The sequence below is a fragment of the Paroedura picta genome, chromosome 1, assembly GCF_049243985.1.
Source record: "Paroedura picta isolate Pp20150507F chromosome 1, Ppicta_v3.0, whole genome shotgun sequence".
Taxonomy (NCBI): Eukaryota; Metazoa; Chordata; class Lepidosauria; order Squamata; family Gekkonidae; genus Paroedura; species Paroedura picta.
Genome location: NC_135369.1, coordinates 30,852,752 through 32,006,184, shown reverse-complemented (window position 1 = coordinate 32,006,184; position 1,153,433 = coordinate 30,852,752). Strand labels below are relative to the sequence as shown.

Genomic DNA, 1,153,433 nt, shown 5'->3' with positions numbered 1-1,153,433 from the left:
GCAGTTTGACTACCCCTGCTCTAGGTTCAGTGACAGAAGACCTCCTGGTACTAATTGGTCAGGATGGAGAAGCGCTCTGGATTTCTTGCTGTCTTGGCCATTGTTCATTGCTGTCCAAGCAGGGAATCTTTGGTCTGTTCAAGAAAGGAAGTTTAGGAATAAATGAGTGGTGCGAGAGAGGTCGGCCTCCTGGGGCTAAGAGCAGCAGACTCTAATCAGGAGAATGGGATTTGATTCCCCCACGCCTGCCCGTGAAGTCTGCTGGGTGACTTTGGGCCAGTCACAGTTCTCTCACAGCCCCTCCTACCTCACAGGGTGTCTGGTGTGGGGAGAGGAAGGGAACGAGATTGTAAGCTGCTCTGAGAGTGGAGAAAAGTAGGGTATTAAGCCCCCCCCCCCACTGCACACACACTCTTCTTCTTCCCAACATTTAACTGCTCCCTAGGAAAATAGTATGAACGCCACCACTTAGACTTTCAGCTTCTAAATGTGGTCCAGCTTCATCAAAGAGACCTTGTAAGCACTGAGGGCAGTTCCAGACCAAATGGGGAGTCTTCAGAGTTAGTTGTTTTTTTCTGGCTGACCTGCTAGCAGGTTTTGCCTTCTTATAAGTTATTTCAAAGAAATTAGCTTTATTTTGATTTCTTATTTCTTTGTACGTATTTCACCACCCCGCTTGTTCTGATTTTTAATTTGAGTCAATGACAACAGAGGAAATGATGGCTGTACCATCACAGGACACACCGTTCCAGAACATGGCAAAGACCAGTTCAATGTTCAATAGAGAGGCTTTATATTGGCCCTTCGCAGGTTAGCTTCCCCAAAGCAGAAAAACTCAAACCCTTCTGAACTTTTCTTTTCAAGACGGTGAGAAGACTTTCTAGTAAGACTGAGCATGTTGTTAACAGATACATAACAATGCTGAACTCTCCCTTGCTCACATATGTTAATGAAACATATGTGGTTTGGCAGGTATCCTACATTACACACACACATACACACACACACACGTGTGTTTATTTTTTAATTACATCTTCAAAAATTAAAGCACGGCATCACCAAAGTTTATCCTTCTATAACTCATACATGTGTTTCAGCCTCTGCTGAGTTAAATGCCACTGGTATTTCCATTAGTGAGTCATGACAAATGTACTTTGGGGGAAGGGATAAAGTCCTCGGCATTTAGATTGATGGAGAAGAAGAAGAGTTGGTTTTTATACCCTGCTTTTCCCTACCTGAGGGAGTCTCAAAGCAGCTTCCATTCCCCTTCCCTTTCCCCTCCCCACAACTGACGCCCTGTGAGGTAGGTGGGGCTGAGAGACCTCTGAGAGAAACCACTCTGAGAACAGCTTCCAACAGGACTATGACTAGCCCAAGGTCGCCCAGCTGAGTTCAAGGAATCTGGCTTACCAGACTAGAAGCTGCCACTCTTAACCAGTACATGGAGCTGGTAACTAGAGAGTCCCCATTCTTCCTTCCTTTCTCCCTCCCTCCCTCATAAAACTAAGGCATAAAACAGTGTCTTTGTGACAGGCTATAGAAATGGCAGTTAACAGGGCTTAGTGACAGGGATTCACCAGGGTTACACAAGAGCTCCCCAGAAGTTACACGGCCTTTCCCAGAACTTTGGATGGCCACTGACGTCACTAGACCCCATTGGGGGTTCCTTCCCCTGTTGCTCTACAGGCCTACTCTCTTTTTCCTCCATGGAAAGGGTAAATGATCGATCGATCGATCGATAGGATGGCTACCTTGCTGGCTCCTGCAACGTACTTCTGCACACACTCCTCTGAAGGTGCATGGCGCCATTTTGGGGTTCCTCAAAGCCTGAAAAATATTACAGGGGCTCCTCCACAGGCAAAAGGTTGACAAAGGCTGGGCTCTAGAGATGTCAGCTAATTGGTAATGAGGAAAAGACATGGATTGTCCATCCCTTTCTTTGAACGTCCTTTCCTTACCCACTTGCCCTCATTGCCCTGGTTCCATTCCCTTCCCTTCATTCAAGAAGATCGGCAGAACTTCTTTCTTTTCTTTAAAAAAGAAATCCATATTTTTTGGAATCGAGAACCAAAGCAACAGCCAATTGACCCCAACCTGGGAAACAATTCCAGGCTCCTGAACATTGCCCTGGTGTTTGTGTTAACACGAGAACCCAGGACGGTTTCACGGGACCTGCCAGGCCTTGATCCGTCAGAAGCTCAGGTGGCTCTATCACCAGAGAGCATTCCCTGGGAGCCTTGATTGGGCACCTCAGCATGGCAGGCGGGTCTAAAGGTTAATAGGGCAATCAGAGAGCAATTGGGGGGTGGAAAATCATCCTCTATTATCACACAGCCTTCAGAACCAGATAACAGGAGAGCAGCTTACAGTTACTCAGCATGGAAGGTTGATAGTTTTCTGATCAAGCATTTCCAAAATGTGTGCATGTGAGAGAGAAAATATTGCTATGCTATGCTAACCATCTTATGGTTTCTTTTCTGGGTAGATTACTATATAATAATAATTATTGTTATTGTTATACTTGTATACCACCCTCCCATGCTCAAACGTCTCACCACTTTCTCATTCAGTGAAGTCAGTTTTTGAAATGGTACTCCAAGTATCAATCAGGCATTTTAAAGAGAGAGGCAAACGTTCCTCTCCATGCATGGGAAATGCAGATTGCCACAAGGCTGGGGGTGGGGGTGGGGGTTCAGACTAAGAGACTGGAGGAAGAGGTATCACTGGGGCTTCCTTCTTCACTGATTTAATCAAAGCCAAAAGACAACTCCAGAGGAGTCCTCAAGTTGAAGGGCTTCCCTAGGAGAGATCTGGGACATCCCAGGTCAAGTCTCTTGGACTTTTTCAGTGGTATGGAAGGTTACCAGCCTCCAGGTGGTGGCTGGAGGTCACTTCCCCTGGAGAAGATGTCTGCTTTGGAAGGAGGACTCAAAAGCATTAGACCCCACTGTGGCTCTCCTCCTCCCCAAACCCTGCCTTCCCTTCTAAGCTCCACCCTCCCAAATCTCCAGATGTTTCTCAACCATTTTGTGGGTGTGGGTGTGTGAGAGGGGGTGGTGTCCTTAAGCTGGATCAGGGCCAGATAGGAAAGTGTCTTGAGCATGGAGATCCTGTTGGAAACTCACTGATTTCTTTGGGCTTAGAAAGGAGCAGCTTGGCTTAGGGCTGCTTTGTGAATACCAGGTAGGTATGGTCTATCTTGGATAAGATGAACAGATTTTAACATTGGTAAAGTGGAACACCATTGACCGGGGGGTTCTTGATTAAAATTTTGGTCTATATGGAGCAATAAAAAGTTTCATAGAACACATAGAATGCAAAAATAGTATTGTAATATATATATATTTTTAATTTCAACATAAGTACAATTTGCCAGGTGCCCCCAGATGTCCCTCCAAAAGTGGGACAGTCTGGTCACCTTACTCTTGGGGGAGCTAGAAGCAGAAGCTAAAACCTGCCATTTTGGCTTGCAGGCCTGCACTGGCTGATGTTCACTGCACTTTACTGATTGATTAAGGCCCTGGCACTGGAACAGAAGGAGGAGGAGGAAGAGGAAGAAGGGCTGGGTTTTTAGTACCCTGCTTTTCACTGCCCGAAAAAATCTCAAGGAGGCTTACAATCGCCGATCCTTCCTTTCTCCACAGGAGATACCGTGTGAGGTAGATGAGGCTGAGAGAGCTCTGAGGGAACTGAGAATGGCCTATGGTCACCCAGCTGGGTGGAGTGGGGAATCAAACCCGCATTCCTAGATTAGGTCCTGCTGCTCATAACTACACCAAGCTGGCTCTTAACCACTATGCCAAAATGACCCCCTTGTGTCATTTCCTGAATGAAAAAGTCCTCTCTCCCCCTCTTTGCCTGAGCAGAGAAAAGTTCAGATTGACAGACTGTTCCTCCCCTGCGTGGGAGGAGCCCAGGAAGGGGTGTGAGATTTCTACTGGAAAAAAATAAATAAAGGAGACAAATGACTAATTTCTTTGTTTGCAGCCTTGACCCAAATCTCTTCCCTGTTCCCAGACCATGTGTTCCTTTTAAGTAAAAATGATATTGGAAGATCTGATGATGGATCTTTTTGTGTCTCAACTGCTTCAACCCAAAAGCTGAAGACAGAGAAGGAAAACTGAAAATGGCTTCCCTTCTTGTATTGTACACATGCATTTGTTTTCTCCCACTGTCCGCTCAGGTTCAACAGGTTGGGCTGTTTTTTTCTGAAACAATACAAAAACCTACAGAACCTGTTTACCAGATTCAGATGAAGAGTTGTTTTTTTATACTCTTCACTACCCAATAGAGTCTCAAAGCAATTTACAATCATCTTCCCTTCCTCTCCCCACAACAGACATGCTGTGAGGTGGGTGGGGCTTAGACAGCTCTGGCAGAACAGCTCTGAGGACAGCTCTAACAGGACTGTGACTAGCCCAAGGCCACTCACCTGGCTGCATATGGAGGAGCAGGGAATCAAAACCGGTTTGCTAGATTAGAAGTCGCTGCTCTTAACCAGTACACCAAAGTAAGTTGAATATATACATCATGAGCAATACTTCCCTTTTTTTTTAACCATTTGCAACTCTGAAGAGAAAAATTATGTATAACTAAAATGTTGACAGTCGTAGAGATAACGGGGAGGACTGAAAAGGGATGGGAATGGATAGTGTGGGGAGACAGTGAGGAAATTATTGTTATTCTTATTTATTTTATTTATTTATAATTTGATGATTTATACCCCACCACTCCTGAACTGGCTCATGGCAGCTAACAATAGATAAAACCCCACAATAAAATCCCCCCAAAAGAACAAAAATCCAAACAATAACAATAAAAACCAGAAAACCAGAAAAATTGGCAGCAGACTAAAGCCCCATCCCCAACCCTGCTCACAGAGAACATAAAGACGCCTCAGGGGGGTTACTCTGGGGTGGCCAGATCTTACTTGGTCAGGAGGGGGGGAGCCCAGATCTTAAAAGCCCTGACCTCAACCACAGACCTGGCGGAAGAGCTCCGTCTTGCAGGCCCTGCATGTATCTGGCTCCAGTACAGATTATTAATGGGCTAAGCCAAGAATTTAGTGGTAAAGGTGGACTTTGAGGGAGGATTTACAGGGAGAGATATAGGGGCCACCCCAATTTGGGCTTCTGGGAAACTGTCAAGAAAGCCCAGAGACTTTTGGGAGATTGAGGCTGGAGAAGAAAAGAACAGAGCCATACTGGAAATGAGGCAGAGCTGGATGGGTGGGCTCAGGGTGCGGAGAGCTTTGCATTATGCCACCAGTGTAGGCCCTGCACAGAACTGGAAAGTGAAAGGACTGCAGCCCAGAGGCCCAGAGGCTGCGCTCAGAAACATACACAGATTATATATAGCTGGGTCTGGTTTATTGAGTCATGTGTTAAAGCTCAAAGCAGATAACAGCCAGTTTCCACCAACTGGGATCTTTGACCGACGAGCTCCCACCCTTAAGAAAAAGAGGCCTAGTCATTTATAGACAATATTTCTCAAGGGTTCAAGGCACTTTACCTGCAGCCCTTGTCAGGTACCGGCAAGGCAAGACAGATCAATACGATTTAGCCGGCGATAATGAAGGAGAGGAGTTGATGAGTGAAGACGGTTGCCCTCTCAAGCAGCTGAGATGAAATCGGAGCCCAGAACTGACCCGTTAACATTCTGTATTCTTAACCACTGTGCAGATGGTCACCCTGCACAAGAAAGAGCAATGAAGGGGGAGTCACTCGTGCCTTCTGACCACTGATCTTCCTGCATTTGTGGTGTTGTTTTGCTTGCACAGTCAACTGCACATGGGTTTGCCTCATGCAGTCCAGCCTTTGAGAGTCGGGGGGGTGGGGGGGGTTGTACTGGTTAAAGGCAGAGGCCATTTTCAGATCCCCACTGTGGCATGGATGTTTACTGGCTGTCCTGGGAGCACTGACACACTCCCAGCCAAATCTACCTTTCAGGGTTGTTGTGGGGATTGAAATGGAGGATTGGAGAACAATGTGAGCCACTTCAGGTTCCCACTTTGCATCTGTAGATAAAATCAAACCCAACTCTGATTAAAAGCCTCTTCACCACTACAGTTTGTGGTGAGCTTTGTGCCTTATTTCTTTTTAAATCTTCCCATCATGATACCATCAGACAGATTCATGGAAAGGAAGAGATTTATCCTGACTACAAAAAGCAGCTTTCATTAAATACATTACAAGGAGGGAGCCTACTGAGATTTTGATACAAGCATTATACTGCTTGCTTCTGCCTTCCCAACACATCCCTTAATCTTAGAGCTCTTTGGGTAACAGCCCTAGTTCCTGGGCCTAGGTGAAAGAAAAAGAAATGTGCAATTTACCTAGAGAACTTCACCCCATCCTCTAGCTATGATCCATGAATGGACTAACTGGGGGCATTAATGAATGTGGGCTTGTTGCGTTAAAATATATGAAGGACTTGTGCAAAATATATGAAGGACTTGTACAAAAAGGATCTAGCAGTCTTAGTAGACCATACATTGAACATGAGTCAGCAGTGTGACTCAGTGGCTAAAAAGGCAAATGTTGTTTTGAGCTGTAGCAAACGGAGTGTCATTTCCAGATCACGGGAGGTGATGGTACCACTGTACTCTACTCTGGTTCGGCCTCACTTGGAGTTCTTTCAGTTTTGGGCACCCCAGTGGAAGAGGGATGCTGACAAACTGGAATGTGTCCAGAGGAGGGCAACAAAGATGGTGAGGGGCTTGGAGACCAAGGTGTATGAAGAAAGGTTGGGGGAGCTTGGTCTGTTTAGCCTAGAGAGGAGACGACTGAGATGGGATCTGATAACCACCTTCAAGTATTTAAAAGGGTGTCATATGGAGGATGGAGCAGAGTTGTCTTCTATTGCCCTGGAGGGACAGACCACATCCAATGGGATGAAATTCCGTCTAAACATCCAGATGAAGTTCCTGACAGTCAGATCAGTTTCTCAGTGGAACAGGCTTCCTCTGGAGGTGGTGGGTTCTCCATCTTGGGAGGTTTTAAAACAGAGGCTGGATAGCCATCTGACAGAGAGGCTGATTCTGTGAAGATTCAAGGGGTGCCAGGTTATAGTGTCAGAGATAGGGTTGTGGGTATCCTGCATGGTGCAGGGGGTTGGACTCGATGACCCATGAGGTCCCTTCCAACTCTATGATTCGATGATTCTATGACTTAATTTGTCATTTGTTGGTGGAGGGAATTGCCACAACTTGATGGATAATCATAGAATCACAGAGGTGGAAGGGGCCATCCAGGCCATGTAGTCCAACCCAATCAGCCAAAAGCATTCAGGATAAGTATCTATCCAACCTTTGCTTGAAGACTGCCAGCGAGAGGGAAAGCTCACCCTCTTCCTAAGCAGCCAATTCCACTGCTGAGATACTCTGACTGTTAAAAAGAAAATCCTAAATGCCATCTGGGATCTTTCCACCCATAAACTGAACCCATTATTGCAAGAATTGTTAAAGTGGTCTCTTCTTAGAAAAGAATAGCATTCTAGTTTTATTGTCTGGCAAATTAAGACAGTTTCTTTTATCTCTGTTGTATTGTTTTGGGATATCATTTCTATCATAGTACTCTTGTTTCATAATCCAGTTCTATTGCACTGTTATTGCTGCTCTTCAAGAACATGAGAAGAGCCCCTGCTGGATCAGACCAGAGGCCCACCTAGACCATCATCCTGTCTTGGCTGTGTTGCTTTCAAATTCTGCAGTCCACCTTTAGCCTCAACAAGAAAGGCAGACTGTAAATGAAATAAAATTAAAATTAATAACAATTTCCAAGCCCCTTCCTCCTCTTGCTGGTTCTCAGATGAATTTAATGAGACTTACTCCCAAATAGAATGAATGTAGAACAGTGGCTATTAGAGCAGGTTATGGAAACGCCTGCATCCCATGCGGTGCAGTTCTATGCAGGGTTCCTTCACTCTACGTTCACTGATTTTTTATTCATTCATTCATTCATTCATTCATTCATTCATTCATTCAGTCAGTCAGTCAGTCAGTCAGTCAGTCAGTCAGTGCTCCTGGCCAGCCAACTCATAGCGGCTTGCAACATATTAGAGAAAGTAATAATAAAACCATAAAAACATATACATAATTCTCTCTCATCCCATTCCCAGATTAATCCCATCCCATACATGCTGGGCCATTCACCTCTCCAGCCTCACATACAAGGAAGATGTCCTTATTGGACTATTGGAGGAGGGGCTATGGTTCTTTTTCAGCTTGGCCTCAACCGAATGCCTCGTGGAGGAGCTGTTTTGCAGGTCCTGCAAAACCATGACAGCTCCATCAGGGTCCTTAGCTCTTCTGGGCTCTATATTTGTATAGATCTGGGGCCCTCAACATGGTGCCCATGGGCACCGAGGCATCCACTGGAACCTTTCCTGGTGCTCACCAATTGCTTTTAGAAATTGGAAAATTTGCCCGATGAGGCATCTGCTTGTCTGTGCAGAGTAAAAGGCAGCCAGATAAACAGAACGTCTGCTGGAAATGTCAAAGAGTGACTGTTACAGTTAGGTATAGCCTTGTGCCCTGACATATTGTGGACAGCTCCTGCTCCTGTGGAAGCCATTGTCTGACTGGATCCAACTCCTGTGGCAGCCATGTTGTGACTGTGCCCTACGCCCTGTGCTCAAAAAAGTGGTGGACCCTGATTAGAGAGGCAGACTGGAGTCATAGCTCAAGGTTGCATGGAGGTGAGTTTGCTCTGCCCACGGTTTTGGTCCTTGGGCCCTGTTAAAAGAAAGCTTGTGGAGATCCCTTTTTTCCCTCCCTCTCTCTCAAACCACTGCAAAGTGAGAGGGGTGCAGGTAGGGTTGCCCAACACACGGGGGGGACGGGACTCCTTCCCCTTTAGTAGAAGCTGATGTGTAACGATGGACATTGGGCAGATGTCCCATCAAGCCTCTAGCAAGGGAACAAGCAGCACCCCAGGCCACACTCCCATGTGGATGGATATTGGGGTCTCGCTCAGCATTGGGCAACTGCTAACCTCCCTATGTGTGTTTCTTGGAAGACGGAGCCGGAGAGCCATCAGCCAGGCCCCTCCCCTCCTCTCCCCTCCCCGCCATGTCAGCAATATGGGGCTTGCAAGAATGACAGCCTTCTGGTAGGGGTGACTAATGTGATGTCCACGAAGGGGCTTTGATCCCTTCTAAAACGCTTTCCGAGCAGCGATACAGCGAGGTGAGTTTACACAGTGCGGCAACCTTTCGGCTGGAGCTTTCTGAGGGAGGTCAGTGGCTCTGACTTGCAGCACAAATGAGGTTTTGGTTTCTCTTTGCCTGCCGGCTTCATTAAGTCCTGGAACCTAAACAGCGATCCGTTAGCACTGTCAGTATGAAAGAAGCAGAGGCCGGCCCAATGTAAGCAGCCCGCATTGTCAGCCTCTGGCTTATCGGATGCAATTAGCTGCCTCAATTATGTGTTTTAACAGACGCTTTAATTTTTTTTTTTTTTTTGCATTATGTGTGTTGTTGCCTCCTTTGGGCCCTGACTGGGTCAGAAGGAGGGGAGGGGGCAAGGCTGACAAACGTTTTAACCCTTTCTGTGGGGGATGATGCACACATTTCTCCAGCTTTTCCAGCTCCATCTTTTCTCTTTTTCTGGCACCACAGCTCTCCCTCAGGATTGTCACTACAAGATGCTGTCCCCCCCTACATATGTCACCTGGAAGTAAGACTCTCTGGTGCTGGAAGGATGTACAGAGCCATGCCAAGCCAAGTTAGACCCTCTAAATCCATTCAGGCCATTGGGTTTAGAAGGGTATGGTTCTTTTAAGGGTTACTCTGTTGTTTCCTGGCCAACTGTTCCTTGGCAAACACAGGTGGACTCTAAAGACACTCCGTATAATGGATAAATAAATGAATGATGAAAATAAATGACAGGTAAAATGCACATTTATGTTTCATGTGGGAGATCGTTAATACTTCCGCTGGGATATTTTTCTTTGTTTTGTTGCTCCTCACTCACTTTCTTAAATTTCCCTCTGCCCCCCCCAAAGTGTCCAAACTGGATCTTTGAGATAATGAGGTCTCCCACATGTGCTTAATTTTTCCCTTGCATCTCTCTTTACATTGCATTGTTCTGCTTGAAATTCTGCAGAGTTTTAAAAAGGTATCACCACTGCCACTGGTGCAGTCCTATCAGAAAGCAGGCCCTAGACAGAGCTCCCAGTTCTGGGTTCCCGCTTGAGGTGAGTTGAGTGATTTTCTCTTCATTGCATCTGAGGAAGTGAGCTCTGCCTCACACTTGCCGGCTGGTCTCAAAGGTGCCACTGGACTGCTGTTGGATTGACCACACACATAACCTTGGGTCAGTTGGCCAGGCCTGAGCTCTGCAGGGTTGGCCCTGGTGGAGAGAGACATATGAGATCTGTCAAGGGCAAAGCACCTCCAAAGATTGTCCCTTGACAGGTACAAAGAAACAAAAAGGTTGCCATTCCCCAGGGGGCAAGCCTCAGCGGATCTACTCGGAAGTAAGCTCCTATTAGTCAACGAGGCTCCATTCCACACCCGCCCTAAAGTGCCTTCAGGATTGAAACCACAGCTTTCAGCTGTCTGCCGACTGGAAAGAGCTGAAATCTCCGCTAAAGGACTGATAACCAAGTCCAGGAAAAGGAAGAATGTGGCGGATCTAAAATGCATGCACATTAAAGAATCCCCTCGGAGCCAGGGATAGCAGGAGAGACAGAGCTTTAGGCCCTAGCCTGCGGAGTTCACTCTTTTCAGACTTCATGCAAAAATCCCCCGCACCCTTTGGCCGGCGATTATGTTGGCCTCCCTCCCTTCGTCCCTTGCTTTCGGTTTCCCCACCCCCACCCCAAGGAAGTTCCAGCCCTTGATGTCGAGTTGGAGAGGGGTTTCTTTTTTTAAAGTTCTGCTAGGTTGTTATTGTTATTTTAAAGTGCTGATTATCCTTCTTCTGAGCTTTGCGTTTTCGTTTTTTGTTTTTTGTTTTTCTTTAAGTGGTTTCATTGCATTTTTAAAGGGCACCTTTGCGGAGCCTCTGGAGCTCGCCGGACAGGCCCGAGGTAAATAAATCGATAGCCAAGCAAATCAGTCCGTCCATCAATAAAGCAATAAGGAGACAGCCGTGCAGTCCCAAACGGCCCCAGCCTCCCGTGTCCCTTGACTCCAGCGGGGGCAGAAGGCGATGACTACGCTCGGGAGGTGCGCTCGACGGCCGCGGCCTGGCCCAGCCCGCTGGGACCTCTCTGCAACCGGGACGGAAAGGCCTTGCTAGGAGCTCCCCGGGGCCCCTCGCCCGCATTGTCCCGGAGCCCCGATTAGGAAGGCTCGCCGCGTTTCTGCTCGCTTTCGTTTCGCGCCTGGAAGGCGTCGGTGCTGCCGGCCGCGGGAGAAGCGCCTAGACCAGGGGTAGTCAAACTGCGGCCCTCCAGATGTCCATGGACTACAATTCCCATGAGCGAATGCTGGCAGGGGACTCATGGGAATTGTAGTCCATGGACATCTGGAGGGCCGCAGTTTGACTACCCCCTGGCCTCGACACTCGCCTTGCCGTCTTGCCCAGACCAAACAGGCGGCGAGTGGGCCGGCCAGACAGCCAGCCAGCCGGCTCAGGCCAGCCCCAGCCCCAGCCCCGCGGCTCGACCGGCGGCCAAGGCGCAGGCGAATCTCCCCGCTCGGTTTGCTGCCCGTCGGTTCCCTCGCTGCGGCGCTGGCCTCCTTCCCCGGCAGGTGGGCAGATCGCTTCTTCCCCGGGCGGCGCGGCCTTCTGCCCTCTCGCCTTTCCGCGCTGCCGGAGCCTGGCGGGGGATCTGTTGCCACGGCGGCTCCTTGGAAGGACGCGAGACGGAAGCGCGGCGGCCATTGAGTCCGGCTCGCTCCGGAGTGAAACGGTCGAGTTCTTGGGGCTTCCTGGAATAGCCGCACCAAGATTTAATTTAAAAATAATAATAAAACCCCACCAAAAAACAAAACAAAAACGAAGCAAGTCTTTTTAGTCCTCGATGCATTTTAACTTTATTTGGCACGGTGTTCGATTTGCACACTCTCTCAAATCTGATGTCGCCGTTTCTTGCAAGGATGTTTTGCCCAGGCAGGTTGGATCCCTCAGTTTGACAGGGCGGCCATCAGCCGTCACTGAGGAGCAAGTTGCATGGGGCGTTTCGGAGTAGACGGGACTTCTGAGGATGGCACTGGGCTAGCTTTATGAAGGCGATCCTAAATTGGGTCTCAGCCTTCGAGGACCACGGATTTCTCTGGATTGAGGAGAGCGCAAGTCTGCCTAGGAGATTCCACTGGATAGAATAATGTTGCCTCCCAACATTTCCCTCCTGAAACACACACCGCGGAGGCGCAGGGAACAGAAAGTGTTAGATAAGCCTTGAAAGGAGGGGTGTGGAGAAAAGGGATTCATCGGTTTCTTTTAAAAGCACACGGGCTCTCTTCGTGCCTTTAGCAACTTTGTTCTTCGTGCCTTTAGCAACTTAGTTTTTTCACCACGACGCCAATTTTTTCCTGTCTAAGGAGAGGAACATTCATTTTTCCCCCCTGGAAAAAAAGTCCTCAATTTAAAGAATAATACGACGCCCTGGCTAATGCTAATTTCTTTTGCAATATGTTTTGGGTCGTTACAGGGATTCTTTGCTTGGTTTGAAAACGGGGCGTGTGCCGCATCTTTTTAAAACTGGAAAGAAAAGCGATGTCTACTTTTCCGGAGGAGGGGGGATATATGACGTTTAGGAGACGGGAGTAAATTCTGCACGGAAATAGAAAGAAAGGAAGAAAAGAATAAGGAATAAGCGATCTGGAGAATCAACCAACTGCGAAGAGCACCCGAAGCACGGAGCCCGCTCAAGAGCCCCCCTCGGGAGCCAGGCCCGCCGAGTTTCACGGGACCTCAGTCTCGCTGAAGTCTGCCCACGATCGCAGCCTTCTGTAACTCCAAAGTTTGCAGGTCCTGCCGGGGCCGATTTGGGAATGGCGTCCCGGGGAAAGCCACACGATTTACTTCCGAGTAAAGGCGAGTAGGCGCTGCAGCCGAATCCCTTTTTTGTGTCAACCGCCCTGAGCCTCAAGGGAGGGCGGTATGGAAAGATAATAATAATAATTAAAAAATCCCCAGCAGACTTCCTGGGGAGCGAGCCCCGTTAAACTCAGCGACACTTACTCCCGAGTAAAGACGCACGGGTTTGGGCTGTGGCACTTCGGCCGCCTTCAGCTATTCCTGTCGGCATGGACGGGAAGTTAAAAAGGGCTTCCTTTAAGGAGGGGGGGGGCTGGCGCCAGAGAGGGGCCTTCCCCGAGCCCCCACCCGCACCGCTTTGTGGGGGTCTTTGCCCCTTTCGAGCTGCTTCCCGCCTCCCTCCCCGCTGTGCAGAATCTCGACCAGGCCTCGGCCCCGAGGTGCTGCCAGTCGAAGCTCCTCGGGGTGAGGGGCAGCAAAGAGCGGCCGACGAGAAGTTTCCAAAGGCCATTCTGCCTACAGAGCCGTCTCCCTCATAGACGCAGAGAGAATCCCCAGGCAGTTAATCGTGTCGGCTCGAGTGCTTTTCAGAGACAACAGATATCGAGGGGGAGGTCTGAGGATAATTTGGCAAACGGGATCACCCCCCCGTCGGGAAGCAAAGGGGCTGGGGAGGGGAGAAAGGGGCAGGCGGCCCGGAGGGGTCCCTCTGCGAAGTCTGGGCCACGATCCAGAGAAAGCCGGGCGAGTCAAAATCGGTGCGCAGCGCGATCCAACTTCTCCGGGGCATCTTTGCTCGGAGGGGAACTTTCGTTGGTCTCAGAAGTGCCCCTGGACTCGAACTCGGCTCTTTGGCACTGATCTCGCCTAGGAGTGGAGCTGGGCTCTCACCTTTCCCCGGGGAAACAATGCCTCCCCTCCCCGAATTCGTTAGACGGCTGCCCGGAGGACAAGGGATCTCCCCGTTAGGCACATCCGATGCGCCGGAGACCCCGGGCTGCGGTTCTGTGTCTGCGGATTTGGGACACAATCCTTTGGCATTTCCTGGCCTTTCGACCCGCATCGGAATCGCGGCCCCTGGTCAAAAGCGAAGGCCGTCGGAAACCACATATTTCAAATCGGGGTTTAAGTCGGTTTCTTCAATACACTTAAGCAACAAAATCAAAGAGTTCCCGGTTTCTTTCTTTCTTTCTTTCTTTCTTTCTTTCTTTCTTTCTTTCTTTCTTTCTTTCTTTCTTTCTTTCTTTCTTTCTTTCTTTCTTTCTTTCTTTCTTTCTTTCTTTCTTTCTTTCTTTCTTTCTTTCCCCCGTGTCCATTTACTCGGAGGTAAAGTCAACTGAATTCAGTGCTCACTTCCGAGTAAACGTAAACACGACGGAGTAACTGGCGGTTTCTTCCTGCTCGCGTCAAGCCCCCAAACGACCGGCGCTGTCCTTCCTTTCTTCAAGGGCATGGATCGAAATCAGGAGCGCCTGGCCGCCTGTCTCCTCGGAAGCAAACGCCCCTGGCCCTAAGGAAGGCTCCCGAAGCCCGGGGCCCGAGAGGCGGTGGGCGCTGGCCTCCGTTCCCCGCAAGGCGCGCATCTTCCGCAGTGGCGGTGCGGAAGAGGCCCTGAAGTCCAGCCATGGACGCCTCGCGCGGGGCACGGGGGAGGCAAACGCCGGCAAGAGCTGCGCGGGTGCGGAAGGCTCGCCACGCCAAGGGAGAGAGACGGAGGTTGCCTCGCCGGCCCATGTGCGCCGCGTTCCCGTGGCCGCTTCTGGGGAGGGAGCGAGCCGCCACTGACTCGCCTCGGGCGCCGGCACAAGCGCCGCCGGGAGAACCGGCTCGCCATCTCCCGCGACAAGCGGCACGGCCGGCTCGGTCCCCGCCTTTGGACAGACTGCGCGAAAGGGGCGCCGGGCTCCCCTGTGAAGCGCCTGCCCTGCGGGGCAACTTGCGGCCCTTTTGGGGTGACACTTCTCACATCGCTTTCTCCCCGGAGTGCTCCTGTTTCCAACCGGGGCCCAGGCACGGGCTGGAGGGCCTCAGGCACCTGCTGGCGGTCTATGCATTTAAGTTAAGAATCATAACAATGGAAAAATAAAAACAAAATAAAAAGAGGTCTTTGTGGGAGAGCTGGCAGATCGATTTGAAATATTCCCAGTCCGCTTTTTATTCTTGGACTGGATGCCACAGGGTCTCTCATATGTTTGGCTTTGGCTTGGCGTTGAATGCAGGAGCCCAGCCCTACAGTCCTGATGGAGACACCCAAGGAGATTTTAAAATCTCCATTCTTAATGCCAAATAGCTAAAATTTCCCACCCAGAAATGTTAAATTCTTTCTTTCTTTCTTTCTTTCTTTCTTTCTTTCTTTCTTTCTTTCTTTCTTTCTTTCTTTCTTTCTTTCTTTCTTTCTTTCTTTCTTTCTTTCTTTCTTTCTTTCTTTCTTTCTCCCCCTCTCCCCCTCTCCCCCTCTCCCCCTCTCCCCCTCTCCTTCCTTCCTTCCTTCCTTCCTTCCTTCCTTCCTTCCTTCCTTCCCACTTCTTAGTTCTTCCCCCCCCCCTCCCACAGCAGTTGCTAAGAGCAAAGAAAATCTCAAGGCCTTTTCTGGATGGAATTTTATCTCCGGAGTGACTCCTTCTAGGAGGAGGGCGCGTAATTCCTCAGCAGAAGGCCAAGGCGTGTTTCCAGGCTAACCACAGTGATAAAGCCGACTGTGGTCATCTTGGAGGCCGAGGCTGTGATGCCAGCAACACTTCCCTGGGAGTAAGCCCCACTGACTGAAACAGTGCCACAGATTTTCTTTGGATGGCCTCTCAAATGTATTTATTTATAATTTAATTTATACCCCGCTCCTCCCAACACAGTCTGCCCGAGGAAGCTTACAACAGGAAAAAAAGAATAAAATACAACAACTTTCATAAAACCGCTTCAATTAATCCCTAATAAAATAATAGTACAACCTAAAAACTCCAACAGATGGTGGAAACACTCCCCTATCCCAGTCAGTAGATCACCTACCCCAGCCGCATCTGTACTCTGGTACAACCAGGTGGATCCAACACAGAGGTTTCCACTAGGAGGGGGACCTCCAGTTCATAAATCCGGGGACAGCTCCCCCCCCCCCCAGCCTCAACCAAAAGCCTGGCGGAAGAGCTCTGTCTTACAGGCCCTGCAGAACGTTGATAGCTCTGTCAGGGCCCTCAGCTCTTCTGGGAGCTCATTCCTCCAGGCTGGGGCCAGGGCCAAAAAAGCCCTGGCCCTGGTCGAGGCTAGGAGAATATGGGGGGGGGGGGCTAGGGCAACCAGCAGATTTGTCCCCACAGAGTGAAGTGTTCTGTGGGGGGCAGAAGCAGATAAGCAGTCCTGCAGATAGGAAGGACCCAGGTTGGGTATAGCCTTAAATTGTGTGTGTGGGGAATCCATTCATTCCCTTCTAATTGGAAAAGGACTGTCTTCCTATCCATGGCAGCACTTCAGATCTTGTCTGTTAAATCCTGGCTTATCACTATCAGCTGTTGCATGAGCTGATATGGGTTCAAGCATAGCATGGTGACTGGGCAGCTGGTGGGCCCCTGATCAGTTTGTGATGGTCCCCTTGGAGAAAGAGGATATTGGTTTGATCTAGGCAGGAATCGAAAGGTCCTATAAGCAAGGAGGCGTCTCTGAGATCCTTTAGGCTTGCCAACAGTCCTGGGGAAAATGTCCCATCCTTTTCAGAGAGGCGTCATACATGGAAAGGGGCAGCTGAAACATTTCATGGCACCCAGCTGAACACCACAAAGCCTCTGTTCAAGAGACAGTTTGCCACTTGAATCCAGCCTGGGCTGTTCCACCGATCCTGAGCATGACCTTTTGCTTCTATGGCCCTCGGAGATCCTAGGAGAGGAGGAGGAGGAGGAGGAGGAGAAGAAGAAGAAGAAGAAGAAGAGTTGGTTCTTATATGCCGCTTTTCCCTACCCGAAGGAGGCTCAAAGCGGCTTACAGTCGCCTTCCCTTTCCTCTCCCCACAACAGACACCCTGTGGGGTGGGTGAGGCTGAGAGAGCCCTGAGATTCTTGCTCGGTCAGAACAGCTTTCTCACTGTTGTGGCAGGAGAGGCCAGGAGAGACTGTCATAATCATCCACCCCCATGTTCCTGGACTTGGGTTCAACTCCCTGCTCTTTGGCAAAGTGTTCTTGTGGGGAGGATAAAAGGTAGGCCACCCTATGCTCCTTGAATAAAGGGAGAGGAATCAAAATGGAACAAATAGCCCTGCCCCACCCTACACATACTCAGGGGGCTTGGGCCCACCTTTACAGCTGGATTTCAGTGTCCCACCAGGAAGCAAGGGAATGTTGCCAAAGGGGGGGGGGAGTAGCTTCATTGCTACTCTCTCATCATGGGCTGAGACACCAGTTCCTGATACAGCCTCCCCAATTTCAAAGGCTCTTGGGAGGAAGAAGTAAGAAATACCACCTGCAAACCTTGGATAGTCTTATGGGTGAAGGAAGCTCGATATTGCACATCACTCTTCCACATAGCCGTTCTCAGCGTGTTATGGTCCGTGAGAGTTTCCAGCTCTCATACACGTGCTTGTGTTCCTTTGCCAACATTTGCTTCTTTGTTTGAGGCCTCAGCATGTACACAGCATTTTCTATGTTCAGATCACTTCATGTACTTATATCCTCATGCTGCAGAGACATGGAAGCTTATTATATAATTGTGATGAGGATTTATTTGATTTGTTTACTGCCGCTTCTGGACTAGCCAGCTCGTGGCGGTTGACAATGTTAAAACAGTAAAATACAATAAAGACATTAATTATAAAATTACAATGACCCCCAACATGGAAGAGACGACATTTGAACCCTCCCAATGCAGCTTGTGCTTGTATCCGTTATGTGACACTGTCTTCTGAATGCAATAAGGACGTTATTGGGCATCCTTTCCAAGCCTCCTTCCACTTCTGCAAGGGGCACTGGGGCCACAGCCCCAAAGAAAATGAATTGGGGGCGGGACGACAACATTATGCACTGCAGATATGAATGCCAACAATCACATCATGATAAGAAATTTTAGTCAAGAACATGACAGCCACCATAGGACTAGATCCACATAGTACTGGATATTCAGCATTCACCTCCTGGATTACTCCGATTAACTAGGAAAACCCAGGAGATGAATGGCCTCTTCCAACCCTATGATTCTGTGATTCTGATTCTGTGAATTATACTAGTAATTCAAAATTCGACAATATGTGGACCCTATCTATATCAATGCTGCAGTTAACGTAAGAAATATTAGTGATTATTTTCACAGCCTTTCTAACAGAGAGGGAACACACTTGCTCTTAAAAAGAATCTCTAAGGATGTTGAGTTCTATCCCAAATAACTTCAGACCTTGTACTATGGGGCATCATGGAGACTTCGCAGTTCTATGGACTACTATTTTATTGTTTGTTTGTGGAAGCCGCCCCCCATCCAGACAAAAATCTTATTGATTGGAATGTTTTAAATGAGTTAAATAATCCGTATATGTTGATTTTCCTGCCTTTTAATTTTTGTGAACAAATCACATGGGAATCTGATTTGCATACCAGCAAAATCTGAACACAATTGTCTTTTGGAGGAGGGGGATGCTGAAGGAAATGAAAAATAATTTGCAATTTAGCAAAGCTGCAGAAAGCTGTGCTCCCCCCCCCATTTCCTAGTTCAGGATGGGGTGGGGTTGGCCATTGTTTAGTGACAGAATACATGCTTTGTATGCAGTCAGTCACAGGTTAAATCCCTCACATCTCCTGGAAAAGCATCTCAAAGGGCCAACCAGGTGAGGAAGACCATCCTCTGCCCAAGACTTTGGTGAGCTTCAGTCAGGGAGAGATAATAGTACTGAGCTGGATGAGCCAAAGGTCTTTCTTGGACTATGGCAGCTTCATCGAAAGAGCACTTCAGCATTAAAACAATATAAAAAGTGAAGAATGATTTATCTGTCTGTTGCGGTTCTTTCAATATATTCTCTTGATAGCCTGTTGAGGGAGGTTAGGTTTAGATCTTCTGAGGGGCTGACTGGCAAATCAACTGGAGTTTTAGCTCAGCGATCTACAGGATGGGGTCTCCCAATGGATTTCCAGAGACACATTTGCTTCTTTTACAAAGCCACTCTTTCCTTATATTGTATTTCTTTTATCATGCCAATAAAGGCTTTGTTGTTCTTGTTCTGGTACAAAGCAACTCTTCCTCAAAACAAAGACCCAGTCCTAACTGTCCTCCATCTCCCTGGAGCAGGAGGTATGTCAGAAGAACCCAGGAGCCATCACCTTCATTTCTGCAGGGATCACCCATTCAGAAACAGCTGCCTCCATTGCAGGAGGATCATTCAAATAACAACTGCCCATGGCAGCCATTTTGGCAGCTCACTCCCTTTTCAAAATCCCAAAAGGGCGCACAGGCTTAGAGAGATCAGTCTACCAAGTGTGGTGGCACCATTTGCCTAAGGACAAGCCTCCTATAGATGATCTCCACCCCACATACACACACAGAATTATGTGCAGTCACAAGGCTTACCAGCGAAAACTCTGACCTGGATGGCTAGCTCAGTGGCATCAGATTTCAGAAGCTCAGTTGGGCCAGCCCACGTTAGCACTTATGCTGGGAAACCAGCAAGGAAGACCAGGGTAGCCTTGGAGAGGCAGGGAATGGCAAACCACCACTGAACGTGTCTTACCTAGAAACCCCAGTGGGGTCACCGGAGGTTAGCTGTGACTTGATGGCACTTCCCACCAGCCCACTGGCAAGCACGAGTGGGTTTATGGTTTATCATATGATATGTGTGTGATATGGCCAGGAGATCTTAAGACAGTCTGGCTGCCGGGCAAGAGACATTTGAAATTGGTTTGCCATTGCCTGCCCCTGCCCTTCCAAGTCTGGCTCAGCTTCTGAGGAATAATGGGATCGGGATTGCCTGGGCTATCCAGGTCAGGGAAAAACGTGTGGAAACTTGTTTCAGCAGGGAAGCCATGCTGGTTTGCTCTAGATGAGTTAGACTGGAGTCTGGTATCAGCTTAATAACCAACAAGATTTCCAGAGCAGAAGCTTTTGCATGGCCCTGCTCCCTTCTTCAGATACCGAGGAGTGGAAACGGTGTGCTTCTCTGCAGGAGCTGCCTGGTGCTTAGCAGCAGCTGCTCCCCTTCCAGAGCTTTGCAATGTCCGTTGCTTCTTCTGCTTTGCTCCAGTTGGCCCCAGCACTACTGCAGAAATATTTAAAGAGCTCAGCCTGACCTCAGTATTTTGATTCTGGGATGGCTCAACACATAACTCAAAAAAGAGCATCTTTCTTCAGAACGGGAAAGATCAAAGGCATCTCTTTGTGAAGGGTTTGGCCTGCACTGCAGTTCTCAGCACTCATCATGGCTGGGTTGCCCTGGCTGGCCCAGAAAATGGGGAAAATAGCTAGGCGGCCATAACAACACAGGAGGTGAAAAGGTCTTGCCTTCACGTTTTCAGATGCCCAGATGCCATGCTGAAGATTGCTTCTATGAGCAAGATTTTCCATATGCTACTAGCCCAGGGGAAAAATAAACCAGACTCCTTGCCCAAATATATAACCTATATGCATGCTGGCAGGGGCTCATGGTAATTGTAGTCCATGGACATCTAGAGAGCCATGTCTATGTCACTGTGGGTAAGGCTAGTCCTGCAAGACTGGGAGAACAAGATGCCAGCTTCAAGGAAGCGGAGTAGGGACAGGAAGTGTGCCTCAGCTGGGCAGGAAGCAGGAAGTGGGCATTTCCTGAGAGGCACCTCTTAAGGACTAGGAACCTGGGGCAGGGGGCATTTGCCTAACAGTGTGCAAAGGAGGAAATCATTCCTGATCAGTGGTCCCAGGCAAAGCATCCTGCACTTCCTTGTTCAGTCTCTCCACACTTCCCCCCCCCCGTGGGTGGTCGGAGCCTCAAGAAAAGAACTGACATGCTCCCATTTCCTAAATGCATCCATGTTTGATCACTGTAGGTAGCCGTTACTCACCCCCACGCATCTGGCTTGCCACGAATGTGAAATAAATCCAGACATCATAACCAGTCAACCCAGTATATCCGTGCCACTTTTGACTGCACCACAAACAGAGAGCATCTGCTGATCTGGGTTTAGGGGTAGGCCAACAACCTAGGAACAGGGGGTGAGATGCCTACCATGGCAAGGGTGAACTGGGGGGGGGGAGAGAATTCCCACCTCATTTGCTAAAAGTAAGACCAAACCTTTCCTCCTCTATTAAAGAATCTAAGATAATGCTCACGCCCTCATAATCAAACAGGAACTCATCTTTCCTGCAAACTCACTGCGGAAAAAGACACTAGAAATAAAAGCCATTTTTTACCAGCTTCTTGCAATCACTAAAAATGGTCAAGTCATAAATCTTTCCATTTCTTTGGGTTTCCTCCTTTTTCCATTTTGGCTGCAAGTGACTAACGCAGCCACCAGTAACTGCTACTAAAATGTTTTCAAGACTACATTTTCATGGACTATGACGTGCCACATATGATGAGCAGCCTACAACTCATGCTGGATAGTAACACTTCCCTCACACAGGCACTGCGTGGGCCTGATCTTTTCTCGCTTATGGACAGCCTGTAACCTAAAACACCTTCTCAGCCACAATGATAACCTTAACAGTAACATGGATTCAGGCACCAAGGCCTGCAACAAACCAAGATGCCCTCAGATAGATCCTAGCAACACTGTCAGTGGGCCCAGCAACATCAGCCATACCTTCTCAGGTATGGCTGCTCATCCTCTTCTGTGATGTATACTATCACGTGTTAGCAAGCCCCTCCCTCCTTCTTCATTGGACAAGCAGCCCCCTACCCCAGGTTCCTAGTCCTTATGAGGTGCCTCTTTGTGAAAGAATGGGCATAGGTCTGACATTAAGAATAGCAACATTCAAAAACTAGTGGGGGAATATTTTAACCTTTCAGGACATTCAGTTGCTGATCCAAGAATGCCCATTGTCTTAGGAAGGAATTTCAAACAAACATTAGAGAGACTGCTGATGATGAAGCTCAAGACAATGCATCCACTTGGACTTAATTGTGACCTAGGTTTCCTGTCTCATTACCAATGCTGATTTCTCCCCACCCTTTGCACAGCACACCTAATCAAATCACGGCTGCTATTGTCATTCACCTGCTATTGTAATGTGAATGCTAATGTCATTTAGCCTCCAAAATCACTTCAATCTTCAAAATATTGGACAGATGGACTCACATTCTGGCTGTATCTGAAGAAGTGAGCAGTGATTTATGAAAGCTCATATTCTGCCACAAATTGTGTTAAGTCTTTAGGTGTTCTTATTCTTTTCAAGTGCAATGCAATGTATAATGAAAGCCTTTGAAGTAATTATGTTAAATAAGAAGAAAGGAAAAAGCGCTCAACAATGCGGGCTTCAATTTGGGAACACAATGAAGAAGGAGAAAAGTAAAAATAAATAGGAGAAAGCAAGCTCAGTTTGAGCCAGAATGTATTAGTATAAGTTCCCAATAAGTTCTGGAAAATGTGAAGGACGAATATTGTAAATGGCACATCTGAGCGCTACTTCTCACCATTAAATAATCCAGCCTTCTTGTAATCTGGAATTAGGGTGAAGAATATCCATGTTAGGATATTCCAGTCAAGTAGGGATCATTTTAATAAAAATGTTTTAATATTCACATATAAATAAAAACCACATGAAACATTCAAAACAGATATAGGAATAAACCATCATAAAACAGTATTGTTCTGACCAGTAACAAAGGATACAAAAGTTGTAAAAATATATTAAACAAAACCAGAAACCAAACCAAACCAAAACCAAAATGATCTGGGGGTGGGTGGGTGGTTGGGAGCTTCCATTTATGTGGGCATTCTTTCTACATAAAATAATTGAATCCAGTGCTAAACAATACATTGACTTAAACCAATATCAAACAAACAAACAAAACTAAGGCCTCCAGTTGATGAAAGAACTTTCTTACATATGTTCCAGAAATTCTATCAGATACTTTCTAAAACTACTCCAGATTATCATAAAGTCTTTTTTCTTTTTTCTCCCCTAATTTGTACATTTCTCAAGTGGTGCTAGATTCCTTATTTTTGCACACTAAGGGATCAGCTTTTGTATCTCATTTGCCAAATACCAGAATTGCGTGTTTGTGTCTCCTTGCTGCAAGAGTAGCCTGTCATGAAACTGTTAAGAGATTTTGTCATTTTCTCATATGAGATCTAAATATAACTTGTCAACTTTTGTTGAGTGGCAATATCTACAGCTGCAACATTTGTTGGTATCTAGATATGATTTGGAGGCTTCGTGAGTTTTCAGATACCTCTTTGCTCATGCAGATACCAGTTGAATCAATGCAGATAACAGCACCAAAATTTATTTATACATTTTTGTTGTCAATTAATAAATATGAAATGCAGAGTCTCAGGAATGAATGGGAGGACTTAGAAGGTCCTGTAAAGCGAAGGGATATAGCTGTTAGGTTTATGCCTGCTCTCTCCATGGATCCTGAGTGGTGACTCATTCAGCGAAAAATTATGGTTAGGCTCTACTGGACAAACACCAGAGCAACACTTTAGCACAGGACTGAATAGAGTATCTAATAACTGGCATTGTGACTCATGGGGCGTGGCCCATTGGGCCTGTCCAGTCCAGTTCTGGGAGGAAGGTTTTACTCCCATTAATTCTGTATTAGACTGTCCATTGATTTCTGACGACGTTAATGTACATTTAAGCCATCCGCCCCTCACTTGGCTAAAACGCTTGAACTACAGTGGAGAGATAAATGCCCACCACCCATAAATCAATGGATTGAGACCCTTACAACTTTATCAGCAAGGCATACTGACAACAGTTGTGCATGGATGTATTTTGAGATATTTGGAAATCTTTTCTAGAAACTTAGGTGTAGATCTGCCACCAGTGTTATATTTTTATTTCAACTTTATATGTACACCCCCGCCTTTTTCCCTTTTCAAATTAGTTGATGGATTTTGAATCCCCCCTTCCTCTGTTTTGTTTTGTTCCCTGTGGGTTTTTTTAAGCTTAAAAAAAAAGAAACTGTAAAAGGCAAAGGAAAGTTGCTATGCCCCCTTTCCTAACGCAATCCAGTCTCCACGCAGGAACAGTTTTTGGTACCCAAATTACCCCCCTCCCTCCAACAGTCACACTTTTGCTTTCCGGTTCCTACTCTCCCCTCCCCGTTTTGTTGCATGGGGCTTCTGCAGCTTCCCCGTGTAAACGGCGCCTGCTTCGATTCCCCCTGTGCGCCGGAGCCGGTGCGCCCTCCCAGGAGAATATTAATGAGGTGTCCGCTGATAGGGAAGGCGAAGGAAGCGCGGCGGGGACGCCGGCTGGTCTCTCCGGCGGGGGCGCAGACTCCGCGGCGCTGGGTCGGGGCAGAAGCCAGCAGAGCCCCCCCCCCCCCGCGATCCCTACCTCCATTCGCTTCTGATCGCGCGCTTCCCTCCCCCCCCCCTCCTGCCGCCAGATGGACAGATCCGGTTTGGTGGAGGGACTGGTTGGTCAGGCTGCGACCGAACCACCTGGGCGAGGGGGGTGGCGGTGCCACGAGAAATTGGCTCAAGCAGGGCTTGTTCCAGTGGTCCCGCGGGGCCAGCTAGTGGGTACGCCCTCAGTGGGCTATAAACAATGCCAAGAGGATGCACAGTATCAATATAAGATACAAAACTGTGTGTAGAATAGGCTGCACAATAAAGTGTTTTTAAAGAATAATCTCAAAATTCATTGCAGTACACCTTCGAATAATCCTCTGGTTCACATCCGATTTGTACATGATTAATGGTTTAATGCTTCAGTGTATGACGAGTACAATGGTTATTAACTTTTTTCGTTCTTCTATTTCTCTAGATCCAAGTCCTGAGTGGCTTGGAGTGCTTTTGTCATTAACATTACAGAAGTTCAGTATGTCGCGACGTAGATAATACTGAAACTGAATGCTGCACGAGCTCTAGAGGTGAGACTGAGAGCTCAGAGAGAACTGCTTGGATGGAGTGGAAAATCAACCCCAGGTCTCCAGATTAGAGTCCACCACTCTTTAATCACTACACCAAGATGGCTCTCATTTAGGGGAATCATTTTGAGCAGGGGTAGTCAAACTGCGGCCCTCCAGATGTCCATGGACTACAATTCCCAGGAGCCCCTGCCAGCAAATGCTGGCAGGGGCTCCTGGGAATTGTAGTCCATGGACATCTGGAGGGCCGCAGTTTGACTACCCCTGATTTTGAGAGATCAAGGACACTTTCCATATAGCCTTGTACATTTTTGGGTCTTTATTTGCATCTTTATTTTTTAAATTTATATGCCACCCTTTCACCAGAGAAAGGTTTTTTTTTTTGACAGAGAGGCTGATGCATTTTGTTGTTCCAGCTCTTTAAAAACGAGAGGCCAAAGCGAGCCTAGTTTCTCTCTGCCACTGCAGCAGGGACCCTAGTCTTTCACCCCAAGCTTCTTTCAAAACATCCCCGTGTTTCTGGTGTCATAAGCTGACCTCAAAAGCCAAACTTGACATTCATAATTTGATTTACTTTGATTCCATGCATTTTCCATCAACAAAGGGGTCAGGATTTACACTGACACACTTCTCCATTAAAAAAAAAAATTGAACAATTCATGGAAATGGCATTGAGGTCAATCAGACCCCAATTGAAGCAAACGGTGGAGGAGGGGGACAGATTATCGTATATCTAAAGAGTTGGAGCTACAGCTGAAATAATTAGTTGCCTTATATTTCCTGTGTCCTGCTGCTGGAGAATGATGGTCTCATACCTATTAAAATTAAATTTCTTATATTCCACCCACTATGTAACACTATAAGCTTATGTTGAACCAATATCTGCTACATCACACAAAATTGGCCTAATACTTTGACTTAAAACGTTCTGCTCTCTGCCCTGCAAGGGATCAACTTGTTCCGGTTAGCACTAGCAAAAGATGCAAAATGGTTGTGTGTGTTAAGTGCTGTCAAGGCATTTCCAAGTTATGGCAATTCTATGAATTAATGTCCTCTCAAATGTCCTTTAATTAACAGCCTTCCTTGTCTTGGCTTTCTTCAACCCGTCTTGTGTTGTGTCTTCCTCTTTTCCTGCTGCTCTCAACTTTTCCTAGCATGATTGTCTTGTCTAGTGAATTCTGTCTTCTGATTATATGACCAAATTATGGTAGCCTAAATTTAGTCATGGATGCTTTAGGATGATCCTGCATTGAGCAGATGGCCTGTATGGCCCCTTCCAACTCTATGATTTCTATAGTCATTTTAGCTTCGAGGGAGTGTTCAGGTTTGATTTGACCTAGAACCTACTTAACTGTAATTTCGTTTTAGGCGGGGATTTGCAAAGCTTTCCTTTAATACCGCATTTCAAATGCAATCACCATTCTTCCTTCATTGTCTGGATGCAAAGTACAGCTGACTGTTACATTGTCCAAAGGGGAGTGAACCATCTGCTGCGGCAAACTAATATCCCTTTTTGCCTTCAGAATGGCTTGATTGAATGAAATCTGCATAACACTCCCTGTGCTCCATTTGAGGAGTGTTGCAATCTCATCTTGTGCTGCCCCACACCTTCCACCCTCCCTTTGTTGTTTGGTCTTACTCATCATCCAGCCTGTTGAAGACCTCTGGAGGTCTCAAAAGCTTGCATATTAATGTATTACAATATTGATGGTCCAAGTAAGAACTATGAAAACATCGTAAGGTTCAGCACTTCCCCAGTTTTGGAAACGCAGTTTGTACTCCAAAACGAATGGGTGTCCCAGCCTCCTGTCCACGGCCAAATCCAACCCAACTCTTCAGAAGCTGCAAATAAACAAGCAAGCAAATACAAACACAATCCCTCCCCCCCTCCCCTGTTTTCTCTTGTGGACAAACTCAACAAAAGCCTGAACATGCCGAAGTCAGCTTTGGAAAAACAATGCTCGGTAAAGAAACCAGCGTGACTGGGGTCTGTCTTCAACCTCCCTCAGATGAGCTCAGCTTTTCAGGAATGCAGAATATGCCAAGGAGATTCCAAAGCTGCTGTGCACATCCAAATTCTCTGTGCAAGTGGTCTTGGTGCTTCTGGAGTGGAGAAGACCAGGTCTTTGCAAGGATTGCGCAAGGCTTCCTCATTCAGCTCTGTATAGAACAATCAGTTCCTGGCTTTCCATCACACTCCAATGTGACCAAGAAACAGAGCCCTGCAGACGGTTAGGCAGAGAAGCCCTGCTTGACTCTCAGTGGGTCAAAGGTTGTTAAAGGAAAGGACGAAGATGGCGGGTTGCCCTGTTGATCCAGAGAAGATAGATTTATTTCCTGGGGAACTGGCCTTAGGTGGCTGACAAAATAACATCATTAAAACAAACAAACACGCACTAAACGTTATAAAGCAAAACTCAACCTTCAAAAAAAGCCAGGAAAACAAATTAAATGGTGTTGAGTGGCTTAAAATGAGCTGATCAATTGCAGGCTAAAAACATACTATAAAATTATTTTAAGAGACCGAACCAAAGTCTGGGTAAGCAAAATGTTCGGGCCTGATGCCCAGAACAAAGTAAGATGAGCCTCAAAAAGCAGAGAATCCCATAAATGAGGTATCTTTGTTGAAAAAGCCCTGACTCTGATTACCACTGGCCTCCCTCTTAAAAATGGGGGCACAGACAGCAGGGCTTGGGAGGCCGGCTGGCCCGACAGTGTGACAGTCCAGTTGAAGGCTGGACCATGTGTGAGTCCAACAGTAACTCTTATCTGATGCCTTCTGAAAATTTAGACCATCAGAGAGAATTTCACGAAGCAGTGAGCTTGTGTCTGCGTTCCCCCAAATCTTGTCATGAAGTTGAAGGGTTTGGTCCCACAGCAGGAGAGGAAAGGAAAAGATATTCCAGACCACAATGGAGAAGCCCTGAGGTCAGGAGAAGGCAGCTGCCAGCATGGGTGCAGAACAGGCGTTCGCCAGTGTGGCTTCTCAGTGTGGCTTCTGTGGCCAAACGACAAAGGCAAGCCAGCCTGCTCCACAAGTGTAGGGCCTTAAAGGTCAAGATCAGCACCTTGATGCTGATCCAGAACTCCACCAGCAACTAGCACAATAGTTGGAGGACAGATCGAATATGGGCCCTCCATGAGGTTCTCACAAGGACCCAGGCAGCTGAGTTCTGTACCAGTTGTAATTGTAAGAGCAGGGCTAAGTGGAGGGAGTTTGGGATGAGAAGGAAGTCAGAAAGGATCTGGCAATCCTTCATCTCTGGCCCCTTCTTTTAAGCATCCTGTCTCCTCTGTGCTTGGGTAGTTGGGATCCTAGGCCCTCCTGGGCTTCTCTCCTTCCCATTCCCACACATTTTACAGAAATGCTCCTCTTCCCCTTTTCCAACCTGCAATGGTCTCTATCTCCACTATATACGTCGCCTACTGATCTCCACGCTAGTTCAGTGGGAACTCTCAGGGCAACTAGATCACATTTAGTGGGGTTTTCAGAGAGCCAGCTGTGGTCGCTAGAGGGGGAGAGAGTTTCTGCAGGTGTTCAGGCAGTCTGGTTGTATAATTTATGGTCCAGGGGTAGTGGCTCAGGTGATTGCAGTAGGGTCTCATCATCCCGCAGGGACTCCAGTCTGCAGTATGACACCACTTATGGCATATCTCCTCACACTCAAGTCTCTCTCTCTGTAGCTGGGCCCCCTCCGCTCTCCCTTCCCAGTCAAACTCCAGACTCTGAATTTCTCCACTGGGCTCATGGGGTCCACAGAGTCTCCCAAAGATTGATAATTAACCTAAGTAGGTGATTGATAACTTAGAATCAAGTGTTTTGGAGGGCTTGAGAAATGCCACCCAGGCGGGCCAAGAACTGAAGTCAGGAGGACTCTAGTCTTTCACCTTCAAGCTTAGGTGAGGTGGCTCAGGATGGACCACCTGCGATGAGACAATCGATGAATGGAGTCCAAAGCCAGCTCTCTAGGAGCTAGAGGCCAACCTTAATGCAAAGCCCATGGTACAGCCCAGTCAATGTGGCTGCAAAGACAATGACTCAACCCAGCAGTAAGTTGAAAGCAGAGGTCATGAGTTGAAGGCCAGGGGCACCGAACGCCAGGGTAAGCAGGAGTTGGAGCAATTAAAAATGCATACTGTGGCCGAAGCAGCAAATTGTGGGTCACAGACAGACAACCTTGGACCCAACAATCAAGGCAGTGGACCAAAGGCTGAATGTGGAGGAGCAGGGAATCAAACCCGGCATGCCAGATTAGAAGCTGATGCTCTTAACCACTATACCACACTTGCTCTAGATGGTCTGGGACCAGCCTATCTACCGGACCCATTTTTCCACTATGCTCCCTGAGTGCGTTACGATCTTCTGACCAAAACCTGTTTAGAATCCATAGTCTAAAGGAGGTAAGACTGGTCTCAACTACGCCTTTTGGGCCTTGGCCCCAGCCTAGTAGAATGCTCCACTGAGAGAGATCAGGGCCCTGCGGGCCTGCAAGACAGGGCTGTTCCACCAGACCTATGCCCAAGGCCCTGATAGACCACCAAGAAATACTGCCCTCACTGCTATAAACTGAGTGAAGATCTCTCCTCTAAAGGTCCAACCTCCTCCCAGCCTAAACTAGTTGGGGACGACTGAAACACACGTGTTTTACTGAATATTTATATATGTTTTTATATTTTTATTGACTCTCATTTTATGTTGTTACCCGCCCTGAGCATTCAGGAAAAGTGGCCTATAAATATTTATTTATATTTAAAATGCATTGTTTATTTCTTTGCCCGTTTCAAATAATCTCCTGGGTCGTCCCCCCCCCCTTTAACAACCCCAGAGGTATTCTCCTTGCTCCAGTAATGTGTGTGTGGGTCGTTCTGAATTCTGGCAAAGAAGTGCAAGTGGGATCCTGCCCTGGATACAGACGTGACATGACGGGCCACAAATCAAGGGATTCCTATAAACTAGTAAAGCGGGATGAGCTCATTCCCTCACAACCTCCCCTCACTACCCACATGACGGCACACCCCAATCAAGGAGCCAAATCTTGTTTTTCACCCACCCCTTTGGACCTCGGCCTTGTGGGGTGAGGCCAGCCCTGGGCAGAGACAGTCTGGTGGCTCTGCATTCACACGCGCTTTTTCTTGCTCCCGCCCCCTCCCCTTACTTCTCTGAGACAGGATGATTTACGAGTCTACAGTGTCGGGTTGCGAAATTTTTAATGCATATCTCCCGAAATGCGTGTGGAGGGAGGCCATCCCATTAAGGAAGGCTCTTTGCTTGCTCAGACAGTCCAAACAAAGGATAAACAATGGATTACAGCAAGACCCGCTCCGCCCAAAGAGACTCCAGAGACATCTCTATCAGCGGCTGGAGATTGGTGCCCATTTTGAAGTGAAAAAAAGAAAATGGATTCAGGCGGGTAGCTGCGTGGGTCTGAAACAGCAAAGCAGAGTGGGAGCCCAGTGGCACCTTTCAAACCTACAAAAACGTATGCAAGGTGGAAGCTTCTGCATGCATCTGTTCTCCGAGGATGTGTGCATGCACATGAAAATGTATACTTTGAATAAAAATGCATTTATTTATTTATTTAGATGCATAGACCACCCTTTCCTGAGGGTGAGGGTGGTGAACCACGTGTCTTCAGCAATACAGTTAAAATCACAATTCTAAAGTCAATATTCCTCCCACAGGGGGGAGGACGATAAGATGCTGATGTTAACTGTTTTATTGGCCTCGGCCATAAGCCTGGTGGAAGAGCTCTGTTTTACGGGCTTTGCAGAACTCAGTGAGTCCTGACAGGGCCCTGATGTTTTCTATGAGCTTATTCCACCAGGCAGGAGCCAAGGATGAGAAGGCCCTGGCGTTGGCTGAGGCCAGCTGAATTTCTTTGGGGCTTGGTCACATTGGCTGAGCACAAGGCATGGAAATATGCCAGCCAAGCTACTTTCGTGCCTGATTCTTGACAGTTTATGCGGTGGTAAGCTGCAGCCCATGAACACTGGGGAGACACACTTCCTCGCCCTTTCCTTCCCAGCCACAGAACCTCTGTCTTCAAAGGGTTCATCTTCAGGCCATTTTGTTTGAGCCCTTCCATCACAGCTTCTAGAGCAGCGTTTCTCAACCTTTTTACTGTTGAGAAACCCCTGAAACATTCTTCAGGCTTTGAGAAACCCCAGAGATGATGTCATCAGGCCACACCTCCAGGAGTCACTTGTTTACAGCATGCATGGCATCGCTAATCAAACAAAATCCAGTCACTCCACGCACAACAAGCCTTGGACAGCAAGGATGTTTATGGCTGAGGCACCTCCCCTCAGGCCAGTTACTGGTGGTTTTGTGAGGGAGGGAGGGTTAGCATAACCATATATGGTCATCTAACCGGGAGATTTACAAAATCAGTACAAAATATTTTCTGCAATTATTTTTCCCTCTTGAGCTTGTGAAACCCCTGAGGGCCCCCACAAAACCCCAGGGTTTCACAAAACCCTGGGTGAGAAATCCTGCTCTAGAGACCTGGTCAACGACTCAGGGTGTGTACTCTGTGGGTGACTCATCAATAGACCAAGCTGGATGTCATCTGCATATTGATGATGGCCAAGCTTATATCCCCCAGCCAACTCTGTTGGCCTTAAAAGCCCCACTAGACTTGAGCTTTGTTAACAAAAGAAAGCAAGCCCAGACTTGTCTTAATTGATTGTTAGGATGGTTGGCAGATTAGATAGTAAAATAGGCTGGGTGGGAAACTTTCTGAGACTGAGCAGCCCCTCAGCTCCTGGAAGAAGTTGAGAGTCCAGAGAGAAGCCTTTTGTACTACATTCTTCAATGGTTAACCCGAAGGCCACATCAGATCTTTCAAGCCTCTCCCAATAAACCGTTTCTTCCCCTCAAATCCCCCTTTATTTATTTTGATACTTATATTCCACTTTTCTCCCCTATGGGGACCTAAAGCGGCTTACAAGTACATTCTCCCCTCCTTCATTTTTATACTCACAACAATCCTGCATGGGAGGGTGGACTAAGAGTCACAGGGCCATGCAGTCAGCTTCCGTGGTAGAGAAACTGAACCCAGGCCACTAAGATTCTAGTCAACCACTCTTGTTGACACCCTAGCTCAGGGGTAGTCAAACTGCGGCCCTCCGGATGTCCATGGACTACAATTCCCAGGAGCCCCTGCCAGCATTTGCTGGCAGGGGCTCCTGGGAATTGTAGTCCATGGACATCCGGAGGGCCGCAGTTTGACTACCCCCGCCCTAGCTCTTCCTTTGACCCCCCAGGCCCAACTCTCATACACACAGCCTGGTTAGATTAAGTCCTCTAGCCCAGCATCTTGCTTAGAGCAGAGGACAGCTGGAGGTGCTTGAGCAAATCTAACCACCCTTCTCTTTTCCTTACTTCTTGTGAAAGATACATTGTCTTTAAAATAGGGGCTCTATTTAGCTCCCTCAGAACCACTGAGAGGCTTTTCTTCCACAAGGTACCTCAGTCCTGTATTCAAACTAGTGGTCGCCACCATGACAATTCATGGCATCAAAGGCCGAATAATGGGGAGGGATCCAGGGCAGCATCTATATGGGACACTCCCACAAGCAGCAGAAGGACTCGCAAAATGAAACGGACATATTGCTGTAACTCAGGGGTGGCCAAAATGTGGCTCTCCAGATGTCCATGGACTACAGGAGCTTATGGTAATTGTAGTCCATGGCGATTGGGAAGACAGTTTGGCCCTCCTTGTGTGTAGTTTAACCCTTTGGGGATATGCCAATAACGTTTGTCAAAACCTGAAAAATCTGTCAGTGACTTGTGTGGAAAATGGTAGCCAAATAGGGGCTGGGGCCAGGATAGTGCAGATGCTGCATTGTCATTGTCATTGAGAGCCAGTTTGGTGTAGTGGTTTGGAGTGCAGACTTGGAGTGCAGAATCTGGCATGCCGGGTTTGATTCTGTACTCCTCCACATGCAGCCAGCTGGGTGACCTTGGGCTCGCCACAGCGCTGATCAAGCTGTTCTGACCGAGCAGTAATATCAGGGCTCTCTCAGCCTCACCCACCCCACAGGGTGTCAGTTGTGGGGAGAGGAATGGGAAGGCGACTGTAAGCCGCTTTGAGCCTCCTTCGGATAGAGAAAAGTGGCATATAAGAACCAACTCTTCTTCTTCTTCATCTCAAATTCCTGTGCATTCACAGCAGCAACAGAAGGAACACAAGCCATCATCGCCATGTGAATGCAGCCTGAATGTACCTTTCAAAGATTTAGCACTGTTTCCCCCATCCCTGCTGAAAAACAGTGGACTCCTGCATCAGCTAACACTGATCGATGGCATATTTATTTTTTCTCATTTCAAATATTTTATAAATATACAGTATTACTGAGTGGCAGACTTTATTTCATATGCTGCTCACAAATTATTGCAGAGGCCATAATTTGCCATTCAAGCCTCGTCTCCAAGTTGATCCTCTCTCTCTTCCTCCCTCTTGCCCTCCTCTTGACCAACCTGTGGGAGAGTCCTGACCCATAGTCTTAGAGCCTGTGGCCTACTCTCTGGAGCAGCAGTAGTCAAACTGCGGCCCTCCAGATGTCCATGAACTACAATTCCCAGAAGCCCTTGCCAGCGAATGGCTCCTCCCATTTCCCCCTCTCTCAGAATTTCTTCTCAGAGTCCTGCCAGCCTGGAGGAAGGCAGTTGCAAGCAAAGGGATTCAGATTTTCAAGCAGGAGAGGACTATGCCCAATGCCACAGAGTCTTCCCTCCAAAGCAGCCATTTTCTACAGAGAAACTGATCTTTGTAGTCTGAAGATGAGCTGTAATTCCAGGTAGGGGACCCTACCTAGAGGCTGGCATCCCTAGCAGAGAGCTACTACACCTGGATCCAGTGCAAGGACACAGCCTGTACAAAGATTCCTTTCCTCCCAGGTTTCCCATTGCCCTGGAGGCCATTTCCAAACCTGGGAAAATATTTTCACAGGTCTTGCTAAGATTGCCAACCTCTTGGTCAGGGGTAGTCAAACTGCGGCCCTCCAGATGTCCATGGACTACAATTCCCAGGAGCCCCCTGCCAGCGAATGCTGGCAGGGGGCTCATGGGAATTGTAGTCCATGGACATCTGGAGGGCACAGTTTGACTACCCCTGCTCTGGAGTCTTCCTTGGCACTGCCATCCTGAAACCCTTGAAACTGAAAATAGGAGGCCTTAAGCCTGGGATGTTATGCGCCTGACCACTCAGCTATGGGCCAACCCCCTCCATTTAGCAATGGGGGCTCCCTTCCCTCCACAGATACACAAGCATCACCCATATCTCTTCCGAGACTAATGATTCTCTTTATCTGTAATATGTTGACACCGTGGATTACAAGGACCCAAATGAAAATTAAAAGAGTCTAATAAAAAGGATGACTGGTGGATGCCATTGACTTCTGGCAGATTGGAAGGAGACTCCTGCTTGAATTATAGACAGGGTCTGGTCAGTTTCACTTTCAGCCGCTCCTGCCTTAGAAAGAAAAGGTATGAAGTTTGGATTGCAGTGCACAGATAGTATAGCCATGGATGGGTTCCCCTGGGAAGAACAGCCTTTTGAGCGGAAAAGAACAACACCGGGTAGAAAGTTTGGCCTAAACCTACTGCTGAAAGATCTGGAAACAAGGTGGTAGAGGCCTGAGGCCCTGGAATGGACTGTCCCACTTCAGACTGCAGAAAGGGAGTCACTTTCTGAAATGCCCCTTTGGTATCCAGCTGCCTGCAAAAAGAAAACTAGCACAACATGGAGAGGGTTAAGAATCACTTGTGCTGCTTGACCTCTTGTGTGACAGTGGAAACAGAAGAAGAGTTGCCTTTTATACTCTGCTTTTTACTACCTAAAGGAGTCCCAAAGCAGCTTACAAACACCTTTTGTTTGCTCTCCCCACAACTGACACCCTGGGACGTAGGTGGGGCCACGAGAGCTCTGACAGGACTCCCCTGTGAGAACAGCTCTAACAGGACTGTGACTAGCCCAGGGTCACCCAGCTGGCTGCATGTGGAGGAGTGGGGAATCAAGCCAAGCTCACCAGATTAGAAGCCACCACTCTTAGCCACTACACCAAGCTGGCTCTCTTGAGTATTTGCTCATAAGAAGAATGATTTTGCCCCTGGCACATAATATGGCAGTTTTGGGAACTGGGGAAATGCATATCACCACAAAAAACAGAAGGGAATACATTGTACATAACAAACAGGTAAATGCTTCATTCTTATCACACGAAAGACTGGAAATAGATGGCAGGGAATGTTATGTGCTCCGATTTTTACCTGTTTACCAGGCTGACTGCTGAGATATTCCAATATCAGTCCATGGTAATTATGGTCCTTAATTTGTTGTGTGTGTATAAGAGAGAGAAAGGGGGGTGCCCTTTAAAATTTTATATACATTGCTAGATGTCTATTCTCCAGGGCTATTCTATACTGCTTGGGTACTTAGAAGGCAAATCTCTGATGGGCAAAGCAGAGGTCATACTTTATCTGGATTATTTGAAAATATATTACCTGTTTTGTTCAGAATAATTTTTCTCTCTCCTAGAATGAGCTCTTTCAAACTGGAAATGCAAGTTATCACTGTGGAGCTGTTCAAACTGCCAAGGCACCTATTGGTTAATGCCTGAACCTTCACTACTACGCTTCCCTGAATCCTCGATTCTTTTGCAATTCTCTCCCACCCACCCCAATTTCATTTTCAGTAGAGTAAAGAATGAGCATATATGCTACTTGCAGAGATTTTGGGAGCAAATTTCCCAACCCCCTTGAAGTATGAGTAGATGAACACAACTGGAAACTAAACAATTGACTTGCTGGTATGGATGGTCTTAAGGTGAGTCACAAGGAGAGGATTAAGTCACCCTCTCTGGAAGGCTGTAGCTCTCTGTGTCATCCTAAACAGAGCCACACCCTTCTATATGTGCATACACTGCTCTTGGCTATCTAAATGCTCTCGGAAACTATGGGGAAAGGCAAACCTTGTATGTTGCCTTGGACACCTACCAGTAAGTGGAAGAGTGGGATAAAAATGCACGAGAGAAAAAGAAATGCATCTTTTCTCAAGTGAGCATGCATCATGCCCATTAATTAAAACCAACTTATTATGTACTATATGCAGCATGTCATCTCAAATGTTGCAGCTAATAACAGTGAAAACACTGTCCTCTCTTGTGCATCTTTAGCCAAAGACTGCATTTTAATTTTACATTCGTGCAGAATGGGCCTTGCAGAGTAAATATTGTCATGTACTGAAGGCAGAGAAAAGCTTTCACCAATGTGTCAGGACGGGTTCAACTCCCAAGTAGACAAGATGCTAGGCTAACATTGCCAACAAGCCCCAAGAAAAAGGTCCACTACCATTAATAGGAGCTTTATGGGATACCTTCAGGCCAAATGCCCATTTCTACAAATTAGACACCAATTAAAAGGGCAGGATGCTTTTTTCTCCAGACATGTTGGCAACCCTCAACTAAGCTAGGCATGTCATGATGTGAGGACCCCACAGCAGGAGGGTTTTCTTCCCAGCCTGAGAGGGTTCTGCACTGAACAGGAAAAACAGCAGCTCTGTGAGAGGAGGGTCTTTCATGCTGAGAAACTGAGGGAATGGGGTAACCCTTTGAGTTCCAGAGTCTAAATCTGAATCAGGCTGCAAGCAGCTCTGTTGACAAAGAGAGAATGCTGGTGACTCCCAAATGTAGAACTTCCTCAAGGAGATGGTACCATTTTACTATGCTCTGGTTCGGCCTCACTTGCAGTACTGTGTTCAGTTTTGGGCATCTCAGTTGAAGAGGTATGTAGACAAACTGGAGCATGTCCAGAAGAGGGCGACAAAGATGGTAAGGGGGTTTGGAGACCAAGACGTATGAGGAAAGGTGGAGCAGAGTTGTTCTCTCTTTCCCCCAAGGGACGGACCAGAACCAATGGGATGAAATTAACGCAAAAGAAATTCCGTCTAAACATCCAGAAGAAGTTCCTGACAGTTAGAGCGGTTTCTTAGTGAAACGGGCTTCCTTGAGGCGTGTTGGGTTCTCCATCTTTGGAAATTTTTAAACAGAGTCTGTATAGCCATCTGACAAAGAGGCTGATTCTGTAAAGGTTCAAGGTAGTGGCAGGTTACAGTGGATGAGGGACAGGGTTGTGAGTGTCCTGCATTGTGTGTGTGTGTGGAGGGGGGGTTGGACTAGATGACCCAGGAGTTCCCTTCCAACTCTGTTATTCTATGATTCTAAGCAATAAGTACATGACCACGTGCGTATTCCTCATTCCCTAATTGAGACTGTTGGAGGTTATGGAATGTGGTCTGCTAAAGACCCCCAAGCATCTTTTTACAGGGCGTGCAAATGGGAGCCGAGGGGCCGGCCTCTTCGTCCCCGTCCAGGGTGAAGCTGAAGTTCAACAGCCAGAGAAATGATCCCAAGATAACAGCCCGGAATATCTAAACAGGTAACACCCAATTACAGCCGCAATTCTGTTGACTTACACGTTTCCTTATCGGGAGGCATCAGGGTATTCATGTAAAATCACAAAAAGCATTTTGATGGATGCCAACTCAGCCAAGGCCTCCAACCCAAGGAGCTAAAGCCAATGTATACTTTCCTTATCAAGGGGCTGTGACTACAGCTATGAAATTAAAACTATAAAAAGGCCCGGGCCTTATCAGCACGCTCTAATTCTCTTAGTGTTCATTAGGGGTTGCTTCAGCTCTGGAGCCAGCCTCCTGGGAACACTTTTTTTGTGCTAAGCTGAGGGGGGGGTGGGGGTGGGGGTGGGCCGGGGGGGTGGGGGGTGGAATGCGTTATCATACTTTGGCTGGGCAGTTAAGCAGTGTCTTTCTTAAAACGTCTGTTTAGACTAGGCCTGAAGGAGTGAAATGAGCAGGATTAAAAGGCACTTTCGTCCCGATACTGAGCTCCCAAATAAACGATCTGTTCTTAAACACTGCCCCATTTGGGTATGGGCCCGTACCTCTGAAAGGCCCATGTCACTCATGGTATTTATACAGAGGCTGAGAGTGTACTGCTTGATATTTGTCACACGGCTTCCCTTCTTCCAGTTCCTGGGATGTTGCGATTGCAGCAAGAGTGGAAGAAAGAGAGGGCTGGTTAGAACTACACAGAGCAGACCTGGCCAATTTGAGGCCTACAATGCTCAGCCCGGCTTGGCCAGGGGCTTGGCAACCCTGTAGAATGTTGTGACAGGCTGCAAAACAGGACGTTTTTCAGCCCCCTGGCATCTCCTTGCCATGGGACTCCAGCGGTTTTGGCGCCAGGGAATCACAGCTTGTGCAGTTTTATCCTGGGTTGCTGCCCTCCAGATGGGGCCGAGAGATCTCCCAGAATTATAACTGATATCCAAACTACAGCGATCCATGCCCCTGGGAAAATGGCTGCCTTGGAAGGTGGTCCCCAGCAGACCCTGGCTCTATCCCCAGATCTCTAGGAGTTTCCCAGCCCAGAGCTAGCAACCCTGTCACTGCATAGCAACAAACCTGGTTGATGCCAGTCTCCAGGTGGGACCTAGGGGTCCCCTGATATTACAGCTCATCTCCAGGCAACAGAGATCAGTCCCTCTTGAGAAAATGGCAGCTTTGGAGGGTGGACTCCATAGCATTATACTCTATCCTACCTTGCCCCAAATCCCACCCATTCCTGGCTCCAACCCCAAACCCTCCAGATATTTCCCACCCATGAGCTGGCAATCCTAATTGTCACAGAGCTTCACAAGTCTCACTGGGTCCCAGCAAGGTTCTCATGTACTCATGTGCCAGCTCACTCACTTGCAAAGTGGGTTGTGTGATGCTCTCACAGTCCGTTCGCTCTGTTCATTTGTATATGTGGCTACAGTGTCCTAGAAGGCCTAGTGCTTGAGCTATGCATGCAGAGAGTGAAAATTAGTATTTCATTAAACATGTACTAACTCTACCCAGTTTTTTGTTACTAATAAAATGTCATATAGCCCCTCATCCATTTCCTACATTGTTGACCACAGCTGTAAGAAAAAGTCTTTTTCTTTCTTTCTTTCTTTCTTTCTTTCTTTCTTTCTTTCTTTCTTTCTTTCTTTCTTTCTTTCTTTCTTTCTTTCTTTCTTTCTTTCTTTCTTTCTTTCTTTCTTTCTTTCTTTCTTTCTTTCTTTCTTGGATGGAGAAAGACCATCTCTGCAACTTGTTCCTCCTTGGATGTTTCACAATCTTATAGATCCATCCATGCACATGCTGATAATTGGCTTTTGGTAGGCTTCTGAAGTGTAGGTTATCTTGGGCTCTTTGGAGCCATGTATCCAGGCTAATGGTTTTAGGGGTGTCAATCAGCAGAGAAAAATTGCTTTAAAGTAAACAGATTTGTGATATGAATCTTCTCTTATTGAGGGGTAGTTCAGGTGCCTTGAATATAGACAGCAGCGGTTAAGAAACAGTTAACCTATGTGGGTATTGCTGTTTAACAGGTGAGCAAATACTGGGAGCAGACGATGTAACACATCGGCATCTCTTAGCAACGCAGAAAGCAAGAAGTGGCCGTATTTTATCTCTTGACCTTTCCCTTGGGACAAAACATTCAACAACTGGAATATAAAGTCCTTATCCTCCCATGCTAGATATAAGTACAGAAACCCACTGCATTTATATGATGCTTTGGAGAGTTCATTTTATGATGTGTATATTCTGCTGGTGTCATTGTTGCAATTCTATTGCATTCTTCCCGTAGGCTTAGAGGAAAATGGAATCTACAGTGATTTTTGATTTGGTTTGATTTTGAGTTAAAATGTTTATTTGCCTGCCATTCTTCAGACAACTGGGAGGTTATCAAGGTAGGTAACAGGGGGAAAAAAAGCTCTGGAAAAATATATTAAATAGCGGGAAGCTCTAGCAATTGCCAGGAACTCTTTCATAAGATTACCATGGAATTTCTGAGGATTGCTAGAGCTACCCTTGTCATTTTCAGATATGTCAATACTCTAAGATCAGAACTTCCAGTAAGTAGCCAGTTGTTCTTCCCTGGACCTCTGCTCCCCCCTTGGCCCTAGTGTCTGCTCACCTATCAGCTGAGCATCAGGGCAAGGGCTGCAATTGGCTGGAGGTCTCCCACTATAAGCAGGTGAATACTGAGCTACAATGAGATAAAATAACTGCAAAGAGAGGGAAAATAGGCAAGATGGTACTAACTCAGCTGCTACTAGCAAGTTAGGAGCCACTCCCCAACTTTCTTCCCTGTTCACTAATAATGGTCTTCACCTCCTACCTTCCCTAAAGTAACCCACCCTCTGAACAGGGTATGGGGAAGCAGAAAATAAGACCTGCAGCTGATGCAGATACAGAATGTTTTAATTGTTTTAAATGGTTTAATTCTGATTGTATCTTAACTGTTGTGAACCACCTGAAGTCAGTAACCCCAAAAGGAGTAGTATAAAAATCTAAAAATGAATAAATAAAATAAATAAATAAAGGGCTTTGCAAAGAGATTTGTTTTTCACGCTGAGGAGCACTGCGGACTCAATGTCCACCTGATACCTGAAGTGGTACAATTCATCTTGCATCTCAGGGACCATTTCCATCTTCTTGTGCTGGTCTAAGATCCCAGAAGTTCTTCTTTGAGATTTTGCTTGGTGGCTTTAGATTGGCATGCTACAAAATGAGCCTCCTCATATTAGACATGATAGCAGCGGCTCTGTGAAATAAACTCAGATATGACCCAGTTGTGTAACGTGGAGCAAAAGAGGTCCATGGGTGAGAAGCAGGGTTGCCAGCTCTGGATTGGAAAATTCCTGGAGATTGGAGGGCAGAGACTGAGGAGGCTGGGGTTTGGGGAGGGGCGGGACTTCAATGGGGTATAATACAGTTATTGTATAATGCCATAGAATCCACCTTCCATTGTCTCCAGATGAAGTAATCTCTGTCGCCTGGGGGTGAGAGATCTCCAGCTACCAACTGGAAGCTGGCAATGCTAGTGAGAAGGGCAGATTCCTTCCTCTGCTTTTCATTTAGGGTTGCCAGGTTGCAGCCAGTAACAGATAGAAGGGACTGACCAGTAAAAGGAAGAAGGAAGAATGCCATGTTGCTGGCATTGCATATGAAGTGACATCGTCATGCCAAGGGATGCTCTAGTAGTGAGCAAGAACTCAATGGTAAAGCTGGTTTCTACCATATTTTGCCCAGATAACAGAACATCACCCGGAAGTTACTGGCATGATGATGTCACTTCCTGTGCGATAACAGCAATGTGACCTAGGCCTTTTTCTTTCTGCTGGTAAGTCCCCCAGCCAACCACCTGGTGGCAGAGCCTGGCAACAGATGACCCCCCTCCACTGGTGGGGTCTGGCAACCCTCCAGCCCCAATTGTCTCAAGTAGGGTAGATATTAACTGATAGCTAGGAAGGAATGATTTTAAAAGTCTTTATGAAACAACTCTGTTTCTCCTCCTCAACTCTCTCTCTCTCTCTCTCTCTGCTCAGTTGTTTCCTGTCGTTTTTCCATTACAGTCTATCCTTCCCTGGAATGCAGGGGATAGGGTTACCAGATCCAGGATGCGAAGCTTCTGAAGATTGAAGATGGTGCCTGGGGAGGACAGGGACCTCAAGTGGGGTACAGTGCCATAGAGTCCACCCTCCAAAGCACCCACTTACTCCAGGGCAACTTACTCCAGGGAAAAAAAAATCTCTGTAGTCTGCTGCAATTCCAGAGGATCCCCCGGTCCCATCTTTGGGTCCCATCTCTCCCATGAGGTATGTGACTTGGGCAGAGTTCAGCACACATCTCTGCTGCCATCACATCTTGACTTCCAATCCTCTGTTTTATAGAGTTTAAATATTACTAGGATAATGCAAATTGCTCTCAAGACTCTATTTCAGATTGGTAGTCATGTTAGTTTGTAGTGGTAATATAAAACAATAGTTCATGCCATGAAAGTATATCCTGGAATAAATGCTCATTTCCCCGGTGAAAATAGACTCCTGTTTTAGAATGTATAATATATACTCATCATTCTGTTTGAAAGGTCTCCCACTGGGTAGACCTAATTTCACCAGGGCTTGGCCCACCAGGATTTCTCAGGTCTTGTGAAAGTCTTGTGTAATTGACCTGCTCAGACAAGCAGGCAAGGAATGCAAAATGGCAGCTGTCCTTGGCAACTGGTGGTGACAACCAAACAGGTCATTTGTTGAACTGGAAACAAACCAGGGCCACCTGTGCTTTCCCTTCTGCTCAGGTCCACCCATGAACTGTGCTTTGTGTTTTACCTGTCTTTCTTTTCCTAGACAGAAAAAAAAAGCCTTGGCTTTCTCACCTAGGGCAGCCATGGAGAGCTTGCCAGTTAATATCCTGCCATCTCTGATTGTGCTTTGAGAGGTGTGACGCTTGATAAGCTCCATTTAACTTGGCTGTAGTACATTGTTTAAATAATTCAAATACAGAATAGCCCTTAAGGAGGATTTCTGCTCTGTTGACCCCCGTTATGTTACCAAGAAATCAGGGAGGGGCCCAGCCTGACAGCTTCTTAAACCAGGGGACGGAAAAATCAGTTCCAGCTTTGCTCTGCCTTCCCAGCACTCCATTATCGCCTTGTAATTGAAAGCGCTGAATGGTGTTAACTCTTTCAACAGAGCACCTTTTCGACAGAAACCCCAGTCATGCCTACTGACTGCAAACATTCTCATGCAAGGGAGCATAGCAGCCATGTCAAGCTCACACTCATATTTATGAATTCAAATGAGTAGCCTTGTTCGTCTGAAGTAGCACAATAAAATGAGAATCCAGTAGCACCTTTAAGACCAACAAAGATTGGCAAGCACTCGAAAGCTCACACCTTGAATAAATCTTAGAATCATAGAATCACAGGGCATCTGTTGTGGGGAGGAAGGGGAAGGGTTTTGTAAGCCGTTTGGGGACTCCTTCCAGTAGTGAAAAGTAGGGTATTAAATAAACAGCTCTTCTTCTACCTTGGGAGAAGGTCTAAAAAACAGTGCCACTACTGGGAAAGCATTGTTTGCACCCAAAACATTTCCAGATCTCTGCTCATTTCCAGATCTCTGCTCATTGGGAAGGGGCCTTGTTACAGATACCCTGGAATTTTCCTAAATATTCCATCTCTAGTACCAAAATGACAGCTCCAGCTTGAGAAATTCCTGGTGCCTAGTATGGGGGGGGGGGAGGCAGAGTTTGGAGCTAGAAGGGAGTTAATGAGGATGTGATTCTATATAGTTTGCTCTCTGGAGCTGCCATTTCTCCATAAGCTGGAGATGGGTGGACCTAAAAGGCCAAAGGTGGAGTCTGAGAGATGAAGGGGTAGTGCTAAAGTGAGACGTCAGAGGATGTCATGGTCCAGGTGGCCTATCAAGGAAATACCTGGTACCTCAGGATGGAGTCCAGTGGACACAGAGGGGCAAGGAAAATGACAAAAATCCTCAAGACAAACAGAAAGTAGCCTGTCCCTTTGATTCTATCCATTCAGGGTCAAAGGCAAGATGTGGGTCAAAGGCAGGGTCCTGTGATTCATGAATCAATATGAAACTGCTGCTTTCTACTGAGTCAGAGCAACACTGGTCTATCCAGGTGAGGATTTTCAACTCTCTTTGGCAGCACTGCTTAATTTTAGCTATTTTATTTTATTGAATTCTTTAAATTACTATTCTGCCTGTCTTGGGAGACTCAGGGCAGATCACGGCATATTTTAAATCCCGTAAATAGTGTGTCAAATCCCATTGATAGTGTGTCATCCAGAATCACACCCAGGCTCTTGACACTTGCCAAAGATGTTAGTTGTAGGGAGTTGTGGCAGCCCATCTGGGGCATGTCACCCTAACCAGAATATCTTTGTCTTAGCTCGATTTAACTTCAACCAACACCACTTGAGCCAGCCCACCATAACCAAGGACTCAGGAGGGGTGGACAGGTGGCTACCCATCAACAAATATAGCTGGGCATCATCAGTGAAGACACTCTAGCTCGAGACTCCAGATTAGCTGGGCAAGGGGGGGTGCATATAACTAGAGATGCCAGGGGTTGAATCTGGGACTTGCTGAATGCAAAGCAGATGCTCTGTCACCCAGTCATGGCCCCCATGGTCTCAGTGCTCATAGATGGAGCATGATGAACAGCAAAAGGTCTAATCAAGCTGAGCAGGAAACAGCTTCCTTAACTGTGGTCCCTCATCTTACACACATCTCCTTGGAGACCCTGAGAAGGAAGTTCAAGCCCTGAAACATCCGGTTCAGTTCTGATACCTGGCAACCCTGAGCCCATGCCAGCTCCTGGGGACTCCATTTTTTTCTAAGAGGCAGGGTTGCAAGCAGGTCCCATGTTAGCATTGTACCACAAACACCTCATTTTCTCCACAAAGGGGTTAAGGGGTGTCAGCAGTGTTTAATTAATAGATGGTGGTGTGAACCTGCTCATTGGCATTCCTGGACCTTTCAGGTTTGCGTCCTTGATAAGGGGAGGCCAAAGTCCTCTTGCGCTGGGCAAAGGAGGACAAACACAGACCCGATGGAGCAGTTATTAATTCGCAGCCTTCCGTCTTTGCAAAGTGTCGCTCAGCAACCCGAGGTCTTTCACACACTAATCGATAGACCTTGTTCCCCTGTGTGGCAGAGAGGCCCCAAACTCTGCCCCACACAAACAATCTCTGAGGTCTTCTGCGGCTTCTGCTGTGCCTTCCCAGATTCATATGCTAGAAACTGCTGTCAAAACAAATGGTGATGTAAGCAAAAAGCCAAACTCCAACTCTCCATGGCCCCCCCTTATCCTTCAGTCACACCATTTTTCTAATGAAGCCATACCTTTGGCCGAGGAAGAAGCAGCTATGAAGAAATATGTGCCGAATTTGAAGAAATGGGCCTCTGGAGTGTCTGTTCTTCAACAATGAGCAACTGGGATGTCCCTACGCATTTAGCTGCAATAGCTTCCTTCTAGAGAACACTTGGGCTCCCACCTAGATGGGAGATCTGGGGGGCCATGTCCTCTGCCCACTCCTGCCCAGTACAGCAGGAGTGCAGCAGCGGGAAAAATAGTTGTGGGGAAAGTAACATTGTAGTGGAGAGAACTGCAATGTTTTAACAAGCCATACAGTTTGGGAGAATTACTGCGGCATTGCAGTGATGTGTGATGTCACTTCCGGGTATCATGTGCTACCATGCACTGCCTGTAAAGGTATCCTCTGTGCAAGCACCGGGTCATGTCTGACCCTTGGGGTGACGCCCTCTAGCGTTTTCATGGCAGACTCAATATGGGGTGGTTTGCCAGTGCCTTCCCCAGTCATTACCGTTTTACCCCCCAGCAGCAAGCTGGGGACTCAGTTTACCGACCTCGGAAGGATGGAAGGCTGAGTCAACCTTGAGCCAGCTGCTGGGATTGAACTCCCAGGCTCATGGGCAGAGCTTTCAGACTGCATGTCTGTTGCCTTACGACTCTGCGCCACAAGAGGCTCTTGTGGGGGGGGGCATCAGTTGACCAAATGAACTCCCTCAATTTAGCACCACCCCTTAAAAAAAAGTAAAGCCCACACTGACAGCTTTCTCCACAGCATTCTGAATGAACACCTCCAAATTCTCTTCAGTAAGGCATACTGCTAAGGCCAGTGCTACCATATCACCATTCAGTTTTCTGGTGGCATTTTGCATCTGGCTGTTCCCGATCATTGTCCCCCAATGATGGGCAGGGTGGATGAAGACAAGTTTGTATATTAGAAGAACTGGGATGGGGAGCACATATGTTTCTGTACACAGACAGACACACAGGATAGATGGGGAGCACATATGTTTCTGTACACAGACAGACACACAGGATATCTTGTCAGGATATCTTGTCAGAGAGGACTGGATCACACAAGCCAAATTCCAGCCAACCTAGATCTGGGCTGCACTATTTCAGACTGCAGGTGGGAGTTTACTCAATAAACCCTACTGACAAATATAAATGGATTCCCTGCACACAGCAAGTGGGCCTGTCAGGAAGAAGAGTTCTAGCAGGAAGCTCCATGCTGGAGACTAAATTCTGAAATGGAAAGTGACTGGTGTAATATCACTCAGAGAACTTCATGGCTAAGCAGGGATCTGAATGGTCCTAGTCTGGTCCTCTAACCACTATACCACACTGTTTCTGTTTGGTTTTTGTCCACCAGCCTTCCCCTTGTTTCTTGGTAGGGTCACCTCTGCCTAGACAATGTTGATGATAACGCCAGTGGGAAAAAAAATTGCAAAGAAACTCGTCTTAGGAAGCCAGCATGGGTGGTTTCCATAGTACTTCCAGTGTGCTTAAATTCATAACTTTATACTCTTATGGGACCCCGTACATGTGTATTTCTATATTTTTATATATAACTCTATGTATCAAGTCTGTTTCCTGTAAAGGCTATGTGTGTGTGTGTGTGTGTGTGGAGGGCATCAGTTGACCAAATGAACAGAAGATCCACAAGCTGCAAATACTTCGAATCAAATTTGTTGGTTCTTTCAAAGTGAGTCTTCAATTCAGTTTTGACCCTGGGCCAGGAACTCTTGTCTAAGTGATCAGACCTCCTGGGGATGGTGATAAAAGCCATGGGCTCCTGAGCCAGCCTGGTGGACTGCTTAAGAACAGTAGCCTCTAATTAGGAGAACTGGGTTTGATTCTCCAGTCCTTCTCCACTTGTGGCCAGCTGGGTGATCTTGGGCCAGTCATAGTTCTCTCAGAGCTTTTTCAGCCCCATCTACCTCCCAGATAGGGTTGCCAGCTCTGAGTTGATTTGGGGGAAGAGCTGGGAGTGGGTCGGATTTGGGGCTGGGAGGGACCTCAATGAAATATAATGCTCTGAAGTCCACCCTCCAAAGCAACCATTCTCTCCAAAGGAACTGATCTCTGTGGCCTAGAGATGAACCATAAAACATTTGGGGACTGGCCTCCCTTCTCAAGGGGTGTCTGTTGTGGGGAGAGGAAGGGAAAGGTGTTTGTAAGCTGCTTTGGGACTCCTTTGGGTAGTGGAAAGTGGGGTATAAAAACCCAGCTCATCTTTTTCCTTCTCCTCCTCCTCCCTTCCTTTGCCTAATAAAACTGAGCTGCTCTGGCAGAGAAGCCACTTCCAAGCCAGGGATTACATCAGCAAAGCAGCTGATAAGAGGAAAGCACAATGGAGTGTTAGACTAATAGAAAAACAGTGCTCGGATAAGAGAGGCTCCTGATTGCCTGGGAGGAGGGAAAACGCCATTGTCTCTCTTGCTGTCAGCTGAGTCCCTGAGCAATAGATAATTCCAGAAGCAGCAAGCAGTGGTGGGGTCAAAGTGGGTATGTGTGTGTGTGTGTTTGATTGGAAGACGGCCTCTGAGTTTGAGATGGAAAGATTGCTCTGTTAATTCACTGCAAAGAGGGTTCCAGGTTAAGGGTGCATTCAAACCACCCTTCCTTAGCTCTTGTGACCCCAAAGTGCTCAGCCACCAAGGAAGTTATCAACAATGCCTCTACAGAGTCACTGTTCTGTCTTTTCTTCCTTCCTACAAGCCACTTCTTGAGTTGGCATCCCAATTCTGCTTCCCTGTCTCTCTCTGTTGCAGAATGTTTGACCAGTAATGGGGTCTGAGAGAGAAAGGGATAGATAAAGTAGTTTCCTCTGTGTGCCAATCTGATTCTCTCCATCACTACCTTTATCCTGGTGAATTACCCAGATGCGATAAAAACGTCTGGAATTGGCCGATGCTTTTTCACAACAAGCACAATGACCCCATAAAACCATACGGTGAATCCTCTACTGCCTAGGAGAGTGGGGGCTGGATGTATTTAGTTGTGGGATTCCCTTCCGCGAGAGAGGCACTGGAAATTCCATGACCCAAAAAGACAAATCTATGGAAGACAGACGTATCCCCAGCTATTAGCAAGGAGAGTTTTGTTCAGAGGTAGCAGGCCAATGGCCGAGGGCAGAGAGAGGGCCGTGGTAGGCTTCTCAGGGTTTATTGTTGTCCATCGTGGGAAATTGATGGGTCTTTGGTCTGAGGCAACAGGGCTCTTTTAAGACCTTTTTTAAAAAGAAGCAGGAGACTTCCTCTTCAATCTTGAGTGTGGGGAAAATGAGATGTTTTCCAAACAAAGAAAACTACTGTTGAGAAGATGAGAGGACTGTGTACAATATCAAGTATCATCACTGTGTAGAATGAGAGAGTTCTTTCCCACAAAATACTCCTGCATAGTGAACGAAGGGCAGAACTACCAAATGGCATCAAATAGGTTGGCATTTTTCCAAGCTGGACAAGATGTGGGTGCTGAGGCGTTCTCTGTGTGCCTCTTCTAAACTCAGAGCACTCGAAGTACTGCTTCTACCCAAACATATCAAGCCAAGACTTGAGGTGGCCTTCTTCTAAGAACCAGCCTTAGCAAGGAATTGTCTTGTGGGGACCAGGGGAGAGATTGTTGGCTCTTGCCCACCCCCTCCATCTTCAGGACTCCTTCTTGCAGGAATCGAGAATAGCTGCTTCCCTTCAGGCCTTCTGAACAGGTCTGAAGGCCTCCCCTCTTATCTGAAGGGCTTTTGTGTGAGACCCACAAGAAATGGTGCAGCAAGGAGAGTGGCACGCTTAGGATTCTGTAATGATATTGATTTAATGCTGCTTTATTGATTTCTATTGTATGTTAATTGATTTTTTCACTGGATTTCCCCCCTATCCATATTTCTCCCCCACCCCCCATATATGCTCACATATAGGTTTGTGCTGATTTCCACTATTTCCCCCTCCCTCTGCAGATCCCCACAAGCCTGTCCCTGAGGGTTTCTTGCTCTGCCTGAGTAGGGTGGGGTGGTGAATGGAAATGAGGATTTGGAGATGCCCCAGGATCAAAGAGTGCTGTCACAATCAGAGATTCTATCTGATTGAACTTCTTTGGATTTTGTAATAATTTACTGTGTTGTAATCTGCCTGGGGGACTTTTAAGTGAAAGTTGGGATATTGGTAAATTAATGTCTCCCCCACCAACCCATCTCCAAATCATTTTGCTTTGGATTCTCACCTCCTGGCCAGGTTCAAAGATCGGGAATAAGCCAGGACAGAGAAAAACAGCTGGGGGAGTTTCCTGGGTGAAAAGGTACACTAAGCTCTGTTGGCAGCTTCTCACCGGAAAACGCCCCATACTCTCCTTGCCCTACACTTGCAGACGTCGTTGTATAGCTATGTCTTCCTACACTAAGAAGGGGCACCATGAACCTACCTTCTTTATGAGCTCATTTATTACATGCAAGGGTGTTTTATTTAATCCCCCACCCCCCCAAAAAACCCCTGCCATGCAAAAAGGATACGGACCAGAATTCTAAAACCCAATTTGCGTGTTGGATCTGGGCAACAGCTGCATGATTCTAGACAAACCAGTTTGGGGAGAACGAAGGGGGTGATGAAGATAGTTATGAGTGGAGAAAGGATTTTGCCATGCACATGAAATAGATACTTCATAAGGACCATAGCATTCTGGTTTTGGCCTGTCTGTATTGGCTCAAAATTTGTAGCCATGTACAATTCAAGGCGCTGATCTTCACCTTTGAAGATCCTGGATCTGACACAGGTGAAGACCATCTACTCTCTTCTGAATCTGGCCTACCACTATGGGAGGCCAGAGGAGATTTATCTGTTCCCTTCTGCCACCAGCAGATAGGGTTGCCAGATCTGGGTTGGGAAATACTGGAGACTTCAGGGCTGGAGCCAGGAGTGGGTGGGAGAGGGAGGAATATAATGCTATGGAGTCCACCTCCCAAAGCGGCCATTTTCTCCCGGGGAAATGATCTCTTTAGTCTGGAGATGAGCTGTAATTCCAGGGCATCACCTGGAGGCTGGCATCCCTACCAGCGGATGAAGACTTCTTGTTTCATTTGGCATTCCTACAGTGATCTCTTCCTCCCTAACCAACATTTTATTTCCTCTTTAAATGTTCTGTATGAATTTTAACTCTGTTTTAAAATTGTTTTAAAGATACGCATTTTGGGGGTAGTAGATTTTAATGGCTTTAAAATGTGTTTTTTTCATGTATGCTTTAAGTTGCTTGCCACCTTGGTGGCCCTTATAGCTCGGAAAATTATTTTTGGTAAATGATGGAATAAATTCAGAGCCGGTTTATCCATGTAATGCATTCTACAGTCTCATCACTTCCAGGGGCACCGCACAGTGGCTCCCCTCCCCCATGGATCAGGTCTGTAGGCTCCCCCCCCCTTTCCTTGTATAAGGACACTCAGAGTGACACCCCTTTCCCCTCTGCCCCCAGTCTGAGTGCTCTCACTGCAATTGTCCTCTGCTAGGGCCCCGTGAATCCTTAAACTGGCTGTGGTGTTGCGAGCCCCACAATTCCTTAAACCACACTTGAATAAATTCATAGAATGAAGATAAGCACAATTCTAAACTGCTATCAGACACCCTATATTGCATCTGAAAGCTGGAGGAGCAAAATGGGCTCTGCAGACTCTTGAAGTGTTACCCCTGGCAGTTCCATTTCTGTTTATTCTCTGTTATCATTTCTATTGTTATCTACCCTCTATTGAATCATCTTCCGAGCCGGACCAGGAAGGAGTCTCTTTTTCGCCTTCTTTTTTGACGGCTCCTCATCCTCTTCCTCCACCGCGGCTAAACAAGGGCTTAACAAATCGGGCATTTCCCTTTACCCTTTGCCTCTCATTTCCCTGTGTGTGTGTTTGCACCAAGTTGTTCTCAGAACTACCCTTTTTTTGGTTGATGTTGCAAAAAAAAGGATGGGGAGAGAATACAAAAAATGCAAGCGCTTGGCCTGTGCTGATATGTATCCAGTAGATCCAGTGAAGGGGGAGATCATTTTGGTGGTTGTGCTTCCTATAGCCGAAGTATAATTAGAAGGAAATATAGGATATGGAGTTCTACCATCCCCTGCCTTCCTTGCCATCTCTGTAGGGAACAGCTAAACATGATGGAGCCATGACTTGATCCAAGGTGTGCCAAATCCCTAATAGGTTGACAGGGCAAGATTTCAAGTACAGGAGCTCAACCTAATCCTGACCTTGATCAGCTTTGGCTCAGCTTTCTTTCTTTCTTTCTTTCTTTCTTTCTTTCTTTCTTTCTTTCTTTCTTTCTTTCTTTCTTTCTTTCTTTCTTTCTTTCTTTCTTTCTTTCTTTCTTTCTTTCTTTCTTAGGAATTTCTCATCATGGATGAAACCAGGATTGGTGGGGGAGGGGGGTAAAGTAAAGCTTTCTCTTTCCACCTACCCTTGTTGTACTTTAAATCTCTCTCCACTTGTGCACTCCTTTGGGAAATAACAGTAACCCTGCACCAGACACCATTACATTTGGCACCATTACATCTCACATGTCTCTTAGCTGACCTCTTGGATCAATGGGTCACAAATGACCTTTCAAGGAACCTTTCCACATTAGTTGTCTGAATCTGAATTGTGCTACCTTCTTCCTCACTCTTCCCTTAGCTTGTGCTTCTCCTAACATGTCAGCAAGGCCCCCTCATTCTTCCTTGGACTATTAACGAATTTGGTTTTATATGGGTGGGTTTGGCTTTTCTACTTTGCTGTAGTGGCAACCTCTAAGCTGGAGAGCTGGGTTTGATTCCCCGCTCCTCCACATGCAGCCAGCTGAGTCACCTTGGGCTAGTCATAGTCATATTAGAACTGTTCTCACAGAGCAGTTCTCTCAGATCTCTCTCAGCCCCACCTACCTCACAGCATATCTGTTGTGAGGAGAGGAAGGGAAGGCGACTGTAAGCCGCTTTGAGACTCCTTCAGGAGTATAAAAACCAGGTTCTCTTCCCCAGCCTCCCCTAATCCCCTGCTTTCTGGATGGCCTAGCCTGTCAGTGCTTCCTCCCTACTGTTTCCATGATAGGTACCCCCTCCCCCCCAGGGCTCCCTGCCAGCCCCTGACTTGCTGACCAAGGAGACTGCCTGAGGGGACACTGGCCCTGCTTCCTATAGGCCCACCTTGTTCTCGGTGCTTATCCTGACTGCGTATTCCCCCCCCCCCCCATGGCTGCCTGCTTCTCCTGGTGAGGCATTGCTGCCCCAACCTGCCATCATCTTCTCTGCTGCTTGGCCAGTCTTCTCAGTGTCCTGCTGAGTCCTAGATAGTTGTAAGTAGGGATGCCAGCTTCCAGGTGGGCCCTGGGGGATCCCCTGGAATGACACCTCATCTCCAGACTACAGAGATCAGTTCCCCTGGAGAAAATGGAGGCTTTGGGCAGTGGACTGTGGCATTGACCCGACTGAGGTCCTTGTCTTCCCCAGGCTCCATCCCCAAATCTCCAGGGGTTTCCCAACCTGAATCTGGTAACTCTAAACTTGGATCCAGCAACCCAATGCCCCCATCTCCCTCCAGTGTCCAGGGGGGATCTGGCAACCCTAAGGGAGTCTCAGGTGGCTGCTTCCATGCCCCCTGCTGGTTGTTCTCCCCTCAGGTGGGGCTCCATAGGCTGGGGGTGGGACCATGGTGAATCCAGGCCCAGACCCTGGACAACCTATCCTCCATGTTTTTGTCTGTTTCCCTTTTCAAGACAGCCACAGATGAGGCCATCGCTACACTCTGTGGCAGGGAATGGTACTAGTTAATTGCTCTTTGACTGAAGAACAACCCTAGCTCTCTGAATGATGAAACAAACCGCATAGAGAGCTTAAGACAGAAATCTTCCTCTCCACTTTCTTAGCATTCAGGGTTCCAGTTCTGACACAGGGAGATCTTCACATTTCTTCCTCCAGAATAGGGATGACAGCCTACAGGTGGGACCTGGGAATCCACTGGAAGTATAGGCCATCATCAGATGAAAGACATCATCCCCCCTGAGGAAAATGGCTGTTTTGGAGGGTGGACTCCATAGCAGTATACTCTGATGAGGTTCCACCCCAAGTCCCACCCACTCTCAGCCCCAAGCACAAAGTCCCCAGGTATTTCCCAACCAAGCTAGCAAACCTACCCCAGGGTGGTATACAAGGATGGGGTTGCCCCCTTTCTATTCCCCTCACAGCACCTTCCTGGGGTACATGAGGCTGGCTGAAGATCCCTCAGTGAGCCAAAAGGGAGAGTGAGGAACCGGAACACAGATTTCCCCAGTCCAAAGCTCCACCCACCACACTAACCTGGACTGTTCTTTCCCCCAAACTAGGCTGAGTTAACACAGCAGTTTGCCCTTAGGCTAGCTGTGGTATGGATGAAGATGACTACAGAAAGCAAACAAGGCCATTGCAGGGATCTATTATTATTATTATTATTATTATTATTATTATTATTATTATTATTATTATTATTATTATTATTGCTGCTGTTGCTGCTGTTGCTGCTGCTACTACTACTACTACTACTACTACTACTACTACTACTACTACTACTACTAAAAGCTAAGAGCTAAGGGCCCTGACAGAACTATCAAGGTTCTGCAGGACCTGCAAGATGGAGCTCTTCTGCCAGGCATTTGGTTGAGGCCAGGGAAGGATGCCCAATGTTACAATCTGGGGGTCCTGCCCTATGCTAAATGTTAGGTGTTAAATTCGACACCCTGAATATCACAGCCATTGAGATACCATTGTGAGCCATGTTAGTGGCTTGAGGCCGTGGTGTTACTGGGGGGGGGAGTCTTTTTCTCTTGTTTTTATTGCCATCTTGATGTTAATTTTTGATGCTAGTTTTAATTGCAAGGATGGGGAATGTTTTAATGCTGTCTTGCATTTATGCAGGTTCTACTGTTTTATCTGTGAGCTGCCCCGAGCTGATACTGGTCGGGAGAGGTGGGATTCATAAATAAATAAATAAATAATAAATTATAACCATCATCCTTATCATTAGCCTGCTCTGCTCATATTTAAAACATATTTAAAACAATTCAATAAGAAATTATACCATTAAAATCCATAATAGATCCCTTAATAAATTCCATAACCATCACCTCCTTATGGTGGGAGGATTGATATAGGTCTCCATTTCAGATTTTGATGTATTTATGTTTTGAACAGAGACACCAGAATATTGACATCAATCGAGGTATAATATATACAGAATTGGCAACCCAAGCATTAATTAATTAATTAATTAATTAATTAGACTTTCATGTCATAGAGCTAAATAATGGCACCCGATGATGATTGCAGATTGAATTTATATTAAAGGATCCACTGCAGGGGCCAATTTAAAAGTTGGCAAGCCTATCTGGAAATCATGAAGTTTGCCAAAGTGTCTCTGTCGATTTCACATTCTCTACACCAGGCTTTCTCAACCAGGGTTTCTTGATGGCCCTGGAAGAGTTTCCTGAATGGTTAGGAGTGAATGACTTTTTATATATGTTATAAATTTGTTCAACATTTATCAGCTGCTATAACCATATATGGTCATGCCAACCTGCCCCCCCCCGCCCCCGCATGGCCAATGACGGGCCTGGAAGGTGTGGGAGGGGGAGGCACCCTGGGTGGGCGTGTCCACAGCTATGCTTCCCAAACGTATTCTGCAAACCTCTGGTGGTTCTCGAAGCCTGAAGAATGTTTCAGGGGTTTCCCAACGATAAAAAAGTTGAGAAAGGCCGCTCTCCAGGCTTCTTTGGCAGGCTTTGCTGCCTGCCTTGACCCTGATCGCTTATCAGCCTGCATGTTTATCCACCGTGGTGCTTTTTCTCCCTCCCGTTTCTTTCTTTAAAAAAAAAAAAATTCATCTATCCTACCTCAGCCTCCATAGCAGCCCCCAAGGCTATTTTGGAGCTTTTGCTTGTGGGGAGGCTTGCACAGAGTCTGGAACTCAGACTAAACTTTCTCTTTCTTTGAATGCTGCTCTTTCAAGGCCATGAGGCCTGCCATCCTGCTATTCAAGAGAAGAGAGCTTTGGGTGTCTTCGAGCTGCAGCCCCGATGATACGCCCGACGCATGCTGGGTCACAGGCTGTCTAGACAGGCTCCCATTTAGATGTACATGGCAGGATCCCACCTTCAAAATGTATTTGCATGTTTGGTGCTGCAAGAGAACACTTTAGGAGGAGGAGAAGGAATGTCTAGTTTCTCTTCCGCCTAGATTTTGCCAGTGGAAAGAGCCATGGCAAGGAGGGAGGGGGGGGGTGGATTGTCCCTTTTCTGTGGGCAGGGTTTAGGCTCTTGGAAACAGCATGAGCAGGTAGGGGGACTCCCTTCTCCTCCATGTCATAGTCCATGCCATTGTCATTTGCTATCATTATCCTATTAGCATCAGTATTCGTAACATGTTTTTCTTTACATCTGTCAGCCTTTGGCCATTATGACCGCAACCCCATCCTGATAACCAGGGGTCTAAAAGCTAAAAATGTACTGACAGCATATCTGGGCTTAGCCCTGGCATCTCCAGTCTTTGAATCTGAGAACTTAAAATGAAAAGGGCTCCGAATATGTACAAAGCGGCTTTTTCATAATTACTCTTCCAGAGTTGGAGTCAGATCTTCTCAGTCTCGAGCAGCTCTTTTCAACCTTTTGACTGTGGGGTAACCCCTGAAATATTCCTCAAGTCAAGAAATCCCACAAGTGATGCCAGCTGGTCATGCCTCCCTGCCACGCCCCTGGAAGTCACATGTTTACAGTGAGCATGGCATCATTAATAAAATAAAATGCTTGTTAAATAAGAAGTTAGTTTTATTTTTGTGTGTGAAGTACCTTGCCTAAACAAAACAAGGAAACATTCACCTCAGCTTTCATAAAACTCACCATGCTGCAACTCTCCTCATCTGTGTAATTTGGAGATCACCTGTAACTTTGAGAGATCTCCAGGCACCAGGTTGGCAATCTTAGCAAGACCTGTGAAATTATTTTCCCAGGTTTGGAAATGGCCTCCAGGGCAATGGGAAACCTGGGAGGAAAGGAATCTTTGTACAGGCTGTGTCCTTGCACTGGATCCAGGTGTAGTAGCTCTCTGCTAGGGATGCCAGCCTCTAGGTAGGGTCCCCTACCTGGACTTACAGCTCATCTTCAGACTACAAAGATCAGTTTCTCTGTAGAAAATGGCTGCTTTGGAGGGAAGACTCTGTGGCATTGGACATAGTCCTCTCCTGCTTGAAAATCTGAATCCCTTTGCTTGCAACAGCCTTCCACCAGGCTGGCAGGACTCTGAGAAGAAATTCTGAGAGAGGGGGAAATGGGAGGAGCCAATGGGGGAGTGCAGCAGATTGACTTTTTAAAGGGAACCACTTGAGCTTTTGCTCCCCTCACATAAATCCCCCTTGGTCCTTCTGCTCACCTGAATTGCATTTTCCACCACCTCACTATGAACTGAAGAAACTATGCATGCAATTATTTGTGCCTCATTTGATTTGGAGGAGATTGTGACAGCCACAGGCTCCTGTCAGGACCCAGAAGTAGGCCCGCAAGGTCTGTCAACCTTGCAGGGGGTGTTAAAAGGGATCCGGCCAAAGGGAACGAGAGGGTGAACGGTGAGGCTTCCTGCTTTCAGCTGAAGGCTCCCCCGGAGCTCCTTTTTCAGTTTGCAGGTTAAAAAAAACAACAACAGTACATCCAGTCTAACCTATTGCCATCTTTCAGGCCCAGTGCAACTGCTAAAAGTTAGTTGCTTTTCATCCATCACAGACCTTGGAGAAGTTCAGAGGAGCTGAGCGATTTGCAATGAGAAGCATTCTTCCTCTGGAGTGGGAAGGGGAGAAGGAGGTAGAGATAAAGCCCTGCTAATTTGTCTTTTTTAATTGGCTCGGAATACTTGAATGAAAGCTGTTTTGTTATCCTTGGCTGGGCCCTGGCAGCCTTCCAGTATCCCGGGCTGAGGCAGAGGCTTCTGAAGAGCAAGCCACTGATAAAACGCTCTCTTATGATTGACTCCATTTCATATCATCTGGAACGGAGTTGAGAGGAATTGGGCTTTCTGTTTGCTTGTTTCTTATTTGGTAAAAGTCAGGTTTGCTGAAGTCAATCAGGATGAAGGATACTGAAGTCCATTACAGTCCACTGGTAGCCTCCGTTTTTTCCTTCTAATTCGGCACCACAAGCTGAATATTTCCATATTTTTATCACTGAAGGAAACCAAATTATATATATTCATATTCATAGACTGCCGCTCATAGCACAGCCGGCTGGTGGCGGTTTACATAAAAACAGCATAAAACCCCAATACAATCTCAATACAATTGATGATGGCAACCATTCACAGTCTGCTTTCCCATGCAAACCCTCAGCTTTTCTGAGTAGCAGTCGCTGTTTCACTGATAGATGACTGCAGGTGAAGTCTGGCCTGGAGGGGCTACAGACACAAAGGGTTACAAGGAGTACAAAGAGGAGGGACCCAATCTTACTTCCCCGACCACAACCAAAGCCTGGCGGAAGAACTCCATCTTACAGGCCCTACATACACATATAGTCCTGAGCACTTCTTAGTTTTGCCCTGAATGTGGATGGCCCAGGGAAGTCCAATTGTGTCAGATCTCAGAAGCTAAGCAGGATTGACCCTGGTTAATACTTGGGTGGGAGATGTCAAGGAAGTCTAGGGCAGCTACGCAGAGCCAGGCAATCGCAAACCACCTTTGAATATCTCTGGTCTTGAAACCTTTTGAGGTTGCCATGGGTTGGCTGACAGGATGGCTCTTTCCACCACCGCCATAGTTTGCCTAGTCACTTAAAACCCATTTAGAATCAGAGCAATGAAATGAAAAACCAACCAACAAACCCTTGCTATACAGAAGTCCTAGCCTGCAAACATTACACAAGCTCTTCGTGGTCTTCACTCCTTTCTGGGAGAGATGAGGTCAGCCTGAAAGCAAACATTTGACACATGTGTGCACGCACGCACGCACACGGGCAGAGCAAATAGCAATTAATCTCCATTTCCATCTTCTTTATTTATTTATAGAAAAGAAATTATGTGCCACCTGCACAGATACCTATCTAATGAAACAAGTGGTACTTTAAAGATGAATGGTGTTATTCCAGCACACGCTGGATACCTGATGAAGTGAGTAGGGTTGCTGGCTCTGGGTGGAAATACCTGGAGACTTTGGGGGTGGAGCCATGATTGGGTGGGATTTGGGGTGTGGAGGGACCTCAATGGTGTATAAGGCTATGGAGTCCACCCTCCAAAGCAGCCATTTTCTCCTGGGGAACTAGTTTGGAGATGAACTATAATTTCAGGGGAACGCCAGGGTCCACCTGGGGACTGGCATCCCTAAAAGCAAGTTCTGATGCGGGGAGATGATGATAGAATAATTGTCATGAGTCTTGCAGGGATCATGGGACTCCACTCTTATTGCGCGGCTCCCATTTGAGGTCAGCAAAGACATTGAGACTGAGACCTGATATGGCTGGTGCATGTATGTGTATGTGCTATTTCTATTTGGCCCGTTGAGGAAACCCACAGGTGGGTGATTTCCTCTATGGGTCAAACAGTATAATTCCAGGACCTTTACAGATCAGGGAAATGTTAGGAGAGGGGGGCTGAAGTGAAGCACCTTCTCCATGTATGCCACAGCCAGTCCCTAATGTGCTGGAAGTAAGGAAAACTGACAATCATGTCTGACCATTACGCAGTACGCAGGGGTGATCTCCACCCATGAACTCTACAATATCTCCATCAGTTTTGCTCCATCAGATTTGCTGTAGCAGCTCTTGAGCTGGTGCCTAGAGGGATGACAGGAGGACATTCAAGGCCATTCTGCACAGCACTAATGTTGCTGAAGTCTTACCATTGTGTAATGCTTTTTTTTTAATGTTACATACGATGTTGTACACCAGGGGTAGTCAACCTGTGGTCCGCCAGATGTTCATGGACTACAATTCCCATGAGCCCCTGCCAGCATTTGCTAGACTCTTGAGAACAACCTGCAACACATCTGTAAACGATTAAGTGCCAGCTCCCACGCCAGCGAAAAAGGTCTTTCTGATACATCGAATGAACATTGAATGAACAAATATGTGCTGCTACAGGTGTTTTCGGGTTTTTAAAAACCAGTTTTTAAAGGGAAGCACGAACCCAACAGTTAATTGGCTGTTCTATTTGAATGACGGTCAGGGGTGGGAGAAAGTGCAGAAAAATATCACCTCCTTTGTTGCGATTTTGGCGAGACCGGAAACTTGTGCATTACGAGAACAGCACTAGTGGGAGAGCCTTTTTTCGATAGAAACGGCTGTGTGCGTTACCGAGACCTGCCGGTTTTGATTGCAGCACTTTTCAATAGCGCACAGATTTACCAACATTGCCCGTTGTGTGGAATGGCCCCTGCCTGCACTTTACTACTTAGCTTGATAGGCCAAATTGGGTCAGGTGGTATCCCTGATGCTCTCATTAGTCTGAGCAGCCCCTGCTGCTATTTCTTGAGAGCTTGGTAACCCTTCACCTCCTCTCCCTGTTTGGAGTTGGGTGTCTTTCAAGGCGATTGGGGATAACCACTTTCTCTGTTCAGAATTAAATTCCCCGTGACCTTTCTTCTCATCAAAAGGCTCTCCCTGCAATCTGCGTGCAATAATGCACACGTTTTTAAGTGCCAGAAGTGAATTGCTCCATTAACAGACTAAGAAGCTGCGCAGTGAATTCATTTCCATTTGCTAAAAAAAGTTTTAAAAAATTATTAAAAATCAGCTGGCCGCCAGAACTGCTCTTTCAGTCAAAGCCCCACAATGTCCTCTGCTTCCTGAAGTGAAGTCTGAGCTTTCCAACTGGTCATTCATCTAAACCCTCTGTAAGCTTTTATCGCTTTCCCTAGAAATGTCAAACTTCTAGAAAATAGACTCTGCCTCTCTCTTTTATATATATATATAAAGCAAGCAGAACTGAAACTTGCCTTTTACTAAAGCACTTTGCTACAGTAGATAAGGATAAAGTGGTGCCAATCTTACATCCCCTCCCCCCTTATTAATAAAGCCGGCTTTGCCTTTACATTGCCCTGGATGAAGTGGCTAAAGGGTATTGCTGGCTAATGTGGCTCCTGTCATTCTCCCGCAATATTGTTTATACCCCTGAGATGTGGATAAAGGACTCTGTCACTTCTGGCACCATTGTACCTCCCAGGAGATTAGGCGGAACTGTGGCTGACACTGGCCACGTTTGCCGTGATTGACACTGTAGGAAGGTATGGTTACTGTCAAGGAATGACGTGGCAGTGGCGGGGGTGGGGAGAAGAAGCGGCGCAGAGAACTTTTGGAGTATTTTTAGAAAAACTTTTGTAGTAGCGCTTTGACCTTTTGATGTCTCTCTGTTAGGCAGGGCTTTTCGAGACCTTGCTTTTGCAAACGTAAGAAGTGTCACGGTGGATTTGAGAAATGGTCCATGGGAGAGAGTAGACAGAGAGAAATCTCTTCCCTCCTCCCTTGATCACACTCGCTGCCATTCTACGAGCACTTTCCCATGAGTAAAGGACCTTGATCCAAAGGGGACTTCCTTCCAAATAGACATGCTGAGGATTGCTCCTTCAGTGACTATTTCACAGAATGCATCAGACATTTACTAATGTAAGGTGTTCACTTGCTGAGATGGCTTTCAAAGAAGGTTAGCCATATTCAGGGGGGTGGGAGTATCTTAACGGCTGCAGAAAGTTTGCATTCAGGAAGTCCTAGCTTTAGTCCTCAGCCTCTCCTGATACCAGAGTGCCAGGTAAAAGGGCTTGGGAAATCCTCTTCCATAAAAACTAGAGAACTGCTGCCAGACAGCATGGATTGGTGATGGACTGATGGTCTGATTGAGTCGACATATGATGATTAGCCAAAATGAACTCTGCATGTATACAGGCATTTAGGAGGGGATGTCATATTTGTGTGTCCTTGAATGTCAGTGAGAAAGGGGGAATATATATATATATATATATATATATATATATATATATATATATATATATAGTGATAAAATAATACAATAATACAATTTCCCCCAATGAAAAACACTTTGTATTTTTCTTATTGAAGAGGTATTTCTTTAATATATCCGCATTAAAGAAAGATTCCCTGTCCCTGCGATCTGAAATGGGATGGCCCACCATAAACTTTACCATGTGACCCTTTTGACCAGTCTCCATGGGTTTAGAGTAGGGAGTCTGTAAGCAGATTTTTAAATGTGTTTGGATTTGTCAGTGTCTTAAATTCTGCAAGATCCTGAATTGCTCTACTTAGGTTCTGGTGTTTGAATGAAGAAGGGGAAAAATAGTCTTGGAACTAAGAAAAGCCAAAAGTTCAGAGTGTGCACAAAGGTCACTTATCCAAATCACATAATGCAAACCCAAACTGAATGCTGTTTTATGATTATTTCCCCTTCTCTTTCAACATACAATGCCCTTCATCTTTCTCTTGGCATCTCCCCTACATTGTTGAAATTTTCATCCTGAACTTGTTTATCCCAGCAGTTCACTACCCTTCCTGTGACCAACTGTCAGCCCTAACAACTTACTCCCTAGGTCAATGTTTCTCAAGCTTTGTGAAATCACACACACATAGCCTTCTGTGTTGACTACATCTTCGGTGGTCTGCTAGCCTAAAATGGAAAATTTCATTTAGATTAATCAGCTACCTCAAAGTTTCACAAGCCCCAACTTTTTGCCATGCTTAGGGCCAGATACATAATGATCCATAAGTTACATGAGAGGTCCATGGTCAAAATGTCCATATTTTCCTTTAACTTGTACCTGTGTGTCGGGATTTCCTGCTATTACAATTGTTCTCCAGACAGCCAAGATCAGTTCCCCTGGAGAAAATGGCTGCTTTGGAGGGTGGACTCTATGACATTGTTGTTGAAATATGCAAGATCTGTAGTGTGCATGAAGCATATGAAGAATATTCTACAGGGGACTTCAGAGGAGATGTACATTTAGCATAATTAGATTAGGACCTTCCTGATACTTTTCAAACAGTATTTTGTTTGTCCTGACTGGCTCATTTGGAGACTTCCTTCTCCTTGGAGCTTAGTTCCTCCCTTCTTGCCTCCAAAACACACAGAATAAAGACAACAGAACAGTTAGACCGTTAGATCTCTGTCTCTTTCTATATAAAGTTGATTATTTTATTCCTTCATGCAGCTTGGTGTTTTGCTGCTCATTGCCAATTTAATCTCTACCCATACTTATACCCTGCTGAGGTCCCTCCCCCTGTGTCCTCCCCAGGCTCCACCCCCAAAACTCCAGATGTTTCCATCCCAGCCCAGGTAACCCTAGCTGTATGTGTGATTGGAATACGGGCCACAGTACTCGGGGAGTTATACTGCCCTTCCCCCATTTGGTTTTCCCACTAGAAATTGCTCCCTGAGCATCAATTCATGTTACAAAGTCCACATTTTAGACATACACAGGCCAACGCTAGGTTGGGATATATCTAGAGAAGTGATAGAGACTGGAGGTGGCAGCTTTTGGGGAGGGAGCAGAGATAACAGTCCCGCCTGCTCCCCCCACCCCGAACTGATATCTGACGTTGGAGATCAGCTGTAATTTGGGGAGAACTCCTGTTCCTTCCAGGAGGTTGGCAACCTTACTTACATATAAGAGGTAGTAACTTGAAGTGAAATTGGATGCAAATAGCCAGAGTAACTGATTCATATTTTACCTTATATGTGCGAATGGCTAAATTAAAGTGTTGGACGGCAGAACTTAAACTTCGAGTTGCCTTCCAGGGCCACCCTGTGTAAAAAGCACCCTGTCCAAATTGATGGTAGCATGGAGCAGGGTCTCTTCCCTTTGATAAGGGTGGGCCTGAGAACCCCCTCCTGCTCTTTACCTGACCAGCTAACTTGACCTTCATCCATCAGTCCCCTCCAGAATATTGCAACTAATATCCCCCTAGTTCTGCCTGAAGTCATTTTCAGCTTCCCTGCCTTCATCACCTCGATCACAAATTCAAAGCATTTCTCCTTGCAAATGATGCTGTTTCAGAGCCAGTATGTACCAACTGAGGTTGGGAACTTGGGATTCAAATTTCCCTCAGCCAGAATCTCAGTAGGCAACTATTCCCTTCACTTCATGGGGAAGGGGGTAACTTAGGCTGTCCTAAGGATGACAGAGAAAGAAATGTTTTAAGCCTTTTCACCATATGATATCAATGCTAACTAATGCTGTTTGCACGAATAGAATTGTTCCAGCAGGTTTGCCATGGACATATTTGGATCTCAAATGCAGTCATTTTTGACAAAAGCGTAATCTCCAGGCTGTCAGACTGGATGACTACGGATCATTGATTTTTATTCTTCCTTCACTCCTCCTTGTGAAGTGCTGCTCCTGTCACTGTGCAAGACAAATTGGAACCGCTTCTATCACCTGTCAGAGACAAATGGCCACCCTCTTGACAGGGTGTCATAATAAGGAGATTAATTAACATCAGGAGTGGCTTCTGAGGGGAAATCCTTAACAATTTAACTCAGTCGGAGGAAACTCAGGGCAGGCAGACTTCTGCTGAATTTCTCTTCTACTTAAGCAAAAGTCAGCATTTTGTCTAGGCCATGAGTCTTCATTTCTCTCAGTGCCCTCCCCACCTCTGAATTAAAGGTGCATTTCATTCTGACAGCAAGAAATATTTAGTTTAAGAATGTGCAGGAATCAAAAGTTTTCTATTCACAAAAGAACTAAGTGGACATTTTAAGGAAAAAACTGTTTATTTTCTTGGGAGATGTCAGCTTATTTTGCTACTTTAAGGAAACAAGGTATTATGAACAGTTGCCAGATAAAACTGTACTATTTGGTGCATTATATTTAATTAATCTCCTTGTCTTGTGCAAACAAAACCAATAAACTGTATGTTAATTTGCTGGTCATCCTCTACCAATATGTAAGGACTGATAACTTCTATTTCTGTGTTGAATAAATCTTGGTTGATCTTAAAGGCACCCCGTGGACTCGAACTTTTCCCTGCTGCTTCAGACCAACATGGCTACTCAGCTGAATAATAATAAAGACACTCAGATAGACAATGCCAAGGTGCTAGTCAGGGAGGAGCAGTCATGCTGTTATGAACTCCAGGGTGGGGTCGCACAGGACGGGATACTCTCAACATTTTTATGTGCCCTCTAAGCTAGCTTGTCTGAGGGGAGTTGAGCTGGGCTGTCATCGGTATGCAGATGAACCATCAATATTAGAATAAACAAAAGGAAAATTTTGTTCTCGGGTCACTGAAACAATCTTCAGACTACTCAGTCAACATAAATATTACATGAGTTTGCTGTTCTTCTTTTCCAAAGGCTTCTATGGGGTGATTATATATGTATATATCAGTTTTTCCTTATGTGTAGACTCAAAGAATGGTTCTTCCTACATTCAGTTTATCCTAACTACTACCATTCTGTGAGGTAGATGAGGCTTAGAGAGAGTGACTACTAGCCAAAGGTCACTCTGCTAGCATCCATCGCAGGGTAGAGATTTGAACCTGGGCTGCCCAGATACTAGCCTGATACTTTAAGCACTACATCATGCTTATTGTTCAGCACTACCAGCAATAATACTGCTTTCAAACTGCTTCAGATTCTCTTGGACGCCATTAAAGGTTTTTGTATTTGTTACTTCAGATTCTCTGAGGAAACTCTCTGAAAACGATTCTCAAGTCTTAAAATATGGACTTTAACTTGACAATTGCATTGCTCTGCTCACACACTAGGTGTCATTCCAGTTGTGAACAAAATTAACCATATGAAATATATGTCAAATAATTTAATATGTAATGCTTCTTTGAAAATGTTTCTGCTCCAAAAGTGAGTTTCTGATAGATCAGTGGCTTTCAGTTTGAGCTTCTATTTTTTAACCCCTACGGACTTCAGAAAATGAAAACAAGTTTCCCTTTCACATGTTAGCTAGGTTTTTTTGATCGTATGTATGTCTTTCCAGATGCAGAGAAGTTACTTTTACATGCAGTAGAAGATGGCAGAATCCGAAACAGGCTGGCAGATTCTGGGCCCAATACAAATTTTTAATAGCAGCTGCCCATTTTATCATTTGCATACAATACGATATTTTAAAGGCTTTTTTCCCCTTCCTGAAATGAATAGACCATATCATGGCACTGGATGAGCAGATCATCCCTTGGACCACTGAGCCCCTGTAAAGCATACCCAATCCCCTTCACAGGCATGCTATGTCCCTGAAAGAATTTGGGACAAATGGCACGTGTCTATCAAAGTTAACTTCAACTGTTAATTTTCTTATGTTGTATTTGTTTACTTATACCCTGCTTTTTTCAACACTGGGCCCCAAAATGACTTACAGCAACATTCTCCTGAGCTTAATTTTATGTTCACAATAACAACCCCGAGGGATTTGAACATAGGTTTCCTAATTATTTGCATGAGCAATATTCTGCAAGTGTTCGAAGGATTTCGGACATGAGAATGTAAGGGCTGCCTTGCTGACTCTGATCAAAAATCCACCAAGTGTGCTATACTGTTTCAGTAGTCATCACACATTCCCCCAAAAGCAAAGAGCCACTCCTGGCTTTCTTGGAGCACAAGAACCAGAAACAACTGACTTCATAGTAGGAAGATGTTTGGCTTGCAACATTCTAACATTTTGTGTTTGTCCACAATACCCCATGGGCCTTGGCCCTCTATGGCAGCCATTTTGTGATGGTGCCTATTCCCTGCTCCTAAGATGCCTCTGGAAAACTCCCAAGGGCCACATAAATATTCTGTCTGTGGACTTTCAGAGAGTTGGAAGCTCAGCCTGAGATCCAAAATTGTTGTTTGAGATTCACTGGTTCCCAGGGCACAGCCAATCAGTAAAGACACTTAAGCTCCAATCACAGGCCTCTGTTAATGTATCTTGGAGGGAGCAGCAAATGCGTATATAAATTCCATAGTTCTGAGTGTTGCTGTTCAGTATTTCTAGTTCTAGTAAAGTTGTTTGATTGTTGGAGCTGAATGTCTGTGTCTTACTGAATAATAAACATGACAGCTTTCCCCTCTGGCACTCAGAGTTATAGATTGAAGCTCAAATTCAATACCTTTATTGGCATATATCGAAAAGAAACAAGAAAAATTGAATTCACAAAAGAGAGTAAGCCAACAAAATTCAGACTCCCAACAGTCAGGAAGATTTATCGCAGGGTGTGAATAGGGACAGATACAGAAACCCGGCAATAATTTCGGTCATCTGTGGGTGGCGATCTTGGAGAAAATACCTGGGTAACTTATCCATGTTGTGAGAACCATCCCTTCTCATGAATGGTTTCAGGAGACGTTCTCTGTGGTGTTTATGTTGCTCGCAGTAGAAGAGAACAAGCTCAATAGATTCTGGTTGTTTAGCTGAGCAGGTGCAGAGTCTCTCCAAGTATGAAACTTAAAAAACAACAACAACAACAACACTGTTGTTGGTGAATTTATTTGTGCCAACATGAAACATCTTCTCATAGAAGGCGAGATCAGAAATAATCCGGTGCTCTTCCCGTGGAAGGGAAGATCTCAAAGGTTATCGGTGAAATTCAGAGTTATATTCCCGCTAAACAAGCAATCTTACAACTTGATATCAGGGGAACAGCTATGGGGGGATTTTTCCTTTTAAAGCTGCTCTCTTGTTGGTCACCTCTACATAGGTCCATAATGAAACATATGCGTAATTTATCTATTTGTTCTAGAAATGTGTGAGCTGGATACAGTCCAAAGGAGATGCTGGGCTCCCATCAAGTGCTAAGGAGTGTGTGTGATGAGTGTGTTTCTTGTCTACAAAACAAGACCTGGTTTAAATGTGAGTGTTTGTAGTGTGTGTTTTCCTAAATGCACGCATCCCCCTGCCTGTCCTTTCCACTCCCCTGCAGGAGTCAAGGCCTCTCAGCTGGTGCTGACTGACGCAGGTTATATCCCTCTCTCCCCCCTGCCTCAACATTCTTGTCCTCCTGGGTACAGAACATTCCCGCCAGAAGAGGAGGCGGACATGGGAACCGAGCACAGCTGCTCCTTGCTGTTACCTTGAGCTCCGGAGAACCTCTTTCTTTCATTATTTGGATGTGGTCAGCTTGTTTTCTCTCAAAGAAACACAGGAGTTTTTTCCAAGAGCCGGAGGAGGAAGGTTGAAGGGAGGGAGGGAAGGCTCTTGAACACTGGTGCGCCACAGATGGCCAAGTCTCATGGCCTTCACCTTGCCTCAGTCCTGGAAAAGCAGGCTTTGTTATTTGACTGGGCCTTTCCAGGCTGTAAATAACAAACCTGCACAAATGAAAAGCAAGGCAGTCTGGCAGCCTTGTGAAAAAATGTTGCTCCCACAGGGTATGTCCAAACATAGAACTTTGAACATTGGAGCTGAGACGGGAGGACATTTTGGTCACAGCCTTCACCTAAGACTTGAGCTCAGGAAAATCAGACATGAATACGTGGGACAAAAACCCACTGTTTTTGTTGCTGCACTGTGCCAGTTGGTTGAAATTTGTACTGCCTCCCCTCATTGGAAGTAGTTTTTCTTGGCCCATTGGTACTGGCTTCCAAGAGGGGATTGGATAAACATATGGAACAGAGGTCGACCAGTGGCTATAAGCCACAATGTACAGATAGAACGCTATGTCTGTAATCTTAGTGTTTGGGGGCAACAGTGGAAGGACTTCTGGAGCTCTGGCCCTTCTTGTGGACCTCCTGATGGCACCTGAGTTTTGGCCCCTGTGTGAACACAGAATGTTGGACTGGATGGGCCACTGGCCTGATACAGCATGGTTTCTCTTATGTTCTTACATTTCTGGGCATCATTCAATGTGATGATATTAACCTTCAAAGCCCTATATGGCGTGGGACCGACATACCTAAGAGGCCACATAATCTTTTATGAACTTGCCTGGCCATTACAAATAGCTTAGAAGGCCCTGCTTTGCATGTCCCTGTCTTCTGAGATTAGGCAGATGGCAAACTGAGAGAGCTGCTGTCTTCCACCATCAAGTGAAGACTTTTTTTTTTTTTGCTTTGTTTGGCATTCCCTCAGTGATCCTTCCTTCCTAACAAATGTTTTAGGTTTTTTTTTTTTTTACATATTTTAATGGTTTATATGTATTTTAACTCTGCTTTTATCTCTTAAATGTTTAATCCAAACTCATAGTCATTGCATTGCAATACTTCTTTCTTACGGTACTTTTTAAAAATGATAATTTCATAGGACTGAAACATCGGAAGGAGAAGGAGAAGGAGAAGGAGAAAGAGAAAGAGAAAGAGAAGGAGAAGGAGAAGGAGAAGGAGAAGGAGAAGGAGAAGGAGAAGGAGAAGGAGAAGGAGAGCTGTTTTTTGTATGCTGCTTTTTACTACCCAAAGGAGTCTCAAAGTGGCTTATAGTCACCTTCTCTTCCTCTCCCCACAACAGACATCATGTGAAGTAAGTAGGGCTGAGGGAGCTCTGAGAGAACTGTGACAAGATCAAGGTCACCCAGCTGGGTGCATGTGGAGGAGGAGTGGGAAATCAAATTTGGTTCTCCAGATTAGAGGTGGCCACTCTTAACCTTGATACCCTGCTGGTTCTTTATTATTATCATTATAGGACAAGGATAGGCAGCCCCCTGCATGCATGCTCACAAGGGCACAGAAAGTCATTTGGCATGGCACCCAGGGTCAGATCTCTGCTCAGGTAATGGAGGCACAGGCAGCTCTGCTGGGTGAGGAGAAGGCATCGGGTAGGGTTTTTGCTGGGTATCCCTTCACTGCACAGCCACCAGCCAGGTCCCAAACAAATCCCTAAAATGCTGGTCAGGCTGTTGGGTGTCTGTCTTTCCCCACGCTGCGTTCACAGTTAGACACTGCAACTTTATTTTATTTTGGAACTTGTCCAAAAAAGTTGCCTCCCCTGCTAGAATAGTCCAGCCGTTCCCAACCTTTTCACCACTGAGAAATGCCTGAAACATTCTTCAGGCTTTGAGAAACCCCAGAAGTGGTGTGATTATGCAGAATACAATTGGGAAGCAGAGCTGTGTACACAAACACACAAGGCCTCTCCCCTTCCCACCCCCTCCAGGCCCATCATTGGCCCTTTTTGGAGGAGGGTGGGTGAGTGAGTTGGCATGACCATATGTGGTCCTATCCCCTGATAAATGCTTAACAAATTTAAAATAAATATTAATTAATTAACTCTCACCCATTCAGGAAACCCTTCCAGGGCTGTCAAGAAACCCCAGTTGAGAAAGCCTGGAATAGTCGTACAACCCACTAAAGGAAGGAAGATCGACGTGAACATTCCACCACAAATTGAACATGAGCATTAACCATCAAAGCTAGGAGCGCTGGTCATACTTTCCTCCACCCTCCAAGTTGTCTTCTGGACTCCCCTCTTTGCTGGGATGTGATAGGGCGGTGGGCTTTCGAGGAGACCATAAATTACTAGCTGAGCTCGACATCAAGGCAAGGGCAGTTTATACAAGCTGCTGCTGGATTATTGAAGATCAGAGGGTAACTGGGCTTGGATGTAGCTCCCCCTGAAGAGCATCGTGTCCGGGCTGCTTGATACATGCCCACAAATTGACCTGGAGGTGACCTCTCCGACCTTTGCTTTATCAGAAGGGAAGCCAGCCCTGTTGTGGGGCCAGGGACCACCTAGTGTGTAACCTGGAGGGCGGGAGGCAGGAGTGCAAAACGTCAAGTGGGGCAGGGACTGAAAGAAGGCTGACAGCTTTGGGGGACAGGAGGTGGTGCTGTGCAAGGTGGAGGTTTTGGGTTCAAATCCCACCTTTAGAAACGGACCCAAAGTATGTCAGTCTATTTATTCATCTACATACATACAACAATTTAGAGTGGTGGGTTTTTTTTGTAGTTGTGGTTCCTTTCTCCCTTCCCCCCTTAGCATTGTACAAACCAGGAAAGACCGCCTTCAGATTAAAATGCTCAGATTTCTAAAATAATGTTTGCCACTTGGAAGAAGAGGGAGGGATATAAACTAGGAAAACAGCTTGAATCTTAAAAACTACCTTTATACTCAATTTCCAAAGCAAAATGAAGAAGGCTGAATGAATTAACAAGGGGCATGGAGTATATGTCTACACAGTCAAGATAAATTCTGACATCCCAGAATGCTAAAATAATGTAAACACATGCAACTTGGTTTCTTTAAAAAGACTGAAAATGGGACATTTTGTGCCTTTCAGCCAAAAGTGTGTGTGTGTGTGTGTGTGTGTGTGTATGGCGGGGGGGGGCATAACATGGACTAGCAATGCGAAGCAAATCAGACTTCACACTCATGGGATAATGAACTGTGAACACAGGAAGCTGCATTATGCTGAGCTACACCACTGGTCCCTCGAGGTCACTGTTGTCAACTTCTACGTGGTGATCTTTCTTGTCACATGCCACCAGGGCTTTAGAACTGCAGAATTTGGGATTGAATCTGGGACCTCCAGCATACAAAGTTCTGGCCCGGAGCCACATGTCCTCTCCGCTCGACACAGGGAAGGGCTGCATCAGGGCGAAACAGTGTGCAGAGCGGGAGATGAGAGATTGCTAGGGGTGAGTGACAATCGGGAAATGGTGGAGAGGGAAGGAAACCAGGATTGAGCAGGAACACCTTGAAGGGACTGAAAAAGCATCAAGTGTAACACCCTGCCCAGAAAAAGCTATGGGCAGTGGGCAGCTCTGTTGGTCTGAAGCAGCAGAGCAAAATTTGAATCTAGTATCACCTTCAAGACCAACCGAGTGTTACTCATGTACATGACCACATCTCGAGATGAGTGGAACAGCTGATAGAGGGAGCCAGAATATGCAAGTCAGCATAGAGTACTCGTTAGTGCACAAGATTGTCCAGTCATAGATTGCTGAAGTTCGAGTGGTTAGAATATCGGATTCAGATCTGGAGGACCCAGGTTCGAATCCCCACTTCCGGCATGGAAGCCTGCTGGATGATCTCAGACTAACCTGCCTCACTGTAGGATGCAGATAAAATGGCATAAGCCATCCTGGGACCGCGCTGGGAAGAAAAATGGGGTGTGAATAAAGTAAACAACTCAGTCTACTCAGAAGCAAGTCCCCTTTTGCTCAACTGAGATGAAACTGAGCCAGCAGGGGCCTGCTGTTGGATATTGCTCAAGTGCTGGGTCAGCTGCAACAAACTTTTGCATTTTACAGGGCAGGCAAGACAAGCCAGTGGTGAAATCCAGACAGGAGCCATGCTTATCTGGACCATGGCAGCTGTAACTTTCAGAGCTCCAAGGTGGGACGGGAAGGCAGATTTGAAAGGAAGGAGGGCAGAGACAAATATATGGAGAATAGGTCCACCAAAGCTTAATTATGGTGGCTAATGGGACTCTCCATACTTGAAGCCCGTATTCTGCAGAAAAGTAGCAGTTAGGGCAGCTTGGAGCACTCTTGGTCTTTCTTTCAGCATTCATTCATTATGGACACACCTTCCAAAGCAGATCTGTGCTTGGGTTTTTATTTGTGTATAAAGCCTTGTGCAGGATATCTAAGGGGAGAGAGACACCTAGTGGGGATCTGGAAGACTGAACACTTTTGCATCCTCTTTTAGGTACAGTGTGCAGTCCGAGCTGAGAGGGCAACATGAAACTACATGTTGCCTGCTCCCCACTCCCCTTCCAAGTTCTGCCAAAGGAAAACTCAGAATCAGACTTAGTCTAAGAGTAGTTCAGTCCATGAATGCATAAGTGGGCTCCCTGGTGGAGATCCAAGTTTAATTAGGAGGAATACCGTTAAGGGTACCCTAGCTGGTTATGTTCAGACTCCCTTCTGGGAAATAGTTGCTTTGGACACAGGCTTTCAGTCATGAAGATGGCTGCAAAGATTGGGATTCTCTACCATCTCATCTTCCTTTAGCCTTCCTTGTATTCCTTGGTTTTCCAAAGGTCCAACTGCCTCCTTGGCCACTTTTGTGCTCTGGATATATTTATTGTTTGTCTAGATCCCAGACTGTTACTCTAACTCAGCCTTTTTCAACCTTTTTACCATTGAGAAACCCCCAAAACATTCTTCAGGCTTCAAGAAACCCCAGAAGTGGCATGATCATCCAGAAAATGGCTGGGAAGCAGAGCTGTGGACACGTCAGCCGGTCCCCCCGCCCTTCCCACCCGCTCCAGAGCTCTGCCAAGATAAATCTCCACCATCCTATATTGGAATTGGGTGTTGTTGTTTTTATAAACTCGCTGAATACACAACTGTGGCACATCCTCTCTCTTGTGCTCTTGTCTAAAATTTGCCAGCCACAGTAGGCGTTGCTACTAGGCCATCCAAATTAGTGCTGCATCCAGCTCCTCTCAGTTCTCATCCCTGTTTTCACCAGGGCTGGGAAGAATCCCACAGGCAGGCTCTGGATTCTCATGTATGTCTACGAGTGCAACAGAGAGCTGTAGCGGTCATGCTGAAGTGAGCTACCAGGCTGCCTGCCCCCCTTCCCCATTTCCCACATGATCTGGAATGAATTCAGCCTCTCCTGAGTCCCAGGCTCTGCTACCTGTTATGGCAATAAGTCCTGATTCCCCCTAGAAGGATTTCTCTTCTTCCAGATATTGAAAATAATGGTCTTGATCTTCTAGCCCTACAAAACAAATGTCTGTAACATAGAAACCCAGCTCCTTCTAAAAATATTGAGACAATGTAGTTTTTGTATGTATGTATGTATGTATGTATGTATGTATGTATGTATGTATGTATGTATGTATGTATGTATGTCCTTGGTATCCCACTTTTGTTCCATGCGGCTCATGGTAGCACCGAAGGCAGTCCCCCCCCATTTTATCCTCACAACAGCCCTGTGAGGAAGGTCAGATTGAGAGAGAGCTGGTTCAGGCAATGGATTGAGTGGGAATTTGGAGCCAAGCTTCCATGTGCATTACCTGACTGCCTATACTAGGGTTTCATGCTGTGCCCTGAGAAAGCCTGGAGTAGCAAGGAATGCCTCAATACCAGATATCAATTCCTGCTGTCCCTCAAAATGCAGAGCCACAGAAGAGGGCTGGGAAGTTGCAGGCCCCATGCTCTGTGCATGAGAGGCGGTGGAGAGGTCTAAGACCCCCTCAAACAATGCAGGCTGTATTCTGTGGCAGATCTGCAGAGGTGCCCTGCTGGATGTTTTGCTGTGAGGTTCCCCTGGAGACAGAATGGGACCAGCTATACCCCACCATGCTGGCAGTGAAGCAGGAGGACTACGGGAAGAGGGCCTGGGGCTGCTTGCCTCAAGGCTCAACGCTCCATGTTGGAAGTGTACCCTGCCCACATGAGGAGGGATCCTTAGCCACAGCCCCCTGCCTTTCACAGCTGTTGAGGTGGGCATAGCATAGGGAGTGCTGAGAGTATAATGTGGAACTGTCCAGGAGCCCAAAATAAGCTCCATTGACTGTACCTGGCAGGGCCAGCTATCTAACTCGGAACAATGGCTCCAGAACATGGATTTTTAAAAAATATGCACATTGAGACTATGTGCAGAGAGGGGAAGATTGTTCAGCCAACCTGTTGGAATCCTTTGGTTTGCAGAGAAAATATCGCGGCAGGATTTCTTTTTTTAAAAATTCCACATTGAAACATTAGGTGGGGGGGGGGGGAAGATCACGCATCAATGTGCTCTGAGATCTGAGCTGCCATGTTAAGGCTTGCCTAGCAACCTCACAAACATTGGTGCAGGCAGAAAGTCACAGCCACCACTAGGAGGACAGGAACAAGTAGGGCTTGCCAACTCTGGGTAGGGAAATTCCAGGAGTTTCCAGGATGAAGCCTGGGGTTAGGGGAAGGACCTCAGCAGATTATACTGTCATAGACACCAACTGCTATAGCAGCCATTTCCTCCAAGGGATCTGACGAAGACCAGTTGCATTTCTGAGAACTCCAGCCTGCATCTGGAGGTTGGCAATTCTGTCAACAGCATGCCCTCAGTACTGGCACAGGCACTGTGCAATAGCTTCCCAGGTTATGGCAAATCAACCTGATCAGCTTACTGATTTCACAACGACACTTTCCCCAGCAACAAAATATTACTGATTTCACAATGACACTTTCCCCAGCAACAAAATATTCCCATTGGTATCACAGCTCCAGCCTTTTAATGCTATTGCTTAGTGAGGGGGGAATGTAGGAAGGAACTATGCTGGAAATCAGGGCCAAGCAGCAGAGTATGATGGAAGAGAAGGCCACATTCTTCTTATTCTTTATGTCTAGCCTGGAATATCCTTCCCTGGGACCCCACCATTATGGAGACAGCCTCCTTTCATATCTGATCCAGAAGAAGGTCAGGCGCTGATGCAGTTAGGGGATTTTAGACTCTATACTTAAGCATCTTTCTGTGTGGGGAACCCTCTTGATGGCAATGTATACACCACATGCAAAGCTACAGCCTCTTGTTGGCCTTTCTCTCGCTGAGTCTATAAACTGGGGTCCCAACAAAGTCGCTGGAGTGAGGACCCCAAAGGCCATATTGAAGGGAGACAAACTAAACATGAACTGCAGAGGTGCCACTCAAAACAAAGTCTGAATGTCCGTCCCATCAGCATTCTGCGATAAAATTCCTTTGTTCCCTGTAAATTTGTCGTGGGGAAGATGCTCAAAAAATTGCGGCTAAAATGTAGGCTCGGGTTGGTATTGTGTTTCTGTGGATGTATAAAAGTCTTCAAGGGTGGACTGGAGGTATTCAAATGTGGGTCTTTCTTCAGGATTGTTCTGCCAGCATTTCAACATAATCGCATAGAGTTCAGGTGGGCAACATTCTGGACGGGGCATCCGGTAACCGATTTCTAAACACCGGATGACTTCAGGATTGGTCATAGCTGCAGTATAGAGGAAATGAAAGGAAACCCCTTTATAATGAGCTTTTTCATTCATGACTTCTTAATTTTATTTAGTAACTCGCCTTAGATGAACTCAATATGTAAATTCTCAAAATCTATAGACAACAAATAAAGGTAAAAGAAGCCAGGGGAGGCCAGGAACCCTTTGGGGGCATCTACCTGGCAGGAAAGGTCCAGCCAGTGGGACAACAGGGAGACAGACCTAGTGAGTGAGCATGGCCAAGTACACTAACAGCAGAATGCAGGTGGTTGGTGCCTGCAGTGGCAGTTTGGAGTAGGGCAGCCCTTTGGCCTGGAGCTGGGGTGGGGCAGAGGGCCCAGACCCCAACCAGAGTGGGCAGGTTCAGTTCTTAGATTGTGCCCTTAAGAAGAAGAAGAAGGTGGGGGTGGCTGGAGTGAGCAGACTGCCCATTCCGCACTCATAGGATAATGCATTTTCAATGTGCTTTGGCAGCTGGATTCCTGTGCAGAACAGGATAATCTACTTCTAAAGTGCATTGAAAGTGCATTATCTATTGTATGCAGAACAGGCCCTGGAGAACCAAGGGGTGGTGCTGGCTGCCCTAGAGGAACTGTCAATTGTCCATTCCCTCAAGTTGTTGATAATGCAGACATTCTCCAGCTACTGCCTGAGGCTTCTCTTTTGGCTGAGCACGGAGCCACGCCTGTGACCTTGCGTAATCTGGGCACCAGCCTTGCAAAAACTGTGTCTGACCACACCCATCCCAGCCCCAGTTGCAATGCGATAAGACCTTTGACACTTCTACTGTAACCTGCCACCCCTTTGCCTTCACAGAATCAGCCTCTCCGTCAGATGGCTATCTAGCCTCTCTTTAAAAATGTCCACTTCTAAAGGGATATTCTCGACTGATGACTGGCAGTCAGGTGAAGCAGCCATGTTCAGGCCGACAAAATTGGGAGTGTGTGAGGGTGTGGAAATAGACAGCGCAGCAGACCAAGGGCAAGCCTTTGCAACTAGAGAAGGAACTCCTTTGAGATTCTTTTTGGTAGAGAAAAATGGTGTAGGAAAAAAACAGCTTTTCTCTCAGTCTCACCAAAGTTTTCAACATGCTGTTGGAACTGCTTTAAGAGTGTTTGTTACATTTTTTTTTTAGTAAATAAGAAAATTGTTCATCCTGAGGATGTGGGGTGCAGCACACTATGAATCCAGGGAAGAAATGGATTAATAAATTCAGTGCTAGGGACTGATATGAAGAAGAGAAGAAGAGTTGGTTCTTATATGCCGCTTTTCTCTACCCGAAGGAGTCTCAAAGTGGCTTACAGTCACCTTCCCTTTCCTCTCCCCACAACAGACACCCTGTGAGGTGGGTGAGGCTGAGAGAGCCCTGATTTCACTGCCCGGTCAGAACAGCTTTATCAGTGCTGTGACTAGCCCAAGGTCACACAGCTGGCTGCATGTGGGGGAGTGCAGAATCGAACCCGGCATGCCAGATTAGAAATCTGCACTCCTAACCACTACACCAAACTAGCTCTCATATGTTGTCTCCCATACCTGGGTAAGGACACCTTCCATACGTGATAATTTCAGTTAGCAGAATACCAAAGGACCAGACGTCAGACTTGATGGTGAAAACGCCATAGTTAATTGCCTCTGGTGCCGTCCATTTGATAGGGAATTTGGCACCTGTCAGGGAGAAATAGTTAGAAGCCATCACAACACCGTCAGGCAAGATTCAGACTTTGAACGTCAAGTCTCTTTTGCTCTAGGATTTCCTCTCACTCTCTTTGTTGGGAGAGGGGAAGGACAATCAGCATTTCTTAAAACATTTATTTATCCATTCATCTGTCGATTCATCTATTCATCTGTTTATTTTAAGTGTAGAATCAAAGTTGCCCTTTCCTGTTTGAATCAGTCTTCAAAATGAGAGCACTGAAATTACAACAAGCACACAGCAGCAGAAAGCCACCAAGATCAGCCATAAAAACAATTCAGAAAAAACAAGGAAACTGGAGAGATCAGGAACCCTTTAGCATTCACAAAAACATACAGGGATGGGCTGCCAGAAGCTCCTAAAACAGGGGGGTCCAATACTGTAAAGCCCCTGCTTTGAGCTGACTATTGGAGCAACAAGGATTTGAAGACAAATGTTGGCTTGCCTGAACTAGAAGTTTACACACAGAGAGAGTTCTTAAACTATTTCAACACCCTGTTTTTTTGTTTCCAGTCTGCTGTTGCCACATGTGAAAAAACTCATAAAGACTCTGCAAGGCCCCCACTCTTGAACTGACCTTCTTTAGCTAAGTATTCATGCTCTATGACCCTGGCAAGGCCAAAGTCTGCAATTTTGCAGCACAGAGTCTCCGAAACAAGGATATTGGCTGCTCTGAGGTCTCTGTGGATGAAGTTCATTCTCTCAATGTATGCCATTCCTTCGGCAATCTACAAAGTAGAGAAAAAAATGTAAAATTTCACATGTGCTACAGAATTGAATTGCCATGTCCCAAACAGAACAATCAGTCCTAGAGATGTCATTATTCTTTCCCCAGAAACTAGTCCTCAAGGACATTTTCTAGAAATATATAACTGGTTCTGTTTCCTGAAAGTGGAAAGCTTTTGACTAGAAAAAGCTCACAAAAAGTTTGACTTGCAAACTAGATGTTTAAAAATGACAACTTTAATATCTGAAATAATGTTAATGAAATGTGTCTGAGATGGGCAGTAACATCTCAAAATCTGACTCTGAAAGCTAAGGCTCAAGCAGTTTGTCAGATGTGACAGTGAGCAGTTCCAGAAAGATGCCTATATCCTTACCCAAGCTGTTCTGTGGGACCCAGATGTGAATATAGCACCTATAATAGATGCTCATTCAGGCCAATTCTGCATGGGCGGAAAAAGCAAGGAGGGCGGTCATATGGTAGCGGGGCTAATCCCCACTTCCACATGACATCACCACTTGGGCACGCCTCTCCTGGGCCCAGCACATGTTAGGCCACCGTTGCCCTACTTTAAGGGAACATGGATGTTTTCCGTGTTCCCTTAGGCGCTCTGGGGCCAATGCGGCCTAGCCCGGCAAAGTCTCATGTGGACGCGGTTCAGAGCCAGGACAGAAAATGCCCCACTGGGCTCTGTGGTGCTTTGTGCCACTGTGGGGCTGAATGGGGAATTTATTTTGCAGGAAGTTGGGATTCTGATCTCGCACAATCCCACCTTCCTGCTAATCCCAGCCCCCCCCCCCCCAGCAGCCCCCGGTGTGGTGGAACTGTTCTGCCCTGGCTGCATCCATTGAAACACACAAATCTGGGGTGGACTGGGTTTGTCGCCAAAATGCGTCCCCTGTGGAGACACAGCATGCAGCTCTGCTGTAACGTATCAGCGGCAGCCCAGAGTGCCACCACTGGTGCAAGATAGTCCTAAGGTGAACATTTGTACCTGCATCTTAAGCCTGCTTGCATTCATGGCTTTCTTGGTAAACTTCAGTATATGTTTCCAGTGGAAATGGTAGTAACTGAAATCTTACTAAATTGTGAATATAGTTCAAAGGGAATCCAAAAGCACTTCTTTTGGAAAGTACACCTCACCACAAAACCTTTCCAGATATCTTCAAAGCTTTCTGCATGGACACTGCCAGTTGAAATAGGTGCATCCTTCTATGGGCTCATTCTCACTTCTCAGGCTAAGCAATGTGGAAGAGTGTCCCCCAACTATTAACTTTATTTTGCTTTCTTTTTAAAAATAGAATAATGGAATCATGGAGTTGGAAGTGACCTGTAGGGTCATCTAGTCCAACCCCTTGAACAATGCAGGAAACTCACAACTACCTGCCCACCTATAGAAGCCCCAATTCCATGCTCATATTCCCCCCTCCCCCCAAAAAACAAAACAAAAACAGAATTCTTGGCCAGTCTAGCCTGGAAGAAATTTGCCTCCTGACCCTGAAGTGGTAATCAGCATTTCCCTGGGCATGCAAGAATGGGTCAGAAGTGCCAAGCACTGACACAACCCTTCCTGCCCAGCCACTAAATTCTGCCTAAATTCAAAGAATCTGCCTAAATTCAAAGAATCAGCATTCCTAAGAAAGAAAAACCACCACCTCCTAAGGAATCTATCCACCCAAATAAAATTTGCCCAAACACCAGCTAAGCCCCCCCCCCTTCTGGTAAGAATTTAATTATGAGGAGGTGGCTTTTAATATAATATAAGTTTAATAATTTAAACTGAATTTGATTGATTGTTAATGTTTTATTATATACTGTATTTATAACGAAATGTTTTAAAACTCTGATGTTATCTGTTGACTATGGAAGGTTGGAAAATAATAATAATAACAAAAATAATAATAATAAACATGGAAGAAAACAAAACAACTTACAATTTCTTTTGAGCTAGGACTTATTTTCAGTTTTGGTTACTAAGAAAGTTAAATTCTATCTTTCCCTGATATTTATATCTTATATCCCTCTAAGAGGCTATAGATCAGGATTTAGGATTTCCATTTTTTCTATATAACATCTACGAGCTAAGCAAGTGGCCACAGTCACCTCTGAGCTTCCTGGCAGAGTTCAAAGTCACCCAGTGAGCTTCATGTCATAGAAGAGATCTGCACCTGGGTTTCCCCAGTCCTAGTCTAACACCTCAAACCTTTCCAGGACTTAACTTCTCTTCCTTGAAGAATATACTCTTGATTGCAAAGAATATTTGAACAGTAGTGAGGTAACTTCTAGAACCTTCCTATAACACACAAGTTCAGAACATTCATGTCCACAGAAATATCATGCAGTTCAGACAAATGCCTCCAAAACAGGCCAGGCTTTAGTTGCTTTAGAAGAAAGTCAAGTATGATAGAAGGCTAAAAAGCTGGCTAACCCTCCATTTTTTCAGACTAATGGGGCAGAGGAATTTTCCACACCTCAGTGATTCTAGTTTTTGGCACCTTGTGGCTTTAATGTGGTTTCAAACAGGATATTAATACATATGTTCCACAAGTATACTGCATGCTCATGTTGACATCCTTTCACGTTGAACAGCGTGAACCTCAATGGAAAATGGAGAAACTGGCGTCACTTCCTGTCCTGATGTTAATGAGATAGCAGCAGGTGGTGGGTTTCCTCTCGACTCAAGCAAGCACGAGAGTGGGAGTGACTGCTGGGCTTGACCATAAGAAAAATTTGTACTCTGGTCACTTCCTAATTTAAGATTTGGACTGAATGCTGGTCTCTTGATGGGTCAGTGTTTTCCTGTTTATCTCCTTACGCACATGATGTGGTTAAGGTGACGTTCCTCACTGAACCAGAATGTTGAACCCAGACCATAGTGGTTTGTGGTGCTCTGAAACTGCATCCACCACCAGTAGGGCAAAGAACGGGCCTGAAACCAGTGTATAAGAAATGCTCTATCAAAGCAAAACAAAGGCCTGTCTAGTCCAGCAGTCCATTCCCATGGGCACCATCCTCAAAAGGTCTGGCTGGTCTGGGAGTAAATAGATGATGAGATGAGTGGAATGGGTGGGGTCATAGATAGGTAGATGGCCCCAACCAAAAGCCTATCAAATATAAGAACCGAGGATTCCACAGTGCTTTTCTGATCCCAACCAAAAGCCTGGCAGGAGAGCTCCATCTTGCAGGCCCTGCAGAACTGTGCCAACTCCAGCAGGGCCTGGATGTGCTCTGGGAGCTCCTTCCACCAGGTGGGAGCCAGACATATATCTCTTTGGGACCAGAGACTGTGAGCTGGTTGGTATTTGAAGAATGGAGCATTCTTTGAGGGGTATAGATAGAGAGGTGGTCTCTCAGATACGCAGGACCCAGAGTTGGGGAGTTCAGAGTGGGCGGTTCAGAATAGGGGATTTTAAAAGTTTTCAAAGAATGCTGGAAGTTAAGTCCAGTCCTGCAGCTTCCAGTGGTGGGCAGGCCTGCTACCTGCAGGTCAGGCCACATCTGGCATGGTTGGATTGGGTCTGAAACCCATTTGGGTAGTCTGGGGGTTGCTTTGGCCTTTCTGAATGCACAATCAAATACAAGAAATTATCCAGACCTCATTCTGGCCCAGCTTTTGCTGGGGCAGTTTACCCACCTGGGCTGACATATCTATAAGTTTTGGAAGAGATAGTTTGTTTCCTTCCGGCGTCTTCAAGAAATCCAGCAGACATCCTGCAAAGGAGGGGAAAACAGAATGTTCTCTGAAGGAGCTGTCCTAAGGAGTATACGCCAAGACAGCTGTGATGACAGATCTGTACCCTTTGAAGTATATTGAAATCAATGTCTTTAGAAGGGTAGATCTGCCTTTTGGATTGCACAGTGTGATACCGCACTTTGTTTTGATGAGAGGCTCTCAAAAACCACCCCACCCCAGCAGAGAAATAAGAAAAAGCAACGCATAAAAACATTCACATTGCATGCTGGGGAAAGTTCTAAGGCAAGGACAGCCAGTTCGGCCACCCCCATTCTAAGGAGACTGCAGTCTGATAAATCACCAGGCTCTGTGTTCAGCATCAGATCAGTACAAATCTGATAATTAAATGAGACCCTTACCATTGGCCATGTATTCTGTTATGATGAAAATGGGCTGTTGGGTGACCACAGCGTGCAGTCGAACCAGCTTGCTGTGCTGGAGCTTTTTCATTAAGTTGGCTTCAGCCAGGAAAGCATCAGGGGCCATGCTGCCTTCTTTCAGCATCTTGACTGCTATTTTCACGTTATTCTTGTAATATCCTGTAGGAGAAGATTTGTTTGATGATTTAACTACTGATTGTTCCCTGTACTTGACTCAAAGACACTGGCATTTTCGTCCTCACTATAAACATTCCCTGTAAACGCTATAAACATTCCCTGCCCTAGGAGACTAGCATATCAGGTTAGGCCAGGAATCTTCTCCATTTTTCAATATGGAAGGATTCCCCCCCCCCCCCCACACACACACAGGATAGTATACCATCATGTGACTTCCAACAGCCATTTGAAAGAGCAACCCAGACAAAGGTTTACCACCTCAGGAAGATCAGGCCTTCTGTGTTGCTGTTTTTTTTAGGTTGGAGGACAAGGACTGAGACCCATAATGGTAGAAACAAACAACCCTGAAGTAGCAGCATCTCAGAAAGAGTTCATAAATAGCAGCTGTGATCATTTTCTGTTTGGCCAAAATGGGGGATTCCTGAGGAAGAAGTGGGCATGACCGTGTTTTCCTGATGACACTGCAGAGGGCTTTAAAGGACTGGGATGAGGGATTGCAGCCTCCAGATGGGAACTGGAATTGCAGCTCATCTATAAAAAAAAAAAATGGATGCTTTGGTGGGTGGACTATGTGTCATTGTTCCCCACTGAGGTCCCTCCCATCCCCAGGCTCCATTCCCAAATTTCCGAGCCTGGATCTAGATACCCTACTGCAGTGGTCCCCAACCCCCAGTCCGGGGACCGGTACCGGTCCATGGATCAGTCAGTACTGGACTGCGGGTCCTCCTCGTCCTCCTCCCCGGCTGCTGTCTTGGGGGCTGCCCTGCCACTCTGCTGCTGGTTCACCTTTGGTGCTCTCCGGTGGCTGCCATAGCCGGGGCTCCCCCTCTGCATGGCACTGCACAGCTGCTGCTGGCAGCACCCCCCAGCGGGCAGCAGGAAGTCAGGGGTGCCGGCAGGAAAGCAAGTGGGGCAGGGCTCAGGCGGCGGCAACATCCCTCGGCAAAAGACTCCTCCCCCCCCAGGCCTCAGTAAAATTGTCAAGCATTGACCGGTCCCCGGTGATAAAAAGGTTGGGGACCATTGCCCTACCAAGAGGGACATGGCAACCAAGAGGGACATGGCATCTCTAAACAGGCTTCATCAGGGGAAAAAAACAAAGAAGAGCAAAACTGATCGGAAAGCTACTGTTACTCACAGATGACCATAGCTAACTGCCTAGGGCAGCACATTGTAAGGGACAGTGTTTTTGTTGTACAAAATCCGGCTTCCTCTCCCCCACATGTGCAAGTGCAGCTGAAGAACAGCAAAAGGGGCATAGAAAGTATGATGGATTTCTTGGCAAGGTTGTGTAGTCCTGGAGGCCAGCCCCACTCAGGCAGGTAATGCAGATTTTGCACAGCAACTGCTACTGTTATAAGCTAATTAATGTAATCTCCTCCCAGACTGAAGAAATTGACTCTTCCCTACTGCTAGGGTTGCTTTGAAATCCAACGAAGCTAGTAGCTACTGCTGTGACCTTTGGCAGTGAGTTCCCAAAGTCAGTTATGCATTGTGTGAAGTACTGCCTTTTGTCTGTTCCGAAACTGCTCCCTATCAACTGCTCCCAAGTTGTATCATTAGCAGAGAAGGAGCAAAAAGTCCTTGCTGTAAACTTTTTGTTTCCAGTTGTTATGTGCTCACTTCTGAATTATGGTGACCTTATGAATTAATGACCTCCAAATCATCCGCTCATTGACAGCCTTGTTCAGGTCTTGAAAACTGGAGGCTGTGGCTTCCTTGACTGAATCTCAATCCTCCTCATGCTGGATCTTCTTTTCCTCTGGCTTTCAATGTTTCCTTGCAATACTGTCTTTTCCAGGGACTCTTGTCCTCTTGTGATGTGACCAAAGCACAATTGCCTCAGTTAAGTCATTTTAGCTTCTAGAGGGAATTCAGGCTTGATGTCACCTGGAACAAACTTTTCTGTCTTTTTGGTGGTCCACAGTATCCATAAAACTCTCCTCCTACACCACCTTTCAAATGAACCAATTATCTCCCTGTCAGTTTTTTCTGTACCATGCTTAATTTTATACTTGTCTTTTTGATGTGGAACACATCTTTTGGTGCGCTGACATGGAATTCCTCACAGATGTGACATCCATGATACCACCACCACCCTGAGCATGCCAGAAGACCCAGGGAGGTGGCCAACATGGAGGCAGCCAGTGGTAGTTGTGCTGCTCACGGAGCCTGGGTCAGCTGTTGCTGTGGTGCAGGCCAGCCCAGCCCAGCCATGGAATCCAGGGCAGCCATGAGAGAAGTGGATGCTGGCCCAGCCACAGAGATAGAGCCTGCAGAGTCCAAGCAGCCATGGTGCTGCCACCCACAGAGTCTGGCCTAGCTGTGGCCCTGAAGGAGCCCCACTGCAGCCAGCTGTGGGGCAGACAGCTGAGGCAGCAGAGGACCACAGAAAACAGTGGGTGTCCTGACTCAAGAGGTAAGAAAGGGAGACTGGGGGGGGGGGGAGTCTGTGTCTCTGTGTATGTGTGTTTGTGTATCTGACAGAGAGGGAGGGGGGAGGGACCAGGGAGGAGGTTGGGGAAATGAGAGGTAAGAGGGAGAGGCGAGGGGGGAGTAGGGGGAAGGAGTCTGTGTCTGCATGTCTGTGACAGAGAGGGAGGGCCCAGGACCAAAGAACCCAGAGCAGGTACCCTGTGAGAATTGGACTGTCACTATTTTTTTTCTAAACCGAAAAAACTCTAGTCTTTCAGCTTGTCCTTAATTTAATTTATGTTATTTCTAGTCTGCGTTTTGTGCAGGGACTCAAAGTGGACTATGCAGAGTGAGCCAGCACAATCAAAATGGGACATTCAATTGCTTATGCATTTGTATTTTAGTCCGGCACCTTCAGAAAGAACGGAAGCAGAACATAAGTACCATGCAGCCATACAGAACAAAGTGTCAATCAGTTACCTAAGTAAGCTTGTGAGCCATTTTGCACAATTCAGCCCTATTTTCAGCGGGGGCAAGGGGATGCCCCTGCTGGCTCTGCAGAGCTCGCAGGGGCGTGGGCCGGGCAGGCTGAAAGGCGTTGGCAATTATGAACAGCGCTGGCCCACCCCAGCCCCTGCCGGCACCCACAGTATCCCGAGGACTGTGGAAGTTCCTGCATTCTGATAACACGGGCCTTCCATGGCCCTGGGCCAGGCCATGCCTGCACTGGCAGTGGGGGCATGTATAATCAGGGATTTTCCTTGATGCCCTGCTGCCGCCAGCGCAGGTGTTCTGGCCCATGCATAATGGTTCCTAGTGAAGGTAGGAACCTTCAGAGGTAAACAAAGAGCACTTTAAATTGTGTCTGGAAATTAATGAGGCAAAAGCTCACAGAACTTGCACTGCCCTCCACCATTCCCATAAGGGACCTTGCCATCCGACACTTACCCATCCACACCTCCCCAAACTGGCCTGCACCCAGCTTCTTGACCAGCTTCAGAGATTCCCGGGGGATCTCCCATTCATCGGTGGCCCAGGGCCTTTGTGGAGTGACAGCTTTACATGGCATTCTTAGACTCTGGCACAAGCCATCTTCGTTAGCTGCAAAGTGCACAAAATGTGAGGGAAGAACAAGTTAGGCAGGTTCTCAGAGGATGCTGCAAAATGCTGGTGTGTTTTCCAGGACCCTGGTCAGCACCAGCAAACCAGAGGATCACTTTGAAGAAAGGGCTGTGCAGCCAAGGGAAGTCGGCTTCAGACTGTTTACAGATGTGTTAGTCCAAAGGGAAAGTCCAAAAAACCCGAGAACACCATCCATTGTAATTCTTTTGATTAGAACCAATGCAACAACACAGAACAGTGTGGTGCTTTCTGCACTTCAGTTAATGCCCTTTCAATGTACTTTAGCAACCATTTGCAAGTGCATTTTCCTGTTTCACACAGTACTATCCAGTTGCATGGTACTGTAAAAGTGCATTGAAAATGCACTATCCAATGTGTGTGAAATCAGCCAGCTGAGCTTCTGACTGCTGCAATGCTCTGGATTTTCCGCACTCTGCCCTGGCTCTGTTGTTTAGCCTTTGCTGAGTTTTGTTCACTGTTGTTTCCAAACCCATCCTGCTCCAGAATTCCATCTAAAATGCCTAGTTATAACAGAACTACAAACCAATCTGCAGTGATTCCTCTGCAGATGTTAATCAAGAACAGGAGATAACTGGTTGGATCCAGACTAAACAGGACATTTCCACAGATTTCGCTTCTCTTGTGGTGGACCCCTTGGTATAATTTCTCAGGACTCCCTACTCCCCAGGAGCAGCATTTTTTGCATCAGTGGATTACAGTGGCAGGCAAGAGGCAAACAAGTTCCATGCTACCATTGGAGGGCATAATCGGGATCCAAACCAGTTTATTTGCATTTTGAAACCATACTTAAAGACACTAAATTACGAGTGTACATCATAGTATCATAGAGTTAGAAGGGACCTCCAGGGTTCAACCCCCTGTACAATTCAGGAACTCACAACTACCTGCCCACCCACAGTGACCCCAATTTCATGCCCAAGTGATCCCCCCCCCCAAAAAAATCTCCAGAATCCAGCCTGGCCTGGAGGAAATTCACCTACCATCCCACAGTGGCGATCAGCAATTCCCTGGGTATGCATGGAAATGCCACAGGAGACAAACACTGGCATATCCCTTCTTGCCCACCATCTGCCTAAGTTCATAAAATCAGCATTTTTGTCAGATGACTATCTAGCCTCTGCTTAAAATCACCACCACCTCCTGAGGAAGCCTATTCCACTGAGGAACCGTCTTTGCTGCCACCTTCGCGTACCCTATATAATACAGAATCTGCACTGTGTTCCCATGCATAGAATATGATGTGCAGGTTCTTTTTTTTTTAAGCCAATTGTATACACAGACTTGCTAAAATATATGAGAGTGATCCCCCCCAGCCAGCTCCCATAAGACATGACAGCAAGCTTGAGTGTTGGAAGAGATGATAAACAGGGGCACAGCAGTTTTTAGCCCATCGCACATCATAAGTTTCTCACATTTGCAGGAAAGAAGCTTCAGAAAATGAAAATGTAACTCATGAGGCCTCTTGCAGTTAAGGGATAATGTGTCTTATTTAGTCCCGCATTGCCCTCTGGGTCTGCCCTTTCACCCCTTCTTTGCTTTCAGCCGTGATTTCTCTCTAGTGGTGCCAAGCTGCCATGTGCATCCCACTGGCCCACATATTGCACAGAAAGAAGACAACTTTGCCGAACCTGAGCCGTGAGATTTGGATGTCATTTTCAATGCATGAAACAGCTCAGACTCTGATTTCACGCATGAAGAGTAGGAAAATTGATTTGCATAGCAGAACATTTTGCTCCTCTCTAGCAACCTTGGCCTTTCAGCTTGAATAGACCTTGCCTGTAAGATCTGCACTGGGTTGTACTCCAGGGCATTTTGTTTCTCTCCAGCAACCCAACTCCTATTTATGATATTATTTATCGGAGCATTTATATCCTCTTGGTTCAAGGCAGCCTACAATTCTGAGCTTTTAAGAACCTGAGTGAATGACCCTGCCAAATGCATCCCTTCTACCGGGTGAATCTCAATTCTTGAGCTTTATTACGTCTAGTAACCTGCAAGCTGTTTGAAGGGTAACTTACTGGAATAATGATTGATAAGTGCCTGAACGGAAGGGAAGGTGATTCTTGGGCAGATGTAATATCCTCCATTGCTCGACATGTGAATCTTGTAATGTTTGATGATGTCACCGTAAGACGAGCCATTGTCCCTAACAGAAAGGGAAAAGGCATCTGCAACAGGAAAATGGAAAATATTTGTTGGCATCAGGACAGTTTCCTACAGTGTGTCTTCAGTGAAAACATTACATCCTCAAATCTTCTCACACCAGGAAATGTACAAGTTTATGTAGCATTGATATTTAGTTTAGACATTTTTCACCATAGAGAGCTTCATCTTGCAGGCTGTATCCATGATGCGAAATGCTCCAATCTACATTTATTTGCTGATTATGTATAATTTAATGGAAATAAAGTTTTCCTTCAGAGGAGGGAAACAATGTGTCCTAGAACAGTGGTCCCCAACCTTTTTATCACTGGGGACCGGTCAACACTTGACAATTTTACTGAGGCCTGGTGGGGGGGTACTCTTTTTCCAAGGGACGTCACCGCCACCGCCTGAGACCCTGTTCCACTTGCTTTCCTGCGGGTGACCCTGCCAGCAGCAGCTGTGCAGTGCCACGCCGAGGGGGAGCCCCAGCCATGGTGGCCTCTGGAGAGCACCAAAGGTGAGCAGAGTGGCAGGGCAGCCACTGAGGCAGCAGCTGGAGAGGAGGACAAGGAGGAGTCGCAGCCCGGTGCCAACTGATCCACGGACTGGCACCGGTCCCCGGACCGGAGGTTGGCGACCACTGTCCTAGAATCTTTTCAAGAGAAAAATGTATCACAGCTTCAGAGTGACAATTCCATTCCAGTTTGGCTCTGCTTCCCCCAAGGGCTCTGAAGCATTAATCCATCCCCTCAAAAAACCTGGAGGGATCCACAGGGCAATCCTGTACAGAGCTATACCCTTCTCGGTTTACTGAGGTCCATAGACTTAGAAAGGTGAGACCCTGCTTAGGACTTCACCGCTAACAAGGGGTCTCCTGTGTAACATACAGCTGGATCCCAAATGGGGCAAGTGTCTAGTTTCCTGGGCCTAATTTCACAGGGTGTTGTAATGGTTCGAGTGTCAGGAATGGATTTGGGAGAGCCAGGTGAAAATCCCCACTCTGCTGTGGAAGGCTACTGGGTGACCCGGAGCCAGTCATACCCCTTCAACTTAATCGACCTCACAAGGTTGTTGTGAGGATGGAATAGCAACAGTTTTATTTGTAATTTATTCATTTAAAATATTTATTAGCCACTTTTCATCTTTATAGAGCTTAATGCAGCTTAAAATATAAATAAAGTAATAAATAAATAAAATAAAGTGCATGCTATATATATAAATTTTAAAATCACAATTTAAGATTTCTGTAATGCTTTCCAGGGGTAGTCAACCTGTGGTCCTCCACTGGCAGGGGCTCATGGGAATTGTAGTCCATGGACATCTGGAGGGCCGCAGTTTGACTACCCCTGCTTCCATTTGTCTGAACAAATAAAGGAGGTCATGGAAACAGAACACTACAGCCAAAAGAACAATCATTACATTAACCACAATAATAAAGAATTTCAAAAAGCGTGCCTTTTGGAATCCTTTGTTGGAATTCTTTATTACTATGATTAATTGAGTTATTGTTTTTTAACTGCAGTTAATTCATTCGCTGCCTATGAATCCAACTTCTGACACGGGGAAGTGCTGGATTTTGAAGTCATTCATCCAATCTGATTACAGCTCATTTCTGAAGAAAAGGAGGGACCAAGCATCAACTGCAAAAACTTTTCCAGCTTCTTACCTGGATTGGTTTCACTTTCCCTTATCAGGAATGAACCCACTGCATTGCCTGGTGCCATGAGTAGGCGTTCGGCTTCTTTTCTGCTGAGGCCTTTGAAAAACCATCTAAGAAAGAAAGAAAGAGTTAGAGCATGATTTATTATTAAAAACTGGAAGCTCAGGGACATTCATTATGGTTTAGTGTGTGTGTGTCTCCTGAGACATCCTTCTCATCCTCGCTACTTTTTACACAATAAATTGTGCTTGCAATCAAAAGAACTCCTCCCTTCTTGCAATTGAACAATTCTCTACTATGTATGATTGCGGGATGCAACTTGTATTTGCTACAAGGGTAGCTAAACTTATGTTTGAAAAAGAACCGTCACGTTTTTAACTGCCGTTATATGTAAAGGACAAAGCTGGATTCATAGGCAACGAAATAAAATGCGGTTTGGGGCCTTAAATTCTGAGGGGTCTCTAAATACTAGAATCTACTAATTTTCAATTTTTGGTAAGGCTATAGGGCCTCTTAAATGTGAGACTGGGGCCCCAGCATGTTTTAATCCGGCCCTGCTGAGCTACCAATTTGCCAGGTGCCCCCAGATGTCCCTCCAAAAGTGGGACAATCTGGTCACCTTACTCTCAGCCCCATCTACCCGTCAGAGTCTCTGTTGTGGGGAAAGGAAATGTGGTTTGAGACTCCTTTGGGTAGTGAAAAGCAGGGTATAAAAACCAGTTCTTCTTCTAGGTATATTTTGTTCTTCACAGCCTACATGCTCCAGTGGAAGATTGGGACGATGCTTAAAAATGAAGGCAGAGATTCCCTAAGGTCACCTTCACGTAACTGATTCTATGCTTGCATGATGTAAAGACAGAGGCCCCTCCTCACCCCATATGGATTCATAAACTTACTTTTCTTGTTCCAGGCTATCAACGCAGGCCAGAAAATTACTGGGTATGTAGCCTTTCTTCCCAGTAGTCAGTGATTTTGCTAACCACCAGTCTCCTTTGCTGTGAAGAAGGCAGGGTAAAAATAAGTGAATGAATGCAGGCTACAAGAAAGCAACTAAACTGTTTATTCTGGTCCCTGGGGAGAGATGCCACAGGGAGTAAAGGGTTTTTAATAAGCTTTATACATGAGGGTCCAGCAATGGCTTATGAGGCACAACTCCTGGCTATTACCACTGCCAAGGGGGAGGGCGGGCGCCAGCACTTAGCCATAACTACTATCAAACACTGGCTGAGAGGGCACAGGCCCAGCTTTCTGGCTACAGCCATGGCTATGGCAATCAGAATGGATAATAAGTCTTTGCCAGCTCCTGGGAACTTCTGGATTGGCACAGACTGTGCCCTACAGAGGCACTTAACAGTGGAGGCCCAGTGGCACTGACCAAGACTGTACAGTGTGGAAGTCAGTATAACACTGGACTGCACAGGCCCGTGTGGCTCCATAAGGATGCAGGCCACCACAGTCATCTGGTCTTCTGAGGCTTAGCCCCTGAGAGGCACAGAGGAAGCCTGAAGTCAAGGGAGATGGTTTGGGACATAGTAATGACTGGTGGAGACTCTGGTGGCACTTGGCTGTTCAATAGGAGAGTTTGATTCAGCAGACAGGTTCCACCGTGGGGGGAGGGCAGCGGGTTTTCTTTTTGCAAAATAAAAAAGACCCTGGTCAGCTCTGTGGCACCGTGAAGCGCCACAAAGCTGACTGGGGCATTTTCCCCCCTCCTTCCGGCCTCCATAGGGTGGGGAAGAGAAGGCCCAGCTCTTCCTGTCCTGCTTTGACAACTAATTTCCAGTTGACAGAGATCAGCTCTCCTGGAGGAAATGGAGGCTTCGAAGGGTGAATTCTATCACAGTGTACCATGCTGACGTCCCCCTCTTCCCCAAACCCTGCCCTCTCTAGGACCCACCCCCCAAATCCCCAGATACTTGCCAACCCTAGTCTGAATCATCTAAGAGCCTGGCAGTTACTGACCTGCAAAGGACTTCAAAGTTTTCTCCTACGGTCATCTCCAAATCCCAGTCACTGGTGGAAGCGAAATCATAGAGCGCAATCACAAGGTGCTTATCTATTGCAAACACACACACAAGAAATGAAAGGAAAGAGGTTGGGTCTAAAATGAATCAGGTCAAAATCCAGAAGGATGCTCTTTGAGCATACAGGAATTGGGGGTACTTTCCAACTCTTAGAATCCCCAACTTTTAGAATCAAGGCCACTAGTACCTTATAATTTCCAGAGTATGTGTTAAAGCTCACTTTGTCAGGTATCTGTTCCTCAGATATATTTGTTGATCTTTATGTAAAAGGAGGAAGAAAGAGTTCTAGAATTCCCCTGATGAACAGCTGGTATTATGGATGCCAGCCTGCAGCTGGGACCTGAGGATCCCTCAAAATTACAGCCCAGAATAGAAGAGACCAGTTCGCCTGGAGAAAATTGATGTTTTGGAGCGTGGACTCTATGGTATTGTGTCTTACTGAAGTTCCTGACTCCATCTCCAAATTTCCAGAAGTTTCCCAACCTGGATCTGATTATCCTATCCACCTATATACCACTTGTGGCCAGAGGAGGGCCCTGGCAACCAATATAAATCCTAGCAACACCGGCTATGTCAGCTATAACCTTCAAATTCATACTCCACCTCATCCTCTAATGCAATTTATGTCAACTTGACTCAGTCATTCAGAATCTGAAATTACTCCACTTTACAACATATAGGACAAATAGGTTTTGGTTTTGACCTTTAAGGTCATTCACGGTCTGGACCAAGCATTTCTGAGGCACTGTCTGTCTGCCTATGCCCCCAGAGAGCAATTCGCTCATCAAATACCAACAGGCTGGTAGTCCCCAGCCTAAGGGAAGCCCACCTGGCTTCAACCCAGGCTAGCATCTTTTTGGTCTTGATCTCCACCTGGTGGAATGAGCTCCTGGAAGGGCCCGGATGGGATTATCTCAGGTCTACAGTGTCTGCAAGATGAATCTCCTCCACCGGCTGTTCAGTTGAGGCCAGGAGGTGATTACCATGTAATGACCCCTTCTCTATATAATAGCACCCCGCTGTTATAAAAGTCAGATGCAACTGCTGGAGAGTTGAGAGGTATTTATTAGTATAAGCACCTGATGCTGTTTTATGTAGGGGGATGTAGAATGATGTTTTATTTGTATTGTTTTTATTGGAATTGTATTGGCTTCAATGGTTGTGAGCCGTCATCCATGAGCCGTTGTAAACCGAATCCTAATAGATATGTCAACAACAAAACCCCCATGAAGAGGAAAAGGTCTTTTACTCGTCTTTGACTAATGAATGCATGGCAAGGGAGACGTCTTCTATATATAGACGCCCATGAGACAGATAGTTTTAAATCTTACTTGGTCTGACCTTTTCAAACAAAGCTTCCTCCTTTTCAGTACAAAATCACACGGCTTAGGAACAATGCAAGGTTTTGTGAGAACAAGCTCCAACTAGTTTCCCTTTCAGATTTATTGGAGAAGATGCCAGAAAGGAGAAGGAGATAACTTTACAAGTCATGAACTCAAGCCTGCATTCATCTATGAGGAACCTGGTACAGCGCTAAGTAGGTTCAAATGGGGCACAGTTTGGGGTATTTCTAATTCAAAGAGAGAAGGTTTAACATGAGCTCGGCCATAGAAGAAGGAGAAGGAGAAGTCTCAAAGCGACTTACAATCGCCTTCCCTTTCCTCTCCCCACAACAGGAACCCTGTGAGGTGGGTGAGGCTGAGAGAGCCCTGATATTACTGTTCAGCCAAAACAGCTTTATCAGTGCCCAAGGTCACCAGCTGGCTGCATATGGGGGAGGAGCGGGGAATCAAACCTGGCTCGCTAGATTAGAAGTCCGCACTCCTAACCACTACACCTAGCTGGCTCTCCCATATCATGATAGACTTCCACAACATGGCTTAGGAACATATTCTGAAATATGTTCCTTTGTCACTGCTGTTCCAGCAGGGATTCTACCAAGCACAGGTGGCTGATGAAGTGCTGCTGCTGGGTCAAAGGGCGATTCCATACAGATACCTAGCTAATAAACAGTTTGTAGTGCCCGGAATAGACCAGTGATGCTTGCCTTGGTGCCAACCATTGCTAGCTAATTCAGCAGCCTACAGCCTACAGGTGCTCCCTGCCTACATGATGCTACCTGAGCCGCCACCTGGTACCTGTCTCAGTCCTCAGGGCAATTCACACGCTATTGTGCCTTTCTCTTGAATGTCCACATCAGTCTGGATGCATCTCCCAGGGGAAGTCAGGAGATCACTTCCTCTACCATTTATTAGGACAGACTGTCAGTCTGTGTTCTGTGGGAGGGCATCGTTGCCAGCATCTTTTGTTCTGTGGCTCAGTGTTTTGTTTGGGGCACTTTCTGGTGATACTGGGATTTTTGCTCTCTTGTTGATTTTTGTATTCATTTGTATGACATCTGTTGGAAACATGGCTTTATAATTCCCCCTGAGTGTGGGAAAGGGTGAGATATAAATAAATAATTCTGTAGCTCAAAGACAGAGACAATACCAGATTCAGTCCCTATCATATCCAGGTAAAGAATCTGAGTGCCTAACTACATGTTATGTTTCTCCCTGGGTCCTCCCCAGTTCACATTTTTAGACATGGCCTTGCATTCCCTGCTGGAGACACAGTTCCCAGGTGTGTGCGGTACAACTCAGATTAGAACCATGTGCACAGGGAGAAGGGGCTTATGGCTTTTCCCTGCAGGATTTTTCTGGCCCCAAATGGCCACTATTTGTACTTTTGAGAGCTCCCCATATACTGAAGGGCTACATGAACGTTTATCCAGTGGGGCAAATAGTTTAGGGCCTTCCCCATGCCCAGTGTTTTTCAAAACTGAAATGGCTCCAGAAAGGTACTGTTTAACTTGTTATGGAAATAGATACAGGTATCTGGATTTTGCCCCAATAAAAATTTCTCTGGTCACACTTCAGAAGCATTTAATGATATATTTATTTCAGCAAGCACGAGGAAATTAGTTTTTTTTAGTGCTGCTTCTAGTTTTGTTTGTGAAAAAAATCACTGAAAGGCAATATAAAAACTATTGTTTGTAAACAGATGAAAAGAAGCCAGACTTCATCAAGAACTGATAAGAATTCGTTCCCGGGGGGAAAAGAATCTTTTGATCAAATTACAAGGGTAAGAGTTTTTAAGCACCGAGGTTGTTGTACAGATTCATTTCAGATGCATCTTAGGAGTGGTTCTTAGATTTCCAAGGGCCTCAAAAGAAATCACACAGAAAGTAAAGGTCAGGCATGGAAACTCTTTCCAAAAATCAAAAGGTTCTTCTTACCGTTGCCAGAAGATTTGGTTGCAGTTCGAGGCTTGACCTTTGGAAGGAATAAATTAAAAACAAAACGAAGCCAAACATTACTTCATCACACTACAGAAACCGGATTTATTTGCATGTCATTCCAGTGCCAGTTTTTACCCCCTGGGAGCCTGATGCTGTATCTTGAAGATTATTTAATTTGTTCCCAGGATTTCCTGAAGCCATTACATTATGCATCAGTGGTCAGCAACTCTTTTCCCACAGAGCCACAGACCTGAGGAAGGAGTAAAGTACCATCCACATGAACTCCCTCCACACCATCTTTCCTTATTGTGTATTTTGGCTGTCCACTCCTATTTGCCTGGGATGGCTTTTGTGGATGGAGTGGACCTTAGCTGGAGAAAGGAAGCCAAGTGTGTTACTCTACAGCAGGCTTTCTCAACCATGATTTCAGAGATTCATAGAGTTGGAAGGGACCTCCAGGGTCATCTAGTCCACCCCCTGCACAATCCAGGCACTCACAACTACTTTCTCACCCACAGTGACCCCAATTTCATGCCTAAGTGATACCACCACGACCAAAAATCTCCAGAATTCAGCCTGGCAATTAGCAATTCCCTGGGTATGCAAGGAAGGGCCACAAGAGACAAGCACTGGCACATCCCTTCCTGCCCACCCACTCACACTCTGCCTAAGTTCATAAACTCAGCATTTCTGTCTGATAACTATCTAGCCTCTGCTTAATAAATTGTCCTGACAGTCTGACTCTCAGACTTGGTCAGGGCCCCCTCCCTCCCTTGGGGTGGAGAAACTGCTGCCTCGGCCCCTGCAGGTCATGCAGCAACTGCCCAGGCCCCAGGAGCCAGTGCAGCTGCTGACAACGCCTCAAGGGTAGGGTTGCCTTGACCCCTGCAGGTCATAGTCATCTTCTCTCCAGGCTAAACAGACCAAGCTCCCTCAGCCTGTCCTCATACGACCTGGTCTCCAAACCACTCACCATCTTTGTTGGCCTCTTCTGAACATGCTCCAGTTTCTCTACATCTTTCTTCAGTTGTGGTGCCCAAAACTGAACACAGTACTCCAAGTGAGGTCTTAACAGAGTGGACCTCGTGTGATCTGGACACTATTCTTCTTTTAATACAGTTTTTAAGAGGTGGTGGGGTAGAAATCAAATAATAAATAAAACTAAAATTAAAAATCCCATTTGCCTTTTTAGCCACTGGCTCACACTGCTGATTCATGTTCAGTGTATGGTCTACAAAGACTCCCAGATCCTTCTCACCTTTACTATTGCCAAGACAAGTCTCTTCCATCCTATAGTGATGCATTTAATTTTTCCTACCTAGATGCAGAACTTTATATTTTTCACTATTAAAATTCATTTTAGTCCAGTTTTCCAGCCTGTCAAGATCACCTGTATCCTGATTCTGATGTGTTTGCTACCCCTACCCCTTTAGAAGAACAGATGGCAAACTCTAGAGGGATAGATAAAACTTCTAGACTGCCAGCTGCCTGTCTCTAAAATGTATGTACAAGTTCATGAAATAAACTCCTCTGCATGCAGAATTTCAGTTCCAGTTCAGTTCAGCTACACATTAGTATTCTTCTGTCTTTATTTCAAATGCCTCTTCCCATGATTTGCAAAGGCAGGCCTCAAGATTACCTTACCAACAAGGACCGTTTATGCACTGGAGGTTTCATGCCTGGCTGAAGGCTAGAGCTTTAGTCATGGCAGATTGCCCCGCCTCTTCCTGCACCCATGGGGGAGCATTTGGTCTGGTGTACCTCATCCGCCCCCCATTTGTGCTTCTGCACGGGAGCTGGGGCAGTGAAGTTCCCAGTGCGTAAATGGTCAAGGAGAGCCATTGTGGGGAGAAGTCTTTTACACTTTTTTCCCCTGACATTTTTTAGCTAGAAAAAGCCTTTCCCATGCCACTTTTTCTTTGGCCGGGGGAAATATACAGGTACCAATAGTTTTTTTCCTCTGGTATCAAGTAAAACCAGCTGAAAGATGCCTTTTTATTAATCTCACAACAACAGTTGAGGTTAAGTTAGGCTGAGTTATGTGGTTGTCCCAGGGTATCTTAGTATGCTGCCATGACTGAATCAGCTTTGCTTTTCCAGATCCTAGCCTGACACTTGACCATTACAGTGAGCTGGTTCTTACACTGACTTGTAAAGATGCCAGCCTACGGGTGGGCTCTGAAGAGTTCCCAGAATTATAGCTGATCCTTAGCAAAGTCTGACCCCGATGGCACCTTTGACCAGCAAAGTTTTATTCAAGCTTTCATGTGCATGCATATTTCTTCAGGCAATCTTGAACCCAGAGGACCTGATAGCCTTATCAATTCAGCTTGTTGGATATTTTCATGATGCTGTTTACCTATTTACTACTCTCTTATATAGGTAGTCCAGCGATTTCGATTTCATTGTCTGAAGATGTGTACATGCACATGAAAGCTCATACCTTGAATAAAACGTTGTTGGTCTTCAAGGTGCCACCAGACTCCAACTTTGTTCTTCTACTTCAGATCAACATTACTCTGCACTGGTTCGGCCTCTGCACTTGGAGTACTGTGTTCAGTTTTGGGCACCCCAGTTGAAGAGGGATGTTGACAAACTGGAACATGTCCAGAGGAGGGCAACAAAGATGGTGAGGGGTTTGGAGACTAAGACATATGAAGAAAGATTGGGGAAGCTTGGTCTGTTTAGCTTAGAGAGGAGACGACTAAGAGGGGATCTGATAACCATCTTCAAGTATTTAAAAGGGTGCCATATGGAGGATGGAGCAGAATTGTTCTCTCTTGCCCCAGAGTGACTGAATGGGATGAAATCAATGCAAAATAAATTCCATCTAAACATCTGGAAGAAGTTCCTGACAGTTAGAGTGGTTTCTCAGTGGAACAGGCTTCCTCGGGAGGTGGTGGGTTCTCCATCTTTGGATATTTTTAAACAGAGGCTAGATAGCCATCTGATGGAGAGGCTGATTCTGTGAAGGCTCAAGGGGGTGGCAGGTTACAGTAGATGAGCGATTGGGATGTTAGTGTCCTGCATAGTGCAGGGGGTTGTACTAGATGACCCAGGAGGTCCCTTCCAACTCTATTATTCTATGATTCTATAGAGATGGCTGCCCTAGTTGTGATTTGGTTTAGAGAAGCATATCCTCAGCCCTGAAGGGGAAATACTTACTGGGGGTGCAGGTGGAGGAGGCTTCTTTTTTGGTAATGTTTGAGGCTTTTGCCGGTATATAGAATTCTGCTTTCCACGCAGCTGAGGTTGCCTTTTGCTTCCATGTAATCCCATCCTGTACAGAAATAAACTGAAATCAACTTGCAATTTTGGTAATCATAGATGGGACATTCCAGCAAATAAAATACCTTGGGGATGCTTCACTGGATGCACACCTTCCAACATTTTGCAGGCGGGAAAATAGCAAGGATCCCTGCCTGAATCCACCAGTCCCTTCACTATAATGAAAAACTTATTAAAATCTCTAGTAGGGTTGCATCTCCGGTTTGGGAAACTACTAGAGATTTTGGGGTCATATCTAGGGAGAGTGAAGTTCAGAGAGGGGAGGGAACTCAGCATGTATATGATGCCCAGCTTGGATTGCCAACTTCCAGGTAGGGCCTGGAGATCTCCCAGAATGAGACTTCCAGCCCACAGAGATCCCTGGAGAAAATTGTTGCTTCAGAGGGTGGATTATGTGGCATTGTCACATAGTCTGTCCTTTGGAAGTGCCATTTCCTCCAGGGAACTGATAGTCTGGAGATCAGTTGCAATGTGGAGAAAACTTCAAGCCTTACCAGAAAGCCGGGGAAACAAACAAGAAGGCCAAAGGGTGTGAGCTGAAAAACAGAAAAACAAAAATTTGTGGCTAGTGGAAGATAAAAATATGGCTTAATCTTAATCTTACTTAATATTGATGGAGTCTTCAATTTGTATTTTATTCATTATTATTGTTATATGGTAGGGATTTTTTTTGGCAGAATAGTCCTGAAGAATACTTTAACAAGTCAAAACTGATAATTACCAGGGATAGCATGGTCGTTATATTTTTGGTTGTTATATTTTTTATGTTACAAGTTACAAGCTTCATTGGATTGTTACCTAATTTTTGTATTTCCCTAAATGTAGGGAGTTTCTTTTTGGCAAAAAGCATAGCCTTTTGACTAAGAGTCACATTAGTGACCACATGAAACAATATTTTGATTTTCTACTGGCCTGTTTTCTGACCTCAAAATTTACAAAGCTAAACTTTACTTTGCCTACCTATATGCCAGATTCCATTGTTCTACAATATTTGTATGGATGAACATACGTACGTACGTATGTATGTATAACAAGAATAGAGTCCAATAGCACATTTAAGACCAACAAAGATTTATTCAAGTTGTGAGCTTTCAAGTGCATGTACTCAAAAGGTCATGCCTTGAATAAATTTGTGTTGGTCTTAAAGGTGCTATTGGATTCTATTTTTGTTGTGCTACTTCAGACCAACATGGCTACCCACTTGTATGTATGTATGTATGTACGTACGTACGTACATACGTACGTACGTACTTCATTTATAGGCTACCATTCTTGCTGAGACTCAAGGGTGAGGACACCTTGAAACAATTCAATAAGAACTATACTTATATAGTACATAAAACTAACAAAATTGTAGACTGTCACCCCAGAACACGGAATGATAATGACAATAAAGCAGGAATGACAGACTTGTCCCAGTGGATTTAAAAGGAAATCTGTTGAGGAGAATCAGTGAACAGGAGAGAGAGAGGGAGGGGAACTTATCCTCTCTGACAATTGCCAGTTATCTCTTGGGGGTCCCCAGCAGATAGGTAGCAGAGTGGTGGAAATTAACCTGCTCCTTCTTTAACAGACAATTTAGTTTATAGCTCACACAACAATCTCTTGCTAATCTCTCAATTTACTTTCCCCTGGACTTTTGATTTCAGAGTCCGATTTTGGCTGTGCTTTCAGACTTCCATGTGCAAATGTTCCAATTTTATTTTTCCCTTTGTTAATTATAAAATTACATTTTACTTTAAAAAAACCCTCAATTTCCAAATGTTATTTTAAAAAATATCTTGCAGCATGAAACTCATAATCAAAAGGAGTCTGTAACTGGATCTCCCAAGCTGTAATGGAACCTTAAAACAGAACTGGGGATGGGGGGTGGGGTCTGGATTATGGTCTGAAATCCATGGCACTGTTTCTCCAATAGGAAAAAAAGATACTGCTATGTGAAGGTTTTGTGTCTGAAGGTTTTTTCTACCATGGCCCTGTGGAGGCAGTTTTCATCTGGGAAACAACCTCTTCCTCAGCCCAGATCCACATCTTCCCTTCCACCATGATTGCTTTTGGGGGTAAAAGTTCCCATTAGCCAATCTAATCATAAATCCCCAACATTATGTGTACTTCCTCCCCCCTAATTCTTGTACAAGAAATACCTTCCTGGAATTGTCTGAGAAACTAGATTTGAAAAACCTGGTCAAACATAGATTGGTCTGAACCTGTTTGAAAGTCATAAGTTGACAATGAAATATTGTAATTCAGAAATGATTTTCTTTTTAAAAGTTCCTGTTTCAAATTTTGCTTCAGCTGTGAAAGTCATTTGGAAAAATGGCTATTATCAGCCTGAGGGCCACTATTTAGAATATAATATAGCTAACATTGATCTGTTTTCTGGGGTTTAAGGATTACTGAGACTATGTATGTGACAATCAGGGCTAGTCCTGAGTGGGGCGGTCAGATTTTTCTGACTTGTATTATTTCATCTATCTGTCTGTCTGTCTGTCTGTCTGTCTGTCTGTCTGTCTGTGCCCTATTTTCCTTACCAATCAAGTTGGACCAAAAATGGCTTACATCATTCTGCCTTTCTCCCTTTTCTCCTTACAACAGTAATCCTGTGAGGCAGGTTAGGCAGAGAGAGAAAGAGAGAGGGAAGGAGGGAGGGAGGGGCAGGTCCAAATCCAATGCACAAGCTTTTGTGACAGAGTGGGGATTTTAATGTGAATCAACACCGTCATCTACTATTCCATGCTGACAATTGTTGGCGGCTCAAGTGACTGAATGATCCTCCATACAGCAAAGTAGTATATGCTAGTATATGAGGGAAAGAACTAGGGAAGAACCCTTCTTTTTGCATCCTAGACTGTTGCCCTGAGGTAATTAAAAAAATAAAATCAAAATAAAGTAGCATTTACTAATGTGAGCTCCTGGGAACCCCCCCCCCCCTCACCTGGGAAACCCCCTGTACCACCTCACAAGTTTATCACCTCACGAGAACTTAGTAAAACAAGCACACAGGGAAAGGGGAGGTTTGTGCATTATACAGTACAACTCTATGCAGAATTACTCCAGTAGAAACCCGTGGACTGTAGTAATTGCACAGTATGGTACTGTCAGCGGCCCATCTTGTGGCAACCTATAAAAACTTTGTACTGTGCTGCAGTTTAGAGAGTTCCCCATCCCAAGAATCACAGGGGCATGTGTTATGGTGGATTCTGGGGGAACGAAAGGCTTGAGTGAATCAGGTCATTCACCATTTGTTCAAAGGATGTATGTGAGGAGCAAGTGGACTTCCTTACAGAGATAACCTGAAATGCTGCACATATACAAGGAATTTTTATACATTTGGCTACACTGCCAGCTAGTCAGAAACATCAAAAATGATGAAATGGGAGGATCATCTAGCAGAAGTAAAACTGAGCATCCCAATGCAAGCAACTCACCCAGCTTATGCAATTCTCCCCACCTTGCATATGCCTTTCAAGGAGAATACAAAGTGGGGAATAATATGTTTTCCTTTTCAAGTACAATTCTGCCTAAAATCATGACTGGAAGTTGAGTGTCAACAGTGAGCAGACCCCAACTGTATGTCCAGCAGCTGTATTCCTTTCAGTTTTTACAGAATGCCTGCCTTTTGACACACAAGCAGCATCTTGGAAATGTTTTTAGATACAAATTCTCAGAATTAACCGCCCATTCAGCCCTTCTGACGTCTCTTTTGGCTCCTGTGTGTAAAAGGGGCATTGAGTGTGTGGCTTACGATGGGCCACAGAGTGCATTTTAAGTGATGCTTCATTGAGCTCTATTTTTAGCCCTTGCAATAAGCATATATGTCTAAATGGTACACCAACACTGCATTTCCTCCCTGATAATAATTCACGCTCTGTTTCAGAAGAGTGACAATAGCTTAGGGCAGACCTTCACAGATTGTGTCACATCAGTCCCAGTGCAGAACATTCATTCGCTGTATATTGCCAGATGCCTGGCAGACAGTGAGATAGAGGGTCTCCTAAAGGCCTAGTGGACCACAATACACAAGAAATGGTCTATATTGTTCTTGATAAACCACGAGTTATAGAATCATAGAGTTGGAAGGGGCCATGCAGGCCATCTAGTCCAACCCCCTGCTCTACGCCGGATCAGCCCTAAGCATCCTAAAGCAAAGTTGTGAAAGTCTGGTTTAAAGGTAGAGCATGTGTGTTGCATATCCCACATTCAGTTCCTGCAATCTCACCCATGTAGCATCCTCACAATAACTATTGGGAAGGCAGAATTGTTTGTTTTTTACAAAAAGGGCATCTCAACCATTAGTTGGCCAGTGATACTGTGATTTCTCCATCAGTGTTTAAGCAGCAACTGGAAGATTATTTGTCAGGGATGCTTAGGATATCCTGTATGGTGCAGGGGGTTGACCTGGATGATCTTTAGTCCCTTTCCAAATTCTTTGATTTTATGACATTACCAAAGAATTTCAGAATAGGACTAAGGAGACCAACCTGTTTTCCCAACTAGGAAATCAAATTCCTCTATGAAGCCCACAAATAGGGCATGAAGGCAGCAGCTTTCCTTGTTGTTCTTTTGTTGTTGCCTGAAGCAACAAGGAATGATGGGCTGAGAGAGCCTTCTACCTTTAGTTATTCAGCCAGTTTGGTTTAGTGGTTAAGATCAGCAACCTGTAATCTGGAAAACTGGGTTTGATTCCCCACTCCTACTCCACATGCAACCAGCTGGGTGACCTTGGGCTCGCCACGGCACTGATAAAACTGCTCTGACCGAGCAGTGATATCAGGGCTCTCTCAGCCTCATCCACCTCACAGGGTGTCTGTTGTGGGGAGAGAAAAGGGAAAGCGATTGTAAGCCGCTTTGAGATTCCTTCGGGTAGAGAAAAGCAGCATATAAGAACCAACTCTTCTTTGAGTAGTAAAAAGCAGGGTACACAAAAAAACAGCTCTCTTCTTCAGTAGAACAGGCAATTTCAACAAATGCAGCTCATGTCACATAGTAATGACACTGAGATGATAAAACTCCCATACATTATCAATGATATAGGAACCTTTTCCTTCTTGGCATCTGATTATCCTTGGGAAAGATGGTTACATGGATATGGTAAAAAGGTAACCCCAAGTAGGGTTGTTCAGTAGGTTTAAAGGTGGATTACAGTTCTGCAATGGAGGAAGACAACCATCTTGGAGAAAACTCAGATCTTTATTGTTCTAGTTCAATCATTTTATGTGTGACACACCAACCCATCAGCATCGTTAGCTTACTGTCCAACCATAAGTAAGTCTACTCAGAATTAAATCCTGCAGAGTTCTATGGGAGGTATTCCCTAGTAAATATGTTTTGAGATTACAGTTCCATTCTCTTAATAGTAGGGGAATACCTACTATCCTGTTATTGAGTTATATAGTGTCCCAGCTTAAATACTGGTGTTTTAATTAATTAGAGAAGAAAACAGCTGTGTGTATGTGTCAATGTGATGTTCAAATTCTGGACTATGCCATATTTAACTTTCTATTAGGGCCATAAATCTGTAGATGACCACTCGCTCTTAAAATCTTGTTATAAGAGAGCAGGGGGAAGGGAATTTCTATCCATATGGGCTACTGTTAGGTCCTTGGAGAAAAGATGGGATATAATTGAGAAGAATGAAAATATATTAGGAAACCACAATGAATACAGCAGAACCTTTTGGGGATAGGCAAATTAATCTATCATTAATGAGCAGTACCAAAAAAGCAAAAATTGATCTTTGTCTTCTTAATGTAAAATAGCAATAGAATCATAGAATCATAGAATCATAGAATCATAGAGTTGGAAGGGGCCATACAGGCCATCTAGTCCAACCCCCTGCTCAACGCAGGATTAGCCCTAAGCATCCTAAAGCATCCAAGAAAAGTGTGTATCCAACCTTTGCTTGAAGACTTCCAGTGAGGGGGCACTCACCACCTCCTTAGGCAGCCTATTCCACTGCTGAACGACTCTGACTGAGAAAAACTTTTTCCTGATATCTAGCCTATATCGTTGTACTTGAAGTTTAAACCCATTACTGCGTGTCCTTTCCTCTGCAGCCAGCAGAAACAGCATCCTGCCCTCCTCCAAGTGACAACCTTTCAAATACTTAAAGAGGGCTATCATGTCCCCTCTCAACCTCCTTTTCTCCAGGCTGAACATTCCCAAGTCCCTCAACCTATCTTCATAGGGCTTGGTCCCTTGGCCCCAGATCATCTTCGTCGCTCTCCTCTGTACCCTTTCAATTTTATCGATGTCCTTCTTGAAGTGAGGCCTCCAGAACTGCACACAGTACTCCAGGTGTGGTCTGACCAGTGCCGTATACAATGGGACTATGACATCTTGTGATTTTGATGTGATGCCTCTGTTGATACAGCCCAAAATGGCATTTGCCTTTTTTACCGCTGCATCACACTGCCTGCTCATGTTTAGTTTACAATCCACAAGTACCCCAAGGTCTCGTTCACACACAGTGCTACCTAGAAGCGTATCCCCCATCCAGTAGGCATGCTTTTCATTTTTCTGACCCAGATGCAGAACTTTACACTTATCTTTATTAAATTGCATCTTGTTCTCATTTGCCCATTTTTCCATTGTGTTCAGATCTCGTTGAACTCTGTCTCTATCTTCCGGAGTATTTGCCAGTCCTCCCAATTTGGTGTCATCTGCAAACTTGATGAGTAGTCCCTCCACCCCCTCATCTAGATCATTAATAAATATGTTAAAAAGTACCGGGCCGAGCACCGAACCCTGAGGTACCCCGCTACTCACCTCTCTCCAGTCTGATGAAACACCATTGACAACAACTCTTTGAGTGCGGTTCTCTAACCAATTCCCTATCCACCTAACGATCTGAAAATCCAGATTGCAGTCCTTCAACTTATCCATCAGAACATCATGGGGAACCTTGTCAAAAGCTTTACTAAAATCCAAGTAAATGACATCAACCGAATTTCCCCGATCCAGCAAACCTGTTACTTGGTCAAAAAAGGAAACTAGGTTGGTCTGACAGGACCTGTTGGAGACAAATCCATGCTGACTTCCTTGGATCACCAAATTGTCCTCCAGATGTTTGCAGATCACTCCCTTTAATATCTGCTCCATTATCTTCCCCACAACAGAGGTCAGACTCACTGGTCTGTAGTTTCCCGGGTCATCCTTCCTCCCTTTTTTGAAGATCGGAATAACGTTTGCTCTTTTCCAGTCCTCCGGGACATCTCCAGTCCTTAAAGAGGTTCCGAAGATGATGGACAAGGGCTGTGCAAGTTCTCTGGAAAGTTCTTTGAGTACTCTCGGGTGCATTTCATCTGGACCAGGGGATTTGAACTCATCCAGTGCAGCTAAATGCCTCTCGACCACCTCTCTATCCATGTTAACCTGCCACCCAGACACTATCCTTTGGCTACAGCCATCTCTAGATGTGCCTAAACACTTAGACCTGTGGGAAAAAACAGATGTAAAATAGGCACTAAGCCTTTCTGCTTTCTCTGCATCTTTCGTTAGAGTTTGTCCATCCGTACCCAACAGCGGGCCTATTGCCTCCTTTACTTTACGTTTGCTCCTCACGTAACTGAAAAATCTTTTCTTGTTACAATGGGCTTCCCTGGCCAATCTTAGCTCACTCTCAGCTTTGGCCTTTCTGATGATTGATCTACAGTGCCTAGTAACCTGTAGGTACTCTTCTTTAGAGCTCTGTCCTTCCCTCCATTTCCTGAACATTTTCCTTTTCTTTCTTAGTTCCTCTTGAAGTTCTCTGTTCATCCAAATAGGCTTCTTAGAGCTCCTGCAGTGTTTTCGTCTTTCTGGAATAGTCATTGATTGAGCATGCAATAGCTCTTGTTTGAGTAGCGCCCACCCTTCACATGCTCCCTTCCCTTCCAGCATTCTCGTCCATGGTATGACACTCATCATGTCTCTGAGTTTATTAAAGTTTGCCCTACGAAAATCCAACATCCGCGTCTGGCTACAAGCTTCCTTGGCTCCCCATCTCAAAAGGAATTCTATGAGGACATGGTCACTTCCCCCTAGGGTCCCCACCTCCTTCACCTCATCCACCAACTCTTGCCTGTTGGTCAGTATTAAGTCCAAAAACATAGAACAAAACATAATATGAAAAACAGATCTACTCAAGGACACCAGAATCTGAATTTTTTTAATATTTCAGCTATTGCCTTTCCCAACAAAATAACTCAATCTATAAACAGTGTACCATTACAAATGTGTCTGAAGCAATCTCTCAGATCTCTGCTTCATGAGTTGATTTCCCCATAGCAATCTTGCATATACTTGCCTTTACAAGTTACCTCTGACTTTGGTAGAACTTGTTGCAGATACTGCATCACTGTGTTACATATAGGTCAAGATGCTTTAACAGCTATGTTCAAAATGTTCCCAGACAAATTTCAAGGATATCTCAAAATATTTTAAAACTATTTGATGTTCACAAGTGAATGACAGCAATTGCAAGTAAATAAGCGATAACTTGCACTAGTATATCTCTTGCGTTTTGGCCATTCCCCAGATTTGTCTAGGATTATCCCACAGGATTATGAATAAATAGATCAAACATATTGGCATCTCCACCATCACCATAATCATTAATGGTTCACCTTTTCACGCTGAAACTCAAGGAGGTTTGCAAAATCTGATAAGAAATGCAGACAACAAAGACCTCCAAACAAACCATGCTGTAATACTAAGTTTGCAGTACAATAGAACACAAATAATTATAAAGAGGAAATTCTAGTGGGCAGTGGTATATACTACTCCCATTTTCACAGATACTCAAGAGTCGAAGCGATAACTGGAGTCAGACAGGGAGAGCCGAACACTCTCAAAACACATTAAGTGGGATTCAGCCAGTTTTTCTCACTCGATTTTCTCCAGTTCCCCTCTGTATTACATCCCACAGCAATCATGTCTTTTCTCTGTGCAGGCCCCATGATCCCTAGAATAAACTTTTGATGGTTAAAGGGGATACCCTCCTATATTTCCCACCCATTCACAAGATGTTGGATCCAACCTTAAATAATTGGAAGATACGAATTATTGAAAATGGTGGAGAATTCTGTTTTCTATGGATTGTTTTTAGAACTCTCTTCATAAGTGTATTATGACTCTGTTCGCCATTACAATTATTTTATAGGAAGGGAACCAGGAGGCAGTGACTGTGCAGTGAGTCTACAGCCAAAGGTCACTTTGTCACCAGTACACAGTCCATTGGTTCTCATTCTCGCTGCCATTAAAAAATGACATACAAATGGCATTCTTAATAAACAACAGTAATGAGTGAATTAAGCTCATTGCTCACCTTGGTAATTCTGCCCGACCTGGACAGCCCAGATAAGCCTGATCTCGTCAGATCGCAGAAGTTCTGTAGGGTTAGCCAGCCTCCAGGGAATACCAGGGTCGTGACACGGGGGCAAGAAATGGCAAACCGCTTTTGAGCGTCACTTGCGCAGCAGCCAATCTTAGGATCTCCTGGCTGTATTACACATATGCCATACAATAAATAAATAAATAAATATCTTGGTAATCCTCCAGAGTAGCTCAAAGCATGTCAAAATCGAGAACCTGCAGAGCTTTTTTTAAAAAAGAACAGTTCTTGAACAAGCATTTTCCCAATGAAGTCTGAAAGCCTGTTTTGATGAGTTTTAATCCTCAAAACTCATGGGTGTACAGAAATGCTCTAATAATACATCTTGGTTTTGTCAGTTGACTTCTGTTAGTGGTTTCCTGCCGACAACATCACAGTAAAAAACTGGAGCATGGTGCTGCTGTCTATAGAGTCCTTGGGCCAGTGACTTGGCCACATCGTTCTCTGTGAGCTAATGTTAGACTTGTGGCTGCCTCAGTGGAAAACATTGCCCCCCCCCACAACTCTATGGACTATAACAAGCCACAACTGATGTTTATAGGACAGGTTCTTTTTTTAAAAAAAACTCTCTACTTACCTCCCCTTCTCCTAGCACAATTCTTCATCCAGGGACAGCCAGTTGGCAGCTGGTGTGATTGTGTCTGAATGTCCTCAGCCCTAGGGTTCTCCCAGGAACACCTTGGAGGGCCCACATCTGGCCCATGCCCCAACAGCTGCAATGGTTACCAGTTGAATCCCAGGTCAGGCTTAAGGTCTTGGAAACTACCTTCAAGGCCATATGTGGTTTGGGTCCATCTCTCTGTCTATGCCCTCCAAAGAGCATTATGCCTAGCCGATGCCAACCAGCTAGTGATCCCTGGCCCCAGGGAAGCATGTTTGGCCTCAACCATGTCCAGGTCATTCTCTGTTCTGGCCCCCTCATGTTGAAATGAGCTCCCAGAGGAGATGTGGGCCCTGTCAGAGCCACAGTTTTTCCGGGCCTGCAAAATGGAGCTCTTTCATCAAACATTTGGTTGAGATCAGTGCCAACATCTATTGGGCTCCCAGAACCCCCTTCCATTCAGACATGCTCACTCTATAGGGTTGCAGTCATAATGTTGCTGTTAACAAATGTTCTATTGTTGCCTATGTTTTGTTATAATTATTGTTTATGATGCCCCATTACTGATGTCACAGCTTATACTGTACTTTGTTGCACAATTCATATTCTCTGTAAATCACTATGAGCCACAAGGGAGGGCAGCATGTAAATATAAATACATTAAAAAAAACATAACCATATGGTGTGTGTGAAAGGCTGGACACAGGCACACTTGTTAAGAGAATAAGAATATTGACTTGAAAAATTAGGTGGGGAATTATTCCACACTTAAATGCTGTACTTTCAAGCAATCTGTAGGATCATAATTATGCGGCATCCAGTGTTCGAATGAGGTTCCAGCCCCAGATTTAAAAACAGGGGGGGGAATGGATGTTCAGCCCCCCCCCCCCGCGAGCTTTAGACAGGGGATCTATACAGGAAGAAGAACATCTTCTGCCCCTGTTTCAGACCACTTTAGTATAATGTTTTAGACAGTGATTTTTAGGTTTTGTTTTTGGCTGTCTTGAGAATAGCAGCTAAGGGTATCACTGGCCAGGAAACTTATGTCCTGTACCTCTAACAGAGGTTTAAGCATTTTCCTTATGGAGATGAACTTGAATAGTTTCCCCATGGTTTTCATGACATGAAGCTAAATAACATTATATGGTATTTGCTGCAGATCAAAGTGATATCAAAAGGAAAAGTAGCTGAAAAGCAGTTTAGAAGTCTTATAAATAAATACATAAATAAACATGGGATTATCTCTGGTTATTGTTAGATGTTTTAGAATGCTTAATACATTTTCATAACATATTCTTTAAAGGTAAAGGTATCCTCTGTGCAAGCACCGAGTCATGTCTGACCCTTGGGGTGATGCCCTCTAGCGTTTTCATGGCAGACTCAATATGGGGTGGTTTGCCAGTGCCTTCCCCAGTCATTACCGCTTACCCCCCAGCAAGCTGGGTACTCATTTTACCAACCTCAGAAGGATGGAAGGCTGAGTCAACCTTGAGCCGGCTGCTGGGATTGAACTCCCAACCTCATGGACAGACAGCTTCAGACAGCATTTCTGCTGCCTTATCACTCTGCGCCACAAGAGGCTCTAACATATTCTTTAAAATATATAAATTTAATATATCCAACACCCTGTTTTTGCTATGTTCTTTATCCCTGTTAAATTCTCCTGGTCTTTAAATACATACCACAAAGGGACGCCAGATGGGCCATGGGGATCCCCTGGAATTATAGCTCATTTCCAGGGAACAGAGATCAGTTCTCCTGAAGAAAATGATTCCTTTGGAGAGTAGATTCCATAGCATTATATTCCAATGAGGTCCCTCCAAGCCCCAAATCCTGTCCACTCATGGCTCCACCCCTAAAGTCTCCTGATATTTCTCAGCTGGCAATCATTACGCCACACCATAGAATTCTGAAATGGCGCCCTCAGAGAACGGCTGTCTTCACTGTGGTGTGAGGAAAGCAAGTGGGAGGCAACAGACAGAGGAGAAGCTGAGATCAGTTGGTCAGCCTATGGGCACCTTATCTCAGCAACATTCACATGACCTGTGGAATCAGTATTAAAAACAACTCTCTTCAACACCTGTTCTGACTAGACTTGCTAACTGCCTGAAGAAAAAATGTCCCATCCTTTAAAAAGAGGTTTAATGGAAGGACAGAGGGACCTTCTTGGCCAGACCTTCCATTTCCTTCTACCACTTAACAGGCTGGCATGAGAAAAAGGCAGGATGCTCCTCAGGGTTGTATCAATACATGATGTCACTTCCAGCAAAAAAAAAAAAAAAAGGAAGTGAAGTGAAGTGAAGTGAAGTCATCTTACTGGGGTAATGATCAAGATTTCACCTCAAACTCTGCAGTTAAACTCTAGAAAGTTTTAATGGCTTGCAGGTAAATAACAGTATCCACAGAGAGAGTCCAGAGTCCAGAGTCGGTCTTCTTGACATTCTGCTGATGAATAAGCTCCCTTCTGATGAAATCCTAGAGTGTCACTCAAGTGCAATGATATTACTTCCGTTTTGCTCCACGAGTGATGTAACACTTCATTGTGACATTGTGTCCCCGTGAGGGACTGTTTAGCACAACAGACCTGGTCTGCCCCAGATTTCTGCATCCTGACGGACACAGCCAGGGTGGAAAAGTTCCGTCACATGGAGAGAGATCATTGGTTTTTGTTTTTGCAAAAATAAAGTAAAAAAAAAAAAAGCTCCATTCAGCCCTGTGGTGCCGCAAAGCGCCACAGAGCTAAGTGGGGCATTTTCTGTCCCCTCTAGGCCTCTGCAGGCTTCCATGTCCACACAGTGGACATGGCCCCATTGGCCCATGTGGACAAAAAGGGAATGTGGATATTTTGGCGTTCCCTTCCCATAGGGCAACAGAAGGCCTGATCTGTACCAGCCTGAGACCAAGACGGCGGCGATGTCATGTGGCTACAGCCTGGCCTTTTCTGTCCATGCAGGATCAGCCCAGGTGATGCTTTTTTACCTGTGTGCCATGAAAAACTACAGCTGCTCAATGCCATGCATTAAGCTTATGTGGAAGGGACAGGATATTTTTCTCCAAACCTAAGATTCAGTTTACAGACAAGCACTTACGTCCTGATTGGGCTAGACAAATACCAGTGTCATTCCATTCCTTCTAGTTCAAAGCAAAGTAAACTCTGAAGTATCCTCACACTTGCTGTGGTTAAATAAACCACATACTCTCTATGTCTCTGTATACTCTTATCATCATGTGCCTTCTCACACACATACAAGCCAGCCTGTCCTCAAGACAGCCACATTGCTGTGTCAGTTAAAGGCAGGGGTAGTCAAACTGCGGCCCTCCAGATGTCCATGGGCTACAATTCCCATGAGCCCCTGCCTCCATGGACATCTGGAGGGCCGCAGTTTGACTATACCTGGAAGGCATTCCTCCTTTGGTCTCTCCTGCACATGCTTTCCTTCTCCAACGCCCTGCTGCCCAGAGGAAACCAGAGAGAGCTCATACTTTCCTGTTGCTATGCAACCCTTCAAACAGGTTCTTCAGAAATCTTTTTTTTTTTTTGTCCTCCTCCTAGACAGCCATGTATCCTAAACCTATTAGGCTGGATCCACAGGTGGAAGGTGTCCCCAATTGTTAGCAGCTAGGTCTCTCCTCACACTGAGGGGCAGCCTATAGACAGAAAGCCGTGGGTGCCCCTCACAACATCATGTTGAACACTAGCTTGCAGATGAAAATGGCACATAAATAAATGTCAGCCTGATCTGTCTCAAACAAAACACAAACAGGGGTGCCAGTCTTTGACTTTCATGGCATGAGATGTTCAGAGGTGGCTTGCCAATTGCCTGCCTCCAGGTCATGTTCATGGTATTCCTCAGAGGTCCCATCCAGCTAGTAGTGGGGAGGCTAAAGGCAATTCTGTCTGCCTGCCTGCTGTGATCAACTGCAAGCAAAAAAGAGCTAGAAAAGAGCCTCTTGGAAGCACAAAACTCTCATCACACTTGTGAGCCAAAGTCCTTGTCTTGTTCCCCCGCAGACACAAGGATCTCCTAATATGCAAATGGAGCCTAAGATGGTTTGTTGCCTATAGTTGTTATATTCAAAATAATATATTCTTCATAGTCTGTATCCCTGCTAATTAGAGATATCTTTTAAATATACCTTAAGCTGACTCAGATAGCCCACGTTAGCCTGATCTCAACAGATCCTGGAAGGACTCTGGTCCATCAGATCCAGGTGGACTGTAGCCAGTATTTGGATGGGAGACCTCCAAGGAATACCAGAGGTGTGACATGAGGGCAGGCAATGGCAGATCACCTCTGGATATCCCATGCCTTGAAGGTCCTTTGGGGTCTCCACGTTACCTGTGACTTGATGGCACTTTCCACCACCACCATCTTTAGCTGATTTAATGCAGCAGACTTTGCAATGCACAATTTGAAACAAACAAACAAAAAAACCCTTTACATCTGTCTCCACTGTGCCTTTTGCAGCCTGTCTCTCCATGATGAGGTCCAAAGACCACAAGAAGCTGCAAGGACTGAAATGTCAGTTTGTAGGATGTCAAGCTGCACCCCTAGTAGGGTCCTTAGTCAGTACATAGTCAAATGGATGGAAAGCCACCCACAGTTCTGCTCCTGACCGTGAGAAACACAGTCAGATTTCTTAACACATTCCAATCCTGCAGCTTCTTGCTCTGTGCTGACCTCTAAAATTGTTCTATTTAATTTTGGTGACCCCAAAGGTCATAGACAGAACATACAGACTAACTGAAAGCCGAGTTTTCCTGTGCTCACTCCCTCAATGTCCATTTTGTATCTGATTATGGTCTCTCACTCTCTCATAGGAGCGGCCCAGGCCCCAATACACCCCCTGAAGTGCCGGCACAGCATGGGAATGGTTCCAACTGGTACAGCACAATCCGGTGTGATACTCCAAGTTTGAAATAGTCGCAACCCTGTGTCTCATAAAGTAGTGTTCAGCTCAAGGAATGACAACCACTGCTGGCACACCTGCATGGTAATGCCCCCTTTGCAACGGCTTCCAGGAAAACTGCTGCTTCCAACCGCAGTGTCAGGACCAGGTGATGTGATGGCCTCCACTGGACATCCCCTCCAGATCTTGCAGGGTACTGGCACATCTGCTGCTTGCACCATGCCCCATGACTAGTTCTGGCATCCCACTGACGGCTGCCCACTGACGGATAGTCCCAGGAAATGGATGCACATAACTCAATAGGCGATTGAACACGAACCCCCATCCCATATGCTGCCACACGGAAGCCCCATCCAGAGGCACTGTTTGGCGACCTGATGTAGCCCGTGTTTGCTCATCACCTGCCACCTGGGTGCTCCACTGCCATGTGCTGACCTGCAGCATGGACCTCACTGCCAAATGGGAACCCTGGCCTGTAACCCCATGCAGAAGCAGTCTTGTCAGGTATGTCTGAATGTAGTGCCCATTAATTACATGGTGCCAGGTAAAGGGGCATTGGGACAACAGCACCCCCTGACCACTTGCAGGAGAAAACAAAGGGGTGTGTGTGTGTGTGCACATTCCTAATCAGGACCTTGACATTCCATGGAAGTCTCCCATCAGAGATACTAGCCAAGCCAACCATGCTTAGCTTCTAAGATCTGATGAGATCTGACAACATAGTGCTATCCCTGTCAGAGCACCAGGTGTGTTCTGGGGTAACAGGGACCCTGATGGCACTGGACAGGGACTTCTGGGATTTGACCCAGGCATTCCTGTGTGCCCAAAGTCACTGACTGCCCACCCCTGGACCTTTAGTTCAACAAAAAAGCTCCTGCATTGTGCAGGGTGACCCTGGTGGTCCCAACTCTATGATTCTATGATTCTGAGATCATTATTGCCTGTCCAGGCTGGCAAGGATGCTCCAGGGTCACAGCAGAGGACTTTGCTGGACATACCAGGGGCTGAACCCAGGACTTCCACTGAGCCCCAGTTCCCCTCTTTGGCAATGGGTTTGTTTGGTTTTTCTGCCAAGACCCAAATGGTGGCTCTGCCTTGTGCACCATCTACGCCTGGCATGGAGCACTACCTGGCCTGGGTTGACCTGTCTGGGGCTGCTGCAGGGGAAGGCACTGCCAGCCTCCACATCACGCCCTGGGCTTTCCTGCAACTACCCCCAAGGCCAGACCTGCACAGCCTGCAAGGTACCTGAGTCTATTTAGCCTGGGCCACTGCCACATTTACATGGATCCAAGAGGGGGGGGGGGTGCTGGGCATCTGCCAACACAAAGCTGAGATGGGGGGAGGTGCGCCCCCCCTCAACTTGCCCCCTGTTGGGGCTAGGTCCCTGGACCCTGCCTACAGATGTAGAGGTGGGGACTCTGCACCACATGGGTGCACTGCTTGCCCCTCCTGTCGCTGGAGGCCTCTGTGCCACCTGGATGATCCCCCCAACCATCAATGCCTGGCCATAGCAGGCCTCCCTGCCTGCGCCCCTGGCCCGCAATGCATTTGCTTGACCCCTCCCGGGTATCCCCCCCCCCAGGGACATGGGGCATTAACTGCTTGGACTATCCCTGCCTGTGGTGTCACACGGGCACTGCCCTCCCTCCCCACCCCAACTCCGGTTTGGAGGTTGGGAGGAATAACCTGCCAGCTGCTCCTGTCCCAGAGGGTCGCTCCAAGCCCCTTACTCCCATCATCAACATGTGGGGGCAGGGTGCAAGCCCCTGGGAAGCCTCCACTGCAATGCCATCTGTCCGCCCCCTGAAAGCCCCAGGGCCAAGAACCAGGTGAGCCACTCTGCTGCTCACTCTGTTAGGTCCCCCAGGCCTCCCGACACCACAAATAGCCAAGCTGTACCGATGGTGGTTCTGGCAGATGAGGCTGGGCTCCACACACCTGGCGCCTTTTAAGGCGTCCTGAGCCCCCGCCTCCCCACCTCATGTCCCAGGCGGGACCTGCCAGTGCCATGCCCATCCTGCAGGCCGCAGAGCTCACCCTCCCCCAGCACATCCTTACCGCCCATCATCAATGGTGGCTGGAGGTGAGTCTTCACCGCTATTTAACAAACTTCAAATCATATGCTATATTTGCTCTGAAAAAACCTGCCTTACCCAGTGCCCAGAGGAAGAGTGATCTGTCTTGGGGGAAGGGAATGTTGCAACTTTGATGCCACTGGAGAGAAGGCCCCTGTTGAAAGTTGGCAACACCCCTTATATGGGTGCCAACCTCCAGGTGGGGTCTGGAGATCTCTGAGAATCACAACTACTCTCCAGATGACAGAGATCAGTTTTCTTGGGGGGGGGGGAGAATGGCTGCTTTGTGGCATGATACCACACTGGGGTTCTTCTAGTATTAATCAACATTAATAGGAGGGATAACCACAGCCAAAAAACTATAGATCATATACATTGGCTTAGGGGCTGCACTAAATCTTCAGTGATGGAAAAGATTTCCAACATTAAAGTGGGAATTCGGCTCCTGCTCCCCTTCCTGCTGCATCTGAAAATGCCCCACAGAGAGGGGCCATGCTTCACTGACAGAATACATGCTCTGTACACCGGAGGTCTTAAATTTCATTCCCTGGCATCTGCAGTTAAAGGATCTCAGGTTACAGGCTAATACCAGCTGCCTTTCCCTGCCTGAGACCCTAAAGGACTGCTTCCAGGCTGGCAGCAGAATTCCCAAGGCTGTTGCAATGATGGCAACCAGCCACCAATGTATAAACAGAGACCCAGGTCTGTTCGCGATGGGCATAATAGCACGCACCTCTCCAGAAGGCACAGACAGCATAGCAAGCATGCTAGCATCCACAGCCATTCTGGCTTCAACCACCAGTGAGACCACAGCAGCCGATGAAGCCCCTGCAAGGGGTCCACACAAGCTCAGCCAATGGCTGCTCACTGTCTTTCTACATCACCCCTCCCCCTCAAAGAGCCAGTGGATGGGGAGGAACGACTCAGCAACAGAAACACTTGGCCTGAATACCCCACAACCAACTGGGGAAGGGCACTCATGGGATGGGTGACTGACTAAACCAATTGTACACAGTGAATATCTAGCAAGTAAACACCACTGCACATAAAAGGCCAAATAACAATCAGGGCCATTCCACACCCATTCAATGTAGTGAAATGCTTACCTTACATAGACATTCCAGAACTTCAGGCAACCCTAGTACTTTGGAGGTACAATCAATGTCATTGCTACAGGCCTTGCCTGCAAAAATATATCTAGCTGGGAATATCTCTGAGGAAATTTGACTGCTACTGCTTGTTTTGAAGAGATAGCGGGAGCATTTCCACATATCGGGGAAAATAGCTAAATATTATCGTGCCTCCAGACCACACCTTTTTGCTGTCTTGCTCTTGTCTTGCCTTCTTATGCTCACAAGTGCTGCTAGAAATGGCAGAAGAGAGCAACATGCTTTATATGCAACTCTTTCCCACCTGTCAATCAATCCAGGCAGCCAATCCCTTTTCTCCATTTTTAAAGGTCCCATGATGCTCGCAATTTTTTTTAATTAATACTTCTCCGTTTAAACACATATGCATCTAATCAATGGCAGTCTTCAAGCAAAGGTTGGATACACACTTTTCTTGGATGCTTTAGGATGCTTAGGGCTGATCCTGCGTTGAGCAGGGGGTTGGACTAGATGGCCTGTATGGCCCCTTCCAACTCTGTGATTCTATGATTCTATGAAAGGGAAACCTACAGAGTGAGGTACTTCAGAAAGAGTGTTCTCAGTCAGCTGCAACATTAGCATTTTGTCTGAAAAGTTGTTTGGGTGTGGTAAAGTCACTTTGATAAAAATGGGTTTTGACAATCTGGGGAAATGGTTGGCAGATGATTTAATCAAGGGAAGAAGGGATACAGGTGTGGGATTGATAAGTGAGGGCTATCAAGAGATCGTTATGCCATTGTTTGGGATGTTCCCAGGTGAGAGAGAGAGGTCACTCGATCAAGCCCCCTGTACAATTAATCATGTTACTCTATGATAGCCAGAATCTTCTTGAGGATGACATATCACTTAGAACAAGTATGGCCTATCTGTGGTATGCAAACATGCCTGCACAAGCTTCCTGGCTCAGCCATATTTGGTGTACCAGACATATTATTATGAAGGCAGGTTCACGGACAAACTTTCCCGTGTGCACAGGGAGGTCATAACAAATTGTATAGATGCCCATGGGATATGCTGTGGTTTCTGATGGTGTCACTTTCTGCCTAGAGCAGTTAGGGAGCCATGCTCCGGGGTCTACCCCTTTCCAAGCCAGCACGGTGGCTTGTGCCAACATTTCTTTGCGATTTTGCTATGCTGGTGCCTGGGCAGGACACAGTGTGAACAAGGAGCTCTGCTGGCACATCCGGTGTGTCTCTGGGATATTCTGGCAGAGTGCTTTGCTGGCTCCCTGTGTGCTTTCATACTGGGAGCTAGATGAACCAATGATCTGGAGGTTTGGGGGGGGGGCAAAGCCTGTGAAAGGAGGGGGAGCCCAGCAGGGATGTGATGCCACAGAGATCACCCTCCAAAAGAACCATTTCCCACCCACCCGCAGGAGATCTATTCAATGTTGTCTAGAGATCATTTGTAATGCCAGAAAAATCCTCTGCCTGGAGGTTGGCCACCCTATGTATGTGAGTTTAATAGCAGTTGTGTAAACAGTCTAAATTCCTCTGATCATCTTGCAACCTCCCATAGATGGAGACTGGCATACATACCTCTCATGTAACATCTGGTTGGACCCTGTGAATATGGTGCATATTTCCAGACACATTTTCTTCACACCTTTTGTCCAGGACAGTGTAGTGGTTAAAGAGCAGCAGACTCTAATCTGGAGAAATGGGCTTGATTCTCCACTCCTTAACATGCTGCTGGGTGACGTTGGGCTAGTCACAGTTCTCTCTGAGCTCTTCTAGCCCCACCGGCCTCGCAGGATCCTGTTGTGGGAAGAGGAAGGGAAGGATGTTTGGGACTCCTTCAGGTAGCAAAAAGTGGGGCATAAAAACTCCAGCTCTTCTTCTTCTTCTTCTTCTTCTTCTTCTTCTTCTTCTTCTTCTTCTTCTTCTTCTTCTTCTTTGTTTCTTGAAATCATTTTATCCCATGCATGCACAAAGTGACTCACAACGTAAAACTTTCACTCTTGTGAAGAAATTGTATCTAGCTGGACAAAAAAGGAAAGCAGAGGGCCTCATCACACCAATCTATCAAGAGGGAGTGATGGTGTTGTGGCCACTCCCAACTAGCTTTCCACTCTGCAGCATTGCCAACCTCCAGGAAGGGCCTGGAGGTCTCCTGCTTTTACAACAATAGACCTCCAGACTACAGAGATCAGTTATCTTGGAAAACATGGTGACTTTGGAGGGCAAAATCATAACCTGCCATGAACCAGCTCCAGAAGTGGTGGAAAATCATCATCATCATCATCATCATCATCATCATCATCATCATCATCATCATCATCATCATCATCTATGACATTGTCGCATTCTGAGGTCCTTCCCATCCTCAAACTTAGCCTCTCTACACTTCATTCCTCTCTCCCCCCCTCCAATCTCCCGGTATTTCTCAACCCAGAGCAGGCATCTCCATCTTTTTAAAAAGCCTGGTTGTTTAAATAGGCTATGCAAAGAGTCGTCAGTAAAGCAGGCTCTGTCATCAGCGCAATTCCAGGCAGACCCCAGTGGACAATCTTCCTTTTCCAAAGCAGACATCTTGGGGCTGGCAAGCCAGCAAAACGTGGCAGTGTTTAGGACCCAGCCTCCCTGGAAATCTTCTCTTTCAGCAGGTCTCTTCAGGGTTATGTCTTAGTGGGAGGTAGCATCCAGGGCTGGCTGGCATGAATGAGAGAGGGAGACAGAAATTCTGGACTGAAAAGCTCAAACTGGAATAGTACTGTGGTATCCAGGCAACAGCCCTGACGCAACCACACACACGTTTAAAAAAAAAGAGAGAGAGAGCCCTTTGACAAAAAAAATGCACACACAGTTTTCAAAGCCAAGAGACACAGACAGGAACCTGGAGGTGGGGAGGGTGTGTGGAGGAGCCACTAATCTGCATAGATCCAAGTTGGAAAACAGAGTGAGACGCAGAGGAAGGGATGAAATCGCACCACTAGGCTATCAATGGGGAAAGTCCTCCTGTGCCACCCAAAGCCTGGTAAGTTTCATTTATTTTTAACTTCACCCACAGAGGAGGGAGGAAACCAGAGTTCCGTGGGAAGGCTGCAAGCTCTCGGTCATGGCATGTTCACATGATGATGCTTACTCCAGAGTTCTTGCTACCAAGCAATGCCAGAAATGCACAAATCGTGTGCATGCTGGTCATCTCCATATAGAAGTGTGCTGGGGTTTAGATAGCTTTTGTTTTTAAAGCCTGTGATTATGTCTTTGAAAAGCCTGTGATTTTAAGTACATCTTGGAAAATAAAATTGCATTGAAAAAGCAAGGCTTACTCCCATGAAATGTATGCAGATGGGTGTGCAAGGAAGACGTGGCTCCAGATTTTCAAGGCAGTTTTTCTCTCAGGACCCATCACTTGCAGCGGGAACTGTCAGAGGAGAGAGTGTCTCACCCAAGGATGTAGAAATGTTGTCTCTGTGTTAAGAGGGTAGTGGGTAGCTAGGTAACAAGGCAAAACCTTGTGCACTCCAGTTGTATTCATCTCCAGATTGAGCAGTGCCCCCTCTCGGAATAAAAACAGCCTAACCCCACCCCTGTTAACTCATTGACAACGTTCATTGAAATAGATTGTGAGATTCTCTCCGACCCGGATAATCTGGGAATCTTGAACTTGGTGGCCCAGTGAATTTTCTCCCCGGCTCTCCCCCCCCCCATACGGGTTGCTTTGGGTGGAGATATTCCAGGAGCCCCACAATAACATCAAGCAAATGTATGCCTTGCTGCACTGGACCATTTCCCTCCCCTGGTTGTCATCATGCACTCTGAATTTAAAATGTTGAAATCGGAGTCCACACCCTTTACTCTTCTGTTTGTTCCACTGAAAGACCCTCCCCCCCTTAGTTGGGCTTTGTACCCTCTTAAAAATGAAAAGAGAAGCAACTCAGAGGAAGGCTCTGATCAACACAAACCTCCCATCATCTGTTTAGTGAGGAACCCCTAGATTTACAGAGAGGCCTGAAAGTGGAGTGTTCCATGCCTCTCCCAAATTGGCATAGCGGTGGTCTCCGTCAATATGTACAAGGAAGCAGGCACAACATGAGGGTGAGCTGAAGGGCAGTTTTTGTTCCCTGTGCCATAGTGGGCTGATTGGTTTTCAGGTCACTAACACCCAAACAGAGTAGACTGGTACAGCCGCATTGGCTGTCTCAGTGATTGGTCTTTTTCGAGATCTGTCTTTTTCAAGAACTGTACGTTTGTACGTTCCCTTAAGAAGCATAGGAACAGACTAAGGAGTTCTGAGAAATAATATTTAAATAACTGAGCATGTTTGCAACAGTAATGAAACACATTCTCTTCAGACCACACCCCCTTTTCCACTCCAGAGCATGCACACATGCACGGTCTTGTGCACACACCCATGCACACATACATATACAAATACACCAGGTTTGATACTCTGGTGAGGGACTGTTCTCACAACCGTTTCAGTGTGTGGTGTGTGCAGAAGAAATATTTTGCTTTACTGGCTCTTTTCTGAGTCCCTTCAGCCTGGAGCAACCTGGTTGTTTGTATTCATTGTCATGCACATTGATCTTGGCATCCCACACAGTGTGTTTTTGATGTGTCAAATGATGTGCAGTAAGGCAGAGGCTTTCAAACTTTCTATCTTTTAGGAACCTTTCCCCACCTTGATTCCTTTGACCCATGCATGTCAGAGACTTTCCGGGAATGTGCTCTATGTGTCATGCATCCATTTCCTGCAGGACGACAACCTCCCTGTTGCCACATGTCAGCTGAGAGTACGATACATCCCATGCTGTCCTGTAGCTGCACATGACAAGGAAAGATCCATTGCAGGGGGCAAGAGTGAGGGCCCGTGTCAGCATGCCCTGAGGTGGGGCAGCAGCCAGGGCCCAGTATCTGTTGCTGGGCTCACCACTGCTGAAGAAGAAGAAGAAGAAGAGTTGGTTCTTATATGCCGCTTTTCTCTATCCGAAGGAGGCTCAAAGCAGCTTATAGTCACTTTCCCTTTCCTCTCCCTGTGAGGTGGGTGAGGCTGAGAGAGCCCTGATATCACTGCTTCATCAGGACAGTTTTATCAGTGTCGTAGCCAGCCCAAGATCACCCAGCTGGCTGCATGTGGGGGAGTGTCTCGCCTGATTAGAAATCTGCACTGCTAACCATTACACCAAACTGTCCCCTGTGCACCCCCTTGCTAGTTCCATGTGCCCTGCTGCAAGCACTGTCCAGTGCCAAGGGGAAAAGGGCTCCAGGCAGCTGTGAGCATGAGTAGAGTGACAGCTAGTGACAGGGTTGCAAGCGCTGGAGTGGGAAACACCTGGACACTTTGGGAGTTGAACTGGGAGTGGGCGGGATTTGGAGAGAAGGGACCTCAGTGGAGTATTTGTATTTTGTATGTATCTATTTAAGCTCTTCTGACTAAAGCAGTCTTGGTCAATTTTTTTCACCATTGAGAACCCCCTGAAACATTCTTCAGGCTTCAAGAAACCCCAGGAGTGGTGTGAATGTACAGAATATGGTTGGGAAGCAGAGCTGTTTACATGCCCATCCCCTCGAGGCCCATCACTGGCCATTGTGGGAGGGAGGGGGCAGCTCAATATGACCATATATGGTCATAAAGGTAAAAAGGTAAAGGTATCCTCTGTGCAAGCACCGGGTCCTGTCTGACCCTTGGGGTGACGCCCTCTAGCGTTTTCATGGCAGACGCAATACAGGGTGGTTTGCCATTCCCTTCCCCAGTCATTACCGTTTACCCCCCAGCAAGCTGGGTACTCATTTTACCGACCTCAGAAGGATGGAAGGCCACTCACACCCATTCAAAAAGCTCTTCCAGGCCATCAAGAAAGTCTGGACTAACGTCTTGAGCACTGACAACCAGAAATAGAGTTATTACCAAATGCATCCCTAGGCATCTTCAGACCCAGTGTGCCAGAATGTACATACCCAGCAGGGCTTCCTAAGAAGCCAGGGTGGTATAGTGGCAAGAAGCAACGGACTCTGATCTGGAGAACCAGATTTGATTCCCCATTTCTCTGAATGAAGCCTGCAGGTAGACCTTGGGCCAGTCTCAGTTCTCTCAGAACTCTCTCAGCCTCACTTACCTCCCAAGGTGCCTGTTGTGGGGAGAGGAAGGGAAGGTGACCAAGAGACACTTTGAGACCCCTTGAGTTAAAGAAAAGCTGGGTATGAAAACTTTATCTTCTTCTCTTCTTCCGGGAGCACTGTCTGCTTTTGCACTGAGTCATCCTACATGCATGGCCTCTCATGCACATGATTGCCACAGGTGTCCTGGGGGTCAGTGCATGCAACAGATGTGTGTGTTAATGTTGTTTCCTATTAGCATTCATGCATGCATGTGTCCACTGCTGGGTATGGCTGGGGGTGGCTCTATTTCTAGAAACATATTTATATATTATTCTATGATTCTATGATACGTGTGTGCAACCAAGGGGACCAGCTCCTATTTCCAAACTGGAGCTAGAAAGCCTGGGTGTCACTAAAGTCAAGCCATTATACAGCTGCCCAAAGGCACACTTACTAACCTGGAATAGAAAAAAAGTATCTCGTCCCTTCGATAGAAGCTGAATAGGATGTTATTTACAACCATACCACGAAAACCTTCAGCTGCCCTCTATTAAGTGGCACAACATATTTCCCCAGGCCAACTGGCTACTCCTTATTGAAAAACATACTTTTTACACTTAGAAAAAGCACTCTGCCTACGCTCAGAGACTGGGCGTGCTGCATTTCTTGAAATGAAATTATCGGCACTCCCAGAATCAGAAAACGAGCCTAGGGTGCCACATCCGTATTTGGGGACAGAGTCCTCAGAGGCTTAATATGAGGTCTATGTATTATTCATTGACTTGGTTGCTATATTTGTTTACCCATCTGCTGGCTTGTAGCCATGCATCCATTTCAATAAGCAGGATGTTACAGATTTTGCCACATGTAGCCTTCAGGGGGGAAACTGCTGTTCTGCAGTTTTTCATTTGTCAATTGTCTTCTGGCAAATGCATGAAAATGTTGCTTCTCTTTTACAGTGCGTATTAAGATCTGTGCCTGAAACAGAGCCGAAATGTAGGCTTTCCCCAATAATTTTTCACTGAGAATAATGATGCTGAATGCTCAAACACAAATTCTCTGAGCATCCAGCAAACATTTAATAACTGCATTCAACATCCAGGGATGGTCAAGTTATGCTGTTTGTTCATATTAGAGCCCTGTTTGGGCTGGCCCAAGTTGGCCCAATCTCCTCAGGTCTCAGAGGTTAAGCAGGGTGGCTCTGGTTAGCATTTGGATGGAAGACCGCCAAGGGATACTCAGGGTCTCTGTGATGAGGCAGGCAATGGCAAACCACCTCTGAATGTCTCATAGAATCGTAGAATCATAGAGTTAGAAGGGACCTCATGGGTCATCTAGTCCAACCCCCTGCACTATGCAGGATGTTCACAACCCTATCTCTCATCCACTGTAACCTGCCACCCCCTTAAGCCTTCACAGAATCAGCCTCTCCGTCAGATGGTTATCCAGTCTCTGTTTAAAAATTTCCACAGATGGAGAACCCACCACCTCCCGAGGAAGCCTGTTCCACTGAGAAACTGCTCTTACTGTCAGGAACTTCTTCCGGATGTTTAGACGGAATTTCTTTTGAATTAATTTCATCTCATTGGTTCTGGTCCATCCCCCCCCAGGGCAAGAGAGAACAACTCTGCTCCATCCTCTATATGGCAACCTTTTAAATACTTGAAGATGATTATCAGATCCCCTCTCAGTCATTTCCTCTCCAGGCTGAACAGACCAAGCTCCCCCAACCTTGTATTGTTGAAAGCCCTCTTGTATTGAAAGCCCCACAGCAGCCTTTCTCAACTTTTTTACCATTGAGAAACCCCTGGAACAGTCTTCTGGCTTCGAAGACCCCCAGAAAGGGCACAATCGTGCAGAATATGGTTGGGAAGCATAGCTGTGTAAATGCCCACCCAGGGTCCCTCCCCTTCTCACCCCCTCCAGGCCCATCACTGGCTATTTTAGGAAGCGGGGGCATGTCAACATGACCATATATGGTCATATCACAATAAGTGTTTAACAAAGATGTGTATTCCAAGCTGAAAATGTACCCCGTATCCCCCATGAGGATCCAAGGCAGTTGACTTCATTCTCCTTCCATCCGGTTTTCCCTCACAGCAACCCTGTGAGGTAGGTTAGGCTGAGGGTGACTGACCCAAAGTCCCCCAGGAAGCTTCTATGGCACAAGGCGGTCTCCCAGATACTAGATGGACACTGTTAGCCACCACACCACACTGGGTCTCTCTCAGGGTGTCCCTTCCTCACCTCTGGTACTTGCCCTCCCCCATTCTATAATCCTAGTCACAGAACATTGAAGGAAGGTCCTGGGGAAAGGTGGGGAGGGGGAGACCCTGTTTGCTCTGCACATCTTTGGCTTGAGCACTTGCTGGCCCTTTCTCCCTCCCACCCCCTCATTGCTATGGCAACATCATGGCAAAGTCTCTGCAGAGGATGTGCTGAAGACTCCCGGAGTGCCCTGTGCCTCCCAGGTATCTCTGTGCTCAGGAGAGCAGCCCCTCCCACCACCTCTCACCTTCTCCAAGAAACAAACAAACAAATGAACCCAGGAAGTCAACATTAAGTCCTGGACAGCACAATGTCATTTGAAGGTCTGGCCCAAGCCATTTGATATCTCCTGGCACACAGGCTTTCCCCCTCCTCCTGCAAAAGCACAAATGCTTTTTCTGGCGTCTTTCATCGCATCAGATCTTGTGTTTTTTGAGTTTTTCATGCATATAGCATACATTATCATCTGTACGACTAACATCCATTAAATGAGGGTGATGTTAATATCTCTGTATTACGATTTGGAGGGAGGTGGAACTTGCTGGAGATTGCTAACTTGGGCTTTTGGTAGAGAAGGGGTGATTCACTCTAGGGCAGGAGTAGTCAACCTGTGGTCCTCCAGATGTCCATGGACTACAATTCCCATGAGCCCCTGCCAGCAAATGCAGGGGAATTGTAGTCCATGGACATGGGATTCATGGGAATTGTAGTCCATGGACATCTGGAGGATCACAGGTTGACTACCCCTGCTCTAGGGAATCACCCCCACACACACACACACCCAGAGACCAGCATCTTTTCCAACCCGGATGCACTTTTTGAGATTTTGACAACCAATAGGTCTTCATACCCTTCGCTCTGCAGGTAGGAATCTACTGGTTGTCCCGGGCCCCAGGAAGTTTGCCTGGCCTTGACCCGGGCCAAGAGCTAAGGGCCCTGCAGGAATCGTCAGCTTTCCGCAAGGCCTGCAAGACGAAGCTCTTCTGCCAGGCATATGGTTGAGGCCAGGGCAGAGTCCCAGCACTTCAACCAAGGATCCCGCCCCCCCAAAGTTTACTAATTGTGCTCCCACTCTCACAGAAAGACAACTTACCCACCAGGCTGAACAAGATGGGATGGGACGAGATGTGTGACCACTGCTGCCTTTGTTTTGATAATCTGGGAAGGTTTTACTGGGGTTTATGTGTTTTTATAGTCTTATGATATAAACCACCACGAGCCCATTTGGGGAGCGGCAGTCTATAAATCGAAAAACAAACAAACAAACAAACAAATAAATAGTGGAGGGGAAAATGGTTGCCATGGGGCCAATGGGACCGATCACGAATGGGCAGCCATGGGGGCCTTGTTCCAATTTGTAAAACATTGGGAAGTTTCACTAAATGCTCAGCTTCCAAGCAACTGTCCTCCTATCAGGGAGGCTGCTGTTTCCGAATGGTTCCGGGGAGACCCGGCAACCGTAATTCTGAGGCTGACTGCCCATGATTACTAGCCTCTGACGGATGTATCCTCCATGAATCTGTCACCTTCCAGGAGCATCTTGCTGTCTCTTAGGCCTGTTACATACATGCATTGTACTGCAACTTTTCAGAGTAGCACGCCTTTAATATTAAGTACAGATTCCGTGCCCGCCTTACACGACATTCTTTTTCCTCCAGTGTATTTATTCAGCAGCTAAAGGTAAAGGTATCCCCTGTGCAAGCACCAGGTCATGTCTGACCCTTGGGGTGATGCCCTCCAGCGTTTTCATGGCAGACTCAATACGGGGTGGTTTGCCAGTGCCTTCCCCAGTCATTACCCCACAGCAAGCCGAGTACTCATTTTACTGACCTCGGAAGGATGGAAGGCTGAGTCGGCTGCTGGGATTGAACTCCCAGCCCCATGGGCAGAGCTTCAGACTGCATGTCTGCTGCCTTACCACTCTGCGCCACAAGAGGCTCATTCTGCAGCTACAGTTTCTTAAAAAACACGTGTTTGTCAATTGGGGCGGAACGTCACTTGTGATGTGTTTTGGGGTGGCATCTGAAGTTATTTTTACAAATGACGCCATCGACCTATTGCAGCTGTGCAGTAGCTTCCAGCAAGTACTTTCCATTTAAATCCTCGTGGTTCAGGTTTTGCACATGCGTTTTTAGCATTCGTTTGTTGAATGAAAAGGAATGCAGACAAAGGGGGGGACACCTGATTTTGAGGACTTTTGCAATTAGATTTCCTAATAATTTTGGAGTTGAAAACAAAGTTCTAGACTACTGTCTGCTTCCGGGCTGCTCCCTTTCAAAACATTTTCATGGCCTTTGATATCATATGGCTTCCGTGGGCACAATTACTGTGTATGGTAAAGCCGTCGCACCCTTCTAAATCCATTGAAGTCAACTGGTTTAGAAGGGTGTAGCTTGATCAGAGTTGCAATTAAAAATTCAGCTCGGTGATAAATCACACTCTTTTGTCTAGCTCAGCCGCCATTTGACTTAACCCCATTGAAAGGAATGTTAAGTTTCAACTTGGTACTGTTTCTAGAACTCCACCCATCCATCCTAAGGAGCTTTCCCCTAGGGTGGGATGGGGGAGATTATCACCACGGAGACTGAAATTATGCTGTTCTTCTTTCTTTTTTGCAACCAAAGGACATCTTGAGGCCCCCCAGTTTGGGGCTACAGAGTCCTCTAACAACAGGTTCCATTGTGAAGGCTTAACTATAGTTCTCATTGGTAACAGACACAACCACTCCTTGTAAAATGTTCCTAAATCTGGTTTCTTTTTTCTTTAATGCTTCCTGGTGAGCATGACAGCTGTTCATAACTTGTGACTACGTGACAATATCTTAAGTATGTAACAAGAGATCTTCCCAGCCGCTGAGGAATGCTAATGACTTAAGTCTATATTCACATTCCTCTCCAAAGGAACAATGTAAACACAGTACACAGAGACGCTCTTGGAGGTACTTTGTTGAATAATATGACTGAAGTGCCCACTGGGGTCATAGCAAGAGGCTTGCCTATGGTTTGTTTTCTTGACATATCACAGGCAAAGCAAACTCAAGAGTCATTGTTGAGAATATGAGTGTCTCCATGTGACCACTGTGAAACATCTCCAAGTACACACGTAATTTTGTGGTGGGCTTTGAGTTGCCAACCTCCAGAAGGGCCCTGGAAATCTCCGATAATTATAATTGATCTCAAGACAACAAGAGTTCAATTCCACTGGAGAGAATGGCTACCTTGGAAAATGGACTGCATAGCATTATATCCCTCGGAGGTCCCTCCCAACTCCAAACCTCAGCCTCTCCAGACTCCATCCCCCAAATCCACAGGTGTTTCCAAACCTGGAACTGGCAGCATTAACCCCTTCCCAAAATTCACCTTTCCCAGGTCCTATCCCCAAATAGCGAGGGATTTCCCAAACTGGAATTGGCTACCCTGAATTGTATAAGATACTATTAGTAATAATAGTCAGAGGTAATTGTTATAACATTAAAAACAACATAGAGAGAGCTTGAACAGAAAGGGGAAGAAAGCAAAGTCCTGTGATGATGTGAATTTTCCCATATTTAAGAACGCCAGTCCCCAGTTCTCCTGGATTTATAGTTCATCTCCAGTTGCCTGAGATCAGTTCCACTGAAGAAAATGATAGATTCAAATGGGTAGCCGTGTTGGTCTGAAGCAGCACAACAAAACAAAATCAGAGTCCAGTAGCACCTTTAAGACCAACCAAGATTTATTCAGGATGTGAGCTTTTGAGTGCAAGCACTCTTCCTCAGACACTCGAGTGCCTTGCACTCGAAAACTCATGCCCTGAATAAATCTTGGTTGGTCTTAAAGGTGCTACTGGACTCTGATTTTACTGAAGGAAATGGCTACTTTGGAGGGTGGACTCCATAACATTTTACTCTACTGAGGTCCCTCCCTGCCCCAAATCCCACCCACTCCTGGCTCCACACCCAAAGTCTCCATGTATTTCCCAACCCAGAGCTTGAAACCCTACCCAGACTGTTGCTACCACATATTATTATTTACATATTGTATAGGGTTGTTTTTTTAAAGGCAATGGTTTATCTGACGCTATTAGGAGTTTATGGCATAGGAGAGATTTGCATTCCACCACTTTGAGGGCCTGCCTCCAAACCTCAAGGAATATCCCCCATCCAGAGGTAACTAACCTCCAGAGGGGGCCTGGAGATCTCCTGGAATTAGAGATCATCTGAGTCTACAGAGATCATCTTCCCAGGGGAAAATGGTTGATTTGAAGGGGGGACTCTGAGGAGTTGCACCCCAATAAGTTTTAGGGATGCCAGGCTCCACACAAGCAAAAGAGAAGCTGGTAAGCCTCCACTGCAAAATCTTCTTTCTACCTAATAAAACTCAGTTTGCAGCCCCGATGACACAATCCTTAAAACTGGAGGCAATTGGCCCTGAGGGTGTGTGAGTTTATGAGCGTGTTTGTTTGTGTGTGTGTGTGGGGGGGGGGGGGTTCCACCAACAGGCAAAAGGTAGTCCAGGTCCCTCAGAATTCAGCTTTTGACATTGCTCACCAGGACATCAGTGGGTGTTTGACTTGAATTTCAAAGTAATTTGTTTTTATCTATTTATTTAATTTATTGACTGTTCTGACACAGAATATTCAAAACAAATGTGTCAGAATAGTCAATAAATTTTAAAATTTCTAAAAGAATGCTCCTGCTCTGTCCCCATAGGATCAATATAATCCTGGTTTGATTTTATAACCAGGTTCAGATGGGAGTGCAGGGGGCTTTCTGATGTCACTTTGTGCTGCCCTGGCTTCAACCATATGCCTGGTAGAAGAGTACCATTTTGCAGGCCCTTCAGGACGTTGTCAGTTTTGAAAGAGCCCAGATCTCTGCTGGCAGCTCATTCCACCAGGCTGAAGCCAGGGCTAATTGCACTTTTGGGGGGCTGGGAACAACCAGCAAGTTGGCATTTGCAGAATGCAATGCTCTTTGGGGAACCGACTTGGAGAGGCAGTCCCTCAGATACACAGGTCACAGACTATGTAAGTTTCAAACTAGGCATGTGCAAAAGAAAAATCTTTTGGATCACGTTCGGTTAAAGCTGTCCAAGTCAGCTAATTCAGATCTGGGGCTGGCTGAATTGATTTGGACGGCTCCAAAGCAATTTGGCCATTACAGTCAATGGCAACATTAAAGTCAATGGGATTTTTCATGTTTCCATCTTCTCCATGGCCTGGGGATGGGAATTTGAGTTAGAGGCCTCAAACTTTCAATGTAGCTTCTCTAAAGACCCCCCCTTCCTAACCCTACTAAAGTAACCCTACTAAAGTAAGCCTGCTTAGAATTGCAGTTTTTCTGACTCAGTACTGTCTTCTCTGCCTTACAAACTTCACAGGAACTTCTTATAACTATCATACTCAATGGCAGTACTAGGCAGCTTTCCCAGGTAATAAGGACTCTGCCAGGAAAATTGAAGGGAGATGATAGAGTAACCCTCTTAATTAAAGACAAATCGTTAAACATCAGATTCACTTACCCAGTAGTTAAGTGGAGCTTGTGGAACGGAAGCAGAAATGCAAGACTAATTTCTCCAAGCACACACTGTTTTGTCTTCTGGTAAATCAACATCTCAACAGGTAGACTTTACATTAAGACAAAAAGGCTTCTTAGCCCCACCCTGGACAATATGTTTAGAATTATCATTTGACATATCAATTTTTAAAAATAACTTTAAAAATCATTGTAAAGAAAAATCCCAAAATGTTGAGAATGGTGTCCCCATCTCATAAATACCACAGTTGAGAATTTTTAGTGACTTGCTTAAGGTAAGAGATTTGGTTATCTCAGATTGATTTCAACTTTTGACCACCACACATCTATTGGTAGAACAGATTCGTGTCTCCCATTTTCTTGCTGGGTTAATTATGGCAGTTACCCAAGGGCTTATAGTTTGCAGGTTCAATCCTACTGATGCCTTTAGAGCAGTTGAATAAAAAACATTGGCTCTTCTCTATAGACCTCCATCTTTTGAAATGAACTGCATCACTACAAGACAGGGGCTTCTTGGTGGTGGCTACTTATTTGTGGAATGGCCATCATTCTGCCATCTGGATCTTGTTAGTTCTTATTTTAAAAGTATCAGACTGAATGCATTGATTTCACTTCTTTAATTTGTTACATATCCCTCCCAGCTTCTACAATGGGTTTTAAATGTTTGATTCTGTGTCAGCTGCTCTAATTGGTTTCCAGTACTTCTATTTATTTATTTTTGAGATTTCTAAACTGCCTTTCTCCAAAAATGTTCCCAGGGTGGTATACGTCAGCAAATAAAGTACAAAATTACAAATACACATACAATCTAGATAGCATACTGAAACTCGGCTGAAACCAACTTCCTTAAGTCCTACTGTTCCACTTCATTCTCAGAGTCAGGCAAACAAGTTCAGATGTCTTTCAGAAAGGCCTGGCTCAGGATGGGGTAATATTTTATTGATGCGTTTTATATATTCTGTTTGCCATCACTGGAAACTGATGACTATGGGGAGACGAAAATTAATCCTTTAAAAAGAACTATTTAAATAAATTGAGAATATCTTATCATCAGAATCTCATTTATTTTAAGGTACTATAAGGGAACATAAGTTGTGAATACAAATATATCTCCCAAGCTTATTATGATGGTCCCGGGTGGACAGTGCTGGAAATTGCACCCATGAGCAGTGGGAAGTCCCCAATATGTGCTCTGGGGATTCTTTTGTTTAAGGTGGGCTCCCACCCACCACCCACTTCCACAGCAGATCAGTATGTACCTTGTAAGGAAGCAAGCAAGTATCCTCCATTAGGCTCAGCTCTCTCTCCCATCTGATGTGTAGAATGTAGTCCTGGTTGCAGCACCAAAAGACTTGCAATGTACTGTTTTTGTAATTACTCTTTAAGCTTCTGTATTCTGCTTCAGTAAGGAGACTGATGCAGATGAATATACTTTTATGTATAATCTTTCAAGTAAAGATTGCTCTCTTTTAAACCTCAAAGCACTGTGAGTCTGGATCTCTGCCTCATCCACAAAGGTAACTAATAACTGCATACTTTCAAAATGCTCTGTTACTCTGCAGCTCTGTTTCTCTGGAGGGACTCAAGACCAAGCCAAGTCCAAAAGTCCCAACACATCTCATTTAGACCATAAGCCCAAACAGAACAGTGTTGGGCAAGGAAGGCAGAGCTATGTTCTCTGCAGAAGTTTACTTTCAAGTGAATTCTTTCTGTGAACAGATTCTTCAGGAATAATTACAGACTTAGTGCTGGGACTGCATGAGCCCCAGCAAGTTCTCAGCAAGCTGGAGAATTGCCCGACCACTCAGATTACATTTTTAATGCATTTGTATTGTCCTGTTCCAGGAGTTCGTTTCTGGGCATGTTCCCAGGTAGCCAATAAGATGGTTTAGCTTTACAGTGCACTCTTAGAACAACAGGGCTCAAATGCTTCCGAATTCAGCCACAGTCCTGAGTGCTTGACCTTGAAGAAGTCACTTTGCTTCCCTTTTCAAATCAACATGATGTGAAAAAGGAAATAAAAGACCTCAACCCCCACCCCACCCCATACCTTAATGCTAATGACACTCAAACCCCAACTCTTCTTGATTCAATTTCACTGTTTGAAACATACTAAATGCCGGATCACCAATTCAGTTAGAGTTTACAGGACTGCCAGCAGCCCCTGGGAGCATCTGGGGGGTGTCGGTGAGGTGAGCTTTAGGAAGCAAAGACATCATGTAATGTGCTGATGTTATTACCAGGCAAAACCCATGAAATGACATTACCAAGTTGCAGGGACCTGTTAGGAAGGCTAGAAACCTTAGAGATTTGGGGGATTCCGAGAGCACCACCCAGTAAAATCTCTGCTGTTTCTTTATCTGGAAGCAGTGCCAGTCCATTGCATGACAGCTCCCCCCCACCTCCAGCCCACCACATTTCCCCTTTGCTGCTCCCTTGAGTAGTGGCCGAGGAAAGAGGTGTACTGGTGAGTGATCTTTCCCTGCCAGTAAGTGGCAATCCTGTTACTCGTGCATGTTCTCCATTTGCTCACCATACTACTGAGCGATTGTTTGCATGTGTGAATGGGCTGTAACACGTTTTGCCACTGTCAGAATTTTCTTATCTTTCAACATCTCAAAGGCTTTTTTCACACTGTTACATACTACATAGGCTGAGTTAGATGGTATTCAGGAGTTGTATGAATAACATCTTTTTTTTAAAAAAGGAAGTCTATTTGGATTTTAATATTATAATATTGTAATGATTTATTGGTGGTTTGAAATGCAAATTCCAAAGCCAGAAAATATATGTAAAATTGTAAACTGCCAATCGGAATCCAAAAATCTATAGACGGAGAGGTGGGAAGAGGCTCGTTTGTCCATTCTCCTCATGCTTTTTGCAGCTTCAAAACTACTTTTCTCTCTGCAAGTGAAAAGATACAGGCAATGTTGCTTCCCGTCCCTTGTCAGAGCTCAGAAGCTGAGCAGGGTTGACCCTACGTATTTGGAAGGAAGTCCACCAAGGGCATCCATAGTTGCTACACCAAGGCAGGCAATGGTAAAGCACCTCTGGACATCTCTTGCCTTGCAAACTCCAATAGGGGGCATTGCCATAATTAGAAATGCCCCACCTCATCTGTGCCTAGGAAACCTTCTGGTGTGAGGCAGTTTTGATCAAGAAAGAGTTAAATATCCTCTCCCACCTGGCTTTTTTCTGCTCATGGTTTTTAAATTTTAAAAAATAATAAACCTTTGTTCTTATAAACCCACCCTTCTTGTGCAGCTCAGGGAAGGTGACAACATGATGATGATGATGATGATGATGATGATGATGATGATGATGAAGAGTTGGTTTTTATACCCTGCTTTTCACTACCCAAAAGGAGTCTCAAAGTAGCTTGCCTTCCTCTCTCCAAAACAGACACCTTGTGAGGCAGGTGGGGCTGAGAGAGCTCTGACAGAACTGCGACTATCACAAGGTCACCCAGCTGGTTCTGAGTGGCAGAGTGGGAAATCAAACCCAGCTTGCCGGATTAGAAGCTACTGCTGATAACCATTTCACCACGCTCATTCAATAAAATCATCAAATCATCAAAATGCCTCCACTTGTTTTGACAAGGGGTTCTTGTCTTTTCAGGGTTGTTTCTTTTAAAGAGCTGAGGAGATTGCTAACATGTCACCCGTGTTCTGTTTATGTTTCATCTGTCTAGTTCACACATTTAGCTGTCATTCCTCATCGACAGATCAGTCAATGCCAGTGAAACAGGCTCTGCTCTTACTGATGGACTCGAGTAAGCTGCTTCCCCTGTCATTAACTCAGCGCCTCCCTAAGAATCAACAATGGGAAGCTGAGGCCGTGATATACACAGTTAATAAGATAAGGATTAGTACAGTTGTGCAAGACTGTGCCACAGTATTGCTTCGTTTTCTCTGACCTCATCTGTAATAATCCACTTCATAGCCTGAAGCACTGCGGCTGACAGGTCTCGAGAGCAAACCGTTCCTTGGGAAAGCCAGGGAGCCTGTTTGCTCTTGCCCGAGAGCACCATCCAAAAGCTGCTCTGAAGTCTCTTCGCCGCATGGTTAAAACTGAAGAAGTGTCCTGTTTCCATTTTTTTCAGGTCGGGTCATAGAAGAAAGCTCTCGGTTCTTGCCTGTTCCTCTTTCCTGACGATTCACCGCTGAAACAAAACAATGTGCCTTTGTATTTCTGCTTAGATGGTTCCCTCTTTTTCCAAAAGGAGTGTCCTGAGCTGGCGGGGGAGAAAAACCGCTAAGTCCTGAAGTTACCAGTCCAAAGCAGCTTCTGAGCAAGGAATCGTCTCGTGAATGGTGTGGTCCGGTTTGTGGATCCCACAGTCACGCTTATCATGAATGTTTATGAAATTCCACCAGAGAATAAGATGCCTCTTCCAAAAATCCAGATTGAAGAAATGCTGGACAGTGCAGGTTACGAGACTGGAGACGGACCGCCTTCTGACGACCATCTGAGGAATCTGAAAGCTCTGACAGAGAAGCTGAGGCTGGAGACGAGGAGGCCTTCTTACTTGGAGTGGAAGGCCAAGCTGGAAGAACTGACATGGAAGAGCCACCCCCAACCCCCTGAGGAAGCCGAGGAAAGCCAAGGCAGGAAGCCGCCCGAGGAAAGCGTGCCCGTTCGAGAGGTGCAGGTTCATATCAACGGGGCCTCTTCCAAAGAGCAAGTGGCACTCGCCTCACGAAGGATCAGTGGCTTTGAGAACATCGACGAAGCTTTAAACTGGCTAAGGAAAGAACTGGTAAGTACACTGTCAACTGGGTTCCTGACCAAGTTTTATAAAATGTTATAAAGGACCACCAAGTGGCATCTCATTTTGATCACTAGGCCATAGAAATAGAAATGAGTCTTGGGAGCACCTTAAAGGCTAAGGCTACAATCCTAAAATTGTTCTTCAGACTATGCAGCCCTGAATAAAATGGGATTTACTTTGGGGTAGGCTTGTTTTAGGATTGCTCTGAAAGGGATTAAGGGTGCAGTCATCAACAGAGCTGTACTCTTCTAAGTCCATTGATTCACCTTAAGGTGTCATTAGTCCTCTGTTTTATTCTGCAAAATAGAGTGCAAGGATTGCACAGTTAACAAAGCCGAAGTTTTTGTAAGCTATTGCCCACAGCATTAGATGCCACGTGACTACCCCACTGAAATCTTTCCCAGGTGCAAACAACTTCTTCCTTGAATTGTCAAAGATTTTCATAGTTGGCATCAGCTGGTTGTCGTGGGCTTTCCAGGCTGGGTGGCTGTGGTCTGGTAGTTTCAGTCCATGACATTCTGCCTGTAACTGTGGCTGGCATTTTCACAGGTAGAACATGGCAAGATAGGAATCTCTCCATGCCAAAGTGTAGAATGTGCGGACAGTGGCTGGCAATTTTATTTACTTCTTGGTGTGTGTGTGTGTGTGTGTATAATCTTATCTGGGAGTCTCCCAAGGGATGAACTGGAACTAGGAAGCACTTTCCCTGTGTCTGGATTCATCAGATAAAACAGGCAACACCTTGACTAATTGACTTTCTAATGAACTCAATCCAGACACAGAAAATCATTTCCTAAAGGATTTGCTAATGAACTCCACCCAGGTTAAATAAAATGTCCAGCAACTATTCATACAGTCCACGCTTAGGCACAGAGAGATTCCCATCTTGCAGCATCCTACCTTTGAAGATGCCAGCCACATTTAGTGGTGAAATGCCAGGGACTAAAACTACACAACCCAGAAACCCCACAACAACCAACTCCTTTCTTTCCTTCCTTCTTGAAGAGTAACTTTGCATTTCTGGAGAAACCAGTCCTGAAATCTCCCCAGAAGGTGGGGATTTGCTTTGCTCTTCTCTTTTCCAGTGCTGAAGTATACACATACTGCATCTGCATGTTCACCCTGTAGCTGTTATTCCCTGACCTCTAATAGGAAAAACTAGCCCCAGGAAGATGATTTTACAACACTTTGGGGAAATGTGCAGGCTCAGATTTTGGGTCCCCAAGGGAAGGGAAAGGCCTGCGGTTTGGCACTTTATCCTCACTATCTACCTCCATTACATTTATTCATTTCTGACAATATTTACATGCTGCTTTTTCTGTGCCAGGCATGGCCCAAGCAACTTGCAAAAATTAGCAAAAGTTTTAAAACCCAGACCATAAAAGCACAATAAAATAGTTTTAAAAAACCCTTTAAACCAGGGGTAAAATGCTTGCTCGAAGACCGTTTATGCACTGGAGGTTTCATGCCAGGTTGCAGGCTGGAGTTTTAGTCATGGCAGGTTGCCCCACCTCTTCCTGTACTCACATGGGGGAGCATTTGGTCCGGTGCATCTCATCCGCCCCCGATTTGTGTTCCTGCATGGAAGCTGGGGCAGTGAAGTTCCCAGTGCATAAACGGTCGAAGACTGTCCAGAATAGATAGGTCTTTAGTAGATCCTAGGAGACCTACAAGACAAATGAATCTCTGGAAGGGGGGAGATCAACAACTTGACGGTGGCAGGTGAAAGAACCTTCTTCAGCTAGGTTAGGTATGTCAGAACCTGCTGGGAGCCAGAGAAAAGGCTCCACCACAAAATGGCTGCCATCGGAGGCATGAACAGTCACAAAATGACCATTATGAGTGGGCAGCTGGGCCATGCGTGCAGATTCCAAGCCAAGCATCCTCCCTGCAGACCAAAAGGCAATGATGTCTCCTGGATGCTTTTGTTTTTCTTTTCTTTTTTAAAAAGAAACTCCTGCCGCAATCAGGGGGAAGAAAAACAAGCCTGCCTTTTTTGCTTTACAGAAGGATACGAACACCAGCGAATGCATCAGTGGGCAATGTGGCATCCACAGGCACTACAGTGGACAGGAACATATGGGTGGAGACAATTCTCCAAGTACTTTGGAGTCAAACCATGAACAGCTTTAAGAACCAGCATGATGCAGTGATTAGAGTTTTAGACTAGGAACTGAGAGTCGCAGGTATCTCTCCCCAGGCTGTCAAGAAATTCATTGGGTGACCTTGAGCCGCTCACTGTCTCAGCCTAGAGAAGACTAAGAGCTGCTTTTTTTCTAATCGGAGGAGTCTAAAAGCAGCTTACAACTGCATTCCCTTCCTCTTCCCACCTCAGATGTCTTGTGAGGTAGGTGAGGCTGAGAGAGGTCTGAGAGAATTGTGACTGGCCGAAGGCCACCTAGCTGGCTGCATCTGGAGGGGTGGGGAATAAAACCCAGTTCCTCAGATTAAAGGCCACCGCTCTTAACCACTACACCAAGCTGGCTCTTCCACACATGGTTGTTGTAAGAAAAGAGGCATGTACAGAGTGCCAAATCCCTTGCAGGAAAGGTGGGATAAAAGCAGGGAGTTTTTTAAAGGTAAAAGCCAACACTTCATACTCATCCTAAAAACACACATGAAGTTAGCGCACTGCATTCTTTTTAGTTTGCAGATATTTTAGACAGGAGGGTGAAATTTAGGTTATCGATGAACTCAGTACCGATACACTGAGTCAGACTATTGGTCCGTCAGAATCAGTTTTGTCTACTGTAACTAGAAGGAACATTCCAGAGTTTCAGGTTGGGGTATTGCCCAGCAAGTATTTTAACTGCAGGTGCCGGGGCCTGAACTCCAGACCTTCCACATGGAAAGCACAGAATCACAGAATAGGAAAGGTCCAAACAGGCCATCTAGTCCAACCCTCTGCTCAATGTAGGATCATCCTAAAGCATCCATGATAAGTATCTTCTACTGAGCTGTGGCCACTCAGCTTGGTGCCAGCTTGGTGCAGTGGTTAGGAGCACAGACTTCTAATCTGGTAAGATGGGTTCGATTCCCCGCTCCCCACCTTGGGCTCACCACAGCACTGATAAAGCTTTTCTGACTGAGCAATGATATCAGGGCTCTCTCATCTTCACCTACCTCACAGGATGTCTGTTGTAGGGGGAGGAAAGGGAAGGCTATTGTAAAATATTTTTCTGGTAGAGAGAGTTGCATATAAAAACAAACTCTTCTCCTTCTTCTTGCAGCAGTGCCACATGGAGGTCTCTTTTAATCACTGTGCCTGGCATGATTACTCTCCCTCCAGTATTCTTAATTCAGTAGAAAATATGCAAAAGGGGGGAGGGTGTTGCTGTGGCATGGATTAGCCCCAAGCAGTGAATAGCTGCACCTACTTGGGCAACAATAGTTTATATAGCCTCAGCAACTCTGTGTCTCCCTTTCCAATCGATGTTAATGCTTGCCATGATTGCTTGCAGCTTGGCAAACAGTTGCAAATAAAAGCTGTTATTATATTGCCAGTTTCTGTGGCTTCAATAGAAATGCTGACCAGGGCACTTAGTCCCGTCTCCAAAGAAAGTTGCAAATATTTTAACTTTCTGCACATAGCTGGACTTCCTGGAAGAACAGAAGCATTAAAAAAAAAATGTAGCATAAAAGAGTAACAATTGAACCAACATTGTAAGAAGTGCAAGTTATTACCAGAACAAAACAATTTTAATGTTAAATATACGCAGAGGGGGTCTAAACTGGCTGAGACTAAGAGGGAAAGAAATCTTGGTGTTATAATGGATTGGATACAAATGTTGGTATGCAGCAGTGGTGAAACAGGCAAATTCTGTTTGGGGGCTCAGGAAGAAAGGGACTGAAAAATAAAATATTCCATACTATCATGCTCCTGTACAGCTCTGTGATATGCCCTCATGTGAAATAAAGTGTACAGTTCTGTAAGAAGATATTTGCAGAACAGGAAAATGTACTGAAGAGAGCAACCAAGATGATTAAGGGCTTGGGACTTGGGAAGTCTGGGACTTCCCATTCAGAAACAAAGGTCCCTGGGATGGGTGGGGCAGGAAAGAGGCTTTAATATTATGCATCGGAGAATTAAGTTGACAAGGAACCTTCTTATCTTTCTGCTAGTAATAGAACTCAGGCACCTGATGAAGTTGATGGGCAATAAATTCAGGACAGACAAAAGGGAACTGTGGATTTCAGTCCCTATGGATGTAGTGATGGCAACAAGCTTAGGTGGTTTAAAGAGGCTTCAGGCAGATTCATAGAAGAGAGGGCAACTCTAGTAAAAGCAACCTCCATGTTCTGAGGCATCAAACCCCTGAATACCAGTGCTGGAGGCAACATCAGGGGAAAGCTACGTCATTATGCCTTGCTGGCTGACCCTCTGAAGCAACTGATTGGCAACTGGTAAACAGGATGTTCCAAGGTTGACTCAGCCTTCCATCCTTCCGAGGTCGGTAAAATGAGTACCCAGCTTGCTGGGGGGTAAACGGTAATGACTGGGGAAGGCACTGGCAAACCACCCTGTATTGAGTCTGCCATGAAAATGCTGGAGGGTGTCACCCCAAGGGTCAGACATGACTCAGTGCTTGCACAGGGGATACCTTTACCTTTAAACAGGCTGTTGGACCAGATAGACCACTGGTCTGATCCAGCAGGGCAACCATTCTTGTGGCTATGCCTTTAAAAAGGGTAGAACAAGATCACATTCTTTAGTACAAAGAGAGCAAGAAAGAAAGATTGATTCTTCTTATTAACATTTACCACCTAAGGAGTATTTCTTTATCTCGCCTAAGTCCTGGATGAAAGAGAGAGAGAGAGAGAGAGAAAGAGAAAGAGAGACAGACAGACAGACCTCTGCACAGGCCAACTTCACAGACCAGAATGCAGCCTTCTGTATCCCACAACCAGAGCTGTGCATATTCCCAGGGGAGATTTCACTGTGCAAGAAACTTGCTATTTATTGCCGATACTAGAAACTGGAACATCAAGTCTGAAAGAGAAGTGGGTTTCGGCTCTGGCACCTTTCCTTACATTGTGGCTCTAATCCTTTTGTCAGCCATCACAAAGTTTGTCTTTTAGCCTTCATGCTCCGATCACAGGGAACAGTTAAAAACAAAAACAAATAGATCTCTCCCCCCCTTCCATTTTTTATTTCACTAGTACAAAAGAGACCCTTTGCACCCTGAGAGCAGCAAGTAAAGGCCAGAGGAAGGCTTTATCTCCCTGGGAAAGTTTTGTTGCTTTGAGGGCATAGCGACCATAGAACTGATCCTCATTAAAAAAAAGAAAAAGTACAGTCCCTTTCCTGGTGAAAGCTATGCATATAACACCATAAACACAAGAATTGTCTTGATAGATTAGTTCAGGGCCCATCTAGGCCAGCGTTCAGTTTACAGCTGAATCCTGTAGCTCTCACAAGTATGACGTGAAGATAATAGATCTCCCTAGATTGTGGGAATGTCGAGGTATACAGTCTGTGCCCCTGGAGGTTCTGCTAAACCCTCATGGAGAATAAACTGAGCCCTTGTGCTGAAAAGAGGTTCCAGTGGCTTTCATTGTATCCCAGAGCAGAAATATATATTCCCCTATCATGCCCAGTTCAGGGGAAGGCGGCCAAAATCAAGGTCTGCTCCAGTCTTTCTCAAGGTGCCTCAGCCCATTGCCCAGAGAATGAGGGCTGCTTCTCTTGAAACCCAAGGAAAATGTTTAAAACATGAAAAATGAATGATGAAGCACTTCACTGATTCAGTAGCAGCAGCTTGGAAAACAGTCATTTGTTAGGACCAGATAGTGGGAAGAAAGATTGCCAAACAGGAACAAATGTTTCCTATTAGTGTGCTATTGCAACACCTTATTTGCTTAAAAATAAGTTTGTGTTGGAATCAGCACAAAGGGGTTCTAAACAGCCACCATTCTACTCTGCTGCTTTGGATGCCAGTGTGGGAGAAATGGGAGGGGACAGCATCACACCAGGGCCTAGTCTGCACACAAAGGATAATGCACTTTCAATGTGCTTTGGCAGCTGGATTTTCCAGTACAGAACAGGAAAATCTACTTCTAAAGTGCATTGAAAGTGCATTATCTATTGTGTGCAGACTAGTCCCAGCAATCTGAGACACATCCAGTGCAAACCAGTTTCCCACTGGTAGTGGTGTTACATGACGTTGGTGAGATTGTCCCCATTGCCAGCTTCTCCTGGTACATTGCCGGATGTGTCAAGCTGTGAGACAATTAAGGGAGAGGATTGCTATATTCAGAGATTCATATCAGAGGGCTTCCCAGGAAGACTTTGATGGCTAAACTGTGCCACTCCTCCTGTAAGGAGCAAGGATGCCAACTCCCAACTGGGACATTCCTGGAGATTTGGAAGTAGTACCTTGGAGGTACCATCAATGCCATTGCTACAGACCTTGCCTGCAAAATGTATCTAGCTGGGAATATCTCTGAGGAATTTTGACTGTTTATGCAGTCAAAATCACAAGATGTCATAGTCCCATTGTATACGGCACTGGTCAGACCACACTTGGAGTACTGTGTGCAGTTCTGGAGGCCTCACTTCAAGAAGGACGTAGATAAAATTGAAAGGGTACAGAGGAGAGCGATGAGGATGATCTGGGGCCAAGGGACCAAGCCCTATGAAGATAGGTTGAGGGACTTGGGAATGTTCACCCTGGAGAAAAGGAGGTTGAGAGGGGACATGATAGCCCTCTTTAAGTACTTATTATTTATTTATTCATTTAATTATTTACATACTGCCCTCCCCGGGGGCTCAGGTTGAAAGGTTGTCAGTTGGAGGAGGGCAGGATGTTGTTTCCATTGGCTGCAGACAAGAGGACACGCAGTAATGAGTTTAAACTACAAGTACAACAATATAGACTACATATCAGGAAAAAAAATTTCACAGTCAGAGTAGTTCAGCAGTGGAATAGGCTGCCGAAGGAGGTGGTGAGCTCCCCCTCACTGGCAGTCTTCAAGCAAAGGTTGGATACACACTTTTCTTGGATGCTTTAGGATGCTTAGGGCTAATCCTGTGTTGAGCAGGGGGTTGGACTAGATGGCCTGTATGGCCCCTTCCAACTCTATGATTCTATGATTCTATGCTCACAAGTGTTGCTGGAAATGGCAGAAAAGAGCAACATGCTTTATAAGTAACTCTTTGCCACCTGTCAATCAATCCAGGCATTTTTTAAAGGTCCCACAATGCCCGCTAATTTTTTTAATTAATACTTCTCCATTTAAACACATATGCATCTAATCATAGATGTATAGTGTTTTTTGAACGCCACCCCTTATGGAATCACAAGTCTTGATACTTAAAAAAAGTCTTATTCCTGATTTTGGGGGGGACTTTAGAGAGGCATGCTTTGTGTCACAATTTGGGGAGGGGGATATCTGGCAACGCCTGTATGCTTGTCCACCAAACTGACCAAGGGATTTTTCAGAGTTCTGCTTCTAACATACTGAAGCTGTATGCACACGCAAAATATGCATGTTGTGTATGCATATAACAATATAGCAACCACACATTCCAGGAAGAAGAAGATTAGACTCCAGAAGCACTTTAAATGGACTTCGAGGATTGGTAGAGGACAGGAAGGCCTGGGGGATCATTGTCCATGGGGTCACGTTGGGTCAGACACAACTTCGCACCTAACAACAACAACAACAAGCACCTTAAGACTAACAAAATTTCCAGGGCATAGGCTTTCAAGAGTCAAAGCTCCCTTCTTCAAGTTAAACTGGAAAGGAGCATTGGAAGACTCGAGTTCAAATCAATCTGAATTCAGCAGGAGCCACAACGGAATAAACAAAGTGCGGAATCAGCCTCAGTCAAGGAAGTCGTGACCTTCAGTTCGCAAGCCCTGAAGAAAGCTATTAATGAGAGGACTGTTTTGGAGGTCATCGATTCATAGGGAGGGAGGGGAAGCAGCACGGTATACCCCATCTCATCATATCTTGGAAGCAGGGTCAGGCCTGGGAAAGGAGACCTCCAAGGAAGGCTCTGCAGAAGAAGGCCATGGCAAGCCTCCTCACTTGCCTTGAAAATCCCTTGCTTTGGTCATCATGATCTGGTCATTTTGTCATCAGCTGTGACCTGAGGTCATGTCAGGTCACACAATCCATGGCAATGAGTTGGAAGTGACTTAACAGCATATAACATCCACAAACAGTTCTGACTATTAAAAGCTTATGCCCTGGAAATCTTGTTGGTCTCAAAGGGGCTGCTGGACTCCAGACTTGCTCTTCTCTTGCAGGGTATAAGCACGGCCACCCACATGAAATTATCTTCATACGTTGCTAAAATACAGTTTACCCACAATTCATGGTTCAGTAAGTTTCATTGGGAAGAGTTACAACACCAAGCCCTCACTCCACAACTATGGTTTGGATGGCCTCAACCACACCTCTTTCCTCTTTTGCCTCCAGATGGAAATGCGTCTCCAAGATCAGCAGCTGGCCCGGCAGCTCATGCGCTTGCGCAGTGATATCAATAAGCTCAAGATCGAGCAGACGTGCCACCTCCACCGGCGTATGCTGAACGATGCCACCTACGAGTTGGAGGAGAGGGATGAGCTCTCTGACCTCCTCTGTGACTTCCCGCTCACGTCCTCCTTCAGCCTCTCCACTCCACTCAAGCTCATTGGCGTGACCAAAATGAACATCAACTCCCGGAGGTTCTCGCTTTGTTAGGGGGAGGGGGCTGAGAAGTGGGAGGAGCTCATCAGAGAAAGGCTCCTTGTCCCTTTGTGTGGTGGGGGGGGGGCTCGTGAGGGAGCAGCAAAAGACAGGTAAAGATAGAGAGAGCTTCACAACCATTCTTCCACCAAGCCAATATGGCTGGGGCATGGGGATGGTTAAGATATAGGGAGGTGGGGAGGATGAGAACCACATGGTGCTTCGGGGAACAAGACTAGAGACCCATGGTCTTGCCGTCAGAAATATACCCATGACTGCCCTGGAAAAAGTGTGTAGGGGGGGGGACAACTGGGCAGGGGTTGTCCACAATTAAGGGTGAAGCAGAAGACGCACATTTTGCTGCAGTGACGAGACACACTCAGTTTGGATCCCTCTAGGCAACAGAATTAAACAATTGCCTGGCAGAGACACTGAGTAATGACCAGCCAGCAGCAGGGCCTTCATTTTCAGATGCAGATCCTACAGACAAGCCCCAGTAGATAGCTGTCACCATCTTACCTTAATTTTGAACTTCCCAGAGACATCTTTCTGGATAAGGATGGAGACTGAGGGCCAAACTACAAACAACCGTGGGGTGGGGGGCTGTTCCTCCACCGGAAAAGGTGGGGGTGAGGTGGGGCAAGAATTCCTGTAACCACCACCACATGCCTAATCCAGATCAGGGCCTCACGGCAATTTTCTAAAAACAAGAAAAAACAAAAACAAAATGACAAACGTTACCTGTCCTTGCCATCACGTGCAGTTTGGCTCTTAGTCTTCTGGATTAGAGAGAGTTTTGATATGATCTATCTTGCTGATTGATACTCTCTTCATCCCAAAGATATATGCATGTATTGCTCAACCTCCAAATTTGCTGAGTTACCTAATGCAAATACACTCCTGCGCAACAGCTGTGCACACACCTATACACAACTAATAAGGCAGCCGACACACAAGGTAAAATGCCTCAGTTGGATGCAAGGCCAGAATTCTGTCTCCCCTTGGCCACTTTCAGGGAGCTGCATCCTTCCTGGGTCCTGCTCTTGTCCCTCTCTCAAACCTGCCTTAGGAGGCATCACCCCAGTTGAGAGGGCTTCACCTCCAGACTCCACCCAGATGCCTACATTTTCCCCTTCCAGAGACAGCCAGTCCCATGGAGCAAGTGTGCTTCATCCCCTCACTCCATGACCTCCTTCAAGCCTCCCTCAGACTTGTGCACTGTGGCCTGGATCCTCTGTCTGTTTGAACCTCCTCTCATCCCCAAATTCCCCACTGTGAGCTTTGTTTAAAGATGAAGTGTGAATATATGTTTATGGCACAATGTTAGGGTCCAAATGCACCTTGCCTAATAATCCCCCCTTCCCTTCAAGGATGTCTTATCACAATCAATGGCCCTGCCACTGCAGTATGTTAAAGGATCTCAGTATTCCTGCTTTCCTTAGGGTTGCCACATGTCCCAGTGGTATAAGAACAAGGCATGTTGCCTGGCACCTGCTTGACTGCCCTGTTTCTCAGATATCATTTTTTAAAAGCGAGTCTTTAACCTTTGCAGGGGAGGGTAACCTGGTGTCATCCAGTCTTGGAAGATAAGTAGGCTTGATTCTTGGATGGGAGACCACCAAGGAAGACCCTGCAGAGGAAGGCAAGGACACACCACCTCTGCTTCTCGCTTGCCTTGAAAGCCCCTTGCTGGGGTTGCCACTTGGCTGTGACTTGATGACACTTATTAATGTCACCCTCCCAGATCCAGGGATCACAATGCAAAACAGACAGGCAATCTACTACTCAGTTCAAAGTGAGGAACAAGCCCCCTCCCACCTCCCCTTGTTCTAGCTAGTGTGGGAAGCCGTGGCCATCTCTTCCTGACCAGCACTGGTATGGTCTGAAAAGGAAGAATCAGCAAATCCTGGCAAAATGGTTGGAACAGCCTTTTGTCCATGGTGGAACCCCTGAAAGTCTTTTCAGACTTTGAGGAACCCTGGAATTGGTGACACGTCCCTTCAGAGAACTGGGCATGGAAGTAAGATGCAGGAGCCAGCTAATCAGTCAATCAATCAAGAGCCAGCTTGGTGTGGTGGTTAAGAGTGTTGGCTTCTAATCTAGTGAGCCAAGTTTGATTCTTCGCTCCCCCATATGCAGCCAGCTGTGACCTTGGGCTCATCACAGGCCAGATAGTGCTGTTCTCACAGAGCAGTAACATTAGAGCTCTCTCAGCCCCACTTACCACACAGGGTGTCTGTTGTGGGGAGAGGAAAGGGAAGGTGCCTATAATCCACTTTGAGAGTCCTGGTAGAGAAAAGTGGCATATAAGCCAACTCTTCTTCTTCTTCCATTGATCATTTACCATTTCCATCATAGAGAAAGGGACTAGATCTGTAGAGCAACAGGGAAAGTGGGTGCCAGGATAGTCCAGTTTGGTATAGTGGTTAGGAGTGCGGACTTCTAATCTGGCATGCCGGGTTCGATTCTGCACTCCCCCACATGCAGCCAGCTGGGTGACTTTGGGCTCGCCACAGCACTGATCAAGGTGTTCTGACAGAGAAGTGATATCAGGGCTCTCTCAACCTCACCCACCTCACAGGGTGTCTGTTGTGGGGAGAGGCAAGGGAAGGCGAATGTAAGCCACTTTGAGACTCCTTTGGGTAGGGAAAAGCAGCATATAAGAACCAACTCTTCTTCTTCTTCTAGTGACCTTAGCGGCCATCTGTATTTCTGGGAAAGGCCAGGGGACCTGTCAGGGGCTCTTGCATAACTCCTGGAATCCTGAGCAGGAACCCCTGGGTTGGAGGAAAGCTGTTTTCTTTTGATGGTGCCAGGAGCAAGCAGAGCAACTGGTGAATGATGTAATTAGTGATCTGCTTGATTTGGCCTAATAAGCAAACAATTTGTATAAGATGACAAATTAGGTCACCTGGATTCCTGGGACTCAGCTAGGGCACGTCCTTCTTCTGCCAAATGTACATTCTTGGAGGGTGGCTTTCTTAACTGATTGCTCCACTTTTAGGTTCAGCAAGAAGACAACATCCCAAAGAGTTTAATCCACCTGGCATTTGAGAATCACCATAGTCACATTAATTGTCCCCATCAAAGTTTGCATTGCTTGATATATTTTCCTTTTGCAGAAAGGCAAATAGCGTAACATTGGAAGATGGTGCCTACATCATTAGATACACAAATCCATACAAATTGGTCCTGGGTTTGTACACGTTTCCCAATGTTTGCCAAATTTGGGGGGGTTATTGTTTAATGACCTTTAGTATTTTTCCCCACGCTGATCAATTAATAAGAAAACATTTGTTTGAAATAAAAGGGAAAACTGAAGTGCAGAGTTCAATAAATCATTAAAACAGAACTGGTTTTAGTCTTTTTTCTAGAGGTTGTGTTGCTAAGATTTCCTGTTGTACTGTTGGTGAAATAATATTCCTGACTGTGGAATGAACTGCAAATACATGAAGTTTCCCTTGACTGCACCAACTTCATCTAGCTTAGCCCCACCCTTTCTGACTGAGAGCCGCTTTCCAAAGCCTTAGGTAAAAGCCTTTGCCAGCTCTTCCTTTTTAAAAAGATACCATTGGACTCAAACATTGTTCCTTTTGCATGGATGCACAGCTTTGAGGTGCACAGATCAGAACCTTGAGAAATCCACTGGTGGGTTCATGTGCTCTGAAGGTGTACGAACATGTAAACTACATGTGTCTCCTTTGTTCAGATAATATGATGACCATGCAGACTGGAATCAGCTACACATTATGACCGTTTATGCACTGGAGGTTTCATGCCAGGCTGCAGGCTGGAGTTTTAGTCGTGGCAGGTTGCCCCACCTCTTCCTGCACCCACATGGGGGAGCATTTGACCCGGTGCACCTCATCCGCCCTCAATTTGTGCTCCTGCACGGGAGCTGGGACAGTAAAGTTCCCAGTGCATAAACGGTCTATTAGAAAGCCCCTGGAACCTGTAGATGTAACTGACCAGGGCCTATTCTGTACACATTAGATACTGCACTTTCAACTCACTTTAGAAGTAGATTTTCCTGTTCTTCACAGGAAAATCCAGCTGCCAAAGCACATTGAAAATGCATTATCCTATGTGTGCGGATTGGGCCCAGGTCTATTGTATTGGATGATATCTCTGCTTTTGTTGCCCATTTGACTATAGGAAAAAACAGGTCATGGGAGGGTAGGAACTAGATGGGGAGTATGGGAAGCCCATAGCATCTGTGCACATCTGGTATCCTCTGCAGACCACAATTTGCAGAGCACTGTATTTCTACTCCTTGTGTGGCCTGAGACATACCACTGTTTCTATCAGCCCCACCTCTATCTCTCATTTGTAATCAGAGAATAATCATTCTGGCTTACTTAACAAGATTTTTGCAAGGATAATTGAGGCTATGTACGTGGAACGCCATCACTTTGCAAGAACAAATGATGAATAGTAAACTAAAATATTAAAAATGAATGAGGAAGACAAATCCTTCCATCTGAAACCAGAATACTTTAATAAATAAAACAATCACAAGTCCTTTCATATTGAATTCCCACTATGGTAGGATGCCTTTTGCTCAGAGCCCTTGTTACTCATTGCTACTCCAAGTGCCCCTTTTGGGGAATACCTAGTAGTGACATTGCTTAGCATAGGAATTACCAGAAACTCTATGAAGTTTCTATACTATAGAGTTTTTGGAGATTCCTAGAACAACACAATGACATTGCCAGATTTCCTTGGATGTGATGTCATGGCCATGATGATAATGTGCCCCCCCCATATCTTCACCCCTGAAGCTCTTTCCAGTTGCCAGTAATAACCTGGCAACCCTATATTCCATGAATGCTGGGAGAGCCCACCATCAGACCAGAAACTCAGCTGTTATCATGGCTGGGCAGCATTAGTGCTTGGCCCCGTGTGATGCAGGTTACAACACAAATGCCATATTAATAGTGATACCTTATTGTTTTTTCCTATCCACTGGTACATTGGCAAGAAATACAGGGCCAATATTCCACCTAGAATCATAGAATAATAAAATAATAGAGTTGGGAGGGACCTCATGGGTCATCTAGTCCCCTGCACTATGCAGGACACTCACATCCCAATCGCTCATCTACTGTAACCTGCCACCCCTTGGCCTTCACAGAATCAGCCTATCTAGCCTCTGTTTAAAAATTTCCAAAGATGGAAAACCCACCACCTCCTGAAGAAGCCTGTTCCACTGAGAAACTGCTCTGTCAGAAACTTCTTCCGGATGTTTAGATGGAATTTCTTTTGAATTAATTTCATCTCATTCATTCTGGTCTGTCCCTCTGGGGCAAGAGAGAACAATTCTGCTCCATCCTCCATATGGTACCCTTTTAAACACCTGTACCTAAACTATGATTCTATGCACCCCTGCCCCAATTTGTTAACATTCAGAAGTATCATGCCAGGAAGAAGGCTTCCTAGAAACATCTGGCTGACTATTTTAGAAAACAAAATGCTGGACTCCAAGGGCATCGATCCAATTTATCAGGGCTCCTCTTAAGTTTTTAAGGGTGGCATAGAACCCTTCTCCGGGAATGAGCAATTATTTTGTTTTAAGGAAGAGTACAATTCAGCACATAAATAATATAGGATAGTAGTTTTCAATATGCAGGGAATTTTTTAAGATGGAAGCATGTCCTAGTGATGTGAGCCTCCACAGCAGTCTTAAGTAGTAGAGTTCAGAGCCATGTTGACAACATTAAAGAACTAGACCTTAGAGACAAAACAAATATGACCCTGGAAGATCTGTTCAGTGTTTTTAAAGGGAGTAATAAAACACTGGAAACATCCATTCATGGATTTTTGGACACCACGTCTAGTTTGTTCCTTAGTTTGAATGTTCTTTGGGGCACAGTCTTCTTTGCCTTGGGTGGGTCTGTTCCAAAATAAATCATGAGCCAGTTTTCAATCCAATCTCTCCCAATCTCTTTATTACAGCCCCTATGATTTATGATTCCCACCAGTCTTTTTTTTTGGGGGGGGGGGGTCAAAAGCCCTATACTTTTCACAAGCAGTTAAGTTAGTAGCATCCCATTCATTGTTTATTACAATTTCCCCATAGCAAATTCCTTATGTCACAGACCACATACAACTGAACACATAAAGCTGCCTTGTAATGAGCCAGCCCACTGTCCTGGCAAGGTCAGAATTCTGTTGGTCAACAGGTCTCCAGGCTCCCTGACAGAGGTCTTTCACATCACCTGCTGCCTGGATCCTTTTAACTAGAAATACCAGGGACTGAACCTGGGGCCTCCTGCAAGCTAAGCGGATGTCCTACCACTGAGCCATGGCCCTTTCCCAAGAGCAGTCTCCAAACCCTCCAACCCAGGTCAATTTTCCCCACTGAATTTGGAGCTAGGTATCCTCATCCTCTGAGTTGACCATTAAAGCAGCTAGGAGAAGCAGTTGCACAATGCTTAGAAACTCTGAACGTTCAGGTGTGCCGGTCTAAGCAGGCTTCCCTCCCTTCTTGGCGGTTGCCTCCATTTGGCATCGTTGCAAAAGATTAGCTTTTTGAGATTGCTCTCTTCAGGATCAAGGGTGCAGCCGGGAGTGGTCCCTTCTATACACCATGCCCTGCAAATAATTTAATGCTGGAGGAGAACTACTAGCAGCCTCAGAGGAGCTGCAAGATTCTTTAAGAAAATAGATAGCTTGCATGATTCCACCACGAGGCAAGCATTGTTAGGTTCCTAGCAATCAATGGCGCCTGTGGTCACCTCCTGTTTCTGAAAAGTTTTTTTTTTTTGGATAATGAGCATCTTTAGGTAGCTTTTATGTTATTAAACAATCACCTGCCATCCAACTGAATTAATAGGGTGAAATCCTGCTTTTGTTCCTCTTGAGATTTGGCATTTAGAAATTGGTTTTCCCAGTACAGGTTTAAGGCATTTTCCCAACCAAAGCATCATATACCTGTTGGGTTCTATCCTACCAGTTTTCTGCAGGTGAAAAAAGAAGAAGGGGTTCCTTTTGCCCCTCCCCTCCCTCAAGCTCATGCTGGAGATTATGGGGTCTACATATACAAAACCTCTATTGGTCAGGGATCATAGCAAGGAAAAAAGTTAGCAACCAAACTTCACATCCTGGTGCATGGAATTTGGTGAGGAGGGCCCTGAGCTGTCTAGGACTCCTGTAATTTCAGGACTGCCTCCTCCTCTATAACCCTCCAAAGAACTTTAAGATCAGGCAGTCTAAATCTACTTAGGCTCTCCTGGGCCTGCATGATGGATGAGCTGATGAAAACTCACTAAATCCATTGTTGTTTTTCTGATCTCTGCACAGAAGTTAATTTAATCTGCAAAACTGATTTTGCTCTGCATGGTGAACTGCCTCTTCAGTGGTTTAAGCATCTTTTAAGCGTTGTTTCTGAAAGATGCTTTTCACCGATTCATTTATCTCCTGCCTGCCTGAGACAGGCTATTAGTCATGCAGAGAAGCTCCTTAGTTATGCAGATTAGTGACTGCATTAGAGAACAAAGCGGAGTTGGCAAAACTACAGGGGCAGGGCTATGAATTGTTTCATGCAGAGAGCATTGCAATGTAGTTTTTCAACAGACTATATTCAATGCAGAACAACGATTGTAATATAATAAAGCGGTCTAAACTGGTTGTTTTTTAAACCATTTTATTTGGCTCTGTGCAGAATACCCCAGCTCCAGAAAGATAAAACTCAATCAAACAGCGTTTTTGGCCCCGGTCCTAACCTGGTGGAATGCTCTGGTTCCTGATGGAGTTAACATTTGGAAAACAGATAACTGACACCCCCCAGGAGGCTCTGTGCCCAATGTGTCTCGAAATGAGGCCTTGCTGCTGTTGACATCAAGCCGCAACGGTCTGGCTTTAGCCTGCTGCGGCGATCCATTTGACTGGTTTCTGTGTCTGCTTCTTTTTTTACACACCTAAAAATGCTGCATTCTGTCAATTGAATTGTTCAGTGTCATATTTGTTTTTTAACCCCTTCCTGAATAAAAAACACACTTTATTTTTTTTAAAGTCAAACTGACGCTCTGTGAAAGAAAAAGGGGGATTTCCCAAGCCTTGGTTGGCAACTCTAGACTTGGTCAACATGTGTGTGTGTGTGTTTTTGGCTTCAGCAATCACAATGGGAAACCCAGTTGGAGGGAGGGGTGTGTTTGTGGGCACCAAAACTGGAAAATATGTCCTGTTCACACAAATTCCATATAGGTGGTCTATGCATAGTATGCTCACCTGGTACGTGAAGTCAGACCACCAAAATCAAAACAATGGGGAAAAGGTTATATGAAATAGCTCATATATGCTTGTCACAGTCAGCTTCTCTAGATACAGTCTGTGGATGAAAACATTATATGCTGGGCCTATGAAATGTTTCAGATTCACTCCCCAACATGAGCCGCTAGAAAACAAACTGGCAGAGGCAGGAAAGGCCTTTCACATTCTGAGGTCCTGTAAATCATACTCGGCCAGCTGGGTCTAGATTTCAGTGCTGCACAGAGCAGCTTCTCGGGTTCATAGGTCAGTCTTAAAGGGAAATTCATGCTTCCATCCAGAGTATGAGGATCACTTGACAAGTTGGTTCTTATATGCTGCTTTTCTCTCCCCAAAGGAGTCTCAAAGCAGCTTACAATTGTCTTCCCTTTCCTCTCCCCACAACAGACACCCTGTGAGGCGGGTGAGGCTGAGAGAGTCCTGATATTACTGCTTGGTCAGTACTGTGGCGAGCCCAAGGTCACCCAGCTGGCTGCATGTGGGGGAGTGCAGAATCGAACCTGGCTCGCCAGATTAGAAGCCACCTCTTCTAACCCTTACACCAAGCTGGCTCTCCAGCTCTAGGAGTTCATTCTCTTTCATGTTTGTGAGGTGGATGCCCAGCACCACACCCCAGACACGAGCAGGGACACACACTGGGGGGCTCTCCGTGCGGCTTGAAGTTGACTTGGAAGCCAATAGGTACAGAAGGTTGAGGCTTGCCTTCTTTGAGGAGGAGTTTGCATATGCAGGAGAATGAGGCAACCAAACCCTCAAAAGGTGGAACAGGCTGCACAGCTTTAAACGGCTGGAATGTGGTGTCAACTTTGCAATTCTTGTCTCTGACATGCTGATTTTCTACATGCATGGAACTACCTGTTGGACATGGGTGAATTCAGGCATGTTAATTCGGAACTGAAGTGAAACAGTTCCGACCCAGGACTGCCATTTCAGTGAGAATTTGTATGTCAGCTGAAATAAAATCCCCTTTGGCAAAAACCTCCTTGTGCAGAATAAGCCAATTAACAGCATTTGGCAGGCCCCTTAATAAGTTATAATCTTTTTATTCCAGCTTCTGTAGCTCTTCTGATCATCCGCCCACTCACTTGATCTTGGCACTGCCTGGGCATATAATCTCCGGCCGGCACGCCTTGAAGCCTGTTGTTGGCTGTGCCGATCATTCATCAGGCCCTTGATGTTGGGCTGCTGCCTGCTCTGGCATGCTCACCCGGGAGCCTCCTCAAGAGAGAACTCTGGCTGCAGCGAAGATGCATTCTAAGTTCGTATGTATATCCAGCTTCTCCTCCTGCTGAAGGGGCAGTTACAACAACAACACAAAGCTTCATATTTGCAGCAGCAAATGGTTTCTATGGCTAGCTGACCTTCTAAAGGAGTAGTTCTGACAATCCCTCACGAAAGCCACCAGAGATACATTCTCATGGCCTCCTTCTTCTGAGAGGTGCCTTACTTCTGGTCCCTTGGTCTAGCTCAGGAGCAAGCAATCCTCAGCACAGGTACCGAGGGCCACACTCAAGACCAATTTGCTTGGTAACTTAGGGTTGCTGACATGCAAGGAGGACCTGGAGATCTCCTGGAATCACAACTGATGTCCAAACTACAGAAACCAATTTCCCTGGAGAAAATGGCTGTTTTGGAGGGTGGACCCTGTACCTGGGCCAACAATGGTTGCTACCCCTGCCCTATCCTAAGTTTTTATTTCTTCTACTATTGACTCTGAGAATAAGAAAACTCCCCTGCAGCTTAAGGTCAAATTCTGAGACCTCTTGGATTGAATTTTTTAAAAGTAAGGTTTACCTGGGGGTGGTGGGGATCTAGGTTGGCAGGCACATGCCTGCAGCTCACAGGGGTTGGTGGTATGGGGAGATCATAAAATCCTAGAGCATTGGTGATGACAGAAGTGACACTGACACTGAAAAGACTGGCTACTGGGTGACGTCTCCCACATCAAATGTAAAGTGTCTCAGTTACCTGAACTGGGCCCAGAGAGGAGGAAATTAGCTTGTTATAGGATCTCCAGCCATATAAACAAGAGCCCTTTTGCCAATGTTGTTGTTGTCAGCCATTCAGTTGTGCCCAGCTCCAGGTAATGCCATAGTTCAGCTGTCACCCTGATCCCCGATCCTGTACTGCCTCCCACAACCATGCAATGTTCTGGCTGGCTTTTGATTGTGTCTAACCACCAGGTTCTTTGTCAGCCTGGTTTGCCAAGTATACAGAGTTTTTATTCCCTGAATAATATTCCCAAGAAAAGAGTAACAGAGACCAACCAGTTCAAAGTCCATGAAATATTTATTCTAGCATTCTGACACACAATTAAAGCTTAACCAAAATTTCCTCTAACCTTTAAGACCATATACACTGGTCCCTCCCAATAAATGCATGCACACAGAAAAAAGATTGTGAAGGGCTGGGGGAGGATGACAGGGAAGGGACAAGGACAGGGATGGAAAGAGGTTAATACTACCTGATCCAAGGTGAGTGAGCAGCTGAAAGCTGCAGAAAGCCCATGAGGCAGAAGTCCAACTAGAAGAGCAAGGAGCCTGCAAAGCAGTTGCAGGGGTATCCACACTTTCCACTAACCTGGGCTAGCCCTTTTATGGGTAAAAACTCTGGACTTTGGGATTGGACCCAACTTTTCCAGAAAGAAATTAAGTTTGAATTTGACTGGTAACTGTCACCCAAATTTTCTGGGAAGGCTAGGAAGGCTAATCTGACATTCCCAGATGGGGAAGTTTTAGCATATCAGCAAAGAATTAGCATATTAGCAAAGATATGAAACTAAGGTAAAAATGTCTTCTTGGTTGTGACTTGTGCCGTTCTGGTGGTAGGCTGCTTTGATGGATCAGAGGGGATTGGACTAGATGACCCAGGAGGTCCCTTCCAACTCTATGATTCAAGGATTCTAAGTAATGTTCACTAACTTTCACTGCTCCATATTGCTGTGATGAGCTACACCTTGAAGCTGGGATGTGATTGTATTATGCATACCTTGGAGCCTGGGGGAGGGGGGATATAAATGTCTTATGCATGCTGTCTGTGTGCTGGAATATGCTCTGAATATGGCAGGCCAAATGCGCTCTCCGAGTTATCCTTGGGATCCCCATTGCATTTAGGCTTTTAACAGGGTGCCCTTCAAAGTGACTAAGAAGAAATTGAGGGTCCAGTTGGGGTGTCTCAGCTGAGAAAAGGACTGTTCCAGGAGTTTTCCCTTCTCTCCTCCTGACCTTCACTGTCTGAGCAGGGCATCAAGATCATGCTCTAGACCTCTGCAGGAGAGCTGAGACCGAGGGCCACTCCCAAGGCTTCTTCCTGTAGGACCTTGTAGCAATAGAGGGGAGCCTGTCAGTAGATAGCTGGTGAATCCGGAGGATGCCAGAATGCTCTTCAGTCTTGCCTTTTGGTTCACTGGCCTTTACAGCCCTCAGGTGACAGAACCCATGACCTTCACTTCCAGTTTTCACTTCCAGTTCTTCTGCTTCAGTTTTGGTCTCTCCTTAAAGGCCCAACACACAGTTTATGTGCTTCGTTTCTGAAACCTCTCACCTCACCCTGCCTCACTGATAGGGTTGCCACAGGCCTGGAGAAAGGAAAGTCCCATCTCTTTTAGAGAGGCTTAATGGGATAGCCTTTAACTAGGGGTGTTATTTACCCGCTCACCATGAAAATCTTCAGCTGCTGATTTTACCCATTAAGCCTCTGGTCAGATGTTTCTCCAGACAACCCTATGTCTCACAAGGTTATTGTAAGGATAAAACTGGGAAGAGAAAACTACTAAGCAACTTGGAGGAAGAAGATGATTATGGGTCAGCTTGAAAGGCCAGGGCAAGTTATGATTATGATTATGCGTCTGCTTGAAAGACCAGGGCAAGTTAGACTATTGTTCAGTTAAAAAAGAAATGCAACATAAAGTAGGCCAAGGAAGACAGTAACTTTAGGTGCTCAGATCAGGTAAGAATACCTTTATTGGCATATTGGTGCTCAGGTCATGATCCTTGGTGTTCTCCAGGCTATACTTGTCATCTAAACTGGAGCTCTCCTAATTTAAAGGTAAAGGTATCCCCTGTGCAAGCACCGGGTCATGTCTGACCCTAGCGTTTTCATGGCAGACTCAATACAGGGTGGTTTGCCAGTGCCTTCCCCAGTCATTACCGTTTACCCTCCAGCAAGCTGGGTACTCATTTTACTGACTTCAGAAGGATGGAAGGCTGAGTCAACCTTGAGCCGGCTGCTGGGATTGAACTCATGAGCAGAGCTTTCAGACTGCCTGTCTGCTGCCTTACCACTCTGTGCCACAAGAGGCTCTTCCTAATTTAGTTGGGGGAAATTATCTTTACATTGGAGAATCAGCTAGAGGGGTAAACTTGGGATCTCCACCAGAGTTTACAGGGATGGTTCACGTTTAAAAATTCTAAATAAACTAGTCAGGTGTAAACTAGAATTACATTTTTATTGAGGAGAATTTAAAATGGCACAGCAATCACAAAAACACATGGAAACACATAAGGAAGACTATCTTGTGTGTTGTAGGGAATTGTTTTTCAGTTGTTTATTAATGGTTATATTTTTACTGAATTGTGGTACTTTCTTGGAAACCGCCACAAGCCAGCTTGCTGGGATCGGAAGTATAAAAAATATAGAAAAGGTGATATTTACTGGTCACAACATGAAGAGATTCAGCAGCAAAATGACCGGTGTTTCATGGAGAAAGAAGGAGGAGGGCCCGCATGCATGTATGGCACTGAGAATACATTGAGATACTGGGGCAAGATTTTTTAGGGAAAATGTCTGGCCATACAAACATGTGAGCCCCTAAAACAATGTGTTTATGAGACGTTTGACAATGACTTCAGGAGACATGTGATGGGTTTGTCCAGCAGAAAGACAATGCTCCAGGAGGAATGCACTGTAAGTGGCTAAATAAGTGAGACCCACAAAGGTTAGAGATAAAAACAAATATAGAAAAATAGAAACTATTTATTATTAGAGTTCAAAAACATTTAAAACCCATAAAAAGAATCTCTTATCGGGGGTGTGGCTAAAGATGTCGTCCTGAGAGGGTGGCAGGGCATCTGCTCTGCTATCTCTGAAGCCTGACAGGGGTCAATTGTGCAAGCAATTGGCAGAAAAGAGGAGGGGTACGCAAACCCCACCTCACCTTTCTACCCAGGAAGTTCTTGGGGCCGTCTCCAATCCTTTAGGGAGTATATCTCCCTGGATTATAGGCTGTCAGCGTTCCAGGTCCAGAGGACGACTGCCATTTTCTACCTCGGACTTTCCTTTCTTTCTTTAATCTTAAAGTATCTGCTTCAACCCTACATGATGATTTACCACAAATGAACGCTTTGAACTGAGGGGAGGACATCGGCTGAGTTCCAAAACATCATTTACTGCAAGTATCTCTCGTTTTTTTTTTCTTCGTCTTTCTTCCTGCATCAAAGCCCTTTGTTTCCCCCCTCCTCTTACTCTGCTCTGCCTGAAGCCACCTCGTTAAGAGGCAGGCTAATTCTCCTAACTAAGCAGAAGAAGGACTCAAATCAACTCGAATTAATTGGCAAAAGCTCTTATTGTAATTGTTTTGGTTTTCGAAGATAAGAAGATAAGAGCTGTGAATGGGAAAATCTCACGAGAACTCTGTGCCTTAACTGACTTTAATACGTCACATGCCTGTGCCGGAACATTAGAGGATAAAACAGAGGACCTCTACTGGCCACTTGTAAAATTGTTTGAGGCCGGGTTTTTTTTAAAGTCAAAATCATGTCTATGTTAAAAAGATTGGCTCATCTAATAGAGATACAAACCCAAGATTACAAAGTATTCTTAGATGGATTGATCAAAAATATCTCCAAGGAGATTCAAGATGGCAAGGAAGAAGTCTTCAATAGGAATGATGGATTAATAACAGTGACTGATGACAGCTTTAAACAAGGTGGAAAACCAACAGCAGAAGAGAAATCTGAAATTCATATCTTCAAGGAGATCCAAGATGCCAAGGAAGACGTCTTTAACAGGAATAATGGATCAATAACAGTGGCCGATGACAGCTCTAAACAAGGTGGAAAACCAACAGTAGAAGAGAAATCTGAAATTCTGGAGACGGAAAATGGGATGCCGGAGTTCTGCAGCCCAGATAAGGACATCCTTTTTAAAAAGACATACAGCCATCTCAAAGCAACAGTGTACAAAAATCAATCAAAAGAAATATGGATCTGCAGTGAAAGTAACCGATTTAAAGGATCTCTCTGGGGAAAAAATTGTATTGATACTGGAGTCCAGGAGGTGCAACGGCCTCAAGATTTATCGATGCATACTCTGCGGGAAAGAGTACAACTGCACTTTCTACGCCAAAGGCCTATGGGACAGAATATAATTTTACGGGAACGACAAGATGTAGCAAGCCTCGAGATGAGACCCCCTTAAGAAGACCGAAAGCTCATATTGTTTTATGTTTAATGTTATACTGTATTCTATATTTCCTTTTTTTTGAAAAAGGGGAAGCAGTGTCTCTTTCTCTCTTGTTTTTTTTGTCTCTTTTCTTTTGTAGGCATATAGGTAATATAATCATTAGTGCTGAAAATGTAAAATGGGGTTCTCCCCCCTTATTTTTTCTTTCTTCTATTAGTGTATTGTCCTAGGACTAAAGCCTACACTGACTTGTAGAAAATGTTTAATGTTAAGCTTTCAACTTAAATCTGAAAATATATCTGTTAGGATGGTTCTTAGAATGGGTCAAGCATAAATTGTTTTGTAGATGTATCAGAACCAAGGATAAGGAGAAGCTATAGAAGACTGAAAGCTTATATTGTTTTATGTTTAATGTTAAGCATTTAATCTAAACCTGGAAATCTTATTATTCTCTGTACTAACAACATATACTGTATTCTACATTGCTACTTTTATGAAAAAGGGGAAGCAGTGCCTTTTTTCTCTCTTGTTTCTTTTTCTTAGTAGGCATATAGGTAATATAATCGTTAGCGTTGGAAATATAAAATGGGGCTTTCCCCCCTTATTATTTTTTTTTATTATTGGTGTATTGTTATAGGGCCAAAGCCTATATTGATCTGTAGAAAATGCAAAGCTCTCAACTTATACCTGTCAGGATGGCTCTTAGAATGGGTCAAGTATAAATGGTTTGTAGATGTATCTGTATTAAGGATAAGGAGAAATTATGAAATCCTTTTGTAATTTTTTTTCTTTGTACATCTTTAAGGCAAAGCCCTACTTTCCTCTCCCTTCATCAGGGTATTGATACAGGGCCAAAACTCATACTGTGCTATAAGAAATGTTTAATGTTAAGCATCTAACTCAAACCTAGAAATATCTGCTAGGATAGCTCTTAGATTGTATCAAGCAGTTAATGTGAGGTCTACGATCTCTCAAGTAAGTTGACTAATAATAACTTTTCTTTTGTATATCTAAACAGGCCTTTTTTTTTTTAATGTAGTGGAAATGTGGATGGCTCTTAGACTTATGGCTCTTAGAGTTTTGGGCAAAAGTTTATATCACTGGAGTCAATGTGGGGTCGTATATTCTCAAATGATGATTATATTTCTATCTTTATGAAAATAAAAAAAATCATTATACAAAAAAAAAAAAAAAAAAAAAGAATCTCTTATCTATTGGGCACACATAAAACATCTCAGTGTGTACACCACAAAAACCAATATGTCTAGACCTAATGTGTCTCAATCATACCGGTCCTCATCAAAGGTCAATATATAGACACACAGTTATATATAACCATTTCTTTCCATTAACAACATCAGGAGGGTGGGGTCCTTCTGTAATCTGTTATGGCTGGTTTTGGTCCTGCAAAGTATTCGTATTGGCCAGCCAGCAAATAATTCCTATTCTTTAATCTGTAATGGTTGGATGTGGAACTAATCACAAAAAAGCACACAACAAGATCTTCCAGTACCCAGGGGAGGAATAGGAAATATTTGCTGGCTGAGGATTCTGCCAATATGAATACTTTTGCAGGACTCCTTTGAAGCTGTCATTTTGGTATAGTGGTTAAGAGCGTTGGTCTCTAATCTGGAGAGCCAGGTTTGACTCCCTGCTTCTCCTCCATATGCAGCCAGCTGAGTGACTTTGACCTTGAGCAAGTCACTATCCTGTTAGAGCTGTTCTCACAGAGCCATTGTGTCAGAGCTCTCTCAGCCCCATCTACCTTGCAGGGCGTTTGTTGTGGGGAGAGGAAGGGGAGGGGATTGAAAGCCAAGTGGTGGCTTGTGTACATGGGCTTATGTATGTAGCTTGCAAGATGGGCTGATGATCTCTAGCACAGGTTATTTTTTTAAGGAGTTGACAAACTCATGAATCAAGGTAATCCCATGGTACCTCCATACTCAAGGACAGGATTCCCTGTGCTTTTCAGATGCCTAGGAGAACCAAGGAATTACCATCATAGCTTGCTTGTGAGATTCCCAGGGCATGTGACTGGCCCCTATGGGAGACAATGCTGAACTAGCTAGACCTTTGGTCTGATCCAGCAAGGCTGTCCCTCCTGCATTTTTACATCTTCCCCAACTCTGAGGTTCATCTTCCCCAACTCACATTTCATGTAAACAAGTCCTTCTAGTGTTTATTACACAAACATGCAAACAGAGCTATAATTATCCAGAGTTTCCTGTTTCAGGTCATTTGTGGCTGTTGACTGGGTCAGATCTAGAGAAGTCCTTAAACAGCCCAGAAATGAAAGAAGCCACCGGCTGCCTCATGTGTTGCCTCAGGTGGGTTTGGTTTGGGCAGCTGTTAGTAGATCCTGCCCCCCCCTCCCCACTGTCTTGACTTGGCTTGGCCATTTCCACACACCTCCACCAATAGGTCTGTTTAAAGTTCTGGGACTCTGCCTCCCTCCCTCCAGATGTCGGGTTCATGTGGGCTGTGACTAGGAGTGCCAACTCCAAATTGGGAAACACCTAGAGCTTTTGAGGGTGGAGCCAGAGGAAGGCGGAGTTTGGGGACAGGAGGCATTTCAGTGGGGTGTAATGCCACAGTCCACCTTCCATAACAGCCATTTTCTAGAGAACTAAACTCTGTTGCCTGGAGGTCAGTTGTGCTAGCAGAAGGTCTCCAGCCACAACCTGGAGGTTGGCATCCCTATCTGCCAAGGAGGGTGGTTATTCAACTCAAGAGCTGTTACATTCATAAATCCCAGCTGCTCCTGTTTACCAGGGATGGTCCTTATTTTCTAGTATGTGTCTGGGGTAGATGTTAGAGATTGCCTCATGTACTTCAAGTCTTAGAGCCTCTTGTGGCACAGAGTGGTAAGGCAGCAGAAATGCTGTCTGAAGCTGTCTGCCCATGAGGCTGGGAGTTCAATCCCAGCAGCCGGCTCAAGGTTGACTCAGCCTTCCATCCTCCCGAGGTCAGTAAAATGAGGACCCAGCTTGTAAACGGTAATGACTGGGGAAGGGAATGGCAAACTACCCCGTATTGAGTCTGCCAAGAAAACACTAGAGGGCGTCACCCCAAGGGTCAGACATGACTCGGTGCTTGCACAGGGGATACCTTTACCTTTACCTTACTTCAAGTCTTAACTCCTTCTCCCAAATTTACTGTGAGTGTGGTGGATGTACCAGGCTGCTGGTTAAGATCTGCATCATCGGCCCCGTTTTCAGTATCCACGTCAAGAGAAAAAGGGCTTTTTCAGTAGTGGCACTTAGTTTGGCAATGCCCTTCTCCTTGAAACTGGTTTGGCACCGACTGGTTTTCTTTTAAGCACCAGGCCTCAATATTTCTGTTTGCCCAGGATTGGAATGATGTCTTAAACATTATTTTTGTCTTGGAAGTGTTATTTGAAACTGTCTGTGGTCTGTTTTTGTTGTCTGTTTTGATGCTGGGCTGGGTTTTTAATCCTGGATTTTAATGAATTTTTTAAAAGTGTTTTATTTTTATTAATTTTTTTGTAAGCCACCACTGACAGGTCCCTGGAAAGGCACTGCAACATTTTTCTAAAGCAGTAAATAATACCTAGGCTGTAGGGTGCAATCTGCATGCACAGAAAATCCAAAAAGACCAGCATGTTGCTTCTGTTCCAATCCTTCCACTGCAACTGCCCATCCAGATAGTACATATTGCTGATTGTACTTAAAGTAGACCTGCAAGGATAATCAGAGCCATTTATAACAGTAAATGTTCAAGTTTATTTCAAAGGGGAAACTCTTATGGTCACTTCATTCACACCTCTTGCAGAAGCCAGAGCAGGACAGGATGCTGCAGAGTAATTTAATACCATGTACAAAAACAAAACAAAACGGGAGGTGTTGTGTGCTCAAAAAGTGATCCCTGGTGTGGGACTAGGTGCTTCAAATACACAGAGGTCCCTGTTTTCAGTCCATGAAATACTGAAGGGGATATAAGTTCCAGACCCTTCTATCACTGGCAATGGCTCGCAGAGTAACAGAAGGAACATTGGTACAAGAACCAACCAGGAGTCAATTTCACACATAATGCAGCCAGTTCACGCAACCAGCCTAAAGCTCCCATCTCTCTCTGGTCAGTTACAGATTCACAGTACTGAACATACCTGGAAAGCTTCAAAGACATCCCTGACATCCCTTTGTGTTTGCTCAGGTATACAGAAGAGCACACCCATGCACCCGTCCTTGTGTGAGTTCTATAGGCCATTAATAAAAAGTAGCTTTCTGAACCATGGCAACCCAATTTCTGTAACAAGTGAAAAGAGGGCAAAGCTTTATTGACTTAGGTTGTTCTCAAAGCCAAACAATCATACTTTTGTCCAATTGATTTCAGTGGAAATGAGTTTGAAGTGTGTTTGAAGATTACATTAAACACTTGTAGTGGTTAGGAGTGCCGATTTCTAATCTGACGAGCCAGGTTTGGTTCCCCGCTCCTCCTCCACATGCAGCCAGCTGGGTGACCTTGGGCTCGCCAAAGCACTGATAAGGCTGTTCTGACCAGGCAGGAATATCAGGGCTCTCTCAGCCTCACCCACCTCACAGGGGGTCTGTTCTGGGCAGAGGAAAGGGAAGGCGAATGTAGGACACTTTGGGTAGAGAAAAGTGGCATATAAGAATCAGCTCTTCTTCTTCTTCTTCTTCTTCTACTACTACTAGGGAGACCCAATTTAAAAAAAAAATGAAAAGCAGCCACTGAAGTCTGAGTGGAAGGCTGATAGGGGCATGAGCTGCTTAGCTTGTGTACTTTGGGGCTTTTCTACCTATAGGTAACTAGAAATCAATAGTTTTCCAAAAGAAAAGTAGCTGAGGAAGAGAGTTTTGATCAGAAAAAGACAGGGAATGGGTTAAGTAGCCCCACTATTTTCGCACAGAAGCTCAGATTCTCCAATCATAGAATCATAGAATCATAGAGTTGGAAGGGGCCATACAGGCCATCTAGTCCAACCCCCTGCTCAACGCAGGATTAGCCCTAAGCATCCTAAAGCATCCAAGAAAAGTGTGTATCCAACCTTTGCTTGAAGACTTCCAGTGAGGGGGAGCTCACCACCTCCTTAGGCAGCCTATTCCACTGCTGAACGACTCTGACTGAGAAAAACTTTTTCCTGATATCTAGCCTATATCGTTGTACTTGAAGTTTAAACCCATTACTGCGTGTCCTTTCCTCTGCAGCCAGCAGAAACAGCATCCTGCCCTCCTCCAAGTGACAACCTTTCAAATACTTAAAGAGGGCTATCATGTCCCCTCTCAACCTCCTTTTCTCCAGGCTGAACATTCCCAAGTCCCTCAACCTATCTTCATAGGGCTTGGTCCCTTGGCCCCAGATCATCTTCGTCGCTCTCCTCTGTACCCTTTCAATTTTATCGATGTCCTTCTTGAAGTGAGGCCTCCAGAACTGCACACAGTACTCCAGGTGTGGTCTGACCAGTGCCGTATATCTTGTGATTTTGATGCGATGCCTCTGTTGATACAGCCCAAAATGGCATTTGCCTTTTTTACCGCTGCATCACACTGCCTGCTCATGTTTAGTTTACAATCCACAAGTACCCCAAGGTCTCGTTCACACACAGTGCTACCTAGAAGCGTATCCCCATCCAGTAGGCATGCTTTTCATTTTTCTCACCCAGATGCAGAACTTTACACTTATCTTTATTAAATTGCATCTTGTTCTCATTTGCCCATTTTTCCATTGTGTTCAGATCTCGTTGAACTCTGTCTCTATCTTCCGGAGTATTTGCCAGTCCTCCCAATTTGGTGTCATCTGCAAACTTGATGAGTAGTCCCTCCACCCTCTCATCTAGATCATTAATAAATATGTTAAAAAGTACCGGGCCGAGCACCGAACCCTGAGGTACCCCGCTACTCACCTCTCTCCAGTCTGATGAAACACCATTGACAACAACTCTTTGAGTGCGGTTCTCTAACCAATTCCCTATCCACCTAACGATCTGAAAATCCAGATTGCAGTCCTTCAACTTATCCATCAGAACATCATGGGGAACCTTGTCAAAAGCTTTACTAAAATCCAAGTAAATGACATCAACCAAATTTCCCCGATCCAGCAAACCTGTTACTTGGTCAAAAAAGGAAACTAGGTTGGTCTGGCAGGACCTGTTGGAGACAAATCCATGCTGACTTCCTTGGATCACCAAATTGTCCTCCAGATGTTTGCAGATCGCTCCCTTTAATATCTGCTCCATTATCTTCCCCACAACAGAGATCAGACTCACAGGTCTGTAGTTTCCCGGGTCATCCTTCCTCCCTTTTTTGAAGATCGGAATAACGTTTGCTCTTTTCCAGTCCTCCGGGACATCTCCAGTCCTTAAAGAGGTTCCGAAGATGATGGACAAGGGCTGTGCAAGTTCTCTGGAAAGTTCTTTGAGTACTCTCGGGTGCATTTCATCTGGACCAGGGGATTTGAACTCATCCAGTGCAGCTAAATGCCTCTCGACCACCTCTCTATCCATGTTAACCTGCCACCCAGACACTATCCTTTGGCTACCGCCATCTCTAGATGTGCCTAAACACTTTGACCTGTGGGAAACAACAGATGTAAAATAGGCACTAAGCCTTTCTGCTTTCTCTGCATCTTTCGTTAGAGTTTGTCCATCCGCACCCAACAGCGGGCCTATTGCCTCCTTTACTTTACGTTTGCTCCTCATGTAACTGAAAAATCTTTTCTTGTTACAATGGGCTTCCCTGGCCAATCTTAGCTCACTCTCAGCTTTGGCCTTTCTGATGATTGATCTACAGTGCCTAGTAACCTTTAGGTACTCTTCTTTAGAGCTCTGTCCTTCCCTCCATTTCCTGAACATTTTCCTTTTCTTTCTTAGTTCCTCTTGAAGTTCTCTGTTCATCCAAATAGGCTTCTTAGAGCTCCTGCAGTGTTTTCGTATTTCTGGAATAGTCATTGATTGAGCATGCAATAGCTCTTGTTTGAGTAGCGCCCACCCTTCACATGCTCCCTTCCCTTCCAGCATTCTTGTCCATGGTATGACACTCAATGGCTGCTTTAGAGTTGTTGTTGTTTTTTTTAAGTCAGAAAGTTGTCTGATTTGTAACATCTATTTTAGGTTTTACCTTCTGCCCCTGAAATCAGTGAGATCTAAGGGGGTGTAAATATGGCTGTAAATCAAATAATCTTTAGCGCTAATAAAATTATGTAGACTTGGAGGCTCCAAAGAATCACAGGATATATTAACGATGTGGAAATTTCCTCCCATGCACATTCAAATCTCTCCCTCCTAGATTCTACAAGGTACCTGGCGCAGGCCATTTTACCCATCCCCACCTGGATTCTTGCCCCTTTACCCCCCCCTCTCTCAACACTCCTCCAAATCCGTGCCCACTGCAGCATACTCAGGCTTCCTCAGGCTCTTCTAGGAGTTTCTTCCTTTCAGCTAATTTGCAAGGCCGTATCTCTCTGCACACCTGGGAGTAAGTGGCAACCCCGCCTTGTCTGTGGGTGGCCTGCATTTGCTGCTTTCATGAGTGGTAGGAACAACCCACTTCATTATTGGAGGGCGGAAAGGAAACCACACCTTGCTGACAAGATGAGGAAGCAATTTCAAAGCAAGGGTGGCCTGGGGATAGACGGTTGAGCCACAAAAAAAAACAGCCCCCAAAATAAAACCAAGCCCCTGCTCTGGACTGGGGTGTGATGTGCAGGCAGACGATGCTTTAAGCTTCCCCCACACATGCTGTGCTTCTGAACAAAAACAGTCCAGAGAAGAAGCTATTTGACTCATTGTGGATGAGCACTTTTTGTTGCTGCTTTTCCTTTGTTTCAACCTAATTAATGCATGACTTTTTCTCTTTCTGGGCTGGATGGTTTTCTCAGAGAGCTTAGAAAGGGAAGGGCCCTAAGCTTCTCCTTAGACTTTTTGCTATTGTGAAAGCAGGTCCCCCTGGGGAATGGATTTTTGGGAAATGATAGCTCATGGTTTGTTGGTAAATTATAGCTCATCTGTAGGTATTTTGTATGGTACCGCTTTTGAGAAGTTAGCATTCCCTGTTTGGGATTCACTCCGGGGTCTATTCGACCTCTTGTGATGTCTTTGCCATGGAGGAAAATATTTTGAAAGCGGATGGCGCTTTGGTGGAGACTACAAATAAATTAGAAAAGAAAAAGAAAAACAAGACAAGAATCATCTTTTTCTCATTGGGTTACTAGTTACATTTAGTGTACTTTATTCAGCCTCTGTTCAGGATCCTTGGTGTTTGCTGCATTTTTACTGAACAAGAAGAAGTTCTTATACGCCACTTTTTTCCACCAGAAGGAGTCTCAAAGCGGCTTACGATCACCTCCCCTTTCCTCTCCCCAATAACAAACTGCCTGATTGTTTTTAGTGTTTGGATCGAGCCAGCTTTTCTGTTGGTGAGGGAGGAAGCTCAGGCCCTCTTTGACTATCAAAAAGATTGTGCCCGGAATCATAGGACTTGCATCCATGATGAAGGAGAAGCCTGTCTGGATCTAACCTCAGGTATACATTCTAGGAGTCATTTTTTTCTAGTACTACCAGAACAAGGCTCTGGATGCATTGCAAGTCATACTATGAGAGTGGAGCTATCATGTTACCATGCTGAAGCCCAATCAGCAGGGGCAGAACTGTACCCAGGCACTTCCCTTTCCCCCTCTTCCTCCTTCTCACATCATTCTAGAAAATATCTCCAAAAGAAAATGTTGCTGTTGTTCGGTGCGAAGTCGTGTCCGACCCATCGCGACCCCATGGACAATGATCCTCCAGGCCCTCCTGTCCTCTACCATTCCCCGGAGTCCATTTAATTTTGCACCGACTGCTTCAGTGACTCCATCCAGCCACCTCATTCTCTGTCGTCCCCTTCTTCTTTTGCCCTCAATCGCTCCCACCATTAGGCTCTTCTCCAGGGAGTCCTTCCTTCTCATGTGGTGAGAAAATAGAGCTCTCCAAATTTGATTCCAGCCTTGGAGAAGTATCTGGCTACCTAATTGTACCAAAATATATACAAGGGCATCAATAATTCAGAGAATGGCAATTATCTGGGTGCTTCTCTCTATGCCAGTTGTCTTCAACTGATGGCTAATTTGAGACACTGAGATATCCTGGAGGTAAGAGAGACCTGTCCAAGGGAGGGCACATGCAGAGATTTGAACATACACAGAGATTTCAACTATTTTCCTTTGTGGAAAGAGGCAGCTTTGTATCTCTGAAGGTAACCGCATCCCGCCAAGGTATTGGCTCAGGGTCAGCATCCTGACTCACACAGATACACAGACACACTGGCACTGCCGGGTGCAGTCCATTAGCTAAGAGCCCCAGTCCCTTGGGATGGAACATTTTCTAGCAGCTTTTGACCTCTGTGGTATGGAAGGGGAAAAGGGAAAGTGATTTTACAGTTTACTCTTCCTGTTGTTCTTCTGCCATTTTAATGACTGCATTTCACTTTTTTGTCTTCTTTTGTTTTTATTTTTTAAGTAGTAGCAAAGCCCATTTTAAAAAATGGGCTCTGAAAGGGGTAGGGGAAGGTCCCTCTCGGCAGTGAGAAGGCTGGAAAGGCTCCCCCTGCCCCCTCCCCTCCAGGGCCAGCCCCACTTCAGGGCCCCTCCTACCCATCGGCAGCATCTCTGGGGGCCAGCCTCCGGGTCAGCGGCAAAGCCCTGTCTGGAGGCAGTGGCGCCCAAGGAGGGAAGGCAGGAGCTGGAGGGGGAGGGCCAATCAGGGTGGACCTGGATGCACAGGGCCCTGGACAGTCTCCTCCCAGGAGGCTGATTCCCAAATATTAATAGGGAACAATGGATAAAGATTTAGCAAACGGTCTATGGCATTTGGAAGAGAAAGGGGGATCTGAAAAGCCCTCAGAATCTCCAGACAAACATTTTTAAATGGGGAGGTTTTCTTCAGAGGCAAAAATGGTTAGCATTTCAGATTTCTCTCTCGAGGTGGCTGACAAATTCAGATTGTTTGTTTCCTAAGTGGCACACATTGATTGACTTTGCTGGGGGGAAAATCATACAGATTGAACAAAAAATAATTTTATTTAGCAGCATTGAGCAAACATTTACAGCATTCTGAGCAAAGGAAAATAAATACAAAGAAAATATGCATGTGGGAACAAAGTCTGAAGTCACTCTAAAACAGAATCGAAGTAGGCAAGTACATTCAATGTTGCGGAGTTTATTCCTTTTTCTCTCATGACTCAGTTTCTTGAGTTTGTCAGTAAATGGGGAGAAATTAAGCAAAATAGTAATGGTGGGAGTCATTTTCTTGCTCTTGTCTCAAACACCTCCTTTTCATCACCCCAATTTCAAAATTTATTCATAGCTTTGGGCAACCACAGGATACAAAAGGTTGAGAACCCCTGGATTACGCACCTGTAGTAAATTTACTTAGGGACAAGCATGTCTTAAATTTACTTTTAAAAAACTAGAAAGATCTGATCACAGATTTCCCACTCATTTTCTGTGTGCCTACATTTCTATGGCATAAATCATAACAGCAGACATACTGGTACACATATTTGTCCAGTCGCAGTCTGATGGATTTCTGTCGACTGCGGCAATAGGATGCATTTGTGAGGTGCAAACAAACTTAAGAGAAGAAGCCGTGCTGGATCACACCCATGGGCCAATCATCACTGGCCAGCTTTTGTCCATATGCTCTGGTGATTACTTTGTCACATTCCGTTCATATTCACCTCAGTGATGAGCATTGTTTGATGCAGCCTCTCAGGAAACTGCGCAAAACAGGAAGCTCCGCATCACTTTTGTTAAGGGAAGCAGCCTGGGCAGGCAGCTAACAGCTTTTGTTCACCACAAACTGTCAAGGAGAGCAGTGGCCTCCCACGCTTGAGGCCCCTGTTTTCAATGGTCAGAAAGTCAGACCACACAAGGCTGTAGCCAACAACCTGATTTTCATTTGAGGGCAGTAAAGAAGTAGAGTTGGTTTTTCTATCCCACTTTTTACTGCCTGAAGGAGTCTCAAAGCGGCTTACAATTGCCCACCCTTTCGTCTCCTCACAACAGACACCCAGTGAGGAAGAAGAAGAAGAAGGTTCTTATATGCCACTGTTCTCTACCAGAAGCAGTCTCAGAGTGCCTTCAAATGCATTCCCTTTCACCCGGCTTGCCAGATTAGAAGACGCCACTCTTAACCACTACGCTAAGCTGGCTCTCTTGAGGAGATGAGTGATGGAGCTGGTTTGTTATTTTTAAAAAACAAACAAATGGACAAAAAAGATCTTAAATGCTCAAACTTCCCAACATGACATAGCTGGCAAAATTGCAAATATAAATCCACACGTTCACAGTTAGGAATGTTGCTGTATTTGAGGGCGGGAGAGAGTAATATTACAGTGCAATCCTAAACAGGGTTATACCCTTTTAAATTACAGAAGTATAACTTAGTTTATGATCGCACTGCTAAGGATGCTTAGAGCTGATCCTGCGTTGAGCAGGGGGTTGGACTAGATGGCCTGTTTGGCCCCTTCTAACTCTATGATTCTGTGATTCTATACAACAAAAACAAAGAGGGCTATGAATCAGAGTCTCCAACCCATGGGTTGAATCCAGATGAAACAGACAAGTTCTGCCAATTTCCCTTTTCCCATTTCAGACCTCCTCACTTTGTTCCCCGGTGTCTCCTCTCATCCAAGAGCTGCATCTCATGGAGATCAGTGGGCTGCAGTGGGAGGGGAAAGGCAGGAAAATTCCGTTCTGCTACTGAAACAAAATGTAGTCTGGATCCAGCCTTGTGATCTGAATATCACCACCCTTCCACTGCCTTAAAGGTCTGCATGTTTTCTGCATCTGGAATAAACACCATTCAGTGTAACATGCATGGACAGGCACAGAAAAAGGAAATGTTGGGCTTGCTTAAAGCAAGAGCTTTAATGACACAATCTCAGTTTTTGTCCAATTACTTTTTGACCCAGTGCAGGGGAGGGGAAGGAAAGAGGGCTTTCCAAAAAGTGGATATTCTAGAACCAACAAACCAAATGAAGAAAACTTAGGCCCATTCCGCACCAGGATCAATGTGGCAAATTGATTACAGAAAGAAAAAACACAATTTAAAATAGTGGAATTCGGCGTAACGCATACCTGCCTTTGTAAGTGGAATCCAGTTGCGTTTCAATTGTTTCCCACAGGTTTCCCGTCTCGGCAAAAATCGCTAGAAAGGAAGCGATCTTTGCCGTGCTTTGTCCTGCCCCTGGCCGTCAATCAAACGAGCAGCCAATGGGCGGTTGTTACCATGCTCCGGAAAAGCCCCTTTGCCTTTAAGAACATGTTTTTAAAAAAAAGAAAAACACACGTTGCAACAAATATGTCTTGATTCCTTGCTTCCTCCTAACGTAGAGACTCATCTAGCTGGCAGCTGGCGTGTGAGCTGCCGTTTCATCATTGCCACGCTCCCCCAAGTGAAAAAAAATCCCCCCCTCGTGCACGGGCGCGATTTTCGGCCGAAAATAAAGGGAACTTGCAAACCGGGCTGTGTTGTGCTTGGTGACTTAAAGCAGCTCTGTGGAGGGACTGCAGCCGGAGAAGCCTCGCTGGGTGAATGAAGGCTTGCCGGTTCGTTGCTCTCCACTCGCTCCGAGAAAAAAAAATGGCGATCACTTCGCTGGAAGATCAGAGGAGAGAGCCAGGGAGAGGGACTTTGCTGAAACTGCAACAATGGTAACGCACAAAACTTTTTTCCCTAGTGTTGCAGACTGGTTGCAAGAGTGTAGCGCTTTCCAGAGGGTGAATCCACTTTCTGGGATTTCCCTGGAAGCGCTACAATGAAGTGCTTCTAGCGGGACTGTTTCATGAGTGTGGCAGATTGTGTACGACGTTGTGCATAACTGCATTTTAGTAGCGATTACAATTTGCCACACTCCTGCTACATTAGACTTGTGTGGAATGGGCCTTACTTTTGGAAGCATTCAATAAATGGTCTTTCAGTTATTGGGCATTAGACCTCTCACGAAAGGGCAATGTAGAAATTTAATAAATAAGTAAACCTTTATTCTTCAGAAATGTCTTGAAAATGTCCCTTATTTCTTGCATAATCACTTGTTTTGATTGTACCTTCTTAAGAATACTTTAAAGTCTTTTAGATGGTATCAAAATCAATACTATACATACTAGAAACTGTATTGAAGAGTGCTTGTTCCCTGGAATCTGATCATGCCATTTTGGACCTTTTGTTCTGATTGTTTTTTTTTTCTACTTTCATTATCCAGATCTCAGTTTTCCTCCTCTAGCAAAATTCTGTTATATGTTAATAGCAGATTAAAGCTCCTTAGAAGTTTTAAAAATTATTTCCATTGAGCTCTTTTTGCTTAGAATCTTAGGATCATAGAGTTTGAAGGGGTCATACAGGCCATCTAGTCCAACCCCCTGCAGGATCAGCCTAAAACATCCAGGATAAGTATCTGTCCAGCCACTGCTTGAAGACTGCCAGTGAGAGGGAGCTCACCACCTCCTTAGGCAGCCAATTCCACTGCTGAACTATTGTAACTGTGAAATTTTTTTCTTTGATATCTAGCCAATATTGTTCTACACATAGTTAAACGCATTACTTCACATCCTATCTTCTGCTGCCAACAGGAATCATTCCCTGCCCTCCTCAAAGTGACAACGTTTCAGATAAAGACATCAATCATGTCCTCTCTCAACCTCCTCTTCTCCAGGCTGAACATTCCCAATTCCCTCATCCTTTCCTCAGAGGGCTTGATTTCCAGGCCCTGGATCATCCTCATCACTCTCCTCTGAACCCTCTTAGTTTTGTCCACTTACTGTTGTATTATAGCTTATTATTCACCAGTTGCTAAAAAGCCATACTTTCTTCTTGGTGTCCATGATATTGACAACGAATGCTGCCTAACTTAGCATTTATCCTTTGTTAAATTCATCCATCTATCCACTTATTTATTTATTTTAGGGCACTTTTAACCATCCTCTTCAGCTTACGTGGACACAAGGTGACTCTAAAATCTCTTCTTGTATGCTGGAAAAGCTTATGCCCTACTTAAATTAACTTGCAACCAGAAAGAGGTTTCTACGGCTTTACAAAATAAGATGGGTTCTTTTTGTTCTGTCTCCATCAGGTTTGGCTATCACTCTGTGAGGGAAAGACTGATTGTGTAATCTATTGGTTACATAGCCTCCTGGCCTTGCAATTCATTAATTAAATGTACTGTCAGTTAATTACACAACTTATTAATTGCACAACTAATTGTACAGCCACTGGTTGTACAAAAGAGCACTAGCCCAGCATGTTAATTGCACAGAATGTCACTTGCACAGCTTGATAATGATGTGGAGTATTGATTGTGCAGCCTATTACTTGGGTGTGCTGGACCAGTTGCATAATTCAATGGCTCAGGTTATCACATATACTTCCCATTAGTCTGCACAGCCCATTGTCTGCACAAAATATCTATTGCACAGCATACTGATTACTGAGGGTACCAGTGATCTGAAGGATCAATTGCCTCTGTGGAGTTATGCTGCCTCTTGGCTGCATAACCCTTAAATTACACAATTCAGTATGTGCACACTAAGGTCTAAACTAGATGTGACAGTGGCCACAGGGACAACCTGTCCCCACCAGTGCCGTTCTAGAGGAGAATTGTCTATTTAAAAATTGCTATGAGGGACTGATTTTGATTGGGCCCACCTCATAGTGGCGACAGCTGATCTCGTTTCTCCCCTTCACCTTTTAAAGCGCTGAAGCGGCTGTGGGGAGAAATAAATCCTCTTCTGAAATGGCACTGGAGATCTGTCCAGGTGGAGCATTTGCCCAGCAGAGCTTCTGATTGGCCACTGGAATTCTGATGGGCTGTGCAGATTTTTTTTTTGAATGTTGCTTTGGCAGCTACTTCCTTCATAGCACAAGGGGCATCAATGCATGGCTGAGGAAAAGCAATGTCTGTGCAAGTATAATTTAACAATAGTCATATAGAATCCTGTGTGCAACACAAATTTTAAAATACCTTATAATGCTCAATGGCCTTTGGCTCAAACATGCATCAGAGGATCCACTCAAAAATTCTCAATGGGTCCTTGGAAGCATTCTGCTGAGTCATTTTTTAACACTCTCCAGCTACAAACTGCAGGTGCATCCTGCAAAGCCACTTAAAGGGCCTCTTTAAAAAAAATGACAGGTCCCATGATGTATTGAGACCCTTGGATCCCAAGGTCTCAAAAGCAAATGTGTAAAAGCTCTCCCTTTGCAACAATAAACATTCAGTACTAATGAACTGATGGGCTGATTTAGACAACGGTTCAAAACCAAAAAATCACAGATCCCCTGGATTGTACCGATGGATCTCAAAATGGGTCATGAATAGCATCTCCCTCACTGTATGTTTCAACTGGGACAAGTGCTCCATGATTCTCACTTTCAACAGTCTGGATGATATTCCCATGCATAATAATTGACACAAACATTTTATGCAGTATCTGAAATTTCAAGAAATTTATAAAAGAGTTTGCAACTATCTTGAAAACATTTACTGGGTTTGTAAACTCCAGAATCGGTAACATCAATTTGCACATGAACCGCATTGGAAATTCCCTCTAGGTAAGTGTCTTAAAGAAACATGACCACTAATCTCCCTCGGTGTTAACAATTCCCTTCTGTTATCCAGGCGAATAAAGGTTTTGCATGACGGCCTTTACTATTAGCGATGAGGTGCTGAAATCTGACTATAATGTTTCTAATGTTGTCAAGCCTTCCCTGAAAACTCAAAGGAGCAAAGGATTCTATAAGGAACTGCCCTCTGCTTGTATTTCAACAGTCCTTCCCATTTCATAGTGCTGCCTCAACTAGTAATAGTCTGAAGGGGATAGGCCCTCGGTCTTACAAAGATGGTCACTTGCAATGTTGAATAGTTATTAAAAGATTACTTTATTCTAAAGCCCCACGGTCAGTCATTTCTTTGTTCTTCAAGTAAATGTAGACAGAAGTTCAGCCAATACAAAGCAGGAAGTTACAAGTATGTTTGCATGTTCCTACGTAGTTGAACTGTTGGAGGAACTGTGATTTCATTAAATGTGACCACATAAATAAATTGATTTGTTGATATTGCACCAGCAGGTGGCACCAGAGACGTGTTCTTTTGACCAAAGTAAGGCTCAAAAAAAGCACAATTTCTGTTGGCGAATGTAATTCATGCAATCCGAAGCATTAATATAATGTCCAAGGGATCGTCTTTTTTTCCCGAACAGTTGAGAAAAAGAGCATCGCTGATTTTTTTTAACAAAATTTTAATTGTCAGCATAGCTCTGAGCTCAGTCTGAGGTTTGCCAGCTCTGGATCAAGTCATTCCTGGAGACCTGATGGCAGTGCTTGGAGATAGTGCCCTTGGAGAAGGTCAGGAGCTCAGTGGAGATGTGATGTTATAGAGCCCATCCTCTGAAGCCACCATTTCCTCCTAGGGAACTGGTCTTTGTTATCTGGAGATTAGTCATGATTCCGGGAGCTCTCCCGGCCCCACTTGGAGATTGGCCATCTTAGTCTCAGCCAGCAAGGCATGCCTCAGCTTTTGTTTTCAGGGTTCAGTCCTCCGATCTGTGGAGTCATCATAGAGAAAATGCTCCCCAGCCTTTCAACATTCATCTTCACCAGCAGTTCATCTACTTGTGACTCAAGATGCTGTCTTCAGATGCTGAAAGTCCAAAGCAGGATCGGGGGCATCAGGAAGAGCTTTCAGTAGGAAGTTCTGGTGAAGAATCCTCTTTCAACCAGGACAAGGACAGGTGACCAAAGTCAATGGAGAAGAGAAATACACGAACCAGAGACCGTCCTTTTCTGTCTTCTGGGTCTAGCAATCTGGAAAGCTGGGGGTGGGGGAGATGATGTAGGGTAATATAAATAAGAACTTGAGTTTAAAACCTGTTTTTACAATGAAATGTCACCAGTGGGTCTTGTCCAGTTATGCAGCTTTCACTGAAAGATGTCTTGATTTTAAAATATAGGATACATTATCGAAGCTTCCAGGGTGAAGATTGGGGAGGGGGGGGGGAGAGAGTCTTCATTTTCTTATCCAAGCAGGCAATCAAGGGATCGGGGGAGAGGAACCATCCAACAACTCTGATTCTGAATTGCAACAGTGCTCTTTAGCTCCAGGGCTTAGCTTGCTGGTTTTGTAATTTCTTCGGTGCAATCTCTGCAGAAAACATTGCTACATCCTTCACGGAAAGTGCCCCCAGTTTCACAATAGCAGAAACCAATTCAGTGACCTGACACCACCTGCCTGGAAATCTCACTCGGATGAGCAAATGTGGTGGAGAAATGATGTCATGGTTTGCTATTTGGAGCAGGGACTGGGAAGTTTGGGATCCTCGTCACTAGTCAGCAATGAAGGTTACCATATGGCCTCGGGCCAGTCACCCTTTCTCAAGCTCACCTCTCTCACAGGGGTGTTGTGAAAAAAAATGGAGGAAGAAGTTAGTACCTCAGGGGATTATGACTTGCAGCTTTATGGAATAAGGGAAAAGAACATTATTGGACAGCAATTGATAGTGGCAGTAAGACTGTTGGAGATGTAAAGATAAAAAAGTAAAAGATTTATATATACATTTGTGATCGTTTGCAATAGCATGAGAGTAAGTAAGCAATTTGCAAAGAGAATATGATTGTGAATCAAGGGTCCCTTATTATGCGGTGCATGTCTTTTACTTCTGTCTGTCACCACGCCATAGCTTTTGTCAGAATGCAGCTCCCTTTGGCTCTTCTTTGTCTTCAGGAGCAATCAATTAACCAAAAATCCAGTATAGCAACCTGGGTAGCTTGGTGCAATTATTAGTATAACGTCAGGGAAAGATAAGTCACTGTGGCAAAGCTGGCAAAACCAACCAAAGAATTCAGACATTGTAGCTCTCAAGCAGTATGGTAACCTGCATTGCATGTCACATATTGGAATTTTTTTTAAGACAATTTTTTATGCACCTTTGAATTTTGGGGGCTGGTTTTGCCAGCTACGCCACACAGTGTTTTGTCTTTCACTGATGTTACCATTTCCTTTGGCTGCCTAGAATTATTTGCAGTTGTTAGTGTAGCAGACAAGACCCTTGGAGATGTGTTCTCTTGCCACAAAGCAAATGAGGACCACCCCCAGACTGGCACTGACCTTGTCCAGAAGGGGAAATTAGCCCTGCAACCGGATGAGCACTCTGCCAGGCCAGATTCCTGGTGGGGAAAAGGTCTCTGTGTCATAATCCTGAGGTTCCTTGGAGGTCTCCCATCCAAGTACTAGTCAGGGACAACCATGCTTAGCTTCCAAAGCTAAGGCTGATCAGGCTTCTCTGGACGGTCCAGATCAGGGCAGAGGAAAGGTAAGATGGTTAATGATGGCATGCAGCATCTCATCACCTGTCCTAAAATAGTGGCTGCCAAACCGAAGAATTTGTCCCACAACAACACCAGTTAGCCCCCTCTGAGAAGGTATATGTTGACAAAGAGGTAGCATCTTTTAAATTGTTTTTAATGTTTAATTGTTTAATTTTTTTTTAGGTATTATTGAACTGCTTTGAACTTGTGAGATTCTCTGAGCAGGACAGGGATGGCATTCAACAATAAAATCATAATTATTACTATTCCCGCAGTAATCATTCTCTTTCGTGGAATATATTTCAATACTCAGGAGCAGAGCTCTCAGAAAGTGCTCCCCCCACTCTGGTCTAACACCTTCACATCCAATTTTGCCAATGGTACCACATTTTTACAAATACTACTTCAGATGTGTACATAGGCCCCCTTTCCAACAAGGATGGACAGATGCAGTTCTTGTGTGAGTCTGGCAAGCCTTGAGGTTGGCAGGCCAGTGAGTTTTAAAGAGGTTCTGCAAAGGCCCCATCCTCTTGAAGAACGTCAGGAGGTACACAGCGGGGCATAGACAAGAAAGACCAAGACTGAATCAAGCTGCAGCTTGACATTAGCCTGATATCACAGCAGACACACTGTTTTCTCTTCTGCATCAGAAACTATTCATGTTTTGAGTGAGTATGGAGACATGAATGAGATCCTTCCACAGTATAAAATCACGTATCTCCCTTTTCACTCTCCTTAAAAGATCACAGATTTGTCCATGGATTTAACGGTGCAGTCCTAAGCAGAGTTACACCTTTCAAAGTCCATTGATTTCAATTAATAAGAAGGGTGCAACTCTATTTTACTATTGCCCTGTAATTTCTGCAGCCAGTGGAGGCACCTTGTTTCTCATATTAATACATGTGCATCACCAGGAAAGCCTGTCCTCAACTTGCCACTGCTGGTCACAGGATTCTGGAAATTATACTTTTCTTCTATATCTCTAGCCAAGAGAACAAACATAATCTTGGCTCTTAAATTGCCCGCTATCTCAGAATAAACAAATACAGTGGGCAGGGTAGAACATTTCACAGTGTGTCATAATCGACAGAGGGATAGCCAAAGCACAGATCCTTTGGATGTGAACTGGAATGGTCCGTGTGTTGAAGACTTAAATTTAAAAAGTAAATTAAAAACAGGTAAGGCAGGAAGAAAGTTAATCTTCCAGCCTGCTTCCTGCACTGATTTTCAGTTTGCAGGGAATTTTATTGCAACAGGAAGCCTTTAAAAAACCCTTACCCTTCTTCCTGCTGTGGTACAGTCCAGTCTGCCACCTCCTTCCCTTGTGTAGGCCAAGCCAATAACAGACTCACCCATGGAGTGTGGACAAAGGGTGTGACAACTCTGAGGACAAAAGCAGGCTACTTTGGCTTCAGGAAAGCTTTCTCAAATGGCCCAGCTCTGAATACACCAAAGTGAATACAGCCCACCGGCTCACACTTCTTCCTGTAGCCTGTTCTGATTTCCAGTGCAATCTGAAACTGAATAAGGTAGTGCACGTTGGGACAAAACAATTATCCCCATTAATGGTGCTAATGGGTCTGAACTTGCTGAGACTGAGAGGGGAAAAAATGTTGGGGTTGCAAGTGGATAGCTCAATGAAATTGTTGGCCCAGTGTGCTGCAGCGATGAAAAAGATGTTAGAGATTATTAGGAAAAGGATTGAGAATAAAACAGCCTATATTGTAATCCTCCTGTATGGATCTATGGTGAGATCTTATTGGGAATACTCTGTCCAGTTCTGGTCACCGTATCTCAAAAAGGACATTGCGGAGCTGGAAAAAGTCCATACAGGAGGGCAACCAAGAAGAAGAGTTGGTTCTTATATGCCGCTTTTCTCTACCTGAAGGAGTCTCAAAGCAGTTTACAATCTCCTTTCCTCTTCCCACAACATGTTATGGCGATGAGGCTGAGAGAGCCCTGATATCACTGCTCGCCCAAACCGGTTTATCAGTGCTGTGGTGAGCCCAAGGCCACCCAGGTGGCTGCATGTGGAGGAGTGGGGAATCAAATGCGGCTCGTCACATTAGAAGTATGCACCCCCTGACCACTACACCAAACTGGCTCTCCAACATGATCAGGGGGTTGGGCCACCTTTCCTATGAGGAAAGGCTGAAAAGTCTTGGACTTTCCATTTTGAAAAGAGATTACTAGGGGGGCATGATAAAGGGATACAAAAATATGCATGTGAGTAGACAGAGAAAATCTCAGATGGCTTTCAAAGGGGATTGGACAGATTCATGGAGGATTTATCAGTGGTTAGTTTAATAGGCCAACATTCTGGCTCAATATGAGGTGTGTCCCCAGCATCTATTATTGAGAGGTGCATCATCTGTGCACATAGAGCTCCATGGAGCTATCTCAGCTATTGGCTATTGACAGAGCTTTACTCCATGAATTTGTCAGATCCTCTAGCAAAGCCCTCTAAAGCCAGTGGTCCCCACTGGGGACCACTCAACGCTTGACAATTTTACTGAGGCCCAGTGTGTGTGTGTGTGTGGGGGGGATAGTTTACTCCTCTACTCTCAACCACTGCCCTAACGCTGATTTCCCTGATCCTGCAGACCATCATTTTGTGGAGGTGGGCTGCAATGTGAAGATGAAGCAGGGACGTTTCATTATGCTGATGGAAAACTTTGGTCTGGATCCAATCCCATACAACAACAATAAAGCCCCTTTATTATCGTGTCATTTTCCTACATTTTGTAAAATGCACAATGCTAACATCAGGGTCTATGCATGATGAAAGGCACAGAAAAATCTTAAAGGCTTGCATTTAAAGCCAGGATAAACCATCCCAGTGGTACATGTAGCAGTTGAAAGTGTGGTTCAATGTACTCCCGGGGGGGGGGGGGAGGGAAGCTGAGGTGGCGCTTCTGCTCAGGGAGGCGGGGTGGCTGAGGCGGGGGAGGGAGGCAGCCGTTGGCAAGCAAATGAGTGCAGGTACGGAGCTCTGAGCCTGCACATGTGCACCTGCCGGATCGTGGATGAAGTAAAGGGCCGGGGGGGGGGGAAGGCGTCCTTCGTGGCCCACCTCCAGTTAGTCGACGGACCACATGTGGTCCGCAGCCCACAGGTTGGGGATCGCTATTCTAAGCCAAGGGTCATTGCCATCCTGTGCAACAGCAGCTTCATAACTGGTTAAGCAATGTAGCTCCTGCTTCTGTATCACAGCCAATAACCGTTCTTGTCCTCCATGGATACATCTAATTACCATCATCCAGGCCCCATTCCCTCTGTCACAAAAACAGAGAATAACATCTTTTGTCCAGTGCAAATAATGCATGCTCTCCATTAAGATCATCAGCAATTATGTGAAATTCTTCAGACAATGATTGTCCACCCTTCTGCCCTTGGGAAATATCCTGGCTTACGTTGGGAGGCTGTGCTGCCAAAGTGTCATGTTGCCAAACTGTAAATGAGTGTCAGGGTCACAGACTGGTCAAAAAGGCATGTAAGCAATAAAACTGGATCGCAGCTCTTCCTCTGTCTTGAGTTACTTCCTGAGCTTGGAGAAGAGGAGGGCACGGGGTGATATGATAGCTGTGTTTAATTATATAAAAGGTGGGCACGTTGAAGATCAGGTCAACTTGTTTACTGCAGCTTTAGAGGCAAGGACGAAGAGCAAAGCGTTCAACTTATAGGAATGAAGTTCCCACAAATATTAGAAAAGCATTTTCTGGTGGTGAGGGCTGTTTGTAGATGGGCTAGGCTGCCTCAGAGGATGGTGGAGTCCCCTTTGTTGGAAGTTTGTAGGAGGATATTGGTTGAGCACCTGTCAAGAGTACTTTCCCTTAAACCCAGAGCCAGTTGAAGGATTCATGGGGCTTGTAGCACCAGAGCCAGTGGGGCCCTAGCAGAACACAGCAGTGGGAACAGCTGGACTGGGGGTGGAGGGGCTGTCCACAGTGGGAAAGGGAGTCATTCTGTGTGTCCATAAAGAGCTCCATCAACCAAGCCCACTTTTTAAAAAGGGCCCTTGGCAAGAGCATGTTAGAAGGAGCCAAGGAGGAAGGGGCTTCCAACTTACCTACTGCTGCCTTGTTTGCAGTTTGCCTCTTGCTTAAGGGGAGCAAATTAACCCAAAGCATTAAAAAACCTCTTTAAAACACATACACATATGAAACAATTAAAAATGAGAACTGAATAAAATACATAAAATGGGAAGGAGGGCCTGTGAGGGAATGCCAAACCAAACAGAAAGCTTTCGATCCATCATGAAAGATAGTCAGATGGAGACTGACACACCTCTGTGGGCAGGGAATTCTATAGCTGGTAACTGCTTTTATCCCTATGAGAGGCAGGAGGCTGACCTGCCCCCTGAAGGGGAAAACAGCCACCCAGTGGAGCCCGTGGGCAGGATTGCCCTCCTCCCATTGGTGGCTGAAGATCTCCCAGGTTTACAACTGTCCTCCAGGCCACAGAGATCATGCGGAGACCATAGCCACTTTTGAAGGGGAACTCTATGGCATTATATCTCGTTGAAGTTCCTCCCATCCCCCAAATCCTGCCTTAGGCTCCCTCCTTCCCTCAAGTCCCCAGGTATTTCCCAACCTGAAGGTGGCAACTATGGGAGTGTTGTTCCAGGATCCGGTCACCTTTCAGAGCAGCGTTGGAATGTTGGCGGGAATCCCTGGAGGAGTCTGGATCTGCCTCAGGGAGAGGCACAGTGATCAGTTGGGGCCTGACTCAGCAGAAGCCCAGACAGTTGGAAGGGAATCTCTGCCTGGTGACATGGCACTGTGGTTTAACTCCACGTCTGGGAGACAATGGTGTGCCCAATTGTTAGGTCTGTCTCTCATACTGAGCAGAATTCAACCTGCCTGGTGACTAGTTACTGAAAACCTGTTTGTATCTGCAAGCATTAAGGAGAACTGAAACCACACTCTGAAGCCATCATTTGTTTAAATTTGTGTGTCTCAGCTGGGTTTTTCCTTTGACGATCTGGCAACCTGTACTGCTGATCTGTTCTTTTAAACCAGCCTTAAGTAAATAAATCTTCTTTGATATTTACTTTGTTTGACTTCCTTCCCACAGGCATTAACCTTGATGGTGAACCCAAAGCCTTTTCACTTCTACCTGAAGAACCTCTTGTCACTGGGAGGAGGAAGGTTCTTGCAGGTTAAAACAAGCTTAGTCCTCTAAAATCACGAGGCTGTGTGGGTTCCCTCACAGTTGCTAGAAAGGGCTGGTCACAGTTCTTTACAGCACAGACCTACTGTTTGAAGACAGTTAAATGGCCTTTTCATCTGAAGGACATTTTCAAACCAAACGCCTACTTCAGTTTTATTGCTGATAGTTTTTAATGTCTTGTATTTTTGATTGTACAAAAGCAATAGGATTGTACGGAGTGTAAATTGCACTTCTCAAGTGGGAAATGATCTAAATAAATAAAGTAGATCCATAACTTGTATAATTTGAGACCTACGACATCTAGTACTGGTCAGACTGTATCTGGAGCAAGGGACCAATGATGCAACATAAGGGAGCTACACGTGGTCAATTGCTAGAAAGAACCTGATCTTCTTTCTTGATTGCAACCTAGCCATGAACTCTCAGGGTTCTTTTCTTGTTCTTTTCTTCTTGAGGATTGAAGCAACAGTTCAGAGGGGGTGGATTAGCCACCAGTCATAGCGGCACTGAGGCATTTGATATCTGAGGCAGAAGATCCAGAACAGTCCCTTCCACCTGCACAGAGAGATCTCCCATTTGCCCATGTTGCTCATTTCATGTTGAAATGTTTTCCAAGATGTTGGGTCCTTTTAAAACAGGTAATCCAGTTGAATAGAAAGAATATAAGCACAGTCCTGTAGGATCAGACCCCCTGTGGTCATCTTGTTTACCACCCTTTCCCTGCAGAGGCCAACCAGATGCCCTGAAAACTTCCCAAGCCAAAAAGGCTAAGAACATAAAGGTGTAAACCTCTCCTTTTTGTCACTCTCAGTGGTATACTGCTACTGAACATGGAAGTTCCGACGTGGCGGGTCTGCTGTTCTCAGCGCGTCAAAGGCCCCCTCCCTCGCCCCTGCCAAGGTCCCAGCTTCGGTGTTGGGAAAAGAGCCACAGGCCTGCTGCTTTCGCCATGTCGAAGCCAGGACCTCTCTCCTCCCTTTATCCCCTTCCTATGGGAAAGTGCCCTTCTGTATATACTGTATGGCTCATCCCCCCCCCCCCCAAGCCTTCTCAGGAGCAACGCAAATTAAAAGACAGCTTGGGAAAAATGCTTCCTGCTTGCACCTTTGCATGCCGCTTCAGGCAAGTGTCCTGTGTCATCAATTTCCACCCCCTATATAGAAGAAGAAGAAGAGCTGGTTCTTATATGCCGCTTTTCCCTACCCGAAGGAGGCTCAAAGCGGCTTACAGTCGCCTTCCCATTCCTCTCCCCCCAACAGACACCCTGTGAGGTGGCTGAGGCTGAGGGAGCCCCAATATCACTGCCCGGTCAGAACAGTTTTATCAGTGCCATGGCGAGCCCAAGGTCACCCAGCTGGTGGCATGTGGGGGAGCGCAGAATCGAACCTGGCATGCCAGATTAGAAGTCCGCACTCCTAACCACTACACCAAACTGGCTCTCATGTTCATAGAATCATAGAATCATAGAGTTGGAAGGGGCCATACAGGCCATCTAGTCCAACCCCCTGCTCAACGCAGGATTAGCCCTAAGCATCCTAAAGCATCCAAGAAAAGTGTGTATCCAACCTTTGCTTGAAGACTGCCAGTGAGGGGGAGCTCACCACCTCCTTAGGCAGCCTATTCCACTGCTGAACTACTCTGACTGAGAAAAACTTTTTCCTGATATCTAGCCTATATCGTTGTACTTGAAGTTTAAACCCATTACTGCGTGTCCTCTCCTCTGCAGCCAGCAGAAACAGCATCCTGCCCTCCTCCAAGTGACAACCTTTCAAATACTTAAAGAGGGCTATCATGTCCCCTCTCAACCTCCTTTTCTCCAGGCTGAACATGTTGTGCATGTTGTTGTTGCTGTTATTTTTTAAAAAACAGTCAATACTTTAGGTTACTCTTATGTTGTAAAATGAAGGACCTTTTTTTTTTTTGTACTTTGGGGAAAGTGCTGGAGGCTGCTGGATGAAATTAACGATTTTTGCAGCCTCCCTGTTTGAAACTGACCATTGCCGGATTTCTCTTCATGAAACTGACAAAGAATAGTCAATCTTGCTGGAGGGAGAGAAGGGGAGGCAAGTATATGCATGTCATGATTGTGCTACTTTGGAACTACTATATAACATAATCTTGTTCGATTAAAAAACATACAGCAGGGAGTGGAGGAGGCTGGGCAGAGACACTGCATTGGTTGGATCTCAAATGCCATCATTTTGAGGAGGGAAACAGTGGAGGAAGTCAATGTGACTTTTGAGTTCCACTTTAGGTTGCAGGGGAAACTTGCATTTTCTTGGGATTCACAAAACATGTGGCAAACAGGGAACGCAGTCAGGGCTGCGCCTGAATCAGGAGATTTTGGTGTGAAAGTAAGGAAATTCCACAGAGCTTTATGGGTTCCTATGGAAATGCCCTCACAGAAACTCACGTAGTGACTTTGGGCCAGTTCTACACTCTCTCAGCCTATCCTGCCTCACAGGGCTGTTGCTGGCAGGATAACATGGTTTTGGGGAAAATGATACCGTAAATGGTTCGGGGTCCTCGCTGGGAAGAAATCCAGGGTATAAATGAAGTCAAAAATAAAACTGTGCATCCATACACTGTTTTCAAGACAGAAAACCGAGCATAACTGAAATAATGCCTTTTAATCTTAGTTCATTGTGTTAGTTCATTAATGAATGACTTTTCCGTGGAGTTCCTGTTTCTATCTTGACAGCCTCTTCTTGTGACTAACACTGTGCTGATGATCTATATTTTTTCTTTACATGTAATAATATCAAACATGCAAATTTGGGTGCCTTGTGACTCAGCATTTCCTATGTCTTTGGGCTTGGATTCCAGGTCTTTCAGCTTCTGGGGGTAGGGGAAGAGAAAAAAGCAGAAATAAAGGTTCCTTCATTTGCAAAGTCATAGCGTGGACATTTTCCAGTGTTTTCCCCCATCCAGGGCTGGTTCCAAGTCTCAAAAGCCTTTGACCTGCCGCTATTCAGCAGTCCTCCCAAGCATGGCATGAGGAGCTTCTAACTTCTTTTTGCTTCTTGCTTATCTGTCCAAGAGCTGCTGCCTTTAGAAGACAAAGAACTGGGCTTTTGTACCCCATTTTTGTTATCTCAAAGAGTCTCAAAGCAGTGTACAATCACCTTCCCTTCCTCTCCCCACAACAGGCACCTCATGAGGTAGGTGGAGCTGAGAGAGCTCTGAGAACTGGCACAAGGTCACCCAGCTGGCTGATACAGAGGAGAAGTGGGGAATCAGACCCAGTCCCCAAGATCAGAGGCCGCCACTCTTAACCACTACACCAAGTGGCTCTCCCAGTTGCTGCTGCTGTTATTCCCAGCAGCCACTCCAGGTTGCTGCCATCACTCCAAGCTGCCGGTGCTATTATTCCTAGCTGCTGCTCTGAGCTGCTTTAGGGTTGCCAACTCCCATTTCAGAAATCCCTGGGCATTTGTCAGGCAAAGTTTGAGGAAGGCAAATAACTCAGTGGAGGTGTGATTCCATAGAGTTTACCTTCTGTACCTCCCATTTTATTCAGGGGAACATTTCGGTATTCCAGTGATCAGTTGTAAGTCTAAAAGAACTCCAGACCCCACCTGGAGGATGGCATCCCAGGAGTGCTGCTGCTGCTCCTAGCTGTGGCTGTTATCCTGGCTGTGGTTATTATTCCTAGTTCTGCTTTTACTCCCAATCCCAGCAGCTATCACTGCACACTTCGGTAGGCAGGTAGACAAGGGCAGGCAGCAGCCACTGTTATCTGCCCTCTGCAGGGAAGGAACAGCCTGCATGGTGTAGTCGTTAAGAACAGCAGCCTCTAATCTGGAGAATTTAGTTTGATTCGCATGCAGCCAGCTGGGTGACCTTGGGTCAGTCACAGTTCTCTCAGAGCTCTCTCAGCCTCACCCACCTCACAGGGCGTCCGTCGTGGGGAGAGGAAGGGAAGGCGACTGTAAGCCACTTTGAGACTCCTTTGGGTAGTGAAAAAGCAGCATATAAGAACCAACTCTTCTTCTTCTGTGAAGTAGGGTACAGGGCCAAGGGAGGAGGGATGGTCAGGAAGTTCAGTCCTCCCAAGGGAGTACAGGCTTTATTTTAGAGGCTTTGTGCCCCCAGCCATTATCCAAAGGAATAATATTTATATACATTATGAATAAAAAGGCAGGCTGTGATCAGCGAAACTCCCCACTGGCAAGCCTGCCTGAGGCTGAGGGCCAAGCTGCCCAGTAGTGCCTCCTTGTGATGCCTGCCCAGTCCCTAGTTCTCACCTGAGCATTTACTGGAGCATTTTCCACCACATCAGTGAATCCTAACAACTGGATTGGTGGGAGAGATACAGGTATGTTAGCCACAGGGATAATAATTCACCATAAATCGTCAGATCGTAAGAAGCTTGATCAAGAAAGAGATTAGCCAGCAGCAAGAAACAACACTCCCCCCCCCCTCCAATAAACCAGGTTGGAGCTGCTGGACAGGGCTCAGGGCTTCTGTGTCTGTTATGCAAAGCTAAAGTCTAATTATGAGATCTAGAAACCTGATGATCACTTTTGTAAGACAATTTGCCAATTGAAAGTGTGTTTGTCTTTCACTGTTGAAGTACTGTTTGCACAAATACAACAGGTTAACAACATCAAGAGCACCATGTGGCTAAAAGGAACCTCGAAATGTAGCCAGCTGCATAGTACTGGTGCAGATCCAGAAGCCCCTGCAGGCATGGCCAGACACCAATAATAAAGAGGCCCTAATGCTCTTACTCACGACGTTTTCCAGTTTCTCAAACAGCTTCCTAGAAAACAGAATTGGTTTTAGAAAGCAGGTGTTGAAATACTGATTTTAATTAATGCAGACAAATACACATACAGAGCTATGGGTGCCATGAGAGCAACTCTGTGTCTCCGGCTTTCTTTGTGAACTACAATTGAATTCAAGGGGACTGACTGGCTGTTTTGGCAAAGAATTATCATATGGAATCATATGGCTAAATTTGGATTTTGTGCCACAGTTTACTAATTTAACTGAATTAGCTTATGCTTTATATCTCCACTGTTATGATGGTAGTTCATTACTCTGAGGAAGAGCGCGTGCACGAAAAAGCTCACACCTTGAATAAATCTTTGTTGGTCTTAAAGGTGCTACTGGACCCTGATTTTGTTGAGTCTTTCTTTGGATTCTTCTAGTAACATCAAGGTAATTGCGGAGAATGTATTTTTGACTCCGCGTCAGAGAAAGCTCGCCAAGGCCACCATCTCTTCCTGCCACACTTGTTGTCTTGCTCGAAACGACTCCTCGGTCTTGCAAACCATTTTGGTAAAAATATTTTAATGGAATAAATCATTTGGCACCAGAATGGGCGACCACTCACCAGTCCATGTCTCTCTGCAGCTGAATAAGGCACTCATACAATAGGGTCTCTTCCATTTTCTACATGCAAAGAGGGGAGACAGAATGAGCTGCCAGTGGGGACTCCCTTCTTGATCTTAGGACAGCCACTCTATCTCAGCTGCTGCTACATCAGCAATATGGGAAAAATGGGACTAGTTGGTTGGATCCAACCTATACCTTTTGTGAGAGAAAGAAACTGTCAAGGAGTATGGTTTTTATTATATGGGGGGGGGGTAGAAAGTGGTTGCAGACGCTAAGGAGAGAAGAGAGATTCTGAAAGCACAGTTCCAATTATCCAACTGAATAATTTACTTTAAAATATTCACTTAAAAGTGTCTACAGCAGTGGTCCCCAATCCCCAGTCCAGGACCGGTCCCGGTCCGTGGATCTTCGGTACCGGTACTGCAGCTCCTCCTCCCCGGCTGCTGCCTCAGGGGCTGCCCTGTCACTCTGCCGCCAGCTCACATTTGGTGCTCTCTGGCAGCCGCCATGGCTGGGGCTCCCTCTCGGCGTGGCATTGCGCAGCTGCTGTTGGCAGCGCCCCCCAGTGGACGGCGGGAAGTCAGAGGCACCGGCAGGAAAGCAAACGGAGCAGGGGCTCAGGCGGTGGCAGCGATGTCCCTCGGCAAAAGACTACTCCCCCGGGCCTCAGTAAAATTGTCAAGCATTGACTGGTCCCCGGCGATAAAAAGGTTGAGCACCTTTTTTTTTTGTATTTATATATTTAGAACAGGTTAGAGTGGAGGTCACTACAGAAAAGACCCTGCTACAAGCTGCAACTGTGTGAACCTGTCTACTGGGCTGTCTCTACAACACACTGGCTATTGGGCTACTGTTAAACGATAACAATTATTTGCAATTGGATTCTCCTGTGTGAACGATGCAGTGAACTTGCAAATGATTGCTGTAGCGTAGCGATGATGCAATGCAGTCCAGGACAGAGCAAAAGTATAGCATGGGGGCATATTAGAATAGATGATCTTGCAGCTATAGACATCCCAGGCCATGAAGGGCTTTATAGGTAAGAGCCAAAGCCTGGAACTGAACCACAAAACAAATGGACAAACAGTGCTGTAAGAAAATCTTAAAATTATAATATGTACTGGCCAAAAAGCCCATTGCATGCAGGAATGCAATGGGCACTAGTGAGCGCTGGCAGGGAGAGCGGGCATGGGGGGGACACGTGCCCAAGTCGATGGTGGCATCCGAGCATTGCAGCTTTGCTTCCCAAACATATTCTGCATGATCGTACCACTTCAGAGGTTTCTCAACGGTAAAAAGTTATTATTTTTTTTGGAGAGGAGAACCTGGGAAAGGCGGTGTTGGAAGAGGGAACTCTGTGGAGGAGAAGGCTTTTATAGAGTTGCCAGGTCCCCTCTGGCATCCAACAGGGGATAGGTAGGTAGACTTACGAGGTTCAGGTTGGGAAACTCTTGGGAATGGGGCCTGGAGAGGAACAAGGACCTCAGTGGGGTACAATGCCAGAGTCCACCCTTCAAAGCATCCATTTTTTCCAGGGGAACTGATCTCTGTAGTCTGGATATCGGCTGTTATTCTGGGGGAAACACCCAGCTCTAACTGGAAATTGAGAATCCTGATCCCTCCTCCCCCCAAACTTGCTTTCTCAGGTAAAATATATCCCAGCCTTATCATTCAGTGATTCTCTTTGCATGACTGTGCTACGGCTTCTGTATTGGAAGTGATTCAAGGCCAAACTAGATGACATTAATGGATCCAACCTGCAGGTGATGCTGCCATTTTAGAGCTGAACTTAGGCCATTAGAAATGCTGGGAAGGGTCACAGTGGTGGGACCAGACGCTGTCTTCCCTGATGCCTTTTCAGGTGCCCAAGGGGCTGTTTCTCAACTTGAAAGGCACGGGAGGCAGGCAACAAGAGCGCTCGGCCTTGCTGTGCTATGAGCCCTGACAGTATTGTTTTTAAAGGCCCAGATTCAGGCATAAAACTTGTTGGGTCATTACTGCACGGGAGGTGTTGTGCCACACTGCTGCCTGGTGTTGGCTCTGGGGTTTACCTGCCCACCCTGGATTTTCCCTACTGCAAAAGGCAGCCCACAGACAGGAAGTGGAAACTTCCCACCGCTCATTTCAATTGTTAATCATGGTGCCATGACGAGAACTCTCCAATCCCTTCAGTGCCATTTGAGCCACTCCCCCTCCAAGTACAATATATATTATATATATATATATATATATATATATATATATATATATATATATATATATATATATATATATATATATATATATATATATATATATATATATATATATATATATATATATATATATATATATATATATATATATATATATATATATATATATATATATATATATATATATATATATATATATATATATATATATATATATATATATATATATATATATATATTTAATTACCAGGATTTTGTTGTAATGCAAAACTGTCACCACACACAAAAGGGGATTTTAAAAATGGGGTTTATCATACTATTCCCCTCCCCAAGCCAAGATCCTACTAAAACGAAGATAACCAAATGTGTTGTTTTTTTCCCTATTTTGCCAGTTTGGAATTATGCTGTTAGCACAATCAGACTTTTAAAAAAAGTTGTGAGGGTAATGATAGAAGTGACACTCGGGGGTGGGTAGGAGCAATGACCTGACTGGGAACGGCCTGTATTTCCCGCAGCACATGGCCCAGGCCTGACATATGCTTGAGGGCAAAGGAGAGAACATGGATTTAATCCCTTGCCATGGGGCAACTAAAGGCCTGAGTCACATCAGTCCTGGGACCGCCTCGGACTGCCACTGATGTCATCAGGAAGTGGGGATTTGGCCTGATCCAAAACAAGCTGTTGAGGCAGGCCGAATTCCTCAGAAACAGTCTTGGCCAGTGCAAGCCTAAATCCATCCTGAAACTGCTTACATTGGCAAATTAAGGCCCTCTGCTGGTAAACTCTACACCAGTGGTCCCCAACCTGCGGGCCACGGCCCGCTGCGGCCCGGGAAGCTTCTTACTGTGGGAGGGCGGGGAGAGGGAAGCAGGGCCGGCCGCGCCCATGAGGGCACGGCCCGATGCGCGGGCATGGCCCGCGGGTGCGGCCCGATGCGTGGGTGCGGCCCGCAGGCACAGCCCGATGCGCGGGCGCGGCCGATGCGTGGGCGCGGGCCGCGGTCCCCAACCTCAGAAAGGTTGGGGACCACTGCTCTACACTAACACCTTATTTTGGGGGAGGGAGGACACACTGGAATTATCTACAGACATTTTTACAAAAGGTTGGATATTGACAGTCACCTGTTACTCACTTGAACTTGTAACAGAATTTCAAGATTGGAATCTGAATAGGCAACTGGCCCACCAACAGTCACTCGGAGCTAAGTTTCCATGACAACATAACTCTTCCATATCAATTACTGATAATAAATCCCCAACAGCTGCTTTTGAACTTGAGATGTCTTTTTTCCCCTTCCCAGTTTGACGCAGTGTAGCAATACTGTGTTGTTTGTCCAATCTGTTAAGTCAGGCACTTCTCACTTACACCCAGAATTGACCTTTGTTGGTCTTAAAGGTGCCACTGGACTCAGACTTGGTTCTCACATCTCGTTAACTCAAATGCTAATTTGCTGCTATTCACAGATCTTGTTGTTATTAGTTGCGAAGTCATGTCCGACCCATCGCGACCCCATGGACAATGATCCTCCAGGCCTTCCTGTCCTCTACCATTCCCCGGAATCCATTTAAGTTTGCACCTACTGCTTCAGTGACTCCATCCAGCCACCTCATTCTCTGTCGTCCCCTTCTTCTTTTGCCCTCGATCGCTCCCAGCATTAGGCTCTTCTCCAGGGAGTCCTTCCTTCTCATGAGGTGGCCAAAGTATTTGAGTTTCATCTTCAGGATCTGGCCTTCTAAGGAGCAGTCAGGGCTGATCTCCTCTAGGACTGACTGGTTTGTTTGCCTTGCAGTCCAAGGGACTCGCAAGAGTCTTCTCCAGCACCAAAAGATCCTCACAGATCTTACCAACTGCATTAATCCAATTTCACCTATACTTCTTGCTCAGTTATTTATGGATCTTGATTCTAATTACCCCTTGTGATTTTTTGCTCCAATGTGAATCACCTTATAAATCCCCCCTTTCTTTTTAGAACAGCCTGGCAAGCCACCCATGCCCCTATAAGATTTCTTAAACTTAGTCCAACTATTTTGGCTGCTCAGGCAACCAATAAGGGCAGACATAGTCTAGTGGAAAACAATGCACAGCTCATCACATTGCTTTTGAAGAGGGTTTTTTTTAAGGGAGGAGGGGTCTTCTGGGTTGGTACAGGCGGCAGGTAAGCATCTGGCTGGCCATAAACAGGTGGGAGGTTTCTGTATCCCCAAAAAAACCCAAGTCACCTCATTATAGCCAGCCTTCTTAATGGTCATAGTTTCTGCTGAATAACTCTAGAATGCAGTTAGATGAGGTGATAATTCTGGGAGAAATCCTAGCCCTTTCACAAATAGTTTCCGGGGTCCTCTGGGGAACGAGAGCTTGGGTGGCTAGAAATGCTGGGAGATACTCAAGTCACATCTCTGCTATGTTCTCCCAGCTCCCTAGTTACAGTAATGGGGTAATAGTGCCAGAATACAATTGTCTTCTTAGAAATACACTACATACATTTATTTGCAGTCATTTAAACCAGTGTAACCATTGGCACTGCGCCGATCGTCAGAAATAACTGTACCATGTTTTCAGAAGGCATGTCAGCTTGATGGCGTCAGACACTCAATGCATGCTAGAATTTTACAGGAAGTCAGGGAGGTAAGTGAGGGAGCCTATGAGGCAGCAAACTGGACGGTAAGTCGACAAAGCCCTTGACCCGTTTGAAGATATTAGTATGTGTTCCACTCAGTCAAAATAGGCCATAGATTACAATGAAGGAGACAAACGGAACATATGCAGGTCATAGCCGCTGCTTTTACCAATAGCAAGCCACAAGCATGTACCACTCCAATCACTCCAAGAAACAGTTTGACATTTTTATTCATCCAAGGGAGTGTCCCACTACATCATACGGGGGGGGGGGGGAAAGCTGGTTTGCAGTTTAACTTTGGATTCTTTGCTCTCTTTGCCAGCTTCCACATGGCGAGGATTCTTCACAGTGCTTTTGTTGCCACTCTGAATGCACAGACATGATGTCGCCATGGCTCTGTCTGCATCAGGAGCTCTTCATGCACTTCCCGCTTTCTCTTTTTCTAATTTTCCCTTTCCTCAAGTACTCTGCAGTGACTCCACAGTTACTCCTGGGGGGTCTGTTGAACATAACTGTTGTGGCAAATCACTGCCTCCTTTTCTTCCCCTTCACACTTACTACAGAATCGTAACAGTCCCATTTAATTTGAAAGTAAATTCTTAAATAAGCAATATACCATCATGGTACAATCGTAACTATTTCAGTAAAGTCCCTTTTGTTCTGTGCTCTCGGTATAGAGCATGGATCACTGGGGAACAGCACTGTACTCGGACTGAGGAGTTTAAGTTCCCTTGGGCCAGTGGATCTTTTAATATAATCAGCTTAATGGGACCTCTGTGATAAAAAGACCGCCATAATTCTGAGGATATGGGTGGCATTTCAAGAGGGTAACTGGCTGGTATAGGAAGGGTTAAGCACCCCTGTTCTCCTACCTGCTGATCCCTTTGTAAATGCCCCCTCGCTCTCACATTCCCATCATCTCAGCAAATATGTGGGGCCCAACCCTGCAGTTGCTAATGCAAATTTAGCTCCAAATTTTAAGCCAGTAACCAACAAAAACATATGAAGAAGCACCAAGGGAATAAGAACATAAGAACACCCTAGGTTTCAAACGAGTGCTTTGTTTTAGAGGGGGAAACAAGTTATACCTTATAGAAATAAAAATAATGCTGGCCCACAAGACCAATAAGCTAGACTGCAACCAGGAATACTTGGAACATAGTTCTCAGTATACTACCAAGTCATATTCAGCTAGCTTGATAAAAACTGGAAGGTGAACTAAGAGAAAGTAGTCACCTGACACACCTGCGGGAAGTGTAACAGTGTCAGGGTGGCTTCAAGACTTAGAAACTGGGGAAACTTTCATTTGGCCTTGGTCCAGTCACATGGATCACTGGGACTGCAATACGCAAGGAAAGTCAGTTGACCTGGGCAATCCTGGTAACAGAAGGTGCAGAGCCAAGGAAGCTGAGCATTGTGGTCACCAGGTCTGGAAGGTCATAATCATGTTTCCATCCCCAATCTTGGCGTGCGTTGCTGTCATCAAAAACCATGGGCCAGCTGTCAGCTACACAAAAGCAATGAGAATAAAAAAAGAGAAAGATTTAAGGTGAACCCGGGGGGACAAGCTGCACATGACAACCATTTGTGTGTGTATTTAAACCCCAATGGATGTTTTGCTTGAAACAAAACAGTATGGGGCGTGGCCATTTTTCCAGGAGAGAAGTGACAGAGCCTAAACTTTCTCCCCTGTAAAATCTGGCCTCCAGACCAGCATTCACAAGGGTAAGATGCAGGTCTAAAGCCCTGTGCGTGAGAGTGGGTCAAGAGGACGCAACAGGCAAGGAAAGCTTAAAACTACCTCCCCGTTCATACAATTACAGTCACACATTCCCATTTTCATCACAAAGAGGAGCTGTCTGGATTGAAGCGCATGCCATCAAGTTAACAGGACATTTACAAATGCAGCACCATCTCTACTCAGTGTGAACTCCTTGTAAAGTGCAAGACGCAGCAGAAGGCCAGGGTACAGCTCTACTCATTCTTGTTCCTCCTAGAGCAGACTGAGTGTTCCCACTACAACGCCTGTAGTTGCAGTCCTCTACGGACTGCTCTTGGAGTGAAAACAGTTTATATCAGGAAAACAGCACAGAGGGATATTATCCTGCTTCAACAGTGCTGTGGCCCTAATCTCCCACCCCCCTTTCATTTTCCACTTTAAATGTCAGGATTTCAACAGAACATTTCATATACCATATTCTCAATATTGCCCTTCTCTTCTATGAGCAATGCAGCAGAAGTTCTGTTGCTCTCTAGTGAATAGAAAAACTAGGTTTATAAAAGCCAGACTACTGGCATGGTCTCCTATGCCTGGCCGCGTCTCATTAGGTTCTCAAGGTTGTTCCAGTCCTGTTTCTTGAGTTCTCCCCTTCTCCTTACCAACTTCACTGTGGAAGAAACAGCCAGTAACATCTTGGCATAAAGCCCTGCCTTTGAACAGTTAATATTAAAGCAAGAGGCAAGGGTGGGGCATAAACATGTATTGATAGGCTTCCTATTCTCCACACTCAGGATACTTCAACAGGCAGCCACCAGGTAACAGATAAGTACTCACCAATGGCTTGTCTGACTGCATCCACTTTGTAGGAAACTTCAAGTTCTGGAATATGCTTCTGGACCTCTTGAACCAGTTCCTCAGGAGTAAAGCTCATGGCTCCAATGTTGTATGTCCTCATGCTCAGGGACTCAGCAGGTGCCTCCATGATCTCCAAGGTAGCTCTCAGGCAGTCGCTGATGTACATCATTGGAAGGCGAGAGTCTGGTTTTAGGTTGCACTGGAACTTGCCAGTCTTTACAGCATCATGGAAGATCTGGACTGCATAGTCTATAGGAATGAAAGGTTTGCAACATGACTGCAATGCCCTGTCTCTCAGCCTGCAGCATAAGGCACCTGCAGAAAATTCCACAATTCCTACCATGCATATACTAAAAGTAGCAAACACATCGGTTCATTAGTTTGGCTTCCTATTACTTGTTTGGGTCTCTCTTAAGGAACTGGCTGTGTTAAGCTCAATAAAGGAAAGGTCCTGAGCCAAGAAAGGCTGTTTGGAGAATGGGGTTGTTCCACGTGGCTGTGGCCAAGAAAAATTAACAAAGGTGAGGGATCATTTCATAGGAAATTTGGAAAACTGCTGTGTGAACACTCTGCCACTGTGAATGTTTTTGTATGTGTACCACCAAAAAGAACTACACAGAGAACTGGTGCAAAACAGAAGTACTCCTGGCAATTTCTCTTTGTGGCACCTCATCTGTTCACTTTCAGTTGCCCTGGTTATGGTTTAAGTACAGGAGCAAGCAGCTGAAGTGCATATGGGGAAGAAGCTGTAAACAGGTAGTGGACTGTGCTCCCTCCATTGAACAAAGGATTTCTGTTCCCTGCCTTCCTTCCTCTGCCTTGGATGGAACCTTCAGAATTCTCAACAAGCAAACCCCTCTGGCGAGCACAACATACAGTCAGTTTTCCCCATTAGGATGTATCTGAAGGCTAATCCCAAACTAAGAAAACATAATAATTTATTTGCTCTCTTACCAGTTGTTCCCCCACCAGGCTGGGAATCAGCTGAAATAATGCCAGGATACCTCAAGCACCGGAAGTCCAGCCCGTATCTGTAATGGTAATACTGAAAAGAACACAACATGGAGTCAACAGGAGTGCCTGAGAAGTACTCTAGCCAATTTGGATAAGACATTGCAATCTGCATCCAAAGCATCATAAGCAGAAAGGATTTTTCTTCCCCCACTGTAAGCCACTTGAACTCTCCTAAATGTGGCCCCTAGAAGTCAAAGGTCCCCAGAAATTCTGAATTAAACATATAGATAATGTAGCAATTGGTAAAAATTGGTAATAATTGTCCTGCCCTCCTTGGCCTGTGGAAATGCCCTTCTACAGGTGCAAAGCTATTTTTGACACAAATTCTACATCAAACATGCCTTACAGAATGTGAGCAGCCTGACCTTACTCCACATTGAAACAAATATTTTTATACTGTTGACCGCATTGAAACAAATATTTTTATACTGTTGACTGCAGACTATTCTTCATAAGTGAAAGAAGATCAATAGAGTGTTGTAAGGTGAACTAGGAGTGCCAATCCAAATTGAACTGGAGAAACAAGTTCCACAATGGATGATCATACAGATACACACAAAAGTCTGCATGCCTTTCTTAAGAGGCATCCAGAACCATAAAAACCCTGAAGGTAGCAGACTAGAAAAGAAGCCAGCAAGAAACAATGGGCACACCCAAATATTGTCAAACAGAAATCCACAAACCACAGAAAGGCTTGGTTAAATAAAAAGGTCTTTAACCAGTGCTTAGAAGTAACGTGTTCACATACCTAGGGAGGGCATTCTACAATCCGGGCTTTGCAAGTCCAGAGGTCCCATCCCTGGTAGCCATATGCCTCACTTCTGAAGGGGCAGATGATCTTAGAACATGGGCAGGCTCTTATGGAAACAGTCCCCATTGTATCCCGGGTTCCTGACATTGTTACCCTAATGGACAAAGGCTTTTAGCATGCCATTTGAAATGAAAGGCAATGAAACTCAACACTGTCTGGATGTTACCAATGAGGCAGTTAATTAGGCCACTATATGTTAAAACAGATAACGTTTCCAAATGCTTTCTGTGGGCATATAAAACTTGCTGCAGTGGTCTCACTTGGCAGTGCAAAGCAAATTTACACCTCCCCAAAGGTGTAGGATGCATATTTGCTTTAGAATTACATGGCCAATGGTGGCAAGATTTGGCTCGCTCACTTAAGGCTGTAATTGACGGACTAACTCAAGTCAACTAGAAGCACTTTGAGAGACAAAGATACCAGTAAGTTACAAATCAGGTCACATACATGAAAGACATAATCCATACAGACCTTCTCTCTTTCCAACAGCATCTCCATCTTGTCTAGACTGAGTTTCAGGTTACTGACTCCTTATAACATTTACACTAAACCACTATCATAAGATGAATTTTTCGGCATTCTGCAAGGCCTGCAAAACAGAGCTCTTCCACCAGGTCTATGGTTGAGGCCAGGGTGGGGGTGGAAGATCGAAGTGTCCCTCCTTTTGTCCATCGTGTAGTAATTTGCTGTGATTATAATGGAATTTTTTACGTCCTTTTAATTGGGGGTTTTAATCTGATTTTATGGACTTATGTAACCAGCCACAAGCCGGCTTCAGGAGTGGTGGGGAATAAATATAAATATACTAAAAACGAATACTAATACTAATTCTCCATATGTTGAAGCAGCAAAACAACCACACAGATTGAAGAGGAATACTTACTTCTCCCATGAGTTCAGCATGAACTTTGGAGACACCATAGATTGTCCTTGGCCTTTGGATACAGAGATCAGGGGTCGGGTTCCTAGGGGAGGTGGGTCCAAATGCTCCAATTGTGCTGGGTACAAAGAGTCGCAGGTTGTGTTCAGCAGCAATGTCGAGAATGTTGTGTAATCCTGCGAATGGCAAACAGTTATCAGCCTCTACACCAAGATCTTCAGCTCCTTTGAACAGTGAGCTACACAATACCCAGCCAAGCTGACACTACTCACCATTGATATTTACAGATCTTGCCAAAGGGACATTGGCTTCTCCAACAGCACTGAGCAAAGCACTATAATGAATCAGCCATGTAATTCGGTTATTCACTACGATCTCACGCAGGTTCTTATAGTCCAGAATGTCAGAGTAGATAAAAGGACCTGAAAAGAAGAAGTGAAGACGAGTTTGGAGGAAGGGAATAGAACAGCTTGCAAGGAAGAATATGTTGGCTGAATCAGTCTCTCACAATGGCCACTGCTGTTCTTCGACGAGTTCTTTGCTATTGTATTTGGAAGTCACATCTTATCACACAATTATAAAATTGCAAGCAATTCAAAGCTGCACTGAGCACTTTGTGTGTATATTTGTGACATTATTCACAATGGATACATAGGTGACCATGATATGCCTAACACAGCCTAGTTTGAAGATGGATGGGGACACATTTCTGGCATAAGTTTCAGCTCTTCCAGTTCAAAATGCTATGAAAACTGGTTTCACCAAAGACCAGGACAAAATAGAAAAAATGAATGCAGGTCTAATAAACAATAACTACATGGTAGGGGTGCTGCCAGCTCACTAAAATGCTCATTGATGGTACAAAGCCTGAAAGTATTCAGCAGCCCACAAAGCCAAGGTATCTTATGACAGCATTTTGGTCCCTAGAGAACTTTGACTTGCCTCTGAACTGCCAAAGGAATTCTATAAAAGTGAAATATTTGGGCCAGATTTAAGCGTGATGCTGGGTATCTAAGAAAACCTTTGTGAGAGAGTATTCCATGCCACTGTCAGGCCAGATTTCTCTTTCTCACTCACACAAACATGAGATCTGTGAACTGATTAGCCAGCTTGTTAACATTGTAAGGGCAGTGCACTGGCAAAGGGGCTCATTGTTAAATGTAAGAAATTTGCACAAATCTGGCTTCACATTTCTGACATATTTAATTCATGGGTCTGAGATGCAAAAATTCACTCCCTGATATAGGCAAGAGCCAAACAGTAGCTTTTAAAGGAGATATGACCAGATCACTGTTTCTCTGGAGAAACAAATGTTCACATACACTTCACTGAGTAGGATCCAGGCAGTTGCTTTCCTTAGCCAGTTCCTCTCTATTGCAGTCCTTATCCCTTAGCTTTTGTCCATGATCCACAGTGTAGATCTTTTGGTAGCCACAGGGGGCCCCAAACCTCCCCTTTTCTACCAGTGGAAAACCCTTATCTCTGATCAAATATTCTTTTGAAGTACTGAGAAAATGATTTATGTACACATATTATTACCCCCTCAGGCCTTTTAAATCTGCTGTCTACCCCAGGGCAAAGGAAGATTAAATGCTTGCAAGACAGCATATTTGCTCTCCAGATTTGCTTTGGCTGATTTACCATTTATGTAGCTCATTGCCATTGTGCAACCCCCATCAGAAGAAACCTGATCGGGCTACCTTGCCTACATTTTGATGTTTCAGGTCATCAAACATTATTTAAGTGGAAAAGTAAATACGGTCTAAATTAACTTCTGCTATGGAAGATCCTCTCTTTAGACTAACTCTAAACTAGCGTGAGGCTGAAGGAGTGACCTCACGAGTTTTATGACTTTTTATTACTTTTATAGTTTTGTAATGTTTGTATCTTTCCAGTATTATAAGCTTTTGTAGCCCTGCTCCTTTCTAAGCAGTGGGTCTATTAGCCATTTATGCACCTTATGAATTTCATAAAGGCTTGTGTTTCAGATTCATATTTCAGTATTGTAAAATTCTATGCTTCAATACTATATTTCACCTTTTTACCATATCAGTATGTATTTAGTCTGAGTGCATCACTAAAACCTGGCAGCTTGCTGTTCCAGAATCTTTGTAAACGACTAGCTTGAAGACACTTGTTTACAGAAACTGTGCCTTAGCTATGATAAGGGGACAGTAACATCCTGATGTCTTGCCAAGCCTTGTTATTGGCCACTGCCCCATTTTTCTCTCAGCCCCCCGAGGGGCAGGATGAAATATAATTGTATGCACCACACAAAGGAGTGGGGAACCAAAACTGGTTCTCCAGATTAGAGTCTGCTGCTCTTAACCGCTATGCCATGCTGGCTCTCTCTTGCAGGAAGAAGGCCATGCGTACCCAAACTGTAAAGAAAATACGCCTGCTCACAATGTGGCCACTTACCACTATAGAAGACATTATCAGGTGGCTTCCTGATATCGGACAGGATCACATTGTTCTTCCCAAAGCTTTTTCTAAAAAAAGATGATGCCATTAGTCCCAAGACACTTCCCAAAACATTCATTTCAATTCAAAAAAATATTTTTCAGAAGACACTCCAAAATAGGAAAGTTTTCATTACATCACAGTATTACAGAGTTGGAAGGGACCTCCAGGGTCATCTAGCCCAACCCCCTGCACCATGCAGGAACTCACAACTACCCACCCACCCACAGAGATCCCAATTCCATGTCCAAGTGATCTGTCCACGTCCATTAACAGAAGTTAGAAGCTACTTCCTGTATCAACTCAGATCAGTCAACTGAGCCTGCAGGGCCAGCTCTCCAGAAGAGTTGGTTCGTATATGCCTCTTTTCCCTACCCGAAGGAGTCTCAAGGCGGCTTACAGTCGCATTCCCATTCCTCTCCCCACAACAGACACCCTGTGGCGTGGGTGAGGCTGAGAGAGCCCTGATATCACTGCTCGGTCAGAACAGTTTTATCAGTGCCGTGGCGAGCCCAAGGTCACCCAGCTGGTTGCATGTGGGGGAGCGCACAATCGAACCTGGCATGCCAGATTAGAAGTCCGCACTCCTAACCACTACACCAAACTGGCTCTCAAGCCATCCCAGTAGTTGCTTGGGATGGCATGGTGAGGAAGGCGCCAGTGCTCCAGAGGGTTTCAGCTTGCTCCGTCCTTCTGGTTACCCAGGAGGAATTGGTGTAAGCTTCTGGGCCTCTGTCACTACTAGCTGGGAAAAGACAATTGAAGTACCCTACTTGGGTTGACAAAATATCTGGAATGGGCCTTGTAGGCATGGTTATTTTTTGGAAACACCCCCACACACATACACACTTTTGTCATCAGTTTAGGAATACATGACACCATAAGGGTATGACCTGTTGCATTTGTAACACTAAAATAAAACCTGACTGTGAAAGTTAATGGAATTATTGTTTTTTGGCTTAAAATGTATCATGTAAAATACATCATATACATCTTGCTGTAAATAAATAGTATCAAAAAATTACAGCTTACCTCAAGAGTTTAGCAAGTCCTACTCCAAGCTGGCCTAATCCCCCTAAAAGTCAAGAACAAGAAGAGGTACATCAAAAGAAATCAATTCTGCCCTTAAGGAAACCCAATAAACAGCAGGATGCTTTGCTTTAGGATGCTTTGAGCTGATCCTGCATTGAACAGGGAGTTGGATTAGATGGCCTGTATGGTCCCTTCCAACTCTATGATTCTATGATTCAGGAGGCTGGCTGCTGTTTTAGCTGGGACTGGCGGCTTCTACCCACCACTTGCAGCTGCCGTTTAAATGACCAGGTCAGGAATTGTATTCATCCTACCAACATGTGGTAGGGACAGAGTGCTCACTGACAGCAGAATAACTAGCATCCTATTTTATGGGGAACAACTACTGATTTATGGCCCAATCTACGATATTGGCTCAAAGAGTACACATTTCTAGTAGTTCTATTCCTATAGCAGTTCTATTCCTACAGATAAAAATTGCAACACATATGTACCATCTAGGACTGAAGGTCAAACAAACATCATACTACCCATTTATTTAGGGATGTCTACTGATGGGAGACTAGACCTACACTAACAAAGAAGAGGGATGCAAGAGCTACCTACTAAGCAAGATGCTTGAAGGTAAACATTCCTTGTTGAGCGCTACTCTCCACTCCGGCTATCCATGTCTCGCACTCTTAGCTGTGCATCAGGTCTACCTTGTGCTCCAGGGCTTGGCCCAGGAGACCACCATTGCTTCCCTAACCATACACTTTCATACAAGGCAGCATGATAAGCTTAGCAATAAGGAAATTCAAACAGCTCAGAGAAAAACAGTCTGCAAGAGCAGTAAAGTATACTGACCTGTAATTAATACTCTGGGATGATCTGTTTCTGAGAAAGATACAGAATGATAACTGGCATCTGAGGTTACTTGCCGGGGTGAAAAACCATGACACCGAACCGGCACGACGGCAACCTGACAACCACAGCCTGGTCTCTGCAAAACCTGCCTGACAGCTCGGCTTAGACTCCTGAGGACTGGCATTGCACCCACTTCAAGCTCACTGAAAGAAAGCAGAAAGTTACCGTCACTAACAAGCCATTTCACCAGCTGTCAAGCTTAGCAATAGTAAAATCTGCATCTGGTTACTGTATTGGAAAATCCAGGCTTGTCTACTGACCAAGACATTTTGTAAATTAAAATGGACAACATGCAACTGCCTGATTGGGATATGCCGGAATTAACAAAAAGTCAGCAGTGGATCTAAGCATTCCGATCCGATAACATTATTTTGCTTTACGATTTCCCTGCTGACAGCCATTTTTATAGAGTGAGTATAGAGCTACTATTCAATTGTAAACTGGATTGCATCCAATCGCCATAAACCAAAGCCCATTTTGTGACTCTGCCAGTTGTTCCAAGTGTTGCACCGTCACATACCACCTGTTTCTGAACTGGTGCAATTAACTCGGTGGATGGAAAATGTTGCACAGCTTTGCAGGATGCAACAAAAAAAAGGCCAATCGGTTAAGATGTACCAAACATTAAAGTTATCCACGAACAGGCAAAAAAGCCATTAAAATATGAAGCACCTTTCAAAGTGGCATTTCTAATCAAAAATATTTTAAACAGTGTCTGGAAAGGCACAATGCTCCGTTCTTGACGTAGCTATTGGCATATGGCCTCCTGTTCCTAGTTCTCAGCCAGCCAGAACACGCAAGATTACACCTGTTGGCCATAAATCTGAAGCAGAGGTGAAGAGTTCACATAGCTGATTCCAACTATTGCTGAGGTGGATAGCAACTTTCCACTGAGAGAGGAATGCCCACACCATGGGTTAGATGCAATCTTTCCAAAGGCACTTCCAAGCTAGAATGCTGCTTAGCAAAATCCGTAACTGGCAGAAGAGGCTCAAATCCAATCAAGTATAAAAGTTTCATGCAGACCCTTGTGGGGGAAAATATCCTCAAGTTAACTACAACTCTGCTGAAACTGCAACCTAGCCATTCCTCCTTTAGCGTTTGGCTTCCTTGAAAAGAAACTAAAGTCCCAGACAATCCGTTTACTTAAAATAATACTGCATTTTATGACCTCCCTTTTTAAAAGGCTTGCATTCGTCTCCACACCCCCTCCAAAGCAGTCATCTGAGCCAACAGGACCAGGCACCTAAACTCACTTTTCCAGCTCAGCTTACCTCTTTTCCTTCCAGTGGCTTTGCAAAGCAAAAAGGAAGATGAGCAAGAGAAGAGGGGTATTTATAGGGCACAGCCTCTCTGCTAAGCCAATCAGGAGACTGGAGGGAGTGGGAGTTGGCCACCAGGTTATGTGCACACACATGATATCAGCACATCGCGGGCCAGTTTGTTTGATTTAAAATAACGTCACCACACCACAGGCTGAGAATTCTGCCGACGGCATATGGCATATTGTTTTTCTAATACAGTCATCATCACATGACGGCCTCAGGGAACAGGAGGGTCAATTCATCCTTACTGATTGGCTGCTACTCTGCAGCTATTGCAGGAGCACTCAAAGGCATGATGCTTCTGAACTATAAGCTGGGGCTGGGATCGACCACCAACCACCAGAAAGAGACCACCTGTTACAACAGGACTATCTGGCACATATGTGCATGCATCGACCTACACAATCTGCACAGCAGATTCATATCGAATGAGTGTTATATGTCATTGCAAAGATACATGTAACAAATTAGAAAAAGTTCTCCTAGGTTGCTCCCTAGTCAACCCTTGAGAAAATGTTCTTCCCATAATGCCCGGCCAGCATCTAGCAAGTATGAGCTTCACACAATTCAGTCTCTCCACAGAGCACAACTCTACCCTTTCCAACACCGCATACGATAGGAAGTTTTGGGGTGAAAGGCTCCTTGGGGAGAAAAGAACTCTACCTCACAAATCTCTGTCCCCTCCCACAGATGTTCACATCCCTGTCTTTGGGTCATGCCACAGGGCTGTGTCAAGGAATAGCTCCCCCTGATATTGTTCTTCTGCTCATGGTAGCAAGACAAAGCCTCACCAATGGTGGAATTCAAGGGATAATCCTTCAATGGCTGATCTCATTTCTCCAGGGCTACAGACAGAGGGCTGCAGTGGGGGCATAGACCCACCACTGCCAACTCTCTCGTGGGACTCCACAGAGCAAAGTCATATCCCCCACACTATTTAACATCTTTATACACTCCTTTGCCCAGCTGGTCTGGAGATTTGGACCTGAGTGTCATCAATATGCAGATGACACCCAGCTCTATATCTTGATGGATGGCCAACCAGACTCACCTCCTGAAGCACATTTGCCAGCTGCCTGGAAGCAGTGATGGCACAGTCTCCTGAAACTCAACCCCTCAAAGATGGAAGTTCCATGGCTGGCAGGAAAGGGCTGGTAGTGGAAGCATGTTTGCCCATCCTAGGCAGGGTGCCGCTTATGGCTTACACAATCCAATAGGAACTTGGGTGTGACTTTTGATTCCTCCCTGTATATGGAGATTCAAGTCACTACAGTAGGGCAGCTGGCATTTTACCACCTCTGCCAAGCTAAACTACTAGCACCCTACCTGTCCCTAGAGCATCTAGCAACAGTGATCCACATAACACCCCCAGGTTGGGTTACTGCAACTCACTCTATGTTGGCGTGCCCGTCCCTGACCCAGAAACTGCAACTGGTCCAAAATACAATGGCTCAGGTTCTCACCAAAACACCATGGGGAGCCCATACCAAACCTGTCCTCAGGCAGCTGCATTAGCTGCCAGTAGAATTCAGGTTGGCTTTAACCTTTATGGTCATCCATGGCTTGGGACCCATACATCTGAGGTACTGGCCTGATTATACCCCCCAAAGGGCACTTCACTCTGCCAATAGAAACTGGTTGGTGATCCCTGGCCCCTGCGACATACCTCTGGCTTCAACCAGGGCCAAGGCCTTTTTGGTCCTGCCTCCCACCTGGTGGTGTGAACTCCTAAACAGCTAGACCCTTCAAGAGCCTGTTCAGTTCCGAAGGGCCTCCAAGATAGAACTCATACAGGAGCCCTCCCCTGGAAAGAGAGAAGCGTCTGGAGGTAATGGTTCACTAACACCGGCGCTGTAACAGAATTGAACTTAGAATAATAGAGTTGGAAGGGTCCTCATGGGTCATCTAGTCCAACCCCCCTGCACTATGCAGGACACTCACATCCCAATCTCTCATCTACTGTAACCTGCCACCCCTTTGCCTTCACAGAATCAGCCCCTCTATCAGATGGCTATCTAGCCTCTGTTTAAAAATTTCCAAAGATGGAGAACCCACCACCTCCCGAGGAATCCTGTTCCACTGAGAAACCGCTTTAACTGTCAGGAACTTCTTACGGACATTTAGAAGTAATTTCTTTTGAATTAATACCATCCCATTCATTCTGGTCGTCCCTCTGGGACAAGAGAGAACAATTCTGCTCCATCCTCCATATGGGACCCTTTTAAATACTTGAAGAGGGTTATCAGATCCCCTGTCAGTCGTCTCCTCTCTAGGCTAAACAGACCAAGCTTCCCCAACCTTTCTTCATATGTCTTGGTCTCCAAACCCCTCAACATCTTTGTTGCCTTCCTCTGGACACGTTCCAGTTTGTCAACATCTTATATCGGTATATTTGGTTTTTCCTACCTAAATGCAGAACTTTACATTTGTCCCTATTGAACCTCATTTTATTCAGTTTAGCCCACTTCTCAAGCCTATCAAGATCATCCTGTATTCTGTTGATGTCTTCAGTTGTGTTTGCTACCCCTCCCAGTTTAGTATCATCTGCAAATTTAATAAGTATCCCCTCTAATCCCGTATCCAAATCATTTATAAATAAATTCAACAACACAGGCCCCAGGACAAATCCTTGGGGTACTCCACTTGTCACTAATTTCCAAGAAGATGCTGAACTATTAACAAGTACCCTCTGGGTACTTAACTGCACTTCAACTGTTTTGTTTTTATTTTTTATATATGTATTATACAATGTTGTAAACTGCCTCAAGCCAGCTTGCTAGGAGGGGCAGTCATATAAATCTAATCATAAATACAAACTCTTCCCAGCAACTGCAGCTGGGAATCAGAGAACCTGACAGTGGCAGTGGGCAGGCGATTCGGGCCATCCGCAGGGCCTGCAAAAAGGAGCTCTTCCACCAGGCATTTGGTTGAGACCAGACATAACCAACAGCGACTGAAGGGCCCATGCTCCCCCCTCCCTCTCAGAACTCCACCAGAATGCTCTGGACCTGTTTGCACTGTAGCACTGTTCATTGTTTATATTGTTTATACTGTTATATTGTTATATGGTTACAACTATTAATTATTAATATTATTGTACGGTTATTCATATGTTATAGACTGTTTCATGTACTATTCTTTTTCTTATGTTCCCTGTAAACTGCCCTGAGCCTCCGGGGAGGGCAGTAAGTAAGTAAGTAAATAAGTAAACAAACAAACAAATTCCTGCCTTCCAGTAATCTTTAGTTGCATTCTGAATAGCATTTTGTCAGACTGAGCTTTGCTACTCTGTTTAATTTTGCACATAGCTCTCAGGTCTGGGTACGTCCCTATCCCATTCTTGGGTACCTAACCCCCCTTATTTTCTTTCAGCAAATGATAGCTTGTGGTTACACATGACCCAGACAAATGGAGGTTTTCCCAGAAACAGAAATGCAACCTTGTTTGATCATCGTAAGTGGACTGTGATTGCCTGAGAAAGGAGAAGGCACCATATGTCCTGGTCTGAACAACATTATATTTGCACTGACTCATAATCATATGGACGGCTTAAAATACATAGCTCAGTTTCTTAGAAGATGGCATCACTTTTAGGCATTCAAGATTCTGTCTGGGAACAGCTGGGCCCATACTCACTTCTATAGTACTTTAATGCTCTTTGGATAAGTGGGTTTCAAACAATCATTATAGTTATTATTCTAGTGCTGGCTATCACCTTTAAAACTCTCAGTTTATGGAACACATACTTGTCAAAACACATATCCCAACATATTCCTTAGGAAGCCTCCTCCTTGTGATACTCTCTTTCAGATTGCTTTTGTAGCTACAATGAAGCTGGGGATTGCCAACCAGAGTTACCTGGCCTTTCCCAGAAGTTTGGGGGGGGGGGTGTCAGTGACATTACAAGGCATTCCTAGAGTCCACTTCCTCTGTTGCTCTACAGTCCTAGTCTCTTGCTCCACAATGGAAACAGTAAATGACTGGCTTATCCTGTGTCCACTTGTCAGGAGGGACATATCGCTACTTCCGGGGTTCTTGAAGCCTGAAGACTATTTCAGGGGTTCTTCTGTGGTCAAAGGGTTAAAAAAAAAAAAGCTGCGGTAAGCTATGAGCTCTGTGTGTGTGTGTGGGGGGGGGGGGAGTACTAGCCCTCTGGAATGGTCTACGTGGGTGTAGATGACAACTTTGCATGCTGTATGAAGAAAGGCAAAATAATTTCAATTCAAAGGGCATTGAATAGAAGCGAAACTGAAAGCAGGAGTTTGATGGCATTTGGTGTCCCTTTAAGTGCCTGCTTTCTCCTACTGCCACAAACCACTACACAGGCCATCATTGGATAATATAAAGAACACTTTTAAGTGAAACAATTGCAGTTTCCTTTTACCACGAGATCTCCCTGAGTTTAATATGAAGAACTATACTGTTCTAAGTTTTTTTAAAAATGAAACTGAGACAGACTTGAAGGTAGCAGGCAATGAAGAGGCCCTTAACTTTTCAGCAGTCCATTCCTATATAGTAGGAAATAGAGATCTGCAGCTATAAAAACAAGATTATATAAACGTCCTAGTTGGCAAGTAGCTAACAAAGGAGATTAGCCTTGGGTGGAACAAGACAAGATTGCCACAATGACGAAGTAGTTTTGGTACTTGCTGCCTACTTATACATCCAAAACAGGTTTTAAAACTTGGCAGTCCTATGACTTTCATCAGAGCTATTCATGGAGAGTTAATGATTCGTAAGTGGTAATAAGAAACTTTGCAGTATAGGTTCCTAAACAAAAAGGTTCCAACACATGCCAATGCCACATTAAAATCAAGTCAAGGTTAAAACAAAATGGGAACAAAGCAGTGTTCTAGGCAACTGTCCTTCTGTTAAGCAACAGCTGCTGTTATCTAAATCAGTGGTCCCCAACCTTTTTGAGGCTGGGGACCGGTGGCAGCAGGGAGGGCGATTGCGTGGCCGCACATGCCGTGCATGTGCGGCCGTCCCACGCATGCACTATGCGCAGCCGAAATCGCGATTCTGGCCATGCATGTGCAATGCGTGTTCGCAGCCCTGCTTCCCTCTCCCCCCCTCCCACAGTAAGAAGCTTCCCGGGCCTCAAGCTTGCGGCCCGGGAAGTTTTTTACTGGGGGGGGGCGGGGAGAGGGAGCCGCAGTCCGGCAGCCAGCCACGGCCCGGTGGTTGGGGACCACTAATCTAAATGAAAGTGAAATTTCACATTTCCATACTCGATATTCATACTCCTATGGGAACCAAAAGGACATGTGAACATTGATCTCCTAGATCAGTGTTTTGCCGCTGGGGGTCTAGGACCCCCAGAGGTCTGTGTGTGTTGGAAGGTGTCCCTGACATTTCCCCTGCTGCCTCAGCTAGGCTTGTTCCCCTTCACCTCAAGCATGGATGGTTTAGTTTGCTAATGGCTTTCCCAGCTGGGAGGAGGTGGAGCCTGCATACCTATTCCCAATTTAAACTGCCTACTGTCTCTCCCCCACCCATAGTTCTCATCAAGCCTGCCTGTTAGTATTTATGCACCTTGGAGAATGTTCCTTTCCTGCAGCGCTATTAGGAGGCTCTGTTTTTCTGCCTAAAACTGGTGAGTCCTTTGGAAAGGACTAGAGCTTGTGTGAGGATGGTGGATGTGTGTGTGTGTGTCGGGGGGGGGGGGGAGAGATAGACATGAGACTGGCTCTTAACAGCCCATAGCCTGTCCCCCTGCTTCCTCTTCTGCTGTATGCCCTATAGCAAGGGAAAAGGCAGAGTCAAGGGGGGGGGGGTTCTACCTATAATTGGTGAGCTTACAAAGGAAAGGGAGCCAAGGATTGTGAGGGGAGGATGACTTGGGGGGGGGGGGTTAGAAGGCTGGCTAGTAGTAGCCCATAGCCCCTCCCCCTGCTCCCTCTCCTGTTGCATGCCCCAATAAGCAAGGAGGAAAGTAGGGATTCTCACCTGGAGGCTGGCATCCATGACCCTGTGTGGGGCACAATGCCAGAGTCCACTTTCCAAAGAAGTCATTTTCTCTGTCATCTGGAGATGGGCAATAATTCCAGGGGATCCGCAGGTCCCACATGGAGGCTGGTATCCCTAGCAGAGAGCTACTACACCTGGATCCAGCGCAAGGACTGTGCACAGCCTGCATAAGGATTCTTTTCTTCCCAGGTTTCCCCTTCCCCTCACAGCCATTTATGACCCTGAGAAAACATTCTCAGGTCCTAGGATTGCCAACCTCCTGGTGTTGCCTGGGAATCTCCCCAGAACATGTCCAAAGCACACAAATCATTTTCCCTCAAGAGACTTACTGCTATGCATGGTGGACTTTATGACAGCTGAGATTAATACTTCCTTGTTTTGCTTCGGAAATGTTTGCTATTTAGCATATTGCACATACAAAAATAAGACTAACTTATTTAACAAGCATTTTATTTGGTGCTTTCCCATGACAGGAATGGGGGTTTCCAGGCCCCTTCCTGTGTCACCAGAATAGTCATATCTATTAGACCCACCCCACTCCAACCTACATTTGACTTTCACACATTTATCCATCTGAGGTGAACTCCTGTACACCGGGAAAGGTCTTGTGAGACAGTATAATTTTGCAACCTCTAAACTGGAGGAGGCCACACATGGTATCTGGAAAAAATGAAATGCTGTGCTAAATTCAGATTTACCTCAAAGCACAGGCCCAAAGTTATTTATAAATATTGCACACTGAGTCAATGGAGCAAAACCATGAGCTAGCTCTGTGGAATTTCAGTAGACCAGAGCCTAGGGTTGCCTCACCTTGGAAATCACAAGTCTGGCAAGGCACTGGATAGGCAAAGTGGTCACTTTTGTTCCCCAGTGCTGCTCTATAGAGTATGAAAACAGGGGATCAAAATGGTATCACAATGTCACTTCCTTCTGCAAAAGTTGGGAATGAATCGAAATTCCTTGACATCACTTCTGATTTTTTTTTTTAATTATTTTTATTATTAAATTTATACCCTGCCCCTCCCAACAAGTTGGCTCAGGGCGGCTTACAGAGGCACAATAGCCCAATACCATAAAATAATAAAATCAGTTATGCAGCTGAAAATAACACTGTATTTCCATCTGAGGTGTACAGTTATTTTATGAACATTTTCACCAAGCAAGATGCTGATACACAACAGGGTGACACCGAGAAGCCTACCCCAATCCAGTTTCCTATTATGCTACAAACTCATGGGGAACTAAAAGACCATAGAAAATGATATTTGTCACTGATATATGCAGCAAGTTAAGAATATGAAACATATTCTGGGGGGGGGGGATCATTGTACAGATGGAAAGCATCAAGGGCCTCTAGTTTACTCAGTGATTATGATGATTCATGCAAAATAGCAAATCATCCATGAGTTCCTATAAAAGTTAGAGAACTCAAAAGGTGTACAGCCACAGCCTCTCCACTTCCTTCCTCTTGACCTGAGGGCTTAATTTGCTGTGCTCATATAAGGGATTGACACCAAGAATCAGGGAGGTTGGAGAGAAAAGGAACAAAGATATGTCAAGGGCTGTGAGTACATCAGGCGTCCTTCCCCCTTGCTCCCACCAAGCATCTTTAAGCAGCACAACAAATTGTGAACTACCAATACAGCTTTCTAAACATTCCACAGAGCTAACTTAAATCTTCAAATAGGAAAGAATTTTGTAAGAATGTGGGAAGCCTAGAGGGCATGTGCTGCTTTCTTACATTCTCTTTTAAAGCTGTGGGCCAAAAGCGAAGGAGGACTGACAGTGGAACAGCAGAAACCCAGCTGGACAAAAGCCAGACTTGAAACTATACTTTTTCAAGTTTGCAAAATGAAGCAGTGGTTTTAAAGGCATGACATTTGTTTTGAACTGTATGGTACAGAAGAAGCTTGATTTACAGCAGGGGAATAGGCTGTTGAAGGAGGCCCTGAGCTCTCCCTCACTGGTGGTCTTCAAGCAGCAGCTGGATGCTTTAGGCTGATCCTACATTGAGCAGGGGGGTTGATTGTATGGCCTGTATGGCTCCTTCCAGCTCAATGATACGATGAAAACTACATTTCAACCTCCTAGAGTCTTACAATGCACAAGTAATTTGAGCATTAAGTTGTGTGTGTTTGTGGAGTATTGGGTATGGGAGAGATCTGGTAAAAGGATGCTGTTAATGCATCATGAGGTGAATCTGGATATCAGCATCTATTCCTCCAGGGTGCTCAGGCCAGCAGACATAAAGTCCTTCCATTTTTATCTTCTGAAGGGGAAGTTATAGAGTTGCATAATACTGTTTCCTGCAGTGGCTTTTTGGGAGAAATGACCTCTGCCCCACCCTCATTCACATTTGCTTTCACATGTTTAAGGAATGCTTCTTGTGGTGGGTGCGGTCAATTTACAAACTTGTGTCTGCAGCAACTGGATTGGCGAGCTCATTCAACCCAAGCAGTTTGAAATGCTGCAACCTACTGCAAGACTTTATTCATGTGGATCTAGCGTTCCCAACCTCCAGGCAGGGGCTGAGATCTCCAGGAATTAAAAGTGATACCCGGATGACAGATCAATTGCTCTGGAGAAAATGGCTGCTTTTGAAGCATGGACACTATGGCATTATACCCTGGCTCTGCACCCTCTTCTCCCTAAACCCTGTCTTGCTTGGGATCTAGGGTTGTCAAATACCCAATGGAGGCAGGGTTTCCCTCGCTGGTTTCCCTTAGCTGGCTCCCAGGGGGATTTACCAGTAGAAAGAAGGCCTAGGTCACGTTGCTGGGTTGCGCAGGAAGTGACATCATCTCATCAACAACCTCCAGGGTGCTGCTCAATTATTTGGACAAAATTCTATAGGCAAAGCTGGCTTTACCATACAGCTTTTGCCCAAATACCAGAGTGTTTCCCAGAAATTGCTGTCATGGTAAAGTCATTTCCTCTGCAATGCTGGTGATGTGACCTGGACCTTATTCTTTCTTCTGGTAAGTGTCCCCCCCCCCCAACCCTGCCAGTTGCCAGGAGGGAGTTGGCAACCCTACTAGGTTCCATTTAGTCACCTTGGCTAGTAGTCACTGATAGACCTATTGTCCATGAACTCATTTAATCCCTTTTAAAACTGTCTATGCTTGTGGCCATCACTATATCCTCTGGCAGCTTCTACAGCCTCAGCATTTAGAACAAGACTTCCCAAATAGCCCTTCACGAATGTGGAAAACAAAACAGTGGTTGTTGAGAGTTGCTGCCAACTTGAAGCTGACTTATGATGAGCCTGTAGGATTAACAAGGCAAGAAATGTTGAGAAGTGTTGCCACTGCCTTCCTCTGTGTAGCAACCCTAGACATCCTTGGTGGTCTCCCATCTAAACACTAATCAGGGCTGACACTACTTAGCTTCTGTGATCTGACAAGAGTGAGCCAGCTTGGACTAACCAGGTCAGGTAATCAAAACACTACAAAGTGATTAAAATGCTCAATTTAGAACTCAGGCAGGCAAGATGGTCAGAGCTGGAATACTAGAAACAAGCCATGCAGCTTCCTCATTAGAACAGATTTTGAGACAATCGAGGAAAGCTCCTCTTTTTCAAGTCATTTTTTGCTTCCATGTCAGATGTGCTAGGCTAGTGGATGTGGGCATGGAACAACTACGGAAAAGCAGAGAGAGAATTTGCATGGGTAGAAAATATTTGCAGTCCAAACCCAAAGCAAAACAGGCCAACCTAGAAAAGACAGACAAGTCACAGCTTTCCCTGCACTCTACAAACAGGACTGACACCTCTGATTTCCTTTTAAAAAATCATATAAAATGATTGATGTGGTAACAGAAAAGCAGTATGAACATGTGAAATAAACAGTAGTCTTTGCAAACTGATCTGAGCAGAGAGAGTGAACAACATCCCTGATTTGTGGTTATTACTGCCCCCATTATTTGGAATCTACTGCTAAATCAAGGTTGATAGTCCAACTTTATAATATACTAGGAAAACAATGCAAGATGTATGCATAGCTGGTTAGCTGTCAGCTGTTTCAAATGGTACTTTTAAAACCTTAGCTGTATTTTTATACTTAAGATTATACAATCTTTAGGTTGCTTGCTGCATGCACTATTTTCATTTATGCATGGGAGAGATGCAGCTGAAGTGATATTCACTACCAACAGGAGAGTGAAGCATGTTCCTTCCTGTTAAAAACAATGAAATTTTAGTACTCAATTACCCCTGAATCACACCTCAGAGATTATTCAATAATGATGGTAGGACTCTAGGTTTATAAATTGCCCAAATCAATAGGTCTACCACCAAGGGTTGGATTAAGGCTAAAGTTCCTAGTGGCTGAACTTCTTGCCCCTTTCCTACTACCCCAGTGCACTGATCTCCACAAAATGCTGCTCCTGAAGATTATGGGACCCTGATGAATAACATGAAGAGGGTGAATTGGAATAACTGCAAAGGATGAATTGGGAGAATTGCCAACTTCTCTTGGATGCAGTCCCAGGGCTTTATTCTTAGCCATACGAGAACAGCAGACAGTATGTAAATTCACCCCACATTTTTAGACAGCCTGGTTCACCTTACGTCTTTGGATCTGTTATAGTCACTTCCCAGCAACTGCCTTACTGACGCAATTTCGGTTTTAAGTTTGAGACACTTCTGTTATGGCTCATAGCTCCTGGTGCATGACACCTAAGCACCAAGTTGACCTTCAGTTCATATACTGTATTGGGCAGCACTGCCGATGCAGCCGTTTCTACATGTGACAGGCTGCGGAACCAGAGGATTTACAAGTCTTCCACTGCCTCTTCAACTGATGCAGGAATGTAGCGCTTCTGCTGCAGTATGAGTAAGGAGATTTTTAAAACTGGGTGACAATCAAACACAAAATTTGGAACAAACTACAGGGCAGGCTCCATAGTCCAATTTACATGGTCGCAAAATGAAATGAAAGACAATACCGCGGATGGGGAGACCTTAGATGAGATACCAGCAAGGATCCTATACCTTTTCTGCAGATGCAGTCGAGGCTATCCTCTGTTCTATAGAGCCCACTTCCTCTAGCAATAGCCACTTCTGCTTGTACTAGACCAATGTCTTTCAATGAGCTGCAAACTGTCTGTCACAAGAGGAACATATCCCACAGAATAAGGCCAGCTCCACAGCACTCAGGGAGAAGCGTCTGCTCTAATCTGGTGAGCCAGGTTTGATTCACAGAATCATAGAGTTGGAAGGGGCCATACAGGCCATCTAGTCCAACCCCCTGCTCAACACAGGATCAGCCCAAAGCACCCTAAAGGAGCAGCATTCCCTGCTCCTCCTCCACATGCAGCCAGCTGGGTGACCTTGGGCTCACCATAACACTGATAAAGCTGTTCTGACCAAGCAGCAATATCAGGGCTCTCTCAACTTTACCTACCTCACAGGGGGTCTTGTTGTGGGGAGAGGAAAAGGAGGGTGACCTGGTAGAAAAAAAGCAGCATATAAGAGCCAACTTTTCCAACAAAGGTAAAGGAGCCAATCCACCTAGTTTAAAATAAACAGGAATCTTAGGCAACTTGAAGGCTAACAAATCTTTTGTTTTTTAAAACTTTTTTGTGCATTGGAGCTCGCTTCCTTAAATACATGAAAGTGGGAACCCATAAGGGCTTGCAGGAGGCATCTCGCTTTCCCCCTTTTCCCACTATTTCACTTGTTTGTTATTTAAACATGAAATGCCGGTATAAGAATTTGATTACTGTTTTACATTTTTCTGTGGACACTGCCTGGAGAGAGTTCTGCTGGGAGTGCAGGGCACACATATTTTAAAATAAATGAATATGTAATTTATATCCCAGTTTTCCTCCAGGGAGCACAAGGCAAGCACACCTCAGATTCCTGGCAGTACCCCATCGAGATGCTGCCCAGACCAATTAGCTTCCTCAAGGCTGATGAGTCATTTGCCTTCAACCCTCACCCCTTACACTCCCTCATAGACAGAACTGCAATCCCTACATAAAGAGGAGTCATGTTGTACCCTAAAAACAAGATGCGGTGCAGCATAACTTTCTGTGGTTAGAGGCCAACTCATCAGACGCATGCAGTGAATTCTCAGTCATTAGATAAAATATTTACATATAGAAAGGGAGATGACAATAGTGGAGCTTAAAAGACCATTTAAATCAGGGGTAGTCAAACTGCGGCCCTCCAGATGTCCATGGACTACAATTCCCAGAAGCCCCTGACAGCGAATGCTGGCAGGGGCTTCTGGGAATTGTAGTTCATGGACATCTGGAGGGCCGCAGTTTGACTACCCCTGATTTAAATGATGTACCTAACGATTCTCCCCATCAATTGTATGTATTTTTCCTCACTAAGTAAACTTCCCACAAATGCATCTGGCTGTATTGTTGCCCCAGAAATAGCCATGTGAGTAACAGAGAGCCCCAGGGATATGTCTCCCTCTATTACTGTCTTTGCTAATGAGGACTTTTTTTGGTTCATTTAAGGTACAGCCCGAATACCTTTACTGGCCCTCCTTTCTGGTTCTCATCTTGTTTGTATTTTTATTGAATTACATAATTTTAAATGTTGATTTTAATAGTTCATGTATTTTAATGTTTTTATATACGCTACCTTGGAGACCCTGATCAGGTGGAAATGCACCATAAACAATAAAATCAGAGTCCAGTAGCACCTTTAAGACCAACAAAGACTTATTCAAGGTGTGAGCTTTCGAGTGCAAGCACTCTTCGTCAGACTATGAACTCCTTACATCAGCGGTCCCCAACCTCCTAGTAGTTGGGGACCGCCTCCGAGGGTTGGAGAGAGCCGGCGGCCCGGCCGCTGCCGCTCGCAACCGTGCACGCGCAGTTGTTACGCATGTGCGTTTTAGCCACTAGATGGTGCTAACGCGCATGCGCAGAGCTGCCACGCGTGCGTGTTTTCGCCAGCAGGGGGCGCAAACACCCGCGCGCGGCAGCTCCGCGCGTGCGTGTTTGCGTCGCTGGCGTGCCGGTGGCCGTGCCTGCTTCTTCCCCCCCTCTCGCTGTGGGGGGGGGGAGAGGAAGGTGCTGCCGCTGGCGGCCCGATACCATGGCCTTTGCGGCCCGGTACCGGGCCGTAGACTGGGGGTTGAGGACCCCTGCCTTACATGATGGGAAATATATAGTAAAAATCAATTCTGTCACACAACCAAATACAGTCAAACACTACTATGCAACCATTTGGAATCAGTAGAGATATCATTGTACTTAAGTTTCCTTTTGGTGCTGTATCAGGCAGGTTGCCATGTCAAGTCTGCAGTAGCAGAAAAAAAAATTAAAACCTGTCTTTAACACTGTACTGGATTTAAATTTTTCCTGCTGCATTGCTACTTTGGAGGAATTTCCTCCTCCACAGCACATGTTTCCTTCCCCTTTGTGTAACATTCTTTTCTCTCCCCCCCCCCCCCAATAAGCCCTGTCCTTCAGAATTAAAAACATCACTTTTGTTTTCACTCGGTACTTTTCCATACTGTATTCACCTTGATACAGTGTCTAAGGAATGCTGAGGTGGAAGAAAGCGTGCCAAGGGAGTGGCTCTAAGAGTCTGTTGCTACTCTACCACAGTGTTTCTAAACATACTACCAAAGAGGAATTTTAACTGCTTATGTAAAGTTGAACAGAAAAGGAAGAAATGGGAGGATTGTTTCTCCCCTTTGCTGTTATATATCATCTTTAAATAGGACAGGGTCCTATTAAATAAAAGAGTAAGGCCACCTGGGGAGGAGTTAGGGCGGGCCCTGTCCAGGATAAAAACTCAGAGGGCCCAATCAGGAGCCACAAAGCGGCTCCTGATTGGGCCCTCCAAGTGTCCATCGAGGGCCAAACAGCCAATGGGGAGGCATGCGAAGCGCCTTCCTATTGGCCCCTCACCAGGACAGACCAAAATTCCATTCACCCAGCCCAGTCTGGCTGCCAGTCTGCTCCTGACCACCAAAGGGAGAGGAGGTCAGTAGGGCTGCCAAGGGGGATGACAACAGAGGCTAGGACAGGCTGTGCCAGCCCTTTTCGCCCCAAGGCTGTCCTAACTGCCATGTCCAACTGTAAATTGCCTCAGAACCCTGGCAGAGCCGGCAGGAGGCTGCAGAGTGATCCCCCTCCCCCGCTTCAGGCCTGCTGCAAAGGAGCCTCTGACAGGCCCTGACTGAGGGAAGGAGGCCTTTCCAAGAGCAACACAGGGGAGACTGAGGGCCTTCCTTTTGAGGGGGGGGGACTTTCCCCTTCTGCCAAACAGTTGCCTGATAGGGAGGCTACAGAAAAGCCCCTTCTCACTTAAAATACTGCTCTGGCCAGGGGTTAGACACAGCCAAGCCATGTCTCTTTCTTCTTTGCAACTCTCTGCAGATTTGAGGCCACTGCACAGTGTTATTCTGCAAAGGAAGCTGGCTCTTTTGTCTCCTGTTTCATCTGCACAACAACCCTGTGCAGCAGGCCTCAAGTCTTTCAATTCAACAACAACCTGTGTGGGAAGCCTTAAATATTTCTTCTCTACCACAACCCTGCCCAAAGTAGCCCTTTCTGCCTGGGGAGCTGATCTTTATACTCTGCAGGTGAGCTGTAATTCCAGGAGCTCTCCAGGCCACACCTGTAGGTTGGCTACCCCTGGGTTGGAAATATTCCTGGAGGTTTGGAGGTGGGACTTCAAAATCGTACAATGCCTCAATGTCCAGCCTTCAAATGAGCCATTTTTGCCTGCAGTTGGTAGGGAGTGGTGCAGGAGTATCCCTCCTGGCCTATAGGTTATGGCCACCCCTTATCAGCAACTGTTTATATTCTGGGGCGCAGACAGGCAGACCAGCATCAGTCCTGTGAGTCTGGAAAGTGCAGGAAGATCTAAATAAATATTTACAGCCTGAAACTAAATAGAGAACAAGTAAATATCTGGAGACACATCGTAACTGAAATAGTAACTGGCAAATAACCTTGGCCTGGCAAATAAAAAAACAGTATTAAAAACCTTACTAAGGTCAAGACTGCTGTGCACAGACAGTCTTCCTCTTAGAGTTGCCAGCTTCCCTGTGAGGCTCGCTACCCCACCTCCCTCATGGGGAGTCTGCTATGGGGAGAGAAGGGGAAGACGATTGGAAAATGCTTTGAGACACCTGAGGCCTGCTGAGTCACTGCGACCCATTCCCAGTTCTCTCAGATCTCTCACAACCCTACATACCTCACAGTTTGACTGTTGTGGAGAGACAAATGGAAAAGGTCTTTGTAAACTGCTTTGAGACTCCTTTGGGTAGTAAGCAATAGGGTACAAAAATCCGTTCTTCTAAGGAGCAACCATGAAAGAAGCATGTGGGCACATAACATTTTACCAACAGTGAAAATATGGGAGACAGAAGGAACAGGGTAGACACCTGTGTACTGTGACTACCCTATGTGTATTAGGGCAGAGGGGCATTTTGGTGAATGTGGCCTAATTCACACAAGAAGGGAAATGATGCAGAACTGGGGGGGAATTGGTTGCCATGTAATCTTCCCCTAAGAAGAGTCTCCAGTCTGATTTTCCCTTCACATATCTGAGGACATGGCTCTGGAAAGCTCATCTGTAACCACTATGCCACAATTCCCAAAGGTCAGTCCTCTCTCACAATCAATGAACATTCCACACCACAGGTTCTTGACACCCATATCTCCACACCCATACCCTCATTTACCACCATGCAACCACAACCTCCCACACAACACACATGACAACCCCATGCCCTTACAGACTGGACAACTCCTCCCCTTCCTCTTCCCACTGCCAAGCTCTAGCGCCCGTTGTATTCTTGGAGACAACGGGCTTTGCCCCTAGTATATATATAACCAGCTATGGATCCCTGGCCAAAAAGAAGCCTGCCTGGCCTCAACCAGAGCCAGAGCCTTCTCGGTCTTGGCCCCCACTGGAGATCAGGGTGCTGACAGATCTAAAGCAGCTCCACAGGGCCTGCAAAAAAGAGGTCTTCCACCAAGCATTTGGTTGAGGTCGACCGGAATCAGTAACATCTGCAGGGCCCCTGAACCTCCCCTCCCAAGAACCCATACACCTGAACCACGGACCTGTTCAAATTGTTATGGATTAGACTGTTACCTTCAGTTATGGTTGCTATTGTTATTGTTGCAGTTCACATATACGTTATGAAGAAACAAAGTTCCATGTACTGTTTATGTTCCATGAGAACAGCTCTGAGTTTTAGGGGAGGGTAATATACAAATATAAATAAATAAATAAATGTACATTTACAAGAATACAGTGATAAAACCACATAGTGGCTGATACGACTAAGGAAAAAGTAGTGTCAGGTCTGTTTAAATCTTTGTTGATACAACTGGACCTAATGATTGATCCTGATTTGACAATCTTATGTTGGGGACTCCCTTTGTTGAAGAGTGGTGACTTTCAGATCAAGCAGCAAAGTACCCTGAGAGAGGTACTCGTTTTCTCTGACTACTCTGTGAATGTTGCTTTTAAACCTCACAGCTGCAGTTTCTGCCATCGCAACAAATGATATTTATGCTGTCTTTGCTGCCAAAGAGTAACTCACTTGTCTAACTATTCCTTATAACTAGAAGTCTTGTAAAGGGTAGCATTGTAGGCTCCCACACCATCTGCTGCATTTGCTCCATGATTATAACCACTGCTAAACCAGAACCAACCACCAAAGAAAGCTATTTGCTAGAGAAGAAATGGTTACAGGGTTGGTCTGGCCCTTGAACATACTGGGAAGCTTCCAGTAGGCCACTATTCTATAAACAAGCGGAGCTAAATGGTTTACTGCAGTGCTGAAAGAACCACAGTCAGCTGTATGCTTTAAACACAGTCAGCTGTATGCTTTAAACAATTACTCCTGTTATCACCATGGCCTGAGTCTGTGCTTCACTTCAACAGCCCTGAATGGGCAATCTGGCTCAGCTTGCTACCGAGCTATTTTAAGGCTGACCACCTAGGGCTGCCAAGCTTCAGGTGGGGCCTGGAGAGGTACCAGAATTTCAACCGACCTCCTAACTACAAACATCAATTTCCCTGGAGAAAATGGCAGCTTTAGAAGAGAGATTCCATGGCATCACATTCCTGCTGAGCTCCCTCCCCCTTCCCATATCTCACCCCACAAATCTCAATAAATTTCCCAACCCAGAATTGGCAGCACTGCCCATACAAGAAAATATGAATTGGCCTTGGGATTTGTGTGCCCAATCCTGCCCCTGTGGTTCACTGAAGCTGCCAGAGAACTGCTAGCCAGAAACAGGGGAAGGGAAAGAATTGGGAGTCTTGAAAGCATATTTGCCTGTGCACATGTACACACACTCTCTCCCTCTTGTCTAGCAGAACATTGGGTTTTCTCCATAAAATCCAGCAGCATCTTTCTGTAGACATAGATTCAGGAAAATAGGTAGAGTGTTTTGGTCAAAGGGTTAGGGGGTTGCTGCTGTGACTTGGGAAATACATGGAGATTTTTGCAGTGGAACCCGGGGAGAGTGGGGTTTGAGATGAGGAAGGACCTCATGCAGGGTATAATGCATTGTGTCATTGCTTCAAAGCAGCCACGTGAACTAATCTTGGTTACCTGGAGATCAATTGTTATAGCAGATCTCCAGGTGCCAACTGAAGGTTAGCAACCCTACAAAGAGTAGAGAAAGAAAAGTTAACCGAAGTGTGATTTAAGGAGGGAGCCCCAAGGCCAGCTGTCACCTTCCCCTTACCCACAGTTCACAGCTTAAATTATCACAAGTAAATGAAACATTGAATTAGCAAGCCCCATGCCTCACACAGGAGATACAATAGATCTCCCCTGCTCAAGCCAGAGAGACTGCTCTCCAAATTGGTTCCATGGCACTTGGAAACACGGCATAGCTAGAGAGTCCAGGGGAAGGAAGCTGCATAGGTGAAACTTTAAACATTGCTTCCTGGATAACCCTCCTCTCCTTTAACACGCACAAGCAAACACACATTCATACCCTGCTAATAGAGCTGCTAACCTCTAGGTTACTGTTCTCAGGGACATTACTGCTAATTCTGCAAAGGAAGATTAGCTGGTCATGTACATTGTACAATATTCCTGCATGGGAAGCAGTGGAAATAGAATAAGAAACCGAGACAATACACAATGAGGCAGAGATTATGACTACAGACTCTGACAACCTAAGCTCAATGACAGGCCAATAAAACACAAAGAAGTTGATTCAGAAAGACACTATTACTGAGCCCTAATTGCCTGTGCCTAGCAGAAGGGGCAGAGAAGATTAGCATGAAGAATGAAAGTGATCACAGAGAAAGGAGCTAGCAAGGGAAACACTAGGGCATTGTAGGAACGAACCTGACTAGGGATAATCAAGAAGAAATACAGTGGATACCTTGCCACCAATGAAGGCTAGGCAGCTTTTGAGAGGTTAAAGAAAGATTGGGGGGGGGGAGAGAAGGCTTCAAGGGTGGCATAGAAAGATTGCTTTAGGAAACATCTTTGAATAGTTCATGATGCAAATGTAACACAGAGGCAGGAACAACTGAAAATCTGCAATACTTTCAAGCAGAACTTCAAAGAAGCAACTGGAGTGAGAAACAACTTATTTATCAAATGCCATGTGTATAATATAGGCAGGAGATCCTAAGACAGTCTGGCTGCCAGCCAAGAGGCGTTCTGAGTTGGTTTGCCTTTGCCTGCCCCCACATCACAATCCTGGTGTTCCCTGGAGGCTCCCCTTACAATGTACTAGCCAGGGCCAACTCTGCTCAGCTTTCAAAATCTGATGCAATCAGGCTTGTCTGAACTATCCAGAACAACTACCAAGCATATGCAAAGTGAGACAACCAGGAAGCATAAGAAAAGGTGCCTGAAACAACTGGTAAGAAGTTTAAACAGGAAGGTACTGATAGCACAAGTAGAAATTAAGCCACGATCCCTTGCCCTGAACACAAAGGAAACTATTACAAGTAAAAAGAGAAGAGTTTATACCAGGCAAGCTGTGAGAAAAGTCTACAATGGACAGCATGCCAAATGGGAATACACTGCAGAAGAAGAGAGAACAGGTGATACTGGGGCAGCATCTGAGGGACCCGGGGCAAAGGAATATAGGGCTTTGGGGAACAAGTAGGAGGAGGCACTGAAGATGCTATTTAAAGAATAATAGGCACCTTCCTTGGAGACTAGTGATGCACAGCAGGTCAAGCTTAATAGGAAAATAGGCAGTAAATAAGAAACAAGGCTGGGGATCAGAAAGATTGGGGCACACTCTGTGTGAAAAGGAACAGTGACAGCATTTGTGAAGAAGGTCACAGGAAAGGGGGACTGTTTTAAGGGGGCCAGGATTATTCCACTACAGCAAGGAAAGGGAGTATCAAAGGGATATTAAGACAGGCAGTCTCAGATTGTTGAGTCTGGAGACACAGCAACCACCTGGAGAGGAAGTGATGCTAGTCAGAGCAAAGAAAGCACCGAGTAGATGGATAAAGAAGCATGAAGAAGGCCTTGAGAAATTCCTAATTAACTTATCTGCTTGTCAGAATTCACAGAAATGCAGCTACACTTCTGTGGATTAATCTGGATACCAACTGCTTGATAATAATTCTCCATACACTACCCATGTAAGCAACTTTCTGACCTCAGCATTTTCCACTTCTTTCATTTCCTTGATTATTGCTACCCCTCTTCCCATACCTTTTGAATGCTGGGTTACATCAATGGGCAGGCAAGGTGGGGAGAAGGCTGTTGTTTTAAATAGGCCCTTTAAAATGCAAATATACTGCTTTATAAATGAAGCCATGAAGAAAATGACAGCACAAACATTATTAGCTACCTGAAAATGGGGGGGGGGGGAAAGAAGAGAGAAAAGAGGACCCATTCAGCAAGTAAGTGTCATTAGAAGGTTGAACATAAAGCCTACACATTAAAGTACATCAACGCCAACAAAAAATGGGAAGAGGAGACCTTTTTTGGGGAAGCCCCAGATCTCAGTGTCAATACTGGAGTAGATTAAATGATCAAGAGCACCTTCCACTAGGGATGCCAATCTACAGGTGGGACCTCGGGGGCCCCTGGTATTGCAACTCACATCCAGAACAAAGCGATCAGGTCCCCTGGGAAAAATGGCTGCTTTGGAGGGTGGTTCCCATAGAATTACTTCCCTTTCCATCTCAAATCCCACCAGCTCCCGGCTATACCCCTAAAGTCTCCAGGTTTTTCCCAGCCCAGAGCTGGCAACCCTAACCCCAACCTCACTCTCTCTCTACCTTAACTGCCCTCCCCCAAACAGTACCTGGCCAGTTGGAAGAATCACCATGAGATGCTAGAAACACACGTCTGTGGGAAAAATCCGCAAGGTTTCCCTCCCATACTTACCTTCAGGTAGACCACCGTCCGACCCTCCTGACAAACGGCGGCCTCGCTGTGGCACCCGACTCTTTATACCCCCTGCACCGGCTCGCATCAGCAAGCCACGCCCAAACGCACTTCCGCTTCTGCCTTCTGATAGGTTGAGAGGGTCCCCGTTTCAATGACAACAGTCATAAGAGAAGAGCGGTGGGGGGGGGGGGATTTTGCGCTGCGCGCGCTCTCTCCCCCTCCCTCCTTCCTTCCCTCCCTCGTTCTCACGCCCAGCTCAACCTATAGGGGAGATGGGCGCGCGGCACGTAAAACAGTCCTTGGCAGTTGTTCTCCTCGCAGCGGTTGCCATAGAAACCGTTTCGTCCATCGGGTGATGACGAGTCGAGCGATTCTGGTGCAGAAAGCACGAGGAGGTGACGTCATCTCAAGAACAGTTGGCGAGGAGCGGCGTCACTGCGATTTGCTACGGGTAGTTTCCGTCGCGAGGCACGTGACCTGTGGAAGTTACTCAATTGCAAGCCAGTGTGGCAGTAAGTAGTTTGTATATAACCTACCAGCACACCTACTTCGTTATACATTTTGGAAATCTATTTTTAACGTTGTAAACGTATTTGGACATTGGACACTAAGATTACTTTCTTGGTTTGATTTGTGGCTGGCTAAGTGATTGGAGTCCCTACAGCTGCAGGTACAAATTATTCTAACATGATGATTTTATATATATCTGAATTAAATATGAATTAAAAATTAGCTGTCAGGAAGCGAGTGGGGAGAAGAAAGACAGCAAACAAAACAAACATTTCTAGAAAGACATTACAGATGTTATTGTTATAATTCCAAATAAACATAGTTTCCCTACATGAGAATCAGCTATATATTTTTTTTCAAATCTATAGAACAAAATTTGAGCCCAGTAGCACATTTAAGACTAACCAAGTTTTATTCAATTAGAAAAATTCTACATGGAGTAAAATAATTTTATTAAGATTAGAACTTGCCAAAAGTCACCAACCTCCAGGTGGGACCAGGACATTTGAGAGTTCTCCTGGAGTTAGTTAATCTCCAAACTACCAAGATCAATTCACCAGCTTCAGGGGGCAGACTATATAGCAGGCTTTCTCAGCCAGGGGTTTGTGAAACCCTGGAATTTCTTGACAAACCTGGAAGGATTTCTAAATGAATGGGAAAGGATCTATAGATGTACTGATGCTGCTTAATTTCTAAGTTCCAAGAAAATCAGGTTATACTATGTTGTCTTTCCTCCCAGAAATTTTAAGTATCTGCAGTTGTAGTTCTGCTCGAATAGAATTACTTTGCATACAAAGATCAATCAGATATATTCTGCACACAGATCATACATGCATTCACTCTGACTTCTATTGCCTGAATACTATCTATTGTGAGTCTTAAGGAAGCAGCACGGATGAGGTTTCACATTATAAATACATATCCAGGAGCATGCTGCATGACTGTTTTAGTGCACTGTCATAAATCTGCACATAGTTTGTGCTTGGATTATTTACTGGCAACTGTTCACCTGTCATTTCCCTTTCTGTCACACATCTCTAAGATTTAAAGTACACAATATAATTTGTAAGCAGTTGGGTCTTCAGCCTCCCCAGCCACACAACAGCTGCAGAGAACAGTGTTTTAAAGGTCTATAAGAGCCTAATTCATCTTGGGAGACTTGAGATCATGTGGGGAGGTACATGGCACTCCTGCCTCCTCTCATGCGCCATTTCCCTAAGCTAAAACAGCCCCCACAGACTTGTCAAGTGCTGCTCCCTGCCAGGTAGCTATGGGTACTGTGGGTCCCATTTTTCGAAACTCTTTAGTCCAATTAAAATGTTTGCCCTCCACAAAGTGACTATTCTAGCAACCCTCCCCCTCATATACTTTGATTCTCTTTTTAAAAGAAACATATCTGTACTGAGACATTTAATTCTACTGCCATGGGTTGCAAATCTTGCCCTAACTTGAAACAGAAGTTCAAGTGGGAGAGTTTGGAGTAAAGTAACAGCATCAAGCAACGTGTAGTGCCAGAGAAGCACCCCTGCCTCCCAGCTTCCAGGATCCTTTAAGGAGGGATCTGCTTCATTCCTAGGACAAACGTTTTATGTAGGTGAGGTTAATTTAGATCAGGCTTTCTCAGCCAGGGTTCCATGAAACCTGGGGTTTCTTGACAGTCCTGGAAGAGTTTTCTGAATGGGTGGGAGTTAATTAATTTTAATATATATTTTAAAATTTGTTAAACATTTATCAAGTGATATGACCATATATAGTCATGTCTGCTCCCCACCCTAATTGCCAATGGTCCTGGAGGGTGGGAAGGGAAGGGGAGGGGCCCCATGTGGGCATGTATACAGCTATGTTTCCCAATCGTATTCTGCACAATTATGCCACTTCTGGGGTTTCTCAATGGTAAAAAAAGTTCAGAACGGTTGATTTAGATCAAAGGAAGGAGGAAGTGGCTAAAGATTATACTGTATTGGTTAAGTATGAAAGATGACCCGCTTCCTGTTCTCACTTAGCTGTAAATTTCAACACCCAGTGCTACAAGGCAGTTGCATCATAGTGTGAGATGGCTCAGGCTGAGGACTTCTCAGAAAAAAATTACAGTCAGTTGTTCAGCTGTAGAATTGACTGCCTAAAGAGGTGGTGAGCTCCCGCTCACTGGCAGTCTTCAAGCAGCGGCTGGACATATAATCCTGGATACTTTAGGATGACCCTGCATTGAGCAGGGGGTTGAACTAGATGTCCTGTATGGCCCCTTACAACTCTAGGATTCTAAGACAATTTCCACACAAGGAATATGTTCATGGACATCCTTTGAATGCTGGCGCTTTTAGAGCCCCTTCCACATGACGTCTGTGAGAAACCAGGGATAAGACCGTATGGATGGGGGAAACACGTGATAACTTTGTCCCACCCTTGCACCCGCCCTCCCCGTTTCCTGCTCCGAGTAATTTTTTTTAAAGAAATGGTGCAGTCCATGTTGCAGCGTAAACGCAAACTAGATATCAATATGGTATTATCAGATTGATTTCCATCACTGCCATTTCCTTTCCATTGAGTCCTCAATTATCTCAAAGCAGCATATAAATGCAATTAAATAAAAAATTGACTGACAGGAGTCCCTTTGAGATACAATTAGAAAAGCAGGATATATGTTAACAAATGGGTGACATTGTTCTCCTTGTATTTCTTTATTAATCTCTTTGATAAGGACTGTGTAGTTCTATTCAGGACTACAGTCCAGAAGAACAGCAAATCTAGCCCAGCATGTTAGTACACATTTCCTCCCAGGTGTTGCCAGCTTTAAAATTAAAACTCTGAAGCAGCGGGCCCAGATCTTGGACCAAGATACAGTCACCATATAGCTTGTAATAGTAAATAGATACAGTAACTTGTGGCATTTAATGTACAGCGCTACTCCGCGGCACACAGACCTGCCAACAGACTGGCAGTTTCCTGCTTTACAGAAAAGTTTGTTTGCAAGGCTCAATAAAGACACCAACATATAAGTTAAACACTGTGGATACAGACAGTAGTGCACTTAAAAACAGACTGCTATAGTTGTAAAAAAATCAACCTCAAACAATCAAAATGTAGCTCGCCCCCCCCCCAATATAACTCACCTCCTTTTGCAATGCTCATGTTGTTTTTTTTTATTAACTGACATACATTTGGGAGCATGGGGGAAATGTCCTATGTCTTCTCTTGGATGCAGGGACACAATATCCAAGTTGTAGTAGGTGTCTGACCCACAGCACAAGGCACTGTGGAATGGGTAGGGTATATATAAACTGTAGTACAATCAGAACACACTTGACATTCAAAGCAGAAGTATAAGATGACACTCTTACAATAGTTCTTCCTTTGGCAGGGCACCCATGGCTTTTTACATTCTTCTTGGGACGATCCAACAAAGCTAATTAACCATAATAAACTAGTTGCCAGAATTACTGGTTGGAGAGGTGAGTAATGAAACAACTGAAGTTTCTCCATCTGGATCACACTCGTATATGCAGATATGATGGGCAGGATAATGATTGTTCATATAAGACTTTACAAATTCATATTAACTCTAGCAAACCAGCATGAAGAGCTTAGAAATCTGCCTCTCCTAAGGTAAATGTCATCTGTGGGTCTCTTCAACCAGTTATAGATGGACAGGACCTATGGGCCAGCAGAGTGCTTCTGTATACTCCTTTCTTTTCCTCACTTCATATCCACCCTGTCCATTCCCATATTCACTTGGTCCCAATGTAAGAGTGAGATAAGATTTGCTGATCTATCCAGAGCCCCAGACCAAAGTGCTATGGGATACTCAGCTCAGCAGACTTATCAATTATGAATTCCTGGCATTTGCCTGACTTGGGTGACCTCTGGCACCAATTAAGTACACATTGGACACAGACTTGGCAAGGCAGTTTGGACTAAAACATAAAAAGAATTCCTATTATCATTTGTGGACAAGAATGAGTATCCTATATGTCATTATTCTTCACTTTAAAAAATCCAAACAAAATCCCCACAGTATTTTGAGAAGCAAGCAACTGGCCATCATCTGGTATCATGGAATAAGATATTCAGAAAATCTCATGGTGAAAGCATATTAAAATCAGACCAATTAGGACACTAATACTATCATATAAGTACATTGAATAGCAAACCAGTAAAGAGTGTTTTAATGCTGGGCTAAGGGAGAGCAGGTTCAAACAAGCTTGGGAAGATGAAACTACAAAGTATAAGCACAGCAGGGCTTCCTAGCAACACAACAAGGGCATGGCACCTGTCAAACACAGCAGGTCCTCCAGTTTTCTCAAATGTGAAAATCCTGGGGGGACATTTGTTATCAGAAAAACTGAGCAAGAAATTAATAGTTAGGCCAGTTTACTTGTACCAACAAGCCTTCTTATAGCATTCACTAGTTCATATCTTATTTTAAAAATGACCTTTCAGAAAACAGACTGAAGATTTGGTATTTTAGATATTTTTTTTTAAATGCAGGGAAGTATGCGATGATGCAAGATGTTTCAGAAGTGATTCTGCTGTTTTGAGAAGGTGTATGGAAATAATCATTATGTTCAGAGAAAATGGCAAAATTCAGTTAACCAACCACGAAGAATTCGGATGATCAGAATGTTAACAAGGGGGGGAGGACAAAGGCAGAATAAGATTGCCACTTAGCATAGGTTTATCCCAGTTCAAATAGAGTCATGGCTCCGAAGCTAACAAGTTCCATGAAATGCAGACCTATGAAGTTTTCCCAGCCAGAAGACCAATTCTCAGATTAGTAATGGATAATGGAACCTGAAAAGCGCTTTCTGCAGAGTCCAAAATTACTGTCTCAATGACTCACTGCCTTGATGAAGCTCATATTAAGCACCAACAGGACTGTATGCTATAATTAGTGATGCCCCCAATCTAGACACATAATGCAATTTCTAAACCATGCAAACATGAAAAAATAAAGTATTTACAGTTCCCTTTGAACCAAACCTATTACAAATTAAAAAGCACCAAATATAATGCCCAAACAGTGCAATCAAGATCATGAATTACAACAGCCAACCTTCAAAGGTTAACTTTTGTACACAAAGTCCTTTAGGGTTCGGCACTTAAACAGAGACGCGTTTTGAAGCAAGATGGTGGAAGGATCCAATTCTTTCTATGGTGTACGCTCCAGAGGAAGGATGAGAAAACTTGCTCGGTAATGAGAACTTCTTTGCTTACACTTCCCAAACCAAGACTGAGAAGTCCATGCTTCCCCATGCCAAGACTGAGAAGTTTGCCAGCTCCATGCCTTTATGCCACAGGATAATATTAAGAGAGCCATGGCATGCCGCAACCTCCAACTTACTCTGCATTGCTCAGCATCATCATAAGGGTCAAAGGAGACATCTTACTGGGAATTGGAGCTACTGAAGCATTACGTAAATGCAAGGGATTTGTTGCCCTATGAAACAGTGTTTGTATATGAGGAACCAGAGTAAAACAGGGACATTAGAAGGCTAAACTGTAAACTGTCTACTCTGGATTGAGAATAGCTCCCTAATATTGGGGATAGGTTTTAAAACTATACCTGGCTACACCTATCTCAAAATATTTTATAAGCTACAATAGAGACAGTGTTATTTGTACATTCATATTCAAACATATTCTTATTTTGCAGTGACTGATGTCATGAGGCTGCCTGCCTGCTGGAACCAATTATCTCCATTGTGTTGCTCTTGTGGGAGGGAGCCTGACAACCAGTGGCTGAAATAATGCAATGGGAGGCAGTGCTCAGCTAACAAAGTAATTTGCAGTCCATTTTCCTGGCAGAAAGCAAACCTTGTCAGCTGGCGGGATTTCAAACATCACATAGAGATAAACAGAGGACTGGAAAGAGGTCCCTGAGACATAAAATGACTACAGAAGAATGAACCCAGAGGCAAGGAGGCTGAAGAAAAGGTCCAAAGTAAGCAATGGGTTGAAGCTGAGGGAGGAAGGGGGAGGCACAGCACAGGAGACAATGAAATAAGAACTTAAATAGAAGTTCAGGATGGTGGTGGTGGCTATAAGCTTTAAGGAGAAAGAAAGGATTAGCCCAGCAAGTAGGAATTAGCTACTATGAAGAGAGACTGTAGCTGCTGAGAAGCACAGATGGTAGTCATAGGAACAGAGACGCCAGCCACCAAAACTTGGAAAAGACATTAGTTGTAAAGCTAGCAAATGAGGGAAGGAGTTTCTTGAAAAACCCAATCCCCCAACACTCCCTTCTCAAAGCCTTTGATTCACTACAAGCTTCCATAATCAAAAACAGCTGTAACAGTGACATGAAGCATTAATAATTATTTCCAAAGGCTGAGCAGGCCTTTGCCCACGCACACACAAAACCCCCCAAACCAGTGCTTTGTTAATTTAACCATAAGGAAAAAACAGCACCACGTTTACAAAGCATGGGTAGATCTGTCCACAGACGACTGCCCTCATTTTGGCCTATGGTCAGATCTTGAGTTGATCCATTAGCAGCAGCAAGTCAAACCTGATGTCTCTATTGGCAATAACTGATAAAATGGCCAACAAGGTGGGATATGGAAAAGGGTTTTTTTTTTATCCCTCTGATCCCTTGATAGTTTCATGAGCAAGCAGCAGTTCTGGCATCAGGGAAGGGGGATCAACCATAATGCCAGACTTGTGTAACTGTGGATTAAGATTAATGTCAACCACCAACCAAGACTTGCAGAATAGTAAAACTAGATAGTACTATCACAGGAAGAAATGATGAGCCTGTGGACTGCCATGCACGCAAGTGCCTTCACATTGGAGGGTCTCATGTTATACAGAGGCAATTGCAACTCCTTACTTCTCTTGGAAACTTCCCGTTCCAAGCTCTGCATTGGTGGCAAAGCAATAGCCTTGGTGGCAACAGCTGGTGGGAGATATATTACAACTTGTAATCATCGATTAATTCAAGCTTTCTTTCTGCCCAGGGCAGAATACATGAAAGTTTATGCCGTTCCAGTTTAGGGACTGGATGAATTGTTTTGGTATCCATCTCCTGAGCAATTCTGCCTTCAACAGTCTTTCCTGATGCACACAGCTAACAATCAGTTCAAATGTGCTAGGCGGAAAAAAGCATTTTATCCAGGCCTTTCCAAGATCATGCCACTTCTTACTTGAAGTATCTCATGACTTAAATGTTTCTTCTTTAATAGAAACTGCCTGCTGCTTGAAACCTCATGAGACAACAAGGATTCTGTTTTTTAATGCTTGATGTAGAAGATTCCCCATTTATCTCTGTCTCCCCTGCACCTGTAACAGTATGAAGTATGCAGTCTAAAATGCAGTATGAAGTGGTACCTTGGAGGGCTCTGCTATGTGCTTTACTAGGGTTATCTGAATTAACTCAAAGCCAGATGTTCAGACTATAGTCTGTGCCAAGCTTGTAATAGTATGTTTAAGTGCAGCATTGTCCCGAGGAGGGAACAGCAAAGTATCTGCCAATTTTCAGGACATCTCAACACTCCTCTGCTGCAATTGCAGTGCTTAACTGTCACCTGATAGAAGCAGTTGTTTGTTTCTGGTTTTCTGGATAATCTAAAGAACATTGTCTAATCGGGGAATTAAAGGGGCAGGTTGCAGAGGAGCGGGAGAGAATGCCTGAGAACTGCATGGTTTGCAAAAGGCTAATATTAAGTCCCAAGTCTCTTTCTTGTCTATGCCAAGGAACTCCTACTACTGGCCATCATGCTGATGAGAGTCAACAGTGTTTCAAGAGCCAGAGTTGACCCTGAAACTGTACACTATTTATTAACAGTTGTAGAATTTGCCAAGAGAGGACAGTAGAATGAATTCAATTTTGCTCCCATGAAAAAAACAAGGAAACTGCCATTAAGGTGCGAATGACTGTAGTGCCAAGAAAGGGACTGAGAAGCAAAAGGTTTCAAAATCAACTGCACCAAAAAGGAGCCTGAACGCATGCAAGTTTTGTGTCGAGTGCTTAGTGGAGTGATAACGCGCCCAGCTGAGTGGGGACGACCTTGACTGTGAGTCTAGTGCAACATCAGGGGCTCTCTGGAATCCCATCATCCTGTGTGCTGTCATCTGTCTCCAGCTCCGCCAGCTGTCTCCTCAGCATATTCACTTTCACTTGGAGTTCTTTGTTATATTTGATGATATTGATCATTTCTTCATAGGACTCATCCAGAAATTTGGAGGATCGGTTCCAACGAAGGAAGACACCTGGGGCGACAATTACAGTAGCATTATACAGCAGCAGGCACACACATTCTTTCCATAAACATGACCAAAGGCATGATAATACAGATGTCTCAACTGGTTTCTTGTATTCAGAAAGATGTACATCTGGATCCTTCTCAGAAGGAAGAGTCCCCTGACACTGTCAAGCCTTTCTGCCAGAGGGTGTATCTAGCCTTCAGGAGGCTGGACAGTTCTACAAAGCTAGTAAAAAACAGCATGGCCACGGGAACAACAGTCAGCAGTTCTATGGTGTTTCGAGCACATGATATAATTCTCACAGCCACTCTGCAGTCTTACAGTGCAGCAGGGGATCTGAAGCCAAGAGACAATGGCTCGCCTTAGGCCACCTCGTAAGTTCACAACAGAATAAAGATTGAAATCCAATAAATCCCTTGGTCTGCAACTCAGTCAAATCAGGATAAAATCACATGTGGCATATAGTTGTTCGGTAACATTCCAGCAATGTATTTATTTTTGAGTGATAAACAGCCACAGGAGACTAATGTTGAGCCAAGAACCGGGAATGTAGATAACAGGTACAATCTTGCCCTTTCTCACCATGGTTCTACTCCAAATCTACTCATCCAAGTTGTTCCTCAACCATCAGAAGACAAGTCCCTATTGTTGCCAAGGAAGATAATTAGCTGGAGTATGACCAGGAGGGAAAATTATGAGAGACTCCTACCACTTTCCCCCCATTAAAAACAAATTCTGTACAGTTATGCAACCCCCCCTGACTGAATCTTAGCCACTAAGCTACACTTACTCCACATCAGGTTATCATACCTTCCCAGAGCTGCAGACTCTGTGGCGCAACCGAGGGCCAGATGACTAGACTGTTGGCCTCAAAGAGAGGATTCTTGAACCTGTTGAGCTCTTCAGGCCGGTTCACCCAGGACCACAAGGACATTGTCTTCTGGGGCAGCTTGAGTTTACACCTGGCAGAAAATTCATTATTACCCATCCAATCTTTTGACAAAAAAATCACCTCAGTAATCTCCATTTGCTAAATGAACGGCTGGCAGACCACAGTTATTCCTTTGGCAAATTCTTACACAGAGTAGCTACCAAAGTTCATCTGCACTGAAATTCAAGGTAAACTTTAGAGAGCACCTGAACAGCTTCAAGTGAAGTCAATATCTGAGGTTCTACACAAATTCCTGCTTCACATGCCGGCTATTCTGTTCTCACTAAAGGAAAAATTAGAAGAGTGCAAGAATATGTCTCTGAAGTATTATAGATACTTCAGAGTCCCATTGTATACGGCATTGGTCAGACCACACCTGGAGTACTGTGTGCAGTTCTGGAGGCCTCACTTCAAGAAGGACATAGATAAAATTGAAAGGGTACAGAGGAGAGTGACGAGGATGATCTGGGGCCAAGGGACCAAGCCCTATGAAGATAGGTTGAGGGACTTGGGAATGTTCAGCCTGGAGAAAAGGAGGTTGAGAGGGGACATGATAGCCATCTTTAAGTATTTGAAAGGTTGTCACTTGGAGGAGGGCAGGATGGTGTTCCCATTGGCTGCAGAGGAAAGGACATGCAGTAATGGGTTTAAACTACAAGTACAACAATGTAGGCTAGATATCAGGAAAAAGTTTTTCATAGTTCAGCAGTGGAATAGGCTGCCTAAGGAGGTGGTGAGCTCCCCCTCACTGGCAGTCTTCTTGCAAAGGTTGGATATACACTTTTCTTGGATGCTTTAGGATGCTTTGGGCTGATCCTGCGTTGAGCAGGGGGTTGGACTGGATGGCCTGTATGGCCCCTTCCAACTCTATGATTCTATGATTTCTTGACTCCTAAAAATGTGCTTTATGACATTTCTGCACAACCCTCTTCAGATTTTACCCTGCCCACTGGTACAGAGAGGACTCCTGCCTCTCTTGAAAGCAAATTATTATGTACATTTCAGTATAAGGGCAACAGTCAGTGATCACGTGCAATTTAATACGGGGGGAAGGGGGCTGAATGTCACAAGAATAACACTGGAATATCCTGTATAGGGCTACAAAATATGATTACCAACGAAATGGCCTCATGGCAACCACTCACTGCCACATATTGCAAGCAATCAAGATTCCTAGCAGAAGTCAGTTGGGGAGAAAAACAGATTTGAGAGATTGACTCTTTTACTTTGTCCAGAGCCTTGGAAAGATGGAGAGAGAAGACAAAAAGTAGAAAACCTCCAGGTCACTTCTCCAACACCTGAAAGAATAGACACTCACTTTTGTACAGGGCATCAAGGGCAGAGGAAGCAAGGAGTAGGACTTTTTTATGGAAGAAGGAAACAAGGCACAAGGGGGGGGGGGGAAATAGGCCTCTGCTCCCAAATGCTACCCTTTTTATTTCAGGCTGCACTTCATTTTACTCAAGGCTCGTTGGAAAGTTAGAGCGAACTCAGTTCTCTAATTGTTTGGAAATACACATGAGGACAGAGAAGTAAGCAGGGAGAAGAGGAAGCATAGAGATGGATTCCCTCATTCTTTTCACTCACTGGGTAAACAAGCATGACCTTTCAATAAAGCATTCAGTGATACAACACACAGGTTCCCTCTTGTGGCAGGAAACATCAAAGCATCAAACACATCAAAGTACAGGTGGAAAAGCCATCTAATTGACAAATAAAGAAACAGCTGAGGAATAACAGGAGGGAATCTTGGAGGATGTTCATGAGTTGCAACATCCAGAGGTAGACATTGCTGATCAGTTACCAGATTTCAACTTTTATCCCCTAGATCTACGAGTAGGCATGATTTTTACTGATTCCTCTTTCCACAGAGCCAGTTTGGTGTAGTGGTTAGGAGTGCGGACTTCTAATCTGGCTTGCCAGGTTAGATTCTGCCCTCCTGCACATGCAGCCAGCTGGGTGACCTTGGGCTTACCACGGCGCTGATAAATGTAGCCAAGTTGTACGGAAACTAGCCATGGAGTTTGTTTTATACCTGAACAGGGACATGAAAACCTATAGGTGCAGCAATCATGAATCCCAGGCTGAAATTTCTGCTACTGGAACAGGACCTATATATGTGCTGTACTGCACATCAGTGTCAGTATAGTAATTTGGACCTGGCCTAGAATCATAGAATTATAGAGTTGGAAGGGACCTCATGGGACCTCACTATGCAGGACACTCACAACCCTATCGCTCATCCATTCTAACCTGCCACCCCCTTGAACCTTCACAGAACCAGCCTCTCTGTCAGATGGCTGCCCAGCCTATAGCACCATTTGCCATTAAAGGTTTGCCACTACTGCTTCAGGTTCTCTGGCTCACACCCTCTGCATTCAACAGCTCCTATGTTCCATCACTGTCATCTGCAATAAAAAGATAACAGTTGCTGGAACAAGATTTTTGCTGACAGCTGTAGAGTGCCACTGCCAGACAACACTGGACAATTAAACTGATCCAGAGTAAGGCAGCCCTGCATGTCTACCACAACCTAAACTATAATTTAAAGTCTCAAAGTCAAGACTTCTAACCAAAGAAGTTTCTCTAACCAAAGTTCAGTTTCTCATCCATGATGCATAGCTCAATTGTGAACGGCTATTTTCCAACACCCTTTCCTCTCAACCCCCAAGAAGCTCACCTACCTTTCATTTTCATTGTTGCCCAGGAAAGTGCCAAACTGGGAGGCATAGGAATGTTCAAAGAGCATGATGAGAAAATGATAATTGAACTCGAAAGAACAAGGGAACTGGCGAAGAATCTGCCAGACACAGTCCAAGAAGAGCAGGAAGACGGGGGCCTCCCATTTCTGCTTGCTATTTGAGTAGGCTGACTGGGCACAGCGCAGCTGAAATGGGTGGCCGGCCTGCGGGAGTAGAGCAAAGAACATTCTATCATACATATTGAAAAGTTCATTGAAAGGAAAGAATTTAAATTATGCAATGTAGCAAGCTGAATTTTTATAAACTATGCTACAATATTTGCTTGGTCTACATATCAAAGTAGAAAAATTTCTGGGATTATGGAAGCCAATGAGAAACACTTCTTTCACTCTCCCCACCCCCTACCAAAGATTTGGGGGGGGGGGGTGAATACAAATGCAATGCTTTTTCCTTACCAGCTCCAAAAAGGACTAGAGTACTTTTTAAAAAATAAGAAGATAATGCACTTTATGGAATGTGATTAACAAAAACTTATACCGTTAGGCATATTTATGAAATGCAAATTATTTCTACTCAAATATTATTTTTATATCCAAGCAATACTTGGAAACATACTCGGAGATGCTCTAAGCTGCATTATAAGTTAATTGTAGAACAATAGCAGAACAAAACTTACGTTACAAAACAGAGAAATATAGGATATCTTGATTAACGCACAAGAGGCACTGGCCCCAGATAAGGCAACTGCTTTCTTGGGATTGAAACCATGAACTCCTTGGATTTCAGCTGAGAGGGGATGATTTCTCCTTATGGAAACAAATGGGCAGGACAGAGATAACATTTGCCCAGTGACCAGAAGAAACAATACAGATTGATTGATGTTTAGATATCCTGAGTTGGGCCATAAATGTCAGGAATGTGACAACTTTATGACTGGATATGGGGGCTATTCTGAGGACAAGAAAAACTCAAGCCACAGTCCAGGATAGGTCAGAGAGACCTGGGTTGAAAGACTTCGCAAGCCGAATGGGGAGAAATGGAGAAGAGTGTGCCTTGACCAGCCTGTTTCTAAGTTCCAGCTTTGCTTACCTTGGCACTTTTCCAAAGTCTCAAGTCTACAAAGGTCTTTCCCAACAGCTCCCACCCCAGAAATTGTAAGGAAAAAAAAATCTAAGTATATGTAATACTTTCTCTCGTACCAAATCTTAACTTACTTTACTGTTTCAACAGCATGAGATGCATAATCTACCCATAATGTAGAATATAAAACTATACTATTCGGCATATTTAGAGAGATCAGATCAGAACTAAATACCTTAGTTCTCTACATGCAAAATGGTGAATAGACCCTGTACTTGACTGACAGAGCTGTGAATGGCTATACCCAATGCTGCATTAGCACCTGTATCTTGGTGTTTGACATCTGAGAAGTTATGGGGAAAAACAAAACAAATTGAAAGCAGAAAACTTTTGTAATAAAAAAGTATACTATTTGAATGGGAACAGTCTAATACAGTCTAGTAGAATGTGGATACAAAGTTGAGTGGAAATACAGTTTTTGCTGATCTCTTTCCCCCCCGTCTATACCTTTGTCTGGAATCTGGAAAGAGAGAGATTTTACTGTATCTGGATCTTCCGTATTCCTTCCAAGCTTGTGGATGAGCTTCAGCTCATATTTAGTATGTTCAACACCATCCTTTCTTCCTCAAAATGGTACTCTGCTTTTATTTATTTATCTATCTATTTATCTGTCTTTACATTTCTATCCCGCCGCTCACAATAAAACCCGAATACATAAAATGACAATGCCTAAAAACATTGCCTAAAAACCCCAATAAAAACTTATCAAAACCAATAATTAAACTACATAAACAATCCAAGCAAGGCGGTAAAAACGGGGGACAAATAATTCCCCTCCCAACATCCTTAACAGTCAATTGGGTATGTGTTACTGCCTGGATTAGGGGCCTGCCTTAAACTGTGTATATAACCTAAGACAGCAGCTTCTTTGACACAGGAGTGAGCGGCGGCAGAAGGAAGGGTTTTTCCTTTGCGCTCCAGCTCTCCCGGTGTGATTGTGTTTCCAGCAGTTCTTACCTGCAGCCACTCCCTTTCAACCAGAGCTTCAAAGCCACGAATGGTCCTGCATCTTGGATCTAAAATAATCTGAGCTAGAGAAGTCACCTGAAGTGTTGAATCAGTTCCTTCAGTCCCATGAACCAAGACGGATGCTCCCTCTCTGGGGAAATAAACCAAAGAAACAGGACGACTTTAGAGGGACAAACTTACAGGGTTAACATGCCATATACCAAGATCCAGAGCAATGCAGCAAACTGTGGTAGAACGACAGCTTTGCACCATGATGATCTGATTCAAATCCTGTCAATCATGAAGCTCAGCTGAGTAACTTTATTACCAAATGCCATTTATTATTCTCCAACATTTATAGGACACTTCTCTGACAAGCTTCCGAGAACTTGGTAGAATCACATAAATCTTCATGACTACCTAAAATACCATGAAACAGAAGATCTCCAAAAGCTCCCTAAGTTCTGCCCTGGTAAATGCAGCTACCCTCTGAAACTGTCTTATAGGATTTGTTGCCACAAACCTATAGAGGCGCCTATTGATCGCCGTCATGAAAGCTAAATGAAACCCGTGGTCAGCGGCAGTACATATCATCAGCCCCCTTCGTGCCTCTTGGCAGCAGCTGGTTGGTCACTAGGACACAGAATGCTGAAGTAGGCTGACTTAGTTCCGAGGGTTTCCCTTAATACTAAATTTGCTGATATTGAGAAGTCTGAGAGAGCCAGTTTGGTGTAGTGGTTAGGAGTGCGGACTTCTAATCTGGCATGTCGAGTTTGATTCTGCACTCCCCCACATGCAACCAGCTGGGTGACCTTGGGCTCACCACAGCACTGATAAAACTGTTCTGACGAAGCAGCGATATCAGGGCTCTCTCAGCCTCACCCACCCCACAGGGTGTCTGTTGTGGGGAGAGGAAAGGGAAGGCGACTGTAAGCCACTTTGAGCCTCCTTCTGGTAGAGAAAAGCGGCATATAAGAACCAACTCTTCTTCTTCTCTTCTGATGGAGAAAAGAAATGTCAAGGAACTACCTGTCAATGCACTGAGCAGCCAAACAGGCGGTGGTCAGAATCTCCTTAATATGGGTCAGCCAATTGGATGCTTCCAGCTTACTCAGCCAGCGGTCCATATTATGCGACTGGTCATTGCAGGCTTCCACCAGCTTGATGAGGCTTTCTTGAAGGATATGGTACCTACACAGAAAAGGCAAAGCATTATTTTATATATAATTTTAATACCCTCCTCCAGCATGGTTTGAAGAAATGGGGGTGGAAACACTACCCAGGCCACCAGACACTCAACCTTTACAACCAAAGTGAAACTGGTTTAGGAGCTGCAGGCATGGCAGAACTGAACAAGTGCTCCCCCTTTCTCTCTTGGGACTTTTTGTTGTGAAATATGCTTGAACAACCCTGTGGGACTTTTGCCATTATCTGCTACTGTATGCAACCCTGCCTTATTTTTCCTATCCCTCTTATCCCATCTATCTTCCTATCCATCTTTTTACTCATGCTAGCATAATAGAGACAAAGATTAAGACAAGCTAGATCTTAGGGTGGCATGAAAGTCAGCAGAATTACTGACATGCCAAAATGGAAAGGAAACAACTTCAAAATAGGCTGCCTAAGGAGGTGGTGAGCTCCCCCTCACTGGCAGTCTTCAAGCAAAGGTTGGATACACACTTTTCTTGGATGCTTTAGGATGCTTAGAGCTGATCCTGCGTTGAGGAGTTGGACTAGATGGCCTGTATGGCCCCTTTCAACTCTATGATTCTATAAAATAAAAGAACCCCAAGCAGTTAGCATTAAACTAGGCAAAGGGGACTAATCCTGTCACATGCTCCATTCCTTCACTACTCATGGCTGCTGCAACCTCCTTAACTCTATCAAATTTCTATTCAACACGGCACATACCACACATGATGCACTCTGAAGACCACCTTGTGATACAATATGCTATTTTTAATGTCTTGTTTGAACATTTATTTTGGTAGATGTTTTGCATTTTGGTTACCCACTTTAGGTACTAGGATATTCAGGAGAAATATATAATTATTTTAAAGAAGGAGAACGAAGGATAAAATTAAGTCGGCCTGTTATTTTGGTCTGCCAAAATAAAACCTAAATGAACATATGAAACCACTTTAATGTGATGCTGTGAAAATACTCACTCCAACTGGCAACAGTTGCCTAAGATTTCTAGGAGACAGGCTGGATAGAAAACAATAGGTAATCCAAGAGCCTTTTAAGTGGCTATGCCTAGGAAGAGCTGAGTGCTGGCTCAACTTAAGTTAGGGTGCATATTTGGGATAATTTCCCATGAATCAGTTATATGTTAACTGTTAAGATATCCTGAATATCCATTCTAGCTTTGCAGTTTTAAAGTACATTAAATGGACCACAGGGACATTCCAATTAAGAATTCCTACCAGGATTAAACATGTTATATAATCATGACATTGTATCTGAGGAAGTGTTCATGCATGTGAAATACCTTGAATCAAACTTGGCTGGTCTTAAAGGTTCCAGTGGACACAAAAGTTAATCATCCTATTGCAAGTCCTAAAAGGATGACCAATCGGTCTCAAGAAGTGAAAAAGGGGGAGGGGGGAATGATACTGCTATTCCTTTCCCATCCCTTCCAGAACTCTATACTACATGTTGCTCAGCCTTTGTGAAGTCAGTTGTTTTGTCATGTTTTCTGTATGATCCCCTACACACATACAGTGAAAGGAAAATGTGTACATAGGTGAAAGTGTGTAGAACAGCTTTGCTGTTGTTCTGCTTTTGTACACCCAACAAAAACACTTGGTCACTATGCATCCTTGAGATTTAGCTATGCATCCTTGAGATTTTCATCCTTGATTAAAATTCACTATGCATTTACATAGCTAAGGATGTGTCAGGTGTTGGGAGTATTGAGATTCCCGTGTTGGTGCTGCTCATGCATTTACATAGCTAAGGATGCATCCTTGAGATTTATTTTCAGCTCAAGCAACAGCATGAAATTGGGCAATAAGTTGTATCGTATCTGTGCATATCTAGCAGAATGTCTCCCTCCCTGATTATTACATTTTTATCTCTATGTAGCCCAGGGTGGTTTACATGTTTCCTCTACACCTCCTGCTCATTTTAGTTTCAGGCTGTTCAACGTCTACATGCACTTTCTGGCTCACCTAGTCCAGAGTTACGGCCTGGGTTATCACCAATATGCAGATGACACGCAGCTCTGTCTCCTGATGGATGGCCACCCACCCTGGATATATCTGCCAGATGTTTGAAAGCTGTAGCTGGATGATGGGAGCAGAGCTGCCCGAAACTCAACCCCTCCAAGATGGAGGTCCTGTGGCTGGGTAGGAAGGGACCAGATCAGGAAGCGTTATTGCCTACCCTGGCCAGGGGACAACTGAACATCTCACCCATGGCCAGGAATTTGGGTGTGATCCTGGATGCCTCCCTATCAATGGAGGCTCAAGGTCACTAAAGTAGCCTGGTTGGCATTTTTCCATCTTCATCAGGCACAACTACTAGTGCCTTATCTGTCCTTGGATCACCTAGCCACAGTGATCCATACAACTGTCATTTCCAGGACTGATGTCTGCAACACGCTCTATGTGGGAATTCCCCAGTCTTTGACCCGGAAATTGCAGCTGCTGCAGAATGCCGTGGCTAGGGTCCTCACAGGAACATCTTGGAGGGCCCACATCCAGCCAGTGCCGAAGCAACTGCATTGGTTATCAGATCAAGTTGAAGGTTCTGGTATTGACCTTTAAGGTCTGGGCCCCACATACCTATGGGACTGCCTACTTCCTTATACCCCCTGCAGAGCCCTTCGCTATGTAGGTGTGAACTTGCTGGTGATTCCTGACCCGTTGGAGGTATTCCTGGCCTCAACCCGGGCCAGGGCCTTTTCAGTCCTGGCCTCAACCTGGTGGAATGAGCTGCAGGGAGAGCTGAGGGCCCAGTTCTGCAGGGCCTGCAAGATAGGAGATCTTCCGCCAGGTCTTTAGATGAGGCCAGGGCAGTTAACAACCGAGGGCCCTCCTGAAGGGGCTAGAACAACTGCTCACCTCTTTTCCAATTGTTCACCCAAGACGCATGGTTATTGGTTAGTGGTAATCCATCAAGCGGGGGGGGGGGGGGGGGGAGTTTTTTCACCGCCCGGGAGGGATAACTGTTTTCTGTGTTTTACTGGGAGTTTATTGTGGGAGTTTTACAATGTTACCCGCCAGGAGTCAGAATTCTGGGAATGGCGGGCTGTAAATTAAACAAACAACAGCCCTCTTGGAAAAGCTAGGCTGAGTGTATGTGACCAGCCCTAGTCCAACTGGTCTGAGCAGGGATTTGAAAACAGGCCTCCCTGCTCTTAGTCCAGCATTCCAGTCAGTTTAACATATGGACTCTCTTTAGCATACTGTTCATAAAAAGTTGGGTTAGTCATTGTAACAACCAGCTTGACTTTCAGCGACCTTCGTTTACCCTCCAATTTCATGTGCCCCAACTTCTGATCTTTGCAAAGATGGAATGATATTCCTGACAGTAGATCACTTCTTATACTCGCCTCTCAATGGATTTGTGAATCCTCCTCCATTGAGGATAGTGGGCCTCCTGCTCAAAGCCTCCGCCTTTGGCCCGGGCTTGCTGGGCGATGTTCAGGGAGCGCGTGTCAATGATGTAGCCCCGCTTGCCTGCACGAAGGGTGGCATTGATCAACTTCTCGTCCTCCTTGCAACGTTTCCCATTAGTGCCCGTGAGTGGTTGGCTACTGCGCATCATCACCTGGGGAGACAGTAGAGTCATGTAAGTGGTCACTTTAGTCTAAATGATCACATTCTGAAAATGGGCATAAGGACATGAGCTCAATACGGCAGCACTAAAGGGGCCCTGGCTGTTTGGCACCAGTTATTTTGTGTGTGGCTGAACATTTGGAAGTCATATGATAATTGACCTGAACACAGAGATGTCAAATCTCTGAAACACAGATTGAGAACAACCCTACGTTTAAAGGTCAAATACCAGCTTAATCCAGAACTGGTTTCTACAGGAAAGAAGAAGAAGAGTTGGTTCTTATATGCCGCTTTTCCCTACCCGAAGGAGGCTCAAAGCGGCTTACAGTCGCCTTCCCATTCCTCTCCCCACAACAGACACCCTGTGGGGCGGGTGAGGCTTAGAGAGCCTTGATATCACTGCTCAGTCAGAACAGTTTTATCAGTGCCTTGGCGAGCCCAAGGTCACCCAGCTGGTTGCATGTGGGGGAGCGCAGAATCGAACCCGGCATGCCAGATTAGAAGTCCGCACTCCTAACCACTACACCAAACTGGCTCTCTAGGGGGTTCTAGCTCAGCAAAGGTTTAATCCCTGCCATTTTCATTCTTTAAAAGGATTAGGTAGCATTTCTCTGAGCTTTTGAAAGTAAAGCAGTGGTAGTCAACCTGTGGTCCTCCAGATGTCCATTGATTACAATTCCCATGGGAGGACCACAGGTTGACTAACCCTGCGGTAAAGGACCTCTGCTTGAGACCCCAGAGAGCCACTGCTGTTCAGAATAGACAATACTGACCTTGATAGACCAAGGATCTGATGCAGAAGCTTTGCGTGTCTGTTTTCATAAAAAAATACAACAAAACCGCAAAGTGAAATCTGCCCTGAGGGTTGATCCAGGTGTACATACCTCCTGGCACCTCCAAAAATGACTCCGGTGGTTGCAAAGGCCAAATGTGCAGACTTCTAATCTGGTGAGCCAGGTTTGAACCCACACTCCCCCACATGCAACCAGCTGGGTGACCTTGGGCTTGCCACAGCACTGATAGTGCTGTTCTGATGGAGCAGTAATATCAGGGCTCTCTCAGCCTCACCCACCTCACAGGGTGTCTGTTGTGGGGAGAGGAAAGGGAAGGGGATTGTAAGCCACTTTGAGCCTCCTTCGGCATATAAGAACCAACTCTTCTTCTTCTTCTTCTACAAGGCATCAATAAGTTAATATTTTCCCCTGAGTTGACAGTCTTCCAAATTGAAGTTTATAACATCCAAAGAAAATACCAGCATCCTGGCACAGAATATATTCAAGCACCAACTTACCATCCCGTTTTTCTTGTGGTAATAGCTGAGCACTGGGAAGCGTCCGCCATGGCGAAATGTTGCAACTTTGCAAAGAGATTCATCGTCAATTGATTTGGGGACAGTGACAATTGGTGCGTAAGAAGGACAGATGGAGAAGTCTTTGTTGACGTAACTCAACCTCCATTCATTTGTCTGGGGGATAATAATTAACAATAATTAACAAAATATAACAGACAAGGTGGTTTCCTGGTGGATCAATAAATGAGAATCGGAGCCATTTTAAACAATCAAGTTTGAGAAGCAATGGTACCACAAAACCTGGGATTATTATTAGCTATTATTAGCTTTTCCCAATAATTGTGCTCATTCACTATGCTCTTTTTGTCCACTTTTCTCACTGAGACTAGAGGAAGGTTACAGGATATAAACAGTGCAATCAGACTGCATAAGACAACCAACAAATAGTGCAGTAAGACTAGAATTACAGCATTAGAAAAGGAGAACAACAAACTACCTAAATCAAGATCAAGATATATTATAAGAATATGGGTTACAAAGTAAAGACAATGCAGTAAAAGCAAGTGGTCCCTACAATTTCATTATGAAGGTACCCTTCTGGGATGTTCATTCTACTATAGTCCTCATTGCTTTTTAAAAATGTCCTCTTGATGATGGTATTGCAAATTCTCCTTCCCAGGTTTACATACTGCTATTTAGTTGTGTATATTTGGCTTTAAAACCACTTGCACATCGAAGCAGGCCCTGCAGGTATATGCAAGACACAGAATGCCTGTTCTCAGAAGGCTCCTGCAACCAACTATTTCTCTGAGCTTTTGAAAGTATCAGCAGTTACTCTTGTACCCAAAAACAAACAAAAAGAAAATCTGCTGCCTGATTAGCTAGAGTTGCATTTTTGCCTGATTATAGAGAATGTTAACAATCAAACAAAATGGTAAATAAACAGTTGCTCCCCCTTCCCCTTGCTTTTTAGTCAAAATGGCTTGCAGGAATCAAAATCTAATTCAAATGATAATGGTCAAGGCATACAGTTTTTCAAGGGAGACAGCCCTTAGGCTGAGCTGGCTTTGGGCACAGGAGAGGGTACTTGGTTGATCCCTGCCCTCTATCAGTGCCCCTCTGATAACTGTTGGAAGGCAAAGGGAGACACATCCTGGGGAGGCCAAGGACAAGCAGGTATCAGCAGACCAGAACATCTGAAATACTGGCACATCCTTTTTAAATGCTAGCTAACTATTAAGTCACAGCCAAACAAAACAGTACGATAAAAAAAATCTAAAACACACAAACCCCTATTTCAGGTAGGACTTACTATTGAACGGAGAAGCTCAAACTCTTGCTCAGGCAAGAAGGAGTGCCAACCATCTTCGATGACTTCAAACATGGGCCGATAAAAGAAAGGATACATCAGGGTGATGGAATCTAAGGTGGACAGTGCCTGCAGGGAGAAGGAGAATCATGCACAGTGTTTGCGGAATGCTCTTTTCCTCAAGAAGTCAATGAGTCCCACCAGAAATTGTAAAGCTCTGCTTCCTCTTCACCTGTTACTACAGTTGTTTCCATAACCTGGCCACAATTTCCATCCACACACCGCTATGTTCACTTAAGAATTGGAGAAATAAAATGTGAAGTTATAGGCAGGGAGAAGAAACATTGGAGAAAATTGGGGCGGGGGGATTCAAAGTTTCTCTAGTGAGTCTAAACTTATTTTACTGCTTTAGCAGCATAAAATATGGCTTTTATAACTTACAGTGTACCATTGTACTACTTGACATATTTATGAGTTAAGGAAAATGTCTTAGTTATACACAAGCAAAACTGAAAATAATACCCCAAATCTGTGTGGCTGTGCAGCTAACTGCTGGACCCTGTACTGTCTTAGCATCTTTGCTGTCTGACAGGTAGCAAACATAAAAGAGGAAACAAGTTTTGTAGTGAACAAAAGAAATGGTATTATTTGGGCAGAAGTAGACTGAAGGACTAGCAGGAAGTTGGTGCATTGCACTTTAAAACACTGATAATGTTACAGCATATCTACTGTGCCCCAAATTATTCAAATTTAAACTATCACCATCTTTTGAAATATGTTGTATGTCTCTGCCACATACACAGGAGTTATCATTACCCCGATGCAGAAGATGGTATGCAACAGTAGGTTAGAGAAGAAAGTAACAACCAAGCAGCTCTGCTCCATCTTCTCTGTGACAGCCCTTCAAGTATTTGAAGATGGTTATTGTATCACCTCTTAGCCGTCTTCTCTCCAGGCTAAACAGACCAAGCTCCCTCAGCCTTTCCTCATATGACTTGGTCTCCAAACCCCTCACCATCTTTGTAGCCCTCCTCTGGACACGCTCCAGTTTATCTAAATCTTTCTTCAGTTATGGTGTCCAAAGCTGACTGACCATTTACAAGCACACTTTGGGTGCTATCAGTCAACCATTTCTCAATCCACCTAACAGTAATAGGATCCATGCCATATTTTACCAACTTGTCAATAAGAATTTCATGTGGAACCTTATCAAAAGCCTTACTGAGATTAAAGTAAACTATGTCCACAGAATTTCCATGATCTAGCAAGGTAGTAAATTTCTAATTAAAAAAAAAAAGATAAGGTTAGTCTGGCATGTTCTTGAGAAAGCCATGCTGACTCTTAGTAATTACACCCATGTGCTCTAGCTGCTGTTTGATGATTTTGCAAGCTATGGACGTCAAACTGGCAGGTCGATAGTTACCCGGATCTGCTTTTCCCCCCTTCTTGCAGGTGGAGACAACATCTGTCTGCCTTCACCTGTTCTCCAAGAATGGTCAAAATAATGGACAGAGGCTCAAATTACATCTGCAAGTTCTTTTAGTAACCTTGGATGCAAGTCATCTGGCCCAGAGGATTTGCTTTCATTTAAAGAAACTAGGTGTTTATGGACTACCCTCACAACGACCCCAGGCCACAACTCCCATCCAAATCCCTGATTAATTCAGATAAAAGACCCACTTCAAAGATGACCATTTTACTTATCTGGTGGAACACACACAGAGTGCGCGTGCAGCCAATGACATATCCCAGAGCTCTGGAGCTATCACTTTCATGTAAGATGGGCTTGGAGAGGACAAATTGGCTCAATGAATGCAATTGGAGCACAAGCTCATGGAGAGTTCCCTTGAGATATATGGGCGCCAGGCCATATAAGTCTTGAGAGGTTGAAACTATCAGAGGAAGCTGCTAAATCAGACTATTGGTCTCCCAAGTTCAGCACTGTCTACTCAGACAGGCAGCAGCTCTTCAGGGCACATGTCTTCCACATCGCCTATTACATAACCATTTTCCCTGGAGAGGCTGGGATTCGGCTCTGGGAACCAAGAGAGATGCTCTGCTATTGAGCCAAAGCCCCACTTCTAAACTGAGCATGGAAACCAACAGGCAGCCAATGCAAACTCTCTCAAAAGTAACCTTGTAGTTTCATTGAGTATTATTTACATTAGAAAGGTGGGATATGAATTCCCTAAATAAGACTAATCCAGTATGCCTCATAAGAAGACTAGATCTATGATTGCCCCTATTTAAGAGAGCCAGTTTGGTGTAGTGGTTAGGAGTGCGGACTTCTAATCAGGCAAGCCGGGTTTGATTCTGCACTCCCCCACATGCAGCCAGCTGGGTGACCTTGGGCTCCCCACGGCACTGATAAAACTGTTCTGACCGAGCAGTGATATCAGGGGCTCTCTCAGCCTCACCCACCCCACAGGGTTTCTGTTGTGGGGAGAGGAATGGGAAGGCGATTGTAAGCCGCTTTGAGCCTCCTTCGGGTAGGGAAAAGCGGCATATAAGAACCAACTCTTCTTCTTCTTCTGCTTAACCGCTGAAGACAGAGCTCAGCTACTATGAATCGTAGATAAAATGGAACCTCAGAACTTGTAGTCAAGATCTGGGCTGCACAGAACTATGATTAAAATAACACATATGGAGAGGCACCAATGCTCCGCTTGATCCTCTTTTGGTCTCTTTTCTGCGCCTCGCATGAGTTTTCTCAACTAACATGTTCTTTTAAGATGGTTTATTGAAGCTATAGCATTTTCAATGTTCTACTAGTGACAGTATTCCTCAGGCACTCAGATAGTTGGTGAACACCCACATCATCACTGCAGCATAACTGATGGCTAAATGTATCTAGGTTTCAGCCTATGGCATACGAAACTGTCATCACAAGCAAGAAAAATCGTATCTTCTAATATTGAACATGTTCTATATTAAATAAATGGGACAGTTCAAGAAAAGCAACCCACTACACTCAGTCCACTTTAAGAATCAAGAGAGGAAATGACAACGATTGTCTATATTCATGGTCAAGCGTCCCATTCCAGAAATATCTCACCCAGGAACCAGGCACCACTACAGCTCCAAAAGATCTCAACTGAAAGGAATGATACCTTCTCTCCATCCTCCCAACTCCTATGGATCACCTTACCTCAATGGAGCTAGCTATGTTAAGAGACTCCTCCATGCCAGGAATGTCAAGCTGAATAATCCGCAGATCTTTGCATTTGATGATAATGGTCCCCAAGGAGCCAAGAAACCTGCAATGATAAAGGCACGACCATTCAGGAAGAGGACAAAGCAGCAGCTCCGGGAGCTTCTGGACCCAGCCATTTACAGCATCCTATTGCACTGAATACAGAATGTGAAGCAATGGAGGGAAAAAATAGGCAAAGCCCGTATAAATCCTTTGTTCAAAGGCGGCGGCAGCTGACTTAGAAACATTACAGAAAAGGAAGAACTACAAGTTACCTCAGCAAACCAGAATAGAGTGCTAGACTAACCATCATACTGTGAGGTTCACTGCGGGACCATGGCCTGATGTTCACTCTGTCATCCTAGCCAAACCAATAGTGTTGTTGTGAGGAGGAGAATTAAGCCTCATGTAAGTAGCCCTCAGTTCTCCAGAGGAATCAAAATGGATGGGGTGGACATTCTCAAAGATAACACAAAAGGGGAAGGGAGGAACACACATAAGACAGAACAGTAGGGAAGGTGATTAACATATCTGGTAAGGCATCAATTCACTGCTGCAAGTGACAGGTACAACCCTATTCCCCTCAATAACCTCCTAGTTGAGCTTATCACCTGTCCTGCAGCACAGCTGACAGGGAGGGGGCTCAAAACACCTAGGAGGGGGAAACCTGCAAGGGAGAAACGAGACTATTGGGAAATATAAGGAGCTGTATGAGGATCCAGCTGCAGCCTCTCTCAGTGCCTCTGATTACCTTCTCTAGAGGTCCGAGGACCTTCACGGCCTTTTTTCCAATTTTTCTGATGGACAAATATGAAAGTTTATGAAGCAGATGAAGAACAACTCCTATGAAATATTTTCTCACATTCCAAATATAGAACTCTTCATTTTCTCTGATGGAAAAATTGGGAAATTTTGGAAATACTATTTTTTCCCCTTTTGGAATTAGGGAAATGAAAGACCATTTTTAATTCAAAATACATAGTAATAATTTTTTTTTCTACAGCATTAGATAATGATCATTCCTATGTCTACTGCAGAGACACATAACATTTTCCAGAAGCACTTTTGATTAAATTTAAATAATTTTGGCAACAACCAAAATACCACAATTACAATACATATGCTAGGGTGGCGTAGGATGCAGCAGTTTATATATTGCATTTGTATACCGCTTTCCTCTAAGACTCAGGGCAATTTGCAACGCTTTCTCAAGTAGTAGCTATAATCACAATTCTCCTTATAAAATAAGATCATTACTTAAAGAAAACTTCTACATTCCATAAAGGTGCCAAATTCTACAGTTTTATACAATAAGTTATAACTGACCCATGCTATGTTGCTTAATTGGACACTTTAGTTCTCATAGGAAAGTACTACGTATATTCCAATTCCCTCCCCTCAGATTCTACTCCCCCCCCCCATCCCAGGGGAAAAATACAGTATTTGCTGGCGTATAAGACTACTTTTCCCCCCTGAAAAACATGCCTCCAAGTGGGGGGGTCGTCCTATACGCCGGGTGCACTTCAGTTGGGATTGATATAGCTGCCCATAGTGGCCCATAGTACTGTAATGTAACAAACTCTATATTTTGAGTGGAAATGTTGGGGGTCATCTTATACGCCCAGTCGTCTTATACGCCGGCAAATACGGTACATCTTGGTAACATCAACATTTTTTCCAAATTTTACATCTCTAAACTTCACAACAGACTGTACCCATGTATAACCTTTTATCCATGCTACTATAATGTAGAAAAGAAAAAGGCAGGCAAGGAGAAGAGAGACAAAGACGGATTGTGCTGAAATGTATACCAAGACGAGGGCAAGATAAGTAGCTAATACATGCCTTTCTTTGTTAATATGAGCTGCTCTGGGAGAAGACGATGGGGCTGAAAAGCAGGATATAAACTGAGATGTACATTAAATAAATAACATGGAGTGCTCGATAAAGAACTCCTACGACAGATGTTGATCCCCTCTCAATTTAATTGGTTAGAAGCAGAGAAAGTGGAATCGACCTGTACAGCAAAGGAGATTACTGCTATGATCATTTTAAGCTGGATGAAGCAGCTGACAGAGACAAGGAAGAGTTAGACCTGCAGGGCCAGTTTCCATGGTGAGGGAGTGGTCCAGACAAAGCAGATCAGCAATAAAAGCAGATGAGGTCAGCCTGGGATCTTGGGATTATACTGCCAGGATAACAGACCCTTGCTGCTGTTATGGAATATTGCTTAAAACTTTGCATTACCCTCCTCTACAAGTAAACAAATCCTCCTTCCCACATTTCCTTAATGATATTAAGATACAAGTTACTTAAAGAAAACAATGCCCACTTTTTAGACTATTTTTATACTTATACTCTTCTTTTGGGGATCCAAAGTGTTCTTCCATCTTCTCAATAACCACACTTGTGAGGTAGGCTAGGCTGGCTAGACCAAGGTCCCTCAGAATGCTTCCTTGGCACAGTGAATTCAAAGCTGGTCTGGCATTTTCACCACTACACTACACATGCACTCAACTTCTGAAATGTGAACCTGGGGCCTTACGGTGTCCCTTACTTTGCATGAATGACTGAGCTATGAACCTGGGATATGATAGTTAGACTAACCATTTAACTCTGCCACCTCACATCCTACACTCTCTTCTACCTGCCCTTGTCATTCTGCCAACAGTTACCTTGCCAAGTCCTTCCAGAAAGGTTTCAAACACGAAAAAAAAATAGCTGATGCCCTTACAAAGAGTGACAGTGCCATTTCCCCAGTTTTTTTTTCACAAGGAAATTGCAAAACGGCATGGCAGGGGTGTAAATAGGCGAGTTGTCCAGTGTCAACACTGTTTCAAGCCGCATGCAAAAGAAACACATGAGAACATGGGATGATGCTTGGAACAAGTGGAAAGCTCAGCAGGTTATAATTCATTTCTTCTACCAGGTAATTCCAAGCCAAACAATCCTTCCTCACAGCAAATGAAATGCCATCCCTATGCTTGCTTGAGGTTTAAGAGGGGGAATTTATGGAATCAGGGAGGGTTCAGAATGTTATCAACATTTTTGCCAATACAGGACCAGCTATTGGAGTGATGTTCTTTCAAAGGAAAAAACAATACTTCATTTAACACATAATTTATTGAAGTGATTGCCACCATAGGTGGAGATGGCTACGAGTCTAATAAGGATTACACAAATCTGGGGCTTATCAATGGATATCAGTCACAAGGGCTAAGTGCAGCATTAATGTTTACGGGAAGTATAGCTTTGCACTCAAAATGTTAGGGCAGAAGACAATCATGCCCTGCTTGTGAGCACCCAATAGCATTTGGCTGGTTGCTCTTGGAAACAGAATGCTGGACTAGATTACTCTTTGGTCTTAGTCAACAGCACAGTCCTTAAATCTTTAATCACGAGTGGTCCACATGGATAGAAGGGGGGAGGGAAGAAAGTAACACTCTCAACACCAAGGTAAGCACATCATATCACAGAATCACAGAATCACAGAGTTGGAAGGGGCCCATACAGGCCATCTAGTCCAACCCCCTGCTCAACGCAGGATCAGCCCTAAGCATCCTAAAGCATCCAAGAAAAGTGTGTATCCAACCTTTGCTTGAAGACTGCCAGTGAGGGGGAGCTCACCGCCTCCTTAGGCAGCCTATTCCACTGCTGAACTACTCTGACTGTGACATTTTTTTTCCTGATATCTAGCCTATATTGTTGTGCTTGTAGTTTAAACCCATTACTGTGCGTTCTTTCCTCTGCAGCCAACGGAAACAGCATCCTGCCCTCCTCCAAGTGACAACCTTTCAAATACTTAAAGAAAGCTATCATGTCCCCTCTCAACCTCCTTTTCTCCAGGCTGAACAATCCCCAGTCCCTCAACCTATCTTCATAGGGCTTGGTCCCTTGGCCCCAGATCATCCTTATCGCTCTCCTCTGTACCTCTCAATTTTAACTACGTCCTTCTTGAAGTGAGGCCTCCAGAACTGCACACAGTACTCCAGGTGTGGTCTGACCAGTGCCGTATACAATAGGACTATGACATCTTGTGATTTTGATGTGATCACTCTTTTCATACAGCCCAAGATTGTATTTGCCTTCTTTACCACCACATCATACTATCTGCTCATATTTAGCTTACAGTCTTCAAGTACCCTAAGATCAAGTTCACACACACTACTACCCAGATCAAGGAGAATGATCAAACAAAGATTCTTTGGGATTTCTCCTCACCACCTCCTTAGGCAGCCTATTCCACTGCTGGACTACTCTGACTGAGATTTTCCCCCCCCTATATCTAGCCTATATCGTTGTACTTGTAGTTTAAACCCATTACTGCACGTCCTTTCCTCTGTAGCCAAGATATCAGAAACTGGGCCTGAAAATAGAACCGGATGTCAAAAGGTAAAGGTTATTTCCAGCACAGACATGCAGCAGTAGGGGAAAGGATACCCTGTAGACTTACACTTATTAAAAGCAGAGGCCTCATCTCCATAAAACTGCACAACTAGTAAACAGAAAAATGGGGCTTTGGTAATTTGACCTGGAGCATGTCTTTGTGCCGAAATCAGAGACCATGTGTAGGAACAAATAATCCACCCATTCAATTACAGAAAATATTGCTGGAGAAATAAAAATATTATTGGAGGTGCCAAAGATTAAGTCGCAGTGCTTCTTTAGCCAAAAATGCAGTCAAATACTAGGCATACTTATTGTAATGGTACTCCAAGCCTCTGATTGTAGGGGCTGGCACTCTACAAAATCCTGTAACATCAGTTCAGCCTTGTGATCTCAGAGATTCAGCACACACACAAAAATACTTATTCATTCAATGCATAATGACTGCCGCAAATTGTGGAGATGACCACCAGTTTTTTATTCTTATTGTCCTACCAAAATATTTCAACCAAGACCATGGGGAAAATAAGATACATTTTCCAGGCTGTATCGAGTTCACCCACTCTGTCTCCCCTGTGGAACCAGCAGCATCCTCACCTCTTCTCAATGGAATCAATGTTGGAATGGAGAAGCCAAAGTTCCTCTACATTGTCCTGCCGCCGTGAGGAGAAGATCAGGTGATGCCCCGTCAAGCAGAGTGTCCCCTCCACTAGTGGATAAAAGGGACGGTGAAGGATGACATTATCCGCTCTAGGCGTCTTGATCAGCTCAGCGAACTCCATGGTTTCTCCTAGCTTTGGCAATATGTCCCTGCAGTCAATCCGTACAAATCTTAAATGTTCCAGAAAGACACAGCCCAGGTTTGTGGCAGCTTCCACGCAGGCCACAACCCTTGCGATTACCGTACTAGCTGAGAGTCAACCATTTAGCAGGGGTCATTGCTGCAAGATCCCAGTTTTACTTGTTAGGAGGAAGAGATAAGATCTTGAGATCTGTTGCTTAGGAAAGAATGAAAACATTAACATTAATGGAATTTTAAAGAGAAGCAAAATGACTACAGGTATGAGGAGGATTGGGGAAGTAACTTTCTGAGGAGGGGAGGGAAGGAAAGGTGAGATGTCACAATCCAAGGTTCAATGAAGTTGTGGTTTGGCAATGTCACAATCCCATCTCCCCCCAGGTATGCTAAGGGATGAGATGTAAATGTCTCCTGCCCCTGCCACACCATTTGCCTCTGTTATGTCTCTGGAAGGCTTAAGTACCCCAAAGAAAATTTAAAGATGGTGTGTATGCTCTCATTCCTTCTTTCAATCTCTGAAAAGGGAAAGGAAGCAAGAAAATCGTAGGTTGTCAGTGTGGGGAGATTAACTAATCTCACAAACTAATCCCACAAACCACCAATAGCAGATCCAGAATAAATCTAAAACTAAAGAGAACCTACCTGGAAAAGTTACTCCTGTCCTGGAGTAAAAGGACAGGAGACCATCAATTGAGTGGTATTGCTCAAAAGGGGCGTGGGGATTAGTTTCCAAAACCCAATAACAGGATGAGGGACAAGAACCCAAGGGACATGACAGCCTTTCCTTTATCACAGGGGACCAATTATCTTGTTATGTCTGTGCAAGGGGAGGTATCCTCCCCACTATGGAAAAAATCAGGGAAGCTGGGGTGGGGCAGGAATGGGGGTGGCTGTCCTAGGAATGCAGGATGGGTGATGACATTTCATGCCAAGGGGCCAATACCCACCTACGCCAAAAACAAGGGCGAAGAGAGCAGATAAAGGGCTTCAACCCCCAAGTGCCGGAGGAGGGGATCCAGGCTCCATGAGGGGCAGAGGGCTTTCCCTATAGTCTGGCGGCGAAGGGATTAGCCTGTAGCTGTATAAAGCGCGGGGCTCAAAGAGACCATCAACGGCCTCCCTCTGCCAGCCACAGGGACCCCACTCGGTATCTCTACGGAAGATCCAGCCGAATATGGGGGGGAGGGAGGGGTAGACTCCAAACCCGTTCCCCGGATGTTGAGATGTCAACGCCGGCGACAGGAGGGAAACGGGCTGACCAATCCAAGCTCGACAGATCCACGCGACAGTTGCAGTGCCCAATCTAATTCTGCGGTCTCCTCCTCTAGCAGAAGTGGGCGGAAATTGAAAAAACAGACGGGAGGGAGGCCGCCGGAGGAAACGGCACCCACCTCTGGGACGTGCCTCTTGCCCTTACCGGAAACAGTGTCTCGAAAAACTTCCGGCTGGACATAGAGACGCGTGCCCAAGAGTTCCGCCTCCCAATTGCGCCCCCCCCCCCCCCCCTGAACAAACCATATCTTCTCAAATATCTAAAAAGCTCGTTGCTGGGGTCGCCATTGTCCACCTGCGACCGTCACTTTATGCGCACACACAGAAGATGCCACAAGGCTCTTGTTCCGTTTACTTTTCCTGCATTCAATGTATTCCAGTTAGATGCACTGCAGCAGCAATTCGAGTCGGGCGTTTCATGCGACCGAATGCTCAAGGAACCCTTTCGCGTGAAGAGGGGAAGTGCTTCTGGGCACGTGCAGAGAGCCTCGCCCTGGATCTTGCCTGCGGATCACCGGGGCTACCAGTAATGCGCCCCTGGCTGTAGCTACCCCGCATTCTGGAAAGCAAGATCATCCTCCGCAGAATTGTTTAAAGAGTTTATATTTGTAAACGAGGTTACGTCATCTTTAAAAATAGGTTGTAAATTACGTGACTCCCGCACGGAATTTTGGGAACTGTAGTTTCGCTTTAGACGGCAAGCGAGGTGAGAGTCGGGTTCCAACCGGGCTCAAAAAACCTACAACGTGGAGCAGGCTGGCGGCGGAGGGAGAGGAGATTCCGCACAGCGCCGTCGCTGCTACAGAGCCTTAAAAAATTACAATAGAACTTGACCCCCCCGCCAAAAAATATTATAATCCAGTTCATAATACTGTTAATTGAATTACCGGTCTCCAAGCCGGATTTCAATGTTTTGATTTAAACCAAGTGTAAGGGAGAATGTTGCCGCACTTATCACCGCAAAGACATTTTTATAGGAGGCCGTGGGTAATTGCTACAAGAGCGTTTCATTCACCATTCTCATACTTACACACAAGAAGCAGGAAAGAACAGGAAGGGAGAGAAGGAGGCAGCCACGATACAGGCAGAGGGAGAATAAAAGGAGGAGAGAAGTTAGGAAGATAGATGGTGAAGTGTGTGTGTGTGTATGTAGGGGTATTCCAGAGGCAAGCTGAGAACCAAACTCTATCCTATCTCTGTTCAAGAAACTGTATGTAGCATTGACTCCCCTCCTCCCAGTTTGGATCAGGATTGTGATGAGAGATGAGAGGAAATTTTGAATTCCAGACAAACTGCAGATCTCTATGGACTTTGGGCATAATGTGTCTCTAAGCCATTTCATCACAGTTCTTCACCACCCTCCATCCCCACAACCCCTGTGGCTAAGCTGGAGGTACAAAGCAAGACTCACATTCCTTCTAGTGTAAGGTGACCAGGTTGTCCCACTTTTGGTAGGACATCTGGGGGCACCTGGCAACTTGTACCTGTGTTGAAAAAATATATATATATTACAATACTATTTTTGCGTTCTGTGCGTTCCATGAAAATTTTTGTTGCTCCATATAGACCAAATGTTTAATCAAGCCCGCTCCCCCCCCCCCCAGTCAATGGTGTCCCGCTTTACCAATGTTAAAATCTGGTCACCTTATTCTAGTGGCCCAGGTATTGGTTGGTCTCTAAAAGGTGCTCATATCGATTCTCTATCAAGTCTAAGTTAAGGTATTCTAGTGGTGGAGCCTGGGAAGGGATCTCAACAGAGTATAGTGCCGTAAAACGCACCTTCCAACGCAGATATTTTTTGCAAGAGAATCAAGCTTGTCATCTGGAGAGAAGTTACAATTTTGGGGATCTTGCATCACATAAGGGTTCTAGGCTCTAAACCAGCCTTTCTCAACTTTTTTACTGTTGAGAGCCCCCAGAAGTACTGTGACTGTGCAGAAAACGGTTGGGAAGCATAGCCATCCAGGCCTCCTTCTGTTCCCATCCCCTCCAGGCCCATCATTGCCCATTTTGGGGAGAGGGGGTGGGGTAACCATGAGCCTATATATTCACATCACCTTTTGTGTATGCAGGATAAGAGAGACTGGGAGCATGGATCTTAGAGCTAGCATCAGGGATGCATGATGGCCATTGGTCAGTATGCAGCATCCAGCCTGTTATCGGTTGTAATAAGTATCCAGTCAGGGGGCTCTGCTTAGGGCCAATCACAGGCTTCAGCGGGACCCCCTAAATTGTATATTAGTTTGGGAGGCGGGATGTTAGTTCTATTGTGTTTGATCAATAACAAGCGAATGCATTGGACTCCACACCTTATTGAACCCACTACTCAATATCACTGATAAATGTTTAACATTTTTTTGAAAAATATATTAAAATTACTTAACTCTCACCCATTTGGGAAACCTATCAAGAATCCCCAAGGTTTGATGAAATCCTGGTTGAGAAAGCCTGCTCTAAACTGTGACTTAAGAGGTTCCAAGCATTACCAAAAAACCTTCCATAATCTGATAACTTTTAGTAATTTGTTTGTATTTAGAGGCTCCTCAGTCTCGGAACTTCTTTTCACAGCTTGGAACACTGCAAATCTTGCAGTGAACATGTTCGACAACCAAACATATTGGCTTCAACTGCAACGTTCAAACACGAGCTCATTCCAGCTCCTCTTTCTTGGCTCCCCCTACTTGTTTATGTACTTATTTATCTAATGTCATCTCCAGTCTGGGGTAGCTGGTAGAGGGAGCGAAGAGGGTGAGGGGGGCAGGGATGGGATTTTAAACTGTATTTTAGTATTTTATTTTATTGCATTTTTTAATTATTGCGACATTTTATTGCCTGTGGTTTTTATTGTTGTGAACCGCCCCAAGCCCATAGGGGGAGGGGTGGTATAGAATAGAAATTAAATAATAATAATAAACCTACACTGTAGCTTCTTTGGCTTGTGCATCAGTTCAGCTCTCTCTGTTTCAGGGGAAAGGGGTGGTGGAATATGCAAGACCTGTATTGTGCAGGAATCAACAGTATAAGAAGAATTCTTGCAGAGCCCTCACTGTCTGGGCATTGAAGATGGCAGTATGCCAAAAAAAGCAAAGCTAAGTGACTGTCTTGCCATGGCATTTCAAGATAGTCAATCTGCATTGCCTCCTTAGAGGACTGCTATCTTCAGTGCCCAGATAGTCAGGGCTCTGGGTTGGCACTAGGGTTGCCATATACTAAGGTGACCAGATTTTAACATTGGTAAAGCGGGACACCTTGCTCCCTAAAATGGGGCACATGTCAAAGGGGGGGGGGAGTTGCACCTGCCCCCAAATACCTGCATCAGGCTTTACATAACGGCAGCCCTCCAGCAGCACCACACCTAGACCTGCCAACTCTTCATCGGCGGAGTTGTCTGGAAAATGGTGATGACTGAGATGTCTGCCTCCATAGTTGTCAGGTTAGCAAAGACCAGTCTGGGAATCTCTGTGGGAATCTTCCTTGGGTTAAAGTCTTTGTCCAAATACTGACAGAGAAGAGGATGGAAGGAAGTTGGTCTTGTATGGCGTCTTCTAGCTCCAGGAGGTTTGTAGTACTGGCTGCCTCCAGCATAGCAGCTTAATTTTTTAGGGCACACTTCTTCTATTTTTTAATTTTTATTTTTTATTATAATTATTATTATATTCATAATACATACAACATAATAATTACCAAAATAGGTTCTCCTAACCAAATATCTTCAAGTCTTCAGTTTCCCTTCACCACCATAAATTGTTTATTGATTAGCCTGATAGTCCATGAACATTTTCCATTGCTCGTGAAATTCTTTCTCTGGTAGAAAAGGTACACTTCTTGAGGCATGAGATAGTATCATGGCACACTGTTTGGGGGCATCACAGTATTAGCAGAAATTGCCTCCACTGATGGGGAGCAGCTGTTGCACATGGCATTCTGTGCTCTGAATACACCATCAAAAGGATGCCCCTTGGAACACTGCAGCAACCAAAGTGGGGGCAAAGATTCTCCCCTTCATGCTGGGTGGAGAGTCCACATCCAGAGCAGAGAATCTACAGACATGGCAACAGAGAAGACATTCAGAACTCTGTGTAGGGTTCTGGACTTTGGGGATTCGGTTGCCCATCTGGATTCAGAGAAAAGTCACAAAATGGGGAAATTACTGTGATTGTTTGGTGTCATGATCACTTCATCTGGTGATGTGATCATGGCACCTCACAGTCACAGTAATTTCCCCATTTTGTGGCTTTTCTCAGAGTCAACAGCATGAAATAGACAGGATGAAGAAACTTAGAACCGTGATTTTCACACATTCCCTTTATATAAACTCTCAGCATAATGTGACATACAAACTTCTTAGGCTTCAATTCAGTGAGGATACATTTTATGTAGATATTTTGTTGTCATACATTCTAATTTTCACAGAATAGCTTTTACATAAGCCAGTGTAGCTTGTCTATATTTTAATTTTTGGTATTTATTTTCTTACATTTATTTATACTACTTTTAAACAACATTTTTAATCAGAACAATGAGTGATTATGGACTGGGAAAGTAAAGTATTCACATTGGACCTGGAATTAATAAATAAACCTCTGATTTTCCCTTAAAGTCAGAAGCCTAGGCCCTGTAAGTGATAAATGTGTTAGACCACCAGGATACAACGATTCATGTGCTGCTTTAATTTAACCAAATTTACGTTTCATATGGGGCTTACTTGACAAATCCACCTTACAATGCATTCTTTAAGACTGGCACAAAGTAGCCACAAAATGATTGGGGGGGGGGGTGTTGTTTTAAAAAGCTATATTCCCAAGATAATTGGGTAAAAACTGGATTTCTTTTTTCCCCCCAGAGGCAATAACATTCGTTTGAGGGAACAGAACATGCTTGTGAACATCTTACACTTTTAGCTAACCACGATGGAAACTGCTGAGATGCATGTGTTTTTGCTTGATTCAGTAGGATGGTTCATATGTAGCAAATAGAGAACGTAAATCCTGGAGCGATTCAGAATTCTGTCCCTGTCATCCTCCAAGGAACTCAGGGAAACATCAACAGTGTGCCTCCATTTTGTCTTCACAACACACTTGCCAGGTAGATTTGGCTGAGAGAAAGTGACTGGCCCCAAGTCACCCTGTGAGCTCCACAGCTCAGAGGAGATTTGAACTCTGGCCTCTCCAGTCTTCATATGCACATCCTTGGACCCCAGTTATCTGGGAGAAAGGCAAACTTCTAAATATGTTAAAGAAAGAAATAAACATAACAACAAGGCCACACTGGCTGTTACCAGTTACTTTTCGCCCAAATCAAAGATGTCTACCTGTTCTGTTTAGTTAGGACACTCTTGAAGGAGGCATTTACCAATCATATAAAGTTATATTATTCAGCTTTGTGTACTCGGTGAGTCAGAGTACAAGTCAAACTAACTTCAGCTTCACGAAATCCTTCCTCCCCCACTTGTCATCTGCCACCACCAAGCTCACACGGCATAATATTCCATGCTGGTGTGTTGAATTACATGAAAGCAAGCAAGCAAACATGGCCAGAGGCAAAGGACACTGCCGTTTTTTCCCTTTCCAAGATCAAGGAAGATGACTGGGGCGAAAAGGCTCTTTTGACAGCTACACTAGCAGATGGGAATTTTAATGGGAATTTTAAGGGGTTAGTTGTTGTGACCCGCCTCGAGCCTGTCAGGAGAGGCGGGAAATAAATATAATAATAATAATAATAATAATAATAATAATAATAATAATAATAATAATAATAATAATAATAATAATAATAATAATAATAATAATAATAATATGGTGTGATGGGCCCTGCGGCTGTGTCCTGGATGGGTTTGAGGCATAGGGTGCTACTAGAATACTGCCCCTGCTGTATTGTAGTTCAAGACAGAAATCAATTCCTGTTCTTCATTCATAAGCACAGAAGCAGTGCTGTAGCTGATCAGATTACCATACACTGTGTAGTCTGTCTCCAGCCATGGACAGCTATATCATCCTGGAGAGGATGTGACAGGAATAACCCCTCTGTAACAGGCTTCCATGGGATGTGGCGAGTTCTTCTTTGGAAGTTTCCAAGTAGTGGCTAGATAGTCATCTGACAGAAATGCTGATTTTATGAACATAGGCAGATTGTGAGTGGGTGGGCAGGAAGGGATGTGCCAGTGTTTGTCTCTTGTGGCCTTTCCTTGCATACCCAGGGAATTGCTGATTGCCACTGTGGGATGGTAGGTGAATTTCCTCCAGGCCAGGCTGGATTCCGGAGATTGGGGGGGGGGGCAGGATCACTAGGGCATGAAATTGGGGTCACTGTGAGCAGGCAGGTAGTTGTGAGTTCCTGCATTGTGCAGGGGTTTGGACTAGATGACCCTGGAGATACGTTCCAACTCAATGATTCTATTATACTGCTCCTGTGCTTGGAAAGCCCATCCTTAACTTCTGACTTGTAGCTTCTGACCTGGTAGAGACAGGTCTGGTCATGGACAATCACCAAAGACAGTTAGATCTAGGTGGGTCAGCGCTACTGTCAGCGCTATATAAGTATGATAAATAAATAAAATACTGTTACCACTAGACCGGACAGCATCTTTCAACACAGTCAATCATGGGCTTTTAGCCCAATGCCTAGCCAGCATGGGGGTTCAAGGTATAGCCCTTAAATGGCTGCAGTCTTTCCTGCAAGGGTAGGGACAGTGGGGGATGCCTGGGGAGGGAGCATTCCAGCAGTGTGCTCTGATATGGAGGGGGGGTGCTACAGGGAGCTAGTCTCTCCCCGATGTCATTTGACATCTATATAACACCCCCCCACACACACACACACACAGCTGATCTGGAGATTTGAGCTGGGGTGTCGCCAATGTACTGACAGCACCCACCTATACCTACTGATGGACAACCATACATCAACATACCCCCCCCCCCCGACACTCTAGCCAGATGTTACTTCCTACCCGAAGAAGTCACGGCTTACAATCTTTGATAGGAAGATGTTACTTCCTATCAAAAAGCCCCATTTAGCCCTTTTGGGGCTATTAAAATCTTCCTGTCCTTTTCCCCTTCTACCACTGGAAGATTAGAAATGGGCATCATAGAGGTGAACTGTTTAGCCATTAAGGTTTTAATTATTTAGTTCTGTAAATATTTTTTGTATATTACTAATTTTGCCCACTGCGCAGTATATTTCTTTTTGTAGCCTCTTCAACTGTGTACTCCCTTTGTATATTTCTGCTCTGGGAAAAGGTGAGGCACACATTCACACCCTTTTATCACTTACCTGGAACAACCATCGCTCATATGAAAAGGATGCCAAAGGAATGCGCTAGAATCCTCATGGCTACCACTGGCCTGGGATCTCCTGAGGCCTGGGAAGCTAAGAAAAAACATTTGTGGTAATAGCAGGATCGCATAAAGATTATCCTATCATTCCCATAACAAAAATGAACAGGGGTTATTTGAAGCACGCTGGAGCTTTTTAGAATCCTATTCCCAGGAGAAATACATCTGGGAGCTTCTTTTCACAGCTCGGAATGCTGCCAATCTTGCAGTGAACGTGTAGAGCAACCAAACGTACTGGTTTTGACTGTCACATTCAAACACGAGCTGATCCTAGATCTGTTTGGCTGGGCACTGGACAACCTGAGCAGCTGCTGAACTTGTTTGTGACTGTCAGGGAGATCAAAGAATCCACTGTGCGCCCCCACTGGGGAGGAAGGTGGGATATAAATGCAGGGATTCTATTGGTGAAGGATAGGTCTATCAAGGGCTCTTAGCCACAATGACCAAATGGAGCCTCCATGCTCCGTGGTAGTAAACAGTCTGAGGACCAGGGCTCGAATAAAATAAAAACAGGAAGGATTGACTGATTGATTTGATTTTTAAAACACCCTCTGGGCGGCCTGCTTGGTCTCTGTGTCTTGCTTCTGAAGGTGTCTGTTGGACCACTGGAGTAAATGGATTACTGGTATGATCCAGAAGAGCTGTTCTCACAAAGACATGGCTATTAATGAGATGGGGGTGAACAGATCTTGCACATTAAGGGAGGTTTAGAAGGGATGCTCAGCTTCAAAATATGTAAGAAATACTCCATTACAGAAAAGTTTGCTCACACAACCACTTGGATTAATAGCCATGTGGACAGGGAGGAGGGGATGAAATCACCCACTCCTCCTCTTCTATCAGGAGAGTTCTGCTCATACTAGAGACAAGAGGGCATGACTTTGCCTTCTTAGCCCTTTGAACCCATGAGGGTATTAACTAGGGTTGCCTGCTCTGGGTTCAGAAATACCTGGAGATTTTGGGAGTGGAACCTGGAATAGGTGGGATTTGGGGCAGGGAGGAAGGGAACTCAGAAAGATATACCGCCATAGAGTCCACCCTCCAAAGTAGCCATTTTCTCCAGGGGAATAGCGGGAGATCCCCAGGTGCCATCTGGAGATTGGCAGTCCTATGTATTAACACATTTGGATTCTGAAACTCCAGGGATACAGTATATAACCATAATATTCCCCACCAAACCATGAAAATGCAGCAAGAAGGAAGCAAGGCAGAGTTTACTGAAGATCATATGGTGATGATAATTATATTATGCATTTAGTGTAGATATATGATAATGAAGGCTCTGATGAAGACTTTCTGTTGAAACCAGGCAATTACTAAATGCTGATTGGCTAATGTTTATTTACATAATCTTGGAGCAGCAGACAAGGATTGCCACTAGTGGGGCCTCCCCTCTAGGGTTGCCAACTCCCACTTGGGAAATACCTGGAGGTTTGGGGGTGGAGTCTGGGGAGAGTGGGGGTTGGAGAGGAGAAGGGCCTTAGCAGGTTGCAATGCTGCAGTGTCCGCCCTCTGAAGCTGCCATTTTCTCCAAGGGAACTTATCTCTGTCATTTGGAGGGCAAATGCTCCCATTCACCCTCAAGTTTCACAAATTCTTTGGAGTAAGATTTTTGGAACACCCCACCCACCCTTTCCCTTACCAGGTCCCGTGGTCGGCAGCACCTCTTCTTCCCATTTTCACAGGTCCCAAGATCTAATTCTGGTACGGCCTCGGTCTTGTTGCAGTTTGTTTTACAGTAGCCATCACGCCGGATGCAGGCCTGTGTGTCTGAATACCTTCTGTGCCCTGGGCCGGGAAAAAAACGATTCTTGAGGCCATCATCAGAAGGAGGGGGAGCGACCTGCTGCAATACTAGAACTGAAATGTTATGTGACTCAGGTAGCATTTCCTGTAGTCCGCTCTTTCCCCCACAAGCTCCAGTTTCTTTTCTATAGGATTCCTACTGAAGCCCACATTCTTTTGATATAGCATGGCAACAAGGTTTGTCAATCTCCAGGTGGGGCCTAGACATCTCCCAGAATTACCATTCATCTAAAGGCAACAGAGATGTTCTCCTCTGGAGAATATGGATGCTTTGGAGAGTGGACTCTATGCAATTATTATAACCCATTGAGGTCTTTCCCCTCCCCAAACTGTGCCCTTCCCAGGCTCCACCCTCAAATCCCAGGCATTTTCCACCCTGGTGTTGGCAAATCTATGGCCACCAGGCCTATCAGACAAAAATAAGATGTTCTCACCTGACACAACGACGGAGAGCAAAAAGAATCCAGAGAAAAGAACAACTGGAAGCCTCATGGATGGCAGTGGCAGATCTAGGAGAAGCCTGAAGTGAAGCTAGAAAGCCACTGCAAGGAAAAACAGGATTATTCTCCCGTTTATATGCCATTTCCTGACAAAGCACAGAGCAGGGCTGGAGGGGTGGCAAGCTGTCAGTCTCCTGTCACATGGTCCCTTGTGCCTTTGTTCTCTGGGTGTCACTCCACCCCAGTGCACCAGCTCAGAAGAAGACAGAGATGTCGCCTTTCCCTTTGTGGTAGCCACTGAGCTCAGAGCTGCTGCCAAACCCTTTGTTCCAAAGGTCAGAGCTTTGGGAGCAGGGTGCCAACTCGACAAGCCAGGGACTCGGAGGTGAGGTGGCCGGGGGAAGAGGCGGAGGCCCTGCTCCTTTCCCGCCGCCGAAGCCAGGACCTTGGGTGGGGAGGGGGGCGGGGGAAATATTTCAACGCGGACAGAACAGCAGGCCCTGCTCCAGGCGCCGTGGCGAAGCTGGGAGCTTGGTGGGAGGGGGGTGGGGGAAAGGGGGTGGCGGGGACGGTGCCATGGAGGGGCCCGCAAGGAGCCCTGTGAGCCCGCCGGGACCACCAGCGCCCATGCTAGTGCCCATTATATTCAAAAATACAATGGGCTTTACATCTATCTAGTAAAACCATAAAGCAGTAAGGGCAGCGTTCCATATTTTTTTTAACTGAACATTTAAGTAACTGCTCTTGTACTAACAACATTAGCCCTTATTTTCCTTGCTGACAGGGCATTTTATAGGTTACACTATTACCAGACTCAGATAGAAGACAGATGATCATCTCAGTAACAGAATAAGAATTCAAACTGGGTACAGTCTGGATTGTATGTAAAGTGGACAGCCAAGTCTGTAATGAGGTTAATCCTCCAAGGCTTGAGTGCTACCAATACAGAAGCATGCCCTCCTTGAAAAGTGTCTGACTAAACTCTTTACTGGTGACTTTGAATGACTGTCCACTAAATAGACTTTTAGAGATAATATATAAGCTGCCACGAATGTAGTAATATAATGTGTCTGTATGCACTTTCGCCGAGGGTCGGACACGACTGAACGGGATAACATCATCATCATCATCATGTGCTTTACTGGCCAATTTCCTACTGCTACAGTAGTATGCGTGGGAGGGAAGGTAGAATGCTATAGCCTGATTTTGTCAGATCTCAGAAACTCAGCAGGGTCAGTGCTTGTTAATAGCCCTGGGGAAAATAAATCTGGGGGAAAAATTAATCTGGTAACAGCGATGATAATGAAGAGTCTCCCTAGTTAAGGGGCGTGTAAAAGAAAGAGATAGAAATACATTCCCACTGAATTTGGGGAGTTTTCTGTTCAAGAGCTCTCCACATGGACTTCTGCAGCTCTCCATCCCATAGGAAACCTCCCCGCCTGTAAAGCATGATTACAGAAAGGCTCAGTGCCCCTGGCTTCCTCCCATCTGAGTAAGCCTTCTCTCTCTCTCTCTGCCATGTTCTGTCAGCTTCACTGAAGCAAGGAAGTAAATGTCACTCCAACAGATCCCTCTGGAGCTGAAGTCAGCTGCCAAATCAACCTTTCATCCCCCTAGGTTCTCCTGCCTTCCGTCACTTTGTCCTAGAGGTTAATCCACTCACAGGCAGCAGCACTGAAAATCTTTGAGAAACAACAAGCACTACCCCTCAAAGGTTTCGGGTAGGGATGCCAATTTCTAGGCGGGGCCTGGAGTTCTCCCAGACTTATAACTAATTTTCACATACTTCTGTGATTAGATCCCACACAGGAAATAAAAGTTTCTGAGGGTGGATCCCTGCTGAACTTCCTTCCTAGGCTCCACAGTCAAATCCCCAGAAATTTCTCAGTCTGAGCCTTCTAAGATGGTTTTGGTTTAGGAATCATGTTTGGCACAGCAAACTCTGTGTAATTTGCCAATGTGAATCGTTTCTTCAACCTCTTGCTCAATTTGTTGTCTTCTATATACAGCAAACCTTTTCTTCATGTGATACCTTAGTGAAGGATACTACTCATTTTATTTATTTAATTCAGGAATTAAATATCCCCACAGGGGCAGCAATATTAACCATGGATGTTACTTTTCTTTATACAAACGTCCCATTAGAGGAAGCAAGAGTGATAGTTTAGAATACATTAGCTAGCAGGTGGGTATTGAAACCACCCACCCACTTTTTACTTGGATTTAATTTTGGAGCATAACTATTTGACAACAATTTATATTTACAAATACATGGAGTTTCCATGGGCTCCCCAGTAGCGCCCTCCATCGCTGATTTGTTTATGATGGATTTTGAAGACAGATGGCTGCTCAATGAGAATGTAATCCATTTAAATCGCAGATATTATTTGACACCAGATTTCTGGATATTTTTATTATATATGCTGATGAGAATGAGCCTCTTGTGGCGCAGAGTGGTAAGGCAGCAGACATGCAGTCTGAAAGCTCTGCCCATGAGGCTGGGAGTTCAATCCCAGCAACCGGCTCAAGGTTGACTCAGCCTTCCATCCTTCCGAGGTTGGTAAAATGAGTACCCAGCTTGCTGGAGGGTAAATGGTAATGACTGGGGAAGGCGCTGGCAAACCACCCCGTATTGAGTCTGCCATGAAAACGCTGGAGGGCGTCACCCCAAGGGTTAGTCACAGGGGATACCTTTACCTTTACCTTTATGCTGTCTCTGTTACTCAATTTATTGATTGGTGCATTAATCAGCATTCTACAATTAAATGTACAGATCAACATGATTCAGTTCATTTACCTTTTTCAGACATGTTAGTAACCCTTGATTCACAAGGAAGATTATTGACATTCTCTTACAAGAAATCCAAGGATAGAAACATATTGCTCCATTTTGATAGTTTCAACCCTTTACGTCTAAGACTGAATTGATCCTATGGTCAATTTCTCAGACATAGGAGAATTAATAGTAAAGACTTAAACATATACATTAGCTAGTGATTTGGAAGGTAAAGCATTGGTACAGTGTGGGGTTCATTTCAAAGGCTAGAGTTAGAGCAAACTCACAAAAAGGGATATGTTACTGCGTTACTGGCAAAGGGAATTGAATGTGAAACTTACCTGTGTGTTTATTCTTTTTTTCCTTCAAATATCAGAAACATTTTGTACAAACATTGGCATTTAATTAATGACATTCTGGGCTGTGAAAATGGCTGTAGATTGGCTTGGAGGAGAAGTCATAATATAGGAGAACGGGTTAATAAAAGAGCACAAAGAATGGAGGTTCCTTTAACTGACTTGTCAAAAGGAAATTTTAGGTGTGACTCCTGCACAAGCTGCAATTACTTACAAGCTGCAATCAGGGAGTTTACAGAACCTAAAAATGGTTTTACTATTAGAATCAATCAGTTTATAAATTGTTTGAGCAAAAATGTAGTATATGCTACAAGATGTCCATGTTTAAAACTATATATTGGCATCCCCTCTTGACCCTTGCGGATGTCAGGATTGTAGAATCTCTGTCATAAATTAGCCTGAGTTCTTCCATGACAGTTATATTGCTTGGCGCCTGGTTGCTACAGGTCCTGTATTCATGCTAACAATTAAAGTGAAATATATGTTGTTGTAACTCTTATCACTTGTTGAGGCCTCTCGGCTGGGCCAGGTTTCGCTATCACCCAGTCAAGGCCATGAGAATGTATCACTGTTTTAATTGCATGTGTCTCTTCTCTCCTTCTCCCCTCCCTTGGGAACTTTCAAGTTTTGAGCGGGAGAATTGTATTGATAAGAAGAAGCAAATCTGTACTCAGGTCAGATTTGACTTCGCCAGTCTTGATGCGTGTAGTACTTCTCAATAAAGCTTTCTGATTATTAAGAAGCTAGTTGTGAGTTCTCTCAGCGCTTGACAGCGGGTTGGAATCCAGATTAAGAAATCAGCTCATGGATGCTCTGATGGTGAGCCACTATGTAGAGAAGGGACATGCACCTGGAAGCTTACAATTTTTTTGGATCATCATAAAATGGACATGAACAAACTTCTGAGACCACGTGAATGTTATTACATTTACTAGCTTCAAAGCCCATTCCTAAGAACGGGCAGGCAGCTTAAGGAGGCTTTGGCCCGCAGCTCACAGCCGGATCAAGTGGGGTGGGCGGGGGCTGGCCAGCTTGTTAGAAGGCCCAGGACAGAGCTATTTAGCAGGCAGTCAGCAGACCAGGGGGCCCTCATGAACAGGCCCAGCCCAGCAGGCTGGGAGGCGCTTGTTAGAAGGCCCTGCTTAGCAGGCCAAGAGACCCTCGTCAGCAAGCCCTCTACCACAACCCTTTGCCCAGAGCCTTCTCCCCTTACCTGCTGCTGGCTCTAGGCACTGAGGTGTATCTGAGTGCAAAGAGGCTAGAGTCCAGGGACGGAGGGCGGGAGCTGCAGGGACAGGGCCAATAAGGGTGCATCCACCTTTGCTGGCTGCTCCCTGATTGGCCCTATTCTAACTTGGACACATCCCACTCCCCAGGCTGTTTCACAAATATATAGAGGAACCATGGATAAAGATTAATTGGACACACTAAACCTTAGAGGATTAAAAACGTCCTTAGGAACGTCACGCTTTCTGTAACTCTGTACTAGTTGGTGTATCTCTATAATAGTTCTGTACCCTTAAGAAGGAGTTTGTATGTCTGAGCTCTGGCAGGAAATTGATTATTAGGAACCTGTAGTTTTTTGGGAACTGTTTTACCAAACTGTCCCCAGTACCACTGAGCCAACGGCCTATTTATACTATTAGATAAGTAGAATAAGATAAAATTAAGCTTTAATACAGTTGTATTTATAATTAACTTGAATAATATTGTAAAAGATGTTTAATGCGCTGTTGTGATGTTTGTAGGTAATTTGGTAGAAATAACCTTTCACAGTGGAAAGTGTTCATAATAATTATCATAAAAGGTAGGCGTACTTTAAAAATTTCATTTTGAGTAATGACATTATATTACTATATGATATTTGTACTAATTGTACTTTTTGAACTTAGGATACAACCACTGACGAAAATCAATTGAAAACGGCATTTATCTGGAAAATGTTATGATAGGTACTTTATTTGTGATTAAATATTGAAAAACAGATTGCCAAACTGTTAATTTGTTTGGAAAATTGTATAAATCACATATTACAGGAATATAGCCTTGGGATAGGTTCCCTCTTTCTCTACTGGAATTCTATTGTGAACTGTCCCACCCCCCTTTTTAAATTAAATTTGCACTGCTCAGGATTGACTTGGAGTCACATTACTTATTTCCTGGAATAGCCAAGAATGGATATTCTCCATTAGAGAAATACAGGCCCATTGGACTTTACTCTCTTCTTGGTTCAGATGTCCTTCCTCTTTTAGATCTCCTTTCTGCTCCCCAGCCTTGTCTGCATTATTGATGCAGTGCAGAGGTCTCTGTTGATTGGTAGGCTCCTAACAGGAGCAGTCCCTTTCACTTCCAGTGCTGTCTTCTTTCAGTCTGAGTTTTCATGCTGTGAAGGTGTTTTCCCTGATTTACAAACCTCCTTTAAGTAATGTGAGTACTCATATCAGGTGTTAAAGACCAGACCATGGTTGCCTGTTTTCTTCTTTTCCCAGTTTCCACATGGACTGTTTATGCACTGGGAACTTCATTGCCCCAGCTCTTGTGTAGGAGCAAAAATCGGGGGCAGATGAGGTGCACCAGGCCAAATGCTCCCCCGTGTGGGTGCAGGAAGAGGTGGGGCAACCTGCCACGACTAAAACTCCAGCCTGCAGTCCAGCATGAAACCTCCAATGCATAAACGGTTATGGAGAGTGGAGGAACACTCAGCAGGGTTGCCATTTATCTGGTGTTTTGTGCCCTGCCCTTTCTCCTATCAGCTTGGCAATGTATTTAAGTGAAGGGGATGCTTATTCCTTTCTTTAAAAAACTGTTGTGAGGAGTAATCTCATTTCATTATTTTAAAAAAATTGTCCTGACAATCTGATTCCCTTATCTTCACCCAGATACTTTCCAACAGAATGTCACTCTCCTCCTCTATTATTTCTTAGGCAAGCCCTCTCCTCACATATAGTGGCATTCCACCCACTCTTTGATATTTTCTGTTGTTTTTTTTTAACCACTCATATCCATCCACTACTGCATTCCAGTCATGGGAAGCATAGTAAAAAGCAGTGTACAAAAATCCAGCTCTTCTTTTTCTGTAGTCTCTGCAATGCCTACTAAAATATGTCCCCCTGCATGAGAAGCTCGAGCTCTTACTGCCCATGCTTCAGGTGTTGGTATATAGGCACCATGTGCAATGAGCCTCAGCCAGCAAGGATTTTTATGGCAGGGTACCCTCTCCTTCCAACTTCTTCAGGCTCATCACTGGCCATGTTGGGAGGGGGAGGGTCATGTTTAGGGTTGTGAGTAGATTAGGAATACCTGGAGACTTTGGGGGTGGAGCAGTGAGTGGGTTAAGTTTGGGGCAGGAGTATAATGCTATAGAGTCTACCCTCCAAAACAGCCACTTTCTCCAGCGGAACTTATCTCTATCATCGGGAAATGAACTATAAAATGAGGGGATCCCCAGGTCCCACCTGTGGACTGGTATCCCTAATTCATGTTACCAATTTATACCTGGGATAGTAAACTAATGCTTGGATCCTGGTTAAGGTCTCAAGGGGGGAGGTAAGAACTCCAATGCACTTTGTATCATGAAAATTAAAAAGGCAACCTAAGGCAACCTAACCTAACTTATTAGAAAAATAATCTATTACCCAGAACCCACACCCACTATGCCCTAAAGGAAATACACAGGATATGTCATAGGGCTTCACATACATTTATTGAGGAGTTTGGAACAAGTTGATTTCTAAACTGATGAGCCAATGCAGGACGTTCTCTTGGTCATCTTCACTCAGTCACCTGTGGTCTCTATATTCTGTAGAATGGCCGACAGCATGGGACATTTGGGCAGTTATCAGCAGGAATTATATCCCTCAGATGTCGACATCTGGGCTTGCACGTACCCCTGCAGGGGTATCTGCTTGGTTTCCTTGTCGTAAAGGAACTGGGAGCTAACAGGAGAGAGAGCAAAATGTAAGGAGTGATTTCTCTCATTTGTTTAAGATGTGTGTACCTTCTGAACAGCTGGACCAATTCAGAGCTTTCTCTTGGACTTCCTGAGAAAGTACCCTGCCTAATTTACATATCTCATAGCATGTCACACAGCACCAGAGCTCTTTTTCTCTATACTCACAGGCATAATTTTCTTCCCCAGGGTGTGCAGATTTGGGGCAGAATGTACTCAGCAGGGACATCTAACTCCTTCATCCATTATAGAAAGAAGAGAAAGCTTTGGGCTGATCCTGCGTTGATCAGGGGGTTGGACTAGATGGCCAGTATGGCCCCTTCCAACTCTATGATTCTATGATTCTAACATGAAAGACAGAAAAACATAAGTGATTTCCCCTCCCCACCAAAAAAAAGTCCAGAATCCAGCCGGGCCTGGAGGAAATTCACCTACCATCCCACAGTGGTGATCAGTAATTCCCTAGGTATGCGAAGAAGGGCCACAAGAGACAAACACTGGCACATCTCTTCCTGCCCACCCACTCACAATATGCCTAAATTCAAAAAAATCTGATTTCTGTCAGATGACTATCTAGCCTCTGCTTCAAAACTTCCAAAGGAGAATTCACCACCTTCTGAGGAAGCCTGTTCTACTGAGGAACTGCTCTGTCAGGAATCTCTCCCGGATATTTAGCCCAAAATTCTTTTGAATTAATTTCAACCCACTGGTTCTGTTCCAACCCTCTGGGGCAACAGGATACAACTCTGCTCCACCTTTCTATATGACAGACCTTCATGTATTTGAAGATGGTTATCATATCACCTCTTAGTTGTCTTTTCTCCAGGCTAAACAGACCAAGCTGCCTTAACCTTTTCTCATACGGTTTCTAAACCTGTCATCATCTTCGTAGACCTCCTCTGGGCATGCTCCAGTTTCTCTACATCTTTCTTCAGTTGTGGTGCCAAACTGAATACAGTACTCCAAGTGAGGACTTACCAGAGTGGAGTAAAGTGGTAACATCGCCTCACATAATCTGGACACTATACTTCTTTTAGTACAGCCCATAATCCCACTTGCCTTTTTAGCCACTGAGTTGCACTGCTGACTCATGTTCGGTGGCTGGTCTATTAAGATCCCCAGATTCCTTTCATGCATACTACTGCCAAGACAAAACTCACCCATCCTATTGTGATGCATTTTACTTTTCCTGCCTAAATAAAGAACTTTTCAGTTTTCACTATTAAGATTCATGTTATTAATTTTAACCCAGTTTTCCATCCTGTCAAGATCATCCTGTATCATGATCATGTCTTCTGGTGTGGTAGCTACCCTTCCTAGTTTAGTATTATCTGCAAACTTAACATGCACCCCCTCCTGTTTTAATGGACTTGGCTTTGCCACCCACCTTTCTCCCCCCCCCCCCCCCCAGCATTGCATGATGCATGACATTGTGGCACTATGGTTATAAAACTCAAAGTGGGGGAGTTAGTTATGGCACAGTATGGGGGGTCCTAGTTGTCTTCTCAGCTCCTACCCTTCTTTCAGCCTACACGAGGCAGATCTGCCATTGTAGGAGTAAAGGTGGGGGAAGGGAGCAAACGGAAAGTGAAGGAAGCAGGTAGCAATGTCACTTCCAGGGAGTTGTGGCCAGCTGACATCACTTCTGGGGCTCCTTCAAGTATGAAAAATTTCAGGGATTCTACCACTGTCAAAGGGTTGGAAACGTTGGTGTAACTTATGTTCTCGTCAAAGTACTCTGTAACTAGGCTTGCCAGCAGAACAGGGAAACAACAGCAATCTCCTTTTTAAAGGTTAATTGCCATTTTAAACTATGGTTCAAGTGGCTGAAACAGGGACATTCCTTAGGATTAGTCATATCACCTTTATTTTCCATCTCTAAGCTTTTCATATCCTTACCTGGACCAGCCATGGCAGACATCACCATGATGACAATCATAAGACAAAGTACTCTCATGGTAGACTTTCAGCTAAGAAGGTCTGGAAGACTCAGAAGAAGTTGTGAGCTGAGGACTGATGTTAGGACATTTTATAGTGATCCCACCGGAAAAGAAGCTAACATTCATGACTGTAAAGTCAATGCAGGTTGTTGCTTAGCTTTCGTTAGTTCTATTATGCTTTTTTGACCACAATGAGATATGTCAATTGTATTTCAGTTCCCATTGTCCATTGCCTCCTGTCCATTGTTCTCTTTTCTGGTGGTATTTTCATTGTTCAGCCAATTCTAACTAGCCTGCTAGTATGAAATGAAGTTTGTCAAAGGGAGTCATGCCAGAAAGAAATCATTACCCATTTGGCTTGGAAGGGTCATCAAGTGTAGATAGCCAGCAATGGAGCCAGTGGTTTAGAGCGGGGGTCGTCAACCCACGGTCTGCGGCCTGCTACCGGGCCGTGAAGGCCTCAGTAACGGGCTGCCATGCCTGCCTCTCCCCCCCCCCCCTGCAGCAAGAAGCTCACCAGGCCGCGAGAGATGTGGCCCGGCTAGCTTTTTGCTGCGAGAGGTGTGGGGGGGGAGAGGCAGGTACAGCAGCCGGCACGCCAGCAGGCACAAATGCGCATGCACAGAGCTGCCGTGCATGTGCATTAGCACCTTCTGGTGGTGAAAATGTGCATGCGCGGAAGCTCCGTGCATGCGCGTTTTGACCACCAGGGGCGCTAATGCGCATGTGCGGCACCTGGGCTGCTGGCTCTTCCCCACCCCCGGAGGCGGTCTTCAACCCTTAAAAGGTTGGGGACCGCTAGTTTAGAGGATTGCTAGAGCAGAAGGGCTTCATGGAAATTAAGAAGAAGGAACTAAAAACCCACACAAATGTAGGTGGTGGGCATTATCATATACAAGCAATAAAGTCTGTTGCGTAGAAATACACAACAGGCTCTAGAAAACTGCTCCACACCTTCTTGCTGCCCCGCTATTGTCTTCCGCCTTCTCACACTTCTTACACTCCACAAGTGCTGCAGGAAATGGCAGAAGAGAGCAATGCGCTTAATATGCGACTCTCTTCCGCCTGTCAATCAGTCCTGGCAGCCAAGCCCCTTTCTCCATGTTTTAAAGAGCCTTCAATACTTGCTAATTTTTAAAAAAACATTAAATACTTCTCTGTTTAAATTAAGATGACCACCCATCCCGCATCTCGTGGGACAGTCCTGCCTTTAAAAGATTAGTCCCACATCCCGTGGCATTTTCTAAAATTCCCGATTTTTTAGGCACTCACTGTGTTGTGCAAAGGCAAAGTGGCTGCCAAAGTGGCCGTTCCTGTCTGTCGCGGCCAGCGCTGTATCGTGGGCCGGGGTGGAGGAGCGGGCAGCGGCGCAGCGGCGGGTGACTTTTGAAAGTGAGGGAAGTTTCAAAAGCAATTGGGGATACTGTACTGCTATTCAAAGGTAAGTTGACCAGATTATGGCAATGCTAAATTTGCAGCTGGGGCCTGAGGGGGGAGGGGGGCATAGACAAAGACCCAGACTGAGGAGCTCAAGGCTTGCTCGCGCTGGGATGCCCCTTTCCCATCGAACTTGCCAGAAGAGCAGGCGCAGGAAAACGGAGAGGCAATCCATGCCCCCTTCCTCAAGGCAGAAAGAGGGGCGCTGGGCTCGCTTCTGAGGCCCACCACCACAGTCGCCACACCCTCAATGCAAATCAGGAGGCAACTCCTACCCTGAGACCCCTACCCCTGGGCGGGCTTGCAGGCCTCACCTCATGTGCACACAGGCAACCACCTCACCTCATGGGCACTGCCTCAAAGTGCAGGGTCCACCACTGCACTTTCCATCCCAGACTTTGTGTTTTCTGAGGAGATGCCCTGCATACAGGCTCCCATCTCTCCGCCTTCCCTCAAGCCCGGAGGAGACTCCTCCGCCTACCAATCTCCGTCCCTGTCTCATTTGCACATGTGCAGTGCTAGACTACTTACTCTTTCCCCTCCTGGATGGAATGGCTCTGCTGCTTGCCTGGAGGAAGAGGAGACTGTTACACCATGCTTTGTTTTATATAAATGGAAGATAGAGCCAAAAGAGGACTATCCCCAGTGCTGGACTTAGAAAGGAAGAGAGGTCAACTGAGGTACAGAGTGGATGGCATGAGATGGTAATGATGCATAGTGGACTATAGTGGAAAATAACCCCCCCCCCCACGGTGCCATTTCAGGTTGGAAAAAGGTAGAGAGGGAAAGGCAAGCAAGCTTAATTGGACTCTTATTTTAAAACTGACAGTAGTCGGGATCTTAGTTGCTAGAGTTCCAGAACTGTGCACAGCTCATCTTGGAAAAAAGCATGCTGATATTGCTCCCCCAGATATGTGGGAAGTTTCAGAGCAGTTAGCATGACTCATCAGGTGGCTGAGGGAATGGTTTTGAATGATTCCAGATCTCCCCACCAACAGACACGCTGTGCTTTTGGTACAACCTCATACTTTGGTACAACCCCCCCACCCCACCTCAGAATTCAATCAATAAGCCCTGGACCTGTTTGTATTACGATTGTTTACTGTTATACTGTGTTGTGTTTGGTTGCAATTGTTGGTTATCGATGCACATGTTCTACAGACTGTTTTATGTATGGTTCTCTGTTATAATGTAAACCGCCCTGAGCCTCTGGGGAGGGCGGTATAGAAGTATGATAAATAAATAAATAAATAAATAAATAAATAAATAAATAAATAAATAAATAAATAAATAAATACTTCTTAGTGTTTTCAGTGGTGGAAAGATAATCTTGTTCCTGATTTTGAAGGGGGGACATTAGAGAGGCAAGCATGTGTTACAACTTTGGGGGAGAATTATTTCTGGCATCACCTGCATGCTTGTACATCACCTGCACGCTTGTCCATCTCCAGGCTGTTCTTAATTTTTTAAAAGCACTTTCCGTCACCAGATGTAGGGAGCAGGAGGTGGGTGCGAGGGGGGGACATTGGAGGTAGAGGTAGCGCTTCTTTGCCTCCACACATTTATTTGGTTGCTTGCCTGCTGGTTGCTCTCCTGTAACTCATAATTTTTTAGGTTGGGAAATCCACTTTATGCAATTCCCCAGCTAACGCTTTAAAATGGAGGATGTAGCAAGCAGTTTGCTGCCTGGACACTGGAAGTTGGCGACGTCATGCAGACTGGCCAAAATATAACGACTGCCTGAGGTAAGTATTTCACTACATTTAACAGATGCAGAATTGCCCTGTCAAATAAACTTTGTAGCTCTTAGATGGCACTGGGCTCAAACTTTGTTCTGTTACTTGAGGCCCACATGGCTACCCACCTAAATCTATCTTCAGGGGGACAGTTAAATCAGTCGGGTTTGTAGGGCTGCCCCTGTTAGCTTTCCCCAAAATACTGCCTCTGAAAGCAAACTTTTGTCCAATTTAGTGTCTGTTTGGTTTTTTAATATTTTGTTTCTTCGCAGATTGGGATTTGTGCCACATTCCATTCAATATCTAATAACGATCACTGCACAACATTCAGGCACATTGTTGTGGAAACTGACCTCATTGTTCCAGTCATTAATGCATCATGATCTGTTCTGAATTTCTTTCCAATATCCTTTTCATACAATACCCTCTTTTGTCTCATGAGCAAATGTTGTTCCGTTCTTTCTGGGTTCACAGTTTTCTACTGAGCCCTCCTATCACTTACTATTGAGGCATAAGTTCTGCTTGTGCTTGCCTACAGGTATCCAATGAATCTCACTCAACATACACAGCAAGATCAGGAGGGTGAAGAGTTTAGCCTCCTAGCACCAAACAGATTCCACTTGGAAGCTAGTGAAAGATAGGAGTTCATTTTTCTTCCTCCATGCATAGATAGGGTTGGGGCTAACACAACACAACGGTGTTCCAGGAGGTACATTCCTGACCTACCTCATACCTCATCTGTCCCTCACATTTTCCATAAATACCAGGGCTTCAGACCACATGGCTCATAAAATCCTCTGGGTGAATTCTCCAGTGGATCAGCTGCTGTTGGGACTTCTTGTGGCCTGATACATCCTTTCACCATGAGATCTCCTGCTATTGCCTTTGCAGTTCTGCTAGTTGCTGTGGCTTCTGACTAGAGGTAAGTATTGGGGGAATGTGCTTGCATGTGCATTGATTGTGTGGGAAGGAAGAGGATCATGAAAGCTGCCTTGATCTCCTCAGCAGAACAGAAGATTACCAATCTGCAGAAGAAATGAGTTGCAAGGATGGACAGCTCTAGTCTCTGAAAACTTCAACTCATTTCTAGGGCCACTCCGCACAACTTAAATGTAACCGAAGTCTTACCTTATGTAAACGCTAATTTAATGTTCCGCATGTCGCAAACAAACCACAAAACTCCTGCCAAACTCCAGCAACAATCGGAATTTTATAGCACTTAGGGGGAAATCCAGAAAAGTGGATTCCCCCTGAAAAAAACGCTACACTTCTGAGCACAAGCTGCAACACATCAGCGAAAGACATGTGCATTCTCAAAATAGCGGTAAAAAGAATGTCCCTCCCTAGCTCTTGCTCCTGAGCTTCCGGAGACGCAATCGCCATTTCCCCCCCATATATATATGAGAGAAATAATTATACATAACAATTTTGGAACCATTATTATTCCTTATATAATAGATAATAGCTAAATTAGGATCAATAAAGATCCAGATTATCCTTTTTTCATCCTCTTTCTTCATAGGAAAGGTATTTTAGTTGCCCTTTTCTGCACTTTTTATTTATTTATTTATAATTAGATTTCTACCCCACTCCCAAACAAGCTGGCTCGTGGTGGCTTACAACATAGTAAAAGCATAAGACCCCCATAAAATACAATCTAAAACAGATAAAACAGCAAAAACAAAATAGATGGTGATCATACAGTCCCACATTAGGCCCAAATTCCTCAATACATCTGTTCCCGGCTGTGTAGATCAACTATCAGATGTAAATCTGGGGGCGATGGTAGGCCCCCTCCTGGGGGGGGGTCCAGATTATGCAAGGACGGGGAATGACACATTCTTAACATCCGGTATTCAGCCCAGCCTCAACCAAAAGATACATAGTGTCATTACTGTCTAGCAATTCTCTTTTTCAGGGAATTTATAATTTAGAGAGTTTTGTGGTAGTAATTGCCTTCAGTCCTGCCCGAAGGGTTGCATTCATAGATACACTTGAGCCTGTCCTGGATCAGTTTGCTGTGTGCCACTTCCTCCACCACCACCACCACCACCACCACCTCCTGCTCCACATCAGAAATATCCACACCTGCATTACAAATCCCCACAAGATGCTCCATACAAAAAGGCCGAGGAGTGAAGCAGAGGAACTTAACATGGAAGAGTAGTCTCTCCAGCGCTAGAAAAAGCCGTTTTATTTGACTTTGTTTATTAAATAAAGAAGTGGTCTGCCTTGAAAATTACTGTTTGGTTGCATTCTTCTTTGGGGTTTATCTTGGATTGTAGCGCATGCCATTAGGGTATGTTGCCTTTTTAAAGTTGTACTTCTATAGCACCATTACAATTACACTATAGTGATTTTGTTGATTCATACCATGATTCAGTGAGGCTAGGCATTTCTCATTATGACTCTGATCCATAGACGGGAGGAGCACCAAGTACTTCAGACCAATCACCTTTGAAAACAAGTTATAGAGCAGGGGTAGTCAAGGCAGGGGTTCATGGGAATTGTAGTCCATGGACATTTGGACGACCACAGGTTGACTACCCCTGCTATAGAGAACTGCAGTGCTTTTTCATCCCTCCTGGGGAAGGTGCTCTTTCGTTCTTCTGTGGATGGATAGACAGCTTGGGCAGAATATACTAAAAATCAATTTCAAGAATGCCCATTGGGAACAATGGGAGATGCTTAGAATCATAGAATCATAGAGTTGGAAGGGGCCATGCAGGCCATCTAGTCCAACCCCCTGCTCAACGCAGGATCAGCCCTAAGCATCCTAAAGCATCCAAGAAAAGTGTGTATCCAACCTTTGCTTGAAGACTGCCAGTGAGGGGGAGTTCACCACCTCCTTAGGCAGCTTATTCCACTGCTGAACTACTCTGACTGTGAAATTTTTTTTCCTGATATCTAGCCTATATCGTTGTACTTGTAGTTTAAACCCATTACTGTGTGTCCTCTCCTCTGCAGCCAACAGAAACAGCACCCTGCCCTCCTCCAAGTGACAACCTTTCAAATACTTAAAGAGGGCTATCATGTCCCCTCTCAACCTCCTTTACTCATTAATAAATATGTTAAATAGTACCGGGCCGAGCCCCGAGCCCTGAGGTAACCTGCTACTCACCTCTCTCCAGTCTGATGAAACACCATTGACAACAACTCTTTGAGTGTGGTTCTCTAACCAATTCCCTATCCACCTGAAAATCCAGATTGCAGTCCTTTAACTTGTCCATCAGAACATCATGGGGAACCTTATCAAAAGCTTTAGTAAAATCCAAGTAAACAACATCAACTGAATTGAAGAAAGGATTGTTAGATATAATAGGATGGCAGTCCCCAGAATGGATTCATGTTTCCAGTTTTTTTTCTGACTCAAATGACAGCTCATACTGGTGTTCTGTGTCTGAAAAGACAGCAGAATACCACAGGTGCCATTTCTATCCCATAGCCTGTCCTGAAACCCAGTTGAAGGAATCCAGGAAGGTCTAGAGCAGGGGTGGGCAAACTGTGGCCCTCCAGATGTCCATGGACTACAATTCCCATGAGCGAATGCTGGCAGGGGCTCATGGGAATTGAGGCCATGGACATCTGGAGGGCCACAGTTTGTCCACCTTTGCTCAAGAGTTCTTCTGCGGCCACCTCTGTTTATTTGTTTGTTTACTCTCTCAATTATCTTGTTCAGAAATGGTAGATTGGAGTTCTTTTACAGCTACCTCTGTTTGTTTGTTTGTTTGGGTTATATTTAGCTGCATCGTTCTTTTCCAAGGATGTTTGAGTAGTTTAGGAAAATCATACTGAGGCAGTGATAGACGGGCAACAGATATCAGGGGCTCTTTTCAAGATTTCAGTAACCAAGGAGGGTAAGGGTCAAGAAGAGGTTGCCTTCACAGACTTCAGAATCCTGTTGATATCCACAATGGTAATCAGACCAAATATTATCTACAAATGAACCAGACAGTATACTAGATACTTTTATTGCAGGAACTATCTGTGATGCTACTGTACATGGAATACTGTTGCTCAACCTATCTGAAAATAGACAGCATGTAGCTAGAATAGAGCATACAAAAGAGCCACCAAAACTATGAAGGTGTTGAGGCACCTTCTCCATGAATAAAGGCTAAAATGGATGAGAGTGTTTAAGCCTCCCAGATCCAAGCCAAAGTGAGAAATGTAGTTGCTCTTTGCTTGTCCCAGCTTGAGCATCAGCTAGAAACACCCTGTACCCTTCACTCACCAGGCTCTGATTGCAAGGAAGGCTGCCATTGCTCGGGAAACATCTGGAATTAGGGGACAACTACACATGTGTGCTGCTTTCCCTCTCTGCCGTTTGTCTGTAATGATGATTGTCTGGGACTGCTAGAGCCTTGCCAGGATCTAGCTGGAAGGAAGGATGCTGTCATCCAGGAAGACAAGCAGTGAGCACATGCACATGCTCCTTCTGGCAGGGTGAGCACCCAACTAAAAATGACATGGGTTTTTGTGGAGGGTAGTTTAATTTCACCCACATTTCCAATATACTGCTGGAAAACCAAAGTAATAATATCTAACAGTGATTTTTATGTATATTGGCAGTTCTGTTATGTATGCCCCCAATTAAATCTGTCACCAATCTTTTTGCTTTGCCCATCTACAAACAAACCTAGCACTATCACTAAACATTATAAAGTTGAAGTTATATGCAGACAACTCACTCCCTACCTGATTAGCCATTCTTGGAAGGAGAGAACACTCCAAAAGGGAGAGAACACTCTGCCAATAAGGGCTAGTCAATTGAAATCATAATTAAACATTGCAGACAACTCACTCCCTACATGATTGGCCCTCGCTCACTTTGGCCAGGCTCTCTCTTTATCACTCTCTCCTTCTCCAAGGCTGCTGTGTCACAGTTTGCTTTTGCATGGCTTTCTCAATGACCACAGGAGAGATACAAAGCCAAGCCTCCCTTCCCTCCATTGGCTGAGGTCTCTTCCCCCTTTTCCTCCTTTGGGAAACAGAGAGCAAAAGCACCATGTGGGAGAGAACAAAGCTTTAAGACCAATTGAAATTGCCCTACTTTGAGACTTGATCTCTCTCTCTCTCTCTCTCACACACACACACACACACACACACACGGGAACCCTATGTCAAACTCATTTGTTACGAGGGCTAGACCATGGGTGCCATAAAAAGTACTGTCAGATACAGGAGATATAAACTTTATAAAAAAGACACAGGGAAACCCAATTAACAATACTGTTTTTACTCAAAATACAAACCTGCTTCAAACATTAACATTCGTTAATTATACATCGTACATATATCGTACATTATATCCTTACAGTATATCCCCGATGCCCAGCCTCCTACCGTCACATATTAATTAGCACTTGGACAGGACAGAGGGACAAAATGCACAATTTGGTCATCTGGCAATAAAGGCCTCTTCCCCTGGAGAAAATGGATGCTCTCTGAGGTCCCTGTCCTTCCCAGAACTCCATCTCCAGAACTCCTTAAGATTTGGCAACCATACCCCTCCCCATCCCTAGCCAGTGGCCACTAGGGACACAAAGAGTTATTCAGATTTTCCATGAAAAGATAGTCAAAGGATAAAGGGGAGAATTCTTTCTCTGCATATATAGTTTCTCCTAGCTTTCAGACGTAACTGGATACTGCATCACTGATGGAGAAGGCACTCTCATTCCCCCCTCCCCCCAAATTTTATGTTAAGACATGTTAGAGATCCGTCCCATCCTGCTCACTTGACTATGAGTCCCAAGGGTCACTAAGAAAAAGAGTCTCTGTTATTAAAGAAAGTCATTCTGGGGATTTATGGAATACAATCTTTGGAAGTCTACTCAGAAGTAAGTCCATGTTTCCAGGAAAATATACTTAGTCCTGTGGTCATTGACTTCTTAGTCCCTGCTTTCATTTTCTCCATCATTATTTGCAGAGGCTGCAGAGACCAGGAACAACAACGCAAGGGCAAGAACGAAGACCCTCGTCAAATTGACAGCTGATTCAGTGAAGGAGAAGTCACCTGGAAGGCCTGATGAGTGGCATGGTATGGAGCTCCAGTATTTATGGAGAATTCAGTGAATGTTGGGGGAGGAGCTTGGAGGTCATTCACAGATTAATTGCTTCTCTTAAGTGAATTAAGTGGATAATAACCATAATGAACGATGGACGCAGAAACGACAACCATGTCCTTAGAATAATAAGAGAATGAAAAGAATCACAATGCAAAGTACGTAGAAATGTACTTTGAGTAGATTGCTTTACCCAGAAAAAACAAAAAACGTGCCAAGAAAGCACATGTAAATATTGTGGGAGGAGAGTATTATATTTTCATTGACGTTCTTTGGACAGCTCCCACAATCCCATTATTTGATCCTGTGCAGCACACATAGGCTATTTTTGGAAAATAACACAGCTCTGTCTCTGAATGAATAGATCCTTGCATAACTGCACCCTTCCAGGGCAGCTTCTTCGAGCAGGGGCCATGTTCATCTTCCTTGTATCCTTCCAATTTTAGTGTATGTGCTGCTGAAGAAAGCACGCCCAGAGCAGCTTCTTGATGAGGTACAGAGAGATGGGATCCTGGTCCCCTGATCTGCTTTAAAAAAAAATCATCTTTTTTTAGAGTTGGGAAACCTAACACCTTCAGTGCTGCAAAGAAAATAGGCAGCCCATTGCAATGGTGTGAACAGCAGAGTACACGACTTCCAGCATATTGGCTGCCCAGGAAGCCTTCCTTCATTACAGTGAATATGAGGAAGGCATTTGTCATTTCCCTATGCTGCTGGATATGCAGCAAGAACTTTAAAGGAGGAGGAGGCCAATCCCACCCCATCTCTATCCCTCACCAGTTTGTCTTCTGCCATCAACTGCAAGCAAGAAATTCATCTGCTGCTAATGCCCTGTCATTCAGATATCTCTAGCAAAGACAAATCATTGTAAAGCTTTAGCTAGCATTTTTGCGGTTCTCTCCCCAACTTCCTTCCTTCCTTCCTTCCTTCCTTCCTTCCTTCCTTCCTTCCTTCCTTCCTTCCTTCCTTCCTTCCTTCCTTCCTTCCTTCCTTCCTCCCTCCCTCCCTCCATTCATTCATTCATTCATTCATTCATTCATTCATTCATTCATTCATTCATTCTTAGATTTTTATACTGCCATCCGATATGGCTCTGGGCTGTTCACATAAAACATTGCAGGGGTAATACATAGAACAGTCTAAACATATAACATAGTCATAAAATAATATATCAACAATAATCCAACAGTGGTTCCAGTTTAACAGAATTGAAATGGCTTAGGCCAACGATACTAAAATAGAATGACAACTTAGACAACCCCCAGGGAGGTCAGGCAGGTTCAGGTTATGGAGGGAGTGTCTGAGGGGGACCAGCAGATATTGTTGGGTCGGTTGGAGTTCTGTTTTACAGGCTCTGTGGAATTGTGGAAGTTCACACAAGGCCTGAAGAAGAAGAAGAAGAAGAAGAAGAAGAAGAAGAAGAAGAAGAAGAAGAAGAAGAAGAAGAAGAAGAAGAAGAAGAAGATGATGATGATGATGATGATGATGATGAAGAAGAAGTTGGTTCTTATATGCCACTTTTCTCTACCCGAAGGAGGCTCAAAGCGGCTTACAGTCGCCTTCCCTTTCCTCTCCCCACAACAGACACCCTGTGAGGTGGGTGAGGCTGAGAGAGCCCTGATATCACTGCTCGGTCAGAACAGTTTTATCAGTGCCGTGGAGAGCCCAAGGTCACCCAGCTGACTGCATGTGGGGGAGTGCAGAATTGAACCTGGTGTGCCAGATTAGAAGTCTGCACTCCTAACCACTACACCAAACTGGCTCCCTGATCTTTTCAGGGAGCTCATTCCACCAGGTGGGGGCCAGGACAGAGAAGGTTTTTGCCCTTGTTGAGGACTGACATGATTTTTTGGGGTAAGGGATCCCCAGCCGATTGGCAGTGGTGGAATGGAGTGCTCTTTTGGGGTTATAGGCAGAGAAAAGGTCTCTCAGGTACACTGGGCCCAAACTGCATATGGCTTTGGAGGTAAGAACCAAAACCTGAAGCCTGATCCAGAATTCAGTTGGGAGTCAGCTGAGTTGTTAAGTATAGGTTGGATGTGGGATCTCCATGGTGTATTGGTGAAAATCCTGGCTGTGGTATTCTGAACCAGTTGTAATTTCTGTGTCAAGGATAAGGATAGGCCTACATAGAGTGAGTTGCAGAAGTCCAGTCTAGAGGTGACCATCACACAGATCACTGTGGCTAGGTATTCTGGTGCCAAGTAGGGCACTAGTACCTTGGCGTAGGTGGTAGAAGGCCTGTTGTGTTATGACTTGTGCCTCCATGGTGGTGTCAAGGATCGCACCCAGGTTTCTGATGGAGTGGACTACAGCTGGATGCATTCTGTCCACGTTGGGTAGGTGGTCTTCCTCACTTGGTCCCTTCCTACCCAGCCACAGGATCTTAGTCTTTGAAGGCTTGAGCTTCAGATGACTCTGCTTGAGCCACTGTTTCCAGGCATCTGGCTAAGGGTTCTGGGAGAGAATCAGGGTGGTCATCCATGAGGAGTAATGCATCTTCTTGCCCAACTCATCCCGAAGTTTGGACTGGGATGTCATCAGTATGACAATGACACCCAGTTCTACCTCCTGATGGATGGCCACATAGATTCACCCCCGGAGTCATTTCCCTAATGTCTGGAAAATGTGGTGAGATGGATCAAGCAGAGTCTGAAACTCAACCCTTCAGGGGTCCTGTTGCTGGGAGGAAAGGGTCGTATGAGGATACATGTTTACTCAGCCTGGATGGTGTGCAGCTTATGCCTACACATTCAGCCAGGAACTTTAGGATGCTTTGGGCTGATCTTGCATTGAGCTTGGGGTTGGACTAGATGGCCTGTATGGCCCCTTCCAACTCTTATGATTCTATGATTCTATGAACATGGGCGTGATCATTGATGCCTCCCTTACTAGGAAAAGAATGATCCCTGGAAAAGAATGATGCAGCTCCCTTACTAGGGAGGCACAGATCACAAAAATAGCAAAGCTGGTATTTTCCCATCTACATCTAGCCAAACTACTAGCACCCTATTTGACCTTAGAACACCTAGCCACAGTGATCCATGTGATCACCTCTAGACTGGACTTCTGTAACTTGTTCTATGCTGGCCTTCCATTATTCCTGACCTGGAAACTGCAGTTGGTACACAATGCAGCCGCTCAATTCACAGCAGAAGACAGAATCAACATACAAGATGATCTTGACAGACTGGATAACTTAGTTAAAATGAATAAGATGAACTTCAATAGTGATAAATGTAAAGTTCTACATTTAGATAGGAAAAATCACATATATCATTGTAGGGTAGGGGAAACTTGTCTTGGCAGTAGTATGTGCAAAAATAATCTAGGGGTCTTAGTGGACCGAACACTGGAAATTAGTCAGTAGGGTGTCTCAGTGGCTAAAAAGTAAAATGGGATTTGGGACTGTATCAAAAGAAGTGTAGTGTCCGGATAGTGCAAGGTGATGATTCTGCCTTACTCTGCTCTGGTTAGACCTCACTTGGAGTGATGTCTTCAGTTTTGGGCACCACAATTGAAGAAGGATGTAAACAAATTGCAGCAAGTCCAGAAGAGGGCAACAAAGATGGTGAGAGGTTTAGAGGAGATGACTAAGAGGGGATTTGATAGCCATCTTCAAATATTTAAAAGGCTGCCATATAGAGGATGGAGCAGAGTTGTTTTCTCTTGTCCCAGAAGGACAGACCAGAACCAATGGGATGAAATTAATTCAAAAGAAATTCCGTCTCAACATCAGGAAGAAGTTCCTGACAGAGCGGTTCCTCAGTGGAACAGGCTTCCTCGGGAGGTGGTGGTTTCTCCATCTTTGGAAATTTTTAAGCAGAGGTTAGATATCTATCTGACGGAGAGGCTGATTCTGTGAAAGCTTAAGGGGGTGGCAGGTTACAGTAGAAGAGTGACAGGGTTGTGAATGTCCTGCATAGTGCAGAGGGTTGGACTAGATGACCCATGAGTTCCCTTCCAACTCTATTATTCTATGATTCTATGATGACCATCTTCAAGTACTTGAAGGACTGTCATAGAGAAGAGTTGTTTTCCTGGTGCCCCAGAGGGTCGGACCTGAACCAATGAATCATAGAATCATAGAGTTGGAAGGGGCCATACAGGCCATCTAGTCCAACCCCCCATTCTGAAATGTCTTTAATTTTCGCCCCTGGCAAGCAATACACCTCTCGGGTTAGGGGGTCGGGCCCAGCCATATGGCGATCCATTCCTCTTAGCAGGGAGTCTCCAATTAACAGTACTCTCCTTTTTTTTTCTTCTCAACTCCATTCCCTTCTTTCCCCGTGGCCTCTTCAGTTTGTCTTAGACTTTGTTTTGGGACCTCTTCCCTTGTTGACCCTTGCACCTCCTCTGCAAGGGCCTGAAATCTATTCTGGAGCTCCAAAGGCCCCGAAAACCATCTTGCATTATGCCGTTGAGTCTTTTTCCGAACTGTCTGCAGAGGCTCCGAAGTGAGGTCAATTCCCTTATCCTCTTCAGGACTGGTTGTATCCCCTTTATTCCGAGTTGCACAGCTCTGGTCTATGAACTCCTCCCCTTTCTTAATTTGGGTCAGAGTAATAATGCTGTCTTCTAATCCCCTAATTATTTCCTCCAAAAGTCTTACCAGCTTACACTTGGGGCAGATGTAGTCCATCTTGTCTTCTGGGAGGAATGGCTTGAAATTAATTTAAAAGAATTTTTGACTAAACATAGGGAAGATATTCCTGACAGAGCAGTTCTTCAGCAGAACTGGCTTCCTTGGGAGGTGGGGGTTCTCCTTTGTAAATTTTTAAGCATAGATACCTATCTGACGGAGAGGCTGATTCTGTGAATTTAGGCAGATTGTGCGTGGGCAGGAAGAGTTGTGTCAGGGCTTGGCTCTTGTGACATGAATCCATTTGTTTCTAGCAGAGTATGTGTGTGGTACAGAATCAAATAGGATTCTGGAACCTGTCCAAAGAATGATGGTGAGAGTCTAATTATATTGGCACCCTCCTCCCACCACATTAACATTTGCTTTATGTGCAAAACAAATTTTACACATAAGTATGATAAATAAATAAATAAATAAATAAATTTATGTTTTTTCTGGGAAAGCAATTCATTTCATTCTTATCCATTTATTATTATTGTTGTTATTCTCAAGGTCTGGTTGACGTTTCTCCTTTTGTAGATCATTGCATTTATTATCCACTTAAGACAACAATTTATCTGTGAATGACTTCCAAGCTCCTCCCCTGCCATCCACTGAATCCTCCATAAATACTGGAGCTCCACACCGTTCCACTCATCAGGCCTTCCAGGTGACTTCTCCTTCTTTGAACCAGCTGGCAGTTTGATTTGCTCAAGATTTGAACCACTATGAGGGTCTTCGTTCTTGCTATTGTGTTGCTGTTCTTGGTCTCTACAGCCACTGCAGGTAATGATGGGGAAAATGAGAGCAGGGAATTAGAATTCAGTGACCACAATCCTAGTATATTTTCCTGTGAATATGGCGCTTACTCCTGTGTAGGGTTTCTCATGATTATCATTGTGGATATTAACAGGATTCTGAAGTATGTGGAGGCAACCACTTCTTCTCTTGACCCTTATCCATCTTGGTTACTGAAATCTTGTAAAGAGCCCGTGATATCTGTTGCCCATCTATCACTGACTCAGTATGATTTTCCCCAGCTATTCAAACATCCCTGGAAAAGAATGATGCAGCTAAATATAACCCAAACAAACAGAGATAGCTGCAAACAGAGATAGCTGCCCCCAGGCTTTCCTGAATAACCTCTAGAAGTCTTTCAATTGGGTTTCATGTCAGTTTATGCATGTCACACTTGTTGGTCCTGTCAGGTGGTCACTGGTGGTGGTCACTGCATTCCATCCTCTCATTGTTTGGTCCCTCCAGAAGCCTCAAAATTGGGATTGGAAGGAATGATCATGCTTTCCCAAGCTCACCACCTAGAAACAGGTTAACCTCACCAGCCTCTGGGCTTGCTCCTCCCTAGCTTCCTGGTACAGACACCTTGATACTGCTCCCTTCCCCCCTGCCTTCCTGTCCCCACCCCCCAGGGCCCTCTATACATTCCTCTTTAACTTCCCCTGTCTCTTTTCCCATTAGATACTTCAGATGATTCCCCCAAGGCTTCCTCTGCTAGGGCGGAGGCACCTGCTGGTAAGTCTTCCTTCCTGCACTTTTTCCTTCATAGGTTGTTCCGTGGTGGGTGCAGGTTGAGGATCGATCATCCCTCTTCCCTTCTATACAATTCTATATAATACTTCTATATTTATATACAATACTAAAACAGTTCCGCAGGGCCTGCAAAAGGGAGCTTTTCCACCAGGCATTTGGCTGAGGCCAGGCCAACCAACCAACATCTGCAAGGCCCCTGCCCCCCCCCCCCAGAAACCCACTAAGACTCCTGGGCCTGTTTGAATTGCTATTGTTTATGTTATACTGTTACCCGGTTATATCAGTTAATCATATTAATGTTATAGTTTATGTATGGTTCCATGTATCGTTTCAGTTACATGTAACCCACCCTGAGCCTTTGGGGAGGGTGGTATATAAATATGAATAAATGAATAAATAATGATCTTTCCCTTGTGGATTGGGAGGATGGACCTTGCTCCATCTTTCTCCCATCTTCCTGGGACTGCTCTGGGTCTTAGATTAAGCCCTGCTGTGGTGGTGGGTAAGGAGCTCTTCACTGAGGTGGCAGCTGAGCCATGTCCTTCAAAGGTGAAGGAAGGGACAGGTGCTGGCACTGGGCAGGAGCCTGTTGATCAGAAAGCACTTCCTGTGGCTGTCGTTTCTGAGGCATGGCACCAGGAAGAAGGGCTGTCTGATCTGTCCTTTGGGGTGAGCTTTGGGGACATGAACAGCACAACTTCTGTGTTCACCTCTAATTTTTTTTAATTCACTTCTTAATAATTTTTATTTATTTCCTGCTCTTCCAGTGCTCGGGTTGGGTTACAACTCTAAACATATACAAAATTAGTCCATTAAAGCCTTCTAGCTCTGCCAGTCCTAGATGGGTGAGGTTTGGAAGGAGCAGGTTTTCCGTCTCCTCTCCTTCCTCCTCGAGCAGTGAGGCCAGCTACTATGACAAAGAGAGTTATGGAGGAGCTGGAGGAGGGGCTGATTGCCTTGCCCACTCCACTGGCTCCTTCAGGGTTCAGCAGGCCCTCCGAGGAAGAACAGGAGGAGAGACAAGAGATGGCAGAAGAGGTGCACCCCCAGGTGCTGCCATCTCAACCCTTTCCCCCTACATCATTTCTTCCTGCCTCCCCTTCTGTACACAGTGTGTCTGCCCCAAGCTCCTCACAAGTGGAGGCTCAAGGACTCCTGAAACCGCTGGTCAGCATAGGAGCCCCCAAAATTCCATGGTCTGGAAGTACTTCCAGCAAATGGAGGATCAATGCTACTCACAGTGCCAGCTGTCAGTTGCAGGAGAGATGTCCATCATTTCTATAAGCGTGGCCTGATGAACCACTTGCTGCTTCTTCAGGGAGAGAAACAGACTGCCACTGGGGTGCCCAAGAGGCCACCACCAGCCAGCAGGAGATTGAGTCATCCTGCAACTACAACTTCTGGTGCTCTCCCAGACAACACGGGGATGCCAAGCAACTATGAGTGAGATGTTTGGTGGGATTGGCACCTGAGTTCCTAGGGGTGGATTTGCTGCAGTGTACAAGAGAGCCACTTGGCATCTTGAATCGATTATGGCAATGGGCAGGGAGAGGTAGATTGAGGTGTGGGTAGGCAGTGGGAAGGTTGCCAAGGGCTTCTTGGGAACAGATGATGGTAAGAACATGAAGGTAGTGGTCAGGAAATAGGTCCTTCAGCACATGTCTTGTGTTACCCACCTTCTTCACCTTGTGGTCAAGGATGCACTGAAACTGGTTCCTGAAAGGAACATTAGTGTACATGCTAAGACCCGCCAGTTCTGACTTAATCATGCAATGCCATAACATCATGGGTCTCTTCTCTCACAACATGAGGGACTTCTATCATCTGCAGGAGAGGCAGACACTGATGGGCTTGCTGGAGCACAGCCTGATCAGTGATATCAGCACCCACTGGAACTCTGTGCCATGTTTGTGTGTTTGGTGGAGCAGAAGAGAACGCTGACTGCCTTGAATTTTTCAGGCTGAGAAATGGATCAGATTAGTTCAATCTTTTAGAAACTTGGGAGCTCTTTTGAGGAGAGGTTCCTGCAGCTATGCTGCAAGTTTGGTACCTCTACCTCAACCCACCCAGGGAGCCCAGAAAAGACAGAAATACCTGGATGTACAGCACCACTGAAATCCCTTGTTGGGTCAGTCCAGAAACCCCAGAATTGGGGTTGGAAGGACTGACAATTTCTTCCCAAGCTCCACACTGAGGGACTAGCCTCTGGGCTTGCTCTTCCCTGGCTTTCTCTTATCCTGTTCCCTTCCCCCACCCCCACCCCCAGTGGCCTCTATAAATTCTCCTTTAACTCTCCCTATCTCTTTTCCCCATAGTTTCTGCACAGTACTCCTCCAAGAAGACCAAATATGATAGTAAGTCTCTCTTCCTGCTCCTTTTCATTCCCAGGTTATTCTGTGGTGGGCAAAGGCTGGAGACTACTTTTTCCTGCATTTCCCTTGTGGATAAGGAGGCTGTGTCATTCCACTCCCCAGAACCTGATCCACCACCCCCATTTCCCTGGGACTGCATCACTGTGGTGGCAAGTGGGGAGGCTTCTAAACAGTGCATTGAGGCCAGCAGCACTAGGATCTGATTGAGTAGCAGAGGCAGCCTGAATAAGGTGTGCCCCAGCTGTTCCTGGCATCTCGTTCCCAGCATCTCAGGGATCAGCTGCAGTGGGTCAGGAATGTTCCATGTGGTTTGGAGGTGGGATCTCCAAGGGTGGGCAGGAGCCATCCCCCAGGAAGGCCATAGTGCAGGTTTTCATCCTACCGCCAGTTATATTCCTGGGTACAACAGGCTGTGCCTCTAGTACTCTCTATATTTTCAAATCCCCGAAAAAGAGAATGCCTAGTTTTTGACAGTAATGACACTATGCTTTAAAGGCTGGAATTGGAAATGAGTTGAAGTTTTCAGAGACTAGAGCTGTCTATCCCTGCCACTAATTTCTTCTGCAGATTGGTAATCTGCTGTTCTGCTGAGGAGATCAGGGCAGCTTTCATCTTCTTCCTTCCCACACAATCAATGCACATGCAAGCACATTCCCCCAATACTTACCTCCAGTCAGAGGCCACAGCAACTAGTAGACCTGCAAAGGCAATAGCAGGAGATCTCATGGTGAAAGGATGCATCAGGCCACAAGAAGTCCCAACAGCAGCTGATCCACTGGAGAATTCACCCAGAGGATTTTATGAGCCATGTGGTCTGAAGCCCTGGTATTTATGGAGAATGTGAGGGACAGATGAAGTATGAGGTAGGTCAGGAATGTACCTCCTGGAACACCGTTGTGTTGTGTTAGCCCCAACTCTATCTATGCATGGAGGAAGAAAAATGAACTCCCATCTTTCAGTAGCTTCCAAGTGGAATCTGTTTGGTGCTAGGAGGCTAAACTCTCCGCCCTCCTGATCTTGCTGTGTATGTTGAGTGAGATTCATTGGATACCTGTAGGCAAGCACAAGCAGAACATATGCCTCAAAAGTAAATGATAGGAGGGCTCAGAAGAAAACCGTGAACCCAGAAAGAACGGAACAACATTTGCTCATGAGACAAAAGAGGGTATTGTATGAAAAGGATATAGGAAAGAAATTCAGAACAGATCATGATGCATTAATGACTGGAACAATGAGGTCAGTTTCCACAATAATGCTGTGCAGAGACCGGAATCAAATATAGAATGAAATGTGGCACAAATTGCAATTCCAAAATAAATGGAATATTAAAAAAAATAGACAATTAATAGGACAAAAAGTTTGCTTTCAGAGACTGGATTTTAAGAAAGCTAACATGTGATACAAACCAGACTGACTTAACTGTCCCCCTGAAGACACATTCAGATGGGTAGTCATGTGGGTCCCAAATAATAGAACAAAGTTTGAGCCCAGTGGCACCTTTAAGACCCACAAAGGTTGTTTTTCTATGTGAAATACCCAGAATTTAACTTTGTTGGACTTCAAAGTGCTACTGTTCTATAACTTTGTTCCCCTGTCCTCTTGCCATCCCCATGCATCTTTGATGGAACATCAGATCCTAAGTAGCTCTGCAACTAATTATTACATTTCAGTCACAAGATACATACAAAAGTCTTCAGTGGTGCCTCAGATGACATGATAGGTTGTATTGCATGAGGATCTTCTATCGTTGGCTTTATATTGTACAAATGAAAATAAAGGTGTCAACTAAGATTAGGAGAACACAGAAAAAACAGCTATTTGCACAAATAGCCTTTTCTAAATGTAATTTTTGCTAGTAAAAATTGCTAAGGGTTTCTTTTCAGAACCCCTGTTGTTACCCATATTGAATCTCAAGAGAAATAACGTCTAGCCAGGGCATAGGCAGAAAGCCCTTAAAACAGAGAAACAAAAGATGTTTCCCATTTCTTCCTTCCTTTGCAAACGATGGGGTTTCAAAGTCTCTGAAAGTGGGTTGCAGGACAGCCTTCTCTAAAGGCAGCTCCTGAACTTTTCATGTTTCTCTCTTTCCTACTCATCAACTCTCACATTCTCAGAAGGAAAGAAACTGAGGGTGATGCATGGTGAAAGCAAGGGAAAACACTCATGCACAATAGGCCTGTAGGAAGTTTATACAAACAGCAAGTTCTGTTATGCTTCTCACAAAACATCCCCATTTGTCCTGCAAGCCAATTTTGTTATGTTATGCTTTAGGATGCATTGGCCTGATCCTGCGTTGAGCAGGGGGTTGGACTAGATGACCTGTATGGCCCCTTCCAACTCTATGATTCTATGATTCTATGATTCTATGTGCCTTCCAGGTCATTGATTTTTTACCAAGTTGATCCAGTTTGAGGCATATTTTAAGTTTTGCTTGCACAAACTGCTGAGTTCTGCTGTTTCCCTACTCATCTCATTATTTCAGGCAGCCAAATAAAAAGGATAGAGAGTCCAGCCTCCTAGAGTGAAGTATTTTTATACTCTGCACCCATAGCATGCATTGGTGTGAGGACATACATGGGAGTGGTTCTTCTAAACAGCAGAACTTGGTGCTGTTTTTATCAAGACAATCATTGATTTATGGGCTACTCTTAAGCTCCTCCTCCTCTATTGACTGATCCCTCTATAACAGTGGTCCCCAACCTTTTTATCACCGGGGACCACTCAATGCCAGGGACCACTCACCAGGGACCACTCAACGCCTTTTACTTAGGCTCGGTGGTGGGGTAGTTTACTCCTCTACTCTCAACCACTGCCCTAGCGCTCTCTGATCACTATGGTAATGTTTAAACATCCCTTCAAAATAAGATACAGACACGCCACAACAATGAAGTGTGTTGTAAAGGGCCGGGGGGGGGGGGGAAGAAGGCGTCCTTCGGGGCCCACCTCCAATTAGTCAAAGGACCACATGTGGTCCGTGGCCCACAGGTTGGGGATCGCTACTCTATAATACCAGGGATTCAGACCACACTGATCATCAGATTTTCACAGAGGGACCTCTGCTCCATGACGTTCACTGCCCTCTTGACTTAGTGCCCTCAGGACTTCACCATGAGACCCCTTTTCCTTTCCCTTACTGTACTCTTGCTAATCACTCTGGCCTCTGCAGGTAACGAGGAGGGAAATATACTGAATTGTCAATCAGGGTGGGGTATGTGGGATATCTTGACAATCATATTATATCTTAACAATCATATTATAACTTTATGCAGGGTCTCCTTTGATGGTTTTGTGTTCTGCTAGTAAAATAGAGAAAGATGCTGTGAAAATAGTATAAGGAATAAGGAAAATGAAATGGCAAGGAAAAAAGGAGTTTTGTTAGGGGTAAGGGAAAAAGAGAGATGGGTTGTGGCAATGGAAATGAGGGTAAAAATGCCTTCTGGACCCTGAGGTCTCTTGAGGGAGATTCAGTCTTGTTCTTTCATTCAAATAAACCTGCCTCACAGGGATATCATGAAGAATAGTATTTGGAGCTCCTTTTGACGTGAAGAAGAATATAAATGCTGAGGGGAAAATACTTGTATTGGGAATGACTCTATGCTCTTTAAATCTGTGTTCATGTCTAACAGAGAGCCATTTTGGTGTAGTGGTTAGGGGTGTGGACTTCTAATCTGGCATGCCGGGTTCGATTCTGCACTCTCCCACATGCAGCCAGCTGGGTGACCCTGGGCTCGCCACAGCACTGATAAAACTTTTCTGACTGAGCAGTGATATCAGCGCTCTCTCAGCCTCACCCACCTCACAGGGTGTCTGTTGTGGGGAGAGGAAAGGGAAGGCAACCGTAAACCGCTTTGAGCCTCCTTTGGGTAGAGAAAAGCAGCATATAGGAACCAACTCTTCTTCTTCTTCTTCTCCTCCACCTCCTTCTTCTCCTCCTTCTCCTTCTCCGTTCCACACAATTAGCATGGACCCTCTCCCACCTCAATAACATTTGACAAGCGTTCTTGATCTTACTGGATATGAAGATAGAAAAAGGGTGATATTTGTTTCCACAGCTCCCAATTTATTACCAACAACGTGGCCATGATACTGGGACAAAACCAGCATGCAAACACACACTTGTGCAGTTGTGGAAATGGCAGTTTTGGAGATCAGGAGAGACACGTCTACCCCTTCTGTGGGCTTTCCAGTAATTTTCTTTTTCCTAGGAACTTCTTTCAAGGGTTAACTCAACCGCTCTAACAGAGTCTGATATCAGAGTTCAAATTATTTCATAATCTATTTTTGAAATTGTGCTTCAAGAGAATCACCACCCAAATCATCATCAGTATCACTACCACCCTCTAACCTTAATCTTTTCTCTTTTTTTCAGGCTCTAAAAAATGTTCTGATATTTGTTACTTATGTAGAAAAAAATGTGGAAAAGGTCTGGTTGGTCACCTCTCCTGTGCCTGTCCTTATGGAACACTTTGTTGTGTCCCACCACACAAGCATCCTAGTCCATACAAATATCCAAAGTACCCTCCTTACAAGAAAGTCTGAAAAGGGAAGCCAAGGAGCTTTAAGGGCAGAAATTGTACTTCCAGTGTTGGAAAAGGGCAGACTGTTTTACTGCTTCTGTTAAATAAAGAAATGTTTGGCCTTAAAAGTATCTGCTTCATTTCATTCTTCCTTTTAGGTTTCAGCACTTACCACTTGCCTATTTTGATGGTTTTTATGTGTAGTTTCTACAGCACTGTTAGAACATCTCCATAAGAATCTTATCCATTCACACAGCATTTCTGGGAGGCTGGTCATTCAGTGGGCAACTTGCCCACAGCCATCCCAGGTTGTGGCTAGTGAATTTGTGAAGGTGAAACTGCAAGGGAGCTGGAAGAGCTCTTTCCAGGATGTCCAAAGGGCAACCTGAGTTCATTTTAACAAAGGCTAACATTTGGGCTAAGGATCATAACGTTACACATGCTCAGATAGAACCAAAACTGGTAGTGACTGTCTTGGGGGAAAGAACTTGGAATTGGGATGGTGCAAATCAAAACATAAGCATCAAAACATCAGCACATATTGTTGATGGAAGGGATTAGCTGAAAAGATGTTTAAAATGATATTGAATGCCTTTATGTATATCTATATATCTATCCGTAAACCGCGTTTCGCGATATAAATAAAAGGCTAAGGTGTTATCTCTATTTTTAAGAAAGTGACTACCTTGCTGGATCAGGGGAATGCCATGACATAGTTTATCTGGATTTCAGTAAAGCTTTTGTTAAGGTTCCACATGATATTCTTGTTGACAAGTTGGTAAAATGCGGTATGGATGCTAATTCTGTCAGGTGGATCAATAACATTGACAAATTGTACTCAGAGGGTACTTGTTAATGGTTCAGGATCTTAGAATCATAGAGTTGGAAGGGGCTATATAGGCCATCTAGTCTAACCCCCTGCTCAACGCAGGATCAGCCCAAAGCATCCTAAAGCATCCAAGAAAAGTGTGTATCCAACGTTTGCTTGAAGACTGCCAGTGAGGGGGAGCTCACCACCTCCTTAGGTAGCCTATTCCACTGCTAATAATTAATATATATGTTAAAAAGTACCGAGCTGAGCCCCGAGCCCTGAGGTACCCCACTACTCACCTCCCTCCAGTCTGATGAAACACCATTGACAACAACTCTTTGAGTGCGGTTCTCTAACCAATTCCCTATCCACCTAACTATCTGAAAATCCAGATTGCAGTCCTTCAACTTATCCATCAGAACATCATGGGGAACCTTGTCAAAAGCTTTACTAAAATCCAAGTAAATGACACCAACCGAATTTCCACGATCCAACAAACCTGTTACTTGGTCAAAAAAGAAAACCAGGTTGGTCTGACAGGACTTGTTGGAGACAAATCCATGCTGACTTCCTTGGATCACCAAACTGTTCTCCAGATTTTAAGTGAAAAGGGGCTTTTCTGTGGCCTCCCTGTCAGGCAACTGTTTGGCAGAAGGGGAAAGTCCCCCCCCCCTCAAAAGGAAGGCCCTCAGGCTCCCCTGCGTTGCTCTTGGAAAGGCCTCCTCCCCTCAGTCAGGGGCTGTCAGAGGTTCCTTCACAGCAGGCCTGAAGGGGGGGGGGGGAGCACTCTGCAGTCTCTGCCAGCTCTGTCAGGGTTCTGAGGCAATTTGCAGTTGGACTTGACAGTTAGGACAGCCTTGGGGTGAAAAGGGTTGGCACAGCCTCTGTTCTCATTCCCCTTGGCAGCCCTACTGACCTCCTCTCCCTTCGGTGGTCAGGAGCAGACTGGCAGTGATGTCTCCAGATTGCCCCTGGCTGGGCTGACTGGATGGAATTTTGGCCTGTCCTGTTGAGGGGCCCATCGGAAGGCGCAAAACACCTTCCAATTGGCCCCTCCACTTGTCAGTCCGGGGCCAAGGGGCCAATTGTTGCCCCCCACCATCCCAGACTGAGCCCACCCCAACATCCCTTACTGTTTTATTAAGAGGGACAGAAGATTATGTATTAATGTATTAATTGGTTCTGTGTAAACCACCATGAGTCCTGTCAGGAATCAGCGGTATATAAATTTAAGTATAAATAAATTAACAAATAAACAAACAAATAAATATAGTTTGTATGGTAGTGACAATGTATCACTCACTATTGCGTAGGAGTCATGTTGATCATCTTTACTTAACAAGAAAATTAGGCTGAAGAGCTCTTCTGAAAGTTAAGCAAGCAAATGAAGAAACAGGCACTGAATGACTACACCAAGAAAAACAGAGAAGCTTCTAGTTAAAGTGAAGACTGCCAGTGAGGGGGAGCTCACCACCTCCTTAGGCAGCCATTTCCACTGTTGAACTACTCTGACTGTGAAATGTTTTATCTGATATCTAGCCGTTATTGTACTCCTCATAGTTTAAACTGTGGGTCTTATCCTCTGCTGCCAATAGGAATCTTTCCCTGCCATCCTCTAAGTGGCAACCTTGCAAATACTTAAAGACAGCAATCATGTCCCCTCTCAACCTCCTCTTTTCCAGCATAAATATTCCCAGATCCCTTAGTATTTCCTCACAGGGCTTGGTCCTCAGGCCCCAGATCATTCTTGTCACTCTCCTCTGAATCCTCTCAGTTTTGTCCAAGTGAGGCCTCCAGGTATGCACACAGGACTCCAGGTGTGGTCTGATCAATGTGGTATACAGTGGGACTATAACATCTTGTGATTTTGACGTGATCACTCTTTTCATACAGCCCAAGATTGCATTTGCCTTCTTTACCACCACATCATACTATCTGCTCATATTTAGCTTACAGTCTTCAAGTACACTAAGTTCAAGTTCACACACACTACTACCCAGATCAAGGAGAATGATCAAACAAAGATTCTTTGGGATTTCTGTCTACACAGAGAAAAAAAAAACATAGCAAATAAGCATAACAACCGTGATATCAACATTGTAGAAAAAAATTAGAAACAGGGTTTGGCTAACTGATTTTGCCATTCCAGGAGAAAGCACAATAGAAAAGAAAAAATAGGAGATGACCATGAAACATTTACAAATAGTTCTAGAACACCTCTGGGAGAAAAAGGTTATTGTGCTAGTTGTCACTGGAGCCCTAGGACAGGGGTAGTCAAACTGCGGCCCTCCAGATGTCCATGGACTACAATTCCCAGGAGCCCCTGCCAGCAAATGCTGGCAGGGGCTCCTGGGAATTGTAGTCCATGGACATCTGGAGGGCCGCAGTTTGACTAACCCAGCACTAGGACATTCTGGGCATTGAACAAATAACACTGGTTGGACTTCTCTTGGAAAGAAAACAGTGCTCAACCTGGAAAAATAGAACACAAGATGAAGGAAGGGAGTTGCAACCTAGGATAGGCATAGTACATAGTACATAAACTATGTACATAGTACATAAACACACAGTTTCTTTAAATGAAATAGAGTCCTTAGGGCCAGATGAATAGCATCCAAGGCTACTAAAGAAATTTGTTGGTGTTATTTTGGAGCTTCTGTTCTTCATTTCTGAGAATCTTTGGAGAACAGATGCGGTTCCAGAATACTGGAACCAGGCGGATTAAAAAAGGGGGAAAGAAAGATAAAGAAGGGGAAAGGGAGGATCTAGTTAACTACTGACTCATTAGCTTGACATCCCCCTTTTGGTTGCATTTAGATTACTGTAATTACTAAGAACCAGCACAGGTTCCTCAATTGTAAGTCATGTCAGACTGACCTCATCTCCTTTTCTGAGAGAGTTACTACGTGGGATCAAGGGAATGCTTTGGACATAGTTTATCTTGATTTCAGAAAGTCTTTTGATAAGGTTCTACATGATATTTTTGTTGACAATTTGTTAAATGTAGTTTATATCCTATTACTGTAAGGTGAATTTGTAACTGGTTGATAGATCACACTCAAAGAGTGCTTGTTAATGGTTCCTCATTGACAGAAGTGGCAAATGGAATGCCTCAGAGATCTGTCTTCAACCCTGTCTTGCTTAACATCTTTGTAAGTGCCTTGGGTGAAGGATTTAATGAGATGTTCATTAGATCTGCAAATACTAAATTGGGAGGGGTAGCAAATACAGTAGGAATAGGTACAGGATCTTGACAGACTGGAAAACTGGGCTAAAACTAAAAAAAAAAAGTCAATATAGATAAATGTAAAGTTCTCCTTCAGTGCGATAAGTCATCCAAGCTGGTTAGGTCATGCCTCCTCTTGCTTCAGGCAGGACTATGCACATTTGTGTAGACAGCAGAGTATTCATCAGGACAATCATATGACATCCTTAGGCATTCAAGATGCTTACCTGCATATTCCACTATTCGGATAGTTCTTCCCCTTTTGATTTCCAAGGCCATCATTTCCAATATATGACCTGACCATTTGGGCTGGCATAATCTCCAAGGGTATTTACCAAGGTCTTGTTAGTTCAAATATCCTATGTACAACAAGGAAGTGAGTTAGAACTCCAATCCAGTATGCAATCTCTTCAGGCACATGGCTGCCTGATCAAAGTATTAAAATGAATAAATAAATGAATAAAAATCATCTCATACTCTCCAAGGTCATAGTCCATTTATGGACTAGGATGACTTCTGCAAGAAGGATTTCTGAATTAGGGGCTTTATTGGGCACAAGATTTCAGAGATTCTCATGAAGGATCCTTCTTATGTGCCAAAGATATTTCCCCCTTATCATATTAACCAAGAGTTGGAAATACCATTCTTTTGTTTTACACCATGATATCCCAAAGAGAAAGTCTGGTATAAACAAGACATGTGCAGGGATACATGTGACTAAGTAAATGGGATGGTGAAGAGTAGGCAAGGGATTTTCTGTGTCTCACAACTCACAGACTTCAGGTAAAAAGATCTCAAACCATGTATCAGAAAGGTAGAAGCATCATCTGTTAGAAAGGTGTGCAATGTAGTAGCAGAACAGGACAAAATTTTTATTCTTTTTTAAAATTTATTATAAAATTTGTATCCCACCTCTCTTGACAACTGTCACCTCGAGGCTGCATTAAAATGAGAATTGGTTGTAGCTTTGCATATAACCAGTTTGGATGACTTCCCTCACTGAAGAAGAACCAAACACTGAAACTCTTGAGAGGGGGGCGGCCTAAAAATCCCTAAATAAATTAACTTACCTGAAGGTTTCTTCTCTTCGGTGGGGGTGAAGTCAACCACATCCCACCACAAACCCAATATAATAATTATAATAATAAAAAATCTAGTTAAAGGTAAAATCTGTTTGTTGTTGTTGTTGTTGTTGTTGTTGTTGTTGTTGTTGTTGTTGTTGTTGTTGTTGTTGTTGTTATTATTATTATTATTATTATTATTATTATTATTATTATTATTATTACTGGAAGGTCAATATTAAGACTGGAAGGTCAGCCTCACTCTGAGCTAATATAAGTTAATACAAACTTATACACAGCGCTGCCTGGAATGAGAGGAATTACGACCTAACCAGTTTGGATGACTTTGCCCCACTAATGAAGAAACCTTCGGGTAAGTTCCAATGTTTAATTCTGTATTTAGTTGGAAAAAATCTGAACCATAAATAAAGCCGGATAGGGATGGTGGGAGGAGTTGGGACTCATCACCTACCTGATTGGGTACTTGGGGAGTCACTCTCCCTGGAACACTAATAGTGGATGCCCCACCCCTAACTGCCTCCACCTCCCTGATTGGCCCTTGGGGAGGGCACTCAAGCCCCAGAAGACCAATCAGGTAGGGGATGCCCCATCCCTAACTGCCTGCCCCTCCACCTTCCAGCCACACAAAGGAGCGGCAGTCAGGTAAGGTAATCCCCGCCCTGAGCAGCCCCACTGCAGCTTCACCAGGCCTCAGTGGAGCTGCCTGGGTGATGGTGGGAGGGAGGCAGGGAGCCCCCATCAGAGCTTGCGCCCACCCTGAGCAACCATGCTGTGACCTCGCAAGGCCTCGGCAGAGATGCCCGGATAGGGGGTAGACTAGATCCTATTGTATTTTTTGTACAATGGGCTTTTCTGCTAGTCAAAGTATAATTATAGGATGGGGAAAACTTATCTTGGCAATAGTACAATCAAAACGTATCTCAGAGTCTTAGTAGACCATGCACTGCACATGAATCAGCATTGTGACGCAGGCAAATCAAATTTTGGGCTGCATCAACAGAAGTTTAGTTTCAAGATCATACAAAGTGATAATATCATTTTACTCTGCTCTGGTTAAACATTACTTGGAGTACTGTGTTCAGGTTTGGGCACCACAGCCTAAGAAGGATACTGACAACCTGGATTGTGCCCTGAAAAGAGCAACAATTATGGTGAAGGGTAGGGAGACAAAGTGCTATGTTGAAAGGCTGAAGGAACTTGATGTTAGCCTGGAGAGATGACTAAAAAGTGATATGATAGCTTTCTTCAAGTATTTGAAGGGCTGTAATATAGAGAACAGAGCTTATTTGTTTTCTGTTGCCCCAGAAGGTTGGACTAGAACCAACGAAATGAAATCAAAAGAGTTTCTGACTAAACATTAGACAGAATTTCCTGATAGTTAGAGCAGTTCCACAGTGGAACAGGTTTCCTTGGGAGATGGTGGGCCCTTTTAAGCAGATGCTGGATGGTCATCTGTGGCACAAAGACGGCAGCAGAGTGAATAGGTGGGATTATATAGTAGTCATTCTAACAATGCTGTAGAAATAATACATTAAATCCACCAATATAGGCGGCAAGTGCTAAAACCTAAAATAAACCCCAAAGAAGAATCAAATGAAGCATTCAGTTTCAAGGCCAACTATTTCTTTATTTAGTAGGAGCAGTCAAACAAATTGCCGTTTTCTCTCACTGGGGAGACAACCTCTGCCCCTAAGGCTGCTTCATTTTTCAGCCTTTTTTCTGATTATAGTATTGAACAGCTGGTACTTGATATTGAACATTAGGATAGCCATAATAATATGGTGCCGGTGCTGCTGGTGCTGCTGGTGCTGCTGGTGCTGCTGGTGCTACTGGTCGTGCCGGTATAGCTGGTGCTACTGGATATGCCGGTAGTGCTGGTGCCACTGGTACTTCTGAGTCACAGCAAACTGTCCCAGGAGAACAGGAACAGGAGTGATAACCAGGACCCTTTCGACAGTATTTTTCACAGGAGTAACATGTCTTACATTTTTTATGGCCTGAAAAAAAAAGAAGAAAAGACTGTTAGACGGTGGTGGTGATTATCTGGATGGTGATTTGGGTGATGATTCTCTTCCTATGGAAGTTCTCTTGAAGCATAACTTCAAAAGCAAAACACGAAAGGATCTGAATTCCGAAATAGGAGAATACTCTGTTCAAGCTGTTGAGTTACACCTGGGAAGACGTTCCTGGGAAAGAGAAAATGACTGTGAAGCTCACAGAAGTCTGTAGGGTGGGGCTGTGTAGTGCAAAAACCAGCATATTCATTTTTCAGTTTCTTGAAACATTGGGTCAGGCTTCCACCTCTGCCCCTCTAAAGTCACAGCCAAAAACTTTGCAAATGAGCCCTGACAAGATCCAGCTGCTTCTGGGAGAAAAACCCCTTGTTCCTGCCTCTGATCTGGCAGAGAAAAATTCTAACTGCCCTGCCTTGAACTGCAGTGTGGTGTCTGAGGAGTTAATGAAACACAAGCCACAAAAAGACCTGCCAGAGTGTGGTGGAGAAAGCAAAAATATTTTTTTTCCTGGCTGCTAAAGAAGACTTGGAGTTGTTGAGAGCGTTCAGCATTCTCATTCCTCACTAAAAGAGTGGAATGGTCGTTTCCCCTCCCACTGTAGATCCTGGGGTTGCATTGCAGGGGGACATATTCCAGCCTGTACAGAGGACACTGACACAACCAGGATTAAGAAACTTAGGCCACAGCTTTATGAGCTATGCATGGGCAGATCCTGCTCCCTTGCAGCCAGCAGATCACAAGGGAGCCCCACACCACAGGCCCCACTTGCAGGGACCAAGCAACATGCAAGTCCGACTCTCCCAGATCCCCTGGCCTGCTGGGCAAATGGGACATGGTCTCTTATAGGAGCCCTGTGGGTGCCAGCCTCTGTTAGGGCTTCCACAGACATCTGCCGTGCAAGGCAACAGCTCCCCCAGCTGGGGAGGTGCTGCAACAGCATGCCCCCAGCCTCTTATGGGGACTCTGACCTTGGGCAGACCTCCAGCACACAGGCATAGGCCCCGCTCCCAAGGATCTGCCCCCCAAAGCACAACCACATGTCGTGACAATGACATTAATGAAATAACTGACAGCAACATAACAAAATAATGTGTTTTTTTTTTCTAACAGAAAGCCTAACAATGAAAAACGGGGGGGGGGGGGAGGAGCTGCTGGGGCAAAGGAGGAAGGAAAGAGACTGTGCCCAATGCAGCCTGCCTTATATGGATGCCCTGGGCTGGCCTCCTTCCCCAAATCATGGGGCAGCCCTCTGGATGACCCTCTTGTTTTGGTATTAGCATCTTGTCTTGGGTCTGACCATCTTGTGCGTTGGATTTTGATTGCAAAACCCTCCAGGTTGTGAGTACTAAGTATTAGAGAAGTTACATTAAATACTTGTATTACTTTCTTTCACTACTAGTATCATTTGTTGTGCTGTACACCTTAATAAATATCAATTTTTAAAACCATTTGTCTGATTCTTGGAAGTGTTGCAGGAAATTGCCCCTCCCCCTCCTGGTGCCTTCCTGATTACAACTACCTGCATACTGGTTTGGGGTTCTTTCTTCACTGGACTGGGTTGAGACACCCTGCCTTTGTTCCCAAACAGACAGGAGAGTTGCCCCTGGATTCTTAGGACTTCGGGAAAATTCACGGTGGTAGCAGCTACCTCACAGGGAGCGCAGGTTTAGCCTGACTCTCTGCTTGATGACAATTTGGGGAGACTGGGGATCAGCCTCCTCGAGGGGGGGGGGTCACTACAATATGCCTCTCCCAGTTCCCAAAATGATCATTTCCACAACTGCATGAGTGTGTGTGTTGGTTTTATCCCAGTATCATGGACACCTTGTGGCTAATACCTTGGGAGCTGATGGAAACAAACATCAATGAAGAAATAAGCTTTTCCTTTCTTGATATTCAATAAGGTCAAGAACGCTTTTCAAATGTTATTAAGGTGGGAGAGGGTCCACACTAATTATGCAGGATATAAACTCTGTTAGATATGAACATAAGCCTAAAGAGGAGATAGTCATTCCTAAGACAAGTATTTCCCCTTCAACAGTTATATTCTTCATTTCATGAAAGAGCTCCAAACCCTTTTCTTCAATAGATGTTAACTGTGAGGCAGGTTTGCTTGAGTGCAAATGCAAGGCTGAAACTCTCCCAAGAGACCTCAGGGTCCAGAGGGCATTTTAACCCCCCCCTCTTATCCCCTCCCTTTCCCTCCCTCCCCATTATAGCACATTTTTATTCCTTGCTGTTTCATTATCCTTATTTCTTATATTATTTACACAGCACACTGCTGCATTCTACCAGCAGAACACAAAACAGTCAAAGGAGACCCTGTACATGGTTATAATACGATTGTCAAGATATCCCACAATGCAACAACTGACATACCCCACTCTGATTGACAGTATGATCATACAGTAATTGCCCTACTATGCCAGGTTCAGGAAAGCTGTCCCCATTCATCGTTTTGTGACTCCCCTAGCTTACAGGGAAAAGATGAATTTCAGGAAGCTCAATCTTTCCTGCCCATACAAATACCGATATCAGTATATTTCCCTCCTCATTACCTGCAGAGGTCAGAGAGACCAGCAAGAGCACAGCAAAGAACAGGAAAAGGGCCCTCATGGTGAAGTCCTGGATCAGATCTCGACAAGTCAAGATGGTAGTCGATATCATGGAAGAGAAGATCTGATGGTCAGTGTGGTCTGAAGTCCTGGTATTTATGGAAGGTTCAGTCAATAGAGGAGGAGGAGCTTAAGGGTGGCCCATGAATGGAAAATTGTATGGCAAGAAACACTACTGTGTTGTGCTGATTGGAAGACGCTGTCCCATGTATGTCATCACATCAATTTCTTGCTAATTGGTGCAGTGTGTAAAAATGGTTCACCACCACCCCATAGTTTCCTTGCAGAATCTGTTTCCTGTCAGAAAGCCCCACCCTCCTGAACAGCATGGAAAGTAGACATTTGAACAAGTGGCATTTCCATAACCTATGAAAGCACAAACGTAACAATCTTTCTCAGAAGATAATGAGAAGACAGAGCCAACTGGCTCTTTGAAGAAAATCATGGGTCCAGAAAGAACTGAACAAACTGTGCCTGCAGAACAAATAAGGGTGATAGGAGGGGAGGAGAGAAGAGGGGAATGATGAGAGAAGAAGTTAACAAGTAGTTTTGACAGACCGATTGTTTCAGACTTTTGATCAACTCCCCAAATGTTCTGTGTTTTTGTTCTGCAGTCAGGTCAGCCCTTAGAAATGTTGCACAGATTCACAGTAATCGAGTTTAGAAGGATTTAGAAAATATTTTCAGCTTCCAGCTTTTTTTACCTTGTTGGAAAAAATTATACTTAATGACACACTTCTTTGGAATCTAGAACTTTATCTATCATAGCTGGTAGCTGCTAATGGATCTCCCCAGTTCTGTATATTCTTTTTTTTTTTAATGCCAATAGCAGTGAATTTCATAAAATGATTCTGCAATGTGTGTGTGGGGGGGAGGGGTTTTCTAGGACTGTACTGAATCCGCTGCTGATCAACTGAAATGGGTAACTAGAGGTCTCCATTGTGCCGGGGGGAAGAGGGGAAGGGGGCTGCCTCAATCTACTCTTTTTAGATGTGGAATACTTTTTGAAACTTCTCCCATGATCTCCATTAATCATATTCTTCCTACATCAACAGTACCTCGGACATCTTAGTAGATTCTTGTAGGAAATGTGCCTTGGCCCCATGTTACCATCAACTGCACCTCTCTGTATTTTCCCTGACTCCCCAGTGCCCTTCCTGGAATTTCCCAATAGTGCTCACAGAAGAATATCACTTCTTGCCTCTTCAGTCGAGCAAATAGCAACTATCTAAATTAGACAATTATAATTCTTTAATACTATCTGACTCTATAATCTCACCTGATGAGATTGTTAGACAAAGTAATGGTCAGCTATCATGGCTTGAATTTCTACAGATGCAGAGGATTATAATCTTTGAGCATATAGCAACTATCTAAATTAGACAATTATAGTTCTTTAATACTATCTGACTATAATCTCTCATGATAATATTATTAGACAAACTAATAGTCATCATGGCTTGAACCTCTGCAGATGAAGAGGGGTTTCTAACAGACTTAATTCATAGGGATCAATATAGTGGGAAAACGACTGAATATGAAAAATTAAGACTCTGGTCATAAAACATTTGTTTTCCAAACTCCAAAAGTCAAAGATGAGCATTTAGTAGTCCCAAAAAAATAAAGACAAATGGAGATCAGCATTAGGATATGAAGTTACAGAAGTCTGGGAACATGTATTTTCATTAGGATCTATGTTAACTGTATGTCTGAACATTAGGGAGAACATAGGGAGAACATTGCTTTAGGATGCTTTGGGCTGATCCTGCGTTGAGCAGGGGGTTGGACTAGATGGCCTGTGTGGCCCTTTCCAACTCTATGATTCTATGATTCTATATGGAAAATGATATACCAGATATATTTAAATCCTAGGTTAATTGCCCAAATTTACAATTCTACATGCAGAGTATGTTGGTTCCATAACATTGATTCGGCTGACTTCATCCATCATATAGTGGGAATGTTCTAGGACCAAGAAATACTGGGTGATGAGGCAAGCTCTCCTCCTTAAAGGAGGAGAGGTCCCCTGTGACTCTGATATCTCTAGCTTGAACAAGATCCTGGGCAAGCTACAGACAATAAAGTCACAGGGTATCTTTCATGTATATGACCCCCAAGTTTGGTATCTCTAGCTTGCCCAGTATCTGTTCTATACACCTCTGAACCTCCTGAACCAGCACTTGTCAAAATGACCACATGTCAGCACAAGTTCAGGAGTGTATAGAGTGAATCCTGTGCAAGCTAGAGACACCAAAGTTGTGGGATGTCCAATGAACTCTCCTCTACCTGCCCTCCAGGTTTGATGAGGATTTGATTTACAGCATCTAAGTTACAGTCCCCCAAAGAAGGTACCCCCCCGGAAAGTACTTTATGGGAAAATGACATGCAGCCATTTCTCCAGAAAGTACTTTCTCGGGGACACCTTCTTTGGGGGGCCCATACATCCAACCCTGTAAATAAAACCATATTTGGAGGGCAGGTCAAGGAGAATCAGCCAGAGATCCTTCATGCCTTTGTTGTCTCATTCACACAAAGGGCCAGTCTGATGATGTTAGCAATTCAATTTTGTCTGACTTTTGGTGATCTTATGAGTCAACTGTCGCCACATTATTCAATCTTGTACTGCCTCTGTTACTTGTATAATGCTGTGGCTAGTCTCCAATTTGATTGTATCTAACCACCATGTTCTTTGTCGGCCTGGTTTCCTTTTACCACTGACCAATTCTAGCATAATTGCTGTCTCCATTGAGTTAGATCACATGATATGGCTGAGGTAACTTCAGCTCAAGTCTCATGATTTTGCCTTCCATTGATATATCAGACTTTGTGCTCTAGTATTTCCTTGTTTGTGAGTTTTGCTGTCCATGGAACCCACAGAAGCCTTCTCTAGTACCAGAGTCCAAACAAATTGACTATCCTTCTGTCTGATTTCTTCATTGTACAAGAATATAAAGGACGGTCTAATAACTTAACCTAATAGAGGGAGGGAGGTCTTTCTTCATCGGCCAACTTTCACAGCCATAATTGGCTACTGAAAACATGATAGATTGGACTAATCTACATTTGGTAATCAGGTTTATGTCCTTGCTTTTCCATACTTAGCTCAAGCTTATCATTGATGAGCAATCTTGAGCAACTCATCTTTCATTTCCACACTGAAACCACCACCCTGATCCATTTGTGATCCCAGAAAAGTGAATTCTCGAACATTGTGAGCATGGGTTCTTCTTTCACACTTTCATAATGGATGAAATTCAGCACTCAGTGGCATTTAGCAACTTGATGCCTGCTGAGAAGTTCCCAAATCCAATGACAGTTCCTAGGTAGCCATAGCAAAAGGTTCAAAGTATTTTGATCCACTTCAACACACACTTATAGTTTTGGAGTCAGGCCCTTGTAATGCTAGAAGAGTACAGAGAAATCCCATGTAGCTTCCTATCTCCAGCCAACAGTGCTGAGAGGGCCAAGAAAAGCTGTTTTTTACTCCCATTACTTGCATTGGGTGGACATATCGGGACAGGGACATGGATACGAAAGCATAAGGAACTGGGAGCAGCTGAAGTATGAGGGCAATTCCATACAACGGACAATTTCACTAAGTCTGAGCGCTATTGAAAAGCGCTGGAAGCAAAAGCGGCAGGTCTCGGTAATGCACACAGCCGGTTCTATCAAAAAAAGGCTCTCCCACTAGCGCTGCTCTCGTAACGCACAAGTTTCCGGTCTCACCAAAATCGAAACAAAGGAGGCGATATTTTTCTGTGCTACACCAGTAGCAACGCATATTTGTTCATTTGGTGTATCAGAAAGAACTTTTTCACTCGCTTAGGAGCTGGCGCTTACTCGTTTACATGCTCCGAAAGTAAAAAAAAAAAATCCCCCCCAGTGCTATTTCTGGCTGAAATTATGGGCACTGTCGAACAGGGGGCTAATTATGCTTGGAAACTTTATGAACAATTGCTTGTGGAGGGATTTCAGCCAAAGAAGCATCTCTTATTTGTTGCTTTGTTCAGTTTAAGGGGGGGGGGAATGGCGATCGCAATGCCGGAAGCTCGGGTGCAAGAGACTAGGGAGGGACATGCTTGCTACTGCTGTATTGAGAACACACATGTCTTTTCGGATGTGTTGCAGGTTGTTCTCAAGAGTCTAGCGGGTTTTTTAGGGGGAATCCACTTTTGTGGATTGCTAGAAGAGTACAGAGAATCCACTTTTGTGGATTCCCCGAAAATCACTCCAATGAAATTATTTTTGCAGGAGTGTTGCAGGAGTGTTGCAGATTGTGTACGATGTCGTGAATAATGAAGAATTAATAGTGTTACACAATGGTAACACTTCAGCAACATTAACACTGTGCAGAATAGCCCTGAGAATTCCCAGAAGCAGAACATCCTTATTCGAATAAATTCAGCCAAGAATTTGGAAGAGGTCTGCTGGTGCTTCCAGGGCTAGAGGGTTCTGCTTACAACTGATTATTGCCTTTATTCTTAACAGATGGGTGATCTCCTTTGGCTGTTATTTGCATGTGTTGATTGCCACAGGCAGACGACGACTGTTTGAAAGCAATTTCCTTGATATGTTTTTGGATCCAATTCTAAAAGCTGGTTCTTACCTTCAGAGCTTTTCCCTGCAGGGATCCAGGTGCCACCTGTTAACTTCCGAATGGACTTTCTTACCAGTATCCCTTTATAGTGATTTTTTTAAAAAGCAAATAGGTCTAATTATTTTCTCTGTAAGCAGAGTAATCTTTATTGGCTGCAAGATTTTGAGGCTTTTCCTGTTTTAATTAACTGCAATTACTCTGCAATTATCACTGATGGTTTTCTCTGAAAGTTGGGATCAGGGTCAGTATAAATATTAAAATAAATTAAACAGTATCAATGAGGATAGTTTCAGGTGGATAGCTGTGTTGCTCTGCAGTAGAAGAGCAAGACGGAGCCCAATAGCCCTTAGAAAACAGCACAATTTCCATGCTATAAATTTTCAAGAGTCAAAGCTCCCTTCATCAGATGGTCAATATCAGTAAACTTTTCTGTCCTGCTGTGAATAGCAGGACAGTGAAGCAGGCTGATATGCATTTGTCACTTTGCTTCCCATTCACCTCACTTTGGGAAGGCAGTTTGAAGCCTGTTTCGGTGTCCATTTGGTACCCAAGACATCTGTTGAGTTCCACAAATGGGAACCGTCCATCCTCCTGCTTTCAATGTCAACTCAGACACTGAGAGAAGGAGGAACCAAACAGAGGCGGACAATTGATTCCTCAGCAGCCTGCGTAACAGAATCCAAAGTGGAATCTCAAACACACACATACACACACAATAAGAGGAATCTGATCTAGACAATCAGGCACCCAGAAAGAACTGAACTTGCGCACAGGACCAATAAACAAGGTTGCTGTGGGAGGAACAGGGCAAGATAAAGATCAAGAGCAGGGGGTAGTCAAACTGCGGCCCTCCAGATGTCTATGGACTACAATTCCCATGAGCACCTGCCAGCAAACGCTGGCAGAACAGTTCTCTAATCAGCAGCAGGGGTAGTCAAACTGCGGCCCTCCAGATGTCCATGGACTACAAGTCCCATTTGCTGGCAGGGACTCATGGGAATTGTAGTCCATGGACATCTGGAGGGCCACAGTTTGACTACCCCTGATCTAGAGCAACAGTGGATGTCTGCCCATTATGCATTGTCAGGATCAGTTCCCAGAATACTGGGTATGATTTTTGCAGCCATTAGAATAGTGTGAAATCTCAAAATTTTGCCAAATTTAATATTAAATATGCATGTGATCAACACTTTGTTGATTCAGTATCCGTTCACACCATGCTTGTGTTAGATCGGAGATAGTCAAACTGCGGCCCTCCAGATGTCCATGGACTACAAGTCCCAAATTCTGGCAGGAGCTCATGGGAATTGTAGTCCATGGACCTCTGGAGGGCCGCAGTTTGACTACCCCTGTGTTAGATGAAGAATTCAGACTAAATGTGCTGCTAGGTTGTTTCATTCTAGCCCAGTGCCTTCATAGAACTGGTGTAGTCTTATTGTGGTTCACTTTTAAACGGACTGTTTTGCTCTCCCCAAATCATCATTCAAAGCTTCTATCTTGTATCCTGTTTTAAGATTCCTTAAAATGAACTTATATTGTGTTAAAAAAATGTTTTGCATGCACTGCCTTCTAATCCTGATTTCACCTGAATTCTTTATTCAAAAAGTTAAAAGCATGGTCCTCCCAGAATACAAAGTCCTTGGGCTGATTTCTGTCACACAGAATGATTTGGCTATGAAAACAGGCAATAGCAGCACCAGAGAAAGGTCTGGAAAAAATAAGCAGCAGTGCCACAGTTTGGGTTCAGCAGAAGTCCTGTGCCTTTTCAAAATGTGCGACCAAAACCGGCACCCCAGTACAAATGACCCCTCTACACAATGATTGCTGCTCAGGGAGAGGGAGGGAGCCCCCCCACCTGATTCCATGAGTTTGCCTGAGTAAGATTGCCTGGAGGAGGGGGCTGCCTGTACACCCCCTCCCCATGATCCAAACAAGGGAGGGGATGTACTAGGGCCATTTCTTCTATGCAGATGATCAGGTTACTGCATGGAGCAGAAGGTGAGGCCACTGCTCTTGTGCCCACTATTCCTCCCCATACAGGGGGTCAACATGAAGGCTATAGTCACATGGTGAACATTTATTTTGCTTCTGTTCTTCACCAGCAATGGCAGCATCTTTATCCCTGACAGCCTTCTCTAGGATTCAGTGCACACTTCCCTGTATGTAAGATTGAGTGAAATGCATGTTGCAGTTGGAGGACAGACGTTTCTCAGTGGAACAGGCTTCCTAAGGAGGTGGTGGGTTCTCCTTCTATGGAAGTTTTTAAGCAGAGGCTAGGTAGCCACCTCACAGAAATGCTGAATTTATAAATTTAGGCAGATTGTGAGTGGATGGGCAGGAAGGGATGTGCCAGTGTTTGCCTCTTGTGGTCCCTCCTTGCATACCAAAGGAATTGCTGATTGCTACTGTGGGGTGGTAGGTGAATTTCCTCCAGGCCAGACTGGATTCTGGAGATTTTTGATGGGGGCATCACTTGAGCATGAAATTGGGGTCACTGTGGGTGGGCTGGTAGTTCTGAGTTCCTCCATTGTGCAAGTCGATGACCTTGGAGATACCTTTCAACTCTATGATTTTATGAAAATATGTTCTTGGTATATCCTTGGCTGGAGGACTTGCTAATCCTCCTGGGAGCTTGTGTTTGGAGACCTGATATGGGTTTTGAGCAGACAACTGTTAGCAATGTCTTTTGGCATTAATTGATATCAAGGGAGACGATTTATGCAAATAGATGTTTCCCTTGGTTTTCTCCTAATCCAAGCCTATATTTTCTTCCTTTGAACATATGAGGCCAACTTAATCGAAGAACCCCATGCTGCCGAAACGAACATGTGATCTGAAGCATCACTGAAGGCCTCTCTCTCTCTCTCTCTCTCTCTCTCTCTCTGTATAGATATAGATATAGATATAGATATAGATATAGATATAGATATAGATATAGATATAGATATAGATATAGATATAGATATAGATATAGATATAGATATAGATATAGATATAGATATAGATATAGATATATGTCTTGTGACAGAACTGTTACAATTAGTTGCAGAACTACTTAGGATCTGATGCTCCATCAAAGATGCACAGGGATAGCAGGAGGACAAGGGAACAGTTATGTCAGTCTCATTTGTAGGACAGCCCCTGTAAGCTTTCTAAAATGCAGACTCTGAAAACAAAGTTGTCCTGTCTATTTAGATTTTCAGTAATCAGATTCCACCCAAGTTTGGATTTATGTCCCATTGAATATATAATTATAATTAAAATATATGGGACCTGAAATAAACATCATCAGGACCTCCTCTCCACCCACCGGCAATGGGAGGGGGGGAAGTTGAGTTGCTGATCTTGCCATGCTGGTAATGCTGGGAATGTTATTATTGTTTTTAATGGGGTTTTAACGGGGATTTTAGGATGCTGTAACCCGCCACGAGCCGCAAGGGAGTGGTGGGGAATAAATATAATAATAATAATAATAATAATAATAATAATAATAATAATAATAATAATAATAATAATAATAATAATAATAATAATAATACATTCCACATTTGAATATTGATCACTGTACAACATCAAGGCTTATGCTAGGAGCTGACTCCATTGTTCCTATAATTAATGTGCCACAATCTGTTGCAAATATTTTCCCATTCTCCTTATGGCACAACATCCTCATTTGTTCCACGAGCAGATTTGGTTCAAGTATTTTGGGCTCCATAATTTTCCTCTGATATCCCTTAACATTTTCTTTTGAGTCAACTATTACGTTTGTGCTTGCGCAGGCTGCTAGGCTGCAGGTTATCTGGTTCATCTCATTCAATTTAGACACCCAGGTCAGAAGGCTGGAAGCTGGAGAGGGATGGGTAGTGAACTGTTCTTCTGCACACAGATAGCACACAATGACGTGATGACATTTGTAAAGGCACCTGTTGAGGTCAGCAAAACACTGTGGAACTTAAATGTTCACTCATAACCTACATCGAGCTCCTCCTCTTCTGTCCATCAAATTCTCCATAAATACCAGGGCTTCAGACTGCAGTGGTCATCAGATCTTTTGGGTGAATCTTCCATTGGATCAGCTACCTCTGGGACTTCTTGTTGAGACAATCTTTATCTATGAGGGCCCTTGTTATTGCCTTTGCTGGTCTTCCACTAGTTGGGAGGTAATTATTAAAGGAGTGTACTTGCATGAGTACTGATGTTGCGGGAGGGAATTGTGAGAGCTACCCCAGAGCTACTTAGAGGAATAGCAGATTACCGGCCTGAAAAAAGAAATGAGTGGAGAGAATGGGTAGCTTCAGACTCCAAAAACATCTACTCATTTCAGTTTCAACCTTTAAAGTGCACCCTCCTCTATTTTATATCTTTCTTTTTAAAAAAAAAGGATTTAATCATATTGGATATGACAAAATTAAAAATGTGATGGGTGAGCCGAATTTAAGGTGTTGGTTTTGACCTTCAGATACCTATTTATCTTGGGACCAGTGGTTTCTGAAGGATCATATGTTCCTGCCTGGGAATTATGATAACCTAGACAGGGCCTTGTACCTGTCCCAAAAGTCAAAGAAGCTAATTGGGTGGGTTTTTTCAGCGGCAGCCTCACCATTATGAAATAGCCGCCCCAGGGAGGTGTGCCTGGCTCCCTCACTTTCAAGCCATGGCAAGCAAATGAAAATAGTTTTTGAAAAATCAAAATAGCATTTGACTAAAGCAGTCCTGAATGGTGATTTTATATGTTGGTTTCATACATTTTTACATAGTCTGTTTTATGTGTTTATATTGTAAGCTGCCTTGAGCTCCATATGGAAGAAAAGTATCAAATAAATGTTTTGTACAAAGTTAAACAAATAAAATGTACTAGCCCAGTCTGTGTAATTTGGAAGGAGGATGTTTCTCAGTCAGCTCTTGGATGATGATATGGCAATAGATTTTGATGAAGAATTAGTTTGAAAACAGTTTTATACTGAATAGTGGTCAATTGTGAACATTTTACAGCAAAAATAATTACTTTTGAGAAGGAATGCTTCAATTCTTTAATTTACATTCTGGAACAGGAATGATACTCCTATTGAGTCCTGCTAGTTCTATGTTTGATCTTTATATTTGGAGAAAAACTTTAAAAACATTATTTATATCCTATGTCTGTAATTGGTATTAATTTTTGCTGTCAAGTTCTTTCTGACTTAAGGCAACCCTATGAATTAATGTCTTCCAAAATGTCTTATCATTAACTCAGGTCTTGCAAACTGAGAATTGGGGTGCCCTTGATTGAGTCCACCCATTTCATGTTAGGTTTTGGGGTTTTGAGTCCTGCTGCCTTCATCTTCTTATAATTTTGTTATTCATGTTAAAAATCATTCAATATTTAGTACTCTCTGAAACTCACTCGCACATCCCTCCATAACTTGGAATGTGTGTGGGGTGGCATGTGTTAAATGTAAATAGAAGCTGTCAATTTCTGAAGGATCTTTAAATAACCCCAACCGCCACAATTTTATTTTATCTGCCATATTTAATGCCTACCAACCTCTAATTAAAATTTTAGTAGCTGATCTCTCCCAGTTGAGATTAACTTTTGTGGTGCAATGAGGTTAACTTGAATGCAGTTCTGCTATCACGGTTGAGCTACACCCAGCAGGCAACAGAGAATGATAGAATGATAGAATGATAGAATCATAGAATCATAGAGTTGAAAGGGGCCATACAGGCCATCTAGTCCAACCCCCTGCTCAACGCAGGATCAGCCCTAAGCATCCTAAAGCATCCAAGAAAAGTGTGTATCCAACCTTTGCTTGAAGACTGCCAGTGAGGGGGAGCTCACCACCTCCTTAGGCAGCCTATTCCACTGCTGAACTACTCTGACTGTGAAAATTTTCTTCCTGATATCTAGCCTATATCGTTGTACTTGTAGTTTAAACCCATTACTGCGTGTCCTCTCCTCTGCAGCCAACAAAAACAGCATCCTGCCCTCCTCCAATTGACAAACTTTCAAATACTTAAAGAGGGCTATCATGTCCCCTCTCAACCTCCTTTTCTCCAGGCTGAACATTCCCAAGTCCCTCAACCTATCGTCATAGGGCTTGGTCCCTTGGCCCCAGATAATCAGAGGATGAATTCCAGAGGATTGGTTGCAGATAACAGTATAAGATGAAGTTCTACAGGGCTTGGGAGAGCTCCCAAGTAAGAGACGTTTCTATAAAAGGAATTTCAATTCAACAAGGAACCCAAAAATATAATCAGGCTTAGTGAGTGCCCAAATCCTATATCTTACCAAAAAGGTAGCAGAAATATAAAGTATGAACTCTAGGCATACCCTCTGCAGATGGTGACATTGAGCCTTGCTTGAGGATCCTGATTCCCAACCTCAGGAGTATAGATAGAAGTCCTTTTCTTCAGGGCAAGCAGCTGAAGGTCCACCATCCAACTAGATCATGCTCACTTACAGAATTTGCAGAAATCCCAAGCATACAGCCTCTCTTTGCCTCAGAATCACTGCAGGATGACTAGGCTATACTGCTGAGAGGTTTTACCATTTGATCTGTGAAAGCTAAGAATTGCATTTCCAGATATTCATATAGTAGTGAAACCTGTCACTTTTGGGCTCATTACTGTGGAAAGGCTGGGACTGATCATTCTGTGCCTACCCTTTTGGGACAATTTGCTGTGGCCAAAACCAAGCGTCACCTCCTCTGCCATGACCTCCTCTAGCTCCAGTTCCTCATTATTATTTTCCTCCAGCTCCTCATCACAAATCTCCACCTCCTGTTATGAATATCCATGGTATGGTCCCTGCAAAAATGGCTGATAAATGAAACAGAGGATCTTTAGGGGCAGAAGTTGTATTTTACTGGAAAGGGCAATTTGTTTGACTGCTCCTATTAAATAAAGAAGTGGTTGGCCTTGGAAACTTCTGCTAATGCTGTAAGGGTCAAACTACATCCAATTAAAAATATTGGATTAAATACTTATCATTTGGTGTACACAACAGCAAACTTAAAACCATTGGGCCAGAATATAAGGCTGCATTAAAAGTCAAAACAGGCTCCACATAAACTATCATAATTTCACATATAAAACTGATGAACTTGTTGAATGACCAACATAAAACCAGACACATTTCAAGCATTTGGAGCAGTTTATGGATGTATTAAGATAATCTATTTGACTTTATTCATCCCTGGGTACTTCTGTGAAGGTGCAGAGATGCCAGGACCTGCTTATGAGATGGCAGTCAAGGCAACAGAAAGGGTCTGCAAGGTGAAGCTCTTCCAGGTGGCATTTGGTTGAGGCCAAGTGGTGGGACATCAGTTGGGCCCCCCACTTGAACCACCCCATCTTATGGTTAGAGGTAGCGTTTCCAGCCATTGCATAGCAGGGGTGGGTGAGATGAGGGGGTGGGGTTAGTTTGTTCTGAATTTAAATTGTATTTTTATCTGTTGTGAACTGCCCTGAGCCAGCTGGCCAAGCAGGAGTGGTATATAAGTCAAATAACAAATACATAAATAAATAAACGTGTGGTCGCTATTGCCTCCACCAGCAAACAAAGGTTGAGTTCAATGGCATTTTAAGATGAACAAAGTTTAAGGCATAGACTTTGGTGCACGTGCACATGCACACTTTATTGGGTAAATGTAAATTTAAGAGCCTTTTTTGCATCACGTGCACACAAAAGCTTATACCTTGGATAAAACTTTGTTGGTCTTAAAGGCGCCCCTGGACTCAAACTTTGTCCTGTTGCTTCAGACCAACATGGCTGCCCACCTGAATTTAAATCAAGTTATCTCTATTTTAATGAAGAAGAAGGAAGACTTTTGTATACTCCACCGTCTATCATAAAACAACATGACTGTTCCTTTGCCTTGAAAGCAAAATTGAATGCTTTATTGTGAGCAGGAGATCCTTGTGCTTGAATATTCATTGCTTTTAAAAGTTCCTCAGTTCTAAAGCACTTTGTCATCCATCATGGATGGGTGGGACTTTGAGAAAGACAACGCCCAAGGCCCCTCTTTCTTTTCTATGCATTAATGTTCTAAAAAACACATTACTTGTTCTTGGCGGGTGTCCAAAACTCTACATCAAATGCAGCTGACAAGAAATAAAATTCTATGTCTAACTGGGGAAGTTAGAAATTTACATTAGTTAAGAATTCCAGGCAGCAGATCTTTGAAAATTCTTCGAAGCTGAATATGACATTGCTAATTGTCTAATATGTATAAGCTACTTGTCACTAAAACCAGCCTCTTTACCCAGAACTGGAGAATAGTCCAGGTAATGCCAATTTTAAAAACAGAAAAAGGGAGAAGCGAAAGGGGCACTAGGAAATGATAGATCTGTTTACTCCAATGTTTATCCCGAGCAAGTTAGCTTTTTTTAAAAAAGGAAGTTTTAAGAATACAGAACAGACAGTGTAGCTTCTGCAATGGAATTCTTTATCCCCAAGCTTTTGGAATTCTTTAAGAGCATCAGCAAACATGTGGCAATGGGCAATGGAGGAAACATCACGTATTTGCATTACAGTTTGACTGTCATCTTGCTTATGGATCATGATCGGGTCTACTGCAAGCTTCAACACAAACATGGTTACAAGTGTAATCCTGATGACAGCACAGCATTCTTGGAGCTGCCCAAAGGACTGCTGTCAGGTCTTCATTTCACTCATCTTCCACACAGCCTGCCCCCCTTTTCCTCTCACACCACCCTCACTTGTCCCGCATCCAACTTTTGTTCTGTTCTTTCTGGGTTTGTGATTCCCTTCAAAGAGCCTGATCTTATCCTTCCTATTATTCTCTCTACATGGAAGGTTCTCTCTCTCCTTCACTGTTTTATTTTCTTGTGTAGTCCTTTAATGTGCCACTCGTCTATATCTTCAAGCCCAGGCAGCTGGAGCAGAATAGTGGAAAGCATTTCTGGCACCCAACAGGCTCAACAGAGCAAGTGTTAAAGATGCTCAGTGAGCCATTCTTACCTGTCAGCACACAGAGCATACAGTGATCCGAGGAAAAGTCTAGGACAGCCAGTTGAGGGTCAGCATGACACAAAAGACAATGGTTGATCCATGCCCCAGCTCTAAGCTCTGCCCCTCTATTCATCAGATGTCCCATAAATATCACGGCACCAGACCACACCATGCATCAAGTCTTCCAAGCGGCTTCCTTTGGCTGGATCAGCTGCTGTCTCAACTCCATTGAGAGTGGAGCCAGCCTCACACCATGAGGGCTGCTTTTGTTGCCTTTGCTATGCTCCTGTTGGACACTGCGGCCTTTGCAGGTAATGAAAGAGAAATCTTGGTGGGAGGTGGGAGGTTCCCTCTTGAGGTATCTGTGGGCACTAGGAAGGTATTATCTCCCCCCTTCCCCAGCAGCATGACTGGAAAACTTGTCTTCCATTCCCTAATTCTTCTGCTGACTTAGGTGTCCTTAGGCAATAGGTGTCCTTAGCATGAAGAGAATAGAATCATAGAATCATAGAGTTGGAAGGGGCCATACAGGCCATCTAGTCCAACCCCCTGCTCAACGCAGGATCAGCCCAAAGCATCCTAAAGCATCCAAGAAAAGTGTGTATCCAACCTTTGCTTGAAGACTGCCAGTGAGGGGGAGCTCACTACCTCCTTAGGCAACCTATTCCACTGCTGAACTACCCTGACTGTGAAAATTGTTTTCCTGATATCTAGCCTATATCGTTGTACTTGAAGTTTAAACCCATTACTAGAATAGAGCAGGAGTGGCCAAACAGTGGCTCTCCAGATTTCTATGTATGTCCAGATATCTATAATTCCCATGAACCCCTGCCAGTGGGGACTGTTGTAGGCTGAGTCCACTAGATCCCCAGGAATTGAGAGTGAAAAACCTTCACGTTGAAGTGATATTTTGAAGGAAAGGAAAACCTGAGTGTGAAGAAATCTTTAAAATTTATGGAAAAGATAAATTATTCTTAAAAGTCACTGAAGAAGTTCTTCTAAAATGTGATATCCAACTAGGGACTTGTTATGACTGTTTGACTACACTTTGTGGGAAATAGACTGTTTGCCATAACCCATTTCCTTGTACGTCTCTTGGACCTTGCAGGTCTCTTGGACTGATGGGTCATTGCCTACTACCCCTGCAATAGAGGCCTATCTCTTTAGCTGTACAGTCTGGGCTTTGAAGGGCACATCCGAGGATGGTGTGTGTGTGTGTATGTGGGGGGAAGCAGATCTATATTATTTCCTCTTTTCCCAGGGACTCCTTGGAAGTGAAGTTCTATGTAAGGGAAGCCTTCAATAGACAATGCTTAAATTTTAAATGTATTCAATTTTTAATCTTGAGATTAGATTCTGAGAAAAATTTATTTTGTAACAAAAGTCAGTTCTTATTTTGAAGATGTCATTATTTTGCAACAATGTGCCATCTGCAAAATTCAGTACTTTAAAAGCTCTCTCCCCCCCCCATCTCTAAAAACAACAGTGCCTGACACTGGATATGATAGATTTCTATAAATGATACCATTGCCAGCATATTTGATATGAGAGATTTTGCTGTAGAGGTTTCCCATATAGAATTTACTTTATTTGTCATCTGTGCAGGCAGCAAGATGCAAGGATCTTCAATAGCATTATTCCCAGTGATTCTTCTGTCCCACATTCAACTATTGGGGAAGCTAATTGTAATCTATACATAGGCCCACAAAAATGGCCTTATACTGACTGGGCTGTGGTAAGGAATACTCAACTGAGAGCAGCACAACTTCACCCATAATGGTAGAAATGTCAGGCCACACCTGACTCATGGCAACCCTGTAGGGCAGGGGTAGTCAATCTGTGGGCCACCAGATGTTCATGGACTACAATTCCCATGAGCCTCTGCCAGCCTTTCATGGAACTGTAGTCCATGAACATCTGGAGGACCACAGGTTGACTAACCCTGTTGTAGAGTTCTCAAGGCAAAAGACGTTTAGAGGTGGCTTCCCAAGGCTCAGCTCTGTGCAGCAACCCTCTCCCATCTAGGTACTAACCAGTGTTAGCAGCCACATGCTGATAAGATCAGGGCCTCTTCTGCATGATGGATAAGCTGATGAAAACTCACTAAATACGCCGTTGTTTTTCTGATCTCTGCACAGAAGAGTTAATTTACTCCACAAGACTGATTTTGCTCTGCATGGTGAACTGCCTCTTCGGTGCTTTAAGCGTCTTTTAAACGTTGTTTCTGAAAGATGCTTTTCACCAATTCATTTCTCTCCTGACTGCCTGAGACGAACTATTAGCCATGCAGAACAGATCTTTAGTTATGCAGATTAGTGACTGCATTCGAGAACAAAGCAGAGTTGGCAAAACTACAGGGGGCAGGGCTATGAATAGTTTCATGCAGAGAGCATTGCAACATAGTTTTTCAACAGATTATATTCAATGCAGAACAACGATTGTAATATAATAAAGCAGTCTAAACTGGTTGTTTTTTAAACTGTTTTATTTGGCTCCATGCAGAATACCTCCAGGCTAGCCTGGGCCATCCCAGGTTACAGCATCAATTAGCCAGCCACAAATACTGGATCCAGAGGATCCAGCTACAGGGAGTATCACTTCTTCAGGACCTTGGAGAGTTCCCATGGAAAACAATCATAGCAAAGCATTGAGAGAGCCGAGTAGGCCTGCTGAATGACTAGACCAACCCTTAACCGAGAGTTTACTGGGGGTAATCTCTGATTTCTCTGCCAGAAGCTGAATTGGCCAGCTTCAGGGTCAGGGTCAGATGTTAAGGGAGCAATCCGAAGGAGGTCTGCTCAAAAGAATGTCCCATGTTATTTAATGAAGCTTCATCCCAGGAGAGCATTATTAGGACTAAAGGTATCCCCTGTGCAAGCACTGGGTCATGTCTGACCCTTGGGGTGACGCCCTCTACTGTTTTCATGGCAGACTCAATACGGGGTGGTTTGCCAGTGCCTTCCCCAGTCATTACCGTTTTACCCCCCCAGCAAGCTGGGTAACTCATTTTACCGACCTCGAAAGGATGGAAGGCTGAGTCAACCTTGAGCCAGCTGCCGGGATTGAACTCCCAGGCTCATGGGCAGAGCTTTCAGACTGCATGTCTGCTGCCTTACCACTCTGCGCTGCAAGACTACAGCATGTAAAAGGTTTGCCTAAAAACTGGAGGCAGCTTGTGGCTTCTGGGATTTGTGGGGCATATTCCAGCTGCTGCATGCATGCATGTGGAAGACCTACCAATCTCCAAATCACACTGCAACAACACGGACAGGACTGCTGAAAATTCTGCCCAGTTAACCAATTAGTACTCAGAATTTCAAGGCCTTTCCCAGCTGAACTCCACACTGATCTCTGGATTTTCTTTTGTTCAGGATACCCATCTCACTGTCACTGTCCTGGACAATGTCGCAAAGACTGTGGAGGGAATGAGCTTCTCACCAAAAGTTGCGCCTGCACATCAGGTTACTGCTGCATCCTGCGTCTGCCGCCTCCACTCCCACTCCCAGCTCCTCTGGCTCCTCTTCCATATCCCCATTATACATCAGTGCTGCTGCCGCCCCCACTTCCCCCTCCACCAGCACCTCCACATTATAAACATGTGGCACCGCACCAACCCCCATTACATCCGCCTCATAGATATCCACTACGGCCACCACCAGCACACCCACACCTACTATCTCCACCACGTCCGCATCTTAAATACTCTCCTCCACCCGCAGCACCTCCTTCAGTAGGTCTGCATTACAAGCACCCACCAGCAGCTGTTCCTCCTGGACTACCAACTCCAATACGCCCACACCCTAAGCATCCAGCACCGCCACCACCTCCTCCTCTTCTGCCACCGCCACGTCCACATCAGAAACATGCAGTGGCCCCTCCTGCACTGCTGCCTCGGCCTTATGCACAGTACAGACCAGAATACAAAGCCTGAAAGCCCAGAGAAGCGAAGCAGAGGAGACTCCGGTGCCAGAGCCATTGCTACAGACCTCGAAGAAGTTGTTTTGTTTGCTCCTTTTTATTAAAGAAATAATAATATGACCCCGGCCATGATTTCCATGTTTCCTTCTTCTTCAGAGTGGCCCTGGGAGGGCAGCCATTTCTCCCTCCTAAACCGTAGGTTTTTATGGATTGCTTCTTCAAGTGACACGATCGATATCAAGCATTTCAATTGTTGGTACAGCATCTCAGTTAAGAACGTTTATTTCTCTAAAATATTTATAAATCTGCCTTTCTCTCCAAAAGAAGGGGGAGGCTGGCCAGTACTATGAAACCTTGGAGCACACATAGATGTTTTATTCCAGTTAACCTTAAAGGTTTCAGATTGTTTTGCTGTAAAAATTACACGTTCAGATTCTTTAATCTGAAATAATAATAATAATAATATATTATAATAATTATTTATAATATATTCTTATTCTTATTTCAGTTGCTTTCAGATGGAACACATTTCCAAATGTTTCCTAACAGCCTTTTGGGGTGAAATGTTCAGAAATTGGGTCCATTATGAAAGGGACCCAACCTGCCAAATGTCTGACTAGCTTTTGGAAGTATCCCTGGTTTCTGAATGGCTGAACACATGGTATATTTCTGTGTACTACTACATTCCTCCCCCCTCAACCAAGGCTATAAGATTATTGGGGATTTTGCTCATCACCCAGTTCTCCCTATGACATTTGAGACAGTAGCAACTATGCTGATTTTTAGAGACCATGAAAATTCTGGTTTGCATTGTGTAGGGCAGGGGTAGTCAACCTGTGGTCCTCCAGATGTTCATGGACTACAATTCCCATGAGCCCCTGCCAGCAAACGCTGGAGGACCACAGGTTGACTACCCCTGGTGTAGGGTACAAAGCTGCAGAGTCCTCCCTCCAAAACCTCCATTTTTTCTCCAAGGAAACTGACTCTATAGTTTGGAGATGAGTTGCATCCCTAACAGAGAGATGCCCTTGGATGATTCTGACATCAGCTGCTCAGCAGAACATGGACAGATTTCTGGATGGGCCACTCCTCTGGAAGAAGCACATCAGCCATCAGGAAAGGGAGGGAGGGAGGGAAGGAAGGAAGGAAGGAAGGAAGGAAGGAAGGAAGGAGGAAAGGGAAGGAAAGGGAGGGAGGGAAGGAAGGAAGGAAGGAAGGAAGGAAGGAAGGAAGGAAGGAAGACATTAATAGACCCCCCCCCCCCACCACCAGGATGATTATTGCTAGGAAATGTAGGAGAGATTTTATTGACATAACAATTATTTATTTTTATCCAGCCCTTCCAAAGTTGCTCAGGGCAGGTTGCAACATTACATTATATAAAACAACATCAAAAGAGGCTAAAGACATTTTAGATGCAGTTATGCCGGACGGCGGGTTTCAGTGACAGAAGCCAGTCTTCCCATCTCTCTCTCTCCCAGAGGGGAGGCCAGCATTTATTATTTTGGGCCTCGGCCATTAGCCTGGTGAAATAGCCCTGTGGGGGGGTGTTATAAGGGAAAAGATGGTCCCACAGGTATGCCGATCCCAGACCGTTTAGGGTTTTAAAGGTTAACACCAGCACTTTCAACTGGATTTGGTCTCCAATCTGGAGCCAATGCAGCTGGTCTTTACTGAGTGGTCTTATTTGGTCTTTATTGAGTCTGTGTGAGGACTCGAACCGCTGCATTTTGGACCACCCGGAGTTTCTAGCGCAGTTTCAAGGGCAGCCCTTTGTAGAGCAAGTTGCAGAAGTCTAGTCAAGAGGTGAGTGTCACATGGATCTCTGTGGTTAAGTCCAATTCAGAGAGATAAGGGGCAAGGTGTCTCACCTGGCGCAGAAACAAAACTAAGCAGGCTGTCTTCCTAATTTGGACCTCCATTGATAAGGAGGAGTCCAAAATCACATCCAAACGCTCTCTTTTTTGTGTGAGGCTTAAAAACAGGGATCCAGTAATTTTAATAAACCTAACAAAAAGAGGAGCTCAATTTGTCTCTGTGTTGGCATTTGAATACTACTTAATGATCATTCATCACCAGCAGCAGACTGGTAGGCACTCAAGGGCAGCCTGGTAAAGTTTGGGAAAGTTGTCTACTGCCGAAATCTTCTTCAGTGTCACTTGCTGTTGCCAAACTGTGAAATATGCAAGTGATATCTTGCTCCTTGGATGAAACTGCTCCAAAGAACAAAGAATGGAACTTACTGTAATCAGGGTGAGTGGACACAACTTCCTCCATTGTTGTAGCAACTTCTACTGGCGTTCTGGCAGGTTTTGGATCTGTAACATCTGTGCTGGAAATGAAGACATCCCTTTTGCTTCTCTGTAATGCAGGACTCCTTTGCTGGCTTTGTGAAAGATGTGGAGAATGATGAATGATGTCCAAACTTTTGACATTCTTGTCAAAGCTCAGTCCAAATACGTCTCCAAATATGTCAAGATGTGGATTCACCTGATGGACAGGGCAGGTCAAATCACAACCAATACAGGAATATTCAGGGGCACGGTTCCCCTCAGAGGGCAGATGTCATCACCATCACCAACCTGAAACTGAGCCAACCAAAAGCACTGAGGATGCCTTAGTGCAGGGGTAGTCAAACTGCGGCCCTCCAGATGTCCATGGACTACAATTCCCAGAAGCCCCTGCCAGCATTCGCTGGCAGGGGCTCCTGGGAATTGTAGTCCATGGACATCTGGAGGGCCGCAGTTTGACTACCCCTGCCTTAGTGTGACCATGAAACTGAAGGCTTTTCTAAGCAGTACAACTAGCCTGAGTTGTGTCCGCGGTCACAACTGCTCAGGTATAGGGGGACTCACTTTTCCATGACACTCAGCGTGGCCCGAGTGTTGCATGGTGGCGGAGGGGCTTCAGTCGTCCTCCCCATGATGTTTTTGCTAGCAGAAACAGCCACAGGGTGCTTCTATTTACCAGCCTGGTGTAGTGTGGTGCCCTCTAACCGGAGAACCAGACTTGATTCCCCTTTCCTCCTCCACATGCAGCCAGCTGGGTGGCCTCGGGCCAGTCACAGTTCTCTCAGAGCTCTCTCAGCCCCACCAACCTCGCAGGGTGTCTATTGTAGGGAGAGGAAGGGTAAGTGATTGTAAGCTGCTTTGAATTTCCTTCGGGTAGTTAAAAGCAGGTTCCAAAAATTCACCTCTTCTTCTTCCTCAGGCTCCACAGGTCCTGTGGTCAAGAACACATGGAGTCCAAAGAAGGGGCAAGCATGACCCCCTGCTGCTGTTTACTCTGTAGAGAAGCCTGAAGTCTCTCCTCTGCCCACCCAGCTGCACCAACTGGCAGAGCAGTTTGAAACATGTCCCCTGTGCCCATGTGCCTGTCACAAAGCTGGCTGTACTCTGTACTCTAATACCACGGGGGGGGGGGGAGGAAATGGCTTCAGCAAAACACAACACGAAAGCCCTGTTTCATTTCTCAAGCATACATCTTGTGAAGGCCAATGGCCAATGCAATATCACTAATCTGAATCATATAGGGGTAGTCAAACTGCGGCCCTCCAGATGTCCATGGACTACAATTCCCAGAAGCCCCTGCCAGCAAATGTTTGCTGGCAGGGGCTCATGGGAATTGTAGTCCATGGACATCTGGAGGGCCGCAGTTTGACTACCCCTGAAATGACGATTTGATGGGTTTTTTCCTCCTAATATTAAAATCTTGCCATTTTAGATATGAACTCCAGGCTCCTAATGAATTGCAACCAGATCAATGCAATCGAGATTATGTGAAATTAGTCTGCAACAGCACACTCAGTGTTAAAAATATGAAAACAGATAAATTTACATGCTGACTCACACTTAATGTTTTCCTATAAATCCTAGCAAACAGTGCCACCTGGTGGTCTGAGGGTGCCTTATTAAAACACACTGGGCACGTCCTTGCTGTATTCCTTACACGAAACGAGCAAAATTCTTACAGCTTGTTCAGCTCTGCTTTGTGCTTGATTAACTCAAGTCTGTTGCGCAGCAGAGCAACCCAATCTAACTCTTGAACTGTGCATCTTAGCATGTTGTGTTCATATTTAGCTAGCATCTCAGACTCTCGCTGTTCCCTCGTGGCTTCCGGTGCCTGCTGATGTCTGCACACAGCAATTTCCAGCCTGGTAAAGATCACCCACTTTGTCGTTGTGACATTCACATCCCTGTCCACACCACCTCCAATTCGTAAGAACATAGGAAGAGTCTTGCTGGATCAGACCAGTGGTCCATTCAAGTCCAGCATCCTGCCTCACCAAGTGGCCCACCAGTTCCCCTGGAGTGCCAACAACAGGGAATAGAGGCTCCCCCTTGATAGGACTCAGAGGATTCGTCACCATGGCTAGAAGCCACTAATGGGCCCATCCTTCATGAATATGAGACCTTTGGGGGAATGTCCTGCTCTGCAGGGAGGAGCAGTATATACATTGAATAAATAAGCAAATAAAAGAGCCAAACTAGGTCAACATTCAGAATGAGCAAACAAACATTAGAAAGCTCATTTATATAAGCACAAATATGCAACTTAAAGAAGAAGCTGGTTCCCCCCCCCTCGGTTTTTCACTACCTGAAAGGCTCTGAAAGCCACTCGCAATCATCTTCCCTTCCTCTCCCCATAACATGCTGTGTGCGGAGGAGTGGGGAGTGGGAAATCAAACCCGGTTCTTCAGCTTAGTGGCCCCCAAACTGGCTCCACATCGCACTAGTCCAAACAAAAACAAGCACTTTATTTGCAGTCATTTAGACCAGTACAATATATGTTGTAGTACCCTAATAAAAGATAAAATATGACTCTATTAGTTAGTTGAATCATCAGATCAGAGCTAGACTGTAATTTATATACAGTCTGTACATTTATAGCTATTATAATAAGTTCACAAAGGTTTATTTCTCTGTGAACCTTTTACACATCTTGATGGCAGCAGCACAGAAGCACATAGGGTGATTCGGGGGCTCTCATCATTTAAAAGTTTCAGCCCTGCCTGCACTTTGTGATGTAAAATCCTAGGGCCATTCCGCACAGATTCTTTGTAGCAGGAGTGTGGCAAATTGTAATCGCTACTAAAATGCAGTTATGCACAACGTCGTTGACAATCTGCCACACTCTTGAAACTGATCCACAAAAATCGCTTTGTTGTAGCGCTTTCAGGGAAAAAGTGGATTCACCCTCCAGAAAGTGCTACAACCAATCTGCAACACTAATGGAAAAGTTCTGGGTGTTACCATTGTTGCGGTTTCAGCAAAGTCCCTCCTCCTGGTTCTCTTCTCTGATCTTCCGGTGAAGCGATCGCCATTTTTTTTTCTCGAAGCAAGCGGAGATCAACGAACCGGCGAGCCTTCATTCACACGCCACTTGCTAGCTAGATTGGTCTCTCCGTTGCAACGAATCAACGCAGATTCGTTGCAACGTGTGTGTGTGTTTTTTTAAAAACCTGCCTTAAAGGGAAAGTGGCTTTTCGGGAGCATGATAACGGCCACCCATTGGCTGCTCATTTGATTGATGGCCAGGGGCGGGACAAAGCTCGGCAAATATCACTTTCTGGCTAGCGATTTTTGCCGAGACTGGAAACCTGTGGGAAACTATAGAAACGCAACTGGATTCCACTACAAAGGCAGGTATGCATAACGACAAATTCCACTATTTAAAAAGGCGTTTTTTTCATTCCGCAACCAATTTGCAACATAGATCCTGGTGCGGAATGGCCGCTAATTTTAATGTGGCACTGGCTGAGGCTTTCTCTGCAGAGACTGCTGCCCACAATACAAAAGAAGTCCAAGGTCACAGCCCATTGTCCAGCCACCGTCTGCCACGAGGCCATCTCGACAGATTCTTTTACTGTCTGATCCCCCTCTAAGCAGTGGTCCAGCATTCAGGACCACTGACATTTGAGCCATCAAGTTTTTGCAGCCCAAATCCTGGTTGCTGTGAGTCCTTTATGGAGAAGAGGCATTGCAGGAACATCTGGCCACTACTGTTTCAATTTCTCAGGCCTATTCTCTGACCAAAGAAAGTTGCTTGCTGTTCCCTTCCCAGAGTCCTTATTCTACGATCCCACCTTCCCCTTCATGGGAGCCTAACACAGAGATGGGATTGGATCTGTTGAAGAAGGAGACACATTTGGTGCTGTCCTGAGGTCAATTGGGCCCTGGCACCACTCCTACATTTGATGGCAGCAGGAGGTGAAGAAGCCAGAAGAATTCAGAAATCTGAAGTTGCCCTCAACTGCAAGGTCCCCCCTCCCTGTTTTGTCAGGAGCTGATGCTCAGTCCAAGTCAACGCCTACCCAGCTGAAGGCAGCCTGACTCCCCCACGTGAGGAAGGCTAAGAGAGGGAAGCAGCCAGGAGCCAGGCAGCAGTGCGGAGGGACATGGTTGGAAGGCAAGGCTGAGCCTGGTCTTAAGAAAGATCAAGATGTAGGGATGCCAGTCATCAGGTAGGCCCAGGACTAAAGAGATCAGTTCCCCTGGAGAAAATGGCTGCTTTGGAGGGTTGACTCCATAGCATTCTACTGCGCTGAGTTCCCTCCGAGCCCCAAATCCCACCCACTCCCAGCTCCACCCCCAAAGTCTCCAGGTGTTTCCCAGCCCAGAGGTGGCAACACTACCAGGATGGGAGGAGCTAAGAGGCAGCCCTGAGCAGCCAAGGGATGGAACAGGGCAGGAAGCCCAGCAGGCAGCAGCGGGAAAGGCAGGGAAGACTTCCCTTTTCTTGTACAGCCTCCTGGGTGGAGCAGGTAGACAGGGACTGGCTGCTGGCCTGGCCTGACATGGGAAGGGCCACAGAATCCCACAACAGGGAATACACCACAGCTGGCCAGGGAGGGAGGGGGAGGGTCAGAGCTCCTGGTAGGAGAGAGACAAAGCTAGAGAGGGCAGAAGATGAACTACAGTGCCAGGACCCCCTGTCCTTCCCAATTCTGAGGCTGGAGAGGGGCGTCTCCTCCTCATTTTCTTTTTGGGGAGAAACCACAGGGGGCAGGGGATGGGGAAGCCTCACCAGTCCCATGAACAGAAGTCCTTTGCAAAAGGTCTCTCAGCCCTGGTCTATGCCATGAATAATGCAGGAGCTCTTTTAGAGAGAACAGCGAGGTGACCTTTTTATGCCAAGAACATAACGGGCCCAGGCAAGGCTGATACCATCAAGGATCTCCTATCCATTGGACAAGGGACAAGATGACCGGCGCTTAACGACACATCTGTGGGGCGACAACCTGAACCAATTACAGAAGCAATACTGGCATTGTTCTCCAGAGAGAAGGCACCTCCCCAAGGCCCACTGCTGGAGGACGGCTGTGCTTTTCAGGCTAGAGAGCAGCAAGCGTACAAAACTCCCCCCCAAAGGGCCATCCGGAAGGCTTTTCCAAGCACGGCCTCATCAGGCCAGCATGCTCTGATCCCATCAGCATTCAAGCTGGTAAAAGAATGGTTGGGCAAGAAGGATCCCTTTTCTGGAACTCTGAAATTAATTGCAAAATTTACCATCCTCGCCATCTTCATTCATAGTCCACCTTTGTCACTAGGTCCCAAGGAAGGTTACAACGAGTGTGATTTTAAAAAAATCTCTGTTCAACAAGAGACTTCCAAAACAGGCTCAGAACATTTAGATCTAAGAGCTAATGTGCTAATCAGGACACCCATCCACCTCAATATTCCTGGACTATATCACACCCAGTATTTGTGATATTCAGATCACGTAGATAAGGAGGAGATGCCTTGGGATGCCTGCATGACAGATAGCACAAAGTGGCAACTAGAGAGAAAGAGGCGAAAGGCACCTCTCACATCAAAGGTGGCAAGGAACTGACATTGTTTTGATGAATTGTCGAAGGCTTTCACGGCTGGAGTCAACTGGCAGTATGGGTTTTCCCGGCTGTGGGGCCACGATCTGGTAGTTTTAGTTCCTGGCGTCTTCAGAGGTAGGGCACAGCAAGATGGGAATCTGCCCTGGCACATTTCAAGAATTCCCATCTTGCTGTGTTCCTACCTCTGAAGACGCCAGCCACACTTACTGGTGAAACAAAAGGGTGCCATATGGAGGATGGAGCAGAATTGTTCTCTCTTGCCCCAGAGGGACAGACCAGAACGAATGGGATGAAATTAATTCAAAAGAAATTCCATCTAAACATCTGGAAGAAGTTCCTGACAGAGCGGTTTCTCAGTGGAACAGGCTTCCTCGGGAGGTGGTGGGTTCTCCATCTTTGGAAATATTTAAACAGAGGCTGGATAGCCATCTGATGGAGAGGCTGATTCTGTGAAGGCTCAAGGGGGTGGCAGGCTACAGTGGATGAGCGATAGGGTTGTGAGTGTCCTGCATAGTGCAGGGGGTTGGACTAGATGACCCATGAGGCCCCTTCCAACTCTATTATTCTCTGATTCTATTCTGTGACTGCAACTACCAGACTACCAGCCACACACAATAACTAGTAGATACTGAATTCTCCAAGATTATGAAAACAAAATGAAAGTGTTCCATCTGCTGGCAGAACAAGTTAATTCCATTTCCAAGAAAGGAGACGAGTATACAGCAGCCGAATTAGTTCAGATTAACCAGAGAATATTGGCGTTTGGGAGCTAAGCGGGGTCAACCACAGTCAGTACTTGGGAGGGGAAAGCTCCCAGGAGGACTGGCTTCCTACACAGAGGAAGGCAATGGCAAGTCACCTCTGTTCTTGTCCTGCCTTGGACACCCCAAGTTTGGGAGTTGCTTGCGATTTATGGGCACTTTGTTCTTTGTGGAGGGTGAGTCATACTTTAACCAGGCAATGAACACAGAAGTCCTATTAAACCATGTTCACCTAAGGAATGTGATACATGCAGTGGGTACAAAAAGATCATGGACTGCCCATTGGACTCAGTTGTGCTTGTTGTCAGTGCATCCAGCTGTGCCTTCCAAGGCGGTGAAGGTGAGCATCCTTTGGTGCGGGCAAGGGCCAGTGGAATCTCATGCAATGTGACACTGCAGCCGTCTTGGGAATGAGAAAAGTGTAGATGTTCCTTCTCAGAATTGACCTTAGCTTTCACAGCTTTCAGGTGTTCTTTGATGCCTGGAAATAAGTAAGTAAGTAAGTAAGTAAGTAAGTAAGTAAGTAAGTAAGTAAGTAAGTAAATAAATAAATAACTGCGGAGGGCAGGGTGAAGGCAAATCTAGTCAGGAAAACACAGGTGCTATTTGTTTTGACACACTAGTCAAAGCCTGCAGTAGATAAAGACTAGAGAGTCACAAGTTTGTTAAGACAATCATACCTGCAGTAAGACAAAAAACCCATTGTAAATCCCTGGTATGCTGGGTTCAATTCTGCAATCCTCTACATGCAGCCAGCTGGGTGACCTTGGGCTCACCACAGCACTGATAAAACTGTTCTGACAGAGCAGTGATATCAGGGCTCTCTCAGCCTCATCCACCTCACAGGGTGTCTGTTGTGGGGTGAGGAAAGGGAAAGCAACTGTAAGCCGCTTTGAGCCTCCTTCGGGTAAAGAAAAGCGGTATATAAGAACCAACACTTCTTCTTTTAAGTCCTGGTTCAGTGGAAACTCTTTTATGTATCCCAATACAAGCATTTCATGCTGGAGTCTCTTTTTGCACAATGATACTTAGGACTTCGGTGTCTTAGTGGAGGGAAATGCTTCCCCACATTTTCCCCTTCGTCTTCAGTATCCAGGTTGTAGTATTTATCATTGAAGGTGCATTGGACTGGTTTGATCAGGAGGACGACAAGAGTTCCGGCAGTTGGCACAATATGGATTCCGCTGGGGAAGTGTTAAGAAAGGGACCATGGACCATTCATGTCTAGGTAGGTCAACAAAGGCAAAGACACATCTCAGGTGGCATGGGCTGACAGTGAAGATTCAAGACAATAGCACTTTCACAACCCAGCACCTGCACCTATTCCACACACATAGGATAATGCACTTTCAATACACTTTAGAAGTAGATTTTCCTGTTCCACACAGGAAAATCCAGCTGCCAAAGCACATTGAAAGTGCATTATCCTATGTGTGTGGAAGAGGCCCAGGCTTCTCCTCTGTATTGTTTGAATCCACAATAAATACCAGAGATCCATACCACCCTGTGCATCAGAACTTCAAACTACCTTCTCTCTAATTTGACCAACTACCCTCTTGGGTTGCTTGCTCTGTCAGCCAGCCTCTCTCCATGAGGGTTCTGTGTTGTGTTTTTGCTGGTCACTTTAGCCTATGCAGGTGTGCCTCTATCTTCTGGGTGGATTCTGAGGGATTCCTGAGATCCCCATTGCTTAGAGAAACTTGGGGATCATGGTTCTGTGAAGACAGGCTCCTACAGATCTCTGATAAACATCTCAAGAAGATAATGCTGAGGTGGAATTAGAGTAGCTGCAGTAATGTGTATTCTAGGACATCAGGATCATCAGCATTGAAAGGATCAGATTATACCATTCTAGCACTTTTTGAATGTATGTTCTGCACTATTGGTGAATCAAAGCACACAGTGTTAAAACAGCTAGAAAGAAAGAAAAGGCATTGGTAGAGCATAAAAATAGGTGTGTTAGAGCACACAGAGTGCTGTACAAGGCTCAGAAACATGTGTATGCAAATTCTTATTTTCCCATAATGTTTCTTGGCAGAGAATAGGATCAATCACCTTCTGTTTCATAGTATGACCTACCTCGAAGGACTGTTGTGATGAAGTGAGACAGAGGAGAGAACAAGGTGTACCATCTTGACGTCCTTGAAGGAGAAGGAGAAAAATTTATAAAATTGTGGTGAGAATGATGCCTGTAGAGGGCAGGACTCTGCTTTGCATATATAAAAAAAACTCCTCTCGATTAATAATATTTTAAGAAAGCTATATTGACATGCAGTTAAAGACAGTTTTATTCTGTACAACATATGGTTATTTCTTCTGCTTCCTGGCAGTTTTAAATGATAGTTTTAAATAGTATGTAATTTGTATGTAATTCATTCCATGTTATTATTATTTACCTTGTAATCTACCTTGAGTTCCTGTAAGGGAAAAAGGCTGCTAATAAATGGTTTAAAAAAATAGAATCATAGAGTTGGAAGGGAACTCCAGGGTCATCTAGTTCAACCCCCAGAAAAATGCAGGAAACTCACAACTATCTGCTTACCCATAGTGACCCCAATTCCATGTTCAGATGATGCCCACCCCCCAAAAAAAACCCAGAATCCCTGGCTAGTCTGATCTGGAAGAAATTCACCTCCCAACCCCAAAAATGGCAATCAGCATTTTCCTGAGCATGCAAGAAACAGCCATAAGAGGCAAGCACTGACACAATCCCTTCTTCCCACCCACTCACAATCTGCCTAAATTCACAGGATCAGAATATATGTGAGGTGGCTAACTAGCCTCTGCTTAAAAACTTCCAAGGAAGGAGAACTCACCACCTCTTGAAGAAGACATTACTCTGGAGACATTGTAAAACCAGTTGCACATGCTCAACATGTTCTTGAGGGGGTACACGAGTATATCAGAATATCATCTAAGTAAATGATAACAAACTGGTCAAGGTAGTCTGGGAATAATGATTAATAAAGCATGGGAACACTGCAGTTGTATTGCACAAGCCGAACAGCATAACTCAGTATTCAAATTGCCTGTACTGTATTCTGTATGTGGTTTTCCATTCATCTCCAGGCCTTATACGAACCAAATTGTACGCCCCACGAAGATCCAGCTTGGTTAATATGTTGACACCATGAACCTGGTTCAGGAGTTCTGAAACCAAGGGCAATAGGTACTGGTCCATTATGGTAATTTGGTTGAGGGATTGGTAGTCATGGCAAATGCAGAACTCCCCTCCCTTCTTCTTTACAAAGAGAACTGGTACAGATGTAGGAGTGTTGTAAGGCCGGATAAATCCCCACTATAGGGTTTTCTTGAGGATGTCCTGGAGAGTCTGGTTTACAGGTTCACACAAGGCATATAACCGTTTCACAGGCAGGTTGGCCTTCAGGTTCATAGAGTCAAAAATTGGAAGGTACCTCCAGGGTCATCTAGTCCAACCACCTACACAATGCAGGAACTCAGAACTATCTGCCCACCTATGGTGACCCCAGTTTCATGCCCACCAAAAATCACTAGAATCCAGCCTGTCCTGCAGGAAATTCACCTACCATTCCACAACAATTCCCTCAGTATGCAAGAAGGGCCACAAAAGACAAACACTGGCATATCCCTTCCTGCCCACCCACTGCCTATGTTCATAAAATCAACTTTTCTGTCAGATGACTCTCTAGCCTCTGCTTTAAACTCCCAAAGAAGTGTAACAGGTGTTACATTAGGTGCAACATGGGTTACATTCCCAGCCTCAACCATCAACTCAACAGTACTGGCCAATAGATGCTGATGACTGTAGCATATCATCCATACATGTACGCACTGTCCTGCTGTCCCCCATTCCATGCCATGCACTGTGTAGCCAAAGGTGAAGCAGAGTCCCAAGAACCTGTGGGGCCCATCACTTGCTCTCTTGTATGCCCCTTCTTCCTCACAACCCCACTGATTTCTCACCGGAACACAGGCTGCTTCCAGTGTGTCCTTCATGATGTTATCTGGAGTTTGCATGTTATGTCTTTAATCCTTAGGCCCGAGTGCCTTTTGGCCACTAGGTCTGAAAACTAACTCTCCTTTTGTTCTAACTGCTCTTTGGAGATAAAACCCTTTCAGCCCTGGGAAGTGTAAAGGGTGGGAGTTTGAAATGCAGAGGGGGCTGGGAAATGCCTATGTCTCGTAGCGGACTAGCTAGTTGTTCTTAGCAATCGATTTTCCATCGTGAAGTTTCCAGGTATACCATTTTAGATACAAAAAAGCTCTGAACCTTTCCCTAAGAAGAGCAGCTCAGCTTTTCTTGTCCCCTGCCTTGGTTTGTGACACACACACCATTCAGCAGTGGCTGGAACGCCAGGGAGCCTGAAGTGCATTTTATGCATTTTATGCACTACAGCCTGGAAGTAGTTGAGCAGCCATTAGTGTGTCCTCCAGGGAGCCTTCAGGACTGTCGTTTGCAAGGGCCGCTGGGATTCTCTAACAAAGAAATTGTCCCCAAAAATTAAGGAAAAATGGCCGTTTCTTTGACAAAAGGCAGTGGATCCAGCAGCACTAATGTCTTGAAACTGGCTCAGCAGGATGACCAGCATGAAAGTGTTGGGCAGGTTTGGGTTAGTGGAAGAGCCTTTGCTTGGCATGCAGAAACTCCCAGATTTGAACCCTGGCATCGCCTGTTAAAAGGACCAGGACAGTAGGTGTTGTGAAAGATCTCATTAGATTCAGTATGAAGTGGCCTCACCTGATCAAGGTCAGGAGGGACTTGTTTTAAGGCAGGCAACCGCACTGTCCTGTTGGAATCTTTGGCTGGGATTCATAGAATCATAGAGTTGGAAGGGACCTCCAAGTTCATTTAATCCAACCACCTGCAGAATGCAGGAACTCATAATTACCTGCCCACCCACAGCAACCCCAATTTCATGCCCAAGTGATCCCTTCACCAAAAATCTCCAGAATCCAACCTGGCTTGGAGAAAATTCATCTAGCATCCCACAGTGGTGATCAACAATTCCCTGGGTATGCAAGGAAGGACCACAAGAGACAAACACTGGCACATCCCTTCCTTCCTGCCCACCCACTCACCATCTGCCTAAGTTCATAAGATTCCTTTCAGTGACTGCGCTCTGCTGAGAACAAAACAATAAGGTATTGTTTGGGGAGAGTGGCTCTCCATGTTCCTCACATGCATATTCCCTGGCCAGGGAGGCTAAGCCTTCATCCTCCACTAAAGCGGAGAAAGTAGCAACTTTAAAAGTAGTTCTAAAGCTATGAGCAGAGGAGCAGAAATAAGTGGCCTTCACCCCCACCCATCAAGCCCCCAGGTATTTCCCAGCCCAGAGCGGCAACTCTAGTGAGCCACAGGTCTCTTCATCAGATTCAAGGCGTATCAACCCATGGTCAATGCATTTATATCTACAGGACATAAAAGGGAGGCTGGGTGTCCTTCAGGTGTGCCCTCTGCTTTCTTTTCTTGGTGCTCAGGGAAGTGAAGACTCTTGGGCAGCTCATGGGGGAAACTGGAGCTTCTGATAGTATGGACCCTACCCCAAGCTTGGCCTGTCAAGCGTCTTCTTCTCAGTGGCCTGGAGGAAGTTCAAGCGGTGGTTTTCCTGGGACAGACTCCTGCCGACATGTGTGTGTAGAGTTCCCTCCTCTCCACAGAACCCTTAAGATTTCACCTCATGATTTGGTATAAGATGGTAACGAGAGCCATAAGCTGGTAAAAAGACAACTCTCCCCAGTGAATCAATTCAGGCTCCTATCTTTCATTGAGGTCGTCATCAAACTCAACACTTTTCTCTTTTTGCAGGCTATGAATATCATGAGAGTCAAGCATACTGCAATGGCTACCATGCAAAAGCCTACTCTGTCAAACGGTGCTTGTGACACATGTGCCTATCACTCACTCAATAGTGGGCAACCTCCCGCCTGGTGTTATTTGTGCATTTACTTAAAACGTTTCTGTGCTACTTTCCCACCGCAAGGTGGCAAACAATTAAACATGTCAAATGTTAAAAAGCAGCCTGGGGAGGAAGTTTTAAATTTTCCGTGACATAATCTAGAAAGCCTTGGATGGGGTTGTCACCTGCCTAGCTTCACCTGGCAGAGTCCTCCAGATGACCCGAGTGGACAGGTGGGCTTGTAATAGACCACCCTCCACAGGCTGACAGCTCAGAGCAGTCTTCAAATGCATAAAGAAGTGAAGAAAGGCTTGACAACGTGGACCCCTCCTGATGGACACAATGCCATGCTTGATCTCTACACAGAATGCTTTTGCCGTAGGGTCCAAACTGATGTGCTCAACACACAACACCCTGCACAGCAGAACCTCAGCCATGCTGAAAGGAAAGCCATAGACAGTCTAAGGCAGGGGTAATGCTGGCAGGGGCTCATGGGAATTGTAGTCCATGGACATATGGAGGACCACAGGTTGACTACCCCTGGTCTAAGGATCTATCCAGATATTGTAATAAAAGGGGCAGACAAATGAGGAGCTGTTGTCATCATGAATGGGTCAGACTACATCCAGGAGGCTCAGAGACAACTCTCAAAGACTACCTTTTATAAACAACTGAACCCACACAGGAATACAAACAGGAACTATATCAGATTGTAAAGGAATTACCCCCTGCACATTCAGGAAGGAATAATTTCAGACATATATCAGATTGTATAGGAATTACCCCCTGCACATTCAGGAAGGAATAATTTCAGACACACTACAGGAACCTCAACCAGGTACCTTCTATCTTTTACCCAAAATACACAAACCTGGCAACTCAGGGCACCCTGTTGTCTCAGGCATAGGCATTATCACTGTGGGCGTATCTGGATATGTGGACTCTTGTTCTAAGACTCTATGCCATCAACACCCCTAGTTATGTCCGTGACACCATAGACTTTCTGAGGAAAATACAGTCTTTGAACAATCTTCCAGAGAACACTATTTTGGCAACCATGGATATGGAATCCTTGTATACCAACATCTCACACAAAGATGGATTACAAGTCTAACAAGTTCTAACAACACCATAGCTGACTCAGCCACCAAACTGTACCATTTTGTTCTCACCCATAACCACTTCAGATCTGGTGACTAATTGTTCCTTCAGATCAATGGTACAGCTGTGGGCACCCACATGGTCCATCAGTATCCCAACATCTTCATGGTAGACATTGAGAAATGCTTCAAAAACTAAGATCACCCAACTGGTTGAATGTGGGGGAGCACAGAATCAAACACGGCTCACCGGATTAGAAGTCTGCACTCCTAACCACTACACCAAGCTTACTCTCAAAGGAACTTCCATAACAGAATGGAAAGGGAAATTGCTGAAGCGTAAGTTATTACAATACTCAGAACAATGGAATCCCCAGGACTCAACAGGGACATTGGTTTTTTAACTCACTATATATGCTAACCTGCATTCTTAACAAACCCTCAGGAAAGCCTAAAGTCCTTAGTATTTTAATTTATCTTATTTTGAATAATTGTACTGTAACTTAAGAAATGTATTGGTTTCTTAACCATACTGCTTATCGACATTCTCAAGCCCGCAGAAAGGCCAAATGTCCTCTGTATTTGAATTTATCTCTTAATTGGAACAATTGATTTGAACAAGTAGATTTTAATGTAACTATGACTAGTATAATGCAATGTAGTTTGGAATATATAATTTTTCAGGCTTTCAGTAGGCCATATGTTCTACTTCAAAGTAGATGATACCCCCTAGATCAGCGGTTCTCAACCTGAGGGTCGCAATCCCTAGGGAGGTCAATCAATCCTTTTCCCATGGGCTGCTGCTGCCACTGCACTGCCGCCACCTTCCTAATGGTGCAAGGGTTGCACACTCTGGTGCGCTCCGGCCACTTTGGCGATCACGGAAGCCTGAGGTGGCCAGCACCATGGCACAGAGGGGAGGGTCACCAGCGGTGCAACAGCCAGTGCCTGCATGCTGGTAGACTGCCAATGCTCCTCCCCTCTGCCCATACCTTGAATAAAACTTTGTTGGTCTTAAAGGCGCCCCTGGGCTCTCAATTTGTTCTGAAGCCTTCGCAAACGTCACTCTTTTCCCACCGCTCCTGTTTGTTTGCAATCCCACTGAACAATCAAAAAAAATGCATGTTTAGACACAACAATTTATCCTTGGATTAATCTTTTCTGCTAGCTTATTAAGCATCTCCCTAATAGAGTTACAATAATACATATAATAAAAAAATCATGCAGTGCAGACTGTGCCAATGATACATTTTCAGCCTGATTAAGACTGTTAGTGATGACTCTTTGTTCCCGCTCCAGCTGCCTTTTCCCAAGGAGGAGAGATCTGCTGCTTCCACCGCAAAGGACGACTGGCGGCTTTAAAATGACAGCAGCAGCTGCTGTGCCCAACGTTGCTCAGCCACGCTAGATTAGGCCTGTGACTGAAGGCTCCCACCCACAATGCCTGGTGCAGACCAACTGGATCCAAAGACTTGCATCACTCACTGGACAGGCGAGAGGAAAAGACTTCTTTGCACAAAACTTTGAAACTCCCTCCCCAAGGTGGATCCCCTGTTGCCTTCTTGGATGCTTTAGGATGCTTTGGGCTGATCCTGTGTTGAGCAGGGGGTTGGACTAGATGGCCTGTATGGCCCCTTCCAACTCTATGATTCTGTGATTCTATGATTCTGTGATTCTGTGTCTTCTGCCAATGGGCAAAGCCTTCTTTTGTTTTGTTTGGCCTACTCTCCGGTAACGGTAGTTGGTCTCCTTGCCGGTGCTGCTGCTGTCCATTGATGCATTTTGACGGAAATGCTTTCTCATCTGAAGCATTGTTTTTAATTAGCGGGGATGATGTCATAAACATTTTAAATAAATAAATTATGACATTCACTATCGCAGGGCTCGGTGATGGTTTTCAAAAAGGGACTGTGGCTCATTGGCAGAGCCCCTGCTTGGCATGCAGAAGGTCCCAGGCTCACTTCTCAGAATCTCCAGTTAAAAAGTGTGGATGGTAAGGGATGATACAGACCTCTGCCTGGGATCCTGTAAAGCCGCTGCCTGTCTTAGTAGACAATACTGACATTAATGGATAGGGTTGCCAACTCTGGTTGGAGAAAAACCTGGAGGCTTTGTGGGTGAAGCTGGGTGGGATTTGGGACAGGGAGGGACCTCAGTGGAGTATAATGCTATGGAGTCCACCTTTCAAAGCAGCCATCTTCTCAAGGGGAACTGATATATTTTAGTATGGAGATAACCTGTCATTCTGGAGGCTCTCGTCCCACCTGGGGACTGGCATCCCTACTGCGGGACTAAAGGTCTGAGGCAGCTTCACGGGTCCATGTGACTAGGCCTGAGGTGGCCAACTGCGATATCTAAATGCAGCTTCAAGCTTCTGAGGTGCTGAATGTTGACAGAAGAAAGCAGGGAAGGGTTATTGTTCTCAGTCCCTGCTGGCTACAATGACCTTGAAAATGACAGCTGTTATTTGGTGCCACTCCCCTTTTGAAAGGACGGTGCCAGGAAACTGGGCACGCCAAACAGTCTCCATGCTGCCCATCTAACCGAGTAGGCTGCCTCAGTGGACTATTGAAAGACTACAGACCCATTTGTGCCAGCCATTTCCTGTCAGAGCTGGCCCACCCTCCTTCCCTTTATACTACAGTAGGAGGTGATCTGGTTTCCTCAGGGCCAAATATGAAGGGGGAGGGGATTTGCTAATTATTCACAAGAAAGCCTTATTCTCACCTGCTTCACACTGTAAGGCGAAGGGGCTTATTTTTAAACAAGCCTGACTAGAGAAGACTGTAGCTGCCCTTTTGAAGGTGCCACGATGATCACCAGCTGGTTGTTCATTAGATCTGCAAACACCCTGAGGTATGTCATGGTGGGCAGAGGTAAGCAAACCAGGCCCTCTGGCTCAACTGGAGCAGGAACTGTCTTGGTGCTGGGTGGCCATGCCAGATTCCTCACGCTGATTGGCACCAAGGGATCATGTGGAAAGGCTGGACCTTTTGGCATAATTTGGTGTGCAGGTGAGGATAAGCAGAGAGTGGCTATGTTGTCAATTTAAGCTTGGATCTGGGGTAAGATTGTCCAAATTCTAGCAAACCCATTGAATAGCCTCCAGACAAAATGAGTGATAAAGAATTTACCCGTCATATTTTTGTTGTTAAAATTAATAAATCTTAATTAACACCCAATCTGATGTTGGTGTCTCTTAGTTTGTTAGTTTGTTTATTTAGTTTTTAACCCACCACTCCCAGCAATGCTGGCTTGTGATGCTTACAACAGTTTAAAATTAAGTTAAATACAACATTAAAACCATAAAATTATAACTCAATATAATAAAATACATCCCAACAGCCTCCCATGCAACATTAGTAACATCCCACAACTGACTCCCTCTAGCAGCAGAGGGGTATTTCGATTTAGAAGTTTAGAGGTTTAGTGAAGCGACCCAAGATGGCACTGAGTCACTATCCTGGCCTCAACTAAACACCTGACAGAAGAGCTCCATCTTACAGGCCCTGTGGAACTGAGCCAGCTCTGTCAGGGCTGAAAAGAGATTTCTTATTGTCCAGTATTTTGTCTTTGTGAGATGGTTTCATTGTTTGGGGTTTATGTCAGAGTGGTTTCAAATTCATTTATCACTGTTTATTATTCTGGCTGCCCTGAGCTAGATAGCCCAGGATAGCCCAATTTCATCAGCTCTTGGGAGCTAAGCAGGGTCAGCCCTAGCAGTTATTTGGATGGGACTACCACGGTTGTGTTGATGCAAAGAAAGGCGATGGCCAACCACCTCTGAAGCCTTTTGCTTTGAAAACCTTGTGGGGTCACCATAAGTCAATTCTGTCTTGACAGCACTTTCCAACACCAGCATGATTCTGGCTGATTTACTGTTTTTTTTCTGGCTGCTCATGGCTTTTACTTTTTAATACTGGTTCTATGTGTTCTATTCACTTCACTGTTAATTATTGCGAATTGATTTTTACCACTGCTTTAATCATGTACGCTCCATTCATACCAGAAAGTTGGTGTAGAACTCACAGGGACATAACAAGGGTTTTGCTGGGTCAGACCAACAGTCCATCTAGTCCAGCCTCCTGTCTCACACAGTGGCCAGCCAGTTCCTCTGAAGGGCCACCCACAGGGCATAGAGGCCAATGCCCCTGCACTGCACTGCACTGGGTCAGAGGGAAGCCAGCATACTCCCCTCAACGTACACCAATCCAGGCAGTGCATGCCATAGACCATTTCTGTACAGCCACCAACTTTTCATTATTATTACTTTTATTATTACTTTTATTATTATTACTATTACTATTATTATTATTATTATTATTATTATTATTATTATTATTATTATTATTATTATTATTATTATTATTATTTAATTTTTAGACCGCCCTTCTCCAAATAGGTCTCAGGGCAGTTTACAACATAAACAGTTAAAACACAATAAAATCCCCATAAAAACCCCAATTAACATCAACAACAAGTTACATATAACATATAAGCGGCGGTGGTCACAATTATCTTAGTTACCTGACTTCCCCCCAAGTTCAGCCTGGTGGGGAGAATAATATTCAGAAGAGGGTGGCACCAATACAATAGATCTAACAATGATCTCGATGTTAGAGATCTCAATATTCGAGGGGATCCTCTGATGGATTTGTGGGAGAGCTGCCCTGGCCTCAACCATATGCCTGGCGGAAGAGCTCCGTCTTGCAGGCCCTGTGGAAAGCTGGTAGATCCCGTAGGGCCCTTGCATCTTCCTCACCTGTTCTAGCAGAAACCACTGCCCTCCCCTGCCCCATTTCTGCTTGGTGACCAATAGGCTTCCCACTCAGTCTTCTACCTCCCACATCCATTCAGACCTGGATCCCCTCCCCCTCACTCATTCAGACATTTCAGCTGGAATCCCAAGCCTGGATTTCTTTTTTTCAGGGTCAGGCCAGCCCAGATAATTGCCTATAGAACCAGGCCCATTACCCAGATCTTAAACACTTAGCAAACTAGCAAGATCTTCATGCTAAGAAAACCAGACTGAACAGAAACAGCCAAAAGAGATATGATCAGTGTGTTCCAGTAGGCAGTAGACACAATGAGAAAGCCCTGAAGAATACCTTTCTTATTTTTCTCCCCCTCAAATATGAAGTTAGCTTTGATCTTGGTGGCACCAAAGGGTTTGAAAGTTCCGGATCGAGACGTGACACTCTTCAAATATAAGAAACAATGGGTTGGCCATTGCTGGAAATGGGAAGTTGGTTTGATCCAGCAGATCTCCATTTATGTTTTTATTACAGATGAGCATTGGAAGTGCAATTTAAGTAGTTTCATTCTTCAACATTTTTATTTATTCATTCGTTTTGTTGTTGTTGTTGCACTGATATGAATGTTGGTGGAAAGGGCTGTCAAGCCATAGCTGACTTATGGTGACCCGTAGGGTTTTCAAGACAAGAGGCACTCGGAAGTGGTTTATAGAATCATAGAATCATAGAGTTGGAAGGGGCCATACAGGCCATCTAGTCCAACCCCCTGCTCAACGCAGGATCAGCCCTAAGCATCCTAAAGCAATGGCCTGCCTGCATGTCAGGACCTTGGTATTCCCTGGAGGTCTCCCATCCAAAGCCTAGCCAGGGCTGATCCTGCTTAGCATCCAAGATCTGACAAAATTGGACTATCTGGACCAGGGGTAGTCAAATTGCGGCCCTCCAGATGTCCACGGACTACAATTCCCATGAGCCTCTGCCAGCGAACACTTCATATCCTATCCAGGCTGATAGGCTGTGGCCTGCTTCAGCTCAGCCCTATTTAAATTTTCCTCAGAGTCCTTCAGCCACCCAGTGCAGCATATCCACTAGGGCTCTAATTAAGGAAGAGGCACGGCTCAGTGGCAGAGCACCTGCTTGACATGCAGAAGGCCCCGGGTTCAATCCACAGCATCTCCCATCCAAAGGATCCATTTAGTGCGGAAAGCGAGAGAGACCCTGAGACCCTGGAGAGCTCCTGGCAGTCAGAGTAGACAATACTGACCTTGATGGGCCAAGGATTTGATTCAACAGAAGGCAGCTTCCTGGGTTCCTCTGTGAGACAAGCTGGAGCCTGGTCCTTTTACATGAAATGAGAGGTTCTGTGGTCTTCCAATGCAGTCATCATCCGCTCTCATGTGACACAGGGGGACAGGAGAGAGGTTTATAAAATCATGCCTGGGGTGGAGAGAGTTGACAGAGAGGCTGGGAATTATCTGGCCATCTATGTATCTCCACAATAGAGTGTCCCTTTGGGAGTTGGCAATGATTCATGAGAGAAGGAACTTCTGTTTCTCCAATGGGGGGAGAAGGACACATTACAATAGAGCAGTGGTCCCCAACGTTTTTATCACAGGGGACCGGTCAACACTTGACAATTTTACAGAGGCCTGGAGGGCGTAGTCTTTTGCCGAGGGATGTTGCCACTGCCTGAGCCCCTGCTCCACTTGCTTTTCCGCCGGTGCCCCTGACTTCCTGCCTCCCACTGGGGGGCGCTGCCAGCAGCAGCTGCGCAGTTCCATGCCAAGGGGGAGCCCCAGCCATGGCAGCTGCTGGAGAGCACCAAAGGTGAGCCGGCAGCAGAGTGGCAGGGCAGCCCCCGAGGCAGCAGCTGGGGAGGAGAACGAGGAGGAGCCGCAGCCCGGTACCCACTGATCCACGGACCGGTACCGGTCTCCAGACCGGGGGTCGGGGACCACTGCAATAGAGACTTTCCATCCCAGCCTTTGCAACTATCGGTCTTCACAGCAAGTGCTCATATCACCAGCCAGTAATGTAATAAGCTGGATGATACAGACCAGTCATGAGAGAAGTCCAATCCAGAATAAGTGATTCTCTCACAGAAAGATGATGTGGCGCTTCCTGAACAAAGCTTGAGTGCAGGGGCACATTTAAGACCAGCAAAGCTTTATTCAAGGTATGAGTTTTTGTGGGCACCCACACTTCTTCAGAGCTGACCAAACTTCATTGGTCTTAAAGGTGCCACTGGACTCCAAGTTTGTTCCACTGCTTCAGACCAACACAGCAACCCTTCCAAATCTGGAATGATGCTCCCTTACCAGTGATGGGGGGGGGGGTGTTACTACTGGGAGACACTTCCTTACCTATTTAACCCCTCCTGCAGTTTGTAAAGCAGGAGAGTAGCGTACCACCATAGAGAGCCCTTTGCCTCTATCCCGTCCAATTTTCGTGGTGGTCTGCCAGAGACTGAAAGCAAAAGTGTTGATTTTGGTCGGCCTCCACAGGGGTTGCCCAGGAAGCCAGTGCAGCCTGAACTCCTGCTTCCCAGCCAGCAGGAACGAGCAACAGCTTACCTTCACCCTAGGGAGGCAGCCACAAATAACAAAATAGCTGATATGAAAGCACAAGGCCCTGCAGGCCACTCAGACGGGCAAATGACTGGAAGAAACTAGAAGCTACTTCCCATCCCTGTCCTAACAAAAGGCACCACCGCTGCCATTGCTGCTGGGGTGGGCATGCAGAGGCAAATGTTTTGCTTGCTTCCTGTCTTGGGTTGGGGGGAGGGTTGCATTTGTCAGCTGCCTCCCAGCATACGACTGCTGTGCCATTGCCTCTGCATAGAGTCAGGTCGAGACAGAGCAGAACAAAACAAGGCACGAGAGACCCGCTATGAGGATCTGGGATTTGTAATAGGGTTTTTTTTAAGGCAGCCACCTAAAAGAGAATTAAAAGGGGGATTGACTACCAATTTTCCTAATAAAGATTGCTTCCTCCAGATGATATGTCTAGAAGAGAATTAAAAAAAAATTGAAACAGAAGTCGATGTGATGGGTTCATTTATCCATCCATCCCATCCAACGAGAGCAAGGGTCTGAGTTTTGAGATATGGCAGTTAAACTGGAATCTAGAGTCAGCTTGGTGTAGTGGTTAAGAGAGGTGGTCTTTAATCTGGAGAGCTGGGTTTGATTTTCCACTCCTCTTCCACGTGCAGCCAGCTGGGTGATCTCTGAAACTCTTGGGCCAGTCACAGTTCTCTTAGGGCTCACTCAGCCCCACCTACCTCACAGGGCATCTCTTATGGGGGGGGGGGGATGGAAGGGTAGGTGATTCGAGACTCCTGAAGGCAGAGAAAAGCAAGGTACAAAAAAAGCTAGCTCTTCTTCCCCACAGTTCATCAAGCTGAGGCATGGTTTTGTGCCAGCTCCTATTGCAAGCAGGGCATGATACCCGGGTTGGCATCAGTGAACCATTTCTTTACCCATGTGGTCAAGGCAAGGGCAGCCATTTAAACTGATCCCCTCCACTCCCCACTGCAAGTTGGGCCACAATCCTTTCCCACTGAATGGCCTTTAAGCAGGCACTGGGGAGCGGGTCCTTCAAATGGCCATGAAAGGGAACTCCCCCATCCCATCTACTTCACATTGTTCAAGGGGTTGGTGATTTAACTATGAACATATGGAGAGCCCTTCTGCACCAGATCAGTGGTCCACCTGGTCCCACATGCTGTGTGTCATGGCAGCCGATCAGCTTACATCGTGGGCAGAGGACTTGCTCAGCCCTCCATGGCAGCTGGTCGTTTATGTTGCCCACTAGCAGCACTATATAGAGCAGGGGTAGTCAAACTGCGGCCCTCCAGATGTCCATGGACTACAATTCCCAGGAGCCCCTGCCAGCATTCGCTGGCAGGGGCTCCTGGGAATTGTAGTCCATGGACATCTGGAGGGCCGCAGTTTGACTACCCCTGATATAGAGGCTTGCTTCTTCTGAATATAGAGGTTATAATTAAGCCTTGTCTAGGACTGGTGACACCATTGCTAAGTAGAGCAGGAATAATGCTGGTTGCTACAGTATGTGTGTGTGTGTGTGTGATTGAGAGAGAGAGAAATGTCATCAAGTGACTTCCAACTTGTGGCAACCCTATGAATTAATGTCCTCCAAAAGATCAAATAATAAACAGCCTTGATCAGATCTTGCAAACGGGGGGCTGCAGCTTCCTTGACTTCCATTCCATTCCACATTGCATCTTCCTCTTCCTGATGCCTTCAGCTTTTCCTAGCATGATTGTCTTTTCTAGTGACTCTTATCTTCTCATGATGTAATTCACAATGCAACAGCTTTGATTTAGTTGTTTGAGCTTCCAGGGAGAGCTCAGGCTTGATTTGACTGAGAATCCGCTGTCTTTTTGGTGGTCCTTGGTATCTGGATGAGCACCCTGAAGCATCGAAGCATGAGGGCATATCTGCAAGCCAGACATTTGTTGGCTTGAGCAAGAAAGGGAGAGGTGGGGAAGGGGTGCCTTTGATGCTGCTGAGCCCTTGTCTGAAAGACAGGTGGAGGGACAAAGGGGAGACTCAATAATTCTTGGTCTTGCCTCAATATGCAAGCCTGGATAAACAAAGGTGGCAGAAATGCTGGGCATGTTTAAAGCCCTAAGTGCTGGTAGCCAAAATAGGTAGCTTCTTTGCTGCCAGCTGCATGAAAAGTTAGGGCAGCATTGCACTGAGTTGGACTGCTGGTAAATAAAATGGACTTTGGCCATACCTTTTGTGTGCCATCATTTTGGGTGTTGATACTAATGTATCCCTTTGAGATGGCATTTACTGAATTTGAGCTTCCTCAGAGGAAGCGATGGGTCTCATTTAAGGTGGGGTATCCCTTCCTCTGTTTCTGAATCTGAGGCACCTGCCTCTGAAGTAGGGTGCATGCATACAAAAGCTCACACATTAAATATAACTTTGTTGGTGATGCCAGACTCCAACCTTGTCCTGCTGCTTCAGAGCTACAGTCCAGAGAAAGAGAAAGAGAGCCCAATAACTTTTTTGAGAAATGAGAAATTCTGACATAGGATTGCCTTCAAATCTGCTCACCATGCAGACCTGCCAGTTTCCTTCTGATCAATGCTCAATGGGACAATATTTTTAGTGTACAACGAAGAGCTGGGAGAAAAAATTAGGAGCTTCCTCATAAATTTAGAACACCTACGTGCACATTGACCAAAAGGCACATATGGTGGTGGAAAGTACCATCAAGTCTCAGCTGATATGCGGTTTTCAAGGCAAGAGATGAAGAAGAGGAAGAAGAGCTGTTATTTATACCCTGCTTTTCACTACCCAAAGGAGCCCCAAAGCAGCTTATGAACACCATTCCCTCCCTCTCCCTGCAACAGCCGTCCTGTGAGGTAGGTGGGGCTGAGAGAGGTCTATGAGATCTGTTCTGTGAGAACAGCTCTAAGAGAATTGTGACTGGCCCAAGGTCACCCAGCTGGCTGCATGTGGAGAAGTGGGGGAATCTAACCCAATTCTCTAGATTAGAAGCTGCCACTCTTAACCACTACACTATACCACACTGTCTCTCTCTCTCTCTCTGTCTCTCTCTCTCTGTCTCTCTGTCTCTCTGTCTCCCTCTCTCTGTCTCTCTCTCTCTCTCTCTGATTTGCCATTGCCTGCCTCTTCATAGCAACCTTGGACTTCCTTGGTGATCTCCTATCCAAGTAGTGACCAGGGCTGACCCGGCTTAGTTACTGAAATCTGACAAGATCTGGCTAATTGGGGCCATTTATTACGAATACTAAAATAGACACCATGTATTGGTTGAGGCTTCAGTGATTGGATGACAGTCATACGCCAGGTTTTGAGTTAGAGGTACTTGAGTCATGAGTAGTGGGAGAGGGTAAGAAGGATGGGCAAATTCTTCTGGGAGTCATTCTCTTTCTCTAGATCCTCAGTGTGGATGGTGGCCAATGTTGATTGCATGACCTTCATCTGGCTTCATGGAATAGGTTAAAGATCCTTCATACCAGTGGTCTCCAACCTTTTTATCACCGGGGACCGGTCTACGCTTGACAATTTTACTGAGGCCCAGGGGGGTAGTCTTTTGCCGAGGGACATCGCTGTCGCCTGAGCCTCTGCTCCACTTGCTTTCTCGCCAGCGCCCCTGACTTCCCACCCCCCGCTGGGGGGCACTGCCAGCAGCAGGTGCACGGTGCCATGCCGAGGGGGAGCCCCAGCCATGGAGGCTGCCGGAGAGCACCAAAGGTGAGCTGGTGGCAGAGTGGCGGGGCAGCCCCTGAGGCAGCAGCCAGGGAAGAGGATGAGAAGGAGCAGCGGCCCGGTACTGACTGATCCACGGACCGGGACCGGGACCGGTCCCCGGACCAGGGGTTGGGGACCACTGCTTCATACTATCACTCTAACTCATCCCGAGGTGGGCCGGCAAAGGTGATCTCAAGAGAGCCGGTGAATATCTGGAGGAAGATTTTCTGGGAAGGCAACAATTCTAGCTTTTATAAACTTCCCCATCTTGTTACTATAACATTGTTTATGTATTGTTCCCCAGAAAGGCAATTACAGGAGATTCAAGTCATGCAGAATGGGTAGTAGCTGGAGGTGAACAATGTAAATCGTATTACCCCCATTTTACAACAGTTTCATTAGCTGCTTAATTTAAGGCAGCCTTAGTCACAATTTAAGGCAGCCTTTCTCAACTTTTTAACCACTGAGAAACCCTTGAAACTTTCTACAGGCCTTGAGAAACCCCAGAAGTGGTGCAATCGTGCAGAGTATCATTGGGAGGCATAGATTATCCCATCCCCTTCCCACTCCATCCAGGTCCATTGTGGGCAGGTCGACCTGACCATATATGGTCACGTCGCCCAATTAGTGTAGTGGTTAGGAATTTAGTGTAGTGGTTAGGAGTGCGGACTTCTAATGTGGCGAGCTGGGTTCAATTCTGTACACATGCAACCAGCTGGGTGACCTATATAAATTAAACTCCCACCCATTCAGGAAACCATTCCAGGGCCATCAAGAAACCCCAGGGTTTCACAAAACCCTGGTTGAGAAAGTCTGATTCAAGGTAATTATTTAACATTCAAACCCATTCATGATAAAAGACCTTCGTAGCTGAATAATCTCCTCTGTCTTTATAGAATCATAGAATCATAGAGATGGGAGGGACCTCTAGGGTCATGTAGTCCACACTAGCCCACATCTAATCCCTCCCTCCCCACACAATGCAAGGATTCACAACTACCTGTCCACCCACAGGGACCCTAATTTCATGCCCAAGTTATTTCCCCCCCCACCACCAAAAATCTCCAGAATTCAGCCTGTCCTGGAGGAAATTCGCCTACCATCCCACATACACATTCCTCATATGACTTGGTCTCCAAACCTCTCACTATGTTTGTAGCCCTCCTCTGGACACGCTCGAGTTTCTCTACATCTTTCTTCAGTTGTTGTGCCCAAAACTGAACATGGTACTCCAAATGAGGTCTAACCAGAGTGGAGTAAAATGGTAATATCACCTTCCATGATCTGGACACTATTCTTCTTTTAATACAGCCTAAAATCCTGTTTGTTTTTTTAATATTTAGTTAGTTAGTTATTGCTTTTTTAGCCACCTAGTCACACTACTGACTCATGTTCAATGTATGGTCTACAAAGACCCCCAGATCTTTTTCACACATACTACTGGCAGGGCAAGTCTCCCCCATCCTATAGTGATACATTTGACCTTTCCTACCTTCTTCATTTTTCACTATTAAAATTCATTTTAACCCAGTTTTCCAGCCTGTCAAGATCATCCTGTTGCCTGATTCTGTCTTCTGGTGTGTTTGCTACCCCTCCCAGTTTAGTGTCACCTGCAGATTTAATAAGCATCCTTTGTATTCCTTCATCCAAATCATTTATGAATATGTTGAACATACACAGTATGACTAACAGGCCCACATTATTGTTGGGGATTCTCTCTTGTTATGAGGTTTGCTGTTCTCTGTTAGATCGACAGCATCATTGGTGGGGCCGCCACTTTGAGGAACGTTCTCACAGAGGAGGTATACCGGGTGCCCTCTTGGGTTCACTTTCACAGGTTATGCAAAGCAGTTTTGCTTCAACAAGTGTTTCCCCAGCTTTGCTCCCTGGTGAGGAACCATAGTAAATTAGGTCATCATTTCCCCCTAGTTCATTTTATACTCCCAACAATGAGCCTGTGAAGTGAGGCAGGCAAAGAGAAAGCGATAGGGCCAGTGCCAGCCTAGCAGGCTCCCGTGGTAGAACAGGGATTCAAGCCCAGGTCTTCCAGAGCCTAGTCTAACCTTCACATTATGCTTACTCTCTAATGTGGAGAAGGATTTGAAGGAAACAGTAGCAGCGACACGATATTGGGAGCGTATTATGGGATTGCTGTCCATCTGCGCTAAGCAGCTGTTAATTTTTTTTCACCATTCTTCTCATGTCCCTTTTCCACCACAATACTTTAATTCATGTTGTTCAGGTTGTTCTGGTTCCATTATCCTCTTCAAAGGGAACCAAAAGAGCCAGATCAGGCAAATAGAGAGTTCCAGCACTTGGCAGACACATGCTGTGTGCAAGGTGGTAAGGGATAGCTCATCGTATACTTTGTACTACTGCGAGAACTTACTCAGGACAGTCTGTCAGTATGAGGGTTCATATCAAATCTCCTCCCCTCCTTCCACCAAAAGTCCCACATAAATACCAGGAAACCATACCACTCAACTCACCAAATCTTTTGAGCAACATCTCCCTCAGCAAATCAGTCAGCATCTTGGTTAGTAAAGAGAGATCTCAACCTACTTCTCACCATGAAGCTCCTTCTATTTTCACCTGCTGTACTCCTGATGGTCACGGTAGCCTCTGCTAGACCAGGTAATGAAGGTGGGAATTGACCTGTGTGAGGAGGTGCATTGAATGACTCCCGAGATCCCATCCAACCTGGAATTCCCTCTTTCTCAGAGAACTTCAGGCGGCCATGAGAGAACTCTAACAGGAAAACCTTTTTACATTTGGAACATTTTCAAATGCAGATAATTCCTTGTTTAAAGGATGGGAGTGGCTGCTCTCAGGTTCACCTCACCAGGGGATCACCTGCTGTGCAGCAGCAGAGATAGCCTTCCTATCTTGTGGACATCTTGAGGGAATGGAATCCTAGCAGATGTGTGCTCTGATGCTGGAATGTGGGAGAGTACAGACCTCAAAAGCAACAATAAAGCAGAGAAAACTAATCGTCAGGGAACTGTAGTCTGGATAGGTTGCACTGGACAGCCTGTATGTGGATCCATCTGCTCTAAAGCAGTGGTCCCCAACCCCCGATCTGGAGACCGGGACTGGTCCGTGGATCATTCCTCATCCTCCTCCCCGGCTGCTGCCTCAGGGGCTGCCCTGCCATTCTGCTGCCAGCTCACCTTTGGTGCTCTCCAGTGGCCGCCATGGCTGGGGCTCCCCCTCGGCATGCAACTGCGCATGCAACTGAAGACCTTCTCCCAATGTTCAGTCTTATGGTAACAAATCCTAATTGTGTTATAGGAATAATGTTAAATGTCTACTATAGGTTTTTTAAGGAGTGTTTTTGTTGTTGTTGTTGTGGTTTGTGCTGTGAAGTGCCATTGTTCCCAGCGCATAAATACAGCAGAGACCCACCTGTGGAATCGGGGGGGGGGGGATGGGAAAAGGCCATGAATTATAATATAAATGGAAATTACTGTGGAATGCTTGAACTGGGATATCTCAGTTGAGATTATCCTAAACCGATTTCATTTGTGAATTTAAAACTCTGCAAGATAATTGTCCTTTAAGTAATCAAACATTTCTGAGTTTTTCTGCTTACTGGTAAAATAAGGAGCGGGCAAATTTTAATCTTTGAACAAATTTTAATCTTTGTCTTCGCCCCACCTGGTGGAACGAGCTGCTGGAAGAGCTGAGGGCCCTGTTGAAGCTTGCTCAGTTCTGCCGGCCTGCCAGAAGGAGCTCTTCCACCAAGCATTTGGTTGATGTCAGTGCAGAGAAGATCAGAGGGCCCCTCCTCAGAATAGCCAGAACATCAGGCTAACCCCTTATTAACAAACCCCCTGAGGCACTGGCTGGGAGGGCTTGGAGTTTTAGATTATTTTGTCGCCAGGAATTGGGCTGGGTATTTTATTGTGAGGTTTTTATTTGTAACCTGCCACAAGCCCACTAGACAGAGAGTGGCAGGAAATAAATTCAATAAATAAATAAATGATTATATGAAGTTACAACATACTGAATCAAACTACTGGTCCATTGAGATCAGTATTGTTTTCTATAACAGGCAATTGGCTCTCTGCAGTCTCAGACAGAGGACTTTCACATCCTCAAAAATGGAGATCCTTTTCACTAGAGATTGTGAGGATGATTAAACAACACCTTCTGCTTGTCAATCAGATATTCTACCACTGAGCCATGCCTTCTACCCACAGCAAATGCATGGGCCTCCAAAAGGCATGCAGAATACCCAAATCCCAATCCTTAGCAGAGAGTTCACAAGTCCTCCTCTGCCTAGAATCATGGTCTGGTGCCTTGGACATGACAGCTGGGCAATCTCACCAGCTTGTCCATCCAAGAGCGCAACCCTATTTGCAAATATTTCAAGAGTGTAACCCTTATCTGTGTTCTTTCACTTCCATAGATGATCCATATCGCTGCAAAGAAACCTGTGGTGGTTATTGTGCTAAATCATGTGCAAAAGATTATATTGCTACATCAAACTGTGCCTGTGCATACCAAGGTCATTGCTGTGTTCAATCTCCACCGCCGCCACCACCGCCTCCGCCGCCGCCACCGCCGCCACCGCCTGTTCCTCCACCACCAACAATTCTACCTACTAAGCACATACCACCTCCACTACGGCCACCTCCACCTCCTCCTCCACCACCACCACCACTTCAACTTACTAAGTATAGACCACCACCACCTCAACTTACTAAGTATAGACCACCACCACCTCCATCTCCACCTCCTCCACCTCCTCCTCCACCACCACCACCACCACCACCTCAACTTACAAAGTACAGACCATCAACACCTCCACCACCACCACCACCACCACCACCACCACCACCACCTCCTCCTCCTCCACCACCACCACCACCACCACCACCTCAACTTACTAAGTACAGACCACCACCACCTCCACCACCACCACCACCTCCCCCTCCTCCACCACCACCACCACCACCTCAACTTACTAAATACAGACCACCACCACCTCCACCACCACCACCTCCACCACCACCACCTCCCCCTCCTCCTCCACCACCACCACCTCAACTTACTAAGTACAGACCACCACCACCTCCACCACCACCACCACCTCCACCACCACCACCACCTCCTCCTCCTCCTCCTCCACCACCACCACCACCTCAACTTACTAAATACAGACCACCACCACCACCTCCACCACCTCCTCCTCCTCCACCACCACCACAACCTCAACGTACTAATTACAGACCACCACCACCTCCACCACCCCCTCCTCCTCCACCACCACCACAACCTCAACTTACTAATTACAGACCACCACCACCTCCTCCTCCTCCACCACCACCACAACCTCAACTTACTAATTACAGACCACCACCACCTCCACCACCTCCTCCTCCACCACCACAATCTCAACTTACTAATTACAGACCACCACCACCTCCACCTCCTCCTCCACCACCACCACCACCACCACCAGCAACTCAACATACTAAGTATAGGGCACCACCTCCACCACCACCACCACCTCCTCCTCCTCCATCATCACCAGCTCTACTTACTCAATATAGACCACCTCCACCTCCACCTCCACCACCTCCACCACCACCACCACGACGTCCAAAGTACATACCACTTCCACGATTGCCACCTGTTCCACCACCACCGCCGCCGCCACCGCCACCGCCACCGCCACCGCTAGCGCCGCCGCCGCCACCTCCACCACCACCAGCAGCAGCAGCAGCAGCAGCAGTGCCGCCACCAGCTACTCATTATAGACCACGACCTCCTCCTCATCCTCCAAAGTACAGACCACCTACACATTTACATGATAATTCTGCACCTCGCAGAGGACACTACAGAACCTGAAAACCCCGAGAAGCAACACAGAGGAGTGTCAGTATGCAAAAGCCATCTCTACAATGCTTGGAACTGTATTTTTTATTATTCATTAAATTAAATAAATAAATATTTTGATCTTGATCAGTAGTCTTGGTGCTTCATTCTTCTTGAATTGTAACACTTTGGGTCTAAAAATCTGTTTGTTTGTTTGTTTGTTTGTTTTAAGGCCAAAGTGTTACAATGGTGCGTGTGGGTGTGTATATGAGGGCTTTCATTATTTGCTCTATTTCTTTATCTAGCTCTGAACTATCTCTTAGCTCATCCTGTTCTATTTGTGATGGAGCATTTTCAAGTTTTGACACTTTGCTCAGAAACCTAAAAGGAACTTTGATTGTCAAAACCTCATACTTCAAAAACCTTGTTGCCCTCTAAGGTGCACCCGGACTCATATCTAGCTGTTCAAGTGCTGTGCAGCTGCCCTCTGAAAAAATTGCAAAAAAATGTTGTAGGTGTAGGAAATCACCTCTATCCAGTTGCCTTAATTTTCCTGTGATTATTTCAATGCTCACAGATGCTGAGTTCTTGTGTGTTACTCATGAAAAATGCACACTCAGAGAAAAAAATCAGAGTCCAGTAGCACCTTTAAGACCATCAAAGATTTATTCAGGGCATGAGCTTTCGAGTGCAAGCACCCTTCATCAGACTATGATCTTCTTACATGACAGGGAATATATAGCAAAAATCAATTCTGTTACAACTGTGTCACAACCAAATACAGCCAATGATAAACAGCCAATCAATCCCCTAGAATTCAGTGTACTTTACAGAGAGAAACCAAAATGCTGCTATTAGAAATCAGAGAGTTTGTCTCTCTCTCTGTGTACTAGTCCATTTGCTGGCAGGGGCTCATGGGAATTGTAGTCCATGGACATCTGGAGGACTACAGCTTGATTACTCCTGGACTAGTCATTGTGGTGTGACACCTTTCCAGAGATTCCCACCAACTACTTTTCTCCCAGCATTTGTTCTCTAACAAACATTCACACAGACTGAACAATGGGGAATTGTGTCTAAGCTCAGGGTTGTGGGTCTCTTGGTTGAGGGAAGAGGGAAAGGCTGGGATGGGCAAGAAGACAGTCTTGGCAGTTTACTTGGTAGCGAGATAATATTCATACATGGCACAGAGTAGGGAAGGAAGGCAAAAAAGCCAAGTAAAAAATATCTCATTGCCTTTAGGGAGGTGGATATAGTTATTAGCTGCTTTTCTTCCCAGTAGCACTCAAAGAACAATTCTATGTTAAGTACGTGTAAGAGGCTGGTACGTGTAAGATCTTGGGCTCATAGTAAATAGCTCAATAAAAGTGCTGACTCAGGGTGCTGCAAAGGTGAAAAGTTGCAGGGGCAGGGCCAATCAGGGGCAGGAGCAATCAGCCCTATTCCAACTTGGACAGCCAGACATGTCCCACCCCCCAGGCTGTTTCAGAAATATATACAGGAACCATGGATAAGGATGTGTACAGTTCTGGTCACTGGGTCCCCAAAATGATGTTTCAGAGCTGGAAGAAGCACAAAGGGGGGCAATCAAGATGAGGAAAGACTGAAGAATCTGGAACTTTTCTGTTTAGAAAAGAGATGACTTAAGTGGGGACATGACAGAAGTTTACAAAACCATGCATGGGGTAGCGAGAGTTGAAAAAAAATTTTTTTCTCCCTCTCCCAAAACCTTGGAACTGAAGAGCATGCAATGAATCTGATGGGCCGTAGACTCAGGACTGCTTTACACAGAGTGATTAAAATGTGGGATTCACTGCCAGAGGATGTTGTGATGGCCACAGGAATAAAAAGCTTTAAAAGGGATTAGACTGGAGAAGTCTCTCAATGGCTACTCGTCATGGTGACTTAGGGGATTCTCCCTATTCAGAGGCATTGGGCCTCTCAATCTCAAAGCCAGGAGGCAACATCAAAGGCCTCTATGCCCTGATGTTGGCCATTCATGGGAATTGGTTGACCATTGTGTGAGACAGGCTGCTGCACTAGATGAACCACTGGTGTCATCCATCAGGGCTCTTCTATGTTCTTCTAGGGCCTTGCAACAAATACAAATAAAACCACAAAACCCCATCTGTTTTCATTGCAATACATGCACTAAGAATTGTACACATCACTGACATTTTTGGCATCCCTTGGAAGAGAACGAAAAACTGATAAATTGACATCTTCCATTGATTGTTTATTTTGCAGCTCTTAGTTTGGTTATTTTAGTGGCTGCTATACATACCTTATGTTTAATGAATGTGTATCCTAATCAGATCTCTGAAGAAGACCCTACATGGACCAAAATGCATCAGATTTATAGTTGATTTATATAGTGCATATTAAACTGTTCTTGCAATAGCCTATAGGCTGGCTATGTATGTTTTTAATTTTTGAAGTTTTGCAGTTGTGCACAATAAAAGCCATATAATTTTGTAATTACCTGATGTTATACAGACACTCAACCTTCTAAAGTCCTGACTATTTCTAGTAGGGTGTTTGTGGTTCTGGTTCCAGATCTCCCCCCCCCCTTTGGCTCTTGTAACGAATATCAATATCCTCAAAGATAATAAATGATATAATGAAATATGCAAAACTAGATGAAAAAGCTGTGTCCTGAAAACAGTTAAGAATCCAAGAGGCCAGTTGTCTAAGGCCACAGGCCCTCTTGTCCTTCAGCTCACACCCAAGGGCATACACCCATAGCCAGGCCCCAGATCTGAAGCTGAGGTTAAGAAGCAAGCCTTGTCATGAGTCTTCCACCACACTCGCTCTAGCTGTCTCAATTTGCTCTTCTTCTCTCAAAGTGTCCCAGTGTACTAAAGCACCCGTTTGAGTCAAGGGTAGATAGGACGTCTAGGCGCAATCACATCTATAGTGGCTCCTAGGTGAGACTACCAGTCCTCCACCATGGCTACCAACAAGTTGCCAGGAGGTATCGGGACCCGCAGAGCATTCCAGAATCCAATAGAATCCATAAGTCTTCGCGGGCGGACAAAAATGCATCTGCTGCCCAACTGGGGAGAAGATGGGATCTTGAGCCGGGTCTGCAGGGCATAATGGTCTGACCATGAAACGACCAAAGATTCCCCCATGTTCTGTGGGAAGTGAACAATCCTACCTATAGGCAAGTTAGGTCAACAGTGCGTGACTGGCACAAGGCCACTCAACAAGCTTCCATGTTAGAGTAGGGACCTGCACCTGGGAATCCCAGATCCTAAAATAAATATCAAACCTTGTGCCCTGAGGAGTATGCAACTGATGGGGAGATTCTTATAATCTTGAAGAGAGCTTGTTTAGAACCAGGACCGTTGATGACTGGTCCAGAAAATAGGTTTATGTCACAACCTGGCTACCAACCCAGGCCATGAAATTGGAAAGACCAGGACCTGTTCTTACAGTAAGGTTTCCACACAAAATCAAGGTGAGAGTTGAGAAATTGTAAAGCCAAGATACCGTGACAGAATCCATTTTTTTTAATAGAAAGGTTGGGAAAATGGTGCCATGAAAATTTGGCACTTATTGAAACTCTGCTCCCCTGGCCCATTGCCTCTTCCCACTCAAAGTGTCCACTTCTCAGGGTGGGTTTTTTCACTACCCTTTTTACAATGTGCAAGTCTAGATGTGGAAATTTATTTAAACTATGTACCCACTGGACTGTTTACCAGCAAATTATTGGGTTCTCTTCATTTCTTTCAAGGCATTTCTTTCAAAATATTGCAGTTTCACCAATTAAGCAAGGGCTTAATAAAGAGATTTTTAAAAGGGGAAAGAAACCTGAAGGATCCCATAGCACAAGTGCTGAGGAGTTGAACAGCAGTCCCCCAGCAACCCCCGCCCCATGAAATCAGTCTCCTGAGGAGAAAACAGAACCCCTGGAGCGTGGTGCACCCAAACCCTTTCCAGACAGCCCCATGCAAACAGATACCATTGTTGTGCCTTTTATGGAACAATCTCTTGATCACTTTTAAAATTAGTACGGAAATGACCTCTCCTTCATTCACACAGCAGCTCCGCAAGACCAGGCACCTGTGCAAGGCCAAGCTTGCGGCTGCCTAAGCTAGCAAGAACTTAAGCCTGTGCAAGAGCCAGAAAATCATAGACCCCTCCAGGGAGTGTTTGACTTCAGCATTCAAGCAGTAGGATCCAGTGTTGGAATGCTCCATGGTGGCCGCCATTTGCCATTTGTACCCACATTAAGCCATTTCAACATATTATCATAATCATCATTATTTTTCCTGTGAGACTGTAGCTTCTACATGGAGCCCCCTTAGGATTTTCAAGGCAAGAGATGTTCGGAGGTGGTCTGCCATTGCCTTCCTCCATGTTACCACCTTGCCTGGTATTTCTTTGGGGTCTCCCATCCAAATACCAACTAGGGTCAGGCTAGCCTGACCTATCCAGGTCAGCATAAGAGATTTAAAAGTAAGACTGAATGAAATGCTGATGTTATGAACTCAGAGAGATTGTGAGTGGGTGAGCAGGAAGGGATGTGCCAGTGTTTGTCTCTTGTAGTTCTTCTTTGCATACCTATGGAATTGCTGATCACCACTGTGGGATGGTAGATGAATTTCCTCTGGGCCAGACAGGATTATGGAGATTTGGGGGAGGGGATCACTTGGGCATGAAATTGGGGTCACTGTGGATGGGCAGGTAGCTGTAAGTTTCTGCACTGTGCAGGAGATTGGACTAGGTGACCCTGGAGGTCCCTTATAACTCTATGATTCGTTGATTTTATGATTAGGGACAAGAAGGTGGTTCAAAGAAAACAAAGATTCTTAGGCTTGCTTCATATTATGGAGAAACCAAATTGGACTGAGTCTATTGCGTCATGCTGTTTTCAATATTTGGTCTCATTCCTAAATATAAATAAATGCAAAGTGATGCAGCTTGGGTTGGGGCAAATAAATAAATAAATCCTGACTACTCATATATACTGAAGGGGTCTAAACAGTCAGGGATGAAGCAGGAAGGAGACAATGGGACTGTGCCGGATGACTCAATCAAAATGTTTTTTTTGTGTTCAACTGTGCTGCAAAGGCAGATTCCTTCCTTGGGTTATTTGGGGAAAGGGGTCAAACACAAAGCATCCAGCATCATACTATTTTATAACAAGCCATATTGGGAACACCATGGACAGTTCTGAGTACTCTGTCTCATAAGCATCTTATACAACCCTCTCCTCCCAATATCCACCTATCGGAACACGGAGAGCAGAGGGGTTCTCGTGTGGGAACCTGCTTTGTCTGAGGCAAGCCTGGTGGTGTTTCATTCATGGACCATTATAGCTGCTTTCTTCATTCCCTGGACCTCCATTGGACAAGTTGTGGGGCTGGTGCTCTTTTTGGTCAACTTGCGGTGAAAAATGAAAGCCTTTATTTCAGAAGGTTTAACTCAACGGATTGGTTACAGAGTCTTGTTCCTCTTTTACAATATTGTTGCTGTGCCCTAAGGTGGTTTGTATAGTTTTTGAATTGTTCTAAACTTGTCCGGGCCACCTAATGCGGCCAATAAGCATCTGAGGCTTTTAAACAGAGAATAAAGATGACTACAAGTTGTGCATTAAGAAACTCCTTCCCCCATGCCTATTATCCATAACACAGGGAGAACAGAAATGATTTATTTTTGTATACTCACAATAGTGTCAATTTAGGGGGCACCCAGTGGAATTGACTAGAAGTAAATTCACTACGCAGAAGAGGAGATATTTATTCACAGGTGGCAATATCAATTTATGGAATCCCATGCCTTAAAGTATGGTGCTGGGTGGAGGTTCAGATGTCTTTAAGGAGGGCTACACAAAATCCACAGAAAATTCCAGAGAAAAGCTAGAAGAGATAAGAATGCCTTCTTAAACGAACAGTGCAAACAAATAGAAGAAAACAATAGAATGGGGAGGACCAGAGATCTTTTCAAGAAAATTGGAGATATGAAGAGAACGTTTCATGCAAAGATGGGTATGATAAGGGACCAAAATGGTAGGGACCTCACAGAAGCAGAAGAGATTTTAAAAAGGTGGCAAAATTATACAGAAGAACTATACAAGAGCGAGCTTAACATCCCTGATAACCACAATGGGGTAGTTACTGACCTGGATCCAGACATCCTGGAATGTAAAGTCAAATGAGCCTTAGGAAGTCTGAGCAACAATAAAGCTAGTGGTGGTGACAGCATTCCAGCTGAACTATTCAAAATCTTAAAAGACGATGCAGTAAAAGTGCTACACTCAATATGCCAGCAAATTTGGAAAACTCAACAATGGCCACAGGATTGGAAAAGGTCAGTTTACATTCCAATCCCAAAGAAGGGCAATGCCAAAGAATGTTCAAACTACCACACCATTGCACTCATTTCTCATGCTAGCAAAGTTATGCTCAAAATCCTACAAGCTAGGCTCCAGCAATATGTGGACTGAGAACTTCCAGAAGTACAGGCAGGATTTCGAAGAGGCAGAGGAACTAGAGATCAAATTGCCAACATATGCTGGATCATGGAGAAAGCTAGGGAGTTCCAGAAGAACATCTTCTACTTCTGCTTTATTGACTATGCTAAAGACTTTGATTGTGTGGAGCACAACAAATTGTGGCAAGTTCTTAAAGAGATGGGAATACCAGAGCATCTTATTTGTCTCTTGAGAAACCTATATGCAGGTCAAGAAGCAACAGTGAGAACTGAACATGGAATCACTGATTGGTTCAAAATTGAGAAAGGAGTTCAGCAAGGCTGTATATTGTTGCCTTGCCTATTTAACTTGTATGCGGAGCACATCATGAGAAAGGCGGGATTAGAGGAGTCACAAATTGGGATCGAGATTTCAAGGAGAAATATCAACAACCTCAGATATGCAGATGATACCACTCTAATGGCAGAAAGTGAAGAGGAACTAAAGAGCCTGTTGATGCGGGTGAAGGAGGAGAGTGCAAAAGTTGGCTTGAAACTCAACATCAAGAAAACAAAGATCATGGCATCCGGCCCTCTCAATTCCTGGCAAATAGATGGGGAAGAAATGGAGATAGTGACAGATTTTATTTTCATGGGCTCTAAGATAACTGCAGATGGGGACTGCAGCAAAGAAATTAGAAGACGCTTGCTCCTGGGGAGGAAAGCTATGGCAAATCTAGACAGCATCCTAAAAAGCAGAGACATCACCCTGCCAACAAAAGTGCGTTTAGTCAAGGCTATGTTATTCCCAGTTGCAATGTATGGCTGTGAAAGTTGGACCATAAGGAAGGCCAAGCGTCAAAGAATTGAGGCTTTTGAACTCTGGTGCTGGAGAAGACTTTTGCGAGTCCCTTGGACTGCAAGGCAAACAAACCGGTCAGTCCAGGAAGGACTCCCTGGAGAAGAGCCTAATGCTGGGAGTGATCGAGGGCAAAAGAAGAAGGGGACGACAGACAATGAGGTGGCTGGATGGTGTCACTGAAGCAGTAGGTACCAACTTAAATGGACTTCGGGGAATGGTAGAGGACAGGAAAGCCTGGAAGAACATTGTCCATGGGGTCACGATGGGTCGGACACAACTTCGCACCTAACAACAACACAAAATCATGGAGGAGAGGCATCCTAACAGCTGCTTCTAGTTAAGATACCTGTGGTTTCTCCAGGTTCCAAGCATGGAGTTGTGTTGCTTGCCAGCTGGTTGGCCTTTTTGGAAGGGTTGTAAGGATTCTTATTTGGATCTGTGCCTCATTTTGCTGCAGGTGCAATTTTGATCATGGCCCAATATTGCAGCATGGCTGCCTGGGAGTTAAACTGATGCCTACAGCCATCAATCTTCCAGAATCGGTCTGCTCACTCACATCTCTTTTGTCTCATGTGCAAAGGTTGCCCAGGTCTTTCCGGCTCCCTGGTCTTCTTCAAAGACTATGATTTTATCCTTCTTATTATTGTCCTCATGGTAAACATGACCTCTTTTGCTTCATAGCCTATTAAAGTCAATCTTATCCAATTCATCTAGTCATCTGGATTGGGAGGGTGTGGAGTTCCGGTTCCTGGCAACAAACAGATTCCATATAGAAGGGAGTGAGAGATGGGTACTGAAATGTTTCTTCCTGTAGTGAATACAGAGATGTCATACTCTAATATCAGGGCATGTCCAGGAAGGCCTGGTGGGGTCAGGATGACACAATGGTGTTCAAGACAATGGTTCATTCATGATCCACATCCGAGCTCCTCCCCTTGTATTCACCATAAATACCAGGGCTCCATGTCATACCACTCACCAGATCTTCTGGGAGCTCTTTCTTCTTCATAGGATCATCAACAACTGCCTCGACTCACCTGAGATCTCAGGCAGGCTCTCATCATGAGGGCCTTTCTCCTTGGCCTTGCCGTGTTTCTGACCATCTCCGTGGCCTCTGCAGGTAATTAGCAGGAAAACTCTGAAGTAGTGGGTGTGAATTGGGACTAGATAACTATCTCAGCAGATAATCACTTCTCTGGGTGGGGGAAAGGGGTGTATTGGCCACAGCACTACGTGGTCTTTCTTGCCTTCTCCCCTCAGCCAACCTACGTTTATCTTTCCACCTTCCCAACTCCTGGCAGCCACTCCCTGGAGAAACTCTACCTGATTTGCGCAGAGCCAGTTGACAGGTCAGGCCAAGGTGCAGGGGGCCTGCCTAGTTAGGCTTAGTTGTTTGATGACAGTCAGGCTGGACCTAGGGAACCTGCAAGGAAAGGGCAGGAGGACATCTAATTTTGCCTGGATTCTCTTCCCTACATGATGTCCTTTTTTCCTCCTCCTGGTAGCCCCCGTCTCCTCAGCTCTTCCTGCTTCCTTCTCTCCTTCCCACCCACGTACCCATCAACCTATGTTTTATTTGGCCCCATCTTCAACTATGTTTATCATTTATTTACTTTGCTTACTATTTACTATAATTTATTTACTTAATTTATACCTCACCTTTCTGTACAATGGGTACGAAACCAGGGGTGAGAAAGTCTGTTCTGTGAACTGGCAGCTAGAAAATATCTGACACTGAATCATTTTTTTTTAATTAAAAAAATATATACCACGTTATCTATTTCCATTAAAGGTAAAGGTGTCCCCTGTGCAGGGCACTGGGTCATGTCTGACCCTTGGGGTGATGCCCTCTAGCGTTTTCATGGCAGACTCAATACGGGGTGGTTTGCCAGTGCCTTTCCCAGTCATTACCGTTTACCCCCCAGCAAGCTGGGTACTCATTTTACCAACCTCGGACGGATGGAAGGCTGAGTCAACCTTGAGCCGGCTGCTGGGATTGAACTCCCAGCCTCATGGGCAGAGCTTTCAGACTGCATATCTGCTGCCTTACCACTCTGCGCCACAAGAGGCTCTTTTTTCATTACAGAGGGAGAAACTCATTCAGTTAAATATTTTTTAAATAGCATTGTTCCCACTAGAGCCAGCTTGGTGTAGTGGTTAGGAGTGTGGTCTTCTAATCTGGTGAGCCAGGTTTGATTCCCAGTTCCTCCTCCACATGCAGCCAGCTGGGTGACTGAGAAAGCTGTTCTCACCTACCTCACAGGGTGACTGTTGTGGGGAGAGGAAAGGAAAGGTGTATGTAAGCTGCTTTGAGACTCCTTTGGGTAGAGAAAAGCGGCATGTAAGAACCAGCTCTTGTTCTATTGAGAAAGTTAAGTGGAAATCAAATGAGATAGTGTTACAGTTTTATTATTCATTTATATATTTATTGTTTTAGCTCAGAAAGGATTAGCTTTATTTGAACTGAAATGGAACCAGACAGCTCGCACTTCAGGTTTAAAAGTTGTAGAGCAACTTTTAACCTGACACGTGGGGGACAGCTGACATAATATTGAAGGGGCACTGGATCTGGAGAAACTCATCCCCTGTGGATGATGTAAACCAGGGGTAGTCAAACTGCGGCCCTCCAGATGTCCATGGACTACAATTCCCAGAAGCCCCCTGCCAGCATTCGCTGGCAGGGGCTCCTGGGAATTGTAGTCCATGGACATCTGGAGGGCCACAGTTTGACTATCTCTAAACGGTCTGATCGTCTTTGTGGGAACAAAGTACAAATAGTGGGTGAATGTTCAGTATTTACAGAATCCTAGAGTTCTGTAGGGGCTATCCAGCCATCTGGTCCACTCAATGCAGCATCAGCCTGAAGCATCCATGATAACTGCTCCCTGCCCTCCCCTAAGTGACAACCTTTCATATACTTAAAGACAGCAACCCTGTCCCCTCTCAACTTCCTCTTCTCCAGACTGAACACCTTCAAGTCCTTCTGCCTTTCCCCAGAGGGCTTGGTCCCCACCCCATCCAGAGAAGATTTTTTTTAAAAATGTATACAGCAAGGGTCTTTTAAAGGGGATTGGGTTTGTAAAAGTTCATAGGTTAGTAAGATTCTGAGCCAAGATGAAGGGGAACCGAAATGGTTAGTACTAAAACGAAAGTATAGATTTACACTCCTCTAAGTCCATGGAAACAAAAGTGGGTTTAGTAACAAAAGTGTGTTTAGTCAAGGCTATGGTATTCCCAGTTGCAATGTATGGCTGTGAAAGTTGGACCATAAGGAAGGCCTGGAAGAATTGAGGCTTTTGAACTCTGGTGCTAGAGAAGACTCTTGTGAGTCCCTTGGACTGCAAGGCGAACAAACCGGTCAGTCCTCGAGGAGATCAGCCCTGACTGCTCCTTAGAAGGCCAGATCCTGAAGATGAAACTCAAATACTTTGGCCACCTCATGAGAAGGAAGGACTCCCTGGAGAAGAGCCTAATGCTGGGAGCGATTGAGGGCAAAAGAAGAAGGGGACGACAGAGAATGAGGTGTCTGGATGGAGTCACTGAAGCAGTAGGTGCAAATTTAAATGGACTCCGGGGAATGGTAGAGGACAGGAAGGCCTGGAGGATCATTGTCCATGGGGTTGCGATGGGTCGGACACCACTTTGCACCTAACGACAACAACAAGGAGTCTCAAAGCTGCTTCCAATTGCCTTCCCTTTCCTCTCCCCACAACAGACACCCTGTGAGGGAGGTGAGGCTGAGAGAGCCCGGATATCACTGCTCAGTCAAAACAGCTTTATCAGTGCCGTGGTGAGCCCAAGGTCACCCAGCTGGATGCATGTGGGGGAGTGCAAAATTGAACCAGGCATGCCAGATTAGAAGTCCAACTCCTAACCACTACACCAAACTAGCTAGTGAATAAGTGCAGATAGAAATACCGGGCATGAGAAGTTTCTCACTTTTGTTACCCTGTATTATGGCACGTCAAACCTAGACCACTCTGTTTCCTTAGACACCTTTTTGCATGTATTGTTTTCTTATTTGGTAGTCTAAGCTCCAGTGTATTTTTTTCATTATTTTAGAGCTTTGCAGTTTGACTTAATTGTTTTTCATATTTGTGAGCCAACTTTGGTCTCCGTGAGAAAGTCAGAATGATGATGATGATGATGATGATGATGATGATGATGACGACGACGACAACAATCCTATTTCTAAATCATGTGACTCTACCTGTCACTTAACTCTTGGTTTTCTGCTATACAGGCTATATACATGATTGTAAAGTTTACTGTCCTGGATACTGTGCAAAATCCTGCAAGAAATATGAAATTAAGACACAGAATTCTGCATGCACAGTGACGAATATTTGCTGTCTTCAACCTCCGCCACCATTATTACCACCTCCACCCCCTCCTCTACCACAACGGCCGCTGCCGCCGCCACCCCCTCCTCCAGCACTTCCAGCACCACGCCAGCATAAGTGGGGACCACCACCACCTCCACCGCCGCCACCTCCTGCACCACCGGCACGACGACAACATAAATGGATTGTGTTGCCTCCGCCACCTCCTCCGCCGCCACCACCACCACCTCCTCCTCCTCCACCACCACCACTACGTTATCATCATAAGTGGATACCACCCCCTCCACCACCTCCTCCACCAACTCCTCCTCCACCACCTCCTCCTCCACCACCACCACCACCACCACTACGTTATCATCATAAGTGGATACCACCCCCTCCACCACCTCCTCCACCACCTCCTCCTCCACCACCACCACCACCACCACTACGTTATCATCATAAGTGGATATCACCCCCTCCACCTCCTCCTCCGCCGCCACCTCCACCAACACCACTGCAGCATCACAAGTGGGTACTGCCTCCACCAGCTTCTCCACTGCTACCCCCTCCACAACCACCTCCACAGCACCACAAGTGGGTACAACAAGCACAACCACCTCCTCCGCCACCTCCAGCAGCACGCCATCATAAGTGGGCACCATCAGCTCCCGCTTCACCTCCGCTACCTCCGCCGCCGCCGCCGCCGCCGCCACCTCCTCCTCCTCCTCCTCCTCCGCAGCATTATCAGTGGGTGCCATATGAACATCCCAAAAAAGGCTGAGAGCACAGAATAGCTCAGAACCTGTGGAACCTCTTCCTGTGGAAGAGCCATTTCTTTAATACTTGAAAAAGCCATTTTGTCTCCTTCCCCTTACTAAATAAAGTAGTAGCCTGACTTAAGCAATTAGTCCTTCTTTTCTTTCTTTGTCAGAGTTGTTCTCCGAATGCAGTTCAGAGGGCTCTATGCATCTTTCCCAACATTTTATTAGTACCTACAATAATTCTCTCACCTAGTACCTACAATAATTCTCTCACCTACAATAATTCTCTTAGTACCTACAATAGTACCTACATTAGTACCTACAATAATTCTCTCACCTATTCCCACAGCAGCTCTCTGTGACTAGCAATTAATGTGACAATCTGCCCATGACCACCATTGCTAGTGACTCCCAAGGATCTTGGCCTTGATCCGAAGTAGCATAAGTGAGGTCACCCTAGGCTGTTTCCCTGCCTCCTTCTTCCCACAGAAGCCTTCCTATGCTCCCTAAAATTGTGCTCCTCTATGTCAGCATCCCCAAAAGAACAGTGGGAGTTACAAACTGGGAACAGACCGCTGAATCAGGGAATTAGCAAAAGCCTCCCTCCCCCACAGATGGAAAAGCTGTGAAATAAGTGCAGTTGCAGAAAATGAATGGTGCTTAGGGTCCCAGTCATGAAGTCTCAAAGGCACTTCTTCATGTCCAAATGCCATGACACAGGAGACGGTCCAGTCACACAGTCTTCCAGCTTCATGTGGTGGTAGTGTGGTCCCAGAAGAACTGCACTGTGAGGATGGGCTAGTGGACCCATACATCAATGCCCTTGACCAGGGGTAGTCAACCTGTGGTCCTCCAGATGTCCATTGACTACAATTCCCATGAGCCCCTGCCAGCATTTTCTGGCAGGGGTTCATGGGAATTGTAGTCCATGGACATCTGGAGAACCACAGGTTGACTACCCCTGCCCTTGACTATCTAAGCCACACTGCCTCAATTTTTTTTAAATCAGTTGTCCCTCAGGTTGCCATAGAATCATAGAGTTATAAGGGACCTCCAGGGTCATCGAGTCCAACCTCCTGCACAATGCAGGAAATCACAACTACCTGCTTACCAACAGTGACCCCATTTTAATGCTCAAGTGATACCCCACCATCACCAAAAATCTCCAGAATCCAGCCTGGCCTGGAGGGAACTCACCTACCATCTTCTTCTTCTTCTTCTTCTTCTTCTTCTTCTTCTTCTTCTTCTTCTTCTTCTTCTTCTTCTTCTTCTTCTTCTTCTTCTTCTTCTTCTTCTTCTTCTTCTTCTTGGTCTCCAAACCCATCACCATCTTTACAGCTCTCCTTTGGACATGCTCCCCTTTTCCTACCTAAATGCAGAACTTTACATTATTCACTATTAAAATTCATTTTATTCATTTTAGCCCAGTTTTCCAGCCTGTCAAGGTGATCCTGTATCCTGATTCTTCCTTCTGCTGTGTTTACTATCACTCCCAGTTTAGTGTCATCAGCAAATGTAATAAGCACCCCTGTATTCCTTCATCAAAATAATGTATGAATATGTTAAACATCGCAGGGCCCAGGACAGATCCTTGTGGCACTCCACTCATCACTCCTCTCCAGGAAGACAACGAACCATTTACAAGCACCCTTTGAGTGAAATCTGTCAACAAGTTCTTGATCCACCTAACAGTAATAGAATCCATACCACATTTTACTAACTTGCCAACAAGAATATCATGTGGAACCTTATAAAATCCTTATTGAAATTAAGGTAAACAATGTCCACAGCATTCCCCTGATTTAGCAAGGTCGTAACTTTCTGCAAAAAAAAGATACGTTTAGTTTGACACGACTTGTTCTTGAGAAAGCCATGCTGATTCTTAGTAATTACAGCCATCCACTCTAGCTGCTCAAGGACCGACTGTTTGACTATTTGATCTTGATAGGCTCAAGAAGTGGGCTAAACTGAGTAAAATGAAATTAAATAGGGACAAATGTAAAGTTCTGCATTTAGGTTGGAAAAACTATTTACACAAATATAGGATCGGGGAGACATGTCTTGGCAGTAGCATGTGTGAAAACGATGATGTGAAAAGGATAGTACACCATACATTGAACATAAGTTAGCAGTGTGACTTGGTGGCTAAAAAGGCAAGTGGAATTTTGGGCTGTATCAAACAGAATATCATGTCCAGATCATGGGAGGTGATGGTGCTGCCGTACTCTACTCTGGTTCAGCCTCACTTGGAGTACTGTGTTCAGTTTTGAGCACCCCAGTTGAAGAGGGATGTAGACAAACTGGAGCATGTCCAGAGGAGGGCAACAAAGATGGTGCGGGGTTTGGAGACCAAGATGTATGAAGAAAGGTTGGGGGAGCTTGGTCTGTTTAGTCTGGAGAGGAGACTGAGAAGGGATCTGATAACCATCTTCAAGTATTAAAAAGGCTGCCATGTACAGGATGGAGCAGAGTTGTTCTCTCTTGTCCTGAAGGGTGGACCAGAACCAATGGGATCAAATTAATTCAAAAGAAATTCTGTCTAAACATCCACAAGTTCCTGACAGAGTGGCTTCTCAGTGGAACAGGCTTCCTCGGGAGGTGTTGGGTTCTCCATCTTTGGAAATTTTTAAACAGAGGCTGGTTAGCCATCTAGCAGAGAGGCTGATTCTGTGAAGGTTCAAGGGAGTGGCAGATTATAGTGTGAGAGTTGTGAGTGTCCTGCATAGCTGGACTAGATGACCCAGGAGGTCCCTTCCAACTCTCTTATTCTATGATTCTATGATTCTACGATGATTTGTTCTAAAATATTGATAGCTATACACATCAAGCTGATGGGTCAGTAGCTAGCTAGATCCTCCTTTTTCCCCTTCTTGAAGATGGGGACAACATTTGTCCGCCTCCAGCACTTGTTTTCCAAGAATTGTCAAGAATAATGGACAGAGGCTCACAAATTACATCTGCAAGTTCTTTTAGTACATTTGGATGCAATTCATCTGGCCTAGAAAATTTGGTTTCATTTACAGAAATGGGTGAGGGTCAGCAGCAGGCAGCCCCCACTAGAAGTCCTGGGCTCTGGCGGTTCCCATATTTCAGGGTATGCGTGGGTAGCTGGCACTAGCTCAGGAAGGGACTTTGTTAGGGTACAATGCCATAGAATCAACCCTCCCAAACAGTCTATTTTCTCCAGGGGAACTGATCTTAGTTGTCCAGAGATATAGCAGGAGAACTCCAGGTGACAACCATTGAATATGCTACTCCTGGCCCTGAATGAAGTACGCTAGCACATAATGGAGAAGGGTTTAGGACACAGTACTTCCTGGAGTGCTACTTTACAACTTGGAAGCTGTTCAGGGTTTTTTATGGGCATGGGGAAAGATGACGGCTGGAGTGGTATAGTCCAGCATCCTGGCCCCTCAGTCCACTCCTGCCCAATCCCACACAGTGCTGAGAGTGACTCTCCATTCCCCTGCCCTGGCCTTCTTTCCTGTCTTGGTGCTTCACATGGAGGTTTGCCTCCCAGGCTGTTTCCTCAACGGCACGGTTTTTATTTTTGGAGCGCAGCAGGAAAATGGTTTGCTCTAGCACATTAATTGCCTGCTTTCTCCTTTTGTGATTTCCCTAGCTCTTACGTAGCCTTTGCCAGAGCAGATTAGAGCAAGGCCTCGTCAAAAGCCTCCAGCCTCCCTGCAGCAGGAGCCGGTCCCTGACGCTCCAGAGGAAGCCGTGCATGCTTGCTCCATAAAGCACCTTGTTAGAAATGCATTTGGGTGCTTTGCGAGGCAGGTGGGGGGAGGAAAAGGCAGGCAGGGGAGAGAGAAAGTCACTTCCCAGGCTGCCTGGGGAGGTCAGTTGTGCATCGGTGCGTGAGATGTGATTACCTTTATTACAGGATCTTAGCTTGAGGAGCCGCAACTGTTAATGGCCAGGTGATCACCTAGCTATGGTGGCGGGCTAAGGGCTCTGTGAGAGCTGCTAACATGGCATTTCAGAAATACGGGTAAGTGGCAGACCCACCCTAAGGGTATCCTTGGACTCTGTCCTGGAAAGACCCCATAACACTTCCTGGTGAGCTGCTGCAAAGGGAACAAGGGTGCTTAGGGTTGCCAGTCCCCAGGTGGTGCCGAAGAGAGACCGACGATCCCAGAAGGATGCAAGCCGAAAAAAGAATTGCCAGTGGCAATCCAATTCTAAATATTTCAAGAAGTGATTATATTGAACATATTGAACATTTCTTGAAATATTTAGAATAAATAGTTTATTGGACTGCCATTGGTGATTCTTTTTTCGGCTTGAGTCCACGGGTGGCACCCAGAGATCTCCAGGAATTACAACTGATCTGTAGACAATGAGGAGACTACACCCCTCCAGATTACAGTGGCTGCATGTGGGGGAATGGGGAACCAAACCTGGCTCGCCAGATTAGAAGTTGGCACTTCTAACCACTTCACCAAGCTGGCTGGACTCTCCCTAGAAGCCAAAATGACTAAACTGAGGCTATCGCACATGGGTCCCATTATGAGAAGAGTGACTCGACAAGACGATCATGCAAGGAAAAACTGGAAGGCCACAGGAAAAGAGCAAGAGCCAACATGAGATGGACTGATTTAGTCAAGGAAGCCCCCCCCCCCTCCACCTACAAGTCCTGAGCCAGGCTGTGAATGAGAGGAGGATTCATTCATTAGGGTGCCACAAGGGACTGTACCACACACAAGGATCGCCAGGGGGCGGGGCTGTGGCTCAGTGGTAGAGCCTCTTGTTGAGAAGATAAAATGAAGGAGAGCGGGATTATGTAATCCCCTTTGAGGCCACAGTGGGGAGAAAGGTAGAGGGGAAATGAAGTGAATAAATGAAAATGTCCAGAGACTCTGTACTCATTTTACTTGCATAAAATATATTGAGAGAAGATCGTTTTTGGAATTAGACCCCCTTCGATGAGGGTTTGCTCTGTGTGCTGTTTCTTTTATCAGCATTTATAATGTTTGATGGCTGGTGGCAACTAAGTGCGTCCTTAACTGGGTGCTTTGAGATAAACCATTTGACAGGGGGAATGAGGCTAGCCAAACAGGAAAAAGTCAGCCTGCTTTGGTGGGAGGGGCTGCTAAGACACACCCCCCATTGTGACCGGGATCATTTGGATCCTTTTTAGCTTTCGTGCCACATTATTGTTTCTCCTTTTGTGCTTTCTCTTTAGGAGGAGGACCCCAGCCAACCAGGGACCACACAGTAAACAGAAGGACATTAAAAATCACATCCAAATTTACTTATGTGGTGATGTCAGTGAGTTAGGGTTGCCAACAGACCTGGAGAAAAATGTCCTGTTCCTTAATAAAGGTATAGGTAAAGGTAAAGGTATCCCCTGTGCAAGCACCGAGTCATGTCTGACCCTTGGGGTGACGCCCTTCAGCATTTTCATGGCAGACTCAATACGGGGTGGTTTGCCAGTACCTTTCCCAGTCATTACCATTTACCCCCCAGCAGCAAGCTGGGTACTCATTTTACCGACCTCGGAAGGATGGAAGGCTGAGTCAACCTTGAGCTGGCTGCTGGGATCGAACTCCCAGCCTCATGGGCAAAGCTTTCAGATGGCTGCCTTACCACTCTGCGCCACAAGAGGCTCTATAAGTGGTAGAAATAAACCACTGAAACTGTTTGTGCCATGCAGGTAAGTAGCACCAATTAGTAAACAGCATCCCATTAAGTCTCTCTTAAAAAGACAGGGCTGTTGGCAACTCTGCACTGAGGACAACAAAGTCCTGCTCTACACATACAGGGAAGTAAGATGAGAGAAATGTGGTAGACCACTGAAATAAGAGAAAATATTGTGGAGGTTCACATTTCAGAATGCTCCCCTATGTAAAAAACATCCGGTGAACAGAAAACCAGCCCAGAGACCAAGGGTAACAACAACAACAACAGCCGAGTTTTCTAATACCTTGCTTTTCACTAGAAAAGGATTCCCAAAGCAGTTTACAAACATCTTTCCCTTCCTCTCCCCTCAACAGACACCCTGTGAAGTGTGTGTGTGTGTGTGGGGGGGCGGCTGAGAGGAGTCTAAGAGAACTGCTCTGAGAGAATAGAACTAAGAACTGTGACTAGCCCAAGGCCACCCAATTGGCTGCATGTGGAGGAGGTGGGAGTCAAGAGTCTGCTGCTTTTAACCACTTCACCACATTGGCTACCAGGAGAAAGGGAGACTCTTTTGCCCCACTGCATCAGAGGGGGCTGTTTGTTGGTTTGTTTTTCTATGTCAGAATCCCATCAGCTGCACTCTGATGTGGTCCGTTCCATTCCGCCGCCTCAGCATTCGACCACGTAGGCCTCAGTGCAAGAGCAAGAAACTAGGCCTCAGTGCAAGAGCAAGAAGAACAACACAAGAGAGTAGAAGCAACTTTCGAAAAAGCCACCTGGGGAAGATGTCAGGGAAACGCCCACTGAGTTCGACAGGGATGAAAACATGTGCCCCAGACTAGGTAGACTGATGTGGCTCCAGTGAGTCCTGTCCTCACAAGGAAACTGCCCTTGTAGCAGGCTGCTCCTAGAACTCTGCGGCCACAGGGGACCCTGCCCTGCTGACCTGCATCCCGTCATCTGAAACGGCACTTTTAAACCCGCCGTGCTTTGAAGTCTCTGTGCTGTGGCCTCTTTGTCGCACGGAAGCCAATGCAAAGCATGAAAGGAGGAAGGCTGAAAATGAGCGCTAGGCATGTGAGCTCCCAGGCGGCACAGACAGGTTTGATAGACAATGCAGGAGATTTTCACACCAACTTTGTTTCATTCAGAGATACACAGAGACCCACCGCAAGGGGGCGGGGAGAGGCAACCTGGATAACAATGGTGTCACCCTCGGTCAGGAGAGCAGCTCCCCAGAGCTCCAGAGATCACTGCTGCCTCTCCCACCGGTGATATGCCCGGGCAAGCTGATAAATGGCGGTCACGGATGCTCCTTGCCTTGAGAACCTTATCCTGGCTGGTGCTGTTTCTCATGCATGTGCCCTGGAATACAGAGCCTTAGGAACTAGCAGACAGTCCAGCATCGCCACACTGATTGACCACTAAAATTTTCTGTGCGCAAGATGCTCTGCTAAATCCTCCGTGAATGTGGACGCCAAATGTTCCATGGATGAAGGTGCAATGCTTGTTATTTAGCCTCAGTTTTGAGGGGATGGTGGTGTGAGGAAGCAGCAGACTAGGATCCTGGCCACCCAGGCTTCAAACCCCCTGGTCTGCCATGGAAGCTCCGTGGGTGACTCCGGGCCAGTCACACTTTGTCAGCGTAGCCTACCTTACAGGGTTGTTGTGAGAAAATGGAGCAGGTCATAGACAGTTTTCTAAGCTGTTTTCAGTTCTTATTGGAGGGGGGAGTATAAGTTAAAATAAATATCCAATCCCCCCCCAGAGTACTCAGTCATTAAGAGAATACAACCTGCAGTCATTCAAGTGGACAGTTTTCTGAATGACTTGCAGAAGGATTGAGTGCATTGTATGTTGTCACTTAGCTCATTGTTCTAACGAATCAAAATGTTCCAATGCTACCTCTCCCCCAACCTGCAGCGCTAGCAGCAACTTTGGGATAGTGCCCTAGATCAGTGGTCCCCAACCCCCGGTCCGGGGACCGGGACCAGTCCATGCATCATTCGGTACCAGGCCACAGCTCCTCCTCGTTCTCCTCCACAGCTGCTGCCTCGGGGGCTGCCCTGCCACTCTGCCGCCGGCTCACCTTTGGTGTTCTCCAGCGGCCACCATGGCTGGGGCTCCCCCTCAGTGTGGCACTACGCAGCTGCTGCTGGCAGTGCCCCCCAGTGGGCGGTGGGAAGTCAGGGGTGCTGGCGGGAAAGCAAGTGGAGCAGGGGCTCAGGCAGTGGTGGCGAAGTCCGACGGCAAAAGACTGCCCCCCCCCGGGCCTCAGTAAAATTGTCAAGTGTTGACCGGTCCCCGGTGATAAAAAGGTTGGGGACCACTGCCCTAGATTATGAAAACAACCTTTAGAGGGCAGAGCAAAAGATTACACTCTCTGTTCACATTCAGAGCACCTCAAAGCTAAATTAAAGTTTAAAATAATAAAAATTAGGTGAACCAGTTATAGATATTTCATGTAGAAGAAGAGTTGGCTTTCATACCCCACTTTTCGCTACCCAAAGGACTCTCAGAGTGGCTTACAATCACCTACTCTTCCTCTCCCCACCACAGACCGCCCCCCGGGAGGTAGGTGGGGCTAAGAGAGCTCTGAGAGAACTGTGACTGGCATAAGGTCACCCAGCTGGCTGCTTTGTGGAAGGGTGGGGAATCAAACCTGATTCTCCAGATGAGAGGCCTCCACCCTCAACCACTACATCACACTGGCTCTTGTGTTTAGCCTGTGGATTACCCCATGAAATGGGGGTTGTTGTGAACTCGACCGCTGTCCTGAGTTCTTTCCAAGAAAGGTGGGACAGAAAATGAGAGGCCTGAAAGGCATGATTGCCAGTGCTAAGAGCTGGACTCAACTTTCTCCAGTGTTCCAGTCTTCAGCATTGTGCAAGCTCCATAAACCATCTCCACCAAATTTTCCCCGCAAGTCACTTGGATCTATGCGTAGAACCGGCCACAAGGCTCTGTATCTGAATCTTTTCCCTTTTGTCATTCGTGCTTCCTCTTCTGGCCTGAAACTGCCAACTGCTGTTATCCTCTCAGATCTTGCAACCTGAGCAGCCCATTGCTGCGGGATACTCAACAGACGCTCCTCCCCTTGGAGCCAGTCTGCTGCTCTCCTCCCATGCCCGCTTCCCCTCTTTGCTCTTCCAACCTCGTCAAAGTGACCATCACTCCAAAGGAGGCACATCCTTCCAGGGGTTTGCACGGCCCTCCCCGTTAGCGATGTGGAGGGATCGCGACATCATCACTGCCGCTTGGGTCTTGCTTCTCCCAAACTGACAGCGCCGCTCCTCCAAGGAGCGTGTTCAGATTTCAGGTTCAGTCTTGCGTTCAGATCTCCGAGGAAGCCCGGTCATTGATCTACCGTGTGCGTGCAAACGAAATAGGGAAACTTCTCGAAGCATTGCTTGGAAGGACGGAGGGAGCGCATAGAGGGGCTTTTGACTGGCTTGCTGCACACACCGAAGGATTACGAAGAATTCCGTGGGCCTAAATTAGGGTGGCCAACCTCCAGGTGAGGCCTGGAGAACTCCCGGAATTGCAACTCGTCTCCAGACTAGAGGCGTCAGTTCTCCTAGAGAAAATGGCTGCTTTGCATGCAGGGTGGATTCACTTTGTTTTTAGAGTTAAGTGTATCGTTTCAGCAAGTTATGACATGCAACAGCAGGCATCAAAATACTGGCGAGTTGGAAGGGATATGGTTGCCAATCTCCAGGTGGGGCCTGGAGACCATCCATGATTATAGCTGATCTCCAGACAACAGAGATCTATTCCCTGGGAGAAAATGACTGCTTTGGAAGGTGAAGTCTATGGTATGGCACCCTGCTGAGGTCCTTCCCCTTCCCAAACCCTGCCTTCCCCAGTCTCTCCTCCCCCAAATCTTCAGGTGGTTCCCAACCCAGAGTTGGCAACCCTAGGTCTCTGCCTTGAACTCTGCTGAGAATCTTGACCCTCACCTCACCTACTATCCTAGTAGCACATGTAACCTATGCCATGGGCCCCACATCTCTAGAGGCCCCGCAGTGCTGTATGGTTAGGGGGCCTTCACACTTATGTGGCTTGTGGACTGCAAGAATGAAATAAAAACGAGCTGTCAGTTGGTCCAAAAGTTTCAACTATCCCTGGGAAGGATTCCCTCCTGTCACAGCACAAGTAAGAGTGCCAGTTCAGGCCCCACAAATCCTTAGACTGGCTCCAGTCATATGGGCCCTACAAATCCTTAAACCAGGACCGGAAAAACAGACAATCAAATACCATGGCATCTAAGATCCATTAACCAGTCTGACTGCCTATAAGGCATTAGCGCACAAGATATCTAGGTCCATAATAAAAGTTCTCCAAGCCCTCCATTTTCATAGTTGGTTCCCGTCCCCTCCCCTGCCCTGCACAAGGACAAAATACCTGGACCCCACCTCTACAATCAATGTCCTTCTCTTTACACATTTACCTTTACCTGGGGCCTTTACGCACGGGGATCTTTGTTGCAAATTGTTTGCGGAATGAAAAATTGCCATTTAAAATAGTGGAATTCGTCGTTATGCATACCTGCCTTTGTAGTGGAATCAGTTGCGTTTTTTAGCGTTTCCCACAGGCTTCCGGTCTCGGCAGAAATCGCTAGAAAGGAAGCGCTATTGCCAAGCTCGTCCCGCCCCTGGCCGTCAAGCAGCCAATGGGCAGCCGTTAGCATGCTCCCAAACAGCCCCTTTCCCTTTAAGAAAGGTTTTTTTTTTTAAAAAACAGACCCATAGCAACGAATCTAGGTAGATTCGTTGCAACGGAGAGACCCATCCAGCTGCCTAATGTGAGCTGTCGTTTGATCGTATGATCGTTGCCACGCTGCCTCGAGTGATAAAAAAAAAATCCCCCCCCCTCTCACGGGCCCGATTTTCGGCTGAATTAATGTGTAAAAAATAAAGGGACTTTATTTCAGCAAATGGGCTTTTATGTGGTTTGTGCTTAGTGACTAAAGGTAAAGGACTGAAGCCAGGGAAGCCTCTAAACAGAAAGAGGCTCGCCGGTGCGTTTATCCCCGCTCGCTCGGAGAAAAAAAAATGGCGATCGCTTCGCTGGAAGTTTGGAGGACAGGCTCAGGAGGAGGGACTTTGAAGAAACCGCAACAATGGTAACGCACAGGTCTTTATCGCTAGTGTTACAGATTGTTTGCAAGAGTGTAGCGCTTTCCGGAGGGTGAATCCACTTTTTGGGATTCCCCTGAAAGCGCTACAACGAAGCGCTTTTTGCTGATCGGTTTCAGGAGTGTTGCAGATTGTCTACGACGTCATGAGTTAAGGCAAATCAATAGCGTTTCCAATTAGCAACCATTATGCGATTTTGAAGCTGTGCAAAAAGCCCCCTGGTTTTCTACCCATTCTCCATTCCTTCCCTCTTCCATCTCCATTTCTTGCTGATCAGCCAGTCTTTCTTCATCATATTTGCATGCCTATTAAGAAATCCGTCCTGGCTGGTTTGCTCTGGCCTAGCTGGCCTGGGAGGAACATAACTTAGAATAACTTATAACTGGGCATTTGCTAGAAGTAACATAGCTCCATGATTGGTTTTATTGGATTGTCATATATAAATTGCTACAGTATGGTTGCAGTTGACCAGTTCAGTCTCACTGCCTTGTGTTTTTGTCTTCATTCCCGTTTCCAGTTTTATTTTGGATACTGTACTAAAGTTAACTTTCTGGTTAAATACTTGTACTAAAGTTAACTTTTTGATTAACTTGTGCCAGACTGGGACCCATGTATACAACAAACAATGGAGCTGGTGTTCCATCTCTTCACATTTCTTCACTTTTCACATGACATGGGGACTGTTTTCATAGAATTATAGATAGAATCATAGAATCATGGAGTTGGAAGTGTCCATAGAGGCCATCTAGTCCAACCCCCTGCTCAATGTAGGATCAACCTAAGGCTTCCAGAATAAGTATCTGTCCAGCTGCTGCTGTCAGTGAGGAGAAGCTCACCACCTCCTTAGGTAGTCAATTCCACTGCTGAACTACTCTGACTGAAATCCCCCCCCAATATGTAGTTGATATTGTTCTACACATAGTTTAAACCCATTACTGTGGGTCCTATCTTCTGCTGCCAACAGGAATCACCCATCACATTTATGCATCACATTTTTATTACTCAAATGTAATACTTTATACTTCTCCCTATTAAAATTCATTTTTTTGGCTATGGCCCAATTCTTTGGTCCATCTAGATCTCCTTGAATGGTAGCCTTTTCCTCTGGGGTGCCACACCCAAGGAGGACCAGGGTGGGGGGCAGAAAGAAGGTGTTTTGAGGCAGGAGTTTTCCAGACACCGCCCCCTTTCCAAGGCATGGAAACCACATGAGAACACCACCCACGGGTCAATGGAAGTGGCCAGTTCCCTGCTTTCACCACAATGCCAAGAATAGCTTGTGGCCACATCCATTAAGACAAGTTATAGGGGAAAGTCCGGGAAGTTCCCAGGGAGCTCTCATGGAGCTCCAGGGATCTCTGCTTGATAATCCCTGCTCTAGAATCTTACAATCCAACCCAAGAATGGCACTGAATAGACAAAGCAAGCAGAAGGGGGCAAAATGTTTGTTTCCAGATCCAGAAGTTTTCCTTTTTGCTGAGATCTGACCCGAGAGCCCCCAACATCTGGCTAGAGACGGAAATGGGGTTTCCCATTGGATAGTATGAGAGTGAGCAACCCCTCCTCCACTCCTGTATGCCTTGCTCTTATGATATGACCAGTCTCTGACACATTTCTATCCAGGAGGCTAAGGAAAGATTTAGAAGTGATTTAGGAGCATTAGAGACAGACACCCAACGCAAGGGGGGGCTGCTTTTATCAACCTCAAGGGAGATTCAAAATAAGCCCCTTGGATCCAATCAAAAGCCTGGGTGGATTTAAGTCAAATAAATCATTAAGGAGGGGGCACGCTCACATGAGCACCCTATTCGAAACCTGCCTTTCGGCTGCCAAGTGACACTCCCTTGTATTCCATCGACCTCAGTAGGAAAACCCGTTAAGAAACAGGCAATTAAATCGGGGGGAAATTAAACTTGTTCTTTTGGGCCACACCTTCCTTCTATTTGTTTTTTTGGGGGGTCTATTCTTCAGAGCTGATTGAGCTGAAATGTTAGTAACAAGCGCATTAAGGCATTTTCATGTTTTTTTGCATTGTTTTTTTGCACATCAGGTTAGTAAAGGATTATATCTGTCGGCAGTGGTAATCCCTGTCTGTTTGGAAAATGCACAGGCAACTCCCCCAAACGTCAAACATCTGCCCCATTTTGCAGCACATCTGTCATTCCCCTGGATTTGACTGGCAGTTCTTTGGTGGAAAAGCATTTATTTCTGCTGGAAATCAACACGCAAATAGTAATGAAAAGGCCTTCTCGATCTTCCACCATTCTGTCGAGTTGGCAGTTTTATAATTTAGCATTTTGTAGCCCCTAAGAGGACCCTTTTTTTTTTTTTTAAACCCACCATCAACTGATCTGGGCATGACGGCCACCTGTACATTTGTAAAATCGATGAATGCATTTAAAAGACCCTTTTGCGTCCGCTGCTTCAGAAGCAGGGCGGATTCTCAAAAGAGCTGAAGACACCCAAATTAGTACTGAACAGGCATTAAATTGGTTAGTGTTGCCGCAGCACAAAAACAGCCAGCCCCTATTTTTAACGACTGACTAATTACCGGCAGATTTTAATTATGGGGCGCGTGGAGGCAGGAAGGAGTTTACAAACTTGCCATCCATTCTAAACACACATGTGTGTCTTGGAACGCACTGCCGCTTCTCCCCCCGCCTCCTCCCCCCCCCCCGGTGCCAACAGTCAAGCTGGGAAGGGCTGGAGATTCTCATTGATGATATTGGAACCATTTAAACGCACGTGTCTCCTGGAGCAGACAAATGACCACGAGCGACCAAATCCAACCAGCAAACTCCAGGCGATTCATCACTGCTTTCTTCCACGAGAAGCCTATTCCTGTGTCATATTTTGTCACTGAATTTTAATAACAATATAATATGACTAGCAGCAACACTGACCAAGACAGTCATCATCTTTGCCAGGGACTTCACAGAAGGCCCAAGCTTATTATTGGTGTGCTGCTGAAACTGTAATGGCCTGGGCCGTTTTGACAAAGGCCATTCCTTCCAAGAAACAGTAACTCTTTTAGATATTATGACTGCATGTACCAGGAGGCTGCCAACCATTCCTATGAGGAATATGCACTACTCACAGTCCTCCCACTACTTTGTGTTACCATGCTGTCTGAAAGGAGCAACATGCAGATCCCCCCCCCCCACATGTACAACCTTTGTACATGTTTTGTAAAGCCCTGGTTTTTCAAGGTTCTTGTCTATGTGAACAAAACTTGAAACTCTGTACATTGCCCCTTTCAGACAACATGGCAACCACATATATCTGAAGGATCTGCATACAGTTGCTGGTCACCTGGTCCACATGCACTGTAATGTTGAAACATTACTGGAAACACCATTGTGCAAGCTGTGTAGGTAGGAAGAGGTGAAAGAAGCAGGAAGGCAGTGCTGCTAGTCTTAAATAAAGGAGGGCATGAACCAACTCACAAACTAAAGTTTCTAACACATTTTGGCTGGTTTGTGCTTCACAAAGTCAAGTTCATGACAGAGCAATGGGCACAAGCTGTTCATGGAGGTTCATGCAGGTTCATGGGTGGATACATTTCCACAGAGACTGTCTCAGCTCACTCAGAATGTTTATGGAACTACAAAGCAACAACTTTAGAGAGCATCTCTATCATAATGACAGTTATGTTGGGACTACATTTCCCAGCGTGCACTGAGTCACCCTCCATTGGATACTGCTGAAACAGAATATAAGGCATTCAGGAGAGTTCTCCTATGACTTTGACGTCTTTAGCTTGTACAGAATCCATTCTATGTACACCTGAACCTCCTGAACCTGCATCTGTTAAAATAACAGCCATAGTTTATAGAACAGATCCTGTTCTAGCTAGAGACACCAAACGCACAAGGACTTCCCTGGGATGCTCCTCTTCATGCCTTCTGAGTTCACACAGGATCTGTTCTATACATTCCTGAACTTCCTGTGCCTGTCTCCATCAAAATGACCTCAGAAAGCAATTTCCTGGGGGCATCTTTTTTTGAGGGGGGGGAGGCGAGCTCAGTCCCCATAAATCCAATTTTCAACAAACTTGTAGAGCAGATAGAGAAGACTCAGCCAGAGAGCCCCTGTGAATTTGGTTATCTAGCATGCCAGAGGGGGTGGTCTTCCACCTCACAAACCTCAGAAACTGAACTGTTTCATGAGTCAGCTAAAAATTTGTGATGATCCGTGGTTTGTGAATGGGCCACATCCTGGACCATGAACTGAAGCACAATTTTCCTTGTGTGTGCCCATCTCTACTCTTAAAGCCACATAGACCATCCCCCAAAAGAAGACTAGCATTCTTGTAACCCCACCCAGTGTGCCACTCACCAGCTCGCCATTTTGAATTCTCAGAATGTTTCTCTGATTGAATTTAAACATATTGTTTTCTTTTCAAACACAATTATCTGCTCATTTCAGCTCTCAGTGGGGTTTATGGCTATGGACTTCCATCTGAAAAAGTCTTAGACAGAAGGGCTAGGACATACTTCCTACCTGGAGAGCCTTTCATCCCGCTTCTGGTGTATGGATATGTAAGGGCAGGGTGGGGGGAGAAACCATGTACATCAAAATCCCACCAGGGTTAGTTTTACTGATTAGCCCCTCCTTTGGACTCAGTTGTGACTCCTGGCAAAGTAAACACGGGAGTGCCCATCACACATGGCAGCATACATAGCTTTCTTCCTGCACTTTCATTTATGCATTCTTTTGTGTCCGCATTCTTTTGTAGCTGAGCTCTGGGGATCAATGAGAGTTTGGGTTTACTTTTCCATAATGGCAGCATCAGGGTCCATGAACACTCAAAGAGCTTACTGAGACAAGTTCTAGACCTGGCTTCATGCTAAATTGTCCTTTTTTCTGGCACTCGGAGAAAGCAAAAGGAAATGAAGTAAGGATTTGGGGTTCTGAATCGGTTGTGTGATTTGACAAGGGAGGTGCATGTCTCTTGCCTGACAGTGGGAGGGGAACTCAATGCAAGTCTCTTACCCAGGATGTACAGCATTCTGGAGCTAGCCCTCCTGGTGATCCCATGCTCACTAAGTACAAATTCTCTCTAGGTTGCACCTAATAAAACAATCCATGCTATTCTACAGCAGCCCACTTCATTCCAAGGATGCCGTGAATCTTATCTAGGGATGTGCAGTTTTTTTTCAATTTTTTCATGTGTTTATTTTCATCATATTTATTATTACAGGTTTTTCATTATTATGTTCACTTTCATTTCAATTGCTTTTTGATGGAAAAGCCTCTCTTACCCACTCCTACTATGGCTAACTATACTCTGAGGGGCAAGAGTACTAGTTACTGGGCAGCCGGCCAAAGGGCATATAGTTGGAAACAGTAATTCTCTATCTTAATGTCAGGCCTGCTGGGACTACATTTCCCAGAAGGCATTGAGTCAAACCCCATTGGATACTGCTAAAACAGGATATATGGTGCCATAGGAAGGGTCTTCTTCCTAGTTACCATTGGTTGTGTTGGCCATGGGGTCATCATCCACAAGTGCTGTGGCCACCATTGCAGAAACAGCTGCTACCTGCAGCTCAGAAAGTGTGGTGGGAATAGAAAGAAGAAGAGGTGAGCGAAAGGACTCCTCTCTCTCACACACACACATCACAATCACCAGGGAAATAGAAGAATGAGTAGAATTTGTTCATTCATTGTTTACCTCATTTGTTTTCATTATCAAAACAAATTAAGCAAACAGGACCTTTTTTGGTTCATGTTTCTCTTTGTTTTGAAAAACAATGCACACCTCCACCCTTTTCTCCTTTTGGCCAACGAAAGTGAAGTTCACAAAGCGACTGGTTTGCAAGAAATCTAGCATTACAATAACACCTGCAGCCCATGGCTGTTTTCATATTGCTTTCAAAGGGGAATCTAAGCAGGTTGGAATTAGTACTCTCTTCCTACATGATTGGAGTTGATGGGAAAGGTCATGGATTTAATTAACAGCTCTGTCTCTCCAGCTCGTCTAGGATGGGTTCATGATATACCAAATGACATTATGATGAAGAGAAAGTTTATCTATATTGAAATGAACTTGAAGAGAAGGGGAGCTTGTCATGCACTCTCAGGTTTCTAGATCTGCCCATGTGAAAATGCAGGTAATTTTCATATTTGATGCATGGATTTCTCAATTTTATTTTATTTATTTATAATTTAATTTATACCCCGCCCCTCCTGACAAAGTCAGCCTGAGGCGGCCCACAAAAAGATAAAAGATAAAATACAACAATTTCCATAAAAACCCGTCAATTAATCCACAATAAAATAGCAGTACAATCTAAAGACTCCAACAGATGGTGGAAACAACATCCCTCCCCTATCCCAGTTGGTAGATCATCTATCCCAATGGCATCCATACTCTGGCACAGCAAGGTTGATCTAACACAGCACTTTCCACTGGGCGGGACCTCCAGTTCGTAAATTCCAGGACAGCTCTTCCTCCTCTTACAGGCCCTGCAGAACATTCTTAAATGTAGAATTTAACATTTAATACCTACAGATACAAGATGGGAGGGGATTGCAACTATATTGTGCTTCCCGCCCTCCTTCATTACTTTGGGCTGGTTTACAAAATTAAAATTTAGAACTTGATTTTTGATAATGCTTGTAGAAACCTTCACAGAAATTCGAAGGCTTCCAGCCACACCCATTGGTCAACAGCCTTGGGTCATGCACAGGTCATGGTATCTCTCTAGGAAACTCCAATCCTGGGCTCCCATTGTCCTCTCTTCCTGGGGAAGAAAGAAGGGATGTTCTGATCTTGTCACAAATAGTTGGCTTTCTTTACAGCCTACTTAAACATTCCATTCTCCCTCATTCAGAAAATGTCCACCCCAAAAGAAATAAACAGCAGGCAAGAAGTTCAAGCTCTTTTCCTCTCCACTGTTTACCAAAAGAAAAAGAGAAAAAACCTGGAGATCCCACATTTAAATGGTCTACAATCTAGGAGGATAAAACTACTAAACAGATCCATTAAAATGTTTAAGAAGATAAACTATGAAAGCTGAATCTATGTTATTAAGTATATCTCTGCAGTGCCTCCCAGCTCAAACTCAAAGTTTATTCTTCTACATGACGACGGCAGCAAGACTTGCTTTGGCTAATAAATGGAAAACGCAAGAATTACCTTTGATAGAAGACTGGTTGAACAAACTAGCGGACTTTGCAAAGATGGCCAAACTGACATTGATAGTTAATGAAAAAACAGAAGAGGTGTTTCAAGAGCAATGGCGCCCATATCTGAATTATTTAAGGAGAAGATAAACTAAAAGGGGACACTTAATGGAGGGGGTTTAAGTGCAACAAATGAAGACTATATTTTAAGATTTTTAATATGGGGTCTTCTTTTCCAGCATTACAGAGAGGATGAGGGAGGAAGGACATCTGTGTGATACCTTTTCTTACTCTCTTCTTGGATGCAATTCCCAAGGGGGGGGATCATTGGCAGATCTGAGACTGACATGAGTGTCAAAGGTGTTGATCTAGGAGAACAGATATAGCATAAGCTAGACTAAATTGCATTGTGTGGCATCTTTGTATGTATCCTAGATAATCCACTGTCAATGTGGACGAGGGGGCTTAGAGGCTCAGGTGTGACCATCTCAGAATCCCTCTAGTGTCTAGCGTAGCTTTGAGACTAAGCAAGTGTTTCATGGTAGTATTAGCACAACTCTCTCTTTGCTTCTGGGGGCCCCAAGTGAATATGGTCATGGATGGCAGACTTTCTTGCTCAGTCACCCTTGAAGAAATGTCCCAAAGGCTCTTCCCACTGTGTTTGCAACAAGCTATGCTAGACTCCTTCTGACCTCCAAAAACAATGTTTTGAGTTCCAGTCTTCTGGATTCACAACTGATTGCATGGTTGCTTTCTGGCCTCAAAGAAAGGTTCTTATTTAATGGGAAGGGGGTGATTCTTAATGTGAGAGGGTCATATGTAGAGGGAGAAAATAATTCAGCGATATTATAACTTCAGCCCTGACCTAGCCCAGGCAAACCCAATCTCATCAGATCTCAGAAGCTAAGCAGAGTTGGCTCTGGTTAGTATTTGGATGGGGGGCCACCAGGGAAGCCCAGGGCTTCTTCACAGGAGCAAGCATGGGCAAGCCACCTCTGAATGTCTCTCACCTTAAAAACTCCACAGGGACACCATAAGTTAGCTGTGACTTGACAGCACCATTTTTTAAAAATCTAACTTCATGTTTGACAATGGAGGTCAAGAGTTCTGTCTCTCCAAACAATTCCTCCATTTCTGGGCTAAGGGTAGGCAGATATTCCAAGATCTGTTCCACACAATAGTCATTCATATTTATACGGGGGGGGGGGGCTGTCCTCCCATGTCCTCCAGCAGCATTATGTCAGAAAAGAAATACATCAGAAAGGAAATGATCTGTTGGTGTGCAATACAAACACACACGTCATGGGATGTTTTCCTGCTGAAGGACAATATCCATGAGCTGGTCGCCAGTGAGGCTAGGGACAAAATGAGATGCAATCGTGGAGGAGCTCCTAGTTGCTCAGACTAGTGAATAAATCTGTCCCAAAGCTTGGCGTAACAGCTGGTACATTCCGGACTCTTTCTGTTAAGCGTCTTGACTGGGGTGCCCAGTCTCATTGCAGCTTCTCCTTTAGACCAGAGCTGAGTGGGGGCACACAAGCTAGCACCTTGGCACACTACAGTCTTTCTGGAGTCCTGACATTGGGAAACCAAGTTTCTTCCCCTGTTCCTGGTCAAAACATGGATACACGATGAAGCCCCCTGGTCTGCAGAAGGCTGGGGAGAGAGTTCCACAGGGGAAGTTATATCTGTGTTCTATGGTGGTCAGCTGGTACAAGGGTGTCCAGAAATGCTTCAGGTTAGATCCTGAATGGAAGTCCATTCTTTGCAAAGAGTGCCTGGCCTTAAGGATTCGAGAGATGCGACGTTACAATCTTACCATCACTATAGCTGGGACAGTTTTGGGGAATTGTGCTATTGATTAGGCTATAAGCCTAGCAGAGCAACAGCTAATAAAAATGCCCCTTAGGGCATGCAGCTGAAAAGTTATTTATTTCTGCCTCTCTTGCCTCCCCAGCAAGGACCCAGAACATCTTGGCCGATCCTCCTCTACTCCAGTTGATTCTCACAGCAACAAACCTGAGAGGCAGGTGAGGCTCAGAGATAGTGTGGGGACCAAGATCCCTTTTCACAGCCAACTGAGGAACATCCTCCACCCCACCCCCAGGCCACCCAGTCTGGGCCTTAGTCACTCCATGTTATCCCAAAAGCTCTGATCAAAAATTGGGGGGATTGGCTATGTAAGAGTAGGATAACAGCAAGGATCTGGTTTGGAGGGATAAGTCTGGAAAGAGGATGTTCTTTTAAGCTGCATTTGATGTGTGTGTGTTTCCCACAGGTGCAGGGATGCTGAGTTCATGAGAGGTCAGTCAGTCATGCCAGGCTTCAGTGATGTTCTCTTGGGAAGGTTGGCCTGATTTCCATTTTGTCTAGGCCAAATGTCCAGTCCAGAGTCCTAATTGAAATAGTCTTCCTGCTAGTTCACCTTGTGATTGTTGGCAAACCGGTTGGGTTGTTTGCAAGTAGCTTAAGCTTCCCTGAGTTCCATCAGGTTCATTCCCTCCTTGGGCATGTGGAGCATGAGTGCTCCCAGCAGACTTGGCAAAGGGTTTGAGTCTATCCTTGTCGACCCCAACAGGCAGCCACACAGAACTTGAGTTCCAGAATAAATTCTTATTTCCTTCCTTCCTTCCTTCCTTCCTTCCTTCTTCCCTCCCTCCCTCCCTCCCTCACAGTTGCTGCACAGCTGCAAAGTTGTTCAACAGGCTGCTCAAACCAGACAGCTCAAACCAGACACTAGGAGATCCGAGACATGGCTCATGAGAGAACACACCTGTCAAAAACAGCATGCTTACCGGCCAAACATGCATGCCATTTAGTTCTCGCTGTCTCTCACTGGTTCCCATGATCCAGGAACCGCTGTTGACTAATAACTATCAGCAATGGGGCAAGGCTACAATGTGGAACAGGGAAGGGACAAAATTCCTCATCCTGCCTCTTCCATCAGTTGAGCTGTGCAGATGCAGTGCTGATTTTATGTAGTCTTTTGTATTGTGAATACACTATATATCCACTCTGTACATGTATTAATATATGTACCATTTGCTGGGTCAGGGATTCCCAACCAGGAGAGCTCTGAAGTGGCATGTTTTGGGGGAAGTTGGGGTTGTCTTCTCAGCTCCTGCTCTTCTTTCCAGCCTACATGAGGCAGGATAGGGGGAGGGAGCAAAAGGAGAGTTGTGAGTGGTGATGTCACTTCTGGGGATGTGGCAGGGGGCGTGGCCAGTTGACATCACTTCCAGCCTGAAAAATTATTTTAAGGGCTCCTCCACAGTCAAAAAGATTGAATATGCTGTTTGCCTGCAACTTATCAGATGGCATATATACATGAGTATGGGTACAGAGTATAGAGAGGATAGATTGATGCCCCCTCCTGACCAGATATTTTAAAATATTTACTTATTTATTTCGCAACTTCTCGACTACCCCTCAGCATAGCTGTCTCAGGGCACTTTCCCACATGTTTCATTATAAAACATTATGAAACCTATAGTAATTCCTAAAAACAGTACAACCAATCACGTCATTTTAAGCATAATGACTGAAACTGTTAAAACCAATTAAAACAATCAAACCAATTGCTGCTCTAGTATTAAGACTCAGTGCTGTTAAAGTAGCTCTTGATTATAGGCTATGAACTTAAAGTTCAGGTTACAGATTTCGGGAGGGTTTTCATCCAGAGGGGAGATCCGAATATCATCATTGCTCCTTTCTCTTTCAAGTAAAAATAGGGCTGGTGCCCTAGATGAGAGCTAATTCAAAGATTGTAAATAAACTACATGCATGAATGCACCATAGAAGAAGAAGAGTTGGCTCTTATGTGCCAATTTTCTCTACCTAGAGTCTCAAAGCGGTTTACAATCCCTTTCCCTTTCCTCTCCCCACAACAGACACCCTGTGATGTGAGGTTGAGAGAGCCCTGGCATTACTGCTAGGGTTGCGGGATTTGGCAGCTGAAGCAGCTTTTCCTGCCCGTAGAAGCGCTGGCTGCTACGGGTGGGAACAGCCACTTCGGCTGCCGAATCGCAAAACCCTAGCAGAACAGCTTTATCAGTGCTGTGGTGAGCCTAAGGTCACCCAGTTGGCTGCATGTGGAGGAGGAGCGGGAAGTCAGCATTCCTAACCACTACATTGACCACTATACTTAGCCACCATGGATGTGGAATCCCTGTATATTACCATGTGGCGAGTCACCCAGCTGGCTGCATGTGGAGGGGAAGCAGGAAATCAAACCTGGCTCACCAGATTAGAAGCCACTGCTCTTAACTGCTACACCATGTAATCTGATATCCAGAAGACAATTTGCAGATCCCTAGAAAATGTTAACAGTGTGTCTATGTGTGCGGGAGGGGGGGTCCCTTCTGTTTTCTAGTTCTCCACCCACTCCTCCCCCACATACAGTCCCCACATCTTTTCCTCCTTCTGTTATTCCAGACATTGTTTTAAAAAATCAGACCCTGTTACTTAGAAATAGAATACTGTGATAAACATGCTCCATAATTATGCTGAATGGCCTGCCTCTTCCTCTCTCCCCTCCCCAACCCTTTCTAGGATTCTGTACAATGTGGCACTTAACCACGGACATTAAGGGCCTGATTAATGGCCTGTGATGACTGGTAGCTAATCCTACTCTCCGAGAAGTAGGATGTTCCTCCCTTTCCCCCCGGTGGAGGGCTGAAAGAAGCAGTTTTTGCTTTTTGGACGAGAGCAGGATAGAGAAAAACAATCTGTGGTTGAGAGCATGCAAGAAAAAGTTGGTAAGAGGCTTTAGACAGGCAGGAACAGTTTCTTGGATTTTGCTTGTGCACTGCCTGAAGCTTACCAAACCAAAATAAAAACATACAAGTCCTGCTGGATTAAATCAGAAGTCCTTCTAGCCTGGCTTCCTGTTTCACACAGTGGCCAGCTCAATGTTCTAGGGCAGGGGTAGTCAAACGCTGGCAGGGGCTCATGGGAATTGTAGTCCATGGGCATCTGGAGGACCACAGGTTGACTACCCCTGTTCTAGGGAACCAACAGACAGGTATGGAGTCCAAGGCCTTCTCCCCAATGCTGCTTCCTATCACTGGTCTTCAGAGGCTTGCTGTATCTGAATGTGGAAGTTTCCATTAGTCACCGTCCTTCCACAGATCTGTCTAATCCCCTTGTGAAGCCATCTGTGTTTGTGGTCATCACTAAAATCCCCTGGCAGTAGTTCTGCACAGCAGCAATTGTGGCCCACCAGGGAGAGAAGAAGAAGAGCAGTTGATTTATACCCTACTTTTCACTACCAGAAGGAGTCCCAAAGTGGCTTTCAAACACCTTTCCCTCCCTCTCCCCATAACAGACACCCTGTGAGGTAGGTGGGGCTGAGAGAGCCCTAAGAGGACTGTGACTGGCCCAAGGTCATCCAGCTGGCTGCATGTGGAGGAGGAGTGGGGAAGCACACCTGGTTCTCCAGAGTCTGCCATTCTTTAACCATTATGCCACTCCGGTGCACTCAAGTATCTTGTTGATTCGAAATTCCTGGGCAGGTTAGTGAAAAGAGATAGGGCTGTGATCAGAGACTGTGTTAGCAGATTCTCGGGGTATGCGATCCGTAATCGCCGTCCTGGCCTCATTCACTTCGAAACATCCTGCCCAGCTAATAGTCAAGTCTTTTGCTTTGGATTGACTCCCCACTTCCAGGACTGTGACTCAGAGAACAGGAAAGTGTAGTATTTCAAGAGCAGCTGCCTCTTTCAGAACTTCACAGAACTTTTGAACTCCCCGTGAACCGTTTGTAAAAGGCCACTGTTCTTTTCAGTGCTGATGCTCTTGCTCCCGAACACAGCGCTTAGCTTTGCATCGTTCCCTCGCCAGCCGCAGTTCAAATTATTCTTTTCTTCTGTAGGGGAGGAATTGGAGCAGCAGTTCAGATGTGGAAAGTTATCCTAATCTGTTTGCTTGGGCATTCCTTCTAAGGACCCACACTCTTACGCAGTCCCAGGCGATAACACACTTTGTCCCTCCTGCTTTCGGGATGCTGTAGTCTTTGCTCTGATGTCTGCTGATTTTTATGATTCACTTGTTAGGGCTGAATGTGTTATTTGCTTGATGCTTCTGCTTTTAATAATTTTGTTCTGCATAGTATTTATGCCGCTGGTTCTTCTGCGGGTGTTTGTGTGTTTTTATCGCTTTCCACGGAGTAGTGCAAGATGCTCTGAGCTTGTTCCCTGTTTCCTGTGGTCTCTAAATAATGTTGATGAATGAACAAATATTCTACAGCAGGGAGAGTTACCTGGCATATCTAAGGGCTGGTTGCAATCTCAGGAGATGTCTTTTTTTTCCTGGTGGACTAATCAAAAATGAGGATTCCACACTTTAACGACACAGATTTTTAAAGTGATGCAAGTAAAGATGCAGTTTCCAATTATGCTGCCATGCATGGACACATGTGTTCCATTGACCATGAAACCATTAAACACATGAAGTTGCTTTGGGTCTATGAAGGTCTACATAGACTGCTCTGACTATCAGTGGTTAGAATCATAGAATCATAGAGTTGGAAGGGGACATACAGGCCATCTAGTCCAACCCCCTGCTCTATGCAGGATCAGCCCAAAGCATCCTAAAGCATCCAATAAAAGTGTGTATCCAACCTTTGCTTGAAGACTGCCAGTGAGGGGGAGCTCACCACCTCCTTAGGCAGCCTATTCCACTGCTGAACTACTCTGACTGTGAAAACTACTCTGACTGTGAATGTTGTCCATAGTCTCAGGTGGAAGTCTGTCATGTCACCTACTACCCAACCCTTTAACTAGGAATGTTGGGGACTGAGCCTGTGGCCTTCTGCATGGAAAGCAGAATGGCTCTGAGCCATTGCCCCCATCCTTTAAGACTAAGCCATGGTCCCACGGCTTATCACAATACATTCCCTCACTGTCATCTTGAGGTCACCAATCACTTTGGATCATTTCTCGTGAAAATACGGAGTCCCACAAGAATCCTGAAGTCTGCCATTCTTGCTCTCCAGATGCCCAAGTTGTGTAGCCCATGGACTATAGTTCCCATGAGCCCCTGCCAGCACATGCAGAACCACCCCTGCTTCAAAGGATGGCAGAGGATTAGAACATAATCTAAGTAGAACATAGTTCTAGACAGCTTCAGAAAGGTAGCCCTTTTGATCACCAGTAGAAAATTAGAGTCCAGCAACATCTTGGAGACCACCATGATTTTCAGGGCTTAGACTTGTGAGGGTCCAAGCTCCTTCATTAGTTCTTCTTCTTAGTGTTGGTTGTTCTACCCCACTTTTCACTGCTCCAAGGAGTCTCAAAGTGGCTTCCAATCACCTTCCCTTCCTCACAACAGACACCCTGTGAGATAGGTGGGACTGGGAGACCTCTGACAGGACTGTTCTGATAGAACATCTCTTATCAGGAGTGTGACAAGCCCAAGGTCATCCATCTTGCTGCTCGTGGAGGAGCAGAGAATCAAACCTGGCTCATGAAATTAGAAGCTGTCGTGCCTAATCACTGCACCAAGCTGGTTCTCAGGGATCTCCATTCCTATGTGCATCTGAGGAAGGCAGCCAATTGTTGTGCTCTCAGCCTCTAGCTGCTGCCCACCTGTCCACCCTGAAGGAAGAGCAGGAGAGGGTTTCCCTTTCCCGCTTGGAATCTCAGTGCTCATGGGCTCAGTGGGGACATTTTGAAAGCTCAACTGGAAAACAAAGTCTCTGGGGCTGGCGGTTTAACCTTTCCCATGTGCCAGAGGAACTGCCGTGGTGGAAGACATCTCCTCAAAGGTAAGCTGGGCCTTTGGTGGCTTTGGTGAAATTTGGATTAGTGGAGATTTTGAGCAAGTGGGGAGAGGAAAGGGAAGGCAACTGTAAGCTGCTTTGAGCCTCCATCGGGTAGGGAAAAGCAGCATATAAGAACCAAGTCTTCTTCTTCTTCAAGTGAAGAACCCAGCCCAAGAAGCAGAGATGTTAAGCTGACAGGTTCTAATTGGACACTGATCTATAAGGTATTATCTAAAGAGGAGGGGGCTTTCATTCCTCTGCTAGACCTTGATAGCCCCAGGGTCTAACTCAGTATAAAGTAGCTTTATGTGCTACACAGATAATTTCAGGAAGAAGCTGAGTTTCAAACAGCAAGAAAAGTGGGTGTGGGAAACATATGGTCTAAGTCCAGAAGCCTTCCAGACATTTTTAAATGCCTAACAATTGCACAGCTCGAACTCATTATCCAGAGTCGTGATCCAGAACAGCATTCCTGCTCTGCTGAGGAAATGAGATGTCCTAGCAACTTCTTCTCCCTCACCACCAGCATTCTGTCTCTTGGGTTTTGAAATGTGTTGGTGCCTCTGAAATCCTGCAGTGGGAAAAGCTGCTGGGAAGGAAATTTGGAGTGCAGAAGCAACACCCAGTTATCTACTGCCATTGCACCTGTCATAGTTATACAAATATTTATAACCGACTGATCCTATAGGTTAAGTCAACATACACATCGACTTACACAACTTACACAATTTTTAAATGACCAAACATAATGAAATCTCACAACCTCACACACACACACCTCTGGAAAGATGGAGCCCACACCCCAAGCCTCTGCAAATATAGTCCTCTCAGACCACCTGCAAACAAACCTCTTCAGGGTAGGAGCTACAATGGAAAAGGCATGATCCAAGTGGGCTACCCTGAGCAGAAGTGCAATTGAAGACTACAACTGGAACATGGGGAGACATGATAAGATGTGTGGGTGCTACGCCATGAACTGTTGTTACAAAGAAGGTGTTTGTATGACAGGCATCTAATGGCTACCATTTATGGGGAAATGAATGTAGCCCCCCCATGTGCCAACCACATTACAATACTTGGCCATTTTATGCATGCCAGTATATTTTATATCTATTTTTCCAAGTTGTGTGGTTCCTCCGCTGTGCAAGGGGAACTGCCAAACACGCAGAAGACAGAATAGTTCAACAAATCACCTCCCACACACACACAAACATAAACGTAAAATTTTGTAAGCTTTTGACTCCTGCAGCTTTTTGGATGCTAACACCTTCAAGTACTTGGTCCAAAATTATTATTATTATTTAAATGTATTCCCGGCCACTCCCGGCAAGCCAGCTCATGGCGGGTTACAGAATTTAAAAACCCACAATACAATAATCCCTCTTAAAAACCCAGTTCAAATTACAAATTGCAATAGCAAGCATGGCAGCAAAGCAAACCCACCTACCCCTGCTGGGGCAACAAGGCAGCATCTGCTGGCCACCACTGATGGAGCAAAAATGTGGTGTAGTATCTTCCATTGGGGGGGGGGTCAGATCTTCTCTCTGCACTGGCCTCAGCCATAGACCTGGCGTCTTGTTGAAAGCTCCTGCAGGGCCCATAGCTCCTCTGGGAGCTCATTCTACCAGGTAGAGGACAGGACTGAAAAGGCCATGGCCCTAGTCAAGGCCAGGCAAGCTTCTTTGGAGCCGGGGAATGACCAACAAGTTGGTACTTGCAGAGTGCAAAGCCCTGCAGGGGACATAGGGTAACAGGCGATCCTGCAGATATGTTGGTTCCGGATTGCGTAAGATCAAAACCAAAACCTTGGACCTGATCTGGGCTGCAACTGGCAACCAATGCAGCTGCCTCACAACAGGGTGGATGTGGGCTTTCCAAGATGTTCCTTTGAGGACGATAGCAGCTGCCTTTTGCACCAGCTGCGATTTTCAGGTCAGGGACAAGGGCAGGCCTGCATAGAGCAAGTTACAGAAATCTATTCTGGAGGTGACTGTTACTTGGATCACCATGGACAGGTGTTCAGAGAACAGGTAGAGTGCTAGTACCCATGTCTGGCAAAGATGGAAAAATGCCTGGTGGGCTACCTTTTTGACCTGTGCCTCCATAGACAGTGAGGCATCCAGGGTCACTCCCAAGTTCCTGACAGTTGTGTCCCAGCCAAGGTGGGTAGGCATGCTTCCTGATCTACCTCCCTCCTATCTAGCCACAGGACCTCCATCTTGGATGGGTTGAATTTCAGGTGACTCTGCTCTAACCACCCAGCTACAGCTTCCAAAGATCTGGCAAATGGATCCATGGGAAGTCCGGGAGGCTGTCCATGAGGAGATAGAAATGGGTGTCATCGGCATATTGATGACAGCCCAGCCCAAAGCTCCAGACCAGCTGAGCAAGAGGGCACATAAAGATGTTAAAAACTGTGGGGAGAGCACCGCCCCCTGAGAAACTCCACAAGGGAGCTGACAGTGACGTGACAGCTCTACCCCCACTGCAACCCTCTGGGACCAATTGTGGAGAAAGGAGCATAAACAGGTAAGGGCTGTACCCCATATCCCCATCATTTCGAGGTGGTGGGCCAATAGCTCATGATTGACCACAACAAAGGAGGCCAACAGATTTAACATAATGAGAATGGCCGAACCACCCCGATCCAGCTGGCGCCGGAGATCATCCATCAGGGCAACCGGCTCTGATTCCACCCCATGGCTAGGATGGAAGCCAGACTGATATGGTTCGAGTACCAAAGTTTCCTCCAAGAATGCCAGGAGCTGATCCACGATGGTCCTTTCAACTACCTTACCCAGAAACGCAAGATGCGAAACCAGGTGGTAGCTGCCCGGGTCCCATGAGTCCAGCGATATTGCACTGTCCCCACCCTAATGGGCTCAGCCAAGTTCTGATCTCATCCAAGGAGGCTTTGATGCTAGAACAACCCACACACACACACTTGGAGTGTTTCAGCTGACAAGGATTCATGGAAGAACCTTCTCACCTCCTGCTTGTAAATTACTGAACTCCTACACACATGCACACATACAAAGGAACTGCATTTCACGCCATGATCACAGGCATTCTGGTGAAATATGAAGACCCATTCAAGAGTTATATCTTTCCACAGAATGGAAAAGTAGTATAGAAGCATATATATATATTTAAAAATCAAGCTTTTGATTTTTGTGTACAATTTGAGATTTTGAATGCTTATTCCACTTTCCAGCAAAATAAAACAAAGCCCAGGGGCTCATTAAACAGTAAACACTAATAAAAATTCCTTTCTACATAAGCTTTCATGAGTCAGTGATCACTCCATCAGATGCATCAGCTCTGACTCATGAAGCTTATGCTGGAAATAAGTTTCATTAGTTTTTAAGGTGCCACAAGACTCTTGTTTTCTTCTCCTGCTACCGACTAAGACTTGGACCCACCTGGGATTATCCCTCCCATCAAGGCACTTCCCCCTCCAACAGCTAAAATAACAAAACAGGGCACATGAATGTGGCAAGATTGCACGAGGGTCACATGACACCCCCTCCCCCCTCCCAAGGGTACTACTTGTTTTGCCTTACCTTATCCTACTTCTGGTGCCTCAGAAGTAAGGAAACCGTTTGGGAAGCTGGAGTTTTTCAGCACCATGGATAGAGCACAAGGGGAAAGGTTTCAGCACCAAGGACAGAGCACAAGGGAAAAGGAACTCCTGGCAGCCAGCTTTCCCGGAAAGATTAGCTCCTGCTCCAAGGAGGGCTGTGTAGAAACTGGATTAAGATGACATATTTCTAGATGTATAGAAATAAGTAACTGAATTCAGCCAGTAAGTGTAGAAAAGTGAGGTATCCCATCGGAGGGAGTGGGAGCTGGTGGTTTTGGAGGAACCGTAGTGTGTGTGTGTGTGTGGGGGGGGGGGGATATTTATTATATAAAGTCAGATATCCAAGGGAAGAAAATGAGATCATGTCTGTCTGTCTTCCTAGAGGCTGCTCAAAGGGGTTTCCAGAAGGACCCAGAATGCTGGAAACAGTGAAAAGCGCAGGGTGGAAGCTGTATAACTTTGAAGGGCACTCTTTCCAGGGGCAACATGGAGGGATGGAGAGGAAAAAATGGTGTGTCTAAGGGGAGAGAAGGCACATTCTCAGGAGAAAGTTGGCCATAGCAGATAGAATCTAGTTCAGGGGGCTGCAGTCATTTACAATGAAAAAGCCAAACGTCAAAAGCAAAACATAAGCCCACAAGCGCTACTATAAGAAAGCCCATTTTTTAAACTGAAAATATTTACTGATAATTGACATCTGGATTGATAATCTATAACGTTTCTGCAGACCAAACATTAACTATTGCATGCCACACAAGAAGTCATAAATATTCTCTGGCATAAACATGGGCATGGTTTGCGCTGGGATCACTGGCCCCTCTTCTGTTCTATCGTTTCCCTTTCTATAAAGCATCTCTAAAATACCATTTAGCACCCTAAACAAATTTACCTGCCATTCTCTCCAAGCAACTCCTCCAGAGCAACCTGCCTACCTGCCTAATGCACCTTAACACAAAGCATTTATTTCTTTTAAAAAGAGCCACACTGAGCTATAGCTCCAGAGCCCTGATCAAACCGTAAGACCCTCCCCCCCAACCTTATACACTCATGTAATTTGATATATGGTAGACAGAGGATCAAGAAACGGACATTGTTGACTTTAAAATAGCTTCACTCTCAACTTCTTTGCTTCTGTCACTGTCTGCCCTCCTCTGCCCTCTCTTTGCTCCTCCAATAGCCTGTAAAACCCAGTGCCCTAACTCTGCCTGTCCCACCCATCGCTAGCACTATTTACCTGCCAGCAACCACCTGGCACCTTCCATTGGTGGATTTAAGCGCCTGGCTAACCCTCAGCCCAATCCCACTGGCATTTTCTAATTGGTCTGGCACATCTAGCGGTTCCTTCTCGGCTTCCCTCCCTTGCGTCTCTCGACTGCCTCAGCCTGCAAGGTGGAGGGCAGACCCTGCAACTTTGCTTTCTTCTGTACAAAGCCAGGGCTTCAGGCACAGCGCAGGTCTAACTTAAATGTTCCGGTTTCTCCCAAAGAATTCAGGAGAGGCTGGTTTGTTGCAGAAATCAAGGCAGGGTTGGTGAGCACAAACCATGGGGGCCAAGAGGCAGCCCACCCTCTGCAAGTGCTGTCGATGGAAAGGGCAGGGACTGCCCAAGAGATGCATCCCTGGCTGTGATGTGACTGAGCTGCAGGGGGCAGCAAGGTGGGAGGGGGGCTTCAGAAGAGGAGGAGGAAGAGGAGGAGGCAGGAAATGGTAGGCATTAGGGACAACTGAGGACACTGCCGCGAGTGCTGGAAATTTCCTTGCCCCCCACTCAGCTTTCGTTTCAGCCAGAAAGGCAGGCTAGAGGTAAAGTGGATGAATTTGGTCTGATAGGTGCAGGAGGGTTTGGGACGGCATGTGAGAGAGACAGAGAGGGAATCCCATGAATCTTTGTGGCCCTTCTTGCAGAAGGTACCAAAACGGGATGCCTAAGAATGGGCGGGGGGGGGGGGGAATGAGTGGAAGCTGTCCTAAGGAGCCATGACAGCTTCTTGTTCTGGTTGCGAGGAGGGCCCTGGGTGTTTGTTCTGGCTGGCTGGCTGGCTGGCTGTTGATGCAGGCAGAAGTTTTTTGCAGGAAGGAAGGAAGGTGTGGGGGGAGGGGGCTGCCTCAAGGGCCTGCTCTTGCAGGCCTCCTCGGGAAGCTGGTGGGGATAAGCAGGGAAGTGGGACATGGTGAGGAAGCGCCCGGCCAGGGCACTGCAGCGTAGGCGCCTCGCAAAGGGCCTCTGGGCCGGGTGGCGCGTCCGCTGCCTTGGCCGGAGGTGGCCGCAGAGCCCGGGGTGGGGGGAGCGGGCGCTGGCCAGGCCTCTGGGTGGGCCCGCGGGAGCTGCAGGGCGGCCGGGCGGCCGGGCGGCTCGGGGCCTGGCGAGGGTGCCGGGCGCGGCGGCGTGGGCGGACGTGGCGGCGGAGCGCGGGGTGGTCTTGCGCGGCGGGCTGCTGGGCGGCGGGCTGCTGCCGGCTCTTCCGCGCTCGGGCACTAGGGGTCCCCCAGCCCCAGCCTTCCTGTGCGGTGCGGCGGCGGCGGCGGCTGCTTGCGGGTCGGCGCGGAGGGAGGGAGGGAGGGAGGGGATGGGGGGCCCGCTTGGTCTGTAGCGCCTCCCCCCTCCCCCGGAAGCGGAGGGGAAAGGAGGCGGCCGAGGAGGCGGAGGAGGAGGAGGAGGAGGAGGCGGCCCTGGTGGCGGCGGCGGCGGCGGCGGCGGTGGTGGGGAGGCCGTCCCGAGCCCTGCGGCCGGAGGGGGCCGGGGAGGCGGGGAGGCGGGCGGGCAGGGCGGGCGGGGGGCTGCCGGCCCGGGGGGCGGCGGGGGGCGGCGGGGGGCGGGGGGCGGCGGCGGCGGGGCTGCTGGTGGTGGTGGAGGAGGCGGCGGCGGAGGCAGGCGGAGGAGGTGATGGCGGCCAAGTCGGACGGCAGCGGCGCCGGCATCGGCTTCGCCCAGCTGCACAACCTGGACGACCCCCACCACCACCACCAGCAGCAGCAGCAGCACTTCCCCTCCGCGTCCTCCTCCGCCGCCGCCGCCGCCGCCGCCGCCGCTGCTGCTGCGGGGGGCCCGGGCGTGTGCGGCGGCGGCGGCGGCGGCGGCAGGGGCGGGGGGGGCTCGGAGGACGAGGCCGGCGGCAGCAGCTCCGTGCACATCTGCCACTGCTGCAACACGTCATCGTGCTACTGGGGCTGCCGGAGCGCCTGCCTGCGGAGCCTGCTGGGCCGGGCCGGGGGGGCGGCGGCGGCGGGCCGGGCCGGGGGGGCCAGCGACCCGCTGGCGCCCGGGGACGGGCAGCCCCCCTCGCCGTCGGGGGTGGCGGCGACGGCGGTGGAGCGGCCGTGGCTGGACTGCCTGTGGATCGTGCTGGCGCTGCTGGTGCTGCTGGGCGACGTGGGCACCGACCTCTGGCTGGCCCTGGACCACTACGGCCGGCGGGACTACCTGTGGTGCGGCCTCACGCTGGCCTTCGTCCTCCTGCCGTCCGTCCTGGTGCAGATCCTCAGCTTCCGATGGTTCGTGCAAGACTACACCGGAGGAGGCCTGGGGGCCGTGCAGGGCCTCACCAGCCGCGGGCCTCCCATGATGGGCTCCGTCGGAGCGGGCAGGAGGGCCGCGCCGGGCCACCACGCCGGAGCCCCCGGAGCGCAGCGCCTCTGCAGGCTCTCCGTCTGGATCTGGCAGTCCGTCATCCACCTGCTGCAGATGGGACAAGTCTGGAGGTAAAGCGGGCCGGGCCCGGGGGCGGCTGGGGGGAGAGGGCCCGAAGGACGGGGCGGGAGGGGGAGGAAGGCAAACACGACGTGACCCCAAAGGGCAGGCTCAGGCGACGGAGCCTGGGAGGGGAGCAATGCGGAGGACCAAGGCCTCACCAACTCGGAACGAGAGACCGCGGGGAGACTCCCCCCCACACACACACACACATCCTAGACGTGCAAACCTGGAGTGGTGGCGAGCGGGGGATGGGGGGGATCACAGAGTCTGCAGGGGTTGGGGGGCTGCGAATCGGAAAGGGGAAAGGGTGCAGGTAAAGAAGGGAGGCTTAGGCAGGTCCGGGAACGGGATCAGCTTCCTGCAGCCCAGAACCACTCATGCAAACCCAACCCCAGAGACAAGGAGAGACAGGAGACCACCACATTCTTCCCGGGAAGCTGGTAGACCCTGGGGAGGGGCCTCCCTGAGCCTCCCAGCAGAGAAGAAGGGTGACCCTTCAGAGGCCCTGTGGTTAGGGGGCAAAGGCTTCCTCTGCAGGAAATCCTTCGTCTTGGAAAGCAGAACTGCAGGGGGGTCGCCTACTTGGAGGTGGGGGGCACCCTCTTTTTTGCACACCCAGCAGAACTGGCATGCAGTGGGAAGGGAAGGGGCCCTCATGGCATGACAGCTTCCTCCCCTGGCAGCATGGCTTTGCCCTCTCCTTCAAAAAGCATTCAGGAGAAGTCCTCTCCCAGAATGCATTAGGGCAGCCAGGACATTTGAAGCAGGAAAGGAGGTGTCCCTTTAAAGGCTTGACAGGGGGGGGGGCTGCTTGCCTCCCCCCCCCCGGGGGGTCACCTTGTAAGAGACAACCTGTGGCCAGTTCTGAAGGGAGTAGGCCTTTAGTCAGGTTCCAGACAAGGGGGCACCTTCTGGAGGGACTGGGGTGCTGAAGGGCATCTTTCAGAAGGAAAAAAGGTCAGATAGGAGTCACTCGGAGAAGGCACTCGGGAAGGGTTATCCTACTCCTGTGGGACTATTCTGGGTAACAGGCTGACCACAGGACATCCTCTGGAAGGAAATAGGAAGTGGGTGGTGGGTGGAATGGGGGAATCATTTGGCATAGAGGTGTGGGCAGAAATTCCCTCACTATTATGGATGGGGGAGAGAGAATTGGGGATTTTGACAAAATCACAAAGGCAGTCTGGGGAGAGGGGATGATGCAGGCTGGGACCCTTGCAAGCACCATTCTGTAGAATCAGTGCAGCACAGAGGTTAGGGAATCCTCTAGAGCAGGGGTGGCCAAACCGGGGCTCTTCAGATGTCCATGGACTACAATTACCATGAGCCCCTGACATGGCAGGGGCCATGGTGGAAGCTCATGGTAATTGTAGTCCATGGACATCTGGAGAGCCCCAGTTTGGTCACCCCTGCTCTAGACATACCCAGAATTCTTGAAGGCATATTCCACAAGGGGACAGCCCTTCCTGCCTTTCCTCTGTTCATGGAGAAGACTGAGGAGACAAGCATGCTTCCTTTGAGGAAACCCCATGGAACACAGTGGGACTTCTTAGGCTTTGTGATGGCCTGGTGCAAAGAGGAAATGCCCTTTGCCACCCCATCCTTCAGATCATCCAAAGAGGGGGCATTTCAATATATTTGTTCCCCAAAGAAGAGCAGTGACAAGGGAAGGTCAGCTGAAAAAATCAGAGGGGGGCACAGATTCATATGGATGTAAAGTAGAGAACAGGTTGACCCCTTCCTCAATATGTGCATATGGTGGTGAGACAAAATAGTAAAAGGCAAATCTCCCAAAAGCAGCAGAATGTTTCTGTGATAGTAGTGATGGTGAAGGACTTGTGCCTTTCTTGACACCTGTACCTATGGAAAAGGGGGGAAAGAGATGACATTTAAGACATGGGAGTGCCTTATCTGTGGCGGTGCCCACAGCTTTCCCCATAAAGGAATGGTTGCATGTAAACTGATGTGAGCATTTGTGAATGTGATGCTAGACACCCTCCTCCCCTCACTGCTCGCCTCCCCCACCCCCAACTATCCACCCACATGGTTTGGCTACGTGAAGGTAGAGTAATGAAGAGATGTTCTGTTCCCATGCCAGCCAGAGGGGGAGCTCTAGGGTAACCCAGACTTCGTTTGTAGAGCGAGGAGGGAACTGTGGGAAAAGATGCAGTGAGTGTCCTGGAGAGACCTTTGCTAGGAGAGGAAACCTTTGCAGGGAAAAGAAGATGGAGAGGATTTGGGGAGGCCTTTCCCTGCCTCCTGGCCTGCTTTTTTCCGACACACATGCACGCACACACACACGTGGACACATGGGATAGTATGCCAAAAGGACCATTGCAACATTGGAGTAATGAATGATCCCTCCATAACTCTTCATGGAGAAATCAGGAGACACAACACTGAGGGTGTCCAAAATTGCTTCTGGGTTTAGGTGACCTCAAACAAAGACAGCAGGATAAAGTCTGGACCATTACATGACTTGGGGGGGATGCTCTTCTTTAAGAGAGGACCCCCTTTCCTTGCATTTTATTGGACAGGGAGATGCAGAAGATGAAGACAGAAAGGAAATAGGGAGCAGGTCAGGTGTTGAAATGACTGATTAAAGCACAAGGCTCGTTTGGGGGCTGGGGCTGGGTCGGTGCTGCTGAAGATCTTTGCAGCGTCGGGAGGCTCGGTGTTCAGTCAGTGCTTAGATTCCCTTGCAAGGGTTAAAGCCAGCTTCTGCAGAATTTTCTGGATTTGCCTTGAAATGATTTAAAATGGAGGCAACCTTTTTGAGAGGATGGGGAGGAAGAAGCCAGCATGAGGTTGGGGGGGGGGCGTTCTAAGAAAAATGGAGACTGCACAGCAAAGATCCAGCAGGAGGGGAAAGCATACGAGAGAAAGAGAGAGAGAGAGAGAGAGAGAGAGAGAGAGAGAGAGAGAGAGAGAGAGAATGGAATTGCTGGAATGAAATTGCTACCTGGGAAATATGCTTGTGGAGTCATGCACTGCAACAGAATATATTTCTTGCATCTTTTTCCCAAAATGTCATTTGCACCTCTTTATGCAAAGCAGATTCCTTTTGTGCAGTATTTGTGCGTGTGTGTTTCCCCTTCATGTTAGTGGAACATGATGTGTGCGAGCAGAGCGGGGTTGTTCAGAGAGATTTCTGTTTTGCTTGTACCAGGAGAAAGATGGATCTCTGCCCAGATCTCGCCTCCCCCCCCCTCCTTCTTTGATGTACCCAAGGGCTCACCACACTAGCCAAAGCAGCTGTAGAGTAACATGTGTTTGTCTGGCTATCTGAGGATCTCTTTAGGATCTCTCTCTATGTGAGGGGTAAGGAAATAATGGGGGCTTCCTGGAAAAGGGGGTGATCTCCATAGTATGTATATGCCCATTCCCTAAATCTAGTGGCACATTGGACTCGATAGCAGCAGGACAAATTCTGAGGGGTCTGGAAGAATCAAATACTTGTGTCTAAGATTTGAGTCAGTGGGTAATTTATTGTAAGAAGAGGAACAAGGCCTACCATTCCTAGTCTGCTAGACCAGGGGTAGTCAACCTGTGGTCCTCCAGATGTCCATGGACTACAATTCCCATGAGCCCCTGCCAGTGTTTGCTGGCAGGGGCTCATGGGAATTGTAGTCCATGGACATCTGGAGGACCACAGGTTGACTACCCCTGAATGTTCATTGCTAAAGTTACATCTAGCAACCAACCTATCTAGAAAGACTGTCTCCCTACTTAGCTCTGTGCAGTGTGGGGTTCAGGTCACACTAAACCTCTTGTCATGGATTACAATGCGCTGGAGCCCTTGGGGGCTGAAAGGTCTGTCGACTGTGCTCTTAGAGGTGGCTGCCATCAATCTTCCCTGCCATTTTGTGCATTTTGGAATTTAACCATTTCTTCTCTTGCTGCTGTGAACCTCATTTATATTGTTGCTTAATGCCACGGTGGGTCTAATCCAGAAAGTTGCTGCTTTTGCGAGGGGTCGAGGTGTTGTATTCACTGCACAAGCCAAAACATATATAGAATAACATGTGTTTGTCTACCTATTTTAGGGCATCCTTTGGTAGCTGTGTGTTGGACATCCTTTTGTCATGATGGAGGTGAATGTCGGTAATATATATATAGTAAAACGTGTGCAAAATGCATACATGCTGGTCTGTAAAACCTTCCAATGACAGTCTGCCCCCAGTCAAGTAAACACTCATGTGGTTCATTGAAGCAGAAGACGGCTTTTATACCCCACTTTTCTCTCCCCAAAGGAGTCTCAAAGTGGCTTACGATCATCTTCCCTTCCTCTCCCCACAGCAGACACCCTGGGAGGTAGGTGAGGCTGAGAGAGCTCTGAGGGAACTGTAACTGGACTAAGCTCACCCAGATGGTTGTGTGTGGAGGAGTGGAAGGTTGCAGTACAATCTTAAGCAGAGATGTCCCCTTCCAAGCACACTGACTTCAAGATACTTAGAAGAATTGAACGCTGCTTAAGAAGACACTGAAAGTGTTGGAAAGGCATTCACAGTTACGTTTCCTGTACTCGGGAACCTTCAGGGAAAAGATACATATATAATTCTTTGAAAAGTGTACACTCCTAGAAACTTGCCATGTTTTGTACATGAGTTGAGCTTCTTCCCAAAATTATAGAGTGGTGGTCAAGTTGTTCTGTCCAACCCATACTGGGGTTGATTGTGTTAAGCTATTCTCAGCAGAAAGCTGAGAAGGGACAGAGAGCCTGGGCTGGCCACATCTGAGAAGGGACCTGGATAGCCTGGGCTGGCCACATCTCACCAGACCTTGGAAGCTAAGCAGAGATGGCCCTGGCTGGTATTTGGATGGGTGACCTCCAAGGAATCCCAGGGCCGTGACGTAAAGGCAGGCCATGCAAAACCCCCTCCCAATATGTCTTCCCTTGAAAACCCTACAGGGTCACCGTCAATCAGCTGTGATTTGACAGCACTTTCCTTCCTCCTGAGTTAAGCTGTTCTCAATAGAAAGCTCAGAAGAGATGGAGAACACATTAAACAATTTGTGGGGATGTCCCACTAGACACTATTGGGATTGGGGTACATTTCTACTCACCAGTGGCAGCCTAATTTGCAGATCCCTGCTGGGTGAGGAGGGATTCCTGTGTCCTCAGAGCCTTGCAAGCATGCTGTCTTTAGCCCAATAGTTCAAGGTTTCCCAAGGTGGAACACAATGGTTGACTTTACTTGCATTGTGGGCTAATATAGAAATCTTTCTTCCTTATCCTGGGTTTGTTGGGATCAGGGCCTTTGTGCAAGCTGATGGTCCATAACAGAGGCTTTGAAAGACAAGTTCAACAGGTCCACCACAGCCTACTAAACTGACAGAGATCAGTTCTGGGTACTGAGCTCAAACTGGCCCCAGGCAGACCCAGAAGCAGGGGAGATGGCGAAGCAGAGCAAGGCCAGAGCTGGTCATGATTGCAGATAAACTTAGTCACTATGTAGTCCCCAAAGAAGGCATTTCCTGTCTAAAGGAAGTTACTACAAGATCAAGGTTGAACTTGCATGGGGAAAGGGGTAAAAGGTGTCACTTGCATGAGGAAAAGGGTAAAACTCAAGGACCAGGAAGTCTTGCAGAGGTGCTAAGGGGCAAGTTTCTCCATCTCTCCCAGTTTAAGGCCGACAGTACTAAGGACCCTGACATTGACTATTGTCAGGGGACAGACCAGGTTCAAGCAAAGGTTTAGAGGACACAGGCGAGATGTATCAGGTGGGATTTATAGCAGACCTGGGTTGAGGGAGAACCAGGGCAAAGTAAGGCAAGTAGGGATGCTCATCCTCAGGAATCCCCTGGAATGACAGCGCATTTCCAGGCTACAGAGATCAGTTCCCTTGGAGAAAAAGGATGGCTTTGGAGGGTGAATTCCATAACATTGTGCTCCACTGAGACCCTTCCCCAAATCCCATCCACTCCTGGCTCCAAGCCAGAGCTGGCATCCCTAAAGACAAGAATAAAAGCAGAGAGCAGAAACAGGATTGAGAGAGTAACGGAGAACTATCTGGTGATATTGGCTAACTGGCTAGTGGCTTCTTCCTGCTTCCTGTTTGTAGTGTTAATGAGAAGGTGGAGCCAAAGAAAATGAAGAATCGCAAGAGGAATTTAAGGAGTAATTCCTGATAACGGCTGCCAGTCCAGGGCCATGTTTGGTTTGCCAAGGCAAAAGGTCACTGGGTGCCCCTTGGATTCCCTAACATTCACAAAACTTCAGTCAGTCTCTTCTTACACAATGAGCATCACTGGTTTGTGGCAGGGAAGAGAAAGGGGTCCTCTACACTTTTCTATACTACCCCTGGATTCATTTCTTTGCTCAGACAGGCTTGGAACTACGATTGCCAGACCCCCGATGGAGGTGGTGGTCCCCCACTGCAAGGCCCTAAGCCCCAGCTGCTGATCAGATGGCCAGTGTGGGACTTAGTAGAAAGAGGATGGCCTAGGCCATGATGCCATCTTTGCACAGGAAGGACACCATCACACCAGGGACTTCTGGGTGGTGCCCTGGTATTTGGGCAAAAATTCTATGGTAGAAGCTGGTTTTACCATAGAGTTTTGCCCAAATACCGGTTCATCACCCAGAAGTCACTAGTGTGATGACATCATGCCATCAAGGTGGCCTGGGCCTTTCTCATTCTCCTAGTAAGGGTTCTGCATCTCCGGCCAGTTGCCAGGAGGGATCTGGCAACCCTACTCAGAACACTTCCTATACTGGCTAGTTAGATTAATGGTACCAGAAAGTAGTAAGCAATTTCGTTTTTTTTCTGTCGGGTGTACCTTTTGTTTAAGCTGTGGCCGCAAGTAGGTTAGTGGGTCATAATTTACTGTCCTGAAAAACATAAGAAGTTTAGCTTGCAACTGAAGCAGTATAATTTAATCCCTTTTCAGTCAGAGATGACATGGATTCCCAGCTGTTCCTGGGGCAAGAGGATGCGGGAGAGAATCATGTTAGATTCATGTTTACACGTGGCACGGTTACAGTGCCGCCAAGTCTGGAGTGCTCAAGTGTGTAACTTTTCATGGAAATACTAAAGACAATGATTTCATCTTATTCCCTTGCTGGACATTTATATTCAGCAATGAATACACCACCCATCCTCCTGCATAGGGATCTGCTCCAGTGAAATCTTGTTGGAGCATCCCACAATTCTTTGCTGCAGTTTCACTCTCTTCTATAATTCTATGCAAAAACTCTTCTCCAAGGCTTAGAAGTAGCCACTGGCCTGTTCTCTTGTTCACCTCTGGGGAGTTAAGGATTGGTTCCAGGTGACCATGAAGTCTTTTCTCTTTGTAAATGTGAGATTGCAAATGACTGTCCCTAGGTATGTTAAAGCATGTGACATTCTGGAAATTGTTTTTGGCTAGTAAAATTTGAGGACTGGCTTCTGCTTAACTTCCTGACCCTAGTATAGACAATGCATGGGGACAATCTGTTTTATTTAAATATACAAATATTAATTACTCATCAAATACTTAACATAATTTACATGGATAATAAAAACAAGAATCAAGCATGTTTAAAATGTTGTTCAGCTATTCCATGAAATTTACTGTGGATCTCAGGAGATGCAGATTAAGGCCAGCAGGAGATTTGGGGCAATGTGAGGCATGTATAACTGAAGCAGATCCTGAGAGTTTGAAGGGCTTTAAGATCTTCCCAATTGTAACTTGATGCTGTTTTAAGCAACACGTTAAATCTGATACTGTCTAAAATTGCTTCCTATCTACAATTTATATCTTGTTTTTACTGCTGTTTTTCTCTTCAATTATTTACTGATTTTGTAGGGGTCCACCTCCAAGATACTCATGTCGATGGATGGGAGTATACATGTTTAAATAAATGAATGCAGGAAGTGATGGCAGAGACAAGCATAGCTTCAAGGGCAGATTGGATAAACACATGGAGCAGAGATCCATAAGTGGCTATTCACCACATGGTATAGATGGAACACTATGTCTGGATCAGAGATGCTCTGAATTCTTGGTACTTAGGGAGCAACAATGGAAAGGCTTCTGGAGTTCTGGTCCTGCTGGTGGACCTTCTGATGGCATCTGTGATTGTGCACTGTGTTACACACTGTATTGGGCTAGAAGGGCCCTCTATGGGCTGTGATGGAGCCAGACCTGCTGAACTTGCCTGATCCAACATGGCTTATGTGTTTAAAAGGATGTACTTGTGCCAGGACTGGTATGATGTTCTCTTAGTAGTCAAGGGAAATACATTTGGTATTAATTGAATCATCTGAGTCTTCTTTAATGATAATGAATATCTGAGCTTGATTCAGAATGGGGCTTAGTAAACCCAGCTGTTTTCTCAATAAGTCCAAAAATGTTTCATTTTTTGAGACCAATCTTGTAAACTACGGGACACTCTGGAGTACGAGAGATTTTTGAATCCTCTTCCCATCTCCTAAGAGCCCTAGCTCCACTCCCAGAGTCATCTACATCTCCACCTGTCTAGCTGCTCCTCCAAATATAACGTCAGCTGCTTCAAGAACTAGATTCCCCAGAGCTCCTGTTGTAGGAGGTAGAAATGGAGTGCTATTTGAGTGCTGGGAGGTGGGCAGGGGAGAAAGAGGAAGACAGACCAATTTTCCCTGGAGCCACAGAAACAGCCTGGGTAGCATCACTAGTTATCTCAAGAGCAGCCCCATGTAGAAAAGAAGAAAAATGATTAAAAGAAAGACAGAAAGATGGTGGAACTTTTAATTAAGAAAAAAAGAACACAATGGGGATAAGAAATTTTTTTTAAAATCCTAACTGGTTCTGAGAGTGATAAATAAATGTGATTCCTTCTTTAAAACAGAACACAGATTGTCCCCTGAAATGTTAAGGCAAGTGAAGGGGCAGTTGGACAAAGGGTTACCTTTTCACAATGAGCCCATACAATGGCAAATAGTTGCAGATCACTTTGTGGAAAAAGGACCCCTAAATGCACTGCCTCTCTACTTATGTATTGGTGGCTACTAGTCATAGTGGGTAGAAATGCAGTCTTTCTGTTGGGAGATCAGTATAGCTGTTGCTTGCCAGATGCTTAGGATTAAAGAGATGGTTACAACTCTCATGAACATCCTCTTAGCATCTGGCTGGCCACCACTGAGAGGCACAATTGCCTTCTTGCATGAAGTATTGAGCTGGAGGAGAAGAGGGCAAATCTCTCATTCTTACATTACCTGCCTTAGCACTGGTGCTGTGGAAGTAACATACCGAGGTTTAAAACTCTGAGGGTATAGTTTGAATTTCACCTCTGGCACACATTTATCAGGTGGCCTTGAAGCTGAGTGCCCACAGACACATGATGCTGCCTTCTATTGAATCAGACCATTGGTCACCATTGTCTACTCAGTGTAGCAGCAGCTCTCCAAAGGTCTCAGGCAGAGCTCTTTCACATCATCTGTGTCCTGATCCTTTCACCTGGAGAGTCCAGGGCTTCAACATGGAACTTTATGGCTGCCAAGCAGATGCTTAATACAAAACCACAGTCTTAATCAACCCACACTCATACAAGCTTCCTGTATTCAGTGGGAGGGTCACAGTGTTCCTTTACTTCATAGGGTTACTATCCAATGCCACCTTTTATGTAAAGTGCTTTGAGCAGACTGAAGTTAACTCTGTATATTACTATAAGATCATCAGATCTATTGATGTTTGCCATATCTGACAGTACATTTTTTAAAAAGCTTTCAGCAGTGTGCATGAGAGAGAGAAAGGGGGATTCTTTTAAAGCTTTACTAGAGCACAACACCTGCAAATTCATAGTGGGAATGAAACACTGAATATATTCGACTTGATTCTGCTGCTCTGCCTGTTAACCAGCCCCATGTGTCTTGTTGGTCTCTAAGGTAGTGTTGGACTCAAAGCTACCTGTTCTACTGCAGGCCAACACAGCTCCCCTCTGAAACTGTCTTCATGCTTCTTAGTGTATCACAGTTTCACATGCTGCCATGTGCAACAGGCAGGACCTGGAAGCAAAAAAACAGTAAAGTGAAGATCCAAGATAAGATGCATTAGGGCAGCCAGACCGTGAAAGGTCCTGGCTACAAGACAGCACCTGCTATGGTCAGGGGAGTAGAAAAGGATTTCAGCACCTGGACAGCTCCAAGAGCAAGGGTTGAAAGTGAAACCCAATCCTTTGATTCCAGTTAAGCTCTTACTTGCCCTGGGCAGAGCTCTTGCCTTCCAGAACCCTGACCCCAAACTCAAAAAAGCAAGAGATTTAACAGGATCTTGACATACAGCTGTGCTAGGAAGCATTCTCGGATGGCTTCCTGTATGCCTATTCCCAGACCAGGGAACTCTAGGGGAGGGGGCAGCTCAAGTCATTGGTGGACTGATGCAAAGAGTTTGAATTACTGTTCCCAGTTCAGTTGATGATAGACTGTTATCCTTCTCTTCCTTCTCAGAGAGGACAATTTCTGCTATCACCAGCATATATCTGAGGTAGCGTTTGAGAGCTGTCACTGTTTTGAGAATTCTAGGGTACGCCCCACTAGCTGTAGGGATCCGGAGCTGTGTCATGGAATATGCCATGGAAGGTGCCTGATTGTCACATGACAGGGCATACAAAAGTCTGTCAATTGCAGGTTGTGAAATTGCCTTCTGTCTATAAATTCCATAAAACATACAATATGTGTGGGTTTCGAGGCAGCTTCTTTATTCTCTCAAGTCCATGATTGTTTTATATAAGGGAATTCTCCCCACCTTCAAAAAAAAAACTTGCAAAGGGCTTGCATAGAATGAAATACTTCTTTCCACAAGAATTCTTCCATTTCAATCTGGGATTCCTCTTCCTGGCTGATTCCGCATGGGCGGAAAAGGACGGGGTGGCATCCATTTGGACCCGGGGCTAATCCCCATGTCCACATGACATCTCGGGCCTGGTGCAGATTGGGCTCCATAAGTCCCACACTAAGGCCCAGCTCCTCACCACACTATGGAGGCCTGCAGGGAGGGAAACTGCCCTGGACAGCTTTGTGGTGCTTCAGGTGCCACAGGGCAGACCGGAGCAGTTTTGTTTTATTTTTGCAGCAAGGTGGGATTTTGTAGAACACAATCCCACCTTCCAGCAAAATTTTTAAAAAAAATCACACCTCCCCCCATGAACAGTGGAACCTTGCTACTGCCACTCTGTTTCCTGGGCGGACACATTTCAGCACTGGAAAAGATCCAGCACTGAAATGTGTCCCCCATGGAGACACAGCATGCTGCAGAGCATGCAGCTCCACAGCAGCACACCGGCAGCAAGCTGGGGTGGCGCTGCTGGTGCGGAATTGGCCCCTACCATTGCCCCTTATCAATCAGTGACTGAAAGCATATTTTCTTATGTTTTCATTCATTTGTTTATGAAAATAACATGTAGATTGTAATACTAGCAAAGGTGCCCTGGTGCATGTTTCCTTCTTAATGCATACACTGAACTTCTGTTGGAATTCTTTGTAGAGCATCATAATATAAAAACTGAGTTTACCATGACTTGCTCCCTGGCGACTCTCATGTGGTGTTTAGGCTGATTCTTTCTGACCGAAGAACTCTATTTCTTAAAATCCAAATTCTGTACTGCAGAAATCCTGAGCAGACACCTTAAATCCTGAAACGCAGCTCAGTGGCCTGTTTCTACTTCCCAGATTAAAATGAGCACCAGAAACATTATGATAGGAGAGACCCTCAACATGCTGCAAGGTACAATTGTTTGTATTTGTGGAAAGAGCCTTAATCTGGATTATATGAATTCATATCTTTTTTGTGTGCAAGATGTGTGATATGGCTGTGGTTTAAAGCATGGGGAATCTTGCAGATCTCAGAACGTTCCTTAGGGATGTTTTCGTGGCATCTGACAGGATTAAGTCATTTACACATTCTTTCCAGCCCTATATTTGGGAATTCACCCCAAAGAATGTATGAGATGCCTGATGAAGATACCTGAGCGGCCTTATATGCATGTTTGGCAAAGGTTTTTCATTGGCTTGTTTGGGGCATCTCCCTGTTCTGGATCCTTGCAGCGTGATGACCCATCCGTTGCATCTAGATGGTTGTTTAAAAAGGGCATTTTGTGAATGAAACTGTGGTAGTGATGTTCATAATAAGGAACCAGGATCTAACTCACCTGATTTGCAAATGGCACAGGCTCCCAAATGCCCTTCTGCTATTGGTCTCTCTCAAACAGGGACCTGTCTTGGTAACCTCTCTCTGAGATCCTTGAGCTGGAGGTAGAATCCAGAGCCTATCATCTATCAGCCAAATGCTCTGTCTCCCATTTTTATCTCACAGCACTGCTTGCTTGTCCTGCTGTGAATACAGGTGTCATGAACACAAGTGTCATGAATGTCCCCCTGAATGCTAAGGTGTCATGCTGGTCAGAGCCTCCTACTGCATGCCCTCCACTTGCTCAGAAATATCTAGAGCCACAGATAAAAGATTTTGCTCCCATTATCCCTTACCGTATAGCAGAGACAGGCCAGGCTAGCAGGATCTTGTCAGATGTCAGAAGCTAAGCAGGGTTCGCCCTGGTTAGTACTTGGATGGGAGACCACAAGGGAAGTCTAGGGCTGCTGCTCAGAGGCAGGCAAGGGCAATCCACCTCCAAATGGATCTCGCCTTGACTTCTTCATGGGGTCTCTGTAAATTAGCTGTGGCTTGATGGTAAAAATAAATAAAGGGGTAGAAGGTGCAGGAGAGCCAGTGTGGTCCAATGTTAAGAGCAGTAGCCTAGAGTCTGGAGGACTGGGTTTGATTCCTCACTCTTCCACATGTGGCCAGCTGGGTGACCTTGGGCCAGTCAAAGTTCTCTCAGAGCTCTCTCAGCCCCACCTACCTTACAGGGCATCAGTTTTGAGGAGAGGAAGGGAAGGCGATTGTAAGCCGCTTTGAGACTCCTTTAGGTAGTAAAAAGCAGGGTATAAAAACCCAGCTCTTCTTCTCTCTATACATGGAAAACTGGAACTCTTTGGACAGGTTCCATCTGTGTTTCCCAGAAAGGGAGAGCTGATGAGAACATGTTGACTGTGGGACTGTGTCTGGCAATTTCAGTCCTTCCTAATATCAGAAGAAGAAAAAGAGTTGGTTCTTATATGCCGCTTTTCTCTCCCCGAAGAAGTCTCAAAGCGGCTTCCAATTGCCTTCTCTTTCCTCTCCCCACAACAGATACCCTGTGAGGTAGAAGAAGAAGAGGCGGAGGAAGAAGAGTTGGTTTTTATATGCTGCCTTTCTCTACCAGAAGGAGTCTCAAAGCGGCTTCCAATCCCTGATGTTACAGCTGGGTCAGAACAGCTTTATCAGTGCTGTGTTGAGCCCAAGGTCACCCAGCTGGCTGCATGTGGGGGAGCAGGGAATCAAACCTGGCTCACCAGATTAGAAGTCCACTACACCAAGCTGGCTCTCAGATAAAAGGGTTTCCTTTATGATTGAAAGCTCAGCCATGTCCTCATTGTGACTTTTCATCATTGTGGGTGAGTAAGAATTGCTTCCAGATAATCAGACCAAAAAAAATCGCATATTGGGGGAAAGTTTGCACTTCTTCTTTGATCTCTGCTAGTGTTCCGTAAACAACTCTCATAGATGTGTGCAAGAATGTTGTTTGGCTATAGCTTCTTTTTTTCTCTGTGGATGGGAAATTATACAGGGTTTGTATGGTGGTCTCAAAGATTCTTCCAAAAGTTTAAGGCAGTCATTCCTAGGGCACAAAGCCGGTCATAGGAGAGCAGCTTTTGTGCTGAGTGAATTAAAATAATTAAAGGCTCCTGAAGGGCCAGTGTGCCCATCTGTGTGTTTTGGACTTGGATACCTCCAACTAGCCTTAATTAAGCAGGAAGATAAGCCTGTCTTTTCTCTGCATGGTATATGGCTGGAACGTCCAGTCTTTCTCAATACAGAGTTCCAGTAGAATCATTGACAGAGGAGTCTGCCTGTTGGATTTCTGTGCGAGTTCATGCTCTATTTTAGCCTCCTTCATGTCAGAAGGCATGTTCAGAACAGCAGCTCATGCAGAGACACAGGGGACAAACGACTTTGAGGGCAGGCAGCTTCTCCTTTGACGTGTTCCAAAATAAACTTTTGGACCATAAGACTGAAATGTATCTCCAAATCTAGTTGAGACCAAGATATAGACTGACTGTTGAAAATTTGGGAAACTCCTGAATTAACTTAAAATAGACTTGATGTGGGCGCATGTGTCTAGCACACCCTGTTGAGAGAGGCAGGCCGGGAAACTCGCCCCCTCTAGCACCTCCATCAATCGAGCTGGCAGAGCTGGGAACACGAGCGCCCCACAATACGGCAGCCGTACACAGCTCAGAACGGCTTTAGGCTCGGCTTGGATCCCATCCCAGTTCTGTCGAAGTCGAGGAAACACTCAACAGATTGTTTATAAACAGAAGGCCTGCGACAAAATGTACACAGTCTGATGCAAAAGGGAGAGGCAGAAGCTGTTCCAGAAATGAAGCACAAAGTAACTTTTGCAAAGAGACCAAAGTAGATAAAAATCAATTGACATTTTTCAATGGCAGACTAGGCTGCACTTGAACATATGAGACTGCCTTCAACCGACATGCAGGCAGTTGGCTTACCTAGTCCAGGACTCTCTACTATCAATGACAAGGGCTCTCCAAAGCACTTGAGCCAGAGACGCCATTCAGCATCATGAGAAAGCCTGGTCTGCCTTAACTAAGGTTAGTTCCTGAAGGAGTCTGCTTGCAGACTGGTGCTATCCTTTCATTCATTCATAGCCTCCCTTTCTCTCTGTGACTCAAAGCAAATCACAAAATAGGAAGATCCATTCAACCTGTTAGCAAAGACCTCCAGTCAACAAAGCACGAAGGACTAAAGTTCTGGAAATGGGAAACCGCCAGACAAAAGAACTGTCTGAGGCATTGCAGGATGAAGAAAGGGGTTGATAAAGGTAGGGCACCTTTCACATACGTGTGTTGCTCACATCTTGCACAAAACCACAAAGGGAAACCAAAACCCAACCTCATCAGAAAAGTTAGGAACCCCAAGGTTGAGCTGCAAAAATAATTTTTAACTTTTAAAAATATTTATTACATAACATGCACAAATTCAACGTATTAAAAACATAGTCATCATCATTTTAAAACATCACATTTCTAACTGCACAAGGAATAGACCAACACAGAATGGACCAAATGCCTCGAGGTATCTGATTTGGAGGCCACCTTCTAAAACATGCCCTTCCAGAGGCCACCACTCTCTGCTTTTGCCCAGCTCTGAATCACCAGTGCATGCCCACATGTGTCAGAAAAAGCTCCAAGATCCCTTTACATTAGAAAGACTAGTTGGAGCAGCACCTAACAGATTTTTCCTTGCATTTTGATGTTGATTTCATACATAAGTGCATCCCTCACAATAATTTGACCACTGAGGAAGTCTCCTCGGGGTTGAAACACATTTGGTCCATTCTGTGTTGGTCTATTCCTTGTGCAGTTAGAAATGTGATGTTTTTAAATGATGATGACTATGTTTTTAATATGTTGAATCCGTGCACTTTATGTAATAAATAGTGTCTTGTCAGGTTTTTACAGGGTCTGGCAGGTTTCCACTGGTTGTGGAAAGAACAGTGTGCCAGCCATAAGGCAGGGGTCCTGCCACACTGAAGAGGCAGGGGTCCTGCCACACTGAAGACGTGTGCATGGACACCAAAGCTCACACCCTGAATAAAACTCTGTTGGTCTTAAAGATGCTGCTGGACTCAAACTTTGTTCAGCTGCTTCAGACCAACACGGCTACTCACATGAATCTATTTACCGGGCTGTTGTAAGTCTCACAACAAGTTAACAATTATCTGCTCTACCAGCTCCTGCCAGGAAAACGTCTACTCAATCCAGCTCATGGTCGCCTGCCTTGATAACTCCTTGTTCAGAGGCAAATTCCCTGCCCAGAGCCGTATGGAAGGGTGGTATACAAACCTAAAATAAATTAATTAAAAATATTTCTGAATACTACTTCCTGTGGGGCACATAGCTATTGCTTCATGTTCTACATTGAATTCATAATTTTTGCCTTTTGTTTTTTTCCTTCCGTTTAGTGACTGAATCCCAATTACCACAGGTAATACGTGTGCATGGTTTGTGTCATTAGATGCAGTTCTGAAGAGCTGGCTCCTATGTGGGAGTCTGTTTTGTTTGGTGGTGGGCGGGGGCTCAGAGACTGGATGGCGGCCATGGTGGCTAATTTTAAGGGTTGCGGTTTTTATGCTGTACTGTGGGGATTTTTATTGTAACCTGCCATGAGCCAGCTAGTCCACAAGTGGCGACAGGCAGGCAGGCAGGCAAATAATAAACAACAGACAAACAAATATCATTGTCCACATAGTGGGGCCTGCTGATGGTTGTGGATTCCCAAAATCTGTAAGAAGAGCCAACAGGAACCCAGATGTCACATGTTCTTTTCTTCAAAAAAGAATACACTAAGTTCTTAAAAATGTGTTGAAAAGATGCAAAAGAATACAGAAGAAGAGTGTTTTTATACCCCACTTTTCATTACCCAGTGAAATCTCAAAGTGGCTTACACAGACATCCTGTGAGGTGGTTGTTCAATCGTCCTGAGGGCAGTCTAGACATTCAAATAAATAAAACAGGTGGTGATGAGAGAGCTCTAGGAGAACTGTGATTAGCCTGGGGTCACCCAGATCACTGCATGTGGAACAGGGAATCAAACCCAGGTTTCCAGATCAGAGGTTGCCACTCTTAACTGCCGCACCAAGCTGTCTCTCTGTACTATTGATACACGTTGGGGGGAAAAAACGCTAAAAGGCTGAAATTTGAATGCCGTTTTTGGTTGCCTTAACAACCACAATACACAAAAAGGTGCCCATCTTGAAATTCAGCTGGGGCTGGAAAGAGGTATCCAGAGAAGTCAGCAGAAGCACGGAGGGGGGCAGTAGTTAGCAGGAAAGGAGAAGCTGACCAGAGGGCAAGAAGGAAAAATGAAAGGTGAAAGTGAGATGTCCCCAGTGATTCCAGGTGGGTCCCCGTTCATGTCATGTATTTAGGTGCACTGAACTCTGAAGGGGGGACAGCAGCTAATATCGGAGGGCATGCCAGCACTCATGGCTTCCCTTGTGCTGTATCAGATGGCCAGCTGGCCCAGGGCAGGGCGACTGTGCTCCAGATTAAAAGCTTTCCTCACTGTAAGGGGATTGGACTCAGCTCTTCCCCTGCACCTCTTAAATTAATGTATAGTTCCCTCCAAGAGAGTAACTGACAGCTGCATGCATTTGTTCATTCCCTGGGCCTTGGTTGTTGCAGGTGGATGAAGCTCTCTGATGTCAGCCATGATAGTTTTGCTTGGACTCTCTCTGCTCGTACAGATTCACAAACACATGTGTGGAGCAGACTTCCCGCAGAATTCTCGCAGAAGGGGGCTGGGAGAGGAGCATTCTTCTTGTCTTTTAATCATGGCACCTCAGTCTTCAGGGCTCAAGTATAAGGGCGGAGAGAGGTAGAAGGAATCACCCACGCTTCTCCTCTGCAGAGTTGTACAAGTAGGGTTGATCTTGGGCAACTCACGCCAGTGGAATATTTCAGAGGAGTTGTCCATCCACCACTCATGAACTTGAGTCCAGAATGCGTATCTCTGCAGAGTGGCCAAGGTACACCATGTGAAAGCTCCAGAATTGGAAGAACATCCAGGCTGCAACTGATCATCTCCCATGTGTTCCATTCTGTCATATTCTCTGACCCCATCAGGCCTGAGCATCCTCCTTTGGCCCAATTTCCCACAAAGGCCCTCCTGAATTGACAGCAGCCAGCTATGTGTGATGCCACCTTAGGGCTTGACTCTTCCTCTCAACATTATGCATTCATACAATGTAGGATATCCAATTCCTCCTACCTTTGTGTCCACCAAGGTGCTTCTTCTTTGGTAGAAAAGTTTCAGATTTCATCCAGTGGTTAAGGTTAAGGTTAAGGTTGCCAGGTCTGGGTTGGGAAATGCCTGGAGATTTTGCAGGTGGAGGCTGAGGAAGGTGGGGTTTGGGGTGGAGAGGGACTTCAGTGGGGCGCCGTGCCCTAGAGTCCACCTTCCAAAGCAGCTGTTTTCTCCAAGAGAACTGATCTCTGTTGCCTGGAGATCACTTGTCATCCCAGATCTTCAGCCACCATCTGGAGGTTGGCAACCCTACCAATGGTTCTTTAGCGCCAACTCAGGGAAAATCGTCCTGAAACCTGAAGAGAGAGCTCAAGACCCCTGAAGGCCCATGACATCCATAGGAGGTCTAAGTCTTCCCAGAGCCTGATTAGGAATACAGCCAGAAGCAGGTTTTAAACTCCTTCAGAAGGTACATATACTGGCATGAGAACAAGAGTCAATGTACTACAAGGGGATGCTGAAAAGAGCTTTGTAGGAAAGAAATCATTGCAACCATTCCTAATTTCCTTGTTTCCAACTTCCTAACGACTTGGTTTCAGCCCAATTTTCACTTGCAACCTGGGCATGCAGATTGTTGCTGTAGCATGTTATCCAAACTATCTCTTCCTCTTCTCCTTCCTTCCCTACTAGTCATGCTTCTCCAAGCCAGTGATGGAATATGAAAACGGTTTGTTTTGGTGTCAAACATGTGGTTGAGGCCATGCAAGCGTTGCTGTCATCTCCATTCCTTCCAACTGGAGCAAGCAAGGTGGTGTCCCTGCGGTGCAAAGAAAGTGGCTCTACAAAGTGCACAAAAGTGGACTTTCCATCAGTCCACTGCAAGTCAAAGAAGCTCTGCTTTCAGCACTGATGGGCTAAGCTAGCAAGCTCCCCTTTTGAAACAGTTGTTCCCTCATGGTCTATTTGGTCCACATGATCGCGTTTTCAGCAATGGCTTAGATCCACAGGTGGTTTCTGCAGACGGAAGGGATTTCTGTCCAAGGAGCATGGCTTCTCCACCTCTTCTCATTGAAGCCCAGGATGCCCCCCTGGGAACAGGGAGCCCTCAGGAATACCATGGGACACTCAGAGGACTTCTGTGGGAGAAGGGAATCGGCAAAAACCACCTTCCAGTTGCGAAAATCCTCCCCTGATTTCCCAGCCAGTATTGGAATGCTCAGTTGCAAAATTAAGCTCTTTCCCCCAGCTAATGACCATCGTCTGCTTTTTAATTAGACATATTCAGCGTTGTCATGGTGAGTGTTTTCGATGGAAGAAGAAAAAGATGGAGAAAAGCTCAAAAAGTTGGTCCCCGCTGCGAGGATCACCCAACATGCTTGAACGCACGAAGCTGCCTCATCCTGAGCCAGGCCTTCAGTCGGTCAAGGGCAGGACTGTGTACTCCGAGGGATGGGAGTCCTGGCCTCCCCGGGGATCTTCCTGGAGGCAGAAAACATTGGTTAGTCAGAGTGCCACCCCAAGCACAGTCACGTTCCTCTAAGCTCATGGACTTCACTAGACTTAGGAGGTGTGACTGGCTAGATTGCGCTCTCTCTGAATTACAGAGAGGCTTTTCCTTATGACTGCTGGTGTTACTCCTTTCCTGTTGCTCTTGTTGCTGGGGCTTTTTAACTGGCAAGTTCACACTTTCACTCCTCTAGGACAAGCTGAGAAGAGTTCCAAGGCATTGACATAATCATTGCATTGGTTGCCCCCTCTTGAAGCAGGAGCTTCAGTACAGAATGATTTACAGATATTCTCTGCCCGCGTTTAACAGGCGATTGGAGGCTATCAGCATGAGGCTCTTCCTATTCCCCTCTCTCTCTACCTCTCTCAGTCTCGTTCTCCCTCTGATCCAATAGAGCTGTGTTTTTGTACCTCACTTTTCACTACCCAAAGAAGTCTCAAAGCAGCTTACAGTCACCAGCCCTTCCTCGCCCCACAACAGAAACCCTGAGAGGAAGGTGAGGCTGAGAGAGCTCTGAGACAACTGGGACTGGCCCAAAGTCACCCAGCTTGGCTGCATGAGGAGGAGCGGGGAATCAAACCTGATTCTCCAGATTAGCAGCCGCCGCTCTTAACCATGGCTTCAACCTGGCTCTCAATAAACAGGTTATCTATTCCAGTTCTGCTCCCCTCTCCCACTCCCAGCTATGTGAACGTTTCCTCCTGGGCTTGGGGGACCCACGGGGAGCAATGGCTAGGATTAGCAGCTATGGCCAGGCAACCAGTGGGAGATGGAGAGGCAGGGACTTGCAGCTGGGAGAGAGGCCATTTGTGTTCCCAGAGAGATTGGGAAGTGACGCCATCTAGTAAATACGAGAGCATCACCTGACATGATGGCGTCACTTCCCAGTCACAGAGGAAGCAGAGCCATCGATTGCTCTGGGTGTGCCAGTCGCCTTTCCCACAGACCACTGGGGAATCCGCTCCCACCACCCACCAAAGCTGCATCAGACAAGAGCAGCAGGTGGCCTCATAGCCCTCATAGTCATGTGAGACTGAGCTCTGGAGGTGGAAGAAGGCAGATTGGCTCTTCTGGGGTGCTTCTGCTTATGCAAGAGGGATCAATTTCACCCCTTTCCCCTCCTCGCTACAGTTGGGCTGCTACTCTCCAGGTGGGGAACTGGAGAACTCCCACTATTACAACTGATGGCCAAGTGACAGAGATCAACTCCCCAAGAGAAAGTGGCTTCCTGGGAGAGTGGGCTTGAAGTCCCTCCCCTCCCTAAATACCCTCTTCCCCAGGCTCCACACCCAAAGCCTCCAGGTATTTCCACATGCAGAGCTGGCAACCCTAGACCCTCCAGATCTGCCTGGCTATTACTTCACATTCGCTTTGCACCCAGGAATAAATTGCCCAGTGAGAGGAAGGGGAAGCCAGCAAAAGTGGCTGTTGTCAGCAACTTCCACTGATGGTTCATGTGTAGGGAGGCCAGTCTGCAGGTGAGACCTGGGAATCCTCAGGAATTACAGATCATCTCCAGGTGACAGAGATCAGGGCCCTGGAGAAAATGGCTGCTTTGGGGGGGTGGACTCTATTAAGTCTGCGAGTGCAGTGATCACAGACTCAGAACAGCTCTTTTTATTTAGCAACTCCAGCAACAAACTCCAAATACTGAACAGGGAAAAACAGGCAAACTCATGCACTTTTATATCTTTCAGGCAGCCAGCTGCTGCTTCTGATTGGCCCTAAGAAGAGCAATCGGACTGGCTCTAAGCAGAGTGATCTGGACCTTAACAGGTTCCTTTGATTGGTTAGTTCCTTGGCTTGCAGAAGCCCACATTTGCATCAGTGGCCAAATGCCCACAGACATAACAGACTCCATAGCATTATGCTCCACTGAGGTCCCCCACTCCACCCCAGATCCTGCCCACTCCTGGCTACACCCGCAAAGGCTCCGGGTATTTCCCAACCCAGAGCTGGCAACCCTATTAATGAGATCCAACCCTATATGTTATACACCAGCAGGTGAGCCAAATGGAGTTGGGCTGTCCAGTCAAATTCCCACTCTGCCATCAGACTCACCAGGAGATCTTGAGTTGGTCGCACACTCTCGGTCCAGCTTCCCTCACAAGGTTGTTGTGAGGTCATCATGGTGGGAGAGACCTCTGTGCAGTGCCAAGCAGCTTGGTATTTGAGGACAACACTCCCTTTCAATCCTACCTCTAGGCCAGGGGTAGTCAAACTGCGGCCCTCCAGATGTCCATGGACTACAATTCCCAGAAGCCCCTGGCAGCATTCGCCAGGCTATCAGCATCTGGTTTCCTGGGGGATTGAGAACTGACATGGCTTGAAGCATAGGGAGCCATTCTTTACATGGCTTGTCCTGGCCCATTGGAAATAATGTATGGGGCATCAACAAATATGCCAGAATATTGGGGGAGGGGGGATTTGCTTAACACGTCAACTTGGGTTTCCTTGACATGGAATAGGAGCAGCTTCCAATTAGGCCTTATAGCGGCATTCATATTAAACCTCTATGGGTAATGCTTACCGAAGCCCAACCGTGCCTGATTTTTGGATCGTTTGCCTGACCGTGACCCTTGTGATCAACAAAAGGTTTCTCATTTTGGTAATAGATCCTCCATGGGGGATGCTATTAATTGGATGTGTGAATTAATTGCCGACTAAATTTCATTAGGCAGTCATTATCATTGCATTTATATTCTTTCTGTCCTAAATCCTTAGCGAAAACATCTGTTAGTCCCCCAGAATAGAACTGCGTGTTCCAAGGAGCAGTCTTGCTGTTGTAAAACTGGCGGATTCTGTCGTCAGATGTTTCCCTTGCATCCATGCTCCTCCCAGCCACTTCTTGAATGCTGCACAGTTTTGAAAAGGCATGAAGGGCTCCGTTCCGTACCGATACGTTGGCTTATACAGGGCTTCTGGACAGGTTACCAGTGGATTTCTAGTTCTCATTAATGTTATGCAAACCTGATGGAGACATTTTATTATTGGGATTTATTTGTATAACACTTGCTTTTCCTAGAAGGGTAGCCATTTCAGTTTGTTATAACAAAACAAAAAGCCAGATATTCCTGTTGGAGTCAGGAGTAGGAAATGAGGATCCCCTGGCATCTCCAGACTACAGAGATTAGTTCCCCTGGAGAAAAAGGATCCTTTGGAGGGTGGACTCTATGGACTCCATCCCTAAATCTCCAGGAGTTTCCTAACCAGGATCTGGCAACCCTACCCCCAATTCCTCGCCAGGGGCTGGGGGGGGGGATGGGACACCTGGCAACCCTAGAAGGAAACCCTTGAAAGATTCCATCTATAGTTCAATTTCCAGCCCACCATCAGGTGAAGTTCCCGGAGCAAGTCCAAGACCCCAACTGCGATTAAACCCGCTTGGTATTTTTAATGAACTCGGCAGCGGCCTAATTCCGTTTGGGACCACAGTGCCAGAGGTTTGTGTGTGTGAAGCCTTCATCCTTCTTTCCCCGAGTGCAGTTTCACAATTCGTATTGAACACTCCCTCCAACAGGCTTGGAAAAGAAAGCAGTCAGGCAACCTCACCGTGGGTGTCTTTCTGGATACCACCACGCGCCTACACAGAATGAGCCCACTGCCAGCTGCACTGGACTCCCCAAGCTTATCCTGCCATCCAGCACTGCTTGTAATCCAGGCTCTAAAATGACATGACCTGTATTCCAGTTCCTAGGACAGGAATTCACCCACAAAGGGTTTACATGAGCTCCACGCAGGCTGGAGTCCATTCTCTCTTTACTCCACTGGTAGTCTGTTGGATTTCATGCACTTTGAAGAACAGTAGCTAAAGAGTGAATTCCTTTGTAATCAGTTCTCTTTGCTTCTATCACATACAAAACTACACCTCACAGAAACTTGCATGGCTGAGTTTTGTTATTTTAAAAGAAAAAAAATAAAGAAATAGGTATGGCAGTTGCAATCCTGTGCACAATTCCTTAGGACAGGGATAGTCAAACTGCAGCCCTCCAGATGTCCATGGATTACAAGTCCCATGAGCCCCTGCCAGCAAATGATGGCAGGGGCTCATGGAATTGTAGTCCATGGCCATCTGGAGGGCCGCAGTTTGACTATCCCTGCAGGAAATAGCATGACTTACTTCTGAATAGCGAGTTTCAAGTCCAGAAGCACTCTAGAGATGAACAAGATTTTCTGGGTTTCAGCTCTCAAGAGCCAAAGCTTCCTTTATCAGGTATCTGATAAATTACAGCGTAGCATGCTTAATTTCCACCCATTGAAACAAACAGGGGTTTGGAGGGCTTCGCTTTGGTTAGATGCTGCCCATTCAGCATTTTAACTTCGCTGTGAATTGTACAGCTGCCCATCTTGAAGCTTTTGAGAGCCCATCTGTCTCCTTGTGTGTGAATGTCAAGGAAGCTGCCCCCAAGAACATTACGTAGATGGCATCTTGCTAGGCAGGAGGAGTATTCGGCCCAGTTCGCTTGCTTGTATGCTGACATCTGAAGGCGGGGGACAAAGACAGGCCTCCGCCTCCGCATGGCTTCAGTGTCATCTTAAGCGGGGTCAAATCTATTGGGATCAGTGAGCTTAGAAGGGTGTGATGCTGCTTCGGCCCTGCACACGCTGAGCCAGCATGAGATACACGGTGCGTAAAAGTGCTTGATACAGAATCAAGCCCTTGGTCCATCAGGGTTGTTATCACCTCTTCAGATGGACCATGGCACTCCAGGGTCTCAGGCAAAGGTCTTTTACATCGCCCATCACCTGATACCTGGGAATGCCGAGGATTGAACCTGGGACCCTCTGTGGGCCAAGGGATTCCCCAACCACCAAGCTACTGCTCCGCCTGCATGACAATTCTCTTAGATGGAAGAAAAACAAGATCTGGTTTTTTGCACCCCACTTCTAACTACTCAAAGGAGTCTCAAAGCAGCTTACAAACACCTACCCTTTCTCTCCTCACAAAAGACACCCTGTGAGAAGCAGGGGATCAAACCCGGTTCTCTTGATTAGAGGCCACTGCTCTTAACGGCCACACCAAGCTGGCTCTCAATGAACCCTGTGAAGGCACCCATGCAAAGAAACGTGTGACCCATGCTGGAGACCCACCATCCTGCCCTACATTCCACCAACCAGAAAACACCCATTTCTGTTTGCCTCTGGGTCAACTTCCTGCACTGGCTCTGCAAGGAGAAGCCACAGGTGAACTGACACCACTTGGTGGGGGCTCTCGCCAGGCCTGAGATGGGCTCCCCATGAAGCAATGGCTTTTAGAACAGCAGGGACACCCAGCCTGTCTTGTTCTAGGGCCTTCTAGGTCCACCCCTACCTCCAACTTACTTTCACTTCTGATTAGAGATGTTACTAGGTGGTAGTTGGATGTCTGGAATTACAACTGATCCCTAGCCAGCCGAGATTTATTCATTTATTTATTAAATTTCTATAAATTTATTAAATTTATTCATTATTTATTAAATTTATTAAATTTCTCCTTAGGTTCTAGGCGGATTACATAATAAAAACCTATAACCCCCCATAAAAAACCTAATCTTAAAACCAAGAACCTCAGAGGGCAGAAAAACCTCCAGTCCTCCTCACAGTCCTTGACAAGGGGCCATCTGATGACATAACATAGCCTGAGGGGGGCCCAGACCAGTTCACTAGGAGACAATGGCTGTTTCAGAAGGTGGATTTGGTGGTATTTTACCTCACTGAAGTCCCTCCTCTATCCAAACTCCACCCTCCTCGGTCTCTACCCCAAAAATCTCCAGATATTTCCCAACCCGAAGCTGGCACTGCTAGATTCCATGAACCTGCTCTTTCAATTCAAAAATGCCAGTTTCTTACACAGGTTTTCCCCACTTGGAAATAACTTCCATCATCTTTCCATCCTTCCCCACTAACCGTACTGACAAGATGCAATACCCTTAACAGTGACTCGTCTGTCCATTACCTATATAAAAAATGGCACATAATGTATGAATAGCATGAAATGTTACAAAAGAAGAAGATGGAGCATGCCAGGGACAAAAAATTGGGGGGGGAGATGTATGTACACAATGTACACAAATGAAATGCAAGTAGACAGAATGGATACAAATGGAAAGAACGGGGATTTGTAGAACCGACTTGTGATATCTGTGAAGGGAACAAGTGGGCATATTGAGTTTTCTCTGCAGCGTTAGTCGAAACACCTTGTTACTCTTGCCATTAACACCTTCCAAAACTGTGAATCTGATCCCAATTATAGTAAGGAGATGCTTGTGCTGGATCCCACGCCAGGGATACATTATTAATGAGTTGCAGCGATTGTGCTTCGCAGGAAGCCCAGTTTGAATGACAGTTCAGGACCAAGCTGAGCATTAACACCCAAAATGTATATACCTTTTTTCTATAAGTGAAAATCTGCACCAGGAGGAGGCGATTTACAGAAGAACAACAAGAAAGTTAAGGGCAATTAACCCTTTCCCTGTTTAGCTTCTTTCCCCCCTGAATGCCTACCTACCCACCATATATTTATTTTTTTATAGCCTCTGTGGGATTGATAGTGATTTATGTATAAATAATCTTTACAAATTCCTGGAAATGCCATCTTGGACCAAAATTCATGGTCTAACTCCACCTATCTGTGGTTTGGATCAGGGCCACGTGGGGAGGGAAGAAGAGATTTAACCCTTTATCCCTCACCAGCTTCACTAGTCATGCACTAAGAAAAGGCCATGGAAAATTAATTTTAAAATAAAATAGAAATATTTTAAATGTGAAGCAGGGTTTCCTTCATAACCCCACCACCTCTTTCCCTTTAAGCCCAGTTTCGATAAGTGAAACTGAGTATTGACATGTCCCTTGCTGTGTCGTGTTGACAGACTTGATTTTTGTCTTGCCTCTTTGTGCCCTGAGTACTCAGAATAAATCTGGCAAATTCACCCCCTCAGATTTAGTTGTCTTTTCTTAGCACCAGAGCCATAAAGATAGCACTAAAGATACTCTAGCATTTGGGGGAAATCTCTATGGTTTAATCATAAAGCTATAACTGAATATTAGAGTGTCCTTAGTGATGTCATGAGATCACCTGGCAGTGCCTAAAGTGACAGCCAGTTGCTGGCCCATCCTCCCACATCCACATGTGCTGAGATAGTGTGCAGTGGGTTATGGAAACAACCACAGGGAGAATTAACTTTTTTTCTTAGGTGGGAGAGGAAATCTTATGCACGCTTCCTTAGAAGGCAAATTACAGTTTATTTATTCATCATAAGAACTTTCATTCTGTTCTTTAACCATAGTGTCCATGGGACAGCTTGCAAAATAAACTTCACAACTAAGGTTGCCAGCTGGCCTGGAGAAACATGTCGTCCATCTAATAGTGGTTTAATATGCAGAAATGGGCAGCTGAAGCACTTCATGACATACAGCTCCAGGCAGTGGCAGGGGAAAATTTTTTAATGGCTGTCAGGGCAACAGCAAGCTGTTATTTTAACCATAGAGTTTCCAGTGATTCCCAGACAGGCATGGCATCACTTCTGGATTTCCACATTGTTGGTGACCACCTCCCCATCTCCCATGACTGAATAAATAAAATCTAGGCTGCATTCAGACATTACACAAGCCCCTGTGTATTTGGGGAAAGCCCAGCCATGGCTTAATGCTGTGCCCATTTATCCTCTCACTGACCTTGTTGCACAGGACATGATGGAAAGCTTTCTGGTTATAGAAGCCTTGCGAGTAACTTGAACTATCAACTTAGGAAATGTATTTAAGAAATTTAGGTATGATGTTCTTGTGCCAGTGCAAACGAGGATTCTGAAGTGATCCCAGTTTAGAATCCTGGTTTGGGGCTTGAATTCAGACATGACATCAAACTGGAGTTCAATCTGAGGTTTCCTGGACCGGGACAGTTTGAGTCATGTTTTGCAAGCAAGGCACAACAGACAAGCTATGTTTATGTCCGTCACAAACCATAGTTTGTCATAATGCCTTGGGTTTGCCAACTTCCAGGTGGAACCTGAAGATATTCCAGAATTACAGCTCATCTCCAGACTAGAGAGACCCATTCCCCTGGGGGAAAGGACTGGTTTTGGAGGATGGACTAGATGACAGAGGTCCCTCCACTCCCTGAACCCTTCCCAGGCTTCACCCCCTGATATCAAGGAATTTTCCGAACTCCGGTTGTGACAATCTAACGATGACTGACTAAAAGTCGCAACACATTATAGCAATTGTTTGATCTAAATAGCTATGATAAAAACAGCAGAACACCAAGAAGGCCCTGGCCCTGGTTGAGGCCAGGCATGCCTCCCGGGGAATGGGAACAGCCAACAGATTCAAACCCGCAGAGCAAAGGGCTCTGCGGGGGCATAAGGAGACAAGTGGTCCCTCAGGTAAGGGGGGTCCAGGATGCAAATGGCCTTGAAGGTAAGAACCAAAGATCACCCCCAAATTCCTGGTGGAAGGTACAGCTGTAAGCTGTACCCTGTCCAGGCAGGGGAGGGTGCTTCCTGGTCCTGCCCCTGGCCACCCAGCCAGAGGACCTCTGTCTTGGAGGGGTTGAGTTTCAGGCAACTCTGCCTGAGCCATCCAGACACTGCTTCCAAACATCTGGCAAATGTCTCCAAGGGGGGAGTCCTGCCGCCCTTCCAACAGGAGATAGAGCTGGGTATCATCCATGTACTGGTGACAACCCAGCCTGAAGCTCCAGACCAGCTGAGCCAGAGGTCGCATATAGATGTTGAATAATATGGGGGAGAGTATTTCCCCCCGTGGCATCCCTCATGGGAGCACAAAGAGGTATGGTAACTCTTCCCCCATCTGGTGTCCAGCTCTGGAGGAAGGATACCAACCACTGTAAGGCTGTCCCCCTAATCCCTGTCCCGACGAAGCGGTATGCTAACAACTCATGGTTGTTGTTGTTAGGTGCGAAGTCGTGTCTGACCCATCGTGACCCCATGGACAATGATCCTCCAGGCCTTCCTGTCCTCTACCATTCCCCGGAGTCCATTTAAGTTTGCACCTACTGCTTCAGTGACTCCATCCAGCCACCTCATTCTCTGTCGTCCCCTTCTTCTTTTGCCCTCGATCGCTCCCAGCATTAGGCTCTTCTCCAGGGAGTCCTTCCTTCTCATGAGGTGGCCAAAGTATTTGAGTTTCATCTTCAGGATCTGGCCTTCTAAGGAGCAGTCAGGGCTGATCTCCTCTAGGACTGACCAGTTTGTTTGCCTTGCAGTCCAAGGGACTCGCAAGAGTCTTCTCCAGCACCAGAGTTCAAAAGCCTCAATTCTTTGACGCTCGGCCTTCCTTATGGTCCAACTTTCGCAGCCATACATTGCAACTGGGAAGACCATAGCCTCATGGTAGACTATATCAAATGCAGCTGACAGATCTAAAAGCACATGGATAGCTGAACCGCCCCAATCCAGCTGGCACCAGAGATGACCGATCACTTTAGATGGCCAGATTCGGCAGAAGGCAGCCTCCTGTGTTTCAGAACTTGGCTCTGCTGGGGAGGGGATCATAGGATCATCTTGCGTGATGAGGCTGTTGTAAGGGAGGGGAACGATGCAAGACTGAGTGAAAATGCTGGCTTGAGTCCACTCCTCTGTCTATCCCCCTCCCCGTCTGCCTGTCCATCTGTCTGTCTGCTACAGCCCGGCACTGACAGTCTCTCTGTGTTGCATCGTGTTAGGTTAGGGGAGAGGATTCCGGCCTATGGCTGCCAAGTCTGTAGAAGCACAATGTGTGATTATGCCAAGATGCCAAGCTGGCACGGGAAGCCCGTGGATCCCTGCTTGGGTGTAAGTTGCGAGGGAGCTAGGTAATGATTATCTTCCATGAATCAGGATGGTATGACTAGACACTCCCGACATTACTAATAGCCCTTGATTAACACATCTTTGTGTGTGTGTGTGTGTGTGTGTGTGTTGTTTTTTGTTCTCACGCATCGGTGTTTTTAATCACTATGATTAAAATGTTGCGCTGCCATTGGAAGTCTGCGCTGGCGACATTAGGAAAGGGCTGGAAGCCAAATAGATGGGCCAAGGGACTGCAGAAGCTCTGCTGCCGTAGCCCAGTTTGGAGGATGGGCCCTTGGCCATTCCCTGGAAACTGGCAGTACTCGTTAACTGTTTCTCTGCCACAACATGGGTGGCTGGAGTCATTGTCCAAAGGACGCCTTTGCTGCTATACGATCTTGATGGTGAACAACCCCAATGACCGGGCTGTTCTTGCACTGGGAACTTTGCTGCCCTGGCTCCCGTACTGGAGCACATATCCAGGGCAGACAAGGTGTACCAGGCCAAATGCTCCCCCATGTGGGGGAAGAGATGGGGCAACCTGCCCTGGCTCAAACTCCAGCCTGCAGCCCAGTGCAAAGCCTCCAGAGTGGAAAAGTGGTTTAAGGATTCGCAGGGCCTGTAGCACCAAAGCCAGTTTAAGGATTTGCAGGGTCCCAGCAGAATACAATTGTCATGAGGGCAACCAGACTGAGGACAGAGGGGCCTCCCACAGTGGAAAGGGGTGTCACTCTGCGTGTTCTTGAAGGGGGAAAAGGGGGAAGAGAGAGGCTACAGCCCTGATCCATGGAAGGAAGGCACCGAGTGGGGACCATGGAAGTGCAAGGCTGTAGCGCATGCTCCATGTGCTACAAGGATAAACTGGCCCTACCAAGGACAACAGAAGAGTCTCACTGAGACCGTTTATGCACTGGAGGTTTCATGCCAGGCTGCAGGCTGGAGTTTTAGTCATAGCAGGTTGCCCCACCTTTTCCTGCACCCAAATGGAGGAATTCTTGGCCTGGGGCACCTCATCCGCCTCCAATTTTTGCTCCTGCATGAGAGCTGGTGCACTGAAGTTCCCAGTGCATAAACGGTCTGAGTCTCACAAAAAGCCATTCAAGCCTAGCATTCAGTGCCCAACTTCCCACCCATGGTTGGCCAGTTTGTTTTCAGAGGTTCACAAGCAGGACATGAAACCTGTCCCTGTTTGTTCCCTTCCCTTCCCCTCCCCAACCCCAGCACCTGGTTTTCTTCTTGTAAATTGGAGGCAAACGTGTCTCCTGGGATATGGTTGGATGGCTCTTGATAGGGCTGGCCATAGGCGACAGCCACTTTGAGGTCTGTTCATTGTTTGTATGGGAGACCACCTCATGTCCATTGCATTGAGCTCTGTAGAAGAAAACAAAAAAGACATGGCATGAGCTCCCATGGGCAGGGTCTCAGGGTCTCTGAGCACCAGAGAGCCCTTAAGTGGGGATACAAGGAATTGAGTGGGGATACAAGGAAGTGGGGATACAAGGAATTGAACCTAGGTCCTTCTGCATACAAGGTGTGGCCTTTACCACTGAACTACATTTCTGTGGCTTCCCTGCTGTAAATCTTACTTTCACTGTGCGCTTCCACCAGGTGGCCTTAAATAAGCCATTGTCTCATCCAGCCTTCACCTCCTGTATGCAGTCAATTGAGTACAGACCTATTTTACAGGGTTATTGGAAGGTCTGCAGTAGGGAGACTGGGAGCTTCAAATAAGAGTGCCGTGTGAATGCCAAACATGATTCAATGTCCTGTCAGCCCCCTATCCATAGATCCTTCCCAAGTCAAACATCATGCTCTCTTTTGCCCTTGAGTCCTATGTTAGGAATGCTCCCTTTTAATGTCATTAATGTACATGCATGTTGACATGCTCCAAGTTGGGAGAAGTAACCAGTTGTGGAAGATGGCTGTTTTGAAACAACCAACTAGTCTCCCCAAATTTCTCTGGTGTGACTTCCAGTGAAGGTTCATGAGAGCTGCATTTTTGTCTGCCTCCTGTGGCCAGGTTTTTCATTTTTGTTGCGGTAAGGCAAATGGCCTCGAAATGGAGGAGTAGCAGGGAGTGTGTTTGCGCACGTGGCCAATTTGCAAGAATCTCCTCTGAGCGCTTACAAACGGCCATTGAGTATTTCTGATCTGTCTATGGTGGTGCTGGTGAAAAATGAAGTCAGTGTTAGGCTGAGCATGGAGATGTTCCCAGAGTACAGGAGAAATAGGAACTTTCTTTCAAGGAATTGTGAGATAGGTAGAGTCCTCTGGGAGTGACGGTGCCTGTAAGAATAGGGGCATGGCACAAGTGAGTCTCAATTTTCGTTTGTGAGTGGTAGAATTGACCAATGGCACACTTCCAAAAGTGCTGGCCTCCAATGACAGTGGTGATAAGTATTTTTGCATGGTTTCTTCTGCTTTTGCAACCTGCTGATGGAGGGAGACAAGGAATCATTTAAGCCACACATAGAGGCTGCACTTACCTCATATGACCAAGAATCATGTAACTTTTTCAATAACTAGTCACTGGATTTTTCAAAAACTGATCAGTGAATCAAATATGAATTTGTTTACATCTGTGATTCTTGGGGTGGGGTGTGTGTGTGAGACATTAGCAGCTTCTAATGCACGGTACTCAGTGCATGTTGGGTTTAGCTGTACAGAAAATAACGCTCTCATTTATTGCGTTCAGTTCCATCCCACACCACCCACCTTTTGCCTGAATGATTATGTTATTGCAAGCAGAACTGCTGACACACACCTCATGGAATGCATCAGATATGCTAATCCAGATTCAGGGTTTGAATTGGAAGCCTCACTGTGGCCAGGGGCTCGGTGGGTTAGAGGGAAGGGGTCAGAAGGATGCACTGTTGGGCAATCCGGTCTTTGGGATTTCCAGACTCTGCGGGGAATCCCACCCAAAGCTGCCAGTCCAAGAATGACAGGGCAGACTCCTGTGGCCCATTACTGCTTGAATAACTAGAGAAGAATGAATTTTGTTTCTTTTTATGATCATTTGGTTTTCATGCCTCTACTTTTCACAACACATTTTTACTGTGGATGTGGCACAGTTGTTATAGGCATTTATCTGGTGTAATAAGCACAAGGGGTGCAATTATAGATCTTGCTTGCTCTAGTACTTTTCTATCCTGCCCACCCTCCAAGGAGCTCAATATTACATACATGGTTTGCCCATTCTCAATTTTATGCTCACAACAACCCAGTGATCTAGGAGAGAGGGGGTAAGTAGGTAGGTAGGTAGGTAGATGGTGGGCAGACAGACAGACAGAGCCCTGCTGGAGTAGACCAGTGGTGCCCTAGTCCAGCTTACTGTTTCACACTCCAGCCAACCAGTCGCCCTTGAGGGCTACCAAAAAGGGCATAGAGTTTAATGCTTTCAGCTGATGCTGCTTCCCACAGTGGTATTCTGAGGTTTGCTGCCTCTGTATTGTTTCCTTTACTCACTATGACTAGCAGCCATTAATGGCCATAGTGCATGAATGTGTAATTTCCCCTTAAAGCCATTTATGCTCGTGCCCATTTACAGAGCCACAAATGTTGAAAAATCTGTGCATTCTATGAAGAAAAGGCTGATGCGAGAGAGCAGAACATGGTGATGTGTTTTTTTAAGGGTTCCATTTGCACAAGGAGGAAGCTAAATCAGAACTGAGATTTCCAGGTTGAAGCATTAGGGATGACAAATTTGAAATCATCCCTCTGAGTAACCATCGCTTGATTTCTGATTGGTTTGGAAAGTTAAGACAAGTCTGCACTGGCTAATAACCTGGCAGCTTTGCTCCAAGCATGTCAAACACGAGCTCCTTTGGGGTTTCCGAAACAGCCTACAGCAGCCCTGCAGCCCTGCACACAATTCAATCTTCTGCACTGCCAGGACGCTATGCGTGGCAGGCTGGCATCCTGGCTCCCCCTTTTGAAATGGCTCCATCTTGCCGTTTCCCTCTCCTTGTGTAGCTGAAAGATTCTGGCAGCAGGTCAGCCTTCCTCAGATAGGTAAGATGAGCAGATATTTGCTTTTCAGCAAAGAGAGGTAAAACATTTGTCAATCACTGAAGGTGCTTTGGAAGTATCTTCCCCACCTTCAGCACAAAAAGACTTTTTTTTCCTCCTAGAAGGGAAAAATTGTTCTACAACTTTTCCAAGTGTGCCGATTGACTAGTGCCTGGGTTGTGTACAAGATATCTTCCAGGATCCCCTTTATTAATTTATTTATTCAGTTTATAGATTGCCCCTCCCCAATGATGGGCTCAGAGTGGTTAACAACATTTGCCTATATTTAAAACTATAAAACTATGAAAATATAATAAAATACAATGGATTCCATAGCTGCTACAACTTGAAATTCTTTGAAAGCCTTAGAACCATAGAGTTGGAAGGGATAGACCATCCCCCTGCTCAATGCAGGATCCACCTAAAGCATTCCTGACAAATATTCATCCAGCTGCTGCTTGAAAACTGCCAATGAGGAGGAGCTCACTGCCTCCCTGGGCCAGTGATTCCTCCACTGAACTACTCTGACTGTAATGAAAAATTCCTAATATCCAGCCACCACCTTTCTGCCCTAATTTAATTATTGCAAGTCCTATCTTTGGTTGGCAACACGAACAACTCCCTGTCCTCTTCTAAGTGATAGCCTTTCAAATATTTAAAGAGAGCAATTGTGTCCCCTCTCAATCTCTGCATGGTATCCAAGCTGCTGACTCTCTTTATTGCTCTCTTCTGGACCTGCCCCATTCTGCCCACATCTTTTTTGAAGTGCCTCCTCACAGGGTTTGGGATGGCCACTGAGAAGTGAAAGATTTGTAATATGTGAGGCTTGAGCCTTGGAAGAAGAAGAAGAAGAAGAAGAAGAAGAAGAAGAAGAAGAAGAAGAAGAAGAAGAAGAAGAAGAAGAAGAAGAAGAAGAAGAAGAAGAAGAAGAAGAAGAGTTGGTTTTTATACCCTGCTTTTCATGGCCTAGAGGAGCTTGAAAGTGGTTTACAATCTACTTCCCTTCCTCTCTCCACAAAAAACACCTCGTGAGGTACGTGGCTGAGAGACCTCTGAGAGAAATGGCTCTGTGAGAACAGCAAGGTCACCCAGCTGGCTGCATGCTGAGGAGTGAGGAATCAGACTCATTTCTCCAGATTAGACATTGCCTTTATTGACCACTACACCAAGCTGGCTCTTGGGTTGGTGCTCATTAGAAATGTATGTTTGTATATCTTCTTTAAACCGCCCGCGCCGCCATGGGCGCCGCGGACTAAATAAAGCAGTAAGGGCTGGTGGGGAGGAGTTAGGGCGGGCTCTGTCCGGGATAAAAACTCGGAGGAGTGAATCAGGAGCCGCGAAGTGGCTCCTGATTCGCTCCTCCAAGTGTCAATCCTGGACCAAGGAGGCAATGGCCCATTGCCTCCTTGGCCGCCGTTGCCTCCGCCTCGATGCGGGGAAAGGTGCTCCCCATTGCCTCCTTGGCCCCCATTGCCTCTGCCTTGATGCAGGGAAAGGAGCAGGGCCACCACGTCTTCGATGCGGCGGCCCTGCTCCTTTCCACCCGCACACCCGCCCAACTCTGCCTTCTCCCGGCCGCTTGAGCGGCTGCACCACATCACAGATGCGGCGAGGCTGCTCCAGCGGCCGGGAGAAGGCTGCCACTAACCCGCCATTGCCATCAGGGCCCGCCGCCTTCTCCTCACCATCGCCGCCGGTGCCCGCCGCCTTGGCCGCCACTTCCGTGACGCGCCATGTGGCCGGCCGCCTCAGGCCCGCCCGCAACCAGCGTCCCCGCAGCTCCCGGCCCATGAGGACCCGATGCCGCCGGACACAGGTAGGCCGCTTCCCCCCAATCCAGCCCCGGCCCCGCTTCAGCCTACTGTCATCCGCTGGGGGGAGGAGGATTAAGGCTTCTGCGGCCCCACGGACCCAGTCCAAGCCTAGGCAGAAGCCTTTGGGAGTTGGGACCGGGTCCTATGGCATCTAGCGCCCATTTTATTTTCAATTAAAATGGGCTTTAAATCTAGTTAGCTAATAAAAATGATATCATTAGTAAAGCAAGACGACTGGAATCATCATCTGCCGTGTAGTTTAGATTTTTCAAAGGCCAGAGGGAAGGGGAGAGAGATTGTGCACTGCTAGTGGTAGAGAAAAGCCTTACAGCAAACCAAAGTGGATGCGAGATTTGGGATCCAAACAGCTCTCCAAATGTGCCTCAGGAACTAGGGTTTTATTAGTGGTGGCCCCCTCAGTGAAGAAGTATTTTCTTGAGGAAGTACAGAGGCTTCTTCTTCATAAGGCCTGTCAGAAGTTCCTGTTTTGTGTTTTTGTTGTTGTTGTTAGGTGCGAAGTCGTGTCCGACCCATCGTGACCCCTTGGACAATGATCCTCCAGGCCTTCCTGTCCTCTACCATTCCCCAGAGTCCATTTAAGTTTGCACCGACTGCTTCAGTGACTCCATCCAGCCACCTTGTTTTGTGTATCACCTGGCAAACAAAGTCATTCTTGAAACTGGCAGTCCATCATATTTTAGAGTGTTGTTTACTTCTTGTTGTAAACATTAGTTTACCACATTTGTGCTTCGTAACATCTTTAATTTCCCTTTTACAAAAATTCAGCCACATGGTAGGCATAATTTGGGAAGGGGCTATCGTACTGGGATGGCTTTCTGAGCTACTCCCAAGCTAAAATTCCATCCCTTCCTAGACCTACTACAACTAATAGGGGGAAAGAGAGAGAAATTTTGAGAATTAATTTAATGTGGGTGCCCATACCCTGCCCTGATCTGGATAGCCCAGACTAGCTCGATCTTGTCCCATCTCTGAAACTAAGCAGGGCCAACCTTGGCAAGTATCTAGATGGGAGGCCAGGGTTAAAACACAGAGTCAAATGGCAAACCCATTCTGAGTGTCTCTTGCCTTGAAAAACTTCTAGAGTTGCATGTCAGCTGTAACTTGACAGCTATATATATATATATATATATATATGTATGTATGTATGTATGTATGTATGTATGTATGTATGTATGTATGTATGTATGTATGTATGTATATATATATGTGTGTGTGTGTGTGTGTGTGTGTGTGTATATATATAGCTATATATATGTGTATATATATGTGTATCTATCTATCTATCTATCTCTCTCTCTCTCTATATATATATACACACATATACATACATACCCTTCATTTCTCCCTAATGAGGACCAACCATCATTCTACTTTCCTTCATATTATCTTCACAACAGCCCTGTGAGGTAGAATAGACTGAAATAAAGCAACTGGCCCAAGGTCACCTAGCAAGTTTCCATGGCAGAGTGGGGACATAGCCTAGGTCTAAAGACTGTGGGTCTAAAGAAAGTATTTTAAAGAGCAATGATGTGTACACACAAGCCCAGTTCTGTTACCTCACTGTGTTCCTTCCCTCCTCCTCCTCCCTGGTGTTTTTCTCCCAGCCAGTCTCACTTGCTGCATCAGAGGTGCACTGGGAGTCTCCTTGAGTTCACCCATCCCAGAGGGTTGGATATAAATATTTCAATAAAGAAATGCATTAAAAAATGCTGAATGCTCTACAAAAAGCGTATGTATCAATGGGCTAGATAACCGGACGGCACATTTATAAACGGTGCCCTCCCCTCAGCCCATCGCTGCAAACCTGGCAGAGAATTAGCACCGAGTCCCCACCATACCCCATGCCTGCTCTTGAGTAAGAATTTAATAGCCTATGAAATAGGGTCACTTTTTCCTATCTATCTGAGTTCTGTCAAGAAAGACCCCTTGGGGGAGAAATGCCAATTTGACAAATTAGGGATCCTAATCTGACAGAAGGAAATTGAAATCAAAGTTAAGCACAATACCAACGTGCACAAATCTGTTCTGAAAAGAAAAGAAGAAAGGTCTGCGTCTCTAAAGCTCATCAAACTGAGATGCAGCCTCCACATTCAGAGGCAGGAATCCTCTGGATCCCAGAGCCAGGCGGCCACATTAGGGGAAGGCCTCGGCCTCTGTGCCCTGTTGGTGACCCTCCGGAGTAGAGGTAGTCAACCTGTGTTCCTCCAGATGTTCATGGACTACAATTCCTATGAGCCCCTGCCAGCAAATGCTGGCAGGGGCTCATGGGAATTGTAGTCCATGAACATCTGGAGGAACACAGGTTGACTACCCCTGCTCCAGAGGACTGGTTGGCTACTGAATGAGACAGGATGCTGCACTAGATGGACCCCCACTGGTCTGATACAGCAGGGCCCTTCTGATGTTCTTTTGAGGGGGGAATATGTTAGTTATAGGGATCTTTTGGATTGAAGGTAAGTCACTCAAAGTGTTAATTTTGAGTGAATGAATCCCCAGTCAAGTTCTATAAACAGGGCTGGAAAAGATATTGGTGGTGTAGTAGTTAAGAGTGGTGGACTCTAATCTGGAGAGCCAGATTCCCTGCTCCTCCACATGCAGCCAGCAGGGCGACCTTGGGCCAGTCACAATCCTGTTAGAGCTGTTCTCACAGGGTTCTCTCCACTCCACCTACCTCACAGGGTGTCAGCTGTGGGGAGAGGAAGGGAAGGCGATTGTAAGCTGCTTAGAGTAGTAAAAAGCAGGGTATAAGAATCAGCTCTTCTACTTCATCCTCTAAAGCAGAGGAGTTTGATGAAATCCATCTGGCAAAGCAAGCCTTGACATGCAGGAGGCTGGCAGGGAAAGGAAGTCTTGGATGTCTGCCGTGGCTGAGGTCTTCCCAAGAGTCACGTGTTGCATTGGCAGTTTTCTGAGCCTAGAAACCACCATATGTTTAGGCCAGAAATTTCTCATGAAAAAATAGATCGAATGTTAAGTCCGGCTATTTCCAAAGACTTCTGTGTATCCAGATCTATTTATTTGAACTAGTTCCCTCTGATACGCTGCATTCAAACGGATGCATGTACAGTGATGATCATTTGTTTAAAAAAAATCTCATAGTAAAAACATGATAAAATGATATTTAAGAACAGTTGCAGCATCCACACAAATACAATATCAGCAGAGTTCATTGTGCACAGAGAGTAAGCATGCATAGGATCAGGTTCCCGTTGGCAGCGGAAGATAGGAGCTGCAGTAATGGCTGTAAACTACATGTATAATGGTGGTATCAGGGGGGAAATCCCACAGTCAGAGCAGTTCAGCAGTGGATATGGCTGCCTAAGACGGTAGTGAGCTCCCCCTCACTGGCGGTCTTCAAGCAGCGGCTGGACAGATACTTATCATGACAATTTTAGGCAGATCCTGCAATGAGCGGGGGGTTGGACTCGATGGCCTGCATGGCCTCTTCCATCTCTATGATTCTGTGTAGTACATACCTCAAATGACCTGAGAGAACCATCACCTGTTGTAGCAGCATATATTCTGTGCTCAAAAGGTTCTAGGCTTAACCTCTGGCATCTCCCATCAAAAATCCTCACTTAGAAGGTACTGGGGAAACACTGCTTTGACCTGAGTCTCTGGAGAGCTGTGGAAGGTCAGAACGGATAGTATTACACTAGAGGGACCCACGGGCCATCCCAATCAGAATTATACCCATCTGAGTCTGCTGAGATCAATGAGTTTAGAAGGGTCTTAACTCTGCTTAGAACTGCACTGCAGGAGTCTGACTCTGTATTAGGTCACCTCAGAAGTTCATAAGCCCAGCTACAAGAGAATAACATATCAAGGGAGCCTGTTTCCCAGAATGGGGATTGAAGCCCACTAGGAGTTTTGTGGCTATGAGCTTCTGAGAGTCAAAGTTCCCTTCATCAGATATGAGTTGAAATGGAGCTCTCAGAGTCCTTGTATCCCGGTCAGAAGATGGGAGGGGTGTTGCAAAGAAGGGACTTGGGAGGCAGAGTTACAATTAGAGTGATACTTGACAGCCATGGAAGAATTTCCCAAATGGGTGGAGGTTCATTAATTTTAAAATGTTGTTTAATTGTTAAAAAAATTGGTAAACATTTATTGGATGATGATATATGGTCATGTTGACCTCCTCCCAAGGGCCTGCAAGACGGAGCTCTTCCACCAGGCGTATGGTTGAGGCCAGGGCAGAGTCCTGGTATTCCAACCAAGGATCCCCTCCCAATGGTCTAAACAGTGGCCCCCAACCTTTTTATCACCGGGGTCCAGTCAACACTTGACAATTTTACTGAGGCTTGGGGGGGGTAGCCTTTTGTCGCCTGAGCCCCTGCTCCACTTGCTTTCCTGCTGGTACCCCTGACTTCCCGCCGCCCATTGGGGGGCTCTGCCAGCAGCAGCTGCGCAGTTCCATTCTGAGGGGGAGCCCCAGCCATGGCGGCCGCTGGAGAGCACCAAAGGTGAGCCGGCGGCAGAATGGCAGGGCAGCCCCGAGGCAGCAGACGGGGAGGAGGACGAGAAGGAGCCACGGCCTGGTACCGACTGATCCAAGGACTGGTCCTGGTTCCTGGACCGGGGGTTGGGGACCGCTGGTCTATCAGACCTGCACCCACTCCCAGCGGAAGAGAACTTGGTCTCCGGCTGAATAAGATGGGATAGGGTTGGCTTAATTAGAAGACGGTTTGGCCACTTGCTGCTTTATTGTCATTTGGGTGGTTTTATGGGGTTTAGTCACCATGCCTCGTAGCTATTTATGGGCCTTGCCTCTGTGAATCTGCCTAGTCCCCTTTTAAAACCATCTGTACTCTTGGTGAGAAGGAAAGGCAGCAAGGCATAGCCCAGTCTCACCAGAGCTCAGAAACTCTGCCAGGTCAGGCCACCAAGGAATACTCTGCAGAGGAAGGCCATGGAAAACCACCTGTCCTTCTCACTTGCCTTAAAAGCTCCTTGCTGGGGAGGCCACAAGTCAGCTGCATGGCTCAGGGCCATCACTACATCCACGGACAACGATTTGCCCGAAGTCACTTCCTGTGGGGTGAAGAAATGCTTCCCTTTGTGCATCCTTAATTGCTCAACATGTTCCTGGGGAAACCTTAGCCTGAACACCATGGTGCGACCCCGAAGGGCAGGCCTTGTGTCGATCCTTCTCCTCATGCCTCTGCCATCATTTCTCATCCAGTATTCTTTCTGTGGATTCCATCACTGGTGCAGAGTAGGGCAAAGGACCACAGAGCATATCTATACTGGACTGCACACTATAGAACAGGGGTAGTCAAACTGCGGCCCTCCAGATGTCCATGGACTACAATTCCCATGAGCCCCTGCCAGCGAATGCTGGCAGGGGCTCCTGGGAATTGTAGTCCATGGACATCTGGAGGGCCGCAGTTTGACTACCCCTGCTATAGAACAACACAGGACTTCTGCCTTTTTGCTACAGCCCCGCGTTTGCCTTGTGATACTTAGTTCACTCCACTTTTGGCTGTACCTGTGCTGGAAGCTGTGTGAGAGAAGAGATTAAGCATGTCTCTTGGCAGCATCTCCCAGGGCTGTCACGGGGCACACCTGGCGAACAGGCAGTTCCCTTGGATCGTTGCTATTGGAGGGCAATTCTTAAAATCCTGCAGTGTGCTGCTGCTGTTGTTTTTTTAACAGGGGAAATTTGGGATTACCTCATAAACCGAGGCGGCTCAAAAAGAGCAAGAGACGAGGGTGTGGGGGGCTATTTTTAAAATCGCTCTGCTGGCGTTCCGCGAGCGTCGTGTCAATTATATCAGAAGTCTGGCGGTAGTGAGGTAATGAAAAGGGGATTTGATTGCCGAGGCAAATGTAATTTACACAGCATTAAAATCGAGGATAAGCGGCTCTCCAAGATAGCAGATTGCATTCTTATAAGAAGATTGTAGGGTCCCCTCCCGTCCCTCCCCCACATTTGCAGCAAAGACGGTAACGTACTGCTGTTCTGAGCGTCTGATTTGGGCAGGTAATTGTCAGGTATCCTTTCTGACTAACCCCCAAAAGTTGCATCCAGGAAGTATGATTGCTGTGCCTGCTGCCGGCTGAATGGCCCATGTGCTCCTGAATGAGGTAGGAGCAAGAAAGGAAGGAGCTGAAGTGGTAAAATGGATTGTACCACTTCAGAGGGTGTTTGGGAGATACCATTTTGGAGTGTTTCCCCAGGAACAAATTAAGTTTCCTGCAAATAAAACATTGGTGCTCAAGAAACGTTAGCGCTGCACATAAAACATTAGCACTCCGGTCTGTTGTGTTGGTTTCCTGAGTTAGGGTAGCCAACCTCCAGGTGGTGGCTGGAGGACTCCTGTTATTAAAACTGTTTTCCGGGTGACAGAGATCAGTTCCCCTGGAGAAAATGGCTGCTTGGGAAGGTGGGTTCTACATCACTGATGGTCCTCCCCTCTCCAAACCCCACTCTCCTCAGGATCCATCCCCCAAATCTCCAGGTGTTTCCCATCCCAGAGCCAGCAACCCAATTCTAAATGTAGGGAGTTTTCGCCTTTGCTAGGCATTCAGGGATGTGGGGCTCCTCCCTTCTCCTATTTCCTTCAGCTGCAGGTGAACTCCAAAGTGGCTTCTTGCTTTGTCTAACAGATCCAGGTACACATCAGCTTGCACTGCTGGGGGACTTCCACTATGGTCAAAGGGAATGGTTGAGCTTTTGCCCATGGGCTATGGACTAATCCAAACTGGGGGTTTTGCTGATTACCCGGGCAGCCGTATGCAGAGTTACACCAGTCTAAGAGCACTGAAATCAGGAGGAATTCTGTGTAAGATGACAACACGGTCAGCTCGTGGCACAAGAGCTTTTTAGGGAAGGATCAAAGTTCGTGGATGCTTTTATTCCTTCTTCAGGTGCGAAATTCCAGCTTTGGTTACTCTAGTGGCATTTCTTGAGATGGTGGGCCTTTTTACTTTGGGATGGGCACCATCTATCAAGCAGGGGGTAGTGAATTTCATGAGGAATCTTCTGCTCCTGTCTCCCAATTTCATCCATTGCTCAGAACTGTGAAATTCACCCAACCTTGAGGGGGGTAATGGTCAGGAAGGCTTGCTAGAATCTCTGGCTGTCTCTTTAAAGGCAAAACGGTCCCAAGAAAATTAGCTGACCTAGACAGAAGGGGAGATATTGCAATGAAAATAAATCAGGACTGATCAGACCGTGGAGCACAGAATGTCAGAAGAAGAGCGCAGACATTAGGAGAGCACTTATTTATGGCCTGTCCAGGTAGCGTTTGAGCCACACACACTCTTCCTTGGCTGCCCTAAGGGTCTCCCGCAAGAGCTTTCCTCCTTTTGAAGAGTATAAGAGCCAAGATAGAAGAGAAAGCGGAAGCACGGTGATTAGAAAAGCAACAGACAATGTCGCCAGGAAAAGGCCTGGATCAGATCAGGGAAGCACCACTGCGAGAGGGGAAATTTTGCCCTACTGTTATTATTCATCCTACAGGGCAAATAACTGGGTAAGGTGCACATTTTAGAGCCCATCTATATGCAGTGTTGAGGATTCATCAGTGGTGCCCTCAGGGGTGGACATTGGGACAAAACTCCAGGTGTCCTGCTCAGAGGCTCAGCAAATGGGCCCTGAATGTAGGTCATAACCAGAAAACACTGTTTTGTTTTGTTTTTGTTTTTTTAACAGAGGCATTTACTGAGTAGATCTGCATACCATCAGATCATGTAGGGTTGAAACTCCTGAGAGGAGATGGGGGGGGAGGGACACATGGACAGGTGCATTGGCATGTGATGTCACTTCCTGTGCCCAACTGGAAAAAGATGTCCTCACTTCAGAAGAAGAGTTCTTTTTTATGCCCCACTTTTCACTACTCTAAGGAGTCTCAAAGCAGCTTCCCTTCCTCTTCCTACAACAGACACTCTATGAGATAGGTGGGCCTGAAACCCCTCTCTCAAAATTGATCTATGAGAACAGCTGTAATATCACGATGACTAGCTCAAGGTCACCCAGCGGCTGCACGTGAAAGAGCGAGGAACCAAACCCAGTTCTCCATATTAGAGGCCACAGCTTTTCACTACACCAAGCTGTTTCTCAGAGGATGGTGTGCTAGGATTACTCCCAAACTCTATGGTTAAATCATAAACATTGTGGTTGATCCTAGAGCAGGCTTTCTCAACCAGGGTTACATCAAACCCTGGGGTTTCTTGATGGCGCTGGAAGTGTTTCCTGAATGGGTGGGAGTTAATTAATTTTTAATATATTTTTAAAATTTGTTAAACATTTATCTGGAAATATAATTATATATGGTCATGTTGACCCCCTCCCAAAATGGCCAATGATGGACCTGGAGGTGGTGGGAAGGGGAGGGGCCCCAGGTGGGTGTCCACCGCTGTGCTTCCCAACCATATTCCGCACGATTGTGCCACTTCTAGGGTTTCTTGAAGCCTGAAGAATGTTTCAGGGAGTTCTCAATGGTAAAAAATATTGAGAAAGGCTGTCCCAAAGCAATGGCTTTAAGGGGATGATGTTGCTTGCCATTTGATGCTAGAAGAGGCATCTACACTTGTGCCCTCCAATCCCACCACCATTGGTCTGTGACACACCAGTGGGGTCCAGGGGGACTCCCCACCTAAGGTTGCACCCTGTGTGGAGATGAGTGGGATGGGATGAGCTAAGCTCTTTTGCATGTCCCTTCTGTGCTTCACTTTTGGGGCCACTAAAATGATTAAGTCCAGAGTCTAAAATTCCCTCATAGAACTACTGGGCTTCATGATCATCCATTGACCATCCATGAGGGCCCACAATGGCCCTCAGTGTAAGACACACACACACACAATGTTTGATATGCAAACTTTTTCATCATTGTACAAAGTTATAATTTGTATGCTCATATAAGATGACCACATCTTTTTTCTTGATAGCACATTCCAGTTTCCAAAATGCTACTGGGCTGGTTGGGTTTCCTGTGTCAGGAAGGACCAAGCCACTTTCCCTTTACCTGTCTATTGAGAAGATGCATTAATCTTTTCAATGATGTCATTTTTTTCAAAGCATGGTACAAACGTAATGAAAATACGACGATGCTATAAAATAAGGACACCATTTCAAAACAGATTCGGTCCTGTGCCGAGTTGCCCCATCCAATCCCACGGATATCAACTGATTTAGACTGGAGTAAACCATACAGTGGCACAGCTGGACACCAATGGCTTGCATGGATTTTAAACACAGGCGGACAGTCAGGTTGGTCTGAAGCAGCAGAACAAAGTTTGGATCCAGAGGCAAACCAAGACAAACCAAGTTCGTTTTATTTATTTATTTATTTATTTATTTATTTATTTATTTATTTATTTATTTATTTATTTATATTTATATACTGCCCTCCCTGAAGGTTCAGGGTGGTTTACAGGGAACAGATACAGATAACAAATGGTAACACGTGATAACAGCAATGACATTATAACAAGAATAACGACACAAGGGTGGAAGTCCGAAGCCCCATCTCCAAGAGCACCATGGTCCTGATCCTAACTGGGCAGTACAAAGGAAGTGAGATGAACCTTCAACTCACCTGTAATTGTGCTACTTGAACTCTGACACAGTGTGGAGATGTAAACCCAGCCTGTGTATTCCATAATGGATGGGTGCCTGCTCAATCAATGCCGGTCAGGGTAAAGAATCAGACTTGTGGAAGAAGGAGAAGAAGAGTTGGTTCTTATATGCCGCTTTTCTCTACCTGGCTTACAATTGGCTTCCCCACAACAGACTCCCTGGGAGGGAGGTGTGGCTGAAAAAGCTCTGAGAGAACTGTGGACTAGCCCAAGGTCACCCAGCTGACTGCATGTGGAGCAGTGGACCGGGAACTCTCCTAATTAGTTCTTAGGACAGACTTGATAATGTGGGGAGTTGCCCATGGAAGGAAGCATTTCTTCAGGGGTCCCAACCCTGGTCCATTGAGTGGCAGTCCTGATTTTTTTTTTTTAACCTCATCCTTAGTCCATGCTACATCCCAGTCCTGCTGTGTCCCTCGATTCTGCCCTACCCACAACAGGATGCAATTTTGCTGATGAGTAGCAGCATCTCTCTTTTCTTCTTGCGAGTGGAAAGGGACGCCAATTAGCCCAGAATAACTGTGTAGGACAAACCATGGTAATTGGCGGAACAGAAGGTGAATCCAGCATGGCTCCTTGATCGAGCGCGCAGCTGCCTCCGTTCCCTCCAGTTTCCCTGAGCATCTAATAAATCGTTCATCTGCAGAGGCTTGTAAAAATGAACAGCAATTGCCTTTTATCAGCCTGTAATGTGCTTTCATCACCCAGGAGAAATATGTGATATTGATATTGAGTTGGCCCCTGGAGAATGCTCGGAAGACATCGTTAGCGGTTCGGTATTTAAGAACGCTCCGAGTTTCCCCGGCTAAAATGTCTGAATCCCTTTGTTAAGAGAGGAAGTCAAATGGGCTCCTTCATCAAAATTGCATCAGGACTAATGGGCAGGATCCCTTTAACTCCAAGTGGTTCATCGGCTGCGCGAGGTCGGTGTTCACCGGGACCGGAAGCCACTCCTACTTGAAAGGGCCCCTCCGCTGGGTGTTGGCCATTGGTTGGGTCAGAGACATCTCGGTCAAATGAAGATGATGATGACGTTGACGCCTGGTTGGAAAAAAATATAAGCGTTTCAAATCGACTGTGATGTCAAGAACAATACAGCGTGAAGAGGAAGGTAACATCTGGCAAAGGGCCCTACACCATCCTGATGATCATGTGACCATCCAGATGTCATTTATGTGTATTTTCAAAACACAGGTGAAGCAACGCAACATCTGTGGTGTCCTGACCTGGGTGGCCCATGCTAGTCCATCCTCAGAAGCTAAGCTGGGTCAGTCCTGGTTAGTAGCGATGGGAAGCCACCAAGGAAGGGAAGGGTCACTACACTGAGGCAGGCAACGGCAAACTGGCTCTGTTCTTCTTCTCTTGCTTTGAAAACCCTGCAAGTTCAGCTGTAGTCTGACAGCACTTTCCACACCTATGTGTAGCAACTCTCAAGCTCCCAGTAGGAGGCACTCAGCACTTGGGATCACTCAGGTGTTAACACAGAGAGTGCACCTGATCCACCTCAGAAGACAAATCACCCAGTGGAAGGCAAAGTCAAATTTCTGAGTTTTTAAATCTATAAGTAGCATATGCTAGGCCAGGAGTGGTCAAACTGCGGCTCTCCCAATATCCACAGGCAATATCCACAGGCTATAATGTGCCGCAGAGGCTCATGGTAATTTTGCATCTGAAGCGCTACAGCTTGACCAACCCTTTGTTAGGTTCACTGGCATCACCTGATTCTTCTGGCCTAGAGGATTCTGGGACAATGGAGTAGTGGTCAGCTTGAAAGGCCTGCAGTTTCCACCTTTGGGCAGACGTTCTGGGAAGGAGGGAGCTGTAAGATCAACACCTTACAGCCCCATCCCATGTGTGGCCATAAGCACCATTAAATAGACCATTAAAAATGGTCTAAAAAGTGTAACGGGTTGCCAAATTCCAGGTGGTGGCTGGAGATCTCCAGGAATTACTACTGATCTCCATGAGATAGAAATCATTTCCTCTGGAGAAAACAGCTGCTTTGAAAGGTGAAATGCATATCCCACTGAAATCCCTGAGAGCCAGCTTGGTGCAATGGTTAAGAGCCAGGCAGTTTCTAATCTGGCAAACCGGGCCTTATTCCCCACTCCTCCACATGCAGCCAGCTGGGTGAACTTGGGATTGTCACAGTCCTGATAGTGCTGTTCTACCCTGAGCAGTCCTGTCAGAGCTCTCTTAGCTCCACTCAAACATCTAGGAATGTCCCGCACTGGAATCAGAAACTCTACAGGGACATTCAGGGTAATTTTTCTTTTAAGTTAGCGTATCTGATTCTTGGATATTCATATTTCACTTCCCCCCTTCTGGTCCATAGGAGGTAAATCTCTGAGTGAAAGGTAGGTGCATCTTCACAATGGCATTCATGTGTACATATGCTTATGGGTGAGCATGAGAGGCACACAGTTAACTATTGCAGCTGGTGAGGTCCATTGTGAATGTTGATGTATTGTGCAACTACTCATTGTTTAGGAGAATACTTCACGGAAAGGACAAGTGCCCACTTGGGTTTTGAATCTATGCCGGGCAAGCTACAGCAGAGTAAATTACTGCAGCTGAAAGCAGGTACCAATGGCTCAAGAGTGGAGCAAAGCTTCTGGCGCTCAGGAAAAAGGAGGCTGGAAATATCTATTGAATGCACTTCTTCTGCCCCTCCTTGCCTCCTTAAGCATGGACGACTCAGACAAGAGTAGGAAAAGAATTAACCATACCACAAGGATGAAAGCAACCTCCATATTCTTCTATTGTCTTCAAAAGCTTTTCTGAATAAATTGGTTTTGCTGTCCTTTTCTAAAGGCCAAGGGGGCAAGTGTCTTTCTAACTACCTGCAGCCATTGAAGTAGTAGAAGAGTTGGTACTTATAAGCCACTTTTCGCTCTCCAAGGGAATCTCAAAGCGGCTTCCAATCACCTTCCCTTTCCTCTCCCCATAACAGACACCCTGTGAGGTAGGTGAGAACAGTTTATGCTGTGGTGATCCCAAGGTCACCCAGCTGGCTGCATGTGAGGGAGGAGCAGGGAATCAAACCCGCCTCGCCAGATTAGAAGTCCACACTCCTAACCACTATACTAGGCTGGCTCTTCCATACTCTGGGCATGAGAATAGATAATGCATTATTTATTTATTTATTGGATTTCTATGCGGCCTTCCCTTGAGGGCTCGGGGCAGCTTACGTGTCATGTACAGTTCGGTTAAAACATTTAAATTAATTATTAAAACCAATTTACACTAAAATGTTGGAGCTCACCACCTTCTCTCTGATGGGAAGAAGGGGGAATAAATGCTGAAATAACATTAATTATACGGCATCCCAATGTTATTATCTATGTATACAGACAGATATATACATTTATGCATGTATGTGTGGAGGCCACTTGATGTTCTGTAGGCCTCAACCATAGGTGTGGTTGAACAGCTCTGTCTTTCAGGCCCTGCAGAACTGTTTTGGCCCTGAGGCCCTGATCTCACTCAGAAGAGCCTTCCACTAGGCTGGTGCCAGGGCAGGGAAAGGTAGACCTTGTGACTCTAGGGGTCAGCATAACTGTGGGACTTTGAGGGGAGGAATGAAACTGCCACATAGGCTCAGCCAAAGATTAATGGCCTTTCAGGTCCCAGATCATGTGTGGATTTAAAAGAACGAACCAGCTTCTTGAATCAGACCCAGAAACAGATGGGCAACCAATTTAATGTCTTCAGAGGAGGCATGCAAAAGCCACGAGCACCAATGAATGATCAGGCATTTTGAACTCTTAGTCATTTCCAAGTTGTTTTCAAGGGCAACTCCCATGTCGAGCTTGTTAGAGCGGCCTAGTCTAGAAGTCGCTTTGGGGTTGCCAACTCCAATCTCAGGGTAGAGCCTTGTGGGAGATCTCACAGGGCACTTGTGGGAGGCAGGGCTTGAGGAGAAGAGGGTTCCCAGGAGGGTATTAGGCCATCAAGTCCACCCTCCAAAGCTGCCATTTTCTCCATAGGAGCTGATTGTTGTAACATGGAGATCAGTGGTAATCCTGGAAGATCTCCAGGCCCCACCAGAAGACTAGCAACCCTAAGCCATGGCTGTCTGGAGGAAGAGCTAGAAAAAACTTGCCCACCTAGATTCCTAAATTTATGGATTTTTTTTATCATACCCAGACACATACTTACTTCCAACCAGCCAGCAAGAGATCTAGAGTGATGTGAATTCCCCTGCCTCTTCCCAAATCATTTTTACAGAGACCCTGGACCATAGCCTGTGTCCAGGGTCCTCCATTTCTGGGCTGCTGTAGTGTTCTGGCTAAGAGAGGAAGCTGTGCTCTCACCTCATACCCCAAGCTCTGTAGGTGGCCTTTGATGAGTCATTCTGCCTCAGTTCCCTTTGTACAGCAGGGAATCCCAACCAGGGCTCCCTGAAACCCTGGGGCCCCATAAGAGCTTCCCAGGGACTTCCTGACCTTTCCCCTATATCCTGCCTTAATGAACTCGGACACACTTCCAGCCTGGTTCCAGGGGTCCCCAAAGCCTTAAAAATAATAATAATCATAACAGACTTCTCCAGGGTCTAAAGGCTGGAAAAGGCTTCTCCACAGCATGGAGCTAATAACACAAGCCAACCTTCTAGGGCTGTTGTCAAGAGTACAACATAATATACATGAACTGCTTGGAACACTGAACCACCAGGGTAATTCCAGAAAGGGAATCTGCAACTCCTGGCGAAGATGGTCGACTGTCCTCCCTTTCATCCCAGGATGAAGGATGATGTTAACAAGAACAGGGCCATTAGCTCTGGAAATTGGTGTTAACAGTTCCCTGGAGGGGAACACACCAGCATGTGATGGGTAGATCTGCAAATGTTAATATCCTGGAGTATTTTGCTTGTGTATATAGGATTATACCGGAATAAGAAATGGGGAAGGAGACCCCAACGTTTTCTTTTCTCCAAAGAAGCTTAAAATTGGAGCTAACCAATCACAAATGGAAAATTCCTAGATGGAGCAGTTGAATGAGCCGGTGTAGCAACACCTTTGACTTCATCTCTGCTGAAGGCCTGTAGAAGCACATGGCTGACGCTAATATTTATTTGCTCTGTTTATACCATGCCTTCCTTCCAAAAAGGGACCTCATACAGCTTATATCTATCTCCTGTCTTCCATTTTCTCCTCCTAACACCCCTGTGAGGTAGGCTAGGCTTAGCGTGTGTGACTGGCCCAGCAAGCTTTTGTGAGAGAGTGGGGATTGGTCTGGAACCTTGCCCTCCAGGCTCTAGTCTGGCACTCTAACCCGTGAGTTCTTGGGGCAGGTTTAAGTGGCCTGCAGTACACTGTACGAGTCCATGAAAAAACACCCAATGATTCATCATTTGGGTCCCCGGGATGGCTCTGGAGAAGCACTTGAGGCATCAGCATTGCAGGAGCAGGGCTAGTCAGTGCTTGGGGAGCAGACCTCCTGAGGATTATAAATGTCACCCGGAGTTCCCAGAGGAAAGATCAGTGTGGTAACACAGCAATATATTTTTGCAGCTGTTGGGGGAAGACGCTCTTTTCAGTTCTTTGATTCAGACCGCAAAACGTCTTGATCCATTTTTGGAGACCAGATTCTTTTCTTCCACTTACCTTGCCTTTTAAAAATTAAAAAAATGTAGGCACAACATAGGCACACCTAACACAACATTGCATTTGATGGGGAGGTGGGGAGCTTTCTGTTCCCAGCTCAGAAACCTCTGGACATGTTGCTGCCTTGTGCAGAGGAACCGTCAGAAAGCCTTCTCATTAGCAGAGTCATTGGGGAGCCCGTTCCTGTTCTTCCTAGCCCTGCCTGGAACCCCTGTCCTTTCAAATTAAAGCTAATCCTGTCGGAATATTTGAGAAACACCTAATGAGCTTGCCTTTAACAGAGCGGAGGGTGGCTGTTAAGCTTAAAACAGGGATTCAGATTCTATGCAGGAATTAAGGTTTCCACTCATAGGTGAACGTCAGGAGTTTTTATTCCTAAAATGTCTGTATGGGGCTAGTCAAACCTCTTCATACGGTACGGAGTACCCAGTTCAACATCGGCCCAAGAGCCCCACCCTGTCTAAAATGTGTGTGAATCCTGCTGAATTCCTGTGTCTTTGGGACCCAATGATTATTACTATTACCAAGACAACAAACCATCGAAACAATGTTTAAAATACAGATGATACAGTTAATTATAAGTAATACAGATTACAGATACGGAGGTTATATATAAAGGTAAAGGTATCCCCTGTGCAAGCACTGGGTCATGTCTGACCCTTGGGGTGATGCCCTCTAGCATTTTCATGGCAGACTCAATACGGGGTGGTTTGCCAGTGCCTTCCCCAGTCATTACCGTTTACCCCCCAGCAAGCTGGGTACTCATTTTACTGACCTCGGAAGGATGGAAGGCTGAGTCAACCTTGAGCCGGCTGCTGGGATTGAACTCCCAGCCTCATGGGCAGAGCTTTCAGATTGCATGTCTGCTGCCTTACCACTCTGCGCCACAAGATGACTATATAAAACAGGGGACCCAAATGGACTTGCAGGGGGCACCTCATCTCTGCCCTGACTCCTCTTTCCCTTTTTTGAAAGCCCCCATAGCATCTCCCCATTTTCCCCCTCATTCCCACCAATCAGCATACATATCTTTATCCCCACTCCCAAGCACCCCCTGTATTTAGCCTTTCTTCTTTCCTTCCCCCACCAGCCTATCCCTGGGAAAATTCTAGCCCAGTTACACAATGGGGCTAAAATCTGCAAAGACTTGCAGGGGGGTAATTCACTTTCACTTGCATTCCTATTTCACACTATTTCCCCTTTTCCAAACAGCCCACATATCCTCATATACCCTGCTTCCTCACAGTTAGAGCGGTTTCTCAGTGGAACAGGCTTCCTTGGGAGGTGGTGGGTTCTCCATATTTGGAGATTTTTAAGCAGAGGCTGGATAGCCATCTGATGGAGAGGCTGATTCAAGGGGGTAGCAGGTTACAGTGGATGAGCGATAGGGTTGTGAATGTCCTGCATTGTGCGGGGGAGTTGGACTAGATCAGAGGTAGTCAACCTGTGGTCCTCCAGATTTCCATGGACTACAATTCCCATGAGCTCATGGGAATTGTAGTCCATGGACATCTGGAGGACCACAGGTTGACTACCCCTGGACTAGATGACCCAGGAGGTCCCTTGCGACTCTATGATTCTATGATTCTCCTTCACACACACCAACCAACCTGCCTTTTATCTGCCCCCCCTCCCATCTCCAACTACATATATCATTTCCTTACTTATCCTCCACCTTTTTCCACAATGGGGGCCCAAAACAGCTGGTATTATTTTCCTGGCAACAATTCTGTGAGGTAGGTTAGGTGGAGAGTGTCTGATTGGTCCAGTCACCCCGTATGCTTCCACTGTCTTTTGTGCTGAACAAGAGCCAACACCCAGTTGTGGGTGAATCACACCCACTGCATAGAGCTGCCTGCTCTGGGGTGGGGAGTGCTGGAGATCTTGGGGTTGGAGCCAGGAGTGGATGGGAGGGAGAACAGCGGAGTATAATGCTCTGGAGTCCACTCTCTGAAGCAGCCATTTGCCCCAAGGGAACGGATCTTCTTAGTCTGAGGATGAGATGAGATGAGATGAATAAATAAATAAATAAATAAATAAATAAATAAATAATAAAAAAAGAGGTTTTGGATGAGAAAAAGAGGTCTGGGAGGCTGTGACGGCCTCAGGCCCCAAGCTGGGAAGGTATAAAAAACACAGATGTGGGCCACATGGTAAACATGGAAAAGGGGCCCCATTTATCTAGCCTGAGGCAGTCCCAGCAGGAGCTGCTTGGGAAAAGCTGAATGTTTCCTGGAATACACATAGGGTCTCCCAGCAGGCCCAACTGTACCCCTCCCCCCAGGCCCATTTCAGGTTGGAAGAATGGCACGGGGGGGGGGGGAGGCTGAAACCTTTTCTTCACATGTACTGTGACATTGTTCCTAACTGGGCTCCCCACACACAGGAATCGAGGAGAAGCCCACATCTCTCTTGAGATTGTTTATCTGGCGCAGGGTGAAGAGGTCCTGGACCCCCCTCCCCCCCGCACTCTGCAGAACCCTGAGCAATAAGCCCTCCGCATGCAGGGTTATCAGCCCAGCATTGATTTGCAGTGGGAGCCTTTGGAGAGCGTGGGGGAGGGGAGCACAAATTCAAAATGGAATCACACAATGCCACAGAGTCCCTTCTGACAATGAAGTGATGCTCCTCAGTATGGGCCCTCTAGGAGTTCTCCCATTCACAATAGCTTTTCCAAAGAGATTGGGGGGAATTCTGAGAGTATTGCCACATTGCATCCTTCTCACTTATGGGTTCCAGACAGAAAAAGCATTACAATGCCATGTGATGCCATCCCCCCACTCCCCTTTTCTCCCTGCTGCCTGCAGGGGGCTGGGAGTGGGCAACTCCCCCTCCCCATATGTACGCTCTGCCTCCCTTTCAGCAGAGGCAGGCAGGCAGGCAACAGAGTTCCTTCCGCTTAACCCTACCCCTGCCTTGCCGTTGGAGCTGCTAAGCTCAGCTGTCCACCCACTCCCTCTTTCTCAGTAAGGCTTGTCACCACCTCTGCCTCAACAACAGAATGAACAGCTATGGCTGCTAGGAATGACGGCGGCCCCTGCAGAAAGAGAGAGCGACAAAGAGAATTCCCGGATGAGGAGGGGAGCAGCAGCCCTATAACCCTGCCCTAAGTATCCTGGAAAACGGTAACCTGATGGCCTCACTGCCTTGTTACAAAGCCCTCGTGTTTGTCAGTGGACCACAGGAGGCTTCTGTTTCAGATGGGTGATGGGGCAGGTTGTGCCTCCCAGAAGCCACGCTGGCCCTTTTTCCTGTCCACGACCAAGAGGCATGGAGAGAAATGGCTGCAGTCTTCCCTGCCACCATTTCCAGCATTGGCAGAGTCTGAATATGGAGAAAAAGTGGAGCACCACGGTGACTGAAGTTTTATTTGGAAGAGAAACAACTATGCTGAGAAAGAGGGACCTAACTAACTGTTCTAGCTGTTGTCTGCAGTCATTCGTCTGTTCAACAACTGTTCCGGAGGCAAGCAGGAAGGCAGTGTGCTCAGAAAGCAGGAAGTCTCCTGTTGAGCCGGTCAGGACACTGCAAGAAACAATTTGGAAATCATCAGAAAGCTCCTGCCCTATCTGTATTAAATGTACATCTTCTCCAATGACTCCAACAGGACACCCTTTATATTCTGCTTAGTTATATACCCTGCGGATTTGGCACGTTCAGATCCTCGGTCTGCCCCTTGGAGCTGCTCTCAACTCCTTTGCCAAACTACGGTGCTTACATGGCTAGGCTTCATTTTCAGAATGGAAGCAACAGTAGCTCCATAGGGTGGTCTGAAGATGTGCAAACAGTGTGGCCAGAGAGGCTGAAGCCACTTCAGCCCATCCCCCATCGGATACAAAATCCTCTTCTCATCCACTAACAAACATGAGGAGACAATATTGACCTTGACAGCATCATGTGTTTGATGCTGAGAGGTTAACCCTCCAACACACAACACGTCCCCAGCCAGAGATGACACTATGAAGATGATGTTTGCTCCTCTGGAATAAACATACAGGTCATGATGAGAACCTGTTTGCCCCCAAGGGATTAAAAAGACAGCATGTACCATGTTCTCCCTGGACATGTCATGCAACATTATGAAAGAGAAGGTCTTGGATTGAGCTAGGTCACGGAGAGTATCTGCCCCACTTCCAGTGTCCATTTACACCATCCATCTTATAGTTGGGATTGGGAAACAGCCATTGTGATTTGCTCCTAGGGTTGCCAACCTCCAGGTGGGGCCTGTAGTTCTCCCGGAATCAGAACTGATCTGAAAGCTACAGAGATGGGTTCCGCTGGAGAAAATGGCAGCTCTCAAGGGTGGAATCTGTAGCATCACCTCCCTGCTGAGCTCTTCTCCCTCCCCAAGCCCTGCCTTCCCCATGTTTCACCGCACAATCTCTAGCATCATCCCCAGCAAGGCAGGAGACCTCTCTGTGCACTGGAAGGAGCGTGCTCTTGCCCCGTGAAAGCTGATGCCACAACATATTTGTGCGACTTTCAGATGCCATCGGACTTTCTGTAGTTTTCAGACACTCCCGTCTGAAGTGACATGTTCAGCCCTCAGCGACACAGTCCTGTCCAGTAGATGCAGAATGGCAAGTTGACATCCACTGGGGACACGTGCAGCTTCCCTCGGATGGATGGGGAGTTTTATTTCTGTTCGATCTGCTTACTGTTCAAGTATCATGCTACATAAATGTGTAATACGTTTATTTTGAGGCTTCTTTACAGGAATGTTATCTGATGCACGACAGTGTGAGTGCAGTTTCTTTCCTGCTGCGCTTTTTTGATTTTTTTAATGTTTGTTATTCCTGCAGTTGTATTGCTTTTTCAGTTTTCTATGATCTTTTTATGGGAGGGTTGCCAGATCCAGCCTGTGAAGCTCCTGGAATTTTGGGGGTGGAGCCTGGAGAGGACAGAGACCCCAATGGGGTACGCTGCCACAGAATCCACTCTCCAAAGTATCCGTTTCCTCCAGGAGAACTGATCTTTGTAGTCTGGAGATGAGCTGTCATTCTTGAGGATCCCCAGGTCACATCTGGAGGCTGGCGTCCCTATTTTATAGACTTCCGAGTTTAGAACAATGTCACAAGAACCTTATGGCTATGAGGTGGGGTATGTTGTTGTTCAGAATCAGAATCAGACTACCTTTATTGGCATAAAATTGCAAAGCATAAAATGAAATTTTCAAACAGTTTCAGATGTAAAATCTATCGTAAAAGATTTTCATTTAAAATTGCCAGTAAAAACTTTGCTCTTTTATAATAGTTGCTCTGTCCCTCACATTTAATATCATTTTAATACAGTGTTTCTCATTAACACAGCTGAATTTCAATTTCTTCAGATGATTAGCTAACGGGCAACAAAATATTTCAAACTTAGGACACACCAGAAGTATATGATGCAACGTGTCAGGGACACTACATCCATATAAACAGTATCTCTCCTGAGGAGGCATCTTCAAAAATCTACCTCGGGTGACATTTGAAGGAAAGACGTTTAAGCGAGCTACTAGAAATGCTCTTCTTAACTGGTGTGTTTCCAAAATTTGGAGATACATGGGCATGGATTTGTAAGATGACGGAATATCCCAGAAGCGGGGAGAACATACACTGTTGTTAGAGGAGCCCAGAATCTGTGTATCCTGATCTTCTAGTCTCTGTGATATTAACTTTAGTATCGTCCTTTCGTCTTGCATGCTAAGGGATGAGATGTCCAGACCCATAATTTGAAGTTTTTTTTGACATTTTGCCCAGCCAGCTGAAAGAATAAGGGTCACTCAAAAGGTTAATTAACAAACTACCCGTTTGAGCATGGAAATGAATTTTTAACCAGTATTTAAAGGACTGAGACCAAGCCCGGGCTTCTAGACTCTGTTGGCCAAGTTCTGCGACAAGTGTATGATTGGCCACACAGTTTGGGACTCCTAGCAGATTTCTGAAAAAGAAAGATTGGATGTTCTCTAATTTATTATTAAATGCATCCATCCATATTGGGATTCCATAGAGTATCTGAGGAATTATTTTGGCATTGTAGATTTTAATGGCTGCTTGAAGGTTTTTTTGCCTTTTTGATGATAAAACTTGGCTAAAAGGGACAACTGGCCTTTTGCAGATTTGATTGTTTTTTCTCTATGGTTGGCCCAACTGTTATTATAAGTAAAGTTTATGCCTAAATACTTGTAGTGATTGACCTGTTCTATATGTTTACCATTTATTATCCAGGGAAACCTGTATCGGGTCTTTGCAAATACCATGATCTTAGTTTTTTCAAGGTTTATTTTTAGTTGATTGTCACTACAGTAATCTCCGAATGACCGGAGATAGCGTATTAGGCCAACTCGAATTCTAGATAAGATAACTGTGTCATCTGCATATAGAAGAAGTAGAGTGGGTCTTTTGCCAAGAATGGGGGGATGGCCATTAACTTTGTTAAAATAGAGGGGTAAGTCACTTAAGAAAAGGTTAAATAACTGAGGGGCAAGGATGCAACCTTGTTTCACTCCTATGTTTATTTGAATTTTTGGTGTTAAATTTCCCTCAGCAGAATATTTGACTTGGCAGTGGTTGTTATGATGGAGCTGTTTTAATAGAAAGAGTAGACGTTGGTCTATGTCTAGATTGTTTAATTTTATCCAGAGTTTCTCTCTGGAAACTGAGTCAAAGGCTGCTTTTAAATCAATAAAGGCAACAAATAATTTGCCCCTCTTAGGTTTGGTGTATTTCTTGTTGCTAGGTGCGAAGTCATGTCCGACCCATCACAACCCCATGGACGATGATCCTCCAGGCCCTCCTGTCCTCCACCATTCCCCGGAGTCCATTTAAGTTTGCACCGACTGCTTCAGTGACTCCAGCCAGCCACCTCATTCTCTGCCGTCCCCTTCTTCTTTTGCCCTCAATCGCTCCCAGCATTAGGCTCTTCTCCAGGGAGTCCTTCCTTCTCATGAGGTGGCCAAAGTATTTGAGTTTCATCTTCAGGATCTGGCCTTCTAAGGAGCAGTCAGGGCTGATCTCCTCTAGGACTGACCGGTTTGTTCGCCTTGCAGTCCAAGGGACTCGCAAGAGTCTTCTCCAGCACCAGAGTTCAAAAGCCTCAATTCTTTGACGCTTGGCCTTCCTTATGGTCACAGCCATACATTGCAACTGGGAATACCATAGCCTTGACTAAACGCACTTTTGTTGGCAGGGTGATGTCTCTGCTTTTTAGGATGCTGTCTAGATTTGCCATAGCTTTCCTCCCCAGGAGCAAGCGTCTTTTAATTTCTTTGCTGCAGTCCCCATCTGCAGTGATCTTGGAGCCCAGGAAAATAAAATCTGTCACTATCTCCATTTCTTCCCCATCTATTTGCCAGGAATTGAGAGGGCTGGATGCCATGATCTATCTTTTCTTGATGTTGAGTTTCAAGCCATCTTTTGCACTCTCCTCCTTCACCCGCATCAACAGGTTCTTTAGTTCCTCTTCACTTTCTGCCATTAGAGGTGGGGTATACATATAGTGTAAGTGAATGATATCTTTATTTTGCTTATTTCTTCATTTGTACCCTGTCTGTCTCCCCAATGGAGATCCAAATCAGCTTGCATTGGAGTCCATGTTATATTCACAACAATTCTGCAAAGTTAGGATAGACTGAGAGTATATGAGAGACCCAGGATCTCACAGAAAACTTCCCAGATTCTAGTCCGATGCTAAAACCACTACACCACGCTGGCTTTCATGTAAGACTAATGCACTGGTACAAATATTCATCTTTCAATCTATAGCCAAGGAATTCCATGGGTAAAAAGGTACATTCTTTTCACTCCAGAACAAACGGAGGCAAATTTTCTAATCAGTAAACTCCTTTTCTGCACCCTTTCTGTTATAGCTTTATCTCTTCTTTCATCCAAGGAGCTCAGGGCAGCATGCATGGTACTTCTTAAGAGGTAGCTGAGGATGGGTGAGGGACAGTGATTGGCTCAAGGTCACTCCCAGTGAGTTTCATAACTGAATAGGAAGTTGAGCCCACCATCCTACTCAATTAGGAGTGTGTTAGTTTAACTGGGCTCATAATATCTCGCATTTCTCTTAAGTGGAAAAGGAAGTGGATAGTGTCAGGGGAAACAATGTCACATAGAGGGTGCAACTTCATTTCTGGTGAATACCCCAAAGTGATGCCACGTTAGGGGGGGGGTGATTTTGACGTGTCACTCTCGGATCCTGATAAAACTCTATGGTTAACCTATCATGTTTTGTGTGAATCCTAGAGTGTCTTTTTGGGTTCATGTCAATGACATTATGTGACTTCTGGGTATCTGCCAGAAGTGATGTCATTGGTGCAGCACAATTGTTTTAGACATTTTTCCCCTGCTGCCCTTGGTAGGCCAGTGCCCAATGGGAGACTAGGAGTCTCTCCCCCAAGCAGGAGACCAGGAGACTCATAAGCCATCCTCACCAGAGAACAGGTTGAATCCAGCAAAAGATTCAAAAAAGCAGTTTCTGATTTTATCTGATTTCCGCCATGGTATTGCAGTATCCTTCCTAAGGACATTTTGCGTTCAAGATTCTGCAGAGAGGAATTTTAGGGAAATTCATGGAAGTCGCTGGTACTTAATGTGAGACGTCATGTGTGCCACTTTCTAATAAAGGACTTGTAACAACCAGCGTTTGCATTGCAAAACCTTTATAGGCTATTAATCAACATGTCAGTTACCAGTAATGTTAATTTAATGGTTTCAGTTATACAAATGTTTTTTGTTATACAGGCTCTTTGTTGATCTCTGGGTCTGGATTTTGGTGCAATTTAGCTCTTTAATTCTAAAAAGTTGCAGACTCCTGGTAAAACTGTATTTTAAAAACCCACCCCCTAGATAGTGACCTATATCACAATGCATGGTTGTGGTCATGCTGTATGCAGAAAGTGCACAGCCAGAAAGTACATCCCAGCTAGTAATGCTGCAATTGTTGCAAACCTCATGTTCAAAATTGCACTTTGTAGCTTTCTCGCGAATCAAGCATGCCATGCGTGTGCATTAGTGATTTGTTCACAGTTCCAAAGAAGTTGTATTTGACAAGCACTACACCTGTGCAATTGGCAGAATTCAGAACTGGCAGAATTCAGCTTTGTGACTGGCTGGGTATGCATTACTGGTTTATGTCCATGTCACTATCCTGCTTGAATTATGAATGCCTCAAGGTTGTGAAGCCCACTACATTTTGCATATCTGTGCTGCTTTTGTGCCTATGCAGTCAGTGGTCCTCCTCAGGTTGGTACATATTTAGAACTCACTGGATCAAACTACATTTCCCATCAGGCATGGTGAGAACACACAACGTATGGTCCACCCAGTTTAGAACTTTCAGTGAACACTCTCAGCTTTGGAAGCCAGCTATGCAAAATTGGCCAGGGTAGATGCCTCGTAGCATAATATAATACAAGACAGACAAGTGATTCAGACCTTGCCCAGCAGTATCAAGACCAGCAAGGAAAGCTTTTTTAAAACTTTTTTCTTCTGTGGGGAGGAATTGATGGGTGAACGATGGAGAAGGGAGAAAACCACAACAAAGCAAGTCCATGTGCGAAAATATGTATGATATGTAGAACTTTTTTTGTTTTACTCCCTTTTAAATAAACACACACACTGTTTCTAGTTATTTGAGGGGGCAACCATTTAAGCAGAGGAGCGATCACACACGAGTGGCTCCTGGCTCATATTAAGCACTGGAGTGGGTTGAATCTGTGCTTGGGAGGAAAGACTTTGAAAGAGACCTTTTCTGTTCCAGTGAAGGAAATAACCGGATTCATGTCAGTGTGACAGTTTAGAAAGGGCAGGATTCCTGCTAATGCAGGTGTGTTCTCTGTGGGGGAGGTCTATGTGTGCAATTGGGGAGACTTTCTTTTTATCCTTTAGCTGGCAATTGGTGGAGCAGGTTGTCCTCTCAGCCAATATGCTGCTGTAGGTGCTGCTGGATTTTTTTTTGCCTTGTTTATGTTGCCACTCTTGGCAATTGGTGGCAGTAATTTTGGCCATATGGCTAGTCAATCTCTGGCTTCTAAGGTCTTCCTCAATCTGTTTGAGCCATGTTTTCTTTGGTGCCAGTCAATTGGTCCTTCTCACCAGAGGACTTTATGAGGCCGGCTGCTGGTGTTCATTCTGCAGACATGGCCAAAGCATTGCGGTCTGTCCTTTTGGATTTGTTCTTTAATTTGCAGCTGGTTCTCATATTTTGTCTGAATTGTCTCATTTTGATCACGATCACACAGAGAGACACCCAGAATCTGCTGCCTAGAGAGTCAACTTTACTTTGAAAGCAAACCCACTTTACTGTACGGGCAAGAATGAAAATAGCACAGGGACAGCACATTCACCCAGAACATTTTTCTATCCCAACAATCTGGTATTTCTCCGGGTGGCAGGGTTCCATTCCCCTGGAGAAAATGACTGCTTTTGGAGAATGGACTCTTTGACAGTGTACCCCAGAGGCCCCACATCTTCTCATACCTCTTCCCCCACAAGCACCCCCCCCAAAAAATCTTCAGGTATATCCTAGCCCTAGCTTGGAAACTGTGCCCCGGAATCCTCTTGCAACATGCCAGGGCTCTGTAGTAGGCTGTGTGTGTGGTGGAAATTGTTTCTTGAAGACAGAAATTTTGAGACAAAATCTCCACTGGACTCAGAGGACACAGCTAATACTAGAGGTTTCAGGTGCCTGCCCATGGTATTTGAACTGGTGCCCTGCCCTATGCTTCATAGCAGTAGGACAAACATTGGAAAGAAGAAGACGAGTTCTTATATGCCACTTTTCTCTACCCAAAGGAGTCTCAAAGCGGCTTACAGTGGCCTTCCCTTTCCTCTCCCCACAAGAGACACCTTGTGAGGTAGAAGAAAAAGAGGAAGAAGAGTTGGTTCTTATATGCCGCGTTTCTCTATCCGAAGGAGGCTCAAAGCGGCTTACAGTGGCCTTCCCTTTCCTCTCCCAACAACAGACACCTTGTGAGGTAGAAGAAAAAGAGGAAGAAGAGTTGATTCTTATAATCCGCTTTTCTCTACCCAAAGGAGTCTCAAAGCGGTTTACAGTTTCCTTCCCTTTCCTCTCCCCACAACAGATACCCTGTGAGGTAGGTGAGGCTGAGAAAGCCCTGATATTCCTGCTCGATCAGAACAGCTTTATCAGTGCCGTGGCGAGCCCAAGGTCACCCAGCTGCCTGCATGTGGGGGAGCGCAGAATCAAGCCCAGCTCACCAGATTAGAAATCCACGCTCCTAATCACTACATAAAGCTGGAAAGGGGGATAACATCACTAACACTGGGGTGCCACTTGGCTCCCAGCTCCCCCCCCCCCATTCTTCACTTCAGTAGGAACAAAACTGGAGGGTGGGCAATGATATTGTGAGATGTCAAAATGCTGCCGGAAGTGACATCACAATGCTCTAGGAACCTTTGCAGTCCAAAGCTCCCCAGACCTCCATGTGCAGAAGGATGCACTCTTTCTTTCAATGAGTGGAAGGGAGCCCCTGTTTGTGCAGAGCATTTGGGGCAAAGAATACACAAGAGTTGACAGAACATGATGCCCGTTTGTATTTGCTGCTGAACCAACCCTCAAATCTCAATGACTAGCATCCGACGCAGGCTCTTTCTTCTGCTTCTTCACGCTGTCCTGAAGCGCAAAAAACATCTTACCATTCCAGAAGAGACTTGCATACCATGTGGGGCAGTTTGTAACTGAGAGTTAATAAAAGTTCTTGTAAAATGGAAATCATTTACAGTCGCCATGCTGAATTTTCTTTTACAGGACCTTTGCTGCCTAGGAGTTTATTGAACAGGTCAAATGGCTGGATTCTCAAGATAGCTGCATTCTTCTCCCATGTCTTGAGCAAGATGCAGTCTCTGTGCTCCTTTTCCTTCCTTCTGCCTAATGGGATTCTCCCCCAGGGAAATAGGAAGGATCCTTCCTAAATGGGAACTGATACTCATCTTAGAGGAAAGTGCCACTCTTTTGAACTTTGGTCCTTTTCCCAAAAGAAATATCAAATAATTAGTCTATAATTGTAACCCATCCTGAGCTTTATGGAGAAAGCGGGATATCGGTAAATACATGAAGCTGTAAATCAGCATAATGCTAAGTTTGCAGCTTCATGCCTAGTTCTTATTCACGGTTATTAGCTACTTCAGTGTTTTCAAATAAGAAGTCTTTAGTCCAAAGCTCCAAAATAAGGCCTTTGGGGGAGTTTGAACCAATAAGAGAAAGGTCAGTAGGTAAATGTCCAGTTGGGGAAGTTTACCAACAAAATCTTCTGAATAATTTGCAGTGAAAGCCATTTTGGATCCCCGTTGGGAAGAAAAGTAGGGTATGAATGGAGTAAATAAATAAACAGCTCTCAAAGTCAATAACTATTATATTAATTGTTTTAATCAACTACAACTGAGATGGCATTTGACTCCCTGGAGACATAAGCATAACTGTAATTTGGAGACTGTTGTCACGCCCTAAATGCAGAGATCATGCATATGTTTTGGCGACGCTCCGTAATTGTACCATCTTGGAACCAGCAAGGGCCTTGACTCCAGCTGTCACAGAGGAAGTGTTGCCAGTGGAATCTGGAGTGCCTTGCTGTTATTGTTGAATTATATTGGACTAGACAATATTGAATTAGAGAGGCATTCTGAACCATTCCACTCAGAATCCCACTCTGGGCTGTATCATCAAACATTCTTGCAGGAAAGTGTTCTTAGGATTGCATTGTAGGTCACAGTGTTGGTAACTGTTTATCACAGCTGTATGGAAACTTCAGAATTCACCATCAGTTGTGGGCCGGTATGAAAAAAAACTAAAGAGAAGGATGAGCTTCTAATAAAGTGATTACAAAAGGGGACTAAAAATAAGAACTTCAGTCCAAATGACTATGGATGACTGAGCTTTTTATTGAACATTGGAACAGAAAATTCTCTGGTTCGGTACGATCATAAGTACATGCAACAGTATTTTTTGAAGAATCAAGGTGAGCTGTGCAAAAACAAAGCTGTCAGGCAGAAGATTGAGCTTGTACAATTTTCCCTTCTCTTTATGGTAATATCACGCCTGTAGTAATGTGTATAATAAAGTTGACTTTTCTGCCAATGCGTCAGGCCCGGTGTATCCATGTAGCATGTGCTACAGACCCTGCACTTCCGGGAGGCCACCATGATACCTTTCCCTCTGGATCAGGACTGTATCCTCTCTTATCCCCCCCTTTCCCTCTTTTACTTGGAGTGACAGCCCTTTCCACTGAATGGGAGCCCTTCTGCCCCCAGTCTGGCTGCTCTCCTCACAATTGTACTCTGCTAGGACCCTGTGAATCCTTAAACTGGCTCTGGTGCAGGGGGCCCCACAAATCCTTAAGCCCCTCCTGCAATGAGTATGAGGGACAACAAGGGTGTTAGCTGTGTTGTCTGTTTACTTTTAGTCAGCCTAGCTAGCTGTTTTTTTTTTTTTTAATGTATTGGAGGGAAAAAATCACAGCAGCTGGCGAAATCTACTTTAACAAACCATTTTGATAGATAGATGTCACAACTGTTAGAAGCTTATTGGGGGACCATGGGCCATTTCTCTCTCAGCCTCACAAACCTCCCAGCATTATAGATGTGGGGATAAAATGGAGGAGAGGGGGGTGAAGCTGTAAGCTGTTTTGGTCCCCATTGGGGAGAAAAGCTGGGTTTCCGTTCCTATGGAAAATAAATATTAGTGATATGTGCATAAATGGTATAGCAGGAAATTGGAGTCAGAAAGATATACGCTATTTCATTATAAATGAGGACTATAAAAAGAGGAGGAGGAAAGAATTGATCAAGACTTGGGAGGGTTGCTTCAAATATGCAATATTTTCAGGTATATGTCAGGAAAGGAGTCTCTTAGGGGCTCATTCCTGCCATTTCTGCCCATTGTTTCATCCCAGCATGCTCATGTATAGCCTATCCCCACTCTGCAGAGGACAGGGGATCAATTAAGATGATCCACTCCCAGAGCTGATGGATCCAACTGGTTTTTAAAGATGATATTCCTGCTGGTATGATCAGCACTCCTGTCAACACCATGGTTAACCTGTGGAATGAGAAAAGGGCCTCTTCAATTGCCACAAAAAGCTCCAAAGTGCCCTCTCTCAGCTCTAAGAGCCTGGGCATCCCCTTGGATTAGGGAGGAGCTCTAGATAATGACAAGACAAGGGCATCAGCTAGAGTAACTATAAGAAAAAGTCTTGAGACCACCAGTTTCTTCTTTTGTAATAGTTTCTCTGCTGAGATAATTTTGGAAAATTTGTCTTCCTTTCCTTTGGTGGTCGGTGGACCATATGTGAGAAGGTGGTCCGTGGCTGGTGGACCATTGAGCAAAGGGGTTGCACGTTTGTTCTCCCATAGATGAGGCCACCACAGGGCATTCCAAATTCACCCTTCCTTCTGTAATGACTTTGACTGGGGTAGGAGGAATTGAATGTTTACTCTTGTCTACCTCCTCACACTGAGACTCCCCATTCACTCTCGAGCTCTTCTCTCTGAACTAACTCTGTGGAGTAGCCCTGCCTATATCCCTCTTGAAGAAGGAGAAGAGAAGGAGTCTCAAAGAGGCTTACAATCACCTTTCCTCTTGTTCTCAACAGATACCTTGTGGGGTATGTGGGGGTGAAAGAGCGCTGACAGATCTGGTTTGTGAGAACCTTCCTAAGAAAACTGTGACCAGCCTAAGGTCACCCAGCTGGCTGCATGTGGAGAAGTGGGAAATCAAACTGAGTTCACTAGATTAGAGGCCTGCACTCTTAACCACTACACCATGGCCCAAGGGAAGTGTGTCTGGACTCGACTAAGTCCAGGCCTTTTTGGCCCTGGCCCCGACCCAATAAAATGGGCTCCCTGGAGAGCTAAGGGCCCTGATGGACCTATCAGAGAGTTCCGCAGGTCCTATAAAATGGAGCTCTTCCACCAGGTCTTTGGTTGAGATTAGAGCAAGGAAGATCAAGGACCTCTCCTACGGGGGTGCCAGAACATAGTTTGGCTGGGGGGGGGGGGTAGTGTCATTTGTGGATTGTGTAGTTTTATGTATATTGTTGTAAACCGCCATGAGTCATTGTTGAGAGTGGCGGAATAAAGATCGAATAGGTAAATAAATAATAAAATGCTGGCTCAAACTGGTAGGAAGAATGGGAGAGACCCCATCAGACTGCTGTCAACTTGCAGAGGATGGAGCTGGTTTCTACCCTGTGAGGGCTTAAAGTCATTCCATTGCTGAGTTGCCATCTTCTACATCCCTGAAGAAGCCTGGCCCTGCAGCCACACCAATCGCCAGCATTTTCACCTTCTTCTCCCCATTGAAGACTGTGGCCCCATCCTCCTTTCCAGTAGTTGCAGAATAGAAGTTGGAGCCCCCTAGCATAGTCAGTCAGGACACTTCCAGGGAAACCTGGACAGGACATCATTCCCCTCTAGGAATCCACTCTAGGAATCGCCAGAAATGATATGATTAGTGATATGGTTAGAAGTGATATGGTTAGTGGATTGGACTAGGAGGACTGTAATGGGTTGGGTTCAAACTCCCACCGAGTCTCAACCATGAAGCCAGCTGGATGACTGTAGGACAGTCAGAGCTTTTCCGCACCAGGAATTTGCCCCACCTTACCACTTGTGGGATGAGCCTCTTGTGGCGCAGAGTGGTAAGGCAGCGATATGCTGTCTGGAGCTGTCTGCCCATGAGGTTGGGAGTTTGATCCCAGCAGCCGGCTCAAGGTTGACTCAGCCTTCCATCCTTCCGAGGTCGGTAAAATGAGTACCCAGCTTGCTGGGGGGTAAACGGTAATGACTGGGGAAGGCACTGGCAAACCACCCCGTATTGAGACATGACTCGGTGCTTGTACAGGGGATACCTTTACCACTTGTCCAGTGGTGGGACAAATTACCAATTCCAGATGACATTGTAGCCAAGCCAGGCCAATCCCAGGCCTGGCCCAACTCAGGCCCTTATTTGCCCTGGGGCAAGGGAATGTGGATATATCCTCATTTCCTTTGTTGCCAGGGCACCCATGAAGCCTATGTCAGGCCAGGGCCATGGGGCAGGGAAGAGTCATGCCATCCTGACCTGGTTCCTCCCCATCCAAGGCTGCAACTGCAATGGGACTACCTGGGGCATTTTCTTTCACATTTTTAAGAATGGGTTATTGCATTGTGGCACAATACCCCATTCTTAAAAATTAAAATTGGCCACCACTGCCCTGCAGCGTGGCGGAACTTTGCTGCCCCAGCTGACGCATCTGGAGGCACAAATCTAGGGTGGACCGGGTCTGGCAAGGAAAATAGGGACCCAGGAAGAGGTGGGGAACCTTCCGCAGCCAAAACACTCAGCGGCAGCCTAGCGTGGTGCCACCAGTCCAGAATGGGCCTCACTTGCATGCAAACTAACCTACCTCTCAGGGTTGTGGTAGGGAAAACAAATGCACTGCTTTGAACTCTTGGAAGAAAGGGCAGGATGACAAAGAGGGACTGGAATCAACTCCTACTGTTCTCTGCCTCCTGGAGGCAGCCATTCAGGCTATGAGGAACGGGCACCATTTTCTTTTTTTAATTAATTTACAAAGACTTATTTTTCTGTATTTCCAGGGACTGCCCTGTGTATATAGAAATCCCTAACTGTGGAGGAAACCATATGTGTAGCACAGAAATGCATTCCAAACCACACTTTGAGTCTGCCGAACTCATTTCAGACATTCAGATACTGAACAGCTGGCCGAGGGGGGGAGGGGGATCTTTCATTTTTTACCTCTCCCTTTTGTTGTTGTTGTTGGTTTAGGGATGGGGTGGGGCATACTTGCCCTTAAAATAAAATCATTTTCATGATCCTTTAGGGCAGGGGTCGTCAAACTGCGGCCCTCTAGATGTCCATGGACTACAATTCCCAGAAGCCCCCTGCCAGCAAATGCTGGCAGGGGCTCCTGGGAATTGTAGTCCATGGACATCTGGAGGGCCGCAGTTTGACTACCCCTGCTTTAGGGTATTACCTGCATTGTAATCTTTCCATAATGAAATGTACAAATCCTCTTGCAAGCGACTTGTTGGATAAACCCCTTGCATACTGGATCGCTTCAGTGTTAACCTATATTTATGGGTTGCTTGCATTCCTCCCGGCTGTAATTACCCTGGCGTTTGAATGAGGATTAATCCGAGAGTTGCTGGATGTGTTCGTTGTATATATGTATTTACCCCTCTGAGCCTCTCTGTGGCCTTACCCTTCCTCCCAGAGCAAGCTGGCCACGGCTTCTCAAAAGAGGCCCCCCACCTCCATGAGGGAAGCGAACTCTTCCCTTTCAAGCAATCTGGCCTTTGTATAAAGGCTAGTAGCACAAGAGACTACCACTGGGGGAGAATCCATAGCTCCACGCAAGAGCGGCCATTTTGCATGCAGAAGATCTCCAGTTCAGGTCCTGGTAGACAATATGAAAGAGACCCCCCTCCCTTCAGATACAGAAGACCTGTCAGATCAGACAAGATGGGTCAATGGGCTCACTGTGGGGAGAGGGCAGTTCACGCTTTTCAACATGCCCCACCCCACCCCCAGCACTTTATCCACTTTTGTTCTGTCCTCAAAACCTGGACTAGGAAGAACACCGGAAATGAACATTTCAGCTACACAGCATGGAGAAAAATGCTGCAAAATAAAAGCTTTAAAGGGAAAAAGACTAGAGGTGGTCATTTTGCAATCTTTTCCTGAGTCCTCCAGGGGATACCCCAGTTTGATATAATGCCATGGACGCTACCTTCTATGGCAGCTTCCCCCCCCCCCCCCCAGGGAAACTGATCCCGGACTTCTGGAGATCAGTTGTAATTGCGGGAGTGTTCTAGGCTACACTGGGAGGTTGGCAACTCTTGGGGGTTGTTCATGAGCTACCTGTTGGAGACCCATGCTTTAAACAAGACAAGCTTTTAAGCAACAGTCATCTAATCCAGAAACTTGCCAGATGCCAGCCAGCTGCTTCCAGGACTCCTGCTACGAGGAGTGCAGCAGACCCCAGTTCTTTCCAAACTTTATCCCCTCCTTGATCATGGTTAGGCCGCAATATATCCAGAATAATGTTCCTCCAATAACAACTCATCAATTACAGAGCAGAACTTTTCCTAAGTCTCTGAGCTCTTTTTGGACAGGTGATCTCATCAGTCCTCACACCAACATGGTGAGATTGGCTGGCTTTGCATATAGAGATACAAAAGTTCTTAGCCATTTACATTTTCCTCATCTGGCTGGACTATCCAAACAGCTTTATTATAGCCATTTGTGGCCCATAAAGTGGGGATGAGGCTGAATTCTGCTCGATTCTGATTCTTAGGGCCAGACAACATGTTTTGTTGGTGACTGAAGTATCACCTTTGATTTAATCTTTTCCTTTTTACAAGTTCACAGTGGAAACACAACATTCCATCTGTAGATGAAAGGTTTTGTGCAAAGGAAACGTGATTTTCCTGCCTTCCTTCTACTGTGGTAACCTAAATTATTCCACAAAACTGAGTTCCTGCAGAAGAAGGGATCTCCAAGATCTGGATTTCAAGGGTTACTTGGGGCTGCTGTAGAAAAATCATAATCCCTGGTGGAAATTCTTCATTTGCCTCAGTCCCGACCATGGTGCTCTCCCTCTTCCATTATTCACATGACATCCCCATGAGGTAGACTCGACAGAAAGAGGATGGCTGGCCCAAGTCATGGAAGAGTTTCATGGAAGAGCAGGGATTTAAACTGGATCTTCCCCATCTGACACTTCTACAGTAGAACACACTAGATCCCCTGACATGCTTTTTAAATGATTGGATCTGGGCCACAACACTGTGGCGGGTGGGTTACCCCTTTCCCCTTGTATTTATTATATCTGTTTAAATATTTTATACCCCACACAATCCAGTTTTATCCTCACACCAATGACCCGTGTGAAGTATGTTAGGCTAAGAGAAAGGGGGACTGGGCAGCTTACTGTAGTGGTTAAGAATGGTGGCCTCTACTTTGGAGAACTGAGTTTGATTCCTCAGTCATGAAGCCAGCTGGGCAAACATGGGCCAGTCCCAGTTCTCTCAGAACTCTCTCAGCCCCACCTACCTCACAAAGTGCATGTTCTGGGGAGAGGAAGGGAAGGTGGTTGTAAGCCACTAAGATTCCTTGGGTTGAGCAGCCTTTCTAGGTGTAGTCTGCACAGTACTTTTTACCCACTGCCAGTCCGAATAAATCCCTCCCATCTATACTGCATTCGATTTCCATTTTGACTTGGGGCACTTTAAATTTTCCCTCTGCAACATGCATGATTGATCTGGAGTAGCCCTACATTTTCCCCGCGATATCCAGACGTTTATATAGCCCTCGATATTTGAAAAATCAGCATCAGTAAGTGTGCAGATCTCTGCTCTTTGCAAATTAGCTTCCTGCCTTGTGCCTCCAACGGTGACGTAGCAAAGCAGTCTTCCCTGATTGGCCAGGGTGTCAGTTCAAAGACTTTCTGGTTCCCGGCTGCAAGGCTTGTCTTAAAGTGACTGTACTCCAGAAGCCCTAACTTTTCTCAGCAGAGATTTGCCTCTTGGATTTATTCCTCCTCCTCTGCTGTCTCCAATCCTCTCCCCCCTCCTCCCCATTTAAGAAAAGAAAGAAAGGGACTCCTTCTGCGCTTGGCTCCCCTCCCCACTCTGAGCTTTCCCAATCGAGTGCAGAACACTTTCTGTTTCAATTGTGGGGGGGGATAGAGGAAGGCTGGACCTTGGAGCGCCCACCTACAGAAGCTGGCTACGAAGTACTCAGGCAGCCTTGCGCCCAGACGCTGCCTGCCCACTGATGAGGGTGCTCCCAGGGTACCCTGCCGATCGACCTGGGCTCAAGCGGCCACAGCAGGCTGACCAGCTGTGAAGCCATTGGTACTGCCAGCAGCACAACTTCCAGATCATCATCCCAGCCACCAGTGGGAACACCAGGTAGGGTGGCAGCAGCGCCCTCAGGGGGGGCCCACCACAAGTACCCATTGCATTCCTGGATGCAATGGGCATTCAGACAAATAATAATAATAATAATAACAACAACAACAATAATAACAACAATAACAACAATAACAACAATAACAACAATAACAACAACAATAACAACAACAACAATAACAACAACAACAACAACAACAACAACAACAACAATAATAATAATACAACTCCAAATGCATTAAAACATCAATTTGCATGCAAAGGAAGAGGTGAAAGCTGTTAGCCTCACTGCTCAAATGGAACTGCTTATTTCTATAAGTAGCGGAAAGAAATAACCAGTCTCATAATTTTGGAACGAGAAGACCCCAATGGCCGAGCAGATGGTGTGTCAAAACCTATAAGACTCCCTGTGAGGAACCCACATGACTTCAGATCTTCCAAACTCAGGCAATCAAAGTTGGCAGCGAGTTGGCGTTGTAGTGGCAAGCTGGAGTCATCAGCAGTGCGCACGAGGCACAGAAGAGTTTGGGGCCAGGCTGGAGAGGGTTTGGCATTCTGTGCCCCCGACTGGTGATTGGGTTGGGGAGACAGGCTTTCTTTCAGCAGGGGTGGGGCTAGAGGGAGGCAGAAGATGCCATTTTTTTAAAAAAAATAACACTGTAATATAATTTTGCTTCTAAAAAATGATGACTTTTCCTCACTCTCTCCAACTGAAGAAAACAACTGCATTTTCTGAAACCGTTTTGGCCTCAGAGCTACTTAGATTTGCCTGAGAGAGAATAACTATTCATAGTCAGCAGGGTATGGAAGCATGGTAACCAACCTTCAGACAGAGCCTGAATATCTCCCAGAATTACAACTAATCTTTGGCAATATGGAATTCGCATATCGTTGCCTTTTGGAAACCTCGCTATTGGTTATTGATCAGTTACCAGGTTCAAGCCAAGATTCTAGCTGTCACCTACAAAGCCTTTACTGGCACTGGGCTCACACCTTGGCAGGGCTGCCTTGCCTGCTATGCTCCATTGCAGCAGCTGTGCTCACCGGGGGAAGGTACCACTCTGAAAACAGGTGAGACTGTCAGCTACCCAAGGGCTCACATTCTCTGTGGTGGCTCCTACCTTTTAGAATGAGCTGCCTGGGGCTCTTAGGCAGGCTCCCACATTTCTATGTGCAAAACAGAATAGCTCAGGGGGGGTCTTCTTGTAGAAGGGAGCAAAGCAGGGGTATAATGGATCCAATCAGGAGGTGACTTCTGGGAGGGAAGGTTTTAACCAAAAATCTTTTTACCTTAAACAGATATGTTTGTATGCTTTGTTCTCCCCCCCCTTCTGCAATCCCAGCCCAGCTGCATTAATTTGTCTTACTAAGAATCTTTACTGTTAGACTCAGATGATGTTATTAGCATCAATACATCTACTTCTCAGCAGGGCCAAATCTGAGATGACTTAAATCTAGAGATTGGGAACCATGAACACAGAGGACAGACCTTTCTACAAACCTGAGGAAAGCCCCAGGTTTGCAGAAGAACCTGAAATCACTCACATGCACCACTTGTAGCTTTAAGAAACAAATGCGCCCAAGGGGTGCGTGTGAGGGGGAAAAGCTTTCCCTTCAGCCAAACTGCTTGGAGATGAGCTGTACTTCCATGGGATTCTCAGACCCCACCTGGAGGCTGGCATCCCTAAACCTCAATGCAAAAGAGTCACCCCTCCTAAGCAGCCATTTTTGCCTAGGGAGCTGATCTTTATAGTCTGGAGATGAACAGCAATTCCAGGAGATCTCCAGGCCCCACCTGGAGGTTGGCTGTCCCTGGTCTGAACATATTCCTTGAGGTTTGGAAGTGGGGCCTCAAAAGTGTATAATGCCTCTTCAGCCACCTAACCACCCACATAGCACCCCCTGACCTATTTCAGGTCAAGAAAACGTTGCAGAGAGGAGGTAAGGTTGCCAGGTTCATTTTTCTGGAATTCCACACTACCTAAATGTGCATAAACCTGACTAGGGTCAAGACTGCTGTGCAAAGAGAGGCCTCCTCTGAGGATTGCCAGCTTCCAAGTGAGGCACTAAACCCCGACCAAACCATGAGCTAGCACCTGTTGTATTACAGAATGCAATGGGCTTTACTATGAGTAATAAAAACAATCCACACTGAGTATCGATGAACAGCATAAATTGTAATAAATTGTATCCATGGTTCCTGAAATGGCCCTGTGGGAGGAGTCTATCCCGGGTATCTGCAATGGAATATGGGCCAATCAGGGCGTGGCTACACCCTGGCCGCACCCTGATAGAGCAGGCCCCTAGGCCCACCTCCCTCACAGTGTGCCTATTATGGGGAGAAGAAGGGAAGGCAATTTTAAACTGCTGAGAGACACATAAGGACTGTTGGGCGCTTGTGGGCCATTCCCAGTTCTCACAAAACTATCTGCCCCACTTCTCTGACAGGGTGACTGTTATGGGGAGAGGAAAGAAAGGCAATTTTAAATTGCTTAGAGACAACTGAGACCTGCTGGGTGACTGGGGGCTCTGGGGACTAAGTTTTCTCAGAGCTCTCAGCTCCACTTCCCTGACACGGTGACTGTTATGGGGAGAGGAAGGGAAGCCGATTTTAAACTGCTTAGAGATACCTGAGTCCTGCTGGGTGACTGTGGAACATTCCCAGTTCTCTCAGACCTCTCACAGCCCCACATCCCTCACAGGTTGTCTAGTGTGGGGAGATGAATGGAAAAAGTGTTTGTAAACTGCTTTGTGACTCATTTTGGTAGTAAACAGCAGGGTACAAAAATCCAGCTCTTCTTCTTCTTCTAAGGGGCAACAGTGAAAGAAGCATGTGGGCACATAACATTATATCAACTGTAAAAAAAATGCAGACAGAAGGAGCAGGGCCACAGAACTGGGAGGAATTGGTTGCCATGTAATCTTCCCCTAAGAAGAGTCTCCAGTCTGATTTTCCCCTCACATATCTGAAGACATGGCTCTGGAAAGCTCACCTGTAACCACTATGCCACAATTCCCAAAGGTCAGTCCTCTCCCACATTCAACTAACATTCCAAACCACAGGTTCTTGACACCCATCTCTCCACATCCACTCCCTCATTTGTCACTATGCCACCACAACCCCCTCCCCTCTCCAACACACATGTTCAACCTCATGCCCTTACAGATTGGACAACCCCTCCCCTTACACTTCCCAATGCCAAGCTCTCTCTATCTTAATCACTCTCTTCCTTTTTACTTCCCTCTATCTTTGCTATTTCCCCTCCTCCTCCTACTAGTGCCCTTTGTATCTGCTACAACGGGCTTTAATTCTAGTATATAAATAAAATAAGAACTTGCTATGGTCTTATAAATAGATTGATAGAGATTGTGGATAGAGATCTATTTTTAAGTCCTTGAGCCAGTAGAATACAGTGATACGCATACTGAGATGGGACAGGGTAGGGTTCTCTTTGAAACAGGATAGTCAACTGCAGGCTACAGAATCTGGCCTCCAGGGAAGACTTGGAGACCGCCCAGAATCCCAGCTCCTCTCCAGACTACAGAGATCAGTGCCTCTGGAGACAATGGATGTTTTGGAGGGTAGACTCTGGAGACAATGGATGTTTTGGAAGGTAGACACTGGAGACAATGGATGTTTTGGAGGGTAGACTCTATGGCATTGAACCCCTGTGAGGCCCCTGCCCTCCTCAGGCTCCATCCCCAAATCACCAGAAGTTTCCCAACCTAGATCAGGCAGGTTCCAAGCCTCACCCTCCTCAGGAATTTCCTAGAGTTGGCCACCCTGGATGGTTGCATTTCCCTTCTGCTTGCTTTTTGTCTGGTGCAGCTGGGCAGATGGGTCTTTGGGCCTGCTGAAAGTGGGACTCACTGACCTAGATGACACTGCCTCCTTCCCATCATCCTCTGTTGCTGGAGACTTCTCCCAATGCCAGTTGAATTTGCATTTGCATATTTATATCTCACTTTTCTCCCCTATGGGGACTCAAAGCTACATATGCTGTACTCTTCTATTTTCTCCTAATGACAACATGTGAGGTAGGTTATGCCGAAAGCATATAACTGACCCAAGATCACTCGGGAAGCTTCCATGACAGAGTGGAGATTCAAACTTGTGTCTCCCACATCTTAGTCTGGACTCTCATCTCTTCTATGCTCTTTTATCTCAGTGTTAGACTTTTCTCAGATGTACACAGGATTATATATCCTCTGACTCCTGTGACACTGCAGAACCTCTGGCTTGACCTTTTAGGCTGTTCACACCACAGAACTCCTGCCAGGCTCTGAACTCTTCAGCACCCAACAAGTGACTTTTGATATGAAAATTAGCATCTTGACCTGGTTCCAGTTAATGAGGTCACCACAGCGTAAGTTAGATACATTTCCTTTCCCCTGACATTTACCATCTGCATACCTTGACGCTCCAGAGCCATCTTCAAGAGCAGCCCCATGTCAAGGGCATTATAGTAGTCAATATGTCTGTGACAAATTGGCTATAAGAACCAATGAAGAGATAACTGGTGGTACATTCAGACAGCTCCATTCAAGAAGCAGAGCAATAGGGATAATAATAGAAGAGGCTCAGTGGAATACTGGGAGGGTCTTTCAGGCAATTGGACTCCCACCGATCATCGAAGAACAACAAAAAAAAAAGTTGGAGGGAAGCGTATCCAAATAGGGAATATTGGATGCTCTCCAAGATGTTGAAAGGCAGCAGGATTGTGGGTCTAGATGAATTCCTGGTGGGACTTGACAAAGGAAAGAACAGAATGATGTATTAATACCCTTTCTCAGGGAAATGTAGGAATTGGTTGTGGGTTAAGCAATCCCCCCTCCCGAAATAGAATACTTAATTGAAGTAATACCGTTGAATGGAGGTGAACTGCAACTGAGAAACCAATCACCTCATGACTCAGAAGTGGTGCATTCTGGGATACAGCTTTGCACATTGCCCAAGAACAAACTTACATTTGCCACCACACTTGATGGGAAGGTGCAGCCACCCACTTCCTATGGCAGCTGTGGTTTCTGCAGGCCTGTTGATTTTTATTCGTTAATCTTTCGTATTTGGAAAGCTTACGTGCAGCCTCTCCAGAGAGCCGTTTGAGATGGCTCACAAAATAAAATACAACAGTATCGTAAGAAGGGTATACAACCATAAAGAGCCATAAGAAATGAACCATTAAACCAGCCATTAAAAACAGCCATTGTATAAAATGACAGCCTAAAAGGGATATTCAAATAATTATATTCATATAACACCAGGTTAGAAGCAGACCTTAAAATAGCTTTTATTTTTTAAAAAATGCAACTCCTTGATTAAAAGCCTAGGTAAAAAGAAAGGTTTTGGCCTGCTCCCTAGAAGATTGGTCAGGTAGGTGCCAGGTGAGCTTCAAGCGGGAGGCAGTCCAAAGGCCTGCTGCCACCACAGACAGATAACCATCTCTAGTCCCCACCTACTTCACCTCTGAAGGCAGGTGCCTAGTGAGCAGGGCTTGGGAGAAGGATCTTCGCAGACACGCTAGACAGGCTAGAAGGAGGCCCTCCTTCAAGTTTCCTTTCCCCAAGTGGTTTTGTACAGATGTTCCCTGGAGCCGATTTGCAAAGTGTGAATGCAGGCAGGTGCTCATTCCTAAGCCTGCAGTAAACAGGCACAAGGTTTATTATTCTGCACCAGCAAGAGCGTCTATCACTTTGACAGGTAGGCTTGTGTGTGGAGTAAGCTTTTATATTGGAAGGATCACTCTATGGGATGTCTTCTGTATTCCTCTGCATTGCATCCCATAGAGCAGTGTTCTCCAACCCCCGGTCCAGGAACCGGTACCGATCCGTGGATCAGCTGGTACTGGGCCATGGCTCCTCCTCGTCCTCCTCCCCGGCTGCTGCCTCGGGAGCTGCCCTGCCACTCTGCCGCTGGCCCACCTTTGGTGCTCTCCAGTGGCCGCCATGGCTGGGGCTCCCGCTTGGTGTGGCACTGCATAGCTGCTGCTGGCAGCGCCCCCCAGCAGCCGGCAGGAAGACAGGGGCACCGACGGGAAAGCAAGTGGAGCAGGGGCTCAGGTGGCGGCGGCAACGTCCCTCGGCAAAACATTACCCCCCCCCCAGGCCGGTGATAAGAAGGTTGGTTACCACTGCCGTAGAGGATCCCTACCAGAAGATAAGGCCACCAAGACCTCATTATGGTCTGCAGATGGCGGGACTAAATGACTGGATATTTTGACAGTACTGAGAAATGGATTTTTTTTGTGTGGAGAAACAGAACACTTGGTCTTTAAGCCCCACTTTTCAATTCCTGAAGGAGAAGTGGCTTGCAATCATCTTCCCTTCTTCTCCCCACAACGGACACCCTGTGAGATAGGTGAGGTTGAGAGAGCTCTGAGAGAAACTGCTCTGTGAGAACAGCTCTAACAGATCTGTGACTAGCCCAAGGTCATCCAGCTGGCTGCATGTGGAGGAGCAGGGAATCAAACCTGGCCTGCCTGATTAGAAACTGCCACAGTTCTTTCACTAATGTCCCATCTGGTGTTCTCAATGGTACTGCTAGAGTTGCCAGGTCCTCTCCCCACCCTGCCAGGCACCATCAGGGAAGGAGATGGGGTAGAGCTGCCAGATCTAACTTGGGAAACTCCTGGAGACATGAAGACAGGGATCTGAGTAGGGTACAATGCCATAGAGGCCACCCTCCAACGCATCCGTTTTCTCCAGCCAGTTTGGTGTCGTGGTTAGGAGTGCGAACTTCTAATTTGGCAACCCGTGTTTGATTTCCCACTCCTCCCCCACATGCAGCCAGTTGGGTGACCTTGGGCTCACCACAGCACTGATAAAGCCGTTCTGACTTAGCAGTGTTATCAGAGCTCTCTCAGCCTCACCTCCCTCACAGAGTGTCTGTTTCAGGGAGAGGAAAGGGAAGGTAATTGTAAGCTGCTTTGAGATTCCTTCGGGTAGAGAAAAGCGGCATATAAGAACCAACTCGTCCTTGTTTTAATCTTCTTCTTCTTCTTCTCCAGGAGAAATGATGTTTGAGGTCTGGAGATGAGGTGTAATTTTGGAGAATTTTGGAGAATCCCTAGGTCCCACCTGGGCTGAATCTGCATTTACTTTGTTTATTCCACTGTGTTGTTGTTGTTAGGTGTGAAGTCGTGTCTAACCCATCACGACCCCATGGACAATGATCCTCCAGGCCTTCCTGCCCTCTACCATTCCCCGGAGTCCATTTAAGCTCTCACCGGCTGCTTCAGTGACTCCATCCACCCACCTCATTCTCTGTCGTCTCCTTCTTCTTTTGCCCTCGATCGCTCCCAGCATTGGGCTCTTCTCCAGGGAGTCCTTCCTTCTCATGAGGTGGCCAAAGTATTTGAGTTTCATCTTCAGGATCTCCAGCACCAGAGTTCAAAAGCCTCAATTCTTTGATGCTCAGCCTTCCTTATGATACAACTTTCGCAGCCATACATTGCAACTGGGAAGACCATAGCCTTGACTAAACGCACTTTTGTTGGCAGGGTGATGTCTCTGCTTTTTAGGATGCTATCTAGATTTGCCATAGCTTTCCTCCCTAGGAGCAAGTGTCTTTTAATTTCTCTGCTGCAGTCCCCATCTGCAGTGATCTTGGAGCTTCCACTGTGGATCCTGCTAAATCCAGATCGATTTGAACTTGGGTCTTCCTCTCCCCCCCCCCCCATTTGAAACAGGAAAGTGTTCTGCACATGGTTAGGGAAGCTCATAAGGGGAGGGGAAGCCAAGCACAGCAGGAGCCTCTTTATTTCTTGAAGGGGGTGGGAGAGAATTGGAGACAGCAGAGGAGGAAGAAAAAAAGAGAGGCAAATCTCTACTGAGAGAAGTTACAGCTTCTGGAGCCTCTGTGAGAGAAGTTAGGGCTTCCGCTTTAAGGCAAACTTGCAGCCTGGGAATGAGGAACTGAAGCTTGGCCAATCAGGGCTTCTCTACCATGGAGGTCAGCAACAATTTCGGAACACGGAGAGCTCTGCATGCTTTCTCATGCTTTCTCACATTGATTTTTCGAATATTGAGGGTTATATCCACTCTAGGATATTGCAGGGAAAAGGTAGAGTCACTCCAGATCAATCATGTTTGTTGCAGAGGGAAGATTTAAATAGGACAAAATCAAAATGGAAATCGCATTCAGTGGAGATGGCAGGGACTGAATTGACCTGGGATTGGAATAAAAGCTCCATGCATATTCAGCCCTGGAGGCTGGTGTTCCTAAGTTCATGCCAGCACAAGTTTATCACCTCAGTTAAAGTAAAGTTCTAAGGGTCTGAGAATGTGCTTCCTGTGCCACAGCCGTCTCTGATGTTCTGTTCCCCTATAGGAAGCCCTCTTTCCCACATGCCATAAAGAAAAGAGAGTCTTCATTTGAGGGAAGGAGGCTTAGCTTGCTCTGGCTCCTATGCCATTCAGAATCAAACAGGCTTGTGTCTGCGTAGGCTAATCTGGCATCTGACGACGTGGGATGCAAGGGGTGGGTTTTTGCATATGTTTTAAAAGCCTAGACTTAACAATGCTTTCCCCCAGGGATGACACTTGATTACTAGAATTTTAGTTGATTAAACATAGGAGCTGACACCAATTACTTAGTTTATTAAGTCTGTACACAGATACATGTGATAAAAATATTGAAGGAAAACACTTCTTGTGGGGTGAGGATGGTGCACGGATGTCTTGCACAAAACACCATTCACTTTCACATGAATGATATAATCACAAAGATGGAAGGGGCCATGCAGGCCATCGAGTCCAACCCCTGCTCAATGCAGGATCAGCCCAAAGCATCCATGAGTTGTTTTCCCAGCCCGGAGGTAGTTGGGCACTGGCGTTTCCCTCCCACCCGCCCCCACTTCCTCAAAGCATCCATGTGTTTTTTTTTTCTGCACCACCTGGGTATTCCCACCATGTTACCATCTCTCTTTCCCAAATCTGTTTTGTTGTGACGTTTTGGGAACTATCATGTCAAAGCCAAAATGGCTATCTGGTGTGGGTGGGAAAGGCTGGGATTCCCCAGTCCTGCCCACATGCACTCTATTTTCTTCGTTGCAGGCTGTTTAGCAGCCATTCCACATGCACACAAGAAGAAGAAGAAGAAGAAGAAGAAGAAGAAGAAGAAGAAGAAGAAGAAGAAGAAGAAGAAGAAGAAGAGTTGGTTCTTATATGCCGCTTTTCCGTACCCGAAGGAGGCTGAAAGTGGCTTACAGTTGCCTTCCCATTCCTCTCCTCACAACAGACACCCTGTGAGGTGGGTGAGGCTGAGAGAGCCCTGATATCACTGCCCGATCAGAACAGTTTTATCTGTGCCGTGGTGAGTCCAAGGTCACCCAGCTGGTTGCACGTGGGAGAGCGCAGAATCGAACCTGGCATGCCAGATTAGAAGTCCGCACTCCTAACCACTACACCAAACTGGCTCGGCATCACCAGGTGGCTTATTCAAGGTTCTTTTTTAATGATAAAAAAGATATACACACAGACTGTCCCATCCAAATTAGAGTCCTTATGAGTGTTATTAAAATGAGAGATCTTGAGACATTTCATCTGATGTAAATGAGTGCTTTAAATGGGGAAGAGAACAAAGTTGCACACATGCCATATTTTGCACCAAATTACATTCCCAATTTTTTCCATTCCACGTATGCAATCTGCACATTATGTCTGCATACAGATGGTGCCTACTTAGGACCAGTGTGCCGTGGCCTCCAAGAAACATAACAAGAATACCAGGAGTGAAAGAGAATGAAACATAAAACACTCACAATAACCTACGAATCCACAGACAACCCCCCAAAAACATATTTGTACATCCGCAGGTGTAACCTAGTGCAGCTGAAAACAGTTATGTCAGGACAAAACCACTGGAAGGACTTGACCCCGAGGCTTCAGCTCAAAATAATTCCCACCTCGTTTAATGTTTGTTTTCTTTCCACCTTCCAGCCTGAAGGAGAGCTCTCAGCATCACTTGGGAAGTTTGCCCAGTGCCTTGCTAGCCTGCCTTCCTCCTAACAGAGGTGCTGTTTTTGACAGTCCCTTGGAATCCGGTCCAATCCGAGAATCAGACTGGAAGCTCTGCTGCTTAAGGACGCTTGCTGCACCTGTTGTCATCTGACACTCCACCCCCCACACGCACCGCATGAAAAAGCACCAATTAATATGCAAATAAAAATGCAAATCGGCAGCAGCCTTCCAGCTCATGACGTATTGCCGGTGTGACCCTGAAGTTGCCAGGCCCTGCACCGGAGGGATCGTTACAAGGAGTCACAGGCAATGGCAGCCTAAGTCCTTGAATCTCCAGCAGGGCCTCTTTGATTTATATTGTCCTCTGCTCCCATTGCGCATCTAAGGATGATTTATGGGCGAGCGGCTTGCAATGAACGAACTAATCGGGGCAGGGAAGTCACAGGAGATGTCTCTTTCTGACATTTAAGGCCGGGCTGATAGCAGGAAGCTCTGCTGCCATGCTCACGATTTCACCTCTCGATTCGATGGAGGTGACTTCAGGTAGGCGAGGACAGGGGCTCTTAGGTGCATGTTGCTTACAGGTGGCCAGGGATCCCTTCCTGTGTCTACGCCTTACGTTTGCTATCCTCCGAGGCTTTCAGGAGCACTTACACGGTTGTTCCATCCTCCGTTTTAGCCTCACAAGAGTCCTCCAAAGTAGGTCAGGCTCAGAGAGAGAGAGAGAGAGAGAGAGGGAGAGAGAGAGAATGGACAGGGTTGCCAGAGGAGTTTCATAGCCTAGAGAGGAACTGAATCAGGGTATTCCCTCATCTTGCTCTAACAGTGCTGAGTTTCACTTGATGCTGAGCATCTGGAGAATGTTTTCAGTGTCCATATATGTTATCATAGCAACCCGTACAAACACCCTTGTGAGACAGGCCAGAAAACTGTAGGATGCCTGAAGCAGAGACAGGGAGTGTTTGGTATAGACTAGAGAGCATCAAGAACCTGTGTTTAACCCTTTTCTTGACCGCCCCTTCTCCTTTTTCTCTGTGTCCCTCTCATACACACATTCCCACTTTCAACAGTCTGCCCCCCACCCCACTAGCCTTGCCATTTGCCCAATTGGAGGGAGCAAGCCCTCAACAATCCAGCCCTCCCATCCATCCTTGTGTCCAGGCTGGTGGAAGAACCATGGTGGGCAGATATGGCAACAGCAGAGTTTGATGGGGAAGGCCTGAGTGTTGGTTGGTGGCCTGACATCACCCCTGGGTTTTCCCACATATGTGGTTTTGATGCTCTGCAATGTCATGTCCTCCTCTTGCCCTGCCCTGCATGGAAACCCTATCCCCAAAACCCAAGAGAAAGGCTGGATGCACCCTTTGCCATTCTCTTTATGCTTAGTGAAGTTTTGGGAGAAGCTTTCTCCACTACTCCGTATCCTGTCAATAAGTCACCCTAACTTGGTGGGTTCCCCAAGGCAAAAAATCTTGGGTTAGTGTGTTTCAGTTGCAAGGGCAATGGGGCCGCTGCTCCCTTCCTGGCTTGGCCATAGGGTTTTATCATAGGTTGTACCATAGAGTTTCCGGCAATTCCTGGAGAGGCATGACATCACTACTGCATTCCCCCAGAAGTGAAGTTGCACCATTGCTGATGGCCACCATCAGCCTTGTCTATCCCCCCCTCTTGGTTTCCTGCTGGTCACCAGGCTAGACCTGACTCCCCTCTGCTCATGGTTTGCCTGAGCCTGCTTGCTCCTTTATTGGTGGGTAAATGGGATTTGTGTACCACGGGACTCGTGAGGCCACACTGTTGTGCCACAGAACTTACCACCTGCCACCATCACTAATCTAACTCCGTGAGCACTCTGTGCTACTCTGCACAAAAGGCATGTTCTTTTCCTATGTTATTCTCTGTTCCTATAGTCTCTTCTGACCCCTGGAAAGAGGGTTGCTATCAGGCCTGGAGAAACATGCCCTGCCCTTTTAAGAGAGGCCTGCTGTGTGGAAACAGGCAGTTGAAGCTTTTTGTGGCATGGAGATAAATAACATCCTATTAAACCTCTGTTAAGAGGACAGGATTTTTTTTTTCTCCAGGTCTCCTGGAAATCCTATTGGGAAGCTTATTCCCAGGGTCATAGGGCCTTCCTGTAGGAATAGCAGGGGGGGCAGGGAGGACCTTCCAGAAATCTCCTCCATTGCTAACTGGCAACTCAGAGGTTGGGGGTGGGCACAACATCACTTCCAGTGAAAGCTAAAAATAATGGGATGACCCTCTAACGGTAAAGGTATCCCCTGTGCAAGCACCGGGTCATGTCTGACCCTTGGGATGATGCCCTCCAGCATTTTCATGGCAAACTCAATACGGGGTGGTTTGCCAGTGCCTTCCCCAGTCATTACCGTTTACCCCCCAGCAAGCTGGGTACACATTTCACCGACCTTGGAAGGATGGAAGGATGAGTCAATCTTGAGCCGGCTGCTGGGATTGAACTCACAGCCTCATGGGCAGAGCTTTCAGACTGCATGACTGCTGCCTTACCACTCTGCGCCACAAGAGGTTCAGATGACCCTCTAGGGTTTGCCAAAAGCCATAGAGTTTTGACACATCTTAACTGCTGTCCCTGACACCATGACATCCCTTCCATTTTTTTCCCCACTGGAAGTGATGCCACCTGCTGGAGCCCTCCCAGAGGAGCCTGGGCATGACTTGACTCCCCATGCCATTTGTGGAGGAAGCTGGAATGACAAGGGACAAGAGGGTTAAATTGTTTCTTCTCTGAATGTGTCGGTTCAGTTTCCTCCCCTCCTGCCTCCTCACTCCATTCCGTCCCCCAGCCCATCTGACTGTTCTTCCATAGGCATCCTACTAGTCCAATGGTTGGAATGAGTCTGCAGGAATTAGAGCAATACAGAAAAACTTCCATGCTCAGGTAGCTGAATACTGACCAATAGGAGCCCATGCTTGGCACACACAAGGTCTGTGTCTAAATGAAGGGTAGTCAAACTGCGGCCCTCCAGATGTCCATGGATTACAATTCCCATGAGCCCCTGCCAGCAAACCCTGGCAGGGGCTCATCGGAATTGGAGTCCATGGACAACTGGAGGGCCGCAGTTTGACAACCCCTGGTCTAAATCCTTGGGACCTTTCATCAGCCAGACCTCGGCAGTCAGAGTCAACAGTGTGGGGCTGGATGAACCAACATGTGGACACATAGAAAGCCACTTTGCGTGTTGATCTGACACAAAAATGCAATCGTGCGGTGCGAAATCTGCAGTGACCCCAGCACACATGCAAGCCACCACCTGACGTCACGTCCCTCAAGTGCAGAGAGGATGCGTGCAAGTGCCAGGCTTCAAAAGAAGCAGCCTCGTAGAACTGATGCTCTGTGGCCCAGCTGCACAGAACTGCCATTTGCTGCTTTCGTCTCGCGTGCGAAATCCCTCGTGCCCTAAAAAAGTCCAGCTGAGCAGCAAAGGTGCAAGCGGCTTCCCCTCCTTCTCCCTTTAATTGTCGTGACTTCAGAGCGCATTGCAGCTGACACGGATTTGTAGCCGTCTCCATGGGAACCAAGATGGGCGAGTTGTACGTGAAGCATGTTCATTGTTAAGCTTCTAATTTCAGAAGGGCCCATTGGATTCCTCATTGCTCTCTGGGGAGGCAGATCAGGGCTCCCCCCCCCCGTCTTTCCCTCCAACTGTGCTCCTTCTAGGAGACCCCAGCCATGATCTAGCACAGAGTTAGGGCAGGTTCAAAACAGTGGAGACAATTTGGTAGTGCCCTTCAAACACATACTGTGTTTTTTCCGAATGTGGCATGAAACAAAAACGGTTCTGAATGATTGATTCAGATGGGCAGCTGGGTCTGTCTGAAGTAACAGAACAATGTTTGAGCCCAACAGCACATTTAAGTTATGTTCAACCAACAAAGTTATATTCAAGGTGTGAGCTTTCATGTCCATAGCACACTTCATCAGACAACGAAATGAGAGTCACAAGGCCACAGATATAAGCAGAAAGTGGGTCATGGATTAGTACACAGCAGAATGAAGTTGTTGACTAGATTCAAGGGCCTGACAGAAATAACAAGTTACAATTAACAGGTCATTTGTTTGAGTTCAGCTCTGGTGGGGAATCATAGTAAAGGAAATAAAAATGTCAAAATTAAAGCTTAATGGGCAGATACAATCCCAATCGTGGAACCTGAGAATAATTAAAAGAGAATAATTAAAATACTTTAACAGTGTTTTTAAATTCAGTTAAATATTTGGGGGTGGCGCAGAGTGGTAAGGCAGCTGTCTGAAAGCTTTGCCCATGAGTCTGGGAGTTCAATCCCAGCAGCCGGCTCAAGGTTGACTCAGCCTTCCATCCTTCCGAGGTCGGTAAAATGAGTACCCAGCTTGCTTGGGGGTAAACGGTCATGACTGGGGAAGGCACTGGCAAACCACCCCGTATTGAGTCTGCCATGAAAATGCTAGAGGGCGTCACCCCAGGGTCAGACATGACCCGGTGCTTGCACAGGGGATACCTTTACCTTTAGGAGGACAAAGGGAATGGATACCTCTAAGGGCCAAACTAGAACTCATAGAAGCAGATATGTTTGATGACTCATTTTTCATTAACATATAATATATTGGGGTGCTTTGCTTTTAATCCTGAAAAGTGACAGGGTCTGAACCATTTTCCTGGCTGCTGGAGGAGGAAGCAAAAGGCCGAACAGGTGTGCTCTGTGCCCACCCTCCACTCTCGCCAGCCCCCCATCACCAGTTTTTTATATTGGCGTACTAGTAGATATATAATACAAAATACTTAATACAATGGATATACAGACAGATTGAACAATCCTTCTCAATACTAACATCTACATTTTCAATCTACTCAATCATAGCTGGGGAAAGTTCAAAGAGTCCCATCACATCTGCCTTGAGATCGCAATGCACACATTCCTGTGACAGATGAAAAATAGTTGTCACATTGTTAAAAGGTTCATGCCACCATCTTAACTGGGGACTTCGATTTGTTGTTAGGTGCGAAGTCGTGTCTGACCCATCGTGACCCCATGGACAATGATCTCCAGGCCTTCCTGCCCTCTACCATTCCCCGGAGTCCATTTAAGCTCACACTGACTGCTTCAGTAATTCCATCCAGCCACCTCATTCTCTGTCGTCCCCTTCTTCTTTTGCCCTCAATTGCTCCCAGCATTGGGTTCTTCTCCAGGGAGTCCTTCCTTCTCAAAGTATTTCAGGGGACTTCGATAGCTGCTCCCAAATGCAATCTCCACTAGTATCTCATTCACTTTAATCCTAAATTGCCCTAAATTCATTTTTTTAAGCCTATGTGGGTAGCTTGTAAATTTTTCCTCTTCATGTTTTGGCCCCAAATCCCTGTTTCAGTTTGTGATTATATATTTCCATGACATTTTCTATTTTCTTGAACCCTTGCTGTTATTGTTATGTGTGCTGTTGTTCTCATGTTTGTAATTTTCAACATTATTTGTGCATCAATACATTGGTAGTCTACGTATACAAACAGGCGACCTATGAGGGACTTGTTCTTTAGTGGGGATTTTGCCTGGAAATCCATACCAAAAGACCAAACTGATAGGGAATGAAAACCTTCAGGGGTTCATAGTTGATCAGGTAGGCTCTTGGTGTTCTCTGTGGCTGTGAATCAATGAAAAAGGTGGTTTATAGCCTTACAATATTCACTCAATTGGGCTGGGCATTGAATCGAATGATATCCAGCCAATTTTCACTTCCAATATTTTAGGAGGATCTTGCTGTGAGAGCTTTGGCTTTGGATACTGACACAGTCCTCGCCTAAAGGCTTCCAAGGTGTCTGGTGGTGAGCACAGTCCGTCTTGCTGGCTCCTGATTATGGTGTGGTTTGCACTGTTAATAACCTCCCACAGGGAAGTGAGGTCCAGGTGGAATTCCCCAGCCACACCTGAGAGCACAGCTGAAGAATAGCAGTACAAATTCCTAGGGTCTGTCATCAAAGCCTCAGCTATGGAAACAGGATTCTGAGATGTTTCTAGGCCATTTAGTAGTAAGGATATTCTGCCTGAAGGGCAGACGAAAGAAGCCATACAATTCCGGTGATCATTTTGTTGCCCTCTGCCCACAGACGTAGCGGCAGTCCATGTGCTCGTATCACAATAATGCAAAGTGTGGCTTTTCCATTTTCTAGCTTTTAGCAGTTGAAACAGTTACATTGCAAAAAGCATTGACAATGGGTTGCTAAAGCCTGGATGTATAAGGTAATCCCACCCAATGCAGGATGCTAAGCATTGTTCATTTGTAGCCTGTAGCTATTCATTCTAACACTAGTGAACTTGGACATATACCTATCAAGAGCAAGGGCATTTCCATACCTTTTAACTGCAGCGAAATGCTTACCTTATATAGTCGTTATATTCTGGCCCCTCCATATGACATTGTCATCATCCAGCATCTGGGCAGTAACTGGCTGGCTACATCCTCCATTTTAAAGATCTAGTTGGGGAATCGCATAAAGTGGATTCCCCGATCTATTTAGTGTGAGCTACGGGAGAGCAACCAGCAGGCAAGCAGCAGAGGGAAGATATGGAGGCTAAAACGTACTGAAGGCACCTGCTTCATCCCACCCTTGCACCCACCACCCTCTCCCTTGTTCCTGGTTCACGAGATTAGAAGTCCATCCTCCTTACCACTATAGCTAAGGTGACCAGATTTTAACATTGGTAAAGCGGGACACCATTGACCAGGGGGGGGGGGAGTTCTTGATTAAAATTTGGTCTATATGGAGCAACAAAATTTTTCATAGAATGCAAAAATAGTATTGTAATATATATTTTTTACTTTCAACATAAGTACAATTTGTCCCTCCAGAAGTGGGACAATCTGATCACCTTACACTATACCACACACGCACACGCACACACACATGCAGCATCCATAACTTTAGTCCAAATCTCTTCCAAATAACATAATATTTATAATATCTAAACCCTACTCTGATTTCAGAAGAAAGTAATGTGAAAAAAAACTGTCCAAGAATACTGTTTGAAATTTAAACATCCTGGCAGTTTTCTTTAGAGATATACGAGCTCTGGAAATTTTTATGGCATGAGAAACTTTTCCTGGCGGTTTTGTTGTTGTTTGTTTAATGGAAATTGTGCGAGAAATTGAAGTACACTTACTTGGTATTGAGCCTAAATATATTTTATTGCTTTAACAACATAAAATGCATCATTTATAACTTAGATATAAAATTGTACAGTATTTATGTAATTGAAAGGCATTAATGCCTACATTGTCTACAAACAAAATTGCAAATACTCCCTATGTCATAAAGAGAGAGAGAGACAGAGAGAGATATGCTGTACCCTTTGCCACCTTTGCATATGTAACGTAATTTTTGCCATTTGACAGAGGTAGGAGAAAAATAAAAGTTAAAAATAGAAAATGCAGTTGTCGTCATAAAAGAAAGTAGATCAGGTTGGCTCCAATCTGCTTTTCCCCTGGTCAGAAAAGAAGGAAGGTGTCTCTCCCCAATGACCACCAAAAGGGGACACCTGAGAAGTGGAAAATGGGAGCTACAGGAACAAAAGCCCTGTGGGATGAAGCCAGCACCAAAAAGAAGAATCACTTTAGGTGAGACTTTGTGAAAAAGCTGGTTGGATCCATGACCACATTATTTGTGCAGAAACAGTCTTGAGTCACAAACATGGAAACAGCCAGCTTGGTGGAATAGTTAGGAGTGCGGACTTCTAATCTTGCAAGCCAGTGTTGATTCCCCACTCCTTCAAATGCAACCAGCTGGGTGACCTTGGGCTAGTCACAGCACTGATAAAGCTGTTCTGATTGAGCAGTGATATCAGGGCTCTCTCAGCCTCACCCACCTCTGTTGTGGGGAGAGGAAAGGGAAGGCGACTGTAAGCCGCTTTGAGACTCTTTCATGTAGAGAAAAGCAGCATATAAGAACCAACTCTTCTTACTCTTATTCTGTATATCCTAGACATATCATTATATGGCCTTTCCCACCCCCACAAATCGCAGCTGATTCATGGCGATCCCTGGTCGTGGTTTCGAGCCAAGGGTCATGTGGTTTTGCCAGTGCCTGCCTCTGTGTCCCAGACTCACTATTCCTTGTTGGTCTCCCTTCCAAATACTGATAAAGGCGGACACTGCTTAGCTTCCAAAATCTGATGAGATTGGGCTGTCCTGGTCAGCATATGGCCCTACAGCATAGGAATTATCATTTTCTAATGCTGTGGGCTGTCTTACATATCAGATATCTTCTTCATAGCATATGTTTTGCTGTCTGCATGCCAACGGTGTTAAGAGGGAAATCCTGAATGTTTTCAAAGGTTATAGTGGTAGCCTCTCACTCATATGATAAGTAGGCACTGGGCCAATGGCATTCCTCCACATCTCTCAGACAATTGGCCATAGATGAACGAACAGGCCTCTAACATATAGGCCTTGTTTTCTTTGAGCCTCTGTGGGCAGGAGTAGGCTGGAAGGCCAAAATGACCCTGGGAAAGAAAGGTGTCTTGCCCTCTCCCTGTGTTGTACTCCTCACCTGATCGAGGGTCAGATAGCTGACTGGAGGGAGAGGAAGAAGAAAATACCCCTCTTTGCACTACCTGCAGGAGTCACAAAGCATCTTACTAAAACCTTTCCCTTCCTCTCCCCACAACAGACCCGTGAGATAGGTGGAGCTGAGAGGACTCTGAGGGAACTGCTCAGTGAGAACAACTCTAAGAGAACTGGGACAAGCTCAAGGTCACCCAGCTGGCTGCAGGTGGGGGTATGGGGAATCAAACCCCGTTCTCCAGATTAGACTGCACTGCTCTTATACACCACCCTGGCCAAATCATGTTTCTCCTCACCAGCCATGGCATACCCAGCAGAGTTGCAAGCTCTGTGTTGAAAAATACCTGGGGTTTTTGGGGGTGGAGCTTGGGGAGGATTACATTTGGGGGGAGGGAAGAACCTCAGCAGGGTATAATGTATTCCAGCTTCCAAAGCCGCCATTTTCTCCAGGGGAACTGAGCTGGAGATCAAATGTAACAGCAGGAGGCCACTGGGAGGCTGGCAGACCTAAGACTCAGGGTGTTGGCGGGGGGAGACAGGTGTCCCCGTGCTCCTCACAGGCTGTACCACAGTCCGGGGCAGGAGGGCTCTGCAAGTGATAGCCCTCCAGAGACAACAACCCATCAGAATGTTTCCCAGTCAAGTCAATGGCCACCCCCCCCCCCTGCTCTATGGCCATCCATTTCCTTGTGGCCTCCTAGGTAGCCACCTTTGTGGTTTATGTCAAAAGCCAGCTGGGACATGGGACATGTGCCCTCCTGGGGGGTGTTGAGCAAATTAAGCTCTTTCATGTAACATATTGGACACTTTAAGGTCAAGTGTGTTCAAACACAAGGCCATAATTAAAAATTTTTATTTGGCCACGATAGGTTGCTGGCAGAGCTGGGTGATTGATGTGTCTGCTGATGCTGTTTCTGGGTTAGCATTTTGCCAAGCACTTCAGTCCCCAATGATTTACTTCTGAAGAGTCTTTTTCTCTTCCGACATGGATTTTCTTCTTTTCTCCCCTGCAGCTTTAAATTGTGCGAGCTTTCATTCTTAGAGAGGAACCGAGTATTCGCAGTGAACTTCAAATTCAATTAATTTCACAAAGCTTTACAGTACACACACACACCCTGGAATGCCAAATACTCCTTTCAGTGCTCCAACTGGGCTCAGTTTAATGGGGGAGGACTGTTAAATGGGGGTTGCTAACTTTGATGGGATTAGGGGGGGAAAGGCTTAAAACCGAGAGTCTCGGCTTATTAGGTGTGCGGACCACGCTGCAGGGCTGTTGCACTAGCACAGAAGTCACTTCTTTTTAAAAAATGTAATTGGGATGGGCAGGACCATTTCTAAGTTAAAACCATCTTGGTGTGTCATCTTGGTAGCACTCTCTCCGGACACAGGTGTTGCTCTGAGAGCCCATGTGTCAGGAACCCAGCAGTTGAGACCCCACAAATTCACTCCACAGACATCACAGGCTTCAGGATGAAGCTTTAAGTAAAAGTCTTTATTGGAAGAATTCAGGATCTACACAGAATCTACACATCACATATGCTCGCAGACTGGAATCTTGACAGAGACTCCGTAGGAGAGGGTCATATAGAATATATACCTGGGCTCTAAACGGGGGGTACGGAATGGGCTTTTGGCAGGAACCGGGTGTTCACACAGGAAAGAAGGCAATATATTCTTTGATCTAAAGGTGCCAAAGCAGCCTTGCTAGCCATCGGGTGTTTAGACTGCCACCTCAGGAAGGCAGCCTTGGAGTGAGGTGATAAGAGCCAGAGAGCAGGATGCAAGTGGGAGATGGGAGGATACTGCCTGGAGGACCTAGAGAGGTGCCTCAGCTCAGCCGGAGATTCGGGAGCATGAAGGAATAAAACAACAACTTTAAAAGATGAATGCCACAGATCAGGAACTGAGAGTTCATGACACCATGTTGGTGTTGGATGAACCTCAGCCGCTAGTTGGCTTAAGAGGTATTTTTAACCTCCCTTTCTATGACAAAAAAAAACAACCCTCCAGGCACACTATAAATAAAATAACTAACAGTGGACCCTAAAACAAGACTCTTTCCAGTATTGTTCCATGTCACTTTATACCCAGTAAGACACCGATTACAGACAGAAAATACACAACAAAGTGACTTGCTGAATGCCCTTCTGAACACTTATGCCATATACTGTTTCCTGACATTCAGAAAATTAGGGGTGCTCATTTCTAGAAAATTGGAGGGTGAAACATGAAGAGAGCTGAATGAAGAGGTAAGGCGGATCTACCCTCCCAAGCAGCCATTTTCTCAAGGGGATCTCATCACCTGGAGGTCAGCTATAATACTTGGAGATTTCTAGACCTCACTAGGAGGTTACCAACCCTATGAGAAAACTGGGGGGAGGGGTTTCATGATGTGGGAATTAAAACTGAAGAAGCTCACTATTGATCTAAGGTTGGCAGCTCTGAATTGGGAAGTATCTGGATATTTGGGGGGTGGAGCCTAGGAGAGATGGGGTTTGGGAGGCACTTGAGCAGGGAACAATGACATAGAGTCCAAATGGAATAGCAGGAAATCTCCAGCTGCCCCCTAAAATTTGGCAACTCTGTTACTGGCTCCCTGACCACAGCTCTTCCTCCACATCTTTTGTTCACCTTTTGCCACTTCCTCACCGTTCGTTTCATTTCCTGGGACTGAAAGCCCAGGCTGCCTCTTAAAATCCATGTATGTATGAGGCAAATTTCTTGGCCTACGATGCTCTGTAAAAATGCTAATTCTACATTGGCTAATATGCCTCACACTTTAAACAGTTTCTGTCCTGCTTATGTCTCCAAGTGCTTTACAATCAAATAAAGCGAAGTTAAAAATAAAAATTGAAAAGCCGTATCATATAAACATGTCTTTAGCTTTGATTTAAGGCTGCATAGATGCTCTTGAGATGTAAGATAAACATCAAGTCATTGTTGTTGTTGGGGGGGGGGGTTACCATCAAGGAACAACTGGTTTATGGAGACCCCGTGGGGTCTTCAGAGCAAGCAACATTTAGCGATGTGCCATTCCCTGCGTCTGCGTAGCAACCCTGGACTTTGTTGGTGGTCTCCCATTCTAATGTGAACCACAGCTGTCCCTGCGTCGCTTCTGAGATCTGACAAGATCAGAGTAGCCGGGGCTGTTCCAGGTCAGGGTGAAAATTAGGGGTCTGCATTTGGAACTAAATTTCAGAATCCAAAATGTCTTCTCAGGAAAATTGGGGAGGGGTGAATTCCCCGCCAAAATCCTGGATATATTCAGGAAGTGGCAGATTGCCTGTCAGCACAGCCCAGAGATCAGCTGTGATGGTGGAAAGCAGACTGTTCTATATGTGCAACCCTGTTTAAAATGGGCTGCAGAAGAACCCAGCCCCAGGATCTGCTGTACCACAGAAAGCAGATTGCTCCCTGCAATCTCGGCTTTGCACTGGGATCTCCTGCAGGATGGTTTAAACAAGGCTGCAAAAGAAGTGAGCCCAGCCAGGATCACCTGTGTCCCACGGAGCACTGGGTTCTGTGCAGCACAGTGGCTCCCAAGGCTGCCAGACTACAGGAGAAGCAAGTTCTCTCTGCAGGACTGAGCCCTTTGGGGCAGTCTGGTTTAAAGAAACCACCCAAGAGATCCCCAGCAGAGCCACCTCTCAGCTATTTTTAGCAGCATTGTCGCTGCTTTTTTCCCCATGGGTATTGTCCAGTTTGGATCTATTGTACCCTTAAAAAAACCCGGGATTTCCAAAAATATCCTAAATCCAAATACTTTAAGAGTACCAGGATCTTCTTTCTTTCTTTCTTTCTTTCTTTCTTTCTTTCTTTCTTTCTTTCTTTCTTTCTTTCTTTCTTTCTTTCTTTCTTTCTTTCTTTCTTTCTTTCTTTCTTTCTTTCTTTCTTTCTTTCTGCAATCCCCTTTTTTCCCCAGGTTCAATAGTCCCAAACTGAAAAATACCAAGGAAAAAAAGTTGCTACTTAGCTGCTGACACAGCTTGGTTGAAATATATATAGGAATGGACCAGAGTGATTGAGGTGGGAGAGAATGACATGGTTGCCCTCTCACAGCAGGATTCTCAAAGGCTGAGCAGCAGCAGAATATGTATTACATATTAAAATGCAAATATTTATTTCAATGCACGTGGACATATAAAACTTAAAAACATCAACATATACCAAGCACTATTGCACAACTCCAAAACATTTTGACACATGGATAAATGACAAGGAACAGATAACCAAATGCGTTTCAACCCCCCTCAGGGTCTTCTTCAGTGGTCTAATATTTAAATGCACTCATGTGATGTAATAATGGGGACTATAAGGTGGTAAACAATATGAACGGAGAAGCTCCCACACTGATGGAAGATGTCCAAATATATCTCTGAGAGCCCCCCACTTAGAATATTTATTATTTAAAATGCCACCCTTATAGAAGTCCTCTCTGAACCTGAGTATATTCTAGGCTTTTGAAGAATGTATGGTTAAATGGGATCAAAAGTTTTGTTATAATATTCAATTAAAGAAATGGGGAAATATGTGGGCAAAAGGGATTAAATTTACACTTAGTATGACTTTGGAAGAAAACATCTACAAGATAATTTATAGATGGTATTTAACATCTGTGACTTTAAGTAAAATCCATAAGGGAATGGCAAACACTTGCTGGAATGTAAAGCAATTCCAGGCATTTTTTTCCATCTTTGGTGGACTTGTGCAAGACAAAAGGATTCTGGGTACAGATACAGACTATTCTAAATGCAAAATTCCAGTTTAAACCAGAGGCTTTCTTACTAGAATTACTAGATGAAGAAATAGATAAGCAATATAGAACCCTATTCCAAAATATGGTAATAGCAGCAAGGATTGTTTTTGCTAAGAAATGGAAAGACTCACAAATACCAACGATAGATGACTGGCTATTTAAATTAAGAGAACTTGCTTAGATGGCAGAATTGACTGTCTTACTGAAAGAAAACTCAGCAGCTCTTTTTATACAAGATTGGAAGTCCTTTTTGGAATTTTTGCAACAAAGAGGCAAAAATGACTTACTAACTGAAGGCTTTGAAAACTAAGTTTAATAATGAGGGAATATTAGGATAATATAAATATATTAAAATTGTATTAAATTGTATTGTATTGTATTATTAGAAGGAGCCTCTTGTGGCGCAGAGTGGTAAGGCAGCCGTCTGAAAGCTCTGCCCATGAGGCTGGGAGTTCAATCCCATCAGCCGGCTCAAGGTCGACTCAGCCTTCCATCCTTCTGAGGTCAGTAAAATGAGTACCCAGCTTGCTGGGGGGTAAACGGTAATGACTGGGGAAGGCACTGGCAAACCACCCCATATTGAGTCTGCCATGAAAACACTAGAGGGCGTCACCTCAAGGGTCAGACATGACCCAGTGCTTGCACGTGGGATACCTTTACCTTTACCTTTATTATTAGAAGATAGAGGGGGAAATAGAAGATGATGATATAATGATATACTGTTATCTATAGCAGTGGTCCCCAACCTTTTTATCACCGGGGTCCACTCAACACCAGGGACCACTCAATGCCTTTTACTAAGGCCCAGTGGGGGGGGGGTAGTTTACTCCTCTACTCTCAACCACTGCCCTAACGCTCTCTGATCGCTATGGTAATGTTTAAACATCCCTTCAAAATAAGATATAGACACGCCACAACAATGAACATAAGGAACATTTTATTTTCACTCATGACAACGACAAATCAATGGGAACCCTGAGCTTGTTTCTCTGCAACAAGATAGTCCCATCTGGGAGTGATGGGAGACAATGACACCCGAAGTGTGTTGTAAAGGGCCGGGGGGGGGGATGAAGTAAAGGGGCCGGGGGGGAGAAGGCGTCCTTCAGGGCCCACCTCCAATTAGTCGGAGGACCACATGTGGTCTGCAGCCCACAGGTTGTGGATCACTAATCTATAGTATAATGATATATTGTTAACATTATTATGTTTTGTATTTTGTTTTGGGTTTTTGTTTGTTTGCTTGTTCTTTATTCTAAGACTTTGTTTCATTCTGCTGTCTTTTATTAATGAAAATCATTAACAAAACAATATTTGGAAGGTGAAAAAAAGAAACCCCAGCGTTTCACGAAACCTTAGTTGAAAAAGCCTGTGCTAGTCGCTCAAAGCAAAATTTAGAGATCAAAAAGTCCAAAGAAAAAAATGAGCATAGAAAAGGATAAGTTGGATGTAGTAACAACGTCAGGGCAAAATGGATAAATTAAAAATAGTATCAATAAATATCAGTGAACTGAATTCTCTTTCAAAACACATGAAAATCTGCAACCAACTGGGGGAAAAACATTGAAATATTCTGTCTACAAGAAACTCAAATGAAAAAAAAATAAAAGCAACATCATGGGAAGAAATAAATACAAACATAATTTAAACAATAAAAAATAGGAAACGTATATTTTGCTTTAGCAGAGAATAAAAAATATGGTGTAGCTATTTACATTAGTATCCCACAATTAGAAGTACTAGAAGAATTAAGACACTCAGATGAAAGATATCTAATTTTAAAAATGAGACTCGCCAAGGCAAAATATACACAATAACAACAATATACGTACCAAATGAGGTTAAAGTTTAATTTTTTGAGAATTACTTCCAAAGTATGCTAGATTTCCTAGATGAGGAAATAATCATTATTGAAGGTACGAACAGAGTACTAGACCTCCCAAAAAGACAGATCGGGGAATATGAAACATGGAAAATTATCTTAAAATGTATTTCAAAATATGCAAATGCTTGAATTAGTAGGAGACCAAACATCCAAGGGGTAGAGATTTTATCTTCTTTTCAGATGGACATGAAACATATTCAACAATAGACATGTGCTGAATATTTAAAAAAATGACAATGAAGCTAGAAAAAGTAGAGATTCAGCTAACAATATTTGTACACCATAGGCTCAAAGAAGTAGTCTTTCAGTGGAATAAAGAATTAAGAAAAAGATGGAGATTAAATTATAAACTTTTATTACAAGAAGATGGTTCTTGTAATAAAAGTAAGGCTTTTTACATGGTTCCCCATGATGCTTTGATGGGTAAACTGGAGGACTACAAACTGGCTTTATCAACAAGGGTTTTGTGAAATCCTGGGGTTTCTTGGCGGCCATGGAGGGATTTCCCAAATTAACAGGAGTTAATTAATTTGGTTTATATTTTTAACATTTGTTAAAATTTGTAAAGAAAATTATCAGGTGTTAAGATGATACATGGTCATATCAACCTGCCTCCCCTCCTCCTCTAGCCGGTGATGGGCCTGGAGGAGATGGAAAGGGGAGGGGCCCCTGGTGGGCCTGTACACAGCTATGCTTCCCAACCATATTCTGCATACTCATGCCACTTTTAGGGTTTCTTGAAGCCTGAAGAATGTTTCAGGGGTTTCTCAATGGTAAAAATGTCAAGAAAGGCTGGATTAGAGGCAGATGCGCAGTGGTGTGCTGCAGGACTTGCTACTGGGACTGAAGGGGTGGACAGTGTGATGCAGCAGTAAAGAAGGCAAATGCAGTCTTGGGATGTATCAACAGAGGCATCACACTGAACTAAGCCATATTAGGAGGGCAGTATAAGCATTTTTAATTAATAATGATAATAAATTGCAAGATGTTATAGTCCCGCAGTATAGCACCTGGGTAAGACTGCACCTGAAGTCCTTTGTGTACTTCTGGAGGCCTCACATTTCTTAAGGGAGCGAGGCCTGATGTGATCTCAATCACCCTGGCCTCAACCATAGGCCTGGTTGGAGATCACCATTTTACAGGCCCTGTGGAATCTTGACAACTCCGTCAAGTTGTTGAGAGTGTTGGGGGAAGCCTGTTGAGCATGTGAGGCTTGTCACGGTGTCTAAAGTTGGTGGTGGAGTAAGGTGGGAAGAAAGCTGCTTGGGGTCAAAAGCTGAAGGCTGCAAGATGAACTTGGAAGCAGAGGGCTAAAGGCAGAAGAGGCAGTGGAGATGGTGTCCGAATGCATTCCTCCCCTCCCCAAGGGTACCCACCCCCACCTTGCCTCATCATAGAGCCAACTCTGCTCTTGACAAGATCCAATTCACCATAGATCTGAGAAAATGTGGTGCTGTAGAACAGTGGTCCCCAACAACCGGGCCGCAAGCTTCTTTTTGCGGGAGGGGGGGAGAGGGAAGCGCATGCGCAGCAGTTTCGCATGCATGTGCACTGCCGGATCGCCCTCCCACACCCACCGGTCCGCAGCCTAAAAAAGGTTGCGGACCACTGCTGTAGAAGGCACAAGCCATTGGATGTTTTGTTGCCCGAAGCCTTTTAAGCTGAATAGGTTGCATCTGAAGGCTGCATTTTCAGTTACCCTAGGCTGATTCTGTACTCTTTGTTTTTTCCATTGTGGATCCTGCTAAATTCAGATCAATTTGAACTCGGGTCTTCCTCTACCCCCCCCCCCCAATTGAAACATAAAGTGTTCCGCACTTGATTGGGGAAGCTCAGAGCGGGGAGGGGAGCCAAGTGCAGGAGTCTCTTTCTTTTCTTGAATGGGGCATGGGGGAGAGGATTGGAGACTGCAGAGGAGGGGAAAATAAGGCAAATCTCTGCTGAGAGGGCTTCTGGAGCACAGTCACTTTAAGACAAGTCTTGCAACCAGGAACCAGGAAGTCTTTGAACTGATGCCCTGGCCAATCAGGGAAGATTGCTTTGCTATGAGGCATGGAGAAGGGAGTTAACTTGCAAAAAGTAGAAATCTGCACACTTACTGATGGCAATTTTTCAAACATCGAGGGTTATATCCACTTCTGCATATCACGGGGGAAAGGTAGGGTCACTCTGGACCAATCATTCATGTTGCAGAGGGAAATTTTAAAGCACCCAAAATCAAAATGGAAATAGAATTCAGTGTAGATGGGAGGGATTTATTCGGACTGGCAGTGGTTAAAAAGCCCCGTGCAGACTACACTCTAGTCTCGCTGATCCAGACTTTTCAAGCCTTGACATATCCTCCAAAGAAATCTCTCCCTTCTTTCATTCATGCTCTTTTGTGTATTTGCCAGCAGCTCCCCATCCCTCATGAGAAGGGGGGGGGGGGGACACAAGCATTTTGATTTAACCCTAGGCAACTTTAGCCAGTAGCCGCCAGTCAGATCTTGACACAATCGAGTCCTGTGATGATAAAGGATTGAACTGAAGGGAAGAGATGAAAAATGACTTTTCAGCATGTATCCCCCCTACGATCCCATTTCATCTGGACATTTTTATCTTTGGTGTGTGAGAGCTGTACTAGCTGATTCCTTCAAGTCTTGGGCTCCTCCTCCCCCGAACAGACATTTTCCCACACAGAACATGGGGATATCCTCTTCAGAGAGTTACGAATGGCTGGCTGTGGCCATTGATCCTGGACTTCACTTGAATCACAGGCCCATGCGTCATATCCAGGGCTTGTGAGAGACAAAGGGTACCCTTCACTTTTCTCCCCCACTGTTCATATTTCAGAAGAACAGCTGGCTGTTCAAGTGGTTTCCTGTGCTCTGATACAACATCCAGGTTGCCTCTCACAAGGTTAATTCAGCTGTGGGTGGACCAAGCTCTGTAGTCATGCCTTCTCTCAAGAATTCAATTTTATTACAGGGGGAAGGAGGAAAGGAAATGTAAGAAATCTGTTTCAACAGAAGGAAAACTAGGAGGGCCCTTCTAGGAATAAACAGGATCTCTTTGCTAGGAAAAGTGATATTTGTCACTGTAGCGTAAAAATCTATAGTATTGTATTTCTACATTCATGTTGGGTCCTTTAATTCAAATAATGTTGCAAGGTGAAGACTTATAACAAAATAGGGGCATCACAACAGAAAGGAGTTTATGTTGTTGTTGTTGTTATGTGCGAAGTCGTGTCCGACCCATCGCGACCCCATGGACAATGAAGTTTATGTACATTATACTTATTACACATTTTTATTGAAAAGGTGTGTGATGTTTATCTTATTGGGTTTTACACACACACCCTGTGAAGAAGGCCAAGATTATTCTCCTTATCTTATCCATTTGGTGCCTCTTAATAATTGTGAAACAGCCTTGGGGGACAAACGTTCCGGCCTCTCCAGGGCCAATCAGAGTGCAGCTGGCTGCACCCTGATTGGCCCTGCCCCTACAGCTTCCGACCTCCCTCACCAAGCCCTCACAGATGTGCCTGGCTGTTAGACCCAGGCACGTCTGTGACTCCGCCACTCCACGTCCAGGGCCCCAGGTGAGAGGCCGCAGGGGGGAGGGGGGAGAGGGGACACTTCCCAACAGCCTGGAAAGCACACCCCGGGCCTCGTGGAGGCCCCAGGTGTGCTTTCCAGGCCCCCGGGAAGCCATCCGGCCGCCGGGGGGTGGGGGAGAGGGAGCACTTCCCAAGGGCCCAGAAAGCACACCTGGGGCCTCGGGAAGCGCTCCCTCTCCCCCACCCTCCCTCACCCTCAGCGCTTTCTGGCAGCCTGGAAAACAGCCGGGATGCTGACGGGGAGAACCCTTTCAAAGCCCGTTCTTATGAATGGGCTTTGAAGCTAGTATGAATAATAATGCTCAAGGTTACCCAGTACATTCACAGTTGACCATAGATTAGAAACCCATTTCTCCCATGGCCCTAATGTAAGGATGCCAGCCTCTGGGTGAGACCTGGGGATCCCCTGGAATTCCAGTGAATCTCCATCTTATGGAGATCAGCTCCTCTGGAGAAAATGGATGCTTAGGAAGCTGGGCCATGTGGCATTGTACCCCACTGAGGCCCCTTTCCTCCCCAACCTCCATCCATAAATCTCCAGGAGTTTCTCATCCTAGATCTGACAACCTTACCCCCTCATCCCCTGCTGGTTGCCAAGGCGGGGACTGGTAACTCTCCCCTAATCAGGTGGAACAATGCCACCACCATCACTCCCAACAAATCAATGCTCTCCAATTGGAACTAAGCCAAGGAAGATCAACATGTACTTGGAGCCTCTACATTTGCATGATCACATTTCAAACATAAACTGATTTGAAACTAGTTCCTCAGCAACGACGTTGAGTGGAATTTGCCCCACCACCAGACAAGTGATAAAGCGGTGCAAATTACTGCTGCGGAAATAATCCAATTGACTGTCCTGGTATAACGGTTAGGCTACAGCAACCTTTTTCAACCTTTTGACCATGGAGGAGCCCCTGAAATAAATTTTCAGGCTTTAAGGACTCCTGGAAGTGATGTCAACTGATCACACCTCCCTGCCACACCCTGGAAGTGAATTAAGTGAATTAACCACCCATACCCTTCTCCCTCCTTTTGCTCCCTCCTTCCGCCTTCACTACTAGTATGGTAGCTCCACCTCATGCCTCCTGTGGCAAAGAGTGGTAAGGCAGCAGACATGCTGTCTGAAGCTCTGTCCATGAGGCTGGGAGTTCAATGCCAGCAGCCGGCTCAAGGTTGACTCAGCCTTCCATCCTTCCGAGGTCGGTAAAATGAGTACCCAGCTTGCTGGGGGGTAAACGGTAATGACTGGGGAAGGCACTGGCAAACCACCCCGTATTGAGTCTGCCATGAAAACGCTAGAGGGCGTCACCCCAAGGGTCAGACAGACCCAGTGCTTGCGCAGGGATACCTTTACCTTTACCCTTCTCCCTCCTTTTGCTCCATCCCTCCACCTTCACTACTACTATGGTAGCTCTACCTCATTCAGGCCAGAAAAATGGACAGACTGGACCACCCATAGCATGCCATAACTGACTCCCTGCCTTTTATTTTTTACACCCACGACTTACCCACCAAGCTGCCAGTTCCCTAGCTTGTGATCAAGTCTATTAAGGTAGGAGGGGAAAGGCCACAGACCTCCTCTGGAACTCCTGTGGATCCTTGGAGGTCCATGGACCCCTGGTTGAGTATCCCTGGACTACAGCATCAGACTAGGATCTGGGAGGCCCAACATGGAAGCTTGCTGGGTGGCCTTGGGTCAGTCACTCTGCCCATCTAACCAACCCCGGGACAAAATGGAGGAGGAGATAATGCTGTTGTATATGAGGACAAAAAGGAGATAATGCTGTTGTATATGAGGACAAAAAGGAGGAGGAGATAATGCTGTTGTAGCCCCTTTCAGCAGAAATACATATACTAGTGACTTGGGGGTTGCACTTTTTAGTAGCTTGTGAGTGTTCTAGATGCCGAACCTTCATGCCAATATGCTTTGGCTGGAAGCTATGTCAGTTAAACAGTTCTGGTTTGCAGCTATACTGACAACACCTCCAATCTCTCTCTCCCAAAACTCAACCATGTTCGGAAGAAGTCAGGCGAAACATTTTAAGTGTAGTGGAACTGGTAGGAATACGCATCTGCTGCATTTTCAGGGCTGTGAACAGATGCTCAGACTGCTTGTACAACATCCTAGCAAAGCGATGAGATAATCACAAGACTTCCTGTCTCACGGAAGGCAGGTGGAGGCTGCCCTTTTGCTTACTTATTAAGGCGACAGCTTCTCCAGCAGTGAGGCATGAAGCAGTGGCCCAACTTGTCTCTCGCAGCCACCACATGGAGGCGGCTTTAGACAATTCGGTACTGTGGTTTATCATTACAGTATGACCCTTTAGGCCACAGATGCTGGTGGGGCACCTCCTAATATGAATTGCCACTACTTATAAACATATTTCGTCCCTTTCGGTTGCTCGTCTCAGTGCAGTTTACGTAGCCAGGCCAAACACTTACTTTGCAATTAATAGACTGATTATGCACGGGTTGGAATGCCCATGATGGCGACGACAGGGATTCGGGGAAAATCCCTGATTATGCATGATGTCACCACCTTCCGAGGCCTGTCCCAACCCCAACCTTTGGAAGACCCGCGTTAAGAAAACACGGATTCTTCCAGAGGCCTGGGTCTCCCGAGGGTACAGGTGAGGGCTAGGTCAGGATAGCCCTGTGCATAATCGGAGGAGCCATGCTTTCAAGCCCAGCTCCTCCCCCGACCTACAGCAACCCTGCAGGGACACCTCTTGCCCCTGCCAGCTCTGTGGCTCTGCGGAGCTGACAGGGGCATCCTCCCACCCCTTCCATGGTGGGAGAGCAGCATGCTGCTCCCAACCATTGAGCAATGGTGGCCCCTTGCCCCCAATCCCCCCACCACCACTGCTACAACTGCGTAGTGCTCCTGGCCCCACCTTGTATGCGCAGTGCTGTTGCATCCGGGTAGCCAGCATGCACTGGAGGGCCTGTCCCCCATGCATACATAGGGAACGGCGGGGCAAAAAGCCCCACCTCAACAGAACAACAGCAGCCCGGCATAGCTGCCACCTTGCATAATGGGTCATAGTGAAATATGTTTTGAACAGATGCCTCACTAAAGTTACCAGTCCCACCCCCACTCCCAACAACAGTCAGCTGGCTGGAGGGGGGACTTCAACAGATGCAGGAGGGAGGCCAGGCTATGTCACTGGCAGCATGAAGAGGTCACTTCAAGGTTGTACCAGAAGTGATGTCATCGTTCCAGTATTTGGGCAAAATCTCTATTGCAGAAGCCATTTTTACCATAGATGCCCTGCATGATCATGTCACTTCCAGTACATGCCAGAAGTGACTTCATCACATGACCAGTGACATAGCCTGGGTCTTCCTCCCACTCCTGGAAACTCCCCCCACCCCTCATTCCTCATTGTTTGCCAGGAGATCACAGGTATGTGTGTGTGGTTCCTTTCACTGGATCAAGCAGTTGGCGGTGGTAGCCCCCATTGACAGAGGTCTGATAACTTAATTGTTCAGAATGGTCTATTTCTCTAAAAGATTTATATTCATCCCTTTCCTATAACTATATTTGAGTCAGTTTTTACAATGTAAACTACTTTTAAAAATCTAATCTAACAAAATCAATAAAACATCAAAGATACAACTTAACAGAGATAGAAACAGAGAGAGAGAGAGAGAGATAAAAAACCCATCAGTTTAAAACAGGATACGATTTTCAGTATTCTAAATGCAGAACTAAAAAGTCCTCTACAGCCTGAAGATTCCAGTTATCATACAGGATAGCTGAAACCAACTGCAAAAGGGTCTTAAAAGGCTTGAGAGAATTATGTCTTTGCCTCTGACCTAAACAAATTCAAATTTGGTAGCAGGTGACCTTCTGTTGGGAAGGAAGTCCTAAATACAGGAGCCACCAACAAAAAGACCCTGTCCCAGGTGTTCATTCATCTAGCTTCAGAACAAAGGCATACATAGAATAGTGTCTTGGCTGCTAACTTTCCCCTGCTCTTTCAAGCTTATTGAGTCACTAAGGTACCACCACATGGCTGCCAAATCTCACCCTATGGGGGAAGACCAAGCACTGGCAATCTGCTTGTTGTGTTGCCATTTCTTCAGGCAGTGGGTGTTGTTGTTTTAATTGGCAGCATCATGAGCATTCCACTGGCATACATGTGTGACATCATTTTGGAAGAAAATCCAGAAGTGATTTCATATCTCTCTAGGAATTTCAGGCAACTATGTGGTTGTCATATAGAGTTTCTTATGGTTTTACCATAGGGTTTCTGGCAATTTTTAGAGTGATGTGACATTGCTTGGGGTTACTACCATCATGCTGCATGTTCTGCTGGTACCCCCCCCCCTCATTTTTCAGTTGGCAACCTTAAAAGCCAATTGGCAACCCTAAAAGCCAACTATGCACATCACCAAGTCACTACATAAATCCATTGCCCCATGTCCACCCTAAGCTTTCCTTTGCTTTTAAAAAAAAATGGTACATGCAATCCTCACGGCTGCCTGAGCTGCCCATATACAAATATGATGTATTTATTTAGAAAGAATGATCCTTGTTTTGCAAACGTGCTCAAGGCCCGAGTGGAGTGCTGCACATTGAAAAATCTGTAAGCAAAAATTATTGACATCTATTGACACTGGTGTATTTAATGGCTAACTAGTCCTGACGTTCAAGAGATGCTGTGAGATTGGTCTTGTTATGGAGTTGTCGATAGCAGGCCTTTAAAATTGTATTTAGGTTTGTATATATTTGCATGTATCGACACAGAAACCCAGTGGCCCTGATGGTTTATTACCACAATGCTGCTAATAAACTACCAAAGCAGCATTTGCTAATGTTATGTTTAATTATTCTGTTATTTTTTTTTTAGTTTATGACATTGAAAACGGTTTAGATCGAATGGGTGTTCAGAAACAATAGTAGATACTATGTTCCATATAGAGGAGGGGGGAGGTGATAATTGCTGTTTATTTATTTGCTTGAGTTTCTAGGCCACCCCATCCTAAAAACCTCCTGAGAAGCCATAAATTACAGTGAAAAACAAAAGCCAAACTACAGACATTTTTTCTTCTGGCTTGGCCTCTGGCTCTCACGAGGCAGCTCGAATGAAAAGATTCTTAAGAATCCCGAGGCAGGGAGTGTGCTTGGAATTGAGGACAGGTTTTGTTGCCAACCTCCAGGTGCGTCCTGAAGATTTCCTGTTATTACAACTGTAATGACAGAGATCCGATCCTGTGGAGAAAAGGGCTGTTTGGGAGTGTGGACACTGTGTTGCATTGTCCCCTCCCCTCCCCAAACCCCACCCTCTCTGGTCTCCACCCTCAAAAGCCCCACATATTTCCCAACCCAGAGATGGCGATCTTGGGACTGGAGGAAATCTTTTACAGTTCAGGTTCCCCAGGAGTGTACCTGGCTATTTTGGTGCATGAGGCAAAGGGGCAGGGCTTGGTGTCAAAGGAGGCATGGTGATGCGGGGAAAGGGCCTCCAAGCACATAGCTGCGCTAGAGAGCACACCTGAGAAGCAGCGCACCCTGTCACCCGATTCCTACCACCTTCCCGTGGGCCATGGTGCAGGGGCCAGCTGCCTCAGGCTGTGAGTCTCCTGCCCCTGCCTTGGGGCTGCGGCATCTGAACCGGCACCACATGCTGCTGTCTTCCACCACAGGGGTGGCCTCCACTATAAGGTGACCAGATTTTAACATTGGTAAAGTGGGACAGCACTGACTGGGGGAGGGGGGGGGTTCTTGATTAAATTTTGGCCTATATGGAGCAACAAAAATATTCATAGGATGCATAGAACACAAAAATAGTATTGTGATATATATATTTTTAATTTCAACATAAGTACAATTTGCCAGGTGCCCCCAGATGTCCCTCCAAAAGTGGGACAATCTGGTCACCTTACTCCACTATCCTCTGTTTGCAGGGACAGGTATCAGGGGTGTGGGCAACGGGCACCCAGGAGGGGTCCCACCAGCCAGGCTAAGAAATATGGGGGGGATGAACTGTGGAATTCTGACCTGGGGTACCTGTTTTGGTGCAGCAGCAAGAGACCTGCAGGTGAGGAAGAGGAACTGCACAGGAAGGAGAGCCCCGTGGCTTCCTCCCTCAGAGGGGATGGTGCCTCAGTGGTGATCCTGCACCTGCTTCACTGTGGAGGAGTCCTCCACCTGGGCAGCCCTGCAGGAGCCCTGCATTGCCTCGAGGTTTTCAGCTATCCTCAGAACCCAACCAGCAGCCCCAGGAGCCAGAGGAGGGTGCAAATCCTGAGGGGTCCATCTGTGCAACAGAAATAAACTGACTCTTTATGTCACTGTCCCTGGAGTTGCATTTCGCTGTTCGTGTGTTAGGTTCCCCAGGATTCACCACTTGAATCCTCGGGAAAGGATGGCATAGAAATGAAATAAATAAATCTTCCGTTCACAGGGGTAGGCATCAGAAGTGCTTTGGGCTGATCCTGCGTTGAGCAGGGGGTTGGACTAGATGACCTGTATGGCCCCTCCCAACTCTATGATTCTGAGATTCTGTGATTCTGGGTGTGAGAGTGGGACATCAGGCCCCCACCAGCAGCACTTCGCCTCAGGGCCATAGCATCTGGATAGGTGCCATGCAGTGCTGTCCTTCCCCTAGAGGGACGGGCATCAGTGGTGGGGGTGGGGGTACTCTGGGGGCACTGGCAGACCTCCTGTGCACAGCAATCCCCCCCCCCCAATGGCAGGCAGGCCAGAAGTCACTCCCTTCCTGGTCCTCCCCATGTAGCTTGTGCCCTGGCTGCCACACCTGAGCAGGCCCAGTTCCAGACTTCGAACTATGGCTTCTTTGTCTGCAGGGAACCTCAGAGGCAATTCCAGCTTCCTGAAAAAAACAAAAACAAAACAAAAACAAAACCCATGCCCCCCCCCCCCCAGCACAGTGGAATCATTCTACCGCCGCTGTATTTTCAGGAGGACACATTTCAGCAGGACACCAGGTGTGGAATGGGCCTCAGTGAGACAGTTGCTAATGGCAGACAAGTGTCTTACTTGCCAGCCTTCTCTAATCCTGCAACATGCAGGTGTCTTCATCGTTCACACAGCAAGGCCTAGCAATGGCCACTGGAGAGAGATGCCCATGGTACTTTCCCTCCCCAGAATCTGTTGCAGCAGTTGGTGGCAAGTGAACAGGAGTCCCTACCTAGAATGGACTTGCGACTCATGTGAATTAATCCTTACTGGATAAGGAACCCGGACAGGAGATCCTCAGCATTATGCAGGATGTGATTCTGTGTGCCACAAAGAAGCCATCTTTCCCCCTTCCCAGAACACACATTGGTATCTCTCGGGCTGTTCCCCTGAAAGCAGATGTCTGTTTCGACTATCACAGACTGCTCCGTTTTGTAAACAGATACTTAAGTGGGTGTTATCCGGCAGCCTAGCAGATGGTTAATACAGCTGCCTCTCTCTTTTTCCCCTCCCCTCTATTACATACCTCCTCTACTATTACAAAACCTCATTATTTTTCTCTGTGGCTTTTCTCCTTTAACAAACAAACAAAAAAAGAGTATCAAAGGAGTGTTAAAAGAAAAACAGCTAGCACAAGGAGAGAGGGCATGAAGCATCTTGTAATTCAAGGAGCCCAACCAACCAGCACACTATCCCACCCTATGTCAGGCTCTGCCCCCATTGTGTACAATTTTGCATGGGTTAGAGAGAGCTGATAAAGAGAATTGTTTCTTCCTCTTCCAAAATACTAGAACTCGAGGGCATCCAATGAAGCTGGTGGGCAGCAGATTCAGGATGGACCAAAAGAAATACTTCTTTACACAGAGAGTGATTAAAAGGTGGCACTTCCTGCCAGAGGATGTAGTGATGGTCACAGCAGAAGCAGTTTATTCTAGTAGCACATGCTACGGCCCCCGCAGTTCCGGGCCAGTGCTGTATGGTTAGAGGCCCTTCACACTGTGATGCTTAGGGGGTCTTCATACTTACACAGCATGTGGACTGCAAGAACAAAAAAGGACAATACACATGCTCTGTTAGTAACTGAGCCTGTGAATCGCTCATTGAGCATGTGTGTGGACCACAAGACGCATATGTATGAAGGTTCCCTTAGATATTGGGGCATAGTGCTTGCATGCCCCACCAAGGTTTGAGAAATGTTTTCAGCAAAGTAAATCTGTCTGTTGCTTCCAAAGTTCCAACTATCCCTAGGAAGGGGGCCCATAGTTCCTTGTGCAGCACAAGTTACACACCAGTTGTACTATGCTAGGACCCCATGAATCCTTAAACTGACTCTGGCCCTCAGGTACTAGGGGCCACACGGATCCTTAAACCAGGCCAGGGTGTAGACTGCACGGAGCTTTTATTCTAACCCCAGATGGAGTCAGTCCCTGCCCTCTACACAGAATGTGATTTCCGTTTGGATTTTGGGCGATGTTAATTTTCCTTTTGCAGCAAGAGGGATTGATCCAAAGTGACCCTACCTTTATTGTGCGATATCTCAGACTGCTTTTAATCCTGAATATCCAGCTTGGGAAAGAAAGCTCCGTGGTAGAGAACCTCTGATAGGCTACACCTGGTCATGTGACATGCTTGCCTTAAAGGAGTAGCCCCTATTTTCTCTCAACTTCTGTTGGTCCTGGATTTTTCCTCCCTCCTCTGCCTTTTTCGATCCTCTCCCCCCCCCTCCAAGAAAAGAAAGAGGCTCCCTGCCTGGCTCCTCTCCCCCCACCCTTCAAGAAAAGAAAGAAAGAGGCTTGGCTCTCCCCCCCCCTTCTGAACTACCCTAAACATGTGCAGAAGACTTTCCTGTTTCAGTGGGGGGGGGAGAAGAAGACCCGAGTTCAAAGCGATCTGAATTCAACAGGATTGATAATGGAATAAAGAAAGTAAGTGCAGACTCTGCCCTGGATCACAGAAATAAACAGCTTTAAAGGGGTGTGTGATAGGTTAATGGAGGATAGGTTTATCAGTCACTACTAGCCATGGTGACTTAAAGAGAACCTCCAAGCTCAAATGTAGTCAACCTCTGAATCCCAGTGCCAGGAAGCAACATCAAGGGAAGGCCTCAGCCTCTGTGCCTTTTGTTGGACCTCCAGGGCAACTGAGATAGAATGTTACATCACTGGTCTGATCCAGCAGGTCTTTTCTTAGTTTCTTGTTTGTTCATGAGCCAGCTTGGTGTAGCAGTTAGGAGTGAGGACTTTGAATCTGGCGAGCAGGGTTTGATTCCCTGCTCTTCAACATGCAGCCAGCTGGGTGATCTTGAGCTTGCCACAGCACTGAGAAAGCTGTTCTGACCGAGCAGTGATATCAGGGCTCTCTCAGCCTCACCCACCTCACAGGGTGTCTGTTATGAGGAGAGGAAAGAGAAGACGATTGTAAGCCATTGAGACTCCTTTGGGTAAAGAAACGGGGCAAATAAGAACCAACTCTTCCTCTGCTTGTTGTATGTTTATTCCTTAATTATATTATTTATTTCAGACTTTTTCAATGGACATAGGAAAAAGCAATGATAATAAAATCAAGGCTTCTTCAGGCTTTGAGAAGCCCCAGAAGTGCCACGATCATGCAGAATATGGTTGGGAAGCATAGCTATGGACATGCCCACCCTGGGCCCCTCCCCATCATTGGACACTAGGGGAGCAACATGACCAATGTTAAACAAATTTTTAAAATATATTAAAATTAATTAACTCCCATCGATTCAGAAAACCCTTCCAGGGCTGCCATGTACTCTTCTTTAGAGCTCTGTCCTTCCCTCCCTTTCCTGAACATTTCCCTTTTCTTTCTTAGTTCCTCTTGAAGTTCTCTGTTCATCCAAATAGGCTTCTTAGAGCTCCTGCAGTGTTTTCGTCTTTCTGGGGTAGTCATTGATTGAGCATACAATAGCTCCTGTTTGAGTAGCGCCCACCCTTCACATGCTCCCTTCCCTTCCAGCATTCTCGTCCATGGTATGACACTCATCATGTCTCTAAGTTTATTAAAGTTTGCCCTATGAAAATCCAATATCCACATCTGGCTACAAGCTTCCTTGCCTCTCCATCTCAAAAGGAATTCTATGAGGACATGGTCACTTCCCCCTAGGGTCCCCACCTCCTTCACCTCATCCACCAACTCTTGCATGATGGATAAGCTGATGAAAACTCACTAAATACATTGTTGTTTTTCTGATCTCTGCACAGAAGAGTTAATTTACTCCGCAAAACTGATTTTGTGCTACATGATGAACTGCCTCTTCAGTGCTTTAAGCGTCTTTTAAGCGTTGTTTCTGAAAGATGCTTTTCTCAATTCATTTCTCTCCTATTAGCCATGCAGAGAAGCTCTTTAGTTATGCAGATTAGTGGCTGCATTAGAGAACAAAGTGGAGTTGGCAAAACTACAGGGGCAGGGCTATGAATTGTTTCATGCAGAGAGCATTGCAACATAGTTTTTCAACAGACTATATTCAATGCAGAACAATGATTGTAATATAATAAAGCGGTCTAAACTGGTTGTTTTTAAACTGTTTTATTTGGCTCCATGCAGAATACCTCCTGGTTCCTGGTTGCCAGGCTTGTCTTAAAGTGACTGCACTCCAGAAGCCCTAGCTTCTCTCAGCAGAGATTTGCCTCTTGGATTTATTCCTCCCTCCTCTGCTGTCTCCAATTTTTTCTCCTCCTCCCCCCCTCCCATTCAGGAAAAGAGACTCCTGCTGTTTTTGTCCCCTCCTCCCTGCTCTGAGCTTCCCCAATCAAGTGCAGAAGTGCAGAAACTTTCTGTTTCAATTGGGCAGGGGTATAGAGCAGGGGTAGTCAACCTGTGGTCCTCCGTTGCTGGCAGGGGCTCATGGGAATTGTAGTCCATGGACATCTGGAGGACCACAGGTTGACTACCCCTGGTATAAAGGAAAACCCGAGTTCAATTTGATCTGAATTCAGCAGGATCCACAACGGAAAAAAAACAAAGTAAGTGCAGAATCACTGTTGTCTGGAAACCAGTAGTCATTCTGAGAATTCCAGGACTCTCCTGGAGGCTGGCAAACCTAGACAGGAACACCACTAAAGGGGGAGCTTACAATTTGGCTCAGAGCCACCAATTGCTGCCCTTAGGCTAGATCTCTCATTCTTTGCTTTGCGGCTGATTGCTGCCGTGGTCTAGACAGAAATTTCTGCCCATTTGGAAGGAGGCCCCCATCACAAAATCCATCCTTCCGCTGAGCTTGTGAAATAAATAACACAGGACAAGCTGTTAAGAGTTTTACCCAGGCGGGGCTTAGCCCTGCGCATAATCACGGGCAGGAGGGTAACAGCGGGATGTCTCCCGAAGGCTTGTAGGAATCCATGATGAATGGAGGTGTTGCATCCTTTTCTAGGTTCACTCGTACACTGCTGGTGCTGAGGACTGGCTGCTTTTGTGAACGAGAGGATCACCAGCCTCTAATCCTGGGCTGAGAAGATGAAATGCCATTAGCCGTCATGTCAGGGCCTGAAAGGATATCCTATGCAGATCCCCCCACTTAGGAAAGTGTCTTCTAAGCACTTAAGAAGGCAAGAGCTGCCACTCACACCACATGCTGCTGCTGCTGCTGCTTTGGAAACTAAACTTTGTATTTCTGGCTACATTTGTGAAATCATAGATTCCTGTGTGCCATTCTGCTTCACAAGCCGCCATCCTAGAGCCCTCCTCACCTAAGATGATGTGGCATTAGGGGTCTCACATTGGGTAAGAGTTTCTCTGTAGTACATGACTCGTCTATGTCCCCCCAGCCAATTATGTGGGATGAGGAAGAAGAAGAGAAGGGCAACAAAGATGGTGAGGGGTTTAGAGACCAAGATGTGTGAGGAAAGTTTGGGGGATCTTGGTCTGTTTAGCCTGGAGAGGAGACGACTGAGAGGGGATCTGATAACCATCTTCAAGTATTGAAAAGGCTGCCATATAGAGGATAGAGCAGAGTTGTTCTCTCTTGCCCCAGAGGGACGGACCAGAACCAATGGGATGAAATTAATTCAAAAGAAATTCCATCTAAACATCCGGAAGAAGTTCCTGACAGTTAGAGAGGTTTCTCAGTGGAACGAGCTTCCTCGGGAGGCGGTGGGTTCTCCATCTTTGGAAATGTTTAAACAGAGGCTAGATGGAGAGGCTGATTCTGTTAAGGCTCAAGGGGATAGCAGGTTACAGTGGATGAGTGATAGGGGTGTGAGTGTCCAGCATAGTGCAGGGGGCTGGACTAGATGACCCATGAGATCCCTTCCAACTTTATGATTCTATGGTTCTTATAAGCCACATTTCTCTACCCCAAGTAGTCTCAAAGTGGCTTCCAATCTCCTTCCCTTTCCTCTCCCCACAACAGACACCCTGTGAGGTAGGTGAGGCTGAGAGAGCCCTCATATCACTGCTCGGTCAGAACAGCTTTAACAGAGCTGTGGTGAGCCCAAGGTCACCCAGCTGGTCGCAGGTGGGGGAGTGCAGAATCAGATCCGGCTCAACAGATTAGAAGTCCGCACTCCTAACCACTACACCAAGCTGAAGAGAAGAAGTGGATTTTTTGCTCCACTTTTCTTTACCTTTTAAGGAGTCTCAAAGTGCCTTCCCTTCCTTTTCTCTTCCCACAATAATGTACCTTGTGAGGTAAGCGGGGCTGAGAGAGTTCTGAGAAAACAGTGACTGGCCCACGGTCATCCTGGAAGCTTCATATACAGAATGAGTGGGAAAAGTTCTCCGCTCTTAACCACTATACCCTGCTGGCCGGGCAGGGGTGGGCTGGGGTGGCAAAAGGATTGCCAGATTGAGGTGAAGGATGGGAATTTTTTATGACGTTATGAGAGCCCCAACCTGCAGGAACAGGGGGTACAGTCCAGACGCGAATGTTCAACCACCACCTTCTCTCAATGAGTAGCCAAACAGCCTGAATGCTCAACCATGTGGAGGGTTATCTTTTGAGTTCCCACCATTCCCTGAATGCCGGCTGCAAGGCTGAACTCCCACAGACCCCAGGGCCTTTTTCTAGACAGGAGACCTGACCGGCTTCTAAAATGGTGGGGTGGGAGGCCAGAAGCTCTTCCAGGCACACCACGTGACCTTGTCCAGGCCTGCCGTGGAAGCTGTTCACACTTAGAGTATCCAGTTGGCCATGAATAATTGATTCCCCCCTCAGACTGGGAACGAGGAAGGGACTGTGTGGCTCCCCCAGAGGCTGCTCTCCTTCTAATTAGTACAAGGAGGAGCCAGAAGGGGGTATTGATCCCCTCTTGAGGCTGCAGGAGATGAGAGGCTGGCCGTTCTTCCCTTTTGTCTGGCATTTCACAAGCCACCGGGGACAGGCAGCATTTCCCCATCAGCTCCTGCAGCTGAAGGTTGGAAGAGGCCTGATCTTCAGACTACAGAGTCCGTTTCTTCCCCTCCAGGAAATGGTAGAAACTGGACTCTGCGGCATCACAAGCCTATTGAAGTCCCTTCCCCAAATTCTGCCCTCTCCTGACACCACCCCAAAGCTCCAGGGACTTCCCAATCCTTTGTTGGCAATCCTAGAAGCTATCAGGTTCCTTCTGGCCATTGCTCCAGGGAAGAACCTTCTCCTGTTATCCCTCCTGCTCCCTCAATTAACCTGAACTGTCCAAAGGACAGAAGCCAAAGTGGAACACAGGAGCGATTACACTGCATGGTAAGCCCACTGTGCATTGTTCAGAAAATGTATACAATAGCAATATTTCTTCATAGCCAATGAAACAAGGTTGCCACCTTATTATAGGCAAAGGCTCCTGTGCTCTTAACAGCTGTTTGGCAGGCAGGAATCAAGAGATGAAATTTTTCACATCAGCATGTCTCCAGCGCCAGGAAAGGTTTTACCCGGTGACAATTTTATTAGCACGGATTGGGGTATGGTATTATCACTCTATGTTCTGTGCCAATATATGGCAAGCAGGATGCCTGGGCACAGGATTGTCACCTGCCCATTAAAATATCCTTGGGTTTTTTTGTGTGTGCCTTGAGGTGTAAAAGCAGAGTTAACCAACCTGTTCACAGCACAGAGATTTTGACCTGCTGGTATGTGTACCAATTTCTGCCAACGGCACAGAAACAAGGGCCAGTCCAAAAGTGGACAACTTGAACAGCCAAACGGAAAATAATTGGAACTAAGGTTGCCACCAGCCCTGTTCCTTGCATGATGCTGTTGTCCATAAAAGCTACACTCCAGAAAAAAACTCAGCAGAAGACACTTATCCCTGCCACTCTACCCACAACTTAATCCGCTCATTTTTTTTCCTGTTGCATCACCACTAAAAGCACAGCAGCCCTGTTAGGGAAAAAACTGGCAACTCTATGTTGGACAAGTGAGCTAAAGCCCTTCCAATTTTGCCCTCCGTTGGCTTTTCTCCCGCACACTTTCCTTGCACTCCCCTGGTAGGACAGGGAGCGATTGAATAGATAAGCAACAGTTTGCTTGTCACTTCTGCAGAGTTGCCCGAACCATGTTCAGGGCAATGACCATAGAGTGTACCCTGCATCATAAGAACAGAAGAGAAGCCGTGTTGGATCAAGCCTATGGCCCATCCAGTCCAACGCTATGTATCACCCAGTAGCCAAAACCCAGGTGACATCAGGAAGTCCACCAGTAGGACGAGGGTGTAAACTGCACGGAACTTTTATTCCAGCCCCAGACCGATTCAGTCCCTGCCCTCTACACAGAATGCGATTTCCGTTTGGATTTGGGGCAATTTTAATTTTCCTTCTGCAGCAAGAAGGATTGATCCGGAGTCACCCTACCTTTAGTGTGCAATATCTTGGAGTGCTGAAAATCCTGAATAAAGAAAGCTCCGTGGTAGAGAACCTCTGATAGGCCACACCTGGTCATGTGACACGCTTGCCTTAAAGGAGAAGCCCCTAACTTCTCTCAACTTCTGTCGGTCCTGGATTTTTCCTCCCTCCTCTGCCTTTTTCGATCCTCTCCCCCTCCCCTCCAAGAAAAGAAAGAGGCTCCCTGCTTGGCTTCTCCCCCCCCCCCTTCAAGAAAAGAAAGAAAGAGGCTTCAAGAAAAGAAAGAAAGTGCCCCCCCCCCACCTTCAGAGCCTCCCTAACCATGTGCAGAAGACTTTCCTGTTTCAATGGGGAGGGGGGAGAGGAAGACCTGAGTTCAAAGCGATCTGAATTATTATTATTATATTATTATTATATTTATATTTATATTTATACCCCGCCTCCCCCCGAAGGCTCGAGGCGGCTTACAGGATTGACAATGGAATAAAGAAAGTACCGTAAGAGCAGACTCTGCTGAGGACTCCAGAAGCCTTTCCACTGTCACCTCCCCAAACACCAAGAAAATGGAGCATCACTGCCCCACACATAGTGTTCCATCTATATCTTGTGGCTAGTAGTTTCTGAGGGACCTCTGCTCCAGATGTTTATACAATCCTGTTTATGTTTGTGGCCACCACCACTTCCTGTGGCACGGAATTCCACGCGTTAGCTTGGTGTGATTAGGAGCACGGACTTCTAACCTGGCAAGCTGGGTTTGATTCCCCACTCCCCCACATGCAGCCAGCTGGGTGACCTTGACCTCACCACAGCACTGATAAAGCTGTTCTGACTGCGCAGGGCTCTCTCAGCCTCACCTACCTCACAGGGTGTCTGTCGTGGGGAGAGGAAAGGGAAGAAGATTATAAACTACTTTGAGACTCCTTCTGGTAGAGAAAAGCAGCATATAAGAACCAACTCTTCCTGTTCTTCTTCTAGTTACTCTTTGGGTGAAGACGAATTTCCTCTTATCTGTTCTAAGCCTGCTGTTCATTGATTTCATTGAGTGCCCATGAATTCTTGTACTGTGATAAAAGGAGAAAAGCGCTTTTTTATCACATGCATGATTTTGAAAACCCCTGTCATGTCACCCCTCAGCCATCATTTCTCCAGCCTAAAGACCTAACCTTTTTAACCTTTCTTCATAGGAAGGGTGTTCCATCCTCTTGATCTTTTGAGTTGCCTTTTTCTGCAACTTTTCCAGTGTTATAATATCTTTTTAGAAGTGTGGTAACCTTTAACCAGAACTGTACACAGTCTTGCAAATGAGCTTGTACCATAGATTTATACAGGGATATTAATGTTACTGGCTGGGTTTTCCCCCCAAACTCCTTCCTAATAACCCCCAGCATATTATTTGCCTTTTTATTTCAGTTGCACACTCAGTCAACATCCTCAGTGAATTATCTACCACAACTCCAAGATATCTTCTCCTGGTCAGTTACTGCCAGTTCAGACCCATCAACATAATAACTCCATTATCACGGGATTAGGGGAAGGGGATGGATGAAGCAAGCTAGAATTTCAGGACCCTTCATTTTGGCAATTAGACTCAGCTTTTCAGGTTGCCAACAGGCTCGGAGAAAAATGTCCTCTATCTTAATGAAGGCTTACTTCATGGAAATATGCAGTTGAAGCATTTTGTAGTATGAGAGTAAACAGCTCATTACGTTTCTGCTAACAGGGCAGGATATTTTCCTCCAGGCTGGTTGGCAACCCTTTCTCTTTCACTTTCCTAATGGTGGTCCCCCCCCCATGCGCGCACACACACTTCTAACTTAAATTTAACCTTGGATTTATCACAAGCCTTATAGCAGATCAGCCCATTGGGCTACCAAAGCACGAATTGACTCTTCTGACCACCAGCAGCTCTCCAAGGACTTTTTGTCCCATTACTACACTAAATCCTTTTAGCCTGGGGTCTTCTGCATTCACACCCTGTGCTCTGTCACTGAGCTACAACCCCTCCAGGCTACTCCCTGGGTAACCTAGAGCTTTGTCTGGTCGCCAGAGACCAGCACAGATTCTGTTTCCTGGACAGCTGCCCAGTCGATTTCTTTTTCCCCAGCCCAGCTTTCTATGAATGAAGCAAATGGATTTGGCTGAGTGCCTAAAAGCTTTTTATCAATGGAATCAACAGTTTGTCAGATCAGCAGCAATGATGAGTCACAGGGAGGTCCTGTTACTGCTCCGGCACACCTTGGGCTGCAGAGGTCACTGGGCTGCAGAGATGGCCAGGCCTTCATCTGCATTCACTGGCAAGCAGGGAGGCTGCAGCGCTTCTGCTTGTGTCCTTCGTGACGGCACTTCCAGCTGTGTTTGTGGACAAATGTGTATCCCTGCAATCCTGTGAAATGCCCCCTTCTCCATGGCAGCCTTTGCACAGTAAACATGATGGTAGAAGGACAGGGACCTCTTCAGACTATATGGCTTCCTCACATATCACTCATGCATGTACTTCCCAGTCATGTTGGATCTGGGGTCCTACCCTGGGTCAGATGTAATGCAACTACAAGACAGTTTTCTTCTCCATTCCTGCACCTGTTGAGCATAGGGATGGCAAAAGTAGAGAAAAAGATGTCCTGACCCTTTAAGAAAGCTTGGAAAGGGACAGCTGAATAGTGTTGTGGTGTAGGGGTAAATAATACCATCTGCTAAATAATATCCTATCGATCCAAGACATTTTTTTTTCTGTAGGCAGTAGGCTATTCTAGCTGAGCAGGTTTATTAAGCAAGCACATGCACACTAGAATGACCTCTCTTTCTGTGGATACGCATCTGGACTCCAGTGCCCTGCATGTATTTGCACACCGATGTATATACAGTGCCACTGTGTAATTTCTCTTTTCCATCACTCTCACATGGAGCAATTCTAACAAATCCATTCAGAAGTCAGTCCTATACGATTCAAGGAGGTTCACTGTCGGGTTATATGTAAGACAATTATCGTTTGCCTTGGAAGCACAGAAGCCTTTCACATCATCCACATTTCCACTTAAGGAGAAAATACTATTCAAGCCAATTGCAAAGAAGATCTGACTCCATTGATAACAAGACAAAGAAATTTTACTTGCAAAAAATAGAAGCACACCTTACATGAAGTATTCATGTAGGTACGTTTAACTTAGTGTGAGCAGATTAACTTTTTAAAAGGTTAACTTGCTACAGCTCCATGCTCATGTAAGAGAAGAAGGGGGGTCCTATGTAAGATGAAATACAGAAGACAAGCAGCGGCCAAAGATAGCTCAGCATCTAACTAATGAGAGGCTGGGGCCAGCTGCCAACTGGCAAAGGCTCCGGAGAGAATTCTCTTAAGCCTTCCCCCCAGATCCTTTTACATGCAGAGTTACAATATCCAATTTTTACTCCTAGAATCATAGAATCATAGAGTTGGAAGGGGCCATACAGGCCATCTAGTCCAACCCCCTGCTCAACGCAGGATCAGCCCTAAGCATCCTGAAGCATCCAAGAAAAGTGTGTATCCAACCTTTGCTTGAAGACTGCCAGTGTCTTACTCCTATGTAAAGGTGGTAAATGTTGCTGAGTTTGCTAGAGTCACAGCTATTCTTTAAGCACAATCAGATTTCTTGATTGTTTTTATTGAGATTTAAACTATTTGTAAAACAAAAAAAGATACCTTTTAATCCACAGCTAGGGCCAATTAAGTACAACGCAGCTTCAGGAGATAAGCCCGGCTATATGTTGCAATAACAATAATATCAAAAGGAGTAGGGAAGTGGCCCTTCGGCCTCTAATCCTTGATGCAAGAGTGTGAAAGGTTCTGCTGCTTTTGAAGGCTGCCGGCTACTCCAAGAGTCTAAGGTGACAGTCTTGAGTGGAGATGTAGTTAGGAAAGGCCATGGGATGTATAAACATTTGTTTCCATTATTTCACATGTAAGGTAAAGGTAAAGGTATCCCCTGTGCAAGCACCGAGTCATGTCTGACCGTTGGGGTGATGCCCTCTAGCATTTTCTTGGCACTCAATATGGAGTGGTTTGCCAGTGCCTTCCCCAGTCGTTACCGTTTACCCCCCAGCAAGCTGGGTACTCATTTTACTGACCTCGGAAGGATGGAAGGCTGAGTCAACCTTGAGCCGGCTGCTGGGATCAAACTCCCAGCCTCATGGGCAGAGCTTTCAGATTGCATGTCTGCTGCCTTACCACTCTGCGCCACAAGAGGCTCTATTTCACATGTAAAAATATGTTTAAAATATGGATAAATATCCGGGTAAATTTTGATTTTTAGGTTTGCCTAAGGTATAGGTCAGTTTAGGGAGTGGTAATTTTTAGTGGGAGCCTAGGGTCTAGAAAAGAGTTAGAGTCATGTTTTGGAAAGGCCATTAAATGAGTAAAAAATTTTTTACATTATTCTGCATTTTAAAAATAAGTTTAAAATTTGGATTCATATTGGAATTAATTCTATGGTTAGGGTTAGCTGGGGTATGGTTCAGGTTGGGGAGTGCTTAGGTTTTAAAATATGTCAAAAATATGGGAAAATATTAGGGTAAATTTTCAAGTTGGGTTAGGTTCCAAGCTATTGTGTTCCAGAAAGGCCATGGAATGTAGAAATATGTTAAAATACAGATAAATAAAAGGCAGCCCTTCAAAACAACCTGTAAAAAGTGCAAGAGCACAAAAAATGATGGTGGGGAACCAACCACCCAGTACCAGTAAAAAAACATGAACAAGAAGTCAATTTAGAAAACATATAGTACTTGCACAGCAGAATTATATGCATGAGGATCCAAGAAAGTCACAACTACTTACAAGGAAAGCAAAGGATAGAAATGCAAAAGAGCTGGGTGACATCTCTGCACGTTATGCAATCCTAAGACTCTTGAGAGCAATCCCCATTGAATGGATTTAGGATTCAGGAGGATTCTGAGTAGACTTCCTTAGGATTGTCATTTCTAATGAAAACATTATTAGCAGACATCTCTAGTAATCACATATCCGTTGCTCTTACAGTAAGGCCATGTTCTATGGTAGTTTCCAGTGAATGAAAGCTGATTATACAAACCCCTTCCTTTCTGGTCCCTGGTTTAGGAGTCCTAGGAGTGCTTGGTCAATCACAAGGTGAAATGTGATGTGCTGAGTTCCCCACCATACAGTCAAAGCTAATGAAGGTAGGTTTCCCAAGGTCTTATGAACTGGCACTCTCAGTTTGCCCTGTTTAATGTAGAAGGCAAAACCTGGCCGCCCGTGTGCGAGGTGTACGCAACGATGTCTCTTGGGCTGGATGTAACTGGATAGACTATTCATTAGCAATTAGACCCATTATCTTCCACGGAGTTGCGCATCAAGAATGCTTGTCAAAGAGCAGTCAGATCTCTTGCATAATAAATCAATCAAGACCTCCCACCGCTTTTTATGTACAGCTGGGACTCCCAGTTGTGTTTCTGCTCCAACTGGGTAAGGGAATGCAAGAGGAGTGTGGCAACCAAGCAAAGGTTCAGGCATGTTAGTCTGAAGCAATGGAACAGAGTTGGAGTCCAGTGGTACCCTTAAGACCAACAAAGTTTTGTTCGAGTAAGCTTTAATGCGTATGCTTAGAGTCAGAATGCAACCATGCTGGTCTTAAAGGAGTCACTGGGGACCATTCCGCACGAGTTCAAAGTAGCAAAAGGCTTGCAAATGGTAAACGCTACTAAATTGCCGTTCCGCATGATGTCGCACACAATCTGCAACAGTTCTGCAACACTAGCGCTAAAATTGCTTTGTTGAAGCGTTTTCCGGTGAATCCAGAAAAGTGCATTCACCCTCAGAAAATCGCTACACTCCTGCCAACAACCTGCAATGTGAAAAAGACCTGTGCGTTCTCAGTGTAGCGGCTGCAACAAAATCCCTCCCCCTGGCTCTCTCCTCCGAGCTTCTGGCGAAACGATCGCCATTTTTTTCCCTCTGAGCGAGCGGGGAAAGCAATAGCCGGAGTCAGTCTTACAGGACTGCGGCAAGAGGCAGGCGGTGGTGGCAGTGAGGAAACGGGACTTTTAAGGTCCCGGACAGGATGCAGGACAATGTCCTCAAAGGTGTGATTGTCCCGTGGAAGTCAGCACAGATGGGCAGCTTACACAAACCAGATATATACCCTAACCTTATGAGAGCCAGCTTGGGGTAGTGGTTATTAGTGCCTGGAGCAACGAATAGACACAAAATCACCCAGGAAGAGCACAAAGTAAACTTTTCCCCACCAGTTTGCCCATAAAGCATGCCTCTTCCCCACTCCCACCCCCCAAAAATAGTCCAATTTTTTTTAAGCTTCCAGGCTCCAGATTGCAAGAGGGCTTGCAGTAAAAGGAGCCCCATGAATAGATGCATATGCATTTAAATGCAGAAGTCATTTTTAGGGGGGGGGGATTCTCCTTTTAGTCTGGCCAGCCCAGAAGTAACTTAAAGGACTGCAAGAGAGTAATCCATGGCTGCTGCAGCAGAACTAAAAGTGGGGAACAGGAAATGGCTCCCATTGAGCAGAGAAGCAGTTTGAACACCAATGCCCAAGGACCAATGAAAACCCACAGCTGGCCCCAAGCAGCAAGCTGAATCAAAGAATCAAAGCCTTCTGTACATTAAAAGAACTGTCAGCCTTCATTTTAAAAATCCAAAGTGTTATATCATTGCAAACTTTAGCCCACAATTTCATATCACTCTGGGGGAAATCAGATTGGCTTTTTCACTGTACCAGTGTTTATAGATTCAAGATGAGGAGAAACTTCCTAGCTGTACAAGCCAATAATTAGTGGGAGAACGTTGCTTGGGGGCCTTTAAGGCAATGAATGGGCACAGATAGGCATTTAGCAAAAGGCAGATTTTTACACCAAATGGGTACAAATACAAACATTTTGCTTACATAGGTTAGAAGAGCTGTATTTTGTAAACTGTTTGTCACTATCCAAAAGAGCCGCAAAATGGTTTACAAATATCCTTCCTTTCCTCTCCCTACAACAGACACCTTGTAAGGTAGGTGGGACTGAGACTAGAGAACTGATCTGTGAGAACAGCTCTAAGAGAACCATGACTGGCCCAAGATCACACAGCTGGTTATCTGTGAAGGAAGATTGGGGAATCAAACCCAGTTCTCCAGATTAGAGCCTGCCTCTCTTAACCACTACACCATGCTAGCTCTCAAGTGGTCAGGGTCTCTGCCTATCACTTTGAGGATACTGGCAGATGGGGGATCTCGTGAGGTTTTCTGTGCACACTTTGGACAAGTGTTGTGTAGTGCCCAGTTAGCAGCGTGAGGGGGGCAGGGGCGGGGAAGAGTGAAAGTTGCAGAAGTCAACAAAATGTTTTACATCAGAAATAGGGGTGATTGGATTGCTGAAGGTTGGGAAATTCTGTTCTCCACATGGTTGCCAACTCCAGGTTGGGAAATACTTGGAGATTTAGGAAATTAAGCCTGTGTCAGAGAGATACCTCAATGGAGTATACTGTCCACCGTCCAAAGCACCCATTTTCTCCAGGTGTACTAATCTGGGCATCTGGGCATCAACTGTGGAGATCCCCAGGCCCCACCTGAAGGTTGGCAAACCCTGTTGTAGTCCACACGAATGTCCACCATGGAATGGTATCCAGGCAGGTCTGCTGCCCAGCATGAACTCAGAGTGCATCTCCCTGCAATTCCTATGCCTGTATTATACAGCAGTCATGAAAATCTACTTGTCTTTCAGGGACTGCCTACTGTTACTGATCATCTTGTTATGGAACTCCTGACTTCCCTTGGACTCTGTCTGGAATCCACTGGATTGGAGGACTCCCTGGCAGATCATTCTGTGATCTTTCTTCACTGTCTGTCTACACAGAGTTGTGTGTGCGGGGTGGGGGGGGGGAAGCTGTTTGGCAACCGTGCCCTGCTTGAGTGCCTCCGGAGGACTGCGGGTTAGCAGCAGGCCTCAGCCAAACAAGAAGCCACTGACAGGGGGACAGCATCAGCCACCAGCTCCTGTATCCCCCAGTCCGTTTTCCTCTGCCCTTGCAGCCTCTCCTGCTGCCCCATCCCTGCTTCGGAAAGAAAGGAAGGAGCCGCTTACAAGAAAGCCATTTAGCTGAGCTTTCTCTTGAGCTTACACCTCAGGGCGACTTCTTTTTGTGGCCAAACAATGCAGCGCTCTACCTGGGTAGTTTACCGATTCTTCCTGCTTTCCTTCCTTTTAGAACGTGCAGGGGAAGGTTTCCACCAAATTCCCGGAGATGTACACATGGGTCACTTCTCCTCAGCCCAGCCAGCCTCTTCATCCTTGCCAAAGGCATGCCCGGTTGGGCAGCATGTTGTTCCTCCATCTGAATGGGGATGCTAATTTAATTAACGTATTGCCGTGCCAGCATTAAGATCTGAGTCACACAACCCCTCCCACCCATGCTATTACTGTGCAGCAATCCTGTCATTATCTCTTATTGCAAGACATCTAGCAGGAGGCAGGGAAGTCAGACTCCACCAAGGAGAGCTTGGGAGTCCTGACAAGGGAAAAGGCCACTGAAGAAAAGGAAATAGGACGTGGGGAGAAAATGTGGTGGGACCCTCCTCGGGGGTCTTGTGAATCAAGCCCTGAGTCAAGAGGCCCACCACACCCTCGACACCCAACTTCTTACTGAGGGTCCAATTCAACCCGATGTGAGAGATCCATGAGTGGGATCTCCTGGATCATTGAAAGCTAAACGGCATCCTCAGTGCAGGTGCTCTGGAGATCAAGAAGGGTCACAGCAATTTTAACTGCTATAATTTTAACTGATATCATTAACTCTGCAGAAGCATTGAGCCTGTCTTCCTCCTTTCCTCTAGAAGAGCTTACTGTATTGTCTGAGGAGCAACTGGAACTGGGGAAGGGTTAAACAGCCCTTCTCCCCAACAGCTCTCCCACCAACCCTCCTGAGCCACCCGGCAGTATTGCTCATTAGCTTTTAAAAAGGAAACACAGAAGAGATCCTAATCACAGGTCTCTTTTAATAGGTCTGATCTGGCCCTTGCACAGGTGGTTAGCCCATGTCTGGGCTGTACCACTTCAGACTTCTGGGAGAGGGGGGTTCACATTAATGAAAACCATGCCATACCAAAATACAAATTCAGGAAGAGTTTAGCCCACAGGGCTACCAACAACCTCCATGGGCTCCAGAGAAAAAATACCTTTGCCCCTTCCACCACCAGAAGAAGAGTTAGGATTTATACCCTGTTTTTCACTACCCAAAGAAGTCTCAAAGCAGCTTACAATCGCCATTTCCTGTCGCCACCACAAACACCCTGTGAGGTAGGTGTGGTTGAGAGAGCTTTGAGAGAATTGTGACTAGCCCAAGGTCACTAAGCTGGCTTCATGTGGTGGAGTGGAGAATCAAATTCCATTCTCCAGATTAGAGGCTGCCTCTTTTAACCACTGCACCACACCAAGTCTCAGATCAAAACATATAAAAACAAGCCACATTACTTACCAACCTCTGTCCTCACCTTAAGTGATTGGCACATCCCTGGAATTTTGTCCTCCATCTCTCTTGGTGGACCTCCTACCCTACCCTCTTCCCTGACAGGCCAGTCTAACAGGGCCATGCTCAGCAGAACTACACTCTTCTAAAACTGCAGTGGACTTGGAAGGGTATAATTCTGCTTCAGAAGGCATGCCATGCATCTAAGGCACAAGTTTACTTAGCAAAAGAACCAGGACAATCCAGTAAACAGGCTAGCACTGGACACTGGGGGACTGGTTGTGTGGAGAAGAATGCAAGATTCCATCCTACACACCACACTTAAATAAATGTTTAGCTAGTGGTTTAACCTTATCGCTTAGTTTTTTTAATGTAGCACTTCTTTCCCGACTGTTGACATACACTGACGACATAGACTGGTGTTGTCTTGGTGCAGAAACCTGTGGGTTAAAGTAAAATCTTTTGTGAGACGGGAACCCCTGGAGCAATGTGATCTCATTACTGCAGTGTTTTCTACCCTAACTTTGCTTTAGACCTTTGTTTTATGCACCCCAAATGCATACAGGACTCAAGAAAAAGTGAAGAAAGGTGGGAAGGGAAAAAATCGAGGAAGGTGGAAAAATTCCTTCATCAAAGGAAATCAAGTTTTCCAAGAGAGGATTCCAAATTAATTCAAATTAATTTTATTCTCCTTCAGAAAGAGTTTCTTTCTGTGCTGCTCAAACTAAAGGGGGGGGGGGAATCCCTCAATCCAGCATTAAGTATCTGGTGTATTTTTAGATTTCTGGGCTAAATGTGCTTGTATGTAGACAGAAGGGATTTCCAGGGTGGGGTTTAGAGAGTAGGACAAATTGTTTCGGTTCTCTCCTCCTTCTCCCTGCAGGCTGAACCTTACAGCATACTCGCAGCCCTTCTGACCCTATCACTACAGAGACCCAAGAGGGACACCAAGATTGCAAACAGGCTCCACTTTGATGACACTGTGTCTTGTCTTGACCTGTTGAAACCCACAAGGCAAGGCATGGAGAGGCCAGCAGAAGTCAGCTGGCTCTGAATCCAGAGGTCCGTGCCAGAAATGGTAGGGCTTAAGACTGAAAGCAAACAGTAACACCTGAGAGACCTGGGCCCATTCTGTACATGTCGGATAATGCACTTTCAATGTGCTTTTGCAGCTGGATTTTCCTGTGCGGAACAAGAAAATAGCATTAAAAGTGCATTATCTAATGTGTGCAGAGTGGGCTCTGGATAGTTCCCAGCAAACTAGTTGCTTCAACAACCTCCAGAGACCGACTGTCTCCCAGGGTAGTCCCTGGAGACCAGATCATGCTCCATCTCCCACACTAAGGGACAGGGGTGCTATGAGCTTCACTTGTCTTCACTGGGGGAACATCCCATTTTCAGCAGCCACAATCACTCAAGGTCCAAGCCTCGGATCTCCTCACCTCACCCTTGTCCAATTTGATCAGAAGAAGAGCTGGGTTTTTGTACCCCACTGTTTGCCACCTAAAGGAGTCTCAAAATGGCTTGCAATAGCCTACCCTTCCTCTCCCCACAACAGACATCCTGTGAGGTAGCTGGGACTTAGTGTGCCCTGAGAACTGTGACTGGCCCACGGAGCCAGTGGAAGAGGAGTGGGGAATTAAACCCAGCTCTCCAGATCACAGCTCTTAAGCATCACACCAAGCTGGATAACTTCTGCAGCCCAGAGGTTTGTTTCCTTCTGCCTTGCTTTTACACCTGTGTTATAGATAAAATGGATCCTTCCCCCAGGAACATAGGTGGTCCAGTCAGGTAATTAAATGATCTGGGTTGATGGTGGCAGGGGACAACAATTCCCGTATAGCTATTTGAAAATTTATATGGATAAAATAATGTTGGTAACACAGACAAACATCAGTAAGTAAGACTTTAATTAGGGGGGGGGGAGAGAACTGCAGTATTTATAATCACTGGCTGAGTGATACATTTGTTCATTCACTTGCATAAACTGACTGCCAAGCTGGCTGGGGGTGGGTGGGGGGAGCAGATGCTGCCATTGCATTGTACGATAATGTTTAAATACATTGAAAGTACTCCACCAAACAGCTAAAATGCTTTCAATCAGCCAAACTGCTAGAGAAAGAAAATCAACTCCCAGCCTAGCTTGATGTAGTAATTAAGAGCGTTGGCCTCTTATCTGGAGAACTGGATTTGATTCCCCATTCCTCCTTCACATGCAGCCAGCTGGGTGATCTTGGGCCAGTCACTGTTCTATCAGAGCTCCATCAGTCCCAGTTGCCTCACAGGGCATCTGTTGTGGGGAGAGGAAGGGAAGACAATTGTAAGCCACTTTGGAACTCCTTCAGGAAATGAAAAGCGGAGTACCAAAAAACAGTTGTTCTTCTCTACTCCTGTTGAATAGAATGTGAGCTGAACCAGCAGGTGTTGTCCCCATTTTTGGCGCTGTAAGAGTAGTGCAAAACCAAAAAAGGAGCAGAAAGGGGACATGGATTCCTACGTCTCTCTGCATCCTAGGTAGAATATGCACTGTAAATCTTATCAAATTCTGGTAGATTTGAACCCGTATCTACAGCCTTCCTTTTCCCCAATTTTAAACATATCGTCCTTCTGCATTTGCATTGTCCCAATTTTCAGTCTCTTTCCCGCTTGAATTGGGGGGGGGGGGATCGGGTGAAGCTCCAGCCAGCATTGAAGGAGCACAAGGCTGGAGAGTGCTTTATTTCCTGCCTGAGTCTACAGCCAGAGCAAGCCAGGGAGGAGCAAGTGGAGCACAAGGCTGTTGTTTATCTTTCTTTTCCTACAGGAGTGGGGTGGGGGAAGGAAGGGAGCAGCTTCACAGAGAATATGGAAGGGAAAATAAGTCCAAGAGGCAAATCTCTGCTCATAGAAGTGTGGGCTTTTGGAGCACAGTCACTTTAAAACAGACCCCAAAATGAGGGCAAAAATAAATCTTGTGAGGAAATGGCAACTGGGAACCAGACAGTCTTTGAACTGATCCCTTGACCAATCAGTGACAGGCTGCTTTGCTATGTCAGCGTTGCAGGCATGGGGCAGGAAGTTAATCCGGCAAAATGCAGATTTTGCCAGATTAATTTACTGCTCCCTACACTGCCCTCTACACTTAATACTGGGGCTCTCGGAACTGTTTCCTCAACTGTATATCTGCTCCTGGATATTGCAGGGGAAAGGTAGGGTCACCGCAGATGAATCATAGATGTTGCAGAGGGAAAATTTAAAGTGGCAAATATCAAAATGCAAATTGAATAATGTGTAGATGATGTTCTTTAATTCGGGGTCACTGGGGATAAAAAGCCCAGTGCAGATTCACCCCTAGTTAGCTAGAATAGATTAGAACTCTATCTTTGCACTCTCCTATCTAGAAATGGGGTTCCTATAATATAGAACTCAAATCAGTTTGAAGAGACAAGAGAGTCTCCAATGGGTTGTTATTTTCTTACCTGCACACACACAGACAACATGGCCTCTGCTATGTACCAAGCCATTGTGCACTCTCCTAATTACCGGTTATATTGGAAACATTTCCCAACAGAAACATTCCTTCTGAGCAGTGGATAGAATTATTATTATTATTTAAATTTATTTCCCACCACTCCCAAGACCAGCTCATGGCGGGTTACAGTGGTCCTTAGCTAAAACTCCAATAAAACCCTATTAAAATACAGGACGCAAACAACAATAGCAGCACAGACACATGGTATTAAATTATGACCCTCCCACCCTCAAACATCTAATAAAGGGGGTTGGAAGAAGGGGCCATTGATACCATCTGGCCCGGGTGATACCTAACACTGGGGGGGGGGGCAACCCGATCTTCCTAACCACCCTGGCCTCAACCAAAGACCTGGTGGAAGAGCTCCGTTTTGCAGGCCCTATGGAATGAAGGCTTCTGCTGCCCACATGGCTCATAATCTTCTTTGTACTCTCAAAAAGCCTTTTGGCATTTCATTGGAGGAACTAGAAGGTGTTAGGGAGGTTAGCTGGCATTGCAAGGGGGGGGGGGTCTTCAAGGGGCTCTGACTAGCACGCACTTGCATGGTTTGGGGTGCTTCGTTTGTGGAATCCCAGATGGGGCTTTGGAGTAGGGTTGCCAGCTCTGGAATGGGAAATACCTGGAGATTTGGAGGGTAGAGCCTAAAGAGGGTGGGGTTAGGGGAGGGGCTTCAATGAGATATAACATCATAGAGTGGACCTTCCAAAGTGGCATTTTTTTTCAGGTCAACTGATCTCAGTCACCTGGAGATCGGTTGTCATTAGCAGGAGATCTCCAGCTGCTTCCTGGAGATTGGCATCTCTACTCTGGAGCTTTGGAACTCTGTCAGTCTTTGACCCCACGTCCTCCAGGTCTGTGTTTAGGTCACTCTCCAGGTCGAGGGATGTGATAACATCCTACCACGGGTCACTGTTTGGGTCACCACTTGGGGTGATTACAGCTGGGGAGTGGGGGGAGAGAGAATGAGGCCCTTTCCTAAGCCCCCATTGGCTGAATAAGCAAAATTAGAAACCAGAATACAGATGAGCTCATTGTTAAAGTCAATGCGTGTCCTTGGTCAGAGCCAAGTGCCAGGAGAGCAGGAAATGTCTGCATTTAATAATGCAGCATATTTATAGAGAGACTGAGATGTAAAATAAAGACCTCCCCCACCCCTCTCTCTTACACACACACACACACACACTTTTCATCCTCATTAAAATTGCATTATGGAGACAAGTATAACAGGAATAACTATTATCAATTATATATTACATATAGACGTATGCTAAAACACAGAAATGGCTCCAGGGCTTCACTTCAGAAGGCAGCGGCCTACCTTGTAGGATTTTAAAACTGTATGCCACACTAAGCTTATTAGGCTTACCAAATGTTCCCCCTCATCTCCCAGGGGTCATGAGGAAGCTCCCTGTCATCTAACCAGCCTGTGAAAAGGCGCACTCTTCCAATGTCCAACAGTCATCGGGGCAAGGGTGCATTCCATGTTTAAGTGATATCAGCTATAGAGCAGGCCAGTGACTTTAAGGAAAGGGTCTCCAGCTTTCTTCTTCTTCTTCTTCTTCTTCTTCTTTGCTTGAAGACACCTGTAACATTTTGAGAGGGGGTGATAAACACTACCCCCCCTCCAAAATGTTTGCCACTAGGTTGGGAAATGCCTGGAAATTTGGGGTGGAGCCTGGAAAGGATGGCATTTGGAAGTCAGAGTAGTTCAGTCAGAGTAGTTCAGCAGTGGAATAGGCTGCCTAAGGAGGTGGTGAGCTCCCCCTCACTGGCAGTCTTCAACCAAAGGTTGGATACACACTTTTCTTGGATGCTTTAGGATGCTTTGGGCTGATCCTGCGTTGAGCAGGGGGTTGGACTAGATGGCCTATATGGCTCCTTCCAATTCTATGATTCTATGAAGACAGCATAATACCATAGAGCCACAATAGACACCCTGCTCTAGGAGAACAGCTCTAACAGGACTGTGAGTAGCCCAAGGTCACCCAGCTGACTGCATGTGAGAGAGCAGGGAATCAAACCCAGCTTGGCAGATAAGTCATCACCACTCTTCATCACTACACCAAGCTGAATGGAATTGTTACTACTATTTTTCACCACCATATTATTTTCATTTTCCTCCTACAACTCCCTTGCCACCCAGGCTCCACTCCCAGATGGCTGGTAGAAAATGCCATCAAGTTGCAGCCAACTTATGGGGGCCTCGGAGGGTTTTCAAGGCCTGAGGCATTCTGAGATGGTTTGCCATTGCTTCCCTCTGCATAGCGACCCTGGTCTCCCATCCAAGTCCTCACCAGGGCCAACCCTGCTTAGCTCCTGAGACCTGATGGGATCAGGCCAGCCTGGACCATCCAGGCCAGGGCGCCCAACTTGATTAGTATTAGCTTAGAAACATACATATAGAACAGATTTATGAGAAAAGAACTGGGGGAGGAGGGGAAGCAAAAGCTGAGGAATTCTGGTTTCCCAGTAGGGCTGACAGGCTACAACAGATCCAAGCATCAATGCAGCTTTGAGGAGAAAGGCAGAGAAAGGGGAGGAAAGCTCCCAAACAGGAAGCCATATATACCACAGGGAATAATTGTACCACTACAATTAAGATTAGGAGGAGAATAGTCCCACACCCTTGCATCCTCCTTCAATGGTTCTGCATGGTTACTGTGGTAACTAATGCATTATGTGGGTCTGTACAATACAAAAAGCGTTCCTTTCTGCCCAGCCCCAAAGCATGTCGGGGGAGTCTTTGGCAGCTCTCTGTAGAGAAAATTGACACCTGATGAAAAAGAATGCCTTTGATCTCACAGTCCCACAGCTGGAGGAAACCAAACATTCAATACCCCAATCATCAGCATACGGGAGGCCTCCAGGCAAGGGGTTTTGAGTGATAGTATTGCCAAGTGACAGGGTTAGACCTGAAATTCCAGAGGGTTAGCCTCTCATTTTATGGAGCCACCTTCTGCACATGAAACAGAAACAGGAGGAATGGTGGGCTGACTGAAGCTAGGCTTGCCAGCCACCATGTGGAGCCTGCAGCTCTCCTGGAATGACAGCTGGTCGCCAGAGATCAGTTCCTGTGGAGAAAATGGCAGGCTTGGAGGCTGAATGCTATCCCTGCCGAGCTCCCTCCCCTCCCAAAATGATGCCCTCCAAAAGCTCCACCCACAAATCGTTAGGAACTTCCCAAACTGCAGTGAGAAACCCAACCTGGGACCAGTGATGGCCCCCAAGGAGGCCCTCTCAAACAGGGGATGATCTAGATCAGGAGTGGGCAAACTGTGGCCCTCCAGATGTCCATGGATTACAATTCCCATGAGCCCCTGCCAGCAAATGCTGGCAGGGGCTCATGGGAATTGTAGTCCATGGACATCTGGAGGGCCATAGTTTGCCCACACCTGGTCTAGATAGCAAGGGACTCAGGGAACATTTAAAAAATCTATTCAGCCTGTCTGAGTCAACCGCTGGGCATCAAGGAACACACAACTAGCCCAGGTTTTATACTGAATTTTTCTATCATAATGGTAGACATTTGTCTACCATTATGATAGAAAAAGAGTTGTTTTTTTTGTACCCTTTTTACTACCTGAAGGTGTCTCAAACTGGCTCACCATCACCTACCTTTCCTCTCCCCATAACAGACACCAGGTGAGGTAGGTGGGGCTGAGAGAGCCCTGAGAGAAATGTGACTGGCCAATGGTCATCCAGCAGGCTGCCTGTGGAGGCCCGGGGAGGCCACCCCTCTTAACCGCCACCCCAAGCTGGCTCTTGGTGGAGGCAGAGTAGTTAACAGAGAAGAGGCTTGTATATAGCGATGGGCAGCAGACACACATGCTGGATGCAGACTGAGTTGTTGTAAGCATCTCTGCCAGGCACTCAAAGAAGCTTTTTTGTGCGAGCTCAGCAGAGATACTTAATACAGCCTCCCCCAGACACATCCATAAAAAACAGGCATCCGTTACTTCAGCTTAACAGCTCCCCCCCCCCCCGCCCTGCAAACCACCCAATTTCCAAGCAACGAATTCTGCTCCTCTGTTCTTCTCAAAGGTAACGGCTGAATTTCCAATTCCAGTATTCTCTGGCTGTTGCTTTCTGCCAGATTTGATGGCAACCGTCATTTCCTTGATGTTTTATGCTGAAACAGGAGGCAAAAAAAACCCCTATAATTCCCAATCAGATTAGACAGGAAGTGATGGTTGAGGAAAGTGGACCTTGTAATTGCAAAAGGGATGCTTAGAGAGATGGTGACTGCCTTGTTGCCGCTTGATCCTGTACCTCCCCACACTCACATACCAGGTAAACTTGTTGCGTCTTCCTCCATGTAGGGAGCTGGTTTGGCATAATAGATACGATGGCAGAAGAGGACCTGGAAGACCTGGGTTTGAACCTTCACTCTGCTATGGAAGCTTGCTGGGTGACTTTGGACTGTGGTTTGCAACCTCCAGCCAGGGCCAGCAGTAATCCCAGAATTACAGCTGATCTCCCCTGCAGAAAATGTCAGCTTTGGAGGGAGAAGAAGAAGAAGAGTTGGTTCTTATATGCCGCTTTTCCCTACCCGAAGGAGGCTCAAAGGGGCTTACAGTCGCCTTCCCTTTCCTCTCCCCACAACAAACACCCTGTGGGGTGGGTGAGGCTGAGAGAGCCCTGATATCACTGCTCGGTCAGAACAGCTTTATCAGTGCCGTGGCGAGCCCAAGGTCACCCAGCTGGCTGCACGTGGGGGAGTGCAGAATCGAACCTGGCATGCCAGATTAGAAATCCCCCCTCCTAACCACTACACCAAACTACTCAAGGACACTATGGCCATGCTGAGATCACTGCTGAGTCCCCTACAGTCTTCAAATGGCTTCCTTTCCAGGCTCCAGCCTCAGATCTCCAGGAATTTCCCGTAGATGGCAACTCTACTGTAGGCCAATCATTCTCTCTCAGCCTAACCAATCACACAGGGGGGCGGATATAAGTAGAGAATGAGAAAATGGTGTTGTAAACTTCTGTGGAGCCCCGTTGGGGAGAAAAAGTGTAGTATAAATGAATACATAGAAAGGAGGAACTGGGAAGTCAATGCCAGAGGGATAAAAATAAAGGCTCTGTTAATCCTGGCAATCCAGAGAACAGATCAAGCCATATGCCTGCTTTTCATATTATGCTTGGATTGAGTCTGGATTATGTGGACGTCTTCAAGAAGGAATCTTTGACCAGGGACCTGCAATACTTTTTAGTTTCCTTTTAGACTTTGCAGTGTTTACATTCTAAATGTGTAGAATGTTCAACTGTCACTCCTTGCAAGCAAGCTGCAAGACTGCATCTTTCACAGATAAACAAAAAGCATTCTGAAACCTGTAAAGAGCTGGTATCACAGACCAGAGTGAAGGACCACTCTGGTGTGAATGTCACTTTGGCAATAGCCTCCTGAGATCGCTCTGGACACAGCACATCGTCCACTCAGCCACCCCACCCTCCACCCCCATGCTCCATGGATAATAAACTTGACATACCTCACATGGCTGTTGTAAGATATGAAGTGCTTTTGAAACCATGCCCACTAATATATACATGCAATTTTACCTCAGGAAAGCAAAAATCGCAGGGAAGGGTTTCATCCATCATGGAGGGCTCTTTCAGTTTCCATCTCTGTTCTGAGTTCACAAAGGTGCTGTTGAAAAAAGGCATGAAAAGTGAGAAGGGACTTAATCAAAAGCTTTCCTGCTGAGATACAACTCCTGCATTCAGTCAGCCTTTGTCTGCACAGAAGACGGCACTCCTCCGTTCTCTCTCACACATGCTGCTTCCTCCCCTGACTCCACATACACGCTTGTGAATGACCTGTGATGCACTCTGGAAGTCCTGATCCACCTAATGAACATCTTGAGATCTTCTGGGGCTTAGGCAGGAGAGCATAAGAGGCCCAGAATATGTCCCAAGTCCCTCTGAGCTGCTAAATTGGATCCCGTTGTGGTGAAAGGATGGAGCCATCATAGTCATGCTTGTCATGTTAAATGAACAAGTTTCATGTTCTTCCATCCCACCCCTTTTTCTTTTGCAATTCTTTTTGGCACCTGCCATTTTCAAGCAAGCTCAAGGTGAACCACAGCGCTAAACTACACATAGCATTTCGACGGCATTGCAGGCTTGGAAATTGTTGAGGAAAACATGCTGCCAAAGTTCATCAGTACAAATGTAGCCGTGGGAAGTATCTGCTTGTCATTTAGTTCAGTGGTCTGCAATGTTTTCGGTACTGAGACTCACCTTTAAACTCAACTGGAAATATACTATGGTTCACTCATCTAAATTAGAGAGACCCAGATTCTAATCCCTACTCAGAGTTCAAAAAGAGATGACAAGTCTGGAAGATCTAAACTGTGTGTATGCTTTATGACTGCATAGCAGAACTATCACAGGGTCAAAGAGTAGCCTCCCATCCTGCAGAAGTGACCAGCCAAATAAGAACAGAATGACCAGATGCCCAGATCACCCATTCTTGGCAGATGGATCCCTTGGTTGCTATATCAAGAGCCACCAAGTGGTGGAGGAAGATCCCCTTGTCACTCTTCCTGTGAAGACAGGGTGACAAGGTCATTTCCCAAACCCTAAGGCAAGCTTTCTCAACTAGAGTTTTGTCAAACCCTGGGGTTTCTTGTTGGCCCTGAGTTTCCTGAATGGGTGGGAGTGTTATGAACATATGATGGTCATGTTAGCTCATCCAGCCCCTTCCAAAATGGCCAATGATGGGCCTGGAGGAGTGGGGAGGGGAGGGGCCCTGGGTGGGCATGTACACAGTTCTGCTTCCCAACCATATTCTGCAGGATCATGCCTCTTCCAGGGTTTTTCGAAGCCTGAAGAATATTTCAGGGGTTTCTCAACAGTAAAAAGGTTGAGAAAGTCTGTCCTAAAGTGAATATAGGTTGAAAAGGATCTGTATAGCCCATCTCATGCAAGATACTGTAACCACCAAGTACCTTGCTGAGGAACAGAATATTAGCTGTCGGTCATGGAATTTACCTGCTTCCTTCATGGTACTGTTCCCTCCACCCCACCCCAATAAGGAAAGTATTCCTAGTCCTGTTCGGTCAGTCTTTTATAGCAGTGGTCCCCAATCCCGGTCCAGGGACCGATACCGGTCCATGGATCATTCGGTACCGAGCCGCGGCTCCTCCTCGTCCTCCCCCCTGGCTGCTGCCTCAGGGACTGCCCTGCCACTCTGCCACCGGCTCACCTTTGGTGTTCTCCAGGGGCCGCCACAGCTGGGGCTTCCCCTCAGCCTCGCACTGCGCAGCTGCTGCTGGCAGCGCCCCCCAGCGGGTGACGGGAAGTCAGGGGCGCCAGCGGGAAAGCAAATGGAGCAGGGGCTCAGCCGGCGGCGACATCCCTCGGCAAAAGACTACCTCCCCCGGGCCTCAGTAAAATTGTCAAGCGTTGACTGGTCCCCAGTGATAAAAAGGTTGAACCACTGTTTTATACTAGTCTTTTATACCAAAGTACAGGCATTGGCAAACCACCTTTATTTCTTGCCTTGAAAACTGTACTAGATCGCCATAAGCTAGCTGAAACTCGATGGTCAGAAAAAGCAACTCGTCCTCTTTATCAGACCATTACCAACTGAAAAGTCATCCATATAAATGCCCTGATACCATTCTGAGATTGAACTGAATTAACTGGGGCATCACAGCCATGGTGGATACAAGCAATTTTATCTTCAAAACGGATAGCAAACTTGTCACAGCAAGTGTGTACATCTTCCATGTCTAAATCTGCATGGGTCTAAGCTACGAGCTTGTTACCCAGAAAGGCTCAGCTGGATGGTAAATGTTCAGATGCAATGACAGCAAATAAATGAGCACAATCAGCTGCCATTACAGAGTAGGTAAGATCATTCTTGCTTGTGTTCGACCAGTTTCACTTTGTGTTTTTCTCTACTTGTGCTCGAATCATATGGCCATCTGTTTGCTCCGAGCCCCTGAAAACCAGGAAACCCTGAAAACCAGGAAGTGTTGTAGGTTATACAAGAAGCAAGGGGGCATTTGGGGTAATTATGTCCACCACTTGGGCCAACTCCATATTCCAGAGGTTATCCAAGGCTTTGACAACTGAGTCAGCCAATGGAAGGAACCAGGGGCCATGAAATGGCCCACTGGCTTCACCCCAGCTAGCGCTCTCCCCTTAGAGCTCATAGTTGGCTCCAAAGAAATAGTCTGGCCAGGAGGAAGGCACTGGTGGCTGAGAAGCCAAATGGAGCACCTTCTTCTGGAGCCTTGTCAAACTTTGCCTGTACTTCTCATGTTTCCCTCCTTCCTTAATGTTTTTGCTTTCTTTTCCCGTGCCTTCAAAACATCCAAATGCACCCCCCATCAACTGAAAACAAACGCTTTAGCCGAACTGTCCACCCTAGTGACCTAGGAAATATCCTTCACATTTCTTTATATAGCACATTCCAAGTTGTCTCAGTGATCTCAGCAATCCTCAACAACAACCCAGGAAGGTAGACTGACACCATTGCCTCTGCAGTGACATGTAGTGGCTATCATTGCTTAAGGAGTCTGTGTGGCTGTGATGAGATTTGAACCAGGAACCTCTTGGCTTATCAACAAAGCCACTGCTGTGGCAACCTTGAGGGCAGATGATGTTTGCTTTCCCTGGGGTTTTCTGCAGCCCTACAAAATAAATCTGACAGAGCTGGGAGATCAGAACCCAAGGTGAGAGGGAATATGATGGCCCCACCCCCCAAAAGGGTACCATTTGCTAGTACCCCAGCAGTTCATTCTGTCTTACAACAAGCCCTAAATCAGCAGCTACTTATATCCTTCACTTCCAAACTCAAACCCATATATGAAGATGTCCTAGCTGCATGGCATATACAATGTGGGGAGACCAGCTGTAGATCCATGTGATTGCCCCTGCCTAAATCAGCTAAGGCAGAGATGCCCCATGTCAGCTTCAGGGAGCGTGAAGCAGAAAGGACAAGCTGTGTCTGCCCCATGAAAACAGCCCTGGTTTCTACTCATTCGGCTCAGTCTGCTCAAACCAAACTTCCAATTCACGTTTCAAACGGCAGAAGTGGATGACTGACATGAAGTTCAGCAATAAAGTTCACTTCACTCCTGTCATGGCAACACGGCAACTTCACAAAGGATTGCCTGCTGAGAGTTTGCACTGGAAGCTGTCCCAGATTTTCTGGGGAATCACCGATGCCTCTGCAGAGGGTCCCAGTTCCAATTCCTCAGCCTTGCCAATTAAAAGGAGCTCAGGTAACCGGGCTAGGATCCTAGGACAGACTTTACCACTTTACTATGCAGTGCTGGGTGAGATGGATCAATGGTCTGTCTCAACAGAAAGCTGTTTCATATTTTTTCACTACCACTTCCCATTTAGCACACAGCAAGTACCAATGCTCCTTTCAAAGAGGCTCCTCTCCCCACCTTCTTCTGCCTAAAAGAAGTAGTGATACTCTTCTTCAAAACTGCCCTTCTTTTTCATACATTTTAGGGAAAGGCAGCAGAAAGCTGTTTCAGAAGGCCCATGAGGTGCTGATATCATAGTTCCAGATCAAGCCCCCAGGGCAAACTCTGTGGAATAACAAATGTGGCCACAACTGAGCATCTCCACAGCAAAGTGGCCCCTGGGAAGGAGCAGTGACTAAACAATTCGGCAAGAGGAGTATGGAACCACAAACTTTGCCTAGCGCTATACAGCCCTAAGTGGTTGAATTCAAAATAGTGGCACCCTACTTTCACCTCTCTGCTGGCGTCCCCTACAATTGCTTTCCTCCATGTAGCAGTACACAGAATAATTTGATCCCTGCTGTTTTAAAAGGACTTCCCAATTCATAGGCCTTCCAGTGACTTTTTCCCACCACTCAGCCTTCTACAAAGCAATTAGAATAGTTCCCGGATTAGCAAATAATGCAGCTGCCTTCTTAGAATCATAGAGTTGGAAGGGGCCATACAGGCCATCTAGTCCAACCCCCTCCTTGATGCCCGATTAGTCCAAATACAGGATCAGCCTTTCTTCCTCTTAAAACCCTGACTTCTAAAGGTCAGCCACCCACACCCAAAGTGGCCATATGCACCACCCACTGTTGTCTAGAAGAAGAAGAGTTGGTTCTTATATGCCGCTTTTCTCTACCCGAAGGAGGCTCAAAGCGGCTTACAGTCGCCTTCCCATTCCTCTCCCCACAACAGACACCCTGTGTGGTAGGTGAGGCTGAGAGAGCCCTGATATCACTGCTCAGTCAGAACAGTTTTATCAGTGCCGTGGCGAGCCCAAGGTCACCCAGCTGGCTGCCTGTGGGGGAACGCAGAATCGAACCTGGCATGTCAAATTAGTGGGTTCTGTCAGTGCTTGGCTCTTGTTGCCCTTTCTTGCTTGCCCAGGGAAATGTTGATTGTCACTTTGGAGTCAGGAGACAAATTTCCTCCAGGCCATATGGGACAGCAATTCTTGGAGGTTTTTTTTTTTTTTGGGGGGGGGGGGGAGGGAGCATCATCTGGGTTTGGAAGGTAGGGTGCCTGGTGGACAGGTAGTTGTAAGTCTCCTGCATTGTGCAGGGGGCTGGACTAGATGACCCTGGAGGTCCTTTCCAACCCCATGATTCTATGAGTTTACGCTCTGACTGGCTCCCATCACAGTAGCATGTAACATGAATCATATAATATTCCCTTTGCAATATGCTGCACTTGTAAAATAGAGAGATCTATAAAACAAATGGATTTGAGGGTTGTAAAAATGAGTCCATGAGGTTAGTAATGATCATGCAACATGTTTATGTGAGTAAATTCAGTGTGATGTGCTGTTTTAGAGAGTTGGAAGTCCAGGATCCAAATCACACTCAGAAATGGGAAATGGAAGAAAAAAGAAACAAACTCAATCTTTGAAACAAGCTAGGAACCAAACAGGTTGAGAAATCTAAAATTTATTATTATAAAAATACACATTTTATAGGACGGGGTTAATTAAAAACAGTACATAAACACTGCAGTAGAAAATATGCAAAAACACTTTGTGTAACACATGCAATGCCAAGAAATAGGTCTCAGATAACAAAACAATAGGACACATTTTGATCCAACTGGATCTTCCTCAGAGGTCAATTATACACCCACATATACATAAATAGAATATCGGTACACAAGAAAACCTTTTTACTGCCAGGGAGATGAAGCATAAGTCTGCGCTAAAATGAAGTGCCAATAAATATCCCGGGTCTATGTTATGGATGTGTGCCACAGAATCATAGAGTTGGAAGGGACCTCATGGGTCATCTAGTCCAACCCCTGCACTATGCAGGACACTCACAGCCCTATCGCTCATCCACTGTAACCTGCCACCCCCTTGAGCCTTCACAGAATCAGCCTCTCTGTCAACCCAATGTTGATTTCTCTTCAGTCTAGCACGAAAGTTTTTTTGAAAAACCAACCTGGTGATCATGAATTCTTTACATTGCAGAATAACACAGAATGTTTAGACTTCTGAACCTTTTGGGTTCCTATCCAAATTGCACTCAGCCAGGAAACTCACTTTCTGGCCTACATTACAGGGTTGTTGTAAGGATAAGATTAAGGAGAAGAGAATCATCAGTGCCGGCCTGAGCTTCTAAGAATGATGAGATAAAAATAAAATAAATAAATGAACATTTCTATTTTATTATTCGATTTCTATACCGCCACTTGCCGTAGCCTCGCGGCGGTTTACACATAGAATTCTAAAACAATAAAACCCCAATAAAATCCCCATTAAAATAACAAACTGATAAGAGAAGTGACAAACTGATAAGAGAAGTGCTTGGATCCAAAGGGCTAAAGTAAAAATTATTTCTCCCCAGGGCTTCTAGTGGTATGATGGCATTAGATGCCTACAGCATCATGTATTTATTTATTACTTATTTAGATTTATTTCCTGCTGCTATCAGAGAACTGTCTTGAGGCAGGTTACAACCATCAAAACATATGGTTGTACCCTCACCAAGCAACAGTTCCCATGGATCTGTAGAACAATATGCATTTGGAACAGAATAAAGCTGATTCATGCTTGCAGTGTAGGTATCTCACTCAGGGCTGGTTCCAGGTTTTGGTGGGATTGGGCAGGGGCTGGACAGAGTGCCCATGAGGATCAAAGCAGTGTCTCTCTGTGTTAAGTGTTGCCAAGTTGCTTCCAACTTTTGGCAATCCTATGAATTAATGTCCTCCAAATGTCCTATCGTTAGCAGCTATTATCAGGTCTTGCAAGCTGAGGGCTTCCTTTGTTGAATCAATCCATATCATGTTGGGTCTTCCTCTTTTCATGCTGCCATCTTCGTGTTGTCTTTTCCCATCACTCTTGTCTAAACAATTTCAATTTCTTCATCATCAACTTTAAAATTGTGCAGTTCAGTACTCATTACTTTTGTCTTCTGGATGTTCATCTGTAATCCTCTTTAGTACTTTCTGCTATATTATAATATCTTTGTCTCTACATGTGAGTCATTGAAATGCTGCACTTAGGCTTTTGATTCTGTTTCTGTCCCCTTTTACTTTTCCTTCTTTTCTGTCTTTAGGGATCCTAATACTTTCATCCATTGAGGCTTTTCATTTCTTTTGGCTACGGGAATGGTCTGCACATTCTTCCTTGATAATATCTTTGGTTACAACTCATACTTCACATTCACCTGAACTTAGTAATGCAAATATTTTCTTTATGTGGTCTTTGAACACTTCAGGAATGTTTCTTAGATTGTATTTTGGCACTATAGCTGTTTTGGTGTTTTTCTTCAGCTTTATTCTAATTTTCAATATTAATACTTCATGATCTATACCACAATTGCTCCTAGTCTTGTTTTAGCAGAGAGAACAGAGCTTCATCTTCTGATTATCTATTTGATTTCTATATTGGCCACCTGGTGAAGGCATATATATTGTCTGTTTGCTTTGTTCCTGCCTTCTAGTCTCCTATGATTATCATCACATTTTGTTTAGGTGTATGATCCATTTCTTCCAGGATACTTGTAAAAATGCTTTCAATTTCTTTTTTATCAGCATCCATAGTTGGAACATAAATGTGCATGATGGTTATATTATTAGGCTTTCCATGAACTCTGATTGATATTATTTGATCAGACTTTGCATTATTTCCCGATTGCCTGTATTACATCTCACCTCACTATAAGACCTCAATTCTTTCTCTGTTTTTCATTCCCTAAATAAAATACTTTGTATTTTTCTGACCAAAAAGGTCGTAATCAAACCCACTTTAGTTCACTCACTCCCAGAATTGCAACGCTTAAATATTGTTTCTCATTTTATGATGTCGAGCTTTGATGTTCCGGTTATATGTGTCAAATAGCTTTGGACTTTCCTTTGGCATCCATCCACATCAACAGCTGACCATCCTTCCCGCTTTAGTTCAGTTGTGTCATGAAGAATAGCGCTCGTTGTACTTAGAATCATAGAATCATAGAATCATAGAATCATAGAGTTGGAAGGGGCCATACAGGCCATCTAGTCCAACCCCCTGCTCAACGCAGGATTAGCCCTAAGCATCCTAAAGCATCCAAGAAAAGTGTGTATCCAACCTTTGCTTGAAGACTTCCAGTGAGGGGGCACTCACCACCTCCTTAGGCAGCCTATTCCACTGCTGAACGACTCTGACTGAGAAAAACTTTTTCCTGATATCTAGCCTATATCGTTGTACTTGAAGTTTAAACCCATTACTGCGTGTCCTTTCCTCTGCAGCCAGCAGAAACAGCATCCTGCCCTCCTCCAAGTGACAACCTTTCAAATACTTAAAGAGGGCTATCATGTCCCCTCTCAACCTCCTTTTCTCCAGGCTGAACATTCCCAAGTCCCTCAACCTATCTTCATAGGGCTTGGTCCCTTGGCCCCAGATCATCTTCGTCGCTCTCCTCTGTACCCTTTCAATTTTATCGATGTCCTTCTTGAAGTGAGGCCTCCAGAACTGCACACAGTACTCCAGGTGTGGTCTGACCAGTGCCGTATACAATGGGACTATGACATCTTGTGATTTTGATGTGATGCCTCTGTTGATACAGCCCAAAATGGCATTTGCCTTTTTTACCGCTGCATCACACTGCCTGCTCATGTTTAGTTTACAATCCACAAGTACCCCAAGGTCTCGTTCACACACAGTGCTATGTCCTCAGTACTTGTCCTCAGCTCTCCCCCAGTAGCTGACTGTGGGTGCTTACACAGCTATGCTTCCTAACCACATTCTACATCAGTGGTCTGCAACCTTTTTCAGGCTGCGGACCGGTGGCGGCAGGGAGGGCGATCGCCCGGCTGTGCATGTAGTACATGTGCGGCACTCCCACGCATGCCGTGCATGCGCGGCCGGGTCGCACATGCGCGTTTGCACCATGCGCAGGCCCCAAACAAGTATGAGTGGCCCAGCGGTGGCAGGGAGCCGCAGCCCGGTGCCAGGGCCTTTGTGCAGCCCAGTCCCACGGCCCAGTGGTTGGGAACCACCGTTCTACATGATCATGCCTCTTCTGGGGTTTCTCAAAACCTGAAGAATGTTTCAGGGGTTTCTCAATGGTAAAATGTTGAGAAAGGTTGAGGTAGGGGTTTGCATCCATGCCTGTAAAACTCTGCTAAAATCAAAAGCCTAACAGTTGTACAGTATCTGGGGGCTTTAAACTGTGTTATTTCTGAACTAGATTCAGAAAATAATGTAATCTGCCAGATTTTTGTACAAGTTTTGTACATGTTCTGGGTCCCGCCTAGGGTTGCCAACCCTGGACTGAAGAATTCCTGGAGATATGGGGTGGGGGAAAGACCTCGGCAGAGTAGAATGGCCTTGACTCTGCCTTCCAAAGCAGCCATTTTCTCAGGGCAACTGATCTCTCTAGTCTGGAGATTAGTTGCAGCTCCAGGCCTCACCTGGAGGATGGCCACCCTGGGTCTGTGCCATCACTAAAGGAAGAAATGTAACCCCCAAAACCAAAGACATAGCTACGATTCTGCAGTAATTTATATCACTTTGAACCTGATGGGCCTTTTGTGGCTTTCTCTAAGGAATCCTGGGAGCCATAATTTTCTTAGTGTTCCGAGAATTCACTTGGAAGAGCTCTTGTTTGATAGGCACAGTAATGCTAGTTTACTCTTAAAATCAGTATGCATTTATTCTTTGGGTCATCACTCTCATCTGCCAGCACCCAACATCACTGACTGCACCTTTTCTCTGTCTCCTGGCATCCTACTAGTTTTTTTCCCACTGAGAATCACAAGGGAGACGGTTTGGCGTTTCCATATTCCAGGAAGGCGGACCCAGGGTTGCCAACTGTGAAACTGCGGGAGATGTGCGAGCTCGCCAGGCCGCACCTGGGTTGCACACCTTGGATAATGCACTTCATAAGTACCTTTCCCCGTTTCACCCAGGGAAGTGTAGCCGCAACAGCATATTGAAAATGCATTCGCCAACGCGCGCAGAATGAGCCCGGAACCGGCCACCTTCCCGATCGGGCAGGGTCGTGCGGTCCCTGAAGGAGGCGGCAGTGCTTGGCAAGGATCAACGGGGAGGGGATATAGCGGGCTTTCCGCTCAGCTGTGCCAAGTACGGAGGAGCACGTGGCTGCACAGCCCCGTCCGGGCGGCGAGGGCGGCATCTCTCGGGCGGGCGCAAGACCAGCCGTGCCTCGGCGCCCCCGACTCACGTGGCCTCGCTTCCCCAGCCGCCGCCGCCGCTCTTCCCCCACAAGACCAGGAGAGGCGTCGTTTCGGAACGAGGGCATGGAGATCAGATGGGGGGGGGGGGGGGGCGCAGCGCTTCGGATCTGCCCCGGAGAGCAGCGGGTTCCTCGGCCCGGCCGTCCTGGCCGCCCTCTTGGCTCTCCTCGGACACACGCCCCGCCCAGCCCGCCGCTCGCCAGGCGGGGCCGGTGCGTCGAGAAATGGTCGCCTCTGATTAAGATGGATAGATTGGGAAGAGGCATCCAGTGTGACCGGAATAGAAAACACGGCCGCTCCTGGCTGGCTTGGGGGCACGAAGCCAGAAAATAGCTTTGCTCGGAAGATGAGTCCCATCCGAGGGCAGCTCGCCCTTAAAATAGCAGCCGCGCGCGCCTGTCTTCTCCTCCCCCCCCCCCCCCCGGTTTCTGCACAGCCCAGTCGTGTGCGTTTTTACTCGGAAGTAAGTCCCGCAAGGTCAGTGGGGTTCCTTTCTCGGTAGGCCTGCTTGTTGAGGGGAGCGGCCTTGCCAGACAAGCTAGCTCCCACTCCCCCCCCCCCCACCCCGGAGGGAATTCCTACAGGGACGTACCAGAAGGAATCAGTGGGCATTCTTGTCATTTCTTTTAGTAGGAATTGCCTTGGGCCATTTAGCGCAGTACTGGCTGCTCTGCTTGGTAGGTTGGGGATGCCGGTCCCCAGCTGAGACCTGGGCAGCCCCCAGTTTTACAGCTCATCTGCAGGCGGCAGAGATGGCCGCTTTGGAGGGAGGACTCCATAGCCTTATATTCCATTGAGGTCCCACCCCCAGCTCAAATCTTGGCCATTCCCAGCTCCCCCCCCCCCCAACGTCTCCAGGTATTTCTGAACCCAGAGCTGGCAACCCCATTGGTAGCAGTTCCTTTGGGGTCTCAAGCAAAAAAAAAAAAAAAAGGGCCTTTCGCAGCACCAACTAGCTCAGACCCTTTAAATTATCATGTCAGGGGTTCAAACTGGGCCTTTCTGCAGTCAGTATGTAGACTACCATCAAACCACAGTCCTTTCCTGTAAAAATGATGAGGGTTGAGGGTGGTTCAGATAAGAGAAACTCCTCCAAATTAACTACCACCCTTTAAATCAGGGGTAGTCAACCTGTGGTCCTCAGGATGTTCATGGACTACAATTCCAATGAGCCTCTGACAGGGTCTTTATGGTGCAGGCCTTGATAGTTACCTGGTTTAAATTCAGACATCTCTACAAGTTGATATAAGGCTTTCTAGCCAGCTGATACAATTGCTATACGGTTGCCAGGTACCCCTGGCCACCAGTGGGGGGGGGGGGATAAGGGATAGGGTTTCCAGATCCAGGTTAGGAGAGTCCTGGAGATTTGGGGAGGAAGCCTAAGGAAGACAAGTATCTCAGTGGGGCACAATGCCTTAGAGTCCACCCTCCAAAACAGCCATTTTCTCCAGGGGAATTGGTCTTTGTAGTCCGAAAGGAAGCTGTGATTCTAGGAAATCCCCAGGTCCCACCTGGAGACTGGCATCCCTAAGCTGCTAAGGCCAGTCAGGGACTGTTTTAGACCACGGAGTGCTCATTCTGTGCTTAGGGTTGATAGTTGCCAGGTGGGGTCTGGAGAGCTTCCGAAACTGTAACTGATCTCCAGACAACCATCTTCAAATACTTGTGGGGCTGTCATATAAAAGATGGAGCAGAGTTGTTTTCTGTTGCCCCAGACAAGAACCAAGAATTTTCAGCTAGACATCCGGAAGAAGTTCCTGGCAGAGCAACTCCTCAGTGGAACAGGCTTCCTTGGGAGGTGGTGGGTTCTCCTTTGGAAGTTTTAAAGCAGAAGCTTGATAGTCATCTGGCAGAAATAATGATTTTATTAACTTAGGCAGATTGTGAGTGGATGGGCAGGAAGGGATGGGTCAGTGTTTGTATACCTAGGAAACTGCTAATCACCACTGTGGGATGGTAGGTGAATTTCCTCCAGGCCAGGCTGGAGATTTTTGGTGGAGGGATCACTTGGGCATTACATTCGGGTCACTGTGGGTGGGCACGTAGTTGTGAGTTCCTGTGTTGAGCAGGGGGTTGGACTAGATGACCATGGAGGTCCCTTCCATCTCTATGACTCTATGAACAGGGGCCAATTCCCCAGGAGAGAATGGCTGCTTTGGAGGATGGGCTCCATGGCATTATATCCCACTAAGGTAACATATCTCCCCAAACCCCATCCTCCACTGGCCTCACCCCAAATCTCCAGGAATTTCCCAAACCAGGGCTGGCAATCCTATGCTTATTATTGTTATTTATTTATGTATTTATTTAGTATACTGACCCCTCCCCACAAAGGGCTTGGGCAGTTCACAACTAGAAAAGCACATACACAAATGTCATAGTGAGGGGCAGTTTACAGACTGAATGAATGAATAAATAAAATGCAGTGATAAAAATGCAGTAATAAAACACAGATTAAAAACCAAACAGCTTCCAGTCTGGCCTTCTCTGTAGGGATACAAGGGAAATTCTAGAAGGAGAGCTAAGAGAGAAAGCATTGCTTCAATGGCTGCTTCATAGCAGCCATTAAATCTTAATGAATTTATTCCCAAAGATTATCTTTAAAAATTTCCTTTGTGAATTTCGATGTTGTTTCTGAAGGCTTGCAGATTACCGTTGCCAAAGATTTGATGGCTGCATTTAACCAGCTAGTTAAATTTGATTTCTGTATTTACCTCAGACAGTACTAGATACTTATTGTACATTGCCATATTTAATCTGGCAGTTCTGGCAAAGATATTTCCAAATGTTCGACCTTTCAGGCCCCACTTTCCATAGCAGTCTCCCTACCGAGGAACCTGTGCAACATTGCAGAGGATGTTTTAGAGTAACAGCAGGCTGACGTCAGTTTTGTGTGCTCTGCTTTCCCCCCTAGAATCCCTGTGGTCCACCAAGGTATTTTGTATTTACAAAGCAAGAGTGCATACTCAGGCTTTTTTAACAGCTGAGGCATAACTAACCTCCATTAATGGTTCATGAGTAGGCAGTCTTGCTTAAGAACTTGAAAAGTCCCTTGCAGTGCAGTCCTAAACAGATTTATATCCCATCTAAATCCCTCAGCATGAATAACTTATGATATCTTGATCCTGTGGGATCTCAAGCTAAGGAGGATTAGCCCTAGTTAGTACTTGGATGGGAGACCACCAAGGAAGTTCAGGGTTGCCATGCAGAAGGCAGGCTGTGGCAAACCACCCCTGAACCCCTCTTGCCTTCAAAACCCTCTGGGGTCACCGTAAGTTGATCGTGAATTGACAAGAACAAAATCCCTTTAAGTCAATGGGCTTAGAATGGTATTGTTCTTTATTTTATTACTAGCCAGGAAGCCCACTGCAGCCAGGAATGCAACGGGCGCTAGAAGTGGGCCCCTCGACGTGGTCACAGCTGGTGAACCCCTGGGCCATGCATGCGGTGGTGGAGCTGGTCATCCCGGAGGGCGAGGGGGGTGTCCAAGGGTGTCCTGGATAGCCCCTCCCGTGCCCAATGGGAGCCTCCGCAGTGGCTGGGATGGCCCCTCCGTCCCTGGGCAGACAGGGCAGCCATAACGTGGCACTGGCTCAGCTGGGCCAAGTAGTGGCTGGGCCAGCACACCGCAGGTCCACTCCCCTTGGCAGCCAGGCTGCAATTGACAGCCAGGCTGCAACCTTGTGGGGGCGGGTGCTCTACGGGCCGATCCAATCAGGGAGGGTGCATACTGATTGGCCCACAAAGCATGTCTGGCTGGAAATGGAGTCCAGATACACTGTGGCTCTACACACATATATATAAGAGCCACTAAGTGTTAAGGATATGCAGGGTATAAATGAATCAAAATGAGCCAACTGGTTTACATCTTTTGCCTCTCCTTTGTTTTATCCTCACAAAAGCCCTGTGAGGTAGATGCGTAGAATGGGCCAAGGTCACCCAGCAAGCTTCCAGTTTCATGGCAGAGTCGGGATTTGAACTGAGATCTCCCTAATCCTATCTAACCCAGGGATCTCCAGCCTTATGAGATTCCAGGCCCTGACACTAAGTAGCTGCTGTGAGGCAGAGCCAGCCACAAAACCTCTGGCAGTGAGGTCATGCATGACCCTAATACTAACTCTTCATCATTTCAGGCAGACGCTCTGTTGAACAGGATGCCTTTTAAAATAAACATACTATTGAAAAATATTTCCTTGCATACACCTTCAGTCACACAGCGGAGATCCTTCTGCTGTGATGGCAACTGCTGCACAGCCAATCAGAAGCCTTGATTTCTTTGGGTAGAGGGCTTGCTTAACAAAACCCCCACCTGGCTCCATCCACTTTGTAAAAACACTTATCAGGTGCCGCAGTGCACCCAGGGGACCTCTGATCTAGCCATCATGCCACACTGGGTCATAGGTCTGCTTAGGATTGCAGTATTATTGGATCATACCAAGATCTATCTACTGCAGTATTCTTTGCCCAAATCCTAGGCAATAGCATTCTATAGCGTGTTCTACTGGCAATAGCCCAGTGTTGTACTGGAGGACCGTGACCTGTCACTTTCTGCCCCTCTCTGTACTCAGGCGCATACTTGCATTTCACTAAAGCCTCTTGTGGCGCAGGGTGGTAAGGCAGCCGATATGCTGTCTGAAAGCTCTGCCCATGAGGCTGGGAGTTCAATCCCAGCAGCCGGCTCAAGGTTGACTCAGCCTTCCATCCTTCCGAGGTCGGTAAAATGAGTACCCAGCTTGCTGGGGGTAAACGGTAATGACTGGGGAAGGCACTGGCAAACCACCCCGTATTGAGTCTGCCAAGAAAACGCTGGAGGGCGTCACCCCAAGGGTCAGACATGATTCGGTGCTTGCACAGGGGATACCTTTACCTTTATAGCCTACTGTGAGAGGAGGGTGAGAAGGTCATGGTTAAACAGAAGAACATTTGCATTGTATATAGAAGGTTTCGGGTTCGTTACACAGCATCAGTCGCTAAGGGATTTCAGGTAGCTAAAATTAGGAAAGGTCCCTCCCTGCCTGAATCCCCACAAAGCTGCTGCCAGAGGAGACAATACTGAGCTAGATGGACCGATGGTTGAGCTCAGGACAAGGCGACTTCATATGAAGTATGACCTACCGCAGTACTCTTGCAGCTAAACCTCTAACACAAACAAGATTATGGATCCTGTACAGGTGCTATGGGGTTTCATGAGCAATTCTATAAGCAAAGAATATGATAAATTAATTCAGAGCCTGTTTTTATAGCCAACATGACATCTCTCATCTTTGTTCTCAGTCCAGGAATACCTGTACCACATCGGGATAACAGCAAAAAAAAAAAAAAACAAGAGAATGCAAATATGTCAGGTATTTTAAATGAATAAAAGTTCAATATTGACCTGAATAAGTATGGTTGTTTATCTGCAATAGAAAATAAAATATGCAAATCAAGATATTACATTTCAATACAATAGAACACTTTCTCTCTACCAAAGTACTAGAATTCAGGGGCACCCAATGAAACTCATGGGCAGTAGATTCAGGACGGACAAAGGCACGTACTTCTTCAAATAACCGTAATTAACTTGTGGAATGTGTGGTTATGACCAACAGTACAGTGAAACGAAAATAGACACATTTGTGGATGACAGTCCATCAATGGCTAATAGTCATGATGACTAAATGGGACCTCCATGTTTCAGGACAGTGTACCCATGCATATTGGTTGCTGGGGAGGGGGGAGCTCAACTTGTAGAGAATTTGGACTAGATGTCTTGCTTATAGACCTGGAAGTGGCTGGATGGAGTCACTGAAGCAGTCGGTGCAAACTTAAATGGACTTTGAGGAATGGTAGAGGACAGGACCCCCTTCAAGGATCGCTGCCTTGTTGTGGCAAGGGGGCTTGCGTAGTTCAGTGAAGCTATGAGCTATACCGTGCAGGGCCACCCAAGACGGACAGGTCATAGCTGAGAGCTCTGACAAAAGGTGATCCACTGGAGAAGGAAATGGCAAACCACTCCAGTATCTTTGCCATGAAAACTCTATGGACAGTTCCAATAGGCATAACGATATGACGCTGGAAGATGAGCCCCTCAGGTCGGAAGGTGTCCAATATGCTACTGGGGATGAGCAGACGGCTAGTACGAGTAGCGCCAGAATGAATGAAGCGACTGGGCCAAAGCCGAAAGGACGCTCAGTTGTGGAAGTAACTGGTGGCGAAAAGACAGTCCGATGCTGTAAAGATTTTTATTCCATAGGAACCTGGAACGTCAGATCCATGAATCAAGGTAAGCTGGACGTGGTCAAACAAGAAATGACAAGACTGAACATCGACATTTTAGGAATCAGTGAACTAAAATGGACAGGAATGGGTGAATTCAATTCAGATGACCATCAGGTATACTACTGTGGACAAGAATCTCGCAGAAGAAATGGAGTAGCCTTCATAATCAATAAGAGAGTAGGAAAAGCAGTCTTGGGATACAATCCCCAAAATGACAGAATGATCTCAGTTCGAATCCAAGGCAAACCATTCAACATCACAGTGATCCAGGTCTATGCCCCAACCACTGCTGCTGAAGAGGATGAAGTTGATCAGTTCTATGAAGCCCTACAACACCTTCTAGAAGCAACGCCAAAAAATGATGTGCTTATCATCATGGGGGATTGGAATGCTAAAGTAGGAAGCCAAAAGATAACCGGGATAACAGGCAGGTTTGGCCTTGGAGTACAAAATGAAGCAGGACACAGGCTGGTAGAATTTTGTCAAGAGAATACAATGGTCATAGCAAACACTCTTTTCCAACAACCCAAGAGACGACTCTACACATGGACATCACCAGACGGTCAACACAGAAATCAGATTGACTATGTGCTCTGCAGCCAAAGATGGAAAAGTTCTATCCAGTCAATAAAAACAAGACCAGGAGCTGATTGTGGTTCAGATCATGAGCTTCTTGTTGCAAAATTTAGGCTTAAATTGAAGAAAGTAGGGAAAAGCACTAGGCCTCTCAGGTATGAACTAAATCATATCCCCGACGAATACACAGTAGAGGTGACAAATAGATTTAAGGAATTAGATCTGATAGACAGAGTGCCTGAAGAACTATGGACGGAGGTTCGCAACATTGTACAAGAGGTAGCAACTAAAACCATCCCAAAGAAAAAGAAATGCAAGAAATCAAAATGGCTGTCTGAGGAAGCTTTACAAATAGCTAAGGAGAGAAGGGAAGTGAAAGGCAATGGAGAAAGAGAAAGATACACCCAACTGAATGCAGAATTCCAGAGAAAAGCTAGAAGAGATAAGAATGCCTTCTTAAATGAACAGTGCAAACAAATAGAAGAAAACAATAGAATGGGGAGGACCAGAGATCTTTTCAAGAAAATTGGAGATATGAAGAGAACATTTCATGCAAAGTTGGGTATGATAAGAAACCAAAATGGTAGGGACCTCACAGAAGCAGAAGAGATTAAACAAAGGTGGCAAAATTATACAGAACAACTATACAAGAGCGAGCTTAACATCCCTGATGACCACAGTGGGGTAGTTACTGACCTGGAGCCAGACATCCTGGAATGTGAAGTCAAATGGGCCTTAGGAAGTCTGAGCAACAATAAAGCTAGTGGTGGTGACAGCATTCCAGTTGAACTATTCAAAATCTTAAAGGACGATGCAGTAAAAGTGCTACACTCAATATGCCAGCAAATTTGGAAAACTCAACAATGGCCACAGGATTGGAAAAGGTCAGTTTACATTCCAATCCCAAAGAAGGGCAATGCCAAAGAATGTTCAAACTACCGCACCATTGCACTAATTTCTCATGCTAGCAAAGTTATGCTCAAAATCCTACAAGCTAGGTTCCAGCAATATGTGGACCGAGAACTTCCAGAAGTACAGGCAGGATTTCGAAGAGGCAGAGGAACTAGAGATCAAATTGCCAACATACGCTGGATCATCGAGAAAGCTAGGGAGTACCAGAAGAACGTCTACTTCTGCTTCATTGACTATGCTAAAGCCTTTGATTGTGTGGAGCACAACAAATTGTGGCAAGTTCTTAAAGAGATGGGAATACCAGAGCATCTTATTGGTCTCTTGAGAAATTTATATGCAGGTCAAGAAGCAACAGTGAGAACTGAACATGGAATCACTGACTGGTTCAAAATTGAGAAAGGAGTTCGGCAAGGCTGTATACTGTCACCTTGCCTATTTAACTTGTATGCAGAGCACATCATGAGAAATGCGGGATTAGAGGCGTCACAAATTGGGATCAAGATTGCAGGGAGAAATATCAACAACCTCAGATATGCAGATGATACCACTCTAATGGCAGAAAGTGAAGAGGAACTAAAGAGCCTGTTGATGCGGGTGAAGGAGGAGAGTGCAAAAGTTGGCTTGAAACTCAACATCAAGAAAACAAAGATCATGGCATCCGGCCCTCTCAATTCCTGGCAAATAGATGGGGAAGAAATGGAGATAGTGACAGATTTTATTTTCCTGGGCTCCAAGATCACTGCAGATGGGGACTGCAGCAAAGAAATTAAAAGACGCTTGCTCCTGGGGAGGAAAGCTATGGCAAATCTAGACAGCATCCTAAAAAGCAGAGACATCACCCTGCCAACAAAAGTGCGTTTAGTCAAGGCTATGGTATTCCCAGTTGCAATGTATGGCTGCGAGAGTTGGACCATAAGGAAGGCCGAGCGTCAAAGAATTGAGGCTTTTGAACTCTGGTGCTGGAGAAGACTCTTGCGAGTCCCTTGGACTGCAAGGCGAACAAACCGGTCAGTCCTAGAGGAGATCAGGCCTGACTGCTCTTTAGAAGGCCAGATCCTGAAGATGAAACTCAAATACTTTGGCCACCTCATGAGAAGGAAGGACTCCCTGGAGAAGAGCCTAATGCTGGGAGCGATCGAGGGCAAAAGAAGAAGGGGACGACAGAGAATGAGGTGGCTGGATGGAGTCACTGAAGCAGTAGGTGCAAACTTAAATGGACTCCGGGGAATGGTAGAGGACAGGAAGGCCTGGAGGATCATTGTCCATGGGGTCGCGATGGGTCGGACACGACTTCGCACATAACAACAACAACAAGAGGACAGGAAGGCCTGGCGGATCATTGTCCATGGGATCTCGATGGGTCAGACACGACTTCACACTTAACAACAACAACAACACCCTTCTAGGTCTTGTAACATCAATGGACTTAGGGTCAGGTAACTCTGTTTAGGATTTTGTGTTGGATTTTTCACAGGTATCATCACACTGCCACGTGGGGCACTTCAATATAACTCAGCTGTTCTCAACCTTTGGATCAGGGAGGCTAACCTGAAACATTTTTCAGGCTTGGAGACATACTGGACGTGCTGTCAGCTGGTCACACCTCTCTGCCACACCCGCAGAATTAACATGCCAGGGAGCATTGCTTCATTAGTGAATTTTCTGCCACAGATGAAGCACAGAGGAAGAGAACATCTGGGGTCACTAGTCCATGTGAAACCCATTGAAATGTAGCTTTCACAGTAAAGGCAAGCTTTTTTGGAGTCATAGAAGGCCTCTCTCCCCAAGGCCTGTAGATTGCAGAAGGCCCCTCTAACAAAAAACAACAGAAAAAGCTGGGTTTTTATACCCCACTTTTCACTATGTGAAGATGTCCCAAAGCAGCTTGCAAACACTTTCCTCTCCCACAACAGACATCATATAAGACAGGTGGGGCTGAGAGAGCTCTTATCAGAACTGCTCTGCAAGAATAAGACTTGCCCAAGGTAATCCAGCTAACTGCATGCAGAGGAGCGGGGAATTAAACCCAGCTCTCCAGATTAGAGTCAGCTTCTCTTAACCACTACACCATGCTATCTCAAAAGTTACCCCCAACTTCAAGGAAGGACTCACCTCGCTCAACTCCAGCCACCAACAACAACATAGGTTGAAGAAGTGGTCGGAGCCTTAACCAGCAAAGGTCTGAATGGCCAAAGCTCCTCTTGACCACCTCTGGGCCGTTCATTGGCCACTTTGGGAGGGCACGGGTCAACCTGTCCATAAAAGAGAGGGTTTTTAAAAATAATAATGTTTTCAAAATCCTAATACACCATGTCAAACCTTGGGTGCCCCAACAGCCTGGCACAGGCTGGCAAACGGGTTGAGAATCCTTGATATAACTGATCCTGTGTTGAGCAGGGGGTTGGACTAGATGGCCTGCATGGCAGTGGTCCGCAACCTTTCTTAGGCTGCGGACTGCTGCGCCGGGGTGCGGGGAGAGGGTGACCCGGGGCCCCGCATGTGCGCGGCAGCCCCGGCGCAAACGCACATGTGCGGACTTGCCGTACGTGCGTGTTTGCGCCCCCGGACGCAAATGTGCACGCGTGGCAAGTCTGCGCATGCGCATTTGCGCCGCCGGCATGCCGGCGGCCGGGGCTCCCTCTCCCCGCCCCTCCAGGCCACAAGGAAATCGGCCGCCGAAGCGGCCTGGCAGGCTTCTTGCTTTGGGAGGGGGCGGGAAGAGAAGCTTGCCAGGCCGCAAGCTGATCGGCCGCTTCGGCGGCCGATTTGCTCGCAGCCTGGCGAGCTTCTTGCTGTGGGGGGGGGCGGGAAGAGGGAGCCGCAGCCCAGCGCCGAGGCCTTCGCGGCCTGGCACTGGGCCGCGGACCTGGGGTTGGGGACCTGCTGTATGGCCCCTTCCAACTCTATGATTCTATGAAGAGGAAGGAGTGTGTTCCTCTACTGCCATGTACTTTGGAAGAGTTCCCATGATCCCTTGCCCCATACTCCAATTTTCCAGCACAGATCCCTGGAGGAGGAGAAGAAAACAGCTCCTGCAGCAGCTTTCACAACTGCATTTACAGACAGCAGAAGTTAATTTCAGCAATTGGGAGACTTTCCTGGAAATAATAATAACTGAGAGTGCGCTAAGACTGGCTTAGGAGTGTGAAGGCTGCAGACCGCACAGATGCAATATGGCACATTGAAGCAGGTCAACACAGAAATCAGATTGACTATGTGCTCTGCAGCCCAAGATGGAGAAGTTCTATACAGTCAGTAAAAACAAGACCAGGAGCTGATTGTGGTTCAGATCATCAGCTTCTTGTTGCAAAATTTAGGCTTAAATTGAAGAAAGTAGGGAAAAGCACTAGGCCACTCAGGTATCAACAACCTCAGATATTCAGATGATAGCACTCTAATGGCAGAAAGTGAAGAGGAACTAAAGAGCCTGTTGATGCGGGTGAAGGAGGAGAGTGCAAAAGTTGGCTTGAAACTCAACATCAAGAAAAAAAAGATCATGGCATCCGGCCCTCTCAATTCCTGGCAAATAGATGGGGTAAAAATGGAGATAGTGACAGATTTTATTTTCCTGGGCTCCAAGATCACTGCAGATGGGGACTGCAGCAAAGAAATTAAAAGACGCTTGCTCCTGGGGAGGAAAGCTATGGCAAATCTAGACAGCATCCTAAAAAGCAGAGACATCACTCTGCCAACAAAAGTGCGTTTAGTCAAGGCTATGGTATTCCCAGTTGCAATGTATGGTTGTGAAAGTTGGACCATAAGGAAGGTCGAGCGTCAAAGAATTGAGGCTTTTGAACTCTGGTGCTGGAGAAGACTCTTACGAGTCCCTTGGACTGCAAGGCGAACAAACCGGTCAGTCCTAGAGGAGATCAGGCCTGACTGCTCCTTAGAAGGCCAGATCCTGAAGATGAAATTCAAATACTTTGGCCACCTCATGAGAAGGAAGGACTCCCTGGAGAAGAGCCTAATGCTGGGAGTGATCGAGGGCAAAAGAAGAAGGGGACGACGGAGAGTGAGATGGCTGGATGGAGTCACTGAAGCAGTCGGTGCAAACTTAAATGGACTCCGGGGAATGGTAGAGGACAGGAAGGCCTGGAAGGCATTGTCCAGGGGGTCGCGATGGGTCGGACACGACTTTGCACCTAACAACAAATAACAACATTGAAGCAACATATATCTCCGTTTGAAATAGGGTGGTCGAACCACGGATCTCCAGATGTCATGGACTACACTTACCATGAGTCCCTGTCAGCAGTGCATTAGGGGCCCCTGCCAGCAGTGCTGGCAGGAGCTCATGGTAATTCTAGCCCATGGACATCTGGGGAGCCACAGTTGGACCTGCATAATTTCAGAGCGGTTGGGGCAAAATATAGTCAGTTGACACAACAGATGGGGGCAGGGTGGAGTTAAGAGACTGGTGAGAGGAGCTGGGAGTGGATCTGTGCAATTTCACCCGAATCCTCCTCAGACTTTGGCCTGGATCTTAAGCTGAAACCAAGTGTCTCACTTCTGTAGCCCCCCCCCCCCAGGCTTTTCTTTCTGCTAAATAAAAATCCCTGGAATGAACAAGTAGCTCTTAGGCATGGCAGTACAATAATAATTGTTTTTGACATGATGTTTGCTTCCTTTGATCCTAGAAAGCTTCAGCATCTGCTCCCAAGGGAAATGTAACAAGCCTCCCCCCCCCTCTCCAAATCGACTCACCAAAGGAAACCTGCTGCTGTTTTCGATTTGTTGGGTGGCTTCAAAGAGGGTTGCCAGCTCTGGGTTGATAAACACAGGGGGACTTTGGGGATATTGCTTGGGAAGGGTGAGGTTTGGGGTGGGGAGGGGCCTCAGCAGGATTACGGGATTTTATTGTATTTACGGATTTCTGTAAACCGCCGCAAGACATTTGAGAGCGGTGGTATAAATATACATATACATATACATATACATATACATATACATATACATATACATATACATATACATATACATATACATATACATATACATATACATATACATATACATATACATATAAAAAAATACCATTCTATCCTCCAAAGCTGCCATTTTCTCCAGGCAAACTGATCTTGATCACCTGGAGATCCACTGGAGAGATGCAGGGGCCACCTGGAGGCTGGTAAACCTGGCCTCAAACCACTTTATGAAAAGGGCAAGATAAAAAAAAAATGCTGCTCTGGTGAGGTTAAACTTCACACCTTTGTTCAGGTCCTGATGTGATTAATAATTTGCTGGGAGCAGAGGATAAGAAATTGATCTAATTAATAAACATCAATAAATCAATCAGCCCATGCACAGGACTGCTTGCAGCAAAAGATGCCAGCCTCCAGGTGGGGCCTGGAAATCTCCTGGAATTACAACTGATCTTGAGACAAGAGGAATCTGTTCTCCTGGGGAAGACAGCTGCTCTGGCGGGGGGTCTCTATGTCTTAACACCCTGCTGAGCCCCTTCTCTTCCTCAACCCTGCCTCCGCTCCCAAATCTCCAGGAATTCCCCAGTCCAGAGCTGGCAACCCTCCTTGCAGCATCAGCCCTTCACCAGAGCTATCAACCATTAGTCTGGGAAGAACGAAGGGAAGGAAACTCCTTCCAGTGATGTAGCAAGCTGCTCCAGTGATTTAGCACCCTTGTTACCCATTAAATCAAGGCTTAATAAATTGTCCTTTTCACTCTTTTTTAATACTGAAGGCCCTGAATATATTATTTCATTTATTTAAACTATAAATCTGGCCATGGGAATGTTAAATCTCAGCCAAACAGGCCTGCCATTCCCCGATCCTACGAGGGGCTTCTCTGTTGCAATTCGGCTGGCCATACTGTTGCCAGCTCTGGGTTGGAAAATACCTGTGGTGGAGCTGGAAGTGGGTCAGATTTAGGGCAGGGAGGGCCCTCAGTGTTGTAGAATGATATATCCACCCTCCAAAGTAGCCATTTTCTCCAGGAGAAATGGTCACTGTTTCCTGGAGTCGAACTGTAAAATCGGGGGATTCCCAGGTACCACCTGGGGACTGTACAGAATGCCACGTTATGTTTCCAAAGGGCTACGTGCTTGGCTTCCTTCAAGGGGGTTATCAATAATTAATTTACGAAACTACCCGTGAGGTTTGTCAAATGGACGCACAAAGTAATTAGTTGCCCCAAATGTCAGCATAGTTTTCTCACGAGCACGAACTGTGTCTGGCAGAGGCTGCTGGCATGGGTGGGTCTCCAGCCGGGGGAACAGATTCCTGTTTAAGCTCATGCCAGATTTGAACTGGTCTGCTGGAGCGGATCATCCCATATCACTCTGCAAGCAGTGGGCCATCGGAGCCAGGCTCTCCCTGACATGACCTCCATGCAAATGCAGATGAATCCAGTGTATCAAGGCAAATCAATGATGCCATCCATTTTGGGGGGGGGGTGCTTCAGGGAATGCCTGCAGACCTCTCTGGGCCTTGCCTGGCCTGCTTCAAGGCCTCTACTGCAGAACAGTAATGCCCCTGAAATGTGCTATGCCTCAAGGAGCATGCTATTCTGGACCAAATACAGAGCAGACCAGAAATCAGCAGGCTCTGGAACAAGCCTGGAAATTAACCTGCCCCCAGCAGGACTTGGGGTTTTCGCCTGAAATCTACTTAGGGCACAAGTCCAATGCTGACCATTTTATGAACCTGAGCCCTTCAGCACTCCATGGACTGGATCCCACCACCTTTTCTACTGACGGAAAGGGAAGGAGGGCGGTTCCCTTTGAAACCCTCCAGGAGGGGGGCTCCCTCCAGCAAGACTTTGCTGGAGACTATAAGAGGCAGGGACAAAAGCTGTGTGTATTTGGGGCTGCAGTAAGAAGGGGAATTGGACAAGGCTGATTGAAAATGCTGGCTGGATCTGGCCACATAGTTATGGTCTAACCACTGAGAGGGCAGTTGTTCCCTTGCAGTAGCTATGGGTCTATTACAGTTCCCCAAGGCCTCTAAGATGGTACTCTTCCACCAGGCCCTTGGTTGAGGTCAAGGCAGTCTACTACCATACGGGCCTTCCTTCTTTCCTCTCTGATGCCAACTTCTCCTTCCACTGCTGGCACATGCTAATAATAACCCTGCAGGCCAGATAGAAGAGGGGTGGGGATGGAGCCTTTGTTTGTTGCTAATTGTTAATTTTAGTAATTTTATGCTGTTTTAATTGTTTTATACAACTTTTGCGAGCCACCCCGAGCTCATTTGTAGAGAGAGGCGATATATCAGCTGAATAAATAAATGAATGAATAAATAAATAAATAAATAAAATAATGGCACATGCCATATTAAACAGAAATAGTCCATGGCACTGAGCATTTACGTAGGAGGTTATAATGCTTCTTATCAGTTATCCTCCCATATGGTTAAAACAACCTTGCAAGGTAGGTCAATATTAATTATTAGAGGCATTTTATTACTCGGACAATCATAATCAAAGATTGTTCAAGCCACTTATAAAAACATTTAAAATGCAGGGAAACAAAAACACTGAGCCATAATTAACCATACAAGCCAGCAGCAACCACATCAATAAACAACCTTGGCAATAAGCCACAATATTAATATCATTAATCCCAGTAAAAGGCAACAACAATTCATGCTTTGGAGGGAAAAAAGTGTCTTGCCCAGTGGCTAAAACTTAGTAGTGTTGGTGCCAGGCAGAGGATGCAGAGGGGATTCTGCCGGCAAGGTGCCACCACAGAAAAGACCCAGTCTATCTGAAGGTCAGGGCACACAAGCTTCTTTTGATGTGACTGGAATAACAGTACTTTGGCTGCAATCTTAAACATGCTTTCCTGGGAATAAGTCCCATGGATCTCTGAGCAGACTTGCTCAGGATTGCTCACCGAATTGTGCCAAAACTAAATTGACACTCAGCAAACTTTTCGTAGTGTTGGTGCAACATGTGCCCACAACCCCTCATGCATTTGCACTGGGGAGAATTGGAACAGGCTTGCCTGAGATCACCTGTTCAGTTTGCCACAGAGGTAGAATTTGAATTAGAGACTTCCTGATTCTAGCAGTCTCAAGGCAGCTGTGTAGCTGTGGGAGTAGCTGAGACCACAAGAGCCAATAGGAAATGAGTGGAAGAGACCATTCTGCATTATTAGGCTAGAGCAGTGGTCCGCAACCTTTGCCAGGCTACGGACCGCTGCGCCGGGGTGCGGGGAGAGGGCGACCTGGGGCCCCACGCGTGCGCGGCAGCCCCAGCGCAAACGCGCATGCGCGGACTTGCCGTGCGTGCGTGTTTGCACCCCCGCCGGCCGCAAACGCGCACGCGTGGCAAGTCTGCACGTGCACGTTTGTGCCGCCGGCATGCCGGCGGCCACGGCTCCCTCTCCCTGCCCCTCCAGGCTGCAAGGAAATTGGCCGCCGAAGCAGCCAATTACCTTGCGGCCCGGCAAGCTTCTCTTCCCGCCCCCTCCCAAAGCTAGAAGCTTGCCGGGCCGCAAGCTGATCGGCCGCTTTGGCGGCCGATTTGCTCGCAGCCTGGCAAGCTTCTCGCTGTGGGGGGGGGGCGGGAAGAGGGAGCCGCGGCCCAGCGCCGAGGCCTTCGCAGCCCGGCACCGGGCCGCAGCCCGGGGGTTGGGGACCACTGGGCTAGAGCAAAGACTTGGCGAGACCAGGCATTTGCTCCATACTGAATGTTCAGATCACAATATCTAATAGTTAAACTGGCTGGCCCTCATTTAGATAATGAACATCCCACAACAGTGCTGCTCACAGACAAGACGGGGGCTCAGTAAATATGCAGAAACATGGAGATTAAGTTAAAGAAAAAGGCTCCCTTTCAAAGAACCAGCTTTGGAGGCTGATGTCTATGACATCATACCCTGCTGAGATTCCTCCCCTCCCCAAACTCTGACCTCTCCAGGCTCCACCACCAAAATCTCCAGCTATTTCCCAATTCAGAACTAGCCATCCTCCCAGAGGCACTGGGCTCATCGTGGCAGGGAATGAGAAACAATTCAGACAAGACAAGTCGATGCAGGATTGAGCTAGCTGTGGGCATTACACATGGATGTGTAATGAAGCCAGCAGCCAAGGGAAAGTTTTGGGGTTTAAAAAAATGTACAGTGATATTCTGAAGGAGGCAGGAGATTAAATAAGGAAGCAACGTTTGAGGCTTGGCTATGCTGCCGCGTGGCTGTGCTGAGGCGGCTGCTACTTTGGCAGCCTTCCCTTTGCAAAGCTGCCGTTCAGACTGTGGCCCATTGCCGAGGAAACACTTGGTAGAGGATGATTCCCCTGCCCACCCCACATCTGATCCCAAAGTATTCATGGCTGAGCAAGGCAACTGGATAAGGACTGCCTCTACACCTGAGAAGAGACACAGAATTGCACCTGTGCCCTTTGTATGTGTGTGTATTTGCAATTCAAAATTGCCAGTTAGAAAATCATGCTTCCCTTGATAAGTTCCTCACCTACGGTTTTCCATTTGTCAGCAGTTGACTTTTTTCCTGTGGTAGGTCAACTCCTCTGGAACAGTCAACCAACAGAGCTGCCAGCCACTGCCTGGCACCTAGTGGAAGACTGGGGGAAGTAGTGGCAGGGATATGACAGCCGCCATTTTTTTGACAGGATGACATCATTTCCAGGGTGAACCTGGAAGTGCCGCCACACCACTCCAGGATTCAGTGGAAACTGGATGGTAAAATCATTTCTGCTGAATCCTAGAGAGATGTGACATCACTTCCGGGTTCACCCTGGAATTGATGTCACACTGTCAACAGGGAATTTTACACTGATTCCCCCCCCCCCTCAACATTTTATCAAGTGGCTGAAGGAGCCAAGGCTGCCCCTGGGAACCTCCATACTAGCAACCTTTCCTATCAGAGTGTGTGCAGTGGGTACCTTCACTGACAGCTTTCAGAAATGTGAGACAGGTTTATTCCAGAGGGTGTTTGATGGAGGGTAAACTTGCTGCATTTAACTCTGTTGGTTTGTAACTGTGTAGATTAATTTTGTGTTGTTTTTTAATTTATTGCTGGATGGTCATGATACTTTTAACTTGTATTTACTTATTTATTTACAACATTCATGCCTCACCTCTCTGCCCAACAAGGGTAGGCTCACCATTTGCCCACTAGCAGCAGGCAATGTCCTGCCCTCAATCCCCTGCTCTCAATAATATGGGGAGAAAAAAGGGACGGCATGATAACACTCTAGGAATTGCCCATGTCTCTTTGGTTTTTAATCTTAGAAATTAGAGAAAACAATCAGGAACTCACAAAGATTTATTTATTTGTTTGTTTGTTTGTTTGTTTATTATATTTATATACCGGCCTTACCCGAGGGCTCAGGGTGGTTTACAGAAAACTGGGAGGATACAATTAACAATTAACAGGGAGGATACAAAGATTTGCGGAAGGCTACTCATTTCCACAACCACTATGGTTTCCTTTCCCGTGTCTTCTGCTGGAGGGAAGGCAGCACATTCCCTGTCAGGTGCGAGCAGAAGAGGTGGCTGCGGCTTGCGTGGTGAGATGCCGGTGCCCCTGCTTAACAAGTGCTCGGGGAGGGAGAGGGTAGGAAGCCATGTGAGCCACCGCTGAGCCACAACCTCCCCCGCACATACACGCACACAGCCGCTCGCTCTGACAGAGAATGTGCTGCCTTCCCTCCAGCAGAAGACGCTTCCCTGCAAGACTCAGGCGATGGCAAGTGGGGAAGGGCTGAGCGGCAGGTGGGCGGGGCAGCACGGTGTGGGGGGGAGAAGAGGAGCAGAATGGACGGGGGTTTGGTGGCTTGGCCGGCGAGGTGTCCAAGATAGCAGTGGTGGTGGGTAATTAGGACCACTGGAGATACCCTTATGGAAATCTGCCTCTCCCGCCATGCCCTTTGCTGGCTGGCCTCGTTTGGATTTATTTGGGGAAGGGGTGTATCTTCTGTGGCAACACATAGGCATTGGAACGAGAATGCATTGCCATGCGTAGGTTTCACTTTTAAAAAAAACTAGTGCTCGGGGGAAACTTTGAAGGCCCACATACCCCCGACTGATTGACTCCGGTGATTGACAGGCCGAGGAACAGTGAGTAAAGAGCTAATCGGGAGGGGAAAAGGTGAGGCATGGCGGCAGAAAAAAGAGGGAAGGCTTTTCGGTGTGGAGGGGTGAGAAAGCACAATTTGCTATCCCGCAACTGCAGGCAGGAGACAAAGCGCAATTTGTCACTCAGAGCAGAAATTCCCATAATTTCTGAGGCAAGCCAGAAGTGGTGTTGTGGCATTCTAGGATTCAGCAGAAACTCTATAGTTTTACCATAGAGTTTCTACTAATCCTAGAATGGCATGTCTTCCAAGTTTAATCCAGAAATGACATCATGCCATTGATATGACAACACATTTATATAAATTTTTCCCTGATGGCATATTGACTATCGACTAAGCATGAGGCTTGCCTTTTGCCTGCCCAAGATAGGCTTACCTTTGGGCTTACCCTTTGGGCTTACCCTTTGGGCTTACCTGCCTGCTGCTGTTGATCATCATGGTAGGAGAAAGGGGGGCAGGGCATGCTGACACTTCCATGGATGCACCAAAATTATTGGTGGTTTCAGGCACAGGCCTAGCAACTATTCTGCCATCTTGAGCTTGGGAAATTCCGGAAGATTAGGCAGTACAAGAGGAGGGTAGAGGTTAGGGTAGAGTTCAGCTTTAAAGTGGTGTCGGTCTGTGACTCTATGGCAGGGGTAGTCAAACTGCGGCTCTCCAGCATTCGCTGGCAGTGGTTCATGGGAATTGTAGTCCATGGATATCTGGAGGGCCGCAGTTTGACTAGCCCTGCTCTATGGTATACCATAGAGTTTATTCTGCCTTTTTCTTCAGGGAAACTGAATTCTGTAGCCTGGAAATCCGTTGTAATTTGAGGAGAGCTTCAGGTCCTAACTGGAGGTTGGTAGCCCTAGCTCTGCATCTGTAGTCGGTCAGGCTTCTTTGGTTGCTGCGCTGCATCAAGGAACAGCCCCACAGAAAAGATCAGAAAGGCTTCCAGTTTTCTTGTTTCTCAACTGTAAAACAAGGCTACTTTTTAGCAATTTGATGTAGTGCCTTTTTAAAATTCTGGGCAAAAAAGGGGAATGTCTCCGGGATAGTAAGACATCATTACATGATTCCTTCATTGACTGTCTTTATGTGGCTCTCATGTATTTGAAATTTACAGTATTTTATTATCTGATAGGTAGGTGTTTAGGGACCTGACTTGCCAGATGAGAGGCAGACTTTAAAATATAGTAAGTTTAATTAAAAAAAACATGTGTTAAGCACTTGCTCCCCCCCCCCCTTCTCTGTCTCTTTACTACAAAGCACTCCCTGACCCTGCTTCTTAGCATTTTGGAAATACCTGGGCCTGCTATGGAGCACACAATTCAACTTCGTGTCCTATCTATCGAAAACCCAAATTTCTGTTCCACTCTGGTCCCCATCATTCCCCCTTCAGCTGTTAACTGACTGTTCACAGCATGGATTTGGGCAGCTAATTGTGTAATGGATAATCTTGTTTGCTGGGCTTATTGTCAGCCTTGTTAACCTCCCATCGGGGGTTTCTCTCATTTTCCCTAACTGCATTTTGCCTCTAGTTTAGCTACCCTGACTTAGGGCCTTTTCCACACAGTCATTTATTTGTGCAAAGAAGCATCTCCGGTTTCTCATTTGTCGAGGATCGTTTGCATGTCTCTCTCAAGGTTATGCTTCCGGAGAGGGAATGTCGGATTCCCCCAGCACTCATGTAAGATTTTACCGGGGGGAAGGGGAATTCTTCCTCTAGATAGCACGGCTTTCAATCTCGTAGCAAACGCCAAGTGGAATGTGGCTGGCAGGTACTATGAGGCCTCTTGGTTGCACTGCTAACATACACTGGCCCTGCAAGATGAGACCAAAGGCTCACCTAAAGCAGCATCTTGTTTCCAGCTATGGCCACAAGGAAGGCATGAAGGCAACAGCTCTTCTCTGCTCTTTGTCCCCAGCACGTGCTATTCCAAGATATACTGCCTTTGAACTAGGGCTGCCAGGCCCCCAGGGAAGGCAGGAGGAGCCCCCAACCCAAGTTCCCTTTTCTGACTGCCACTCCAAATGGCAATGGAGGGAAATTTAAAACCTGGTAGCATGGCCTGTATGACAAAGTAACTTCTAGTAAAAGCTGGGTGGATGGCAGGTAACCCTAGGGGGCTTTCCGCACCGGGATCCTTGTAGCAAATTGTTTGCTGAACGAAAAATCGCCATTTAAAATAGTGCAATTCGTCATTATGCATACCTGACTTTGTAGTGGAATCCACTACATTGCTGGAAATTCTATGGTTTTACCAAAGATTTTACTGGTGATTCATTGAGGTCCCCCCAGTCACTTCCAGGTTTTTTCCAGAAGTGATATCATTGCACTGGCATGCCTCACCGTGTCTCTATATGCAGCCTTACTGCCAGTTGCAGGCTTAGCCTGGCAACCCTATTTGTCTGAAAACAGAATTCCATTTTAGCTATCATTACTAACAGGCCTATCCTATTTATTTATTGTTGTCGTCGCTATTCTTATTATACATTATCCAGAAATCTATTGTTTTTATTTGCTTTTTCTTTGCACTTCATTACTAATATTGCTTAGAAGGCTAAGCGCTTATGTGGATACTAGTAGATATGGACATAATATGCATTAGCCTCAGTAGAAGGCCTCAGATTCAGTCCCTGACATTTTCAGCTAAAAAGACCTTGGAAAAAGCCACTGCCAGTCAGTACAGACAATCCTGGCTGGATGGTCCTCTTAGAGATGCCACGAACTTCACTGTGAACAGGTTCAGCAGGCAAATATACTATGTTTGACAGTCACAACCCCCTGAAATCCAGGCTTTGGATCTTGGCATTTCACTGCTGTCCAAGTAGACCAGCTATCAAACAGCTTTGCAGTTTCTCAGTAGCTGTGGTAGTGGAGTTGCATTTCCTTCTGACAGTGAGGATTCATTTCCTTACTATGCAGGCACTTCTGCATCTGTATAGTAGATTTCTTTCTCTCCCAGGATCATGGATGGTTGGGTGGGATGGATCGTGGTTAGGATGGGATGGATCATGGATATTTAAATAATATGGGAGGAGAACTACACCTCCTGTAAGGCTGTTAAAATGCACATGTGCAAAATAACATACACCACAGACTGAAATTAACACATTGTAAGATTTTTTAAAATAAGAAAACAGAGTGGTTATAAATGCTAGCTTATGGATGAATTTGTTCACACTTAGAAGTCCCCAATGTGGTCCCCAATGTGGTTCCTGATGACACTTTTCCTAAGTGGTTTGTAAAAAGTGGGTGGGGCCAGATGTAGCTTTTGTCCAGCAGGGCTTCTTATTGGCCTTTGGAGATGTGACTGGCTGTGCAATTTTTTAAAAAAAATGTTGCTTTGGCAACAACTGGCACTACATTAGTAAAATCTTCACTGTGTCCTTGAAGGCAAGCCACAGCAGCCATTTTGTAAATGGTTCTGCCTCCTGCAGCAGCCATTTTGTGGCTTTGCCCACCACCCTGCGTCAAAAATTTCAAAGATGCCTTCAGGCTCAAAAAAGCTGCAGATGTCTAATTGATATGATTGACTGGTGGACTAGAACTCTCACCAGGCTGTGTGAGAATGTGCATGTGTAAAACACTGCTGATTATGCTGTTCTGTACTGTCAAAATATTTGAAAGGTTAATCAACAAACAGGTTCAAATTGCTTAAGAACAGCTAAACAATTGATGAAAGCTCTGCTCCCTGTTTGCAACTGTGGATCAGAAACTGAGCCAAACTAGCTGATTTAATATATGGCAGCTTCATTGTGTTCAGATTTATCACCGAAGAAGAAAGTGGTGCCCTAGCTGTAAAGGGAGGAGCAGCAAACCTTAAAAGAGGATAAAAGCTAAAGGAGAGGTTAGAGACATAGATGTAAACAGTGTGGATCAAAAACTTAAGTAACATTGCACAAAAGGAAAAGTGTATTTACCTATCTTTCTATTTACTTATTTATATTTTATTTATTAGTAAATTTCTAGACCGCCCCTATCAGTACTGTCATCTTGGGGCTGTTTCTCAGTTGTTAAAACACCCAGTGGGGGGGGGGGGTAGTTTACTCCTCTACTCTCAACAACTGCCGTAACACTCTCTGATCGCTATGGTAATGTTTAAACATCCCTTCAAAATAAGATACAGACACGCCACAACAATGAACATAGGGAACATTTTATTTTCATGGAAATTTTAACTCATGACAATGACTAATCAATGGGAACCCTGAGCTTGTTTCTCTGCAATGAGATAGTCCCAACTGGGAGTGACGGGACACAATGACACCCAAAGTGTGTTGTAAAGGGCCAGGGGGGGGGGAGATGATGTAAAGGGCTCGGGGGGGGGAGAAGGCGTCCTTCGCGGCCCACCTCCAATTAGTCAAAGGACCACATGTGGTCCGTAGCCCACAGGTTGGGGATCGCTACTCTAGGGGTTTAGTTGTTATAGAGCAAAGCACTCTCTGGTAGATGTATGGAGATAGGTACTCTCTAAAATATGCAGGGCCCAGACTGCGTATGGCCCTAAAAGTAAGAACCAAAACCTTGAAGAGAACCCGGAACTCCACTACCCAAGAGTCAGAAGGGGGTCTTATACATCCCAGCAAATCCCTGCCTATAAGAGGGAGCATGCAGATACTAAGTTGCATCAACCAGTGAGAAGCTGGGTGGGCCCTCTGAGAAAAGCGAAGAGAAGAGACTTAGCTGGAGGGAAATTCTGTCATTCCCTCAGGTAGGGCTTGGGGAAGCACCATAGAACCCAGGGGAACTACCAGGAGTATAGTTAGGTAGTTAAGCTTTGCCAGGTGCAAAATAAGGTCTCAGACGTCTATAGTTTAGGTATATAGAGCTCAGGGCCGGAGGAGAGGCAGAAACAGAGCAATGTTTCCTTGGGGAAAGATTGCTAGTAATATGAGTGGATTAGGCTTGCCAATCTCCAGGTGACAGCTGGAGATCTCCTGGGATTGTTATTGACCTCCAGGCAATAGAGAACAGTTCCTCCCTCAAAAAAAAAAGAAAAGAAAAAAGGCTTGTCTGATAGGTGGACTGTATGGCATTAGACCCCACTGTAGTCCCTCCATTCTCCAAACCCCTCCTCAGGCTTGACCCCCAAAATCTCCATGTATTTTCCAGTCCAAGAGGGGACTGAGAGAACATCCTAGGAATCAAACTTTTTCAAGATTCTGAAATTCTTTAGGGAGAAGTTCCAAGAAATAAAAATCCTTTTTTCTCTATTAGCCTATACTTTCTGAAAATCTGTGTGAGGCTGTGTGTATGTGCGCACACGCATGCATGGAACCAAGTGAAAGAGAGTGAAATTGTACCTTTTCCAGAGCAGTGCTTCTGCTCTCCCTTTCGGTTAAAAGGGATTGTTACACTTCTTGACTTACCCACTAAATCCTAAGCACAAGATGTTGATGTGAATCATTCCAGAAGGGAATGGGGAAATCACAGGGTGTTTGTTGTAGGGAAAGAAAAAGAAAGTGATTGGAAGCCACTTTGTGACTCCTTCTGGTAGAGAAAAGCGGCATATAAGAACCAACTCTTCTTCTTCTTCTTCTTCTTCTTTTTCTTCTTCTTCTTCTTCTTCTTCTTCTTCTTCTTCTTCTTCTTCTTCTTCTTCTTCTTCTTCTTCTTCTTCAAGAATCAAATTTAGAACACAACAACATGTCCTATATGATTGTATAAGTGATCCTAGCCATTTAGGGAATAATACAGTGAATTTCAGAACAATTCGCAATGATCTCCCCCCAAAAAAGGTCACTGGAGGAGAGGCTCATATGATTCTGATGAAGCTTTTTGCAGATTGTGCACCCTTTGTGTTCAGCCTGAGTCTCCACTGTACTGTCTTGATTGGTGCTTAAAGATTTACATGCCTCAGCAGTGCACAACACGATGGATATTCTACTGTACAGCTAACCTGCAGAATTGTTGAAGTCTGCTAGATCATACGGTTACATCTTCAGTACAGTCATCTACCAAAACAGCTGCATTCTTGAGGGAGGCTGGAGTTATTTGTGCCCAAACCTTAAGTACAAGTTGGGTCAGGCTTGGCCTTCAGCTGTGGGACTCCTGTCCTCCAGATATTAGTATGCCCAGTGATGTTGTCACTTTCATAACAAGAAACCATCACTTCACGTTAGCTTTCCTGTGGTGATGGCCCCGGAGGTATGGTGATGGTAATATTAATAGCGAGTTGTGTGTGTATGTTTTTTAATGCAGAGCTTTTCTTGGCCATGCCTGAAGGGCGGCTAAAAGGTCCCACTGGGTATCAGAAACAGGTACCTTCACTGGTGTGCTGGACTCATTAAACAACTTGTTTTTGATACCCAGTGGGACTTCCTGGCTCCCTTGCAGACTTGGATAAGAAAACCTCTGTTTCTCTAAAAAGAAAACAAAAAAAAATACCACACTGGGAGAAATAAAACAAACCTTGCTTAAGTCACAAGGTTTGAAGTGATACGAAACTTCTTCATATCATATTGCATGTTCTAAAAATTCTTCCAATGTTTCCAGGGACCCTGTCTTTTACAGGGTCTTATGATGTGACCAAAGTAAGATAGCCTCAGTTTAGTCATTTTAGCTTCTAGGGAGAGTTCAGGTTTCATTGGATCTAGAACCCACTTATTTGTCTTTGGGGCAGTCTGGTATCTGTAAAACTCTCCTCCAATGCAACCTTTCAAAAGAACCTAATTAGTCCTGGCTCAGCCTTTGGGAGATGTGGAGGGAGGGTGGGTGGGTGGGAAGGAGGCAAGCCCCTGCCCCCCCCCCCACACACACACACACAGCCTTCCCTGCACAGCCTGGTCTTTGTGAGATGGGGGTGGGAAAGAGGCACCTTCCCCATGGCTTAGAATCATAGAATCATGGAGTTGGAAGGGGCCATACAGGCCATCTAGTCCAACCCCCTGCTCAACGCAGGATCGGCCCTAAGCATCCTAAAGCATCCAAGAAAAGTATGTATCCAACCTTTGCTTGAAGACTCCAATGAGGGGGAGTTCACCACCTCCTTAGGCAGCCTATTCCACTGCTGAATTACTCTCACTGTGAAATTTTTTTTCCTGATATCTAGCCTATATCGTTGTACTTGAAGTTTAAACCCATTACTGTGTGTCCAGAAACAGCATCCTGCCCTCCTCTAAGTGACAACCTTTCAAATACTTAAAGAGGGCTATCATGTCCCCTCTCAACTTCCTTTTCTCCAGGCTGAACATTCCCAAGTCCCTCAACCTATCTTCATAGGGCTTGTTCCCTTGGCCCCAGATCATCTTCGTCGCTCTCCTCTGTACCCTTTCAATTTTATCTACGTCCTTCTTGAAGTGAGGCCTCCAGAACTGCACACAATACTCCAGGTGTGGTCTGACCAGTGCCGTATACAATGGGATTATGACATCTTGTGATTTTGATGTGATGCCCCTGCTGATACAGCCCAAAATGGCATTCGCCTTTTTTACCGCTGCATCACACTGCCTGCTCATGTTTAGTTTACAATCCACAAGTACCCCCAAGGTCTCGTTCACACACAGTGTTACCTAGAAGCGTATCCCCCATCCAGTAGGCATGCTTTTCATTTTTCTGACCCAGATTTTTCTGACCCAGAACTTTACACTTAACTTTATTAAATTGCATCTTGTTCTCATTTGCCCATTTTTCCATGGTGTTCTGAGTTCGTTGAACTCTGTCTCTATCTTCTGGAGTATTTGCCAGTCCTCCCAATTTGGTGTCATCTGCAAACTTGATGAGTAGTCCCTCCACCCCCTCATCTAGATCATTAATAAATATGTTAAAAAGTACCGTGCCGAGCACCGAGCCCTGAGGTACCCCGCTACTCACCTCTCTCCAGTCTGGTGAAACACCATTGACAACAACTCTTTGAGTGCGGTTCTCTAACCAATTCCCTATCCACCTAACGATCTGAAAATCCAGATTGCAGTCCTTCAACTTATCCATCAGAACATCATGGGGAACCTTGTCAAAAGCTTTACTAAAATCCAAGTAAATGACATCAACCAAATTTCCCCAATCCAGCAAACCTGTTACTTGGTCAAAAAAGGAAACTAGGTTGGTCTGGCAGGACCTGTTGGAGACAAATCCATGCTGACTTCCTTGGATCACCAAATTGTCCTCCAGATGTTTGCAGATCGCTCCCTTTAATATCTGCTCCATTATCTTCCCCACAACAGAGGTCAGACTCACTGGTCTGTAGTTTCCCGGGTCATCCTTCCTCCCTTTTTTGAAGATCGGAATAACGTTTGCTCTTTTCCAGTCCTCCGGGACATCTCCAGTCCTTAAACAGGTTCCGAAGATGATGGACAAGGGCTGTGCAAGTTCTCTGGAAAGTTCTTTGAGTACTCTCGGGTGCATTTCATCTGGACCAGGGGATTTGAACTCATCCAGTGCAGCTAAATGCCTCTCGACCACCTCTCTGTCCATGTTAACCTGCCACCCAGACACTATCCTTTGGCTACAGCCATCTCTAGATGTGCCTAAACACTTTGACCTGTGGGAAAAAACAGATGTAAAATAGGCACTAAGCCTTTCTGCTTTCTCTGCATCTTCCGTTAGAGTTTGTCCATTGGCACCCAACAGCGGGCCTATTGCCTCCTTTACTTTACGTTTGCTCCTCACGTAACTGAAAAATCTTTTCTTGTTACAATGGGCTTCCCTGGCCAATCTTAGCTCACTCTCAGCTTTGGCCTTTCTGATGATTGATCTACAGTGCCTAGTAACCTGTAGGTACTCTTCTTTAGAGCTCTGTCCTTCCCTCCATTTCCTGAACATTTTCCTTTTCTTTCTTAGTTCCTCTTAGTTCCTCTTTTATAACCGGGCTGCCTTCATAACTGCTCTGCACTAGTGCCTGAAGGTGTTCCAGGTAAAAGCCAGTTTGGTGTAATGCAACCTCCAATCTGGAGAGCCGCTTCCCCACTCCTCCCTGTGAAGCCAGCTGGGTGACCTTGTGCCAGTCACAGTTCCCACAGAGCTTTCTCAGCCCCACTTACCTCACAAGGCGTCAGTTGTGGGGAGAGGAAGGAAAGGCAATTGTAAGCCACTTTGATATTCCTTCAAGTAGTAAAAAGCAGGGTATAAGAACGTACTCTTTCTTAAGACAGAGGAAATGCTGATTGGTAGAATTTCTACACTGAATTGGATTGTATTCCTCACTGTCAACAGGGTCCAACATTTACTAATGAACTCTTTTAAGAGTCTGGGAATCCTGTTGATTGCTGATTTGTTTTGAGAAATAAATGGGTGTAACAATGACAGAGAGATGCTTTTTTCTGGCTACATGTAGTTGGCAAGCAGGCTGCTTTTTCATTTTTTTGGCGGATGTTAGCCACATTGATCCATGTTATGGCAATATGTACTAGACTACCGTAATGTATTCAACATGATGCTGCCCTGGAAGAAGCTGGTACAAAATGTGATGGCCCAGTTGCTATCAAAGCATCAGGCTGCAGGACTGCATGACTTATGCTCCAAAATCCTATCTTTGGTTGCCTGGTGGTTTCCAAGTTTGAGTCCAGGTGCTGGTATTTACCTTTAAAGATTATAATGACCGGGTGGCCACATACATGAAAGACTCCCTGCATAATAACTTTGCTCCTCATGGCAGGGTCCTTTAGTAGCCCCTTCCTCTAACCAAAGCTGGATCTGTTGCTGCCCAGGTTCAGGCTTTTAAAGCCATCCCTCTATCTTTGTGGAATAGCCTCCCAGAAGAGGCCTTTATGCTGCTTACCTCCCATCAGGGCTGCAAAACAGCTGTGTTTGGAAGGGCCTTTCAAGGAAGCCAAAGGTTTTATGACATGGTTTGGCTGGGAAAGCCCATTGCAACCTGTTTGGTCCAGCTGGCCATGCCCTGATTGGCCCTATTCCATCTTGGACAGCTAGGACACTCTCCACCCCCAGGGCTGTTTCACAAATATTAAGCGGAACAATGGATAAGGATATGTTTTTTATGTTCTTTACAAATATATATATTATATGCTACTTTACTTCTTGCTGTCTCCTTCCTGGGGTCCAGACTTGGTCAGGAGAAAGGCAAGCATATAAATCTATTTAACAAATAGATTAAAATACTCACTGGAAGAGTTAGTCCACTGAACTCAGTGCTGTCTGGTGCGACTAGCAGCTGCTCTCCAATGCCCCAGGAAGGGGTTCTGCTCAGTCTTCTCACCTGAGATCCTTTTAACAAGAGATACTAGAGAGGGCCTTCTGTAGGCAAAGCATGAGCTCTGCCACCAAGCTATGGCCCTTTCCCAAGGGGGACCCTCCTCCCCACACACACACACACACACAAGTCCAGAAATGTTAATCAGGGGGTTTCTTGATGCATACCGACATATGGAGCTGACTTATGCTGACTCAGACCACTGGTCCATCAAACCAAGTGCTGTCAGTTCTGGCTAGAGGCAGCCCCCCAGGGCCTCAGCCAAGGAGTGTTCCTAGCCCCCTACCATCTTTGACCGGAGAGGCTGCAGACTGAATATCCATTGTGTGCAAATCCTGAGCCAGGAGTTCCACTCTGATGCGGAGTGTTTTAGTGGGAGAGGCAGGTTTGAACCGCAACTCCAGCGGACTGGGACAAACCCCACTGTCTCAACCCCATTAACACATTGGGTGGATGTCATTAATTAATTATATTTCTAGCCTGCCTTTCTCCTTGGACTCAATGTGGGTTACATATTAACTCCCCATAAAACCCCATCCTAAAAACAATGCAAATCTAAAATATACTGAGATGGGAAGATCCCTTCTACCTCCTGTAGTCAGATAACAAGGGTGTGCTAGATTTTATAGTGGGACTTGAGGGGGGCCCATTGATCTTGCTGCCCAGCCTCAACCAAAGACCTGGAAGAACTCTGTTTTGCAGGCCCTGAGGGACTGAGACAGCTCTGTCAGGGCCCTTAGCTCTTCAGGGAGCTCATTCCACCAGATAATGGCCAGAACAGAAAAGGCCCTGGCTTGGGTCAAGGCCAGGTGTATCTCTCTGGGGCCAAGGGCCACTAACAGATTAGTACCTGCAGAGTGAAGTGCCCTGTGGGGGGCCTAAGCAGACAAGCAGTTCCTCAAATAGGCTGGGCTTATGCCACAGATGGCCTTAAAGATCAAAACCAAAACCTTAAACATTCGCTGACAGGTTCTCATGGGAATTGTAGTCCATGGACCTCTGAAAGGCCACAGTTTGACTACCCCTGCTGTTAATTATAGAGAATGCCCTCAACCTGAACTGAGGTGGGGGGTAACTGTCCAAAACTATACTTGGCTGAATCATTTCGTGAGCTCCTAGAAAGAAAAGTGGCTTTCCAGGCATTGGGCTTCATTGACGGGCTTGAGAAGTTATCAGTTGTTTAAACTGAAGCAAATACGCCCTCAGATAGCAGGCAAGTCCCTGCTTTCTGGCCAAGTTGAAGTTCCCAAGTTGTCTTCAAGCACCAGTTCACAGAACATGTTGCTGTAGGCAAGCCATGACCAGCATAGCTAGGTCTAAGCTGGCTAGAAGGCAAGCACACCTGTATACAAAATGGAGATGAAGAAATGCACCTCCGGTCATGATTTTTACCACTTTTCAAAAAACAGGCTTGGGCCCAGGAGTATCTCCAGGCTCATAACAGCAGGCTAAGAGCCAAAGACACACACACACACACACACACACAGCTAGCACAAGAATGTTCATGCCCTCTACTCCACCAACCCCATGTTTGCCTTTCTTGGATTAAATGTGCCATTAGTCATCCTGCCCCCAAAGCTGGTTTTACCCCTACTTACGAAAATGAATGAGGATCCAGGCATTTTGTGTAGCAGGAATCAAAGCAGGATTAGGGCCAGCGGGCAATTTTTGAGGGGAAAAGATCAAGACACCATCTTCCACACTCCCTCTTGAAATTGCAGCCCAAGCAGCTTTAGTTGGTAAACGCAAAATACAGCCCCTGGTTTGAATCCCAATTAGCATTTCCACAGGCAGGCAGGAGGGTTTCCGATGTCAGAACACAACTTTCCCACTTCCCACAGCGGCCCAAAATGCAGTCTAAAATCCTGTCCCTGGAAGGTCACAGTCCACAGGTACAAATTCACATGTCTGTGGGAGCACTTGTCTGGATCTAAAAAGAATCACATAACGGTGCACAGTAGTTTGCCCTCAGAAATATGAGAGGTCAAATCTGCCCACAGAATTACAGCCTCTGATTTGGGAGTCCTTCTCCAGTGACTGTCTGCTAGGTGCAGTTTCTACGTGGAGAGGGCAAAGCACTCTGCAAATGCTCAAAATCAAGGCTTGCAACTATTATCATGTAACATTCTGAGCAGGGAACTATTGTTGAAAGAAATTCTCCAGTTGTGAGTCTTGACCTGGATAGCCCAGGCTGACCCGATATCAACGGAAGATTAAGAAAGGTCACCCCTGGTTAGTACTTGGATGAGAGACCACCAAGACAGTCCAAGGTCGCTACAGAAGCAGGCAATGGTAGACGACTGCCTCTGTTCATCTCTTGTTTTGAAAATCCAGTGAAGTAGCCCTAAATTGGCTGCAACTTAAAGGCACTTTCCATCATTGCCAGGGCTTGAAAGAAGGGGAACACAGAGAGAACAGTGCAGAATATATTTGCCAGAGCAAGATCTCCTACACTCAGTAGCAGATTCTCTGCTCTCAGAGCCAGCTTGGTGTAATGGTTAGTAGTGTCGACTTCTAATCTGGCGAGCCGCGTTTGATTCCCGATTTCTAATCAGGCGAGCCGTGTTTGATTCCCCGCTCCTCCTCCACATGCAGTCAGCTAAGTGACCTTGGGCTCGCCACAGCACTGATAAAGCTGTTCTGACTGAGCCGTAATATCAGGGCTCCCTCATTCTCACCTACCTCACAGGGTGTCTGTCGTGAGGAGAGGAAAGGGAAGGCAATTGTAAGCCGCTTTCAGACGCCTTCTGGTAGAGAAAAGCGGTCTATAAGAACCAACTCTTCTTCCACTTCTTCTACCTCACAGAGTGTCTGTTGTGGGGAGAGGAAAGGGAAGGTGATTGTAAACCGCTTTGAGACTCCTTCTGGTACAGAAAAGTGGCATATAAGAACCAGCTCTTGTTTGTGCTCAGGTATCTACCATTTCTCTCTCCTGCCCTTCAATCTGGCTCCCAGAACACTTCATATGCCCTCAAGATTTGCTAAAAATATTGGCACTTCTGTGTCACAGTGAGATTCAGGCCTGGTTTGTCAGTGCATAAGAACAAGATGGTAGGCTCCTGAGATGGCAAGATAGGTTGTGCCACTTTAGATGAGATGAGAAATTAGCAGAGGCTAACCGAGAGCCGTCAGTGGCAAACCACCTTTGCTTCTCACTTGCTTTGAAAGGGATCACCACAAAGTCGGCTGTGATGTTGGCACTACACATACATTCTAGATTAGAACCTTCTTTTCTGTGCTACATTTTACTCACAGAAAAATTGCATGTAGGGGAATCCTCCAAAAACAGCATGGACACACCAATACTTTTAAGAGGTATGGTTCATTCTGCCATCTCAGAATTCTGTCACCTCATGCTGTGGCATAATATTTCAAAACAAGGCCAAGGTTTAAAAGCCGATGACAGAACCTTGGAAAGCCAAGATTTGGTATCCTACTGGGTTCTACATTGTCTCAGGACCAGACTGTAACTTCTCCGCATGTTCACTTTCCAGCCAATTAATTCATTTAATGCTCTGCTTATTGCCATGGAATGGGATTTTCTGGAAAGTTTGACAGGACCATCTCCTTAGTGGTAGTCGAATGACAGCTCTTCCCTGACTCCCGCAGTTCCTTTGCTTGTTCTGCTCCTATGTATAAAATCAGCTGGAGGGTGTGGTATTGTGTTGGTCCACTGAAAGGCAGCAATAAGAGAAAAACTCAAGGGGGGCTGAATCAAGTAAACAGACTAGTTACACTAGAGTGGGGTATTTCTACCAAATTTTTCAGCGTTTGATTCCCTATTCAGAAGAAGAAGAAGAAGAGTTGGTTCTTATATGCCGCTTTTCTCTACCTGAAGGAGGCTCAAAGTGGCTTAAAGTTGCCTTCCCTTTCCTCTCCCCACAACAGACACCCTGTGAGGTGGGTGAGGCTGAGAGAGCCCTGATATCACTGCTCGGTCAGAACAGCTTTATCAGTGCCGTGGTGAGCCTAAGGTCACCCAGCTGGTTGCATGTGGGGGAGTGCAGAATCGAACCTGGCATGCCAGATTAGAAGTCCGCACTCCTAACGACTACACCAAACTGGCTCTCGGTGGTGGGGGGGGCATTTTCCCTGAATTATATTTTAAAAGCATCCAATGGAAATTAGCAATAGAGTACAATACAGCGCATGTTGGGACACCTTGAGTCTTGGGACACCTTGAAGACTGTTGTTCAGAATCTGAGATGTTTACTGATCAGTCTGTCAAAGATTTTTAAATTGGTAAATAGCAACTCTAGTGGAAAGGGGCAATTTGGATTACTGCTATGGCATAGGGTAGGGGGTTTAATTCTTTCTTCTGTTCAGCCTTGGTGTAGTCTGCACAGGGCTTTTTACCCATTGCCAGCTCGAATACATCTACACTGAATTTGATTTCCATTTTGATTTTGGGTGCTTTAAATTTTCCCTCTGCAACATGTATGATTGATCCTGAGTGACCCTAGCTTCCCTCTGTGATTTCCAGAAGTGGATATAACGCTTGATATTTGGAAAATCGCCATCAGTAAGTGTGTAGATTTCTGCTTTTTGTGAATTAACTTCCTTCTCCATACCTTGGAGCAAAGCAGTCTTCCCTGATTGGCCAGGGCGTCAGTTCAAAGACTTCCTGGTTCCTGGTTCTCCAGAACTCTTCGCGATGGATAATACCCACAGACGCCTTTGGAGGACAAACCTAAATTGTTGAATAGCCCCAATTTCTGTACCCACAATGACCATGAGCAATACTAGGGGGCTTTCTGCACCGGGATCCTTGTAGCAAATTGTTTGCTGAACGAAAAATCGCCATTTAAAATAGTGGAATTCGTCATTATGCATACCTGCCTTTGTAGTGGAATCCAGTTGCGTTTTGTATCATTTCCCACAGGCTTCCGGTCTCGGCAAAAATTAGAATCATAGAATCATAGAATCATAGAATCATAGAGTTGGAAGGGGCCATACAGGCCATCTAGTCCAACCCCCTGCTCAATGCAGGATTAGCCCTAAGCATCCTAAAGCATCCAAGAAAAGTGTGTATCCAACCTTTGCTTGAAGACTTCCAGTGAGGGGGCGCTCACCACCTCCTTAGGCAGCCTATTCCACTGCTGAACTACTCTGACTGTGAAAAACTTTTTCCTGATATCTAGCCTATATTGTTGTACTTGAAGTTTAAACCCATTACTGCGTGTCCTTTCCTCTGCAGCCAGCAGAAACAGCATCCTGCCCTCCTCCAAGTGACAACCTTTCAAATACTTAAAGAGGGCTATCATGTCCCCTCTCAACCTCCTTTTCTCCAGGCTGAACATTCCCAAGTCCCTCAACCTATCTTCATAGGGCTTGGTCCCTTGGCCCCAGATCATCTTCGTCGCTCTCCTCTGTACCCTTTCAATTTTATCTACGTCCTTCTTGAAGTGAGGCCTCCAGAACTGCACACAGTACTCCAGGTGTGGTCTGACCAGTGCCGTATACAATGGGACTATGACATCTTGTGATTTTGATGTGATGGCTCTGTTGATACAGCCCAAAATGGCATTTGCCTTTTTTACTGCTGCATCACACTGCCTGCTCATGTTTAGTTTACAATCCACAAGTACCCCAAGGTCTCGTTCACACACAGTGCTACCTAGAAGCGTATCCCCCATCCAGTAGGCATGCTTTTCATTTTTCTGACCCAGATGCAGAACTTTACACTTATCTTTATTAAATTGCATCTTGTTCTCATTTGCCCATTTTTCCATTGTGTTCAGATCTCGTTGAACTCTGTCTCTATCTTCCGGAGTATTTGCCAGTCCTCCCAATTTGGTGTCATCTGCAAACTTGATGAGTAGTCCCTCCACCCCCTCATCTAGATCATTAATAAATATGTTAAAAAGTACCGGGCCGAGCACCGAACCCTGAGGTACCCCGCTACTCACCTCTCTCCAGTCTGATGAAACACCATTGACAACAACTCTTTGAGTGCGGTTCTCTAACCAATTCCCTATCCACCTAACAATCTGAAAATCCAGATTGCAGTCCTTCAACTTATACATCAGAACATCATGGGGAACCTTGTCAAAAGCTTTACTAAAATCCAAGTAAATGACATCAACCAAATTTCCCCGATCCAGCAAACCTGTTACTTGGTCAAAAAAGGAAACTAGGTTGGTCTGGCAGGACCTGTTGGAGACAAATCCATGCTGACTTCCTTGGATCACCAAATTGTCCTTCAGATGTTTGCAGATCGCTCCCTTTAATATCTGCTCCATTATCTTCCCCACAACAGAGGTCAGACTCACTGGTCTGTAGTTTCCAGGGTCATCCTTCCTCCCTTTTTTGAAGATCGGAATAACGTTTGCTCTTTTCCAGTCCTCCGGGACATCTCCAGTCCTTAAAGAGGTTCCGAAGATGATGGACAAGGGCTGTGCAAGTTCTCTGGAAAGTTCTTTGAGTACTCTCGGGTGCATTTCATCCGGACCAGGGGATTTGAACTCATCCAGTGCAGCTAAATGCCTCTCGACAACCTCTCTATCCATGTTAACCTGCCACCCAGACACTATCCTTTGGCTACAGCCATCTCTAGATGTGCCTAAACACTTTGACCTGTGGGAAAAAACATATGTAAAATAGGCACTAAGCCTTTCTGCTTTCTCTGCATCTTTCGTTAGAGTTTGTCCATCCGCACCCAACAGCGGGCCTATTGCCTCCTTTACTTTACGTTTACTTTTACGTTTGCTCCTCACGTAACTGAATTGCTAGAAAGGAAGCGCTATTGCCAAGCTCGTCCCGCCCCTGGCCGTCAAGCAGCCAATGGGCGGCCGTTAGCATGCTCCCAAACAGCCCCTTTCCCTTTAAGAAAGTTAAAAAAAAAACACACCCGTTGCAACGAATCTGTGTTGATTCGTTGCAACGGAGACACCCATCCAGCTTGCAGGTGTGTTTGAGCTGCCGTTTCATCGTTGCAACGCTCCTCCCGAGTGAAAAAAAAAATCCCCCCCCTCACAGGCATGATTTTCAGCCGAAAACAGTGTGAAAAATAAAGGGAAAATACATCAGCAAATGGGCTTCTCTGTTGTTTGTGCTTAGTGACTAAACAGCTCTGGGGAGGGACTGAAGCCGGGGAAGCCTCTAAACGGAGGCTCACCGGTGCGTTGATCCCTGCTCGCTCGGAGAAAAAAAATGGCGATCGCTTCGCCGGAAGATCAGAGGAGAGAGCCAGGGGGAGGGACTTTGTAGAAACCGCAACAATGGTAACGCACAGAACTTTCCCGCTAGTGTTGCAGATTGGTTGCAGGAGTGTAGCGCTTTCCGGAGGGTGAATCCACTTTTGGGGATTTCCCTGAAAGCGCTACAATGAAGCGCTTTTTGCGGATCGGTTTCAGGTGTGTGGCAGATTGTCTACGACGTTGTGCATAATGGCAAATCAGTAGCATTTTCAATTGGCAACCATTGTGCGATTTTGAAGGAGTGCGGAAAGCCCCTAGGTTCTCTTCATTTCCTGTTCTTGCCTTCAGAGCTATGGCTCAGGGAACCAACACTTGTTTTTCATTCAGAAGGTCTCAGGTTCACTTCATGCTTTCTCCTGTTAAGGGATCTCTGGTTGCAAATACAGAGAAAGACCTTCTTAGGTGAAAGAGCCCTTGTAACCAGCTGCCTAATTACATATAGATAATGCAGGTTCATATGTTCATACATCTCATACCTTTCCTCCCAGCCCAGATGACAGGCATTCCACTGTATCCTTCTGACAGCCTCCTGAGGCAGATTAGGAAAAGCAAGAAAACACAGGAAGCTGCATTATACTGAGACCCTTGGCCGGTCAAGGTCACTGTCAGCCCTGAACAGTAGTGGCCCCCTGGGGTCTGCTGTGGATGTTTTTCATATCTCCTGCAATCTGATCCTTTTAACTGGTAATGTCATGAGCTGAATCTGGGACCTTCTGCATGCATAGTCAATGCTCTGCCACTGAGCCATGGTCATTCTTTTGTAGGCCATCTAGTGCATTTCTTGGCAAAGCAAGGATTTAGTTCTCCGTAGTCCAAATTTCCATTATATCCAGTACATCATCCTGGCTCAAGCAAAGCCACTTGTTCAGAAATGCAAACTGTCTTTTTTGAAATATATATATATATATATATATATATATATATATAACTTAAGTGCAGGGCTGCCAAGGGGCACCTTCACACTTCAACCTCCCACTTAGCACTTGAAGCTGTTCTGTAAGGTTTGATTCACAGCATTCCCTTTGTTTGTCAACTGTTGAGTAGTGCTAAGTCAGCCCCTCCTCCTGGTGAACATTTTGCTTCGCAACCTATATGCCTGTTAAGAAAACATTCACCTCCAGAAAGCTTCTCCAGTCTATTCCAAGAGGTGACCATAAGGAAACAATGAAACTCTGGATACTTTGCAATGAACTCTCTTTGGAACAGATTAAGGCTATCCACAGAGCACATGAAACAATAATAAAGCATTATTATTCTAAGTAACAATATTTAAGAAAGCAATTGCAGACACCAAGAAATCCTTGAAGAGCTGGATGTACGTATCCCGCTTTTTACTACCCGAAGGAGTCCAAAAGCAGCTTACAATTGCCTACCCTTCCTTTCCCCACAACAGACACCCTGTGAGGTAGGTGAGGCTGACAGAACTCTAAGGGCCTTTCCGCACGCCATAAATTTAGTGTCACACCTTGTGAAGACACTATATTCCGGGTGCTCCACATGACATCGCCCACATTCCTCATCTCTCCAGCGAACTGCCTGCTACATGCTCTGTTTTAAAGCGCTAGTTGAAGAATCGCATAAAGTAGATTCCCCAACCTATTTAGCACTAGCTAAGGGAGAGCAACCAGCAGGCAACCAGCCCAAGAAATGTGGGGTGAAGAAGCGCCACCCCCGCCTCCAATGTTCCACCCTCGCACCCGCCTCCCTTTCCCTTCTTACAGGGGACAGGAAGTACTTTTTAAAAATTAAGAACAGCCTGGAGCAACGAATAGGCAGACAAGCACGCAGGTGATGCCAGAAATAATTCTCTCCCAAAGTTGTAACACATGTATGCCTCTCTAAAGCTCAAATCAGGAACGAGATTAATTTTTTTAAGTGATTCCATAAAGGGTGGCGTTCAGAAAGCACTATGCATCTATTATTAGATTCATAGGCATTTTAGTGGAGAAGTATGAATTTAAAAAAAATTAGCGGGCATTGCGAGACCTTTAAAACAGTGGTCCCCGGGCCGCGGCTCCCTCTTCCCGCTCCCCCCCCGCAGCGAGAAGCTCACCAGGCCGTGAAGCAGCCGATTAGCTTGCGGCCCGGCGAGCTTCTTGCTTTGGGAGGGGGGAGAAGAGAAGCTCGCCAGGCCGCAAGCTAATCGGCCACTTCGGCGGCCGGTTTCCTTGTGGCCTGGAGGGGCGGGGAGAGGGAGCCGTGGCCGCCAGCATGCCGGTGGTGCAAACGCGCACGCACAGACTTGCCATGCATGCGCTTTTGCGGCCAGCGGCGCTGCCGCACGTGTGCGTTTGCGCCCCTGCCAGACGCAAACATGCATGTGCTGCAAGTCTGTGCATGCGCATTTGCGCCGGGGCTACCCCCGGGTCGCCGTCTCCCCACACCCCAGCGCAGCAGTCTGCAGCCTACAAGAGGTTGTGGACCGCTACTTTAAAACATCGAAAAAGGAGATTGGCTGACTGGCTTGATTGACAGGCAGAAGAGAGTCGCGTATAAGCCTCGTTGCTCTCTTCCACCAGTTAAAGCAGCACTTGTGGAGGTAAGAAGTACGAAAAGGCAGCAGAATGTAGCGAGACTGCAAGAAGGTGCAGAGTGTCCAGGAGATGCAATAATATTTAATGCTACGTCATTCAGCTGGCGTAATGCTAAGAAATGTTCCTGGTCCAAGGTCACCCAACTTGCTGCGTGTGGAGGAGAAGGGAATCAAACCCAGTTCTCCAGATTAGAGGCTGCCTCTCTTAACCACTACGCCAAGCAGGCCAATATGCATTAATGTTTATTGAAGATAACGGAAACAACAGGTGGATTATTTTCTGATCTGTTAGACATATCGTTTGGGAAAATCTATAATTTTGGAAACTTGGGAAACTGTAGCTATCCTCACATTACAGTGAACACATGTACATCTTGGCTGGATGTGCATAATTCTGTTTGTATGAAACAGCCAATGTGTTTACTAACCCTCTTCGCAAGTTATAGTGAAGGCACATACAATCTGTGTACATTTGATTATTCTTTATACATGCTTTGAGTGATTCTCATGTTATATTCAATGCATATACAACTGAAGGTTCAAGGGGGTAGCAGGTTACACTGGATAAGAAATAGGGTTGTGAGTGTCCTGCATTGTGTGGAAGGTTGGACTAGATGACCCATGAGGTTCCTTCCAACTCTGCTATTCTATGATTCTATGAAGATAGACTCAGGTGGGTAGCCGTGTTGGTCTGACGCAGCAGAACAAACATTGAGTCCATGTACCTCTGAATATGTGATACAAACCCCACATTTGTCCAGGTGCTGTTCCCTAGTTTCAAAAAGTGCATTCACACATCTAATTTTCATTAAACCAGGACATTGATGAATCTAGTTTATTGCTGGAGTCATATGTATATCTCTTTCTTTCTTCCTTCACCCCTCATACAGAGAATTATTATTAGAATTCCAATTATGACTCACAAATACTCATGACTCACAAGGATATGGGTTAACTGGAGTTAATTTACTCCCTGCAACCTGGGATTCTAAGCCTGGACTTACTTCTTGGTTAGATTCCCAGTTTGTAAGGAGAAAACTGATGCTAGTTAAGTCATGAACTGGCATTCATACGTCATAGATAGTCAAAGTTGGTTTCTAACTGGGATTTTCCATGTTAAAGAGACAGGGAAGATGAGAGGAGTGAGGCACATACGTGAGCCCCACATATAAGGTTTCCGTTCATCACCTCTCCCTGTTGGTGAAAACAAAAGTGTCATCTAAATGTGTTCCTAGCCTGACCCTTCCACAGTTAGACCACATTAGTTTGATCTTGCTGGTTTACCCAAGGAATTTACATAGGAGCTATAATGAATTATTACCTTCCGTGATTGCAGCAGCAAGGATTATATATCCTAATATATTTAGACACTGGGAAAAATATGCACAATAGAAGAATGCAGAAACAAGATTTATGAGTCTGCCGTTACAGCTATATTAACACACTATGTAGCAACCGAAGAGGGTCGAAAACAGTGCAACCTGTTCAAAGAAAAGAAGTGACTCTTTAAATGTTTATTAGAAGAGTAAAGCAGTTCCTAAAGTGGCTGTGAGGGGGGGAGAGCTGGAGAAATGACATTGTAGATGTAGCCACATCACTTCCAGCAGCCATGTCTGCAACTCTAGGAATTTCCCCGTCTCTATGGTCTTTACTGTAAACATTTGAGGCAATTCTAGAGCATTGTATGGCCTGTAATGGTGGTCAATAAATAAAAAAACAAACAAATAAATAAATACTATGCTGCCCACAGGGATTATTGATGGAAAGGTTGAAGACCACTGGTCTGGCATGCATGTCAGAGGTTTTTCAGGGTCTCAGGCAGAGGTGTTTGTATCTCCTAGTCTTTTAACAGGAGATACCTTTTCCACCCCTGAGGCATGGCTCAAAGTATTCCCCAGGCATCTTTTTTTAACTGGAAAAAGTAACTTCTTTGCAAACTTTGGCTCTCCAGCCGCCCAAGGACTCCAATTACCATGAGCCCCTGCCAGCATTCAGGGGCATGTCTGTGGACACCTGGAAAGCCACAGTTTGGCCACCCCTGTTATAAGGGAAGGATCTGGATTAACACGGGACGGAGCAGAGGCAGTCCAGATCCTCCAGTTGCACAGATGGGTGGCTGTTCCCCCTGTCTTTCGCTGCCTATTCGGTGATTTTATTATGTGTGAGCAAACAACGTTGGAAGATTGGATTAGAAGTGTTCTGATTCTTTGCATTTTGCTCTCCTTTGCCTACGATCCTCTCCCACCCACCCCCTTCCGCCACCCCCTTTCTTCCGAGTGTCACGCTTGTCAGAGCAATTTCTTCTGCTTTCAGAGACTGCCATCCCAGCGCTACAGGCGAGCTACTGGGGGTGGGGAGGGGGGAATGGGAAAACTCAGGTTACAACTTGCAGCCTGCCAGTTATTCTTGCCTGTCTTTACTACTCTGTGGAAGAGGCAAACTGCACCAAGTCTCCATCTAAAAAGTCTCCATGTTTTGTCACCATCTAAAGTAACCAAGAAACTTAACACCAACCTCCACAGATAAAGATTTTGCTTGGGCCGTCTTGAAGATATTGCATAATGTTGGGTCACGTCATCTCTTCTGTCACACTAGGAATTGCATTTGGGGTGTAAATTGTCAAGTCTACCCCAGTGTCAGCTCTCTGCACTGTTTTCCAGCCAGCTAGTATTTATACAGGGCCTAAGGACAGAGGGTTGTATAGGATCTTAGAGACCCAGGTTCAAATCTACATTCTGCAACGAAACTCACTAAATGAACTTGGGCCACCTCTTTTATCCTAACCTTCCACACAGGAAACCATTGTTCCCCATTAGGAAGAAAAGCAAGGTACAAACATCTAAATCAAATCTAAAGGTTTGATTCCAGGATCCTGACCCCAATACCACAGTTCTAACCAGTGCAGCAGTGGGAGAAATTTAGGTCAGCAACTGACATCACGGCAATGCTGCGATGTCATTTCTGGCCATATTCCTGGCAGTGATGCCATACATAACCAGGGTACTCTGGATGAAGTGCTTAAAGTGTCATACTAGGATCTGTTTAAACCCAGGTTTGAATCCCTACCTGTGCAGTGGAAGCTTGCTGGGTGACCTTGGGCCAGTCACACAGTCTCAACCTAACCTACCTGTGAGGATAAAATGGAGAAGATAACTTATACTGCTTTGGGTCCCCAGTGGGGAGAAAGATGGGATATAAATAAATATATAAAGTGACAAGGGATTTTTCCAGGGGTTGCCCTTAACTGGTAACCCTGGCCTTTATCTTTACTGCCGGGGCCAAAATTGATGTTCTATGCCTCTCTTACTTTCTGGGCTTGACAAAGCAAACTGAAGTGACCAGATGCAGGGGTAGTCAAACTGCGGCCCTCCAGATGTCCATGGACTACAACTCCCATGAACCCCTGCCAGCATTTGCTGGTAGGAGCTCATGGTAATTGTAGTCCATGGACACCTGGAGGGCTGCAATATGACTACCCCTGTCATAGGGCCTTATCTGCTGCATTGAGGCTCCTTGTTCACACAATGGATCCCTTGACTTAAAGGTTGTTGACTCTAGGCTGGGAAATACCTGGAGGGGGTGGAGCCTGAGTAGGGTGGGGTTTGAGAAAGGGAGGGACCGCAGCAGAGTATAATGCTATAGTCCACCTGCCAAAGCAGACATTTTCTCCAGGGGAAGTGATCCTGGGTTCAGGGACCACGTGACACTGGGATCACTGCAGCTCTTTAATCGTGACAGTACCTCTCCCTCATTCGCTTCTGAGGGAATAACCTCGCTTGAAGTCCAGTGCTGAGCTGCCGGCCACAATGTGCAGGATGAGGGAAGAGCAGTGGCTGGATCCCTCAGGATTTTCCTTCTCCCCCATGAAACACAACTGGGAGTGGGAAGCTGCCCAGCTGTTGGGAGGCTTGTAGGGTCGCCAACCAGCAGGTGGTGGCTGGAGAGTTTGGGTTATAACTGATCTCCAGAGGGCATAGATCGGTTCACCTGAAAATTACTCCTTTGGAAGGTGGACTCTGTGGCACTAGACCCCAGTGAAGCCCCTCTTGTTCTCAAAGCCCACCTCTGAAATCTCCATGTATTTGCCAACATGGAGGGGACCACCCTAGAGGTTTAGTAGAAGGGTGCTTAACTTATTTAATTACATCGTTTATATCCTGCTTTTCTTCCCCAAAGGGACCTAAATTGTGGGTTATATTGTTCTTCGCTCCTCCATTTTATCCTCTCAACAAATCCTGTGATGCAGAGTTTGTGTGTCTCATCCAGGGTCTCTCAGCAAGCTTCAGTGACCCAAATGGCGATTTGAACTGATCCTCATCAGTCACTTTAACCACCGCACTACACTGGCTCTCATATTAACCTGATGAAAATCCCACCACCACCTTACAGTGAAAGCAATCCTAAACAGCTCTTCTCAGAATCCTGCTCAGGCTTATTCTCAGGAAAGTGTTCATAACTTTTCATTGTGCAAGACTCAGAATGGAAAATGTGTGTGTGTTAAATCGCTTCTCACTCAATGTTCTCCAAAATGTTCAATCATTAACAGTCTTGCTCTCACCTTGCAAAACTGAGGCCCACAGCTTCCTCAGTGGAATCAATTCATCTTTTTGTCCTATCTTCAACTTTTCCTGGTGTTATTGTCTTTTCCAGTGAGCCTTGTCTTGACATTAAAGGTAAAGGTATCCCCTGTGCAAGCACTGGGTCATGTCTGACCCTTGGGATGATGCTCTCTAGCGCAGTGGTCCCCAACCTTTTTATCACCGGGGACCACTCAACGCTTGACAATTTTACTGAGGCCCAGTGGGGGGGGGTAGTTTACTCCTCTACTCTCAACCACTGCCCTAACGCTCTCTGATCGCTATGGTAATGTTTAAACATCCCTTCAAAATAAGATACAGACACGCCACAACAATGAACATAAGGAACATTTTATTTTCATGGAAATTTCAACTCATGACAATGACTAATCAATGGGAACCCTGAGCTTGTTTCTCTGCAACGAGATAGTCCCATCTGGGAGTGATGGGAGACAATGACACACGAAGTGTGTTGTAAAGGGCCGGGGGGGATGAAGTAAAGGGCCGGGGGGGGGGGAGAAGGCGTCCTTCGCGGCCCACCTCCAATTAGTCGACGGACCACATGTGGTTCGCAGCCCACAGGTTGGGGATCGCTGCTCTAGTGTTTTCTTGGCAGACTCAATACGGGATGGTTTGCCAGTGCCTTACCCAGTCATTACTGTTATACCCCCCCCCAGCAACCTGGATACTCCTTGTACCGACCTTGGAAACATGGAAGGCTGAGTCAACCTTGAGCCAGCTGCTGGGATCGAGCTCCCAGCCTCACGGTCAGAGCTTCAGACAGCATGTCAGCTGCCTTACCACCCTGCGCCACAAGAGGCTCTTGTTATCTTGACATTATACCCTTCTAAACACATGAAACCTAACCTCTACCTAACCTACCTTTGAGGATAAAATGGAGAGGATAACTTATGCTGCTTTGGGTCCCCAGTGGGGAGAAAGATGGGATATAAATAAATATATAAAGTGACAAGGGATTTTTCCAGGGAATTTTTCCCTTAACTTGTAATCCTGGCCTTTATCGTTCCTGCTCGGGCCAAAAATGTTCTATGCCTCTCTTACTTTCTGGGCTTGACAAAGCAATCTTGAGCATCTTGACATTATACCCTTCTAAACACATGAAACTGCCTTATACTGAATCAGGCCCTTAGTATTGTCTACTCAGGCTGGCAGCAGCTCACCAGGGTCTCAGGCAGAGATCTTTCATATCACCTATTGCCTAGTCATTTTAACTGGAAATGCGAGGGGTTGAACCTGTCACCTGCATGCAAAGCAGAGCCTCTGCCACTGAGCCACCACCCCAGTTCTCATTATGTGACCGAAATATGATAGCTTCAGTTTAGCCATTTTAGCTTATATGGAAAGTTCAGATATGATTGGTGGACCATGGTGCCCGTAAAACTCTCCTCCAATGCCACATTTCAAAGTTATTTCTGTCTGCTTTTTTCATTGTCCAGCTTCTACGCTCATACATAGTAATGGAGAATACTATGGCATGAATTAACTTGATCTTGGTGTCCAGCAACATTAAACTTAAGGAAGTTTTCTCCTTCATGGCTGCCCATTTCAGTTTGCCTTTGTACGTTAGCTCTCTTTACTGAGTCATTCCAGATATGGTTTTGCACTCTCGCCCTCTAACATGGGGAAGTTTGGCAGCTGCCAAGGGGGAATCAGTCACGTTGAGCATGGCTAATGCCACCTTGGGAAATGGCCTCCTCCCGTAGGAAGGCGAGAGCAATAGGGTTTCACCAAATCACATGTGAGCACTGAAAGTGAGCTTTAGAGAAAAAGAAAGTGTAAGAGGAAAGCATGGAAAAGGGTGAACAAGAAATGGAGAGACATGTTTGGGATTTTGATTATAATGCAATAGTTTTTAAACTGTTTACTTAGTGGACATGTTCCACACCAGTTTTTCGTACTCTCTCTGCTGAGAAGCATCTCTCTAGGAACCCCTGACAACAGGGTGTCAAGCTCCAGGTGGTGTCTGGAGATTTGGGCTGAATCTGCACAGAGCTTTTATTCAAATCCCAGGTTGATTAAATCCCTGCCATCTACACTGAATGCGATTTCCATTTTGATTATAGCCGATTTAAATTTTCCATCTGCAACCAATCTGATTGAGCTGTGGTGACCCTACCTTTCCCCCCACAATACCTAGAAGTGGAGAAAACTTGGTATAATTGATCAAACCACCTTGGGAGCTCCCAGTATTAAAGTGCAGATCTGTGTTTTGTCGGAATAACATCCTTCCCGCTGAGGTAGAGAAGCAGTATGTCCCTGATTGGCTGGGTGCCAGTCCAAAGACTTCCTGGCTGCAAGATTTGTTTAAAGGTTTTAGGTGACTGTGCTCCAGAATCCCGGACTTCTCTCAGTAGAGATTTGCCTCATTCTGTGAGAGAATGTGCCTCATTCTGCTGCTCAGCTCTACCTGCCCGCCCACGAGCAGCCTCGTGCTCAAGTGAAGAAGGGTTTCTGTTTCATGTGGTGGGGGGGGGGGGGGACGAAGCACAAAACTCTGGTTCAAATTGATCTGAATTCAGCAGGATTGACACCAGCAGGAAAAAAAGTAAGTGCGGTATCAGCCCTGGAATCACAACTTTACTCCAGACAACATAGATCAGTTCCTCTGGGGGAAAATTGCTGCTTTGGAGGGTAAACCCTATGGCATTATATCCTGTTGAGGTCTGTTTCCTCCCCAAACCCCACCCTCCCTAGGCTGCAGCCCCAGATCCCCAGGAATTTCCCAACCTGGAGCTGGCAACCCAGGCAAAGCACTGGGGGCAATGTTCTAAGGCAGTGGTCCCCAACCTTTTTATCACTGGGGACCACTCAACGACGGGGACCACTCACCAAGGACCACTCAACGCCTTTTACTGAGGCCCGGTGGGGGGGATAGTTTACTCCTCTACTCTCAACCACTGCCCTAGCGCTCTCTATCGCTATGGTAATGTTTAAACATCCCTTCAAAATAAGATACAGACATGCCACAACAATGAAGTGTGTTGTAAAGGGCTTGGGGGGATTAAGTAAAGGGCCAGGGGGGGGGGAAGACGTCCTTTGGGGCCCACCTCCAATTAGTCGAAGGACCACATGTGGTCCGCAGCCCACAGGTTGGGGATTGCTATTCTAAGGCGTGCACATGGTGTCCTTGGGCGCAATCTTCAAGTCACTAACATGTACTTTAGCTTTAAACTGGAGGAGTGTTTTGAATTTCTTATCCTGCTGTTTGCCCTCAGTTCACCCTTCTAGAACATGACTTACTGGAGACAGCAGTACAAGCCATTTTGCCATTGCTGTTTGTGGTAGATTTTTTTTTAAACCATTCCTCCTTCAGTTAGTCTCCCTGTGGATCCAGAAACATTACAGGGACTGGTAGGACTCTATGGACGTGGCTAAAAGAGGAAATGTGTAGCACAAGAGTGACACATAATGCCCACAAGAGATTTTCTGTTTCTACTTTTATCGGATTTTCAGGTTGCAGTTCAAAGCCTGTGCTTGTTTTGCAAGGGAATTGTGCCCAGATTACTTCATCTGGCCTCTAGGGCCCTTTGGGATACTTCTGAGTTGTATTCTCATGCTGGAATCCGACTGTCTTGGATGGCTTTGGGCAAGTCACTTAACCTCTGTGCCTCTGTCTTTCTGCAGTCAACTGTGCATGAAGATGGGTCCCCTTAGGGCAAGAGCCCAGGAGACGATCCCCACATCTGAGTTGCAGACACTGCTCACTGGTAGAAAGGCATTCTGTGTCACTGGGATGGCTACATGACAAATACATGTGTAGGGTGGGGGAATGGAAAACCCCTCTACAGTTGAGACAATTTACAGTATTTGCTGGCGTATAAGACTACTTTCCCCCCCTGAAAAACATGCCTCCAAGTGGGGGGGGGGGTCGTCCTATATGCCGGGTGCACATCAGTTGGGATAGACATAGCTGCCCATAGTGGCCTCCCGATGCCCGCTCACCTCATTCTACATACCATCCAGTATCGCACGGTATCCAGCGTGGCTGCAGTGGTTCATCAGTGAGGATGTGGTGAGCATCAGCAGCGAGACAGGGGTGCCAGCCTTTTCGGCGTGACCGGCCCGTTCTGCTCTGCGAGAAGCAGTGGCGCTCCGGCCTGCTCCTTGTCTATGCAGAGCTCGCACATGTGCACTTGCACACTAGTGCCGGTCACAGGGAGATGCAGGGGCAGGCCGTAGGCGCTGCGGTCGCGCTGCGGCCGTACAATGGTGACAATGACAGGTACTGTAATGTAATGTAACAAACTCTATATTTTGAATGGAACTGTTGGGGGGTCGTCTTATATGCCCAGTCGTCTTATACGCCGGCAAATACGGTATATAGCACTTTTCCTATGTGTATGGCAATGTAACACTAAACAGGGTTACACCCTTCTAAATCCAGTGAATGGGTTTACAAGGATGCTACTGCATAGGAGGGCAGTGCTCTGTAAGGTACTCTGCTTGCTATAAAAAAAAAACCTAGTCAGCAACAAGTATTACCGATCTGCTACTATTCCATGCCCCTCCCCCCTTCTATTTGCCAATTGAAGGGCTAGCCTGCAGAATGCCAGATTTGGGCCAAGAAACTTCAGGTGACTCATTAACATTTTAAGGTTATGCACCACCCTGGGAGTGTGTAAATCAATCAATAAAATAAATTTAAAATCTGCAGATATCTAAACCCACAGATTGGGGACACTCAGAGGTAAAGAGAGTTTTCTGCCAACTTGGGGGATCCCCAACGTTTACAAAAAAACCCCCTGATTTTTAAAAAATGAACAGTTGGGTGTTTAAATCCCCCCCCCCCCAAATATAGAAGTATTCTTACTCAGTTGCAGAGAATGCATGAACCTCTGGGCCCGTCTAGGGAGGCATGTCAGCCTAGGCTACCAATCTTGGATTATACAACACTGAGGTCCCTCCCTACCAGGTATTACCCAATCCAAAGCTGACAACCCTAATCCTTTGCCTGCAAGCCTCTAGGTATAAGAGGAATCACCAGCAATGGGGGAAGCGATTTCCCCTTGCAAGTATTGTGTGTTTTTATATTATTACAAGCAAGAAAACCCATTGCAAGCAGGAATGGAATGGGCACTAGGACCCAGGGGACACCGGGAGGTGCAGCTCTCTCTCTCTGTCTTTCCCTCTCCTGCGTGTGTCTCAGTGTGCCTCGCAGCAGAAGGCATAGCAGGTAATTAGGGCTGGTTTGTAGGAGGGAAGGAGGGCTGGTGTACAGTTTGGGGCAGCTCTGTCTGTCTGTCTGTCTGTCTCCCTTCCTCCATCACAGCAGGGGTGGCTCTCTCTGTGTCTCTGTCAGCAGCTTGCGGCAGCTCTCTCTGTGTCTGTCTGCCTCCCTCACAGCAGGAGCAATAGGAGGGAATGAGGGCTTGTGTTGGGTCTGGCAGGGCTCTGTATGTCTCTCTCCGTCTCTGGCATATCTGAGAGGAACCTGGCTAGTGTCCAGGGAGGGAGGGAGGGAGCTGTAGGGGCACCCTGCTGCACCCTGATTGACCCTATTCCAACTTGGACAGCCAGACATGTTCCAACCTCCTGGCTGTTTCATAAATATATAGAAGAACCATGGATGGATAGATAAGGATATACTAGGCCCCTGGGGTTTAATTTGCCCTCAAAAAGCAGCCACTGTTAGGAGAACAGTATGGATTAAAGCCACAACACTGGAGTTATTAACTCTTTCCTCCCGCATAATTTTGTCAGCCAGCACCTCCCCACCCCGCAACTGCTTTGAGTCCTCACAGAGAAAAAAGACAATGTCTGCATTATGCCAATCTTTTTATTAGCTGGGCATAGTTTGCACAGGGCTTTTTACCCACGCCGAGATCGACTAAATCCTGGCAGTATACACTGAATTTGATTTCCATTTTGATTTGGGGTGCTTTAAACTTTCCTTCTGCAACATGCATGATTGATTTGTGGTGACCCTACCTTTCCCCCACGATATCCTGGAGAGGATATAAGCCTCGATATTTCAAAAACTGCCATGCGTAAATGTGTAGATGTCTCCTTTTTGCGAGTTAACTCATGCCTCCCTGGTCTTGGAGCAAAGCAGTCTTCACTGATTGGCCAGGGCATCAGTTCAAAGACTTCCTGGTTCCCAGTTGCAAGGCTTGTCTTAAAGTGACTGCGCTCCAGAAGCCCTAACTTCTCTCAGCAGAGATTTGCCTTTTGGATTTATTCCCCCTCCTCTGCTATCTCCAATCCTCTCCCCACCCCCACCCCTCATTCAAGAAAAGAAAGATGATCCTGCTGTGCTTGGCTCACCTCTCTGTTCTGAGCTTCCCCAATCAAGTGCAGAACACTTTCTGTTTCAATTGGGGGGGGGGATAGAGGAAGACCTGAATTCAAATTGATCTGCATGCACTACAGGATCCACTACAGTAAAAACAAAGTGGTTAAGTAGCCTGAGGGGGCTATTTAGGTCAAGGAAATTGTGTGTGTGTGTGTGTGGGGGGGAAGGTTCAAAAAACTTATTCCATCTGTAGCCCTAAGCCATATCATCCCTTGTGGGTCAAACTAACTGTCCTGCCTGCCTCTGAACTCAATAATTTTGGATTCCCGGAAGTTGCCCAGCAGGTGTTGCCCGGGTGATGTGGCAGCAAAACTGGCATCTGGGTTTACTGCCAACTCTGGTACCGGAGACTGTGTTTAAATTAGATGCTGCTTGTTGCTGTCAGCATTCCACAACTGAAGATACACCTGTCCATTCCTTTCCCATTTTGACCTATATATTTCCTTCACTAAGTTGTCCCCTGGAGTTGAACCCAAACAAGTGGTAACTTTATAAACTAAGCTTGTTATTGCTGTCTGGTTCTGGAATCTGCTGAACGTTGTCATGATGCTGTATGATAATTTACTTTGAGCTCACACTTTGCTTATAAGTATGGACTGGTAACTCCCATTTTAATATATCTGAGGAAGTATTTTTGTACACTAGAGCTTGTTCCGTGAGTAAAATTTTGTGGTCTTAAAGATACCACCAGACTCAACCTTTGTCCTGCTGCTTCAGACCAACACGGCCACCCACTTGAACTATCTGCCCTTTTTCATCCCAACATAGCATGTAAAATTCCATAACACGTACAGTCCCAAGTAGGCTCCCGAATAGGGCTATGAATTCAGCAAAAGTGTGCACTGCGAGAACCTCCTCTTCAAATTTTGGCTGCTCTGAAGACTTCTGAGACTTTGAGGGGATTCGAATGCTTTGCAAGCAATCGCCTCAGAGGACTCTTTGAGTGTGTGCGGGCGGGTTTGTTTACAAATGCTTCCAGATCCTACATGATCTTTTCTCCGGCCAGGAATAACTGATGAGTAATACAAAGCAGCAGAAGTAATAAATATTAAACAGCTGCGAAAATGTTATGAGCTGCATGGGTAATAGGGCTGACAAGCATTGAAACTGTATGTGTGTTCATGTAACAGAAAGGGAGGTTTGGAAAGAGGGCAGAAGTGAGGCTTGCAAACATTTTTTTTTTTAAACCACAGGAATCCCAAGTAACGTTGCCAGTATGTAAAGCAGTATTTTGTATTTCTGTCATTCTGTACAGTCTTTATAGAACAGGGGTAGTCAAACTGCGGCCCTCCAGATGTCCATGGACTACAATTCCCAGGAGCCTCCTGCCAGCAAACACTGGCAGGGGGCTCCTGGGAATTGTAGTCCATGGACATCTGGAGGGCCGCAGTTTGACTACCCCTGTTATAGAAGTTACCACCAACGTTGTGCCAATGGATACTGTGATCCCCTCTGAGCAAAGAGCTCATTTGAGCTTTCCTCACCACGTTGAAACAGGAGAACTCAAAAACGACTGACTTCAGAACAAAAATTGAGTCCAGTAGTCTATTGGACTCAATTTTTGTTTTGCTACTTCAGACCAACATGGCTACCTACTTGAATCTATCTTGACTGACTTGATAGTAGGAGACTGCCAGGCTTGCAATTTCTCATGGCAGCCATTTTCTGATGGGCTCCCTGGGCTTCCATGGCAGCCATTTTGTGATGGTGCCCATTCCATTCTCAAAATTCTAAAAGTGTCTTCAAAGTGCCACAGGCAGAGGATAGAGGAGGAGAAGGTTGCTAGATACAGGTTAGGAACCTCCTGGAGATTTGGGGATGGAGCATGGGAAGGATAGGGACCTCAGGGGGTACAATGCCATACAGTCTAACTTCCAAAGCATTCATTTGTCCAGGAGAATTGATCTCTACAGTCTGGAGATGAGCTGTAAATCTGGGATGCCCCAAGTCTCACCTGGAGGCTGGCATCCCTACTGGAGGTTCATTACACTTGAGGAACATTTGTTTATAGCATGCCCCATATATTATGTGAATAAGGCTTACAACGATCCTGCAAAACAAATTGGTATCATCATGCACAAGCTGCAGACACATGGAGGTTGGGAGGTCAGCTAGAGGGTTCAACACTGAAGCTAGTTTTGAAGCAGGAGTTTTCCAGTCCATAACTCTTACCCAGTATTCCATACCAGACTTCCAGTGTAGGGATAAGGTAGGGTTGCCAGCTTTGAGCTCAGAAATACCAGGGGATGGAGCTGGGGGTATACAGGATTTGGGGCGGGGAGAGATCTCAGTGGAATATAATAGAATCATAGAATCATAAAGTTGGAAGGGGCCATACAGGCCATCTAGTCCAGCCCCCTGCTCAACGCAGGATCAGCCCAAAGCATCCTAAATAATACTATTGAGTCCATCCTCCAAAGCAGCCATTCTCTCCAAGGAACTGATTTCTGTCACCTGGAGATGAGTTATAATTCCAGGAGATCCCCAGGTCCTACCAGGGAACTGACTTCCTAGGGAGGGCCATGGGTCTGTGGCAGAACATCTGTTTTACATGCCAAAAAAAAGGTATTGTTGAGCATGCATTCCACTTGCTAAGAAGCAACCACCATGAGTCTCCAGTCTATGATCAGGCTGCTTTTTAAAATTCACGTGGATGGAGTGTGTGCCACAAACACACAGCACTGAGGATCAAGGAGGGAGGACATGGAAGAAAAAATTCTCCTTGCATGTGTCAGTAATCCAACTCTCCCTTTCCTAGCCCTGCTTTCCCCTCGTGCAGCCATTTTCCAAGGTTTCCTCCACTCCTTTTTTCTTTTTCTTTCTCCTCCTTTAATCCTTTCTGGTCCTTTGGAAATGATTCCATTTGATGCTGGCTCGCTCTGCGAATCCAGAAGGAGAGACGGCCCCTTGCTAATAGATGCAGTGCTCCTGAGGAGCTAAAAATAGCAGTGATCAGAGGCTGCACTGTCCGGATTTCACACAGTCACTTCCATGATGGTTATTTCTGCTTGCAGCATTAATTTTATTCGTGAGGGGAGGGGCTTAATCACTGGCATCATTGCTTCCAAACCTCCCCCCCCCCCCAACAACTCACCTTCCTTGATTGACAATTTGCTCTCTATGCCTAAGATTGAAGGAGGTGAAAGGCATGCTCGTATCTTTTTGAGGACAAAAACCCAGGGAGGCAGATCACTGTTTTTCCTGTTGGGAATGGAAACTGGAAGTCCATTTGGGGGCATGTGGAACAATCTTGCTGGGCCTAGACTGCTTTGGAATGCAAGAGGAAGGGGAGACTGCTAGTCGGAATGCTCCTCATCATCAAAGACCTCCCTGTATGGGAAAAGGTAGTTTGTTAGCAAGGAAGATTCTAACGTCTCCCTGGGGAACTAGTCTTCTCCTTGGAGGGAGTTTTTGTTGTTAGAGGGCATTCAAATCACCCCCACCTTCTGAAACCATGCATTCTTAAGACCATTGCAATACATGCTGTTTCCCTCCCAAATTAGAATCATAGAATCATAGAGTTGGAAGGGACCTCATGGGTCATCTAGTCCAACCCCCTGCACTATGCAGGACACTCACATCCCAATCGCTCATCTATTGTAACCTGCCACTCCTTTGCCTTCAAAGAATCAGCCTCTCCGTCAGATGGCTATCCAGCCTCTGTTTAAAAACTTCCAAAGATGCAGAACCCACCACCTCCCGAGGAAGCCTGTTCCACTGAGAAACCGCTCTAACTGTCAGGAACTTCTTCCAGATGTTTAGATGGAATTTCTTTTGAATTAATTTCATCCCATTTGTTCTGGTCTGTCCCTCTGGGGCAAGAGAGAATAACTCTGCTTCATCCCCCATATGGCACCCTTTTAAATACTTGAAGATGGTTATCAGATCCCGTCTCCTCTCTAGGCTAAACCGACCAAGCTCCCCCAACCTTTCTTAGGAAGGAACAAAAGGATTCCATTGTAGAAGTGTGGCACACTTAATCTTTCTGTTTGAAATCCAGTGGTATAACTATTGGAGCAAACTGTCTTCAAGGTATCCAGCAATCCTCATATATTGTATGCTCATGATGACATCAGCCTGGTGGGGGGGGCAACATCCAGGTAGCACCTGGAGATACCCCACTATTATAATTGAATGATCAAGATCAGCTCCCCTGGAGAAAATGGCTGCTTGGTGGGCATTATATTACCCTGAGGTCCCTCCACAAGCCCCATCCTTCTGGGCTCCACCCCCAAAATATCTAGATATTTGCCAATCCAGAGTTGGCAACCCCCCTCTACCCTCCAAGGCGGCCATTGCTTCCAGGGGAACGGGAGATCAGATGTCATTCCAGGAGAATGGCAGGCCCACCTGGAGGTTGGTAACCCTACATCCGGTGAAGAGTATACTTTTGAAGGCAGACCCAAATTCAAAGGCCTCTCCTGTTTCATTGTCGCCAGATGGTCCTCGAAGCCAGTTCCTCTCTCTGCCTCAGTTTCGTGGTTTGTGAAAACAAATTGCATTGCCTTTGCTCTTTCAGTTTAGACACTAGATGTTGTCAGGATAAGGTGCAAGCTAACTTTTGATTTTATTCTTCGCTTGGTATTTCGTGTATTAACATACACCACTTCCTTGAGGAATACACTGCTCAAGACATGTGTCCAAATGCAGGCATTTATAATAGGACACCATTGTAAAAGGAAGAACGGAGCTATATATACAAATTCAAACCAAATCAATAAAACTGATAGAGTCATCCGAGCAAATTTTCCGTAACCCACTCTGAAAATAATGGCAAGCAAATAGATTATAAACTCCTGCACACCCACAGGATTTGTGCATGAGGTGAAAGTTATTTTGAATTCCAGGTTGGTCCCTAAACAGTCCTGGTTCCACCAAACACATGAGCTAAACATTGATGTCGCTGCCACGTGCCCATCTCCAGGTGGGGTGTGAGGTCGACAACCTCCATGTGAAGACTAGAGGTCTCCTGAGATGATAGCTCATCTCCAGATTCCAGAAATCAATCCCCCCTGGAGAAAATTACATCGTGGCAGAGAGGACACTGTGGTATACAGCAGGAAAGCCACTGGTTTCCCCGATGCTCTGGATAATGCCACATATGTGCAGGCTATCCCGAGAAACTGGGAGCCACAGTTCTCATAGTTCCCCCAGGTATGCAGCGCATGACCAGTACACATGACCTCTGGACTCCAATATGCCAAGAATATGGAGTTCCCAATTCAGGACCCTCAGTTCTATATCCTTTCAGAGTTGCCCAGCCATTCCACTACTAAAACAAGAGGACAAAACTAATACTCCCACCAGTACAGCTGCTACCTAAAAATCACAAATCATTAGGCTTGCCAGCCTGGGAAATACCTAGAGAGCCTGAGGACTTGGTGAGGGGAAGAATGTCGACAGAGTGTAATGTCATAGAGTCTTCTCTCCAAAGCAGCCATTTTCTCCAGGCGAATTGATTTCTGTCATTTGGAGATCAGATGCAATCCCAGGAGATCTCCAGCCACCACTTGGAGGTTGGCAACTCTGTGAGTCATAAAGGTAAAATTGCTTTCTTGGGGATCTAGCAACCATGAAAACCTGTATGTTGTTTAAACCATGCAGTTCTGCTGATAACAGGCCAGCAGGAGAAAGCTTCGCTCCTAAGGGCCCTTTCCCAGGAGTGAGCCCCACTGAATTACACATGAGACTTACTTTCAAGCAGAACTGCTTGGGCTTGCTTTTGAAATGCATCCTATATAAATCTAACTCTCTACATGTTTATCCTGCTGATTTGCCCCAAGGAGCGGAGGACAGCTTACATGGTATACTCTGTATTATTTTTAAAACATTCCTGCAAGAGGGGCTAGGCTGAGCAAGACTGGTTTAGTGCACAGCCTTATAGTCCTGAATTGTAGGATGGTGAACCTTTTGATGCAGCCATTACTAGGCTGCATGTGTCCCAAGGAAAAGAAACCCTTTCTTTCTATAAAATCCTTGGTGAACTAAAAGAAGTATCCAGCATTTCCCCTTTGCCAATGATGCTGCTGCGTCAAAAGCAAAATCCTAGATAGCCACCTAGTGCCAATGGTTGTCCACTATGTCAGGACCTGTGGCATTGTAAAGCTGTCGGTCAATACACAGCATGACTCTTGTAAGGTTTTTTGTTTCTTTCTCTTTTAACTCTGGGGTCACCCTTTCCTGATCTCTGTTGGAAACTTCTGGTTGGAAAGCAGGGAGAAGACATGAGGGACAGGATGTTCTCCACCACCCTCTAGTGGATTATAAGGAAGCATACATATCAGACATAAATGCAATGGATTTTTTTTAAAGGTTTTCTCATGCCAGGCCTGGATTTTGTCCATCTGCTTTCCCTCTTCTTAAATGGCAGCTCATCCTGTTTCAACTCAAATATGCACTACAATCCTCTGTATTTTGTCACCAGGTAGCCTACATTTTAGATCTGTAAAAAGAACCTGTTTTTGTAATCAGCATATGTTTTCCCAATCATAAGAATTCATTTGCATTTAAGATTATTTGCTTATGACTCATTTTCCCCAAGTTTTGTAGCATTTGGAACTTCCCCTCATTTTCTGGGAGGAGGGGCAGGGAACAGGCTGGGAACGTGCCAATTTGGAATGAGAAACAGTCAAATTGTGGAGCATAAATAACGATGCCAATTAAGGGAAATTGCTTCTATTGCTGAATTTATTTTGTTTCCTAGTATCCATGGCAAGGGATGAAGGATGTAGCAGCTTAGCACTGAAGCCAATAGTCTCTCTCCTGGATCCCAAGATCCCATGAGATCCTGTATCCTGGTGTGGCCATGGGCAAGATGACACTCTTCATAAAGATCCAGTGGTCCATCTAGCCCAGCATTCTCTTTCACATAGTGAGCAACTGTGTTTTCCGGCGGATGCTAGGGCATTCATTCAGGCTGAGACGCCTGATCTATCTACCCTGAAACCTAACATAAGAACCAGATAGACCATGCTGGCGATAGTTTGCAGACAACACCCAATCATTTAGAGCGTGTAAAATAAAAATGGATTGAGAAGAGCTCCAAAAGCATCTCTTCAAACTGCGGGGATGGGCATTCAAAAGATAAACCAGATTCAGTGTGATTTAAAGTGGAATAAGCCCAACTTCACATATACACTGATGAGATCTGAGCTGGTAGGAACAGACCAAGAAAGGGACTTCAGGATGGTAGCAGATAGCTTAATGAGAATGTTGACCCAGTGTGCAGATGCTGTGGAAACGTCAGATCCCGTGCTGGCCAACATAGAATAGGGACCACGAACAATACTGCCACTATCATATTCCCCGCATACCAACTATGGAGAGACTACACTGGGAATATTTTGTACAGTTTGTACAGTTCCGGTCAGTGCATCTGGAAAAGGATACTGTAGTCTGATAAGGTGCAGAAAAGAATGGCCAAAATGATCAGGGGGCTGGAGCAGCTGACCTAAGAGGAGAGGCGCAATGCTTAAGGCTGTTTCGTCTGGAAAAAAGCTCTGATTTGGATAGTCTAGGTAAGCCTGGTCCCATCTGATCCTGGAAGCTAAGCATGGCTGCCCCCGGCTGTTTGAACGGGAGACCTCCAAGGATTTGGATGAAGCCTCCCCAAGGGACACTAGGGGTCATGACATGGAGGCAGGCTATGGCAAACCACCTCCAAATGTCCCTTGCCTAGCTGTCAGACAATCCTTGGAACTCCTGGCTAAGCTATATAAGCCATCTGTTCCACTTAATATCTCTGGTAAGGGCTAGGAAGGGTAGCTGGTCTCATGGCTTAAGTGCCACTCAGTACTTAACACCCACTCAGGGCAGCTGCCACACCCCTGAGTGCCTCCTTCTCCAACCAGCTTGCCTGTCTGTCCAGCGGCCAGCCAATCATCTTCCAACTCCCACTCCTGACCACGCCTTCCTCCTTCTACTTCCCTCTGAGGCTCGGAGGTTGCAGATTCCTGCCGTATGAGACCTGCCCCTGCCGTGAGTTCCCTAACAGCTGTCTGCAGCCTTTCCAGGTCCTGCGGTGAGGAGGAGGCCATCTGCAGAATTCTTCCACCCCACCCCACCCCACCTTGATCTAGCGCCCGTTGTATACCTGAATGCAACGAGCTTGGCCTCTAGTAAATAAATAAACAGTGAAGAGGCAAAAGAGGCCCTTGTAACAGTATTGTCTCTGATCACTTACATGCAAGGATTTTAAATTTTGGCTTTTATTTTATTTAGGCATATTATTTTATGCATTTTATGTCATAAGCCATCTAGAGCTCCGGGGGGGGGGGGGGAGCAGCTAGTATATGTTTTAAATAAATAAAATTGAGCCGTAGTCAAATAATGCAATTCCCCAGAAAGGGGCAAGATTCATGGGAAATGATAGATCACCCCCACCTCAGCCTCCAGGGTGAATGAAGGACTGCATAAGGTGATGTTAACTGAGATGGATGTACCCCATCTTTTTCTTCCAGTTAGTTTTCTTATGCAAAAATGGGCAATTGAAGTTTTTCATAGCACAGAGCTAAATAACATTGTCTGATAGTTGCTGCACCTCAAATTGGTATTACAGGAACAGCTAGAGGACCAGTTTAAAAATTGGCCACCCTCATTCCCACCCAGCCTTGATGCTCCTCGGAACAATCAGAGTCTAATTTACCTCACAGATCTGCTGGGAAACAAAATGGTGGAGGAAACTAGGTAGGCTCTCTGAACTCCCTGGAGGAAGGGTGTGATTGTTCTTTTAAGGAAGTTTCCCCTTTTCAATCTGTCATTTTCTTTTTCTTTGCTGATTTATATGAATGTGCAAAATGTGACAATTTTACTGTTACCGTGGAATGCTGGGGGGGGGGGGAGCATGCAAGTTTGCCACAGGTGAGATATCCCCTGAAGGGATCCCTCCCTTGCCACACAAACCCTCCTTTCCTCTTGTTCCCTTCTAACTGGAGTTCTTTACTGGGGAGGACCCAGAACACCCTCCATGCCCCCAGACAATCCCCTATTTAGTCAGGACGTGCCCTGATGTATGGCCAAATTTGTGGTGTGAAGAACCCAGGTGAAGCGTACAAGAAACAGCTTATTAAACCAATATTATAGCATTGGGGAAGAATTAATATAGGGATGCTACAGAACAAAATTTGAACTCAATGTCACCTTTAAGACCAACAAACTTTTATTCAAGGTGTGAGATTTCGTATGCATGCACGCCTCCTCGGACAATGAAATAGGAATCATCAGCATACAGATATAAAGAGAGAGTAAATTAGCAGTAAATTTACTCTCTCCTGATATCTGTACTCTGATGATTCTTATTTCGTTGTCTGGGGCAGAGTGTATGGACATGAAAGCTCACACCTTGAATAAAAATCTGTTGGTTTTAAAGGTGTCATTGGACTCAAATTATGTTCTGCTACTTCAAACTGACACAGCTACATACCTGAATCTATCTTTATGGCAGTGATGCTACAATTACAGCTTGCAAAAGAAGAAGCTGGCCAGAAAGCAACAAAACTCCCTGAACTGACAGCATCATTTCAGTTCCTGCTCTTTCACTACTTGACCCCAGTAGGCAGACTCACCTCGCCATAGGTGAGGGATGAATGCCCTCCAACAATAGGTCCACTGAAGGAATGCCAATGACCTGGGAATCCCCCAGAATGACAACTCATCTCTAGGCCTCAGACTGAGATTTGTTCTCTTGGAGAAAATGGATGGTTTCATGGGTACTCCACTGAGGTCCCTATCCTTCCCAAGGTCCACCGCTAACTCTTAAGGGGTTTCCCAACTTGAATCTGGCAACCTTCCAGTGGCCAGAGGGGACCAGCCAACCCCACCCTGCTGCCTCTCAGCATCTGGAAATGAAAACCCTCCTTCCCTATTCAGGGCTTTATATGTCTGCTGTTAAGGATTCTGCCTCCTTGGCAGTCACTGATGCTGATTTTCCCTACATTCCCCCCACCCCCACCCAACTGTGAACTGGGAAAAGTAGACCTACTGCAGAAAGTACACAAGGATTCAGGCCCTAGAAATGCCAGTCCCCTGGAATTATATCTCATCTCCAGGTGACAGAGATCAGAGCCCCTAGAGAAAATGGCTGCTTTGGAGAGTGGACTTCATAGTATTATACTCCACTCCCTGCCCCAAATCCTACCCACTCCCAGCTGCACCCCCAAAATCTCCAGGTATTTCCCAACCCAGAGCTGTCAATCCTGTGTGAAAGAGAGGTTTCCTTAAGGTCGTACAAGCTGCTCATTCTTCAGACTTAGGTCTAAGATCATGACAGCTGTTGAAATCACTTCTTCAAGTCTATGAAGGTTCTTCTCAGTCTCGGGGTGTATTCTGAATTTCTCAGGGAGTGAGAGAACTCTGTCCATTCTCTGAGGCATTCAGGCCCAGGTGCCACTGCTTTTGCAAACACAGGGCAGCAAGATAGTAGATAGAGACAGCCGAGTCATTTAGAGTTGAAGCTGGCTTTCTGGATATTGGGGGAGAGCTTTGTTTCTCCTTCATGGCTGGCTCAAACCTTGGCTGCTGTTTTTCCCCTTTCATTGATTGCCAACCAATCCACTTGAGTTTACTGACCCATTTGTCAAGCCTAGTCTAGACACTCCGCAAACATTTGTTCCGGGACACGAACATTTGCCATTTACTACAAACTGCTGAGGAACAAGGTTAGCTAACATTTAGAAACACGTTAGCTAGCTTGAGTTAATCAGTCATTAATTAACCCAAGTGCAAACGGAGGCAGGAAAAACGGTTCTTAAAGAAGAGGACGGGGATGGTTCGACACGTGCAGCAGAGTGAGATGAGACTGAGGTGGTGGAGTCCTCAGGGGAGCGGGATGGACCACACTGCCTTGAGCCTGCTGGTTGAGGCTTGCACTTCTGAAAGCTTCTGGAGCTCCCTGCAAGTAAAACACTAGTGCCCCAGGGATAGAAACTTCTTTCAGAGTCTTTTTGAGAAAGGACAGAATAAACATCAAACCATGATAGATAGATAGATAGATAGATAGATAGATAGATAGATAGACAGACAGACAGACAGACAGACAGACAGACAGACAGACAGACAGACAGACAGACGAGAGGGCAGGCAGGTGTTGGTTTGTTATACATCAATATCTCTGTGCTTTCCATATCTATTTCAAAGCATCGCAAAATTTCCCCCTTTGCAGGTTTGTTTTGAAAGGGGCCACATAGAGCTTTATTTATTGTATTTATTTATTTAGATTTCTATACCGCCCTTCCATACGGCTCTGGGTGGTTTACATTAAACGTAGAATGGTTACATAGAATATTATAACAATGCAATAAATAACAATCATAATATAACATGACATAACATAACCATAACATGATAACCAGAACAGTATTTTAACAGAAGAATAACAATGACAATCCCTGGGCAGGTCAGATTGTTCAGTCATGGAAGGGTGTCTGGGGGGGAGGAGGAACCAGCATTTGTTTTGAGCCGGTTGACCTCACGTAAATGCCTGGTGGAGGAGCTCCCTTTTGCAGGCCCTGCAGAATTGTGGAAATTTGAGCAGGGCCCTCATCTCTTTAGGGAGCTTGTTCCACCAGGTGAGGGCCAGGACTGAAAAGGCACTGAGTCTGACCCTTGTTGAGGTCCGATGTGCTTCTTTGGGGCCAGGGATCACCAGCCAGTTGGAGGTGGCGGAGCATAAGGCTCTTTTGGGGGTACAGGCAGGGAGGTGGTCTCTGGGCCCAGTCCGCATATGGCCTTGAAGGTTATTACCAGAACCTTAAGCTTAATCTGGAATTCAACTGGGAGCTAGCCAAGTTGTTGGACTGCTGGCTGGATTTGGGATCTCCATGGTGTATTAGTGAGAATCCTGACTGCAGCATTCTTTACCAATTGTAGTTTCTGGATCAAGGCTAAGGGCAGGCCTGCATAGACCGAGTTACAGAAGACCAGTCTAGAGGTGACCGTTACATGGATCACTGTGGGTGTTCTGGGGCTAGATAATAGCTTGGCTTGGCGGAGGTGGTAAAATGCCAGCCACGCTACCTTTGTGACCTGGGCTTCCATTGTAAGGGAAGTATCCAGGATGACGCCCAGGTCCCTGGCAGAGTGTGTCACTGAGAGCTGCACACCATCCAGGGTGGGTAGACACGCTTCCTCATTTGGTCCCTTCCTAACCGGCCACAGGACCTCCGTCTTTGCAGGGTTGAGATTCAGACAACTCTGCTTTATCCATTTTGTGACTGCTTCCAGGCATTAAAAGCCTGTTCAGAAAATTCTTTATTTCCCCTTTCTGTCATCAAGTCACACATGACTTATGCTAACTTCATAGAGTTTCAAGGCAAGAGACATCCATTGGTAGCTTGCTATTGCCTGCCTGTGCATCGCAACCCTGGTATTCCTCAGAGAACCCCCATTCAGATACTTGCTGCTAAGCTTCCAAGATGTGACAAGATCAGGCTAGCCTGGCCTATCTGGGCTGGGGATGCATGGATACATGAAACTACCTTATAATGGGTCAGGCCACTAGTCTACCATGACCTGTATCATCAGTGGCACTACAGAGTCTCAGGCTGAGGTCTTGTTATATCACCTACTACTGGACCCTCTGTGATGCCCCGGATTGAATCTGGGACCTTCTGCCTGCCAAGTAGATGCACGGTGGCCAGCTGCCAGGTAGACCTGGAGATCTCCTGGAATTACAACTTATCTCCAAACTACAGGGATCAGTTCTCCTGAAGAAAATGACTGTTTTGGATGGTGAATTCAAAGGCATTACACCCTGCTGGGGCCCTTCCATAAATCCTTTCCTCTCCAGCCTCCACACTTAAATCTCCAGGAATTTCCCAGCCCAGAGTTGGCAACCCTAAGCAGGTGCTCTGCCCTTGACACATGACCCATAGCCAGCTCTTGCCTCTACTATCCAGTCAATGGGTGATCTCAGGCAATCTCTTAGCCTCAACCTTCTATCTATACCCAAGAATAACCCTGCCTGTGAAGGTTGCTATAAGAATGACTGAAATCATATGCAGTGTGCTTGGAACACTTGCACTATATTTTATTTGTTTGTTTGTTTTGGGATTTCTTCCCTGCTGCTATCAACAAGCCATCTCGTGGCGGGTTTCATAAAAGAGAAAACCCCACATAAAAGTTAAAACATTGTCAAGACTTACAATTAAGTCCTGGTGGCAAAAAATAACACCCCCCCCCCAAATCCACCCCACTTTCCAGCCACCCCTCCCCAGTGCTTCAGGGAGAATCCAGGGGTGCCATTGATCGTCTTATTTGTTTTCTAAATTAAAGTCTTGGATGTCTAATAAGTGTCACAGATCATATTTACATACTGCCAGCTTCCTGCCGGTCTGATCAGTCACAGCCAAACCATCTTTAGCCCCTTCCCTTGACCTGAGTCTATCACATCTATTGCCCCAAAGTCAGCCAGGACAACAGAGAAGCTTCTGGTCTCTGCATTGCTAATACCCTTGTGCCAATCTGATCAATGCAGAAGAGAAAGAGAACTAGCACTCTTCCAGGACCCAACACAGTGCCACCCCTAAAATGACCCTTTGATGCCTTCCAGAAATTCTTCCAGGGCAGGGCAGAGTCTGTGGCTCCCTAATGTTTTCCAGGTGTGATTTCATGCCTGGTCCTCCTCTGTTTCCCAGCCTGCTGTTATCCTGCCAGCTATCCACCTTCCTAATACACATGTTCCCACTTTGCTACCGCAGGGTTGCAGCTCTAGACTGGGAATTACTTGGAGATTGGGGGGGGGGGGTTGGACAGGTTAGGGTCCTCAGCAGGATATAGTGCCATAGAATCCATGTCCCAAAGTAGCCCTTTTCTTCAGGGGAACTCATTTTCTGGAGATCCATTGCTTTGGAAGGAAGCTGGTAACCGTAACACAAATCCTGCCTTGCTACTGATTCTGCCTTCAGACTGAATCTCCAGTAGACAGTTCGCTCTGGATCGTATCCTGCTAATACTCACATCCCAGCTACCCAAATGTGCGTCATTCTAGTCTAGCACGCAGAACCAGTTCATATCCTGTAACATTTCGTGCCCCGATTCCGATTAGCTCATTCACATCCCAGGTTTGCTGCCCCCATCAAACCACCAGCCTCTTCATGCAGGTTCTTTACATATAAAGAATGACTCCTCTGATGCTGCAGATCAGTCACACTGCCCTGTCTGTTGCTGTTCAAACAATGATGGGGCATTGATAACCAGAGCCATCAAATCTGGCAGGCGGCTCTGTAAATATCATTAGCCCTTGTGATTTACATTCCAGCTGTCAGAGAGGAGACCCAAGCGAATCTGGCCAGAGGTCATCCAGCTGTCATCCATTGGGGATTATTATAGAAGTCCATCTTGAGTACTTGGACTTCCTGGAGACTTCCACTTAGAAGGGAGCAACGGTTGTTTGAGTTGTATCCTGCAAAACCAGGAGCACATCTTGCAGCCATTTTTCCTTCCCCTGCAAAATGCAGTTCTCTCCCTTCCAGCCATTTCCCCATGCTTCTTGGTTCATAAAGGAGCTTCACCCCAGTCCAGTAGTACCTAGCTGGGGCATAATGCTGACTGGTAGAGGTTTAAAAGCTCAGAACACAGTCTCCATAATACCTTTATGCACTGGAGGTTTCATGCCGGGCTGCAGGCTGGAGTTTTAGTTGTGGCAGGTTGCCCCACCTCTTCCTGCACCCACATGGGGGAGCATTTGGCCTGGTGCACCTCATCCGCCCCTGATTTGTGCTCCTGCGTGGGAGCTGGGGCAGTGAAGTTCCCAGTGCATAAATGGTCATTAGGACCTTTTCCATTCACATGTATAACTTCACCCAATTAGCCATGTACAACTTCATCCAAAAATCTTGCCACAGCCCTGACAGGAAATGAAAACACAACACATTGTCTGAATTAGTTGTGCCCTGAAGATGTGGCTCCTATTTCTGTCCCATCCAGGAGGAGGGGGATGGAAAGGCTTGATTTGCTTCTCAGTGACATCATCCCTTGACCAAATCTGATTGGCTGTCTAGGTATGTGATGTCAACCTATTCCCTATGTGACTGACTAGGACTAGGCAATGGGGAAAAAAGAAGAAAACCCTGCAAGTAAAAATGTGGTGCAGCGGCAGAACTGGCGTGGAAAAATGAATGGGAGAGTGAAAGATTGGGGTTTTTCACAAACATTTTCAACTCCTGAAGTGGCTGTTCTCACCGAAGAAATTGAACCTAATGAAAATTCAGCACAATGCTGAAGTGGAGTGAAAAAAGAGGTTTGGTTCATGCTATAGTGCCTTCCCGAATTTCTAAATGCCTGAGCTTTAGATCAGATCGCCACCGTGTGGCTGATCAGAATACTTTCCTGTTTGCTTTTTCAGAATAGGCTTCACCTTTCCGGTTTTTCCCTTGTATTTATTTTATTTTTGCAACTACCAAACCAGGAATTAACCTCCAAACATGTTTTCAGTACTAACATTCACATGGACACATCAAGCTGTCAGACCATTATTTTAAAAGGTCAGTATCATCTACTCTGACTGGCAGTATCTCTTGAGGGTCTCAAAGCAGAGATCTTTCATAACACCGGCTGCCTCATCCTGTTAATTGAACAGGCCAAGGATTGAACCCAAGACCTTCTGCATGCAGAACTGATGATCTGCCACTAACGCCTGAGCTGCAACCTCTCCTGAGTTCAAATCTATGAAATACGAAGCACATGCTCTGACATTTGGCAAACAAAAACGGGGACATCCTCAGAGTCCAAAACATGAAGAAGCACACACAGCTATGTTAGAAATGGTAGAAGGATTTAGCCCTCCGATCCCTGCTCAGTTTTGCTGACAGAAGCCGTGTGCCACACGCCATAATCGTAGAAGATGGGGCTTTCAATGAAAGCTAACAACAGTTGCAGGGATCCTAGATCTGTAACAAAACTGAACAAGAAACTGAATGGTTGGCCCCGATTCTTGTCATGGTTATACAAACGTACAATCTAATTTTTGACAGACTGGCAGAAAAGGGCAAATGCCATTTTGGGCTGTATCAACAGGGGCATCACATCAAAATCACAAGATGTCATAGTCCCATTGTATACGGCACTGGTCAGACCACACCTGGAGTACTGTGTGCAGTTCTGGAGGCCTCACTTCAAGAAGGACGTCGATAAAATTGAAAGGGTACAGAGGAGAGCAACGAGGATGATCTGAGGCCAAGGGACCAAGCCCTATGAAGAGAGGTTGAGGGACTTGGGAATGTTCAGCCTGGAGAAAAGGAGGTTGAGAGGGGACATGATAGCCCTCTTTAAGTATTTGAAAGGTTGTCATTTGGAGGAGGGCAGGATGCTGTTCCCATTGGCTGCAGAGGAAAGGACACGCAGTAATGGGTTTAAACTACAAGTACAATGATATAGGCTAGATATCAGGAAAAAGTTTTTCACAGTCAGAGTAGTTCAGCAGTGGAATAGGCTGCCTAAGGAGGTGTTGAGCTCCCCCTCACTGGCAGTCTTCAAGCAAAGGTTGGATACACACTTTTCTTGGATGCTTTAGGATGCTTCGGGCTGATCCTGCGTTGAGCAGGGGGTTAGACTAGATGGCCTGTATGGCCCCTTCCAACTCTATGATTCTATGATTCTAAATCCACAACCTGTCTGTTTTGGCCACTGGCCTTATATACTTGTGACATTCTCCTGACACAGTTCAACTCCCGTTCTTTCTTGCTAGTGGTAACATGTGTCAATTCGCTGTGCAATTGGCTGTCTTGCACAACCTTGTGAAGAAAGGGTGCCTCAGGGAATTGACCTGAACTCTTAGCTTGAAGAATACACTAGCCACTGCCTGCTACTATCATGATGGATCTGGTTGTACTTGACAAGAACAGCAATCATGTCCATCATGTGAACAGTACAGGGCAGAGGTGGCCAAACTGTGGCTTTCTAAATGCCCATGGACTACAATTCCCATGAGCCTGGCAGGGGCTCATCCAAAGGATAAACTTCACCCCAAATAAGTTTTAAAAACATGTTGACTATTTCTTCACACAATCCAAATTTTGCCCTGAATCTGTATGCTTGAGTGTCTGGGGTTGAGTTTAAGGTTGCCAACCACCAGGTGGGGCCTGGTGATCTCCTGGAATTACATCTGATCTTCAGACTACAGAGATCAGTTCTCCTGGAGAAAATGGCATGATATCCCAGTGAGGTCCTTCCCCTCCCCTCCTGAGGCTCCACCCTCAGCAGGAAATTCACAGACCTCAGCAGGAACTTCACAAAAAAATTTTTTCTCAGTCAGAGTAGTTCAGCAGTGGAATAGGCTGCCTAAGGAGGTCGTGAGCTCCCCCTCACTGGCAGTCTTCAAGCAAAGGTTGGATACACACTTTTCTTGGATGCTTTAGGATGCTTAGGGCTGATCCTGTGTTGAGCAGGGGGTTGGACTAGATGGCCTGTATGGCCCCTTCCAACTCTATGATTCTATTATTCTATGACCTAAGCTGGTATCCTGAGGGAAGGGGGGATAAATAGTTGATTGTAAAGCATAGATGTGCTTGTGTGCTCTTCTCACTGCATAATACAGGAAATATGTGGATCTGAAAAATTCAGGTTTTGTTGTTACATTGTTTTAACTTCATTCCCTTGTTAATTTATTTGTGTAAAAGTTTTCAAAAAGAAACATGTGATGAGTACTAAGGATTTACAGGGGACCATATTAAATGAACAAAGGAATTGCATTACAATATTTTTATTCTTGTCGAAAGGAGTTGGGGAAACAATAAATTGCTTAGGATTTAGTACCTGACCATCAAAGAAAATATAGTCCATTCTCTGGTCAACTCATTTTTTAAATTAACATTATTTGAATAAAAGATAAGATACTTTAATGATCATTTGCTCCATTCTTTGTCATAGAAATTGTCATAGAAAAATTGTCCTAGAAAAACAATGAAATTAATTTTTAAAGAACTGCAATGAATTTTCAAATTAGGGAGTAACCAGTTTCACTCAGCTTCACTGAGGGCTGTTTGATATCTGTTTATGATTGAATGTGGATGCCAACCTCCAGATGGGACCTGGGGATTCTCTGGAATTACAGCTCTTCTCCAGGCTACAGCAAGGTGTTGGCAGGTTCCAAACCAAGCATCCTCTTATTATGAGGACAGTTATATCCTAGTGGGTGTTTCCGGCAGACCCAAAGGCAATGCCTCCTAAGGCCTTCTGAAGAACCTCCGGCTCCAGTGAAGTGAAGGAAAGCTACCATCAGCCCATTGCTTTAGGGAAAAGATGCTTTTGGTAGGAAGCAAGCAGACTCTAGGGAAATATTGGCAGGCATGTTGGGGATCACTATAAAAGGTAGTTAATTTAATTGGCAATTTGACTTGCATGCCATCCTCAATTGATACAAGAGGAATGATCTTTTAACCCAGCCCTGTGATCAGCTCACCATCTCCTTGTTCTTTTTAAAATTCCCCCCTTCTCTCCAGGTATATCCGAACCATGTACCTGGGGATCCAGAGCCAGCGGCAAAAGGAACACCAGCGGCGCTTCTATTGGGCTATGATGTACGAGTATGCAGACGTCAACATGCTACGCCTCCTGGAGACTTTCTTGGAGAGCGCTCCCCAATTGGTGCTACAGCTCTGCATAATGATCCAAAAGAACCGTGCAGAAACCTTACCATGTAAGTCATCACAGCTCAGCCTATTTGCTTTCCTGCATGCATTGATGGCTTCCCTTGATTCATTCCCATTGCCCAGAACATACCTCTCAGGCTTTGTTCCCTGTGGTCTAGGAAATGCTACCTTCTTCGGAGCAAAGTTCGTTCTGCTCTTGCCTCTGAAATCTCTCAGTAAATTCCCATTCACCCTTTTCCCAGGGCTCTCTCCGCTTGATATATCCTTGACTGGTCCAGGAGAGAAGGTTGTCAGGGTGAGAGGCAGGCCTCCTTAGAGAGGCATGACATGTTGTTAGGGAATATACAAACTTCTTCCACCCCCTCCATCAGTCTGTGCCTTGAGAGGAGGACAGAATACTTCAAATAAAAACTATAAAATGAGAATACAGTATGGTGATCTGCTAAAGAGCAACACTATACCTCTGACATTCCAAGGAAGATATTGGTTCACTTCAGATCCCATGCCAAACTATGGTTTGCATTGACCATAGTTTGTAAAGCAATCTAGGAAACCAGTTAGCATGGCTAAGAGCAACCCAGGAGATCTCCAGTTTGAGTCTTTGCCTCTGCTGTGAATTCACTAGGTAAGAATGCAAAAGATTAGACCAGTGATCCATCTAGTTCAGCAGCCAATTTGAAAATGGTCAACCAATTAGCCTAGAGAGCCAACAAACACAGGTATTCAGAAGCATACTGCCTCTGTTTGAGGCGATTCCCTTTAGTCACCATGGCTAGTAGCCACCAGTGATGGAACTATACTCAAAGCATCTATCTGATCCCCTTTCAGACCCAATAGAGCCATCAATTCCTTGTATATCAAATATGATTCAAAATGGAATTTCACAGGCATATAAAGTCGAATCAAATATTAATTTATTCTTCTAGTAGTCAATTCTCATTAGAACACAATCAGAACAGTTTCCCAGGTGACTCAAATCCGCATTTTCCATGTCATCAGATACCCCATAGTATTATGGGAAAAGGAACAAAATTTCTCTCTACCTTCTTTCTCCTCTCCATGCATAATTTTATAAATTTCTTTCATGGCATGTTTTCTGACATGCTTTTCTTAAACCTGGAAGTCCTGGACTCTGATGCCCTTATTCATGGGAAATGGGCTCCTACCCTATAATTGCTCTGGTTGTCCTCTTCTACCAGCTCTGCAGTATCCTTTTTGAGAGACGCCAGACAGAACTAGACACAGTACACAGCTTGCCAACAGGCAGGTGAGCCAGCCTCTCAGGCCCAGTTCCTCCCTCTTGTGCAATGTTGGGATAATACTAGTCTACTTTACAGCAGGGGTAGTCAACCTGTGGTCCTCCAGATGTTCATGGACTACAATTCCCATGAGTTCCTGCCAGCAAACACTGGCAGGGGCTCATGGGAATTGTAGTCCATGGACATCTGGAGGACCACAGGTTGACTACCCCTGCCTTCCAGGACAATTGTAATGAGAACTTGGTAAAGTAGTACATGAGATATGTGTTAGATATAAACACTTGGGTGAAACTTCCAAATGTGCAACAGGCAAACGATTGTCCCAGCTGACTACAGCCCTTCCCATGGCTTGTTGGTGTTTGTTTTTTTCCTCCATGGGTGTCACACAATCCCCAGTAATGCCTTTTTTGGAGACCGGAGGGTCATAGCACATTGTTGTGGAGAAAGGGAATATGGGCAAAAATCTACCACCACAGATATCTTCTGCACGTGCAGTCACAGTATCCAGCCCTGTGTGTCAGCAAAGGTTAGCAGCACAGACCCAACTGGCACTCTGGATTTGGATTCTAGTTTACTTAGGGACAAACTAGACAACATGGTGTCCCCAGTGACATCACCATCATTTTACTGCTAGAATTCCTTCATTTTATAAACATGGTGTCAAGCAAGGCTGGGTCCTCACAGGGCTTGTAAAGTGGAGGAATACTGACAGTAAAATGGCAGCAACCATGAAGATGCCAAATTATCTAGACCAAGGACTCCCAACCAGGGGCCTGCGGACCTCCAGAGTTCTGTGGGAACTCTAGGAGGGGTCTGTGGCCTTTCCCTTACTGACTTAACAAACTTGGCCACAAGCTAGGGAAACAGGACGCCTCAGCTCAGAGGTGGGTAGGCTGTGGGCATACAATCAAAGGGAGGGGGAGTCAGTTGTGCCCTGGTATAAGTTGTCTCCTCAGTTCCTGCCCTTCTTTCCAGCCTACATGAGGCAGAGCCACTATAGTAGCAGTAAAGGCAGGGAGGAAGGAGCAAAAGGAGGGTGAAGGTGATGTCACTTCTGGTGATATGTCACTTCCAGAGGCATGGCAAGCTGACATCACTTCCAGGGGTCCTCAAAGCCTGAAAATTTATTTCAGGGGCTCCTCCATGATCAAAAGGTTGGAAAAGGCTGATCTAGACTGACATGCCAACACCGAACCAAAATTAAAATTCCTTCTCTGATTCAAATCATGCTGAGAAACTGGGTCCAATAACAGTATAAAAAACTGAAAATACAGTTCAGAAAAGAGAAAGTCAAAAGTTCAAAAACTGATCCAAATTCTGGTTTGTCCTAAAGGGTATTTCAGTTATAGAAATAAGGAATGGTCCAGAACTTGTTTTCCAGATACATGTTATTCAACAAGCTTTTCAAGAGTTCCTTGACAGGGACAAGATATGGGTGGTCAGATGCAAACCTAGATAGAGTAGGGTTGCCAGCTCTGGATTAGGAAATTTCTGGAGATTTTGGAAGTGGAGCCTGGGAAGGGGCAGAATTTGGGGAGTGGGAGATCACAGTAGAGTACAATGCCATAAAGCCCACCCTCCAAGATAGCCATTTTGTCCAGGAAAACTGATCCTGATCATCTGGAGATCTTGTAATATCAGATGTCTAGATGCTATCTGGATGTTCAAACCGATAGACAGACCAGATGGTGTTTCAAATAATAAACTGTTTATAATTTATTATTCGAAATGCCATCTGGTCTGTTTGTGTTTCGGTTTGGACTTCAGAGACTGATCTGCCTTCGTCTTTTCACTACCTGGATGTCGGCCACCCTTAGAGCTTTCGAGTCCAGAGACCTTGAGACAAGTAGCCTGTGCTGCATTATTGATCAAACAATGGCCCAAGAAGCCCTCTGAAGACAATCTCCTGTAAGCCAGCTCCCAGCCCTAGCCCTGGACAATGATTTATTCTTTTACAATAGCATTGTTGGTGCTCATTACCAATTTTTTTCCCATGTTACCCTTATTATTAGAAGAAGAGTTGGTTCTTATATGGCGCTTTTCTCCACCCAAAGAAGGCTCATAGTGGCTTACAATCGCCTTCCCTTTCCTCTCCCCACAACAGACACCCTGTAGGGTGGGTGAGGTTGTGAGAGCCCTGATATCACTGCTCGGTCAGAACAGTTTTATCAGTGCTGTGGGGAGCCCAAGGTCACCCAGCTGGCTGCATGTGGGGGAGGGCAGAATCGAACCTGGCATGCCAGATTAGAAGTCCGCACTCCTAACCACTACACCAAACTGACTTTCTATTGCCAATGTATTAGTGTCTTGAGGATGCCTGCACACACAAGCGCATACACACAGGGGGTTGGACCCAGAATAAATTGGCAATTACCACTCATTCTCCTTTCCTGAACTCCCTTTTCATCATTCCTCATGATCCCTTATCCCTAGAAATCAGTGGACATCAGTAAGACCCATTATGCACAGTAGCTGCTCTGCCGGGTGGCCGCCGTGCCATTGTGGCGGGGTGGGATGCCCCGCCGTTCCCCGTGTACGCCTGAGGGCAGGGCTCCCCTGGTGTATGCAAATGCCCTGGCATAGCGTGCATATACACCCTTTGTGCCAGGGCTGGGAAACCCAGGACACTGCCCAGCAGTGGCAGTGGTCAGGGGGGGTGGGGAATGCTGGCGGAGAGCGGCATGCCACCCTCACACTATGGTGGGGGCAGGGGGACGCCCTGGCCCACTCCATGGAGCTTGCAGGGGTGTGCGGTATTCCAGCCCCTGCAGGTGCCTGGGGTATCCCAGGGACCATGGTATATCCCGTGTTCCCATAACACGGGCCTTCAGTGGGCCTGGGCCGGGCCACACCCACGCTGGCATTGTCTTGGTGCGTAATCAGGGATTTTCCCCAATGCCCTGACGCTACCAGCGCGGGCATTCTAGCCTGTGCATAATGGGTCTAAGAGATCAAAAGCAGCAAGCTTTCATTCCACTGATGGAAAATTTAGCCTGGGTGTAAACTGCACGAAGCTTTTATTCCAATCCAAGGTCAATTCAGTCCCTGCCGTCTACACAGAATGCAATTTCCATTTTGATTTTGGCCAATTTAAATTTTCCTTTTGCAACAAGAAGGATTGATCCGGAGTCACCCTACCTTTATTGTGCAATATCTTAGAGCGCTTTTAAACCTCAATATTTTAAGATTCAGATTGAGAAATCAGGCTGCTTTGAATATGGGCTCTGCTCCGTGGTAGAGAACCCCTGATTGGCCAAAGCTGCTCATGTGACAAGCTTGCCTTAAAGGAGAAGCCCCTAATGTCTCTCAACTTCTGTCAGTCTTGGATTTTTTTCTCCCTCCTCTGCGTTCTTCGATGCTCTCTCCCCCCCCCCTTCAAGAAAAGAAAGAAAGAGGCTATGAATGGCTCCCCCCCTTCTGAACTACCCTAACCACATGCAAAACACTTTTCTGTTTCAATGGGGGGGGGAGAGGAAGACCCAAGTTCAAATCAATCTGAATTCAACAGGATTGACAATGGAATAAACAAAGTAAGTGCAAACTCTGCCTTGGATCCAACCCATTGATACACCTTACTGCTTTACACACTTAACATAAACACATCACGCATAACTCCTTGCAAAAGTGAAGCCTGTGTTTATCTACCCCTTCAATAATTTTTAATTAATGTTAGAACAGGGGTCAAAACACTCCTTGAGCCTGCAAGCACTTTTAGAAATTGGAAGGAAAGGAGTAAGTACCACCACAAAATGGCTGCCAAAGTAGATGCCATAGAGTGCTGAAGCCAGTCACCGAATGTTGAGAGGCTGTAGGTTAATCTATCTAAAATTGACCATGTTGTTGCTAACTGGTGCTCCCTGCATGCATAAAAAACTCTCCTGGATCCTTCTGAAGTACATTTTGCTCCAAAAGGAGGAGAAAAGCCCGAGCTGGCTCTTTGCTTTGGGCAAAGGGCTGTAGGAAGGCCATTAGTAGATAACATAATCCACATAGATGCCGTGTCAGGGATCACAGTTAGAAGAAGGATTCATAATAGATCAGAGACAGATGAGAAGGCCAGTGGCCATATTAACATAAACATTACAGTTTTGTATTCCAAAGTTTTGTATCCCATTAGAGTGCCACCCAGAAAGGCCAACACAAAGGTAAATAGTCATATTGGCTATTTGGGGGCTGGGGGGGGGAAGTCTTGCCAAGGATAAGGCTCATGGGGTTTAACATAGTCTTTCCAGAGATATGTAGTCGGCCACTGCAGGAAACAAAATGCTGAACTAGATGGGTCTTGGTCTGATCTAGCAGCGTTCTTGTTCTGTTATTGAATAGTTAAACGTAAAGGTATCCCCCGTGCAAGCACCGAGTCATGTCTGACCCTTGGGGTGACACCCTCGAGTGTTTTCTTGGCAGACAGGGTGGTTTGCCATTACCTTCCCCAGCCATTACTGTTTTACCCCCAGCAAGCTGGGTACTCATTTTATCGACCTCAGAAGGATGGAAGGCTGAGTCAACCTTGAGCCGGCTGCTGGGATCGAACTCCCAGCCTCATGGTCACAGCTTCAGACAGTACCACCCTGCACCACAAGAGGCTCATTGAGTAGTTAAGTACTGCCAATAACCAATGACCCTCCTCATAAATTATTACCATTTGTTGCTTCTATAGGTGATAACTTCGGCAAGTACAGTGGTCTAGATGTATTGCAGCATGCTTGTGTTCAACTTAGAAATTTAAGGAATGACACTTCCATTTATTTTTTTCTCTTCCTCTAGATCTTTTTCGCTAACCTGACCTGCATTGTAAACATGCTCCACAGCTGCCCCACCCCCCCGGATGATCTCCCATTTAACTCTGTGGATTTGTGTGTGTTCTTCCGGCAGGTGTTTCCTCTGTGGCCTCCCTGATGTCCCTGGCTTGGGTGCTAGCCTCCTATCACAAGCTTCTTCGGGACTCTAGGGATGACAAGAAGAGCATGAGCTACAGAGGGGCCCTTATCCACCTCTTCTGGCGCCTCTTCACCATCTCATCCAGAGTTATCTCTTTTGCCCTCTTTGCTTCCATCTTCCAGCTCTATTTTGGGATCTTTGTCGTGGTCCACTGGTGCGCCATGGCCTTCTGGATCATCCATGGCGGGACAGACTTCTGCATGTCTAAATGGGAGGAGATTCTCTTCAACATGGTGGTAGGGATCGTGTACATTTTTTGCTGGTTTAATGTCAAGGAAGGGCGGACCCGATACCGAATGTTTGCCTATTACACCGTAGTCTTGACAGAGAATGCTGCCTTGACGCTTCTTTGGTATTGTTACAGAGATCCCGACACCACTGACTCATTCGCCGTGCCAGCGCTTTGTTGCGTCTTTCTTAGCTTCGCTGCCGGGATAGCACTGATGCTCTTATATTACGGCGTCCTGCATCCCATGGGGCCAAGAGCTAAGATTTTTGCCAGCTCCTGTTGCGCCGAGCTGCTCTGGGGCATTCCTTTGCCCCCTGATGTTGAACCCATGGCTCCCCAAACCCCTGGGTACCGGGCGGCCCAGGCTACGCCAACCAGAGCGGCCACGGAGCAACAGGAGGAACTCACGGCTGACACTTGCCTGCCAGTTTTCCAAGTGAGAGCAATGGTGCCATCAACTCCATCTGGGCGACCCTACCACCCCGAAGGCCCGCTCATTAAGATAGATATCCCGAGAAAGAGGTACCCAGCTTGGGACGCTCATTTTGTAGACAGGAGGTTGAGAAGGACTATAAACATTCTCCAGTATGTCACCCCCACCGCTGTAGGAATTAGATATAGAGATGGACCTCTCTTGTATGAATTGCTACAGTATGAATCTTCACTTTAAAAGCTCCTTTAAACACACATACACACACACACACACGCACTCTCACAAACGACAAAAAAAATAAAAGAGGGGATTTGGGGCTGGGAAGGGTGGGTGGGTTAATTGTTTACGGTCAACACAGTTCATGAAACTAACCTTCCAATAAGTTTTCTTTCTGGTTGCTGTATGTATTTAAAAAGAAAGAAAGAAAGATCCTCTATGTTTTGTAAGTAAAAACAAAAAGAAAAACTTTTCTTTTGATTTTTACACACAGGAGAAAAAAAAAACCCAACTAGTATTTCAAACTTCCATGCTTCAGGGGCTGGAAAAAGCTGAATGGCTCCACCTCTGAGCTTTATACCTTACACCAAGTGTAGGACATTATCATAGGGATTGGTGCTGATTGAAAATAATAATAATATTACTAATAATAAAAAAAATAAAACAAACAAAAAAACCTACAACTGCCTTATGCCCTTAGGTGCTGAGTTTCATTATGTACTGTCACCTCCCTCATGCAAAACTCTTTGGTGATTTTAATGACAGAAATATATATATATATATAAATATATAATATATAAAAATATATATTTAAAATACAAAACTAGACAAAAAAGCAACAGATGAAAAGGAATCTTACTGTTCCGATTAGATTGGCATAAAATGATTACTTTGGGCCAGGTAAAAGATCAAACAGCTTGAAGAGAGATCATAGCTGCATTATAATTTGGCAAACCAATTCTTCTAATATATTTATCTTCTGATTCCACAAGCCAGTCTGAACTGTATTGTAAGTGCTACAGATTTTATAATACAGTTTGTTGAGGCAGAAAAATGGATGATTCTTTACAATTCATTACTAAATTTGAGGCAAATTAACCATAAAATCTCAGGGTGCAATCCCATTTATTTCCAAGCCAAGGAAAACCCAGTTTTTTGACTAATGCTCTTGTGCCATGACCGAGATATTGGCAAGGCCTCAAATGTGCACAGGGATCTCTTTGGAGCACATTCAAATGGAGGAAACTGATCCTTGGTTCACATGTATAGATCTGTTTCTTCCATTGAACTGAATAGGGAACCCACTACAGTGGCACACTAGGATCTGTGCCGGCAGGAGATCGCTAAATCCAACGTTGGTCTAAAATATCTTCCAGCTGTGTCTTGGCTTGATATGGGGATAAATAACCGTGAGAACAAAAACCTATCTGCCTGAATTTCTGGATCCAAATTATAAGAGCCTCTACGTTTTAAACTGCATACCAAAAATTTCAACAACAAAAAGAACTTAAAGAGAACAATAATTTAAGTTCTGTAATTGATACCCCTTCCTACCCCAACCCAGCTTCTCAGTCTTAATAAAACTCAGCATAGTAGCAAAAAGAAAGTCAATTTAAAGGCACAGATCTCTTAAGTTTTCACTGGTAACCAGGCTCTGATCTGCAGGCATCATTTTAAGGCTGTCTATAGGGATGCAAGAATTGAATTTGTAATAATGCATATTGTTTGTTTGGAGCCTTAAAATGATCATATGGCATTGGATTATTTGTTTATGTTTCTCTGCTCTGGAGGAAAAAAAAGAAAACAAACCTGAAGGGGGTTGGGTTGAAACGTTGAATGGAAAGAACCCATCACTGACTCATTTCTGATGAAAATCTGGTGCTTAATATTTTTGTTGTTACTTGTGGTGATGGTTTAGCCAGGAGTCGTTTGATTTGCTTGCTGCGTTTTTCTGGAGCTGCAGACACAGAACCTCTGCTTGACTGTACGTAAAAAGGAAACAAGCATCGAAACAACATGGCAGCTTAGCACAGAGTTCCAACGTCTGCAGGAAAATTAAAAGTTAGATGCTTCCTGTTTTACTGCTTGGTGTCGAACGGTTTACATTGGGTTGGTTTCTTCTTGTATTTGGGGCTGGAGTGGAAGGCTGTGCATGCAGTATTTTCCGCTTAAAGAATATTGTTCCTTGAAAGGAATATTTATCTCATCTTAGGGCGTCTTTTCAGTCCCCTGCTTTTGCAGTTGAAGTGGGGTCAACCAAACTAAAAGAAAGTTTGTCCTAATTCAGTGAAAACAAGTGTATTCTTTATTCTCTAAGTGTATTTGGTGCAACTCCTTAAAAATGTCAAAATACTGTAAAATGTCTAAAATTGCAACCCCCCCCCAAAAAAAACTTGATCTGTTTAAAAGACAAGTTCAATGGAGGAGGGGGGATTGGAGATAATGGCATATTTTTAATACTTTTCTTTGTATTTAGTTGGCAAAAGAAGTGAAAAAAAAAGTTCTCACTAATTTTGTATTTTTTTAAGGGGAAAAAAGCTGAAAGTTTCCTTCACCTGAATATATCTGAATGGAGAAATTACTTTTGCAAAAAGATATGCTTTGCAGTAGCCTGGACAATATTATTATTATTACTACTATTATTATTGTTATTATTATTATTATTATTGAAATATTTATCAGTGTTCTTCTAAGAAAGAGTTGAGGTTTTGTTTTCACCCAACCTCCAGACGCACAAAGAACTTAACATAAAAAAATAAAACAAGCCAAATTGTCACAGGTACTGTAGTCTCAGGACAATTAAGAACTCTTAAATCTAGCACCTCTGGGCTTCTTACTGCAGTTTGTCAGCACCTTGTAAAGGAGCTGCTTGTATTTCTTTTACTTATTTAACCTTATTCAACTCTAATTTCATGTATCTAACTACTCATATTTACCAAGGGCAGCCCCACTTCGCACCTTCCGGGTCATTCCCTCTCCAAAGGCTGTTCACATAACCATGAGTGTTTTGAAAGTTTCAACCCATTATTGTGGTCTCCGTACCATTAAATATCCAAGGAAGGGATGTGGATTCATCTTCCTTTCTGCATGAATGCATGTAAGACCGTTTACGCACTGGGAACTTCACTGCCCCAGCTCCTGTGCAGGAGCACAAATCGGGAGCAGATGAGGCACACAGGGCCAAATGTTCCCCTGTGTGGATATAGGAAGAGATGGGGCAACCTGCCACAACTTAAACTCCAGCCTGCAGCCCAACATGAAACCTCCAGTGCGTAAACGGTTTAAGTGATTCTATGTGGACCCAAAACAAAACACCAAAAGATGGCAATTTCACACTACTACAAAACTAGCTGGCAATTTTAGCTTACAAATGAACTTTTTCCCCACTTCTAATGGAACATATGAGAGTTTGAGGCATTGAGATACCAAAGGATACAAGTCCAAATCTGATTTTGGACAACACCAAAACCAAATGTCTGTAAAGGAATAGTGTTACCATTCTGTATCCAGGTGAGGTCTGTGGTTTTTCTGGAATTGCAAATGATCTCCAGAGAGATCAGTTCCACTAAAGTAAACCCTAGAGATGATTCCAGTAGCACCTTAGAGACCAAGCAGATTTCCAGGTTATGAGTTTTGAGACTCAAAGCTCCCTTCATCAGATCCCTGCTGATCTCCCTCCCCTTTCCAAACTCTGCCTTCTCTTAATGTCCTCTCCTCAATCACCAGGAATTTCCAAAATTGGAGTTGGCAACCCTACTAAGGAGTAGAGCATCTGTCTTTCATACTAAAGATTTTGGTTTTAATCCCTAGCATCTTCATTTAAAAGAACCTCATGTATACGGGAATACCTTTCTCTCCCTGAGATCTTGGAAAGCCATTATCAATCAAAGAGAATAACATGAAACTAGGTGATCTAAAGGGCTGATTTGATATATGATAGCTTCATACAAATAAAATGATGACCAATAGCATCATTCACATTTTGTGGGCATTTTAGGATTTCTGCAACTCTAATATTTTGCTATCAGTTCAACAACATGCATTCTAATCACCCTCATTTCAAACCACCTCTCTAGATATTAAATACTGCTGAACATGTGCAGCAGAATGGGTCCCCAAGTGTTGAATAACCACAAAGAACAATAGCATGGCACACACCCCACATTAAAAACACCTTCAAATTCAGCTTGGCCATATTCCTGGACTGTGGGAAATACCTGGAGTTTTTTTTTTGGGGGGGGGGGGGGGTGGAGGGGAATCCTGAGGAGGGTGGGATTTGGAGAGGGACTTCAATGGGCTATACTGCCATGGAATATACCTTCCAAAGCAGCCATTTTATCCAGGTGAACTGTTCTCTGTCAATGGAGTTCAGCTGTAATCATAAGAGATCTCCATCTACAACCTGGAGGACTGCAACCCTACTGGCCTGCTATTTTTCTAAGCACAATAAATATTTTCATTGATTTACATTATTCATATCCCCCCCCCCCAACTCAAGTCAGTCACGAGGAAGCACCTTTGTGATACATTCCAGGAAATCTTCTAACAGGAATCTGCAGATAATATCAATCGTCCGAGAGGCTATGTTAGTAGTTCCAGTCAGCCTCCCCACAGTTGCCTCCAGGTGGAGGGGGAAAGTAGCAAAATATATATGAGGTGTCCTGTGTCAGAAAGAAAGAAAAAACCTTATCAAAGTGTTCATACTAAAAGCAGCATATCTGGAAGCCCCTACAACTGGAGTGACCAAAAATACATTACTTTGCTGTGTAAAGGGATTTTGTATTTGTAAAAAGAACAAAGCCTGCCGGTGACTGCCTGAGCTGCCTGCAGTAATGCAGAGGTGAAGCAGGCTGAACAGGCCTATCAGTTATTGGCTAAGCGTATCTGATCCTTCCACAGAGGTACCGGGGAGGCAAGAGGCAGTGGGAAAGGCGGCAGGGACCTCAAAGATAGGAGGCCAAGGAAGAATGGGGATTGAGAGCTCCTCAAGGGCCATAAGGCCCTCTAAATGAGATAAGGGTAACTGGGACAAAATGATCAGAGAGAAATGCCTATATGGCCCAAACTTTGATAGTACCTAACCTATTCACAAAACAAGAACGATCTTGAAAATACTGTATATCATGTCTACCACATCACAGGGTTAAGTCCTCAGACTTTTTCCTGCTGTGTGTTTGGGATGAGTGGAATGCTTTGTAAGATAAGCTATTTATCACTCATTAAGGAGAAAAAACTTCATAGAAGGCTATGCCCCCCCCCCATTGCATCCCCCCGTGCTACCCCAAATTGCTCAGTTTTTCCTTTGAAGAGATTCAGAAAGTCCTCAAAAGCAATCAGTGAATGTAGACATTGGAGGTGAAATATCTGAGTTTGGAATTTGGAAGTCAAATAATAGCAGAATCTGAATTTCAAATGTGTACGCTTCATTTCGTTCCACTCTATTGCCTTCCCATCCCCCCTTCATGATAACCAATAAAACAATTTGGCTTGTCTCACATTCAGTAATAACAAGTGCTGTACAAACCAATCAGCTTAGTCATCTCTTAGCACTACAGCTGTTACCGGCAGGGCTCTGGTGTTTTCTCGGCCTGTCAGTTGTGCAGGGAACTTCCTCAATTTATTCTGTGTCCATTGACAGGCCCAGACAGGTAAGGCACTGGCAGACCGGGGTTCCGAATATCCCAACAATTTAAAAAAAGGAAATAGCTGCCAGGCAAAGCCCCAGGTTGAACTAAGACACAGTGCAGGGAAAGGAGTTAGCTTGGTTTCTGCCCAGTGGGTTTTCCCTCCCTTAAGCGGGGTGGGGTGGGGGGCAATCTTGCTCTCCTTCTATTTGTTTGTTTGTTTGTTTTAGGTTTTGCCACAGTTGGGTCTGAAAAAAGAGAGGTAAACTTGAAGATTAACCAGGAAAGCACCAACTAGCACTGTGTGTAAGGGAAGGTGGAAAGGATGTCATTAAGAACTCAAGCTGGAACAAAAACCCAGTGTTAAAAGCCCTCTGCTCACCATCTTAGTGTGTAGTATGGGGGGGGGGGCACAGAGGTCCCACCATCATGAAGGTATAGAAACTCCCCATTCGGCGCTACAGAGCCAAACAGGGGCATTTTGTGCCCCTGCAGGGACACCGTAGATGCAGGAGAGGACTGGGCCTCTGCTGGTTACTGTGGCAAGACATGGAATGCAGAAGAACCTGTGTTCCTTTCCTGCAAGCCATCAGAGGCCCTAACGTGGGCCAGCAGGGGGCCTGGATGGCGCCAGCGTCGTACATAAGCGGGGAGTCGCCCTGCTGGCATGCAGGCACCGGACCGCCTTTCCCGGCCTATCCATAATCAGTCTTAATGGCCACACTGTCTTACAAAAACAATTGGATTTCCCCTCTCCTGACTGCAAACAGCTTAACTAGCCCTCCACCAACCCACTAAACCAAGTACAGACGGTCACATTTTGGGACTGTCAAGTGTATGTCAACTCTGCAATTCCTGCAATCCAAAATGAGCAGCAAAATCAGAATTACCAAGTTCTTTGTAGGCTTCTACCGATGGCTGAAGGTTTTTGGTGTGCTGGGAAGGTCACAAGCTATGCAGTAACCTCAAACTTTTAAAAGATGCTGTAAAATCCCAGATCAGCACATTGCCTGATTTGACAATTTTATTGTCCCCCACTTCTGCGTGGCATCATCTTTATGCAAGGCACATAACATATGTTTGCTTATCCCAAATATTAACTACATCACACAGCAATTATTTGCTACTATTATAGATTTATAGCATTGGTGTGAAGAATGTCCAGAAACAATCATTGACACTTGACTTTGCAGCTTAGGAAGCCTTGCATGCTTTGGACATTATCTAATAGTTTTTGTTTGTTTGTATCCCGAATCATCTAAGGAATAAAGGAATAATGCTCCTGAAAATAGAAGAAGAGTTGGTTCTTATATGGCGCTTTTCTCTACAAGAAGGAGTCTCAAAGTGAGACAATTGCCTTCCCCATAACAGACTCCCTGTGAGGTGGGTGAGGCTGAGAGAGCCCTGATATTACTGCTCAGTCAGAACAACTTTATTAGTGCTGTGGTGAGCCCAAGGTCACCAGCTAGCTGCATGTGGAGGAGGAGTGGGGAATCAAACCCGTCTTGCCAGATTAGAAGTTTGCACTCCTAACCAGGACACCAAGCTGGCTCTTAGCAATGATCCTCATCCACATCTGTACTCGAATCTGCTTACCGCTTGAATTGTCCCAATCAAATTTCCATTCTTGTTTCTACCACCACCTGCAAAGTGCTGAAACTCTGATGGTAGCAATTCATATGGTAAATAGATCTAGAAATTATAGCCAAGATTCACAACTTGGTAGCCATCTTCAGTGGCATCCTTGAAACACAAGGACTGCAGAATCTGTCCATAAAAGTGATAATGAACATCCCCTTGATTGTTCCCACAATGAAAGGAAGCAGCAACAATGAGATTTCCTCATGCTTGAGACTCAATAAGGCCTGAGCATAGGCAAGACAGTGTGGATTAAGAGGTAGAGTTGTCCTTGGACAGGGAAGATGAATTCAGATTCTCATCTCACCAAGGGTCAGAATAGCAGGGCTTCCGTCTAAACATCCGGAAGAAGTTCCTGACAGTTAGAGCGGTTTCTCAGTGGAACAGGCTTCCTCGGGAGGTGGTAGATTCTCCATCTTTGGAAATTTTTAAACAGAGGCTGGATAGCCATCTGACGGAGAGGCTGACTCTGTTCAAGGGGGTGGCAGGTTACAGTGGATGAGCAATAGGGTTGTGTGAGCATCCTACATAGTGTGGGGGGTTGGACTACATGACCCAGGAAGTCCCTTCCAACTCTATTATTCTGTGATTCTAAGGTTCTCAGCTGGGCAGAGGGTCTACCTCTCACTTTAACCCATTCATTCACTCTAGAAATGGGAGATTATCTCCAAAGCTCCTGTAACTTCAGAAGGGCTGCTGGAGCAATTTCTCACTGCCTGCTTGGAGAGGCACCTAGGGAGAATGAGACACAACTCTTTTCACACTCTTATTATCCATGCTGATAGAGCTTAAAGAAGTGATTCATACCCTCCTCCAGGAAGATGTGTAAATATATAATGGGACAGGATGTTCAGTGAAGACTAGGGGGGGGGAAGCATCTTGCTCAAGTAATCCCAAACCTGGAGCCTTTCCTATATAGCTGTAAAGCTTACAGGACAACCTAGGGCCAATCACTCTCTCTCTCTCTCTCTCTCTCCCTCTCTCTCTCACACACACACACACACACACACACTCACAGGATTGTTATAAGGATAAACTGAGGAAAGCTTCTATAAGTTGCCAATCCATCCTTGAAAAAAGTTGGAATGTTCACGTAGTTAATAAGAAATGGTGTCTTATTCTAGCAAACTTCTTTGGCAGAGTCTCAAATACCATGTACATTTTAAGTTTGTCTTCTGCCGGTCAGATTTGTTCACTTCAAAAAGCTGTTGCCTTTCTTAAGCCTTCAGGATAGGAGGAGGGTAAATGCCTGAACAACATGGACAGGTATTTCTCAGCCCTTTCCTCCTTTTTATGTTGATCAGTGGTGCTGGGGGGAAGGTACAGGGACAACCTTTTCTATAAGAGTCCTTGAGGCTCTGCCCTTGGATCTTTAAAACATATGGTGCTTTCTTCTTTTACTCCTCAGTGCTTATTTAGCATTTGTATAAGGCTTAAGCACACACTCTGGTTTGATCAGGAATTTCACTTTCTCCCTCTCATTTACCTTCATGATGCCCCTGTGAGGATGGTGAGGCTGAGGGTGGCCAGTGCAAGGCCACCCAGTGACTGGGGCTTGGGAGCTCCACCGGCAGGGGATGGGGGGGCCCTGTGGTCATGTCTGCACCAGTGCCAATTTGTGTGATCTGCTGGCATAAGTGCTTGGGGGGGGAGTGCTCATTTGCAGGCTAGAAAGCAGCTGGGAGTGAGATTCTGAGTGGGGCAAAAGCATCAAGGCTTTGTTACACCACCTTTGCATACAGCCTGTACATAAGAGAGGGAATTGCCCCAAGTTCCTGTAGTGTCATGGCTACAAGAATGAAAAGGAGTCCCCTGTTCTAATCATGCTCTCTGCCATGAACTCAGTACTTGGTTCCAACCAAATTTCTCCAGTTTTCTCAGCCTTATTGTCCCCCATTTCCAATCTGTAATATGACCTACCTTCAAGGATTCTTAAATCAGATAATGTATGCGGAGCACTCTGATCACCATAAAGCAGGATAGAACTGTGACGCCCTGTTGCTGACTGTGCCTCTATAATGCCACCCTGGGGGAAACGTTATGGTCTGTCCCCAACCTTAAAGGAGGCCCACTGTAATAAAGCTGGGTAGGTTGGAAAGTTTGGTGCTAAGCTCACATTCCCTGCCATGTTTCAGTAGAAGCCTAGAGGTGCTGGGGGAGGGGGGAGAAGTCTTAAGGCCACAAGCCCAAGAACATGCACACTGGAGTACTCCTGCGCACACTTCCTTTGGAGTAAATGACTTGGTTGGCTTGCAACATTCTACTGTGCATCTGTAAAAACCTTCTAGTGCCTGCTTGGCTGTGCCATTTTGGCAAGAGACCTCAGGAACCTGCATGGGTCAGTGGAAAATTATGGAGAGAGGCTGACCTGCCATGAATCAAAGCAAACAAACAAAACAATCTCAAGTTCAATTTTGGGTAGATTATTTGGAACCTTTGCTATTTTGCATGGTAAAAAGGCTGAGTTTGTCCACTGCCCTAGAGGTTCTAGAGAAGGGGCTATGACTGTTCAACTGGGGTGGGGGCGGGAGGGACAGGGATCAGCATTCCTTTTCATATCTCAGGTATATTCTGGTGCAGAGAACCTCAGCTGATGGTTAGGAGATGTCAAGGCTACCCCCAAAGAAATGTGGGCAAATGTTTCATTGATAAATCCTTCTCTGTGAACACTCCTGGGTTTTTGTCTTTGCTTTGGCTCGTCTATTTCGGCACCCAAAATTATCAGGTTGCTATTGCTGTCCGTATCTAGGCCAAGAAGGCTGGGAGGGACAATAGGGTGCAGAACTCTCCTACAGAGCTATTGCCAAATGCCATGTCAATGCGGTAGACCTTCACCATTCATGGATTCCTGATCTGCAATTTCACTTATTTACGGTCCACAATTCAGTCACATTTTGACTTCATTCTGTTTTTACTTCCACTGTGCCATAATCATAATAATTAAACTGTTAAATACGGGGGGAGGGGTTGATTTGTTTTTGTTTTTGTTTTGTTTTGCTAATACTGTCTCCCAGTGTTCAAGGATTTAGCTGTTTGCACTGATCATAGGAATGGATCCCTGGGAATGGTGAGGATCTACAGAGATTTTCAACACTAGGAATGACTATAGAAAGACTACTAAGTAAAGGAAATGACCACAGTGTGTGTTCCCACCAGATCTTCTAGACAGGTTCATCCAAAAATGCCTGTTGCTTGATGGTGATTTTTGATGATTTTAAGCTCTGGGTCTGAGCTGTCTCCATGGAAAAGCACAGGAGACAGTTGGATCCAACCAACTTTTCTCCTGGTGAAAAAGAAATTGGGGGGGGGGGCATTTGAACCACCCAAAAAGGCTATGCTGGGGATAAGAGGAAGTGCATGGACGAAAGCCATGTCAGATGGGGGCTATAGTCAGGAGGGGAACTGGGTGAGAATGAATGGAGGAGCTGGCAGGATTCAACACAGAAGTTCTATTTAAGGCATGATCCTTCTGATGGCTCCTTGAGATATGCCTGTTATCAAGGGATGAACTGTAGACATCAACCAGCCCAAGGAGCAAGTAAGAAATAATGCCTATGGAATCAGAGTAATTCTGCCCTGAAATTATGCTTCTGTGCTCCTCATGTCTGTCAGAATTCTCACTAGTGGAATACAATGGCTTGCTGTTTGCAAGCAGATTTTTAAAAACAAAAACAGTGTGTTATTATTGAACAGTTTTGGAACACACACTGCAAAGTCAGGACCTTTCATGTACTCCTTGAGATTCATATCAGAGGCTCCGTTGTCCATAAGGACAATACTATAGTTATGAGGAAACTTATTGTAACTTTTATGACTCAGATGTTATCTCCTCCCAGCCTGTATTGTTGGGTCTTTGAATGATCCAAAGCCTATGATTTACACTCTGAGTCTTTGATGTACTCATCTGTGAATGAGTTGTGTTGTGATAATCTTGACCTACCTCACAGGGGTGTTGTGAGGCCCAGCTGACCACCTGCCAAGCAGGCGGATGAAAGGTGCTAAGCAGTATGATGCATTATTCTCTTTGTTGTTAATTTTTTACTGCCCCCTTGCTCCAAGACTGCTTTGTTAATTAAGAATTTATATTATTTTTCTTTCTTTTTTTTAAAAAAAGGGTCTTTGCTAAAGGCAGGGAAGCCAATATATCTGATATATTGGACCAGAGAATAGTATTTGTCATCCTATAAAATACAAGGTTAACATCCGTCTGGTTCACACAGGTTTGCAATCTGCGCAATACTCGACGACTCACGGCTGAATTATGTGAACTAGCTCCACAGAAAATTGTGAGATGTTGTATTATTTGAAGTGAGGTATGATGATTTTGGATGGTGTCTGATTTGGAATGGCCCGTTCATACATGCAAGTCATTAAATCTTGCACTCATCATGGTGAAGACATGTTTAGGAACCGGACTGTCATATAACCACACTAATTGGCTTCTGTATGTTCACTTTTCTTGTATTAATGCCTTTCTGGTGCATTGCATGCTTTTTTTCTAGCACTTTAATAAGTAACTTTCTCTTCCTCCCTCTTTGGAATGTGATGACTTCAAATGAACTTGATTTCTAACCTGAGCAGCATCCTGATCAATACTTGATGACAAGTTGTGTTAGTTTTTACAGCCACCATTTTGTTGTCAAACACAGTGAAATGCTTGCTCATATTTTTGGGAATAGCCTTGATTCAGTCAGGGGGAAGCCTCCTATTGCTGTATGCTGTGGGGAAAACCCCTCTATGCTTGATTTTAAAAGGTTCATTGGACCACCTTTATGTTTCCAGGCATAAGAATCTCCATAGAATTTGTTATATGGGAGAGTTGTTTGTTTTTTTAAAGATTGTGGTCGTTATTTGTTATCAATATAATTTCAACAGTATTACCTTACACACAAGCAATGAATCAACAAACAGACATTCAGAACCAATTACACCTTCCCGTGCATTCCTAGGCAATTCCTTCCAAAACACTGGCTGAGATCCAACCGACTGTGCAACTAGGTTCATACACCCAAGAGGATTGTGGATTATGTATTTCTTTGACAGGAGTCTCCCATGCTTTTGCAAAACTTAAAAAGTGGTTTGCAGCACGATGAGAGGGAGTCTGTTGTTTAAAAAGAAGAGGGTTGAAATTCCTACTGGATGTGCTTATGCTCCTGAATTTAACCAAAAGCAGTACTTTGGACCTTGGCCTCTGCCAGCATGGGGACAGGACGGGAGGGAAGGGGTTCTGTAATGTATCAACAGTTCAACTCTGATAGTCATTCACTGTTCCTGTTGATGTTTAGAATACTTTAAAAACTAAAGGTAGGCAATGAACGATGGCCATCCTGGGTCAGCTGAACATTGCTACATTCCTCTACTGAAATCAAAAGAAGTGAATAAGGTTTTTAGGCCCAGTTTCTGGAGATAACTCAATGAGTCCTCCTTAATAGTTGTTGTAAGGCTGGGGGAAGAGAATGATGGAGAAAGGAAGGACGTTGTCAGCAGAAGGGCAATATCTTTTCAACTTCTCTTGGAAAATCAGATCTATTTGTTTTCCAGCCATCTCACCATGTTTATACAGTGCTACCCTATGGGACAAATGTGGGAGAGAACTGAGCTTTGATTATTAGAGGAGGTATATGTTGGGGTGATGCCTTGATTCTTGCATGCTTTTTTCAAATGTTGCATCCTTTTATTGCACCAAGATGACCGCATTTAAGAGAGAACAGGGAATCTGGATCTTTTAACAGTTGTATAGAAGAGTCAAACTCTCTCCTGGACATGTCTCTTCAGAATTTCAGGTTTTCTGCTGTCTTCTGAGGACTTTTAACAAGAGATACCAGGGCACAAATCTGGGATTTTATGCATTTATAATACATGGTCTACCATAAAGCTATAACAACCCATGAATATATAATACAATTTGTGAAAGTTCTCACGTTCAGAAAAGTCATTTGGGCGTAGTATCACAAGGGAATGGCTTCTCCCCAAATTCCCTCTTCTATACAACCACTAAAGATACATGATCACTGTACTCTACTGCATCTAGTCTCCAGAACTCTACTGCATCTAGTCTCCAGAACAAGGCTTACAAAATCTTATATGTTGGGGAAGCTGTGATGGTTCTAAGCTCTTTATTTAAGCAGGAACTTGGCTGGGGGGGGGGGGTTAACTGCAGAAAGGTGGCATGGAGGGGGAGGTGGAACACTTTTGATTCCATCAACTTATTTCAGGGTCTTTGCATTTTTTGATGCATAAAAGAGTTTGTAATATTGATCCTGTTGTGGAAAAGATTTTAGACATCCACTTACTGCAGTGACAAGATTTCATCCTTCTAGCCTCTGGCAACACAGAAATCTCCTTGGCTGTGACTATCACATGAACATCTTCCCCAAGCTGCTCCTCCTGTTGTTCCCTTTTTATTGCTCTCCCTGTTTTTCAATTTCCTGCTTTGTTAGGTGCTTCTCAACAGTTGCACCTAAATGGTAAGACTACTGCTGAATATTATGGGCTGTATCTACACCAGTGCCTATTTCAGTGCTTTTTTTTAATTAACACTTCTCCAACCATTTTACAAAATATACCTGTTGGGAGACTATTTGAGCAGAGTAGCAATTGCAGCCATCTGTACTGCAGACCATGCAGCCCAGTTACACATCTAACGCACTTCCAGCCTGTGGCCATGTAGTGCATATGTGATCTGCAACTGGCCAGCATAATTGTTCCAGTGCAAACACAACTCAAGGCAGCTTAAAACTGAATGGCAAAGCCTCAGTGGTACTGCTGTCCTTGCATACCAGTTCATCTCAGAGCTCTGATTAAACATCTGTGCCTTTAAATGGCATAGCCTTGTGTGTGCAGTATTAAAGGACATGGCATGGCACTGATTCCCCCACCCCCAGATTGAAACAAAACCAAAATCTCTTGCTACCTGCTCTACAGTCAGCTTGGAAGCCTCTTGGTGGAAGATCTGCTTTCCAGCATGCTTCTGTCTGGGCTGTACCACTTTAGGCAATAGCTAGGGGGTGGGGTCACAGGGACCAACTGTGCAAATAAAAGCCCCTTGTCCCTGACACATTAGTTTCCTGTGGTGGGGACTTTTTGTTTAACAAAGGAGCATTCAAGTAAGTGTTACTCCTCAGCTATGGCTGGAGGTAGTACAGCCCACACACAGGCAAGAAATGGGTGGAAGACCAAAGGGATGGGCTGAGGCCTTCCTTGGGTAAGCGGTCTGCTCGTATTGGATTCGGGCTTGCAGGGGGAAGAGTGAGATGGGAAGTCCTGGGGAATTCCAGATGTGCCAGAGAGAAAGGATGGTGGCCTAGTTTATTCAAGGAGAGTAGAGGAAAGAGAATTTCAGATCTGGAGGGGCTACCAATAAGGTCTTTTTTAGTTAAGATGCTTTTGGCTTTTTCTGTGTAAGAGGAAGGACCAAAGAAAGCAACAATTGCTTAAGCTTTGGTGCACAGTCCTCTATGAAGTTCTCCTCTGCAAGCCTCACAGATTCATTTTGCTGGAAATTTCAATGGTATGTTGTGTCCTTTTGTCTTTATAACCCTTTGGATCTGAACTGCTAACATGCTGTAAAAAGAATAGTAAAATATAATAGATTTTTAAAAATGCAAGAGCTGCAGTGCTTCCCAAAGACTTCTGTAATGAATGTTGTTTTGTTGCCCATTAGCATTTCTTATTCTAGTCGCTGATGGGGCAGTTCAATATAATGGGGATAATTAAAATGTGGAATCAGCTTCATTAAGAAATGCTCGTAGGCGACAATTTGATCACAAGCATTCCCCAGAGCAAGCACAGGATTGTTCCCTTCACCATCTTCTCTGAAGGCATAATGAAAATTCATGTAGGAATGGAGTTGTCCCACTGTGTTTCTTGAGGAACTCCTGTTGAGGTAACTCTCACAGAAGGGACAAAAATAACCAGTCCTACAGGGATATTATTTTCATGAAGAGAATGACACATACCCCAGAAGGCTTAGCTGGTGCACATGTATGTCTTGCAGTGGGAAGCCCTATTGCGTTAATGTTAGATTACCGTAACAACCACATGTGGAGAAATCTACCAGCAGATATCTCATGTTGAAGGAAATATGAGTATATTCAGTTTTCTATGCAGAAATTATATCTATGTCTGAAGAAGCCCTTAGAGGAGACAGCAAACTTTTCATCATTTAGTCTCATCCTCTCTCCACCTTCTAGTCTTGTTGCATATTTGATAATTCCCTTCCTCCATTAGAGCATCCTTCATAGTATAAAAAAGCATCAAATAACAGAAAGGAGTATCCCAAAGTTTCTTGACATCAACAGGATGATCTTGAGACCAATTTTAGTGAATCAGCAGCCATATTTCCTTGGTCAGCTTAAAGGCAACAGTCTTCTCTCATAGTCAGACACAAGATACAGCCCAGCTTGGGTATTTCATGTTGGCATTTCAGATCCACATTCACAATTTTCTTTTAAATTTTCAGTCTGTTTCTCACATGCAACTTGTTGGTGCTTCAAAGGGGTTTAACCAATGGCAGTGTCCATTTGGTCTGACCTAGTTTAAAGAACATTCTGGGCTATGGACTTCTTGTTACCTCCACAAAGTGTTTCTTTACACTGTCAAATTCTGTCAAATGTCACTGGAGAGTAGGTTAGAGAGGGGAAGGAGAAGATGTATTTAATCTGAGCCAAATTTTCAAAGCTTCTAAAATGTGCAGAAGAGATCGGCTGTAATGAACACCAATGCCAACAAACAATTGGTGCTATTACCTGGCAAAATGGTGCCTGTAACATTTTGATCTTTAAAACTTTTTTATCATGATGCAATTACCTTACACAGATGAAAGCAGCTATTTGTATAGAATAAGAGGTCTATAAATACACCTATGTAAAACCTATTGTGGCATTATTATATTGCTTATTTAGCAAGGATTTAAGCATGTTCTTTATTTTGCTGCCTGTAGCTTCATTCGCCAATTTCAGTAAACACATTTTAATCTGTGTAGTTTATACTTAATTTTTCTTTCCACATACTCTGAGTAATTCTCATGTTAAATTCAACATAGGTACAGCTGAATATGTAATTGAAGCCCCATATTTATCCACATACTGGTCCCCACATTTTATTTCTCAAGTGAACACAAATCAGCTCTTTTTGACAGATGTACACATATTCATGCAGGATTTACCTGTGATTGCTGTAACATGTGACCAGGGGCTACTGAATCTAATTATATTGTGTTTCCTCACTGTATTCAACATGTAAAATGGTTAGCAAAGAATCAGCCCTGGTATCAATGGAATTTTAGTTTAATTGAATTCTGTGGAAATAACAGCATTACAGAACTGAGAGTTCCTGTAGTAGCAGAGAACCAGTTCAAATTCTACATTTTATTGCTCAAAATTACTACCATTTATTGCTGTCAGCCATAGGTGTCAGGTCACTAAGGGATGAAATTTAATAGGCCAACACAAGGCCAGAATTGGCAACTAGTGACCTAGAGACCAAATAAAGAATATTGTAGCCAATGTAGCCTAACCCTGATGTGAGGAACAGTGCTCACAAGTCTTTCTGAATATCTTTGGTCCAGCTCTGACCTGAAAGGTAGTTCTAAACATGGACCATTTCTGCACCAGATTGCAGGCTGGAGTTTGAGCCAGGGCAGTTTGCCCCACCTCTTCCTGCTCCCACACAGGGGAGCATTTGGCCCAATGCACCTCGCTTACCGCGAATTTGTGCTTCTGCACGGGAGCCAAGGCAGCAAAGTTCTCAGTACAGAAACAGTCATGAGGTCATTAAGAAACAACCTGAATGTGTAGTTGATAGAGAGTGATGGAGGGGAAAACTCCCTCAATGCGATATTAGAATATCAATGATAGTTGCTTCTAGCCTTTTTCCTTTCTAATGCAAAATTGTGAGCAGAAATATGTCCTTCCAAACACTGAAATAAAGTTTATATTGAGGATTGCCCATTGAGACATCAGACCCAGTCAGTCTATCAGCAGCCTTCCAAGGGATTCTATGTACAGGGATCACAAAGGGTGCCATTGCATGGGAAAGAGAAAGGGAATGTGTGGTGGAATGGTATGGGATTGAAAAACTTGAAGACATTGAACAGCCAGTCAGATCTACATGCTTCTAAAAGGCTTGAAAGAAGCAAAGGTTGGGAATGCGTTTACACAATACTTTTAAACAGGGCATGGCCATTCAGAGGGGAAATTCTTGTGCTTTTCCTAAAAAAAACAACATTCCACATGATGCAACACATGGGTGAGGGAGAACGGATAATATAGAAGAGGATGTTAGTGAAAAATTCAGGAAAACCCAAGGGATTCCTCCCTATAGTGACATTTTTCTTTTTTTGAAAAGTATTTTGTAATATTTATCACATGCATGCAATAAATCAGTTTATTGCGCTGCATGGTATTCTCCCCTATACCCCAAACCCTAGCTTCACCTTTCTTCTCCAACAGTGCTAAAATTCCTTAAAAAGAAATTATTCTTGATAGTGCCAAATTCTGCTCGGGAGGGGCAGGAGTTGATGGTAGAAGGTCAATCTGGATGAATTGCCACCAAAGTCTAAGGACAAATTACTGAACATTTGGCATTTAGTGACTGTTGACATTAATATTGCTAATCCCAGATGAATGTTATGAATGTCCAAAGATTTAAAAGATAGCGAATAATGATAGCCTGCGAATATCAGCATTCATGAAAAGGCAAGAAATGTATATATTGCAAGCAGGGGATCCACAAAGACTTGTGGAGTGTGGTTAGGAATTTAATTTCATCTCCCCCCCCCCCACACACACATACACAATTTCCTCTTTCCCTCCCCTGAAAGCCCCCACAGCCTTTATCCTTTTTTCCCGTTTCCTTCCTATCTACCAGCCGAACTACCTTTTATCTGCCCCCCATTTAAAGCTATATTTATTATTTAATTTGTACCCCATGCTTCTCCACAATGGGGACCCAAAGGCTGAACAAGTTGGGAGGAGATGAGCGCCTAACGCTTCTTGTCATTTGATCATTGCTTATTTGATAATTTGGGGGTTTTATGGGGTTATCTTTGTATCCATTGTTTTTTATCGTTATGATGTAAACTGCCGTGAGCTCTTTTGGGGAACGACAGTCTATAAGTCGAAATATAAATAAATAAACAAACAAACAAATAAATAAATAAAGTAACTTGCATTATTCTCATCTCCTTTTATCCTTATAATAACAATACTGTGAGGTGGGTTAGACTGAGTGTGTGTGACTGGCCTAAGGTTACCCAGTGACCTTCCACAGTAATGTGATTTTGAATTTGGGGCTCCCATATCCTAGCCTCAAATGCTAATTACTGCTCCGCAATGGATTTAATGGGGTGGCTGCTGCAAGCAGTCAATCTTGAGTGAATAACCCAGGTCATATGGTGTCAAGTAGCCACCAAAGACCTTGCAAAGAGCTCTGGGCCTTCCTTCTGACGGAAACCGAAAGATGGAAGTCAGCAATACTGTTGTGGTTAACTAGCAACTCACAATGGCCACTGAGATGGCTTTGTTTCTTAAAGCTACAGTTGCTGCTTCTGTTATTTGGAAAGGTTAACCCCCACATATTTTGTTTCAGATTTCTTTGCAAACCTGGGCCTTTTTTCAAATTTATAGAAAGATATGTCTGTCTGTGGCCCAGTCTTTGAATTTAACTATCCTCAGCTTCAGTCAAATTGATAAGTACTTGGACATTCACAGATTTCATCTGAGCTTGTCAGGATTCAATTGACTGTGTTGGCATTCACCAAATGTTGGGCATTCACTATAACAACTGAATTTAGCAGTCATCTTTGCTTAACAAGGATCTCTGGAACTGTAGCTTTGTGAACAGCTCTTGGAAATCTAACACAGAATTCTCTGTCTCCTGAACAAGAGACATGTTTCAACATTCGTTGGGAGAAGTCATGACAATAATACTTCCCCCAGGGGTAAACATGTCTTAAAGAATTCATCTGTATTGTAAAGATGTCAGCATGATCTAGATTTAAAATTGCCTATGAGAAAACCTCACCCTGCTAGGCCTTTTAGTCCATTTCTTCTGGCCTAGCAGGGATAGGAGAGAGGTGATCCTAAGGAAACTGGCTTCTCAAATCCCAGTGGTATTTTTGGTTGTTGTGCTCCCTACTCAGAGAACCAATGCAAACAATAAATGCTAGTACTTTCCCATCACATTAAGTACAAGCACATTGTAGACGTTCATTCATATGTTTTGTATAGAAGTATATTCAGAGAGGTAAGTTTTACTTCTCCCTTTAAAATGCACAGCTCCAGAGAAGCTATATGGGAATCGGTATTCATGCAAAAATACAGTACTATTTAAGTAAACCTAACAGCTTTAAGTATTTTATTTATTTATTTTACTTGATTCAAAGCCCGTGAGAATGGACTTTGAAAGCCCCCCCCCCTGCTGTGGCCGCCCAGCAGACGCATAGAGGTGGCATTGCCCCCAGGTGTGGCGTTTCTGGGCCCGAGGGGAAGGCCTACTTCCTACCCATCCCCCCCCCATCGGCGGCGTGGCCTTCCCCTCAGGCCTAGAAGCACACCCGAGGTCTCTTCAAGGCCCTGGATGTGCTTCTAGGCCTGAGGGGAAGGCCTCCTTGTTTACTCACGGTGTCTTGCCACTTCCCCATCGCTTTCTGGCCTGTCCTGGTGAGGGCCTAGATTATGCCCTCATCCAACTGGCTAGAACTGCTGTCTATCTTGGTGAGGGGCCAGTTGGAAGGCGCTTTGCGCCTCCCGATTGGACCCTCACCCAGATCGGCCCCGCCCACTCTCCACCTACTTACCCCTTAGCGAAATACGAAGGTAGAAAGATTATGTAATTTATTGGCCGCACTCTCGGCCAGGCCGTCTCATGGCGGCTTAAAATCATAGTAAAAATTACAATAATCCAGCATATAAAACCCACAAAATAACCCCCATAAATTTGTAATACAGTTTGTCTCCGTAATAATTTATAATACATTTTGTCTCTATAATAAAACTAACTTGGCCTGCAACTATTCCTTACTATCTCTTCTCTTCACCACCTCTCCATTCCAGACGTGTGGTTTTTAAGAGTTGCTCTTTCAGTACCTTATTTATTTACAGCAGTTGTATCCCACCCTTCTGCCCAGCTAGGGGTCTCCTCTCAAGGTGGCAAACAGTTAAATAATAATTAAAATCAGCTTTAACGTCACATAGCTGTAAAGCAACAATTAAAACAAACAGGAATGAAGATCAATAAGGGAGCTCCTAATAGAAAACAAAAGTCTTCTCCCATGGGAAGAAGTCAGTGATAGAAGGAAACAGATCACTCTCCCAATCAAAAAAGGCAGATTTCATGCCAAGCAGGAAAATATTACCAGCTTTGCCAAATGGATATTGACAGTGGAATCCAATAGGCTGGAGCGGATCTTATAAGGGATGCAGGTTTGGGGCTTTTAGTCCATCTGTCCTCCACCCAAAAAAATACGCTTGATTCTCTTTATGCATAACTGCATCAGATGCCATTATTTCTAAACAATGCTCTTTCTGTCAAAAGATGGTGTGAAAATATTTCCTTTTCAGAGGAAAACATTTACAAAAAGGCATGAACTTTGCTGATGAGGGAATAAGAGGGGGAACATTCTAGATCTTTGGCTTCCACATGTCGGGTTGCTGAGGGGGCACATAGAGTTTCTGGCAATTTCCAAAGGGGACTGAAGTAATTTCTGAGTTATCCCATTCTTGGTCAACAGTTTTTCTCCTGCCACCAGCCGGGAAAGCTCCCCCCAACCCCAGTGGCAAACTGGAAAGCCTGGCAGGTCGTGCTATTTGATTTACTTTGTTTACATACATTTGTATTCTTATTTTAATACATTGCCAGCACCATTTCCCATCTCACAGGCCGCTCAGTGAGGTGCAGCTGGGAAGAGCTTTGACTTATCATGACTTCCTTTCAGAAGACATTGGTGGTGAAAAGGTTCAGGCTTCTCAGATGAAAAATTTTCAGTCTCCTTCCATAGACGGTAGTTGCCACGGTTGCCTGAAAAGAAACCACGACAGTTGATTTAGGGTCATTTTGATGACATACCCTTAAGAGGCTTGCCCTACAGAAGGATTTTCATCACATTTCTAGAATACTATTCACAGGGACAAATCCAGTTCTGTGCTGTTATGCAGGATTTTTCATTTATTTCAAACTAAGCTTGGTGGGGCTGGGGGAGCTACTTAGGATGTGTTTTAATAAATAATACAACTACTGATATAGTAATAATAATATGGCACTTTAAAATTATTTTTATTCCTAAAAGTGCTATAGAGTCTGGTTGTCTCTCATCATACTCTGTGAGGTAAGTCACTATGGCTTCCCATCTGGAAGATCTTGACAAACAATTGACTTACCTAAAGTCACTCACTGAGCCCTAGGGTGAGTTGCTTTGAACCTAGTCGTTTTGGTTCAAATTCCCTAGTTCTAGCCCCTAGTGTGGATATTTTTTGTACTAATTATATCTATATAAATAAATGTAATATATATATATCATTGTATGACTGGTATGAGAATGTCTGTGATGAAAATGGGGATTGACTGATTGGCCTTGGGCTGATTGATTTGTATTTGATCTGCCAGTGCAGATCAATTTGTGTTTCAATTTACACCCATCCTGCACTTGGTGCAGCAGTTTCAGATACCATTTTTGGCTTCCGTATCCTGTGTTCTGTACTTCAGTATTCTCTTTTCCTGGTTTGGCCTTCCTCGAAGGAAAAGTCTAGCCACCTGACTTTTAATATCATGTTTAAAAGCTGTGGTATATGGATGAGTTCACCCTTCCCCTCCCTCTTTTATTTTGCCTCCCCACTTTCACTATACCCTGCCAATACCTTTAAGCATTGCTGTACCTGTGCTGACATTTCTGATTTAATGTAATTGTGGGTGCGGGTGGGGAATGGTGTTGAATAATGCTATTTTATATTAAAGAGAAGAACACCAATAATTATTCTGTGTAAATGGTGCTAGATTCAAATCTCATTTTATATATTTTTGTTCGTAGAGACAAAAAGAAAATGACACAGAATTCTTCCTGTGCAGCCTTACTGTAGATTGTTATAACCAAGTGTTTATCCAAAAATAAACAAATTTAAAAAACACAAAAAAAGTTTGAAAAAATGTCAAAAATGCAGAGTTTATTTACAAAGTATAATAGAAAAGGACTTTATCAATGTAAATGATTGGACTTATATTTAAATGTACTTGAGGCAGACAGCAAAACATCAGAAGACTCTGAAGTTTATGTTATTTAATTTTAAAAACTCTTTTAAGTTACCAAAAGGAAAGGGGAATAGGAGTCCCATGTTATTCTATTTCTGACGGGGGGGAAAAGGAAGAAGAGCCCAACCAATTGGCTTTGAATTGGGTGGGGGCAATGTTTGTGAAAAAATATTTTTATTGCATCAATCAGGATTTAACAGCTATACATTCTTCATATTTTAATTACTAAAATTGCTTTTTAAAGCATTGTAATTTGTCATAAGTCTTTCTCACATCACTCTTACCTCAAGAATGCAACCTTAAAAAAAATAGTTTATTTCTATTCTCCCCTACCGTTTTCAATTTCTGGAATATTTTTGAAACAAAGCCGTGAATGAACAAACCATTTTTTCGTGCTTTCTCCCTGCCCTCCCTAACCATCCCCAACACACTTTTTCCTTTATGTTGCTGAAATCAGAATTAAATGAGATGGGTTAGATAAGGGTTTTGTTTTTTAGAAAGTAGCAAAACAACAATGTATTTAAAAGAATTCAGATTTGCATGAGTGGGGGAAACACCCCAAGATAGAGCTTATGAGAATGGCTGTTATTAATGTCAGGTGTAAATTATGGAGCATGTGTGGGTGTGGGTGTGGATATGTGCTGTAAATATCTTTTCATGTGTGACATGTAGCAGTTGATTGAAGAAAAAGAATTATATATATACATATATATATATATATAAGTGTGTGGAACCGAACAAGGACAAAAGGAAATTCCGATTCTATTTTATCAGATGATGCACTTTTTCACCTTGATGAAAAGCCACTGTTCACAACTATGCAATCTTTCCGTCTCTCTATTCTCTCTCCAACCTCAATTCTCCAAACAATTTTCCATATTTAAAAAGGTTTTTTTTTCTTTTTGTACAAACAAAACACAAGAATTCCAAACACTAGTTCAAGGTGAGAGTGCTACAGTGACTTTTCTCAAATTATAAGAGCTAACAAATAAGCAGACAAAACAAGGATTTTTTTTCTGTTATGTATTTTTTAAGATTGAAAAAAATGAGATTTGAAATGCTTCTCTTTGCATTTTATTTTATGTCTTATCCAAGGTTCTATTGAGGATTTTTTTATTGTTATTATAATTATTTTCTACCATCCCCCTCCTCCTTTTGGGTTTTGGAAAATATTTTTTTAATGCAATCTGATTTTGTATTGAAGGTATTGGGGATGTGAAAACTTGGACAAAATTTGGCTTAACATTAGATTCCATATGTATTTGATAGATATTAAGTAATTTTGATACCCCTTAAGATGCACTTTACTGTTTACATGTTAAAATTAGCACTCATAAGATAATGACTTCCTTTAGATATATTAGCAGCCTGATTAGCCCAGTTTGGCCTGAGTTCATCAGGGCTCGGGAACTAAGCAGAGTCAGCCACAACTGGATGGGGGACTGCCCGGAATGACTGGGGTGGCTTTGTGGAGAAAAGCAATAACAAACCACCTCGGCTGCTCTTCTGCCTGGAATGCCCCCATGAAAGGGTCACCATGAGTAGACTGTGATTTGACAGTGCGTTCTTTTTCTTAGATCTATTAGCTAACCATGATGTAAGACTGTTCTACTAAGTGGACCTCAGACACTGGAAGATCCAATATGCTATCTTTGTGTGTCATAAATCACATTGTCTCCAGAAACTTAAGCTTCTTTTCTGCATGCATGCATACATTGCTCACACTTGCCACTCCATTTACTGCTGTGGAAGGAACTGCTCTACATTGTCCATTGACGTGTATAGAAGTGTTGCATATTCTTCCTGAAGCATTGATTCCCACAACAAATCAGGCAACAAAATATGATGTATGTGCATGTAAAGTGTAGATACAAAGTGCTGGTGTTCCCTGGATCCACATGGACATGGATCTCATACTGTCAGAAATAGCTGATGTAAGTCTTTCACTGTTCTTTTCATCTTTCCCTAGTTAGCAGTGGAAGAGCTCCACTTAGATGTATGTGGCTGCCTCAAAAGATTCCATCTTTCTCATGTACCTTCAGTCAAATTGTCTGACTATTCATTTTTATTAAGAGCTTTATTCATTAACTTTTTATTCTTGTGATAACTTTCTCTGCTATAACGGTGGACTCAAGTCTTGGTTTTTGTTTTCTTCAGATTGACTTTCTCTCTAGAATAAGTTGTTTCTTGGCTTCACCAAAATGTGTTTGTGTTCCTTGAGGCTCCATTTACCTTGTAAGCTATCTTTTCAAGGTTCGTTAGCAGCTATAACAGATGTAGAATTTTGGTTTGGACAGACGTTCACCTCCCTTGTCATGCTTTCTGCATGGGGGATTCCACATAGTTACTCAACAGGGATACTTTCTTTTCTATTGGTCCAGCAAAATGGCAAGTGCCTAAATGTGAAGAGGTCAGTCAGCCACGATCCAAAGAGAGGCTCTGGCTGTTTTCAATTGGCTGAGTTTAGAACTTTTTTTCAGATCAGCTCTAGCTGCCTGGAGAAATGTCAGCCTGGAGAAAAGTTTCTCATTGAACAGTTTGACATAACAATGGCTATAGCTATCAGATGTAGGAGAACGTTTTCCTTCACTGTATTCTGTTGCCAATGGTGGCCAGTCACCAGGAATAGCTAGGAATCTTTTTGTTAGGTCAGGGCCTACAATTTCTCTTAAGACATGTCATTTCAGCCAGATACTGATCTTCATGCAATCATCAAAACCTATGTGCTGCTGAGAAGAAGAGTTGGTTTTAATATTCCACTTTTCATTACCAAAAGGAGTCTCAAAGCGGCTTACAATCTCTTTCCCTTCCTCTCCCCACAACAGATACCCTGTGAGGGGTGGGACTGAGAGACCTCTGACAGAACTGCTCTGTGAGAACAGCATTATCAATGTCTGCCTTTTCTGGCCTCAGCTGTGCATTACAGTAATCAACTAGTTTGGTGTAGTGGTTAGGAGTGCGGACCTCTAATCTGGCGCACTGGGTTCGATTCTGCGCTCCCCCACATGCAGCCAGCTGGGTGACCTTGGGCTCGCCACAGCACTGATAAAACTGTTCCAACAGAGCAGTGATATCAGTGCTCTCTCAGCCTCACCCACCTCACAGGGTGTCTGTTGTGGGGAGAGAAAAGGGAAGGCGATTGGAAGCCGCTTTGAGACTCCTTCGGGTAGAGAAAAGTGGCATATAAAAACCAACTCTTCTTCTTCTCCTTCTTCTTCTTCTTCTAGTAGTAGTACATGCATCTAAACAGGGATAGAAAGCTGCCTTATTCCAAGAGTGCTTTCAACTGTCCCAAAAAGCACTGACATTGGAAGGGTAAGAGGGCCACTACTCAGAAACAAGGGTGGCATATAGTTCATGACAATATTGAATGGGTGAAGTAGCCTCATGATCATTGGCCTCTTTAGTCTAATACTGTTTGCTGTGACTGGCAGCTGCTCTCCAGGGCCTATTCTGCACACAATAGATAATGCACTTTCAATGCACTTTAGAAGTAATTTTCCAAAGCACATTGAAAGTGCATTATCCTATGTGTGCGGAATGGATTTAGGGTCTTAATCTGAGAGCTTTGGGCCATCTTCAAAATGCCGCTTAATGCAGAGGTAATATTGGTCCTATATTCTCTGCTTTAATCAAGACTGGTCTTTCCCAGCTCTGATGGCTGAAGCTCTTTAATCAAAGATCCCATATCTAGGGTGTTGTTTTTTTTAATGGAGATGGTAATGATTTACCATGATACCAGATCCATGCAAAGGATGCTTTGTTGTCAAGCCCTTAGGAATTCAGCAGTAAAAACTCTGTCAGTAGCACTGTCAAGAAGATACTCCTCATTAAAGGTAAAGGTAAAGGTATCCCCTGTGCAAGCACCGGGTCATGTCTGACCCTTGGGGTGAAGCCCTCTAGCATCTTCATGGCAGACTCAATACAGGGTGGTTTGCCAGTGCCTTCCCCAATCATTACCGTTTACCCCCCCCTCCCCAGCAAGCTGGGTACTCATTTTACTGACCTTGGAAGGATGGAAGCCTGAGTCAACCTTGAGCCGGCTGCTGGGATCGAACTCCCAGCCTTATGGGCAGACAGCTTCAGACAGCATTTCTGCTGCCTTACCACCCTGCGCCACAAGAGGCTCTACTCCTCATTACAAAATGAATTAAAAAACCCAACTTCATGCCATGCCTTGTGAGAACTGACTCTAAGAATAATGTTATGCCACTGGTCATGTTGAAATTTTGTCCACGCATCTTGGTTTAGTTGGGCACTGTACATTCCATGGCCTCTATCTATCTGACCCACTCTTTATATTAATATTGCACTGTGAGTCTCTACTTTCCTAAATGGGAAAATTGTTACAGCTTCAGCTTACCTGCCTGCTTTCGCATTTATTTGTATTTTTATTAAGCCTTGCAATGCTGTGTTGATTTTATCAATGAATTCCTTGGATGCATGTGTACAAAGGCAGCTTATGTATTTTTAAATGCATCAATATAGTCACCCATTATATGGATACAGAGCTGAGAAAGACCCCTCTCTGCCCTAAGAGAGTTGCTGCTAGTGAAACTAGATGATACCGGAACCAATGGGTCAATTCAGTTAAGTCAGTTCCCTTTGCTTGCAGGCATAAATTGCATTGATATTAATGGAAATTCAGGCTTTTTTTGCATGTGCAATTAAGAAAATATGCTTTACATTCCACCCCTCCCACTTCCATCCAAAGTAATTCCAATCCTCAAGCTTTCAATTCTGAAATTAATACACAAACGGGTCATGTTATGTAGCTTTATAGAAGAAAGAAAATTAAGGAAATCTATTTCAATACATTTTTTTTCACTGCTGACTGAAATATTCTTGATTCCTTCGGTATAGACAATCCCTGACAGCTCCAAACAAAGCTTTTTAAAAATCCTTGTGCTCCAAACTATGTGGGATATTTCATTGCATCTCACAGGAGGCCCAAACTGATGTTCTGATGATCTCTCCATTTCACACATAGTGCTGTCTGGAGTGGGTGTAATAGCTGAAGGACACACTGTACACAAGGAGGTGATAGACTGAAGAGGAAAAATGGTACCATTTCAAGTAGCAGCTAGAGGATGCTGTGTTGTTTTTTTTAACTACCCAGCATATAATAAATTCCCCCATATGCTTGTTTTACCACCACATGTCTGAGAAGCATTAAAAAATATGACACAAAGATAGTCGCCCACACGCTACAGCCAGAAGTGGTTCAGAAGTCTAGCGACTCAGTTCTGAGTGATGCACAGATTGCACACGTTAAGCAGTGCTTTCTGGGAGAAGAGATACTCACTATTCCTCCCTTCCCAGCCTACCACTTGGGCCAAACCATGATACAAGTACCAGTACCACTATCATTAGTATAGATAATACAAAAATGTGCCAGCAAAATCCATTTTGTGTTTAAAACCAAAATTAACACGGAATTGTAGCTGTGAAGGGAGCCTAGTGGGCCTCCAGCTGCATTCTGAGTAAATCCTGGGGTTTCCTGAGGCATTTATCAAAGAGAATCAGGACCCAGGTGGGGAGAGTTTAGGTCAGACGTGGCTTGAGCAAAGGAGACACAGCCCACATTGCAAGTCCATTATGGTGGTATGATTTGTTTCTTTGACCAGAAGTGAAATGGGGTAAGCTAGAAGACCATGAGAAGTTATACAGGGAAGACTTGGAAATCTCACCCCCTAATATTTTCTCTATAAGCTCAGGGGTTTATGCAAACTAATCCCTTCCCCATTCTATCAATTGATTCTTGGCTGCTCTTCGCATTTCATGAATGAGCTGGGTTCTTACAGGGGGGGGGTTATTTCGTTTAATGCATAGGGTCATATTATCTCTGCATATCATGGGAGTTCCCCCACTGTGTAGAGATTGCTACCATATCTATGGATGGTCTAGTGTTGCTGCTTTCACATACAAAATGGCGTGGGGGGTTTTTTGGTTTGTTTGTTTGTTTTTGTTTTTGCTGTAATCTTTTCTGTGTGCTCCTGTTGTTTGAGGCTGCTTTCATGAATGGCATGGGGCCCGCCACTTTACTATTGAGATATAAGGTAATTTTAATTTCACAAATCATGAAATACGTAGAGCAGGATTTGGGTCAGGAGTGTCTGAATTTCAGGAATGGTGGGTGGTCTTCCCTCCTAGACAGCTCCCCACACACATACACATTCATGCTCAAACAATCTTCCCCTGAAATGTACAACCACAGGGAGACTTGGCGTTAAACAGCATGTCTTATTAGTTCATGTAGGATGATGATGAGGCCCAACAGGTTGACCAACAATCTGTGAGCTCCAGAATCCTCTGACATACACAAGTATCCCTTGGCAGAAAGGATTTAATCAACACAAAATCTTTGAAATGGTTCGGGGGAGGCTATTATTATGATTAAATCCCCCCCCCCCCGGGAGCTCAGGATAGCACAATGCAGTTCTCCCTCCCTTTTGTCCTCCTCAAAAACGAACAGCATTGATTAACTTTGAAAAGAGAGAGAGGCTGTCCCAAGGTCATCTGACGAGCATCATGGGCAAGGGGGGCCTTGAACTCAGGTTTCTCTGGTCCTACCCTGTACCACTCTTGAGCCTACAATTCCGGGCTTGCTTCTCTGTGTGCTTAGATTTCCATGCAGTGTGTTAAGCCAAGTTTTGTTCCAGGAATTTTTGACATCCCAGCATTATGTATCTACCTCACTATGATTTCTTTGGTTTCCCTGTGCTTTTGTGTGGCGTAAAATGTTGGAGGTGACCTGTAGATAAAAATATATATATATATAAAATATATATATACAAATATATATTTTTGCTTTGCAATAAAACTCAAAGCTATAACACAGAAATATTCATCAGATGTCATAACCTTTACTATTGTGATACCCTGCCCTACTTCGTTGTAAAAGCCTACCTGAACCCTGTTTTTGTATACACCAGAGTCAATACCCTTGTTTTTCATTCTCTTTTGTCAGTATCATTCTTCTGTCTAAATGATAATTGCATTTTAGGGATGTTGGATAGACACCAGAGTTCTCAGATTATCTGGCAGGGGAGGGAACAGGATGGATCAGTCATGTTTCCAATGGGAGGGGGGCTTGATTTCTTGTGCTGTACGTTCAAGTTGTGAAATTGAACGGAAATAATTTTGCAGTCCTGATGATCTAGTGAACATCCTGGACTTAATAAGAAGCCCAGTGAATTTCAGATGACAAGGATTACTTTTGTTGCTTTAAACATCACAAGATGTTCTGTTCTGTGTCAATGCACTTCTGTGTCAGTGCACTTCCTTGAAAATAAGCAGTTGCTCTTTCTCCCAAAACAAAGTGCTTAAAACAGGGTATAAGAACTGCATTTCAGAAAATGTGGATGGTACAGCCTACCCTGGGACTATACCACTTCAGAACACATGCAGGAGTATGCAGGTCTCCACCATGCTATTTTTTTTAAAAAATGTCACTGCACCTGTCAGGGAGAAATCAAGGCTAGGTTCCCTGTGAAAACTAGCGTAATGGTACAAATTCAACTATGTTAATTTTATGTTTAACATACAAACAGGGTGCAAACCAAATTGTTCTAACAATAATGTAGCTACTCATTATGCTGGGGAGGGAGGAAGCTTTGGTTGCTTGTCATGAAGGCACATCTCCCCCTCCCCTAATAACCTCTGTGGGACACACACTCATCCTTGTGCATCTGCAGGTTATAGCATGTGGGTATCCCGCTAATAGAATTTCTTTCAAGAGACCTTGTTGCTCTCATTTTACAGACAGGAAAATAGATCTGTGAACAAAATGGATAATGCCTAACTGAAAGCCAAATCTCAAGCCCTTGGTAAAGCAGGTCTTAAACCACTGGAGCCCTTTAGGACTGTTGAATTTGATGGGAAGCAGTCCTAAGTATGTCGATTCAAATTAAGTCAGATTTTAGCAGTGGAAAGGCTCAGTTAAGTACTGAGCTTGGTAGAGGTGCCTGTTCATGAACACACGGGAAAAAACCCAGGACAGTGGTAAAACTAATCCAACTACCACTTTGAGAGGAAGAAATTAGGATTTGGATAAAACCATCACTGTTTTTATCAGGTGTTCTTTAAAGTATACACCAGGACTGCATGATTTTAGACTCAATTTCACAAGGTTTCTGGTTCAATTACTGCTGTGATCATTATTTATATCGGCTGCAGTCCTGGGCACATTTAAGGTTGCTTAAATGCCATTAACGTAATTTGGATTTAAGTGCTTTTGTGCAAGATTGCAGCCATTGTGCCTAAATATATACCAAGCGCTTTTTTTTAAAAAAAGGTTTTATTTAAGGAAAACACCCTCGTTTCTCCCCAAAGTGGCTTACGGTGTTAAAAAAGTCATTATTTGCAAGTTACGCAATGGCTAATATAGATAGACTTTCCTTTCCCCCTGTTTGATCTGGTGTCTGTGCAATTCTGGCTCGGTTATTGTTGCCTCTTAGCTATTTCTAATTTCCCCCCCTTTGGTGTGGTCTTTTGTCTCCAGTCTAATGGATTGAAATAAGGAAACCAAACTGTTTGCAAACGGATATCAGTTGCAGGTTGGGAATGAATTTGATGAAGGGGGAAAGCTTCTTGTTATGACAAGGGTGTTATGTCGAAGTTCAAGAATTCGTATTTGAAATTCAAGAGTTATGTCACTCCACTGGGTTTTATGACGGTATTTTATATGTGTTCATTTGGGGTTTCTTCAGATAGCCAAAAAGCAGAATTAATAGTAATCACACACACACGCACACACACACACACACCTTCTTTGGTGCATTCAAAGTCCATTCAGTGGTTTTCATTGTAGCTGAAAGTTGCAGTCCCTGTTTATTCTTTATAAAGCACCCTGCACTACAGATCAATGCCAGTTCCAACCCTTTTTAAGTGCTGTGTATCTTACAGATTTTAAATCAGGAAGAAAAACAGGTAGTTACATGATACAGCTATTGCTGGGCAATTGCAAATTGCCATGAGGTTACCCGGCAAATTTCCATAAAAGGCTTTAGTAGGGGCTTTCTAGATACATGGTGTCTCTCTCCTTTTCATTAGATGTTGTGCAGTTAGATCCAGTGTATAGTTTACTCAAAAATAAATCCCAACCAGCTCAGCAGTACTTCGTCTCAAGCAACTGTGCACAGGATTGGAGCATTCATATCTTCGCATCACATTTTCATTTCACTTTGAATAATAGCAGCACTATTTTGGACTATTTCAATTCCTTGGGATCAAATTTAGTCCAGAAGCCCTTCTGAGTTTGTAAATAATATTTAAAGGTGACATGGATAGTCAAGAATCTGACAATCCATCTTAAAATATTTCCTACCATGATCTGTTTTTAAATACGTCTGTATACCATATTCATTTTCCAAAAATCAAGCATATAAAATTATCGCTTTAAATTTTGCATTTTGCACAGATCCTGTATCTTTGCGCATATAAAGTAGGGTGCATCCCAGAATTCCCTGTCCAGTGGAAATAGTTTTTCCTCCAGAAAGTTTGCAATTTACTTTTAAAGACTTATAGAATTGTCCATGGTTGCAGTCTTTGTGAATTTTTGCTACAACTTGGTTCTCGTGACTCAAATTCCATCCTAGTGAACTTCAAATGCAATGTACTACAACTTCTCAAGTGAGTGGCCATTGGTCCGAAGCTTAATTTTTCAGACCAAAGTGAGAAATTCTGGCTCACCTCCTTGAACAAAAGGTTGTGCATAACAACAGCCAGCATTGTAACTTGTATTGTAACTCTGAGAGTTGTGTTTCCATTGATTCACGAATGCCTCTGACAACTTCCTATGACTGCCATGCAAGCTGAGCTGACCAGTGGCACAGCACAAAGTTTATGGAGCACAAGCAAGTCTCTGGGTTCCCCACAACTCACACATATTCTAACAGTGTAATTCAGGGAGAGCAAAAATTCATACTTCTTCCGAAGACCCTCTGATATCTCCAGGATTAGTCCAATAATGGAATCTGCCAGTAGACCACACATATATGAGCAGTTTTAGCTTTATAATTCAAAACATAATTTGTAATTTTAATATCAGCATCCCCATTATTACAATGAAACAGTGGAGCACCTAAACGTTTTGCTATTTCAACTCTCCCTCACTTGCTCTGTGATGCATATGGCTGTTCTTGGTTAACAGAAGACAGCTGCAGAAGTTCCATTCCCATTCTTCTTGCTGCCAATCATGAGGCCATTGCTGGGTAAGTCATTCCCTTTTAACTACTTGCAACTGGATTCCACATAAGCCTCTACCGTGAAGAGCCTGCAAGTGGTACTTACCATGGAAGAGAAGGATGTATTTTACATCTGATAAGCCACATTTATCCCTGCTGCCTAAAATATCCAGTAGGCATTTCCTCAGCCATTCCAGCATGTTCAAAGCAGCTAGTTCACCTTTAATAAGCAAAGTGCCCCTTGAAAATTGAATCTGAAGCCACCCTAGTTCTCATTTTTGCCAGGACCTCCATATTCATTTAGGAAGTTTCCACTCATCCACTGTGGGGTTCAGCATGTCATTTATTTACCCTCATTAAATGCCAGACAAATGCGTCATTCCCCCCAGAAAGCATTCTGTGGTGTTAATCCTGCAAGTATCCATTTATACATGAAAATCATTATTTCCTGTTGCACGCATTAAGTAAGGTTCACAAAGATCTTAACTAATCTTTAGTCCAATGAGCATCTCTGAAATCTTTTGGACTTTGTCTCAGTTTAAAACTTGGTCCACTCAGCACATCTGGAAGGATGTGAGTTTGAATGCTTTCCTATGGACATGCTCCAAGTGTATTGGCATTTAATTGAGCGTGTATCTCTGCTTTTCATAAGACAAATGCTGCAGATTTAGCTTGCATTCAGGGTGGAAGGGCCATGGACATAGTAGAGCATCAGCTTGGCATGCAGAAGTCTTCAGTCTCAATCTTCACCATCTTCAGCTAAAAGGATCTGATAACAGGTGATATGAAAGGTTTCCACCTGAGGCCCACTTTCAGTCTGAGTAGACAATCCTGACTTTGATGGACCAAGGGTTGGATTCAGGATAAGGCAGCTCCATATGTTCTACAGACTGATAATTCATTTGTGTCCAAAAGCAAATTTAAATCCCCAAATGCATTTAAAAACTGCTATGAACAATCCTTGGACAGTTTACTTGTATGATGAATTGTTATGTAGACAGGGGTCTGTTTTCATTTGCTATAGTTTTTGCCCCTTCACCTCTCTTTACTGCATTTCTGCTCCATTTACAAATTTTTACAACTCCACTGCTTTAAGGCAGAAATCCCCATTTTGATTTTATTTCTGCCTTCACTGAATCAAACCTCGCAATCTGTATTTTCAAGACATTATGTGGGTGTGTTGAAATTTTCTCATGGAATTTGTGCTTTCTTACGTTGGCAATGAAATGGCATTTAAGGTGTTAAAATGGCACAGAAATGGATCTGAAATAACAGCAATAAAAATGGATGGAAGGAATAGATCCGATCAAAATACCATTATTGGCATCATTGTTAGATTCAGTAATGACAGTGATGTATACTTATGGAAATATAATATACAATAGGTTCATACTCACCCATGTTATTTATTTAAAACATCTCTCTGCCACCTCTCCAACCAAAAAGGGTCTCAAACATTAAAATATTTAAAACAGCATTTGAAATAAGGTGTATATAAAATAGTTGATTCAATAAAAACATATAGTCAAAAAAAACAACCACATCACAGAAGAGGGCCAGTAAGTATTTTGGGCAGCAGGTATGCCAAACAAAACAAAAAAAAGTTCTCATTGATACAGGAAGGACAATGAATCTCCTGTGGGAGGAGTTTCAAAGTTCTGGCACTGCAACCAAAAAGATCTTTTCTTGGCTGGCTGCCATTCTAGCCTCAGGTGGCAAGGCCACCCAAAGGTGACCAAAGTGAACGAGTAAGATGATTTGGGAGAAGAAGAACAAGACACTACGGAAAATGGCATAGTTGTCCATTGCTGCACACACCTATATTATTTCAGGTACAGCACGCTGAAATCTTTGGCAGGATACAAGTGTGATCAGTCAACAGATTCCAGAGCCACTATTACCTTTTCTTATAATTTAACTTTCCCCGCCTCATCTTTGCCAGCCATTTGTTCATACTAGACATTGGTCTCTCTTGGTAGGGAAAAAAGGCTGGGTGTGCTCCTTAGACTGACCATCATGCCGTATTACATGGGCACAGTATCAACCATCAAGCTAAGAAAGTTAGCAGTACACCCTGTCCTTTCTTCCTCACTGCTATTGCACTCTTTGGTCATCATGACTGGCAGCTATCTTCAATCAGCAGCTTCCGTTCCTTCTGCCACTGAATGGACTTTGTATCCACAGTCTAATTGAGTGCATTGGGTTGACTTAGTGGAGAAATACATCTCCTGATACATTGGTGTCATTGGCAGGAATTGTTTTCATGGTGAACTTAGAGGACGTGGAGGGATAGTAGCTAAGATTTGGGGTGCAATTATAAGACCACTTTCTTGGGAATAATCCCTACTGAATAAAATGTGGCTTGCTTCTGGGTAGGCTCATTTGGGGTTGCCTGCTTGGTGTTTGAGCCACACAAGGTCCTAAGCCCCACTCATCTATCCCCACCCCCGGTACAGATCTTGCTTTTTAAAGTGGTGCTTAATATTTAGAAGAAGATCGGTGGAGTGACAATACCCTTTGAATCATAATACACATGACCATGTCTTCATATATATATCCAACTTTTACATTTCTCTAAGTGTTGAAAGTTTAAAAACTTTTAAAAACAAAAAAAAATCTACATGCTTTTTCTTAAGGCAAAACAATGTGCTTGTGAATTTGTGATATTGCTGTTATTTTGTAAATGTTCAAGAAAAACGTATTTAAAGTCAAATAGCCATTCTGTGCTGGGTTTTTCTCTCTGACTGGTGCATACATTCTTAACATCAGGGACCTACTGTACATAAACAAGAAACAGCTACAATCTACTGTTACTGTAAACCAAGACAACACACCTTTTACTGTAATAGAAAACCTTGCACTGTAATGGTTATTGTTTAAAAAAAATCTCTCTTGTCAGAAATGATTTTGTATCTTTGATTATTATATATATGAAATTTTAACATATTTGTATACTTGCCATGATAAATAACAAAAAAAAGCATTTGTCATAATTGATTTTTCCTTTGTCCAATCGAATGCATGCTTTGCTTTAAGACGTGGGTGGGTGGGAGATGGGTAAAGAGGAGTCACCACAGTGGTGACCCCCACAACTGAGCATCTTTTTTAAAAAAAGCAAAGTTTCAAGCCAAATGCTGGTTCAATTGACACTACATCTGGGGGGGGGATCTTCTAAAGACATCATGTTATTCTTGCAACTCCCTCTTGGTGTATTGTTTAGCTATGTTTCCCAGCAGTGCATCATGGGAAGGTAAAGAATTCAAGCCAATAAGAGATCTTTGAAATCATACTCAACTGCCAATTGGTTTTCTCCCTCCTCCCCCCTTTATGTTTTTGAAATAAAATGGACTTGGAATCAACATGATGTCATGGTTCTTCCTGTTTCCAGTATCAATACACTCTGTGTGTAAACATCTTGTTTTGTAGCAAAGAGATTTTCTTTTCTTTTTTTTGACACAGAGCCAATTTTGAGCGAATTCTTCCATTTCCTTTGTCCTGTTGTGGTTTTGGAATTATTTTCCTATGGTCTTTCTCATTTGGTGGAAGATTTTTCCCCCCTACCTTAGCCTGCTTCCCTCCGTCCTCTTCATTGTTCCATCTTTTCTACAAAAGGAAAAAAAATATATACAAATAAAACAAAGGAACAAATACTCTTTTTTCTTTTCTCTCTCTCTCTCTCTTTCTCTCTAGGATGTGTAATGTTGTGTTGTCCGGATTCTGTATAAAAAAAAATATGTATATGATGATGTATCTGATATTTGGCAGTCTCTGGCTGCAACTTTAACCAATATAATTAACAAAGAAATGCATAATGTTGGTGTTTTAAAAAGTTTTAAAAAAACCTAGTTAAGATGTTTGTGTAAAATTGCATGGTTTAAAATGTACTTAGTGCATTGAGAAATGTTGTTGAGTTCCTTGGTGAAGGCTGGTTTGCTTTTTGATTCTAATGGTGATTGGTTTGTTGATCAGAGTATCCCCTATACTGTACGTCTTGCTTTCTTTCACATCTCCCCCCCCCCTTTTTTTGTGTTAATTTTGTTTCCCTCAAGACCTAGCATAATGTTATCTATCAATACATGTAACACAGTTCCTTAAAACCAGGTTATGGAAACGTTTCATCTGGCAACAAAAAAGAAAGAAAAAAAAGAGGAAAATGATAATTTTGCATTGTTTACATTAGGTTGCATTGTTTCTTTCTGCTACCATGTTTCAGGTCTGAAGCACTAAGCTACTTAGATAAACTCAGTTACCATGGTGGGGTGGGCTGAAGTTGGACCAGTTCAGGAGATCATAAGAGTATGCCATGGATTAACTTGCTGTATACTTATTGGATACAGGGAACAAGTACAGAATTTGAACAATGCGATGAATTCTTTCCATCCATCCCTGTGTTTTTTACTTGGATTATGATGCTGACGGTTGGCATTAAATATGGATAAGTGTCCAATAATCCCTTCTAGAAATAATCAGAAATAATTTGATAGTCTCGCAGATAGTTTCCCAGAAAGATAATCCTGATTTGGGCAAGATACCAACTCAATTGGAGGTCTCAGATCCTGATGCAGTACTCAGTAGACAAACTGAGACTTGCCTAATGCCTCCCTCTTATTTTACTTGCTGGAACTGGGGAGGCAGCTGAGAGAGTTTCATTTATGGTGCAAAACCTGCTGCACGATCTGAAGCCTGTTCACTGCCATGCATGTCCAGAAAACCGATTTAACAGTCATGGTCTCTTCTTTCTCCCCCAATAACCCTTGGTCATTGCAGCAAAGGATTCTCTTTATCCTAACCAAACTATAATTCTCAGAGTTATTTGGGAGAGTCCTTGATTGCTGAACTGTATGCATGGGTAAGTGTAGGTATGGCCAAAGGTATTAAGATAATGCTTAGCCCATGATGGATGATGGATGATGTCACAGGGGTAGATCTTGGAGATTCGAGGCCAGTCTAGTACTGGCCCCGGCTCTGAGGGGAGAGGGGAGCCCGATCTTAAGCCCCAGGACCACAAATTAAAACAAAGACAGTTGAAAGACCTAGCTATCTAGCAGCCTCTGAACAGACCAAGTCATAGCCATTGTTTTATTGTGCATCTAACAATGGTTATGGCAGTTCTATAGAGCTTATGGCCACCTGAAGATCCCAATCCATTGCTTGAAAACCACCATTGTAGAAAATGAATGAATCAGTTGTGCATTCACAAAGCCCAAGCAAGCTTCATTTACAGGATAAGTTCTTAAATTTCTAAATCACGGTAAATTAACCAGGGCCACACAAAGGGAATTGTTCTGCCTTTGATACTGGAGAAACAACAAATCTGTGGGTTGTGTCCTGTGGCCCAAATCCTTTACCTTGCCCAGGCTGGTTAGTTCATGCCCCTTTCCTGCCCTGATACTAACTTCCTGTTGGCAGCATTTGCTATGGCAGTTCATCTACACAGCTCCTTGCCTGTTCCTTCCAGTGCATGTCAGGCCTATGCACAGAAAAGCATTGCAGAAAAGCATTTCTCAACCTGGGCATTTGAGCATGCAGTGAAGAGGTTCAGCAACTCAGACCCATCAGCAAGAGCATATAGTCCACTCCTAGAATTTAAATAAAATTGGAAGTTTAGAAATTGCAAATATACAGATCAGTATGAATGATATGAGATTTAAGTTGGGTCAAAATGTCCACCCCTGCAACCTTTCAGCCTACAATCAGTTATCAAATACATATTCCTGAGTAGCAAAGTTGTGACAGGTTTGGGGTTTTGGCTAGGCTACAGCCAGAATTTGGAATGGGAGGTGATATTGAAGCAAGATCTAAAAGGAGATTCTTTCAGAAATGCTGGATGAAGCTGAAGATGAAGCTAAACCAGGTGTGAAGATAAACCAGTTGTGGAAATATATGTTTTTCAGTAGCTGTCCTGTCGTTCTGAAGGGCTCATTGAGGTTGGAGATCTCCTAGGATTCCAATTGATTTCCATGCAACAGAGATCAGTTCACCTGGAGAAAATAGCCACTTTGAAGGTCAACTGTATGGCATTATACCCCAATGAATTCCCCCCCTCCTCAAACCTCCTCCATCCCCAAATTCTCTAGGTATTTCCCAATTTGGATTAGGCAACCCTATTAGAGCACTGTTCTCTAGTAGGCATCTTTCCCTAGACGGAAACTAACTTGTAAGGGTTTTCTACATCCTTCCTCTGTTCATGCTTCACCCATCCAGGTCTGAGACAACCAACCATCCCTGAAGAAACTGTCCGTTTCTGTGGGATGCTCTTATAGAGACAGGGAGCTCACTAACCTGTAAATCTGAGTCCTGTTTTGATCCAATGGGAATGAAATATTCAACTTAAAACATTATAGGTGGGTAGCTGTGTGGGTCTGAAGCAGATACCACTGGACTCAAACTGTGTTCTTCTGAAGATATTGCAGGTCAACTTAAAATATTTAGATAGTTTATTCTGGGGCAATTCTTCATATACGAGTGATGGAGATGATAAAAGCCCCACCGTTAAAGTCCTATTGAATGTTAATACCTTCTTAACATATATGGTGCACTGCTATGGAGCCATTAGAAGGCCTTCCCTGGCTCTTACTTCTCAGTATGAGTAGTTAGCAGTTTGTGATTGAAACAGCACACAAATCGGAATATTGAACTTTCTGCAAATGCAGGCTTTATGGATGTGTGCAGTCAAATTTCAGTGGCAAAGTTCAGTTCTGATCCTCTTCAACCTTGATTTTTTCAACATGAATTCAAAATCTGTAATTGTATCCTCCTCCACCACCCAGCTCAGTCATCCACACTCATCACGAAGGCCCAATCTCTTTGGGGTTTCTTCATGGGCCAGATGCTTTAACGATATCTATTGCTTCTAATATCAGAGGTACAACTTTAGCACAGGAAGAGATCACAGTTCAGACAGAATCATATTGGCCATATTTGTTTTAAAAAGACATTTTAAAATAAATATAGGTCCTCTGTGTAGCAAATATCTGGTGAGGCGGCTTACAGCATAATTGTAATCACAATAAAATAATGGTTTCCAATCAAATCAGCTAACCAGCGGCATGTCCAATAAGCCAGGAGCAACCTACCAAACTATTTTTATTATTATTTATTTGATTTGTATGGCCGCCACTCTCAGAACCCGGCTCAAGGCAGTTCACAATATTTCAATACAAATACAGTACATTAAAAACCATTAAAATTCCCTATTAAAACCCCATAAACAATGACGCAGTCACAATGATGGCGATTAAGAAAAAACTATTCCCATACAGGCCTACTGGATGAGCAGAAGGGACGGATGGATAATTGGGCATAGGGGGAACATTCTGGGGAACCAGGCCAGTCTAATACTGTTCTCCCCCGCCGGGGAGAGGGGCTCGATCTTAGCCCCCGGGCCACCACGCGGCCTCAGACAAATGCCTGGTGGAAGAGCTCAGTTTTGCAGGCCCTGTGGAACTCAATCCAGCCAAAGATCTGTGCAAATAATTTCTGTTCTTTTTTCTTTTTGTCTACTAAAAGTCTACCAAGGCTTGGTGCCAAGCAGACAGATGGGGGCAAGGAATTCCACAGACCAAGGTGCTACTGCAGAAATGGCCTTATCTCTGATTACCACTCCCTGTTAAAAGTTAAAAGTGGAGTGAAAACAGTGAAGGATAGTTAAGCAGAGTGAGGAGATCAAGGAGGACCCTGGGGCCCCTCCCTGAGGGAAATGCTCCTGTTAGAGAGAGGTGATCAAATGGTTATGAAGAGAAACTGGAACTTGTGTGAATATCCCTGCCTTCACAAACTTAAGAATTCTTGTTAATTTAAGCAGTGACTACCCAAAAATTTCCCTCAACAGTTTCAAAGATCTGTCTGTATAACCAGCTACTTGATTGTGACAAACTATCTGTTGTTTATGCTTATATAAAGTTACTTCATCCTTGTTGCCAGTTCACCTTCTAAGTCCTAAACCTGATACCTACCTGGCCATTTCCCCTCAAAAGTGAAATAGAACAGTTTGTTAGTTCTGAATTACTATCAGTCTTTTGTGTGCCATTATCAGACAAACACAAAAGAAGGATTTTAGTTGGCCCCTTAGTTTCCTAGCCTGGGTCAGCAAATACATTTAAACAATGGGGTAGGACAGACAAACAAAGAATAAAGATCTTCTATTCCAATAAAAAGATGTAGGGAAGTTGGGAATTGTTATAACATCCCTGTATCCTAACTTACATTAAGATATATTGTGATATTAAAACAGGGAAAAAATAAGAGCAATAGTGTTGGAGAAAAGCAATAAAAGGGAGTGTGTGTGTGCATTAAGTGATTTGAAGCCACTAATCCATGATTTTGATCAAAAGAAATAAGGGTTACCAAATCCCTCCTGACAACCAGTGAGGGATGAGGGGGATTTACCAGTTGCAGCAACATGATATGACCCAGAAGTGACGTTATCATACAGAGCTTCCACCATTGAGTTTTTGCCCTTAAACCAGAGTGTCATCCTGACGTTATTGACATGATGACATCACTTCCACACAGACATGTTGCTGCAACATCAGCTGGGCCTCACTCTTTTTCTGGGTTAATCCCACTCTCCTGCTGGCTCACTGATCAGCCATGAGGCAGTGCAGCCTGGTGGTGGGGAACCTCCACCTGGTGGAGGAGGGAGTGCTTGGCAACCCTTTGCTACACAGAAATAAATCCCATTGTATTCACAAAGTCTTGCTTCGAAGAAAGTGATTGTGGGCTTGTAGACTAAATCATATGATACTTGTCCACATCACGCTTTCCCAACTAGGATGGCCTCCCAAAGCAGCTCATGTCATTCAAAGGTCATGGCCTCTTGAAAGATGAGGTCTGGCTTTGCCTTCAAGAGAGCATCTTTGTTCTTAGAAGATGAAGACTTGACCCAAATCACTGTCCCATAACTTATCAAATTGCACACACTCTTCGTCTCATGTAGGAATTTGTGTGTGAGGCAGGTGCCTAAATAAGTCACCTGATTTTCATGACCCACACATTTCAGTAAAGGAAGAGGAAACCCCATCTGTTACACTTGCAGTATAATCCTAAGAAGAGTTACGCTTTCTCCATTGATGTCAATGGATTTAGAAAGGTGTAAGTCTGTTTTGGATTGCACTGTTATTCATACATAACTTTCTATATTCTAAGATAGGTGGTGGAGGTATGTGCCTATTGCCCCATTTCCTGCTTCTGCCAGCCACCAGCAGGAGAATTACAGGTAAATCAGTATTTGAACAGACCCTGGAACCTGTCTGTTGCTTAAAGGGGCAAGTTTGCAAAAACCTAAAACGCCAGCCCTCAGTGTGGTTGTTTTTTGAAATCGAGGCTATCGATTTCAATGAACCCTCATACTAAATCAGTGTGATAATATTACACGTTAACCTGCACAGAGTGATTCCCTTCTATCTATTTTTAAAAAAAACTAATTTCAGTGGTTATTGCTTCTTGCTTCAGACCTAGACTGCCTTTTCCCCTGTTCCATGTATATGTTTATTTTTTAAAAAATTCTGTGCAATTTTTCTTTACTGATGAAACGTATCCTTTTTTAAAAAACAGATAATCCCGTATAAATTGTCACTGTCAGTTGCATAATCTTCATTAAGTTTTACTCCGCCAAGCTGTTTTCAATGAAAGTCAGTGGCTGTCTTCCCTTGGACAATAATGAATGTATATATTGTTAAGTGCAGAGTACCCAGGAGAGTGGTTGAGTAAAGGATCAGAGGGGGTTTTGTAAAGCCTGTTTATTTTTTTAAAAAATGAGTTGAAACATTTACTATCTTACCACCATTTACGTGGTTTTGGGGAACCCCGATTATGTCAAGATCTCATGCCAAAACAAGCCAATTTTTTTCTTTGTTGTCGAGCGTCTTTCTTCCACGAACCATATTTTAGACGATACTTTAAATGTCATTTTAAATGTGTTATTGAAACATGTACTGATGAAAAGAAACAAACAAACAAAAAAACCACAAAAAAACAAACAAACAATGTCATCTTGACAAAAGATTTATACATGACTCAGAAAGTATTTATTTCAATTTTGTACCTTTCCATTTTAATACATTATACTGTATTGACTCAACTGAGATAATATAAACAGTTCATTTTAATAATAACCTGGCTCCTTTGGTGTGGCTTCTTCTTTCTCTCCAACCGCTGCAGTGGTCAAACAACAGAACTACCAAGGGCAGCTGCTGGACTCCCTTGGTGACATATAAAAGGAGACAGCTGATACAAAACACAGGCCTATATCCTGCACTTTGCTAAAGTATACATTACTTGCAGACCAGCCCCAGTGGTTTCAGTTGAATTTGGCTTCCAGGAAACAAATCATAGGAAAAGAGCAGTTGAGTGGTCGTGTTCTCCTCTTCTTCTTAGCATTGCCACAGGACTGATGAAAAGAAGCCTGCTGTGTGATTAACCAGTTGTGACCTGGTTGCCCTTTTCTGCTCGCCAAAGAATATGATGACAGGGAACAAGAGAAAAAAAATGCCAGTTGTCCAAAGGTCTCTGAGTGGGACACAGTCGGATTGGCTAGAGGCCAGCTAGAATTCAAAGGGAATCACTGCACAAAAATTTGCTAATCCAGCCAACTGCTGATCCAAGAACTGCATTCCACTGACCTGAAAGCAAAGATGCAGTACAGAAAATTGTACAGGGAGAGAAATGGAAGGAAGATTTGCCACGTCTAGAGAAGAGACTGCCCAGCACAAGAGATGGTCTAAGATACTGGTAATTGCAGCTCACATTCTGTACATTGGGATACTTTCTTGGTTGTCACACAAATCTCTCATCTTCCAATCCAAGGTAAAGGTAAAAATTTCCATCTGTCATCCTGGAATTCTAGTACAACTTGTGCCACGATAAACATAAAATCTCTCTTACAGTAGGCAGGCAACTAGTCCATCCAGTGCTATATCTCTGACTCATGGTAGCCTTGTAAGAATTTACAGATGGCTGAGATCCTTCAAATCAGGGATTCTTAACTGGTGTGCTACAGCACTTTGGCATGTTAGGATTTTCTGATTGTTTGTTCTTTAATTTAAACTCCCTTATATGAGCAGGTTGACTTGTCCCCCACCCAAATGACCAATAATAGGCCTGGAGGGATAGGGAGGGGAAGGACGCTGCCCCTCAAACCTTTGCCGGCTAAGGATCCTACCACTTTGTCATCTGTATCATTGGTGGTGGTTGGAGTTGAGGAAGGTGAGTCCTTCCTTGAGGTTGTGGGGTGGATGGGCTGAGAGTGTCTTTGGGGGTTGTTTTGTTTTAACTTGGGGGGTAACAGGGGGGCCTTCCATGAACTCCAGACCTTGGGCAGCAGGAAAGAGGTATGATTTGGAGAGCTGTTTAAAGAGGGTTTTTTTGTTTATTTAAATGTTTGGAGTGCACCAGAATTTGTGCGGTTGTGAATTCTGGGTGACATGTCACTTCCAGGGGGTGTGGCAGGAAGGTGTGGCCAGCTGATATCACTTCTGGTATGCCTCAAATTCAGGTGTGCCTCCCCAGTCAAAAGGTTCAGAAAGGCTGCTTTAAATGGAGATACCAGGGATTAAACCTGGAATTGTACGCATGCAAAGCTAGGCCTCTCCCACTGAGTCACGTTCTCTCCTCTGATGTGTAAAGGCCTGGGGCCGCACAGGTAAAACCATTTGCATGGGTCTTTCCAATTGAATTAGCACTCCCTTGGGATCAATGATGTTAATTTTATATTAATGGCTTCCAAAATTAGATTGTCTTGAAATGTATTCTTGGCCCTGAGAATTAATCCATAGAAAAGTGGCTCCCACCGTATTCCTGTTATTTTTAAAAAGCATCTCCATGTTGCGTTTTCAGGCAACACCCCATTTTAAAGAAAGTGCTGTTTTAAAATGTCTAATAATCAAGGAGTCTTTGCTTAGATTCCTATATTTTCTGGAAATGCCATACTCATTTTGGTCTCCATGTCTGTGAATGAGAAAGGTCCAAGATGACAATGAAGACTTTGTCAGTGATCAAGCAGCTGCTTGCTTATTGTCACAGAGTAAGCAATCAGACCGGACTCATGGGGATTGCCAGGGAAAGAGCTGCTCTGTGGAGAACCACACCTTGATTGCCATTGACTGAAGCTGCCTTACACTGAATCAGACCCTTGATCCATCAAGGTCAGTATGTCTTCTCCAATTGGCACTGGCCCTCCAAGATTCAAGAAGAAGAAGAAGAAGAGTTGGTTTACCACATTGTTTTTATATGCCCCTTTTCACTACCTGGAGTCCCGAAGCAGCTTACAATCACCTACCCTTCCTCTCCCCACAACAGATATCTGTGAGGTAGGTGGGCTGAAAGAGTTCTGACAGGATTGCTCTGTGTGAACAGCTCTAACAGGATTGTGACTAGCCCAGGGTCACACAGCTGGTTGCATGTGGAGGAGCGGGGAATTAAACCTGGCTGGCCGGATTAGAAGCCACCACTCACCCACTACACCAAGCTGGCTCAAGCAGAGCACACCACTTCCTCCCTGATCCTTTAACTAAGGAAGAAGAGTTTTTATACTTCCACTTTTCTCTACCTAAGGAACCTCAAAGTGGTTTATAACCACTTACTCTTCCTTTCTCCACCTTGTGAAATAATTGGGGCTGAGAGAATTCTGAGAGAACTGTGACTGGCCCATATTCACCCAACAGGCTTCATGTTAAGGAGAGAAAATCAAACCTGATTCTCCAGATGAAAGTCCACCAGTGTTAACCACTTTACCACACTGGCACTCTTACTGGGAACTGGGATCTTCTGCATGACAAGCAGATGCTCTACCTCTGAGCCACAGCCCCTCCCCAAAGAAGGGGGCATCCGGATTCAAATCTGGGAACTTTTGATCTACAGTCAAATGCTCTGCCACTGAATGATACCCTCAGATCCAAGGGTGACTTTGGACAAACAGCTTTGAGCCTAGAGTGGGACAGGATAGGCATCAGCATTATCTCTTATTCAGATTTAAACTCACCATATCCACATTATTCCTATAAAATGATTTTGGAACATGGTCTGAGAGATCCAGATTGAAATCCCCATACTGCTATGGATGCTTCCTGGGTGAATTTGGGCTGTCTTTGTCAGCCTCACCTAATTCACAGGGTTGTTGCGATCTGATCTTATCTGGAATCAGCCTCTCTGTGTATCTCTCCCTTCCCCTTTCTATTGTGTATATAAATCATCCAGATCGATTTACACACCAGTGCATCTGATGACATGAGCTCTAACTCATGAAATACTGAAATAATTTTTTTAGCCTGTAAAGGTGCTACTAATACAAAAGAGCCATTTCTCCATCTAAATATTTTTATTGTTAAATATACCAAATAACTGCTTTTCAACCGTACAAATAATTTCAAAATAAATTAGCACATTCCTCAATAAAATGAGTGTTTCTTCTGATATCCTCAGTAGAAGCCAAATAACCTACAGGATATATCCAGGTGATTAATTTCTAGTATGAAAGATGCTTGACTGAAAGCCACTTGTAAATCTCACCCTCTGATCTGCCAGTCCCTTTTGCTCCCAGATGGTCAGGATTCATCCATTTGTTTGGGGAATGACATGACTTGAAATGTTCAACAATTTGGAGAACAAAGACTATAAGGCTTGGTTATGACTGTTTAAGGAATTTTGCATTGTCAGAAAGTATGTTCCCACTGCATTCATTTTACAATATATGTTATCAATACAAATAATCACATTTTGTTGTTCTTGATAACCTGTCTTCATCACTTTATGACCATTGCATTAATATTTGGTTGTAGTATTTGTATAATTTTGTTTATGCAGTATAGTTAATCTATTTTTGGTAGTTTATGATTCATCCATGGCAAAGAACATCCAGTATCTCAGGGTAACTCTTCATTTTATTATCAATTCCTGTTGTAAAGAAGCTCTGGTGAACCTAGGAAAAGTGCTTACCAAATAATTTTATTTCTTCAAAAATATCCATGATTACAGAATGTTTAAAGATGCTTACAAGAAGTTAAAGTTAAAAACTCAGACATGCTATGGCAGCCCTGTCCACTTTCCTGCCTTAGGGGCAAGATTTTTCTTGTTTATCTTCGGTGACTGAGCTGCCCTAGTTTACCTATTCTTTCTTGAAGAATTCTAGCTATCCCACCCTGTCACAGTATAACATTTTGGCTGTTCAGCCCAGGAATCCTTTAACTTATATGACTTAAATGGCATTCAAGAAGTTTTTATATTTAAAAAAAACACAAAATATTCAACATAGAGGGAAAAGATCAGGTGAAATCAGGGGTTAAGTTCTGGGGGTAACTCAGTGCATGCAGACTTTGGTTCCTATAGTTCAGGCTAATAAGAATTTCTTAAGCTACTCAGTTTCCTAAAATGTTTATGTTGGGGGGCTTTCATTCCAGTGTCTCCCCAAACACTCCAGTACACTTAGAGTATTCCCTGACTCTTGGTTTCCAGAAGGTTGGTGTACTCTTTCCAGTATCCAAACCCGTTCTTTTGAAACATTAGTACTCAAGAGGTTTTAACTGACTCTTGTATCTAAATGCAGTTTCTCACCACACCAGACCAACATCCTGTTGGACTAGGTAGGGGATTTTCTTCTCTCTCTTGAAAATGCCTTCTCAGCCAGGGTTTTATGAAATCCTAGGGTTTCTTGAAGAGCCTCTTGTGGCGCAGAGTGGTAAGGCAGCCGTCTGAAAGCTTTGCCCATAAGGCTGGGAGTTCAATCCCAGCAGCCGGCTCAAGGTTGACTCAGCCTTCCATCCTTCCGAGGTCGGTAAAATGAGTACCCAGCTTGCTGGGGGGTAAATGGTCATGACTGGGGAAGGCACTGGCAAACCACCCCGTATTGAGTCTGCCATGAAAACGCTAGAGGGCGTCACCCCAAGGGTCAGACATGACTCGGTGCTTGCACAGGGGATACCTTTACCTTTACCTTTAGGGTTTCTTGATGGTCCCCGGAACATTTCCCAAATAGGCGGGAATTATTATTTTTAATTGTTAAACATTTATTGGGTGATATGACCATATATGGGGCTGGAGAGGTTAGGAAGTGGAGGAGCCCTGGGTGGGTGTATGCATAGCTATGCTTCCCAACCATATTTGGCATGATTGCACCACTTCTAGGGTTTCTTGAACCCTGAGGAATGTTTTGGATTTCTAGAAGTCTTTGTCTAACGACCCATTCCTCCTTGCCAGCTTTCCTCAGTTCTTATGTCTGTGTTAAATTGCTCTGTGAGGGCTGAATTCCAGAACTGTGACTACTTGACTGGTCTCACCTAGGGTTGAAATCAGACCACATCTCTCCTCAGCATCCAGTCCAGTAGTCTTTCTCTGCTTAGATGATGCTAAACAATCAGATCTCTTAGGACGGCTTGTCACTCAAAGCTCTCTAGTTCTTTGAAGAATTAACCCTTCTAAGCTTTCAAAAGTGCAGTCCATCACACATCATAATTTAACAAGCTATAAAGCTTGTATGCTCAATGGAAACAGGGAGTAATCAATTCAAGAACATTACCTGGAGGAAGAACTCTGTCAAAGAATCTCTGGTAATAGCTCCTGCAGAGCTGCTACTAGACACACTAGACTATTTGTAGTAAGTTGGACTAATGGCCTAAGTCAATATAAGATTGTTCATGGGGCGGATACGACTTCACACCTAACAACAACAATGGCTTAATAGGACAGTTGAACACTGACCAGATGTACAACAACATTTGAGACCAATAGCAGCTTTAAGACCAACAAACATTTATTCAAGCTGTGAGACCCGGTGTGTTAAGCTGTCATTCATACATCCTTTTGGCAGCCCTTTCTGTAGAATTGGAATTTCTATGAAGGAATGTACCCTCACTGTGGATGTCCACACCTGAATAAAAGGCAGTGCCAGGGAACCTCAAAATTTGTGGGCTCGTTATGAGATAGCAATCAGATAGCAAGGATATTTTCACCAGTTGCTAAAAGAATACTGTTTTGTGAAATATACCAACCAAAAATGTTTCATCAGAATAGAGAACAGAAGATTGCCTGTTTTAAACCAAATATTTATTCAAGCCTATGTTTGGCTGTCCAGATACGGGAACTGGAAACGTTAAGTACCACTCATGAAAAGGGTTATTAACATATAGAACTGAGCTCCTGAGATCCTCATTAAAGTAAAGGATACTCCATATTGCCAGCTAGTGGTTTTACATGGGAATGCAAGAAGAAAAAAGAAGGAAAGTTTAACATTTTCCTAAAAATCAGAAATGCCCTTCTACATCAGAATACGGTTCATCTAGTTCAGCATGGATGGTCTAGGTCAGGGATTCCCAACCAGGGGTGTGTGGGCCTCCAGGGCTCCATGAGAGCTCTGGAGGGGGTCCACAGCCTTTCACTTCCTACCTTAATGGACTCAGCTACAAGCTAGGGAGACAGCCACTTCCACTTATCCCCTTGTCCCCCTCCCGAGCATGAGTGAGTTTTCTCATGGTCTCTGGGAGGGGGTGGAGCCTGCATACCTACTTCTGCCTTAAACAGCCTCCTGTCTCTCACCCCCTCAGTCCACCTTGAGCCTGCCTGTTAATGCGGGTAGATTCAAATGGGTAGCCGTGTTGGTAACACAACAAAACCAGAGTCCAGTAGCACCTTTAAGACCAACAAAGATTTATTCAAAGCGTGAGCTTTCGAATGCAAGCACTTTTCCTCAGAAGAGTTAATGTGGGTGTTCATGTCACTTCTGATGACATGTCCCTTCCAAGGAGTGTGGCAGGGAGGCCAGCTGACCACTTCTGGGGCTCTTGATGCCTGAAAAATTATTTTGGGGGCTCCTTCATGGTCAAAAGGTTGAAAAAGGCTGGCCTTGGCTAACTCAATTTCATCACCTCCAGAATTGATTTCTGTAACTTGCTCTATGTAGGCCTTCCCTTGTCCTTGACCTGGAAATTGCAGCTGGTACAAAATGCAGCAGTTAGGGTTCTCACCGGAACACCTTGGAGGGCCCATATCCAGCCAATGCTGAGGCAGCTGCATTGATTGCCAGTTGCAGCCCAGATCAAGTTCAAGGTTCTAGTTTTGACCTTTAAGGCCCTTCGTGGTGTGGGGCCCAAGTATCTGAGAGACTGCCTGTTGTACTGCCTTGTACTCTGTGGGTACTAATTTGTTGATGGTGCCAGCCCCTGGGAGGTTCACCTGGCCTCGACAAGGTCCAGGGTCTTTTCAGAGCACCTGAAAGAGCTGAGGGCACTGCAGGAAGTGTTGTGGTTCTGCAGGGCCTGTACAATGGAGTTCTTCCATCTGGTCTTTGGTTGAGGCCCGGGTGTGGAAGAGCTGAGGGGCCCCTCCAAGTCAGACCTTTATCGAATTGATGGCTCCCCTGTATTCTCCCCTGAAGTACCAGGTGGGGGCTGCTGGAAAATAGGGTGAGGAGGTTGGGGCTCATTTTTTCTTCACTGGATTTTATTTTTGTAAAGGGGGGTATGGACAGTTTTAACTTGTAATATGTGGTTTTATTTTTTTTTATGTAACCCGCTATGAGCTGGCTTGCCAAGAGTGGCAAGGAGTAAATCTAAGAAACAAACAAATAAATAAGATCATGGAAGCTAAGCAAGGTTAGCCCTGTTTAGTATTTGGATGGGAGACAACAAAGAAGGTCCAGGGTAATGGCAAACACCTCTGGTAATGGCAAACACCTCTGAACGTCTCTTACCTTGAAAACTCCATAGTGTCGCCAGAAACTGGCTGTGATTTGCTGGCACTTTCCACAGCTCCAGCATTGTTTCCATCAGAGGCTAGCCAGATGTGTATAGAAAACATTCAAAGGCATGAGGGACCCACCTGTTTGCTGTTAATACTCCTTGTTATCCTAGAGTACTTTGCCTTCCACTTGGAGGTTCTGTTTATGAACTACAGGTAACACCCGTTGTGATCCTGTCCTTGAGTAATTCAGCAGTGTTAGTGGCCCCCATTATGACAAATTGCTAATGAGGTGCTGAATGAAAAAGTGGTCAACTTTTCAGAACTCTGAAACTGCTACCAACTGGCTTCACTGGATCAATAGTCCAATCCTAAAAACACTTTCCTGGGCATAAGCCATATGATAGGCCTACATAGCTAGTGGTGGTGACAGCATTCCAGTTGAACTATTCAAAATCTTAAAGGACGATGCAGTAAAAGTGCTACACTCAATATGCCAGCAAATTTGGAAAACTCAACAATGGCCACAGGATTGGAAAAGGTCAGTTTACATTCCAATCCCAAAGAAGGGCAATGCCAAAGAATGTTCAAACTACCGCACCATTGCACTAATTTCTCATGCTAGCAAAGTTATGCTCAAAATCCTACAAGCTAGGCTCCAGCAATATGTGGACCGAGAACTTCCAGAAGTACAGGCAGGATTTCGAAGAGGCAGAGGAACTAGAGATCAAATTGCCAACATACGCTGGATCGTGGAGAAAGCTAGGGAGTACCAGAAGAACGTCTACTTCTGCTTCATTGACTATGCTAAAGCCTTTGATTGTGTGGAGCACAACAAATTGTGGCAAGCTCTTAAAGAGATGGGAATACCAGAGCATCTTATTTGTCTCTTGAGAAATTTATATGCAGGTCAAGAAGCAACAGTGAGAACTGAACATGGAATCACTGACTGGTTCAAAATTGAGAAAGGAGTTCGGCAAGGCTGTATACTGTCGCCTTGCCTATTTAACTTGTATGAAGAGCACATCATGAGAAATGCGGGATTAGAGGAGTCACAAATTGGGATCAGGGTTGCAGGGAGAAATATCAACAACCTCAGATATGCAGATGATACCACTCTAATGGCAGAAAGTGAAGAGGAACTAAAGAGCCTGTTGATGCGGGTGAAGGAGGAGAGTGCAAAAGTTGGCTTGAAACTCAACATCAAGAAAACAAAGATCATGGCATCCGGCCCTCTCAATTCCTGGCAAATAGATGGGGAAGAAATGGAGATAGTGACAGATTTTATTTTCCTGGGCTCCAAGATCACTGCAGATGGGGACTGCAGCAAAGTAATTAAAAGATGCTTGCTCCTGGGGAGGAAAGCTATGGCAAATCTAGACAGCATCCTAAAAAGCAGAGACATCACCCTGCCAACAAAAGTGCGTTTAGTCAAGGCTATGGTATTCCCAGTTGCAATGTATGGCTGCGAAAGTTGGACCATAAGGAAGGCCGAGCGTCAAAGAATTGAGGCTTTTGAACTCTGGTGCTGGAGAAGACTCTTGCGAGTCCCTTGGACTGCAAGGCGAACAAACCGGTCAGTCCTAGAGGAGATCAACCCTGACTGCTCTTTAGAAGGCCAGATCCTGAAGATGAAACTCAAATACTTTGGCCACCTCATGAGAAGGAAGGACTCCCTGGAGAAGAGCCTAATGCTGGGAGCAATTGAGGGCAAAAGAAGAAGAGGACGACAGAGAATGAGGTGGCTGGATGGAGTCACTGAAGCAGTAGGTGCAAACTTAAATGGACACCGGGGAATGGTAGAGGACAGGAAGGCCTGGAGGATAATTGTCCATGGGGTCGAGATGGGTCGGACACGACTTCGCACATAACAACATAGGATTGTTGTGTAACTTTTTGGGGTGGGTGGGTGGGAGTATTACATCAACTCATTATTCACACTCATGTCTATTGCAAACAACAAACCCCCAGTTTCTTTAGCCTTTCCACATAGGGATCAGCCTCCAGAAGGAAGTGTGCCCTGTGTGCGTGTGCGTGTACACACACATGCATATGTATACATATAAATACATGCAAAAATATGTTTGGGTATGACTTTTATGGCACTAGGTTGCTGAGCAAATAAAAGTTCTAAGGTTAAGGACTGTCTCGTGAGGAAATGTCACCTGTTGTCGTTTGGCAGGTATTTGAGACTGAAAGAGCGGGGAACCGAAGCCAGTAACCGGAATCACGCAGCGGAGAAACCACCCCTCTTCCACGCCGAATCACAGCCTCAGCCACGATAGGAATCCTGGTGACTGCGGTATCGCCTGTTACATTTTAAAAACAGATCTGGGAGTAAATTTCTTCCAGGCTATCTCACCTCCTTCATCCGCCCCACTCCACCCCAGCTGGGGCCTTGTTTTGCAAATCAAGCATACGACGACGTTTTCTTTCTTTCCTCTTTTTTTTTTTGATCAGGCATCATTATAGACAGCCGCATCAGTCGTCTCGCCAAAATGATCGCCCGTGACGTTTTGTCGCGCGCCTAATTGGGAAGAAGGCCCCTTTACCGGTCCACGATGGCGATGCTGGCGGAACGTGAGTGTGAAGCTGGCATGGCTAAGTATTCTCTCCTTCTGTGCGACGGAACAAGCGAGAGAGGGATAGAGACGGACAAGGTAGCAAGGAGTTCCAGGTGGGGGCAGAGAGAAGAAATCAGTGGCAGAGTTCTCACAAGTTCTCCCCTTGATTCTGCTCCGGCAGGTTCGGGGACAAGAGCCTGGCTGCGTGCCTTGTGGCTCACGGGCTGAGCATGATGGATTTAGGAATTGAGTGACTAGCGAAAGCTCTTATCCAGCTAAGAAGTTCTTCTCTCCCCCCTGTCCCCGTCGTGGTTTCTTACCTTAAACTCCCTTCCCTGACATCTGGGAAGCCAAATTAATGGCAATCTAATGTGTTCTCAAAAACATGAACAAGTGTAAATAGAAGAAAAAAGTTTGAGCCCATTGGCATTGTTAAGAACTGCCATGTTTTACTGAGTATAAGCTTTTGTGTACCATTCCCTGTGACCCCATTTAACATAACTCAAGTCTCTTCTTTGTGTTAAATCACTTAAAGTAACAGTATGACTCATATATGTCTCAATATGGATTTCTAGTGATACATAGTTCCCTTTATTGTGGCAGTTGTGAGGTTCCATACACTTACCTCTAAATGCCTTAGAGTTTTGGGATTTTCTTTCTGTAGGGTAGGGAGGAGGAAGAAATGAACAACTTGTGACTTCAATTCAGAATGTATTTCATAATTCCAGTTGTGCCAGGACTGAGACCTTAGCTTTCGTTTTCGTTGTTGAGTCTTAAAAGCTATATGGAGTCCCACCAATAACAGTGTGATAAATGTAAGCAGTAGAGCATCTGAATGGCCACTTTATTGCATCATACTTTAAAAAAACAACTGGCAGTGCAGGGAAGGGTCCTAACTGCCCTGCTACATTTGTCTTTTCCAAATTGCCTTGCCCTGTCCTCTGGTTCTCATCTCACAAGGATGACAACTGAGTTGCTCTTCTGTGTAAGCAGATCACAGGAGGAAACTATTCTGTTGATATCCTTAAAAGGCATCGGGGACTAGCCAGTGGGAGAGACTTGCTCAGATGGATCCTTCATTGTTTATTTCCTTTTTGTAGCACGTCGCAAACAGAAATGGTCTGTGGATCCCCGAAATAGCACATGGAGTAAAGATGAATCAAAATTTGGCCAGAAAATGTTGGAAAAGATGGGCTGGTCAAAAGGCAAGGTAATATCAATAGTAAACAGTGAATGCATCAAGAGATGTTTATTTATTAGTATTGTTTGTGGTCTGCCTTTCTCACTGAGACTCAAGATGGATTACACAATGTAAACAGTGACTAATCCTAGGATGGTAGAAATTTTTTTGGCTGAAGAAAGCATAAGAATTAAGCATTCGTTGCTATACAATGGAGAATACATAATTAGTAACCTAATGCCTTTTCTTGGATCAGTCCATTATGATAAGGCCGTATTCCCTTTATAAAAATACCATTCTGAACAATTCTGTTTTACACTATTGTACTCTGCCCCAAGCAGTTTATAAATCTAATAAATAAATAATAAATTAATATAATGTCAACCATGTGGAAACCTCAGGCAGGCCATTTCACAGGGGGAGGGCCACTTCAGAGAAAACTAGAAGAAAACGTTTACAGGAAGTTGTTGATCTTGCCACTTGCAAATTGGTACCTACTGAAGGCCCTGCTCAGATAAGCAAAGCTTATGGCAGAGCATAGAGGGAGAGGCAATCTTACAGACATGTAGAGTTTTGTATTTGATCGCCAATACCAATAATTTTACTTAGTAACTGACAAGCAGCCAAAGTACTGAAAATAAAGTGGCCGTGGTATTTATGCTCTTCCCGGCTCCCAGTAGTAGCCAAGCTGTAGCATTCTTGGAGTCTCCAATTTGATTTCAAAGGAAGATCTATTTAGAATGCATTACAGTAGCAACAAGATTATGCACATTTGGAAAACAAAATAATGGTCCACAGACAGGAAATGCTCGATCTGTATTCCAGTTCCCAAAGAGATGTCAAAGTCTGCAGCAACTATTGGACCATGTCTTAATTTCTTACACAAGTGATACCCAAATCTTACAACAAAGGCGTATCCTGTATTGAACGAGAGATGCCAGATGATCAAGCTGGATTGAGAAAAGAGTCACTAAGGATCATATTGCAAATTTATGTTGGTTAGAGGAGCATAAAAGAGAATTTCTGAAGAAAACTTCTGTTTCATAGATTATGGTAAAGCTTTTGACTGTGGATCATGAAAGGCTATGGCTGGTTTTAAAAGAAACAGGTGTGCCACAACCTCTGGTTGTTTTGATATGCAACCTATATTCTGAACAAGAGGCCACTGTTAGGCTAGAATACAGAAACAGAGTCCTTTCCCATGGGCAAAGATGTCAAACAAGGAGTATTCTATTTCTCTATTTCTTCTATATATGCAACATAAGGGAAGCTGGATTAGAATTAGATGAAGGTGGAGTGAATACTTATCAAAGGAACATTAACAGTTTGACATGCAGATGACATTACATTGTTGGAAGAAAATAGTGAAGACTTAGAATTATAGAGTTTGAAGGGGCCATACAGGCCATCTAATTCAACCCCATGCTCAGTGCAGGATCAGCCTAAATCATCCATAAGTAGCTGTGCAACCACTGCTTAAAGACCGCCAGCAAGGGGGTCCTTTAAGCTGCTGATTCCACTACTGAACTACTCTGTGAAAATTTTCTTCCTGATATCTTTCTGATACCATTCTACATGTAGTTTAAAGCCATTACTGTGGGTCTTATCCTCTGCTGCCAATCAGAACCACTCCCTTCCCCTTTCTTAAAGAAAGCAGTCATGTCCCCTCTTAACCTCCTCTTCTCCAGACTGAACATTCCCAAGTCTCTTAGTTTTTCATCACAGAGGTTGAACCAAAGCCCTGAATTATCCTTGCTGCTCTCCTCTACCCTCTCAATTTTGTCTGCATCCTTTTGGTTGAGCATCCTTTTAGTTGAGCAATAGGGTTGTGAGTACCCTGCATGGTTCAGGGGGTTGGACTAGATGACCCATGATGTCCCTTCCAACTCTATGATACTATGATTCTGTGAAACGAGGCCTCCAGAACTACACAGTGCTCCAGGTGAGGTCTGACCAAAGCAGAATACAGTGGGACTATGACATCTTGCAATTTTGATGTAATGCCTCTAGTGATACAGCCCAAGACTGCATTTACCTTTTTAACCACTGTATCACACTGTCTGCTCATATTTAGCTTACAGTAGATCTTGTTCACACACTACTACGCAGAAGTGTATCTCTCATCCAGTATACATGTTTCTCATTTTTGTGACCCAGATGTAGGACTCTGCACTTCTTACTGAATTGCATCTTGAGAACACTTTTCCAGCATGTTCAGATTTCGTTGAACTCTGTCTTTTAGACTGTATGCTACTCTTCCCAGTTTGGTGTCATTTGCACATTTAAATGTGCCCCTTCCACCCTGTCATCCAGATTATTGACAAAAATGTTGAAAAATACAGGACCCAGTACCAAACCCTGTGGCATTCCACTGCTCACCTACCCCCAACTTGATAAGATACCATTAACAACTACTCTTTGGGTGTGGTTTCATAACTAGTTCCCTATCCACATAACCATCCAGAAATCCAGTTTGCAGCCCTCGAGTTTTCCCATAAGAACATTATGGGGAACCTTGTCAAAAGCCTTACTGAAATCCAGATGTTTTTGTTAGGTGCAAAGTTGTGTCCAACTCATCACGACCCCATGGACAATGATCCTCCAGACCTTCCTGTCCTCTACCATTCCCTGGAGTCCATTTAAGTTCGCACCGACTGCTTCAGTGACTCCATCCAGCCACCTCATTCTCTGTCGTCCCCTTCTTCTTTTGCCCTCAATTGCTCCCAGCATTAGGCTCTTCTCCAGGGAGTCCTTCCTTCTCATGAGGTGGACAAAGTATTTGAGTTTCATCTTCAGGATCTGGCCTTCTAAGGAGCAGTCCGGGCTGATCTCCTCTAGGACTGACTGGTTTGTTCGCCTTGCAGTCCAAGGGACTCACAAGAGTCTTCTCCAGCACCAGAGTTCAAAAGCCTCAATTCTTTGATGCTCGGCCTTCCTTATGGTCCAACTTTCACCACTGTACATTGTAACTGGGAAGACCATAGCCTTGACTAGACACACTTTCGTTGGCAGGGTGATGTCTCTGCTTTTTAGGATGCTGCCTAGATTTCTTTACTGCAGTCTCCATCTGCAGTGATCTTGGAGACCAGGAAAATAAAATCCGTCACTACCTCCATTTCTTTCCCATCTATTTGCCAGGAATTGAGAGGACCAGATGCCATGATCTTAGTTTTCTTGATGTTGAGTTTCAAGCCAACTTTTGCACTCTCCTCCTTCACCCACATCAAAAGGCTCTTTAGTTCCTCTTCGCTTTCTGCGATTAGAGTGGTTTCATCTGCATATCTGAGGTTGTTGATATTTCTCCCTGCAATCTTGATCCCAATTTGTGACTCATCTAACCCCGCCTTTCTCATGATGTGCTCCGCATACAAGTGAAATAGGCAAAGCGACAGATAAAAAGCATCAACTGAGTTTCTGTGATCTAGTAAGCCCATCATGCAATTGGTCTGGCAGGTCCTGTTGGAGACAAATCTGCGCTGACTTCCCTGGTTCAACAAATTGTCCTTCAGATGTTTGCAGATTGCCCCCTTTAAAGTCAGACTTACTGGCCTGTAGTTTCCCAGGTCATCTCTCCTCCCTTTTTTGAAGATTGGGATAACATGCTCTGTCCTCCAGCTTCCCGGCACATCTCTAGTCCTTCAGGAGGTCCTAAATGTGATGGACAAGTGTTCTACAAGCTCTCCAGAAAGTTCTTTGAACACTATCAGGGGGTGTCGACTGATGATGGCGCCATAAAAAAGCTGGACTTCTGTTCAGCTCTTAAGCCATGCCGAGGGTCAGGAGCTTCTGCACCTGGCTGACCAGAGCAGATACGCAAATCTGCTCACCGGTCGCCCCAGGAACCGGGAACGGCATCCTGAGGGTCCTACAGATCCGTGGGGAGGTAGGGGGACCGAACTCCCCGGATTAATAGCGGCCTGTGCTCAAGGTCACGATGGCGTCCTTGTCGCAAACAACTTTACAAGCTTGAAACGACCAGCTGACCTTACATTCTTCCCAGACCATCTTTTACCAGATTGACAGGAGCGTTGACAGAAGCTGGAATCTGCAACAGTAAGAATTGAAAGCTTTCTGGCTTTTCTCTTTCTTCTCCCACAAGCTCTTCCCTCCCCCCCCCCCAACCAATTCACAAGCGAATTCCCTCTTTCGTCGAGTGAGAGACTCCCAGCTAATTATACCCACTAACCAAACAAAGAGAGAGCTTTGAAGATTTGTTGGTGAAAGTTCAGTGGGGGAATTTGACTTGATACGGAGATCGACAAACTGATAATTTGGGATCACTCGTGCTCCCGCGAGACCTCACGAGACTTTCTGTTTATAGTTTGTGACTGCCTAGAACTATGGAAGAATTAACTAAGGCACAGCTTTTCCATTTGTTATGCAAAGGAAACTCAAAGATACTGAAAGCAGTCAATAAGCTGGAAAAGGAAATCCGTGGGACTAAGAGGGAGCTTTTGGATGGAGCCCATGGTCCGGAGAGACCAGCTGATGACGTAGCTCAGCTAACAATAAATCAAACGAAACTTCAATGTCTGGAAGTTAATCAACTGGAGGGAAAGAGTGCCAGAGATGTAAAAACCCAAAGTACCTTTGAAGAACCTGGGAAAACAGATTCAAGGAAGGAAAGTACCGAAAACCTGGAAGTCTATTCAGAGCAGGAAATGATTTGGATCAGCAAAATAAAAAGAGTCTATTCAAAAGCGACAGCAACCAGGAAGCTATCAGGAGATATTCCTGTGCGACCAGAGGAAGAGATCCAGATTGACAAAGGATTCAGAGCCTACTCAAAGGCGACTGCAAGCAAGAATCAAGTAAGAGATTTCTTTGGCCTTGACAGAAGGACAATCAGAAACACTCTACTATGGAAAAAAACACAATTTCATTTTCTGCGACCACCTGAAGGATGAGTTGAACAATGGAGTATTCTCCTGGCTTCCTGTGGGAAAGACAGCAGCAGTAACTTTTAGGACAGGACCAATATATGAAGGGAACTGACTTTATATCATCTAAGACAATAATAGAATATATCCTTATAATAGATTATACCCTCATATGTATCAACAACTACTTTGCTAAGAAAGATGGTAATAACTCCTAGATCAGGATTAATATGCGATGGGAATTGAATATGTATGTCAATATGTATGCTAAAAGAGGATGACAAACCATACTTCATAGGCATTAACAAGACGGCAGTAGTAATTCTTGGGTCAGGGCCAATTTATGAAGGAGACTGACCTAATATCATTTAAGATAATAACAGAATGTATTCTTATAACAGATCATACTCTCATATGTATTAACAATCACTTGGCTAAGAAAAATGGTAAAAACTTCTAGATTAGGAATAATATGTGATGGGAACTGAATATCTATGTTAAAAGAGATGGCAAACCATATCAGCTGGTCGCTTTTTCTTCTCAATTTCTCTGTAAATGCTTTATATAATAATAAATAATAAAATTATAAAAAAAAAAAGTTCTTTGAACACTATCAGGTGCACATCATCCAGTGCAGTCAGGTGCCTCTCGACAACCTCTCTGTCCATATCAGCCCGCCACCCAGACATAATACCTTACCTACTATCATCCCTAGATGTGTCCATATTTTTTTGGGAAAACACAGAGGCAAAGTAAGTACTTTCTGCTTTCTCTGTCCTCTGTCCTAGACTTTCCATTGTCACCCAACAATGAGCCTATTGCCAAATTTACCTTATGTTTGCTCTTCACATATCTGAAGAAGCTTTTCTTGTTATAGTGGGCTTCCCTGGCAAGTCTTAGCTCTCTCTCAGCTTTGACCTCTCTGATGGCTAACCTGCAGAGCTTTGTAATCTGCAGATACTCTTCTTTAGAGGTCTGTTCATCCCTCCATTTATTGAACATTTCTTTTTTCTTCCTCAGCTCCTCCTGAGGTTCTCTGGCTTCTTGGATCCCCTACCATGTTTCCATCTTGGTGGAATAGTCATGGCTTAAGCATACAATAACTTTTGTTTAAGGACAGCTCACCCATCCTTTGCTCCTTTCTCTTCCACCATTCTTGTCCATAAGATGACTCTCATCATGTCTCTGAGTTTATTAAAGTCTTATTACAGAATTCTAGGGGGAGATACTGTGGACCACCAAAAAGGCAAATAAGTGGATCAGACTCTCCGTAGAATCTAAAATGTCTTAAGTGAGGCTATTGTGTTTTGGTCATATTATGAGAAAACAAGAATTGCTGGAAGACCTAGTGCTAGAAGAATCTGAAGGCAGCAGGAAAAGAGGGAGGCCCAACATGCAATGTCTTGACTTGATAAAGGAAGCCACAACTCTCCTATTGCAAGACTTGTGCAAGGCTGTTTACAGTAGGACATTTTGGAGGTCATTAATTCGCACAGTAGCGACTTGATGACACTTAACACACACACACAGTGATCTTGTCTCAATGTTACCATTGCATGGAACCTGGTGGCCAGATTGCTCATCATCCAGGCTGAAATAAGGTAGAAATAAGTGGTGTTGGGTGTTTTTGCAGATTCATGAACTTGCTTCTCTAATAGAAATACAAACTCTAGTATAACACGTAGCCTCTTAATCAAGTTTTAAAAAGGCAAAAAAATCGGTTGGTGCAAGGGGGGAAAATGTATTTTTTTAGACTTGATGACTTTTACAGGTTTTGCCTTTACTTTGTTGGGGATCTATTAAAATAATATATAGATGTCTCAAAAATAATAAAACACATATCATTATAAACTTGCATTGTAAAGCACCAGGTGTATTATTATTATTATTATTATTATTATTATTATTATTATTATTATTATTAGAACATACTAGAGAATGCATGTTATTAGAAGCCCAGTTCTTCAACACAGCAGTGTAGGCTGTTTTCACAGATAGACCTTAAACAAGGTTGAATATAAATAACCTGTATAGTAATGTTGTCCGGAAGTTCCCTCAGCAGCTAAAGCTTAGAGAAAAGAGTATAAGTGGAACAGAGCTTTTATCTCATCTGAGCTGTAGCAACTCCAGACTTTAATTTGACCCATTAGGGACCGGAGTGTTCAGTCTCGAAATCCACTCTGCCTCTTTTTTTCCAGTAATGCTCTGTTGCATTGTGAATTCTGTGGTACAATAATTGTGCTCCAGGAGAACAACCAGAGGAGCATCTCTGTTTTAAAAGATGAATGTTGCTTTATGTTCAGCAACAATGCAAGTGGATTATGTTGAGCCCTGATGCAGAGAGCCAGTTTGGTGTAGTGGTGAGGAGTGCAGACCTCTAATCTGTTGAGCCAGGTTCGATTCTGGGCTCCCCCACATGCAGCCAGCTGGGTGACCTTGGGCTCGCCACGGCACTGATAAAACTGTTCTGACCGGGCAGTGATATCAGCGCTCTCTCAGCCTCACCCACCCCACAGGGTGTCTGTTGTGGGGAGAGGAAAGGGAAGGCAATTGTAAGCCGCTTTGAGCCTCCTTCGGGTAGAGAAAAACGGCATATAAGAACCAACTTTCGTCTTCGTCTTCTTCTTCTTCTTCGTCATTCGGATCCAAGATAACCAAGAGAGCAATCCTAAGCAGTTCTCCTTGGAAAGGAGCCCCATGCTGAAATAATAAATGTTTAAAAATATGAGTGGAGTTGTTTGGAAATGCACATTTTCAAACTGATAACAGGTTGCTGCGTCCCTGACATTCCTGCTTGCCTTCTTTTTGTGTAGGGACTTGGGGCTCAAGAACAAGGGAAGACAGAGCACATCAGAGTGCGAGTGAAGAACAACACTCTTGGATTAGGAACATCTATTAACCATGAGGTGAGCAGAATGAAATTTGGCATGAAAATGCCTCAGATTCAGAACTATCAGATTCAGAGTTTTTATTAAATGCAAATATTATGTGTGCTGTAATATTGTCTGGAAGCAGGGCTTCTATGCAGCTTGGATCCTTGGTGACTCACATAGGCCTATTATGTACGGCCGCTGAAACGGCGGCATGGAGAATGCAGACGAGGAAGAAGTGTTGAGGGACTTGGGACTTGGTTGAGGGACTTGGGAATGTTCAGTCTGGAGAAAAGGAGGTTGAGAGGGGACATGATAGCCCTCTTTAAGTATTTGAAAGGTTGTCACTTGGAGGAGGGCAGGATGCTGTTTCTGCTGGCTGCAGAGGAGAGGACACGCAGTAATGGGTTTAAACTTCAAGTACAACGATATAGGCTAGATATCAGGAAAAAGTTTTTCACAGTCAGAGTAGTTCAGCAGTGGAATAGGCTGCCTAAGGAGGTGGTGAGCTCCCCCTCACTGGCAGTTTTCAAGCAAAGGTTGGATACACACTTTTCTTGGATGCTTTAGGATGCTTAGGGCTAATCCTGCGTTGAGCAGGTGGTTGGACTAGATGGCCTGTATGGCCCCTTCCAACTCTATGATTCTATGATTCTATGAAGTGTAGCAAACCACTTACGCACGGGACGGAACACAACGGCAGCAAAACCCAGAGTATCCGATTATGCATGCGCTACTCCGGAGCCACTTCTGGTTGTGCCCTGGTCCCAGGAAGCTCCACACAGCTTTTTTGGCGGCATACGTTGACTCTGCGCCCGGTTGCCGCCTGCAGCGTGCATAATTGGTGGTTTTAGCCGCCACTATTCCACCCCGTATGCGGACCTTCCACTCAGTGCATAATGGGCCATAACTGGGCACGCAAAAGCAGCAGGATGCAAATGCAGCAATCTGCATTGTGAAGACCCAGTCTTCAGTTTTTCTCGGCACCGGGTTTTGTGCTTTTATGTTTCTTGGCTGTGATTGGGCCAGATTTTTGATTTTAGCGAAGAGCCACTGGCCTGCTTTGGATATAATGGTCAAGGAGTGGCCAAGCTTCAGGTCCTGTTTCCGTGTTTTTCTCCCACCCCTCATCCCAGTGCTGCACTTACTGCCCAGATTTCTTATTTTGTTTCCAGTTCCGCTTGTGGCTTCCAGTTTGGGTTCGGAGGACAAGTACACTACAACAGTGGCAAATTCTAGTTTGACATGAAAGGAAGGGAGCACATGGGGAAGCAGATGAGTCAATTGTTCGCTTATGTAATGCCAGACTATGGGTTGAGAGTCAGTGCGGTACAGCAGTTTAAGTACCAGATTAGGATTTGTAAACCTAGCTTGGGGATATTGAGCCAATCACTCTCAGCTAAGCCTGCCTCGCAGGGTTGTTGTGAAGATAAAACGAGGAAGGAAGAATGATGTTGTAAGCTGCTTGGGTCCCCACTGGGGGGAAAAGCAGGGTAGAAATATCTAAATAAAAATTTACAACCCACGGTATGGATTGGTATTACTTGTGGATGAAGTCACTGAGTCAGGTTAAGAATCAGACAACAACCTATGTCGTGTGATCAGCCAGAAAGCCAGGATGGGAACCGGAGGGTTTTGCTAACCACGGTTTGTTCTAATTTTGGTTTAGTGGCACACAACTTCGACAAGTCTCAGTGTCCATCCTGTGCTTCAGAAGCGGTAACATTGTGGAGACAAGGGAGGGGAGTGATTATGTGATCCAGAGCATTCAAAAGACTGACAGCTGAAGCTAAATGAACAGCATTAAACTCTAGTTTCTCCATACACTTTGAAGCTGTAGTGTGGGTTCTGAACTGTGGTTGCTGATATCTGGAAAGAATTGTCCTAAAATGTCTAGGCACAAAAATAAATTCCCTCCAGTTTCCAATTCCCTGTTCTCCTTACTTTTCCTACTTCTCCCTCTGTGCCAATTTAGATTTCAATCTTCTTGGGACAGGAACTATCTTTTTTTTCTCTTTTAATCATGTAATCTGTAAAACCCTGTGCTGCATAAAAAAGTAAAAATACTGCCTGCTTCTTGTTTGTCATGTTTGTAGGACAACTGGATTGCCCATCAGGACGACTTCAACCAGCTTTTGGCCGACCTGAACAACTGCCACGGACAGGAGGGTGCAGGTACAGTAGCCAACTTTGCAAGGGGGTGCCAAGCAACAGTTGTGCGTCCTTGAGGAATCCATGTTCTGGGGAACCCTTCATACCCTGGAATTCCACCTCTTGGCCACATGAGGGCACTAGTGCTATTGTGGAGATCAAAATGGAAACACTGTACTCTCTTTTCTGAGATGAAAATAAAATATAGGGCAGCTGGAAGCCATGCTGTGCGTTTCCGGGTGGATGCCGAAGACGCTTGAGGCAAGGACTGAAATGTGAAGGCAATGGACAAACCTTTGAAGGCCATGCTAGAAATGAAGGAGGCGCCCCCTGCTGTCCATCATCCAGTAGCTGCCCCTCGGCGTTCTGCAAGTGCAAATGAAACTGCGTGCAAAATGCTGCAGAGGATGTTCCGAGCAACCCACATGTAGATAGCCACGTATACCTGTCACTCATGTGTGTATCTTTGGCAATAAGCTATACAGGCCTTCCCCATTCATTTCTCAGTGGTGGTGGAGATCTGCATCTGAGAACAAAAGATAAGGGTGGCTGAAGTATCCTCCCACCATTTTACCTGCCAGGTGCTCTTTGTGGCTTCAGGTGCTTTTATGCCCTGCTTTGCTGACTCTGGGCACTGGAGCCCAGCGGAGAGGCAGTCTCACAGTGACGTATCAGCAGGGAAAGGCAGAGACCTGGTGGCAAAGGTCACGAGTGGTGCTGAGAATGTAAACAGGGAAATGATTCTGCCTTCCATGGGGATTGCTCAACCTTCTGACGCAGGGAGCGCTTTTGGGAAATGGCGCGCCTCCTGCAGTTCAGCCGTTCTGTGTGGGAGACAGTGGCATGTGTGTTTCTGCCTCCATGCAAATGCATTGGTTGGAAGTGATTTCTGCTCAAGAGAAGAAGAGCTTTTTTGTGTGTGTGTGCCCTGATTTTTACTACCCAAAGGAGTCTCTCAGCGACTTACAATCACCTTCCCTTCCTTTCCCCACAACAGACACCCAGTGAGGTTGAGAGAGCTCTGAGAGAGTGGTGACTGGCCCAAGGTCACCCAGCTGGCTGCATGTAAAGTTGTGGGGAATCAAACCCAGCTCTCCAGATTAGAGGCTGCCGCCCTTAAACGCTACACCCAACTGGCAACTTCCCTTTCCCCCTCCTGCCACAGCCTAGAATGCACCCCCCCCCAATGTTGCTCTTGTGTGGAAGCGATCCCCTGCCTGCCCCTGCGAGTAGTGTGGAGGATTGGGTTCTACTTTTCCTGCCTACGGGCTCCTTGCGAAGAGCACACTCATGGGTGCGCCAATTATGTCTTGGTATGGGTTGCCCTCAATTCCCTATGCAGAAGTTTGCACACAGTTTCATTGTATCCAGTCTCCATTTGCAGAATTCCTGGGGACAACTCCTGGTTGATAGGCAACAGAGGTGAAAGATAGTAAAATGTGTTCTGTTGGCTAAAAACAGAGAACGGGAGCAACCTTCATCGTGCTTGGGGATGAATCTAAGGGAAGAGCAGCAGTTTAATCCTGAAGGAAGCAGTGATATGACCCACACGGAATTGAAGTTCCTCGCAGCAAGGGTTCCTGGTATGAATGAACCACAGAAGCATAACACTGAGAAAGTATCCAGATTAGAGCCTAGCAGTGCCTTGTACACATGAGGAAGCCATAAGTGCATAAAGCTCCCTTCTTATGGGCCAGAGCTTTGGTCTGTCAAGGTCCAGTTTCTTTACTCTGACTGGCAGAGGTCTTTCAAATCACCACTATTTATTTATTTATTAAATGTATATACCGCTGAAGGCTCAGGGTGGTTCACATAAAGAAGAAACAATACCAATAACTTAGGTTAACAATTATGAATGAATTGAGACAACAAGCAACATGGAACAGGAGAAAAACAGTTGGAAAACATTAAATTAACTCGTACTGATAGCCCAGTGGGTTCGGCAGAATTATGGTGGGTGCCGTAGGAGGGGGCTCAGGAGGAGGGCCCTTGGGAAGTGATGGTACAGGTCGACCTCAACCAAATGCCTGGCAGAGGAGCTCCTTTTGCAGGCCCTGTGGAATTGTTCCAAGTTCCGTCAGGACCCTGATCTCCTCTAGGAGCTTATTGCACAAGGTGGGGGCCAGGATGGAGAATGCTCTAGCCGTGGTTGAGGTCAAGTGAGCTCCCTGATTTTTTTTTTTTTATGTTTTGAACTGGAGATGCCAGGAATTTTACCTGGGGCCTTCTGCTTGCAAGGCAGATGCTCTCCTGAGCCATGGTCATTTTCGATTGCCCTTTTTTCCAGGCCTTTATTAGTCTCATGCAATGTTCTGTGTTTGTATTTTAGAGCCTGCATCTGGGGAGCAGAAGAAAAGGTTTAATCTTGAGGAGAAATCCAAGTTCTCTCGGAAGCGGGTTCATTATGTGAAATTTGCTAAAGGTACGATAGAGGCAGCTAAAGCTCAAAAGTGGTGCTGAGTAGCTTTTTGAGTAGTTTTCTGGATTCCTGATGACATCTAACTGTAAAGGAGATCCCATATATTCTTAATATGTATGTGTAGCCTCAGTAATATTCTAGGTATTAAACAGGCTATAGAAATGACAGTGTCCCTTCCCAGTGGGGATATAGGCTACCTTAAGTGGGCAAGATGGGGTGGAAGGTATGGAGGATTGGGGGAGAATCAGTGTAGGGACTGAGAAACAGCTGCATTTCATACCTAATTCAAACAAAATAAATAATGTATTTAAAAAATCTTTATTCCAATGTATTTTATCTTAGAAACATAGACTCTTCAGTGTTATGGGTTACAGAAGAAGGGGCTGATCTAACCGTAATTTCTGCCCAACAAATCCCATTGAATTGAATGTGAACCACACAAAAGTACTGCTGTCTTGGCCCACAATTTTGTTACTTTCTTGGGAAATTTGCAGAGCTCTTTCCATCTGTCTTCTGCACTAACTGCCCTATATTCCTCAAAAAACCACGGCTAATTGTTCTCCCTCACTCTCTTCAGGAAAAGATCTCTCTTCCCGAAGTGAAGATGATTTGTCCTGCATTTTTGGGAAACGCCAGAAGAGCAAGGAAACCCTGGTATGTGATTGGGCTTCTGTTTGGGAGAAGCAAGACTTTTCACTTAAGCTATGATTGAAATCTGTGCCTCAACATATTTCACAGTGCTGTATTTGTTTCTCATATGCTAATTGATTTTATAGTAACTGTTTCATTTCAGATTACCCCCGATTCCTTCCCATATTTACTATGCAGAATCCAGTTCCTTCCCAACCATAGCAGTCAAGGGTTTTCTGTGTTGACTTTCTGGCTTTACGGATCTTGATATTAATGATATTCTGTTTGGGGCAGCAAAGCACAGTTTATGATTTGGCAGGAAGAGTGGTGGGTTTGGTGATATCCCCTGAGGCTAGACAAAGGGGCAACCTCAAAAAGGGCCTTTCTCAACAGTGGCACCAAAATGATGGAATTCCTTCCTCAGGGAGATTTGTCGGTCCCCTTTGATGACCGTCTCCTGCCAGGGCATGAAGACTTTTCTGTTTCATCTGGCATTTCCTTGCCGATCCTCCTTGTTGTTTGTTTTAAATTGTTGGCTTTGTAGATCTGTAGTGTTTTTAAAGTTGCTTTGAAAGGTCTATTTAGTTGGACTCCACTTTAAGGGCCTTAACTGGATGGAAAGACTGGATATAAATGTTTTAAATAAATAAGAGCTGTTCCCTTTGTTCTCTGCTTGCACTGTCCTTTTTAAATGATCTGCAGGGTAGCCCCCGCCTCTGCTGAGTTTAATTGTAAAGATGAGAGACCAGGGAATGTTTAATTAACAGATGTTAGGGGGATTGGTCCAGGGGGCATGAATGCATAATCCAGGGGTAGTCAAACTGTGGCCCTCCAGATGTCCATGGACTACAATTCCCATGAGCCCCTGCCAGCAAATGCTGGCAGGGGCTCATGGGAATTGTAGTCCATGGACATCTGGAGGGCCGCAGTTTGACTACCCCTAGATAATCTTTTAAAGACTGTACTCGCATAAGTGCTTGCTGGCCTGTACGTTTCAGTTCAGTAGGTGGACATCAGTGAATTAACGAGTCAACAGGAACTGGTAAAAGTTGTCTGGAATTTACCAGAACATTTCCCACTCTGTTTTGAAGAAAGGGGTGGAGGAGCCAGAGGTTTGAGCAGCTTTCCCCAAGGTGTTGTATACATGGAGAAAGTCCTTCTGTATGAATCCACTACTAAGAGCAGGAGGAGAAGCAGACGGGCTTCCTTGGCTGATTTTTCCGGTGACCAATCTGAGAGGAGCCAGTAGCACACTGGCTGCTTTTCCCTCTTTTGTGGAGGAGAGAAAATACTGCTGTGTGAAATGCTGATTCTGTTTCCCACAGATAGCAGAATAGTGGATGTATTAAACGTGAAATGAAGCTCAGTTAATTTGGGGAGTGGTGGAAGAACATGACTGTTCTCCCCCCACCCCCGTAACATGAGATCTTCATTTATTTTGGGGGTGGGGGCACTGGCCAACTTATTACCCAGTAGATAAGAAAGAAGGGAAGGCTGAAGCAAGGAAATTTCATGGGAACTAAGAGCCATGAGCAGAGAGCTCATATGCTGTTCAGGCAAGAATGGAAGCTCATCTGAAAAGGAAGAAAAGCTGGGGGGGTTGTCCCCCTTTTTTGCTACCTAAAGGAGCCTTAAATCCATCTCCTGTTCTCTTTCCTCCCTCTCCCCACAACAGACACCATGTGCATTAAGTTAGGCTGAGAGAGCTGTGCCAGGCCCAAGATGGAGGAGTGGGGAATCCAACCCAGTTCTCCAGATTAGAGGCCAGCACTGTTAACCACTACACTAAGCTGTCTCTTGAGGTTCACCAGCCTGAGGACTGGTTGCTGACTTAGGAGTGTTATTTGGCCCCAGACTCATAAACTTATACCAGAATTCACACATCGTGAGTAGAGAGCTTCATCTGACACTACGGTGTTCTTGAAACTGCATCTTGTCCATGATCTTGTTCCTAGAGCAGCCACTGTAGCAGGTCCCCCCCTCCACACGCACGCACACACACACACCTTAAAGCAGTGGTCCCCAACCTTTTTATCACCGGGGACCAGTCAACACTTGACAATTTTACTGAGGTCCAGGTGGGGGGGAGTAGTCTTTTGCCGAGGGATGTCGCCGCCGCTTGAGCCCCTCTTCCACTTGCTTTCCTGCCAGCCCCCCTGACTTCCCGCCGCCCGCTGGGGGGGCACTACCTGCAGCAACTGCCACGCCAAGGGGGAGCCCCAGCCATGGTGGCCACTGGAGAGCGCCAAAGGTGAGCCGGCAGCAGAGTGGCAGGGCAGCCCCTGAGGCAGCAGCCAGGGAGAGGGACGAGGAGGAGCCGCGGCCCGGTACCGACTGATCCACGGACCAGTACTGGTCCCTGGCCCAGGGGTTGGGGACCACTGCCTTAGAGAAGCCATAGGTGATGATAATCTATTTTCTCTGGCTTAGCAACAGTGGAGGTCTTTCTCATGCATGCTGAGCTGGACATTGGAGAGGGACAGAGAAGGACGTGTTCTTATTCATGAAAACTACCTGTTCGAAGAAAAATGTAAGGTCAACATGGATGCCATAATTCCCAAAGTTGTGCTCCTTTTTTGGGGGGTGTAATACCTTTGGAAGAGCACTCATGGTCCTGTACTTCCCTGTGTGCAGACAGGCTGTGGACCATTCATTATTGCCTGAGGTTGGGTTCTTTCCTCAGAGCTGCCGTGATGCTTGATGGCCAGGCTTCCACATCACAGCTCCATGCCACTCCTCCTGCATCTCTGAGCCCTCTTCCGTGCCTTGCTGCTTGGCACTAAAACGCCTCGCTCTCGAATCCTGGAGTGTGTCACTGTCATGCCTGCAGGAGCGGGGAAGTGCTGGGAGAGAACAGGCCTGTATCTCTTCCTGTCCAGATAGGCAGGGTGCTGCTGTCTGTCAGAAGCTGGGGTTCTGCCATTATGCTGACTGACTCAGGCTTCCCTAAAGCCACCGCTAGGTGGGCCAGCCAGGTGAGGAACAACTTGTGCCACCACTCATATAACTTGTTAATGGCCTGACTTGGTTTTTAAATCTCTCAACTCAAAGCACTGCAGTAATCGGGGTTCAGAGAGTCTCTGCTGTGCCCAGGGACTGGTTCTATCCCTCCTCCTCTCCTTATCCAGAGGCTGCTTGGCTGCTTACTTAATCCTGACAGCAGCTACAATCTCATTCCAGTGGGACCTGGGCATATCGGAATTTCCTTTAACCAGTTGTGTTTTCCATAAAGAGAGTTCCACAGGAAGGCCACCGTAAGGGAGAAGGAGCTCTCCTTTGCTTTTCTGAACAGACATCCATGATGAAAATGCGTAGCAATATATCTTTAAAACATAAATCATAGAAGGGACTCCTGGGTCATCTAGTCCAACCCCCTGCACTATGCAGGACACTCACAACCCTGTCGCTCATCCACTGTAACCTGCCGCCACCTTGAACCTTCACAGAATCAGCCTCTCCGTCACATGGCTATCCAGCCTCTGTTTAAAAATTTCCAAATATTTCCAAAGAGAACCAACCACCTCCCAAGGAAGCCTCTTCCACTGAGAAACTGCTCTAACTGTCAGGAACTTCTTCCGGATGTTTAGACGGAATTTATTTTGAATTAATTTCATCCCATTGGTTCTGGTCTGTCCCTCCAGGACAAGAGAGAACAACTCTGCTCCATCCCCTATATCGGTGGTCCCCAACCACCGGGCCGCGGCTCCCTCTCCCCCCCCCCCCCCCGCAGTAAGAAACTTACCAGGCTTGCGGCCCAGCAAGCTTCTTACTGTGGGAAGGGGGGGAGAGGGAAGCCCGGCCACGCATGGCGCATGCGTGCATGCGTGGCTCGGCTGCACATGGTGCATGCGTGGCCGGGCAATTGCCCTCCTTGCTGCCGCAAGTCCCCAGCCTCAAAAAGGTTGGGGACCACTGCTCTATATGGCAGCCTTTTAAATACTTGAAGATGGGTATCAGATTCCCTGTCAGTCGTCTCCTCTCTAGGCTAAACCGACCAAGCACCCCCAACCTTTCCTCATACCTTTCCTCAAACCCCTCACCATTCTCTGGACATGTTTGTCTACATCCCTCTTCAACTCCAGTTTGTCTACATCCCTCTTCAACTGGGGTGCCCAATACTGAACACAGTACTCCAGGCCAAACCAGAGCAGAGTACAGCAGTACCATCGCCTCCCACAGCCCAAAATCCCATTTGCCTTTTTAGCTACCGAGTCACATTGCTGACTCATGTTCGATGTATGGTCTACTAAGACTCCTAGATCCTTTTCACACATGCTACTGCCAAGACAAGTCTCCCCCATCCTATATTGGTGTATATAGTTTTTCCTACCTAAATGCAGAACTTTAGAAAATCTGCAGAAATCTTGATTCTCCCTGCTCTCAATACCTAAAAGCACAGAAAAAGAACACCTGGGTTTTTGTACCCCACTTTTTAGTACCCGAATTAGTCTCAAAGGAGCTTACAATCGCCTACCTCACAAGACATTCTGTGGAGCTGAGAGAGCTCTAGCAGAACTGTGACTGGCCCAAGGCCACCCAGCTGGCTGCATGTGGAGGAGTGGGAACTCAAACCTGGTTCTCCAGATTAGAGGCTCTTAACCACTACACAAAGCATATCTCTTGCATTATTATAATAGTGCCAATCTCCTGCAGTTCCTTAAAACTAGCAAAGATAATGAAATCAGGACAGGATTTAAAATAAAAAGCTGGCTCTGCTATTATCATGAGCTGCCTATGGGAATCATTATCATCCCATGCTCAACGATTTGCACTGGCCACGCATCTGTTTCCAGGTATGATTCAAAGTGCTTAGGAGCAAAGTATTTGAACAACCATATCCTGTATTGTTCAGCCAGACTGGCTTTTAAACCTGTTCTCTGTGTCCCACTCTTCAGAGGCAGGTGGGAGCATGTAGAGACAGGGAATTTTCAGTGGTGGCACCTCACTCTTGGAATGCCTTCCCTTGGAGCAGGGCTTTGTGAAGCCCTGAAGATTTTGGACAGCCTTGGATGGGTTTCCTGGAGAAATAGGAGTTAATTTATATAAATATATTTATGGGTGATATGACCATATATAATCATGTCGACCTGCCCCTCCCCTTCCCAAATGGCCAATGATGGGCCTGGAGGGGGTGGGAAGGGGAGGGCTCCTGGGTGGGCATGTCCACAGCTATGCTTCCCAACCCTACTCTGCATGATCACACCACTTTGGGGGTTTCTCAAAGCCTGAAGAATGTTTCAGGGTTTTCTCAACAGTGAAACAGCTGAGAAAGGCTGCCTTTGAGGCTTGCCTGGCAGACAGTGTACTTTCTTCCGGGTGCCAGGGTGGAACATTTCTTTTTACTCAGGCTTTCGACAAAGGGCTCTATCTTTCTAGCTGTTCTATGCTATGCTCTATGGATATTTTTTAGGGGGCTCAGTGGTTGCATTACGCTGTTCTCATATCCCTGGCTTGTTTCTAATGGCTCCTTTTGTGTTGATATCGATAGCTTATAATGATTTTATGGTATTGTTTCTGGGTCTAAGCTGCCACAAACAGGGTTCCGGAGAGGCAGTGTAAACATTTTCTAATTAAGTATCCTAGGCGCCGGTAAAACATCTCCATTTTTGTTTCCTCCCCTGCCGTGCTTAAGCCCTTTGAGTATCGCAGGATCAGGTACACCCCCGCTTCAAAGCTCTGCTCTGCTACTGTCTCTATGACTCACTGGCCCCACCCAGTGCCCCTGAAAGCTCCCTTTGGCACCGCTTGTTAGGATTAACTCCAGAACCTGATTCGTAAGCTTTGATTCCGTGCAGTAGTCTCCTCCCTCTCCTTCCCCTTCCCAGGTTGAAACAGCCAAGAAATACCCCTCCATGCTCCTCCATCCCTTTCCAAAAGCCGCATGACTCCCTTGCTCTTGGGCAAACGTTGAGCTTATTCCAGTTCGGAGGCTTCTGTTATTTCAGACAATGGTTGTGGCCAAGCAAAACCACAGAGGGGTCTGTCTGTTCCTTGATTCCCCCCCCCCTCTTAGAGAGCAAAACAATGGCTTGCCCTTTTCATGCGTACTAAATTGGAATTGTCGGCAGTTTACTTGGGGAGACAATGAAGCGACTGAAAATATTGATTGGCCATTAGACTGCTCTCCAGAGACCTGCTTTGGGGTCCCAAGCCGCCCCAGATCCAGAACGGGGAATTCATTATGTGGCTTCCCTCATTCTCCTTTGCCTTGAAATGTCCTCACTTCGAAGCCCAGGAGGCAGAAAAACAAATTCCTTTAGTTCCTATCTGGTTGAACTTCCTGGAACTCCTCCCCCCTCCCCTTTTACTAAAAATATACATTTTAAATTTCTGTTCCCTATTTCCTTCCTCCATCCAGCTGTATTTCCTGACCAGGCCTTATCACTGGCAAAAGGGTTCCTGAAAGAGTCAGAGATTTGGGAAAGGGACTGCAGTTGGGGAACTGACTAATGTGAGTTGGGTATTGCTCGGCCTCACCAGGGAAGGAGGCACACATTGGAAGGAACCCTTAAAATAAGGTGTCACACACCCAACAACCCCCTTTTCCTTTTAAGGCACCCTCTTGATGTATGCTATTTGTACAGCTGGCGTAGTGAAAAGCTGTCCTTTCCCACTTGTAATCGACAGCAAGATGTAACTTCTGTAACGTCTTTTTGCAAAGCAACGTCACCACCTTCTGTTTTCTGAGGTGATTCCTTTCCTTGTTTAGTCAGATTTGATTATTGTCCCTCTGCTTCTCTCAGCTTTTAGCAATTTCCTGATCACTAGCGTATTTTTCTCTCTCCAGTTTCCTCCTCTAACTCAGATTTCCTGGTAGTCATTAATGGCATTGCTCATTTGGCTCTGAAAACTATGTTGGCATTTTGTGACCACACAGCCCTCATGGCTGAAACCATGAGGGCTAGAAAGTAGCTTTGGGGTGGGGGTGGGGTCATTAAGACTGGAAAAGGAGCAGGAGGCTAAATGATCCAATGCCCTGGTTCAGAGGCAAGACATCAGCTCATTCACCAACCAGAGATGGAGAACAGAGGTGCTGCCAGAGGAAAATGCTTTGGCTTGACAAGAGTACAAGACAGGATTGAATGAAGCTGAATGAGTCCACAGGTGTGGTAGGCTACAAATTCTGAACCCTCTAGGGCTGCAAGCTTCTCAGCTCTAGTTCCAGTGGGATGTGCTTGTTCCACCTACTGGCTTTCTTCCCCCTCTTAAGTTTTAAAAATAGGTTTGCTGACAACCCTGCTTTTGTGGATGTTTGTGAGCTCCAACACTTGCACACACCGACGTACTTGTGCACAACAGCGGAGCGTTCCTTGTGTGCTGGACGATTGTCTGCAAATTGGAAAAAGATCCAAAGAAGGTATCAGAGCCTCATCAGACTTCTCACAGGCAGACTCTTTGGTGCGAAAGAGGTCCCTTTATTGAAGAAATATTTGAATTAGGAGCAAGGGGATGCCTTGCTGAAGCTGAGTTACCATTAAGCCAGCATTCCTATATGGACACCCACGTTCCCTCCCCCCCATTTCGAGTGGGGAGAAAAATAACAGAGCCATTGACTCTGGTTGCCATTTGGTCAAGGTGTGTAATTGCGTCAAAGATCTTGACATTAGAACATGTCAAGCTTTCAAAATGATGTTACATAATGTAACAGGCAGTAGCCTGCCCTCCGTGGGCCAGAGGCACAGTTTCCCTACAGTTCTTTCTTATGTCTTCATTATTGATGGATTTATACACTCCCCTATTGGACCTGCCATCTCCCTTTCCGATCTCTGGAATTATTGTTCCTGAGGTTGCAGGATCCGTGCAGAGGAACGGCCATGAGGGTCAGTGGCCTAGGGTGAAGGGGGACATGGGGATGAAATGGACCCCACAGTGGAGTTGCTCTTCCGGAAAAGGAAGGGGAGATTTTACCTCGTATTTCATCTCTACAACCCCTCTAGCTCACACAGCTGTCCTTCTGTGTGGGTCCCAGGAGCTATGAGATGGGGTGATGCAAAAACTTCTGAGTGCGGGGAAATAAGGCATTCCGTGTACAGAATTTTTGCATACTGTCCAACATTTTCAGTCCCATGTGGAATATTTATGTACTAAAGGCTATAAAACCAGGAAAAACTTTGTTGCTGGATGAAAGTAATGAAGCTTGTCTTCAAGGTTGTAGGCGGGGAAAGAGCAGGTATCAGCTTACCTAGAGGCTTAGTGAGGGCAGCAGGGCAGCAGAGATACAATGCCACTGTTGTGGCTTGACACGTGACACACGAAGTAGCCTTTTACTGAATCTAACCATCAGTCCCTCAAGATCAGTATTTTCAGCTCAGACTGGCAGCAGCTCTCCAGGGTCCAGGTGGAGGTCTTTCACATCACCTGCTACCCCATCCTTTAAACTGGAGATGCAGTGGAGTGAACCTGGGATTTTCCACATGCCAAGCAGATGCTCTACCCCTGAGCCACAGACCCTCCTTTCTCATGGGCCCCTTGCCTGCAGCCTAACACACTAGGGTGCACTCACAACCAGTGTGCATTTCTGGTGAAATATCAGACACGGCACCCCCTTAGCTTTGCACAGGTGCAGTCTTAAGTCACAAGAGCATTTCCTCAGCAGTGTGTTGTTTGGGGGAACCTCCTGGCATTTGACATTATGGGGCGGGGGGAGTCCTTAGGAAAGAAAGAAGCCGAGTATTGATGCACTGTTGCTTCGTATGTAGATACTGTGTTAATCAAGAGGGGAAGAAATGTAACCATTGCACAGAAGCCAGTGCAGGGCCACTGTAGACCTTGCAGGTTATTTCTTCTGCTCCCCCCCCCCCCCCGCATTGGTGAAGAATCTTCCCTCTAGCTGTTCATTCCTTGGGGGTTTTGTTAGAGACCAAAGCAAAACTGAGAGGGGGAAGTTGGTTTTGATTTATCATCTTGCCTTCCCGTTCGGTCACTTCGATAGGCAAAAAGAGCCGAGTTGGCTCTAATGTGTCGCCATTAGAGACCAAACATTAGCTGGGATAACCCATCATGCCTCACAGTGAAAAATGTCCCCTGATTGGCTAATTAATCAGTCAAAGGGGAATGACACAACTCTTCGGCTTGAGGGACTCCTCTGCGGAGGTAAACAGCCGCGTTGATAAATGGTTTCCCCACAAATTCATATATCAAGAAAACTTAGTCATTTTTTAGCTGTGCTTTGGCTGAAAGCTGGATTACTACTTTTTTGCAATGTGTTCCCCCCTTTTATTTCCCCCTTCTCTCTCTCTCTCTTCCCCGTTTTTTGCTGCCTTTGCTTTTTACAGAAGGAAAAATCATGGAGGACAAAAACCCTGTGATGAAGGCAGTCAGGAGTGCTTATCGGCTTGTTAATGGTGGATGGTGCCCATAAGTTATCTCTGGGGTTGTATTTGAGCCCAGAACTGTAGTTTTCTTTACCAGAGCTCAGTCTTGGCTCGTACTGAGAAACTGCAAAAGAATGCATCTGAATGTTTGCAGAATGTCTTCCCTATTCACCGGCTAACTAACACCTCCATCTCAAAGCACCCAGGAACAGGAGAAATCTGACCCCGCATTGAAACTCCGATGGGACAGGATAATTTTAAGAGGGAATATGACAGATATTTATTTATTTATTTATTTATTTATTTATTTATTTATTTATTTATTTATTTATTTATTTATTTATTTATTTATTTATTTATTTATTTGACTTCTCTCCCGCCACTCCTAGACAATCTGGCTCGTGGCAGCTCACAGTATAATAAAATATAAAAACCCATAATTTACAGTATATAAAACAGAGCATGGCACATAACCAGATAAAAGCAAGATAGATGGTGTGTCACAATAGTCCATAATAGGCCCATTTTCTCCCATTCCTACTATCCCCAGCTCTGCCCGCCCCATGGCAAATAGCTTACATCAGCAAGTAGTAATGTGATGGTGGCCAAATGAAACCTCCATGTTCTGGAGCAGGGAACTTCTGGGGTGGAGACAAGCAGAGTAAAGTTTGTTTTTCGTGTCCGGCTCATGGAAACAGGGTACTGGATTAGATGGAGTGATCATGCAGGGGTTTTATGGCATCACTGTTCTCTGAATGCTTTATGAGAAAGTTTGATGCAGTTATTTATTTTTTGTAGGTGTAGATTTTAGACTTTAGGCCTGCCTGGTGCCAATGATATTATGAATTTGGTAATAATACATGAAGAAAAGCAAAAGAATAGCAAATCAAATCAAAGTGGATATAAAGTCTGCACTCCTAACCACTACACCAAACTGGTGTATTTGCATTGGGGAGGTTTTCCCAGCTGACCAACCTGGGCTTTCCTGCTGGGTGGGCGAGCAGACTTTTTCCTGCCAAGGAGCACGGCCAGATATTTTGTAGTTAAAATAAATGTTTTATAGTTGCAGAGACTGGCAAGTTTCTTATGGCCTAATCTACATCTTGGGTATGTCATGAGGATGGAATACTGCTCTGAGCTTTGCTCAGGGTAGGTGGGAATTTGGAGGTCAACATAATGGGTAAGAGCATCGTACTTGAGGTCCAGAAGTGGCGTAGCTGAAAGATGGAGACGCAGGTGGGAAAGAGGTTCGGGCAGAGTGGGGGTGGGGAATGTTAACCAGAGTAAAACTCACACCTGCCAAATGTTGTTCTATTGTTCTGACTCACCATGGTCTTCCTGGCATTGGAGATGGCAGGTTGGGAGAGAAGGAGTTGTTTGAAACGACCTCATATGTTTCTGGCTGCGGTGAGATTTGAACCAGGGGTTTCCTGGTTCACAGCTTTGCGCTCTTATTCACTGCTACTTCCGCTGTGTCCTTGGAAGATCTGAAATAGAAATCCCTAGCAGCCATGCTCTGGTGTCTGTTCTCCACCTGAAGTGTAATGCTGTTCAGGGAGCCCTCTAGAAAAGGACCCACGAGAAGGCTGTTCAGTAAATTCTCTTTATTGTACAAGGTCTGGATTTGTTCTCGTTTTCAATAATAATAATTTTCATCAGTAGCTAACTCCAGACCTCCTTTGGGCTTTTGGGGAAAAGATACTGATGCCAGACAATTTGTACAACAAAGAGAGAAGAGCCTTCTTGTTGGTCCTTTTCTGCGGCTGGTGACTTTGTGGGATTGACAGGTCTTAATTTGTCTTGGCCTTAGTCAGCTGATCCCAAGGACCAATCCTGTTCCAGGAGACCCTATAAAGCCCCAGGATTTACTCTTCAGCTTGAGCAATTCATCTCATGGGAGAGGACCCTGGTATCCATCTCCCCTCCCACCAGCTTCCTTCAAAATGCAAGCTCCTATCTGTTTTCCTAGGGTTGCCAACTCCAGGTTGGGAAACTCCAAGAAATTTGGGGGGCAGTGTCTGGAGAATGAAAGGGAGGGAGCTCATAGAACTCATCCCCCTAAGCTGCCACTTCGTACAGGAGACCTGATCTCTAAAGGTTGGAGAAAACTTGTCATTCTGGGAGAACACCAGGCCTGGCCTGAGATTGGTAACCCTGTTTAGATCGCATCACCTGCCTTTCACCTCCTGCTCTATGGCAGCCACTTTTCAACATTCCTTCTGCCTACCTGAGAATGTGATACCCCCCCTGGTCCTGTTGGGCCACCTTTCTTTGACCCCTTGTGGCCTGTCTCCTGACAGAACCCGAGATTCGGTTCTGTACTTGGCAACCCGTTGTCACATAAGCCAGCAAAGCAAGCAGGGAATTGCACAACAGGGAGTGCCTGGCAAATTGTCACCTTTTCTGTGTAAGGAGCTTGCAATGGCCGTATAGCATTGATGCCCTGTAATTTATGGGCTCAATCAAGCCTAAATTTTCTTCAGAATCGTTGCCCGGAATTTCTTAAAGAGAGGGCACATTAGTCCACTTCCTGTCAAGTGTTTGGAAATGCCCAGCGCACATTAATTACTGGAGGGGGGGAACCCTCCAAGACTTTCTTGGGGGAGGCATTATTCACATTTGGCAACGTTGCCCCTCTCCCGCTATCGTCCCCCCGCCCCACCTTGACACAAATGTGGAAATCTAGATAAAATGAGCATTGTTCCTTCAAAAGAAAGCTTGGGCCGCAGTCTTCCAAATCTGGTGCCAAGGAAAGGGGGAAGGAAGTTGTGTGGTGCTTGGCTTATGGCAGACTTTCTCAAGGGGCGTTTCATGAAACTCTCTGGTTTCTTGATGGCCCTGGAAGGGTTTGTAAATTGCATGGGAATTAATTATTTTTTATATTTAAGTTTTTCAAAAAATATCACGTGATATGACCATATATGGTTATGTCAGCCTACTCCCATCCCAAAATGGCCAATTATGTGGGCCTGAAGGGCACCAGAGGGGGAAGGGACCTGGTCATATAAATCCTTGTTGGCTGAGGCCTGCCATGCTTGATGGCAACTGGAGTCCAGAGAGGTAAGGATTCACATTTTAACTTAACTGCGTTGGGGGGCTGCAGGGGGCTATGGAGGAGCAAATGCCTTTCCCAGCCCTGTTCCCAGACCAGTGGAATAGGCTACTGGGCCATTTCTGGCATTGGAGGAATGGGAGGGGGTGATGGAGGATGATGTCTTATCCGGAAGGAGGGTCTGGGTAATGTCACTTCTGGGCATGTGACTTCTGGGGGCGTGGCAGGGAGGTATGTCCTGCTGACATCACTTCCAGGGTTTCTTGAAGCCTGAAGAATGTTTCAGGGGTTTCTCAACGGTCAAAAGATTGAGAAAGGCTGGCTTATGGTTTTGAAAAGCTGATCTAACTTGTCAACCCGGCATTATGTTGCCCAAGCTGACAGAGAGGAGGTTTTGCTAATTGCTGTTCTTGTTCGAGGTTGCAGTGTTCTGGTAAAGTGATGGTTGTAACTGGCTTGCTTTCATAAAGGCTATTGAAGGTAACTGTCAGGTCAGGAGACATTTCCCAGATGTGCTCTAGAAAGGTATAGCTGGTACCATCGGGCCAGAGTCAGGCAAGTCACTGCCCCAAGAAGTTTACAGCAGTCTAAAATTAGATAAGGAATGTGGGGAGGTATAGCTGAGAAGAGATGGACCTGGTCAAATTGGCCAGTTTGTGTATAGGAGCTGGTGAAAGCATGGGCATCCACAGATTCCAGGGCTGTGGCTCATCTGAGGTTGTTAGATGTCCCCCCCCCAAAAAAAATGTCTGAGTTGTTGAAGTTTTACTTCCAGCAACATCACATTCTTGCTCTGCTTCTGCCTTTTGTGTAAGCATGACAACATCATCACTGCCGGGGGGGGGGCAACTCCCCAACGTACATGCTGGCCAGATGGAGACAGATGGAGTGCGTGTGATCAGACTGAGAAGGCAGCCCTGCCCAAGGCCTCCTAGTGAATCCATAGCAGAGGAGATATCCACACCAGGGAACGTCCAGAGCAACATGTGAGGCATATTGCTTCTGAACATGGAGGTTCCATTTTAATTAACATGACCAGTTTGCATAAATTTAGGATAACTTGCATTCATTTTGATCAGCGCTTGAAGAAAATTATACTGAAGTCTTGGTCAGGTGCTAGGGAAACACATTAAAAGAAAAACTCTTAACTCACCTCTGACAAATACCTGGCTCTGCCTATGGTGAACCACCAGATGGGAATCCACAGCTGCAAAGCAATGCTTGTATAGCTTCTCATCTCAATCAAGGAAGTAAATTTTTAGCTTGTAGGGAGGGGGATTGTCATGACAGCTTCTTCTTCTTCAACTTCAACATTATCCACAACTGGTACAAAGCATGCAGCAAAGTTCATTCAAAGTTCAGTTTTATGAAGCTCCTGGATCAGTTTGCTCGATGGTACCCCTTCAGATCGGGCGGATTTTGGCTGCTGTTCTTTCATAAAGCCATCACGGGTGTTGGGTTTAGCCAAAGTAGTGACGGTGACATGCACACAACCATCTCCACCACCCTGAAGCTGCTTTCGCCTCCTGCAGCCAGCCTGTGTTTGTTTTACAGGTCTCAGGAGACACATGCCTTGCTAGCTCCTGCTGATTGTTGCTTATCGAGAATGCCTGCCTGAAAAAAACTGGACAGCTTTTCTCTCTGGAGCAGTTTTCTTGGCTCACGTTCCAAACTTTTTCCTGTTCTGGACTCTCAGCATCTAGACGTAAACATATATGTGCCAGATCAGTGGCAGAAAAATTTAATGAATGATGCAACATCGTTTTCCTGTGATAGAATCATAGAGTTGGAAGGGATCTCCAGGGTCACCTAGTCCAACCCCCCTGCACAGTGTAGGAACTCACAACTACCTGTCTACCCACAGTGACCCCAATTTCTTCCCAAGTGATGCCTCCACCAAAAGCTTCACTAGCAAAGAAGAATCCTTTAAATAAAATTCAGTTTGGGGGATGCTGGGCTGGCATTCAATAAGGGCAGTTCCTTCTGTTGCTGAAAGGAGCCTGCAGTTGTTGCAAGAGATGAGCCTCGTGTCAAAGGCAGCTTTCTTTTATTGAGGGGAAGAGTGTAGCCATTAGCACAGGCTTTCTCAACCAGGGTTTTGTGAAACCTGGGGTTCCTTGACAGCCCTGGAAGGGTTTATTTATTTATATATATACTAGGGGCCAAGCCTATTGCATTCAGGAATACAATGGACACTGGAGTGTGTGTGTTTGTGTGTGTGTAAGAAAGAACTCTGTGGATGGCCTCTCCCTCCCCCGAGGACCTGGAAAGGCTGCAGGTTGGAGGCCCCCAGGAAGGGAACTCAGGGGCAGCTTTCATACAGCAGGGATCTGCAGCTTCGAAGGGAAGTGGAAGGAGGAGGGGGTAGTCAGGGGTGGGGGACGGAAGGCAATTGACTGGCCATTGGACAGACAGGCAAGGCAATTGGAGGAGGAGGCGCTCAGGGGCGGGACAGCCACCCTGAGTGGGTGTTAAGCGCTGAGTGGCACTTTCCATGAGACATGCTCCTCCTCCAAGCCATTACCGGAAATATATTATGTGGAACAGATAGTACAGTTGTTAAACATTTATCAGGTGATATGACCTTATGTGATCATGTCAACCCACCCACCCTTCCCAAAATGACCAATGAAAGGCCTGGAGGGGGTGGGAAGGGGAGGGGCCCTGGGTGGGCATGTACACAGCTATGTTTCCCAACCATATTCTGTATGATCGCACCACTTCTGGGGTTTCTCTAAGCTTGAAGAATGTTTCAGGGGTTTCTCAGTGGTAAAAAAAACTTGAGAAAGACTGCATTAGCAGAACAGTTCCCGTATCAGCGAAATCAGGGGTAGTCAAACTGTGGCCTTCCAGATGTCCATGGAATGCTGGCAGGGGCTCATGGGAATTGTGGTCCATGGACATCTGGAGGGCCACAGTGTGACTACCCCCGAGCGAAATGCTTGAGCATGGCTTCCGCTCATTGTTTTAATTACCTGATATAGGCACACATACATGTGTCATTTGCAAACATTCTGTGATGTCAGCGGAGGACAGCCAGTAGGTAAGATTTATTGACTGCTTGTCTGGTGATGGCAGCCAAGGTGCTATCACGTTATAGCCAAATTCTGGTGACCCTATAGGTTTTTCAAGGCAAGAAATCAGCATAGGTGGTTTGCCATTGCCTGCCTCGGCATAGTGACCCTGGACTTCCTTTGTGGTTTCCCATCCAAATACTAACCAGAGTCCACCCTGCTTAGTTTCCAAAATCTTATGAGAACGGTCTGCCCTGTCCTATCCAGGTCAGGGGTGCTTGTCTACCTCCTCCAATAAAGGTATAGTTCAGACCTAAAAACTGACCTTGGGTTTCTGTTTTGTGAAAGCTGGAGATCAAGTTTGCACATGGCAGTCTAATTAGGCTTCTGGTTTAGGGGCAATCCGCAACTTGTTCTTATGTGCAAACCGCAGATTGCATTTGCATGCTTCCCCTAAGAGCCAGGATCTTGAGCCATGGCATAATTGTAGCACAGAAGGTTATGAATGCCGCAGGCTCATTGAACAAACTGTGGTTCATGATTTTGTCTGGTGTTGGTGGAACAAACTCCCCAAAGAGGCTTATCACCATTGCTTCCTTTTAATCTTCTGAAGGACACTTCCTTGCTCTTGATTTGTTTGCTGAGAAGTGTGCTGTGTGTGGTTTTGGTATGCTGGATTTGTTCAATCCTTACCTTGATTTTATTATTGCAATTTATTGATTTGGGAAGCTCCCTCAAGCCCAGGAGAGGCTAGGTTTTTTAAAAAGTTATAAAATGTTGGCAAACTGAATGAGATTAAGGGGAGAGATTGTCAAGAAATTAAGATGTGTTGTTGTTTTTGTTTTTCAGGGGAGTCCTCAAAACAGAAAAGTGACATATTGTTAAAAATCAAGTTTCTAGACCTCATGGTGGTAAGGGGAAGCTTACCAGTTCATTGCTTGCTCTCCAGCTACCCCCCTTTAGTCCTATGCTGTTTTGCTCTTCACCATATTAGGAAGGAATAGGCAGATATTAGAATTTGCACCAACTGAATTGACCTGCAGAGGTATGAACAGAGCTGTTCATCCTCTGGGCCAAAGGAGTTTGTAATTAAGTGAGTCAGTGAAATTGTTTAGTTTGCATACATCTGCCCAGTTTACATGCTTTACTAACCATTTAATGTGGATGATAAAGGGCCTAGAGAGCTAATCATACGAAGAACAGTTAAAGGAATCGTGCTTAGCCCACAGAAAGACAAACAGAAGGATGTGTCACATTTCCTTCTGGGCATCCTTCTAAATACTGGAGCAGGGGTAATGGGGTTCCTTCCCTGTGCTCATAAGGGCAGGCAGCAATACATTCAAGGCAGTGCTAAAACATAATATCGTAGCCTCACCTTACCTACAGTGGCAGTTTTTCATGTACCTAAATTTCATGATTGATGGAGCAGAGTGTGCATAAAAAGAATGTGTTCTTCTGGATTTGCCATACAGCCTCCTGGACTGGGACCAAGAAAACCTGTTGGGGCCTTACCAACACCATGGCTTCTATCCCAGATTAGCAATCCCCCCCCCAAAAAAAATTAGGGATTTGAGCACCAGGCAATAGAAGGGAAAGACGTTCAGGTAGTTGTGAGTTAGATCTAAAGGGGGATGTAGCAGAATGTCATTGGGAAAAGGGGGGAGGGGAAACAGCCAGATCACACAGAAACATCAAGAGCCAGTGTGGTGATGTGGTTAGGGGGTCAGACTGGGATCTGGGATACTCAAGATGGAATCCATGCTCTGTCCTGGAAGCTTGCTGGGTCACCTTGGACCAATCACGGGCATGCAGCCTAACCTACTTCACAGGGCTGTCGTGAGGAGACACTAGAGGAGCAAGAGAGAACATTGCCTCTCTCATCCAGACAATACAGCCCTTCTGAAAATGCATCCTCTTTTTTTCTAATTGCGGAAATGATTTCAATGCCAGCTTCGTAGAGGCAGTGTCTTCATTTTTCTGGGCTTCTAGTTTGCCTTATTGTGAACCCTAAGGGCAGATAACATGGTGGCGATTCTGCTCCACCCTTCTCTCTGACTTTTCCAGATCTCATGGGAAGGACAACTCCACAGTGGTATGGCAAAAGCACGGAGAGCATCTCTCTGTGGGGCCCCTTTGGGGACCTGATTTGCCTTATGGAATGTCTACTTGAACATTTTGGGTCTTGAAGGCTGTGCAGGTGGCATCTTAGTTTAGCCTGGGCCTTGAGGGCTTCCTAGTAAAATCCTGGGTTAAGTAGGGAAGAGCTAAAGTACAGCTGCCCCCAGTAGCCCATTTGTGTTTGAAGGCAGCTGCAGCCCTGCATGCCAGGTTAAGTTTTTGACCTGTAACAAAGGACAGCTCAACTGAAAGCATGTTATAAATGCGGGCTCACAGTGTAGAATCAGGATACCAGTCCTTGAAGAACTACAAGGCTGGTGTTCTGAAGGAAATGAAATAAGGTAGACAAACTTGGCATTCAGGTGACCTTATGAATAATTGGACTGCGAAGCCGGTTAGAATGGGAACTGGAATTCCAGGAAGTGGGTCCAGGTAGAGAGTTCTTTGCTGGAAGGAAGATTGCTCAGACCGGGGATTCAGGCCAGAGTTAAGACGCTTTAAAGGGCCCATTGGAATAAGTCTGGACCCTAGACATCACCAGATCACTCTCTGGCCCTCTGTTGCAGCAGAGGGCTCATGAACAGCTCCTCCTGCCAAGCCACTGAAGTGGCATAGAGAGGAAAGCACTTCATTTAGTCCCATGCACACTGTGCTTTGTAAGACAAAGACAAATTTGGGGTGATCTCTAGGTTTGAAACAGATTTTTTTCACTAGGGATGCTACACACCTGAATGCAAAGCTGAAGATAAATGGTGAATGGAAGAAGAGGAGGAGGAGGATTTAGTTCTTATATGCCACTTTTCTCTACCTGAAGGAGTCTCAAATCGGCTTACAGTCGCCTTCCCTTTCCTCTCCCCACAACAGACACCCTGTGGGGTGGGTGAGGCTGAGAGAGCCCTGATATCACTGCTCAGTCAGAACAGTTTTATCAGTGCCGTGGCGAGCCCAAGTTCACCCAGCTGGCTGCATGTGGGGGAGTGCAGAATCGAACCTGGCTCGCCAGATTAGAAGTCCACACTCCTAACCACTACACCAAACTGGCTCTCTGAATGGAGTATGAGAGAAACATAAGGCAATGGAGGACAGACCAGGAACAGCGTTGTTAAGACTGGGACCTAGGAGAGGGACTTCTGGCTGGTTCAGAGCCAGAGTGCTCCTCTACCAAGATCAAGAACTGTCTCCTGTGACTGGCAGCATCTCTTTGGGGGTCTGAGCTGCAGTGGGGCAAATCACCTGTGTATACAAAGCGCTATCAAGTCACAGCCGACTTATGGCATCCCCACAGAGTTTTCAAGGCAAGGTGCGGTTTGCCATTGCCTGTCTCTGTTTGGCAGTACTAGAATTAATTGATGGTCGCCCATCCAAATCACTCAGCAGGGCTGACCCTCCACCTCCCTGGAAGGGCTCTAGCCTAGGGAGCAGAGCATGTCTCTTGTGGGCTGGGAGAGGAATGTCTCCTCTGTTTGCACAGGCAGTTGCAAGAAACTCCAAAGCCCTCTTTTGAAGAAGAAAAAGAAGCTTTTTTGCTTTTTTTCATTCCTGTGTTCTCGTCATCTCCCCCCCTCCCCCTCCCCCTCCGCCCTGGTCACTCAAATGAGTTAAAGCTTTCCTTGCCAGTCTTGGTGTGGTGACCGTGCTGGAGAGTAGCCGGAAAAGCCGATAAGGCTCCCAGGACAGAACTCTTTGTGCTTATCTTAGCGGAGCACATGGCCACTGAGAGCGCATCCTCTTCCTGTCCTCGGATCAAGAGACGTAAACTGACCATCTCCCGACTGCCTGGACTTCAAACAGGGGGCCGGAACGTCTGCGGGGCAGGAGTCTTCTCCCGCACAACTTGTGCGGACAGAGAGGCAAAAGTGGGTCACTCCTTGTTTAGGAAACAGGGTCCCTTCCCCCTCCCCTCCTTGTGAAAATTTCTGATAACAAGGCAAAAAAGAAAGTGTCTTGACTGTATATTTTATTTTAAACAAGTGTAAATTTAACAGGTCTCTCAACTTGTTTGTTCAAGATGTTTCCCATAAGGGAAAGCATGGTTTGGTTTGGGTGTTGTGTTTTTTTGGTATGTGTGTTTTTAGTCTCCTCTGCTTGCGTCAGAATTGTACTTAAATCCAACCCTGTGAAGGAAATCGCGTTGTGAAAAATTCTTATTAAGAACTGTCCCATGTTAAATTACCTTGGCCGCAGGATTGTTTCTGTGTATGGGTTTCTGTCATGTGGGAAGAAAAATGTTCCAGATAACAGCTTCGTGTGCCCTTGAAAAGGTCGTTAAGAACGTACTACCTCACTCTGCATATTTTTTAATTTTAAGAATATATGAGAAGCCATGTTGGATCAGGCCAACAGTTCATCCAGTCCAACACTCTGTGTCATGACTGTAAAGGTAAATGTATCCCCTGTGCAAGCACCGAGTCATGTCTGACCCTTGGGGTGACGCCCTCCAGCGTTTTCATGGCAGACTCAATACGGGGTGGTTTGCCAGTGCCTTCCCCAGTCATTACCGTTTACCCCCCAGCAAGCTGGGTACTCATTTTACCGACCTCGGAAGGATGGAAGGTTCAGTCAACCTTGAGCCAGCTGCTGGGACTGAACTCCCAGCCTCATAGGCAGAGCTTTCAGACTGCATGTCTGCTGCCTTACCACTCTGCGCCACAAGAGGCTCATGACTGTATCCCACTGTTTATCAAATTCTGAAATGCCCACGATGCCTGTGTTCTCCTCTGACCCTGAGCATCCCGGTTCTCACATTTTCCCATGGACACTTCTAGCATTTGCATGTTGCATATGAATATCTACAATTCCCTGGGCACATTAGGCCTACAACCTGTGGTCTCTAGACCTTGTCAGACTGTCAAGATGTGGGGGAGGGTGTTGGTTTTGTCTGTTTTAAAGCATTGTTTAAATCACCTCTTAAAGAGGGTTTGTAAAGTGATTCGCACCAAAGTTATACTCTATACAGTAAATATTAGCAGCTTCAAAAAATATTCAGAGTTCAGCAAACATCCAAGCAGCAAGGAGAGGAGCTTGGGGGGGGGGGAGGGTGTACACTGATTTTTACAGTGGGATACTACCCAAAGGATTCTCTAAGTGGATTACAATTGCCTACCTATCCTCTCCCCACAACAGGTAACCTGTGAGGTAGGTGAAGCTGAGAGAGCTGTGAGAGAACTGTGTCTGACCCAAGGTCACCCAACTGAGTGCAGGTGAAGGAGTGGGAAATAGAACCTGGTTCTCCAGATTACTGCTTTTAACCACTATGCCATGCTGGCTCTCAATAAAGGTTATTAAAAGACCGTGTTCCCTTCTCCATACCATATCCCACAAACTCCTGAGATTTCATCAGGTGTTACACCTGCAGAAGCACTTTGGAGCATAGCAGATCATTTGTTTGCAGCTTGTCACTGCCTTGAATTTCACCAAAGCACTTCAGGGCTATCTTTGTGGTGGTTTGTAAGCATAAATGAAGAGAGGCTGCCCTGCGAATTGAATAGTTACAGAGAGAGCTCCCCACCCTATAGCACTCCATGCAGAAACATTGAAAGTACGTTCCACTCAGCAGTCATTCCCACACAAACTGGGCCCTGCCATGAGGTTCACGGTACATTCACACATCCATGTGAATGCAAGCTGGAACAAGTGATAAGAGAAAGTATTATTGCAAAGGGAGGTCATTTAGCTGTAAAATTTCTGTTTTATCCTCACATTAACCAGGATCCAGCTGACATGGCTTAAATCAGCGGTCCCCAACCCCCGGTCCAGGGATCAGTCGGTACCGGGCCACAGCTCCTCCTCGTCCTCCTCCCCGGCTGCTGCCTTGGGGCTGCCCTGCCACTCTGCTGCCGGCTCACCTTTGGAACTCTCCAGCGGCCGCCATGGCTGGGGCTCCCCCACAGCATGGCACTGCGCAGCTGCTGCTGGCAGCGCCCCCCAGAGGCGCAGGAAAGCAAGTGGAGCAGGGACTCAGGTGGCGGCGACATCCCTCGGCAAAAGACTACCCCCCCCCCCATGCCTCAGTAATTTTGTCAAGCTTTGACCGGTCCCCAGTGATAAAAAGATTGGGGACCACTGGCTTGAATAACACTGTCATTTCATGGACAATACCACTTCGAGCTGCATTTTGTAATGCTAGGCTATGGTTGAAACACCCTGCCCATGGAAGCTTAAGGAAGAAGAGGCTAATGATGGGCACTAGTCATGAGGGATATATACTCCTCCAAGTACCAGAGGCAGTTTTGTTGTTTAAATCAGTTGCTAAGGAGCACAGACAAATGGAAGCTCTTGCAGTCATCCTGTTTGTGGGCTTCCTAGAGGCAGCAGGTTGGCCACGCTGTGAACAGAATGCTGGTCTGATCCAGCATGGCTGTACTTATGTTCTTAACATGGGGAAGGGGCCCTGGCTCAGTGGGAGAGCAACCTTTTTGCATCTAGAAGGTGTCTGGTTCAAACCCTGGCACCTCCATTTAAAGTGTTCAGGTAGCAGGCCACAGACATTGGAGAGCTGGCAGTTCTGACCTTGAGAGGACAAGGATCTGAGTCAGGTCAGAGGTTCTTCACATGTTCATGTCAGAGCCTGTCACTGCCTTGCTAGTTTTTCCTTTGCAGGAAAATGTTTTCCATGTGAGGCACATAGAGATATTTGGCACTTTCACCTGCAACCTGAGATGATACAGTCACTATCATGGAGATTTTTATGCCAGTAGAGGTACTATGACTCTATCATGGAGATTTTTCTTCCCTTTCCTAAAAAAATATCCCAGCTGCACTTTGGCTGCCAATGCTCCTGCGTTTTTTTTAAAAAGTAGAGAAGGTAATTGCAAGAAACAGCCTAAGATTCTGGGGGCTGTTCATTGTTGGACTCCGTTGCTTGTTCCTTGCCACAAGAAGCCGTCTTTGCCCTGGGATAAATTATGGGCTGCTGGGATGTAATTTGGCTCCCTTCCCAGAGGTCTGAATCTTTGATCACCTCTAGCATTTTGTTAAAACCTCGAAGAGGGTGGGGTAGTGGTGGAATCGGTTCAGAGGAAAGAGCTGGATTTCATGCTTGCCTTCTTGACTGATCTTGAGTGATGTGACTCAGTGCATGAACCGGAGTTACACATGTAATCTTCCCCCACTCCACCCCCACCCCATGCCTCAGAATATTTTAGGAATTGTGGGAGACCTTTCCAGTTCCTGTCTTCCTCCCTCCTGCTGCAGGTTGCCAGACTGCCTTGGGTACTTGAGCACTGGTCGCCTCGAAACACGGTTTCCAAACATATTTGTGCCTGCATCTTTCCTCTCCCTGCCCCATCCCCCTATGAGTGATTTACACTCTAAGTAGCTACGAAACCTCCAAAAGGGGGAGGGGACAAAATGTCAGGTCTGTTCATAGTTGCTTTTTTGCAGTCTTGGGACAAATGATTCCTCTGGGAGGTAGCTTTGGATATTAGTCTCTGTGCATGCTCCTTTGACAGGGGTGTGCAAGGGCTGCCGGGTGGTCTTGAGGATTAGGAGACCCCAATGTCCTGTTTTCCCTGCAGTAACCAGCTGTATGCCCCTGTGAAGCCCACAAGTAGAAGCACAGATGCCTTCTAATGGTACCCTCCCCACCCCCAATAAAGATCTTACCTCTCAACAGGAGGTTCTGCTTAGCCATTATGGCTAGCAGCCATTGATAGACCTGTCTCCTGTGGGCCTGTTTAATTTCTGTTTTAAAGTCACTATTTTTATTTTATAGTCTTAGGTGTCTTGCCCTTTGGAAAGTCTAGGCAGATCTGCTTGAGAAGGTCAGGGAACCTTGCAACTTTTCTTCCCACTCAAGTAGGACACTGAAATCTAAGCAGAGGGAATGCCGCCAGAGTGATAAGATAACGAGCCCATGAAACTGAGCTGCTCAGGTCAGGTATGGAAGGATCCCTGCAGGTGTGTCTGTGGCACAGTCTGTTCCAGAGAGGTGTGGTGGCTCAGGCTGAGCTGGGGTGTGGTTGACTGCCTTGGATGAAAGTTCAGCTGTTTAATTCTAAGCATGCAGGATGCGCTGGGTGAGAGAGGAAAGGTGCGCTCTGTATGTCCTCACTTTCACTCAGTTCGGGGTTTTAAAGTAATGGGGCTAAAAAGACATTGGCTTGGTGCTGAATAGGCAAAATTAAAGGGAGAGAGATGGGCCTGTAAACCCGAAGTCCACGTGTAAGGATTTCTTGTCTCCATTAAACAGCTGTTTCCATGTGATTTATTTATTAGAAGAAGAAGAGTTGGTTCTTAGATGCCTCTTTTCTCTGCCCAAAGGAGGCTCAAAGCGGCTTACAGTCACCTTCCCTTTCCTTTCCCCCCAACAGACCCCTGTGGGGTGGGTGAGGCTGAGAGAGCCCTGATATCACTGCTCGGTCAGAACAGTTTTATCAGTACCGTGGCGAGCCCAAGGTCACCCAGCTGGTTGCATGTGGGGGAGTGCAGAATCGAACCCGGCTCGCCAGATTAGAAGTCCGCACTCCTACCCACTACACCAAGCTGGCTCATTTGTCCAAAGAGCTCAAGGTAATATCCATGGGGCTATCTAGTTTCAGCCCTGTGCAGTAGGATTGTCTGAGAGAGAGACTGATTTATCCAGAGCCATTCACATGAGCCTTGTGACAGAGAGGAGGTGTGACATCTTCACCTGCGTTCATCACCAAGCTGGCTCTCAGCGCAACAAGCGGGAACTTACAATCTTGGAAGTGAACTTTTCATGCATGCATTACGTGGTATTTGTTCCCTGGGCGACTTATTCTTCAGCAACTTCCAGTCAAAAGTGTAAACTGCTTTGCCATGTGGGAGGGGGCAGGAGAATCAGTTCAGAGGAAATGGCCAGCCTCATTTCCTGTGGTCTTCATGTGAGCATTCGTGGAATAGGGTCTGTTCCCTGAGGCATTATTCTTCCCTTCGTGCTGCTATGCCCAGAAAGCAAAGCAGAGAAGAAGGGAGCTTCCCATAGCGTCACCGAGCACAATTCTTCTTTAGGGAAACCCCATGGATGGTGGGCTGATCAGTGCTTAGAGTATGGATGAAGAAGGCAGAGGTATGGCATTCTCCTGGCACACAAGGGGAGGCTTTAAGTTAGTGTCTGCTTATCTTGCAAAACCTCTTTTGCTTTTTAGCAAACTGTAAAAGTTTCAAAAATCCATTAAAATCCAAGTCTAAACGTTTTAGCTGCTAGGATTCACCCACAAAGGATAATTTTCAAAAGTGCAAAGGAGCAAGGCTGTCTCTACCTATTTGCACAGTACACAAAAAAAGGGTTTTTTACACTCTACTTTTCTTTATCCTAAGGAGTCTCAAAGCAGCTTATAACCTCCTCTTTCTCTCCCTGTGTCAGGCACCTTGTGAGAGAGGTATGGTGGATAGAGTTCTGAGAGAACTGTGACTGGCCCAAGCAGGCTTCGTGTGGAGGGCTCTCCAGATTAGAGTGTACCGCTCGTAACCATTACATCCCACTTAGGCGAGCATCCTTATAGGATGGTGCTCCAGGGCACTGGAGCCTCAACACACAAGGCTCTGCTTCTCACAGGACCAGTCTGTCCTCGAGGAAAGTTGAACATGAAGCAGGACCCCAGCGCGGGCACAAGTCCCGATAGATGCCCGGACCCCCAATGCCAACCCTCATATTCAGGACTCTGCTCATCACCAAGTCAGGAGTCGAGAATGGTGAGATTGCTGAGCCAGCTTTGAATGAGTTATAAGGAAATGGTGCTAATGACTAATTGACTCTTTCCTTCATGTGCTCTGATGTTCCTGCCTCTGCTCTCCCTTCTGACGCTTCCCCCATCTTTTCTCTCCAGGGCTTGCTAGCCTGGCTTGCTCTGCGTTGCCTGTGGCTAAGGGATGACGCAATAGCCGTGGTGCTCTCGTCTCATCCTGTTTCAGCAGCTCCCTCGTGCCAGCATTTCTCGCCCTTCAGCACACCATTGCCCCATTGCTTGTATCAACTCCTCTGTTCAATCCCTGTCCCAGTTTTCCTGCAAAAGAATCCTAGCCAGCCCTTCCTCCCTGTGAGAAGCACCTGTTTCAAGGAGGCCTTGCTGCAGTCTGCCAACTGCAGTGAGCTCTACCAGATACGTGTGAGAAATAGCAGGGATCACAGGAAAACCTGGCATACTAGAAACGTGTCCTTTTCAAGCTTGCAGAATTCTTCCTGCATCAGGCTGCATGCTGAGGAACCCCAGCGTAGCTCTCATGGGACTTTAGGTGTTGCAGAGACTTATGGGGGCACCAGCCAGGCTTGGAGCCTGCAGTGTGCTCAGAGTTTTCTTTGTAACATGCCCAAGGTTCCCTAGAGAGGCTACATATCTTAGGAGAACTGAGCAGGTGAGTTCTTCTTTTGGGAAGCTGCTTGCCTCTTACAGATCTTCTCACCAAGAAGCCACCCACATAAGCTTCTAAGGTTCCCCTGGAGCATGATTTAGGAAACCACTGAAGCCACCCATTCAAACCAAATCTTTTTTTGACTCATGCCATCTTGGGTTATTGGGTTTTCAGGTTCTTGGCTGTCCTGAAATTAAAAAGTAATTTTCGGCAGAAGTTGGTGAGAATATACAGCCAGTGCTCTAGATCCCAGTGTCTCTGGGGGGTTTTAATTTTTTTAAAAACTCCCAACTTAAAAAAAAAACCCTAAGTTTCTTAGCCTTACGGTTTTACAGTGTGCAGTGGTTGCTCTCCCTTCTGACGCTCCTTGTAACGCTTTTCTCTGGGGTTTGCTAACTAGCCAGTCCCAGTTGCCCCAATGAGAGTAGGCAAAGTTGAGATGCTGAAGAAGAGACATGGCTCAGTAGTTAGAGCACTGTTTGGCACACCAGATGAAGCCATTGAAACTTGCTGCTGAAAGATCTCAAACAGCAGTTGTTGGGTAGACCTTTCTCTGCCTGGGACCTTAGAGAGCTGCTGCCACCGCTCAGCCATTCCTCCAGTTGCTCAGGACATGATTCCCTGGCACATTTTGTCCTCGGTATAACCCTGCAATTGGCCCAAAGGCATCCAATGAGTTCCTTGGCAAAGTAGGGTTTGAACCTTGCCTTTTCAAGTCCTGGTATGATGCTCTAACCCCACTACATATGTCTGTAGTGGTCCTGAGGTAGACAGTCCAATGATCTGACTCAGTGGAACAGTGTGCATACATTGTTTCAGTCATTCTTTCCACAAACGTCTAGGGTAGCTTGGTTTTATTACCCCAAATGAATCTACCCATCCACCCCAAGCCTGTCACCTTCAAAAGCCCTGCTTCAGGTGCCGTGATAGTCTAGATGAAAGGGCCTTCTCAGTCATGTCCCCAAACCTTTGGAGCGCTCTCTCCCGGGATATTTGTCTCTCTCCATTGATATCTTTGGCCTGTAGGTGAAGATGATGTTGTTTTGTTAGGCATACTCTCAATAACCATTGTTGGTCCTCCTCCCTGGCTTCAGTGTTATTTGTGTTTGTACGTTTTTATTAAACGTTTTGTACCTATTTTATTGTAAATGGCGTTTTCATGTTCAGATGTTATGATTGTTTCAGAGGGAAGCTGTGTAGATCTGCAGTAGGCATCTTAGACGCCGAGTTCAAACTTAGCATTCCTCACCCCCAGGGCATGTGCAGAGGTTCATCTCCGATGGCGGGGCTTTGAGGGTTTCATCACGAGCAAAGCCACAGGCCACGGCACAGGGTGGCATAGCTTTCTGAACCCATCAAGATTGACTTGATGTCTGGATGTGAACTGCCAGTTAGTCATCATTTTCTGGCTAGAGGTAGCCAAGGTTAGTGTTGCAGGACAGAGTTCAGTTGTTGCCTGGGGTTGGCGTTGCCTCTGCAGAGGTGAGTATCCCGTGGGAACTACATGTCCCAGCATGCCTTTCTGTCCTGATGCACAGCTCGGGTCAGATTTACTGCACACTCTGTTGGGGCCTGCCAGTTCCCCTGCTGAGCCCCACCTCCGTGTGAACAGTGGCAGTAGCTCAACTTCCTCTTGGCAACAGCATGAAAGTCTGGAGTGTCTCTTTTCCCGCTGGAGCTCTCATTTGTCCTCAGAATAAAATTTTACAATTCACGGTGCCTTTGGATCTGTGCAGCTACTTGTGTCTGTCACGGGGTGTCGATCCAATACAAGATCTCAGGTTCAGCCAGAAACATTCATTGGCAGTAGGTTCAGGACCAATGGGAGAAAGAGTGGGTTGTTGGTTTGCATAGCATATAAGGTAGGGTAGTGGATAAATGCTAGGATTGGATTGGTGTAGTAATTAGGAGCACAAACTTTTAATCTGGCAAGCCAGGTTTGATTCCCTGCTCCTCCTCTACATGCAGCCAGCTGGGTGACCTTGGGCTCGCCAAGGCACTAATAAAGCTGTTCTGACCGAGCAGTGATATCAGGGCTCTCTCAGCCTCACCCACCTCACAGGGTGTCTGTTGTGGGGAGAGGAAAGGGAAGGGACTGTAAACTTCTCTGAGACTCCTTTGGGTAGTGAAAAGTAGCATATAAGAAGCAATTGTTCTTCTTCAAAACCCCATGGAGGCATGAAATGCAGCGGGTGATCTGGAAACAGTCATCTGTCAGCCTAACCACCTCACAAGATTGTTGTGAGGCTAAAATGAGGCGTGTGAGCTGTGCCACCTGGGGAACAGCAGGATAAAAATAGAACTTGTGCTGGAATTCACTACCATATGAAGTATGGCATTTGACAAAATGGATCAGGGATAGTTCTGTCCTTAATGGTTAAATGGAAGCTCCATGTTCATCCTCCATGTTCTTCATATTCCCAGTTATGGGAAGAAGGTTAAGAAATGCAGAAGTGAGAACAGAGTGATTAACTAGGACCTATTCTGCACACATGGGATAATGCACTTTAGAAGCTTGTTTCCCTGTTCTCCGTAGGAAAATCTAGCTCCAAAAGCACATTGAAAGTACATTATCCACCGTGTGCAGAATGAGTCCAGATGGGCCCCTAGCCCTGACTTAACTAGAGATACTCATGTTCTGTACATCGCCATTTGTGTACAGATGTGTCAAGCAGAACTTAGGACTGAGCTGGTCCTTGCCTTGAAGGCAAGGTGGCACAGCATTGGTGCTAACACAGAAGTCCCCCTTGAAGGAAAAGGGAGAAGGAATACTTTCCCCCTGCTTCCGTGGTATAAGTCGTACTATCCATTGCAATGGGGAAGAAGTTAATGCACCAGGCTGCCTGCTTTTGTGTCGGCTGGTAGCATTTAAATCCATCTTGCACAAACCAAGAGAAATGAGGAGGTCGAGTGAATTAGCAAGGGCTTGGCTCCTGGAATTCCCAGCCCTTGGCATACAAACTTGCACCTGACAGATGAGCTTCCCCACTACACTTGCAGGCAATCTAGTGCTTTCTAAGGGCACTCTCTGGGATGTTCTTGCGGGCCAGGCCTCTTCTCAGTCGCTTGGGCTGCAAAACAGGAAATGCCTGTTGCCGTCTCTGCCTTTGGACTGGGTTGATTGCACTGCACAAAGTGACAAATTCTTCCCGCTCTTGAACCACAAATCTGTGCTGTTAAAAAAAAAAAAAATCTGACTTTTACTTTTTCAAGGGACTTTGTTTTTTAAGAGGAAGAGGGCAGATCTGTCGACACGCATAAGTTGCAGTAACAAGTACAATTGCAGAGTTTTAAATATATAGTATTGATTCTCCACCCCCTTTTTCTCCATCTCCTCCCTGAATGTTACAGCTCAAACTCCCCATTGTTAATAATGGTTACAAATTTCAAAAGCAACGTGGTTTCCTCATCTTAGAAGCCTAGCCCTTCTCTTGTTGACACAGCTTCCTCTTATAAACCCTGCTGGAATCCTTTTCCATCTCCAGGGTTTTTCCAAGCCCACTATGGCATCATTTTTTCCAAACAGCTTTATCTTGACAATCTAACTTGAGACCTCACACTCACCGTATGTTTAGCTAGATTGGGGTTTCTTGTGCTGTTTTCAGCTTTGATTTGACTATGGGGTAACGTTTGTTTGGGTTTGGGGGGGGGTTCCCCTTTTTCTTTTGGGGAAAAAAAGATTTTATTGTTTACTTCTTGAAAATTATTAAGACATTTTAAAAGTTTTTTAAAAAATATTGAGTGGGAGACGGATCTCTAAGGGCTGTATTGAGAATAAAACAGGTGTGCCTGCATGTGAATGTGTGCATTGAAGAAAATTTAGTAGTGATGAATCATAGAATCATAGAGTTGGAAGGAACCATACAGGCCATCTAGTCCAACCCCCTGCTCAATGCAGGATCAGCCCAAAGCATCCTAAAGCAAGAAGAGATGACCAAGGGTTGTGCTGCAGAGATTAAGACATACCAGGTTTAGTTAAGGACAGATGCTGAGAGTACAGTTAGAGTGTAGAGGGGAGAAAGAGGGGAGGCCTCTGTGCCATCGCAGGAAACAAAAGAAGAGAAAGCAGCAGATAGTTGGCAGAGACCATTGGTCTCCCAAAGTCTCCTCTGATCTTCAAATAGAGGTCTTTCACACCACCTACTACCTCACCCTTTCAATTGGTGCTGCCAGGGATTTGAACCTCTGATGTCTTGCGTGCAAAGCGGATGCGATACCACTGAACCGTATCCTGTCATCAAATGACTGGGGAGAAATGAGTTCATTCTAACCAACTCTTCTAATTCTTCTATCTGAAAGCTGGTGGGGAGGGGTTGGAGAGAATATATAACTCTTACTTGGGGCATTCAATGTGTTTTATGTTTGTAAGATAGCAAGGCACGGAGGGTTTCTCCTGTAGCTTCTCCCAAATGGACCACCTAGGAGGGAGAAATACACGCACACACACACACACACACACACACACACACTAAAAAAAAATCACTTTCTAAACCTACATTTTTGTTTATCTTCGTTATGATTTCTGTCTTTCTGTCTCTTCTGTGCCCGAGGGAATCTAATATGGATTGGGGTTGACACTCCTAATAACAAGAGGAGTTCAGAGAAGATGCCTTTCTTGCACCCCCTGAAAGGCACTGGAGTCCCCTCTTGAGCAATTTGCCATAGAATCACAGAATTGGAAGGGGCCATACAGGCCACCTAGTCCAACCCCCTGCTCAATGCAGGATCAGCCCAAAGCATCCTAAAGCATCCAAGAAAAGTGTGTATCCAACCTTTGCTTGAAGACTGCCAGTGAGGGGGAGCTCACCACCTCCTTAAGCAGCCTATTCCACTGCTGAACCATGTTTTTGAAGTCAGCACCGTTACACGCAGTTTACACAATGTGTTGGCCTCGGGGACCCTTCTTCAATCTTTTGAGTGCTTAGGAGGTCATGCTTTGACTTGATTTGCTCTGTTGCAAATTAAAATGCAAAAGTATGTACATCAGTGGGAGAGGAGCGTTTACTCAATTCCCTTTACAAGAGAGCCAATCTCACTTTTCTCACCACCACCACCACAGAGTCCCAGTTTTAAGCATGTCAGGACCAATTGCATAACATGCCAGACATCTGACGGGGGGCTTGCTGTACAATAAACATATCAGCCAAACTCAAGTGGATTAGTGGGCTGTGAAAAACAGCACAAATTATCGTCTCCCCGGAGTCAAAGCACCCAGACACAAAAGAAGCTGTTGATCTGTCTTTGCAATCTTCCAGTCATCCTTCACAAAGGGCAGGTCATTCTGTCACTTCCCTGCCATTAGGTGCTACAGGTGTATTCAGTCACTCTTGATACCAAGAGATGGTAGAACTAGCTGTCCTCAAAGGAAGCGTGTCGAGAACAGTGACTCGTACACACAGCAGGGAGCCCTTGATACAGGAGGCCTAGCAGAGATGCTGGAATCTGTATCCTTTGAGATTTGCAGAAACTCCTATTTGCTGTTATTTTATGCTTTTGAGGCTTGCCCTTCCTTCAAAGTGCTCATGGAGATAGGCATAGCTTTTCCCTGTCCTCAATTTTATCTAGGTTGGCGTGTGATTTAATGATTGATCAAGGTTTTTCTCTGAGTGAGAATTTGAACCCACATCTCCCTGCTTGCATTTTTATGGTAATACAGTCAGAAATGCCTTGCAGATTAAGCCTCTGGCAATGATTGGGTGAATTTCCCTGGTGTCACAGAGAGACCATTTACTGCTCAAATTATATAGAGAAAAGACCACGGGAAAGATGGAAGATAGACTTTGGAAAGGGGGAAATAAGAAAATTCTACATCTGGGTCATGCAAATGAGAAGTATGCATACTGGATGGTAGATACATTTCTGGGCAGCAGTGGGTGTGTGAACATGATCTTGGGGTACTTGTGGACTGCAAGCTAAATATGAGCAGACAGTGCGTTGCGGCTGCAAAGAAGGCAAATGCAGTCTTGGGACGTATCAGCAGAGGCATCATATCAAAATCACAAGATGTCATAGTTCCCATGTATATCTCATTGGTCATATCCTACCTGGGGTACTGGGGGCAGATCTGGAGCCCTCACTTCAAAAGGACATGGACAAAATTGAGAGGGTTCAGAGGAGAGCAATGGGAATGATCTGGGGCCTGGGGACTAAGCCCTATGAGGAAAGGGATTTGGGAATGTTCAGCTTGGAGAAGAGAAGGTTGAGAGGGGACATTGCTGTCTTTAAGTATCTGAAAGCTTGTCACTTAGAGGAGGGCAGGGAAAGGTTCCTGTTGGCAGTGGAGGATAGGACCCACAGTAATGGGTTTAAACTACATGTAGAGCAGTATCGGGGAGGGGGAATTTCACAGCCAGAGTAGTTCAGCTGTGGAACTGACTGCCATCAGAGGTGATGAGCTCCCCCTCAGTAACCAATTTCAAACAGAGGCTGGCAGATACATATCCTGGATGTTTTAGTCTGATCCTGCATTGAGCAGGGGGCTGGATTAGATGGCCTGTATGGCCCCTTCCAACTCTTATGATTTTATGATTCTAAAATGATGATAAAGAAAAGTGGCAGGTGGCAGGTAGGGGATAAGAGATGAGGATGGGAGTGGCACAGAGAAAGAAGACAGGGGAGGAAGCCAAGAAGAGGACAGACCTACAGTGGGCAGGAGAAAGTACATTGCTTTGAAATAACCAGCCATTGTTTTGGGCTGCTTTCATCTGGTTGTCTGCAGGATGCTGTAGTGTGGGTTGTAGGTGTTTGGTGAGTAGCTAGATGCATTTTGAAATACATGAAGCCAGAACACGGGTTTTCACATTTACAAAATGGAATTGGCATGGAACTAGGGTCACCCTAAGAGCCTCTTGTGGCACAGAGTGGTAAGCTTTGCCCATGAGGCTGGGAGTTCAATCCCAGCAGCCGGCTCAAGGTTGACTCAGCCTTCCATCCTTCCGAGGTCGGTAAAATGAGTACCCAGCTTGCTGGGGGGTAAAACGGTAATGACTGGGGAAGGCACTGGCAAACCACCCCGTATTGAGTCTGCCATGAAAACGCTGGAGGGCGTCACCCCAAGGGTCAGACATGACCCGGTGCTTGCACAGGGGATACCTTTACCTTTAGGGTCACCCTGGAGATCCCTTCCAACTCTATGATTCTAAACCAGACATGGGGTTGAATCCAATCAAATTTTCCAAAGGTGAAAGGGGAGGAGGGTGTTCACTTGGATCACTAAAAAGGTTAGCTGAGGATCATGGGACCTGCAGGGACAAAACCCACAGGAGATGGTGGCTACAGTAAGAAAGATAATTTGGTTTAGGTTGAGTGAAAAAGTTATCTGCACCCAACCCACACACTTTCTCAACATGAAATTCCGAAACAAAGATCAGAAATTCCCCTGTAGGTGCTGTACTTCATATTATTTTACCAGAGCAAAACCATGCTGCTTAATTCATGTTGAAGTATTCCAAAGCTAACAAAAAGGGCCAGCGTTTCCTGAAACTCTTGCTGTTGTGAAGGACGTTGCCTACTTTACATTTACTAACATAGGTTATCTGCCTCCAGTTATTAAGTGGAATCTTGTGTTTGCTGTTGATGTTTCCTGGGTTTCTGCTGTTACAAGCATGCTCTTCTCCAAGTGTATATCCAGTGTTTCGATACACACAGCTTGATTCTTTTTTAAGGAATAACTCTAGGACTTCATAGAATTACACCCTTAATAATACATTCAATATATCTGATTGTATCTGCCCAATAATTCTTAAGGTATGTACAACTCAACAGATGTGTCTTGACTTGGCCACATCAATGCTGCTGCTCTTTGGACAGTCTGGACTAGTCAATTTATAGATCTGCGATGGCTTGTCAGGAGTCAAATTTCCATTCGCATAGAATTTTATAATGATATTCTTTTATTATTCACACTCTGGGTAGTGTCTAAAGCAGATAGATTTCCTTTGTACATCAAATCACTTGAGTCCCTAAAATCTTTCTGTGTCTTTTCTTGTTTTCTAGATAGCCCTCTAATTCTGTTGTTATATATAGCGGTTTCTAAGCAGGATACTGGAACATTGGCCCAATGGATCATTTCTAGTTGTACGATTCTTGTAATTCCCTAATTCTTGTAATTCCCACAGTCACTTCTTCCCCTGCACCTGGCATATTCTTCTCCTGGTGCTTAACCTGTTGGTTTTCAATGCCAAGCAAAAACATTTATCTTCTCAGGAGTTTTTTTTTTTTGGGGGGGGAGGAGGAGGAGAACCCCAGGGAGTTTCAAAGGAAGTTACAAACACCTTTTCCCTTCCTTATCCCCACAACAGACACCCTGTGAGGTAGCTGAGGCTGAGAGAGCTCTGAGAGAACTGACCCAAGTTCACCCATTTGTCTGCGTGTGGAGGAGTGGGGAATCTAACCCAGTTCTCCAGATTAGAGTCCACCACTCTTAACCATGACACCACGCTGGCCACTGTACTTATTTAAATAGTTATACCTCACTTTTCTCCTCAGTGGGACTTCAAAATGGCTTCCAACATCGCTGCCCCTCCTCTGTTTTATCCTCGGCAACCTTGAAAAGTAGGTGAGGCTGAGAGAGTTTGGCTGGACAGAAGTCACCCATTGAGTGGGGATGAGATCCTAGTTTTGCACTCTAACTACTACAACACCCTGACTATTCAGTTCTACATAATAAGTTTAATCTCCTCCTCCTGAGCTTTACTGAATTTTATTGAATGTGATGCTTTTTAGAAATCCATTTTATTCTGGCCCCTGGATTTACTATTTTTATCTTATGAGGGTATTACTAAGTTCTAGTTTTTAACTTTTGTTTGTCAGCCCTTTGGGGTGTCAGCCCTGACGACTACAAAGGTATAAATGTCTTCAGTAAATCTGAGTTTTAAATCTGCGCCACAAGAGCCTCTTGTGGCGCAGAGTGTTAAGGCAGCCATCTGAAAGCTTTGCCCATGAGGCTGGGAGTTCAATCCCAGCAGCCGGCTCAAGGTTGACTCAGCCTTCCATCCTTCCGAGGTCGGTAAAATGAGTACCCAGCTTGCTGGGGGGTAAACGGTAATGACTGGGGAAGGCACTGGCAAACCACCCCGTATTGAGTCTGCCATGAAAATGCTAGAGGGCGTCACCCCAAGGGTCAGACATGACTCAGTGCTTGCACAGGGGATACCTTTACCTTTTAAATCTGAGTTGCTAGAAAAGCAGCCCAGAAGGTTGTTTGGCCAATAGGGGTAGATGTATTTTTTTGCTGCTGCTGCTAAGCATTGACAAAGTGGAGGGCCACATCCTGCCCAGAGGATACTGAAACTGAGATGAGGAGCAGCTGTGGGCAGGGGGCAGTGACATCAAAGAGTACTTGCTGGCCATTTAGCAGCTGAACATCTGTGCAGTGTTGACCCTGCTTCCAAATGACTTGGAGAACCTCCCCTTTGGTCAGCTCTTGGTAGCAGCAGCACTGGAGTGCCTTCCACCCACCTTTCAGATAGCCACAGCAGCCAGTTTGAAAGCAAGATGGTCCCTTGGGTGACCGGTTTGGGAGCCCACTTCAAAATGGGTGTCCTCCGCTCTGCCTGGTTTTCTGTGACTTCCTGAAGAAGTCTGTCATGCGAGGAGGTGGGGAGTGTTCCTGGCATCTGCCTGTATTTGTCGGGTGATTAACGGCTCTCTCCGAGTGCCCCAGAATTGAATGTGCAAGTTTTGATTTGGGCCTGACACAGCTTTTACCTGTCTCCATGCCCCGCTGGCTCCTTGCTCAGCAGCCCGTGGTTATTAAAATTCCTATCGATACCAGAGTTTCTGGCTGGCGTTTCTGCTTTCAGGCATCATGGGTTTCTCTGAACTCCACTGTTCAGGGCAGTTTGTGTATGTCTCCTGTTGGGTTGAAAGTAATTAAATCCAGGTATACTTCTGTTTAGTTTTCTCGTGCCATACCTCCTTCAGCCACACTCAATCACCACCATTACCTTGTCGGTGGGGGAATTCACAAAGGTAGTTAAACAAACAAGAGTTTGTAAAGGCAACTTATGTGTGGTGGAGCAGGCCTCACTTGTTGACGTAATTGGTGGGTTGAGGGGGAGAAGGTGTCCATCATTGTGCAAAATGTAGTGTCTGTTCTTCTGAAGTTGGAAGGACAACAAATCCACAAAGATGGGCCAAAACGTCCTTCTCTGCCACCTCATTCACTCTATAGTCCAGAACATACACTCTGAAAGTCTGATTTAAGAACTTAAGAAGAGCCCTGCTGGATCAGACCAGTGGTCCATCTCGTCCAGCATCCTGTCTCACACAGTGGCCCTCCAGTTCCTCTGGAAGAAGAGTTGGTTTTTATATGCCGCTTTTCTCTACCTGAAGGAGTCTCAAAACAGCTCACATTTGTCTTCCCTTTCTTCTCCCCACAACAGACACCCTGTGAGGTAGGTGAGGCGGAGAGAGCCCTGATATCACTGCTCGGTCAGAACAGCTTTATCAGTGCTGTGGCAAGCCCAGCTTGGTTGCACATGGGGGAGCGGGGAATCAAACCCAGCTCGCCAGATTAGAAGTCCACACTCCTAACCACTACACCAAGCTGGCTCTGGAGTGCCAACGACAGGGCTTTCCCTTGATGTGCTAGGATTCAGATGCTGACTGCCTTTGAATGTGGTGGCTCCTCTCAGGAGCCATGGATAGATTTGTCCTTCATGGATCTGTCTAATCCACTTTTAAAACTTTGTATTCCTGTGGCCATCACTACATCCTTTGGCAGCAAATTCCACTTTTTTTAACCTCTGTGTAAAGAAGTATTTCGTTTTGTCTGTCCTTAATCTACTGCCTAATAACATCATTGGATGCCCTCAAGTTCTAGTATTTTGGGAGAGGGAGATAAATTTCTCCTTGTCAACTGTCTCCACCCCATGCATAATTTCATTAACCTCTATCATGCCTCCTGCCCCTTAGTCATCACTTTTCTAAACCAAGAAGCTCTTCAGCCTTCCCTCATAGGGAGAGTGCTACAACCCCCAATCCCACTGTCCTTTTCCCAGCTCTGCAATAACTTTTTGAAGATGCAGTGACCAGAACTGCTCACATTATTCCATGATATACGTTTGTTTGTAGCACAGGGCAGAGCTAGAAAATGGGCATATTAAACATGACTAAAAAATCACGACAATACAAAATGCACACAATTTGGCTGGATTTTAGCATAGTTAAATCCAGTTGGTTTCATTAAGAGAGAGCTAAGCAGGTACTTACCCTAACTTGGATAGCCCAGGCTAGCTCGGTATTGGAAGTTAAGTGTGGTCCGTTATGGCAAATATTTGTATGGGAAACCTCCAAGGAATACCGGGGTCATGATGTGGAGGCAGGCCATGGCAAACCACCTCTGAAAACCCAACGCCATAAGTCAGCTGTGATTTGATGGCATTCTCCCCCACACACACACACACACATAGTAGTTTTCTTTCTTTTTTCACTGAGCCCTACAAGTGGCGTTTGAAAGCACTTAACCTGGCCTGAATAATTTCGGTAGCTTAAAATACACTAACAGGCAGGAGAGAGGGATCATCTCAGTTTGGCTTGAGAAATTCCTTGTGATTTGGGAGGTTGAGGGGGTTCAGCAGGACTTCAGAGGTAAACTCCGTTGCCGCCAGGGAAGCTGACTTCTGGAGTCAGGAGATCCTTTGTGACTCCCGGAGAACTCCAGGCACCATCTTGAACTCGAGTACAGCAGCCCGGGGAATCTGCTTCTTAATCAGGGTCAGGAAGAGAACAATGAAGTGGGTCAGTCAAGGGGGTTCCAAAGAGTGATTTCCCCTGCAGAAATGGCCCTTGCCCACAGAGCGAAACGTAATGTAAACCGCCAGCCGGGAAGACTTAATTGTGGCTTTCCGCATAAAAGTCCATTCTTGATGGGTTTTTATAACCTTGGTATGTATTTACAACTCACAATGCTAGCAGCAGGTCTTGTTTTTAGAAGATAGACAGTACATATTTTAAGAAGAAAAGGAAGACTTGGTTCTTATATACCACTTTACTCTACTTGAAGGAGGCTCAAAGGGGCTTATAGTCACCTTCCCTTTCCTCTCCCCACAACAGACACCCTGTGAGGTGGGTGAGGCTGAGAGAGCCCTGATATCACTGCTGATACCACTGATATCAGAACAGCTTGATCAGTGCTGTGGTGACCTAAGGTCACCCAGCCGGTTGCGTGTGGAAGAGCGCGGAATCAAACCCAGCTCGCCAGATTAGAAGTCCACGCTCCTAGCCACTATACCAAGCTGGCTCTCAATGACTTATTTTGAAACCTTTCAGGTTAGTTTTATACCTGTACCAGAAAACATAGAACACAGTTTAGGAACTGTAAAATGAAGCATCTGCTCTGGCATCTTCTAGACTGAACATTGAGTCCTGTTAGGTAGGCAGGAAACATTAGCCTAAATAATCTTTACAGAAACCTCTGGGACAACCTGAAATCAGGCCCCTCTTACTTGAATTTCTAGAACGCTTCATTTCTTATATTAGTTGAGTATCCTACAGCTATAATGTATTTTAATTTAAAATATTTTAGATAGATTTTGCTTTAAAAGCATTTTATCTGAAAAAGTCTAGTTTAAATTTTAAAATTTTCATTTAAATCAGGAGAATAATTTTATATTTTAGGCAACATTTTTTTTTATCTATCCTGCTGTCCCCATCAATCCTGCTCTCTCCCTTGCTGATTTGTACCCATGCCGAGTATGCACAGGGCCCTCTCTGCCCTTTACAAATAGAGATGCGAAGGCCTCTTTTCTTGAAAGACTGAAATGCTTCTTCAGACAAGGTTCGGCTCTTTCCGAATACGTTCTAGAACGATGGAAAACAAGGTACAAAATTAGACCACTATTGTGTTCACTTGCCTGCCCTGCCCTTCGGGTGGGGGGATGAGCAAATTACTTCAGCAGCAGTTGCCACAAACAGGGGCCAATTCATGTTCTTAATTCAGTCACTTTAATGGCATAAGACTGTATTTCATATGTTTCAATTTCTCCCAAATCTTCGATTTAACCCTCCCTCCCAGCTTCAAAATTTCTAGAAAATATACACCTCTGTTCGGGGGGGGGGGTATCAAAATACCTATTATTAGTGGCACTTCCTCAGTTTTTTGTGGAATCATCTACGACCCCTCCCCTGCTCATCCAAAACGGGAACGGGAGAATGCCCCCATTGTTCTTCCGATTCAGAGGCAGGTAATGGCTTTGGCACCAGTTTTCCTTTTTTCAGTCTCTTGCAGTGATCAAGTCACATTTTACCTGCCAGCAGTAGCCTAGTTCAGGGGTAGTCAACCTGTGGTCCTTCAGATGTCCATGGACTACAATTCCCATGAGCCCCTGCCAGAATTTGCTGGCAGGGGCTCATGGGGATTGTAGTCCATGGACATCTGGAGGATCACAGGTTGACTACCCCTGGCGTAGTTCACTGCTACAGATTGCCCTGGGAGTGAAAACCTGGTGGCCTGATCTGTGCTGCTGCTTTCTGTCTCGGTCAGGAGGAGAAGGGATGAGGGGCAGAGAGAAGGAAGAAAGGGGGGGGGGGATTGACAAACGGGGTGCAAAGAGAGAGAGAGAGAGTTGGGGAAATCATAGTGGAATTGGGCGTGCAGAGAGACCCGTGAGTAGGGGATGGCGAAGGTGGATAGGATACTTTCTAAACTGCATGTAGCGTGAAGAGTTTTATGGAAAACAAGGTACAGAATTAGACCTCGAGTGTGTACACTTTCCTGCCCTGCCCTCCTGAGCACATGACTTCTGCAGCAGATGTCCCAAACAGGGGCTGCCCATCAGGATAGCCCAGGCAGCCAATTTGCACAGAGGGAGGGAGGGGGGCTCCTAGAAGCCGTGGGGCAGAGAGAGAAGAATCTGCGCCACAAGGTGGAATTAGTTGAGAATGCTGAAAAGAGCATCCTGGCATCGAGATGTTTTTCCTGGGTGATACAACAACAAGGCCCTGGATGGAAATCTAACAGTGGCTCTCAGAATAACTTGTGTTGCATCCCCCTTCCTACATGGCACCCTCCCCCCACCCCAGTTCTCACCTAATAAGGGGCTTCTGGCCTGCTTAGCTCATCAGCCGTTGCAAATTGTGCACATCGTAAGAAGCGACCATTTCAGACGGGGAGGGGAGGGGAGGCAGGGGACAGGACTCGGGAACACTCAGCAGAGCAAATCTCTCATTTTGAAAAAGAAATGGCCTTCCCAAGCAGAGCAGACCCAGAGACTTTCAGGTGCCCCAAGAAGCCCCCGAGTGGGAAGTTCCTTGGGTCCTGTTAGATTCGATCCTCTCCTCTGCTTTCTTGCCAGGAAGCTGCCTTCTCCTTGCAGTGCTGATCATGCCAACCCACATATATTCTCCCTCACTGGCACAGGGACCTAATTTAATCATGCCGACTTGATTAGAAGCTCCTTTCAGCTCTAAGCTCCAGCTCAATGAGGCTGCCTTCAGCATCTCTGTGTGATTCATTCCTGTAGCTCTGCCTCCATTGGTAATCAGCCAGCCCTGGGAGTGGGCAGTTCAGCCCTGCCTCTGCATCAGATGTGTTGCAAGCATGCAGTTTCCCTCAAAGGAGAGACACAGCAACATTTCTCCCACCTCCAGGGAAGATTGCATGAGTCTCTGTTCTGAGCTGGCCTCCATTCAGTCAGGAGACTCGCTCAGCATGGCAGTTCATGCAGAAGCACAGTGGGTGGGCTCCTGAAAGCAGACAATTCTTACTCCTAAAAAGGTGGGGCAGGTTACACATTAAAAGCCCACCACCCTTTGAAGTCAAACCAGTTTGGTGTAAGTGGGAAGAAGCCCCTTTGTTGGTCTGAAGCAGCACAACAAAACAAAACAAAATCAGAGTCCAGTGGCACCTTTAAGACCAACAAAGATTTATTCAAGGCGCGAGCTTTCGAGTGCAAGCTCTCTTCCTCAGACTATGAACTGAGGGAATATATAAGCAAAAGTACTTGAATAAATCTTTGTTGGTTTTAAAGGTGCCACTGGACTGATTTTGTTTTGTCATTTTGGTGCAGGGAAACGTTCTGCAGTTGCCTGGAGTTTGCTAATCACATATCATGCAGATTTCCAGACTTGGGTTCTACTGTTTTGCTTATTTAGTCCATTTATATCTCACTTTTCTCCCCAGGGAGGACTTACTGTAGTTTATATTGTTCTCCTCTCCTCCGGTTTATTCTCACAACAGCCCTGTGAGGTAGCTTAGGCTGAGACTTTGCGGCTGACCCAAGGTCACCCTGGAAGCTTCCGTGGCAGAGTGGGCAATTGAAATTTGGCTACCCCAATCCTCAAAGGATTACTGTTTGTGCATGTTTTTACTTCCTGCTGTTCATATTTTGCTTATAACAGACTAGGTCCTGTACCATCTTGTTGCATTTTGGCACATAAAACTCTTGTGAGATAAGCCCCTGTTGTTCTCAAGATGGTGCAGCTTAAATGGAGCAACTCCCATCTGAACAACCTTCTTCTCTGTGCAGGAAGGGCAAGGTAGTAATCTGATATATAAATAAATGCTCTTGAACCAAGGCTGTACCTTAGTTCATTCATTCGGATTTTTAAGTCAGTAAACCTGATTTTCTTTAAAAGCATTTTGAAATTGAAAACAATTCTTTTCAGTAGATACATGGAAAAATCTGCAGGTAGCAGGCACCATCTTGCAAGAGATTCTCCCTTATACCAGAGGGCATGTCTGTTGAATCATCTAACAACCCAGGACATATTTTTCTCTCTTCCAAACAGCTTCTGTTTATGTGTCAACTTATGCAGACTTCATAAATTTAAAACTGTGTGTAAAAAATCAGGTGATAACCCTATATTTAATGATTAAGGATCTTGGGGGTTAGGAATCTGAGAGTATCTTCCTCTCAGAGAGGCTTCAAGTAGCCTGTTGGAGAAAGGGCTTTGAATGGGGGAAATAGCCCGGAGAGAGAAGAGTTCAGTCCTCCCCTTCCCTCCACTGTAAGGTAAAGGTAAAGGTATCCCCTGTGCAAGCACTGAGTCATGTCTGACCCTTGGGGTGATGCCCTCTAGCATTTTCATGGCAGACTCAATATGGGGTGGTTTGCCCAGTCATTACCGTTTACCCCCCAGCAAGCTGGGTACTCATTTTACCGACCTCGGAAGGATGGAAGGCTGAGTCGACCTTGAGCCGGCTGCTGGAATTGAACTCCCAGCCTCATGGGCAGAGCTTCAGACTGCATGTCTGCTGCCTTACCACTCTGCACAACAAGAGGCTCTTCCCTCTACTGTAACCAGTAATAAAAAATGGTCCTCCATCTAGCCACTGTGGCTGAAAAGTTCTTTGCATTTTACAAAATGAGACGTATCTGATGTACCAACTGGCGTGTACCCCGTAATATAGTCAGAATGCGCATATTTGTTCGCTTTTAATCTGGATTAACACAGTATCAATGCAGCAGAGAGACAAAACTCCAGCTCCTTAATTAGTGTCTCCCTGGGATATTTTCCTCTGTTAGAGATTACACCAGAAGATCTTATGGCATACCTGCTGGTGAAGAAGAGTAGGTTTTTATACCCCCCCCCCCTTTCCTTCACCTTAAGGAGTCTCAAGGTGGTCCCCCTCCCCTCTCCACAGCAGGGGTCTTGTGAGGCAGGTGGCACTGAGAGAGTTCTGAGAGACTGCAGCCGGCCCAAGGTCACCCAGCAGGCTTCAGCTGGAGTAGGAGTGGGGAATCAAACCCGGTTCTCCAGATGATTTGGAGTGAGTCCCTACAAAGCCACCATACTGAGCTGGCAGAAAGGCCTGTCGTGTCAAGAGACAGAACAGGAACCCTCTGCAGAAATCTGTCAGAAATGTTTTATGATGAGTTAACTCCTGATTTCTAACCAGCCATCTTTCCCTCTTGTATCACAGGCTGAGGGTGCTGATGCTGACTCTCCAGGGGAGGACCCGAAGGAGGGAAATGACCCACCTGAACAAGTTGACACCAGCAACACTACGACTAGCACACTTACTGTGCAGGAGTATTTCGCTAAGCGCATGGCCAAACTGAAGAAAGCCCAGAATGGGGGGGACACAATGTCCCCTGGCCCACCTCCAGCAGTGGCAGAAGAGAAGGAGCATTTGGGATTCCCATCGAAGAAGAAGAAGAGCCGCAAGCACGGTGTGCCTGAGAACGAGGGGAGCCATGAAGAACCAAAGCTGAAATGTCACAGGATGCTTGATTCAAGTGAAGAAGTGGGTGAGCCAAACACAGAGGTTCCGAAAAAGAAGAAGAAATCTAAGCACCTGGGCCTGGGGGGCAGTCCTACCTCCAGCCAATCCCAGCAGGGCCTCCAGGAGAGTGGTTCGTGTTTCACTGGAACATCCAGTGTGGAAAACAGTGACTCTGAAGTACCAAAACCAAAGAAAAAGACCAAGAAAAAGCACAAAAAGCTTGGTAGAGATACAGCTGAGGATGTGGAACGAGACAGCAGGAGAAAGAAAAAGAAGAAACGCTCCAGTTGATACAGGGTCTTGAGACTTTTGACACTAGTTTGATTCTCTTTGGTTGTGCCAACATGTTAGCTGAGTATCAAACTGTATCCTGATTCATGCAACACTCTTTTGATGAACTGTCCGGAATAGTGATTGGATGGTTTTTAATGGATCTGTTGCATCTTCTCACCATTGTGATTGCTGGTCTGGTATTGTAACCAGAGGAAAAGCAGTATCAGGGACGTGATCAAGGGGCTAGAAGCAGCATCCTGTTTTACTCAGAACCATTTCTGTAAATGCAGTTTCCCAACTTGCCTAAGTAACCTTCCTTTAATAATCCCTGCTCCCCTAATATCCAGGAATGGAATGGCCATTTACCTTAATGGGAAAGGGCTACTGGCAGCTAGGAGAAATATTGGAAGAAGAGACCCTGCAGGGAGCATTTGGCTCATTTTTCTCCAGGGCTGGTTTTAGCATCCCCAGTTGTAGCTGTTTCCAGTCATAGGTTGGGGTATAATGGAATGGGGGGGGGGGAGGTTGTTTTCTATTTTGCAGCCAGTGCTGTTTCAAACACCTGAAGTTCCAGCATATGTTAATCTCAAGAAACTTACTGAACTGCCCTCGATCACTCCCTCTGTATGAAGCATTTGACCTTCTCGTGTACCTTTCACACATTTTCCCTTTGTCTTCGGAAAAGCAAAACCTGATTTATGAGTATAATGGCGTTAACTGTACTGTTTAGGATAACGTTTTATAAATGTGAGAGACGCAGATCCTGGCTTTCACACTGTAGCCATATTTGAGGAATAATGTCCTTTTATTCAAATGACAGGTGGATTCCCCTGCTTCAGTGCTTTGTGGCCACTCTACTTCGTACAAAGCCTGGAGATAGCCAGTGTGTGCTTCCAGTCTGGTTATACAGCTGGTCAAGGGCCCTTGAATGTAAATTACCCATATTCCCCACCGAATAAAATAAGGATTCCCCCAATCTACAACATGGCAATGTGTGAAGACTCTAGTCGACCCTGGATTTACACCACAACAAGACCTTGACTTGTTTGCGCTGGCATTCTTCCCGAAAATCCATTCCAACATTTTGGGATGTGGGTGGTTTTCAAATGATTAAGAAAAACCAAGTGGCCTGGAGGGGATCCAACAATCAAGTGTTAAGCAGAAAAATGAGGAAGTGGGTCTTGTTTGTTCATGGAGATGCGTTCAGTTCTGCTGGTGTGTAAGCCTACAGTAATTCTGCTAAATACCTATCCAAATAACAAATGCATTCTGGCGTTTCACTTCCTCAATGTCAGGTTCATTTATAGAGTGTATTGATTCAATGGAATTGGCAAGTTGCTTTTCTTTTTTAACAAGGCGTTGTAAACTGTCATTGGCAACTTCAGTGGCATCACTCGTGGCATGGCTGCCATGCTGTTTTGAGTGGGCATATCCCTGAGCCATCATCTTCAGCAGTGCTCTGCATAAATGCTGCAGCAGAGATTATGGGACAAGAAGGTAATTGTAATTGGCAAACTCTACATTCCTCTGATTTTGTAGGCCTTCAAAAGGAAATTTGAATGCCAACTATAAACTATTCTAGGTGAAACAGTGCTTCCCTGCCTGTCGATGCATGAACCAAAAGATACCCTCTGGCCTTGATATTCAGCTCAAGATTGGTCAGTTTGGCCATGTGTGACTTTCTTCCTCCCTGTTGTAGTCTTCAGAAGAAAAAAATAAATTGGAGCAAAGACCTTAAGAGAAAATTGTCTTTGTGTGCTCTTTTTCGTCCTCAAAGCTTTGATTTACTGGTTATATGTGAAACTTACCATACAAATGAGATTTGCCTGGAAGTAGAGTTTCCTCTATTGCTGTAAAGCGCTACTTGAGTCATCTTTGAGCAATGAGTATTCAAATTGTGGGATTCATGTCCAATAGATGAAGGCCACAAGCATAGATGACTCTACAAGGGGAAAGACAGATTCATGGAATAGATAGAATGTCAGCGAATCTCCAGTTAACAGTGTTAGGAGGCAAGGGGGGCAGGGAGTGGCCCTCCAGGATGATTGGTTGGACACTAAGGAGAACAGGATGCTGAACTAGATGGACCACTGTCTGCTACAGCAGGATACTCTTATCTGTAAACCGCTCATGGGAGCGGTATAAATAAAGTGCTAAGGGCTAAAGAGGAGGAGAGAGGGCGGGCTGAGTCCGTGATAAAAACTCTGAAGGGCCAATCAGGAGCCGCGAAGCTACTGACCGCCTGACCAATGAGAGGATGTGGATGCTGCACTTTGTGAGCAGCTTGGGAAAATATCCAAGTGGCAGGACCTTGTAATCATAGGCGACTTCAATTTCCCAGATGTGTGCTGGGAAACAAACTCTGCGAAGTGTCCTCAGTCATGCAACTTTCTGACCTGCCTGGCTGACAATTTCATTTATCAAATGGTAGATGAACCCACAAGAGGTTCAGCCATACTGGACTTAATACTGACCAACAGGCAAGAGTTGGTGGATGGGGTGAAGGAGGTGGGGACCCTAGGGGAAAGTGACCATGTCCTCATAGAATTCCTTTCGTGATGGGGGGGCAAGGAAGCTTGTAGCCAGACGCGGATGTTGGATTTTCGTAGGGCAAACTTTAATAAACTCAGAGACATGATGAGTGTCATACCATAGATGAGAATGCTGGAAGGGAAGGGAGCATGTGAAGGGTGGGCGCTACTCAAACGAGCTATTGCATGCTCAATCCATGACTATCCCAGAAAGACGAAAACTGCAGGAGCTCTAAGAAGCCTATTTGGATGAACAGAGAACTTCAAAAGGAACTAAGAAAGAAAAGGGAAATGTTCATGAAATGGAGGGAAGGACAGAGCTCTAAAGAAGAGTACCTACAGGTTACTATGCACTTAAATGCACCTGAGAGTGCTCAAAGAACTTTCCAGAGAACTTGCACAACCCTGGTCCATCATCTTCGGGACCCCTTTAAGGACTGGAGATGTCCCAGAGGACTGGAAGACAGCAAACGTTATTCCGATCTTCAAAAAAGGGAGGAAGGATGACCCGGGAAACTACCTCTGTTGTGGGAAAGATAATGGAGCAGATATTAAAGGGAAAGATCTGCAAACATCTGGAGGACAATTTGGTGATCCAAGGAAGTCAGCATGGATTTGTCTCCAACAAGTCCTGTCAGACTAACCTGGTTTCCTTTTTTGACCAAGTGACAGGTTTGTTGGATCGTGGAAATTCGGTTGATGTCGTTTACTTGGATTTTAATAAAGCTTTTGATAAGGTTCCCCATGATGTTCTGATGGATAAACTGAAGGACTGCAATCTGGATTTTCAGTTAGTTAGGTGGATAGGGAATTGATTAGAGAATCGCACTCAAAGAGTTGTTGTCAATGGTGTTTCATCAGACTGGAGGGAGGGGAGTAGCGGGGTACCACAAGGCTCAGGGCTTGGTCCGGTACTTTTTAACATATTTATTAATGATGTAGATGGGGTGGAGGGACTACTCATCAAATTTGCAGATGACACCAAATTGGGAGGACTGGCAAATACTCCGGAAGATATAGACAGAGTTCAACGAGATCTGAACACAATGGAAAAATGGGCAAATGAGAACAAGATGCAATTTAATAAAGATAAGTGTAAAGTTCTGCATCTGGGTCAGAAAAATGAAAAGCATGCCTACTGCATGGGGGATACGCTTCTAGGTAACACTGTGTGTGAACGAGACCTTGGGGCACTTGTGGATTGTAAGCTAAACATGAGCAGGCAGTGTGATGCAGCGGTTGTTGTTATGTGCGAAGTCGTGTCCGACCCATCGCGACCCCATGGACAATGATCCTCCAGGCCTTCCTGTCGTCTACCATTCCCCGGAGTCCATTTAAGTTTGCACCTACTGCTTCAGTAACTCCATCCATCCACCTCATTCTCTGTCGTCCCCTTCTTCTTTTGCCCTCGATCTCTCCCAGCATTAGGCTCTTCTCCAGGGAGTCCTTCCTTCTCATGAGGTGGCCAAAATATTTGAGTTTCATCTTCAGGATCTGGCCTTCTAAAGAGCAGTCAGGGCTGATCTCCTCTAGGACTGACTGGTTTGTTCGCCTTGCAGTCCAAGGGACTCGCAAGAGTCTTCTCCAGCACCAGAGTTCAAAAGCCTCAATTCTTTGACGCTCGGCCTTCCTTATGGTCCAACTTTCGCAGCCATACATTGCAACTGGGAAGACCATAGCCTTGACTAAACGCACTTTTGTTGGCAGGGTGATGTCTCTGCTTTTTAGGATGCTGTCTAGATTTGCCATAGCTTTCCTCCCCAGGAGCAAGCGTCTTTTAATTTCTTTGCTGCAGTCCCCATCTGCAGTGATCTTGGAGCCCAGGAAAATAAAATCTGTCACTATCTCAATTTCTTCCCCTTCTATTTGCCAGGAATTGAGAGGGCCGGATGCCATGATCTTTGTTTTCTTGATGTTGAGTTTCAAGCCAACTTTGGCACTCTCCTCCTTCACCCGCATCAACAGGCTCTTTAGTTCCTCTTCACTTTCTGCCATTAGAGTGGTATCATCTGCATATCTGAGGTTGTTGATATTTCTCCCTGCAATCTTGATCCCAATTTGTGACTCCTCTAATCCCGCATTTCTCATGATGTGCTCTGCATACAAGTTAAATAGGCAAGGCGACAGTATACAGCCTTGCCGAACTCCTTTCTCAATTTTGAACCAGTCAGTGATTCCATGTTCAGTTCTCACTGTTGCTTCTTGACCTGCATATAAATTTCTCAAGAGACAAATAAGATGCTCTGGTATTCCCATCTCTTTAAGAACTTGCCACAATTTGTTGTGCTCCACACAATCAAAGGCTTTAGCATAGTCAATGAAGCAGAAGTAGACGTTCTTCTGGTACTCCCTAGCTTTCTCCATGATCCAGCGTATGTTGGCAATTTGATCTCTAGTTCCTCTGCCTCTTCGAAATCCTGCCTGTACTTCTGGAAGTTCTCGGTCCACATATTGCTGGAGCCTAGCTTGTAGGATTTTGAGCATAACTTTGCTAGCATGAGAAATTAGTGCGATGGTGCGGTAGTTTGAACATTCTTTGGCATTGCCCTTCTTTGGGATTGGAATGTAAACTGACCTTTTCCAATCCTGTGGCCATTGTTGAGTTTTCCAAATTTGCTGGCATATTGAGTGTAGCACTTTTACTGCATCGTCCTTTAAGATTTTGAATAGTTCAACTGGAATGCTGTCACTACCACTAGCTTTATTGTTGCTCAGACTTCCTAAGGCCCATTTGACTTCACATTCCAGGATGTCTGGCTCCAGGTCAGTAACTACCCCACTGTGGTCATCAGGGATGTTAAGCTCGCTCTTGTATAGTTCTTCTGTATAATTTTGCCACCTTTGTTTGATCTCTTCTGCTTCTGTGAGGTCCCTACCATTTTGGTCCCTTATCATACCCATCTTTGCATGAAACGTTCTCTTCATATCTCCAATTTTCTTGAAAAGATCTCTGGTCCTCCCCATTCTATTGTTTTCTTCTATTTGTTTGCACTGTTCATTTAAGAAGGCATTCTTATCTCTTCTAGCTTTTCTCTGGAATTCTGCATTCAATTGGGTGTATCTTTCTCTTTCTCCCTTGCCTTTCACTTCCCTTCTCTCCTTAGCTATTTGTAAAGCTTCCTCAGACAGCCATTTTGATTTCTTGCATTTCTTTTTCTTTGGGATGGTTTTAGTTGCTACCTCTTGTACAATGTTGCGAACCTCCGTCCATAGTTCTTCAGGCACTCTGTCTATCAGATCTAATTCCTTAAATCTATTTGTCACCTCCACTGTGTATTCGTCAGGGATATGATTTAGTTCATACCTGAGTGGTCTAGTGCTTTTCCCTACTTTCTTCAATTTAAGCCTAAATTTTGCAACAAGAAGCTCATGATCTGAACCACAATCAGCTCCTGGTCTTGTTTTTATTGACTGGATAGAACTTTTCCATCTTTGGCTGCAGAGTACATAGTCAATCTGATTTCTGTGTTGACCGTCTGGTGATGTCCATGTGTAGAGTCGTCTCTTGGGTTGCTGGAAAAGAGTGTTTGCTATGACCATTGTATTCTCTTGACAAAATTCTACCAGCCTGTGCCCTGCTTCATTTTGTACTCCAAGGCCAAACTTGCCTGTTATCCCGGTTATCTTTTGGCTTCCTACTTTAGCATTCCAATCCCCCATGATGATAAGCACATCATTTTTGGGCGTTGCTTCTAGAAGGTGTTGTAGGGCTTCATAGAACTGATCAACTTCATCCTCTTCAGCAGCAGTGGTTGGGGCGTAGACCTGGATCACTGTGATGTTGAATGGTTTGCCTTGGATTCGAACTGAGATCATTCTGTCACTTTGGGGATTGTATCCCAAGACTGCTTTTCCTACTCTCTTATTGATTATGAATGCTACTCCATTTCTTCTACGAGATTCTTGTCCACAGTAGTATACCTGATGGTCATCTGAATTAAATTCACCCATTCCTGTCCATTTTAGTTCACTGATTCCTAAAATGTCGATGTTCAGTCTTCTCATTTCTTGTTTAACCACGTCCAGCTTGCCTTGATTCATGGATCTGACGTTCCAGGATCTGGAACGTCAGATGCAGCGGTAAAAAAGGCAAATGCCATTTTGGGCTGTATCAACAGGAGCATCACATCAAAATGTGATGCCCCTGTTGTCATAGTCCCATTGTATATGGCACTGGTCAGATCACACCTGGAGTACTGTGTGCAGTTCTGGAGGCCTCACTTCAAGAAGGACGTAAATAAAATTGAAAGGGTACAGAGAAGAGCGACGAGGATAATCTGGGGCCAAGGGACCAAGCCCTACGAAGATAGGTTGAGGGACTTGGGAATGTTCAGCCTGGAGAAAAGGAGGTTGAGAGGGGACATGACAGCCCTCTTTAAGTATTTGAAAGGTTGTCACTTGGAGGAGGGCAGGATGCTGTCTCTGTTGGCTGCAGAGGAGAGGACACGCAGTAATGGGTTTAAACTACAAGCACAACAATATAGGCTAGATATCACGAAAAAAAATTTCACAGTCAGAGTAGTTCAGCAGTGGAATAGGCTGCCTAAGGAGGTGGTGAGCTCCCCCTCACTGGCAGTCTTCAAGCAAAGGTTGGATACATACTTTTCTTGGATGCTTTAGGATGCTTTGGGCTGATCCTGCGTTGAGCAGGGGGTTGGACTAGATGGCCTGTATGGCCCCTTCCAACTCGATGATTCTTTGATTCTAAGAGGGTACAAGTGTTCTTGGTTAGCAAACAAAAATAAGGAAGCTGTAAGAGTTAAGGAGGATTGCTTAATCAAGATGAATACACAGAGTAGTTCAGCAATGGAATCGGCTGCCTATAGAGGTGGTGAGCTCCCCCTCACTGGCAGTAGCTGGACAGATACTTATCCTGGATGCTTTAGGCTGATCCTGCATTGAGCAGAGGGTTGGACTAGATGGCCTTTATCGCCCTTTCCAACTCTGTGATCCTATAATTCAATGAACAGGAAGGATCATGAGATGCTTAGGAGAACGGCACATAAACACACAATGATTCAGGAAAAACAAATATAATCTGACAACAAAGTGAGTGGGAAAAGAATACAAATATGATGCTAAAAACTAAGATAACAACATAAAATTTCTTTGGACATATCAGAAGAAGGAAACCTCCCAGAGAAGTTGTACGGCCCTTAGGTGATAAAAGAATAGCAGGGTTGCTAAAGTAAGGCAGGGAAATTGCAGATAACCTGAATGAAACCTTTGCGCTGGTTTTCCCTGCAGATTATGTGAAGCAGTAACTCAAGTCATTGTTTTCAGAAAGGTGGTCTGAAGAATTGAATCAAATTGATGTGATGAGAAATGCAGTTCTAGGACTACTGGGCAAATTCAAACCTAGTCTGCAGGCAGTCTGCAGATCTGGATCATATACATATGAGCATTCGTAAGGACCTTAGATACAAAAATGATCTCATGACAAAAACATGCAATTTGTCATGAATATCAACCTCCCTATTGGAGGACTGGAAAGCAGCAAATGTAATCCTGGTTTTGTTTAAAAGACTGACGTTTAGAGGCAATCCAGGAAATTACCGGACATTCTGGGTAAATCAGTGGGAAATTTGTTACAGGTAGCATCATTCAGCCTACACAGGAACACATCCTAGTGAGGAAGAAGTATGGCCTTCTGTAAATGGGCCTGTAAGGCAGAGCTCTTCTGCCAGATCTTCAGGTGAGGCCAGGGTTATTTGATTTAGGGCTCGCCTGAACTGGCAATAACATTCAGCCTGCCCCTACACCTGTCCCCTGAAGTGGGGGATAGTGGGTAATGACTGAGCAATGGGGGGAAAGGTCGGCTTTTCACTGCCTAGGAGGGATAATTTTTATAATATTTTATGGGGTTTTATTGTGAGGATTTTTATCCTGTTACCTGCCACAAGCCAGCCGATCTGGGAGTGGCGGGCTATACATTTGGAAATAAATGGAAACAACCAACCAACAAATATGTTGTTCCATCAACCCTTTGCAATTCTTGTGTGTGCATTAGGCCACAGATATTATATACTTGGATTTCCAAAAAACGTCTGACAAAGTCCCTCATCAAAGGTTCCTGAGTAAACTTGGCCATCATGGAATATGAGGACAGGTGCCGTTGTGAATCTGGAACTGGTTAAACCAGGGGTAGTCAAGCTGCGGCCCTCCAGATGTCCATGGACTACAATTCCCAGAAGCCCCTGCCAGCATTCGCTGGCAGGGGCTTCTGGGAATTGTAGTCCATGGACATCTGAAGGGCCACAGTTTGACTACCCCTGGGTTAAACAATGTACAGTTCCCAGAAGGTAGGGAAATTAAGGAATAGGGTTGCCACAAGTATTGGTTTGGGGCTGGTTAATTAGTTCATAAGGAAGGAATCGAGGGAAAGCAGGGAAGTCGCTAACTCCACATTAATCAGGATGGTGAAAAACCAAAGTGAATTGTGAAGAATTTAAAGAGGATCTCTCCAGCTTGGATGAGGGGTAAAACAACATAGTGAATAAGGTTCGGTATAAAGGAATGCAGACTGGGGTAAATAATTCCGACTTTAGAAGGATGGGATCTAAACCGGTAGACATTTCCAGAAAGAAAAAAATCTGGTAGATTCATGGTAGAGCACTCAAGTGAAAATGTTAATGTGCAGCATCATTTGCTAAGATTATGAAAGGGATTATTTAAAGGGGTCACTATCATCGTATCCCTGTATAGATTTATAGAATGGACACATCTGGAATACTGTGTCCTGTTTGCCTTATCTGGAACAAGGTATTGCAGAGCAAGAGAAGAAGGAAAGAGAAACCAAAAATTTATTTGCTCTTAAATTTATAGTATTCTTCTTAATCTGTAGTATACAGTCCACCCGAGCTTCAGTCCTTGTGACTTAAATAAATGGTGAGCTGGAAAAAGTACAGAGAGGATGACCAAGATGAGGAAAGGCTGAAGGTTCTGGGACATTTCCAGTTGAGAGGGCTGGGGGGGGGAGGTTGACATGAAAATGTGCAAGGAAAAGAGAGAGTAGAAAGAGAGAATGTTTGTCCCTCTCCCCAATTGCTAGAATTTGAGAACATCCAATGAAACAAATGGGCAGTAGATTCAGGATGGACAAAGGGGAAATGCTTCTGTACACAAAGAGTGATTAAAGTGTGAAATTTGCTGCTAGAGGCATAGATGGCTTTAGAAGGGGATTAGACAGACTCATGGAGGATTTGTTTATCAGTGGCTACTGGCCATGGCCACTAAAAGCTAGTTTGGTGTAGTGGCTAGGAGTGTGGACTTCTAATCTGGCAAGCCGGTTTCTATTCTGCACTCCCCCACATGCAGCCAGCTGGGTGACCTTGGGTTCGCCACGGCACTGATAAAGCTGTTCTGACCAAGCAGGAATATCAGGGCTCCCTCAGGCTCACCTCCCCCACAGGGTGTCTGTTGTGCGGAGAGGAAAGGGAAGGTGATTGTAAGCCGCTTTGAGGCTCCTTCTGGTGGAGAAAAGCGGCATATAGGAATCAGCTCTTCTTCTTGGAAAAGGAACCTCCACATAAAGGGGCAGCCAACCTCTGCATCCCAGAGCCAGGAGGCAACATTAGGGGAATGACACCCTATCGTTGGCCCTCCACAGGAACTGGCAGGCCACTGTGTGAGACAGGATACTGGACTACATGGACCATTGGTCTGATCCAGCAGGGCTCTTATTACGTTCTCATGATGGACCCAGGAAGGACATCAGGATAATGTCATACTTAAGCCCTAAAAGCTGCTAAAAAGGGTAGACATGTTTGTTTGTTTGTTTGTATCTGTGCTGCCTCTCAACATTAACATGAAAGCACTTAAAAGTTTAAATGTATACTCACACAGAGAGGAATGCACAGACAAGGAGGTGGGCTGAGAAGAGTCAGAGCAGGAATAACAAACAAAACCCAAAATCTTTTGTCTCTGGTGGAAGACAATAATCTGGGAGTGGCAGTTAACAAATATAAATAAAGAGCAGATGAATTTCCTGAGGGAGAGAGATCAATATTTTGGTGCCATGACCACGAACCTTCTTTCAAGAGCCAGTTTGGTGTAGTGGTTAGGAGTGCGGACTTCTAATCTGGCATGCCAGGTTCAATTCTGCACTCCACCACATGCAGCCAGCTGGGTGACCTTGGGCTCGCCATGGCACTGATAAAACTGTTCTGACCGGGCAGTGATATCAGGGCTCTCTCAGCCTCACCCACCTCACAGGGTGTCCGTTGTGGGGGGAGGAAAGGGAAGGCGACTGTAAGCCGCTTTGAGCCTCCTTCGGGTAGGGAAAGCGGCACATAAGAACCAACTCTTCTTCTTCTCAGGTTGAAATCTGCTTTTCCTTAGATAAGGAGGCACTCAAAGCAGAAGGCGGGGAACGCAGAAGGCGGGGAACGCTACCCTAGCTCTGCTGACCTGACTGACCAAGAGCTCTGAGGGATCTGAAAGCTTGCAATTTCCTCACTCATCCAAAGAGAGAAACTGCAGGCCTCACTTTGAGTCTCTGGTCTGAGATGCTTATTTTACAAATCCCTGACCTGGCACTGAGGTGGGTGGGCTAACTGTGATTACACAGGATGGCAGAGGAAAATCACTATCTATCTACTACACATTCTTCCTCTTCTTGTATCCTGTAGCTGTCTAAACCTCTGACTCAAACTAAGGCCAGAAGTGCTGGGGGGGGGGATCGTTTGTGCATTGTGTTTGCTGTGGGTACATCAAATGCCTTTGCCCCAGCTGGTCTACCATTTTAAAGGATGGAGTCAGTGCAGACTAATGGTTATAGCGCTTGGAGCATAGTGGTTAAGACTGGGGCACTCTAATCTGGAGAACTGGATGTGATTCCTCCCACTCCTCTATATGACACAAGTTGGGTGACCTTGGGCCATGCACAATTCTCTGCACCTACCTCACTATCAGACTATTCAAGATCTACAGTGTGTATGACTGAGCAAAATATAAAGTGTGTCCTGCAGGGGGTGTCAAAGGAGATCTGTATTTAGCATAGTTAAAATCATAGAGTTGGAAGGGGTCATACAGGCCATCTAGTCCAACCCCCTGCTCAGTGCAGGATTAGCCTGAAGCATCCAGGATAAGTCTCTGTCCAGCTGCTGCTTGAAGACTGCCAGTGAGGGGGAGCTCACCACCTCCTAAGGCAGCTGATTCCACTGCTGAACTACTCTATGAAACAATTTTTTTCCTGCTATCTAACAGATATCGTTCTACACATACTTTAAACCCATTACTCGGGATCCTTTCCTCTGCTGCCGTCAGGAGTCTTTCCCTACCTATTTCCTGGTGATTTCCAGTTTTTCTTCTCCAGTGTTCTCAGTGGCTCAGTGGGAGATTTCCTGCTCCTTTGTGCCCACTTCCTCCTTGCTTGCTTCCAGAACAGTAGTTGAACAGAAGAATGACTGCCAACAACAGTTAGAACAGTTAGTTAGGTCTCTTCCCTCCTCTCTCTCTCTCTCTCTGTGTATGTATGTATGTATGTATGTATGTATGTATGTATGTATGTATGTATGTATGTATGTATGTATGTAGTGGTTAAGATTGCAGACTTCTAATCTGGCATGCCAGGTTCGATTCTGCACTTCCCCAAATGTAGCCAGCTGGGTGACCTTGGGCTCGTCACAGCACAGATAAAGCTGTTCTGACTGAGCAGTGAAATCAGGGTTCTCTCAGCCTCACCCACCGCATAGGGTGCCTGTTGTGGGGAGAGGAATGGGAAGGCGACTGTAAGCCGCTTTGAGCCTCCTTTGGGTAGGGAAAAGCGGCATATAAGAACCAACTCTTCTTCTTCTTCTTCTTCAGCATCGTGTTGCTACACTGCTACATATCCAAACTGTACCATACCTCACATGGTGCTTGTTGTGGAGAAAAGAAGATTTGAAACTCCTTAAGGCTGAGATAACTCTTTTTCTGGATTTGGATGTCGAATAATTGGGGTTTATAGCCACTTTTGGACCATGAAACTTCACCTGTCCTTCAGCCTGACCTGCCTCACAGGTTCAGATGGGCAGCCATGTTGGTCTGAAGCTACATAACAAAGTCTGAGTCCAGTGGCAACTTTACGACCAACAAAGCTTAATTCTGGATATAAGTTTTTGTGTGTGTGCATGCGTGCACATGAAAGCTTATACCCAGAATTAAACTTGGACAGTCTTCAAAATGTCACTGGACTCAGACTTTGTTCTACCTCACAGGGCTGACCCCATTAATATCCACTACCAAGAGTTCCTTGGAAGAATCATATCAGTGGGGACAGATGAATGAAAACGAAGGGTGCGGGGTGCTCGGTTTTCCCAGTGCCTCCCATAGAACAGGGGGACTAGAAGAGGTGATTGGGGGGCTAGAAGAGATGGAGGTTCTGCTGAGGGAAAAGAGGCTCAGATTTCACTGAGCCTAAAAAGCTCATCCTTCTCCTGGCCACCTGGGGTGTGGAGGTTTCTCTGCAATCGCTTGGCTCTCTGTGGGTGCCATGGGCCAGGCAAGATTGAGCCAAGCTGATTGTAATGCTATAGGTGGGCTCCCGAGAGCCTCTTGCCACTTCTTGCCTTAAACCGCCCCCCCCCCAGGTGGAACTCCATGGGGATCACCAGGACTCCCTTGCAGCAGCTGGACAGCACACCCAGCTCCTGGAAGACTAGCCTGAGTTTAGCTCATGTTGGGCAGCCCTGTCTGTCTGTCTGTCTGTCTGTCTGTCACCATAGAAAAGAGCAAGAGTCCACCTGCACCCTGGAGAAGACTACCCCCGTGGGTGGCTAGGTGTGAGCTCCGGTGATATTGCAGAGTGACTGAGCAGTCCCCCAAGGAAGCTCGTCCCTGCCCCCAATGCTGCCAAGTTCCGGTGGGTTGCCCTGTGGGTCTGAAGCAGCAGAACAACGTTGGAGTCCAGCAGCACCTGGAAGACCAGCCGGGCGTGGTCCACTTTGGCGCACAGGTACCTGGATGTGACCCAGTGTGGGGGCCCAGGGACGCTCATCCCTTGGGTGCAGCTTGGCTGGGCTTCAAGGTACTCCTGGACTCCAGCTGTGCACCACCACGGTTGGTCCTCCTGACTGGCGCTGGGGCACCCTCGAGGCAGAAGAGGCCAGTCCAGAGCCTGGGGCGGCGGGCGTGACGGCGTCCGGCCAGGGCCCGAAGGAAGGGGGGCGGTCTCTCGTCGTCCGGGCGCCGCGGGACTCCCGCTGCCGTCGGCGGGCCCGGCGCGCTTCCTCCTCCCGCGGCGGCGCTTCCCCCTCCGAGGGCGGGCGGGCAGGGGCGGGGCGGGGCAGGCAGGAGCGCATAAAGGGAGCGCGGGCGAGCGGCGCGGGCCGGCGGGGGAGACGGGCCAGGCGGCCGTCGGGGCGGGATGGCTTCGCTGCTGGGCTCGTTCGGCTGGCCGGAGCGGCTGGAGTGCGCGGCGCTGGAGCTGGCCGAGGGCGCGGCGGCGGCGGCGGCGGCGGCGGGGGCCCGGCCGGAGAAGGGCGGCGGTGGCGGCGGCAGCGCGGAGAGCCGCATCCGACGGCCCATGAACGCCTTCATGGTGTGGGCCAAGGACGAGCGGAAGCGCCTGGCCGTCCAGAACCCGGACCTGCACAACGCCGAGCTCAGCAAGATGCTCGGTAAGCCGCGTAAGGACGGACGGGAGGGACGGGAGGCAGCCCCAAGAGCCTCCCGCTCCGGCCGCTGGGTGGCCTTGGGCGCCAGCGGGGAAGGAAGCCGGTCGCGCGGCCGCAGCCTCCCGTGGCCCTCGACGGGGCGGCCGGCTCCCTCGGGAAAGCGATGCGCCGATGGCTTGCCCCTCTCGGGGACGCCCGACGGGTTGGCCCCGAGAGGCTGGGGATTGGGGGGGGGGAGGTGACACTTGCGAAGGAGAAGGCTGGCGGCAGGGGATGCCCCCCCCCCAGTTCCGACGGCGTGTCTTAAAATGCGCTGGGGGCACCACCGTGTCATCGCTGGAGCCTTTTTTAAAATAAATGCACATGTGCTATTGAATGTTCGCAGTGGCAAAAAAAAAAAGTTCTGGCAAACGAAAACGACTGGTAAGGAGTTACAGAAGAACCGTGGGGGGGGGGGGGGATCGGCCGAATTTATTTCTTGCATCTCGCTGCAAATGTCTCGGATGGTTGGGCTGTTTCCCGAAGGGAGGCAATGCTCCGCAGTAATCGAGAGTATCGGAGGCTCCCGGCAGAATTGGCTAAGAGAGAAGGAAAGGAGAGGGCGAGGTGGCATTGGGGGCGCTTCTTCAAGCTCAGAAACTTGCCGGGCGTGTGTCCGATCGTGTTCTTTCCAAATTAAATTATTTTTAAAAAATATGGGAAAGGGAGGGGGAAAGTTCTCTGAACTGCTTTACTTCTCTCTACGAAGTTAACGGATTAAAGTTTGAACATTTGTTAATGTTTTCGTTTAGACGTTGAATGGAGCACATACAAAAAAGATTCTGCTACTATGGGGCGCAAACAATTTGAAATTATCGAACGTGGGAAACAGAAATTAATTTTTTTCATGTTGAATCTGGCGGCGTTTAGGGTCACTGGCATGGGATCCAGACAGGCGGTACTAAAAATCTTTTTCAAAAGAAAGAAAGGAGGTTCCTTAGATCTATTTATGCTCCCCCCGACAAGCGCCAGAAGCACAAATGAAAGCATTAAAACATCAAACAAAAACGAAGGCAAAATAACAAGGAATGTACGAAAGATATCAGGGATGACATTGCCTCCCCCAAATCAGACAAAACTAACAAATTCAGCACTTAACAGCCTACAAGTCAAGCAAATCATTAACATCCTAAAGAGGGGGGGGAGGGGGAGACAATTTTGTCCAGTGACAACTTGGACCAACAAAGTTTTGTTCTGGGTATGAACTTTCATGTGCAAGCACATTTCTTCATGCACAGAAGGGCTCATCCTTTGAATAAAACTCTGTTGGGCTTAAAGGTGCCGCTGGACTCAAACTTTGTTCGGCTGCTTCAGAACAACCCAGTGACCCAAGTCAGGGAAAGCTCTGAGAGCAGAATCCTCATTGGCAGTCTTCTCTGCTTTGTCTCTCTTTCAAAACAAAACGACTTGATTTGACATGGACTTGATTAGAACGGGAAGTCTTTTTAAAGGATGGAAAGGAAATGGTGACAGAAATGTCAGTTTCTCTGAGATCTATTTTAAAACTTTTTATCTTCCCGTCTCCTGAGCGCATCAGCGTATTTATTTTATTTAGAATATTTATATACTGCTTTTCTCCTGGAACACAGGACACAAAGTGGCTTACAAATGTAAACAATTGAAAACAGTCCACCGATACCGAATCCATCGAGATCTCCATTGTGGATGGTACTATTATTACAAGGCTGTGGCTGATATATAGTCCTTTCTGGACATTATTCACAATGTAAAAAAAATCAAAATAAAGCTCTACAGCAGCAATTTAATTTGAAAGGAAATGCTTTCCTAAAGATACTACTTAGAAGCACATCCTGCTAAAAGTCATTACAAATGTGTTTGGATGAGTGTTTAAATGTTGATTGCTCTAATCAAATTCCGCTGAAATGTTTTCCCTTTGATTTTCATGTGGTTCATTTCCAAGCAAGTATGCATGGGACTGCAGCCCTAAGATGCAGGAGAGAAAGTCTGCAAACATTTCTGTGCTTTAAAAATTGGCTTGCCATGAAGTTTTCTTTCTTTCTTTCTTTCTTTCTTTCTTTCTTTCTTTCTTTCTTTCTTTCTTTCTTTCTTTCTTTCTTTCTTTCTTTCTTTCTTTCTTTCTTTCTTTCTTTCTTTCTTTCTTGGGGATTCAGGGGAAAAAATTTCTCCATAACATAATTAACCTCTATCATGTTCCCCCTCAGTCATCTGTTCTCTAAATTAAAAAGCCCCAGACTCTTTAGCTTTTCCTCAGAGGGAAACTGCGTTGACTCCGTTCTGTGCTTTTGCCTTGGGTATCCTTTTTGAAACGGGGAGTACAGAACTGAGCACTCTGACACTGGATGTCTTATTTTTAATTCTTATTCATTCCTAATATGAAACCTAAACATAAGTAAAACCCCGCTGAATCAGGTGAATGGTCCCGCACTCTTCCCCCCACAGTGGGCAAATGGATGTCTTTGGGAAGTCCCTAAGCAAAGAATGAGCATAATAACCCCTCCCTGGTATTGCCCCCCCCACAACTGTTTGTGAAAGGTGCATGCTTCTACAATTGGAAGTTAAATGTGTTCGCATCGCTAGTAGGCAATACATACACCCCCTCCCCCAAAATAAATCTGTTTAGTGGCCTTGTAAAGCCATCTAAGTAATTGCTATCATTACATCTTGTGACAGTGAGTTCTACCAGTTAATTACATAGCAAGTGAAAAGAGCAAAAGTTCAGTAGCGCTTTCAAAACTAACAAAATCGGTGGCAGGGTAAGAGCTTTGGTGAGTCACTATTTACTTCTTCAGTGAATAAAGCGGTTCTCTAGTCTATCTCAAACCTCCTGTCCATCAGCTTTACTGGATTCCCTGAGTTTCCGTATTGCGGAAGAAGCTGAAAGTGTTCCCCGTATCTGTTTTCATTGTGTCATACGCAATTTTATAAGCCTCTATCTCTTTTTCATCTTTTCCTAACATTTAATAAAAGGTAACTAAGATAAGAGGTAGAGGTTTCCAGAACTTACTTTCAGAATCTAACAATTAAAAAGAGCCTTTCCTTAGAGGGTCACTTGATCGGTAGAGCTGCCCTTTTTGGCAACTTTGCCCGCTCGACAGCTTATTTCTAAAGGCAACTGGAACAGTACTGAGAAGTCCAAAATTCTAAATAGGACTCCACGATAAAAATTGTGCAAGGTTATTACAGTAGATTTATTTCCCATCCCTTTTCTTAAGAATCTGCCTTTTTCCACAGGGTTGTGAGCTGAGTTAAGATTATCATGGCGGACTGTTATTTCCATTTTGCTATCTGCTCACCCCACGCCACTCCCCCAGATCTCTTTCCTGATTTATCACAGCCGGTTTAAGCCTTACCCATCTATTGGTGAAGCTGTGGTTTTCTCATTCTCTTTTTTTGCCTCGGTACATATTGCTTTACCCTCACTTCAATTGAATCTCATCAAGTGATTCATACCTATTTGGAGAGATCTTTTTTTGCAAGCATTCCTTCCGGAAATCTCTTGCTGCCTTACTGTAAGATTTTACCATCCCAAATCATCTGACACCATCTGCCACCTGGGTAGCCCCACAGCCCACCTGTCCAGGTCTCCAGACCCAGGTGCAAGTATTAGCAACTGAAAGTAAAGGTCTCTCTGCAGAGTGAATGCTTATAGCTTGATGCTGTGGAAGTCCTCACTATAAAAATAAAAAGACTGCAATGTGAAATTCTATGCTGGTAATAAATGATGAAGGGCATAACTGGATTTAATTTCCACATTCAATCTGCATTTTGGGAAGACGGCCTGTGTTAATATGCCATGACAAAAAGGAATAAAGAGCCAAAAACCTTACGTATTTTGACCGGATTGCAAATTTAAGGAAGGAAGGTGTGTGGGTTTTTTGTTTGCTTTTTAAACAATGATTATAAATAAAATTGTATAGCTTCTTAGTTTTCCTTGAGTGCCCCCCCAAAATCAACTTACCCAATTTAAGTTTGAAGTTTTCATTATTTACAGTGTCAGATTCAGACCTCCAGTGTAGACGAATTTGCTCAGAACAGATCTCAGAACAGATCTCTGACCAAAACCTCAGTAGAGATACTGGGATTTCCCCTTGCTAAAAATCTGAAGGAAGTGAGAGAGAACTCATTATTAAATAACCAAAACCAATCACTTGATATTGAAAGGGATCGTCATCTACAGTTATTTTAATTTTAAATTCCCCATTGTATTAACACTGCAAGAGCAGATTTTCACTTGCCCCCTCCTCAATTAAAATTCACAGTTTTTTTTAAAAAGTCTTTTGTACCTCACCTTTCCCCCCCAAGCATCTTATATCATTGTCTTAATCTCCATTTTATCCTCACAACAACCCTGTGAGGTAGGTTAGGCTGGCAGTGTGTGCGACTGGCCTAAAATCACCTGGCGAGCTTTCTTGATGGAGTGGGCATCTGAACTAGTGCAAACCTATGCATGTTTACTCCGGACTGAGTCCCACTGTTCAATGGCTTTATTCCAAAGCAAGTGTGCATAGGATTGCAGCCTAAACCATCTGACCAACCTGTATCCTGCCCTTAAACTATGGTGTCTCTCTGGGTGTTATTTCCCTTTAATTTCTCCAATATTTGCTGGCCCATTCCTAAGCAGAATGATACCATTTTAAGACCACTGCCTAAGAAAGTAAGCCTAAGAAAGTCACAACTCTGCTTCGTATAGCACTGCCCACTGCCAATCCGCTGCATCTTTTATTTCTTAAATTCTACGTCTTGACAATAAGCCTTTGCAGAACTAACGGCACCTTTAAGACCAACAAAGTTTTATTCAAGGTGTGAGCTTTTGTGTGCCTGCACGCTTAGTGGTATACCACTAATTTTGACACATTTCTTCCCCAAGGTATCCAGCTCTTTTCCAGGTATTCAATTCATACCAAATTGCAGAGCTTATCTGACAACAGTTCCGTCCCATATACTGTGCAACCTCTTGGTCTCGAGAACTGGATGTCAAATATAGCCCTGGAGCTAAATCTGAATTTTTTCCACTTAAGTTCAAAGTTCTGGGTATATTGGTTTAAGGAATCATGACGTGGTTCTCCCTTACAAGAATTAAACACCAGAATAATAAAAATGCAATATTAAACGAAAATAGGTAATAAAATAGACAGCATGAAATAAAAGGGGTGGGGGTGGGGGACACAGCACAATAAGCAGTATATTTAAAATCTACAAGATTTTTTTCTCTCTAAAGTACAGCAAATACTATAACAAGTTAAAACAAACACACTAAGGTTCCAGTACAGCAGTACTAGAGGAAGAATAAAACAGTACTGATAAAACGGCAGTCATTGTTGTGGGGAGAAAAAGCTTTTACGGCTCACCAGAAAGCCGCAAAAGGGGTCAGACGAACTTCTTGGGGAAGGAAATTCCAAGCCTCAAAAGTCCTTTTTGTACATGCCTGATAATCTCACCACAGTTAATTCAGGGGCATTTTCAAGAGCCATTCTCTCTGAACCCATGAGCAAGAGCTTCCCTAGCTTTAGTTGAAAAGACCCCCCCCCCAGGGTAAAAATAAGAGAAATGTGCTCAAGCCTCTGTAGGGCAGAACGTAATGTAAAATTGAATATTAATATTTATTAAAATTAAAAACCCTTTCTCCAAAAGTATGCTGAAAAGAAACAATTCCACGCTTCGGTTATGGAAAAGAGACATTAAATGATAGCACAATATTCAAATACAAAAAATGGGTTTTCTGGGTTGAATGGTATCATATACGTGTGAAGTGCATTTTAAAAATTAATCCTCCAGAATACCACAGGAAAGAACTATGAGAAAAGGTGAAAGTACTTGGGAGCTCAAAAGGTGTCTGGGGCGGTGCAGGTGGGTGGTGGGAGACAAGATGGAAACTGATAAAATCACGAATGGATGCAGAAAGTGATTCCTGAGAAACATTTCTCCCTCTAGCATTTGTGAATTTGTCTAGTCGTCTTGTTGCTTTTTATTTTGCATTTTATTACCGTTATAATTTTGCTTCAAAAGAGCGCTTTCCGTTGCATTTTCCATTTTGCCCGCAATACACAAAGCAATACCTAAGAACGACATTGTATCAAAATGAGAGTGAGAGAGTGAATCTTGAAGGTTGGGGGGAAATCAGACGTACTTTGAGGATGGCCAGTTCTTCATTTAACGAATAGTTAACGCAGGGGACTCACTGCTATGTCACGTGGCATGGGCTCCCAAGTTGTCTTTAAGTGGAAAATAACACCGATATCTAGTGGCTTCTTTATTCATATAATTTATTCCTTTATTTCGTATTATTGTTGGGAAAAAACACTAGTTTTTAAGGTGCCACGGGACTTCTGTTTTATTTTGCTACAATAGACTAACATGGTTCCGCTTCCTTTAAAATAAATGGACCACATGATGATATGATAGCTAAAAGGACAGAGGAGGAGTACTTCAGAATAGCAAATGTTGGGAACAAATATAGGAGAGGACCCTCGCCCTCAGATTTCCAAGGGGTCTCATTGGCCATTCAGAAACAGTATTTGGACTCCTTTGACCCAGCAAGGCACTTGCTTTATCTGTTCGCTGGTCACCAGCCAGGACAGCGAACGAGAACCCCAAGAGCAGAGGCAGTAGACCTCTGAGTGCCAAATGCTGGAGATGGACATGAGGGACTGGCTGTCATTTCCGTATCCTGCTTGTGACCAACCTCCCCAAAGACATCAGGATGACTGCAGTTTGAAACAGAAAACTGAACTAGATGTCCTCATTCATTCATTCATTCATTCATTCATTCATTCATTCATTCATCTGAATGCCACTCTTCTGGGGGGAGGACTTAGGGGGGTTCACAGCCATCATAAGTTATAACAATAAGACAATAAAATCAACATAGACAATCCTAAAATATAATTAATTCAAGTCAAAAATCTAGTAGCTTCAGAAGGGCTACCTCTGCCTTCCTAACAAAAGACGGGCACATAAAGTGGATTTTTAGTCATCAGTAGGTAGGTAGGTGTTTTAGGCTGATGTTTTGGGCACTTTAGGTAGTGAGGTCAGAATTTCTGATGGTATTTCTAGGCCTCGACCATCGGTCTGGCAGAACAGCTCCATCTTCCAGGCCCTGTGGAACTGCCTGAGGTCCTTCAGGGCCCTGATCTTACCAGGTAGAGCATTTTACCAGGCCAGAGGCATCGCTGAAAGGGCCCTGGCCCAAGCTGAGGCTAGTTTAACCTTTTTGGGGCTAGGGATCTTCAGTGAGTTTTGCTCACTGAAGCTTAGACTTCATGAGGAAGTGCAGTGCAAGAGGTGGTCTCGCTGACATGGTCCTAGACCATTTGGGGCTTTAAAGGTGAGAACCAATACCTTGAACCTGATTTGCTGCTCTATCTGGAGCCAGTGCAGCTGGGAGAACACAGGTCAAATCAAAGATGTTTTCTTATTTGGATGTGACTCTCTTTACATTACCTAATACTGAGTAGATATTAAGCCTTCTTGTCCATATACAAAATTCACAGCCCTGATCTTGTTCTTTTTCACATCTTTGCAAGGCTGGCCGTTGTCCATTACAGGTAGGGCACTGAGGCCGAGAAAGACAGAGAGAAAGAGAGAAAAAGACCTGCTGATGGCTACTTAGTGGGACCAAACACAGCTCTCTTAGGTCCAAGACTGATAACCTGTCCTTGTCGCCCTATGGTGGATCAAAGCTAAAGTGGTTGGTGCATCTGGTTTCTCTTATGGACCTGTGAACAAATCTCTAATGGAGCAAATACAATCCACTGAGTGTATCTCCTGCACAATACACCATGCATTTCTGTGTCTTTGGTGCTAGGGAACTTCCCACTGGATTGTGCCCAGTGTGGCAAACTGTTATTATTGTCCTGCTCACAAAATGCCACCAATGTCCTTTACACACTTTACACAGTCAAGTAAAACCAGTAAGTAAATAAATAATGGACCCAAACCCCAAAGGAAACTTGTAATCCAAAATTTGAATAGGATAGGAAGACAGAAGGGAAGGGACATGAAATGACTGTAGAGGCCAGGATAGTGAGAGATGAATGTTGGTTGGCAGTTTGCCCCAGTTACTCCCAAGTGAGTGGTGTAAAAGGGAAATCTCCTTTCTTGTCATTGCAGGCAAGTCATGGAAGGCTTTGACCCCTTCCCAGAAGAGGCCGTACGTAGAAGAAGCGGAGAGGCTGAGGGTGCAACACATGCGAGACTATCCAAACTACAAGTACCGGCCCAGAAGGAAGAAGCAGGTCAAACGGATCTGCAAGCGGGTGGATCCAGGCTTCCTGCTAGGGAATCTCTCCAGGGATCAGGACCTCATACAGGAGAAGAGGGCATGCAGCAGAGCAGTGGGAGAGAAGGACGTTCCGGCTGAATATTCTACCGGTTCCATTCTGCCGAACCTCGGGAGATACCGGGAGGCCCAGAGCAACAGTGCAGGCACTTCCATGGACACCTATCCCTACGGTTTGCCTACCCCACCGGAGATGTCTCCTTTGGATGTGATAGACCCTGAGCAGAGCTTCTTCTCCTCCCCTTGCCCAGAAGACCCTCATCATCCCCACATGCCAGGGGGGCCTTACTCTCTGGAATATTCCAGCAGTTCTCTGCAGTGTCATCATCCTCTCGGCCACATGCCGGTCTCTCCTACAGGCTCCTCCATCCTCCCGGCTTCTTCCAGCTGCCCGGCTCCCTCTTCAGCCAATTATTATGCTCCAAACTTCCATCCTGCCCTCCAGCCCTCCAACCTCCAGGGCCACCTGGGCCAGCTCTCACCTCCCCCTGAACACCAGAACTTCGACAGCCTGGACCAGCTGAGTCAAGCAGAGCTCTTGGAGGAGATGGACCGCAATGAGTTTGACCAATATCTCAACGCTACTGGCCATTCAGAGCCCAGCGGGCTGATCATCAATGGCCACATCCAGGTATCTCAAACTGCAGGCGTCCCACACTCATCAGAGACCAGCCTCATTTCCGTCCTAGCAGATGCTACAGCTACTTACTACAATAACTACAGTGTTTCCTAGGCCAGAGGGAAAGGGGATGTGCCTCCCGGACCAAATAAGGAAGGACTCAACAGTTTTACTGGCCTGCAGGTGCCACTAAACGTTCTATCCCCTTCACCTCAGGATTGCCCAAGCTGAACTGAAATAACTTTGGAGTTTTGTCTACTAGGTAATGACTCTAATTTATCTTACACAAATGCCCTCCGACTTCAAAACCATGTTTCTATCCCATTGCAACAGAGCAGAGAGCCAGATATTTATGATGAATCGGTCGCCTAATCAGATAAGATAAAAAGATTCTTCTCTCTTCAGTGAAGGTCTGGTTTCCCAAACAATCCCGAGCAATGGTAATAGGTTGAGAGTGGCTTTGCCAAGTCCTTTGTTTTGTGTGTGGGTGTGGGGAAGGGGTGGTGATTTGCATAATTCAGCATTTCTACTGCAGGCCTTCATGTTTCCTGAAGGTCTGGTGACCCACAACCACCCTGGTGGAAGGGGCTCAGTGGGTTACAGCAGGAGAAGGAAAGAACACGAGAGTTTCCTTCACTGTGTGAAGTATGCCAATGGTTGGGTCCATACCAATCTCAATCACCCTTCCAGAGTGTTTTTAGGCCAGCCAAGACCAATGTCTCTGAAGGAGTGTAAGAATCACTCTCAGCTTTATCCAGTGTCTCTGCAATGAGAGGAGGAGAAGGGAACATCGACTGGGAGGTCTGTGGTAGAGCCCCAGTGGAAGTGGGGAGAAGGGAACCACCATAGGTGTCGGAGGGCCAAAACATTTTGCAGCTGATTGTAAACCTGAGCTCTTCATAGTGGCATTCAGTTGCCAATGAAGTGAGAATTGGCAAATTAACCTCCTTGGTCTCTGCAGGCAGAACGTGATCCAGGAACTGTAAATAGCCACCCCGCCTCTTGCTCTCCTAATCCACCATCCTTTAACTGAAGACGCCCTGGATTGAATTGCCCAGGGACATCTCCTAGGCAAGCCCATTGCAATAACCCTGCAATTGCACAAGGGCCATTTATTTTAATGGCGCTTATACAGCAGGATTTCACATTTGACTTTAATTTCCCCCCACGTACTTGTCCAGTTCGTCCCCCCCTCCCAGAATTCATTTACCCAGCTTGCACTGTAGGCTTTCCCAGGCTAAATGCAGATGGAACCTACATGAAAGAGACATGGCTGCCTTGGGAGTGTGTTTTGTGAGCAGAGGTTGAAGGGTTAGGCGCCTCTCGTCTCTGTGCCCCTGAGGCAAAATGAGGTGGCACAAATGGGCAGTTTATGTTTCAGGAAGTTGTGGTATGGTGTAGTGGTTGGAACATCAGAAAAATTTTAATCAGAAAAAGCAGTGATAAGGGTGGCTTGCGGTAGACCGGGGGGGTTAAACCTTTCACTCTATTCTCAGTGGAATCCTCCACAGTTGTAATTAGTCTTGGAAGGGAGGTCAAGAGGAAGGCCTATTCCCATACTGGGCCTAATAGTATGTCTGTGGGAACAGGGTTGGTTCCTCTTCTGAAAGCAGCCTCATTGCTTGATGCCAATATTTTTCCTAGCATGGTGAAATTAATGTGGGTATTTGTCCCCTCTCTGCTTTCATCTGCTGCCATCGATTACCTTTCGATAGTGTCCATTTGAGTTCAGAGCATGTTCAAGGTTCACCTTCAAACACTCAGTAGAAATCTTTGCTGTCTGATGGTTGTACAAATCATCTTCACCATCTAACCCAGAGTTCTGTTTCCAACAGGGGCCAGTCAGACCCTCCTGGGAAACCCACAAGCAGACAACCACAGTCTCACACTGGTTTTCCCCAGCCCAGGGAATGGCATTCAGGCAGATACTAACCCTGTTAACAAGTTACAGTGAATGAATGTACAATCTATGTATGATGTACACATGTGGGGTTTTTTCTTACATGCATTGGGTAATTCTCATGTTACAGTCAACACACGTCCAGCTGAACATGTCATCCATACCCCATGTTTATCCACATTTGTTCCTAGTTTAATGTGCAAAATGTACGTGCATTGGCTCTTTCTCACAAACAGATGCACACGTTCAGGATGCATGTTTGTTCCCTGTAACATGTCGGCAGGGCTACTGTGTTCCTCCAAGCCAGATTCAGATCCTGCCTCTGAACATGGAGGCAGTTGTGATCATGGCTAACACTTTCCTTATTAACTTGACTCCGCCCTTTTCAGTGCCATGTAAGTGAGTAGCCATCTTGTGCTGATGAGTTTCACAAGATCTGTGCATTGTATGAAGAAGAACCTTCCTTGACCTACCTTGAAAGTGTTGCCAGTCTGTTGAACTGGATGATCACGAGGGGTCCAATGTCCCCTTCTGTCCAAATTTCTGCCATGCTCTCTCTGTATTAATCTCCGATCTACTCAAAAACAAATGTCCAAAAAAGAGCTATATGACAGAAAAGCAGCTTTTCCACAGCCATGGGTACCCCTGTGTGTGTAAATTTGGGGGGGGGGGTAGCAGTGATCCCTTTAAACTCGTCATTCTGGAAGAGGGCATCATGTCTTGAATTTTAGACATCCTCTAAACTGGTTGAAAATTCAGAATCAATCTGGTAGTCCCCCAGCAGCCTGCCCTAAGAAGGATTTCATGGCACTAGAACGAAAGCATCCTGAACAGACGTCTCAACCAAACGTGCAGTGCGCATCCTTCCTAGTGTCACGTGCCCCTGCTGAACAGGGAGTTGTCCTCTCAACCAGTCCACCTGCTGGTCTTTGGAGACACTTGCTGCTGTTGTTTGAGTGCACAATTCCAGCTTTTCATCCTTTCTTTGCCAGTAGCTGAGGATGGTTGTCAAGCTGTCCCCTCCCTTCACTGGCCTCCTTGGCAAAATATTAATTCAATTGTGGAATAACCAGACCATGACCTAACCTGTGGCATGTATGTGTTCAGTGCCCCGGCATCCATGTTTGATGCTCCTTCACGACTGGCTACCATGCTTTGGAAAACTAGGGGAAAGGTTGTGGCTGAGTAGAAGGCAGATGCTTAGCAGGCAGAAGGCCCCATGTTCGAGCCCTGCTGATGTCTCCAGCTAGAAGGCTGTCTGGTAGCAGCTCATAGTCTGTATTGTCCGCTAAGCAGCCGCTTATCTCTGGGATTAGCCTTTTGACTGGACATGTTAGCGGTTGGTGTCAGAGTAGGATCTGGGAGATCCAGTTTCTAGATCCTTTCCTTCTGTGGAAGCTTTCTGGATGATCTTGGACCAGTCACACACTCTCTCAGCCTAACCTACTTCACAGGGATATTGTGAGGACAGGATGGAGGAAAGAAGAATGACTTTGGGTCCCCATTGGCAGAAAAGGTGAGGCATGAATCAATAAATAAATACATGCCAAGGATCAAACTTGGGAACTCCTGCATGCAAAAAAGATGCACTACCATTGAGTCATGCTATTGACATTAGGTAGCAATACCCACTGTACAGTACTGTAGGCTCAGCAGCAATCTGTGACCAAGTGCTGTCTCCTGAAGAGCATGCTAGTATGTTCTGCATGACTGAATTTTTGAGGTGTTTTGCAGGGATGTCTTATGTGTACACACAAATACAGACTGCGTGGCACCCTCCTGATCATTCTGCAACAGGGCGAATTATCGGCTTGTGGATCTCTCAGAGAGAGCCTTGTATAAGCAGCAGTTGCCTGGGGAGATAAGATCTTATTTGGTGGTTAGAGAACATGATTCATTGATCACTTGTGCTGCTGCAACTTCACCAGCCTTAGTGGGATTACACCAGTGTAAATGATGGATCACCTTGTCCTCGAACACAGTGTGCATCTCATTGGCCAATTCTGCACATGTTGTATAATGCACTTTCAAAGCAGATTTTCCTGTTCCGCACAGGAAAATTCAGCTGTAAAAGCACAGTGAAAGTGCATTATCCAGTGTGTGCGGAATGAGCCACTGTGCTCTTTGGGTGGGGTGTATCAACTGCTGTTGCAGCCCGATATGGCCAAACTCAGAATCATGGAGGATGCTGCAGAAATGTTCCACTGGGTTGGCAGGTATGCGTTTGTGCCAGGGCAAAAGTTCTGGAAGGTGCTAGTCAGAGATATGTGGCTAGCCAAAAATGGTGCTGTGGCTGAGATCTGCTGGGAGGGAAACATGTCTTTGGAGCGGGATGCCTTGGTCCCAAACTCTGATGCTCACAGGCTGCCTGTGTGTGTGTGGGGGGGGGGTCACCTGCCAACTCCAGGTATTACTACTGATCTCCACACTACAGAGATCAGTTCCCCTGGAGAAAATGGCCCCTTTGGAGGGTGGACTCCATGGCATTATGCTCTGCTGTAGTCCCTGTCCTCCCCAGGCACCACCTCCAAATCTCCAGGAATTTCCCAACCCTAACCTGGCAAACCTGCATGGTGGGAAGAGAATAATGCTCATGTCCAGTCTTTTTATGTTTCCGTTAGTCTAAAGCATGGGATGGGCAAACTGTGGCCCTCCAGATATCCATGGACTACAGTTCCCATGAGTCCCTGCCACAGTTTGCCCACCCCTGGTCTAAAGGTCCTGAAGTTAGGATTGCCAACTTCCAGGTGGTAGCTGAAGATTTCCTGCTATCGCAACTGGTCGCTAGGAGACACAGATCAGTTCACTGGGGGAAAGTGGCCATTTTGGGAGGTGCAGTCGATGAGGTTATATTCCATGGACGCCTCTTTCCTCCACAAACTCCACCTTCCTCAGGGTTTACCCTCCCTCCCCCCCCCAAAAAAAATCTCCAGGTATTTCCCAACCCACAGCTGGCAACCTATCTAAAGTTGATCCTTGCTCCCAGTGAAGCCCTGCATTGTGGGAACTAAATAACAATCTTTCTCTCCCTGACCTTGCTTACTACTGCCCTCTCTGCTGGTTCATTGCTGGCCCAAGGTTGGAGGGAAATCCCATTGGTCAGGTTTGAGAACTTCAGGCTTCCAGTTGTATCGAAACATTGTTGAAGGTAGACATTTTAATGTGTAGAAAGAAACTTGCCACCTTTTCTGTTTCAGACTGTTTCTGCCAGAAGGGATTTCTGTACATACATTTCACCATCCTCCCTTGGATTTTGTAGAGCTTGAGTTTTCTTGTATTGACAGAACTCTTTTTTAATCAGTTATTTAACAGAGTTAATCTTAATGTAAAGGTTAGTTAGCTGGTTTGTATTATGCGGCTTTATTTTTGTTTTTTTAATTTTGTTCATGAAATGTGTGGTTAATTGCCAAATAATTGCCTTTATATGTGTATAAAAAATAAAAGAATCCAACATCTCAGATTGTTAAGCTAAACCATTCTTCTTTTTTGCCTTGGTCTTTTCTTTTGCATTATCCAGTGTGGTGGAACAAGTGTCAACAAGGTAGATATATATAAATATGTTATAATAATTTAATATCTGACAAAAGGGAGTAATAATTAAAAAGAGAAGGCAGAACTGATGGCCAAAAAATGGAACTTCCATGTTCAGAGACAGTCTGTGTTCTGTGCAGAAGGAAATCAGGACACAGCAGTGTTAGACAGATGATAAGTTTAATAATAAAAAGTCCATTTTCTGCCAGAGTTACTGCTACCACTCTCAAGTTTACTGTGAAATCTGGAGTGAATCAGCATCACATGGATCTGCGGATGTAGCTGCAACTAAACCTCATACTCTCTCCTGGAATTGAAGAAAACTTGTCAGAATTTTACATGTCCCTGAAATATGTAACAGTAATGAAAGTGACTTTTGAAAGCTGTTTGGTTAAACCTGAAAATACAGCCCCCCCCCCCACACACACCCTTTCCAGGGAGAAAGATATCTTTATTTTCATTTCAGTTTTTCTTCATGCTGAATATTCCCCATTGAAATGAATTCATCTTCCATGATGTTGTTGTTTAACTCTATCGCACACAAACTGAGCCCTCATCATGTAGCAGTTGGAAAGTCAGACTAAAATCTGGAAGGCCCAGGTCTGAATTCCCATTCTGCACTGGACCATGCTGGGTAATCTTGGGCCAGTTGCTCTCGAGTGTGTGTGTGTGTGTGTGTGTGAGAGAGAGAGAGAGACCATACATAAAATATAAACAGCGTTCAAGAAACAAAACCCAGGCAAATAGATGACAATGCACAAAATTACAAAGAAAGAAAGTGTGCTCCTGAGTTAACTTTGTGGACCTAGAAGAGTACAACTCCATTTCGGGTTGCACTGTCAAAGTGTCCTACTAGCATATCGCTGTTTGGTTTGTTTTTTTTTTTAATGTACAGCTTAATGTTTCACAGAACCCTTGGGTTGAAAGGCCCAGACAGGCCATCTAGTCCAACCCCCTGGTCAATGCAGGATCAGCCCAGTTTGCCAGAGTCCGACTCATTCTTTTATACTCCCAATTATTCACAGAAAGTGATACAAACTTTGCAAAGATGTGATGAAGCAGGTTTTCACTGTGGTGAAATGGCTGTCCCCACATCCTTAGTGGAAGTAACTTCTTCATATTTCAGTCTGACAGGCCGAGAACACAGCAGAAGGATATGCCCAATGTTTATTTTATTACATTTATATACCACCTTCCCTTGTGGCTCAAGGCGGTTTACAATGAAGATTTGTCGTGCAATCAGTAAACATGATGATTATGAACTTATAACATTTTTAACAGTGGAAGAACTGATATGAACTTATAATATTTCTAACCGTAAACATAACATTATTATTTAAAAGCCTCCGAATTTTCCTCAGCATATTGAAACACAGGTAATGAGGTACATTACAAAACATGGCAAAACTCTTTCCAGTCATTGGCTTTAAAATTCTAATCAGTCCTCTTTCACCTGTCTTATTTGATCCCTGGAAACCCTGCAGACACCTGACTGGAATTTTGCCTCCTTTCTAGGATGCAAAGCCAAAGAGGTAAACTAGCCCTGAGAGCAGAAGCAAGAGCTGTCATCCAGATGTTTTAACTAGCCTGTCACAGTGAGCCAGTATATTTTATGTGTGCTATGCCTGCATTTTGCTCACCTGGAATACGTGCGTTGGCACAGACAGTATCGCTAATGAAGAAAAGCATAAGCTCCCAAACAGAGAGCAGTTCTTCAGAAACATTTCAGATTAGGAAAACAGCATTAGGGAAACCTAGGGTTTCCAGCTCTGGGTTTGGAAGCTCTGGAGATTTTGAAGCCAAGCTGGTTTTTATATCCTGCTTTTCACTATCTGAAAGAGTTCCAAAGCAATTTACAATCTCCTTCCCTTCCTCTCCTCACAACAGACACCCTGTTAGGTAAGTGGGGCTGAGAAAGATCTAACAGAACTGCTCTGCGAGAACCGCCCTAAAAGAACAGTGACTAGGCCAAGGTGGCTGCATGTGGAGGAGTGGGGGACCAAACTCGGCTCTTCAGATTAGAGACTGCTGCACTTAACCACTGCATAGAATCATACAATCACAGAATTGGAAGGGGCCATAAAAGCCATGTAGCCCAGCCCTTGCTCAATGAAGGATCAGTCTAAACCATGCACACTAGCTCGCTTTTGGGGGTGGGGCTTGAGGACAGCAGGATTTGGGGTGGTGAGGGATATCACTGGACATAATACCATTCAGCCCACCTTCTGAAGAAGCCATTTCCTCCAGGCAAATTAAACTCTCTTGCTTGGAAGTCAGTTGTAATCCTAGAAGATCTCCAGCCACCACCTGGAGGTTGGCAACCCTAGAGAGCCCCCACATCCTGACTGTTCCAGTCCCCATCTAAATTGTCCCAGTGTCCAGTCCCCACTAAATTGTCCTTGGTATCCCTGGGGCAGCCTTTCTCGCCTTTTTTGCCTTTGAGAAACCCCTGATACATTCTCCAGGCTTCGAGAAACCCCAGAAGTGATACAGACCCTGCAGAATATAGTTGGGAAGCAGAGCTGTGGAAACACCCACTGGGGCCCCTCCCCTTCCCACCCCCCTCCAAGCTCATCATTGGCCACGGGGGGGGGGGGGTTCAACATGACCATATGTGGTCACATCACCTGATCATTGTTTAACACATTTAAAAATATATAATCAATTAATTCACTCCCACCCATTTGGAAATTCAGAAACCCCAGAGCTCCACCAACCCTGGGTTGAGAAACCCTGCTATGGCCATATCACCTCATAAATGTTTAACATATTAAAAATATTTTTAATTTTTTAAAAATTAATTTTTAAATTAATACATCCCCACCCATTCAGGAAACCCTTTCAGGGCTGCCTAGAAGCCCCAGGGTTTCACAAACCTATTGGATTATATCTACAGGCCGCCCTCCTTCGCTGCTCAGAGCAGTTTGCAATGGAACTTTGTGGAAAAGGGTGCATTGTAAATAAACGCATTGGCTTGAACACGCATCACAGTTTTGATAACAGGAACATGTGTGCAATAGAAGTGGTTTACAAAAAACAGCATTTAACAATAGGACAGTTTGCTCCTATTTCATCATGTGCCCATAACAAGTTTGCAGGGCTGGCTGGAAACATGACAGCTTTCTAGCCAACATTTGGTTCCCCGCCAAGGGAAGGCGTTTACGGATACAGAAAACTGCTGCTTTCAACTATCACAACCCCTCCCAAGCCCATGAGCAGAGATTTTTTCTGTAACAAAACTGCAACATGCAGGGCATCTCAATGGCTTCAGAACAGCTCATATTGACTGAAATGGATAGGGTGCCAGCTTCAGCAAGGCCAACCAAATGCCCACCATTAAATTCCTGTCCCTCAAGGCTATTAAAGGCGAGCAATGAGAGAATCATAGAATCATAGAATCATAGAGTTGGAAGGGGCCATACAGGCCATCTAGTCCAACCCCTTGCGCTATTCAGGATCAGCCCTAAGCATCCTAAAGCATCCAAGAAAAGTGTGTATCCAACCTTTGCTTGAAGACTGCCAGTGAGGGGGAGCTCACCACCTCCTTAGGCAGCCTATTCCACTGCTGAACTTAGGATCCCCCCTTCAGGAGATAATCAGCCCCTCCCTTTGACACGATAATTCCTGGAGGGGTTGAAGCAGGCAGTTGCCCACCCATTGCTGAAGAAACCATCATTTGATCTGCAGGAGCCCTCCAGCTACCTCCCCCTTTCTCATCTCACATTTTTGGGGAAGGTGGTGAAAAGGGCAGCCACTGTTACCCGAATTGCGTGTACACGTGTCCTTGAACACGTGTATTTGAACTGTAGGGAGATCAGCCACATTAATGAGAGAGGGGGGTAGCTAGTGTTCTAGGATCATTGCCTACGTATACGAGGGTAATTACACCTGTAGGAGCTCAAGGCAGGCACAAATGTAAATGGTAAAACAATAAATATAAGCTTTATTGAAAGAAAACAACAAGAAGCACAAAAATAGCTAACGCATCTACAGACAGTCGTACAAATAAAAGGGAAGAAGGGTGGAAGGCTCGGTATAATTACCTGTCTGAAGAATGGAGAGCCAGAAGAAGCAACACAAACCAGTGTGGGAGGTTCCAATGGGTCCCAAGTTGGAAAGCATTTAAAGTGGCTGTGTGAAGCCACGGTTTATATGGCGTTTTGGGGAGAGGGCTACATGACAAGACCCAGGTGATCACATGATGCGATTTTCCATGGGTCAGGATGTTGGACAATGCCTTCGCCAAGTCCAGAGATGGCCAGAGATGGGCTTAAACGAAGGTGTTAATTGGTCTCAGAAAGAGAGCCATCATGTCTCAATGGGTCTAGCAGCTAGGATTTGGGGAAGAGATTTCCCCTGGCAAAGGGGCCAAGTGTGAATATGTTGCAAGACAGAGAGGTTTGCCTAGGAGCCCCTGGGCAGACAGGATTGAGCCTGTCCACTCAATCAGCAATACAGTGGGGTGGGTGGTAAGATGGAGAGCAAGATTTGAGCCAGGAGGCACCTGGATTGGGCAGAGGCTGTCATTCTGAACCTAAGGCAGAGAGCAAGATTTCTAAGATGGGGTCTGGCTGGCTTGGCAGACTTTAGCAGTGTCATGGCTTTGGCTTAAGCCTTGACTATTGAGGAGTGTCATTGGTTGTAGAAGACAGCATGCCTATCTGTGAGGCAGGTGGTCCTTGCATACTTAATACCACAGACCAGTTATTAGTATTCCTAGATGAAGCTTCAATCTTGGACACATACCAGTTGGGCTTCTGGCCTGACCCTTGGGTGGAAACAGTGCTACCTGCCCTGACGGACAACCTCTAGTGCCATTTGGATTAGGGAGGGTCGGCATGGCTTGTATTGCTAGACCTTACCACAGCATTTGACATAGTTGATCATGAGTTTCTAGCTTGCTGCCTCACTGACACCAGAGCCCTCTAATGGCTGATCTTCCTTCTCAGGGATCGTATCCAGAGAGTAGATGTTGAGGAGAGTCAATTGCACTGCTGCCAACTCCCATATGGAATGCTGCAGGGAGCGGTCCTCTCCCTGATTTTATTTGACATCTTCATGTGCCTTCTTGCCCAGCTGATTTGGGAGTTTGGGCTCAGGTGTTATCAATATGCAGGTGACACCCAGCTCTTCCTCCTGATGGATAGCTGCCCAGATTCAGCCGCAGAGTCCTTTGCTGGATGCCTGGAAGCAGTGATGAAATGGATCAAGCAGAGTCATCTAAAGCTCAACCCTTCAAAGACGGAGGTCCTCTGGCTGGGGAGGAGGGGACTAAGCGGGGAAGCATACTTGCCATGCATGGACTGGGTGCAACGGATGGTTGCACACTCAACCAGGAACTTGGGTGTGATCTTCGACACCTCCCTTTCCATGGAAGCACAAGTAATGTAAATATCAAAACTGGCATTCTTTTATCTATACCAAGCCAAGCTACTAGCACCCTACTTGACCCTAGAGCGCCTGGCCACAGTCATTTATGCAACAGTCACTGGACTAGACTTCTGTAACTTGTTCTATGATGGTCTGCCCTTATCCCTGCTCCAGAAACTGCAGTTGGTCTAGAATACAGCAGACTGGATCCTCTCCAAAACACCTTGGAGGGCCCATATATGACTTGTGCTTCAGCAACTGCACTAGCTCTCAGTTGAATTCCAGATCAGGTTTAAGGTCTTGATTCTTACCTTTGAGGCTATTCACCCCCACCCCCACCCCCAAGAGCATTATGCTCAGCCAATTCCAACTGGCTAGTGATATCTGACCCCAAGGAAGTATGTCTGGCCTCAACCAGGGCCAGGACATTGAGTGTCCCGGCCCCTGCTTGGTGAAATGAGCTCCCAGAAAAGATCTGGGCCCTGTTGGGGTTGACACCGTTCTGCAGGGCCTATAAAACAGAGCTCTTCCACCAAGCTTTGGGTTGAGGCTAGTGAACTAGGAACATCTACTGGGCCCCACCAAAACTGTTGAATCAACAGTTGTAAATGTTTTTAATAACAGTTTCATTAAATTTTAACGAGGATAATTTCACTTTTACTATACTGTACATGCTATTTTATACATGTTGTTCGCCACTTGAGGGAGGGCACTATACAAGTTTAATAACAAATCATAATAATAATCTATAGCTTATGTACATTGCATAAAGAAGATTCCCAAAGTCTTCACTCTGGAGAAAGACAAGGCAAGGTCTTTCTTCAGGTCTGTTCTCTGAAAGCCACTAACTGAAGATTCCTGGGATTGAATTTGGGACTTTTGGTATGCAAGACTGGAAGCCTACCACTGAACCATGACCCCGCCCAACAGACCTGGATTTACACACGGGCTAAGTAAACTACCGTTTAGGGCCTCGGATTATGATACAGCTACAAAAAAAGTTACTGATATTACTTAATTACCATTCCCCAAATAAAGCAATGGGACCAGCAAAACTTCTCATAGTTTTAGGACCTCTGTACATCTTATGCAACTTCATCTCCCAAACATAGGTGTATTTTCTATCCCAGAAGTAACCAGGGTGGGTTTTCAATATCTGTTATCTGTATTTGTTTCCTGTTCCCTGTAAACTGCCCTAAGCGCTTGGGAGAGGGCAGTATATAAATATTAATTAATTAATTAATTAATTAATTAATTATAAGTGGAGCAACCCCCCCCCCCCGAATCTGGGGTGTAATGCAAGGAAGGGCCACAAGAGACAAACACTGACCCACCCCTTCCTGCCACCCTCTTACAATCTGCCCTAGTTCATAAAATCAGCATTTCATAGTCCATCTTCCAGAGCTGCAACTCCCTCCAGGGGATCTGACCTCTGCAGTCTGGAGACTAGTGGTAATTCCAGTAGAATGACAGGGCCCGCCTGGAATTTGGTAACCCTACTCAGTAGACAGTCCATGCTGAAATTCCCTCTCGCTGCATCTCTGGAGGAAACATCTAATAAAGTCAGACTGTTCATTGGATGCCTTATTAATAAAATCTAGCCTTCTTCCTTCCTGTCTGCTGCATGCTGTCTGATTGCGTTGTTGTTGTTGTTGTTGTTGTTGTTTTCTGTTTTGTAATCTGCCTTGAGTTTGCCAGGGAGAAGGGCTGGCTATCCATGAAGTCAATAAATGTCCACATCACAAACATATCCATTTAGCTGCCATGGATTCTTCCAAAGAACCTCGGACATGGGAGTTTAGAGAGGGTGTTGAGAATTCCGGTAGATCTGCTTAGTCTTACATCATAGAGTTTTTTGGAGATTGGGAAGGATTAAGTTTACAATGCATTATTTTTATTTAGTACATTTTCATCACTCTTTACATACCTTAAATGTGTTACACTTATAACCTACTCTTCCTCCGAGAAATGCAGGCAGCAGATACGGTCCCTCCCATCTTAGCCTCACAAAACTCTGCTGATGGCTGAGAGATTGTGAATCGGTCCAAGGTCACCCAATGAGGTTAATTTTCCAGCATCTCCTGATTCTGGTCTGATGAAATAGTCACCACAACACTGTCTCCTGTTTTATCCTCACAACAGTCCCGTGAGGTAGGTTAAACCGAGAGGGGGGGGATGTCCAAGGACATCCACGAAACAACACTAACGATGGGAGATTTGAAACCAGGGCTAAAACTGTTTTTTCTTTCCTGGTTTGTATCCTGCTGAATTCAGATCGATTTGAATCTGAGTCTTTGTGCTTCTCCCCCTGACTTGAAATAGAAATCCATCTTCATGAGGCTGTGAGTGGGCAAGCGAGTGGGGGGTGGGCGGGCGGGGGTGCCGAGTGGAGATGAGACAGCAGCAGCCTCTTACAGAATAAGGCAAATCTCTGCTGCAAGAAGTGTGGATTCTGGAGCACAGTCACCTTAAACCTTTTAAAAAATAAATCTTGTACCCAGGAACTAGGAATTCTTTGAACTGATGCCCAGCCAATCAGGAACAGACTGCCTTGTTAAAGTGTTGGAGCCACAAGGCAGCAACAAGTTATTTCGGGGACAGCAGCCAGCTGCATGCTTACTCATGCTGAATTTTCAAATATCGAGGGTTATATCCACTCCAGGATACTGCGGAGGAAAGGTAGGGTCACTCCGGATCAATCATGCTTGTTGCCGATGAAAAATTTAAATCGCCCCAAATCAAAATGGAAATCGTATTCAGTGTAGACAGCAGGGATTGAATTGACCTGGGGTCGGAATAAAAGTTCCATGCAGATTCAGCTCAAAACCAGCATACTAACTGCTACTCCATACTGTCTGTAAATAAAACCCTGTGTTGCAAGGAGAACCCAGTCTCTCTAGAATGCGATGAGGAGTGTTGTTTGTAAACTTTTCAGGTGTACATTCCAATGTATCATTATTTTTTAATGAAATGTTCAGTAGCATTTAATTGCTTTATTAAACGGCATGCCTGGGAAGTGCTGATGGATCCTGTCTAATAAAAGTTGAATTGCATTACTCCGACCTGACAGTTTCGTGTCATTGATGGCTTATTGACTGAGACAGGTGCGTGTGGAGGAATGGGGCAATTGTGCAAGAAACGCTGTGGTCTTTCCAATCCTACCTCAGATGCGAGAGGGAGAGAGGGGGCACGGAGAGGGAGAGGGAGGGAAAGAGGGAGAGAGGGAGGAGAGAGGGAGGGAGGGATGGGGAGGGAAAGGCCTTGCTCAAAGCACAGGTGTCTGGCTTGCCCAGGAGACAGAACGTGTTGTGTCAGTAATGTCATTATCACACAGAAACCATCTTGCCACCCGGTGATTACATAAACTCTCATCAAAGTGAGATGAAGAAGCTAATTGCAAGCCACCCCCAGGTTGCCTTCTTGTGGTTTTCCACATGCTCCAAACCTCCAGCTATTTTATATTGTCTTTGGTGTCTTGTACAGATCCTGGGGCAAGCAAGAAGCTCAGGCAAGAAAAAGAGGCCTTCACAAGGGGCATTTAATCTCCTGCCACTTGCTCTCTTGTTTAGCATGCAGTTCACGATTTGCTTCCTCTGGAGAAGGAAGGCTGCAGTCTTAAAGCATGCCTGCTCTCGCAGACTGTTGTGGGGGTCAAATGGAGGAGGGAAGAATCACATGTCACCCTGAAAGCTTGCATGTGCAGGGCCTCCACCCCCCCCCCACCATGGTACAAATAATGCCTCTCCAGCATTATTTACGTTCAGGAAAATGGTACAGGGGCAGGCAGAAGGCACTCCTGATCCAAATTGGGTCACCGAGGCACTTGTAAATGGGTTTTCCCCCTGTGAATTTGCAGGGGCTGTATGGCTGCAGATCCCTGTGTACAATGTCATGTGTATTTTGGTCCTGGGAGCAACTGGCCCAAGATGACCTAATAATCTTTCACAACAGAGGAGGGATTCAGATTCAAGTCTCTCAGATGCTAGTTGAGAATTCTAACTTCTGTTCCATACAGGGATGTTTACCACATGGAGGACATCGCGTTGGGCTGCCGCCTGGTGTTTGGGCTGGGGCAGATTGCCCTACCGCTTCCTGATCCCATACAGGGGAGTGTTTGCCCCACTGCACCCCGTCTGCTTCGAATTTCTGCTCACACACAGCAGCTGGGGCGGCGAAGTTCAATACCATGCTCTTAAAACAAACAAACAAACAAGCAATGCCCCAGGATCTGCTACTGCACTGTGTAGCACAGTGGAGCCACTTGGAGCATTTCTTTTGTCCCTTCTGGGATACCGTACTTGGGTGTGGTGGGGAGCAGCTGGGGCCAATTCTTCTGCAGCTGCATGGTCCAGGCCCAACATAGGCATTGTTGATGTCCGTGCAATCTGCTTTCCCTTGCCGCAGGACAAATGAGGGCCTGAGTCAGGCTAGATCTGGGACGGCCCTGGATCAGCGCCAACATTGTGCGGAAGTGGGAATTTGGCCCGATCTACAATGAGCAGTGGGTCGGGCAAAATTCCCTGTATAGAAACGGTCTGGGTCTCACTAGCTGGTGGGGGGAGGCGGGAGAATAGCATTTTTTTTTAAAAACTACGGTCCCCCAGCATCATGCCTCTGATTCACATCCCCCCTCTCCCCCTGGCTGTTTTCTGAATTGAAATTCTACAATGCAGGATCCAATCACAGATCCTTTCTTTCACACCTAATTTGGCGCCAGGTGTTATTGTTTTAAATTGTATCAATCACTTTATTTATTAGTTTGTCACCTGTGGTGGTTTTCCAATTAGAAGCACATTAAAACAATTATAATACGAGGACAGCTATTAAAAAGAGCCATAAACTAGATTACAGCAGTGATCAATCAAACAGCAGTAAAACCTCCCCTGTCTTTTACTGTGAGGGATCCACTTATGCACCATAAGTTTCTTCCATTCTTTCCCTTTGCTCTCAAAAGTGTCAGATACATTCAAGTTATGTGGTGTAGTGGTTAAGGTGTTGGGTTAGGTGTCCTACTCTGTCAAGAATGGCGCCGGATCCCATCAGATCTTGGAAGCTGAGCAGGGTCGACCCTAGCTAGTATTTGGAAGGGTGACCTCCAAGGAATCCCAGGGTCATGATGTGGGGCCAGACAACGGCAAACCATCTGCCATCTTCTCTTCCCTGGCAGCCAGTCTTAGGATATCCTTGCTGCATTACGCACAGGCCATATGATAAATAGCAAATGAATACATAATCTGCCAAGAGAGTCCCTTGTGTTGCTTAGAGTCAATCCCTTTCTGTCTAACCTACCTTACAGTGCTGTTGTGAGGAAGGAGTGTGATATCCATTGCCCTGAAATCCTTGGAGAAAAGGTGGAATAAAAAAGTACTAAATAAAGAGGCAAAACAAAGGTATTTTTCTAGCAAAGCTTCTAAACCAAATATGATCCTGGACCGGGGTGGTCAAACTGCAGCTCTCCAGATGTCCATGGACTGCAACTATCATGAGCCCCTGCCAGCATGAAGCCCATGGACACCTGGAGAGTCGCAGTTTGGCCACCTGTGTTTTAGATGGACAGCTAAGGTGTTTTGTAGCGGGAAGACAATATAGGAGTCCAATGCCACCTTAAAACAAACCTGGACTCTGCTTTATTTTTCGTATGAGATGAGGAAGCAAGTGGGAGAGGGAACGGGAAATGGCTCACTTAGGGTTGCCACTGGGCAGTGTTTGTAAGACTGTGCCTTGGCAAAGACCGTCTGCTCTCAGTTCCAGCCAGCTTGCACAAGAATCTAAAGGCGCGCTGGAGGAGGAGGGAGGCCCTAGTCCAGCTGGGCACAGGGACACTCAGTTTTGACCTGTTTTATGTGGATCTTTTTGTCAGTACATATATTAACCACAAACGTTTCCATTGTCACGCTGTAATTATTATAACACTCAGACTCTCAGTGGCTCTCCTGGGTCTCAGGTATAAACTTTTCACGTCACCCCCAACTTGATCTATAGATGCAAAGATTCCAGGGACTGAGCCCAAGAAGTGGTGCATGCAAAGCAGATCCTCTGCATCTGGGCCACGGCTCCTCCTTGCCAGGTACTTTCATCATAAATAAGGATGCCAATATCTGACATGGGTGAACCACCAATATTACTTTCCTATGTGCACGTAAGGCTATGTTGCCACTCAGGCAGGGCTGTTTAGAGCAGTTGTCCCCAACCCGCCGGTCCGGGGACCAGGACCAGTCCGTGGATCATTCAGTACCAGGCCGTGGCTCCTCCTCACCCTCCTCCTCGGCTGCTGCCTCATGGGTGCCCTGCCACTCTGCCGCCAGCTCACCTTTAGTGCTCTCCAGCGGCCGCCATGGCTGGGGCTCCCCCTCAGTGTGGCACTACGCAGCTGCTGCTAGCAGCGTCCCCCAGTGGGTGGCAGGAAGTCAGGGGCACTGATGGGAAAGCAAGTGGAGCAGGGGCCCAGGTGGCGGCGACGTCCATCGGCAAAAGAATACCCCCCCCCCGGGCCTCAGTAAAATTGCCAAGTGTTGACCGGTCCCCGGTAATAAAAAGGTTGGGGACCACTGGTTTAGAGGATGCTCTTGGCTGTGAGTCCTTGGGTCCTTCCAGGTAAAGAGGGTTTGGCTGTTGGGACACACCACTCACAAGCAGGACTCCTCTGTGACTAAGGTTGCCAGCTGTAGGTTTGGAGACTCCTGGAGATTTGGAAGTGGAGCCAAGCGAGGGCAGGGTAAGGACCTCAGTGGAACATAATGCTATGGAGTCTGCCCTCCAAAGCAGCCCATTTTCTCCAGGGAAACATGGAGCTCAGATGTAATGCTGGGAGATTTCTAGGAGTCTGGCAATCCAAGCCACAGCACAAGAAGTGTGGTGGGTGACCATCGCAGCAAACTGTTGCGCTGTCTCTTTCTCCCAGTCTCTGCTTCTTCTGCTCTCGGTTTAGTGCTGCAAAGATCAACCAGGTGTGTGTGTGTGTGTGTGTGTGTGTGTGTGTGTGTATGGGGGTGGAGGGATGCTACTGTCTAGACAGCACCTTCAAAACCACATTGAGTCAAAGGGAAGGAAGTGGCCTTCTTATATGGCCTGCAGCGGCGGTTCTATTGTGAGGTCCTCCAGCAGTGAGTTTGGAGTGCTCTGAAGTGGGCGACCAACACATCCGACCCACAAGGGAGTTTTCCTGCACAAGCAGCACTGAAGTGCCTGGGAGCTGTTTCAAGAACATGGAAGAATACCGAAGCTGGGGAAGACGTTACTCTAAAAAAGAAAAGTCAAGGCCGTTCAGACGAAAGCCCAAATATTGCTCTGAGAGCGTAGTGATTGTAAGGCATCATTACATCACCTTTCCCGGATGGCCCCTGGAACTTAGCCCACGAGCGAATGACTGTGTTTCCCTGAGCGATCATTTCCTTGAAGTCAAAGAAACAGGTGGCGATCTTCCTTGGCTGCCAAACCCAGAATTTATGGAGGTAGAAATCTGTCAGCCAAAAAAGGAAATAGGGATGTTGCTTCGCTTTTCTGCAGCCTTCCAATCCGGAGCCCTCAAAGGCCTTGCTTCGAAGACTTCTGCCACAAACGTGGACCCTTGGCTAGCCTACTCATAAGCCAAGGACTTAGAAAACACCCCCTGAAGAACTGACTCATCTTGCCAAGTTTTAGACTCTAGGGAAACTTACTATAGACAGAGGTAAGCAGTGACATCAGGAGATTCCTGCCTAACTCTGCTAATCCCAAGGACTGCTCCCCCACCCCACCCCATGCAGGACATTATATAGCCATTGAGACTTTGGCAGAGTTCTCATGTGTCTCAACTGCCCTAGGTCTTGGCTCATGCAGGGAAGGGCAAATCCAGACACGAGGGTGGAGGTGCTTGAACAGAGTCTCTGTCTTATTTTTTAGTACATAATTGATATGCAGGGGCCTGATTCAGGTTGGGACTGAGGCGTTAGAGGAGAGGACTATTTCAGGTTCTGAGAATGGCATGGAAGCCCTCCTGCTCTTTGGTTCCAGTCAGAATTGGGTCTGCACACCTGCCTGATTTTTAAACAGGTGTTATTGCTGGAGACCTCCATCCCCAGGACTTCCTGCATCACGAAGGAGGGTTCTGCCATACCTATTCAGACTGGGCAGGTGGAGGTTAAAGTTCCCTTTTCCCGTGTCTCAGCTATGGGTGAGCAGAGCCAGTGCTGGCAGCCCTTCAGTCTTATGTGTCACAACCGCTCAAAATTAGGTGCTGACTAGGGATTTGCCTTAATTGCTTGTAATAACAGTTCTAGGAAGGAATGTTCACTGGTGGCAGTCAGAAGCTAGGCTAAATCGGGAGACCAAGAAGCGAAGGAGAAAGCTTGGAGGGAGAAGGAGGCGGCATTCCAGTATTTACAAGTCCGTTAGATACACAAAGCCGGCAGCCCTTGCTCAGAAAACTTTCTCCCACTCTGATCTGTCGGGCGAAGGAAAGGAGTGTCTTTTCCCCAAAGGACAGGCAGGCTCCTGCCGTGTTAAAAAGAAGGCTTAAGACGCTCTGCTGTGTGTTTTCCTGCCAAATCCTGCCTGGAGGTGACTTTTGCTGCTGAGACTAAGAAGAGGATGTGTCCAGCACTGTTTCCTGTCTGATAACAGTAGCCGGCCTCTCCAACCGGATGTTATGAGTCCTGGTGCTACCTTTATGCTTTCAGCTGAGGATTGAGGGGAAAATCAGGAATTGTTTGTGCTTTTTTGTGGGTGAGGGGAATAACGTTCTGGTTTCTCCCTTCTTCCTCCCTGTGAGAGGCAGCAGGGTGTAGCGGTTAGGAATGGTGGCCTCTAATCTGGAGAACTGGGTTGGATTCCCTGCTCCTCCACGTGCTGCCAGCTGGGTGACTATGGGCCAGTCACAGTTCTCTTAGAGCTGTTCTCATAGAGCAGTTCTGTTAGTCCTGTTGGCCACCCTGATTCTGAATTTGCACTTTTGCTTTATAATTTAAAAACACTTTATAGTCTTTATGTTCTCCCATAAAGCACTGCAGTTTGCTATCATGGCAACACCATTTTCCCTCTGAAAGTGCCTTAGAAACACTACTAGCTCTATCACAGAGTTCCCCCTGTAATTACCTTCATCAAAAATGCAGTGGGGAAGCCCTTTTGATTGAGTGTCCCATCCTAAAGTGGATGCCCTGTTCCTTTTCCTTGCCTCTACCACATTATTTCCCTGCATGCCATTGCTTTTGATTACGAGAAAGTTTGAAGTTCTGTCCTTCAGCATCATTTCTTCCCAGGAGCATTGGAGTAAATAGAACACCAGCCCTATCAGGAAGGAAACTGTCAGATCTGCTCAGATGATGGGGGCTAGCCAATATAGTGTCTGATCTTCCCCTAAAACCCCCAGGAATGGGGGGGGGGGAGAGAGGAGACTCTAAAACAAGTATGGCTGAGAAGACTGCCAGCGATGGGGGTAGAAGGGTGGGACTCAGAATCTGACCTACTTTCCTGTTTGACTTGCTGAAAGAAGCTCTGGAAAGGGTTCTCTCAAGAGGAAGAACTGGGTGGGAGTAGAGGGCAAATGCCATCCTGACATGCACTGGCTCTTGCCTAAAATAGCTGTTGTTTTTTTTAGTATGCTCCTCAATCTGCTATACTAGATACCTTGCCAAATGTATTCTATTTATTTATATGGATTTTTAATTTCCACCCATAAAGGCCCAGGATTATTTAAATCTATCCAGCAGGAGAACTGCACATAATGGCTGGAGGACCGATGGGATCTGAGATCTGCTGGCAAGAAGGGCCAATGAAATGTGCTTTGAGGGTATAAATGTGTTACCTCCCGGCTCAGCCTTTCAGCCCGATCTACACTGTCATCTCATTGGATCCTAGCATCTGATCCCTGCCGGAATTTTCTCTTGGGTCGTGTCTGTACCACAGACTGACTTATAGATGCTGACTCCTTGGCTAATTTTGCTAAACCTGGCACCTCTAGAAGCCAAAGCCCAGTTTATATCTGCAGGAGAACGAAGTGGTAGAGACCTGAAGAGAGTGTGGCCTGACAGATACCAGGCACAATTTGAAGCGAACCTTTAAAGCCCTTATGCGGGTTAGGTCAAGGGGATGAGAGGGGCCACCTCCACTCACTCACACAAGCCTGCCTGTGATGTAATTTTGGCAGCCCTGATAGGGCTGGTGTTCTATTTACTCCAATGCTCTTGTGTCGCCACAGCAAGCCAGGGCCTATTCAGCCACACACACACACCCCAACTTTGTAATCCCCTGCCCCAGAAGCCCCTCTTACTCCTTTGGGCTTTGGCTCAGGAAATTCTGGAAACATGTAAAGATTTTTGGTGGAGAGATCACTTGGGCATGAAATTGGGGTCACTGTGGGTGGGCAGGTAGTTGTGAGTTCTCACACTGTGCAGAGGGTTTGGAGTAGATGACCACAGAGATCCCTTCAAACTCTACGATTCTGAGGTTCTGTGTTTCTAAATCCCATCCAGAGAGCTCGTGAACTGAACTCCTGACGTGATGTTGACTGCTCTTTCTGCCCATGGCTTATGCTGTTGATTTGTGCAGGTGCTGCTTCTGTGACTGTACTGCTGACAGCTATACTACTTGGGGTCCCCCCCCCTCCCCAGTGTCTTTACATTTTTCTGTTACTTACCTGCCCTGAGCCAACCAGGAAGGGCAGGCTATAAAAATAAAGTTATCATTATATTTACTCTGTTTTAAGCTTTTAATGTAAGCTGTCTCGAGTGTTATTTTAATACAGAAGCAGGGTAGACCTTTTCTAAATATTTAACTAAGGCAGAGTACAGTCTTCAGTGAAAATGGGGGAAGGCATAGTCTTTGGTGTTAAAATTGGGGGGGGGGTGTATTTGAAATGTAGCCCTGTTTTTATTTGTGAGATGCTGACAATTTTGTCAGTGGAATTTCACAGAGCAGCCAAGGCTGTTTTTTAATTAAAAAAGAAACAGGCATGAGTTTAAAAAGATGATCCACCTTTCAATTTATTAGGAGCAGCGTGGGTCTTAAGTACATTCAGAGCACCCTTCAGTTTCGGGTCCCTTCCTAAGAACCATCCCACAATGGCTTCCAAATACCCACCCATGTGTAGGCGTAACCCACATACACACAGGCTTAGGTTCGTTGGTTTGTAGATCTCTGTTTTGTTCATGAGTGTAAAGCGTTGTGGGCCAAGGTCTCACAGAGCTGGTCAAACCTATGCCTGGGCCAAACCACTTCTGACTACTGGTGGAGCCTCTTCCATAAAAAAAAACAAAACAAAAATCCCTGCCCATTGAACATTAGCAGGTCAAGAAAATTAGGCTATAATCCTCCCTCATTTTATGTAAGACAGTTTTGGGGATGCTTTTGTTTGTTTGTTATATGTGTATTCTATCATAAGACACCACCTGCAGTTTGAAGTGGCACATCTCAGTCAGACCCTAACCATTTCATTATGCCCTAGACTCCAAGACGGAAGGCAGAACTGGGGAGGAAAAGAGGCCCTAACGTGGGGGTGGCAATGCCAATTATTTCTTCTTTTTCTTCTTCTTGTCTTCCACACCCTCCTCCTTTTTCTTCGTTTTCTCCTTCTTCCTTGAAGTTTTGCTGGGTTTCCTTTTCTCTTCAGGGGTGGGTGGCGGAGGGTATGGGACTGGGGGGTTCAGCAGCAGGGTCTTCTTTTGGAGCTTTAACTGCAAGATTTCAAAGGTGGTCTGGATCTCATTCTGGAGGATCTCACACAGACTCTGGATCTGGGTCTTAATGGCTTCTTTGACAAGGTATGTCAGAACCTGGAAAGCAAACCAACATGCACATGGGTTTCTGCTTAATTAACATGGATGATTGAGGAAAATGTACCTAAGCAGTGCTGAAGAAGAAGAAGAAGAAGAAGAAGAAGAAGAAGAAGAAGAAGAAGAAGAAGAAGAAGAAGAAGAAGAAGAGAGTTGGTTCTTATATGCTGCTTTTCTCTATCCAAAGGAGGCTCAAAGCGGCTTACAGTCACCTTCCCTTTCCTCTCTCCACAACAGACACCCTATGAGGTAGGTGAGGCTGAGAGAACCCTGATTTCACTGCTCGGTCAGAACAGCTTGATCAGTGCTGTGTTGAGCCCAAGGTCACCCAGCTGGTTGCATGTGGGGGAGTGCAGAAATGAACCCGGCTCTCCAGATTAGAAGTCCGCACTCTTAACCACTACACCAAACTGGCTGCAATCTACTTGCCAAACCAGTCGTCTGCAGTAGCCTCAGAAGGGGTCTGGAGGGAGAACTGAACTGCCCCTTAGCTTACCTGTAACTCTGGGCTGAATACAGAGGACCACTTGCTCTGAGGCAGCATGCCAGGATTTGCATGGAACTATGAATGGTTGCCAGTTGTGTAAATAGGGGCAAGGTGCATACTTTCCAGCTTTGAGTTTGCACCGTCAGAAGTCCTGATTTTGAAAGGCACATGTTGGTGCATCCTGAACAGTGGTGGGCAAACTGTGGCCCTCCAGATGTTCATGGACTACAATTCCCACTAGCAAATGCTGGCAGGGGCTCATGGGAATTGTAGTCCATGGACATCTGGAGGGCCACAGTTTGCCCACCCCTGATCCTGAAGATGTTACTCTCTTTGCACAAAACAGCCTCATATATTGGGAGGATCAGAAGCAGTATGCAGTCCTGTTGCCTAGTTTTGAAGCACCTAAATGTAATGTGGAGAGGGCTTTCCAAAGAGTTGAACCCACGCACAGTCTTGTGTCAGCTTGATTCTGATACTAGAAGTGAGCTGGAGTGGCCAGAAGATGGAGGATGGGGAGGGAACGGACCTTCAAACCCCTTTACCAGTGTCTACCTTTGCCTGTAAAATTTAGATCCTGACCTTCGGAATTGGGCAGGCATTTGGAAAACGGACATCGCAACTAGTATAGCCCAAAGAAGAAATGCTTCCCACATGGTTACGTACATACCACGGGACTTTATATATTAAGCTAGTAAAAATTGACTAAGAGGTACATTGCTATTGCTGTAAATACTCTAGGTGCAAAATGCACACTGAGGAGAACATAGTGGGCCATTTCGCACGGCTTCAAAGTAGCAGAATGGTTGCTATTTGGAAACGCTACTAATTTGCCATAACCCACGACGTCGTAGACAATCTGCAACAATCCTGAAACCAATCAGCAAAAAGCGCTTCGTTGTGGCGCTTTCAGGGGAATCCAGAAAAGTGGATTCACCCTCCGGATAGCGATACACTCCTGCAACCAATCTGCAACAGTAGCGCTAAAGACCTGTGCGTTACCATTGTTGCTGGTTCTTCAAAGTCCCTCCCCCTGGCTCTCTCCTCCAAACTTCCGGCGAAGCGATCGCCATTTTTTTTTCTCCGAGCGAGCGGGGATGCGAGCCTCTTTCTGTTTAGAGGCTTCCCTGGCTTCAGTCCTTCACCTTTAGTCACTAAGCACAAACCACTGAAAAGCCCGTTTGCTGAAATAAAGTCCCTTTATTTTTTACAAATAAATTCAGCCGAAAATCGGGCCCGTGAGAGGGGGGGGGTTTATCACTCGAGGCAGCGTGCAAACGATCATACAATCAAACGACAGCTCACATTAGGCAGCTGGATGGGTCTCTCCGTAGCAACGAATCTACCTAGATTCGTTGCTATGGGTCGTTTTTTTTAAAAAAAAAACCTTTCTTAAAGGGAAAGGGGCTGTTTGGGAGCATGCTAACGGCTGCCCATTGGCTGCTTGACGGCCAGGGGCGGGACGAGCTTGGCCATAGCGCTTCCTTTCTAGCGATTTCTGCCGAGACCGGAAGCCTGTGGGAAACGCTAAAAAACGCAACTGATTCCACTACAAAGGCAGGTATGCATAACGACGAATTCCACTATTTTAAATGGCGATTTTTCATTCCGCAAACAATTTGCAACAAAGATCCCTGTGCGAAAAGGCCCAGTATATCGCATTTTTCTCCTTTGCAAATTTGTTACTTACTACTTTCTGCTATTCATAAGTTTGTTTCAAAACAGACAGTGCAGCATGGAGCAGAGAAGCCACACAGGTCTCATTACATGGGCCAGGAAAGAGCGGAATAGGGGAATTCAGGAACAGGCAAATTATTAATGAGGATGGTGCACAGTGAATTCAATATCACCTGTAGCTAAGAAAAGGCAGTTTAGGGATAGGTTTGATAAAAACAGGAATCATGAGACAGACGAGGTGTGGAGACATCTGGAATTGTTTTATGCTAAGACAATTTCCAAGTGGATTATTACCCTGGTTTGATAATTTTGGGACGCTTTCCCTCCACGCCTTCTTCCCCCGACCATTTGTGTACTTACTGGGGTTTCTGCAGCTTTCCCATGAACTTCCTCTAATCTGCTTTGCTATACTTGCAGTAAAACAAGGATGGCTGCTGTGCGGGTGGGAAAATTTCGATTTTCTTGCCCCAATGGCAGCCATTTCCCCTGACATGTCTTGTTGCACAGAGGTAAGGGGAAAGGTGTGTCTCCAGAATGGAAGGAGATAGAGCCTTAACTTTTAAAACGAGAGCTGGGGATTCAGAGGACCTGTTAAACATGTTGTTATGACATCATGGTGGCAGAATGATATTCAATTACTTATTGAAAACAATGTGTGGGAGGGGAGATGGCTGTTGCTGGGAACTGGGGAAAGGAAACTTCAGGGAAACCTGCCATGGGGAAGTCCCATGGCCACAAGCTGCATCTGTAGCCACCCTAACAACCCCACTACATTTTGCTTAATAAAATCAGAGTCCAGTTCAGGGTGTGTGTTTTCGAGTGCGAGCACTCTTCCTCAGACATGTTGCTTATTTATTGAAATTTTAATATCCTACCTTTCTTTATGACTGAGCAACTGCCTCTCTAAATATGTCCCCTGAAGAGTGCAGTGATTGGCCAAATCCAGCTTGCTGGTGGTTCCTGTCCCCAAAGAAGTGTGTCTGGCTCCAACCCAGTGGAATGAGCTGCCAGCAGAAATCTGGGCCCCAAAGGAGCCAAAGGGCCAGCCAAATGGCACTCTTCCGAATGCACACAGGCCTCCCTCCCTGCTCCACAGCACCGTTGGAGTCCAGATTCCCTCATTTATGGGTGCTTATGTATGTTACAAAAAGATGACATTTTAACCCACTTTCTAGAAGAGCAAGACAGATACCTAAACAAACATGGCTGCCACCATCACACCTGCTGTGGCCCTTAGCCTTCTGATGTTTGCCAGATACGTTCTCAGTGACTTTATGCTTTTCCTCTGCGCGTTCACAGGGTGTGTCTTGGGAACACAGCTTTGTGCTGACAAGGCTGGAAAGTAGCCAAGGACATAGCGTAGGGACCTAAAGCTTCAAGTGGGTCAGGGAGGTAGCCAGCCATTATTCATACAATACATGTCAAAGGCAGTCAGCAGCCTAGACTACTGTAACATACTCTGCATAGTCTTCCCCTTGGAAGACAACTCAAGTTGCTTCAGTTGTTTCCTAACAAGCTGGCTAACTTGTTGACAGGAACCTGTTGGTTCATCCTTATTTCTGCAATATTTAAACAATTATATTTGCTGCGTATCAGCTTCTAGGTTCAGTTCAAAGCCTTTAAAATCCTTCATGGCCTGAGACATGTGTACCTGAAGGTCCACCTTGTATGAACCAATTCAACAACTCTATCCAGTTTAGCAGCTCCTTTCCAATTTGTCTTCACAGCAGTGAGTCCATAGTGCTTCTTGCCACCTATTTGAGAGCTTTTTCCAGGGGGTTTTCGGTGGCCCCATCCCTTGCCATATTTCTGAAATCCTGTAAGGATGTGTTACTTGACAGGGCTTTTCTTCTGAGACTTTGGAATTCATCTGTCTAGAATGGAGCTGTCTCTTAGTGAGAGTCCACAGGCTACTGTATTTCTACTGAGGGTTGTTCACTGTGGAATTTGTAGCCATTCTGTTATGGCTACCAATCTCCAGTGATGGCTAGGGCTCTCTTGAGATTATAGCTAATCTCCATGGGACACAGATTAGATCCCCTAGAAAAAATGACTGCTTTGAAATAAATAAAACAAAACTATTTTTATAACTTGCCTTTCCCATGAGGCTCAGGGCAAGTAACATCAGTAAAATGCAGTTGAATTTATGGGATTATACCCCACTAAGTCCCTCCTCTTCCCAACCCTGCCATCTTCAGACTCTGTTCTCAAAATCTCTAGGTATTTCCAACCAGGAGCTGGAAATCCTATGTCCTGAGCTTTAGGAGAATTGGGTAATTAATTAATTAATTAATAGCAGCAGTGTCTGCTCTCTGGGTAACTCCTGGGAGCTACTGATTGGAAGAGTCTCATAGATCCTGAAGGCCTTGAGTGTAGTGTGGCAAAATCCAGGCCTTGGTAAGGCCAAGCATGGGAGTGTCTTATCACCATATAGGGTAGTACTTTGAACAACCTATTATGCCCTCCAGGACTGACACCCCAGCGCTTCACTGGAGTTCAAAAGGTGACACTCTCTGACTTTGCTTGAACTCACCTGCCACTGCCGGCAGCACAGTGAGACATCCACGCGTGGGCATTAATGCCCCATTAATTCCACTCAATAGACAGGCTGACAATAAAAACCGCCTCAGTTTCATTAAATTCTCCACATTAATTTGCTTCCAGGAGGAGGAGTCCCAGAAAAGCATGCCTAGACAGGAGGACAGCTTTCCGTATCAAGCGTACTAAACTCGTCATGGCCTGATTAGGCAGACTGTGACCAGAGAGAAAGGGCGGGTGGGAGGGAGGGAGGGAGGGAGAGCCAGGTTGGAAGAGGCAGCCAAGGGCCTAGCCTGGAGTGCTGCATTAACTACAGAGATCCGTTCTGTCAGTTCACAAAGTAAGCTGAAGGTGTTTGTAAGTAGTGAGTAGCCGGTTGAGTGCAGAAGCTCTGACCAGCATTTGTAGATGAAGCGATCTAGCAAGATGCAGGGAATTGACAGGAGAAATGGGAACATTTTCTTGAATCATCCCCCACAGCTTTCTTGTATGAAAGGCCATAAGTGCTTTGAGTACCGTGTGGGGCCTTTGGCTGATGAGGATAACACAACCTGTGGCCACCTGGTCATAACAGGTATTGAGAGGGTTGTTAGAGATAACAAACACAGAAAGCCCACCTGATACCATTGGGGTAATATTTATCTACACTGACTGGAAATAACTCTCCAAGGTCTTAGGCAACGTTTTCCACAACGTCTATTAAGATCTTTTCAACTTGCTTCAACCTTGCTTCAACCTCCAAGCTACAGCCCCTGATCATGGCTATAGAGAGTCAAGGGAAGAGCTGGGGGTGTGGAAGTTGGGACAGCAAGACAGTGAAGGTCAGAGATGGAACCTATATATATCCTTCTTCTAGTAACACAAGAAAGAGCTTCAGAGATTAGATTCCACAAATTGCCTTTTTGTGGTGCCTCGTGGGTTAGGTTGTTTTCTAATTGCAATTTATTTCAGTGTTGCAGGTGAGGGTGAGAGAACACATCTGTGGATCTTTCTGCTTCCTGGCAACTCTGTTCAATGGGATTCCCAAGCCTCTTGCTCTGTGACAATTTGAGAGTTTATACCCAGAATGAGGAGATGCATCTCCGCTCTGAACATCAACTTCTTTTTAGCTCTCATAGCGTCTTCCCCGCAGAAACGGGTGGCTTATGTGAGGTGGAGTACAAAAATATCTGAGGTGAAAATTTCCCCATATCTGTGCTGGGTTCCTTCTCACAGAGTTCCTTGCGAAAAATAGCTAAACTAATACTAGTTAAATCTGTTCAAGGCCTGTTCGGGTGGGAGCCACTGTGGCACACAGTATAGTGGTTAAAGTGAACATGGGAAACCCAGGTTCAGATCCATGCTTGGCCATGGAAGCTTGCTGGGTGATCTTGGACTCACCATTTCCCCCCCTCCTAGCCCTCCCTACAAATTATTGTTAGGATAACATAAAGACAGGAGAAACAATGAAAGCTGCTTCGGGTCCCTATTGGGGAGAAAAGTGGGATATAAATCTGAGGGTAAGGTAAACAATAATGCTACCAAATTTCCAGTTCATACATGAACAGGTTTATTCCAAACAAAGTAATTTTCTTGAAGGACGCAAGACAATCACAGGGGCTTCAAAATAAGCCGCCGTGATTGTCTTGTGTCCTTCGAGACGTTTTAAATGGAAAACTGCATTGGTGAGAAAAAGGCCAGGAAAGTTATGCCAAGGATTCTTTTCCCCCATCAAAACAATGCACTTACTTGTTCCTCGAGGGTAGCGAGGGCTGTACTATGAGGATTTCATTGGGAAACTTTACCCCATCCACCCTACAGCCCTGATCTTGCCCCCTTCACGCTTATTTTTTGTTCCCAACACTCAAAGGAACATGAATTCCTCAAGGATGTCAAAACTGCCATTTTGACATTGTGCAAATTGAAGAGCACAGAATTTTTGGGGAAGGGTTAGAGAGATGGAAACACCACCAGAACTGTATAGATCTAGATGGAGGCTATGTCAAGAAACAATAGCTTCATATTTTGATATTTTCGTTTAAGGAGGGCTTCTATCATTTTGTAGCAATAGTTTTTGACTTACCCTCATACATCAGTAACATAGCTATGTCTACTCAGGACATGTTATTACATTCCATTTTCCTGATTTACCTCTTTGCTGAGGACTTGTGTTTGCCGTTGGACATCACCGTACACTTTCTGCAGTGTACGTTCCCTCTCCCGGTCCAGGGTTTCTCGAATATGCACCATCTCAGCTCTCTTTTGGGCTTCCATCTCAGAGAGGATGGCCAGCTGTTTCTGGTACTTCCAGACTTCAACATCCATGCCTTCCATCAGCGGCAGAGGGATGGGCGGAGCATAGACTTCGAGGCTGGTAAAGGATTGTCGGCGGTCTCTCTCCTGCCCTAACGTGAACTGGTACAGCGAGTAATGCCTGATGAAAGTGTTGTGGAAGTAATCACACACAGCACATAGTTTGACAGTGGGCAGCTTCACCTGGAAGGCAGTAAGCTTCACTTGTAGGATCTGGATGGCCTGTGAAATGGGCAAACCTGGCAGGGGAAGGGGAAATACATGTTATGGAGGGCTCAGATTATCTCATCATTGCATTTATACCCCATATTTCTTGCAGTAAGGAAACTCAGAGGAGCTGCACATTTAGTTATACCTGAAAGATACATGTCACAGCAATCTTGGTTAAGACGCGGGGGTCAGGATCTGGTCACAGCTACAGATAGAAGTGCTCTATCTGCTTGCCCTTGGCAGGATAAGCCATCAAAAACACAGGGGACACCGGTGCTGAAAGAAGCCTTCAGTGTTCTGAGGAAGGCTCTTTGCTGCTCAGCCAGTCTTGCACAATCCTGATTTCAGCAAACTCTTCTTAGTTCAGACAGACTCTTCTGCCTCAGTCCTCTCCCTGGTGACAGCCAAGAGGACCCAATTCTGTTTATAAACCAAAAGCCTGAAGCGCAAAAATATGCTGCAATGGAAAAGGAAGCCCTGGCCATGAAATGAGCATTTGGAGCAGTAAAATATAACTTGGCCAACAATCCCTTTGTGTTGGTGACAGACCATGCACCTCTGCTCTGGAAGGTACAACCCAGCTTCCCAAAGGCCTTGTGACTGCCTGTGAAGCCACAAACTCACCAGCAGTCAGAGAAGGGTGATGCAGCCATGGAGGAGGTGACCACTGCTGCTATGGAGCAAGAGATGTTGGCTAAGAGCCAGCTACTGCAGCAACCCCACCAGGAGTTTGGGGGCCAGGAAGCTTCCATCATTATATCTGCACCATGGAGCAGAAGACACATAGAGCCCTGGCTGCTTGGGTGTAAACCTCCCTCCCTGATGGCATCAGCCTCCCGCCGGCACATGTCAGAGAGCTGGCTAGCAACCCAGAGAGACATGGGGGAAGGGTAGTTGAAAGGGAGGAGTCTGGAAGTTAGACGGCAGCCAATGGGAGGGCAGTCAGACTGTGCCCAGGGGACTGCCCAACAGCTGTATGGGCAGGGGAGAGGATAAGGCTGGGGATAGATGAGGGTGGGGAAGCCAGGTGAGAATAAAAGGAGGGTCCCTAGAAAACACTAGCTGATGACCCTAGGCTGCGAGGAGGGTCATGTCCAGGCAGCAGGAGGAGACACCAGATGATAAAACCCCTCCCATTCTGAGGCCTGGAAAACCTCCCTTTGCACAAGGGCAAGGAGGCAGAGCACAGGCTGCCCCAAGGCGAGCAGGTGGAGCCTCACGTTTGCCTACTAGAATTTCTGCTTTTTTATATGCCTTTCCCCTTTTTATATACCTTTCTGGTGTGCAGAGCAACTTAACATCAGAAAGGAGGAGAGTGTGTGGATTAAGGAAAAGGTTAACATTTAAGAACATCCCTAAAAAAAGAGGAAGTGAGAACAGACCATGATTGACAGGAGAAATGGGTGGGAACAAAATACTACAGCACACATTTTTGCAAGCAAAACTGAAGTCAGCAAATACCTGATCTACATTCATGCAAGTGTTGCAAACCAAAGATGTGGAAGGAAAGGTGTTTTGGAGCTGCTGTGTTAGAACAAAGCAATTAGTGAGAAGCAATGTTTGCTTAATGGGACACATCAGGATCACATCATTTATTATCCAGCCCTATTTACTTTTCAAGATGCTTCTCTAGGGGTTGGGTGGGGCTGGGAAGCTGCCTCTTTCTTCAGCCCATTGTTTGCAGAGATCTAATGGGTCAATAAGACAGCATTGTAGAGATCCCAATAAATATGGATTTGGGATTATATTAGTGGGAACAAACCAGGATAGTGGTCCAGCCGAAAGCTTGTAATAAATTGGGCAGTTTGAGAACTATTTGAGGGAGACAATAAGAAGCAATTTTCACAGCATCTCTTCATCCATGGATGGTCTCCATCGTTTGCTAGAAATAAAAGGAGTAGCTTCCACCCTTGTTCTAATAATCCCATGGAGGGCTTGTAGACAGCAGCAGCCACAGAAGCAGGCAGCTCATAGAGCTGCAGCCAGCCCTGTCACAAACTCAACTTCAGCCAACAAGGATAAGGTGGCATGCAAAGAAAATAGTTATTTGTTTAATGCCTGATGCGGAAAAGACTGTAATTTAGTTTTTCATTGACTTTTTAAAATCCAGTCTCACATGATGCAGAACAGGGTGGCAGAATCTTCTGCTTGTTGGTTTTTTAAACCAACAGAACATCTGGGTTGTAACACAACTTTACAGCAGTTTTTCGGCAATGGTCTGCAGTAACATGCATCCGACTTTAGGCAGTTGCTGCTGAAAGAACACAGGAGGAGCAACGCGTAAAGGGTGCTAACATATTGAGAAGCTACTTCTTACAGGGCCTGGAAGATGCAAAGGAGTAACTCGGGAAGCTTCCAGGTAGCAGGGGGATGTCCTTTGCCTCACCTCTTCCCTGTACACGTGCTCTATTCTGGGCTTGCGTGTATCGCAGGAACCCCCTACATAACAGTGCAAAAACAACAAAACTTCACATTTCTCAGCAATGAGCCAAGTGCCTATTAATGAAGGATATTTTTTTTTCAGCCACCACCATCTCTTCTGGCATCTCTTGGCCATCTAAGGCCCTGAATTGAGAGAAAACATCTAAAAAACTTGAATCTAATAAGAAAACTAATAAAAGATACAGAGAGCTAGAAAGGATCAAAGGTGGCCTGTATAAACAAGGCCTTCTGAAGCCCACCCATTGGTAAGGGGAGAGAACAGGAGCCCCGGGCCAATTTGGCATAGAAAACCATCCAGCTGGGAGAGGATTAAGCAATGCCCCCCCTCACAAGCTTCTACTCCTGATCATCAACTTCTGAAGCTGCTTTGAGTTTAAAAGTTTCTCCTCACAAACATGCCATGAGGAAATTTTACACACATCTGCATACACCATCTCATTTGGCCCTAAGCCAAGGGAGAAAGCCTTTGGGTGGTGAATGGTACAGCTCTGTCAGAAGTCCCATGGGTGTTTTAAGCCCTTAAAAAACATTCGTTCAGAGGATGAGCTGTTTCAATCGGTTGTAAAGTTGAGATGCTTAATCTGAAATGGATTTTTGTTTGTTTTTCCCCCCGCAAAGTTTGATTTCTGGAGATTAACTCCTGGCTTGCTCTGTCGCTCTTTTTTAAATTTTTAAACAAGACTTCAATCAGTCATTATCTTCTCATCTGTGATTCAGTCGGGCTGATCATAGAACAAGGTGGATGTATACAGGGCCAGAGGTTTGGCAAGGGAAGGACGGGACAGGTTTGTTTCCTATTGTGTCAACATGCCTCCATGGCTTTTCTCGCCCGCCTTCCAGCATTCAACAGACAAAAGCTTTTCCTGATGAGGTTGACACTTGAGGCTAACTCTTCCTTGTGATCGAAGGAGTCATCAGCAGGGTCGGGTAGCTGGCAGACGCCATAAAATATGTGTGGTCCTAAGGTGAAAGAGTATGACCAAAGAAAAAAGCAACTATACTTTTAGACCTAAATTTGTCTTGGGATGGCCCAGGCTTTCCTGATCTCATCAGGTCTTGGAAGCCAAGCAGGGTCAGCCCTGATTAGTACTTGGAGACCACCAGGGAATTCCAGGGTTGCTATACAGAGGCGGGCAATGACAAACCGCTTCTGATCATCTTGCCTTGACAAGCCCGTGGCATTGTCAACTGTGATCTGACCGCACTTTTAGGGTTGCCAGCTCCATACTGGGAAACACCCTGAGATTGTGTGTTTGGAGCCTGAGGAGGGCAAGCTTTGGAGCATTCCAAAGTGGCCACTTTCTCCAGGTGAACTGATCTCTGTCACCTGGAGATCAGTTGTAACAGTGACAGATCTCCATCCACCACCGGGGGCTGACACAACAGATTAGAAATCACTGTGCAAAAAAGTCCTAAATGGTAAATCCATTCCCCATCAAAATATTTTTCACAAAAACGTTAGATTCAGTTTCTTAGAATAAATACAGATAAAGTTTACAAAATTGCTATCAATTTCTTATTTCATATGTCACCCTTTTCCCCATATGAAGACCCGGGATACCTCCGCTTCTCCAGACTCCGTTTCTTCTCCAGAAATGCAAAAACCATAAGAACAAGATCATGCACCCAGTCATAGAAATTTGTTGGGTGACCTTCAGCCAATCAGTGACACTCTCTCTGCCTAACCTAATGCACAGGGTTTGGGGGAGAATCTCGTTGAGGAAAGTAAGGGTAGAAGAAGAAGAAGAAGAAGAGTTGGTTCTTATATGCCGCTTTTCCCTACCCGAAGGAGTCTCAAAGTGGCTTACAGTCGCCTTCCCATTCCTCTCCCCACAACAGACACCCTGTGGGGTGGGTGAGGCTGAGAGAGCCCTGATATTCCTGCTCGGTCAGAACAGTTTTATCAGTGCCATGGTGAGCCCAAGGTCACCCAGCTGGCTGCATGTGGGGGAGCACAGAATCGAACGTGGCATGCCAGATTAGAAGTCCGCACTCCTAACCACTACACCAAACTAGACACGATAGCAGCTTGTAAAATTATCCATGGTTCCCAACTGTGATGGAACTGAGGCATTCTGTACCAGCCAGAGTTCCCAGGCAGTCTTCAAGGGCAGACCCATGTAGAATGCATTACAATAGTCTAGCCTCAAGGTTACTATGGCATGGGTCCACTTGACCAGAATGGTTGGGTCAAAGAAGGAAACCATCTTCCAAGCTAAATGAAGATCAAATAAAATTCTGTGTACCATATGTTTCACAACAAAGAATTCAGTCGCTGCACCCAGGATGGCACCTCTTATAACCAGAATAAATTATACAAAGCAAGCAAATTTGCATAGCTGCAAATTATTGAACGCTCTGTCATATAGAGATAAGGCCTTAGCCCAAGTGACTTGGTTGCCTGAGATGAGACTGGCCAGGGTTTTCAGTCCTGGCTCTCCCCAGAAGCTTTTAATTAACTCCTTCTGCATTCACCACAACAAATGTTTCATAATGAGGAATGTTTGAGGAGCGTAATGAGTTTTTCCAATTGCACTGAGATTTCACTGAGGCTGCTGTGTTGTTCTTACAGCTTTTATGACAAGATTTTTAAAAAACTGGTCATGGAGTAGGTTTTTTAAAGTTTTGTGTTACAGAGAGTTGTATATGTTGCTTGACTCACTGCTCGGTCGCCTTTGACGTAATTAGCAAAATTTCAACACTAAAACATATGAATTAAATATGCTGATTATTCAGTTCTTCAATATCCAGACTTTCAAAGAATATACAGTTGGGGCAAATAGTGGAAGAACAGATGTCTATTGAGATGAGGTGCAGGTAACTCGTAAGGAAGTGATCAGGAAGCAGCAGGATACCGGGATGAGAAGGAACAGTATAGGATCCTGGCAAACTGCACACACCCCTTCTGGCATAATGAAAAACCTTTGCTGAGATCCCTTCTGGATTTATTCATTTAGCTAAATGAGACATTCCTAGAAGTCCATCTCTACAAGCCTCCAAAAAATCACTTAGACAATTGTCACTTAAGCAATTAGCAAATTAGTTCCCTCAATGGAGCCCAAATTGAGCAAGTCAAAGGATTTAAATACTTAGGCTCATTGGTGCAAGGGAAGAAAGTGTCATCTACCACTGAAGCCCACAATAGGACTGGCCAAGCAACATCAGCATTTGCCACACTTAAATGGTGCCTCTGGAAGAAGACAAACATCTCTCTCAAGACCAAAGTTCAACTCTTCCGGACACTAATCCTGCCAATCCTCCTATATGGATCAGAAACATGGACATAACTAAAACCTGATATAAACAAACTCGAGACCTTCCAAATGAGATTCCTGCGCCAGATTCTGGGTGTCTCTCTGCGTAATCATGATCAAAATGAGACAATTAGGACAAAATGTGATAGCCAGCTGCAAATTAAAGAACAAATCCAAAAGCACAGGCTGCAATGGTTTGGCCATGCCTGCATGATGAATGACCAACTGAATGGAAGATACAACAACTGACGCCAAAGAAAACATGGCTTAAACAGATCGAGGATGAACATGTCCAAAACTACTGCCACCAATTGCCAAGAGTGGAAACATTATGAACAAGGCCAAAAATCCAGCGGCGCCTACAGCAGCATATTGGCTAAGAGGACAACCTGTTCCACCAATTACCAGCTAAAGGATAAAAATAGAGCAAAACAGTATGCTGACTGTAGTTCTTGAATACATAACATTAAATGCTCCTTCAGATAAAAATGACAATACATGGGGCGGTTGAATGGCTCACTGGCACTAAACAAAGGCTGTACATATGGGAGATCCTAGTAGCAATCCACACCATCCTCAGTGAAAGGATCTCAGAGCCAGGAATGATGCACCATGCCAGGTTTTTTCAGTCTACAGGGCACAGTAGAAAAAAGGTGGCTGGCATTACACCTCCAGCGTCCTGCTAGCTGAAAGCCTTCTAAATGGAGGCCAGGATCATCACTGTGCTACAGGTGACATGCCTTGCCCATCTGGCCTTCTCTTAAATATATGTGCAAAACATGATTGGATTGTGGTTTTTCTTTTAATGGTTAATTGTTGCTGAGTTTGTGGGCTTTACTATTCATTTGCTCTGTAAAGCTTAATTTATGAAGCAAAAGAGGAGAATTAAATCAAGATGAAAGGATGGATCCAGCCAGTTTTTGTCTTTCAGCCTTACGCAGGTCCTCTCTGTTCTGCAGCCCTTGCCCCAAAAGGCTTTCGACCATGTGGGTTCCATGATTCCCACGATAATCTTCTGGTTCTTTGCCCAAGCAAAAAAAAGCTGGTTGGAACCAGCCCTAAATAATCAATTTGTTGATTACTGCAAAGAGAATTTTGACCCTTTTCCTGCTTTCTCCTTCATCATCTTCAAAGCCTTCAAGGTTTACTTCTAAGTTGAGATAGGAGGCCTGCTGAGGTATGCAAGATGATGTTCAAACAGTATGGTCACACAGGGCCTTCAAATGCTGCATTAGGCAAACAGGACCCACCCGAATACCACCTTGACTATCTCATGAATAAACACTAGGTGGAGGAGGTGACCCCCATCCACATCAGCCTACTTTTGGTCAGAGAGATGACCCATGTCCCCGTTTACACCATAAAGGACAAACGAGGCTTGGGATACCTGTGGGAGTGGCTGCGTGACTTTGAAGCTGGAAGGCTCTCTCGCAGACACCCAGAGGTACCTAGTCAAAGGAGGAGCTGTGCAAACACCAAAGTGTAGTGAACAGATAAGTGCACATGTTGGAGAAGGGGACACATTGGCAAACATGCAACAGGCAAGCGTTGTGAAATGCCGAGTGACAGTAAACATGGCACTGGGAGGCTCCCTGTCCTCCACCCACTCTGTAGCGGAAGGTTAGCAGGTCGGGCTGTTTTCTCAGAATCTCCTGTGTAGGTGGAAACTTGTCACCTCACCCAGAGATAAGAGGTAGGGGAAGGAACTGGGGCATCTGGAAGATCACTCCTCTAAGGATGGTGATGATTCTCGGCCCCATAGCCAATGCATCAGGAATCCCTCCGCCCACTGAGGCAGGCTCAGAATATTTCCTCAGCCCAAGTAAAGTAGATCCATCGCCTCCTCCTGCCCCTAAGGCAAGGGTAGACATGGACATTTGGGGGGCACAGATTGGCCATTCCTGCCTGGCTGTCCCTAGAATAGATCCAGAAGGCAATGCTCAGCGTTCATCACCTTCCATTTTGTGAGAAGCAGAACCCAGTTAGAACCTTGCTGGTTGTGCTGCCTTAAGCAGTCTTTGGGAGAGCTTGACAGAAGCATCCAACTTCAGCACTGCCTGGGAGGCCCAGGCATGAACGTTCAGAGCCAAAGGCCTGCAATGTGAAAATTCACACCAAGTTCCAAATCCAGAGGCTTTTGTGGCTTCTGGAAACCATCTCTTAAAAAAAAAAAAAAACCTGTGTTAAGTAAACATATGCCACACCTAGACGGTGTGAACTGAAGCTATTATCTCATAAGCAAACAAGGGGCCCCGCATTAGCTCTAATTTGCTTCTTGGCAGCAAAGCAGGGGCAAAAGCAAAGAGGACGGAAGAAAACACACAAGGATTTGGAGGTCAGCAGAAAACACACGTGTTTGTCAAGAGGCAGTGTACACAACCCAGGGCAAAACAGATCTCAGAATGCAAAGCCCTGCCCAGAGGTGCGTGTGTTTGCATGCTGAATGCCAAGCCGTTAGCGGGACTGAATAGATATCAACAAGGCTTGATCCTGCGATGGGGAGGGGGTATACAGCTCAAACATCTTGCAGGAACTAGTCTTTAAAATATATCAGGAGGCTTGGAAGACACAGCTTTGTTTGCCCCAGATTAGCTTTCAACTGGTATCACCCACAGACATGGAAGACGTGCTCAGGGATCTGTGAAGTGGAGCAGCACACATTTGGGGAGATCTCTCCAGATCTGGATACGCATGGATACAGTCATTCTGCTCTAGATTCCCACTGGGCTATTCCACCTCCCACCCCACCCCCCCCAAGTAAAACCGCTGTTAAGTTTCAGGGTTTTGGAAAAGATGAGGACGCTCACCCATCCTTTCAGCTCTATTTTTTCAAGCAAACAGTGGCCTCAGAAGGGGTTTAAGGAGCAGCTGTTAGCTATCACAACTGCATGGAATCACCAGGTTCAAAATCATACCTCTAAAATCTACTTATAGGGGGACAGAAAAACAGGGAAGACTGTGAGCATCAGAAGAGTCCTGCTGAATGGTCTTAGTCCAGCATTTCCTCTATCACAATGGCCAACCAGTTCCTCTGGACAGCCAACAACAGGGCATAGAGGCTGAGGCTTTCCCCCGATGTCACCTCCTGCTTGTGATTCAGAGGTTTAGTGCCTTTGAATGTGGAAGTTCCCCTCCATTAACTTGGTTAGTTCCCATTGATAGATTTATCCTCCATGAATCTATCTAATCCTCTTTTAGAGCTGTTTATTCCTGTAGCCATCAGTACATTCTATGGCAGTGAATTCCACATAGGAACCAAACCAGATTCATGAGGTTTCAGGCTCTAAACAGGTGAGCCATGGGAGCAGGCTGCCCCCTAACACAGCACTGTAGCGGCTTATGGTTTGACCAGGCTGAGGGACAGCATCAGAGGGAGGCATTGTTGGTCAGCTGCCACAGCCCCATAACCTTCCTTGGCAATTACAGCTTGCTCCCACTCTCTGGTGGTATTGGGCCTCCTCAAAGAACTGAGTCTTCTCCTTCCCCTTCATGAGGAAGCCCCAGGCAAAGGGGCTGGTGGTTCTTCTACCCTGCCCTTCTCTGCCAGATAGCCAGAGGGCAGGTGGCAATGTCTGCTCCATTCACCTACCAAAGTGTGCAGTCATAGCTGTTGGGAATAAATGGGAGGGTGTTGGCACTGAGCAGGTGGCAGCAAGAGTTACCAACCTCCAGGGGGCACCTGGAGATCTCCCATAATTACAATTGATCTCCAGATGACCCAGATCAGTTTCTCTGAAGGAAAGAGCTGCTTTGGAGGGTGGAGTCTATGGCCTCATACCCTGCTGAGGACACTCCCCACCTCAAACCTTGCCCTCTCTGGTCTACCCCCCACCCCACAAAAAAAATCCCAGGTATTTCGTACCTTGGAGCTTGCAACCCTTGTCAGCCATTTAGTTTCCTAGGAGAATGAGCAAGGAACAGCAGCTGCCCCTGGCCAGCTTGCCCTCTACACAGGGTAGGGTTGCCAACGTCCGGGTGGGCCCTGGGGATCTCCTAGAATTACAACTGATCTCCAACTAGATTCAAGTCTAGAAGCACACTAGAGACTAACAACATTTTGGGGGTAAGTGTTTGACACTCAGATATTGATGAGCTTTGACTCTTGAAAGCTGATGCCCTAAAAATCTTGTTGGTCCCTCAGGTGTTATTGGCCTCGAATGTAGCTCTGGAACTGAGAGCCAAGTGCCAGGTCAGTTCCCCCAAAGAAAATGGCTCTTTTGGACAGTGGAATCTCTTGCACAATACCCTGCTGAAGCCCCAAACTGTGCTCTCTGGAGGCTCTACCCCAACCTGGAGTTGGCACCTATACACACAAGGACAGCCTGGACAGTAAGGGCACCGGACAGTGTTCCTATGGGTTAATGGCCTGGCAGGCAGCCTCTCAGTGGGGCTCTTTGGCCCCAGAGCAGCCCTACATAAGTTGGATAAGAACCACCAGTGGCACAAGCCGGAAACCCTTGCTTTGCTAAGGGTGGGCCTGCCTGAAGTCTGCTCTTTCTCTTCCTCTCCCCCCCCCCCACATGCCGCCCAGTCAGGGATAGGGTTCTTCTCCAAGGCTGGTTCGGCCTCCCAGTTTGCTCCTAGTTCTCTGTCTGCATCATGGCTATGCTTGGAAAGAGGCAAGGGAGATGCCAGGCTCCAGGTGGGATCTGGGGAGCCCCTGGAAATATTATGGCTCATCTCCAGACTCCCTGGAGAAAAGGGATGCTTTGGAGGGTGGACTCTGTGGCATTGTACCCTGCTGATGTCCTTGTTCTCCCAAGGCTCCAGCTGCACAACTTGAATCTGGCAAAACCAACAAACAAAAAAACCAACCTTTGCCAGTGGGGACCTGACGACTCCAGAAGAAGCCCAACCAAAACCTGGAAATGGCTTTCCAAAGATTCATGCGCATAGTGTTGGATGAGGACCACTAGACATCACAAGATTTTGGCATTTGAAAAATATCCCTTGTCATCATATTGAAGAAAAGGTTTAAATGTTGGAAGTAGGGGTGGGGGTGGAATTCTGATATTTTGCCAAACTCTGCTGCACAAATTTGTTTTGGTGCTATGATGAGAGATCGGTGAGCAGGGAAAGCTATGAACCATACTCAGCCTCAGGCCTGAACATACTTGGTGGCCTTAGGGAAAGCCCCTGCTCTTAGTTGACAAATCCAGCTGTGTGGGTTTAATTCTATATGATGTGGTTGCCCTCAAGAGGGCATGTTGTTCATGTTCAGAAACTGTTTCCCTTGCCAAAGGAAAGGTAATCTGCAGGTGGTTTAAGTTTCTGAACCTGGACAATACACTCCCTTTAGGGGAACTACATCATAAAGACTTAAATCCATACTTCTGCATAGGGGTGTATATTTACTAAAAGGACAAAAGAAAAGAGGGGGGGAGAACTAAATGAGGCTGTCAACAACGGCAGAGCACACCCACTTTTAATAAGGGAGAAAAAGCTCAGAAACAGTCGGGAGCAGCTGTTCCTCTTAGAATTCTCCCTGTTACACAAAGGCCTGTAAAGGGACAGGAGTCCAGCTGCCCTGTTCTGCATTTGGGCACACTAGGCTAATTATCACTGAGGTGTGTTTCGACTGTTTCGACCCATGGTTGAATCAGCTCTGCCACATGCTACTATTTATGTATTCAGAACATTTATATGCTGCATCTCCTAGGGTTGGCTAGCCACCCCCAGGAGGATTTGGGGGTCACAGCCTGGTTAAGTGACGTATTTAAGATGCTCTTGGGCTTCACAAGTCTCTGGGGTGCCACTGGAAAGTTTTTGTTAAAATGTTAGATGCATCCCATATCACTTCTGAAAGGGCAGTGCCTGGCAACAAGCAGGAGGGCTGTAAATATGGGTATGAGGGGGAGCTGCAAGCCTGGCTGTGGTGTCATGTCACTTCTGCTAAAAGAAAGAGTGACTTAAATGGCTCTAGGAATTGCCAGATACTATATGGTAAAACCACAAAAATTGCAATTCCTAGAGTTACCCTGAATTGATAAAGCAGGGGTATTCAAACTGCGGCCCTCCAGACGTCCATGGACTACAATTCCCATGAGCCACAGCCAGCATTTGTGGGCAGGGGCTCATGGGAATTATAGTCCATGGACATCTGGAGGGCCACAGTTTGACTACCCCTGTGATAAAGGGTAGCTATAAGAATTGTTCTAGGAATTGTCAGAATAAGTTTCCAGTGATGCCCTAGAGCTACCCTCGAAGTGATAAAGGCTAGCTGTAAAAAAATCACTGGAAAGTCTATGGCAAGACCATAGAATTTTCAGCAATTCCTAGAGCTACCCTTTGTCATTCCCAGTTGTCTTTTTTTAACCTGGAATGATGTGTCACTACACCCAACATTATTTGGGGTGGGGGGAATCTCCACTGCCATTCTTGAATGGTGGTGGGCAATAAGAGTGTCAGATGAAGGGTCCAACTCCCCAACTAGGAGCTTGGCAGCCCTGCAACAGGTCCATGGCCTCCCACGATAGCAGGATTGCTAGGCCTCTCAAGAGACCTGCTTCTGATAGCCAGAAAAGTGGGTCTTTATCTTATTAATGTTAATGGTCGGACTCTTTTTTCTGGATAGTTGTATCTTGTCCAATTGAGAGGGACGATGGCTCAGTGTTTGATCAAGTTCAGCTGTCAGCATCTGAAGCTAAAAGGACCAGGTGGTAAGTAATGTGAAGGAGCTCTGCCTGGCACACCCTGCAGAGCTGCAGCCAGGTTGAGTAGACAATACTGATCTTGATAGATGAACGATCTGATGCTGAACAAGGTATCTTCATGTGTAATAGCTTGTTTTTAATATTGTGACATTGTAATCTGACTCAAGCAGGTGTATGAACAGGCAGCAGAGAAATATCCCAAATAAAGAAATAGTGCACCAAAAACAAACATAGGAAAGGAAAGGCAAGGATAGAATCTTATTCTCTGACAAGCTAATTTTCTGTTGCTGCAACTCTTTAATATGTGAACCCTTTTGTTCTGAAAGTGGTACAATCCAGGAACAGAGTTACCATCCCAGTGAAGGCCAAACTAGGTGCGACTCCAGATCCATGATCAGCAGGATCACCATATGTGTGTGATGGAGGGGTACATAACAGTTCTGGATGGGGCAGCATTTCAGTTGGGAAAATTGGGAGGTCATCCCGTTTATGTTCTATTTAGAACTTCCCAGAGTTGCTATTAGCTTTTCAAGAAACCCCATGGGAGAGCTTGGATCTCCTGGCTCCATCTCTGTTTACTGCTTAAAAACCTGGTCTTCATTTAGTTTTGTTTTGGACTTTACATCCTCTTTTTTTTCCCCTCCTTTCTTTTTTCCAGCAACAAGCCAGGAGGATGCATTCCTGGCTACACCAGAAAACTCACTTTTAGCTGGGTAGTGATTCTACACTCTGCCTTCCTGCTCCATTGACTGGATATGCAGATTCTGGCCCTACCTTTGGCCTAGTTGGTCAATGCCGACATTTTAACTTAATGGATTGCCCTCTGACTCAGTTCTCAAACACCAGATTGTATATCAACTTGTAGAGCACTCTCCTGAGGTATTCGGGAACCAAACATGTGACCTGAGTTACGAAAGGCCTTTGCCTCCTATTCAGTCACCACAGAGGTTGGTTATGGAAGACTTAAGCCCTTCATCAGTTGTGAGTGTTGATACGAGGGGGCCATCTTTCTTTGTTTCCAGTTCTCAGAAGTGACTGTATCTGTTTTGTATCAGGAAGGCGTCCCAGCCACAAGAGGGAGACGTGACACAGATTTCTGTAATCTCAAAAGAAAGCTGATTCATAAGAACTTCTAAAATGTCAAGTTTTGTCTGAGGTCAGCCGCAAACTATCAGTATCAGAAAAATGTATATAAACTTGGCTGTTGGAAAGTGTGAATCTGGGGAATATATTTGCTTTGCAGGGGACTAAAGACACCTGGAAGAACATGTAAAACACCAGCCATGGAAACAGGGACAGGAGCACCTTCCCACCACACCCCACAGCTCGCCTTTTTGCATTTCTAGAGCACAGGCTTCTCAGCTCTGAAGCTGCTTTATCAGATCCTGTGAAGCAACAAAGAGTCACAGTGACTCTTTCCTTTGCAGGAGGACTGGCAAATACTCCAGAAGATAGATGCAGAGGTCAACGAGATCTGAACACAATGGGGAAATGGGCAAATGAGAACAAGATGCAATTTAAGAAAGATGTGTAAAGTTCTGCATCTGGGTCAGAAAAATGAAAAGCATGCCTACTGGATGGGGGATACGCTTCTAGGTAACACTGTGTGTGAACAAGACCTTGGGGTACTTGTGGATTGTAAACTAAACATGAGCAGGCAGTGTGATGCAGCGGTAAAAAAGGCAAATGCCATTTTGGGCTGTATCAACAGAGGCATCACATCAAAATCACAAGATGTCATAGTCCCATTGTATACGGCACTGGTCAGACCACACCTGGAGTACTGTGTGCAGTTCTGGAGGCCTCACTTCAAGAAGGACGTAGATAAAATTGAAAGGGTACAGAGGAGAGCGACGAAGATGATCTGGGGCCAAGGGACCAAGCCCTATGAAGATAGGTTGAGGGACTTGGGAATGTTCAGCCTGGAGAAAAGGAGGTTGAGAGGGGACATGATAGCCCTCTTTAAGTATTTGAAAGGTTGTCACTTGGAGGAGGGCAGGATGCTGTTCCCATTGGCTGCAGAGGAGAAGACATGCAGTAATGGGTTTAAACTACAAGTACAACGATATAGGCTAGATAGAGTAGTTCAGCAGTGGAATAGGCTGCCTAAAGAGGTGGTGAGCTCCCCCTCATTGGCAGTCTTCAAGCAAAGGTTGGATACACACTTTTCTTGGATGCTTTAGGATGCTTTGGGCTGATCCTGCGTTGAGCAGGGGGTTGGACTAGATGGCCTGTATGGCCCAACTCTATGATTTTGTGATTCTGTGAGGGAATATGAGCCCCCCTCCCCCAGGCTTACATTAGGGACCCCCATTGTCTTAAAGCAGGTAATCAAGGACTAAAGAAGAGCTGTAGTAACATGATACGCAGGATGGAGAAAATAAAGGTCCTTGGGGCATTAAATGAGGGTATCTTCAGGGGAGGGACACAAAACCTGGGGTATCTGCCGCTGGTTCACAATTCCTGAGTTAGGAGGTGAATCCTGGGAAGAGATTTTCAGTAAAAATTAAAGGAACATCCCTGAAGTTCCCTGTCAAGCTAACTAACACAAGCAAACTAAATGACACCCCAAATACCACACTGGAGTGGAGGTCTGGATACATATTGCATTGAAGGTCATAAGAAATAAGATAGAGGAGGGACAGGAAAAACTAGCTGGTCCTTCAAACTGGAGGCTGTGCTCTTCAGACCTCGACCGACACTACCTCTACCCACCAGCAGGGCTCTAGTCTCAGCTCTTTGACACGGTGATTGGGGCACCAACTGAAGTGCAAGTCCCCATTTCTTTGTGGCCCCAAATCAGGTCACCTGAGGGCAGCGTTTCAGATCTTAATTAGAAACTGATAGATCGCCAGTCTCGGCTTGTGCAAGATCTAGTCCCATGCTAATACAGATGTCAGCCTGGAACAGGGCGGAGTTCATCTATATCTGGGGCCTGGATCGCGCACATTCACACACACACTAATCAGACCTTGGGGGAAGCCTCTCTCCAGGCAAGCAAGCATGTCTTTAACCTCATCTGTGCATCAGAAAAACCTGCCTGTCCTCTCTTGGGATGTTGAATTCAGCTGCTTTCCTCGTAAGCATGCCAATCTTACTGCTCCAGCATCAGCCCGCTGATGACAGGGGGTGATCTACCGCCCCCTGCATTTGAATCTTATTCACCAACATAATTGTACAGGCTTAACTCTCCTTGTCTTGTAGGACCAGGAAATAATTGTGTAAGGAGATACCAAGGAAATGGGGCTTTATGCCTGTAGGAGACGCACGATAAGGGGAACTTTGGCAGCTGTAACTTGGCATGCAGGGTCGAGAGAAACCATGCCACCGAAACTCCCTCTTCTGCCCAGTCGTTCAAAACACGACAGCCTGGCCTTCCCTTGCCAGCCGCCTCCTCGGTTGTTTCCCAATGGTCTCTTCTCTCCAGGTCATAATGTGGCAAATGTCACTATCGTTGATTAGATAGCTGCTCGTAATTAATTAGCTGGTGCGTTCCCACCCACCTTTTCAACAAGCAGCAATTTATTTCATATTAACTTGAGCACAAAGCACACGACTCGGGTTGCCAACTATTTTTGTATGGGCTCTGCTTTCTACCTGCAAGAGCAGCCTGGCAAGATTTTTTTTTTTAATCATGCAAAGCATTCCCCCCCCACACACACACATATCTCCAGGCTAGGGAGTATTCTGCCTGCTAAACTATTATGCTGTCACAGTGCTCTTAGAAGTACAGCAAAGGGGGAGCATCTTCCAAGATCAGCTGCATGATTTCCCCTTGCACTGTACAGGAGAGCATGACGGACAATGTCTCTGGGAAACTGTAGCCTCCCTGCCCCTTTCAGCTAAGAAGAGGAGAGGTGCTCCAGATGGGCTGATTTGCTTCTGATTAAGGCCGAAACATGTCACTCTGGAACTGTCCCTACTGCAGTGCGGGATTAGATATATATTAGATATATTATTTAGATATATTCGGTTGATGTCGTTTACTTAGATTTTAGTAAAGCTTTTGAACATCCCCATGATGTTCTGATGGATAAGTTGAAGGACTGCAATCTGGATTTTCTGATAGTTAGGTGGATAGGGAATTGGTTAGAGAACCGCACTCAAAGAGTTGTTGTCAATGGTGTTTCATCAGACTGGAGGGAGGTGAGTAGCGGGGTACCTCAGGGCTCGGTGCTCGGTCCGGTACGTTTTAACATATTTATTAATGATCTAGATGAGTGGGTGGAAGGACTACTCATCAAGTTTGCAGATGACACCAAATTGGGAGGACTGGCAAATACTCCGGAAGATAGAGACAGAGTTCAACGAGATCTGAACACAATGGAAAAATGGGCAAATGAGAACAAGATGCAATTTAATAAAGATAAGTGTAAAGTTCTGCATCTGGATCAGAAAAATGAAAAGCATGCCTATTGGATGGGGGATGGGGGATAAGCAGGCAGTGTGATGCAGCGGTAAAAAAGGCGAATGCCATTTTGGGCTGTATCAACAGGGGCATCACATCAAAATCACAAGATGTCATAGTCCCATTGTATACGGCACTGGTCAGACCACACCTGGAGTACTGTGTGCAGTTCTGGAGGCCTCACTTCAAGAAAGACGTAGATAAAATTGAAAGGGTACAGAGGAGAGCGACAAAGATGATCTGGGGCCAAGGGACCAAGCCCTATGAAGATAGGTTGAGGGACTTGGGAATGTTCAGTGCCAGTGAGCTCCCCCTCACTGGCAGTCTTCAAGCAAAGTTTGGATACACACTTTTCTTGGATGCTTTAGGATGCTTAGGGCTGATCCTGTGTTGAGCAGGGGGTTGGACTAGATGGCCTGTATGGCCCCTTCCAACTCTATAATTCTATGATTCGATGATTCTATGAAGATAGGTTGAGGGACTTGGGAATGTTCAGCTTGGAGAAAAGGAGGTTGAGAGGGGACATGATAGCCCTCTTTAAGTATTTGAAAGGTTGTCATTTGGAGGAAGGCAGGATGCTGTTCCCATTGGCTGCAAAGGACACGCAGTAATGGGTTTAAACTACAAGTATAACGATATAGGCTAGATATCAGGAAAAAAATGTTCACAGTCAGAGTAGTTCAGCAGTGGAATAGGCTGCCTAAGGAGGTGGTGAGGTCCCCCTCACTGGCAGTCTTCAAGCAAAGGTTGGATACACACTTTTCTTGGATGCTTTAGGATGCTTAGGGTTGATCCTGCGTAGAGCAGGGGGTTGGACTAGATGGCCTGTATGGCCCCTTCCAACTCTACGTTTCTATGATTCTATGATTTCCGTCCATTTGTTTCTGAATTCCATTCAAGATGCTGGTTAATGACCCCCACAGCCCTTTGTGGCCTGGAGCCTGGCTGACCTATCTAAAACAGTGAGACAATATGTACTTGTGTGACAATCACAGTCTACTCATTGTCAGCATCTGGCTGTCTTCCTGCTTAAGGTTGCCTGCTTGGTTCCTTTTCAGTAGTGGCCCCCTTCTGGTGGAACAAGCTCTCTGAAGATGTGAGGAGGGCATGATCCGCATAACTTTTAGGAGGTTCTATGGCTTTCCATGGCATTTCCTTGTAAACTGTCTTGAGCCACAATGGAAAAGTGGGAGATACATCTTGTAATAAATAAATAAAGTTCAATAGATAAAATGTCTTACACTGAGGGGGGGGGGGGGGACAGATGAGGAAGAGGTAACCTTGCCTCTCCCCATTACTCAGCAAATCTTATCAGTTTCAGCAAATGTCAACCTGTGTGCAAATTCTATGTGCATAAACACTTGCAGACCCTATGTTGAATGCACAGATAGGACAACAACATGATCTTCCTCTCTTTTTTACTTTATTTTATTCTTAGATTTGCATACCACTGCTCTCAATTGTCTCAGGGCAGTACATAATAAAGCAATAAAAATATACTAAAACCCCTAAAATACCCCATAAAACAGTAACAAGATGATGATCAGAAAAAAAAAAACAATCTCTCTCTCTCGCCCTCGCCCCCCCCCCCCCCATTTAGCACATGGGTCAAAAGCTCTCTCTCACTGGGATCAAGGGTCTAACACACATTAAGAGCTCCTCTGATGGTAACACTGAGACGCTGCCCTGGACTCAACCATACACCTGGTGGAAGAGTTCCATCTTACAGGCCCGGCAGAAAGCTGACAACTCCAACAGGGCCCTTAGCTCACCCGGGAGCTCATTCCACCAGGCTGGGGCCAGGACCGAAAAAGCCCTGGCCCTGGTCGAGGCCAGGTGGATGTTCCAAGGGCCTGAGACAACCAGTAAGCTGCTTTGAGACTTCTTTGGGTAGAGAAATGTGGCATATAAGAACCTGCTCCTCTTTTTCTTCCTCTTCTCTCCCTTTGAGGTAGGTGGGACTGAGAGAGCTTTGCAAGAACAACTCCAAGCAACTGTGACTAGCCCAAGGTCGCCCAGCTAGCTGCCTGTGGAGGAGTGGGGAATCAAACCTGGCTCTCCAGATTAGAGTTCACCGCTCTTAACCAGTACACAACGATGACTTGTCCCCTCCTCAAACCCCACCCTCAAAATCTCCAGGTATTTCCCAACCGGAGCTGGCAACCCTACTGGACATGAATGCCAAATCCACACACTGTCTCTTTGAAGCCAAATGGGACGCTCACAGGTAGCACACATTCCCACTCTGCCCAGCTGACAGGCTCCTGGGATGGACAACCATAATATCTGAAAAAGGCCACTTAGTTTTCAGCTACGCATCACAGAGTGGTTGAGAGACTGAACTCTGACTCAGGAAATCCCTTTGGATCTTGCCTCTGCCCTCTACGCTCTATGCCAGCTGCTCTCCCTTAGTCCCTGGCGCCTGCACTATGGAGACAATAACAGTGGTCTAATTTGCTGGGTTGTTGTTGCTAGGATTGCCAGACGATAACGTACACAAAGTCTTTCAACACACCATATAAATGTGAAATACTACGTATGTCCTCATTTGGGAGGGCCGAGCTCCTCCCGACTCCGAGCTTATCAGACAAATTGTAGCCAAATTCCAGAGCAAACTCTGCTGACTCACCAAGTTGCAACCTCTGAGGTTGCAGAAAGACACGACATAAACTGTTGAACGTATGAATCCATGAAGCTGCCCTATTCTGAAACAGATCCTTGGTCTGTCACTAGTCAGTACTGTCATCTCAGAGGGGCAGTAGCTCTGCAGGGTCTCAAGCAGGTCTTTCTCATCGCATACTGGTGGAATATGTAAGATATGTAGTGTGCATGATTCAAAGGGATATGAAAAATATCCTATGGGGAGCATTGGAGAAGATGTATATTTAGCCTAGTGAGATTAGGACCTTCCTGATATTTTTCAAATAGTTTAATCCCATGTTCTGATCGGCTCATTTGGAGACCTCCTGCTCCTTGGAGCATGCTTCCTTCCTGCTTGTCTCTAGAACCGACAGACTGAATAAATGCAGAACAGAATAGATAGTTAGGCCTTACCCTCTCCTCTCTTTCTTTGCAAAGACCATTTCCGCATGAGGAATCTGCCTCTGGACAGCCTCTGGTTGCTGGTGGGTTTTAGAGCCCCCTCCACATGACATTGTCTGCATCCAGAGGCTGTCCAGGGGTTGGCTTTAATTTTGGGCAGATTTGACTTGGGATGAGAGAAATCATGGAAACTGGATTTGCCACCTCCAATTGTGCCTCTCATCAGGGAGCAACAAGGGGCAAGCCTATATGGGAAAGGTGCGATAGTCTCTGTAGCATTGTCCAGCCCTCGTACCCACCCTCTCCTCTCCATTTCCTGCTCTGAGAATTTTATTTAAAGAAATTATGTGGTCCACGTTGCTGCAGGATCACAAAACTACTTTGTCAAATGTAAAATAAAATCTTCTGTACAGTGTCCAAAGTCTTTTTGGGATCAGGCAGGCAAAACATGGTCCTGTTTGTATTTTCTGGTGGTGGGGAATGAATGGAGAAAGAAGGGGGGGGGACATGTGATGAAGTAGCCCTCTCCTGATCAGTCAGGCACTTTGTTTTTAAGCCCACTGTTTATACAAAATCATTCTTTAGGATCCAGTTACAGTTTCCAGACTCTCACAAATCTACCCAGACATAAACAGAGTCCGAAACACCACGAACCCAAAGGGGGGGGGGGGATACTGGATCGTTCTGGTGTTTCCCCGTGGCAACATGGATGTGTTCATTTAAAAAAAAAATTTAAATGTTTCTGTGTATAGCATCACCGCATAGCAATGTGGAAGTGTCTTAAAAATAATAATTTCAAGGCTCGGGGGGGGGGGGGAGTTTCAATCCGTGAGCCACTGTGCTATGATTGGTGGCTTGCTGTGATTGGCAAGCCATGGAGCGGGGGGGAAGGGAGTTTGGCTTTTCCCCTTGCAGCCTTGTTGCAGCCATGAGGAGGCAGAGAGAAAACGCGGCCGGGGTCTCCTGTAAGGACGCATGCAAACGCTGACTTACAACCGCGCATTTGAAAGCAGGAGGCAGTGCGAGGTTTGCACCTCTGTGCAGAAATGGTCAAAGCTGTTTTTCTTTATAATAAAACTATTTTATTTTTTTTAAGAAACGTAGTGCTTTTTCTCTCTTTGTACATTTAAACTCTGTCAATACTGGCTCCCTGGCTCTTTTAACTGGAGATACTGGAGACTGAACCTGGGAACTTCTGCATGCCTAGCCAATGCTTTACCACATGATTTAGAACAAATTTAGAGTCCAATGGCATCTTTAAGACCAATAAATTCATATGAGCTTTCGGGTGCACACACACTTTCTCAGATGCAATGTGTATGTGCACACAAAATCTCATACCTTGAATAAAACTTTGTTGGTCCTAAAGGTGCCACTGGACTCCAAATTTGTTCTGCTGTTCCAGACCAACGAGGATACCCACTTGATTCCACCTGATTCAGAGTCAGGGTTGGGGGGGGGGCGGGAAAGGTTTACACTCTATCAAGCTTACCTTGGGTTTCATCCAGCAGTTCGACTGCCAATTTCCCGACTTCTGCCACAGCTGGCCAGGGCAAGCCTTTCTCAGCAGCAAAGACCAGACTATAGTAGATAGTGTCGAGTTGGATGCTCCGACGTAAATCCCGGATTTCATCAAACTCCTTCCATTCCAGCAGCACCCTCAGATACTGGCGCCCCAATTTCCTCTGGCAAAGGCAAATGTCATTAACTCAGGTGGGAATAATGTGGCAGAAGGCAAGATGGTGGTGCTGCCAACTCAAGCTGCAAAATCCCTTGAGATTTGGGATCCTAGGGAGGGTGAGATTGGGGAAGGGAGGGTACAGTCAGTTTCTCTAGGAAACCTGTTCTCTATAATCTGGAGGCCAGTTATACTGCCATGAAATCTCCAGGCTCCATCTGGAGGTTGGTAACCCTAGCAAGAACCAACTCAGACTTCAGGTGGCAGATTCCAGCTTGCATGTACATTGGTATAAAAAGCTCCACAGATATAGAAAACTTGAGGGTTGAGTGGAGATTTGAACCCGGGTCTCACCAGCCAATAGTCTATCCATTGTACCACATCATTTTTTCTCTCTCTCTATTTGGCATTATTTTATTTTACTGTATTGTTATGCTGTTCTATTGTTAACATCGTCATTGACTTGTACTGGTACATTTGAAAGCCGCTTTGCGTTTGGGGAGAAGCAGACTTGATGTTTATAATCTGGTTTTCTCTGTCTTAAGGAGACTCAAAACAGCAAACAACTGCCTTTCCTTCCTCTCCCCTCAACAGTCATCCTGTGAGGTAGGTGGGGCTGAGAGAGTTCTGAGAGAACTGTGACAGGCGCAAGGTCACCCAGCTGGCTGCAGGTGGAGGAGGAGGTGTGGAATCAAACCTGGTCCTCTGCTCTTAACCACTATACCACACTGGCTCAGGAAAGGCAACACAGAAAAATTTAAAACGAAAAGTGCTCTTAGCTCACCTCTACCTGATTTTACACCCATTGACAGCACAGCCCTAAACCTTTTAATTAGGACTGGCACTCTGGGTTGGGAAATACCTGGAGACTTTGGGGGTGGAGCTGGGAGTAGGTGGGATTTGGGGAGGGAAGGAACCTCAGCAGGGTATCCTAAGCAGCCATTTTCTCCAGAGGAACTGGTCTCTGTTGCCTGGAGACCAGCGATAATTCCATTGCATTTCCAGGCCCCACCTACTTTTCAGACCCTTGATTTCCATCACCTTAGGCAGGGGTAGTCAAACTGCGGCCCTCCAGATGTCCATGGACTACATTTCCCATGAGCCCCTGCCAGTTTGATTACTTAGACTTAGACGGAGTGTAACTCTATTTAAGGTCGCACTATGATTTCCTAACACCTGGGCCCATGCAGACAAGGGATAATGCACTTTCAAAGTTGGGGTGTATCCGGTGGACTTTCAGTTCAGTGTTCGGTTCAGTTCAGTACTGCTTTCACCATGCTGGGGTCCTAATAAAGATCTCAAATCACTACCGGTGTCCATCTCCACCACTGAATCCACAGATTGAAGAAGGACACACAGATTGTCAACATGTTCACCATAACTTGTGAACAGGGCCACTGAATGAGGCACTAAAACAACTCTGCAGCAAGCTCACCCAAGCGGCCCTTTGCAGCAAGCACTACGCAGCTTAAACCAAAGCCGCAGCAACTGCTCACCCAGTGCTCACCGTGATCATGGCAGTATCCTGGATAAGAGTGCTAGCCCCAAGGAAGCCAGAGAGCCGAGGTGCTGGCACCCAATATTCATACTTAATTCACACAGAGGCTCAGTGAATTGTTTTATGGAACATCGATATCTCCTAGAATCACAGATAACCCATACACTTATCTCCCTTGGCTTCAATAGTGATACTTCTGCATGATTTATTTCATTCCAGACAGGAGCATCCTTGACTTGGAAAATCAAAGCCACAAAACCTTTGTCAGCTTAATGCTTCCTGAATAAATGTGACCATCCCCATTTAGCAGAGATAGTCCCAGTTTTCTGGTATTTTCCCAATCCCCACTGCTATATCCTTGTCCCTATTTTTTATCTTTGTGTATGCTTTACTAAAATATTCCTAGCATGAGTTGCTCAAGTTATTGTCTTTCTTCTGCCAAGCTTCTGTCAATTAAGTCTGGATGGGTCTTGTCTATAGCACATATGTAGGCAAATGAACACTAATATCGCACACTAATATCACCCATTAATGCAGCATGTATGCTGCACTGGAGATGCATCTTGCATAGTACTTCTTGGTATGAGAATCCTTATTTTCATCTGTAGAGTGTGGGGGGTTACATTCTTGTTTTCAGAAGCTAAATGAATAATTAAGGCACAATATCTGATATTTTGTAACATTAAAAACATGCCTCCCCTCGCCCATGAAGATATCCTTAGCTTGCGCTGGAAAAAAAGGAAACAAAACATTTAATTGACCAAGTAGCTTTTCAAAATTAGGAATTCAAACTTTCTCTGTGTATGCGCATGTGTATGTGTGGTGTTAGTTTCCACAAGCAAATTCAAAACATGAGTATGTAAATGACTCCAAATGACATTATCCAAAGAGCTCATAAATCAGGCTGGGCTGCCTAAAGGGGGAGTCAATCTATCTGATGCAGTTTCCCTGATTTTTACAACCCTCTGATGAGAACATCTGAGTTTCATGGAATTCCCTCTTCTGTGCAGATGTTAAATGTACAGTGGGCCTTTCCAGGTCAGTGGGCCTTTCCAGGTCAGCCCCAACTGCTAGAGGATGATGATGATGATCCTGCTTCATCAGATTCAGGAAGCTTGCAGAACCACCAATCACAGAGATGATACACATTCCTTCCCAAAAAATCAGCAATAGCCATGTCAAAACTCAGTAAGTCAGGGCTTTTAGTTTTGTGCTTCAAAAACGCTGAACACAAATCTAGGTTTATTATTAATATCTGGCCTCCCTCCACCCCCCTCCACATTCACCCTCACTCACCAAATACTAAAATAGTTTCCAAAACTAAAAATCTCTTTAGTATTTTAACCTCGAACCATCCACTTTGAGTATCTCACAACCTGTACTATAAGATGAATATTCCGCTTGCAGATTCAACCATTATTTTCTGCTCCGAGACTTTGTTTCACTTCTGCCTGTATCCTGGTTACAAGGAGAGTGGAGCTTGGCAACCTATTTAAAATATTGTTTCTGGGATTCCTCTCCCCTCCCCTCCCTGTGGCAAGAATCTGTTCCAACTTTTTCGTTTTTACCTGCAGCTGAATGACGGTCTCCACGCCCTCAGCCGACAAGCTGGCCATCCTTTGCCGAGCTGGTTGCTAGGAGACGTTGGCTTATGATGCACAGCCATGGAATGGGGAAAGGGAAAGCTTCTGTTAGCTCCCCCTTCCTTGACTGAGGGAACATTGTTCAACACATAAAACCCACAAGCATGGTTTAGGGACGTGGCCGCCCCTGGTGGGGTTCGACAGGCTCTGGTGATGTTTGGTTATGCTTTTACGCTTGAGAAGCACAGAGAGCCAAATCTAGAAACTCTTTGAAAGAAAATGGATATCTACCCGCTTTTTAGAAGCATGCCACCAGTTCAAACCCCTGTGTGGAAACCCAGGTGAACCTAGTGACATTTCAAAGCATTGTAAGGAGATCAACTAAACTGGCTTAGCAAGTTTCGGGCACCCTTCTTATTGAAACGAACAAACCCCAGGTTTTTTCTTCTCAGAAGGCTGACAGAGGCCTACTTCTTGCCAGGCTTGTCAAGGGGGCATGGGGGGGGGGGAATGGCCTGTCCTTTTAACAAAAGAGGATGCTTAACTATTTCGATGTGAGTCAGTTGTTTTTCCTGATCCAAATCAGCCTGGGTTGCTTTTTGGCTCTGGAGGGAGTGATGAGAGTGAGAAGCAGTTGGGGGAAAATTTCTGATCCCACTAATCTCCTGACAAAAGAAACTTCCATCCCTTCTCTCTAGGGCTGTCCACTTCCAGGTGGGGCCTGGAGATAACCGTAGGAGTGTCAGTTCTGGGTTGGAAAATACCTGGAGATTTGGGAGGTGGAGCCTGAGTAGGGCAGGGTTTGGGGAGGGGAGTGACTTCACGTTGGGACTTTTGGGCTTGGCTTGGTCCTGAGCCCCTCTAGAGGAATAGAGCTGCAGAGTAACAGAGCATTTTGAAAGTATGCAGTCATTAGTTAACCTTGTGGATGAGGCACAGATACAGACTCACAGTGCTTTGAGGTTTAAAAGAAAGTAGAGGAGGAGGAAGAAGAAGAGTTGGTACTTATATGCCGCTTTTCCCTACCCAAAGGAGGGTCAAAGCGGCTTATAGTCGCCTTTCCATTCCTCTTCCCACAACAGACACCCTGTGGGATGGGTGAGGCTGAGAGCCCTGATATCACTGCTCGGTCAGAACTGGTAAAGATTATTCACAAATATGTATCATATTCATCTGCTTCAGCCTCCTTACTGAAGCAGAGTACAAAACTTAAGGTGTAGTTACAAAACAGCACATTGCAAGCCTCTATGGCTAGGATGCAGGCAGGACTAATGGTGGCTTCTCCTTGGTTCTGCAAAAGCCCATGAGGCTTCTCTTCCTGAAGGAGGAAGTGGGTGGGAGCCCACCTTAAACAAAGGAATCTCCAGAGCATGTGCTGAGGTTTTTACACTGCAACTTCACCAGTGACCACTTGATGTCACTAGTGAGCATGGAAGCACAGTTTAGCAATTCAAAAGCAGCCCCTCAAGGCTAACTTCACCAAATTAGAATCAGAGTCCAATGACACCGTTAAGACCAACAAAGATTTATTTGTTGTTCTTAAAGGTGCTGCTAGTCTCTGATTCTGTTTTGTTGCGCTGCTTCAGACCAACACAGCTACCCACTTGAATTCACCAAATTACTTGTTGATTGCAATTCTAACACTTCAATGGGGGTATAATGCCATAGAGCCCACCTTCCAAGGTAGCTATTTTCTCCAGGTGAACTGATCTCTGTTGCTTGGAAATAAGTTGTAAATTCAGAAGATCTCTTACCCACCACCTGGAGATTGGCAACCTTAGATATCCTGCGATTTCAGCTAATTTCCAGACAACCAAATTCTAGTTCACCTGGAATGGGTGCTCTGGAGTGTGCACTGTGTGGGGTTAAACTTTTGCTAATCAGGTTTTCATGTTAACCAAGGGCATATCCAGAGAGGCTGAGTATCACCCCAGCAACATTGGGTTGCTCATCTAAAGCATTCCCAACACCTGGCAAGGTGACCGTGAGAGCTGGCTTCACTGTCACTCATTCTCAAGCCAGGTCTAGCTCCACCTTTGTCTCCAGTGCCAGATAAAGGGAGAAAACAGGAAAGGGGATGTCTCATCAGAGTGTCTTCATTTGGTTTTTGGCAGATGAAAGCAACTCTCTGCTAGTGTGAGGGGAGAGGGTGGGGCACAGGCAATAAGACCTCAGCCTCAACTGGGAATGTTCCCTGCAGGGCTCTAAAATAAGAAATACACTACAACAGCTTTCCCCAACCCCCAGTCCTGGGACCTGTACCGGTCCAAGGATCAGTCGGTACCGGGTCGCGGATCCTCCTCGTCCTCCTCCCCGGCTGCTGCCTTGGGGGCTGCCCTGCCACTCTGCTGCCGGCTCACCTCTGTGCTCTCCGGTAGCCACCATGGCTGGGGCTGCCCCCTCGGCATGGCACTGCGCAGCTCCTGCTGGTAGCCCCTCCAAGTAGGTGGCAGGAAGTCATGGATGCCGGCAGGAAAGCAAGCAGAGCAGGGGCTCAGGCGGTGGCAGTGACGTCCCTCAGAAAAAGAGTACCCCCCCCACAGGCCTCAGTAAAATTGTCAAGCGTTGACCGGTCCCCAGTGATAAAAAGGTTGGGGACCACTGCACTACAAGACCCTAAGAAAATATGACCCTGGCCTGGAGAGCCCAGACTAACCTGATCTCGTCAGATCTCAAAAGCTAAGCAGGATTGGCCCTGATTGGTATTTGGATGGGAGACCAGGGTCAGGGCACTAGAGGCAGGCAAGGGCAAACCACCTAAGGATGCCCCTTTCCTTGAGAACCTGGCAGGGTCACCAGACATCATCTGCAACTCGATAGTGAAAGAAAGAAAATGTGTGTGTGTGTGAGAACATGAATATACTGTCCTGGGAGTATATTAAAAAATAATATCAAACAATGATATTAAACTTTATTTTTATAGCCCGCCCTTCCCAGTTGGCAACAACAAAACAAAACCTACAAAGAATATAACTGATATAGTTAAAACAAAATTAAACTTGGGTTGTTTTAAAACATGCCTCTTTAAAAACCTTATGGGGGGAGTTAGTTTTTATTGGACGGTTCAGTATTTTAGACAGAATGTTAATGCCTGGCCTCAGCCTGGCAGAACAGCTTATATTAAATTAAAGTTTTCCCTTTGCACATGGTGCAAACAAGTTTGCTTGTTTGTTTATTCCTATATCGCCCTCCCCTGGGGCTCAGGGCAGTTTACCTTGCAATTTGTGGGCAGTACAAGGAACAGCGAAGAGCCTCTTGTGGCGCACGGTGGTAAGGCAGCAGAAATGCTGTCTGAAGCTGTCTGCCCATGAGGCTGGGAGTTCAATCCCAGCAGCCGGCTCAAGGTTGACTCAGCCTTCCATCCTTCTGAGGTCGGTAAAATGAGTACCCAGCTTGCTGGGGGGTAAACGGTAATGACTGGGGAAGGCACTGGCAAACCACCCTGTATTGAGTCTGCCATGGAAATGCTGGAGGGCATCACCCCAAGGATCAGACGTGACCCGGTGCTCGCACAGGGAATACCTTTACCTTTACCTTTTTACAAGGAACAGCATCATTTTGAACATACACTAATTGAGAACACATAATACCTCTGATAGTAGAGTTCATAAAATATTCAACCTTCAACATCAACACTCAACATTTAACTGCAACATTCCAACTTTACAGTTTGCTCTCTGATGTTACTTCAGTGCTGTGGCTTGCCACACCTGTCTGCGAGATGTAGTTGGTGGTGGGAGGAGTCTCTGGGCTCTAATTGGTGGGATTGCTTCATTGGCATCAACCAAAAGCCTTGTGGAAGAGCTCCATTTTGCAGCCTATGGAAATGCTTTAGTTTCAGCAGGGCCCTGATCTCTTCTGTTCCGTCTATTCCATCAACAATACTAAATATGGAATTATTCCTTTAAATAAGGAATAGGTGGCAAGGTTGGTCTAGGGACATCACAATTAAAATTATCAAACAATAAATTACCATGACAGCATGGCGACAATATCGTAATGGGGCTGTGGCTTTGAGGGACAGCATCTGCTTTGCATGCAGAATCTCCCAGACTCAATCCTGGCAGCTCCAGTTAAAGGGATCAGAAAGTAGGTGATGGCAAACACCTGTCTGAGACTCTGCAGAGCCACTGCCAGACAGGGATGATCATACTGACCTTGAGCCTGGCTCACTGGAAGGCGGTTTCATGGGTTCAGCAGCTCAGGAAACCCGGATGCAAAACTCTGCTCACTGAGTGCCTTTGCAAAACAAAGTTTGCATCCAATAGCACCTTTAAGACCAACTAAGGTTTAGTCAAGGTGTAAGGCAGCCTTTCTGAACTTTTTTACCATTGAGAAACCCCTGAAACATTATTCAGGCTTTGAGAAATCCCAGAAGTGGCATGATTGTGCAGAATATGGTTGGGAAGCAGAGCTTTGTATATGCCCACCCAGGGCCCCTCCCCTCCCCACCTCCTCCAGGGCCACCACTGGCCATTTTGGGAGAGGTGAAGAGTTGACATGGCCATATATGGTAATAACACTCAATAAATGTTTAACAAATTTTAACAAATATATAAAATATTAATTTGCATCCATTTGAGAAACCCTTCCAGGGCTCTCAAGAAACTCCAGGATTCACAAAAACCTGGTTGAGAAAGCCTGGTGTCAGCTTTCGTGAGCATGGCACACTTCTTCAGACACAATGAAATGGTATTTACATGATCACATATATAAGCAGAGAGTGGGTCATGGATTAGTAAACAGCATAATGAAGCCTTCCAAGGGCCTTACAGATGGAGGTGGTATTGACCTACCTTATAAGTTTGTTATGGGAATTACAAGATAATGCACATGGACTACTTTAAACATTGTCACACCGTATGCGCTGCACATGTACCATCCCACCTCCATCCCACTCCACCCCAGCTGCCTCAGCCAAGACCATGGTTTCCATCTTTGATTTAAAAAAAATGCTTGGCTACTAGGTGGGGCAAAAGGTAGCTTTTGAGTAGTATGGGGAGAAGCCTATAACGTTTAGGTAGACCAGAGTGTGGAGCTTCGTATTTGCAACTGGGTGGAAGGGGGCACTTGGTAGATTTTGATGCATCAAAGAATGCAGCTAGGAAAATCAGGGTGCACAGCTAACGGGGAGGGGGGGGGAAGAATGTGGTGGTTAACAAAATACCCAATAAGAAACCAGCTAAAAATATGTGTTAGAGGTGGAAGATTTTATCTCTGGTGAAAACTGTGAACAAACTTCCACAGATCCCTCCATCATCAAAGAACAGGCACAGTGGGACATGTTTTCTCTTTTTCGGTCCTGGCCCCTACCTGGTAGAATGAGCTCTAGGAAGAGCTATGGGCTCTGTGGGAGCTTGTAAGACGGAGCCCTTCTGCCAGGTCTATGGATGAGGCCAGTTTAGGGCACAGAGCTGGTGGGGCCCCCCACAGAAAACACTTGCTAGCAATTCTGTGACATCACTGGTGGCTATCAGTTATTGCATTACTGATGTCCCCTAGGAGGGCGTACTGCCATAGGATGGGGTTATTTCTACCACCATGTTGCTATTATGCTGTGTATTTTAATGGGGTTTTAGTGGGTTTTTTATTGAGGGGGTGTTGTGTTGGAATCTATTTTGTAACCCACCACAACCTGGTTCTCCAGGAGCGGTGGGCAACAACAACAACAGCAACAACAATAACAATAACAACAACTCAGCAGACCCTCTCCCTAGGAATGAGCACAGCCCATCAGCATGTGATGGGACGATATCTACTGAACCCAATAAATGTTTAACTAATCATCTTAACTTTTCATGAAGGACCACATAGGATAGATGTGACGCATGAACACTGCATTTCTATAGCTCTTTAAAATGTTTCAAGAGCTTTACATGGATTCTGGGGGGCAGTCCTTACCACAACTCTACAAGATACATTGATACCAATTATACCCATATTGTGTCTTATGAGGAGGACAGGAAGGGGCGGGGAGAAATACTATGTTGACTCCCAACTGCTTCCTAGTGGTGGAAAAGTAACTGATCACTCATAAAAGTCAATTTTCACAGGACCTGCATATTCAAAAGCCATTATGTAAAGTACAGAAAAGAGGGGCACTGGTGGAGATTAATGGGAAAACTAGATGATGCCAATTCAGTGGTTCATCTGAGGTCGCGTTGCAATTGTTTAGTTGGTCATTATACACAGAACGAAAGTATTGCAAGGGGGAAGCATCACAGCTTTCTGTCTCCTCTCCTGCAAGTCCCATGGAGACAATTTGAGCTCGCAATCACTAATAGAGGAATGACCAATGGATGGCATTCTGACTCCTGCAGGAGTGACTCAAAACAGCACATCCCTCAAAGGAGGGTCGTCAGCCTTCAGGCGGGAACGGAGAAAACGAGCTATGTATTGTTTCTTTTGAAGACCAATGTATTTTTGTATCCTTAGGCAAAACGTCTAGGTTTATAAAGATTATTCAGCAACAAAGTTAGCAAATATTACAGCATGTGTACATTTGTTGATAATTAGCATAATTACCATATTTTCATTTTATAGTTAAGCCACTGAGGAAAATGCTGAAAATGTGTAGTTAGCCAGTCTACATTCGGGCTGGCGTATCATATTGAACTGGAGTAAAGAAAAGTTTTTTCTCACATCCCTACATAGCTTGTCTATCACTTCTTATCAGTCTTCAGGTGGGGCCTGGAAATCTCCCAGAGTTACAACTGATCCCCAGACCCGAGAGATTGGTCTTTGGAGGGTAGGTCCATTGGCATTATACCCACCTGAGTTCCCTTCCCTCCCCATCCCCCAGGCTCCACTCCACAGATCTCCAGGAATTGGCACCCTTACTTTGAAGACACAGGGCCATTCCACACAACTTAAATGTAACCGAAATCTTATCTTTTGTAAACACTATTAATTTAACATTCCACATGACGTCGCAAACAAACCACAAAACTCCCGCGAACCCCCACCAACAATCAGAGTTTTATAGTGCTTAGGGGGAAATCCAGAAAAGTGGATTCACCCTGAAAAAACTGCTATACTTCTGAGAACAAGCCGCAACACATCAGCGAAAGACATGTGCGTTCTCAAAATAGCGGTAGAATTATGTCCCTCCCTAGCTCTCGCCCCTGAGCTTCTGGAGATGTGATTGCCTTTCCCCCCCCTTAAACCGGTGAAAGCAACGAATAAGCGAGGCTTCTCCAGCTGAAGTGCCTCCACAGAAGTCCTTAACAATAAAACAAAGCTCCCTTCTGTAATTGTCTTTAAAGTTTCCAAGCACAATACAGCCCCCTGTTCGACACTGCCCATAATTTCATCCAGAAATTGCACCCATCAGGGGGTGGGAATTTTGTTTTTTACTTGAAGAGCGTGTAAACAATTAAACGCCAGCTCCTACACCAGCGAAAACGGTCTTTCTGAGACATTGAATGAATAAATATTTGCTGCTACTGGTGTTTTGGGGTTTTTAAAGAACAGTTTTTAAAGGGAAAGGAGCTTTTCGGGAGCACAAACACAACAGTTCATTGGCTGTTCTGTTTGATTGACGGCTAGGGGTGGGAAGAAGGGCGGAAAAATATCGCCTTCTTTGTTGTGATTCCAGCGAGACCGGAAACCTGTGGGGAATGAATAGACCGCTACTGGGACTACAACATTCCACTAGAATTGAAAGTGTGCGGAATGACGAAATTCCATTATTAAATATAGAGTTTCTACATACTGCAAACAGTTAGCCACATTGGTCCTTGTGCGGAATGGGCCACAGAGGCCCAGTTTCCCACAACAAAGGGTATCCCGCCTATGTCTGTCATGAGGGTAATGTTCTCCCTAACCTCATTGTGTTTGTGCTCTGCAGATGGTGGCTGTCCCTAAGCAGCTTTTATGCTCACCCTAATCTTCTTTAGAGTGGCTCCTGCCAGGGAAGCAGCCCTCAGCTTTCTTTCCATATTTACAGGAGAAAACATTTTGTGTCTCATGTGAAGCCAACGTTTCCAGAACCTCCCTTGGGGAAAGTGAATGGGCCGGAAACTCAGCTGGCGTGAAAAACTAACTTCTCTGTCAAAAACTCTGGATTTTCTTGCCTTTGCTTGAAAGGGGGAGGGAGGCCTTGGTTTTGATTGGGGGCTGAACAGCGTAATGTTTTTGTGGACCATATTTGTTGCGGTAAGTAAGGATTTTATTATAACTTGTCATTGTGTCCCTCTACAATCGGTGGGACTGGGACTGTAACCAGCAACTCCTCTGCTCATTCTTTTAAAAAGTCCTTGGTGTACTTTCAGCATAAGAACCTGTTTTGTGGTTGCTCTCATGATATCTGCTCTGTTTTGTTACTTCCACTGTTTCTATTGCCTTAATATCTTCCATTTTGATCTTACTCTTATTGATTTTATACATTTAATATAACCCACTTTGAATTGAAACAAGGAGTAACGGCTAATAAGTACACTCTTTACAAAATCATATTAAATCATATTAAAATATTAAACTAAAGGTTCTCCTATGAGAAATATGCTGTGGAGGGATGTCTGCTTTGACTTGAATCCTAATATTGATGCTTAATTGATTTGTGGGTTGAAATTCCAGTCAGGGGAAACAAAGTTCCCAAAGGGAATAGCTGATGTCAAATATGGCGTTCTGAGAACCACAGTTTTTGAGAAAATGTTTCTAGAGTCCACGGTTGTGATGAAACACCATTTCCCACTATTTCACCCCGCCTTGACTATGTTGAATTTTTAAAAAGCAGACTTGTGAAAGCTTAGACCATCAAATATCTACTGAATATTTATCCTAAACTATGAAGGTATATGCAAATATATTGTAATTAGCTTAATTCATTCTGGATGTAGAAAATAGTTCATACCTAAGCAAAATTATAACTTATTAAAGCCATTGACATAGATTTATAAGGGTATAACTTTACGTAGGATGACACTATATGATACACTATCTGGTGTTGATGGTGTGTGATACCAAATGCATACAATTCTAGGGAATACATATGAATATACATTCTTAAAAGAGTAGAGTATGTGATCTCAACCATCTCACCCAGGGCTGACTTTCAGCTGTTTCAGTCTGTGTTATGCAACTTGGCTTTTAACACATCACAGCTGACCAGCATATAGGGTGCTTTGTATTCCCATGCCGAAAGCCAAATTCAGCCCCAAAGAGTGGCTGGAATCAACCATTTCCCTGCAGTTGCCATGGGGATTTGAGATCTGAGCCTGCCTGTGAATGCATCTATAGAAGCAGAAAAGAAACATAGCAATTATCTACAGACAACCTTGAAATAAAATAAATAAAGGTGGCAGCATGGGGAAGGGTTGATCCGGGCTAAAGGGAAGTGACATTCGCAGCATTAGTAGCCATGGATACGTTTGCCTTGACTCTTTCTGCCACAGGAGCCAGGGGACAGCACTGGAGGAGGGCCAGCAGGGTAGCTACTTAAGCAAGCTATGGCTTTTCCAATAGGCATTTGCGGTGAGATATCACAGGATTGGCCAGTTGATTTTAAAGGGCCAGGCAGGAATTTCTACCAGACTGGCTGGTAGAAGGAACTTTTTTAACCTGCTTCATGATGCCACAAAAATGAGTGATGTTAAAAATTAATTAGGCCTCATCTTTGACTGCTAAGGCAAGAAGGAGTTGGCAAGGATAGGGTGGGTGGCTCAGGGATACTTCTTAAGCATCCTGAGACATGGGGTGTGCTGGAGGGTTGTCCCTGTGCAACCCATCAGTTCCCTTATGGCTGGGTAAGTTGCGCAAAGCCGTCCTTGTGGCTGAGTGACATCATTCCAGACTTGGTAGTGGCTTACAGCCCATCAAGGGAACCAGATGGGGCTTGACTCCTCTCTTCACATTGCATGTGCAGGCAAGGCTAAAGGAGGCTGGTGGCGTTTATGGCCAAGTTTGGAGCCAGGCTGGATCTGGCCAAGAAAAGCAGCCATTGGCAAGCTGCTGAGTACAGACAATCCTTAAAATATTTTAGCATATTTTAATAAATTACAATACAATTTTAAATAAACCAGTTAAACCCACATTGCTGTCTCATGTCCTTTTTCAAGCCATGGTCATCCCTTAAATCCAAAACAAGCTTTGTCCATATCTGTGCTGGGCAAGTGATGTCTAGACATCAATGGTTAATTGATTAAAGGAGAGGTCCATATCCCATGATGGTAGTGAAGGGCTGGTTTAATCTCACCCCCCTTCTTGGACTTCCACCTCATTTTCTGACCATGGTATTCTACCCAACATAACTTTGTTTGTTAAAGTTTGCTCTCCTGAAGTCCAGCCTTCTTAATTTTGAATTCTATCATGTATTTGTCCCTGACTACATACAGCTTTTCTTTTCCCCAAGATCATAAAGTCACTACTACCAAGCAGGTCCACAACCTTTACTTCATCAACCAGTTCTTCCCTGTTGGTAAGAATCAAGTCTAAAATAGCAGACCCCCTGGTTGCCCTTCCACTTTCTGGGAAATGAAGTTGTCAGCAAGGCAAGTCAAGAACTTATTGGACTTTTCATTTTTAGCAGAACTGGTCTCCCAACAGATATCTGGGTAACTGAAATTTCCCACGACCAGAAGGTCCTGTTGCTCTGAGAACTTTGCAGTCTGGTCTAGGAGCATCTCATCCAAGTGCTCTGCCTGGCCTGGTGGTCTATAGCAGACCCCCACCACAATATCCGTATTATTTCCTACTCCTTTTATTTTTTCCCAAAGACTCCCAGCTGAACGCTCATGATCAGACACATATATTTCCTCACAATATATCTTATAGTGCTACTCCTTCCCCTTCTTTATTTGTCTGTCCCCTCAATCCTATTATTCCAGTTGTGAGAGCTATCCCGCCAGGTTTCTGTAATGCCTATTAGATCATAGTCCCCTTCCTTTATTAGGACTTCTAGTTCTTCCTGCTTTTCCCATACTCTGTGCATTAGGGTAGAGCAGTGGTTCTCAACCTGGGGGTCGAGACCCCTTTGGGCGTCAAATGACCCTTTCACAGAGGTCACGGCAGGGCGAGCAGCTTGGCCGTGGGGGGGGGGGGCACCGTCACTGTTGCTGCTCCTCCTGCAGGCGCCCACCAATTTATATACAATTTATAACCAATTTATATACAATCGTGAACAATGGATCTTCATGATTTTGGTCAGTTTTGGTTTAAAAAGAACACTTGCATAATTTTATGGTTGGGGTCACTACAACATTATCACTGTTGTTGTTTAAATTTATTACTCGCTTCCCCCCGAAGTCTCGAGGCGAGTTACAGCATATAGTAAAAACCCAGTAAAACCCCTAAAACATACATAAAACTACAAGGCATGTACAAACAAAACCTCAAAGTGGGGATAAGATGAGGTGGTGAAATATATCCCAACTAATAACCAACCCAAAAGGCCACTCTGGAGGGGAGGGTGAACAGAGGGCATTGTTGAGATTCTCTACTGCCACTCTTATAGAGAGGGGCCTTGATCTTCCTTGCCGCCCGGCCTCAAAGAAAGACCTGGTGGAAGAGCTCCGATTTGTAGGCCCTGTGGAATGTCGAAAGTTCCCACAGGGTGTGCAGCTCCTCCGAGAGCTCTCAATACATGAGGAACTCTATTAAAGGGTCACGGCGTTAGGAAGGTTGAGAACCACTAGTGTAGAGACATACCCCAGGGTTTTAGTTTTTGAACTTTCCTGTAAGTTAATAGTTTCCTGAATATGTGCCATTCCCTTTAAATCTGCAGTGTTCCCATCTACAGTTATCTTCATCGAGCTGGGCTTTGAATGTGTGCCTCGCTCCCCCATTGGACTTAGTTTAAAGTCCTCCCCAGGTCTGCAAGACTCTTCGCAAAGACATTTCCCCCCCTTCATGAGGTGCAAACCGTCTCCCAATAGAAGAGCTGTATCACAATCCAGGGTCCAAACCCCAAAACTTTCCTAGTGACACCAATGATGTAGCCAGTCATTTATCTGCATTATTTTTCTTTCCTTTCCTAAGCCTCAGCCATCAACTGGAAGAACTGATGAAAATACGATCTGTGCTCCCAAGTCCTTCACTCCCCCTCCCAAAGACCATGTAGTCTTACTTCATATGCTCCAAACTGCATTAGGCTGTATACGAACCAAGAGCAAGTATAAGTCCTTGCTTGCTAAAACGCCACAGCGTCATAACACAATTAAGTGGTTTTAATTTTTTTTAAGATTTCAAAAATGGGGGGGGGGGAGTTTTCATTTCCTGTTCCTCAAGTATCTTATGCAGAAAAAGCTCTGCTGGGGGACGGAGGGCGGGAGTAGGCCAAAGGTCCCCCTTGCAGGCTGCCAGCCTCCATGTTGAACCTAGAAATTTCTTGGAATCACAGCTCCATATAGATTAAACTCCTAAGAGGAAATGGCTCCTTGTGAGGGTGGACTCTGGCATTACAATGCCCCAATATCCCTCTCCTCTGCAAAACCTTTCCAGCCTCCACCCGAAATTCCCAGGAATTTGTAAACACAAAGTTGGCAAATCTATTACCTGAACAGAACTATACCCTTCTTGGACCTTTGAAGTCAACGGGTTTAGAAAGGTATAGCTCTGCTTAGGATGGCCATGTCAGAACTTGGGAGAAAGAAACAACCTAAAGGTCCCTCTTTCAGGAATCCAGTAGTATCCCCAGTACCTTTCCAGTATTTCTGACCAGAATTCTCTTCCCTGCCACTCCTTCATGCATTGCAAAGGTAACTTGGGGCTTCATTGGAGTTGTGTCAGGGGATATGGCTTAGTTTTAAGCATGTCGAGTGATGCATGAAAACTGTCTCAAGCCACATGCCTTCAGGTAGTCCCATCTGCAGTGGGTGGATTTTGCCATATAACCCAGCAGCAAACCGAGAAGGATGAACACTGAAGTCGATGGTATAGTGTTCATGAAGGACCGGGGGGGAGGGGGGGAGGAATAAGGGCGTGCAGAATCAGCTGCACCCAAAGCTGACTTGGGGATTTGAAGACCTTCTTGGAGAGATTAGGTGGCTTTGCCATCTAATGATAGCAACTCCGTCCTGCTTAACCCTGGGAGTTGCGTGCTTAGTCATTTTGAGGACAGTTTGATTGGCAGCACAGAGCAGCCATTGCCGATTTTGCTCAAGTTTCCTTGGACATTTTGGTCAATCACTTGGATTTTTGCTGAGAAGGGGAAGACATCACAGCACTTGGTATGAAAACCATGAGGCAATTTGATGTAAGTAGCATCAAGTAACTACTGGTTGTGCTAATGATTTTTGCATATTTTGTTGGAGTGGTGGTATCGGTTCTGATGCCTCTCCATTGACTGGCACAAACATTTATCCCAGCTTTAAAACATCCAGATGTATGAGCCCTGGAAGACAGTTAACATTAACCCCAGATCTCCCTTGACCTGTACTGAAGTTCTTAATAATTTGGGTTTTATTACTGCTATGTCATTGTTGCTATTACTGTTGAGAGCTGGTGCAGCATAGCAATTAAGAGTGTCAGACCAGAATCTGGGAGGCTCAGGTTCAAATCCCCATTTGTACCTGAGAAGGTCTCCTGGTGACCTTGAGCCAGTCTCACCTACAGAGCCTAAAATACTTCAGGTGGTTGATGTGAAGATAGAACAGAGGGGAGGAGATGGGCGTAAGCTGCTTTGGGTCTCAGGGGGGGAGAGCATAACTGAAGTCAGTAAATAAATGTTGAATTGCTGCCAATTCTTTCATTCTTGTTTAATAAGTTTAATTTTGCATTCTATCATGTATTTGTCCCTGTATTCTGACAGAAATGTGGCATATACCTTTGTATCTGTGTGTGTGTGGTGTGTGGCTATGTGTGTGTGTCCAGGCTGGAGCAGACAATGAGTAGCTGGCTTGGTTAGGAAGAGCCAGATCATCCTGATTAATAACGATGCATTCATGCAGTATTTTCACTGTTCGTAGCATTGCACACACTGTATCTCGCTTTAGCCCTTACCATAGACCTGCAAAGTTGTTATGTTGTTAGGTGCGAAGTCATGTCCGACCCATCGCGACCCCTTGGACAATGATCCTCCAGGCCTTCCTATCCTCTACCATTCCCCGGAGTCCATTTAAGTTTGCACCTACTGCTTCAGTGACTCCATCCAGCCACCTCATTCTCTGTCATCCCCTTCTTCTTTTGTCCTCGATCGCTCCCAGCATTAGCCTCTTCTCCAGGGAGTCCTTCCTTCTCATGAGGTGGCCAAAGTATTTGAGTTTCATCTTCAGGATCTGGTCTTCTAAGGAGCAGTCAGGGCTGATCTCCTCTAGGACTGACCGGTTTGTTCGCCTTGCAGTCCAAGGGACTCGCAAGAGTCTTCTCCAGCACCAGAGTTCAAAAGCCTCAATGCTTTGACGCTCGGCCTTCCTTATGGTCCAACTTACACAGCCATACATTGCAACTGGGAAGACCATAGCCTTGACTAAATGCACTTTTGTTGGCAGGGTGATGTCTCTGCTTTTTAGGATGCTGTCTAGATTTGCCATAGCTTTCCTCCCCAGGAGCAAGCGTCTTTCTTTGCTGCAGTCCCCATCTGCAGTGATCTTGGAGCCCAGGAAAATAAAATCTGTCACTACCTCCATTTCTTCCCCATCTATTTGCCAGGAATTGAGAGGGCTGGATGCCATGATCTTTGTTTTCTTGATGTTGAGTTTCAAGACAACTTTTGCACTCTCCTCCTTCACCCGCATCAACAGGCTCTTTAGTTCCTCTTCACTTTCTGCCATTAGAGTGGTAACATCTGCATATCTGAGGTTGTTGATATTTCTCCCTCTATGGACAGTTCCAAAAGACCTGCAAACTCTATGGACAGTTCCAAAAGACCTGCAAAGTAGGCTAGGATTACTGCAGAGGGGGATGGTGAGGGAGAAAGCCTTGCCTAAGACTACCTGGTCAGCTCAGGGCAGAAGAACTCTGCTTATTCACAAAACCACCAAAGGCAACAGCCCACTGCATCCACCAGCAGAGGACACAATGGCAGGGATCAGCAGTGAGAGAAGTGGACTAGGATCGAGGAGACTTCAGTTCAGATCTGCACTCAGTCTTGAAGCTCAATGGCTGATTTGGTCCAAGTTATAGGCTGTCAGCCTAACCTACCTAATAAGGCTGGTGTAAGACTAAAGTGAGGAAGAGTACTGTGTATGTCACCACTGAGCTCCTCAGAGGAAGGGCTGGATAACACGCTTGGATGGAGAAATGGCAGGTTCTTCATCAGGATGTAGGCTAGGGCAGGGGTAGTCAACCTGTGGTCCTCCAGATGTCCATGGACTACAATTCCCATGAGTGTTTGCTGGCAGGGGCTCATGGGAATTGTAGTCCATGAACATCTGGAGGACCACAGGTTGACTACCCCTGAGCTAGGGCAAAACACTGACCCTAAACTCTTTCAGCCAACGTTGGTTACAGGTTGTGGTTCATGAAAGGGTAGGGCCAATCTTATTTGCTACAGAGGGACATGAAGAGTTGGGACAATGATGATGAGCACTGCAGAGTGTTCAAATCAAACCCTTCATTAGGACAACAGCCCTGTAATGTAGACCAATCGTATCCCCCATTTTTCAGATGGGAGGGGAGTAAAGTAAGTTTATGGTAGTGAACAGATCCTAATTGGGTTATTTTACAACGACACTCAACGTTAACATAAGACCACAGCCGATCTCATATGAACAGCAGATGACTTTGCTAAGTACAAAATGTTGTAGGTGCTTGAATGATGACCCCCCCCCAAAAAAAAAGCCATCAACTTCCTAGATATTAGGCCAAAGGGATTTTGCTTTGTCTTGTCCTTGACATGCTCATTTTTTCAAATACCTCCAAACCAACACTACGGTGACTGCCAAATGGCAGAACTGATTCATTATTCCAAGTTTTCTTTTACTGTACAAAATATGAAGCAGAAAGAGATAAATTTTGGAGAAAATGGATTTTGAAACAGTCACCCTTCCCTGGTAATGTGAGACTCAGGTTGTTTCTGAGCGGTTTATGTCAAAATTGTGTTATTGATGTAGCAAACCTTTGTTTTACTGTATTTTAAAATTTGTGCAGCAATTGGGACATGAGTTATGGACTATTAAACCTTAATAAAACTATATATGGGGATTTTTTAAAAGCACACCCATCATTCATTTGATTCCCCTTCTGCAGTCTGAAGTGGTTTGTGCTTGTGGAAACTAAGTTTAATTTACATCGGACTAGAGAGTTTAGTAGTTGGCCGAGGAATGGCCCAAAATTTTTCACCATGGCCTCCAAGCATTGTGGCTTGAGTACAGCCCACAAGCCTCACCGCTGCTACCTAATTGTAGTCCACAGTATGCAGTTATACAGCTGTGTTACACTGCCTACCAAGAGGTTAGGCTCTTCCCTTTGTTGATGTCTCCACATCCAATTGACTCATGATGGGTGTAAGGATGTGATGGTGAGAAATGCTGTCAAATCCCAGCTGGCTTTTGGCAATCCCCCTGGGTTTTCAAGGCAGGATACAAACACAGGTGGTTTGCCATCGACTGCCTCTGCATTGCAGCCCTGAGTTCCTCGGTGGTCTCCCCTCCAAGCACTAGCCAGGACTGACCCTGCTTAGCTTCTGAGATCTGATGAAAATGGGTGAGCCTGAGCAATCCCAGGCAGGTCAACAGCAAGTGCTTGCTGCTATTGATGCCGTCTTTCCAGCCTTATTGGAATATTATATCAAATTATGCCAAGTCTTCTGCTGTTCGACCATTAATGGTAATGATGCACTGCTCTCTCACACGATTTTGTTTTTTATTCATTATCCATTATATAGAAACTTTGCTGAACATGATAAGGAATTGAGGTTACGGGTCTTGTAAAATGTGCTTCCAAGATCTGAGCAATCTGACCGTTTTAATTTATTAAAAATTAACCTGCTTGGAAAATGCACCATATTGTGCTGTGGTTGTCAAGGTTTTTATTCCTGTCCAAAAAAGGGTCAGAACAGAACACCTTCTTAGCAGGGATCTATTCCTTAGAAAACTTTAAGGAAGACAAGACTGACAAGAAGAGCAAACATGCAGCAGCAAGAGAAGAAGACTGGAAGACTGTTTAGAGCAGGCAACTGCAGTTTTATATTAACTTCACTGATTTCCAAATACAAACTGCAAAATGCTGGTTTTGAACTTCCAAGCCCTAAGTGGTGTAGGGCCATGATAGCTTGAGGACTGCCTGCTACCATACAAAGCTGCCAGCACATTGTGGTCACAATGCACCATCTAATTGACCTTCTCAGTGATTGTACCAAGATTATGGAATTTCCTTCTGAGGGAGATTCATTTGGCTCAATCATTGCTCAATTTAAAGTGACATTTGGGCAAGTAGTTATTATATTATCGCATGCAGCACTCCCATCCCTGCTATTGAGTTGTAATGTTACACTTGCTTTATCTGTCTTTCTGCTGAGATTTGTAAATCATGGTTTAGTTTTGTTGCCTCATGGGTGTGTGCATTTGTAAGGCAAGTGATAAAATATGTTCAATAAACAAACAAATAGAGGCAAAGTGGGGACATCAGCTGCATGTTGGACAGCTGCCAGAGTGGCATCACACAAATTGTTTCAGCAGGATTTGTGCAAAATCCTATTTATCTGCCAATAGAGCTGCTGTCAGGATTAGGCTATCAAGCTGAGGGATTGGACAGCTGAATTTCAGCCTGTGGGATTCATGGCCATGCTCTTGATCTAATTGATGCAAGGAGACCTAATGCCTTTGTCATCACACTCATACTAATTTATTCTTGTATTGCAGCTACCCCTAACCGATCACCGGAATGACCCAACCACAGACTGACTATCACTCCCAACCACAGACTGACTACCTGTCCACCGCAGGCCCCTACAACTATGAACAGCCCCTTCCATCCGTGGCTCGGACAAACGGCGTCACCCAGGTGCCACCAGCCAAGAAGATAACCTTCTACAAGAGTGGGGACCCTCAATTTGGAGGTGTCAAAATGGCCATCAACCAGCGCAGCTTTAAGAGTGTCAATGCCCTCATGGATGACCTCTCCCATCGGGTCCCCCTGCCTTTTGGGGTGCGGACCATCACAACACCACGGGGGATCCATTGCATCAATACTCTGGACCAGCTTGAGGATGGAGGATGCTACCTGTGCTCTGACAAGAAGTATGGCACGCCCATCAGCTTTGGTGCTCCCAGCCGGAAGGTTGGCCCTCCACGGAACAGCCGGCCAACCAGTGCACTCAGGAGGGCAGCCCAAGAGGCCAAGCGTGAGGATTATGCAGCGACTCTTGCCCAACAGAGTCCAAGGATACCAAAGAAAATCACACTGGTTAAGAATGGGGATATCTCCACCAGGAGGCCAATTATCCTCAACCGGAGGAATGCCCGGAGCTTCAAAACGCTCTTGGACGAAATTTCAGAGATCATGCAGTTCACAGTGAAGAAGCTCTACACAGTTGATGGGAAGAGGGTGAGTCTTCACAATTCAGATAACAAAAGTCTGTTGGGCCTATGAGCCAGCCAGCCCCATCTATGGGTGTTGTCCATTCCATATATCTTGAGGATATGGCACAAACATTTGAATACAGAAGGCTTTGCTTTGATCTAACAAGCCTAGCACTTATTTTACTAGAACTCTGAAGAGTTTGAGCCACTAGATAAAAACTGGTTAGATGAAAGAGGTTTTGCATCACAATACTGGAGAAAATTCATTTCACCCATTCCTTCTTGAACTCGGGATGGTGAATATTGTTTTCCTTTCCCCATTTTATTCTCTCAACAAGCTTGTGAGGTAGGTTGGTTTGGGTGTGTATGAGTGCAAGGATCTGAACCCAGCTCTTCCAGATTTGCTTCAATTTTCTAACCTCTCTCTCATACACAAAGAGGCCTAATCCCAGATTCAGGAGTGTGGCCATCCCCTGGCAGCAGAACAACGTTTGAGTCCAGTGACACTTTTAAGATGAATAAGGTTCATTCAAGGTATGAGCATTTGCGTGCACGCAGACTTCATCAGATAGCATGAAACAGAATATCCTAAACCATTACACATAGATAGACAGAGGGCGGCTCAGTTTTAATTGCCAGGAAGGGCAAGATAGAGTGAGGGTACATAAGAAATAAGAGCTGAGAATGTGTGATGATAACTGAGATTGGATTAAGGCAGTAATCAAGATCTATGTATGCTTACAGCAATTCACAGATTTTGATTAATCCAATCTCAGTTATTATCACACAATCTCAGCTCTTATCTCTTATGTGTCTCCACTCTAGCCTGCTCTTCCTGGCGATTAAACCCCCTGCCCTCTCTCCACCTGTATGTAATGGTTGAGGGTAATCTGTTTCCCTGTATCTAACAAAGTGTGCATGCACATGAAAGCTTATACCCTGAACAAAACCTCGTTGGTCTTAAAGATGCCACTGGACACAAACTTTGTTCAGGCCCAATATAGAGAAATATTCAACAGTCACCTTTTGAGCCTTACATACAAATGAGGGGTCAAAATGGTCCCTAGCCTATACCATGTCTAACTGTAAACTTGGGAGTTGGCATAGCTGAATGCCCCACACAACAAAACCCCCTGCACATAGTAAACTAGAAAAGGCCCAGTTAAAACTCTTCAACTTGGCAGCTAGCTTCCATATGTGGAAGATTTTTTTTAATGTATGGAAAAACATTCAATTGCATTAATTGCACATCTTAGGGGAACGGTTCATGAATAGTTGCATCCCTCCTTCTGCTGTTTGGGAGGCCTTCTTTCAGCAAGAAGAACTGTTTGATGTTACAAATTAAACACAGGTTGTTGGTGGTGGAAAGTACCATCAAATGCAGGTGATTATGGTGACCCATGGGGGGGTTATTATGGGGGTTTCAAGGTGGTTCGGAGGTGGTTTGGCATTGCATGCCTCTGTGTAGCAGCTCTGGACTGTGGTCTCCCATCCAACTAGAAACCAAGGCTGACCCTGCTTAGCTTCCAGGGTCTGACACAATTAGACTAACCTGGGCCACCTTGTTCAGAGCCAAGGGAAGTTACCTAAATAAAAGCGCTAAAAGGGGTTGCAGAAAATGCCCTTATAAAACTTGTCCTTTCCAAATGTATGAGGTTCGAAGTTCAAAAGAAGGGAGAGCACAAAGGGAGTTGGAGGTCAGGATATGGTAAGAAAGTGTGTTTTATTTCACGGCATAGATAGATTTAGGTGTTGTTTCAGTAGGAAAGGGAGATTGATAAAGGCTTTGTGGCGAAAGTGTGCTTGGAGGAGGGGCTTGAGGGAAATGAGAGAGGGCACATCTTTTTAGGATTAGCAAGCTCCAAATTAGGGCTGGAGATTTCCCCAAATTACAACTGATCTCCAAATGACATAGTTCCACAGAGCTTCCAAAACAGAACTCTTCTGCCAGGCGTATGGTTGAGGCCAGAAGTGACACTGGGAACCACTGGCCCCTCTGTCCAAGTCCACCAAACTAAAACTTTTAATGAGGGTTATTATCTATTCTCACCCCCAATGCCCCATACAAGAGACAAATAATTATGGGCAATTTTAATAATTAATTACTGCATTTTAATGTTTTAACATTTAAGGTTTAATGTTAAATGTAAAATTTATTTATTTTGTATTTTAAAATTTTTATATGTATTTTCGATTATTGTATTTTAGATTATTCCACTTTGAGTTTTTGGAGATAGGGCAGAATATAATTATTTATTTAAAACATTTATTCCATTTCTCCTGGAGAAAACGGCTGCTTTGAAGAGGACTACATGGTGCTATAATGAGCCTCTTGTGGCGCAGAGTGGTAAGGCAGCCGTCTGACAGCTTTGCCCATGAGGCTGGGAGTTCAATCCCAGCAGCCGGCTCAAGGTTGACTCAGCCTTCCATCCTTCCGAGGTCGGTAAAATGAGTACCCAGCTTGCTGGGGGGTAAACGGTAATGACTGGGGAAGGCACTGGCAAACCACCCCGTATTGAGTCTGCCATGAAAACGCTAGAGGGCGTCACCCCAAGGGTCAGACATGACTCGGTGCTTGCACAGGGGATACCTTTACCTTTACATGGTGCTATACCCTACCAAGGTTACTTCCCTTCCTGATCCCCACTTTCCCAGGCACCACCTTCAAATCTCCAGGTTCTTCCAAACCTGGCATTGGCCACTTGACATCCCACAGGTGTTCTGTGAGGTAGTTCCAAATCAAAAGGGCAGCCAGAAAGACAGCAGGAGATTGCTAAGGGTGGTGAAGCCATACAGAAGAAGGACATACTCAGGGTTAAATTAGGATATTGGAGCAAAAGGATGAAGGAGGGCAAGCCCATGAAAGGCTTGGAAGGTATTACTAGCTAATATCCATCGACTTATTTCACTGTTGCTTTAGCATCCCATTTTCCAAAGAACCAGGGGATTCCATAGAAGTTTATTAGAACTTTCTCATTTGGAAGATTTCTAATGGCAATCTTCCCTGAAAAACCATGACACCCCCCCCCCCGCTACACACACACACAATGTGCAGCTGAAAGGCAGTGTTGAGTGCTATCTCAGCATTCATGGAATGGCAGTAGGACTAAAAAAAGCCTGAATGGTATCCTGTGTGAACTCTGTCCTTGAGACCAACATCCAGCCTGGCATGCCAGATTAGAAGTCCGCACTCCTAACCACTACATCAGCTGGCTCTCAGTTGAACCTTCAGGGGGAGCCTGGTAGAGCTCCCAGAATCACAGCTGATCTCCCATGGAGAAAATGATGGTTTGGGAGGCTGGTCTGTATGGCATTATTTCCTGCTGAGGCCTTTCCCCTCACCAAAACCCACTCTTCACAGATCTACAGAAATTTCCAAACTTGGATTTGGCAACCTTTAAGCCCATCCACATTTGTTAGAATGTTAACCCCCACCCACCTTTGGTCTTTATTTAAGAACTCACTCACTTTTGCTTTCACTGTCTTCCCTTTTCCTTAAGTCCCAATAACACTCATTCTGCCTACAAGCGTCGTTTTTCTCTCAACAGTCACAGAACCTGACATCTAGAATGTTCCTTCCTGGTGCCTGCAACCTGGATGATAGAGGGGGACAGGGGAGAATCAGGTGATACTGGTTTCCTGGACTGTACCATTTCAGTCTAAAGGCGATGGTGGGAGACCTGCATCCTTCAATGTTCTCCTTTTTCATACACACACACACAGATGCACAGACAAACCCTCCATGCTCCCAGAGAAATAGCAAGACAAGTTGACTAGGGTAGACATTTGGACAACCATTCAAATACACACAATCCCACATCTATAAGCTGATATTAGAGAATCCAGGAAAAACTTTTATCCATGGATGCTGAAGATAATAACAATAATCATAATATACGCAATAGGATATCCCTCTTGAATAATCAAATCATGATTTGAATCTCACCTGTTCAAACCATCCAAGAAAACTATATAGCTATATATAGGTATGTATATAATTTTCTTGGGTGATTTGAAGAGGTGAGATTCAAATCGTGGGTTGATGATTCAAGAGGGATATCCTATTGCTCTTCCTCAGGAAATTTTTTACTTTCTTTGATCTTTTGAAGGATAAAGGAGTGTTTCTTGCTCTTCCTCTTTTGCCCAAGCCTTTTATTCCTTTTGAAGGAACCTCAGAGATAAAAGGTGTAGATTTACCAAAGATGCACATTTTCTATAGAATCCATGTAATGTTGAAACAAATTGCCAAGTCTAATTAGAGCCAGACCTTTGGCCCAGAACTTAGCTGGAGATTCAGGGCCTTGCTGAAGCTTTAGCAAAGGCCTAGATCTCCTATTCTAAGCATTTCAGGTCTTTTCTCCTTCATAAGGAAAGCATTTAGGACTTGATTGTTGAACAAGCAAGGCAACGGGGATACAAAATCACCCTCAAGAAATGTGTAGCTTTTTCAAAGTCAGTCTGGTTTCCCTTAAGAGTTGCTTTGAATTTCACTCTGGAGAAAGTTTGGTGGAATCTCTTCTGCCCAATAAAAGAACTCACCCTAGAGCTAATTAGGAGATCTCAGTCATAATTTCATGAGGGCAAAAGAAGTTTTGGGGAAAACTGAATATAATTTGATCATGACACAAAGAAAATTGAAAGAACTTAAAAGGTACCCTGATAGATCAGACCAGTGGTCCAGCTAGTCCAGCATCCTGTTTCACACAGTGGCCAACCAGTAAGGGGGCATAGAGGCTAAGGCTGTCCCCTGAAGTTGAGTGCTAGCACTGGTGTTCAGAGGAGCATCATGGTGATTTCAAATTATGCTCCATGGAAGCCTGGAGGACTTTGGAAGCTTATCATGAATCCCTGAAACATGACAACGATTATTTGATATCTGTCCGAGGTTGTGTATGTATGTGGTCCTGATTTGAATGTGGGCTACACAGGCCGGCAAGAAAGAATTAAAGGGAAACCCATCAAGTCCTGCTTGGTTTCACTAGTCACAAATGAGCTTCTTGCATGGTTGTCAGCAGGGGTTATCAACCCCCGGTCCGCGGCCCGGTGGCGGGCCGCAAAGGCCACGGTACCGGGCCGCCGCCAGCCACACCTGCCTTCCCCCACCGGCAGCAAGAAGGAAGGGAAGAGGCAGGCGCAGCCGCCGGCATGGCGGTGACGCAAATGATCATGCGCGCTGTTGCCACACATGCGTGTTAGTGCCCCCTAGTGTCAAAAACGTGCATGCGCAGTTGCCGCGCATGTGCGTTAATGCCACCTGGTGGCGAAAACACGCATGCACGCAATTGCGCGTGCACGTTTTCGCAGCACCCGGGCCGTCGGCTCTTCCCTCACTCCGGAGGCGGTCCCTGACCTGAGAAAGGTTGGGGACCGCTATTTTAAAGGATAAAAGTTGTCATTAAAAAAATGTTTATTTCTATTTAAAGTGCTAATAAAAGTATAGCCAATCTGGTTTCAGTTGGGAATGGAAGTATCCTCTCTCCCCTTCTCATGGAGTATCTATCTCAATATGTTTTTTGGTGCAACAGTCCTCAGCCTTCTGAGATGAAGGGGCTGACAGCCCAGCCCAAAGTGGAATTTTATTTTAATATTTTAAATCACTTCTATAAGAACTCAGAATAGTTTAATAATAGCAATAACAAGCTGCAATTCAGTTTTCAGCTAGACTCTCTTTTAAACGGGATTATGATTGACAGAGTTACCAACCTCCTGGTAGCACCTGGAGATCCCCCACTATTTCAGTTGATCTCCAGACATCCCAGATCAGTTCCCCAGGAGAACATGGCTGCTTTGGAGAGTGGACTCTATGGTATTGTACCCCACTGAGGTCCCCTCCCGAAACCTTGCCTTCCCCAGGCTGCATTTCGAGAATCTCTAGGTAGTTCCCAATCCAGAACTAGCAACCCGAATGACTGGCCTTCAAGATGGTGTGTCTCTGCCCCCATGCAATTCAGCCAAAGGGAAAGGGAATGAAACAGTTAATTAAACTGACTTTCCCAATGAAGGGTTGTCTGTAGTTTGGCTTATCTACCCTTCTTGTCCACCGCCCTCTGTACAGAATAACATGTAACTGAAATTTGTGGTGCTTGGTCTACATTGTTTGAGGGGTTCGTAGGGTAATTAGGACTAGCCTTGGACAAGATAGGCCATAAATGGTTGCTGTTACCGCAGGAATAGTTCAGGTTGCTGGCATGTCCCTATGGTTAATTGGTAAAAATGCTGAGGCTGAAGGGCTGCTCTCATACCAGCCTATCACTGGCTTGAGCAGCTGGGCAGGTTGGGGGAAGGGACTGTTTTGGGACTGCTAAGAATTTTATGCCCTGATGGTTTCCTTCGCTTTTGCCCTGCGTTCCCCTTGGGTGTATTTTTCTCTTCTGGGTGCCAGCTCTTCACTTTACAGGAACATTGGGCTTTCTTTTTCCTTCTGCATAGGTTTTGCTCCCTTCAGAGCTCAGTTTGTTTTCCATTTGCTGTATCTGTGGGTATTTTAAAGTCCTATAGCCCAGGTTTTTCCCCTTTCTTGGCTCCCAAGATGAAAGAAATTCACCAGCAGAATGAGTCCATGGAATTTTCTCCCCCCTGACCCAGGAGTTCACAGTGCCACCACTAAAGTTGTACTGCAGTCTCTACTCATTGGTCAGTTTCAGGCAGGGGATACCTTTTGGAATTGTAAGGAGAGATTCTTAAAGCTTCTGTTGCTTCCAGGTAGCCATCTTAAAAGAATTTCCTGCTTTCACCTTGTCTAAGCTCCAGAACTGCTTAAGCATTTTTTATAACACTGTCCCCCTTAAGACGTACAAGAATTACTGTCAAAACTATGTTTTATTGTACTTCATTGTCAGGTGTATTTTACTGGGGTAAGATTTGGGGATTTTATTGTTGTAAGATTTTTATGTTATCATGTTTTTATATATATTCTATAAGCTGCTGCGAGCCAGTTCGCTGGGAGCGACAGTCTAGAAATCAAATATTAAATAAATAACAAGTCTTTCTTGTTATTTAGCTGTTCCCCTCTTCTTCCTGACATGTGCATCATACAGTGTGCATCTCAAGGCTTGCCATTTGCCCTTCCCTCCATCTTGTCAATTTCTTTTTAAAAGAATAAAGGGAACTCAGTACAGCTGGATTCCTAGTTATTTTTAAAAAACAAGTCTAACCGGCATTACATGGCTGTTTTGTTTTGTTTTTTAAACCATCAGAGATACCTTCATATGCTGTTTATAAGCTTTTGACCTGAACCCAGGATATACAGCTCAATTAGTACAGCTCATTAACATTGTGGGGTCAAGCTTATCTGTAGGTGTTTATCCCCCCACACACACAAACACACAGAATTTGCTATGCTGATTCAAGTTTACATTTTTTTTCTTTTTACTTTTGAAAAGCTCATGTTTTAACATGACTGGACCATGTTTCCGAGCTCTGGGGAGTGTTTCTCACCCCCCCCAGCAGCAATTGGAGGGGATCTACAAGGAAGGCTGGTCTATAGTTCTGATACTAACACTGAACCCCAGTTCTCACAAGATTTAAGAGTTGCTTATAAAAATGTAAGTGCTTAAGCAGTACTGGAGCTTAGACAAGATAAAGGTGAGAAAACCTTCTACTAAGATGGCTACCTGGACGTGAAAGAAGCTTTAAGAATATCTCCTTACAATGTCAAAAGGCACTCCTGCCGGAAACTGACCCATGAGCAGAGACCAACCAGCAGCACAAAAAAAGAGAAAAGGAAAGGAAAGGAAAGGAAAGGGAAAAAAAGAAAAGGAAAGGAAAAAAAAGAACTCAGCAATCCACTTTTTCTGATTAGTATGCAGAGTTATATTCTGCAACTTGGAGGAGAAAAATCAGAGAAAGAAGAAATGTACAGAGTGCAAGAATGTGAACAGGATGTGAATTAAAGGGACATCAGCTTCAATCCAGTGATAATCAGAATTGAGCTGTGCATATAGAAAGAGCACTACAGATATCAGGCCTCCAGCAATGCCAGGTGGTCTCCTACAGCAATCTCTTTTTGCCCACTGGCACCTGAAGTTGAGGGTAGGAGAAAAATATGAAAAAAAAATCAACAGCAACCTTGGAACTTTGCTGTGTCATTTCTGGGGAAACCTGGAAGTAACTTCAGGTAGCTCAAGGAATCACCATAGATTTCTCCCCACCCCATATTTCCCCCCAGCCCTCCTGCTAGCTAGAACCAGTTTATCCATGTAACACATGCTATGGGCCCCACACTTTCAGGGGGTCCACACTGTTCCTTCCCCCCTATGGAACACAGCTGTAGCCTTTCTCATCCGCCCCCTTTCCCTCTTTAAGTACACTCAGAATGACAACCTTCTGTCAGAAATCTGGATGCTTCCACTGCAAATTTACTCTTCTAGGGCCCTGCAAATCCTTAAACTGGCTCTGATGCTACAGGCCCTGTGAATCCTTAAACCACTCCTGCCACCAGCCTGTCAACTCTATGCTGAACAGGATTGATCCAGCCCTTAACTGTTTGAGCTGAATGTGGGGAAGGGATAGGGAGAAACTTGCTGCGTGACCCTGGGCCAGTCACAGTTCTCTTAGAGCTGTTCTTACAAAGCAGTTATCTTAAGACTCTCTCAGCTCTACCTAACTCAGAGGGTGTCTGTTGTGGGGAAAGGTGCTTGTAAGTCGCTTGGGACCATTGCTAATAAGGGGCAGAAAATTGGCCTCAACAGAAAATCTGATGAAACAACTCCATCTTTCATTCCCTATTGAATCTAGAAAGATTCGACAGGGCCTACATGTTATCCGGCAGAGTTCCACGAGATAGTGGCCCATCTGTGGAGAACTAGTCAAGCCACTTATGGAGACCACAGGGTGGAGAACAAAGATGGGAAGGCCAGTCCTGTTGGAGACTGTCCACTTGAAGCAGCAACTGGCATTCCTAGCTGTGACCTGCATATCAACTGTATCATCCTCAGAAATCCTAAACTCTCTTGCTCTCCTTAATGATTCCACACTTTCTCTTATACCTGGAATTTCGCAGTAGGTTGAGAATCTTCACAGATGGTTTACATGCACTGGCTAGAAGAGAAGAGGCAAGATAGGGTGACCAGGGAGAGGAAGTTTTGATGGCCAATTTGAGCCTCTTCACATAATGTGCCACAGTATATAGCTTATTGTTTGATAATGCTATGTTTTAAGGGGAGATGGAAAGAATTTAATTTGCAGGTGGGTCTTGAAAAGATTTTAAGTGAGTACTGTGGGCAAACTATAGGAATGCCAACACAGTGAATGAAACTTCACAAATCCTGGAACTGCCAGCATCTTACCCAAATTAGTGCCCGCACGGTTCTGCTCTTTTTCTTCACAAGCATCCTGAAAGGTGGAGATACAACCACTGCCAACCCATAAGCTTTAAGGTACTATGGGTTAGAGGTAGAACATATGCTTTGCATGCAGAAAGACCCAGATTTAATCTCTGACAGCAGGAGATGTGAGAGACCTATGCTTGAGGATGACCGTGCCAGACTGACCTTAATAGTTCAAAGGTCTTTGGCAGGTATTCTCAGCCAGAGCTTAGTGAAACCCTAACCCTAACTGACATTGCTTGAGACTGACCGTGGTGTTTCTTGATGGCCCTGGAAAGGTTTCCCAATTGGGTGGGAGTTAATTTTTAATATATGTATGGTCATGTCAACCCGCCTGACTTGCCCAAAATGGCTAATGATGGATCTGGAGGGGGTGGGCAGGAGAGGAGCCCCAGGTACACAGCTATGCTTCCCAACCCTATTCTGTACAATTGTGCCACTTCTGGAGTTTCTCAAAGCCTGAAGAATCTTTCAGGGGTTTCTCAATGGTAAAAAAGTCTAAGGCAACTGTATGAGTTCATTGCTATGCAGAAATTTGAATCCTAGTCTAATACTCTAATATAACGGCTACACTACACCTTTTGTCTTGAAGATCTTTTTTTGTACCCTACTTTTTATTAGCTGAAGGAGTCTCAAAGTGGCTTGAGGGGTAAGGGGTAATCACCTTAACCCTCCTCCCTCCACAACAACCACTCTGTGAGGTAGGTGGGGCTGAGAGAACTCTGAGAGAACTGACTGGCCCAAGGTCACACATAGGATTGCCTGTTCTGGGTTGTGAAATACCTGGACTTTGAGAGTGGAGCTGAGTGGGCGGGATTTTGTGGCAGGGAGGGGCCACAATGGAGTATAATGTTATGGAGTCCATCTTCCAAGGCAGCCATTTTCTCCAGGGGAACTGATCTCTGGGGACGGGCATCTCTAGCACCTAGATAGCTGCATGAGGAGGAGCGAGGAATCAAACTCCATTCTCCAGATTAGAAGAAGAAGGTAAAGGTATCCCCTGTGCAAGCACTGGGTCATGTCTGATCCTTGGGGTGATGCCTTCCAGTGTTTTCATGGCAGACTCAATACAGGGTGGTTTGCCAGTGCCTTCTCCAGTCATTACTGTTTACCCCCCAGCAAGCTGGGTACTCATTTTACCAACCTCGGAAGGATGGAAGGCTGAGTCAACCTTGAGCTGCTGGGATTGAACTGGTGGGATTGAACTCCCAGCCTCATGGGCAGAGCTTTCAGATTGCATGTCTTCTGTGTTACTACTCTGTGCCACAAGAGGCTGTAGAAGAAAAAGAAGAGTTGGTTCTTATATGCCACTTTTCTCTCCCCAAAGGAGTCTCAAAATGGCTTACAATTGCCTTCCCTTTCCCCTCCCCACAACAGACACCCTGTAAGGTGGGTGAGGCTGGGAGAGCCCTGATATTACTGCTTGGTCAGAACAGCTTTATCAGTGCCGTGGCAAGCCCAAGGTCACCCAGCTGGCTGCATGTGGGGGAGGAGCGGGGAATCAAACCCGGCTAGGCAGATTAGACGTCTGCACTCCTAACCCCTACACCAAGCTGGCTCTCAGCATAATATCTGGTGGGTAGCCATGTTTATCTATTGTAGTAGAACAAAATTTGAGTAGCACCTTGCAGACCAACAATGTTTTCCACGGTATGAGCTGTCGTGACTCACAAAACTTGATACCCTTGAAATGGCTGTTGCACTTTAAGGGCACGAAGGATGCCCTGACCAGTATTGCCAGGGCAGGTTCCTGCATGCTGAGTTGTGACCATTATTGTGCTTGTCTCCTCTTTAGATTGACAGCATGCAGGCCCTGTTGCATTGCCCAGCTGTGCTGGTCTGTGTGGGACGAGAGCCCTTCAAGCCAATCATGACGGAGAGTTCCAGGAAGCCCTCCTCGGAGAAACTGCCTGGCCTGGCTTCACGATCCAACAGCAACAATGTTGGTGAAAACAGTGAAAGTAAGAAAGATGGCGGGGAGCATTCTTTTCCCTTTCTTTTCTGATGATGTGGTATCTTGCTCAAGGGTCCAGACAGGTAACTGCAGGAAAACAATCCTTGTTGTATCCAACCAAGGATCTCTTGTGAGCCACCACTCCTTTTTCCACCAGTGGTCAGCCAGATGCCATAGGCCAGGGGTGACCAAACTGTGGCTCTCCAGTAGCCTATGGAATACAATTACCATGAGCCCCTGCCATCATGTTGGCAGAGACTCATGGTAATTGTAGTCCATGGACATCTGGAGAGCCACCGTTTCACCATTCCTGCCATAGAAAGAGAAAAGGGAGCATACAGTGCTCAGGGATGCATCCACAATTTCCCGCATCTCAACTCCTACAGGAGTTTTGGTGTTCTGAATTACCTGTTCATCCCCAAAGTGAAACCAATGCATCAAGATTTCTGCCCTGCTCCACATTTTATATATATGTATGTGTGTGCAATTGGTCACATTTTTCAGAGCTTGGAATTCATTTGTGTCCTTTTCCCATTTCCACACAGCTGAGGCACAAATGTGGACCAGTAAGCATATTGTGTGCTGCTTTTATCCTGCTGATTGACTGCCGCAAATCAGCACTTGTGACTCATTCTTACTTTGCCAGGCCTCTTAACAGCCGGAGATATGGTCGGCTATAAAGATTTTAAACAAATAAATATCCACACAGAAGAAGAGTTGGTTTTTATACCCTGCTTTTCACTACCCGAAGAAGTCTCAAAGCAGCTTACAGTGGCCTTCCTGAGACATATTTTTTGTGATATCTTTTTTATCTATTGCATTTCCATGTCACCTTTTCCCCTAAGGAGTTCAGACAAAATGGGCAGCTCTGCCCTCCTTGAAGTGGCAGGATAATAATTTTATCTTCACAACAATGCTGTGAGGAAAACCAGAGAGATTTGGTAATCTACACCAGTAGTAGCCTAGACTGGGGAGAACTGGGTTTAGATCCCTCTTTCCACAACACCATCAGCTTAAAAATGTGAATGACAGACATAAGAAGAATAATTGGCCGAAGCTCAATAAACAAACTTCTCAGCTGAATGGGGATTTTTACCCAGGTCCCTCTACATGCTATAGCACTACTGATTTTTGCTACTGATAACTGAGAGTTTAGTGTAGGGAGACCAGGAATCAAGCTGGCTTTCTTGGATGACGCTCAGCTTGGGCAGTTACAGTCTCTCAAGCTAACCCACCTCCCAAAGTTGCTGTAAAGACAGACTGAAGGAGGAATAAACCATGCATGCCTCTCTGAGCTCCCAGGACTGAAATAGATCACAGAACCATAGAATCATAGAGTTGGAAGGGACCTCCAGGGCCATCTAGTCCAACCCCTGCAGAATTTATTTATTTATTTAATAATTTATATACCACCCGACAAAGTCCGTCTCATGGTGGCTCACATGATAAAACAATGAGATCACAATATACAAACCCCATACAACAGAAGACAGATTGTTGTTAGGTGCGAAGTTGTGTCCGACCCATCGCGACGCCATGGACAACATTGCGACCCCAGAAGACAGATGGTGGCCTATTAATTTTCAACTGTTCTAAACTCAACCCCGCTGTTCCAGCCTATGGGCCCATGGTGATAGATAACCCCTGACAAGATGACTTGGGGGTGTTGATCATTAAAAGTAGGGCGGGATCCACAGAAGGTAGGAAATTCACAGTGACCCCAGTTCGATGTCGATATGATGCCCCTCCAAAAAAGCCAGAATGCCTGGTGTCTGGAGGAAATTCACTTTCTGACCCCAAAGTAGCGATCAGCATTTCCCTGGGCATGCAAGAAAGGGCCACAAGAACCAAGCACCAACACAATCCCTTCTGCCCACCCACATACAATCTGCCTAAATTCACAGAATCAGCATTTCTGTCAGATGGCTGTCTATCCTTTGCTTAAGAACTTCTAGAGAAGAACCCACCACCTCCCGAGGACGATCAACTATTGCACCAACAGCCACTTGCTATGCTCAGATGGTGGAATTCAACACAGACAGGCAGAATGGTGTAGTGGTTAGTGACATATTAGGATCTGAAAGACCCAAATCTGAATCCTCACTCTGCCATGGAAGCTTGCTAGGTAACCTTGGGCCTGTCACAAACTCTTAAGTCCACTTGGAAGTCCACATGCCAGCCATTTTCTCCACCTTCTGCTGGGAAGGGTTATTTTTTTTTTCTTAATTTTAATTTAATTCAGTTATATCCCACCTTCCTCCCCAATGAGACCCATTATTCTCCTCAACTCCATTTTATTCTTATAACCCTAGGAGGTAAGTCAGGCTGAGCATTTGTGACTCATCTACGTCACCCAGCAGGGGTACCAACCCTGGGATCGGAAATACCTGGGATTATGGGGATGGAGCTTAAGGAGGGCAAGGTTCAGGAGGGGAGGGACTTCAGAATCCACCTTCCAAAGCACCCATTTTCTCCAGATGATCTCTGTCACCTGGAGGTCAGCAGTAATTCCAGGGTTGCATCTCTAGTTCCTGGCTGGAGATCTCTTGTAAATGTAAATGCGAGAAGATTGAATCTGAGGTCTTGCCAATAAAAAGCTTGTGCCCTGTCACTCAGCTACAACCCTTCTTTTACAACCTAACCTATCCATTCTTCTAATTTTTCTTCTGTTTTCTCGTTTATGTTAAAAAGTGAACTTTGGGCTGAAAGCCAAGAAGAGCGTGATCCATCCCAGGTCATCTCTGAGCAACCGATCCACAAGGTTTTCTTTGTCCTCTGAAAAGTCTTTTCCAAACGGCCTGACAACATCACCAGAGAACGGTGCTGCGAGTTCAAACAACTGCGCTCACTCTAAAGCAGGGGATTTGGCCCATACCTTGGTCAATGATGACATCGAAAAGAAGGTGCACGTGAACAAGGATGGCAGCCTGTCGGTGGAGATGAAAGTCCGGTTCCGCCTGCTCAATGACGAGACTCTCCAGTGGTCCACGCACATCAAGAAGTCCAGCCTGATGAACAGGATGCCCTGCGAAGAGTTGGGCATGGAAGAAGACACTGGCTTAGACCCTATAGAGAAAATGAACCCAGAGGCCAGCTCAGAGGCAGAAGAGTCATTATATCCCTGCGATGCTGATTCTTACATCTCAAAGCTTGACGAGTCAGAAATTGAAGAGGCCCATTGTCACAACTGCGGCCGGCAACGCAAAGACTACGACATTTGGAAGAACCCCATGCACGCTTCCCAAAAAGAGGAGCCTGGCATCAGGAACACCTGGTACACGCATTCTTCTTGCTCAAGTACTTCGTCACAGCGAAGGATCATCCGGAAAAAGATCACCTCTTTTACAGACAGCATTCACACCTCCTCTAGCGGGGAAGAATACTCAGAGCACATTGTCCGTGAGTCCTCTTCCTACTCAGAGACTGTGAAGAACAGGTTGGACGGCCGAGCGGTTAAAAAATGCTGCTGCCAGACTGACCGTACCCAGCCAAACATAAGCCAAAGGGGACCTCCCGAGGAGCCGGAAGCTGCAGCGTGCCTGACCAGTTCTCAAAACGAAGATGAGGAGGATGCTGTAGAAGCCTCGATGGTGGCGGGAGAAGATGGCAAAGGGAAAGGAAGCAAAGCTGGGAGCTGCAGATCAAGGCATTCTCGGTGCTCCATCGACAGCCAGACAAAAGCGTGTGAGGAAAGCAGCACAGTGGTGAGGAGCCTTTCGTCCTGCAGCGTCAAGAAAACAGAAGACCTAGAAGATGTGGCTGGTTGTGAATCCATTGCAAATAGCCCCTGTAGCACCCCTAGAGCCAAGGATGAGCCTGAGGAGACTTCAGAGAATGAACAGGGGGTCCCTTCTTTCTCCACTGGGGACTGCCCTGAGAAAGAAGCCACAGAAGATGAAGCTGGAAAGGCAGAAGAAGGCATGGGAGAAACAAATTCTCTCTCGGAAAACATAGTGACCCAGCAGTCCATCAAGGATGAAGCTAATGACTGTGAAAGACATTCTACGGGAAAGTCCTTCCATCACCAGACAAGCAAGGGCATGAGAAGTGACAGCGATGAAGTACAGGCGTGCAGTGTGGCTTCTTCTTCATCCAGAATATCCAGAAAAAGCAAACACAGTCACAATCACCCGGAGGCAGATTCCAAAGCATCCTCTAAAGGGTCTTCTACCACTGCAAAGAAAAAGAAAGCAAAAAGTTCTCTACATGCAGAAGATGTTAGGTCCAACAGCACAATGTCCCAGTGTTCCAGAGGCTCACGTGAACTGGAGAGAATGGCCACAGAAGGTCATGGGTCTCATGACTCAAATCCTCACCTAAGTGAAGTGGAACCACCCTCTGCTACCAAGGATGGGAGCACGGGCAATATTTCCAAACGTTACAGCAAATCTGGCAGAAGCAGCAAGAAAGAGAGCCAACCAGAAGCCACCAGCTCACCTCGTTCTAGCTTCTCAGAATCTAATGAGAAAAACAGAGATGGCACCACCAACATTAGTGCTCAGCTACCGTCTTCGGGAGCCGGAAGTGTGTCCGAATCCACATGCTCGAAATGTGGTCATGTGGCAACAGCCAGGAACGATGATCACCAGAGTGTTAATTCAAGAATATCATCTCATTCTGGAACCAAGACTAAATGTATAGAGGCAGAGAAGAGTGAAGATGCCCATTCACAGTCTAGTGTGGCACAGTCATCTAAGCCTAGGCAAAAGAAAATGAACAGCCTCCAGACTGAGGCAGAGAATTCTAGCTTTGCCTCAGTGTCCGACTCTGCATCTGTGTACAGTTTGCATTGCCCTGCCCCACCAAAGGGGAGACCCAGCAATAGGAAAAGGAGGGCACTGGTACTGAAGAAAAGCTCTAAGAGTGCCAGCGGGTGTACCGAACCAGAGCCAACTGCTGACAAGGAGCACAAGGAAGTAAGTGATTCTTGTAGACTGGCTTCTTCTATGTCAAAATCACTTGAAACAGACCCAGCAATGGCAGAAGAGAATAATTCAGAAACACTGAAAGAGGAGATGGAATCTCACCAAGAGAAGGACCAAGAAGAAGAAACAGAAGCTGCTGTGGACGGAGGTGAGGAAATGATACCCTCTTCTCTTCCAAACTCAACTCCAGAAGAAGTTGTGCATGAATGGCTGCGTAAGATTCCTTCAGAGACATTGTTGATGAAATATGAGATGGATGATGATGGGGAGGAAGGCACTGCCCTAAGTGCAGAAATACCAAGCAGTTCCAACCACCAAGAATGCTTGGAAGGAGATGAGAAGAAAGATAACCCAGAGGAGCTGGGAGACACACCAGCCATCGATGCAGTTGAAGATGGAGCTGAAGAACAGGCTGAGGAAGCAACTGAGGACTTCAGTGAGAAGGCTTCCAAAGCAATGTCAGAAAAGGCTGAAGCCGACCAAGAGGAATGCAACCAGTCAGCCACCTGTGGACAGAACAGCCCTCCAAGAAATTTGCCAAGCACCATTCAGACTTCGGTGCAGATCATGAAAGCACTCCTGGCTACTAAACAAGAAGCCAAATTGGACCGTTCACATAGTATGCCTGAAGTGTCCCCTACATTAGGGAGAAAGCTCAGCAATTCAGCCAAAATTTTGATCACATGCCTTGCCAGCTTGCAGCTCCTTGATGAAGAGCTGGACCCCCCAGATAGATCAAAACCCTCAAGCAGGCCAAGGTATACGGAGCTGCTGAACATCTTCCAAACCCTCTGGTTTGGCTGTGCCTCTGAAAGCGGTGGCCCAAGCACAGAACATCAAGGTGAGGAGCAGGAAAAGGTGGCCTCAGGTATCAAGGACCATTCCTCAAAACATGGCAACTTTGCAGCCATGTCTTCTTCAGGGGTTGATGTTAGTAGTGGTGATGGAGGCTCTAGAGAGGGAAGTGTGGCTGGTGCCCAGAATCGTGCCTTGTCACCAGAGGAAATAGAAGAGGCCGAACACACTGAAGAAGAAGAGGAAATTGAGGGACACAGTGAAAACATCCACAGTAAATCATTCTTGGAAGAGGAAGAAGCTGGAGCTGGTGAAGGAGAACAAGAGGGATCTTCTCGGCCACCAACAGCTTGCTCTAAACCTGGGGTACGAGAAATGGCAGAGTCCAGCAGAATGGAGGAAGTGGCTGAGGCACAAGACAACCAAGGCAGTGAATGTGAAATGGGTGAAGAGAAAGAAAATGCCAGAGAAGAAGAGCAGAAAGAGAGCAGCAGCAAAAATGAAAATGAGGAGTGTACCGAAATAGATGCTGAGGCACATCCTGATCAAGAAGGGCTTGATGAGAAGCCTGAAAGGGGAAATAGTCCCAGTCATGAGGAGGCCGATGGAGCCACAGAACAGCCAAGCAAGGACGAAACTGAATCCGAGCCAAATGCAGGGGAAGCTAATCGTGAGAGAGTGCAGGAATCGAGTGCAGAAAAGCAGCTGGTCGACAAGCAGCCTGCTGATGGAGAACGCAGCAACAGAGTCACACACCAAGCCACTGTGACAACATCTCCAGCAACCCACAACAGATTCATAGACCCAGACCCAGTTTGGGTGCTGAAGCTTTTGAAAAAGATTGAGAAGGAGTTCATGACTCACTACGTCAGCGCCATGAATGACTTCAAAAGGAAGTGGAACCTGGAGAGCAATGAAGAGCTGGAGGTGATGATAGCAGAACTGAAGGAGGAAGTAAGTAAGAGAATCCAGAGGAGCATAGAAAAAGAGCTAAGGAAAATTCAAAGCAGGGCAGGCAAGAGGGTCCCAAGACCTCCGAATGATGAGCTGAGGCAGGAATCTACCCAGCAAATGGAAGGGAGAAGACGACGTTTGCAGAGCCTGCAGAGAACGTCACTAATAAGTGGAAGCCAAAGTAAGCAGCCAGAGATGAGGAAGTTATCACGTGACCCAGATGAAATGGATTTCTTCTTTAACACCACAATCAAAGATGATGTTAGTGACCTACTAAGTGATGATGAATATTGCCCCTGCGATTCCTGCCTCAGGAAGAAAATGTCTTCCAAAGCAGCCATGAACACGAGGGTAGTGACATCCAGTGCCCCAGTCGTGAAAGCTTTTGATCTACAAAAAATTCTGCAGATGAAAAAAGACAACGGTACTGAAAACACAGAACCAGATGATATCACTGAAGAGCTTCAGGATGAGAAAGAAGTTCCTCTTGAGCCAGCAGAAGAGGAGCCTGGAGAACACAAGGAAAATCCAGCAACAGAACTCAGTGAGGAAAGAAATCCAGAAGAAACCCATGAACAAGAAGAAGTCAATGAAGAGGAAACAGAAATCATCATTCATGAGGTAGAAGCAGAGGGGGAAGAAGCAAGTAATGCAGGGACAGAGAATGAAGCAAAAACAGAAGAAGAAGCAAAAGAGGAAGATGATGAAGTGGAGCAAAGGGAAGAGGAAGAAGATGTGAAAGAGGAGGGAGAAGAAAAGGAAGAGGAAGTAATGGAAGAAATAAGAGAGGAAGAAGATGTGAAAGAGGAGGAGGAAGAAATTGAAGAGGAAATGAAAGATGACAAAGAGGAAGAAGATACAGAAGAGAAAAGTGAGGAAGAAGAGGAGGAAGTGGAAGAACAAAAGGAAGAGGAAGAAGAAAAAGAGGAAGAGGAACAAAAGGAGGGAGAGGAAGCAATAGGAGAGGAAGAAAAGGGGGAGGAGGATATGAAAGATGAAGAAGCAGTAAAAGAGGAGGAGGAAGTAACAGAAAACAGGGGAGAAGCAGAAATGGAGGAGGAGGAAGAAAATCAAGAAGGAAAAAATATAGAAATGGAATATGAAGAAAAGGAGGAGGAGGAAAAGAGTGCAAAAGAAGAAGTTGATGAAATGGAGGAAATAGTAGAAGAAGAAAAGGAGGAAGATATAAATGTGGAAGAAGGAGAAATCGAAGAAATTGAAGAAATTATAGAAAATGTGAAAGCAGAAAATGAAGAAAAATCTGAGGAAGAAGAACAAGTGGAAGAAGTACAGGATGAAAAAGAGGAGGAGGATGTGAAAGATGAAATTAAGGAGGAAGAGGAAGACAAGAAGGAGGAGGAAGGTTATGGAGTAGTGATGGAAGTAGTTATGGAAGAAGAAGAGGAAACAAAAGATGAAACATTGGAAGAAGAGGTGGATGTGAAAGAGGAAGCTGATGAAAATGAGGAAGAAGCAGAGGAGAAAGTAGAAGAAAATGATGTGAAAGAAGATGAAGAGAAGGAAGTGGAGGAGGAAACAAAGGAGGAGGAAATGGAAGAGGAAGAAACAAAGGAAGAAGAAGTGACACCTGATGAAGGCAGTCAGGCATTGGATTGTGCTGAAAGTATTGCTGATGCAGAAGAAGGTGCAGAAGAAGAAAATGATGCTGAAGATGATACTGAGGCCATTGATAGACAGGAAGCTGAGGAAGAGGCCATCTCAGAAACAGGTTGTGAAACATATCCAGAAAAAGCAGAAATAGAAGCAGGTAGTTATGATGCTGGGGAAGCAGAAGAGGAAGCTGAAGGGGAAGAGAGCTTTGAACCTGTGCAGAATGATGATGAAAAAACTAGCAAAGCTGATGATGAGGAAATCATTGAAGGAGTAGAGCCTCCCAGAAGTGCTTCTGCCTTCTCCTACAGTTCTTCCGTAGGTAAATGTTCCCAGCAATCCCAGAAGGGTTCGGAGGAGAGGAGTGATGGAGATGACTGCAATGAAGAGGAGAATGTGGACATCAATGATAATGTTGATGAAGTTGCTGAAAACGACACCAAGAGTATACCTGCCAAGATGTACCCTGAGAGTATAGAAGAGGAGGAGGAAGAGGAAGAAGGCCATGCATTCTCTCAGGAAAGTACCATGAAAGGTGAAGAAGCCAAAACCAGTAAGAACAAAGAGGAGGGTGGACGGACATCCCTAAAGCAAGGCAACAGCAATGAGACAATTGATGCAGATGATCTCGACTTCTAGTGTAGCCCCTTTATGACTTTGGGGTGTAATTTTGGATACATTTTTTCCTGTGTTCATATTTCTCAGTTATTGATTTTTTTTTCCTTCAAAAAAAGACTGACATTTTGAGGAGCATAATAATGCTGAGTGTGCTCATTCTCATTTCTGGAGGGTCGGCACACTGTCAAACTGAGATTTTAAAAGCAAATGTATTTCCACTGGACATTGCTAGTGACTTTCATATCCCTTCCAATACTCCTTGCATTATATCTGCTTTCATTGGTGTGCAAAGACATGTGCATAATATGATATATAAGTTCTCAGGGTAGGCAACATCAGTAAAATCAACATGCAGTTTAAAACTTTAAAACAATCAACATACACAATCAGCCCCTCTGAAATACCTAGACAGAGGAGTCCTCTAGAAAGGATCTGATCTTCTAATTTCTCCTTCTCCTCTTAGTGGTGAGACCAGCTTTGGTGGGTGTTAATGTGGGGCTCGACCATAAGCCTGATACAGCAGCTCTGTCTTACAGGCCCTGCAGAACTGCTTGAGGTCCTGTTGGACCCTGATCTCTCTCAGGAGCTTGTTCCACCAGGCTGGGCCAGGACCGAAAAGGCCAATTCCACCTCTCTCAGGCCTCAGTAGATCCTGATCTGAGGATCATAGTGCTTTTGGAGGATTATAAGGGAAAAGGCAGTCCCACAGGTATGCTGGTCCCAGACCATTTAGGGCTTTAAAGGTTATACCAGCACGTTGAACCTGATTCGGTCTCCAATCTGGAGCCAATGCAGCTGAGCAAACACTGGTGTTATGTGTGAGTCCACCAGGACTTGTGCAGCCGCATTTTGAACCCGTTGACATTTCCGGAGCAGTCTCAAAGGCAGCCCTGCACAGAGTGAGTTGCAGAAGTCTAATCTAGAGGTGACCATCCCATGGATCACTCTGGCTAGGTCAGGCTCTGAGAGAGAGGGTGCAAGCTGCCTCTCCTGGCAGAGTTGGGGGGGGGGGGGGAAATTCTAATAGTCTTTGTGATTTTGACCTCCATCGACAAGGAGGGGTGTCTCAAGAGTGAGTGTCTCTCAAGAAACATTCATGTAATTGGATTTGTGTATATGCTAAGGAACTTCGGAGGCGGAAAAACAATTCCAGTTGGGTTGTTTTTTTTTAAGATATTTTGGGTGTGAAGACAAGACTACTCACACCACTGTTCTTTGAACAATTTTGTATGTCCTTTGAACACTGTGACTAACTTGAATTTTACAGTGCTCCAAGCCTGCACAACAAACAGGAACAAAGAGCAAGACCAAGAAGCCATCTTAAGCAAGGCAGAGGAAAAGATGCCTCTTGGCTCCCTTGCCAGAGTGAAGAACGGGGGATAACGGACAAGGCTGATTTGCACAGCTGTATGTTATGGGTCCAGTTTTGCTGTATCTAACAAGGAGGCTTTCTCTCCATGCATGGTGACCTGTAATCTTTCTAATAGTTAAGTTTTTAGTCAAGTGTTTATATGAAATGCGTTAAATGGAAGCTTAAAACAGAAAATAAAACAAACCTGATTTGTTTGTGAATCTTTTTCTTCTAAAGAAATAAAGCCATAACATTTCAGATCAGAAGTATCTGTGTCCCTCCTGGAACAAATATAAGAAGCTCAGGTTACATGGAGACACGAAGGAAGGAAGGAAGGAAGGAAGGAAGGAAGGAAGGAAGGAAGGAAGGAAGGAAGGAAGGAAGGAAGGAAGGAAGGATGGATAAAGAGAAGAGGGGAATAAAAATTCTGAGTTCAGTAGGACTTACTCTTTACATAGGCTATGTATGTTTACTGGGAGGAAGCCTAAATGAACTCAGCAAGGTTTATGACCCGGGTTTATGTTGTGTCAGGGATAGGTGCTCAGGCCCAGTTTAAGGATTCATGGGGCCATAGCACCAGAGCCAATTTAAGGCTTTGCAGGACCCTAGCAGAACACAGAGCCTTTTGTCGCGCAGGGTAGTAAGGCAGCCAACATGGTGTCTGAAGCTCTGACCATGAGGCTGGGAGTTCGATCCCAGCAGCCGGCTCAAGGTTGACTCAGCCTTCCATCCTTCCGAGGTCGGTAAAATGAGTGCCCAGCTTGCTGGGGGGTAAACGGTAATTACTGGGGATGGCACTGGCAAGGCCACCCCGTATTGAGTCTGCCATGAAAATGCTAGAAGGCGTCACCCCAAGGGTCAGACATGACCCGGTGCTTGCACAGGACACAACTGCCCCTGTTATTTGTGCTGCGCAAGAATCTGTGGGGACCCCCTTCCAGGGACATTGGAACTTTGGAAGCAACTGACAGCTTCATTTTGCTGAAAAAATTCTTGAACCTGAGGTGGGATGCATAAGCACAATCCGCCGATATCTACGGGGACCTTCACACTTACATGGTCTGCACACATGTTCAATGAGCAATGCACATGCTCCGTTACTTAACGGAGCATGCATATCACCCTTTTTGAGTTCTTATAGTCCACAAGCTGCATACTTATGAAGATCCCCTAACAATCACAGTGTGAAGGGCCCCTAACCGTAAAACACTGCCGTGGCCCTGGAATCACAGAGCCTGTAGCGCATCCTACATGTGCTAGTATGATAAACTGCTTCTGTATATGCTGTTGTGCCTGCCTAACTCTCAGGATTTCAACAGGAGTTTAAGCAATAGTTTCTTCAGAACATTTGGTGGCCCACCAGTATCCCCTACACTGGGAAAGAGGCGCACAGCTTGATTCCAGACAGAGAGATCAACTAAATAGTAATCAAGGCAATTCAATATATAGACAGCCAATCATTTCTGTGACCCTGTTTGCAAATCCAGTGCCCCAAACCCTTCAAGCTAAGGTGCGCGAAGAGGAAAGAGATGAGGAAGCTAATCCACGCCATATCCGAACAGTCATTAGCAGCGTGTTTGTTCTTAAACCTGCTGAAATTCCAGTGACCAAGCAATTGTTGGGAGAGTTTCCAGGTCTAATCAGCTTCACCTTAGAGTGACTTCCCAGAGCTCTGAGCGAGAGAGGACAGGAAAATAGATTCCCCCACGTGCCTGTAATCTCCTTGTTGCCTGGTAACTAGAGAGCCTTTTCATAAGGGAAGGAGCTCAGACAAGGTCTTCCTCCAAACCAGCTGTTATTTAGGCCCTCCAGCTGCCACCCTGTATTCTGAAAGTATGCCCTCCAGCATGGGTCAAATCCAGATGTCTCAACGAATCTCCATTTATTGGCAACAAGCATGAATGTACCGTCTTGTTCTCCTTGCATGTTCCCCACTACCCCCATCTTGTGATTGAAGGCTTTCTCATTTCAGGAGTTCTCCTCTCCACCTTTTCTCCTCTCCTTAATAAATGCAGGAGAAGAAACAGATAGTGTGTGAGGGTTTCAAAAGCACTTGTGCCCAAACCAACATGGACTGAAGGGGTACAGTCATACAACCTAGTGCATGCCACATTCCCCAATTCAGACTACTCATAATCACACCAAGATGATCACGGTATTACTGTTGTTTACTCACACTTATTTACCCTTCTTATATACCACAAAGGTGCATACATGGAGTGTTTTCCTTACAACCACCTTGTGAGGTGGTTAATTTGAGAGTATGTGAGATTGACCCAGTGCCACCCACTGATCTCCACGGTAAGTGAGGCCTGCAGTAGGTCTCTCTACTCTAAGGACCAATTCACACATTACAAAGTCACGTTGCTCCTGAAACGTTCAGCTCATCATGGGAACTGAGGGGAGCCTCTACATTCAGAAACACTAAACCTCTGAATGCAAAACCACCAAGAATACCAGGGTTGCTACACAGAGGCAGGCGATGGTGACCTCCAAATGTCTCTCACCTTGAAAACCGTGTGATGTCAACGTAAGATGGATGTGATGTGCCAGCCAAAAAATAAATAAAAGCCCATACACTTCTGAGCATATTTTCCCTGCTATATGGTAAGGAACACTGTTTATTTATATATACAAAAATTGGAGGTTATCAAGAAGTGGACTTCTATGTCCATTGCTACTTACTGTTGTAATCAGTCAGGAATGAATGAAGGTGCTGTATACCGAATCACATCATCTGCCACTCGATCCTTTTAACTGGACATACTTGACACTGAACCTGGGACTTTCTGCATGCTGAGCAGATGCTCTGTCCCCTGGGGAAAGATCCTGGCAAACATGAATACAACCCTGAATACAGTTCTGGCAAAGCAGTTTAGATAAGGGCTGTGGCTCAGTGGTAGAGACCATGCTTTGCATGTAGAAGGTCCCAGGTTCAAGTTTTGGCACCCCTGCTTAAAGGGTAGCCACAATAATAATTAGCACTTATACAGCAGATTCAGTAGACAAGCTATTTCACATATACAGCCCCAGGAATCCTTAAATAGCCCTGTAAGGTAGGCCAGCATTATGTCCATACTGGCTTGAGCAACATCAACTAGTGAATTTATGGTCGAAGAAAGGATGGACCAAGTCAGAGACCCTTCTCTTCATCACTGCACTAGGCCACCACCCAGGCAGCAGGTCTGGAGATGACTTTTGAGACCCTGATGGGCTGCTGGCAGTCATGAGTCAGGCAATTTCATAGGTCCTGGTTCACTGCCCTGGAAAAGTAGAGCAACACAATGTTTTAATGAGGAACAAAGCCCCAGTTGCAACCAGCTCTTCAGCACAGGGCAGATGGCTGGGGCAGAGTGGCCTTCCCGCTCGTCATCTGAGAGGCTGTGCTAATTGATTCCCGGGAGGGAAGGTCTGCGTGCTGCCAAAGCAAGTGCTGAACTGGAACGGATAGCCCGACTCCCTCTGCGGCTAAAACTGCTTCTCTCTGGAATAATCACCTGAGTAAAATGTTGCTTTCCATGCGAAAGGCCAAAAAAAAAGCCAGCAGCTTCCTTTTCGCATGGCTGTCCAAACCCCCACTGGTATTCCGCTCGCGTTAGCACAAGCTTGTCTCTCTTAAGGTTATACTTGGGTGAAAACCCGGGTTGAAATGGGCGAAAGTGCCCGAAGAGCCAACCAGTCTGAGCGAGGCAGAGCTGGATAAAATTATCCGAAGCAGTAACAGAAGTAGCCAGACAGCTACGGAAGAGCAAGCGGTAGCTCCCTCCCAAGGAGAATTGCTGCTCGGGCTGAAGCGTGGGGACTCATACTGTAAACACGCAAAGCTGCTTGCAATATGCCAGTGCCGGCATCAGATTCTGTAAGGGCAAGATGACGTCTTGCAGCTGAATGGGCTTTTATATTTTTAGCTGCCCATTCATTTGCTTTCTGCTTCTGGAAAAATGGTCCAACGTGGGAGTTAGCCCAGCTCAAGAACCAAACAAATTGACCCAAGTCAAGAACAATGGGGCTGGGGCACAGATAGCAGATTGAGGGGCAAACAGGATGAAATTCTGGAAGATCCAGTGCATTCTGATTTGGCCAGTAGGAGCCATGGGATTTGGACTGGGATATGGTACGGTCAGAGTTAAGTCTGCCCCTCTGCACGTTTGCCCAGCGTTCAAATGCTATCCTGACCCCCACCTCTGCTGTCAAGGGGCTGTTTGGGAGGAATACAGCAGCTCTGGAGGGTCATTTGAGTTCAGCATGGTGTAAGAGAGCATATCTTCCCCTGCCACCACCCTCAGGCCAAACTGCATCTACCCGTGGCTGCTTTGAACCAAAGCCACAAGTCTAGCCGTGGGTTTTTCCAAGATCTCATCTCATTCAGTTCAGAAGACTGAATTCTCAGATGATTTTAAAAGGTAAAGGTAAAGATATCCCCTGTGCAAGCACCAAGTCATGTCTGACCCTTGGGATGATGCCCTCCAGCGTTTTCATGGCAGACTCAATATGGGGTGGTTTGCCAGTGCCTTCCCCAGTCATTACCATTTACCCTCCAGCAAGCTGGGTACTCATTTTACCGACCTCAGAAGGATGGAAGGCCGAGTCAACCTTGAGCCGGCTGCTGGGATCGAACTCCCAGCCTCATGGGCAAAGCTTTCAGACTGCATGTCTGCTGCCTTACCACTCTACGCCACAAGAGGCTCATCAGATGATCTTAGAAGCCTAAATTGTGGTGATCACTCAGAAGAGAGGGGAAAGTACCCTGCATGGCGGCCTTGAGGACTGTTTTCCCTGAAACCACAAAAGATGGTAAACATCTGAGACAACAACCTATGGAACTAAGTTTTAAGCACGGTACAAAAGAAGACTAGATTTTTTAAAAAATCATATGAGAACCTACTGTTCAGTTCTATGTGAACTGCCCTGAACTTTAGGGAAGCATGGTACATGGAATAAACAAACAAATAAATAAATAAGTAAATAAGTAAATAAATAAGTAAACAGACAAACAAGAAAAATTGTAGTACCCAGTCATAGCATTTTCACATAAAAAGTGCTGTTTAATTTGATTTCTGTTAAATAAGACCTGCGTGCTGCATCTGGAAATCTACGAAACTCTTATGGAAGAATTTTTTTCTCCCCCTTGAGTGGTATGAACTTTCAGGTTCAATTGTTATTTGGAAGGAATAAACCAATCTGCTTTTCTCTACCACATGGAGTGCTTAGCGTGATGTTCTGAACCATCTTGTTTTTTAAGCACTGCATATTTTTATAAAACTGTTTGAAATGTATACCTTATGAAAACATTTGATTCCATGGGTTAAATTCAGTCCAGGAAAATTCCTCCCCATACTAGGTGACCTTAGGCCAGTCACAGTCCTGCTGGAGCTTTTTCTTGCAGATAAGTTCTGTCAGAGCTCTCTGAGCCCCACCTACCTCACAGGGTATCTGTTGTAGGGAAAGGACAGAAAGGCTCCTTTGGGTGGTTGAAAGCCCGGTAAAAACCAACTTTGCTCCTTCTTCTAACTCAAATGAACAGTCAATGCCTCACTTGGCTGGGTGCTGGTCTGAAATCCCAGGACAAGACCTGGACCCTAGGAGATGAGATGATGTACCAGTCATTGCATATGATTCCAGGCAGCAAACCAAAAATTGTGAACGGGAGCAGGTAGAGAGCTGAGACCAGGGATCAGCTATAATGGGAAGACTTCACTTTGATATATGGTGCCTGGGCTGTTATTAATGGCATGCCGGGGTTTACCTTTAAAAACTTAGGGTGGATTATTTATTATGTCACTGCAGTGAGTCTATGATCTATAGATGGGGGCAGGAATATTTACTTGGAATTTCTTGAGAAGACAGGGATGCTGTATACATAGAAAAAAGAGAGACGAAGGAGAGTCTTTAATTAAGAACTTAATCCATAATTGCATGAGCATCTCGCCATGTGCCACAGTCCTCCACCCATGCATTCTTGAGACCCACTGACTTCATGGAGATATTCTGGGGGAAACAAATGTATATATGCACATCCACTTATCCTACAAGTAGGGGAACAAATAGAAGTGGAGTGTTGGATCAGACCAATGGTTTCTCTAGCCCAGCATCCTATTTCTCACAGTAGCTCACAGGATGCCATGGAAATCTCAGATCAACTGGCCTTCACAGGTACAGTGTCTCTGGATGTGGAGGTTCTCATTAGACATCATGGCATGAATTTGTCTAATTTGATCATAGAGGTATCTAAGAAATTAGTCATCAGCAGCCATGCACAGCAATTAAATGCTGATGTAACAACTTTTCAGTTTGTCTGGTGATATAAGAAAGCCTCATTCATCCTATCTAATATACATCAAATTAATTACACACACCCCCAATTCTACATTTGATATTAGTGCTCTGCTGTGAAACATGTTCATTTAGAAGTCAATTGCACAATGAAATGTTTCACTGACCACGAAACACCATATTTAACAAGGGAAAGAAATCCTGAATAGAAAATGACCCCATTAAAAATTATACAATTATAAAAATTACTTTACATCAGCCTTCCTCAACTTTTTTTACCATTGTGAAACCCCTGGGACCTTCTTCAGAATTCAAGAAACCCCAGAAGTGGCGCAATTATGCCAAATATATTTGGGAAGCATAGTTGTGTGCATGCCCACCTGAAGCGACTCCCCTTCCCACCTCCTTCAGGTCCATCATTGGCCATTGGGGGGGGGGGGCAGATGGGTTAGCATGGCCATATATGGTCATATCACCTGACAAATGTTTAATGGATTTTAAGAATAGATGATGATGATGTTAACTATTGGTGATTCCATGCCACAACTGCTGCCACAATTTCTGATCTTGCACTGCTTCTTTTGATTGTGTAATGTTCTTCATGTATTTCTTGTAAGCTTCTATAACCCTTTAGCTGATTGCTGTAGGACACAGAAAACAGGGTTCTGATTGTGTTCTTAAAGTATACTTCAAAACTGTTAATCGCTCGTTCTTGGGCATGTGAACTTTAAACCAATATAACGTCTCTCTGTGCAGGCTTTTCCTAGTCAATATACTGCTGCGAAAACCCTCCTAATGTCATTTTTCACTCTCTTCAGCTGGAGGATCGACTTGGGATAATATAATGTTCCCCATAACCTGTCTGTCCGGAGAGACCGCTGGCTCACTCAATACCCTGTCAACGTGACAGGCCTGGTGCCCTCTTCTAGGCCTTGATGGATCATTCCCCAGCTAGATTTCATATATCTTTTGCTTTCCAGAGGAGACTTGACACACATAATTGGTGTCACTTTTTCCAGCCCAGTGCCAATTGCTGACAAAACAGTTCATAATAAGGCACTTAGCTGGATCAGAAGGAAGAAATCATACTTCTGATCCCTAGTTTGGTCTTAGTTTTAAGGGCAATATAGAAATCATAAAGGCACACGCAGTAGTAGTAGTAGTAGTAGTAGTAGTAGTAGTAGTAGTAGTAGTAGTAGTAGTAGTAGTAATTCCCTTTCCCATTTTCATGTTGCCCTACTCCACAGGCTCAGGGTGGCTTACAAATAAGAACCATAAAATGCATCATCATTTATAAATTATTAACGTTAAAATTATATTGAAGTTATAAATCCTGAAATGCCAGTCTCTGCAAGGCAGAAGAGGGGGGCTTATATGCCCTTCCAGCAATGCTCATGGGTTTTTGATTAGGGAAGCCAGCAGTGTGAGGTCCCTGCCCGCCTCAACCGTAGGCCTAGCAGAACATAAAAATGCCAACTGCACGTATTCACTGGTGAGACGTGAACTAGAGGTGCTGAAGCGCAGGGGGAGGGGAATCTGGGGTCCCATCTTGTGGTGGATCTGTGCCTACGTGACATCAAGTCATAACCAACGTATGGCGACTCAAGCAAGAGGCATCAAGGCAAGTGAGAAGCAGAGGAGGTTTGCCATTGCCTTCTTCTGCAGAGCTTTCGGTGGTGTTCTCCTATCCATGCAATTGAATGGAAAAGCCGGCTGGATCCCACCCACTAACTGCAACTGAGACATCATTAGATGCCACTGGCTAATGAAATCTTCACCCATGGATTTCCAAAGGAAGAATTCTGCAAACAGCCTTTGGGGTCAAATTTTGTACACTTCTTAACAACCCCCACATTTCTGTATTTGAGAAGGCAGCGTAAATACGGGTGGGGGGCTGTTGTGTCCCAACTACTTCCAGAGCCCAATTGTTCTTCTCCCCTACCACTTTTTCCTTTACCGTATTGTTTGTGTTATCAGCAATTCACATGCACCACACCACTGCACAGGAAAATATTTCAGCACCTGGCATTCAGCTTGTATCCTGTCTGCAAAGGCGTCCATTCAACAATGCAGCTCCACTCCACGCTCTCGGGGAGGAAACTGAGAGAATGCACACAATTGATGGAAGATACAGTGGCCACGCTTACTGAAATAATCAAAATCTTGCTGTGACTGAAGTTGCCCAAATCCTTTGGGGAAAGGGGCATGGCTCAGAGTGAACCCATTCTGTGCCTGCAGAAGGTCACAGGTTCATTCCCTGGCATTTTCTGTTAAAGGTTCTGAGGTGGTTGAAAAGATCTCCATTGGAGAACTTGGGGACTGTTTCCGCACAGGACGGTAAAACACGTGTGGCCTCCTGCTTGCAAACGTGGGATGGTAAATGTCACATTTGCAGCCTTCCTCATGGGAGACCCCTTCTGTGTTTTTCTTCTGTCCCATTGGGGCTTTTTGCCTCTATACGAGGCTGCAAGGGGTAACAAGCCAAACTTCTCCCACCCACCCAACTCCTTGGCTTGTCAATCACAGCAGGCTGCCAATCACAGCATAGTGATTCTCTCGTGGACTTAAACTCTTCCCCTCCCAAGCCCTGAAATTAATTTTAAAAAAAAAAGGCACTTCCAAGTTGCTATGCGGTAATGCCACAACACAGATGCATGTTTAATAAAAATCAACACTGCCACATTGCTAAGGAGAAATGCCAGAACAATACAGCATCCCCCCTTTTGGGGGGAGATTTGTGTTCTTTTGGACTTTATTTATATGTGGGTGGATTTCTGAGATGCTGAACATGGTAACTGGAGCCTGAAAAGTCATTTTTGTAAACGGCTGGCAAAGTGCTCAGACCCCTGTATGATTGGCTGCTCAATCACCCCACCCCCCCCCTTCTCCAAGTTCATTTCCCACCTTCAGAAAAAAACAAATAGGACTGTATTTTGCCTGCCTGATTCCCAAAAGACCATGGACACTTTGCAGAAAATGTTATTTTACCTTTGACAATGTAGGTTTGCAGTTGCGCTGCAACATTGACCATGCTATTTTTTCGAAAAATTACTCAGAGCAGGAAATGGAGAGTGGAGGACGGGTGTGAGGGTGCAACAATGCTGCAGAGACTATTGTGCCTTTCCCCCTCCAGATGGGCTTGCCCCTAGTTGCTTACTAGTCACAGAGCTACTACCACTCCAAGTAGATGTGTCTGTAGGGGGACAACCAGTGCTCTTGCTCAATAAAAGTCCTGGAAAGGATAACATTGTTCTACAAAGTTTACGTTGGCTTCATCCTGACAATCAGTGGTTTAAATGGCTTGTGTAGCATGGATGGCTTTGCATTAGTTTTGTTTTGGCTCTAGTTGGGATAGAGATGATCCTGTCACTGTTACATATGTCCTGGTAACATCTAAGCTTGATTACTACAATGCATTTGAATTAATTCCATGGACTTCCTCTTTGCATCTGAACTCAATTCAAAGTGCTGGCATGGATTTATCAAGCCTAACTGGTTGCACATTTTGAAAACAATTTACACACACCTGAAGCTGCCTTATACTGAATCAGACCTTCAGGGTCAGTATTGTCTTCTCAAACTGGCAGCAGCTCTTCAGGGTTTCAAGCAGAGTTTTTCTCATCACGTGTAACTTGATCTTTCTAATTGGAGGTGCCAAGGACTAAACCTGGGACCTTCCACAACCAAAGCAGATGTTCTACCAGTGAACTGTAGCCCCAACTCCTAGATCAATCTGTTCACCAAATAAGGTGACCAGGTGATACCTTTTTCTGTGTACTTCCACTGTTAGGAATTAGGTAGTTACTGGAGAAACAGCATTATGGATAGTGGTACCTTAGTTATTGAATCCCATCTCCACTAAAACTCTCCTTACACCTACATTAACTTCTTCTAGGCTGGTTGAATCTGCTGGTTGTCCCAGGCCCCCAGGACATTAACCTGTCCTCAACCTGGTGGAATGAGCTCCTGGAAGAGCTGAGGGCCCTGATGGAGCTGTCAAGGTTCTGCAGGGCCTGCAAGATGGAGCTCTTCCACCAGGCATTTGGTTGAGGCTGGGGAGGTTGCCTGGAGTTATGAACTGGGAGTCCCACCCGACGCCAAGTGTTATCCACTGGCAAGGAAGATCTGAGGCCTTGAGTGACATCAACAGGTGGATGCAACTGTAGGTTGAAACAACTGACTGGAATAGTGAGAATTGTTTTATTCTGCCATCTGCTGTAATGAGCCAGTTTGGTGTAGTGGTTAGGAGTGCGGACTTGTAATCTGGCATGCCAGGTTTGATTCTGCGCTCCCCCACATGCAACCAGCTGGGTGACCTTGGGCTCGTCACAGCACTGATAAAACTGTTCTGACCGGGCAGTGATATCAGTGCTCTCTCAGCCTCACCCACCCCACAGGGTGTCTGTTGTGGGGGGAGGAATGGGAAGGCGACTGTAAGCCGCTTTGAGCCTCCTTTGGGTAGGGAAAAAGCGGCATATAAGAACCAACTCTTCTTCTTCTTCTTCTAATATTGTTGTTAATTGTTCTGGAAGATTGGGTTTTAATATTCTAGGGGTTTTAAGGGTGATACTGTTTTATATTTTTATTCTGTAAGCCCCCTCGAGACAACTTTGTCAAGAGAGGCGGGATATAAATCAAATAAATGAATAAAATAGGCTGTGGATTGGTAACCTTACCTAGAACAGAATGCAGGGCCTACCTAAGAAGCTGTAGATATGTCAAACACTGAGAGAGAGTTGAGGATTGTCTTTGGCCAGATGCACCAGGAGCAAATGGAGCCCCTCAGGGACTTCCCTCAGTTGCTTGGTTGGAGAATGAGTAGGTTACCAGGTCCCTTCTGGGGGGAAGGGTTGATGGATCCAAGCTAGGAAACTCCTGTGGCTTCAGGGTTGGAGCCTGGGGAGGACAGGGACCTGAGTGGGGTACAATGCCATAAAGCTCCCCTTGGCTCCAGGCCAGGAACTGATCTCTGGAGCTGTAATTCCAGGGAATCCCCAGGTCCCCTCTGGAATTGGCATCCCTAGGAAACTGTCCCTGAGTCCTCAGCAAAATCATCAGGGTGTGCTGCTCTTCACACATGCTGGGTTTCCTCTTCTAGGCATTAGGTGAAAACCATGAAGGCTCCCTAAACCACTTATCCTTAATCACAGGTTCTTTTTCTAGCCTGGATATTAGTATTGTTATTCACTGGCAGTCCTGCTTTGGTAGTTCCATTTGACAAATTCACTTTGGGTAAATCTAATTGAAAGGCAAGGTAAAAGCAAAATGTCCTAAATGCCCTAAATATGTATATAAGGCCACTTCATAAGTTCAGCGGTAACTTGACACTGAGGCTTTAGACCAAGGGTAGTCAAACTGCGGCCCTCCAGATGTCCATGGACTACAATTCCAAGGCTGGCAGGGGCTCATGGGAATTGTAGTCCATGGACATCTGGAGGGACACAGTTTGACTACCCCTGCTTTAGACAGTTCAGTACTGCTTGATCTTAGAGCGTGATCTGTCTGGCACATCTGTTGCACATGCCCAGTTGAAATCGAAAGGGGTTTTCACGGGTGACTGTGTATGTGTCCTAGCTGAATTAATGTCAGTGGATTGCACCCCTACTCTCTAGGACTTGTGCCTTCATATGTGTCTCATCTTTTAACAGCAGTTGCACTAGTGTAACTATGGTGGAAATGATATGGTGGGATGAGCTTTGCAAAGTCTTAGGAGGCATGTTTGAAGTTCCTTTTAAAAAATTCTCCCTACATACAGCAAATTAGGTAAAGGTATCCCCTGTGCAAGCACCGGGTCATGTCTGACCCTTGGGGTGACACCCTCTAGCGTTTTCATGGCAGACTCAACACGGGGTGGCCTTGCCAGTGCCTTCCCCAGTCATTACCTGGGTACTCATTTTACCGACCTCGGAAGGATGGAAGGCTGAGTCAACCTTGAGCCAGCTGCTGGGATTGAACTCCCAGCCTCATGGGCAGACAGCTTCAGACAGCATTTCTGCTGCCTTACCACCCTGCACCACAAGAGGCTCTTTGTGCCACAAGAGGCTCTTACAGCAAATTAAGGAGATAGCAAATTGAAAGCTGTTATTCAGCCTTCAGAATTGTATATGGAGGATGATCTTACCATACCTGCAGCCTGAAGTGGCACATTCCAGGGACTGAATTCTGTGGTGATCTAAGCCAGCTTTCCAAGAAAAGGTAAGTATGGTGGATGATATGGTTGCTTCACACCCAAACACTGCCTGCCCAGTAAGACTGTGAGTGAGCACAAGGGAAGAAATCATCATCCTCCCACCCTCAAATCTTGACCCCAAAGACTATCAGACTGATATGCCCAAAAATATGGGGGAACCTGATTCCACATGGCTCCCATGGGACAGGAATCCATTTTTATCCCAGGAGTGAAAGTAAGGCAGGTCTGAAGTACCCGTCAAAAGGTAGTCAAAATGCTACCTCCCATCTTCTGCTTTGAGCCCCTCAAGACTCAGAGTAAGAAAGGTTAGCTACTCTCACTCCTCTTTTAATTCCAAGCATTATTTAGTGGATTGCATTTAAAAAGGGACACTTTTTCTTCAGTCAGGAAAATGTTTTGTTGAAACAGCTGGCTTGCAACTTTGCAACAGGCATTCTTTAAGTTTTCTTATACTCTGGGGGGCTTTACGCACCGGGATCTTTGTTGCAAATTGGTCACTGAATGAAAAATCGCCATTTAAAGTAGTGGAATTCGTCGTTATGCATACCTGCCTTTGTAGTGGAATCCAGTTGCGTTTTGTAGCGTTTCCAACAAGCTTCCGGTCTTGGCAGAAATCGCTAGAAAGGAAGCGCTATTGCCAAGCTCGTCCCGCCCCTGGCCGTCAAGCAGCCAATGGGCAGCCGTTAGCATGCTCCCAAACAGCCCCTTTCCCTTTAAGAAAGGGGTTTTTTTTTTATAAAAAACACACCCATAGCAACGAATCTGGGTAGATTCGTTGCAACGGAGAGACCCATACAGCTGCCTGGTGTGTTTGAGCTGTCGTTTGATCGTTGCCACGCTGCCTCGGAGTGAAACACCCCCCCCTCTCTCACGGGCCCGATTTTCGGCTGAATTAATGTGTAAAAAATAAAGGGACTTTATTTCAGCAAACGGGCTTTTCTGTGGTTTGTGCTTAGTGACTAAAGGGGAAGGACTGAAGCCAGGGAAGCTTCTAAACAGAAGAGGCTCGCTGGTGCGTTTATCCCCGCTCGCTCGGAGAAAAAAAAATGGCGATCGCTTCGCCGGAAGATCAGAGAAGACAGCCAGGGGGAGGGACTTTGTAGAAACCTCAACAATGTTAACGCACAGGTCTTTTTCGCTACTGTTGCAGATTGGTTGCAGGAGTGTATCGCTTTCCGGAGGGTGAATCCACTTTTGGGGATTTCCCTGAAAGCGCTACAAGGAAGCGCTTTTTGCAGATTGGTTCCAGGTGTGTGGCAGATTGTCGGCGACGTCGTGCGTTATGGCAAATCAATAGCGTTTTCAATTAGTAACCATTGTGCGATTTTGAAGGCGTGCAAAAAGCCCCTGGATCTGAACAATAACAACTGGAGTAGTCCACTCAATTTTCCTCAAGGACAGATTGGCCCAGGGATCCTGGAGGGTTTTTTTTCTTTTGAGGGAGGGGGGGGGGAGTTGCTTTCCTCTGGACATAGAACAGAGGTCACTGCAGGAGAGGGCAGGGGAGGTAGATGTCAATTCCCTGCCATGTTCAGGGGTTGGGGCTAGATGACTCTCGGGTCCCTTCCAGTTCTGTGGTTTCTAGGAATGGACAGGCCTTTGAAGAAAGCTCACCCTTGTTTTGAGAGTGCTGTCCTACCTTGTCATGTTGACAGATGGTTGCACATGCACATTATTGTACTGCTCCCCCCCTGATGTAGTTTAATTTTGCCTGCTCTTCACTTGTCCCTGCATCACCAGCACTGGCAAAAAGCTGCTTAGGAATTCCACACATTGACTCCCTACATGATCATTTGTTCTTGAATGTGCTGGGAGTGGTGTGTGTGTGTGTGTGTGTGAAAGAACAGCCATCACTTACCAAAAGTTATTCAGATAACCGCCCAAATAAGGAAGATACCCAGCCGAAACATACACTGAGAACTCAGGATGTGATCACTTAATTCACAACAAGCCTTGAGAATTCCTTAGAGAGCAAGAATTTCTGGGCATGTACCTCTATAGCAGCTGCTCTGTTGAGCATTCACTGCACAGGTACAGGATAACATTCTGAGCTGGAAAAGAAATGCCATGGGAAATACTGCTAAATTTCTAATCTGTCTGAACACTGCAAAGTGGACAGTTTCATATACTGAAGCAGACAAGTATGAATTTTCGGTACCGCCACGGAATGACCGTATTACATCAGCAGTGCATACAAGGGATAATCATATACTTCAATTCTTGTGTGAGGCTTTTTTTGGTAGAGAATTGTATCTTGCTTTCAGGACAATGTATTTTAAAGGCAAATAGCGACACTAAAAGCACAGAACAAAACAATAAAATAGGAGAACAGATTTTTTTAAAATGATAGAAACTCAGCAGGGACCTGAGCAACAGAAATCAACTGTTAAATTAGAAGAAGAAGAAGAAGAAGAAGAAGAAGAAGAAGAAGAAGAAGAAGAAGAAGAAGAGTTGGTTCTTATATGCCGCTTTTCCCTACCCGAAGGAGGCTCAACGTGGCTTACATTTCCCTTCCCTTTCCTCTCCCCACAACAGACACCCTGTGAGGTGGGTGAGGCTGAGAGAGCCCTGATATCACTGCTCAGTCAGAACAGCTTTATCAGGGCTGTGGCAAGCCCAAGGTCACCCAGCTGGTTGCATGTGGGGGAGTGCAGAATCAAACCTGGCAAGCCAGATTAGAAGACCGCACTCCTAACCACTACACCAAACTGGCTCTTAAAAATGTCCCCTCATCTCCAACCAGGCCCTAGGTATGTTCCTGAAACTTAAAACTAAACTGTCAGAACTTACAAGAGAGGGAATTTCATTATGAAGGTGTCATTGCATTGTCTCTGAATCTCTCTAACCTTCCCCAGGGTTCATGATAGGCAGGATCCAAGTATAATTTCTTTGGATACCATACTAGCTAGTTACACACAATGCAATTCAAGGATTTGTTTTTTATTATTTGAAAAACCGCTGTGAGGTAGCCAACTGCTGAGATATAAAATTCCCCATTAATACAGATTTAATGGGATGTGATTTACCAATATATGTTGTTCATGCCATGAAAAACTTCAGCTGCTCATTTCCCCACATCAAGCATGTATTGAAGGGACATGGCTTATTTTTTTTCTCTCCACATTGCGTAACTATGTCTGTAATAGGCTTGTCCTGGAAATCAGCAGGACCAAATTCTCCTGGGCTCTGCCCTGCCAAGCCTGACCCAAATGCAGTGAGTGTAGCTTTACCCCTTCTCATTCTGTCGTGCCCGCATGTGCTCTAAGGGCAGGAGTGACAGCAGAAGTGTTCCCCTTGTAATTATGCAGAAGTACTTAGTGCATTCAGTTCCTCCTGGAATGCAGGCCTTCCTCCTTGAAGGAACAAGCAGTGGTTACTTGATGCCCCCTAGTGGTGATTATGTAAGAAAACAACACATTGTTGTGGCTATAGAGTCAGGTGGGGCGCTGTCTTGGTCTGAACCAGGGGTAGTCAAACTGCGGCCCTCCAGATGTCCGTGGACTACAATTTCCATGAGCCCCTGCCAGCGAATGCTGGCAGGGGCTCATGGGAATTGTAGTCCACGGACATCTGGAGGGCCGCAGTTTGAAGCAGCAAGACAAAGTTAGAGTCCAGTGGCCCCTTGAATTTTATTCAAGGTCTAGGTTTTCGTGTACCTGCACACTTCTGTTGTGGATATTGTACACGAAGCTGCCTAATACTGGGTGAGACCATTGCAGCTTCATATTCTTGGCTACTGTCTATATGTTCTGGTTTCCAGCCTCAGAAATGATATTACAGATCTAGAAAAGGGCAAACGAAATGATCAAAGCGTTGCTCACCTGCCTGGAAAGGAAAGGCAACAGTGGTTGATTTCTTATCTCACTGCATATGCTAATTTAATTAAGTCCTTACATCGGTATCCTCAACAAAAAGGGCTATGCAACCTCTTTATTTTATTGTATTTCTTGTTTGGAACGGTGATTGGAATGGAATGGAATGACTGGTAGAATGTGATGTAATTTGGAATAGTAGACTGGGATGTAATTCTCTGGTTTGGTGACTGAGGAACCATAACACTCTGCTACCAATCACTGCACCTTAAAGAAAGGGATGCTAAAGAAAGGTCCACACCTATGAGGGGACAGAGTCTCAATTAATTACTCTCAGTATGTCACAATTATAGAGCCTCTTGTGGCGCAGAGTGGTAAGGCAGCAGACATGCAGTCTGAAAGCTCTGCCCATGAGACTGGGAGTTCAATCCCAGCAGCCGGCTCAAGGTTGACTCAGCCTTCCATCCTTCCGAGGTCGGTAAAATGAGTACCCAGCTTGCTGGGGGGTAAACGGTAATGACTGGGGAAGGCGCTGGTAAGGCCCCCCTTTATTGAGTTTGCCATGAAAATGCTAGAGGGCGTCACCCCTAGGGTCAGACATGACCCAGTGCTTGCACAGGGGATACCTTTACCTTTATGTCACAATTAAGAAGGGTACATTGCATATGAGTCTCTATTTTTGATATACCCATATATACTCGAGTATAAGCCGACCTGAATTTTAGCCGAGGCATCTGATTTTACCATTAAAAACTGGGGAAACTTATTGACTCGGGTATAAGCCTAGGGAGGGAAATGCAGCAACTACTGGTAAATTTCAAAAATAAAAATAGATACCAATAAAATTACATTAGTTGAGGCAATCAGTAGGTTAAGTGTTTTTGAATATTTATTTCAAAGAAAAACAGTAAACTAGCTCAGTAAGTGGAAAAGAGGGTCAACAAAAACAATACGGTATCAACAATAACAGGTAAGTGGGACCCTCACTCGAGTATAAGCCTAGGGGGTCTTTTTCAGCATTAAAATGTGCTGGAAAAGTCAGCTTATACTCGAGTATATACGGTACTTCTTTCCTTTACTATATTCCCATTCCTAGAGTTAAACCCGAACAAATGGTGAGCATATAAGCTAAGATTCGTATTCCAGTCTGGTTCTTACATCTGTTAAACATTTTCATTCTGCTACAGGCCAGTCTGCTGCTCACCCTCTACTGCAGGGGTAGTCAACCTGTGGTCCTGCAGATGTCCATGGACTACAATTCCCATGAGCCCCTGCCAGCAAACGCTGGCAGAGGCTCATGGGAATTGTAGCCCATGGACATCTGGAGGACCACAGGTTGACTACCCCTGCTTTACTGTATGTATGGACTGGTAACTTCCGTTTCATTGTATCTGAAGAAGTATTTGTATACATGAATGCTTATACCTTGAATACAACCTTTTTGGTCTCAAAGGTACCACTGCACTCAAATTTGGTTCTGGGGCTTTTTAGTCCAGCAAAAAGAAAAAGGAAAATAAAATCTCAGAGGGGGCCATGAAAGTGGTTTATAAAATTATACACGAGATAATATCCGAACATGATGCCATGCAATGATTCTGCCTGGCAGTCAATAGAAGGGAGAAGGGACAATGCCTGTTCTGAGTAACTGGCTATGGACTCTCTTTCTTTCATGTCACAAGACAGATGTATCCCGAGAGCTCCCAGCTCATCCCCTTCCCCACAAGGCTGCCCATAAATGAATTCCAACCACTCGGAAGGTCAACTTGTTTAATGCACCACTCAGTTCCGAGACCGGCCACTGACCATTATGAAAACATTGGGTGCAGGTGTCAGTTATATATATTTCCGGTGCATCAAGAGAGGAGCTGCGAGGCTCCGCTGGCTTTCATCTCTCTTTTTGGCTTAGAAGGGATGCTAAGAGACTTGGCACAACAAGCCTCACCTCTGCGAGCCGACTTCCGATTTCTGATATGGATTCTGTTGCATACAATGGAGTTCCTTCATAAGGCAGGAGAGAACGGGCAGCTTCCTGTTATGGAAACACAGCCAGGAGTTTGACATTCAGAAAGCAGACCTGGACATTGGTGCAATAAACAATGCAGATTAAGATCTGCTGCAGGGAACACAATGGCACATCCCCTATCAATGAGACGGAGAAGCACTCGCTCTGACCCCAAACATGTGGATACTCTGCAAGTATTGTTTACAGTCAAGATTCTCGCATCACCTTGTGGGATGAGGAAGGACCTTCCCTCCTTCAAACAATCTTCTGTGGCTTCCATCTTTCCTCCTCCCCTCCAGTTACTAGGAACAGGTTAAACTAGGGTCAATCTGAGACTGGGTCTTTCCATGCAGTAATAATAGGAATAAAATGGCAAACGTGAATTGGAGAACCTTAGCCTGGCTGTAGGATACCATTCTAAAATATATATTCTCCCAGGATAAAAATGCCCTTTGCAAGTTTTTTTTTTTTTTTTACTTGCACTTTAGGATGAGCAGTTTTAGCTCAGATACTTGGGAGTTTTTTGCACAGAGAAACATTGAAAACATTTTCCTGTTGTCTGCAATCCGAATGGGTTATGTCAAATTTTGCCGTTCCAGGACTCCACCATTGTGCTGCATTTGCAGACTAAGTCTGAAGGCTGGAGTGGGGAATACTATGCCAAATTACTCATGGACGGGTAAAGTTAATATTCTCAATGCACCTGTTGCTGTACCATAGTTGGCAAATGTGGACCACGTCAGCACTTGCATGGGAGTCCCGAGGAGGCATTGTCTATGTCGCTGGAGCCAGACAGAGTTATTAACACCCATCTATGTCCCAGCAGCCCTCTAGATTCCATCTCCCTAGAGCATCATCAAGGAATAACACCCAAGTCCCATGAGAAACTATAACAGGCAAAGAAACAATTTGGGAGTCCAAGTTCCCCAAAATCTAAATTCAGATGGGCCTAATCGGGCTTATTTCCTTGGCCCTTTCCCCCTTAACCATCTTTCTCAATATTCCCTCCATCTGGAGTACAATTACTCCTGCGAGGCCACCTTTGAAGGCTTAACTTTTCTTTTGCTTGATAGTACACAGTGCTGTTTTTCGGTATACCTGGGTAATCCCCCAAGCTAATAGAGTGGTCTGCTCTTATATTACATATCAGCCAAAAGCAGTTCACAGATTGTTGTTGTTGCTATTAGCAGCGAAGTTGTGTCCGACCCATTGCGACCCCATCTTCCAGGCCTTCCTGTCCTCCACCATTCCCCGGAGTCCATTTAAGTTTGCACCTACTGCTTCAGTGACTCCATCCAGCCACCTCATTCTCTGTCTCCCCCTTCTTCTTTTGCCCTCAATTGCTCCCAGCATTAGGCTCTTCTCCAGGGAGTCCTTCTTTCTCATGAGGTGGCCAAGTTTAATTTTTTTTTTAAACCATGAAAACACTAAAGGACTAAAATCAGTTCAATGCCAGACACCTTTTCCAATGGAGAAACTAAGAAAACTTGACCCATTCCAATCTGGCTACTGGCTTGGCCACGTGGTAGAGACAGCCATGGGGTGGAGACAGTCTCCAAAGAAAGCAGACATAGGTGGGTCAGTGCTACTGTTTTTACTAGATCAGATGGCAGTGGTTGACACAGTCAAGCACAGGGTTTCAGGCTACCCCCTAGCCAACATGGGGATATGAGATATGGCCCTTCAATGGCTGCAGTCCTTTCTCTATGGTTGGGGACAGAAGGGGGCTCTGGGGAGATCATCTGCCAGCATCAGGCCCTAAATTGTGGGGTCCTGCAGGTAGTAATACTCTTCAACATTATTTAACATCTACATGTGCTCCTTGTCCTCCTGATCTGGCTGGGTTGTCACCAGTATGCAGATGATACCCTGCTGTAAAAGTTAATAGCCATCCGTCAACCCCCCCCCCCAGACTGTCTGGCCAATTGCTTGGTGGCCACGTTGGTGTGGCTAAAGTGGAGTTGGCTGAAGCCCTGTTGGGGTCTAACCAACATCTGTGACCTCTTCTAAGAGCCTGGGCATTATTCTGGACTCCTCCTTATTGATGGAGGCCCAGGTTGTGAATGCCACTTACGTGGCATTTGTCCATCTATGCCAGGCCTGACAACTAGCACCCTACCTCTCGGCACCGACCTGGCCATGGTGATCCATGCAACGGTCACCTCCAGGTTAGACTTCTGGAACTCGCTGTATGCAGGGCTTCTCTTGAGACTGATCCGGAGACTCCAACTGGTTAAAAAAATCAAAAAGTATAAAATGTAAATAAAATTTAAAATGCAGTAGCGCAGGACCCAGTGGATGGCACACATAACACCAGTCCCTGTTCGACAGCATTGGCTCTTAATTGGAGACCGTATCAGATTCAAGGTTTTGGTATTGGCCTTCAAAGCCCTAAATGGTCAGGAACCGGCATATCTGTGGGACTTCTCCCATTATGTCCCCCAAAGAGCACTGTAGTCAGCAGACCAAAACTTGTTCAGGGTCCCTGGCCTCAAAGAGGTGACAACAGGGTTAAGGACTAGGCGATGGCAGTGGTATTGCTGGAAGCTGCAGCCCCCAAAATCTGTCCACCTGAAGCTACCGGTTCACCTTTGTAGAGCAAGCCATGTTTTTGTTGTTGTTATGTGCGAAGTCGTGTCCGACCCATCGCGACCCCATGGACAACGATCCTCCAGGCCTTCCTGTCCTCTACCATTCCCCGGAGTCCATTTAAGTCTGCACTGACTGCTTCAGTGACTCCATCCATCCACCTCATTCTCTGTCGTCCCCTTCTTCTTTTGCCCTCGATCTCTCCCAGCATTAGGCTCTTCTCCAGGGAGTCCTTCCTTCTCATGAGGTGGCCAAAATATTTGAGTTTCATCTTCAGGATCTGGCCTTCTAAAGAGCAGTCAGGGCTGATCTCCTCGAGGACTGACCGGTTTGTTCGCCTTGCAGTCCAAGGGACTCGCAAGAGTCTTCTCCAGCACCAGAGTTCAAAAGCCTCAATTCTTTGACGCTCGGCCTTCCTTATGGTCCAACTTTCGCAGCCATACATTGCAACTGGGAAGACCATAGCCTTGACTAAACGCACTTTTGTTGGCAGGGTGATGTCTCTGCTTTTTAGGATGCTGTCTAGATTTGCCATAGCTTTCCTCCCCAGGAGCAAGCGTCTTTTAATTTCTTTGCTGCAGTCCCCATCTGCAGTGATCTTGGAGCCCAGGAAAATAAAATCTGTCACTATCTCCATTTCTTCCCCTTCTATTTGCCAGGAATTGAGAGGGCCGGATGCCATGATCTTTGTTTTCTTGATGTTGAGTTTCAAGCCAACTTTTGCACTCTCCTCCTTCACCCGCATCAACAGGCTCTTTAGTTCCTCTTCACTTTCTGCCATAAGCCATGTTTACCCCACCTAAAACTGCCATGAGAAACAAGCTATTTTTAAATTGTGACATGACACAAAGAAAAGGAGATGCTTAATAGAATTGCCCTTGGATGAATAAAGAAATGGAGGCTTACTGTAGAAGTAATTGGACAAGGTCTGGGGTGTAATCCCAAAAGGATCTTCTTGGGGTTACTGTAGAAGTATGTAGAAAAAATAGGCATTGATAGTTGGTATGGAATCTGTTCACACCAGCAAGGTAAAGACTGGGGGGGGGGGATAGGAACAGTAGAGAGTTGGCTAAGAAACTGCTGGGTTACAATACAGATGGACAAGATCTTCTGTGGGGGATTGGTTAGAGTGCCAGGCTAGGCTCTGGGGAACCCAGTCTGAAACCCTGCTCTGTCATGGAAGCTCACTGAGTGACCCTAGGCTGGTCACATACTCTAATCCCAGCCTTCCTCAACATTTTTACCATTGAGAAACCACCGAAACATTCTTCAAGCTTTGAAAATCCCCAGAAGTGTCATGTTTGTGCAGAATATGGTTGGGAAGCAGAACTGTGTATACGCCCACCCGGGGCCCCTCCCCTTCTCACCCCCTCCAGGACCATCATTGGCCATGGGGGAGGGGCAGGTTGACATGACCATATATGCCCATATTACCTGATAAATGTTTAACAATTTTTAAAAATATATAAAAATCAATTCTCACCCATTCAGGAAATCCTTCCAGGGCCATCAAGGAACCCCAGGATTTCATGGTTGAGGAAGCCTGCTCTAATCCCAGCCTACCTCACACGGTTGATGTGTGGATTAAATGGAGGGATATGTTATTTATGTATTTAATTTATGTATACTCCACCTTTCTCCCCACTGGGGACCCAAGGTGGAGGAAAATGTAAGTCGCTTTGAGTCCCCATTGAAGAGAGAAGTAAGGTATACATGGAATTAATAAACAAGTCAACAACTTGATGATGATGATGATGATGATGATGATGATGATGATGATGATGATGATGATGATGATAGAGGCAGACAGTCAGATGGACGAGTGGGAAACCACCAAGGATGTGCAGGGTCATTATACAGAAGAGGTCAATGGCAAACCTCCTCTGAATGTCTCTTCTCCATAAGACACCTTCAATTGGATGGCAATTTCTTCCACCACCTTCCTTTGGAAGTCCAATGTGTTGTCCAAACAGCTGTTCCTAGGAAGTTAGAGGACCCCCCAGGAATATTGTGAGGTGTGACAATGGGATTCTGCAGTGGGAAGAAACTGTCTGTTTTTCACCAAACACAAATTAATCTAGGGCAACGTATTCCAGAGAAGAACTCGAAGAGGAGAGTCTTTGGAGGCAGTGAAAATAAGCGAGCCATGCTAAAGAAGACAAGGAAGCAGCATAGCACACATCACTTGAGAACACTCCAGAGTGGTGCCATTAGGAGTGTCTCAGAAATTGGATCTCAGACAGGAAGCAAAACCTTATGCAAGATTAGGATGAAAAGAGTAAGTCAGCCTTCTATCCTGTTAAGGCATATATTCTTTAAAAGCAGTGGTGACAACGTTTTATATTAGAATAGTCGAACCTGTGTAAAATGGCAGAGCGGACATTTTTCTTATCTATGAAAAAGAAGAAGAGTTGGTTCTTATATGCCACTTTTCCCTACCCGAAGAAGGCTCAAAGCGGCTTACAGTTGCCTTCCCATTCCTCTCCCCACAACAGACACCCTGTGGGGTGGGTGAGGCTGCACTGATATCACTGCTCAGTCAGAACAGTTTTATCAGTGCCGTGGCGAGCCCAAGGTCACCCAGCTGGCTGCATGTGGGGGAGTGCAGAATTGAACCCGGCATGCCAGATTAGAAGTCCGCACTCCTAACCACTACACCAAACTGGCTGGAATTGGGAAGAGGGTTCATCTCATTGCTGACCATACTGAAAGTCCAGTAGAGGGAACAGATATTTCTAACCATAGGCTATGGATTCTGCCCAAAGGTGTAGTGCCAGCATGGTGTAGTGGTTAAGAGTGGTGGCCTATGCTTTGGAGAACTGGGTTTGAGTCCCCACTCCTCCTCCACATGCAGCCAGCTGGATGACCTTGGGCCTGTCACAGTTCTCTCAGAGTTCTCTCAGCCCCACCTACCTCACAAGTTGCCTGTTGTGGGGAGAGGAAGGACAGGCATTTTCAAGCTGCTTTGGGACTCCTTTGGGGAGAGAAAAGCAGGGTACAAGAAACCAGCTCTTCTTTTTGTCTCTCTATTAGGTCCATTATGCAAGGAGTGGAAGATCCGCATTCGGGGTGGAATGGCGGCGGCTAAAATCACCAATTATGCACACTGCAGGCAGCAACCGGGCGTAGAGTCAATGTATGCCGCAAAAAAAGCTGTGTTAGCGAGATGCAGAAGAAAGTGGAGCTTCCTAGGACCAGGGTGCAACCAGAAGCGGCTCCAGAGTAGCCGCGTGCATAATTGGATACTCTGGGTTTTGTCGCCATTGTGTTCCGTCCCATGCATAAGTGGTTTGCTTCACTTCTTCCTCCTCCACGTTCTCCATGCTGCCGTTTCAGAGGCCGTGCATAATAGGCCTTAGATCAGAAATCCTTCCAAGGGGCCTTTTCTGTGGCTTCTCAAGAAAGGACAGGCCATTGGCAGGAGATGGTGGTCACCACAGTCTCAAGTTAGAGGGGACGTCATTCCTAACACCTGCTGCATGAGCTGCTTTAATCAGAAATGCACTTGTGACCTTCTGCATGCAAAGCAATTGCTGTAGAACAGGGGTAGTCAACCTGTGGTCCTCCAGATGTCCATGGACTACAATTCCCATGAGCCACTGCCAGCATTAGCTGGTACGGGCTCATGGGAATTATAGTCCATGGACATCTGGAGGACCACAGGTTGACTACCCCTGCTGTAGAACACCCAACATCAGGGACCAGATGGGTCTTGCGGCGCAGCTGGGAATATGTGTCCAGATGCAGATGCCCATCTTCATGGTCCTTTGACAGACCTGCATCACCTGATTACTATTTTAAGATGACTATTTAATGTTATCTGTTGGAATTGTTGTATTGTCATTTTATGTCTAATGCTCTTTTTGGGGTTGCTTGCCTATGTGAGTTGGTTGCTGTTTTTATTATTATTGAATTCTTAATTTCGTTTTTTTTTTTAAATGCCTAGTTCCCTGCTACATCACCCTTGCTAGATCCTTCACAATAAGAGTGAAGGAGAGATAAACACAAACACCTAGGAACCCGTATGGGCTGTGATTTCCCTGTATTCATAACCTGTGTGTATTCATAACTTGCATCTTCCTTTTGTCGTGGATGTGTTTATTGTGGGAAACTCGGGTGGAACTTGGCTGTCACATATAGTGTGAAACAGCATCCGAGTATTTACTGAAATGCCATTTATGCTTTTGGAGGGGAAGCAGGATTTGCCGGGCACAATCTGAGATGGGGGGGGGGGAAGAGTCGAGGAGTCTCACACAATTGCAACATCTTTCACTTGGAAATAATAAGCACCATTGTAAATCCACTGGGGAGCATGGCTTTTAAAAATAACCCTCTATGGCTAAGGATTTGGAAGCCGTGGTGATGTTGCCTGGCACAGAATGAAGTGGTCATAACCTGTATTTTTTTTGGGTCATGAATGAGCAGAGAAGTACCAAGGAGGGGAAAAGGAAACCCCTAATGTAGTCCTGAATAGACCTGTGAAAGGGGATAATAAAAGTTGTCCTGGATTTCCTTTCACAGCAGGTGCTTCCTTAGGGCCTTCTATTCATTCATACTTTGGGTAGGCAGAAGCTGCCAGGAATTTTTTTCCCCCAAAGGATAAGCCACATTTCACTAGCCTGGGAGGGGGGGAGAGATTTTGTCACTTGGCCCTCCCTTCCAACCCTATGGGTGACGTTTGGACTGGCCTAAGAATGTTTAATGATTAAAATGTCATTATTGTTAAATGTTATTATTTGTTGTAAAGTTCACAGTATTCTGAATTGTCACAAACTACCCGGAGATGAGTATGCCAAGAGGGGTGGTTAAAAATCAAATAAATAAATAAATGGGTATAAATAGAATTCATATCTATACTAGAATACATTCCCTGGCTGTTAATCTCGTATGAACTTTCACTGGCTTTGGTAGGGACTATCGGTGCAGGAATGATCTTGCCATCTGTCTTGCCCTTGATCTGATGACATGAGTGCTGCAATGCCTTATATGCTGGGGCTTTGAATATTGTTTGGAAAGGTCAGCTGACCCAGACTGTAGCAACCAGGCTGCTCACTTCAGCTTGTAACTGGGAATTCTTGCTTCGAAGCACAAGTCCAAGTGCTGGCTTCAACTTGCAATATCTGGTTCAGGATCCTTTAATCAATTCATTCATGTCTTTGCATATTTCTGTTGACTTCTGCATTGCCTTTCTATCCCGTCGGCACTCAATGTTACTCACAATTAGCAATCTGCTCCATATAATATTTCTGGTAAGGTCTTGGAGGAGGAGCATGTCTCATGGTTTAAGTGCCACTCAGCACAACACCCACTCAGGGCAACTGTCCCGCCCCTGAGTGCCTCCTCCTCCAACTGGCTTGCCTGTCTGTCCAGCGGCCAGCCTTCCATCTCCCACCCCTGACCACTCCCTCCTCCTTCTACTTCCCTCCGAGGCTCAGAGGATGCAGATCCCTGCTGTGTGAGAGCTGCCCTGGTGACTTCCCTTCCCAGGGGCCTCCAGCCTGCAGACTTTCCAGGTCCTGGGGGAGGGAGAGGCCATCTTCAGAGTTCTTCCACCCAACCCTCCCAATCTAGCACCCATTGTATTCCTGAATGCAATGGGTTTGGCCCCTAGTAATCAATAAAAAGACTGTCATAAAAAGACCATAGTCAATAAAAAGGGCCAGTAAAACCTCAGTTTGCTTAAAGACCTTCTGAAAGAAAGGCCTTCATTTCTTTGAAGAGGGTCTTCAGCTTAGGGACAGTATCCCAGAGGTTTCAGAAAGAGCTGAGTTCTAGACCACCAAGAGTTATTGGTGCAAAAAAGAAAATGGATAAGAATTAGTGTAGAAATACCAAGACTGTAAAAGACTAAGGAGGTCAGTCCTGTTTGGGCAGGATAAAAGAAAAGTTGGGGAGTGGAAATATATGGACAGTACTTGACTATACAAAGAAGAAAGGGAGAAGGAAGGGAAGTGATTCACCCCACAGAAAGAGAGAGAAGAAGTAGTGACTGAAGCCAACATCAAGGGTGTAGAATGTTTTGAGTGTACATGATGTTCTTTTGAGAGGCTTCAAATGGCTCCTCACTTTCACCTGTTTTCATTGCTGACTGATCCAACCATGGATTCTTCTAAAGGTGTGCAATTTCTGTGCTATTGCTCCCCTCTGATCTTTCCTTCCTTGACTGAGCCCAGCTAATCAGGGATCACATATTGAAGGGGAGGGGTGGAAACATAGCCAAATTGGGAGGAGGACAATGTTTCTGATGATCTGGCAGCGTCAAAATCACAGCTGCTTCCTCTAAGCAAACAAAAGAGAAGGTGAAAGCAATTTGTAAGAGTGGAGAAGAGTCTAGCTTATTGACTGGCTGGCAGATGGTACTGAGTAGAATCATAGAATCATAGAATCATAGAGTTGGAAGGGGCCACACAGGCCATCTAGTCCAACCCCCTGCTCAACGCAGGATCAGCCCTAAGCATCCTAAAGCCTTCGCCCTGCTTGCTGCCCATTTCTGCCTCTCAGCGCCCTTCCTTGTTTTCCTACAGAGAAGGGCCCTCAGCAGGCATGGGGTGCCTCTCTGCAGCATTATCCTTAACTGCCCCTCTGGCCTATTGGCTTCCCTGCACTTCCTCTATAGTGAATCCTTCCGCACCCTTTTGCAAGGCCCAGTCCAAATTGGCCACAGGTGGAATGCCTTTCCCAGGTATTGAACAATGTGTGCTCATCACACCCCTGCCTTCCATTTCAGCTCCAGCTCCCAGGCTGCTATGGCAAAACCAATGAAGGATCCTAAAGCACCTTAAAAAGGAGCATATTTGTAAGAGCAAAAATTTCATCCCATGCAAGGCTGCAGTCCAGGAAGTAGCCAAGTACTTTTGGATAGTTGGGGTGAAAAGTGCCCCAGCATTCTGTGTGACATAGCAAAGGTTTCTGAGATCAATCTTTCAAAATGTTGTATAGCCCCAGCCCCAAATTAAGGCCTGACTCCTCCCCCCACACTTCCTGACTGTATAAATCACACCTAAAATAGGATGTCAGAAGAGCAGTGTTGGATAATGTCTAGGGATTGCTGGGATTGGGAAATACCTGAAGATTTTGGGAGTGGAGCCTGGACAGGGAGGGGGGACCTCAGTGCGTATCATGCCATAGTAGCCATCTTCTCCAGGGGAACTGATCTTTATTGTCTGGAAATCAAGGTATAATAACGGGAAATCTCCAGGTCCCACCTGGAGAACAGTCACCATAATTATAGCAATTATTTAGATTATTTATTTAGAAAATTTAGAAAATTAATATAGTCAGTGTCTAATTTCAAATCAAGAATTCATTTTTCTTGAATTACAAATTGATGTGAGTGGCGATTGCTGTATGGAAATAAAACGTCAATGAAAATATCGGACAAGAGAAGAATCAATTCCTTTGAACTCTGGTGTTGGAGAAGGCTTCTGCAGTTTGCATGGATGGCAAAATCACAAACAAGGAAATACTACAGTGCATAAAGCGAACGACGCTTTCTCAGGGGTCGCGGCAGGGCGAGCAGCTTGGCGGGGGACGCACCACCACTGTTGCTGCTCCTTCTGAAGGTGCCCACCAATTTATATACAATTTATATACAATCATGAACAATGGATCTTCACCCCATTGGTCAGTTTTAGAACATTTACATAATTTTATGGTAGGGGGTCACCACAACATGAGGAACTGTATTAAAGGATTGAGGCATTAGGTGGGTTGAAAACCACTGGCATAGAAGCTGATATATCCCTGGTAGGCAAAATCATGAAACTCCAGTTCACTTACTTTGGCCATATCGTGCAATCCAACTCAATGGAGAAGGTGATTAGCTAGGATTGGTCAGTGGAAAAAGGAAACCAGGCCGACAGAGGGCATGGTGGTTAAGCATGATCAAAATGGACACCGGCCAGAACATTGCATGGCTGAGGGAGGCAGTTCGGGATCAGGGATCATGGCCACAGCTGTGACATGGGATCAGCAAAAGTCAGACTTGACTGAATGGCTGACAAGCACAATTTCCAGTCAAGGTCAGCCAGAGGCATCTCAATCCTCCTCCCCCAGCTGTCATCCACAGATACACTACAGCTGAATTTGGTGGTTCCATTTGTCTGTCTTGGCTATTGGTTATTGATAGATCTGGGGTTTTGTACTGGGGTTTTATTGGGTTTTTTTAATATTTTATGTAAATCACCACGAGCCAGCTGGGCCGAGAGTGGCTGTCAATCAATACAACAACAACAGCAACAATCTATCCTTCATAAATGTGCATGATCTCCTTTTTATACTATGTAAGCTAGAGCCCATCCCCAGATGTGTATGCCAAAAGGGGAGAAGTCTGGCCAGGAACAAATGAACCAGCTGTTCCCTTGTGGTTTAATGGTTTGGATTCTCAAGTAGGTTCAAATGTTTATTTGAAATATTTTTTATAGACAGGGCAGTCCACATAAAAAATAGTAGCATACAATCAGCAGTACCATTATTTAAAATGAAACAAAACAAGAATCAACTTCTGAATGCCTTTTGGAATAAATGAGCTTTACACGTCCTTTCTGGAAGTCAGTGACAGAAGAAGAGCCCACGGCCTCCTTGAGGAGCTCACAGAACATCACAGCAAGCTAAGAACATTCTTTGTAGATCAGACTTAGGGCCCATCTAGGCTAGGATCTCGTTTCCCACAAGGCCGGCCTGACCGCAGTCAGTCTCCCCTGTTCTTTCACCCCTCAGCAAAAGGTAGTCAGAGATATACTGCCTCAGAACCTGGAGGTTCCATTAACTTATCACGGGTAACAGCGATTCATGGGTCTCTTTTCACTCAAATGTCTAATCCATTTCCATAATGTCTAAGCCAGAGCGTGTCCCAGTTGCTGTGGGTATTATCAAGGATTCCCCGCCTCTTGTTTTGCTAGTGGGGGGGGGGGGATTAAGGACAAAGATGAGAAAGGCCGGGGTGTCTGTGCAGATGTTGCCTGGAGAAGGTGAGATTCCCACACTGAGTAGGAAATGCGGTGCCTTTTGTGGAACTCTGAACACGGCCTGAGGAAGCGGCTGCCAGTTGGAGTCTCGAGGGCAGCCTCTGTGCAGATGAAGGTAAACGGGAGCTGAGGAGGCCTCTATTCTTGGCGGAAAGAAAAGGGGGGGGAGGCAGGACAAGGGGGGGGACAGGAAGGGGGGGATTTATTGTGAGTCTTTGTTTACTCCCAAACCTGAATGAATCAAATGACCTTGTTTATTGTCAGAGGCATGAATGAATAGCAAGGTGTGGGGGAAGACGAGGGATGGGGGCGGGGGGGGCTCATTCTGCTGTTATTATTGTTAATGCACAAATTTTTCTCCCCCCCCCATCATATTATTGCCAAAAAAACAAACAAACAAGAAAACCAAGAAAAAGGAAAGGTGAAATGGGGCTTCCTCCAGCCATCTCAGCAGCAAGCTCTGAATCCAGACGGAGGCAATTGTGGTGCATTTTCATCGCAATCAGAGTGCCGTAGAGTCTCATTCTGCATGAGCAGGTATTTTTCTGGCAAACAGGGCAGGTCTGGGGCCCAAACAAAGCTCACCTCCTGGGTGTGGGCCTTTGCCTGTTTTGCTCCAGAAGATAGAGACAGAATTCAACGAGACCTGAACACAACGGAAAAATGGGCAAATGAGAAAGATGCAATTTAATAAAAGTAAGTGTAAAGTTCTGCATCTGGGTCAGAAAAATGAAAAGCATGCCTCCTGGATGGGGGATACGCTTCTAGGTAGCACTGTGTGTGAACGAGACCTTGGGTATATAAATCAAATAAATAAACAAACAAACAAACAAACATGAGCAGGCAGTGTGATGCAGCTGTAAAAAAGGCGAATGCCATTTTGGGCTGTATCAACAGGGACATCACATCAAAATCACAAGATGTCATAGTCCCATTGTATACGGCACTGGTCAGACCACACCTGGAGTACTGTGTGCAGTTCTGGAGGCCTCACTTCAAGAAGGATGTAGATAAAATTGAAAAGGTACAGAGGAGAGCGACGAAGATGATCTGGGGCCAAGGGACCAAGCCCTATGAAGACAGGTTGACGGACTTGGGAATATTCAGCCTGTAGAAAAGGAGGTTGAGAGGGGACATGATAGCCCTCTTTAAGTATTTGAAAGGTTGTCACTTGGAGGAGGGCAAGATGCTGTTCCCATTGGCTGCAGAGGAGAGGACACGCAGTAATTGGTTTAAACTACAAGTACAACGATATAGGATAGATGTCAGGGGGGAAAATGTTCACAGTCAGAGTAGTTCAGCAGTGGAATAGGCTGCCTAAGGAGGTGGTGAGCTCCCCCTCACTGGCAGTCTTCAAGCAAAGGTTGGATACACACTTTCCTTGGATGCTTTATGATGCTTATGGTTTTTATGGTTTTAGGGGACGGGGTTATGTAAGCCGCCTCGAGCCTTTGGGGGGAGGCGGGGTATAAATATAATAATAATAATAATAATAATAATAATAATAATAATAATAATAATAATAATAATAATAGGGCTGATCCTGCGTTGAGCAGGGGGTTGGACTAGATGGCCTGTATGGCCCCTTCCAACTCTATGATTCTGTGATTCTGTGATATCAACCCATTCCCAAACCACACGCGATTTCTCACAGACTGAATAGCACAGGGGTACGGCTGAGCCTTGGGGGAGACGGATTCCTTGAGAGAAGGGAATCGTCAAACCAAGTGTCAGGAATTGTCAAACCAAGTGTTGTTCAAAATCCCCAAAATATTTTACCTGACAAAAATGGTCGACTATTGGCTGACCATCCCTGACACTCTTAGAAATGACTGGATAAGAAAGGAATAGCTATCACTGTGTACATTCTCTTGCTTGACTGGATTTTAATTTGTGAACTAGATGTGTTGTTTGCTCCGTATGCCGGTTCTGATTAGAGATTGTTGCATTTTAATAAAAGCGTGTTTTTTGAAAAGATTGGGGCCTGTGGAATGCCACAACGCAAGTCCAACACTAGAGCATCCTGGTCCCCAGCAGCAGCCCCTGATCCCTGCCCAGAAGGAACGGCTTAAAACCCAGGCAAAGCAATTCCCTGCTGCCTCCAGAAGCTTCCACAAGAGGGCCTGGTCCACAGAATCCAAGGCTGCTGATTAAGCCTGGCCTATTCAGCAGAGAGGCGCTGCTGTATTGGCAGACAGGCCATCCACAAAGGCCACTAGCACCACCTGAGCTTGAAAGTCTGGCTCCTGGGCAACTATCAGGAATAGCAACCCTCCTGTTTGGTTCCCTAACAAGGCAAGCTGGAGCCAGGATGTTTTGTAAGAAGAATTAGTTGACTTACTCTGTTAGAAAGACCCCTTGGCAGGTGCAGTTAAATCTTTCTGCATTTCCCACTTTGGGTGGCAGTAGTGTACAGGACTGGTCGCTGTCAGGTCACCAGTTCAATACCCGCCATGAGCCTAAGTCCTGACATCAGACTGGGGTGGGACAGGAACGTTCTGAGCCATAGAGTTTCTCTTTAAAAGACTTCAGAAGGAGCAAAGATGAGATAATAGCAAATTTAATTCAATCTTTAGGAAAGGCTATCACCTCAAGATCATATGAAAACTGCTGTACTTGGAGTTTTTAAAGAAGATCTCCCGGGATGCTATGGAGGCGGGGGTACTTCAGTGGGCCGTTGAAACCTCATGCCAATCTTAAACCTAAAAGGCTTTTGGTTCACTTAGAAAGAACAGGAGGAGGGATCTCAGCAGAAAGGGAAACAATGCTGCCACCTGGAGGCCTTGGCTTTACAAGTACTCAGTTATTTGAAAAGAGTCAAGCACCTGGGTGTATGCTGCACTCACCAAAAGTTAGTTTGCTGACTCTATTAAATCACCCCCATTAAAAACGTTCCTGTTTGTGCATGTGTGATGATACTGCATTTGTTTGGTTTTCTTGCAGACCATATTAGATCTAAGGAAACAATTATGCATTTTAGAAAGTTACCTCAAGTAGGAAGGGTACTTCTTCCATTGTACTAGGAGCTTATTGTTAGCCTATGGTCAGAAGCAATGTCACATAACTGACACATACTGCTGGCAAAGACTCATGGGGATTGTAGTTCATGGGCTTTCCATTCAGCCATTGGTGTACATTAGCACAAGGGAGGAGAGAAAAAACACAGTAACATTTAGGTATGCAAAGAAAGGCATCTCTGGAACTGGCTTAAAAGAAAAAGTCATAGCAAAGCAAGCTTACAATATTGCAACGAAATTATTCAGAAATGCATGCTCACTGCCATGGGGGTGAGTGCCATGCAGAATTAGGAATATGACGTGGGGAAAACTGTGCCACATGCAGAAATGAGGAAAAAGATGTGGGTTTTGTGAGATTTTCCCCAGTGCATAATACCCCCTAGTTAGTCGAGACGAGAGCCAGTTTGGTGTAGTGGTTAGGAGTGCGGACTTCTAATCTGGCATGCCAGGTTCGATTCTGCGCTCCCCCACATGCAACCAGCTGGGTGACCTTGGGCTTGCCACGGCACTGATAAAACTGTTCTGACCGAGCAGTGATATCAGCGCTCTCTCAGCCTCACCCACCCCACAGGGTGTCTGTTGTGGGGAGAGGAATGGGAAGGCAACTGTAAGCCGCTTTGAGCAGCCTTCGGGTAGGGAAAAGCGGCATATAAGAACCAACTCTTCTTCTTCTTCTTCTAGTCCAGCCAGGTGTCTGCCTTAGTCTATTGCCTTTTTGCATCTTGGGTGAAGTGATTAAGAGTGGTGTAGTAGTTAAGAGCAGAGGCCTGTCATCTGGAGAATCAGAACAATCCCAGCCCTGCCTACCTCACAGGGTGTCTGTTGTGGGGAGAGGAAGGGGATGCAATTGTAAGCCACTCTGAGACTCCTTCAGATAATAAAAAGCAGGGTACATAAAACCATCTCTTCTTCTTTGTGTCTCTTGCCCACTTCTTTCCAGTCCCCAGTGTTCCCTTGCCAATTCCTTGCTTGCTTGTCAAAAATGCATAGCTCCTCTTGTCCCATCTCATGCTGCATGAAGACCTACGTGCCAGACAGAGGCATCCACTTGTCAACAAACAACAGAATGGAATCAGACCAAAGTGTCTCTCTTGCCAGGTCTCCTGTATCCAAAGACACTCACAAGAAGGGTGACGATATAGTTATTACTTGTTTTGCATGTCTCCGGAATCTGATAATAAAAGCTAGATTGTGTTTGAACACAGAGGTACCATTCGCAGCCATCATAGCTATTGTATTTATATCTTGGCAGGAACCAGGACAAATGTTACAATAGCTTCAGGGTCCTTCTATGCAATCTCACATGAACAGCCCTGCTGGCTCTGTAGGGTGCTGTCAAGCGCACAGGAAACTCACAACAAAACTTATTCAAAAGAAAAATAGTTTTATTGATTAGCACTACACGCAATGGACTGAAAAGTCAAATCTGACTAGAAGCCAGATTTGCCTCAGCTTATCAATACATTTCTCCCGCCCAAAACTTGACAGTTCCCAAGGGGGGGAGGTGAGTGAGAAAAGACATATGTGAAACCAAAACAGGATTCCAAACTCCCATCCTTGAAAGAGGTAACAAACAGCCCTTTCTGCCCATAACAAGATAAGGTTAACATAACATCACTATTCTATTTTATTGCTTACAAACTACAAGGCCGGGACTAGCAGGCGCCGGGCCCCATCTAGTAATATAACTGACATGGAGGAACTCAGGCTAATTTATGACAGAGATTCTACAATCCTGACATCGAACTCAGGCTAATTTATGACAGAGATTCTACAATCCTGACATCCCTCCGCATTAAAACAAACTCCACTCCCCCACCTAGCCGGCATCAACCGGGCGAGGACAATCAGGAAATGCTCGATGGAAAGCCCGGAGAAGGCGGGGTGCCTTCACATTCCCAGCCTCAACCCACTCTTTATCCCCAGAGGGGAAATCCTTCCAATCGACCAAATATTGAAGGCGACCCTTATGCAAGCGAGAGTCTAAGATTTGGTTGACTTCATAGTGGGTGTCCTTATCGATGTAAATTGGAACAGGCATAGATGGAGGAGGGTGCCACTCGTCCGGGGCTGGAGCTCTTCGCAGCAGGCTGGAATGAAAAACCGGATGCACATTCCTGTAAGTTTTTGGTAGAGCTAGCTCCACAGTCACAGCATTTATCAATTTCACCACTTTAAATGGTCCCACAAACTTTGGACCAAGTTTCCTGGATTTCTGCTGGCACCTTAAGTTCTTGGTAGACAGGTAGGCTAAATCACCCACTTTCCAATCAGGGGCAGGTACCCTCTTCTTGTCAGCTTGAGCCTTATAGGCATCTTTGGCTTCCTTGAGGCTAGCAACGATTTCTGGCCAGCCCGTACTGATGGAGGCTGCCCATTTGTTTATGTCAGGGACCTCTGCGGAGCTAAGTCCCCAAGTGGGGGCTGACACTAAATCAGTTCCATACACCACCTTGAAGGGCGATACCCCAGTTGAGGAGTGGACCCCATTGTTATAGGCGAATTCAGCAAGTGGCAATAAAGAAACCCAATCATCCTGCTGGTGGTTGATAAAACAGCGCAAATACTGCTCCAGGATTTGGTTTACTCTCTCGGTCTGGCCATTTGACTCCGGGTGATAGCCCGAGGTGAGGGCTTGCTCCACACCCAATAGTTTAAGAAGCTCCCTCCAAAACTTGGAAACGAACTGGGGGCCCCGATCCGTCAGGACACGTGTCGGGATCCCGTGCAGACGTACCACGTGTTTAATAAAAAGAGAGGCCAGCTTTGGTGCTGAGGGCACGCCCGTACAGGGGATGAAATGAGCCTGTTTGGAAAAAGCATCCACTACAACCCATATGACAGTGTTCCCTTGGCTGGGGGGAAGGTCTGTAATAAAGTCCATAGTTACATCAGTCCATGGACGTGAGGGGGTGGGCTGCGGCTGCAAAAGTCCCTTCCTCTTGCCCCCAATTGGCTTTGAGGCAATACAAATGGGGCACCCCTGCACATATTTCTCCACATCTTTGCGCAAGGATGGCCACCAGTACTGTCTCCTGACCAGGTGCAGAGTTTTCACAAAACCAAAATGTCCAGCGGTTTTAGCATCGTGGCAAAGTTTCAAAACCTTCCCCCGGGCCGCGGCAGGCACAAAGAGTCTTTCGCCTTTGAAAAAGAGCCCCCCCTTCTCAGACAAATCAGGGCGGAGGGAACAAAACTCTGGGTCAGTTGACAAGTCCTTTTGGACCCAGCCCCCTGGGATGGGCGTAACAGTCTTTGTGTGGCTGCGCGTCACAGCGGCCATCCCCAGTTGGGCGGGAGTAAAGACGGTATCTACCAATGGGTCTCGTTTGCTGTTGTACTGAGGCAGGCGCGATAGTGCATCAGCCAAAAAATTCAGTTTGCCAGGAAGATGCTTTAGGGAGAAGTTGAAACGAGCGAAAAACTCCGCCCATCTCATTTGTTTGGCTGAAAGCGAGCGGGGCTGTTTGAGTGCCTGAAGGTTTTTATGATCTGTCCAGACTACAAACGGGATTGTGGACCCCTCCAGCCAATGCCGCCACGTGGAAAGGGCCAATTTCACTGCAGCCGCCTCTTTTTCCCAAATTGCCCAATTTCTTTCTGCCGCTGAAAATTTCTTTGATAAATAGGCCAGGGGGTGCAATTTCCCGTCCCCCCCCTCTTGGAGGATCACGGCCCCCATTGCTACGTCCGAGGAATCTACTTGTACTGTAAATTGCTTAGAGGGGTCGGCATGGGCCAACACCGGTTCAGACGTGAATAACAGCTTTAGTTTGTCAAACGCCTCCTGACAGGAGGGAGTCCAAGGGAGAGGCGCCCCAGGTCGGCTTGCCGTCTTCCCCCCTTTGGTTTTTAACAAGTCAGTGAGGGGCAGCGCAACCTTGGCAAAGTTGGGGATGAAGGTCCTGTAAAAATTAGCGAATCCTAAGAAACTTTGTAATTGCCTCCTGGTGCGGGGAGGCTCCCATGCCAGCAAATCACGCACTTTGCCAGGGTCCATTTCGATCCCAGCCTGGGAGACCCGGAAACCCAAGAACTCCACTGCCTCGCGGTGGAACTCACATTTTGACAGTTTAGCAAACAACTGGTGCTTCCGCAAGCGGCGGAGCACTTCGCGGACCAGCTTAGTATGACTCTCAACATTCTCTGAATACACAAGAATATCATCAATGTAAACCAACACCCCTTGGTACAATAAATCATGCATAATTTCATTTATCATATTCATGAACACGCCCGGAGCGCCGGCGAGGCCGAACGGCATTACGGTGTATTCAAACTGCCCCAGGGGCGTATTAAAAGCTGTTAAATATTCATGCCCTTTCTTGATCCGAACTCGATAGTAGGCTTCCCTTAAGTCCAGTTTCGAAAAAACGCGCGCCTTCCCCAAGTGGCCCAGCAAGTCTTTTATCAGGGGAAGCGGGTAGGCGTTGCAGGTGGAGACCGCGTTCAACCCGCGGTAGTCGGTGCACAACCTCAGCGAACCGTCCTTCTTTTTTACGAAAAGGACCGGGGCTGCCAAGGAAGATGTGGCTGGTCTGATAAAACCCCTCGCTAGGTTCTTATCCAAAAATTCTCTAAGCTCTGCCATCTCTCGCGGGCTCATGGAATACAGTTTGGCTTTGGGGAGAGGCTCTCCCTTCTTTAATTCGATGGCACAGTCAGTTTTGCGGTGGGGGGGGAGCTGGTTGCACTCCACCTCCGCGAACACATCACCAAAGTCCCGGTATTCAGGAGGGAGCGCGTCCACCCCCACCCCCAAAGCAGCCACCACCCCGGATCTCGGAGGACCCTGCTGCCGCGTGTGCTGCTCGCAAGCGGCGGAGGTAAATTCCACAGTCCCTTCCTTCCACTTCACAAGGGGATCATGTTCCCTCAGCCAATCCAACCCCAACACGCATGGGAAGGCAGAGTGAGGGGCCACCAAAGGTTGGATTTGCTCCCAATGTTTTTTTATGTCCAAGTCCATGGGGCGAGTCTTTGCCGTGGCTTCCCCACCGGGAGCGCATTTCCCATCTAACTGGGTGATTGGCAAGGGTTCTTTCAGTGCCACTTTCCCCACCCCCAAAGTCTCGGCCAGTGCCGGGCTCACTAGGGATTGGGTGCACCCCGAGTCCACAATACATCGGATTCCCACCGTTTTCCCCGACTTGGGGTTAGAAAGGTTGGCCGGTAGGAGTAGCAAGGGGGAATCACTCACCACGCGTTTGCCCCTGTTGGCGGCCTGCTGGCGGGGCGCCTTTACAGCAGACCGTCCTCGTTTCCCGACTGCTCCTCAGCTTGATCCTCGTCCTCCAGCCCGCTTCCCTCCTCCGAGTCGTCCACCGCTGGCACGGCAGCCACTGGAACCAGGAGAGATTTGGTGCTTTTCTTGGTGGTGGTTTTCTTGGCAGGCGTGGCTTTCGATGGGGCGCTGCTCGCAGCTTTCGGGGTTGATGCCGCTTTCGTTGGGCAGTGTGCGAGGAAATGCCCGGCTTGGCCACATCCCAAGCACAGCCCTTTCTCCATGCGCCGAGTGCGCTCCGCCGGTTCCAATTTGGTTCGGGGCTTGGTCTTCACCGGGGTGGAAGTCTTCGCCATGGTTTTCCCGGCCAGGGCTTGCACCATTGAGGCCCGTTCCAAGCGGTTTTCCATTTCTCCAGCCAGCTGGACCCACCCTTCGACAGTGAGTGGGTCTTCCAGGAGGAGGCACTTGTCAGCCAGAGTGGGATTGAGGCCCCCTACAAACGCCAGCACACGTTGGGGCTCCGTCCAGTCTGGTACAGAGGAAGCCAGCTCCTTAAATTCCCTGGCGTACTCAACCACAGACAACTTTCCCTGCCGGTGAGCCCGGAGTTTCTTCTCCGCAGTCTCCCGTTCAAACGGTTCCACGTACATCTGGCGCAGGGCCCTCATGAAATGGTTGTAGTCGCGGGTGGCTTGGGGATGGTAACGGTACAAATCCACGAACCATTTGGCAGCTTTGCCTTCCAGGGCTTGCCCCACGAAACGCACCCGTTCGGCGTCGTCTTGGAAAGTGAACCCCATGTCCATCATGTAGGCTTGGAGGTGCACCAGGAACGTGGGGAAATCGGAGGGGTCCCCAGAAAACTTTGCCTTGAACTTATAGGTGTTCCGCATTTCCACTCCACGGAGGTGGGCAGGTAGGCGCCCTGGGCCCCAGTCCGCCGGTGCTGGGGCCGGGGCCGGGGGTCTTGCACCCCGGCCAATGCCTCTCCCTCTCCCAGCCGCCACTCTCGCTCGCTCCGCTGCCTGCGCCGCTGCTGCTGCTCGCGCGGCCGCTCGCGCTGCTTCACGCGCCGCCGCCGCTGCCGCCGCCTCGGCTCCCGCGACATCCGCCGCTGCCCGTGCCGCCGCCGCCGCTGCTGCGTCCTCGCCTCCGTCCGCGCCGTCTCCACCAGCACCGTCGCCGCCAGCGCCACCTTCGTCCTCTCGTTCCTCGCCTTCGTCTTCTCTCTCCCTCTGCGCCCTTGCGCGTGCTTCCGCCTCGGCTTCGATCTCTAGCTGAGCCCGGGCTCTGGCCAGCGCCTCAGCCGCCTCTGCCGTTGCTTGCGCGGCCGCCATGCCGTGCTCCTGCAGTGCAAACCCACCGCTCTCTCTCCGTGCACTGGTATCGTGTGCACCCCCACCGAGCACGTCCCTTAGCAGGCGTTGTGTTCGGCGTCTCTCCTCCGGATCCAGCCGACCCGAGAGGTCCTGCAGCCAGTTAGTCACCCTGTCCAGCTTGTACTGCAAGTCCTGTGTCTCACCCACAGGCTCCAGCGCGTAGCTAGGCAGTCCCAGGTGCTCCGGCCAACGTTCATCCCCAGTAGGGCGGTCGTATTTTGACAATCGCCTGCGCTGGGTGATGTGACGTTCCAAAAATTCCTCGGGTCCCGGGGTTGCCCCCGAGACAGCCCGCATCATGGCCGAGCTGTGCGGCCCCGCACCAGCGCCTTCGGCCTGGGAGAGGTCCCAATCCAGGCCCTCTCCCTGATCAGAAAAAGTATGTCCCTCGCCCTGCATTTTGCAGGTGAAAGGAGTTGTGAGATTTGACTTGATGTCAAGCGCACAGGAAACTCACAACAAAACTTATTCAAAAGAAAAATAGTTTTATTGATTAGCACTACACGCAATGGACTGAAAAGTCAAATCTGACTAGAAGCCAGATTTGCCTCAGCTTATCAATACATTTCTCCCGCCCAAAACTTGACAGTTCCCAAGGGGGGGAGGTGAGTGAGAAAAGACATATGTGAAACCAAAACAGGATTCCAAACTCCCATCCTTGAAAGAGGTAACAAACAGCCCTTTCTGCCCATAACAAGATAAGGTTAACATAACATCACTATTCTATTTTATTGCTTACAAACTACAAGGCCGGGACTAGCAGGCGCCGGGCCCCATCTAGTAATATAACTGACATGGAGGAACTCAGGCTAATTTATGACAGAGATTCTACAATCCTGACATCGAACTCAGGCTAATTTATGACAGAGATTCTACAATCCTGACAGGTGCCAGCCATAGCCAGGCAACCAGCAACCAGCAGGGAAAGGGTGTGTCTGCCAGCAGTGATGTTATAACAATCACTTCCAGGGGGGAGGGGAGGGAGGAACAGAAGTGATGTCATGCCTGTCTATGAATGGCCCGAACTCTATAATAAGACCATAGAATTTCTGGTGATTCCAGGAGAGGATTTTGAGAAGATTATTTTTCCCACTAAGCTGCAGAAGGAGCAGCAGGAAATGGGAGCTAGGGACTCTGGAACCCTATGCCTCAGATCACAGTGCCATTCACCTCACTATCCTGTTCTGCGGTTATCTAGTTTATTTGGCACTTGGGGAAGGTTTTTTGCCGGGGCTTGGTAACACGGGGGTGGGCTGGGAGGCCAACCACCAAGTGAGTCCCCTGACCTGTATCCGCCTTTGCCCATGGACACCAAGGTGCATGGTGCATCCGTCCCAAGCTCACCAAGGTGGCTGCTGTGTTGGCTTCCAACTTTCCAACAATCAGACTGGTGGGGCAGTATCTGTCCATCTTGGGAGCAGCCCTGTCCTGCCAGACCGCTGCCCCCCTGCAATTGTTCTGCCTCAAGCCACCCCCCTTCCCAAATCCTCACTGGCCTCCCTGCAGCCTGGACTAACCTTCTGCAGGCCTCTGGAGTGTGGCAACCAGGTCAGCCCAGGCTCCCTGGCTGCAGTGCCACGGTTGGGGTTGTTTATCTGCAAACAAATGAGTAAGTGATAAAGTGTATCTTCAATTAGCGCTTTTTTTTAAGATTGTTTAAAAATCAAGTGGCCAGGAAAGCTTAGTAAGGACTTTCAGTGATCTATCGATGAAGGGAAGACCAGCTGCTGATTTGCCGGAGGGACGAGGAAGCATTTGATTGAATATTAGTTGCTGTACAGCTCTGGGGGCCTGGCTGGGACTCTGCCTCTCTCAGCACAATTCTGTGCAGGAAACAAGTCAAGGAGGTGCCCCAAATGCCCCCTTGCCACTCTCATTTGCTAACAGCAACAGTAAACGGCACTTCCTCTTTGTCAAAACTCGGATGAAAAGGTAGGGGGTGGGGCACTTCTTCACTGAGAAAGGAGGGCTCTCAAGAGACTACCTGAGTATTTGGGGGTAGGCAGGTAGGAGGAGAGACCATTATTTTTGTCATTTAAGCAAAGTAAAGGCATCCTCCAATGGCTAAGTTACAACCGTTGTCCAGGAGGCATGGGAATGGTGAAGGCAGTTCAAAATCAGGGGTTTATTTTGTTTGTGGGGGGGGGGGGGAGAAAGCTTGCTCACAAGCCAGAGAGTCAATAATACCTTACAGGGGGAGATGCAGGCAGGGTGAGGTCAAATTGTTTAAGGTACACTCCTATTCTTTATTATAGACTCCCCCCCCCCCTATTTGTGCCTTTTGACAATATACATCATGGTTGGAGGAGGACTGTCAGCTTCCAGGTGAGGCCTGGATACCTGGAATTACAACTGACCTCCATAGATCAGGTCCCTTGGAGGAAATGGCTGCTTTGGAGGGTGGACCCTGTGGCATCGTACACTGCTGGGCTTCCTCGCCTCCCCCAGCGTCCTCTCCCCCCCCCCCACATCTCCAGGAATTTTTCAGGCCCAGTTGGCAGCCCTATCAGACATTGATCAGGAACACAGGTCAGCCCACAGCCAAGGTCTCCCTGTGTGTGTAAAAGCATGTTGTTTGGTAAATTATAATGGGGGAATATCCCACCCTTAAAAAAAAGCGGTCTGAAGAAGATTGGGCATGTTCCACCTAAAAAATGAAGAATGTTCAGGGCTGTTGAATGTCGGCTGCTGGTGGGGGCAGAGGGAAAAGGGGGGAGGAGAAAGTGGTTTCCATCAGCTCTGAAAAGTTTATAGTGCATTGGAAGGAGAATCGTGGGTGGAAGGAGTAAATCCCCAGTCCCAGATCCACCAACAGTTCTCATGGGCTTTGTGCTTGTCTATTATCTTCCAATTTGTCATCATCGACAAATGGATCATCACTGTCACCAAAGCGAAACGTTTGCAAAGCCAGAGGCATCCCAGTGCATTAGGAGACAAATAGAAGTGCATGCTTTTTAATTTGCGTACATTGTAAAGGTCATGTTTGCCTAGCACCAAATTTGGGTTCCCTTGGCTCAGATTTATAATCGTTCTGTATTTTTATTAGTTGTTTTTTTTTAAGTGCAGAATATATGCAGCCTTGCCCTGGCAGACACCCTTTGCAATTGCACAGTGAGAAACAGGCTAGCAAATTGCCTTTAATTACTCAGGGGCTTGCAGCTCGGCCTTGTAAACGAAAATTAATTCTTCCGTCTTTTTGCGGGAGCAAAAAAAAAGAAGAAAAGAGATCAAAATCCATCCTAGCATAAAAGTCAAGACTTTATTTGCTACATTGTCTGAAGGGAAAATAAAGTCTAATTATCCAACGTGCTGAGCGAATCACACCGATGCAAATGGCTTTGCATTAATTTCACATGGCTGACTTGATAATGGAACCGCAGGGGCCTTGTAACCTTCCAGGAAGGAAGGGGGAGTGAAGGAGGGCCCGGGAAAGGTGGAAACAGGGGGAACAAGTTCATTCAACAGCTATCAGCAGATGGAGATTTCTGACAATCCGGATAATCTGCTTCGCTGAGTCTTAATAAATAATATTCATTAATAATAGCAGTAATAACCACCATTATAGGAACAATGAGGGCTTATAAGGCTTTCTGATCAGCAGGAGGACAGCCAGAGAAGGGAAGGTCTGGTGGGCAAAGGCAGGCTATAGGCCACAGGAGCCTGAAAGGGTGTGTGTTTGTGTGTGGGTGTCCATGTCAGAGGTCGAGTGTGCACTGTGCACAGGTAACCAAGGTTTTAGCGACCTGCAGTACAGAATTTGGCCACAAGATGACTCCGTTCATTGCTCAAAATTCCATGACTAGTGCAAGATCCTTGGTAAACAATGGAGCGTGCTGGGAATTGAGCAGGAAGCAGGCGTGATTGCAGATCCACACAACAAGCTAATTTTGCGCCCGAGACAAGAAAATCAAATTGTACCACCACCACTACCCCACCACCCCGTCTTTGCATTAGCAGTTATTTTGGTAGAAAGGGAAATACATAAATAACCACAGCAATATTAACACAATATTTATTTTAGTCTTGCTATGCAGTTCTGTGCCCCTGCAGCATTCAGGGCCTGAGGCAAGGGACTTTCTGGCTCTTGTTCCCACTTGGCTTCTTCAAGGCCTGTTAGTTGGTTCATTCATTCATTCATTCATTCATTCATTCATTCATTCATTCATTCATTCATTCATTGTATTTCTTACCTGCCACTATCGAAAAAATCATCTCACGGCGGGTTATGATAAAAAAAATAAAACCCCCAGATACATAAAACATGAAATCATAATTTAAAAACCAACATACTTTGGCAATGAGAACTAAAAGCCCACCCCCATATTCTCTCACCCCCCCCTCACCCTCAGGGGTCAAACTCCCAGGGTTGCTGATAGATCTTAAATAGTTCTTAAATAGATAAAAGATAAAAGGGATTGCGTAAACAAGACTGGGGTTCCTCTCGCTCCCACAGTTGTGGTAAGTCTGGACAGGGATGCTTCATCTTTTCCCTTTCTTGTAGGTTAATGGTAGGGTTGCCAATGCTAGGATGGGGAATCCCTGGAGAGTGGAGAGTGGGATTTGAGGAGGGGAGGGACTAGCAGGGCATGCTGCCATAGAATCCACCCTCTAAAGCAGCCATTTTCTCCAGTGAACTGGTCTTCGTGGTCTGGAGCAGTGGTCCCCAACCTTCATCTGGTCGGGGACCGCCTCCGGGGGTGGGGGAGAGCCAGCGGCCCAGCTGCCGCAGTTGCTCAAAAATGCGCATGCGCGGAACTGCCGCACATGCGCGTTTTGGCCACCAGGTGGCGCTAACACGCATGCGCAGAGTTGCCCGCGGACCGGGGGTTGGGTACCCCTGGTCTGGAGAACAGTTTGAATTCGAGGAGATGTCTGGGCCATACCTGTAGGTTCACAGCCCTACTAAGAGACCCAATGACATGTAGCGGTTAGAGTATCAGATTAAGATTTGGGAGACCAGTTTGCAAGATTGACCAGTGACCTTGGGCCAATCACTCTGTTTCTCAGCTCAGTTACCAACCGAGTGGTAACTGTTGTAGGTTAAGAGTGGGGGCTTCTAATCTGCAGAGCCGGGTTTGATTCCCTGCTCCTCCACATGCAGCCAGCTGGGTGACCTTGGGCTAGTCACAGTCCTGATAGTTCTGTTCTCACAGAACAGCCCTGTCAGAGCTCTCTCAGCCCCACCTACCTCACAGGGTGTCTGTTGTGGGGCGAGGAAGGTGACTGTAAGCCGCTTTGAGTCTTTTGAAAAGTGGGGTATACAAACCCATTCTTCTTCTATTTTTGGGTATTTATTCACTTGCAAAATGTATATCCTGCCCAATCATGAGCACCAAAGCGGCTAACCGTTAAAAACTACAAAAATGCATCACAAAAACATAATACAAAGACAAGGCACAGACCATTGATATGTAAAATGTGTAAAATAGGAAGAAGGGCCCTGGGGATAAAATGGAAAAGGACAGAATAATTTGGAAGCCACACTGAGTATCTACTGAGGAGAAGACTGTAAACTGGTCTATACCACAGTTCATGCTCTCTGTTGCTGGAAGCAGGAAGCAGGAAGCAGGATCCTGCTATGTAAGTTTTGCATCATTTAACACTTAATATGTATGCTTTGCTTTAGTTCTGTTTTCAGGTTTCTGGTTGGTCCCAGATTTGTATTAGACAAACCCTATTGCACTGCTGTATAGGAAGCCTCATCCTGTGGATTGTATTTTCTTACTCTGGGTAATCTGCCTGGAGTCCCAGTGAGAAAGGCAGTCTACAAATGACACAGATACATAAATAAATATACCCATTTTACTATGATTCATAAGCCATCAATATCAAACAGACAAGCGGAAGGAGGGGAGGATGGAAAGCAAAAGGTCTTTCTCCAGCTCCTGCATGGGCAGAGGTGCCAATTATGTCCATGCCTTTGGGTATATACGGCTTCCCTTCTCTAGCCGTCGCTGTCTGTATCCAATCAAGGTAGTTGAAGACGAGAGTGTAGGCTGCCGGACTCGTCTCTCTTCTGCAGCTGTCTCCCTGGCTGGAGATTCCAACCACAAACCACTTCACAACAATGTCTCCGTTGGTGCAAACCAAAGGCCCTCCACTGTCACCCTGCCAGCAGGGAAAGAAGAGCACAAGGCCATTTGTTCAGCATCTTGCCATCTCCTCGGAGCTGGAGGGACATACCCAGTTTGTGGACATGCCCGGTTGTACTCTGGGGGAGCAGCACCAAAGGATGAGTTTTAACTGCGAAACTGGCCAATCTGTAATACTGGTTCATTTTTTAAAGGACCCAGAGATGGTGCTGATTGGAAACTTATGGGTAGTTGCCGAAACTATAAAAGTAGAGGGCCAGTGTGGTGTCAGATCCAGGTCCTTACTCTGCCAAGGAAGCCTGCTGGGTGACTTTGGCTTTATCAGTATTTCTAACCCGTCCCTATCCAAAGACCCGGGGTGGGTTACAACATCTGAATATATAATATAAATAATACATGAACTTGATAGAAGGAATTTGGGGGTTCTCCAACCCCCCCTCCTGTACAAAGTCATCATTCCCATTTCAAACTTTCTATAAAGCTGGAACATATTTTGTCCCTTCAACCACATGCTGTGCCCCTTGCCCTGAGAAAGAGAAAGCAAATGGGCAGCAGAGAAGGGAAAAGGAAGGAATATAATGACCAGTATAAAATAATATGGAGGAGCATGGCTTCCCTCAGAACTCTGGATCCAGAGATTTGGGCAGACATAGAGCAGACTTGGACAGACTTGTATGGCACAGGGCTTGCTTGGTCTTTAAGGGTAGCCCAAAGGATCTAGGGAAGCCTTTTTTCAAAAAATTTTACCATTGGAAAAAACCCTGAAACATACTTCAGGTTCTGAGAAACCTGAGAAGTGGCATGATCATGCAGAAGATGGTCAGGAAGCATAGCTGTGGACACACCCACCTGAGGCCCCTCCCCTTCCTGTACCCTCCAGGCCCACCATGGGATTGCATTAGCAGTGGCAGGATGCTAATGTTGACTGGATCATCATTCAGGATCATGGTCAGTCTGTTTTCACAGCCACACAACACCAATTTTAGCGTACCTCGCAGATGTCACTACTACCTTCCACGGGGACGGCACACAGCACATCCTCCGTCAGCCCCTGGATGCTCTCGGAACACTCCTTGTTGCTGATCAGAGTCGCTTCCACTTCCTCTTGCATCTGGAGTGGCTTTTTCTCACCACCTGCAGACCCCGAGGGAAGGAAGACTGCTGAGGAACCATTCACAAAGGATGGAGGTTAAGTCAGGGATGGATCTCACCATGCTGAAGTGTTAACTTGGTTGTGGTCCTACAGGCAAAGCTCAGCACTCAGGACCCGTCTGGGGCTGCTGGTAGCCATCATGTAGGCCAAGTGTTCTCTCCAATCCAATTCATTTGCTGGACCTCGACCTGGAAGCTTCAGCCAGAGGTGGCAACCCTTATGATCTGCAGCTGGCAAAGCAGAAGCCGGAATGCATCAGGAAGGAGTTCTGGATTGGAAAGCCAGGGCTCCCAAGGTTTTAGCCAGACACTGCCAACTTCAAGGGTTAGTTCAGCAGTGGAATAGGCTGCCTAAGGAGGTGGTGAGCTCCCCCTCACTGGAAGTCTTCAAGCAAAGGTTGGATACACACTTTTCTTGGATGCTTTAGGATGCTTAGGGCTAATCCTGCGTTGAGCAGGGGGTTGGACTAGATGGCCTGTATGGCCCCTTCCAACTCTATGATTCTATGATTCTATGATTCTAAACATCCCATACACAAAGGACTCTTAAACTGTAACGAATAGAGACTCCTAGACTGCTCTCTCGCCATCATCTTCCCATTTCGAGCCCCAGCATTCTTAGCACTCCAGTCTGGACACTACAGGGTTTTAGTGTGTTGTAGGTAGGCATGTCATGAGATGACCCAGCTTCATGGCTAAATGGTGATCTAGATCTGATGCCCAAACTTCCTCCCTGACTAAAAGATCATTCCCACCATTAGAACAAAGGGCTGCATCCTCTCCCTGCACAAGCTACTGGGAGGAGCATAGAGTTGCCACTGGGATGGGGGGGGGGGAAGGCCTGTACCTTGAGTAGAAGCTTCATGCGTGAAAATGGGAGTCGACGCATCTCATGGCATTGCTGCAATTCAAACTGATAGGGACAGCTAGAGGGAACGGTTCATATGCTGGGAACTCTACAAATGCATGCCGATAGCATCCGCTGATGGAAAGGAAAAGTGTACAGCCTCTGGCATGTTCTTCATTGCCACCATCTTCCTAACAGACATCTTCCTAACATACAGCAGCTTTCCGTGGTATCCTATGTTGAGCTCAGTCGTACAGGCAGTATGTTTTGAAATAAACTATACCTGGCAGTGTTGGAATGGAAACAGCCTAAATGGTTTCTGCTGGTTTCTCAAGTTGCTGCCTGAATTTCTGCTAAAATAGGATAAAGTTAAAGTAAAGGTATCCCTGTGCAAGCACTGGGTCATGTCTGACCCTTGGGGTGATGTTTTCATGGCAGACTCAATATGGGGTGGTTTGCCAGTGCCTTCCCCAGTCATTACCGTTTACCCCCCAGCAAGCTGGGTACTCATTTTACGAACCTCGGAAGGATGGAGGGCTGAGTCAACTTTGAGCTGGCTACTGGGATTGAACTCCCAGCCTCATGGGCAGAGCTTCAGAGTGCATGTCTGCTGCCTTACCACTCTGTGCCACAAGATGCTCTTAAAATAGCATAAAGTCCTTTAAATGCTAGCTGCAAAGGAGGTAGATCCTACGACCAAGGCTAAGAGAAGGCACCAAACCCAGGTGAGGCTACAACAGACACCATCCTATGGTCAAAGGAAAGTCAGTCCGATTGCCAAGTGACAGAAACTCATCCTGTGGAAGATGACAGCCACAAGACAGCCAGGGAGGAAGCAGAATGTGGGCATCAATTAGGGAGGCTGCATGGCTGTTTCATAGGACTGGAGACAGCCGAGAGAGGGAGGATCCCTTCAAGGCTTGTCTGTGTGGCTGAGAAGCCAACCCAGCTGGCAAAGAGAAGGAAAATCAGTTACCATTTAACCTCCTTCTGACAGTCTCCAGTCCTGGGCCAAAAGACTCTGCTCTCCCTACCCAAATCCCACAATTCTCTATATGTATAGTAGTTTGGGATGAAATGCAGTACCAGCCATGCTGGAGTTCCATCTGGTAACACGGCAGTCTTTCCACATGTGGAGGTCATGCATGAAGGGCAAAGAAATGAACGTGTTCTCTTCCGTGAACTTTACGGGCGAGTCCAGCAAGATCAAAGCAATGTCATAGGCCATGCTTTCACTGTTGAAATCCTGATGGATGACTATCCTATCCAACGTCCTTCTCTCTGGGTGCCCGGTCAAGCCAACTATTATCTGGATATCTGGAGGACTTGGGAACAAAGCAGAAGGAAAGGGAGTATCAACGAGCAGAATCAATGACTTACAGGGTTGGATGGAGGTAGTCTAGTCATCACTGGTCTAATCCAGGAAGACCAATGGTCTGAGTTGGTGATAAGTGTGATTAAAAATGGTGGGGAAGAAGCCTGAAATCCCAAGCCACCCAATATCTTCCTCCTAGCTATAATTTTTAGTCCCTACTCTTACAAGAAAGGGCAACCAAACTGTAGCTCTCCAGAGGTTTATGGGCTCCCATGGACTGCCAGCAGAGGCTCATGGCAACTGTAGGCCATGGATATCTGGAGACCCACAGTTTGGCTACCCCTGCTCTAGACCAAGGGTGGGAAAGCCTGCTTAAGCATACCCATAGTAGGATCCAGGAGTTCTAGATCATCCAAGACCAATCCCAGTGCTTCAGAAGTACAACCCACTTGCATTTCTGACTATCATTTCTCTTGGCTCTTGAAGTACAAAGACTGGAACTCTGTTTGGGATGGTCTTCACAAATCAACCAGCAAGTACAAGGAAGGTGGATGGCATGGCGGGGTGGGGGGAGCAACAAAATCTGTGTGTGTGTGTTTGTGCGTGAGTGTGTGTGCATGCTTGGTCTCCCCATCTTTCCGTCTGCTGTGGGTTCCTTCTTACTTATAAGCAGCCTTTGATACTCACATGTCCTTTGTGAAACAGTGAGCCGCAGACAAGATCCACCAGCTGTTCAGGATCACCCCTCCACAGATATGCTTGTTTATGGCTTCTATGCTGACCTTCCATGGAAGCTTCTCTAGTGCAGCCGCTCTTTCTTCTCTGCTTCTCGGTGCTGTCCCTAAGGTGACTTTGTAAAGTCATGTGATGGAAAGAACACTGGTTGCACAACTTTGCTGTCCTGCTTAGAAGAACAATTTTCTACTCTGTAGAGACACGGTGTCCATTTTACAAATTTGGGGTGGAGATGCTGGCCTTGCCAGGATATAACTTGGCCAAGAACTCATAAATACATACATATGAAACTGCCTTACATTGAATCCAGGCTTTCTCAACCAGGGTTACGTGAAACCCTGGGGTTTCTTGACAGCCCTGGAAGGGTTTCCAGAATAGGTAAGAGTTGATTAATTTTTAATATTATTTACAATTTTGTTAAACATTTATTGAGTGATATGACTATATATGGTCATGTTGCTCCACCCCATCTCAAAATGGCCAGTGATGGGCCTGGAGGGGGTGGGAAGGGGAGGGGTTCTGGGTGGGTGTATCCACAGCTATGCTTCCCAGCCATATTCTGCACAATCACACCACTTCTGGGGTTTCTTGAAATCTGAAGAAAGTTTTGGGGGTTTCTCAATGGTAAAAAAAGTTGAGAAAGGCTCTAGCTTAGTACCATGTTGCTCTGCTAAGTTTCGGGTAGAGAAAGCTCATTTTCAATGCCTGCTGCCTGAGATCCTTGAATCTGAGATAATGTGCACACAAAGCATGGTTTATAGCACCAAGTCATGGCCCTTAACCAATATATGTATATGAGTTAATAAAGGCGTGAAGGTCCCTAATACTAAATCAGACCACAGAACAGCACACTTTCTACTCTAATACCCAGAAGCTCTCCAGGACTCGTGTAGAGAAAGATACTCACTAGCTGAGATCTTTCACCAGAAGATGTCTGGGATTACATAAACAAATAAATATTTTTTCAGCCCACCCTTCCTGGATAGCTCAGGGTGGATCACAATGTAGACAATCAGAATGTAAACTCATAAAAACCATCTAGAACGTTGTGTGTGCAAAATTGAGACATTGTCACCAAGCTGAAAAAAGTCGGCCTTTGGTCCTTCTGGTTTCTGTGAACTGTCTATAGCCTCTTTGCACTATGGATGTAGTAATAATAATAATTTAAAAAGAAAAACAGGATGGAAAGAAATTCTACTTACTTGGAAGGGAGCTCCTTATAAAGGACCCTAAAAATAGAAGAATACCAGGCAGCATTTCAGCGCTGCTTGAAAATGATTCCCCACCTTCATGTTCAGACCAGAAGTGGCAAGAAACAATCTCTCTGTGCTTCTCTGCACAGGCCTGAAGCAACATCACTCAAAGCTCCGCCCACCTTGCCACCCTCCATGTGACATCACTCCCCAGTGCTCGTGGCATCATAATGGAATGCTGGGTCTGACGGCAGCCAGGCAGCTCAACACCAGGTTTCGCCTTTGGACAACACCTCTGGCCTTCATCTCAATTTTATAATGGTCATTTAGAGAAATTTAGAAGCTGCTTTTCTTCCCATTGAAAAGGGGCGTGCAATCACAATTTAAAAACAGAAAGAGTGGGTGATATCCTGCCCTCTAAGAAAGGGTTTCCCAGCCTGCAGGTTGAGTGTGGAGTTCTCCTGAAAGTATAATTGGTCTCTATAGCACAGAGATCCCTTCCCCTGGCAAAAACAGCAGCTTCAGAGGGTGGGCTCTAGGAAATCACATCCCCACTGAGCTCCCTTCCTTCTCTCCAACTCCTTTTGTCTTGGGGTCGTATTCCAGTTGAAGAATTGGTTTTTCTATGCTGCTTTTCTCTACTAAAAGGAGTCACAAAGTGTTTTATAATCTCCTTCTCTTCCTTTCCCAGCAGACACCCAGTGAGGTAAGTGGGGCTGAGAGAGCTCTGACAATACTCTTTGGGTCAGAACAGCACTATCAGGGCTATGAAGAGCTCAAGGTCACTCAGCTGGCTGCATGTGGAGGAGGAGTGGGGAATCAAACCCCGTTTGCCAGATTAGAAGCCATCACTCTGAACCACTACACCACTTATTGCTCTTCTATTTCGAAGAATATTTGACCTTTTCCATATACCATTTCCATATACTTTTTTTCTATTCAGATACAAAAGTTTACAATTATTACTTTTTATAGTATTGAAATAACAAAACTGTAATGAATATCTGTTCCACTTAATATTTCTGGTAAGGTCTAGGAGGAGGAGTTGGTCTCATGGCTTAAGTGCCACTCAGCGCTTAATACCCACTGGGGGCGGCTGTCCTGCCCTGTGTGCCTCCTCCTCCATCCAGATTGCTTGTCTGCCCAGCGGCCTGCCAATCGCCTTCCGTCTCCCACTCCTGACCACCCCCTCCTCCTTCCAGATCCCTTCTGCATGAGAGCTGCCCCTGCCGGTGAGATCCCTTCCTGGGGGCCTCCAGCCTGCAGCCTTTCCAGATCCTGGGGGGAGGGAAAGGCCATCCGCAGAGTTCTTCCACCCGCTCCCCAATCTAGTGCCCGTTGCATTCCTGAATGCAATGGGCTTTGTCCCTAGTCTAATATTATTGTGTTTTTTAAAAAGCTATTCTTCATAGGAAAATGGAAAACATTGCTAATTTTCTAATCCTCATTTTGTAATCCTAATTAGAAACGTAACCATTGAGCATTAGAAGCTTAGCTGTAGGATTGTTGTTTTGGATGATATTTTAATGTCCATGATGTTACTATTAAATTATATATTTCAATTTATGCATTTGCATCAAGTGCAGAGTTATCTTTTCCTTTCTTTTTCTGTTTCAACCTTTTTGGTTACCTTTCTCCTGCAGAGTTGCGTTTTTATCCCCTTTTTGGGGTTGTACTCACTGGTTGTGCAGCAAGCAGCCTTCAAGTCTTCGTCTTCAATGCATATTCATGAAGAGTCACCTCTTCACCTGTAAAAAAAGAAAAGAAAAAGAAAAGAAGAAAAGCTTTCCTGAGAACATGCTGTGGCAGCATTAGTGCTTTTGTTCAGAAGATTGCTATGGGATACAATATTTTGAGGTCTCGTTTGAGTTTTCCGTTTATATTCATGAAAATGATGAATAATCACTGTTAATGAAGGCTGGAGTTGAAACATACTTGACAATTTTTATTAATTTGTAAATACCACTTCAACGACTGGCTCTATTTGGAATGTTTCTTTCCTCTCTGTTTCTTTGGTTGTATTTCACCGTTCTGTTATGGAACTCAAAGTCATGTGTCAGGAATTCCCAGGATTTCTCTGAGCCAGACATGCACCAGACCCGTACCTGCTTAGTTTCAGCAAGGCTGCTATATCAGGTTTTCTGTCCAACCAACCTTGAGTTGCCAACTACATCCTGCGGGATTCTTGGAGATATGAGGGTAATCTGAGAAGAGATTTCACTGAAGATCTATGATGGATCCCTCTGAAGGTTCCATGCTCTCCAAGGGAACTAATCTCTGTAGTCTGCAGATACGTTTCCTGGTGACTGACAAGCCTAAAGCAAACCGTTGATTATCTTCATTTACTATTTCTGTCACTTTTGCCCAAAGAAAAACGAAGAATAACATCTCCATGACATTTAACCCCAGTTCAAAAGTTTATTAACATGGTTTAAACTGTGGCTAAGGTTGCCCTTTGTGCAGCAGAATTTCCCACCTTGCCAAAGAATATTTTGTCAGTAATCCCAGAGATACTTTTTCCCACACCAACATTTCAAGACAGTGAACGGATCAAAAAAATCAATAAATATAGAAAATAAATAAAATAATGTTTAAATTAAATATTATAGCCAAAGAGAATTTCTACAATTGCAATGTTTCATGCCAACGTAGCCTGCCTATTCAAGAAAGCTCTTGAAAACATTGTTCAAGTTCAGATTTCACAAGTCTTCAAAAGAATGGAAACCTCCCCCTCCCCTGCCTGCCCCAGTTCAGAGAAAACCACTAAGGGCAGAACTGGGTTTTCTGCAGTGGGTTCTGCAATGTCCTTCCCCTGCCTATTCCCTTCTTTTCAAGTGGAAGATGACAAAAAGACAAAAGGAGAATAAAAGTAAACAAAAATTTTAAAAGAAAGGAACCAAAAAAAGTTATTGGTGAACCAAATTTGAGAGGGCGGGATTGGAAGGATATCTAGAGTATTCTGAAAAAAATGTTCAAGAATCTGAGGAAATAAATCAGAAGAAAATTAAGAGTATTCAGAACATTCAAGAATCTGAGAAAAGGACTTAGAACATACAAGAATCATGTAAAAATTGACAGCTGGACTGTCATCGGGAAGTCACACACCACACCTCCTGGGGGCCGCTCCTCCTTGTTAGAAGCCCCAAGAAGCGGTATGGAGGAAGAGGATGGAGGTGGGGAAGAGCTTCTGATTGGCCCATTGTGGGTCAAGGGACTCCCAGTTTGGGCCAATCAGAGGCCCCCCTGGTACTTCTTGATGGCATGCTAGTCCCTCTGAGTAGCCCTCAGTCGGGAGGGCCCTCTCCCCAAGGACCAATCAGAGGGCCAGCATGTTGTCAGAAGCACCCTTCACATTTTATGTAGTATGATCATGATGATGATATATATGTTATTATATATTATGTATAGCCCCTACTTCTTTGTGTCCCTTTTATACTGCTGTCTTGTTTAAAAAATTAAAAAGTTATCAAAAATAAAAGCAACAATCCTATGGTTAGGCATATAATATTTCATCCCATATTGGGTTTGTCATTTTACATATCTCCACTTTTCATGAGGTGCAAAGGCTATAAGGATAGAAATGTCTTGTAAAACAACCTATTGTTTCAGCTATTTAGATTCTTAAGCTACCATAACATTGCAAAACAAGTAATTGAACAGATGACAAAATAGCAGAGATATGGTCAAGTCCACAGCAGGTTTGAAGATAAGAACATTGCTGCAGTTTGCAAAGAAATATGGAAGAAAAATGGACTGTGGAACATTTTCTTGTAAATCAATTTTAGCAGGCATGGATATGCTTTAAAAAGCTGTCTGATGACAAGTTAGAATAGCTGACTTGGCTTGGAGTGAGAACATGATTGTTCACTTAAGGGAGCCCTATGGAAGTTCTTTGGGAATTGGTAAGATTGCTCAAGGAAGATGTCAACACTTATAGGTTTCAAGGTTGGAGCAGGCTGAGAGACAAAAAAATTCACCAAATGTTTATGGAAACCCCTATGGAAGTTAACAAGCCAAGCTCACGCAACTATCCTTTTAACCTCTTCTAATTTGTGGAATGCAGTTAAAAATAGCAAACTGGTGGGGGAAAGGATGTCAGAACCTACAGAAAAAATGGACATCTGCAGTGCGGAAAGGATGCTGTAGGTGTAGGTTCTTTCTCAGAAATTCCATCATTGCAACAGAAGGATCAATCTTTATTACAACTATAATATAGAAGACAATTATTCTTACGGAGCCTGAAACTGCAGGGAGCCCATGGAAAGAAAAAGAACTTGATCTTGGTCAACCTTCAGAGGACATAGCTGTAGTTCCTTTAGCCCACTCAAGAAGTAAATTGAAAAGCCTTCCAAGCTGAAAAACTCATATTTCTCTGTCGGTCTTGCTAGGAAGAAGGCCAAACCTGGAAAGTAGCAAGAAGAAAAGTGGGTATGCAATTTGACAAAATGTCACCAAGCCTTAATCAGGACACTAAGGTGATTATGCCAGTGTCGTGCTGCGAGGATGCCCCCTTAGGGGTTAGTGGGGGGTGTTGCGGGGGTGCTGGCCCTGGGAGGCCGAGAGGTGGCTTGAGGTTGCCCAAGTACAGAGATGACACAAAAGCTCAGGGAATCCTCATTTAATGTCAAAGCCGGGGTGTTTACAGAGAAGGGGAAGTCACATGAGTGGAGCCTCAAAAGCTCTTGTCATTGGTGCTGCTGGAAGAGTTGTCCTCACTGCCTTCTAGCTCCTCCATCTGGCAGTGCTGCCACTCCTCCATGGTTCCCCTCCTAGCGCTGACCCTCCTGGATCCTCGCCCTCCTCTCACGCCCTGTGCAACTTTTCCAATTATCACCATTCCTTTCCACTCACCAACTCCTCACTCTTACGCACCACCCCTTCCTGTGTCCTTCCCTCCTCTATCCTTCCCTCAGTCCCTGGCTTCTCCCCCTTGTGCTTCCCAAGCAAGGTTACTTGAACCCCACCCCTTCATACCTCAGTGTCTTACTCCCCACCCTCCTGCCTGCACCTCTGGGCCTTCAGCTACGGAAGCCTCTGCTGAACATGGGCCTTGGTCTTTGCCCCCACTGCTGGGCCTTCCATGGTAAGGCCGTGTGCTGCCCCGTGGCCCCCAGGAGTCAAGGTGGCCATTCCTGCCCCTCTTTGATTGTGCTGGTCTGGGCCATTGCCATCAAGCCATGGGTGTCACCCCACTCATTCACCATCGATCCAGCCTTCTTCCAACCCTGTCATCGCAGACTGAGCTGCTGCTGCTGCTGCTGTGGGCAAAGCTCCAGGGTTGGGTGCCCTGCAATGGTCAGCAGCACATTGCTGATTGGGTGAGCGGTCCCTCAGATATGCAGGGCCCCGAAAGTGGATGGCCTTAAAGGTGAGTACCAAAACCTGCTGAAGGGCAGGGTGAATATGTGCCCTCCATGAGGTCCTTGTAAGGATTTGAACAGCTACATTTTGTATCGGCTGCAGTTTCCAGGTAAGGGCCAAAGGTTAGTAGCCCCATGTAGAGTGTTACAGTCATCCAATCTGGAAGGAACCATTGCATGGATCATTGTAGGCCAGGTGGGGAGCCAGAAGTTTTGTCTGGTGCAGATGATAAAATGTCTGGCAAGCTACCATTATGATCTGGGCCTCCATAGAAACGGAGGCATCAAAGATCATCCTTGAATTCCTAATGGTGCACAAAGCTGTCAGTTGCATACCTTCTAGGCAGGGGAGGCACACCTCTTCATTTGTAGCCACAGGACCTCCATCTTCAAGAGATTAAGCTTCAGGTGGCTCCATCGGAGCAACCCAGTCACACAGCATCTAGACCAATGAAACTAGGAGTCTATCCAGTCAGCCGCCCATCAATAGAGCTGGGTGTCATCCATGTACTGGTGACACCCCAGCCAAACCAGCAGTGCAAGAGGATGCATATAGTTAAATAGCATTGGGGAGAGAATCGTGCCTTAAGGCAGTGGTCCCCAACCTTTTTATCACCAGGGACCAGTCAACACTTGACAATTTTACTGAGGGCCGGGGGCGGGGTAGTCTTTTGCTGAGGGACGTCGCCGCCGGAGCACCAGCTCTGCTTGCTTTCCTGCCGGTGCCCCTGACTTCCTCCCACCCACTGGGGGGCGCTGCCAGCAGCAGCTGCGCAGTGCCATGCAGAGGGGGAGCCCCAGCCATGGTGGCCGCCGGACAACACCAAAAGTGAGCCAGCGGCAGAGTGGCAGGGCAGCCCCCGAGGCAGCAGCCAAGGAGGAGGACCAGGCGGAGTCGCAGCCTGGTACCGACTGATCCACGGACCGGTACCGGTCTCCTCACCAGGGGTTGGAGACCACTGCCCTAAGGCACTCCACGTGGGAGTGAACAGTGAGGTGACTGCTCTTCCGAGATAGTCACCCTCTGTCCCTGACCTTGGAGAATGGAAATCAGCCACTGTAAGGGAAGGAGGAGACGTACAAAATACCTCAATTAAATAAAAAAGCAAAGGTGCACTTTGAAACCTCTGTGATAAACTGTAGCGACTCTGAAGCTTTAAACTGTTATTACTCCAGGGAAATCGGCCTTCCCTTTGCCAAGGAGGCTTCTTTAATGAAAGGCAAAAGGCCTCCCTCCCCCTCCAAACAAGTGCAAACCAAGGAGGTAAAAACAGTGTGAGTAAAGAATCAGTGCCGTTATTATACACCATTCTCCCTTTCACTTCCTTTTCACCCCTGTCCCTGGGAAATTAGATTTAGTGCAGGTTTCCTTGACAGTGAACAACAGAACAATTCAGAGATACAATATTCAGCCCAATGCATTCTGTTACTATAGGAACTAGGCATTCTGTACACAATGTGGAGATTCAGTGGGAGGGAAAGTGTTATGTGTTATAACCTGGCCAAGGGCAAACACTTAAATGCACAGATTGGCTGAAAAATAAGGGTTTTTCTCATTCATGAGCTGCTCGGACCCCATGGACTCATTACAGACACAGGATGAATAGATTTCATGTAGCTTTTAGCATGCGCAGGACGGGTTGCACTGGGTGAAGGAGGGGAAGAGTATCCACTTACCCATACTTTGCCTCAGTTACTGGCAAGGACTGTGCCTAAGGACGTCATGGAAAGGAGGCTAGGTTGAGGAGTGATTTCACGCGAGAAGAGCGGTGGTCTTGCAAATTGGGGAAATTGGGTGGACATGGTGTAGGGTTATTTGGCCTAGTTCACAGGCCTCAGAGCTTCCAAGGAAAGCTTTGAAAGTAATATGGAAGTACAGAGAAAACCGAGTGGATTATTTTGGCAGCAGAATTCTGGGTACAAGTGAGACAGCCAAGGGGAGAAAGCGGGAAGTGTTAGCAGCCAGATCCCTCCTCACATTGAGGGGTGGCTCATAGGCAGCCCGGCAGAAACACCTCTCTTTAATACTGCATCATATATTATTGCAGAAGCACACTGCCTGCTGGAACAGATAATGGGATATATGTCGGTTGCATCTCAAACACAAAGGTACATGGAAATATGGATGTCAACCAGATGTCAGTCTCCAGGACATACCTGGGTACGTAGATTAGATTATCCATCCATCTATCCATCCATCCATCCAGTTTCTTACCCGCCACTTCCAAATGGCTTGTGGCAGGTCACAGTCTGTATAAACCCCCCAATAAAATGTCCGTTAAAACCCCAGACATAAAATACAATCATAAAAATAAGAAAAACAAGATACAGTAGAAAAAAAACAATTCCGTACTAACTCACTACATGAGCTACATGAAGAACTTAAATAAAATTGGAGAGAGGACCACTCCTTGTGGGACTTCACATCTGAGTTGGTGGCAGCTTAAATGTCTCTCTCCTATTGCTACCCTCTCTCTGTGACCCCAGAGGAAGGAGATCAGCCATTGGAGGGTCGTCCTCCATATTCTGGTGTCAGCGAGGTGGTGAGCTAGAAGCTCATGGTCGACTATGTCAAACGCTGCTGGGAGGTCTAATAGCACAAGCAGTTGCTTGGTCTAGCTGATGGCGGAAGTCATCTGTCAGGGCAACTAGCGCTTTTTCTACCTTGGGGCCAGGGTGGAAACCTGGCTGGGATAGGCCTAGGACTGAAGTTTCATCCAGGAATGCCAATATTTGGTCTGCCACAGCCCTTTTTACTATTTCCCCCAGAAACTCTAGGTGTGAGATGTGTCTGTAGTTGGTGGGTTCTTGTGGATCCAGCAATGGCTTTTTCAGCAGCAGGCAAACCACTGCCTCTTTCAGCCCCTCCGGGAATTCTCAGGGAGAAGGAGACCTCCAATTTGGGTAACAGAAGGGGTTCTAAACCTTTTGTAAGAAAGGTCAGTGTTGAATTCCTCTTAATATAGGCATCCAATGGAGAAGAGCAATCTGCTTTCCTATTCTCTTTACACCCAGATACTCTGAGAAATGTGAAGATGGTTGGGAAAGGGGGCTGAACATATCCTGTACATTCACATGCAACCTTCCCTCCCCATAACCCTAGAGCTTCTGTTCTCCCTATTTCCAGTCCCTGAGACATTCTGCAAATCAAACAAGATTTGGCTTCTAAGGACCAAACTACATGATACCTGTGACATTGGTAAGGGTGGGGAAATTCCCCCAAAGCATTATAGAGCTCAATTTGGCTCAGGAGCATGGTGCAGGGGGGAGAGGGACTCTAGCCTTCCCTTCTGTGTTGTTTTTTCCCTTCTGCCATGTTCCCTTAGCACATGGTCGATCACAGCAGCACAAACAGGCCCTCCCCCTCAAAAAACAGCTTGGGAGGGAAGGGGCTCTTGCATATGCTCCAGAGCCAAACTGGCCCCTGTAGGGCTTAAGAACTTTAGTTCACTGATGTTATGTGTGAATCACCTAACTTAAACCATGCATATTGTCTAGTTTGGTTCTAAAACAGAGCAAGCTCTTTCTTCTTGTGCTGGAGAGATGGAAATTGCTCACCAGTGTTGTAGTTTGGTTCCCACATTCTTTGATCTAGATGGAATTCTGACCTACAGGGGATTTACTAAGCAGAATTATCAACCCTGCCCATCCTCTGAGCTAGTCAGTGAGTAGCTCTGGCTTGGAGTTTGCACATCCAAAATAACAACTCTTAGTTGCTTTCATTTGCTGTTTGTAGTTCTGTGCTGTGTTACCTTTGAGACAGGATTCTGATCGATCTAGACCAAAGCTGAGGTCAATAGAGCTTACCCTTCTTTTGCTCTCCCAAATAAGACTTGCTCTCACAGCTAAGGAACAATGAAATCCACCTGTAATTCAATTATATACCTTTCAGACCAATAAAACCGATGGTGGAAGAAAAGAATGATGCCAGAATTCAGTTTTGGAAACAACTGTGTTTAATAGCCATTTTAAACAATAACACCCAAGAGTGGAACACTTCAGCTTCCAATTAATACACCTACATAACCTTTATCCAGCATTCCCTTTGCAAAAATTAAACTCTCCAAGCACAGCAACAAATGCACTGAGGCCACAACCCAGCACAGAGTTAAGGGGTTAAGGACACAGTTTGGTAACTAAGCCCTGATGTTATTGGAGGGAGGGGGGAGAATGGAGGTAAGCAACACTGGGAGAAGGAAATGGAGAAGCAAAGTGTGTTTGAACAAATATTCTGGTTAGCCTGCTGTTTCTTTGCTCCAAATCCCTGCAGCGGATTCCCCTCCCTGCCCGCTAGGCAGGGTGTAAATGTGTGTTTTCCTTTACCTCCATTTCTCCACTCCCTGCACATTCCTTCTTATGCTTCCTTTACCTATCAGTTCTAGTCCAGAAATTTCTCTTGTAGATCTTGTGTTAACAGAGGCTCCTGTAGATATGTGGAGGGGAGGGGAGGAGGTATGGTGTAGGGAGCCTGGTTCATACACGTTCAACAAAATTAGAGACACCAGATGAGAGGTGGCATTTCTAATCCGTCCCCTCCATGCTTAAAAAAAAAAAGACCCTCCTAAAACTGGAACACCACAGAAGGCTAAGCCTTCCTCTGCTGTTTTCTATATTTATGGAATTTGATGTGGGAGAGTGTTCAAAAACATGATTTCCCCCATCTGCTGCGGCATCGTTCCCAAAAGGCTTCATGTTCTGTTTTGCTGCATTTATGCAGTGCTCAGCTCTCAACCTTTTGCTTAGGAGAAGATGCCATGGCAGTTGCTTGAGAGTAAGTACGTGGAAGATGGTGGTCAAACTGTGGCGCAAATGCAGAGCGCGTTTATCGCTGTTCCACAGTTTGCACTGAAGTGTTGAACACTGCTGTTGGAGCAAGCCTCACTCCTTCCCTCCGGCAGAACAAGACACCCCGGTGCCTCCAAGCCCGCAGTACCCACTGGGGTGCTTGCTCAGATACTGCTGGTGGTAATCTTCAGCATAGTAGAACTCCAGAGCTTCACGAATTTCCGTTGTGATTGCGCCAAAGCCATTCTCCGTCAATACCTGCCAAAAGCGGGAGAGAGAGGACAACTTAAGGAAGAAGAAGAAGAAGAGTTGGTTCTTATATGCCGCTTTTCCCTACCCGAAGGAGGCTCAAAGCGGCTTACAGTTGCCTTCCCTTTCCTCTCCCCACAACAGACACCCTGTGGGGTGGGTGAGGCTGAGAGAGCCCTGATATCACTGCTCAGTCAGAACAGTTTTATCAGTGCTGTGGTGAGCCCAAGGTCACCCAGCTGGTTGCATGTGGGGGAGCGCAGAATCAAACCTGGCATGCCAGATTAGAAGTCTGACCTCCTAACCACTACACCAAACTAAGAGCAGTTTGTGCCTGTATTAAGAAGCCACATTCAGGGTTGATGATAAATGAGAAACCAGGTAACCCATGTTGCTTAGTGGGGAAGCGTCAGGCTTGGGTTTTGGTTTCAGAATGCCCTGGCCAACTGAAAGGCCTGAAATGCCTCCAGTGTTACTGAATAAGTAGAAATGCGAACAAACAGGAGCAATGCTCATCTGCCAGCTCCAGAAGGTGCAACAGAAATGTTTAATAGCAGGCATTAGTGTACCCCATCCCCAAAGTACTTCCTGACTGTGCAGCCTTGAGATCTTTCCAGATGCCAGAAAAACAGTGGCTTGGATAGCATAGCATCGCTCCCCTTGCGCTTCTCTCCAGCTGCTGTTGATGCTTCCACACGTGGCTGTGCCCGCTTTCTCTGCTGCCAGCACTTCTGCGTGCATAAAGGCTCCTTGACAAGCACTGATCTTATGCAAGCAGAAATGCTAGGGGCAGAGAAAGCAAGCCTGCGCGAGGGCTGGAGAGAAACGTGCCGGAGAACAACGTCATAGGAGCCCAGCCAGTCAGTGGGCCGGACAAGACAAGGATGAGTGGCAACCGACAGGGGAACAGCCACCTTGGAAGTGCAAGTGAGAGAAAACTGGAATGGCCCAAGAAAGTGCTGAGCCCCGGAAAGGGACAAAAGAAGAGAAGGAGGGGACTTGACAAGCAAAGACAGGAAGCAGGGTGGTAGAAACAGGAGAGGGGGTGGGGTGGGCAGTATTATGGTCATTATTATGAATCATTTTTTTATTTTAATTGGGTCATTATTATGAGTCATGTTTGTTGATACACAACAAAAGAAAATCTCCCCCAGTGTTACAGAAGATGCTCCTCTTCATAGTATGGTCTTATTCCACAGTAATGACCATGTATTCAGTTTGGGGCAACACAACTGAAGACGGATGTAGACAAACTGGAGTGTGTCCAGAAGAGGGCAATGAAAATGATGAGGGGTTTGGAGACCAAGTCATATGAGGAAAGGTTGAGGGAGTTTGGTCTGTTTAGCCCAGAGAGAAGATGACTAAGAGGTGATATGATGGCCATCTTCAAGTACTTGAAAGGCTGTCATAGGGAAGATGGAGCAGAGTGGTTTTCTGTTGCCCCAGAGGGTGACTAATGAACTAATGCCCCAGAACTAATGGATTGAAATTAATTCAAAAGAATTTTCAGCTAAACATTGGGAAGAAGTTCCTGACAGAGTGGAACAGGCTTCCTAGGGAGGTGGTGAGTTCTCTTTCTTTGGAAGTTTCCAAGCAGAGGCTAGATAGTCATTGGACAGAAATACTGATTCTGTGAACTTAGGCAGATTGTGAGTGGCTGGGCAGGAAGGATTGTGTCAGTGCTTGGCTCTGGTGGCCCTTTCTTGCATGCCCAGGGAAATGCCAATCACCATTTTGGGGTCAGGAAGTGAATTTCCTCCAGGCCAGAACGGCCAGGAATTCAGGTTTTCTTGGGGGGGGGGGGTGCATCATCTGGGCATGAAATTGGGGTCACAGTGGGTGGGCAGGTAGTTGTGAGTTTCCTGCATTCTGCAGGGGGTTTAACAAGATGACCCTGAGGTCCCTTCCAACTGTGTGATCCTATGAGGGATTTTTTCCTTGTTAGGTAACAATCTCTCAGCTGCACAGCCTCCTGCCAAAGGAGGGCTTGTTTCTATAACAAAATGACTCATTTGGGAAGCGACTGCAAGGTGATTCACACAGAAACCCGGGATCTCTCATCACATCACCACCGTGCTACCTCTGGTCCAAGGCACGTTTTTATCTTTGACACGATGGGAAATGATCACTCGGCACATGCTCCGTTTGTGGAGAAGCAGTGGCAGGGCCAGGATGGACGTGGTAGCTCACCTTGTGAGGTGATGCTGAATTCAGCTGTGTGAGAAGCCCTGAGCACAACCATTCATGCCACCCAAGCAAACAGATTACAAGCTAATAATGATGATGATGATGATGATGATGATGATGATGATGATGATGTCCCATTGAGTCGCTAATGACTCATGGCGACCCTCATGGAGTTTTCAGGTCAGGAGAGGAGCAGAGGTGTTTGCCATTGCCTTCCTCTGCACAGCAGCTCTGCAGTTTTCCCATCCAATTACTAACCATGGCTGGCCCTGCTTAGCTTCCAGGCACTGATGAAATTATTTACTACTACTACTACTAGTAGTAGTAGTAGCAGCAGCTTCCAGGCACTGATGAAATTATTTACTACTACTAGTAGTAGTAGTAGTAGTAGTAGTAGCAGCAGCAGCAGCAGCAGTAGTAGTATCTGCCACTTCCAGACAGACAGCTTGTGGTGGGTTACAATAAGATATCCTCACAATAAAAACATAAAGCCCCAACTATTAAACTACAAAGCATACAAAACAATAGCAGTAATCTCATCCCCAAACTCTCCCTTGCACCGGGCTCCTAGAACATCCTTTAAACTTGTGCCTCAGGGGAAATAAACAGGGAGATCATATAATGTTGTAGTTATGGCGAGGAAGGCCCAGGTCTTAGTCGCTCTGGCCTCAACCAAATGCCTGGCGGAAGAGCTTCATCTAGCCGGCCCCGTGGAACAGAGAAAGCTCTTGCAGGGCGCGTAGCTCTTCTGGGGGCTGATTCCACCAGGTCGGGGTCAGACTAGTCAGGGCTATTCAGTCTGTAAGTTATCAACAACATATTTTTAAACTGGAATTGGGAAGATGGATACCTACTTTGCATAAGTGGGGGGAAATCGCTCTCTTTTTGCTTTAAGTGGGAAAATTTCACATATCGGATATATTATGCAAATTAGACAACTTTGCCTGTCTAATTTGCATAGCCTAGTGTGCTCCTGAAAGGTATATGAGAAAACAAGTCTGTGCAGGGCAATGAAATCCTGCCACTGGTTTTTAAACTCTTCATTTGGTTCTTAAATGCTGCATTTCGATTTGTTATTGAAAAAAGAGCCCATCAATTCAAACATGAAATACATGATTGTCAATCAAACAGAAAAATATTTATAAGGAACAGTTTTCACTATTGCCTTGAAATGATTTCCTCGAATGCAGCAACAAAAAGGTATCCATCTCTCCTTCAATTTCTTAATTATTTGCCCCCAGCCCCTTTTTTTTGTATATCCGTACAGTGACCTGGTGATGATATCCCTGTGTCCGCCCCGTGGAGTTTGTAGCATACGAATTGGCCCCGAGATGAGGCTGGATCCTGACCTAGGTAACCAAGCCAGTGCTAGCACACTGTGCTAGTCACAAGCGCACCGCCAGAAAGGAAGGGAACGGAAGCTTCTCAAGCTCAAGGAGGCAAGCTAGTTGGAAGCATTAGTTCACTGTGCAAACATGAAGAGATTGAGGAGGTACAGCCTGATCTCCGGTACACGGAAATGATACTACAGCCTTCCTTAGATCAATTCTAGACTCATGTGGGTGGAACACTCTGACTTCACATGAATCCCAACTGGGGCTTTGTTTCCTCATTTGTCATCTGCCACAGAAAACAATCAAAGGAAATAGATTTGTCCCATAATATGGATCTTGACATATAAAGTGCAAACTCTTATCTTGCTCTCTCTCTCTCACACACACACACCTCAAAATGGGACCTGCTCTCTTATTTCTATCTTTGCCCAGGCCGGTAAACAAGTTCTGGACTGCTGCCACGTCCGAGAGCCAGCAGAGTAAGCAGGAATTGCACCTGATCGTATTGTACTCATTGAGGAAAACAGCCATTCCGGAGAGTGGCCTCTCCGGATGCTAGCTCTCAGAACATTAATCAGGACCTCTCAGTGTGCCTTGAGCCACAAAAGGATCCTGCTGCATTGGCATTCTGACCAAAGAAAGAACTGTACTTGCATATACATTCCCCACAAATAGGTCCCAATAACATAACCAAGATTGTTCGGAATTGCCTGACAAAGCCACGGGTCGCTGATGGAATCCAGGCTGCTCCCCAGTCCCAAGCAGCCCCTCCACTTGTCTACAGATCTATGCTCCATTTCTTCATGCGGAAAACTCCCAGGACTCCGAGCTCACCCTTCCTGCTTTTCATCCAGACAGAGGATGTAACCTGGCTCACTCTCTTGCATCCCTCCACTCCTTCCAAGTCAGCAAAGAAAAATGTATTTTGCTTTAGATGCAAGCCTCTCGCCTTGCTATCTGGATGAGAATCTGTCCCTGAAGCGCCATTCTGGCTGGCTCCAAACTACTTGCTTGTGTGCCCATGTTTCTGCTGAAGTCCCTGCTTACCACAGCATCATGATGCCCTTTGTGCCCCTCTGAGTCATTTTGATGTCTGGACGCTACACTGGGAACTGATCCTATGTCAAATCTGCATGGATAAGCAGTTACAGTCAATTCCACACACAAACGTACCCCTTTACCTAATGCTGTTTGGCTGCCTGGAATATCTGAATCTTGATGTAGGCTTCTAGACTTGGGTCTCATGGAAGACTTGCCCTTATTCTGACTTACATTGCACTGCAGAATCTTTATGCTGCCTGTAGAACCAAGCCAGCAGCAACTGTAGCACAGGAAGAAGAAGGGAGGAAAGCTTTTGTCCATTCTTGAGTGTAGGACAGTGCTCCATTGGAAAGCCAGCTGCATTCACACAGGCGTCTCTCAGGGGGATACGTGACTCTCCGACCACACTGGGTTAACTGTACCACCTCAGAGAGAACTAGACAAAAAGTGTAAAAGCGTCCGCACAGGTAATGATCAAAATGGGGACAGCCCTGAACACAGCAGCCCTCCCCACTTCCAGGAACTCACTGAAATGCTGCCTGTCCCCTTACGCCATTTCCTCAGTCCCATTTCACATCTCTGGCTGCTTCTGGAAGTGAAAATGCCCTAAGTCAGGGGTAGTCAGCCTGTGATCCTCCAGATGTTCATGGACTACAATTCCCATGAACCCCTGCCAGCGTTTGCTGGCAAGGGCTCATGGGAATTGTAGTCCATGAACATCTGGAGGATCACAGGTTGACTTGTTGCTGTTAGGTGCGAAGTCTTGTCCAACCCATCGCGACCCCATAGACCAGGGGTAGTCAAACTGCAGCCCTCCAGATGTCCATGGACTACAATTCCCAGGAGCCCCTGCTAGCGAATGCTGGCAGGGGCTTCTGGGAATTGTAGTCCATGGACATCTGGAGGGCTGCAGTTTGACTACCCCTGCCATAGACAATGATCCTCCAGGCCTTCCTGTTCTCTACAATTCCCCGGAGCCCATTTAAGTTTGCACCTACTGCCCCTGCCCTAAGTGACATCAAAACACATGTGAGGAGAGGGGAATGTCTGGAGAGGAAGAGCAATGCAGAAAACAAAACAAAAACAGGATGATCTCTCTCTCTCTCTCTCTCTCTCTCACTGTACGTGTGTGTGTATACTGAGAAGGAGGGAAAGAGACTGAGAGACACGCGCGCACACAGAGAAAATGCCATATAAATAAGCAATAGCAATACAAGAAAGTCATAATAATAATGTATAAAACCAACTGCTGGCTGCTATGAAGCCAACCCAAACAAACAGATGATGAAGCTTCTTTACACACCTGAGACTCCAAAAGCTGAAGCAGATACACTTGAAGGGAAGCTACACCACTTATGACTATTTTATTTTTTATTATTGGGTTATTATTTGATCCCAGCATGGCCACAGAAAAACTTTAAGATCTTTGAATACTAGCATGTTGCTGGTCTCCAGCCTGAAGGAGGTGTGCCTGGCCTCAACCAAGGCTGGGGCCTTCTTGGCTATGGCCCCAGCCTGGTGGAACGAGCTGCCAGTCAAGACCTGGAGCCTGACAGGATTATCTAAGTTTTGCAGGGATTTCCACTAGGCCTATATCTATGGCCAACTATCTCCTGGGTTCCCTCCACCAAGTTAGAATCCGATTAAAAGAGCATACTGTCTGTGAAATGGAGCAGGAGGCAGATCAATGAATCAAACAGATTTAACAGAGCCCCATGAGTTTTAAATAATGTTTTAAACTGTGGTTTTATAGATGACCTACACATGATACCTGTTGTGAATTGCCCTGAGTCTGCTTGCAGGGTGGGGCGGTATATTAAAACCAATAAAAAAATAAGCAAACAATTTAAAAACAGAAACGCTGTCTGGAGGAGACCAGCTTCTCTTCCTCCTCATTTATTAGATTTGTTTCCTGCCACTCCCGGCAAGTCATCTCGTGGCAGGTGACACAATAAAACCCCACAATACAACAAAAGCCCATTAAAATCCCATTAAAAAAATTGAACAAGATGGTGGTAAAAATAATCAGCCCTGCCTACAATGGTACGGCGGCTGCGAGGGGCGCCGGAGGGACTGCATCAGCCGGCCACCACCAGAATGATGTTCCAAAACTGAAGGTGGTGTATCTTCTTGAGATGTTCATGAGCTCATGAGACATTACAGAAATGAGAAGGAAGCCTTTCTCACTAACAACGACACCTGGTCTGACAGTGGTGCACATGTCAGTAGAGGCTCCCTCTGTGGGCGGATGGGGGAGGGATCAATGTTTACGCCTGTTGCTTGTCCTGGCCAAAGGGCCAGGTTCTAGGATGTTTCCAAGAGGCATCCCTCCTGAAACTCGGTGAGTCACCGAGCTGTGAATTGGTGCGGCGCTGAGCCGCAGCAGAGTTGAAGTGAAACTTCTTAGCAGTGTTAAGACTTGGTATGTCGAAACGGAAATGAGGTCAGGGTTTTTCTTTCTTTTTTTTTTCATTCTCTGAACTTATGCCAAACAAGTGGGAAGCAGCTGGAGACCCAAGGGCCAAATCTGACCAGCAAATTCTGCCCTACGGCTCACTTACATTTTCCTAGCGGATAAAAGGAACCTTCGTGCTCAAGCTAGTATCCTTGAGTCTGCCGCAGCCTTTACTTTCTGCCCCACTCTTCCTGCAATGCTGCAGCTAACAAATAAGGGGAAGGGGAGGTCAGACCCTCACCTCCATGGCCTTCTTTATGCCCTCCCTTTGGCAAAACCAGGAGTAAAACATCGAAAAGAGAGCTGTGGTAAGGCCGCTCAGCCCTTTGTGGAGAAACGAGGGATTAAAAGTCTGTGTTACAACCTATTCCTTTCTCTGTTGTCAAGGGAGCCAGGAGGTTCTATAGCCCTCTGACTAGGATCTCTGCCTGCAACACTGGAGAGCCGCAAGCATTACTTTGAAAAGTACAGCAGCTTTGTTTCCCCCCTCCCCCTCCATCCATTATACTAAACCTCGACTATTTGTTCAACTATATCTCCCCCCCCCCCAGTCTAAAACCCCTAACCTGACGTACGAAAAAATTACTAGTAGTGACTGCTCACTAAAACAGGGCGACCGGCTAGATTAGGCTTTCTCAGCCAGTTTCCTGAAATCCTGAGGTTCCTTGATGGCCCTGGAAGGGTTTCCTGAATGGGTGAGAGTTAATTTTTATATATTTAAAAAAATTGTTAAACATTTATCACGTAATATGACCCTATAGGGTCATGTCAACCTGTACGCCTCCCCCATGGCCAATGATGGGCCTGCAGGGGGGGTGAAGGGGAGGGGCGCTGAGTGGGCGTGTACACTGCTCTTCTACTTAACCGTATTCTGCATGATTGCGCCACTTCTGGGGTCTCTGAAAGCCTGAGGAATGTTTCAGGGATTTCTCAATGGGAAAAAAGTTGAGAAAGGCTGAGCTAGGTCCTGACTTTAAATCCTGAAAAATGCACTGGTCACCATATTCTGGACCAGCTGAAACTTCTGAAAGTTTTTCCAAGTCTTCCCCATATATACTGCAGAAGTAAGTTTAGGACTTTGCTACAGCATGCGGCAAGATTCTTTTACAGGAGCTGCTACAGTTGGTGTACCTTGTGGCAACTCTGGAATGAGAGAGATGGGGAGGGGCTCTAAGGCAGATGTCCAGTCCCCCACTATGACCTCTTTTATAGGTTCTTTAAATTGCCCACCATCAAATAAAAGAGAGAGAAGCATGGATTTTTTGTACCCTGTTTTTTACTACCCAAACAAGTCTCAAAATGGTTTATAATCGCCTATCATTCCTCTCCCCACAACAGATGCCTTGTGAGGTAGGTGAGGTTGAGAGAGCTCTGACAAAACTAGCCCAAGGTCACCCAGCTGGCTGCTTGTGGAGGAGAAATGGGGAATCAGACCTGGATCTCTAGCTTAGAGGTTACCATTCTTAACCACTACACCAAGCTGGCGTCCTACACCACGGGGGATAGAAGCTTTAAAATAAAAATTGATAGCATGTACGTCCTGTGCTCACTGTATGTCTCTTGTTGGGAAGATGAAAAAAGCAGTGGCAAATCTGCTAGAGACAGCCAAGTGGGGGCTCAGCTGGGGCTCTTTTGGGTGGTCTCTTTAAACTGGACTGTCCAAAAGGGCTGGTCACGTAGACAATCCTGTGAGGTTTAAACCAGACTGCCCAACAGTGCCCAACAAGTAGCTGAACCTGCAGGGAGAACTTTGGACTGGATTTGTCTAACGGAGCCCGCCAAGAAGTTGAGCTGATCCTGTGAGGAGACCGTTTCCCCACAGGCTCAGCTACGGAGAATCTAGCTCCAGGATCAGCTGTGCCGTGGCTAGCAGATTGTTCCCTACAGCATAGCCACTTATGGGGCTGGTTTCTGCTGTATGAGAAGCCAGCCCCAAGCTGAGTCAGCAGGAACAGTCTGTTCCCCCCTGCACAGCCGATCCTCAGGCTGTCTTCTGCAGTCCCTTTAAACTTTAACGGATGCTTTGGGTGAACTCTGTGGCATTGTACATTGTACCTCATTGTACACCATTGTACCCCACTGCTGACTCAGCTTGGGGCTGGCTTCTCATACAGCAGAAGCCAGCCCCAGAAGCTGCTGTGCTGCAGGGGAGTTTAAAGGGACTGCGGTAGAAATCTGACAAGCAGCTGAGAGGTGGGAGCGGATCTCCGTTGTTTTGGGGTCTACTGTTAATCCCCAAATATATCTGAGATTTTCTCAGGATTCCCCCCCTCCCCCCACTACCATTTCCCCAAGAAAACTGGATACATTCAGGAAGTTGAAATATACCAGAAAAATACCAATAAGCTATTTTTCAGGTATATTTTCATGTCAGGTAGACAAATGCACACCCCTAATCACAGGCAAGATGCGAGACGTGGAATGAAAGTAACACAAGGAATTCTTGCGGCCTTTCCAAGAGAACTTGGCATTTGTCGCCCCTCTCCTTCCTGCCAGCCGTGGCACAGCAGCGACTTGGCACGAGTTGAAGAGACAGATGTCAGTCTCATCTGGTTGCCTTGGCTCCAGTTGTTTGTTTAAAATGAACAGCGAAGCCAGGCAAGCATGGGGTTCTTTTGTGCACAGAGAGAAAGGAAACGAGCAAAGCCCTTTTGGTCAGTGCCTCCGTCTCCTGAAGCTTATAGTGCATTGCGTGACTTCGATGAATGTGATGAGGCTTGCAAAGCAAATGCAAAACACAGAACCACCAGGCCAAAATTTAGACAAAGGGGGTACGGTATGTTTGACAGCAGCAGCTTTTTGTGGGATGCCTAGCGAGGAACAAGCGATCTTTCGGCACGAGGCACCGGTGGCTCCAGGCCATCAGGAATTCTGAACAGGGCCTCACTTAACACTGTGACCCGCAACACAAGTTCTTAGATGCCACTGTGGCACTTGAATGAATGATTTACTGGGAAAGAGCCTTGGTGCACAGAGGCATGACAAGTCACAGAAAGGGCTATAAATACTGAAGTAGGAAGGGAATACAAAAGACACATTCAAGCTAAGTGTGCCTTAGATCGTGGCCTCGTGTTTGTCTAATCCTCGGGCCGACACACAGGTTTGACTGGCAACATGGATGACAACTGTAACAGAGCAAGGTTGTGGCACTGCCACAGAACAACTTAATGTTCCGGACCTGGGGTGCAGTCAGAGAAAGTAGTCAGTCACTGGCTACTAAAAACAACTTTAGCAGTAACTTGTAATGGGAAGATTTGGATGGACATGAGCAGTTCCTGTTGGCAGCAGGGGATACTACCCGTAGTAATGGCTTTCAACTGCGTGTAGAATGGCATTGGCTAGATTTCAGTGTGGGGGGTTCACAGCCAGAGTAGTTCAACAGTGAAATAGGCTGCCTAAGTAGGTGGTGAGCTCCCTCACAGTCTTCAAGCAGCGGCTGGACAGATACTTGATGCCTTAGGCCAGGGGTAGTCAAACTGCGGCCCTCCAGATGTCCATGGACTACAATTCCCAGAAGCCCCTGCCAGCATTTGCTGGCAGGGGCTTCTGGGAATTGTGGTCCATGGACATCTGGAGGGCCGCAGTTTGACTACCCCTGCCTTAGGCTGATCCTGCATTGAGCAGGTGGCTGGACTTGTCCTGTATGGCCCCTTCCAACTCTATGATTCTATACTTCCTCCTTTCCATGTTTTTCTGCTATTTATGGGCATTGTGAACAGGTAGTTTTGAACTGGACTGCCCATTAGAGGCCATTGCTCAATCTGTTACGGCATCCGCTTGGCATTCAGAAGGTCCCAGGTTCACTCCCCAGCATCTCAAGTTGAAAGGATCGGCTAGTAGGTGTTGTGAAAGACCTGTCTGAGACCTTGAAGAGCTGCTAACAATCTGTGTAGACAATACTGACCTTGATGGTCTGATTCAATATAACACAGCTTTATGTGCTCAAGTGCACCTGCACGGGGAGCCGATAATGCCTTTATGTATTCCATCTTCCTCTGTGTATGTGTGTGAGAGAGAGACAGATACAACTGAACAGGAAAAATGCCCCAAGAGTCTGGGTGATGCAGAAGTCTAGCAGGGTGATGCAGAAGAAACTCTCACTCTGCATGTCAAAGGATAACCAATTAATGTCCCGAAGCCCTAAGAATGAAGAACTCCTAGTAAAAGAAGCACAGGCAAAATGGCTGAAGGCGAACAGACCATCAGTCATGTCACTCAAATTAATGCCAAATGTCAGTCAATGGCATCCTACCCTAGAACTTACCTCTATTCCATCTACCGTATTGAGCAGAATTGGAAGAAGCCTTCTTCCAACGTAAGTGGCTCTTCCACGGGAGAACAAGCCACTTAAGAGGAAGGAGGTCTTCTTAGGCTGGAAGATAGAGCCTTGGAAGGTGGTTGGATTTACTTGTAGGTTTTCAAAAGGAATCCACACTAAGGCCTCCCAGGGCCAATAGCTGTCAACAGAAGAGAGCACTGAGCCTGTCTCCATACTACATAATTGTTTCAAAACACTGGCCTGTACTCCCTGTTGCTATTTCCCTGCTAATAAAATGCTCAGTTTAAAATGTATATATTTAGTTATTTTATTTGTTCTATATTTATATCCCACCACTTCTGGAACAGCTGGCCTGCAGCAGTTTACAACAACATAAAAATTACAATAAAACTGATCAAAAATTCCCTCCCACCCTCCCTAACCACCCACTCTCATTCCAATAAATCCCCTTACCAGCCCAGACAATGTCACTGGCAGGCGTCAATATCAGATGAAGCAGTAGAGGTGCCCAAAGGGTGCCAGAGGAAGGGCTAGATATTCCATAATTCAGCCTCAACCAAACACTTCGTGCAAGAGCTCCATCTTGTAGGCCCTGTGGAGCTGTAAAAGCTCCACCAGGGCCCTCAGCCCTCCAGGCAGGGGCCAAGACTCTGGTTGACACCAGGTGAATCTCACAAGGACCAGGGACCTCCAATTTATTCACACCCACAAAGCACAATGCCCTGCAGGGGGCACAGGGGATTAAATGGTCTCTCAAATACATTGGGCCGAGACTACAAATGACCTTGCAGGTCAAAACCAGATTCTTAAACTTCATCCTGGAAACTTCATCTGGTAACTAATGCAGCTGCCCCAACACCGGCTGGATGTAGGCCCTTCACAGTGTTCCTGTGAGGACTAGCAGCTGTATTTTGCAACAGTCTCCAGGTCAAGGACAAGGGTAGGACTGAGTAGAGCAAATTACAGAAGTCTAGCCTGGAGATGACTATCGCCAGGATCACTGTGGCAAGGTGTTCATGAGAAAGATAGGGCAGTGGTGCCCATGCTTGACACAGATGGACAAAACGCCAGCTGGCCTACCTTGGTGATTTGGACCTCCATAGATAAGAAGGAATCCAAATCACTCGCAAGTTCCTGGTGGGGTGTGAGATCTCCAACTGCATTCCATCCAGGGTTCGTAAATGTGCTTCCAGCTCTGTCCCATTCTGACCAAACCACAGGACCTCAGTCTTGGTAGGGTTGAGTTTCAACCAGCCTATCTTGAGCCAAACTGTCACTGCTTCCCAACAACTGGCAGATCTTTCTGGGGAGGGGGGGTTGGGGCAGCTGTCCATCCAGAGAAAGAGCTGGGTGTCATCAGCATACTAATGACAAACCAGACCAAACCTCCAGAGAAGTCGGGCCAGAGAGTGCATAAAGATGTTAAACAAGGTAGGGGGAAATGCTTCCCCCTGCGGATCTCCACCAGGCAGATGGTAGGAGCATGACTGCTCATCCCCTACGGCAACCCTCTGTGTCCTTTCCCAAAGAAAGGAGACCAGCCATTGAAGGGCTGTCCCCTGAATTCTGGTGAGGTGGTGCAGCAACAACTTGTGGTCGACAATGTCAAATGCTGCCGACAGATCTAACAGCATGAGAAGAAGCATGAAGTACACAGTTGAAAGTGAAGTTTACCCGATCTCTTATGACAGGCCTAAAAGGTCTGTCTAACAGACAGGGCAAAACCTTGGAAACTGGCGGACTGATGGCCAGGCAGTAAATGCCTTTCAGCCCCTGAAGCCACCGTTCCAAGTGAAAACTCGCCTGAAGCCGACCTCTTACCAAGTGCTGAGATCCTTCTCTGCGGCCGAGTGGGCCTGCTCGTGTGTGCCATTCTGCACGCGCATCAATGTGCCTGAGAAGAAGGCTGCTTTGTACAGGAACTTGCCAACAACAAACCCACTTTTGGCGCCATCTGCTCTGAAGAGAGCAAGCACCTGTTCGGAGCAGCTGCCGAACGCGGAACATAGGTAAGAGAAAAATCAGTTTCATTCTCGACTTGGCCTGCTGCAGGTAACACATGGCCCTCTCCGACAGGAATGCCAACTGTTCCCTTTTAAGCTTGTCCTAATTAGGAAGCGGAGAGCATTGTGAAATCTCAAAACTGTTCCGTTAGATTATTGCGGGAAGTTTCAAGAGATGCGATGGCAGCCCCCTCCCTCCCCGTCAGCTTCTGTTGTTCTTTTTACTAAAATGCCCAAATATGGGGAGGGGGGAGTGAAAAGAGCATCCCAAACTCTTTTCTCACCCTCACCCATGTCTTTTCCTAGTATGGCAGCCTTTGTCGGTGTGTTGTCCTTTTGTGCAATCACAGGATAAACACACGCGCGCACACGCACACACACGCAGCCTTTAGTTCTCATTTACAAATAACTCTTCTGAGAACAGTACTTCTGTACAACATTGATCATATTGCTTCCCTTTCGCAATTTAAACAACTCTGTCTTTGGGAGGGATATTTACATTACAAAGAGACTCAGGTAACCAGGGAGGGGTAGGGGACCGACTAATAACACTGGTGCGGAGTGGGGGGAGAAGGGATCTCTGACACCCAACTCCCAAAGCCTTGGCTGGATATGCTAGCCATTTGCGGGAAGAACCAGGGAGAGCAAGAAAAGACTAGGATAAGCTCTGGGAGTCTCTCAATGGGATGCAGTGCTGTGAACATGTCTTTTGGGGCATGTGTGAGTCCAAGGAACCACAGATGGCTGTCAAACACTGTACAGTGATGCCATGGAAGTTCAGCCATCTGTGGCTCAAAATACGAATCTGGGCAGCTCAAAATTACAGCCCCTATTTCTTCGTTGGCTCAGTCTGAATATCTGAGCTAAAAAAGCCTCTTCCTTCGCCGCCGCCACTAATGTCTCTCTCTCTCTACGCCTTTCTCCCACTCCCACCCCTTCTCATACCTTGAAATGCTGTGACAGCACTGATTGAGATGCCAGGGATACCCTAGGGTGCTTGACATACGAATGTCAGGCACCTTGGGGACTGGCTTTCCCAGGGTGCATCTGGCTCCTGCCAAAAGCAGCACTTGAGGCACAAGAGGGATGGAAGGGCAGGGAAGCCAGATGTTCCCTGCCTGCAGCAGCAGTGAGCGCAGCAGCACCAGCTAATCTAGCTAAGTAAACTGTGGGCGGTTTGAGACGTGGGGAGCCCCCGGTGGTGCTCATCGCAACAGTGGGGCGCCATAGGCTTTGAGTCTTTGCAAGGTTTGGAGCGGTGCTTGGGAAAACTGAACACTGCCAATTTTTATTTATTTATTTGACTTATGCATGCACACTGAAGCTTATCCCCAGAATAAAACTCTCTTGGTCTTAGAGGTGCCGCTGGACTCAATCTTTGTTCCGTTTCTTCAGCCCAACACACTTGCTCACTTGCACTTTGTCTTACCAAGTTCAACTCCAAGTTTGGGGGGGGGGGTGGAAAGGAGTGGGGGGGAGGGGCGAGGACTCTCCTATCACTATAGTGTAAAGAAAGGGACCTAAATGGATTAGAAACTGGCTAACTGTGACTTTAGTTAAACAATCTGCCGATCCGTTACTCTGGATGGCTCCATGAGTCCCCTGAATGCCCCATGGTATGTATTTCACTCCTATTTGTGAGAAATCCCAACTCTTCTGTTTTTATAGGAGAAGGGCGCTTTTCTGGGTGACGGGTAGAACTGATGGATCTCTTCCTCCTCCACACAAGTAAGACGTGTTAAAAATTGCTTCCTTTGTATCCTCCCTTTCTCCACCAAGAGGACCCAAAGCATCCTCCTCCTCTGCTCTAATTAGCACAATTATCCTGTGAGGTAGGTTAGGAATGAGAGCAAGGTCACCCAGCAGAGTGGGGACTCGAACCTGGGTCTCTAATCCAACACACTAACCAGCAGATCTCTCTGGTGGGAGGCAGATCTATGTGCTACAGTTGGACCAACAAGTGCTTGGCCTTCTCTCTGTTTCTAACAATGGGATCCTGTACAGAACCCAAATGAATACTGCAGTGTTTGCAATTCCAAAGTTCAACTTCATTATCTTGCCGGGTACACCTGGCATATACAAGACAGATTCCCTTCATATATGTGTGCAAGTAGCTGACTGCGCTTTGATAAGGAAGAACTTTTAAATCAGATTTTAAATATGGACAATCCTGTAGACCTATTTAATGGGCATCTTTATAGGGATGCCAGCCTCCTGGTAGGACCTGTGGATTTCCCGGAATTATAACTCATCTCCAGAAAAAAGAAATCAGCCCCCCTTGAGAAACTGGATGGTTAGGAGGGTGGACTGTGTGGCACTGCACCCCACCAAGGTCCCTGTCCTCCCCAGGCTCAACACCCAAATCTCCAGGAGGTTCTCAACCTGGATGTGGACACCCTACTCCCCATCACCCACTGGTGGCCAGGAAGGACCTGGCACCCTTATCACTTTAACACTTTCTAGAATGACTATAACGTAATGGCGGCGGGGGGGGGGAGGGGACAGGGAGCAGCACTGACAGAAAAGGAGCTTCCATTTTGCTTTGCAACAAAGAACTGCAAGCAAGCAACCAGCAGAATGGCCAAAGGAGAAATTCCACCAAGCAAGAATGAACCAATATGGAACAGCAAGCCTTTCACATGCAGGATGCTGATGCTGGCCCGGATTTCTCCATTTGCTGTCATGTTTACATACTGCCCTTTTACTTTGCCTGCTGAGCTTCTTATTTAGTTGCCTGTTTTTAAGATTGCTAGTCTGGAACTGAGGCTGTTGTACTTTGGTCACATTATGAAAAGACAAAGAGTCGCTGGAAAAGACAGTCATGCTAGGAAAACTTGCAGGAAAAAAGAAAGACCTAACGTGGGATGGGCTGACTCAGTCAAGGAAACCATGGACCTGAGAATGGCTATTAACAATACGACATTTTAAATGACATTATCTCGTTGGGTCGCCATAAGTCAGAAGCAACTCGACAGCATTTAAAGCACACACCATCTTGATTCATTCATAATTTAAAGACAATCTGATAAAGACTGTAGGAATGGGATACCCTTAGCCATCCATATATACTCTAGTGATAACCTGGAGCAATTTGCCTGGAGTATTGATTTATTTGTTCAGAGCCAGATTGGAGTAGTGGTTAGGTGTGTGGACTTCTAATCTGATGAGCTGGGTTTGATTCCACGCTCCTCAACATGAAGCCAGCTGGGTGACCTTGGGCTTTCCACAGCACTGATAAAGATGTTCTGACTGAGCAGTAATATCAGGGCTCCCTCAGCCTCACTCACCTCACAGGGTGTCTGTTGTGGGGAGAGGAAAGGGAAGGTGATTGTAAGCCGCTTTGAGACTCCTTCAGGTAGGGAAGGAGTCTTCGCCTTCCCTTTCCTCTCCCCACAACAGACACCCTGTGAGGTAGAAGAAGAGTTGGTTCTTATATGCCACTTTTCTCTACCAGAAGGAGTCTCAAAGCGGCATATAAGAACCAACTCTTCTTCATCATTGTTGTATGCCTCGGTCCAGCAGCCTCAGTCCTGGGCACAGTGTTCATACTGCACATAGGACTCTTTCTACGACTACTACTTATGAGAGACAAGCACCCAGAAGGGCTTCAGTGAACTGCAGGAAGTAACATCTCTACTAGGCAGCAAGGACTGCAAACAAAGGGGACAGTGTGAAGTTTCCATGCATGGCCTGGAGCCTCAAGAAGCCTGATCCCAAGTCCATAGCAGACAAAGACACTGGATAGTCGAAGTCTATTCCAAAATGGATTGGGAGGGTGAAGAGCCATGTTTTCTGAAGATGGCAAAGTTCACTGCTAACTCCTAAGCATTTTAAAGCACAGCAACATCTACACATGTGAGTGCCTGGGTGAAATGGACCCTTTTTGGGATGTAGGGATGCTGGTCCAGGGTATCCCCTGGAATTATAGGTCATCTTTAGACAAAAGAGATGTCAGAATCTTGTTTTTTCTCCCATTAATTAGTAATGTAGTGTTAGCTCTGTAGGAGTTGGAGTTGACCTTTCCTTTTGGTCATGTTATACTGTCGCCCTGGAGAAAATCAGTTCCCCTGGAGAAATTGCCTGTTCTGGAGGGTGGACTCCATAACACTTAGGGTCCCTCCCCACCCCAACTCCTGCCCACTCCAGGCAACTGTAAGCCGCTTTGAGACTCCTTTGAGAGAAAAGTGGCATATAAGAACCAACTCTTCTTCCTCTTCTTCTTCTCCCAGCTCCACCCTCAAAGTATCCAATTATTTCCCATCATAAAGCTGGCAACCCTATCTGGGGAAGAATTTTTTTCCTGAACCCTTTACATTTTTCCCCAATGGCTAGAATGGCCAGCTCTAGGTTAGGAAATACCTGGAGATTTGGGAGATAAGAGCCTGAAGAAGGCAGAGCAGAGGAGGGACTTCAATGAATATACCACAAAGTCCACCTTTCAAAGTGGCCTATTTTCCCCAGTGAACTGATATCTGTTGCCTGAAGATCAGTTGTAATCATAGGAGAACTCCAGATGCCTCCTGGAGTTTGGTGACCCTATCAATGGAAAATGGTGGCAAGCACTGAAATGAAACTCCTATGGCATATTTTCTCTTAGAGTGAGTAAAATGCTTCATATGGGAAAGGTTAAGAGCATAAGAAGAGCCTTGCTGGATCAAACCAAAGGCCATTCAGGGCTGCATTCCATTCACACAGTGGCCAACCAGCTGCCTCCAGGAAGCCCGCTAACAGAGAGACTGCAACAGCATGATCCAGCCAGCAACTGATAGGAAGAAGAAGAGGAAGAAGAAGAGGAAGAAGAAGAGCTGGTTCTTATAGGCTGCTTTTCTCTACCAGGAGGAGTCTCAAAGGGGCTTACAATCACCTTCCCTTATCTCTCCCCACAATAGACACCCTGTGAGGTAGTGAGGCTGAGAGAACATATGACACCTCTGGTACTGGACGGAGTAGATATCAATCTTGATCAGTAGCCACTGAGAGCCCAGTTCTCCATAAAATTGTCCAATCTCCTTTTAAAGTTTTCCAAGTTGGCAGCCATGACCACATGCTGTGGCAGCAAGTTTGAGGACTATATCAATTTTCCCAATGGAAAAACTGGTTTTTTTTGGGGGGGGGAGCTGTAACCCTCCTATGAAATGTTTACTTTTGAACAATAAAAACCTTGCCTTACAAAGCATAACACTCATTCCACATGTACATCATGAAAAAATCTGAGAAGTTTTTCAATTCTTCCATTGGAAAAGTTAGGAAATTTGAGGGATGCAGTTGGGGGGGGGGGGAAGAACCTTCTTATGCTGTAGAAATATACAACATTTTTGAGATTTCTTTTCTTTAAAGGTAACTAATTTTGGCAACTAACAAGAGAGCATTTAAAAAATTCAAGATTTTCAAGGTTATAAAATTTAGCTTCATATTCAAGCACACTGGCAATCCTGCCTATTGTGATACTGTAAAAGAGTTTATGTCCAAATAAGACACTTCAGTTTGTTTACTTCACAAATTTGTTTTCTACCTTCAACTTTTTTTTTCCTACTTCTCACACCCACAAAAATTAAAGATACATGTGCTGTGAAGCATAAGGTTCAGCAGTTTGCAAGTCTCTCCCCTCGCATCAGCTATAATTATAATTTTTCTTACAGAAAATGACGGTATTTATACATGTACGTGCCATGCCAAATAGTACAATTTTATATGCTGACGAAGTTATAAATGATGCATTTTGTGTTGTCCAAAGAAATTTAGATTTGATGGGGAGGGAAAACATGGCATATATTTCAATTTTTTTCCAAAATTATTTATTCCTCCCCCCCCCCCATTGCTTCAAAATTTCTGGAAATTTCACACCTTTAGCAACATCTCCAATAGGAATTATATTACATAACCAGCAGAGATTTTCCTGGCATATAAATAAAGGTTACACGTTGCCAAGACAGACCCCACAATTTACAGATTAATTCCTTTAAATTAGCCCTGATTAGAGGACAATAGGCAGAATCCACTGTCCCAGGTACCTGATAATATAGCTAGACATGTGCTGGGAATCTAAGCCTTCGGCATACGCTACATCTCTCCATGAATGAACAGGGATGCAGGGTGTCCCAAATCCTTTGAAATCTTCCTTATATAGGTAATGCATTGGAGCCCAATAGTCATTAGGGGAATCTGAAAGTACTAGAAAGGGCTGCAATATTTTGGCACTTTTCAGGATGCTTCCGATAGCTATCTGTTTAAACTGGGCAGTTTAAAATGGGTCCTGAGGAACCTGGCCCTAGAAATCAGCACCCGGATCTGGCATTGCTGGATTCCAAGAAACAATACATAAGCACAGTATTTTACAAAAGTGTTTATCTAGGCGTAAGCCCTAATCGAACACAATGAGGCTTCCTTCAGTGTGAGGATCTGTGCAGGATCAGGCTACTTGCTGGAATTACTTGGCAGCCGAGGCAGTGAGAGAACCAAATCCATGCTTGTGCCTCATGGGATGGACACAAATAGCAATTTGATAGAGATCAAGTTAATCATGCAAGTACTGAAATCCTACATTTTTATGCATAGAAAAGACAGAGAGAGAGAGAGAGAGAGAGAGAGAGAGAGAGAGAGAGAGAGAGAGGACAGTATTCTTACTGCAGGGAAGAACCTGCGGCTTATTTCTTTCTCTCTCTCTCTTTTTTTTAAAGGCAAACCTTTCTACTTCTAATATTCCCCTCTGTCGCTAGAGCTCCAGCTGAACTGAACAAATCCTTCCCCGTCATGCTGTCACAGTTTAGGGACTGCTGGCATCTCTGTCTCCAAGAGGGAAAAAAGCAGGAAGCTGAAAGCTCAGCAGCTGAGAACACGCAGATTTGGAAGCAGCAGGGCGGAGCAGATGGAAGAGTGATTACTGACGCTAGAAGTTATAGTCTTTTAAAAAAATCCTGGCATTTCAAACAAGGAGGGGGAGAATGGCGATTAAGAGCACACGCGATTGGGTTCGTGTTTGGGTTTGAAAAGCTTTCGTGTATTAAAAGCCAGCTAAAGGGTTAACATTCTCCATGCAAAGAACATGTCAGTCACATGGGAGCAGTGCTTGGCCCACTAAATGTCACCTCTTTTTGCCATTCTCCACAAGATAGGAGACTTAGGGTTGCCAACCCCCCCGGTGGAACCTGGTTTTATCCCAGAATCACATCTCCAGGCTCCACAGTTAAGTCCTGCTGGAGAAAAAAAGAGCTTCAGATGAAGGAGTCGATGGCATCCCAGCATGGTGGTGTAGCGGGGGAAGTAAGCATGGTGAAGAGCGGCGGCCTCTAATCTGGAGAACTGGGTGTGATTCCTTGCTCCACATGAAGCCTGCTGGGAGACTTTGGGCCAGCCACAGTTCTCTCACAGCTCTCTCAGCCCCACCTGCCTCACAAAGTGCCTGTAAGCCACTAAGATTCCTCTAGGTAGAGCAGGCTTTCTCAACTTTTTTTACCATTGAGAAACCCCTGAAACATTCTTCACGCTTCAAGAAACCCCAGAAGTGGTGTGGATTATGGTTGGGAAGCATAGCTGTGGACACACCTACCCAGGGCCCCTCCCCTTCCTACCCCCTCCAGGCCCATCACTGGCCATTTTGGGATGGGGGTGGTGGTTCAACATGACCATTTATAGTCATATCTCCCAATAAATGTTTAACAAATTTTAAAAATATATTAAAAATGAATTAACTCCCACCCATTTGGGAAACCCTTCTAGGGCTGTCAAGAAACCCCAGGGTTTCATGCAACCCTGGTTGAGAAAGCCTGAGGTAGAGAAAAGTGAGGCAGAAAAACCAACCCTTCTTCTTCCATCACTGCTGCTCCTTCCTCTCCTCAAACTCTGCCCTCCTCTCCAGGAATTCCCCAAGCTGGAATGGAACACCTGGAGATGTCAAATCAGCCAAGTGGGCAATAGTTGTGAGATCACCATTCCATTGCTTTGCAGGTAAGAGGTCCCAGGATCAATTGCTGCCGTCTCTAGTTAAAGTGATTTCAGCTATAGGAGGTGGGAAAGAGCCTTGCCTGAAACCTAGGAGAGATGCTGCCAGTCACAGCAGGCAACATTCTGGTTCATATGTTCAGCCCAGCATGATACAACAAACTGATTTCAACGTAGCACCTCAGAAACTTCATACAATTAGAGCTTCATGAGGAGAGACCATAACTCAAAAGGAAAGCCAGTACTTTGTTAGCAGAAGGCCCTGGTTCAATCCATGCCATTTCAAGTCAAAAAGATAACGAAGGCAATTTCCACATGCCAACAATTCTCCGTGTAAGTTTTTCTGCCATTGCAGTGACGCTGGAAAATCTACCTGGCAGTTTTCTTCTCCACACTTGGCATATTGTTACAGCATTAGAACATTGTAATGATCTCTGAAATAGGTCTGTTATTCCCCACCTTGTTGAGCTTGTGGGCACAGTTGGAATTCTGACACAACATGGTAGGAATAGTCACAAAATGGCTGCTACGAGTGGTGAAGCCAGCCACAAAATGGCTGCCACAGCTATGTTGTTGAAAATTCACCAGTCAAATATCCAGTGGCCAATCAGAAGCCTTGTGGGAAAAAGTCCCAACTGTTTCTACCCACTTTCTAAAAGCATTTGGTAAGTGCAAGGAAAGGTGTCCACCAGCACTATGGTGCCCACTGTGGGGATCCTTGTACTGGGTCCCCTGATTTCTGAACTCTTCATCCTGAACAAATAAGAGAAGGAGAATAACCATTATGGGCCTTCTCCCCGGTTCTGTATATTTACGTGTTTTCATGGAATTGTTCTATAATTTTAAAGGGTCCATTTAATGGTTCAAATGTTTTCATGTTTGCTGCTTTGGGGACCCCAACTGGATGGAAAGGCAGTATAAAATGTTTTCAATAAATAATATCTCTGCAATGAAAAGAGGCTAGAGATTTTAAATTGAAAGCTTTGAATTTAGGGAAATAGACAGAGATTACTATAATAACGCTAATAGTGATGTAACGATGGCTGATAGCTGAGTAAATGGCAGCCATTGTTAGGGGACATGAAGAAAGGAAAATATTGCTGGTGTAGGTACAACCTGATACAAGTACATCCACGCAACAAACAAACCTGCCCTGATGGCAACCTTTCGAAAATGATTGTTCCAAATCAGGTTTAGGAAGGATCGCAGTAAAGTGTGTGTGTGGGGGGGGGGGGGGTAGGTGGGTGAAACAACACTTAAATGGACTGGAATGACATTGCAAGGATGTTCCAAGAAAATCTCGCTTCCATTTGGATGCTACACCAGAGCAACATCTCCATATGGAAGCTACCAGAATGAGAACATTTGGCCCACAACTCCTGAAAGTCCTTCAGAGCTAGTTGGACCAATAGGCAAAATGAGGTATTCATATATAACCTTTTGCCCAAATAGCACAGCATTACTGGGGCAGGAAGATGTAGGTGGAAATACCTGAATCACATCTCCGATGACTAGCGCTGTTCACTGGATAATGGTGTGAACTATGACTGAGGAGGGAATGAGCTCTACTCTCACTTCTGCCACTAACTCACCGGGCAGCCTTAAAGCAAGCCATTATCTCTAAGCCTGAGCCACCCCCTTCCTCCCATATGAAGGGGGTGGCTGCTATAGGGATGACTGAAATAATACATGCAAAATGTTTTGAATGCATTATAATCCCAACCATAGGTGGACCTTTTCCAGACCAAGGATGGACACACTTCCATCAGCAGTATCATTTGGGAGGTATCAGCAGCAAGCTCTACATTTGAGACTCTGTTTATGTGATAATGCTGTGAAGACAACCTTCCATATTCTGTTACGTTGCATGCTGTATGAAGATGGAAGGAACCGCCATGGTTTCCATGGCTTGCATCTCATCCAGGTGAGCTGTCATTAGGGTGTGTGATAGAAGGGGCAATCCTTGGATGACCTGCTGCATAGTCAAGGCCAGTTCACATAGCTGCAGTATGAAGGGGCTGGCTGGCTTATGTTTTGAGAGGGGTCACAATGCTCTCCCTGCATGGGCTTCTATCAGTTTGCATCATGTACAAAACAGAAGGGCTCAGGAGGACATTCTTACAAAGGGATCAGAACAGTAATATAATGAAACAACACAGGAGGTTGCAGCATACAGTCAAAGTCAATTGCAGTGGTTACTGGAAATATCGTCTCCCTTTTTAACTGCAATGTCCTCTACTTTTATAATCCCCTTTCTACGTTAATATATATCATGCCTCAATTTTTAATTTGTACTGTTTTCCAGCTCTGTACTCCTAGCCCGGGCTATCTCAACTAGGGTTTTGTGAAAACCTGGGGTTTTGTTGACAACCCTGGAAGCATTTCCCAAACGGGAGTTAATTTTTTATATATTTTTAAAATTTAAACATCAGGTAATATGATCATATCTGATCATGTCAACCTGCCACCCTTCCCAAAATGGCCAGTGATGGGCCTGGAGCGGGTGTGAAGGGGAGGGGCCCTGAGTGGGTGTGTATACAACCATATTCTGCATGCTTGCTTCCCAACCACATTCTGCATGATCGCACCACTTCTGGGGTTTCTCAAAGCCTGAGGAATGTTTCTGGGGCTTCTCCATGGTAAAAAAGTTGAAAAAGGCGGTCCTAGCCCTTTGTGTGTGTGTGTGTGTTATGTTCTACCAAGTGGCTTTCAATTTATGGCGACTCTATGAATGAATGACCTCCTACACATCCTTTGTTTAACAGCCTTGCCAAGGTCTTGCCAACTGAGGGCTGTGGCTTCCCTTTTTGGGTCAGCCCATTTGACATTGGGTCCTCCTTTTCTCCGCTACCTACAATTTTTTTTCCCTAGCACGATTCTCTTTTCCGGTGAGTCTTGTCTTCTTATAAATCCTAGTCCTGTTTACTGGAGGTCTTTATTGTCTGCCTGAGTGGCTTTTCCTATCCTCAGTGAGAAAAGTAGCCTATGAATAGCAGCGGTAATAAGGAAGCAGCTGAACTCTCCATTGCGGGCCCCAGAATGCCACCAAGGGCCTAAGGTGGCATCAAATTGCCACCTTGAGCAGCAGCACAGACTGGCCATTAGGGCAAGCAGAACATGAGGAAAGAGAGTACTCTGAACACTTCTTCTCCCACGAATGCCAGAGTCCACAGGTGCTATTTCAGTAAATGCCACTTTCATCTGAGCAGGCCCTAGAGCAGGGGTGGTCAAACTGTGGCCCTCCAGATGTCCATAGACTACAATTCCCATGAGCCCCTGCCAGAAAATGATCATGGGAATTGTAGTCCATGGACATTTGGAGGGCCGCAGTTTGACTACCCCTGTCCTACAGTGAGAGCACACAATCTGTTCCTAACACCTTCAACAGGCTGGAGTAGCTCTCTGCAAAGCAAATGTTGGCAAGGAGGCTGGGAAACATTCCAGTTTGAGAGTCGCTGGTCTTGCCTCAAAATGATCTCTAGGAAAGCTACGGAGATCCTGAGGAAAGTGCTTAAACTAGTGACCTCCTCTTCAAACCAAAAATTGCAGTGGTGGGGGTGAGATCATGGGTGACATTCTTCAGAGAAAAATTGTAACAGCAAGAGCCAGTTTGGTGTAGTGGTTAGGAGTGCGGACTTCTAATCTGGCATGCCAGGTTCGATTCTGCACTCCCCCACATGCAACCAGCTGGGTGACCTTGGGCTCGCCACGGCACTGATAAAACTGTTCTGACCGAGCAGTGAAACCAGGGTTCTCTCAGCCTCACCAACCCCACAGGGTGTCTGTTGTGGGGAGAGGAAAGGGAAGGCGACTGTAAGCCACTTTGAGCCTCCTTCGGGTAGGGAAAAGCGGCATATAAGAACCAACTCTTCTTCTTCTTCTTCTTCTTCTTCTTCTTCTTCTTCTTCTTCTTCTTCTTCTTCTTAATATGAATATGATGACCAAAGGCAGCAGGACAAAACAATGTAATGATTTGGAGTCCTGTTGGTCCCGCCCCTCCGCCTCACTGGTAGTAGATCATGTGACATTTGATTTTAGGTATCGAGAAAACGTCTCTCTCGGGGAAAGAAGCAAGCATTGACGGTATGAATAAACAAACACAGCCTAGGCGAGGGTAGAAAAGTGATCAGTATTTGTTGATATCTAAGAAGGTGGGTCTTTTTGAGGCAATGGGATAAAATCAGCAATGAAGTGAAATGCTGGGTGCTACCTGACTTCAAATGGTTTCACATCTCTTCACTGAGGTCCAAGTGAGCTTTTCACCCAGGTGCCCCTTCTTCTCTGCATAGCTGCATCAGGAGGAGATAACCTGCAGGGGAGAAGGGTGCTTGACATTGCCCCCATGAATTCATCCTCACCAGTTGCTTCCCCACCCTCCAGGAAAGACTCTGGAGCGGAGTTTATTGCACATGCAAAACATCAGAAGTTGCTGGGGAGGGAGCTAAGGTAAGGTTACCAGATTGTCCCACTTTTGGAGGGACATCTGGGGGCACCTAGCAAATTGTTCTTATGTTGAAATTTAAAAATATATATTACAATACTATTTTTGCGTTCTATGCGTTCTATGAAAATTTTTGTGGCTCCATATAGACCAAATTTTTAATCAAGAACCCCCCCCCCCCAGTCAGTGGTGTCCCGCTTTACCAATGTTAAAATCTGGTCACCTTAAGCTAAGGGGGTGGGGGTGGGGAGCAGGAAAGCCACAGGCAGAGCAAGGGTAGATATGCCCCCCCTTCCCAGTCTCTGCTTTCCCCTTGCAATCCACCCCCTCCCACTCTTCCTTTGCAGAGGGGACATGTTGGCTATGATTTCAAGACACACGGTGGAAATGGAACATGTAGAAAGAGAACAAAAACAGAACATAAGCCAGATGGTGAAGCTGGAAGATTTTGCAAAAAAAAAAAAAAAAACCACAAAACGAAAAAAAGCACCTACCACAAATACAGAATCCCCAGAAAACCCACTCAGCTCAGAGATATTGCCCGGCTACTCTTTGTGTGCTTAACATTTAAAAGGCAGGTCAAGATCTGTTTTCCCTTGAAGATTTTCCCATATAATTCTATTATCTGACAGGTGTGCAGACTCAAGGAAAAATATTAATAGCAGTTTAAAAACACAAGAAGGTTTTAATTTGTCCTATAGTAACTCCTAGGCCTTTTGTCCCTGTATCACTATTGACAATCGAAGCCCTTGCCAGATGATGGTTTCTGAGAAGCAAAGAAAGGAGTAAATAAAATTGCTACAGTTTTGTCCTGAGTGGCTGCCACTTCACACACACACATACACACACAACTATGGGTGCAAAGTATGTCAGCATTGCGGGATGAAATGAATAGCCCTCACTGGGAGTTGCACCACTCATCCCAAGGACAAACACCATTAATGGTGGCAAAAGGGAGGACTTTCTGCCGCAATTTAACACGGAATCAAAACTGGCAACTTAAAAATGACAATTGTAAAAATGCCGCCTCACAGATGCCAGACCTCATGAACAGGGACAACAGCGCTTGGGGGTGGAAGGGTTTTATCCATAGTGCTGAGCAGCCTCGCAAAGACATTGTTTTGATGAATAAACGTCTCTGTGAAAGCCGTGACAGTGGCACAGGTCTCGCCAGGAGCTCAACAATGGAAGCCAAGAAGAAAAGCACACACCTCCCCTACACACACACAAAACAGGACACAGAAGAGGTGCACCAGGTAGACCTGAGATGCCTTTTCAGGTAAACAAATGCAGAGAAAGGCAAGTTGGTCTTGGGGTTGCTTGCGAGTTTAATGTGTTGTAATGGATCAGTGAAAGGAAGAGTTATGAAGAGCAAGAGAGGGGTGTCTGTTAATAGAATCTGGGTCTGAAGGGCAATGCTGAAGGGTCATCATCGTCCCAAAGGTCACAAAGCCATCAACTGCATGGTCAGTTGTAAGATGGCAAAATGGAAGCCATTACCTCATCAGAACATGAGAGAGCCAGCTTGGTGTAGTGGTTAGGAGCGTTGACTTCTAATCTAGTGAGCCAGGTTTGATTCCCCTCTCCCCCACATGCAGCCAGCTGGGTGACCTTGGGCTCGCCACAGCACTGATAAAGCTGTTCTGACCGAGCAGTGATATCGGGGCTCTCTCAGCCTCACCCACCTCACAGAGTGCCTGTTGTGGGGAGAGGCAATTGTAGGGAAGGGGAAGGCAATTGTAAGCCGCTTTGAGACCCCTTCAGGTAGAGAAAAGCGGCATATAAGAAACAACTCTTCTTCTTCTTCCCATCAGAACATGATGCTTGGACAGAACAATGACACAGTTCTAAATGCTTTGTCATGATTTATGAGAAAAAGGGGAAGCCAACCCCTCTTTCTGATTCACTATGGGTGCGAGGGGGGCGGCATTGTAGTGTGTGTGTGTGGGGGGGGGCCTTACAGCTCCAACCTCTGGCAGTAAAGTGCATGAATCATTCTGCCATGCAATGATGATAAATATGTAGACCAGTCCTAAATCATATGTTACTGCCTCCAACAGACTGATATTATTATACATAAAAATCAAGAAAAGAGTGAAGAAAATAAACCCCTCTTGATTCACTGCCAGGCCCTGTTTTCTGCACGTGGGTAAAAATGAGATGAATTAGTCATTGACTGACTGCTCTGTTCATTGACCATTACCCTCAAAGTTCCATCTCTACTGACATCCCCACCCTTCATCGGGGGGGGGGGGGCAGACTTTTCCCAGTGGAGCATAGGCCCTTTAATTCCCTTGCCCTGTTTACAGCTGTGAATGTTGTTTTCCTTCACAGTCATTAACTCTGGGGGTGCATCACCAATGCGGGCAAGGAGAGAAGCCAACTGCCTATTCTTCCTCTCTAAAGCTCTCCTTTGTCCTCTTTCCGCTTGCCCGGCTATCCACCAAGCCCCTTACACTCGAAGCGTTGGCAGTGGGGACAAGATGGATGCTCCAGGCCCCAACCCCTTTCCCCACAGCCACTGGACACAATGCCTCTGAGCCACAATCCTGGGTGACAGGACCATGGCACTTTCTAGGGACGCAGGTGCATCGCCTGACCCCAGAAACTGCAGGCCAGGCGAGATGTGGGGAAATCCATGACACAAGCCTCTATCTCTAATGCAATTATGTTCCTCACATTCAACAGGAAGCAAAACACTCAAAGAACCAAATGAGGCCAGGCAGGGCTCTCTGCTGATGACAGCTAGGAAGACGAGGCAGGTCTGTGAGGGAAGCAGAAAATCTGTCATAAGGGAATGAGAAGCAGCTCTCCCCCTAATAACTAGTTATGGGTTATGGAGAAAGCTGTGTGTGTGTGTGGGGGGGGGGGGGAGGAGGATGCTTCCACATATTAAAAAGCAAATCAGGCAAAAATAAGCAACAACACTGTGTCTCCTTGCAAGGGTGGATGAGCTACACTACTCTTTTAGTTGAAGTCCTTTTCTTGTTCCCACTTCCCACAAAAGAAGGGCTCAAATACAAATATCAGACTAGGTGTCCGTCGTCGTCATCCACCCCCCACCCCCCGGTTTTAAAAATGCACCAGCTTTTCCAACCTTGTGCTGAACTTGGAGGTGTCGTGAAGCATTATTTACACTCCATCTATTTATCACTTTCTCCTCTTAAGCACCCGACCTTGTCAAAAAGCTTAAAGGTTATTCTCTCTTTTTATATCTAAATTATAAATGAACAAGACCGCTGTACTTATCAGTCAGCATCTGGAAGGCCGGGTGATGTCAGAACCAGTTCAAGATTCAGAATATTGCTCGGGAGAAAGAAAGAAAGGCATCCCAAGTGCACTTTGCAGTTCTCCACTTCCTTCGGTTTAGCCTGGCTATTTCTGCATTCAGAGCGATTTGTCATCCGGTTCATTTCAAGCAAGGGCTGACACTCCCCCCACCCCCCACCCCAGCTGTATTTGGATGTCTTTCTTTGCTGAGGAATTCACATCAACAGCAGCACAGTTTGTTGTATAACAGGCACAACCGGCCCTTGCGTAGATGAGGAGAGAGAACATTTCCTGCCTCGTAGAAGCTACGGTAAAGATGAGATGAACTGTGGAAAGACATGACATGCAGAAGAAGAAGAAGAAGAAGAAGAAGAAGAAGAAGAAGAAGAAGAAGAAGAAGAAGAAGAAGAAGAAGAAGAAGAAGAAGAAGAAGAAGAAGAAGAAGAAGAAGAAGAAGAAGAAGAAGAAGAAGAAGCGTGGTCACATAAAATGCCACCTCCCCACATTCTGTCACCCTCCAGAGTGATTGAGATAGGAGCAGGTTTGATGCTCAAACTAGCATGGCGTAGTGGTTAGGGTGTCGGATTAGGATGTGGGAAACCTAGAAGTGTTTTTTATATCCTGCTTTTCACTACTCAGAGTCTCAAAAACAGCTTACAATTGCCTTCCCTTCCTCTCTTTTACCCCATGAGTAGGTGGGGCTGAGAAAGGTCTTCGGGAACTAGGACTGGCCCAAGGTCACTTAGCTGGCTTCATGTGGAGGAGTGAGGAATTAAAGCTAGCTGTCCAGAGTAGAGTCTGTTGCTCTTAACCAATATGCCATAATAATGATAATGATAATGATAATGATAATGATAATAATGATAATAATAATAAGTAGTAGTAGTAGTAGCAGTAGTAGTAGTCTGTATTGCAGAAAGGGTTTATTCTTAACAGTCAAGTCATGGGGCTTAACTGTGACAGGATAAATGCTTTGGAATGGTTTACGATAATAGGTGCACTGTGCATCTTTACTTTTTACATTCAGGAAAGCATGCATGCATGCATGCATGCATTTCAATGGGGCATTTGGTGGAGGGTAAAATCTTTTGCAGATCTGTCCAGGCTTTTTTAAAATTTTGGGCTGTTGGATGTTTTTTTTTTTTTTAATCTTGCTGAAGAACTGCTTTATTGTGTTCCATACATATCCAGCTTGCTGCTTTATTAGCCGCCCTGAGCCTAAGGCAGGATATATAAAATATTTTAAATAAACTAAAGACATTCTTGTGCAGTGCCCACCCCTATGCAGACACTGAAGACTGGAATTGCAAACCTTTCCCCCTTTCTGGCTGCTCAGAATAAGAGAGAGAGAAAGAAGGAAGGGGAGAGTTTTAGCCTGCTGCTTACTATCAGCTCCACCCAGATCAGGTCTTATATGGAGGTGGGAAGCTGGGGGGGGGGGGGTAGGAGGGAGGGAGAGAGAAGAGGGCACCTAAAGGGAGTCTAAATAAAGAAGGTACTTCAGCTTGTCGCACACTGCAACACATCTGCTGCTTCTTAGTTCCTACAAGGAGATGGAACTGTTTGTTCTTTTCAGCCATAAACACGCTAGAGATGAAAAAAGCCTCCACCACAGAGAACCTTTGCACAAATGAAACAAGGCTGGGCGGAGAGAGACATACTTCCCTACATTAGTTGGGATTAGCTAAAGGCCAGTCAAATTTGACAGGGAAGATTCTCGTCATATTTCTTCCTCTCCTGTCCATTAACTGGGCCCAGAGCCACTGTCAGAACAAGAGGCAGCACCAACCCTGGCCTTGCCCTTGAACTGAACACTAAGACCTAAGGAGGCTTTCACCACCACTGCCCAATGCAAGGCACCCAAACTGTTCAGCAGAAAACAGGCCAGGCTAGATTTTGCATAGCAGACCGATAGAACAAATGCTTGTACAAAGAGAAAAATCCCATGAAATGCTTGCTAGACTTTATCAGAGTACAGAACATTACGGAAAATTCCAGCTCTTACTCTAACAACATTCTCCACTCCAGCTCTGTTCCCATATCATTGACCACCTCAGCACCACCCCGTCTTTATAGCCTGCTCCTAGATTGGAAAAAGTGAGGCATAAGACCATAAGTCATACCTTTTCTCCATCTCCATAGTTAATGAGTTAGTGGTGAAGAAAGGACACAATACCTCCCACCTGCCATTCTTTCCCCCATAGAGTTGGAAGGGATCTCCAGGGTCATCTAGTCCAACCCCCTGCAGAATGCAAGAAATGGCCACAAGCACCTACACAATCCCTTCTGTCCACCCCTTTACAATGTGCCTAAGTTCACAGAATTAGCATTTCGGTCCGATGGCTATCTACTAACGTCTGCTTAAAAACTTTCAAAGGAGGAGAAACTACCACCAGTTGGATTCTTTTGTTGGTCATTTTCCGGGTTGACCTACTGAACTCATATGAATTTCAAGAACATCTGACACAGGGAGCTTTGATTCTTGAAAGTTGATACCCCTAAAATCTTGTTCGGTCTCTCGACTCGAATCCGAGCTCTTGATGCTGGCTTTTTATTCTAATATATTTTCTAATTACTTAAACTTGTGCTTGGAAGTAGGACAGCTGCTGTTCATAAAGACAAGCTTCAGTCAATGCTGAATGACAATGCATTTTTCAGAAACCAGCAAGGCTGCACAGACGTTTATCCTCCATTCTGACTTCTTCACAAAATCAGGCTTCTGCATGATATTTAAATGATAATTACTGCATACACTCCACTCTGGATATTTTACTGCACTGCAGCTGCAGTCAGGAAAAACAACAACACGGTGAGTCAAAGAAGCAGGTATTGAATGATGCAAAATGACAACAGCCTTGGTGAGAAAGCAAAATTGGGTGTCAGGTCTCAAAGAGCCAGTTTGGTGTAGTGGTTAGGAGTGTGGCCTTCTAATCTGGCATGCCAGGTTCGATTCTGCACTCCCCACATGCAGCCAGCTGGGTGACCTTGGGCTCACCACGGCACTGATAAAACTGTTCTGACCGGGCAGTGTGGGGAGAGGAAAGGGAAGGCGACTGTAAGCTGCTTTGAGCCTCCTTTGGGTAGAGAAAAGCGGCATATAAGAACCAACTCTTCTTCTTCTTCCTCAAAGTAACTACCACATGTCATCCCAGCCACACATTCCATGAATTCAGAAAACCTGTACTGCTGTTTACTTCTGGTTTTGCTTCACCACCCAAAATTCTTCTAAAAAGTGCTTTAGAAGTAGGCTTTGGTCTTTTTAAAATGCTGATCCCTGATTTTTCTCCACTCAATGCAGACTCAGTCTGCCTATTGGTCAGTCTCCTATCCTAGCTGCCAATGTCCCCGTCCTAAAAAAGAAAAATGTTGGATGAGACTTGGCCTCTACAAAAGATCACAAATAGCCATGGAAAGGGTCAGAAAAGAACTAGGTACAGACTTGGTGGGACAGATGAAAAGGTTTGATAGCCCTGATCGTAAGTACATAAGACGAGTCCTGCTGGATCAGACTGATGGTCCATCTAGTCCAGCATCCTGTTTCACAATGGCCAATCACTTCCGCTAGGATGGGCAACAGCATTGAGGCCGAGACCTTCCCCTGAGGTTGCCTCCTGGCTCTGGATTCAGAGGATTAGTGCCTCTGAATGTGGAGGTTGCATCTCAATCATCATGGCTAGTAACCATTGATAGATCTATCTTCCATGTACAGTTAATCCTCTTTGAAAGCTGTTTATTCCTGTGGCCATCACTACATCCTTTGTTAGGGAATGCCATATTTTAATCACTGTCTGCATAAACTAGTATTTCCTGCTATCCATCCTGAACCTAATGCCCTCCCATAGTCATCTCTTTCCTAATATGAAAACTCCCAAGATTTTTAGTATTTCCTCATGGGAAAGGTGCTCCAACCCCTTAATCATCTTGGTTGCTCTCCTCTGCACTTTATCCAACTCTGTAATGTCCATTTTGCGATACAGTGACCAGAAATGGATACAGCATCCTAAACAAGGCTGCATGAACTATCTATAAACAAATCTATACATGATGACCCCAAGATCTTTTCCCCTCTCTGTTTCAGCAAGTTGGTTAGCCTATTAGCCTATACTTGAAGTTGAAATTTTTTTGTCCCAGTGTACATCACCTTACACTTATCAACACTGAAATAGGGATGGATTATTCAGTTTGGATTATTATTATTATTATTATTATTATTATTATTATTATTATTATTATTATTACTTCAATTTATAGCCCGCCATTCCCCTAAGGCTCGTGGAAAGTACCCAAATCAATGCTGATTCAGGTACTTTTTGGCTGCATCTGAGCAAAATCACCCATCCCAGCACTTTAAGCAGTCCAAATTAGCCTTATCTGAATGGCAATTTGGTAATTCAGAAGCAATTTGACTGGTCCATTATAGTCAATGTGGCCATTACAGTCAACAGGAAATTTTACCTTTTCATCTATTCTGTGGTCTGGGTGTGTGTGCAGTTTTGAAGTAGAGGCACCAAATTTGGAGCGCAGCTACAAGAGCCTCTCCTCAAAAGAACCCCCAAGTTTTAAAAAGATTGGACCAGGGGGTCCAATTCTATGGGCACCCTAAGAGGGTGCCTCCATCCAACCTCCAAAGGATGTTCATAGAATTGGACCCCTTGGTTCAATGCTTTTGAAACTTGGGGGTTCTCTTGAGGATGGGCTCTTGCAGCTTTGATGAGAATTTTGTGCCTCTACTTCAAATCTCCACCCCACCCGAGTCTACGGATTAGACAAGTCAAAATTTCCCATTGACTTTGATGGCACCATAGTCTATACAGGCACCAAATCAATTCAGTCGAACCCAAATCTCTGAATAGGAACCGGTTATTTGGCCAAATCAATTTGGCCTGGAAAGCACCTCCCCCCCCACACACACATTCCTGCATTGAACTTCATTTGCTAGATTGTTGCCCACTTACCCAAGAGCACTTCACAGTCAGCTTTGACTTTCACCAACCTGAATAATAAACTTGGCCCCTACCCCACTCACCTCTAGTACATGATCCTGTACATGAGCCCCCTATTGAGCTACCAAAGTATAAAGGAATGCCAGGCTACAAGAAAGCCTCAACAACATTTTCAAGCTGAGACAAACTTTCAAAATTCAAGAGCTTAATTCTGAGCATTTAAATTCACCTATGAGAAACAGTTTGCTTTTTAATATATGTTTTGTTGATGGGTATTTTGTCAACGGTGATACAAATTAATATGCCACATTCAAATAAATTTATATATGAGGGTCCCCTGCCCCCTTAAGTCCAGAATAGAGTATGTTCACAAAATTAAGAGAACTTCCTTGAGATCCCTGCACATACATCTGTCAGTACATTTGTTGCATCTGTACCAGCTTGGTGTGGTGGTTAAGAGTGGCAGTTTCGAATCTGGAGAGCCAGGTTTGATTCCCCACTCCTCCCCCTGCAGCCAGCTGGGTGACTGTGGGTTAGTCACAGTCCTGTCTGAGCTGTTCTCACAGAGCAGTTTCTCTCAGAACTCTTTCAGCCCCACCTAGCTCATAGGCTGTCTGTTGCAGGGAGAGGTTGGGAAGGAGATTGTAAGCTGCTTGGAGACTCCTTTGGGTAGTGAAAAGCATGGTATAAGCACCAACTCTTCCTCTTCTGTTACCAAGGAAATGCCCCACTCACCATCCTGTTGGCAGGCTGTGGATTTTTTGGTAGAAGGTCAAAAGACACACTCTTTATACACTGTGCCTGATGGTGGTGTTGGTGAAAAAAGACTGGGAGGAGGGCTTTGTAAAACCTTTAGTGGTTCCTTCTTTCCCTAGAAAACGAATCTACAACAATTTTCATCAGTTTCCATTCTAAGAATACTGACACGCTCATTTTCCAAAACAAGATGAAAATGAGGGCAAGAAACTGGGATACAGGTAACTTCAGAGCAAATAGCTCCATGGATCCATTCACTTGACCTTAAACCGTTCATCTGAGAATCAGCCCCATCTTCCTCTCTCAGATCCAAGTATAGAACAGTCTTGACAGGATGACCCATCCTGATGTCTGAATGCAGACTCAGTTGGCCATTCCTACAGGCATGAATAGCAACAAAGCTTCCCAGACACAAGACTTTTAAAACCGCAAATGCTCCAAGAGGCAAGGTACTCTACAGGGTTCTGTCGTTCCTTTGTCATCTTCTCATTGAACGGATCAGCAGGAGGGGAAGAAAACAAGAGTATCTCTGTGCTAGATTCTTTTTATGCGCCAGCAGTGAATTTCTATGTGGGAAAAGTGTAACCCCTAGCTTGTGTGAACACATAGGTGTGTATATAGGCTACTTTCACAAAGGGGAAAGGATGAGACTCCTGCTCTCTTCAAGAAACCAACAATGTTGCTCTTGCATCTCCATGGCATATATATTTTACATCCTCTTTCTCCTTATGGGGAGAATTTAAATCAAAGGGAGCATAGACTGTATGGCTTCTTTAGCCTCCATTTAGGTCCTTGAGGCATACAGGCTGCTTTTTGAAGGGAGCAAAACTGTTAGTGTTTGAAGTTGCACAAGAAAGGCTGGAGTGCCGTTAACCACAGAGAGGCTGGAAATGCAACAAAGCCCTTCTTATGAAAGCAGTGCATTCGTTTGTACAGCGAACACACTGTGTATCTAGTGTGGTACTAAATAACTGATGGAAAGGAAAGGAAAAAATACATGAGCTTCCTACACGAGCCAGTTTGGTGTAGTGGTTAGGAGTGCGGACTTCTAATCTGGCGAGCCAGGTTTGATTCTGCACTCCCCCACATGCAGCCAGCTGGGTGAGCTTGGGCTCAACACAGCACAGATAAAGCTGTTCTGATCGAGCAGCGATATCAGGGCTCTCTCAGCCTCACCCACCTCACAGGGTGTCTGTTGTGGGGAGAGGAAAGGGAAGGCAATTGTAAGCCGCTTTGAGCCTCCTTCGGGTAGGGAAAAGCGGCATATAAGAACCAACTCTTCTTCTTCTTCTTCTTCTACTTAACGCAAAGATCCTGTTTCACCTTGTCAAGGAGACCAGGGGAGGGGGACGGAATCTGACCTGTCAGGCTTCTCTGGTGGAGGGAATCAGCATGGCCTGCAGTCAGGATGTGGGAAAGTTTCTCTTTTTTGAGCACAATTGTTAACCTGTAAAATGGGGAAAGACTCACTCACCTAGGAAGGCTTTGTAAAACATTTTGCCCACTTAATGATTAGCCATCCCGTTAGACACACTTGTCTTGTTAGATGGTGTCGACTGGGATTCTTCCTCTGGGATAATTCCACTTCTTCTCTAATTTTTTATTCTGCCACTTTACAGTTTGGGTTCTGAGGGCTCATCTCTAGGATTCCCTTGGGTGGGTTTTTAGTTCCTTTAATCCACGGGTAGTCAAATTGTGGCCCTCCAGATGTCCATGGACTACAATTCCCATTATAGTCCATGGACATCTGGAGGGCCGCAGTTTGACTATCCCTGCTTTAATCTGTACAATTCCATTCTAACTAACATGCATCTGTAACATTTTAGCAACACACAACATTGCTTTATACTGAGTCAGATGCTTGGTCTATCAAAGTCTGTATTGTCTACTCTGACAGTCAGTGGCTCTACAGGGTCAGGCAGAGGCCTTTCATGTCAGCTCCCTGTTAAATAGAGATGCTGGGGATTGGTTCTGGGACTTGCTGCATGCCAGTCAGATGCTCTAGCACTGAGCCGCACAGCCCCTCTCCAAGACTTAACTGTGGTTGTATATTCTCATCCAAGAAGGCCCTGTATATCTGAGGGACCACCTCTCCCAACATGTTCCCCGAAAAAACACTGTGTTCAGCAAATACGAACCAACAATTCTTTCCCCAAATAGAATCAGCTGGCTTCGATCAGGGTCCTGGCTCTTTTTGGCCCTAGCTTCTGCCTGGTTGAATAAGTCGCATGTGGAAATCTGGACCCCGAAGGAGCTAACAAGATTCTTCAGGGTCTGTAAACAACACTCTTCTACCAGGACTATGGATGAGGCCAGGCCAAACACTACTCCTTCCTGAAGTTCAGCAACACTGGTATAGTTTTTTGCCGACCCTTGTTTTGACAGACCCTTGTAGGAAGCAAATTCAAAGGTTCATACAACCACACAGAGTCCTTAATACAAGAATCAGACAGCTGCATGTGCAACCTACAGAGTAATAGTTATTCCAGGTGAGTTGGAAAAGGTATGAAATTCTGCATTCAAAATATAACAGCTCAGCTCTTCCCTACTTGGTCTACAGATAATTAGCACCTCATTTTGATTTAAAGACTAAGCCACCAAAAATCCCAATATGTGCCCAAATAAAATTGGCAAGATTAAAAAAGGAAAAGAGATGCTTTGGAGGAAAGCCAGAGGAAATCATGCATCCTTGTCAGAGAGACTATTAATAATGTAACAAATTCACACCCAGCACTCTTCAGCCTCATGATTTTTTGATGGAAAGACACAACTAGGAAGACGTGAAAGGGTCATGCACTCCATGAGTCAGGCATTGTCTCTGCATTTGGGCAGCAAGGTGAGTGAAGCAACTGAAAATGGGTTTTAAGTCACCTTTTCTGAAAGCAGCACTAGAAACCAGCTGAATATACAGCTGAATATACCAGCTGAATGTGCCTGTGTTGAGCAAGCCACGAATCTCCAGAACAGTCCAGGAAATGTACTTCTTGAATGCACTTGATGTTCCCTGCATTATGATTAGGTCAGTCAGACTCTCTTCTCTTTTGCTCTTCTGTTAGTTATGTTGTAGCATGGCCTATACTCCATCCCTATCCCTCCCACCATCAGGCCAGCAGGCATTTCATTCTTCCAGGGCTTCTAAAACAGCAATTCTCTACTGATACGAACTATACTTAATATATGTCCTATTTCCAAACCAGCCAGCTCTGTCACTCAGTCAATGGGGCCACCAGCTTAAGGACAGGCAGTTGACAGGACAGGACATCTGTGCAGGAAATTCCCATGGGATTCAAGAAGCTGTAAAGGGCCTAGAACTAGTATATGCTTAGCAGCAGAAACTCCGCCACCCATCCTTTCCAATCCTGCCAAAGCTCAGAACTCAGTTTCTTCCTCCCAAATAGGGCTGGTTGACTGGCTATGCTGGGCTGCCAAACACACTATCATCTGGATTCCTATCCAAACCTTCTACAAAGCCTTCTACTGGGAGTCCTGTGGACTAATTTTGGGGATTCCAGGGGCTGACTGACCTATTCAAGAAGCTCTTTCCTACACTGCTCCCTTTCTAAGGTGTAGGCCAGGGGGTTTGCTCAGGTGGTCCTGGGCCCTTAGATTTGGCTTGGATGCTGGGGGAATCCTCTCGTTACAGGAGGTTACATCCCGCTAATGCTGGGCAGGGTAGATCCTGACATGGCACAATAATAGTATGTTGAAGGATTGTCAGTTGTCATCATTCAGCTGCAGAAAACTCAAGAAAAAACACCCAACACATATCCTCTTTCACTCCTCTGCTGAATTTCATTTTCGACATTTTATTAGCTTGATTGCATTGTGCTCCAAGCATTATAAATTGTGTAGTACTGTAACTGGCTTTCTGTCCTTAGAATGCAGAGCAATATAAATGTAAGTAAATAAAGTAAATTAGTCATCTTAAAATAGAAAGGATGTTGCCTGGAGCCCATCTGGCTGATGTTGCCTCACGCAATCTTCAATGAATCTTATGAAGCTTCAGGTAGACACAAGGTGACAATGTAGTTAGGAGAGTTACACAACAGAACTTCTGATGCAAGCTCATACGTCTCTCCAAGGTTTGCTTATAGTCAAAATGCCCCAAGGAGTAACAGTGATGGACTGAACTCACAGTTCACCAGAGCTCTAAGCAAAATGGAGTCCCCAGGGATTAAGATATGTCACAAAACTGGATGATTCCATCCTCTTCCATTTCATTTATTCCATCAACAGCAAAATCAGCAACAGTGTCAGGCAGATCTTTGAGGGAAAAGCGTTTTAAAGACATGGTTATAAAGATGGGCTCTTTCTCTCTTAACTTCCTGTCTAGCCTCTGTTGGTGGGGGCCCTCAAAACAGGACCTCTGAGATAGGTTTTATATCTTACACGGGAAGAGATTATTCTTCTGGTACGACTGTCTATGCCTATGCCTGAATGACATCTGATCTTAACCTAAGAACCACCATTCAAGAGGAGCTCCAAAGTTCTCTCTCCAGTAAGGAACAATGATGTCTTCTGACACTGGGAGATTGCCCAAGGTTCTGGTGAACACCAAAAGAGGAGGCAACAGACTGACTCGAATTACAGGTGTTAGGCAACAGATTTAATATCAAATGACAGGATGCTTCTCCACATATATGAAGTTTCTCTCTTCTCATAACCTGTATCAGAAATGACACACAAATTAAATCTGAAACAATTTAATCTGCTGCAATACCCAGTGCTTTCAGCAACAGCTGCAGTCATTTTTGAGATCTGTGAATATTTTTGCATAGAAATTAAAAATTATGTTTTATTTGGATTTCCAACCCAACTAGTTTAGAGGGGGGGGAATCAAGAATCATAAGCAAAATCTTTATCTTCAAAAGCTGCACTGTGTCAAAAATTCTTATGACCCTTTCCTCAAAATGTTCAGGTTCTGTTTGGGCAAGTGTCTTGGGGAAGGAAGCTCAATATAATACCCATCTTCAGCATTTATAGATAATTATAACAAACCAACAAACTTTGATGGCTAGGTGTGATTCGCCTGGATTTCTAATATAATATGGCAATCAAAATTCATCATCATGTCATACATGGCTACGGGGATAGACAGAAGAGTGAGTTTTATGAATGAATCCTAAGTGAAAGAGACTAAAGGAGTTGCCCAAGGAACCTTAGAAACCACACCAACATACGGCCAAGCTACAAGGGAAATATCACAGCTGCATAGACCTGAGATATTAATGATGCTAAATATATAATCAAACCAGCCTTACCCGGGGAGAAGGGCCCACAATATATCCTCTGGGATTAGCTACCATTTATATCTTTGCCATATCTCATTGCCCAAACCTACTACTGCAGGGAGCATGCACTTGACCAGGCAGTGGGGTGGGAAGGGATCCAGGGTGGCGTGGCTTGAAACCGGGGAGAAGCGACAGGAAGCCCGTGGGGTCGGGATCCCCGCCGACTTGGACATGGCAGGAGGGGAGGCATTCAACCCATAACTTGTAGAAGGGGCTGAGTGGGAAAAGCAAAGCAAGGCTGGGGGGGGGGCGGGGCAAGGAGGGGTGGGTGCCACCCAGCTTGGCCGCCACCTGGCCATGCAGTGCTGCAGAGGATTGGGAAAGGCGCGCCAAGGTGGGGTGAGGATGGGTGAGCTCTCTCCGGGTCGTTGGGGGCAGGTGCCAGCAGGGTGGGGCCGTGCCAGGCAGGGCTCTCAGGCTCATCTCTGTTCCCGGCAACATCCACTGGCCAAATGGCAGCCACAGGCTTCGCCAGGTTTGTGGGGGGTGGCTCCGAGGGAGGCTAGCCAATCAGGAGCTGTATGCTTTCTGATTGGGCCAGATTCAGAGGCTGGACGGTCTGGAGGAGCCGGACAGTCTCCACCCAGAAGGCTGTTTCACGAATATTAAGAGGAGCAAAAAGTGGTAAAGATTTATCTAGAAAATAATATATGCAAATGGAGGGAAAAGACTTGCCTCTAATAATTTCTATCACAGAGCTGGAATTCACCATAGCTTCCTGATGTTTCTTACATGTGTTTCCTGCCATATTATGTTGGAGTGACCCTATAGAACAAAAGGAAGCAATCGAGGGATTTGCCAAAAATATATAATTTCTCTTCTTCTTCTTTTAGGCCCAGGAAATGCAGAACATATTTTAGGATATGAGCCATGAATTCAGGGCCCAATGCTTTTGAGGTAATAAATTAAAAGGCAATCTGAACAAGAAAAACAAAAGAAATGAATAAGGTACATAAATTAAAAAGGTATACAGTTCAATCCCAAAAGCGAGACAGGCCTAAATCTATTCTCCAGGTCTCTAGCTCAGCCTCCCTAATTCAGACTACACAGCTGAAGCACAGTAGAAAACACATCTGAAGAGCCAACCATGTTATAGGGTTCATGCAACCACCTGCTATAACAGCCGGCCCTACAATGCTTTGCTTCAGCACTTCCTCTCAAAACATGAATCACAGAGAATAGCATCTCATGAATTTAGAAATGAGATGGTGAGGAGGAAATACAATTGAGAAGTAATCACATTAAAAATGATGGTAAGGAAAGAAATGGAGCTGAAGAATACTCAAAGGTACTAGCAATCAGCAAACAGAAGCATCTTTTCCATAGAACTCCATTATAGTGACCTGAGGAAGTTTCTCTGTCATGTCGCAATGGCATGGCAAGACATGTACAGCAAGACGACAACCTGCGGTTATTGATTTCAAATGCCTAAACATGGTCACCTCTTGTTTATGAACATTTATGAATATAATTACCTTCAAGGCCATTCGCGGTCAGGGCCCAGTGTACCTGAGGGACCACCTCCCTGCCTATACCCCCAAAAGAGCTCTGCGCTCCACCGCCACCAACCGGCTAATGGTCCCTGGCCCTAAAGAAGTCCGCCTGGTCTCGACCAGGGCCAGAGCATTCTCTGTCCTGGTCCCCACCTGGTGGAATGAGCTCCCGGAGTAGATCAGGGCCCTGACGGAGCTTAAACAGTTCCACAGGGCCTGCAAAAAGGAGTTCTTCCACCAGGCATTTGGTTGAGACCAGGCATAACCAACAGCGAATAAAGGGCCCCTGCTCCCCCCACCCCAGAACTCCACCGGAGCGCTCTGGATCTGTTGTGCCATTGCACTGTTGCATTGTTGTACTATTATATTATATTGTTGTGCTGTTACAACTTTATTTGTTGTATTTATTTATTTGTTGTATTATTTAAATGTTACAACCACTGTTGTTAATATTATTGTATGATTATTAGTGCAGATTGTTTCATGTATGGTTCATAAGTTCAATGTAAACCGCCCTGAGCCTCCGGGGAGGGCAGCATATAAATAAATAAATAAATAAATAAATAAATAAATAAATAAATAAATAAATAAATAAATAAATAAATAAATAAATAAATAAATAAATAAATAAATAAATAAAAAAAACAAAATTACAGAATACAGAAGTGTCACAGGATCCCTTGGGACATGGCTATAACAAGTACAACAAATAGCCCAGGCAGGAATTTGGAGAGGTCACAGAAGGTAATCAGCATGGGGAAAGAGAGAGTCATTGCAAGAGAGGATCAAGCTAGGGCAGCACATTTGTTCTCCAGGACCCTGAAGCAATCTGGAATGGAAATTAACCCAAAACAGTACAATGGCCTATGTAATGACCTTGAATCTGTCGTGGTTCGGTCCTTGGTGGCTTGGGAACGGGACCGAACCCCGCCATCAGAGGCGCCCGCGATCACGGAGGTAGGGCATGGTGATCATAGGCAAGCCGGCAGCTGGGCGCCCCACCCGATCGTTGAGGTGGCAATGGCCGCTAAAGAACCTCAATGTCCTCCTCCACCTTTTGACAAGGGCCCGGAGATGGCCCTTTGTTCCAGGAAAATGGGCCATCAGGAACCCCGGAAAACCTCGCATATGTGCATGAGTCATGATTGTATCAGCATGTTCCCTCCGCAAGTACTGGGTGGGGCAATACAGCCTAAGGAGGTGGGTTTTGTATAAAAGGGAGCTTCCACCTGGAGTTCGGTGGAAGCTCTTACTCCATACCAGCGGACTCCACGTTGCTGAAATAAAGCTTGTTCCTGTTGTATCGTTCACCAGGCCTGGCGTGACGTTTTCTTCAAAGGGGCACCCTGTTTTTTCAGTTAGCAAGCGGGTCCCCGACATCGTAAGAGCTTCCCACCGAACTCCAGGGTCGGCATCGCATCCGAGCGCTTATCGGGACGGATCCAGAGATGGCGTTTTCAAGCAACGGGGCGGTCTCGACCCCCACGAACCCCGGGAACATGAGTTTAATGTCCCCGGGAGATTTCCTCCGAAAATCGGGGGCCCAGGAGCAGCTGTCCGGGACCCCGAGACCCTCGGCAGCGGCGGCCAAGGGAAGGCGCCGGGCCATGGGTTTCCCAAGCACGGCGGGGAGCGCGCCGAGGTCTGGGGGGTTGGCCCCAACCTGGGACACCCAGCTGAGGCAGGCGCTTCGCCCGGTAGGACCTGAGGAATCCCTAGAGGACCTGCGGCGGGCCATGGCGGACTTGGCCAGGCGCTTGCAGGCAGCTGAAGCCCGTGAGCAAGCTCGGGCCGGGCCCGGAGGGACTGGTAATACAACGGCGGAGGGGATCGCGTCGAGTGAGGACGTCTCCAGCGACGAGGACGAGCCCGGTACTGGTGAGCGGGCCCCGGACCCCGACCCGGAGCAGTTTTCAGTCCCGAGTAGGCGAGACGGCCAGCGGAGAGGCGAGATAGCAGAGGATCTCGGGGGAGCGGGTGAGCCGACGGGGCGGCGAGAGCCGGACCAACGCAGGAGCGACGTGCAAGGCAGGGAGCGGCACGGCGTCGTTGGGCAAGTTGGTAGCCGGTGGAGCGGAGCAGGACGAGACGGCGGACGCCGAGAATCCCGGATCCGGAGGGGGTCGGACTACTCTCCAAAACGTTCCCCCCCAGAGCTTAAGGCGCGTTTCGACGGGACGCCGGACGACCTCCCGCAGTTCCTCCTCCACGCGCTGACGCATGCCCGGAGGTATGGAGACCGGTATGAGGACTCCGAGGACTTGGTCTGGGGGGTGGCCTCGTGTCTCCAGGGCAAGGCGGGTCAGTGGTACCTAGGGTTGGCCGAGCGCGGCGACCCGGCAACTCGGGACCTGCAGGACTTCGTGGTCGCGCTCCGCCGACGATTCCAGGACCCCCAGGCTGAGGACAAGGCAAAGAGTCGGATCAAGGGACTTCGACAGGGTACTAGGGGGGTTATGGACTATATAGACATTTTCCGGAGGGAAGCAGGCAAGGTGTTCTCCTGGAACGAGGAGACCCAAATCGAGTACTTCCGGGAGGGCCTTAACCCGAAGCTCAGGGAATGGGCCGTGATCAAGGGGACGGAAGAAGATCTGTCTACACTGGAGGGGTGGTGTTTTGTGGTCGCCAAGCTGGAAGCCAGCCTGGGTTGGGCCGCCGCACCCCCCCGGGAGGCCAAAGGCGGGTCAGCCGAGGCGCCGAGACCGGGCCCCGACAACTCTCGCCCCAAACGACCCCCCGAACCCCGAGCGGGAAAGGAGACGCCGGGAAGGTCTGTGCCTGAAATGCGGGGGGTCAGGACATTTCGCAGCAGCGTGCCAACGGCAAGGGGGGGAGGACCGCGGGCTCTCCCAGGGGGGAGGTGCGACACGCCCCCAGCAGGCACGCCGGGCGGAGGACCTCCGCAACGAACCGGGAAGCGCCCAGGCGACGGGAAACGGCCAGGACCTGCTGTAGACGGCGCCGGGCAGCAGGTCCCGCGGTGCGAGGGAAAACCCCTACAGCATGAGGCGCGACCTCCGAACGTGGTAATTTTAGAGCTCCGGAACCCGGAGAACGGACTAAGTTGGGTGGGGGAGGCTCTTTTGGACTCTGGATGCGACCACAGCATGGTCCACCCCCAGATAGCCCGGGCTTTGGGGCTACCGAAGCGCATTCGGAAGGTTCCCCTGGTTTTCGTCCAGATGGACGGCAGCCCGATTCAGGGGGGACCTTTCGGGGAGGAGGTGGGTCCTATCGCCATCCACATAGGGGACCACCAAGAGCTGCGGTGGCTGATCCAGGTCCCCGTAGCGGGATATCGGGCGGTGTTGGGCCTGGATTGGCTGAAGGAACACAACCCCGTGGTGGACTGGCGGGCGGGGACCCTGAAGTTCGACTTGACGGTGGGTGCACGGCATCGGGTCCCCCACGAGAATTCCAGCCACAAGAGGACGGCGGCGCGTCCCAGGGGAGCGGCGGCGGCGCAGCAGGAGAAACCAGAGCCCGAGGTCCCGCCAGAGTACCGAGACCTCGCAGCCGTTTTCAGCGAGCGGGAAGCGGACGAGCTACCCCCACACCGCCGCACGGACTGCGCTATCAACATCCCAGAGGGGGCGGTACTACCCAAAGGGCGCATCTACAAGATGAGTGAGGGTGAGCTCAAGGACCTCCGGGAGTTTTTGGGTAAAAATCTGGCCCGAGGTTTCATCCGGCCCGCTTCCAGTCCCATGGGAGCTCCAGTCTTGTTCGTCCGGAAAAAGGATGGGTCCCGACGGCTGTGCCAGGACTACCGGGGCCTCAACGCCATCGCAGCGGGGAACGCTTACCCCCTCCCGCTGATCCCGGATTTGCTGGCCCGGCTGGGCAAAGGGACTCTGTTCACTAAGCTGGACCTAAGGGAGGCGTACTACCGGGTACGCATCCGGGAGGGGGATGAGTGGAAAACAGCGTTTAACTGTCAATTGGGACAATTCGAATTTAAAGTGATGCCGTTCGGTTTAAGCAGGGCACCTGGGGTTTTCATGAGTCTAATTAATGAGGTGTTGCAGGACCTTCTGTTTCAGGGGGTGGTGGTTTATTTGGATGACGTCCTGATCTACAGCCAAGATCCCCAAGAGCACGTGACCCTGGTGAGGGAGGTGTTAAAGCGCCTGCTGGCAAACCACCTATACGTGAAGCTGGCTAAGTGCGAATTCCACCGTCCCTCCCTGGACTATTTGGGCTACCGCATCTCAGCCCAGGGCATAGCTATGGACCCCGAGAAGGTGCAGGCGGTGCTGGCCTGGGAAAGGCCCCGCACCCGGAAACAGCTACAAAGCTTCCTGGGGTTTGCTAACTTTTTTAGAGGCTTCATCCCCAGATACTCCTCCGTAGTGGCTCCCCTCACGGACTTGCTAGGTACCAAGGGGAGAGGTCCTCGCGCCACGCGGCCCAGCGCAGCGCTCGGCTGGAATGAGAAATCGGAGGCAGCGTTCCTGGCCCTCAAGCAAGCTTTCGCGTCTGAGCCCACGCTACTGCACGTCGACCCAACCCAGCCGATGGTGGTACAAGTCGACGCCAGCGACGCAGCAGCCGGGGCGGTTCTCCTGCAGCGAGACAAGGCGGGACAGCTGAGGCCGGCGGCCTACCTCTCACGAAAATTCGCCGAAACGGAGCGGAACTGGTCTACCTGGGAGAAGGAGGCGTTTGCGATTAAGTTCGCCCTCACCGAATGGCGGCATTGGCTGGAGGAAACAGAGGAGCCGTTCGAGGTCTGGACAGATCACAAGAATCTGGAGGCGCTCCGGCAACCGCGATCCCTGAACGCCAAGCAGATGAGGTGGGCGGAGTTCTTTTCACGGTACAATTTCAAGCTTGGTCACATCCCCGGCAAAGAGAATTTCCTCGCGGACGCCCTCTCCCGTCTGCCGCATTATGGGGAGGGGTACGCTCCCTGCACCAGGTCCGTGTTTGGTGAGGAGCAGCTGGGACGGGGGGTCGTCACTAGGCGTCGGGCCAGGGAGGAATGGGAGCCCGACCCGGCGACCGCCCCGCTCCGAGACCGCCTAGTGGCAGCCTACGGGACAGACGAGGAGCTGGCTGAGCTCCGGGACTCTTTGATTTTGGACTCCGGTCTCTGGCGGAGGGGGGAGGCTGTCTACGTCCCGGAAGGGCTACGACGGGAAGCCCTCAGCCTCTGCCACGATGCTAAGACCGCCGGGCACTTCGGTTTCGTAAAATCCTGGAAGTTGGCCCGGCGGCGGTTTTGGTGGCCCAGTCTGCGGCGGGACACAAAAGCTTACGTCAGTGGTTGTCCTGTCTGCCTGACCTGCAAGCCGGGGGTTGGCAAGCCGAAAGGTCTGCTGCACCCGCTCGAGGTCCCGACCCGGCCGTGGTCAGTGATCTCCATGGACTTTATAACAGACTTGCCTCCCAGCAAGGGGAAAACGGTGATCTGGGTGGTGGTAGATCTATTTTCCAAACAGGCCCATTTCATTCCTTGCGCCAGTGTCCCCAGTGCTTCACAGTTGGCTCGGATGTTCCTGGATCACGTGTTCCGACTGCACGGGCTGCCGGACAAGGTGATTTCCGATCGGGGCTCACAATTCGTGTCCCGGTTTTGGCAAGCTTTCCTGCGCCTGTTAGACATCGAGCAAGGGCTGAGCTCCGCTTACCACCCCCAGACGGACGGGCAGACCGAGCGGGTTAATCAAGTACTGGAGCAGTACTTGCGGTGTTTCGGTTCCTATCATCAAGACACCTGGGTGCCCCTGCTCCCCCTGGCCGAGTTCGCGTACAACAACGCAGACCACAGCAGCACGGAGATGTCGCCTTTTGCCGTCGTCTACGGGACAGACCTGAGACACTTCCCGGAGCTTGGAGAGGTCCCCGCCCGGGAATCGGCCGACCTTCGCGAGTGGGGGAAGCGTGCCGGGAGCTGCTGGAAGTCGCTGCAGGAGCAGCTCCACAAAGTCAAGGCAGCGCAGAAAGAGGACGCCGACCGGAAGAGACGACCAGCTGAGGAGATCCGACCGGGGGATCGAGTTTACCTTTCCACCCGGAACCTACGGTTGAATTTGCCCAGCAAGAAGCTAGGCCCTCGGTTTTTGGGGCCTTTCGAGGTCTTGGCCCCGATCAACGAAGTGTCGGTCAAGCTCAAGCTCCCCAAGAACCTCCGGCACATCCATCCCGTCTTTCACGTGAGCCTTCTAAAAAAAACTCCGGACGGTGACGTTTGGCACCCCGTGTTTTCCCCGCCAGCGCCCGAGGTCCTGCCGGGGGGGGAGCACCACGAGGTGGCGGATATCCTGGACTCTAGACTCCACAGGGGGAAGTTGCAGTACCTCGTGGAATGGAAGGACTTCGCTTTGGGGGACCGGGAATGGGTCTGGGCAGCGGACGTCCTTGCGCCCCGACTCACTGAACGTTTCCACAAGCGGTATCCTGGCCGTCCCGGGGGGTTGGAGAATGGACCTTTGGGGGGGCAGAATGTCGTGGTTCGGTCCTTGGTGGCTTGGGAACGGGACCGAACCCCGCCATCAGAGGCGCCCGCGATCACGGAGGTAGGGCATGGTGATCATAGGCAAGCCGGCAGCTGGGCGCCCCACCCGATCGTTGAGGTGGCAATGGCCGCTAAAGAACCTCAATGTCCTCCTCCACCTTTTGACAAGGGCCCGGAGATGGCCCTTTGTTCCAGGAAAATGGGCCATCAGGAACCCCGGAAAACCTCGCATATGTGCATGAGTCATGATTGTATCAGCATGTTCCCTCCGCAAGTACTGGGTGGGGCAATACAGCCTAAGGAGGTGGGTTTTGTATAAAAGGGAGCTTCCACCTGGAGTTCGGTGGAAGCTCTTACTCCATACCAGCGGACTCCACGTTGCTGAAATAAAGCTTGTTCCTGTTGTATCGTTCACCAGGCCTGGCGTGACGTTTTCTTCAAAGGGGCACCCTGTTTTTTCAGTTAGCAAGCGGGTCCCCGACAGAATCTTATGAATAGTAATTCCTTTTTGGTCCTGGCCCCAACCTGGTGGAATGAGCTCCCAGAAAAACTGAGGGCCCTGAGGGGGCTGTCACAATTCCGTGGGGCCTGTGAAATGCAGCTCTTCCTCCAGGCATTTGGTTGAGGATGCTTTGAACATCTAGGGCAGGAGATCCGCCTCCCCCCCCCCCCGAGGCCATCCAGGCAATGTGTACAGTGGGCGGGCTATTCTGGCCCACACCGGACTGGTGGGTTGGGAGGGAACAGAATGGAGTTATGCTGCCAGGGGAAATCCCCTGCATTTTTATTGATGATTTTTATTGATTTTTAACTGTATTTTATTGGGGTTTTATTGTAAACTGCCACAAGTTGGCTTGGCCTGAGAGTGGTGGTCAATAAATCAAAAAATAATATAAATAAAATAAATAAATGCAAAACTGTGGTGTGATGAGGGTTCTAGGACAGGGTTGCCAGGTCTCCCATCAGCAACTCTTCTTGCTAGGAATTGCCAGAAATACTGTGGTTTTTCCAAAAAGTAATATCACAGCATGGGAGGTGCTGGCACATTTCATGCCCCTGCCCAAGGCACAACATACCAAACCTTATTCTGGGATCTATCTGGACTTTAGGAATCCAGATTATACACAGTGTCAAGGCTAGTACTTAGCTTACAAAATATCTCATTCATACCTTTCCTCCCAATAAAGAGTACTTTGGCTAAGGAGTGAATGGCGGCTATAAATGGGTCCTGAAATGCGTCTGCTTTAAGTGCCAGAATGCTTCAGAAGCTGCCAGTTGTCAGGCCTCTGCTGAATTCTCAAGAAGCAGACTTACTGTTGAAGAAACTCTCTTTATTGAAGAAAGTAACAAACAAAGCATGAAATGCTTCCTTGCTAGAACTAAAGGCAAGCCTACAAGCATAACTTTTGTTTTCCCTGAGATCCCTCTCCACAATTTGAAAATAGGCTCACAAAAGAAAGTAGCAGGCACAAAAGTTTCCCAGGGAAGGGTTCTCATGTGGGAACATATACTGGAACTTAGATACCACAAAGCATTCCTAGTCTATTCATATGCAAGGTCAAAGCAAAAAAAAAAACACTTTGGGAAAAAGAAACCTGCCTGCCCTCTTGGGCCTGTGGTCTGTTGAAAAATATTAACATGTCAAGGTAGATGAGAGACCATGGGAACGGATAAACAGGTAACATCTGAACAGGTTTTTGACACCATTGTGTTGGACTTCAGTCTGTAACCAACCCCCGGCACAGCTGTGGTCTTTCTGAGGATGCTCTGTCTACACACTTTTACTCCCCAGCTGTGAGCCTTAGGGGGGAGGGCGGTATATAAATATAAAATATAAATAAATGAAGGGAGAATCCTGACGACTTGCCTGCCAATTTTGTGTGAGAACAAACAAGAGGACATTTTTAAAGACCACTGTATCTGAAAAAAGGTACAAACTGCTACACCAATAAATTTGGACTCTCACTTCCATGTTCCGTCCCCCATGTGGCTTGGCTCACTTGCGTGAGTCACATGGCCCTATCTGCCTCTGCAGTACTCAGTAGGTTGGATGTGGGGGGGGGGGAGTTACCTGAAGGTCTTGTATCCCTTCCTCTTAAGAGAGTCTACCGGCATCTTTTCCCCACTCTATGATTCTATAAATACAAGATCAAAACTGCAAGGAGAGAAAATTAAACGCCTCCCTCCCCCCTTTTCCCTCTCAAAAGTTCTCCTGCCAGTGTTTGTCTTTGAGGCACATTTGCTATCCCCCCCTCCCCTCTGGATCCTGGCTGGCTTTCAACTTTGAAAACCTGATGCAGAGAGTTACTTGGTATTCTGAAGGCGTTATTTTTAAGACGAAACAATGTAAATTTTGATTTGGATGGCAGATGGCTGGCAGTTCACTGCTTGGCAATCCAACATGGATGGTATGTTAGAAAGTCAGAGCAGCAGGTAGTGCAGGGCTCCGTTTGAAACGACCACAGATGCTAGGAAAGGCGCGGGGGAGGGGCACAAGCTGGTCAGGAAATTAAGAACAGTAGTGCGGCTCACGGGGGGAAAAGAAAGACCATAATTAGCTAAAAGTTTCTTCTACCAATCAGCACTTTAACAAACAAGCAACAACAACAAAAAAAAACCCCCGAGAGATGTAAATGATGAGAGAAACGAGAGGGCTGCATGAATCCAACATCCTTTGAACCATCTGAATTTACAGCTGTCCCAGGTATACTGTTGTCTGCTCTTCTCCACCACAGCCACTACAGTTAGAAGAAGAAGAGCTGGTTCTTATACTTTCTCTCCCCAAAGGAGGCTCAAAGCGGCTTACAGTCGCCTTCCCATTCCTCTCCCCACAACAGACACCCTGTGAGGTGGGTGAGGCTGAGAGAGCCCTGATATCACTGCTCGGTCAGAACAGCTTGATCAGTGCCGTGGCGAGCCCAAGGTCACCCAGCTGGCTGCATGTTGGGGAGTGCAGAATCAAACCGGCTTGCCAGATTAGAAGTCCGCATGCCTAACCACAATACCTAGCTGGCTCTCAGGAAATTTCTAGTCCAGCACACGTGGCAAGAAAATTCTTTTAAAGGTGTAGAATTTATGAAAGGGATAAATCCAAAATGAAGTTTTACAGACACCAGATTTTCAGAAATCAAGGTTCATATGTGGGACTTTGACTCATTGGTGCAGCACTTGAGTGGCATGCAGAAAGCTCTCGGTTCAATCCCTGGCATTCCAGTGAAAAGGAGAGGCTGGCCAGTTTAGGATTAAGAAACACCTGGAGATTCAGGGGCAGGGTACGGGGAAGGCAGGGTTTGCAGAGGGGAGGGACATCAGCAAGATATGATTCCTCCAGGGGATCTCCAGGGGAACTCACCTCTTTCAACTGGTGGTCAGTTTAATTCTGGGAAGTTGGCAACCCTATAATGATCAGGTAGTACTGAAAGACTTCTGCCTGAGACCCTGGAGAGCTTGCTGCCAGTAAACAATACTGAACTTGAGGTACTAAAGCTCTAATTCAGTATCAAGCAGTTCCATGTATTCAAATCTATTTCCCCATCTCCAGTCTATTCTGGGTGAAAGTTTGGGTTCAGACTAGGAGGCTCCCTGCTGCACATACACATGGCAAAGGGAAGTAGCAGAAAGGTCCCTGGGAAACTGCTGCGGCAGGCCTTTATAACTTTATAACCATTGGCAGTAGTATCCAGACACACTGGAAACCATGGAAATTACATGGTTCTTGATGCACTGGACGTGGCTGTGCATGCTTGCAGCAGCAACTTTGGATTAAAGCCAAGACACAGAAAATTCAAACGTCACCAACTCGAGTTATAATGCTCAATCTGGCAAGCCACTCTGATTCCTCACTCCTCCACATGCAGTCAGCTGGGTGACCTTGGGCTCATCACGGTGCTGATAGTGCTGTTCTCACAGAACGCTGATTTTCAAAGCTCTCACAGCCTCATAGGGTGTCTGCTGTGGGGAGAAGGAGGGAAAGCAATTGTAAGCCACTTTGAGACTCCCTCGGGCAGTGAAAAGCAGGGTATAAGAATCAAGTCTTCTTCTTTTTCTTCTAAATCAAGGAAGGCAGAAAGCAGTAAGAATCACCAGTGGAGAAGCCTCCAGCCCCCACAAGCACAACAAAGCCCAGAGACCCCCACCAATTCAAAGCTGAACTAATTTTCATTTGATTTTCACTGATCCATCTGAATGACTGATGGGTTTCTACACATCTCTAGAACATCTCTAGAACAGATCCAGTTAGGCTGGATGGAAGCTGCAGACAATCTGAAACCACCAACTCTCAGGTTCCAGACCTGGAACTTTTCTGCATGCAGAACTGTCCCAGTGCTTGTCCGGTCATGGGGCTAAATTCTGACATCATCTGGAAGTGGAAATTAGGCCTGCGACAAGTACTGGGACAGGCCGAATTTGCATGGGGAAAAAGTCTTAGATGGCCCATGGTAGCCTGACCTTGTCAGATCTCAGAAGCAAAACAGGGCCCATCCGGGTTAGTTTTTGGATGGCAGACAACCAAAGAAGCCCAGGGTCGCTCTGCAGAGGCAGATGATGGCAAACCACTGTATGTCTCTTGTCTTGCAAACCCTACAGGGTCACCATAAGTCAGCTGTGACTTTCCACCACCAGTTCCAGTCAAAGGATTGAGGGGGAGGGGGGGAATCAGCTGCATTAATCCAGCCCATTTCAGGACTGCAAATCTTGTCAGGACTGTGACACTCAGTATACTGGCTGCAAGCAACAAATGATATAGTCAGTGGATTCAGCAACAGAGCCAACTGTCCCAATGAGAAGAGACTCTTGGGTCATAAGCCGGCCAAGTCTCATGTATCTGTGTCTGTGAGGGCTGTTTCCTGTACTTTCAGTTCACAGTAAAAGAGTACACATACATACCATCTGGACTTGATGTTCCTTAAGGCATTATGAATTCTAATTCAGCTGCCAGTTTGGTTTATTCTTGGTGCTGCTACTAGAGATGTGAAAACCAGGACTGGAACAATTTGGGAGGGAAACCCGTTATTTCCCCAAGGATGGAAAAACTGGAAAGATTAGGGGACCACAGAAAAAGTCCAACGCAAAACAAAAACCTCCTAGGACTCCCCCCCCCCTCACCTATAATGAGTTTTTAATACAAGAGATATCACACTCAGAAAGTATAGCATGAAAAAGACTTTCTCCAGTTTTGTACTGGAAAAATTGGGAAATTTGAAGGAGCGCTGGGAAGAGGAAATCCTCTTATACTGAAGACATGTACAACATTTTCAAGAATTGTTTTTCTTTAAATGTGAACTGTTTCAGCAACAACTAATATCCTATGACGTGCTTTAGAATAATATATTATTAAAGAAAATCAGAGTCCAGTAGCACCTTTAAGACCAACAAAGATTTAATCAAGGAGCTCACGCCTTGATTAAATCTTTGTTGGTCTTAAAGGTGCTACTGAACTCTGATTTTATTGTGGTACTTCTGACCAACATGGCTACTCATTTGAATCTATATTATTAAAGAGTTCATTGTTTTTAGTGTTGTAGAATTTAGCTTAATATATACACATGATAGCAGCCCAACCTATTGTGACTCTGACCCATTATGCACGGGCCAGAATGCCCGTGCTGGCGGCGTCAGGACATCGGGGAAAATCCCCGATTATGTAAGCCCCCGCCGCCAGTGCAGGCATGGCCCGGCCCATGGCCACGGAAGGCCCATGTTATGGAAACGTGGGAACTTCCGTGGTTTCCTGGACACAACGGGCACCTGCAGGGACTGAGGTGGGCTGGCACTGTGCATAATTGCCAGCACCGGGCTTTTCAGCCCGCCCCGCCCCGCCCTACAGTGTCCCTGTCGGGACACTGTAAGCCCCTGCGGGATCCGTGGAGCTGCGGAGCTGGCAGGGGCATCCCCCTTCCCCTGCTATAACATTGGGAACAACTGGAGGAAGATATTGTATCCTGAGATCTCTGCTCTTATTCCTATTTTTTATCACCCTAATTTTCAAGCATTTAAAACTAATGCTGTGGACTCTAAAGGATATGCTGGCAAACCAATATCCTTTAAAAATATTTTAAAAATTATTAAAAGATGACACAGGAGGGCCTTATTAGACATAAATGGTTTCTCAATGATCAATTATATACTTTAAAAAAAATTAGAACAAATGAACAGACCCTTAACAGAATTCAACCAATTAACTGAAAATATAGATTTGATAGAAGCTAAATTACTATAGATGAGCCTCTTGTGGCGCAGAGTGGTAAGGCAGCCGCCTGAAAGCTTTGCTCATGAGGTTGGGAGTTCGATCCCAGCAGCCGGTTCAAGGTTGACTCAGCCTTCCATCCTTCCGAGGTCGGTAAAATGAGTACCCAGCTTGCTGCTGGGGGGTAAACGGTCATGACTGGGGAAGGCACTGGCAAACCACCCCGTATTGAGTCTGCCATGAAAACGCTAGAGGGCGTCACCCCAAGGGTCAGACATGACTCGGTGCTTGCACAGGGGATACCTTTACCATTACCTTTAAATTACTATAAAGAATGAATCAAAATCACAAGATGTCATAGTCCCATTGTATACGGCACTGGTCAGACCACACCTGGAGTACTGTGTGCAGTTCTGGAGGCCTCACTTCAAGAAGGACGTAGATAAAATTGAAAGGGTACAGAGGAGAGCGACGAGGATGATCTGGGGCCAACAGACCAAGCCCTATGAAGATAGGTTGAGGGACTTGGGAATGTTCAGCCTGGAGAAAAGGAGGTTGAGAGGGGACATGATAGCCTTCCTTAAGTATTTTAAAGGTTGTCACTTAGAGGAGAGCAGGGTGCTGTTTCTGCTGGCTGCAGAGGAGAGGACACGCAGTAATGGGTTTAAACTTCAAGTACAACGATATAGGCTAGATATCAGGAAAAAGTTTTTCTCAGTCAGAGTAGTTCAGCAGTGGAATAGGCTGCCTAAGGAGGTGGTGAGCTCCCCCTCACTGGCAGTCTTCAAGCAAAGGTTGGATACACACTTTTCTTGGATGCTTTAGGATGCTTAGGGCTAGTCCTGCGTTGAGCAGGGGGTTGGACTAGATGACCTGTATGGCCCCTTCCAACTCTATGATTCTATGATTCTATGAATAAAATATTATTAGATAAAGAACAGCCAATGTATTTTTGCCATAATGATGAAGATTTGTCAGTCCTGACCCTCAAACATCTGTAAGCAGCCTAATTTCATGGCCACATAAGCATTAAGGACAGATTTTGTATATTTTTAAGAAGCAACACTAGCAGCAGCAGGAAACCACTTCTGCCATTGATCTATTTTAATAACCATGTGCCATACATCAATATACTTTGAAAAAATTCAGCCACCTACCACCTGCTAGATTTTCTAAACTAAGCTATCCCATAGTGACTAAGCTTAATTTTAAGCAGCTTTGGGTCAGTGAGGTGATCTTAAATATAAGATGACAGTCGACAAGAACGAATGTTATGTAAGTCAGATTGCTTGGAAACCAGCCCACAAGAATGCCATTAAGGCATATATTTGTTTCTAATAATAATTAAAAACAGTTTTGATCTTAAAAAAGGGACTGCAGGAATAGAAAACCTGTGGGCAGAACTGAAGATGGGAAAGCAGGTGGGCAAGGATCCCAAATGTTATATCAGCATCGCTGTACCTTTCTTTCCTTCCAAAAATTATTTTCTTTTCCTTCTGTTTCCCCTGACTTAAAGGGAACTTCAGGACGTTCCTTCAGGAGTAAACATATGTGTGAGCATATGAAAGTTTCTCGCACAGAGTCCTTGTTATTTCTGCAGAGACTGCAAAATGCCAAGGTATTAGTTATTTTAATAGTTACTGAACTTTCCCCCTTCTCTATCCTATGGGCTCAAGGGATTGTAATGAGCTGTTTTATTTCTTTGGGTGTTAATACCATGCTTTTTCTCCTCGATGGAGACCCAGAGCATTTTACAATCCTGTAAAACAGGGTTGGACTTTTAACTGATGTTCATCAAGTGTCTTCTGGGCAGGAACAAATTGGGACTGCATCTATGCAGGCCTGCTGCTGGAAAAGAACTGTGCTGCCTTACCAGGCTGTACCCCAAGAGTCTGAGAAGAAGAGGAGTTGGTCTTTTCAGTCTTGGCCCTGACCTGGTGGAATGACCACACCTGGAGTACTGTGTGCAGTTCTGGAGGCCTCACTTCAAGAAGGACGTAGATAAAATTGAAAGGGTACAGAGGAGAGCGACGAAGATGATCTGGGGCCAAGGGACCAAGCCCTATGAAGATAGGTTGAGGGATTTGAGAATGTTCAGCCTGGAGAAAAGGAGGTTGAGAGGGGACATGATAGCCCTCTTTAAGTATTTGAAAGGTTGTCACTTGGAGGAGGGCAGGATGCTGTTCCCATTGGCTGCAGAGGAACGGACACGCAGTAATGGGTTTAAACTTCAAGTACAACGATATAGGCTAGATATCAGGAAAAAGTTTTTCACAGTCAGAGTAGTTCAGCAGTGGAATAAGCTGCCTAAGGAGGTGGTGAGCTCCCCTTCACTGGCAGTCTTCAAGCAAAGGTTGGATACACACTTTTCTTGGATGCTTTAGGATGCTTAGGGTTGATCCTGCGCTGAGCAGGGGATTGGACTAGATGGCCTGTATGGCCCCTTCCAACTCTATGATTCTATGATTCTATTATGACCTCCTGTGAAAGCTGGGGGCCCTTATGGAACTTTCTCAGTTGTGCAAGGCCTATAAAACAGAACTCTTTTGCAAGGTCTTTGGTTGAGGCCAGCGCAGTTAAGATCTGGGCCCCACCCTGAGACAGCCAGGCCATCGGGCTACCCCTTAGGCATTACCCAAAACACCTGTAGAGCTGGGGGAGGGAGTCTATTTTATCGCCGCCAGGGGAGGGTTTTATCTGGTTTTATGATTGTTTTATGGGAATTTTATTGATGTTACCCACCATGAGCCACTGTGTGGGAGTGGCAGGCTACAAATTGGGTAATAAACAAAGAAACAAACAAATAAATAAAAAAGGCACTCAGTGAATATAAGTTACTGGTAAGTGCAACTCTGTTTTCATCTTGGTCATCTGTACAGTCCCACATTGGGATACTAGTAAACTACTTACTTGGAGTGAGTGTGGTATTCCATATGGGGTTACTAGAACAGAGAATGCTCACCACTTTCCTCTTTTTTGGCATGTAGGTCCAGCACATCATACCTTATGAAAGTATCAGCTGAAGGCCAAGTCACTGCTCTACAGTTCTCCAAAAGAGGGATCCCGCTGATAAATGCTGTGTAAGACGCCTGGGCCCTGGTAGAGTCAGTGTGAGCATCAAGCAGATAGGAGAGACAGACATGTGAATAGCAGAACTTTACAATTGAGACAATCCACCTAGAGCTCGTCTGGAGGGAAGCTCTCTTGCCCTTATTCGGGCCAGCTTAGTAAATAAAAATAGCAGGATCCTTTCTGAACAACCCTGGCCTCTTTAAATAAAACAACAAAGCAACTGAAGAAGCAAGAGCTAGAAAGAACGGACTCCAAAAGCTATGAGGAAGGAACTGAGGGAAAGAGGCATGGCTATGCTGGAGCACATGACCAGTTTAGTGGGAATGGACTTCTCAGCTCTCATGCACAGCGCCCTTAGCTAGAAATTTCTCTCTGGCATAGATGCAACCCAAATGTGAGACTGCACAGACTGAAGATGAATTTAAAGGGCATGATATTCTGCTCAAGGCCACTCCAGTGATACTTATATGCCGCTTTGTAGTTACAGTAGACGTTTTCTTCCTGTATGATAAAGCTGCTAAAAGTCTACAGGGCAAATAACATGATTTTTAACATGTCATGCCTGGGCTCCTCCACCTGCCTTTGATTCAGACAGTCACAGCTGCCAAGGACACGATTTAGATTGGAAAGAAGACACAGGGGGAGAGGGGGCTTCAGTTTCTTTTCCACTCCATTTTCCTGATCTGATCTGACCTCCTCGTCTTCCTACCTGGCTGCTGGCTCAGGAGATGCCCTGCCACTCTGCCGCCGGCTCACCTTTGGTGCTCTCTAGCGGCCGCCATGGCTGGGGCTCCCCCTCGGCATGGCACTGTGCAGCTGCTGCTGGCAGCACCCCCCAGCGGGCGGCGGGAAGTCAGGGTTGCTGGTGGGAAAACAAGTGCAGCAGGGGCTCAGGCAGGGGCCTTCGGCAAAAGACTACCCCCTCAGGCCTCAGTAAACTTGTCAAGTGTTGACCAGTCCCCAGTGATAAAAAGACTGACGACCACGGTTTTACATGATTGATGTTTTTATGATCTGATGTTTTATTATCTATATGTTGCGATCTGCTGCTGGCAGTGGAGGTATATAAATAAATGAATGAATGAATGAATGAATGAATGAATGAATGAATGAATGAATGAATGAATGAATGAAATAAGTATCAAATGAAAAATTGTTCTGTCATCCCAGATGCCCTGAATTTTTCACATTTGCATTTTGTATTAAATGATAGGATCTTCATGGGAAAATTGTGAAGGTGTGATTACATTCGGTTAGTATTATTTTTCTTCTGTTTTAAGGCTTACTGTGATTTACACACCTGGTGTTTCTATCACACCCCTACAGGGAAACTTTGAGTGAAACTGGAGGAGATCCATAAGGTTGTGATAAACCTCACCACAAAACTGTGATTCTCACCATGGTCTGCGCTTGCCCGTGAGATTCTGCTAAAATACCTCTGCGGGATGTTTGATTTGCTTTGCTGCTATGAAATCCATAACAATGCTCTGCACCTTTTCTTCACAAGACAAAAATACCAAGATTTCCAAGTTTCTGGGTTTCGGGAAGGGGCGGCGGCAATCACAGCAGCCAAATAGGAGATATGGAGCAAAACAAAACAAAATTGTTTCTTGTCCAAAAGTAGGTTAAGGAGCAGTCCATGTGGATAAATAATAATCAATTCTGGAAACATTTGTTCAAAACCAATAATCAAATTTAAACAACAGCAGACTCATTCAGTACCTTATTTATTTAAGTTATTAATTAGCTGCTCCTCTGTGGATAAAACCTGAAGAGGCTCCAATAAAATTAATAAAATCAGTATGATCTCAGCCATAGATCTCTTGAATGATGCTGGGAAAATCTCCAATCCCCTCTAAATTTGGAAGGTTAATTACCAGCCTCATAGATTTGTCCCTTTGCAGCCTAAAATTCTGCAGAAATTATAACAATCCTCCTAGTTGCTCAGAACAGAAGGATCCATAACTGACCACTGGAAGTATGCCTTCTGGGGAAGGAATAAGATGAGAAACTAGAAGAAACAGATGGCTTAAGCAGGAAAACCATGGCTCCTACCACCCAAGCAGAAAGCAAACCTTCACCATCAATCATGTTGAAAGGGTACTTGCTCCTAAGAAGGCAGTTTAGTAAATCCAGTACTTCTAAATGGCTCTAAGGTACAAATGCTTAATTGTTGAGCTTTCAGTATTGGGTTGCAGGTATAATATATCTTTGCAATGGCCATCACACCATGGAGTTCAAACCAACACCCCACGGCACTATAAATGGCAGCAATTCCCAATTTGAGCTGAACAAATAGGTTAAGGAGGGACTAAGGTCACTTTTTAATTCTTGGATTTTCCTTTATTTTGCAAGAGGGGATGTGTTTTATTTTGTATTTGCTTGGCTCTTCCCTCCTGGAAGGCCTGGAAAAATCCCAATATGACCTTATAGTTAACGTTAAAAATATAAATTACAACCAGAAACTAGTAAAATGGCAATGGCTACTAACTACTGAACATCACTCAATCCAATACAAACTCTCAGCCAATGATAGTCTAAAGAGTCTGATGTTCTCTAGGATAACTTTCTTCACCTTCTCTATTCACATGCAGATTTCAACCTTTCTTCCTGCAGAAGAAAGAGAGCCAGTTTGGTGTAGTGGTTAGGAGTGCGGACTTCTAATCTGGCATGCCGGGTTCGATTCTGCGCTCCCCCACATGCAACCAGCTGGGTGACCTTGGGCTCGCCACGGCACTGATAAAACTGTTCTGACCGGGCAGTGATATCAGCGCTCTCTCAGCCTCATCCACCCCACAGGGTGTCTGTTGTGGGGAGAGGAATGGGAAGGCGACTGTAAGCCGCTTTGAGCCTCCTTCGGGTAGGGAAAAGCAGTATATAAGAACCAACTCTTCTTCTTCTTCAACTGTAATTGCTCAACTTTGCCTACATCTTAGTGATTTTAGAGGCTGAAGTAGCTGTTGGCAGAATCCCTGGCATGACGACTCTCTGTATGATATAAGCACCGCTGCTTAAGGAAGAGGTGTGGACCGCTTGTCATATGAACATAAACCCCAGTACGATCCCATCTCTTGCGTAATGGAACCCCAATGTCTGCAACAGCCTACTCCACTCTGCCAGCCTTAAATTTTGGGTCAAATCCACTATCGCATCCCAACAGAACTGACAGCCTCTACAGTCAGAGACAGCACACCAAATGCAATGATCCAAGTTTCCCTATTTTGATAGGATCTCAATTCTTCTCTGTAAGCCAATAAGAAGGGTCTGTTCTATTTAAAAATATGGTTGGTGAAGTTTAGTTTTTTGGTTTCAGTTGTTATATTGGAACAATAATTTGTTCAGGACTCAAAAGAAGCACATGTCCCATGAACACATGTCATTTTCTGATGCAAAATCAGATTGCTGCTCTTTCAACATCTATAAAATCTATTCTGGTCAGCACCAAATCCCCACAGTCACAAACAGTTCCACACCACTTATTACCTGGTCCTTCTTACTGGCAATGCCAGGAATTGAACCCAGGCCCATTCCGCACCAGGATCAATGTGGCAAATTGATTACGGAAAGAAAAAACAGAATTTAAAATAGTGGAATTCGGCGTAACACATACCTGCCTTTGTAGTGGAATCCAGTTGCGTTTCAATCATTTCCCTCAGGTTTCCGGTCTCGGCAAAAATCGCTAGAAAGGAAGAGATTTTTGCCGTGCTTTGTTCCGCCCCTGGCCGTCAATCAAGCGAGCAGCCAATGGGCGGTTGTTACCATGCTCCGGAAAAGCCCCTTTGCCTTTAAGAACATATTTAAAAGAAAAAGAAAAACACACGTTGCAACGAATATGCCTTGATTCCTTGATTCCTTGCTTCCTCCTAACGTAGAGACCCATCTAGCTGGCAGCTGGCCTGTGAGCTGCCACGCTCCCCCGAGTGAAAAAAAAATCCCCCCCCCCTGTGCACGGGTGCTATTTTCGGCCGAAAATAAAGGGAACTTGCAAACGGGGCTGTGTGGTGCTTGGTGACTTGAGGCAAGCTTTAAAGCTCTGTGGAAGGACTGCAGCCGGAGAAGCCTCGCTGGGTGAATGAAGGCTCGCCGGTTCGTTGTTCTCCGCTCGCTCCGAGAAAAAGAAATGGCGATCGCTTCACAGGAAGTTCAGAGGAGAGAGCCAGGGGGAGGGACTTTGCTGAAACCGCAACAATGGTAACGCACAGAACTTTTTCGAAACTGTTTCAGATTGTTTGCAAAAGTGTAGTGCTTTCCACTTTTTGGGATTTCCCTGGAAGCGCTACAACGAAGCGCTTTTTGCTGATCGGTTTCAAGAGTGTGGCAGATTGTGTACGACATTGTGCATAACTGCATATTAGTAGCGATTACAATTTGCCACACTCCTGCTACATTAAACCTGTGCGGAATGGACCCCAGAATCAGCTGCAGAGGAAGCAGATGCTCTAACCAGTAAGCTAGGCCCCCTCCTTTAGTGGCCAGATTGTGAACTGTGGCCAGAATTCCATATCATTATCTCAGCCAAAGTACCATTAAGTTTTCAATATTACTGCCTCTTTTAGACAGGTCCTGCTTATCTGAGACATTATTTGAAAGAGCTGGTGAACTGCCAGGACTTTTTCTCCCTTTACAGAGAATTTTCCTTGGCACAGTTATGTCTATCTTTTTTTTTTTTTTTTGCTTGCTTGCTAATGCCCTTCCCACACATACCTACGAAACCAGCACTATTAAAATTACTGTGCTAAGTGCATTCTATATAAGGAATATTGGCATGGAAACCGTATCGTTGCACCACAGAGCTGATCTACTTTTGCTTTCTTATTCCCCACACCTATAATTAGTGTCTTCTGCTTGTGACACTGCAATTGGCTACCATAGGAACAACCATGGGCCTGATTCTCCCGTCATTTGAACCAACAGAGTTACTTCTGGTTCCCACTGATGTTACGTATTCTTATCAGAGCAAAGAATAATCCTGAATACAAGCTCCTTACATGACCAAGATCATTCCATAACACAAGTCAGGAATTAAGGCCAAAAACCTAAAGACAGGCAAAGCAATCCAGGTTGGCCAGTGTCGAAAACAATCTAGTCCAGACTTTAAAATGAAACAAAGGTTACAATTCAAAGGCTCCAAATGGTGTTCTGAACTCCTCTGCCTCTCTAGGCTCTACTGCCCATCTTGTTCTGAAGGTCAGGACATTCTCCAGAACAGCTTTATGTGCAGAAGACAGTAGGAATGTCAGACTCCTGGGGATCCCCCAGAATTACACCTCATTTTCGGACTGTAGAGATCAGTTCCTCTAGAGAAAATAGAAATGTTGAAGGGTAATCACTATTGCACTGTACCCCAGATGAGGTCCCTGTCTATCCTCAAATCTCCAGGAGTTTCTCACCCTGGATCTCACAGCCCTAGCCCGCACATCCCCTGTCAGTGGCCAAGGAGAACCTGGCAACTCTAGAAGACAAAATAGCAATAAACCCACTGAGGGTTTTTCTACTTGGTAGATTCCAGCCAAAGAACCAGTATATCTTGATAGGGATCATTCTATACACAAACATGTAGATGGCCCAGTTCAGCCTTTTTCAACCTCTTGACCGTGGAGGAGCCCCTGAAATAATTTTTCAGGTTTTGAGGCACCCCAGAATATAAGTGGGCCATGTAAGTAAGTGGGCCATGTAAGTGGGCCATGACTCCATGGCACGTCCCCCAAAAGTAACGTGTCACTGGAAGTGACATCAGTACCCGTGTTAACAGGTAGGCTCAAGGAGGTCTGAAGATGGAGGGGGGGTAGAAACAGGAGGCAGTTTAAGGCAGGAGTAGGTGTGCAGGCTCTGCCCCCTCCCTGGTGCAGAAACCATGAGAGAACTCATACTCAGGAAGGGGGAAAGGGAGCAATAAAAGCAACCAGTTCCCTGACATGTGGCTGAGTCCATTAAGGCAGGAGCGGAAATGCCACAAACCCTTGTCTGAGCTCCTACAGACCACCAGGGGTCTGCGGACCCCTGGTTGGGAATTCCTGGTCCAACTAAAAGATATAAACCAGGAATAACGCTTTTATACTTCAAGAGGAGCAGCACAATAACATGTAGGCTGAACTATTCCTTTTCACAGAAATACCATAGTGATGACAAGCCATGGCTAAGATGCTTGCTGCGTCAGTCATTCATGGCAGTCTCAGGTACAACTCACAAGAAACATAAGCACACATGCTTGTATCACCTAGTATGAGCAAGAAGAAAGCAAAAACTTCTACAAAGAATCTTTTCCACCTGCTAAAGAGCCTATTTCAAGTACACAGGGCAGGGATTCTTTTAATATTTAATATAAACACAAAACACATTGTGTCTATTTATCTTGAAAGATGTATTAAATATAAAATACAAACAGACCCCAAATCAACTCTTCTAATTTCCCTGCACTGGCTTATGTTCTTGTAGGAATCAGTCCTTCTTCTCTGAGTCCCCCAGTCTCCTACCATGGTCTGTTTCCTCTGGATCACCTCATCTCGGCAAGCCCCCAGGTTACAACAAACCCTTTATTTGGCCTGTCCTCCCCCAGAGCCCCCATTTATTTCAACTGGGCTGGTGCAGTTTATCTTCCATGCCCTTCGGAGTGGGCCACGCAATGGACAAGATGATGGGTGAAGCTGCTTTGGAGGCCAAGCAGCACTCTCAAAGTTACTTGGAGCACCACTGTATAGATGGCAACATAATTCTATGAGAGAGCCGCAGTAGCACATCAGATATGCTGCTGAGGAGAGTTAATTAAAAGAGAAAAAGAGAGAGAGAGAGAGAATATCTATATAGTCAACGGCTGCCTAACCCCCTCCTCCCACCCCTAGTCCCAAACACAGGGCCTGGCAGTTTTTCTGATCCCTGGAGTTTGATGCGTGTTTTGATTCACAGACTGCATCATGTTTGCACCAGATGGCCCAGAGTTAATGAACACAAACTCATCACTTTTGCTCACCAGGGAAATGTGCAACACAACCTGATTTGTACACGACAACTAAAAATATTTTAGTATTTTAGGGAGCGTATTTTACTGTTAAGGAACACTGCTTGAGGGAAGCGTTAAAAAGAACATGGCCTAGCCGACAAATAATGCTTGTGCACGTTATGGACTGTGCTGGAGAGGGGTGGGTGGGTTTTTTGGGGAGTTGGGGGGGGGTCACCATCTGGTGCAGGGAACGTTAACATACTCTCAAACCTTAAAGCCAGGAAAACAGCACTACATGTTCAACCAAGTGTGCTGTTATGATAGAGACAATAGGAGGACCTGCTCGGATGTGCCTGCAAGCGAAACTCCCCTAGTTTATGGGGCGGAGACTCATTGTTTTGTACAGATTTCAAGTTAGGAAAACTTTGTTTCCATGCAAGAATTGGATTCCGAGGCCATATCCGCAGATGATCTTTCACAGGGCTCAGATGTGCCATTTCAGCCCACTGAATTCCCTGCAAGCTACAGGGCAAGTCTGCTGAGCCTTACGTTAATACTCACCAGTTCAGATGATGAAGGTGTAGGAGGGATTCTGCTTTCCTCACCTCCCATTGTAGCACTGAAGAGATGAACTGTCAAAGCTTCTCTGTGGGCATCTGCATGGATTCAGTGCAACTCCACAAAGGGAAGAGATGTGAAGATTTGCCAAATGAGCTTAGCATAGCAGGCCCAGGCGATAGAAAAGTGGCTGGATGGGAACTATTGATCGGTCATGGGAGAGTGGAAGAGTGGCAGAGAGTGATTGAAATGTGGAATCGGTTGCCAGAGGATATAGTGATGGCTACAGGAATGAATAGCTTTAAAGGGGGATTCAACAGATTCATAGAAGATAAGGCGATGGGAACTTCTACATTCAGTAAACCTCTGAATCCTAGATCCAGGAGTCAACGTCAGGGAAGGCCTCACCCTTGTTGCTGAGCAGCCAGAAGAACTGGTTGGTCACTGTGTCAGACAGGATGTTGGACTAGATGGATTGCTGGTCTGATTTGGAAGGGCTCTTCTTATGTTCCTATGCTCCCTCATGAGAGGAAGGGGCTTGGATCTAAATCAAGTGGATGCTTTGCAAGGTTCATGATGTTGTGCGCAGGAAAAATGGCCCTGACCTGGTGGAATGAGCTCCCTGCAGGAGCTTTCGTGGTTCCGCAAAGCCTGCAAGATGGAGCTCTTCCAACAAGTCTCTGGTTGAGGCCAGAGCACGGTTGATTGGGGTCCCCCCCCCATACATATATACCTATACATATACAAAGAGCCTCTTGTGGCGCAGAGTGGTAAGGCAGCAGACATGCAGTCTGAAGCTCTGCCCATGAGGCTGGGAGTTCAATCCCAGCAGCCGGGTCAAGGTTGACTCAGCCTTCCATCCTTCCGAGGTCGGTAAAATGAGTACCCAGCTTGCTGGGGGGTAAACGGTAATGACTGGGGAAGGCACTGGCAAACCACCCCGTATTGAGTCTGCCATGAAAACGCTGGAGGGCGTCACCCCAAGGGTCAGACATGACCCGGTGCTTGCACAGGGGATACCTTTACCTTTACATATACATCTAAAACACCTACATTCCACTTGATAAGATAGACACCCCTAGTATTCTGCCCTGAGGTGCTGGGTGAGGGGGTGGAGTTGAGCAGAAAGGGTGATGGTAAAGGTCTATTCTACCGCTGGGTAAATTTTAGTAATTGGGGGTTTTAATTGTTTCAGTTTTATTTCTGTGGGGCTTTTATGACTGATTGTAACCCTCTGCAAGACAGTCTGGAGAGCGGCAGGATATAAATCGAATAAATAAATTAAATAATTTGTTTTCTAAGAAGATATCTGTGGCCTAGGTTTTATAAAGCTTGCAGGAGTATTTAATAAGAGCATTTCTTATATTTATTAAATATTTCCATCTACGTTTTGAATATCAGGCATAATTTTAAAGTGACAACAAAATCCTCCGTAGAGAGCACAGATAACTTAACAAAAGAAAAGCATTAGTGGTGCCACTCAGGGATGAGGCTGGGGTGCCGGAGAAGAATGATGCCCTTTCACCTTTACTCAGCCAGAGCCCTGTTGATTAGGGCAGGGGTAGTCAACCTGTGGTCCTCCAGATGTTCATAGACTACAATTCCCATAAGCCCCTGCTAGCATTTGCTGGCGGGGGCTCATGGGAATTGTAGTCCGTGAACATCTGGAGGATTAGGGTATTCACCCATCTTTACATTTCTTGGTGCAGTGCTCAAAAGAATGAGAGAAGATTCAGAAAGCCCCTAGCTCAAGTCTTTCCTCAGCCACGAAATCATCAAGTGGTTTTAGGCCACTGACTTTTGTTGTCATACTTTACAGGGTGCTTGAAAGTATGAATGAGTCTGTGCTTTGAGCACTTGAGAAAAAGCGCTTTAGAAGGCGATATTCTTCTTCTTTCTTGTATTTTTAAACCACATGTTTTATATTAATCTCTACATAAGCTGTGTATAGTCTTTAAAGAATACCTCCGTGTCAGATGTGTGAGGTTCAAGCTTGAGGCTCATGTAGTCTACCATCTGATTTCCCTCATCAGAAGAAACACCCTTGTGCAGCTGGACATGGCACGTACATTGACTAACTGATCATGGATCAACATGCCTCCCTTTCTGATTGCAAAAGATACGCAGGACTCAAAGAATTCCACTCAGCTGTTTCTCTGTTATTGGGCGTCATAAGGGATTCCCCCCCCCCCCATCAGATGAACTAGTTAATCCCTGAAATACTTTAATCTCCCCCTGTTATGCAGGTTTGGCTTGCTTACTTGAACTCGCTGGATACCTTGGTACTTTGCATAGTGCACAGCCCTGTTGATTTCAAGGGCTGGTGTGTGAGACGCTGGGAAGAGTGCAGGGAGACATCCTTGGGCCAGGGATTGGATGAGGTAACTTTCTGGACCCTTACTACTTAAAACACTCTTAAGAATGTCAGCCCAGTCAAACACGACCTTCAATTTGACTCTTGGCAAACGCAGCGCTCGAAAAAGCTCCGCTAATATTCCGAGGGAAGAGATTAGTCAGAACTGGGCAGCTGGGCCGCACAGCTGCCAAAACCGCACCAGCAAGTGGCCGATGCCAAGCCAATATAGTATAGGAAGAACGCATTTTCCCATTACCTCCGTCAGGAGGGAGCCGTGCCAGGCGAGCATTACGATGAAATGGCTCTCTCCGTACACAGACACTGCTGAATACAAACACACAGCTTGGAATGCGGGACGGCCTTCCAGAGCGGTATTCCCAAGTGCAGCATGAGCTGAAAAGCAGAGCACTCGAGCTATTTTGGTAACAGCCCTTTTTGCGTCTGCTGAGGGTGATCCTGCCAACTACCTCCACATACGTTGTGAAATTACGATAGCGATATCAAGGGACCGTTGATATTAAAGTGCGCGCCGCACACGCACAGCCCGACAGAAACCCATTGGGCAGATTGGACCATTTCGGTTTACCATTTTGGTATTAAAGATGAAGCAAAGCTGTTTGAGCCAGATATGCCAGAGCTGTCCTCTAGAGGATGGAAGAGGGAAATTAACCCATATGCGAAGGAGGCTGGCCGACTCGCATTAGCGTCTTAACTCTTTCCATCCCACTGCTTTGTACATCTGTCCACAGGTGCTGCATGTTCTGTTCTAAGAGCAGCCAGCATTAAACTGCAAGGTGCGTTTAAAAAAAAACAAAATACCTGTTTTATGTAACTGATGATGGGCTATTTGTACACTTAACATGCACTGATAATTGCCTTCCATGCTTCCATTTTTCCTAATTTATTTATTTACTTTATTCATATCCTGCCTTTCTCCCCAAGGGTACCCAAAGCTCCTTTCCATTTAATCCTCACAACAACTCTGTGAGGTAGATCAGGCTGAGAATGTGCGACTGGGCCCAGGTCACCCAACAGGCTTCCATGGCAGAGTGGGAACCTGAGTCTCCCAGATCCAAGCCTGGCTCTTTAACTATTACACCACGCCAGCTGCTGTATGGTGAAATTATTTATTGCTTTTACATTTCATTACACATATTTTTATTATTCCCTTCCTCTAAGACAGGCTTTCTCAACTAGGGTTTCGTGAAACTCTGGCGTTTCTTGATGGCCCTAGAAGGGTTTCCTGAATGGGTGGGAGATCATTAATTTTAAAATATATTTTAATGTGTCAAACATGTATCAGGTGATATGACCATATATGGTCATGTTGACTCCCACCCAAATAGCCAATAATAGGCCTGGAGGGGGTGGGAAGGGGAGAGCCCTGGGTGGGCGTGTCCAAAGTTAAGCTTCCCAACCATATGCTGTATGATTGCACCACTTCTGGGGTTTCTCAAAGCCTGAAGAATGTTTAGGGATTTCTCAACAATGAAAAAAGTTGAGAAAGGCTGATCCAAGAGTTCAAGGCACCATATATGACTCCTCATCCATCCACTCTAACCTTACAACCCCAGGAGGTACACCGAGCCAAAAGAAAGCAATTGGACAAAGTTACAAAGGAATGAGCAAACAAGCAAATTTATCTTGCTTAGACATGCTGGCAGCATGGCACTGAAATGTGAAAAACCACTTTGACTGGATGGAAAAGTTATAAGGAGCCTGGATGGTGGCAGAGGACAGAGCGTTGGACCGTTCTGCTTGGGACTCTCCTGGGCAGGCCACTTTTCTTCATCCTACGCCATCTCTTAAAGGTATTGAGAGAAGCAAACTGAATAACACCATGTGAGCTCTTGGACATGCATGTTGTCTGCTGGACACACGTGGCAGAGGAAGCAGACAAAACCCGAATCGGTTACTCATGTAAGAGGGCTAGATGAGTAAGGCATGCATAGCTGGAGAGGAGAACTTTGCACACCCATGGGAACAGAGGTACAACACTCACCCCCATCACTGGGGCATGGGATCTACTAGATGTTATGGCGGATATGGAGTTTCTCCTGCCCTCGGCCTTTTGGTGCCTTTCTAAACTCAGCATATCTATGTAAAGATTCAGTGTGTGAAGCGGTGCTGCCCTGCGGCCAACAATATGCACAAGGAGCTCAGCAACAAACCGCACAAAAGTGCCATTTCACATATCCTGCTTATCTAAGTAACACAAGGAAAAAGTAAAACAACAATGCACTAAGAGCAGTGTGTTCCACCAGGGCAAAACATGGTCAGCACATGAGCCTCTTCCATCAACACAATGTTCCTTGTGCCAAGAGAATGCGCCACCCTTAGTTGTGTGGAGTGGCACGATACAATCCACAGATGGGTGGAATCTCCCAGTCCCTCCAATAACATCTACTTAAAACAAGAGGCTCTGGCTGGCAAGCCAATAATGGGGTGTAGGAATTACAGGCAGGCCACCACAGTCTTGCAAAGATGCCAGGTTGGTTGGAAGTAGACCCACGAGTGACTCTTGTGTCCATATAAAGCCGCCTGGATAACACCCGGTTCTTCACTAAGGATAACCAGGCGTATTCTTTTTTGCTCCTGCCAAGTACTTTGCTTTTGAAGGGAGAGCCATTATGAATTCATTGACTCGGAGGCCTTTTTTAGGAACAGGGGAATATGCTAGTGGAGGGCTGAAATCAATGGGGCTGTGCCAGGTGGATTGGACTGCAGCCATGGCCACCATTCCTTGGCACATGCCAGGTCTGCTCAGGCGGCTAATCTGCATCCAGCCTGTAGGTTCTGCAGTACCTCCCACACGTACTCCACACCGCTGGTATTGCTGCAGTACAGGAATGCGACACTGGTGGTAGATACCATCATGCAGCCATTTGTGAGGAGCAGCCCGCCTCTGATTAAAAAAAACAACTGCTAGGGTGGCTTTGCATTATTTCTATGAAAGGTTTTTTGCTGTTTGCTCTTACTTATTATTATCACTACTACTACTACTACTACTACTACTACTACTACTACTACTACTACTACTAATACTAATACTAATACTACTACTACTACTACTACTTGGACTTATTACCCGCCACTCTCGGCTAAGCCGGCTCGTGGCAGGTTACAAAGTAAAAACAATACCTATAACCCCTATTTTCCCTTAAAACCAGTGATTAAACTACCAGAAAGAAAGAGGTGGCAACCAACCACCACCTACTCCCTGCTGGGAACCAGGGGAGCGGCTGACCACCACAGATGCCACGTGGTGGAATCCTTTGGGGGGGGGCACAGATCTTTCCCTTCGCCCTGGCCTCAACCACAGACCTGGTGGAAGAACTCAATTTTCAGGGCCCTGTGGCCCTGCGGAAAGCCGGAAGCTCCTGGCTTTTGCATATTTTCTTATGAGAACGTTTGTTCCTTTTTCTTTCCCTTTCAGGGGAACAACAGGTGCAGCAGTGGGGGGAGGGGGGGGCAAGCTGTTGGGCTGATGGCACTCACTTGAGGGTGTCTGAAACAGGACAGCATGGGAGACGCAGTGCAACAGGACAATTTAAAAATGCAATAAACAAGAAAAAGACTGCAAGAAAGTTTGTTTATTGTCTTTAAAATTGTCCTGTTTCAGACACAGTTTTCTCGATGGCGTTGGTATTTTTCACTGTGGGGCTTTTCGCACGCCTTCAAAATCGCACAATGGTTGCCAATTGAAAACGCTACTGATTTGCCATTATGCACAACGTCGTTGACAATCTGCCACACACCTGAAACCGATCTGCAAAAAACGCTTCCTTGTAGCGCTTTCAGGGAAATCCCCAAAAGTGGATTCACCCTCCGGAAAGCGCTACACTCCTGCAACCAATCTGCAACACTAGCGGGAAAGTTCTGTGCGTTACCATTGTTGTGGTTTCTACAAAGTCCCTCCCCCTGGCTCTCTCCTCTGATCTTCTGGCGAAGCGATCGCCATTTTTTTTTCTCCAAGCGAGTGAAGTTCAACCCACCAGCAAGCCTGTTTAGAGGCTTCCCCGGCTTCAGTCCCTCCCCAGAGCTGTTTAGTCACTAAGCACAAACAACAGAGAAGCCCGTTTGCTGATGTATTTTCCCTTTATTTTTTACACTGTTTTCGGCCGAAAATCGGGCCCGTGACGGGGGGGGGGATTTTTTTTTTCACTTGGGGGGAGCGTGGCAACGATGAAATGACAGCTCAAACACACCTGCCAGCTGATGGGTCTCTCCGTTGCAACGAATCAACACATATTCGTTGCAATGGGTGTGTTTTTTTTTAAAAAAAACCTTTCTTAAAGGGAAAGGGGCTGTTTGGGAGCATGCTAACGGCTGCCCATTGGCTGCTTGACGGCCAGGGGCGGGATGAGCTCGGCAATAGCGCTTCCTTTCTAGCGATTTTTGCTGAGACCGGAAGCTTGTGGGAAACGATAGAAAAGCAACTGGATTCCACTACAAAGTCAGGTATGCATAATGACGAATTGCACTATTTTAAATGGCGATTTTTCGTTCAGCAAACAATTTGCTACAAGGATCCCGGTGCGGAAAGCCCCTGTGTCTCCCACGTTGTTGTTGTACTCACTAGAGTGTGACAGGAAATGCTTTGCAGCTACTCTCCCTTGTGCTCTTGTGCAGGTCCCATAATCCCACGGGATTGTTTCAGAGGGCAGCCGTGTAGGTCTGCATGTAGAAAGGCTAGATGTATTTCGGGACAAGCAAGGTTTTCAGGGTATAACCTTTCAAGAATCAAAGCTCCCTTTGTCAGATCCTTTCACATCCTATGAAGGGACTGAGGCCTCTCAAAAGCTTATACCCTGAAAATCTTGTGGGTCTTTCCAGTGTTGCTGGGCTTGATTCTCAGCTGTTCCCAGTGATCAGTGTCTCCAGAAGGTAGCACTACACAGTACAGTGCAAGAAATCAGCAGCAGATCTAGCCATAAGCCAAAGGCAGAAGAAAACATTTCCAAGGGGCTGATGGCCAGAAATACAGCTCAGCATCCTCCTCCCCTCCCCTACGACTCGCTGTACAATTTTGCCCGTGTCCTGATGTTATTATGCTGTATCTTTCTCATTTTCCTTCTAGGCCCTTTCCGTCTTATCCGCACCGTTGAACTCTCCAAGGTCTTGACGGCTCCACACACCTCGGCTCTCTCCCCTCCCCTTAATTTCCTGTCTACCTAATTTAGCTCTCTAGTTTAAAGTCTTATTAGGGTTGCATTAGAAGCACAAAGACTAGTCCTGTCATAACAAAGAAAGAGAGGGAGCTTGTAGGCCCACTTTGCAAAGGGATTAAGTGGGAAGCAAGGCACCTTGTTGCATACTAATGACGCTTAAATAATGCTACTTTAGCACCCTTGTGGCTGTGTTAACAGTATGCAGACTTCACAATAAGCAAGGAATGCAATTTGCGTACACATAATGAGTTAAGATAATGGGCAAATGTACAATTCAACCAAACAAGTTTGCCATAAACAATAGCATGTCAGAGACTATGGCCTCTTCACTCCCTTTGTTTCATTCCGTTTATCTCCCCCTTTTCCTTTCCCAGTGCTGCTGTTTCTGTGATTCCATTAAATGACCCTTGTTCCACATGCCTCTCTTGATTCTGTTTAGGGAAACAAAGCTACAAGGATGTTTTATGCCAATATTTTGAGAGGTTTCTTTTCATTTTCTTTCAGATGAAATACTGCTTCTGGGTTAATGACGATGTGTCAAGGTTAAAATTTGCCCTTGGTTTTGTGCAGTAGGTGTGTGTGTGTGTGCGCCTGTGAGTGTTTGCTGAGAGAATCAGTAATTCCAGGTGTTTGTTTCAAGTGGGTGGCCCTGTTGGTCTGAAGTAGCACAACAAAAATTGAGTCCAAGAGCACCTTTAAGACCAATAGCACCTTTGCTGATCTTCAAGGTGCTATTGGACTCAAATTTTATCATTCAATGTGTTTGTCTGCCATAGAATCTCAGAACAAGATACTTTCCATATCAAATAGGACTTTAAAAACGCACACATGCCACAAGATAAACAGATCTACTTCGGGAGTACCTGGCTTCTGGCACAATGGTTTTTATGGAATTTGCTCCTACTGCCATTTTTTAATCTTCTGCAAATCAAGAGCAATAGCATTAATCAGCAGTGTAATTGTAAAATGAATACAACAGGACCAGAGCCAGCAATGACAGCCAGAAGTGGAACAGGGAGGCCTGGATCCAAGCACCACTTCACCCTTCAGCCTCTCTTTCTTATCTGAGGAAGGCAGAATAGAGAAACCTCAGCTCCCTCACATGATTATTACCAAAGACTAACCCTGGATTTGCCATTAAGAAAACAGGGTTGCACTTAACTGATAACTGTTGTTTATTGCCGTCTTCTGTGCAGACCTACATTGGGACTGCACTGGCGTAAGCTGGCCATGGAGCATTTCTTCCTATGAGCTAAAGTTCTAAAGGGGGTACCCCGCAACGGAAAGAGCCACACGCGTGCCAGCCTCCCGCTGGTGGGGGTCATGTGAGCCTCGGTCATCCCCGGTCATGATGCCCCTTCCCCTCAGTTCCTTTTATACAGCCACAAGGGGAGCATGACATTACTATCTGCTCAAATTCCACATGTCAATCACTCAGTGCAAAGTAGTATTTCCTTTAGTGTGTCTTGAACCTACTGCACAAAATAAGGAAAACAGGCATATATTTAGGGCACCAAGGAAATGGGGGCACCGCCCAGGGTTTTTTGCTTATATTGCTTACTGCTATTTAGTGTCAAAAAGTTTATATTTAATATAGTTAGATTGTCTGACCTGGGGGATGGCCTGGAAGAAAACAGACATCTAATTTTTTTTCCTGCTTTGAATGTTCAGAATGGGATGTTGTGGCATGAATTGATTACAAGAAGTCACTAATACAATTAAAACAATGAACAACAATGCCACTCATTGTTGGCTGAAGATTTTTGCGTTGAGCAGGGGGTTGGACTAGATGGCCTGTATGGCCCCTTCCAACTCTTAAGATTCTATTCTATGAAGATGCAGGTGGGGCTTTTAAAAAGTGGGGGAAAGAAAAGATCATTGAACAGGAAACCAACTTTTGTTTAAGCCACAAGACATGCTCTGAACTGACACAAGAAGGGGTGCACAAAAGGAATAAGGGGGGAGTACCACCAATCTCTTCGGTTATACTGGCTGCTTTGAGGCTTGTGGCCTCTGCCACACATGCAGCCTTGTGCATGTGGTATCTTCTCCCATTGGATGATCTGCTGGCCTTTGGTCTGGGATGGCTGCAGCCGTGTGGGGATGGCACAGCTTGTGGGCAATCTCTGGCTTCAAATCCTAGTGTCACCCCTCCATGGATTGCCCAGTGGGTTTGGCCAGAGGTAGGCACTGCTATACAGGAGTCTCCAGTTTTTTGTACGTTGCTCAGCCTGGGTTCTGTGTGGACAATGTCTCACGTCTCGGCTGGCACTCCCCTCCCCTTCATCTTCCTGGTCTCTTTCTCCATGGCTCAGGGACGTGATAGGGGATAGCAATGCTCAGCTGCTTTACATTTTTCTCCTAGACAGAGCACAGGCTCACAGCACTGGCTGCATGAGCAGTTCTGGAGGCCTCACTTAAAGAAGGACGTGGATAAAATTGAAAGGATACAGAGGAGAGCGACGAGGATGATCTGGGGCCAACGGACCAAGCCCTATGAAGATAGGTTGAGGGACTTGGGAATGTTCAGCCTGGAGAAAAGGAGGTTGAGAGGGGACATGATAGCTCTCTTTAAGTATTTGAAAGGTTGTCACTTGGAGGAGGGCAGGATGCTGTTTCTGCTGGCTGCAGAGGAGAGGACACGCAGTAATGGGTTTAAACTTCAAGTACAACGATATAGGCTAGATATCAGGAAAAAGTTTTTCACAGTCAGAGTAATTCAGCAGTGAACTACACGCCCCCGCATTTGGCCGCGCACACGGGCCGCGCCCGCGTGGGCCACACATCCGCATTGGGCCGCGCCCGCGCAGGCCACGCCCCGCGCCGCGCCTGCGGGCCACGCCCACGCATTGCACATGCGCAAATGCGCCATGCACGCCTGAATCGTGGCCCGGCCCTGATTCCCTCTCCCCGCCCTCCCGCAGTAAGAAGTTTTTTACTGCGGGGGAGGGCGGGGAGAGGGAGTCGCGACCCGGCGCCATGGCCTTCGCAGCCCGGCACCGGGCGGCGGTCTGCAGGTTGGGGACCACTGGACTAGATGGCCTGAATGGCCCCTTCCAACTCTATGATTCTGAGATTCATTCTGCAGGAGGAGCCCCCCCCTTCCAGACAGCACAGCATCTGTCCAGTATTGCACTGCTGGCTCTCCAGCCTGCCTATGAAGATTTTCCTCTGCAACCCGCTCTCTAGCCCACAGGGCCTCATGATGAGGATACTCCAACCTGGAGCTTACCAGCTACTGTAATTTACAAAGCTTATATCTCCAGTGCATTCCATGGCACTCATGGCCCACCCCAGCAAAGGGACAATGACACATCTGGCCTTCCTAACAAATGAGTTCAACAACACCTGGTCTAAAGGGCTCCTCCCTTGCCCCATACTGACTTAAGAACAAAATATGTGTTGTTGTGTAATATCCCTGGAAAAGGGAATGTAGGTGGGGGAGTTGAGATCTTGCTATCAGGGATAATGTAGTCACTGGAACAGTAGCGTCACGTTATACACAGCAGACCCGTGAAAAAAAATCCCTCAAGATAATCCATCAACCACTTTAAAAAGCAGTATTTCAGCGGCTAATGTTGATCCAAACACAGGTGGTTGTGTGGTGCAGGCAAGTAGGCAGGAGAGTTATTACTTATGTTGCATTGCTCCCTGTTGCTGTCATGTTTAGAGAATTGGTCTAAGTCTGGGGAGACTGAAATTCAAAATACGCTACAGTGTGATCTTGGCTCAGTCAGGCTCCGTTAGGGCTGCCATGACCCTTGTCAGGATGGGAGATCCTCCAACCCCTGCTTCCATCGCCCAGCACCCCTCTGGGATGGGGGAGAAGCCCTGCAACACTGGCTTGTGGTGTCACATCACTTCTGGTTTAAAAAAATGGAGGTGACATAGGGTAGCTACCTGTTTTGTTTTGTTTTGACTGGAAGTGAAATGATGGCTCAGATGCCTCTCTTGCCCTCACGGGTTGCCGGGCACTCCCTGCGGCAACCCTATTCTCAGAAAAGACATACAACATCAATGCCAGGGGGAAGGAGTAGTGTATTGTACATGAGTCCTATAGTGTCCACTGGAGTATTACAACATATATTTACTCTAATGCAAAATTAGGGGGCTTTACGCACCAGGATCTTTGTTGCAAATTGGTCACTGAACGAAAAATCGCCATTTAAAATAGTGGAATTCGTCGTTATGCATACCTGCCTTTGTAGCGGAATCCAGTTGCGTTTTGTAGCGTTTCCCACAGCTTCCGGTCTCGGCAGAAAAGGAAGCGCTATTTCCAAGCTCGTCCCGCCCCTGGCCGTCAAGCAGCCAATGGGCAGCCGTTAGCATGCTCCCAAACAGCCCCTTTCCCTTTAAGAAAGGTTTAAAAAAAAAAAAAAACAGACCCATTGTAACGAATCTGTGTAGATTCGTTGCAACGGAGAGACCCATCCAGCTGCCTAATGTGAGCTGTCGTTTGATCGTATGATCGTTGCCACGCTGCCTCGAGTGATAAAAAAAAATCCCCCCCCCCTCTCACGGGCCCGATTTTCGGCTGAATTAATGTGTAAAAAATAAAGGGACTTTATTTCAGCAAACGGGCTTTTATGTGGTTTGTGCTTAGTGACTAAAGGTGAAGGACTGAAGCCAGGGAAGCCTCTAAACAGAAAGAGGCTCGCTGGTGCGTTTATCCCCGCTCGGCGGAAGTTTGGAGGACAGGCTCAGGAGGAGGGACTTTGAAGAAACCGCAACAATGTTAACGCACAGGTCTTTATCGCTAGTGTTGCAGATTGTTTGCAAGAGTGTAGCGCTTTCCGGAGGGTGAATCCACTTTTTGGGATTCCCCTGAAAGCGCCACAACGAAGCGCTTTTTGCTGATCGGTTTCAGGAGTGTTGCAGATTGTCTACGACGTCGTGCGTTATGGCAAATCAATAGCGTTTCCAATTGGCAACCATTGTGCGATTTTGAAGCCGTGCAAAAAGCCCCTTGGTGTTTTCCAGATACACCATCAAAAGAAAAAAATAGGAGGGGGTGTTATCTTATAGTCCCGTATACAAAAAATGGAGGCATATAACTTTTTTGGTGGGAGTTCATTTTTCATTCAGGGTTGCCTTCCTAGTAAATATAATTTGAGAGCAGCACCAGAGGATTTTCTTGGCAATCGTGGGGGGAATTGTGCCATAGGACCGCCAAGAGTCAGACTCGACTGAATGGTTAACATCATCATCTAGTAAATATGGCAATTTGGATTTGACCACCACCACACCTGCCAAAATACATGACCACTGTTGGGTTAGATTAACTAAAAATGACACGGGCAAACAATAGGCTTTAGGATACTGACCAAGGAAATACGAGGCTGAAAAAGAAAAGAAAATGTGGTATAACTGCCTTTTATAAATCAGAATGCATGGTTTAACTTGAGAAGGGGCTCAGCCCTACAATAGCAGGTCATTCTTAAGAAGGCCCTTCACTTAATTATTAAACTGTGTGAAGTGCCACAATGGAGCTTGCATACCATGCCAACTTCTTCAGTCATCCTACAGTAGGCATTTTGGCGGCAGGGAGGGAAGGAGATAGATCCACACCAAACCATCTTAGGCAGGAGATCTCCCTCCCCACCTCTGGCTCAAGAACTTGCCCATCCCAGAACTGATCATTCCATTAATAACAGACATATCTTATATTCTCGGGAATTGACAAGATAGCTATAAACCGTAAAGTGTTTCTGGTCATGTACAAAATGCTTTTCCCCTCATCACTGAGCAGCCACAACTTCAGCTGGGAGGGGAGTGGGGAGTGAGTAATTGGTCACCCAAACTCTGAAAATGTGAGGTTCATACTTAAGAGTCTCAAATATCTTTACACCGCCCGTGGCGCCGCGGGCGCCACGGACTAAATAAAACAGTAAGCCCTTGGAAGGCGGGCTGTGTCCGGGATGAGGAAGGGTGCCGATTGGCCCCTTCCTCATGACAGACTATCGGAGGGACCAATCGGCAGGCGCGAAGCGCCTGCCGATTGGTCCCTCCGATTCCTTGCCGGACAACTGCGAGCCGCGCGTAGCGCAGCTCGCAGTTGCTCCAAGCCAGCCGGCCTCTAAGAACCTCTAAGAACCTCTAAGAACCTCTAAGCTCTAAACCTCTAACCTCTAAGCCCGCGAGCCGCGCCCGCAGATCGGGCCGCGCCCGCGGATCGGGCCGCGCCCGCGGATCGGGCCGCGCCCGCCGGCCGCGCCCGCGGATCGGGCCGCGCCCGCCGGCCGCGCCCGCGGATCGGGCCGCACCCGCCGGCCGCGCCCGCGGGCCGCGCCCGCCGCCGCCCAGGGAGCCCCCGGCCTCTAAAAACGCATCGCCGGCACATCGCCGAAGGAGCTGCCCGCCGAGAAGAAGCCACCCAAGGAGCTGCCCGCCGCGAAGGAGCTGCCCGACGTCGCTACAGCCCTCTCACCGGTAAGCTACCTTTCCTCACCCTGCCCTCGCCAGTCCCTCGCTCTCCACCCCCCTGCTAGGGCCCATTGTATTTGGAATGCAATGGGCTCTTTTACTAGTTTATTATATAAATGAAGTGCTGTCAGAATGTAATTTGGAGAGAGAGAGAGAGAGAGAGAGAGAGAGAGAAGATCAAAGGAGAACAGAGTTTAAAATTAAATCTGGTCCAGGTGCAGAATGGCCCTCTTGGTTCTCCAATTGTCATAGCAATTCCGATGACAGCTGTGCTGTAAATGGAAGTTAATTATAATATCTGAGGCTTGTCATCTGCATTTCCGCCGTTTGAACTGGCAGGAGTAAAGGCCCCTGTGTGCAACCCAAGCTGAATCCTAAACAGTTCAAAAGGAAGCATGGCGAGATGCTAAACAAAAGGAGCGCACAGCCTGCCACTGTTCACGCTTCCCACTTGACTACTGTCCTTGGGCAATGTCCACACTTGAGGGTCAAGTTAATGACATCAACGGGGGGTGGGGGGAGTGTAGAAGGGGGACTCTTGGTGACACAACCCAAGCAGTGTACGCAGCTGGCAGTTCAAGTGACCTCCTGATCGGTGCCCTTCTCTGACATTGCCTATTAAGACGTCCCGGGCAAAGAGTTGGTAGGAAACAATGGCAGGCAGGCACCCTGCACATGCGACCCCTGACACGGCAGGCCTTTCCTTCTTCCTCCCGAGGACGCAGCCAATGGGCACGTTCCCTAGGCTGGCTACCATGGCAACCGCGCTGCTGCTCTGCAGCACATTTAATGTGTCACGGGAAGGAAGATGAATGTGTTGGGTTGGAAGGGAGGGGGCAGCGAGGAGAAGAGAGGGAGGCAGACCACATTCAGAGCTAAACCTTCCCACCAGAGGGAAAGAGTCCATTTTAAAGGGGGGGGGGCAACGCTGAATTCCCCACTTCTTAACAAGCAGAGATGTGTTTTCTTTTTTCTTTTTTTTAAAACAGGGCTCACGCAAAACCTCTTTCCAAAGCAACAGGGATGGTTCCATTCATAATCTGCGAGTAACCCCGAAACATTTTTTAAAATCAGCCTGCCATCAGACAATGTACTGTGCATAGTTGTAAAGATTCTCCCCCCCCCATCTTTACATTCCGTTGAAGTTATTGATGCATGAATCACAAATCCACTGCACCACCATCCCATTGCAAAGCATGCTTGTGAAATGCAGTTGCGTTTTGCAAAACATTTCAAAGTTATTGCTAGATAAATGATGCTAGTCTTAAATTCTGTTTGGTTCTGTTTTCAATCCCACCCGTACTGGAGGAGATACTATCGATCAGGGGTAGTCAAACTGCAGCCCTCCAGATGTCCATGGACTACAATTCCCATGAGCCCCTGCCAGCATTTGCTGGCAGGGGCTCATGGGAATTATAGTCCATGGACATCTGGAGGGTTGCAGTTTGACTACCCCTGCTACAGATACTAAAGTTTGAGTCCACTGGTGGCATTAAGACCAGCAAAGTTTAATTCTGAGTATAGGCCTTTGTGTGCATGCATTTGAAGAAGTGTGCAAGCACACAAAAGCTTATATCTTGATGGTCTTAAAGGTGCCACTGGAGTCAAACTTTGGAGTCGATACCGGTGTCTGAACACCACCAAGGACAATCTTGATTGTCTTTTCCCTCTAAAGGTAAAGGTAAAGGTATCCCCTGTGCAAGCACCGAGTCATGTCTGACCCTTGGGGTGACGCCCTCTAGCGTTTTCATGGCAGACTCAATACGGGGTGGTTTGCCAGTGCCTTCCCCAGTCATTACCGTTTACCCCCCAGCAAGCTGGGTACTTTTCCCTCTAAGTAAATATAACTAGAGCCAGGATTTGGCAAGCCTTAGTTGCGGAAGCTGTTGGCTATGCCAGCCCTGGACCATGTGAACAAGGAATATGTTCTGAACATGTGAAAAGCAAGTCTCCCAAACAGCTAATGCCTGGATTAAAACAGTCATTCTCAACTTTTTTACTATTGAGAAGCCCCTGAAACATTCTTCAGGCTTCAAGAAACCCCAGAAGTGGCATGATCATGAAGAATATGGTTGGGAAGCAGAGCTGTGGACACGCCCACCTGGGGCTCCTCCCCTTTCCACCCCTCAAGGCCCATCACTGGCCATTTGGGGGGGGCAGGTCGACATGACCATGGATGGTCATATCGCCCAATAAATGTTTAACAAATTTTTAAAAATATTAAAAATTAATTATCTCCCAAGGAACCCAATCAAGGGCCATCAAGAAATCCCAGGGTTTCACAAAATCCTGGTTGAGAAAGCCGGGATTAAAGTTATGATCTGTTCCAAGATAGCGGGCATGCCTTCCAGACAGGGTAGAAATGTCTTAAAAAATAATACCAGGACGCCCAGAAGGGTTATTTTCTAAAAGATACGGAAGGAAGAGTGCCTGAACAACAAACATTTCTGCCCCCTGAATTATGTTCCCATTTGTCTTCCCTCTGACAGCTGCCAGGCCAGACCTCCTTCCCACACATCCCTTTCCTCTCAGCTTCACTTATTACATTTTGCTCCCATTAATTAATGAGCCCACGATAACTTGAAAATGAAGGGTAGCCTTGGGAAGAGTACAAATGTTTGTGCCTTATTTTCAAGAAGTTTACCAATAAAAAAGGTCATCATTAAAATGTTTTATTGACATGATTTTAAATGTGCAAGTCACTGTTGTAAACAGCCCCGAACCCACGCGGGAAGGGGCGGCTTAGAAACCTGTAGCCCTAATAATATCCGGTTTGTGTGCCGATGACACAATGATAAAACCTGCCCAAATGGGCCCTCAGTTGGGGTTATGGGCCCAATAAGGAAAGAGCACTCCCCCACTGAGGCCCAATCACAGGTCTTCCCTGCCCCCATCCTCCTCCTCCCTGCTGCTTCTGGGTACTTGGCAGTGAGGAGGAAGAGCCAGCCCCATTACCCAGCACAATGGGAAGCTGGGGAGGGGGGGGGAGGCCAGGTGGCCACACTCTGTGGTGCTGCAGGCACAGCGCTGGCCCTAGCAGTCCAGTTTGACTGGTTGGGCTGCCCTGTGCTTCAAGGTCTCCTGAGGGTTTCTAGAGCCTGTTGTTATAACGGGTATAGATCCTAGTTAAATAATAATAACAATTACATATACCTGTTATTTTATTTATTTATATATATTCAATATTTCTAACTCATCTTTCAGCATAAGTGCTCAATGGAGATGCAGAATATGCTGTTAGAATTGTGGGCTGGGGATATTGCACTGCATAGGCTCTATTTTTAGGGGACCAGTATTCGCATTACAAATCGGAACAAGAAATGTTTTGAAAGGTTTGTTTTAAAAAAACATTTGAAAGCCACGCACGGTAATTGTAACGGATGTGTTTATGTAGCATAAACATGACCTGTTAAGTCCACATCTCAAGAACAGTTTTCAACTTTTCCCCCCCACTGCGGCAACTCCCAATGCTGAGAAACCCAAAAGGCAGCAAGGCTTAAAAAGCCGTTCTGGCAGCTTGGCATGGAAAGGTGAACACGCGAGTGTGAATGTGGCCTTACACAGAATGGGACTATCACTCCCTCAAGGTCTGTATCATAGAATCATAGAGTAGGAAGGAGCCATACAGGCCATCTAGTCCAACCCCCTGCTCAACGCAGGATCAGCCCTAAGCATCCTAAAGCATCCAAGAAAAATGTGTATCCAACCTTTGCTTGGATACACAGTCTGGCAGCAGCTCTCCAGGGTCTTGGTCTTCCACATCACCTACTGCCCATTCCTTTTAACTGGAGAAGTTGGAGAGAGAGAGAGAGACAGAGAGACAGAGAGACAGAGACTGCTGGCAGGCTGGCCTTCTGTTGTAATAATTCTATATTCCCACCTGACTCTAGAGTCCTGTTTATTCCCTATAGCAAGGTGGTTTTTAACATATGAATCTGCCTTATATCAAGCCAGACAACTGATCTATGAGCTCAGTATTGGCTACTGTGACTTGGCGCCACTTGCCACCCGCAAAGCCATGTGCTTGGCCACCGAACCACAGCTGCTTCTCTCCCTTCCTTAGAGCTTTTGATTACCAGGACAAGATAGTTTTTAACATGTTCTCATCCATTCTGGACACAGTCCGGTCCTGATCCCACAAGAAACACTGGACCCAACTAAAATGTACTGCATGCAGGGTTAGAAATGGGATGCATCTAAAACTGAAACCCACAGATATTGCAGAGTAACAAACCGAAATGTGCAAAATGCATAAAAGAAAACTTACATTTCCCTCCCTTAATGTGGTTTTTGTAACTCTTCTAAATATTCTCCTATTATCCTAAATAATGGGAAATGGTTAACCAGAGGCCAAGTTAAATTCTTTTCACCAAGAAAAAAGAAAGAGAAAGAAATGTGTCATCTTGTGTTTCAACTGTGCTGCAGTAATGTCCCAAGGCCACCAGAGGGCAATGACATAAACCAGGATGCCCCTTGGTCATAATTCTGAATTTTCACATCTTACAGCAGGCAAGTCAATTCCAGCAGCTCCCCCGCGCCCCCCCCCTTTGCTGTAATAAAATGCCATTGAATAATGTGGATGTTTATTTGCTATGGCAGTTGATATTTAACACCAATTTGCACATTTCGAAGAGATAATGACAAGTTTGGAAGGGGCGGGGAGAATGATCGCAGGAGATATAATTAAACAATTGCCAGAGTACGAAATGATTATGCCAACACTGAAATTAGGCAGGTAATGCCTAACACTCACACAGAAGACACAACTGGACCATTTGGTTTAGGATGAGCCCCAAATCACACATATTAATGTCACTGAAGTCCCTTCCAAGACAAATGTACTTGGAACAGCATAAAAGTGCTCCAGAGCTATGGGTACAATCCTTAGAAGATCCTAGCATGAACACATTAACCTCACCCCACTCCTGAGCCGGAATCAGCAGAGGGACACCCCAAAGATGCTTACGGTTGTGAGACAGTAAGGTTATCGCACAAAGTAAGATTGAATTGTTCTAAATGGCACCCTCTGGACTCCAGACTTCACAGAGAATACACAACACATGTCTCTAGAGCTATAAACAAGCTATAGCCCCAATACATCTTGGCTTACCAATTCCAGGTTAGGAGATTCCTGGGGATTTGAAGGGGGAGCCGGGCAAGGCAGGGTTTGCAGCAGGGAGGAATGGCAGCAAAGCATAAGGCAGGGGTAGTCAAACTGCGGCCCTCCAGATGTCCGTGGACTACAATTCCCATGAGCCCCTGCAAGCATTGGCAGGGGCTCATGGGAATTGTAGTCCATGGATATCTGGAGGGCCGCAGTTTGACTACCCCGATGCTGATTAGGGAACTGTTCTGCCAGTGTTTGCTGGCAGGGGCTCATGGGAATTGCAGTCCGTGGATATCTGGAGGGCTGCAGTTTGACTACCCCTGGCATAAGATCATAGAGTCCACCTCCTGAGCAGCCAGTTTCGACAGGGGAACTGATTCCTTTAGTCTGGAGACCAGTTGTAATGCTGGGAAATCACCAGGCTTCATATGGATGTTGGCAACCCGGCCTGGCCGTCGTCTTGAATGCGTGTTTCACGCTGGGTTTTGCGGAAAAAGAAAAAGGTTCACTTCTGGTTACGGGGAAAATCTAAGTATAGGAACCTTGGAGCTAGGCAAGGAGTGCCTAGTGCATTGATCCTCCAACAGACTTCTGAGCTGATAAACAGGGTGAAAAGGTATAGAAACGATGGCACACCGAGTTAAAAAGCAAGAATGTCAAGAGAGGGAGGAATCAAGGAAAGAGCTCAACAGCAAAATGCAAAGAAGACAGCAGCAGACTACAAAGGGATTAAGAAGCAGCAGAACATCAACAATGAAGAGACACTGAGGGGCTAACATCCTATTACATTGGCATTAGTGACTGGTTCTCCTGACACATAATTTGACCTTTAAAAGCAGCTGTTGGGGGCATTACTGACTGGGTCTTCTGACACAAAATTTGAAATCTAAAAACAACTGTGGAGGCAGGCATGGTCAGGATTTGGACTAGGACCAGGGTTCCCGGGCAGAGGGACCCAACCCTGACCACACTCCTGCACAGACATACATTTCCACATTCAAAACTATTGCAGCCCTAGAACACACAATAGCACCTACAGTAAACCTACTTTGTCCCCCTCCTGGACCGTACAGTATCTTAGGAAGGGGATGCATTTTCATTGGGGAAGAGATACAGGACAAAAAAGCACCCAGCTTTTTGGTTCTGATCCAAAGTACTGCCCCACCAGCTGATCTGCAAAGTTAACACACAAACCAGGATATCTGATCTGAACACAATGAGACAAGGCAGAACGGGGTAGAACAGTCTCATCCTGTCTACACACGGGCAGGCACAAACCTTCCTGGAACAGATTCAAATGAGTAGCCATGTTGGTCTGAAGTAGCACAATAAAATCAGAGTCCAGGAGCACCTTTAAGACCAACAAAGATTTATTTAAGGTGTGAGCTTTCGAGTGCAAGCATTATTCCAGAATACTAGCAGCAATCACTCCACTCCACCACCAACCCTAATAAATAGAAAGGTAGCAAGTTGGGGAGAGGGGGGACGGAAACAAAAGGAACGGCTGGAGACAAAGAAGTCCTTACAATGCAAGTGGCCACTTGGGACCAGGGAACTGACACTTGCCTGATCTCATGGCCACGTTTGACACCTCCTATCAGTCAGTCACACACTAGTACTTCTCCCTCCAGGTTGGCAGCCCAAAGCAGACAGACCATGAGGAGACAGCCAGTCCCAGCCTGAGCACACCGGGGAGGGGGGGGGGAGAAACAGATACCGACCCTGTACTTAAGTGGGCCCTACAAAGGGAGTCATGCCTGCCGGCCCAACATTTGCAAGTCCAATCTGCCTGACTCTCCTTCGTCAGTTCTGGGAGAACAAGGCAGACCATGAAAGACCCACAGCATAATGATGAAAATGTAAAATATTGTATTATTAGGCCACCAAATAAAACTGCCCCATAAAAAGTGCATCCAGGGGAATTAGATACTACAGGAACTACACAGCAGAGATAAACTTTGGGGACATTTTGAAGACTCCGGGGGAAATGCTGGGTCCCCATCTTCGATTTTTTTGGGGGGGAAACAGAAATATTGCGGAAAATCAGACATATATATACTACTACCTTATCACACCCTCTTAACTATTTTAACATAAAATGAAGCATTATTAAGTTAGTATATAAAATGTTACTGTTTGGCTTACTTATGAAAATTAAATCCATTCCTTTGTTTTCTACAAGAAAAATTATGAAGATGCCCCAAATTTTGGATAGCTGCAGTGTACATGGATCTTAATATTTCTCATTTGAGTGGTTGGGGGAAGGGAATTAAAAATAGAAAACATGTTTTTTTCATAAACAGAAGAAAATAGTATTTCTTTCTTCTCAAAGAATCACACCACCCACCTACTGGAATAGTGTGTTAAACTTTGTTACATTGAAAACAGAATTCTTAAAACAACCTATTATCATCTTGCACATTGTGACATGGTGATTATGAACAACATTGATCACAGTCAGTTAATGAATAAGTGGGACCCCACAAGGACTTACCGGAGGGAGGACTCATTTTCCTCTCCTCTACAGTGTCCTCTTTCCCTTCCCTAAAAGCTCTCCACAGTTTCTCCTCTTTTCCTGCTTTTTCTCCTTCCCTCTTACCAGTCAACCTACACTTGCTTGCCCCCATCCCCCTCTTCAGCTTTCCCTCCTTCCCTGCCCCTGGTCGCCTCTATGCAGGAAAACTATGGCCCAGTTCCATGGCACCAGTCACCGGGCCAGGCCCAGTTATACAGTGGGGAACCTACAAAGGCTTGTGAGGGGATTTCATTTACTCCTATATTCTTCCTTTCTCTTCTCCTGGCAACCTCACATCCTCACTCTTCTCTGCTTCCTTCTCTCCTTCCCGCTCACCCACCAGCCTACTTTTCATCTGCCCTTCATCGTCCTGTATTATTTACTCACTTCATTTTTATCCCGCCTTTCTCCTCAACAAAGCCTCTTGCATCATTCTCTCCTCCTATGTATCTTCCTCCTCACAACATTCCTTTGACCACAGGCAGAGTGGGAGTGAGAGACCCTGGGAAATGGGTGCACCCCGAAGGAGGGAGAGAGGGAGAAAAGAGGAGACAGTCTGCCTGACCCTGCCCTGTCCTCCCGAAGTGGGGATGGAAGAAGGGAGAGGCAAATTGCCAAACCAACTGACTGGGTACTGTTTCCCATGTGGGACTCCCATGTGGGACTCAACTGGGCCAGGGGTCACCTCCCTCACTTGTCCCATGTGGGGCTAGGGCAGCCTGGATGCCATCTATCCTGCCCACCTGCTGTGTGGGGCTTGGGCAGGCCACCTTCTTGGATTGTGCCAAGCAGAGCTCAGGTTGGCCAGAGTCCACTTCCCTCACACATCTTGTGCAAAGCCAGGTCATCTTGGGCTCTGTCTCCCTTGCCTACCTCACACCTCCTCAACCATGTAACACAGGGCCATGGGCCACCTTCCTCCTCCTCCTAACATGGGGCATGACCAGGCTAGGATCAGTCCATCAGTCACAGGTCTGGATCAGCTCAGGTGGACAGGAGGCCATCAACCCACCAAGAGGCATCCTGGTGCTCTTATTTGCCCCTGTCTGTTAAGTGGTGATTGGTTGAGAGTGGCAGCTTCTAATCTGGTAAGCCAGGTCTGATTCCCCACTCCTCCTCATGCAGCCAGCTGGGTGATTTTCAGCTAGTCACAGTCCTTTTAGTTCTGTTATCACAGAGCAGCCCTGCCAGAACTCTCTCAGCTCCACCTACCTCACAGCGTGTCTGTTGTGGGGAGAGGAAGATAAAGCGATGGTAAACCACTTTGATTTTCCTACTGGTAGTGAAAAGCAGGGTATAAAAACTCACTCTTCTTCTAAATTAGGCTGAGAATGTGTAACTGACCCAAGTTCACCAAATGAATTTCCACAGCAGAATAGGGATACTGGATCTTAGTCTGAAACTGCAAAGTAAGTTGTACTAAAGCAAAAAGGTAGATAGGGATACTATCAGCAATCTAGACTCAGCAGCAATTCGGAAAACTAAAGCTGGCCCTGGAGTTTAGAATTTGGAGAGACTTTTCAACAATGTATAGGCTGATGGCTCAAATTTGGATGATGGCTCTGGTCCGGAGCTTATGACGAGCCTAGAAGGTTCATAACCAGAAGTTCTGCTGCACATTGGGGAAGAAAAGTGCCATCAGGTCACCCTCAATTTATGCAAGACTCAAGAAGAAGAAGAAGAAGAAGAAGAAGAAGAAGAAGAAGAAGAAGAAGAAGAAGAAGAAGAAGAAGAAGAAGAAGAAGAAGAAGAAGAAGAAGAAGAAGAAGAAGAAGAAGAAGAAGAAGAGTTGGTTCTTATATGCTGCTTTTCTCTACCCAAAGTAGGTTCAAAGCGGCTTAGGATCTCCTTCCCTTTCCTGTCCCTACAACAGACCCCCTGTGAGGTGGGTGAGGCTGAGAGAGCCCTGATATTCCTGCTCGGTCAGAACAGTTTTATCAGTGCTGTGACGAGCCCAAGGTCACCCAGCTGGCTGCATGTGGGGGAGTGCAGAATCGAACCTGGCATGCCAGATTAGAAGCCCGCACTCCTAACCACTACACCAAACTGGTGGTTTGCCATTGCCAACTTCTGCCTGCCCCATATTACCTTCTGGTACTCTTCTTTAGATCTCAGGGCAGCTTCCATCTGTTCTGAGGAGTACGTGTAGATGGCCGATCTATACTGTGTGCCGATATCATTCCCCTGCCGCATTCCTGGGGGGGGAAAAATCAAAATTCAACACAGAAAGGAATTGGTGGGTTGGTTTCTTGTTTCCCCCATGGGGTCCAGATGTAAACAATCCCATTTTAGTTCCCTCCTTCAGTAGATGTAATGTACTGACTGAGCACCCACAGTCATTGGCTGTCAATGGCATTTCTCTCTGGCTTAAACAGACATGAACTAAACTCATGTTAGGGCTTGATGACATCCCCAGCCGCCAAGTACGGTTGTAAGGCATTCAGAAAAATCAAGGGAGTGATTGCGTTATGTGCCGTGGTTTCATTTATAAAAATCAAGAGTCTCCTAAAATTTTTGGATGGCACCACAAAATCTCTTAAAGAGGCCTTAAAAATCTCTCCTTCAACAGGCTGAAAGATGCTTATCTGAAAAGGAGGTCTTTAACACATGCACAAAAGCTGGCAATGTTTTCTTAGCATCATGATCTGCTTTTGCAAGAAAGAAGGAGGTTCTGTGCCAGCTCAATGCAATAGAAGGCTAAAGCTCCTGTGTTCCTTTGCTATGGGGGAAAAAATGACAGCAGGAAGGTAGGGAGGGTCGCTTTGGTTATGCTATTCAGCAGGGGTAGTCAACCTGTGGTCCTCCAGATGTCCATGGACTACAATTCCCATGAGCCCCTGCCAGCACGCTGGCAGGGGCTCATGGGAATTGTAGTCCATGGACATCTGGAGGACCACAGGTTGACTACCCCTGCTATTCAGGACATTATGTATGAAAATGCGCCAGAGTCAACATAAATGGATCCTACTGCATCTGTTAACAGCCACCATTTTTATTTATTTAGGTGCTTTTAACCCACTGTTCTCAGCTCCATGCAGACTCAAAGCAGCTCAAGGCAAGTCAAACTTTATTGCAGTCGTTCAGACCAAGTGATGTACAGGCAGAAGCTTAAGCAACCAAAACAATATGGTCATCAAATGTAATACAATTTTTAAAAGATCATCATAAAATAAAACTTAAAACGATATTACTTTGGAGCATCGGACTTTTATGGCGGCGGTGCAAAACTTAGCCAGTTGAATTTTCACTTGGAGGGGGGGGGGGAAGGTCTCATCACTCAAAGCCGCTTACAATACCAAAAAGGAGCAACTACAGAAAACTGTGGATTCTACAAAATGTTTATCCACAAGTTTGTAAGCAAAACTGGCTGCCATCCAAGGGCTAATCTACAAGGTGGGAAAGGGGGTCACAGCAGGTGATAACAGCCCTCCCCTTGAACACTGCCTTTCTTAGGCAGGTGTGGCCCTTCTGTACTCCACACAAAGCTGTGAGAGGCCATAGCGCACAATTCATCCTAGAGGCTTTTGGGCTGAATGTACAGCTAGCTACAGCAGCATGATGTAGTAACGCAATAAACAGTTGAAAGAAATACACCAAAAAGGCAGCATTGCAGGAGATACCTTTCCGGCCATAAATATGCCATTCTAGATACACCAGTGCACGTTGTTCTATGTGCCGAATGGTATTGTAACAGCAGTCTGAAGCTTCATGAATGTCCCTCACCAGAGCACGACAGAGCAGAGCAAGCAGTTTCTGCCATCCTGGAAGGCGATGGAAGCAAGGCCAAGGTGCCAATGACATCCTACTCAACCCTGAGCAGATATCAACAGCTGTGTGAGTGTGTATACACATACTAACATATATAAAATGTTTGTGCATTTAAAAAAATAATTGCGTTATGTGGTTGAAAGCTGGGGAAGTTTTTGGAGAGAACTTTAAAGAGATCAATTTAGGACTCTGGACAATGGCAGAAAAGTGTTCTGGAAAGAAAAATTACCCTGCTGAAACTGAAGGAAACTGCTGCACATTTAGTGAGAAACAGAAGTATCTTTTAGATAACAGTGCCCAAAATCATACCTTTAAACACAACAACTGGAGAAAGTCTTTTAATGGAACCGTTCTGAAATTCTGAGATTGTTTGCATCTATTTGACCTCATAGCCAGACTTTTCTTCCTTGTCTGTGAGAAAATCTTCTGTTCCTACCCACCAATCAGGGAGGCTATCCCGGCTATCCCATCCCTGATTGGCCATCCATCCAAGGAATGGCCCTCTTCCACCCCTGGCTGCATCCCCTCCAACTTCTTCCATATGGAAGAAGTGCCAGCCACCAGTAATGTGGGAGGACGGCTAAACCTGGAAGGGAGGGCAAAGGGCCAGGGAGTGCAGCTGGGGGTGCTGGGGGTAAGGGAAGGAGGAAGGGAGCCTCCACCAGTGCTCCCACTGCCCTGAACAGCTCCAGCTGCGGCCTTGCCAGGCTTTGGCAGGGCTGCCCAGGGCGGCATGCGGAGGAGCGGAGTCTCCCCCAGCGCTTCTCCCTTGTCCTGAAAAGGCCGCATTTCTACTTGTAGTCAGGTAGAAAATGGTGAAGCTGACCTCTCTATTGCCTAAAAAGGAACAACAGCGTTTTGCAAATAGTCATTTGAAAATCTGGTGAGGGGACCGCCTTGTGAATCTATTTTTCCTCATTTCCAAAATATTATGAATTGAGCACTGCAGAAGACCTCAAAGGTCTCTAGCCTTTACTATGTTACTTCAGGCTGTGGGCTAGGAATGTTTTTTCAAAGGAACAGTTGTGGTAAAACATCTGACCAGACAAGTTGTGACATTTGACTACATTTATCTGCTGTTTAGACAGTTTAATTGCTTCAGCATGTAAAACCTTAGGTAATTTCCCCCCTCTAGTATGACAGAAAAAGAAATATACTTATTCCAGCTTGGTGTAGTGGTTAGGAGTACAGACTTCTAATCTGGCGAGCTGGGTTTGATTCTGCACTCCTCCTCCACATGCAACCAGCTGGGTGACCTTGGGCTCTCCACAGCACTGATAAAGCCATTTTCAGTCATGGGCCCACTGCAACACATAGTGGTCCATTGGCACAATCAGCTCCAGATCTGAAGCCTTTGGTGCTGAACAGGTTGTCTCTAGATCCCAAACCAGGGGTAATCAAACTGCGGCCCTCACTGGCAGAGGCTCATGGGAATTGTAGTCCATGGACATCCAGAGGGCCACAGTTTGACTACCCCTGTCCCAGACTAATTGTTCCACATAGAGGTTAGGTCATCGGGTAAGGAAACCAGGTAGCTCAGTGAGAAATCTGAAGGCATTTCTGATTCGGACAGTGCAGAATTTTGTTTTCCAGATGAGAACCGGTAATTATCTATTGCTGTGCCACACCATAAAAGAGTTGTTTGCTCTTTGCTCTTACAATAGGACTTCTCTTGGTGTTTTCATTTCATTTTAGATTTTTCTTTTAAATTGCTGGAGCTTCTGACTGGCTCCCGAACAATGTCCTATCAGATTTATCCTTAGGCGATAAAGGGACACTGCTCTTCAGTTCTTGCTGCAAATGTTTTAGCACTGAGGTCAGAACGGTCAGAACTCAAGAATGATCTGAAACATCTCTTTTCTTCAACGTCATTTGCTTCTGGAGTTTTTCCCCAAAGGGCAGCTTTTAGATGGAAAACTCCATGGCTTCCAGGCTTCAAAGTAAACCACTCACCAGACTTTTATGACTTTATGCCCTGCCCCCACCGAAGCACAGTTAGCAGAGGGAGTAAAGGACTTTTTGAGCCACAGTGGTAGCAAAAGTGGTGAAGCGGCAGAAGTTGAATTATTCTGCGTCTTTACGTTAGTCTCTTATCTTTTGTTTTTAATGTTCTGTCTTTGTGGAATGGATCACAAAGCTCCTTTGGAAAGGAGAGGCCTGAGGAAAGCAGATGCTGCCCTCTGCGACAGAACAGGCCCAGTTTGACTCCACAAGCCCAATTCCACCTTGCCCGTTCTTAGGGGTTGCAAACTCCTGGAGGGGCTGCCAGATTGCCTCTCTGGGTAACTCACTGCCACCACTGGCCATTAGGCTGGATTTCCCCATGGACAGGGCCAAGCTTCCAGCTTCCCTTCCCTTATGGCCCAGCCTCTAGTCCTCCCACTGCCCAGGCTGCAATGGGAGCAGTTAACTGCAGAGTACACCCGTAGAGGAGGTGAAGTCAGGTCAGGGAAGAGTTTGGAGAGGGGAGGGACCTCAGTAAGTGATAATGTCATATAGGCCACCCTCCAAAGAAGCCGTTTTCTCCAGGGGAACTGATCTCTAGTTTAAGGTGACCAGATTGTCCCACTTTTGGAGGGACATCTGAGGGCACCTGGCAAATTGTACTTATGTTGAAATTTAAAAAATATCTATTACAATACTCTTTTTGCATTCTATGAAACTTTTTGTTGCTCCATATAGACCAATTTTTAATCAAGAACCCCCCCCCCGGCCAATGGTGTCCTGCTTTACCAATGTTAACATCTGGTCACCTTACTCTAGTTGTAATTCTAGAAGATCGCCAGCCACTACCTGGAGATTGGCAACCCTAGCTTCTGGATATAACAGTTTCATAATTCTTATAGTGAAGTAATCTTGGATTCCTGTGCCTCTATGGGTGCTTGGAGTTTGCTTGCCCATTATCTAGGCAAAATTCCCTACATACATTCTGTCCCTTCTAATTGGTGACTATGTCAGTTTTCCAAGCTAGCCTGACTCTGGAAGCAGGAAGAGGTTTCCCCGAATTGCACTTAAATTTTCCCAAACTGGTTGTACTTCTAAGTGACATAGGCCAAGTCCACATGTGTGTAAAGATACACATGAAAGGTAGCACGTGTGAAAACAGCATATACCACCTGTAATCTTCTTTCCACAAGAGGGGGTGGGGGAAACAGTGGAGACATTGCTATTCTCCCATCATTCTCAAAGGATCCCAAAGATAATGGAGATAGATTACAAAGATCTGCAGCTCGTTTTGCAATGGCACAGCAAAACTGTGAAGGGCAGCTCAAAGAAAGCCCTAACTTCAGTTGTAAAAACGTATCTTTGATTTACAGAGTTTTCTGCAGCTGTCACTTATCTTCTGATATATTGATCATCCATCTTCCTCTCCCCCAATCGATACTTGCTGAGTTAAGACTAAAAAAATTCCCTTCCTGCAGCTCATCACAGGATTATTTAGCAGAAATCATTTGTGCCATGTCACCCTGGCTTGATCTCATCACTCACTGTAACGATTCGATTCTGTGAACAGTTGTCAAGGGAGAGGAAAACTCTGAAGACAAGGTCACAATATGTTAATGGAGCTGGCATTAGGGCCAACCCACTTGTTGCTAAATGGTGTGTTTGTCCTGTGCTCTAAACCTACATGAAGAATTTCACAATCAAGTTCCTCAGCAGCAGCTGTCTCTTGGGACTGGCTACACGACTGGTTTGGTCAGAGAAGACACAACAGTGTCACTATTTTGGTTCCATTTCAGCCCATCCTCAAATACCTATAGAAATGCTTGAGCCAGCAAGAAGCAAAGGACAACAGGCAGTGAAAAGCCAAAAGCAAAATAATCAGTCAAAAATGGGAGGAAGATGTGGGGAAAAGATCTCAACATGGCTTCCAGTCTAGAATATTACAATACTCGAAGGAAACTTACTGAATTCTTAAGACTACATCTTGGGTCTTCACAAGAAGGCACTAATGTCCCAAGCTATTCTTTCCTGACGCTGTCATGACTTTGTTTAAAATCCTCAATTATTTTGTTGCTACTGCAACAGAATGGCCTGAAATGCCCCTTGAGACATTAAAAGTGCAAACCTGAACAGAGTTGTACTTCAGTTGACTTAGAAGGGTATAATTCTGTCCAGGACTGTACATTAAAACTACTGTAATGGAAAGGATAGAGATTCTCAATTTTTGAATGCCACTTCTTTTAATATTTATAATAACTGCTCACTCTGGTACAAAATTGTTTAATGGTTTGATAAATAGATTGAGTGATCATTATCTTGTAGCTATCAACTGGCTGGAAGCCTAGTGCTTTTTGGCATGGTAAAATGAGGTGATTTTTCTAGCCTCACTGGTTGAATATGGTTGTCCGAGTTTCTCCTGAAATGACAGAGAACAGTTATTTAGCACACTCCAGAGATATGAAGGCCCACAAAGCCCTCATTTTTTCCCCTTGAGGACCTTTTCCTCATATTTTTCCAACTGGAAAAAAAAATAAGTTCAGGGACCACTAATAAATTATTTCTCTTTTTAGAATGAGTGGCATCTTTTAAACCACAAGGTATGATCCACTCACAATGTGTAGTATGAATTTGCTAATGTAAAATGACCTACGGTAAACTATCTGGAAATGTACATCTCTATACTCCAGCATGATAAAAACTAGGAAGTCAAAAAAGACTACATCAATCAGGTCACAAAGGGAACTCTTGGGAGAAGCCACGAGAAACCAAAACTCCTGCTCTCCCACTGCTAATTGCCACCCTGCTATAGTCTGCTGGAGAGAAGAGTAGGAGCTGTAAAATATCCAGAAATGTTGAAGCTATCTGAAATGTGGGAAAGAGTAAAAGATGACATCAGAAAACACAAATTTTGTATTCAACAAAACAGCATGTGTTGTTGAGGGGAAACCAGTCATACAATCACAGTAGGGCTAGTGGCATATCTGAAAGTCTAGTTTACAACACTGAAAAAAATTGAATGCTGTACACATCACTCAGTACTGTACAAAATTCACATTACAGCATAGTCATTCTGGCCAAATGTACACAGGTACTATCGTTACTGAATACTGATCACCATGTCTTTCTTACTCATTCTGAAATAGTTTATGGGAAATTTTCCACTGCAACCCAAAATTTCCTACTTTATTTCCTGGGAAAAATTAAGTACTTGGCCAAGAAAATCGTTTCCCAACCCCACCCTGAAGAGCTCTGGGCTAAGGGATTCTGACTTGCACAAGACACTCCCCCTCTCCCCCTCCCCCCCCCCAAAAAAAATTATGTCATGGTTGAGGAGGGACTCGAACTTGGGCTTTGAGGATATCCCATTAACTAGCACCCTTGGATGCAATTCATCTCGTCCAGAGGATTTGGTTTCATTTAAAGAAACTAGGTGTATAAGAACCAAGAGTAAGTAAAAGTCCTTGCTTGCTAAAACACCGCAGCATCATAACACAATAACCATGGTTTTAATTTTTTCTTTAAAATTTCAGAATTGGAGAGGGGGAGTTTTCACTTCCTGCACTTTGTGCAGAAAAAACTCTGGTGGCAGACAGAAGTGGGGAGTGGGCCCCCCCATACAGATGTTGGAAAAGATCAGGAGAGCTATCCCAAGGCAAAAAAACAGGGGACAGCACAGACTCACTGGGTGAGTCCTCTGTGCAGGAAAATTCCCATTGATTAATCAAAATGTGCTCCTGGTATCACCTACAGAACTAGCATTTTTAAAAAAATTGCAGTCTTATGGACTTAAATTCAACCAAATCCAAGACTAATTTTTAGCCATGACACCAGACTGGCAGGCTCTTAGCTACTGTGCTACATATGGACAACCTTGTTATTGTTGTTGTTAGGTGCGAAGTCGTGACCAACCCATCGCGACCTCATGGACAATGATCCTCCAGGTCTTCCTATCATCTACCATTCCCCGGAGTCCATTTAAGTTTGCACCTACTGCTTCAGTGACTCCATCCAGCCACCTCATTCACTGTCGTCCCCTTCTTTTGCCCTCCGCTCCCAGAATTAGGCTCTTCTCCAGGGAGTCCTTCCTTTTCATGAGGTGGCCAAAGTATTTGAGTTTCATCTTCAGGATTTGGCCTTCAAAGGAGCAGTCAGGGCTGATCTCCTCTAGGACAGTGGTCCCCAACCTTTTTATCACCTGGGACCGGTCAACGCTTGACAATTTTACTGAGACCTGGGGGGGGGGGGTAGTCTTTTGCCAAGGGATGTCACCATCGCCTGAGCCCCTGCTCCACTTGCTTTCCCACCGGCGCCCCTGATTTCCCGCCGCCCACTGTGGGGTGCTGCCACCAGCAGCTGCTCAGTGCCATGCCAAGGGAGAGCCCCAGCCATGGTGGCCGCTGGAGAGCACCAAAGGTGAGCTGGCGGCAGAGTGGCAGGGCAGTCCCTGAGGCAGCAGCTGGGGAGGAGGACGAGGAGGAGCTGCGGCCCGGTACCGACTGATCCATGGACCGGCGCCGGTCCCCGGACCAGGGGTTGGGGACTACTGCTCTAGGACAGACCGGTTTGTTCGCCTTGCAGTCCAAGGGACTCGCAAGAGTCTTCTCCAGCACCAGAGTTCAAAAGCCTCGATTCTTTGACGCTCGGTCTTCCTTATGGTCCAACTTTCACAGCCATACATTGCAACTGGGAAGACCATAGCCTTGACTAAACGCACATTTGTTGGCAGGGTGATGTCTCTGCTTTTTAGGATGCTGTCTAGATTTGCCATAGCTTTCCTCCCCAGGAGCAGGCGTCTTTTAATTTCTTTGCTGCAGCCCCCATCTGCAGTGAGGACAACCTTGTTAGTTCACCCTAAATCCCATTAAGTTCCATATCCTTTTTCCAGCAGAGGGAACTTTAGGAAATTTAGAATGTAAGGCATGGAGGCAATATGTTTTCTCTTGTTATGTGTCTCTGTTTGCTCCCAAGTCCTTCATGTTTTTTTTCCAAGGCCACATAATCTCTGGAAATAGGACTTCCTTAAAAATCAGCTTTGACCTTGTGAAACTAACTAGATGTGAAACAAAGATTAAGAGTCTGCTAACAATCAGTGTAATGTTTTGTGTTTTTGTTACTTCAAATTACAAATCAAGGAGACCAAAGGAATGCAGCACTCAAACACTGCTGTGAAATATGCATAAAGGGGAGAATTCTCACATGTATGCACACAGACCTTCCATCCTTCCTTGTCATGTGAAAATGAATCCTTGTCTTTTGAGCCGCCTCCAGACTTTGTGAGGGGTAGGATACAAATTAAATAAGAAATTAACTAAGGAATCTAGCAGATCTCATTGAGTGAGGTGCAGGGAAAGCAGCCTTCTCATAGCATGCCACCACTTTTGCTGCCACATGTGAAAGTGAGGAAGCTACTTCGCTTTAGAAGGGGCTGCATGCCAACAAAGCTGTCCCCCTGAAGCAAGTACAATAAGACAACCTTTCCTTCCTGCTTTGTTTATTTCCTGTCCTGAAACAACAAGAGAGAGAGCTGGGGGAGATAAAAAAATGAAACTCCCATGCATCATACAGAATTTTATTTATTTTTATATCTTCATTCATTCAGTTTAGATTCCGCCCCTCACGAGGATGAATTTGAGCCTGTATTGAAAACATGTGACATCCTGAGGACCCAAACTGGAAATCCCACATACAAGGCATGACTTTTTGTTGTTCAGGACTGACTCATTTCCAGCAGACTCCCAATATGGTCACCTAGGATATTTTCAAAGCTTCAGAGGAAATGCACTCACATAAATAAGAAAAAAAGCAATCCAGCTTACAAACAGATCCTGCCCCTCCCACATATTTCTATGTCAAAATGAACTTGCAGGTTTGTAGCAGAATGCATAATGGCGGTTTAGGGCTGCTTTAGCATTTTAGATGGGTACAGCTGTTCTTCCGATCCTCTAAGTAGACACATCTGCTCATTAGAAAAACAATGTCATTTCTAGCATCTAATTCTAATTATTTGCAGATGATAGATTCCTTATGCAGCATCCATAAAAGGCTCAGCCTTTCCCACCCAGTGATAAACAAACAGGCCCTCTAGGTGAAAAGGGGCAAGGCAAGGAAGATCTGGTATAAATTGAGACAAATATATGCATATGCAGCTCAGTGCTAGAGCATCTGCTTGCCAAGCGGAAGGTCCCAGGTTCAATCCCTGCAGTCTCTATTTAAAAGAATCACATAGTAGTTGATGTGAAAAATCTCTACTGGAGACACTGGGGAGCAGCTGCCAGCCTGCATAGACCAGGAGTGGCCAAATGTGGCTCTCAAGATATCCACAGACTACAATTACCATAAGTCCCTGCAGGCTGGTAAATGTAGTCCATGAACATCTGGCCACCCCTGGCATAGACAATGCTGATCTTGATGCACCCATGGTCTGATTTAGTACATGAACAAGGAAGTTTGATCATCATGATGAAAAAGGGCTTCACTGGGTCAGCCACCAAGTATTGGCACCCTAAATAAATGGTCTGCAGAAACATAGACACGTGTACTTAATTGTGATACTGCAAGGTACCTCACGTTGTATCTATTACCATGATCAGTTGACTTTCAAGGTAGTGTTGCCATTCCTCAGCTGGGACCTGGGGGTCCCCCAGTTCCACATATTTTCCTCCAGTTTCAGGCTTCAAGAAACTGGGGGATATCCCCCCCCCCAAAAAAAGAACAGGTCTGCTTTTATCCAGCTCCCCTAATCGCTCTCAGCTGCTTTTTTATCAAGGCTGCTGCTCCAGCAGCATTGCAACTTTCAGGCGGGACAGATACAAAGGCAAACCTCCCGTCCTTTGGAGAAGGGGAGGGAAAGTGTATGTGTGCACGTGTCTGTGTGTGTCTGCATGAGAGAGAGAGAGAACACATGCATGTGAGAGAAAACAAGGCTGAAGTCCTTCCCATGGCACCTTAAAGACCAAAGGAATTTTATTTCAGGTATAAGTTTCCATGCGTATTCACACTTCTTCAGAGAGAAAGGGAGAGAAGGAGGGAGGGTTCGCCCTGCTCTGCTGTTTACTTTTTTTGCAGAGGGGAAATCTCCCAAAAAGTCTCTCAGAAAGTTGCCCCCCTCCATCCATCAGCAGTACCCACAAACAGCAATGCTATTTCGAGGGGAGGCATGCCCTGACTCCTCACTAATGTGAGGTCTCCAGATAACCCCCAGCCTCAGCTATTCTTGGCTTTTGAGCCTTGATCCGGCTCTGGGGAGGCTCCTGTTCCTCCAACCCACAATGGTTGTTCAGGAGACCATAGAGCAGATGCCAGAGTGTCCCTATTAGAAAGAAAAACTTTATGAAAGGGGCATGCCCTCCTCCATTCTCACTGTGGCTAAAATGCCAAAGACAAAGGATGAATTGCTGCTGTATTCCAATGCAGGACAGCAACTGCATTTCAGAATGGAAACGCAGGTCTTTGAAAGAAAACCACACTGTTAGCTACTCAAGGGAAAGAAGAAGTCTGGGCAATAAGGAGGAAGCAGAGGAGGCTGCAAGAATCTCAGCACTTTGCTAAAGAGACAAGACTGACACTGTGGAAGGGAGGAAGTACCTCTTTCACCATTCTTGCTTAAGGTGACCTACCTCTTTCACCATTCCTGCTTAAGGTGACCAGATTGTCCCACTTTTGGAGGGACATCTGGGGGTACTTGGCAAATTGTACTTACGTTGAAATGAAAAAATATATATTACAATATTATTTTTGTGTTCTATGCATTCTATGAAACTTTTTGTTGCTCCATCTAGACCAAATTTTTAATCAAGAACCCCCCTGGTCAATGGTGTCCCGCTTTACCAATGTTAAAATCTGGTCACCTTATTCCTGCGGCCAGCCTTTGAAGAGAACTGCAGCTCTTGGCCACCCTTCGCTCAATAACAGCAAACGGAAGGGAAGCACCTGCACCAATCTCCACTCAGATGCATTACAGGCTTGCTCTGTTCTCACACCAAGCTCTCATGAGCTAGAGGAATTCGTCTTATCCCTGAAGTCACCCGGATAGCATCCGGTCATCACTTCTGCCTAAGTCAGGTACACCTGTGGCCAAGAACTTTAATTCAGAACCAAGGGGCCTTTGCCACTCAAGGTGTCTCACAGCTACCTTCCAGGTGATCCTCTCTATTCTGAAACTGTCCCCTACATTTTTCTTACAGTGGATTATTCTCAACAAGAATAAATTTGTGATTCCTGAGACAGTACTTGCCTCGGGAACTGCTACCAACGGCTCCAAACTCCACACCTTACAGCCTTGCTCTCAAGGCCTCTAATTGTTAAAGATACCTATAGTATTTCTGAACGGACTGGGGGAGGGGGAGGGACACCAAACTCAAAAAGGATAAAGGCTCCATCCCTCATTACAATGATCACCTTTGAGGCTTTGGATAAATGGGGCTTTAATTTGGGAGACAAAAGATTGCATTAAGGAGGAAACTGTAATAATCAAAGGTGAAAGGAATTTTTATTGTCTCGTCTCTCTCTTTCTCTCTGTGGGAATTTTCACAGCGCAGACATCTGTGGGGGGAGGGGGGAGGAAAAAGGCTGCATTGTGCCTTTCCGGCACCTCATCCCACCCCCCCATCAATAAACGCATGCAATCATACTCTCGAGCTGCGGTGCGATTTCAAGGTTCATCTCTTCTGAGCAGCTCGAACACTAATTATCTCAGCTGTAATTAGTAAGATAATTAAATACTGGCTCACTCATCACTCTACCTTGCGTCGGGTCATGGTTCTCCCAGAAGACCTTGAGTAGTTGCTCAAAACTGACGCTTTCCGGCTGATACACCACTCGCACAGCTTCGGCGTGGCCAGTTTTCCCTTCAGGAAAATAACAGGAAAAGAAACGTCAGTCGCTGAGACCACCCCAAAGGATGCTCATCCATTAGATAAGTGAGCTAAATATGTGGAGGTATTTCTACATGTGTTTACATCCCACTGTTTGAATCATAGAATCACAGAATCATAGAGTTGGAAGGGACCTCATGGGTCATCTAGTCCAACCCCCTGCACTCACATCTCAATCGCTCATCCACTGTAACCTGCCACCCCTTTGCCTTCACAGAATCAGCCTCTCCGTCAGACGGCTATCTAGCCTCTATTTAAAAATCTCCAAAGGTGGAGAACCCACCACCTCCCGAGGAAGCCTGTTCTACTGAGAAACCGCTCTAGCTGTCAGGAACTTCTCCCAGATGTTTAGATGGAATTTCTTTTGAATTAATTTCATCCCATTCATTCTGGTCTGTCCCTCTGGGGCAAGAGAGAACAATTCTGCTCCATCTTCTATATGGCACCCATTGCTACCTTTTCAGAGGATTTAAGTCTTTAGAACCAATATAATGCTTGCGTTGGTACAACCAGACACTTCACCTGAGTCACCAGGTTAAGTTTGGCTGCAGAAGCCTTGCACTAATGTCAGAGCAACCTCTGCACTGTTCTGCAATCTTCTGTTTTACAGAGACTGCCCCAGGCAGGATTATTTGCCAGAGGGACAGAAGTCCCTTGAGGCTAGGGTTGCTGACCTGGAAAAGCTGAGGGAGACAGCGAGAGGTATGTGAAGAGGACCTTCAAGGACCTGCTGGACCTACTCCCAGGCGAATAGCTCCTCTACTGTGTCAAGGAGACTGAAGGTCTCAAAACAGGAAGATGTCATGGGATGAAAATGAGGGACCCCCTCCTCAAATGAAGAACTGATTTACCCTTCTGGAGAGTATGAGGAGGTCAGCTTTTGGAACAGAAGAAACTGCCATTAGGAACATAGAAAGTAGGATCTGGAAAGTAGGGTCTGTCTGTGAGAACAGCTCTAACAGGACTGTGATTAGCCCAAGGTCACCCAAGTGGCTGTGCGTGGAGGAGTGGCTTCCCGGATTAGAGGCTGCTGCTCTTAACCACTATACTACATGCTGTCTAAATAGGCCAGGCTTTCACAACCAGGGTTTTGTGAAGCCCTGGGGTTTCTTGATGGCCCTGGAAGGGTTTTATCAGGTGATATGACCATATCTGGTCATGTTGACCTGTCCCCAAAAAAAGGTCAATGGAGAGGGTGGGAAAGCAGGGGCCTCAGGTGAGTATGTACACAGCTATGCTTCCCCACCATATTCTACACAATCGTGCCACTTCTGGGGATTCTTGAAGCCTGAAGAATGTTTCAGGGGTTTCTCAATGGTAAAAAAGTTGAAAAAGGCTGAGATAGGCAGACAGTGAGAGAAAGGAATCAATGACTAATGTGCATGTTGGCACCACTGGTACAGGGAAAGGCAGTCATTCGGTCCCAGAGGTTATCAGGCAGTCCCTAGGTTACTAGACAGAAGGTTACATTTCGGGACCTCAGAAGTTGCATTCTCAGAACTGCTATCTGCTCCACTTACAAGATCAGATGCACAGATTAGGGATCTCAATGTGTAGATGACAAAGTGGCGTTAGAAGGAAAGATTTTTATTTTTAGGCCTTGGCCAACTTTCTGAGAAACCTGTACGGAATTGGCTTCACTTGAACCAAAAGGAAGCATGGGTTACGGCACTTAATACCAAGAAGTTAGCAAAACAATTTAAAACTAATTTCTCTAAATACTGATTTACTATGTGGGGAAAACAGTAAATTCCATGTTGAGACCTTTAGGAAAATGGTCAATAGCGCGTTGTGCTTCCTGAATAATTGCAGTATGGACTCTTTCTGAATGTACAGTTCTGGTTGTTGCATGTCAAAGAAGGGATTGCAAGGCTGGGAAAAGCCCAGAAAACGGTGTTCTATTTTAGCAGATGAGGAGCTAGCTATGGAGCAGAGGATGGAATCTGTCACCTGGTCTTGATGGCAAACACACAAAGGGCCTTACAGAAGGCAAATACACTGGCTTCTGTACTTTGCTTTTAGACCTTCCTGGAGCATCTGGTCGGTCACTTTGTGAAAAAACACACAATGTTTTTTGGACCACATCTTATCCAAAACACCTATTCTTATGTTCTTATGACACTGGGCAGGGTTTGTGATCCACAAGATTCTATCCGAATATGTGTATAAACACCTTCACCTTGGAATGCCAATTTGGGTTCTCTTATTTCTGGAAGACTGGGCTGTTAGTTATTGTCACATGGGTCAAATACTTAACATTGGATACATGGTAGTTAAACAACCCACAATTACAGTTAGACCAAGAATAAGAAGGCATAGGCTATTCATTACAAATTATTGGGTAACTCATTTACAGGAATAAACTAGCCAGTGGACTTCGTTAATTGCTCTCAACTGATACTTATTGTATTTATCTTATGGTTCATGCTAGACCTAGAATAAGTGCTTCCCTGATACTGCCAAGAATATTGACAACCAGACAGATCCTACAGAACTAATTTCTAATTGTTTCAGTATGGCTATCCGTAGAAACCCAAAACGGAAGTACGGCTAAATAGATATCTATATATCCATAATTATGTCCAGTTGGAAAAAAATTTCTGGATGCACCCCAGCCACTAAGCTTTCACCCCTGAAAAGAGGCAGTAGCGCAATTCTTCATTACCATTAAATAATCCACCAGTTTCCAAGCATTGCATGGGAAATGAACGTAGGGAAATGAACGTAAAGAGACAGTGGTTCTAGGTTAAAACTATTACATATTTTTCAAAGACGTCCTACAGATTCCCTCACTCAGCATATCAGAATATGAAAGTCACCATTATGTGTCACTGTAAAGGAAAAACAGTAAGAACATTCAGCAGTTTAACACCCTTGAAAGTGAACGTCCAGAAAGTATAGAAGCAGAGTAATATTGCTGGATTTAACGTGGGAGTAGTGAACAGCTGCAGTTTGGAAAAACAGGCACAGAAAATACCCTCAAAACTAAGATTAATGAAAGAAGCTTTTTTACAAGAGCCTAGTAACACAAAGGAATGACAATATATATATTTGTCCAAGGCATTCTGACAATGCACAAGAAGTAATTAAAGATGGCCAACGTTTATAAGCTCCATTAGACAACACGGTATGAGTTACTTCTCCTCTAACATTTTTTGTGACTCACAGGTACACTGTCGGGTCATTGCGGGGGTGATCTTGAACAAACTTCATATATAACTATATTTACTATGTACATTAGTGCAAAGGTTACAACATTTCCAAAGTCACCCTTGTGGGAGCAATCACGCAGGCTTCTGTTCACTGAATGAGCCCAGCAATAAAACTACCAGATGTTGTGGTACTAAATGCAAAACAGTCATTTCTGGACCTTAGAATTCTACAGCAGACCAAAATTTTCGAGATCAAACGTTGCCATTCACCAAACCTACGCTGTGGAAGAAAATGTATAAACACTTTAAAGAATACAAACAATTCTGGAGCTTACAACAATGTTAATCATGAGTTATTTGCTATACAATTATACAAGGAGGGAGGGGGAGCAGTCTGAGATGAAATCGCAGAAGAGAGGAGAGGAACAAACTACCTGTATACTTTCATCCCTTGTTGGTACTGCTGACCGCCAGGATGGATGCCTTTTCGCTCGCCTGCCAGCAGTCTATGTGCTAAAACGTTGGTTGGTGAAGGTGAGCAGGAAGCAGTCCAAACCTGAGCAGTACTGGATATTAATTGTTTACTTCATCTTCATCAGGATGCAAGGAATAATTGCAGGTTTGAGGATGCATGCCTCAAAGCCTCCAAAAGGCAATGTTCTGGACATTCATTATAGGTTCTCTGTCTCTTTTTACCTCTGATCTCTACTGCCTTTCCCTAAATCAAGCTGGATTTAGAAAAGTAAGAGGCACTAAAAATTATATTGCAATTTTACTTTGGTTACCACAACATACAAGAGCACTTTCACACACATTAAATAACACATTTTCAATTTGCTTTTAATGCACTTTGCAACTGGATGGTGCTGGGGGAAATGACAAAATCCACTTGTAAACAGTCACTGAAGTGGACTGGAACTGCATTATTTAGCACATGTGAAAGTGCCCCAAGAAAATTTCAGAAGAAAATTAGCTTGTATTTAATAGATCACAGAAAAGCTTTTGACTATGTGGATCATGAAAAGTTGAGGCTAGTTTTTAAAGATCCAAGAATATCTTCCTGCTCCCCAACTTGGTTTTAAGAAACTCTAGACCAGAGGGTGATACAATCTAATTACACTGTAATAAAGCACCTGTCACCTCACCTGATACTGCTATGTTCTGATCCTACATCCTGGGGAGGGACCCAATGTAAGCAGCTGGGCATGGCAGCTTTCATCTTCCATTGGCTCTTTTCTTCTGCCCACAATCATTATTTTAGGCAAGTTGAAGAAGATAGCATTGGTACCTACAGCAGGAAGTTACATAACTGTGCAACTACTGGTTTTTGAGAAGTATTACCTAAATCCATTTCAATAAGACCCAACCTAGTTTGGGAACTATCGGAAATTACCTCATTCACCATGATGGATAACATCTGCCAGCACAGAGACAGGGGAAATATAATCATTTCGATACTGATCTCTCAGCAGCATTCAAAAGTATTGTCCATGATAACCTTTTGAACCAATTAGCTGAGATTAGTATCAGAGGTTTTACACTCCTATCTAGATGAATGACTTCATAGAACAGAATCATAGAGTTGGAAGGGGTCATACAGGCCATCTAGCCCAATCCCCTGCTCAATGCAGGATCAGCCTAAAGCTGAGTGGTATCTGGCGCTCAGGGTGGGGGTCTTCTTGAGACTAGGGCATTTGTGTTGTGGGATCATGCAGGATTTCATTTTGTTTTCCATGGCGTTTGAGGCTGATCTCCAGGGTGCTCAAAGAATGTCTTGGGTAACATTCACATGTGAGTTCCTTAATTCCTGTAAGAGTCTTCATATAGGTTTTCTCAGTGGTTAAACAGCTCTCCTCTGACCATTTCAGCTTAGGAAAATGCACAGGCAGGTCACAGCATACACTGAAGAACTCATGAATGTTTATTAGAAGAAGAAGAAGAAGAAGAAGAAGAAGAAGAAGAAGAGTTGGTTCTTATATGCCGCTTTTCCCTACCCGAAGGAGGCTCAAAGCGGCTTACAGTCGCCTTCCCATTACACAGGACACCAGAGCTAAACTGTGTAGTTCATCCATCAAGCGATAGAGTGAAATGCCATCAGTAGGCTGATAACGTGCAACTTTACTAGTACCTTTCAATGGTCAGCTAATGATCAGAGGATATTCTCACCAGTAGACTGGACTCACAAGCTGGTTGGATGGAGAACAAAATACAGAAGCTCAGCCTGAACGAGGCTGTCATGGACTACATTCCCCCTAAATGATCATGTTTGCATTCATCAACACAGATGGATGCCTTTTCTATGAAAAATGAGCTCCGTACCTTCTTGGAAACATGATTATCCAGACTCTGATCACCCCTACACACTAAATTGCTCCAGTGCACTCAACATGGGGCTGCCTTGGGAAGTTTTAAATAGTGGGTCACACAGCCACTAACTCCTGTATGGGAAAATATCTCAACAGTTCTGAAAGAACTTCAGCTGACTGCCAAGCATAATTCAAAGTACTGGCATGGGATTCAGGTACTCCTCCCTCTTAAACATTATCGCATCCTACAAAGCTGCCATGGCATATGCCCCTTTTTACAAATGTAAGGCTGGGAGCCACATGGGAGAAAGCTTTCTCTGACACCTCACTTAATGCCTGGGGCTTCCTTCCCCACCCTTGTCTGTCTGTCTGGCTATTTGTGGCTGTATTAAGTGGCTTGTTGTATCTGCTAAGGAATTTCATTTGTTTGCCTTCTAGCTTTCTTTTTTTTTTTAATGAAGACTTTATAATGCACTCACTGCTATTGTTTTTATTGGCTGCATTGATTTGATTGGTTTTACTGATTGTAAGCGACTGTGTAATTTTATTTTTATGTGCCACCTTGTGAGTTTTATGGTTATGAGGCAGCGTAAATATAACTTAAAACACATAAACATCGAATCTGTGTTTGCTGTTGTTCAACAAATACATTTTTGAAACAATCAGCTCCGCAGAGCTCTGATTCCCGACGGTCACGTTTGCAGGAGGAGCCTTTTCCCCAAAGCTCATTTGCGATGCACGTGAAACTTGCGGCCCTGTATGTGAGCTTCTTCAGCCACAGAGCCAAAAGCACCTTACTTTGCTCTACCCTTCACTAGTGTCATGGATCATTTCACTTTGGTCTTTATCCCTGCAGCCTCTCTCTGTGCAAAACAGCACTTCACATACTTAGACCAGGGGTAGTCAAACTGCGGCCCTCCAGATGTCCATGGACTACAATTCCCAGGAGCCCCTGCCAGCATTTGCTGGCAGGGGCTCCTGGGAATTGTAGTCCATGGACATCTGGAGGGCCGCAGTTTGACTACCCCTGACTTAGACTCTGTTCTTCCTCGAACTTTCCGCCATTTGCTTTATTGCATCCTTGATGCCGGTTGGCTCCTTTACGTCAGTGGTTCTCAACCTTCCTAATTCCACGACCCTTTAATACAGTTCCTCATGTTGGGGTGACCCCCAACCATAAAATGATGCAAGTGTTCTTTCACAGAGATTAAACTGAAACTGACCCATGGCGTGAAGATCCATTGTTCATGATTGGATATAAGTTGGGTTTTCCCCCCCAGGGTTTCTCAGTTCAGTTCTGCCTCTTGTCCTGCCGAGCTGCACAGCCACCTGGAGCGCCTGGCGGGAGACTGCGCTGCGCTGGAGGCACTGCTGGAGTGGCTGGTGGCCGAGCGTGGGCGCCTGCAGGAGGAGCAGCAACAGCAGCAAACAAAGGCTGCCATGTTTTAACAGGACTGGAAGTAAACCAACTCAGTTTCTACCTGTGAACAAGCCTCAGCCAAGCTGACACAGAGGCAATACTTACAAGGGAAGGGAAACAGAGAGGAAACACGAGCCAAGGTGGAGGAGGGAGTAAAGCAAAACTAGCTGGGAAAGGAAGATGGGCTGTCAATCACCGCCCTCGGCTACAGCCTCTTTATATGGCCACGCTGCCGTCTATACCACCAGCATTTGGTGGGCCACTTGCTACTGATGCGCAAGAGTCTCACATTCATCTCCCTTATGCTCACTCTTGCACACTGACAGGATGTGCTGTGTCATTCTGCAATCTGGCTTTCTGCCCCAGCCTTAGCTGCAGCTTCTGTTGCCTTCCCTACTCCACATTCCGAACATGACTCCTCTGCAGATAGCATTGATTTCTGCTCTCTCGCCCCTGAAGTCTGCTTTGCCCATATGAAAATAAGACACTCTGTAGAACACAGAAGGTGATTTGTTGTGGCATCAGATGTCTCGGGTGATGTCGCCTGCTTTGTCACACACTCAGATGGTGACGGTGGGTATAGGAATACATGCCTGTGGACGATGGTAGCGTTTAAGCTGCCTTGTACACTAGAGATTGAAAGCTGACATATAAACGTGGTAAATAGGCCAAGTATAAAACAAACAAGCCAAGTGAACCTGACAAGAACCTAAGAGCGTGAATGCATATAACAGATCTTCAGGCCTGCGCTATCAGAAATGCAGTCCATAATCTCATTCCTTCCTGAAGCATGAATATTAAACAAATGTTGTAGTGCCATCTGGAAGATAACAATTTTTTTTGTCATGCAAGAGCCTATGCTAGAAGCCTTTCCTAATTTGACAAGGTTTCCAGGGCTTTCCAGCTATTATGTTCGAACACTCTTTAAAAGAAAATGCTTTTGTACTTTTTGAATCTGGCCCCCCATGGGGTGAAGGTGCTAGATGCTTCCAGGGTCTGAAGTCTGTAGACTTGACATGCACCATTACACCAAAGCATTATGCAGTGTTCTAGGTTCTGATGACACAGGCTTCCTGCAGCCTTGCTTCACCTGCCGACACGTCTGCCATTCTGCCCACTGAATCTTTTCTCTCAGTCGATTTGCTAGGATAGCGATCCCCAACCTGTGGGCCGCGGACCACATGTGGTCCTTCGACTAATTGGAGGTGGGCCCCGAAGCACACCTTCTCCCCCCCCCCCCAGCCCTTTACTTCATCCACTCCAGCCCTTTACAACAGTGGTCCCCAACCTGCGGGCCGCGGCCCGGTGCCGGGCCGCGAAGGCCATGGCGCCAGGCCGCGGCTCCCTCTCCCCGCCCCCCCCCGCAGTAAAAAACTTCCCAGGCCGCAAGCTTGCGGCCCGGGAAGGTTCTTACTGCGGGAGGGCAGGGAGAGGGAATCGGGGCCGGGCCGCGCCCGTGCGGGTGCGGCCCGATGTGTGGGCGCGGCCCGCGGGGCGCGGCCCAATGCGCGGGCACGGCCCACGGGCGCGGCCCAATGCGCAGGCGCATCTCGCGGGCGCGGCCCGATGCGGGGGCGTGGCCCGTGCGGGCGCGGGCCGTGGGCCGCGCCCCAATGCCCTGCCGGTCCCCAACCTCAGAAAGGTTGGGGACCACTGCTTTACAACACACTTCATTGTTATGGTGTATCTGTATCTTATTTTGAAGGGATGTTTAAACATTACCATAGCAATCAGAGAGCGTTAGGGCAGTGGTTGAGAGTAGAGGAGTAAACTACCCCCCCACACACACCGGGCCTCAGTAAAAGGCGCTGAGTGGTCCCCGGTGAGTGGTCCCCGGCGTTGAGTGGTCCCTGGTGATAAAAAGGTTGGGGACCACTGTGCTAGGACATAACTTGATATGCTCCTGAGCCAGCACCAGGAGAGGACGATGGGTTGTGCAAGACCCCAGTCTCCTCCCTCCCACCCATTTCCCTTCTGCCCTGTAGAACAGTGGTCCCCAACCTTTTTATCACAGGGGCCAGTCAATGCTTGACAATTTTACTGAGGCACAGGGGGGGGTAATCTTTTGCCGAGGGATGTCGCTGCCACCTGAGCCCCTGCTCCACTTGCTTTCCCGCCGGCGCCCCTGACTTCCCGCCGCCCGCTGGGGGGCGCTGCCAGCAGCAGATGCACAGTGTCACACCGAGGGGGAGCCCCAGCCATAGCGGCCGCTGGAGAGCACCAAAGGTGAGCCGGCGGCAGAGTGGCAGGGCAGCCCCCAAGGCAGCAGCCTGGGAGGAGGATGAGGAGGAGCCGCGGCCCGGTACCGAATGATCCATGGATCGGTCCCGGTCCCCGGATCAAGGATATGTTTCCAGCATGTTGGATTTTTCAGCGGAATTTGTTTGTACGCCAGTTTGGTGTCGTGGTTAGGAGTGGCGGCTTCTAATCTGGTGAGCTGGGTTTGATTCCACGCTCCCCCAAATGCAACCAGCTGGGTGACCTTGGGCTCACCACAGCACTGATAAAGCTGTTCTCACTGAGCAGGAATATCAGGGCTCTCTTAGCCTCACCCACCTGTTGTGGGAAGAGGAATGGGACTGTAAACCGCTTTGAGCCTCCTTCAGGTAGAGAAAAGCGGCATATAAGAACCAACTCTTCTTCTTCTACCTGTGGCATAAACCATGATAGTCTGCAGTGAGTCAGTTGTATGTGATTTAGAATCTGGCACTATTCCTCCCTGGCAAAAGAAGCCTAATCTCTATATAACAAAAGCATCCTAGAGATGGGAGGAGGGCAGAGGCAAGCAAAAACAATCCGCTTAGTCACTCAGAGGACATGCCAATAAAGGCTTGTGTGTGTGTGTGTGTGTGTGTGTGTTTGTCACACAGAGGATTTTTTTGTTCTGTAAGGACAAAAATTGTCCTGCAAGACAACATGTTAATTTTGTCTTTAAAAGTATAATGCCTGGCCAATTGTGAATCTAGCACAATTGCAGGTTATCTACAATAATACTTTATATCCCCATGTAGGACCTCCATAGAACCCAGGTTTTTATAAGGAATGCACATTGCAAGCTACAGGAGTAGAACAATCTAAAGACAAATTGGGGAACTGCTTTGAGGAGCAACTAAATGGCAAGCCAGCATAACGCAAAGATACCCCAGCATAGCTCTCCATCAATAACACTCCCCAGCACAGCACTTCACAGCTGAACCAATTCCCAGGCCAGAAACAGGAAATACTGGAGCCATGCCAGGAGAGGAGTGCGACTTAGTCAGCTTCCTTGCCCTCTCATCCCATGCCCTATTCCTGGCACCAGCAAAATGTTACACATCAAAAATACTAGAATAGGGATAAACATAAAAGCTTTGGACTGTCTGGGTCATGAAAAGTTATGGTTACTTCTGAAAGAAATGAGTGTGCCACAGTACCTGTTTTTAATCATTTATTTTTGGATTTATATACCACTGCTCTCAAGGAGACTTGAGGCGGTTCGCAGTAAAGCAATAAAAACAATACAGCCCCTTAAAATCCCCATAACACATTAAAAGATGGCAAAACCATATTCTAACTCTCCCCCCCCCCCCCGTCCAGCTGTCAAGAAGCCCTTTCATTAGGAACAGGATCCTTGATAATAACTCCGGGACCCCAACCTGGCCTCAACCATACACCTGGTGGAAGAGCTCCATCTTGCAGTCCCTGTGGAAAGCTGACAACTCCGACAGGCCTTCAGCTCTTCCAGGAGCTCATTCCACCAGGGCCGAATATGTCCTGGCCCTGTTCGAGGCCAGGCAAATGTCCCAGGGACCTGGGACAACCAGCAGATTTGTACCCGCAGAGCAAAGCGCCCTGTGGGGGGCATGGGCAGATAAGCAGTCCCGCAGATATGTAGGACCCAAACCGTGTAAGGCCTTAAAGGTTAAAACCAGTACCTGAAACTTGATCCAGAAACAGACTGGTAGCCAATGGAGATGACTTAACACCGTCTGAATATGGGCTCTACATGATGTTCCAGTGAGGACCCTTGCAGCCACATTTTGTGCCAGCTGTAAATTCTGGGTCAAAGCCAAGGGTAAGCCCGCGTAGAGCGAGTTGCAGAAGTATTTTGATGAACAACCTGTACTCCAAACAAGCGGCTACTGTTAGGACAGAATATGGAGAATCAGAATGGTTTCCGATTGGCAAAGGCATCAAAACAAAGGTGTATTTTCATCTCTCTGCCTCTTTGATCTCTACACAGAACATATCATATGGAAAACTAATTTAGATTTAGATGAAGGTGGAAGGGAAATTGGTGGAAGGAACATTAACAATTTTAGACATGCAGATGACACCACATTACTGTCAGAAAATAGTGGAGACTTGAAAATAACCCCTTGTAGCAGAAAGTGCCAAAGAAGGATTACAGGTGCAACTTCAAGGTTTCTGATGGAAGAAATTGAAATTGGTCAAGGTTGTATGTTTCTTGGCTCCATCAAAACTGCAAGGAGACTGAGACTGGAAAGGACAGCTATGAAGGAGCTAGAAAAGTATGGATATGTTGCTGTTGATCAAGATCCAGTTAATTCATGCCACAATATTCCCTATTATAACTATTATGTACAGGTGTGAAAGTTGGATAGTAAAAAAAGCTGACAGAAAGTGGATTCCTTTGAAATGTGGTGTCGCAGGTGAGTTTTACAGATACTGCAGGCTGCCAAAACAACAAAGAAGCAGGTTCCAGATCAAATCAAGGCCGAACTTTCCCTAGAAGCTTGTTGTTGTTATGTGCGAAGTCGTGTCCGACCCATCGCGACCCCATGGACAATGATCCTCCAGGCCTTCCTGTCCTCTACCATTCCCTGGAGTCCTTTTAAGTTTGCACCTACTGCTTCAGTGACTCCATCCATCCACCTCATTCTCTGTCGTCCCCTTCTTCTTTTGCCCTCGATCGCTCCCAGCATTAGGCTCTTCTCCAGGGAGTCCTTCCTTCTCATGAGGTGGCCAAAGTATTCCCTAGAAGCTAAAATGACTAAACTGAGGCTATCATCCTTTGGTCACGTTATCAGAAGATGGAATGCATTGGTAAGAACAATAATGCTAGGAGAAGTAGAAGGCACTGGGAAAAGAGGAAGACCCAACATAAGATAGACTGACTCAATCAAGGAGGAATGGCTTGTCGTCTACAAGTCCTGAGAAAGGCTATAAACTATTGGAGGTTTTGTAGGACATTAATTCATCAGGTTGCCATGCTTCAGAAGTGACAAGATGGCGCGACACACACAAAAGTCTAAAACACACCCACTGAAGAAGTCTTCCTGCTCCTTCTTGCTTCCTGCCCCTACACAACTATGGCACAGTTTAAACATGAAGTCTGCACATAATCAAAGATTTCCTAAGCACTATATAAATCTCAGGCCAGACACCCATATCTCAGAGGACAGGGAGTGTAACATGGAGCTAAACCTCCCTGCCTTCATGTTGGGAACACTTAACAAGAGGCAGGGGCAAGCTCTTCTGGGATCACAATCCTCTGATCTCTGCTGGTATAGTCATGCAAGCTATATTATTGGGAGGGGACATGGAGAATAAGGACTACTAGGATGAATAACAGCAGGCCATAGTAATTAATCTCATAAATCCAACAGAGGACCGCTACATGGAAAAGTGCTAACCAAAATTACGCACCTCCAGACCAGCCAATCAGCATGAGCAATCCATCACCAGTGACCAGATCTGAGCATAGAAACTCCAAGTTAGCTGTTAACATACAAGGCTTCACTGAAGGACCTTAGATATGCTACATTTGCAAAGCTCCATGCAATGCACCTTTTTCTGAAGTTTTCCTCTGCATTGGTAGCCATGATGAAAAAATTAGACAGCAGGGTCAACAGAGGGTTCCAAATGCCTCCTGAGGGCTTTTGCTTGTTTTGTTTCTGCTCACTAAGGCCCATTATGCACAGCCGCCGAAACAGCGATTTCGGGCCACATGGAAAACGCAGAGGGGGAAGACGCGAAGCACACCAGTTATGCACGGGACGGGGTGCGATGGTGGCAAAACCCAGAGTAACCGATTATGCACACGGCGATCCCGGCGCCGCTTCTGGTTGCGCCCCGGTCATCCGGAAGCTGCGCTTTCTTCCGCGTTTCGCTAACATGGCTTTTTCAGCGGCATGCACCGAATCTGCGGCCGGTTGCAGCCGGCACCGTGCGTTATCGGTGATTTTAGTCGCCGCCATTCCACCCCGAATGTGTGTTATTCCCCCCGTGCATAATGGGTCAGAGTGAGCAAAAATATTCATTCACCAGTTGTGTAGGATCCACACCAGGTCAGAATAATCTTTACAGATGTCATTTTAATGGGTACAACCAATACAAGCCAATTAACAGAATACGACACCAGGGCAATACCCAAATTCAGTGTAAAGAACTCCTTCTGACACAGGATTTTATACAGTTAGAATTACACACCCTGATTCGGTCATTATCTCATCAGCCACTCCTGTGCATTCACTAATAAGCATTGTCCAGTCGCATCAAGGCAGATGTTTCAGAACATCCTCATATTTTGTCCCGGTACCCTCAGGAGGAAGGAGATCGGAAGTGGGAGTGATTTTTAGCATTCAGATTACGTGGGGTGAGATGTGGTTGATGGCCAGTAGCCAGACCTGGCATTATGCCCTTCTCTTGTCTCATGTCCTGCATCTCAGGTGCGTGCTGCTGTATCTTACTCTGTACAAAGCTATGGAAGGCTTCCAAGTCTCAGAGAATATACCTTCAGAAGGTCAGCCTGAAACAACCTCCATTTCTCTAATGGCAAAACGCTTTACAGAGGGAGACCAAAATGGTCACTCCATCAACTATTGGCTGAATAGTTACAGAAATACTCCACCGAATGTGAGATGTGGGTTCCAGTCCTGTTTCTTCTTTCTATTTTGCTACTGCTAAGTTATTCTCAGTTTGCCCTTGGGTGGAATTCAAAGCCCTTGCATGGCTGAAGGAGGCGGTGTGGGATCAAGGATGGCAGTGGCTGTGCTATGGGATTGCCAAGAGTCAGACATGACTTAATGGCTGACAACGACAACAACAGCAAAGTTTCTCCATATGGCTGTTTTTCGCCAGTAAACTCAAAGGATGCCTTTGAGAGTGTACCCTTGTGACACCTCATGCAGCTGTTCTAATGTGACAAAAAGCAACATGTGGCAAAAAGCAACATCTCGAGGCATTATTCCTCCTCTGCAGGGGTCTCAACCCTTGCCTAAGAGAAGTCATAGAGTTTCCACGGGAGATTTTCCTGGCAAGTAAGCTGTGAAAATCTGGGTATGGTTGGAGTCGCCATGATATTTCCTTTGCCTGCATGTGAAAAGGTTAAGTATTGGCAGGAAGGGAACTGATCTCCCATCTACAGGGTTCTTAAGAGAACCAAAGTTACAGGGTTCCTAGTGGGCACAGGACATTCCTTCCCTTTTTCAGACCAGTGGATGGATGGGGACAGGGGACAGGGTGACATAAGAGGGATGTGTCAGCACTGCCATGCCTTTGTTGGATACTGACATTTAAGGTTTAAGATGGAGCTGGAACACATTACTGATGGGTGTCAGCAGTGTTGCTATGGGCTCCAATGCAGTTGCTATGCTCACAAATCCCAGAAGTTGCATCTTTTTGATATTTCTTTTCAATGCTGAGAGACCTGGGGTGCTGATTAGCAGCACTAGTGCCATATGTGTCTCAGCAATGCACCAGCATTTTGGTCTGGGCTGCCTAACATGTGGTTTTGTCATATGAAATACTGTACTGCAATAAGAGCATACAATTGTCAACACAAGGGGATTGGCCTTGGTTACTGGACACACATTAGTTTTGCTTTTAACTGCAAATTTAAATGAGTTCAAATGTTGTATAGCCTGTCTCTCCTCTGCTTGAGCAATTTCACAACAATTCTTTACACACATCAAAACACACATCAAAATGTTATTAAAAACAAGCACTAAATATTGGCAGAGCAGTGAAACATACTCTGTGTTCTCAAAGAGAAATAACTGTTTTCTAGAGATACTCTCTGCAAGGTTCCCTAGTCACCGAGGACTGGTAGATCATATATAGAATCATATAAATGCAAAACTGAGTCTTTTCACCCAGAGAACATTAACTGTTGGGAAATGATCAAACACCGGCCCAAGCATTTCTGTGGAGACCTGACCCAGATTTAAGCTTCCAAGTTTAACAGATAACACACAGAACACATCAATCACTGGCCCTCAATCTATCTTACCAGATATTTCACTTTTTTCTGGCAAACCTTTTAGCTGTTATTAATTCCCGGCCTATTTTTAATGAATTGCTGTACCCATGTTTAACCCCAGGAAGCCATATAAAATAAATTATTACTGATGATTAATTATGCTGCAAGGGACCATAACACCAACTTATTTTGAGCCACAGAGGGAATTAATTAAAACTGGCTTCAGTAAACAGTTTCTTCTTTTCTCCCTCTCTCCTGTGGTTTCAATTATCAAAGAATGCCAGAGCACTGATATTATGACTCTAGATGGCTTGTCTGTTTAGAGGTTCTTACTATTTTTACACTTAAAATTTTCATCAAAGCTAGCAATATTGCCAGGTATGAAATTAATTCATGTGAAATCTACCCTCCCCCACAACATAGTTGTTTTTCCTGTTCTTATCAAACCCAGCAATGATGAGAAGACAAAAGAAAACAAGTGAATCCTGAGATGACCTATTTCACAAAGAGTCTAAGAACCTGCAAGGATATACTCTATGTCCGTTTCTGCATTAGGAGACATACCTTGTTTTAGCTTCTCTTTGGATTTCCTTTGGATGCTGAGAATCAAGTCTAGCGTCTCCATATATGAGCTTTCCTCCCCTTATTTCCCAGGATGAAATTTGTGACATGCTTTCCGCACAAAGTCTGATGGAGGCAGCTTCCCATCATGCTTTGCTCCCTTCCCCTTTTTTTAAAAAAAAGGTGTGTTTCGCAAAATGGTGCCTGCTTGCACCTTTGTTTTCTCTGCACCCCTTAATCCCACCATTCTGCACCATTGATCGCCTCCCTCCTTCCCCCTATGTCCCAAATGTATTTTTTAAAAACATAACACTGCTGTGTAAGACTGCAAGACTGCTTTTTTAATACCCCAAAACAGCACTGGAACATGATCACTGCTTTTAAAAAGGGGGTGATTGCATTACAACACTGTTTCAGAATTACAAAAAAAAACAAGTCTTGCAGTCTTACATAGCAGCATTAGGATGTTATAACTATGGTTGTTTTTTCATGACATTTGGGACACTTTGGGGGATGGGGGAGACAATGGATGGTGCAGAATGATGGGATTAAGGGGCGCAATGAAAACAAAAGGTGCAAAAAAGGGCAGATTTTTCAGAACGGAGAGAGGGGGGATGGGAATAAGAAAAGGAGCATTCTCGAGGAATCCCCCTGATTGCACGCATTTCTGCATGCATTGTCGGTCCCAAATTAGACCTCTTTAGCTCCAGCTTTAAAAAACAAAAAACAATTTTCTGGGGATTCCTTTGCTGCACAGCAAGTTAGGGGGCAATCTGGATCTGCGCCCGAAGAGGTAAATTTCAGTGCGGAAATGAACAAAAAATTCAACCCTTTAAAAATGCAAATCCGAACAATAGTGTGGAAACAGTCTATGTTGGCCCTAGGGTAAAAATAGAGAATACTGTACTGATTATGACTAGCTGCTAAGAGTGGCTGCTTCTAATCTGGCAAACCGTGTTTGATTCCCCGCTCCTCCACATGCAGCCAGCTGGATGATCTTGGGCTCGTCACAGTCCTGATAATACAGTTCTCACAGACTGAACCTGTCAGGGTCTTTTAGCCTCACCAATCTCATACAGTATCTGTTGAGGGAAGAAGGAAGGGCAATTCTAAGCCACTTTGAGACCCCTTTGCACAGTGAAAAGTGGGGTATAAAAATCAACTTCTAAAACATTGATGATGTTATCCATTCAGTCATATCCAACCCTCGGCAATTCTATAGGAAAGTCTCCGCCATGCACCCCTTGTCTCTGACTGCTTCTTTTAGTTGGTTCATGGTCATCCGTGTATCGGCTTTTATCATGCCGACCCAGCAGATCCTTTGGCGACCCCGTTTCCTTTTGCCGCTGACTATGCTGAGCATTAATGATTTTTCTAGCGAGTTGGATCGCATGATGTGTCCAAAGTGAGTGAGCTTTAGCCATAATATCTTCCCTTCTAATGACACAGTTGGTTTGCTTCTCTCTAAAACTATCTTGTTGGTAACTTTGGCTGTCCATGGGATTCGCAGCATTCCTCTCCAACACCATAATTCGAAAGCACCTATTCTCCTCCTGTCTTCCTTCTTCAGGGTCCAGCTTTCACATCACATCCATAGGTTGTTAGCGTTAGCGCCCCCTGCTGGCAAAAACATGCATGCACGCAGCCAGGCCGGCAGCTTTCCCTCAACGCCGGAGGCAGTCCTCAACCGGAAAAAGGTTGGGGACCGCTAATCTAAAGGTAAAGGTATCCCCTGTGCAAGCACCGGGTCACGTCTGACCCTTGGGGTGACGCCCTCTAGCATTTTCATGGCAGACTCAATACGGGGTGGTTTGCCAGTACCTTCCCCAGTTATTACTGTTTACCCCCCCCCCCAGCAAGCTGGGTACTCATTTTACCAACCTTGGAAGGATGGAAGGCTGAGTCAACCTTGAGCAAGCTGCTGGGATTGAACTCCCAGCCTCATGGGCAGAGCTTCAGACTGCAGGTCTACTGCTTTACCACTCTGCGCCACAACAGGTATATAAATATATCTAATTCTCTATAAGGGCTCATATATGGATACTTACATTCAGAGACAAACATAACACGGAGTGATTAACACACAAGACAGCTTTTAAAGCAGTGGAAAGTCCCATTTGCAGAAAGATCTGAAATCGGGGGGGTTAAAACTCTCTAAAAATCATAGCAGCGGTGCCTTCTTTAAGCTTTAAGAAACGAATGCCCTCAGTAGCTGCTACTAGGCAACCACCACAATATTGCTAGCATTCAAACCTTTGTTTGTGCCATAAAAGGCAGAGGGAGGGAGCAAGGCCTGTCCAGGGCTATTTTGGCCATTGAAGGAAGACTCATCAGGCCAGGCCCAGCAGCAACCAGCTGACCACATGACCTGCACAAATCTCCCAGGCCCAGCTCCTTGCTACTCTTCCAGAGCAGCCACCCTATAACAGCCAGTGTGGTGTGGTAATGAAGCGCTTCACATTGGGATTTGCCAGATTCCCAGATTTGAATCCCTACTCTGCAGTGGCTGGTTCACTCATACAGTCTCAATGTAAAAATGTAAGTTGCTTTGTCTCTCGTTGTGGAGAAAGTTGGTGCATGAATTAAGTAAATAATAGATATAGCTGAAGGTAATGGGTAGATAAAAGGCTAGCTGGTTGGAGAGAGGGAAGGAGACAAGGAAGCAAGGGAATTGGAAAATATTGGGCTGCTGGCAGCAGAGAAAGAAGAAATACCATAGGATGGGGGATACAGGGGAAAGTGAGTTCCCCCCCCCCCATACACACAAGTCCTTGTACAACTGGGCCCAGCCAGCTGCAGATAAGTACAAGTCTCCAGAACTAAGCATTATAAGAACTCTGCAGCACTTTTCACTTGAGAGCCAGCATGGTATAGTGGTTAACTGCGGCAGACTCTAATCTGGAGAACTGGTGTTGTTTTCTACTCCCCTGCATGCAGCCAGCTGGGTGGCCTTGGGCTAGTCACAGTTCTCTTAGAGCTATTCCCACACAGCAGTTCTCTCAGAGCTCTCTCAGCCACACCTACCTTAAAGGGTGTCTGTTGTGGGGAGTGGCAAGGAAAGGTGTTTTTAAGCTGCTTTGAGATTCCTTCAGGTTGTGAAAAGTGGGGTATAAAAAACCAGCTCCTCCTCTTCTCTTACCTTCTTTTCTCACATTCAGCACGTGCCTGGTCTACTGCACAATTATAAATTTTACTGCAGAGAATGGAAGGATTGCAAGGTTGGCACAATGTACATATGTGATGGTTACCTCCAGGCTACATTACCGTAACTCAGTCAATGCAGGCCTACCCTTAACCAGAAATTACAGCTGGGCCAGAATGCAGCTGCCCGGGTCCTTACCAGGAGCCTATGGTGGTCCTAGGGTAAAAATAGCCCACATGGAGAGCCCACATTTGACCTGCCCCCCAGCAGCTCCACCTGCAGCCAGTCAAGTTCCAAATCAGGCTTATGGTACTGATTTTAACCTTCAAGGTCTTACACAGTCCAGGCCCTGCATAACTGAGGGACTGTTCCCCGAAGAGCACACCATTCAGCAGATTCCAACTTGCTAGTTGTCCCTGATCCCAGAGAAGTGTGATTGTCTTAAACCAGAGCCAGGGCCTTTTTGACTCCAGTCTGGTGGAATCTCTGCCAGCAGAGATCCAGGCCCTATTGGAATTGTCAGTGTTCCAAAGGCACTGCAAAACAGCTCTCTTCTGCAAGACATATGGTTGAGACCAACATTAGCACTCAAGGACATCAAAACGGGCCTCCCTTAACCTTCATCTCTAACCCCCTCCATCTGAATTCTGGGAATACGATCTAATTTTGAACTATTTTGACTCCAGGTTCTTCTGGAAGAAAAATGGAGTTTTCTTCAATTAGGAAATTTTATGTAAATGCTTTTAAATAATTTAAAGTATTTTTTGTATATGATTATAAACAATGTTCACTGCCCCCAAGACTGCCATCAGGGAGGGGCGGCCTAAACATCATATATATATGATATATCATATATACTAGTAAAAAAGCCCATTGTATCCAGAAGACAATGGGCGCTAGCAGGCAGGGACCAGAGCGAGGGGCAGGCGAGGGACAGAGCAAGGGACAGGCTACCTGAAAGAGGAGGCGGGTGGCGGCTCCTCGGCGTCTCGTGGTTTTTGGTGGGGAGTCCCAGGCGTGGTGCGCTGGGCTGCGGCGGCTCCTCTGCGTTTTTTTGATCTTCTGCGGCTGGGGGGGGTGGGTTTTTTCTGCTGCTTCTCGGAGGCCACGCCCGCGGATCGGGCCGTGCCCGGCCGCGCCTGCGGGGCCGTGCCTGCGGGGCCGCGCCCGCCCGCGCCCGCCCGCGCCCGCGCCCGCCCGCGCCCGCGGGCCGCGCCCGCGGATCGGGCCGCACCCACGAGGTGCGCCCGCGGATCGGGCCGCGCGGGCGCGGCCTGGCCCTGATTCCCTCTCGGCAGCTGGAGTCTCGGCGGCTGGAGGTTCTCGGCGGCTGGAGTCTTGCCGGGGGCTCCCTCAGGGGCCGGCCTGACACGTCAGACCGGGAGCAACTGCGAGCCGCGCTGCGCGCGGCTCGCAGTTACTGGGGCTGGGAATCAGAGGGACCAATCGGCAGGCGCTTCGCGCCTGCCGATTGGTCCCTCTGATTGTCTGTCATGAGGAAGGGTCCAATCCGGACCCTTCCTCATCCCGGACACATCCCGCCCCAGAACCCCTTACTATTTTATTTAGTCCGTGGCGCCCGCGGCGCCACTGGCGGTGTACAGATATGACCTAAACATCATATATATATTTCATTCCCTTTAATATTTGGGAAGCAGCCTACTGGGAGGAGACTGTCCAGGACCCTAGCCGTCCAGGTCCACCCTGATTGGCCCTCCCCCTCCAGCTTGCACCCTCGCTCCTTGCCTGCTAGAAGCCTTGTGGTTGTGGCCTCCATTGTCGCCCACGAGGAGAGAGGCAGCGACAAGGATTTGCAGCCCGCAAGTATGATCCTGCTGGGAGGGAGCCAGGGGGAGGGGAGGTTTTAGCCTCCCTGTGGGCAAACCCTGTTGCCACCGCTGGGGGGGGGGTGCTTTCCACTCCCTTTAGCCTGCTTTGCGGGTCAAAGGGAACCGCGGCCACCCTCTCACGCCCTCCTGCCTGCCACCCCTTTCAAAGCCCATTTTTAAAATGGGCTTTGATACTAGTGTGTGTGTCTGTATGTATTCAAGACTTGCAGCACAGCTAGAACAACTAAAAATGAAAGCTTTCATGGATCTGAGAAACTTATTGAATCTGCATGAACAAATTTTGCAATTCATGGAACAATCCTGACCCTTGATGTTCTTTACATATTTCAGGATAGTGCTGCTGCATGTCCTCCCATATATGGTGTGGTAAAGACAGCTAATCCACACATGCATGAACTGATGCAGGGGCACTAAGGTCATTGCACCCCTCTTGAAAAATGGAGCATACAATCTATGGCTGCTGGATCCCTAATAATAAAGGGCTTTATAAAGGACTAATAATGGATGTGAGATTTGCTATTTATACAGATATCACATTCAATAACAACAACATCCACCCAGTCTCAACAGAATGATCTATAAGTAACGGCTCAAACGTAAATATGAAATGTGAATGGATGCATGTCACCCCTTTATAGATTTTAAAGAACTACTCAATTAGTTGTGCATCAGTAGCCATGATGACAATTTTAATTGAAATCTTTGTACAAGGTTTTGTTTTAAATGTATTATTATTCACATAGGGGGCAGGTTGGGTGGGGGAGAGGATCTACATAAATTATATGAACCATTATTATTTTAAGTCAAATACAAAGCATACAAAGATACTTTTGATGCATTAAAGCTTACATTAATAACTGTGGGCTACCACCGCAGGATGTGTTTATGCGCAGTGCTAAGTCTATCTAAAATCCTGCTGGGTGAAGACTTACATCAGTTGCTGGCAAAACGTTAAATGCTTTTCTTACTTGTTCTGTGTCATCAATTTAACTTTTAATTGGTTGGCATATCCCTTCACGCTGCTCCCACTGATGTGACGCCTCTTAATAAAGGAAGAGATAGCTATGAATTAAAACAACCTCGACTTAATCACATTAATCCAGAGTCAGTTAAAGGCTTCAATTTTCTAAATAATTTTGGGCTTAATGTCTCAAGATGGGCAGGTTGCTCTATTGAGGCAGCATCTGGTTCAATTTAAGCAGTATTGTGAAGCAAGAATTGTTAGCTCCTCAAGGAAAAATAAGGGGGGGGGGAAGAAAGGCTGACAGTTTTACGGTTGCAACCAAGACTGGTGCAGCTGAGACAAAAGATCTTGCGAGATGCAGAAAATGAACCGCAACAATTAAAAAGCAGCCCGCTGCTCAGTAAATGTAACTCTACAGTTCAGTGAATTGTGGATGATTAACTTACTTGTACAGATAGGATGAGTACTCTGTACACTTAAGTGCCATCGTGTCACTCCCATTGCTGAATACCCAACAGCTGCTGCCATGAAATATAACCATTACTTGGGGAGGGGGGGGGGGGTTACCAATTAAAGAGGAATTATTTGAGAAGGAATGGTATAACCATCCAGACCAACAATCACCATTAATTCTTGCCTTCAGATATGGATTCTGGAACAATAGTTGGGGAGGAAGAACATGTTTTACTTTGGGGATGGGAAACAATATGTTTTAAGTACTAGATGTGGAAAGAATTTTTTTTGTTGTTGTCATGTCCGACCCATCGCGACCTCATCGACAATGATCCTCCAGGCCTTCCTGTCCTCTACCATTCCCCAGAGTCCACTCAAAAACAAGCTTTGCTTCAAAGCCCATCGATTCCCATAGGAAAAGGAAGAGGTTATAGCTCTATCCAACTGGATCCTGAGTAGAGAAAGAATTTGGCTGGGAAAGCCCTTCCCATGGAGCGGGGAGCAGATCATGTAGTATATCTATCCCTGTCCAATCATTGCAAAACACACCCATATAGGTTGGGCCTTGAGACATCTGAATTTTGCACAAATCATGTAATGTTTAAAGTATGATAATATTTTCAACAATCCACATTGATTTTTCACAAAACATTCCTTCTTCGACAGGGTCATTCCCATTAGAGAACTGGGCAAATAGTGCAGAAAATTGAAAGAATCATTGTGGAAGGGAGGTATAGACATGGCTCAGGATTTCACAGAATTTCACGCATTGTACTTCTGAGATGTGATGGACTCATCTATTCTGCCATCTTTCTTTGAGCCCATGTGTCCTTCTTTTAATGCAGCAGATCCCTTGGGCAATAGCCATTTCACTTATTCACATTATATATATCTTCATAAATGGGTATGATTAATAAATTATATCCATGATTCAACAATTAATCCTTTCACAGCATCACAACTCTGCTCTGTATTGGGGCTCCCTGTGGCTCCTTTTGAAGGTTAACCTTCAGTATCCCATGAAGTTGGACCCTAAGCTCCATATAGCCAGCAGAATATGTATTTAGGAATTGCCTTAAGTTCCTCAACATAATGAAATGCAGAACCTTAAAAAGTAACAAAATAAATCTAAGCTCTACAAGAAAGTATTTAAAAGGATGCAAAGTGAAATATACAAATAGATGCCTAACTGACTCTCATCATAGCATAAGGAATTATTTTCAGGAATTATTTTAATTTCTGCTTTTCTACTTCATGTAAGTCTGATAGCCAACATGGTGCAGTGGTTAAGAGCAGACGAATCTAATCTGGCAAGCCAGGTTTGATGTCCTGCTCCTCCATACGAAGCCTGCTGGGTGACCTTGGGCCAGTCATAGAATCATAGAACCATAGAGTTGGAAGGGGCCATACAGGCCATCTAGTCCAACCCCCTGTTCAACGCAGGATCAGCTCAAAGCATCCTAAAGCATCCAAGAAAAGTGTGTATCCAACCTTTGCTTGGAGACTGCCAGTGAGGGGGAGCTCACACGAAGCCTGCTGGGTGACCTTGGGCCAGTCAAAGTACTCTCAGCACTCTCTCCCCTCCACCTATTTCATAAGGTGCCTGCTGTAGGGAAAAGGGAGGGTGATTGCAAGCTGTTTTGAGATTCCTTGAGTCACCCCCCCACACACACACACACGACTTCCACTAAATAAACAAGGCATATATAATTTTTTTTAAGCCCTGCAAATAAAATCTTTGATTAGCTACCTTCAAATACAAGTAGAATAATAAAGAAATAATGGATGAAAAAGAGATGCTGAGGAGATCACTAAGCATTATCACTATTCAAGGATCAATTATATTGTTGAATTTATACATTATTACGGACACATCATGTGCATATCAAACTCCATTTTGGAGCAAATGTGGATCTTCAAAGTGCAAACTGCTATTAAATGAGGGTATTAAAGGCAATCAGATTAACTCCGGCTGGAATAATGTATTGACTGAGCCAGTTTGGTGTAGTGGTTAGGAGTGCGGACTTCTAATCTGGCAAGTCGGGTTTGATTCCCCACTCCTTTTCCACATGCAACCAGCTGGGTGATCTTGGGTTCACCACAGCACTGATAAAGCTGTTCTGACCAAGCAGTAATATCAGGGCTCTCTCAGCCTCACCCACCTCACAGGGTGTCTGTTGTGGGGAGAGGAAAGGGAAGGCGACTGTAAGCCGCTTTCAGGCTCCTTCTGGTAGAGAAAAGCGGCATATAAGAACCAACTCTTCTTCCTCTTCTTCTATCTCACAGGGTGTCTGTTGTGGGGAGAGGAAAGGGAAGGCGAATGTAAGCTGCTTTGAGACTCCTTCGGGTATAGTAAAGCAGCCTATAAGAACCAACTCTTCTTCTTCTATCACATCTGAAGTAATGTTCTGCATTTGTGCAAGCCAATGCCCTGTTTCTACTTTCTCATTTGCTTTCCTCATTCATTTCTAAGTGGGTGGCTAATATTGCACAGAGGATAAAAGAAAAATGGAAAGAATAACTACCAAACACATATGGCCACCTATGCAAGCATGAAAGTCTAAGATCGCTTGCCAATCACTTCCTGCCATTATCCTCAAAAACTGCAGATTAGACACACTCACATCTAACTGATGCAGTACATTCAGTAGAAAGTTCAGCTGCATATGTTTTATGGAAATGTGACATTAGAAGGCATTTCAGCCACAATTAACATTTGATACTGTTTGGAAAGAAAATACAATTAATTTCTAATTTTGCCACTTCACTAAGCAAACCCTGGCTTAAGCCTACTGGGAAATCAGAATACAAACAAGCAAAGTTACAGGAAGTAGTAGTTTGAGAACCTGCACTGATGATTTCATCTACCTTGCCAAATTTCGAAGAAGAAGAAGAGTTGGTTCTTATATGCTGCTTTTCTCTACCCGAAGGAGGCTCAAAGCGGCTTACAGTCGCCTTCCCTTTCCTTTTCCTTTAGGGCGCTTTGGGCTGATCCTGCGTTGAGCAGGGGGTTGGACTAGATGGCCTGTATGGCCCCTTCCAACTCTATGATTCTGTGATTCTGTGATTCTCTCCCCACAAAAGATGTGACTTTTAGACCTGAGGAAAGCATCTTGTATTGAAACAGGCACAAGATGAAAAATGTAAAACCTGTGGATAAGCTTAATAAAGCCTTGCCCACAAGGGTCCAAAACTATCTCAAGGAAAGAGAAGTTGAGGAAAACATATAGGTATCTTTTCTGGTTTTGAAGTTGGAGCCACTCGTATCCTGTAACACATACCAAGCCAAAGGTGCGAAGTTGCAAACTTTTAATGTCTGCCCATCATCCCCTATGAACCTTCCATCATCCCCTACAAAATAGGTCTGGTTATTTCTTGGTGAAATCATGGCCCATCCCTCCCCCCAAAGATCTTAGAACAGCGTTTTGCCTTCACAGCTCCAGTAAGACTGGTTTAGCCCGTTATCTAGCTCTGACTCTGACCGATATGCGGTCGAGAGGCCGATCTACACTCGCAAAAGGATTTCCTGAAAAAGCAAAGCAAATAAACCCCTTCAAAGCCCGGAGAAGCCATGCGAAGAATTTACCCTCCTCATTTAGTTCATGAATCTGATTTGGTTCCATCAACAACACTTTCATGCAAAGAGAGGTTTCAGCTTTTCTCATTTAAATACAAAATAGTTTGTGAACCGTCCCTTATTTTAAAATTACTCAGAATCATTACCCTAATGTGAAAGAGACTACGCACAACATATGGAGCTTTTGCTCTTTGGGAATGGCAGTGTATAAATGGTGGGTATAATATTACACGCAGTAATTACAGAAATGCCACAATTTCAAGGAAATAGAGTGTGCCCTGTAAACGTCTTCATTCCTATCCCCGCAGCACCTTAGCGTGTTGTCATTAAGGGAATCAGGGCTTTGATTTTGGAGGGAAATTAGAATATTACATTTTTTTAAAAAAAACACTGCAATAAAAAAGAAATACACAAGTAGACAGCCTCCACCATCTGCTGTCCTTCAGAAATTTTCACTTATACCAGCTGCAGTCCATTCCCGTTGTTTACTCTTGTGTTCCTTCTGTGTCTCTTCTCCTTTCCCTACTATGTTCTGGTACTCGGGGCAGACGACTTCATTCAAACAATATACATCTTACTGTTTGCCTCAAGGCCAAGAGTGCATGTGTGTATTTCACACAGGTTCCATCCACTTTGGGCAACAAGCCTCAACCATTTTGTACACTGCAACGCTATCAGAATGCTGCTGCAGGACTGACGGGAGTTCTTTCTGACTATTGTGCTGAGAAACAGATTCCCAAAAGCAAACAGCATGAGAAAGATAACTTCATTTAGAGCTTGCAATACCTTGCACCGCCAAGAAAAAGCGAACAAGAAAAAACAGGCTCAAAGGATTTTAGGTTTCTCAGTCCTGTTCTTAATTGTGGTCACATATAAGTGTCAGATTTTAGAAACCATAATGGCCGGAGAGAAGGTTGGCGAGTCTAGGTGCCACGCCCCAGCCACCACGCCCTCTTGAAGGCAGGGGCAGGCTCAGAGGGCAGGCGGTGGTGGTGCGGCAAATGGGGCTGGGATCTGGGGCTTGCCACCTGCTGCCACCCACTTTTTGAGGCTGCCGGGGCTCTGCTGAGGTTGGGGGTGGCCTTGGAGGACAAGCAGTGGCAGTGGGTGGCGAGGCCCAGAGCCCAGCCCCATTCGCTGCCACCACTCGTCCTCCGAGGCTGCCTGCGTCCTCCTGAGGGCGCGGGCAGCCTCGGAGGACAAGTGGCAGCAGTGCAACAAATGGGGCTCAGCTCTGAGCCTTGCCAGCCGCTGCTGCTGCTCGTTCTTCAAGGCCTCCCGCATTCTCCATCTACTGGCAAGGTCCCTGGGGGTGGGACTACGGACGTCACGAAGAAACAACTGGCCAGAACTTTTGGTCGTCAAGAGAGTCAGCAATCCATTAATGCACCTCCTACCAATCTCCTTGCCCTTTTTGCCCTTTCCTTCTTTCCGCTACCTTATTGATTTCCTGCACAGAATTATGCCAAGAGGTGCTGCCCCCCCCCCCTACACACACTGGTATGCTGTACAGCTGCTGGGTTCAATAGAAAGATGCCCAGCATCTGCTGGTCATAAGGTTGACAAGAGGCTGTCTTAGAGAGTTCACCTGACCCATCATTAATTGCTTGATATTCCAAATTTAGAACAGTGGGTGGTATATCTTTACAAAAATCTGTATATTTTATTCTGCATGCAGAAGTGGGATTCTGACCCTGGATGCAGACTGTTGAGGGGCCTGGTGGGACTCATCCTTGTCCCAAGTGAACAGTGCCCTAGAAGACACCCATAACACGCACTTGTGGCTGAACACTGCATTAGAAAGATCGATGGTAGCTAGTAAGATATCTTAGTACAAAACTAGATTGCAGTTACTGATCTTTTCATGGAAAAGCAATTACTGAATTCCTAACCTTTGGGAAGTTTCCAAGTAGCCCCAGATCTCACAGCACAGTGTCAGAAAACCGCGAGAAGTAAGTGCCTTTCTGTCGTATTATCTTTATTTACTTGCAATAAAATAATGCTGAACACTAATGGTAGAAGTTCTATGAAATGCCAACACCTAGCAATCTCTCTCATCATATCGAATACACTGACCGATCGACCAGTGCAACATTCAACCCAGGTGAGCACAGCTAACCATAGAAAGTAACAGATTTCCATAGCCAAACTAGCAGAAGAAATCAGAATGATCAAGGCTTCACAGCATTCTGATAGTCTCCACTGAATCAGCAAATCAGTCATTTAAATTCTTACAACCTATTCCTGTAAGAAAGGCTATGGAGTACAGACAAAAGCCCAACAGGAATTCACTCCTGACAATGGCTCAAACAATAAAAGGAAATGTTCTGAACTATTCTCATTACAGTCTGAAGACTTTAATCTTGTGATCTCCTTCAAAGCCTGTTCTCAAAACCCTTCAGGTACCCTTAGAAATTGTAGAAAATGAGGATAATGTTTGTAGTTTAATTATGCATCTAAAGCATCGTGGAAAGCTAGACACACATCTGGCAAGGTGTAATAATGTCCTGGTTATATTACCAAGACAATGATTTTTTTTCCTCTCTCCAAGTTATATAGCTGTCTGATAGCTAAATATCTTAATGAGAAAAACTACTGTATGCAGGATATCTGAAATGGAGAAGGCAGAGAAAAAGCAATGCTTATTTTCTACATACTCCTCACCAAGATTTAATTAACAGGGGAAATACAAGCCATTGACTTTGGAAAGAAAGAGCTTTCATTCTTTGTTGTAATATTCACTTCAGTGGCCATACTTTTCTAAGTGAAATACCTAAAACAATTATTAGGGCAAGATTCTGTACAAATAGCTATGGGGAGTTAATTTCATAGTCTGTTTAGTGACCAGGTTATATTTATTTCTAAGGATAATATAGGACAGAACGGAACTCACTGGAAACCTGGAGATGGTAATCCATGTTCTGATTACCTCCAGGCTTGATTACTATAATGAGTACTGCGTGTCTTTGAAGACTGTTCAGAAGCTCCATTTAGCACTACATTTATTTATTTAAACGCGGTGTTTGGGGGATGGAGATATCACCCCTGTACTAAAACATCTGTGCCTTTTTGCTTCCAGGCATAACTCAAAGTGCTTCCCTTTAAAACCCTAAGTGTCTTAGAAACAGAGTATACAAAACACCATGTCCTCCAGATTGCCCTGATTGTCACTTGTTTTTTACCTCCTAGCTTAGCGTTCTTTGACCTGAAATGAGATCCCCTCTCTGTTGTCTCCTCTCCAGCCTAAACAGACCAAGCTCCCCTAACCTTTCCTCATACGTCTTGTTCTCCAAACCCCTCACCACCTTTGTTGCCCTCCTCTGGACACGCTCCAATTTGTCTACATCCCTCTTCAACTGTGGTGCCCAAAACTGAACACAGTACTCCAACTGAGGCCAAACCAGAGCAGTGTAAAGCAGTGGTCCCCAACCTGCGGGCCGCGGCCCGGTGCCGGGCCACGAAGGCCATGGCGCCAGGCTGCAGCTCCCTCTCCCCGCCCCCCCCCGCAGTAAAAAACTTCCCAGGCCGCAAGCTTGTGGCCCGGGAAGCTACTTACTGCGGGAGGGCGGGGAGAGGGAATCAGGGCGTGGCTTCCGGGCGCGGCCCGATCCGCGGGCGCGGCCCGTGGGCGCGGCCAGAGGCGTGGGCGTGACCCGCGCGGGCGCGGTCCCCGTGGGCGCGGCCCGATGCCCTGCCAGTCCCCAGCCTAATAAAGGTTGGGGACCACTGGTGTAAAGCAGCACCATCACCTCCCATGATCTGGACATGATCCTCCATTTGATACAGCCCAAAATACCTTATCTCTTTTGACCACCAAGTCACAGTGTTGACTCATGTTCAATGTATGGTCTACTAAGACTCCCAGACCCTTTTGCACATACGAGAGCCAGTTTGGCGTAGTGGTTAGGAGTACAGACTTCTAATCTGGCATGCCAGGTTCGATTCTGCACTCCCCCACATGCAGCCAGCTGGGTGATCTTGGGCTCACCACGGCACTGATAAAACTGTTCTGACCGGGCAGTGATATCAGGGCTCTCTCAGCCTCACCCACCTCACAGGGTGTCTGTTGTGGGGAGAGGAAAGGCAATGCGACTGTAAGCTGCTTTGAGCCTCCTTTGGGTAGAGAAAGTATAAGAACCAACTCTTCTTCTTCTTCTTCTTCTTCTTCTTCTTCTACTGCCAAGATAAGATGGACTGACTCAACAAAGGAAGCCATGGCCCTTAGTTGCAAGAACGACTATTAACTATAGGACATTTTGGAGGTCATTAATTCATCAGGCACTTGATGGCACTTAACACACAGAGATACCCAAACACATAAAATTCCTTTACCAGTAATGGAAGACTTTCAGGCACTTTGTGTTGATACCCAGAAATATTCTGTACATCAAGTTTAAAAGACTCCAGAAAATCAAGTCCTAGCAAACAATGGGTCACACTCGGATAGTATTTTATTATTTGTTTTTTTGTACATTTGTACTCTACTTACTGGGGAGAGCAGCATAAAACATTGGCAAAAAAAAATGTAGGAAAAAATGGATAATGATTTAAAAAATAACAAACCAACCTGCAAGAAAATATGAACTAGGCTGGCAAGGATCTGTTTTAAAATAGGAAGCTCAGCAGAAGTACAAATTAACCAGCAGACAGACTAGTTTAGGGTCGCCTGGGCCACACAGGTCAGGTCAAGAAAGCCTGAGTACCAACCTCAATATCCTGCTTCTGGCCACATCAACCCCCATGCCTTGGCAGAAGAGCATCAAATGGCAGCATAACATCAATTCATGACATGCTACAATCCACTGGGAGTGAACTTTGAAAGTTTTGCAAAAAAAATTATTTATAATCTAATTTTGCCATTTCCACCTTGTGGTATGGGAGTGTCCGTGATGAAAAAGATTCCCACTGAGTGAAGACATTTAGATAAAGGACCATTGCATTATTCTCCTCTACCTTTTAGGCTATCATGCAAAACTTTCTTATTCAGGCAAGTACTCCAAGGTGGCTGATTTCCACTGATATGCGGCTACCAGACTGACTTTGGCTATATGATTATATGTGTGCCATACATTTACTGGCTGCTTTCATTGTACGCCACACTACTGATCTGGTTTTAGGATGCCAGATCCTTTGGGCTGATCCTGCATTGAGCAGGGGGTTGGACTACATGGCCTGTATGGCCCCTTCCAACTCTATGATTCTGTGATTCTAAAGAGGAAGTTGGGTAAAGAGGAAGTTGGGTAGCAATAAACATGCAAAATAATAAATAAATATTACATTTCTAGATGACCAGGACAGCAGGTAACATGGAACGAAAATAATTTCATGGTTAAGAATCACTCATCTCAAGAGCTTAGATTCAGGAGCCTCCCTCAAAGAAGGAAATGGTGTGACCAGCATAATTTGTCAAATAACATTGCAAGTAGCATGGCAACAAAGCTAAATGCAGGGTGCATACATTTAAATTGCTATTAATTTTCAAAGATCACTGCCACGTACTAAAGATAACTGACAGCTGTTGAGAGAAAGTACTGGGGGAGGAGATTAGATTAAGCACAGGCCAACCCAAAAGACTTTGGAGGTATTTGCTTGCGATCATAACTTTACAAGAGGCTATTTAAAGCACATGTTCCCCCATATGATTATTTTTTAAAGACCCTAAATTCTAGAAAATTACATGGTTAGATATTCACGTTTGAAGCAGAAATATAATGTAAAAAAACATACTGATTTCAAGAAAATTGTGTATGTGCGTGTAATTGCAGAGGAGCAGCTGATGAACTACCAAGTCATTTTTCCTTCCGTCAGAATTCAGTTCCACTCGAGATGTGCAGATTTTACATTGCTTATGAATACATCGATAAACAAAGAATTGTTTGGAACATCTGTAAGTAAACTATGAAGAGATATTTCATAGTGAATGAACATCATGAGTTTCACATAATGCTTGCCAAAAAAATGCGTATTTGTGCATTGAGTCAAAGGCACTGGAAATAGCCCAAAACACTTATCCATCGCAAATGCTTTTTCACATTTGCATCTGTAGGACAATTTACTGTGATGTAAAAAATAATTTTTTATCTGGGTACTCATCAGTCCATTGCATCTTGGTATCCATCTTACCAGCAGGAAAGGTGATGTGCACAGCAATTGTTAACACATCTTCAGTTATATTATCAGAGCCAAGTCACCGGGTTCGCTTTTGGTTTGGTGCACAGCAATCAAAATGAGGCTGAAAGGGTTCAAACGCACTCAGAACATAATACACTGAACCATCTGATTTTAAGGCTGATGTAGATGGTATGACATTTTTGATAGAACACTAAAACTCACATCTTGAACTGGATTCTACTGGTTCTCCTCCACTAAGTGAGAAATCTTTCACTGGAAGAAGGAGTCTTTCACGAACTTCTTCCAACTGAAGGAGTCATTTTTTGTAATAGAAGATCTCTCATTTCATTAAGGAGAGTCAATGGATCCAACTCTAGCTTATTTTTGTTTTAAAAGTAGCTATAACTCATGATCTCAAAGGAAATGCTTTGGGGCAATTCCTTAATTGTACTTGGCTGGGGACAATCTGAGGTGCATCCAGCACTGGTTATATTTCAAGAGGCCTGGGGGGGGGGAATCCCCCAGACTGCAGAATTCTGATCTGTTTACACTCCTAGGGACAGGGAGACAGCAAAAGGAAAGTAAATGCAATGAAAAACAAAGGAGGGTAGAATTATAAATTTCCACAATCAGGTTAAAGGTGTATGATGCCTGTGGTGGGGGAATGAACTATCAATTTTCAGCGTGCTTATGTCAACCTGGTAGGATTACCAAAGCAAGAGATGAATAGAGGTGGTTTGTCATCCCCCGCCTCGCCATTGCAGCCCTGGACTTCCTTGGTGGCTTCCTGTCTAAGTACTAACCAGAGCTGACCCTGCTTAGCTTCTGAGATCTGACAAGATCAGGCTAATTTGGGTTATCCAATGTAAGGCTAAGAGTATCTTTGCAGCCCTATTTTTTTTAATGACTGGATGGATATTGTTTTTTTATATTTTTGCAAGTACATTCAATTGTAATTTAGAAAAAAATCCCCAGTGATGCTGTTAATTGTTATAAAGGTTCAGACGTGATGAATGGTCAAGGCTGTGTATATTCCTCAAACTGTACAAATTCTAGATAGAGTAGCCTTTCTAGAAAGCCTTCTATAACGTGTTGCAATTCCAAATGAAGTGTTAAGTAAAATCTTCAGTCATCAAGTGTTTAAACATCATATACAACTTCACTTCCTCTCCCCCTCCAACACAATCACTAACAGGAGCAGAAGAAATTATGCAAAATAAGAAAACCTCTACAGACTTGCTTAATTTTTGCTTTCTCCTGAAAAGGGTCTTGGAATCACAAAGATGAGAAAGAACTTTGCTTCAGGCCTTGATGAGTCATTCGCAGTCAGAATAGATCAATGCCAGGAAAAAAGCAGTGTTCCTGTAGTTTTAGAGAATCCCAGGTAGGTGTGCCCACTGCCAGAGTTACAGTCTTGTACTGGTCTCTATCTCATAGACTTGGAATTTTTGCTGCTCTGCCATGCTTTATTTTGAATAATCTTGTTTTTGCTTCATTGGTTCTAACCCTCTGACAGAATTATCTAAAGGAAGGAGACAAATAGCTTATATACAGCAATATTCACATGTCAATTGCCTTGATCCTTAGCTACAGTTTCATCTCAACCCTCTATGATTTATTTTTAAGAATGCTCCAAGGCTCATGATCCTTGGGGAAAAACAGACCTACCTGAACAGACCTCTTCATAGGTGGGATTTCGGGTATGTCCTCCTGTATAACCCACTTGAGTTGAGTAGACTCCCTTCTGCTTCCAAAATTTTCTTTCTGCTCCCCAGAAACAGCCCATGCCTGCAAGAAACAAAACCCAAAGTACCATGGTAGTTAACATTCGTAGAAGTCCCCCTTCTTCACTCAAAACACCAAGAGATTGGGGCAAAACTCAAAACATATTCATAAACAAAAACAACAGAACACTGCTGTGTAATAGAACAGTGGTAAAAAGAAAACAGATGAGACAACTCAATGCACCTGCAAACATCATAACAGAACGGAAGGTATTCAGAAAGTAAGTAGAAGCTGTAAAGCCAGGGAGCCAACCAGAACTCTCAAGAAGCTGCCAGTCAATAAAGCTCTCTGACTTCTTAAGTCATCTAAATATTAACACTCATCTAAATATTAACAATTATTAGGACTAGGTAGGCCCACATTCAAATTCCCACCTGGGCAAGTTACAGCAGTAATGGGTTTAAACTTCAAGTACAACGATACAGGCTAGATATCAGGAAAAAAATTTTCACAGTCAGAGTAGTTCAGCAGTGGAATAGGCTGCCTAAGGAGGTGGTGAGCTCCCCCTCACTGGAAGTCTTCAAGCAAAGGTTGGATACACACTTTTCTTGGATGCTTTAGAATGCTTAGGGCTGATCCTGCATTGAGTAGGGGGTTGGACTAGATGGCCTGTATGGCCCCTTCCAACTCTATGACTCTATGATTCTTGTATCCCACAGCAGTAAAGGAAATGATGTGGGGTAAGAGGATCACAAAGCCTTCCCAGTGGAGGTGCATGGGGAAGACTTTGGTACTGCCTTGGGCTTCAAAAGTGAGAAACAGCACTTTAGATTTAGCCTGTTCACAAATTGGCAGCCCTTGCAGCTAGACTGATGTGATCTCTTCTCTACACTCTAGTTTTAATTTTTTTTAAACCCCTAACTGCTGCATCTTGCACTACTAAAGCCTCCAAGTGGTCTTCAAGGGCAACCTCGCAAAGAGCCAGTGACAACAGTTTTAAAAGAGTAGGCTATTTGCATAGAAGCAGGTCAAGTGAGGTAAAGATCACAGCTGACCCAGCTCCCAAAGCCGGGGGGGGGGGGGGGGGGGAGGAGGATCACTACTCTGCATATCAGCAACAAAGCAGGCCGGACATGAGTTGAGAGGGGAGGGGTGATCCCTCCCATCAGAAACTTCACATCTACCAGTCAACCAACACTCATTAAATATTAACAATTATTAGAACTAGGTAGGCCCACATTCAAATTCCCACCTGGGCAAGTTACAGCAGCTCAGACTAACCAACCTCAAAAGATTGTTTGTGGAGGAAGGAGAGAGCCATGTAGGTTTCTTGAAGATAGGAGAAAAAATGTTATATATAAAGAGAGAGGGGAAGAGAATAAACACACATGAACCTGCACTGTCAGTGTTTAATTTCTATTTACCAGTTGACATCCACGCACCTGCATAGACGGCTAACAAATACCTGCTTCTAGATTGATTTTTTTAAAGCATTTCTCCTTCTAGCAGCTTCTCAATAATGAAGGCCATGAGCCTCAAAATCCTTACTCTAAAGCAGCACCGTTTTCTTCAAAAAAAATTTTAAAAGCTTGCTTTTTCATCATTGAACAAACAGTATGAAACCTCATGCCATTAGAGTACGAATTGTTATTTATTAATTTTTTATAAATGTATAGACAATAACAAAAAAGCAAATTATTTTCATGAAGATACAAAAATCTCACGTCTTTTTGTTTTGGGGATACAACCAAAGTCTCTGAACTTGGATTCAAGAGTGTAAAGTATCTCCCAAGGAAACTCTTTTGAGGAACTTAAAGCTGCAGTTCTAAGAAGACTGCTCTAAGCCCCATTGAATAAAAGGGGAGTTACATCTCAGCATAGGATTGTACCTGCCATCATATAGCCCGGTTTGGATTTTTTTGTTCCAAATACGGGAATCTTTGTTTTCCTTGATCAAAAAGTGGTTTGTCATCATTTTAGAAGGTACCTTTATTATGGAAAGTATTTCTGGCTTTCAAAATGTACAACCTTTAATGAAGAGAATCACCATCCACACAAAAGCCTTAGGGTTGGTTAAATAGCAATCGTACACATTTTTACAGCATAATTTTCTTTTAGCTGATTAGCAAACTGTCAAAACACAATAATTTGTATTAATGGCAAACATTCATTTAATGTTCTGCTTCCTGGCATCTGCAATCTTTAAAGGTGGCAGAGCAATAATTAACTAAATTAGAGATCATACAGGAAGGGGGGGGGGAGAATCCTCTCAGGCTAGCCAATTTATGCATGCAAATAATATTCAGAGTGCACATAAAAATGAAGCATTCATTCACCGACATGGCCAGTTAACCAAGTCAGTCAGAATTTCAATTCAGCAAAATTCCGCTGACTTCAAAAGTGTTTTTGAAGATTTGCAGATAAGAACTACCAAACATCTCACTAGCAGAAAGAATATGGTAGCTACAGCAGCCCCATATATAGAATCTCTGCTTCACACAGAAACATAGCTCAGTGGGAAATCATAAAATTTGCATGCATATGGTTCTCAGTTTAATCCTTAGCATCTCCAGGTGAAAGGACCTCAGGAGAAACCCAGCATGAGAGTGCAGAAATCTATTGTACAGAAGAAAGGGCAGAAGACCACATGTTGGGATGAACCAATGCCTTGACTTGGCAAAAAGAAGCCTCATATATTTGTATTTTCATCCATATGTTTTCAAGTGAGCCAGGTTCAAAGTACAATTTTTCTAAGTTCTTTTAAACAATGGGGGGCTGAGTTCTACTGTACATCCTGAGATGTATTTAATCTATATTAAAACAGAGAGAGAGAGAGCCTAATTGTGCATCGAGCAGGGGGTTGGACTAGATGGCCTGTATGGCCCCTTCCAGTCTATGATTCTATGATTTTTTATGTCTGGAGCGATTTAGGCCAGGTCATCTCTTCAAGTGAATCATAATAGTTCTGCTGTCTTCTTTCAATTTCAAAGTTGCTTTGAAAACTCAGTTTAATAGAATAAAGCCATACCTGCCATCAAACAGATCAGAAAGACACAGCATGTCTTTGAAACTTCAGAAACTAACTTCAAACTAAAGTCATGTTCCCTGGCCAGCTCTTATCTTTGTTGTTGGTTGAAATGTACAAAAAACAAAGACAATATCACCAACAATCTAAGAAGAAGTGTACGTCCAGGATATTCTTCATCCAATGCTAGATAAAAGGACTAAAGGAAATGAATGTGGAATCGATTCTGGGTCTAAGAGTTCTCTGATGCCCCAGCACTTTGAATACTGCCTCAGATCAACAAAACTGCATCCTTGTGATGTCCAAATCAGAGATATCTCCTGTCCAGAACCTCACCTTTATCTTCAGGGCCCAGGATTAAGACTCTCCTCAACATCTTAACCAGAGACAACTGGTACCTTGAGGGCATATAGCTTCGATTGCTATTCCTTTACCTGCCAGCTTACTTTCCCTGGAAAAGTAAAGTTTGGTCCATTAGCTTCTCTGTAGTGGATTAGCAGTAACAACAGAAAATGGTCTAAAAATATGAGGTCTATTGCTGAAACAAAGAAGCCCTGCCTGGACAGAATGCCAGCCTAGAAACTAACTGCAGCATTTTCCCAGGCAGCAACAAGAATGTTGTAAATTCTCCAATTCATTTGCGAAGAACATAAAAAAAACCCTGAGTATTTGATTCCTAGCATAGTCATCACAAACATCAATCCAGTAAATGACATCCTGCAACCTGATTTCTAATTTTGCAACATAGTGGAGAACTTCAATTCCAAAAAGAAGAGAATGTGCATGTGGAAAAGATGCTGCACAATTCATCCAGTTCTGCAAAAGCTATCTACTGCAGAACTGTTTAAAAGGTGAAGGTAAAGGTATCCCTTGTTCAAGCACCGGGTCATGTCTGACCCTTGGGGTGACGCCCTCTAGCGTTTTCATGGCAAAGTACCTGTGTTCAGAATTAGTTTAAACTATAATGTATTGTGATGTCACAGCTGTGCCTGTGACTTTATATGGTTGGGATGCATAATATTTTCCTTCAGTATCCTTAAAGGTCTGAATTGTGAAGTTTAGGCACCAGGATACTGAAGGAAAATATTATGCATCCCAGCCATATAAAGTCACAGGCACAGCTGAGACATCACAATACATTATAGTTTAAACTAATTCTGAACACAGGTACTTTATAAGCACTAGAATTAAAGCCCATTGTAGCTGGTAATACAACAGATGCTAACATGGGGGGGTGGGTCTGTGACTCGTGTTGGTCTGAAGCCGCAGAACAAATTTGGGAGTCCAGTGGCACCAGTAAGATCTCCTCACAAATACATAGGCCTCTATCATAAAAGGACACATAGGGGTACTGAGACGCCAAGGTGGGTCTGTGACCTGTGTTGTTCTGAAGCAGCAGAACAAATTTAGAGTCCAGTGGCACCTTTAAGACCCACCCACAAGTAATCGTTTTAAGCAGCAGAATGAATTTAAGTCCAGTGGCACCTTTAAGATCCCCATGAGGCTTGTCCAGGCCAGGGCAAGCAGGTCCCTCCTTACCTCTCCCCCTGAACGCTAAAGGCTGCCCTGGGCCAGTGAAGCCTCTTAGGCTGCTTTCACAGCCTCTAAGGCAGGGGTAGTCAAACTACGGCCCTCCAGATGTCCATGGACTACAATTCCCAGGAGCCCCTGCCAGCATTTGCTGGCAGGGGCTCCTGGGAAATGTAGTCCATGGACATCTGGAGGGCCGCAGTTTGACTACCCCTGCTCTAAGGTGTCACTGAGCCAGGCAAGGCAGCTCCATCGCCCGCCTCCCCATTCAATGCTTCATGTCTGCCCTGGCCCAACGATGCCTCGGAGGCCACTTGCACTAGAGCTCAAGGGTATCCAATGTAGCTGATGGGCAATAGGCTCAGGATGGAACAAAAGGAAATACTATTTAAACAGAGAGTGATTGAAATGCAGAATTGACTGCTAGAGAATGTAGGAATCAACTTTAAAAGAGGATTAGATAGACAGATTATAGAATAAGTCTATAATGGTCATTAGTTATGGTGACTAACGGGAGTCCACATTCAGAGGCACTAAACCTCTAAAGCCTAGAGCCAGGAGACAACATAAAGAGGAAGGTCTTGGCCTCTATGGCCTACTGTTGGCCATCCAGAGGAACTGGTTAATCACTGTGTGAGACAAGATGCTGGATTACGGCTCTTCTTATGATATGACTAGAAATTGCCTTCACCTAAATAAATAAAACAGAATACCTCTGATGCACCAGACTCACTGAAATCACAAGCTATGTATTTATCCAAGCAATATATTTATCCAAGCCTGGCATGAATACAATAGGTGCTTGCTTTCCCTTTTTATCCAATAAAAGATCTGCGATACATTGATCTTATCCTGTGATCAGTTTTTGTTAATCACTTATCGCCCAACAGACAACAGATGTAAAAAAAAAAATGCAACTGCTGGAGTTCTTTTTGGATCCCTGTCAGCAAGCAGAAATGTAACTAGGTCATGGGAATATACGTCAGAATGAGCTTGCAAACACGGTGAAATAGAATGCCTCTTTAGATCAGCATACAAAGGACCCTCCGAAAGAGATGCGTAATTGTGTCACTCTTACCTAGAGGATAGGGGCAGGTTCATTCTGGATAAAATGGATGAGCCTATCCTTCATGACTGGCAAGGAGTGAGCATGTCACCCCCACAGCGTGCTTCAAAAACTGTCCTTGGTAAAGTCACAGTGACTGCAAGTGTTTTGAAGGCATCTGAAGCCCAATGCCTTTGTTTCTCTGTGCCTTGTAGAACCATCCTCCCAGCGCAAAATGAAAACATGTCAGATCATGGAAATGTTTTCATCAGAAACCTTTTATTCTCACTTTGTACTAGTGTAAATAATGATGGGAATAGCAAAGTATTTCTTTTCCGATACACAGAAAAGGCATTTGATCTTGAGAATGAGAGAAGTCTTTCGGTTGGGGGAGTATGCCCAGCTATATAATAATACGGGAAGCATTCATAGCAAATATCACCCAGCCTGTTCATCTTTAGACTGGCAATTCTTAGTCTGCTGCTTAGGGGCTACCGAGTACTCCCAAGCTACAATATTTGTAGTTGGGCAGAACAAGAAAAAAGAGAAAAAATAGAGGGGAAAAACAAAAGTAGACCACTTCTCAACAATGGCTAAGTGCACTTCAGGAAGAGGCTACAAAAGCAAAGAAAGGTGTGTAAGATCCCCAATAATGGCATGTAATAGCCCCAATACTGAGTGTCAGTAGCAAGAATTTTTACAAAATTGTCTGCTAATTTTTTACTTTCCTATTGCTGGCATGACACAACTTCCAATTTTGGGTACAAATGCAAACAAATGATTAATAGGGTTGCATAGAAGACCACGGGTGCAATTCTGTCTTCCTCATACAGCACGTAGCAGTAGACTGGATAATACAGTTAGAAGTTTGTTTGTTTGTTTCCAATTAGGTGTTTTCTTGCTTTACCTGCAGTTTCCCTGTTAAAATTGCATAGAAGCCCTTGTTTCAGCAATAGCCTTGCAGGTCCATCTTGAGTCATTCAATGCCTAGCCAATACTCGAACCCTTAGAGAACGCCTTCAGTGGACAGTTGTTAACTGCTTTGCATACTCTGCATACTGAACTAGATGACCCTTGAGGTCATCTTCCAGCTCTGTGATTCTACTTGGACTCTGTGTTTCAACTGGCAAGTCAAAAGCATTGGGGTTGGCGATGGGAAGTTCAGATTCAAACCCCTAGTAGAAAAGTGGTGGTAGCCTGGCGATAGGGCACCTGCTTGGCATGCAGGAGGTCCCAGGTTTGGTCTCTGATACCTCCAGTTAAAAGCATCAGGAAGCAGGTGATGAAAGACCCCTGCTTGAGACTCTGAAGAGTTGTTGCCAATTTCAGAAGGCAATACTGACCTTGCCAGACCAAGGGTCTGACACTGTTATAAGGCAGATTCATGTGCTCAGCCATCAAACTCACTAAAAACCCTCAGACAGGTCACAGAGTTGCTGTAAATGAGGACGTAAAAGAACAACAAAGACGACAAATCACAAAATACTTTTTACACTGCAATGTTTTCCAGCTACAGCACTGTCAGGATCTGTTGCACTGACTCCTGCCATGATTTGTTTCTGACCTGTGTGACTCCATCTTGGTCTCCTGTGTGCTGTTTTGAGAACCTTTGTGTAACCCTGAGCGGTCTGCTTTGCTTAGCCATAATTTAGACTCTGTGCATATTTCTGTACCTATGTTATCTGTAGAAAAGGAACTGTCTCTAACACCCAAGGCCGAGATGGCCTGGCTATCGTTTGGAGAGGCGCCCAGACTGACACCTGTGGGAGGGGGGGCTCCTACTCCCTGGGAACTGTGTAACTTTGAGTGGGATAGGGAAAGTGTAAAAGTGCCTGTTTGACAGGTATTGAACAGTATGAGCGTTGAGGTGTGCTGATCTGCTATCAATAAAGCTTTCTATTAATCCAGAAGCAAGTTGTTAGTCTGTCTGCCCTTGACAAGCACTTGATCCAGGCAGACACATACACTCATAGGAGGTGTCCCTCTGTAAGTGGAAGGGCACCTTTGGAACTGACCCCGGTAGTCCATAAATAAACATCAGACTAACTTACCAAATATTGCCATGTCCATCCCTTCTGGAAAAGGCTCAACCATACGGTTCCCATTGACATGGTGTTTACCTGAAAGGTAAAATAATTGTTTTTTTGTTTGTTTTTTTAATCACAGACACAGATTTTTATGCTTCCTTTAAAATATTTAGAACTCAAATGAATAACAGCAACAGTGCCAATTGCATTACTATAATAATGACATTAGTGACAATTGTGGTTTATGGATTGCTATGACAGCTTTTTTATCACACTCGTTCACATTCATGCATCAGTTTTCAGCCCAAAGGGCCAGTCTCCAGGCACATGTGAGCTCTCTCCTCGTGACTGAGCCCTTCGAAGAATGTATCAAGCACTATGCGAGAAACAGATCCTTGGCCAACACACTCCAGTAGCACAACGGGACACAGAACGACTGAAACGATGAATGCCAAGCAAACACATTAACGGGGATTGTGGAAAGGCTCTTTTAGAAGTGCAGTATTTAAAAAAACAGAAGTAGCCTGGTGCGTTAACAAGAGGAGAGATTGTTCTCTGCACTGGGGTACATGATTATCAGAACAACAAACATGAGAACCTGACAGAATTTTTAGGAGGCTCACAAAGTACTATTGCCTTCATGGCTTGACTGTTGCCCCTGAGTACCTCACTGCAGCTGAAGTGCTTTTTCAATCATTATTAATTTCCTTTCCAACACACAAATAATGAAACTTCAAACACTTCTCCAATCAGCTGTGGAATCAATCAGCGTGCTGGTCTGAAATCAACAAAAGGTGCCCACATTTTCCCCACCACCACCTGAAGTCGTATTAGAGATTTCATCTAATCAAATCCTCAGTTCTTCTCACCCATGACTGACTGCTGACCAATTTCCATTCCACCTCAGCTCTCTGCTCAGCAGGACTCTTTCCCTTTCTCCCTGGGAAACCATTCGCTGTAATTTAAATGCTAGTAGGACAACTCCCTTCACATTCACGCTACTGGTAGAGAACATCGTTTGTTGAATGGTCATGGGCACTTCATGAACTTTCAATGGCTAGTAATGCCATTTTCTCACCAATCTCCAATTTTTCAGGGTTCCAAAGCTACATTTTTATTTATTTATTTATTTATTTAGGAGTGGGGAGAAGACTTCATGAGATTCAAGGAGAATTGGAAGATGTTGGTCAGAGATGCAGTTCCTTTACTTGTCAATTCTTTATGAGCTTGAAAGCTAACTATTGACAAATATCTAGAATCATAGAATCATAGAGTTGGAAGAGACCTCCATGGTCATCTAGTCCAACCCGCACACAATGCAGGAACTCACAATTACCTGCTCACCCGTGGTGACCCCAATTTCATGCCCAAGTGATCCCTCCACCAAAAATCTCAAGAATCCAGTCTGGCCTGGAGGAAATTCACCTACCACCCCATAGCGGCAATTAGCAATGACCTGGTCAGTTCTAGAGAAGATCAGCCCAGACTGCTCCTTAGAAGGCCTGCGGGCTATCAGTACGCTAATGACACCCAGCTATTTCTTTTTAATGGACAATAACACATCCATACCGCCGACAATCTGGCCAGCTATTTGGAGGCCCTGGAAGTTTGGCTCGGCTGACATGAAACTGAATCCAGCCAAGACGGAGATCCTCTGGCTGGGCCAGCATGCAGAGAAAATATCCTGACCCAAACCAAAGTCAAGGACCTGAAAAGATCCAAATAAGAGAAATGAACTAAAATCCCCGTAAGGTAGGACACAATGTTAAAATTTAGTACTAATATTTACTGAAGTTAAAAACCCAGGGCTTATAGCATAGTCTCAATAAAATCAGAGCATGAATGCATACCAATGCCTCCACTGAACAGACGTGTTTCGGCATTGCTGCCTTTATCGATGGTCAGGCATAAAATTAAAACACCATACATAAAATACAAAAAAACACCAGAAATGTAATATACAGTTAGTTCCTTTACATAAACTGATATATATACCCAGGACACTATGAAACCTTAGTCAGTTCAGTAGACCAGAAGACCAGATAAAACAAATGGAGGCCTCTAATGCAGGGGTAGTCAACCTGTGGTCCTCCAGGTGTTCATGGACTACAATTCCCATAAGCCCCTGCCAGTGTTTGCTGGCAGGGGCTCATGGGAATTGTAGTCCATGAACATCTGGAGGACCACAGGTTGACTACCCCTGCTCTAAAGTTTCAAAAGCAGGCCCTGGTCAAAGTAAGCACTTTCAAGGTCCAGTAAGTGTCATGCAGGAGCCAACCTTCATCCAAAGTACCTCAAATAAACATTAGTACTAAATTTTATCCCCAAGTGCTGAGCCCAAACTCAACAACTAGTCCTTGACTTTGAATATTACTTTGGTTTTTAAGAGGGAAAAAAATGTTCACCAAACTAGCCACGGAGGTCGGTGCTGCTGGCTTTACATCTGAAAATGCACTATTGCTACTGTTTGCTTCAGCTGCTGAATGAACAGGTCAGTAGATAACAGTCTATGACACCCCATGGCTGGCAGCTGGCCAAGCTCAGTGCAAATTCAGCCCTTTGAACCGAGAATCTCATAGCCTCAGATCAGACTTGATGATCTTGTGCTCCCCTCCCGTTCCCACTTTTACAAGATAGAGAGTTCAACAATCTGAGCCTGAATAGTCACTGCCATGTACAAGCAATAATAATTACATTGTTAGATCCTTATTATTTACAGCGAAGGCTTTTAAAATACTTGTTTTTGATTATGTCTGTGTAAAATATGATTCACGTCTGCATTTTTTTTTCCAAAACCAATTTATTCCATTGTTGTTACACGTAAGTCCAGGATATATACACACTTCATTAATTTTGGATGTGTTTGGTAGCCATTAACCAAAATGTCTAAAAGTGCCAGTGGAGAGAAAAAGAAAACCTAAAAAAAATAGAGAGAGAGAGAGAGAGAGCAGAAGACTAAGCAGGTGTCAGAAGATTATGAGAAAAGTACTTCAGTGCCTTTAGGTGAAATTGCAGAAGCAGTGACACATGTATAGAGATACTGTCTTCATTTGCAGCGGCTGGTTTCCAATCTAATACTTCTAAACTTGGGTTTAGCTATCTACTGTGGCCAGGATACTAAAAAAAACTGTTCAGCTATCCTCACATGCCCTATAGGAATTTGACCTTCTGTTTCTCAAATGTGGAACATTTTCTCCACTCACAGTGGATCACTTTTGAAACTCTAGGGAATCTCAAAAGCTAGATTATAAGGGAGCATTAAACCTAATTTTGAAAAGAAGAAGAGTTGGTTCTTATATGCCGCTTTTCTCTACCCAAAGCCTTTCTCTACAGTCGCCTTCCCTTTCCTCTCCCCACAACAGACACCCTGTGAGGTTGGTGAGGCTTAGAGAGCCCTCAGAGAGAGAGAACAGTAAAACTGCATCTTGTCCCACTTTATCATATCTGCATGGCCACATTACATGAAATATTATATATGCCACCTCCAGAATAAAAAGGCCACCTGCCTCCTCCAAATATTCGATTGCCTATGTAATCCTTGACATCAACCCAGAAAATTGTGGCATAGTTGCACCTTGCCAGTTGGCCACTTGCACAGTGGAAATGCACAAAGATTTTTTTTGGGGGGGCACCCTATTTCCCCCTGTATTTCCTATTTTTCTTCTCCAGGCAGCTCCCATATCCTTACAAGACACAGGTATTCTTTTTATTTAAAATGTTTTTAACCACCTATTTTTATTTTTAAGATTTCAGGTTTTTCTACAAACCTGGGGGGGGGGGGGTTCAGGTTGGTAGAAAGCTCTGTCTGTCCAGGGCCCCAGTCTCTGGATTTAAATATCCACAGACAGAGCCACACTGAGAATTAGATATTGATACGTTCTATCAGTCTTGAACAACAGTCAAATTACTTGGTAACACTTTTTTTTCAGGGTTAGGGTTATGCCGTGAAACCTGCAGATAAGAAAATCTCTACGCATCTAAGCGCAGCAACTACCAGGTATCTTCCGCTACTTTTCATTAAGCTGTACAGAACTTCATGAAAACAATATGGCTCCAAGTTATGCTTGAAAAAAATATTTTCAGTTATTAAAATTGACAGTGACAAAGGGCACTGAGGTAGCTCAGAATAGTTCTAGCAATTTGTACATGCAGTTGATGTATCACGATGTGACACCCTACATTCAATGGCATCCATTATATCAAATGGGATTACTGTCTGCATACTGATTGATGCTACATAATGTAATGTGTTTTAGCACAATACGTCAGTAAATAAGCCCAAAAAGATTTCAAGACAAACTAAACATGAAGCCAAATTCCTAATTAGTCCTAAGAAAAATAATTTGTACTACTGAAAGTAGAACATTTACATGGAAAATAAGTAAATCCCAGTGAAGTCTAATCACAAGTTAATCCCATTTTCTTTAACTGGGCTTCTCCCTGGGAAAGTATTCTTAGGATTGCATCCTTACTGTACAATCCTGAAAACATTTTCCTGAGAGTTAGCCCCTCTGAATACACCTGCTTAGATAGCTCTCATATACCATAACATTATTTACATATCCCACTAAATTTAATAATACCTCCATGGCATGATTTGAACCCATAATGTTGGACCCAACCTAGGTAAGCAACTTCCTAATCAATCTTTGCATTTCCCTGGAACACTTCCTCCTGCCCCCACAAAACACTATTCCCTCCTAACATACATCTATATATTTCCTGGAATGCTTGCCAACTCTATTCCTAGCAACTCCCTTTTTTCATGCAGACATTCCTTAGCATGTATTTATTCCCCAAACTATTTAATAGTTCACAGAAACTGACTGCCAGGAAACATACATTAGCTGCATGGCAGAAGAAACCGTGTTGAGAGGTTTGTACCCTCTGCCCAAACAACAGCCCTGATTACCTTCCATCTCCTCTTTGCCCAGAATTTCAGAAATCCAAACAAAGTGTGTGGACAGAAATTGCTAAACAATATGCCCGCTAGTGTTTCCTTTAAGCTGGGCCTGTGAGTGGTTGTTCATTAACCCAGGAAGCCCTGCTCAGCAATAATCTGGAGCCACAATGGAACTTGCACTGCTCATTGACCATTTTAAGATTACAGCAGTTATATTCTGCTCAGGATGTGAAGTGCAGGTAGAAATGTGAAGAGCCGCTGAGAATGCATCTGCTTTGGTTTCAGAACTCAGTTCTGCTTATGTTTTTCAATAAATGTAGGGCAAGATGTGGTGTCTCTGTTTTACTGGAGCTTAATAGATAAGACTCACTTCCTACGTCTCTGGCTCATTACTAATCTCAGGTATCTTCAGTATGAGACTCACACCAGTGACAGGGATGGCAGGTTGTCCAACGTTTCTACAGGTATGCTTTTACAAGGAGGAGGGGGTCTTCTCAGATTGCACATTCCCCTTGATCACCACTGGCATCTTGCAAACCATGCAGCTTGCATGGGGAAGCAGAGCACAAGCACTGCTGGGATGAACAGGAACTAATGGCAGCAATTAATTCCCTTGGTACACTAGGGGGATGGTACATAAAAGTATGCCAGCAAAAATGACCAGCATGTGGGGTTGCCCAGCATTAGCGAGTGATTGTGCTTGATGATGCAAACACTCAGGTTTTCCAGGACTACCTCTGGGACTGTCTGGCAGCTATTCCCATGAAGTGTTCAAACCAATGGTATACTATGCCTGTACACTTCCACAATGCTGTGCTTTTCTCCGCAACGATCCCCGCCCTGGGATCAGTGGATGGTGTTGACACAACAGATGCTGGGGGATTCCAGTGCCCTCTGCAATTTCTTGGTTCTGTGTGCTCAATTGGGAGTGCAGTGCCCGGAATATGACATGCAGGTTCTAGACCAGCCACACCACACTGTTCGGCTGATGACAGTCCCAAAGTTCCAGTGAACTATTGGAAGCTGAACAGCATGCTTTCCATGACTGTGCCATTGTTCCCCTACTGCAGGATTAGTGTCCATCATACCATACTACTCCTTAACCCCATTGACCCCATGAGAGACTGTGTGTGTGTAGGGGTCCTGTGTCCCCTTTTCTCTCTCTCTTATTGTCTGGCATGTGGCCTAGTTCAAGGCCATTCACATTCTGCACCCAGGGTATCTGACTCACTGTACCCCCCAAAGGGTGCTATGCTCCTTCAATTCCAACAGGCTCGTGATCCCTGGCTCAAGAGAGGTATGTTTGTGCTTTAACCAGGGCTAGGGCCTTTCTGGTCCTGGCCCCTACCTGCTGGAATGAGCTCCTGGAAGAGCAAAGTGCCCTGTTGGAGTTTACTCAGTTCTGCAGGGCCTATAAGATGCTGCTGATCTGCCAGCGTTTGGTTGGGACACCCGTCCAGACGCTGAACAAAACCCCATCCACCCCTCAGAATGGAGGGGGGCAGGGCAGAAACACCTAATAACTGGTGCTGGAGAAGAGGAACTGCCCACCATCATAAGACCTCCTTCCTGTGGCAGGGTGCTCTTACAGAGCATGTGCAGCCTGTAAGCCTGCCTCTAAAAGAGGCTGAGATTGAGAAGTCATTTAATGAGGACAGACCAGTAGATTTCTGCTAGGCTGAGGAGCAGAAAAAGACCAGGTTGATACCAAAACCCCTTCGCTCTCACACTGGAGGCAAGAGAAGATAGTATGTAAGTCAGAAAAAGGTGGGCGGGCAAATCCCTATACAATTTAAAACTCTGCATAAAATGGCATTTTAGTATGATTCAGTAGACAGGGGGACACCAATGGAATCTGAAGATGGAGACAAGAAAACTGCTTATGTACTGTTAGAGACTTCAGTTGACAACACTTGGTATTCTCACATGCCCTTCCCCTTTTACCTTGCAGCTCAAAACAGTTTACAGATCCAAATTAAATCTATACATAATACAATAAAGCCCCATTCGCCCCTCACCAAGAAATTCCCTTACTCCAAAGCTTGTTAGTACATGCAATAGTCTAAAAGCAGCTTCTGAAATGTTATGTTCGATTCCCCCATAATCTTCTCAGGGAACCCATGCCACAAGGTGAAATTTGACACTAAAAAATCCAGGCAATCAAGCAGGAGACCAACCAGAAACTGGCCACTAAAAGGCCATAACTGGCCCATGGGGACATATTTCATTCATGTATTCAGTCATAACTTTTATTAGCTGCCTTTCTCCCTTGTAGACTTCAAGGCGGCTTGCAATGTAAATAAAATTATACAGAACACAATAAAAACAAGTAACATAACAACCCATTAAAAGCTCACACTTAAAAAAACTGTAATTAGAACTGCCAATAAATAAAAACTAAGCCAGTGAAATGCAATCCTAAATAAAAAAATATCTTCACATGTTCCCTGGGAAGGTTGTTCTTTAATTGTGCATCTGTCATTAAAAAGGCCCTCCCTTGTGTCCCCATCAGATGATCTTCCTTGATTGATGGGAAAGTCAGGGAGGCCTAATCCTGCAATCTCAATTCCTGGGCAGGAACATACAGGAGAAGATGGTCATTCAGATATCCCAGTCCCAAGTAATGTAGGCCTTTAAAGGCCAAAAACAGCACCTTGAATTGGGGTCAGGAGCAGATGGGTAGCCAAGTGTAATTGCTGTAGAATCAGGATTATATGCTCCTGCAGCATTCCACAATTGCTGCTGTTTCCAAATATGAAGCTACAGAATATTATAATAAGAAAACTTAGCTAATATTAAAACGTTTCTCCATTGTCCATCCCAGTTCCCAGTTTACCTAATGACCTAAGAAACAAGGAACTCTGGAACTTCTGGCGTCACCTTCTACTAACAAACATAACTTTACCAAGGTATTTCATAAGAGCCAGCAATTCTTTTGTAACGCTTACTGCAGTGCCTAATAATTATGTCTGTTAATAGTGCACCGTTTTAATTGATTTGACATTTTCAAGCAGAACCCTATAAAATTTGTTCATTTAAAACAATGCAATACACAATGAATCTTCATTTCGTTACCTCAAAACATATGTAGATAAAGCAATGAATGAACTTGGATGCTGACTGAAGAGTCCCACAGGTTGCAGCACAGGGCTGTACACAAAGTGGCTATAATTTAGCCCAGCATTCCAAATCCATCTAGGTCCTAGATACTGTATAAGAGACACAGTAATGTCCATATTATTACACCCATCTTACAGACAGTGGTTTGGAGCTAGGAGCACCATGGCTTGCTTATGGCCATGGATGCACTGATATTGGAAATGGGCCTCTCCCAACCCCCTTTACTCTTCACCAGCAAGCAGGCTGGTGCTGACATTTGTCAGAGTTGACTCTCCCTGTACAGAAGCAGAAGGAAACACGGATGTCTTCTCATCTGGTCCATGTTGCCATTGTATTATCGTTCTGGAGCCTGAACACACATCTCCAATACTCTGCTAAACCAGCACAAATGACATTCTCCCCCTCCCCACACCCCCTTGTGAAGATGTCAGTAGCTGTAAGCAATATGCAGCCTGTGATAGAGTATCTCTCTTCTGCACACGCGCTTCCCCACCCCCATTCTGATGGCAGATTATCTGCCTGGAGGTTGCATTAAAGCTTCATTCAGCTGTCAGTCAACAGATGAGCAGGAATGGTTCAGTGCCTCTTCCCCACCCCCACCCACTCCCATCTGACAGTGATAAATGATCAGGAATAATGCTCAGATAAGCTTGATAGTTCCAGGCCTCCCCTTTACAATCTGTTTCAAACTAACCCCCAGCCTTTAGTCCCATAACGTTCCTCTGGAGCACAGCAAAGGGGGATTTTTTATATACAGTTTGGCCTCTCAATTTTTTTTTTCTAGGAAGAACTCCTGCTACTTCCCAAGATGCAGACAAGGTAGCAGATTTAGGGTGCTCTTGTACATAATTTACGGATTTCAGCAGGTGCTGACCATAAGAACTCTGCCTTGAATCATGTCCCATGATGACAAGCGGGCATGCTCTCTCGATTCCAAAATGTTTTGAGACAGTCCAGACTTTTCTCCTTTCAGAATTTGCCAGGGACAAATAGAGAGAGAGCAGATGTTCTAAGAATAAGAAGAAGAGTTGGTTCTTATATGCTGCTTCTCTCTACCTGAAGGAGTCTCAAAGTGGCTTACAGTCGTCTTCCCTTTCCTCTCCCCACAACAGACACCCTGTGAGGTAGGTGAGGCTGAGAGGGCCCTGATATTACTGCTCAGTCAGAACAGAGCAGAGCAGGGAGGTGTGAGGATTCCATTTAAGCATGGAAAGAAAGATGTCCTGACGGTTTCATCCTTTCCTCCATTGATGTGGTTAGACTATCTAGAAAACTGGCAACTTGCACAGATTAGGGATGTAAAAATATATGCAAACTTTAATCTCTGTGTGAAAATTCAAGCTGTAAGAAATTTTAAGTGGATCAAAACTGACCTCTTTAAAGTTTATTTACAAGGCTTTACCAGTGACAATAACTACCGATTATCATCATGCTCTGTACAGTTAAGTATCTCATAATTTTTTCAGGATGTTGTTCTGCAAGGCTAACACTATCAAAACACAACTGCCTACCTGGGCCAGAACAAAAACCCAAGTAGTCCAGGGCTGGTGTCAGCATACGCTGAGGTAGGACATGAGAGGTAGGGCCCACTGTCACTGGTCCTCTGCTACCTGACTGTACGCCCTTTTTTTGCCCACCTGCTTGCAAGAACTCTACCTCATATACTCCCAGCTACCTGAGCTGTCCACCACTCCTAAGGAAGAATTCACAGACAGTGGCAGTCACAGAAGCCAGCAGCCAGTTTTGTGTAGTGGTTAGGAGTGGCGGCTTCTAATCTGGTGAGCCAGATTTGATTCTGCACTCCCCCAAATGCAACCAGCTAGGTGACCTTGGGCTCCCCACGGCACTGATAAAGCTGTTCTGACCGAGCAGTGATATCAGGGCTCTCTCAGCCTCACCCACCTCACAGGGTGTCTGTTGTGGGGAGAGGAAAGGGAAGGCGACTGTAAGCCGCTTCGGGTAGAGAAAAGCGGCATATAAGAACCAACTCCTCTTCTTCTTGATGCCCACAGCCTACACACACCTGGCAATATCACTGAATCACAGAATCATAGAGCTGGAAAGGACCTAGGTCTCTAGTCCAACCCCCTGCAGAATGCAGGACACTCACCACTACCTGCCCACCCATAGTGACCCCAATTCCATGCCTAGATGATGCCCCCCCCCCAAAAAAAACCCTCAGAATCCCTGGTCAGTCTGGTCCAGAGGAAATTCGCATTCTGCCCCCAAAGTGGCAATCAGCACTGAGGCGAGGGCATGCAAGGGTCTGTGGGAGTGGTCATAAACAAGCTGGTGAATGATGCACAGGCGGGTGGGGGTATGCTGGAGACGGCGGGGCACTGATGATGGGTACAGGGGCCCTGAGCACTCTTTGCCCAGGGCCCATCAAAATACAGAACTGGCCTTATTCTTTCCTCAGCTGTAGCATTAAAAACAGGGTGCAAACAGCCCCTGCCTACTTGTACCCAGCATCTAGCAATCAGAGCCTTGCTGCCTGGAAAGAAAGGGCAGCTCATATTTTCCCAATTATTTGTTGCCTTTTGCTTTCCTCAACCCAGTGACTTGCTTGAGGTGGAAAAATAAGAGCTTGTCAAAATACTCTAGAAGATTTTATATAATAGTATGGTAATATTTTGTGTTCCCTTTTCAGTCCTTTTCCCTCTAATAATTCACTGCACTAAGCCTGCCTCCCCCACGTTGCTGTAGAGAACTGAAAGGGCCATTTTTCATCAAGCTCTCCATGATGCCCCCAAGAGCTCTTCCCAATTTGAACTCTATCAAAACTGGGAGAGCTTTGTTTTGCTGTGAGGTAATGTGTATCAATTTACACTTTTTAGTCTTATCTACCTAGACTGAAGGGGGTTTCAGCGTTGAAATTAATGCACCTTAAAACAGATAATTAGCTTACTGCAACATCTCTTAAAACAAATACTGACTGATAAAAAAAAAAAGATTTTCGGAGCCTTCTCCTGATAGAAGTTGGCCTCAGGCTCCACCTCTGGCAGCATTTATCATCTCTTTAAAGTTTATTTTAACCTGCTTGATAGCACATCAGTGTATTAAAGAATCTGTGCCACAGCATGTACCTTGATTTAGCAGCTACAGTTTTGTTACAATCCCAAAGAGATGTCTCAATATGGAATTTGGGGGCGTGAAGCCTGGGGAGGGTGAAGTTTGGAGAGGGGAGGAACTTCAATGGTATATATAAGTCCACCCTCTAAAGCAGCCATTTTCTCCAGGGGAACTGTCCTCCGAAGTCTGGACATTCATTGTAATACTAAGAGATCTCTGAGCCCCATGTGTTGGTTCACAACCCAGTGTCTCAATATTTTTATTTTTAAAGTTTTCTGTAGCTATGAGGAGCTAGCAGTGACTAACCCATTGCAGATATATCAGACAAATGCACAATACAAGATAATTTCTAGAGGTCTTTTAAATGCCCAAATATAATGCTATTTTATTGTAAAGCCCCCACTACACCGCACTGACTCTGATAACAAAGTCAGGATATTTGGACTATGATAGGCAAGACAGATCCTTCTACAAACCTCGAAAGGGCCTTAGATTTGAAGAAAAATGTGTAATTTAAAAAAAAAATCACTGGATAACTTTTAAAAGTGATAAAAGGTTTGCCTGTAGCTGTAAACATGGATTCCCTCATTTTTTCCAAGGAGATAGAGCTCTGTTGTCTAGAATTCCATTGTAATTCTGGGTGGTCTCCAGGTCCCACCTGGCAGTTGGCAGTCCTTGGCCTGGCTTGGCTACTTGCTACTGTTCACCAGTAGCCACCCTATTAAAGTCAGTGGGTTGTGGTTAGAGCTTCAGAGTAGGGTCTGAGAGACCCAGGTTCTTGCTGTGGAAGCTGATAGGGTGATTTTGGACCAGTCACATACATTCAACCTAGCCTACCACACAGGGTTGTTGTGTAGATAAAAAGTTGGGGTTTTGGTCTCCACTGTGGAGAAGGACTGTAGTTTTCCTAGGCAGAGCCTGCAGTGGAGGAAGGTGGAGATGGAACGTGTAATTTCTCTTTGTAAGAGTGTTTCAGCACCATAATCAGAGGGTTCAGCTATGGTTTTCTGAATGTCAAGAGGGTTTCCCCAAGTACATTCCTGAAAGGTTCAGAGTGTTGGAACCATTTGGCTGTTTGAATTCTTATAAGCATAACAGGAGAGTTATAACATTGTTCATGATTGCTGTTTCGTTCCTTTGTAAAAAAAACAGACACATTATGGTGCGTTTACTTTGATTTATTGTAGTTAATTGTCACTGAGGAAGGATTTACAAAACTTTAGCCTGTGACCTGTACAAATTTGATATTGGAGCACCAGTATCTGATTCTGACTTCTGTTTTTGAGAAAGCTGATAATTAAATCTACTTCAAGTTCACTTGTCTGCTTTAACCAACACAGGTTATGTCTGTAAATTACTTTTGGTCTGACAAAGAGTGACACAGAAACAGCTGTCAGCCAGATCATGAATGCAAATATACTGTCTGGCCCAACAGGACACAAAAATGGATATCAGTCAGAGACAAACCTATAGAGACAAGTCTGGACATATAGTTTAGAATGTGTGAGAAGGGATGGCTGACCTGCTGGCAACCTTCAACACCCCAGGGAAACTCATAGTTTAGGACAATAGGTATCCCAAGAACTAGTGATTAATGTCATCAAATTCCAATCTTACTCCCACTGAGCCCAACCACCCTAAATTAGTCTCCCATATCCCCCCCGGAGGTTTCGGGTAGGGGGGCCTTTTAGTCTTTTAGTTATTTTAACCCACTGCATTGCATCTTGGATTCTTGTTTGGGTACTGTGTCATTTATATTGTTTTTAGGGGAATTTTATCGGGGGGTTTATACATTGTAACTCATCATGAACCTTTTAGGAGTAGCGGGCTAATAACTGAATAAATAAAAAAATCAAATGAAGAAGAAGAAGAAGAGTTGGTTCTTATATGCCACTTTTCCCTACCCGAAGGACGCTCAAAGCGGCTTACAGTCGCCTTCCCTTTCCTCTCCCCACAACAAACACCCTGTGAGGTGGGTGAGGCTGAGAGAGCCCTGATATCACTGCTCGGTCAGAACAGCTTTATCAGTGCCGTGGCGAGCCCAAGGTCACCCAGCTGGCTGCATGTGGGGGAGTGCAGAATCGAACCCGGCATGCCAGATTAGAAGTCCGCACTCCTAACCATTACACCAAACTAAATAAATACTTAGCACTTTACTCAGACTTGATAGTTTTCCCATCTGGTACTCAAAGGGTCATCAAGAACAATTACCATCTACAGTTCAGGAAATCTCATCACATGACTTTCAAAGTCATTGTCCACCTCCAGAACACTCGTTGTTTGGGGGGGCATATATGCCAACATCACTTCAGGTAGTATTTTACCATGTCAAATACAGCATCCTGCAGCTTAGCTGTGTGTGTGTTCTCTGGATCATAGAAACACAACTACTTGTGTGTAAGCTACTTCTTTTGAAAAATGCTGGATATTTTGCTGCTGACTTTGCAGACCTCTTCTCACCTAGACTGGTAAATATCACCTTCCCCCAAAATACTCTCTCCCCTCTCATCTCTTATTTTCTTATCTAATCTAGTGTTTGTTTTTCAGTGTTTTTTTAAAGGTTGCACTCCTTATTTCCCTATAATGAAAACGTTTCCAGTTTAACAACTGACTAGTTTATCTTGAGTTTTTCGAATACGTGATTCTTGATGCCTCCCTTTCAATGGAAGTGCAGGTCAAGAGTAAAAGAGCCCACACAGCGTTTTTCCATCTACGCCAGGCAAGGCTACTAGTGCCCTATCTGGCCCTGAAGCACCTAGCCACAGTGATCCATATGATGGTCATCTCCAGGATTGACTTCTGTAACTCGCTGTACATGGGCCTGCCCTTGTCTTTGACCCTGAAATTACAGCTGGTACAGAATGTGGCTCACTGGAACACCTTGGAGGGCCCATATCCAACCACTGCTGAGGCAGCTGCACTGGATGCCAGTTGCATTCTGGATTAGGTTCAAGGTTCTAGTGTTAACCTTTAAGGTCATCCATGGTCTGGGCCCCACATATCTGAGGGATTGCCTATCAGATTATGCCCCCTGAAGGGCCTTGTACTCTGTGGGCTCAAATCTGTTTATGGTCCCTGGCCTGTGAAAGGTTTGCCTGGCCTTTTTGGTCCTGACCCCAATCTGGTGAAATCAGCTCCTGAAGGAGCTGAGGGTCCTCATGAATTTTTCACAGTTGTGCAGGGCCTGTAAAATGGAGCACTTCAACCAGTCATTCATCTGAGGCCAGGGAAATTAAGATCAAGCCTCCTTGGCTTAGGCATTACACCTGGCTCCCCATGTACATCTCCTCTGAGACACTTCAGGGAGGTTGTTGAGCAGGAGAGACAAGAGTTATATTTCGCCATGTGGGAAGGAATGATTTTAAGGAATATGTTTTATCATTTTACTAGTATCAAAGCCCATTTTAAAAATGGGCTTTGAAAGGGGCAGCAGGCAGGAGGGCATGAGAGGATGGCCACGGCTCCCTTTGGCATGCAGTGGAGGCTGCAGCCACAAGGCTTCTAGCAGGCAAGGAGGGAGGATGGGAGCTGGAGGAGAGCCAACCAGGGTGGACCTGCACAGACAGTGACCCGGACAGTCTCCTTCCAGGAGGCTGTTTCCCAAATATAAGGGAGCGAAATATTGTTAAGGATTGTGGGATTCATTATTGTAAATTGGCATGAGCCAGCTTGCTGGGAGCGGTGAGTAATAAATCAAAGCAAATCAATCAATAAAAAGTTCCCCAAACTTTTTAGGAGACCACCTGTTTAGGTAACAGCAGGAAAAAGAAACTGGTGGGTGGTTGAGAGCACCACAACGGCTACTGCTGTGCAGAGGGGGAGGAAGCAGGCGGAAGGCTGGGAGAGTGATGGGGCAGAAAGAGACAGTGATGAGATGGGTAGCAGGGAAAGAGAGAAAGAGTGATGAGCTAAGGAGGCAGAAACACAAAAAGAGTGATGAAGGGGCAGAAAGAGAGAGCAAGTGACATGCATGGAGGAGAGAACAGTTACACAAAATGTCCTTTTCAAAGTAAGAGCAGCACAATATTGTAAAAGACATGTACCACAAACCAACAAGTTACAAGGCATAAAGTTCAGAAATCATGCTAGGCAGGAACACTGTGATTCAAAAGGTAGAAGCAAGAAACAGATGCTCATATCTAATATGACCCTTAGGATAAAGGAAGGAGCTCGCCTAATGCCCAAGTTAGACATTTCCTCAGTAGAGACATCTCTTAATTTCAGGGAAACAATAAACAGCTGAAGCATGGCTTTATATATATCCTCATTCATATATCACATACTGTACCCATCAACATGCTTTGGTATTGGATAACTTTGCTGCCTCTAGCTCCAAGACCTGTTAATGCTTTTTACTCAATTGTCTGGTACGACAGACTGTCACCTAAACTTTGAAATGAGATCCCACCCCCTTATAGTGCTCAACAGAAGCTGGCCCTTTAGTTTTGGACTGTTTTTTTTAAAATCTGTACTAAATACAGATTTCCATTATTAAAGATCTAATAAACTGTATTCTCATCTGGGCTATCAGCAAGCTCAATAAGTAATTATCATTCACCTTAGGCTGTTCCAGTCCATTAGACCAATACTGATGACTCAGGAGAGACAATAAATGAAGAACAGAGCACTGACAAAAGAGCAAGAGAGCGAAATGAAAAGGGGTGGGAGAAGCTATAGCTGTAATAGAAGCTATAGCTGTAACTCTCTTACACTTGGCTAAGCATTCCTGAATGGTTACTTATAACAAATGTCAAAAATCAGGGTGATCTAACAGGGAAGCTTCTTCTGGACATAATAGGCTGTAGTTTGATACAAATGGCACTCCAGCTTTTACAGAGCAATCCAACAAGCTTCTGTACCAGCAAACCAGTGAACAATATGTTGCCAAAAGTGCTAGAAGAACACGACACAGCAGCTCATGGTAACTTCAGAACTGTTGCATCTGCATGTCTCAATGCATCTGCACTACTAAAAGATTCTTCGATCACACATGGCACAATATTTAGAAGAAGAGTTGGTTTTTATATGCCACTTCTCTCTAACTGAGGAAGTCTCAAAGTGGCTTACATTCACCTTTCCTTTCCTCTCCCCACAACAGACACCCTGTGAGGTGGGTGAGGCTGAAAGAGTCCTGATATTACTGCTCGGTCAGAACAGCTTTAGCAGTGCTGTGGTGAGCCCAAGGTCACCCAGCTGGCTGCATGTGGAGGAGCACAGAATCAAATCCGATGCACTAGATTAGAAGTCCACACTCCTAACCACTACATCAGGGGTTCTCAACCTTCCTAATGTCGCGACCCTTTAATATAGTTCCTCATGTTGTGGTGACCATAAAATTGTGCAAGTGTTCTTTCACAGAAATTAAACCAAAACTGACCAATGGTGTGAAGATCCATTGCTCATGATTGTATATAAATTGGGTTTTTTCCCGGGGTTTCTCAGTTCAGTTCTGCCTCCTGTCCCACTATGCTGATCTCGTGGCAACAGTGGCGGTGCCCCCCCATCCAACCAAGCTGCTCACCCTGCCATGACCCCTGTGAAAAGGCTGTTCAACCCCCAAAGGGGTCCCAACTCCCAGGTTGAGAACCACTGCACTACACCAAACTGGCTCTCCCAGTTTATACGTGTAAAATGCTAGCTGGAAGGACCCATGGCAAGAGAGGACCAAACATAGCATGGAAGGTGGCTTTTTCATATGCGTACTAATACAGATACATGGGTATAACCCTGGATCCTTGAAAAGTAGTAAAATGATTAACTGGGATTTCAGCTCACAGGCAATAAATAAACTTGCCTTACTTAATAGCTCTTCCAGTGCTAATCACAACTAGATCCTTGTTTGGAAATAAATCTCATTCTGGTTGAAGTGGGTTTTCTGGGCTGTTTGGCCATGTCTGGTGGTTTTAGTCCCTGATCTTTCACCAGTAACTGTAGCTGGTGTTTCCCTGACAATACATCAGGGACTAAGTCTAGCAGACTATGGCCACACAGCCCAGAAAACTCACAAGCACCTGTTAACTCCATCTGGGAAAGCCTTAGACCAGTGGTCCCCAATCCCCGGTCCGTGGATCAGTCGGTACCAGGTCACGGCTCCTCTTCCCCGGCTGCTGCCTTGGGGGTTGCCCTGTCACTCTGCCACCGGCTCACCTTTGGTGCTCTCCGGCAGCCGCCATGGCAAGCTGCTGGCTAGGGCTCCCCCTCGCCATGGCACTGTGCAGCTGCTGCTAGCAGAGCCCCCCAGTGGCCGGCGGGAAGTCAGGGGCGCCGGCGAGAAAGCAAGGGGAGCAGGAGCTCAGGCGGTGGCAACATCCCTCGGCAAAAGACTACCCCCCCCCCCGGGCCTCAGTAAATTGTCAACCGTTGACCGGTCCCCGGTGATAAAAAGGTTGGGGACCACTGCCTTAGACAATTCACTAAATCCTGCTTGTTTCATAGAACTTTCAAAATACATAATTGCACTGTGTTTAGTTATATGATTTTCCCCCTGTTCATTGGTTTTATATGTTTCTATGCCCATAATAAAAAAAATAGTGATTAAAATAAAGTAGCAAACAAAGTTTGAATCCAGCGGCACCCCTAAGTCCATCAAAGTTTTAGTCTGGCTGTAAACTTTCTACCCAGAATACAACTTTGCGGGTCTTAAAGATGCCACTGGACTCAAACTTTGCTCTGCTGCTTCAGATCCAGATCTCAGTACATGGACTGAAAAACCCACATGCTGGAGCCAGACATAGATTAACAGGGTGCTTGCCCAAAAAGCTCAAAAAGAGGAGGGGAATGTAGTAGGGGAAAGACAGAGATCTCAGAATAGTATATTGCAAGCTGCTGGCTGCCATTTTGAGGGTTGTTTAGCAGTCTTACCAAGAGTGCAAAGCAACTGGAAGATGCTGCTGTGGCTGGTAGGATTAAAAGGGAGAAGCAGCTGCCCACCATGTCAATTAGCAGAAGAAGAGGGGAGAAGGGTTGGGGAAGGAGGAGCAGGAAGCAATGCTGTGCCCCAGCTGCCCCAGCTCCCACCCCATGAGCCAAGCAGGCAGAGGCGGCACCACTGCAGATGGGTGGGGAAGATGCTGCCATCCTCCTGAGACACACAGGAGAGGAACCCCATCCTTCTTTGAAGCTTGCTGGCCTGGCTGCCCACTCAACAGCCAGCCCATCCACAGTACTATCACCACCACTGGCTCCAATACAGTGCCCCCCAAGCAGATGCAGTCCTGAGGCAAAATGATGCTCTGGCTTAGTCTGCAGGCCAGAGATTGCCTTGATAATTTGACTGAAGAGGTAAAGTATACATATATTTCAAATAAAAGGATGAATACAACAAATCAGACTCAGCTGATGTTCCAGTAGAAGTTCTCTGCTAGACATTTTTAAACATTAAAGACTTTTTGTATCCTGTGCACCAAATTAAGTCCAGCATGGGGACCCATTATCACAACAATCTAATTAAGAAAATACATCAGGACCGTGGAATGTTTATTGGACAATTCCTGCGGAAAGCAAAAGAAAAAAACTGGCCAAAGGAGAAATAGGAATTAAGGGAGATAGTTAATTAAATCAATGTTCTCAGCAGCATTCACAAGACTCTTTTGGGGGATTTGTATGCTAGATGACGCATGGGACTAAATTACTGAGAAAATTTTATACTGCATGGCCCTTTTTATTATTTTTATTCTTATTGCTATGATTAGCACACATATACATGCTGTACTTGGAAATTTGGTTAAAGTGGAGCAATTTTATATATTCCAGTGCAAGGGCAGCATTAGCTCATTAGCTCAGTCACTATGGCTAGTTATTATTGTTTGCAGTAATTACATCAAAAGAATTAGCTATGTTAATTATTGGGAAGGTAACAACAAGCTACCTCAGCATTGTTTCCAAGTGGCACAAAGGGGAATTGGGTGGCATGGGGAAAAATGCATGTCAGGTGGTGTGATTGTGATAGAAAAGGAACTCAGAAATCACACAGCCATTGTGGATGGGATGGGAGTATACATACGCATGAAAACATGAGAAATTATTTATTATAAATGTGTATATATATGTGTGTATAACTCATTATTATTACTGAAATGGCAGATTTGCATTGAAGAGGGAAAGAAATAACACAGTAAGCAAATAACAAAAGTAATGCCTCCCCACACACAAATACTAATTTACCTGTCACTAACTACTTCTACAACAGAGAATGAGGTGGCTGGATGGAGTCACTGAAGCAGTCGGTGCGAACTTAAATGGACTCCGGGGAATGATAGAGGATAGGAAGGCCTGGAGGATCATTGTCCAAGGGGTCACGATGGGTCGGACACGACTTCGCACCTAACAACAACAACAAACTATTTCTATGCTTGTAACAGCAGTACCTATATACCTATGATGAAGTGGCACCTGAATATTTGTTGAAAGATTTTATCTTCCCGAGTTGGCTGTTCAAGTAGGCATTTGTAGAACTATTAATGTCATAGTCCCACTGTATACCACATTGGTCAGACCCCACCTGGAATACTGTGTGCAGTTCTGGAGGCCTCACTTCAAAAAAGGACATGGACAAAATTGAAAGGGTGCAGAGGAGAGTGACGAGAGTCTGGGGACCAAGCCCTATAAGGAGAAGATGAGGGTCTTGGGAACCTTCACCCTGGAGGAGGTTGAGAGAGGACACGATTGCTCTGTTGAAGAATTTGAAAGATTGTTACTTGGAAGAGGGCAGGGAACTGGTCCTGTTCCTATCCTGCAGGATCGGACCTGTAGTCATGGATTTGAACTGTATGTAGAATGGCACCAGTTAGCTATCAGGAAAACATTTTTAACAGAGAGTTGTTTGGAATCGACTGTGTAACGAGGTGGTAAGCTTCACCTCACTGGTGGCCTTTAAGCAGTGGCTGAACAACTACTTATCATGGCTGCTTTAGGCTGATCCTGCGTTGAGCGAATGCTGGCAGGGGCTTCTGGGAATTGTAGTCCATGGACATCTGGAGGGCCGCAGTTTGACTACCCCTGGACTAGAGGGTACATATGGCTCCTTAAAACTCTATGATTCTAAGGAGACCTACTTAGGTCATAGTGCTTTAACAGAACACTTTATAGCTTCAGTGGTAATCTGTTCCTTTCATCTGTCCACTCATTATTCATTAAAGAAAATGTTCTCTCAAGGTTTGCATCATGTCCTGGAATGCAGAAGAAAAACTGCTGTCTTAAGCAATTCAGAATGGCAATTTGTGTTGCAGTACTTTTGAAAGTATTTAACCTCTTTGTCACTAACTAGAGCACTTTGAAATCTTCATCTCTTTGCACCCTTTAGGCAAAAGTCTTCAGGTTACAGAACAGGTCAAAACATTTTACATCATCAACCACCATATTTTGATGGTATGCTGAGCATAATCAAAAGAAAGGGTATTCGTTAAAGTCACCAAATGAAAACAGCCAATCTCATTAAAAATTCTGCTAATATTTCACACACGCTTTGTACAAAGATTCAGGTGGGTAGCCATGTCAGTCTGATGCAACAGAACAAAATTTGAGTCTAATAGCACCTTTCAGACCAACAAAAGTTTAATTCTGGGTATAAGGTTTCCTGTGCATGCACACTTATGTAGCTGAATTAGTGTGCATGCACTTGAAAGCTTACACCGTGAATTAAACTTGGTTGGTGTGAAACATGCCACTGGACTCAACCTTTGCTCTACACTCTACACTATAAGAAGCTCCTTCCATAAAAAAGCAACTTCTTCCTCCAGTCCATCCTTCTTTCATTTGATTAAGACTTCTTTTATTTTCAGTGAACAGAAGGCTGCTCCAATTCTATGTTTGACAAAATTGACTGCAATACAGTGAAAGCCTCCATTTCCCATTTCTATTTTCTAGATTCTTGTATGGCTCATTGACATTAAGGAATGTAAGTGCCACAGATATGCTTCTGCTACATCATTTTCAAAGAATGTCTTCAATATGGATGGTGGGTTGAAACAGAACAAAAGAGATTTCACACCAGGAAACATCTGCAGTGATCATTCTGCAGCAGGAAGGAATGATGGCCATCTTGTTCAGCTGTGTATCTCTAATTTATACCAATCAGCTCCCAGTAAAGCTTAAGATTTTCAGTACTTAATGTAAATCTTCATTATGGGACATTCTATGTCTATAGACAACGTATCTGCCTTATGCTGTATACAGGTGTGAAGGATGTGTGCTGGAACTAAAACAATCTAACTCTCTCTTCAAACTGATGCTTCAAGGCATGGAAGACGTATTTGCTTCCAGAGCAATTGATTCCTCCAAAATTAGTGTTTGGTATTGTCAAATAGACAATACAACATACTTCGTGAAGGGGCCATGGTCTTTTAATGCTTATGCAACACTGTCCACTATCATTTCCAATTTTTCATTTGGTGTTCAGCTATTCAGCTGTATCAATTTTGATTTAATAACATAAACTTTATGAAAATATTGTATTACAAAAGGGAATAGATTTTGTGACCCATACTTTATTTCAATCCTCCCATTGCCATAGCAACAGAGTGTGAGACAAGCACTTCATTGACAATGACCTCAGCTTTTGTTTTTGTGCAGGAACTCGTTTTTGCTATGTGTGAATCAGAATATACCATTTGATTTAATTTTGAAGCACAAAGACCTACATCGTAGATGTTTTATAGTGTGAAATGACAATGATTCTTCAGTTGCTCTAACTCAGTCTTCCGTTGTTTTTTTAATAAAGAATTCACTGTCCTTTGGGTTCTTAAGACAACTCAGGACTTCTTTCTTGAGATTGTCACTGTTGACACGTGCTTCCAAATTATTACTTCCTTTATTTGCCGAAGACACAAAACTCTTGCATGTAGTGCATTCTGTTTCAGTTTCAGCATCTGCCAGCACTGAAGCGAGAACATTTTATTTCAAGTTCATGGCTAAATGTACACTTCGTCTTTGGCATATTCTTGGTTACAGAGAAAAAAATACAAGCTGCTCCACCTTCCACCTTGCTGGTCTGGGTCTTCCATATGGCTTCTTTCCAGCAAATGAAGTAGCTCACCAGCAGCTGAAGGCAGAAAATACAATTAAAACCCTCTCATGCTATAGCCTACCCTGATCAAGTTCACACAGAATAATAAACAAGATACTTTACTTGGATCAGCGATTCAAGAGTTGGTTAAATCTTAAACAGTACATGAACACAAAACATTGAGAACAGAAAGCAAGCCCTTCAGTTCTCTCTCACACCCAGGCTGAAGCTTCTAAAAGGGAAACTAAATATTGTGTCAAACTGGGTTGCCAGACATCCTTGCCAGAACTCATTTTCTGCTAGGTCTCTTAAAACGTGTTAAGCTTCCAGTCATGATCCACTGCTATCGCATTGCTAACAAAAGCAATACCAGGAATACCCAGGGCTACTGAACTTTCTAGCAGTGGCAGGGAAGGACTCTGACTGTTTCTGCAATAGCGATGTTGTTTGGATTTGCATTTTTAAAAGGTTGACTATTTGTCCGTTTCCACACTGAAATCCAATTCTTCAGGCATAGACTCGAATTGCCCCCTCACTTGACCCGCAGCAAGGAAATCCCCAGAAAACCAAATTTCATCTTTTCAAGTGGTGTCTAGGTCAAATTCAGAGCTGTTCAATGCAGAAATGTATGCAATCAGGGTTTTTGTCGTGCCCGCCATTTTGAGTTGTTTGGCCATGCCCCTTTCCTTGTCACCATCCTCCCTCCGTCTGTTCTGAAAAATATGCCTTTTTAAAAAGGGGGGAGGATCACACTATAATGCTGCTTCTAAGTTTTAAGAAAGCAGCCTTGCACAGCAGCGTTATAACCCAGGGATTTAAAAAATAAACATTCAGGACACTCTGGAGCAGTGGTTCCTAACCTTCCTAATGCCGTGACCCTTTAATACAGTTCCTCATATTGTGATGACCCCCAACCATAAAATTATGTGTTCTTTCACAGAAATTAATCCAAAACTGACCAATGGTGTGAAGATCCATTGTTCATGATTGTATATACATATTTCATATTACATATTTCAGTCAATTCAAAGAAGAATTTGGGACATTGAAGGCCAATCGATCTGTGCTAATGTGGGTGGGACATGCTCCCCACACTCCCTGGGTCTTACTTATATTCCACATTTTATGGCCCATTGCTTTTCTAATCTAATAATTCCATTTTATCGTAGCGCTTTTGTGTTAGCCAGATTTAACATATTCCTCTCAGTTATGGTTGTGGGCAGATACCAGGGCACTGCTACAATGAACCAGATTCACTCCATCATATTATTTTACGCTGTATAAGTTATGATCAACTTCACCCATGTTTGATCTTACCTTTGTTACCTTCTGTTAATGTACCAGATGACAAGGCAATCAGCCTTTTGTTGGCTGATAAATGCCTGGAAATTACTGAGCAGGTTGCGGAGTTTTTAACTATGGTCATGTTGCTTAGGTCTAAAAGATAAAGGTTGTTATTAGACCTATACTTATATCATTGTACCTGCTCCAATTGTCCTGAAGGTTACTGTAAGTTGCATTGTTCTTTTAATGTCATTAAAGGTATACTGACTAACTGGCTTAACGTTTTTTGAAATGCCTGCACTCCACAGCAGATTTTCTTCTCCTTCACAGCAACTATTTCCCTTTTGCTCATATCCCTCTGGGTGCCCAATAGGTTGGCATGCACATATCCAAAAACATGAACTTTTTTAGAAGCAGAAATCTCAATATTGTGAAAAAAATAACCATTGCATTAACTACGATGAGCTAAATTCATCCTTGGTTTTACTACTCAGACGTCAAAGAAGTTATTCCAATGGTAAAATGGGTCCTACATGGTTAGTGGTGGGTGGGGCTTTTTAAAAACACTGACGCTAGATTTCTCAGTGTTAAGCTCTTGTAAACCTCCATTAAGAAGCTTTTATGAACAACAGTTCCTGTCTCCATAGAAACAGAAGATCATAATTTCTGTGAGAATATAAAATCTTTTCAATGTGTTTGGTAGCAATTTTCTCCAAATGACCTCCAGATAATTAACACAATGGTTTAACCCAGGCTTTAACATTATTTTCTATAAACCAAGCTAATTTTCTTCTTTTAAAAATGTGTAACATTGTTCATCCAAGGGAAAAAAGTCCTTGAAACTCTGTGATCTTTTCTGAAGAGCCTTAGTGATTGAGGCCTGTTAATGTTTCTACTCCTATTAACACATTTGATCTAACCTTGTGAGAAATTATACTTATTTATGACCTCTGTGTCTGTCATATTAGCAATCAGAAAACCTGCAGTGCTAAACCAAATAAATGCAGAATTGTCCAACCAATTTACATCCCAATGTGAGAATGTGAACCGCCTCCTTTCTAAAATTATGAAACCGCATTTGCTTAATCTAAATGTGCTTTGCTTGATCTAAATCTAACTAAATGCTGTGAGGTTTGCTTTTTGATATACTCATATAATCCCTATTAGTGTGCGCACTGAACAGAAACTGTATCGTTCTATATGACCATTCATTTTTCCCCCAATAAGAAGAGAAAATCAAACAGAAAAGATGGTACATTAAATCACCCAAGGCTGCTCCTCACTACTGCGGCTAAGGAAAAAATAACAGTGAATGCTACTTAGAAGTGTGTTCTGGGGCTTGGAGAGAGGTCTAGGAAAGAACACAGTGGTCTTGGACATAACAAGGTAACAGTGCAGAACTAGGAATACAAAAAAAAAAAAAAAGACTTCAATAACCCTTCCCAGGAAAAGAGGTCATAAAAGAGGCACATGGGACAGAATGCAGGAACCTCAAGTTCAAAACACATTTACAGATTCTACAAAATCTTAACCTGGGCCCTATGGGACCACTTCAGCCACAGGCAACATGGATGCCCTGGAAAGCAAGCGAAAATTCTCATTCTTCCTGTTGCTTTCATGATTTGAGGCCCAAACTGGCTCAGAAAATACTCTTAACGGTAGACAATACTACAAAGATGTCCAGGTATGGCTCTATGTACAACTGGATAACAGACCACTTGAGACTGCATGTAAACCAGTGGTCCTCAACCTTTTTATCACTGGGGACCACTCAACGCTTGACAATTTTACTGAGGCCCTCTGCCCTAATGCTCTCTGACTCTGGTCGCTATGGTAATGTTTAAACATCCCTTCAAAATAAGATACAGACATGCCACAACAATGAACATAAGGAACATTTAATTTTCATGGAAATTTTAACTCATGACAACGACAAATCAATGGGAACCCTGAGCTTGTTTCTCTGCAACGAGATAGTCCCATGTGCGCCTGCCGGATCGTGGATGAAGTAAAGGGCCGGGGGCGGGGGGAAGAGGCGTCCTTCGCGGCCCACCTCCAGTTAGTTGACGGACCACATGTGTTCGGCGGCCCACAGGTTGGGGATCGCTAATGTAAACAACTCTGGAGCCTTTTGGAAGAAAAGCTGGTAATAAATGCCATAAATAAATAGCCTGGGAGCCTTCTCTGTATTTTTCAAGACTGTGCCAAAAATTCCCTTGATGGCCTCCTCACAAGCTAGGATTCAGTTGCTCCCATCTATGGCAACTACTTGCTTACTGTAGTGCTACTATCAAATGGTCACTGGACAATTATACCACTTAGTTTCTCAATCATACCAAAAATCTCATCCTGGTTCTCAACCTGGGGGTCGGGACCCCTTCGGGCGACAGGGCAAGCAGCTTGGCCGAGGGGGAGGGGGTTTCCACTGTCGCCACTCCTCCTGCAGGTGCTCCAGCAGTGCCTCCAGCACTGCAGGCTCCACTTCCTCCGAGGCGCAAAAACCATGAGATAACTCACTCATGCTTGGGAGGAAAGGAGGAGAGCAATGGAAATGGCAGGTTCCCTAGCTTGTGGCCAAGTCCATTAATACAGAAGGAGAAAGACCACACACTCCCTTTGGAGCTCCTGTGGACTCCTAGGGGTTCATGGACCCTAAGCTGGGAATCCCTGATGTAGAGAGAGGAGAAGGGAAAGCTTGATCCTCAAGCTTACTCGGTGGGGGGTCAGTGTATAACAGTCAGTGTTGGGATAGGACTGGATACACCTTTTTATGTCTGTAGTCAACCTCCTTCATTAAGCAGCTATGTGGATAAAACGGGCAATGCAAAAATCATGTACATCACCTTGAAGGAAAGGAGCCTCTAAAAATGGACTGCTACACCTGAATCAAGCCACGCGCATCCACATCTCTGTGCTTTCCCCCTTATTTATTTTCAGCATTCTCCCTATCCGCTTTATATTGCCCAACAAACTTTTTTTCTTCATATGATTCAGTCTGTAGAGGAGAGGTTGCAGAAGAAATTAATATCTACCTTCATTAAATACCTTTTGATCAGATTAATGAGGCATCCAGAAACCGGGAGAGCTTCCTATGTACTTTTATTGTGCAATGAGTCAAATTCATTGCACTCCACAAGAAACAGGGAGCTATACACATCAAAGACAAGGGATATTTTTGGATGTTCTGCATGAAGGAAGGGGATCAATCTTCCCAACAGAATAGATCCATCTACCTGAAGCCTGGCATTAACTAGCTGAGAGTAATTAGGCAGGGCTTCTTGAGGACAAAGTGGCTAACGGGTACAGAGGAGGAGCTGCAGGAGTACTGCCACTATCAGCTTAAGAAAATGTGGCGGTGAAGGACTGCAGATTGGCTATTTGAAAAAGGAGAATGAGCATGCACTGAAAATGATCTATTTAAAACTTCAAACATGAAATGAGTTTATTCAGTCATTTGGTTATTTTTTTTTTCAAAGTCAAGGTGCACCTTGGGCAACTTTGGCTATCGCCACTGAAATCCATTTCAGGGCGTCACACACACAAAAACAGACCTGAAATTGTGAGCTGCTAGCTAACATGCTGCAGTGATCACACAAATAGACAACTCCTATGAAAGCAGCAATGGCAGTGCAAAGTGTGAGCAGAACATGTGTGCAAACATTAAAGGGAAACCTTTTGTGGGTTTGCCTCTTGTGGCGCAGAGTGGTAAGCAGCAGAAATGCTGTCTGAAGCGATGTCCATGAGATTGGGAGTTCAATCCCAGCAGCCGGCTCAAGGTTGACTCAGCCTTCCATCCTTCCAAGGTCGGTAAATGAGTACCCAGCTTGCTGGGGGGGTAAACGGTAATGACTGGAGAAGGTACTGACAAGGCCACCCTGTATTAAGTCTGCCATGAAAACGCTGGAGGGCGTCACCCCAAGAGTCAGACATGACTTGGTGCTTGCTTGCACCACAACAAGCCAAACCAAAATTATTCAAAATCTCAAAGTATTTGTTTCATGCTTTTTTTAAAAGTAGCAGCATCAATGAATAATACTGCCTGTTTATGCCAAAAGTTCTTTCCCCCACTACTATCCAAAAGAGATGATTGTAATATGTATATTTAAAAATAAAGGTATCCCCTATGCAAGCACCAAGCCGGCTTGAGCTGGCTGCTGGGATCGAACTACTAGCCTCAGGGTCAGAGCTTCAGACAGCATGTTGGCTGCCTTACCACCTTGTACCACAAGAGGCTCATACAATATGCATATTACCAGAATGTAAAACTTAAGTAGAGAAGGAAACTCAGAACTCTTCCCCATGAACCCTAGAGGGAGAAGTTGCTTGCTCTTTTCCATCTCCAGTGGGGATGGAGCACCCGCCACTTTCAATCTGGAGATGTCTGCAGCTCAATCACTAACAGTCGAGCGTGGGCCTCTCAAGACACCAGAACCCCTGACCTTTAACCTAGAAAAAAAAATGATTGTACTGACAAACATGGGAGACAGCTAAAGGTGGATCACACATGAAAAACTGGCAACCCTGTAAATAGTAAAGTATTGTGGAAGAAATACTGAAAATAAAAATCAGCTTCAAGGTTGACCTAGTAACTGAAGGACAACTCATAGACACCTCATCCAAAGGACATCCACACACACATACACCATAGTAGGATTATTATTAGATTTCTAAACCACCTCTATCTCCTAGGTCATCAGGTGGTTCAGAATGTCCTCCACTTGTTGTTAGGTGCAAAATAGTGTCCAACCCATTGCGACACCATGGACAATGATCCTCCAAGCCTTCCTGTCCTCTTCCTGTCCAGTTAAACTCGCACTGACTGTTTCAGTGACTCCATCCAGCCACCTCATTCTCTGTCGTCCCCTTCTTCTTTTGCCCTTGATCACTCCCAGCATTAGTCTCTTCTCCGGGGAGTCCTTTCTTCTCATGAGGTGGCAAAAATATTTGAGTTTCATCTTCAGGATCTGGCCTTCTAAAGAGCAGTCAGGACTGATCAATTCTAGGACTGACCGGTTTCTTCTCCAGGACCAGAGTTCAAATGCCTGACTTCTTTGACGCTCGGCCTTCCTTATGGTCCAACTTTCACAGCCATACATTACAACTGGGAAGACCATAGCCTTGACTAGACACACTTTTGTTGGCAGGGTGATGTCTCCGCTTTTTAGGATGCTGTCTTAATTTGCCATAGCTTTCCTCTCCAGAAGCAAGCATCTTTTAATTTCTTTGATACAGTCCCCATCTGCAGTGATCTTGGAGCCCAGGAAAATAAAATTTGTCACTACCTCTATTTCTTCCCCATCTATTTGCCAGGAATTGAGAGGGCCGTATGCCATGATCTTCATTTTCTTATCATAGAATCATAGAATCTTGATGTTGAGTTTCAAGCCAACTTTTGCACTCTCCTCCTTCACCCGCATCAACAGGCTCTTTAGTTCCTCTTCACTTTCTGCCATTAGAGTGGTATCATCTGCATATCTGAGGTTGTTGATATTTCTCCCTGCAATCTTGATCCCAATTTGTGACTCCTCTAATCCCGCCTTTCTCATGATGTGGTCTGCATACAAGTTAAATAGGCAAGGCGACAGTATACAGCCTTGCCGAACTCCTTTCTCAATTTTGAACCAATCAGTGATTCCATGTTCAGTTCTCACTGTTGCTTCTTTACCTGCATATAAGTTTCTCAAGAGACAAATAAGATGCTCTGGTATTCCCATCTAGCATAGTCAATGGAGCAGAAGTAGATGTTCTTCTGGAACTCCCTAGCTTTCTCCATGATCCAGCGTATGTTGGCAATTTGATCTCTAGTTCCTCTGCCTCTTTGAAATCCTGCCTGTACTTCTGGAAGTTCTCGGTCCACATATTGCTGGAGCCTAGCTTGTAAAATTTTGAGCATAACTTTGCTAGCATGAGAAACGAGTGCAATGGTGCGGTAGTTTGAACATTCTTTGGCATTGCCCTTCTTTGGGATTGGAATGTAAACTGACCTTTTCCAATCCTGTGGCCATTGTTGAGTTTTCCAAATCTGCTGGCATATTGAGTGTAACATTTTTACTGCATCATCTTTTAAGATTTTGAATAGTTCAACTGGAATGCTGTCACCTCCACTAGCTCTATTGTTGCTCAGACTTCCTAAGGCCCATTTGACTTCACATTCCAGGATGTCTGGCTCCAGGTCAGTGACTACCCCCTCATGGTTATCATTAACGTTAAGCTCACTCTTGTATAGTTCTTCTGTATAATTTTGCCACCTTTTAAAAATCTCTTCTGTTTCTGTGAGGCCCCTACCATTTTGGTCCTTTATCATACCCATCTTTCCATGAAACGTTCTCTTCATATCTCCAATTTTCTTGAAAAGATCTCTGGTCCTCCCTATTCTATTGTTTTCTTCTATTTGTTTGTACGTTTAAAAAGGCATTCTTATCTCTTCTAGCTTTTCTCTGAAATTCTGCATTCAACTGGGTGTATTTTTCTCTTTCTCCCTTGCCTTTCACTTCCCTTCTCTCCTTAGCTATTTGTAAAGCTTCCTCAGACAGCCATTTTGCTTTCTTGCATTTCTTTTTCTTTGGGATGGTTTTAGTTGCTACCTCTTGTACAATGTTGTGGACCTCTGTCCATAGTTCTTCAGGCGCTCTGTCTATCAGATCTAATTCCTTAAATCTATTTGTCACCTCTACTGTACATTCGTTAGGGATATGATTTAGTTCATCCCTACTTTCTTGAATTTAAGCCTAAATTTAGCAACAAGAAGCTGATGATCCGAACCACAATCGGCTCCTGGTCTCGTTTTTGCTGACTGTATAGAACTTCTCCATCTTTGGCTGCAGACACATAGGCAATCTGATTTTTGTGTTGACCGTCTGGTGTTGTCCATGTGTAGAGTCGTCTCTTGGGTTGTTGGAAAAGAGTGTTTGCTATGACCATTGTATTCTCTTGACAAAATTCTACCAGCCTGTGCCCTGCTTCATTTTGTACTCCAAAGCCAAACTTGCCTGTTATCCCGGTTATCTTTTGGCTTCCTACTTTAGCATTCCAATCCCCCCGGATGATAAGCACATCATTTTTTGGCGTTGCTTCTAGAAGGTGTTGTAGGGCTTCATAGAACTGGTCAACTTCATCCTCTTCAGCAGCAGTGGTTGGGGCATAGACCTGTATTACTGTGATGTTGAATAGTTTGCTTTGGATTCAAACTGAGATCATTCTGTCATTTTGGGGATTGTATCCCAATTCTATTTTTCCTACTCTTTTATTGATTATGAAGGCTACTCCATTCTGATTCTTGCTCACAGTATGGTCATCTGAATTAAATTTACCCATTCCTCTCCAGTTGAGTTCAATGATTCCTAAAATATCGATATTCAGTCTTGTCATCTCTTGTTTGACCACGTCCAACTTGCCTTGATTCATGGATCTGACGTTCCAGGTTCCTATGGAATAAAAGTCTTTACAGCATCGGACTGTCTTTTCACTACCAGTTCCCTCCACAACTGAGCATCCTCCACTACTTCAAGTAAAAGGAACCTTGAAGAGAGGACGATACTGGGACATTCAAGATCTTACTAAACAGTGCTGCTGCTCTTTGATTTCCCACTGCTAATGAACAAATGGCTCCATCCAAGCCTATAAGCCTTGGGGCAAATAGGAGGCTTACCCTCTACCTAGTTCTGTGGTATTTCAGGGTGTCCTGCAAGTACTACTCCTCACCACAGAAGACATCTAAACCTCCTTGTCTAAAGCCCCAGCAGACTCCTCTTGCCATCTGAGAATTTCTACAGAGCACACTTAGCTTTTTGTTCCAAAAGTCAGGATTCTAGTGCCAGAGTTGTCTTCTAGCCCTTCTGCTAGGGAATGGCTTGCTCCATCTTTCCAGGCAATTAGGCCACTTCATCCAAGCTCCTGTTGATGAGGCAGAGGAGAGTACTGTCAAAATTCAAAGAGCGATTGGCACTGGTAGAACAAAGAAAATAGGGGAGAGATATTTCCCTCTCTTTTTTTGTTGTTGCTGTTGTTGAAAGCTTAGCGATAGATGACAGGGAAAAGCAAACTGAGAGCTCTTTGGGAATTCAGCAACTGCAAAGAGGCAAAAAGAAAAACAGAAGATGGTGTGGGCACTGGACTTCCTGCCTCCAGGAATCATAGCAAGAGAATTACCCAAACATCTCAAAGTGTCCTCCTCAGAGTGTCCTCCTTTACTTCAAGTGAAAACTTCAGGATATTCAACCAAAGTTAACATCACAAACTGAGAATCAGTAGCTCCTAGAAACAGCTACGTGAAGTATTCAGTTCCTTACTGAAACTCTTCAGGGCAACAAATAAATAAATAAATAACCAATCACTACTGTAATATTTTATTTGCTGGAGGCTGGCACCAGGTAAGTAGATTCCAGAATAAAACATCCAGGCACGTTTTCATTCTTTGTGAAACAGTGAATGAACCTGAAAAGAAAACTGTCATGTATTTAATCCATTTTATTGCTGCTTCTGGTTGACTTATTGAATTTGTGTCTCAACAGCTGAAAATATCCAGGGTTTTTGATATTGATAGCCTCCGATGATGGCTGCTCATTTCCACTTGTCATATTTAAAAAAAGAAAACATTCTCCCTCATTGTCAAGACTCATTCAAGGCAATGGATCATCCTGCACACAATCTACCTCTCTCTCTGTTGCTGTTAACCTTTGCATCAAAACTATGCTTAAGTCCACAAGAATCTAAAAAATTGTCAAGCTGAGTCCAAATTCAGCACAGACTTTGTAAGGCTCAGGCACGCAGCACAGCCGCCACATAGGGCAGCTGGACAGCCTCAACTGCTCCTCCGAACTCTTGCTGTAGCCAGGAAGGCTAGGAGCACAGGGCAGCCATGGCAGAGCATGGCTGAACAGCCACCCCTAGCTCCCTGGCTTACTTCTTGGATGCTCTTCCTCCTCACGGCAAGTTCCAGGAAGCCGCATGAAGAAGGAGTAGGGGGACAGGTAAGGCCCTCTGACTGGCCTCAGGCAGGGCCTGCCATCACCCTATTGGAAGGATGTCCACCAGTGAGGACCACGCAGAAGCTTGGCACATCATTGGCAGGATGGTAAAGTTTTTATAGAGAAAAAAAAAAATATATATATATATATATATATATATATATGAACAATGTGTGTCAAAGGTAGCCTAAAACACATCAACATATCATAAAATTATTCAGCCATTAAAAAAATCAGAAAAGCCTCCATGGGAGGAATGGCCACTGCAGGGAAACAGTACAGAAACTAACCACACCTGTCACTGTTACCATTTACACACTGGGAACTTCAGTGCCCCAGCTCCCAAGCAGGAGCACAAATTGGGGGCAGATGAGGCACACTGGGCCAAATGCTCCCCCATGTGGGTGCAAGAAGAGGTGGGGCAACCTGCCACGACTAAAACTCCAGCCTGCAGACTGGCATGAAACCTCCAGTCCGTAAACGATCTGTGTGGATAATACCTGCATGTTAAATTTCAACTTAATTAAGCTATTGAAATACCTTTACCTTGTCTTCCCACCTACCTGCCCCTGACCCTAGTCGGATGCTGATGGTACATTAGCCTGGCTAATGGAAAAACAGCTCAGGGGATGGGAGGGGGGGAGCAGGAAAGCAGAAAGTGGGGAAAGGGATCAACGTCCCCCACTTGAAATCAACCTCATCCATACCCCAACAGCTGTTTGGCACATCCTGTGACTCAGATTCACCCATGTCATGTCTAACTTTGCCTTGAAGGCATCGGGGCTGGGGGTGGGGAATTAGACGTTATCTCAGTATACTAATAGCAATCTGCTCAAAACAATGTAATCAAAGCACACATTCACCTATAATTTCATCCTTGACATATGCCTGACAGTGCTTTCTGATCAGATGGGGTTTGGAGAAGGGGTAGAATTCTTGTCACTTCTCTCAAAACAACTCAGCTTTGCAGGGGAAGGGAGCGCATTTGCGAAACACAAAATGGCAGTAATCATGGGGTTTACGTGTATCGTCTTAAGCAATCAAGGCAAAGAGTTAAGCATAGTCAGATGTGCCAATTCCCAAACTGGCCACCTCTGATGAGCCAGCTGTGAGCTACAATTGCCACATTCTAATTTAGGGGGGAAAGGTTGGGGGAGGAGGCATCTGAATTCACACAGGATTAACATAATTATTCACAGCAGGATGCTGCAGAATTAATTTAGCCAATCAGAATTACAGTTGGGGGCTGGGCATTTGCTAGGCTGAATATGAAGAAAAGGGAGAAAAAAGAGAGATAAGCAAACATGGCAAAGGCAGCCCAAAAAAAAATTGCAACTTGCCCCTTGTTAATGTTTTGATTATTCATCACTCAGCAGAGCTGGAAGACAACCAAGTGAAAATGTAACTATTATACAAAAATCCTTGGCTCTCGTAAACTGACTTGAAATTAGAGAAGCTGTGAATGTACGTCAATAAGAAGCTAACAGCATGAACGATACCATAAACTGGAAACTGGACAAACATACATTCGCAAGCGGTGTAATGCTAGGAGTTTTAGCAAATAATGCTAAGAGCTTTTGCTTTGGGCTGATCCTGCATTGAGCAGGGGGTTGGACTAGATGGTCTGTATGGCCCCTTCCAACTCTATGATTCAAATACATTAGAGTGATTCGTGAAGGTACTGGACAGCACAAGTCACTTGACCAAAGCAGAATGGACATACACCACAGACCCTGGATTACCCTTTTAAAAATGTATTTATTTGGAACATTTATTAGCTGCCTTTCCCCCTAGCAGAATGCAAGGAAGTTTACAATTAAAATAATCATATGGTCCAGCTTATTATAGGAGAGCCAGCTTGGCATAGTGGTTGGAAGCGCCACCTTCAATCTGGCAAACAGGGTTTGACTCCCGGCTCCTCCACATGCACTCAGCTGGGTGACCTTGGGCTCACCACAGCACTGACAGAACTATTCTGACCAAGCAGTAATATCAGGGCTCTCTCAGCCTCAGCCACCTCACAGGGTGTCTGTTGTGGGGAGAGAAAGGGGAAGGCAATTGGAAGCTGTTTTGAGACTCCTTCGGGGAGAGAAAAGCAGCATATAAGAACCAACAAGCCATCTGAGATCCCCAGTACAGCAAGGAATTCTTCCCTCACTTCCCTCTGAATTTCTGTCGGTTATGTCAGCCTTTCTCAACTTTTGTAACGTTGAGAAACCCCAGAAACATTCTCCAGGCTTCAAGAAACCCCAGAAGTGGCACAATTGGGCAGAATGTGATTGGGAAGCAGACTGGTGCACATGCCCACCTGGGGCCCTTCCCACCTCCCTCCAGACCCAGGGGTGGGTGGGTTGACATGACCACATATGGTCATATCTATACCACTGGCTCCTAAATAAAGTTGAAATGGCCATCTGGTCGGTGCTGTCCGGGTCTTGATTCTGCTGTCTGGGTCTGTCCGGCCCAGACTGGGACGGCCCCTAGAGGGCCTGCCTCCCCCAGGCACGTGGGATCGCTCGCACAGCCTCACTGCCACACAGCTCCTGGCCGCCGAGGACTGCGTTTGCCTAACTCACCTCCTTCCGGGCTCCAGGGCACCCTCCACCAGCCTGCCGCTAAGGCACCCAATTGCAAGAACCATGCCCGGGAGCAGCAGCCTGCAGCCCTCCGCCCACCCACCACAGAACCACCCGCACCACGCACGCCTTCTTGGCGGAGGCACCCTGCTGCCCTGCGGCCGCATGCCATGGAGCCACCACCTCTACAGAGGCCATCCCACCGTCGGAGCCGCACCGCCCTCAGGCCGCCCGCTGCCAAGCCAGGTGCTCCCGACAGCCCTGGCCGCCGGCGGGATGCTCCTCAGCCGCACGCTGGCCACCAAGGACGCATTGCTACCGCCACCATTGGCTACCTGCCGCCCTCTCCCCCATGAAGATGCTGCCTGCCAGCCCTCCACGCGCCCACTGACGCTCGCCCCGCTTCCTATAGGCCTGCCTGCAACCAGCCTGCTCGCCGACGCTCCCATCACCTCTGGTATGTCCCCCCCTTTGCCCACTCTCCCTGCTGCTGCCCACTAGTGCCCCTTGCATTCCAGAATGCAATGGGCTTTTCAGCTAGTCACCCAATAAATGTTTAACAAATTTAAATAAATAAATAAATAAATCCCACCCATCCGGAAACCCTTCCAGGGCTATCAAGAAACCCCAGGGTTTCACAAAACTCTGAATGAGAAAGCCTGGATTATATAAATAGCCTTTATCATGCTGACCGTTCCACAGGACGACTGTAAGCTGACTACCCTTGTCTACCCATGTCTTGTCTACTCCTATGAATGCTTTAGCTATGTAGAACAGAACACAGGAGTGCAGCCAGCCCCTTTAAGTCATACTGTTCTGAAGCAATGGGTGTTCTCCAGCAGTATCTTAACTTTTCCTGGTGTGTATCTGCAGGGATCAAAATCATAAACTGGAGCAAGCAGCAGTCTTAGCTTCCTAGAATAACTAAACTTGTATTCTTTGTTTCTGGTAACGAGGAGAAAAACGACAGAAAGGTTAGTGCTGTTTTATATCTCGTAATAATGGCTGATCTATGCCTCTGTCAATGAAAGCCATGATTCAATCTATAAGGATATAGGACCTTGTGATGAAAATGGTATAACTGCAAATCCTGATTAACAATCGTTGCAACACTAAAATGGGTTCCCATAGCAACAAGAGAGAAATTATACAACAAACGGCTTTACCATATCAAATAAATTATTCCGTGAAATGTTCCTTTTTCGGAAATCATTTGGCTTTCGGTTGCGTTGACGTTTAAAAATCTGGCAAGAGCTACTTCAGATGCTTGCTCCGTACTTCTCAGGAAAAGATGCTAAATTCCATCACCATTTGCAATTCAATTATCAGAGAGCTGCTCTTCTAAAATCTGTGTAGAAAACCACAAGACACAAACTGACTGAAGACAAAACGGGTGGAATTAAAACAGACGGCTGGCTCCAAACTCCAGGGCTCCTGCTCGCTTTGCAGGAGGAAGCTGCAAACTCACCTATGAATTGCTTCCTTTCCAATATCGCCTTTCAAAACTGGCACATACTTCTTATGAAAGCATGAACCAACGTTTTGCGCTTGGATTGTGTATTTATTCGTTTGGAAAACCTCAAAGGCAAAGTCAGTTGCAATCTAACTAAAAATATGAAATGTTTTTAATGGTATCGCAAGCACAATGTACTATATTTTAAGCTAGCTGCTTCTATTTATTGCAAGTTAAGGGTCCTTGAAGAATGGGGGGGGGGGGTGAATCAACTATTGGGAATTCTCCAACAATAAAAGAAGACTAAGACAAAGCATATATGACTAGTTTGTTGCTCACTAAGTTTTACAAGGAATCTGTTTGCTTTGCTCAGGGGTCCTCAACATGGACCCCAAGGTGCTTGCTGACACTTTTCCTGGTGCCTGACAAATGTTTAGAAAGTGGGCAGAAAGTCAGTAAGACTTTGGCCCAGCAAGGCTTCCAAATGGCCACTGAAGATTTGATTGGTTGTGTGGATATTTAAAAACATTACTTTGCCCACCACTTTTACCACAGCACATAGATTTTCACTGTGTGACTGAAAGTAAGCTGCAGCAGCCATTTTGTTGCAGATTCTTGTGGCTACATTATCAGAATCCCAAAGGTGCCTGAGGGATCAAAAGTATGGCAAAATATGTGCTTTTGAACCTTGATCCTCTAATAACATTTTTATAAGTTTGAAGCTGGCAGTGGTTCTCTGATCCACACAGTGCTCTCCCATCTCAGAAACGCTAGTCCAAGGCAAGGGAAAACCCAGAGTCAGGGGAGGGAGATTGGCAGGCAGCTACTCCTCCAGGGGTGTACCTTGCAGTAAATTGCCCTGCAGTGCTCACATGCTGAGCTGTGGGAAGCACAGAAGCGAGCCCTCAGAATTGGACGGGGCAACTGGGAGTCCTAATCCTTGCAGCAGGCAGCCCTTACAACCATCAGGTGGTGGTGGCAGTTACCCAGAGAGAACCTTCTGTATCCCTCCCAGAGTTGGCAATCAGCTAGAAAAGGGAGTGAGCAAGGCAGAACATGACTTGCAAAGCAAAAGTGGGCCTGTTCCATCACAAAGTATTTGGGACGCCTGGAGAGAAAGAGAGAGAGAGTGAAAGAGAGAGAGAGAGAGAGAGAGAGAGAGAGAGAGAGAGAGAGAGAGAGAGAGAGAGAGAGAGAGAGAGAGAGAGAGAGAGAGCACATACTTTGGGGCCAAATAATTCCTGTGTGAAGAACAAAAAAACTGTATTCAAACTAAGGCACAGCGATACTTCTACATCTACACTGCCTCCAGCATTTAGAGAACGAGAGCAATGTTAACAACTAACCTAAATGAAGTTGATGGGCAAATAGATTTGAGGATGGACAAAGGAAGTAGCTCTTTATTCAACGAGTGATTAAAATGTGGAATTTACTGCCAAATGTGGAATTTGCCTCCAGCAAAGAAAGCTTTAAAAGCGTATTAGATAAATTCATGGTCGATAGGTCCATTAGTGGTTACTATCCATGGTAACTAAAGGGGATATCTACATACAGGGAAAGTAAACTTCTGAATTCCAGTGCTAGGAAGAAACATCAAGGGAAAACCTTGGCCTCAATGACCTCTTGTTGGTTCTCCAGAAGACTAGTATGAGACAGGATGCTGGACTACATGGACCACTGCTCTTATCCAGCAGTGATCTTCTTATGTTTCTAAATAATCCCCTTAATTGGAGATTTTTGGAGCTTAAATTCATGCTTCCTTTCAAAAAGAATCCTTTAAAAGATATGTGTGTGTGGGGGGGGGGGGGGAGACAAGGTACACTGTCTTTCAGAAAGAATAGTAAAACTGATTATATTTTTTCCAAAAATGTCAGCCAGGTTAGTTTCCTATGCCAACTACATTTTTAAAAATAATATCTAAGCACCATTTTTTTATCTTCCATGTTTTAAAAAAATGCAAAATAACTGCAAACAGACAGTCACGCAGTTATGGAATTGAATGGGAATATTTTTCATTGATTTTAGGTATGAAAAGTTTCCAAGTTGCCCAAAACTCTTCAGTGATTTATCTCAACATAAATCTATTGGGATTCATTTAACAACTGACATAATATAAATAACATGTATTTAAAACAAAATTTGCAGACACCAGCAATCTGAGAATAGTAATCAATACAAGGCAATTTCGCTCATTCTTCCTCATCATGCTCTTTGCCTACAGAATACCCAAAACTGATTTCTACCTACCTATTTTAAATTATTCAGAGACTTGGTTTAGGATTTCTGTGGGACTACCAAGCTTTGCAAAACCCACCAGTCACAGCTCCAGTTTTCAGGGCAGGCTCAGGTGCATCCAGTGGTAGGCGTCATGCTGGAACATGGAGGAGCCAACACTGAGCTGAAACACGGCTTAAAGGCCCAGAAGATTGGATATGCAGGGCAGGCTCACTCAGTCTCACAAGAAAGCCAACTCCAGAGCCAGCTTCACACTTTTTCCAAGCAGCAGACTTTGCCACCCCATAGGAAATAATAGTCTTTTAAAGTAAAAGGGCTATTTTTCAGCACTCTACAGCTGGTCAGCACCCACACACATAATACATTTTAGAGGGCCCTTACATTCTGTGGCCTCCACAGGCTAGGGTTTCTTATCTAAAACAACAGCCCTTTGAACTTTTAAGAGTCACTAAGATCACCAGCTGGAAAGATCCCTAGACATTCTTGCCCTCCCAACAGGATTCCTTATTCTGGTATTATCCAAAGTGGTAACCTCAAGCTTTGGAATATGTTGAGGAGACAAAAGTGGTATCAGAAATTACCAACCCAATCTCAGACCCAAGTGTTGGCCACTTGATCAGACTAGCAACATCTAAAGGGAGAGGCTAGAAGAAGAAGAAGAGTTGGTTCTTATATGCCGCTTTTCCCTACCCGAAGGAGGCTCAAAGCGGCTTACAGTCGCCTTCCCATTCCTCTCCCCACAACAAACACCCTGTGGGGTGGGTGAGGCTGAGAGAGCCCTGATATCACTGCTCGATCAGAACAATTTTATCAGTGCCGTGGCAAGCCCAAGGTCACCCAGCTGGTTGCATGTGGAGGAGTGCAGAATCGAACCTGGCATGCCAGATTAGAAGTCCGCACTCCTAACCACTACACCAAACTGGCTATTCTACATTATCATTACCTAAACGCTTTCATTGGTCTCCACTGCCTTTAAAAAAAAATCTTATATTTATATGCACCTTAATTTTATTTCACTGTAAGCTGTCTTAGAGGCTTGCTGTCATTAAAATGTATTAAATAATGAAGTACAATACAGTATAGTCACCAACAGTTTGGATGAAAAACCGGAATTATAACTTATATCTCACTAGGAAGGCTCTAATTTGTCCATATTCCTTTGGAATCCAGAACTGAATGCTCCAGGTGAGATATTACCTACTTAACACTAAGAAGAATTAATGTATTGTCTTTTGGATGTCCCATTCTTTTGTTTCTACTTAGTTATTTCATGTAATCTGCCTTGAGACCAGTGAGAAACATAGATTATATATAACATAAGCAAACAAATAATTAAATTTCAAATGAGTAGCCGTGTTGGTCTGAAGTAGCACAATAAAATTAGAGTCCAGTAGCACCTTTAAGACCAACAAAGATCTATTCAAGGCGTGAGCTTTTGAGCGAAGGGTGCTTGCACTCGAAAGCTCACGCCTTGAATAAATCTTTGTTGGTCTTAAAGGTGCTACTGGACTCCGATTTTATTGAATTAAATTTCAGTAAATCATGAGAACAACTTCGCTTTTTGCCACAATCTAATGATTAAATTGACACATTGTCCCACTGCATCACATTTGTTACTCAGGTTCATGGCTTAGATTCAGGAGTTTATTTCTGTTTAACTTTCATTCCACAGTGATAATTAGTAACTACATAGTCCCATAAACTTGTAAGTGTCTGTGTGCAGCCAAACAAACAGTGGAATACTAAACCAAAAAGCCATTATATGAATCTCTAAAGGTGCAAGAGAAACAAAATACTGTTGAACACAAGTTGTCCAATAATCACTTACTCAGCAGCCTATAATGGGTGGAAATTCGTTCAGAGAATCAAGCACAAAGAATTCTTTCCCACCTTCCAGGCCATAGGTTTAAGGGATGGTAGCTGACTGGTCAGTTTTACATGGTTTAGTAACTTCTGCAGATGTCAGACAAAGGTATTTTGTATCTCCCTGTTTCTTCAATCTATATGCAGAACATATCATAAAGAAAGTTGGATTACGTACCATAAAGAAAACTGAGAACTGGTGGAAGGAACATTAACAGTTTGAGATATGCAAATGATACCACATTACTACTGAAGTTTAAAGAGGAAAGTGCCAAAGCATAATTACAGTTGAACATCAAGAAGATCAAAGTATTGACTACTAGAGAATTATGCAAGGCTGAAAATGAAGAAATTGAAACTGTTCAAGATTCTCTGTTCCTTGGCTCCATCATCAACCAAAAGGGAGTTTGCACCCAAGAAATCAGAAGAAGACTGAGATTTAAGTGGGTTCCAGACCAAATCAAGTCTGAGCTTGCCCTAGAAGCTAAATTGTGGCACAGAGTGGTAAGTGGCATAAATGCTGTCTGAAGATGTCTGCCCATGAGGCTAGGAGTTCGATCCCAGCAGCCGGTTCAAGGTTAGAATCATAGAATCATAGAGTTGGAAGGGGCCATACAGGCCATCTAGTCCAACCCCCTGCTCAATGCAGGATCAGCTCTAAGCATCCTAAAGCATCCAAGAAAAGTGTGTATCCAACCTTTGCTTGAAGACTGCCAGTGAGGGGGAGCTCACCACCTCCTTAGGCAGCCTATTCCACTGCTGAACTACTCTGACTGTGAAAAATATTTTCCTGATATCTAGCCTATATTGTTGTACTTGTAGTTTAAACTCATTACTGCGTGTCCTTTCCTCTGCAGCCAATGGGAACAGCATCCTGCCCTCCTCCAAATGACAACCTTTCAAATACTTAAAGAGGGCTATCATGTCCCCTCTCAACCTCCTTTTCTCCAGGCTGAACATTCCCAAGTCCCTCAACCTATCTTCATAGGGCTTGGTCCCTTGGCCCCAGATCATCTTCGTCGCTCTCCTCTGTACCCTTTCAATTTTATCGACGTCCTTCTTGAAGTGAGGCCTCCAGAACTGCACACAGTACTCCAGGTGTGGTCTGACCAGTGCTGTTTACAATGGGACTATGATATCTTGTGATTTTGATGTGATGCCTCTGTTGATACAGCCCAAAATGGCATTCGCCTTTTTTACCGCTGCATCACACTGCCTGCTCATGTTTAGTTTACAGTCCACAAGTACCCCAAGGTCTCGTTCACACACAGTGTTACCTAGAAGCGTATCCCCCATCCAGTAGGCAACAGCTGGACAGATACTTATCCTGATGCTTTGGGCTGATCCTGCGTAGAGCAGGGGGTTGGACTAGATGGCCTGTATGGCCCCTTCCAACTCTATGATTCTATGATTCTATAGGGTTAACACACACACACACACACAACTTTTGCAGACCTATTTCAAATTCTGTACATTTTATAAATAGTAGTATCCAAATTGACTGGCAACTGTATACTGCATTAATACTGTCATGCGATCCATTTCTCCATGAAAAGACTGTGCAACCAACTTCTGTAGCCAGATTTTCAAGAGCTACAGCATATAATGTAAATAATCCCCAAAATAAAGAAAACTGTGCCAGTAAGCAGACCATGTGCTTCCTACAAGTTCCCAAAAGAAAGTTTAAAAATATATCAGCATTTTATTGCAAAGCATTGAAGGGCAAAGCAAACATGCACAAAGGACAACAAATATCTATATTCTCTTTCTCTCTCTCACACACACACACACACACACACAAAACCAAGGGAGGAAAAAGTGTTTTCAGGGTCTCCCAGACCTTGAGTGCAGATGTCTACAATGAAACAATGGCTTTCTAAGCACACAGAGCTTGTCCGTCTCACTCCCTATAATTATCAGAGAACACAAACTAAAGCACATGAAGAACACAGAGCGGCCACACGTAACAGCAGCTCATCAGGGAAGAATCATAATTGCACTAGGTCAGTTCAAGGGAAAAGAAGGGGGAGAAGGCGAGGCCAACTGCAGCCTTGTTTAGCAAAGCTCCGGGGGTACATTTGAATATTACCTCCTGCAACCTTGGGTTCCAATTTAAACAAGGGGAGAGGGGAGAATAAGCTTATTGTAACAAGAAAAGATTTTTCAGTTACGTGAGGAGCAAATGTAAAGTAAAGGAGGAAATAGGCCCACTGTTGGGTGCGGATGGACAAACTCTAATGGAAGATGCAGAGAAAGCAGAAAGGCTTAGTGCCTATTTTACATCTGTTTTTTCCCACAGGTCAAAGTGTTTAGGCACATCTAGAGATGGCCATAGCCAAAGTACAGTGTCTGGGTGGCAGGTTAACATGGATAGAGAGGTTGTTGAGAGGCATTTAGCTGCACTGGATGAGTTCAAATCCCCTGGTCCGGATGAAATGCACCCGAGAGTACTCAAAGAACTTTCCAGGGAACTTGCACAGCCCTTGTCCAACATCTTCGGAACCTCTTTAAGGACTGGAGATGTCCCGGAGGACTGGAAGAGAGCAAATGTTATTCCGATATTCAAAAAAGGGAGGAAGGATGACCCAGGAAACTACAGACCAGTGAGTCTGACCTCTGTTGTGGGGAAGATAATGGAGCAGATATTAAAGGGAGCGATCTGCAAACATCTGGAGGACAATTTGGTGATTCAAGGAAGTCAGCATGGATTTGTCTCCAACAGGTCCTGCCAGACCAACCTGGTTTCCTTTTTTGACCAAGTAACAGGTTTGCTGGATCAGGGAAATTTGGTTGATGTCATTTACTTGGATTTTAGTAAAGCCTTTGACAAGGTTCCCCATGATGTTCTGATGGATAAATTGAAGGACTGCAATCTGGATTTTCAGATAGTCAGGTGGATAGGGAATTGGTTAGAGAACCACACTCAAAGAGTTGTTGTCAATGGTGTTTCATCAGACTGGAGAGAGGTGAGTAGCGGGGTACCTCAGAGCTCGGTGCTTGGCCCGGTACTTTTTAACATATTTATTAATGATCTAGATGAGGGGGTGGAGGGACTACTCATCAAGTTTGCAGATGACACCAAATTGGGAGGACTGGCAAATACTCTGGAAGATAGAGACAGAGTTCAATGCGATCGGAACACAATGGAAAAATGGGCAAATGAGAACAAGATGCAATTTAATAAAGATAAGTGTAAAGTTCTGCATCTGGGTCAGAAAAATGAAAAGCATGCCTACTGGATGGGGGATACGCTTCTAGGTAACACTGTGTGTGAACGAGACCTTGGGGTACTTGTGGATTGTAAACTAAACATGAGCAGGCAGTGTGATGCAGCGGTAAAAAAGGCAAATGCCATTTTGGGCTGTATCAACAGAGGCATCGCATCAAAATCACAAGATGTCATAGTCCCATTGTATACGGCACTGGTCAGACCACACTTGGAGTACTGTGTGCAGTTCTGGAGGCCTCACTTCAAGGACGTAGATAAAATTGAAAGGGTACAGAGGAGAGCGACGAAGATGATCTGGGGCCAAGGGACCAAGCCCTATGAAGATAGGTTGAGGGACTTGGGAATGTTCAGCCTGGAGAAAAGGAGGTTGAGAGGGGACATGATAGCCCTCTTTAAGTATTTGAAAGGTTGTCACTTGGAGGAGGGCAGGATGCTGTTTCTGTTGGCTGCAGAGGAAAGGACACGCAGTAATGGGTTTAAACTTCAAGTACAACGATATAGGCTAGATATCAGGAAAATATTTTTCACAGTCAGAGTAGTTCAGCAGTGGAATAGGCTGCCTAAGGAGGTGGTGAGCTCCCCCTCACTGGCAGTCTTCAAGCAAAGGTTGGATACACACTTTTCTTGGATGCTTTAGGATGCTTAGGGCTAATCCTGCGTTGAGCAGGGGGTTGGACTAGATGGCCTGTATGGCCCCTTCCAACTCTATGATTCTATGATTCTATGATTCTTAAAGAGAAGCATGTTATTTGATGGGCACACAGACTGACAGCAAACAGACAGGCAAAAATGTCTTAATCTGTAAATAACATTGTGCAGTTCATTTCATAACAGAGTGAAAATAGCTGAAGCCTTGGGTTAAGACCAGCTAACCCAACTTAGCCATAAATATTTACTGTACTTGGACATTGGCTTCAGAGGAGAGGACACGCAGTAATGGGTTTAAACTTCAAGTACAACGATATAGGCTAGATATCAGGAAAAACATTTTCACAGTCAGAGTAGTTCAGCAGTGGAATAGGCTGCCTAAGGAGGTGGTGAACTCCCCCTCACTGACAGTCTTCAAGCAAAGGCTGGATACACACTTTTCTTGGATGCTTTAGGATGGTTAGGGCTGATCCTGCGTTGAGCAGGGGGTTGGACTAGATGGCCTGTATGGCCCCTTCCAACTCTATGATTCTATGATTCTATGATTCTGGTTTACAAGAAAGATTGCTAAAAACTGCAGTCTGAAACTCTGTGCATGTTAGAAAGTAGAACTAGTGGACATATATATATTCCCCAAATATATATATACTAGATTCAAAGCCTGTTCATGAGAATGGGCTTTGAAAGCCCCCCCCCCCCGTGTGCTTCTAGGCCCAAGGGGAAGGCCTTTATCTTTACTGATAGTATCCTGCAGCTTCCCTAGGGTGTTCTGGTCTGTCCTGCTGAGGGCCTAGAAGCCTTTCTGGCCTGTACTGGTGAGGGTCTAGATTGTGCCCTCACCCGACTGGCTAGAACTGCTGTCTGTCCTTCCAATTTGCCCCTCACCCAGACTGGCCCCACCCACTCTCCGCCCACTTAGCCCTTAGCCAAATATGAATACAGCGAAAGCTGTATAAAGATATTTTCCCTTATTTTCCATTCAAGCCAAATCTAATTCAAAATTGTACAGATTCCCTTAGATTCCCCTGTGCTTTTTGCTACCAGAGCCCGGATCTGTTCTGAAAGCTTATTCTACCAGGTGGGGGCCAGGACAGAGAAGTACCTGGCCCTGGCTGAAGCCAAAAATTCTCCCTTGGGACCAGGGATCACTGCCCGGTTGACATTGGCTGAACAAAACACTCTTTGAGGGACATAGGCAGAGAGATGGTCTCTCATGTACACTGGGCACAGACCTCATATGGCCTTAAAGGCAATTAACAAGACCTTAAGCATGATCTGGTAACCATTGCATCTTTTGGAGAATAGACCAGATGCATCCCACTGGTAACCATTGCAGCTTTTGGAGAATGGACCAGATGTAAGCCCTCCAAGGAGTTCTCATGAGAACACTGGCTGCTGCATTCTGGACCAGTTGCAGTTTCCAGGTCAGGGATAAGGGTAGGCCTGCATAGAGCAAGTTGCAAAAATCCAGTCTAGAAGTGACCATCACATGGATTACTGTGGCCAGGTGATCCGGGGCCAAGTAGGGCACTAGTAGCTTGGCTTGGCACAGGTGGGAAAATGCCAGCAGCACTAAATTTGTGACCTGCACCTCCATGGAGAGGAAAGCATGTAGGGTCAACACCCAGATTTCTGACAGAGTAAGCCACTGACAGCTGTCCTCCGTCCAGGTTGGGTAGTTTCCCTTCCTTGCTTGGACCCTTCCTGCCCTGCCATAGGACCTCCATCTTTGAAGGGTTGAGTTTCAGATGACTCTGCTTGAGCCATCCTGTCACTGCTCCTAGATATATGGCTAAAGATTCTGGGGATGAATCCATGCGGACATCCATTAGGAGGAAGAGCTGGGTATCGTCTGCATATTGACAGCACGCAGCCCGAACCTCTGTACCAGTTGGCCAAGAGAACACATAAATATGTTAAATAAGATTGGAGAGAGGACCATTCCTTGTGTAACTCAACAAGAGAGTTCACAGTGGCTTGATTGTCTCTCTCCAATTGCTACCCTCTGTCCTCAACCCCAGAGAAAAGAGACCTCTGGTCCAGCTGGTGGCAGCTGGACAGATGTTAGTGTGTTTATGATTGCTATTGCACTAATTTCCATATAACCCTTTTTAATGTTGGCATGTATGATTTGATCCTAAAAACACTTCCCTTGAAACTTGCTTCACTTAATTTATTCCAAATATATATTTAGGAAATAGATTACATATGACACATTCAAGAACTAAAACTAATGGAGCACAGATATTCCTCTGAGTTGGTGAGAAGAGATTAAGTTCTAGACCTATTGTGGAAAACAGAAGCCAGTAAATCCCCACATCATAAAATAGAATAATAGAATCATAGAGTTGGAAGGGGCCATACAGGACATCTAGTCCAACTCCCTGCTCTGTGCAGGAGCACCCTAAAGCATCCAGGATAAGTATCTGTCCAGCTGTTGCTTGAAGACTGCCAGTGAGGAGGAGCTTACCACCTCCTTAGGCAGTCGATTCCACTGTTGAACTATTCTGATTGTTAAAATTCTTTTCCTGATAAGTAGCTGTTATCATTATACACATAGTTTAAAACCATTACTGTGGGTCCTATGCCCTGCTGCTAACAAGTCCTATTGGGATATACCCAAGAGTTCTCAGGCAACTCAAATGTGAGATACCCATAAATGGAACTGATCACTAAAACTGATCACTAAATCCAGCCACTGTATCAGAAGACTGGAGAGTAGCAAATATTACAGCTGTTTTTAAAAGGGGCCCTGATGTGCCTAACATCCCAGGCATATTAGTGGAAACTGAATCAAATATTTGGCACATGGAGGAACAATGCCTGCTGAGGAAAAATCAGCATCTGCAAGGGTAAGTCCTGCCTCACCAACCTTTGGGAGTTGTAAAAAATGGTGACCCAACAAACATTATATATTTGGACTTTTGTATCTTCGTGAGATACCTCACGAAGATACAAAAAAGCAACTCAGAGAGTTTCTGGAGGCACACAGCACACTTAACAGTGATACAGAGCCAGCTTGGTGTAATGGATAGGAGTGTGGAATTCTCATCTGGTGAGCCAGGTTTGATTCCATGCTCCCCTACATGCAAACAGCTGGGAGACCTTGGGCTCACCACAGCACTGATAAAGTAGTTCTGACCATGCAGTAATATCAGGGCTCTCTCAGCCTCACCTCCCTCATAGGGTGTGTGGGGAAAGGAAAGGGAAGGCAAATGTAAGTTGCTTTGAGACTCTTTTGGGTAGATAAAAGCTTATAAGAACCAACTCTTCTTCATACCAACAAAACCTCTTCTTTTTATAAGTATTACAACAGAGCAGACATTAGTATATTCCAACTTCTTACAATACCACAACAAACTTCACAAGATTTACATTGGCACCACAAAAGTCAGTATATATAAGCTGTACATCCCTCTGACAAGAGGCAACAAGCGTCAAAAGTGATATAAAGCAAATCCTGGCAGTGCTGGATAGAAGAAAGATGAAACTTGTTTAATAAATTATGCTGAAACATGAAGTAGACTACAAGGAGTCATGTTCTGCAAAAGAGGGAAAAAATTTTTTACGGATCTGGATTCATCAAAAAGTCCGCTCCCTTAACCTTCCTTACTAAGATGGAGTCTTCTCAAGAAAGGAGGACTAGAAATGAATAATAAAACAAGTAAAATAAACCCTTCTGGACAGCAACTGTACTAATTCAGTACAGATCATAAAACCAAACTGAAGTTGAAAGTAGCAGCATTGCTAAAATCTTGACTGCACTTCCCACCATTTATTAGCATAGACTTCATTTTTAAAAGGGCCCTTAGTTCTTCTGCGAGCTCATTCCACCAAGTCGATACCAGGGCCAAAAAGGCCCTGGCCCTGATTGAGGCCAGGCAAACTTCCTGGGGGCCTGGGACAGCCAGCAGATTCGTACCCACAAAGTCAAGAGCCCTGCAGGGGGCATAGGAAGGTATGGAAGGGAAGTATAAAAATCTAAATAAATAAATAAGTGGTCCCTCGGATAGTTAGGATCCAGGCTGCATACATCCTTAAAGGTTAAAAACAGAATCTTGAACTTGATCCGGAAGCTAACAGTCAACCAGTGCAGAAATTTTCTTTTTGTTTATTATAGCAGTGATCCGCAACCTACCGGTTGCCGCGGACCGCTGCTCCGGAGTGGTGGGAGAGGGCAGCCCGGGGCCCCGCGCACGCACGGCAGCCCCAGCGCAAACGCGCATGCGCGGACTGCCGCACACGGACGTTTGCACCGCCGCCATGCCGGCGGCTGCGGCTCCCTCTCCCGGCCCCTCCGGGCCGCCAGCAACTTGCGGCTCGGCAAGCTTCTCTTCCCCCCCCCCTCCTGAAACAAGAAGCTTGCCGGGCCGCGAGCTAATCGGCCGCTTCAGCAGCCGATTTGCTCACGGCCTGTCGAGCTTCTCACTTCGGGGGGGGAGGGAAGAGGGAGCTGTGGCCCGGCGCCAAGGCCTTCGCGGCCCGGCACCGGGCCGCAGCCCGCGGGTTGGGGACCACTGTATTATAGGACTTGGCATCAGTAAGGGTTGAGGTCTCTCCCATTTTCAATGGGGCAAATATGAGAATCACAGGTACATATATGCTGTTCACATTAAGTAAGGACTTTGGCATGTTACAGGCATATGCAAAAACACCCTTAGCTTCCTATTGCAACATTAGGCATTTAAGTAAAGATATCCAAGCATCTGCATTAAAGATACCTGACTAAAAACAAGCATGAATATGAGAATTGTAAATGTAATTATTCTGACAATTATCCTGAAAAGCAAAGGTGGCTGGAGACTATAGAATAGCTGGGATTGATAAGCAATACGTTTGCATATCTACTGCATTAAAAAAATTATATCCTGCTTTCCCACCTTCTTGTTTTTTTCCCTGTAGCTGATTACTCGGTGTGTGCCAATATGTCTTCTAATTGTGTCCAACCAAAGATCAGTCTGCAAAAAAAAAATTGAAGTAAAAAGACAAATATTCCAGCACAGAAAAATACATATTCCTAATGCAACAGCAGAAAGACCAGCTTACAGATATTCCAAATAAATAAATAGGTTGTCCCCGGCTAAAACAAAAATCTGTTCACTTTACATGCTTAACCAAAGCTGGTCCCTTTAACAAACAAACCAACAAAAATGAAAGCATAAGAACAGCAAGCAGCTTTTCCTTTCTGCAATATTACGTCAGCTCAGTCTGATGAAATCTTTCTCTTTCTGCTCTTTTCTTGGTGCTGTTCCTTACAAAATTCTGCCTTTTTATGACCAAATTACATAGCAATACTAAGGCATACCTAAGATAATATAGAAGATAACAGATAACGGCAGAGTTAATGAAAAGCTGCAACTCATAAGGGCACTATTTTGAAAGTATAAAATGGAACACACGTTCAGATCTTGGACGTGAATGCTAGTGGACCTTAATTGGGGATTGGTACCATCAGTATCCCCTCTCCACCTGCTAGTAGGAGGAGGGGGAAGTTGATTAGCCGATCTTGCCATGTTAGCTTGCTAACTAATAATGTTGCACTGTAGTTGTGTTTAATAGATTTTAATGGATTTTATTGGGGTTTTAAAATGTTGTAACCCACCACGAGCCACAAGGGAGTGGCGGGCAATAAATCGGATGATGATGATGATGATGATGATGATGATGATAATGAATTGTTCACGATTGTATTTTTCTTAACAGTGCATAAGAGCATGGTCTGGAAAGATAGCTGAAGCCCAAGCTACATTGTGCACTTCTTCTTTTTCAATATCAGTTGCAATGTGTACTTCATCCATTATGATGTCCTCTAGTTTAAGGAGTTTTCCGGAGCTCTGAGATGTCACCATGAGCAAAACATAAGAATTCCCTTTTGCACATTACAGCAAAAGAAAGAAAACAATACAGGGGGAAAATATTTGTGCTGCTTCTTTCAGTGCTTCTACGTAAAGCAGTGAAAGAAGCTGACTCTCAAACCATAAGGTGGCAATGGAAGCCAGCAGCCGCCTGCATAGGCACAATGCAAGGAGCTGGAAATTAGCATGCCCTGCAAGTTTTGACAACCCGAAAGGCCAGTTCCAGTCTGGACTGAGATAACCTTTGCTCTCTTCGCAGAATCCAAAGACATCTTACATCTGAGATGCTGCACTTCCAATGGCAATAATTATTGCTCACTGAATGCTGCTCTTGGCGAGTCAGTTAAACATGAATGGTCTCAATAAGATTATTTTTATTCCCATTAATATCTGCTTCAACATCAACCAACCTTTTCTGCTCTAAATATCAGCAGACTCAGGTGGTTAAACCTTATGTTTGGCATGATATAACTGTTTTATTTATCTTAAACGTAAGGTTGAAGAGACGCCTGAAAAGGTTACTTCTTAGTATCACAGTTAGTTCAATGTATTACATTTTTATCCTACTATTCCTCCAAGGAGATCAGGGCAGCATGCATTATTTCCCCCTCTATTTTATTCTGACATCAACCCTCTCTCCAATCCTATTTAACATTATGAGTCCTCTCACCTAGCTGGTACAGAAGTTTCGGTTAGGGTGCCACCAATATGCAGATGACATCCAGTACTTCTTCCTAATGGATGGCCACCCTGAATCACCCCCAGAAACTTTGACCAGATGTCTGGAAGGAGTGATGGAATAATTTAAGCAGAATTGTCTGAAGCTCAACCCTTCAAAGACAGAGGCACTGTGGGTAGATAGGAATGGATCAAGTGAGGAAGCATGATCGCCCAACCTGGATATGGTACAACTATCAGTGACCCACTCTGCCAGGAACTTGGACACCTCCCTCTCTGTGGAGGCACAGATCATGAGAGTAGCGTGGCTGGAATTCTACCATCTGTGCCAAGCCAAAGTACTAGCACCCTAGTTGGCGCCAGAACACCTAGCCACAGTGATCCATGTGACAGTCACCTCTAGACTGGATTTCTGCAACTCACTCTACACAGGCCTACCCTTATCCCTGTTTCGGAAACTACAGCTGGTCCAGAACACAGTGGCCAGACTCCTCACAAGAACACCATGGAGATCCCACATCCAACCCATGCTCAAACAGCTGCACTGACTACCAGTTGAATACTAGATCAGTCTTAAGGTTCTGATATTCACCTTTAAGGCCTTATGCGGGCCGGGCCAAGTGTACATGAGGGACTGCCTCTCTATATATACCCTACAAAGAGCACCCCCAACTGACTGGCGATCCCTGGCCCCAAGGAAGTATGTCTGATCTCAAACAAGGACAGATCCTTCTCTGTCCTCACACCCACCTAGTGGAATGATCTCCTAGCAGCCAGCAAAGGCTGGGGGGGTGGGATTTAAAGGACCCACCAAGCAGCTTATGATAGAACAACAGCTTTTTGGAAGGCTCCCCCCCCCCCTTCTCAGGTACTGCCTGAGAAGGCCGGGGGGAGCATTTAAACTGGTGAAATTGTATTGATTTGGCCCACTTAAATTGCAGGGAGGGGGACTAATCTATATCCGAAAAGTACCTGAATCAGCATTGATTAAGGTACTTTTCGGCTTATCCAAACCGAATCTTCCATCCCTAGATGGAAGTACAGAAAGAGCTTGCTGGGAAAAATGAGGCCTGTGGCGGCAGCCAAGGAAAAACCAAAGACTCAAAAATAAAAAGGCAGATGCAATAGTTGCATTCCTCTAACAGTAACCCTGAACCCCCCCCCCATTTTTATCCTGCCCTGTAGAAGAGATGAAATCCAAAAAGACAAGTTCAATCAATCAGAAGGTGTACAGACTAACCATGCTTTCCTTCACGTATCTCTCCTCAACAGAAGTTAATCAGTTTGTATATATCTGCTTTTCCAGTTCAGCACTGAAGATAGAGGGCTGTGCCTCTTCTGTGGTTTTTAACAGCGTAAAAACTTCTAGAAATTTTTAAACACTTTGCAAAGGAACCCCTGGGATTTGGAAATCATTAGCACGCTAAGGGAACATGTGCCAACAGGAGATGTTTAAACAAGCACCCTGGGAATAGTGAAGACTCTAACAAACTGTCTCTCATGTAACTCCAAAAGCCATAATTTGAACTAGAAAAAAATGCTTTCAAAGTGGCTAGCTTTACAGAAGGATTTAGGAGACTGTCATTTTATTGTAATGCAATTTTGCATTCAGTGAAGTCAGTAAATAATGCAGGCAACAATGAATACCAATATTTATGTGTTTAAGTATAAACCAATGGCACTTACAGTCTATGTGTAGTCAGTGCCTTTTTAAAAAAATCATATTGATTCAATATCCATGTCATGAGCAGCAAGCTTAACTGATCAGAAGTTCCTCTACCTAGGACCTTAATGCATCAAATTGCACCATCTTGTCAGTTCATATCATCCGGCAATAAACAGGATTCAACAGCACAAAGGAATACATCTTTCATTTGCAAAATCAAAATGAGGCTGGAAAATGTTTCATATAGGCACATTATAAATGGTTCAGTTACCCAAAGCATTACAAAAGGCTGGTGAGGCAGGACTTCTCTTTGCAGAAGCCATGCTGATTTTCCCTCAGCAGGCTTTGTTCCTCTATGTGCCCAATAATGACTGACCTATAATTTCCTGGTTCTCCCATGGACATCTTGTTAAAATTTGATATAATATTTCCTACTCTCCAGTCTTCTGGTACAGTGGCTGAATTTAGTGATAGGCTACATATATGGGTTAGTAAATGAACAATCTCATGCCTGAATTCCCTAAGAACTCTTGGTATACACCATCTGGGGACTTATCAGTTTTTAATTTCTTCAGTGGAAGAACTTCACCTTGGTATGCTGTACTAATTACCCCATTAAACTTGTATTGTTGGAGTGACAGATGCTCACATTGTTTTACCCCAGAAGACAAACTAAGCCTATTAGATATGAAATGTATATGTACATTTATACTGCAGAGAGGGAAGAACTTTCTATTTATAGCAAACATTTACAAATACTTCTACTAGCCTCACTTCTGGCTTTCATTTCCCCCACCCTATTCTCATTGCTTATATATGAAGCCCTGGATTTTCCTTCACCCACTCATTCCCTGCTTTTCTGTCTAATACAAGACTACTAGGCTTGTCTGTCTAATACAAGACTACAAGACTACCACTTCTGTTTTTTGTACAGCACCTGTTACAATAATGTTAAAGAAATTATGCAAAATTATAGAACCCACAGCAATTAGCAAAATTGGTGTGCAACCTGAACAGCCAATATTGCAATATTGTACTTGAGTAAACATAGAAATTGGGCAAATAAGAAATTGGGAGAACACTAAGATTTGCAAAGTTCCCCAAACAAGAACCTTAAAAATGCAGACAGCAGAGTATTACGAGGATGAGTATTACGAGGAGAGCGATGAAGATGATCTGGAGCCAAGGGACCAAGCCCTATGAAGATAGGTTGAGGGACTTGGGAATGTTCAGCCTGGAGAAAAGGAGGTTGAGAGGGGACATGATAGCCCTCTTTAAGTATTTGAAAGGTTGTTACTTGGAGGAGGGCAGGATACTGTTTCCGTTGGCTGCAGAAGAAAGGACACGCAGTAATGGGTTTAAACTACAAGTACAACGATATAGGCTAGATATCAGGAAAAACATTTTCACAGTCAGAGTAGTTCAGCAGTGGAATAGGCTGCCTAAGGAGGTGGTGAGCTCCCCCTCACTGGCAGTCTTCAAGCAAAGGTTGGATACACACTTTTCTTGGATGGTTTAGGATGCTTAGGGCTGATCCTGCGTTGAGCAGGGGGTTGGACTAGATGGCCTGTATGGCCCCTTCCAACTCTATGATTCTGTGATTCTATTCTACGAGAAAGCACAGATCAGACTGCTTTATTTCCAACTATGCATCTTCAGGCTCCACTCTTAGACCTCCTGAGGATACCTGGGTTTCAGCCACTGTGTGATACAGATCAGGCCACTGGTCTGATAAGCAACATTTTCGCTGTCAAAACAAAGACAAAAATCATGCAAAATAATATTTTGGAAACCACCACCGCTTGCTCCAAAACAGAAACAAAATTTGTCTCAATGTTTGCAATATTACAAATGATTGCAATAGTGAAAAATTGAGATAACAAGCTAAATAACTGAGAAATACGCCACTTATATGACTGATCGAATTATGTAAGTACACTTATCTTCTAAAATAGGAATGATTCAATGTTCACAAAACAGGCATTCATAAACTGAACATACTTTGTCAAGAATGCCTACTTTTTTCAAAGTAAAGAAGCTCACAAAATTGCACTGATGATTTGTTTGGAGCTTAAAATGAGCAGCATTTCAAGTAGTTTTGCATTTGTATTGTTGGTGGCATTCAGCATGATAGGTGCCTACTGCTGCTCAAAATTTACTAGCGTAGAAGAAGAAGAGTTGGTTCTTATATGTCACTTTTTCTCTACCAGAAGGAATCTCAAAACAGGTTATAATTGCCTTCTCTTTCCTCTCCCCACAACAGACATGCCATGAGGTAGGTGAAGCTGAGAGAGCTCTGATATTACTGCTTGGTGAAAACAGCTTCATCAGTGCTGTGGCAAGCCCAAGGTCACCCAGCTGGCTGCATGGAGAGGAGGGGCGGGGAATCAAACCTGGCTCGCCAGATTAGAAATCTATGCTCCTAACCACTACATCAAGCTGCTACTTGGATAGCATGTGATTGGAACAATCATGGGCAAGCCATGCGTCATTTAAAATCAACTACATTATAGTCAACATGCAAATTTGGCACCTGTGTGGTTGGTTCTATTTATCAGCTGACATCTGGCCACATGTTGGTGTATTCTTGACGCTTACTAGATCACACTACAGTTCCCAGGCACCACTGCAAGTATTAGTGATTCAATTCAGAACCCTTCACAAGAATAAAGGTATCTACACTGGGAATATGCAGATGATACCACTCTAATGGCAGAAAGTGAAGAGGAACTAAAGAGCCTGTTGATGCGGGTGAAGGAGGAGAGTGCAAAAGTTGGCTTGAAACTCAACATCAAGAAAACAAAGATTATGGCATCCGGCCCTCTCAATTCCTGGCAAATAGATGGGGAAGAAATGGAGATAGTGACAGATTTTATTTTCCTGGGCTCCAAGATCACTGCAGATGGGGACTGCAGCAAAAAAATTAAAAGACGCTTGCTCCTGGGGAGGAAAGCTATGGCAAATCTAGACAGCATCCTAAAAAGCAGAGACATCACCCTGCCAACAAAAGTGCGTTTAGTCAAGGCTATGGTATTCCCAGTTGCAATGTATGGCTGTGAAAGTTGGACCATAAGGAAGGCCGAGCGTCAAAGAATTGAGGCTTTTGAACTCTGGTGCTGGAGAAGACTCTTGCGAGTCCCTTGGACTGCAAGGCAAACAAACCAGTCAGTCCTAGAGGAGATCAACCCTGACTGCTCTTTAGAAGGCCAGATCCTGAAGATGAAACTCAAATACTTTGGTCACCTCATGAGAAGGAAGGACTCCCTGGAGAAGAGCCTAATGCTGGGAGCGATGGAGGGCAAAAGAAGAAGGGGACGACAGAGAATGAGGTGGCTGGATGGAGTCACTGAAGCAGTAGGTGCAAACTTAAATGGACTCCGGGGAATGGTAGAGGACAGGAAGGCCTGGAGGATAATTGTCCATGGGGTCGCGATGGGTCGGACACGACTTCACACATAACAACAACAACACTGGGAATCAAGCAGGCAAAATGAACAAGGCAGAAATATCTATATGTTATGGATTATTTCTTGGATTGTTTTCTATGTTTTATGTAAACTGCCCTGAGCCTCCGGGGAGGGCGGTATATAAATACAATAAATAAAATTAGAGAACATTCCCCATCCTTCCAGCTGAGATAACCACAGAAAGTACATATTTTATAAGGCTTTTTCCCCGTGTTTGGTACACTAGGCAGATGGATGGGAAGACAGCTGAGGTAAAAGAGTGTAAAACTAAAGTAATCCACGGAGCCAAATGCACTCATAAATACCAAATCAGACTAATAAAACAGGCAGGACTAGAATAGAGAGACAAGCCACACAATTTTTTACCCAACCCAGCACAATCAAAACACACTTTGTAAGTCATTAACAATAATATGCATTTGATGGAAAGGTGAGGACAAAAAACTAAATTAATATGTCTCAACTCCAGCTATAATGTTACTTCCATTTTTGCCTGTTATTGCAATAATGGAATCACCAATGTGTATTCATAACAGCTCCTAGTCTATATTGGTTGTGTGGGAGTGGGACTACAAAATATTAATTCACAATTGGATTGGAACTTGTACTATCGGGTATTTGGCCTCTTATGTTGTCTGATATGGTACTGTTTACTACCACCAGGTCCTTCATTTTTTCTGCCAGCCTAAAAAGGAACCTATCCCAGGCTAGAAATACTTATGGTCCCATAAAATTCAGTAAGTGTTACTGCTACAGCCAGAAATTTCAGAATTAAAGACTGCTTACACTAATTTATCAGCAAACATGGAAGCTCTTGGCAATGCCACTGCAGATGCTTTGCAAACTTTGCAAGAAGAAATTAAAAGCTTAGCCCGTCACAGTACAGAGCAATATGCTTAGATTAATTGTGGGCTGCCCAAGAAAGAGTTTGCATGCGAGTAAATGCCACCTATTGTATTTTGTTAATGGAAATAATTGCATTTTAACATTCAGAAGATTTGGCAATGTGTATCCATATTCCATGAAGCTGCAGATACTACCATCACTTGGAATCTTTAGTCCTTCCCAGCTAACAGGGCCATTGGCAGTATCAGGCTGCTGAGTAAAAAAGGACTTGTGTATGTTTTTGTTATTATTTTGCCATTATACTTATGATAAGCTGTCTGTGCATTAAGTGTTTCATAAATAAACACAAATGGTTTCAGCTAGAAGTACAGCTGGATAAAAGTATGGAAATATGAGACTGTGGCCCTAATTGGGCCAAGGGGAAGAATGAGGAAGAAACATTAACTTGGCATGAGTAATTTTAAGTCTCCATGGATGTTAGCTGAAAATGTTATGTAGCTATAAGAAGATCGTGTGTAATAAAATAAGCTGAGAGAAGAGTAACTACCAGACTGGTGAAAACCAGTTTGGGCAAGACTATAACCAGATGTTCGGGGAATTCAAATCTTCAATGGTCTGAAGTAAAATTATATTGGTTATATACTAAATGCTGGCACATGTGCTATGTTGAAGAGTGTAAAAGCTTGCCACTGTAGATGTGTAATTCCAGATAGTACCCTGTACCATTGTTCAGTCTTCTGCAAGTGTATTAAAAATAGCAGCAAAACTCAAATCTTTGCTTGGTGTTGGTTTTTCTTCAACAAAGAGATGTAGGATATCTACAAGGACAAAAAAGTGAGATCTAGCATGAGCAATATGTATGATCCAGTTTCAGACTATTGCAAGCACTGACCTGGATAGCACAGGCTGGCCTGATCTCATTTGGGTCTTGGAAGCTAAGCAGGGTTGACCCTGGTTAGTCTTTGGAAGGGAATTTCCAAGGAACACCAGGTTCGTAACAGGTAGGGCAGGCGAAGGCAAACCACCTCCAAACATCTCTTGCCTTGAAAACCTTACAGCAGTGGTCCCCAACCATGGATCAGTCAGTACCGGTCCGCAGCTCCTCCTTGTCCTCCTCCCTGGCTGCTGCCTCAGGGGCTGCCCTGCCACTCTGCCGCTGGCTCAGCTTTGGTGCTCTCCAGCGGCCGCCATGGCTGGGGTTCCCCCTCGGTGTGGCACTGCGCAGCTGCTTCTGGCAGCACCCCCAGCAGGCGGTGGGAAGTCAGGGGCGCCGGCGGGAAAGCAAGTGGAGCAGGGGCTCAAGCAACAGCGGCGACAGCCCTCAGCAAAAGACTACCCCCCGCCCCGGGCCTCATTAAAATTGTCAAGCGTTGACCGGTCCCCGGTGATAAAAAGGTTGGGGACCACTGCCTTACAGGTTTGCTGTAAGTCAGGTATGACTTGAGGGCAAAATAATAATAACAACCACTTGTTTCCCTGACCTGGATAGCCCAGGCTAGGCAAATCTTCTCAGATCTCAGAAGCTAAACAAGGTCACCCCTGGCCAGTATTTGCATGAAAGACTACCACGGAATACCAGAGTCATGATGCCTTGAAAACCCAATAGGGTCATCATCAGTCAGTTATGACTTGATGACACTTTCCACTACCAAAAAATGGACTTTTTCTTTTCCTAAGCATTCAAGAATGCTGCTCACAGTTTGCAATCCAAACACAGGATCTGTTAATCACTACTTAAAATGAAGTCATGTGTATACCAAGTGCTAAGAATGAGTTCTAGATGCTGAGTGTTTGTGCAGAGCTGTTCCCACTCTCTTGCCCAGAAGCTATTTGTTCACTGCTGCAAAAAAATCCACAGGAGGAACAGATGAAACATGTGCAAAATTTATTGTCTGTGTTTCCTTCTCCCAAATGAATTGCCAGCAGAACTAAAGACTTATTCACAATTTAACCAATAAGCAACCAAAATTAGATGAGCTAGAATATTTCACAATCCGTGTGACCATGTGAAGCTGCCTTGCATGAATCAGAGCACTGGTCCTACCTAAACATGGTCTACTGTAACCGGCAGTGGCTCTCCAGTGTTTCAGGCAGGAATATGCCTTTCCCAGCCATGCTATCTGAGACCCTTTCATTAGAGATCTCAAGGACTGAACCTGAAGCTTTTCACATGCAAAGTACGGGTGTAGCAACTGAGTCATAGCCAATCCCACTGTACTGGACTCATGACTTCTGAACTCTAAATGATACATCTAACCATTTCATCACATGCTGGCTGCTGTACCTTTCATCCTTACCACGAGTGGCTCTTATATTGTGTAAAGAGCCATGTAGGTGGCCCTGTCTAGGTCGCGAAGGTCCCACCCTGGGCACATCCAGATTGGGCCAGCCCCTGGAGTGCCCGCCTCCAGCAGCCGACGGAGCAGCCCAATCCAGACGTACAACCCCTGGAGCAGCTGCTTGCAACACCTGCTCCTCCGAGGCCTATTCCTCCTCACCGCCGCCGCCCCTGGGTCCACCACAGCACGAGGCCTCCCCAGACCCAGGGGCAGCTCTCTGCCGGTGCACCTGGCAGGGAGGGGCCTCTCCACTGCCCCTGGGTCCGGGAAGGCCTGTTGCCACGCTGACAGCCCTTCCCAGACTCAGGGGCAGCTCACTGCCACAGCCAGGGTCTTCTCCCCAAGGGACTGCTCTCCACCTCTAGAAGCCTGGGACACCTAGCTCAGGAAGGCTGGGAGAGGGAAGCTCTCCATCCCTTCCCCTTAACCCTTCTCTCCTTTCAAAGCCCATATTTTTTTTAATGAGCTTTGAAGCTAGTTTGTAATAAAAATGGGAATACAGGTACTGGCTAGTGAGTGTAGATCGATACATGACCCACAGTTGAGGGGACTATGAACACATCCTGGCATTGCTCTTGCAATTCCACAGGGCCTGTAAGTCTAGAGCTCTTCCATCAGGCATTTGGTTGAGGCCAGGTGATGGAACATCTACAGGTTTCCACTGTTAAACCCCCAATTGTACTTTTACCTGTTGTGAACCACCCCGAGCTGGCTGGCTGGGAGGGATGGTATACAAACCTAATAATAAAATAAACTACTTAGCTACTGAAAAGTATTAGTTTCTTGGAACACATTCTACTCTGCTCTGCCTTTTTCACTGGCTTCTAGGTTGCTTTCAGATTAAATTCAATCTTTTAGGTTTGATCTATAACACCCTGCATGGATGCAATTATTTTAAACACTGCTTCTCATCCACATAGCTTCACAGGAAATGAAGAACAGCTGGAATGCTCCTGCTAATATTCTCAATAGTTCAGTCTGGTGGTCAGTTTCCTTAAGAGGCATATGACCCCTGAACATTTTACATGTCTTGCTGAGCAATGGATGTATATATATTTTCATACATTTTCATAATAATCCAGTAATAAATATAAAATGCTTCCAAATACAATATAGTTTCTGAAACTATGATAGCTTGGAAGTTTGGAAGACTTTTCTGGTTAAATTCTCAAGTGTGTTTATGGTCTTTAATAGGCATATTCAAGTCAAGATCCTTTCGTATATAAGGTTTGCTCCCACTGGTTTCAGGATATGAAGGAAAAAAAAGAGGAATTCCCTCAAACTATCAAAAGGGACTAGCTAGTGAAAAAGACAGGGGCCGTAGCAAGGAGAATAAAAGGGCCAGATTTGGATGAAATAGCTGGCTAGATCTAATCCATTGTTCTGATAAAGTTTCTTAAAATCCAATCTTGTTCATTTTCTTCTCAACCCTTTTTATTCTAGATTCCATTCTTATTTCTCAACACAGACTTGACCTGGATTTGTATAAAATACTGAGGTTCTTTTTGTTCTTCATTTCTTTGACCTCTTCTGGACATGAATATCTCTTATCACTCACTGTTTATTATTTCTGTTTTTTTCTTGATCCTGTTTTCCCAGCCCTACCTTGCTCCTTTCTTTCATAATTGCCTTCTTTTCTTTCTTTCTCTGGTTGGTGGTTCTTCCTTCCTTTTGCTCCAGCTAAAATTAAGAGGAATGCTAACATTTTAACCTTCAGAATCACCAATAAACTTTTTATACATCATCATTTGCCTTCCTGCTTAGAAAAGGCTGCTGTGGACCAGATATTAGCATTCCTGGAGGAAACTTCAGCCCTTCACCCATTTCAGTCGGGTTTCCAGCCTGGCCATGGGGTGGAAACGGGGCTAGTTGCCCTGACAGATGGCCTCCATCACCAGCTAGACCAAAGTGTATCAGCACTGCTTATACTATTAGATCTGTCAGCAGCATTTGACACTAGATCACAAGCTCCTAGCTCACCACCTTGCCGGCACTGGGATATGAGGGACAGCCCTCAAATGGCTGATCTCCTTCCTCCAAGGTCATGGACAAAGGGTTGAAACAGGAGAGAGAATAACCAGCCGTCATCAGCTCACATGTGGAGTCCCACAAGGAGCAGTCTTCTCTGCTACTTAACATCTTCATGAGCCCTCTTGGTCAGCTGGTGAGGAGGTTTGGGCTGGGTTGCCACCAATATGCAGATGACACCTAGCTCTTCCTCCTGATGTATGACTACCCCAATTCCCCCCAGAAACCTTAGCCAGATGCCTAGAAGCAGTGACAAAATGCATCAAGCAGAGTCGTCTGAAGATCAACCCTTCAAAGATGGAGGTTCTGTGGCTGGGTAGGAAGGGTCCAAGCAAGGAAGCATGCTTACCCAACCTGGACAGAGTGCGTCTAGCAGTAGTCCACTCCACCAGAAACCTGGGTGTGATCCTACATGCATCCCTCTCCATGGAGGCAAAGGTCACGAGAGTAGCACGACAGGCTTTCTACCATCTACACCAAGCTATTAGCACCCAACTTAGCACCAGAACACCTAGCTACAGTGATCCATGTGATGGACTTCTGCAATTCACTCTATGCAGGCCTACCCTTATCCTTGACCCAGAACGCCAGAGCTATTATTCTCGCCAATACACCGTAGTGATCTCACATCTGGCCTATACTTCAACAGCTCAGCTGGCTCCCAATTGAATTCCAGATCAGGCTAAAGGTTTTGGTTCTTATCTTCAAGGCCATATGCAGTCTGGGCCCAGAGTACCTGAGATACCATGTCTTCACCTATACCCCCAAAAGAGCACTACGCTCCGCCGCCACCAACTAGCTGGCAATCCCTGGCTCCAAACAAGCAAGTCGATCCTCAACGAGGGCCAGAGTTTTTTCTATCCTGGCCCCCACCTGGTAGAACGAGACCAACCAAACCCAACAACATCCATAGATCCCCCCTCAGACAACCATGCCCTGAACCAGTCTGACCTCTCTGGGAGCCTATCTAAGTTATTGTTCCTGTTATATTGTTGTTGATTAAGATTCAGAACCACTGTTGGATTATTGTTGATGTTATTTTTGAGTATGTTATATGTTAGGTCGTTCCATGTATCCCCCGTGACGTTATATTTAAACCGCCCTGAGCCATATGGAAGGGCGGTATAAAAGTCTAATAAATAATAATAAATAATAATAATAATAATGTTTTTTCCTCACAGAATGGCAACTTAAGCGCTTGAAACTCGGTTTCTCCAAAACTCACCTTTAACTATTTCTTCCTCAATGCTCACTTCTCCTCCCTTCTACTGACAATTCCATTTTGTACTCCTGAAGCCCATAATCTTGTGCATAAACTACAACTCATTTAATTTGTCTCCTTGCATACCATTGCTTGATAAAGCTTGCCTCTCCATTGTAATCGCTTACTTTAGTTATTTTAATCTTCTTGTCTTGGTCATGTCTGAAACTGCTCTAACTAAGTAGCACTGGCAAAGACCTGAGTTGTATCTTCTTGCTCCCCTGTTTTCATTCTAGTCGTTGGTCTGAATTTGTCTTGGTTTTTTGTTTTGTTTTTGCTGTCAAGTCATAGCTGAATTAGAGCAACCTCATAGGATCTTCAAAGCAAGAGATGCTTAGAGGTGGTTTGCCACTGCCTGCCTCTGCACCACGACTTATTCTTTGGTGGTCTCCCATCCAAATACTAGCCAAGGTTACTGGCTGGTAATCATTATCTGCCAGGGAAAAGGACCAAAATCTACCCACTCCAATTCCAGAAGTAGAAAATCTGACTCATGATTAGGATTTGGATTTGTGGTTGGGATCACTTTTTGCCATTGCACAGCTGCTAGTGCAAAACATGTGACACCAGAGGACTCTGGTTGAAGTATTTTGGTGGTGTTGCATTCTATGCTATTGTTCCAAGGATACTTTTTGTTATGGAGTCTAGTCATGGAAACATAGAATAGGAAGGGGCCTTATAGGTCCTCAAGTTCAAACTCCTACCTAAAAGCAGTGACCAAGTGACAGGGGAAAAACAAGCTTTTCAAATGCTGCACTGGAAAAAATAAAGATACACTAACCCACCCTATGTTTTCCTGGGGATTCGAATTCAATGCAGCATTCTGAAAGTCAACCAAACCCTCTTGTACAAACAGTAACTCACTTCTTAACAGAAACTATAAGGTGCCTTCCAACTCATTAAAAACACACAGAATTGTGAGGTCATTAAACATCATTAAGAAAAAACCATTAAGAAATGTAATTTTAATTTAATTTCCCAAGTGAAATATACACATAATAAAAGGGAAGTCAATAAAGGTGCGAAAATGCAGCTAGAGAAGAAAGTCTCTCTTAAAAATGTAATTAACTCTTTCAGTTGGATTTCAAAATTAGATCTGACTTTTTCTTTAACATAATTTTCCCCCACCACATTCCTTTTAGGTAGTAGTTAACAATATACTGTCCTATATTTCATGCCATCTCTGACTCCAATAGATATCAAAAGTATTCAGCAGAATTTTTCTTAAAATAAGCCAAAGTATTAATTTTGGCAAATGCATTAAGTTTGCTAAAGCTTCAGAAACTGGAAAAAAATGCAGCCTCTCTTTTTGTCCAGGATTATGAGTAAGGACAGCGAGAAATTGCCAAGTGAGGATACAAACTTCACACTATCTGTTAAGACAGCAGCAAACCTTACTAGTTAGCAGCCAGAAGATTTACTGTTGGTCAGAATTCTGGCATCATAATAGAACAAAAGACAAGACACAAAAACTGTTAACCTTTAAGAAAAGACAAGACATGAAAGAAATCATTTAATATTGTGATGTTGTCAATTTACTAAAACTACTTTCATAAAAATAATTTACCAAGGGTTTGTAATCTGAGCTGCCAAACCCCAAGAGGGGCTAGGTGATCCCCTCCCCCAGTTTCCTTTAACCACCAGAAGAAAAAAAATTAAAAATGGCTGTCTGCCTGACAGTGTGAAACATGGCTGACAGTACAACAGTGTGACATCCCTTCCAGGGAAAACCAAGAAGTGACATCAATCCTCACTAGGAATTGCCAGAAACTCTACGGTTTCACAATACATTAGGTTCAGGGTGTTGGTATTGACCTTCAAGGCCCTATGCAGTCCAGACCCTGTGTTATCTGAGACTGCCTCTCCCAATATGTTCCCTGAAGAGCACTGTGCTCTGCCATCAATTGGTTGGTGATTCCTGGCCCCAAAGACATGCACCAGCCCTGGAGCTGTCTAGGACCTGTAAAATGGGCTAAAATTAATAAAATGAATATCTATAGTGATAAACGTAAATTTCTTTATTTAGTTAGAAAAAATCATATGCATCACTATAGGATGAGTGAGACTTGGCTTGGCGGTAGTACATGTGAAAAGGATCTGGGGGTCACAGGAGACCATACACTGAACATGAGTCAGCAGTATGACTCAGTAGCTATAAAAAGGGAAACAGGATTTAGGGCTAAATTCAAAGAAGTATAGTGTCCAGATCACATAAGGTGTTTTTACCGCTTTACTATCTAAATATCTACCTTTTCATTTTATTTATATACTACCTTCCCCTGAGGCTCAGGGCAGTTTACATAAAACAGGGGAAACAATACAGAAGGTGGTAGAAGGCCAGCCATGCTACTTTAACGACCTGAGCCTCCATTGAGACGGATACATCGAGAATCACACCCAGGTTCTTGGCAGAGTGAGTCACTGATAGCTGCACTTTATCAAAATTGGGTAAGCACGCTTCCTTGCTTGGACCCTTGGACCCAACCACAGGACCTCCACCTATGAAGAGTTGAGCTTCAGATGACTCTGCTTGAGCTACCTCGTCACTGCTTCCAGGCAGCTGGCTAACACTTCTGGGGGAGAATCTGGGTGGCAGAGCTGGGTGTCATCAGCATATTGGTGAGAAAGGAGGAGGAAAAGCTGGGTGTCATCAGCATATTGGTGAAAACCCAGCACAAACTTCCACACCAGTTGAGCAAAAGGGTGCATAAAGATATTGAATAGGATTGGAGAAAGAACTGCTCCCTAAGGGACTCCGTATGCAAGCTGGTGATGGCTTGATGAACTCTCCCCTATTGCTACCCTCTGTCTGCAATCCTGGAGAAAGGAGATCAGCCACTGAAGGGCAGTCCCTCTAATCCTGGCATCAGCGAGGCAGTGAGCTAGAAGCTCATGGTCGACTGTGTCGAATGCTGCTGAGAGGTCTAATAACACGAGCAGCGCCAACCCAGTCAAACTGGCGATGGAGGTCATCCGTCAGGGTGACTAGCGCTGTTTCTACCCCATGGCCAGGCTGGAAACCTGACTATGATGCTCCTAAGACTGAAGCTTCTTCCAAGAATGGTAGAAGTTGGTCTGTGACAGCCCTTTCAAGTATCTTCCCCAGAAACGCTAAGCACAAGAAAGGACTATAGTTGATGGGTTGTCATGGGTCCAGGGATGGTTTTTTGAGCAACAGGCGAACCAGTACCTTTTTTAGTTCTTCCAGGAATTCTCCTGTTGAGTGGGATTCTATGTTCTGGTTAGACCTCACTTGGAGTACTGTGTTCAGTTTTGGGCATGACAGCTGAAGGATGTAGAGAAACTGTAACATGTCCAGAGGAGAGCTAGTCATATGAGGAAAGGTTGAGGAAGCTTGGTCTGTTTAGCCTGGAGAGAAGATGTCAAAGACGTGATATAATAACCAAAAACGTGAAGGGCTGTCATAGAGAAGATGGAGCAGAACTGTTTTCTGTTGCCCCAGAAGGTCAGACCAGAACCAACGGGTTGAAATTAATTCAAAAGAATTTTCAGCTAAAGATCCGGTAGAAGTTCCCGACAGAGTGGTTCCTCAGTGGAACAGGCTTCCTCAGGAGGTGGTGGGTTCTCCTTCTTTGGAGGTTTTTAAGCAGAGGTTAGATAGTCACAATACTATAGAATCGACCCTCCAAAGTAGCCATTTCCTGCAGGGGAACTGATATTGGTCATATGGAGAAAATGGCCTCTTTGGAAGGTGGATTCTCTGGTATTACACCTCCCTTATCAAGCCGTTTCATATCAGAAAATGGCTCAAGGAGACACTAAGGCCCCCTCTCTCCTCATGTTATCAGCTGGGTCTACATGTGCCAATTGGGTCTACATGTGCCTAGGAAGCATTGAAGCTACCAGACCACATCTGTTGAGCTGATCCAGGGACATACCAAGGAAAACTATTATGTAATTAGGCCCAAAGCCCTACCACTGTTTAGCTTTGTTAAAATGCAACCCCCTCACATGACTTTTATAACAGATTCTCAGCCTCTGCTTTCAAGTTATCCACATAAGAATGGAAGTGATGTTGAAACATGTAAAACGTGCTACTTGATGGAACCCAAGTGAAAACTTCTTTGTATTTTTGTTCCAAACATCCATCATACCCTCACATAAGTCTTACAGCTTGTCTTCTAAAAAAACCCACAATAACAGCTCTCGAATCCCTCCTTTCTAGGTACAAGGTACTGTGGGTGGATTAACATAAAGAGTTCTAAGATCATTTCCCCTGCAGCAGCTGTAAAATGTCACTTTAAAATCTTCAAAAGCCTACACTGAGAACCTGCTGTTGGAATACTCCCTCATTAATTGAGCTAAATAAGTCCCTGAAAAGTCTTTGGTGAAAGACACTAGATTGCATTAATTAATCATTTAATTTTCTTCTGATTTTTCTTCCACTCCCACAGGCAAAGCTGCCTCTTCAAAGGCAGCTATGTTGCAAGAGCAATTACTGCAGTTCATAGGGCAGCTGCAAAACACAAGCAGGGTCACACTGAAGTGGGAAAAGCATTTTGAGTCTATTTATTAGGATCATATATTATAGGAACCCAGTTATATAAAAATGCAAAATCCACTTTTAAGAAATGGGGGTGCAATTTTTTAAAAAAATTATTTACTTTAGACTTATACTTTTGTTTGTGTGTGTGTGCACATGCGCATACATAAAGGCCCATGAACATAGATAAACATATGGAGCTTTCTTCTGATGGATTCTTGGTACATCAAATTTAGTATTGTCTACTCAGACTAGCAGCAGTTCTCCAGAGTCTTTGGTGTGGACATCTGTCACACCATCCTACCGCCTGGCCTTTTAAAAAAGACATGTAGGGCAGTGTTCCCCAACCCCCGGTCCAGGGACCGGGACCAGTCCATGGATCAGTCGGTACCAGGCTGTGGTTCCTCCTCATCCTCCTCCCCGGCTGCTGCCTCGGGGCTGCCCTGCCACTCTGCTGCCGGCTCACCTTTGGTGCTCTCCAGTGGCCGCCATGGCTGGGGCTCCCCCTCGGTGTGGCACTACGCAGCTGCTTCTGGCAGCACCCCCCAGCGGACGGCAGGAAGTCAGGGGCACCGGCGGGAAAGCAAGTGGAGCAGGGGCTCAAGTGGCAGCAATGTCCCTCGGCAAAAGACTACCACCAGCTTGCTGTTCTGGGAGCCTTGCAGCTTACCCATCTTCCAGTCTTTGCAGTGTGACTGTTGCAAGGTGGGAACCCTGAGCTGTAATTCCGGGGGATTCCCAGCCCCCCCCCTAGAGGCTGGCATCCCTCTCAAGAATGCCAGCAGTGAGTGATAGTTTGGCCTCTAGGGCAGCCCTTGGTCTCCACGTTGTGCAGGCTTGCTTGGTGATTCCAGAACTCCAGGCTCCACCTGGAGGTTGGCAACCCCTCTGGTCAATGTTGTCCCTCTTTAACAGTCTTAAAATCTGGTCACCTTAATCCAGTAGCAACTAGCTGTTGTGCTGTAGACCAACATGGTTACACTCTCAAATTCATCTGGAAACCTTAAATGGGTGATTTTAGCTTATGAAAGAATCTTACAGCTGTGTTGTATACCTTATTCATGGAAGCTCAGTGGGTGGCCTTAGGCCAGTGTCACACACTAAGCCTAGTCTACCTCACAGGGTTGTTATAAGGATAAAATGGAAAACAGGAGAACATTGTAAGCCACTTCAGGTCCCCACTGTAGACAAAAGTAGGATAAAAATGAATCAATAAACAAAGAAAACCAGAATCTTAATACATTATACTAACAGTTGCCTTGATACTAGTTACAATGGCACATGTAAAATGAGATCATGGATTACCTTGCTGCACTAAATCCTGTTGTCGGAAGGACAGATTATTTACAGAGGAATATGTCTGTCATCTTGCAAAAGAGAGGCTGGAGAAAATGCCACAACTCTGGTTTGTAGAGTGCAAATGTAATACAAACCACTGTCTGCATACCTCCTTCAAGCCAGAGACTGCATACCTTGGGCATGCAGCTAATCCTTTGCCAGAGTTTGATATTCAAATGTAACTATAGTTAAGGAAAATAAAGCACAGCTAAGCGTCACGTCTGTAGAGGGCCTCACAAGTTTTTAGTTCTTACTGCAAACAATGTTATTTCCCCTGGAAACCCAGTACATATTTCAGAACCAAAAAAACAGTCCCCTAATAACTGTGCTTATTTAAAGCCTATTAACAGAGGATTCCCAAGAGTAATGTAATGTTTCATTGCTCTTTTATAAATCCAACTGATTTCAATGAAGTTTCAAGAGGAGTTTTAAGTGGGCTGCATTCAAACTAGTTTTTTAAAAGAAATTTCCGTTTAAAGCAGCAATTGGAATTCTTGCACATCAGCTTCTATATCATAGGAACTGTATCTTTTTCAAAAGAACCTGCACATTAGTGTTTTTTGCAAGCAGTTCTAACTTTTGAGGTAAAGGTAAAGGTATCCCCGGTGCAAGCACCGGGTCATGTCTGACCCTTGGGGTGACGCCCTCTAGCGTTTTCATGGCAGACTCAATATGGGGTGGTTTGCCAGTGCCTTCCCCAACTTTTGAGGAGGGAGACTATTATTCAAATATTTCACAGACAAAACATACATCAAACGTGTGTGTCATCACTTTTGCCTGGCAATCATGCAGCTAAAAGAGTTTGTGGGGAGGTGGGGATTGAAAAGGATGATACTAATGCTTCTTCTATAAATATTTTAAATGTTTTCAATGTGATATCATATGTCATTCCTGTTAATTTTATAAAGTGAAGAAAATTAATAAAAATTATCTAAGCACTAAAAAGGAGTTATTCCAGTATTTTTAGGATCTATAACAAAAAATAGGGTTTAATATTTTCAAAATAAAGGACACAAATCAGTCTAAGTTAAAGCATTCTTAAACCCACTACATAAATGCATAAGTCCTTGACTTTGGCTGGATCATTTTAAGCCATGAAGAATTATATTACTCCAGCCTTATAAAATACAATAATGTCAATGCAAAACAAGAATATTAATTTTAGAAAATTAAAACCGATTTAATTCTCCTTTCCTAAAAATGTAAAAAGTAAATTATACAGCAATATTTTATATATCAATCCAAATCTACCATATGGGAAAATACCAGTACTGCAACAAACACAAAGAGACTTTTCTCTGGAAAAGTTTCACCTAGTGCCTAACAATTTATATACTTTATAAAACCCACAAATTTAAGTATTACTACAGTATATAAATCTCTATTTTGGACCCTAAAACTTCTGTCCTAAACCCATTACTTGTAGTAAAGTTCTGTTGATTTCAAGAGAATTAGCTTTTGTATAAAATTGCTTAAGACTAATTGTAATGTAACAACAACATACAGTCAACACTTTTCTAGATTTTTTTTACTGCAGAAAATAACAGGTTTTTACCTTTGAAACCTTTATCCAATTATGCAAAAAGAACCCTTATTCTATCAACTGATGGTACAGCTAAACATTCTTATCTTTCAAAAGTTTGTCTACTATTTATTCTAAATTAAAAGTATTCATAAACATCTATATTTGTTTCCTATAGCAGCGGGGCAGAAATAATGTAACAGAAACTCATGTATTCCTTGTTGCAAAATCAGAACTATGCTATTCCCCTAATTATCCCCTGGCGTTCCAGGAAATTTTGAAAGAAAAAATTACTTTCCGTAAATAAAATCACAACGAATCATTTAATCCAATCATCTCAAACAATTGTACTGTGTGGGTTTTTTACTAGCTACCATAGGTACAGAAACTACTAACCAAAAACTTTCCTCATCCGGAATGATCAGCCCAAATTCCATTTCCTGCCATCGTCAAACCATGACAGAAGTAAATGTTTCTCCATCTGTTAGAATCCTCCTCCTCCAATGAACAATTCAAAGATCTTGCAAGTCTCTTATAAAGGCATGCCCTCAAAACATTTTTGAGCAGTCAAAATGCCATCTTCCAAGCTTCTTGTTTGCATTTGAGCCCAGACGGAGTGCCTTCAAGATGAACATCCTGGTCTCTCGTGTTGTCACTACTTCATGTGGAAAGTACTTGAGAAAGGGGGAAGCACTGAAAACAAATGCTATAGCTTTAAGAAAATACTCTTTTACAAGAGTGTTTAAATCATACTCTTACTTGCAGATGAGGCAAAAAGATATCTGAGCGGGAGTTCTTTAAATGTTAACTTTTTCAATGTATTATAAAGGTGGACAAAATGCAAACTTCCATTCTGAACCCCCAAAATGTTAACTAGAATTCAAAAGCAGGTTAAAATCAGTGAGATATTTTGCAGACAACATTCTCCTATTGCTTAGAATATTTCCTGTCTTAGAATCCTCCCTTCCTGCCCCATCCGGTCCCCAACTTGCAGCCTTATTATACACAGAAAATGCAAATACCGTATATCCCATATGTATAGGGCAGATACTGAGATGACTTCTTTAAGAAAAGCTGTGCCCATACCAATGATGACCGAATTATAATGTACCGCCACTTTCAAAAATGCCCAAGAGACTTAAATAACCTTCTAACACTTTGAAAACCAAAAACTTCTAAGTTTTTCTTTAATTCCAAGATGTTCTTCGCTCCTGAAGCTCGAGCAGAGAAAGTAGACAAAAGAAGCCGATTTGACTGAGCTGTGCCAAGTCTTGCCTTTTTTTTCCTTTTTCTTCATCTCTCTCTTTCTCTCGCTCACAGCATGGCAACCTTCCCAAGCAGTCTTGGCAGAAGTCCAGCCTGTGCCAGGCTGTCAGGGTTCTTGTTTCCAAAAGATGCCCTTTGCAGATCAATTAATATGCATACATACATATACACAAATCGTTTTAACTAAAATCGTTGGTCAGAAACCAAGCCTTGGCAGCAGCATCACTTCAGCCTGCCAAATCGCCTTACAGACTACCTCAATTCATACATACAACGGTTACAAAAATTTATACTCAGGAGTGCTGGAAGCAATGCACCATTCACTGATAAGAAATGTGTTCTCTAGAAGTGTCAGCAGATGATATGTAAACATGCTGAGCTCCTTTTGAAGGAGGTTCTACCCGTAATGTTAAGAAATGCTGATTAATATTAGGCTTTTTTTTTTGGTCACTGACTTACACCAAAAGAAAGCCCCAGAAAGAGAAGCACCTCCACTTACAGCACATATAACATTTAAACTGTATTTAAATTTGATGTTTCCAAAGAAAAGAAACCAAGATTGGATAAGTCTCAGGGGAAAGACCGACTGGCTATAAATATTGCTGAAATTCTGGAAAGTAAGACAGTAATAGAGAATGAGATATTTAACGAGGGTCAAACCCTAGAAGATTCCCCCTTGATACACTAAGGTCCCACAGCCGCCTGACTGGCAATCTAAAGGTACCTCTGTGGTTTTTAATTTATTTAAAATAATGCTGTTAAGTCACATCCAATTTAGGGCAACCCCATTTGGTTTTCAGGGCAAGATACATTCAGAACTGGCTTGCCATTGCCTACGTCTGGGTAGCAACTGGTATTCCTGGATGGTCTCCTATCCAAATACTATAGGAGTATCAGCAGTGGCAGATACTAATGTTAAAATCTGGTCACCTTATGCTAGGTCAAACGAGTTATTAGTCTAATCACCTAAGGGAATTGGTATATTTTTTATAATATTTTGCTGAGGGGATAAATCTGACACATGCATATTTAAGATCCATGATGCTCAATGGGAATTATGCATGTTCATTTGTATTGTTGATTATGGAGTAAGTTGCATGTAATATCAACAGGATATATAGATTCAGGTGGGTAGCCATGTTGGCCTGAAGCAGCAGAACAAAGTTTGAGTCCAGCGGCCCCATTAAGACCAACAAAGTTTCGTTTCTGGGAATACGCGGGAACTGAGTGACTTAACATATGTAGTGAGATAAGCGGGGAATATCTCTGTTAAACCCAGGGGGATCAATTGTCCTGAGTGTTGTAATAACTTGTAATTAAACAACTTCCCATTCAAGTCTGTTTCCAGACTTTGGCCTGGATATCCCGCAGTAAATGGTAGTGAGGCCCAATAGATGTTAGATGCTTAGCATATCATCGACCCCAATCAAATCCTGGCAAAAGAGGCCTGTCTTGCAGGCCCTGCAGAACTCCAGCAAGGTCCAGGTATGTTTTGGGAGCTCATTCCACCCGGTAGGGGCCAGGATAGAAAACGTCCTGGCCCTAGTTTAGGCCAAACATATCTCCTTTGGGCCAGGGATCACCAGCTGATTGGTATTAGCAGAGTGTGGTGCTCTTTAGGGGTATAGATAGAAAGGCAGTCTCTCAGATATGCAGGACCCAGACCACGGATGGCTTATGCGTGAGAACCAATACTTGAAACTTGATCCGGAATTCAACTGGGAGCCAGTGCAGCTATTGGAGCACTGGTCAACTACTGCAAATCATTCTACCAATGTTCGCCCAGCTGCAATGGCTCCAAAATGAAAACTGAATTAGATTCAAGGTGTTGGTACTCATCTTTAAGGCTCTAAACCAGTGGTTCTCGGCCTTCCTAATGCTGCAACCCTTTGATGTTCCTCATGTTGTGGTGACCCCCAACCATAAAATTATGCAAGTATTCTTTCACAGAAATTAAACCAAAACTGACCAATGGCATGAAGATCCATTGTTCATGATCGTATATAAATTGTTTTTCCCCCAGGGTTTCTCAGTTCAGTTCTGCCCCTTCTCCCACCATACCAACCTCAGTCTTTTCAGCTGCTCCAGACAGATGAATGCTCTATCTCGATCTATCCCACAAGGCTGTTGTGTGGATGGCACCACCCCCCAGCCAAGCTGCTTGCCCTGACGTGACCCGTGAAAGGGTCACTGGACCCCCAAATGGATCCCAACCCCCAAGATGAGAACCACCACCTAAACAGTCTGGGACCTTCATAACTGCAGGACCATCTCCTTCCTCTTGCTCCACAGAGAAGCCTACACTCCCACCCACCCCCACACTGATGTGAGGGCGGTAGCTCCTGGTGTTTTAATACAGACTAGTTTTAAATGTTTTAATCTATTGTATTAAAATGTTAACCGCCCTGAATACTAGTGGCGTTATTGTCTTTTTTAGGCTTGTCTTGCAACAAGGGTTTTCTCTGGGTACCATTATGGCTTTGTTAATCTTTCTTGATTCCCTCGGGTAAGTACTTTAGTTGCAAAAAGGTTTGTTGTAGATCCTTCAGCTTAGAATCTTGGTCTATAGCAAGGGTAGTCAAACTGCGGCCCTCCAGATGTCCATGGACTACAATTCCCAGGAGCCCCTGCCAGCAAATGCTGGCAGGGGCTACTGGGAATTGTAGTCCATGGACATCTGGAGGGCCGCAGTTTGACTACCCCTGGTCTATAGGATTGGAGCATACGCAGCTGTATTCTAAAGCCTGGCTGTATACAATGGTTCATTTGGTACGTTTAGGATGATAGCTGAAAGCATGCAGGCATGTTTGTCGATCAGTAGGTCTCCATTATAAGGTTGTGTTGATGTGTCCATTGTGTATTTTTATAGTAATGTCCAGAAAATGTATTTTATGCATAGATTGGTTCATTGTCAGGTTGATGGTAGGGTGAAAGTCAGTGACTGTCTGGTAGAATATGTCCAGGGCTTCTTCGCCATGTGCCCAGACAGCCAAAACTTTATCAGTGTATCACAAGTGTGATGGAACCGGCCCACCTCTGCCTTACAGGCTCAGTTCCGCCTTCCCTACCCCCTGTTCTGGCTGGTTGCCAACTTCAGGCAGGCAGCAACAGGGAATACCATCAAACCACCTGATTAAAATACAGGTTCACAGCTCAGAAAACCAGGACTCCAAGCTGCCTCTTTCACACCTGTGTGGTGTGACCTGGCCTCTGTGGTCTCCCACAACCCTAGCATGTGAATGCTGTGGGAACAGGTTACTGCAAGGATACCCCCCTCTAGATAACCCCCCTTGCTTGCCAAGGTCCCTCCACTGGGTCTTCCTTTGCACTGGGCTATTGTTCCCAAGATGGGGGAGCACTACATGGATCAGAGAACCATGGCCCACTTCAAATTTATAAGACTTATTAAAAGAATAAGGTTTAAAAAGCAGATCTTTAGCAAGGCACAGGGTTAAGCAAAAGAGGCAAAAGAAATTGGACACAATGTAATCCTTCTGTCCCTATGCTAAAACATACCCTATCTGTTTAAGTCCAGGGTAGGCACCTTTGCTTAAAGAGTTTCCCAAAGTCTCATTGCACTGTCCACATGTCCAAGATGGCCGCTTACCTCTTTGCCCAAGAGCAGGCTCCTTCCTTGATGGTCAGCAAGCAAAAAAAGAGATTCCTTCACTGGTCAGCCATGGAAATACCTTTCTGTCCCCTCCCCAGGAAGCCCCTGTCCTAGGAAGTCTAGGAAGAAGAAACTTTTCCCCTCCCCACTCCAGGTACCTGCTTCCTGGCCAAGCCAATTAACATTTGAAAGGGGAGGAAAGCAAGGAATTAGTAGCCCCTCTCCTTTCTCCACAGCATAAAGGGAAAAAATGTGTCCTTTTGAAATAGCAAGGGGGGCATTTCTTCACAGCAGGTATAAGAGAGGCATGAGTGAAGTTTAGAAAGCATTGCTCCAAGTTAGCCATGAAGATGGCTATAACACTGACCTGAAGGAACAGGATGCCAAATATGAAGAGGTTATGTGTACAGTTCAGTAACAAAGTCAGAAGTGTAGTAGTCAGAAATCATATTCCTTATGGCTTGTAATCCATCTTGGTGCGGAATGTTAGTATACAGGGATTCCACATCCATGGTGGCTAAAATGGTATTCTCTGGAAGGTTGTTTAAAGATTATATTTTCCTTAGAAAGTCTGTGGTGTTGCGAACAGAACTAGGAGTGTTGATGGCATAGGATCTTAGAACAAAGTCCATATATCCAGTTATCCCCATGGTGATAGTGCCTATGTCTCAGACAACGGGGTGTCCTGAGTCACCAGGTTTGTGTATTTTAGGTTGAAGATAAAAGGTACCCGGCCAAGGTTCCTGCGGTGTGTCTGAAAGGATTTCTTCTTGAACGTGCAGGGGTAATTACTTTAAAATCTTGTTTGGTTCTTTTTTGCATTCCGGTGTGGGGTCTGAGTCTTGCTGTTTGTACAAAGTAGTATTTGAGAGTTGTCTTTGATCCTCCTGGATGTAGTCTGATCTATTCATGATGACAATGGCTCCCCATTTGCCTGCCTCTTTAATTATAATACCTGGGATGTTCCTGAGACTGTCTGTGGCCTTCTTTTCAGCATGGCTGAGATTCGGCTGCGCACAATGCTGTTTGTTCCTGGCAATTAACTCTCTCTCTCTCTTAGTTTTTCTCTCTCTCTCTCTCTCTCTCTCTCTCTCTCTGTGTGTGTCCCTTGGTTTCTGTTTCTCTCTCCTCCCCCCTCCCCCATTTGTAATTGTTGAGGAAATTTTGTTTCATTCTATCTGAAGAAGTGCACAGGAACACCTTGGAGGGCCCATATCCAGCCTGTGCTGAGGCAGCTGAATTGGTTACCACCTGGATCCAGTTCAAAGTTTTGGTTTTGACCTTTAAGGCCCTTCATGGTCTGGGGCCCACATACTTGAGGGACTGCCTGTTGCCCTATCCCCCCCCCCCACAGAGCCGTACACTTTGCGGACATCAACTTGTTGGTCATTCCTTGCCACAGAAAACCATGCCTGGCCTTCACCAGGGTCAGGGCCTTTTTGGTCTTGGCTCCTACCTGGTGGAATAAGCTCCCGGTAGATCTGTGGGCCCTCTGGGAGCTTTTGGCATTCCACAGGGCCTGCAAAATGCAGCAATTCTGCTAGGTTTATGTTTAAGACTGGGGCAGCGAGGAACATCTGACTGAGGCTCCCTTTGTGCTAGGCAGCGTTTAGGCCATGTGTTATATATGGCCTCCTCATCCTATTGGGATTTTAGCATGGACAAATTGTAACCCACCATGAGCCGATCTTGGGAATGGTGGGAAATAAATTTTTATAATAATAGTTCTGGGAAACTTTAACATCCATGCTGAGCTGTCGTCCTCTAGAAACGGGCTGAACCTGCTGTCATCCATGGCGTCATTAGGGTTCTCACAATTTGTTGACCCCACCCATCAAGCAGGCCACACTCTGGACCTCATTTTCAGTGCAGATCTGGTCACAGCAAATGCCATGCCATGGTCTCGCCACTATACCCTGAAGGCTCAGCAAACACTTCCCCCTGCCTCCTCAGTTGGGTGCTGAGTGGATTTTATTTCTTACTCGGCTACCATTGCGTCTGCAAACTCACGCCCAAAGCAATTGTTTAGGATAGTTCAATCTCTCACTGCCCTAGAAGAGGGGCACCAAAATAGCCAATTGTACAACAGTTTTGAGACATTTGAGTCATTTTGCAGACAAAATCTCAACACTCTGCCATGACCCTCCCTCCAACCTTAGACACAGAAAGTGAACTAGAACAGTAGTCCCCAACCTTTTTATCACCGGGGACCGGTCAGTGCTTGACAATTTTACTGAGGCCGGGGGGGGGGGTAGTCTTTTGCCGAGGGACGTAGCCGCCACCGCCACCTGAGCCCGTGCTCCACTTGCTTTTCCGCTGGCGCCCCTGACTTCCTGCCATCCACTGGGGGGTGCTGCCAGCAGCTGCTGCACAGTGCCACGCCGAGGGGGAGCCCCAGCCATGGCGGCCGCAGGAGAGCACCAAAGTTGAGCCGGCGGCAGAGTGGCAGGGCAGCCCCCGAGGTATCAGCCTGAGAGGAGGAAGGCGAGGAGGAGCTGCAACCCAGTACCAACTGATCCACAGATTGGTCCCGGTTCCTGGACCGGGGGTTGGGGACCGCAGAACTAGAGGCACCTTGCCCATCTCTCGAGTGAACACTAACTTCAGATGACTCATGCTGACTGAGGTTGACAGGATGCTTACAGCAGCGAGGCCAACCACATGCCTTTTCAGTCCTGGCCCCTGCCTGGTGGAATGAGCTCCCAGAAGTGCTATGGGCCCCGCATGAGCTGTTGGCATTCCGCAGGGCCTGCAAGACGGAGCTCTTCTGCCAGGCCTATGGTTGAGGCCAGCACTCTGAGGAAGATCTAGACACCCACCTTGGGTTACTCATGGCAGACTGAGATCAATCCCCTGTCCACTCTTGGGGATGATGGTTGGGGGGGGTGGAGTTGGTTGTGATTTCTTCCGTCACTATATATTGGTCTTGTATGGATTTGTATGGATTGATGTGCATTTTATAGAGGGTTTTTAAGGGGTAATATTATTGGGGATTTTATGCACCTGTGTAACCTACCATGAGCCTTTTTGGGAGTGGTGGGCTAGAAATGAAAAAAATAAATAAACCAACAAACAAACCTCCTCAGGAATCCATGTATCTGAAATTAAACCATGGACCTGTTTGATTACTATTCTGTTAAACTGTTATCTTCGGTTATTGTTGTTGTTGTTGTTAGGTGCAAAGTCGTGTCCGACCCATTGCGACCCCATGGACAATGATCCTCCAGTGATGTCTGTTTTTTAGGATGCTGTCTAGATTTGCCATAGCTTTCCTCCCTAGGAGCAAGCATCTTTTAACTTCTTTGATGCAGTCCCCATCTGCAGTGATCTTGGAGCCCAGGAAGATAAAATCTGTCACAACCTCCATTTCCTCCCCATCTATTTGCCAGGAATTGAGAGGCTGGATGGCATGATCTTCATTTTCTTGATGTTGAGTTTCAAGCCAACTTTTGCACTCTCCTCCTTCACCCGCATCAACAGGCTCTTTAGTTCCTCTTCACTTTCTGCCATTAGAGTGGTATAATCTGCATATCTGAGGATATTTCTCCCTTCAATCTTGATCCCAATTTGACTCATCTAACCCCGCCTTTCTCATGATATGCTCTGCATACAAGTGAAATAGGCAAGGTGACAGTATACAGCCTTGCCGAACTCCTTCCTCAATTTTGAACTAATCAGTCATTCCATGGACGGAATAATAACAATTATTATTGTTACCACTGTTATATTCCAGTTTATTGACAAAACTGGGTTCTTCGTTCCATGTAAACCGCCCTGAGCCTCAGGGGAGGGCGGTATATAAATGTAATAAATAAATGAATAAATAAAATATATTCTTAAAAACTACACTAAACCAGGGCAAACAGAAAACTTACATAAACAAACTTTGTCCAGTTGCAATCCTAAGAACACATTTTAAGGAGGGCATCCCTTTGATAAAATATGCTGAGGACAACAGCTGGAATTCATATTTGAGCTACCTGCCTGCTAACCACAATAAATCATCTTAATTATCATGCAAATATGTTCTAAACATTGCACAACTTGTAGAAGAGCTGAGCTGGTTTTCCTTTCAACTTAACAAGGCCAACACAGCCCTTTGGGAAGCCAGAAAGGAGAAACTGAACAGAGCCAACAGACAAGAATTATTTTTGAAGGACAGAAGAGAAAAAAAATCAGTCACCCATATAGAAGGTGGACTGACAGACTGTCTGGACCATATCAGTATAAGGAATGCAATACTCACCGTGGGAGATTTCCTCACCCCTTCCTTTCGTACTAAGCGTGACTCCTAAGCTGCACCCCCAGCAGCAGCATGGCCAATGTGGTTTCAGGGCTGCGGCAGCATGGCTGAAGCATCTCCTGGGATGCAGCAACAGTGGTGACAACACCTTGTAAATCTCCCAGGCTGTGCAAGGTGGGGTCCTGGGCTGCATAGTCACCACCACCAGCGCAGAGCCCAGTGCAGAGCACAAGGTTGTGTACCACTACCACTGCTGGGCCCGCCACCTCTGATCCCAGTAAGGCTCATAAACATCACTGCAATTGAAGGAAAGCTGTGCTTTTCAGGGCATTTAAACCCTGTGATTCTCTTTTAATTTTCAGATTTTTCTGCATACCTAGGGAGTCCCCAAGGATGCAGAAAGATCTTCTTAGCCCTCACATGGCCCTGATCCTCAGATTTAGATATCTGCAGATTGCAGTCCCTGGTCACTAACAGTGTAACAATTTTCATTCATTGGTAATTCTGCATACTAAAACAGTAACTTGGATGCAGCTTGTCTATGAAGTGGCAGCGCTTCTATTCACAGCAGCAGACATCAGGTCCACACAGATAAACTGTAAGTGAAGAGAGTTTCTTGATCCCTGGGGTACATGAGAAGCAGAGAACCTCAAGAGGGAATGTGAATTAGAAGGACGCAATCCTGCTAACAACTGTGGACAAGACATATTATAATGTTATCACTGGAACAATTATTTTGCTACTGATAACCATAGAAAAGCTTTCAGTACGGTTTGTTAAACCATTTCAGAAATTCATCCGTTGACTGCATGACATAAAACTTTGTCCTTTTAAAAAATGTAACAACCATTGGGAAATGGCAGATAATAGATTATTTTAATATATTTTCCTTCTTTGCCTCACTGAGCCATTTTATTAATCTCCAGTTATTCTGGCTTCTAATACAGAAATATAACTGACATAACTACAACCTGGGCCTCAAAACAGGCACAACAAAGTCAGAGTTTGAACAATGTGTGTTTGTGTGTGCAAGACACAGCTGATGTACAGTGGTCCCAAGGGGTTTTCAAAGCAAGAGAATAGACCAGGGATTCCCAACCAGGGGTCCATGGGAGCTCTGTAGGGAGTCCATGACCTTTCCCAACCTGTCTTAATAGACTTGGCCACAAGCTAAGGAACACTGCTCCCGCTCTTCCCGAATATGAGTGAGTTCCCTCATGGTTTCTGTGCCCAGGAGGAGACTGAGTCTGCATACCTACACCCTCCTTAAACCACCTCCTGCCTCTCCCCTCCCCTGACCTCCTCAAGCCTGGCTGTTAATACAAGTGGTGTGTGGCTGGGAGGGGGTGTGGCTGGGAGGCATGGCCAACTGACATCATTTCTGGAGTTCCTTGAAGCCTGCAAGATTATTGAGGGGCTCCTCCACAGTCCAAAGGTTGAAAAAGACTGGAATAGGCTAACAAAGGCTGTTTGCTATTGCTTTCCTCTGCACAGCAACCCTGGACTTTCTGGTTGGTCTGCCATCCGAATACTAACCAGGGCTGACCCTGATTAACTTCTGAGTTCTGACCAGACAATGGAAAGCGGAAAGGAGAATTATGCAAGTTACTTTGGTTTCCCATTAGGTAGAAAAGCCAGATACATTAAGTAAATAATTTTTTTTAATTATTTATATGAACGTAATTGGTCCACTGAACAAGCATTCTCCATGATTTTTATCTTAGAACACCAGCGTCAGGCTTAGAGATGCAAAGCTTCTAAAAATGTCGATACCATGGAGGAAAGACATGGGTTTCCCCACATAAACCCCTTTGTGTAGCTGGTTTACATGTTAAAAAATACAGATATATACTTTATTATCTTTTACATTCTAAAAATTAATCACTAAATTAACCAATTCTCTGCCAGGCAGCTAATATTAACTAATCTGTTGTTGTTGTTAGTTACAAAGTCATGTCCAACCCATCGCGACCCCATGGACAATGATCCTCCAGGCCTTCCTGTCCATTCCCCAGAGTCCATTAACTAATCTACTATCTATCTAACTTTTCCATCCCCTCTTCTACCATCTTTTCTTCCCCACCTGTTGGATAGGCAGCTACCTCAGTGGCATGAATGAGAGAAGGGTGGGGGAGAACTACAAGGATCGGGATTATTGGGAGAAATTGAATTAGCAATAATTTTTTATCAAGCCAAAACTTATTTTACTGCTTTAACAACATGAAATGCATTTATAGCATCATATATAACTGTAGTACTTCATATATCTATGACATTTTAAAGGGTAAATTCCTATCAATGTAATCATTAGCAGTCAAAGGACTTTAAAGGGTGCTGTTTAGGCTTTCTACAAGTCAAACTGCCAGTATACCCTTTAGTCAAGACAGAGAGCTTCAAACTGCTCCACCTTAGGCCTGTGGTTCTCAGCCTTTTGTATCTTACATCACACCAATCACTCTATCGAAGAACCTGAGCCCCCCATGACAGAAACAAAAAGATCTCTTATCGGAGACTGGCTAAGTTTACAAGGCATTCTGCTAGTGTATTTATTTACAACTTAGCACCTTTAGACACAGATAGCATGACAGCCAAAGACGACCATTGAATCACTTACCGTGAATTTTATCTTCACCATAAACTCTGCAAGATATGTCGGCCCAAGAGTATGACTAGTTTACATGTTTGATGGAGTTCAGCCCTGGATCTCCCATATCCTAGTTCAATACTCTAAGTAGGAGTCCCCAACATGGTGCCCACAACACCCATCATGTGTTTTTAGGAATTAGGTGGGTCTGGGCGGGGCTTTTGCCTAGCACCATTGAAACACTGATTGGCTGTGCAAACGTTTTAAAAAAATGTTGTTTTTATGGCAGATGCCATCATGGAAACTTCATACTAACATCACAACATATTAACTGGATAAAATCAGCCACATTTAAACAGTCCAAATATCCTTTAAAATACAGGATATGTCTATATAAATATTATTGATATCCAACAGCACAGATCCCCCCCCCCCTGTAAAACAGCCCTCAAAGGGAAAAAAGAAAAATGTTTTTCCCGGGACCTCTAGTCAGCCTAGTGTTACAACGGTGTTAAGAAAATGAAAATGCGTTGATACCTTTGGGGTCACAACTTCCTAGCATGTTGTTCTGGGAAACTTTGTAGAAAGTTTCATGAACTTTTAGATTAAGAGAGGAGATAGAAGATGAAGGAGTCTCAAAGCAGCTTACAATCGCCTTCCCTTCCTCTCCCCACAACAGACATCTTGTGAGGTAGATGAGGCTGAGAGAGCTCAGACAGAACTGCTCTATGAGAACAGTACTGTGACTAGCCTAAGATCACTCAGATGGCTGAGTGGGGAATCAAACCCAGCTCGCCAGATTAGAGGTCACCTCTCTTAATCACGACACCAAGGTGGCTCATTGAATCAACCAGCTGAAGCAACTAGAGAGAGGGAAAGAGTCTGAAATGATGTCCAAAACTCTGCTAAACCTTTTCCCATTCTTCTTAAAACCTATCCTTTTTTATATAGAAAATATACATGCTTTTATAATTCCTTTAAAAACATAAAAGGATTCAATACTTCAGATCCTCTTTTTATTCTGCAAAGAATAATCCTATTTAATGGATTCTTCCCCTTTTCTGGTAGATTAAAATCTGGCAACCAAGGCAGCTGGATAGTTTAATAGCGTTCTAGATCCTGACCTGACTAGCCACTCCAAAAGGACAAATTTTTTAATATAGTTGTGCTACGAAGGCCACAAGCCTATTCGTCCCATTTAGAGTCACCTGTGGTTACAGCAGGTAGACAGCAGGAAAACTGCTATATTACTAGGCTTGCCCTAGAACTACTACAAGTCAAGTAGCAATCACATTTGCAGTTGATAGCTGATGACACCAATGTGGAATATAAAAAACAAGCCACCAGAGACATGATTTGCTTCACAGAATATTTGATCATAATTAAATAACAGGTGATCTATTAGGGCTTCCAGCTTTGGGTTGGGAAATACTTGGATTTTCAGGGGTAGAGTCTCGGAGAATGGGGTTTGGGGGGCCTCAGCAAGGCATATTACCATAGAGTCTCGCCTCCAAACCTGTCATTTTATCCAAGTAAGCTGATCTTGGTTACCTGGAAATCCACAGGTGTCAGAAGGAGGTTAGCAACCCTGCTGATTAGAGTAATGGCAAGGTAGGCCAGCCGTAATTTTAACTAATACTTAGACATGACTCCTAATGAAGAAGTTCAATTTGAAAATGTTGAGAAATCAAGATTTCACTGCTTTACGTTACTCACAGATTCCTTGTGAAAATACTGAGACTCTATAAAACATCTGCTGGGGAAATGTCAAGCTATAGATATCTGGCATCTGTGGGACCAAATGCAAAGGAGAATAAGATCTCTGCACATCTCTAATCAGCATGCAGAATGAAGAAGCCCATGGCATCTTTTCTTCAACCTTGCACAGATATATACACCATTCCCATAATTTTTTTAAATGTTTCCTTTTTTCCTGCTAGATCATGAATATACAATCTGCAGCATCTCTCACTTTCCTGTCATCTTTGCAATCAAGAGGTTGCCAACTGGGGAAAAGTCACCACCTCTCAAGTGATGCTGTTCCCCAGCAACCTGCCTTTAGTTGCCAAGGGGAAGTCTTGTGGATAGAAAGAGTGACTTTGGTTTATAAGCCCGTCACAAATCTTATGGGAGCGGGGGGGGGGGGGGGGTACAGCTTTGTGCTATAAAGCTTCAGGCCTACATACAGCAATGTGAGAAGAATGTTAAGCAGCTTTCAAAGAACTCTCAGCACTGGAAGGGAAGTGATCAGGTGCAGGGGGCCACAGATGAATATTGTCATTTGCTGTGGTTACTTAAAGGTGATAAGGAAATGTAGGCTTTTCAACACTGTAGAGCTAACCTATCAGTTGTGTTTATATGACAAGTAGCTCTGTCATGGTAACTACAAAACATACAGGGCACCATTCAACTATCAAAGGTTATGTGTGTAATTTTGACATTCTGCCTCCTTTTCATAAGTCACATGAAGCAATGTCATTAATATCAGAGTCACAGCTTCTCCCTACAGCATTAAAAATAGGAGACAGCAAAAAGACACTGTTTTTAAGAGGCAAGAACACACACTAGCTTTCAGCTTTGGTCAAGCTCAGCTTACTGCAGAATGACTGTAGGTTTTAAGTGTGCCAGCAGCTTTGTACAGCAGCTTTCAGTACAAAAAGCTCAGATGTGATAAGAAGCAGCACAACAAAAATGTTAAAAAGATAATGAGACAATGTCATGGAAACCAGGCCTATCAGTGGATAGCGGTCAATACACTGCTTCACATTCTAAAGAAAGGCAATGAAAGAAGGGTGCGGTCTTCATGCTGTGTCCTCCACCCGGGATTTAGTTGAGGTTGACCAAAACCAATATCTTCCACTGGGCCCCCGAGCCTCCCTCCCATGAAATCCAACAGCTGAACTGACCAATCATGAGTCTGTTTGTATGTTACTGTTATAAATGTACTGCTCCCAATTTATTATTGTTCAATTTTTATAGTTACCGATTTCTCTGTACGGTTCCTGTTCCTTTATATTTAATGTGAACTGTAATCTGCTGCTGAAGAAGCATAGTACATTCAGTGACAAGATGACCACAGTCACGTGGATTTGCAGGCAAACAAATAACTGAAATTTGTTTGGTTTTCATGATCACGGAATCTCTCACACAAGTAATAATTTTCAAACTCTGGTGAACATATATTGCATCCCATATAATTCAGCTCTGACATCATAGAATCTAAAATGTACATAACAAGAGATATACCAGAGATGTTTAATTTATAACATGAACATATTACAACCTGTTGAATGAATTCCTGAGGGCAGAATTGGGGCAAATGAGCCACCATTCAAACATTTATTTAATAACTTATAGGCTACTTATTCCATCAAGGCAACACAAAAACAAACAGAACATATATGAATTGGGTAGAAATCCAGTAAAACCAGAGGCATCCATTAATCGACAAAGCCTTGGAATAAACCAGGGGTAGTCAAAGTGCAGCCCTCCAGATGTCCATGGACTACAATTCCCATGAGCCCCTCATGGGAATTGTAGTCCATGGACATCTGAAGGGCCGCAGTTTGACTACCCATGGAATAAACTGAAACTACATGCAAGTGTCTGACAGAGAACGGCATTTAATACACCATCCACTTGACAACTGGTCCTAACTCCTAGCCAGCACAATTTGATCTACATAAATCAGCAGATGACGTTCACCTCCATGGTAGTCCTTATCTGCACATCAAGCAACCCTACCAAACACACAGTAGTACAACAGGCAAGCCAGTTCTAACTGCGGGAGATCGAAACTATCTGATTACTATCCACGATAAACAAACTAAAAACTACTAATGAGTGTTGGATAAACAAACTAAAAACTACTAGTGAGTGTTAAATCTCATCTCACAAAAATTAATTTAGAAAACACAACATGTTACAGTCAAGCATTTTTGAACATGCGCAGTATTGTCTACTCCTCTTTGAGAGACGCGCATGCTCTTTAAACACTACGGACGCCACGCTCGACCGGAAAAAGCCGCGAGACTAAAGACGGATGCCCGTATCCCGCTGAAACTCATCCCAGCAGCTTCAGTTGAGCCGCTTTTATGCGCATGCGTAAATTGTGTAACGGTCTTTTTTCTTCGCCTCTTGAGACGAAAGTGCTCCCGGGGAAGTTTCCTTTGCTCCGGCGGTTTACTTACTTGGGATCCGGACGAGACTCCGGTTTCTACCCGGCGGAGTCTCTTCCTTGCAGGGTCTCTTCGGAGAAGAGGAGACAGCCTCCCCCATGCCGGCCAGAGTGCGAAGGAGGCGGCGGGAAGCAGCTGCGGTCATCGCCCTTCCCCCCACGCTGTTCCCCCTCCCCTTGTGCACTAGAGGGGGTGGGGGGGAAGCAGCAGTGCGTGGAATGGGGGCGGGGTGCATGGGAAGATTTACGCATGCGCAGGATGAGTCGGCCGCACGTGGCCGGGTTATGGGCCACGCTGGAGGACTCGCGATCGGGGCTCGACGTTGGGAGGGCGTAGAGCAGGGGTAGTCAAACTGCGGCCCTCCAGATGTCCATGGACTACAATTCCCAGGAGCCCCTGCCAGCATTCGCTGGCAGGGGCTCCTGGGAATTGTAGTCCATGGACATCTGGAGGGCCGCAGTTTGACTACCCCTGGCGTAGAGGCTGCAGAGAAGCAACCTTTAGGGATGAGGGTGGGGTGATGCAGCGAGGGCTCGGTTGCGTGCTTGAGATTACCGAGGATCGCGCCATGAATTCAGCTTGTTTGGTCTCCGCGACCTTGTCACTGAATGCATTGACGATGCGGCCCTTAACAGGTCCACTTAACGGAGCTCACTCAGGGACGGGTTTTTAGACATATTACTCTTGCTGGGCCAGACCAAAGGGCGAACTCGTCAAACATTTAGCAACAACGCTCTAACCATAAAGGTATAGCTGGTCTCCACTCGTCTCCTCCTACCCAGCAAATAAATCCAGATTGTCCTTTCAGAATTGTAGTTTCTAATATTGTGATCAGCACCATCCTAAATAAGGTGGTTTGCCCTTGGCTCAGATCTTCAGCTTTAATGGATGATACTCACTTGAGGATTGTTGGTTCTGATGTTCAAATGGAATTTATTTATTGTATTTTTATACTGCCCTTCCAAAAAGGTCAGGGCTTTCGGTATTCCCTTGAGTCCCAATTGCGGGGGGGGGGGGGGTGCAGTCCAGGAGTGCTCTGGTACCTTAATGCCCTGTGGTTGAACTTCAATCTAAGGAATTGTCTCATTGGCCCCTTGGAATTGGTTAGGCTTTTGGTCTGATCATGTAATATTCGTCAGCTCCAAGGAGTGAGTTGACAATTCACTCACTAGACCTGTCTTCCAAGATCAGGGTGAAATAGAAAGCTTTGTCTCCACTTTATCCTCACAACAACCTAGTGAAGTAGGTTAGGTGGAGAGTGACTGATTTAAGGTCACCCAGTGAGCTTTGTGGAAGAATGGGGGTTTGAACTCAGTTTCACAAAGGTCATTTTAGTAGGGCTTATGCTTCACCAGGCGAGGAACATCAGTGGTTTGCATTCTGGGCTGCAGCATAGAAATGGAACTTCCATGTTCAGAGGCAGTATATTTTCCAGCTACCAGTTACAGCAGGGGGCTTTAGCCTCTGTTACTCTGTGTGCTATTAGCACATCTGCTTAATTGCAAGGAGAAACTGGGAGTTGAACTAAATGGACTATTGATTTTACACAGCAGACCTCTTCTAAAGATCTCCAAGCATCTGGAAATAAAGGTGCTTTTGAATATGGATGTTTCATTCCCAGCTATCATATTAGCAGTCATTAATAGACCTATTTTCTGTGAATCCATCTTATATTGCCTCCCACCTCCACAAGAAGCCGTCTGTCTGACATGAGATTTCTAGATGGTCTTATGCAGAAGTCCTGCTCTCTCGTTCTCAGCACATCAATCAGCAAAATGGGGGAAATAATTCTGAACTACCTTTCAGGGTTGTCTTTGCCGAGATTATGGAGGTAATCCATGGGCAATGCTAGGAACATGTGGAAGCATATAAATGAGTTTTATTATTCATAATAATAATATCTGAGGAATGTGGAGAACTACATGCCCATTTTGTAAACGGATTAGTGGGCTTTGTGCATTTCCATATGGGAACACATACAAATTTTGTTCAGCTCTGTCAGCACTGGAAATAAAGATATACAGCATTTCTACTGGGATGTTTGGAGGAATTCTTTAGGTCTGCGTTTAAAATGCTTTGTACTTCATTTTTAGTTAAGGTCCCAAGGCAACTCAGTGGAATTAAACACCAACAAGAAGAAATTGGGCATGTGGGGAGTAGGACCTGTTTATGATTATTAACAAATGATAATAATGTGCTGTCAAGTTGCAACCAATTTTCAAGGCAAGCCGTGACCACAGGTGATTTGCCATTGACTTCCACTGCATTGCAATCCCAGGCTTTCTAAAGGGGTTGGTTTCCCATCCAAATACTGACCGTGGCCAACCCTGCTTAGCTTCCAAACCCTGCAGGCTGAGTTTTTAGACTGCTAATGTTAATGCATAGCACATTGTGAACTAGTGCTAATGTTTGAAGCCAAAGCAGAAAAAGCAAATCAGCAAAAGTGTATTAGCAGCAGTAGAACAGGTCAAAATACTAATAACCAGAGCACCATTAAAAAAAACCACAAATGCCTGAGAAAAGGAAGGATGTTTTTAACTGCGTTCTAAAACATTACAGTGTCTCTGCCAGACAACTATCCTACAGCCTAGGTGCCACAACAGAAAAAGCTGTCTGTGAACAGGAACAGATTGTTTCTTCTGTACACATCCTGGAATGTGTACACTGTATTCGGCCTTTCACTGGTGTTCACTCTCCTCCACTATAGAACAGACTGACTACTGTCTGTGCATACTGTTGTGCGGTACAGACAGTGTTTCTGACCCAAGTAACTGCATAGTGGAGTTTCATTTAATTTTGAAGCTCAACTTCGTAAAAAAAAAAATGCTGGTCCATCATATCTCCCCACTGTGGAATACCAAAGCAGATTATAGCAACAGATAAAAAATATTAATTTTTCATTACCTAAAACCATTAGTGAATCAATTCAAATGTATACAAAAAGAGGCTACAACTTGCATTCATAGCAATGCAAACCAAAGTAAATATGGAAGAGTGGGAGGGGCTGACAAGGTTTCTGTCCATGAAATGCTAGTCTTGAGAGGCCCTCCCTTCGGATAGAGTTCTAAAACCAGAGAGGCATGAAGGAAACCTTCCTTGTTTCTTTCTCACTATTTAAGATATTCAGAGAATGCATGAGTTTATAAGGGAGAAAGCTCTCCCACAACTATGCTGGCCTCAGGTTGCATAATAACCCTTGAGTTGAATCTGAAATCAACAGTCAAGCCAGTGCTTAGGTGTATGCCACAAGGTGAGTTTATATCCTCTTCTGATCCGTCAAAGGGACTCTAGGTAGCCTTTCTAATAACCTTCCACTTTGATGTGGAATTTGCTGGCAAGGGGTTACTTTGAAAACAAAAAGATACTAAAAGCTTGTTTGATGTCTTTAAATGAATTTTCCTGCAGTGTAGAAATGAACAAATAAAATCTGAAACGTTTCATAACCTGTTATCTGGATATGATTGAATCAGAAATGCAGAATGTCAATAAATGGATTTTGCTTAAAATGCATATATGAAATAAATATATTTTCAGTTAATTGGCTGACCATCTCTTCATCTGGGGTTCCATTATTTTCCATCATACAAGCTCACTAACAGCTAGAGAGCCAAAGATCCAAGGGAAAAATAGCCTCCCCCTCTCCCCCCCCCCCAAGAAAAATTGCAGAAACACTGTAGAAAAGTTTATTTTGGAATATTTTATCTTTTGGAATGAATGAAATGCTTTTAATGAAAAGGTTTTACTCAAAATGTGTTGTATGATGATAGTTTTACATTAAAATCTATAGCATTAGGGATGACGGTTCCTGTGTATACAGTATAATAACATGAACAGTCTTTTCAAGTGTGCGTTTGAAGTTAATATGAAATGTGACAAATTAGGACAATACATTATTGATGAGTTCCTTTCTTGAATGCGAAAAGTTTTAACTTGGTATTTAAATATGTTGCTACTCCTATTATGACTACGTGATACTGTTTCGGCCCAACTGTTACATCACTGTCCTGGGCTGTATTCAGAAATTCCCATATAGTAGATGCCCATGGTCTGTTTTGTTCCTGTGATATGGCAGTTCAGTGCAATTGGAAGTTATCATTTTGGATAATAACCAAGTTCCCTTTAAGGAGTAGGGCTTTGATTTATTTCCCAAACAGGAATTGCCTCAAAGAGTCATTCTCATAGAATCATAGAGTTGGAAGGGACCTCCATAGAATAGAATCATAGAGTTGGAAGGGGCCATACAGGCCATCTAGTCCAACCCCCTGCTCAACGCAGGATTAGCCCTAAGCATCCTAAAGCATCCAAGAATAGTGTGTATCCAACCTTTGCTTGAAGACTTCCAGTGAGGGGGCGCTCACCACCTCCTTAGGCAGCCTATTCCACTGCTGAACTACTCTGACTGTGAAAAACTTTTTCCTGTGAAAAACTTTTTCCAGGGTCATCTAGCCCAACCCCTCCACAATGCAGGAACGCACAACTATCTGCTTAAATTCATAAAAGTCCTTCAGAAAAGTTTGGATGCCATAACTGGGCACCCCTCCCCTATATGAGTCCTGTCTTGCGCCTACTTGAGTCTTAGGGATAAAATCCAAAGGGTCTAGCGATGGCAGTAACCAAGGGATAATGTCTCGGTAGCAGGTTGACATGGACAGAGAGGTTGTTGAGAGGCATATAGCTGCACTGGATGAGTTCAAATCCCCTGGCCCGGATGAAATGCACCCGAGAGTGCTCAAAGAACTTTCCGGAGAACTTGTACAACCCTTTTCCATCATCTTCGGGACCTCTTTAAGGACTGGAGATGTCCCGGAGGACTGGAAAAGAGCAAATGTTATTCTAATCTTCAAAAAAGGGAGGAAGGATGACCCGGAAAACTACAGACCAGTGAGTCTGACCTCCTTTGTGGGTAAGATAATGGAGCAGATATTAAAGGGAGCGATCTGCAAACATCTGGAGGACAATTTGGTGATCCAAGGAGGTCAGCATGTATTTGTCTCCAACAGATCCTGTCAGACCAACCTGGTTTCCTTTTTTGACCAAGTAGGTTTTCTGAATTGTGGAAATTCGGTTGCTGTCGTTTACTTGGATTTTAGTAAAGCTTTTGATAAGGTTCCCCATGACATTCTGATGGATAAATTGAAGGACTGCAATCTGGATTTTCAGATAGTTAGGTGGATAGGGAATTGGTTAGAGAACCGCACTCAAAGAGTTGGTGTCAGTGGTGTTTCATCAGACTGGAGGGAGGTGAGTAGTGGGGTACCTCAGGGCTCGGTGCTCAGTCCGATACTTTTAAACATATTTATTAATGATCTAGATGAAGGGGTGGAGGGACTACTCATCAAGTTTGCAGATGACACCAAATTGGGAGGACTGGCAAATACTCCGGAAGATAGAGACAGAGTTCAATGAGATCTGAACACAATGGAAAAATGGGCAAATGAGAACAAGATGCAATTTAATAAAGATAAGTGTAAAGTTCTGCATCTGGGTCAGAAAAATGAAAAGCATGCCTACTGGATGGGGGATACGCTTCTAGGTAACACTGTGTGTGAACGAGACCTTGGGGTACTTGTGGATTGTAAGCTAAACATGAGCAGGCAGTGTGATGCAGCGGTAAAAAAGGCAAATGCCGTTTTGGGCTGTATCAACAGGGGCATCACATCAAAATGTGAGCCTTCGGGGAGGGCGGTATATAAATCTAAATAAATAAAATAAATAAAATCACAAGAGGTCATAGTCCCATTGTATACGGCACTGGTCAGACCACATCTGAAGTACTGTGTGCAGTTCTGGAGGTCTCACTTCAAGAAGGACGTAGATAAAATTGAAAGGGTACAGAGGAGAGCGACGAGGATGATCTGGGGCCAAGGGACCAAGCCCTATGAAGATAGGTTGAGGGACTTGGGAATGTTCAGCCTGGAGAAAAGGAGGTTGAGAAGGGGACATGATAACTCTCTTTAAGTATTTGAAAGGTTGTCACTTGGAGGAGGGCAGGATGCTGTTTCTGTTGGCTGCAGAGGAAAGGACGCGCAGTAATGGATTTAAACTACAAGTACAGCAATATAGGCAATATACAGCAATATACAGCAATATCAGGGGAAAAAATTTCACAGTCAGAGTAGTTCAGCAGTGGAATAGGCTGCCTAAGGAGGAGGTGAGCTCCCCCTCACTGGCAGTCTTCAAGTAAAGGTTGGATACCCAGTTTTCTTGGATGCTTTAGGATGCTTTGGGCTGATCCTGCATTGAGCAGGGGGTTGGACTAGATGGCCTGTATGGCCCCTTCCAACTCTATGATTCTATGATTCTATGAATGGAAGGGTGGGGAGAGTGTTTCAGGTCAGTGCCTACCATCTTACTGATCAGGTAAATGCTGAACACATCCTGGGCAGGTACATCACAACCATATTCTCTCAGTTTACACCAGGATTCTGTTTTACCTTTGGGCTTGGGAAACACTTCCTGTGGTCACATAGGGAGCAAACCATTACCTTTGAGAACCAAACCCAAGCAACATCTCCCAAAGCAAAGCACCAACCACAGTTTTCCTCTGCTTGTCCAGGAGGTACTTCAGAGCAGCACAGAACCATCATGTCTTCAAGGAATGTCCGTATTTAAGTAGCTGCCTCTGTAAAAAGACATAGGCTTAGAACTGCCTAATATTATGTGACTGGCCCTCACACACACACGCCCTATAGCAGCCATTCTGTTGTTGGGTTCTCCCCCTGCCTTGTAGCCTTTTTGTCGCTCTTTCTCAATATTTTAGAGGTATCAATGTTTTATGTAAAATGCCATGAGCCAGCTGGGCCAAGAGTGGCAGTCAATAAATACAATGGTAAATAAATAAAAGGTTTGAGTAATTTTTTTAAAGACTCATTTAGGAAATGGAAGGAGAGTTTTATGAACAAAGATTAATATAAACAACTAACCAATACTTGTATGCAAGAGTGTTAGTAAAAATAAAGCTCAGTATGAACAACGTGATGGAATCTTATCATATGATGAGGGATGGGAGTTATAGCCTAGGATCACTGTAGAGGTAGTCCATTAAAACCTAGTTTCCTTAAATGAAATGAAGTCTTCTGGGTCAAATTAACTGCATCCAAGGGTTCTAAATAATTTGCAGATTAATCTCTGAAACGCTGCCCATTATTTTTGACAATTCTTGGAGAACGGATGAAGTGCCTGAAGATAGGAGGTAGGCAAATGTCTTCAAAAAGTGGGGAAAGGATCTGGGTAAATACTGGCCCATCAGCTTGATGTCTATAGCTGGCAGAATTTTAGAACAAATTATCAAACTGTCAATCCTTGAGCAGCTAGAGCAGATGGCTGTGATTACTAAGTCAGCACAGGTTTCTCAAGAACAAGTCATGTCAGATTAACCTTATCTCTTTTTTTGGGAAAGTTACTACATTGCTGGATCGGGAATGCTGTGACCATAGTTTATCTTGATTTCAGAAAAGCTTTTGATGAGGTTCCATACGATATTCTTGTTGACAAGTTGGTAAAATGTTGATATGGCTCCTATTACTGTTAGGCTGACAGATCACACACAAAGGGTTAATGGTTTGTCTTCCTCTTGGAGAGGAATGACAAATGGAGTGCCTCAGGGATCTGTACTGGGTCCAGTGTTGTTCGACATATTTATAAATGATTTGGATGAAGGAACAGAGGGTATGCTTATTAAATTTGCAAATGATACTAAACTGGGAGGGGTAGCAAACATCAGAATGATCTTGACAAGCTATAAAAAGGTTAAAATAAATTTCAATAGTAGTAGATGTAAAGTTCTGCATTTAGGCAGGAAAAACCAAATTCATCAATATAGGATGGGGCAGACTTGTTTTGGCAGTAGTGTTATCTAGGGGTTTAAGTAGATCATACACTGAACATGAGTCAACAGTGTGAATTAGTGGCTAAAAAGGCAAATAGAATTTGGGGCTATATCAAAAGATGTATAATGTCCAGATCATGGGAGGTGATAGTTCCGCTTTACTCTGGTTATGCCTCATTTATAGTACTATGTTCAGTTTTAGGCACCACAATTGAAGAAGGATGCAGAGAAACTGGAGCATGTCCAGAGGAGGGCAATGAAGATGGTGAGGGGTTTTGAAACAAATCTGTATGAAGAAAAGTTGAGAGCACTTGGTCTGTTTAGCCTGGAGAGAAGATGACTAAAAGGTGATATGATTGCCATTTTCAAGTAGTTGAAAGGATATCATGGTCCCCAACCCCCGGATCAGTCAGTACCGGGCTACGGCTCCTCCTCGTCCTCCTCCCCAGCTGCTGCCTTGGGGGCTGCCCTGCCACTCTGCCGCTGGCTCACCTTTGATGCTCTCCAGCAGCCTCCATGGCCGGGGCTCCCCCTCGGCGTGGAACTGCACAGCTGCTGCTGGCAGTGCCCCCCAGCGGATGGCGGGAAGTCAGGGGGGTCAGTGGGAAAGCAAGTGGAGCAGGGGCTCAGGCGGCTGCGACATCCCTCAGCAAAAGACTACCCCCCCCCCCGGGCCTCAGTAAAATTGTAAAGCGTTGACCGGTCCCCAGTGATAAAAAGGTTGGGAACCACTGATATAGAGGATGGAGCAGAGTAGTTTTTTGTTGCCCTAGAGCAGCGGTCCCCAACCTTCATCTGGTCGGGGACCGCCTCCGGGGGTGGGGGAGAGCCAGCGGCCCGGCTGCCGCAGTTGCTCAAAAACGTGCATGCCCAATTGCTGCGTGTGCACGTTTTGGCCATCAGGTGGCGCTAACACGCATGCACAGAGTTGCCGCGCATGCACGTTTTGTCCACCAGGGGGCGCAAACGCGCATGCGTGGCAGTTCCGCGCGTGCGCGTTAGCGTCGCTAGCGCACCGGCTGCCGCACCGGCTGCCGTTCCGGCCTCTTTCCCCCCCTCACGGGGGGGGGGAGGCAGGCGCGGCCGCTGGCGGCCCGGTAAGATGGCCTTTGTGGCCCGGTAGCGGGCCGTAGACCGGGGGTTGGGGACCCCTGCCCTAGAGCAGGCATTCTCAACCAGGGTTTTGTGAAAACCTAGGGTTTCTTGATGGCCCTGGAAGGGTTTCCCAAATGGGTGGGAGTTAAGTGATTTTAATATATTTTTAAACATTTAAACCTCTCTTGATAATTTTTTTCTTAATGGAATACTTCAGTTCACATATTGATTGCTATTGATATAGAAAATTATATTGCTAAATATGTCAAAATGCATACATTAAATCAGATTATGCTTTATTTAGGGCATGGGGGATTTATTCACTTTCCCCCAGAATACCCTCATCACTGACCACAGTATAGACTCATTGGTTCTTGTGTTGTTCATGAGCTAGATGACAGAAATACTCTTTGAAGGAGTTGTGGACCATTGATGCGTTAGCCCAAGAAAAAGAGTGGGGCAGAATAATGGTTAGAAGGGACAATTGTCAGCCTTTTAAAATGTATATTATTGGAACAGCAGCTGGACAGAGTATATCATTGCTGAGTACCATGAACTTTAGCAGAACAGTTCATTTATTTCTTTAAGAATTCTGCCAATCATCAAGCCTTAGGAAGCAAAGCAGTCCTTTGCATTGCCATTTTTAACAAAATGTCCTTAAGAGTGGGTGAATTGTAACTAATGTCTTTGATGAGTAAGCAATTTAGACTTTGGGGCTATTTCTGTTACCTTGAAATTTTATTAGTTCTTACAGTCAAAGGTGGTCAACCCATCTCTGATTTGGTGGATGATGAATAAAGGGGAAAGACATGAAGAATTCCATCTGAAGAAAAATTCGGATCACTATAATCAACAGGCACCACCATCTTGTTCTTAACCATTTATTTAGACAGCAGAATGGATTTAGGAGCCGAGCTAATTTTGTAGTTTTCAGGTTTTCATATTTTAATGATCAATTTTTCTAATTATTCCTACCACAAAATCTAATCTCAACCAACCCGTTCACAATTTTTCATAATTTTATTAAAACTATGATAAAAGTGAAGTTGTATATAACCAAATGTTCAGGCAGCCCTGGTTGTTGTCACTGCAACAGTAAACTAACCCTTCTCCCCAGTTTCTGATTTAAAATGATCAATATAATTGAATATTGGAGCCAGTATAAAAGGATAAGAAAGTAAAATTAAGTTTACATATAAAACCAGTATATGAAGGAAATAGAAGACTAAGGTTTTAATGAGTTTAAATGACTTCTTAGAGATGCTTTACACAAAAGGAAATAGCAGAAGTGAACAGTTGTCTGTAATCCCAGTGTGAAACATGCATAGATTTATGCCAGTGCACTAAATCACTCAGGGTGCTCAGCTTATTGTGAGACTTCATATGTTCCACTTCCTAAAAAAGGGCTTGCAACAACTTGTGTTTGGGCTGCCAAACTATACGGATTATTAATCATGTCAATTATCAATGTCAAGTTGGACATTTTCAGTTACACAAATAGTCTTTTTAATTATACTGTTGAGTACTTGCTCTGAATTTTAACGTAGCTTGGCTGTTTAATTGTAAAAAGTTGAAGGCTACAGCTATGCCCTATGAAGGGGAAACATCTGAACATATACATAAAATTATAAGGGTGTGGCGGGAGGAGTTGGAACTCATTGCCTAATTGCCAATCAGGTAGGCTGTCTGAATGTCCCATCCAACAAATGGCCAACCAGGAAGGATGTCCCGCCCCTGGCCACATCCCCCTCCAACTTCTTCCATATGATAGAAGGGCCAGCCTGTGGTAAGCCAGTGAGAGCTAGGAGGGAGAGTGGAGGGCATGAGACTGCAGGCGCAATGGAGGAAGGAGGGAAGGAGTCCCTGCCTGCGCTCACCCCTGCCTCAAGGAGCCAGCCGTGGTCCCAGCCAGTCCTTGCCAGTGCTCCCGCTGCCCCGAAAACGCCTGTTGAGGCCTCCTGACCTCAGTGGGCTGTCCAGGGCAGGGGGAAGGGAGTCCCTGCCAGCGCTCCCCCCACCCCTAAAAGGCCTGCTGTGGCCTCTCAAGGCCTCAGTGGGCCTAGCCAGCTGGGGGGGAAAGAGGAAGGGAGTCCCCATCAGTGATTCCACCCCGGGCAGGTCCACCAAGGCCTGGAGAGGCCACAGTTGGCCTTTTTGGGGTGGGGGAGATGAGGGGAGTCCCCACCAACACTCCCCTCCCCCCAAAAATGGCTTGTCATGGCCTCTTCAGACCTCTGCTGGCTTGCCCAGGGCAGGGATGGGAAGGCTAGTGCCCATTGTATGTTCCAGTACAACTGGCTTTTCCGCTAGCACGGCAGTGCAAATAGCCAAGCTTTTCTGGTATCAGTTTGTGCCCAACAGTTTCATGTTTACTGTTGCTCTGGGTGCACACCCAGAATGTGAATTGAAAATGTGAATTGTCTAAGCTTTGAATAAATGCTCACATTTGCTTAATGTTTCCTGCATCACTGATGATGATTTGAAGGCTGAATAAGAACTTTGTTAGATTTTTCTAATGGGCTCTTATGTTCTTATAGCCATGGTGACTGAAGGGTGTAATGACCCTGATTGGAGTACTCACTCAGTCATCCAGTCTGAGACGCATTCAGCAGATAAACTGGCTCAAAACATCAATAGATTCTTTAGAAGACGACAACCCGAACACCAAGAATTACAACTTGCATAGAAGCTGGAAACTGAACCAAGAGTTCCACCCAACAGGCCCAAACTACATCCCATAAATATTAGGGGAAGAGCAAACTGTTCCATATACCACAAAGGGAACCTTCATCTTCAGAGGAAGTCAAGCTCTGATCGCAGTGAAGGAGGAAACATCAGGCCTTGGCGTCTATGCTGGACCTCCAGCGGAACTGGTTGGCCACTGTGTGAGATAACATGCTGAATTAGATGCACCACTGATCTGATCCAGCAGGGCTCTTCTAACTCCTGGAAAAATGCTTCCCACTCAGCAACTTCCTTCTATAGCTATGAAATTCACAGGCAAATTGCTTGTGAACATGTGAAGGTGGCATTTAGATTCTGTTTGCTTCTTTATGCCATTATTATACAGAATAATCTGCTGTCATCTCCTTTAGAGATTTCCATTCTTTTCAGGTGGTTTTCCCTTTTCTTTTTTTAAGCCATGAATTGAGCCATCTGGTGGATTTCCACAGTAACTGCAGCATTGCAGTTGTGTCCCGTTCATGCCTACGCTTTCAGTGCAATCAGTGTTTGCAGTTGTGTTAGTCCCACAGCATTGGATACATGGAAGGCGTATCCAAAAGGAGTCATCCCATCTGTGAGCCTTCTGAGAATGTGTGCTCCTATAGCACAGTGAATTGAAATGGAAATGAGATGTGGAGCCACTACTGTACAAAGGGTGGGGCATAAAGGGTGCCTTGGACAGAATGAGGTGGGGAAGACAAGTGAAGTGATCGAATGAACTGGGCCACTTCAGATTACAGATCTGGGATTGTAGTTTTTTTCAAAGTTTTCCTACATTAATAATTCTCTCTGAGAAGAAATTGTCGACTTCGCCTTTGATCTCGGCCTGGATGGACAAGCTCACAGATTTCACAAAAATGGCCAAACTAACTACTCAGGTCAATGGAAGATCAATGCAAGAATTCCAAGAATACCGGCGTTATTATATGGATTTTCTCAGTAAACAGATTTAAGGGTGAACAATGGCAAACCAATACTCCCAAATTTCTGTTGGGGAGATCTCCTGTATTTTTTTGTTTTTGTTTTTTTCTATTTCTTCTTTCTTACTAATAATAAAAATTAAATTAAATATCACTAAGTGATAAATGTGTACAACATGTGAAGAACTAGGCATGAACCATTGTTACTGATATGCTTAATTTTTATTTACCCAGGGTTGTTACACGGGAATGTTAAGAAGGTGACCTCCCCTCCTGCAGCCTGAAATTAATTGATTGTTCTACCACTAAGAAGACCCACCTACATCAGTTCCTTGATGTTTCGACCATACACCTCAATCAGATTATTATGTAGCATGATGGGCTCAGGTTCCAATTTTGGTATGCCTTCCAGGGTAGTCTAGGGCTGTGGTCTTCAACCTTCCCAGACTCAGGACCCATTGAGTGTAGAGTCCATTGAGGTACAACCTTGTGACAGGAAGCCATATGACTTCCCTCCCCAATTTTTCATTTACTGCATTACACAAACTTACATTCACAAAAGTGTAGTAGAGTGGATTATTTATTTTGTTTGAAGCCAACTCTGTCCTCTTCTATTTGGTCAAGATGTACCCTATTGAAATTAACATTAAACTGCTACACTGTTTATTTAAGAAGTTGCATAAGGTGTAAAGTACAGTATTATGGCTTCACCAGGCCAAGAATACAAGCAGCAGCTCAAAACAGGAACAGGAATCACAAGCTGAACACAAAGAGGTATATCATACAAACAAGCCAAGTGTCAGAGCCATGAAAAAGCGTGTGCAAAGAGAAGTAGGAGTGGCACCCTTCTGTTCTACACAAATACACCAGGAGCATGGACTTCCCCAAAAGCAACAAAAATGGAAATTTGATAGAAGTTTGTGAGTCACCTGAGGGACCTGCCCATGTGTTGTGGACTACTGGCCAAGGATATCATCGTATCTTATAGTCATCGTGGTGATATATGAAATTCTGAATTTATTGAAGGATAGTATACAAGTGTGACAAAAATATTTCAGGGAAAATGCACCATGGGTAAGTTATTTGAGGGGTGGAGGTCTGAGTTAGCATCATGGTTTATATGCTAAGTTCATCCCACAATCCTAACTGATACCATATTGAGGTGGCATTTGTTACGCATCAGTTTTCCTTGTGCTTCGTAATCATGCAAGAAAGTCAAGCAACAACTCAAAGTCACCTAGTGTGGTGAAGTTTGGGGGACGTTGGGAGGACTATGGGAGACATTGGCTCAGACCCTGTACTCAGCCATGAAGTTCACTATTGGTGCAATTCTAAGCAGAGTTATAGCCTTATAAACTAAGGCAATAGGTTTTGAGGGATTTAGAAGAGTAGAACTGCTCAGAATGACACTGTCGGTATCTTTGGGCTTATTACTCCCTCTTAGCCTAACTGATTAAATTAGTTGTTAGGATGAAAGGGAAGAGGAGCTCCATGGCCCCACTATATTCCTTGGAGGAAAAACTGGATACAAATGTCATAGTCAATGGAATCTGAAATTAATACTGTTCCACTATGTATCTAAGACAGCCTTTCTCAACCTTCTTTCCATTGAGAAATCCCTGAAACATTCTTCAGCCTTTGAGAAACCCCAGAAGTAGTGTGATCATGCAGAATATGGTTGGAAAGCATAGTTGTATACCTGCCCACCCTTCTCACCCCCTCCAGGCCCATCATTGCCCATTTTGGGAGGGGTGGGTGGGTGGGTAGATATGGCCAATAAATGTTTAACACATTTTAAAGATATATAAAATATTAATTCCCTCCAATTTGGGAAACCCAGGGCTGTTTTAATGAAACCCTGGTTGAGAAAGCCTGATCTAAGAAGAAGCAGTGGAAGGTGCAAAACACTGAAGCACCAAGAAACTAATTGTGTTCCTTTGGGGTAGTTACATCTTGATATTAGAATCCAGCAGTGTTTGAGCAGAATTGCTACTTATCAAGGTGACATTCCTACTCTAAAAAAAAGAGGGCTTTCTCTATTTCTCTTTCTACTTTTATTATTTATCTGTAGGTACTGCTGATCAACCTCTGTGTGTACTTGCTCCCAAGTAACTACACCTAGCATTGACCTTTGTATCCTCACCTTTCAAGGATTCTTCACTGTTCCTTGCAGATTATAGATGGGTTACTCCAGCTAAAAGATGGTGGTAATCTTAAAGCTGAACCTTCTATCATAGCGCCCTGCTGGCTCAATTCATGATTTCTGTTCATTGTGGAGAAAAGGCTTGTGTTCACACAGAAAAAATGCAGAATTCATCAACCTATGGAACCAGACATTCTACCTTAAATTATGTGGACCAATGCAAACATGCTGACTAATTTCTGTTGAAACTTTTTCCCCTGAGTTACTAATGGACATATACCTTATTTTTCAGCAAATGACACATTATCTCTAATGGGGGAAAGTACAGAAAGCTGTTTTTCCCTCATCACTTCAAGGACACACAACAGTTTCTGATGAGCATTACTGAGAAAGTATAAAAAGGAGGGATTGATTAATGTTTCTTTTTTACCATCCAGGATTTATAATGTATATTTCTATCATTTTCTTTAATTCCACCCCTTCCGCCATTTGGCTTCTGTTGCTGCTTTCTACTGTGATTATCTATGAGATCGTAACACACATGGCAAGCCAAAGCATGGAAATGTTATTACACTCCTAGATTTAATTGCAAGTAATATACTCTTCTTTAATCAGTTGATCAGCCACCCCTGGCATTTCGTGAACTGTTCTCTTTTCATTTACCTTTTCAATTTCCTTTGTTTATTTGCCCAGTCCTGTAAGGATGATGTGGGAAAGAGCTAGAACAAGAGTTACTAAACGTTCACTAGACAAGAGTGAAATGTTGTGATTGTTGTAATAGCGTATGGCTTCATAAAAGGTTAAAAGGAAGAACTCCACTCTTACAGTGCACATTAGTCAGGGTGCAACAGTGACACAGTCAAAACAAGGTCCAAACTGGAGTTCATACTAAGGCTTTACAAGACTTCTTCATGAAGGGCAAACACTGGTCTTCAAACCTACTGAACACTGAAAATGTCATCTCCCAGGGGGCACCTGTGGGCTGAAACCAATATTTTGATGCTAATGATGATGATGATGATGATGATGATGATGATGTGGTGGTGGTGGTGGTGGTGGTGGTGGTGGTGGTGGTGGAACTCAGTCCCTGTCCTATAGGGATCCCACTGCTGGCTCTGCTATAAAGGTAAAGGTAAAGGTATCCCCTGTGCAAGCACCGGGTCATGTCTGACCCTTGGGGTGACGCCCTCCAGCGTTTTCTTGGCAGACTCAATACGGGGTGGTTTGCCAGTGCCTTCCCCAGTCATTACCATTTACCCCCCAGCAAGCTGGGTACTCATTTTACCGACCTCGGAAGGATGGAAGGCTGAGTCAACCTTGAGCCGGCTGCTGGGATTGAACTCCCAGCCTCATGGGCAGACAGCTTCAGACAGCATTTTTGCTGCCTTACCACCCTGCGCCACAAGAGGCTCTTGGCTCTGCTATAGCTGTCCCCTAGTTTCCCAGTATGTTGCCACTAATAGGCCAACTCAAAGGAAGATCAAAGAAGTGCCTATAACTGTCTACAAGCACTCTCTTAAAGAAGTTGATTTTCCTTGTCAGTCCTTGTTAGAATTTAGGTCTGTTTTCAATGCCAAATGCCCAGAAAGGGAAAATGTGTCTTGTCTCTTTAACTGAGGCATAATTGGATGTTATTAACCATGTGCTGTTATTTACTTCCATGCCATGAAAACATTCAGCCAGCCATTTCCACAAATTTCCACATCTCATATTTTTCTCCAGATCAGTTAGCAACTCTACATAGAACACTTCCCATGACCCGTTGCTCAGTGGGCTAAATTATATCAAAAAGATTCCATGAATTTGAACAAGCATTAGGCAGCATCCATAAAGAGCTGTCGTTAGGAACTGAGAAAGGTTTTGTTGTTAAAAAGACAAGATTGACCTTTCTGACTGACGGGTTTGGTTCATCACCCACAATGCTTCAGGGCTGTTTCAGTCACAGAAAAATAAGAATGAAAAAGCCAACATAACTACCAAGCATGAGAACAACAAAAATGGCTGACAGAACAAGAAGAAATGTTGGTTCTTATATGCCGCTTTTCTCTACCCGAAGGAGGCTCAAAGCGGCTTATAGTTGCCTTCCCATTCCTCTCCCCACAACAGATACCCCGTGGGGTGGGTGAGGCTGAGAGAGCGCTGATATCACTCCCCGGTCTGAACAGTTTTATCAGTGCCGTGGCAAGCCAAAGGTCACCCAGCTGGTTGCATGTGGGGGAGTGCAGAATCAAACCTGGCATGCCAGATTAGAAGTCCGCACTCCTAACCACTACACCAAACTGGCTCTCTACTACACCAAGCAAGGACATTAAGGCACTACACCAAACATTAAGGCAGCCTGTAATAGGATATAAACCTTGTCAATTTATAGGCCTGACTGACCAAGTTAGCCCAAAGAAGAGATTTACCACAATAATATAGATGACATGTAGTAAAAATTGAAAATGAGCTGGGAGGGACAATAAAGGCATTAAAAAGATACCAGGGATGAGAGTTTATTTCATTTGTTTAATTGGCTTCTTTTAAAAATTTGTTGCAATGTAGTCCTCTGACTCCATCAGTCTAGTTTATTTTATTTTATTTTGTATTATTATTTGGTTTATTGACTGCCACTCCTGAGCCAAGCCAGCTCATGGTGGTTTACAATAAAAAACCCAATAAACATCAGTAAAAATGCAAATTATAACCCCCCCCCTGGCAGCATAACCCCATTCTCCTCCTTCCCAACTCATTCACCCAACATGGGCCAAATAGCCCTACCCCAGCACACACTGCCAGTTGACCTCATGGAGGGGGGGCTCCTGCCCTAGGTGTTCAGGGCATCCTGAGGAGGGACCCCAGATCTTCCACAGCCTGGCCTCAAACTGATTCCTCAGTCTGAGCAATCTGTCAGTCAGGCTGAACAGAGCTCAAGACTGCCCCCAACTAGAGGGGTGGAGTTCTGGAATACTAGCCAATAAATAGACTCTCCAGAAACACTTGACCATACTTTATCATGGCAGGATACCCTCCCATTTGGGTGACAAACGTGCTATTGGACTACTTACTTGGAAAGTTTGTAAGCTTTGGACTTTCCCATCTTTGATGTTTGGATTTGCTGTAGCTGCTTCACGTCACCACCTGTTTATGCCCCCTCTGCTCAGACAGTTGGCACCAGAAGGGTTTATTTTGTGGGCTTTCTGAACTCAGAGGCCTGGCAACCAGCAACAGGGCCATGTCTGTGGTGGCACCTTAGCTGCAGAATGTTCTCCCTACAGTGCTGGCTGGCCAGTTAAATTTGAAGCACCAGGCAAAGAACTACTTATATGCACAGACATTTAATTTCAGCTCCCTTCGTTTTCTCTGAATGTTTCCTCCTGCTGAACTTTTAAAATTTGCTAATTTATTTTCACAGCTTCAGATTTTATGTTGCTCCATTGGTTTTTTATAAACATTTCTGTTTTAAACTGGATTTGTGTGAAGCATTTGAGAATGGGTGGCACAGCAAGTGGACATCCTATAGAATAGAGATTTGAGCAGTTCGATGTATGAGTGTTCGTGGTTTTATCCTCTCATCTCTGCCCTTTCCAGCCACTTATTTCCTGATTGTTTTTAGACACCCCTTATCTGCTGAGCCTGGGATAAAGGTTATTTGCCCCTCACCACCACTAAAACACTTCACACGATGCATTAGTTGAGCCTGAAATCTGTATCCTTTTGCTTACCTCCCATTCTCCCCCCTCCCCCCGGATTTCTTTTGCTTGTCAAACTCACCCTGCAAGAAAAACAGGGGCCCCGATGAAAAGAGGGTTAGATGAGCAGAATATACTTCAGCACTATTTTATCAAATATGATACAACTCTATAAACAAAACAATTAGGTCATTGATGAGAAAAGACAAATGTAAAGTTGCACCCAATAATTTTGATTTCCACTCCCGATTAGTTGTTCTTAACAAGGGCATCCAATCTCCAGAGTTGTCTAGTGGTTAACATTGGTGGTCTCTAATCTGGAGAACCAGGTTTGATTCTCCACTCCTCCTCCACATGCAGCCAGTAGAGGGACCTTGGGCTGGTCACAGTCCTCAGAGCCCTCTCAGCCCCACCTACCCCACAGGGTGTCTATCGTGGGGAGAGGAAGGGAAAGGTATTTGTAAACCACTTTTGAGACTCTTTCGGGCAATGGAAAGCGGGGCACCAAAAAACAGTTTTTTCGTGTTCCTTTACGAACTGGCATCTGGTAGTTGTAAATAGCCATTCTTGTGTTCAGCCAGTGTAATTATTCTTTGCCCTCCACATCTTCCAAAAATATATATTTGATTTTGAAAGGGGGTTAGACAGTCCCTAGAGCCTCTTGTGGCGCAGAGTGGTAAGGCAGCTGTCTGAAAGCTTTGCCCATGAGGCTGGGAGTTCAATCCCAGCAGCCGGCTCAAGGTTGACTCAGCCTTCCATCCTTCCGAGATCGGTAAAATGAGTACCCAGCTTGCTGGGGGGTAAATGGTCATGACTGGGGAAGGCACTGGCAAACCACCCCGTATTGAGTCTGCCATGAAAACGCTAGAGGGCGTCACCCCAAGGGTCAGACATGACTCGGTGCTTGCACAGGGGATACCTTCACCTTTTACCTTTAGACAGTCCCTAGTCTAATCCAGCATGGTTGTCATTATGTTTATAGGTCTCTACTTTCTCCTATCCTTCATCTCTCTTGTGCTTCCTCTCCATTGGCCACTAAAGGTCTTTCCCAATATTCTGTGTCTCTTCTTTCATACAACACCGACCTTTGTCTCTTGTAACTCTCCTTTGCTCTCCTCCCTAACCCCCACCATCCCCTTAACCTGCTGCCTACTAAGGCTCCTGCCATATTTTCCCCTTGCTTGCTGCTTCCCCCATGCTACAGCACACAAGCTCTTATCATATGGCTTGTCCCTCCTAAGGACCAGAATAAGGCCAACAGCACCTATAGACACATATGTCTGCACTTCTGTGACATTACAGCAGCTCAGCCAATAGTTGCCAGCGGTTTTTCCATCCCCACGAAATCCCTTTTGTTCATTACAATACTGACAAAAGAAATGTTCCACGCTAGCTAGTTTTTCCAATTTATTCATACTTTATAATCCAGTCCTAATTTTTTTTCAAAAATAATGTAAATGCACTACTTTGGCAGCTGCTAATGTGATTGAGAATGAAAACTGTAATGGCATACTGCTACAGGGGGAAATCTAATTTTAAAGAGAAGCTGTCAAAGTTTAGAGTAATCTAGTCTTAATTAATCCATTTAGAATTTGACTCTGGTGTCTGAGCTTAACTTTAATTACTCAGAGGTCTGATGATGGTTCACAAGAGACAACCCCATGAAAAGAGACGGGGGCTGTTTCCAGTGTGGAATGTCCAAATGTGCAGCCCCCAGTATAATTGATGTGGGTGCCATCCTCTTAAGGCTGTTTTAATTATTTAAAGCTTTTGCCATGGAGATTTCTCATCAATTGACAGCAATGGCTTCTTTAGCTTTCAGCTTTGACAAAAAGGTCTCCCCTTCTTAAACCTTTTTGTCTCTTTGTATTATCAACTTGATCATCCCATTTTGAGTTTTGCAGGAAGAACTCTGCCCTTCAATTGTTTGTTTTTGTTGCCCCCCCCTCCAAAATAGGGTCAGTAAAATCATCCATGTTCTCTCTGTCCTAACTTTTGAACTTTTGAAACAAACAAAAAATCCTCAGGGCAGTTTGCATGATCTCTCCTTTGGACGAGAGGCAGTGTAGTGTTCTGGTTCAAGGGCTAGATCAGGCTATGGGAGACCTTAGTTCAACTCTCCCTGCTGCCTTACAATCACTCCCTTTGCCTTGCTGTACCTCATGGAATTCCTGTGAAGATAATGATGAAAGGGTAGCTTTGAATG

At 45.5% G+C, this 1,153,433-nt stretch overlaps 13 protein-coding genes, 10 long non-coding RNA genes and 1 other non-coding gene across 41 annotated transcripts; 11 read left to right on the top strand and 13 right to left on the bottom strand.

The window, feature by feature from the left end:
- Positions 1-73,671: 73,671 nt before the first annotated feature.
- Positions 73,672-106,718, bottom strand: BLK (BLK proto-oncogene, Src family tyrosine kinase). Its single transcript, XM_077331066.1, has 13 exons — positions 106,369-106,718; positions 96,939-97,053; positions 93,771-93,807; positions 90,432-90,525; positions 89,366-89,464; positions 88,476-88,579; positions 86,683-86,832; positions 84,470-84,622; positions 80,909-81,088; positions 80,451-80,527; positions 76,670-76,820; positions 75,933-76,064; positions 73,672-74,398 (listed from the first exon to the last, which is right to left on the bottom strand). The coding sequence occupies exons 2-13, from the start codon at positions 97,050-97,052 to the stop codon at positions 74,190-74,192; spliced, it is 1,500 nt and encodes a 499-aa protein (XP_077187181.1). The 5' UTR covers position 97,053; positions 106,369-106,718; the 3' UTR covers positions 73,672-74,189.
- Positions 106,719-117,804: 11,086 nt separating this feature from the next.
- On the top strand, positions 117,805-145,798 carry FAM167A (family with sequence similarity 167 member A). The gene is made up of 3 exons (XM_077332394.1): positions 117,805-118,148; positions 133,102-133,758; positions 142,198-145,798. Exons 2-3 carry the CDS (start codon positions 133,351-133,353, stop codon positions 142,459-142,461), a joined length of 672 nt encoding a protein of 223 aa, XP_077188509.1. The 5' UTR covers positions 117,805-118,148; positions 133,102-133,350; the 3' UTR covers positions 142,462-145,798.
- Positions 145,799-183,212: 37,414 nt separating this feature from the next.
- On the bottom strand, positions 183,213-189,467 carry LOC143834135 (uncharacterized). Of its 3 annotated transcripts, none has more exons than XR_013229758.1 (5): positions 189,272-189,467; positions 185,943-186,001; positions 185,339-185,366; positions 184,849-184,896; positions 183,213-183,436 (listed from the first exon to the last, which is right to left on the bottom strand). It is a non-coding gene; the product is annotated as an uncharacterized LOC143834135 (long non-coding RNA). The 3 variants fall into 3 exon arrangements; XR_013229738.1 differs by having other exon boundaries at positions 183,213-183,439; positions 189,272-189,343; XR_013229755.1 differs by having other exon boundaries at positions 183,213-183,439; positions 189,261-189,320.
- Positions 189,468-190,968: 1,501 nt separating this feature from the next.
- Positions 190,969-222,230, bottom strand: LOC143835157 (L-threonine 3-dehydrogenase, mitochondrial-like). 2 transcript variants are annotated; one of them, XM_077332364.1, is made up of 9 exons: positions 222,054-222,230; positions 200,378-200,580; positions 199,532-199,574; positions 198,458-198,528; positions 196,309-196,458; positions 196,040-196,212; positions 194,286-194,376; positions 193,311-193,580; positions 190,969-192,263 (listed from the first exon to the last, which is right to left on the bottom strand). In XM_077332364.1, exons 2-9 carry the CDS (start codon positions 200,559-200,561, stop codon positions 192,115-192,117), a joined length of 1,131 nt encoding a protein of 376 aa, XP_077188479.1. In that variant the 5' UTR covers positions 200,562-200,580; positions 222,054-222,230; the 3' UTR covers positions 190,969-192,114. The 2 variants fall into 2 exon arrangements, with proteins under 2 accessions (XP_077188479.1, XP_077188489.1); XM_077332374.1 differs by lacking the exon at positions 222,054-222,230 and adding an exon at positions 201,712-201,769.
- A 159-nt stretch (positions 222,231-222,389) lies between these two features.
- LOC143835164 (uncharacterized) lies at positions 222,390-231,337 on the top strand. The gene is made up of 3 exons (XR_013230024.1): positions 222,390-222,568; positions 225,925-226,015; positions 230,726-231,337. It is a non-coding gene; the product is annotated as an uncharacterized LOC143835164 (long non-coding RNA).
- On the bottom strand, positions 225,226-253,561 carry MTMR9 (myotubularin related protein 9). Of its 4 annotated transcripts, none has more exons than XM_077332333.1 (11): positions 253,196-253,561; positions 252,047-252,447; positions 247,019-247,127; positions 243,874-243,999; positions 242,562-242,735; positions 241,045-241,262; positions 237,516-237,677; positions 236,496-236,637; positions 234,381-234,601; positions 231,576-231,727; positions 225,226-230,771 (listed from the first exon to the last, which is right to left on the bottom strand). In XM_077332333.1, the coding sequence occupies exons 2-11, from the start codon at positions 252,229-252,231 to the stop codon at positions 230,593-230,595; spliced, it is 1,668 nt and encodes a 555-aa protein (XP_077188448.1). In that variant the 5' UTR covers positions 252,232-252,447; positions 253,196-253,561; the 3' UTR covers positions 225,226-230,592. The 4 variants fall into 4 exon arrangements, with proteins under 4 accessions (XP_077188448.1, XP_077188456.1, XP_077188464.1 ...); XM_077332341.1 differs by having other exon boundaries at positions 252,047-252,441; XM_077332349.1 differs by lacking the exon at positions 253,196-253,561 and adding an exon at positions 252,891-253,158.
- A 4,249-nt stretch (positions 253,562-257,810) lies between these two features.
- On the bottom strand, positions 257,811-263,288 carry LOC143835134 (uncharacterized). The gene is made up of 4 exons (XR_013230019.1): positions 263,092-263,288; positions 262,494-262,639; positions 260,790-260,885; positions 257,811-258,743 (listed from the first exon to the last, which is right to left on the bottom strand). It is a non-coding gene; the product is annotated as an uncharacterized LOC143835134 (long non-coding RNA).
- A 6,625-nt stretch (positions 263,289-269,913) lies between these two features.
- On the bottom strand, positions 269,914-272,233 carry LOC143834083 (uncharacterized). Its single transcript, XR_013229729.1, has 2 exons — positions 272,078-272,233; positions 269,914-270,164 (listed from the first exon to the last, which is right to left on the bottom strand). It is a non-coding gene; the product is annotated as an uncharacterized LOC143834083 (long non-coding RNA).
- Positions 272,234-281,718: 9,485 nt separating this feature from the next.
- LOC143828076 (U6 spliceosomal RNA) lies at positions 281,719-281,826 on the bottom strand. Its single transcript, XR_013227497.1, has one exon. It is a non-coding gene; the product is annotated as a U6 spliceosomal RNA (small nuclear RNA).
- A 4,779-nt stretch (positions 281,827-286,605) lies between these two features.
- LOC143835130 (uncharacterized) lies at positions 286,606-294,542 on the top strand. Its single transcript, XM_077332302.1, has 4 exons — positions 286,606-286,763; positions 287,454-287,507; positions 289,841-289,879; positions 294,267-294,542. The coding sequence occupies exons 1-4, from the start codon at positions 286,706-286,708 to the stop codon at positions 294,434-294,436; spliced, it is 321 nt and encodes a 106-aa protein (XP_077188417.1). The 5' UTR covers positions 286,606-286,705; the 3' UTR covers positions 294,437-294,542.
- A 6,597-nt stretch (positions 294,543-301,139) lies between these two features.
- On the bottom strand, positions 301,140-304,482 carry LOC143834043 (uncharacterized). The gene is made up of 2 exons (XR_013229719.1): positions 304,107-304,482; positions 301,140-301,530 (listed from the first exon to the last, which is right to left on the bottom strand). It is a non-coding gene; the product is annotated as an uncharacterized LOC143834043 (long non-coding RNA).
- Positions 304,483-312,905: 8,423 nt separating this feature from the next.
- Positions 312,906-321,751, top strand: LOC143835124 (uncharacterized). The gene is made up of 3 exons (XR_013230014.1): positions 312,906-312,920; positions 317,850-318,024; positions 321,085-321,751. It is a non-coding gene; the product is annotated as an uncharacterized LOC143835124 (long non-coding RNA).
- A 1,169-nt stretch (positions 321,752-322,920) lies between these two features.
- On the bottom strand, positions 322,921-399,200 carry LOC143835110 (uncharacterized). Of its 4 annotated transcripts, none has more exons than XR_013229996.1 (5): positions 341,730-342,077; positions 333,040-333,137; positions 332,303-332,364; positions 326,228-330,704; positions 322,921-324,121 (listed from the first exon to the last, which is right to left on the bottom strand). It is a non-coding gene; the product is annotated as an uncharacterized LOC143835110 (long non-coding RNA). The 4 variants fall into 4 exon arrangements; XR_013230006.1 differs by having other exon boundaries at positions 328,658-330,704; positions 341,730-342,044; XR_013230003.1 differs by lacking the exons at positions 322,921-324,121; positions 341,730-342,077 and adding exons at positions 343,221-343,393; positions 399,062-399,191 and having other exon boundaries at positions 329,206-330,704.
- Positions 339,977-354,177, top strand: LOC143835087 (uncharacterized). 2 transcript variants are annotated; one of them, XM_077332245.1, is made up of 2 exons: positions 339,977-340,058; positions 352,619-354,177. In XM_077332245.1, exon 2 carries the CDS (start codon positions 352,619-352,621, stop codon positions 353,894-353,896), a length of 1,278 nt encoding a protein of 425 aa, XP_077188360.1. In that variant the 5' UTR covers positions 339,977-340,058; the 3' UTR covers positions 353,897-354,177. The 2 variants fall into 2 exon arrangements, with proteins under 2 accessions (XP_077188360.1, XP_077188351.1); XM_077332236.1 differs by lacking the exon at positions 339,977-340,058 and adding an exon at positions 348,964-350,841.
- Positions 398,525-618,517, top strand: XKR6 (XK related 6). The gene is made up of 3 exons (XM_077332224.1): positions 398,525-399,339; positions 609,434-609,630; positions 615,715-618,517. Exons 1-3 carry the CDS (start codon positions 398,525-398,527, stop codon positions 616,677-616,679), a joined length of 1,977 nt encoding a protein of 658 aa, XP_077188339.1. The 3' UTR covers positions 616,680-618,517.
- A 14,040-nt stretch (positions 618,518-632,557) lies between these two features.
- LOC143835119 (uncharacterized) lies at positions 632,558-669,059 on the bottom strand. The gene is made up of 3 exons (XR_013230008.1): positions 668,961-669,059; positions 652,693-652,734; positions 632,558-637,720 (listed from the first exon to the last, which is right to left on the bottom strand). It is a non-coding gene; the product is annotated as an uncharacterized LOC143835119 (long non-coding RNA).
- Positions 669,060-669,245: 186 nt separating this feature from the next.
- Positions 669,246-728,488, top strand: PINX1 (PIN2 (TERF1) interacting telomerase inhibitor 1). 2 transcript variants are annotated; one of them, XM_077332256.1, is made up of 7 exons: positions 669,246-669,375; positions 670,460-670,569; positions 678,233-678,325; positions 680,386-680,464; positions 682,770-682,862; positions 683,437-683,513; positions 726,168-728,488. In XM_077332256.1, exons 1-7 carry the CDS (start codon positions 669,357-669,359, stop codon positions 726,759-726,761), a joined length of 1,065 nt encoding a protein of 354 aa, XP_077188371.1. In that variant the 5' UTR covers positions 669,246-669,356; the 3' UTR covers positions 726,762-728,488. The 2 variants fall into 2 exon arrangements, with proteins under 2 accessions (XP_077188371.1, XP_077188378.1); XM_077332263.1 differs by lacking the exon at positions 669,246-669,375 and adding an exon at positions 669,451-669,472.
- A 12,107-nt stretch (positions 728,489-740,595) lies between these two features.
- SOX7 (SRY-box transcription factor 7) lies at positions 740,596-755,147 on the top strand. Its single transcript, XM_077332211.1, has 2 exons — positions 740,596-740,874; positions 749,002-755,147. The coding sequence occupies exons 1-2, from the start codon at positions 740,622-740,624 to the stop codon at positions 749,901-749,903; spliced, it is 1,155 nt and encodes a 384-aa protein (XP_077188326.1). The 5' UTR covers positions 740,596-740,621; the 3' UTR covers positions 749,904-755,147.
- Positions 755,148-771,530: 16,383 nt separating this feature from the next.
- On the bottom strand, positions 771,531-804,164 carry C1H8orf74 (chromosome 1 C8orf74 homolog). The gene is made up of 4 exons (XM_077332198.1): positions 804,085-804,164; positions 800,833-801,025; positions 779,170-779,570; positions 771,531-772,337 (listed from the first exon to the last, which is right to left on the bottom strand). The coding sequence occupies exons 1-4, from the start codon at positions 804,130-804,132 to the stop codon at positions 772,074-772,076; spliced, it is 906 nt and encodes a 301-aa protein (XP_077188313.1). The 5' UTR covers positions 804,133-804,164; the 3' UTR covers positions 771,531-772,073.
- Positions 804,165-812,062: 7,898 nt separating this feature from the next.
- RP1L1 (RP1 like 1) lies at positions 812,063-844,180 on the top strand. The gene is made up of 4 exons (XM_077332186.1): positions 812,063-812,256; positions 821,838-822,522; positions 833,619-833,784; positions 836,469-844,180. Exons 2-4 carry the CDS (start codon positions 821,860-821,862, stop codon positions 842,699-842,701), a joined length of 7,062 nt encoding a protein of 2,353 aa, XP_077188301.1. The 5' UTR covers positions 812,063-812,256; positions 821,838-821,859; the 3' UTR covers positions 842,702-844,180.
- A 45,094-nt stretch (positions 844,181-889,274) lies between these two features.
- On the bottom strand, positions 889,275-895,017 carry LOC143835020 (trypsin-like). Of its 3 annotated transcripts, none has more exons than XM_077332099.1 (5): positions 894,830-895,017; positions 893,580-893,733; positions 892,664-892,902; positions 890,570-890,739; positions 889,275-889,594 (listed from the first exon to the last, which is right to left on the bottom strand). In XM_077332099.1, the coding sequence occupies exons 1-5, from the start codon at positions 894,981-894,983 to the stop codon at positions 889,292-889,294; spliced, it is 1,020 nt and encodes a 339-aa protein (XP_077188214.1). In that variant the 5' UTR covers positions 894,984-895,017; the 3' UTR covers positions 889,275-889,291. The 3 variants fall into 3 exon arrangements, with proteins under 3 accessions (XP_077188214.1, XP_077188206.1, XP_077188221.1); XM_077332091.1 differs by having other exon boundaries at positions 893,580-893,742; positions 894,830-895,010; XM_077332106.1 differs by having other exon boundaries at positions 890,570-890,712; positions 893,580-893,742; positions 894,830-895,001.
- Positions 895,018-895,062: 45 nt separating this feature from the next.
- On the top strand, positions 895,063-896,814 carry LOC143835053 (uncharacterized). The gene is made up of 2 exons (XR_013229977.1): positions 895,063-895,526; positions 896,464-896,814. It is a non-coding gene; the product is annotated as an uncharacterized LOC143835053 (long non-coding RNA).
- A 7,304-nt stretch (positions 896,815-904,118) lies between these two features.
- On the bottom strand, positions 904,119-1,133,105 carry MSRA (methionine sulfoxide reductase A). 5 transcript variants are annotated; one of them, XM_077332146.1, is made up of 7 exons: positions 1,132,859-1,132,999; positions 1,096,342-1,096,419; positions 1,047,135-1,047,203; positions 1,039,427-1,039,546; positions 1,005,888-1,005,992; positions 993,523-993,629; positions 904,119-905,223 (listed from the first exon to the last, which is right to left on the bottom strand). In XM_077332146.1, exons 3-7 carry the CDS (start codon positions 1,047,175-1,047,177, stop codon positions 905,059-905,061), a joined length of 540 nt encoding a protein of 179 aa, XP_077188261.1. In that variant the 5' UTR covers positions 1,047,178-1,047,203; positions 1,096,342-1,096,419; positions 1,132,859-1,132,999; the 3' UTR covers positions 904,119-905,058. The 5 variants fall into 5 exon arrangements, with proteins under 5 accessions (XP_077188261.1, XP_077188271.1, XP_077188234.1 ...); XM_077332156.1 differs by lacking the exon at positions 1,132,859-1,132,999 and adding an exon at positions 1,117,362-1,118,232; XM_077332119.1 differs by lacking the exon at positions 1,096,342-1,096,419 and having other exon boundaries at positions 1,132,859-1,133,099.
- Positions 1,024,046-1,069,242, top strand: LOC143835058 (uncharacterized). The gene is made up of 3 exons (XR_013229978.1): positions 1,024,046-1,024,199; positions 1,051,040-1,051,107; positions 1,068,070-1,069,242. It is a non-coding gene; the product is annotated as an uncharacterized LOC143835058 (long non-coding RNA).
- Positions 1,133,106-1,153,433: the final 20,328 nt, after the last annotated feature.

Coding starts and splice junctions, on each gene's coding strand:
- RP1L1 (XM_077332186.1), top strand. CDS start 821,860: ATGACCCAACCACAGACTGACTATCACTCCCAACCACAGACTGACTAC. Junction 822,523..833,618: donor ACACAGTTGATGGGAAGAGG/GTGAGTCTTCAC, acceptor TCTCCTCTTTAG/ATTGACAGCATGCAGGCCCT. Junction 833,785..836,468: donor TGTTGGTGAAAACAGTGAAA/GTAAGAAAGATG, acceptor TATGTTAAAAAG/TGAACTTTGGGCTGAAAGCC.
- LOC143835087 (XM_077332245.1), top strand. CDS start 352,619: ATGATCCATATCGCTGCAAAGAAACCTGTGGTGGTTATTGTGCTAAAT.
- MSRA (XM_077332119.1), bottom strand. CDS start 1,133,081: ATGCACCCCGCCCCCATTCCACGCACTGCTGCTTCCCCCCCACCCCCT. Junction 1,047,204..1,132,858: donor GAGTCTCGTCCGGATCCCAA/GTAAGTAAACCG, acceptor TTTACCTTTCAG/GTAAACACCATGTCAATGGG. Junction 1,005,993..1,039,426: donor CTATGAAGAGGTCTGTTCAG/GTAGGTCTGTTT, acceptor ATTTTCCTGAAG/GGAAAACTGGCCACGCCGAA.
- FAM167A (XM_077332394.1), top strand. CDS start 133,351: ATGAATGTTTATGAAATTCCACCAGAGAATAAGATGCCTCTTCCAAAA. Junction 133,759..142,197: donor ACTGGCTAAGGAAAGAACTG/GTAAGTACACTG, acceptor TTTTGCCTCCAG/ATGGAAATGCGTCTCCAAGA.
- BLK (XM_077331066.1), bottom strand. CDS start 97,052: ATGGGATTACATGGAAGCAAAAGGCAACCTCAGCTGCGTGGAAAGCAG. Junction 88,580..89,365: donor GATAGCCTGGAACAAGAAAA/GTAAGTTTATGA, acceptor TTTCTTTCTTAG/ATGGTTTTTCAAAGGCCTCA. Junction 81,089..84,469: donor GTTTGGGGAGGTGTGGATGG/GTAAGTGTCGGA, acceptor CTTCTCCTACAG/GATATTACAAGAATAACGTG.
- XKR6 (XM_077332224.1), top strand. CDS start 398,525: ATGGCGGCCAAGTCGGACGGCAGCGGCGCCGGCATCGGCTTCGCCCAG. Junction 399,340..609,433: donor CAGATGGGACAAGTCTGGAG/GTAAAGCGGGCC, acceptor CCTTCTCTCCAG/GTATATCCGAACCATGTACC. Junction 609,631..615,714: donor CCGTGCAGAAACCTTACCAT/GTAAGTCATCAC, acceptor TTCTTCCGGCAG/GTGTTTCCTCTGTGGCCTCC.
- C1H8orf74 (XM_077332198.1), bottom strand. CDS start 804,132: ATGGCCAGCTTGTCGGCTGAGGGCGTGGAGACCGTCATTCAGCTGCAG. Junction 801,026..804,084: donor AGACCGTCATTCAGCTGCAG/GTAAAAACGAAA, acceptor TGCCTTTGCCAG/AGGAAATTGGGGCGCCAGTA. Junction 772,338..779,169: donor CACAAGTCCTCAGCAAAGAG/GTAAATCAGGAA, acceptor TTTGCTTTCCAG/GTTCTGACATACCTTGTCAA.
- SOX7 (XM_077332211.1), top strand. CDS start 740,622: ATGGCTTCGCTGCTGGGCTCGTTCGGCTGGCCGGAGCGGCTGGAGTGC. Junction 740,875..749,001: donor CGAGCTCAGCAAGATGCTCG/GTAAGCCGCGTA, acceptor TTGTCATTGCAG/GCAAGTCATGGAAGGCTTTG.
- LOC143835130 (XM_077332302.1), top strand. CDS start 286,706: ATGAGGGTCTTCGTTCTTGCTATTGTGTTGCTGTTCTTGGTCTCTACA. Junction 286,764..287,453: donor GGTCTCTACAGCCACTGCAG/GTAATGATGGGG, acceptor TTTTCCCATTAG/ATACTTCAGATGATTCCCCC. Junction 287,508..289,840: donor TAGGGCGGAGGCACCTGCTG/GTAAGTCTTCCT, acceptor TTTTCCCCATAG/TTTCTGCACAGTACTCCTCC.
- LOC143835157 (XM_077332364.1), bottom strand. CDS start 200,561: ATGCCAGTCCTCAGGAGTCTAAGCCGAGCTGTCAGGCAGGTTTTGCAG. Junction 196,459..198,457: donor TGATAATGTCTTCTATAGTG/GTAAGTGGCCAC, acceptor TCTTCTTTTCAG/GTCCTTTTATCTACTCTGAC. Junction 192,264..193,310: donor TGCAGTCAGACAAGCCATTG/GTGAGTACTTAT, acceptor GCTTTTGTGTAG/CTGACAGCTGGCCCATGGTT.
- PINX1 (XM_077332256.1), top strand. Junction 670,570..678,232: donor TGGGCTGGTCAAAAGGCAAG/GTAATATCAATA, acceptor CTTTTTGTGTAG/GGACTTGGGGCTCAAGAACA. Junction 680,465..682,769: donor CCACGGACAGGAGGGTGCAG/GTACAGTAGCCA, acceptor TTTGTATTTTAG/AGCCTGCATCTGGGGAGCAG.
- MTMR9 (XM_077332333.1), bottom strand. CDS start 252,231: ATGGAGTTCGCTGAGCTGATCAAGACGCCTAGAGCGGATAATGTCATC. Junction 247,128..252,046: donor ATTGATTCCATTGAGAAGAG/GTGAGGATGCTG, acceptor TTATCATTGCAG/GTTTCTTGGCTCCTTGGGGA. Junction 230,772..231,575: donor GAGTCTGCAGCTCTGGGAAG/GTATGATAACCT, acceptor TTGTCGCCCCAG/GTGTCTTCCTTCGTTGGAAC.
- LOC143835020 (XM_077332091.1), bottom strand. CDS start 894,983: ATGTTGCTTCAGGCCTGTGCAGAGAAGCACAGAGAGATTGTTTCTTGC. Junction 893,743..894,829: donor TATAAGGAGCTCCCTTCCAA/GTAAGTAGAATT, acceptor GACTTTACAAAG/TCACCTTAGGGACAGCACCG. Junction 889,595..890,569: donor GTAGTAGTGACATCTGCGAG/GTACGCTAAAAT, acceptor CCCTGCTGGCAG/GGTGACAGTGGAGGGCCTTT.